This window comes from Ursus americanus, chromosome 4, assembly GCF_024610735.1.
Source record: "Ursus americanus isolate L20-20 chromosome 4, mUrsAme1.1.p, whole genome shotgun sequence".
Lineage (NCBI taxonomy): Eukaryota > Metazoa > Chordata > Mammalia > Carnivora > Ursidae > Ursus > Ursus americanus.
The window spans coordinates 24266111-25419543 of NC_142130.1; the positions used below are offsets into that span (position 1 = coordinate 24266111).

The 1153433-nt window shown below is 42.7% G+C and overlaps 1 protein-coding gene, 3 long non-coding RNA genes and 1 pseudogene across 33 annotated transcripts; 4 read left to right on the forward strand and 1 right to left on the reverse strand.

Annotated features, from left to right (window-relative positions):
• The first annotated feature begins 150194 nt into the window (after positions 1–150194).
• On the forward strand, positions 150195–177349 carry LOC148110220 (uncharacterized). Of its 2 annotated transcripts, none has more exons than XR_015724162.1 (4): positions 150195–150670; positions 159354–159478; positions 159597–159683; positions 174183–177349. It is a non-coding gene; the product is annotated as an uncharacterized LOC148110220 (long non-coding RNA). The 2 variants fall into 2 exon arrangements; XR_015724163.1 differs by lacking the exon at positions 150195–150670 and adding an exon at positions 151449–151579.
• Positions 177350–199097: 21748 nt separating this feature from the next.
• LOC148110221 (uncharacterized) lies at positions 199098–217459 on the forward strand. Its single transcript, XR_015724094.1, has 4 exons — positions 199098–199204; positions 203078–203193; positions 215815–215949; positions 217403–217459. It is a non-coding gene; the product is annotated as an uncharacterized LOC148110221 (long non-coding RNA).
• Positions 217460–239061: 21602 nt separating this feature from the next.
• Positions 239062–246523, reverse strand: LOC148110222 (uncharacterized). 3 transcript variants are annotated; one of them, XR_015724167.1, is made up of 3 exons: positions 246399–246523; positions 239310–239514; positions 239062–239195 (listed from the first exon to the last, which is right to left on the reverse strand). It is a non-coding gene; the product is annotated as an uncharacterized LOC148110222 (long non-coding RNA). The 3 variants fall into 3 exon arrangements; XR_015724165.1 differs by lacking the exon at positions 246399–246523 and adding an exon at positions 246261–246387; XR_015724166.1 differs by lacking the exon at positions 246399–246523 and adding an exon at positions 246261–246375 and having other exon boundaries at positions 239310–239492.
• Positions 246384–885831, forward strand: LPP (LIM domain containing preferred translocation partner in lipoma). 27 transcript variants are annotated; one of them, XM_045811268.2, is made up of 15 exons: positions 246384–246519; positions 293156–293279; positions 309382–309504; positions 400238–400363; positions 408907–408969; positions 419671–419773; positions 459625–459832; positions 526807–526919; positions 559659–559784; positions 642809–643498; positions 732933–733059; positions 780223–780392; positions 876707–876885; positions 882525–882645; positions 885522–885831. In XM_045811268.2, the coding sequence occupies exons 6-15, from the start codon at positions 419771–419773 to the stop codon at positions 885648–885650; spliced, it is 1866 nt and encodes a 621-aa protein (XP_045667224.1). In that variant the 5' UTR covers positions 246384–246519; positions 293156–293279; positions 309382–309504; positions 400238–400363; positions 408907–408969; positions 419671–419770; the 3' UTR covers positions 885651–885831. The 27 variants fall into 27 exon arrangements, with proteins under 27 accessions (XP_045667224.1, XP_087717616.1, XP_087717634.1 ...); XM_087861492.1 differs by lacking the exons at positions 246384–246519; positions 309382–309504 and adding exons at positions 249421–249969; positions 250155–250270; XM_045811266.2 differs by lacking the exon at positions 246384–246519 and adding an exon at positions 249421–249969.
• A 204865-nt stretch (positions 885832–1090696) lies between these two features.
• On the forward strand, positions 1090697–1091933 carry LOC123801305 (malate dehydrogenase, mitochondrial pseudogene; annotated as a pseudogene).
• Positions 1091934–1153433: the final 61500 nt, after the last annotated feature.

The window sequence follows — 1153433 nt, forward strand, 5'->3', positions numbered from 1 at the left end:
GTGTTTTTTATAATATTAAAAACAACATTAATAAAATATACTTTTAAAGGACTACAAACATGAGATAAAACGATTTAAAAAAGAAAGGAATGATGAACAAGATTCGTGATGACGTTACTTTGGGTGGGGGTCTCGGGGGTGGAGCAGGGCAGACCACAGAGGCAGATGTGGTCAAGTGACTGTCAAAGCCCTAGTTTACACATTGAAGGGCCATTTACGGATGCTTGTTACATCAGATTAACTACGCAAATAAATACGGTAGCGTTATACGTGAAACAGGGATTATGATTAATCCCGTTGTAAGTCCCTGAGATCGAAAAGGAATATTTCAAATGGGAGACTTCAGGTGCTGAGGCCCTGGAGGTGATTTCTTTGAGCAGGAGAGCTGTCTGAGTCACGCGTTTTAGTGGCCATTTGTTCCATTAGCCCTGGAGGCCTGCCTAGTTCCTTAAATATAAGTAGCAAGACTGCTTTAAAGATCATGGGCAAAGACCCTACATTTCCACACTCAGACACCCTGACATTAGCCAGAGGCAGGCATTTTCTTCTCCAAAGCCGTGGTACCTTCACCTTCTCCTCACCTAAGCCCCGCCCTCCCTTACTGCTCTGCATATTGTCTCCAGAGAGTCCCTGCTAAATCGCAAAGCTGAGCAGACTTCTTTTCCTACTTCGCTACCTCTGGAATCCAGTCTTTGGTTGGATCTTGTAGGACTTCAGTGATTTTTCCCCAGTAAAATATCGCTGCAATCCTCTCCGGTCCCTGAATATTTCCTGCAGCTTCATACCACCGTGCCTTTGCTCGTGCTGTTTAGTCTACCTACGATACCCTTCCCCTCATCTGCTGATACTCCACTCATTTTCAGATCTCAGTGCCCCTTCTTCCTATTCTGTGCAGACCTAGAGAGAAGGGGGAGTGGGTGAAAAGACTGTCCAGGTGTTCAGGAATACCCGCCGCCTTGCCATGGACAAAGCGTAGACGTTCAGAGTTAAGCCAGTGACAGAGCCTGCAAATCACATTGCGGTTGCAACTGAGGCTTCATTTTGGTGCCCCCCACCTGTTTCCGTAGGGCCTGAAACTCTGATCTCTTTCCCAGTCTCCCAGAGGTGGTTTCCAGACAGCAGTATGGAACGAGCTTGGGCTTTGGAGTCAGACTAACTTGAGTCATTCTGGATCTACCCTTTAAAATGCATCGATCGTGTGTGGTGCTGAGCACTGGGTGTTATACGCAATTAATGAATCGTTGAGCACTACATCAAGACTGAAGATGTACTATATGTTGGCTAACTGAACATAATTTTAAAAATACCATGAAAAAAATAAATAAATAATAAAATGCATCGAACCTACGGGACTTCACACCCTGAAAAACGAGAGAAGAATTTAACTAGTGCAAATGATTCTGCCCATCATTGCATTAGGTTTGCGATGTACCGCAATGAGCATGAGATGACACGAGAATCTGTTGTTTATGTAAAACTACATGCTTTGTACTTCACTGACAAATTAAAGGACTTCCAAGGTAATTTTGACTATGAGCCCTGTTTACCTTCCAGGCTGATTTTGAAATCCTAACCCCTGGGTGAGATGCTACTCGCCTCTAGCAGCTTTGTGACTTTGAACAAGTCTCTCACGCTCCCTGAACGTTGGTCTCCTCATTCTTAAGTTCTTTCAGGTGTGTGGCACTTAAACACCTGGCATCCCACCGGAGCTCTCTTCCCACAAAAAGTGGGATCTCTATCCCTTCCCCGAGAATACAGGTGGACCAGTGACTTGCTTATAACCAACAGAGGAAAGAAATGCAATGTGAACTCAGAGCAAGATCACAAAAGGTGGCCCAGCTTCCATGTTTTGTTTCATTTTGTTTTCTGGAACAGTTGCTCGTGGAGCACTGAACCTCCGTATAAAGCATTCATTGACCCCGAGACCACCATGCTATGAGGAAGCCCAGGCCACAGAGAGAGGCCACATACAGGTGCTTCTATCCCAGGAGGCAGATAGTAGCAGCTGCCAGACAGATGACTTATGATGCCTCCAGATGATTCCAACCCAGAGCTGGTGAGCCCCCAAACCTTTGCATCTTCCAGCAGAGGCCCAGACATCATGGAACAGAATGAGGTGTCCCTTCTGTGACCTTTCTGAATTCCTGACCCATAGAACCCATGCTCATAATAAAATGGTTGTGGTCTGCCACTACGTTTTGGGGGTAGTCTTTAAAGTAGCAATAGAAACTGAATCAAAGATTTTTCTGAGGACTGAATAAGATGATTTACATAAAATACCTGGCACAAAGCATGTGCTCAGAAAGTGGTGGCTGATACCAGTCTTGTGTCTTCTGCCTGGTCTAGCCGCATTAGGTCAGCACTCAGTGTTTCTGAACTAAGGCTTCTCATTAGGACTATCTCCCTGAGTAACTCCAAAGTTTGGTGTGTGCATTGAATAGGATGACGGATGTGAAAGTGTTTTGGAAACTGTAATGTTATGTACAAATCAAAGGAATGCTTACATTTGTATTCTATCTGTCCACTAAGAGCTCAAGATAGGAGAGCACGTTAATAATCTTTCGGTGGCAGTCAGTATCTGAAATTCTGAGATCAAAGGACCTTGGCCTGAAGCCCCACATTTGCTCCCTGTTAGAGATCATGAATTTCAACCAGCCATCTAATAAACTGCGGAAGGAGTTTGTGTCATGTTTATCAGCATCTAACAGTTAAAATGTGACCTGTATAGGACATGTACAAGACGCTGAATTCTGCAACCCTGAAGCAGAAATGAGCCTATCAACCATAGTTCTTTGCAATGGCCTGTGGGGTCCGTTCTAGGGACAATAGAACAAAGGAGATCTTAGAAAACACCCATGAGTTCTAACAAATTGTCACAACTCAAGAGTTGCCATCTCTCTACATTTACAGGCTTCAGGGAGGACATGTCACATACATATAAATCAATAGGATAAGTGTCACGTTCAACTTGACCTCTGAGGTTCAAAGATATAGTTACATCACCCAGTGCATTGATGATTTGGAGCAAAAAGCACCACATAATAGAATTTATTTGTTCATTAAACGAGTTTTGAGAGATGATTATGTGTTACCTTTGAAAAGGGTGCAATGATGAATCGGACAAAGATTTTTGCCCTGAAAGAACTTACACACTAGCCAGGAGATATGGTGCATAAACATAGCCTCTCTCCCACTGCTTCACTTCCCAGCCTTGTGCTCTAGCCAAACAAACCACCCATTCACTAGTCATCAAACTTCCCATGGTTTCCCTGCCTCTGTCTGTGTTCACAGTATTTACTCTGACGGGCTTCCTCTTGTCTCTCATGGCCATTTGATTCCCCAAACCAAGCTCCGATGCAAACCGCTCCATGAAAACTTTGCCAATACCGCCAAACAGTAAGTGATCTCTCTCTTCTCTGAAGGTTCTTTGTATTGGCTTTAAAATGTGATACTTCGTATTTGAGTTATTTATACCCATGTCTGAACTCCCTGGCAGACGTGAGCTCTGAAGGCAGGATCTGCGTCTATGACGTTGACGATCCAATCATGTCTCCCACCAGATAGAATCAAATGTGGTAACATTTTGATAAAGCGTGGTTAGTTTCCATAGCAAGCGTTATTCCTCTCTCCCCCTTCTTTTTCTCTGCATGTGAAAGTTAAAGTGTGGTTATGCTGTGAATATCTGATATGGACCCTAGAAAATACGAGCCCAAAGTACAGGACGACATGAAATTCTTATGTTTCTTTTCTAATGTTTGTTTTATGAACCTAAGACCTGCAAACATTCCCAGACTTCCTGTGGCAAAGATCATCCTCCTAGTTTCTAAGCAAAATCCCCTAAAGAATAGAAAGATTGGGCAATATTCTGCTATGCAGTGTCAGAGCTTGAAGATACCTTAGGGATTATCTAGTTTAATCAACTTGTTTTAAATATGGGGTAATTGAGGTTGGGAAAAGGGGTGAGGCTTGTCCAAGGTCACAAAGTGATTCGGGGACCAAACTGGACCTCAAACATGGTCTCTGGGTGGCTAGAGCAATGTACAAGACCGAGTTGACAAACTGGCCCTGCTCTTGTTCAAACCCTATCTGAAAATTCTGCCCAAAAAAGAGCGACAGGCCTGCCAGAGGCTTTGCTGAACAGATCATTTGTGCAGCCTTATACGAGGCTAAAGAACTTGGAATGAGCTGGACATGGTGCATCACCAAGAGTCTGAAAGGAACCACCTGGTGACCAGCATAAGACTAAGCCTGAGACAGTGGCCAGAGCCGGTAGGGGACTGTATCTTTAGAGTGACAGACTCCTGGAGCTGAGGGAGCCTTGGAGGTCACCCACAAGAGGAAGTAGACTGCCACATGAGGGAAGGGTCTTGTCTTCTAGAAATGGCTGTTACTTACCTGCCATGTAACATTCAAGTCACTGCCCCTCTTCAGTCCTCAGTTTCTAAGGATATAAAATAAACAGGTTGTGTTGGGTGATACCAAACGTACTTTTCAAATCTGATACTTGTCTAGTCTACAGAACATCCCATTTCCTAGTCTGATGGTGAGGAAAAGGAGGCTTACAGAGGATCTGTAACTCACTTAAGGTCACACAGTGGGTTGGTGGCACAGTGGTGATCACAGCCCAGGCCAGCATTTTAGCTACTGCCCCACGTAGCTGGAATCCTCTGTTCCACGCTGCCCTGTGGCCTTGAGGGGAATTGTGCAATTGCTGTCCTAGGGCTGTTGCAATTGCCCTCTTCTCTATCCCCTCGAGACTGCTGGCCACGTGCAGAGGGCTGCGGGAGAGGGGTATGAGCCTTCTTTGCCCTGGAAGTGGAGCAAGGATCAAATCCTTGCAGTTCTTTCTTCTCTTTCAGTAAAATGAAACCAAAACCCAACTCCTTAACTTTGGGGGCAGAGAAGCTCCAGAGGAGGTGCCCCTCAGGCTCTGCTTTCACAGACCCCCAGTGCCATGGGTCTGTGAGTGTGGAGGCCCTTCTGGGGCCAGTGGGGCTCCTGCCTGAGTCTCTGCAGAGTGAAGCCAGATGAGGAGCGAGAACACGAGCAAGGCTCTTGACCCAGGAGAAGCGATACTGGGGCCAGGGCTGTGGAAAGACTCCAGCCAGCATGGCTCAGAGACTTCTTTCTGAGTGACTCTGAGGCACTTCCAATCCCATCTAGAAATGGGGAAGGAGGTAGGCAGAAGGAAAAAGAGTCCTACTTTAAACCTTACATTACCTTTGAGACTTACAACTTCTCTGGGGGCTGGAAACAGAAAGCATTTTCCTCACCTATCATCTCCTTTGCAATACAGCAGAAAAATTGTTTTTAAAAAGGCCAGTTGAAGTGGGCCAGCTCTGAATATCGGATGTGATTATTAGAAAATCCGATAGGGTTCTTATCTTAAAGACACATATGACCTAGGTCTCCCACTTCTTCCTCAAGAGGAAGCCACATGGCTTTGCAAACCCTTAAGCCAGGAGAACTCTAATTGATGATCCTGCTTTTGATGTAACTTGCTCAAGATCGCAAGAAAGGCAGTAGCAGGGGCAAAAATTACATACGGATTGCCTGTCTCCCCAACCCCAGTTCCTGTTGTTGGAGGGACACATGAAAGTAAGAAAGGGAGCAGGTCTCCAGAGAGGTATCATGCCTCTTCCGAAGTCTTTTTCAAAAATAAGTTTCAGATAACCAGAAGTTTGAGGTCAGAGGATAACTTAAGGCCATCAGAAGTTGACCAGATTGGACTCGGGGCCTCTAGAGAATTCTGTCCTTTTGGCAGTCAGATACAGTGATGAACGCCAAGCCAGGCCTGTGATTTGGGCACAGCTCCAGGCTCCGGCCCCTCCGAGCCCGGGCTCCGACAAGCACCCGGAGCTCGGCAGCAAGCAGGGTCCATCCCTGAACATACGCTTTTAATCAGAGACGCTGGGACCTGGGGGGGACCTTAGCATGATTTAATTTCTCTCTCTTCACAGCAGATGTAGAAATTGAAGGCCAGGCCAGGGGACAGGACACGGAATGCTTGTGTGAGGTCACATGGCAATTTAGGAAAACACACAGTAGGGGGGAAAGGGGTAGCTTTGGGCTGTTAACCTGGTTCCAGATCTCAGCTCTGCCACTTAGGGGCTAAGATACCCCAGCTGAGTCACTGGAGCTCCTCGGACAGCAATGTCCTAATCTGTAAAATTGAAGGGGCGCAGCTACATTGGCAAAATTACAGGACTGTTAGGATAATTAAATGAGTTGAAAAATATCAAAGTGATTCATAAACAGGAAATCATTATTCATACTTTAATGTTGGTATTAAATTATAATAAAACATAACCTAATAATAACAATAGCATACTCTTCTCAGTGCCCACCACGTGCCAAGTACTTCACATAACAACGTTTCTTTTAATTCCTAGGAAGACCCAGGAAAGACTCTCACCATAACCATATACTTGGGGCAGGATTTAAACTAGGTCGTTTCAACATCATCTCTCGCACAGAACCTTCAACGCTAGGTCCATTCCCAGGCCACACTTGGCTCCCTTTTCTCTCACTCACCCTCCTTTCTTTCGAATTAGCAGCTATTTGGTGTTGAGGGCAGGGTGTCTCCTCATGTTTTTTGGCCCCCGGAGACATCCCAGTACTTTATGCGAGGTCAATATCGGTTAAAAATAAATAAAAATAAATAAAATAAAGAGCAACCTGATAGCTAAATTAGTATTTCTTTTTTTTAGAAATATCTTGATGAAGGGATCATTGAATTGGAAAGGGTCTTTGGTTTTTATACAGAATCTACCAACGTTCGGCTAAACCAGGTGGAGGATAAAGATGTTCCAAGAGAACTAAGACATATAGAAAACCTGAGCTTGTAAAAGTTTTCAAACAAAAAGATGAGTCTATGAGATATAATCTGGCAATTTGTAAAGAGCTCTTTCTTTTTGCTTCCATAAACATCTTCTCTGTTAGCTTTTCACCAAACTGATCAGTTTGCCCTGATATAATTTCAGGACTTCCCTAATAGGCCCTGAGTGGTAGGACTTGGCTGGTATTTTTCCAGCCTGTCTTCACAAGGAACTTGTGTGTCAACCAGAGACTGTGCTTTCTAACGAACAGCCTGGCTGCAGGAATTAACTGCCCCCACCTTCCCAGGGATTGAGACCTTTCCTCCTCCTTCCAACAGTGTTTCAGTCTTCCCTTCTTTGGCAGACTGCATTCTTGGAAGATGGCTGCAACACTCTTTCCCATACCACGTGCTCTTCCAGAAACCTGTCACTCTTTCCATCACCTTGTGGGGTCTGAGTCTCCTTTTGAATCTGGGTAGGGTCATGACTCGGTTGTAATCATTTCAATACCATGTAAGTGATGCTGTATGATTTCTGAAGCCACATCATAAAAAGTGATGAAGCCAATTCCTCTTTGCTCACATGGAGTCCTGAGCTGCCGCGAGGCTGCCATGCTGTGAGGAAGCCCAAAGAGAACCACACAGAGGGATGAGAGGAAGGAGCCCTGAGAGCTGCCTGGCTTGCTCCCAACTGCTCCAGTACCCCTCCCCAGCTCTTGCAGCTCCAGCCATTGTCTGCAACCACTGCAACTGAGCCACTGAGCCAGAGAGGCTCAGCCCAGCCCTCTTAAACTCCTAAGCCACAGTTTAAATCCCTATGTTCTGGGGTGTTTTGTTTGCAGCCCAAGCAACTGGAACATAACCTTTTCTCCATCCCGCTGCCCAATCTGATTACAGCAGCATAGACACATGCCAGGGCATTATTAGTATCAGGGAAGACACTCAGTCATGCTCTTCTCATCTGCTCTTTGTTAATAGTAATGCATCTTGGCTCCATCACCTACCACATGAATGCTCTTAGGACATCTCATGACATCTCAGACCTGGCTTCCCTCAACAGGAAAAGGGGAATAAGAATCATTGGCCATGAGGACAATCTGAAGGCTTCACAGATAATGATTTTTATTACATTCTACAACACTCTACATTTTCCTGAGAGTGTTCACATACACTGTCTCATTCTCATCCTTACAGCAAGTTTGTGAGGTCGATAGGAGAATGTCATTATCCCTCTAGCCCAGCTAAGGATAATGATATTCAGAGAGGTTGAATGACTTACATAGGTCCCAGGAACAGCTGGTCCAGTTGGAAGTAGAGTTCAGATCTTCCATGTGCCAGAATCTCACCCTGGTCTGCACAATCTCATGAAGTATCAAGGTTCCTAGCAGCTCTAGTCTCTTCTCTGCTTGTATCTTCCCATGTTTCCCTAAGATCCTGTTCCATTTTGCCTGCTGCCCCTAACCAATCCTCTCTTCACCTTTAGCTCTCCCCATTTGGTATAGAGTCAGTCTTTCACAGCTTTACAGTGTCCCCTTGAAACATCACTCTCGAAGAAACATGAGATGCACCCTCTTGGGAAGGAGGGCCAGGTTGTTTTGAAATCTTCACCAGTGAACAAGAGTTTAGATTTCAAACAGTCAAAACCCAATGTGTTCAGGGCTTCCTTCATAATAACTTCACATATTTGGGATTTAAATCAACCCCATTAAACAGATCTCCTGGAAGTGAGAATTACAGCCCTAGAAAGTTATCTGGTCCCACTCCTGGCTTGCCCACAATCATATAATAAGATCAAGTGAAGCTTGTAGTCTTAATCTCTAGTGGGTCTTAACCTCCAGTATTGTGGCTTCAAAGCCAATACTTGTTTTACCCCTCGCACTGGGCACAGGGAAAAACTTTGCAAAAGCTCTGTTCACCACTTCCAGGGGTGCTGGTCATCAGAAAGCAGGATGTGGCAAAGAGTCAAGGAAGAGATTCCAGCCTCCCATGGGAAAGCCATGGGTCTCAATATACTCAGAACCCCAGGTAATACACCTGAGAAGTACCAAATCAAGGGTCCAAGGAAGAAGGTCCTGGAGTGTCATTCGGTTCTCTGGTGACTTAGAGAGCTCTGGAGTAGCTTCAAAGGGAAGAGTTAAGACCAATCATTAAGTGAACCTAAATTGTAGAAGTTGTAGGTACACTGAGCAAATGTATGACTTCGGAACAATCAATTCCTCTCGCTCTCCTTCCTTTGTAGAGGGATGAATGAGAAGTGGTCTGGAAAACCAACTCTACCACGTTCTACTGTGATGTTCACCGTGCTGAGCCCCAGCTTCCACATCTGTAAAATGGGAAAAACAGCTATCTAACAAGGCTGTAGTGAGAATTAAATTAGACACATATGTATGGAAAAGCGTAGTCTTGCATCTTAAACTAAGGGGGTGACAAATGTTATTTCCCTTTCACCAACTCCTTCCTCTTGCATTCTAATATTCTCTGCTCTTTTGACCAAATTTACCAAACGGTTGCTTGATTTTTTTTCTGATCTTAATCAAGTCAGAGAAGGTTAGTGAGGTCATGGTGCATAAACCATGCTGAGGGTCGAGGGCGAGTTTTAGGTAAATTGTGGTTTTAATGTATGAGAAAGAGCCTGTAACTAGTGGAGGTTTCCATTTGTCAGTGGTAAGATGCTGCAAGCATGGGTTTGCAGGAATGCAGAGCTCCTCTGCTCTCGGCAATCTTGTGGCTGAAAGATGTTTTAAAAGCCCCTGTGTTCAGCTGACCCTGTTACTGATTAGTAAAGTGTCATTTCTATTTTTAGTTCCACAAAGAGAAGGGCAAGTGAAATTTGCCCCACTTCACTATCTCCAAATGGACGATATTACTGAACAATTATTTAATGTCCTCACAACATCTGTTTTTAAAAATATTTTTAGGTTCATATTGAAACTGTAAGTTCATAGACAGTCCAAATATCCAAACTCCAATGCCCAACTGGGTATTCTCGATACAAAAGCTTCTTCCTCTTGTCTAGAGTTAGTGTTTGTCACTTGCCACATACACATGTTGAGTGGAGAAGAGATTAAGCTGGAAAATTCTATGTTTCTAAAATAATACTGGTGATGGTCACAGGAGTTCACACTTGTAGAACATTCTATAGGTGGCAAAGAGCCTTCATTGCTATCATTTCTCTTGAGTGTCCCAGCCACTCTGTGAGGTACACATGGAAAGAAATTGTATCCCCAACGACAGATGAGCAAATAGAAAGTCTGGAGGTTTAAGTGATTCATCCAAAATCAAGCTGCATTTCCTGGGCTGGAGTACCACAGGAAGACCTCTGGTCACCCCAAGGCATGGAGCCAATAATTCATCAGTTATAAATCCCAGTAATTCATGAGCTCCATGCTGGCCTGTGAAAGAAGGGGAGCAGGTGGAGGGAGACTAGGGCACAGACCACTAGCCTCCAGAGAAGTTACATACAAGTTAGGGGGAAGAAAAGAGACTGGGGAGCTCAACGTAGAGGTGGTGAATGAGTTTCCTGTTGCTGCCGAAATAAATTATCACAAACTGGTTGACTGAACACAACACAAAGCTATTCTCTGACAGTTCTAGAAACCAGAAGTCCAAAGTTAGTTTTTCTGGGCTTTAAAGTCAAGGTGTCGCAAGTAATGAGTCATGGAACTTCACATCAAAATCTAGGGATGTACTCTATGGTGACTAACATAATATAATAAAAAATTATTATTTAAAAAAATTTTAAAAAATTAAAAAAATAAAATAAAGTCAAGGTGTCAGTGGGGAGGGTTTCTTCCGGGGGCTCTAAAGGAGAATTTGTTATCTGGCCTTTTTCAGCCTCTAGAGGCCACTTGTGTTGACTTGTGGCCCGTTCCCCTTCTCCAATCTCTGCTTCCGTTGTCACGTAGCCATCTCTCTGACTCTGATTCTCCCACATCCCTCTCATAAAGACCTTTGTGATTACAATGGTTGCAACCAGATAATCTCTCCATCCCAAGAGCATTAATCACATCTAGAGTCTCTTTACCATGGAAGGCAATGTATTCACAGGTCCCTGGGTTAGGATATGGGCATCTTTGGAGCCATTCGTCAGCCTACCACAGGTGACAAGGTGACAGGTGGATGGTGGCAGCCATTTCTTTCACTGGTAAATGCATCACTTGCATGGCTGTGTTTGCCTGTCTGAAAGCCACACTCCTAGCTGCCACCTGATGTGTAGGGGCCAAAATAGAACACATATCTTCTGATTCCAATTAAAGTGCTCTTTCAGGCACATCATACCCGCCATCTCAAAACTATATTTACATTCATTTTTGCAAATAGTTCACCCTTGTACAGATGGTAATTAATATTTGCATAATGCTTTAGAGTTTATAATGTCCTTTTTTATTTACATGAAGTCATTTAAATCCCTACAATAACCCTCTGAGACAGTTATTATTAACATATTTTACATATGAAGAAGCTAAGGCTAGGAGGGGTGAAGTGATTTGTCCAAGGTCACCCAGCTGGAAAGGGCAAGACCAGAATGCAAATCTCAAAAGTTTCATCATGTGCAGCTCTAAATAATGAGTCTATACTTAAGTCCACTTTACTAGAGGTGATAGTTTATCTTTTGGGGATACTATAAAGGTGACTGGGATCTCCAGTGTGTTCTTGAGAGAAAATGAGTCAATAAATGTGAAAGTGCTTTGTAACAGTATGACTCACTACTACAGAAAGTTACTGATGGCATTATCATCATCACCATCATCGTCATCACCACCATCATCACCATCATCATCATCACCATCATCACCATCATCATCATCATCGTCTGCCCTGGAGACCAAGAGAATTCAAACAGCTCAACACTGCTAATTGCTGTGTTTAAAACACTGACCCCAACTGTCTCACAGTCCCTGGGGACAGTGCCATAACAACACATCTCAGGGTTCTGTGGTTTCTTGGCCACTGTGCAGGTGTAGCTGGCGGGAGAAGAGCCCCAAATGGATAGGCCAAATTCTTTTGCCCTTGTGGATAAACAAGGTGGCCGCTTGCTCTATGGAGCAGGAGTTCCCAGAAAAATCCACTTTGTGAGAAAGGACAATGACCTTTCCAGGTGCATGGTAATATTTTATAGCTTTTACTGTTTTTTGCTTTTTTCCCCTCTGGTCTTTCTTCTTTTGTTTTGATGAGGCCATTTGCTCTGCATTTCAATGTGTTTAATTTGGTGGGGAGGAGGAGTTAGGAGGTAAGGCAGGGACGGGAGACTGAGAGCAGAGCTGCTGCCTAGACCTGGCCCATCTCTGGTGGGTGGAGCTCCATTTCTCCCCCTCTCTGCCCTCCCTACACCTTTTTTGAAGAGCAGCAAGCTTCTAAAATCTGCAACTTCAAAACCAGATGAGGGGACCACAGAGAAGGAATAACCAAGGCATTCTCCAGTGGTGGCTGAGCAGTCAGCCGGGCCCCCACCTCATTTGAGTGAGACCGCCAAGAGCCTTCACGTGGGGCCTGGGCCGCAGGACCACAATTAGGAAGCGCTCCCCGCTCCTCACAACGGCTACCCTGGCCAGGCACTGGGGGACGGAAGAGAGGCAGGTGCATTCAAATCATCCTGGTTTGACCAAGGGAAATGAAGCACTAAAACAGCTTGGTCCCACAATGAGTCAGGACGGGGGCAGGGAGGGACACCCGGAGCCATCTGACCCTCCTTGGCAACTAGTTCTGCTCTGGTCACCTAGCCCAGGAGGTCTGGTGTTTGAAGGGAATCTCAGCTTTACACTTTGTTGCTACTGGGCAAGAGGCACTAAATTGCCAAGGGTCCCTCTTAACGGTTGGTTCCACCTGTAAACACAGTTGCTTCTCAGACAAGTTCTCCCCATCTGAAATGCACCCCTCTCCCCAGCAACCACCTCGGCCTGCTCAAATGCTACTTATGCTTCCTGCCTAGATTCCACCTCCTCCAAGAAGCCTTCCCTCATCCCTTCAGCTGAATCTAGAAATCTCCTCTTCCTGAGGACCATCATTATCCCTTTTCTCAGATACTTATGTATATCATTTTTTTAAATGAAAATAATTTCTCACCTATTAAATTTCACACCCTGCTAAGCACTTTCGCACTTGCCATTTAATTTGCTGTTTAGATTCCCTTAATATTAGACAGAAACTCCTTGAAGACAGAGATTGTATCCGACTCATCACTCCATCCAGCCCCCCTTCCCTGCACTATGCTTTCAACCAATAGTTATTGGGTAAATAATTTTAGAAAATTATTTGAAAAAGTCGTAAATTAGTATAGACTTTGAAGCAAGCATGGAATGACCTATTTGTCCATGTCCCACTAAAGGAAGCCAGGGTGACCAGTGAGAACCTGCCTGAAGGGAACCCTGGCTGCCTGTGGGACTCGGGGTCTGAGAAGGGCCTACAGAGTGCACTCATGGGCTACCTTGGGTCTTCATCTATCTCCCCACCCTTACAGACCTCCCTGGGGACCCTCACTTGGGTCTAGAATTTTAGGCACCATTGATATCCCGAGGTCTCCTGAATCTCTATCTCCACTTCTTCTCTTTGACCACTATGTTTGTCTTCCCAGACGCACCCCACATCTCCAGTGGGGCATTTTTGCCAAAGCTTAAAGCAGCATGTCCAAAAAAGAATTCACTTCTCCCACCTCTCACCCTAACATTACTAAAGCTGGTCCACGTTCTTTGTGTTCAGCCCCATTAATAGCATTTGTATCCTTTCTACCTCTAAAGCTGGAAGTCACTGAGTCATCCTCACACACTTCCTTCCCTCACCCTCCACACGCCCGTCACCATGCTCTAGGAGCTTGACTTCAGAAATGGATACCCCTCTCTCATCCTGCCTCTCCACGCACAATGTTCCAGCTCTCCTTAGCTTTCAGCAGGACCACAGCAGACATCTGTTCTCTGTCTTCCATGTCTCCTTGGGTTGCCTTCTTCAAAAGCAAATCTAACCGAGATATGCTCTTGCTCAGAAATCCCTCCTGATGATCCACACCCTGAAGAATTGAGACAAAATTCCTCAATGGGGGCACGTGACACCCTTCACTGTCTGATCCCAATCTTCGTCTCCTGCCTCCTCAGCCTACATAGTCACCCTGAACTTCTTACCCCAACACACTGATGTCTTTCACAACTTGGGGCTTTTGCTCATGCTGTTCCCCTTTTCTGGAATGTACTTCTTCCCTTCTCTGATTGGAAAACTCAGTCATATTTCATGACCCAGCACACATTTCACCATCTCTGTGAGGTCACCACTTACATCTTCCAGGCAGAACTACTTGCTCTGTCCTGATCTCCCACCCTATTTGTTTATATCTCTGTAATACCATTGACCACACTCTACTGTAATTTTCCTTTTCAGGTGTCAGTCACTCCATTGTACTTTAAGATACAGGAGGTTAAGAACCTGTACTTATTAATTTTTTATATTGTCAGGGTCTAGCCCAAGATCTGTTCATAGTGGGCCCCCAGAAAATTATGTATCACATAAATCATTGAATACATTCAAAGGTTCTCTACACTAAAGGAAGCATGAACATGGCTTTGGACACCAGTCCCAGATCTGCTGTTATTGGTCAAAACGAAGATGAACTTTGACGTCAAAGGCACTGGCGTTCAAATCCCACCTCTACAACTCATTAGCTGTGTGATCTCAGGCAAGCAACTTTCAACTCTGCCTTAGTACTCTCATCTCCAAATGGGATCATTGCTATCTCAGAGCATTGCCATGGGTTACCTAAGAAGTTAAATGTGAAGCGTGCAGCACAGGGTCTGGTACCTAACAAATTGCCATGATTATTGCCATGATTAGTTGCATTGCCCTGGGCCAGCCCTTTCCTCTTCCCAGGCCTCCTTGGAAACTCCTCGTATGAGATGAAGTTTTAGTCGGGCATGTCTGAGGTTCCCTCAAGTGCCATCACTGTAAGGCTTTCCAGCAGTCCAGATTTGCTATGATCTGCGTTCAGCGCTGAAACTACCTTGCCTGGAAAGAAGGACTCTAATCATTTCTTGCGTATGAGTTTTGCCACTGCACCCAAAGTCAAAGTCATCACCCATACCGGGGATCCTTAAAGTCACAAACTAGTGCCTTTGCTTTCCTGTAGAATCTGGCTCAGATTTAGACTCTGAGAAGCTACTCCGGTCTATTCAGGAGAAGAAGCAGTGACAAGAAGGAGGCCAGTCTCCGTGAAGCCAACTAACAGTGATAATAGGAACAGGGTAGTGCCAATTTCCAATCACACAGTGTGCTTCTCACTTAAATGACTTTGTAAACTTATTTTGCAATCCTGTGTTCATCCCCAGTTTATTCTTATTAATGTCCTGTTAACATCTTCATTTGAATTGTGGCCACTGCATTTCACACAAAGAACACACATGAGTCTATTTAAAGTTTTTTGGATTCTCCCAGACAGGAGTTGTCTTTCTCCCACATTTGCACATTTAAAATTTATTTCTGACATCTTAATATGATTATTTTTGTTCTTGTAATGTCATGGAGTAAAAAAGAAAAATAGCTGGTTGGGTTTCTTTCCCCAACATTAAAAGAAGGGAAAATAGCCAATTCTTTGGAAGCCAGTTGTTTGGAGTAAGATTTGAGGTCTTGCTGAGTGAAATAATTAGGCACTTCTAAAGAATAAAGTAGCAAAGCATTGTGGGAAAACAGCACACTCAGGCCATTCAGCAGACCATGGGCAGCTTTCCCGCTCCAGGGCAATAAATATCTCCAGTGAGCCACCCAATGTAGGGGAAGGAACACGAGCATTGGGGTCAGTCAGACCTGGATTTAACCTCATCCTTCCCACTTACCAGTTGTGAGATTCAGGCAATTTCTTCAATTCTAAGAGACTCAGGTTCCACAGGTCAAATAAAGATAATAATACTGCATTCCTTGAATTGAAAGAACCATATATAAGCATGTAGTGGATATCAGTAAATATTAGTTCTCTTCTATGCTGAGAGCATGGTACAAGTGGGGCAAAGCTACTTACCTTTTAACCCACCTTGATCTGCAAGGGAATTAAGACAATTTGTATGGATGCTTCTAACAGAACAAAGTGAAATTAATGCAAAAAAGGACAAAAAAAAAAACAAGGCAAAAAAGTGATTGAGTAAGTTGTACTCAAGAAATCAGGCTGATTTACAAAATGCACACAGAATCCTGCAGCCATGACATAGGTGTGCGACAAGGTTCAGCAGGTGCAATGTAACCTCTCACTCAAGAGAAGTCCAGTCCTTCCTCATTGAAAACCAAAAAGACTTTTTTCCCCTTAAGGCAAATGAGCACTAGGAGACAAAATACCTAATTTCCCTTCTCTCCTCAGCAGTTACTTTACTGTGTGACCCGACACAAACCACATTACTGATCTGGGTCCCCATCTCCTTGTCTCCACACATAGAAGGATGGGCGAAGTGAGTTCCAAAGCACTTTCTAGACCCTACATCTTATGACTTGATCCTATTCTCAAAATGTCTACAGCTTCCTCATCTGAACATTTGCAATTCATGTGATATTCTCATTGAAATTCATCAGTATACTCTGACAAAACTCATTCTTCATTTGGAAGTTTAGGCTTATTTCCTTTCAGTCTTGTCATGGGCCTCATGACAGAACTTAGGGAAGCAAAATTCTCAGTGTAATAACCACTTGTTACTTCAGTAAACTTTACAATGGAACTATCAAAAACAGTTAATGCTACCTTGGGCAGATCCGGGATAATTCAGAGTAAAGGTATTTTCTTCTCCACCTTCTCCATTCTCAGTTCCTAATTCTGTCAACCTTCATTATGTATTTGGAACGAATTTTTCTGATAATTTCCTTTGTTCTCATTGGAAATGTCTAAGGAGCTGATAACAGAAAGTGTAGGAAGCAGCTCCTGAAAACCAGTTACTCAGAGGACAGCTCTGGTCCTGCTTTTTAGCCATAACCTTTTGATCTTTATTCTAGGTCATAACGGGAACTCGATCTAAGGGTAAGGGGGGGCTAGAAGGAGAGGAGAGATATTTTGGACATTCTGGAAAAGTCTATACTCTATAACATCCACTTTACCCACCACTTCCTTTCTGTCTCCTCTGAGACTGCCTTCTTGTAAATCTCCACCTTCTCTCAGCAGGAAAAACTATGCCCCCTACCCACTGCCCCCCTTTCTTGACACTACTTCTTTCATGTGCTCTACATTCCACCAGATTCTGTGTGCTATTGCTCAGGCTGTCCCTCAGAGAGGGTAAGTGACTTACCCAAAACATACAGCCACTCAAAGATGGCGCTGAGGTTCAAATTCCAGTTCATATAACCCCAAAGCTGGTAACTTAGTCCTCATGGTTAAACTGAATCTGCGATAGAATTTTATTCTAAATTCTTCCATGAAAACGTTCTCAATTTCTCTATTAAAGTGAGTTTGTTTGTTTGTTTGTTTGTTTGTTTGTTTGTTTATGTGTGTGTGTGTGTGTCAATCCTTTAACTGGGACGTTTGTGTGTGGTCTGCCCATTAGAATCACCTGGGAATTTTTTAAGACTCCCAAAGCCCAGGATATACCTCAAAAGAATTAAATCAGAATCTCATCTCTGGGGAGATGGGATACAGTTTATTAAGTTCCCTAAGAGATTCAGTGTACAGACAAGTTTATACTACTGTTATAACTCGGCAGAACTCAGCCCTGTATCATAATTATTATGATAATAAAATATAAGATACTTGAGAGCAGAAATATTATTTTATTCAAACATGTGGCTCCCATAGAACCAAGAATAAAAAATAGTAGCTCAGTGAATACTATTAAATAGTCACATTTTTCCAATTTAGGTTCTATTAATTTGAACACACATAGACAGATTAACAAGAGACCCAAATGACAGGATTAGAAATCTCTGATATTTTGGAGTGTTTCCTGAGTTGAAAAAGGCCAAGGAGTTGTGACTGCTTAGGGTAAAATTAGAGGATATTGATAAGATCCTTAACAATTTTCTCCAATTACTAGAAAAGTAGAACGAGATTGATGTGTCTTCATTTTTAATCTCTGCTAAAGAAATGGGTCTAGGCTGCCACAGAAGTTAAGTGGATTAGACCTTAGGAACCAACTCTCGATGATCCAGAATGGACAATTCTAGAATGGTACCAAAGAAGTTCATAGACTTGTCTTCTCAAGAGAGGTTTAAGTCAGGATGAGACCACATATTGCTTTCAAGTTCTTAACTGAAGAGTCTGGATGAAACTTCCACCATGAACTACAAAGAGAATGTTATTTTTTTCAAGCTAGCAATGTGGTGAATTCCTGATTCTTTCTGGGGATTACAAAACAATCCATTGTATGGGGCCCAGGCTATAAATTCAGGCTTACAGATCGCTCAAAAGACAGTTCGAGAAAGCAAAAGGCAGATTGTCCAATCTGGCTGCTCTATGTGCCAGGAGTTATTAATTATGTCTGTTCTAATAACAAGAGCTGGGAAGCAGCAAACTCAAAACATGCGGGGAAAACACAACAAAATAAGATGGTAGTTTGCCTTAATGAGAGGAAGTGAGAGGCGGCAGCTACGGCAGCAGGCTTGGTAAACTGGGTACAAACCCTGCCAGCAACAGATTTTAGCTGCAACTGGACATAATCACTATAGTGGCTACAGAGGTCATGGAATCCCAATGGACTCTCTGACATCTGCCCAGTCACCGATGAGGTCACCTTCTTGTCTGTGCTTTTCTGGGATGGGTGGGGGATGAAGGGAGAAGTCACTGAGAGAGACAAATCAGAATCTGCTGTTCTGTGGATCGTAAGTTGTCAGAGTTGGAAAGGACATTACAGATCATTAGTCCAACCCGACCCCATTTCTACACATGAAGAAACGGAGTTTCAGAGAAGTTAAGTGACATACTCCAGGTCACTCAACAATGGCAGACCAGGACCAGACTTTTCTCCATTCAATGTCTTGCTGGTTAATGGTAGACTCCCTTTCTTCCCACCTGAGAAATTGGCTTTTCATAGACTCCTACCAGCTACTTGAATAGCCAGCAGCCTCAATAGCACATTTGCCTGTGTGTTTTAGCCTCCATCATGGGTGTGGTCCTGGGTCAGCTCTGCTCAGTCCTTGGAGCTCTTCTCATGCTCTAAACCTCAGAAATTCAGGCTCTGGGAAGCTTTGACATTTCTACCAAGGGTTATATGGTAGTTTCTGCTTGGTAAGATAGTCATCATTTTACCAATGAAGTATTCACAGGGCTGGTTGTACAAAAGGCCATCAGATTTTCCTGAGGGTGTCATCCTTTGACCTACCCCCCAGCATGCTGCCTGAGAGTTCTCTAAGACTCGGACTTGGCAGGGCCTTGCTCCTCTCTGACCCACTGCTTGTCACCTGCAAGATACTCAGTAAATTTTACTAAGTGAATAAATCCAACACTTAAAGGGAGAACTTTACAAACTAGAGCTCAGAGGAAAGCAACGAGGACTGTGAAATTCTGAATAGGATAAAGGATAGCTTAAAAAATGAAATATCCAACTGGGAGAAGAAGATACCCATGGGGGAGTTCATCACCATCTTCAAAGAGCCAACAGGCTATCTTAGGGAAGACAGTAGAGAATCTACCTAGGTGGAGAATGACTTCAGATGATCGTAAGTAGCAGCTTTAGGAAAGGTAGTCAGTGTCCCATCTCTAGTGAGGACCATCTCTTGATAGGAAATTGAAGGGAGGAGAGAATCCATAGGGAAGGGAGTTTAGCCCATGACTTTTAAGTCTAAGGAACTGTGGACAGCTTAAAGTAGAGAAGGTTTGGTGGCACTTTGTTAGAGGGACATTGAAGGCAAGGGATAAGTATCTGCTGTAAACTGAACTGGAGACAGTGGTATAGAAAAAAAAATTGAGTTCAATGGTAAGACAAGTGCGCTTGACCTTCTAAGATTCCTCGTTTTCTAATAATAACAATACTGGTTTTTGAGCGCTTCTATTCGCCAAGTGCTATATTATACTGTTACCCTGGCTAATGATAATTCTGATACAGCAACAATCAGGAAGCCCCATTTCATACAAGTTCAACTTGAAAAACATAAAGGAAATTGATTTTTAAAAAACATGCTGGCAAGGTTCTGTGAAACTGGCACACTCAGTGCGAGAAACACAAATTGAATACAAATTGAAACAATCCTTTCTGAGAGCCATTTGGCAATTCTTCTCAAGAGCCATAAACTCATCTAATAATCCCACTCCGAGGGATTTACCCAAAGGAAAATAACTTTGAAAAAGAAAAAAAAAAAAAACAACCCTGTATGCTCAAAGCTTTTTAAGATATCAAAAGCTGGAAAGAATCCAAAGTCCCAACAATTTGGGAATGGTTAAATAATTTATGATATGTTAACTCCATGAAAAATTATGTAGCCATTAAAATGATAAATGAGAAGACTTTGTGGCAACATGAAAGGCATATAACAAATAATGTTCAAGGATAAGAGTGGAACGCAAAATCATACATGTGCTCTGATTATAACTCTGTAAAAATATTTATGACTAGAAATCGAAAGGAACAACAGAGAAATAGACAAACCATCATGTTTTATGAGATTCTCTATATAATCACCGTATACTTTAAAAAAACGAAAATGGAGAAGCCCTCTTGCTTTAGCTAGAGAAATCTGAGACTCACAGCATGTTAGCTAGAAAGCATCGCCTGGGTCCTTGGCTAACACTCTCATTTTACAATTGGGGAAACTGAAGCCCTGAGAAAGTAGCCTGTCTGTCCCACGACATTGGGGCAGAGCTGGGACGAGAACACGGAAGGTGTGACCTAGAGGATCCCAGGGATGTTACATTTCAGGCTGACCATTTGTGGAAACACATGGAGTGAAGAGAACAAGAGGGAAAAAAATAGGGTCACCTGTCATAAAAATTCTCAGATGTGGGTAGTAAATTCGGTCGGTTGAGAATGTAACATCCTCTGTCTGCTGAAGACCAGCCACCATCCACTCATTAAATACATAATGGATCTGGAAAGGGAGGATGTTTTTCTGCCTTTAAAGGCCATCTCCTCTCCGTCCTCATTACCACTTCCTGAGGTCAAGGTCTCATCAATCATTCTGTAAACACTTTGTAGGCACCTGTTAGGTCCCGGGAGCTGTTCTGAACCTGAGGATACTATGCTGAGAAAGAAACTCGGAGAAAGAGTTCTGACAGAGCTCTCTTCAGAATTGGAGACGGTCAACTCACATGCAAACAAATAAACGACTTAATACTGTAATGAGTACTATTTAAAACCTAACAACAGGAATTTGTGATGAAGCCTAAGCGGGTGGGGGACGAGTACGGAGTGCGGCAGCGACATGATCTGATTTATAGATTTGAACACTGCCTGGCTGCCTTTATTATTCTGAGATAATTGCAACGGCCCCCTCAGCAACAGTCTCTGTCTCTTCTTACTGCGACCAGAGGTCTCAATAAGATGTCAATTTGATCTGACACTGGTCCATCTGAAAACTTTCAAAAGCTCCTCGTCACCCCCGACATGAAGCTCCCGTGCGGCACATAGCTATTGAGGTCTCCGCAACAGGCTTTGGAAGGCACGTTCAGCCAGTCATCACACATGCCCCGCACCCCACCGCACACATGCCCCGCACCCCACCGCACACAGCCTCCTCGGAGGTCCCACTGGAGGTTCCCTGGTCTCCTGGCAGGCTGCCCGGTCTACTGAGGCCGGGCGTTCACACAGACTGCGCTCTCTCTTTGATCCCTCTTCTCCCTCTTTGTTTATAGAACTTGTCCCCTTCCTTTAATGTTCTGTTTGAATGTCTCCTCTTCTTAAAGTCTTCCCTCACTCTTCCAGGCAGAGCAGAGTAGCCACGGCCTTCTAGGAGCTCACAGCACGCTCTGTTCACACCTGTGTTATAACACCTGTGTTATAACACCTCACACTGAATCATAATTATTTGTGTATGTATGTAATGGGGAGCGGGGAGCGGGGACCGTGTCTTAGTCATGTTTTTATATCCAGAGCCAAGCACAGGCTGAGCACCTAAGTGTTAGTGGCTGGAGCAAATGAGTTGGTTCATCGATCGTTGGACAGAAGGATGGGTAGGTGGATGAATGAAGAGGGTCTATCCCCCCGTTTTAAAAGCAAGACCACTCTGATCTGGTTCATCATCTGTGAAACGAAGAATCAGACTAGATGATTTTTCAAGGTTACCTCCAGCTCTGATGTTCCAGGTTCCAAGAGTCCGCAAATCATGACTGGTTATTGCCAATGGAATCAGAGAGCCTTCTTGGCGTGGCCACTTGAGCCAACTCGAAGGGCTCCTATGTTCATGATTAAGGATCAGAAAGCCTGTGGAGCCCTGCTGCACTGGGATAAATAAAACCTGGGCACAGGCTGGGTGTCCTCCTGTCCCAGTTGGCAAGGCTCACCATTACCCCAACATACCTGCTGAGGGAAGAAGCTTCAAGCAAAACAAGTTTCGAGCCGGCTCAGCAACAGCGTAGCTATACATTCCTGTAAATTTCCAGTGCCATGCAAGGGCCTGGACAGGCCAGTCCGTGCCGCTATGTTACATAGCTCCAGTGGCAACCTCTGCTTACTGCATCATCTGTGGGTGTGGGTTTCAGGATAGACTTGCATTGAATTAGGTCAGAGGTGAGGACTGAAATAATCCCTAAGTCAGCTTTCGATGGAGAAGAAAAGAGTGAGTATACACCGTTCTCTCTCTATCAGAATAGAGAAGGTGACCTGAGGTTCCTTTCGAGCCACAGGGCCAATCCCAATGCCAGCCACACGTTCAGCCCTCTGTTAGGTGCCACAAGGAATGCCAAGAGCGATGAAGTGGGTCCTGCCCTCAAGGAAGCATAGACATGCTCTAGCGAAGGAGATCAATGGTATACATGAAATGGCACAGAGAAGTTCTTTGCAGAGCAGAGAGCAAAGGAAGCTTATAGGGACACAGGTTTGGTGAAGGAAGGAGGGACTACCTCCCAAAGGAGGAAGGGTATTCAACAGACAGAAATGGCATTTGCTGCGGCGGTCAGGAAAAGGGCTTGCACACGGCTCTGGTGCAGTCTGAGTGCAGGACAGTGGAGGAAGGTGGACAGTGCGTTCGGCTATAGGGAAGGTGTAGAAGAAAAAGAAGGCGGATTTTTCACCACGTTGGGGAGGTGGGACAGAAGGGGTCACCCAGGTCTTGAAGACCTGCCTCATTATTTATTCAAACATATTTACCCAGTGCCTATTTTTGCCATGCCCTGTTTCTACCTTTGAGTGCCAGTCTCCAAGGTTTCAAATTCATCCTAGAGGCCAAGGGGGGGGGGGGTCACTGAGGATCCTGAGGGGCTAGGAGGTAGCCAGATGAAGAGCTTTGCTCTGACTGCTTCCGTTTCTTACAGACTTGACCTCTGGCAGCGGCAGATCGGTGGTGACATCACTCACCTCTCACGGAGAGTTGACACATGACCTCGTATGATCCCTTCCTAGGAGATATTGTGATCAATTATCTATTTGTAATCAGCACAAGGCTTTTACAGAAAATAGCAGGCCAACGTGCACACACAAGCACACAGAGAGATCACTCTGAGAAGCTCCCGGAGCTAATGAGGTATAAAGAAGGCCACCTACCAAAAGCACCTTTCTGGCAATAGTAATAGCAGGGGTTGGGGCCCTCGAACCCCAGCGCGGGTCTCACGGGAGATTTCCCCCTCAGCCCCCTGTGGTTTCTCCTGCACAAACAGCAGATTTCTAGGCCCGTGATCCAAGGCAGGGGTGAGAGCACGGAGCATGGTGAGAGGAAAAGAGACAAGTCAGAATTTGAAGCTACAGAAAAGAAAACACTTCTAAAGCAACAGAGCAGCTCATTTTAAAGAAATCAAGTCCTGCCTTAAAAATGCAGTCGGCATTAATGTCGTCGTTGATTTCCTTCTTCCTCTTCCCACACAGGGAGGAGTTTCCCATAAATTAATTTGTAAGTTAAGTGAGTACAAACTTACCTTTGCAAGCACCCAAGAGGCAGAGAGGGGAGTGAATCAAGCTTAAAACATAGGCAACACAAAAAAGGATGTTAGAATTTAAACCTGTCTGGTGCCTTTTTATAAATCTACTCTTGCAGCTGTGCGGAGCTGCATGGCTCTTTGCTGTTTTTGAAAAGTTTTTATTTTGACTGGATCCCGGGGACTCCCTTCGTCCTGTGAACTATCTCAGAGCCTGAGCCAGGGCTTTTATACAGAAGGGGACCTTCAAACAGTATTTGACGACCTTCAAGCGGTATTGATAATTGTGAGTTCCCAGAGCCCCTGCGCCAAGGGCACGTTTCTTCTCCATCTCTGTTTCCCGCTGTGTGGAAACTTTGTAACGCGGGAGTCCAACTGTTCAAAAGAGCTCCGGCCTGAGCCCCAGTAGATGAGCGCTCTCCCATCAACTTTAACCCTTAACGTCCATGAGACCATGGCAGAGTCACACGCCCCCTCCGGGCCTTAGTTTTCTTGTGTAAGAATCCGTGGAAGTAAGCGTTCTATTTCTGTGGGCCCTAATGAAGTGAACCGTGAATGGGGCTTGTTCAGATGCTAGACAGGCCAATTAAATGAATCAGATCCTTTATCCCTTGATGTTCTTGGGGGGCAGGGAATGGCAAAACAGGAACTTACCATACTCCAGGTACAAAGCTGATACGATTGTTTATTATTTCACTTGCCAACAAACGGGTATCGAAGATGAAGAGATTCAACCAGACCACAGCAACTCCGGCCTGATTGGGAGTGACTACGAGTGCAGCCCAATTTCCCACACCTTATGCATTTCCACCCAGGATCCCAGAAAAAGAGGTTACAATCTTAATGACGGTATTGGATGCTAATAGATCCTGAAGTATCTTACGACACACACACACACACACACACACACACAAAAAGCTTAAATCATACCAGTGTATGATTTTAGTGTTTAGCAAAGTGTCTTGTAATTTACTTATTTGGGAACTACGAATCAGTAAATGATATAAATGGTAACCAGATGAACCAGAATTTTCCATTGCCCAGAATACCCCAGTCCCTAGCCATCTTAGGTAAACAGGAATTTACTATGGCATTAAAATAATAATAGCCTCCAAGGACTAGATTCTGGTAGTCTCAGGCTTGCCAACTGTCCGGCAATGTGTCAACTGCAGAGAACACTCTCCACTCCAGCTGGGCATTACCGGGACCCAATCAGACTCCATTTCAGAAATCATGGGCGGTGTTTCCATGGAGCTCTGCCCGAAAAGAGGTGATCTAAATCTTGCATGAGAGATGTACATCAACAGGGAGCTTTGCCTAGAACACTGTGACCTAAAAAATCATATTAAGGAACTCAGAATGCAGAGTCAGTCTCAGAGACACCGAGTGACCTTGTGCAAGGCACCTTGCAGATTGCCTTGCCTCCTCGACTCCCCTAATGAGTGGTGACTGCCTCTGTGAGTACCTGGGCCAGTGGCACACCCCAGCCAGGGGCAAATATTCTGATTTTCACTGCCCTGTTTTTTAAAGGCAACCTGCTCCTTCTATTAATCATCTTGCTCTTTGTTTGTTCTGGGAGGCAAGCACTGATTCAGAGGAAAATATCGCCTAGTGGTTAGACTGGAACAGTATCTCTGCTGCATTTTCTTTTGGAGATCCTGCACATTTTATTTTTTGATATCCCTTGTATAAAGATGTCCATGATGCATGTAGAGCTCAGGGCCAGTAAGTTTGGATTCCTCCCCTCCCCCACCGCCCTCCAGCTATAGCTAGTCTCCCTTTATTACTCCCTTTACTAGGACTGTGTAATACAATGTGTTTCCCTTTTTATCTCAGCTGCTGGGAAGCTCAAAGTCATGCTATACGCCTCATTAAGTTTATTCTGCTTCTGAGTTTTCTTCCCCCTCACTGTCCTCTCCTTTCATGGCCATGTCTTTATCTTTTGTCCATGTTTTGATGAAACTATCATCTCTATATCTCATAAGTTACTTAAATACTTTTGGGAAGTGGCATGCAAATAAATCAATCATGTGGACTCGCATGTTCCATTAAGTGCTTTGCAGATGGGAAAATTTGGAAGATTAATGCCGATCCTATGATGAAGGCTGAAATTTCACTTCTAACACAAATTAATCATTAATATTTAAAAGCTTAGATATAGTCACAGCTATGAACCTTTGCCTAGCCTTCGCCATTTATAAGGTGAGTGCTTTCCAACACGTGCTCTCATTTTGTAATTAGTGTTCATGCTTTACAAATGAGAAAAGTGAGGTTTGGAGAGCTTTCAGTGGCCTGTCAGAGGTCACAGAGTTTGTAAACTCAGCTCTTCTGACCCTAAGCCAAGTCTTTCGCCCCTGCGCCCCCGACATCCTCGTTTCTCAATGACTTCTCATTTGAGCCAGTGTTCTTCTCATCGTCCTCAAACAAGTTGTTTGCAGTTTTTGTTTTCTTTTTTCAACATGCCGATCAGATTGGAGCAAAAGGCCATCTTAGTGGTTATTTCTCTTGCTGAGGTGATCTGCAGAAAGTCTGGACACTGCTGATTCAAGGTCTAAAGGGTCAAGCTTGAAATGGTCGCTTCTGGAAGATGTGAGCCCCCTTGCATCATCCCGGGTTTCCTGCCTCAGTTTGCCTGCCACATATCCTGCAGCTGTATTTGAGGTATAAAGGGACAACGGGGAAAGTCTGAATTCTAATATGCATTTCTTCTTAAATAACTTATTTAAAATACCTCTTCTTGGCCTCTCTGGTTCTTGAGTGGCAGGCAGAATACCAAGTCCACAAATTGCTGGGACAGTCAAGGAGAAGATCAGTTCATTGCTTCTTGGGGCTTGCTGGTGTGAAAGCACTTGATATCCTTTACATGCAGCCTCAGGGTCATGCTGTTCCCCCATGTGGGTCAGTCAGCCAACCTGCTTTCGTGTGACTCTGAAAATAAGGTAAGCACTGCATTTCTGTTTTATTTTTCTCCCATTTCAGGCCACAGACCTACCCCCAACTGCAACTGTACCGAAAAGCTTCAGGAATAGTTTGTCCAGAAGGTCCGCTGCCCGTAGAAACTTCTGGAAGGCCAAGCACCCTAAAAGAGCTGTGCATCCAACACCCTTCTCTCTGATTTCCTTCTCCAGGTTTGGCCAGACTCAATGCTCGTTCTCCATTAGGCCTCAGATCCTACCTACAGTCTGGGGGCTGGAGAGGCTAATCTCAAAGGGCTAGAAATGAGTCAGTTTCCACGCTCAGCTTCAGGTGTGCGGCTTCCTGAAGCACAGACGAGGAAGCTGTAAATTTCAGAGTGATTGTTTTTTCTTTGCATACCATATCCGGAACTGAAACCACCAATTCATTTCACCTCAGCCCTCATACACTACCCAGAGCTCATCAATAACATTCCAGATACAAGACACCAAGACTTCAACCGAGTCATTCTGTCTCTTCTGCTCTCTCTTCTTTTCGTGGTGATCTTGTTAGCGTCTGCGTTTTCTTCCTTTTGTTTTAGTCCTGGCAACACAGGATTTGGAGACCTTCGTTTTCTTCACAGGTGTTTATGAGAATTAGGAGCCAAATGCCTAAGCTCTGCTAAGAGTTTGGCCTTACTCATAACTTTCCACTTTCCCTTGCTGGTCAACTTGGCTGTCTGTGAGTGTAAAGTCATTGATTCGATGTCCCATTCTAGGGGGCAACTGATGTTGCCAAGAGCTTCCCCAACGGGTCACCTCATTAACCCATGAGAGCAGATGAAAGATAGGATCTGTGGAGATATCCATGCAAACCGTCTTCACGAAACGGGAGAGCAATGGAAAATCCATGCATCTGCCTGATGCCGACCAGGGCATCGACACATTCGGAGAAGGAAGGGCCTCTACCATTTATATAGTACCTTACAATTTATAAACCACTTTCACATCCTTTCTCTTGATTCTCACCAGAACTTGTGAAACCAGCCAGACAAGCATCTCCTCCCCAGTTTAGAGAGAAGAGGACCCCGTGCTGATAAAGGTGGAACGATGGGTCCAAGCAGTGACAGTGGAAAAGCCAGAAACCCCGATGAGAAGCTAGGTCCAAGTGCAGTATTCCTGTAACTCCCATCTAACCTTATGTATAATGTAATATGACATCAAATTCCATGACCTCATGTTACACAGTCATTTGTTGACATTTTTAAACTTCAGGTCTTTTGTAGGTCAGGGTGAATGGCTGTTGGTCGTTACTTTTGTATAACTCTCTGGGCCTAGGCTTTCTTTCTTTAAAAAATAGAGGAATGACCTTAAATGCTGAGTTTCTTTCAGCTCTAACAGTCTGTCGGTCCCTGTGTCAGTCACTGCCAAATGCATGGGATGACCCAAAAATGTCACCCCAAGTACTCTTTATAGAGTATCAGTCTCCAGGATGGTAGTAGCATTAGGTTAAAATGGTTGCCATGGCCAAATAAGTTAGAGAAAAGTAGGATTACTCAAAATGAAACAGGTTGCTTTGCTCCAGTCCTTCTCAGAGCCTTTGCATGCAAATCTATAGGGGAAGGGAGCTATGGATATGCAACATTCCTCTAAGTTGGCCCTAGAACAGGGATCTCATGGAATTAGTATTCTATGGAACATTTTGATTAACAGTGGGACACTCTCCAAGGATCCCATTGGTCTCTCAAAGCAGCAGGACAAAGATCAAATACATTTTTACAGCCAGCGCAGCACCGCCTCCCTCCACGGCAGCCCACACGAGGACTGCACTTGCTGGGCTGCGGAGGGTAGCCCAGGTACCACCTAGCCCTGGGCAACCCAGCGGCACAATCTGGATCACATCCCTGTAGCTGAAAACAAAACAAAACAACCAAAACCAAAACCCCTAATTCATCTGAAAGCAAGGACTTCTACCTGTTGCCTGAATATAGGACTAGCGGCAGTTCATTTTATTGCCTTGGAAAGTTGTGCCCCTTCTTTTCCCTGAGAGCAGGATCCCATCGTTCTCCTATTATGGGAAAGAAAGGTGAGCTTGCTCAAGGATTTTCCATTCTGCCTCCCGGGGCTCCCCCAGCACCTTCACCCTATGGGAAAAGGAATTCTAGACTCTCGGAGAGAGACTTTTGGGCTGTGGCAGAGCACGGCAAGTTCTATCTGGTCTGCAGCCCCTCTCAGCTTGACTCTTCCCCTTCAGCATCCCCCCTCCACAGCCTCTGGTGAACAGCTGCTGGAGTGCGAGCCTCCTCTCTGAGAGGCAGCCTGGCTCCACGTTTGAACAGTTTAGATTGCTCGAAAGTTCGGAACCACACTCTGTCTCGTGGGAACTTCTTCCTGTGGTTGGCTCCAAACATGTCTGATCCTGCGTCTACAAGCATGAGCTATGTCTCTGCAAATCTTATAGGTGACTCCACTTGTCTGAAATCCAGATCTAAAAAGTTCCAAGAGCCGCGTGTCCTTCCATTCCTGAGCCCAATTTATCTTGTGGATTAACCTTCACCCACCTCTCCCAGTCCCTCTTGCTCTAGAGGGCCAGAGAAATTATTTACCTATCTGACTGGGGGTCCTGCACTCAGAGTTGAGACTTCCTGCCCTGGGTTTAGGTCGGCAAATGCCACGTTCAAGTTTAGTTCCGTGCTTCTGCTTTTGATCTCAGCCACACTGGTGCTCGTTTGAAAATTGTTAGCTGTACGATAGACTGAGACAAATTATCTTTAGTTCTAGAATGACATGAAACTTCCTAGTACGGAGCTATGCAAAAAAACTTCAGGCACAAAGTCACACAGACACTTAAAATGGCCTTGGGACTTCTGTTTTATTTGCAAGAAGAAAATAATTCTTAGTTTTCCTTTGACTGGGCTAGATGTTCTGCCGTCTCTATCAACCATCCAGTGAGTGCCTTACGATTTTACGCACATATTTCGCATTCGTTATCTTATTTATGCCCATCACAAGCATTTCAGCGCAGACGCTATTGCATCACGTCGTTACACTTCGTAAGAGTACTGGCGTTTCTGAGGCTGTGGTTATGCGCTAGCCTTTTAATCTTTTGTTCTATTGCTAGAATCCTGGAACTGCAATTCAGAGGTCCTGGGTCCTAACCCCTGTGTGACCTTACACAAGTCACTCTCTCTCTTTGACCCTCAGCTTCCCAGTTGTAAGATGGAGGTGTGGGCGGGGTGAACTAAAGGAGCTCCAAGAACCCCAATCCCGTTCAGCCTCTCGCATGTGCTTCTCCTTGTTGACAGTGTGAACAAAGAGAGACTAAAACCACAGCTGGATCCGGGAAGGCAAACTTTTGCCCACGGTTTGCCACACTCGTGGTAAGTGAGAAAGAGTGTCCCATTGTTTTTACATCTTAAAGGATAACATGCCCACAATCATTAATTACAACAGGCGCAGTAATGATTTTGTTTGAAGGTAGAAATCCTGCTTGGTTGAAGTTAGAACATTTCTGAGAGAAAGTTCAAGTTTTGAAACTGCTAATGCTGTCCTGTGCTGGTACGTGGGGCGTGGTGGGGGTGGGGAGCAGTAAGCCAGACCGTTTGTCTTAGGGATAACCTCTTTGGTTTATGTAAAATATATGAGTCAAAGCAAATTCATTCTTGTAGGCTGCCGTGCCTGAAAGAGAACGAAGCCTCGCTCAAAAGAGACTGAGCCCTTCATGCAATCAATCAGCTACATCTCTGTGCCGTAGGTTGCGATGTCTACTTTCCAGAGGAAAGATTATTTTCAAACCACATAAATGATGATGCTTTTGGAAAAAAAAAAACAACAACCTCTCTCAAATGATATGAACTCGCCTATTGTTTTTATTTCACACCCACAGTCTTGATGCCTTTAATCTCTAAAATCATTTCAGTTTCCAAAAATCATTTGAAACACTCCTACACCCGGGGCTTTTGATAAACAGTCCAGCTTCTACAGAAAGAAACAGGTGTGTGTGTGTGTGTGTGTGTGTGTGTGTGTGTGTGTGTCTGCGATTGAGAGCCAAAGAAAGACCAGCAGTGGAGGACCAGGAGAGGAAGCAACGGCACGCGTGGGAACCAGGCAGCCCGGACGCTGAGTAGGCTTTATTCCAGCAACAAAGGCCTCCTGTGAGCATGGGTCTTCCCTCCGCTGATCTCTTGTTAAAGACTACAAGAAACCTTTGGATAATTTCAGTCTGATGTTAAGAATACAAATAATGATTAGTGTTTTGGAACACTACCAATATCCCAGGAACCTTTCTGAGACCTCTAACACCTACACGTACAAGAAGTCTATCAGGTTGGTACAATTATTACCCCATTCTACAGATGGAACAAACAACCAAAAAACACCAGAATCACAGAGAAGCAAGCCCTCCAGTCTCCGGCTCATTAACATTGAAAGAAAATCCTGTGTGGCCACCATGAAGACTGAAGATGTCACCTCCTGTGGGAAGTACTTTCGGTAAGATGGAATCTTACTCTTCTCTCAGCAACCAGAACTTTCTCATGGCACTGAAGCCACTAAAACTACAGTAATTTGTGCACATGCCAGAACATCTCCATGAGACTCCAAGTTCCTTATGATCAGAGCGATAGTAAAATCATCCCTGTCTCCCCACAGCCATAGCGAAGTGCCTGGCACTGTGGAGACACTTAGGAAATATCAGTTGAGTAAATAAAGGAAGAGGCCCAAGTTTTAGCCCTGAGTTCTCACAGCCATGTTAGTAAAATCATTACAGTCAGATCTCTAGGATCAAGGCCAGCTGAATCTTGAGACAACTACTACCTGGGACTTTTAAAATAAAACATTCTATTGGATTTTAGCCTCCTGGAGGTTTTTTAAAATTTGTTTTTTATTTGCTCATTCATTTTTTTTGTTTTTTCCTCACCTCTTGGATGGTTGTGGCATGTGGCCTGTCCATCTGGCCTGGCAAATGGGTTTCAAAAAACTGTATCACAGTGAGAGAGAGAGAGAATTGAAGTCACGTCAAGTTCTGAAGTTTGTTGTACTCTCATTGCTGATCCTGAAGTTAACGTCAAAACAGGTTAAATTGATACAGCTTATCTTAGTTTTCAAGAAGTCCCTCATCCTTTTAGAAACAGAGCAGAACCCTCTGAGATCATAGGCCAAACCTCACTTCCAAAGCATAGCAAGACCATATAGAAAAATCAGGATGTAGCAGGATGGCTCTGATGAAGGTATGATCTTATAAAGAGCTCATGAAAACAGATAATCACCCAAAGATCACCCACTTTAACCCTCCCATTTGGCAGATGGGAATAATGTGGCTCAAAGAGAAAAAAAGAGTTACCGAAGTTGCCAGATCAATTTAATAAACACAGTAGGGATAAACTCAGGACAGGCAATTCCTAAATGAGGCAACTATCCCTATTCTATTTTGCCTGCCTTTATGACCAGGTTAGAGTAAGCAATTCTTAAGACAAAGTCTGTCTGGTTACATTTGGGGTAAAAGTTTGATTCGGGTTTGAGAAAGTCCACAGGCTCAAGCAAGACCCATCTTAAGGGATTGGATGACAGGGGGTCTCTATTTTTGATCACATACTAAACATTTGTACCTACCAAGTCATGGCATGATAAATTAGTTGGTTGGCATCAAAAGTGCATGAGTCATTGTTCTCACCAGCAATAAATCCAATTGCTGGCACAGAGTGGATGAAATGCAAAATGACAGCTGAGATTGGAGCACGTTGGCCTCTCTCCATCCAAGGTTCTTTAGTCCATGTCTATGCTGGTAGAAAATGTTACATTGTCCTCACAACGATAGTCAAGGATTTTGAAGTAGTTATGTCCTCTTAGTGTTGCTGGTGGCTAAAAAGCCAATAAAAGACAATGCCAGAACGGGCGGCAAGGACAAGAGGTGAAGTCCCAGCTTTGATCCTGGCTCTGTCCATGAACCCGGACATGCCACGTGCCTCTGTGAGCTGCATTTCCCCCATCTGACTATTGAAGAAGTGGGCCAAGGGATGTGTGGGGTCCCCTCCACTTCTAGGATTCAATGAGTCTATGAATGTATTGATTTCTTCTTTCTCTGGTGTGGTTCTGTGAGGCCCTTTGGTGAACAGCAGCTCAAAAATTTGTCCTTTCAGCTACCAGTAAAGGACATTTGGGGGCTAGAAAGGCAAACTAATCTAAGAGTCAAAAGAATGGGCTCAGTCTCAGCTCTATACCAGGTGATCTTGAGTAATACCAATTCCCTTTCTGAGCCTCCAATTCTTTTGAAAAGTCCAAGTAATAATCCTTACTTCACAGAGCCGTCTTGTGAGTTAAATGAAATTATGTATGCCAGAGTGCTTGTAACCTAAAAACATGTGGCGCTGTGCGGGTGAGGATGAAGATGAAGATGTTGATGAGGAGTTAGGAGCACTTTTTGATTTTTCTACAAAGATACAAAGGTTCAGGGTCAACAGATAAGGGTAAGGAAGGAGACATTCTCTCTGAGTGTCTGTGCTCTGCCCACCCTGAGAACTATACATTTTTTTCCTTCCTTCCTTCCTTCCTCCCTTCCCTCCTTCCCTCCTTGCCCCCTTCCCTCCCTCCTCACTGTCACTCCTCATCTCCCCAGGCCAATAGAAATCATCACTTGTCTTACGTCTTAGGCCTCCCTTCCCCCCACGCTCCTCACTGCAGACCCATCTGGAGTGTCAAATCAAAACCTCTGTACAGATACTTCACCCTCACTTCTTTAGTCTTCTAGACCATCTAAAAGAAAACAGCAGAGGCGCTCCCTGCACCCACGCATTTCCCTTTGTTTTGAGGGCCAACACAGCCTGGCCTCCTCGTGGCAGTTAGAGCTCCTGTTCCGTCTCCAAGTCCTCTGGGCATCAGCGTTCTTGGTGCTCAGCAGGTTACCTGGCATCTTTCTGGTGGTAGAGCATGATGGTATCTGATAGGAATGCCATGCTCGGTAGAAAATGTGACTTTTCACATGGCTCCACCCTCTTCCAGCACTGCAAAGGACATTAGGAACGCCCTGGTTCAACCCCGTTGTTTATAGATGCACAAACTGAACCCTAGAGAAGAGGAGAAACATGCTGTGTCATTTAGAAGTAGAGCCAGAAGGTTCTTTCAAGGACGTCTAGGCCAAACTCTTCATTGGCCAGATGAGGGAACTGAGGCCCAGCGATGTAAACTAACCCGCCCTGAGTTAAAGCACTAGTACTGAAACCCATAACCTCTGATTCAAAGTTCATATTTCAGGGGCGCCTGGGCGGCTCAGTCTGTTAAGTGTCTGCCTTCAGTTCAGGTCACGATCCCAGGGTCCTGGAATCCAACCCTGCGTTGGGCTCCCTGCTTGGTGGGGAGCCTGCTTCTCCCTCTCCCTCTGCTGCTCCCCGTGCTTGTGCTCTGTCAAATAAATGAATAAAATTAAAACCAAACCAAACCAAAGTTCTTCATATTTCAGTTCAGATACGGTACATGTAAGGCACATACTGTCGACACCAGGCACACAAAATCCAGGCTCCACAGATATGTACACACGACAACAGGCTATTGCAGTCATATGAATTGGGGGAATCCATTTATAGCCATATTTTGGAATTCCTATTTTCCTCCGCAAGAGAGGCGTCATATATTCCCATGTAGGGGATGAAGATAATAATTAAATCTGTGGTAAGGTTTAGGATACACGGGTATAGGCATCAAACCACCTCTGGAATTATTTTCACTCCAACCCCAAAAGCCCAAAAGAATTTAATGAAAGTCAATTTCTTGTCATCAGGAAGCAGCTGACCTGCAGTGGCCCAAAGTGGGGCTCTACTGGAAAGCTAAATCTAGAAACAGCAAAGTCCATGTATGTCTTGGGCCCTAAGCCTCGTACTTCCTGCAGCACTGTCCGGCTTGGGGGCCAGGCCAGTGGTGGGCTCGTAAGCGCTCAACAAGCGGCTCTATAGGGGGAGGGCTGTGGTGAGGGGAAGGCCACATGTGCCGCGTTTTCCAGTACTCTCTGTGTGCCTATTCCCACCGTGGCCACATTCACACTACTGGTATGACCGGGCTAAATGTGGAGTTGAAAAGAAATGCACGGCAGCACACAACTATGGAATATCTCTAATATACAGATATGAGAAATACTGCTAACCTCAAGAGCATAGACAAGAATATGTCGTAAAATAAATAGGAAGTGGTGAATTTGGGGTATTTTTTACCATTTTTTAAAATAAGATTCGTTTGTATGTTGACGTGATTTAGGAATGGCTGTGCTTTCCAACCAGTTCACAAAATTCCTGATCACTTGTTTTTTTAAAAAGATTTTATTTATTTATTTGAGAGAAAGAGAGCGCGCACACACGCATTTGTGTGGGGGGGGCAGAGGGAGAGGGAGGGAGAGACTCTCAAGCAGACTCCCCACTGAGTGTGGAGCCCGATGTAGGACTCGATCCCAGGACCCTGAGATCATACCTGAGCCAAAGTCAGACGCATAACTGACTGAGCCATCCAGGCACCCCACAGAGTTCCTGATAATTTCACAGTCAGCGCTTTTAAGCTGGAACGAGTCCGTTTCCAGCCGACCCCTGGGCCCCACAGATCTGAGTTTGAATCCTGGCCTATTGTTCTGCCAGCTATGTGATGTTGACTGAGGTCTTGAAAGTCTTTGAGCTTTTGTTTATTTCAGTTCTGGAAGGTGACACAGTAACAGTAACATCATGGGTTCACTGCTGATGCTTCAGTGAAATAATGCTTAGCAGAGGCTATAACAGCAAACGCTCAACGAATCACTATTAGTGGTTCCCAAAGCCAGATTGGCTCACTCAATAAACATGTTGCAGGAATGTATTTTATAGGTGCTTTCTATTGTATGCGTTCTCCAGTAATAGGTACTACACCTAAGGCTGGTAGAGAGGGCTTCACACATTATTCTTGCCCTGCCCTCCAAGAGTTCCTGGTCCAGTGGAGTGAGATATAAGACATGAACACCAGTAGGCATAGTGCAGAGCAAGCTGTGATCAGCTCATGAGAATGCGAAGCGCTTGGGAAGCGCAGGAAAGGAAGAGAAGGGGAATTTACGGAGGCCACTGCATGTGAGCCACAGAAGTCAGAATAGACTTGGACATGCAGACATGTCCGGGCAAGGGTGTCCAAAACAGAGAGAGTAGAGGGAGCAAAGGCAAAAATAAAGGAACATGGAGGCATAGACTTGTAAGATTTGGTGGAACAAAGAGTATAAAAGGCGTGTTGAGGGGATTGTGGGAAAGGCAGGCAACTCCCAGGTCATGTTAGCCTTGAATGATGAGGAATGTGATTTACGTTCACTTGGGTAATGATGGGCCCGGGGAAACGTTTTCCTCTGATAAGTGACACAAATCAGATCTTCCAATGATCTATCATATTATTTTATATATTTGTTCATCGAATGCATTTCTATGGTAACTGTTCTTTCCTTTAATAAGAATAGTTAAGAGTTAACTAGCTAGTGCAATATATTTTTAAACTAAGTCGATTTCCCCGGTGGAAAAAATTCCTGTGCTCAGGGATAGAAGGTGGCATTATAATTCCCAGTTGAAAACAAAGTCATTATTTAAAGCCTTTGATAAATATTAGGCGGGCTCAAGCCAGTGGCAGTATTTCATGAGTTTTGAACTGTCTACTGCATCCTTCTTGCATTATGCTTCGCACACAAAAAAGTCATATGACCTACATCTTTATCTGCTCCAGTCTTAAGCTTCTATATATAGGCTTTGGTTATGAATGTTTTTTCCTATGAAAAGGTCAGACTTTGCACATGTACCATCAATGCAAAGCCCTGCTTATTAAAAAGCAGGCAGGCGAGTTTGTAAAAGTCATTGAAATATTATTGATGTGGGGGGAAAGCCTGGCAGTTTGCTGAAAAAGAAATGGCCTATGAACATTCTCGGAGAGAAGGTGGGGAAGCCTCTCTCTTGTGATTACAGAAGCATTTTCCTTCTGCGTAGCGCGGCCTGAGGCTGTCTGAGGCACCCCTGTACAGAAAGAGGCCGGGACACTCCCGCCCCCAGCTCTCTCGTGCATGCGGGTGCACACGCTCGCCTCTGTCAGAGAGACACCAAGCTCTGTTAACTCCTCCACCACACCTCAAACCCCCGTGGAACATCTGGAGGTGGAGCTGGGGAAGGTACCTTGGCCAGATAGATGCAAACCCAATTTGGGGTTTCCGGTCGTACGCAGACTGCGGCAGCCACTCTCGGCCAACTTGCAACACCAGAGAGAACCTGGGGAGAGTTGAACTCTTACTTTTAAGCCAAAAGTTCACGGGTTCAAATGCCCCTCGAGCTCTATAGGGCTAACCTTTGAGTCTGAATGCTCTGAAAAGATCAAGCTGGTTTAGGAAAGAGGCCTGCCGATTTCATTCGGATCCTCTCTCCATGAGATCAAGTTCTTTCCCAGCAGGAGATGATTGAACGGCTATGTGAACTAGACGTGATACTCCCTTGCTTTAAGAGATGAGAAACCAAAGTTTTAAGAGGTTAAGTGACTTGCTCAGGTTGACTCAATAAGTCAGGCTCCTGTGGATTCAATGTGTGGTCAAGGAGTCAGGGCTGCGATGGGCGGCGTGGTCACATAAAGCAGTAGATGCCATTGTGCCTTTTCTCAACTGGCTAATATCTACCTGTTAAGACAAGCCTCACAGGAGACCTTACAAAACAGGGATCGGCAGGTTATAGTGAGTGAAGTATTAAGTTGACGGTCAGAAGAATCTTGTTATGGTTTTAGATCAGATGTTATCAGACACTTATTCATTCACTCACTCATTTATTCACTCAATAAACACTTATTGAGAACATGCCAGGCCTCATTCTACACACTGGGGGTACAGTGTTGTGAACAAAACCAGATCCCCTGAAGCTTAGACTGGGGGCCTCCTATGTATACACTGCAGATTCTTTATCTTTTTTTTTTTTTTTTTGGCTTACCCCCATCACCTTTCCTCCAGCGTGTGAGCCCCTCAGAGGCACAAACCATGGCTAACCCACTTGTGACTCTCACTGCCTGGTACCCAGTGGCACTGGTGGTGGCAGGGATGGTCTGTGAGATTCCCCCACTCGTTCCTGGATCCCACCCCTTCAGACCCCCACAAAGTTCCCTTGTTGACAACTCGGACAGGTTTGAGGCTGTGGGGGTTACCAACGTGGTAATAGGAGATAAAGACATGCTTAGATTTGAATAAAACATTGTGAGCATTTGTAGTTAAATAATCAAGAAAGGAAGGGAAGGGAAGGGAAGGGAAGGGAAGGGAAGGGAAGGGAAGGGAAGGGAAGGAAAAAGGAAAGAGAAGAGGAGAGAAGAAGAGAAGGAAGGAAAGGAAAGGAAAGGAAAGAAAGGAAAGGAAAGGAAAAGATAAAAAGAGAAGAAAAGAAGAAAAGAAACTCAATCTTGTGGTAGGAGCTGTCCAAGAATAGCAGCCTGCTTTGTGGAGTAGATTCCACATCACTGGAGGGGTCCCTCAGAGGCAAGGCCACCACTCCAACAAGGAAGCAAAGATAGTCAAGCATGGGATGGGAACACATCGCTCCTGACTGGGACCAGCTCTCCATTATTCACCATTTTGAGTATCAGTGATGGTACTAAATTCCTGAAATTTCATCCCCCTTTCCCAAAGAGGTCCAACTTGAAAAATTAACTTGGATCTAACCTCATCTTTACCAGTCCACAGACTATGGTAATAGTGCCGGTCCAAGAAAAATGGCTTTCTTATGTTTTACTAAAACAATTCTCTTAAAATTCCACTTTTTAAAAAAAAGATTTTATTTATTAATTTTACAGAGAGAAAGACAGCCAGCGAGAAAGGGAACACAAGCAGGGGGAGTGAGAGAGGAAGAAGCAGGCTCCCAGCAGAGAAGCCCAATGCGGGGCTTGATCCCAGGACTCTGGGATCACACCCTGAGCCGAAGGCAGACGCTTAACGACTGAGCCACCCAGGCGCCCCAAAATTCCACTTTTGATGCACTACTCGCTGGCTCTGAAACCCTCCTTAGTTCCCTATAGACTCCAGGCTAAACCCCAATCACTTCGTCCTGGCATCCAAGATCCTTTACCACCAGGCTCCGATACCTCGCCTTCTTAGCCTTCCCTTCAACTTCTTTTCATCCACCACCTAGTTCTTTAGTAGGTTAAATGCAGAGCCTCTGGACCACTCCTCCTCTTTCCTGTCTCCGCATTTTTCTTTACATTATTCCAATACCAGTCATATTTGTGGTCTCTATTTTCTTATTCGTTCGAGTCTTTCCTTATTTGCTTACGGTCCTGTGTCTTCATCACCATGTGCCCAGTGCCCAGTCTGGCTCTCAGGCCAAGTTTATTGGCTGGAATTAACTTGGATTAGAAACCACGTTTCCGTGCAGGGCGGTAGAAGGACACACTGGTTAAGTGTACCGATTCTGCAGCCAGCCTCCTCCGGGGTGAGCCCTAGCTTTGCCACTTACTGGCGGGGTGATCCCAAGTGAGTTACTTAAACTCCCAGGGACCCAGTTTTTTCATCTGTGGAATGGGAAAAATAATAGCCCCACCTCATGTCAAGAGGGTTAAATGACTGATTTTTATGAAGTATATACTTTTGTGTCTGACACCCAGCTATTCACTTAGGTAGTGCCTATTCATTCTTTAAGGTGCCCTTTTATTTCTTCCTCCTTCATGAATATTAATTCTATTTTCCATGTATAAAGCACTTCAGAGTTTACAAAGACCTTTCATATGTGTTTTCACATTTAATCATCACAGTAATAGGCTAGGTAGGTGTTGCCATCCCCGGAGAGTTGGGGTGACACAGGTAAAAGCAGGGGGCGGGGGTGGTGACAGGAACTCGGAGATTCTGGTTCTCTGTCCCGAGGGTGTTCAGACACAACATCTTGCTCCAGTCTGGATCAGTGTGATTTACGGGCTTCACACACTCCCAGGAGGCTTAGCGGCTGCCGCTTACCTCTGCTGCAGAAAGTTCGGTGACCTTTGCTCCATCCTGTATGCAAACCTTCAGGGCAGGACACCAAACAAATGTAACAGCAGAACAAAACACCCAGGTTAGAAAGGGTCTTGGACACCATGAAGTCCAATTCCTCCCCCCACCACCTGCCTCCAAAACCATTTTACAAATGGGAACACTGAGTTCCAGGAAAGAAAATTATTTTTCTAAAGATCCACTAGTTTACATGCTCTTCAAGGTAGGGTCATGTGCCTGCCTGGAGAAGTAAGGACAAGACTCTGGCTCTCAGGAGAAACATAGTCCAGTAAACTATGTCCTGCACTTCTTATTATCTCAGATGACTACCCCAGTGCCTAACACACACAGTAGGTGCGCCGTAAATGCCCCCTGTATACATTAACAAATGAATAAATGAAGTCACTACGCAGTCTCCAGCTGAGCTGCCCCTAAAGCCTGGGCCCCAGATTACCAGCATGGGCTCCCCACTACTCCCACCTTCTGCCTCCCCCATCCAGACTCACTTTATGGTGAGGTTTGAGAAAGAGCTAATGAGCAGGACTGAAATGTGTTGCCCATTGTGTTTATTCAGGATGTAAAAGTGGATTCCTAGTCATGGTGTAAGAAGTGTTGGCTCTCTGTCTCTGCTGCAGGGATGGACGCTGAGCAGGGAGCCGGCAGAAGACCAGAGCCAAGAGACCCAGGACCTGCCCTGTGGGATGCCGGCGCTGTCTAAAGTGGTCCTGTAACTTTGCTGTACAAACAGAAACCAGTATGTGATGTATTTTGGCTTATGATGGACACCTTAACATGCTCCACATTTTTCCTGATTTCGCTCGTTTCATAGAATGTCCAAGCTGGCAGTTGCCTTGCCAATGATTGGGCTTAATAATTCCTTTATGGGAGAGATACAGTGTCAAGTGTCAGAGGGGGACGTTGAGTAGCTCATAGTCACACAGCAGCCCAGACGGAACTTGCGTGCAGGTTTCCAGGCTTCCAGTGAAGACATTCTTCCCCTGCCCTAGATGGCTGGATTTGGCATTAAGCCAGCAGACGACACTCGCGCAAACTTCTCAAGAGCACAGCTGCCGTGTGACTTACCTTTCTATCTTGCACTGTTCTCAGAGTGTTAGGCACTTCACAGAAACTCCTTCCCTGCTCGGCACTGTGGAGTTCTCAAAGAGCTTTCATGCTCATCACGAGTCCCATTTTATAGATCAGGGAGCCTCAGGCGGCCTGAAGGGACTAAGGGCTCATGGCTTCAGAAAAATGGTAGCAGAACTTCAACCTCAGTCTTCTGACAGCCAGTCCGTGCCCCACCTCAACACTGCGTAACAGTTGATGACCCAGTGCATGAATAATGGCAGGATGGGTGAATGAATGAAGGACTGACAAACATGGGAATCAATCACTCACTCTTGAGAAACAGATTTTAGGAAAATAATTAACTCCAGACCCTTACTCTGCCTGGACCCCTGGTGACCTGTTTCAACTCTGTGGCCTGCGGTTTCCTTCTACTGGACATCTCACCTATGTGCTTAAGGGAAGGGGGAAAACTAAGAACTCCAAAACTCTGTGTTCCTGCAGAGGCCCGTATCTCTGATGGTATTATATCCAGTTTGGAAGATTAAAAGAAAGCATGAAGAAAGACCTTTCAACCCCCCAAATATCACCATCCAAAGATAATACCAGTAGTTAATATGTTACTGAACACCATCCTTTTTTTAGTCTTTTTTGTCAAAGCATATATATAATTTGTCTAGTGGATTCATATGGAATAAACTGCGTAGTGATCTGTTTTTGGCATTTCATAGAGATCACAAATATCTCTTTGGGCCATAAGTGGATCAAGAGGGAGAATGAGCATAAGATTTTGACAACATTTGATCTGCTGAGTAACACATAGATGTGGAGATCCCCAAACACTGCTTGCTTGCTTTCTTTCTTTCTTTCTTTCTTTCTTTCTTTCTTTCTTTCTTTCTTTTTTAAGGTTTTATTTTATTTATTTGACAGAGAGAGAGACAGCCAGAGAGAGACGGAATACAAGCAGGGGGAATGGAGAGGAAGAGGCAGGGTCCCAGCAGAGCAGGGAGCCCGATGCGGGGCTCAATCCCAGGGCCCTGGGATCACTCCCTGAGCCGAAGGCAGATGCTTAAGGCGCCCCCAAACACTGCTTTCTATTGACTGTTTCAAGAGCCCAGTGAAACCATTTTTCCAGGCTTTACCTGAGCTTTCCTGTTTCTAAGATGGCCATGGCCGTAACACTGTTGAAATACGAGTAATTTAAATAGCTTAGAATAACAGCTTGCCATTTGCTAATCTCTTTTACACACACACACACTCATGTACACTGACACACCAGTGTTTATAAGTCAGTCAGTGTGTTCAGTAGGCAAAGGAAACATCACAGATCTCATATGTTCCTTACAACAATCCTAGAAGAGAGGCAAGGCTCGTGTCCTTATTTTAAAGATGAAGAAATTTAGGATCGGCGGATCACACATACATGCCTGGCATTTTGTGTTGTTTTTTAAATAGTATCTGAAGACATAAAATAAGCAAACAAAAATGAGCCAAAATGTTCAAAGAGGAGATCCTTGGGCTGAAGATTAGTAGAAGATTTCATTCATTCATAGTGCGATGGGGACTTGAACCCATCTTTGATCTTCCAGTCCAGCCTCCTCTTTCTATCATGCTACCCTGCGTTTCTGACTTAAAACGTGTTTGAAGTTTGGGTGATTTTAGTTCATTTCATGGGGTGATATACATACATGAACCTGCCCCAACTCCAACAGCACGAGTGCTGACGGTGCATTCTGTGGCCTCTCCAGATGGGCTGACTGCCTGTCAGGTCTGTAAATGAGGTTTAATTTGATTAACGTGGGCCACTGGTCAGGACAACCTCCCCCGCTCAGCGAGGCGCGGGCCACGGGGCACGGCTGGCTGGAGAGTCAGAGAGAGGTTGTGATTCATTTCTGCCCCAGGCCCCCACCTGGCCGGCCTGGTGCACGGGCTGTGGGACCAGGGGAAAGTGACAGGCTGCAGGCGCCCTGCCTGTGAGCTGGGCCTCGGGAGTAATAGCGAGAAGAGGGGTGAGAGTAGCAGCTGCTGGGGTCGGTATTTATATAATGACTCTCTGTGTGCAAGGCAGGAAGTGAAACCGAGGTCGTGCTGAGGCACTTTCCTTCCCCCACACTGCTGCCCACGGGCGGCTCCAAAGGGGTGACATGGGGAGAACCTGAGCGGGGTATGCCTGAGTGCGTGCGGAGGCATGCCAGGCCCTAGGCTGGTCACTGAGGTGTCACCGCCAGGCTCTGCCTGGTGACCCCAGGGGCTCCTCTCTCTCAGTGTCCTCAGCCTTCATCCCCTCGCTCCCTCCTCCTAGCTCCCCTTCATGATGGGGAGAGCCCTAGTGTCACCCTGAAGCTTCGCGGGAATGCTGTGAGGGTACATGAGACGGTGTCTGTGAAATACAGGGCCAGCCATCTCTGCAGAATTAGCATTAAGCTCTTTGTTGCTCTTCTGTGACTATTTCCAACACCATCACCTGTGGCTTCTGCAGACGGTCGTTCCCGGACTTGTCTACCTGCCTCCAGTCAACTATCTGCCTTGCGCCTCTCCTTTCCTTTCAAGCATTACTATCTTTTCAGAGGGCCTCAGGCTTTGGAGCCAATATCCCCACCAGGGCCCGCCTTCCCTCCTGCTTAAGCCCGGGTTTAGAAATGCTATTCTTACCTGTCTACAATGAAAAGGTATTTTAATCTAGATGGTGTCCCATCTAAAGAGTTTTCCTATTCTGCTTCCCACCTTAGTTTTGGGGACTATTTGCATCATGGAGGGTTCACAGCCACTCCTCCCCTTCCAAAAAAGAAAGGACCTTAAAAATAATCTAGCCCTCTGCTTCTCAGTGGGTGAAGGACCAGCAGGAGCAGAGCCTACATTTTTGCAAGATCTCTGGGTGATTCGTATGTACATTATACTTTGAGAAATACTGCCTTAGTACAAGACACTCATTAGCAGATGGAGGAAATAAGGGCTCAAAGAAGGAGCTAGAGCTGCCCAAGGTCACGAAGCCAGAGACTACATCAGGACAGAACTCAGTAGCCTCTGTAGTCCGAGCCTCTTCTGCATGAGGCCCTCATGAAGATACGGTCTCAGGCCAGCACCATGAAACAAGCAGGACAAGGTCTTCCCCCTCCTCATTTTTACTCTAAATTTCACTAACAGGTTTTTTTTTTTTTTTTTTGCAATTTACTCGACCAATAGAAAATCAATGGTTTTCTTACACCTCCTTTGAGCTCTTGTCCTGTCTGAGTTGCCATTCTAGTGGCAGAGTTCCACAGAGCCTAGCGTGCTTAATTAGGGATGTTCACCCAGGGTTTATTCGAAGGACAGCCTCTGGGTGCTGGTAAGGAAAGGGAGCTGCGTTATCAGATGTTTCAGTGACCCCAGCCCTGCCTCTCAAGAACTCAAGGAAGAACTATGCATGACAGCGTGTTCTGAGACACAAAATGATGACACTGGAAGGGACATTAGATATCATCTCATCCAACCCCTTCACATCTCTGAGCCGTAGAGAAAAATGACTTTCTCAGGTTTATCCAACAAACTGGTAGCATATGTGGGGCAAGAGTTCAAGGCAAGAGTTCAAATCTCTTGCCTCTCAAGTCAGGGCTCCATGCTGTGTGGCTTGTCTCCACCGCCCATCCACTAATGGAATGGACAACCTAACTAAAAAATCAGATGGTATCTACCCCAGAATTCTGAAGTGAGTCACAGGTAGAAATATGGAGCTATTGTTCCGACTGTCCATCCTCTCATAAATGGCCACGGAACTAGAGGGAATGTCATACTGCCAATGGAATTTTCACACGTGTGAAGGGTTGCCTGGGAATTACAAGATGATGAATCTGACTGCCATGTCTGGAATCCAGGATTCTAGGATCATGTAAATGTAACAAACACAAGCTATTATGGGGAGAAAAGCAGAAGGACTTTAACAAAGCAACATACTCTTAAGAGATTAGGGCTAGGCACTTGATGGAATGAGCACTGGGTGTTATATGCAACTGAAGAATCACTATACTCTACCTCTGAAACTAATAATACACTATATGTTAATTAATTGAATAGAAATAAAATTTTTTAAAAAGAGATTAGGGCTAGAATCTAAGTAGGGGACTATTGAAACACAGCGCTTTCAATTTTCATAGATTCAAGATGTCTGCGGCTGGACTTTCACATCGAAGATCAGCTTGATTCCAGAATCTGTTGGTACGGTACCACCTCATTTTTGACAAGGATCATAGGAAATAATACGGCACAATTGTTGCAAGCTCCCCAGATAGAGAATATTAACAAAGGGATCTCCAGAAATCAGAAAGCACTCTGAATTGGGGTTTCCTTCATCCACATTTTAATCAAAGACATAGAGGAAGGGACACTAAGTAGTGGAAACTCCACTTTTATAAATGTCACCGAACATTTCTAGTCATCACAGCCCCTCCTTTTCAGACCTTACTGGTTTCACCATTAGCATTTTGTCAGATGTTCAGGTGCCCCTGGGAGGTATGCAGAGGGAGGTCTATTGTCCCTATTTGAGACCAGGAACCCACACCTCAGGGAGCAGAGTGTTTACCCAAAGCTTTCATCACTTCAGTCCCAGTTGGACTTTAAATCCAATGCTCTTTCCATTACACAATGTTGCTTCTACGTAAAGAAATACCACAAAAAAACGATAGCTTCTAATATCTGCACACCTGTTTAGAAGTTACAAAACATTTGGACATTTCTGTGATTTGGGGAGGAATGCAACTAATTGTGAAGAGCGTGCTGTGTGACCCCGGGGGCTGTTCTAGACGCTGTGCATGGTTGTCTCATTGAACTATGGCAATGATTCTCTCAAGTGGGTGTTATTTTTTCTATCTGTATATTAGGAAACCAAGCAAGGTTAAGCCCCTTGTCTATGGTCAGAAAGCTAGAAACTGATGGAGCTACTATTAGAATCCTGAGTGGATTTGAGTTCAAAGCCTGTGTTTCCAGGTCAAGTATTTCTATCATCTCAATGTTACAGTAGATGAAATGGACTTACAGATGTGACCCCAAATCATAGAGCTAACAAATCACAGAGAAAGAGTATAAGCTGGAGTCCCCTGACTGTAAATCTCAGGGCATCAAGAATTCAGGAGAATCCAGAAAGTCACAACAAAGCTTCAGTTTGGGCAAATATAAAGCAGTGCTTGTGAGTAAAATGTACTCCAGTCTCTCCAGAATGATGGACTCTGTTGTGTCACAATTCAGGAAATGCCCTTAGGTTTATTACATTTCACTCCCATAACCAGGTATTGAGCACAGACCTTGTACCAGGTACAGTGCAGGTGACTTGCATAGGTCTTCTCTTTCTCGAGTCTCATAGCAATTTTTTGAAGTATTGCTTTCCTCTTTTTACAAAGAAAAATCGGCGACTTGTCCAGGGTCACACAGTAATAAGTAGCAGGGCAGAAACCGAGATCAGCTCTGACTGAACTCTAGCAGCTGCCGCAGCTGAGGGGCTCATGGGAATGCTGGGTCTCACCAGCATGAGCATGGCAGTCAGATGGAAAGGCATTATCTTCTGTTTCAAATGAAAGCAGTGTGCGGGCTCGGGACAAAAGTAGCGGTTCTATTCATGGACCCTCAAGAAAAAATCAGTCAAGTTAGGGGAAGGGGGGAAAGACAGAATTATTCAAATCACCAATATGATCGAGCTTGTTGATATAAAGATGGACAACAAAATTAGATTTTATCAATCAAAAAAAGAGAAGACTGAGGGGATATGACAATGCTTGATAGAATGGAACTACATACTGAACCCTCAAATCTCAGAAAAATAGAACTTTCCCAACCTTCCCTTACCGCAGAGTTTAAAGGAGATAGCAGGAAGTACTCCTTTACACAGTGGACAGCAAACTTATGAAGCCAGGAGATAGTAACTGGTTGGGGGTGCAGACACACAAATGGGTTTAAGAAGGAATTATTCAGATGTCATAAGTACTCGTAAATTCCTCATGGGTTTATTAAATACGTGTGAGATCTTAGAGGTCACCTGGCCCAAACTACTACCTCATGGGCATCCACTTGCTCACCTCCAGTGGCCAACAGCTCACTCTCCCTCAGGGCAAACCATTCCCGCTATTGACAGCTCTGCACGTCAAAAAGGTCTTTCTTAGCTTTAAATAAAGCTTCCTTCTGTTTCTTATATCCGCATTGGCTCTATCTCTGTCTTTGAGATTTCACACAATAAATCTGAAGAGTCTTCCTTTTTATACCCCTTCAGGTATTTAAATCTGGCTCTTCACTCCAGGTGTTCAGAGCCAGATTTAAATACCTCAATGAGTGGTTGAGGTCAAGGTCTTGTTTAGCCAACCACTGTTTAGGGCAATTTTCAAAATTCGGAGAGGAGTATACTGTGGCATGTCTGGCTGCAAGAAGGCTAAAGGACAAAGTACTGGCTGGCAATCAGGAGACCTAGGTTCTAGTCGGGTTCTGTGACTTTTTATATGAAGTCCATGTCACTGTATCTGCTTCTAATCAGCAGATGGAAATTAGAGGGCAGAGACCTCACATTTCTGGACCACAATTTTGTCTCTCTCCCTTCTCTATCTCTCTCTTTTAAAACATCCTTCATATGGCAATCATATGGTTTCTCTCATCTATGGAACATAAGAACTTGGAAGATCGGTAGGAGAAGAAAGGGATAAAGAAAGGGGGGTAATCAGAAGGGGGAATGAAGCATGAGAGACTATGGACTCTGAGAAACAAACTGAGGGCTTCAGAGGGGAGGGGGTGGGGGATGGGATAGACCGGTGATGGGTAGTAAGGAGGGCACGTATTGCATGGTGCACTGGGTGTTATACGCAACTAATGAATCATGGAACTTTACATCAAAAACCAGGGATGTACTGTGTGGTGACTAACATAATATAATAAAAAATATTATTATAAAAAAAAGAAATAAAAAATAAAATAAAATGAAATTTGGAGAGACAAAAAAAAATCCTTCTCTCCTTCAGGATCCTTTTTAATTGCCTTTTGGCTATCTTTATTTTCATGCCCAACAGACAGTTTATACTCAGTATGTCAAACACCAAATTCACCCCCTCCCACCCCAACATGCACCCTTTTCCCCCAGCTTTGCTGAGATGTAATTGACACATAGTATTGTGTAAGTTTAAGGTGTTGATTTGATACACTTATATATCGCAGTGATTACCACTATAGCGTAAGCTAATATCACATAATTATCATTTCTTTCTATGGTGAGGACATTTAAGATCTCCTCTCTTAGCAACTTTCAAGTATATACTACAGTATTAACTATAATCCCTATGCTGTTCAGTGGATCTTCAGAACTTACTTGTCTTATAACTAGAAGTTTATACTCTTTGACCAACGTCTCCCTTTTTCTCCTATCCCCCAGCGCCAGGTAATTACCACTCCAGTCTCTGTTTCTATGAATGTGGCACTTTTAGATTGGACATACAATTGAGATCGTATAGCATTTGTCCTTCCGTGTCTGACTTATTTTCCTTAGCATAATGCCCTCAAGGTCCAACCATGTGGTCACAAACAGCAAGATTTCTTTCTTTCTCCTGGCTGAAAAATATTCCATTGTATATAAATACTACATTGTCTTTATTCATCTGTTGATGGACACTTAGGGTGCTTCCATGTCTCGGCTGTTGTGGATAATGGACCACAGTTCTCTTAACTGTAGGATAAAGAGGTTGAACAAAACCCTGTTTATTCTCCCTTGTGTCTACAATTCTCTGGCTGGAACTTAATTAACCGGTAGTGGTTCTGACACCAAAATCCACTTCTGGAACTCCCTTTAATACACCGTCGCCGGAAAGGAGTTTCACCAGTCCCTTCAGATGAACCAACACAACTGGGTAGAAATTTCATTGACTGTGGTTATTGCTCACTAGCTCCCCCACCCCCATTCCCTGTGAAAAGAGGTTCATCTAAGGAGAGAGCAGATTTCATCAGAATTTTGTTCGTTTTCAGCTAAGCTGCTTGCTAATAGCCAGAGGTGAATTAATGAGTAGAAAGCAAGCAACACACAGAACAGTTTGACATTTATTTTCAGATCTTAAAACTGATCATGGGACAAGGACCATTCAATAGACATTTTTAGGGCCAGTGACCCTGGTCTTGCCCCTATATGAATGGAAATTACACAAGCAAAGAAGTTTCTTGTCCATGAAAAAACCCTAGGAGGACGGTGAAACATAGCAGGGTCCCTGAGCATTTGTGCTCAAGAAGGTTGTGCTAGCCAAGGAGCCATGCTGGGGGGCACTTAGGTTTCCAGAGATTTCCAGGGTCTCCCAGCTGGTTAGTGGCACCACCAAAACCAGCAGAGCATCCCTAGCACCCGATGTTGTGAGAGGTCCAGCTTTATAATTTATTAAGCAGATATGATCTGCCAGGCACTGTGCTAAGCTTATGAACACCCATTAACCCATTTAATCTTTATTATAGTTTATATAATATAAACTCTGAGGGATCAGGGATTTCAGCTGTCTTGGGCATGATTTTATCTCACTCTCAAGAACATCACCTGGCATGGAAGAGCAGCTCAAAAAATAGCTGTTCAATGAATTTAAATAGGCAAATTAATAAAGTAGATATTAATATCCCCATCTTAGAGATGAAGAAGTTGAGGCTCAGAGAGATAAAAGTACCTGATGATAAAAAAAAACCAACCAACCAACCAAACAAACAAACAAAAAAAAATGGTTTGGAAACAGCAGAGCTGGTGCTGCAGCCCAGGCTCTCTGATGTCAAGGTTAGCTCTCTTAGCGGGGCATAGCTGTCTCCCAGCTTAATCACCTTCAAAACCTAAAATAAAATTGAGGTTAATCTCTTCGAAACACAAAGTAGAATTTGTGGAACAAGCATCAATTTCTTAAGGCTCATCTTTTTGCCGTTCAAATCCTTCTCACATATACCAGATGACTATAAATTTTCTGCCCACAAAAGCGACATTAGAGAGATTAAAAAGTTCCCACTAAACTTAAAAAAAACCAAAACCAGCTTTCCCATTTCATGGAAATGGCGAATGTGTCTTTTATGGAAGACAGAGCCCCCCCAGACTTCCTGTGGCCCTGGGGGAATGCTGGCTCGGACCGTGAGCAGAATAAAGACCCAAGCTGACCTAAAAGAACAGCAAGCAGGAGCGAGTGCCAGCGTGTCCCGTGGGGTCCCTGGGGGCTCTTCACCCGATGTCCTCTACCGCACCGGTCCCTCTCTTCCACCCCAGGCTTGCAAGGGGACAGGAGGCAGCACTGGCCCTCAGTTAGGAGCCATGGGTTCCAGCCAACATCCGCATCAATAGTCACTGACTGTGGAACCGTGAACAAGCCATGGCCTCTCTTGACTTCGGTTCTCCCCAACATAAAAGAGAGGAGTTAGCCGATATTCCCCAGGTCCCTTTCCTCTCTGACAGTCTCTCATGACATTATTCCCTCTTTTCTTCCACCCAGCCACACACAGGAGCACTGGTAGCCCAGAGTGTCTTTGGGGTCTCCCCACCACTGCCACTGCCGGAGCCTCTCCGTGCAGGTGCACGGGGACAGCTGCCTCGTCCTGCACCGTTGAATGCTCCCATTTACCTATGCAGATGAGGCTATGAATAAACAGGGTCTGCAAAAAGTGAAACAGCCCTCGTTTATTCACGTTCTTCTCAGCCTTTCACTTTCCCTAGCCCAAGAGGGGCTGAGGTGAGACTCCCTTTCCAACCCGCCCCCCTCCCTGAGGGACTTAATCCTGCCTCTACCTACACGGGTAGGACTAGGTTTGGATAAGAAGGAAGTGCTTTGCAATTCCCAGTAGGGTTTTCCTTTTCAGAGTGTTACTTAGCCTTCCTGCTCACCACACACAAACACACACATACACACTCACACACACACACACACGCACATAGACACACACAAAACTCTGGGCTTTTTTAGTCATTCTAAAACTTAACACTGGTCAGTCACTGCCTGTGGGTCTTGGAAATGACAGGCCAGCCTTGCTGCCTGACTGGGCATTGTCGTCCCCTGTTCCCTGACCCAGTCAGGTCTGCCTGCCTTGCACAACCTCCCGACCTGAACTCACACAATGACGGATGCCTTCTCACACACAGCTTCTGGAGACTGGCAAGATTCTGGCCCATTCTTGAAGCCTCTGCTTCTCAGACATGTTCTCCAAAGCATCTTACCCATCTGTTTTTGCTTCTCGCTTGCCTTACTGAAAGTTACCTGTTGCCTCTTCCGCAGCCCCGTGGCACACGTCGTGCACATTCTTACACACACGTACACACACGCACATGTTCGACGAGGTGCTCTGTCCTGATTGTTTGCTACCATGCTGTCTTTTACCAAGTAGACCGCGAATTTTCAGGGAGCGAGATTTGTGTCTTGCCTGTGTCGATATTCCTCACTGGACTCACTCAAGGTAAATACTAAAATGTGGATGAATTCAATAACTCTCGATGGCCACTAATGTGTTAGGCTCTCTTCTTTCTGTGTTTCTACCATGGGGAAGACATACGAGGCCATTTAAGGGTTAATTGGAAGCCTTATGATTCATCTGGACCCACCCTAAGACGCTTCGTCCAGCTTCTGTTGACTTCTCCTGTTACCAGGCATAAAACAAACACTGTTGTTTCCCTCGTTCCTATTTTCCTGGTCCCCTGGGTTGCACTCCTGTGCCAGGCTCCTTTTCTGATCCACCTTTCTTTGAATGTATTTATTTGCATCCCTCCCCCCCACGCAACATCATCAGTTTAATTTCAGTTTTATGATGGACTCTATTTGAAGCTTAGAAGCTGGAGCTCTTCTGTCTCCCTGTCCCAACAAACAGTCATTCCCTTGCGTCTTGATTAATTCACCTAATAACTAAAAAGCAGCCAAGACACTGAGGAATGCAAACTTGAAAATGATCCCTTTCCCTGACTGCAAGGTGATCCCAGTCTAGGAGGGAAGATAAGACACGCCCAGAGATCATTATAATACCAGGTAGACGGCAGTGACCGAGGAGCCCAGACCATCGGGTGTGATAGACACTCAGGCGTGAGGGTCACTCCCGTGGGAGAGGGGAGAGGGCAGGACCAGGAAAGACGTCGTGGGGGATGTGGCGTGGAGGTGGTCCCGAAAGAATTAAGTTGGATTTGCACTCACAGGGGGAGTTGAGCAGAAGGAAAAAAAAAAAAAAGCACATGAGCCGAGCCCAGAGATGGAAAAGTACGGCAGCAAGCAGAGCGAGTAGCTCGCTCAGCGGCGGCCCGGCGTGCTCAGGCGGAGCACGGAGGACTATGGCTCAACAGGTACGTTGAGATCCATGTGGGGGTGGAATGGAGCAGGAGAGACGGGACCTGGGCGACCAGTTAGTTGACAGGCGTCTGCAGCCTTCTGGGTGAGAAGCGAGAGGGTGGTGGCGGCGAACATGGAGGGAAGGAAGGGGAGTGAGAAATGTTTCAACAGAGATGCTTAAATGCCTCCAAAGCTCCTTGACTAATTCTCCTCAATAACTCATACACCCATTTTCATGGCGGGCGTCATGCTACCTTCCCTGCTGCCCCCTCTTTGGAAGCTTATCTCTTTATCTTCCAGGTGCATGACTTTCTGCCCAGTTACTTGTCTTCAACCCATCAGAGCAGGTCAACCGTGCAGCCCAGTAGTCTCACTGTCACACTTGGCCTGTGTCGCTCCTGTGCACGTCTCCGTCGTCTGCGTACTCCGAGAATAATTGCGCTAAGTCTCCCGTGGCCTCACGTGGACGTTCAGTCAGATGGCGAGACCCGGACAAGGACTGGAGCACAGGATGGGGGAGGATGTGCAGAGGGATAAAATGCAGCCCTTAGCGGACTTAGCTTCTCCACGTCCCTCTCTTATGGGGAGGCCGAGTGAGGACTATGACGCTGTGCCTGGGCAGGGAAGGGAGAGTGGGTGGAACCAAGACGGGCTCATTTTGGCCTAGGGAACCCACCCAGGTATATATCCGTGCCCGGGCCTGGGAGCCGGCAGCAGAGAAAATCAGAACTGGAAATGCAAAGGCACCGCTTTGCTTCTATGAGCCAAGTGACCTTGAGCCTCTGTCTCTCTCCGAGCCTCAGATTTGTTGTCTGTAAAATAGGAATTATGACATCCTCCTTATCTTCCCCCATTGAGCTGTTGGTGAAGTTAGATGAAGGTGAGTATGGAACCACTTTGAATATGGAACACATGATTTTACAGGCTTATCCTCATTCAGCTCAGATCCCATTCATTAGGACAGGTAGAGATAGAAAAAAGAGAAATACAGATGCCTGGAGAGCAAAACTGTGGGATTCCCTGTTTTCCGCAATAGATCTAAGACCACTGGCCATATGAAGCATCTAGATCAGTCTCCTCTTTGGACAGGTGAAAAAACCAGAGCGCAAAGGGAAAGATTGAACGCTCTATGGTCTCAAGGTGAGACAGAGGTCAAACCCAGGTCCTGAGGATCTCAGGCCAGGCCTTCTTCCATACCACATCCCTGATTCTCCAAACTGAAGACAGGATGGAAACCACTGGCCCGGAGACTGGGCTTGCTTAACTTCTGCATTATTGGTGAATAGTTCCATACTTGATACTAAGGAAGATCTCGGTATGGACGGGATTAGACCTCATTTCCACTAAACATTATGTTTAAAATCTTAGGTAACCATTTCCTGAAGTCCAGGGCACTCATGTCCTTAAAAGAAAGACTCAGTTCCAAATGTGGCATTGCCTGTCGCCCTTCCTGCTTTTCCTCGGGCACCCATGGGCTGCAGAGGAGGAGAAAGGATGATTTCCCCTACTAGGGAGCAGCTGACAGCATCAGGGGCTTTGAGATGCCAATTATCCAATAAACATTTGACATGTACTTCACCTTATTTCATCCTCATAACAACCTAGGTGGGAAATAACCTCAGTATCCTCATTTTCCGGACAAAAACAAAAAAAAAAAAAACCAAAAAAACAAAAACCCCGGAGACTCAGATAAGTCGTGTCTTGAGTCACCAGCTAGTGCCAGGTTCGTGCCTAGGGCCTCTCTGAACCACATGGAGACTGTTCATGAGGGAGCTGTGGGTTCTGCTGCACCTTCTTTTTCTCATGGCTTCGGCTACATTTCAGAACTGTGCAATGCTCCTCTCACCCAGGGAAGTCAGTGAAATATGCACTGTCTCTCTGCTTCATCCTTCAGCTCATACGTGCTGTCTTTCGGTTCATCCATCATTGCCCGAGCATTTTTTGATGACGGCACTGCGCTGGAACCGAGGGGCTGAAACACACCCCTGCCTTCGAGGTTTTGAAGGCTGGCCAAGGTGAGGGTGGGGGGAGACACATTGTCAGAGAGCTCTAATCAAAGGAGGATAGTTGTGTCACCAGAAAAAGATACAGTTGTGTATCTGGCAGTATAGAGGTGGGAGGGTAGAGGAGGGCACTTGCCCTCATAACTAGGGGACACATGCATTCAGGGAAGGTCAACAGGGGCAGAAGGTCTTGCCTGAGGGTAGGATACATGATAAGAAGGGGCTAGAGTTCAAGCCAGAAGTCTGGGACTGGTGTTCAAAGGACTCTAAAGGACTCCCTTCTTCTAAAAGTTTGCCAGCTCCAGATCAGCCCGGATGTCGATGGCACCCGTTTGTGGGGAACCTCAGTTTCCCCTTCTGTACCATGGAAGCCATGAATGTTGCCTATGAGGGACCTGTGTGAGAGTAGGGCAGGGGGAAGTAATAGCGGAATGCATTGATATCCTCTAGGGTAGGGTGGAAAGGAAATGCAAATCACAGATATTTATAATTGCAGCAAACTGAAACCCAAAAGATACTGCTGCGGGCCGCCAAGCTTTCCCGCTGGAAATCCTGAAAACCTGCTACCTTGAGGCTGTGCCCAGATCCCAGCTGGAAGTAGACTTATCTCCTCTCAGCTCCTGCCAGGCTGTTCCTCATACAACAAACACTAAGCTCCCCACATAATTCTACCTACAGAGGAGGAAACTCCGCACCCTTCTGTCTTCTCTTTTCAAAGAACCAAGCTGAGCCCTAAACTCCCAGGTCATGACAAGCTACTTTTTTGTTCTCAGTGCCTCACCAGGCAGCCCCATCAGGGCTAGACCCCCCAGAGCTGGGAATGACATGCTTGGGAGACATCGTGAGATCCCACTAGTCTCCTGACCCAGCCTGTGATTCATGGAGCCTTCCCCACGGCAGGCCTGTCCTAGGTGTCTGAGGAGTCAGGAGAATGGCAGGAGGGTGAAGGTCTGGCCTCAGAAGAGGAGGTGGGGAGCAGGGTCCTAACCTCAGCACAATTTCCTCTTTTACCAAAGGGAGGGAAAGACCACATCGATGTCAGCCTTTTTCTTCTTTTAAAAATGTCAACGGGCCCCTTTGTCACATGTTATCCTTTATGGGACCCCATATATATGGCTGGAGAGCACCTACAGGTGGCCTCCTCAGTCAGTCAGAGGAATTCTAAAATAGCGCTTCTCAGACTTTAATGCCCATGAGAATCTGCAGTGGATCTGGTGAAAATGCAGATTCTGACGTAAGGGTCTGGGGTAGGACCCAGTTGACGTTGATGCTGGTGGTCCATGGACCACACTGGAAATAGCAAGGGTCTAGAGCTCTAAGAATTGGTTGGAAAACCACTGATTTTTAGGAGAGACAGACAATGAGCCTCCCTATACCCCTGCCCCAGAAATATTAAACCAAAGCTCCTGGATTAGATTCTCCCTCTCTGGATTGAACTCAGCTTCTGCAATCAACTCCAAACCAAGATCCTAGGATGACCTCCTCCTCACCTCCTTCTGGCTCTGGGTGTCTACCCTCTCTATAAGGCTGTCTGGGAACATTCCTGAGAGGTGTGGCCATGAGGAAGAGCTCTAAGCCATATCCTTCTAAGAGAAAAGTACAAAAGGTTAAGGTAAATCCTTTCCAACCCACCCACCACCTTAACGCACAGAGAGATCAAATCAGTGTTCCCACTGGCTCTTGAAAAAGATGGCCCTGCGACAGTTACTTTCTACCTGCCCTCTTGTAACCCCAGCAGATGAACGACGGAAGTCATTCTCCTCACAGAGCCCCTGTCCCTTAGGCCCAGCCCCCTCGGGACTGAGATGCTCCCACTAAAGTCAAGGGTATTTTTAGCTCCGCTCATGTGGGACCGTGCTTGGCCAATCCTCCCTGGACATCAATCTTGGATTCCACAAATGCCAGCTCTTCTAATCCAGGAGGCACAGAGGCGACAGAGAAATCTGAGTGCGTTGGAAAATGAAGCACATGGCCTTTTGAGGATTTTGTCCATATGCTGCGTATGATAAACACAACAACAGTAACACCTAATGCTCAGAAAATGCTTCAGCATTTATAGAACAGTTCCACTGGCGTTGCCTCATCTGATCTTCCCAAGTGGCTTATGGGAAGGATAAGGCAAAAGTGATTCTTATTGTATTTAAAGGAAGGGCCAAGTGACTTGGCATGATGACAGAGCTAGTAAGTAGCCAACTTGGGTCTTCAGCCTCCAACTCAATGCCCTTTACAGGACCCCCACACAACTCCAATCTTTTGCTTCTCCTTCTAGCTTAGTTTTGTTTTCCGGTTAAATATTGTGAGGAGCAAAATCTGCAGACTTTTATGTGAAAATCCTGGGCTCAGAAGTGCTTTTAAAAAATGGAAGACCAAAGCAAGGAAGAAGGAGGTGCACTGTATCAGTCACGGTCCTGGGACAAAGCAGAGGACACGCTTAAGAGAGGATAACCGAAGAGAGATGAATTAAAGAATAATTTATACAGGTGTGGGCAGGGTTAAGGAAAACCAAGAGATGGTGAGGCATACTGGGGCTAACAACTGGGAGCTGCTTCTAGTCCACCATCTGAAAGGACAAAGGGAAAGGCAGTTCCCAGGGTCTGGCAGCCGTGCCGGGAAGCTGCAGGAGAGGGCTGCCAGTGGGAGCTGTGGCCTTTCATGGCAACATACAGCCACCTCTAACCTACAGCCAGCAGAGATGGGGATGTGGGAAGACAGAGCCTCGCTTCTCCTTCCTCCCACCTAATCAGTGAGTCCAACCAGAAGCCAGAGGGCATGGGAACCTACTGATCTCCACAACGCCAGCCTCCTGAAGAGCGGAAGGGAAGGAGGAGGATGGATTTGGAGGGTCGAGTAGAGAACACCGGGCATATAACTACTATAGCCAAGAAATTGGTTGCAGTGGGGGAAGGGCAGGCATGATGGAGTCTGAGAGGCTGGATGCTGAGGAGGAGGTGGTAGCCAGGTCCTCCCAGAGTGGAGTTACCCCAGAGCCCAGCTGTCACTCCCTGGGGCCACTTTGGCCCTGAGTCTCAGGGGACCACACACACACCCAAAAGCAGACTAATAGCTCCCAAGAGGCCCGACCAACCCCGCAGGCAGGGTTGGCCGTCTTCGAACCTGAGTTTAAATCCCAGTTCTTCCATTTTGCTTTGTGTGGCCCTAGGCAGTACGTTCAATGTCTGAGTCTCTGAGCCTCACCTGTGGGGCTAGAGCTGCCTGTCCCAGGAGAGATGGGCACCTTACATGCTGAGAAGCCATGCAAGGGTGTAAGAACGTGGCAAAAACGCCACACAAGGAAGTCATGTAAGAATGCGGTGGAGTCCGAATAGTCTGGACCGTCTATGCCTCATTTGCTCTCTGTTAAACCCAGCTCCTAATACCTAGGCTTAAGTCAGGGTAAAACCAAAGAAGTCCCAGAATCACTGTGTCAACCCTCTGCTGTCTAAAAAGAAGAAATAAGAGGTGGCACAGTCGGTGGCAGAGATGGGACCAGAAGGTGTCCTCTCATGGCCTCATGGTGCACGCCCCCATCCTTGCCCCTTGCATGTGACAGTCAGTGAAACAAAAGATGAGGAAGCGTCTTGTCAATTGTACCAATGGTGATCATTACAGTTGGTAGCAATCTTTGCCCCATCAACTTTTCCCAGGGCAGAAAAGTCCCATCATTAACCATGTCTTAAGGGTACTGGAAAGTGACCAGGATAAGGCGAATGAATACCCAAGAGGACACCATCAGGGATGTTCATCTGAGTCAAGACAAACATCACTTAGCAGAGGACAGGATCCAGAGGCCACAGGTAAGTTGCGACGGGCAGCAGGCCGCACAAATGACCAGAGCTTGGTATGCTCCCTACAAAGGAAGGAAAGCTCGGGTGGGGACACAAGAGGGGACATAAGAGTCCCAACCCCAACAGGCTAGAGGAGAAGTTAGGTAGAGGAGGAAAGCCCAGCCCTGAGCAACTAATGGGCTCCCCCATGAACTCCCTGAGAGCAGGCAGAATTGGGCCACACTCTCCAGGCCCTCTTTAGCAGGCAGACCCCTATGGGCACGTTTCAGCAGACACCTCCATCTGTGGATTCCTCAGTGGAGAGTTTGTTCGTTATAAGCGGATCATATGCCACATTGCAGCTTTTAATCTAAAAGCCAAGGGGCGCCTGGGTGGCATAGTCGGTTAAGCATCTGACTCTTGGTTTCAGCTCAGGTCCTAATCTCAGGGTCGTGAGATCGAAGCCTGCATTAAGCTCCATGATCAGCACAGAGTCTGCTTAGAGTTTCTCTCCCTCACCCTCTGCCGTTCCCCCCTGCTCTCTCTCTCCTTCAAATAAATAAATAAATAAACAAATCTTTAAATTTTTTTTTAAATAAATAAAAGCCCAAATCTTAACTCCTAGCAAAGACCTCCAGCTTTCAGAATGTCTGGACCAGCTCCCAACTCATAGAGGCGATTCTGTTCTGCTTCCCTCTTATTGCCCATCTCTTCAACTGCCCCTCTGTCCCACCATGTGCAATTGTTCTTCCATACACCCATTTAATAAATATTAATTGAGGGGCACTACTGTGGGTCAGGGACAGTGCTTATCATGAGGAACATCATGAGGAACCCTGCCCACACAGAACTGACCATCCAGACTTCGCTGAAACAAATGGGAGCACAGGCTGGCTCAGTCCAGGGTCCAGTGTTGAACAAAGCCATCTGCTGCTCCTGGAAGGACCAGCTTCAGCACAAATATCTAGATAAAATAGTACATAGCATATCCAGAGAGCCTAACCCTCTCTCTGGAAGGACAAGGGTAGTATAGGTTTGCCTCGGAACATGGGAGGTAGTTGGACTCCCTGGGGATAATTCCTAGCTCCACAGTCCAGTGAACAACCTTGGGCAAGTTCCTTCACCTGTCTGAGACTCCTTTTCCTCCTCCTGGGTGATGGCAGTCATCACAGTACCTCCCTCATGGAATTGTGATGAGAATTAGGGTAATAATGTCTCGAGCTCGGAGAACAGTTCTCAGGGTGGCAGGTACTCAATAGTCACCATTACAGGTGACCTGAGGCCAAGGAGGGGCCCATGACTCACCGAATGCCTCTTACCTAGTTAGGAGCAGATGCAGGGTTGGAACCTAGTTGCCCCAACACCAGGCCAATGTTCTTTCCACTGCATCTCCTACCTTCGCACCTGAGAATCCACGACGAGAATTTAGCTATATCCCATTTGAATGTTTAAACAAACTAGGAAATTTGAGCTTGTATTTCCATAGAGAGCCTTTCTTATTTGGGCCACTAGAAAGATTATATTTCTTCCACTCAAGTAACCCCATTGCCAACAGCCAATCATTTGCCTCGCCCACCTTGCTAAGGAAACCGAAGCCTCTGTCTCCATGGCCAGCACTTAGGGCCACATCTCGCTGAATCACTGTACCCCTGCAGCCCAAATCTTCACAGTTACTTTCCCATCTCACTTCTTTGCTTAGATTGAGCACTGTTTTCACAATCCCACCGGGTAGAGGTTGCAAACAGGTGCAATATCTGCGAGTCCTTGTGTGAAGATCTGGGACTCTGCAGTGGGCAATAGATCCACCCAATTCACAGTCAGGGCGGTGGCAAGCCCATGCCCCAGCTCAGTGAAATTAACAGACGTAGGGGATTTGTGTCACACCAAAGCGTACTTAACAGCCCACTGATAACTCACAGCCTAAGCCCTAACCACTTGCTGATTCCACTGAATCACAAAGTGTTAGAGCTTGGTGCAACTTCAGAAATGATTTGCTCTGATCTCCCTTTCTCTTGTAGGCGTTGCCAGAATCTTAGCTTGGAAATTAGAATAAAAAGTAACCGAATGTTGGGGTGCAGAGCTTGGACCTGGTAGCCAAACTACGTAGGCTCAACTCTGGTTCTAGCAATTATCATGAAGCCTTGGCCAACCCACTTCCCATCACTGTGCCTCAGTTTTCTCATCAGTAAAATGGAGTAAAAGTACTTACCTTATAGGATTGTTATGAGAATTGAATAAGTTAATAACTAACAAAATGCTTAGAACAGTACCTGACACATAACCAAGCACTGTGTGTTTATAATAAACTAAGAAGACAGGACCTTCTGTGAGTCTCAAACAGTTATACGCCCACTCTGGGTGCTGTCAGATTGGATTAGACAGTCTCTAGGGGCCCCTTTATTTTTCTATCATGGTGACGGCATTCCTGGCTGGGATGCGTGGGTCTGGAAATCCCACCCTGTGCCGCTCTCTGAGATGACAAAGCAGCTCTTCGGAAGCATTGAGAAGAACATGGTTGCAGAGGTATAACTCACCCGGCAATGGCAAAGACCTCTGTGACTTCGATTTTTGCCTTGGCCTTGGACAAAATCATTGCAGGAAGCTCCTTGGGAGCTTGGAATGGAGAGTGTGCCCACTGGTGGTCTCAGAGGCTTCTGTCAGCTATCACTGCGGGGCCATTGCTGGGCACTCTTCTCTGCCTGCCCTCTGCCCTGTCTGTCTCCGATCTACCTCCTGGCTGAGAACTCAGAATCCTCTCTTTGCTTCCACCCAGGCATTCTTCCTCGGAGTCTGATTCCATTAAAAGAACTCTATGATTCATTGGTTCTGCTGCTGTGGGGGGTTGGGAGCGGGGACAAGAGAGTGATGGAGAAAGGGTACAAGTTGGATGTGTACAAAGGGCCTGGATTTGGAGGATGTTCTGCTCACTGAGGATGAGGAAAGAGTGCCAGCTCCTGTACTGGGGCTTGTCATGGACCTGCGTGACAGAAAAACTCCCCAGATGCCTGCAGAACCTCAGAGGAACACAGGCTGTCTTCAGACACCTTGCTCTCTGTTTGCTGTGCCGTTGATGGTGACAGCAGGGAGACAATGGACAGGTGTTCAGGCTCAGGTTGCTCCTCTCCTTCCCCCCATCACCCCCAACTCCCATCCTACAGCCCAGTCTCTCAGCCTAACCACTGGCTGGCAGCCCCCCTGCACTCACTGCTAAGTTGGAGCCAGCTTCTCATTGGGCCATTGTCTGGCTCAGATTCCCGGTCTCCCCACAGCCTTCAGGACAAGGTCCAGCTCCTTACTGGCCCTCAAGTCCCAATCATCTTACCCCCACAGCTGCCCTGCCCACACAAAATTGTGCCGTGCTTTGCCACTCCAAGCTGTCATTCTTGATCCTACAGTAGGAATACCTCACCTCCATACTTGCGTAGAAACCATGGGCTCGAACCATCTACTAGCTGGGTGGCCTTGGGAAAGTTGCTGCAGTTCTCTGAGCCTCATGTTCTTTAGCTACAAAATGACGCTACCTAAGAGAGAAGGGCTTTTGTGAGGAGGTAATATACAAGGGACCTTGAGCAGTACCTTGAACATAGTAAGAGCTCAGTAGAAGTTGGTCATAAGAATAGCCATAATAATAAAGATGATGGGCATGAGTGTTCTGTCTCAAGTCAACACAGCCTTCTGTGAGCTCCCAACTGAGCACCACTTCTCCTTCATTTGAGTTCTTTCTGAATCTGTGGCCATGCTCATATTCCGCATGGTATTACAGTGGCTTTCCACTTGCCCTATCTCTCCTTTTGGAAGCAGGAGCTATGACTGACCTCTGGATCCTTTGTCTTGTCTAAAAACGGGTCCTGGTTTTTAGTAGGTGCTCAGTAAAGGTTTCTTTTTTTTTTTTTTTTAAGATTTTTTTTTTTTTGACAGAGATAGAGACAGCCAGTGAGAGAAGGAACACAAGCAGGGGGAATGGGAGAGGAAGAAGCAGGCTCATAGCAGAGGAGCCTGACGTGGGGCTCGATCCCATAATGCCGGGATCACTCCCTGAGCCGAAGGCAGACGCTCAACCACTGTGCCACCCAGGCGCCCCTCAGTAAAGGTTTCTTTCATTTGGATATTCCCCTGGGCCCTGGATGGAGGGCCAGAGAAAGTCGATGGTACTCCTGACCTGCTCAGGAGTAATGGGTCCCTCTTTAGAAATGAGACAGAGTCACTCACTGTGGGACTCTGCCTGCAGGGACACGTGGCTCAGCCTGGGCAGCCACGGGGACCAGCTCATGAACTTCACCCTCGTGCCCCACACCCTACTTCTCAAAGCCTGGACCGGTGCTGTGGTTGGTCACCAGAAAGAACAGGGGAAGTGTGTGTAAGAGAGCAAGTGCTTTAGTCACTGAGACTCTGCTTGGGAAATGGTAGAAGTGGAGGGGAAGAGTTCCTATGTTCTGAGACTTACAGAAGGAAAATAGGAGTAGGAAGGAGATGACTTGCGCTGTCCCTGGCTCAAAGGGAAGACACTGCTCCTGTACATGGAGCTCATCAGGGAAATTCTCCTCTGAGTTACACGGAGCTCCACAGCGTGAGGAGGGTGGACTCGGAGGGCTCCCAGCTCTCCGATTCATCTGAACCACAAGCCTGGGTTGGCAGGCACACAGTTGCCTCAGCCCCAAGCTGACCTTGTTTGAAATTCCCCATGTTGCCATCATGGTCACAGGACTCTGTCACCCTGGGCCGTAGGTCAGTTCACTCACAGTAGCTGTTCTCTGTGAATTTCGATCTGAAGAGACAGGCTGGCCTGTCCCCCACCTCTCAGGAGTCTGGATCTGAAGCTAGTCCCGGGGATCAAGCAGTCTAGTCTGACCCCAGCCCCGAAATAGAGGGTCACACCACTGGGTAGTGATGGAGCCAGGGCTTGAACGCAGGACTCTGAGGCTCAGTCCAGCGTCCAGCGTACTTTCCACTCCCCCAAGATGCCCCCACCGGCTGTTCACTCCAAGGACATAACCCACGAAGAAAGGAGGGGTTGTGAAATACTTCCATTGGAAGCCCAGGGCTGGCTGAAAGCCCAGATGGCTCTCTCTCACCCCTCCTAACCTAGTCTCAATTCCGCAGTTTTCATTTCACTCATTTGTGTTAACCCTTCTTCTCCATGAGGCCATGGACTGCCTTCCAAGGAGCAGCTCCTGAGAACAGCTGAGCTGACTTCTGCTTGCACCTTCCCGGACACCTCCACTGGCAAGACCTTTGCATTGAGCAATCAACTTGTGCAAACTGACTCTTCCTCGCCCTTCATCATTACTCGGCAACTCTGCAAAACAATAACTCAACTGTTTATTTGTACTTCAAGCTCAAGATTGAAAAGCTAGCTTTGTATTTCTTTCTTTCCCTTGAGGAAGTTCCTAGGGACCTAAGGGATTTCTGGTCTTCGACTCCTAGCTAGTAGCTCAACACACCTTAATCTTCTGCTAGTCCCCAGTCTGTGCCAGGTGACACAGGACATCCCTCCAGAGGGAAGATGCACCCAAATGGGGACTTACCATTCACTCAATAGCACCCCAACCACCCATCCCCATGGCCACCAATCAACTCTCATTTCCATTGCATCCAGCCAACCTGGGGCATTATCTCCCATGTTCGTTCTGTAGTTTTAGTTTACAAATCATTTCAGTCTCATTGCAAGTGATGTCCAGGACCTCTCTGAAGGATAGGCAGGGCAGGTGTTCACATTAGAGAAGTAGCTAATCCTATATACTTACACATATATCTGGGACTGATCTGACCAAGTTTACATGGTTAGAAAGCAGTATGCTTATGGGTAGTGAGGAGGGCGCATATTGCATGGAGCACTGGGTGTTATACGTAAAAAATGAATCATGGAACACTACATCAAAAGCTAAGGATGTACTGTATGGTGACTAACATAACATAATAAAAAATTATTATTAAAATAAATAAATTAATTAATTAAATAAAAGGAAAGAAAGAAAGCAGTACGGCCAGCTCCCTGACCCCAAATACACTGCCCATGTTGTCTTTCTTTTCCCAGCTGCTCTCCTCATTATCCATTTCATATACCCAACAAAAGGAACATTCTAGAACACCAGTTTTCTCACACTACCCTTGCCTTCATAGAGCTTCCGAGCCTCCTAAATGTCCGCAGAATAAAATCACGATGATTCAATTGGTGTTTCAAAGTCCTCCATGCCGTGACTCCAACATGTCCCCTCAACATTAATTCCATGGCTTCAGTTTGGTGGATCTTTTTGAATTTCCCACAATACCCTGTGTATTTTAAACCTTTGGGCCTGTATCCTGTTGCCTCTCTAGACCTCCCCATGTTTCAACCCAGATGTACCCTCTCAGATGCTGCTTCACTCGGGCTTTCTCCTGCTAAAAGTCTCTCCTGAATAGCCTCGGCCCACGGTGAACTCTACCTTGTGAAATTCTACAGCCTGTGTCAACCACAGTGCTCTCTGGACCTAGGGAGCAAACCTGCATCAGACAGAAACTGGAACTCGACTCTACCATCTGCCTCCCACCTCAGCCCAAGGCTGACTGGGCTTTGCAAGCTAGAAAAGGGTCACCACATGCATCTATTGGTGGTTATCTACTAAACATCAGGTTCAGGAAGAGTCTAGGGTAAGACCTGCCTTCTCATGACTGAACAAACACGATAGAAAAAATATTGGATCAAACATTAAAGAAAAAACCCTTCTATTCCACCCCTAAAGTATTAAATGTGCCTTTCTTGGTCAAAGTGGGAGTCAGGAGAAAGGGAGGAGGAGGAAGGTAGGGAGAGGGATAGCTCAAGTATAGACCCAAGGAGTCTGATTCCCATCTCTGGCTCCTTGGGGTCTTACAATGAGCATAGAGCACTGGAGTAGAGTCCTTATAACATTTTACATCAGAGCGCCCGTTTCCTCAACTGGAAAATGTGTATGATTGCTCCTGCTCAGTCCATCTCACTGGGTAATAGATGTAAATGTGCTTTGTAAGTGTCAGTATCAGACCTATATGAAGGATGGTTAATTTCCAAAGCCCAGGCCACTCCCTTCTCCCCAGCCCTGCCCAGCGTCTTTCCTCTGCAAAAAGCCATGAGATCATTTGGGTCCATAGAAGAGTGAACACTCCCTTTTGTACCTATGCTGTTGACTGATGGCTGTCTGATGCTGGAAATGTCCCATGACCCTTGAGCTATTATTAGAGCTGGTTAAATTGGCAGAGGGAGAATATAAACAGGGAGCACGGCCATCACCAAACTTCTGGTTTCTCATTTCAAGAACCAGTTTCAAAATAAAACCTTCCCTTTAAAAGAGCGTGCATTTTGGTAGCTCTTCCCAACAGACTGAAAGGAAACGGAATTACGCTTTGCAAGATTAGGGAATTTGTCTTCCCTAGGTTTGCTCAGCCTCAGTCCTTAACCCTGGAACATTTGTTCCAAACTGCTACTGGAGCCTTGAAGTTCAGCCAAGTTGGGTGGACTTCAGGGTGCCTTTGCTGCCGACTTGTCTGAGCCTCAATGCCCTGCCCTGGACAAACGGCCATGACTCCAATTGGGGCAGATTTTCAAGGAACAGCAACGAGGTTAGGGAGGGAGGAATTTGGGGCTGTGGGGCTCCAGGGTTCTTGCTTCTGAATCCATGCCGCCCTCCAAGTTACCCATGGGAAGGTATACGTCCCACACTCTCATTGAATACCCTTGGTTTTCAGGCTCCCATGGCCAGGCAGGCTGCAGTGAACCTTCCACATAACCCTTCCCCTCCCCTAACACACATTTGCAACCTCGCTTCATTTACCACCCCCCCCTCCTCTAAAGCAGCCAAGATATTTTAAAACCCTTGTTTTGATCTTCTTTGCATATCAGTTACACTATTTCTGAGCGTGTTTATTTTTATTTTTTTTTTTCCGGTGGTGAGCCCGTTGCTTTGAGTCCTCCACTCGCACGTTTCCACTTCCTCTCACTTTCCTGCGCACTGCTGTGGCCTCGGGGCGTGTGGCTCAGGCTAGGCTGGATGGTTCTCATGGGTCTGTGGCCTTTGATGGAGCCAGGGGAGGTCAGTTCTCCTACTACTGGTGCTCCATTGAGCCTGACACATGCAGAGGCAGGATAAAATTTCAGTTATGTTGTCCCTGCCTCATTTCCTAAGGACGGAGTTCTGATTACTAGTCTGATAGGGAGGGGACCAGGACCGGGTGTGAGGGAGAGCAGAATTTTAGTTCCAACTGTGAACTGACCTTGAGAAAATCCTCTACTCCCTTCAGGTCTGACTTAACATTTTCTGAAGCTCTTTCTGGCTCTAACTTTGTAGGATTCTAACCAACATAAGGATACTATTCTATCAACTAACAAAATAAGCTCTTTATTGAGGATCAGCTTAGGGCCAGGTTCCAAGATGGACATTTGGAGATACAGGGATGACAGAGATATCCCACTCTCAGGGGGTGATGATTGAGATTTGTGGGATACAGCATGCCCTCACGATAGGGTCTTGTGAAATGTATGTGATGTGACTGGTGAGAAGCCCAAGCTAAACCCTGCCAGTGAGTCATTACATATGCCTAAGCCCACATGCTTCCCAACATTTTTCATATCACAGCATACTTAGAAAATGGTTATTATTCGTACAGCTACTGGGCAAACGAATAAGGTTGCTCTTGCCTCGTGGCAAGCAACCCATCAATCCTGGCTGTAGTGGGCCTATCCCAGCCTTCCAAATTCTGGGGCCAGATTTGGGAAGCTCTGGCTAAAAGGATGAGACCACTCTTTGTTTAACCAGAAAAACAATGGTATTATGGCTTATAGAAAAAACACAAAATTCTAGAGAAGGCAGAACAGGTAGGAAGGTGAATTCTGAAAGCAGGTCATGGGACTCGGGTAGAGAATTTCACATTCGCTAACTCTGTTAGCAAAACTGGATATCCCTTGGAAACACTGAAGCTCAGTTTCTCTGTCTTGGAAATGGAAATAATAATATTCTCAACCGCTATAGGACTAAATAAGGTAACGCACCTCAGCACGTTCTAAAGATTCAATAAATGCAACTTATTATTATTATGGCTAGCACAAGACAGGAAATTAAAGGTCATCTGATCCAGTCCTCTCATTTGAGAGAAGAGGAAACTTTACTTGACCAAAGTCATGCAGCTTGTTAGAAGTCTTCTGATTTTAGTCCTGTGCTTTTATATAATAAAGGGGATGATATATCACTCTGTGTTAAAAGCATCCAACTTCCTAAGTATTTAGGGTGGGTTTTCCTTCCCTGATGACATTTTAAAGATTGGAATATTCATATTTGTTTTAAATTCATTTTCCAGTGACCCTGCCTTAGGAACAGGCATGAAAGTGATGACCTTCCAAAGGTTTGCCTCATATTCCAAGTCAGTAGCCAAGGGCCAGAATCCTTGACTTCAGAAGTAATGGGAATGGGAATGGCTACACATCTGGCATCCAGATACCAAAGGCACCGGGTCATCAATCCAGAAGTCCCATTTTCCATGTGAACATACTGAATCTCTGCTTCACTCAGAGCCACACATGATGGTCAACAGCAAAACAAAGACTAGAACTCGGATCTCAGACTTGCTGCAGGTGCCCTTTCCACAGAGCTCATAAAGGGAAATGGGATTTAAGACTCATCGTCTGCATGCACCGGTCATGTCACCCAAACCTATAAACATGCTGACTTGCCCTGCAAAGTCAATTACTCATTTAGATATGTTGTGTTCCTTTCTTTATCTCCTACCAGCCACACAGGATTGAGGCAACTTATTGGAAATACAATAATGAATAATGAAGTGTGCATAAAAATGAACTCTAGTATCTTAGACCAGGATATCCAGGCCTGTGCTGTCCAACATAGTAGCCAGCAGGCACATGCATCAATTTAAATTGGAATTAAGAAAAAATAAATACAATAAAAATTTAGTTCCCCAGTTTCACTGGCCATATTTCAAGGGCTCAGCAGCCACATGTGTTTAGTGGCTACTTTTTGGACATTGCAGATACAGAATATGGCCATGCTTGTAGAAAGTTCTGTTGGACAAAACTATCTAGACAGGTAACCAGGTCTTATAGTCCTATGTGTTTGCAATGATTAAGGTAAAATTGTGGCCCTGAGCTTTGTGCTATTAAGCCAAAAGAGAGAGAGAGAAACCAAAGCGAAGCCAGTCGTGTCATGACCAGTTTCTCTAGGGAAGCAAAGCTTTTCTAGCTCTTAGACCTAAAAGAATTCCTCATACAGGGCTTTATAGAAAAGATTACTGAGTGATAGAGCAAATAATGTCTTCAGAAACCCCATGGGACAATGTAGCCACAAATTCCAATGTCAATTTTTATACTGATTCACCACTAAAGTTGAGGATATAATTCACTAGGATTTAACTAAAGGAAAACACCCCTCCTGGGGCGGGGGGTAGGGATAGAGGTGGAACGCTCATTTACTTGGTTCTAGAGAAGAATACCTCAGCAACGTTGGTCAGGTGAATTTGTCTACTGGAATGACATTTGTTCTGACCCCAGAATGACAAAATGAAGCAGCCATTAGAGATCTCGAAGAACATCCAAACAGGAGGGAAAGCAAGTGCAAAGGCCCTCAGATTGGAAAGTGCTGGCAGAGTTGAGGGAGGAAAAGGAGCCACAAAATGTGAACGTCGTGGATGAAATGTTCACAAAATGTGAATGTTGTGGATGAAGCCAAGAGTGAAGGGAGATGAGGTTGGTCAAGTAGCCAAGGGCCAGGCCCTGTAGAGTTTTATACTCACGGTAAGAGAGTTTAGCAGAGAGGTAACATTATAACTTACGGTCTTAGAAACATTATTCTGGCTGCTGTGTGAAAGGTGAGTATAGAGAACAAAAATCTGGACATGAACAATGTGATGATAGCTTAGAATAAGATGGCCAGCAGTAGAGATGGTAAATAATGTTCGAAATTGGCGTATATCTCAGATGTAGTAAGGTCAATAGGACTTGCTGATGGCTAAAACATGGGGCATAAGAGAAATAAAAATAGAATGACTTGGGTATTTTCTCTGAACAAATATGTGGGTGGTTCAGGACAACTTACTCTGACAAGGGAAGACTCGGGGAGGAGGAATTGGATATGGGCGAGGGATACCTCAGTTGTTTGGTTTGGATGGTAGTTTGTGTGAAATGCCTATTAGATATACAATTATAGTTGTCAAGACTGGAGCTCAAGGGAGAAGTCAGGTGGAGATAGAGACTTGGAGTTATCTGAATATAGATGGTGTATTGAAGCCATGAAACCAAATGAGTTCATCTGGGAAGAGTGTAGACAGAACAGAGACAAGAACCTCAGAGCCCTCCAAAATTTGATGGAGAGGAGGAAGAGCCAGACAAGGAGACAGGAAGGTAAGGTCTAACCAGGTAAGAGTGGAATCACAGAAGGCCAGAGAAGGAAATGTTCAAAAAAGTACCAGGGATTGACCATGTCCAATTCTACTGAACAGACCGTGTGAGGTTTTGAAACAGGTAGATCATTAGTGACCTTGATCAGGGCTGCTTAAGTGGAGTGATCGGATCTGAAAATAAAGGAAACAGAGCTGAGGAGAGGATGGGAGCTGAAGAAGAGGAGACAGGGAAAATAGATCTTATGTTTGAAGATTTTTATACAGGCATCAAAGAAAGGGGTGGAAGCTGGAGGATCAAGGGAGACAAGCGGGACCAAGGGGGAGTTGTTTTTTAATGGTTACTATAGAGGCATCTTTGTATGTTGATGGGATGGATGTAACAAGACAAGGGAAAATGATGTTGCCGGAAAGACGTAAGTAAAAGGAGGTGGAATCCAGAAGACAAATGGAAGAGTGGCCTTTATTTAGAAACAGCAACACTACCTGTGGGAGGTGGTGCATGCAGGGACAGTTGCAGGTAGGTGAAGACATTAGTGGTGGGAAGATGGAATAACGATCCTCGAATAACAAGGAAACTCATCATCCTGGAAGATGGAAAGGGTAAAGCATGGTGGAGATTTAGGGGGGAAGGGAAAGGTGTGAAAGGGTTGATTCGAAGACTAAAAAAGCAAATTTGCTACAAGTTTTATAGGGCCCTCTGGCAGGACACGTTTGAGGGCTGCAGTGATAAATTTAAAGTAGGCAGCTTCCAGCGTGGTGTACAATGTTCTTAACAACATTTTGCTGCTTAGAGACAAGCGAAGGAGGAGAGGATGGTTACATTTCACCAGCACTGGGGCTTTGCCCAATGAAGTTCGGGAAAGCAGCAAGGGAATTTAGCATATTGGCAAGAGACTAGTTATGGCAGAGCAACGGGAAGTCCAAATAGGGGCTAAGGCTGGTCGGTAACACAACCTCACTGGACTCCACCTAACACCAAATCATCTGCCAGAATGATCAGAATGACAAGAGTCACCTTTCCTCCAAAAAGGGAGCTTGCCACTGACCTGTTTTCACTACATCTAGAATCCCCCCTTTCAGGTGATGTTGAGTGTTGGGTGCCAGGTTGGTTGGCAGAGTCACTCCTGAGCACAAAGGAAGACATAATCCCTGGTAACATGCATCGCGCAGCCAAGTCTCACAGCAATGCTTAGACCTCAGGTGCAGAGTGGTCAGCGGGAAACCAGCTCAGACCTGCAGAGAGAAGACCTGCGTGTTGGTCAGTGTCTGATCCCCCTACCAGATGAAAAAGCTCCCCCACACTCTGAGCCTCTGATCCCACTCATCATAATGCTGGCCCTGCCTAAATTACAGCCTCTTTCACAGATCTGATGAGATGGTAAGTGTAAGATCATCTCGTGTGTAAGGAATTCTGGAGACAAGAGAAATCACGTTGTTATTAAGATTCTGTAAATTGGTCTGCAAATAGAGGTCAACATAACTTGTAAGCAATTTGCCTTAGAACTGGAAACTGACGAAATGCTTACAATGAAAGGCAAGTGCATTTCAAAACAGAAGCAATGGGAAGCAACCCTCTTTCTTCTTTGTGCAACATCCTATGAACTCGTGGCTCTCACAGCCCAGGATGTTGCCGCAGCCCGCAGTGCACTGTGCTCAGAACCGCACAACACTAATTCCTGAGTCAGTCTATGATCCCGAGTTAGTGACTTCACCTTTCGATAACTCAGTCACTTTCTCTGTAAAGTGGGAAGAATTGTACCCCCCCCCCATCAGGAAGATTCGATTTAAAAAGAAAAGAAAAGAAAAGAAAAGAAAAGAAAAGAAAAGAAAAGAAAAGAAAAGAAAAGAAAAGAAAAGAAAAGAAATAACTGGAAAGTACTCTCGGTTACTTTGGGAAGAGGTTGGTATAAATGTGAAGTGTCACTATTATTAAGTGTGAGGCAATCCTTCCCACCCCCAGCATGTCCCAGGGCTACAATGTGAGCTGTGTGACAGGCTATTTTTAAATCCTCATCTCTGGAAGCATATGGTCCCGCACGGTGCCAAAAAGAGAAAACTGACCTGCTTCTTGTTTGTTTGCTTGTGTGTTTTGACATGATGGAGCATTTTCTACGTTCTGGGAAAGATTTTCTTTTCTACTCTGAACTTTTAAAGCGAGTGCTCAAGTTTTGCGGTAACACAGCCTGAAACAGACATGGCCATGTAACTTGCTTAGGCCACAGCAAAACCATCCAAGGACAATGGTGTGTTTATCCACATCTCCTTCACTCCAGATCAGTTAAGAAGTTTCAGGTTTGCCTGGTTGTTTATTACTACTGTTATTTCTTTTGTTTTTGTATCTTATTAATATCACCCTCTACTGACTGAAGCCCTTGTGTGCCTCAAATATACACTGTGTCCATCATAAGCGTCATTTTGTCACCCCCTCTAACCGACCTGACTCCGCCCGCTCTATTTGCAATTTGGCAAGGCTGTTCTGAATCTGGTCAAACTTCTCACTCAACAGATTTGATTTCTGACACCAAACCCCTGGAAGATAGCCAGCTGATCGGCTCAAAAAGGAAAGAGATGAAAGTGACGGGACCTGACTTTTGTGCAAGACCCCCTCCCCCCCCAAAAATCCCCCAATTTACTTTCTTAAAGTAAAAAAAGAAGGATAAGAAGGATCCCACAATTGAGTCTGTCTTATTATTTATTTATTTATTTTAATTTTTAAATTTTCTTCCTGTGAGATCCAGAATCCAACTCTGTTGTCTTTGGGTTAAGTGAGAAATAAAAATGGAAATGATGAAATTTATAGCACTTTACTTATCCAATATAAAAGGTAATTTATAAATAAGGTTGATGAGACGCATTTGGGAAGACAGGGCCTGCATCTTCAATTAGATGGCTGAATCCAGAAGATGTGAAAGGATTTTAAATGTTCTATGTGACCCTGGGGGCCGATAAGAGAGCCAACCAGGGAAAATTCATAATAGTTCCAAATAAAAATATTGTGAAGCTCAAGACATATCCAGTCCTGGGAAGGTTTTCTTCAAGTACTAACGAACTCCCTTGATAAAGAGGTTTGAGAAGAAAAGGAATGAGCATTTGCTGCGGATAGTGGCGCAGAAATTCTGACATTGACCACCATGTGACCAGCTAAACTTTAAGGTCCTCTCTGACTGTGAAAACCTGTCATTCTATGGATTAGCCAGCAACTTCAAATCTTTTTTGATAGGTAGACAAACAGATACTGTGAGACCAATTTGGGTTTTCAAAAATCTTCCAATGTACATATAAAGACACTCCCACTTTTTTGCCCCTTCTTGCCCAGTTTAACTCAAATCCCAACATTTAGACACCACGAGAGGAGGAAGGGTTAATAACCTGACTTGTCTCCCCTCTACGAATGGATTTATCTTTCACTTACATGTTTGTTTGTTTGTTTCTTTTACCATTTCCATCGGTCTGGTGCAGAAGCTCACCATCCCCCTGCTGTAGTCCCCTACCCTCGTCTGTCTCCTCACAAGTCCACCCTTCACAGGTGAGGCCTCCCCAGTCATCATAACCTATGGTTGGTCTGCAAATTGCTCTGACTTTCCCTTTCCCATAACTCTCCTCAAATTCTTAAATCCATAACTCCAGCTTGACTGGGAGGTCCAACTCCAAGTAGATTGATCCACCAAGAAAACCCTCCACTAGCTGACTCACTGGAACTGTACACATAAAAACCTTCTCCATCTTCTCTGTCTACTCCATCACCTAACTCAAGCCTCACTTCCTCCAAGAGGCATTCCCAACTTCTGCAGCCTGTTCAAGATCTCCCTCTTCTCTACTCTCCTAGAAGTCTCAGAGTCATTAGCTACCATTAAAGTAGTAAACACAACCTTTCATCTCTGTTTTGTTTGGGTGTGTCCTGGTTTCCCAACCCAGGGTTGTAAGTTCCTGGAGGATAAGGACCATGTCTTATGTTTCTTCTGTAACCCACCTGAGGCCTAGCCCACTGTTGGGCACAGAGTGGTGGCAACAACCTTTCACCCTCGTGGTAGGCTTTAGAGTTGAAAGAGCACTTCCCTACATCATTCACTGGACGCGCACAGCAACAAGGTGAGGTCCACCAAGCAGATAATGGATAGTCTCATACGGGTGGGAAAACTGAGGTGCATAGAACTCGTTATACCTGCAGAGAATTTCTAGTATCGTGCTCCCTTAAATCATAACTATTAGGTGAGAAAATAAATGAACAGCTCTTGGCAATTCAAAAATTTGTGTGTAGCCAAAGGGAAGTGACCATGTATTTGGCAAATGTCCCATTGTGTTGATGTAGGCTGACTTCCAACATAAGCCAAAGAATCCACTTTGTAGGGATAGGCTCAGTTGGAGAGACAAATGGCCCATGTCTCTTTGACTTTGGCCGTGTTCTCCTAATGAGAAGGGATCACAGTGAGAACCACGAGTGCTTTGGTATGTGTTTGCATGGGAGCCTAAATGGAAACCAGCAACCTCAGACATTGCTCTGGGAAACCTCTGGGCCTGCCCACCTTACCAAGGCAGACAGAAGGGACCTGTCTAGAAGAGGCCTCAGGCACCAAAGGATCCTTAGTGTCCTTTACTTCTTTAACAACTAAATTCACCCAATCACATTTAAATACATTTTAGAAGTCTTTGAAAATGTGTTCTTGTTCCTCCAGAAATTGACTCTGAATTTTCTAGTAAAATTTCTTCCAGCTTCGTCAGCCAAATTCCTTTTCCCCTTCCTTTCTTTGACAATAAAAGCAAATTTGGCTCCAATGCTCAGACCCAGCAGGTGTTGGATGACACATGTTCTATGATAAATGTTTATCATATAAGCTCATTCAGGCTAGCTACCATTGCTCTTAAGTCACCACTGCTGCCTTTATAGCCATAAAACTGTCCTGGAAAACCAGTAACCCAAGATATTCCATAAGGATCTATTTTTTTTCCCTTCTTCTTTTAGATTCCCCGTCTTCTCTCCACACATGGTGTAATGGAGATAGGAGACATGAAAAGTCAGCAGATGGGTGCTTGAATCCTGATTCTGCCCCAAGCTGGCTCTGTGACCCTGGTGAAACCACCTCCAGGCTCTAAGCCTTAGGTTGCTCTTCAGTACAATGAGGAGGTGAGAGCAGGGACTGCCAGGGTCTCGGTAAGTTCTGACCTGTCCTCACAAGAGGACAAAGTGGTGAGAAAAAAAAAAAACAGTTTCAGTCAAGTCTGAAACACATACTTGCCTTTCCTCACCCAGGATATGCTTTACATAACCGAATTTGCTTCCTTTTTATTGGCTCATTCTCTAGTCAGAAACAGGGGAGCAATGCTGTCCACACAGCTTGGAGAGGACAAATGTGTGGGAATATAGGTGGGGAGGGGGCTATGCTGTCAAGTCAGGGAGGTGCAGACATCACTAATACCTCCCCTTCCCCACACTTCTTAGTTCTGGGGTTATACTATATTAGAATTACAGGACCTCCAGCATACTTCAAGTGTAACGACCTACAGGAGAACTATTGAGAAATTTCCAATCCCACCTACGATTGCTCCTAAAAAGGCATTCAGGAACTAATTCTGCAAATTGGATTATTTTCTGGGGGAAACAAAGGTGAGGACAAGTTTACACATCAAGAAGAAAACCAACGTCCTCTAGTCCAGTCTATAAATGTACACTTAAGAATTGCTCTGGATATTGGCAATGTCTCCACCAATCTAAAGATCAGGAACCTAAAGACGTCTTCTTTCTTTTTTAAGATTTTATTTATTCATTTGACAAAGATAGAGACAGCCAGCGAGAGAGGGAACACAAGCAGCGGGAGTGGGAGAGGAAGAAGCAGGCTTCCAGTGAAGGAGCCTGATGTGGGGCTCGATCCCAGAATGCCGGGATCACGCCCTGAGCTGAAGGCAGACTAAGCCACCCAGGTGCCCCAGGAACCTAAAGACTTCTTTCCTTTGAGGTGTAAAAAGCACTCCATTGTGATAATCCCACTTGCTGTGAGCTACTTAAAAGAAGGCAATAAAATGCAACTTAATGGATAAGAAAAAAAAAGAAGAAGAAGAAAAACAATGTGCCCTTGATATTCATTCCCCCAAAACTTTCAATTAGCCCATGTAGAACTATACTGTAGGTCTTTCTACGCATTACAGTTTGTACTAAAAAGTTCACATGCATTGTATCACTTGACCTTGGAAAGAGCCCTCTGAAAGAAAGCATTTGTCACTGTCTCCATTTTACAGGCAAAGAAAGTGAGGCCCTAACAGGTCTAGCAACTTGTTGCTGTATTCAAATCCCAGGTGTCAAAGTTGAGAGTTAACCCAAATCGCCTTCCTCCTGATGCAGAATTCTCTCTGCTACCATGCTCTAAGGTATTCTTTCACACTGTCCCACACGGACCTCTTTCTGGCCTCAAGCACAGAGGTGAGCAATTATCTACGAGCCTGGGGCAGGGATTTGGCTTTGTTCTTCACAGGTATCAGAGCAAAGTTCCCCCTGCATATCACCCAAGGCTTTTTCTTCAGCTGAGTACCTCTTGGTACTCTAGTCGTCTAATACTCTGGGACAAGTTGGTGGCAAAATCAGCCCTGAAATCCTTTCATTCCCATCTTAGAATCTTTGGTATTAAAGACCGAAGTGATTCAGCAAATTAATCACCAAATAGAAGATCAAGAATTATGTTTTCGAGTCACTTAAGTGTCCTACTGGTCAGTATTGGAACCGTTAACTTTGACCTCGGTTTCTTCAGTGACTTCCATGAACCAATCTCACCAATATAATAGAGAGGGGGCTGAGGCAAAAAGAAATGTGACTGCCCATGAGTCATTCATTCTTGACCTTCAACATGTTTTGAAAATGTGTTGTGAAATGCTTACCAATCAATAATTCCATCACCAGGCAGTAGAGAAGCTGGGAGTTGTGCAACAGGGGAAGCAGGGCATTAATGCCAGTCACTTAGGAGGTTCCAAATTCCTGCTGAGGGTAGGACTTACAGCAGGACCAAAGACACAAGTTCCCCATAAAAGTTTTTAAAGGAATCAAAGACAGAACCAAGAACAAAAGAGGAGTGAAAGTAGACTCCTTTCCTTACACAGAGTCATTAAAGTGGGGCTAGCAATTGTTTGCAGACACTCCCAAGCTAACATGCTTGTCCTTTTCTGTTAAGGACTAGGACAAATATTACACCTCAGGCTGCTCCTCCACAGCCCTTCTCTTTACCCCGGATAGCAGCCTGAGCTGTAAGTACTACAAGTGTTACGAGTGAAGGAGGGACCTAGTACAAGGAGAAAGATCGTCAAACAAGGAAGCAGATGACCCAGTCCAAGCCGCTGGCTACCACTTGCTAGGCCTATGATTCTGGGAGCAGTCACATCGTCAGATCTTAAAGCTCTTCCTCTCTAACAAGAGGAGAAGCCATCTGTCCCGAAGACCACACAGAGCGCAGACGTGATTAAGGATGTGAAAACGTTTTGCAAACTATACAAATCTGAGAACCTATTAGTAGAAACCCATCCATATGATTTTGCAAGCCCGGACAGAAAGAGTCTCCTATTTAAGGAATGGCATGATCCCATGAATGGGGTATGACTTGTGGTTAGAAGAAAAATCAACATTGAAGATGGTCCCATGCAGATGACAGGGAAGAACTTTTGAACTTCTAAATTGAGTCAAATCACTGTTAGCTGTAAGCAGTGATGTGCTGGTCAATGTTTAATGACTGGTTCTCTGGGATGGAAAAGCCCTGATTGGTAGTATTTGCTGATTTCCATGGTGTAAATTCTTGCGCCATGGCTGATTTCGAGCTAGCAATGTGACATCACTAAACCATGAAGTAGAGAAGAGATGCCCACATCCGGCTTTCACTAATGAGCACAAGCCAGCTGCAGCACACCACAGAAACGTTGCTGACAGCTTAGATCGGTATGACGAACTTGGGAAGCCTTCTTGACACACGGGACTAAAGTTTTAACAGAGCCACAGTGTCTGCTCCTTCAATAATTCAAAAAAATGGAAACTCTTGTTTTTATTTAAATTTGTACTTGGCATTTTTATAGCAAATCATAATCGTAAATTTCTTTATGGACATTGTTGAGCCCTCAAATACAGTTCTATCATTCTTAGTAATGTTCCTCAACTTTCAAATCTGGTAACGTAAGAGATCAACAAGCAAGGCAGAGTGGAACGTAGCCTAAAACAGAGTGAGAACACCTGACATCAGGTGGTAGCAATTCCATCTGCGTGAACTTGGACAAGTCACCTCACTGCCTGCTTTGAGTCTCAGTTTCTGCATCTGTAAAATGGGAATAGCCCTGCTTCACAGGACTATTGTGAGATCATGGGAGGTAATGCAAATCCAAGAGTTCTGAGAACAGCAAAATCCTATCTGGCCATGAACGATTATTATTTATTTCAAATAGTGATTGCTAGACATTATGATTCATAATAATTACCAACGTACGCTGTGCTGGCCAAATCCTGCATAGGAACTAAAGCCCTTCATCTGGACACCCTCTCGTGTCTTTGTCAAGGAGATCCATGCTCAGGTGGGGCCTGTGTGGTACGAGAATGCTCCCCTGCACCAGGCCCAGGAGTATTGGAAACTGCTTATGCCCATAAATGTCCACACCAAATGGACCACGGAGGTTAAAAACAAGATCGAGTCCAGGTTCTGCCAATGTAGAGCTGTCACAGTATTACCGAGGAGCTAGTCAACGGAGCCTGTTGGAAAAATTTCCTCAGCCAACTTTGAGACCATCTTTGAAGCAAGGATATTTTGGGGGAAGTGCAGGGCAGCGCGGGGGGTGCTGGTGGAACTGAGAAATCTGCATTTTGAACAAAAACTCTCTATGATGTGAAACTTGATGGAGGGAAGCAAAGAAAGGGTTCTCCATTGACGGCATGCCAGGTGCTTGATAGAAAGCAATCTCTCTTAAGAGAAACCCTGGGTATGCTGGGAAACACCCTTATAATCCATTTCTTGGTTGGGCTTCTTCCTTCCCTTAATATAATATGACTCCCCCCCGCCCCAACACACACGCACACACAGGATGACCAGGATATGCTGGTCTTCAGGTCAGGCACACAGTAGGTCATCCACTGAGAACTTCGCAACAGCAAAATCATTCATTGTCTGCCTCCAGATCCTGCCAAAGATTACCGCAGAGAGATAGATGATCTCAGAGAGATTTATCGAAAGCACAGTCTATGGGTCTGCTCCTCCAGATATCTTAAAGGAAGTTCCGTTGATCTCTGTATCACTAATCAACACATCCCAGACTCTACCTCAAGGGTTCCATTTTTCCCTCCACCCATTTGGTCAACAATTACTCATCAGATTCCAGTTATGTCAGGCTCATGTACAGAGCCTAGGAAATATAGGATGAGTGGGATTCCATTTCTGTCTTTAAGGAGTCGGTATTCTTGGAGGACTCAGGAACTAAGCAGTTATAGCAGCACGTGGTAAGTATAAGTGAGATATCCCAGGTACTGAGGGATTCAGAGGGGGCAGAACGTAGCCATGGGGAGTATTAAAAGGGGATCAGAAAAGCTTCCCAGAATGGAGGACATCAGATTTTCAAAGAAGGGGGGATTTCTAGGAAGAAGGAATAGCCTGTGCAAAGCATAGAGACGTTGGGGGGGGGTGTCCTGAGGGAACAAGTGGCCTGTGTTAAAGACTGTGTTTGGGGTGTGGCAACAGCTGGGGCTGGAAAGTAAGCATGTGAAAGACCTCTTCTGCCATGTCAGGAGTTTAGGCTTCACCTTGAAGACAAGGTGCAGCCTTGGCAAGGTTTTAAGAAAGATTAGGTTTGCATTTTTCTTTTTCTTTTCTTTTTTTTTTAAAGATTTTATTTATTTATGTGACAAAGAGACAGCCAGCGAGAGAGGGAATACAGCAGGGGGAGTGGGAGAGGAAGAAGCAGACTCACAGCGGAGGAGCCCGATGTGAGACTCGATCCCAGTACGCCGGGATCACGCCCTGAGCCGAAGGCAGACGCTTTTAACGACTGCGCTACCCAGGCGCCCCTAGGTTTGCATTTTTCATACACCAGTCTCTAGACAGGCTGTGTGGAGAACAGGTTGGAATAATAAGAAGGCAAGTTAAGAAGCCATTGCAACAGACCAGGTGAGAGATGGGGTGCCTTGGCCCGAAGTAGTGGTGTTGGAAGTGGGGGGGAAGGTGGGCTTTAAACAAAATCAAGGGCACAGGATCCCCGGGATTGACTGGGCACGGGCTGGAGATTGGGGGAGGAGTCATCTAAACAAGCTGACATTTGTCTGGCAAGGGCAACTTGTATATGTGATGCTTTAACAGAGGTAATGAACACAAGGGGATGAACAAATTTCTGAAAGGAGTTAACAGGATCAGTATAGAATATGTTCAGGTGACTGGAATATCCAGGTGAAGAAATTTCATCAGAATTTATGATGAGCCTGGAGTTCAAAAGGGGAAATGAGACGGAACTTTAAGGACTTTCCTGCATTTGTTGTAAAATTCTTGCTATAGACATATTCATTACCCCTGAGGGTCATCCAGTATTAAATTCCTTTTCAAAATTGGTACCAGAAGAAAAAATCCCATCAGGACATCCCCTTCAATCAGAAAAAGAAAATTATGTAAGTCATCGTGTTTACTTTTTTTGTCCTGCCTGCCAGGAAGCTCAGAGTTACAGTAAATGCTCAGCTGCAATAACTATACGAAGTCTTACAGCTAACATATTTGCTTTCTTGCCATCTTATGGCTTTCATTTTTGATTTTCAATATAACATTCTCAGTGTATGTCCCATATGATAAGTCGCTTCTACTTCCTTTCAGAAATAAAAACTATGCTTTCACCAAGGTTGGGCCCTATCCACTTCAAACATGTTTTAAGCTCCTGAGAAGGAGTTTTTCTTTACAGTCTAGGAGAGTAACTATTTTTCCCCAGGTACAAGAAAGAAAACAACAAAAAAAGCCCTCTTCAGAAACGGAATTGATCCTTAGGGACCAGTTAGAGCCAAGGGGGCCAGAAACTTACAGATCATTACAGAAAGCTAGAGCCATTGATTGAAAAAGAGCATCCAAAAGGTATGAGGAGCAAAATCTGAGCAGACGAGTTCCAGCCCAGCCCCCCAGCCCCCCTTCAGCTAAGTGGCAGGCACTCTTTACTCCCAACATGAGGCAGGGCCACAACAGAAATAGCATCATAGAGGGTTTGGACAAATTCCTTTCAGGTTATTAAGGGCCACCTTTCGTCTTTGAGGAAAAAGAATTTGTCATAATAATAGCAACTGTTATAGTTTTTAAATGCTCTTACATCATTATCTAACTGAATCCTCTTCTGTGTTCTGACAGGCAGGTAGGGCAGGAACTGTGGTTATCCACACTTTTTTTTTTTTTAAGATTTTATTTATTTATTCGACAGAGATAGAGACAGCCAGCAAGAGAGGGAACACAAGCAGGGGGAGTGGGAGAGGAAGAAGCAGGCTCCTAGCAGAGGAGCCTGATGTGGGGCTTGATCCCGTAACGCCGGGATCACGCCCTGAGCCGAAGGCAGACGCCCAACCGCTGTGCCACCCAGGCGCCCCAAGGTTATCCACACTTTTACAGCTACGTGTCCTCTTGCATCATGTTTCTCGGAGGCACTTTTAGGAAAATAACACAGAGCTGGGCTTATTTCCCTCCACTGAGACCATTCACAGTTAAGGCAGGATAGTAACAAGAGCAAACATGGTGCTCCCTGAATTTCCACCCAGCACTTTCAGCTTCCGGAGCACGGCCATCTCCATCGGGATAGGTGACCCTCACATCCACCCTGAGGTCAGCTGGGCGAGACTTATTGTTCCTGCTTCATAGATACAGAAGCGGAGTCTCAGAGAGGTGCGCTAGTAAGTCGTGCTCACTCTGAGCTGGATCTGTAGCATTCAGGGAGGGCATGAGATGGTCCGCCACCACCAGGCCTCTGAAGCTTTCAGGCTTCAACAACTCATTTATTTGCATAGTAAGACGCTAATGATAGAAACCACCATTAGACAGTTCTCGCTCATTTGAATTCCGTCTTCACTAACGAGTGCAGCCACTTGGTCCCACAAAATTAGTAGTGGGTGAGGATCCCTTCTTTCCTTCGGATAGAATTGCCTGCCTCTGGTGTCACCAGATTAACAGCCCACAGAGTGGTCAGGCGATACAGCGGCGATCTAAACAATTTTCAAGGAGTCAATGAAAATCAGAACCGTGGCAAATAAGTAAGTCTTACTGGGCCAGGCTCAGAAGGTCTTCTTAAGCCACGTGACCTTAGGGCAAGTCACTTCACCTCTTTGAGCCTTAGTTCCATCTGCAAAATGGGTCGATAATAACCTCTGTCCTTCCTCAGTCATAGGCTGGTTATGAAGATCATAGCTATGCATTAATAACATAAAATAGGCACATGAGGGTTACTGAATCCTTTCCACGCAAGAAGCTCCAAACTTGCAACTCAGGAGGCAGAGAGTTAGCGAAGGAAGTGGGTAGCAGGGGCCCCATGGATCAGGCGTTGCTGAGCATGGCATGAGCCTCATGGCTACGTCAGTGAGAAGAGAGACACTGGAGCGACACACACAGAGACAGAGTGACCCCTCTTCACACACACCCAAGCTGACAACAGTCATTAGAAAATACAATCCAGAAATTCTTTTCCAAGAATCAGTTAGTTCAGGGGCACCTGGGTGACTCAGTAGGTTAAGCGTCTGCCTTCGGCTTGGGTCATGATCCGAGGGTCCTGGGATCGAGCCCCGCATCGGGCTCCCTGCTAAGCAGGGAGCCTGCTTCTCCCTCTGCCTAGCACTCCCCCTGCTTGTGTTCTCTCTCCCTCTCAAATAAATAAATAAATAAATAAATAAATAAATAAATAAAATCTTTAAAAAATTAAAAAAGAATCAGTTAGTTCAACCATTTTATTTGATAGGGGAGATAGAAGCTATACACTTCCTACAATCAACCAATCCCAGAAACCTCTTGAAACTTTAGAGAATTTGCAAGATACTAAATAATACACATTTTTAAAACATGACAGACTAGAGGTGGGGAGGAAACACTAGGCCTTGTAACACACATACATGAACACATCACCCTGGTTTTTAAAGAGTTATGAGGAACTCTCAGTTTTCTATAAGGAGATCAGAGTTTAAAAATCACAGACAGTAGAGCCAGAAAACCTTAGAGGCCATTTTTCTCACTTATCCTCCCTCACCCATTTCACAGAGAAGGAAAGTAAGACTCAGAGACGTGACCTGCTTCCAGTCATACTCAAGGACAGGATCAGAGAGGAGCTGAGTTGTGTCCCTTGCTGCATTTAATCCCTCACACATTTATGAGGACCTACTAAATTACTAAACTCTTGCTAGGGAAACAAGGATGAATAAGCCAGAGAATCCACTTCCGAGAAATTGCGTCCATTAGGGGAGATAAACATTGAGCAGCTGATTCTGGCCCCAAATGGTATGTGCAATATTAACAATGATCCAGAGTGCTATGGGGACACAGAATTCAGAGCAGTCAGTGCTGCCTGAGCTTATCAGAGAAGGCCCCCCACAGGAGTTGACATTTGAGTGTCCCAAGTAGAAGTTCATTCCAGGCAAAGGGAACCGAGTGAGCTAAAGCAAGGGGCTGCAGGAAGAATACAGCATGTGCTGAGAGCCACACACAAATAGTTTGAAACAGCTGGAGGGTTTATAGAAAGTGCTTCAGGGCAATCTTGGGGGACATCAACAGCTCTCAGCTGCCATTCTGCACCTCATTTGGCATGCTCCTGGGGCCGTGGCCTGTGTCCACCTAATGGACCAGTACAACACCTGGCCAAGTGCCGATGGCATTGTGGGGCTTAATGAATTCCCTTTGAAGATGAGAGGACTGTGAGGGAGAGAAGAATGTGCCACTCCAGTGAGTCAACTGGAACGGAAGGTGTGTCCAGCCCCTCAGGCCCAGCTCTCTGCCTAGTCGACCAGACAGCCAGGGTTACCTCCCCTGGGGCCATGGGGTTCTACTAGGGAATACCAAGTGTGTTTGTTTGTTTGTTTGTTTGTTTGTTTTTCAGCAAGTAGTTCCTAAGCCACATCACTTCTGGCTCACCCTTTCATTTGTAGTTTTACTAACATAATTGATCCCAGAGCTCGGTTTCTGCCATACCCATTGGTTTCCTAGGGAGTGATGGTATATTTAGGCCCCCTTAGAGCATCAGCACAGCCCGGCCTCCTGGGGATAGCATGGAGGGACATGTAAGAGGCAGACATAAATAGTCCTGAGCTGTGTAGTCATCCTTTTGGGTGCTCTGAGCTTCCTGTCCTGAGCTAAGTTTTTTCTCTTGGGGTTAGCTGAGGCACTGAGAGATAAACAAAGCTTTAAAGGGACTCTCCCCATTGGAAAGCAAAAAGCATTTCCAAGACACTGTTTTGACCCACCTTCAGATGAATGCGTCCAGCCTTCCCACGAGTACGTCCTTGTGCAGACTCTCTGAGGTGCGTGGGGGCAGAGAAAAGACCACTTGAGCAAGAAACATCTCTAAAGTGCCCTTCCTCAGATGTTGGGGCTACAATATGTCAAAAGAGCCAGGCAAATCATGCCAGGATTCATCACGGCAGTGGGCAACCAGTCACCCCTGATATTCAGCCCTGAGCCACCCAAACAACTCGGAGTGACTAAGGTTTTTTTCCACTTACACCAGATTCTTCTGCTTTCACCGCACAATTATATTAGCAAATGAGATCCTTGAGTAAGCAAAATAGGCCTTTCACAGACACATTCCTTAGCCTACTACAGATAATTTAGAGTCAAGGAACATCCATTCACATAAGCTTTTCAAAATACACCCCCAAGCCATTTTCACCATGTAGTTGCTGCGATCTCAAAAATGAAGTGTGTGCAGAAGCAGGCAGCCAGCAACTTGCAAGAGAATGAGAACTGGGCAATGAACAAAATGAACGCTTACAACTTATGTAACTGACAAAGGATTAATACCCAGGATCTGGGGAGAAAGGGGCATCCTCTGCATCCATTACAAAAAGAGAAAACAATGGAAATAGGTTGGCAGACTATGTGAGCATGAGCATCTCAGAAAACGAAATGATCCTTAGCACATGGAAAGATGCTCAGCTTCACGAATATTCAAAGCGACACAAATTTAAAAATTAAGAGATGCCATTTCACACCCATCAGATTGGCCAAAATTTTCAAAGTCTGGCAATATGAACTGCTTATATGAAGATATAAAACAACAGCAAAGCAGAGCACACTGACGATAGAACCGGAGAGAAATTTGGCAATTATTTACGAAGTTTGAGGCTACATACACTTTATCTCACAGCTAGTCCTCTCTCAGGTATACAACTAAGAGCAATTGTTGCCGTATACACAAAGAGCTTTATACAAGGATGTTCACTGCATCATTGTTTATAGGAGAGAAAAGAAATTTAGGACTTTGTTAATAAGAAAATGCTTAATAAATTGTAACACATTCATAAAAAAGGAATACGACATTGATGTTAAAGTGAATGAAATTTATGCAAACGAAGAATCCTGGAACACAACATCAAAAACTAATGATGTACTGTATGGTGACTAACATAACATAAAAAAAATTTTTTTTAAAAAGTGAATGAAATAAAACTGATGCACATCTAAAACAATAATATTGAATGAAAAAAGCAATTTGCAGAATAAATTGGTATTATGTCATTTATGCAAATTTTAGACATGAAACTGCACTCTTTATTGTCTTGGACACATACTTACGCACCAACCACGGACAGGACAGAGACATACCACCTTCGGAGTGGGAGTTGTTCTGGGGGAAAAGGAAATGGGCTGGGAAAACATGAGCTCCGAAAGGATTCAGTTGTCTTTGACAATGTTTGTTTCTTTAAAAAGCATTCGAAGGGGCACATGCACCTCAATGTTTATAGCAGCAATGTCCACAATAGCCAAACTATGGACAGAACTCAAATGTCCATCAACTGATGAATGGTATATATATATACACAATGGAATATTGCTTAGCCATCAAAAGAATGAAATCGTGCCATTTGCAATGACACAGATGGAACTAGAGGGTATTATGTTAAGTGAAATAAGTCAGTAAGAGAAAGACAAATACCATGTGATTTCACTCATATGTGGAATTTAAGAAACAAAACTGATGAACATAGGGGAAGGAAGAAAAAATAAAACAGGATAAAAACAGAGAGGGAGACAAACCATAAGAGACTCTTAACTGTGGAGAACAAACTGAGGGTTGCTGGAGGGGAGGAGGGAAGGGGGCTGGGGTAACTAGGTGATGGGCATTAAGGAGGGCACATGATGTAATGAGCGCTGGGTATTACATGCAATTGATGAGGCACTAAATTCTACCCTGAAATTAATAATACAGTATATGTTCACTAACTTGAATGTAAATAAAACCAAAAAATAAAACTATTTTAATAAAAAGCTGAAGGTGTAAGGACATGTTAGCATTCTTAAATGTCAGGGTTACGGGAATATGAATGTAAAGTTCAGGAGAGGTTCAGTTTTGCTACATAACAAAACCCCCAAATCTCAGTGACTTTAAACAACAAAGATTTCTTTTTTTTTTAATGATTTTTTATTATATTATGTTAGTCACCATACAGTACATCCCCGGTTTCCGATGTAAAGCTCGATGATTCATTAGTTGCGTATAACACCCAGTGCACCATGCAATACGTGCCCTCCTTACTACCCATCACCGGCCTATCCCATTCCCCCACCCCCCTCCCCTCTGAAGTCCTCAGTTTTTTTCTCATAGTCCATAGTCTCTCATGTTTCATTCCCCCCTCTGATTACCCCCCCTTTCTTTATCCCTTTCTTCCCCTACCGATCATCCTAGTTCTTACGTTCCATAGATGAGAGAAATCATATGATAGTTGTCTTTCTCTGCTTGACTTATTTCACTTAGCATTATCTCCTCCAGTGCCGTCCATGTTGCAGCAAATGTTGAGAATTCGTTCTTTCTGATAGCTGAGTAATATTCCATTGTATATATGGACCACAACTTCTTTTTTTTTTTTTTTTTTTTTTTTTTTTAAGATTTTATTTATTTATTCGACAGAGATAGAGACAGCCAGTGAGAGAGGGAACACAAGCAGGGGGAGTGGGAGAGGAAGAAGCAGGCTCCTACAGGAGGAGCCTGATGTGGGGCTCGATCCCAGAACGCCGGGATCACGCCCTGAGCCGAAGGCAGGCGCTTAACCGCTGTGCCACCCAGGCGCCCCTGGACCACAACTTCTTAATCCAGTCATCAGTTGAAGGGCATCTCGGCTCCTTCCACGATTTAGCTATTGTGGACATTGCTGCTATGAACATTGGGGTGCATATGGCCCTTCTCTTCACTATGTCTGTATCTTTGGGGTAAACACCCAGTAGTGCAATGGCTGGATCATAGGGTAGCTCAATTTTTAACTTTTTAAGGGATCTCCACACTGTTTTCCAGAGTGGCTGTACCAACTTGCATTCCCACCAACAATGTAGGAGGGATCCCCTTTCTCCACATCCTCTCCAACAAATGTTGTTTCTTGCCTTGTCTATTTTTGCCATTCTAGCTGGTGTAAGGTGGTATCTCAGTGTGGTTTTGATTTGAATTTCCCTGATGGCTAATGATTTTGAACATTTTTTCATGTGTCTGTTAGCCATTTGTATGTCTTCATTGGAAAAGTGTAAACAACAAAGATTTCTTTTTTGCTCATACATGGTGGGTTGGCAGAGGGGCTCTACTTACTGTGTTCACCCAGGAACCAAGACTGAGAGTGGCCACTTGCTATTGGCTGCACCAGAGGGAAACAAAAACAATTACATGGTCCAGCCTAGACGTGGCCCATGCCACCTCCTCTCACAACTAATTAGTCCTACCCGACCCATGGGAACCAGGAAGTATAATTCTACAATGAACCCAGAATGGGAAGAATTGGAAATTTTTTGGCTAATGACAAGAAAGGGTTTTTTGTAAGGGGCGGTTGTTATAGTTCTCATCATCCCTTTTTACATGTTTGAATTATGTTTCATATTTTACAGAATTGGGGTTGGGGGAAGCTTTCGTTTGGGAATCAGGAGGCTTGGGCTTCAGTGTGAGGAAGAAAGGGTGAAAGAGGCAAGGTGGGGGGACAGAGACAGTATGACCGTCAGCTCCATGTTCCGAGACTGTTTGACGTGATTGGCATACCCACACTGACGCTGCAATTATCCCTTATTCAGAAAAGGACCTCCTTGTAAATGACCCTGAGCAGGTTGACCTTCATTGCTTTTGTTTATTTCCATGGAGGCTGAGTAGGTGACCGGAATCCTGATACAAAGAGATGGAGTGCATGGTGCGTGGATGGTAAAGTCCAAAGTCTTAACTAAGTACCAGGTCTGCCACTCACACACTTCCTGTCACCCTGGGCAAGTTACCATACTTCCAGGGTCTATTTTCCTCATCTGTAAAATGGGCATAACAATAACACCTACATCTTTGAATAGCTGTGATAAGCAAATGAGGTATGTAAAGTGTGTTGTAACTGTAACGTGCTGTGCAGACGTTCACTATTATTAATGACCTAAATTTTGCTGCAAGGGAAGCCTCAGGCCAGATTTACATTTCTGGCCGACAATGACTCATACAACTTCCCTCACTAGAGCCACCTGGTTGACAAAATGGGCCCAGGCATCATCCTGTGGTCCAACCGCTTAAAGAATCTATTGATTTCCTCTTGTGAAAGTAAGTGTGGGAGCAGGGATTAAGCATTATTGCAAATTCCCTGGGGAAAGTCAAGGGGAGGGTATGATTCCAAGGAGCACAGCCTGGAGCAAGAGAGGTTCTAGGCCGACATGGAAGCCTGGGTCCCTGGAACTCATCGAATAATTGAACTAGAAGGGTATAGGAAGGAGAAAACGGTTCTTTCAATCCCCTAATTTTCCAAAAGAGGAAACTGAGGCCAGGAAGGCAAAAAGATGACCCTTTCCTGACAGCAATAGAGAGTCTAGAGAGCTGGCCATCACCTGGGGTCTTCAATTAACTCAGAGTAACCAGGGCAAGCCCCTTATGTGCAAAATGACACACAAACCTAACCCTCACAGTTATTGCTGGTGTCTGTTGTGTTAAGAACACCCAGTTCTATCATATATGAAATGCAGTACAACTCTCCCTAAAAGTGAGCTCTCTGATCCCAGTTATTGACCTTGCAGTTCTGGCTCTTAGGGGTTATCTCCTTATCTCCCCCACACCCTGAATGCCACCTATTGGCCCTTCTCCCTACCTTGCTAAAGGACTCCTTCTTGATGTCTTACCCGTTTTCCGTTAACCCTTAGAGCTCTGATGCTCTTGATTCTAGCCTTACCTAATAAATATCCCTACCTGCTTGTGTTACTGGCTCTGGGGATGGGGCCAGAGAAATCTCCACTGAGCTGCAGAGACCACAGGACACAACTCGGGAAACAGCTCGTGGGCACCTGAGTCTGGCCCCAGAAGTCACTCCCAGAGGATGCTTTGCACACTGATACTACCGCCGATAACCCTTCCGCAGAGATCACAGGAAGCTACACAGCCAGATGCAAGGGCAAGTCTGACCCTGCAGCAGGTGCGTGCTGCTCTGACAGCAAAGCAGACTCCACAGGAGGCTCTCTCCCACCACGTTACCTGGGACCTTGCCTCTGAGGCCACCATGGCCCCCTCCCCGTAGTAGCTAAGGCATTCTGCCAGCAATTCCCAGGACTGGAGAAAAGACTACTGTCTCCATCGGTAGGAATAAGAGGTGACTATTACACCTGCAAGACATTTCACCTGCGAGGCACTTCTCCATCTGCAAAGCACTTTCACACCCATTAGCTCATTTGATTTTTATGAAGAACTGAAAGTCAGTGAGAGAAAGCGTTATTCTCCTGTGTTCTCGATAAGGAAGCTCATGTGAGGTCCAGCGAGGTTGAAGGACTTAAGGTCAGATCTTTTGACTCCAATTCTGATTCTTTCTCTATAGTAGAATTAAAGCATTATCATTTTATTATAACATTCTATTAATGACCAAGCCAGAGGGCCAGTATTTAAATCACTTTCAAATAGAAAGGCACTCATCAGCTCACTCCTGCCCTTCACCAAACAGTTCAGGGGGAGAAACCATTTGTGAAACCAAAACGCATTTACATTGTGGTTTGTGCTGTATCTGGTTTCTAGAAGCCAGGTCTTTAGTCTCTTTCTGCCCCTTGTCCACTTTCACCCGCTACCTGGATTTTTTTTTTTTTTTTAGCTACTGGATTTTTATTTGAGTCAGTACAACTGAGGAAAAGATGATGTGAAGCAATGTTCACATGAGCCCCACTTGCAGTACCAGTGGGGTGTGTGTGTGTGTGTGTGTGTGTGTGAGAGAGAGAGAGAGAGAGAGAGAGAGACCTCAGAGTGTAAAAGAGACATGTAAGGCTGGGTGTAGCAGGAACTCCTTCCCTACTGCTTAAAATCCCCAACGATTCCCTATTGCTCAGAGTGGACCAGGGACCAGCAGCCTCAGCATCACCTGAGAGCTCATTAGAAATGCATAACTTCAGGCCCCCACCCCAGACTTACTGCACAAGAAATTGTATTATAATAAGATCCCTAGAGGTCTGCACGTAGTTGTGGAGAAACACTGATGTAGAGAATATGACCCAGATCACTGACCCCAGGGGTGAAGTCCTCCCTCATCCTGGCTGCCTGAAGGCAACACTCACGGGTGCACACACCCTCACACTTACGCTCTTACCTCGGCTCCCACCATGACCTCTTCCTCTGGTGTTCCCATGAACCAAATCCTTCCCATCCTTTGAAGTTTGGCTCAAAAGCCACCTCCTCCAAGAAGCCAAACCTGGTCTTCCCACCAGGGAGTGATCCTTCCTCTTCCTGGAGCCCAATATCCCAAGCCACACACTTTCTATCTTGGATTATAATTCTTAGGAGCATAATTTACCTCCCTCTCCCTCTCTTAATTGTGTGCCCTTCAAGGTCAAGATCTGGTCTAATTCATTTCTATATTTCCCAAAGCCACACGTTATTTTGCAAAGTTTCTACCACAAACTGATTCTTCAATACATTCATCTTTAATGTTTCTGTCTCTAATTGAGGTGTCCAGAGCAATTAAGAAATTCACATTATTATTCTTGTTATTTAGACAACCATTACCGCATATGATTATGATCTAGACTTGGAAATGTTTACCTAAAATATTCAGTCACTGTCACCAAGCATGAACACAGACATCCCCCTTGCGCCAAATGCACACATATTCTGTTTACTATTTCATTTGTTCTTTACCGTGAGAAGAGCAATTGGCCAGAAGTTATCGAGGTAGCAGGGAAATGACTTTTCCACGCCTGATGTGCCAGTTCCAGACTGATTTAGAGTCTCACCAAAAGAGGAGAAAGAACTTGATTCTATTACAGAATGGAGCATAGTACCCAGATCCCAAAGTCTCTATCAGGACCACATTTGGGACAAGCAAAGGTCCCCTGGCCCTTGTTCAGTCGCTTAATGGAGAAGACTCCAAACAGAACGCCACTGGTGCTCTTCCAATGATAGAGTCATCTGATTAGAATTACAGTAAATGCATAGCTCAGTTTGCATTGTCCTGAGCTGAACCGGGAACCGAGCGTCTACGGTTGGAGCATCTGAGGGTACTGAACTCTCAAAGTCCACTGTCTCTTCACACTGATGCACTTATGCAAGGGCTACCCTGGAAAGGGGACAGACACGTTAGGACACTCCATTTCTGGGGACCCCAGAGCTCTGGAGGCTAGAGCTGGATATATAATTTTATTAATGTTTGAAAGAAAAAACTCAGCACATACTCCACACATTAAACCAACCTAGACCTTTGGAGAAAAGGATAGCCTTTGGGATAATTTTAGAATTAATTGTTCCCATTTATTTCTAGCTTGCTAGCATTGAGACTTGAGAGGTGGTCGACACGGCACAAGTTTTCCGAACCATAAAATACTATTTTGGTCCATGGCTAAGTGAGTTTCCTTGTTTCGTCTAGCTGTAGAGGATGGGGCAGGAATTCTATAGAAGAATCACAAACCCAACCATCCCCGTTCACCCATTCCACTGGCAGCGTGAGAATTAGGAATTGTCAGGGTGTCGGGCCAAGCCTGACTGTCGTGTCATTGTTGCTTTAACTACAAACTGTTAAGCATTACTGCCCCCAAACCAAGCCAGGGGGCGGGCACCACACTTTGAAGCCACAAAGTCAGAGTGCTATTGGATGAAACTCTGCTCTACTGGACCATGAAATGAGTTTTCAAAGGGACAGAGAATGACAAAGGTGCAAGCCGTGACTGAAACTGTCTCACCAGAGTGGTAATGTTCATAATGGAGCAAAGAAGCACCACCATGTGAAGGGACGCTGCCCAAGTTGAGTCACAGACCAGAGAACACTCTGGAGACGAGCTCCGGAGCCTCGGACTCCACATCCACAAAGCTGGTTTCACATGCGCATTGTGAGAGACTTAGGCCATTACGTATTAATCTTTTCTCAAGGTGGCAGTTGAATCCAAGCACTGAAACTTGCTGGCTGGGTGACTTTCTGGGCCTCTCTTTCCTTGTCCAGGCCCACCCACTTCCCAGGGTCATCAAGCTCCTCCAAAGAAAACGAGAGGAGTTGGGGGTTGCCCTGACTCACGTTGGGAGAACGAAATCTACTTTCTTATGTTCTAAATGTCCTTCATAGAGGAGAGTTGAGAAAGTTCTCCGATACTAGGGTTTCTTACAGCATTAAGGCTCTTGCCAGTCTCCTTGCCTCATCTTCATGAACCCCAGGAATCAATGATGCATCAAAATCAAGGAATACACAGGAGCCAAATCACAGAATATACTCATGCATGCACACACACACACACACACTCACACAACTGTAAATATGTATTTTAAAAACCTACCACATTTAACAAGCAAACTCTTAACTGTCAGGGAAATTCATATTCAATTAGGAACAGGGAAGGAGAGCATTGGATTGTGGAGGTGAAGGGGAAAGCTTTAATTACTGGTTGTTCGGAGAAAACCAATATGCCCATCCCTACCCTGGCTATTCCTGACCATGCTAACCATCACTCTCCATTTGGCCTACCCTGATTGATCACTGCACTACCTGGATTATAAATCAAACTTGATTTGGCATTAGTTCAGACTCACTGGGCCCTCATCAACAGAAAATCTTGAAATGATGTAGAAGCCATCGATGAAATGCTCGTACTGGAAGTGTTTTGGAGAAAACTTCTTTGCAACTTGGAATTGGGTAACAAGACAACAATAAGAAAGAGAGAGAGGGCCCTTCCAGACCACAAACGTAGGCAAATGGTGATCCCAAACCAGGTTAAGTACAACCCAGGGCCTTCCCGTGAGGGCTTCACGTCCCAGCATGTCAGGCTGCAAAAACCCCAAAATCTTGGACCAACCACCTTGTCTTGGAGGTGAGGAAACACGGCCTCGGCTTGGGGAAGGGACTGCCCGAGGTCACATAGCCAATATGTGGCACAACAGAGGTTAGAGTTCAACTCAGACATGAGTCCTTGTGTCTGATGTGCTTTGGTTCCAGACCAAAGCCCCTTTCTCGCTCAGGAAAAGAAAAGGTACTAGAAATAAGGAAAAGGAAGGAAGCTGTCTCTTCTTAGGGGCACCCCAAGAAGCACAGTCCTGGTGGCAGTACCCTGCATCCATCCATTCAAAGCCCTCCTCTTCATTTAGAGATGGGTAAATACAGGAATGGGAAGCCACAGCTGTCTCCCAGCGGCTGACTGTGCGAGATCCTGGGCTGTCTGTGTGTGTGTTCAATGAACACTCCAAAGCTCTTTGCTGACCTTTTACCTCAACTTCAAATTGTTAGTCCTTGACAGAATGGCTGCAGAGGACTTGTATTTCGCCATTTCTTGTTAGTATCAGTATTCTGGAAGGTACATAGGTGTGTGCTCTTCCACTTCGTAGATGAAGACGTCAAGACACAGAGGGCCTAGTCACAGAGCAAACCCAGAAGTGCAAGTGGCTGAAAGATCCAAGTCCAAGCTCAGCTGCAGTTTCCCAGGATGGGCACAAGGCCATGGGTTCAATCACCCCAACAAGGTGCCACCAGCTTCTAGACCATCCTGCACTGTTATTTTGCTAGAATGCTTGTCTTCTCTTTGTTAATGCCATCCTTCTGGGACAATATTCCCTGCCCCTTACCCCCACATCCTCCACCATACCCTCAACCCCATTGCATTCACACACACACCATCTAAGCACTTGCATTCGTTTTTTCAGATTCAGCTTAAGTGATATTTCTTCAACGAGACCCTTCCTTACCACCCCCCAAAAACAGGTCCCTATTCTGTGGTCTCTCACACCATCTTCTTTTCCTTTTTAACACTCTTCAAACATCCACAGGATTGTGACCATCTGCTCCAAGTCTCTAACCTTCATGTCAAGCACTCAGGCACTGTCCCTGCCTTTTGCTCTCCATTGTACCCCCACATTCTTGCCCAGCATCTGGTACCGAGGAAGCAATAAAAGGGGTGAATGCAGTAAAGAGCTGATGGGTCAATAGAAGAATATAAGCATAGTCAAATCTTCAGTAATTCATCTCTTGTTAGTAGTGCTTTAAAAGCTTGTCTCTGGAATGCCTGGGTGGCTCAGTCGGTTACATGTCTGCCTTCGGATCAGGTTATGATCCCAGGGTCCTGGGGTCAAGCACCGCATTGGGCTCCCTGCTCAGCGGGGAGCCTGCTTCTCCTTCTGCCTGCCTCTCCCCGCCCCCTGCTTGTGCTCTCTCTCTCTTTCTCTCAGTCTCTCCGACGATTATATAAACAAAATCTTAAAAAGAATAAAAGCTTGTCTTGACAACCCAACAACTACCCAACATCTGCCAAGCCACGCTACTCTTCCTTTATACCTCCTGTTTCCTGCATTTGCTCCCAACATGTGCTTACAGTTCCTACAGTCCTGGCTTCCCTTCCCCAGCTTCAGCCTTCAATATCAGCCTCAAAGTAACTCTGAGAAATCTTCCTTGAACTCTTCATAGACTATGAAATACGCTTTCGCTGTTTGATCCCTGCATACCGTGATCAGTGTTGCAGTGTGCCAGGACTGAGACCCTGAGTCTCCTATCTCCATAGCCCTTGTGCAGTCCCTGCTCATAGGTAGTACTCAGAAAATACTGAATGAATGGATCAAAGGATCAAGGATTTCCAACATGTGATGTTGCGAATGGCTCTGGCGTAGTGTTTTGCATATAGTAGGCACTCACGGACAAGTTTACTTCAATGCCATCCTCCCCCAAAGACAACACAGGGTGAGCAGAGCAATGTATAAGAAATAATACAAGCTTTAAAATAATTCAGATAAACCTGCTCTGTGACCTTGGAGAAATGGCTTCACCTCAAGAGCCTCACGTTCATGTGAGGTTAATGCTGCTCCCCACTGTGATGGAGAATGGATATTAACACATCTGGCATTTGCTTGGCACCCTGGAGTTGCTCCTTTTCATCCCTTCCTTCCTGGGAGTCACTGAGACTGGCCAGCCTCACTCTTCCCTCTGTCTCCTGGAAAGAAACAGTGGTAAAAGGATAGGAACCCAGAATCTGAGACCTTTCCTCTTGTCCCCATCTGGCCCAGAAGCTCCTGCTCAAACCGACTCTGTCCTGGTGGAGGAAAAGGTGACAGGAATAAGCTGAAAGGATGACTCAGTTCCAGTGACTAAGGCGAGGAGGTGGTGGTGGTAGGTAGGGCACGGGGGCTGGAGAGGAAATAAGTGAACACTCCATCTGATGAAGGATGACTCCGAGATAAAGGGGTTTGGCCCTGCTGGGCTCCTGACACAGAGCAGACAAGTAGGGGCTTGAATGCCTTCCCAGGGCATCCTCTCTTTCACCCCTTGGCAAACTCCCTGCCAGCCCAGGGGGACCTTCCAGAGCAAATGCTGGACATCTTTCTGACCTCTGGAGCTTTTCAGCCCACGTGCTAAGACACATTTGAATACCACTTTTGATGAATTTGAAATAGTGTTCCGTCTCATCAAAATCAATGTGCATGGGTTCTAATCCTCACAGCTATCTGTCTTCCAACCTTAGCCTCTCTCCTGAGCTCCAGACTGTTTTCTCTATCCACACCACCACTTTGACACCCCCAAGCATCGAACAAGAAAGAAGTTTAAAACTGTACACACAACGGCCTCCACACCTGCCTCCCTCAGCTCTTCTCCTGGTTGACTGTACCACCATCTACCCGATCACTAACTTCGGCGCTGAGACGTCCTGCGCCCCTCTTCCACCTGTCATTCCAGTACTCACGGCACTGTCACGGCCCGAATCTCTCACATCCACTTCCGCCTTTCCTTCCCCACTGCAGCTGGAACTGGCCAGGCCCTCATCATCATGCACTATGACTATTTCTGGCATCCTCCAACTGGTCTCCCTGCCTCCAGTCTCTCTCCAGTCCACTTTCCAGACTGTCTGCAGAACTATATGTTTGAACCTTATTTCGAATCTTGTTATCCCCCTGCTTACATCCTTCAAAGCTTTCCCAGTTCCTGCAGGAAAGAGTGAAGCCTCTTGAGTCTGGTATATAAAGCCCTTCCTGATCCAGCACCCCCTCCCCACCTTCTGGCTTTGCCTGCTGACCCCACCCTACAAACTCATGTGTACAGTCACACCCTAGATTCCAGCCAGCCCTGAGTCCCGTATCACACTGTACTTTTCTCACCTCTGGGTCTTTGAACATGTTACCTTCTCATAGGTAAGCGCTTCTGTGTCTTTGGAAAAAATTTTTCTTGCCAGATTTGGCTCATATGTCATCTCTGTTGTGTGGCCCTCTTAGACACCCAGAAATTAGTTGGTAGCTCCTTCTGTGAGTTCTGTCAAAACGTAGTCACTCACAGTAAACACCTGTTGGCATTGTGACTTCTTGTTTTTACATGTCTCCCTCCACCAGACTGGGAAATCCTCAGAGGTGAGTCCTTCCACAGAATGCTTACTCAACAATTTTTTTTTTTTTAGTAAATGAAATATCAGAGTCAAGTATGAAGTAATAAATAAACTGCTTTTGTCCCTTGATCCTCAGTGTTTCCATCCATAAAATAGGTATCTGAGCCAGATTTCATACTGCATCATCCTTCACATCCTTGGCCCACTCAGTAGTAGTAGATTTTGCTGAGTTATTTTTCCCAAGGAAGGAGTAGGACTGTGGGTCCACCCACACAGCAAAATGGCTGGTCTCAGTGGCTCCGACTGAAGTCACAGAACTGCTCAAAGACAGGGCTCCACACAGGGACCCAGAAACCCACGACCCACACTGCCACAGGCAGGGACTCTGGCCATGGCCCTAGCACACTCGTGGTTATTGTCACCCATGTGGGTGCTTGCTCGTGGGCACTCACACAGACATTGTCACAGTCCTCGGGCAGGCCCAGAGGGTGACGCATCTGTGCAAAGGAACCACCCACAGAGTCTCACCTCCCCCAGGTCACCGTCCCCATGATCCCCATACCTCCAGCACCACCTACACACTCACATACCCACAGGGTGCTGGGTTAGTCTGTCTGCAAATCTGGAGTTTGACCCATTGGACCACAGTGTCTTTCAGCAGGGGGAGGCAGGTGCGCCTATATGCCGATGACCCTTCTCCTCTGACCTTGCCCCTCAGGAAACAGCTTCTGTCCGTGTGCTGGCCTGAGAAGGTCTGCATTCACCTTCCAGCTTTCTCTGGGAACATGAGTTTATCTCCCTGAGCCTCAGTTTTCTGACCTATAAAATGGGACAAGTGGCCCTGCTTTCCTTCCTTACATCGGTATTACCAAGATGCAATGAACTAACGTCTAGGCAGGTGCCGCATGGACACCGGCACAACATAAACAGTAAGATTCACAGGAGGTGTGACAGTGGTAGACACTAGGCTCTGCCTCTAAGGAAAAGCCCCTTGTCAGACATATGGGCACAATTCAAATCCAGATATTGATTGAGTGCATATACCGTGCGAGACACGGGGCAAGGGATTGTTGCCAACCTTAACCGTGACTATTCCATAGCTGAATTTGATAGCATTTTAGTTTCATACTTGTAGAGCTGAAGTCCCATGTTTGTTTTGAGGTTTTAATATTTATGCATGTTCATGCATTTTACGTATATGGGAACAGAAACAACATTTACATAAGTATAGATGTGTGTGTGTGCGCGCGCACGTGCGCTTGAGGGAAAAGACTACTTTTCCAGGAGTTAGGAATGAAGTATAATGGAAAAATGCATGAGTTCTAGAATAAGGCATCCATACCCAGGTCCAAATCCTATGACTTACCAGCTTTTTGACTCAGGAGAAGTTTTGAATTCACTGAAGCCTCAATTTCCCCTTACATTACAAATGGAAATGAGGAAAACTCTCATAGGTCTGCTCTGCAAATTAAGTTGTGCACACAATATATTGAACTGTGTCTAGCACAGAGCGTCCTCGAGAAATGTCACTACCCCCAGAATGCCTGCATTTCACTCAGGCGCTCTGTGACCCGGGGCAAGTCACCCAGACCCCACACATATTTCTCATCTATAGAAGGAGACGGATAAATGGGACAATTCCATGGATTCCTTCCAGCCTCAGGATGCCAATGTCATATATCAAATATCTATTTTACGCAAGCACGTGGGTTTAAATAAGGAGCGTGGCCCAGAGGAAGCCCCTTCAGCCTGATGTTTGCTCCGTTTCCAAAGCGTTTCCTTTCTCCGAACATGCCATTTGCTGGCTCTCATATTTTCAATACAGAGCCCATTGATGGTTAGGAAAAGGAATGTCCAGCGCAGCTGCGGGTCCACTTGAGCCCTCCCAGCGAGCGCCCTCAAGCCCACTCTCTGTGAGCTCTGTGTTTGCAGAGCCTGTTGTTGCAGCGATGTCTGGAATCCTCGACACCTGCCCGGCAGCTTCCTGGGCATTTCCACTCCCCTCCTCCGCCCCCCACCCTCAGCTTCCATTTGCATCTGAAATGCAGCTGCTGGGGCCCTAAGAGGGGAGCCAAGTGGACAGGACATCTCCTTGTCTGCGCTCCCTCCCTCGAGTCAAACCGAATCTGAAGTGCCTCTGTGCAAGGGCTTTTGTTGCCTCGTCATTATGTTTAAATGAGCCTCATCTGCAGGAGCATTTTTTTAAAAATAAAATAAAATAAAACCACCACAAAAGACCAAAGCAGATGACATCTGTTCTTTCGATGAAAGCTTTTTTTGTCCTGAATTAGACTAAAAAAAGAAGAAAAGAAAAATTGAAAGGGGCTGGGCCTCATTTGTACCATTCCTCCCCCAAAAAACAAAACAAACAAAATGAGTCTATGCGGGGGGGGGGGGGGGCAAAGGGGTGCTGAATGGATAAGAAGAAGAGGAGAGACCAGGGCAAATGAGAGAGACCCTTCCCGCTTCTCCAGCAGGCTTGCCTTCCCTCCACACCAGCAACATGCGGACACCATTACTTCGAGTGCCACTTATATTGGAAGATGTTCAAATTTCTGTTCTCCGTGCGCATTTCATGGGCAAAATATTTAACAACTCTTGAGCCGTTATCCCAGCCTTCTCCACTGGTCTTTGTGTATCAAATAGGGCAGGTGGGCCTGATGCAGGTGGTACCTGGAATATAATTTGAGAAACCGTGATCTCTGTGCTGATAACCCCAAAATCCTTATCTCCATCTTAGCTCTTGTCTACAAACTAAACCCTCCAACCCAGCTCACACATTGAACTTCACCCTTTCTCTGTCAACACCTGCCTCTTGCTCACTGAACCCTACCCGGCCCCGAATTCCTGGATTCCTTGATACCTCCTTCTTCCACAAGCATGCCACATTCAACCCATGGCCAAGCCCTGTCAATATTTCCCCAAAACATCTCTGATTCCTCCTCTTCTCTCTGCTCCATTGTCAATGCCTGAGTCCAGGCCACCTTCGTCTCTTGTTTAACGTGTGTCAAAATGCGCCCTATGCAGCGGCCAACCTTGCTGATTATGGTCACTCTTCAAGCAAAACATTTTATGATTCTTGGAAAGGATTTAAATCCCTCAGCTTGGCTTCCCAGAAAGTTCACGAGCTGGTCCCTGCCTACCTCTCTGATTAATCCCTGCCTACCGTCCTCTATCCCAGCCCAACAAACTTCCTCAAGTCCTCGACCTTGCTTCATGCTCTCTCACCCAGGGCCTTTGCACATGCTGCTTTTTCTACCAGGAACACCCTCGGACTCTGCATGCAGAATTCCTCCACTCACACTTCAGGTCTCAATTTAAATGTCACTGTTCCAGAAGCTCTCCCCGACCACATCAGCCCACCCCCCCACCACCACCAAACGAAGTTGGTGCCCCTACTAAGTGTTCTCGGCACTGGGTGCTACCCCTCTCAGAGCATTTGCTCAATTTATTGTCATTACTTTTTCAATATTCTGTCTTCTCCACTGAAAAGTCAGCAGCAATGGAGTGGGTATCTCTCTTATTTTCTCAAATATTAACTGATAAACTTCAATGTTCCTGCAGCATTGCTAAAAAAAACCACTTTCTACAAAAGCCAACATTATATATATGTATTTGTAATGGAATTCTTCCTCTGGGATTTTAGGTGTATTTCAAAATAGCACCATAAATCCAGAATAGGAAGATTGTCTACAGCTTCAATTTCATTTCCAGGCCCCGGTCCTGCACGACCAACATGTGATGCCACGTTCCAAAGATGAGACTCTTTCAGGGACAAAATGAACCGGATACAGGAGAGCTCCTTACCTCCTCTTGAAGTCCCTGAGACCATTTCCTCCTGAAGCTTCCCTCTTTCATCTTCCTAATAGTCCCTGATGCTTGCCAGCCTCCTTCCATAGCCAGGAACACAGTGGAATATGCGGGGCGAGGCAAGGAAGAAAGCCAACTAGCTTTGACTGTCGACCAAGTGCCAGGCACTCTTCAGTGCTTTCCATGCTCTCTTCTAGCAGTTCTGTGAGGTACACACCATCTTCCTCCACCCGCCAACATGAAAACTGTGGCACGGAAGGTAAAGCGATTGGCTGTGGTCACACTGCTATAAATGGCAGAGCTGGCTCATGAACTGATACCCACCAACTCAAATTAGCCAACTCTTCAATTCTAGGCTGGCACCTTTCAGGGAGTAGAAATTCCAGAAGAGGAGTCTGGCACAGAGCAGTAAGTTCTCTCCCAGCCTGAGAACCATAGCAGAACCCCACTTAGCAAACACGGGAAAGAACAAAGGTAGCAGGGCCAAAAACTAATTCTACTGGAAGGCACACCGAATTGGAGAGAACAGGCTGGAAACCAGGAGGCTCTCTCACCTTTTCAGACATTGCCAGCTTGGTCATGTCTCCCAGGCAGGCATCATACTGTCCAAGGCAGCTCATTGGTCTTCAACAAGTATCTCTCCACATCCCTCATCCTCTTAGCTTCTTGGGGGTTAGGGACCTTACTGCTTTAAGATAACTGACAAAACCAAAACAAACAAACAAGCAAAAACCTCTATGATTGAGAATCTAACCATTTTTTTTTCTTTAGGCCAATATAGCAAACTTAAAATTCTAGTTTGATGGTAGGACTTGCCAGTAGTTAAGTTGCATCTTGTTCCCCTTCTGGTCATCTCACATTCTTTCTAGGATTTTCTCCCTTAGGAAGTGGAAATGAAGCATGTTTGCAAAATCAGACAGTGGGGTGGTTCTACCAAAGACCGCTTTGTTCACTAGACCGCTAGTTATGAATGAGTGGGGGAGATTGAATTTGCTTACCATTAAAACCCCTCCGCATACTGGAATTCTAGAGGCTGAAATCCAGCACACACACAGAGCTGAGATGGAAAATCCTATGTGAGGTCAATGCTCCTTCATGATTCATCGTCTAAACACAACGCACTTTCCCACTTTCTTGACAAACAGGTGGACCAACTGTAATGATACTCTCCTCCCATCCTGGGCTAAAGGAATCTCAAGGATTCTGGAGTAACCAAAGAAGAGTAGGGAGAAGTGAAAGTGGTAGATGAATAATCAGTGGACATTTACTGAGCGTTGAGTATCTGACATTGTAAAAATACTATTGCATATGGGATTTTATTTAGTCTTAAATGTCCCTTCAGATTGTTGGTTTTAGCTACCATTTCATAGATAAATCAAAGTTCAGAGATATTCACTGGCTTTCTGGAAGACATGACTTCTTTTATTGTCACCTTCTCTCAGGTGTCTGTATTCACCCTGGAAGAAATTTTTGGACTGAAATGAAATCCGAGCCATGGGTTTCATAGGTACACACCTGGAAAAACTCTAGGACTGGGAAAGACAAAGAGCAGGGGAGGCTGAGCAGAAAGTAGGACTGGGAGCCTGCTGAGAAGGGATTGGGAGAACAGTGGCATTTGGCACTTAGTATCTTCTTCAACAATCTCTGAGCTTCTTTTTTAAAGCCTCCAAGATTATTTAGACAAAAAGAAATTCTTAAAGAAAGGGGGACTGGTGAGGAGTGAGCCTTAACCTGTCAACGTATGTGTTCCTTATGATTTCCCGGGCTGGTTAAAGGCAGAGACAATGACTGGAGGGGCTAAAAGAAAGGAGATGCAGCAAAAGTGTAGCTAGCTTGGCCTGGCATAGCACGAAGAACAGGGGCTGGGTCTAATGTCTAGTACATGAGCCACTGAACTCTGAATAAAGGGAAAAAACAAAAGACAAAACTCCCAGTCTCACATTCCTTCCATGGCCAACCAATATCCTAAAATTCTGTGTAAAACACATATCAAGTTGAATTCCATAGCTAGCTGTAGAATAAAGATGGCTATCCCATTCTGTGGCTAAGGAATTTTAAGTATTATGAAAGTCAATGTGTTGCCCATTCTTTCATACAATAAATATTAATTAAGCTCCTACTATATGCCCAGCTGTAGAATAAAGATGGCTATCCCATTCTGTGGCTAAGGAATTTTAAGTATTATGAAAGTCAATGGGTTGCCCATTCTTTCGTACAATAAATATTAATTAAGCTCCTACTATATGCCCAGGACTGGATACAGTGGCAAATCAAGCAGACATAAAGCTTATAGAGTAGTGAGTAAACAGTCATTAAATAAAAATTCAGTACAGAAATAAATATAAAGTTCTGAATTATGATACATTCATGAAAGGGAAAGCATCAGAAAGTGTGAAGAGACATAACAGAAAGAATGCCATAGTTTTCATCGGTGGGTCAGGGTAGTAGAGGTGACCATTATGCTGTGAGCCAGGAAAGGAGCAGAGGAGCAGAACAGGTAGCAGAAACAGCCTTTGCAAACGTCCTAAGGATAGAAAGCAATTGGCCAGTGTAGCAAGGGGGGAAAGAGAAGGTCAGAGGGCAAGGAAGGGGCATATTATGTAGGCCTTGTAAGCATAGCAAGCGCTTTGAACTTAGTGCAGTTGGAAGCCATTAAAGTATTTTAAACAGAGAAGACATGTGACCTGATTAGCATTAAAAAATATCCCACTAATCATGGAAAATGAATCAGATGAGGATGGGAAACTATTGCTGAAGTCCCCCTAAGAGTTGATGAATCAGGTCCACGAAAACATAAGTCCTAGTCTTTGACTCAAAGTCGTCTTTAAGAAACCAGTATTTGTGGGGCGCCTGGGTGTCTTAGTTGGTTAGGCGTCTGCCTTCAGCTCAGGTCATGATCCCAGGCTCCTGGGATAGAGCCCCATGGTGGGCTCCCCGCTCAGCGGAGAGCCTGCTTCTCCCTCGGCCTGCTGCTCCCCCTGCTTGTACTCTCTCTCTCTCTCTGACAAATAAATACATAAAATCTTAAAAAAAAAAAACCCCACTATTTGTGATTTACAGTCTCCAAATGTATATATTATTTTATTAAATAGAATCCTACATTTTTTAAATTACTTATCAACTAAAATGATCTAACATCCTAGGGAGACACTTCAGGGCAGTACAACATCTAGCTGGCTTCCTTGGTCACCATTTTCTACTTTCCAGGTTTTCCAAGAACAGGTTGAGGAGGGCAGGCGTAGCTGAGGAATACATCTACAGGTCATTTACGTCTGATTCTCCTACTCAGCCTCAGCTACATTACACAGCAGCAGCAACAAATGTCAGGGGCAGGAAGTACACAACAAGAAGAATTAACCACAATTTTTTTTTCATCTAAACGTACACACACTATCACACACACATACAGTTGGTTTGAAGTGGGGTGAGGGGAGGTAGCCAGCCTTTTCGCATTTTTAACCAATAGGATCTCGCGTCAGCCATCAAAACAACAGCTTTTCAGTCAGTTGACCTTTCGCGATGGAGGGTTTTGTGGGGAGAGGAGAGAGAAGGAGAAAACTTAGGCTTTGCATCATTTGTCATTTGTCATTCTAACAGTTGAACACTGAATTGGTCTTATGTTACAGACACATTAATTTGATTAAGCTATAATCCATGGGTCATTCAGGCATATAAAGTACTCCTGCTTAATTGCAAAATTAACAGAGAAATAGGATAAATCGTTACCAAACTGGAGGCTATTCTACGACTTGTGGGTTACCCCCCTCCTAATTCATAATGTTGTGTTTGACACTTAGAAGGAAAAATTCAGGCTAAGGTATGTGGCACACTAGCAGTCAGCTCTCGAGACATTAGTTAAGGGAGCTAACGCTCACTGGAAACAGGAACTGCTGGTAGACCCATCTCCCAAAGGGTTCCAAGAGTCCCTCCAAAGTGTTCGTAACCATCTGAAATGCACAGGTACTGCAGGAAGTTATCCACAGCCTCAAGAAATTCACTTTGAAATCTGAAGGCTGAGATCCTGGTTTCCATTTTCACTACATTACTCCTTGACTGCTACCTTGTTTCTTTCCAGGAGCAGGCTGACGATGCTCAGGCTCTGAGCAACTTCTGGTCAAATATCTATCAAGTACCCGCTACGTTCCCGGCACTGTGATGAAAATATAAAAATGAAGACTTGATCCTGCATCTGAACAAGATTTCCCCCTAGTTGGCCACTGGGTTCTGTCCCCTCTGTGACTTCATGACACATACCCGGCTATGGCTTACTGCCCACTGATGTGCTACATGTAGTGGAGGCATGCAAAGCACCATGGGGCACAGAAAAGGACATTAATAAGAGAACATGTAGCCTTGAAAGGAATTAGGAAGAGTTGGTCATTTGGAGAAGGCGAAGGATGGGCATTCTCAGCAGAAAGGACAGGATGAATCAAATCAGGGAAGCTTGTATGCCCATGACCTCATGTGGTCATTACTGTGGTATAGCAAAGCAACAGCCAGGTGTTTTTCCCAGCTTGTTTGTGGCCAAACATCTACTCCAAATCTGGGAGAATTCTTATCCCATGCAATACAGAGGAAAGAATTCTGGACTGGAACTCAGGAGACCCATTATTCCTGCATCTAACACACCATGTGACCTTGAGCTGGGGGTTTCACCTGACTGTGCCTGGGTTTGGCATCTGCAAAATGGGAACAGAGATCCCTTTCACAGGGTCTTTTTGAGGGTTAAGTGGGAAAATATACGTGAAAGGTTAACACCCAAGTGTCAAATCCTTTTTGATAAGAGGATAAATCATAGCAAACTGAAGAAGGTATTCCTACTACCTCCCATGGGCACTGTCATGACATATTCAGGCACCAGCAAGCCATCCAGGGGCTGAAGTGCAGGGAGCGTGGCTACGGCTAGCTTGGAGAGACTCTTGAATGTGTGTGGATTTTGTATTTCATTCAATTGAGAAACAGGTTTATCCATGATTATTTTCACTTAACAGATAAGTAAAACTGGCTCTTAAAGGACATTCAAAATGAAAAATAGAACCAATCATCTAAACTACTTATTTTGTGCCCTTGCAAATGACCCTATCACTAAACCAACAGGTTGACTCTCTGAGAATTTCTGAAGGCCACTCACTGGTCTGATGAAAAATAGGTATGATTTGATTCAGAGAATGGGAGTTTGAAATAGCCTCCAAGTTCCCTTTCAGCCCCGATGCTTCTTAACTATTCTGTACATGGTGCTGCAGCCAGACCCCAGGACATGTACCATTTCTGAGTTCCGAGGTGCCGGGTTCCGGGCAATCCCGCATGTGGCTCAGGGAGACTGGTGTTTATGTTATGGTACTGAATGTAGACTATACACTCCCTAGAGACTTTGTGAGATAATGCAGGGACATTTCTAGAAGAGCTTTCTGCTGGAACCCCGCAGCAATTTGGAGCAAACCAAAGAGAGAGAGAAGCAAACCTGTCAGCCTGTGGAAGCAGAGACTTAGCAGTGTGTGACACCGAAGATTACGACATGATGGAAAAAAGAAAATTCTAAAACCATCGATTCCCCTCCTGCACTTTTCTTGCGAGAGGCTGAAAACGGTATATAGACATGGATGTCCATTTTTATCCTCGGCAAGTGACTTTATCCTTCCAGAACTGCAAAGCTTTCCCTTCCCTCATTTTTAGGAGATGTTGACCATATCAAGTGAGAAGACCTTTGAAACCTGCCATGTCTGTGGTGATCATTGCTTAGAACCAGAGCCAGAGCCAGAGCTGGAACAGGCCTTGACATTTGTTCCATTCCTCCCAGATGGCAACCACAGCTCTCTGTTGTCCTGCTAGTACCTGGGAAAGAAGAGAGGGACGTGAAGGTGTCAGCTCTGCTGTGTGTCCTTGAACAGATTAATTTACATTTCTGGCTCTGGATCTCTTTTCATCATTATCCTCAGAAGGTAAACATGACCTCTAATATTCCTTCCATTTTAGGTAGTTCACAAAAGTAGGACTCTTCCAACTGTGTTCTATCAGCAGGGCCAAGAGCCATGAAGAAGATCATAGCTGGCACCTTTGCTTCCTCGCTTCTAAAATGAGGGTAAGAACACCTACTATGTAAGGTGGCTGGAAAGATTAGATATGACACATGCAAAGCTGCTAGCACAGTGCCTGGCACCTGCAGGTGTCCCCTAAGTGGAGCTTTTTAAATCAAAACCTAAAGATTTCCAGCATAAGCCTCTGCCAGCCTGATCTCTGTCCTAGTGGTCCCTAGCATCTTGGTGGTTTGAGCACATGGCCCCTAAATTACTGCTGGCCACTGGGAGTTCCCAAGTTCAAACATGAGAACAACGTTTCAGGCTCTTCTATTCCATCCAGAGGCCGCCTGGAAAGCCTGCAGAGTTTTCTGTTTCCTTTGGCTGGAACCTTGTGGCCGTGACTGTAGGCTAGCTCCAAGTGTCTGCAAGGGAGGGTTTTCCAAAGGCCAGCCATTTGCTCCGTGGTGCTGGAGCCTGCAAACATTTTCTCCATCCTTTGCAATTGAGGGGGGAAGGAGCGCAGCGGACCAGGAGCCTGAAGCAGGGCCCAGGATGTCCTTCTGTGTCTGCTTCGCCCAGCTGCCCTCTCCCAGGATGCTAAGCACTCGAGAAGGGCTAAGGCTTCATCACAACAGCAATGTCGTTGTAGATATCGTGCAAGCTAGAAGTTGTAGAAGGATGTCTCACTTGCTCCATGTCCCCACCCCCTGCAGAACCTGAAAAAAAAAAAAATCAGAAAATTCCACTTGCTTTTTCCTATTTAATGAGGTCGAACATTCTTAAGGAATGAAAAGCACAGCTCCAGCCTAGCTTTTAATTAGCTTCAGGAGCCCTTGTTTCAAACTAGCCTCGTTCCCAAAGCTATTCTCTCTCTGCTCTGAATGAGATGGAAATTCAATTGCATCTGCCTTGTCAAGTCATAATAAGATGCTCCCCCCACCCGAGGTCACATGGGGAAAGACACTCAGTAGCCAGACAGACGCTGCACTTTTTGACCCCAGCAGGACACCAGAACCTGAAAAGGGCACTTAAAAGAACTCTCATTTAGACCAAACTTGGTGTTGTTTTCATAACCCTATGATGTGAATTTGGGCCAGTTTTTCCACATGTCCGGGAGGCGGGGGGGAAACATGGACTTTAGAGCCAAACAGACCCAGGATCAAATCCTACCTTCTCATCCAGGTGCCTGTTTCAGTTAATTCAGTGCTCACAGCTTCTGGCACCCTCATTTGTGACACAGACATTTCTGCTTGCCTTGTGGGCTGACCAGAGGGAGCAAATGAACTATTGTGAGCAAAGCACAATGCCCTGGATGTCATCGGCACTCAAACACCGCTCTTCCTCTTTCTCTCATCTGTACAACAGGGTGCACTGCCCCCACTTTGCCTGTTTCACTGGGTTGGAGCAATGACCCAAAGGGAGTATATGCAGAGAGGGTAGAAGCCTGGGTTTTGTTCTCAGAAGTCAGGGGTCAAACCCCAGTCCTGCTCCTTCCTACCCGCGCAGCCCTGGGCAAGCTCGGGAGCCTCACTGTCCGTTCTTATGGCAAGTGGGGACATCACCGTCCGTTCTTATGGCAAGTGGGGACATCAGCAGCTCCTCCATAGGATCACCGTAAGGACTAAATGAGAGAGTGTCCAAAAACGCCCTTGCCGAGTGCCTGGCGCATGGTGAGCACGCAATAAATATTAGCTACCAACGGCCGCCAGCGCAGCCGAGAGTACGCTATAAAATTTAAAATCCTCTAAGATGCCCATCTCAAATCCTTTCTGGAAGGGATGTGCCAATGTTACCGGTGCTTATGTAAATGTAAGTGGTTATTATTTATGTAGGAGAACATTACTGAGTCTTATTCAGGAAGAAGGAGAGAACAATGCAGAGAAAGGAAAAATTTACGATGGTCTTCAAAGGGGAAAGAGAAGAAAATCACTTCTCACCCAGCGCCGTGGTAGCAGCCCCATATATTAGCTCAGAGCTGCCTGTCTGCAGAAGTTACATCAATAGAGCCTTCGCTGAAGAGAAAAGGGAGAGGAAGGGAATGGAAAAGAAAGGGGAAGAAAATCTCAATCTATTTCCTCTAAAATTCACCTGAAGGCTGTATTTATCCAGCAGAATCTTGCTAAACACCCACCCCAGGGGAGATGCTGCACCCCGAAACCCGACTCGGCCCTCAGGGAATCTGCAGACTAATGAGAACCTTACATAAAGTACATAAGTACTTTATGTACATAAAGTACATAAATAACTAATTAAAGGTAGAAAGTGAAATGTCATGAATCATTATCATCATCATTACTAGAAGTCGTTTTTATGGGATTCCCTGCACTTGGTATACCATCCTTCTTTCCAAAAAGAATTTGGGGCAATTTATGACATAAAAGAAGACGTACACTGAGCGATAAACAAAACTAGAACAAGAAACTCGAATTAAAGCAAAAAGAAATGGCAAGGCTAATATAATTGTTGGATTAGGCGTCAGATTCAGCTTCGGCTCTGAGCTTCCTGGAAGTCAGGGCAAAATGGGAAATTCATTCCTAAAATTTATTATTTCTTCAATGCGGCCACTCTCTTAAGCAATATACAGAAACCTACGCAAGACCCCAATGTTCATAGCAGCATTGTCCACAATAGCTAAATCGTGGAAGGAACCGAGATGCCCTCCAACAGATGACCGGATTAAGAAGTTGTGGTCCATATATACAATGGAATATTACTCAGCTATCAGAAAGAACGAGTTCTCAACATTTGCTGCAACGTGGAGGGCACTGGAGGAGATAATGCTAAGTGAAATAAATCAAGCAGAGAAAGATAATTATCATATGATTTCTCTCATCTATGGAACATAAGAACTAGGAAGATCAGTAGGGGAAGAAAGGGACAAAGAAAGGGGGGGTAATCAGAAGGGGGAATGAAGCATGAGAGACTATGGACTCTGGGAAACAAACTGAGGGCTTCAGAGGGGAGGGGGGTGGGGGAATGGGATAGACCGGTGATGGGTAGTAAGGAGGGCACGTATTGCATGGTGCACTGGGTGTTATACGCAACTAATGAATCATCAAACTTTACATCAAAAACCAGGGATGTACTGTATGGTGACTAACATAATATAATAAAAAAAATTAAAAAAAAGAAAAGAAAAAGAAACCTACGCAAGGCCTAATTCAATAATCCTGTACTTTCTATTCAATTGGCAAATGCCAAAGGCATGCATGTCTGTGGATTGTGGAGACATTCAGGTAAGCCAGTAATCATTACCAACATTTAAGACTATGGTCTGGAGTATGAGTTACTATTTTGCTGTTATTGTTTTTCGCTTCTGTTGGGACCTTTTCGCAGCTAGCAACTACACAGAATGGAAGCTATTTCACTTCGTAGAGTTATACGGAAATATACACGTTAGAACACTGAGCCATTTTTGTATCATGATGTTAGACCCGCTAAATCAATTTTCAATGAGATTTCTCGATGCCGGAGGGCTTTGATGTGTCACGGGGCTCTCTTGGCTTAATTGCTGCTGTTCTCGAGTCATGGCCACTTAGGTAGGTGGGAGTGAGTAGAATTAGCCAATTGTACAGAAAAATCAAAGACACTTGCTTGCAAGGGTACCGACTTCTGAGAATTACCATGAATTTTGCATGCCACTGACTAAGAAAGGAAGGAAGGAAGTGACATCTTGAAGGCCCCTGGTTCGGGCGGGCTGCGGTGAAGCCGACCAGCTCTTTTCTTCTTCTGGCTGGTTTCTGGCCTGTTGTGATGTCTTTGATTCACCAGGAGAACTTGAACTTTAAAACCTGGTTTAAAAGACCCTGTTTTGCCTTCTTTTCTAATGCAGTGTATAAAAGTCTTATGAGTTGATTATTGAGGAAGATTTTTTTTTTTAATAAGAAACAAAAAACGAGACAAGCAAAGAAGAAGGGGAAGAGGTACTGCACTGAAAGAAATAGAAACATTGCCAAGAGGAGGAGGGAGACAAAGGCAGTCAGAAGGCCACGGTGCCCACTTCTCTGCTCAGGCCCTGCAGTGCCCCTGACGGGGGAGGGGGTGCCCAGCCCTCGACCATCAAGAGAGAGCCCTGCTCAGGGACCGGGCTGGACAGAGAGCCTGGTCACACGTGCCGCCCAATACCACACACATCTGTTTGATTTGGCACTGCTCACCGACCAGCTGCTGGCACAGAGTCAGAAAGGGCAGGTGGGGGTGTTGCGGAAGGGGCAGGAAGGGGAGAGGGGATTATGCACAGTTGTTCCAAAAAGGAGAAAGGGGGAAGGAGGTGGGGAGGAATGAGGCTGACAGGGGCCGGGGGCAGGCAGGGGCAGGAAGCCCACAGCTGTGGCGGTGGGCACTGCGGCTAATCGCGCTCTGCAGCAGGTGAACTTCCTGAGTCAGAGGCCGCAGGCACAGGGCGATGTGGCTTCAGCAGAAAGTCGGGCGCTGGGCCAGGTTTGGGCAAAGTGTCAGGAATGCTTTATCGCTCTCCCCTTTGACCCATCTACTATCTCCCTAATGGTGAGCCTTCCCAGACTCCCAAACTAGCCGCCATGTTGTCCCTCTTTTGCCCACAAGGTTAAAGCTTTTGTTGCCTCCCTCAAGCGTTTTGTTTTGCTTTTTCTTTCTAAGCTCACCAAGGCTTACTTTCTCGAAGCTGTTAAGATCCTCCCAACTATCCAGAGAGAAAGCTGGAAAGAATAAGCCTTCCTACTTCACAGAGGCCCTAGGAAGTGTAAGCAATATTCCTGAAGTCACCTGGCTCAGCCAATGGAAGAACAATTTAGGCAAATGCTGCCTCTTCCACCTCAGCACCATCTGCTCTGCCAAAATTTGCTCTGGTCCAGAGCTTCGACCATGTGCCAGGAGGTTGAGCTGGTGAGTGGTGAGCGTACTCACCAGGGGAGGGCTGTATTATTATGTAACCTCAGTGTGAGATCTTTCACAAGCATAAGTTCTTTGTTCTCCATTTACTCAACGCTATGTGCCAGAAACCATGCTGGTTCTCAAGAAGCTCACCATCTGGGCCATCCCTTTCTGGGTCTCTAACCATGGCCAGTACCTGAAGGGAATCCGTTCCGGGAACTGCCGCAGGTTTGAAAATCTCACACATTCATCACCAGTGTTTCTGAAGAAGTTCTTTCCTACTGTTGGCATCCCATGGGGCACAAGAGGCAGGACATCACATTGCAGCTGAGACTGATTACTGGGTCTGCTCACTGGAACAGCAAGATCTGTTGACCCCTAGGACATTCTCAGGGCCCGGAGGTCAAAATAGTTGGAGATAGAATTACCAATATTCAATCTGAATGATATAAAAGAAAGACCATTCCACATGGTATGCCCTCATAAGATAGGTTCCGTCTCTGAAGAGTGTCCAAGGGTCAGATCCTCCCTTCACCACGTATTCGCAGGGTGAAATGAAATCACCCGTGTAATGGCACGGATTTGGGCTGCTAGTACCCAAGAGTGAAGAGGGAGGCTTGTCTCCCATAGATGGGACATCCATAGTGGCAAAAGCCCCCCTCAATCTCCCACAGGGTTTCTTTATCTTAGACCCTCTTTTCCCACCCTGTGCCACTGTAGTTTAAAACACAAATACTCCAAGTAAACTCTCCTATTCAGGAAAGGATCTTCAGAACATAAGCTATCTACAGATAAGAAATACTGGTGAAGGTAAGTCTGATTCCTCAGTGACTTACCACCAGTCAGGCTTCCCTTTTGAGCTAGCCCCACCTGAAGTCTCTGGAGGCCCTTTGGGTTCTTCCAGAACTGGACCTTCTTGATCCTCCAAATGGAAGGTGGTCTTCCTCTGGTTTTCTTTAGTACAACTCTAGTTTTCTTTAATACAATTTCTTCCCTCTCTCCTTCTGGATCTTATCCCTCATCTCACCAACTTCTGGACACTTGGTTGTACCCCTCCCACAACAGCTCACTCACCTGGACCTCCATCCCCACAGTGGTCGCATGGCTCCCCTCACCCAGCCTCCATGCCTTCCACAGCACACAGTTCACCACAGCCTCTACTCTGCCCATGAGTCATGTAGAGTCACAAGTAATATATTAATTAAATGCATATTTGCATTTTCAAATGAGCTTCCATAGTCTGCATTACAGTTTTGAAGTACTATAGACATCATATTGATATGAAACATAGATGTCTGTAGTCATCCCATGAAGGGCCCTTTCTCGGGGACCCAAGGCCACAACCAGGATTGACACCCTGACCAGTTGATGCTCTGAGAGCACCCAACTTACTGGTGTGCAGCTCTGCTCCAGGCTGAGAGCTGTTACTGTGACCCAGTCTCGAGTCTGTCCTTTCTGACCTCACACCCTAGGTCCTGTGACTCATCTTATCCCGTATACTGAATCCCTGATTCCATAATCCACCGGTGTCCTCATTCCCACCGAGCTGTCAGGACTCCCAGGAATTCTCATCAGCCACCAGCAGCCACATATCCTGTCCGATAGATTTGGGAACAGGACTTGCTCCCAGCCTCTCCCTGCCTTATTGGTGTCGTGGAAACAGACTCCAGATCTGAATTCTCACTCCACTACTTCTTACCTGACCAACCATCTGATCTTTCTAGGCCTCAATCTCCCCATCTGCAAAATAGGAATAAAAATACCCTGGCAGAGATGTTTTGAGACAGTTTGTGACCATGCACAGGGCTGATCACATACTCTTGCTCAGTGAACAGTAGCTGTTTCTCTTCAGATGACTATCCATTACAGCTGGCACGATGCTAACTGCCACCTGGCCTGTCACCTCCTGCCTGTCTTCATATGCTGCTGGCACTGTCCACACCCACTGCCCACACCCACACCTACCTCAGAGCCTCGTCTGGTCTCTGAGTTCCAGCTCTTCCTGCTCCTCCGAGTGAGTCCCGCTGTGTCTGCTCTGACTGGTGGCCAGTGGTGTGCTCTTCCACACTCCACACTCAGGGAACCTCCTGTTGGTAGCTTGAACTTGGCCGTAGGGGGACTCTTGACACCACAGAAATCAACAAACCCTCCAATCAGACTCTTTCCCCTGGAGAGTCTCTCGTGAAACATTTGCAAACACACTAGCATGGACCCCTCATTCTTTCAGTACCTTCTCGAGGCCTGATTGTCTGACCTGAACAGTCACGTGTAGTTCTTTTAAGGGCAGACCTCAGAAGTTTTCTTGCATACACAGACTGGCCTCGCCTTTCAGCGAGAACGCCGCTAAATCCATGCCAAAGTCTACAGAGCGACTCTAGGCTTAGGCATGGAAACATGACACCAGGAAACAAAAAAGTCTAACAAATATACATTAACCTCAGGACTGACCCCACCACTAATGAGTTCTGCTCAGCACAGCCAAAGCATTTTCTTCCTGCTGGGCTCCCCCCTGGGGATGTAGGCTCCAAGGGCCGAGACCTTCACCTGAGCTCTCGGATGGAAATCTTCCAGGCCCTAAATGACCATGCCCTTCACACCACTCCTTGAATGCTTCTGGCTTGGAAACACTGTTGTCCTGTCACAAACACAGTGGTGGCAGAAGATGAATCCTGTGCAGCTAATAATCCTGCCTTCCCTTTTTGTTTCGAAGGCTCAAAACCATGCATGTTTGCTAAGGTGTAAGCATTTTGAGGGCTCAAATCCTATTCCAATTGGTGTTCCTCAGAGCCCTGAGCAAGTGCCCTGCCCCGTGGCGGTGTTAAATTCCAATTTGCTGTACCTAGGACCACTTTTGGAGTTTGTAATGTTACTTAGTGCCAGGCCATACCTACCTGTATATGGCCTTGAAGAAAGACTCATTAAGAAAATAAACAGGCGAGTGAGCATGCGTGATGGGGTGGAGGAGGGATTTTTTTTTTTTCTTTTAAGAGGAAATGTTTTCTCGTGGATTTCAGAAAGCAAATCATCATCTGCTATAGTGGAACCCTATCTATCTTGGTGACTGTCATGGGTCTCCTTTTAGCAGTATTTTGTTCCTGCCTGCACTCGGAAGCATTCTCACAGCCCAAATGGGAATACAACCCATCCATCTGTCCATTAAACCTTAAATCCTCTTTTCTCCTTACAGGATCCATAAATTCTACCCATTTCCCTCTATTCACAATTCCAGACTACCTACCGAATGCAAAACAGTTCTCACTACCCCACTTCCTCCGTATACCCGCCCCTTGACATGCTGTCTCTAAAATAGACACAGAAACCTTGCCTTCATGCTGGTGTCTTCAAGGATCATCTTCACAGGGATACCAACAGAGAGTGACAAATGGGAGGGAGGAACAAAAGTTCCAGAATTTTCTCCTATAGTCTCTTTACCCAGGTCTCTGGCCCACGCTAAAATGTGAAATGTGTGCCCATCTTTCTAATAACCCTTCTCTATCTTCTTCTTCTCCCCTCTTGCCTTGAGGGCAATGCCTCCTGTGCCATCAAAGTACTAGTAGTGTGCTTCTAGAAATGGCAGATGTCATGACCTTCCCGAGGCACTTCCCAGCTTACAAATCACTTTCTGTCCATTATTTCGGTGAACCTCGGAACCTCCTTGCAACCTAGGCATTGGTGTGACTGCCACTGTTTTAATGGGTCAGTGAACTGTATAGACAGAGTGCCTGATGGAGGCCTGGTCCTGCCCCCTACGTCTCTCTCTCTCTCTCCACCATCTAGTTACCCCACAAAGAAATACAGTGATTAGGCACTGATTATATGTAACCCTGAAAAAGAATCTGATTCAAGAGATTTTTTTTTCAAGGAAATCATTCTCAAATTATGTTTTAACCCTATGTCATGAGGAAAATCGGCACACATTGTGTTTTCCACCCCATTGGCACAGCTTCCTGGCTGATGACCAGATCCCTCCTTTCTTGTTGACATAGTAAATCAGGGTGTCACGGACTGGACATCCAGACGACTTCTTGCTGTGCTTCTAAAATCAAGGTTTGAGCCAAATCTGGATCAAGATGAAAAATTGCCATTTTGCCCTTGCTGGCTTTTTATTTCTTGCTTTATCTGTCCATACTTCCTTCCATGCCTTCCTCCCAGATGATCTGACACATGTACTCCCAGTCACAGAAAGTAAGGCTCTGTTAATTTCCCTTCCTACTTTCTAGTCCAAATTAACTCAGTGCCATTTAGTTCTTCAGACACAGAATACATACTCACTACCCCATGTTGGAATAACCAGAACGTATTTGAAACTATTTATCATTTTAAACTTTTCATTAACTCTCACTGGCCTTTCTGTCCACAAAAATCAGGTATCCCCAGAGCCTTCGGCATGCTGACATCAGCTTCTAGCATGGAGAGGACCAAGGGGCTGCTTGGGGCTAAGCTTAATGGGTCATCTTATTAATCAACTGGAAAGAAGATTAACTCATTCATTTAACACATACTTATTAATCACTTAACCTGAACACTAATAGTACTTGAGATCCAATAGCACATACTTGTTAGGAGTATATTTTCCAGGCCTCCCAATTAGACTGTGAGGCCCTTCCTAAAAATCTGGTCTCAGCTTGTCATTACCTGTCTTATGACATTGGGCAACTCACTTCACTTCTTGGGTCCTCAGTTTCCCCATTGTGGGAGGTGGGTAAACAGCATTCTAAATCCACTGACTCACTTTCGTCCCACACAATTCAGCAAATATGAGAGAAGCACAGAACATAAGAGTTCCCAGCAGAGCTCAAAGAAGGAGCGACTGAGTGCTAGTGAAGAGAAACCAGTTCATTGTTGAGGCCGGGAAGTAGGTACGTGGACGTTGGCCCTACAGCTCTGTCCTCTTTTGTGCATATTTGAAAATACCCCTACCAAAAAGAGAACAAAAATAATAGAGGGCAACCTAGCAGGCTTCACAGAGCAGGTAGCCCTGAGCAGAGGTGAAGCATGGGTAGGATTTCAATGAGCCGACACTGGGTCAGGGACCATTCCAGGCAGGGCACATCGCGAGCCAAGGCCTAGCGACTGGAAAATACAAGGTGTTCACAGAGAACGGGGAGTAGTCACGTGTGGCTGCAGCGCAGGGTGCAAGGAGGGAGCGGGGGGAGATGGGATGGAAAGGTATCGTGGGGTCAGAGCCGGAAGGGCCTGGAGAGGCACAGTGAAGAGCCTGTGCTGGATTCAGTTCCAAGGGAAAGTGACCTCACTGGTTAAGCCCGAGTTGGCCCTACCCCTTCTCAGTCGCTCTGGGGGCAGGCCCAGGAGAAGGGCATGTGGCAGAAACTGGCAGAGGAGAGCGCTGGCAGCACCGCCCGGCTTGTTTCTTCACCAGGAAACAAGGTTTCCTGTAACTCAGACCATGAATCAGCATTTCCTCTGTCAATAATACACAGCAAGAAATGCAACAGCTCGGGGCTTGGGGGGAATGGAAGAAAGGAAGGAATATTCCATGACACGCTGGGCTCTGCTCTCCTTTCCCCTCATGAAACACTCCGGATAAGTTCCCAAATCACACTCAGGTTTCAGAAGATAAGTCTCTCAGACAACCTCACAGGATCACGGGAAGATTAAGGCCCACAGAAGACCCAGCTCTCTCGTCACAGTTTGTGTTTCTAGAACCACTAGGAAGGGCACTTTCTGAATTCTTCGGTTTCATAACTAAACGCGGCTCTAACAGCGCTTCACCCTCGCAGAGCTTAGAGTGTGTGTGATTTGCCTCTTAGTCTTTACGCATGCCTGTCCGATATTTTATTTGATTCCCATAATAACCCTGTGAGGCACACGGGGAATATTATGCCTATTTCACAAGTACAGATACCAGGGCAAGGAGATGAAATGTTTCTTCCCATGAGATCTGTTTTGAAGAAGCCAGAGCTGACCTCAACCCTTCAAACTCCAATCCAGGGTTATTTTCAAGGTCATAGACTTAAAACAAATAAAGCTTGTAATATTACATAGATAAATAGATATACATACACTCAGCATATTTATTTAAAATATAAATATATCCTCAATTCAATATATCTATTACTGCAGTATATTTTAAATAATTAACTTATGTTATTGAATATAAATAATACAGTATATTTATTTAAAGTATACTTAGTAATTATTAAGTTAATTAATAATATACTAATTTAAAATATTAAAAATATATAGCATATATACATATGTTCTACCTAACACTTGAAAGAATTTTATTCACTCCCTCATTCCATTCATTCATTTATCAAATATTTATTGATACTGCCTCCTCTCTGCCAGGCTTTGTTCTAGACACATTCCATAGTGAGCACAACAGTCAAAAGCTGTGTTTTCATAAAGCTTACATCGAACTGAGGAACTCAGATAGGGAATGAGATAAAAGTAAAATACAGAGTGTTGGAGAGTCATAAATGCTTTGAAGAATAAAGAAAACCGAGAAGAGGGTAAGAAGTGTTGGAAGTAGAGGTGACACAATTTTATGTAAGATGTTCTGCGACAATCTCCCTGAAAATGTGCCATATAAGTTAAGACCCGAAGAGGTGAGCAAGCAGGCCACGTGGACAGATCTGTGGGGTGGGGAAGCCTGCAAAAGAAAGCGTAAATGCCAAGGCCCTGAGGTGCTGCCTTCTTGGCCCGTGCAGGGAACAGTGAGGGGTCAGGCATGGCTAGACCTGAGGGAGAAAGGGGGAAGGGGGAAGAAGCAGGGAGTGGAGGCCGGCGAGAGTCCTGCATGCCATCATTCAGACTTGGAACTGACCAAGAGAATCTATCATTTACTCAAAACCCAAACTAAGCCAACCAACCAACCAACCAACCAAACAGAAAAAAATTAATATAAAACAAGACAAGGATTAAAATGAGAAATAAAACAAAACAACAACAGAAGCCTGTACCGGGGGTTAAGGTTGGTAATGAAGACAGGGAAAGGAAAAGCAAGGGACACGTAGAAAGAAAGAGAAAGGAAAGAAGTGACCGTATAAATATATTTCTGCTTGTTTCCTCTTTCTCTGTCTCTGCCTCATCTGGAATCTGCATCCAGGATCCAAACCCTCAAGCCAACTGCCATGGACGCTTCCTGAGGGAGCCAGACAGTGGCAAAGTCAGACAGAAGAGCAACGCTATCACCACAAGCTTGGGCCTGGCCCCCAGGCCTCGGTTGGATTCCAATTGAGCTGGGCAGCTCGCACTCAAAAGGTCTTCTCTTGCTCAGGCTACAGGCTGAAAGCAGAACCAAACTCTCCTGAGGCTCTCCTCCCCACACTTCCCAGGGTCAGTGGCCTTCCAAGTAGAGCCCCTCCCAAGCAGCAGGGACAGACCATCCAAGCTATCAGCTCAGCCCTGCGAAATCTCCCTTTCTACCCCAGGAGTCCATCAGACACTTGCTTTTGACCCTGGCTCATCCTTGAGGGTGGAGTGTACATGTGACTGTAGACGGGGGCGTGAAGGAGGGGAGAGAACAGCCTCACCCTCACTCTAGAAGCTAATGTGCTTTCACTTTTTATCCTTTCTCTTTATTAGTCCTGTGGACTTAGTGGGCAAGTTCATATGCAGCTCATGCCCGTAATGCTCCATGACCACCTCCTCACTGCTTTAGAGAGTTTTAGAAGATTTCTTGGTGTGACTTCCCCAAACTTTATCACTGGGACCAGTGAGACATAGCTCAGTCCTGCAAAGTCTTTTTTAAATGTCTGCTTGACTTCCTGCCAGAAGCCACTGAAGGAGATCAGAATAGGACAATCCTTCAAGCCACCCATGGATACTAGGTGGAGAAGTCCCTCACCATGCTTATTAAGTTAGTGAACAAACGAGAGTGATGCTATCACTCAGAGACATGCCAACAACCTCAGTCAATCCAGGCATATCATATTCAGGGCAGGGGGAAAAGAGCTAAAAGAGCTCCCTGAATTGTTGCTCTCGTTCATGCCTTTCTGCATTACCTCCCTCCAAAACTCTCAGCATCCTAGTTTGAGTCTCTTCTGAGCTTTTTTTTAATCAAACGTTTTATCTGGAGGTACTTGTAGATTCATATGTAGTTGGAAGAAATAGAGAGAGACTTGTACCCTTTGTCCAATGTTAACATCTTACAAACCCATAGCACAATATCATAACTAATATATTGGTATTCTTACAGTCAAGACAGAGAATTTGATATTTCCATTACCGCAAGGATCTCTGATGTTGCCCTTTATAGTCAAACCCACTTCACTCTCTCTCCCGTCTCCTCCTTAGTTCCTGGCAATCACCATTACGTTAGCCATTTCTAAAATCTTGCCAATTCAAGAATGTAATGCAATGGAATCCCACCACATGTAACCTGCTAAGATTTGTTTTTTCCTATCAGGATAATTCGTAGAAGGAGATTCACCCAGGTTGTGTATTACCAAGTTAGCTCTTTTTTATTGCTGAGTACTATTCCATGTATGACTATATCACAGTTTATTCACCCATCGAAAGACACTTGAGTTGTTTCAAGCTTGGAGCTATCACAAACAAGTTTGCTATAAATACTTGTGTACAGGATTTTGTGTGAACATAAATCTTCCTTTCTTTTCTCTGGAATAAATGAGTATGGTGTTACATGTTAACTTTTTATTTTTTTAAGACACTGCCAAACTATTTTCCAGAGAGACTGTATCACTTTACATTCCCACCAGCAATTTAGGAGCAAACCAGTTTCTCTGCGTACTTGCTAGCCCCTGGTGTTGTCATTATCTTTTGTCATCCTAGCCATTCCAATAGGTGTATAGTGATATGTCATGTGCTCTTAAGTTTCACTTTCCTGAACCCGAATGCTGTTGAATATGTTTCTGTGCGTTTACATCCCATTTGTACATCCTCTTTGGTAGAATGTCTCTTCATGTCTCTTGTTGATTTCATATTAGATTGTTTGTTTTAGCTTTTGATGTAGTGTTTAATGATTCATTAGTTGCATGTAACACTCAGCGTTCATCACAACACATGCCCTCCTTAAGAATGTTTTTTAAACTTTGAGTTTTGAGAGTCCTAAATATATATTCTAGATATTAATTCTTTGACAGATATTTTTCAATAGCTCACAAACATTGTCTTTCCAATGAGTACTTTGTCTTTTCATCTTTTTAACAGGACTTTTTATGGAGCAAGTTTTTTTTTTTAATTGTGATGAAGTCTTATTTATCTATTTTTTTCTTTTATGGATTATGCTTTTGGTGTCAAGTCTAAGAACTCTGCTTAGTTCTAGATATAGTTCTAGATACTAGTTCTAGACCTAGGATATTTTCTATTTTTTGTATCTAAAGGTGTTATAATTTCATGTTTTACATTTAAATCCATGTTCTATTTTGAGTTAATTTTCATATAAGGTGTGAGACATAGGTTGAGGTCTGTTCCTTTGTTTGCTTTTCCCCATTGGATTGCTTTTGTACCTTTGTCAAAAAACAGATGGTCATATTTGTGTGAGTCAATTTTGGGCTCTCTATTCTGTTCTATTGATCTGTGTGTCCATCTCTCTACAAATACCACACAGTCTTGCTTACTATAGCTGTACAGTATATCTTAAAATGGGGTGACAGATTCCTCTGACTTCATACTTCTTTTTCAAAACTGTTTTTAACTATTTAATTTCTTTACCTTCCCATATAAATTTTAGAATGATCTTGTTGATACATACCAAAAATCTTACTGTACGTTTGAGAAGAATTGTGATAAATCTGTACATCAGTTTGGAGGAAATTGAAGGCTTTACTAGTATGGTAGACAGAATAATGGCCCCTCAAAGATTTCTACATCTCAAGCCCTGGAAACTATCAGTATGTTATTTTATATGACAAAAAGGCTTTGACAATGTGATTAAAGACTTGGAGGTGGGAAGGTTTTTGTGAATTACCCAGATGGGCTCAATGTAATCACAAGGTCCCAATACAAAGGAGGTAGAAGGACCACAATCAGAGGAAGGGACATGTGATGATGCAAGCAGGGGACAGAAAGAGCTTGGAAGGTACTATGCTGCTGGCTTTGAAGATAGAGGAAGTGGCCATAAACCAAGGAATGCTGGTGTCTCCTAGAAGCTGAAAAAGCAAGAAAGTGGATTCTCCCCCCAGAGCCTCTGGAAAGAACCAGTCTTGACAATACTTTGATGTTAGCCTCATAAGACCCAATCTCAAACTTCAGAAATCCAAAACTATAAGAAAATAAATTTGTATTGTTTTAAGTCACCAAGTGTGTGGTAATTTTTTATAGCAGAAATAGAAAACTAGTACAACTATGTTGAGTCTTCTAATTAATGAACAGAAATAGTATGTCTCTCCTTCTGTGTAGATCTCCTTTGATTCTTTCTTCAGCACCTTATACTTCTCAGTGTACAAGTCCTGTACATATTTTGTTACATATACATCTAAATATTTTATTTTTTGAGTGATGGTAAGTGATGTTATATTTTGAATTTCAATGTCTGTGTGTTCATTGCTAGTATAGAAAAATATAATTGATTTTTGTATGTTTATTTTGTATCCTGCAACCTTGATGAATTCACTTATTAGTTCTAAGACAGGTTGTTTTGTTTTGTTTTGGAATCCTTGTAATATTCTATGTAGCTATCATGTCATCTACAAATAGGGACAATTTTCTTTTCTTTCTGAACTTTATTCCTTTCATTTCCTTTTCTTGATGCATTGCATTTGCTGGAACTTCCAACAATATGAATAAAAGAGGTGAGAGTGGGCATTCCTGCCTAATTCTTGATCTAAGGGACAAAGGATTCAGCCTTTCATCATTAAGTATAATAGTAATTATAGGGTTTTGTAGATATTCTTTTATCAAGTTGATGATATTTTCCTCTAATGATAGATTTCTGAAAGTTTTTATCATGAATGAGTCTTGAATTTTGTTATGTGCTCTTTCTACATTGACAGAGATGATCATTTGTTCTTTCTTATTTAGACAGTGAATATGGTGGATTAACATTAATCGACTTTTTAATATTGGAGCCAGTCTGGCATGTCTGGAATAAACCTTACTTAGTCATAGCATGTAACTTTTTCATAATTGTTGAATTCTGTTTTATACTTTGTGGGTTTTTTTAAAAAAAAATTTTCCCTCTATATTCGTGAGAGCCATTAGTCTGTAGTTGTCATTATTTGCACTGTTCGTGTGGTTTTAGTATCAGGGTAATGCTACCTTCATAAAATGAGTTGGGGACTATTTCCTTCTCTTCTATTTTCTAGGAGATGTGTAGAATTGGTGTTAACTCTTCTTTAAATGTTTGGAAGAACTCTTCAGTGAAACCATCTGACACTAGATATTTCCTTTTTGAGAGTTTTAAAATTATGAATGCAATTTCTTTAGTAATTATAGGGTTATTCAAGTTATCTTATCATATTATTTAAGTTGTGGTAGTTGTTGAGGAATTGGTCCATTTCAACTAAGTTGTCAAATTTTTGCGTGTAAGTTGTTGCATCTGCCTGGTGTTTAAAGTTTCCTCCAATCCACCTTTTCAATCTCCTACCCCTCCCTTCCACTGAGGCCCAGTGGATCTCCATGAATTGGGATCTCAGTGAATTGGATTCTTCTCTGGGACTCCTCACACACTCTGTGCTTTCCCACTGCCGTACCTTGCTGTTATCATTCTCTACACCTGGAATACCTCAAAGTTTCATTTTTCCCCCTTCTTATTCAAGGGCCACTAAAAAAACTGCAACCTATCTTTTCTATTTCCCTTTGAACTTTCCTGGCCTCTATTATCTGTGGCAGTTTTGTGGAGTGGACCAGAGATTACCTCATATAGATATTATTTGTGAACATGAACTTATGTCCCCTAGTAGGCTGTGAGCTCTTTAAGCGATGGAACCCTGTACAATTCTTCTTGGCTTCATCCATAGGTCTTGGCATGGGGTATGGCACAAAACACATTCACAAAGGACATCTGAAGAATTAACTCACGTGGGTCCTCACGTGATAGTCCACCCAAGAATTCTCTTTTACTTTCAGGTTTTCAGAGAGCTCTTTCCCAGCTATTTTTCTAAGATATTTATTTATTTATTTATTTTAACAATAAATAATTTATTTATTTATTTATTTATTTATTTATTTATTTATTTATTTATAGTAATCTCTACACCCGGCCTGGGGCTTGAACTTAAAATCCCTTGATCAAGAGTCACATGCTCTACCAATTGAGCCAGCCAGGTGCCCCTCCCAGCTATTTTTCTGAAACAGGGACTGACTTAACATCTGAAGAGAGCTAGTTCCTTGAGTACTTGGAGGGTAAGAGTCACCCTCAACACCCATTCAGATCTCAAGGGAAAGACACACTGTGTTTTTCAGCATCATGAAGACTGTCTCACAAAACTACAGGTTCATTATGAAGAGATGGGACATAGCCAGGGATCGAGAAATCTACCAATTTACAAAAAGGACACCTTCTCCTGCCATCCAAATTAGCAGTTCAAATTCTCCTTTGCAGCACCATATTAAATGGAGATATATTAAGGAAGTGAGATGGAAAAGTGATCTCCATCTATTCGCAGCACAGCAGGCATCTGTATCCAATATCATCATTGAGAATGACTTTGCATCAAGAGGCCCAGGCTGGGAATGAATATTCTCCAGGGAATCCTCCCACCATCCCAAAATAGGAGCAGGTGAGGTGGCTGGGAAAGGAGGCAGAGGCGGGATGAGACAAAATGGAGAGAAGGGGAAACATTTTCCACTCTTGTGACTCTCAAGATCCATTCTTTGGTGATCCCATTGCCCCCTCCTAGTCTGAACCCCCTAACACATCTGCTCTTGTATCCTTTCATATGATCTCTTAACCTGTTTCCCTGCATCAATCTGTCCTCAATACGACCTCCCTAAAACTTAGCTCTGATTGTACTATTTATGTTTTCCAAGAAACCTTCATACAATCCCTAATGCACAGGAATAATGTGACGTGCCTTCACCAGGCATTCAAGGCCGTCTGAATGTTACAATCCCATCTCCCAGCATCCTAGCTTGCACTAAGCAGGCAAAAGCAGAACAGAAAGAATACAGAATCTAGAGTCAGATCTGAGTTCAAATCTAGCTCTTCTCCTAGCTTCATGAGCTGGGGTAACTTATTTAACCTTGACGAACCCCAGTTTCTTACCAAAAAAATTGTTTAAAGAACAATAGTAATTCAAAAGTTTGTGGTAAGAAATAAATGAGGCCATGAGTGTGAAATACATAGTACATCATAGGTACTCAATAAACGATAGCTATTCTGACTGCACTGAAGCACATAGAGCAACTTTCCCACCTGTAACACCCCTGAGCCTTTTCTCAGCCATAATGGCCCTGACAAGGTTATCAAATGCCCTTGCACATGGAGTAGGGAGAAGAGACTGACCATAGATGACGGACGGGGATGAGAGAGTATACACCTAAGGTAAGCTGCCTATTGTTAGAAAGAAACGATGAACAGAGCTCGGAGAGGGGCTGTGTATAGTGCAGGTGAGAGAGCAGGTCCAGAAATTCCCAATGGCCAGGCTGAGTCCAGCAGTTTCAGCATCTGGTTTTTTTCCCTGACCCTGAGAGCAAGCCCCTGCCTGCCTTCCTACAGCTGATGAGAACATCTCTCCCATCTCTTCATGCAGCTCAGTTGTCTGTGATTTTTGAAGAGACTTCTTTGAATGCTATGTCCGGCACAGAGGGGAGGCCGGCGGTGGGCAGCTGGGCTGTAAATCTGAAGTCTGTTCGCTATGGCTTGTAGAGCTATCATACCCATTATGTATGTGTGTTATTATAAGGGGCTCAAGGAAAGAGTGTCAAGAGACTCACTTTATAAGTACGTTTATTATTATCTCCGCTGTTCAAGCCACACAAAATAAATGTCTGGCATTTCCAGAAATTGCTATCGATTCAGCAGCAGATTTTACAAGGCCAATCAATAACAGTTTCCTCTGTTCCCCCCTCCCCCAGTGTATATTTATTTGTGATCAGGCTTTCTGTTCCTCCTGTGCTTTCTAGTGCTTGTAATTGGTCCAGAATAAATGGATGATTTCATCTTTTTCCAGGAAAAAAAAAAGAGGGGATAAAAAAACTCTATTATTAAAACTATCAACCTCCCCTATCCAACAACAGAGCTGTGTGCATATACGTATCTGTGTGTGTGAAAGAGAAGAGAGCCTGCCTTCAAGCCTGCCTGCCAAAATAAGACCTTCAGCACGTAAGCCACGATCTGTGGCCTCTCTTCCTTGCACCTAAGCCGTGCCGTAGCAGGAGATTAGGGACCCAGAAAGCCACACAGACCCTTCCAGCCATGGGTTCTTCTAACAGGATGCCTTGACAGCTTACGGTGTCACCAACCGTCTAACAGAGTCTCAGAGCAGGCTAGAACTTCAAAGTTCAACAGCCCAACCCCCTCTTCTAACAGATCAAAGCACAGAGACTCAAAAAAGGAAAGTGGGTCAAAACTCAGGTCTCTTGCCTAAAAATGTGACCTTATTTGGAGACAGGGTCTTGACAGAGGTCGTCACATCGAAGTTAGGTCCATAGGGTGGTCCCTAACCAATATTATGGGTGTCCTTATAATGGGAGAAATTTGGACACGGAGAGAGACACACAGGCAGAATGCCATTTCAAGATGAGGGCAGAGATCAGGAAGATGCTTTTTCAAGCCAAGGAATGCCAAAGACTGCCAGCAAATTGCCAGAGGCTAGGAGAGAGGCCCGAACAGATTCTCCCTCACAGCCGCAGAAGGAACACTCTGATCTCAGACTCCCAGGCTGCAGAGCAGTGAGACAATAAGCTTCTGTTGGTTTAGCCCCCCAGTTTGTGGTGCCTTGTTACGACGACCCTAAGAAACTAACATACTCCTTTGCCTCCACAGCGAGTGTTGAGGAGACCCAGCCCAGAGGGACCCAGAGCTGAAAGTCAGAAAAATGTAAGAATTATACCAGAGCCTCAGAAACCGTCTTTGGTAACTTTACTCCAAGTAAATACAGCATCAGGAGAGAGGGTATGGATGCACACGGAAAATACGCACCCCCAACTTCTCAGACAGGACGAACTTTTTCAACGGTGGAGCAAGTTCACCGCTAAAGCTACTTAAAATCAGCTGTCTGTGTGGTAAGGTAGAGGTCATGCTTCAGTTTGCTCTATGATACGGTGAAGAAAATAGTTTCCTTCAAGGTAAGATAGGAAAGTAAAGAAAATCTATGGCACCTTGGCAAAAAATAATGCAATGGATTCACGAGGACTACGTCACTTACCTCTTCCTACGGAAGCAGGAGGATACTTTTGCAGCCCTGACGGGCTGGTGACTATGTAACTCTGACCAGCAGACAGTAGTAAATGGAAGTGGCCTAAGTGAAGGCATCGAGGAGTTTCTGTGAGCCTTCCAGGCTTTGTCTTCCCTCACCACGGAGGCCCTGGACGTCACCTCTTGAGACAAGGGAGGCACAAATTAAAGTAGACCACTGATGGAAAGGGAGCCGCCTTGGAGAACCATCTGACCTTCAGTGAAGCTTCTATGAGAAAGAAAGGCTCTGATGCCTTTGAGGTTTGGGGGAATCATCTAACATGACACTATGACCTAACTCAGACAAAGATGGCCTTCCCCTTGGCAGTCTGCATTTGACTAGCATACTATTCAAAAGCAAAATAGAGAATAAGCTATTTGAAAAACATTAGCTGTCTACGGCCATACCACTCTGAACGCACTCAATCTCGTCTGAAAAACACGCGCTTGGAATTTCTCATGTTTCTTGTCACTAATAAACAGCCATTGGTAGAACAACCCACCCCAACTATGTCCACGTGACTTGCTCTGACAACACAGACCCTGGACGCCACAATGAAGGAAACGCCTCCTTGGCATTCCTGACCACTCCTCCAGTGGGAGCTTGGACCTTGATGGGTAAAAGGGCATTTCCTAACTCACAAGACAGCCTTTCTTGGCACAACCCTGATTGTTAGAAATGTATTCCTTAAAATTATCTATAATCAGACTCTCTGTTACTTCCGCCCACTGACCTCGGTTCTACCCTCTAGAGATCTGCAATAACGAAGAACAAGTCCATACTTCTCCCAAGCTGCTCTTCCCCCACCGGCCCAGGCTGCTGTTTTAATCAAAGGAGATTTCTTTCCAGAAGCCATGTTAATCAAACTATCACTAATAAGTCAAATCCCAATAGAATGTAGGCCCAAGCATTGTCCCAATTATTTTGTTGTGTTAGGATTTTATGACATCAAAAAAATATTTGAAATAAATGGAATTCCACCTGAGGCCTAACATTCTTTCAGTTATAGAAAGATTTGCATAGTAGCAATATTTGTTTTATTGGGATTTAACCTGTCCATCGTTCCGCTGAGTGCCTGAGTAGGAATGTGGGAAATAGCTTTCTATCACCATAAGCTCAGAAAAAAATGTCAGTGAAATGCAGGCAAATAGATTATGATGGCATCGACAGCTCTTTTCATAAGCTAATGGGCTGTCTAACCTATTCATGCCTGCTGTCCCCCATAGGGTCTTGTAAGCACATTGCCAAGGAGATTGTTGGATTTGGCAAATTGATACACTGGGCTTGTTTGACTTCTCATTTCTATGAATGATCGTTAGGTATTTTAACAATATGTGAATGTACTTGGAACGCCAAATGGGGCATTATTTAGGTAAATAAGCAACTCGGTTGAGAGTTGTAGTGTTAACACAGACAAAAATCTATTCTATGGACTCTGAGAAACAAACTGAGGGCTTCAGAGGGGAGGGGGTGGGGGAATGGGATAGGCTGGTGATGGGTAGTAAGGAGGGCACGTATTGCATGGAGCACTGGGTATTGTATGCAACTAATGTGTCATTGAACTTTACATCAAAAACCAGGGATGTACTGTATGGTGACTAACATAATATAATAAAAAAATATTACTATAAAAATTTTTTTTAAAAATCTATTCTCCTTTTTGTTAATAATGGATTCCCTCCATGGTTTATGTGGAAAATTTTAAATGCATACATACAAAAGAGGTTTCTTCATCCTGTAATTGATGTTTGATCATCAGGACTCTTATAGAAGAGATAATACACAACTTTACTTGAATACTAAAGGAATTAAAGCAACATGAGGGCTAAAAAAAAAAAACACTTGAAAAAACTGGAACCTTACTAGTAAACAAAATCTCTCTCTCTTTTTTTTTTTTTTTTTTTTTTTTTTTTACATTTTAAATGAGAATATCTAGCATTGGCATGGCTGAGGAAACACTCCTTGTGGGAGCATAAATTGAGACAATCTTTCTGAAAGGCAATTTGGCACACATAACAAAAGCCTTTAACGTGTGCATACCCTTTGACCCAGACCCAGTGATTTCACTTCTAGGAATTTATTCTAAGGAAATAACACTGGGCGTGTGCAGAGATTTATTTACAAAGATGCTTATTGCAACATTATTTACAATAGCAGTAATTGAAAAATACTAAACAGCCAACAAAAGGAAATTGGTTTTTTAAGAGACATGATACATTCACTTACACAGCATTCTATTACACGAACCTTAAAAATTGTGTCATAGAAGAACTATTAATATGAAGACAGAATCATAATACACTGGTAAGATTTTTTTAATATGATTTTCAAAACCATCTTTTTAGGATATAAGTTTTGGAAACACTTTTTAAACAAACATACCAAAAAACATACCAAAGTTTAGTAACACTCATGTCCGCACGTTGGGATTATGGGTGGTTATTATTTCCTCTTTATCTTTCCTGAATTTTTCTAAACATCTTACAGTGAACACATAATATATTTGGTGTACAAAAACACTATAATGAGATTGAATCTCATTTGCAAAAAAGTCTAATTTTTTGAGAGGCTGTTGTTACTAGTAAATCAGGAACATCTTTCCTACTGGTATAACTCACAATGCCAAGTGAAACTTTCTCATTTCTAACAAGTACAGAGCCAAACAGTCTCCGTCTTTTAAAGCAAGTTTGAAAACCAGTGGACAATTCCACAATTAGCCAAATACCTAACTCCATTCCATCTGAAGTAAACAGATGTGGGGAATTTTTTAAGCTGTAAGTGGAATATTATCCTCACCCGAGGGTGTTAGATGTGGGGCATCAGAAGTAAAACCTCTGAGATCCAGTTCTAACTCTGACATTACCCGGTGACCTTGAGGAAGCCTCTTAGTCCTTCCATGGGACTCTCAGACTGGAACTATATGTATGTGTGTATATATACCGTGGGGGGGGGAGATTTTTTAAAATAAGAAATATTGTCAATTTATGAGCAATACTCCCCAGGCAGTCCCACCTTATATATAGCTTTAGCCATCTCTAGCCTAGAATCTTAATAACTAACAACCAATTATGGTTCAAATGACACAAAGGAAGGAACTGACTTCTTCTCTTTCTTGACTTTTTGTTTGCTTGATGTGTATAAAATAAAGCATACATAAGTGCACAAAGTGCATAGGTCACAAATGTACAGTTTAACAAATTATTGCAAAGTGAATCCCTGAGCAAGCTCCACTCATGGGAAGAAATGACCTACACCCCGAAGGACTACACGTGCGCCTTCCCTATCACACTTTCCCTATCACACCTGCTTTCTCCCTCTAGAGTCACTGCTCTCCTGATTTTATTGTGATCATTTCCTTGATTCGCTGTATGGTTTTACCACCTAAGTATGCATCTCTAAACACTATAGTTTACTTGAGTTTATTTTTGAACTTTATAAAAATGGAATCATACAGAAAAATATTGCCATGATAATGTCGATAAAAAAAAATTGTAAAGTATAATATATGCAAGAGTGAATGGTATTATGAGTAGTAATCCTATTATGCAGGGACATAGGCACTGGATTTCAATGCTCCACAGCAGGTGGCTGGTTTCGTGATTTTTGCATCAAATCATTTCCAGTCAGGTCTAGACCACCTCATCCTTCCAGATGGTCAGCACAAGCTCACGTTCAAGGACCCATTAGAGCTCTGTGTTTGTGACTTCCTGTGCCAACTGGATGGAAAAGTACTCACCCAAGGCTGAGGGGGTCTGTAAATACCTGCTTTGTTCATAAATTAGCAGACTTCCCTCTGTTGAGTGAGTTCCCCAGCTATTATCAAGGCTCTAAGGTCACATCTGGTTAATCGTTGGCTAGAAATCAATACATAGAGAGCGATGGTTTATGATAAGGGCTTGTAATAAGCAAGTTCAAGTTCGAGAGACTGGATGTCTTTTTGTTCTTAGATGCTAAAAAGAAGCTGCTAATCCCCTTCCCTGCTAGGAAAAAAAAAAAAAAAACATAACCCCCCTCATGCTGCTACCTAAATCAAGAACTATTTAATTTTTTTTTTTATCAGTCCCTTTACCTCTTTGGTCAATTCATTGTGTCCTTAGGCTCAGCTGTTCAAATACCATCTAGAATTTTTTTTTCAATCCCAAGGAAATGCATCAACTTATTCTCTGGTGTCACAAGACCTCAGGGTCACAGCTACCCTTTGTCCCAGTTCTGGAACAATCCCGACAGTCTTTGATGTTAGCGGCTACCTTGTGAACTGATCCATGGGGCTCCCAGTGCCTGAGGCTCAGTACCATGGGTTTCCCAGCTGGCATTTGGCCAATGCTTGCCATTCCTCCTGTGCAACCACCCATGCGTGTATACATGAGCACATGCATGTGTGAATGAGTGGGTGTGTTCGAGCGTGTGTAGGCATACTGTCTACTCATTCCACAAGTAGACAGCATTACCGTGGATTGTAGCAATAACGTAAGAATGCCTTTCATGTAGTCAATGTTGGGTGAATAAGTGAACAAGTGAGCAATGCTCCACCTGGCTTCCTACCCCAGCATTCCTCCTCTTTTCACAACAGAGGCCACTCAAATTCCACCTTTGGAATCAACACCATACCATTCCTAAGACGAATTTAGGACTTCATCAAGTAGAATTTCAGGGACCTTAGTCCAGTTTCTCAAAAGACTCAGAACTTAGTATACCTGGCCAATCCTCCCATAGTGATATGAATCTCTATTTAGATCACTGCCTTTTATCTCTCCCACAGTCACCCAGGTGCACTCCAATTTTAGTATCTGGGGCACTTGTTATCTATCCCATACCCTTGCTAACTATCACTGCTCCCACTAGAGACTGGATGTCACCCTCCTGAATCCCAGTAGCTAGGACCATGCTTCCTGACCTCTTATGATGCTCAGATCCTGCCTGAGTCAACATGAGACATTTTGTCTCATCACTGGCAGATTTTCTGCTAGAACCTCCATCTTTCCTTGGTCCTTCCTGATTCTGAACTATAGCCACCTTTCAACATATTCCCCAGATGCCATGTCTATCTACTGAAATTCCTCACCCACTGATAGCTGGGTCTACCTCCAGCTCACCATGATTGTCATCTCTAATCTCTAGTCCATTCTTCTGCTCTGCCCTATCTATTGCCTATGAAAAGACCTTTCAATTTTATAAAAATAATTTTTATTATGTTATGTTAGTCACCATACAGTACATCCTTAGTTTTTGATGTAGTGTTCCATGATTCATTACTTGAGTGTAACACCCTGTGCACCATGCAATATGTGCCCTCCTTAATACCCATCCCCAGCCTATCCCATTCCCCCACCCCCCTCTCCTCTGAAGCCCTCAGTTTGTTTCCCAGAGTCCATAATCTCTCGTGGTTCATTCCCCCTTCTGTTTAGCCCCCCTCCATTCTTCCCTTCCTTCTCCTACTGATCTCCCTGCTATTTCTTGGTCCCTTAAAAAGTTAAAAATAGAGCTACCCTATGATCCAGCAATTGCACTATTGGTATTTACCCCAAAGATACAGACGTAGTGAAGAGAAGGGCTGTATGCACCCCAATGTTCACAGCAGCATTGTCCACAATAGCTAAATTGTGGAATGAGCCGAGATGCCCTTCAACAGACAAATGGATTAAGAAGATGTGGTCCATATATACAATGGAATATTACTCAGCCATCAGAAAGAATGATTACACAACATTTGCAGCAACATGGATGGGACTGGAGGAGATTATGCTAAGTGAAATAAGTCAAGCAGAGAAAGACAATTATCATATGGTTTCACTCATTTATGGAACATAAGACCTTTCAATTTTTAAATTAAAAATAACAACAAATGATAAGAGTGAGACACTATCCAAATAAGCAAAAAGAAAATAACCATAGTCTAACCCCCAAACTTGGTTAAATCTTAATGCAAATAGGGAGATATACCATAGTCATGGATGAGAAGACTCAATACACTTAAGATGTCAATTCTTTATGAACTGATATACAAAGTTAATAAAATTCCAATCAAAATCCCAGCAAGTCTTTTTTTGTAGATACAAGGAAGCTTATTTCAAATTTTATATGGAAAGGCAAAGGAACTAGAATAACCAAACAAATTTGAAAAAGAAGAATAAAATTAGAGACTTCACCCTACTTGATTTCAAAACCCACTATAAAGTAATCAGATAGTGCGGTATTGGCAAAAGGACAGACACAGAGATCACTGGAATACAATAGGGAGGCCATAAATAGACTCACACACAAATATAGCTAATTGATTTTTTTACAGAGACACAAAGGCAATTTATTTTCAAAAACTCATGCTGGAATCATTGAACTTCTATATGCAAAAAATATGAATCACTCACCCTCAACCTCACATCTTATAGGAAAAAATAATGGAAAATGGATCTCAGATATAAATATAAAATTAATGTTGTAACACCTTTATAAGTGAAATAAGATAGAATCTTCATGATCTAGGGGTAGGCAAAGATTTCTTAGTTATGACACTAGAAACAAAATACATAAAAGGAAAAAAATGATACGTTGATTAGACTTTATAAAAATAAAAACTTTTTTCTATGAAAGATACTATTAAGAGAATGAAAAGACAAGGTAAAGACTGGGAGAATATAGGTGCAAATTACATATGTGACAAAGGATTTGTATGTAGAATATATGTAAATAAAGAGCTCTCAATAGTAAACCATAAGAAAACACACCATCCGATTTTTCAAAATGGAAAAGAGATTTGAATAGACACCTCATCACAGAGGATATACAGATGGCAAATAAACACATAAGGAAATGTCCAACATCATTAGCTATTAGGAAATGAAAATGAAAATCAGGATTAAGATGCCACTATATACCTATTAGAATGGCTAATAGGTCAAAACAAAACAAAACAGAAAACAATCTGATAATAACTCATACCTGCTACCGCTTATACTTTGGTGGTAAATATAAAGGTAAAACTGTTTGGTAGGTTCTTATAAAGAAAAACATTCGCTTACCATATGACCTAGCAAAGCACGTGTTTACAGAAAAATCTATACACAAATGTTTATGGCAGCTCTCGGCATAGTGCACCCAAAGTGAAAACAGCCCAATGTTCTTTAACAGACGCATGAATAAACCACTGTGGTACAGCCATACAGTGGGATACTACTCAGCAATAATAGAAACTATTAGCACCACATCTTAAAGGCATTATGCTGAATGAAAGAAGTACATTTTTAAAAAGTTATGTCCTAGTATGATCCCATTTACATGACATTCTGGGAAAGGCCAAACTATTGCAACAGAGAACACATTAGTGACTGCCAGAGATTTGGGTGGAACCCCAAAGAACAGCACAAGAGCTTCTGTTTGTTTCTTTTGAAGCTATAGAACTGTCTGTCCTGATTGTTGTAATGGTCATACAAATGTATACGTAGTTAAAACTCACAGAATTGGGGCGCCTGGGTGGCACAGCGGTTAAGCGTCTGCCTTCGGCTCAGGGCGTGATCCCGGCGATCTGGGATCGAGCCCCACATCAGGCTCTTCTGCTATGAGCCTGCTTCTTCCTCTCCCACTACCCCTGCTTGTGTTCCCTCTCTCGCTGGCTGTCTCTATCTCTGTCAAATAAATAAATAAAATCTTAAAAAAAAAAAAAACTCACAGAATTGTACTTTACAATATGTGGATTTAAAAAACTAATACTGAAAAAAGTCTTAGCACACTTAGCATGTATTCTCCTATATGCATGTATATTAATAGAAGAATTCTATATTAGATAATACTGTATCACTCATTTTAATTTTAAAACATTGTAAATAAGTTGCAATGTAATTAAATGTGTATCTGCACATTAGTTTTTATTGGTTGGGTTGTATTTCATTGAATGGAAATAATACATATTATGCAAGCAATCCCATATTGTTGAAAATTTGGGCTGCTCCTGATTTTTCAATATTAGAAATCATGCTGTGATAATCATTCTTGCAGTTAAATATTTGCTCAAATCCTTAATTATATTTTGGATAAATTTTTAGAAGTGAACTTGTTGGGTCAAGGTATGAACTTTGAAAGGTTTGATATGTTTTTCAAAATGTCCTTCAGAAAAGTGGTGCCTAAACGTTCCACCCCCCAAGAGGCAATGAGGGTGTTCATTTCTCCATATACTCCCCTATAACCTTGCTCACATGCTGCTATTATATTATGTGGAGTTAAAACTTCTTCAAAGTCCTTCCGCGTACATTACATTCGTCTTTGAACAAAATAACCCACATAGCCTAACATTTTGCCTGGCACATACAAGACACTTGCGTAATATTCATATTTGTTTGTTGGCATGAATAAAGGGATAAATTAATGATCCAGCTGTTTCTTTGGTAATGAATTTTCCTGTTTATCACCAAACTTTAGAGTGCAACAATCATTAATTCAGCACCTAGAGCATGAAATGCAATATATTTTTATCAAGCCTCACAAAAAATAATTTTTAAGCATTCATCCTACTACAATTAGGTATATTTTATGTGTACATACTCCTGTCAGTCTATACATTCAAGAATAATAAAGCTTCATTTCTTATGTTGACTTAAAGGTAAGCGTAGATGAAGTTCTAATACTTTCTTCTCACTCTCCAAAATGTTCTTTACACCACCCCAGGCTGCTCACATTTTGCAGATCACTGCCTGGAGGCACCTAGATGCCCGGGGTTCTGCACTGGGCACCATGAAGAATACAGCAATGGATAACAAAGTCTTGCCCTTGGATTTCACAGGCAGCCAAGGAGCAAAGGCCATGAGAACTTCACAGATAACCAGAATGCTTTATGAAAGCAGAGGAGGGAGAAAATTCTCCCTGTTAGGGAGGCGAAGATGAAGCCATGGGGCAGGTCATGAAGTTTACGTTCTGGACCCTGAGGAAGCCCCACTTTGCCTATGTTCTACTCTGACTTCAGCAACGTTGCGGGATGGCAGGGTGGGGGAAGGCTGTTGAGTGGGGGAGTCTGTACACCTGCCATGTATGGCTGTTGGTGGGTTTTTGTTTGTGCCTCTTTTTTCCTGTTTGTTTAATGTATATTTTTTCCTCCTGCCTGCAGGACACAGTGACACACATTTCAGTTTTGGCAAGGGACAATGCCAGAGGAGCGTGGGAAGAAGAGGCCCTGCACAGAGGTGGCCAGACTTTAGCAGGCTAATGTCGGATGCTACTTCATTGTCTCCTTGTTTTTAAATATAAGAGCCATACCTTCTAAAGCAAAGACAAGGACAAGGTGATCTCTCAAGACCTCTTCTACTTCACTGACTCTGAGGCACCCAGGAGTAATTATTTTTAAATGTGTGTAAACATTAGATGCATAGGACTCTTCAAGTGTTCCTAAGATGTGGCTTGGCCCCTGTTACTACTCTGCTTAACAGCTTCAGAGAGTCTCTTCTGTCTATGGAATAACATCTTGAATTCTCCATAGTAGCATTCAAGACACTTCAAATTCTGGCCTCCACCTGAACACCTGCTACTTTCCTCCAATCTCCCACCAGACACACTGCACCATGTGCTCCTCCCTGTGCATACTGGCTTTATCCCCATGACAGCTCAGTCAATTCTCTACCACCCTGCCCCATCTAAGTCCCACTCACCTTCTTGTCCCAGTTCAAAAGTCATCATCTCTGGGAGGTCTCCCCACTCCCATATGCCATCTTCCCAGGCAGAATCAAGTTCATTCTCCTTTGAGTTCCTATCATCATTCTTTTTTCCCCCATCACACTTTTCTCAACCTGCCCTGGATTACAGTCATCTGTGTCTGTTCCTAACTCTTAGTTAAGACTAAAAGTTCTCCGAGGGTAGGGTAAAAGGTTGAATTCTCTCTTCTTACTACATAGTATCTCACAGCAATGAAAAGGCAGGATTGCCGACCTGCCCTGGTAAACTGAGGCAATTCTCACTTCACTTAGAAAGCAGCTTAAATTTTCCTAAATCCCAGAAATTTGCTTCAAGCTAGAAGAACAGATTGGCAGGATAAGAAGCCTTCAGAACTTTATTTTGACTTCTTGGGTTTAACAAGCATGTGACACTTTCAAATGGTGATGTCTAGGTGTTGAGATGTACCTGGCTGGATCTGAGAAAAGGTAACAATTCATTATTCCTCAGCATGCAGATGATAATAAAATGATGAGCATCTATGAGATTTCCCAGACAAGGTATAAAGTGAGAGGAGAAGTATACCAAAGATAGAACCTTAAGAAATACCAGAATTTTATAGGGGCGCCTGGGTGGCACAGCGGTTAAGCGTCTGCCTTCGGCTCAGGGCGTGATCCTGGCGTTACGGGATCGAGCCCCACATCAGGTTCCTCCGCTATGAGCCTGCTTCTTCCTCTCCCACTCCCCCTGCTTGTGTTCCTCTCTCGCTGGCTGTCTCTATCTCTGTCAAATAAATAAATAAAATCTTAAAAAAAAAAGAAAGAAATACCAGAATTTTATAGGCAGGAAGGGAAATGCCCACAAAGGAAAGCAAGAAACAGTAATAAGAAAGATACAAATCAAACCAGGAATTTCAAAGTTTCAAAAAGGAAGGAAACAGGAAACAAACTATAGAATGATACATACATCTAATAAAGTAAGAACTGAAAAGTGTTCATGGACCTTGGTAGTTGGAAAGTCCTTCATGATCTTAATGAAACAACCTTCCATTATGGTTATATATCAGTATTAAACCAACAAGAGGACAACTCTTTCCAAAACTTGAATAAAAATGGAAGAAAAGAGATGGGGCAATGGCTTGGGGGCATAGGACCCATGAAGCAAGTTTCTTTGGTTCTCTGTTACTATTGAAAAAAAATTGAGCATGCTTATTAGCTGAAGAAAAGAAATCAACAGAGAAAAAAATATAGAAGGTATAAAAGAAAGGACTCCAGAAACATAAAAAGAATCATACACAACGACCAAGTGGGATTTATCCCGGGGATGGAAGATCAGTTCAGCATATGAATAGCAATGCACCTTATTAATAACATAAAGGGGGACACCTGGGTGTCCCAGTAGGTTAAACATCCAACTCTTGATTTTTGGCTCAGGTCATGATCTCAGTGTCTTGGGTTGGAGCCCCTCGTCTGGCTCCATGTTGGGTGTGGAGCCTGCTTGGGATTATCTCTCTTCCTCTGCCTGTGTCCCTCCCTGCCTCTAAAATAAATAACATAACATTGCATAACAGAACAGAACAGAACAGAACAGAGCAGAACAGAAAAAAGGGATAATATACACAGAAAATGCACTTGGCAGAATCTAGCACCACTTCATGATAAAAACATTCAACAAATTAGGGATAGATGAGAACTTCCCCAGCCTGATAAAGAGGCTCTATGAACACCCACAGCTAATAGCATCATACTTTATGGTCAAAGACCAAAGGCTTCCTTCCTAAGTTGAGGAATAAGACAAGGACATCCACTCATCACTTCTACTCAGTGTGGCACTAGAGATTTTAGCTGGGGAAACTAGGCAAATAAATAAATAAAAGACATCCAGATCGAAAAGGAAGAAGTAAAACTATCTCTAGTCACTGATGACATGATCTTGTATAAGGAAAAACCTAAGTAATCCACCAAAATACTGTTAGAATTAATAACAAGTTCAGCAACGTGGCAGGATACTAAGTCAATATACAAAAATAAGTCATATTTTTATAGACTAGCAATGAAGAGCCTAAAAATAAAATTAGGAAAACAATTCCATTTTTAATAATATTTAAAAGAATAAAATACTTAGGAAAGAATTTAACAAAAGAAGTGCAAAACTTATTAAAATTTATTAAAAGAAATTAAAGAAGATCTAATAAATGAAAAGACATCTCATGTTATTGGATTCGAAGACCGAATATTAAGAGGGAAATACCCCCCAAACTGATCTACAGACTCACTGTAACCCCTACTAAAATCCCAGCTAGCGTTTTTGCACAAATTGGCAGCTGATCCTAATATTCCCATCGAAATGCAAGAAACCCAGAATAATCAAAACAATTTTGAAAAAGAACAAAGCAGCTGAATTCATATGTCCTGGTTTCAAAACCCCACTACAAAGCTACAGTAATCAAGATAGCAGATATTGCCATGAATAAGACATATAGATCAATGGAACAAATTTGAGAATCTAGAAATAGTACCTTATATTTATGATCAATTGATTTTTAACAAGAGCATAAGGACAATTCAAATGGGGAAAGAATAACCTTTTCGACAAATAAGGCTGGGACAAGTGGATATCCACATGTGAAAGTGGATATCCTAATTTACACTATATACAAAAATTAAACCAAAATCGATCCTAGACCTAAAGATAAGAGGAAAAACTCTAAAACTCTTAGAAGGAATATAAAAATAAATTTTTGTAATATTGAATTAAGCTGTGGCTTCTCAGGACACCAAAAGCCCAAGCAACAACAACAAAAATAGACAGATTAGACTTCATCAGATTTTAAGACTTTTGTGCTTTTAGAAGCACAAGAAAACAAAAGTGAAAAGACAAGAAAGTAAAAAGGCAATGCACAGAATGGGAGGAACTATTTGCAAATCATGTATCTGATAAAGGACTAGTATCCAGAATATATAATATAATATATCCAGAACTATGTATATAATATATATACCCCCAACTCAATAATAAAAAGATAAAGACCGACTTTAAATTGAGCAAAGTATCTGAATAGACATTTCTCCATAGAGGACTTACAAAGAACCAATAAGCTCATAAAAAGATGTTCGATATCGTTAGTCACTAGGGAAAAGCAAATAACACGTACAGTGAGATACCATTCTCACTTACCAGGATGGGAAAATGAAAAAGGCAAATAATCACAAATGTTGGTGAGCATACGGAGAAATTTAAACCCTCACGTATCGCTGGTAGGGAGGCAAAATGGTGTAGTTGCTTTGGGAAACAGCGTAGCAGTTCCACAAAATATTAAATATAGGGTTACCATATGACCCCACAACTCCACTCGTAGGTATTTCCCCAAAAGAACTGAAAACATATATCCACACAAAAACTTGTGCATGAATGTTCATGGCATTATTATTTATAACAGCCCAAAGTGGAAACAACCCAAATGCCATGAACTGATACATGAATAAACAAATATAGTAGACTATTATCCATCCATAAAAAGGAATGAAATCTGATACGTGCTACATGCGACATTGAGTAAACCTTGAAAATGTCATGCTGACTGAAAGAAGCCACTTAGAACAGATCGCTAATTGTGGGAGTCTGTGAAATGTCTAGAATAGGAAACACTATAGGGACAGAAAGGAGGTAGGTGGTTACCCAGAGGTGGGGGGTATAGGGTAAGGGTAGGGAATGCAAATGACCGTTGACTACTAATGGGTGTGGGGTTTCTTCTTATGGTGATAGTGGTATTATAGGATTAGGGGTGCCTGGGTGGCTAAGTCTGTTCATTCTGGCTCAGGTCATGATCTCAGGACTGCTGGATGGAGACCCCAGCTGGCTCTGCACTCAGCAGGGAGACTACTTGAGATTCTCTCTCTCCCAAAAAGAAAGAAAAAAGATATTATAGGATTAAATAGTGCTGATTAATGCAAAACTTGGTTGACAGACTGAAAAACACTGGATTTTATACCTCAAAAGGGGGAGTTTATAGTCTGTGAGGTATATCTCAATGACACTGTTACTGAAAAGAGAGAGAACTAATTTTGGGAAGAAGACCCTGAGCACATAGGAAAGGCTAAACCTCTGTGTCAATGGAAGACCTGACGTTGAGCGGCTCTAAGAGAAAGAGGGGAGGACTGGTGTGAGGGCGGGTTACGGGGGTGGGGGTGGGGGTGGGAATCCAAGTGCCTCCATTTTCTAGAAACTGGAAATGATGCTGACTCCTGCAAGCAAGGAGATGGGAATTGTTAAGGGAACTTGAAGAAAAACATGACAATTCACAAATGCAGACGAGGCCCTTGAGGACAACGGGAGGAAGAATAAACAAAGGAAGGATGTCGGTATTGGCTACACCTTTCTTCCAAGGGCATCTGGCCCCCCAGTCAGGACCAGCTGTTCTCCTTTTCCTTTCAGCACCTCCGTGAGCTCCAGGGGAGGCCGAGGAAGACGACTGTGCCAGGAGACCACTCCAACAGGCACGTCTGTTGGGCACCTCAGGGCTGCACCTGACCCCGTTTTTGACATCGCTGGCCAAAGTGCAGCAAAGCCAAGTACTGCAAATAATTGTGACTAGGAGGATTCTTTCCTCCAAAACTTGCCATGAGACAGTTCTGCAAAATATAAATATTAGATCAGGGTGATTGACAGATTAACTGAAAGCTCAAGCACAAGCCCTGCAGCCCAGCGTCCTCTGTGATCCCCGCAGCGGGGGAATGGTGGGGTCACCAGCCAGACAACATCAGAGAAACAGACTTCTCCCATACCTACAGCTGGCAGGGCCCGGAGGGTAAATTCGGTTCTGGTGCACCGCCCCCCCCCCTCCGCCCCGGCTCACTGTCCGATGAGCAGAAATTATCTTCAGACTCCTTTGCAACACAGACTCCTCCCAGTGCCAGCCCATAAGGCAAATAGTGTCATGTAAAGGAACACCAGAAACTGTTTTTACGAATGTTGAAGGACACGCCAATGTCTCCGGGCAAAGTGGCCCATTATATGGTGTCCTCGGCGGAATAAAGGCCACCCAAATATATCAAGTTCTAATGCCTGGAATTTATAAATGTTACCTTTCTGGAAAAAGAGTCTTCGCAGATGTAATTTAATTTAGTATTCTGAGATGCGGAGATCTCTCTGGATTATCTGAGAGAGCCCTGAAGGCCTTCACGAGTGGCCTTGTAAGAGACAGGCTATGGAAGATGAGGCAGACACACAGGAGAAAGGCCATGTGAATACTAATCAGAGAGACGTGGCCAACAAATCGGGGATTGCGGACAACTGCCAGAAGCTGGAAGAAGCAAGGAACAGATTCTCCCCTAGAACCTCCAGAGGACACGGCCCTGCTGACATTTTGATTTAAGACTTCTGGCCTCTAGAACTGTGAAAGATTGCATTTTTGTTGTTTTAAGCCACCCCGGTTTGTGACAATTTGTCAAGGCAGTCCTAGGGAATGAATACACCTGGCAGCCATGTTCTCTCAGCAGACCTCACAGTACCTCCCGGTGTGAAAGTGCCCCTGTGGTGAGCGAAAGTTGGTAAGAGTCCATGGGTGTGTCATCTCAACGCCTCGGCCTCCTTTCAGGAGGTTTTTCAATCTCCTTTCCGGGGATTGTTGCCCCCACCCCCATCCCAAGATACCACCTTTACTGGAAAAGAATATGTTAATTGGTTCTTAATTGTAACTCTTGGTGAAAATGCACATTCAAGGTAAGAGAAACACCCAATATGAAGCCCGAACAGGTAGACTAAGTCCTGATCTACCACTTACTGGGTAGCTTTGGTCTTGGGTAGTTCATTTTACCTCTAGTTCACTCACCTGAAAGTGGTGGTCGTCATTCCTACTCCTGTAAAATGACTTATTGTGAAACTCAATCGAATAAGTTAATGTCTGTTTCTTCACCTGGGTCGTCTCAGAAAAACCGCATGAAGCAAAGCTTACATTACGCATACATGCTGATGCGCGCTTGCTTGGGGGTGGGAAGAGGTGGGATCTCAGGGTGACAAGAATGAGGGGAAAAGAGAAAGGGAAACGAGTCCAAGAAGGTGAGCACCATCCTAGCCACAGCATCACCACAAAATGCAGTCAAGGATCTGTTTTGTGAGATGTCTTGGGATAGGCCTGAGGGAACCCTGGCTATGTGTCCACTGTTGGGGCGGAAAGGGGACAAAGAAAGAGCAAGGGTATAATAGTCACTTCTCTTCTGCTTCCAGCCTCTCAACGATCAAACTTCACCTGTGGAGAATGAACTCGCTTGAACATCCGGGTGATATCACCCTGCCCTTCTGGGCAGCCACTGGGGCCCTGGGATCAGACTCATCTCTTAAACCTAGAAACAGTGAGAAGAGACAAGCTTCTGTGGTCCTGGGCACGGGAGTGCTACAGCAGAGCTCCCATGCATTGAGTGTGATGGAGACCAAGCCAGAGCCCAGCCCTGGTGTGAGGGGGCCTGGGGCTATCCGAGAAAGCCAGCAGCGATCGGAGATGTGGAGGTTCTGCCACGAGCCTGTTGAGGGCCCTGGGAGACCAGAGGGGCCAAGCAAATGGAGAAGCACAGCAACAGGGTCAAGTGCTTCATGTGAAACAGATTTGGAAAATGTCAACTGCCACACGAATATTACTTTACTGTAGCTGTTTTCATTGCCTTGCTTTAATTTTAAACTTTATTGCCTTGAGTAGTTTTAAAGGAATGATCCACCATCCTTTCAGGGGCCCCAACGTGTCATTTATTTGGATATGATTTGTCTCCACTTCAAGTACAGGAAGCAAATCTAGTAAAAGTCTTCGGTGGGAAATCGGTTCTCACCTAGGTGACATGGTGACTGATGGTGGAGGACACAGCCAACTAGGGTTTTAGACACGTCATCCTAGGTTTCCCTGGGAAACAGACTCTGAGAGGGGACCTCGTGAGCAGGGAGTTTACTGGGAATGTGAAGGGAGCAGGTTGGATAGCAGAAGAAACCCAGATGGTCGGCAAGTTGGTCTGCAGCTGGCATGGCCCTTAGGAGTTGCCCTCGACTGAGGCAAGGGGCAGGCCTTCGTACCCCATACCATCTAGGCTTTGAATATGAACTGTGCCCAGGGTGGAGGTGTTGCCCCGGGTAAGGCAGGACGATTCCTGGGAAGAGACTCAGCTGTGATCCCAGCAGTACTGAGTGGCTGGAAAGAGTGTCTCTGTTCTGAAGGGGGGGCCGGAAGTACATGATGGCATCCGTGACAGATGTACTTCTGGAGAGAGAAGGAGATGGCTTTTAACCTTGTCTTGGATTTCTTTTGTGGACTGATTCCTTTTGTAAGGAAAACCATGTCCACCTTTTTCATGAGTGAGGGGGCTTTCACCCCCCTTCCTGGTTCCCATTTCAAGGTATGGATTGGACATTTTCAGGTGTTTCAACATCCCTTACTTTTACTCCATCCCACCTCCAGCTCCCACCACCTCGAAGGAGGAAGGGCAGGAGCCAATGTGGTAAAGGCTGTGTTCCCTGTGGGCAGACTGTCTGGGCCAGCATGGCTGCTTGTGGCCTAAGGCTGGGATGACTGGTCCTTGGCCTGTTGTCTCCTCACCTCTTGCCTCCTTGCTGCAAGTGTCTTCTAGAGGCAGGTCTGGCCCACCTGCTCTCCTTTGGCCAGCTTCTGTGGCTGGGTGGGCCACTCAAGTGGCCTACACCCTGTGAATTTCAGGGGTGGAGTTGGCTGCCCCACAGTGACCCCACTTCCACTTTCCCTTCTTCAGTAGTTGACCAGCTGCATATTAGAAATGACCAAGCAATGGATAAAACTGTCTTTTAATCATTTGACTAGTGACCTATGTATCTGTTTTCTACAGTTTTTGCTCATTTAACAAGTATTTATGGAGCATGTATTATGCGCCAGGCCCTGTGCTAAGTGCTGGGAAAGTGGACTGAACAGTGTTAGTCAAGTCTCTGCTTTTACAGAGCTTACGTTCTACTGGGCACAGAGAAACAATAAATCAGCAGGCAAACAAACAGACCGTGTCAGACCTTGGAAATTGCTTTCAAAGGACAGAGAGGAGTGGCTGTACGGGGTGGGGTGGGGTGTAAGACCACCAGATCAGGCAGATAGACATTAATGTCCAGAACGAGCCATCCACGTGGGGGAGGTGTTGCTGGCAGAGAGAGCAGCCGGCACAAAGGCTCTGGGGTAGGAATCGATTTGGCAGGTTTGGGCAACAAAAAGGTCCATGAACCTGGAGGATTGTGAGCCCCAGGGAAGGGGCAGAACATGAGGCAGAGAGAAAGGCAGGGGCCATGGCACAGAGGGCATTATCCAGACTCAGTCATAGTATTTCCCACAAAGTGCAATGCATTCCGTCAGCATGTGCAAGCATTGGGGGCAGTATACGTACACATGTTCTTATTGGAATAATCATAAATTTATTTTGAGTATATAAGTCTATTGGAAAAATATAATTAGCACATCAAAACCATGATTTCCCAGATATTATTATTCAGGTGAAGCTACATTAAAAAGTATTTCGATTTCAAGAGAATATTAAGTCGATCATAATTCAGGTATTACACAGCTACGGCCGAAGACTCAGTTTTAAGAAAACACTGCTTGGGGGCGCCTGGGTGGCACAGCGGTTAGGCGTCTGCCTTCGGCTCAGGGCGTGATCCCGGCGTTCTGGGTTCGAGCCCCACATCAGGCTCCTCCGCTATGAGCCTGCTTCTTCCTCTCCCACTCCCCCTGCTTGTGTTCCCTCTCTCGCTGGCTGTCTCTGTCTCTGTCGAATAAATAAATAAAATCTTTAAAAAAAAAAAAGAAAGAAAAAAAAAAAAGAAAACACTGCTTGCCAGGTAGAAACAAGAGGGGGCCCTGGTCTCAGCCTCTAACATCTGCCCCATGCTGGCAGCTCAGATGTGAGAGGCGGAGAAGTTGTGCTGGTCGGCAGGGAAGGCCCGCTTCCCTCCAGGTGCCCCTCCCTGTGTGCAGTTGTCCGCAAGGGACAGCAGACCCGCCAGGGACTGGGATTCAGGTCATCCAGTCCATGTTAGCATGAGGTGACGCGGCAGGCCCGCTGCTCACCGGTGGAATGAGGACGGGCCTAAGCGTCTCTTCCAGGCTGGGCTCTGCCTTTTCCAGCCTCCCGCGCTGGGCCGGCCGGCAGCAGGGCCGGACTCCACGCGCTGCCTGGGCAAGGGTGCAGGTCCAGGTGAGCTGGGACCTGGGGCCCCGACGCAGCATGTGAAAGAAGACCGCGCGCTGGCCAGGAATGGCTATGTAAGTTAGGCCGCTGGCATTTCTGGTTGGTTTGTTGGTCCCACAAGTTAGTCAACCCGTTACCTGGAATCTCTGCCTTTTGGAGGCTCCGTATCCTGAGGACACGGCCATGACACAAACGTAGGAGATGTGATCATCTGCAGAAAAGAGAGGAGTGGGATGGGCTAGAGGACACGTTTCCTTCGTACCCGGCAGACCATCCTGCAGGGAGGGCCAGTCACGGCGAGTTACGAGAAGGCAGCTTTCATCATCACGCGAAGACCGTCCCGAGCTGGCGCAGGCCAGCGGCCCTCCACAGTCCCACGTGAAGCGTACGAAGCGTTCAAATGAGGGTTAAGACACTGAAGGGCAGGAAAGCCACGGTGTGGGGGTGATATTTGGCATTGGCTGGAAGGGTGGCCCCAGGGCCTCTGGGATCCCCAACTCCTCCCCTGCCATTCTGGGTCTCCCTCCTCTCCTGCCATTGGGAAGGGAGAAGAGGAAGGGAGGGAGAAGGTTTGATGGGGAAGCCTACCCGAACGGCTTCCCTCCTGGAGCTGTGCCCCTGAGGCGCCTGACCCACGGCGCTGTGAGACCCCAAAAGAACAGTCAAGGGGGGCTCGTCCATGCCAAGGACCCTACCTTCCCAGATCACAGGCCTCACAGCTGTTTTCTTCTGATAAAATATGCCCAGAGCCAAGCCCAGACCCAGCAGACACAGTGACAGACGCAGAACACCCACATTTGGTGACTTCCCTCCAGGGGCAGAGAATCCAGGGGGAGCGAGGGATGAGAAGGAGGCAGGCTTTGAGGCCAAGAAGGGGGGTGGCCCAGCCCCGGGAGTACAGCTCTGAGAGACCACAGCTCTCCCCAGACAAGCCCCGACTGCTGGAAACAAGACGGAGGACCTTCAGAGGAGAGCTAAGCCAGGGACTCCTGGGCACAAATGCCCTCAGGTCCAAGCAGGTACGCACGAATGAGGGATGTGGGCCTAACTAACATAAAGCGAGAAGAACTGGCAAAGGAATGCAGCAAAATTAAAAGTCAAGAAGCAGAAAGGAAGAGAAGAAAATGGAGAAGCTCACATCAGCAGGCCTTCCATTTGGGAATGAGAAGGCAGACTCCTTGGTAGTGACTTTGAGGATGGTGTGAGGGCAGGAACTTGGGCCTCCTCTGTCCAGGGCAGTGCTTGGCCAGCAGAGGTGGGGTGCGGGGCAGGGTCAAGGCAGGAGGGGCAGCCACAGTCTCAGAGAGAGCACTGGTGGGCTGGGGCTTTAGGAAACTGGGACCCCACACCGACTCTGCCCCCAACTCAGCAGCTTGGGGTAGTAAGCACCTTGCACTTCTCTGGGCCACAAAGACAGTTGAGTGGGTGGTCTTAAACTTCCCTCCAACTCTGACATCATTACTGGGAATGAGAAGCACAAGTCACCAGTTAGACCTTCTTTCTCCCACCCATACCTCTGATCAGACTCGAAGCCTTTGGAATTTAAACTTCTCCGTATGTCTTGAGCTCATCCTCCACTTCCCACCCTCCTGGCCCAGCTTTGCTAGAATCCTCATCCCCTCTCTCCCAGGTGACAGCAAGGGCCTCCTGACCAGTCTCCTTCCTCCTTGCTCTTGCCCATTCCATCTATCCTCAGCTGTCAAATGCTACCTCAACAACAGGGTTGATTACATCACACTCCTGCTTATAGCCCTCTATGGCTCCCCATTGCCTTCTCGAAGAAAACCCAGACTTCACACAAAATTTTGGGCCCTCAAGGAATGAGGCTTCATTTTCACTTCTTCTTCAACTCTCCTCCAAATATCCTATGCCCCTTCAGACTGCTCGCTTGCTGTTCTATTAATACTTTCTAAAATTTTCACACTTGCAAGATTTTGCATATGCTGTTCCCACTGCTTTGAATGCCCTTCCCCATTTTGTATGCCAAGTAGTAGTTGGGGGAGGCAATCTAGCCCTGTCTGGGCAATAAGGGGGTACATTGTTTGTAGGAATTTAAAACCAGTAATAAACGAACTGAAATTTAGCCTTCTTTTTATTGTCACCTTGCAACTAGCAAACATCTATAGGGTTAGAACGCTTGTCCTCACCCGGGCAGACCACTTTAAACATCACACTTCCTTGGAGCACCGCTGGAACATGGAAGCCTCCATGATCCTTCAAAAGCCAGCCTAGGAGTCAATGCATTCTTAGATTTCCTTGAGCCTCCACCACAGCCCTTCCCTCTCCACCCCCGGAGGTAAGGCTTCTCTCCTCCGGACTGCCTATTGTCCTGTGTCCCGTTCTTATTTCCCTGCTCTTGTAATGTTACATTTCCCTTCTGTTTACCAGTTTGTCTCTCCCAGGAGACACTGAATTCCTTGAAGACAGTGGCTATGATATATATATATGCATTCCTGAAGCTTAGCACAATGCCTCGGATATCCCAGGGGCTCAGAAAAGGGGTAATAAGCGAACAAAAGAGTACAGCTTGAGCTCTCCGGGCACTGATTTGGGGCATGATGGGTTTCCAAGTCACAACCCAATTAAAAGCTCCAATTTATGTTTAGAATGCCTGCTCCAAGTCAAGTCTTAATGTTCTGGCTGGAGCTCCTCTCCTTGCCGGGACACGACTGGAAGGTGTTTGGGTGGTATTGAAATGACTCACTGCCCCAGTGGCTTAACGGGATTACCAAGGGGCTCACATTGCTCAATGAAGCATGGTGGGAGCCCCAGCGGTGCCAGCCAGGTCAGAAGCCGAAGCTGTTATCTGTGTGACTGCTTCTCTGGTGCCTGGGGACAGAGGAAATTAAAAGTCACTGCAGCCCGCTAGCTGAGAAGAGAAAGGTTCAAAAGAAACTCAGAGAGTGCCTCCCCACCCTCACGGAACTTCACCCCCTTTCTGTCCTCAAGATCCCAGAAGGCCTTGCTGGAAGGGACTTTGGCTAAAATCTGGGTCAATCTCCTCATCTTGCAGATTGGGAAGCTAACATCCAGAGCGAGGCGTAAACTACTCAAGGCCACACAGCTAATACGTGACAGAATTGAGAGCTGAGTCCGCACTTTTTCATTCTCTGTCCGGTGAGGGAACAGCACGAGCTGGAACGGGCAAGGAAGTGTATCGTGCAGGGAGGGTAAGCGCACACCTGGTTTTGTTTGTTGATTTGGTTTTCCTTTTTTTTTTAAAATTGAGGTGGAAGTCACATAACATAAAATGAACCCTTTTAAAGTCTGCACTTGCGTGGCATTTGGTAGATTTACAGTGTGGTGTCACCATCACCTCTATCCAGTTCCCAGATGTTTTCATCACCCCAAAAGAAAACCCCATAACCATTAAGCAGTCACTCCCCATTTCTCTCTCCCCTCCAAGACTGACGCACGCCAGTCCGCTTTTTGTCTCCGCAGATTTGCCTTTTCTCACCTTTCATATAAACGGAATCATAGAGTGTGTGACCTGTGGGGTCTGGCTTCTTTCACTTAGTTTCATGTGTTCGAGATCCATAAGTCAGCGCTCCCTTCCTTTTCGTGGCTGAGTAATATTCTGGGGTGCAAACAGACCGCATTGGTCCTATCACACGCTTGTTCTGGTTTTAACTGAAGGCCGGGTTCTGAGGTCATAACGAGTCCTTCAGTTCAGCCACGATCCCCTCCTGCTGCGCTCTGGGAAGTCAGGCACAGAGCGAGGGCTCGGTAGCGTCTACCGATCGGCCATCTATGCACAGATGGTCGGGCCGTGTGCCCTGGAAAAGGACCATACACGGAACCCGGGAGCAACCTAGGTTCTGGTTCGAGCTCAACAGATAATCAACCATGTGTCCTGGGACAGGTTCTTGCTCGCTCCAGCCACAGTTTCCATACCTGTAAGGTAGGATAATAATGCCTGTCCAACTGCTCATTCGTCAGGGTCACCGAGATATCTGCAAGTACTCTGTACACGACTGCTCACTGTGTGAACTTTTATCTCATTGAAAAAACAAAAAAACAAAACCCTCCCCACCAGCCACCTTCACCTTCCTGTAAGGGCATGGTTACTGACAGCGGATGGAGACCTACCCCCCGGAATTCCTTTGGGGGGGATATCTAGTTCCTTGGAGAAGATACCTACCTGCATGGGTACAGAAGGGGCTTGAATACGGGGGCACTTTCCTGAGGAAGACCGGGGGAAATCACTTGCTTATTGCTCAGGGAAATGAGGCTGAGAAAGAGAGTTGGGAGTGGGTGTCAAGAAAGCAATGACTGTCTCGTCCATGCTGAGACTCCTCCTCAGGACCCTCTGTCTCGAGTAAGGTTACCAAGCTCACCAAGTCCTGGGCGCCAGTGGCTTTTTGTGAAGACCAGGGAAGGAGCTGGACTTTGCTCCTTGAATTGTCTGGGGCACAGCTGGACAGCACACTCAGAGGAGAGGCCGTGGCGTGGGGCGCTGTGACACATCCGTGGGCACCCGTGGAAATGGGGCTCTGGATTCAAGGCTCTCACAAGGCTTGGCACTGGGGTTTGGGTCAAGTTTAATCACATCTCCAAGGGCCTTGGCTGACAACAGCATTGCACATAATTGGGCCCCTGCCATGAGGGCTGTGCCCAAGGGCAGTGCCACTGATGAGGGCCACAGTGTCCTTGCACCAAGAATAGAGTGACTTGCACCCTCGCACCTCCTGCAGCCCTCACCCCTGCAGCCACAGGATAAGACCTGGGAGCTCAGCGCTGGTTTGCTTTTGCTCCCAATTGTTGGTTCAGAGGCCCTTAGATGGCAGCCACAAAGGAACAACCTTTGCAGATAAGACAGATCCTTGGAATGGCCCCCGTGTATATTGTGCCCTCAAAAGTAGAGAACGTCTGCAGTAACAGATCTCTCTCTGGGCCTGGTAAACCTCAGCTCTTCTGCTTAGTTGCCAGGTGACATGCTATTTACTGGCTGAGAACGCCAAGCCAGTCAGATCAGTGTGAGGAGAAGAGCCCTGTCTGACACACTTGGCTTTGTACGAGAGGGAATGCTGCTCCTCGTAAGGGGGTCCATACCCTTTGGCCCAGTCATCCCCTTTCTTGAATTTGATTCTAAAGAAATCAACAAAAGCACAAAGCTAAATACCCTAAAACGTTCTTTACAAAATTATCCATAACACTAAGCAGCTGGAGACATAAAATTGCAACTATAGGTAAAAGCAAGATATGTATTGTGAATCACCACAATGGCATTTCTGTAATCATAAAATAAAGATTGGAGCAATATGGCAAGTGCTTATAATATTAAACAAAAACACAGATTGTGAATGGTATTTGCAATGTGATTGCAACCTCATAGAAATGTGCATTGAATGTGGACAAGAAGATTGAGGGGCGATGGAAAATAAAAACGGTTACAAAAGACAAAAGGACTACAGGTAACATTTTCTTTAACACTATCTTTTATATATTATCGTCTTAGTATTCCAGTAGGTTCAAACCTGTATTCTTATCCAGCTGTTTATCTATGTCTGCTTTCTCCACCCAGCAAGATTTCATACATCAAGATATTTATGGTTCTGTTTGTGCTGACTTGTTCCTACCTCACAATGTAGATCCTTCCGCAAGTGAAACCCACATGATATTGGGCAAGAAGTGTCCAAACAATAATGTTCCAGGCTGCCATGGCTTGGGCAATGTTTAATGATATTGTCACTGTGCCTGCAAATGCAGGATCCATTTTCAGTTTGGACTCTGATCAGGAAGAGACTCTTCCCACCAAAGAGGCTTTAAAATCCTTCCCAGCAACCAGCATGCAGAGACCAGAGCTGCCACCACTGATGAATCCTCACTGGAAAAACGCAGCTCCAGCGCCAGCAGTGAAAAACATAGTGCTCCTGCAAGATAAGTGCAGAGTCCCTGTGTGATCAGAGAGCCAGTCACTGCTCCAGCGAGATCGGAGAGCCAGGCAGTGCTCCAGCGCGATGGGTGAGCCAGGCAGCGCTCCGGCGTGATCGGTGAGCCAGGCAGCGCTCCGGCGTGATCGGTGAGCCAGGCAGCGCTCCTGCGCGATGGGTGAGCCAGGCAGCGCTCCTGCGCGATGGGTGAGCCAGGCAGCGCTCCGGCGTGATCGGTGAGCCAGGCAGCGCTCCGGCGTGATCGGAGAGCCAGGCAGCGCTCCGGCGTGATCGGAGAGCCAGGCAGCGCTCCTGCGTGATCGGAGAGCCAGGCAGCGCTCCGGCGCGATGGGTGAGCCAGGCAGCGCTCCGGCGTGATCGGAGAGCCAGGCAGCGCTCCTGCGTGATCGGAGAGCCAGGCAGCGCTCCGGCGTGATCGGTGAGCCAGGCAGCGCTCCGGCGTGATCGGTGAGCCAGGCAGCGCTCCGGCGTGATCGGTGAGCCAGGCAGCGCTCCTGTGTGATCGGAGAGCCAGGCAGCGCTCCTGCGTGATCGGAGAGCCAGGCAGCGCTCCTGCGCGATGGGTGAGCCAGGCAGCGCTCCGGCGCGATCGGTGAGCCAGGCAGCGCTCCGGCGCGATCGGTGAGCCAGGCAGCGCTCCTGCGTGATCGGAGAGCCAGGCAGCGCTCCGGCGCGATCGGTGAGCCAGGCAGCGCTCCGGCGTGATCGGTGAGCCAGGCAGCGCTCCTGCGCGATGGGTGAGCCAGGCAGCGCTCCGGCGTGATCGGTGAGCCAGGCAGCGCTCCTGTGTGATCGGTGAGCCAGGCAGCGCTCCTGCGTGATCGGAGAGCCAGGCAGCGCTCCGGCGTGATCGGTGAGCCAGGCAGCGCTCCGGCGTGATCGGTGAGCCAGGCAGCGCTCCGGCGTGATCGGAGAGCCAGGCAGCGCTCCGGCGTGACCTGCGAGCAGCTGCGGCATTAGTGGAGCTGTCAGTCCCAAGGTGAGCGAGCACAGACTAAGATTGCTCTATGATCAGTAAGTAGAGGTCTAGAACAAGTGATGGGCATTTCTGCTCAGAATCAGACCGTGAGGAATCAGAAAAGCATGGCCCAAAGAAGAGGATGCTAACCCCACAGAGACTCTTTCTTTAGCCCTAGCAACCTGTGTGTCAGATCCCCCTTAGAGCCTTCCTCATCTGGCATCTGAACTCAGAATACAGTCCCTGTAGGATTCGTTTTCTATAAGATCATGCAGGGGATGGTACTTAAATCTCATTCCAGAGTGTGTGCTCAGGCATCCTTCCCACCTCGTCATAAAGGGCTGGGCTCAAGGACATCAGGGTTTGCTCTACAGACACCTGGATCAGGCAAAGTCGATCTGACATCTAGAATCAGGGTCGGCATCCCAAGCCGGCAAGCCTGGGAGAGCAACTACCCCTAGAGAATTCTGTTTGAATAGGCTTGCCTCTTTCCGAATCAGCTATGTGTCCTGGACGAGGAAAGTCCTTGATAATCATTTCCATGAAAACATCACAGAGGAGAAGGATACACGGGAAAATAGTAACTCAGGCTCCTTCGGGGGAGGACAGCAGGGTAACTGAGGAAAGAGTCAGGGGAAAACTTGCATGGCATTCCCTTTACACTTCCCTATATTTTTGAACTACTCATTACCAAATCAAATAAATGGGCGAATAATGAATGGTTAGGTAAAATTAAATAAAAAGAAAATCTGCAGAGGAGATTTGCTCATGGCATTTCTCTGAATTGAAGACTGAGCCTCAGCGATGATCGCAGTGGTGCTGGTAAAAATTAAAAGGTCCAGGGAGAGTCCTGCTTTGTGTAACAGGACCCTCACCATCATCTACGTTTGTTACTTGAAATTCACTTTTTAGAGTCAAGAAAATACCTCACTGTAAAATGGTCATACGTGCCCTTAAAAGGGAAGAAATCAATTCATGTTGATCAAACACAAGTTCAAAATGAGCCCTATCTGTTGGAGGGTCGAGAGAGCAGCCAGTTCCTCCCTGACTGGCACTGTATCTCTGTGGCCTCCAGGGTCTGTGTCTGCCTTGGGAGTCAAAGAAAAACTTGGTGGGAAGCTACAAAGATTCAGAGCGTCGATGCCTCCGGTTCAGCCCTCAGGACCACAAGGCAGGGACCAGGCACAGGAGTGAGCTCAGGCCCTTCACAGTCCTGCCTCGGAGCCCAGGGCCAGGGCGCCTCAGGCCCCCCACCAGCAGGGCGATTCCTGCTGTCCTTCCAACAAAGGCCCTGGGCCCCCTGGGTGCAGTGGTGCCACCGTGGAGGCCGGCCTCAAAAGCAAGGGAAGGAAGCAATAGAAGGGAGAACAGGGAGGTGGCCGCAGGGCTGTTTGCAGCGTCGAGACAAGTACAGGTGTGTGAGCAGCGGGTGCCCAAAGAAGGGCAGGCTCTTGGAGATGAGATGGCATCACCATGTCATTGCCTTTTAACCCAGGGTGTTTTTTGATAACCTTCTGCCAAAAAGGACTGAAGATGAGGTTTCTTAACCCCATCTAAACAGAGTGACTTTGTGAACAGAAAGCGTCAACTCAAAAAGAGCAATGAACCAAAGCGCCAGGTCTGAGCCTCCTGGGGGAATGGTCATTGGTTGTTCCAAAAGCACCTCGAAGCCCCAACAGCACTTGACATCCTGCGATCTAGGTGGCCCCTGGAGAGCTGGGCCTCCAGACCCTGGGAAGGGGAATGTGGCGCACTCAGAGCTCTGCTTGGGGAAAGGAGGACTTTCTGGAAAGTGAAGCTGGAAAACGATGCTTCTCCTTCCGGTTCCCCCTACACCTGCTACCAGGTCCCACTGCCTGAGTCACTGCACCGGTCACAGCTCTCTGATGCTTGGACCTTCGGTGGTTCCTGGCTGTCTCACACTTGAATCTCCTCTTCCCTCTGGCATCCAGGGCCTCCAAAGTCATGTACTAACTCATCTACCAACCTAACTCCCTCATCTCCCAGCCTTACACACCTAGCCATGCCCATCTTTCCACAGGCACCCAGCAAGCCCCTAGCTTTCCCACCATCCTGGGCTGGCTCGTGTCAGGCACTCCCCCGTTTTCTCAGCTCTCCAATGTCACTCTGTGAACTCAGCTTTTCTTCACGCCGAATGCCATCTTTTAGACAAGACCTTTGCTTGTCCACTGTTCTGTACATCTAGACAAAAGGAATTCCTCTCATCTCCTCTCTAAGAGCATCTTCTCTATGTTTTGCTAGGACTTCTTACTTTCTCCTATACATTTGGTTCATTGTGCGATTCTCAGAGCTTTGCCCTGCACGGTACCCTCAGGGTGGCTCCCTATGGCTGACACACAGGGGGTCACCTGTAGATACTGGAGACTGCCTGGAGGGAGCAAGTTCATGGTTGCTAGGAGAGCACAGGTTGGCTGAAGGTCTGCCACATTTGTGCCAGGTGCGGAGCGGGGCTGGCTGACCTGTTCCCTTGTAACTCCTGGGTTTCGTGTATTTGTGAGTCTATGAATAGGCAAAGTCAAAGGCCACACTAAGCATCTTTCCTGCTCCTACCATAATCTCGGGGTCAGAGACATCCCTTAGGGATCAACTCTTTAAATCAGCCTTCATGGCATGCTGTGGAAAGGCGCTCCTTCCAGGAGCTGACTAATGCTGACACTCTCTTCTGTTGTTGCTTGCTGGGCTGGCTGTGTTTTTCCTCTGGCTCTGCTGTGTCTCTCAGGCCGTCTGGCCTGCTGGACCCAGGTAACGAGGGCGAAGAGAGTCCCCCTTCTCTGAGGGGGGCTCCAGAGGCTCTTGCCCTCCCGCGGGGAAATGGAAAAGGCCCCCACACCAGGCTTCTTCCCTTCCGCTGTCTCAGATCCTGCCTTTCTGGATGGGACAGGGCCCAGCACGGGGCGTTCTGTGGTCACAGGAGGAGGAGACAGACAAGGGTGCAGGGAAGGGAAAGAGGGCAAAGAGCGATCCCTTTACTCAAGCATCCTTCAGGGGAAAGGGACAGAATTTGACTGGAGCCTGCTTTCTGGGTAATTTGGCATCAAACAGCAATGAGGCCTGGGATCTTGCCAAGTCTTTGTTTTGTTTTGTTTTTTTCCTTTCCTCCAATCAGCCCAGGGTGCTGGGGAGTGGGAGGGCGTGGAGGGGGTGGGGGCCACACGCACTGGGGGCTGCCGGGGAATGCTGAGCCCGCAGAAGTGGCCCATTGAGAGCTCCCGCTCACAGCTCACAGCTCGCAGCGCAGGGGCGGGTGGCACCCCCAGCCTACCACCACAAGGGCAGCTCTGTCCTGTGGGCAGAGGGCTCCGTCCCAGCCCCACTGGCTCAGAGGGAACAACATTTCCTTATAAGGCCCCGGCCGCCTTGCCAAGGCTGGCTGCTCCGACAGACTGTAGCTTTCCATTCTCCTCGCCCGGCTCCAGTGCAGGCCTTGAATGTAGCCCTTGTTGTCAGGCCCCTCCTCTCCTCCACGGCCCCCACCCCACCCACTTCCATTCCCGGCCAGAGCCAGCCCCACCGAACAGGATAAACAGCCCAGAGGCCTCTCCCACGCAGGGCCTGCCTCAGCTCAGGCCTGCTGGAGGCAGCACAGGGTAGCAGAACACCGGGCTCAGTGGGCCCCGCTGTTCCCCCACCGAGCCGGGTGGCTCAAGCCGAGGTCCTGACTTCTCTGAGCCTGTTTCCTCATCTGAAAAACAGATTCCAACTGCCACAGGCTCTAGATTCTTCGCATTGCTTCCAAAGCCCTTCCCAGTCAGGCTACCTTCACGGCTTTACCTCGGCTGCTACCCCGCGGCCGGGTTCCCCAGACTCCTGCCCTCGCCCCCACGGGCACCATGTTTCCTCAGGCAGCTGGAGCTCGGTGCACAGGGAAGGACCCTCTTCCTCCCTTCCCAGGAAAACTGAGTCCTTCCTTTCTCTGCTCAGTGTTTGCCGGCACCTCTCTTAGAGTTTTGCTGTGTGGCCATTACAATGATTTGTTTACGTGCCTTCTCCTTTAGCTGGTGATAAGCTCCTTGAGCCTCAAGTGGTCTCTTCTTCCTCTTTATATTCCTGAGCTCTGCCTTGCGCCAGGCCCATGATCAGGGCTTCATGCAAGATCGTTGTGTAAACGCCTGAATGTACAGTGTTGGGCAAGCTCAAAAGAGACAACTGACGTGCGACTACTTTGCAAACTGTAAAGTGCGGTGCCCCTGTATCATGCTACCCTCCACCCCAAATTTTCCTCTGTATTACCCCATCACAACCCTTTTCTCCATCTACCCAGTTCCACATCCTCAATTCCGCGCTCACGGCAACTCCTCAGGGCTTAACATGCCTCACTAAGACATTACTGGTCTCTCATGTCAGTGTCAGGACTAGAAGGGCCTTTGGAAATTATCCAATGGTTTCTACACTAGCATCCACACAGATGTCACCTGGCCACACAAATGGATTAAATGAAGGGGATCTGAGCCCTCAGCCCCACCCCTTTCACTGTTTATACATGCTAGGTCCCCACAGCATTCTCAGAAAAAGGAATCCAGTGGCTTTGCAAGTACACTGATTAATCCAATCTCCATACTTGACAGCTGAAGAAACTGAGCTCCCTAAAAGAAAAGTGGCTTCCCTGATATCACATGAGTCAGAGACATAATCAAGCCCACACCTGGGGTCCCTGACTCTGGCCCGCCAAAGCCTTTGCCCCCTGCACAAGTGCCCACTTAGGGCAGACTGATGAGGAAGGAAGCTGCAAATCTTGCCAAGCTGAGTTCTCCTAAGTCTGGGATGTGTCGAGTTCCAAAGAAAGAATTTCAGTCTGAACCAGAACAAATCTTTCTGAAATGGGGATTCTGCAAATTATCAGGTCAGTGATTTGCAAGCACGGGGCTGTTAAGTACTGTAGTGGGACTCTATTCCCCATGATCCTAGCAACAATTTTAAAGAGAAAAATCTTATCCTGGGATGAAATACCCTGTTCTCCATCCACACACTCATTTTCTCGAAAATGGTGTTTGTAGAATGAAGCCCACAGTTGATCACGGACTGTGTTCTAACACCATTTGACACAGAGCCAAATTCCGGTTAGAAGGTGGTCTGCCCCAGGCTCACCCAAGAAAATTTAGTTTCTTGAATACTAAAAAACCTTGCTATAATGAGGTTTCTCCTAGAAGATGCCTAAGGGTAGACCCTGCCAGAAGCAAGGAGTACACGGGGATGCAAGGGCTGGGAGATAGGAAACCGAGCTCTGCTCCCAACTGCACTTTACTGCAAAACCTAGAGCAAGCCAGCTGTCTCCGTAGGTCTTGCTTTTCTCACTACAAAATGGGAATAATGATGCTTCCAAGATCACTTCCAAAGGCAGTGAAAATTAGATCAATTAAGATGATGAATATGAAAGTGCTTTATGAATGATAACAGAAAAACTATGCATCTAAATAAGGGCCAGTTATTAATAGGCAGTGGTTCTCCCCCTGAGGTTGTCCTTATGGGTAGAAAAGAGAAAACAACTTCCTTTTCCAGGATCTCGTAATGTTTGCTCCATCCCCCAGCTCCCTCATGGCCACTGGCAGCAGCACTATCGCTGATCACTTTCCAGGAAATCAAGAGAGGGGTGGGGCTGCGCTTGCTAAGAAATTGTTTCGAGAAGCTGGAAAGCAGACAAAGGGAACCATTCTCTCACCCTGTATTCCCCTCCCCTTTCTTCCCAGGTACAAAGGGAAGGGCTTTGCCAAGTCCAGGCTCTGGACAAACTCTGGGTGAATTGGGGGAGTCATTTCTTTTCTCTGAGCCTCTATTTCGCCGCATGTAAATGAAGGGGTTGGATAGAATGGTATGAAGTTTAGGGGTAAGGATGTCATTTATTGCCAAAAAAGAGAGACTTGAAAGTGAAGAAAGTGTATTATTAATAATTATACCAGGATGACCACAGCAAATAAGACTACCCCGGGCAAACTGGATATACAGATATTTAGTTAAGCCTTGCTTCAACTTGCGCTATCATCAGGAAAACAAAACGCCCTCAAGAAAAAAAAAATTTCAGTTCCCTTGGTGTTCTCTTGGCCACATTGAACTTCTGACTAGTTCTACAAGTTGTTTTTACATTGTTCTCCGTCATCAAGGGCAAACTCAGTATGAAGTCACGTATATAAAAGAGCCTGCATGTCATAAAGCATTTCTATATCCTTTATTCTCCATGCAACAGCCTTATGAGGCAAGCATGCAAAGATGCCCATCCCATTTTTAAAAAGAGCCTTAGACAAAGTCAAGGATTTGCCCAAGGTCATGGAGCAAAGGGAAGCACAGCCATGTCCTAGACTCTTAGCCCTGTGCTTGTTCCACTGGACCAGGTTAGCAAAGAGGGCGCTTCATCTGCAAACACGGACTGGCTTAGGTTGGCCACCTTCCACCCAAAAAGTTCCTTCTCATTCTATAACAATGATACTGAAAGCACAGTAAAATTTAGACCACCCTTTCCCCCGATACCCTAAAGCATGAGATCATCAGTCTATAGGGTTGACATTAAGAATCAGCTAAATTTACAAATAAGAAATCCAAAACCCAGAGAGAAAAGAGTTGTCGCTATTACCCATCAAAACCCATATCCAAATGGAATTTAGATCCCTATCGTCCTCCTCGAGCAATTCTTTCCATACAAACTAAACACAAATAAGCTTAGGAGAGTAAATGTAACTTATGTCCCTTCACCACCTTTCAACGATTCATGAGTTACCTTTAGATTTTCTAATGTGGAGGAGTCTCGGGCTATCCCTTCCTTCCTCTAGCTTAGAGAAGTGAGAGTTAAGAGTGTGGAAGTCTCGGGCATTGCACCAGGCACTTATTTCTCTTCTCTGCATCTCCAGTGAAGATCAAATTAAATGAAGCTTCTTCATGGGCAAAGCTTCCATAACTCAAAATGTTTACCGGAGTCCTAAGGGCAAAACCAAAGGGAACTTGCCAGGAAGGGAAGAGCACTTGGAAAATGAATAAGGACGCTTGGGTTTGAATTCTGGCTCAGCTTTGACTTTGCCGTACTACCTCGACCAGGTTATTTCCCCTCTCTGGACCTCAGCTCTTCAGCCGTGAAATAAAAGAGTTGGATTAGGTAATGTCTAAACAGTCTTCCAGCTCTAACAAGCTGTGAGTATCCAAACTGTAAATGTAGATGTTTTGGAGTGGAGGGTTGATCAAATTCTTTTCTGTCCATAAGCCTCGCAGGAGTCACTGCCCAGGAGAGGTTTTGTCATCACTTCTTGCTGGGGGGCATTCCCTGCCCCTTTGCCCCTTTACCCTATGCCCCTTTGCCTCAGTGCGAGTAACTACTTGTGCCAGTTAAAAGAGGCAAAGGGGCTGGTAACCCTCTCCAGGTCAAACCAGGGGTGTTGAGTTAAATCAGATGCTTTAGCCAAGTTTCCTAATTGGCTGGGTTCTCATAAATTAATACAGCTCTGGCAAACTTTGCTCAAGAATGATCATTTCTTTCCTAATTTATTACCTGTGTTGAGATCATTGCTGCATATATTTCTCTAAGGAACTGTAACTACAAGGCAAAATAATGACTCCATGACATTCATTGATGTCACTGTTTGAGTCCAAGTGTCCCTGAAGACGGAGGAAAACTTTCCAGAAGACAAGGCTTGTTTCTAATACTGACAAACGACAACACAGCTTGTGATTCTGAGCTGAAGGTTCAGAGCCAGGATGCCCATTCTGTCAGTCTTCTTTTTAAGTGGGAGGTGAAGCTGTTTGGAGTCAACTTCTGTGTTTCTACTTGCCTGACACCTGCTCTCTTCTCATACAGAAAGTTCTTATTCAGTGGAAAACCCATCCCATGTGTTATGTACAAGACACTCTTCCCACATAACCAAAGAAGCAAACATATGTCTTGGGACTGGTCCCCACTTAAAGATGAAGACCACAATAAAGGTAAATATGAGACCAAAGCAAGTCAATCCAATTCCTCATGATGACTTTTCTGCTTTCAGGGAAGATGATTATTTTTCCCTGTTGGGTTTACTTAGTTGATAGGATGTACATCTTACAGGTGGCTATTCTGCCCACATATGGAGGGAGCTGGAGAGATGGAAACCTGATGATACCCTCGGAGCCCCTGGATACAGCTAAGTCAAAGGCAAGCCTACTCATAGGCTTTTTGATTACTAAGCTACTGAATCCCCTCTTTGGTTTAGGCCGGTTTGAGTTAAGTTTCTGTAATTTGCAACCAAAAAGAATCTTGAGTCGTGTTGTTAAATTCTGCATAGAACCTTTTACTCTCAGACTTAAGAATGCCAGAGCCCTGAGCCTTCTCAAAATGTTCTGATTCTACATTTGTGTCCTCCTTTTTTTTTCATAGTACTTTGATTGCTATTACATTTCCGGAATGAAATGCCTCACTTCAGGTTGCCTCCACCGGTAACTTACAAATTGTATGAATGTGGACACATTACATATAGCATTGTGCATCCGTTTCTTCATCTCTGAAATGAAGATGATAAAAATAGTGTTCACGTCATAGATCTAGTGTAAGCACTGCAAAATTCGAGTAAAGCCTTTAGCCCAATGGCTGCCATGCAGTGCTCCATAACTCTGCCTGGTACTATTAGCTTATGATTCTTGAAACAAGAGAGCTTATAGCTAAGAAAGTCAAGGACCAGAGATAAAAAGGACATGCCTAAGGTAACACAGTAGTTAGTGGAAGAACTAAAACCAAGTCCCAACTTACATGTTCTTTTTTGGGGGGTAGGGGGGAGCAGAGGGAGAGAGAGAGAATCATAAGCAGCTCCACGCCCAGCCTGGAGCTCGATCTCACGACTCTGAGATCATGACTGGAGCTGAAATCAAGAGTCAGATGCTTAACCCACTGAGCCACCCAGGTACCCCTCCTACTTTGAATTGTATTCCATAAACCAGTCGGTCATTTCAGATTGTGTTCACTTGTTCATACTTTCATTGATTCTTCTACTATGATTTCATGTGCTCATTCATTCAGCAAATATTTCCTGAGAACCATAGGTTCTTTCCAGCCCTAGGGTCTATCAGTTAGAGACCTGGGTTCTAGTCCCAGTTCACTAATTCACTACTGAGGTCAAAAGCAATGGACTTCTTATCTTTAGGCACCAGTTTCCTCAAGACACTGGCCAAGATATTTCTGAAGCTCCTTCCATGGCAAGTTCCTATTTGCAATCCTGAGTACTACATGTGTGGAGGATACAAAGATGGGGCCGCGGTGCTCATCTAGAGGGGCCCACAGCCAAGTGGGAAAAACAAATACAAATGACGTACCCTTGCTCTACCATGCTGGGGTACAACACATGTCACTTGAACAATGTTTCTTAAATAAATCTGATGTGGCTCCCACATGCCAGGGTTGACAAGAAAGTTGATTTCTGGCATATTCTGGGGGGCCAGCTCCCCTCCTCCAGACAGATGACCGTGTATAAGAGACTCAAATAGAGTTGCACACTGGTGGCCCTTGGGCCCGACGAGGCTTTGCAAGTGTTTTGCTTGGCCCACAGTGGTTTGTTGTTTGTTTGTTTTCTTTTAATGAAGTCAACTTTTAACAGCTGGGAAGTTTCTCATTAAAACCCAGGCTTCTCTTGAAAAAGCATAAGATCTAGCAACACTGGATTGGCATCTTTAGAATGGTAACTGACATCTCAGAGCTTTACTTTTTCGGAGGGGATGCATCTCTCCCTAAATAGAGGTGAACCTTTGGCTTTATCTTTCGCCAGACTGCACGAATTCAGGAAAAATGTCCCTCATGGCTGCTTTCTTATCATGTGAATGTGAAGATGTTTATGGGGGAGTCTGAGAGGGGAACTGAATGTTTTGTAATAACCTGAAATAATATATTTTAGATTAATAAATAGAAGTTTCTGACCTTTAATTAGGTATTAATTTTAATCTAGCCATTTAGCCTAGCTAGGGCCCAGCATGCTTTGATATTTCACTGGGAGAAGTGTTTTGATGCCAGACTCAGACAAATAACTTACAAATGTTATCTTCTTTTCCCCTAAGGGCATTTGAGTTGGTGACTCTTAGTCTTACTGTGATGTATTGATGACCTGGCTCTCTGAGGAAAAGTGTTCTGATCTGCGGAGTTTGCCATGGTCTGTGTGGAAACACTCCCACCATGGCCAAATGCAAGGATGGTCTCACAGTTGACTTGCAACATTTCTGAAATTTTAGCAATTAGCTCTTTTGACCCAGTATAAGCAAACTCAGCACACCAGGTCTCTCTAATTCCAGAACATGGGAACATGAAAATGTACATAGTAGGCACCAAATAAATATTTGTTTAGTGAATGAATGAATAAGCAAATGAATGAATGATAAAGGGGAGGGGAGAAGATTTCACATTTCAAAGGTCCCTTTTGGCTCCAACATTTTAGGAGTCAGTGGACTTAAGATTGTAGTTTTGTACCTTCTGATGTGGGTCCAGCTCTTAAAGTAGAGCAGAAGTCAGTGGGGAGGCAGATAAATAAAAGCAATCAGCATCAGTCAGAGGTGACTCCCTGGAGGAAGTGGTAAATACACTGGGCTTTTCCAGCCTTCGTAATTACTGTCACAAAAGACATCTGTCACCTTACAAAAAGTTTCACCCTAATCTTTATTTCAATTGCCAACTACTCTATTTCAAATGTGACCATGTTTATAAAAACCTGATGGACACACTTTTCAGGAACATCTAGCTTCTAAATTTTCATGTCCTTAAACGTCTGTGTGTGTGTGTGTGTGTGTGTGTGTGTGTGTGTGTGTGTGTGTGATTATTGGGTTTAATTTGACACAGATAAGAACATGCAGAATTTGCCCAGAGGCCCACAGATCTGACCCCCCTAGCTGACTTGATATCTGAAGGAATGATCTGTTCCGCACCTCAGAGAAGACCCACTTAGGACAGGAAGTGAGTCATCTGTGTTCCACGGAGGACCTATCACAGTTTGGACTATACTAAATGTGAAACAGATTAAACTGGAACGAAATCATGACATATTTGCTCCCTCCCACACTGTGGGATATTTCATAACCTCCTGGTACTTTACCCTGATACTTTCAGGGCTGGAGAGGTCTTTAAAAATCACCTGTCTGACCCTCTTACTCCATGGGGGACACTGAGGCTCAGAGAGAGTGGCGTCTTGTCCAAGTTCACACAGCATATTTAGAGCAGGGCCAGCATCAAATCCCTGTCCTGAATCCCTGTCAAATGTCTTATAGAAATATGTACCTACAAGCCGAGTTTTGTTTTGTTTTGTTTTGTTTTGTTTTGTTTAGAGATTGAGAGAGCCAATGCACAGGAGCGGAGGGGGGGTGGGGCGTGGGGCGGAAGAGGAGGGAGAGAGAGAATCCCAAGCAGGCTCCATGCCCAGCACACAGCCCTACTCGGGCCTGCACGTCATGACCCTGAGATCACGACCTGAGCCGAAACCAAGAGTCGGACCACTTCACCAACTGAGCCACCCAGGCGCTCCAACACAAGCTGAGCTTTTAAAGAGAAAATCTATTTTATTCTTTTGTTTAACCGTTCTTAGTAACTTGACGATCTATTGACTAATTATAATTGAAAAATAAAATCATAACAACCGACCTCTAGTTATATTGGGGTCCTCAGACATCCGAAGGAACCTGGCCTAGTAGGCTAAAAGACATCTTCCTAGCGTGACACTGAAGACAATACACGCAAATGTATAGCAGGAGATAAATCCGCTTGGTTTAACTATCAGCCAAGAACTATGTCATTTTAGAAACAACAGAAAGAACCAATTCTCTTCATTTTAATTTCTGTCGTCGAAATTTCGAGACCATCTCTTGTGATGTCATCACGTTTGTTGGAGACTGAAAGCCAGGAAGGACCCATGGCAGCCTGTGGAACTGTTACACCTGGAGGCCCGGGGACGGCAGGGGAGCTATTAGCTGAAGAACAGAGACACGAGCGGGTGTGAGTTTTCTCATCTGTCAGGTGAGCAGTTGGAGTTTAAAGAGTCACCGAGTTTCAAGACACAGACGGGTGAGCATCTTGGTGCCTGACAGACAGACAGGAATTGCTGTTCTCTTTCCCTCCATCCAGTCTGAAAAGACGCATTCGGGCCCTCTCACACCGCAGGAAGAATTAGAAACACAACCTCTCTCTTCACAGTCCCCCGACTCACCGTCCTCGAACGGACTTACTCCCCAGCTCCCGTGGGCCCCTGGTGTCGGAGAGAAAGCACTGACCCTGGAATCAGGAGCCCATCCACGAAGTCGAACATGAATCAGCTTCAGAACCTCAGACCGGTGCTTCTTCAACTTGAGGTGTCTAGGAATGGCCTGGGGTGCTTTCTGAATGTGGACTCCTGGGCCCACTTCCGGAGCATCTCATCTCAGCAGCCTGGGATTGCTCCCCAGCATCCGAATTTTAACCAGCACTCCTAGCGGATCCTGACACTAGAGGTACCAACACTCTGCCAGCCGCAGGGAAACCGTCCTCTGTTCTCTGAGCCATCATTCCCCTGGTGTGGAACGAGGACGTTGAACCGGCATCATGCCTAAGAGCCCTTCCTGCTTTAGACAGTGGAGATCTTACGCCTGGGGAAGCAGCCGGGCCCCTGCCTTGTCCTGAGTTACCCCGGTAGCCCAAACAGGCCACAAGCATACACGGCACTGAGCTCGGCGTGAACTGCAGAGGGGTTCAGGGGCTCCCTGCTACTTCCTCCCATGGCATGCCATCCACCGTGCCCTCTGCGATCTGTTCCCTTCTTCACGACTGCAGACCCTCAGAGGGTGTCTCCCCAAACCACCGTGTCCTTGGGCACCTGGCTCTCTGAATCCCTCTTCATGCCTTGGATCTGGAGCCCCTTACACCCACCCCCTCAAGCCCACCACAAAGGACGATGCTCTCCAGATTAACCAAATTGAATGACACAGAAAAAAACAAAACTTGGAAAGGGAGTGAGTTCCTTAAAGATAGGGGATGCTAGGCAGAGGAGATATTTGTTTCCTTAAGATATTCTAATGATCCCATAAAGCAATTACAAATTTATTCTTCAACATTTGTAAATCCTCAAAATTGAAAAAATAACCATCATAGCTTGGCTGCGGAAAGAGGTTGTTCCCAGCCTCTGGCTCTCCTAGGCAACGGATCTTCTGGTTCTTTCTAATACCCTGAAGCTATGACTTGCCTTAGCCATGGCTTCTCCTACTTACAATTATAAGTTCTTCCCCGCTGGGCTCAGGGGTGCTCACCAGAACCTCCCGAAGGTCAAAAGACTTCCACAATCACCTAATTACTTCAACATCTTAACTCAGGACCCTTCTTTTGAAGGTCTCTTGAGTCTTGCATTTTAAGCTCCAGTAAGTTACTCAACATTGTTTGCTCATCTTCCCTCAACACTTTACTCCCGTATACTTTCAGGTGTAGGTGGTAAAGCTCTTGACCAAAGCACAATATATATGCTCCGGAAAGAGAGGGCCCAAGGGCCCTGGGGAGGAAAAACACAAGTTGCCAAAGGCTCTCAATTCTCGAAGTACAGCTGGAGTGCCCATTGGCTGAGAGCCACTTGTAGTGTGGGTCAGAAAGAGCACAGTCAAGTTTATTCAGCTCTTATTTGCTGAGAGGATGCACTAGCCCTCAAATCTCAGGTAGAACTATTTATGATATGATATGTATAATATGGCATTTTTCAAGGAAAAAAATCTCATTAAAATTAGGGTTAAAGTGAATCAGCATTATTAAATGGGATATAGACCAGAAATTCACCTCCCTTTCCATTATTACGAGGCAAGGAGCCTCTGGTCAACAAGAGATCTCCAGTGTTCCTAAACCGAGCTGATACAATTTCAGACAAAGGCAAAAAAAAGAACAACAAAAAAAAAAAAACAAAAAACAAACACCTGGACATGTTCATTAGCTCCTTTGGCTTTAACATTCAGTAAACGGATGCTTTCTGTTTGGCTTTTTGAAACCGAACATGTTTTAAAGACACACTTTGTTGGTTTGGCCACGGACATCAATTCCCCTACTTTGGTCACAGTGCCACTCCCTTTTCCTTTGGCAACGCCTTCCTCCAGCCCAGTTCCTAGACCTCCACCAGCTCCGGGGATGGACTTGGACCAAAGGCAAGCAGAGGCTCCTTCCCTTTCAGCTCCCTAAACTGTTAACTAATAATGACCTTTGCGAGATAAGCCCAGCACTCTTGGAAAATTGAGAGAAGAACTGGGTGTTCATTTACCCTGGGGTTGCTACCAGCCACACGGCCACCACATGAAGTATGCCTGAGCATAGATAGCACCAGAAAAAGAAGGAAGCAAAGACGAGAGATGGGGAGCACAAGTGACAATAGCTCCAATCTCTTGGTTGTCAAACCAGAAGCAAGCTTTGTCCCCAATAATATCCCCCCCTTTTTTTCTTTTGCTTTAGTGTGTTTGAGTTGGGCTTTTGTCACTTGCCACCAAATAATTCTATCGACTTCCCTATCACCTCATTACTACCTAAATAGATCTCCGGGCTCCAGAAATCCCTGGTGGGGAATCATTAACCAAGCACCAAGGAGATCATGGAAATGTGTTTGGTATAGCTGTACAATCCAAACCCAGATCTAATTCAAATCCCAACCTCAAATTCCTCAGGTCACAGATTCCTGTCTCTTAGCACTTACCATATACAAAATTCTCTCAGGATCTATGGCAGCCAGGTGACAGCCACCCCCACCCCCCTCACAAACTGGTAAGAAAACGAAGAGAAAGACTGGGGAGGGACAGAATCTTCTAGATGGGAATCTGGGAGAACTTCATAAAAGAGAGTTACCTGGAGCTGGGCTTTGAAGGGATTGAACAAGTCACAGTTGATCTAGACTAGAACTCAACGTTCTGCCTCCTGGTCCAACATTCAACTTAAACCCAGCAGGGGTGAGTCCTAATGCAGGGCCATGCCTGGAGGAGGAGGGCTGCTGCTATTGGTCCCCCAGGCCCTGCTAATGGATATATAGGGGACTCATGTGGAGACTGGGGCTCAGGCCACCCAGAGGTACACTGGGGGAATCACAAGACAAGGGCCGCATGCCTGTAAATTCATCTCAGAGAATCCAGGAATCATCGAACAGTTGGATATCACAGAATGACACAATGCCGAAGCTAGCAGGGACCTCAGGAATTAATCAGGCCTGCTCATTTGACAGATAAGAGAAGGGAAAACGGAATCGGTCAAGAACTTGTCCAAGATCTCTCCTGCAGAGTCATTCCCAGGCCTGGGGCTCTGGGAATTGGACCAGCTGAAAGGAGATACCATCATTTTTATTCCATCCTAGCAGGAGTGAGAGGGGGAGTCTGGAATTGAATTTTGATAGAAGCTGCCTTTTATCGCCAATAGCTTCCTGGGCCTTGCCTGGATTTTCCCGTGGAACGAGCCTCTCCTGTGGCTGAGTCATGCAGGCCTAGAGGACTTTCACTGGCTCTTGTAGCCAATGACGGTTGTTTAATTGGCTTTTTAGCCAATCACTGTAAAATCCCCATGAACAAGCCCCAGCTGGGGAGGAGCTCCTCCCTGGGCTCCACGGGGGCTCCTGGTGAAATGTGGCTGCCATTCTATGATGGCAGCTTGGGGACCAGGTCCCATTGCTTGCCAAGACACTCCTCCAGAGTCTCTGGAACATAATACATCAAAGGAATAATTATTCTAAATACAAAAAGGGGGGCGCCTGGGTGGCACAGCGGTTAAGCGTCTGCCTTCGGCTCAGGGCGTGATCCCGGCGTTATGGGATCGAGCCCCACATCGGGCTCCTCCGCTATGCTCCTGCTTCTTTCTCTCCCACTCCCCCTGCTTGTGTTCCCTCTCTCGCTGGCTGTCTCTATCTCTGTCAAATAAATAAATAAATAATAAAATAAAATAAAATTTAAATACAAAAAGGAAGGCAGGGTACACACCTATGGGAAGGCTTTTTACCAAAGCACATGAAGGGCCCTGGGGTAGGGAAAAAGGGAGCTGCTTTATTTTCTAATAATCTTTACTTTCCATGGTGCATTTTACCATTCACACCCATTTTCATAGGACTCTTCTAAAAACCTTGTGAAGAAGGCAAGACAGAGTTATATTATCGCCACCTCCCAGATGAAGTGACAGACTCAGAGAGGGGAAGCAACCTGTTCCCTGTCACCTATCTAAGAAGTGGCAGAACGTGGCCCTCAAAACCCGGCCTGACCCATGAGTGGCCGGTGCTCATTTTACAACTTCTGCAGTCTTTCTGGTCCACAGTCAGGTCTGATTCACAAGTAGATCCGACAAAGGTTGAGAAACCCAGAGCCTTTGCAGGAGTGACAAGGGAGGGAGCTGAGATGGCTTGTTCCTTTGTCCTGGGTCATGAGCCGCACCTCACACACAGAGCAAAGCTACTCCCTTTAAAAAAAAAAAAAAAAAAAGAGGATTTTATTTATTTATTTGACAGAGAGAGAGAGCACATGCAAGGGGAGCAGGAGAGGGAGAAGCAGGCTTCCCGATGCGGGGCTCAATGCAGGGCTCAATCCCAGGACCCTGGGATCATGACCTGAGCCAAAGGCAGATGCTTCACTGACTGAGCCATCCAGATGCCCCAAAGCTACTCCTTTTTAAATCTCTGATATCAGTAACAGGCCAGACTAGAAGAGGTAGTGTTTTATAATGGAAATTAGCAACAGACATTGGATGATGAATGAATGAATGAACAGACGAATGAATGAATTTGCTCACATATTAATTTAGTGCATACATATTGATTATGTTTCAGCCAGGCACTGAAGCTGGACCTGAAACTGCATCTAGGATCTGGTCTCTGCCCCAGGGAAACATACATTCTAGTAGGGGGAAGAAACAGACACGCAGACACACCATGACAGGAGCCAGAGTGCAGAGAGGTAGATGCGGTCTAGAAGCCCAGAGGAGGAAGATGTGACTAAGCATCCTTTCCGTGTGATCAAACTTGCAACCCTCTGTTGGCATGAGCTTCCCTAGGGTAGCAGGGACCAGCATGAGTCATCTTTCCGTCCCTATCAGACATTACACTGGGAACATTCGAGATCACCAGTCAGTGCTCGCTGAATAAATTCTCCTGGAGAAGTCGTGAAAGGTTCTGCAGTGCAGGTGACCTGGGCCATGTGACTGAGTGTACAAAGCCTTCAAGCCACCTGTCCTACAACAAGGACCTCAGCCATCACAGCCTTCCCTGGGTTCTGTGCTGAGAACCATCTGGCCCCGGCGTCCTCTCTCACCGGTCACAGTTATCTTTAACGGTGACGAGTAAGATCAAGGCCCAAGGAACATCACAGTCACTGTAGCCCTGCTCATCCATCAGGGCTGGAGCGCTTCACCTTGAACAAGGGAGATAAGAAAATAAAATAACGCCTGACACAGCCTTATCACCTGATAATACAACCTCAGGTTTTTCATTAAAATAACGGAGAGCCATAGTCCTGTACTTTGTCTGATAAAGAGATCACAGGAAACAAAGCTATTAATTTTTATCTCTGCTGTGCAATAGCACATTTGAGTGAATACAGTATAACCAAGGGAGGAAAAATACGTTTTCTGAGGGTGGAAGTTGGATATGAATTTTTTCCCTCCCACCTTCCATTTTCTCTCACATTCTTCATCCACTAACCTCTAGGAATGTTTAAACCCAGTGGTTCTGGCTATGCTGAAATGTTATAAATCTCTGTCCTTACTCTACCCCCATCTGCGGAGGACTCGGTACAAATACTTAGAATACACCTTAAGGGTGTATTCTAACCAGTTAATTGCCTCTCTAGTCCTCAATATTCCCATCTGTAAAATGAGGACTTAGACAGTTGGCCTCCAGGGGTGCTTGGGTGGCTCAGTTGCTCAAGTGTCTGACTCTTGATCTCAGCTCAGGTCTTGATCTCAGGGAGCCAACTTAAAAAAAAAAAAGAGAGAGAGAGAGAGAAAAGAGAAAAGAGAAAAGAAAAGAGAAGAGAAGAGAAGAGAAGAGAAGAAAAAAGAAAGAGAAGAGAAGAGAAGAGAAGAGAAGAGAAGAGAAGAGAAGAGAAGAGAAGAGAAGAGAAGAAAATAAGAGAAGAGAAGAGAAAAGAAAAGAAAAGAAAAGAAAAAAAGACATTGGCCTCCACAATCCCCTCCCAACTTCAATACTTCAGGATCCCATGAAGGAAGGGGACACAGGACAGGTCAGTTTGAAGACAAGGGCAGTCTTTCTAAGCATGAAAGTTGCCAAGTAACAGCAGAACCAGGCAACTGGTCCACCCCATGCCTAAGTGGGCCCAGCTTGGGTCTTCACCATGGGTGGAGAAGTCCATGGGCCCATGAGGATGTGTACCTGGAGCCTACACTTCCCTTCCAGAGCCAACTCTCGGTACCTGGGACCCTGAAATTTCCCACACAAATGGCCCAATGTCTGTTTCCAGGCCCTCCTGATCCCTCTCCTGGTTCTTCATCCCCGTCACACTCCCAGATGCACGCCCGTAGTACTGGGCTGTGTTCCGGGGTGGGAGTGGGAGTGATGTTCAGCCTTCACATCTTACTCTTCCCTGCCCTCAGAAATACTTGAGTGGAAAAGCTCATGAGACACTTGTCATTGGTGTGCCAATGCCTGCTGATGCCTGTGTGTAGCATTGCTGAGGAGGGAAGAGAGTGGGAGGGTGGGGGGAGGACCAGCAGCTTCCATCTGTACTCTTACCTGGCCTGCAGCTGCCGGGGTGGGAGCTGGCCACCACAGCACAACAGGCTGAGGAGGACCCATGTGGCGAGGGGATGGGAAGAAGAGGAGGTGCAGAATGGCCACCCTTCCTAAGCAGGAGCTGTCCAATGGGACCCGTCACAGGCTGACCGGCAAACCAGGCTCCCTCCCAAGCTTGCTTTGGGCCTCGCCTCTGGAGGAATCTGATTTTATATTTTATTTTATTTTATTTTATTTAAGATTTTATTTATTTATTTGACAGAGAGAGAGACAGCCAGTGAGAGAGGGAACACAAGCAGGGGGAGTGGGAGAGGAAGAAGCAGGCTCCCAGTGGAGGAGCCTGATGCAGGGCTCGATCCCAGAACGCCGGGATCACGCCCTGAGCTGAAGGCAGATGCTTAACGACTGAGCCACCCAGGCGCCCCTGATTTTATATTTTAAACGTGAGTCTCGGTATCTCTTTCACTTGCTTCGGAATAAAGCTATCTCAGAATCAGCTTCCTTACCACTGAGACCGTATCTATTTCTAAAAAAACAAAAACAAAAAACTGAAGAAGGCTTAGAGTAAAACACCAGAGGGTGGCATATACAGACCTGCCAGTGTGTGAAGGAGTGGAGTGAATCACGCCAGGAACGATTTTTACTAAATAGAAGAATAAACCAGCTCTGAGCCTCCTGACTGTCAAGGCAAAAATAGAAAGTGATGTGCTACCTGGTTTTTATTATGTGATCAAAAGTACGAATACCTCTTTTTCAGAGGAGATAACCTTTTCCCCAGGCAGGAAATTTGAGGAAGAGGTTTATCACCTGCAGGCTTACGGAGGAGACCAGAGATCGGATCTTCAGCAGTGATCTTGCCGGCAAGACGTGGAATCGTGCTCCACGCCATCAGTTATTATACTGACGCTTGATAAAATCTGAGGCCATGGTATTAGGGAAAAAAATCGGGAAGTCATTGCTACAGGAACCTGAGCTAATACATTTAACTGACCAAAATAGACACAGGAACAGAACTCAGAAAAATCAAAACAATGGACTATTTAGACAAGCACTTCTCAAACTTCTTCACCCTGTGAAGAGACGAATGAAATTCTACCCTGTAGGATTGGCGGATAGAGGGTCAGTCATGACCTCCTCTACCTCTAGGGCAAGGTGAATTTTATCTTTAAAATGTGTTCACTTTAACTGGCTACTTGACAATAAATTTGTGCTTATTTTAATACAAAATCAACTTCCCCCAAATCTTTGCCAAAGTTGATATCACTATGGCTTTGAGTATTCTCTGGCATTATCAAGTATCCCAAATGTCTGGAAAAACAGGGCTGGCTTATATTCTCTCTTATCTGTTCTTTATAATAAACCAATGAGGGAGGCATGACCCATTTTAATGAATGGGGACATTGGAGAACAGAGAGATTAAGTAATTTTTCCAATAGCGCATGGCACCCAAACGCGTAATACTTGAATGAAACACAGATCTCCGGACTGGAAGGCCAGTGCCTTTACCCAGCTTCCATAACGTTAATTTGCTCTTTTAGGAAATAATCAAGGCGTGAACTGGCCAGCCCACTGTTTCTGATGTTGCATTACTGAAGCACTATACCCACTGAACCACTGAACCTGTAAGGCCACTGCTCCAGCTTTCCAATGTCCCCTCATAGTCCACGCTCACATCAATACATGTTTCCTGATTCATTGCTGGATTCCTCCGGGGAATGAGTCACCTCTTGCTCAAATTCCTCCCTATAATCAGTGCATACAGCGTCAGCTTCAGGAGCCGGGAGGAGAGAGGAGTCGTTTCTCCCAGAGCATCTCTGCAGATGTCCCAAAGTGGACAACAGTGATAGGAAATCATTTCTTCTCCATGAGGGCACATCTTCCATCCCAAAAGCCACAGGATGCAATGAGCAGGCTGGAAGGCCAGAAGTCTGGTGACCTGCATCCTGGTCCTAACTCTGCCACCAGATAGTTGTGGGAAAGCCAGTTAACCCATTGGTGCCGGGCGTGCCAGGGAATGATAATGAGAAACAGTGAGATAATGTCTGGGAAGCCCTTTGAGCTCCTCTGTGGCGAGAGGCTGCATAAACACAAGGTGTTATTACTTCCCAGCCCACATCAGCCAAGGACATCACCATGAAGGTTCCTACAGAAACCTCCTCTCTCCCCACATGGGAAAGGACATCCGGGTCCTTGGGCTTCTCGTCCAGCTGATTGCCAAGCTCTGCAGGACGTGGAAGGAGTTGACCATCTGGTTAAAGATGAGGAGCGTCACTGAAGGGAAGGCTTCAATCTTAAAATCACAGACCCTTCCAACTGAAAAGAAAAGTAGCAATTCAGCACACACCCTTTACTTAGAGAAAAAGAAGCTGAGTCCAGAAAGTTTCCTACATAATTCACATTCCCCAAAGGCCAGCCGGACAGGAGAGGAGAGGTGGGCTGAAAAGTGGCCAGGGATCTGGTCTTAGACTCTGCAGAACCCTCTACCTAGCAGGGAACAGGGGCACATTCACGATTTGTGGGCCATGTGAGATGAGCAGTATTGAAAAGCGCTACCAGGACTGTGACAAAGACTGAGCCGGTGTCCCGCAGCCACTGGGACTTGGGCAAACCATTTCAGCTTTGAGCTTCAGAAAAATGGAAACAGGAGGAATGACATCACTCTCCAGCATTTCTGTTATGTCTACAGCTCCCTAATAATTCCGTGACGACTGGCTGATTTCATCCTTCTGAGAAAGCACGGAAAGAAGCATTGTGATTCTCTCTCCTGAGGCTTCGAGAGCTGGAGTCCCAGTCATGTGGTCCCGACCTGACTCCCGGATGGGCCACCTGGAGAAGAACTAGGGCGGTAACTAGACTGTAGTCCCCAGTGGCCTGCTTCTGTGCGGGCAATCACCTGTGATCTCTAACTTCCTTCCAGCATTAAAGGTCTGCGGAGCTACACGTGTGACAAAGGGTTCCTGAAGGCTACCTGGTACCGATAAACTGGTTTTAAGTCAGCACTTTGTCCCTTTAAACTCAGCTACCAATAAGACGTTTCTTAATTCGAATGATTTAACACATTTTAGTAAGAACCTCGCATTATTTTGTATTTTAATATCTTAAATTTTACAAATGGAATGTGAATCTTCCCTGATATTTCGGGATATGACTACGCCACAGTTAAGCCGTCTCTCTATGAATGGACCTTTGGTAGTCTCTTTTTCTCAATTACAAACGGTGGCGCAATGAACACATTTGTATGTGCCACTTAGAAACACCCCCACACGCACATGCTTTATATTGCATTATAATAGATAATTACCAAATTTGTACTGATTTGCAGATGGACCAACAGTGTATGAGAGGACTTATTTTCTTACACTCTTGCTAAAACTTGATATCATCACTCTTTTTAATTTTTTTTTTTTTTTTGCCAATCTGGTAGAATTACATTGTTGATGTTCATTTGCATTTCAAATGTCTTTCCCTTTAAAATGGGAAATAATGAAGTGTTAACACTTAAAATGTGTTCATCTTCTTCAGGGAAAACATGACATATCGAAAGATAAAAGTCTCTGGGGTCAAAGGGCCTGGATTGGCTTCCTAGGTCTGCTGCTAACACACTGGAGGGGCCTTTGTCAGGTTGCTCAACATCTCTGGGCTTCACTTTCCTGTCTGTAGAATGGGGATAGGTAAGACTTTGCCTTCATCCAGGATGGGCGATGATTGTCATGAAAGTGCTTCATAAGTGGTTAGCTCTGGGCCCGTATTAAATATTCCCTGACTTTTATCAGGTGAGTAAAGTGATGCCCAATGAGGTGGGTTGCATATTCCCAAGCAGCAAGAAATCTCCTTTATAGCTACAATAGCCCTGTCTTATATTGGAATATGTTTAGTCCGACTTTTTTAGTAATCAGAAAGAAGGGGCTGCTGAGATTTTGTTGATCTGTTGGTTGGTTGGTTTTGATTTTTGTTTGTTTGTCTCATGTTTTATTTAACAGAAGCACAAGCAGGACAAGACCTCGGGTAGCTGATGAACCGGAGGGCATCATGTTACCTAAACTCCAGACCTTGGCTTCACCTGTGGAAATGCCCCACCCTCTTCCAAGTTCGTTTCTACGGCCACAAGCACACGGCTTGCTAGAGAGTAAAGTACTCCCCAATCCAGGGAGATGGAAGATTTGATAAAGCTAAGACACACTCAAATTCATAATCGCACCTAGGAGCACTGTGAAGACAAAGAGGATGTTTTATTTTTTTGGCCATGGAGCCCCATTTCCCTTTCCTAAGTAGCACCCCACTCTCAGTCCCCAGGGTCTGAGCAGCCCATTCCCAGCCCAGGGATGGAGCACGAGGCTCGGGCTTACATCAATTAGAACTTTGAGATCTCCAGCCCCAGTGATTGGCTAACATCAGAACACATGCTCCCAGAAACCCAATCAGAGTGTTCCTTGGGATCTTTGCCGAGAAAGCTGAGATAGAGACCTTTTGTATTTTTCCCATGACACATGATCATGAAAGGATTTAGCCCTGGAAACTTCTGGCAGCCTTCTCGAGGGAAAAGAGAGTCTTGGAATGGAGGTGATATCAAGGAAGAGGACCTTAGCGATCTAGAGGGTGAAATCAGATCCTACGAATGTTGCCAAAGCCAGATGTCCTCCTGGATTGCTCAGTTACGCAAGCTAATAAATACCTCCTTCAGGCATACACCTTTGTTACTTTTTTTCCTGAACCTGATGTTCTGTCATTTGTAATAACTGGCACTAGTGAAACCATATACACACATTCATGTTCAATGCTTCTTTCCGTACATGGAAGGCAGGGTGATATCATGGCAGAAGCCGAGGCCTGGAAAGTAGGAGATCTAGGTCTGTGACTGGCTTTGTCTCTTTGGGCTTCAATTTCCATAGCTGTAAATTGAGAGAGGTGGACAGATAAACTTGGGACACCTTCCTGCTCTGAAACTCTCTGAATCCATAAACCTACCATTCCTGGTGCTCCTGTGGCCACTAGATGCTGAGACTGTCAAACGCTGACTCTTTGAAGCATCCCATTCGTTGTGTTAAAGGAGGGCTTAGGTGGCCACCAATGGAGGGGACCTGAAGAACATGAAACAATCAGGTTCTCTGTATCTCCCCAAGAACTGACTCCAGAAGAGGCTCAGGCTTTGCAAAACCACAGAATATTCTTCCCTCTTGGTTCCTTGGGAAAAGCTCTCAGCACTATGGAGCGTGTTTCTTGCTATTCATGGCTTGCCAGGGGGAACAGCCAAGAAGAAGAGGTCACATGGCCAGGCCTCCCTGGCACAGGATGTTCTGTGCCACCGATGGCTGGGCAAGGAAGAGGATTGCCCGATCCCCTACTGAGGCTGCCTATGAAAGGTGGGCCCCAGAGTTGCCAACACATAATCTGCAATGATCTCTATAAAGGCTTCTATAAAGCAGGATTCATATTCTACAATAGTTGGTTGTCTGTACTCTATGAAGTATTAGGCTAAGCCTTTGCATAGTCACCCTTTTTTCAAACCTCACAACAACCCTGTTGCACCCTGATATCACCAGCAGTTTATAGCTACCGAAGCTGAAGCTCAAAGAGGTGAAGTCCAGGTGACTTGCCTACGGTCCCACAGCCACAGAGCCACAGTGCATTTCACCGACTGAGGACAAGGTAAGGGCCTGTATGGCTGCTCTTACCTCACCTTCTGCCACCCTTCTCCCATAAACGGGACCCACAAACACACAGACCAGAGCATGTGTTCCGGTCCCGGCCCTTCTCACAGCTGCCTTTGTAAACACTCAGAGACAGAGTGTTCTGGCTGTTTGTGTGCCTGTCACTGCTTTGACTGAACTGTGAGTTCTTCATCAGGGCCTGTGTGATCCTGCTGGTGGCTGCCACAGTTCCTTCTACAAAATAGGAATGAGAAAAGCAGTCCTTCTCTCTGGCCAGCCACTGACCTCAGGGGAAGATTGGACCCAGCCAAGGGCCACAAATTTATTGCACTTAGGGAGCAGGCAGGGAATGGAAACAGAAGAAATCCCAAGCCAGGTATGAGAGAGTAGGGAGTGGTAGGAGACGGAGGGAACAAAACGTGCAGGATCCGCCTAAGGCACTCAGTTCCCAAAGGTTCAAAAAATGTACAGCCAAAATAAACGCAGCCTGGGCCCCAGAGCCAACAGTTAGAGTACCTACTATGACTTCACCTGGACCGTTCGGCTTGGCGTGGAATTGATGCGCATCTCACCTACACTGTAACACCAGTCTTCCAAGATGGAGACCATGGCTGAGAGCTTTCATACATGGTTCTCATTCAATACAGTGTGTGGCAGACAGTGGACATTTAATAAATGCTTGCTAAAGAAACTTAAAAAAAATCAAATTAATGTTTACCCAAGCCGCTATAAGCCTCACCAAGCCAACACTCTATAAAGGAGGTTATTGACTCCATTTCCACTGGTCTAGGAACCAGAATATTGATTATAGTGTTTGGGTGGGGAACCACCCATACCAGGAATCTATTTGTGCCATAATACTTAGAGGAGTCCCTTTAGGACAAGAAAAATGATTCATCGAGTGGTCCCCATACTCTAAAATGAAAAACATGCAGTTCATGGTTCTATAGGATATCCAATCAATCATCCATTCACTCAACAATTATGGCACTAGAACCATAATGGTGAACAAAACAGACACAGTGCCTTCCCTCATGGAATTTACAGTCTTGTAATCAACTAATCACATAAATAAATGTAAACTCACATGTGGCAAATGCTCAGAAGTATACAGCACTTTCAAAGGCCTGGCCTGGGAGAATCAAGGAAGTGATACATGACCCAGCTAAAGAGGGGAAGAAACAGCATATGCAAAGGCCCTGTGGAAGAAGTGTGGCAAAGAAAATAATTTGTAAGTCCAGACAAGTCAAGCAGAAGAGGGAGCATGTGGTTTAAGAGGTTGATAGAGGTCAGACCACTCTAGGCTTGTAACCTATGCAAGAATTTTTATCTTTGGGGCGCCTGGGTGGCGCAGTCATTAAGCGTCTGCCTTCGGCTCAGGGCGTGATCCCAGCGTTCTGAGATAGAGCCCCACATCAGGCTCCTCCGCTATGAGCCTGCTTCTTCCTCTCCCACTCCCCCTGCTTGTGTTCCCTGTCTCGCTGGCTGTCTCTATCTCTGTCAAGTAAATAAATAAAATCTTAAAAAAAAAAAAAGAATTTTTATCTTTATTTACAAACAATATGAGTTAATTACTCTGCTAGCGGGAAAAATGGTTGGGTGATGCCATAGCTCTCCATTCCTGTAACCTGCACCCTCTCTGCAAAGGCTGATTGTTGCCCATTTATTTCTATGGGATCTGAGGCAAGGGAGAAGAGTTTTAAACTCTTTTGGATGGAAAAAGTTATTTCACTCTTAGAGTCTCAGCTGCAAATGAGATTTCTCCTTCCAGTGTACCGTGACATTGCCACAGTAATACCATTAGACACCCTTCTGGCAGCAGGACCTCAGAGCCCTGCTGTTACTTATTTCATGTCCAAAGTCACGTAAGCCACTGGTTTTTCATCTTTGGATTATGCAGACCATATTTTAACCTGAAAAATACCACTCCCACTTGATATTAGTTAATACTTCTAAAATTTAATGACACAATCCCCTTTATATTGGCACCAAAAGAAACAGAAATTTTTAGATAAAATTTTTAAAAAATATGTACAAGGTCTATATAAGAACAACCACAGAACTCAACTGATAGAAATTTAAAAAGATCTAAATAAATGGTGAAATAGTCCATGTACATGGATTGAAAACTCAATATTGTCAAGATATCAGATGTTCCCAACTTGATCTAAAAATTCAAAGCAATCTTAATCAAGGGATTAGTGATCCCAAAAAGTTATTTTGTGTATATCAACTAAGTAATTCTAAAGTTTCTATGGAAAGGCAAAAGAGCAAGGATAACCAACATGATATTAAAGAAGAACCAAGTTGGAGGATCAACATTACCTAACTGTAACACTTACTATAAAGTTACAGTAATGAAGACAGTGTGACACTGGAAAAAAAATAAAATAAAATAAGACAAATATACCAATGGAACAGAAGAGAGAGACCAGAAATAGGCTCACACAACTGTAGCCAGCTGATCTTTGACAAAGGAGCAAAAGCAATTCAATGGAGAAAGGAGAGTCTTTTCAACAAATGGTGCTGGAACAATTGGACTTCCACATGCAAAAACACCAAAAAACAAAAAAACAAAGAAAACAAATTTAGACACAACTTTATACCTTTTACAAAAATACCTAAATATAACCCCAAACTATACAACTCCTAGCAGATAACATAGGAAGAAACGTTGGTGACTTTGAGTCTGACAATGACTATTTAGAAACACCAAAAGCACAATACATGAAAGAAAAAATTGGAAATAAGACTTCATTAAAATTAAAAACTCCTACTCTATGAAAGACACTGTTAAGAGGGTGAAAATATAAGCCACAGACTGGGAGAAAATATTTGCAAAACACATATCTGATAAAAGACTGTTATCCAAAGTATACGAAGAACTCTTAAAACTCAGGAAACAAGCAACCCAACTTAAAAATGAGCAACACATTTGAACAGACATTGCACCAAAGAAGATATATATATGGCAAAAAAAAAAAAAAACAACAACAAAGAAATAAACAAAAAACTAGTTTTTTGTGAAAAGACACTTAGCAACATCTGTAATAGTGAATTTCAAATTAATACAATAATGAGATACCGCTATGAACCCATTAGGATGACCAAAATCCAGAACACTGACAACACAAAATGCTGATGAGGAAGTAGAGCAACAGGAACTCTCATTCATTGTTGGTGGGATTGCAGGTTGGTACAGCCACTATGGAAGACAGTTTGTCAGTTTTTTACAAAAATAAACACGCCTTTGCCACATAATCCAGCAATTGCATTCCTTGGTATTTTCTCAGATGAGTTGAAAACTTTTGTCCACACAAAATTCTCCACATGGATGTTTATAGAAAACTTTTTCATATTTCATGTTAAACTTAGGAAGCAACTGAGACGTCCTTCTATTAGAGAGTGCTATATAAACTATGGTTCATCCATACAATGAAATATTTTTCAGTGATAAAAAGAAATGAACTATCAAGCCATGAAAAAATACAGAGGAAACTTAAATGCATATTGCTACATGGAAGAAGCCAATTTGAAAAGGTTAAATACGACATGATTCCAACTATATGATATTCTGGAAAAGGCAAAACTATAAAGACCATAAAAATACTAGTGATTCATGGAGAGGAAAGGAGGGGTGAATTGGTGGAACCCAAGAGATTTTTAGGGTCGTTAAACTATTCTATATGATACTGTAATGGTGGCTATATGTGTGTGTATATATATATGTACACATTTGTCAAAATCCATGGACGATACAACACAAAGAATCATCCCTAATGTGAACTATACAGACTTTATTTAATACTAATGTATCAATATTGACTCATCAACTATAACAAATATACCATATCAACACAAAAAATAAAAATAGGGGAAAACTTGGGGGGAGAGGACAAGGGGATATATGGAAATTCTGTACTTTCCACTCAACCTTTCTCTAAATGTAAAACCACTTTTAAAAACTGCATATTAATTTTTAAATTCTAATTATTGATAAAATATGTGATGACAAAAGCATGGTTTTAGTAGCATGGTCTCAAAAATTATGTTTGACTAATCACAAGAGCATCATATACACTTAAGAAATAAAAGTACATATGAGTAAAATATACCCATCTTTTCCTCTAGACAATCTCGAGCACACATTGATTCAGAGATTCTTTTGCAGTAATTCCATAGGCTTAATAGAATCCAGAGTCTGGGAACCATTGCTGAAGGATTCACAGACATTTCTCAATTAATGAATGAAGTCTGCTCCCTTGGAAGATGAGGAGAATGCTAACCACAGGTCAGTGCTGTTAATGACAAATCTCTCCACATTCTAGGAGACCATAACATCTTTCTTATTATATAGAAGGAAGGGACTCTCCCCCCTTTTTAATGCTTTGGCACCTCATTTCTGTTCTAGGCCAAAACTTTTGTCACCTTTAGACTGGGTATAGGAAAGAGCTACAGATAGCGATAGGAAAGATCTTGGGATGCCACCCTATCTGAACCACTCTCCAGTTTGGCCTCATGCCGCATTTTTTTTCATGTGCACCTTAAGTATGAGCCCTAAAAGCAGAACTTTAGAATGAGTCAACATAGCTCAGGGTTGAAGAAGAAAAGAGAGGCTGTCTGGTCCATCCATAGTGATATAGCGCCTGAAAAATTATTAAAAGACACCCCAAAATCATGGTGTTCTGGAGGAATGAAGTATATATTATGAACAACAAAGCTTTCACCACATTTATTAATCCACAGTATTTATTCATTCAGCTCCAGCTCTGTGCAAGACACCAACAGTCCTGCACACTGGCTCTCGTCTAGGTGATAAAAACGTTCTTTTCATGCTGTTCCTTGTAAACTCGAGCACACACTCTGTTGAGCACACTGTTTGCACCCTGCTCTACCTCTAGTCCCAAAGCCTCTACTTCCACTTGTTGGTCAAAACACTGATTCTACCTCTGGAATGGTGAAAGGCCTGGAAACAGTGCCATGAGAAAAATTAAAGGAACTGGGAAGTTTTAGCTAGTGTCCAGAGAACCCACTAGAAATGATCCTCGATTTCACAGATCTGAAGGACCATCATAGGGAAGGAGGGTTGGATATTTTGTGTATGCAGAGCCAGGAACCAGAATTAAAAACTAGTTCTGAAAGTGACAGAGAGATTGTCAAGGATGACATCACTGATGACTGTCACTGATGTCATCTTAGCCAGAGAAAGGACTTTTTAACAGTGAGAAGCTTCCAAGTATGAAATAGACTGTATCAATAGGTAGTGTGCTCCCTAAGATGTATTCAGAGGTCAGATGATCAACAGAGAATTTGTAAAGGATATATATATATTTTTTTTAACAAGCTTGGAAATAGTGGGGTTAATCTTAATGACTTTACTTCCCACTCCAAATCTGTTTTTATGAGTGTTGGTTGTGTCCATTGATTCCTGCATTACAGATTAGATAATTCTCTACTTTACTTCTATTTATCTACACATCTTTAGAGTTTAGACAGTGCTTTCAATTGCATGAGCTCATTAACTCCTCAGGACAGATGTTTGAGAAAATTAATAGAATTATTACAGTCATTTAATAGTTGAGGAATCTGAAGAAAGGAAAGGCTGAGAGAAGCAAATCAATGATAAAATCAAGGCAATTATCAGACTCCAATGGGGTCCCACTCTTCAGACTATGGAATCACAGGCCAAGAACATTTGTCTCATTCTCAGAATGAAGAGTTGAAGAGTATCAGATTCCAGACGAGAGAGATATGTTTTCTGAGGGGCTAAGAAGCTGTCACTGATATCCAATATTGGGCATGAAAAAAAGCAGAAAATACTGTCTTTGAAGTTAATGGATCAGCTTCTTCTCACTCACATCATGCTCCAGGGTGAGAGGATGATGACCACCGATCAGGTGTGGAGCAAGGCTTCTGCCCCAGGAGTGGGAAAGAAAGAAGAGAGAAGGTAGTAGTCCTGGGATGATGTGAATTCAGAAAGTCCCAGAGGGTGAGCAGGAAATCAAGAACCACTTGTTTGTTCCTGTAAGAATGTTTTACATCTGGAAGTGCAGTCAAACGTCCCCCAAAAGGGGTACAGACTGAACAAACACAAAGAATTCCCAAAGGCTGATGAAGGGATTAACTCCTGTATAATAATCTTGTTGTATTCTTCTCCACGGTCTTTCATCTGTAGATCTCAGCAGGCTTTGCAAACATCAATTAAATGTTACAGCATTCCTTTGAAGTAAGTATTATTAGGTCCATTTTCCAGACGAGAAAACTGAGAGTCTAAGGGGCTTGCCAGGGGCTACCCAACCAAGATTCTAGGAGACCAAGTGCTTCCAACTTCAGTTGTGCAGAGCTCTGGGTCTCACAGAGAGAGCCTGAGACAATCTGACAGTGTTGTTCCCAGGCTCTGAGAAGGACCCTAAAAGCATTCCCCCCACAATGCTCCACAAGCTCTGTAGAAACCTGGAAGGGCTTTTCCCTGAAGGTGCTGGGTCCAAAAACCGCAAGACTCCATGAATCATTCCTCAGCCTTCCAGTGGGATGTCATTTCTCCTCTTCAAAGCTGTCAACAACCATTGTTGCTACTTCTTTTATGCTCTACCTTGGGTCATAATTATTTATGTTGGCATCTGGTTTTTCTCTTAAGACTTCAGACAAGGATCTTACATTATCGTTTATGCTTGGTACAAACACAAGGTAAGAAGTAAATATGTTTTTTAGTTTATTTGAAGTGCAGTTGGTGGGAAAAAGTCAGAGCTGCAGATAGCTTCTACAAGGTGCAAGGACCAAAGTTGGTAACGTTTGTTTTCCCCAGAGACAACAATAAGGCCTGCCTACAACCCATGTTTTCATGTGAATAAAGGCACTTCTGGGTTTTCATGACTGCCAAAATCTCTCTTTTTACCCTAGGAGCCAACATTCAGTTGGGAGGTTCAAGCCTGGTCAACATTCAGTGAAGGAGCTTCATGTAAAGCCAGATGTGTGATAAGCATTTATGGTAATAACAGGCCCTTCTTATGAGTGTCATGCTTTATAATTTTTACAAAATATTTTATAAGCACTTTCAAATTTGGTTCTATTAAGACAGCATACAGTGGACAATAGGAAGGTCATTACCTTATTCTGTTGACCAATTTCATCAAGGTTAAGTGGCCTGCTCTCAGTCACACAGTTATTAAATAATAGAACCATGTTAGGAACCAAGAAACCTGGAGAAAGAGAAGAATGGCCACTCTCTATATTCCACAACTTCCTTTCCCTTTCTGGCCTTCCAAAACTGGACTTTTCTTTGTGCTTTCTTCTTTGCCCACCTCTGATGCTTGCAACCTATATCTCGGCAAGATCCATACTGGTCCACTTTTGGTCCTTTTAAGCCCTCATCACCCTATGGGCAGTGCTTGTCCAACTGGAAATTCAGAGCTCACCTGAACGTGATTTGACTTTCAAGGAAGGGTTGAACAGAAGGTGCAATTTTGCTTCTTCAGGAACCCACTCCCAAAAAAACTTAAAAGAAGAAAGTCTGCATTAGAAGTGTCATTTAAAAATCCATTTGGATATTTTGGTGCAGTTGACCAAGCCCAAGATAGAGATATGCGAGACTTGGGTTATAGTCTGGGTGCCACCGACCAACGGCGGGTCCTTATCTTCATTTCACAGATATTTAATGAGCACCTACTATATGCTAAATATTGTGCTAGGTGCCAGGGACACAGAAATGAAAAAGATTGGTTTCTTACTCTTGAGGAATGAACACTGTATTATGAGACAAGACAGACAAGCAAGCAGACCAAAACATTACAGTATGATGTGTACTTTTATGGCAATGTAACCCTGCTGAGTCTTCCCAGAGGGGGAAATTCGAGCCAGTGCTGACCCCTTCTGAGCGCAGGGCACCGTGGGGTGGCATAGTGTGCACGAAGCCAGTCTTGCCAACGAGATCCTGACGGTTGCATAGTTTCTCTCTTGAGGGGAGTGTGAACACAAGTGGGGACAATTAGTGCTGCAGAGATGGAATCTCTCAGAGACCCAGGATGAGCTGAAGCCAGCAGACAGGAGGAGCCGTGGGATAGGAGAAAAGTAGAGTGGGGCGGTCACTGGGCACTGCAGGAAGAAGTAACAGCCACAAGGACAAGCTGAGGCAGGCAGTGCCCGTGATGGGAGAAGCAGCGGTGGGCCTCCATGGACAGGGGGATGGCCAGACGTCATAGCGGCCGCTTCCAGAATGGCAACCCACCTTTTCTCATAGTCTAAGTTCCAGCCTCAAAGCCACCAAGAGGCCTTACTCTTGATTTCTCCATTCTATTCAACTCCCATAGCCTGACATAAACAGCATTTCTCTGACTCTTGCAAACTGGACAGAATGAATCCAAATATATAAAAGTGTTTTACATACTTATAAAACACCATGCTTTATGCAAGCGAGACTTGCAGCTGAAAGACTCCACTAGCAGCCAAAACAAAGACAAAATTAGTCTTGCAGGTGGGTGAGGATGTAGGCATGGGCTACTCTTGACTGTGCTGTCAGCACCTTTCAGAGGCTCCTCCAACAGTACAATCATTGGGCCCCCAAACCCCTGCCTACTCTTCAGACACGGCCTCTGTTCAAACAGGAAGCACTGACTACTTGATAATTGCGTGGTGATAACCCAAGGGTTGACCAACCCACTCCATGTTATTCCACAACAAGCTTTCCATCCTAAGCCTTTGGGCCAATCTGCTTTATTTTTCTCAACTCATTAGCATGCCATCAGTAATTACAGATTAAACATCAGCAGTTTTTCGCCCTCTAATAACCCTAATATTCTAGCTATCTACGAAGATAATTAACCTTCGTAAAGGAAAGTGCCCCAGGAAGTTTTCCTCCACACAATAGACCATTATCTTTGTTAATCACCTTTTTCTTTTATTCTAGTATTAGCGTTGGGGTTAGTCCTCCTGTACAGGACAGTGATGGCCACTCCCTGTGATGCTCTCGCCATCCTAAATCTCATATAATAGTCATTATCGTCCCCAGCATGCCTCCAAGAAGTTGCTTTATTCGTGCTACGTGACAATCAATTCCAGAGACCTCCCAGACAGCAAAGTGCTCACAAGCCTCTCAGGCAGATCAGACGTGCCTTCTCCCGTGTCCTGAGGAGGAAAGAAGGAAAGTGACCTGGCCAAGGTCTTGGAGCAAGGTGAATCCCCTCTCTTCAGACCCACCCAACTATACTCCAGACACAATATGACTTTAATTTTCTCCATGATGTTTGCGGAGTGCCCACCACGTGCTGGTCCTCTGCTAAACCCCGGACATTCAGGCATGAAGAGGAGGAGAAAAGACAATGCCAAGTTCCCAACCAGGGCCAGATTCAGCTATCCATGCTACTGAAAGTGATTCTTTTGTTCACGCATCCAGGAAGTATCTAGTAGACACCTGTGTTGGGCCCTTTAAGGACCTTCTATGTAAATCTCATCTTCTCTATGAGCACTACTCCAACCCACCCCCCCCAGGGGAATTAAACTCTTCTTCAACAAACAGTCCCATGCCCTGCCAAGAGTCTGTTTGCACTTCTGCCCTTCATTACAATCCCTTGTTGCTGTAAGAGCACTTCTGACCCGGCTCCGTATGCCCGGCAACAGTGCCTGGCGCATGGGGGGCCCTGTCAGTGCTTGTCGAACTGAATATATGCGAGATGTATGAGGCACCTTATAGGGACAGGTGGGAGTCCTATTACCTATGGTCCTGGCTGTTAAATAATGAAAATGCCTGAAACCAACCACAGCAAAGTAAATGTTCCCAAGATCTTTTGGTGTCTGTGCACCTCCTAAGACCCAGGCTGATGTACCCCTTGTGTTCCCGGGCTCTCTTAAGCAGGGTCACGCTCCTCCTTTCCTGTTGAGATCATCTCACCATGAGCTATCACATTGATCCTCTTATCTCAGCCCCTCAGAAAGCCTGTGAGATAGGCCCAGAAAGGATGTTTATCCCAATCATCCCCAGATGAGACAGGGAAGTGACTGCTTCGGATCCAAGAGTTAAAAAGTGGTCAAAAGCCTGGGCTCAAACTCTTCATTCTTGGTTTGGAGTTCTTGGCATTGATCATACCTACCCGTTGTTTCAAATCATAATAATTATAGAAGGCCAAAAATCAACAGAGCCGCAAGTAAGAATGGGCTTGTTTTTACCTTCAGATATTTTTTGGTAACTCCCCAATTGTAGTTGATTTGTATAAATCTAAACTGGGCTGTCTATTTGTTAATAGTCTGTAATAAACAGATGCAGTTGCACCGCCATGCAAAGAACACAGGTGAGGAAGGGTTTACTGGGGCTTATTTGCATTCCGTTATCAAAATAAGATATGAAAAGTACCTCCCGGGAGAAATCAGAACTTTTGAACACTAATATTTCACAGGTCAGTGAGTCTTAATAATTCTAGAGACGTCGATGCCTGTCTGTATCTGCAACTGCTCTTCGCACACGCTTATATTTAGCTGGAGAGCACGCTGATGGATAAATAAAAGCAAATTGCAACTGACACACAATATCGGTTCAGGTTTATGCTCGAACAGCTTGAGGACACTTTGTAGCCAAGTTTCTTTTATTGATCATATCAAGCGTCCAATCTATTTCAGTTTAGAGGAACTCTGTTGTTCAGTTCTATAGTATGCAAAAAAAAAAAAAAAAAGAACTGGATGTGCAAACAGGTAAGTTACTGCATTTCAAATGAAATTAGTGAATATCATTTATATCTTTTTATAGTAATCTGAGACCAGGTAGATACTGGAGCAATCTTTTGATCAGCATTAAATTCTTTCTTTCCCACTAGAATGTGTTGAGACCGATATGTGTTTTGGTCCCAATTCCCTCTCATTTCCTATCAAGTTTAGAGGACTGTTATCCCAGTGTGAACTGCTAAGAGAGTTGTGGGCTAGAATAAATTTCCCTACCATATGTCTCTGGTGGTGGGGGGAGACCTGTTCCCTACTCTCTATTCTAATGGTTCCTTCAGTGTAGGGAGCTACAAAGGCGGGATACACCAGCCTCTTCACACCCTTAGCTGGGTAGGGAGAACCAGAGTATGTTGTGCTGGGCCATTTGGAAGTGGGGCCATGGCCTATGCACCTTCCCACTTTCCTCCCCTTTACAGCCTGCCCTCAGAGAACACGTGCTCTTGATTGCTCTTGTCCTGATATAAGCGCAGCAATCAAGGCCTTGGACACGTGGGAGGTCTCTACTGCTCCAGCACTGCTGGGGGGGAGGACAGATAAGTCAATATAATCCTGGGTTCGGTATTAGGAAGTCCACTTGCCCATGGACATAAACCATACTCTCCAAGAAGGGGAAGTGACATAAGCATGGAACCCAGCAGGTGGGAGCAGCTGTCTCATCAGACTCAAGTTCCAGCTCCGTGAGATGTGGACATCACTCTTCATCCCCCAGCACCTGCTGCCAGGCCAGGCACGTATAGTGGGCTCTCATACAGTTAGTGAACGAAAGTAAGTCAGGGCAAGAACTTAGATGTTTTGATTTTGAGCCTCTTACACCCCACTGGCTGCTGTGATCAGCAGGAAACACACTCCAGTCTGTCAAATACCACAACATGCCACCTGCGGCACATTCCCACCGGTGAGGCTCCGGGTTCATCTCACCCTCTTATAGAAACCAAAATGGCTGGGCTGGCATGGGCCATCTCTCCCACAAGGTTTCTTCTCCCTTAGGGGAATCTTATATTTACCATACCTTTCCCCTCTTCTCATTCCCCACTTCCTACTAAGATGGTGCCCCTCGTGCCAGGCTCTTCTGCATGTGCAAACACAGTCCACCTGACCATCTCCTGTCTCTTGTTCAGCTCCCTCCCATTTGCCACAGGAACATCTCTCTTTTTCCTTCTTTCTCCTTCATACACTCTGGCATGAGCCCTGAACCACTCTCAGACTGACAGCCTGACCAGTAGGGCTAGTGATACCCCAAGTTAAAGGCAAAGGAAGGCTTTCATTTTGTAGTGAAATTCACATTACAAAGAACCTGTTTCATCAGCCCCTCAAAGTTCTTCGAAATATCCAGAAGTTTCTCTGAGAAATTCTACCAAAATCTCTATCAATACCCTCATCTTCTGTTTTCCTCAGGTACCAGTGTGCTACCTAAAAACTCAAACAAAACTACCGCCCTATATTTTAAATTACTAGAACGTGTTTTACTATTTTTATCACAAACATACTATGCTTCAATTCTATTATGGGGCCCAGAGACTTTAGAGAGATGGGCTGGGGCTCTGGTTGCCATTTAAAGCATTATCTAAGAGGCACGCCCTGAGCCCCAAAGAACCAAGTCACAGGTAAGCTGCTCATGCTTTGTGATCCTCAGAGAATTCCTCAAGGAGTTCCGTGGTGGAGATGCAAAATGAAAATGGGCAGACTAATCATCCTGAACACTGTTGACCCTTTTTCTAAAAACAGTGAATTGTTGAATTTAAACAATTTTGACCAGGGTAGACTAAAGTATGTGTCTTGGAGGAGCATTATATTGTCACGGGAGCCACTGTCTTCCACTCTGATCTGGGATGTTCTCAGCCTTCCTTTTTGACTCAGGAGCTGAGGTCCATCTGTCAGGCCCTCTGCATGCCTGTCTTCCCGCCTCCCTCGTCTGAGTAGTAGCGTGGTAAATGTACGTCTGTGGCGGTTGTGCACCAGGGGTCCCTTTGGTGTCGCATCTGTCACGCAACAGGGCTTGGGACATAGCATGGGTTACAGAACAGAGTTTACCTGGAAAACTTACAAAGTGAAGTTCAGCCGTGGGAAGCACGTGAACCAATCTCTTGCTTTTCCACGGAGAGGCATCCTGGGGCCAGGACACCCTGCTGGATCCGCCAATAGCTGCATGTTCCCTTTGGAAGGTCACGCTCGAGAGCATACTTAAGCAGGTGGGGAACTGCGGATTGCATGGGTGCCAGGCTGTCTGGCTTTTATATTCCAGTGAGTTTCGATGTTTACAGGAATTACCTATGAAAGCTAACTACCTAGCACCTGCAAGCCCTGGGGATCATAGGAACTTGGGTTCAGAAAGAGACCCTCCTACCCAGGAGAGGAAACCTCTTGCCAGGTCCCACTGGAAGGTGAATTTGGGTGCAGCTCCTCCTGCTGGGAGAAAGGGAAGTCTCTGGTCCCAAAGAATTAATTGTCCAAGTAATCCGGGATGTGTTCCCAGGGACACGTGTAGGCAATCTTGCTTGCAACAGCAGAGCGGGACACTGGAAGTCGTAGAAAATCGAATCCTTCACCAGAACCTGTGACTCTAAAAAAAAAAAAAAAAAAAAAAAGAACCTGTGACTCTTTCATTTTCTAAGTTGCCTTTGAAAGTCATGGCATCTGTATCATACTCTACCTCCCCATCTTCCGGGCCACTCTCTCCCTCATGTTTGTTCTCTCTTGTTTGGCCTACTGCACTCCCTCTTAACTCTTCTTCCTGCCTCCAGTCTCTCTGAAAAACATCTATCTTGCACATCACACCAAGCTTAATCCTCCTGATGTACAACCCTGACCTTGTTACTTGCATCAGTCAGGATAGGTGAGGCTATGCAGCAGTAACACACAAATCCTACGGTACAGTGGCTTCAAACAGCAAAGGCTTATTTCTCACTCTCTCTTTACACATCCATGACTTGACAGCTGGGCATTCGGTTCCATGTCATCATTGTCCATGCTCTGAGACCAAGGCTGGGGAACAAGCCACTGTCTGAAGCATTGCTGGGGCCGTAGAAGAGAGAAGAGAGAGTTCTAGAAGGTCTCTCACTGCTAGTTAAACATCCTGGGGGTGATGAAAGCCACTTCTGCTCACAACGCATTGAGCGGAACCGGTCTCATGGCCCCATCCGCAGGTGGCCGGGAAGTACAATCCTATCACGTGTTCAGAAGACGTGGATGCAGAACCATTTAACGAGCAGCACTAAGGACTATTGTGTTATTCTTTTGCTTCAAAAGCGAGCACACTGATCACGTCCTCTGTTTTTCAGGACAAAGTCAAAATGCCTTAGGCGTTAAGATCTTCCACCCTCTCATCTAACCTCAGGTAACTAAACCAGCAGCATCTCCCACTTCCTACGCGTTTCACAAGGAAGCCACGGCTCACATTTCACTGCACAGATGGTCCTCGTACATCGCTGCCCAGCACTCCGCACCTTTCCTCCTGCTGCTCCTCCCATCAAGTTCTAGCCATTTCAACAGGCCAAAGTCAAAAGACATTCTTTCTAGGAAGCCTCCTACAATCCTCCCAACCAGAAGCAACCACTTCTCTGTGCAAGATCTTTAACAGGCAGGGCCCAATCTGTGCCTCTTTATGGTACTTAACACAATTTCTTTTCTTTTATAATGAAGAATATTTATAATTTAGCCATGAGGCTAAAAGGGACTTCAGAGACTGTCTAGTTCTTAAACCTTCTGCACAGCACAGCCAAGTCTTCCATCATCTGTTTAAAACTCCACAGTTTGGGAGAACCCACTGCTTCCCACGCAGCCCATTCTACATTTCTAAACTTGAACAGCTCAGAGTATTTAAAAAGCAACAATAAGAGCACAGTTAAAAGCCCTTCGTTATGTGAAGCTAGTACCTACCTGTCTCCTTTCCAAACAAGGAAACCAAGGCACCCTAAGAGAATAAGAACCTTTCTCTTAAGTAGCAAAGGAAAGTTCTAGTTTAATTTATCTCACTGTGCTGCTCAGAGGCTTCTCAGCTTTTGGACTGTGATGTGGATAATCTCCTAAGAGACTGAGAGGGATGGAAAGACACCAAGGCAACCACCCAGCCTTGTTTACCAGAGCACTCAAGGGTGCTTCTCGCACAGCTGTGCTGAGTGGAAGTGTTTAGATAGAAGACTGTGTGGTCCCGGACAGATGTGGCTGGGCCATGGCTCACTGTCAGACTCTCAACCTGAACCGCTGGGAACACTATGCAACATGCACTGGGCGGCCCCGAGCAGAGCAGTGGAGGAAGCCTGCAAAAGACACCCCCTTCTTAGCAAGCAAACATGAGGACAAAAGCCTACCTAGCATGCTCCGCAGCCTGACTGGCTCCTGGGGGCAAAAAACTCCACCTTTGTCTCGAAAGCATCCTTAGAATATTCTGGTGCATTCTCCAGTTGTTCCATGGAAGAGCACAGCTCTTGAAAAAAAAAAAAAACATAGACTGCAGAATCACTGTCACTCACTGTGTAGTCCTAGACAAATAACTTCACTTTCACTTTCATGAGTCTTTCCTGTAAAATGAGGCAAATAATACTTTCTCAGATGGTGATAAGGATCAAAAGACCAGAAAAAAAAATGCCCTGCTATGGTCTGGCTCAATAAATCATGGTTCCTTCTAGACTTGCTTAGATGAGAGCAAGCGCCTGACCTGGTTGGTATAGCAGGACCCAGCATTTTCAAAACCTTAGGCTGGTTTGTCTCCAGGTGTTCTCTCCCCTGGGTGAGGAGTCCACAGGGCCTAGGGGACACGCCCACCCAGAGTCATGTTCAGCTCCTAAGACTCCAGAATTCCTTGCCCATGTGGCTCTGAACACACACTGAGGATCTTGCTTCCCCAGGACTGAACTGTGGAGGACAAAACCCGATGCTAGTATATGTATCTTTAGGCCAAGTGACAACTGTGTGTGGCGTGTAGGGATAGGCCGGGGAGGGGATGGGGTTCTGGATGGATGTTTGTCAAGAGGCTGGAGCCCACATACATGAGGGTCAGACCCTTACAACGCATTGGCAAATGGGGGTGGGAAAAAGAAGGCAAGCTATGTAACCCAGGGACCTCATTTTGTACACTTGCCTTGGACTTCACCAACTTTAGGGACAGACCTTGTTCTCTCTCTCTTCTGCATTTCTAATCCCTATCTACCCTAGTCCAGTGCACATTCTGAAGCCACAGCACTTCTTCCCTTTTTATGGCTGCATTATATTCCATTGTAGGTATATGCCAGTTTGTCCAGCATCCACTGATGGATATTTGGTTGTTTCCACTTTTTACCTATTGTGAATAATGTGGCTATGTTCGTTGGTATATAAGTATCGGTTTGAGTCCATGCTTTCAACTTTTAGGGGTATATACCTAAGGGTGACATTCCTGGGTCATATGGTATTTCTATGTTTCGTCATTTGAGTCATTGCCAAACTGTTTGGCAAACAAGTGGCTGCACCATATTACTTTCCCACCAGCAATATACAAGGGTTCCATTTCTCCACATCCTTGCCAACACTTGTTATTTTCCTTTTATAAAAAATATTAGCCTGGGGTGCCTGGGTGGCTCAGTCGTTAAGCGTCTACCTTCGGCTCAGGGTGTGATCCCAGAGTCTTGGGATTGGGCCCCGCATTGGGCTCCCTGCTCTGCTGGGAGCCTGCCTCTTCCTCTCCCACTCCCCCTGCTTGTGTTCCCTCTCTCGCTGGCTGTCTCTCTCCCTGTCAAATAAATAAATAAAATCTTTTTAAAAAAATTAGCCATTCTAATGGGTGGGAGGTGGCATCACATTGTGGTTTTGATTAGTATTTCCCTAGTGACGATTATTGAGCATCTTCTCAAGTGCTTATTGGCTATATCTCCTTTGGAGCAATATCAGGGATAACTTAATGAGGTAACCAATATTCTCAGGATAATGAAAAGGAAGAAAGCTAAGACTAGGTTAAACTATGTCTAATGCCCAGAGTACTTTTGGGGTGTCTAATAGAGCCAGTCCCCATCTTGCTTCTAGCCTCTTCCCGAAGGCCAGGGTGACAAACTTCACACCAACAGAAGCCATCAGCCATCCCCATGCCTTAGCGTTTGGACCCACTGTACAGTGCTCGCTATACACAACACACTGAATACTCCATCGACCCAACACGCATAAACACACCCCATTCTCATTTTCGACCCCAGGATTACATTACAGCAGCTGGGAATTGGAGTCCCTTTATAGGATAGCCCCAACCCTCGGTATGCGGTCTGGTCCAAGACCCCAAAACCTATTCCGCAGGATGCATACCCTCTGCAAAGACTGGAATACCCAAGGTTAGGGAAGGGAGGGGCCGCCACCTCCCATCCAAACGGGCTGCCCCCGGCTCAGCCCTGCTCCTTGAATCTCCCCACACAGAGCTTCTGATACAGAGAAGTGAGCCACAGAAAGAAAATGGCCAACATCCCTCCGCTATCTTTCACCATATGGGGACACGGAAGCTCAGGGGGTGAAGCACTTGCCCAAGGTCGCAGTCCAACCGCAACCCAAATCTCGAGCTTGGGTCCCCAACTTCCCAGATTTTGCTCCTGTTGCACACTATGATACGACAAATGTAGAGATAGTCTCTGCCAACATCACCAGTTCGGGTTATGATTTGAGTCAAGATCAGTTTCTTCTGTGCATTGATTTTCTCACTGCAAAAAGAGGCTGCCAATATTGCTCCAACTAATAAAGCGTGTGTGTGCCCCACACGTGCATACGTGTGTGTGCGCGTGCTTCGAGCCCACTGGAAGGCAGTAACTATATAAATATGTGTGTATGTTTGTACTTACACTTTTTTTCTTCATGACCTAGTTGAGGTGGAGAGACATTCTGGGACGAGGTGAAAATGGCACATACTAATTCTACCTGTTTCTTCCTGCATGACCTAGTCTGGTGTTTCCAGGTAAAACGAGTCCCTTTACTCTAAACAAGGAAGCCGAGCTTGTTCTACCAGGTGCACTCAAACCACCCGAAGTGGGAGCCCGCAGCTGCGGTCTGCATTTTACTGGGGTTATGTCCGTGAGAGCGACAGCGGAGGGAAAACGACCTGGTGGCCTGCCAGGAGCCCCAGACTGGCACCCAGGGCCCAAGGTTCAGGGATAAGTGGGCCACTCAAGAGTTGGAGTGGAGTAACTCGAACCAGTTACTCCCCTGCTCAGGGCCTCCGTGTTTCCATCCGCAAAATGAAGGTGTTAAACTGGATTCACAGATATCAATTTTTTAACGGCAAAATCCTTTTTAAAGATAAAATGCGGGGCACCTGAGTGGCTCAGTTGGTTAAGCGTCTGCCTTCAGCTCAGGTCATGATCTCAGGGTCCTGGGATCGAGCCCCACATCACGCTCCCTGCTCAGCGTGGAGCGTGGAGCGTGGAGCGTGGAACCTGCTTCTCCCTCTCCCTCTGCCGCTCCCCCTGCTTATGCTGTCTCTCTCTCTCTCAAATAAATAAATACACTCTTTTAAAAAATAAAATAAAAAAATAAAGATAAAATGTCATGCAGATCCCTAATGTATAAAAGCAGATAAAAGTGGAACCACTCTGAAGGGACCCTTCCCCATTCCCACCCACATCTATGCGTTCAGCCTCCAGCTCACTGGAATCAAACTCTTCGAAGTAAAATCCTGTATAGTTCTATGCCGTGAGAGGAACAGGTTAGATGTAGGAAAAAAAGAAATGGTCGGAATCGGGAAGTAGGATGATAAGGACAGGGGCTGGGGAGGCAGGAGAGGAGGGCAGAGAGAGGAGTGGGACATGTTTAGGCACGATGGAGTTCTTGGAGAGCAGACTGTTTTTCCACCTCCGATTTCCAGAGAGGAAACTGAGGCCAGACAGCTAAGATATAAACTTTGTAACTTTTTGACCCAGGAAGTGTTGAGAATCATAATAAGGAAATGATTATAGAGTGCTTTGAGCTCCTCAGAGACAAGCAGTATTTAAATACAAGGTATTATTACCTCCACAGAGCTCTCTTTTGATTACCACTGTGCTTGAAAATGTGGGCAGACCACTTTTATTTTTCAAAATTCAGGTGTTCAAAAAAATATTCACATGTACAATACCTACCCTCTCCCCCTTATAAGCTAATTCTCAGCTTCCTTGTCACTAGATAATTTAAATGTTCGAAGAGATATTATTCTAGCTTTATCAGCCAAATTGGCAGTCCCCTATTAGAGACGTCTATCCCTTCCAGCTCACTCTCCTCCCATTATTCGAAGGACTCTTAAATTAACAGTGAAAATAATATTATATTTGGAATTTTAAATGTCAGTACCGAACATCAATTAACTGATGTACCAGGTAGGAATTTATCTACAAGAGACCAAATAAATCAGGTTAGCCCTGAGATATTTGGTTGCTTGATACAGGGCCTGCTGTTGAATCTCAGAAGTCAACCCCCTGAAGTTCAGAATGTTCTTTCAGAACTGAAGGGCTTGAGCGTTCAGCTAGCCCTGGAACAGCACAGGACTCCAAGTCAGAAGGTACGTACGTACCTTGTGCATTCATGTCTTCGTTTTACTGTGCATGGGCTGGTTGACCTTGGCAAATCGTTTCACTTCTCCGGTCCTCAGTTTTCTCCTCTGGGGACTGGGGTCCTCTTCCTGTCCTGCCTACTGCCTTCGCAAGACTGCCCCGAGAATCAACACGAAGTGACGTGGAAAACCCCATGCAACCAGCATGAGTGAAGGTTAAGGGCACAGGCTCTCAATCAGACCTTGGTTCAAATCCGGGTCCTGCTACTTACCAGCTACATGACCTTCAATAAGTTGCTTATCTGCCCTCTACCTCAGGTTCCTCATCAGAGAAAGGAGACAATTAATAGTATTTTTCCCATAGGGTTGTTTTGAGAACGTAAAGCCCAAAGCCTGGCCCACGGTCAAGGCTCAGTCAGTGTTGGACTTATTACAAAGCTGCAGGCCTCCACGTGCCCAAGGGTTACTGTTGTTCTCTTTAGTTCCGCTTTCACTGACAACAGACCTGGAGATAACCATGCATCTCTTGTCTCTGAACCGCCTGGGCGCTCCTACTCAAGTGAAAGAAAAAAGGAAATACACTGTGGCCCAGAATGGGGCTCCAGAGAAATCCAAAATGAGCTGTGGTCTAAAAGCGACTTCTCTCCAAGCCTATTTTTAACCAGCTGTGAACTTCTCTAATACGTAAAGGGTGATGCAGCGCTCCCTGAATAGCACTGCTGACGAGCTGCTGCCCCTTCTGCTACTATGTGAATTTATGGAGTTCTGGTCTCACACTTCATTAAAGAAATATACGATGGTGCTGAGACAAGGGGCCAGACACCTATAACTCTTGTCCCACTCTCCCAGTTATAAATCTTTGTTCCTCACTCACACAGAAGAGGAGCTACTGAAGAGATGTTATCACCTGTTCCTTGTTGGTGGGCTCTCTTTTTTAAGCTGTTTGCAACAGACAGCTTTATTAAGAGCTCACCAAACAAAAGGCCTGGCCCAAAGCACCCTCCCAGCTTTGTTACGAATGCTTCCAGTTGCAAGTAACAGAAAAAACTACAATGACTCAAACAAACAGAGGTTTCTTTTTCTCAGGTAAGACAGATAGGAAGAGGATTGCAGATGCCAGTTTAAAGGCAATTCTATTAACTGACCTTCTCTGAGCTTTTTCCTCATGGTTACATTCTGACTGCTGCAGCTACAACCATCACATATATAATTCAGTGAAAAGAAAGAGGAAAGGAAAATGGTGATATCTTTGTCAAGAAATCAAAACATTTCTAGGACCCCTGCAATAATTTACCCTTTTCCCTTATTGGCTACAGATGGGTCAAATGGCCACCCTTATGTGGAAAGCCGTTAGGAAAAATTGTTGGAAGTGAAAGTTGTACCAACCAAGAGTGTCTGCCACAGGAAGGAACAAAAGTGAATGATTGGATAAGCACTAGAGAAACAGGTAAATGAATGTTTGATGCAGAGACCTTCTCTTAGACTGACTCACACCTCACCAGTCATTTTTCCTGGTCCCCTCTGCAGGTGCCACACATTCCCATCCCCTTGCTAGCCCCCCAGGTTAGTCTCACAGTATCATTTTTCCTCCTATATTTCACCTCCTGCTCACATGTCTATTTTACTGATAGTGTTTAATCCCCTTAGTGGCAAAGGGTATGTCCTACTCACCACTAGCACAGTGCCTGGAATATACTAGTTAATCAAGACATAATTGTTCCTGTATTTATTGAATACATTCTCAAGAAAAAATCCAGAAAATATAAGTGACTTATTGCTCAGCACACACATATATGTAAAGCCCTTCAAATCCCTCTTTTGCATTGGTCTATCTAAAAAAAGAAAAAAAGAACCAAAGTTGTGTAAGTGTCATAACCAATGAAACATCAGAGTGTATTAGGGTAATGTCCCTTGTTAATCAAAGAATTCATGGAAATTATTTTTATCCTGTGTCATCTAAAATATTACGTATTGATTTTCATTATTTAATCTGTTTCAGGTTTTGAAGTCATTAACCTAAACAAAGATTGGTGTATCAAAACCAGAGAAGCATGTTAAAAACAAAAATTCCTAAAAGGAATGTTATGGGTAATGTGTTAGAGAGAGGAAGGTACCCAGTGATAGGTCAAGGGGACCCTAAACTGGCTATTGACTGAGATCCCTGTTTACCTTGTAATAGCCCCCAACCCTTCTCTTCAACTTCCCACTAACTGTATCTCTCACCCCCAGCTTAGTAGGTATCTTCATTACATTGGGCCTTGGAAGATAAGTAGGGTTTGGATATGCACACAAGTAATGGCAATAGCAGGAGAAAAGGCATGACAACAGGAAAGAACAGAATCAGAGAGGTTATCTGGGACTGGAGTACATGAGATGGGGGGGAGGCAGGTGAAGAAGGAGATAATGCTGGGGAATTGAGCGGGTGTCAGATCGTAATTCACCAGGGCTTTACATTTGAAGCTGCAGAGTTCAGACGTCATTGCATGAGCAATGGAAAGTTCCTTTTGTTCGTAGAAACATATAAAGTAAGCTATAGTTTTATAAATGTTCATCTGGTAATAGCTGTGTGTATGGAATGGTGGGCCAGAGAGATCAGTTAAAAGGTTTTTGTGATAATCAAGGCAAGAGGTGAAGCAGATCTGAACTAAGGCAGTGGTAGCATGACTGTGGCTGGAGAGTATATTTTGATGTTAAAGTAAGATGTGTAACCGGTCACTCCACCAGGCACGCAAACCAGACCAGCTAAGTGCTGGCCAAGCAGGGGGAAATATAGAATGAATGGTTCAAGAGAGCTAGCTGTAAGGAAGGTCGATCATGGCTTCAAGACCATCTTGAAGAAGACTCTGACTGATTGAACCTTTATCTCCCCTCATAAAAAATAGGTAAGGGCATCTTGTACTCACACAGATTATTCCCTCTTGCCATATGAGAACCCAGTATCCGGAGGCTAATAACCAGATCTGCAGGGGACGCTTAGCAGATATCTAATACAGTCCACCCCTTGTACTAGAGCAGACCCTCTTGGCCCCACGTGTTTCTTGATTCTGGTGAACTCTCTAGGTCCACACTGACCATCTCCTGACCAGTCACACTGCTCATCTCCTACCCTGGGGGTTTTCTTATTAACACTGCAGCAGGACCAGGTCCCTAGCCCTGAATATGCATGCATGACCTTGATGTATGGGGGTAACACCCTGTGGTGTTTGTCCTTTGTCCAATGGAAGACAGGAGCAAGGCGATAAACTCCTTCTCTATTCTCCACCCCCCCTCCATTAATGGATAGTCTTCAGATGCAGTTTCTACAGCTGCTTAGGGGTAGAGTCCCATTTATTGAACAATCAATATATATCACAGTAATGACCAACACAACAACCATTTTTGTAATGACTCTCCCTCCTTCCCTGCTTTGCTCCCTTTTTCACTCATGTTGGCTGAGATGGGAGTCCTTAATAAAGAAAAATGACGTAATTGATCTGACTTTTGGGGAGTGTGGGCTAAGACAAAGATTACAATAGGAAAAGTACTGCTCACAATGTACGCTAGAGGGATAGTCAAGGATATTTACTGCAAGATTGGTTGGAGTGGTGGGAAGAACAAGGAGGAGGAGGAGATCATTTAAATGTCAAACGATTAATTCAATAAATGTACATCCATTCAACTATTAGAAACAACTAAGTGTGTGCAAGGCAGTTTGAGCAAGAATGTAAATTCCATAGCAGAGCGATCCCACTTGTTTAAATAAGATAAGGATATGTACTTTAAACAAATATAATACGAGTGTGTATCTTTTGCAATTAAGGGTGTCCATGTGATAAAATCTGACCAATAGAATAGAAGCAGAAGTATTGTATAGCAGTTCCTGGTAACCTGGCTTAAAAGATAATGAGTGTGCTATTTTATCTTTTCTCTTATCCTTATGCCTGGAATGTTAATGTGATGGTTGGAACTTTAGCCACTATCTGAGACCATGAGTGCAAGGTCCATGCTTCAGAGATGGCAGAGAGGCAAGACTGAAGGTGAAGGGCACAAGAGCTCTGAGAGCAGGGCTCTTGTCCAGCAAAAGCAGCCTGCATTCCAACTTCAATGATTTCATTTGCCTCTCTGCAGGGCCTGGCTCTAGGTTTCACAGCTATGTGTAAGAAGGCTGCAAGTCGGTGTGACTACAGACCTGGGCTCCTCAGTAAGTCTTTCCAAATGTGTGTCTTCTCTCTGCGTCTCGAGTTCAATGTACTCCTTTTACGGGATAGAACTTTTTAAAAGGGCACATGTTGTGCCTCTTTCTCTTTTCCTCACCTCCAGTTTCAGGCTTGGTATGCGGTGGATGGGGTACAGTGTTCCCCCAGGGTCTTTTGATTGTCTCTCACTCAGTTAGAACTCTTCTCTAAGAACCTTTGCTGGAGGGCAGTATGTCTGTGCTGTGTGTATATCCCTCCTGACCCTGCTTTTGAGTTCTTTCTCTAGGGTGGGCACTGTGGTGTGTTGAGAAGGAAACTCCTGCTTCTGCCACCTAGTCATCTCCCCACAAAAAGGAGGAGGTATTTGTTGTTAATCCGGCATAGTCGGCATGTCTTCACTGGCCAGAGCCTAAACCAGAGTTTCTTGGTTTTGTTTTGTTTTTTGTTTTTGTTTTTTTAAGTTTCCATTTAAATTCCAGTTAGTTAACATAGAGTGTAAGTTTCAGGTGTAGAATCCAGTGATTCATCACTTACATACAATACCCGGTGCTTGCCGCAAGTGCCCTCCTTAATCCCCATCACCCATTTAACCCATCCCCCCACCCATCTCGCCTCCAGTAACCATCAGTTTGTTCTCTATAGTTAGGAGTATGTTTCTTGGTTTTCCTCTCTTTTCTCCTCCATCATCATTTGTTTTGCTTCTTAAATTCCACGTATGAGTGAAATCATATGGTATTTATCTTTCTCTGACTGACTTATTTCACTTAGCATTATACTCTCTAGTTTCATCCATGTCATCGCAAATGACAAGATTTCACTCTTTTCTATGGCTCAGTACTATTCCATTCCATGTATATACCACATCTTCTTTATCCATTCATTGACTGATGGACATTTGGGCTCTTTCCATAATCTAGCTATTGTTGATAATGCTGCTATAAACATTGGGGTGCATGTATCCCTTTGAATTAGTATTTTTGTATTCTTTGGGTAAATATCCAGTAATGCAATTGCTGGAGCATAGGATAGTTCTATTTTTAATCTTTTGAGGAAACTTCATACTATTTTCCATGGTGGCTGCACCAGTTTGCATTCCCACCAACAGTGTAAGAGGGTTCCCCTTTCTCCCCCACCTCACCAACACCTATTGTTTCCTGTGGGTTTTTTTTAATTTAAATTCAATTAGCCAGTATATAGTACCATCATTAGTTTTTGATATAGTGTTCAATGATTCATTAGTTGTGTATAACACCCAGTGCTCATCACAGCACATGCCCTCCTTAATGCCCATCCCCCAGTTACCCCATCCCCCCACCCACCTCCCTTTCCACAACCCTCAGTTTGTTTTCCAGAGTCAAGAGTCTCTCATGGTTTTTCTCCCTCTCTGATTTCTTCCCATTCAGTTTTCCTTCTCTTCCCCTATGATCCTTTGTGCTATTTCTTATATTCCACATATGAGTAAAACCATATAATAATTATTTTTTTCTCATTGACTTATTTCACTTAGCATAACACCCTCCAGTTCCATCCATGTCAATGTAAATGGTAGGTATTCATCCATTCTTATGGAAGAGTAATATTCCATTATATATCTATACACACCACATCTTCTTTATCCATTCATCTATTGAAGGACATCTTGGTTCCTTCCACAGTTTGACTATTGTGGACATTGCTGCTATGACATTGGGGTTCAGGTGCCCCTCCTTTTCACTACCTCTGTATCTTTGGGGTAAATATCCAATAGTGCAATTGCTGGGTTGTAGGGTAACTCTATTTTTAACTTCTTGAGGAAACTCCATATTGTTTTCCAGAGTGACTATACCAGCTTACATCCCCACCAACAGTATAAGAGGGTTCCCCTTTCTCCACATCCTCACCAACATTTTTTTTTCTCTGTCTTATTAATTTTAACCATTCTAACTGGTATAGGGTGGTATCTCATCGTGGTTTTGATTTGTACTTCCATGATGGCTAATGATGTTGAACATTTTTTTCATGTGTCCGTTGGCCATTTGGATGTCTGTTCATGTCTTCTACCCATTTCTTGACTGGATTATTCATTTTTTAGGTGTTGAGTTTGATAAGTTCTTTCTAGATCTTGGATACCAGCCTTTTATCTGTTATGTCATTTGCAAATATCTTCTCCCATTCCATAGGTTACTTTTTAGTTTTGTTGACTGTTTCCTTTGCCATGAGGAAGCTTTTTATCTCGACGAAATCCCTATAGTTCATTTTTGCTTTTGCTTCCCTTGCCGTTAGAGATGTGTCTTGAAAAAAGTTGCTGTGGCTGGGGTCGAAGAGGTTACTGCCTGTGTTCTGATCTAGGATTTTGATGGATTCCTGTCTCATATTTAGGTCTTTCATCCATTTTGAGTTTATCTTTCTGTACAGTGTAAGAGAATGGTCCAGTTTCATTCTTTTGTATGTGGTTGTCCAATTTTCCCAGCACCACTTACTGAAGAGAGTCTCTTTTTTCCATTGGATATTCTTTTCTGCTTTGTAGAAGGTTAGTTGACCATAGAGCTGAGGGTCCATTTCTGGGCTCTCTATTCTGTTCTACTGATTTTTGTGTCTGTTTTTGTGCCAGTATCATGCGGTCTTGATGATCCAGCTTTGTAATGTAGCTTGAAGTCAGGCATTGTGATGTTAAAAGATTTGGTTTTCTTTTTCAACATTCCGCTGGCTATTTGGGGTCTTTTCTGGTTCCATACAAATTTTAGGATTGTTTGTTCCAGCTTTTTGAAAAATGCCAATGGTATTTTGATAGGGATTGCATTGAACGTGTGTAGATTGCTCTGGGTAGCATAGACATTTTAACAATGTTTATTCTTCCAATCCATGAGCATGGAATGTTTGTCCATCTCTTTGCATCTTCCTCAATTTCTTTCATAAGTGTTCTGTAATTTCTAGAGTACCAATCCTTTACCTCTTTGGTTTAGTTTATTCCTAAATATCTTATGGTTTTTGGTGCTATTGTAAATGGGATGGATTCCCTAATTTCTCTTTCTTCAGTCACATTGTTAGTGTATAGAAATGCAACTGTTTCTGTGCATTGATTTTGTATCCTGCCATGTTGCTGAATTCCTGTATGAGTTCTAGCAATTTTGGGGTGGAGTCTTTTGGGTTTTCCACATAAAGTATCATGTCATCTTCAAAGAGTGAGAATTTGACTTCTTCTTTGCCTATTTGAATGCCTTTTATTTCTTTTTGTTGTCTGATTGCTGAGGCTAGGACTTCTAGTACTATGTTGAACAATAGTGGTGAGAATGGGCATCCCTGTCATGTTCCTGACCTGAAGGGAAAAGTTCTCAGTTTTTTCCCACTGAGAATGATATTTGCTAAGCCATGGTTTTAAACTGGACGTCTCCTCCACCTGTCAATGACTCAAAAGAGAAAGGTCTGTGGTGCCCAATAATTCATAATGTGGCCAGTGTTCCTAGAGAAGACAATCACAATTCCTCTTGGTGTCCTTTAAACTGCCTTCTAATCCAGTTACTCCCTCCAAAAGTGGGTTTAAGATCAATGTATCAATAGCCAAGCAACCCTCGATTAAGTGTTCTTTCAACAATAAAAAGTATAAAGAAGAATATTACAATTATACAAGTATATTTTGCCCAAACAAATGGGTAAATTCTCACTTGCCCACTTTGTGGAAAATCGGTGACAAATGCTGCTTCCCAAGCCAGCTTCTTTCCGATCCCAAGCCAGCTCTGTGCCATGGCTTCAGTAGCTACTGATGTACGTGGATTGGGGATTATCCACTATTTGTTGTCACTTGTTATATTTTTGCCACCCTCCTTCTGCCCTCTCTCTGTGTGCCGAATGGTAAATTAACTATGATACTATTTCTACCTCTCTTTCCTGCACCCCCACAGCACCCGCTTCAGACTGCCACTGTGAGCCAGACTCTTCTGCCAGAAATGGAAAGGAGAGCCTCAAACTCTCTCTGGGATGCTAATTTGGGCAAGGCACTCCCTACTCCCACTGGAAGGTAGGTCACCTGCCCGTCACCTTCTCTGCTTTCTGCTCCTCCTCAGAGTGGCAGGCAAGAGAGGGGTCGTGGCCCTGCTCAGCTAGTTCTAGCTAAAGAGATCAGAAATGCCTTTGGAAGCTTAGGAGAGGCAAGAGAAAGACAGGCTTCTCTCTTTGGAAGGATGCTAATGGGAAATGATGCTTGGCATGGGAGTACGCAGTAGTAATAAAAAGAGATGAAAGGTGAGACGGACCAGTTTGCTCTTCAACTTCATTCTTCATCTCTAGACTCTGTTCCCTCCACTGGCAATCTAGCAGCTGCCTTTTTCTCTCTCTCCTTCATTTCTCTTCTTTTCCTGGAACACGTCTTAGAAAGAGAAAGACTTTCTAATGAGGTAAGACAAGCAGACATTAGCCCCTAGCACCAATTTTAGCTCGGGCAGTTGAAAGCATCCCAGTTAGGCAGTGAACACTACCTGCAGGGCCCATCTGCTCGCCTTTTGAAATGTTTGGCCTTTGCTTTGAAACTTTTTTTTTTTTTTTTTAAATAACCAAGCATTCTCTTCATCAAAAGGACTCTCTTGGGCAGAGGCAAGAGGTTGGGCTTTCTAAATATTCCTTTGCTCTGGGCAAAAAAAGAGAGTATGACGTTTCCTAAATTTACAACATGAATTCCTCTGAGGCATCTAGTTGCCTTGCCTTTCCCTTCCTAAATGTGGGAGACGTCCAAGGTGCTGGAGGGTAGAGACACAGAGGTGAGTTAGACACAATCCGGTACCGTAAGAGTTTAGTCTGGGTAGGCAGAAAAAGGCGCGCACACAAATAACTTTAATACAAGGTAGAAAGTGATTGTTGTAACCCTCACCAGGGGCAGTAGCAGAAGAGGTGAGAGTAAGAAAGCATTCTTGTTGGAATCATTTAAAGAGATTTTCAGACTATGTTGAACCCCCTTTTCAGTTGACTTTCTTATTCAGAATGATTTTGTTTACTTTTATGTTGGCTGATTGGCTAGTTGGTAGGTAGGTAGGTGTGAGGAGCTTCAGTGCCTCTTGAACAATAGAGAGAGAGGTAATAAATATAGATGGCTCTATATCTATGTAGCTATAGATATTTGTATAAATATTCAAGTAATACAGATAGGACCAGGCAACCATGGGAACTAACCAAGTGATACATTCATTCATTCAAGAAATATTTCTTTTTGTTTGTTTGTTTGTTTGGATGGTTTTATTTATTTTTTTATAATAATGTTTTTATTATATTATGTTAGTCGCCATACGGTACATCCCTGGTTTTTGATGTCAAGTTCGATGATTCATTAGTGCACCATGCAATACATGCCCTCCGTACTACCCATCACCAGCCTATCCCATTCCCCGCCCCCCTCTGAAGCCCTCAGTTTGTTTCTCAGAGTCCATAGTCTCTCATGCTTCATTCCCCCTTCTGATTACCCCCCCTTTTCTTTATCCCTTTCTTCTCCTACTGATCTTCCTATTCTTACGTTCCATAGATGAGAGAAACCATATGATAATTGTCTTTCTCTACTTGACTTATTTCACTTAGCATTATCTCCTCCAGTGCCATCCATGTTGCAGCAAATGTTGAGAAATCTTTCTTTTTGATAGCTGAGTAATATTCCATTGTATATATGGACCACATCTTCTTAATCCAGTCATCTGTTGAAGGGCATCTCAGCTCCTTCCACGATTTAGCTATTGTGGACAATGCTGCTATGAACATTGGGGAGCATATGGCCCTTCTCTTCACTACGTCTGTATCTTTGGGGTATATACCCAGTAGTGCAATGGCTGGATCATAGGGCAGCTCAATTTTTAACTTTTTAAGGGAACTCCGCACTGTTTTCCAGAGTGGCTATACCTTAAGATCAAGAAATATTTCTGGAGTACCTACAATATGCCAGGCACTGTGCTCTGGTCATCAAATGGTGACCCAAAAAGGACATGGACCATGTCTTCATGGAACTTAAATAGGGTTTGGAGAAAGTAGAGCTTAGCCAAATAATTATGCAAGTAAACACAATTACAAAGAGAAAAATGAAATTCCAGAGGTCACACATGTGTAGGGGAATTTCTCCCACCTAGGATGCATGGGGAAGAGTATCAAAGAAGATTTCATAGATCAAATGTCATTTTTGCCAGTTTTGAAGATTGTAGAAAATTTGGATATTGAAGGTGGTAGGAGAAGGGGACTCCATTTAGGGGCATAGTGTGAATGAAGGCAGCAAAGCTGGAAAGGGCAGGGTTGGGTCTACATTCTGGAGGAGTAGGAGAGCCGCGGAAATTTTCTGAGTGGTGGAAGGACTAGCACCAGTTTAGAAAGTTCGTTTGACAGCATTGCAGGAAAGAGAGGGACAGACAGGAGGAAGGTAGACCCTTGGGAAGCTATCAAAATATAAAACAGAAGAGCAGTGGCAGTGGAAATGGCAAGGAGGAATTGAGAAAAGCAGCCTTGCTGGCTTATATTCCTTAGGGTTTGCCAATCACTAGATGATGGGATAGGGTGAGGGAGTTGGAGAGAAAGGAATAAAAAACATTCTCAATGTTTCTACCCTGGAAACATTGACGTAGAGACTTTGGTGACAGAGGTGGGGGTGGGAAAGTAGAGTTATGGAGAAATCCCATTTGGGGCATACCTACATATCAACACGCTCAGAATGATGAAGCCCACTTTATGGCCAACCCTTACCTTGTTTTTTTATCTCTTCTTCTCTCACTCCTACCCTCCGTGCTCAGCACTCTGTATTACAGGTTGTAAGTTGCCACCATTTTTGATAAGTTAGAAAACTTATCCCAGAATATTATCAGTAAATTCATTTCCCATCCAGAGGCCTCTTTAGCAATGGAAAGTGACTCTGGTGCAATTAAGCAGCCAACACCCAGCCCAGCACTCTGGACACTGCTTCCCTGCCATTCACCAGCTGTGACCTTGGACAAGTCCCTCCTTAGGCTCACATTCCTCATCTGAAGGAAAAGGGATAATTGCAACTACTCCATCTACTTCGAAAGTTGCCAAAGCCTTCAGAAAGAATCCAGACAAGAGGCAATGAGCCTCTGCCTGCACAAAGACTGTGGCGATCGGGACGGAGAGCCATAAGCTCCAAAAGGCAGCTAAGTGAAGAGGAATGCTGAGAGCATGTTAGGCCAAGAAGAAAGGGTGGGAAAACATGTAAACATCCCCTGAGAGTCTCTGAGCTCCTCCACTGTGCATCAGGAGCAGGTTTTGAGAGTAGAACTCCGACCCTTAAAAATCTGTCTTAGAGGGAGAAAAAGACCATCATGATAGTGGCAGAGTCTGCTGGTTGCCTCTCCACATCTAGTCTCTCCTTTTCAGTAATTACTCTGGTTTTCGACTGAGCACAAAATTAGTCAGCTGGATTTCCCGGCCTCTCCTGCAGCTTGGTGTGCCCATATGCCTCAGTCCTAGTCAGTGAGAAGTCAGCAGAAGTATGTGTGACTTCCAGAAACTCTTCTTAGAGAACTTCACTCTTAACCATTTTTTCTACTCAGACTGCAGATGCAATGGTTGGAGCTCCAGCAACCATCTTTGCCCTGAGTGTGGCCTTGAGAATGGAAGTCACACAGTAGAGCAGCAAAAGGGAAGGATCTTGAATCCCTGATCCCTGGGACTATAACTCCTTATCTCAGGCTGCCTACCTTAGAGGTCTGTTAGGTGATTTTATTAGGTTCTTATTGTTGCACTGAAAAATTATCATAACCTCAGTGGCGTAAAACAGCATAATCTTAAAAATCTTATACTTCAATAGGTCCGAAGTCTGATAGGGATCTCACTGGGCTAAGATCAAGGTGCCATAGGGTACATTCCTTTCTGGAGACTGTAGGGGAAAATCTGTTTCCTTGACATTTCTAGTTTCTAGAATCTACCTACATTCATTGGATCATGGCCCTCTTATTCTATCTTCAAAGCCAGTACCATGAGACCAATTCTCCTCCTGCTACCCTCATTTGGATTCCTTCTTATGATCCCCTCTTCCGCTTTTAGGGACGCTTGAGAGTACACGGGGCCTACGTAGATAATCCAGGCTTATCTCCGTATGTTAAGGTCTGTTTAGTAGCAACCTTTATTTCACCTGCTTCCTTGACTCCCCTTTGCCATGTACCCTAACATATTCACAGGTTCTGGAGATTAGGACATGGGCATCTTTGTGAGACCATTATTCTGCCTACCACAGGGGTAGAGAAACAAACTTCTATCTTGTCCAAACCACTGTTTTGGGGGGGGGGGGTCTTTTGCCCGTAGCTGAACCTAATGCATTCTTGTGGCAGGCATTTACTGAACACCCACTGTGTATATGGTACTGCTGTGGCATGGTGGTGCCAGCTGTGGTCCGATAACCCTGGATGATTCTGATACCCACAATCTTCCAGAGAATGTGAGACCCACTTCCCAATAGCACCTGGCCCCAGAAGCACCCATATGCCCACAGTGATATCATTCACTACACAGGAGCAGAAAGAGGCTGTTCACTTACCACCTGACCACAGCTCCTGCCTCCCAACATCTGCAGACCTGCCTCAGCACAGGGAAGGAAACTGAGGCCGAAAACCAGGAAGAGATGTGCCCAAGTTCCCACAGCAAGTTCATGGCATTGTCAGGCCTAGAACCCAGCTCTCTGAATACCACTCCTGCATCACATCATTTCCCTTGAGCCACTCTGGGTTATTCAAGGAAGAACGTGGCCCCAAGTACCCAGGCCACAAACTTTGGCACGGGCCAAAGATCATGTTTACCGCTGTCATGGTGATTCTAATAACACCAAATGTTTACAGCATGTGGCTGGATTTTCTATATTCTCCCTCTATCTCAAAATTTACATGACAAAGTTCTCTGCATTTTCTGCCCCTCACAATTTCATGCTTCATTTCTCCTATTTGTTAAATGGGTAACATGACTATAAGAAGTCCAAGTTAAGGGCTCAGGCCTGGGAGGTTATATGTTCCAGTGTCATTTCCAACTTTGCCCTCATCTCTCTGGGTATCAGCATTTCCATCTTAAAAAATGGGAGACAGCCAATGTGCTTCAAAATAATTGCAAAGAGCATCTAATAAAACTCATTGTAAAGCACATTCGCACTATACACAGTATAATCTACCTGCTAATAATAACACATTGAGCAACTAGGAATCTAGCTCACCCATTTGGCTCTGAATCACACTCCCGACTAACACTGAGCGAACGCGAGGGAACTAGAACCAGGCCAGGACACAGAGCTAGGAGATGCCCAACAGCCAACCTAGTACAGAGATATGCCTGAGCGCTCAGAGGCTGGGAAGGCCTTCACGAAGCTACTTGATGAAACCCTTTGCTCTGCTATTCTTAAAGGTCTGATTTCCCAAGCTCTCTTTGGTAACAGTTTCTGGGTTACACACGCCGGATAGTTGGAAAGACTTCCCTTATGCAATTTGAGTGAGTTTGCTTTGGCTCTGTCTTCCATGGAAATGGAAAGAAAGCTATTCACACACACCCCCATACCCCCAGCCTTACAGTAATATCCTTTCCGATGCCTGATGGCTGGTATTGAGATAGTCTTTCCGTAGCATTTCCCAATGATTATTGTACAAAATGCAGTGGTTTTGGTGTGGTTTTTTAATCTAAGACTTTCTGCACTGAGTTAAAAATGCTAGAGTCTGAGAATCTTAGAGCTGGATGACGTCTTAGAGGTCACTTCCTCCAAACATCTAGATTCTGCAGGCAGGAAAGTCGAGGTTCTGATGGACATGATGTTGCTTAAGGTTACGACGATAGTGTTGCAACAGAGAACTATAAACAAGGCCTGAAGAATTTTGATGATAACGTATCACTGAATAATATTTAACTTATGCTAATTTCTAATTTTTGCATTCTTCACATAATACCTCCTGATATTTCCTGGTACTCTGATATGTATTTTGAGCATAAGCAGTCATCCCCCCTTCTTGTAGAATAGTTGTTTACTCTTCTTCTGTCAGAGAACTCATTTTCCCTCAATTAAGCATAATCCTGCACATCCATGTCAACTTCTCTAATTTAAGGGGTCAGACTGAATTGTAATTCTACTTTACTTGGCTTCGCCTAACATTTATGGAGCAGCTCCTATAAGCCAGGAACTGTCACGAAGGACCTCATTTGAGCCTCAAAACAGCCTTACCTTGGGGATATTATTACTCACATGTTCGAGTTGAAATAAAACATGGCGCAGGAAAGTGAAGCTGCAGACGAGACATTGTCCACCTGCTAGCACCGGAGTCTTTCGGTTTGTGCTCCCGACAGTATACAGCATCTCATATAATGGCAGCCATCCCACCTCATTCTCCTGTAGTAGTAAGTTAAGGAACGATGCTCCTTTTCCTTTATCCCCACCATGGATGTAAATATTAAGTAGCATAATTAGCCAGGCTGATACAAAAAGGACGTTACATTCTCTTCAAGTCGAAGATGAATGATAGCTTCCGCATTCCCCAAAATGTAGGTCAATGAGAAGGAAATGTCACCTTTTCTTTTACTATATAGTCACAGACACATAGGTAAGGCAGAAATGCAGATGGTAGACAGTAGAGCGTGATTGGAGTCTGGGCCAAGGAGTGATCATTTCTGAGGGAGGTCAGGGAAAGTGGCTTGGAGAAAGGGCCCAGGCTTCCATGAATGGGAGGACTCAAGTAGGAAGATGTTAGGAGAGAGGCAGCTGAGTCAGAGGTTAAGTGCCGGGACGCAAAGTGAGGAAGGATTTGGGGAAAGTGGTGAAATGAGGAATGCCTAAAGGAACTGAAAATAATTCACTAGGAAGAAAAAAGAAAAAGACAGTTCTAGGTTTCCATGTCTCTGAAGGATGATCCAATCACAGGCAGGTAGGACTTGCTCTGTGAAGTTAAGATTCTGAGTATCAGTTCAGCCACCAAGTCAGTAGTGGTCTCAGGGAACGAGGACCACTGCCAAGAAAGAGGGACATCTTTCCTAACAATTAGGCCAAGCTCCATAGTGGCATGGCTTTGTCTTGGAGAACTGAGAAACTCATCAGAGAAGATATGCTGGTCAAAGCCAGGGAACCCACGGCCCAGGAAGCTGGGTTATAGAAGATTATCTCCGCCCTCTGGGGGGGGGGGGGCTCAGATGAACTTCAAGGGCATGACTTTGTCTGAATTTCCAAGATTTCAAAAGTCAACGGAGCAAACACAAGAAGGAACCTTTCAAACTTGAGAGCTGCCCCAAGGGAGATGTGTCTCCTCGCAGGATGGACCTGCCCTGTGCCAACAGTGCTCAGCCTCCGTGTGCAGAGGGGACGATTTCTGAGGCATCTGCCAACCCAGGTCGTAAACTAGACCTGAACAAGTGCTTTTGCATCTTGCATTTTTTATCCCAAAGAATTCTTCAAGAAAAGTCTGAACATTCCTTCCAATCGTCCATCTTCAATTTTTATGATTGTTGCACTATAGGTGAATTTTATCCTAAATATATGTGATTTGGCTGGCAAATGTGTGATTTGATTGACTATGCTCCAAGTGTATGCTTATTAACTAATTTTTAATAATCACATATATATATATAAATTAGCTAATTTTTAAGTAATTATATCTAATCACATTTTTGTAGTTTTGTTATAGTTTTTATTACATATTCATGATTTCATTTAATTCTCATGCAAGCCTATGCCATGAATGGTGCTGTCACAGCTCTTAGAATCAGGATAGCAGGCTTACACGCGGGGCTATGGGAGCTCAACGTCAGCCCAGGTAACCTGATTTACCTTCCCATCAAAGCCCCATCTCCTGACACCTGTTCTGGGCCTCCTCACAACCCCAGCCCGGGCCTCCCACAGTGACTCAGGGCACTGTAGCATTGCCACAGTTTTCTGAGGAAGAAGCTAAAGGAACAAAAGGTCAGTTGATTGGGCCTAAAGTCACAGAGTTCATCCGTGGCTGGGCTAGGTCAGCTTTGAAAATGTAGGCACAGAATCTTTATTTTTGTAAATGGCTCGTAACCCACTCCAGGTCATTCATCTACAGAGACCTGGAGTTGTAAATTCTCCAATCCCCTAACCACAATCACTGAGTCCCCCATCTGTCACTCTGAGCACCACAGATTTCCTCCTATTAATAAGCCAAAGAATGAAAACCAAGATCCATTTCTTCAGAATGTCGGTCATTTCCATATGCCTCTCTACCACAGCTTCGCAGATCACACCTGGGCTGGATTATTAAATATTGACATCATCTTCCCAAGCAGCTTATGAATGCTTCTTTGCCCCTAAAATGAATATTGGGTAAAATTTTCTGGTAAAAACCATAAAGGAAGTCAATTACAACTAAAGCAACTAAAAAACAAACCAATCTATTTTTCTAGTCACTTCTCTGAGATCTCCCATGCGTCTGTGTTTCTGAAAAGCAGCCTATCTCTGCGCCCTAAAACACCCAGACTTTCCCACTTGCCATCCTTTATTCATGTAAGTGTCTCAGCCTGGAATGCCCCTTTTTCTGCATTCTCAGTCTGTAAGATCTTACTCATTATTTAAGGGTTAGTTCAGCATCATCCTGTAGGAGGCCTTTCCTAACGCCCCATTGGGATGAACCCTTCTTTTCCCCAGCTCTTTCTTCACTCAGTCTGTAGACTGGATTTTCCATTATACGTCTGTCTCCTATACTAGACCGTGACATTTTGAGGACCCAAATCAGGTGGGATTCATGTGGGCCTGGTACACGGGCTCACAGCATGCACTTGACATATGTTTACTGAATGAAGAGAATTACCATCCAATGCCATTTCCTCTTTTCCCTTTTCTTACCAGACATTCAAAGATATTCAACATCTAGGGTGTCTTCCTGCTTACAATCTGTACCGCCTTTTCTACGAATATTCCATAAGGGGTGAGCAAGCTGCTACTGTTATGAAACATTTGCCAGGGATTGCTAGAAATGGTGCGCAGTTCACTGGTTCTATTAAATCGTAAAGGTTTCCTTCCTTCCTTCCTTTCGTTTCTGAATTATAACTCAGCATACTGTTTTCTGTCCTTGTTAAACACTAAGGAGAACTCTCACAAATCAGAAATCACTGACTCTTGGAGCCAGAGGAGCCTCAGAAAGAGGAAGTTACCTGCCCACAGTCAAGGAGCAAGTTCTTGGCGTGCTGAGACGGGGTGGAGATCTCCTACCTTCCAGGCCAATGCTCTTTCCAAGTCTGGTAATTTGTTATATGGTTTAATTTCTAAAGTCATGCATGGCCCACGCCAGCTGTGAATCCCATCTCTTCATTTGAGAAGAGGGAATCCCAGCTTCATGATGCCTCCTCTGTTAGCCTGATGTTCCCAAGGTCCCCAGGGAGCAAATCTGGCCAGCGCAGGCCTCCTGCTGCCCCACTGCTCTTTGCCGAAGCCCTGCCCACATCGCATGCTCTCTCCTCTCACTGCCCTGGCAGCCACACATGCCTCCAGGCCTCCAGGCCTTACTCTGGCTCCTCTGTTACCAGAGAAGCCCTCTCACTGTATTTTAGACTGAGCAACTCATTTATTCCTCACAACAAACTCATGAGGGATGCAACAGTCTTATCTCCAGGTGAGGCAGAGAGAGGTTAAGTCGCTTGCTTGAGGTCACACAGGTTGTAAATGGTAGAGCTGCCAGTCTAGGTTGTAAGGAGTGGAAACAAAAGGTGAGCCCAGGTCTTCCATCCCAAAGACGGCCCTGCTCTTTCACATCCATTCCATTGTCTCACGAGGTGACACCACATTTCCAAGCTCTTCTTTCTTGAGTACATTTGGGGAAACGAGTTCCTACCCTAGAGAGTCATGTCCTAGGGTATTTAGATGTGACAGAGGTAGGTCTTCTGGTTTGGGAACTTTTTTTTCCTGCTAAAAATGGCAAGCACAGTCATGATTAATACAAAACAATCTGTAAATGGTATATTCACATTTCCTCATTAGAAAAATTCACCTTTAGTATAGAGTACTCTATGGAAAATTCCAGTGAAGAAAGGAAAATTTCTTAAAGAGCAGTGAGCAATTGTGAAGAGGAATTTTGAAATAGGCAGGACAGGCATTTGGTAACCTCTTGGTATTTGTTACTGCAAATGCTAGGCCTCGAAGAGATAATAACTTCAGAACAAATGAGTGTGTTGGTCAGACTTAAGAGGGATTTTGCACTGGCTTTGGATATAGACTTTCACAAAGAAAAGTGTCTGATGGCCCCGTTCTCTAGAGTTGTGTTCTTAGATGGGCAAAGAAGCTGAAAGGTGTAATAGAGCACCCTTAAATTAGAGGATATACACCAGCTCTTAGAGTGAGGACACTCATTGGCCAATTGATGAATACCTGCTGTCCTAAGTTGGAAAATTCAAGAGGAAAGAAGGAAGGGAGGGAGGAAGGAAGAAGAAAATCACCGAATGCTGTTTCTCTCCTCACCCCCATTAAAAAATTCTCAACTATTTTAAGAATAAATTGTATCTTCTTACCCATTGTCTTAACTCTGGTCTCCAACACACAAATATACACATAAAACTAACCCAAGGAGGGATCAGAATAGATATGTAGAATCACCCAAAAAAACGTTTAGTCTGTTTGTCTGCAAACCTCAGTGATGTGAGTTGCGGCTCACACAACACCTGCATTTTGCTGTGTGTTTGGGGAACTCTGCGTGGCGCCATGGCAGTGCCGACCCAGCTTGGAGTGGAGGTGGTACTGTGCCTGACAGGTCTGCTCCCCCTCCCCCCGTAAGCTCAGCTCCATCCCACAGCACAGGGTCCTGTCCTAGAGGGACGGACGGACAGAAAGAATGTATCCTCAGTGAGAAACAGGAGGTGAAATGTGCAGCCAAGGAGAGCACCGTGTTGTGAGAGCAGGGACCGGGCCACGATCTCGGCCACCACTGCAGCCACACCATCACTCATTGTGTTACTGTAGGCGATCACTGCCCCTCTCAGGTCTCGGGGAAATAAAGGGACATGGCCAGATGGTGAAATAGTCCCACATTTCACTGTTCGCTCACCTGCGATGTGGCCAGGTTGGACCAATGACCTCTCAGTGCCCTCCAGCTCTAGGAATCTGATTCTATGACTAAATCAGGGCTCACTAAACAAATATGAAAGCAGAGAGGCTGTAACTGCCAAAAGCAAAAGGGCTGTCAGGCTGCTGGCAGTGCTGTAGCTCAGCTTCAGGCAGGAGGTTCTCCAGTACCGGTCACAAGATGAAGGAGTGAGTCTCTTGGGCCATGTGGGCACAGAGTGGAAGCTTTCCACATCTGAACGCACCCTTGTCCCCCACAACCCCTGCCTCTGGATCTGCTGTTCTAGCAACCTGCTCATCAGAAGATTGGTAGGCTTGGGTTTCCAAGTCAGGGGCCCTTCTAGGACCTCTGAGATCACTAACCCCCAACTTTACATTCCTCGTAAATAGTTTTCCAGCCTCGGCCTGAAGGCAGCCTCTTCCATCTTAGGGGGCTTTGACCATAAGAAATATCTCAGGTCAAGGTGTGGGTTAAGATCTATCTCCCTACAACTCCCACATTGGTCAGGTCTGCCCTCTGAGACCTCCCCTGACAAGTCTGTCCTGTCTTTTCTCACGGAAAGTCACCAAATCTTTGGAGACTATAGGCAAGGCCTCATGAAGTCTTCGCCGAGATAAGGGGCTTTATTTTTTCTAACGACATGGTTTTCAGCTATCCTACTCTCCTGGTCCAAAGACTCTCTGAATTTTCAAGCATAACCTAGACTTGAGCAATAAAAGACCTAGCTTGGAGTTGGACATCCACCAATGGGCCTTATTCCATCAATGCAGGGAAGTGAAGTTTTTATTTAGGGCAAATAAAATATTGGACACAACAAGCTTATAAATGATAAAGAGCTACATAAAAAATTATTACTGCTACTAGATATTACTCCTAAAAATAACAATTACTCCTAGTAAATCAAGAACCCAATCCAGTTGTCTTCTGAGAGTACAGAATAGGAAAAAGGGATCTCCTCCCCTGATGTAGATATTGCATTCGTATGCATTCAGCCTGATACCATCATAGCTATTTCGGGAGGCTATGTCTCAGAGGTAGTTCATCCCGAGCTTACAGACAACTAAATACTACAGATTTATTACACACTCCGTTGTCAGGCTAGGTTTTTCCAGCTCTTGTTATTGTAAACTTGAGAAATTTACATTTGTCTCTGACATTTTATCTTGTCGGTTCACTCTTTTCAGACACATTTGGCCTATGATTCAGCCATCAATAACAGTGTTTTCCAATCCTGGCTTCATATTAAAATCATCATGGAAATTTTTTGAGTGTGAATATTTCTCCTGAGCTCTATTCTCAAGATTTTGATTCATCTGTTCTATGGTAGGGCCTTCGAAACTATATCTAAAACACACATCTTAGGTGCTTATTAGTCAGCACATCGACCTGCATTTGGAAATCCAGGGTATACCACAACCTGCCCTGCTCAGTTTCACTTGCACACTTGATAAATATGATTTTTGGTGGGAACTGCCTAGAGGGTAAGACGTTATCTACATGGAAGGGCAGGCAACAACTTTCCCATACCTTTTGCGTTTTGTTAATGTTTATTCTTTTGCAAATCACGTACTTCCTCATTCTCTAAAGCCATGAAACACAGAAGCTTCAAAATGAGCTGTTTCTTTTCCATCGAGCAGCATCCTGCCTGCCCATACCAGAAGTGTGCGACCTGGCCACAAGAAGCATCTGATCCAAGAGCCCAGAGAAGTTGGCCATTTCCTTGGTCCATCTCCATCTTATTTTCTCACTGTCACCCTCAGTTTGAGTAACAGGTAAAGGTCCAGATGCATATATCTTCTGACTGAGGGATGACACACACAGCCACTTGCCACTCTCATGCCCATGACAAATATGGCTAATCGATCAAAGTCCTTTACCTGGCTAAACCCAAGTGCGGCCTCCAAATCCTTCTCGAACTGTATCTCAATTCAGCCACTACCAATGTGAGCAGACATGTAAATTGAAATTTCTTTACATCCTCAATCGGGCCAGCACTTTACCCCTTCATTTCATAGGAAAGCCCCAGAGAGATGAATTTACTTGCCAAGTTCACACTGCCTTGTCTCAAGTGATCTGGGAGAATTCTTCCTGGAATACAAGGAGCCCTATGTCTTCCTTATTCTGTTCAGGAGTCACTCATTCAGCACACACATACTGAGAATTCTCCATGGGCTAGGCAAAACTGGGGAGGGTGTAGAAGAAAGAAAGAGATTAGACACAGCCCTTTTTCTTATGCCTGAAGTCCAGTAAGAGAAGACCTACCCACATATAATGACCTAAGGTAGCTGGGGATGGGTGACGAAAAACTCAAGGGAAGAAAGATTCACATGATCATCGTTCTAAGGAAAAGTATTCTCCTCTTTCAGTTAAAAAAGCACACAAGGGGCGCCTGGGTGACTCAGTCGTTAAACGTCTGCCTTCGGCTGAGGGCGTGATCCGGGCGTTCTGGGATCGAGCCCCACATCAGGCTCCTCCGCTAGGAGCCTGCTTTTTCCTCTCCCACTCCCCCTGCTTGTGTTCCCTCTCTCGCTGGCTGTCTCTCTTTGTCAAATAAATAAATAAAATCTTTAAAAAAAATAAAAAGCACACACGAAATCGCCATAAGAAGGAGACATGCTGCATTAAATTCATGCCTGTGTCCAAGGATCCCATCAAATCTCCTGCCAGGTAGGGGCCCTGTCAATTTTATTATCTCAATAACACTTAGCATAATACCACGCACACTCAGAATGTCACTCTACCCTTAGCCTAAATCTCCTTATACTTAAGTTCTGGGCATATAAGAGCGCAATTGTGTTACTAAAGGCTTTTTAAAATGTCTTAGCTCGATGACTACTGGATTTCTTCATCTGTGTCTATGTTAAAAGGCTTTACCGCACATTACTAAAGCTGTGGTCTACTCCTTATATACCTCTTAGACAAGAGCCTCCTTGTTCCATAAATCCAGAGATCATTCCTCTGGCTGTTCAAGCCGTTGGAGGGCTACTCTAAGCCCCTGATTCATTGTTCTCAGAAATAGGCATTTCTGAAAATAAGTTGCCATTTAGTTTCTGGGGTCAGAGCTCAAATTTTTCTTATTGCCTCCGGTGAAACGATATTCTGTTCTCCTCCCTCTGTTTAAGTACAAAACATGCCCTAAAGTATGTGCTAATTAATACCTCTGTTTGTCTTACAGAGCAGTCGAAGAACATCTATTTAAACTGTGGTTCACATTTTGCCTTTCAGCCTGGCTGCAGATTTTTGTGCATGAATCAAATGAGGAGCCTGATTGCACTGCTATTTTAAAGAGTCAATTAAAAAGTTCATTAAGTGATACTGGTGTGTTTTACTGCAGGTAATAGAAGTGTAAAGTTATACATGGCATTAACAAGCTGGAAGGTACAACTGGATTTGATGGCAGAATTAATTCTGTCACATTTCTAAAAGAATCTTCTGGAATAGAACTGTGTGTCTCTACTGGAGACAGGCAGTGCAACAAGGCACAATTAGGGAACACAAAAGTAAGCCATCTATATGTATTCAGAGAGTCGGTGACAAAGGCTTATGGTCACCCCGTTAGAAGAAGAGCTAAGCTTAAAGCACATGCCTTGAGTATTGTCAATCACGTACTTGCTCCCAGGACTTTGACTCTTTAGAGAAGGAGGTCCAGGCGGAGGAAATATTTGCAGGTCAGGCCATTTAGAGCACCCACACAGGGACCAGACTCTTCCTGACATACGATCTTGGCTGCCGGTCGTGCCTATTGTGCAAGCATGCTCTTTCAATCTCCCGCTTATTTTGTGATCTCTCGTACCACTTTGACACCAATACCTTTTCACACGAGATAACCGGAGTCTGTTTCTGTTGCTTCCAGTCAACAATCCTAATAAGTTTTAAAGGAAATGGTCCTTCATCAGAAAGTTTAACATGAGTGAATGATAGAAAGATGTCTTTTATTCAGTTATGGAGAGACTGTATGATGGTATAACTTTCTAATTAATTGCTATAAAAGAATGGGACCAGCCACTGCATTAAATCAGTACATTTCCAGTTGTAGGAAAAGTTAAAACAAAGAGGGAACAACCATTTGTCGGGGACGCTCTGGAAAGGATTCTTGAATATAGCAGGAGAATGGACTAGAACCCAGCCAACTAGTTTAACAAAAATGCTTTCTACGAGCTACAGACCTCTAGGCCTTGTCCAGCTATGCCCGTCAGCTGGCTGTGGTTCACCAAAGACTCTCAAGCTGGAAGACGAGGGTCTTGGGCTGAGCCTCAGTGGAAAAGGCTGAGTTTAACATCTTTCTCTGGTTTCCTTGAGACGGAGTTAAATCTATTGATTGCTTGATTGTGAGCCCCATTCATTCTTGTTTTGTCTGTGAGCCATTTTTGTCTAATTAGAGGTGCTTTCCAGTTGGTTCTCAGTAATGCCTTTTTTTGCTCTATAAAGAGCAAAATCTTATTCTGTTCCTGCTGTTGGAATTTTTAATCAGGTAACACACAAGGTAGCTAATTCATAAGTATATATTCTACGAGGTGGACTAGACTAGCCAAGGTGATCTGGGAGGCCAGAAGAGGGTCTAAAAGGCACATTTTCAAATCCAGCCCTGCAAGACTGAAGTCTATAACCAACGGATAAAATTATATTATCATGTGCAGGCCATCTTATTAGGTTCCTTAGCCACCCGTCCACCTGAGTGCATCCTCTCAGAGAGGAGTAACTAGAGGCCTGGAAGAACCATGTCTTGCCCGCCATCACATTCTGAGCTAGGGTTCATGCTAAAATGGCCACGCTCTTCCTGGCTGTCTCCCACCACATTCCCTGTCACCTCCAGCCCCACCTGGCGGGCTGCTGTCTTCTCAGCAAAAGCTGAGAGGGGCTCTGCTTGCACCCCCTAGGAGAGGTGTCTGTGACACTCATGTGTGTGGGGGAAGCTCTCAATTGCGGTTCCTGCTTATGCGAAAAACACCCTGGTAATAAATAAAGGTCCCTGATCTAACACCTTCTACTCTTACTGAGAATACACCTGAAAAAAAAAAAGAGTTTAAAAATAAAACTCACAGAGGTAGGGATTCTCTGCCATTGAAAGAAATTCCTTAGCACACATTAGTCAGGTAATATTTGCTTTGACTGATTCCATGGAAATTTTTTAGAGCTAGAAATAGGGCCTAGGAAAGCACGTAGTCCAAATCCCTTTATTTACAAGTGGACAGACGAACTCAGAGCGAAGGGCATTTGGTCAGCCCAGTGGGCTTTCCGTTAAATGAGAACACTGTTTTCCCCTCCTCAGGGACTTCCTGAGGTGATGACGGTGTGCGCGTATGACACAGATTACGTGGCTAGAGAATACGAATCCATCATTCTTTTGAACTCCAGTGAAGAAACTGAGCTACTTTCCCCAAAGCCTTTCCAGTCAAGCTGCTGGAGTGAAAGGCGGGGGCTTGGGGCCAGCTTACCCCTTTTAGCAATGTGACTTCCGACAGTTAAGCTCTCAGAGCATCAGGTTTCTGCAAAATCGGGAAATTAAACTGGCTGTCTCTATGGTTGCCTGGAGGATTAAAGAAGGTAACTTTTGCAAAGCCCCAGGCCCACTGCCTGGCACACCTTCAAGATGAGTATAAGTTCCTTCTTTTCCTGCCCCCTCCTCACCTCACTGCTCCCTGCCTTGGCGTATGTGAGGGAACCGAAATAAGCAAAACCACGAGGAAGTGTTTGCTCCTATTGAAGTCTGTCTCCCCAGTAGAAACGACATTTGGCCAAGGATATCCAAGAGCCCTGAAGACCCCACCAGAAATACTGTCTGTAAAACAGCATGCCCATATCAAGCGCTGACGAATTTCAGGCCCAGGTTCACTAGTCAGAGCAAATGTTCTTTCTGTTCTAAGACTCCTGAATAAAGGCTTCCTCCTTGTTTGGGGAAACAGATGCAACAGGCCTCTTCTCTGGGGACAAGATTTTTCAGAGACTCAATAAAAGCAGTAATCCTCACTTGAGACCAAGGACCTGAGCTTTTATGAACTTCCTGACAGGAATCTCAGATGTCAGATTATCCAGCCTCCTAATGAGTCCTGAAGTCTCATCTGTACCATTCTGGACACCTTCAGGGACAGGAACTGCTGATTTTATGACAGCAGTTAGGGTTTTTTAAAAACCATTATAAGAAATGTACACTTCAATCTCTCTCTTACTACTTCCAACTTTTGATCCTACTTCTGTACCTCAGGGGTCAACAAGGAAAAGTTTATTTCTTTTCTGTGCTTTGCTTAAGGAAGAATGCCATTGCTTTTGTAACATTAGGGTGCAAGGATTTCTACAAGAATGTTGAAACATAGGCCATTTCACTCTCTGAGAATTAATCATTAATCTTGGTTTATGGGGACCATGACAAGTGGACAATCGTGTATATGCAGTGTGTAATTTTCTGATGGCTGAGGTTTGACTCAGCAGAGTTCCCAGTTCCCAGACATCACTGGCCAGGGTGAAATATCTGGGTTTAGAATCAGTAAACTTGTGTTAGAGCCTTGCCCGGGCTAGACGATCTCAAACAGGCATCTGAGCCCAGGTTCCTCAACTGTGGGAAAATAGCGATTACGGTAGGGCTGCAGAGTCTACGGTAGGGCTGCAGAGTCTGCGGTAGAGAAGTCTGGACGTCTGAGTTCACAAGCGTGTGCTGCGGGCGGGGCTCCTTAACTCACTTTAGTTTCTGTCTGTGAATGAACCGTTTGAGTTGTAGAAGTGTCATTGCACACGCTTGTAGACTTCCCTCAGATGAAGTCTTTTTTTTTTTTTTTTAAGATTTTATTTATTTATTTGACAGAGATAGAGACAGCCAGCGAGAGAGGGAACACGAGCAGGGGGAGTGGGAGAGGAAGAAGCAGGCTTATAGCGGAGGAGCCTGATGTGGGACTCGATCCCATAACACCGGGATCACGCCCTGAGCCGAAGGCAGACGCTTAACCGCTGTGCCACCCAGGCGCCCCCCTCAGATGAAGTCTTAATTGGTTCTTCCATATTTAAAAATTGATAAAAATGGAAGGTTGGGATGACAGCACCCGGTCATTTCTAACTCTGATGACAAGTTTGAATTTATGGCCCTTTTCACAGCTTTAACAGTTATTTTTTTTTTATTCCAAACCATAAGAGATATTGTAGTTAAAACTATTTGGAAAATTATAAACTGGACCCTAACTGTAGACATAAGTATGAATCATTTTGAGAGACTCTTTGTAAATCCTGCATTGTTGTTACCTAATCGCCACAAAAAGCCAGTGCCTCGTCAATGAAAACCCTGTCCTATTACATATTTTTTCTCTGAGATATGCTTGTGCCCACACTCTTATAATCTGCCACTTTCACTTCAGATCCCTTTTAAAAGGCCTGGGATGCTTGTTAACCATCTAAATACCTTCACTGAACTAAAGAGCAGATTTTCCTTTTAATGAGATACACTATGTGTATTGGCTAGCCTTTGCTGTGTAACAAACCAGCCCAAAATTTAGTGACCTGAAATAGTCACTGATTAGCCCACAATTCTCTTGGTCAGTAATTTTGTCCGGGATCACCTGCAGCTGTCATTTCACGGAACTCTGCAGGTACACTCATGGATCGCAGTCAACTGTCTGTGTGGCTTGGAGCTGATTGGTGCTCCTTTCGGCAAAGTTGTATGGCTCTAGCAGGCTAACTGCTAGATTCTACTGTTTTCCACACACAGCTGAATTGCAGACCCAGCAAGAGAAGGTAAGAGCAGAAGTTGCAAGGCTTCTTGGGGTCTAGGCTCAGAAGCTGCAAAATATTATTCCTGTCGTATTCTATTGAAGTCACAAGGCCAGCCTAGATTGAAAGGGTGGATAACAAAACTCCACCTCTTTACGGGAGAAATGGCAAAGTCACATCGCAAAGACATATGCCTACGGGACTGGTAAGATTATTGTGGCAATTTTGCAAACATGTTACTGCCGTAAGTAATGCTAATTTTTGCTTAAAGATATCACATTTGATTTTCTTACTCCCTGTTATTTAAAGAAAGTATAGTATATAAAAAATGTAGTCTGGTAACCAAAATATGTACAAGTTGTAGGGAGAGTACAAATAATCGGAGTTCTTAATTTGTCTGTGCTACGACAAAGCCTGATCTCCTGCCCACGGCTTCCTCATATCTGCTGTGTGCACTCATGTCTCACTCATCTCAGGCTTCGGTCAGGATTCCAGTTTGTCACATGTCACTGGGAAATGACCGTGGAATTTCCTCTGCTGGGGGACTCTCAACCCATGCCATGGCATGGCTGGGCCAGTGAAGTCTTCAGAAATGCCCTGTACTTGCTCGCTGACAACAGTGACATGGTCTATGAAGTTTGCCAGAGAAAGAAGAAAGTAGTCAGTCAGTTATTATAAAAACATGAAAAATTAAATAATGCATAGACTAGTATGGATGCTCTGTAAAGATCACAGAGAGCTCTGATTTATTAATCTAAGCCAATTAGTTCCCCTAAATGCCCTGAGAAATATGTAATACAAGTACATGCATATAATAGGCTTCACATCAACAGGATTATGGGTCTCTTGTTTTTATATATTCATTTAGAAAACAACTCCTGAGTACAGACTACCACACAGGACAATGACACGCGAAACACATAGCACATACAGAGAACCCCGCACTCCTAGTGCTTATACACGTTGACTCATTTAAGCTCACAATAAGCCTCGGAAGCAGGTAGTATTATATCCCCATTTACACATCGAGTTCATGGTATTTAAGTGACTTGCCAAAGGCCTAACTTGTAAGTGGCAGAGCTGGGATGTGAACGCAGGCAGTCTGGCACTCCGGTGCCTGGGATCTTAACCACGGTCTTCTACTGTCACAAGAAATACGTGACCTATGTATATGGTTCCTGCGCTGGGTCCACATATGAACCATGAGGTTTTTATAGTTACAGATGCCCCTTAGGTTTTCATTCAGTAGGTATGGTGTAGATAGTCATAGAGCAGCAGAGGCTATAAAATGTAAACAGGAAGAAAACAATGTCGTCAATTTTTAAAAAAATAATAATAAAAATAAAAATGGGTAGATGAAGCATAGGAAAGGTGCTATACGTATTCAGAAGGGGCAAAGTATTTCTGGCTGGAAAGGTGAAGATCTAGAGGACTTTATAGAGGAAGAAAACAGTCTGATTTGAACTTGAGTGGTTGAGTTGACATGTGAATACACTGAGTGATCACCTAGGGCCGCATGAATAAAATAGAATGTCTCCATCTGTATCTTTGCAGCAGTGCTCACTGCTGGATCTGGCAGCTGGTTTGGCCACAACAAAGTGTCAGCAGAGGCCTCTCTTGAGACTTCTTAACTACAACACATTTGAAAGTCAATTCAACAATCATTGAGTAACTAATCATTAATCTAAATTAATAGTATCTCACTGTAGGAGATAATATGGCACTCATATATGTGGAAGCCATCCATTAACTGAGAAATCGGAAATAAACGTTAGGGTCTGGGTTATGGTAGATTTTGTGTTACATATCATCCACAGCTTACAAAGTATAACTATGTATTAAGTAGATTCGCAATAAAATTTCCACTGCATTGTGAAGAAAGTAGTACTTGCCTAAGTTAGGACGAGTGTATGAGAAAATGTAATTGCTGATTTTTTGTCATGATGATGGGCAACTTCGGAGGCTGGGATTGCTGAGTCACGGGGACCCGTGCTCTGGTGGCCAGGAGAAAGGTTAATTGGGGACAGCTGTGGCTGCAAAAGGCACGCCTCCCCTTGAGAAAGCAAACAGATCAGAGAAGAAGCCTTTGGCTTTAGGTTGTTCTAGAAAGAAAAAATAATACTATAGCAGAGACTGGATGATGTGAGGAACCAGAAAGAAACCGATTGAGCGCTCTGTAAATAATTAAGCATTATTGAAAATTACTGTATTTTGACATTATAGTATTTGGACCATAGCAACGGAAGTCCCTACCAGCCAAACTTGGCTTTATCATCATTTTAGGATTATGGAAGGCTAGATTTGGAAGGGGCCTTAGAGAGCTCTTGATCCAAACTCATTTTGTCTAATTTTAGAGCAAACGGTTTCTCTGGAGCGGGGGAAACCAGTTGCCCAAGGTAGGATAGAGAATTGTTCTAAGTAAATAGAGATACAACGTGTTCTTTTGGCGTTTCTTTTTAAAAAGAAACACTTAAGTATTTTCTTGGGATTTCTATTTGTCAAGCCTAAAAAGCTATTGATACTTAAAGCCCTGGGCTGCTATATTTAACTAAATTCAAAGCCATGCTAACAGCTGGTAAAAGATAAAAGAAGAAATGGTATGAGGTTTCCACAATCTTTCGGGCCTGATTCAAATCCTACTACAAATTTTTAATCATTCACTTAATCACCTATTGATGCTTACTATTGTTTTAAAAAAACAAAATTCAACTGAGTAAATTTTCAAGACCTTATTGGCTTTTTCCAATGATTCATGAATCAAGCAGTGTCTTGTGTAGTAGATAGAATGGCGTTCCAAGGAGCTGTGCAAAATGAAAGACTTTTATAGGCAGAAGGGAGCGGGCACAGCGAAGTTTTACCAGCAAGAAGTGGATTGTTTGCAGCAAGGTCACTTTCTTTTAGGAGATGCGAGGGGTCTGTCAGGCAGGTGTCCTCACTAGTGCTGACCCAGTGATTCCTGACTGACTGCTTTAAGATTCCCTTTCCGGGAGACCCAAAACTGTAATTGAGTTAAGTATTAAGTCTTAGTTTGGTGATGTGGGGCTTGGTGTAAGGGACTCCATTTGGGGCCTGCTGTCTTTGTTTTTACAATCCCACCTCCTTTGGACCAGACTCCCAGCCTCACTAAGAGATGTGATCAAAATTTAAGGCATTAGCACCACTCCCAGAGATCTGAAGTTCTCACAGTTCTCGCTCATGCTCCCTGTGGCGTTCGCAGGTCATGACTTTGGGCTCCCATTCTTTAAGTCGGTTATTTTCTTCATTCGTTCTCTGACATTCTAGTCTGAGGGAGATCATTTGCTTGGTGGTTAATAGCTGCAAACATGCATTTATAGCTTCTGAGAGAATACAGCTCACCAGCGAGACTACTGTGCTTGTTATGAGTAGGATAATTCCCAATGTCTGGAGGGCACTTTGGTGCCATAGCCGCAAGACCCAAACCAATCAAAATCAAAAAAGTTGAAGAAAGACCCTGTTGAAGGAATCAGTTCCTTAATCTGAGTTTCGTCTTCCCCAGAAGCGTCGATCCAAGAACAGCAGGTGGTGTTGGCCATAGCGCAAATGCTTCCTTGCTCAGCTCAGAGATAATTAAGGGCTGTCCTATCATCAAGAACAGCTTTGGCCAGGGAGTCTAGGATCCTTGTTGGGCAGCTGTTACTCTAACAGTAGATTCTGTGGTATCTTCGAGTTAAGAAAAAGCTCCTGATCATGGCCTCATTCATACTTCCTCCTAGCCAAGGAAGTAAGGATGTGCCAAAGGAAGCAAACCTGAATCATGAATGCCTCCTGCAGTCTCCTTCTAACTTGACAATGTAAATTCAGGGGATGTGATCACTGAGGTGTCTCAGTTCGACTGCGGACAGTTAGGGGCACAGTTAGATAACCTAGGACGCATTTCCCAGTTATGAACCAGCCATCTAGGCATTCACAGGCCCAAAGAGAAGGATAACCAACATAGACAATGATAAGTCCTATCAGGGCACAAACCACTCTTGCTAAGGTGGCTCTGTTAATGGATTCATTTGCAGAAATTGTTGCATTTGCCGTTCAAACAGGGATGTTTAGGTTTTAACACCTTTGGGAAGTAAATCTCCTAGCTTGAAGTAAAAAGTTGTTTTATGTTGCTTGCAAAGAAAGATGCTGCTGGTGAGATCTTTTCACAATTGGAGGTTGGAGGCAGATCTGATTTAGATAATCACAGAAATGTGGGGGTGCAAGTGTACTGCAATTTGCATAGGTATGTGTGTCTAGTCGGGTAAGTAAAGTTATAATTAGAGAAAGGCAAAAACAAGACACTGGATGTTCTGGCTGTAAAAGTGAGACACTAAGTAATTTCTGAAACGGGCCCATTGTAGTTTATTGTGGCTTCAGGAATAAAAGAAAAATTGGTCACGAAAAGGACGAGGGGGTCTCTAACATCATGGACACTTGAGAGATTTTGGTGACAAATTTGGCAGTCTGGAAGGTCATCCCCCTTAACAATGGCCTGGTAGATACGTCAGATGGCATTATCTTTCCAATCCAATATCAGACTAAAGGAAAGAAAGAAGAGGAAAGAATTTTGTATTTAAAGTATAAAATCTTGATCTGGAATCTTGTGTAGATACAGCCTTCCTTAACACGAGCTACTTATTTTCCTCGCCTATTTGATCTGGACTTCTCCAGTGTTGGCACAGGACTAGATGTCGGGAGAGGCCTTCCTCAGTTGTGAGATGTGTACCCAAGGCCCAATGCCTTCTAGCTTCCCAGTAGTGTCATTTGTCAGGAGCACTTGGTAAGGTCCCCTCTAAAGGAGTTCCAGGGCTGTCATCCTCTGGTGACATTTCCAGAATACCTACTCACCAAGCTCCAGGCCGGAACCAAGAGTATCCTTTGCCTTGGGATCTGGGAAAGAGTCTTTACCTGTCCAGGACAGGCTTCAGCGTGAGATATTACAAACTTAGAGTAGCTGGTGACATTAATGTGAGATAACAAGGGATCAGCAGAAGGTTATAGGCCAGTAGACATCGGCACACCGGTGACTATTTCACGGGCCATGAGTTTATGTTTCCAAATGGGGGTACTGCAGTCAGAAGGACCAGACGGAACCCTTTAGGCCAGGGTAGTCCAGTCATTTCAGTAGGTTCAAAGTTTTGAGTTTGAGGATCTCATTAGTTTTCTTGATCTTGCCTGATGATCAAGGGTGATAACTCCAAGAAGTTTGCAAGGTTTTCGTTAAGGCTTATATGATTTGCCCCGTGAAGTGGGTGCCTCAGTCATTGAAGATTGTGGAAGGTGTAGCCCAAGTGAGAACACATTTTCCAACAGTTTTTTTGCTTGTTTGTTTGTTTGTTTGTTTGTTTTTGCGCCTGTGAGGGCAGCTGCAAGGGAAGCAAGCAAGGGAAGGCTTCAACACCTCCAGAGAACACACGGACAGCAAGGACATGTCCGTAACTCGTACTAGGCGGCAACTGTATGAAGTTCAGTGGCAAAGGCTCAAAGAGCAGAGGTCTGAGGCCTCTGGAAGCAAAGAGAGTTTTCCTGGGATTGTGGACCTAACAGGTGAGACATTGGGAGTAAACTTTTTACAATTTTATAGACGTCTCCTCATCCGTGTTGTTCCTCATCTCAGTCACTGTAACTGCACCGTGCTGGGTGAAAGAAGGAAAAAAAACACCTAAAAGACGGAACACTTCTTGCCAAGAAGCTGGGAAGAACCAAGTGTCTGTGTCAGGTTTTCCCAAGTGTTGGTTGAATATACAACCATCGTTTGCTCACAGCAATTTCTCTGATTCAGGAGCAGACTGTTGCCATGTCGCAAGCCCCTCAGGATGGCAAAGATCTGGCAAAGAAGATTCATTTGTGGTAGAAGCAGAATGGACTTCACGCACGTGGGCCACAACCTTTACATGTGCGGTTGCTGCTGCCTTTGCACGGGAGTCAGCCGGGGCATGTCCCCGACCCTCAGAGTCAGTCTTTCCTGTGGGAGCCTCAGTCTTGATGATAGCAGTTTCAGAAGGTAAGAGAAGAGCGCCAAGAAGGTCATTTACTTGTTGCTCATTTTTTTCAATTTTTTTTGTATCATGTTCAGTTGGCCACTGTACAGTCCATCATTAGTTTTGGATATAGTGTTCCATGATTCACTAGTTACGTATAACACCCAGTGCCCATCACAACTGGCATTACAGTGGATGCAAGAAGACCCCTTTGTTTCTGTAACATCCCCAAATCATGGATGGCCCCGAAGGCCTACTGGCTGTCAGGATAGATACAACAGTTTGTCCTCCTGATACCTGGCATGCTCTGGTCAGGGCACGGAGCTCTGCTTGTGGGGCTGATAGAGCTGGTGGGAGGCTCGCCCTCTCAAGGAGTTCAGACTGGGTTACAACAGCCTGGCCAGCCTGGAAACCCCCTTTTCCCTTTTTACAGTCTGACCCATTGACGAGCGAGGTTAGTTCAGGATTAGTCAAAGGGGTGTCTCGTACATCAGGATGCAGGGTCATGAAACAGGATGTTCCTACTTCTCGGTCACGGTCACGGGGTGGCCCTCCTCGGGCGGGGGCAGTAACCTCTGGCAGGATTCAGAATGAGGCACCGTTTAAGATGCAGATTAGGTGATGAAAGCAGAAGGATCTCACAGGAGGTTAGTCCTGGGGTTAAATCCACTAAGGAGCAATCCCAGGGCTTGGTTATCTCTTTCAAGCACGCAGAAGGTGAAAGGCTTTGAAGAGCTCGGTAGCCTGAGGGCAGGCGGTTCTTACGGTCCTTGTTTTAGTAACGGAGATGGCTGCCCAACAGATTGACTGCAGCTGTATTACACAGCAAAAAGGAACGTTTTTCAGTGAAAGGTCCCAGAGTCATTTAATACTGGTTGAGATAGAAACTCTCCCTGAATTTTATTAGGTACTCCCACTGCAGAACTTTCTTTACTTCAAAGGTATATGAGATGTGGTTTAAAGGACAGGGTGAAGTTCCAGTATCTACCAGAGTTTGGCAAAGGTTTGAGTTAATTCTAACTTTAGTTTCCCCTTGGAGTTGTTTTAGGGAATTAACTGATAGCAGTTTGCTAGAGAATCTCTTAAGAGTTCTGTGAGATCTGGGGGGGGGGGGGGGAGCGCTCATCTGGGGGCCCTCCTTCTAGGATAGATACCCCAGGTCTACCAACATTTGAGGTGATATTGAAAGATTTGCATGAAATCTTTGAGGACAATTTTTTTTTCTAGTGCCCTATTGATTACAAATGAGACACTGACCCCCTGGGCCAGCATTTTGATGTCGGACAATGGGGGTGGCCCAGGTGTTATTTTAGGTTTCTGGCCTTAGAGCTGTTGAAACTGTAAGGTTAAGAGCTCATCAGACTTTTGTGTAAGTGTTGTTCCAAGGTCCGTTCGAAGTGTTCAGCTATGGTTGCAAGCCCAGTCAGACCGGTGGCTTCCCATCCTGTTTTCTGCCTTCCTTCAGTCCACGGATCTCAGGAGAGAACTCATTTACAAACAGGGCAGCTGGAGCAGACTGGGTGATATCATCTATTGTAGGGAGCCTAGAATGCTGTAGGAAGAGAGCTTCCAGATGGGCTTTAGGGTCTCTCTCTCTCTCTCTCACACACACACACACACACACAGGCCTGCGGCAGATTTAGCTTTCTTTTGTTTGCAGGGTTGAATAATAGGCCAATCCGGTGTGGGCAGGGAAGACTCTACTAATGGCTTTAAAGATCAGTTGCTTTTTGTGAGCTTTTTCTGGTCCATAAGGGGAATGTGTTGAAGACTGGGGATCTCGAATATCACCCTCAGGGTTATGCCATTCTGCTTCCTGCATGCATTTTGGGGCTTCCCCAGGTGCTATCAACACGTGCCCAAACTGATAAAGATCTGGCAACCTGAGGTCATAGGCCCTGATAAGGACTCAAAATTCCTTTTTTGTTTTCTGTGTAGAAAGCATCTTTTTTTCCTTTTTGAAAATTTAACTTCAATTAGCCAACTTATTGTACATCATTAGTTTCAGAGGTAGAGGTCAGTGATTCATCAGTTGTGTATAACACCAGGTGCTCATTTCATCACGTGCCCTCCTTAATGCCCATCCCCCAGTTACCCCATCCCCCACCCCTCTCCCCTCCAGCAACCCTCAGTTTGTTCCCCAGAGTCAAGAGTCTCTCATGGTTTGTCTCCCTCTCTGATTTATTCCCCGTTTTCCCTCCCTTCCGCTATGATCCTCTGCGCTATTTCTTATATCCCACATATGAATGAAACCATATGATAATTGTCTTTCTCTGATTGACTTATTTCATTCAGCATAATACTCTCCAGTTCTATCCGCATTGATGTAAATGGTAAGCTTTCACCCTTTTTGATGGCTGAGTAATATTCCATTGTATATATGGACCGCATCTTCTTTATCCATTCATCTGTCAAAGGACATCTCGGCTCCTTCCACAGTTTAACTATTGTGGACAATGCTGCTATGAACATCGGGGTGCATGTGCCCCTTCGGATCACTACATCTGTATCTGTGGGTAAACACCTAGTAGGGCAATTTCTGGGTCACAGGGTAGCTCTATTTATAACTTCTTGAGGAACGTCCCTGGGTTTAGGAAACTCTTTAACTATGGCCCTTAGTTCGGTCTTTGACCAAGGAGTGGAAGATACCTGCAGGTTCGGTGCTGTTATTTTAAAATGTAACTGTTCGGTACATTTTAGTGGAAGGGCAATTTTGATAGAGCACCAGGAGAATATGAATGCTCACATAAAGGAAGTTAGAGGGGAGCAGAAATCATGTCAGTCTCACTGTTTTTTCTTTTAGGTACAACTTATGTCTTTAGTTTTTCATTAGCCTTTTGCAGTGAATCTTTCAACGAAGCTATTCTAGAATCCTGAAGCTTTCAGAAGCTTCTGCATACCAGTTAAAATATGGATCCCATTCTGTTTGCTTTGGGTAGCCCTGCTTTCAAGTACATGTTTTCACTGGACGATCTTGTATGGCCATTGTAATTTGGGGTTACTTTTAGTAAGATGTTTCCGTTTTTGTAGATATCTGTACACACAAGATATTTACATCTTAGACATAAAATAAGCAGGTGTGGTAAAAGGTGGCACACCCCGCTCTTCAGAACTTAAGGTTCCCTTGGGTCTCTGGAAGCCACATTTACACCTAAGAGGGATATGTCCCTGGGTTTGGGATGGTGTGGTGTTTACAGTGCACCTTGTTGCGTGGAAATTTTCTTGAGGTTGGCAAGTGACCTAGTGTCAATCTAACCCATTCTGTGACCAACTTGTCTTAATGTGGGAGTCTTAGCATTAGGTGGTGAGTGCTCTCCAAGCTTTCAAGTGCTTGACCCATGCCCACTAATTTTGTGGCTTTGGCTTCTGAGATTCCCATTAGCAACAGCCTTTACCTCATGTGCACGTTAATGGAAACCAACAGTGACCAGGCCACGAGAAGGCTTGTGTATACCACCAGCAATCCCCGGTGTGGAACTGGGGACTGGGGAAAGGACTGAACTAGCAGACCCAAATGAATGGGGACCGTGGATGGGGATTCGAATCAAATGGGGAACTGTACATTGCACCAAAGGCTGGGGCTGGGGTCCTGGGGGGCTCCATCCTCTGCTAGCTCAAACTGACCCACCCGGGACTAGAAAGCCAATTAGATCAGGAGCCCAGCACAAAGACAATGGAGCTCAGAACTGAGAGGAAGCTACCCATGGGCCTCAGAAATGGCTAGAAAGATGGAGAACTCAAAGTGTTCATGAGTATTAGCCTGTTTCTTATCGTCCCCAAAGCTGTCAGGAGTTTCCTTCAGACCCAGAATCCTTCAGATTCCAGAACTGCTAAAAAAAAAAGAAAAAAGTTCAACCGAGTAAATTTTAAGGATCTTATCGACTTTATTCAACGATTCAGGAATCAAGCAACATCCCATATGGCAGATAGAAAGGAGCTCCGAGGAGCTGTACAAAATGCAAAATTTTATAGGCAGAAGGGAGCGGGCACAGCGAAGTTTTACCAGCAAGAAGTGGATTGTTTGCAGCAAAGCCACTTTCTTTTAGGGGATGCGAGGGGTCTGTCAGGCAGATTTCCTCACTAGTGCTGACCTGGTGATTTTGACTGACTGTTTTAGGATTCCCTTTCTGGGAGACCCAAAACTGTAATTGAGTTAAACATTAAGTCTTAGTTTGATGATGTGGGGCTTGGTGTAAGTGACTCCATTTGGGGCCTGTTGTCTTTGTTTTTAACACTATAATCAAGGTGTTTCCAAAACTCCAAAAGGGCTTGAAGAGTTCACAGTACAGTGAAGGTATTAGAATGTTACTGCTACCATGACCATTACTACTATGATTAGTACTAACAACACTCATAACAAGATAACATGAGATGTAAAGTGTTAAAGACCTGAAGAGACATCCGGGGAGTTAGGATGTCAATGGTTCTAACTATCAGCGAGGTCTTCACCGAAAGGCTGCCCCTCAACTGGCTTTGAAGGACTAAAGGATTCGTGCCCATAGACGTCTTTGGTGGGCTGGGAGGAGTGGATTTCCCGGTAAGCTAAGACGCTGAGATGAAGTATGAGGTAGATTTGTCAGAACACAGAGCGCAGGAAGGGAACAGTGAGAGATTATGCTGGAAAGGAAGGCTTATAGAAAGATACAGTTTGCTCTCTTGCTTTGGTATTCTCATGTTAGAAAATATTTTTGTTTATTTCTATAATCTATAATAATCAGTTCATTCAAGAAAACATGGTAATAACAGGCATTTCAAAAGAAAGAATAATTTCATTACTTAATAATTTGCTCTATTTCCTTCCATTTTTTTTCACAATAGCTGTTTTTTTTTAAAGTTTGTTCTGATCATACTTTATTGGTTTTTCAGTTATGTTAAACCTTATGTGAGAGATCTATCCTTCAAGAGACATACCTTTTTTTAAAAGAATTTTTATTTATTCATTTGAGAGAGAGAGCACAAGCAGGGGGAGGGGCAGAGGGAGAAGGAGAAGCAGACTCCCCACTGAGCAGGGAGCCCGATGTGGTGCAGGGCTGAATCCAGGACTCTGGGATCATGACCTGAGCCAAAGGCAGCCACTTAACGGACTGAACCACCCAGGCGCCCCTCAAGAGACATTTTTTATGTTCAGCTATTTATAGCATTAGTCTCACAAGAGACAAGAAACCACTTGAAATGGATAAAGGGGACACTTGGTTTCCGATGCTGCTTCGAGGGGGCGCCAGTCTTCCTGTTATTGCAGAGACCCGGCTCCTCAGGGACCTCCCGACAAGGTGGGGCTCTGTTGATGGCTTGAAGAGCAGTTCGCCAATCATTTAAACCATCACTTCACCATTCTTGAGTTCTTCTCGTTGCTTTGTTTTTGCTCTGTAGAGTGTGTCTTAAACCAGTGTTTCTCACACGGTCATGTGCCTAGGAATTACTTGGGGGCCTGGTAAAATGTAGTGGACTGGGGATTCTGCCTTTCTAACAAGCTCCCGGGTGATGTTGATGCCACCAGTCCACAGGCCACACTTCGAGAAGGAAGGTCTTAGAGTATTTTCTTTTTCATACCTAAGATGTCTCTTTGTTGCTTTCATACAAGTAAAACAAATTCACTTGGTCAAAACCTTTCTCCCACAAATCCATATAAATATTGTTTTATTTGCTTTCGACATTTTTATTGTGGCCGAGACAGCTGAGTCAATGTGATTTTTTTTTTTTTTCAGAGAGAGAACGCGCACAGGTGGGGGGTGGCAGGGAGCAGAGGGAGAGGGAGAAAGAGCATCTTAAGCAGATTACACACCGAGTGCGGAGCCCGACATGGAAGGTTTGAGCCCACGACCCTGAGATCATGACCTGAGCTGAAATCATGAGTGGGATGCCTAACTGAATGAGCCACCCAGGCGTCCTGAGGTCAATGTGATCTTAATTCCATCCTAGGTAAACAATTTTTGCCACCTGGATGTTTAAAGGATTGTTGTGCTTTACTGGTATGCTTCAAACATTTCACTCTGATGTGTCTCAGTGTGAATTTCTTGTACTTTGCCTTGAATGCAGTGGACTTTTTGGTTGGCATACTCAGGTAAACTCTCTGCGGCACAGGAAAGTTTCCTCTAGGTATGCTCTTAATCATTGTTTCTTTTTTTTTTTTTTAAAGATTTTATTTATTTATTAGACAGAGATAGAAACAGCCAGCGAGAGAGGGAACACAAGCAGGGGGAGTGGGAGAGGAAGAAGAAGGCTCATAGCAGAGGAGCCTGATGTGGGGCTCGATCCCATAACGCCGGGATCAAGCCCTGAGCCAAAGGCAGAGGCTTAACTGCTGTGCCACCCAGGCGCCCCTTAATCATTGTTTCTGATCAATATTGTTTCTGACCTAAGTCCTGCTTTCCCCCCAAGGACCTTCAATGATTCTCAGCTTGGATCTCTGACTCCTATCTTATGTAGATCATTTTCTCTTTTTATTTTGATCTCTTTAGGCTTTTCTCTATAATCTAAAAAAGATTCACGTTTATCCTCCATTTCATAGACGAGGCTTTTCCAGGTCATTTCTGCTCTGGTTCTGCCCCCATTGTGGATGTTAATTCTGCTGTTATACTTTTTAAATTTCCCAAAATATTTTCCCATTTTATCCATTTCCATTTCTGTTGTTCTTTTGTCTTTTCATGTTGGACTCTTCTTTATTACTTCTGTTCTTTCAAAAACAGCATCGCCTTTAAGCTTTTAGAGAATGCCAAAACTTCTTTATCATTTTCTTCTGGTTCTTCCAACAAATCATTTCCAGAACGTTGTTCTCCCTTTGTATTTCCAGGCTAATGTTCTCTTTTCCCTTGTTCTGTACTGTAATGAACATTTGTCATTGTTTTCATATCTCAGCATCTGAATCTCCTCCTTCTCCCTTCCTTTGCTTGGAGAATCTCCCATTTTATGAAGCAAAGCTTGTCTTCCATATAGAAACTGAAAATCCCAGAAACTCAATTTCTCAGTCTCCCTTACAATTAGAGCACACAGAGTCGACTCTGCCAGTTGGATGTATCTGCATTGACTAGTATGAAGGGTTCAAAGAAGCAGGGCAGAACTGGCTAATTTCGGTTTCCAGAGGCAGCCTGGCCGCAGTTCCAAAGACAGCACCAAGTGTTGGGGATGTCAGTGGTACAAGCGACTAAGTTCCCCAACTTCCATTTAATAAGTGTATTTTCTGTTTATATGGTCAGAGTCCAGTTCATTTCTTACAACTAAGATCCCTGCATGATACAATACATATCTTTTAAATAGACCCCGTCCTGGTCTTATTTTTTGCTTACCATTCCTCAAATGAGTGGGCATCTTCTATTCATACATGGTATTGATTCTGCTCTGTCCATCTGGGTCCTGGTCAAACCCATTCCCAGGGAAAAGCTGGATGTCATACTCCTTTTTGGCCCAATTCCTGATGTCTTTAGGCTTTCATTCTGTGCAGATCTGTTGGTTGGGGCTGGGATTTCTAACTCTGAAAAAGCAAAAATAGAGGTCTAATGGGGAAAGGGACCCAATACTCTGTTGGGTACATGCTTTGCCCAGAGGCTTGTTTTCTCATCTATTAAATCAGAGGATGGGATTCAGTGATCTCTAAGGGCTCCATACTTATGTATGCATGCAGGTGAGGAAGGTTTAAGAGGGACCCGAGACAGGAACCAAGCTCACACTCTCCCAGTCCCATTGCTTGGAACAACCATCCTGAGCACTTCTATGGGCAGCCCATCGCTTGCTCAGAAATTCTCCATGAACTTTGGAGAAAGTCAATGACCAGGATAGATTTTCTGCTGCCATGCCACACCCTGATACTTTCCCCTGTTCTTTCCTCTGAATTATGTTCTCTTCGCCCTTTGGTCCAAATTTTGCTAACTCCATTACCTCCTCCCCCATAATCCATCTTTTCTTATACTCCACATTCTACGCTCAAGCCATAATGAACTATTTTCAATTCCTTGATCCTACAGTTCTCAGTCTTTCCTTGTACTTCAAGCTTTGCCTGGAGCATTCCTCCTTGCCCTACATTACTTTGCCTAATACCCTTCCTCTCTCGGGTCCCATATCTATTGTTTCCTTCAACAGATCTTCTCTGCCCTCCTCTCCCTAAGACCTGTGTGCTCCTTCTATGGGCTGACTCATCCTTAACACGAACCACTCTGTATAGAGATTGTGTGTGTGTGTGTGTGTGTGTGTGTGTGTGTGTGTGTATGTGTGTGTGTATAACCTTGACTAGCCTCTAGCAAACCCCTTGGCTATGTCTTATTTTCTGTTGTTTCCCTAAAATTTAGTCAAGTATCTGCCTTGTAAGAGGTATTTGAAAATATTTGTAAAAAAATATAATAATAATTAAAAGTAATTCCTCCCCAATCCTGAACATGCATAGCACTTTAAAATACAATGACTTTCTTCTTTGTGTGAAGTATTTATTTATAGCATATTAGACTCTGTTCTTTTAGAGTAAAATAGATGACTGGTTCATGTTAATGTTATGTTCAGGACCTTATTAACAGGTACTCAAAACATATTTGCTTAGAGAAGTCTTGTGTTATAGGGTAAGCATAAAAACAAAAATCAGTTGTCTAAAGGGGACCACTCTAAGAGTGAAAAACAGTGCTATTAATAATTACTCTGAGACCATAGTCAGAAGTTGGGATTGCCCAGAGCAAGTGGGACATACAATCACACTATTTAGCTAGCAATACCCCTTTGCCAGATCATTAAGAGTAGTTTTGTAGGCTTTGATTTAAAATAGAAGGTGCTGGGTCACGGAGAGCTTCTGGCATTTTACCTACTGTCTAGGACAAACTGATACGAAAGATTACCATCTCCTAGCAAGTAGTGAGTTAGTGACAGGGACAGATAAAGTGCCCAGGATTCTTGATTCCCTTTATTCTTTACTGGAGTGAATGCTACTTGCCTTTTGATTAAGTGGGCCACATGCAATGGGAGACATTGCAATTTAGATAATTTTTTATAATTAGTCATTATAAAAAAGAAGGCAACAAAATCAAATCTGTTTCTTCTTCCTACCTCTTCCACAGTGATGAAGCATAATCCTTTACTTGTAATCAGAGGTGGGACTAAAATGTCAAAGCCATATGCTTTAAAGAATTTAATGGAGATTCATCCATCACCCTAAAGCAGTAACCACTTTTTTTTTTCCTTAAAGAAAAGCACTTAGAGCATTTAGGTATAAGTTCAGTGATCCTATATTTAAGAGCTTGATGCTGGAAAGTCTTCTCATCCATGCTCTACTTGGGGAAATCAAGGCTCAATATGTACCGTGTCTGGGTCAGTTTGTGGTTTAGTAGCTCCACCATGAGAAAACACTGATGGATGACTTTGACGGTAGTGTTGAAAAGGTTGAGTGGAGATGGGAAAAGCAGTGCTGGGGATTATGAACTCCAGTGGCAATAGTTTCATAGTGTTTACAGTTTGCTTTTATAGTCATTATTTTATCAGATCCATGTCATAAAGCTACAGAAGAAGGTGGACAGTAGGTCCCCATCCAGCAGATGAACGAATGGATGAATGAATGAATGACAAAGGCCCTGGGGCAAGAAACAACGTTCTTAGGGTGATACCTTCATTAGCAGAGTTGGAACTAGAACCCCAGTCTCTTGACGGCTAGCCTGACGTCCTCTGCTGTGTTCAGTTATGTGGTTGGGTGTTTCATCTGTGCACCGGCATAGGGGACCTACTGGACATTTGTGAATGCTACCAAAAGCCTTCACGCTGCTTGTATTTCTGTTCAGAATATCCTGCAGGGTCTGGTTCTTTGCCTGGCTGTCTATTAGGCCACGCGCTGTAGGAACACAGAAAGCTAATAATGAAGTAGCCTGATGAAATGCAGCTAGATCTTTAGCCAGCGCCTTCCAGTGGCCTGCAGGTATTTGAGCCTCCAGGCACACCAAGGTTTGTTTGTTTGGTAGAATTGTCCCAATTTTGTGTATTCAAAATGCATTTGAATTTTTCCGATGACCATACAGTGCACCATGCAGTGCCCGTCTAATGTTAGTGATTGAAATAAAAGCATATAGTGGACATTTTTACTTGAAATTATCCTTGAAAATAGTTAGGAAGGCTTCATGTTGGAGCCCAACCCAGCCTATTTTTCCTCCAGCTTTGGGACTAATGCTGTTTCTCTGTTGAGCACCAGAAGAAGCATCTGACTTTTAACTGGGGGCCATGCTGAATAAATAATGGGTGTCCTTAAACAACAGAATTAGCAAGGTGAAAGACCACACTACAGAAAATGGGAGATCCGATGCCGAGCAGGTTTGCCTTTCACATTCCCTGCTCACAAAAGCTCTGGTGGAGGGCAATACTGGTGGCGTTTGACTTCTTATCTCTCTCCTCTCTCTGCTCTCCTGTTGAATATGTGAAGGTTAAATTCATACATGATGGGACAGCAAATAACGGGAACCTAACTTCAAAGAAGGGGACAATGGCAGAGAACTTTTTAGGGAAGAATTAACCAGACTTGACAACTAATTGGGGAGAGGAGTTGGGGAGAGAGAGAAGTCAAGAATGACCCTGGGTTGTGACTGGGGAGGTTGGTGTATCAGGGATGGAAACAGGGAGGTGTGAAGAGAAAACTGGGCCATGTGCAATGAAGACATTTTCTTGAAGTCTTGAAGCCATTCTGAGCTTGAAGGCTCTTGAATAAAGGCTGAATAACTTACACAGCATATGAATTTAATCCACAACTCAAAAGTAAGACATGAAAATTTGAAGATTGTTTATAATCGAGAGCTTCAAAGTAAAATTAAATTTATTGTGCAAAGGAGGAGAAATCTAGTGTCATTCAATTTGAAGCCCACCCCACCCTTCCTCTGGGAAAGCACTCGCAAAGAATGTCTTAAGCTAATTGGGTGAGCAAAGGGCCAAAGGTTAGAAATATGGGTAAAAATCTGATTGAATATTTCAAAATCATATCCCAACACAAACCATCTGGCATGGATTCCCGAGAAGATTCAATTGTTGAAAGAAGGAATGCAACTTTCCAAATACGTATTATTGTTTTTTTGTCTTCAAAAAAGCAACAACAACACTTCAGCGGTGTAGCTGTTGGTAAGCATCTGCCTTTGGCTCAGATCATGATCTCAAGGTCTTGGGATCGAGTCCCACATCAGGCTCCCTGCTCAGTGGGGAGTCTGCTTCTCCCTCTGCCCCTCCCCCCCATTGTGCTCGCGCTCTCTCTCTCTCTCAAATAAACAATTAAAATCCTTTTAAAAAAGCACTTTATTGGGGCACCTGGGTGGCTCAGTCAGTTGAGCATCTGACTCTTGATCTTGGCTCAGGTGTCTATCTCAGGGTTGTGAGTTCAAGTCCTGCACTGGAGCCCACTGTGGAGCCTACTTTAAAAAAAAAGTACTTTATTGTCTTTGTGTTATTATAGACACATAGGACCATTTAAAATAATATATGTTTATTGTAAGAAAATTTAGGTAAGTCAAAAGAAGAAACCATACCATTTAAAGAAAACCACTTTAAGGGGTGCCTGGGTGGCTCAGCCATTAAGTGTCTGCCTTCAGCTCAGGTCATGATCCCAGGGTTCTGGGATCGAACCCTGCATCGAGCTCCCTATTCGGCAGGAAGCTTGCTTCTCCCTCTCACACTCCCCTTGCTTATGTTCCGTCTCTTGCTGTCTCTCTCTGTCAAAGAAATAAATAAAATCTAAAAAAAAAAAAGATAACCACTTTCAAAACCTTGGTTCATAATCTTTCAGACCCTTTTTCATACATCTGTACTGTCTTTTCCACTTTAAAATGTCATGTATTCAAGAGAAATGAAAATATATGTCCACACAAAGAGTCGTACATGAAATGTTCATAGCAACATCATTCATAATGTTCCCAAAGTGGATAAAAACCAAACTTCAGCAACTAGTGAACGGATAAACAGAATATGATCTATCCATACAGTGGAATATTATTTGGCCATAAAAAAGAACAAAGTATTAATACATGCTACAGCATAGATGGATATTGAAAACACTATGTTAGATGAAAGAAGCCATATATAAAAGTTGACACATTGCATGATTCCATTTACATGAAATGTCCAGAATATGCAAAGCTATAGAGACAGAAAGTAGATTAGGGGTTGCCAGGAGCTGCAGATTGGAATGGGAATGATTGTAATGGGTACAAGGTTTCTTTTTGAGATGACAGCACTGTTCTAATGTTAGAATGCAGTAATGGTTATATAATTCCATAAATTTATTAAAAATCATGTGTATGCTTAAAATGGGTGAATTTTATGGTATATAAATTATACCTTAACTAAACTGTCAAAGTACATACTGTGGACCTCTTTTCATTCACTTAAAACTATACTTGAAAATATAAATCTAATCAAATCCCTATTGTTGGTCAGAGATGCTCTCTCCTACCGTGATATCTGCTGGGATTTTCCAGAAGTGCGTGAGGATGTGTACTGCAGCTATGTATGAGGCAAAGCACATCCTAAGGCATATTCTTGGATGCCCAGATCATAAAGAACTAGTAGACCTTCTTCAGTAGTCATATAACCCCACACAGTGTGCTAGGGGCCAGTGAGGCCATTAAGACCAAGACCGCAGAGATTGAACCTTTGGAAAGTGTCCTTTACCTCCTTGCTGCTGTTGTGAAGACAGAAATGTGTGCTCCATATTGGTGTTCTCCCAACAAGCCCTAGGGTCTATCTCCAGGCTCACTGTCACCTGTTCCATTGGGAGGCTGTCAGCTGAAGTGTCAGGTCCAGACTGTCCAGTGGTCCACTGGGAAGTCTCAGCCAAGCAACCTCACTGACCGTTTCCCTTGGAATTGGTATGACCTATTGTCTTTGTGTTAGCATGTAAGATAGCTGTTGTGTCCATTTTTCTCAACACTGAATTCCGAGGCCTAATACGGTTAGTAGGTGTAGAGCAGACACTTGTTAGAATAAAAGGGTGTTGTAAACCACCTCTCTTTGTGTTTTGGAGTCTCTAAAACTTTTCATTGATAATGGACTCAAGAGGCACTAAAGCTCCATCCATCTGCATTTCTGCCACCACAGACTGGCCCCCAGTCAGACCAAACTGCCTGACCCCTGAGCTCACTGGCTTCCAGGCATGGTCCCAACTCTTGTATGTTCTGGGCTTACCTGAAGCCAAAGCCAGCAGATTGGTGTAAGGGGCTGAGTTTTGGAATAGGCCAAATACATTCAGATAATGTGCTCCTGTGATCTGGCAAAATGCAAACACTGATTACTCTACAGCTACTGGCTGAAAGCCAGGTTTGAAAACTGGGTAAAATCGTGCAGAAATCCAGGGGCAGATACAAGTCATACTGTGTCCATATTTGCTTGATTCCTCTAAGCCAGGAGACATTGTGACATCATTTTCCCTCAAGAAAAGGCCTAGTATTCAAAACAGGGAGAAATATCCATTTAGGAAGTCTGATGATGTATTCCTTTTTTTTTTTTTACATTGAGATAATTTTTTCCCATTGTACAATGAGGTGTGAAGAACAGAGTAAACAAGCCTTTTGTAAATGGCTTCATTATCTTTAACGCTTTACAAAAAGCCTACCACTGCTGTTTACCACGTCAAGTTTTCATCTCTTTACAAAAGGCTGATGCTTAGCTGACCTGGCCAGAGGTCCTGTTTGCATATGCACTGGTACAACAGTCTTAGGAAGAGAACGAAGTTCAATTATAAAGCAGGAACATCAAATATTAAAACCATCACTTGTGCTTAGCTTTTCACGGAAAAAGGTAAACTTGGGTGTTCTTTTAAGAATTTATGTGATATGAAGTGGCAAAATAACCAATGCTTTAATTTTGTGTCTATTGCTATAGTGGAACGCTATCCTTACTTAAATTATGAAGTTTATACATGCTAAATATGGGAAGGCCTAAATCCGTGCACACAAGGGCGCATTGTAATACATGAGAAATCACCCTTTCCTTCCTCCTCATCCTTCGCAGCCCCTGCCCAGAGTCATGGTCTAAGATAATGTGACTGATCTTCCAGAGGGAAGCCATCAATTGTGTTGCTTTTCTAGCCAAGATGAAGGATTCATTCATTCGTTCACTGAATAGCATTTGGTCCTAAGTCCTAAATTCTGCCTTGGTTGCTGGGGAGGAAACCTACTGCAAAGCGTTTTATGTTTGAAAGAAGAGATCAAGCACACCTAAAACAATTTACAATGCAATGGACAATCAAGTATGTACATTTTCTAGAGGATAGAGCGGTTATTTTCATATCAATGGAGAAGGTCTGGAGGCAAGGAGCCACCGGGAGAAGATTGCTTGAAAGGGAGCTGGCAGGATAGGTAAAATCTGCATTTGTGGAAATGGGTCCAGGAAAGTATTTTAGGAGGAGGAAACTAAATGAGAAAAAGCTGGAAGCAAAAAGTGCTGGAAGCTCTGTGTGCAAGTGTGTGTGCACGTGTGTGTCCGTGTGTGTCCATGGTGGTGATGGTGGAGGGCTGCAGGTGCAGTCTGTGGAACAGCCCATTAGGGCTTGATCACCCAACCAGGAAGGGACAGGGAAGAGTTCAGACTTAATGCAGTTGATATCATGAAACTTTCTAAGTTTCAGAGGATAATGTGGCATGCTCCCCTTTGAGAAGATGGATTTGGGCAATAGGTTGAGAGTAGCGTTGAATTGAAGAGCTGGGAGAGTATACAAGAATATCACATCCAAGAGCCTGTTGCACGGATAAAGAACTTGAGACCAGAGAGAAAGTGACTTGCCATGAGGTTACACAGCAATTGCAGGGCAGGGAAAGGAGTACTAATCTTCTTCTCCCCTGCGCCCCCTGCCAATCCTGGTTCTACTTCCAAATGCTCAGGCTTCTATTACTCTTCCTCTCCCTTGCTCTGTCTGCTGACCAACAGCCCTCATCTCTTGAAGGAGATGTCTGATTTTATTTAAACACATAGGTCCTTTACCTCCTCCATAATCCTCTGCCTTTGACCAGGAAGAAGAAGGAGGAGGCGGGGAGGGGGAAAACCAGTTGGCTGTGTACAATGATCAAGGCAGGCACTGTATTAAGGACTCGGAGACAAATTAGCCTCAGTCCAGTAGCAGAGAAAGACAAGGTGACCAATGACATCATCCAGAGCCACATGGACTGACGGTAAGCAGAGTGATAGGAACATTTTTTTGGGGGCAATGCATCCATTGGAGGTGGTGGTAGGGGCAGAAAGGGGGTGACATTTTTGGGGAGTCCAAAGAGGTTAGGTAAGCATTGCCAGGTGGATGGAGAAGGAAGGGAACTCCTGTGAGAAAGAAGAACCCATGAAAAGGCAGATGACTGTGGACAGGTAAAAAGTGTTTGCAAAACCACATGACCTCCGTTGGTCGCAGGGTGGTGGCATGGGCAGGATGGGCAGAGATGGGGCTGAAAGGTTGTGCTAACCACACCAAGGCATTTGGCCTGATGCGTTTAAGCTGGGTAGAGGCAACATCAGGTTGGTGTTTAGCTTCCAACTTCCCTGCCCCTCTTGCCTGTAGTATTTCTCCTGTAGCCTCTTCATAGCTATTCCTCTTCGTCAGCTGTGGGAGATGATGAGCTCTGCACACTGGAGCGTTCCGACAGACCAGATGGCCGCTCGGCAGCGGGTGAGCTAGTGCGGGGCTGCCTGGGCTCAGGTGGGAGTCTCAGCTTCCCCACGTACTAGCTCTGTGTTAAGAGCAAGCTACTTAACCTCCCTGGGCTTTACTTTCCTCGTGGGCAAAAGGGCAAAATAGAGAAAAATAATACTGCAGATCCTCGAAAGGTTTTGAGGTTAAATAAAATGCATATGAAAAATCTTAAGAACACTGCCTAACTTCTCCTAAGCATGGAGACTGGACTGCCAGGAGCTACACAGAGGCTTTCGGGTAAGGGGCTATAGCGGATGGAAGGGAATGGTGGGACCACAACCTGCCTTCCTGGAAGTTTTTTGTGCCATCACTGGAACAGTGAGAATGCTTTTGTAGGCCTCCAGATCTCCAGTTTGCAATCCTCAGATCACATGACCTCTGCCCCCACCCTGAAATCCTGTGCTTCCTTTAGTCTCTGAATGGGTAATCCTGTATTTTCTGGCATTGAGTCTGCAAATTTACACAATGTTTCCTTCTTTCTTAAGTCCCTGAACAAGCAGGTTTTAATGGGCACGTTGAGAAAAGTAAGAATACAAAAGAAACCAGATCAGCAAATGAGAATGAGGCTTTTGACCTGGGTTTGCACTGGTGACTACACCCCATGCCCTTGACCAAGCATCCGATTTATGACTTTGCTTCTTATACTCCTGGTGAGTGCCTCATGAGTCGAAATGATCTTTCCTGATTAACTTTAATGCTTGTGCTAACACCATGCCCACCTGAGCAATTCCTCAATATTTTAGGAGAGGAAACATAGTTCCCCAACACACCCATACAACAGTTTCCACATAATTAGTAGCATTTCTGGATCCAACACAGCACTCTTATAATGTGTATGATGGAGGAAATGAATGACTCTAATTATACCTTATTAAATCTTATTAATCCTCATTAGAAACCTATTATTCTTTATAAATGGGTTACTAGGGAAAAGAAAAAAGAAATGCTGGTCAAGTCCCGTTATATTGAATGGGGATTGGGTGAACCCATTCTTACTTTGAGTGATACCTGGGGTTTTTGGTTAAACAACAGCATTCAGAATACGGGTTTGTTGAAATGTTTAAGATAGACTAAGTGAATTGTGTTGTAATAGGATCTGATCTCTTGAAAGCCCCAGGACAAAATCTCTTTTAAGTGCTCATATTTCCTATTTCAAACTATATTAGTTGCAAAGAAAAAAAATATTTCATGATTGCATGGCATGGGTACTCTTTACCTTATCTCTGCTATTTTCAATTTTTGCAGGTGTAGAATGGGAAATTGAGAGGAAGAGAGATTAAGTAATCTAAACCCAGGAATGTCTGAATTAAAAGAATTTGCACAAAGAAGGTGCTCAAGAAATGGTAAGTGTAATAACTTGTGCTTCTACATTCACTTCTTTAATTCTTGGTCGAAAAAAATTCCTCCAAATCCAAGAAAAGCCAAGTTCTGGATGTTTCAAGAATAGGTACTCTCAACATCCATGAATGGGAATTAGGGCCTGCTGGGAGTCAGGGCCTCCTTATTGGGTGGAACACCCCCCCCCCCCCCCCGGGATTAGTCATGTGACCTGGATGGGGGGGAAGGGAGTTCATGTGCTCAGTTGTTTATTTTGTATTGGGCAAATCACTTGACCTGTTTTTTTAAACTCAGGTGTTAAAGAGGGACCACAGTTTGTCCCACCCAACACAAAGACCTAATAAACCTGTGAAAAACACTTTGATGATGTGCTGAGGTGAGGGTTGCTTATTTTAGGTGCCAGGAGGCCAGAAATACACAGCAACAAAGTCTTCAGCCTTGGAGCGTCTTCCAGGCACTAGCTGCCGAACATTACAACCTCTTGACAAAATAAATGGTGATTTTCGTGGTTGCTCATATTTACAAAGGTCAGAGGGAAAAAAATCCGACTCAAACCTTCCAAGAACAGGCTTGCCTCTATTCAAACCAGTTCACCCAGTTCACAGTCTTTTTTTTTTTTTTTTTCTTTTTTTTGAAGCTGTAAGCTCACAGCAAGCTTTCTGGGCTTCCGGGACAGGGCTGGGAAGTAAATGCTAAACTGCAGGGGTTCCTCTGACTACAGCACAGAGGAAACTGCCCTGAAGCAACTGATTGTCGCTGCTTCTCAGGGCTGTCAATCAGAACCTTCCAGGAACTGACTCGGGGACCAAGAGAAGTTGGCAGGCTCTGCACAGGGTGGGCCGCGTTGTCCAGGGACACGTAGCCCGTGTCACTGCTCAGTGGGACAAAGGGAGTCAGGGCCCTGCCTGGCGGCGGAAACATCCCTGGAAGCCTAAGCATCCGGGTCCTGCTCTTGGATCTGTGTTGTGTATGACCCTGGGCAAGTCATTTCTCCTCCCAGGGCTTCGGTGTTCTCCTGTGTCAAGTGGGCGGGTTGGGAAGTTGGTCTTTGCCAGCTCTGCCATCCAGTAGGTTCTGGGTGTTGCTGGGAATCCAAGGCGAGGCTCGGGAGCAAGATCTCAGAAGGGAATTCCATGGTAGGATCTCTTGGGTTGAGGCTCAGAGCCCTAAATTGGCGCTTCCACAGTAGACACGGTCCCCCCATTTCTTCAGCAGCCCCTCCACTCAGCCGCTTCCTCCTTCTACGTCTGCTTCCTCTTCCTCCAGTGCAGGCAAAGCCTCCACACCTCCCTCTTTCCCTTCCTCCTTTGCAAGCTCCCTGCATCCCCGCGTCTCCTCCTCTTCCTCCCAGGAAGTAACATGCCCTCCGCGCGCCCACCTTCTGGACTAGCCGCAGCCCCAGCGGGCGCCCCCTCCCCCGCCAGGCGAGCGCGGCGCGGCGGCCCCGCGGGCACACGCTTTCCCATACCTTACATGGACAAATGCGTGCAGGCAAAGTCAGGAATTCAGGCCCCTGACGTCAGCCTCCAGCTCTCAGGGCACCGCACGGGAGCCCGAGGGGAGGGGGTGGGGACGGTGGGGAGGAAGGAGGGGGAAAGGCACCAACCAGCGGCCGCTCCAGCCCTGCCGAAGTTTCACTTTTTGTCTCTGGGTCCGCTCCCGGGCCCCGCGCGAGCTTTCCCGGGATAAGTAGCGTTAGCGAGCAGGGGAGAGCCGGGCGCTGCAAGGTAAGGGCTGGCTGCACGGCCCGGGGCGCGGGGCGCGGGGCGCGGTGCGGGGCGCGGGGCCGGGCCTGTCCGGGGCCGGGGACAATGGGAGGGGGAGTGCCCGGGCACCTCCTCCTTCGCCTCTGCCTCCGCCTCCAGCCGCCGCCGCCGCCGCCGCCGCCGCTGCCCCGGCTGCCTCCTCCCCGAGGTATTGTTGCAAATCCTCCTTCCTTCCCCCCACCCTCTGCTCGCGGGCGCCTCGGGAACCCCCGGCCCTCCCCGGGCGCGAGCGCCTCCGGGGAGGCAGGAGCGCGGGGCGCAGGGCGCGGAGCGCGCGCCCAGCCCGGGCCCCAGGGCCCGTGGTGCGGAAGTGCCGGCCGCGGCTCAATCACGGGGTGCACGCATGGGGGAGGGGGACCCCGAGTTTTCGGGAAGCGCTGACCTGGGGCTGGGCGGGGTTGGCGCCCTTCCCTGAGCGCCCCCTGCCCGGGCTTTTCAGGGCGTCCAGGGGGCGGGGCCACACCCAGCAGCTTGGAGCTTTCGCGGAATCTCAGTTGTCACAGTGGAAAGGGCCTAGGAACCCGGTAATTGGAGTCCCCCCATTTTACAGTCGGCTCAGTTGAGGCCCAGAGAGAAGGAGGGCCTCCCCGGAGTCACTCTCTAGAGGCCGAGCCATAGCTGACATAGATGGTTCCCAACTCCTGGTTCTTTTTCTGCAAGCATTTCTCCAGCACCCACTGTGTGCCACGCGCTGTGCTGGGTGTGCGGGGTGTCCGAGAGGCTGGTGGGCCTCAGTCCCTGCCCTCAGGGAGCGCGCAGTCAACCGAGGTGCCCAAGCTGACCCGAGATAAAGTGCGGAGTGCGGGGGCGGGGGGAAGGCATGGATAAAGTTTTCAGGCGCTTAAGGAAAGGAGTTTGATTTTACCCCTTTGGAGGGGCCGCGCTTGATCAAGGCTTTGAAGGATAGGGGGTTTCCTGAAGCCAGCCAGCGACAGGAAGGCCATTTGCGCGGGGGTGGGGGTGGGGAATGCAGACCAGAGAAAACTAAAGAAAATGTGGGGAGTGGAGATGTAACTGTAAATGTGACTGTATTAGGGTCATAGTGTTGGATGGAGGGGGTGCATGAGATGAGATAAAGGGTGGAATTGTGCCTAAGTACTGGACAGAGCGACGCCTTTGGGACTTGGGAGTGCTCCGGGAACTGAAAGGGCTCTCTGGCTTCCTTTCCCCTCCCAGGGATCCACTGCCTTCCGGTCCTCAACACAAAATGCAAAAATGTGGGGTCATCCCTGAGCTACTTTCGTAGTACCAGACTCACTTAACTTTGTTTCCAATACCCTTTTCTAAATTGTTTGCCTCCTAATGAAACTCATTCTCACTAAGGTGTTAGTGACTTAATGGCTTACCTTTCCCAGCACGTGTGCATTTTAGGGAAGTCTCTAAGTAAAAGGGGGGAAAGCAGCTAACTGCCCCCACCCCCAATTCCTTACCCTCCCTCACTCGTACAGGTAGGAAAACAAACATAAAGGCCCACAGGAGGTGGGTGCTAGTTCTGAAGCCTACAGTGAGTAATGGTGGATGGTGGGGGGCCCAGAACTCGAAATAGGGTTCTGTCCACTCCACAACCAGCCTGCCAGCCCCATGGGTCAGTTAAGAGGAAGAGTGTGTACCATAACACCCAGGTTTTTATAGTTTAGAATGTAGACTCTAGATGGGAGATGATGAGTAGTTGGGGTTAGCTGTCTGAATGGTTGAGGGTACAGGCCTGGGCCCTTTGGGTCAGGCATATGCCCAGGCTCCTGCTCCTTGTAAGCAGTGGGTGGGCCTAGAGTTGGCTTTGGGGATGGTTGGAAGGAGGAGAAGCTGAGTTTCTGCGCTGGTTACTATGGCTAGGACTGAGTAGGACTTTTTGTGGTGACATGTTCTGGTGGAGAAGTCACTGTTCTGGGAAGGTAGACAGTGCCAAGCAGTGGTTGGTGGAGAGGAGTCTTCATTATGAAGGGAGTTTGGATATGACTTGAAGTCCTCTTTGGAGGGTTTTTATCAGGCTGGGACATGATTGAGAGGGGGAGGAACTGGCATTGGAGGCCTCCTGCTGCCCAGTTCCAGCGAGAGAGGCAATAATTTGGCCTGAGAGTATTCTCAGTGGGTGTTCATTCATTTACTTGGCATATATTACCAAGTACCTATTATGGGCCATTGGCAGATCTGAAAAATTTGTAGCAGGTTTCTGTATTTTACTGAGACAAATAAATTTTATTTCATCAATTCTAAAACACACTTCACATTTTAATATGACTGAAATTGGGTTCTCTTATAATCACAGATGTGTCATAGCTGAGCAGTTTTTCATTCTAAGTTGATAATGGTACATCTTAACAGTTGATGGTTAGATTTGATAAAATTTGTTCATTATACCCTTTATGAATGTGCGAGGCTCTGCACTTGATTAAACAGTTTCCCATCAGATATTCCATTTGGATATCAAACAATCCCCCGAGAATTGGGCCTGGTGACATTGTCATCAGCATGTGAACCTTTGCCCAAGGTCACATGGCTAATTAGAGATGTGCTCAAAATTACAGCCCAGAACTTTGATCTTGGTGTTAATATGTGACTTGACTTCACTGTGAACCTGGCACCGGTTAATTGGGAACAGGGACGCATCTGGTTGGATTTGATTCCAGAACTATGGCTTAAGATGCTGGGATAATGATGGGTTTTTGGTCAAGACAGAGATGCCTGGTGACCTGGTAAAAGCAGGGGATGGAACACACAGCTAATTTTTACACAGAAAGGAGAAGAGCAGTGCGTGAGGTGCACAAGTTCTTTCAACTGGCTGGCCCTGGGAGGACAAAGATAAGGGAACACAGCCTCTGTCCTCCTTGAGGAGCCCAGGTGTGTGTGTGTGTTGTTATAAGGGTATGTTTTGGCTGCTCTGCACTGAGGAGGGTTGACTTCAGGGAAACAACCACAGAGGGAGTGGTGTCTGAAGACAGTCTTTAGGGCTGAGTAGGACCTGCCCATGTGGAAGAAGGACAGGTAAGATACGGATGTGGATGCGTTAGGCATATGCAGTCATAAGGAAGGTTTATGCATGAGGCTGTGTTTGGAATGAGCAGTGTGAAGGGGGCTGTGGGAAACGGAGATTTAAATTTAATTTGCTAAGTAGATTTAAATTTATCTTGTAGGCTAAAGGGTCATTACATGCTTCTCTAGAGACTGACTTGAGAAGGCGCCGGGGCAGGGGTTCTGGAAGCATAGCTGGGATTAGGTATTTGGATGGTAATGCAGGAAGCACAGTAACACATTTATTAACTGTTTGAGTGAACCTGAGACTTTGACCCTGGTCAGTAATTAGGAGTCGTAGTGCAGTGTGTGCATTGGTGGGTGGGTGTGTGTGTGAGTGTTGGTGGGGACTTTCTCAGGAATATGGCGTTGGAAGGCTGCGCCTTGCTGGAAGAAACCCAGGTGAGGAAGGAGGAGGTAAAGCTGTGTTGCAGGTGGGAAGCTGCTTTCTGGGTGGAAATCTGTGGGCGGGGAGGTGTGTATGAGGTAGAGGTGAGGCAAGGGAGAAGGGAACGGAAGTGTATTATGGGAGTCTGGTCCACACTTCCTGGATGCACGGGGCGATTGGCTGGTGTATTCCTTTGCAGGTCACAGAAGTGAGACAGAACACTGACGTGCTGATGAGGACTTCATCTCTCCTCACTGTCTGTGAATAGGGTGGGCGGGTGGCAGGAGGCTTAATGGGATTCATGCCTGGCAGCAGGTAAACCACAGAATTGAAGCTGGAAAACGTTTATCTTTTTATCATTCTTTCTTAATAACAGTAATAATAATATAATAATTTTGACAATTTTCTGAGTGCTTCCCAGGTGCTTATGTAATTCTCATACTGATTGATTAAAGGAGGCTTTATGATTTTCGGTCTTATTTTGCAGATGAGAAAATGAGTTTTGGGTTAAGTAACGTCACATAACTAGTAGTGACATGGCTAAGTTTCCAGCCTTTGCCTGATCTGTAGCTTCATCACCGCTCTCTGTGTCCACGGAAGGGAAAGTGCAAATCAGTGGTGTTTTTCAGTGGTCTCCCTTGGAATTTAACTCAGTTCACATGCACTGGGCCCGGTGGGATCGCAGTTGAAGGTTTAAGTGTGCGAACAGGCTTCTCACTTCCGCATGCGGCTGCCCAGCCCCTTCTCTCTAAGATACTACCATTCTTTCTACCCACTGGGTGTCTTTTCTCCCCAAACCTAGCCACACAGAACAGAGCCTCTCCAGCAAACCATCTGAACCTACCCCCACATCATTCCCTCCTAGGCCCTCTGTAGTGATAAGGCTTTGATGTATCCCTATAGAGAGGCAGTTGGGGCAATCAGATCACTCAAGTAGCAAAGTGAGGGAGGGTCTTGGTCCCTGTCCTTGCCCTTGCCCTGTGACTCCTTCCACAATGCTGGATGTCCTCTGGACTTGAGCTGCACAGCTCCTGTTGGATCCTGCCTGCCCTTCCTCAGGTCACACTGACTCCTTCCTGCCAGGTGGCTTCCTGGCTCAGGACCCTGAGGGATCTGCTCAAGTTCTGCCTGTGGCCTGCCTGCCTCAGGGGGATTGTTTGCATTTCACCAACTCAGAGATAAAGGCATTTTCAGGTGAGGAGACAGACGCTAGGAATGGCACTCCACCAAGTAAACAGGACCTTGCCTATCTCATCTTGGAATCCCTCTAGTCTCTGGTGCTCTGAAGATGTTCAGGACGATTTGTTCAGTGAATGAACAGCATTTACTGACACAGTATAGACACCAGTCACCACTTGACTTCATATGTTTGCTAGTCTCTGTCCCTCTTCCACTTTAACATAAGCTTCCTGAGGATTGCAAAAATGCCTGCTTTGTTACTGGCCATGTCCCCAGGCCCAGAAGAGTGCCTGTCACCTGGTAGGTGCTTTGGTTTGAAGCATTTTGGTAGAAATGCATTGGTTTGATGAAGAATTTGGTAGAAGCATTGGTTTGATGAAGAAAGGGATTGATATGATTCACCGCAACCCCACGATAGCAGTGATATGGGAGAGGGACCTTGGCTCATCGAAGCTTGGGCCCGTGGAGTCCCAGGACTGGGTGGAGGACCAGCTAGACTGTAGCCTGCCCAGGTGGCATTGGCATTGGGCAGTCTCCCTGTCAGGGTGACGACCAGGGCCTGGCAGTGCAGAGGGGCGTCTCTTCTGTTTTCTCAGTCTGTGGCTTTTCCTGTGCTGTTCTCTCTGCCTGGAGTTCCAGGCTGGCCAGAGTCTCTGCCTGTTGTACACCTATGACCCTTTAAATTCAAGGCCGAAACCCACCTTGCGCTGTGAAGCCGTTTGCAGGCTCCTTGCCCCCTTGTCCCCCACATACATGTGTGTTCACATACATGTCAGTCTCTTGTGTTCAGTGCAGCTCGGGGGTACTGCGAGATTAACGGGTGCCGGACAGAAATGCTGGATACTGGCTGACAAAGACAACCGAGGCTCGGTCTCTACAGCTCTTTGTTCCAGTATAGGAGAGAGACTAAAATAGGGCATGGTAAGGCCCTACTAAAGCGATGCACACAGGGCTGATGGGAGCACTAAGCAAGGAGTGCCCCACCACCGGGAAGAACAGGAGAATGCTCATTGAGAAGAAGACATTGGGTTGGGTTTTGAAGAGTGAGTAGGAGTTCATATGGTAGACGGGGATCAGGGATGGAAGAGTTTTCCAGATAGAGGGGCCTTGATATCTATGTATCGTCCTGAGGCCTTAAAGTGTTTGGTGAATAGAAGTGTGTGTGTGGAGCTCATGGTGAAAGATGGGGCTGGCTTGGGAGGGTTAGGGGGGAAAGGGCTGGCAGGAGGAGTAAGGATGATGGTGATTGTGGGGGACAGGAGGGCTTTTGTTACTTTTTGAGCAAAGGAGGGTTGTGGTGGGTCTGGGTTGCAGAGAGCAGAGTGCTGGCAGGGCAAGCGCAGAGGCCGGGAGCCCCGTGGGGAGGCTGCTGCTCAGTCCCAGGGTGGGTGATGGTGGGCCTCTACCAGCCTGGCAGAGAAGAGAGGGAAAAACAGATTCCAGGAGCTGTTTGCTGTTAGAATCATGTCAGGCAGCTTAGTTCCTACTCTTGTCCTTATAAATGTTTGCCGGCTTATCAGCCTTGGCTGGACAAGACTTTTATGTGACCAAAGTGTACAGGGCAGTGGGTGAAGCTTTGAGCTGGCAGCCAGTTCCTGCCTTAGGAAGGTGGGCTGGGCCTTGGCTCGAGCCACCGGATCCCTCTTTGCACAGGTGAGGAAACCGAGGCCCTGGGAAAGGGGCACACTTCTCTGTCACATCCTTGTCCGCTGAGCTGGAGTTGGGCCAAAGCCCGTCCTCCCAGGCCAGATCTCTTTCAAAGGCTTTTTTTTTTTTTTTAATTTTATTTTATTTCAAAGGTGTTTTTGATTCTGTTTCTGCTGAGCCTGGCCTGACACATTTCTTCCCTGCCCTACCTCCAACCCCCCCAGGGCTTTGCTTTGGAGAATTTGGGAGGGAATGTAACTTGCACTGTTACTGGGCTTGAACCTTGTACTTTGCACTTTGAAATAAAGTGATCAAGGTGGTTCAGTTTGAGTGTGTGCGTGGTGGGAGATTGGTTTCTTTTACTGCCATTTATGCCCTTCACGTTTTTTTTTTTTTCGTTTTTTTGCAAGAACCAAGGTTCTGACTGCATAACTTCAAGGTTCCTTGTGTGTGACAGCCCCCAGCCCCACCCCTATCCGTCCCCTTTCCATTTTACTTATTTTTGCTTGTGTAAGGGTTTTGAGGCTGCCACTTTTAGGTCCATTACAGGGTAGATCCTCTTGTTTTTTCCTTCCCTGTTAAACCTACCCATCACAACCCATCTCACAGAACCTATTAGTGTTGCATTGCCTTCATAGCACTTTTTATGTGGTGGATGCATTTTACAATCTTTTTTTTTTTTTTTTTTTTTTTTACCGAGCTCCCAATTGCAATCCAAGAGATGGGTTAACAGGATTAGTCATATCTGCAGAGTGTGGGCAAGAGCTCAGGGGTGAAGAACCCTCCCGTGGGGTGTTCTGCTTTAACTGTCAGAATGAGACTCAGACTCCCATCTCCAAAGCTCTCGTCCTGCTCCTTAACTTTTGCAGGTAAGCATGAGAAATTGACATTGACAGATTCTTAGCAGGCCCCATACACAGGCAAGAAACAGTATTATTTCACTGTGTACTAATTCGTATTTGCTGTGTCTGTGATTTTGGAAGGCAACTGAGAATCAGGCTGGAGACCCCAAACCCTGAGAGTCTGGCCTTCACCATGCTGTCATTTTGGCAGTACCAGCACCAAACGTTTCTGGTGTATGAAAAGCAAAATCTCTGTTTGAGCCACCCACGAGCGCTGTGGTCTTAAGCAACTTCTGGAACATCCCTGAGCTTCAGTTACCTTCAAATAGAGATCTTCTATCATAGTGCGTTTGTGAGAACCAGAGGAATTTCCCTAACAGTGCTTCATAAACTGTATCGCAGCGGGCAGCGTGGCAGTTCCTGGGGCGGAGCAGGGGTCTGGCACACGGTGATGACCCCTTGCCCTGCCGGTGGAGATGGTGGGGTGTAGACCCAGACAGCTGCTCCAAGTTTGAATCGTAGCTGTACCGCTCACTGGAGAGTGCTCCCTGGGTAGTCGCAGGCGTGATTTGCTGTACTGACTTCCTCATTTTCAGACTTCTTATCGATGAGGGCATCACTGTGGAGAACAGCATGCCCTGTGAAGAGGGCAGAGTGCTGCCGACAGCCACAGAGCTTCCAGGCTGTGCAATGGCCCTTCTTGTCTTGCAGCCGCCCCACTCTCTCAGGGGATTTGTTCCTGTGGTGTCTGTGCTCCTCAGCCCTCCAGGGTTGGCTTCTATTGCAGTAATTGCTTGTGTCATGGCCTCCCTTCAAAGCCCCCTGTGGTTAAAATGGAAAGCTGGTGTAGAGGGGTGGTGCTCGTCCTCCCTCCGAAGCTTGTGTGAGAACCTTTCATGGCGCCGGTCAGCGAGAGGACCAGGATGGGGTGGGGTGATTTCGCTGACCTTCAAGAAGTGTGTTTTGGCTTTGGTCCACCCCCAGTATGGGCACTTTCCTGCCATAGCCATTTTAGCATTCCTTCGTCACTCAGGCCATTAAGCAGCAAATCAGCTGCCACGTCCAAGTGCTTGGGGAGGTAGAGGGCCCGACCCCCTTAGCCCCTTAGAAGATGGCTGTGGGCATATGTAGTATGAGTTTTTTTGGCATCTTTAGAAGACCACTTGGTGGATATTAAGGGATTCCTGTCCTTAATGTGAGCCTCAGTATTCTTGTCTGTAAAGGTGGCTGTAGCCACCATATTTGGCTAACAGGTAGAGGGACCCCACTCTCTGGTCTGCCCAGCACAGCCCTGGTTTACGTCCGTGTCCCAGTGTAGGACTGATTTAGTGACCCCTTTCACTCCCAAAGGTGTTCTGATTTGGAGGATAAATGGTATGGTCACCCACTTGTAGGGGATTTTCGAGGGAGGTTGTGCAAGAAGTGAGCATAAGGCTAGGCCTGTCATGAGGACTCCACAAACACCCACTGTTTTTGTTAGAGGAGATGCTATGCGCTCAAGAAACGTTGGTTCAGTGAACTACTTTTGTGAGGTAAAGTTTGAGGATGTCAGAAGAGGTTGTCAAGACTGTAGGCATGTAGGGTTGGTCAGGGTTGATGAAAACATGTTCATGCCTGTGTAGTAGGGGACAGATGGGGTGTGCAAGTGCACTGGAACGGGCATGGGAGTTCGTTGGAAGGGCTGGGTCTTAGGTTAGACGTTGAAGGACAGGAGGGCTCAGTCCAGGATGCAGTGGGGCGGCTAAAATTATTCTGGCTACTAAATCTAAAGAAATAAAATTGGTTCTCTGTCTGTGTGTCTCCTCGAGCTGGGTTTTTGGATCATTTATTTTCCATTCATTGGCCCATCTTGATAATGATCTCAGGGATCACTGTGGAAGCCCAGTGCGGTACTGAATTCTGTGCCAAGAAGTCACCAGAGTAACCTGCCCTTATTCTTCCTAATGATTCCATTGAAGATGGTTCTTGTTCAGTTCCCAGGAAGAAAAACAAAACTTTGTTGGCACCTGGAGCTCTTGTCTTGTTTGGTATGAAAACGAATCCTTTGCATGAAGTGCAGCAGGGAGTTGCCACCAACAGGGCGGGGTGTGGGTGCCCTGACTCGTGGGAAAGGCACACGGAAGGGACCTGGAGGGTCAGCAGCACCTTTTCTTCGAGTGAGGTGAGAGGTAGGTCAGCTTTCCAGATGTCTGGTCATTTCCGTCCTGGAAACCTCTCTTCTTGGGCACAGCCTCGCAGCTTCACTTGGGGAATCCTAGGGTTCCAGTAATGACGGTGGGGCAGGACCCTAAAGATACATTTGTCCGTTGATCTGATGTACCCGTACTCATTCATTCCACACCATGTGGCAGATGTACCTGTGAATGAATGAGTGAAATTCTGGTCTGGGTTTTGGGGATGGAAAATACATGCAAGAAGTATCTGGTGGCTCTGATTGGATGGTGACTAACACTAGGGACCTGGGGGAAACTTCACAGATGAAGAGACTGTCACTTAATTGGGCTTCGAAGGATGAGTGGGAATTTGGTGGGCAACAAGAGCAGAGGGTAGTTAAGTAAGGGCAGTCACGTGGCAGAGACACAGGTGAGAAAGTGCACAGTGCCTTGGAAAATTGGAGTCCCTGGAGATGGACTGCATTGTATGGAACCCAGGGTCATGAGGGTGAAAAAGTGGGGTGGGGCTGAGACTGAGAAAGGTCTTGATCGCTAAGGAGTTGAGGCTGTACTATGAAAGGAGAATCAAGTCAGGGGCTCTGTGTTTTAGGAAGATCTTTGGTTATGGTGTGCTGGGTGGGGCGGTGGGGACTGGGGATGGCAACATGTACTGTAATAGCCCAGGCAAAAGCCAAAGGGAAGCTGAGTTAGGGTCAAGGCCATGGACGTGGTGGATGTTTTACAGGTTAAATAGAGGTCACCCAATCTCGTTTAAATAAGAGGAAACCCGGACCCTGAGTGGGTGAAACGTGCTAAGTCCACAGCCCTGGTTCCAGCATCACCTCCAGGTGATCCCATCCTCGCTCAGTGTCTGTGAAAGGGTGACAGAGTGCATGGCTGTTGAGGTAGCTGTTTGTCAGGGGGAAGATCTCTATCCCTTTTTATCTTTTAAGAATTCCATGAAATCTCTTAATTCTGAATGGAATTGGTTCTTTCTAGAGTTATTGAATCTCTAATCACTGGAGATGTTCAGGCAGTGGCTGATTGGGATGTTAGTGAAAACTCAGGTATTGATTGAGGATTTGATGTAGAATGTTTTTGAGGTCTGCCAACCCTGACCTCTTTTTTCTTATCCCTCCCTCCCTTCCCGTCCTCCTCCCTCTCTCCCTCCCTTCCTTTCTTCCTTCCTGGGAATAGATGCTTGTAACCATCTTACCTGGTGGGGCGGGGTCTGTTCATTTGGCTTCTCAGGATCGTCTTAGCTGAATTGGATCAACGACAGAGAAAGTTGAAAACAGATGATGAGGCCCTAAGAATGGTGGGCCATATAGTTCATGCAGAATATTGAGAGAATGGGGGCGCCTGGGTGGCGCAGTCGTTAAGCGTCTGCCTTCGACTCAGGGCGTGATCCCGGTGTTCTGGGATTGAGCCCCACATCAGGCTCCTGCGCTATGAGCCTGCTTCTTCCTCTCCCACTCCCCCTGCTTGTGTTCCCTCTCTCGCTGGCTGTCTCTCTCTCTCTGTCAAATAAATAAATACAATCTTTAAAAAAAAAATATTGAGAGAATGACCATTTTGGTACCAGGAGGTTGAGAGTCACCAGAGAGATCTTTTGGACCGAGACTGGCCAGCACGGTCCTGATCAAAATGGAATATGGTTACGACTTTCTACCAGTCGCCATTTTTATAGTGCTTTACAGTTAACCATGTGTTTTCCTATGACTTACAGGGAAATCCTCACAACAGTGCTGTGAGGAGTTATTTCCTGTCCAAATTTTACTGATCAGGAACGTGAGGAGAGAAAGATTAAATGACTGTCCAGGGGCCCAGGCTAGTTGGATGTTGAACCAGGACTTCAGCTTGAGTTTTCTGCTAGCACAGTTTCAGATTCCTCCTGTTCCCAGCCTGTGCAGAGATCCCTGAGACCAGCTCTAGCTTCTGTTTATATTCATATCCATGTGGATCCTGATGTGTGGCAGGAATTTAATAAGTGTTTGTTGAGTGAACATATGAACGATTGAATTATATAAACAAAGTAATAAATGAGAACTTGAGTTTTAAGAATATGTTTAGTAATGAAAAAACCAAATTGAACTCATGTAAACATTAATCAGTCTGTTATCAAAAGACAAAAAGAACTCATTTAGAATACATTTACTCAACTCCTTAAAAAAAGAACAAAACCAAAATACCTCCTACCAAAACTCTTTCACCTGAAAACCTCTCTTACCACTTAGGAGACCATAACCCTAACCTCAACCCCCACAAAGTGCGTGTCCACTTTTTTGTATGTGTATGATATTTCTCCTTAATATTATTATTAAAAAGCGTTACTTTTTTTTTTTTTTTGGCCTGGGCTTTATATTTATCTTTTACATAATGAAAGATTTGTTGAAATTAATACATCCTGCTTTAAACATTACCTATGTGAACAGTAGGATAGTTTTCAGTTTTAAAAACATTAAATGAAATTCGATATGCAGTGTAAACAGCGGTGGACAAATAGCTCTCACTTCCTTCTAAATTGTTTCCTAAAGACAGCTATTTCTTTGTCACCTCCACTTATCTCTGAGAGTGGTTGCCATTTTGTCCCTTGCATTATGTGTCTTTGTGAGTATATTTCTTATCTCCTCCAGGATGGAGTAGAAAATGCATGGATGGTTGGAGAGACAGGTTTGGGTTCCCATCCTGGCTCTGCCACTTGTTAGTCGTTATAAGCTTGTATCGGTTCCTTAGCCTCCTCTGTGAAAGGGGTTAATAGTGCCATCCATGTAATGTGGTTGTGGAAGGAATTCCGTGGTCAGGGTAGTAAAGCAGCAACACCTGCCATGCGGTGTCTGCTACAAAGTGTCATCTCTGTCCACTTTCTCTCTGCCAACCCACCTGATGAAAAGACAACCAAGATCTTTTCCCTGTAGCGCGTGACCCCATAGCGGGTACACCTTTAACAAATGTTTATCGGCTGGCAAAACAAGTTTTAGGTTCTTTCGAAGGAGAATTATTGGCACCAAATGCTAAATATCTCTAATACTTTTCATCCCAGTTGCCATGCAGCCTCTGGCGGAGTCTTTAGCAGTGTGGGACTCTCCTTGTTTCTCTGTATCTTCGCCAGGATGTAATTTTGTAACTTGTATTTGTCTTTGCTAAGTTATTATGCAAGAAATGGTATTTCATTATTGTTTTAATTTGCATTCCTTTAATTACTGAAAAACGTTCCGACGTAGTACTTTAGAGTATGTTTTCCCTTGTGTGAATTGTCAACTAGCAGTATTTAAGTGGGCTGGACAAGCTTGGTGTGCAGGGGCTGAAAGTGTGCAGTGTTTTGTCTTGCCTACTCTTTATTCATTCATTCGGTCAGCGTTTATTGAGCACCTACTCCACGCTAGACACTATTCCAGGGACTACACATACTACAAAGAAAAACAGTGAATAACGTCCATGATCTGCACTCCAGCCTCCTCATTTCACATGTGTGGTAGCTGAGACCTCTGGAAGAGTGAGGTTAATTACCTAGCAACATACAGCGTGCTCAGTAGTGAAGCCAACCGTTTATTTTTACTGTGATTTCATATATTTTATATTAGTAACCTTTTAAGCCATGGAAACATTCTGGAAATTTCAGAATTGTGACACCTACACAACATCCCCAAACTGTGTCTACGTTGAGAAAGCAGAGACCTGATTTTTGGTTTAGAAAATAGGGTCACTTCAATCTTATATATGTAAACTCCTTCCTAGACTTCTCTGCCTCTTACATTTACATTCATTCTTAAATGAATAAGCTTATTATTAAAGGCACCTGGGTGGCACAGTCGGTTAAGCATCCAGCTCTTGATTTCGGCTCAGGTCATGCTCTCTGAGTCCTGAGATCGAGCCCTATGTCAGACTCCATGCTCAGCATGGAGTCCCTTTGGGATTCTTCCTCCGTCTGCCACCCCTGGCTCTCTTACTCGTTCTCTCTCTCAAATAAATAAACAAATCTTTAAAGTAGGACTAGAAAACAAAATAACCCCAATCTAGGCAGTTTGGAACAAGCGTGAACATTTTTGGATGTGATTTTGGTAAATGGAAATAACAGATGACATATTTCTCTATCAAATAAAAAAGTCAATTTAGATTTAATAAGGCAGTTATCTTCAGGTAATAAAAATTCAACTAACTTGCCATAACTATCTTGTTTAAAGTCAATTAAGAGCCTCATATTCCTTACTTGCTGGGTAAAATTTAATAGAACTTCAGTTAAGCATTTATTGCTTATTTAATTCAAAATTAAGTTAATCACCACAGTTGGTAACAACCACTGAGTATTTAATTAACATTCAGCAAACTATCTTATTAAGTCTAAATTAGATACAGACAGGTCTTGTTTATCCCCATCAGTCTGCAAACACCATTTCCCCACCTCCCAACCCAAAGGGCCTTGGGTTTTCCCATGGCTTTCCTCTTCTGACTTGCCAGCTTCATTTTCCTCTGGCTGACACCAACTTGGGCAAAGGAGGAGGGAAAGAAGTAGGAGTCCATCGTGTTATGAGGACTTCTGGCTTAGGGCAGAGCTGAGGAACTTCTGTTCCATCCATTCTGTTCTACTCCATTCTTCAGGAATTACTGAGCACCTTCTTCGTGCAAGACATTCTTGGAGACACTTAGAGAGATCTAGAGGAAGTTATGTTGACATATTTGGCTTTATTTTCTCATCTTAAAGATGAGATGATTGGGTTTAGTGCATTCATTTGGCACATATTTATTGACCTGCACTTTTTTTTTTTTTAAAGATTTTATTTATTTATTTGACAGAGATAGAGACAGCCAGCGAGAGAGGGAACACAAGCAGGGCGAGTGGGAGAGGAAGAAGCAGGCTTATAGCGGAGGAGCCTGACGTGGGGCTCGATCCCAGAACGCCGGGATCACGCCCTGAGCCGAAGGCAGACGCTTAACCACCGTGCCACCCAGGTGCCCCTATTGACCTGCACTTTGTAAAGCTCTTTGCTGTGTGTCAGGGATACCATGATGATTTGGTCCTTGCTTTGCAAGAAGACGCACAGTCTGGTAGGAGAGGTGCAGTAGAATAAATATTGGACAAGATGCCGAGGTCCCTTAGAATAATGTGGTTCTGTGAGGTACTGTTTCCCAAAGTCTTAGGACTGTTCTATGAGAAAAAGGTCCTGTAGCCAAGTAAGTTTGGTAAAGTCCAAGTGAAACAAAACTGAATGGGTATCTTTACGATGGGACCCTCTGAGCCTTTAGTAACGTAATGCACACTGTGACGCTTGTTTCTTTTGAAGTGATTTGATCGGACAGTTCCTCTATCACCACCCTCCTCCTCCTCCTTTTTTTTTTTTTTTTTCCCATTCCCCTAGGACATTTCTCAGGCTTAGTGTTCCAGTGTGCTTCGGGAAAAGCTGCTGTGAGCCGCGGAGCCTGTCTATAGCAGGTGAGCCTAGGAGGGGTACTCAGGCATGCACCCTAATCACTGACACAGGGTTGGAAGTTCTACGGCGTAGGAAAGGCATGTGGACACAGTGGTTGGTTTCAGACGTAGAGACGTGTGGCTAGGGCTGAGGGTGTGAAATCAGAGCAGGAGGGCTGGGCTTGTGAAGGAGGGACAGTTGTGTAAGTAGAGGGGGCTGGGGGATTATCAAGAGTTACCGGGAACAGGACAACTGTGAAATTTGGACGTGACTGGTTTGGTTGCGGTGCCCTTAACCCATGGACACAGCTTAGACCAATATTCGTTATGGCCTAAACCTGGAGAGGTAAGAGGCTACAGATGTTTGGGCGCAGAACTCTGCTTCAGGCCTTGTTCCAACTGAGTGCCCATCTGCAGAAGCCATCACTTACCAAGGCGTTCTGACACCTTGTCTGGGGCAGAGCCTCTGTCTGTGAATCCCAGTCTCTCCTAGGAGCGGGTCAGGGATCCTTCATGGAATTTCATTCCAGCAGGTCTCACGTCCATGTCCCCCATCACACGCCCTTTCTCTTCCTTCCCTTCCCCTCCAGCTTCCCTTCCTGTCTTGATTTTTCCTTCTTACCCTTTTGTTTCATTGTTTTCATCTAAGGCGAGCTGCCTTTTTAATTCTCCTGAAAAGTCATCTGTTTCATTTAAAATGATGCTACTGGTTTTCTCATGTGCAGTAGCAACCGGCAGATGGGACATGCTAGATAAAGTGGAGGACAATCAATGAATCTGGTCCACGATGTCATGGAGATCTGACCTCAGGCTGTGTTCTTTAAATATGCACCTGTTACCCATTTCTGTGTGGAAAGGAGCACAGGCAAGGAGTGGGGAGATCTGGGTTGTATTTCTTTTCTTCTTCTTCGTCTTTTAAAAGATTTTCTTTATTTGTTTTAGAGAGAATGGGTTAATGCACTCCTGGGTTTTCAGCATGGATTCCTGGGAATCTGGGAAAGCTAGTTACCTGGAAAGCTGAAGCCTGTTTTGCCCACCTTGAAAAGGCAGCTTGAACGGTGCCTGGGTGGCTCAGTCACTTAAGCATCTGCCTTTGGCTTAGGTCATGATCTCTGGGTCTTGGTATTGAGCCCCTGTTGGACTTCCTGCTCAGTGGGGAGTCGGCTTCTCCCTCTTCCGCTGCCCCTCCCCCCTCTTGTGTGCACTCTCTCTCTTTCTCTCAAATAAGTAAATAAAATATTTAAAAAAGAAGAAGAAAAGGCGGGTTGCATGTTTCATTTCACCATCCACCTGGACAGACACTTCCGCGAAAAAATGTCCTCAGGCAGCCCAGTAAGTGGCAGACCAGTGGGCTGGTGGTACAGATCATCTAGAATGATGTGGCTGAGAGCACAGGACACAGCAGAAGCCCAGAGAAGTCATTCACATGTGGAGCATGTAGAGAGGCCATTGATAATGGCTGTGAGGTTTGGTTCCACTCCTGGAAAGATTTTCAAAAGGTAGGAATTTACCTTGAGAGTTCCTCTTTGGATAAACACGAAACTCACCTTTCAGTCTTTGTGATTCGTCCTTTGGATTTCCCCAGTTATGTACGCCTGCTTGAAAAATCCAGAAGCATTTGGAAAGCTTTGATCTGCATAGTGTTTGAGAGCATGGACGCTGGAGCTAGACTGTATCCTTGGCTCTACCATTAATACCCCGACTTGTCACTTCATCTGTGTAGGCCTCTGTTGCCTCATCCATAAAATGGGAATAACAAAGTTATCTATCTCCTTGTTGTGAGGATTAAATGAGTTAATACACATCAAACCCTTAGAGCCTGACACATGCTAAGTACCCATTAAATATTAGCCAGTGTTTTTATGTGTTATCCTTACAGGCAGAAAATTATGATTTGGAGAAGGTATTAGAGATGAGTGGATTTTTTTGGGGTCATTTTTTTTTTTTTTAAGATTTTATTTTTAAGTAATCTCTACACCTAGCATGGGGCTTGAACTTATGACCTTGAGCTCAAGAGTAGCACACTCTTCTGACTGAGCCAGCCAGGTGGCCCCCTGGGTCATCTTGTGAAATAAACTGTTAATTTTGGAATAGTTTTAAGTTTACAGAAAAGTTGTAAAGACTGTACAGAGAATTTCCATCCACACCTCATCCAGTGTCTCTTATTTTTGGTGTCTTGCATCACTATGGGCCATTTGTTAAAACTAAGAAACTGACATGGTACATTGCTATTAACTCAACTCCAGACTTTGGAATTCACCAGTTTTACCATTAACATCCTCTCTCCAGGATGCAATCCAGAGTAGCTCATTGCCTTTGGCTGTCGCATCTCCCTTGCGTAGAGTGGCTTTAAAGCTGACATCTTTTTGAACAGTGAGGGAAGCATTCTTTATAGACCAGCCTCTTAGAACCTCTAACGTTGAACAAAGACATTGGAGCAGCTGTGGATGATGTGGGACTGAGTGGGACCCACTTTTGTTGCCCTCTTCTGCTTCTTTGATTGGAAGGAGCTCTGACAAAGCAGGGCTTACATATCCCCCTAGTACAGCCTCCTTGTGTTTGGGGGAGGAGACTGAGGCCCAAAAATGGAGAGTGACAATGCTGGGCAAAGCTGGGAACCTGGAGAAGGTCAAGAAAGGATCCTGGCAATGCCCCGATCCTGTCCCTGTCGTTTGAATGGATGAGTGGGCCACAGTCAGGGGCTCCTTATCTGTAAAGTGGGTTCCGTGGTCAGTGATACCTCGCGGTACTTAATGCTTACAAAGTACCCCAGTTTTACCTTGTGAAAGTTAAGTGAGCCGACGTGCTAACTTACGGGGTAGCCTGAAACACAGTGGGTTCTCAGTACATGTTTGAAAAAAGAACCCTTGAAAATTAGGAAACTTTATCCTTAGAACGTATTTCGAGAAGACTGGGACACATCACGGCAAAACAAGGAAGAGTCATTCATAAGGAAATCTGTGATGCTCAGAAATGGAACCAGTGTTTGAGTTTCTGATAAGCAGGATATACTGTCTGTTTTTATTCTTGGAGGCTTTTATCATACAATACTACATTATGTTACAGTCTGACTTTCACACAAATTGGATCCCAAAACTTCTTACAGGAATTAAAAATACAAACTCGTGGGCAGTATGTGTTTTATAAATTACAGAAAACAGTAGTGTAAAGACATGGCATAGTAAGTATAGTTAAGGCTGCAGCAGGCACCGATACCCAGGAGGAAGACATGGCGGAGGCAGCCGAGACGGCACGGGAGCTGGGAAGCCGGATGAGGAGAGCAGGTGCACGGCGCGGTGCTCAGTGCCAGCAGAGATGGAGGGAGGCCATGTTCAGCAGGGAGGCTGGAGGAAGAAGCTGGGGCAGTGGAGGCAGTGCGAGAATCCTGGGCATGTAAGTCCTCTGTAGATCCCTAAGCCATTTTTTTTTTTTTTTAAGGACTTTATTTTTTAAGAATGGTTTTGGGTTCACAGCAAAATTGAGAGGGAGGTACAGAGATTTCTCATATCCCTCCTTCCTCATGCACACGCATAGTCTCCCCCATTATCCACATCCCCCACCAGAGTGGTACATGTGTGTGCAGTCAGGAACCTACGCAGACACCTCATTATCACCCCAAGTCCGTACTTTATGCTAAGGTTCACTCTTGGTGTGGTACATTCTGTGGGTTTGGACGAATGTGTGATGACATGTATCCACCACTGTGTCATACAGAGTATTTTGCTGCCCTAAAAATCCTCTGTCATCGCCTGTTCTTTCCTGCCTCCGACCCCAGCACCTGGCAACCGCAGATCTTTGTCTCCATGACTACACATTTAGGGTCTTGTTGAACAGAACCAACTGACTTGGAACCTAATCTCCATTGCTTTCGTTCACTCTTGCCTTTGTCACAGCATTTCCTCAGTCTAGATTGCTGTTCCCTGCCATCATCGCCTGTTTGAACTTATCTTTAATGTCCAGCACCTCCTCCATGAAGCAGGCCTTGCTTTCCACCTTTTGCCCCTAAGCAGGAAATAATCACTTCCTCCCAACATTCATTCCTGTCTGGAATCTGGCAGACATATGGCAAACACTTGTTGAATGGGTGGATGGGTACACGGATAGATCGACAGGTTTGACATTGCCCACGGGATGCTCAAACTTAGTTCCTTTAGAACAGGATTTTCACTTGCTCATCTCTACACCCCCCTAGGACCAGCCCTGAGAAGGTGCCCTTCCATCCATCCATCCTTCCATCCAACTCCCCCACCCCCCCAACTCCCCATCCATGAACATACCCACCAACCTACCCACCCATACACCCATCCCTCATCCATCCATCCATGCATCCATCCATCCTCCCACCTCCCCCCTCACATCCATCCATCCATCCATCCATCCATCCATCCATCCATCCCACAGCAGACTTTCAGGCACTATTTCAGGGTTGTAGCTATGAATGGTCCATTTGTTGATAGTCTGCATAGAGAAAGTGGTATTCTTTGGGATGTGTTTTTATACCCGTAAGGTTTGTCTGTAATTTTTCTCTTTCTTTTGACATGTAAGGACTAAGGAAGAAATGGTTTGTTTCATCTGCTCATGTCATCGGCGTTCAAAGCAAGTGCTCTCTCACTCCTTTAGCCGGCTTTGTACTAAAGAGAGCTCACTGGGTTTAGAAAGGCCCTGTCTCTCCGAGTATGTGGCAGTTTCTTACTGACTTGCCTTAGGGATAAATGCCCTTTCCAGTGTTTTGAAAGATGGTGCCAGGATGCCACAGTGCTCCTGGTTGGGCTTCCTTGCTAATGTTTTTACTTTTATTTTTTTAATATAGTGACAGAATGCATACCGCTGAGGTGGTAAATGGGAAAAAGAAGTGCAGTGGAGTAAACTGTCTGTTTCTGGGGGCCTTCTGTATTAATCACAGGAGGAAGCATCAGTCATGGCCAGATGAGAGAGCCAGCTGACTTACGTTCGTGCCAGGTGAAAATCGGAGTGGCAGAATCCGGAGGAGTTTGATGGCGCCGAACTGGGGAAGCTAAAGGTTCTCCGAGCAGCAGTGCTGGAAGGATCAGAGAGACCATGTAGTGTAGCGCTTCAAAGCTAAAGGAGACCAGAGTCACCCTGCAGGGTGTGCTCCGTGCCCCCATGTCCACCAATTCAGACAGCCTCCTGGGCTGTGCCGAGGCTGATGGGATCCACTGGCCCAGTACAAACCACTGGTTTGTTTTTTAGAGATGGGGAAGTGAGACCTGGAGATGAGTGGAAAAGACTTGCCCAGAGTCACCCCACTTATAGGAGTAAAGCTAGAGTCAAAACCAGGAATCCTGACTTGCAGAATGTTCCATCCTGTCACCAGAGACAGTCCGGGAACTGTGCTATTTTTAGTTCTCCTGCAGAGTGACAGCTCGGTTTCACTGACGTTGCCTGATCTGGTCACGGAGTTATTTTTTAGCTCTCTCCAGCTCCGTCGTCTTACTCAGTTAAACCACATCTTAACCACTGCTATGCACGAGGAATTGCATGGGAACTAGAAGTGGTGTAGCCCAGTGGGGGTCGGAAGGCAGGGGTGTCAGCTACTCAAACCTTGACTAGATTACGTATTCATTTTCTAATCTGAACACGAGGACAGTACCACCTCCTGGGGCTGCAGGGAAAGTGCCCAGCACGTACCTGGCCCTGTGTCCACTCTGTGAAGGAATAACCGTTGCAGTCGTTATTACTAAAGAGGGTAACCGTGGGCCCAAGCTCTCGTGGTAGGGGCTTCCTGAGTCTTGTAGAGGGGAGCTGGGATTTAGTGGAACAATTCCATGGCTTCAGGTTTGGAGGACTGGCTTTCGAGTCTCGGCCTTGTCACTTACTAGCTGTGTAGTCTCGGGCAAGTCACTGGACCTCTCTGAGCTGTGATTTGAAGCAAGTAGACTTAGTTTATGTCATAGGGCAGCATAAGGAGCAAGAGGAAGGATGGAAATTGGGAAGAGGTGGAAATCTGTTTATAAGGTACAGGTTTTGGGTGGATGGGGAATGAATATGACTGAGGAGGGGGCTGGTAGAAGGCGCTGGGTGGCCTGAGGCTCTGTGTTGAAAGGAGCAGCGGGCCTGGGGGTCGTCCAGTGAAGGTTGACTCGAGGCCAGAGGGGCTTGTCCACAGTCCAGGAGAGATGTCAGTCCCGTGTCAGGGTCAGTGGAGAGCCTCCAGGACTGGGAGGGAGGGGTGATGAGGTGAGGTGGGCACTGGTGTTGGAGCGTGACTGGGGAACCTGGCCAGGGTGATGGCATTTGCTTTGGACTGGGGCCTTGAGGCACATGCAGGGTATGGACCAGCTTAGTGATAAGACTCAGGATTGACCTTGACACCTTGGTTGCTGGGTTTTGTGAGCATAGAAAAGAGATTAGATTAGAAAGGTACTGCATATGATTCTGTATCTTTCATGATTGGTTCAGTCTGGGAGAGGCCTGGCTACAAGCTGGGGTGGTCCTGGGGAAGATAAAGATAAGATCTTCCACAAACCTCGGTATTCTCACCTGTAATATGGGGATGATGCTGATGTTATCTATTCTGGCTGGATTAAGGACCAAAGTACAGCTGACTCTTGATAACACAGGTTTGAATTGCGGGTCCACTTTTTTGAGGATTTTTTTTTGATAAATACAGTACAGGACTGTAAATGTGTTTTCCTTACGATTTTCTTAACATTTTCTTTTCTCTAGCTTATGTTGTTTTAAGAATACAGTATGTGATACATGTAACTTATGAGATATGTGTTAATCGACTCTTTATGTTATCAGCAAGACTTTTGATTAACAGTAGGCTGTTTTGGGGAAGTCAAAAGTTATGCACAGATTTTTGACTGTGTGTGTGTGTGGGGGGGGGGTTGGTGTCCCTAAGCCCCGCATTGTTCAAAGGTCAACGGTCCTTGTCCGTGGGAAGGCCCTTCTTGCTTCAGGGCCACTGGATCAGTGCACAACGTCCCTGTTACAGGGGAGACCAAAGAGCAGGAGAAGAATGAGAAGTGCAGAAGTGCAGCTGTAGGGGGACTCTGGGACATCATCCTGGGGAGGACTGTGACAGCTGCTGCCCACAGAAGGTCAAGGATGCTAGGAGGGGGCAGGGTTTAAGAGCCCATGGAAATATTGCTCAGCTGGGCTCATTCAGTGCACACTCTTCTCCTTTCACGGTGGAGCTTTCGCTATGGCTGGGCCTGGCGGCTTGGATGGGGGGACCCTGCAGCACCCTCGGTTCACACTCGGACAGAAGTGTGAGGGCCGTGGGTGTAGCTCCCCTGTTCTTAGAGAGACTGGGGATTCAGCGCATGTCACCGATGGGGAGAGACTGGGGAGAGCCAGGGAGGCCCAGTGGGTTTGTCCACAGCCTGGTGCACTGGCCCCTCCCCCCACGATGCCTGTGCCCTTCAAGCCCCTCCCTTCCCACCCCTCCCCCTTTTCCTGCCTGTCCTGGCTCCCCACCTCACGCTGTACCCCAGTGAAGCCCACCACCTGTTTCCCTTCTCCACACACCTTTGCTGGTCTCTCTTGCCCAGGGCCTGCTCTAAGCAGCTTGGGGTGGATGGCTGCTGTTTGCTTTCCAAGGCCCCAGCCTCTCCCTTTCCTCAGTCATAGCTCAAGACAATACACTGTCGTTCTTCCAGTATTTTTTTCTGCCCACTGCATCAAACCACTCTTCCTTAGCCAGCGTTGAACTGCTAGTGGTCATTTACCTCTATGGCTCTCTTAACTGTAGGTCACACCGTTGGGCGGTCAGAGGGAGGTTCCTGCAGAGGCTTTGCATGTTGTAGACGCCTTGTGCATTAGCGGGGGGCATAGTTGCCCCCATGGTTACTGTCTGCCATTCCAGGGGCTGGCCAAATAGCGCCCCGGTTCAGCCATCTAGGAGGCTGTGGTCTACACAGGAAACAGACATGCAAACAAAGTTGGGGCAGCGAGTGACGTAGAGGCTGTGTGTGTACCATCTGCAGAGGAAGTGTCCCAGCGACAGGGTGGTGGGAGAGAGCCCACTGGGCCCTCAGGACATGCACATGTGTTTGGCCACCCAGAAGAAAAAGAGAGGCATTTTGAATGCACCGATGTAGGCCCTACATAGCCACGCTCCTCCCCATTCCCTGTAATTGTGGAAACATGCTGAACCCCCCACCCCCCTTGGGCTTTCGAATTTGGGCTGTCTTCAGAGTGAAGCTTCTCTTGGGCTCACACAGGTACCTCGCATGGCACTGAGCCCCTCCCAGGTTCCCGCCTCAGCCCTCTGGCTCATTTCCCGTCTGCACCTGGTGCCACTGGGGCTGGGAGGGTTGTCCAGACTGGTGTGTCTCTCTTGTTTCCGCTGGGATTCCAGGGCCCCCGCCCTTGTGGGGTGCCCATATCTGGGACACGCTTGTCTCCCCGGTGCGTGCTGTGCGCTTGCTCTCTTGTTCTTGTATTTCCATTTAAAGCCCTCTCGAGCAGGTCTGAGTGTCTCCTGCCAGCAGCATTCCTTCTGGTTTACTGGAACCCCACTTCTCATTCTGCCAGGAATGCAGCCGTGCAGGGGGCTTAGCACAGCCTCTCTGCAGCCTCTTCTCTCCTCCGAGATCATGACTTCTGGCTGGAGCAGTGACTGGCCCGCTCCTCTCTTAGCTGAGCCCCCTCACCCCACACGTGTGAGGCTTTCTTTCCCTTCCTCCTCAGTGCCCAGCCTCATCGTGCCTTGGGTCCATCAGACAGGCAGTGGCTCCTTCTGGCCTTGCTCTCCTCTGCCTCCCAGCTGGGCTCAGCCATCAGAAGCAATGCAGAGGGCTGGCTGGGTCTGTTTTAAGGAGGAGTCGGCATGGTCCCCTAGCACTGCTTGGGACAGTAAGAATGTTTCCGCTTGATTTTCCCTATTAATTTTTTTCCTAGGCGCAAAAATATGTGCACCGCTGTGTTTGGAGAATTTTTAGATTTTGCTTTGTGAGTGGAACCAAGGGAAAGGCACTTATTAGCTTCCAGTTTTCTTCCTTCTCTGCTCCACAAGGGCCACTGTGATCCCCGACTCCACTTTAGGGAAAGCATTCTCCCCCCAGTGTCCCAGCTGGCCTCCTGCCTTCTCACGTACCATCTCCTGTGGCCCCTGGGGAAATCCTTTGCCCTGCTGCACACCTCCACCCTGCCATGATCTGACCCTGCCCTGGTTCCGGGATGGTCTCCGGCCAGCCCCTTGCCAGTCATATTCCATGCTTCAACTGTCCTGAGTGTGTTCCAGGGCACAGTGCCTTGCACGCCTGTGTGTCTTAGTGTGTGCTTTCCCGTTGGTCCCGAGGGCCCTTGGTTTCTGTCTGATGAACACCTGCTCGTCCTGCAAAACGCAGCACAGATGCCTCCTCCTCTTGAACCGCCTCTCATTCCCCCAGGAAGAAGTGAAAGCAAAATACAAACCTAAAATTTATTGTGTGTGGTATTGTTCTAAGAGTAGAATATACCCATAGTAAAATATTTCAAATACGCAGAACCAAATAAAGATGGAAATGAGAATCACTCATAAATCCACTATTTAGATGCAAGAACTATTTTTAATGATCTTGAGTAGTTCCTTTCATTACTTTTTTGTACATTTGCATTTTGCTGACTTGATGTCTTACTGTGCATACGGTTTTATATATAGCCGCTTCACCAGACAGCGGAGCATGAGCCCCTTCTCATGGCATTAGGAATTATTCCTACATGTGCCTTTTGATGACTGCATATTATTCCATCTCCAGAATGCACCATAATTTTGAAATCTTTTTTGTTGGATAGCTGACATTTGAATTTCTAAATTTTCATTATCGTAAATAGCACTGTGATGAATGTCCTTTTTACAAAATTCTTTATCTGTACCTCCGACTATAAGGTAGATTAGTAGGACATGAAATTGCTCGCTCAAAGGGCATGAACTTTTTTCACCCTCAATTTCATAATAACTTATAGTCACTGAAGAAAATTAGGAACATACGGGAAAGCACAAAGAAGAAAATCAAAACCACCTGTAGCTACTTGTAGAAACCAATGTGAAATTTGGTGTATAATTGCACGTGTGCCTCTCCCTTTCTAGCCCGGAGATCGGCAAACAATTTCTGTGAAGGTCCGGATTGTAAATATTTTAGGCTCGTTGGCCTCATACGGTCTCTGTCACATATTCTCCTTCTTCTTTTTAAATAAAACTTCTAAAAATATATAAAAACCATTTCTGACGAGTAGGTCACGCACATAGTTTGCCAACCTGGTTTTAGCCTCCACAAAGTGGGACTCTGCTGGACATACTGTTTGGGAATTGCTTTCCTCCATAAGGTAACTAACTGCCTTCTTACAGTTCCTCATGGTTTTCTGTTTTGTGCTTCCCGAATAGTATTCATGGTTTCTTGCTGGAATGCCCATGCCTCTGGTATGGAATTCAAAACATGTTTTATTGTGAATATTTGCTGAAATTCTGTTTTTCACATTTTCTCTATCTCTTTCTTTCCAGCCCTGTACGGTGCCTGAGTGGGACTTAGGTAGTCGCTCAGTATATGTCTGTGCAAGTTTACTCCTTCCAAATGCCTGTGGTCAGGACATTGCTGGTCACATTTGTTTCTTGTGCTGGTACCATCAGCATTATCTGGGAATTGTTAAAAATGAGGAATCTCAGTCACCCCAGACCCTGCATCTTAAGTTCCTCAAGTGATGTGTATGCATGTTGGGTTTTGAGGAGCAGAACTCCAGAGTTCACCTCTGCTCTTTTGGGCATATATGTATTTATAGGCGTCCCCTCCCCGTCGTTTTCCTTGGTAGGAACCTCCTGGGAATGGGCTTTGGGTATTCACTAAGTCAGGAGCTGGCCTGGTGGGCTAGTACAGGTAGTTTCAGATGTGGCACTGGCTGCCATCTTGCCTAGTGGAACCCATGTGGCTGCCATTGCTTTTGGCTGGAGATGGCTGTGATGGTAGAAGGAACAAATATTTAATTAGTACCTGTTGTGTGCCAGGCCCTGTGCCAAGTTCTTTACACGTATTCTCCAAGGGATGAGCTTGATGGTCTCAGCTGAAGATGTGGGGATCTTTAAGGCCGCTGATTTTTTTTTTTTTTTTAAGATTTGTTTATTATTTTAGAGAGAGAGAGAGAAAGAGCATGTGTGAGTGCAGTGGGGGAGGCAGAGGGAGAGGGAGTGAGAGAATCTCAAGAAGACTCCCCGCTGAGTGCGCAGCCCAATGTGGGGCTCGATCTCAGGATCCTGAGATCATGACCCAATCCAAAATCAGGAGTCACGCACTTAACCAACTGAGCCACCCGGGCACCCCTAGGCTGCTGATTCTTAACCTTCAGAATCAGCCGGGGAATTTAAAAAATCGATAGATGGCCTGCTCCCATCCTGGTCCTGAATCAGAATCTCTGAGATGCAGGCCTGGACATGAGTACTCAGACAAAATTCCCTAAGCGTTTCTGTCGGGCGTCCCTGGTGAAGAACCAAGTGTAGGCCGGTATCCTGTTGCATGGACGAGCAAAATGAGGCTCGAAGAGGGTCACCTGGATTGTAGTACAAAACCAGGGCAGGATGCTGTGTGTATTACCTGCGGACACACTTCCCGGGACCCGGTGCTGCTTGCCAGCCTGCAGCACTGGGCAGGAAGTAGAAGCTGGTGAAGCCTGGTCAGCCCTTGCTTCCAGTTATGCCGGCCAGAGGCAAATAGAATGGGCTGTTGGCCGAGGCTTTGCAAAGACATGCTATGGAAGGGTGTACAGACGTCGTAGAGAGGCCAGGGGTGTGATTAGCACTCTGATTAGGTGGCAGCTGGAATGGGAAGCAGGAATAGCCTAGTTACCAAGAGGGCTGCCAGGTATCGAGTGCTCCCTGGGCCAGGTACTCTGCCCGCATTATGTTTCTGCTAGGCCTTTAACAGCCAGCAGAGGCCTGGGAGGTCGGACACCTTCTTGCAAGTAGCCGGCTGGGGTGTGAACCCAGTTCTGCTTGATTTCAAAGTCCACGGTCTTATTTGTCCTGTGACACTGCTTCCTTAGTTGGCTCTGTGTTGATTCCCCCTCACCGGCCACTCCCAGGGATTTCACCAAAAACCCCATGGAGTTAGATTGAACTCAATATTTAAGGACGCACAGAAGGAGGTATCAGAAAGTGAGGTGGACTGCATCAGGTGGTCAGACATTTCTGGCAGGTGGAGGTGTTTAAGGAGAGATTGTGTACCTTTTGGTAGGAGACGGTCAGTTGGGGATTCAACTGGCCAACATGTTGTGAATCTAATTGGAGGATCCAGTCATAAAGCAATACAAAGTATATTAGATGGAAGTGTATAGACTGGGCATTGGGCGGGTGCTGGAGCTTTTGCTTTCGTATGGCCTGCTTCTAGCCACCAGAGCCATGGTGTTTACTGAGGGTCTGCAGTGTGCTGTGACTTCAGCTCCGGGGGGTGTCCTGGGCATGAGGACCTGCCCATAGGGAGCTCCTTGTCCGGTAGGGGTGGGAGGACATACTCCCATGTGGACTGACACCAGACCTTGTGGGGGACAGAGGACAAGACTGTGCCCGAGGAGCTTAGAAGAAGGGGAGGGTTCTATGAGCAGGGAAGGCAGGTGGGGCCCGAGTGTGGAGTGCCTCAGATGATAAAGGGATTGCAGAGTGAGTCACCTGGGCTTCTTCCTGAAGTTCATAGGAGCTGCTAAGCCAATTTTTTGTAGGCTGTTGGAGAGAAAGCAGGGCTGCTTTCTTTAATTGAGTAAGCGTTTGCTGTGTGGCCACTGTGGCTGGAGGGGACAGAGCCAGCCTCCAACTAAGGATGAGCCACAGTGAGCTGGACGAAGAGGTCAGGTAGGGGCCGACCAGGAAGAGGGGGCTGTGGACCGCACTTGCTTATCTCAGTGCACTTGAGGTGTGGAAGGGTCGTGTACCTCTTTGCTCTCCTTGATCTTAACAAAGCTGATGGATCCAGATTCAGTAGCTTGGTGTGTCGAGCCAGGAAGAGCTAGGGAATTCCCAGGACTTTGGTCCCCTTCTAGTGATTGGACACTGACGAAGAGGAGGGACTTCAAAAAAGAGGAAGTCCTTCAAAAAAGTTCCAATTTATCTCTCTCTTCTTTTCTCCTCCTTCAGCATGAAATAGATTCCACTGTGTATTATTAACCTATCCGGTACTTACTTTATGTTCCACCACTTCCAGCTGGGAGAAGTGCTGAGGGAACTGACCAGTATGTTCCAGCATTCTGTTTCAACAGCCCAGGAATGCTGACTTAATGGGAAGTGTGCATTGCTGCTGGTGTGGAGGCTGGAGACCAGGGGTGGATGGCATGGTTTTAGCCCTGGCCAACGCTTGTTTAATAATTTGCTTGTCTGTGCCCGCCTGTTAGTTTCCATGTGTTTTCAGCTCTGTATCCAGGCAGTTCACACAGCATGGTGCCTACGCCAGCTAATTGCTCAGTGCATTTTTGCCAGATGCATGAGTGAAGGACGTCCCTCTGTCTTCACGTGCTCATCCTGTATGTAAGTTACTCCTTCCCTCTTCTGTAGGATAAGACCATTAGGAATGAATGAGAGAATGCCTGGAAAGTCCCTTTAAATTCCTAGGCTGGAAGTTTTGAAGAATTCACGGAAAAATCTCATGGGAGTATCTGGGTAGCCGATAGCCAGGCGCTGCACTTGCTAATATGTAGTACATTTAGAAACATGGGCCAAGCATGCCCTGCACGGCTATATTTAAGCAGCTAATTTCAGTACCAGCCTTGGTGCAGATTTCATGAGGTCTAAAGAAAGGGCCAGGAGTGTGTGCACATGTGTGTACAAGGAATTTATGGGGAAAGGTTTTGATGGATATGCAGGATGGATATGTAGAGCTCCAGAGGGCAGACTGCCCCGTGCCGTGTTCGGAGAGTCGTGTCAGGCAGAGCTGCTGTCTCTCTCGGGCGGCTCACTGAGAAGCCTGGCTGTGCAGGGAGGACCTCCGGTGAATGGAGGCTGACACGGGAGACGCCGGGCTTGAGGCTGGAACTGCTGACTCCAGGCTTGTGGCAGCGGGGCTCAGACCTGTGGGTGTTGGTAGGTTGTGCTGTGTGATCTTTTCCTACTTACCGAAGCAGGGACCCCGTGGTGTGTGAAGCCCTGGGAGCCGGATGCGGCCCCAGTGCCCAGGTTTGGAAAGGCTCTAAATGCTGCAGTGGTGGCCGCGACAGTGTCGGACATTATGGGAACGAGTCACTAAGCATGGGCATGGGTGCGGGATGACATTTCAGAAGTCCGTGACAGTGTTGCTCTGAGCTCTGGGAAGTGTTTGCAGACGCTCACTGGACCATCTCCTCAGCCCTGTTGGCAGAGACCCATTTTTTATCTACTCCTTTGGTGGCACGCGGAGGAATGGTTTGGGTTTTAGAGCCCAGGAGACCTGGTTTTGAGTTTGTGCTCTGTGACTTTACAACTCTGTGACCTTGGGCAAGTTGTTTCTCCTCCCCTGAGCTCCGGATTCTTCATCCGTATCGTAGGGGGAGAAGATTCTTTCCCTGTAGGGTGTTGCAGGGATTGGAGAGAATGTCTGTCAGGTGTCCGCGCTGGCCTGTGGGGGGCACCCAGTGAGTGGGTCATGAACATGAATCTTCTTTACCTGTCCCTGTGCCGTCTGCAGTGGGTAGCTCTCCTGTCCTCCCATAAGCCCCTCAGTTTGCTGACTTCATGCCTTTGCTCATGGAATTTCTGCTTTCTAGAAATTTCTCCTTTCCTTTACATGTCCTTATTTCCATGTGTTCAGATCGAAGCTCTGCGTGCTTTCTAGGACGCCCTCCCTGGGCATCCCAGCGGACAGTGGCCTGCTTCCGTCCTCCTCTTGCGATGTGGCTCATTTCTCATCCAGTGCTGGGCGCTGGGAGTTCTGTTTATGCACACCTCCCCCGTCGGCTCCCCGAGGTCAGGGTTTCCGTGTGATTCGTCTCTGCCCTCCTGCACCATGCCTGGCACACAGTGCTGGGTGCCCAGTAAATGGCCCTCAGGTGACTGAGAAAAAGAAATGATCGGGCCGATGGCTGGCGTGCCCGGGCTTTAGAATCGGAGAGGAGAAGAAGAAATTGGTTTAGGAATGGCGCGTGAGGCCTGCGGGTTCCTCTTTCCTCATTCAGGGTGCAGGTTGGGATTGCCCGGAGCCACAGTTCCTTGAGACTTACCACCTCAGGCCTAAATCTGCCTCCTTTAATTACCTCCTTTCCAGGGAACAGGAGTCCTTGTCTGCCCAGAAGCAGCTAATTATAGCTCCCACCTCCAGGCCCTGGGGCGCTTCTAGGCCACAGGACCGAGCCGCTTGAGCTGTCTGTTGACTTTGGGATTTCCTCAGGGATTCTTTATATTTTCAAGTTTGCATTAGGGGCTGCTTTTTATTTCGAAGCCAGCACAGAGAGGTGAGGGGCATTATCTGTTCAGAATTTTCTAGGAGAATGTTAAGGGAGAATTAAGGATCCTGAGGAAAATGGGAAGAGAGGCAGAGTGGCCTTAAAAGGGGGCCTCGCGGTGCACTCAGCGATGTCCGCAAGAGGGGCATTTTATAACGGTTTTCCCAAGAAAGTTGCCTCGCGTTTGGCTTTGTGACCTCAGGGTCACGCTATTGCAGCTCTTCCATTTTCCTTTGAAGTATTTTTTTTATAAAATATTTTAAATTCAGTTAATTAACATATAGTGTAATATTAGTTTCAGAGATAGAGGTCAGTGATTTATCAGTCTTATATAACACCCAGTGCTCATTACATCCATGCCCATCACCCCGTTACCCCATCCCCCCACATACCTCCCCTCCAGCAACCTTCAGTTTGTTTCCTACGATTAAGAGTCTCTCATGGTTTGTCTCCCTCTCTGATTTCATCTTGTTTTATTTTTTCCTCCCTTCGCCTATGATCATCTGTTTTGTTTCTTAAATTCCACGTAGGAGTAAGATCATATGATAATTGTCTTTCTGTGATTGACTTATTTCAATTAGCATAATGCCCTCTAGTCCCATCCACGTCATTGCAAATAGTAAGATTTTATTTTTTAATGGCTGTAATTTTTTTCCTTTTTCCTTTTTTTTTTTGAGTGAGAGTGCATATGAGATGGAGTGGGGGTGGGCAGAGGGAGAGAGAGAGAATCTTAAACAGGTTCCCTGCCCAGCGTGGAGCGGAGCCCAACGTAGGGCTTAATCCCATGACCCTGAGATCATGACCTGAGCTGAAATCAAAGGTTGGATGCTTAACCGACTGAGCCACTCAGGTGCCCCCTAATTTTTATTTTTAATTTTTTTTATTTTAAAAGATTACAAAGTAGCCAGAGAACAGCATAAGACTAATTTGGTAAGAATCTTTATGTTTTAAGAATTTACCCTGCCCCCAGCAAAAAAACACGTGCATAAACACACACATTCACAGATAGCAAACTGACATTTGTAATACTGCCTCAAACCTGACTTTGCCTGATGATTCCATGTTACTCCTTGATTGTTCAGCATTGAGCTTTATTTCGTTGAGTGCTAAGCTGGAATCATCTTATTGGCTCATGAATGTCATTTGTTAAATTTTCTGGAATTTTGCAAACTGGTTGTTAAATGTAGCCATTATTAAAAATTAAATTATTTCTTGCCAAATGCTTTTTCTGTATCTATTGAGAGGATCATATGGTTCTTATCCTTTGTTTTATTAATGTGGTGTATCAGGTTGATTGATTTGTGGATGTTGAACCACCCCTGAGCCCAGGAATAAATCCCACTTGGTCAAAAAAAAATAAATAAATAAATAAATAAAAGATCTCAAATAAATGTTCATAGTAAAAATAAAGTGAAATAATACAAAAAAGCATTTATACAAGAACAAGAATTTCTTGTCCTATTTCTTCCCACTGTGGTGTCATTCCCCACATATAACCATTTTTTGTTTTTAATTCTTCTCGTGGTTATTGTCATATCTGTAAACAATGTGCTTATATCTTTAGTTTTTGAGTAATTAGTTTTATATATGCCTGCTGACCTTTATGATAGGCAGGGACAAGCTCATTTATGCCCCACAGGTACTTTGCCCCCCCCTTCCCAATTGTTGACAGTTACATCACTGATTTACTCTCTTTGTTCATTTCCTTTGTAAGTTTACATAATGTGTGTAAATCTCCATTTCTTGCTGTATCAACTTTGGACAGTACCTCTTCACCCGCCATTTTGAAAGCTGGAGATGCTGGGTCTTCTCTCCACCTTTCCTGTCTCACTTCTATTCATAATTTGTCACTTATTTTTATGTGACATTTGCCTCTTCAGCCTTTATAATTGATCATGTAAAATGCACTTGTGCATGGTTTTGTAACCATAAGTGAGTCTTCTCTGCTGTGTCTGTGGGTTGATTTCAAAAGCTGAAAGCAATCAACAACATTTACATTATGATTTCTAGGTAACTATTGCTCAATCCGGGGCTAAGTCATGTGCTGTGGTTTCATTTCCTTTTCTAGGGTTCTGAGGTCACCACCTTCAAGCCACTCACAGGGGACTGAACTTTCCCTTAGCATCACAAGCTAGCACATTCTCCAATCCCTCCTCTATTTGTTTAAAATAGTCCCAGGTTTTTGTTTTATTTGTACAGTGAGCTTCTTGCCTTTCCTCCTCCTTTAATATTCTTGGAGTCTGAGGTTGTGTTTTTTTGGTTGAAAGAAGAAAATTAAGTATTTTCTGCCATAGCCCATATATCTTCTGTCTTTCTAATTCTCTTGCCTGCTTGGAGTCTCTTCTGTGTTTCTTTTTGGAGTTCATTAACTTTTTCTTTTATATTGGGCTGGTTTCTCTAAATTTGGTTATGATTTCTCATGCCGTCTTTTGTTTTGTTCTGGAGTTTCTGATTGCCTTCTTCTATTTAAATCTCCTACCTTTATCGTAGCTCTAAGTATTTCCAGGCTCTCATGGAGGACTCCTGAGTCATGCTATTAGCTATTAGTCATCATCATTATTATTCCAAAGCAGATATATTATTAAAGTATTATCCACCAGTATTTTCTTATACATATTCTTACGAGGCAGTTTTGTTTGCTCTTCTTTTTCCCACTGAATATTCATTAACATTTCCAGATTATTTTATAATTCTTGTGTTTTAGTGGCCACTCATAGTCCATTGATTAGTTGTGCTATTTTTAATTTTAGCCATTTACATATTTTTGGATATGGATCATTACCAATTTCTGCTTATAAATAACACTGTTATGAACATTTTAATGTGTTAGGCTTTTTTCATTAATTTCTTTTACAAGTGCTTAGTAGGGAGAGAAAACTGGGAAATCTGGCATCATCTTTATGGACGTAGTCTCGTGATTATACTCTTGTTGGAGTCTAGTGGGGGACCACTTAACATTTTGTATTAAGAAACATTTTTGTGGGGGAAAGGAGCAGTAGGAAGCAGGAGAGAAGTACCACCTCTGAATCAACATGAAGTCTAATTGTTTTGGGTAGTCGGTGATGACATTGTACTGAAGCTGATGATGAGACACATAGATCTGGACTATCACAGCCTGGAGAGGACCTGGTTCAATAGTCCCAATTTAATAGAAGAAAAAGGGGATCCAGAGGGGAGAAGGACTCACTTCAGGTCATGTAAGTAGTTAGTGGCAGAACCAAGTCTTGTCTCCATACTTTCTCACTTCTAGCCTGTTGGTTTTTCTTATACAGTCTCTTATAATTTAAAACATTTGCAGTTTTATTTCTAGGTGTATGAACTGTACTTCATGGGGCTGGAAATCAGAGAAATTCTCCATCGTGTAGAAAGATGCAGAATATTTAATCACAGAGAGAATACATTTGCCTGGAACGGAATCAGGAAGAATTTAAACTCTGAGACGTAAGGAATCGTTCCTGAGATGAGGGAAAGTGGTAGGCCAGCCAGGGCCCTTTGTTGGGGTACAGTTGGAGGTATGCTGTTGTTTTTGATCATGGGGAGAACTTGGGGGTTTGTTCTTGGCTCAGATACTTCCATTCTCTAGAACACAGATTCTTCATCTATAGCATAACAGAGTTGGACTCGGAGGCCTTGGCGTCGTAGACCCTGCAGCTCTGAGCTCCACGCGTCCACGATTCTGGGTTATGTCCCATGTCCAAGATGACTTGAAAAAAAACAAGCAAGTCCTTGCTGAATCATTACCAGTGTCACCTGCTTTGGTCTGGCTGGGAAATAGGTCAGAGCTTGGCAGACGTGAAAATGTGGTTAGCTCCAGCTGTGAATTCTGCCTGGGTCCCCCTTGTGGACACCTGCCTTCAAAGGGTCTGTGGGAGGGGGCTGCCACGTTGAGGTAGGGACCTAGTGCTGCAGTGATTGATAGGAGAAGGAGCTATGTGGGGGTAGGGAGGGGGCAAAGGAAGCACAGCTGGTGACTGGTACAGAAAGACAGAAGCAGGTATGTGTTGACTGCTTATCATGTATGGAGCTCTTTTTTAAACTACTCCCGAATACCTGGGAGTAGGGTCATCATTTCGATGTTAAGGAAGAAGAGACTGAGGCTGGGAGAGATGGAGTTATTTGTCCATGGTTAGATCACTGGTGACTGGTGGTTCAGGGAGTCACTTTTGGGTCTGGCTTCAAATTCCCTTTTCTTTTCATGGTCCAAGTGTGCTCTGCTGAAGGGGACAGGCGACGGGCACAGTCCAAGGCCTCATCCTGCTTGCAGTCGAGGAGGTGAGACAGACAACAGACAAGTAAACAAATCCCTGCTGTCAGAGATTGAAAGGGGCTGTGCGGGAGAACAAAGCAGCATTGGGGGACAGACAGCAGGTGACAGAGCTGCATCCTAGTCCCACACGTCCTTGCACAAGAAGATCGTGTGTCACTGAGCTCGGCTGGCCCAAGGAAACCGAGCAGCTCTGGATGGAGATGCTTGAGGTTATAGACTTTAGCGCTGGCCATGCTCTGAACCCACTGTGTTTTCTTGGAGAAGTCACCTCCCCATCATTAATACCGAGGAGACCCTGTCCTTCCTACCACACCGGGTGATGAGGGAAGAGAAAGTGAATCACTGTGATGTGCAACCATTTTTTAAACCTCAATAGGTTATAAAAATAAAGGAATGTTTTTAACAGTTTTGGGTAACTTTTCAATGGACGACTTCTTACGTGTGCCTTGCGGGAACATGTTTCTTTTGGTCACTTCCTTAGTCCAAGAATGAGGACCCCAGGCCAGTCTCAGGCAAGTTTGGGTTGGGTTTGTCGGCATTGGGGCCACTGGAAATGTGCAGTGGAGAGCTGGCCTCAAGGTTGTGCCAGTGGAGGAGAGGGAGAGGGATGGGAGGATAGCAGCTGGGCCAGGGAGGTGGACTGGGTGTCTGTGGGAGATGGGAGTCAGATGGGGTCCAATCTGACGCATAGTAGGGCAGTCGGGCACATGGACAGCAAGAGCTTGTTGAAGGCCCACTATGTGCTGGGCCATGGCTGAGGAGGGAGAGGCATAGGAGACATTGTGAATACTTCACTGTTTGCTCCAGGCTTGCCCTGTGCCAAGTGTTCCATGTGCTTCTGGCGCTGAAGGAACATCCTACCTCGTAGTTAATATCTGTCCTGTGCCACCGAGTATGCAAATCAGCATTTAGTTTAGGGGGTAAGTTATACATGTAGGTGGGGGTGATATTTAAATGTATAGAATACCATGTACTGAAGGGCCACCAGGGGAACCTTTTTGTTACCGGATTGTGGAGAGGTTCGGGGCTGTTAAGGGAGGGATTGGGAAAACTGGGGCACACCGAGGGGCCTTGAAACAGAAACTTCTTAACAGCAGACAAAGAAAGACTCCAATATTTAAGCAACGTGTGTGACCATATCTCTGTGTACCGGGAAGGACCAGCCTTGCACTGGCGTGCAGTACCTTTCACACCCTTGGTGCAGGCATTCATGTGCACACAAAACGCAGAGGAGGGAATGACTGGAAAGGCTTCCTGGGGTCCGTGGTGTGGGGTTGGGTTTTGTGAGATGAGTATGAGTATGGTAAAGAACATTTGAGGATAGAGGGAGAACATGGGCAAGAGCGCCAGTGTGTGAAACAACCTAGAACTTGACTGGGTGAGGGATGGGGGCCCACGGGACCTGGTGCTCAGCGGGCGGAGAGTGAGCAGTGGTACCCCTGACAGCAGGGAAGGAGGGGGGAAGAGCCACGTGTCTGTGTTATCCTTACAAGGGAAGGGGAACGATCTGGACCAGGAAGGAGAGGCAGATTGTATCTTTGTTTTTATTTTAAGTCCTAGCTGCCCTGTGCCAGGCGTGAGGCAGTTTGCTAGTGCCGTCTCTGATCTCCCAGCAGCCCCATGACGTACGATTTTCATCATTTCTTCATCTCACAGGTTAAAGCAGAACTCCGCGCGTGACCTGCACCGTGTCACACGGCATGCGCAGGCTTTGAACTCGGATTTGTCTGACTGCAAAGCCGGACACCCCACTCCTACACCACGTAGCCTTTGTGTCCTGGGAATTTGTGGTGACATCTAGGAGGAACAGGTGCTTTCCTTGCATGGAAGTGTAATTTGTTGCAAAGACTGGAGCCACTGGGATCTTCTTCTGCAAAAGGAGGACCAGATTCCTGAGCGTTGGCAAGGCTCAGGGAAGGGGGAGCCTCGGCTTAGGGGCCTTCCAGTCCCCTTGGCAGGACCACTGGATTTTACTGGCCGTGGAGAGTGTGTGGCTGAGAAATACCAACTGGAACAATAATTTATCTTTGGCTAGTAGAACTGAGTTTGGATTAAACGGCATTTGCCACAGAGTTGATCTGTTTTTTACCCTTTTCCTTTAACTTTGCAACCTGCGTATCAATAGTTTTGTCTGGCTGGGTGAGTCAGTGGGTAATTTTTAATTTAGCATTAAAAAACGGGGTCACATAAAGAGAAACAGCAGAAGATGTGGATGCTGGCCAACAGGGTTGAAGGCTCTGCTTTGCCACTCACACATTGTGTCCTCATGGTTCTCCACCCCTCGCCCCCTACCCCATCTCAGGGCCTCCATATTCTTCTTCTTCTTGTTTCTTTCCTGATGAATTAGGGTGCTGGATGGTCAGATGAGCGCCCTCATCTCTGGGGTCTGTGAGTGACACTCACCGTTGGTCAGTTAGCCACAGAATTTTCAGGGAAGTTTTTAAATCAGGTTTGTTGACAGGGACCTTGACCAGCAAAAGAAACAAACTGATGGTCTTCTTCTTTTTTTTTTTCTCCACTTAGCAGCTGTGCACCCAAGAAGTCCTTCTTTCAGCTTTATGCCTCTTCTAATCCCCCCAGTATTTCTGTGTTTCATACTCAAAGCAGGATGAAACCAAATAGTCGTTACCATGGACATATAGCTCTTGGAAGTTGGGTGGGGTAGAGAAGGCTTTCACTGTGAAACTCTAAGTGGTGTCTCTACAGGATATGTTCTGTGTGCCATTGGTAGAAAGGTGTTTAAGCCTTCAACCACCCCATCTCCCAGGCTTGGTCACACCCTGAGCAGCATTTCTAAGTCCCCACGTTGGAGCCAAGCTCTATCTACCTTAAGAGTGTGATGACTCTGGGAAAGCCTTGTTGTTTTTCTCTAGGAAAATCTGAGTGACCGCACGTTCTGTGTTTTTTGCAAGGGGAAGGGAAGAAGAGTGATGTTGGAAGTGAAAATACTCGTGTTAATGTAGCCAAGCCATGTTTATGAATGTGTGCACGTGGACCCGATGGTGGTTTATCATGTTATGAGCTTGTACGGCATACATTTATAATACAAAGACACTTCTGGGTGATACCCTACTTCCATACAGTATTTTAGTATCTGCACTAGTTTGAGTTGTACAGTGAGTCTATGTGGTATGCTGAGTCGAGGTTATATTTTTAGGGTGGGGGAAGTGGAGGCTCAGAGAGGTAAGCGGTCTGTTTGAGATAGATGTGAGTGGTAGGTCTTCTCATTCGTGTTTCACAGAGTCGTGTTGCTCTAAGAAAATTAGACTGACAACATTTGTGATTTTTGAAGGAAGAGAAGAAGTTTAGAAGGAATGGAAATTATGCGGTTTATGTTAATATTAAGCAAGGCTCTAGTCATAATATGACTCAAGACTGGGAATTTAAAGTACCATTGATAGAGGGAACGAAGCCATTGAGAGTTTACCAATTTTCTCAACGGATGACGGTCCATCCATCTATCCATCCATCCATCCATGCATGCATTCATCCTTCTGTCCATCACCTATCCATTCCTTTCATCATATGTTTTTACAAAAAATGTACAGTGTGCCAGCTTCCATGCTGAGCCCTGATTCATCAAAGTTAAATCGGAATGACGTGTGGCTGTTGAGGATGTAAAGTGTGGCCAGTTTGGATTGAGATATGCTGTTAGTATGAAGTATTCATCAGATTTCAAAGGCTTTATAGAAAGGAAGATGTCAAATATCTTATTAATAAATTTTGTGTTCCTTACTTACGAAATGGTAATATTTTGGTTATATGGGGTTCAATGAAATGTATTATTAAAATTAATTTCTCCGTTTTTTTTCTTGCTTTCTAAAAACGTGGCTTAGGCTAGCAAATGACAAATCACATTTATGGCTTGCATTATATTTCTGTTGGGCAGCACTGCTCTGGAAGCCTTTTGTCTAGTAGGGGAAGTAAGATACGCACCCATGTGTCCTTCTCTGACAACGTGCCATTGTCCGTCTTTCCTTCTCTGCCTTGCCTCGCCTTATTTGGGCTTCTTAGCCCATTTCCGTATGGCAGAAGCTGTTCTTACGCACGTCTGTGGGGGCCAATTCATTTCTTTGCAGCACTGCTCTGATCGGGCCCTGGTGGTATTGTGACTGTTGACTCCTCTTGCTGCCTTCAGTCTTCCTCTGCCCCTCTGGCCCCTTGTCCCGGGTGCTTCCCTGGCTCTCGTTCTCCTTGCATCTCCTACATGTGGGCATGGCAGAGCTCTGTCTTCGTTGTCTCTGTGCTCACGACTCCTAAGGGCTTAATTCCGTATGTTACTCCTGAGGTTCAGCTCCATCTATGTAAGTGCCTTTTGGATACTCCTGTTGGAAATGTTAAAGTTACCTCAGGCTCAACCCGTCTTAGCATTGTCACCTTAACAAATGATATCCCCCTCTGTCTCTTTAGTCATCCAAGCCTGGACACTGGGACTCATTCTGGACGCTGCTCCCATCCCCTCACCTTTCTGTCTTGTCATCCTCAGATCTTATCGGAGTTAAGCGTGGTAGACTCCAACCCGCCCCTCCTCCACCTTCGCTGTCCGGCCTCAGTCCATACCCTTAGCATCTCTAGCCTATAGAGGCTTAATTATTCTGCCCTTCTTCCATCCCATTCTCTGTTCTTCCAAAAATACAAATCCATTCATGCCATATCTCTCTTTTTAAAATGCTTGGATGATTTTTTCATTCTGGATAAATCCACAATCCTTTGCCTAAAGTAGAAGACTCTTGGTAATTTGGCCCCTGCCTCTTTCCATCATCGTCTCACTAACTCTGAGACAGATCCTGCATTCCATGAGATTGGAATATCTCATGAATATCCATGAGATTCACATGCACTGTTCCCTGGTGAAGACCTTGCTCCTTGCCCCAAGGTTATCACGGTAGCTCCCATATGCCTTTCAAGATTTCGCTCTGACATCTCTGCTTGGAATAGACCTCTGACCCCTGATAACTCCACTTCCACCCCTTTCAGCTATTTGTTAAAGTTGGTTGTGTTTCCTTGAGAACAAAGCTCATTTCTTTTAATTCTGTATCTTCAAGTCCAAAGTAGGTGTGCAAGAGACGTTTGTTGAATGAGTAAATGCCAAAAGTAAAGGGTAGAGATAAGTTATTATAGAAGTTGTGATTCTGGCTAGGTGGGGATGGGAGCAGGGCAGGCCCCAGGAGAGGTGGCATTTGAGCTCTGTCTTCAAGTCTGGTGGCATTGGGCTGGGAGGGTGCAGAGGAAACCCTGGTGGTCATCCTTTATGTGCTGGTTCTACAGGGCACAACAATATAGAATAGGCCCCTCCCCTGGTCAATACTGTCATCACTAGAGTAAAGGAGACCAGTCCTAGGAGTCCATCTGGGCTAGTGTCTTTCGTTGGTCCTCAGCTTGGTTATATAACTCAGCAGAGCGTCCTTCCCCCAGTCCACAGCCGGCTTGGCAGACAGGCACCCCATCCTTGCTCGTGAATCGCCCTGGGGGAAAGGAATACAGAATGATGGCTTGCATTTTCATCTTTACTTCTCCTTTGGAGCTGTCTTTCTGGATAGTAGAGAGGTGACCTCAGCAGCCAGAGACAGGAAAGAGCAAAATGAGTCATCTCAGGCCCTAATGAGGTGCATGAGGGACCCTTGCTGGGAGGGTCAGGTGAGGTCGTGCTGTGCCCATGGTGGGTTTTGCCTCGGGGCTCTAGGCCGCGCTGGAGCAGAGCTGAGCTAATTTTACCCACAGGAGCTGACTGTGCTGAAGGGCAGGGCTTATGACATTGGCCTGCTCATTCTGTGATGCCCGGAGAGCTCCCAGGGTACAGCCCTGTTATGTACTGGATGATTTTCCTCCTCCAGATACATACATTTTTCCATTCAGTGTGCTTGTCAGCAAGCAGGGTGCTCAGGTGCAAGGAGCTCCAGACTTGGTGGAAGGCCGTGGGGCTGGGTTTGGGTCCTGCCCTCCACTCCTTGCTTACTAGCCATCTGACCTGGGACAGTTATATAATCTCTCCGAGTCTCAGTTTCCTCATTTGTAAAGTAGGACTTATACCTGTGTCCTCCTATTGCTCTTCGGTTCACACACCGGGTGACACTTAGCCAGCATCACCATGTGCCAGCCACTGTTCGAGCTGCTTTGCTCATAGTGACTCATCTAATCCGCTAAGCCGACCGATGAGGAAGGCACTCTTGCTATCTCTATTTTACAAATGAGGAAACAAGGACAGGAACAGACATTTCTGGAGGCCTCCTCTGTGGGGCTGCACAGAGCAGATGGGCTAGGTCTGTAGCCGGCATGCCTTTGAGGTACTCAAGTATTCAGTGACAATTCTGGAAAACAAAGAGGTCAAGCCAAGAATTCTTGGGAAAGAGTCAGCAATTCTGCTGTAAACACTCTTTGTTTGATATGAATTAGAGTTTAAGTTGACCAGAAACTAGTTTGTGTAGCTCTGATTAGCTTATGCCCTGCTTTTGCTGGTCCTTAGGTCTGCTAGGCTCATTGTGGTAGAGTGAGCTGTTTTCCTTTCTTCCACAGAGGCCAGGGAGAAGGTCCCAGGTACAGACGGACTAGGGTCGCACTTGAGCAGATCAAGAAATAGAGGAATGAATCATCTATGAACTGATGTACTCTATCCACCCTCCTAACCCGCACCCCCCAGGCCTTCTGCATCTTCAGGCTTAGAGTGAAGGGCAGATGCTTCACATCCTTTAAGTGGAAACGGGTTAATTTCGGGGGAAGAGATGCTCACAAAATTGTTAGAAAGCCTGGGGCAGTGGGAGCGGGAGGCTATGTTAGCAGCTATTGGGTTTCTGAATTTATTCTATAGCCACAGTGCGAGGATGAGGAAGAGAGGGTTAGGAAGCCACTGCTGGGGTCTCTAGACTTTTCTCAGCATCTCCGTAGCTGGTGTTAGGACACTGGATTGCCACGTGGAGCGGCGTTTTGACTCGCCAGGGTGCTTGCCAGTAGAAATAGGCAGGAAGCTTTAGCCTCACTTCCGCCTTGTAGGTCGCATGCAAGTACGCCTTATTGCTGGACGCGAATTCGCTAGCTTCCAGGCAGTGTGGGAAATGTAGTTTCTAGCAGTCTGCTTCTGCAGTACGGGAAGGTGCTTCAGAGGTGGGACGGAATTCTGGTGAGGCTGTGGAGAACGTATACCCGCCACCTAGACGCTCCTTTAGACGTGCCCGTGCGTTATTATCCACAGACGCTGAACCTGTACCATCAGTTATAATTCCGCAATATAATTAGGTCTAATGTTCTACTTAACATTTGTTTATTTACCTAAAATATATAACATGAATACCCTTGATACCCCCAAAATGCAGGCCATTTGCCCCGTTTCAGTTTCTGAATTGTGTTCTCCTTACTTGTGTTTCTTTCTTTCTTTTTTTTAATTCCAGCATAGTTAACATACAGTGTTATACTAGTTTCAGGTGTACAGTATAGTGATTCAACAGTTCTCTACATTATTCAGTGCTCATCATAACGGGTTCTCCTTCGTTTTGATGAAAGTAGTTGATTTGTAATCTTCCTGTTCAATTTAATGTCCTCTTGGGAGTGATGCCCTGGACAGTTGTCTTGTTTACATAACTTGTTCACAGATGTTTATTAGACACTTACTATGAGCCTGACACTATGGTAGATTTGGCACTGTGGGCAGGGAAGTCATCGATTCTTCCATTGGGAGCCCTCACTGGGAAGAGAATGACTAAGCCAGGCACATAATAATACAGGACAGTTATCATTGATGTGCTGGACAGCAGGCTGAGCAAATTGAAAGGGAAATGGTTCCAACTAGACTGAGAAACGAGGCAGATTTCATGTAGGGTGACCGTGGCTGGTTCTCGGGTGGGGGCAGTAACATCGCTCTGAGGGATCTGTGTGGATGTGGTGGAGTGTTTTTGTTGTCTCAGTGCTGGAGGCGAGAGCACGATTGTCATTCAGTAGGGCAGGGCCAGAGATGCTGGATGTCCTGGAAGGTATAAGGCACTGTGCAAATAGCTGCCTTTCTTCAAAGGGCAATCCACTTCCTGTGGGGAATGACCAGCAGGCCTTGAAGGCTATCTGGGATATCTATATTTGATCTTGGGCTGGGAAGGGTAGTAGGTCGAGCCACGGGAACAATGCAAGCTAAGAGTTCAGTCCGAGTAAAGCGAAGGATGTGTGCTGAGTGGCAGTGGGAGGGAGTCAGTTCATGGTGAGAATAGAAGTTTGAGTCCCAGTTCCTGAGAAGTTTGAGGTATTGCATAAAGCACTTTGACTTACTCTCTTGCCATTGGGAAGCCGCTTGAGGTATTAGTGCAAAGTCTGTGAGCAGAAACCTGGCCTCGTCGTACCACGGTGTCTCAAGTAGATATCTGTGATGCCTTCTGAATGAATGAATGCCCCGTGCAAGTCGTTTACAGGAGTTGGACTAGTTGGTACCTGAATTCTGCCAGATACAGGATCCTGTGGTCCTGGGAGAGCCCGGCAGGCAGCATTTGGACTTTTGGAGAGTACCCGGCGGCCTGCTCCACGCATCCTGTCTCCACATCAAACGAGAGGGTGGAGCTCAGGCAGTAGTCGCATTGCCTACACGGCAGAGGGGAGCTGATGTCTTAAGCATCTGGAAGGAGAGAGGGAGTCTTCCACGTGCCCACAGGCCGCGAGGCATGTGACGCGCAGACTGCGAGTCCGCATTCATGCTCTGGCCTCTCGAGCTGATTAGACATCGCCAGTCACACCCGCAGTTTGCTGACAAGTTTCCTGCGCCGTGACCATGACTGCTGCTGCTCTTAGGGAGCCGCTTGCTGGTCCGGGTGGTGACGCTGTCACGTGGTGTGCCCGGGGATGTCCTGTAGGGTGCTGGGGGCCCTCTGACATTCTGGTCAGTCCTTCGTCCTCCTTTCGTGGTGGGCTTCGGGGCTTGGGAGGGAGAGCTCGGGAGCGGACTGTCCAAACACGTGTGTGAGAGGCGGCTTTGTGAGCGCCTCTCCAGTGTTTCATTCTGAACCCCTTCAGGAGGAGAGACACGGGGTGTGGATGTGTGGGATGGTTCCGGGGCCCTCATTTTATGGTCCAGGGAAGGAAAGTGATTTACCCAGCGCCACACAGCAAGCTAGCCACAGGCCAGCCCAGCACCTTTATAGCAGGGCTTTGATGGTACCCTGCTGCTGGGGGAGAGTGTGTAGTGACACAGGCTCTGAACTTGGCTATGGGCTCAGCTCCTTAACTATATTACGGACCCTCAGCTTCCTCATTTGTTAAACAGGTGTCATGGTCATATCTGACATTGAGCTTTTAAAAAGATGGGGCATGAGAAAAGATTTATTGACTACAAAGAAATACAGAAGTATCTCTTCTTCTGATGTGGATGTTTATGGACTGGAAATGCGTGGGACCATCTGTAGAGAAAGGATGGGGTGTGAAGACTTGGGGATCCACTTCCCCATTGCATAGTAAAGAGATTTTGCAATCGGATTTGGAGGCATAGCACTAGTACGGAGATATGGCCAAATCTTAGGGTTGGGAGGAATTGGGGGTACATTCTTTCCTGGAACCAGGGATTCATGTAGCAGTATAATGGGAGATGTGGCTAGAGAGATGGATTGGGGGCCCATCCTGGAGATCCTGAATGTTGGCCTTATTTTTTGTGCAGTTCAGATTACTGGTTGGGTTAGCTGGGAAGGCCAGGATGACATGGAGGTTAAGCTGGCAGCGCCTTCAGGATGGGCAGGGAGCCTGGGGCAAAACTTGGGGATCGCGCAGTTGGAGCAGGGGCCTTAAGATGAGTTGATTTCCAAGTTTTAGGCACATTTATTTTTTGCAGTGGTTCAACTTTCTACTTGAGGTTATAATAAAAATGATAGTATAGGTATAGAGGTGAGAACTTTTCAAGAGTTTCGTACCCATTAACTCCTTGGTTCTATACAAATTAAGGAGAGGTAGAAAGCAAGATTGTTCTCATCGCTATTTTATAGATAAGGAAATTGAGATTCAGAGATAGATGAGATTTTTGAAGCCACTTGGCTGGTTGGTTTCGAAGGCAGAAGCTGGGACGCCCAGTCTGACACTTCCTTCTGTGCCAATGACCTGGGTCAGTGGTTTTCTCAAGCTTGCTTTCTTCACCCTTGACTGTCTTGGTTGACTTTCTTGGAAGCCTAAAATGGCCTTGGGTTTCAAAGGTTCCTGAAACAAGCTGTAAGGTTTTTCACAGATGAGCTGTGGGGAATTTGGAACACAAATGTTTTCCTCCCTCTAGCTCTTTATTGCTGTCATATTGTTTGTTCAGGTTGAAAATGCCCATGAGAGCATTGAGCCCTGGTCACTTCCTGAGTGTCTTCTTTGCTTTGGACACAGCACTACCTCTTTTACATCTGTGAACTTAGATCAATTTATAGATGAGGCGATCATAACACAGTATTTATCGTCACATTTTACTAAACAACTTATGCACATTAGGTAGTTCTAATGAGAGCCCTATTCGGTAGATAACAATGTTATTTCCCATTTTACAGATGGGAAAACTGAGGCTTAGTACGACATCGTATATTCGCTGTCTTGCTGATGTAAACACAGAGCTGCTTAGTTAAGGAGATATAGCTCACCTTGGAGGTTACTACCGTCAGAACTGGGAGGTACTACGAAGAGCTCAGAAGGCTGCTGTTTTCAAGCTGTGCTTTCCTGAGTAACACAGTATTGCGGAACTGTAGGAGTGGAGTTGGGGTTGGGGTGCTGGGTGGGGGAGGTGGCAAGTGGGGGGAAGAGCTGGGGGAAGGGGAGCTCTGGAGCCCAGCCTGAGCAGCTCTGGTGTTACCTACTTTACAAGTAAGCATCTGCAAAGCGTTTTGTTTAAAGGAAAGTCTCTGCTGCTGGGAAACAAAATGTTTGAAAACCACTGTGCTAGCCCAGTGTGTCTGTTCACCAAAGCTGAGAGACAGAGTGGCTTAGCACCGGTCACACTTGTAAGGGGTCCTGGGTTTTTTTTTTCCCTTTTTCAAGGAAATGTGCATTCTGTCTACCTCCTCCTGAGGCCTTCGGGCACCTGGCTGCAGGTTCAGAGTCATGCAGCCTCAGAGTGCTGCAGAAGCCTCAGGCCTCCCCATGCACGTGATCCTTGACCTGTGTCCTTCAACTTGGCTGTGTCTCCTCTTCAGACCTTGTGAACCTCACTGAGATTAGTTCCATTCTGTGAAGGATAGAGTGGAAATGACAGCCAGTATTGTGTTACTCCCCTGGCCCAACCTTCAAAGACACTGTCTGACTGAATGCATGTGACTCTTGAGTGTTCATTGTATGCACAGCGCTGAGAACACAGGCAAGGTTCCTGACTCCAAGGGCTTTCTGGGGAGACAGAAGCAAATAAGGAATACGGTCGACTATTTTTGTAGAGAGTTATGCTTGTGATATATATGATTGTTATCTCTGATAGTTATGTGTGGATGATTTCATCTCGTAGAAATGGTATAGGGCGAGACTGGACAATAGGAAAGAAGTTAGAAATTGGAGAGTGCATTCTAGAATTGCAAGGGATTGAGTTTGCCTTGGGAATTAAGTTAATGCTGGCCTCTTCCACTTACTGTCTCTGGGACTTGCATACTGTACTTTTCCTTTCAGCCTTTATTTCCTCATCTGTATAATGGGTAAGACTGCCTAGGTCACAGGGCGGTTGATGGGATTAAATGGGATGATATATGCAGCCTGCCTCGTACAGTGCTCAGCACAGAGTAAGCACTCATTAAATTATAGTTGTTTTTCTTCTTCTTCTTTGCCAGTGAGGAGTGAAAGAGACCATTAAAAAAAAAAAACCTGATCAGAGTTTTGCTTTTTAAAAAACACACTCTGCTTTCAGAAATAGAATCAATCTAATCACCTTAGGCTACAATAATTATTCAGCTTCAATTTACCTGTCTGAGTACCCCTTTCTGTCTTCACTCATCCGCCCACTTCTCCCACTAGTGGCCTATACACATAGCTGGTCACTGGACATGGCTCTTCATTGCCTGTGCTCAAATCCTTCCTTTTGCCGGAAATGTCCTTTGTCACCGCCCCATCCCACCCTCTTTTAATCCCTAGGCTGGGAGTCTCTGCCTCCCACTGAGGATACCCTACTGAAGTCTGAACTAGTGGCCACCTCTTGTCCCATGTTGCAGTCGTGTCTGCATCTCAGAGCCCTTTGCTGTATCCTCCCTGGGGATTCGGGGACACACTCTTAATAGGTGCTCACATATCGCTGTGATAAATTAATTTAGTGCCTTTCTCCGATGTTAAGCACAAGGAAGCAGATGATAAAATGCAAACCAGAAAACAATCATCACTGAGCTGTGTGCTCATCAGCCTTGGGAATGGATTTCTGGGGGGAAGATCTGGCCCCTCCTTAAATGACACTGATGACTTGGATCTTTGCAGAAATTGAAGTGAATCCTGATGACCAGCGTGTTGGGAGAGGCCTGAAGGAAGCCGGCCCAGTGAACTGCACTCTCAGAGCTTCTTGGGTACCCTCTGCTCCCAGGTGATCTGCAGCTGACCTCTGGTATGCAAATGGACCTCTCTCTGTGGCCTGGGACGTGTGAATTCCAGGTTGAACCTCCCAGAGCTGTGCTGGGAGGTTTAATGGGTTGCTGATTTCTGTCTTTTTGTTATCTGCAACTTGAAATATCCTGTGCCCTTGATTAATTCATGCTTGGGAACTTCCTTAGTGCTCTCTGGTAAATAGCTCGTTACTGTACGCTCATTTCCCCACGGGCTTATTGCAGAGAGACTGGAGCCTGTGTTTCTAACAACTTCTCCAAGGAGAACATCACAGGTCACGTTTCCGGAACTGAGACTCTCAGGGGGTCTTCCGTACACCCCTCTCTGTTACCTCTCCTTGGGCTGGCATTCACTTGTAGCTGAGAAGGGAGCGCTGGGAATCTGACAGTGGATGTCGAGTTTCACCTGCCAGCCAGTGAGAAGCGTAGAGAAGGCAGAACCCTGGAGGACATCAAATCATTTCCCTTTCATTCCCAGAGCCTTCATGTTTCTTTGTCTTGAGAATGACCTCACTGCTTTTTTGTACTTGTAATGGAATGCACAGTCATTTACAAGTAATCACACAATAATCCCTTACACTTTTGGACCGCCTTTCCGTTTTCCAGAGGGTTTTAACTCTCATTATCTCATTTGATCCTCATAACTGCTCTGCGTGGAGGCAGGAGGGCCATTTTAATCTCTAATTTTCAGGTGTAGAAACTGAGGTTTAGGAAAGTTAAACAGTTGGCCAGAGGTCACACAGTTATTAGCATGTGGCGGCGTTGGAACTGGAATCTCAAGTAGTCTAACTTCCAAACCAGTGTTCCTTTTCTTACTTACTGTGGGTGTGACCTTGGGAATATACTTAGGCTCTCTGAGCCTCCTCTTTGCTGCCACGAACTTGGGCATAAGGCTCGCAGTGGAGCTGCCAGTAGGGATTAGATGAGACTGTCTGGGAAGGCCTTTGTAAGCTGCTTACGGGAGGCATCCGGCTGCATCTACCTCTAATCCAAATAGTGCCATCAGAACCACGGCAGAGCAGAACATTTTGGTCCCCTGTTTGGTAAAGACCATGAGGTCCAGAATGGTGCTGGAGTGGTCGGGGATCACAATCTCGCAGCCCTGTGAGCAGCAAGTCGGCCCCACCGTCTGGCCTGCAGGCTGCTCTGTGATCTGAGAGCACTTGAGCTGGAAGGCCCCCTTTTCCTGCAGAGCTCTCTCTTAATGTTCCTCGAAACAGCCTTGTCTCCTGGAGACAGTTTTAGGCCTGGCAGGATAGGGGAGCAGGAACGGGGAGCTGGGAATGGGATCTGGATCCTTGAGCTTCGTCCACAAAGGGTGGGAATGCGCCATGGGGGAGGAGGGTAGAGGTGGGCCGAAGAACGGGTCTCCAAGGTCTCTCTCTCCCCATTTCTCAGCAACTGAGAAATAGGGTGCGTTTGTGAGTCTGCAAGGCCGGCGGTCCACGTGCAGAATTGCAGGTCGGGAAGGGCTGCTTCGCAGTAACACTTCCTGGGGAAACCCAAAAAGGATGGATTTCAAGTTGGCAACAGATGCTTTGGGAGTTAGCAGTGCTGTATGGCCGGAAAACGGCTAGAGTGCCCCGGGGTTGAGCTCTTGGGGCGCTTCATTTCTGTCTCCATATTCACCTACAAAAATTCCAAGGCAGTGGAACAGACACAGGTTGTTTGTATGGTTGGAAAGGGCGGGAGGAGGAACAGGAGGGGGAAAGCCCGGAGCCAGATTTTGTGTCCATATAAGGGAGAACTTTCTGTTGGAAAGATGGAATTTGCAGTTGCAGGAGATAATGATCACCACCTCACTGGAGACCTCAGGGCCACCGTGGGGGATTTATGACCAGGGGGCATGTCAGGCTTAGTGGCATTTATGGTCCTCTCTCCTGTCAAGATCCCAGAGCCAGTGGCTTTCAGTGGTCAAGGGGAAGAGAGGCACACATACATCAGGGAATGCAGGGCCCTGTTTTGGATATGGAAACTGATCTCCAAATGCAATTTTGCAAAATGGAGGGTAGTTGGTTTTTCACACCTGTCCCTGTAGTCTGCTTACCCCTTGGTTTTCAGAGTTTCCAGGCCATCCGTGGGCAGCTGTTCTCCATGGAATGTCTTTGCCCTCTGCTGGTATGTTCCTGTTGGAGTATTGGAAGGGACTCCGAGCTCCTGACAGGATGATAGTCTTTCTACGGAACTACCAAGTCACATGGCTCCACGTGGCGTCTTCTCAGTTACGAAAGAGGACCATCCCTTTACCCTCTTCAGACCTGCCCCTGGGCTCACTTGGGAGTACTGCAATGGCAGGAGCTCTGTCCTGAGTTCTGGTTCTGGCATGTGGTGGAAGTTTCTCTGACCCTGGTGCCCTACCTCATTTAATGGCTCCTCACATTTGTGTGCGTTTCTTAAACATGCCACAAATAAGAAATGCCTGCTGCTTTGTGGGTATTTATGGCATGCTTGCAAAAATATAAAGCAAGTAATCAGGATAAATGTCTCATGACTGTTTGGATGGACCAAGTAGAAGCTGCTTTTCGAGCACGTAGTTGGACAGTTTCGGGTTATCTACCCAGGTTGTAGATGATAGAATATGAGCTGCAAGAGGAGAACTGATTTTTCCAAAATCTTAAGGGGTGGCAGACCTGGGCTTAGGGCTTGGGTGCCGTGGCTCCCTGAGCGGTGCTGTTTACTGGTGGAAGATTCCCTGGGGATGAGAACTAGCAGCCTCATGGTGCAGACCAGGAGGTGGGCAGGGATTCTGAAAAATGGCTCACATGACCTAGAGAAAGCCTTTGCAGCCAACAGTAGAACAAGATCACTATAAAAAATAGAACCGCTGGGAAGCCGAGGTGTGGCTTCCGGGCTGACCCCTCCTGCCCTACACCGCCATTTTCCCCAGCATCCCATCTCTCCCCTTTGTCTTCTGCTAATTCCATCCGGAGTCATTTTAGACGAGGTCCATTCCTGACTGACTTTACTGGTCCAGTTTATCATACCAGTTATCAAACACTTCTCGGGACCTTCTGATCAGAAGTCATCTTACAAATTAAATTGGGCATTCAAACTACTCCCCCTCCCCCCGCCAGCAGCGTTCTCCTGAAAGTCTGGTTTTATTCTGCGTTTTCCTGCCTGGTGTCTGTCCTATGAATAACTCATGTAAAACTAAGTTCCCAGGAGGATTCTTCACCCAAGGGAGTCAGGGAATTGGGGCCGAGGGTGGGGATTGTTTTAGGGCTCATCTGCCATCAGAAGAACTGTGGACTGGCTTCTTGGTGACCCCTTAAGGTGCATCTCCCCCAGATACCACCCCCCTCCTCTGAATTAATAGATTGACTCCATAAATGTCGTTGTATTCTAGATGGCCCCATTCCTCAGGTGAGCTTAAAGCCTTTCAGACCCGTCACTTCCTTGTTTGGGCTGGGGAGCCTTTTTCCTGTAGCAGGACAGCCTGTGGAGCAGTGGAGACTCTGCTTCTTTTGGGGTTAATCATTTACTCCGAGTAAGGAATTGTGTCATAAGTGGGGGCATGTTCTTTAAGTGCCAGAGGAGAGAAGGGTGATTTTTCTGACATCCTCTAGCCTGCTTCTCCATATATGGAAATGTTTACCCACCACACTGATCTATTGGAAGAGAAGGAGGTGACTCAGGGTTTAGAAGAAGCAGGATTTGAATTCTTGTTTCCAGAAACAAAGTCGCCCTCATCCACCCCCCCCCCCCGCCCCCGTCCCCTCCGTTCCTTTGCCCCTTGTTCTGGAAGCTGAGGAGAGAATGTGTCAGTGCTGTTCCCCTCGGGCCTTGGGACCACCTCTTTGCAGTGAGACTCAGGGTGTGTGAGAGGGAGTGAGGGCCAGCGGAGGGCCAGCTGCCTGTGGGGCCTGACTCGCGTGAGTACATCGTTATTGATAGAGCGAATGGCGTTTCTGCTTGCAGACCTGGGGCTTGCAGCCCTGAAGGCTTGCATGGCGATGGGACATGTTGCTGGGAGCGCTGGCCACTTTAATGTGGGGTGTGGACAGCTACTTTCCCAGGGGAGCTCTTCTCACAGTGGGATTTAGAGACGGATTCTGCCTGAGGGAAAATTCTATTTGTATGCAAAAAAAAAAAAAAAAAAATGAGACAGGTATTTTCTCCCACCTGAGGCCTAGCCAGAGTTGGGTAGAAAGGTAATTTGGGAGTGTTGTCGTCTGTCTGATTGCTAGGGCTAGAGCCAGAAGCCAGAAGCCAGAAGGACGTTTGTGGACACTTGGGGAAGGATAGTTTTAGCTTGAAAAGCAGAGTTACGGTTGGCCTTAAGAGCATAAAAAAGATTGCTGTATATGCAGCATTTGCATGGCACCCGCAGTCTGGAATACATAGCCGGCGTGCAGGACCTTGTGAGGGTTGATGGACTGTTAGAGCTGGAAGGAGCCTTCGAGATGATTGGGTTGGTCTGCCTGGGTTTGCAGCAGGATGGTGGGCAGTGGAGGCCCAGGGGGCACAGCTGACTCACTCTGTAGATACAAGGCTGGTTAGTTGGGGTTAGAACCCAGGTCTTTTGGCTCTCGATTGTTCCTCCTTCCACTATGCTTCGGCTGCCCCCAGGCAGAGGTGGAGAAGAACATGCCCATTTTGCAGATGAGGAATTTGGGTCTCTGGGTGTCAGAGCTGCCCGCATTTACTGATCTGAGAGCTAGCACCTAGCGAGACTGAGAGCTAACACCTAGTTCTCCCAGTTCAGACCTCTTTCTATCATGTTCATGGGCTCAGATGCCTGGATTTGTTATTTGTAAAATTTTTCCTTTTTCGGTTTCTACCTACCTTTGTTCTGCTTCCGGTCATGCGGATGTTGTTTGACTGTGAGTTGGTTGCTGTCTTCTGATCTGCTTTGCTGTCTGTATCTTTTTGTTTCCTGAAAGGGGATGAGAGCTTGTCCAAGCTGCAGAACCGAGTAGTGGAGGCCCTTATTTCGGTTTCTCCCAGGCGGTGGAAATTATGCACGGGCCTTGAAAGAGACTGAGCAGGGCTTTCCATCTTAGCTTCTACCACTGTTCTTAAAGCTGCCAGAATTCTGGAGTGTAATTCCCATTGAAAGGTGAACCCGACTCTGAATGGATTTTATACACAGGCACACACACAGACACAGACACACACACAGAAACACATACACACAAACACACCCAGACATACACAGACACACGTACAGACACACACAGCCACACATACACAGACACAGAGACACACGTAGACACACACACAGACACACACACAGATACACACTAATAAACACACGCATACTTCTTTGCCTTCTTGATACCATGGCAACTTTCGAGAGCGACTGAGAGGGCAGCAGCACCCTTTCTTACAGTCTACCAGATATTACATGACCATGAGTAGTTCTTTGTAGTCAGTTTGGTTTCTGATGAACCTGGGGCCCTTTCCTCCAGTTCAGGGAAGGCAGTGGAGATGTGGCTTGGGGAAGCACTTTCATGCCAGTGGCGTTAGGCGACAGATCAGAATAGTGCAGGAAAGTCCTCCGAGACTTCTGTCTGTGCAGGGCTTAGGGAGGGCCACCAGCTCTCTCCACTGCTCTGAAGCATCAGGGAAGCAGGTTCTTGCCCGGGATCACCCGCACCCAGCGTGCCTCCTGCTGCGTGACTCCGGTTGGACTACTCGTAAGCCCTGCTCACCGGATGGGAGGATTTGAAGCAGGAAGGCTTGGGATGTTTCCCAGCTGTGGTGGTGACAGACAGGGACACTCAGAGGTCAGAGTGTGCATGCTGGTACTGTGAAGAAGGAGAACTGACAGGAATTGAGTGCTTTCTGGGTGCCAGGCACTGGGCTAAGCACTTGACCTAAATCACTGAGTCACTACTTCCGCTACCTGTCAGTAGGTGCTATTTTTTTTAACTTTATTTTAAATTTTGGTAAAATACACATAACGTTTACCATCTACACATTTTTAAGCGTACAGCTCAGTAGTGCTGAACGCAGTCACTTATCCTGCAACCCATCTCCAGAGCTCCTTTCATTCTGCAAAACTGAAACTCTGTAGCCGTTAAACACTAACTCCCCATTCCCCTTCCCCGAGCCCTTGACTGTGTCCGTGAGTGAGTCCTCTCAGCGGAATCGTACTGTATCTGGTGACTGCCCCATCCGACTTTGCGTAATGTCTGCAAGCTTCATCCCTGTCGTGGCGTGGGCCCGCATCACATACATACACACCACAGTTTGTCGATCCGCTTAAGTACTATTGTTTACGTCCGTTTTGGAGAGGAAGAACCTGAGACTTTGAGGGGTTAAGTGGCCCAGAGTCACGAAGTCAGTCGTGGAGCTGGGATTTGAACCCAGGTAGTGTGACGTCAGAGTGCATGCGATCTGGGGTGAGCAGATATTTGATTTTAGTTGGCAAGAGTGTGACAAACTAGGGTGATTCTTAACTGAATACCTCCTCACACCTTGCTGTGACATTTCAGTAACCCAGTGTTCCAAAGGCCCGCGCATGGGTTTTTCCCTCCATCTTCGAGCCACATGTGAAGCCTTCCTCTGGCCAATGGGAGGAGATGTTTGGCTCTTCTTGTTTGTAATCCTTGTCCCTTTCCTTCACCTCATTTTTTGGTCTCTCTCCCCAGTTTTCCCACTGGAAAAAAATCACAAATGGTGTGCGTCTTTGTTCGGTACTTCAGATCCCTTCTGGAACAAGACAGAATATATAAATCAATGACATGCTATCAGGTCTTTGTGTTGTTACTGTGTCTGGGGAAGAGCTGGGCTGCAGAGCAGTGCAGAGACTGCACATGTGATTTTCTGACCTGGCTCTGTTGCTAACTCAGTGTTTACCTTGGTGATGATGCTTCTTTCTGAGCCTCAGTTTTTCCCCACTGGAGGATGGGCTGGTTGTCCACAACAGGGAATATTCCGTCTGTGCCGAGCCCACATGAGGCGTTCTGCATGATCGATCTCCTTCTGTCCTTCCAGCGCTCCACAGGTGCTGTTATCCCCATTTTACCTGAGAAAAGTCAGGTCTAGAGAAATGGGAAAACTTGCCTAAACTCCTACAGCCCCTAAGTTGCAAGCATTAGGGATCCACATCTGACTCCAAGGCCCAGAGTTAGCTTAGTGATCTGTACGGTTTCTCTCATTGGTGGCATGTATTCATCTAATTTTATTAAATGTTTATTGGATTCCCACTTATGTGCTTCATACTGTTCTGGGCACTGAGCCAGCACGGGGTTTGGAGTGAAGAAAAAGACACACAGAACAATGATTCTTTGGAGCTTACATTCCAGTAGGGGTGTGTGGAGGAGGCAAATAATAAATGAACATGTAAATAGGAGGGAATGATAAGTAACACTTAGGAGGATTCACACAGGGCGCTCAGGCAGTGAGTGTATGTAGGAAGGGATCTGGGAGGTGATGTCGAAGCTGCGATATGAATGATAAGGAGCCAGCCATGCACAAGTCAGAGGGGAGAAGCATGCAGAGGGCACTGTTAATGCCCAGGCCGTGGAGTGGGAATGAGTCCGTGCTTGAGGAACAGAAGGAGCCCAGAGTGCTAGGACCTAATGGGCCTCAGAGGGAGAATCACCCAAGGAGGGCAGGGTAAGGGCTGTTGGGCGTAAGTAAGCTAGAGAAGGGGCATGACTGAGTTTAGGGGTGATGGGAAGCATCTGAGTAGTTGACAAGCAGCATTCTGCCTGCTGTTGGGGGAATGGATTGCAAGAAGTGGGGGAAGGGTAGAAGCAAGGAAGTTAGGAGGAGATGCTTGCTGGAATCAGATGAGAGGTGGTGGTAACGTTGATTAGGGCGGTAGAAGTCGGGCCAGAGAGGAGCAACTTGGTTCGCGACATGTTTTAGAGGGATGGTCTACAGGATATCAAGTGCAGTGTCCTTCAGAGGAGTGTCAGGGTCAATGGGCAGGAATCTGGGAGACCCTGATGGAGGTGAAAATGCAGTGATGGGTGCACAGACTTGCAGCCGATTCAGACTAAGGAGTCTGTGTGCTCCCCGCTTTGGTTTCTAACCTTGAACTTCTGGCCAGGGAACAGAGGGCAGTGGCTTCCTGCCTCTGACTTCTTGGCTGAGAGTTGTTGGAAGGCCCCAAAATAAGCCCTACAGAACATGCCGCTTCCTTTGCTCTCCCTGGGTATTTGTATTAAGCATTCTTTCCCACCAAGCCTACGGAACATTCAGAGTGATGTTGACTTTGTGGGCCATATTTAACATATTGTTTTTCCTTGATGTGTCTTCTGCTCTTGCAGGGATTCCTGCGTCCTATAGATTCCTTGGTGAAGAGCCTTCAACCACCCTATAAGATGGGTCTGGAAGTCTCAGGGGGAGCTCAGTAGAGCTGGGGTTTCAAGGCCCCACCTTGGCTTGAGGACCCTGGTCCAAGGGCACCTCCTAGACCTCCTCTTTCATTGATACTTGATTTCACACTTGCTGGCCCTGGCCTCTCCCTTTGTAATTCCTTTTAATGGGCTGGACTTACCTGTAAGTCCTCTGTTTTTCAGTGGCATGGAGGAACTGGCCTCGTAGAAGTTAGATGATTTAGGGGCACCTGGGTGGCTCAGTTGGTTGGTGTCCAACGTTTGGTTTTGGCTCAGGTCATGATGTCGTAGTTGTGGGATCGAGCCCCATGTTGGGCTCCACGCTTAGTGTGGAGTCGGCTTCACATTCTCTCTCCCTTTTCCTACTCCTCTTCCTCTCCCCTCTCACCCCTGCATATGTGTTCTCTCTCTCTCAAAACAAATAATAAATACAATCTTAAAAAAAAAAAAAGAAGTTAGACGGTTTTGTCAATGTGAGGTTGTGTTTGAATCAGGCTGGGAATCTAAGATTCCTGGCCGAGCCTTGTGCTCTCTGACCATCAGGCCAAAGTGGCCTCACATGGGACCTCATGCCCCTGGGTGTCTCATGGCATTCTTATACCTCACTGGGCCTGAGCCTGGAGATGCTCAGAGATCATAATCTGAATAACCTCTGAAATTCACTCCTGGCGCTTCTTTACACATTTCTTCAAATGGTTTGCAGTCTGTATTATCATTTTTTTTTTTTTATAAAAACTCTTGAACATGATCTCTTGAAAACAGTGTTTTGTTTTTGCTCATTTGAGTTTCTTTTAAAATTCCTTTCATATTACCCATTCATTTAGTCAACAAACATTTATTGAGTTCTTACTGTATGCCAGGCATTGTGCTAGGTGCTGGGGATTGATTCAAAGATAATTTGGAGGCGTATGGAAGGGGAGTGGATAATTACAGCACAGTGAGATAAGTGCTATAATAGAGGGATATGTAAAGAGCTAGAAATAGCACTATGAATAACATCTCTGAACAAATTGCCTTCTTTTTTCCTTTTGGATTATTCCCTTATGTATATTGCCCAAAGTGGGATTACTGGGTCATTTAAAAGATGAAAACAATTTGGCACAAAAAGATGTAATGACTTGCCTGGGGAATACAGATCAATTTTCAACAGGGGGAAAATCGTTGACAACTCCAGATTTAGATACTTCACCAGGAGGATTGTGCTGTTATTATACCACCCCTGTCATCACGGTGGTTTTAGGGGGAGTACCTGTTCTCAACATGTCAGGCTACATGTAGAAACACATATCCTTATATTTAATCTCACACATTAATTGTTAATTCTCACAAGAACCTAGCTATATAAGTATGATTGTTTTCATTTCACAAATGAAGAAATTTAACTTCATTAAAAGAAAGTGACTTGCTCAGGGTTCCATAGTTAATTTGTGGAGAATCCAAGAATCAAGTGTACGTTTTTTGATTCTAGGACTGTGGTCCTGTTCTCCATGCTCTGTTTACCAGGCTGGGTCCTCGGGCTCCAGCCAGGGCCTGGAATTCACTTAATGAGCTGTAGGGACTCTTCTCAGGAAGGTCGGAATCTACCAAAGAGGTATGGAAGTTCTTACCTTTAAAAGGTCCAGTGTTCCCTCCTCATCAATCAGAAAGGACTAAAGGTCCATTATTCCTGACCCTGGCCCAGATCCTGGAAGGTTAGTGCGTTGTCTTAGCATCCCAAGTGGGGCTGGAACCATGCCACAGTTTTGTTTTGAAACATTTATTATTTTCCTAGTGTATTCCGCTGTATGTCCCTGACTGTAAATGTACTGATTCTGCCATTGAGGAGTAAAAACTCCCGGCCGGGTACCCAGCTCATCGTGGCCAGACAGCAGCGCCTGTCCACTCTGAGCTTCCTTGAGGCTTTGGCTTTCATCCCTAAGACAGCCACGTCCCCTGCCGTTTTCCAGACCTACCCTGCTTTTTCTCAGCTTCGTGCTTTAGCTCATGCTGTTCCCTTAGCCTGAGGTGACCTCTCCCATCTTCATCCAGAGAACTTCTGTTCCTTCTGTGTACTTCTGCACAGGGACCACCTCCCGATTGAGGTGACCTCTGATCACCGTCCACTCTCCAGCACCCACACTGCCCCACACTAGAAAGGATCTCTCTGTTCTCTCTTCTGCTAATTCACGCCACAGTGGGCTGTGGGGCGAGGGAGTATAACTCTGTGGTGCTTGTGAGCATGGGATCTTCCTTCAGATCTTGGCCATGACGTGGCTGGATGTGTCATCTGTCAGGTCACTGAGTCTGCTTGAGCCTGAGGCCCCTCATCTGTCTAATGGGTATACATAATCACAGGAAGTCACAGCATTGTGAGCGTGTATACGGTTATCTGTGCTCTTCTGTGATTATGCACCATCTCCTACTTTACGTCTTGTCTCTCCTTCCAGACTGGGAGCTCCTTTAAGGGCAGGAAGGGAAAAACATCTTGCCTGTGCCTTTAACAAATGGGACCTGCCACAAAGCCTCCTTTAAGGGAAAGATTCCATAGGACCTAACTGGTGACGTCAGCACAGGCTCATGACTAGTTGGAAGGCCCAGTCACATGGGGCCAGGCCTGGACGGGAGCGCTGTGATAGGGAGCTTTGGGCACATGCAGCGTGTGCTGGATAGGCCTCTGGCTCCCGCTTGGTAACAGGAAAGAGGCTGGAGCCTGTGTGCAGCCTGTGTTCTGATTCACCAAGTTGGGTAGTGCTGGCATTTCGCTGAAGGCAGAGTGGAAATCCTGCTTGGAGCATGAGACTTGGTTTCTTCTCTGGGTCTTTCCTGAACGGGAGTTCCAGATTAGAGGAGGAGGTCAGTGGAGGTTGGGGCACCTCTGAGAGCCACCTCCTCCTCTGACTTCTCTGTGGATGGGGCCATGGAGAAGGGGTCCCTTTGGAGGAGGACTCTGTCCGTTAGACACCCCCACGCTCGCTGTGCTTAGAAACCGACCATGGAAGGGGATCCAGTTCTTAAAGGGGTAGCTCTACCATTTAACTATCTCTTGAATCATTTCCCAAAATGTAGTACCCATGAGCCTCAAGATCCAAGTGATTTAGCCTGGCACACAAGGTCCTTCATGTCTTGGCCGCAACATTCCTTTCCAGCCTCGTCGCCCACCGCATCCCTCCATGTGTTCTGCCACTGGCCTCACCAGATTAGTCATTTTCCCTGAGAACACCCTGAACTCCTCCTTACTGCCCTTAGCACATCGTGTTCCTTGGGCCTATTTTCTTCCTCCTCACTCATGGAAATCCTCTTGGGTGTTCAGGCTCGGTTCAGAAGTCATCATCTGCAGAGCTGTTCCAGACCCTCAGAACGACAGTGCGTGTACGTGTGCTTTGCACACTTTTCCTTCTGTCTTAGGTATTTGAGCGTGTCCCCGGTGAGCCTGTGAGCTCTTTGAGAGCTCAAGGCAAGTCTGACTCAGCACCTACACCTGCTAGGCCCGTACACTGTGCCTGATTAAGGACAGGAGGTGCTAGCAAATGTCTGTTTTGAGCACCTGCGAGTGCAGGGCACATGACATCGTGTCAGCTAACAGTTGTGCCAGAGGGGCTGTTGAGAAGCTCATTCTAGGGTTACCCGCGGTTTGTTTGATCATGAGCCCAGCCACTGGAATTCTGTTGAATTGGCCTGATAGCGGCAGCTCACTGCTGCCCTTTCTCAGGACTGCTTCCCGCATACCCAGCAGATGTCTGCTTAGTGCTGGGGCCCAGAGCTTTTGATTTCACTTAAGGACATAGAGCAAGGTGGAAGTCAGGGAGCAGAAATTCTGCTTTGAATGTGAATCTTTTTTAGTTTGAAAGTTCAAGCTTTTTTTTCTTTCTTTCTTTTTTTTTTTTTTTTTTAATCCCAGAGCTCCTTAACATGTAAAAACAGGGGAAGAGTTTTTTGGTCTATTTCTGCCTCTAGCAGAATAGCTGTCCATAGTAGAGTTGTAACTGCGAAGTAATAAAACCTGGGTCATGGAGCTTGATTTCGAGGACTTGGGTTCAAGTCTTGACTTTACCATTTGTCAGCCCCCAAACCTTAGGCAGTTGCCTGACCTCTCTGACCCTTAGTTTCTTTAGTGGACGATTGGGAAATTATTCTTACGGGGTTGATGGAAAGTTTAAATGAGGCTTTGGACATTAAATTGGGATTTTTATTCCTGTTTGATTCATGAATTGGATTTGAAGGCCATTTTTTTCATTAATTTTTTTTTTTTTGAGGACAGTCGACACACAATGTTACATCAGTTTCAGGTGTATAATATAGTGTTTCAACATCTTAAAGTGTAACTACCCTCTGTCACCATACCTCGCAGTTACGCTACCATTAACGATGTTCCCTATGCTGTGCCTTTTATTCTGACTTATTCGTTCCGTTACTGGAAGCCTATACTTCTACTATACTTCTCTTCCCTTTTGCCCATTGTTGCTTATCCCCCCACCCCCTCCCCTCTGACAACTATCAGTTAGTTCTCTGTATTTTAGGTCTTACCGAAGGCCATTTCAAAAGTTTGCTTTTGAAGGAAAATGTTTGGATATGTAAGTTTGCACACATGTTTTATTTTTTCAATGACAAGTGAATTTTCATGTAGCATACTTAGGGAACATACACAGCTTATAAGACTCCGTTGTAGTCCACATAAATTAGAGCCACAGAATCATAAGCTTTGAGAAAATATGGAAGCCTTGGAAGACAAGGGGCTGGCCATTAATGTGTGCTGCGTGCGGGCTCTGTGCTGTGCGTGCTGGAATTGGAACCCAGGGCAGGATTACTTAGACCCCGATGGGTAGGTGGGATTAGTGCTGTTTTGCAGACAGGGAAGCTTGAGCTCAGGGACGTTAAATAATGTACACGAATCCTGTATCCAAGCATTCAGCTTCTTCCGGTACTCATAGTGGCCTCTAGAATTCCTTTCCCCTTCCAGACGTGACGAGGCCTGCCTTTGCTTTGTGGACCGTTTATCCTCTCTCTGCGGGAGCGGCCCTGGTTCCGGACCAGATAGAGCACTGGAAATCGGCAGTGTGGATGTCCCATAACTTGTTTAATTGATCTGCAAGAGTGTCTTTCCTGTTCCTGCCAAGAATCTGCTCATTTTGAGCTCCTTTGACTACTCATTCATCAGCCTGTTCTTGTTCTCCCGTTCGGAGAGAGAGTCGCCCTTGCCTGTCTCTGGTTTTGAGGTCAGGAGTGTATTTGAAGAGGACTTCATGTTTCCTTTTGAAAAACTGCAGGTGGAAACAAACTCAGGGTTGCTGGAGGGGAGGTGGGGGAGGGATGGGGTAGCTGGGTGACGGGCATTAAGGAGGGCACGTGACGTGATGAGCACTTGGGTGTTTTTCACGACGGATAAAGTGTTGAACGCTACATACGAAACTGATGATGTACTGTATGTTGGCTAATTGAATTTAAATTAAAGTGGAAACAATTACAGGGGGAAAATAAAATTCATTGAGTATTTCCCATCATCTCCAAACATGGGGCAGTGAGAAGAGGCAGCACCGGGAGGGGATTAGGAGTCATGGCTGTCATCCTGAGTCTGTCACTGACCAGTCAGGGGACTTTGAGCCAAGCCCTCCTTTTCCTGTCACGACCCCAATGTCTTCACCTGGAAAGAGCTGAGGGCATTTTGAGGTGACTCCTAAGATTTTAAAATTCTGCATGTTTTGTGGTGTCAGAACCATCAATTTCTGCTGAGCTGCATAATCCTGCAGCTGTTTCTCTGATACTTTCCAATCTTTAGATTTAATCTGTTCAACAATGTGTAATTTTTCAAAGGGAAGGTTTTATAGACACTTCTGAAATATCAGGGTGGGGGGGATAAATGGATGTTAAAAAATAGAAAACAACCAATTAAATAGTATATAGCATGTAATTCTCCTTGGAAACTTACCACGAAATTGAGGAGCACTTTAACAACTGGTAATTTAAATTGCATTTGAACTCTGCTAATGGTTTGTTTGCATGGGAACTTCAGTCATTTCACAGTGGTTCTTTAGCAAAGCTCCTTGTTCTCTTTATGGAAAAGAAGAAAAAAAAATAAGAGAGAAGTCCACCCCTGGGAGAGGAGACCACTGTCATTCCTGTGTGGAGGGAGCCGCCAGGTGTGAGAGAGATTGCCCTCGGGCCAAGGTGGAGAGCCTCACCTTCCAGTTCAGAGATCTAGCAAGTCTGATGCCCTTTACTGCTGTTGGAGAAGCCGTTCCGATTTCCATCTCCCTCTGCAAAGAGAAACTTCGGTTTCTTGGGGCTTGCGGGGGAGCTGTGCCTTATGAGATTGTACTGTCCACAGGTCTGGTGTTGGTCTCTGCATGCTCCATTCCTCAGCAAGTGTGGAATGATGCCTTTCTCATGTCAGTGGAATGGCATTGAGAATTCTAATGTTCTTAAAGACCACTAGGTCTCATTGCTTTGCTGGGCTCATCTTGATTATGGGCCATTTTCCTGACTTAATTTCTTTTTGCCGTCAGGCTATTCCTGCAGGCGTTCAGAGACTTGGTTGTGGAAGTCCTGGTTTTGCTCCAAAGCTGATTGTGTGGCCAAGGGCAAGTCCCTCTGCCCAGTGAGTTTTGGTGTTCTCCTCTGTCAAGGTGGCTCTCCTTGGGTCCAGGGAGCAAGCCCTAGACCGGAGCCTGGGACTGTCTGCCACTAAGTGTGGCTCCTGGAGTGGCCACCTCCCTGCTGTGGCCCCAGCTTCTCCCCCTGTCAGCTGGAACAGTTCAGGCGGGTCATTTTTAAGGTTCCTCCCAGCTTTGAGCGGATCTGAGTGTTTGAGGACTGAATGAGATAAGATACACAAATCAATTTCATGGTTGGTTGAATAATGTTTAAAATGACAACAATGAAAATGGGAGTAGTGGTTTTTCAGGTATGTGGGTTCCTTCTGCATAGACAAAGCACGCATGTTGTAACAGCCACTGTCTTGGAATACTCATCTGTTGGAAATGTACTGCATAATCCTTAGCAAAATAGTAACGGGTCTTAATGAAGTAAAACCTGTAATGAGGACTTACCTGGAAGTGTCAAGATTGTCCAGCTCTCTGCTGCTCACTGGCTGTGCTTTTTTCAGACAAGGAAACTAAGGTTCAGAAAGGTCACTCAGTCCCACAGTTAGAAATTTGTCTCCAAACTTTTATATATATATATATATATATATGTATATATATATATATATATATATATATATATACGTATATATATTTATTTATTTATTTATTTATTTTGGGGGGGTCTATTTTTATTTGTTGTTCAGATTTTGCTATGAATTTTTTCTTGGCTAACGTGTGAATATCTAACTATTGATCTCTTTCCCCTCTGTGATGATGATGAAGCTGTTTTCTCAGGAGGGCTGGGGTGCCTGCAATCTCCTTTCAATGATTCTGTGACAAATTGGAGGAATAGCAGGGCCAGGAGCTGACTGGGGGCTTAGCGGGTATAGAGGGAAGCCACCAAATTTGTAGGCTTCAAGCCTGGCATCATTCCTGGTATGGCCTAGTCCGTGAGTTCATAAAGCTGGAAAGTTCTAAAGCTGGCAAGATCCTAGAGTTTGTTGTGCCTTTTTTTTTTTAATGATTTATTTATTTATTTTTAGAGAGAGGGGTTGGGGAGGGGCAGAGGGAGAGGGAGAGAATCCTGAAGCCGACTCCACGCTGAGCACGGAGCCCTACGTGGAGCTCGATCCGAGGACCCTGAGATCATGACCTGAACCAAAATCAAGAGTTGGCCGCTCACCTGACTGAGCCACCCAGGCTCCCAAGATCTTAGAGATTTGTAAGCAACCGCCTTCTCCCATTTTCCACAGGTGGAGACGTCAAGGCACAGAAATACAACTGAAGACAGAACCTAGTCACCTAGTTCTCATTTGAGGCCTTTTCTCATTGTTCTCCTGGGCACTCATTAGAGGGAAGTTATTTTGCCTCAATTGGTGAGTCCTAAGAAGAAGAGAAGACTTTTTTCTTTTATAATTAATGCACGTGTTTTAATGGGCTTAAATATCCATGGTTTCAGTTGAACGCATGGGCACTAATGGCTGGGGTTGAATACGGACTAGAGGAGAGCCACAGCCTTCTCTCTTTTTATCTTGAGTTGATTTCGTTGGCAATGGACAAAGTAGAACAGTGCTAATAAAATGTGTGGCAGAGCAGAGGCAGGACTCAGCTCTTGGAAGGAGGCATGAAGAGAAATTGGAAGAAAATTGGGAGCAGTGATGAGTTGGGATTGCCAATAATTGTATTGCTTCCTTCTTTCTCCCTCGGCGTGGAGGGACGCATTCTTGAAATCGAAAGACCAAAATGAAAATGTCGGTGAACAGTGTTATAGGCGTTTGCAAAGAAAGAAGAGTTGTACTGTTGAGTGATTCTTGTTTACCCCCGTGCGAGGTGCTGCTTCTTCTGTGATCTCATTTCATTTTCACAAAAATCCTTTGAGGTTGTAGGGGAGGCTTGATTTGCTCAGGCAAAGGGTGTGAACCTTTGTCTTAAAGGGTCTGCTAGAGTTCCACTGGGATCCTGTTCCATACTCAGAAAGGGGAATGGTGAACAGGTAGGGGAAGCTTTCCCTCGTGTTTTGAAATGCTTCTGTTCAGCTGGTAGAATAGAACATCACGTTCTAGCAAATAGGAGTGGTGAAAAGAATGGTGGTGTGGGCCGCCCTTGGCTGGGCAGAGATCTGAGGAAAGCAACAGGAGAGTTCCGGGAAAAGCTTCCATTTAGAATTTGAGATCGTGGTCTCCATCCTGAGGGCCAGTCCCCGTGTGCCCCAAGCACTGGCTGTGTCCTGCGTAAATAATAAGCCTCACCGTGTTTAGGGTATAGTTTTCCAAAACAGAGCAGGTGCTGTAGTGATTGATAACATCTAACTTCATTTAGGAGTGTGACAGGGTTTACAGTTACATTTTGTCACCTTTTCTTCATCATTGTATCCCAAAAGAACAACTGACCTTCTGTGTGCCATTCGATCTGCATGAGATAAAGGGCTGGCAACCACCGCTTTGACTTTTCAATACCTTCTCTTGTTCAGAATTCACACATGGTCTTGAATGTTTTGCCCGAAGCATACACTTTAGGAATCAAATGTGAATCTTTGTTACCTGCTCTACGTCCTGAGTTTTTTTCAGTGTTTAAAGTGAAACTTTGATTAATTTGAAGACTTTGGCTTGGATTAAAAACAAACAAACAAGCAAACAAACATGATGTGTGATGAAAGAATGGGAGAGAGTGCCTAAGCGGGAGGAAGCTAGAAGGTACTTAGAAGTTTTCGTTGTCATCGAACTTTACATCAGAAACCAGGGATGGACTGTATGGTGACTAACGTAATATAATAAAAAAAATTAAAAAAAAAGTTTTCGTTGTCTGTAAGCTGATTGTGAGCCAACTGTGGTTTAATGTCTCCTGAAGTGCCAGTGTGGCCTTGGACTGCACGCGAAAGAGTATGTCCTCAAGAACACGGTGGATGAGGGATCCTGCTGGAAACCGGCAAGTCCAGAGATGAGGCGGGCTTCAGGCCCCATTTGAACAGGACTTGGCTCTGGTTCTCTGTTAGTGCTCCTTGCTCTGCTTTCCGTGTGTTGGCTTCAGCCTTGCAAGTTCTACCCCATGGTCAGGGGATGGCTGCCTGCTGCATCCCGGGCTCTGGGCCTCCACTTCCCGCTGAGGGGAAAGACTTTTTGCCATGTCCCCATGGCCCTGGGTTGCTGTGCATTCCTGCACAGTGACTGAGGCCAAGAGGATGGGACTGTGCGTGTGACCTGTGCACTGGGTTCTCCTCTGGAATTGAGTCTGAAGACAGGCCCACCCACATCTCATGGCAGCCGCGTGGTGCAGAAGAGTGGTCCCTCCAAGGGTAGCTGGGTGCTTCTAGGAGGCAGCAAGAAGCCTAGTGCTATTTGGGTGACTGTGGACTTTCTTTCTACCTTCCTAACAGAGCTGCCCTAGAGTATGGGACTTTAGTCCTTGCTTCATCCTCTGCGAAGGACATTAGCCAGCCCTACTGTCTACGTAAGAAGGCTGAGAGGACTGGAAATGATGTCCCACCAGGAACTGTCATGGGAAAGAGACGCCACTGGAGAGGGCAGGCGGCAGGGCACACATGATGATGGCCTTTAAGAATATAAAACCTGGTCAGAAGAGGGGTAGCATCCCTCATTCACAAGTGTATCTCGAGTCTGGTGGGATCTCTAGCACATAATAGGTGCACAGTGCATTTCGTGGATAGAAAGAATGAATCTAAAGGTAGTGAGTGTCCCTTTCTCCGGGGACATTCCATCGGACACCTGCCATTCTCTGTTGGAGAGTTCTAGGAAATCTAGCGCAGATGAGGCTGCTTGCATGGCTCTATGAGACTGAAACAAATGACTGGCGGAATGAGTCTTTTCGGGCCAGTATGGCCTGAGAAGTTTGTGAGTGCCTAACAAGGCATTGAGTACAGTGGGAGGGGGTGTCAGAGGTCTGCCAGTTAGTAGATGTGCACCCCCAGAAAAACAACATCCCCCTGCCTTCATTTCCCTGATCTGGGAATTAGGAATGATAATTCCTGTGCTGCCTGCATCTCATGTTTGCTTAGAGCAGATGGGTTGATAGATGCCAGCCTGTTTTTACAGACTGTAAAGTGTGGTCCATACAGGATAGATTATTACAGTTATTGTCGTCTTTAATTCACTGACTCATCTTGAATATAAAGAAAAACGAGACAGTGTAATGTGCAGTCCCCAGCACCATGTCAGCTACGTGGTATAAGCTCAGTGTATGTTCTTCCTCCCAACCCTGCATCCTCATCATCCCCAGGACTGGAGGGGCAGTAATTTGTCCTCAGTTTGCGGAAGGAGCTAGATCTGGAACCTTGTGTAATGGTAATGGTTGATATTGAAATGAAATTGTGTACTATTACTACTTTTCATATTTGATTTTGCTCTAGGTGGCAGGGGGTGGAAGGAGGTAGAATTGGGAGACTGAAGATGTCTCCATGCTTGAGAAATCCCTTAGAAGTTACAGTCTAGCTGTTCCGCTCTTGCTTTGATTAGATAATCACACCTTTTGCTCTAGGCGTCACCGGCCCAGTGGGAGTCAGGAAGGAAATTATTTTCCTCTGTTGATACTACAGTACAATTGTTGACGGTAGCCAAGGGCTTTCATTTTTAATATTTCCTCTTTGGTCCTTAGAAGGATCAGGTATTAGTCTGTGCCGGAAGCAGAGCGACGGTCACTTCCGCCCGAGGTGAATGTCTTGGCTCCCCGCAATCACTCAGTCAGGTGGTTTCTGGGCATGTGTGACCATCTGCTGAGCCAGCTTTCATTGCTTTTTATGTTATTGCTTCAGAAATACAAAAGGACTTGCTGGGTCTGAGCAGGAACCCATCCAGCCACCTAGGGCTCTGTGGCTGTTCGGTAACCCAGGGATGTCTTGTAGGAGATGTGTGCTATCCATGAAAGTCAAAGGTGGAGCTCTCTCTCTCTCTCTTGTTTCCTTCCCCCTAATTCCATATTCTAATACTTCCTGATGTCAGCACAGTGGAGATACCTCTGTTCTGTATTGGGCAGGGCCCTACAAGGTCAGAGGAATTCTCAGGTTCTTCTACTTGGATTCCTGTGTGGTAGGAAGGGTCTGATGCCTAATGGGTGGGAAGCCCCGTGAGTCCTTGGTAGGTTGCTACCAGATATCTACCCCTGGATCACAGGCTGTGTGCTTGTGCTCTGCCCTGATCTACTGTTTGTCTGGAAGTTAGTAAACCTCAGGGTCTTTAGGGCACCACAGTGAATGAGGCGGAGTTCCTGACCCTGAGAAGCTTTTGGTCTAGTTGGAGAGAAAGACATACATGTAAGGAATACACACTGGAAAGGAAGGAATTGTTTACAGCACCCATTTATTAATCACCATATCTGTTTCAGGCCTCATAGTAGGTGCTTCTGCAAATGGAGATAAGTTATAGCCTTGGATCTCATGGGGCTTACTGGAAAGGTTGGGAGACTGGGAAGACTTGGAAATGTTGAGGAAGGTTTCCAGGAGGAGGGGATCTGATCTCAAAACCAGCGAGTGAGCCATGGAGCCTTATAGGCCAAGCTCAGAGCGCTGACAGGGTACGCCTGCGCACATCACCTGAGCCAGAGCTGGCCAGGTTCTGAGGCTAGATGTAGCTGAGAGCACCATATGGCTGGGCAGGTAAGGATTCTCTCACCTTCCAGGTGTGGTTCCATCTCCAGTTTATTTCCCGTCAACATGTTGCAGCTAAAAGTGTCATGTGGACATCGAGCTGCAGTGACATTATTTCCGTGGTCCTCTCTTTGTGTCCAGAGCATGCCTGGGTATGTGTCACCAAGTGGGAAAGCCTCTCTGCATTTGCGGGGGCAGGGCAAGGGTTCCTCCCAAGAGTTCCTGGTAGCTGATCTCTTATGGTCTACTTCCTAGGCCTGCAAAACGGTGGAGGTGGTAGAGACCAGGACTGGGCCTCTCCTGCATGGCTGCTATCTTTGTTATCTATTGCTGCATCAACAACCCCAAACTTAATGCTTTAAGACAAGGAACGTGTATAATCTCACACTGTCTGTGATTTGGGACTTGGGAGCAGCTTAGATGGGAGGCTCAAGGCCTCTCCCGAGGTTGCAGTCTAGGTGTCTGGCAGCCTGCAGGCTCAGCTGCGGAGGCCCCCCGCCCAGGCTCACTCATGCAATCACTGGCAGGATTTATGCCCTCGCAAGGTGTTGGACTGAGGGCCTCAGTTCCTTGCTGACGGTGGGCTGAAGGCGGCCCTCAGTTTTTTGCCATGAGGGCCTCGCCATAGGGCAGCTGGCAACATAGCAGCCGCCTTCCCTCCAAGCAAGTGAGCAAGAGAGAATCCCCCAGACGCAAGCCACAGGCTTTCTGTAACCTCATCCTGGAAGTGGCACATCTTCTCTCTCTGCCTCATTCTATTGGCTCAAAGCAAGTCACTAGATCCAGCCCACACTCAAGGGGAGGGATTGCACAAGGGCATGAATACTGGGAGATGGAGTTCTAGGGGGCCATCTTAGGGACCGTCTACACAGATGCCCTAGGTTACATGGCAGGTACGAATGGGGGAGCAGGAGTTACATGGAACCACTTCTGTGGACCAGCCTTACTTGAAGGCTTTGGGAGAGAACTCTGTTTAAAATCTGAATAGAAGCATTGATCTCTAACTGCGTAGAATGCAAACTTGGCATGGCTTCTCGGAGGAGGAACCCACGTTTTCAGTGAACGCTGTGCCCCCACGCCTTTACATGTTCACCCTCCTTAGCAGAGCTGCTTTCATAGAAGTGCTTGGGTGTTCTTGCTTGAGCCTTCGCTCTGCAGGCGAGATGCCAAGACCTAGAGAGGGGACAGACTCCTTGCCGGGCCACAGAGCCGCCGGAGTTGGAGGGCCCCCCCGGAGGCTTCTTTGACTCTGCTTCTCCTCCACCTTTCCTCACTGTCTCTGCTTCAGAGTCAGTCCATACCAGTTTTCGGCATGTTTTCTCTGCTTCTTACCACCTCTATCCTGTCCCAGAAACCGGTTAGGGGAAAACAGGTTGAAATTTGGAGTCTGGAGCCTTCATGTTGTCCCTTCAGTTAAATTTCAGGGTCTGCATCTCCTGTTGGGTCATGCTGTGTCCTGAAAAGTTGCATCAGTCAATGTTACTTGGCTCAGCGTGTTCCTGCAGTAGGAATGACATTTGTATTAAGAACAGTGAGCCGATCTACAACATTGCTGTGGGACTGACAGGATCAGACATAAAACCTCAGCCAGCACCTTCCGTCTGGCAGAAAGTTCTTTTCTAGTGCATCCGTCTCCTCCCGCCCCCACCAACCAAACTGTCTTTTGTAAAACCAAGCCCAGCAGTCCATTTTATAGAAGATGGCAGGTTCCCTTAGAGTCTTCCTAACATTCCTAAAAAATTAATGGAAATGGAAGACTTAAAATTGTGGTCAAGCTCTTAGTAGCCCTGCAGGCAAAAGAAGGAAAGGCTGCTTGGGTCAGTAAGACTGTCCCTGGCCAGAATGTTCATACTACTCCCCCGCTCCATGGCCCCTTTTGACTCTCAAAAAAAATATATATATATATATAGCGCTTTCAAAGTGTTCTTGTGTCTTATTTAATGTTTACTGAAAGTCCATAACGGGAAGTAGTTTCAGTTGGCTGAAGGCAACAAGGTGGAGCAGAATTTGGAATAGGAAGACCCTCAAGGATCGGCTGTCTGATCTTACTGAAGTCACGTAATCATTTTTTTAAGTGGTTTCCATATTTGAAAGTGGGTGCGAATAGTCCCTGCCTCTTTTGTGTTCACAAAGCAGCATAATGTATACAGAGGGCCTGCTGTGTCTGGCACTCAGCACATAGTTGGTGCCCATGAAACACTGGCCTGTGCTCTCCGTCATAGTTTGTAAGTGCTGGAAATCACCCTCAGTTCTGCGCTCTGTCAGGCCGTTTTCTCAATGTCCCCCCCTTTGTACTGTCCCCTTGGCTTGGACCAGACCCTCAGCATTTGCATGTGTGGTCCCAGAATAAGTAAAAACCTTCACGTTTATAATTTTGCTCAATGACTCCCAAGACATAAATACAGACATCATAATTTGCTCATATTTTCTGGTATTTGGGAATATAGTAGCTCTGAGCACAAAATACTCACACCCTGTGTTTCACGAGCAAGGCCTTGGGGGCACCAGTACTTGAAAAGGCAGTGTTGCTTTTCATGACCAGCTTGTCTGGTCCAGACGATGAGCTCCACTCAGCTGACTTCAGCCTCCTCTTCCTTTTACGTGGAAGCTTCTCCGGGCCTGCCCAGCACTGACCCTCTTTGGTTCCTCTTCGGACTTCTGTAGGATGATATCATCTTACCCTGCTTCAATGGCGACTGGCTTGAGTTATATCAGTTATTAAAAATGATCTAATATTTCCCTTTTAAATCTAGGGCCCTGGCTCGTTCTATGATGAAGCTAGTGATTTATTTATAATATGGTACGAGACGGCTGCAGCCACTCTATGATGTAATCTAAGAATGACATGAAAACAAAATAGGCTTTTACATAATGAAAGTGTTCCTGTAATACATTTTATAGCAAGGCTTTTTTTTTTTTTTTTTCCCATTGAGAATGAAGAGAGATTCTTTCCTTTCCTCCCACTCCTTCCTTATCTTCTTTTCCCATTTATGAGTCTTAAGGCCTTTAAGTCAATTAAAAAAAAAAAAAAACACCAGCTTTGGGAACACCACACAGACTCTGGTTTGCTCTTCTAATCTTGTCTTGTCATCTTCTTTGCTCTTCTCCCCACGGCCGCCATGGCTTCCGTTATGGCTACTGCTCTGCCCAGCTGCCTGTAGCCTCCTGTCAGAGCACAGCAGGCCTCACCCTTCTGTTGCTTGTGCTGTTGCTACCACTGTTATTGCCTCCACGATCTTGAGTTTTCTTCTGCTAAAGTCAGATACACTGCACTGGTTCCTACAGATGGCAGACTTCTTCAGGCCAGCTCACATGCACCTCTTCCTCCAAGCCTCCTCTGAAGCTTCTGTCCCCTACTTAGAAACCCTTTCTCTGTCTTATAGACCTCCATGCAGTGGCAAGCCTCCCCATCCCCGTGTCAAGGTACATTCGCAGCGTATCAAAGTTAGAAGGGGAGAAGTGACTTAGGGGAGTGGGGAAGGGGCCTCCGTAGCTCTGGTTCGGCCCTCGACACGGTCATGGGGAGGTCATGGCCTGACTCTGAGTGTCAGTTTTCCTCCTCTGAAGAGTGAGTGGTGTGCAGTTCGTTTTATGTGGCCATGTGGGAGTATTGGTAGTGGCTCCTTGAGATGATGTGTGTTGAGAAGGATTCTGAAGCTGTATCCTGACAGAGTAGGAGAGTCCACGATCGTGCAGCAATATCTGCTATGGCTGTGGTTGGGGAAGGGAGGGTGGAGGCGTACAAGAGGTCTCTTGGCAATTTTTGGACTAGGTGATTTAGAGATCTCTTTCTCTTTTACCTTCTGGGATGCTTTGATATGGTGACTTGAAGTGTCTTGCCCAAGGTCACACAGTTAGTAGTGGCTAGAATCCAATGTCAGGTTTAGAGATGGTTAAAAATGTATGTTCTAATCTCACATGTATTCATGCGGGCTGGCTGTGGGAGTTGAGAAGCTGAGATACATATGACTAGAGGGGCCGTGGTTTATTGGAGGCACAAGACTCCCCCAAATCTGTATGTCCTTGAGATAGGGTAGGGCCAGGAGATGCCTTTCACCTCTTTGTCTTCTTTACTTCCAAAGAGTTGTCATGCCTATACAGTTCTTATATATGTCAGATATGGCATTTTAAGGTCAAAGTCAGAAAGTTAGGTAACTTTGCCAGGGTCTTCTTGGGCCAGGGCTGAAAGAGTTAACCCATGGAATCTTTTGGATCCTCTCGCTGATCCCAGACAAAATGCTTAGCTCTCAGCAGAATGCTACAGTGCTTGGACTCTAGGTCAGCTCCAAACAAAAAAAGGTCCTGGAACAGTGATAGAGATAAAGGAGGGAAAGGAAGAGGGAAGTTTAGGACGGCTGATGAGCTTGGAAACAGAGCCTTTTGAGGGATGAAAGAAGGAACTGGAAGTGGTTAGTGGGGAGAAGAGAGGGGATGGAGGAGGAGGGAGTAGAGTGGAACTCTGCCATGGAAGGGGACACGAACTCACTCTTTGTGACCTCAGAAAGAGTTTTGCAAGCAGGGGGTGGAAGCAACAGAAAGACATTTGAAGAAGGACTTAATATTATGGGTAGACCAGCAGTGCGATGTGCCATTTTGAGGCGTTATGACTTCACTATGTAGGTATGTAAGTGAAGGCTGAGACTGATGGGATAAGGTTGGACTGGAACCCATTAAGGTCCTCCCTGTCCTGAAAGTCTGGAATTTTCTGAAGGCACGTTTTATGTGCATTTAAATAATTCCATTTTAAAATGAAGACTTTATGGAGGAAAGTGATTCTTCCCTTCTCCATGGTCTTGGCACACATAAATGCTGACTTATCTTGGGCAATCTTTTGTTTCACTTAGCATTATTGATGAAGGAAAGCAGGCTAACTGAGGATGTCTTAGTATTTTTTTGTACTGAGTGTATTTTTTGAGAATAACTTCTCTGCTTTTCAAGGTAGTTCCAGAGAATTCTGTACTGTTGCCCTCCCTCAACCCTCCCTACCCCACTGTCAGTGGTTTGCTTTTTCTGTTCTATCAGAGTGCTTTGTTTATACATTCAGTGGAATATTCGCATCACTTAGCTCTGCTATATAAGTAGACTTTCAGTCTTCCTTCTTTGCTGGATTATAGAAGCTTCTTAAGAGCATGAATCCTCTTATTCCATAAGAGGACCTATGGTGCTTAGGGCAGTGGTTTGCAAATAATAATGATGGCTCATTAACTTAACAACTATTGAGCACTGCTGTGTCCTAGGCACTATTCCAGGTCCTGTGAACAAAATCAACCTAGAACAAACCTTCTATTTGATGGAGACAGACCATATACAAATTAACGCATAAATATATAATATTTCGGTTGTAATCTATATTCAGAAGAAAAATAAGACAGGTTAAGGGCACAGGGATTGGGGAAGACACAGATTTAAATTCATTGGTCTGAGAAGTTCTTCCTGATAAGGGTCCACATGAGTGGGGACTTGAATGAAGTGAAGCAGTAAGCTGAAGCCAAGAGGAGAAGAATGTTTCAGGCTGAGAGAAAGCAATTGCAAAGGCCCTGAGGCTGAAGCCTGCTTGGTACACTCTAGAAAAGTGAGGAGGCCGGTGGGCTGGAGTGGAGTGCCTGAGCGGAACAATATAGGAGAGGCGCTCACCCATGCTCATGAAAACCATTGCAACAACAAATACTTGCTAATAAGCACCTATGGGAGATTCCCAGAAAAAAAAATGCCTTTGTGACGTAGAGAATCCACAGAAGTCTAACAAAAGGATGACAAAAGGTATTTCTGCTTTTCAGCTTTAGGATGCAGGGGCTGTAGGTGGAGCTGGGAGCTTAGCAGTGCACAGCTCAGGACAAGTCCAGATGCGAAGGGTCCTGGTTTCCCTGGCGGAGGACTCCCCTTTTTGACTCTCTGCTCCAGCGGCAGGCGCACCTGCAGGGAGGCTGGGGCAGATGGGCAATTGCATGCCTAATCACCCATTCAGGCACCCACTTATTTGTTTTCCACATGCAAATGTGGGTTTTTTGCAGATGGATTTAATATATTTGTTGCTTCCTCATTTTATTTAAAACAAAACAAACGACCAACCATGTCAGTTGAGGGCAACAAATAGAAACATGAGTATTACAGTCTTGCTGTGCGTGCTGATTACACGGCTGAAAGGGATCCTAGGCAAATCAGTATTTTCTGTGCTCACATATTATTATTTTATATACTGTCATTATTACTGTCATCATTGTTAAACAAAAAAGGGTTTTAAAGAGGGAGGCGGTATTATTTTTTCTAAATCATTTTCTCAATATTTAAGGCTCCATATTTTTACCGTGTGGTTTCCACTCTCACTTTTTTAGTTTCTGAACTTCTGGACCATTGTTTAAAAAAAGGGCATCGTGGAATCTCCAAAGGCCATGGCAGGTGGTGCCTGCAACTTCTTTAGCCTGGAAATAAACAAATAAACAAGCACAGAGTAGAAGTATTTGCCCCTATCGATGTGCTATTATTATTTGTTGTGCAAGATCATGCAAAAAGTCACTTCCATTTATCGGAGAGCCTGTAGGTCAACAGCAATACCAGATAGAGGAGTTGGTGGGTGTTTGCTTTGATTTACAATGACATTTCCGAGCTCTAGAGTAGGATGTCTGAATCCTTAGATACTTTGGCAAACTCAGGGAAACTGAGGCCTGGAGAGGTAAAATGACTTAGTTAAGGTCTCAGAGAGTGAGAGGTAGAGATTGGATGTGCGCAGCTGGAGCTCTGGCAGATGGCTACCTCTGGGGCCTGGGCTGATGAAGACACTGTTGGAACCCACAGAAGATGACATCTCAAGGTGAGGTCTGTGTGTAAATGGTGTCTACGTGTCTCGCTTCCCTCTCATAACCTAACTCAAAAATCCTTTTGGTATCAAGTCTTGAGCAGAGAAGCAGCGGTGGGGAATGTGGGTGGGAACTGCTTACAGCTTGCCTGACAAAGCTGTGGACTGTGTACGAGTATGTGTATACGTGTGTGCGCCATGCATGAGAGCCTGGGGTGCAGATGGGCGTAGTCGGAGGGAGAGGACAGACCGTTTGGCAGTAGGAACTTCATCATTAGGCACAGAATTTTTGAGCCAGAAGGAAGGCTAAAGCTTACCGAATTTGACTGCTTTATTTTGTAGAAAAGGAAGCTGATGTCCAGAGTGGTTGAGAGCCTTGCCCCAAATCATTCAACTTTAATTGAGTACTTAGAATATCAAAGCAGCGGCATCCTTTGATAGAAACTTTTATTTGGAGAAGTACCAGTCATTACTATCAAATCGTATTTACTATTAGCCAGTGGGGCTGCTCCTGTGAGATGGACCGTCTGCGTGCTTTGGGCTTCTTTCTTGAGATACGGTTTTGGCAGGAGGAGAATGTCACGGGGCTGCAAGGGCTCCAAATGCAGGCCTTCTCTGTTCTTGCAGACCTCACGGATACCTAATCAGACATCGGATGGATGCTTAGTTCACTGACCTCCCCAATGACAGACTTACAATGAGCCTCTGATAAAGTTAAGGTTGGAGATCAAGACCAGTTAAGTAACATTTTATGGATCTTTTATATATTCTTAAATGTAGGACCCTTTCACTTCTATTTATTTATTTATTTATTTATTTATTTATTTATTTTTAATTTTTTTAAAAAAGATTTATTTATTCAAGAGAAAGAGGGAGAGAGCGTGAGCATGAGTGGGAGGGGCAGAGAGAAAGGGAGCGCTGAGTGTGGAGCTGGACGCGGGGCTTGATCTCACGACCCTGAGGTCATGACCTGAGCCGAAATCGAGAGTCAGTTGCTTAACAGACTGCGCCACCCAGGTGCCCCATCCCTTTCTCTTTTCACTGTGAAACATTAGGATGCTGGGTTTCTGGGGTATGGATGCAGAGGCCAAGGTGGTATTTGTGGTGGCGGCCTGAGAGCAGGAAGGTTTGTCTGTATGAAAAAGGAAACCTTTGTCAGGAACGTCCTGAGAGAGGGTTCACGTTGTGTGTAGTGGCTGCGAGAATGATAAATGGCCCTGGGGACAGCCTGGACACCGAAGGCCTCTAGGAGCAGAGGGTGGTGAGCAAGGAAAGGACTGTCGACGTAGCACGCATTGAAGCTGCTGTGCCCGCTGTCCGTGCAGGGGTAGCTGTGCGCCTCTGTTCGCCGGGAAGTCCGTGCCGTCCGTGCCGTCCCCACAGCGAGCTGGACAGTCCCAGACACCAGCGGCAGCCTCCGTGCCCGTGTCAGACACAGCGTGTTAGGGTTTGTGTCTCTCGACTTACTCCCCCGTTTCTCTCTTCTCCTCTACCAACCCTTTCGCACCTCCCCCTTTGGGAAAAGAAATCCTCAGAATTGTCTGAAGGTTTCTTTATGTTGATTTCTTTGTGTTTTGTAACTAATTTGGTTCTTGTTCCTCTCTGAAACTAATTCCTTTTATGTGAGACCACATTGTCATATACTTGAATTTGCTTTAGCTCTGAGTTCTTTTTTCTTTGAGTTCTTTTTTCTTTGACTTAAAAAAATGTTTTATCCTCTTCTCCTCGGACCTCCAGCTTTCTTATCTACATGGACAAACGATTTTTGAGGAATCTTTAGGGAGTTATTGACTGCGTTAGAACTACTACTATAGAAGCAACTCTGATGGCAGAATCCCACATTTAACTCGCTTTTAAAGAAATAATTTATTTTATTTTTTTTTAAAGATTTTATTTTTATTTATTCGACAGAGATAGAGACAGCCAGCGAGAGAGGGAACACAAGCAGGGGGAGTGGGAGAGGAAGAAGCAGGCTCCCAGCGGAGGAGCCTGATGTGGGGCTCGATCCCATAACGCCGGGATCACGCCCTGAGCCGAAGGCAGACGCTTAACCGCTGTGCCACCCAGGCGCCCCAAGAAATAATTTATTTTTACTTTAGCTTCGAGGAGTAGCAGTGGGGAAGAGGGCATTCTGAAAATAAGACAAACATGCCAAATGAGTTGCTGATTTCCAGCTAGGCACATGGAAAAAAGCTTTTATTTCAGTGACCTCTCTGCTCATTGGAAAACTCTGGGCTGCTGGATTTCATGATCCCGAGACTCTGGGTGCTCTCGAATTACAGTGAGTGATGAGGGCAAATCGCAGGGTAGAGGATGCTCTTATTGGGCTCCTGGGTGTATGGAGACATGCTGTACTCTGGCATTAAGACGCCTCATTTCGTCCAGTTGGGTAAGATTGAAGAAATAGCTCCACCAAATCCCTAAATACATGGAGCACATACAGAGTGCCGGGCTGGTAGACAGTCATCCCCAACATGGGTTAAGTTTCAGCGTCGCCGCTGGCCACACTTTGGTGATTCCTACTGGATTTGTCCAACTTGTAGACACAGGCCTGGTTCTTGTTCCGCCCCTCCCCCAACCCCGAGTTGGCAGCGTCTTTACTCGATTCTTGTTGCATTCGGATCTATGTGCTATTATTAAGACTAACACACTTAATGAGAGGATGGGATTGCTGAACTCTGACCCCAGCCCTGCCCCAGCCACCTGTGGAACTATTCACAAACATTCTCATTTACTCAACAAATATTTAAATGAGCACTTTTTACACATCAGGTACCAGAGATACAAAAATGGGTAAGACACGGTTCTTACCTTCACTGCTTTCTGTCGGGGGTAGGGAGCTAAGGACACAAATAGAGGTGCAGTGACTTCTTCTTTTGGGTCTCCCTTTTACATATCAAAGGGCCAGAACTGGATTAGATGATGTCCCCAAGGTCCCTTCTGAGGCTAACATGCCATCGTCTGTTCACGATTCATCAAATATCCGAAAATCACTTGTTTAACGGAGAATTGGTAAACGTTTCCCCTTTCTCCCCAGTTTATAGGGGGTGATGTTGACGATGAATGAGACAGTATCGACAAAGTGCTTTAATAGGCAAGTTGCAGAAAGACATGATATAGGTTTGAGGCATTATTATTAACGGAAAAATGAAAACAAGGACTGATGTTTTTAAAGAGAGAACAGATGGTTCTTTTGTTTAGAATTTGAGTATAAAGGAGAGAAAAAAAGGAGATACTTGCCATATTGTTTAGGCCCTGAATGTGAGTGACTTTAAAATGCCAAAACAATCTGGTGAGGAAAGTCCCATGGATTCAAAATAGCTCCTACACTGATCAAACTATAATTAATTTAACAAAAAAATGACAGTAAGAAAAATTCTAATAAGAAATGCCACGGTGACAATTGACACAACCTAACAAAAACTCCCGTTTTTGCGTCAGCTCTAGAAACTTAATTTTTCCTGTGCTCAGGAGTTCTACCACACAGAGGAACAAATTAGTGGGAACTGATTTAAAACTGTGTTTCTTTCTCAAGTCATCCCCCCCCCCCAAGTTATTTCAGTTTTCCATGACTCATAAAGGAAATCTTCAGGATTCACAAGAAATTGGCAGTCCTCTCCCACCTTTGCTGTGGATACTGATAGAATGGTGGGAGCTGGGGTGGTTGAATGAGAGAGCAAACCTCAAAGGCCTTGGGGGACAAGGCAGAGGATAGGCGCCAGGAAGGACCTTTGAGAAGTTTGAGAGAAGACTTTGAAATGGTTTCTTTTTCTTTATTTCTAAATTTCTTAGAATCTGTCTGTGCAATATATGGTTAATTAATGTCTCCTTTTGGCAGCACGCTTTCCCTCTGATGGCCTATCACTCGTGAGGGGACAGAAAATGTGGACTTTGAGAATGAGCTCGTGGGCCACCAAGCTGGGGGCATTTAGTAAGATGTGCTAGATCTTTCTTCCAGGTGCTCTCTGACCTGTGGTATGAGTGCGCCTCAGTTTCCCCACTATCGAAGAAGGAGGTTCTTAGAATGTTCATTCAGACACTAATCTGAATTCGGGTCCACATCTTCTCATACACGGCCGTAGGAAGGCTGGGGATGGCTTTTCATTTGGGAGTGCTTAAAAGCAAACATGCCTCCCCAAGACAACGAGAATGAAAAGTCCGCTTGGCCGTGGTAGGAACCCTTTGTCCACGATCCAAGCCACCTGGTGAGGTGGTTCCTCAGTCCACTGCCTTGGAGGGCAAGGTGGCATGGCTGCGCGTGGCCAGCGCCTTCAGAGACCCAGAGGACCAGGGTGGGCTTGGGGAAGAAGCACCGTCTTGTCGTGTGGAGCTCTGGGTGTCAGTCCTACTTTTGCTCCTACCCGTCTGTGACCTCCTTGACGTTTCTCCAGGTCCGATTGGCTCGTTGGTCTGTGAGTTATCAATGGGATGAGAAGACATTCTAGGCTGCCCTCAAGCTCAGGCTTTGCTCAGAAGAGTCCCAGGGGCCCTTTCACGGTGTGTCGCACGTGTTTCTATCGGATGCCTATTTCCTCTGACCTTGTATCTGAGTCAGAAGTATACTTATTACTTGTAGAGTGCTCCTTTCCATGCCTTTCTGATAACCCAGCCATCTCCTCCGAGCCACTTCCTCTCACAGCTCCAGGTGCGCACTCCTCACTTTAGACCTGACATCACCGCATGCTGCTTATTCGGTATTACGTGTTGGTCTTCCGCCCCGGTCTGTGAAGTCAGCCGTGTCCTGCGAGTTTCTAAAGCCTCGGCGTGTCCCTTGGCACCCAGATATAGTAAATTTTCAATAAATGTCAGTTAAATGAATGAGCGCTGGATGGTGATCCTGGGTTTCCTCACCAGGTTGTCAATGTTTTTGAGGGTACGGACTGTGCCTGATGAGTTTCTTTTCGTCCACAGGGTGCCCAGTCCAGGGCTTGGAGCACAGCACGTAGTCAACTGCTGTTCGTCGAATTGCATGAGGAGAGGTAGCCAGGGGTCCGGAGCAGGGACAGCGCATGTAGAAATAAATCGTGTTGCTTGGTCACGGGTTGACAGAGGTTGTAGATAGAGCATTTGTGGGTCTCTGATGGAGCACCGTGGGGGGTCGGTAGGTGCCGGCTCTTCCTCGTGTCCTCCCTGTCACACTGGGTCCCCTGGGCTGGCTGTGCTAGTGACGATGGGTCTCATTCTTGGTCTGGTGTCAATTTTTTTCTTATTCTTTACATTCATCCTTCAAGGCTTGAATTAGTGTAAATTGTTTGCATAATTCTGCCTCATGTGATTTTCAACAGTTTGTGGGCAGGGCTGGTGTTTTCTCATAATTTCATCCCACTGACTTTGCTCTCCTACCGCCTTTCACCTCCTCCTGGGAGCCAGCTTGTATAATAATGCCACCCATACAGTGAAGGCTGCAGAATTAACTTAATAATCAAATAAAAAACCGTGTTTCCTTCTCTACATTTTTTGTATGTCAAAATAACGTTGCTTTTGGGTGTGCCCTGCTTTAAAAAAAAACAAATAATGGCAAATATATCGTGTTACCCTTACCCTTTGCCCTTTACTTATGAAATTTTAATATGTCAGGAAAAGAAAAAGATTTCTATTTCCCTTTTTATTTATTTACTTGAGAGAGACTGATAGAGTGAGAAGGTGTGAGGAGAGGGGCAGAGGGAGAGAGAGAATCTCAAGCAGACTCCTTGCGGAGCATGGAGCCTGACATGGGCTTGATCTCATGACCCTGAGGTCATGACCCGAGCTGAAATCAAGAGTTGGTTGCTCAACTGACTTAAGCCACCTAGGTGCTCCAAGATTTCTGTTTCGTGATGGTAATTGTTGAACTGTATAGTTGGTTTTCCGTTTTATGTCTTGACAGATACCATAAAATAGTGTGACGTGATGTGAGGATTTTCAGATGGAGAAATGAGTTAGAATATCCTTGGGTATTCTATCTGCTTCTTAATTGTTTTGTTATCTTGAGTAAGATTCTTTATTCCTCATTATTTCTTTACCTCTAAAAGGAGATTATTGGAAAAGGCAATTTCCACGGCTTTTTTTCCCCTGTTGGCATTAAATCCATGGTGCTTGAGAGCTTTGGGAACAGACAGATATTTCTAGGCATCTATTTATTTTTCTGCCCTTTAAGTGGGATGGATGACCCCTAAGCCCCTATAACCGTCAGCTTCCGTAATGTTCAGAAGCCCCTGGGGAGTAGACACCCTGCAATTCAGTGCTCTCACTTGGGATTAACATCCTCTGCCCCTTCTCATATCCCAGGCTCAGGTTTTGATGTTTAATTATAGGGGATTCTTTCCCTCTTGCATTAAATATCTTGTTGGAAGTCACTAATCCATTTAGCGAGTTAACAATTTATTGACATCGCATGCCTCTTCATTTTACTGTCTCAGATGAGAGGTTATGGGGCCTCAGTGTGCTTTGCTTGAGATTAGTGAACCAAGGCCTAGAGAGGGGACCCTGGTTGTCTCAGGTCACCTGCGTTAACCAGAACAAGCACTATATTCGGCCATAAAGGCCTGACAGGAAGGTCTCTGACCTTCAGAAATCAGAGAGGCGTGTCAGCGTGGAGTGCGGAGTCTTGAGTGTGCCTCGCTTGACCTGCCTGTGAAATGGGGTAATGATCTCTTTTCTGCCTGAAATCAGAGGGTTTTCCAGATGATCTCTGGAGAACTTCTCCTACCCTGGGATCTGGGATTCTGTGAGCACAACCCACAGCCAAGATACTAGTTGCCAAGTACTTTGATGGGGTTAAAAGGGTCAGGGCAGATTTTCAGAGTACAATCCCTTTGTTAGGAGCACAATGCCTTTGAAAACTTAAGGAAGAGTTTTATGTATTATGTAAGGAAGTTAATAAAAACTGATATTCACATACGCCAAGTACTTTAAAATGTATTAACGTTTTGCTGTAGACTAGCGAAATTGGTTTGTCATTTATGCCATTTTATCTTTGTGGACACTGGACCAGGGTGAGAAATAAAATGATGCCGTCAGTGTCAGTCTGAGGACATGGTAAAGCCGCAGAAGGTTGAAGCTTTTCCTGAGCTTAGAAGCTGCAGAAGAGGTTAGAATCTTCTAGGTCAGTGGTTTACAAGCAGGGCCACCTACCAGCATCTCCAGAGGAACTACACACACACACACACACACACACACACACACACACACACACACACACACCCACCACCAACAACAGAAGTCTCCCTCCCTCAGCTTCTCACCTGCTGTCACAGCATCTGTGGGTGGGGCCTTGAGCTTTAGTCTTATTTTAAGTTCGTTCCTGGGAGAACCACCGATCTGGTCTTGATCTTTGACCTAGGTCTTTGCTGGCCTCGTGATTACCATCTTATTCTGTGGGCCACCCTGGCACTGCTGGGCCATCCCTTCCCGGCCACCCCAGTGAAAACTGCTGAAGGACAGAGGCACTGGGAGACTCTACTCAAATGGCTCATATGTTCTGGGAGGCCTTGAAATAAACGTTGCGTAAAGGAAGAGAAGGAGTTAACATTTTTTACGTGGGGACGTGCCTTCTTTTTATGCTTCTAAGAACATTTAAAAAATGATAGCAAGAAATCTATTTCATTGCTTTAATTGTCCAAGGTCTTTTTAAAGTATGTGCAATAAAATACCATTTAAGCTAACTGACCTTTATATTTTAATGCTTTTTGGAAGGGAACAATACCTAGTATTCAGCTGCAGTACACACACACACACACACACACACACACACACACACACTCAGTCAGCAGAGCCTGTTTTGGAATCAGAGGGCTGAGAATTTTGCTGCCTTCCCAGATATTTTACCTCTTTCTGTTTAAACATCAAGTTCCATTTGGTTGATGGTTCTTGACCTCATAATGTCTAACCTTCATATCTTTCTATTTTTCCTCCCTAAACTTATCCAGGAAGGAAACTTCAAGGCCTGAGTCACTAAGTTTTCCTTCTGCTGGGAAGTTCAGGTGTATAGCGCGAGGCAGCACATGTGACGTGATCCATATTTTGACAAAAAGAGGGCTCCCTGCCCCTCCTCGCTCATCCATTTGGTGATACTTAACCTCAAAGGCCACTGCTGACAGATTTTTAAAAATTGATGCTAGCTATTAGCTTGTTAGATACAGCTCATCTTCTAACTCTAAACTTGCTCTTTCTAGAAGGGGTATAGTACTCAGATTGCAAATGTGAACTGGAATTTCAGAGGCTTGCATTGACCTACAAATCTTGTAATCGTAGCCCTGGTTACATATCCATGGTGGCCTTAGATGTGTTAGGTGGTGTCATCCCCAGGAGTTCCAGAAAAAGAAAGTATAGAATCCTTTCCTGTGTTAAGAAATTAAAATACACAAATTTCTTTGTGTTGCTGTGAAATGCATGGGCATGCAACTATTATATGGAATGAACTACTTTGGGATTAATTTATTTATTATTTTCAAATCCTGCTGAAAAATTAAGCCTGTTTTTCATGACTGTATTTTTTCCTTCTCTTTCTCAGTGGTTATTTTTTCTTTAAGTTTTTATTGTAAATAATTTCAAACATGAAAAAGTTGCAAGAATAGGAAGAGTCCAAATAATACTCCAAGCTTTCATTGGATTCATCTGTTGTTAACATTTCATATTATTTACATTCTCCCTCTTCTATTATATATTATATATTACATATTACATAAATATTATATATGATTATTTTCTATAGTGTTTGAGAGTAAGCGGCATGTGTCATGATACATTACAGTCGTCTACCCCTAAGTACAGTGTGTATTTCCTAATAATAAGGATTGTCTCTTCCTGTTCGCACTATGGTTATCCTGTTCAGTATGCCAACCCTGATCTGGTATTTTAATGTCTCTACCTCTGTGGTGTCACTTTGTCCGGTTGACAGCATTTCCCCCTCTAGTACAGAGTCCAGCCCGGGATCAAGTCGTGCACATTTAGTTGTCATGATTCTTTGTCTCTTTCACTCTGGAACATTTCCACGGTCTCTCCTTGTCTTTGGTGGCATGGACAGGTTTGAGGCATACAGGGCTCCTTCTTTTCAGTCCTCTCATGCTCCTCATTGGCATTAGTCAGTTGTTTCTTTGGGTTTAGATTCTCTGTGGCATGTTCCCGCCTTTGTTGTTGCTAGCATTTATTTACCTGCTAGAATAAAAAGAGGTTCTAGTTTCATCTTGTGTCGTCTCTGCCTGAGGTCTGAAATCAACCATTTCTTCAATATGTACTGTTCTTTTTAGTGGAAAATGGGATTAGGGACCATGATTTGAGTGCTAGGTGTGCTCATGGCTACAGTGGTGCCGTTGGTCATATAGGCCCTTTCGATGTCCAGAGCCAGGAAATTATACACATAAAAGTATATACGTGCATCTATATATATTTATATCACCTATATATACACATATACCTGCCCCTATAGGGATGAAAAAAATATATGAAAACACAAATAATAATAATGATAATAATAATAATTTTTTACCTCATAGCACTATACAAAATCAGCCTGCTTAAAAACAGTTCAGGATTCGCTTGTGATGCCCATCCCCCAACTTTAACCCTGCCTAAGACTGGGGGTTTATTGTCAAATACTATGTTTGGGAATTTTTTTTTTTTTTTTTGAGAGAGAGCTGGGGGAAGGGGCAGCAGAGAGAGGGGTTGAATCTTGAGCAGGTTCCACACCCAGCATGGAGTCCCTTTAGGGCTCAGTCTCTGCACTCTGAGATCATGACCTGAGCTAAAATCAAGAGTCAGATGCTAAACCAACTGAACCACCCAGGTGCCCCAGGAAATTTTTTTTTTTTTTTTCTTTATGGACCTTCCCCCTAATCCCCTAGTGTCATTATGTTGTTCATTTAAAATATATTTGGGTTTAATTCTTTTAGTTTGCTTTTGGTTTTAGCTTTCCTCCTTCCCACCCTTGCCTTGTTGATTTAATTTTATTTTTTCGAATAGTAAAACATTAACATGCTTCCAAATGTCAAAACTAAACAAAAATATATACCCAGAGAAGTGCTACTCCCTTCAACATTCTTTCCACCCTGGTACTCCCTCTGCCTCTTGTAGGGAACCAGCCTTTTTTGTTTTCTTCGTTATCTTTTGTGTATTTCTTTTAAACCTGATTTATGTGTATTTTCATACTTCTTTTTTTCTTACACAAAAGGTAACATACTATAAAAATAAGCCTTTTTGCATTTTGCTTTTTAAAAATTCTTTTCTTCTTTCTGTTTCCTTCCTTTCCTCCCTCCCTCCCTTTCTCCCTTTCTCCCTTCCTCTCTCCCTTCCTTCCCTCCTTCCCATCTCTCCCCTTCTCTCTCCTCCTTCCTTCAGTCTTTCTGCTGTTCCTTCCTTCCTTCTTTCTCTCTGTCTCTCTTATACAACTGATCTATGCTTGGACATAGATCGGTTTCCTGCAATGGATAATATTATTTATATTTATTTTCTTATCAGTGGAGATTTATCTTCAGGCTATATTCTGGAAAGTGGGAATGCTGGGTCAAGGAGGAATGTTGTGTTAGGTAGATAGTGCCAAATTTCTCTCTGTGGGAGTGTCTCACCAGAATTCTCAACCGCAGCATATTGTCAGGCTTTTGAATTGTTGCCAGTGTGATGGGTGAGAAATGATATTTTGATGTAGTTTTAATTTGCATATATCCTGTTATGTATAAAGTTGAACATTTTTTCATGTGTTTAAGGACCATATTTGTTAATTTTATAAATTTCATTTTTGTGAATTGTCTGTTCATAGATTTGCCCACTTTTTTCAATTGGATTGTGGTCTTTTTTCCCCCTTAAAAATGTCTTTGTAAATTAGCTCTTAATTTATGAAATATAAGTATTTCCCCCATTTTGTTGTCTTTTGATTTTACTTACAGTGCTTTTTTTCTGTAATGCAAAAGTTTTTATATTTATATAGATGGATTTATCAACTTTCTCTTCCATTGCTTGGTTTTTTTGATCATGGTTAGAAAGCATTTCTCAACAGCCATGTTCCCTTGTGTTATTTTCCATTGCCTGTATAATTTCATTTTTCACATTTAGCTGTCTGATTCATTTGTAGGTTATTCTTGTGTATGATGTGATGAATGGATCTAATTTTGTCCATATCCAAATGGCTATCTATGTGTCCCAACACCATTTAGCGAGAAAATTCTTTGTCTCTGTGATTTGAGCTTGGTGGTTACTCTTTAATGCACACCACGACTCGATGTGAAGGGGACTGAACAGTGGTGACCAGTGGAACAGGGTGATCAGAGGAAAATGGGGTGTTGGCTAACTAATGACTGTGTTGACCTAAATCTGTTGACTTTCAACTCTGTTTTCAACTGTTTTTCTTTTACAAGTCAACCTCTCCCATCCATTTCTCTTATTGATAAATGGATTAGCATATTTAGCAGGAAAAGCATTTAAAACAAAAGAGGGGTTTAGGGGTTGTCTGTGCTTTCCCTCCTGTCAGCAGTATCTATAACCACTCCCCTTCCCTGAAATAGACTATGAGAACTTGGCGACATACGTTTTTGGGAGCACCTGTGACTCTCTGTCTCCTGTCTCTAGCACCTGGTCACATGCTGATTACTCACTGTGCCCTCTTCTGCCACCTGCCCAGTTCAGGGTGCCTCTGCGGGAAGCCCGTAGCCATACTGGGTGGGCAGTGGACTCTGAAGGTTTTGGGGGTTTGGGAGGGCCTGGCTTTACAGATATAATTCTCTAGCAAGTTGGGATATATACCAAAATCTTTGTCTCCTAGATTTTGGGGAATGAAGAATTCCAAATAAATTTTCATACCTTCAAGAGTCAATACTTAAAAGTCTGTTAATTTTTATCAAAAGCATAATGAACCTTCCTGTCTTTTTTTAAATAGAACTCACCTGATGAGTTTTATCATTGTTGGCACAGCCATTATTGTATATTTTGCAAGTTTCGTTTGGGTAAATGTTAGTTTTCTATGATCTGTTGATAGATTTTCCACAAGAAGGGGGATTTTGTGGCTAAACACATTTGGGGAATGTCGGCTTAAGCAAATTTAGACATGTTGCTTTGCTGTAGAACTTCTCAGAGCTCATAGCATGAATTTGCAGATTTATTTGATCAGGAACCCAAATTTGCCTCCACCCCTCCACCCAATAGCAGCTTTGATAGTTTGACCTGCACAGTCAAGTTTATTAGGGCTGCAGTAGCATGTCCTATAGAAGCGTTTCACATCTACTTTTTGTTTTTATGGTTTCCTTCTAAATTCTTCCAGAGTTAAGCTATTTGAAGGCAGGGACTCCTTACTATAGTACAAACACCTACTACAGTGGCTGGCATATAGTAGGTGCTCATTGAGTATTTCTGAGCTTGGAATTGTCGGCTCTCACTTAGCTTGTTGCAGTGTTTCAGGTTTGGTTTCCCCTTCCAAATGGATGTTTTTAATAGTTCCTCAACAAAGCAAATGAACATATTTGCAAAGAATTATGTGTGTAACGTTTCTGGCCTTTCTAGAGGTATAAAGTTTAGCCACGGATCTTTATTAGATAAATGATTTAGCTATTGCTGCTTGTCCCCAGGAATAGGCACATAGAATTGTCCCTTGGACAGGCAGCTCGTTCACAAGCCAATGCCTGTGGCTGAGAGGTCTGCCCTTCTGCTTTTCCAGACCAAACGGCTGCTGATTTTCTCTGCCCCGTGCATCTTCTGTGTTTGAATAGCTTTTCTGATCAGCAGCCACTCTGATGTACTCCAGTTTCAGCGGCTCTGAAAGATGACCCCCTGTCTCCCAGAGCTTGTTCAGTGTTCCTCCACCCAACCAGGATCCCACAAAGGATCCCATAATTTAGGTTAATTAGTATCAAGCATACATATATGTAACACCGACACACATGTACACACACACACACAGAAATACATGCATGGATTTTTGGAGTGAGGGACTAGGGCGTCAAATATCTAGGTTTAATACAGGAAACCTTTGGGAACTCAGAATTCTGAGACTATTAGTGTGCTTTATTTATTTTCAACATTTTATTGATGCTCTTTTTGAATATAATTATTCAAATTTTCATTGTAGAAAATAGGGAAAACAAAGAAAGTATTAGGAACTAAATCTAGATTGCCAGTTATCCTATTGCCCCAACGTACATGATAATGAATAGTGTTCCATTTTGTGTGTGTGTGTGTGTGTGTGTGTGTGTGTGTGTGTGCACGCATACATCGCAGCCTGCTACTCTGGGGCTTCCTTTTTAAACCAGTTCTCCATTGTTAATTATGTCCTGTACTTTTAACATCACAGTTAATATTGGTAATATTTATGTATTGCAACACGGAATGGTTAACCTTTACTTCGTGCCTACAAGGCCAATGATTGTGTGACACGAGTCAGCGATTGCATCTTCATTCACCCTTGTACTTCCAGGGTCTTGTTCAGGGCCATCTGTGCACATGTTTTTGGCTCAGTGGCTGCCTGATGAATTTAGGCGACTAGGCATTAAACTGGAATTGGATCTGCCCACCTGTTCTTAAGAAATTCAACGCTACAAATGATGTATTCCAAAACTACAAAAGAAGGTGACAGCCAAAGCAGATGAAGCTGCCCTTATAAGGGTAGGAAGAATTCAGTAAGACTCTACCAGCTCAGTGGGTGTTGCCCCTGGTGATTTGGAAGTCTTTGCCAATTATGAGACAGGGCCTCCCTTGATTGTATGGTCGGCATGGTTGGTATCTGGTCCTCATCATTTTAGGCCTGGAACTCCCTACCCCACCCCCCTTTTGAAAACAGCAAATCATGGTTTCCATGGTGGGAAGGGGAGGAAATCGGTTTGCATTAGTCAGACGCGAAAGGCAGCCCAGGATCAACCCGGTGCCTTTTTCATACGTGCCCGGGAGCAAGAGCTTTGCGTTAATCGGCTCGCAGTGTCTGTGCTCTGCCTTGGATGCTGTGGAAACGGGATTGGTTGGCAGAGGCAGTGCACGGGGAAGGAAGAGTCAGAGCAAAGGGGCTGAAGGATGTAAAGGAGAATATTCCCTGCGCCACCAGCAGCTTCCTCTCTGGGGCACCAACAAACACATCCCCACCAGACACAGTGGGTGGAATTCCTTCATTGCCCCTCCTCAGGTAAGAGAGGAGGCTCGTGTAGCTGACTGAGCAGAACTCCCCTGGGCAACCGTTACCGAAGGTTCGTCGCTTTCCTGCAGCGTCACCTCCCCACAGGGCTTCTAGCAGAAATGGATACCTAACTGTTAAGCTCCCCCGGAGGCCTTGGCTTTCTCAGCCATACTCACCAGTCATGGCACAGCGTCTCTCCTCCATGTCGTGCTGGGTAAACACAGATCCACCCTCACATCCTGACTCACTCCTACCTCAAGCCCGAGAAGTTATAAAATGTTTGAGCGGCTTACTTTAGTATGATGCTTATCGTGGTTTCTTGGGAAAGTGCCCTTTGCCTTGATGGAGATGTGGAAAGCCTCTTGATTGCTTCCGCAGCAAGGTTAGGAACCATCTCGTAGGGCAGGGTGCTTCTCTAGCAGGCCGAGCTCCTCCACCGAGTGTGTGAGGAGCAAAGGAGGTACGGACTGCCGTATCCACAGCTGGGGTCTGTTCTAGGAGCTTCTACTGGGCACCACGGATAGTCTTTCCAAGATGCACTCACTATAGACGCCACCCCATTTTACAGATGAGAATGCTGAGGCCCAGAGACTTTATGTTACTCTCCCAGGTCACAGAGGTAGTAGTCGCAGGACTGAGACTCAAAACTGGCTCTGAAAGGCCAGGAAATCTGTGGCTTTTCCTGTACACGTGGCCACCTGTCATGCCATTGCGGAGCACCAGTTTCTCCGATGGTGTTCATAGATTCAGGGCCTGCAGCCTGCATTTGGGGTTACGTGTTCTCTTCTCTGGAAGCCTTTCCCAGCTGCCTGCTCCCCACCGCACACACTTCATGTCCAAGTGAACACGTAATGGTTAGTTGCATTTATAACATTTAAAAAGAATGTCCGTGAAGATCTCTTTTTTTAGTTTTAGTTGTTTAAGTCTACTGAAGGCCACAAATCTTTACAAAAAAAGGTGTATTTAAGAATTTTTCACATGTTTTTGGAAGACATATTGAAAGTAGAACGCCGAATTTGTTGTCCTCAACGTCTCCTGATCAGCAAAACCTTCAAAATCCTGCACAGCAGCATCAATTACCAGTTATCTGCAACACCAAGAAATTTCTTATTTATTCTTGTATCAAGGAAATTCAGACAATGATGCTGATAGATTTCAACCTTAGCTTTGGCTGAATATTGACTCTAACACTCAGTTGGCATTTAACGCAAGCAGGTAATGGGTACAAATCTTTCATCAGGGGATTTTTAAGCTTTTGTGCCGGAAGGCAACATGTACGTGTCTCAAGGTCAGACAGGAACTAATGGTTTCCATGGTCACCACCCACTAGTTCTCCAGTAATCCTTAAGGAAGTCAAGGAGCATCTCATGAAAGAAAGGGAACCTGCAGCTTCGAGAAGAGAAGGGCCTTCATGTCCAGGGGTACCCGGTGGTGGTGGAGCCTGAGCATTGGACCCCTTTTCCATCCTGGGGGATGGGATTCCACAGACCTGGCTTTTGGTCCTGGCTCTAGGGCTGACTATGGCACGTCCAGAGTAAGGCTTGTGATTTCCATACTGCCTGTCTCATGAGCAGTGTTGGTAAACTTATTAATTAGTGTTGTGTTTATAGTTTTATTCTGACTACTGACTTCCAAGTTTAATTGAAATTAACCACTTTCCGGTAAGCCTTGGTTTCCTCGTATGGGCACAGTGAGGATGATGGTCCCGTCACCGCCAGAGCTTCATCACTCTGTGGTGTGATAAGGGCTGGGTAGAATAAAGGTGAGACCTAATGACATTTGAAGTCCGAGCCGGTTTGTAATTGCTGAGAGGCAGGACTGAGGGCAATACATTGACATCTACGGTTAAGCAGGCTGGGGTTTAGTTGACATTGGAAGTATAATAAATGCTTCTTCCTGATCTATGAGATACAGATTTGGTTGTCTACCACACGTGTTTCTCATTTTTGTCTAAAGTTCCTGGTTTGGTGATGGGATGCAATTTTGGAGACAATTTCAGGTTGGTTTATTTGCTTAATCATTGCAATAATAATGTACTCCCTGGCATTTATTGATTGAGCACCTCGTGTGTGCCAGACTGTGTACACCATCATCCCTAGTCCTAAAAGGAAAAGAATATGCAAGGCATACATTCTAATTCCTCCTCTGCAAATAAGGAAATCAAGGCTCCGAGAGATTAAAGCACTTGTTTAAGTTCACTTCGAAAGGGGCAGAGCCAGCTTGTGTCTAACTGCAAAGCGTAGTCCTTTCTTACTCCCCTACACTGCCACGGGACTGATGGCTGCACCTTGAGATCTGCACACTCCTCCTTCCCCCCCAGCCCGTGACAGTACCTCCCAGGACTTCGCTTGGGCTGGTGCGGGTTCTTAACTGCCCCGGTGGCCTTGACTCATGTTCTGAGGCGAACACCTACCTTCACTGATGACATGATGCTGGTGACCTTCCCCTGGCTTCTGCTGACAGCCTCAGGGGAACCTGACACCCTCCTATAAAGGCCCAATCAGGGGGAAAGAGGTGTGATTAGGGGTTACTTTGAGCTTGAGCTGAACAGTCCATCAGTTCTTCTCATTTATTTGACTTTTCGCTTTCTTCTGAGCATTCTTACCCAAACTGCCGGCAGTGACTCTAACCCCGGCTGCGTGTGAAAATCACCTGGGGAGCTGTGTAATGGTAACTGTGCCTGGGTCCCCCCTCTACATATTCTGATTGGAATAGGGCTGGAATGAGGCCCTGAGTATCTGCATTTTTAAAAATTAAGTATCCCAAGGGATAATAATGTTCAGCCGGGGAGAAGAACCAATGCTGTAGAGGCAGAAAAGTCCTCTTTGCTCTTTTGTTGATGCAGTATGCTTTTTTTCTGACCCCAGTGAATCCCCAATCTTATGATATTATCATTCCATTGAGAGGGAGAATTTGCTCACCAAAAGCATTTGTGCTTTTTTGAGGTGGCTCAGGCTGTGGAGAGGGTGTTATAGGAATGGATACAGATGCTGAATTCGTGCCTCCAGAGAAGGGGATTGAGCCACTTTGGACTAGATCACTGGGAACAACCAAAAGACAGAGCCACGACTTCTGCCATTTTCTTTTTTCTTTTCTTTTCTTTTCTTTTCTTTTCTTTTCTTTTCTTTTCTCCTTTCCTTTCCTTTCCTTTCCTTTCCTTTCCTTTCCTTTCCTTTCTTTTTTCTTTCCTTTTCTTTTCCATTCCTCTTTTCCTTTCCTTTCCATTCCTCTTTTCCTTTCCTTTCCTTTCCTTTCCTTTTTCTTTCCTTTTCTTTTCCATTCCGCTTCTTTTTTCTTTTCTTTTCTTTTCCATTCCGCTTCTTTTTTTCTTTTTTCTTTTCTTTTCTTTCTTCCTTTTTTTCCCCCTAAGATTTATTTATTTATTTGGGAGAGAGAAAAAGAGAGATCACAGGCAGGGGGAGTGGCAGAACAGGGGTGGGGGTAGGAGAAGCAGGCTCCCTGCTGAGCAAGGAGCCAGATGCAGGACTGATACCAGACTCCTTTCCAGAACAACTGGGGTTATGACCTGAGCCTAAGGCAGATGCTTAACTGACTGAGCCACCCAGGTGCCCCTGACTTCTGCCACTTTCCCTCCTAATGCATTCTCCCCACACTTAACAAGATTTTCATCATTGAGAGGGTGTGTCCTCTAGTGTGCAAGGTATTCACAATCACTCCCATTGATTTTACTCTAGAACATATTGTGGCTTATTTTTACTAGCTTAGGTTATTCGTTGTCTCTACTTTTTGTTTACTTTTTTTGTTTTGTTTACTGTTTAATTCACTACTGCATGTAAAGGGATGGCTTCAGGGGCAACGGTCACTGTGACACCCAGACACATGGGGAGACTGTGCGCCTCGCCCCAGTGGAAGCACGCCCCAGCTCTCCAGCCCGACATCCTGTGTCCTCGTGACTGTCTGGCACAGTCTTTCCCTCCAGAATGAAGGCCACTCTTTCCTGCCCCTGGTCTCCAGCTGGCTGAACTGTACCTGGGACCAGGAGCTGCCCCATCCCTGCCTTTATTGGCGTTTCTCGTCCTGCTGAGACGTTAACTCTGTCCTGAAGCCATCCCTTATCCCAGCAGCTAGAAATAACCTTTCCTTTCCTAGAACCCCCATACTGCTTTGAGCGGGAGCACTTTTAGAACTTATCACATTGTACCTTGAGCTATTCTTATTTATGCGTGTGTATTAATTCCTACCCTTCTATAGGTTTCTGGAGGGTGGGGCAGCCCCTTCATGTTGGTGTCTCCTGCTGTGCCAAGAATATCAGAGGCATTCCCTAAATGCTTTTTGACTGAATGTGTTCCTTTTCATTCAACTCAGCAGTTGTCCAAAATTAACCTCATGAGATATTGGTGGCTTTGGTGAACATTTGGAGAGGTACACCGGGATGGAGTGAAATCCGGTGACCTAGTTACAGAATATCCCTGCGGGCTCACGGGTGAGAAAGGCTCATGTTTAAACTCTGTGAAAGGAGAGCCTGACTTATTTATGGTGGAGGTTGTTTACAGGTCTTTAAAAATGATCCTCTTTTTTTTCCTTTTTTTTTTTTTGAAGTATAAAAGCAATGCATTCTCATGTAGAAGATTGAGAAAATGGGGATGAGAGCGAAAGACGAGAAGAAAAATCACCTGTAATACCTCCAGCTATGATGAATAAAACCTGCCCCATTGTGGTCTAGGATGTGATGACGTAGAGTGTCCTGTGCTTGGGGAAAGGAGTCTGCTTCTTTGTAGTTTTACTGATTGGCGGCAAGGCCAGTGTGGCCAGCGGTGAGCTAGCTGCTTGTTATTATTACTGTTGTTGTTGTTGCCATCATCGTCATCGTCATCACTGAGGCTAAACCACAGAAATACTGGGCACGTCGCTACAGCCCCTCAAGAGGACTTCGCGGGCTGCTCTGTGATTAAGCACCTTATACTGACAAAGGGCTCGCAGTCTTTTTTTTTTTTTTTACCAGCTGTGCCTCAGCAACAGCTGTGTGAGGGAAGCCACTGTCCTCACCGTACTTGTCACCACGGAGTAATGGATTTCAGCTAATTGGGAAAAAAAAAAGGGAAGCACTGAGTTTAAGGAACGAGGCCTCGCCCCCCCTCCCCCCCCCCCCACCAACACCCTCACAGCCAGGGCAGGAAAATTAGTGTTTAGAAAACGTGTTTGGGCAAGTTGGGGGTGGGGGTGGGGTGCTGGGGAATGAGTTTTTATTTTTGTTTTTTCTTCTTTTTTTTAGGTTTTCTCTTGTTGTCTTGTATTTTTAAGTGCTGTAGTTTGATTATTTCTTAAAAAATGTTGGCCAAGCACCGAAGAGAATTCGGTCAGTGCAGAAGAGGAGAACGCATGCAATGAACGTCTCCCCTAATCCATTCTTCAGTGATAATCCTTCTTCAAGTTTTGGAGGGCCCCTCAAGTTAATCAATTTCGAAGGTACAGGAAAAGTCTAAAAAAAAAAAAATAAAGGGAAATTACCTATCTCACCGTTTACAGGGAACCACTATGCCATGTTATTTGTTTTGTTTTATCTGTTTTGCTCTGGGACCCCACATAGCAAACTCACCCTCCACACCCTAGTTCTTGGCTCTACTTTATAGAACATTTTGGATTTAAGATGAAAAACAGGACTGTGTCAACCAAAATGCACTTATATCTGTTTTGACACTCCCCCACCACACACACACACACACACACACACACACACACACACACTCTCAAACACAGGGGAACAACTGCTGTAGTTGAGCATAGCCTTTTATTTTGCAGACAGAAAGACCGAGACCTAGAACTTGTCCGAGATCACATGTAAAAGCAAGTGGCAGTCAACACTCAAACCCAGGCCTCCAGAATTCTGGCCCGGTGCTTCTCCTACAGCGATACCTCCTTACTAGGTCATAGAAACAGTGGTAGAGAGAGAAAAGGAAAAACACGTCAGTTCTAAAGAGTGCAGTTTTTTTTTTTCCCCTGTGTCCTTTAGCCGAGCTATTTTTGTGACTATTCAGTGCACGTACAATGCTGCCTCTCGGAGCATTCGGCCGGACTAAGAGGCCACTCACCGCCGACTGCAGCCATGCCGTCCCTCATGGCAGGCTCCATGGAATTTTTGGCCCGGAAACCGGAAGGGAACAGACTATTCCAATATAAAAAATCAAATTTCAGGGTCTGAGCATACACAGAGAAAAATTACCGTATATCCTGTTGGACTATGTGCATGACGACGAAACAGCAATTTAGAAGTGTGGGTCTGGCTCGGGGGGGCAGGGAGGGGCTGATGGTGAGCTTGATTCATCTGTTATTCCCTCATCCGTCCATGAGCTCTGATAAATCTTATTATGCAAATGATTTTCCCTAAATTGACCCTATTATCCTAGTTCCCCAAACCTTGAGTTGGTTCCTTTTGCATATACAGCAAAGCCTGGACTCCTTGGTCTGGCCCTCCAGGACCGTCCAGAGGGCATTGATATTATATGGGGAGGTAATAATCCCCCGTTTGCAGCCAGGCTGCCCCACCGCCTGCCAGCCCTCTTCTCTGGGGAGGTTTTTGAACCTCCCTGGGCTTCGGTTTTCTCCCCTGTGAAATGGAAGCAGGCTTGTTATGGGGATTAAATGAGTTAGTATTTGTAAAGGCGCACCCGTGACTAGGTCATCCATCACACAGAAGGTGCTACAGGGTCTTAGTCTGTCAGGTGAATACGTCTTCAGTGCCTCCACTGGTAGCATTTCCCTTCTGCACTGGACTTCTGGGCATTCCTGAGATGCGCCTCTCGTTTCCCTGCCTGTGTGCTGCTGTGGCCCTCATCTGTGAGCTGGGGGCTCTCATTTCTGCCCATCCAAATCTTACTCATTCTTTTGAGGCTGAACTCAAATACATCTTCATCCATTTATTTCTCCATTCATTCCTTAAACAGATTGTTGTAGAGGGCCTGCTGTGTTGCAGGTGTCTTCTGTAGGAAGGCTTCCACCGTTCCTTGGACTCGGGGTGGGGTGCGGGGGCGAGATCTATCCCATATGCCTCTCCTACCACATCACTATTGACATCTCGTTACAGTTTCTGACAGGCCCTGGTAGAATATTAGCTCGTTCACAGTAGGTACTTATTAAGCTTTATTTAAAAATGAATAAATGAGTGAATAAATGAATGAATTACCCTTTGTGGGCATTTATTGTGTTCTAATGAAGGTAAAAAATAGAAACAAAACTTAATTTGTGTGTGTGTATGTGAGAGAGAGAAGAAGAGTGAGAGAGAAACAGAGAGAGAGAGGCAGGGAGGGAGGGAGAGAGACAGAGATTTTGAATGGGAGGAAGGCTGAGACTGCTCCGAGGGCAGAGAACTACTTCCAAGTTGAAGAAAGGCATGAAGACGGGAAGAGAGGGGCGTGCAGAAGTAGAGAGAAGCAGGACGAGAGAGCAGGTTATTCTCTGAATCATAAAGCATTCACTCCAAGAAATGGCTTTCCTTAAGTGGTAGAAAATGTGAAGTGAATTGGGTCTCATTTTTCCTTTCCCTCTTAAGGAGGTTGGAACTCAGTTTTTAGATGAGGTGAGGGCGGGGGGGGGGGGAAGGATTTGGAGAAGGAAAGCGAAAACTGTTTTCTGAAGTTCTCTTTGCCAAGTAACCTTGGAGAGAAAGTTCAGGAGGTGGGCCTGCCAAAGCTGACCAGCCGTAGGCAGTCAACTCAGTATTTCTTTCATCGTTGTCCCCGTCGCCGTCCTGTCCCTATTCTCCACTTCAGACGCCTCCTTCCTGCCTCCCCTCCATCCTCCCTCCCTCATTTCCTTCCCTTCTTAACATGTAACTATTACAAGTAAGAAAATGGGGAAAAAAATATCAAAACAAAGTAAGCCGATGATTTCAACCTATTTGATGGGTTTAAATGTATTTACCTCATCACTTCATCTGTTTCCCCTGGAAGCTTCCCCTCCTGTCACCCCCTCCTCGCTTAGTGTCCCACCCTTCCACCCACCTCTGATGCAAAGCGGAAGAGGACACTTTAGCAACATAACGGGTCTGAGGAGGGAGCAGGGCTGATTAAGGGTTTAGCAAGAGCAAATTCCCGGCCTTTTTCTTCTGAAGATTTCCTAGCTGATTTTTTTTTTTTTTTGTCTCTCAACTTTACTGCTAGAGATGCTTTGCTGTGGAAGGCACAGAGGCTCAGCGATGGGCATACGTCCACTTCGTGCTTGGTGTGTGCAGCCCTCAGACTCCTCTGGGGCATCCCGAGACCCCTGATGGCAGAGTGCTCGGTGTCGATGTGTGCATGCACACTGTGAGTGCACCAGAGGGGCTGGTTTCTGGGGAAAGAGGGTGGGCCAGGGAGTAGGCAGACAGGTGTGCCAACAAGCCACAAGTACCTGGAGGCAGGCTGTCAAGTGATCAACGCCGCAGTTACGAGCGTGCGGAGGGTAAGGTGTCTGTTGGCTGCCACTGGGGAAGGCTTCGCTGTGGGTGGCAGTGTTCTAGGTCTTGAAAGATAGCTAGGCTGTGGTAAACAAGGGAGGAGAGATGCGTCTTCGAGACAGAGGGAGCAGCAGAGGCGTGAGGAATTGGGGCTGGCGGGCCGAGTCTGGAAGGTACGTGGAGGTGAGACATCTCCATCCCGTCGTACAAGTTTTCCATGTCCCGCTATTGTGTTTGGGGCTTTTTCCTGTGAGCAGTAGGGAGCTTTTATGGGTTTTGGAAAGAGCTGTGATAGGATTACTCTGGTGAAGTGTGTGTGTGTGTTTTGTTTTGCTTTGACTTTTACATTTCCCGAGTCTTTTGAGGAACTGTTGGGCAACCTTGACTCTGGGAAGCGTGCACTGCCAACCTTTATCTGTCTTCTCTTCTCTCTCCTGGCCTGGCCCAGCTCCTTCTCGGGCTTCTGGGGAAGAAGGCTGGCAGGGCCGGCTCCAGGGGCTGCTGCCCGAGCTCTCCGGGCAGCCCCTCTCTGCCTGTCCCTGTTTCCCATTCCTCCCCTCTTCTCTTCCTCCTCCTCCTCTTTCTCTGTCACCACCCCCGCCGCCAGCAGCCGCGCTCCCCTCCCTAAAATAAATAAACCAGTCGCTCCAAAAGGTTCCAGGCACATTAGTCACATATCCCAGAAGTTTAATACAGAATTATTTTGACAGCGAGAACAAGAAGTGTTTTCTAGTTGAACGCACAGAACTTGCTCATTCCAACTGGGCTTTCTGCCGCACAGACAGATGATATGTTTTTTAGATGGATCGGCCACGCAGGAGGCTGTGTCGCTTCCCTTGGATGCATGACAAACTGCTCACTACCAAAAGTGGTTGGGGAAAAGATGTGAAATGAGACAGGGGGAGAAGAATGAAATCACATCCTTATTGCGAACATAACTTTCTCCCTGGTAACTTCAGTAAGCCGCCGAGAGATTTCTGCGTGTTTATTTATTTATTTGGCTGCTGCTGGAGCTGTGAAGTCCCTTTTTCAAGCCGGGCTCCTGCGTGCTCTAAAGGATGAGGACAGATCGAGTTATTGCAGTGCGGGTGGCTCTCCAAGCATTCCAGTTGAATAGCTCTTCCAGAAATATTTCTTGACTCACTTATTTAGCACTTTCTATTGCTGTTACTAAGCAGATTGGAGGGCCCTCCCTGTGCTCCTGCCAGACAACTCTCGGGTTGATGTGGATCCCTTATCCCTATTTGGCCTGTGCAAAGATGGAGGAATGAAAAACTCAAGTCCGTTGTCGTCTCAGAGGGCTTCCCCCCCCCTCCCCGCCCCGAGGTGCCAGCGCGCCGTGTGCATCGTCAGAGGAAGAATAAAAGCGTGTGCTGCCCTCTGTCCAGCGTTGTCCCTCTCCTTCCAGGTTCCAGCACCAAGCAGGAAGGCCTTTCTCCTGGGGTGGTTCACTTGGGTGTGAAGTCCCAGAGATGAGCGTGGAGGAGGGAAGTGAAGAAGTTCCAGACCCGGGGTGTTCTGTTCTGTCTGGCTCCCATCACCCTTCCCTTCTTGCTTCTCAAATCCTTCTAAAGATTTCCAGCCTTCTGGGGGGCTGCGCTGATCTCTCTAATAGCAGTGCACGCTCTCTGGAGCTTTCTTACCTTCTCTGCTTGTTTCTCATTGGCCTGTCATCCCAGGCCTTCCTGCAGGAAACCTCTGTGTGGTCTAGGCATTTGCTGGCTGCACGACTTTTGACGGTAGGCTCTTTGGGCTTTGGTGTTTTCAGACCTTTCTCCTCTGTGAAATCCTATTTCAAACCCCTCATGACATGTGAGGTGAAGTCCCAGGATGTGTGATAACCAAAGTGCAGTTATATGATGGTGCTGTAGTTACACCTGAGGATCCAGTCGCTTCCACCCCGGGCCAACTTCTCTTTCCAGAACTCTGTGCCTCTGCGGAACCCACTTTGAAAACCACTGTCCTAGAGGTGCCTAGGATCATGGTACTGCCTTCTGTAAGCTTTCTGCCCCCCTGGACATCGCTCCAGGTTGAGAAAGTGGCACCTGTGTACATGTGGGGCCCAGAAGGAGACATGACCCTTGCTGTTTCCTCACACTGGCTATGAAATTCTATGTGATGAAGGCCTTTTAGCTTGGTCACTTTGGGTGACTCTTCCCTAGGCCTCCTCACCGGGGCCGTGCCTGGCTTGTGAGTCAGGGCACCCTCTGGCTAGCATTTCGTTATTATTCATCACCCTGTGCTGAGTGGCAGTTTGCAGGAATCCTTGCTACCATGGTGGGGGTGGTTCTGGGCCTATAGACTCCATCTCAGGAACATTTATGAAAGGAGTAGCATGGCAGTCAAGCTATTTGTAAGGTCACTTTAAAAAAAAAGATTTATTTATTTATTTATTTGAGAGAGAGAAAGAGAACGAGCGGGAGAGGTAGAGGGAGAAAGAGAATCTCGAGCTAATTCCATGCTGAGCACAGAGCCTGATGCAGGGCTTGATCTTATGACCCTGAGATCATGACCTGAGCCAAAACCAAGGGTTGGACGCCTAACTGACTGCACCACCCAGACGTCCCTGTATTTGCTTTTCATGAGGAAAGTAGAACATGGGCTGTCTCTCATTCCTCCACTGATATTTACATGGCGCCTACATTCACATGACACTCTCTTATTCCCCAAAGAAGGTTCTGACCTTTATGATTGTACTTTCCATTTTTACATTGTAAGACCGTTTCTCAAGAACTTTTCCCAGCTAAGACCTCAACCACGCCAGGGCAGAGGAGAATCCACAGTGAGGTTCACAGTTCACAGTTAGGATGAGATGACGTGTGAGGACTTGAACCAGAGGCTGCTTGACTTTTACCATTGCACCAAACCACTCATGGTTCTTGTAGTGGGAATTATGAACAGATATACTATTAACAGCTACCGTGTATTAAGTGCTTACTTAGATGTCAAACACCGCTAGGGCGACACTTTGTAAAAAGCCTATTTAATCTTTTCAAGTACCCCATAAGGTAGACGTGGTTATGTCTGGTTTGCGGATGAATTGCTAGAGATACTGAAGGAATAAATAACTTGCTCAAGTTCTGCTTCAGAGAACTGATGGCTGTTGGATTCTAACCAGGCCTGTCTGCCTACTGTATAGGATGTGGTCCCTCTCCATGCTTAGTCTAAGCTCCCTTAGGAGATGCAAAGGGCACTCTTGAAAGTCACAGAGCCAGTTTGTGGGTGGCCGTGTGCCACAGCGAGGGCTGTGCACTGTTAAGGGTTAACAGGTGGTTTTCTCTCTTTGCTCTTGGAGGTCATAATGCCCTTATACAGTCCCTTCCATTTTTCTTTTTAGATCTTATGTGCTCCACATCGAGATGTGCTTCGTTGTACTGACTACGTGCCGCCAGCCAAGTCATTTCTATTCTCGGGGTCTTGGTTCCACCCCCCCTCTCAAAGTCGCTATCCTGTTCTGCTCTGACGGTGCTGTTCTTTCAAGTTTTACATGTCTGGGGGATGTGTTTATTGAATTCTCTTTGTATAATTCCTTTCAAAAGTATTGTTTGGAATTATAGATACTTAAAACATTTTTGTTTTAAGTCGGAATGACAATTGCAGATTATCCCTATTTTCAAAGAGATTTTCTGCTTCTGAAACGTAGTTTGCAAGTGTTTGAAAGTCAGACACCACATGAAGAGATAACTAAGTCATATCAAGAAAGATGAGTGCCGAGGACATGTTCCGATGGGCAGCTGGCTGTGTCTTGCTTTCCTAGTGGCAGTTTGCCTCTCTAACTCTTATGTTAGAACAGTGCCCCCTTCCTCCCAGCACCCCCCCCCACACACAGGCATACACAGTTCTTGAGATAGAAACCCTCGTACCTCTGTTAACCTTGACACTTTCTCCCCAGAATCTGGTTAGCAAACCTTTGGGTGAGCAAAAGGAGAATCTTTTTCTCTGTGCCAAGTTCAGGGTGTGAATCAATCCTCCCTGCCTTCTGCATTTTAGTAAATGTTTCCTAGATGGATTCTTCAGATTTCCAGTAAAGACAAACAGCTCAGAAATCGGATTGTATTCATACCCGAGGCCTGAGTTCTGTGACCCAGGCATCAGAGCTCAGTGCCATATATGGCCAAAAGAGGCACAGGGAGAGGGAGCTGGGAGAGAATACCAGACATACAATGCATTCCTAAGAAATGTGCATTTGCAGCTGACAAAAGGGGACCCCACTGGTTTCCATCTTCTGCAGAACGTGAACTGTGAAGTTTTGAGAAAGAAGCCAATATTCCAAGCATCTGCCACCGAGAACAGTTTATTTTCCCTTTTCTTTGCAGTCACATGTAGGTTTAATTTGGAGTCAGTGTTCAAGTCAATGCTCGCTTGGAATGAGGACTAAGAAATTATTCTTGGAGTCAGCAGATGTGGGTTCTCAGCCCATTCGACCGCCGTCCAGCTGTGAAGCTCTCTCTCTGGCCTGGTTTTTTTTCAGTCAAAAGTGGCAGGGCTGGATTTGGTGATCGCCAAGATCTCTGCTATTTCTGTTTTCTTTGGTTCTAATTTTGCCCAAGATTTTCCAGTTTCTGTGGAATTCCCTGCAGAAAGTAGTTTCTGATTCTTCCAAATACTTTCTGTGGTTTGAACTTAAAAAGACAAAATAAAACCTTGGTCTTGAATTTTTCTTTGTGATTTCCTTAAATATGCCTTGGACACATTATTAGACTTCACTTGGCAGATAACTTTGTGCTGAGGGCAGAGATGAATGCGTTCACTGCATCTTCATGGTCGTCCTCTTCCGCTTGTCCCTCTTGCTGTTGGAGAAGAATTGGGGTATGTGCAGCACTGAATTGTGGGAACAGGTGTGCACCTAGTAAACATGGCCTCTGAGTGGCCTTGTTGGGAGTCTGCTTTTCTTGTAAGTTCTGCCTTCCCTGCGGGAGAAGCAGGACCAGTAGGAGGCAGCCCCCACAGCTTCCTCACACCTTTGGAAAGGGAACGAGGGATGTGAAACTGAGGTGTTGGCTCTCCAGTCAGTAATTGGATGAGTCACTTGCCTGTCATGGAAGTTAAGAAGGTTAGGAAGAAACAGAAATGCAAAAATCTGGCGCTAGAGCGGACTATAGTCCGTTTTACTTTACGGGACGAGGCGTGATTTCTAATGCTCTTTGTCTTTACGGGTTCTGTAATCTGTTGTCAACACACTACAACAGTTACGTTGCAAAAGTTTGTACTTTTCCATTCCTTTCAGAAGGCGTTCTGGCCCAAGTTGCTCTCTCCCATTTCCTTTCTGAGGCAATGCATTATTTTCTCTGCTGAGATTAAGGGAGGTTTCTTTGTTCCTTGACAAAGTATTGCAGCCCTTGGGCTTAGATGGCTTGGTGCAGCCTGGGCCTCCCTGGCACACTGAGTGGTTGTGGAAGGGTACTGCGCTGAGGGAGCCGTGGTGGAGGAGCCTTCTGCCCTCTGGGGCTGAAGAACCAGGCCCCGCTCTGCCCTGCCTTGCTGCGGTGGCCTCTTGGCTGGAGCTGGCCACTGCACGGCCGCCAAGTCCTGGGAGTAGGAGAAAGGGCTGGATGGGAGCTGATAATGTGGGAACGCCTGCTCCAGAGATGGTAGAAGCTAAGAGGTCTGTGTGCTGATGGCAGCTGTGCTGTGAATTTGCCCTGTGAGCTGGTCAAGATGCTTCAAGTCTCTGGGCCTTCATTTCTCCATCTGAAGGGAGAAGTGCTTATGGGTCTTGAAGGTCTCTTCTGGCTCTTAAAGCAGGAATGTAACATATTTCCAGATAGGCCCATCATGTCTCATATTTCTCCTATGGGGCATCCCCAGCGATACTGAGCTCATCAACTTGACCGTGCCATATCCTCCTTGATGTTCACGTCACCTCTTTCAAGAGGGCACAGACAAGATGCCCCCTCTGTGCCCTGCTCACTATAATATCACAACCTTTTTTTTTTTTTTTTTTTTTTAAAAGCACAGCATTCAACTCCCTTCACTGTCTTCCTCCACCTGGTGGTCTTAGTTTTTGGGACCAGGGGCTTCTGCAGCCTTTCTTTCCGTGGGTGGCATTCGTCTTGACTGAGCCAGCTGTGGGCCCTTTGGTGCCACGGAGGCGGGTGTGCGAATGAAGAGAGTAAACGGCACGCCATGACGAGGCGGCCTCACTGGGTGGAAGGTGGCGTTGAGGAGACCTCATAAGGTTTCAGGGGTTCTGTGATACACTCTACCCATCAGTTGGGGGGGATCTTGGGAAACCAAACACGGTGTGTCTTCTACTTTGGTAAAAAGCATACATTGTAATGGTTATTAGTGCTTAGTGATGTTATGAGAAAACCACAGGGAAGACCAGTCATAAAAACAGTAATAATTTATTGAACGTGATGAACCTGTTGGGGACTATGATATGTGACGTAGGTTCATACAGGGCTTTACAGTGGACTCACCCCTTTCTATACCCCTTAACTTAGCAGAGCCTCACCCGGGTGCATGACGGTGGCAGGCTAAGGAATGTTGCCCTCATTCTACTTAAGAGCACGGTTATGCTCCAATAGAAAGAAGGGGCTGCCCAGTGTCATGTGGTAAAGACATGACATGGGGAGGACTTACCTCGTGCTCTTATGCCCGCACCGTGTTTCTTGTTTTTCTGAAGCTTCCGCCTGTCATGTGACACAGGATAGATGCACACACGTGTGTGTCCTCACCCCCTCCATCAGAGGGTGGCGGAGAATGGAATTTATTAGTAGTGAGTTGTGTAAGCCATAGTCTTTGGTGAATCAGGTGCGGTGATTAGTGGGGTGATATCAGTGTCAGTCAGCTCACTTTCACAGCCTGAGTATCACGTAGGGCACCATAGTGGTTAACAGAATTGAGGACTTCCGGTTTCTGACTGTTCATTCTTGCCCGTGTACTTCATTTATTTTAGACACCAAAGAACTCATGATTATCGAACAGTTAATACGTGCCATGCTTTGTGCGAGATGCTGATCTCTAGAAGTGGATCATAAACCGAGGGTTGGAAAGGACTTGAAAATTTATGTCGAATACCCCATCTTCCTTCTCATCCTGCCGTCCCTCCTCTGATATTCTTGCCAGGTGATAAGTCCAAATGTAACTGACGATTTTATGTGTGATATTTTATAGTGGAGAGTAGAGTTGCTCCAAAGGCTATAATCTTTAATGTTTAGAGATATACACAAACTATTTGTAACTTGCATCGATGGTAATTTATGCATCTATTAAGTGGCTTTATGAAAACTTAAATTTATGTTTTCTTCTTAGAGTAAGTTTCTTGGGTTGGCTCTGTGCTCTCTCTCAAGAGATTATGAACTCATTTGTCCTAAAATTTCCTCTTAGAATTGATTTGGGGCTGCCTGTCTGAATTCTGGAATTTGAAAATTGGGGCAATAAGCCCATGGCGTATTCTTTCTTTTCAATTCCATTTTTGGGACTAGAGTTATACCTATAGAATTGTTCAAATTTTGAGTCATGTAGGAAGATGTTCCTGCACATGATGTTTGAAATCTATTTTTACTTTCCTAGAACCACAGAATGTTCAGGCGGGAAGGCACCGAAAAGGTCCTCTCAAATAGCCCTGGACGGTAAATTCCTTGAGGTCAAGTGCTGTGTTTTATTTGTTTCTGTACTGCCTCCTGCTGAGCTCCGAAAACCCAGCCCAGCGCCAGGTGGCCTCCATAAATGAGTGTTGAATGCGAAGTCTCCTTCCTACTGCTTCCTTTGCCTCTTGTTCAACCGGTCCAGTGTTTGGGAGGAGGTGTGTGGACCCGTTGAGGGTGATGGACGAGTAAATCAGGGGTTTTCTGCTGTCCACTAGGGTTTCAGCTGTGTTTAGACTTAAGAATGCTGAGTAACTAATAAAAAGCGATTCCAAAGCACTCTGCAGATGGAAAGTGCTTCATGTGTAATAAATAATAATGGTCTCTCAAGATCAGGCACAGCCACAGAAAGAAGTGCTGACCTTGCAGGCTATAGAAACGTCCGATAGACCTCACAGTGGAAGAGTGAAACGGTGGATATTGACCCTTCCTCCTTCTGTAATTAACACTTTTATCTCCCAGTCACTGTATTCCTCATTATGGGCAAAGTTGCCTTTCTGAACTATCTATGAATGAATCCTTCTAGTTATCTTTAGGAGATGGACTGAAAGAACACCCTGAAAATTGATAGGCAGGCCTTCCGGTGAAGACTTGAATCCAGTCCTTCTGGATCCTGCCCTCTCCTCAACTGCTACTTCTTCTCAAGAGTCTGTAGTCCCCTCTGTTCTCAGGAGGTTGAAACTGGCACCTTTCTCCAAAGCAGTCAGAGGGATGGCCAGGGCCCTTCCTGGCTTTGGACCGTCAGATTCAGAGTAAACATCATTTGCCTGGGGAGACTGCATTTTCCCAGATACCCTCTCTGTTTTTACCGAGAGACCCTCCTTTTTCTCTTGGGGTTGTATCCAGGGAATGGCCTCCCTGTCCTTTGTCCCAGAGTGTGGGTCGGTCTGATTTATATTTGGTGAATATATGGTGACTGCTCCAGGAGCCATGAACTCTGTTTGCACCTGTGTTATTCTATCCTATTTAAGTGAGTGAGCTGAAATATAAACAGAGTCTTGCTCTTTTTCCTGGTGACTGTAAAAGCCTCTTTCTTCTTAGGAACAGCGACCTACTCTAGCTGGGCATTATTCATTCAATCAGTAAATATTTATTGAGCACCTACTATATTCCAGGAATGCTTTGTGGTGCTGGTCAGTGACCAAAACAAAGTCCTCTTGAACTAACATTCGAAGGACTTCACAGAAGTAGGGTTTTTACAAAATGACTTGACAGAAGTATGCTTCAAGAAATAAATACAACAAGCCTCAAACACAGCCATTGCCTTCCTCGTACTCTTTCTCTTGTCTTCCAGTATTTTCCCTCTTCATAACCTGAGTCAACAGCCTTTACTCTCTCACCCTGCCTTGCCACAACATCCATATTTTCTTCTCAATCCCCTCTTTGTCTCTTCTTTACGTCTGCTTGAGCTTTGCCTGTGGAGAGGAAGCCGATGAAGCTTAACGCTGCCTTAATAACCCAGCTTTATATTCATTCCCTAGCCTCGCCCCCCAGTCATGGTATGGTGTGTAGGTGCCGTGTTGTGAACCAGAACCTGGAGGCGAGAGTGGCCACTGGCCCTGGGGCTTCTGGGTGCTCACCCAGCAGCACTGCGTTGTCAGGTCCTGCTGGAGAAATGGGCGTGGCCCCAGAGCCTGAGTGCCCTGGCGTGTTGTCAGCTCAAAACCGCTGCGCTCAGGAAGTCTTCCCTGATTCTCTTTTCTCTCTTCTTTTTTATAATGCATCTTTGCCAAATAGGAGCTCAGTAAATTTTCGTTTCTTTCCCTTCTCTGAAGTCCCATGCCTCTTTAGCTGGGCTTGACCTAATGGGGCTTGTAGTTTCTGGTTATTGTGCCTTGCTTACCTGTAGGAGCAGATACTGTGTCCGTGTGTGTGAAAGTATGTTCGATGAACTGGGGCTGGAGGGAGCATTTTCCTCCCACGAAAACTAGTTCCTTGTTTTGCGATGAGGAGCTTGCAGCCACGTTGAATAGCGAGAATCCTAGAATTTTAGCATTTAGCTCAAGTGCAGAGAGCTGACCGCTATGCTGACCAAGTGGTTGGATTTCCAATGCCCTTGGGTTTCCACTCAATTCTGAGGTTTGCAGGCGCCTCACTATCCCTGGGCTAATGTCATCCTAAACTAGGTATTTGGGAATGGGGCCAGTGATAACTCCTTAGTAGATACAAAGTAAAACCCATGGGATAGATCTTTCCTTTTCCATCCCAACAATCTTGACTTCTGAATTTATGTCTTATGTCTGACCATTTGTTTCTGTGCTGGGCTCTAGCCCTAGAGCATGCATGCTTAGCACAATAACCCATGGTTGTTCCACACATACTACATGTCAGACTCTGACTATATTGCTTTCCATACCTCATTTCATTTAATCCCCAAAGCTGGACTGTGTGGTCAATCCTAGTGTCCTCCATATTGGATGGAGGAAGAGACTGAGGCTTAGTGAGGTTTGAATAACTTGTCCAAGGTTACGTAACGTGTAATGGCAGGGTCAGGAATAGAAGCCAGTGTCTCTGCTACCAGCTTTTGATTTCGTAATTACTCTGCTCATCCCCGTTTCCTCTCCTGCCCTTCTCTGCTCACCTTGTGTGGATCCCATGGGAGAACCAAGGACCATGCAGGTGGCTGGGAGGAGTGCTTTGCCCTCCCCTCTTTCTCCCATTGACACCTGCAGCCCGAGCCCTTGAGTGTGTGCTGTGCTTTCCTGACCTCTCACCAGATTCTAAATCGGCTCTCAAGGCTGACTTCGCTGACAAGCACTTTCTAGTGGGTTCATTGTTTTTCATGGTTTACTTGGTTTATTACCAGCGAGGGACAGCTTGACATTTGCTTTCCTGCCTGCTGGATCCAGACCTCTCACAGTTCCTCCATACTTAGTGAAGACTCTATGACCGCGTGGGCTGACAGAGAGGACGTCTCTGCGTATCCATCCGAATACATGTGTTACAACAGTGTCTAGAGGCGTACTTGAGAATTTGAGGGAAAGGAGAGTGAGGTTGAGAGAGAGGCGTGGCCTTCATATCTTCTGGTAGATGATGGTGGGCGCAGCCTGGCCATTTGAAATCATCGTGCTCTTGAGGGAACTGCCTTCTCCAGGGCCACCCGTATTATTGATGCTTAGCATTTTTGTATTACTTTACATTTGCAAAGTGCTTTCCAGTGATTTATTAGCTGTTCTTGTTTTTAATAGCCCCTGGAGGTAAGTTGATATTCAGCCTTCTGAGAACATAAATGCAGGGAGAAGGCTCATCTCATCAGATATTATTGGATCTGGGGTCAGGACTCTGAACTCCTGGGATAAGGCCACTTGGGGTCAGTGCCTCATGAGACTTAATAAGAGATCAAGTGGACTTAACTTCAGCTCCTGGAGTCTCTAAGGCAGAAGCAGAATGATGAAAGCTATTTAAGGAAATTGCATAGAAGCCATTATCAAAGGAACTGGATTCCAGTCCTAACTGCTGTTGGCCAGCTGTGTTGACCTTGAGCCGTCACTCCGCCGCTTTTTGTTTTGGATTCACTCTCTGGTACAATAAGCGTTATCCCCACCGCCCATCCCTTTAGGTCCAGTGTTGTGTTAGATCTCTGGAAGGGGTAGTCCATGCACTGTGGGACAGGGAGCGCTGGGGATATGTATTAAAAAGTTGCTCACCTTCCTTGTTCCAGGATGCAAGGACTAACTGACAAGGATATGCCTTTAGATTCATTTTAAGAAGCACGCAATCCTCATTCACTCTAAAACCAAGAGAGCGAGTAGGGCTGCCGGAGGAAAGTCAGTCTGGAGCCAAGACCATCAATCCTGTATCTTATGGGTGTTGTAGAAAGTAATTAGCAGGCTTGATTATCTCACTGGTTCAACACACGTTTTAGGGATGTGATGTAATGCGAGGAAACATTTAGTTGTCAGATTTTAGGGCTGTATCAAATTTATTCTTGCAGGAAAAGTCTAGTTGTCCTGGCAACCTGAAATTGATTTTCTTTTTGCTCTTGTCAGCTGAAACTGGTCCCCTTTGAATCATTCCTCTAATTTAATATAGAGAACTGTATGTCCCCACCTGGTGACCAAATCGTTCTTAATGACAGGTAACCCCAGCAAATGGTTTCTCTTTCATACCTGAGCCAGAAGCTATAGTTTATTGCTGACTTCACCCTATGCTGTTCTCTTTGTGCTTATTTATTTGTCTGTGGAGTCAGGGGTAGAAGTAAAGTGGCATTCGGTTAATTAAGAGTTTAATCAGGGCTGTGGAGCAGTGATGTAATTGGCAGCCAATCAGGACCTTTCCTTTCCAGTTACCTCCTGGGCAGGGATGGGATTAGAATGGGCTTCGGGAGGGGGAGCTTTTTTGGGGGGATGCCCAGCATTCTGTAACCTGGGGAGGGTGATGTCATGGCCCAGATGACAGAGAGAACAGAGCTACGTGCCTGATTGTCCTCTCTGTCAAGGGAAGAGGGGGTGATCTTTAAACTAAGGAGGGTGGAATCAACATCATTCAGAAGGGACTGATGTCCATGACAGTGGAGGAGGTCGTGTGCGCGCAGTGTGCTCAGCTCTCTGGTCGCAAACATCGTGGGCCACATACACGACATCTCAGGATATTCTTCTGATGGTAACCGTGGAACTGCTGCCAGGAATTCTGAGGAAACCTGGAAATCAGCAGAAATGCCAGAAGTGAGAGATGAGGAAATAGATATCAGTTATCAAAAAAACAGGTATCCGGAGTCTATAATCTGCTGACTATATTGTGATTCCTGGTATCATTTTAGACTGGCTTATTAGACAGGTGATTTGTGAGTCTTTGAAAGGAAGCTGTGTTCACGAGGAGCCAGAATGGGGTCGCTTAGCTATTTCCCTTTGTGTGGGGGTTAACCCGCTGGTGGATTAGAGCGACATCCCAGATGCGGCGTGGACAGTGCAGGCTCTGGAGTCAGATCGTCTGGGTTTAAACAGGGTCCTCTGTTTAGTAGTCACTTGGCCTTATGCAAATTGCTGAATTTCTGTGACTCAGCTTCCTCTTCTCTGAAATGGGGCTGACGATAGGACTGAGGAGGGACGCTGTGAAGGCTGACGGAGATAATGCATGGGAAGTGCTTACAACACCTTGCATATATTAAGCATTCAATAAATGTTGTACCATTACTCATAGTAAGAATACATTTGAATTTAGTATGGATAAGAGAGAAAGACAATTATCATATGGTTTCTCTCATCTATGGAACATAAGAACTAGAATGATCAGTAGGGGAAGAAAGGGATAAAGAAAGGGGGGGTAATCAGAAGGGGGAATGAAACATGAGAGACTATGGACTATGAGAAACAAACTGAGGGCTTCAGAGGGGAGGGGGGTGGGGGAATGGGATAGACCGGTGATGGGTAGTAAGGAGGGCACGTATTGCATGGTGCGCTGGGTGTTATACGCAACTAATGAATCATCGAACTTTACATCCAAAAAAATTAAAAAAAAAGATGGAGACCTATAAGCTGGATTATGAAATAGGCAGTGGATGAATTTGTGGACCCATGGATGAGTGCACATATATTAGTAACATGGGTAGGGAAAGAGTCCGTTTTTTTGATAGGACAGCCTTCAAAATTATATTGCAAGGGTGAGGATGCAGAGACGGGGAGAGTTTGAGACCGTTTTTTTGCAACTTACCAACCCCCATCTCACTTCCCCATCCTTTTTTTCTCCCAAGAAATAACCATCACTAAAATTGCTGTGTGTCTAGTTTCCCCCCATGGGTTTCTATTTCTGTAAATACATATTTGTTTTCTGGTTAAAAAAAACTCAAAAATTATTTTTACAAAGTTTACATTCTTTGTTCTTTCTTAAAATACCCGGACTTTCAAAAGAAAAACAGTCACTTGGAGCTGCCATCCCACATTTGATTTACATTTAATCACCCTTCTATCCATAGGCAGAGTGGTACCTGTACCATTTTTCCTTCTCACTGTGGCCCTTGGGAGACTTTTTCTTTCTCCCTTCGTACATTCCGTCCTCGTATCTACCCTTCCCTTCCTTTCCCATTTGTTCCCTTCCCTTCTCATCTGTTCCCCCTCTTTTCCTTCCCTCCCTCCCTTGCTATCTACCTTCCTGTCCTGCCTGCCTTTCTTGTCTTTAGCTTAAATTGGGTCTTAGTGTTTCATTCCCCCTTCTGATTACCCCCCTTTCTTTATCCCTTTCTTCCCCTACCGATCATCCTAGTTCTTATGTTCCATAGATGAGAGAAATCATATGATAGTTGTCTTTCTCTGCTTGACTTATTTCACTTAGCATTATCTCCTCCAGTGCCGTCCACGTTGCAGCAAATGTTGAGAATTCGTTTTTTTTCTGATAGCTGAGTAATATTCCATTGTATATATGGACCACAACTTCTTAATGAAACATGAGAGACTATGGACTATGAGAAACAAACTGAGGGCCTCAGAGGGGAGGGGGGTGGGGGAATGGGATAGACCGGTGATGGGTAGTAAGGAGGGCACGTATTGCATGGTGCACTGGGTGTTATACGCAACTAATGAATCATCGAGCCTTACATTGGAAACCGGGGATGTACTGTATGGTGACTAACATAATATAATAAAAAATCATTAAAAAAAAATTGGGTCTTAATGACTAGGCATTTACATAATGTGACAGGCCTTTTGGAGAGTCAGGCTCCAGCTAGCGAGTGCCGGCTCTGAATTGTCAGGTCTCCACCAATATGCTTTCTTGGGCTTGTTTCCTTGTCTTTTACACCGGCGGTTGTGATTCTGGGGTCCAGCCTTAAGAGGCCGTGTTGGGGCAGGAGCAGTACATGTCTTATGTAGTTTTCTGTCCCGTATGCAGGGTGAGAGGAGGTTGGCTTGCATACATCCGCACGTTCCTTGGGCTTATGGAAGAGCAGGTTTTGTTTTGGTGGGCTGCCCTGAGTGCAGTGAGCTCAGAGGCTCTGTCATGAGGCTTGCCCTGTGTTGTTCTGGCCTCCCCATGCCCTTAACATAAGTGACATCCCTGCCCAGGGCCCCACCCCGTCTGGCTTCCGGCTACCTTTCTGCCTGCTGCCTGACTCCTCCCTATTCACCTCAGGCTCCTGCCCTTCCTCCCACAGGGAGCGCCATCTTGCATGGCTAGCTCTGCTGGGCGCCTCCCTCCATTCCTAGCTCAAATCCCACCTCCTCAGAAACATCAGCTTTCCCACTTGGAATCCGTCTCCCCACTCCTATATTCCCTATCCCCTGGTTCGTACTTTCAGAAACATTTTCATAGACCACCTTGGATGTTATTGAGTGGCATCTGCTTCTAAGCTTTGATTTCCAGAGGGCAAGCATCTCAGCCTTTGGAGCCCAGCTCAGTGGCTGGCAATTTTAGGCACTCCGTAGATATGTGTTCAGTTGAAGTACTAAGGAGGTCTGACGGGTTGGGAAGTTAACTACAGTTAACCCCAGGAACTAGAAGGGCCCCTGGGAACTAGTTTTGCAGCATGTTGCTTTTATGAGCAACTCTTCAGCTCCCCCCCCCCCCCCCCCCCCGCCGGCCTCCTTCTTCATCCTGCGTTTCTAGAGGCAGAGGAAAGGTGGGGCCTGGTGAAGATGCTAGTGACATTCCCAGAGAGATTAAGTCAGAATCTCTTCTCCTTGCCTTCAAGTTCTAGAATATCAACCTTTCTTCTATCAGAAAAGCTCACCTTTTGAAGAGGAGGGAGTGGTTTATGTGAGGACCTCTGAATTCCTGACTTCGATTATGAACTTTCTCGAAGAAGACTTTGCTGGTGTCCCTGTCCCAGGAAGGTGGACATGCCCAAGTGCGGCCTTTATGAAACGGAGGGAAAATCCAGCCTCGTTTTGTGACGCGGACCTTCGGGAACAGTCCAGGGACAGGCTGTGCTCACGTGGTGTGCTGGACAAATCCACTTCCCACCCTCACTGTGGGATCTTAACTCAGTTAAATCCACTTCCCACCCTCACTGTGGGATCTTAACTCAGTTGCTGTTTGTAAAGCATCTTTCCCTGACTCGTAGTTCAGACTCTGCAGGAACTGCTGAATGTTGCTTCCAGTGACTCATCCACAGAAAAACTCTACGTTTACCGCCCTGTGGGTAGGAATTTAGGTGGAAGAAGGTGCACGATGCAGAGGAGAGGGAAAACAAGCACACCGAGGACCGCTGGTTCAGGTCCTGATCTGCCAGAGACACGCCGTGTGTTTCCACATCTGTAAATTGGGACATTAATAGTTTTTGGGAAGGGTTCTTAGAGAAATGAACTGAGATTATTTAGGGGAAGCATCTGGCAGAACACCTGACACATTTCAACAATAGAATATCTCAGTGAAGTTGTATAGACGTGGTTATGAGCCCGGGCTCGCAACGGCCATTGCTATTAGGACGATTGACAGAACTTCAGTGACACTGAGTTACCAAGCCTGTTTGAGTCCCAGTTTAAATGGGCTTTATTTGGGGTTAAATATACCTCGTTTGCTAAGTCACAGAGATCAGAGAATGTTTGTAAAAGGTCTACCGCGGGGTGTGTCCCAGCATCTGGCCCAGGGACTGATGCTCACCACTGCCCCCAGCTTCTCTGGAATGATCATGTGCCCGGGATGGACAAGCCTCAGAGGTGGTGACTGCAGTGCCCCTCTGTGACCCTATTTTCTTCCTTTCTGTCTCGAAACTGACCCGCAGACTAGACCTCGTTATGGAGATGCTGGTTTTAGAAGGATACAGACCGTCGCTTGTGTGCAGAAGTACGGCCTCTGTGGTGGGTGGTGTTTTAAGAGCCTCCCTGTGCAGAGCTGTTGAAGAGTTGGCAGTATTTGACGCAGAGGAAGACAGCTCTGGGATGGGAGGGGACGGGAAGGTTGAGATTGGTGATGGAGAGAAGAGTGGGTCCTTGTCCAGGGTAGAGGAGGCCAGGCCTAATCCAGGCCAGTGGCAGGTGGCAGGTGGCAGGTGAGGATGGAGAAGTGGGGCTGGCGGGAGGGGTGGAGTGGAAGGAGGGGGATGGGCACTCGGAGGCCTGAAGCAGAGGTGGGGGATTCTGCTCGGAGCACTGCGTGCCGAGGCTGGAGGGCACTACCTGAACCCATGACCTGCTGGGGTGTAGCTGCGGTGCTTTGCAGGGTAAGAAAGACAGGGACTTTCTGCAGTCACCATCCTCCAGGTACACAAGGGGATGGTCTCGTGTGTGTGTGTGTGTGTGTGTGTGTGTGTGTGTTCGCACATGTGTGTGCGTGTGTGTGTTCACACATGTGTGTGCCCAAGTGTGAGTGCATGTGTGTGCACAAATGAGTATAAGTGACAGGACCAAAGAGGTGGGGGACTTACCCAAGGCCATACAGCTAGGAAACATCATTCATTTGCTTAAAGTGCTGACTTCAGTAATGACTGAGAGAGACTGAAATGGGCAGGGGGAGCCTGTAGGGAAAGAACCTTGGCCCCATTTCCTGCTTCCCCCCCAGGCAGGTCGTGAGTGGGAGTTTTAAGTTTCACTGTTTGATAGCATCACCTCCTCTGCTTTCCCAGAAGTTATTCCTCGAAGTATGACTCGAATCGTTACTCTGTTGGGAGATGTCCCCGTTCAGAGAGGACCTTCTGCTCTGGTTGTTTACTAAAGAAATGGTGGCCCCAACGAATCAGGGGCATCAGAATGCCAGTGGAAAGAAGAGGGCTTTTGGGGCTAGGGGCCTGGGTCTGAGGGTCGGCCCTGCTTTTAGAGACCTGTGAGAACAGGGCAAGTGGGAATACTTCTTAGCATCTTGGCTTTTTCCTCCTGTAAATCGGGGGTTAATGATTTCTACTTGATAAATTAGTTGCGACGGTGCTTTGCAAATTGCGGTGTCGGTCATGGTACAATAAAGATAAAGGGACATCTGGCCTTGGGTCCCCTTTCTGTGCGTGTGACACAGTAGTGGGAGGTGGGGAACTGGTCAGTATGGTGGTGCGTAGCTCTAATGGTAGGGAATGCCAGCCTTTTCTTTTAGTGGGGGTGGGGGAGGGGGCCTTGGAACATGGTGGTTAATGACTGTAGAATCTGCCAACTGCTTGGTGCCCCCCTGCCTGGGCTAGCCACCCTACCAGCCATCCCCCGAGCCCCAGCTATGGCTGGAGCATCTCCTAGCTCCTGTGTTCTCTTGGGAGAATTTCTGAACACCTGGGCCTTCATTCGTTCATCTGCAAAAGGAGGAAACAGCTTAGCTTCATTTGCATTACGAGGATTCACTGAAGAAAGGTATGTGAAGACCCTTTGTAAGTGTCATTGAACTTTTTGTATCTTAGGAGCCCATTTTCCCTCTGTTCTCTCTTCCTCTGGGGCCGTGGCCAAGGGACCTCCTTTGTCTTGAAAAGATAAACTGGTACAGAGGCTGAAATGGGGCCTTAGATAGTGGGAAGTGACTTTTCAAGGCCTGGGACCTTTGCCCAGTTTTTCACAGCATGCCAGATTCCAGTCTGCAGCGTGAGCCTGGCTTGTCCTTTCCTCAGACCTACTCAGAGAGAGACAGAAGCTTCTGGAAAGGCTTCAACTCTTTGAAGCCGTGATGGGGTGGGCAAAGTCTCAGCGGCTACCGCTGAATGTGTTCAGGTTCCCATTCACCTCCCTGCTTGTCCAGCAGTGACTAGTTACTTGGGTATTTGGGTTTTGGGTGAGTCAACAGGCCCGTGACCCAGAGGACGTGTGGTGTGCTGGAATTAGTCAGAAGGCATAACTGCTTGTCCTGACCCCAGAGCCCGTGTACTCTACATGGATGAGAAAGCTCTTTCTGATCCTCAATTGCCTTGCCCATAGAATAGGATTTTCTCTCTTACTGATTCAGAGTGTTCATAGGGAAATCAAAGGACGGAGGACTTTTTTTTGGTAAATAATATTGCAGTATTTCGATGTCACTACTGTCTGCCACGTAAGACAGGCGTCTGACTTCTCTTCTCTGCTCCCGCCCAGTGTAAAAAAAGAAAACCAGTTAAATTCCTGAGGACAGCTGGTCAACAGTCCAGTCTTTTTATATTTGGCACGTGCGGGCTCTGAATGTAAACCTGGACCATTTCCAATATATGTTGGGGATGCAAAGTAAGAGGGACAATGTAAATCAAAGGATATGATCGAGGGTTTCAGGTTCCTACTGCCTTATCTCTGCCTTGGCTTATGATACTCAGTTCTTCCTAGACACAGGGGCTTTGGCCTCCCCTTCTTTACGTACAAAAAAGTATAGAGACTTGATCGTTCGGCTCCGGAAGGTCCCTGTTTAAGAAACGGGCCCGGCAAGGCCACTCATTGAGGAAATGGCAAAAATGAAGATGAGAAACTGGTTCTCTGGACCCTCCATTCCCTGCTGTTTCTGAGGCATCATTCTTCCCTCCTGTCAGGTGTGGAGAGGAGCCAGATGGTTTGACAAATGGTTCTTGTTGCTGTCAAATCTGCCTTCTCTTCTCTCGCCGACACAGTCCTTACCTTCCCTTTTTGGGGGGATTAGGTGGGGTGAGCAGAGAGGAAAGGAGGTGGATGAAGGAAGAAAAAGATTTTATTGCCTGGTTCTTTTTGTGGCTGAGATGACCAATAAGTTCTCGTTTCTCTGTCAGGAAGCAAAGCGGAGGCAATGAAGAATCGTCACCTTGAATTTAAAGCACATAAAGGCCTAGACATGGCAGGCTGTATTAGGAGACAACATTGATTTCATATATATTCATCTTTAAAAAAAACATGTTTAAGATGCCATATCCATAAATACTAATAAGGCTGTCTGATTCCAATTTTCAGGTGAGATTAGCATTTTATTGAGTATTTTATCTGTCAGATTCAATACTCCATGTACCATCCTCCCAGGCTTATTAGCATAATTGCTGTGCTTAAGCAACAATAAAAAATTCAGCAATAAAATAGCAGTTAGTGCAGGCAATTTGTTATCAAAAGCTTTTACTTAAGGACAGCTCCAGCCTGCATTTATTATCAAGTTAGGGTTATAATTTATTTTTATTTGGAAAAACAAAAGCGGGGGGAGAAAGATTTTGCTGTTTTGTTTTGGAAATAATACAGAATTAAAAAGCATTGCCTCTTTGGAACATTGTCCACATCCCTTCTTCCTTTGCTGAAAGCAGCCTGTGATGGGAATAGACTCCACTTGTGAGGCTCATGGGCTCAAAAGTCACTCTCCTTGGCATTGGAATAAATGGGTAGTAATGCCCATTTGTGTTTGCGTAGGATTCTGAATCGCTCTCGGGGCTCTTCTGCTGCTCACATCTCACACCCGTCCTGGGAGGGCTCCCTTCTGAGAATGGAAGAGCTGAAATGCTGTGTTCCAGACGAGGCGGTTGAATGGCAGAGCCCGGCTGTGAGGCCCAGTCTTTCAGCCCCCAGGCCCGGCTCAGCATTGCAGCCGTCCATGCTGTTGCCCAAACATCGTGGTGTGGGTGCTCTTTCTTCTGCTCTGTGCAGGGTGGTTTCATCCCAGCTCTTTTCCAAGGATATACGTGTGTGTGTGTGCGCACACCTGTACACACACACATCTGTACACGCACACACACATTGTCTGTATGTGCACACACCTGCACATACGTATACATGTACAGACCTGTACACACACACACCTGTACACACACATGTCTGTATGTGCACACACCTGCACATACATATACATGTACACACCTGTTCACACACACACCTGTACACACACACATCTGTACACACACACGTCTGTATGTGCACACACCTGCACATACATATACATGTACACACCTGTTCACACACACACCTGTACACACACATCTGTACACACACACACACGTCTGTGCACACACCTGCACATACATATACATGTACACACCTGTTCACACACACACCTGTACACACACATCTGTACACACACACGCACGTCTGTATGTGCACACACCTGCACATACATATACATGTACACACCCGTTCACACACACACCTGTACACACACACATCTGTACACACACACGCACGTCTGTATGTGCACACAACTGCACGTACATATACATGTACACACCTGTTCACACACACACCTGTACACACACATCTGTACACACACACACGCACGTCTGTATGTGCACACACCTGCACATACATATACATGTACACACCTGTTCACACACACACCTGTACACACGCACAGGCAAATTTCCCCCCAGATTTAATGATGCATGCTTGCAGCTGTTTTTCCTTCGATGTCTTGGTTAGAGCAATTCTTCCATGTGAGTTTCCTCTTGATAACAAATGTCTTCCATTTCTTGCATTTACAATCCTTGTCTCTCCCGTTCTCTCTTTCTCTCACTAGTGACTGACTCAGGAAAGCACTTGTGATTACCATCTGTGAAGGCCCTGGTACAAAACAAATGATTTTATAAGTAACGTGGCAGTCTTTGTAGAGAGGACAGAGATAAGATTGAGAAGTGTGGAGATTGGGAAATCATTTTTCTTTATTTCTTGTGGAAATCAAGAAATAAGTAAATATCAGAAATAAATAAGAACATTACACTGTGGCTTCTCAGTGTGTCTTAGACTTCACCTACGGGTAATAATTTTTAAACTGAAGATACAATTTGGGGTGAAAGTGGATACCTGAAGCTCCCAAACTTTCAGAGAAGCTGTCTTAGCGTCTTGGATTTTCTTTCCTTCCTAGTTCAGAGAAAGAGCCTATAATCAGTGACTCTGAGCATCCTGTGTGTGTAAGGTGCTGTGTGGCTATAGCCCAGTGAGACTGAGGACATATTTAGGCTATTAGGATATTAATAATAAATAAAAATTAGTGTTTTTGTTGTCGAGCAGCTATTATATGACAGAAACTGTAGTAGGAATTTTTCTCAGCTTGTCCCATTTAATCTTCATGTTTCCTTCAATTATTCATTGGATTAATTTTTGTTGAGCACTTATTATGTACTTGTCATTGTTCTGGTGTTTAAAGTGCATCATCTCATTTAATTTTTATAACAATTTTATGAGGAGATGGCAGGCACTATTAGCATTGTTTTCATTGGTTAGATGAGGAAACTGAGGCTCAGAGAGGCTAGGTAATTTATTTAAGTCACACAGCTAGCATGTGGTGGAACCTCTCTGTTCTCCTGTCTCCTCAATCCAGGTTCTTTTGGCTGCACTGCTTGCAAGAAATGAATGTATACAGGTGGGCCATGCTAATGATGAGTAGAAGGCTGTGGAGTTTCTTGATGTCGGGGCTGGTGCAGACCCTAGATATTCATAACGAGCACTAAACTTGAAATCGGATAGGGGTTCGAATCCTTGTGTGCTGCTTAGTGGTTGTAGAAACGTCGATTGAATGACCTCTTGGAGTCTCAGCATCTTCCTTTGAGTTAGGGATGATAAAATCTCTCTCGGATGTCATTGTGAGAATAAATTAGAAAATGTATGGGAGAGCCTCCGAAGGCACCGGGTTCACACTGGGTGCTCAGCCAGCGTCGGGAGTGCCCACAAACAGGCAGTGTGATGGACTGGACAGGCCCAGCCACCCAGACCGGATCGCCTAGGCTTAAGTCTGTCGTTCCACCACATCATATTGTATGACCAGAGCCAACAGCTTCCTCTTTTTGCCCTCCAATTTCCTCATCTGTAATAGGGACTTACCTCACAGGGTCCTCGTCAGGCTTAAATTAGTTAAAAAATAAGTTGAAGAGTGAACATAATGCGTGTAGACCCGTGCATGGCATAACAAGTCCTATGTAAGTGTTAACTCGCATTATTAAATATACATAATTCTATGTAAGTGTTAGCTCTTGCAATCCCATCCCACTGCAATGGTGAAGGAGACAGGGGCAGAGTGAACAGCTTGGGACTGTTTCCGGAACCCGGCCTATTTACTCAAGGACCGGGAACCAGTGTAGCTGGGACATAGAAGCTGCACTTGCGCGGCCACTAATGACTTTGGGAAGCCACTAATGACCTTGGAAACGTTCTTGGATTCTCCGCCCTTGACCTTTGCTTATCTGCAGATGGTAGTTGGGAGGGTAAACTTCCGATGGCAGAGTATGTGTGGGAGTGGAGAGCGTCCCCATCCTTGATTAGCTGCTTCCTGGAGAGTTGCTGTGTGGGTACCGAGGGTCACTTTGCTGGTGAAAGATGGCTGGTAGGGGCTCTTTTCCTCGTGTCATTCAGGCAGCTTCCGGCCTCCCTCAGTCTGCTTGTGCCCGGCTCCTGTCCTCAGAGCTGTCCCCAGTTTTCCTTCTCTGTAGAAAGCATTGACGTATTGGGGCTGCTCTTCCTGACACCATTTCTCCTACACCAGAAGGAGGTGAGTGGGAGTTTTGTATATCATTTTTTGAGTTTTGTATACCAGTTTTGTATACCACTTTTTTTTTTTTTAAGATTTTTTTTTTGAGACAGAGAGAGAGCACAAGCGGTGGGGTGGGCGGGGGGGAAGGGGCAGAGAGAGAGGGAGAAACAGGCTCCCTGCTGAGTGTGGAGCCAGACATGAGGCTGGATCCCAGGACCCTGAGACCATGCATGACGTGAGCCCCAGTCAGAAGCTTCACTGACTAAGCTACCCAGGTGCCCCTGGAAGGTGATACACTCTTAATATATTATTTCCCCCACCTTCAGAATATACTGAAAGACACTTAATGTTAAAGTCATGCTGCTGAGGATATCTCTAAGGCAAAAGATTCTTCAGGATCTTGTGCTTTCTTGGGCTTGTTGGCCTAAGCAGCACTTTTCCTTACAAATTATGTGTATGTGTGTGTGTGTGTGTATGTGTGTGTGTGTGTGTGTGTGTGAAGCTTCCAGGAATCGGTAGGGTTAATTCTGGGGGTGTTTCTTTGGCTTATTCAAAATAGAAACAGAAAGGCAAAAGTGTTTGTTCATGTCATTTAAAAATGTCTTTATAGGAAAGGACGTTATGATAATACTTACATTGCGTGTGGAGATTTGCAGTTCTCAAAGCCATTGAAAACACATTTTCTTATGTGCATCTTAGGGCATCCCCATGAAGTAGGCAAGGCAGAACTTACTGTTTTCCTTTTAGAGATGATGCAGCCGAGGTTTGGAGAGATGAAGGGAGTTATCTTAAAGTAGTGACGGATGTAAACCCCGCATCTCTAACCTGGGGCGCTTTCTGCTTCCCCACCCTGATTTGAGTGTAATGAGGTCATTCTTACCAAGCGCTACCCAGGTGAGATAGAGACGTAATAAACCTAAAAAAATTTGCCTTTTTCTTTTTTCTTTTGGTTAAAAAGTTAACTATGATTTGATATGACTTGTTTCTCCCCAAGCATAAACAGCAATGAATCTCTAGGATTTCTTGTAAACCAGCTTGTGTTTTTCAGAAATCAAATGTCAAAGTATTTCCTGAAACTGGCTTTAATGAACAGGAGAGGTGAAGGTAAAAGTCTTCTTTTGCATGAGTTAATTAGGAAACAGGATGTGAGAACTTGCTGTGGGAATTTAAAGAGGAATACTTATACTGATGTGCAAACGCGATCAGTATATTCTGGAGGGTTTCATGCTGGTAGAAGTTTTAAGTCAAAGAAATTTTCATTAAGTAGATCAGTTGTTTTTGGTTTGCATGAAAACCTAATCTGTTCCATGAGTTGGGTCCAAAAGGGGTAAACATGACTACACCCCAAAGAACAGAAGCATGAGTTGGACTTTTAGTTGTGATTGCAAGGTGCCTTTATCTGGAAGCTCAAGTGTGTTCTCTGAATAGAGAACAGAGTAGTGCGGGACACTCTTGCGTTTTGTAAAGACTCAGAGTCAGTGCGACCCTTACTTGGGAGGTGGGAAGGACTGAGTTTTCTTTGGCAAATGTCTTTGAGTCCCTCAGACACATGGCATCAAAGAAGTCCAGGGCTGTATTATTAGCCTCGTCTATCAGAGTATGGGTTAGATTACATGTGTTTTGGAAACCTATTACTTTCCTGCACACTACATGGTTTCTTAGATGGCAACTTCTGAGTGAGTTGCCAGCTTCCTGACAGTGTCTTGGCCGCTTAGAAGGAGGCAGAAACTTTTGGTTTGGACGGATGGCTCTCTTTACTTCCCACCTCTGATGGTTTCCTAAATCTGCATGATCTGGTAATATAACTGAGGGGGTACTGAAATTGACTCTGATTTATACCTCAGTTTGTACATTTCCAGGAAACACATAGCTATGAATTCTTGACATTCATGAAAATCTACCATCTCTCTTTGTCATATGATAATTAGCTTCCACAAGGTTCGCAATGAAATCACCAGCACAAGTGAGACAGAATGAGCTGAAGGTTCTCTTCTCTGGGTTTCTCTCACACCTTTCATTCTGTTTAATCTGACATGAATCTGTCCTTTGTGTGTTGGTTTGGTCTTTTCTGCTAGATTCTGAACTCCTGGAAAGCAGGTGTCGTATCTTATTAATCACCATGAGTGTGCCTGGCACATAGTAGGTGCTTCTTACTAAGTAGTGGGGTCATATCTGAAGAAGCTGAAAAAGGTGGGTTTTCTTGCGAGAGAGACAGTCATGAGTGTTGCTCCTTGAGTGCATTCCAAGCTCTGCTTGGAGTCTCGGGGAAGCCAGACATACAGATAGCACAGATCCTTCCGTAGGGAGCCACAATCTAGCTGTATCTTGTCGGTGAGAGCACCTCCTAAATTGTGAAACAGTGCACAGGTGGGTCATCCTGCTGCCTTTCCATGCAGAATGGCTCATGCTACAAGGCTCTGTCACCTCCTCCCACGTTTGAGAAGTCCGTCCCACGGGGTCATTTTCTTTACATGTGTGAAGGGATAATCATGAATGGGCATCGAGGGAATAAGGAGATCACCTGTCAAATGGAGTGCTAAGTAATTTGCTCTTCTGACGTAGGTGGGGGTCTGTTTTATTTTTTGAAGGTAGATTGCTGAATGCATAAGCAAAATGTGGTATGTCTGTAAAACAGAATATTATTCAGCAATAAAAAGGAGTAACGTCCTGATATATAAACTATCAGATGACTGAGTCTTGAAAACATTACGGTAATTACAAGAAGCCAGTTACCGAAGACCGCATATTATATGATCCCAGTTATATGAAATGTCCATAATAGGCAAATCCATAGGGTTTATAGAGACAGAAAGTAGATGAGTGTTTTGTCAGCAGGGGTGGGGTGGGGCGTACGGAGAGACTTCCAATGGGTATGAGTTTTTTCTTGGGACAATGCAAATGTTCTTACATTTCATTGTGGTAATCATTGTACAACTCTGGGAATACATATACGAAAAATTGAATTACAGACTTTAAATGGGTGAATTGTATCTCAGTAAAGCTGTTAAAAAGTAAGTAGATTGCTTTTCAATCTACAATCTCTGAGGGTTACTTCAGTGACTCAAATAGTGAGGGCCGCGTTTTTAACTCCTCTTGATTTGTTTGGGGCCCAGAAGTCATGCTTCTTTAATAATGGTGACCACGCCTAATGAAAACTTGGTAACACCCAGAGCTACCAGACTGGAAATCTGTTCCCTGCTCCCCCCAAATCCATGCACCAACTTTTCAGGAGCTTTAAAATTTTATACTTCCAGAAATGTTGATTAGTGAGATATCCGATAAGAAATAACAGGGTACTGACAGCCCTGATTGTATAAATAGGCGTTTGGGATTGTGTTCATGGTTTGCTTGTCAGTACAAGAGAAATGTGTGATTATGTTGAATGATGGTTAATTTCCTCATCCACCCATTTTAAAAATAAAGACGTATGCCTGGAAGACAGGTGCCCAGGGAAAGAAGGAGCCCTGTAGCTTTGATAATGAACCCCGGGCAGGAATAAGATCCTGTTTGGGGGTAGGAATTTGAGTCCTGGTCGAGGTCAGGCTGTAGCTGATGAGTTAGGGCACCGCGGCTGGGCCTCACCGAGCATTTTTCATTTCCTTTAGTTTTGTGTTTGTCTGGACAGCTTTTCCCCCTCCTCCTTCAAGATCCCTGTTCCCCCCTCTCGGACTGTGTTCACGGAGTTAGAAGAACAGACAGTGGATGTGCGCAGACGCTGCAGGGAAGTGGCGCTTTCTAGCTTTGTATGGGAGCAGTTCATACACAAACACTTCTCTTTGATGAAGTATCCGGTGAAACCAATTCACATGAACTCCAATTAAACTTTAATGAACAAGTGGGTGTATTAATATCAGCTGAGTAATGCAGGCGGCACAGATTCCAGTAAGTGACTCACTTCTCCGAGCAGCTCACCCCCCATGCACGGTTGGAGTTACTAGAAAGCTTGCAGCTATGTTTGAGCGGGTCTGGGCTGGGCCTTCCAGTTCTAGCAATCTTCGGGCTTGTCATAGATCTAGTGACACTACCTCGGTCATCCAGGCCTTTGTTTCCAGAGCAAGGGTTGAGGATGGGGGGAGACTTGCTCACTTTGAGCAGTGAGGCCTTGCGTGGACCAGTGACCATACGGACTTTTATTTTCTCCGTCATCTTCTTTTTAAAAGTGAGAATTTTTTTTCGCCTTAAACCCAGGGGCTGTATTGCTGAACATCAAGGTAGTGAGGGCAGAACCCGTGGTTTTGAACTAAACTTGGCCCCCTGGTTCTCACTTCCTGTCCCTGTCTGCTCTTCTGCCTCACCTCTACAAACATCCCCGTAGTTAAACCAGAGACGGCAACATGCGCTTAGAAGGGTGAGCCTTTTTAAGCCTAGATCCTGTTCCTTCTAGAGAATAACTCTATCCACTTCCTGTATCTGTTCGTTAAACGAGATCATGTATAATGCCCTTAGTTTCATGCCTGGTGAATAGTATGTTTTCAATAAACATTAGGTAACCTGTGACAAAGGATGAGGCCGTGGAGAGGAAAGGCGCTCAGCTCTTGACCATGAAGGAACTTAGACCCTCCTAGAGATGTGTCTTGCACTTTTAAATGGCTTTGTAATTACAGAGCACCAAAGACCAAAAGCTCAGAAGAGATAATGCATGGAGAATGAAGGGATCCCTGAGGTTGGCTACATCTGAGAAGGCTGGGGGTCAGGGCAGGGCCAGGTAAGTGTTCGGGAAGGTGCTCTGAGGATGAACGAAAAGCATGAGGCCCCGTGCGCACTTGCCATCAGTGTGGTTAAAGTAGGGGATACGTCGGGGCCTGAGGAGGCTAATGAAGACCAAGCCTCTGCCTTGGCCCCTGAGCCTCAGTCCCAGCTTCCTTTGCTGCTGTGCCTGCTGTTCTTTTGTACCCATCTAAAACCTAGTTGAAAGTAGTGCATCGGTCAGGCACCTGGGGGTAAAGACTAGGTTGTATAATGGGCTTTATGTCTGCAGCATCCCTGAATCAGAGTTTCCCTCTTCCTCCAGCTAACCCCTGCATGGGAGGGGACAATGCCTATAAAGTCCCTGACCTTGAGCAGCAGGGAGTATATGCTTCCAGCAGTCAGGTAAATCCCAAACTCCAGGGGAAGGGGCCGAGTGGCACATGTCCTGTTCCTTCACGTAACTCACTCACACCTCCACTGCAGACCAGGCTGGTGGAGGGGAGGCCTGCTTGACAAGGCTAAAAGGGAGGTAGAAAGGTGCTCTGCTAATACCGGGGTCCTTGCCCTCAACTCTCATGCACATCGCAACATGGTTCCTTCAGGGGAAAAATGGGTAGGACAGGGCAATAGGGTGGGAAGAAGGGACAGTTTTCTGAGCAGAGAATGCTTAAGTCAATCTGCAATTCAGGCTGCTTAATCTGCTTGGGAAACACCAATTGAAGGACACACTTAGATAACTCAGACTGGAGTAGGCAAGTCTTGTGTAATGTCGTCAAGGTCCGTGGTGCAAGAATCAGCCCCTGTTTCAGAAATAACAACCACAAGTGAGCATTGGACTCTTTGCTTCCCTCCCATACTTCTTAGAGAATGTCACAGGATAAAGAAATCTGCGAAGTGAAGCCCTGAATTCCTTCATGGTAATAGAGGTGGGGGAGTCTCATCAAATAGATAAATTCCATGTTTGGAATTTGGGATAAAGCAGAAGGGATTCTTGCCAATCAGGAGTTGAACAGGTTGACGATGTAAATGAGGAACTATATATTGCTTCTAGAAAACAAAGGAAGGTATATTAGGTTTTAAAAATATAGGTCAATAGTTAATTTAGCAATTAGAGCTAGGTGTTCATTATTTGAGAACTCTCTAGGACATTATTCTTTTATATACTACTGAGAAGAGTTTATTTCATTTTACAAATGAAGAAACAGTAAACAGATAAAAAGATCGTTACCTAAGGACACTTGGACCAAGTTTCATGAACTACCTTATTCCTGTGTTTTATATCGGGGATTTCATATTGAAGTGAAACAATAGGAATTACTTTAAGGGATTCGTAAGATGACTGAATTACACTTGGTTTCGACTTCCAAAGAAATCAGGGAGCTGTAACTAGTTAAGCTCTCTACCTTGTTTAGCTGAGGAGATTTGTCGAAGCAAGTTAGTCGCCATGATGGATTATTTACATCTTTGATTGGGGGCCTGTGACAAATTCCTTCCAATTCGCGCTCTATCCAGAGCCTTTTGTTCAACAATATGAACGCAACATGCAGCCGGTATGCTCACTACCTTTACCTCCTGTCGTATTTTCTCAGGATCACAAACTGCACGTGTTTTGTAGATGGATTAACTAGCCTTCCTAAGGTGAATGCCTTTCTTGCAAACCTATCCCCGCCAAACCTAAATCCTGCCCCAGTTTCCCTCTTTACCTCATTCCTGGGGTCCTAAGTGGATCCTCTTTTATGGAGATGTTTGACAGATGACACTGCTCTTCTCTTGGCGGCCGCTGTCTGGCACCTTGGGAAACCTCACTGCCTCCGCAGTCACTCCCCGGTTCTCCTTTCCTTTTTTCCACCATGAGCACAGGTTACCTACTGGCCACTTGACCCTCCTGGGGACTCTTACCCAGGTACCCCAGGTGCTCTCGAGTACCCAAGTTGGCCAATGCTCCACAGAGCAGCAGTTTCCCACTGAGTTCGTGGACCGGCATCAGTTAGGGAAATTCTACCAGAATTCAGATTTCAGTCTGCATCCCTACATCTTTGGCTGTGAGCCTGGGCATTTACATTTTTAAAACCTTTCTGGGTAATTCCAGTGGGCGCCCCTGCTTATTAAAATCTACCGTTATGAGTTTACTTATGGCTTGCGGTGCTTAGAGCTAAAGCTGTTTCAAAGACACTTCATCCATTGGGTCCAGGATGAGAAGGCCACACTGAGGGGCAGAAAGAGAGTGAGAAGGTTTCTAAAAGGCTGTGGCCTCAGCTGGAGAGGAAGCTGGATGAAGCTGCAAGGGAACAAAGGCTCAATGTCCTGACCATCTGCTTCTTTTATTCTCCAGGCTCATTCCCATAATGAGTATTTATTCTGCCCAGCAACACTTGTTCCTACATGTATGTGGCTATGGGTTCCATTCTAGAAGTTTCCACAGGAGGGGGACTGAGGGCAGGCGTTCTTCACTCGGCCCCACTAAAGGTGAGGCCAGTCTTTTTATCCTATAGGTTCCAACCTTTCCACAGAGACTTACCTTCTTCTCTTGCCCCAGGCCCTGTGCAGGCCCAGCCTTTTCCTCTTCATATTCCCTACATAATTAGTCTGTCTTCTGCCTTCAGTAATGCACCAGGTTTTGTCAGACCCCATTCACTCATTAGTCAACAGTCCAGAACAGACAGATTTTGGTGAGTTTGGTCAGGGGTAGGGGTGAAGTGGGGCCCATGGTTCCTCCAGCTGAGGTTACCCTCTCCTCGGGCTTTTCTGAGTGTACTAAGTGGAATCTGTGTTACGGCTTCTCAGTCATATCTTCCCCATTTTAAAACTGCAGAACTGATCTTCGCACCTCACCGGGGAGCACACAGTCAGTAATTCTAATGGAAAAACCTGTCTGAGGAACGGGGCAGGAAGGTGTCACAGCGGTACTGGTGAGTCATCTCAAGACCAGCTAGCTTGGAGCTCCGGTGCCACGCTGACACTGAACCTCCCCAGCGTTCTGTCGCCTGAAGCAGCTTTCGAATCTTTGTCTCGGGTTTCCTTATCTAGGTCAGACTTTGTCTTTCTAAAAATGGTGCCCGGACATCTCCTTAATAGAGTGGACTGGTCCCACTAGGATAATGCGCTTTATACATTTATGAAAAGAGCAACTGGGAAATTTTGTTTTTCTGGAACAGGGTCTTTCCCTCCCATTGTGGGGCAATGTACTAAGGGGCTCAGGTGTGTTGTATGTGGGTTTTCTCTTTTCTTTTCTTTTCTTTTCTTTCTTTTCTTTTTTCTTCTCTTCTCTTTCCTTCCTCCCTTCCTTCTTTTTTTGTGATTGTTGTTTGTTTTTTGGGATAAGATGTGATGTTCGTACTTCGGGGTAGTTTTAGAGCACAACAGTTTTGGAGTCCCTGTTAGAGGAAAAAAAAAACAGCCAACAACCCAGAAGCCAAGTTTTTTCCTTGGGTAAATGAATGGTCATTGTAAAGCCGGCCGTAGCACCAGGGAACTCTGAGTCACGTGTGCTGTCCCATTTTGCGAGATGAGCTGGACCGCCTGGTTGTTGGTGGGGATCCTCAAACCCATCTCTTGGAGCTGTGGAATGGATCAGATGAGTTCATGCATAGGAAACTATTCTGTAAATGGAAAAAAACCCAAATAAGCTATTCTTATTTGTTTTCTTAGCACAGGTGCTGGTCTTTTTCCTAAAACAAAATAACCTTTCTTTTTCAATCATAAGTTAACTATACTCATTTTAGAAAATGAAGATGCCAAAAAGTATGGAGAAGAAACTTAAACACCCATACTCACCATCCAAGATCACTGCTGTTCTATGTTTTACACATATAACCACACTATTCTTTTTTTAAAGGGGGGCCATGTTATATGTGTTTATTTTTACATGTTTTCTTTATCTAATAGTATGTTGTAAACATTTTCCGATGTCATCGCGCACCCTTCAGAAGTATACATTTTAATCGTGACATCGTATTTGTCTTATGTGAGTAATGCATTTGCATGTCTTGTGAAATATTTGACCATTGTTTCCATTTTTCCGTAGCACAGTAAACCGAGCTTCCTATTTACCAGGAAGGGAACCTGCTATAAAACAAGGGCAGAGGCGGCCGACACTGTTTTTGCAGTAGAAGAATTCGGCATCTTTTATTTTATCCTAAGTTAAAATGTATTGGGCTGCAGCTGAGCAGTACTTTGAGTTAAGATCTCAGTCAAGGTAAAGTTAGACCTGTAGAATTGTTAATTTGAGAAAATTCTGACTGCAACCCAATCTATTAGGCCAAGTTCTCTTAATTAACGTAACGTTAATTAGAGAAACGTTGAAAAACAGTATGGTTCGTCTCATGAATGCATTGCATTCGATAAGTTGCTTTATGCCTTCTGGAATACTTTTTATATTCTCTTATTAGGAGGTTGTGGTAAATTTGTTTTGCCCAAAGGATTCATTTTCTGTTGCTGGGCACATATGTAATATTACAGTTACCACATTTTGGGATGTGATGACATAATGATGAAGAGAGGCCTTTGGATGTTTTAAAATGGAGATTTAAGGAGCAGTAGGCTAGGAGAGGGAATTGTGCTGGTATTTTAGTCTGGAGATTGATCTTTTTGTCACGGATTTATGTCTTCGCCTCTTTTTTTGTGTTTCTGTTGTCTGCTTAGCATCTTGCCAGGTACATTTGCCTGAGCTTTTCCCCCCACTTGTCCATGTGCCCGCCCGTCCCTCCTCCCACCAGTCCATCCAGTCATCCGTGTAATCATCCATCCTCTGGCCATTCTCACCTTCCCCTCTCATTTATCTCTCTCCATCTTCATCTGTCGCCCACATTCATCTCCTCACGCGTCCACGTCTATCTGTAAAATGAATGGAGACTGTTTGGATGGGAACATAGGAATTTCTTTGTTGCATTTTACTGAGGGGATCACAGGGCCCAAGGGCACCAGAACCAGAAAGTGAAATGACTAGAACTTGACCATTTTTGTTTCGCTCGGAAATCTGGAGGGATGTTCCTGAGAACCCACTCTGTGATGTTCATCAGCATGCGGGGATGCTGTTAATATAATGCATTTTGGGGAATGTTGTTTCAACTACTGTTCTAGAAATCAGTCACCAGGAGATAGAATAAACAAGAGCTATTATATCACTTCTGGGTAGTAATTTCAGAAGGGAAAGACTTTTCTTGAATTTGGACTAAGAAAGAGTCAAAGATGTAGAGATGCCATCTTTCCAGATTTAGTGAGTAAAAAAAAAAAATATTCTAATGCCTTAGGGACTTTAGGTATATTATACAAAGGTATTTGTGAGGTGTGAGGACCAGTGTTGTACTTGATACTGGATAAAATGGGAAGAAAGGGACCAGCTGTTACTGAAAACCTATTTTCTTTTGATTCTGAGAAAGCTGCTTTGCACTTAACTCTCCTTAGGACTTACCTGTCTTCCTTAGTTCTCACATCAGCCCTGTAATGTCACTTGTGTTATTTCCATAATGTAAGGCGGAGACTGGTAGGGACTAAATGATTTGCCCAAATGTACATGGTTAACAAGTAGCGAAGCTTCAGTGAAATCAAGGCTTGTTTGGCTCTGAAACTGTTACTCTTTGCAGTAAACCACACCACACCGTGCTTGTAAAACCTTAGCTTTAGATCAGCTCTCCACTTCCAGGTTTATAGGGACTCAGCCTCTGAAAGGCAGCCCGCACACAGCACGGCTCTCAGATCCTTTCAGAAGCTTCGTGAAAGGCGAGAGGGTTTGCATAGAGATGTGATAAAGAAGACAATTCTTAGGATCTGGAGCTAAGACTGGATCTCTGAACTTGACTTTGGTATTTGACAGAATGGGGTTTTCCTCAGGTGCAGCTGTGTGTTTGTGTTCCACTTAACTGGAGTTTTTCATTAGCTCGAGCCAAAAGGTGCAAAGGTCTCCTCCCCAAGGTGCATCGTAGGGAGGCAAACAAACTAGTGAAATACAGTAACAACTCTCCCCAAACTGTCGAAAGTTTTAGAAAGACAGCAGCACAGCTATTGTCATGTTTTTTTGCCAGGCCAGCTGTTAGAGCCACGAATGAGCCTAAAATAGTAACGACTTTTGAAGACATAGCAAATTTGTGACCTTCTTAACTTTTCCATAGGTTTGAAAGCTTGCCCCCTTCCCTTTCTAATCATGCTGAACTGTAGCATCGCTCATATCATTCTATCCCGGATGAAAATTCGTGTTGTGTAATGAAGGCGGAAGATGGCGACTGGATGAAAGAGGTTCTGCCTTAGGACCTGCCTTCTATGATCTTATTCTCACTTTCCACCTTTATTTTATTCTCTAAGCAACTATTAATTGCCTACTGTCAACCAGGCACAGTGCTATGTGGGAAGGATATACTAGAACAGGGGTCAGCAAACTTTTCTGTAAAGGGACAGATGGTAAATATTTTAGCCTAAATATTTAGGTCCATATGGTCTCTGTTGTAGCTACTCATTCTGCTATCTGACAATATAAAGTAAATATAAATATTACAGTATAAAGAGTAAAATACTGAACTCTGTCATAGGCAATATGTAAATAATTGAGTGTGGCTATGTTTCAAAAAAATTTGACAAAAACATACAGTGAGCCAGATTTGGTCTGTGGGCCACAGTTTGCCAATGCCTTTGCCAGAATGTCCATGAAAATAGGGAACTTTGTCTTGTTCGGTGCTATGTCACCAGTGCCTAGAGTAGTGCCTGGCTTTTGGTAGATGCTTTATAAATATTTGTTAAATGAAAGAATGAGTGAATGAATGGCTCACACCCCATCTCCGATCTCTAAGAGCTCATTGTGCAATAGAGGAAGTAAGAAATACATTCATGAGAGTGTTCTGGGTAGTGGAATTGGGTAGCATTTTAACTGGGATCTGAAGGATAGAGAAATGTGTCTCACCAGCCGGAGATGGGAGAAGCACGTGGCAAGTGGTAGAAACACAAGAAACACACAAAAGGGACAAGAAGCGGGGCATTTGTGGTGAAGAATGAGTAGCTTGAATGTTCTGTAATAGGATTTCCCTGACTTGCCTGATCATTGTAATCACTTGCTATGAATAATACAGATTTCTAGCACCCTCCTGAGAGATTCTGATTTGGTAAGGCAAGTTTGACCAAGACTTGTTAATAAAGATTTGAAAGGAATTAAGAGTGGAAGATGACATTGGAAAGGTATACTGGGGTCATTTCTTTCTTTCTTTTTTTTTTTTTTAAGATTTTATTTATTTATTCGACAGAGATAGAGACGGCCAGCGAGAGAGGGAACACAAGCAGGGGGAGTGGGAGAGGAAGAAGCAGGCTCATAGCAGAAGAGCCTGATGTGGGGCTCGATCCCAGAACGCCGGGATCACGCCCTGAGCCGAAGGCAGACGCTTAACCGCTGTGCCACCCAGGCGCACCTGGGGTCATTTCTGATGGGCAATAAAATTCTTACTTTTCCTGCCAACTGAATCAGTACTGCCTGATGGCAACTGGACCTAGAATTGCCCTGTACCTTCTATGCCATGGAATGGAGGGGAGCCCTGATGGAAATCCATCCCACTTATCTGCCTGCCTTCATATGTCCCCTACTGATCTTGTACTTCAGGCTTTAGGGTGAAACAACATAGAATTTAGTCACTCACTTAAAATACGAAAAGCTGCTAGACTTACTGCTTTTGAAACTCTTGGTTGACTCATATCTAAGGGGGCAAGTGGATTCAAACAACACAGTAGAAAACTTGCTTTCTCTTGCCATAATTCTAGTTCAGAAGGTTATTTAATTTAATACCCAGATTTGTAGAATGTGACCATTGGGAGGGCCGTATGTCTCCTTTTTAATGATGGGGGGAACTGAAGTCTGAAATGTAGGCAGTGACTTGCTCAAGTTCTGTCACCAAATTATTGGCAAAACCGGGATTATAATGCAAATGCCAAGTTACTCAATTTAGTTTTCTTTTCATAGTGCTATGCCACATTTATCAATAGAATTCCTAATTTACATAATTTCTCTCCCCCTTGAATCTCATAGCCTTTTGCCCACACCTCTTCTATGCTGCTTATCATAAAGTTATATCCTAATGTTTTCTCCTGGACCAGTACCCCACTGTTACCCCAAATAAAGACTGAGCTCTGTTTCCTTGGAGAGCTTAACATATTTCCTGGCACTTAGCATGTGTTCAGCAAATAATTGTAGACTTGAAATATCTTGAGCATCTTTTTCTTTCTTGTGTGTTTTGACTCAAGTTTCTTTGCACTTATATTGTCAGAAAAGTCAAGCTCTTCTAGAATTGCTGAAATACTGAGCTACTTTCCCTTAAGCTTCCTTTAAAAGAAAAAAAGAAGTTGAATTCCCCATTATGGCTGAGACCTTTTTTAACAGCTCTTTTGATACTTAAATGTCAGCAACTTCAAAAATGAAATGTCAGTAAATTATCAGAGAAAGAAATTGCATATTTATTTGGTTAGATATATTTTAATTGACCACTTAAAATATAGATTAGAGCAAAATTCTGAGAATTTTCATATCTTGCACATTTCTCTCAACTGCCAAAACTTTTTTTGTTTGTATCTCTTAGAAGATTTAATTTTAATTTTTTCTGCGTTATGGTTACGGATGTACATTTTTCTCTTCCAGTAGATGGTGCGCATCTTGAATTGAAGTTTAGAAAGATTAATTTCTGCATCCCCACAAAACCTTGCTTTATAGGTGCTAATACTAAATAGGCATTAATTTAAACGTGGTTAGAAAATGGTCAATCTTATCTTCACGTGTTGTCTTATTTTTGCATCTGACTATGTGCCATGTTTTGTGCTTAACATTGGTGGTGGGGCTGGATTGGGGCAGGTACATGAAAGTGAATAAAAGATAGTTGTCTTTTTCAGAGAATTCTAATTTGGTGGGATGTTGACACATAACACATAAAAATGATGTGATGTACTGATCTAAGGTGTATACACGGAACCCGTTTTAGAATCTCGGGCAAGTTAATTCTGACAAGGTGAAACGAGGGAGGCTTCAGCAAAGAGACACTGAGATCAACCTGAATGTGTCTTCATCCTTCCATCCAGTCACTGGTTTTGATCTTCCTTAACAACACACACACACACACACACACACACACACACACACAGTAACACGGTTTTCTTTTTGTGATCTGTTTGACTACAGATTTCAAAGTCGAACAATCTTTACATGGGACAAAAGAAAGAGAGGACCAGGTTTCCTTGTGTAATCTGCAGGTTTCTCAACGCCTGAAAGACATAGTAGCCAGAAATTTCTTGGGAAGGTCTTCACTGTTAGTGGCATGAACTGCGAGTACATTGGCCAGAGAGAGAGAGAGAGAGAGAGAGAGAGAGAGAGAGAGAGATGTACTGTTCTAAAGTGATGGTGTTCTCTCCAGATTTGTCCCATCTGGTTGTTGTTCTCCTCAATAGTTAAATTACATTTAAATAGTTCCCGGGTGGAAGAAGTGTCGGCTTTGACGTCAGACAGTTCTGGTTCCATAGCTAACTTTGCCATTTATTATTTATATGCCCCAGGACCATTGCTTATTCTTTCCTAGGTTCAGTTTCCTCATCTTTGAAAATGGTGATAATGGAAAGTACCTCTCAAAGTTGTGAGATTACGGAGCTGATGTTTGCCGAGCGCCTGTTTCAGTGCCTGGGACACAGTAGGTTCTCTGCCTACAGGGCTAGATAAGTGATGTGAAAGAGTGAACAGGCGACATGCAAGGTTTATGGTTTTGACACAGACACACAGTATTTGCATAGTTAATACACAGAAGTAGCCTTGACTCCCACAGGCAAGTACTTCCCGTGACTTCTTGAAACACGAAGCCCTTTCAGCTAGCTTTCCTTTTCCCACTTAGGAGTCTTGGGTTCAGGTAACATTTTTTCTCCTCCTTACTGTAGAGAAGATAACAGCGCAAATGTGCGACTGAAATGCGACTGGTCCTGGCCGCAGTCAGTGTGCGTTTCGGCAAGAGCTCTAGGGTGTGGTGGGGGACGTGGATAACTCTCTCTGATAAAGGTGGCGGCTGACTGGTGCTCATCAGTTACTGGCTGTGGGAATGTATTGCCAGATATTTTCAAAAAGATTTTATTTATTTGAGAGAGAGAGTGCATGAGCGGGGGTGGGAGGGGCAGAGGAAGAGGGAGAAGCAAGACTCCCCGCTGAGCAGGGAGCCCAATGCAGGGCTCCAGCCCAGGACCCTTGGGATCATGACCCGAGCCGAAGGCAGACGCTTAACCGACTGAGCCACCCAGGTGTCCCACATTGCCAGATTTTTACATGAGAGCTTTATGTTTTTAATTGTTGACAACTCATTGAAATTTTTAAAAAAATACTATGAGAGATACTTCGTCGTGTAGGGAGAGAAATGCAATTTGTGATCTCACTCAGTAACCTCAGCTTTGGCTCTTAAAAGCAACAGTAAAGCTCTTTAAAAGTCCACACTGTACATGGCAAACAACACTCAGCGAAGGACCAGACTGGACCTGCAGCCCCCTACTATGCAGCCCCTGTGCGTATTTTTAATTGATACAGATAACAGTGCTTCACGGCCAACGCCAACTGAGTCCTCTCCAGGTGCTAGGCGCTCTGCCATAGATATTACCATGTATCGTTTCATTCTTACAACCCAAAAAGGTGTGCATTGCTATTATTACCCTATTTTTACAGATAGGGACACCAAGACTCAGATTAAGTATCTTTCCTGAGATCACACAGATGGTACATAACAGGTGGGCTTTAAGCCGGGGCCTGTTTACCTTCACAACTAAGCATACCAGTGGTTCTCCACCCTGATGGTATGTTAGAATCACAGGAATACCCTTAAAAACATTGTTGCTCAAGCCCACCACCAAACTAATTAAATTAGAATGTCTGGGGGTGAGATCAGGCATAGGTATTCTTTTAAAAGCTCCAAATCAATGGTTAGAAGTAGAAGTCATGTCAATAACAACACCTCTCCCCGCATTAAGCACTCCCTGTCTCCTATACCCTATTTTATTTTTCTTTTAAGTATTTATTGCTGTCAGGAAATTATGTGTTCATTTACCTGTTCGTGAATGTTCTGCCTTTGTAGGCTCCAGGAGTGCAGACATTGAGTCTTTTCTCATTCTTTGCTGTACTTCCACCAGCTAGATTAGTGCCTGACCCGTAGTAGGTGCTCATTAAATATTTATTTGACCGAAGACTTAGTCCTTCACTGCAGAGAGTTTACAATCTAGTGAGGGAGGCAAACAATGAGATATGAGTCCTGTGTGGTAAGTTGATAACAGTGATGGTCACGCTAACATCATTAAAACTTGTAAGACTGTGTTTATCTCTTAGACACTGATAGGATAAATTGTCCTGACCTGTACCGAATGAAGTGTGGAATATTTTTAGTCATCTGCAGTACTAGACTGGATCTGTTCTGTGCTCTGAGGTGTGTATGTGTGTGAGGGGGTGGGTGTGGGTGTGGGTGTGTGTACATTGAGTAATAGCAAATGCACCCATGTTACTTTGGGCAAACTTTTTTAGTGAGGCAGCTAGGGACTGCAAGCAGGGCATTCTGAGTTTTATTATCCAAACGTCAGGCCGTAGGACAAATTCAGGACTGGTGTTGGAGGTTTACTCAGTCAGTAGGGAATTCAGATACTATCTTCTCTTTCTAGGCAAGCCAACTGCTGTAAGGCACTCTGCTCTCCTTATCTACAGCAGTAGTCCTCAGCCTTTCCTCATCAAAGACTGTGACCGTGGATTACGTTTGTCCAACAGCACCCCGTGGGCTGGGACCAAGGGAAGGCAGGCACAGGTTAAATGGAATAACTGTAGACCCATCCGTAACGCTGCCTCTTCATCTCCCACTGAAGGAGGTACATGGAAGTGTGAGTGACAATATCATAGGGATAAACCTGAAAGAGTGGTGGTTTCTAACTAAAAACACTTCGTTTGGAACTTTAGGACTTTAGCAATGACTAGTAACAGGTTGCCTGTGACACATCTGACAGTCGATGGTCGCTAGTCATCGTGGAGATACCTAAGCACTGGTATGGCCCAAGCACCGAGCAGTCAAAACCGACCCCTGCATACACAGTGTGCCCCCAAGTATAAGCTGATGGACGGCCTTCTTGGTGGAGTCATAATGTGTCATGAAGAAGCAACTAAAAGTCAGCGATGTACAGAGAGTTGAGGGGAACTCCAGGCGATTCTTCTCAGGCAACGCAGAGAGTGGGAAGAGCCCTTGCTCTAGAATAAGAAAACTTAGATGGAGAACCTGATCTTGCCATTTATTTCAGGAGGCTCCTGGGCCATTCACTTGCCTTTTTTGAACCTAAGTTTCTTCTAGATGTAGTGGAAGAGAGTAACTTTGGCATCCCTATTTACCAGGCTGGATAGAATGGTTAAGCACCTGTGAAGGATCTTCTCAAGAAGTTCCAAAGTAAGTTACCAAAGTAAGGATGATGATGAAGGAAACTGTGACAGTGGTGGCTCTTCTCCTGACTGACCAGCCCTGATTTCTCTGTCCCAGTTTAGCCCAAAATGAAGGTTGAGAGGACTCTGGGGAAAAGGGGAGACAAGCAAAGGCAGGACTGGGCTTTCTTCAGTGTTTCTCCAGAACAGTTCTGTCCTGTGGAGTCCAAAGACAAAGCTTGGGCATTTTGGTTTCATGGTGGAGATTGTTTAATCTGGATCTAAACAGGATCTAAACAGGCTCATGCCTGTGGGATATTCATGAAAAGTACTGTGTTTGAGGTGGCCCGGTTGTTTTAAAGATGGGCTGATTTTGACAACGGGGAAAAAGTTGGGATTCATTTACTGTAAATGGTAAGTAAGAAACAACAGAAAGTTGAATATTAGAAGAACTTTGCTATTGCCAAAACCACACACTTTCACATTAGTAAAACACGGAGTTCTATCGGAGTGAAATGTGAAACTACTTGCAGACCACAGAGAGTAAAAAGTACTTTTGTTTCATTATTAATACCATTGTCCTTATTTCTTTAAATGAGAATTGATAGCCACCATAATAGAATCTTTCTCAAAGACCAAACACAGAAAGAAAGAAAAATAAAACAAAATAAACACCCAAAAACCTCAGCGCCACCATCACCGCGAAGAAAACCCAGTGCTCTCAGGATGCACGTTCTCCATCCATTGTGAAGTCATCAGGTTCTAGAAAGAGGGGCCACATTTTGTTCTGTCAGGATGGAGTACTTCATTCAAGGGATCCCCCCCCTTCTTGGAAGACTAAGAAAGTTGGCCTTTTGTTACACAGCAGGGTGCTTTTTGTCCTCTGATGTGTGTTTGAGAATCTGAAGATGAGGCCTTGTGGTTGCTGGAACTCTCCATGCTCACAAGGGAGTGAGGCTGGGGTGCCCAGTGGAGTGATGTGCTCTTAGAGTGAACATGGAGCTCTTGGAGGGGAAACAAGGTAACCTTGAAAAACGAGGGGCCATTGGCCTTGAGGAAAGAGGCCCATTCCTTGCCAGCACGTGAAATTTTGTGGTGGAAAGTCTATAATGGAGGTCAATAGACTTGAGTTTTCATCTCTTTCACCAGTTCCCCAACTACAGCTATCCTCTGCTCGTTCCTTAGCACAATGTGGGAGTTTAGATACATGTTTTCTTGTTCTTCTCCTGACTGATGTTTAGGATTGGTCATTATTTCTCTTGCTTTATGGGGACTTGGAGTATTCTGGCAATGAGACGGGAAGCAGAGGCCAGAGGGCAGGGTGGGTATTGGGTTTAATGTATGTGGTTGAGCAGAATGGCACTAGAGTTACTATTATTTTGAACGTATATTCCTTGCCAGGCCTTGGATTAGGTCCTTGATATACGTTACCAGACTTAATTTTGACAGCAACTTGTTGAGATGTAAATTTTAGCTTTCTGTTTTACAGCTGTGGAAACTGAGACACTGTGAGAATAAAGAACTTCCCCAAAGTCAAGGCTTTTAAGTAGCTGCATTAGACTTCAAGCCCCAATGCCTTTGTCATCCTCGTTCTGATAGGCCATCGTAAATTGCAGAGCTGGAAGGTTGCAGACAGTCTATCTAACTGGCTCCCTTTCCCTGCATTCGATGTTCTCATTGGTGCATTGTTGACCAATCTTTCTTTAAAGAAAAGTAAAAAATAACTGAATAAGCAACACAAAAATAGAGTGCAAAATTAAAAAGTCACAAAACAGAGGTATAACGAAAAATAAATATTTCTCCTATCAGGGTCTCATTCTGTCTATTTTTCTTACCCAGAGGCCAACACTGTTATCGGTTCCTTGTATCTCCTTCTGGAAATAAGCTGGGTATAAACAAATATATATATGTATTTACATTCCTTTATATTTCTGTGCTTATAGAATATTTAGACAAAGGGGAGCACACTGCACGTATTATTTTGCATCTTGCTTTTTTCATATCATCCTAAAGCTAGATGATCATTTCTGTATCAGTATCTTATGTCTGGTATCTTGTAGTTTTAATTAGCATTTCTATTGCTGTTAGTGACTTTTAACATCATTTTAAATAGGCTATAACCATTTTTTCTTTGTTTTTGTGAATTCTCCTTTGCCTCCTTTTCTATTGGAGTGTTGGACTTTTGCTTATTTTTTTACAGTTAAAAAAATTAGTCCTTGGTGTGTGATAGGAGTTTCAACACCCCACGATTTTGCACTTGTCTTTTTAACTGCATATAAAATTTTTTAAAAATTATATACTCACTTCAATCTTTTGGTTTTATAGTGTTGGGGTTTTGTATAACACTTAGAAATGCCTTCTCCACTTTGGTTATTTAAAAAAATATCTTTAATTTACTTGTTTTTCATTTGATGGTTTTTTTCTTCTACCCTCTGTCTCTCTCTTTATCTCTGTCATCATAGATTCACTGAAATTGTATTTTGGTAAAAGATGTAAGGTAGGGATCTACTTTGATATTTTCTTTTTTAAAAAATATTTTATTTATTTGTTTGAGAGAGAGAGAGAGTACGAGCAGGGAGGGGTGGAGGGAGAGGAGAGAATCCCAAGCAGGCTCCGTGCTCAGTGCAGAGCCCGATGCAGGGGCTCGATCTTAGGACCCTGAGATCATGGCCTGAGCTGAAATCAAGAGTTGGATGCTTAACCAACTGAGCCATCCAGGTGCCTCCCACTTTGATATTTTCTCGATCCACCCATCCAAATACTATTTATTGAGTAGTCCATCTTTTCCACACTGATTGGAAAAGCCACCTTTATTATATATTAAATTTCTTGATCCTTAATTACTTAAATATTTAATACTTAGGAATTCGTATCATTTTGGGGACCTTCTGTTCCACTCATGTGTCACTTCATGCACCATTTTCACCTGGTGCTTTCAATTACTGCACCTGTGTAATGTGCTTTGTTATCTGGTGAGCCTATTCCAATCTCATTAGTTCCTCTTTTTCTAAATTTTTCTGTCTTTTAGTGCTTTGTTTCCCCATGAACTTTGGAATGCACTTGTTCAGTTCTGAAAATAATATCCTGTTGATATTTTCATGGGGCTTGCTCTAAACTATTCATTTACGTTATGCATTGTAAACATGTTACTTCTCTTTCTTAGAACACTGCCTTTCCGTTTGTTGAAGTCTTGTTTTATGTTACCAGGAGCACTTAAAGTTTTCCTCTTGTAGACTGTGCATATTTTTTATAAGTTTATTTTCCTCGGTATTTTTTGCTTTCTCTAGCTAATGGAATTGTTATGTCATCTGATTGTATATGTGTGTGTACGTAGCCTCTTGATATCAGTATGTCAATTTTCTGCCAGTCCCTTTACTGAATTCTCCATTATTTGAATAAGTTTTAGGTGACTTTCTTTGAGTTCCTAGTTCAGTAATCATATAATCTGACAATGACCGTATTTTACCTTTTTCTTTCTAGTTTTTATTACTCTTACAGATTTTGCTGATTGTATTATCTGCTCCCTCTAGAAAAGTAAGTATTAATTAGCAGTGTTATGTTGAATGTCTTTCTCTTTTTCCTGACTTTAATGGGAATGCTTATATTTACAGTGTTCCCCATTAATTGTAATTTTGGCTTTGTTTGGGAAATATATTGTGTTAAAAAAGTATCCATCCCTCTTCTGAGAGTGTTCTTTTATTTTTAAAATGAGACTGGTTGTTAAATGTTTAATACCTTTTAGGAGCTATGGAAATCATCATGTGTTGTCTCCCTTTCTGTTTGCTGAGAAAATGTCTTAGATTTTTATCTTTTGTTCCATAATTTGGTGAAATATATAAATACATTTTTCAAACATGAAATCATGCTAGTGTTCCTGGAATAATATCCACTTAGTCATAGTTTGTGTGTTATATTTTTAGTGTTGTTGGAATCTAGAGATTAATAATTTATTAACGCTTTTTGCATCAATTTTCCTAAGTGAGATTATTTGAAAATTGTGTGGGTGGGTACATGTCTTTATTTGCATTGCCAGATTCCAGTATAAAAGTTATGCTTAAATCACCATAAAATAATTTGGAGGCCTTTCTTTTCCTTTGTTTCTTTTTGAAATAGTTTGAATACCACTTATATGATCTGTTCCTTAAATATGTGATAGAATTCCCCTGTGAAACTGCCTTGACTTGGTGCCTTTTTGGGAGGGGTGGAGGTGTTTCCTCTTTGACAACTTTTTATATTTCTCCTGTACTAATTAGACTAATTTGCTTTTATATCTCTTCTGTGGTTACTTTTGTTAATTGTATTTTAGGAAAGTCACCTATTTCGTGATTTGCATGGAGTTCAATAATTTCATACAATTATTTTCATTTCCTTTGTGTTTAGGGTTATTTCCATGTTATTACTGAAAGTTTTGTGGTTTTGTGCTTTATTTCTCTATGCCTCTTTTGATTAGTTTAACTCAGGTTTGTTATTTATTTAGAAGACAGCTCTTTCACTTATTTATGGGCTCTACCATTCTTCATTTTCTCTTTAAAATTGTCAATAATGTGGTTCTTCTGCTTTGCCCAGGTTTATTTTGTTGTGTTTCTAATTGTTTGAAGCTTGACTCTTAATTCACCTGTTTTCATTTCTGCTTTTTTATTAATGTCAATAAAAAAAGGCCAGATCCAATCAGAATAAGCCTCTTGGCAACAGGGACTGCGTCTGTTCACTTCGACGTTACCATAATGCCTATCACGTAGCAGGTGCTCAAGGACTGGTTTTGTAGGAATAGATAAATCCCCGTGGAATAATTACGAGATTTGTGGTGTGTTGCCTCCTAATGCTCTAGTTCTGCTCTGCTGTCTTTGGCCATTCTCTCTAGGTATCTGCCCATGTGGAGGCATAAGAAAATACTGACACGCTTCACACTACATTTTCGGAGTACGTGATCAGTGTCTTTATTTTTAAAGTCTACCAATACAATTTCCCCCAATCAAGTAAAACTAGGTAAAAAGATCTCTGTAAAGATTAGCCTGGGAGAAAACGTATCTGAGTAGAATCAGAATGTTAAGAGCTTATGGGTTAGCAGACATCATGCCCATGATTTTTGTGGGTTTGGCTTTTGTTGAAGCTGCAAAGCCCAACTGTAGAAGTAAAATGATTAAAACAGATGTGCTGCTGTTGGCGGGGAGGGTGTAGAGCCAGGGGAAGCCCAAAACCGTGCTGCTGGCTGCCTTCCTTCCTGATCTTATCCCATGTCTCATTTGAAAACCAATAGTTCAAAAACTCTCAATTTTCAGATGAGAACAAAAACAAAAAATGCAAAGAAGGCAAATGATTCATTCAAAGTTACTCAGTGAATTGGAGCCATCATGTGGGACTACAACTCCGGCCTTCTGTTTCTGAATCTTGTGGTATTTCCAGGCGCCCAGGAAGCTTCCCGTACCTTGCTTCACAGTGTGTTTTTGGATGGACCTGGTGTTTGATTACCTCCCGCGGCAGGCCCAACAGTCCTTGCTAAGGCACAGACTGCATATTTGCTGATCCCCGAGGGGAAAGCTGTGATTCAGACTTTGAGGTCTAAGAATTGCAGACTTAGTTTCTAGTCTCCCGATGAAACTGCTAATCTGGGTGCCAATGGTGTTTCTGCTACACGGACACCTGCCCACGCAGCATGATTAGAAATTATAATGATGACGGCGATGAGTCTTCCAGGACACCCACGTTCTTTGCAAGATATTTCTGCTAATCGTCTCTACCAGAATCAGTTGGAGAACTTTTTTTAGTTTTTTTTTTTTTTTTTTTAATTTCCCCCTTTCGAAGTCAAGTAAAAATACTAGTTTAATTCTGGTGCAGGGTAAAGATTGGTCCTCACCATTAGTGGTGTGTCATTTTTTGGGCATGGGATCCTAGAGCCTCGGGTGCATGGGGTGATGGAAGGCATCCTGGGCTAGATGTGAGGAGATTTGGATTCAGGTTGTGGCAGTACCCCAAATTTCCTGTGAACCCTTGGTAGAGATTACTTCCCTTCTTTGCACCTTTCCTTCCTCTTCTGTTCAATGGGCATCCAGTTCTGTCGTGTCTAATTTACTAGAGTTCTGGGAGTCGAAAGAGGTCATGAATAAGGAAATGCTTAATTAACTTCACCCTTTAAATTGAGAGGGTTGTTATTCAAGATCTTTTGCACTGTTGGCATCTTAGCTTCTTAGGGTTTTATGGAGTATACTGCAGTCAAACAGTGTAGGTGTGAGAGCTGGGAAGGTAGTTCCGATAAAGGACCAGAATCGTGCCTGAAATGTTATTGTATATGGGCTCTACCTCGAACCAGGAAAAATGCTGCCATGAGGGGATGGGACACAGGGGAAAAGGGAGGATCCCAGGAACTGGGAATCTCAATGGAGAAGTAAGAGCCAAAATTAGAGGTGGGAGAGTTGGAGGCTAGAGTCTGGTAGTGTGACAGTGCGGTCATGGCGTAGCAGTGACAAGAGCATCAGAAAAATGCTGGCACTGGCTTTGGACCCTGTGTATCTGGAGTGTAGGGGGTCAGAAGTGTGCAGATAGAGAGGCTGCAGGGGCACCCGGGTCCTCACAGAAGGGCCGTGTCCAAGAAAGCCTACCAGATGCCCTCCGAGAAAGAGGGAAGCAGTTCAAAGCTCTCTAGGGCCAGGAAGAACCTTGCATTTTTTGTCTCTGCATTCTGTTATTTAGCAGGGTACTTGGTTCACAGTACTTGCCTTTTTTTTTTTTTTTTTAGTTGTTTTTGGCCCTGCTTTTTAATGTAAAGTCTGAATGTCTGAAGGAATATTTAAGGAATTTAAGAGGGGTTCTGATAAGAAAGAGCCAAGTTGGGTAATTCTGTTTCTCTTTCTGGTTCGCTGTTTCCTCATCCAAAAAATGTTGATGCCCATGTCTTGGCTTCTGTAACCTGCACTACCTTTGTTGAAGGGCAAACATTTTTCTAAAAGTAGGATGAGAAAAAATACTCGGCGAATATGTTCGTATTTTTGTTATAGCGTTGAGGGCTCAGGAAGGAGTAAAATGTTTTTAAAGGACCTTTTCCTTTAGCAGACAGAGGACTTCAGCTTGTAAACTGGGCTCAGATAACTTTAGCTTTTATTCTTGCTTGTCCGTCTGTCTGTCCATCCATCCATCCATCCATCCATCCATCCATCCATCCATCCACCTACCCACCCACATATCTATCTATGCAAGATAATAGAATTTAATTTTTCTTATTTTTTGATCTTTGATTGGTTTGCTGAATCAAGTAAACTGAGTTGAAGAAAAACTTGACTTAGGAATTTGGGGAGGAAAAAAAGTATCTTGATTTTTTTGAAAATAATTTTTCCCAGGCTAGGTTATATAGTTTCACTGACATGTGGGACGGGAACTAAAAGGTCTGGACACACTGAATCTCTGAAAACCCTCTGAATGTGTCGGCTGAACTTTTTTTCTTCTCAGCACAGATGGAGAAGAAGCCCCCCTTTTTTTCCCTTTCAGTAACGTAGAGCCAATATAATATCTGAGACTTCCAACCGTGATTTGGGGAGATGATTCTCTAGCTATTGCTGGTCCGAATATAAAATAAAAATTTTTTAAATTAGCAAAAACGTGAATTTTTCAATTATAATTTCTTTTTTGGCAACGTTGGCCTTTCTCATTCTATTCCTTTATTTATAATTTAAAAAATATCTTTAATTCGCTAATTCCTAGCTTCCAGTGAACCTTTTAACTAATCAAATGCATTTGAACTACTTTTTAATTTATTATAAGAACAATACAAAGCGAGAAGTCATTTTATGTAATGTCTTTTCTTGTTGTTCAGTGTTGTCAGCTCTTTTTTCCTGACAGAGTTTTGGTTTGGCTGGAAGCAGCCTTAGGGTATTCATCCCAGGTAATGTTTACCATGTTGCTGTTGGTGAGTTACAAAAATAGTCACTAGCGATAGTAACTGGTAACAGAGTCCCTGTGTGCCTTCCCCTAGCTTCCCGAATAGTAGTATCCTACATAAGCAAATACACCTGTCAAAGCCAAGAGATTATGGTTGGTACGACGAAGTGAATTAAACTGCAGGTGCATTAGAATTTCTCCAGTTTCTCCATTAATGCCCTTTGTCTCTTCCATGGTCCAGTTCAGGATACTTCTCTGCATGTATTCATTGTGTCCTTTTGGTTTCCTATCTGTAACTGTTGCTCAACCTTTTCTCGTTTTTCATGACCTTGATACTTTCTAAGTGTACTGGGCTGGTATTTTGTAGAATGTCCCCCAGTTTGAGTTTATCTGATGTTTTCTCATGATTAGAGTGGGGTTGTGGATTCTGGGGAAGATCACCATACAGGCGAAGTGCCCTTCTTCTGGATTCCTATCAGGAAGTACATGATATTAACCTGAGATGACCTGTTACAGAGATGTTCACCTTCCTGGTGATCAGTTTTGTTTTGTTAGGTTTTAACTAACGACCATTTGTCTGAGACTATTAACACTCTGACACTCTTGCAAATTAGTGCTGACAATCGCTGACTGGTCTTCAAACTACTAGCTTCATTGCAACGGAGGGCCAACACTCTCAAAGCAGGCAGCACCCACAGCTCAATTAGGAAATGTGGTGTGGACCCGAGGCCTGTGTTTGGGTTTGCCAGTCTGTCCTTCTGTGTTAACCCTGGGGCCTCCCTGAGGGGAGACCTGAGCTACAATGCTGGCTTAGTGTATTCTTACCCAGTGAACAGCACAGGCATCAGGGCCTGCTTTAGAAATCAAATCTCCAACAGAAAGGGGAACACTAAGGGAAGCAGGAGGAAGTGAGAGGTGGACCTCGCCTATATCCCTCCTAATGACTTCTGGAGATGATCCTTCCCTTGATTAATATGGTGTCATGGATGCCAGCCATTTACTAGTCAGATAGAAGCACCCCTTCTCCTGTCATGAAGGAAGAAATATGAAGAGTGATGGAGGGAGAGCTCTTTATCATTTGATGAGGGAACAGAATCTTCCATATCCACAGACCAAAAGTAGCTTCCCAGTGGGTGGAGTGGCTAAGTTGCCATTTTGTTGGTGGTGATCGTTGGTCTTGTTTGGTTCTCTTCATCTTCACGTACACACACATTTGCTAACAGTGGTGTCCCGCAATCTCTTGATCGTGAGATTTAAGATTGAGGAAAATCATTGGCAATATTGGGTGGGTGGGGTCTGCCTGTGGGAATCTGTGTATCTTGATGTCTATTGTAAAACTTGTCTCTCTGTCTCCACCAAATGTTTTGCTTTGTTCACTTACTGGGAGGTGAAGTTTAGGAGACGTTGGGGACGTGTTATCCCGTGTGATGGCTGGTAGCCACATGTGACCACTGAGCCCTTGAAATGTGTCCACTGCAACAAGTTAAAAGGATAATATTTTATATATGTTTGTGAAATAAATCTTTTTCTTTTCTTTTCTTTATTTTTCTTTTCTATTCCTACTGGAACATTTAAAATTGTGTATGTGGCTCACATTTTATTTCTATTGGATGGTGGTTTGAGCCTGGGAAGAATATGGAACACAGTAAATTGACCTTGTGTTCTTCCCTGAGTTCTAATAATGTTGGCATTAAAAGGAAAAGCTTCAACAGTCATAATTTTCATTAAAAAAATCTGATTCAGAAGAATTGGCTCATTTTACATTATTGCTTGGACTGGAGAAGAATCTGACATTTGGTATTTTCATAATTGAGAACATAACTTGCTGACTTAAAAAAAAAATCACAACATTTTGTGCTTGGCCTTAGGTACCAGACTTGGAGCTCTTTGAAAATAGGGATTGTGTCCTTTTCTCTTTCTACCATCCTTTCCCCCAAAAACCACATATTAACTAGCACATAGAAGGTGGTTAGCTGGCATTCGTTGAGAAACAAAATAACTTTTAAAAAAGAGAAAACCTTACAAAGCTACCCTGTATTTATGGTTGGAGGAGAGAAATATCTACCTTTATAAGGCAACCCTTTTTCTGAAGTCAGCCACCAGAATTAAAGAACATTGATCCGAGTGTTTATTTACTTCTTGATTTGATTACCATTCTCATCAGGTGTCCCCGTCAGCTCTGCTTATGATAAAGAATCTTTTCAAAATGCTTAACCTCATCACCCCTCTGGGGAAGGGGAGACGGAGAAGGATGCTGCTTACACATATTAATCCTCACCTTGTTCAGATGGTGTATCCACGGCCCTGAAGCTTGGGTTCTTCTTCTTTTCCCTCCTGTTTGATCCTTTCTAGCATCTACCAATACAATGGAGGGTATGGGAATAATAATGAGAGATGAGTTTAAGCTTGGACTATATTAACTTTTCTTTTCCTTTCTTCTTTGTTTGTTTGTTTGTTTGTTTTATTCTACTTCATAATGAGTCAGAGCCTGTGTGAACCTGGGACTTACAGTCTTCCATTATAGGCACTCCCCTGATTCTTTCTTCTTTGGTGCAAGCCCTGGGGCTGGGTGAGGGGACAGTCTTTGTTAGATGTTATTTGGTCAGAACCCTGTGCTGAGAAATTCAAGAGCTTCCATGATTCCATGTTAGGCATGGTGCAGAATCTGATTCCTGAATCCAGCTGTAGCAATACCATGTCGCCTTGGTCAGGGGCAAGCCTTATAGAGTCTACGCTGGCTTTGTTGCTCATGACTCCTACAAAAGACCTCTTGAAAGAGCACTTTTGGTTATAGACAGCCCTATTTCTAAGAAATATTTGAAGCTTTCATTCTTCTGCAGAACAACATGGAGGATCACAGGTTCTCTTGGAGGCGTGCACAGGACAGCTGTAATGAGTGGAGAAAGGATTGGCCTTGAAGTCAGAAGGCCCGTTTTTACTTTCTGGCTCTCTTATTTTCTGCTTGTTGGATTCTAGACAGATAACATGTCATCTCTGAGCATTAATTTCTTCATCTCTCCAAATCGGATAATACCTGCTTCCCGGGGTTGTCATACGTTAGTGTAAAGGGAGTGCCTATTTTAGGGACCAATACTTAGGCTTTATAAACACTAAATGAGTTGGTTTTTTCACACATGTCTTGTGATTTTGCTGGTGATAGACCAATAGCCATCTTCTGTCTTCATTTTGGAGGTGGAGAGGAGGGCACTGGGTAACTGTGTGGTAAATTCCACTTTAATTCTAGCTTTGAGAAAAAGAGCAGGGAGAATGTGGTAAGCAATTGCTTCTAAAAAGCTCGGACTAAAAGCCCTTGATGGATTTGTGCTGGCTTCCCGGCAGACTCATCTCTGCACTGCCCGCATAGCACAATTAATAGTTATTACTCAAGAAGGAACAAATAAAAAAAAGCGAGAGCAGGCATAAAAACATCCTTTCATCTTCCTGACGATGGTCCCCTTTGTCAGGTCTGTGGAGCCATACCTGTGAATCATCCTGGGAAAGCACAGTGTGGGTGATTAGAAGGAAGATCTTGTGGCTCATTTCTTACCCACTTCCTGGGCTGGGGAAATGTCTCAGCTCATCTTTCTTATCTACTGATGTCTTGTCAATATCCACTACCGTTCCCCATGCATCTTCACAAACAAGGGCCTCTTTCTCACTCCAAACCATCACTGGGTAGAGAGCCGGTTACTCTCTGTGCAGACAAAGTTGTAAAGCAAAAGCAGAATAAAGCTGGGAAGAGACGGATGGGGCCATGGAAGAGCACTGGAGTAAGGGTACAGAACAGAGTCTGAGCAGGAGTGTAAAAACACTCAAGCTACGTTTGTGTTATGAAGCTATGACATGAGTCACGGTTCTGCCACAGATCGGCCACTTGACCTTGCGTACTTCGCTCTTAAGCTCCTAGAGTCCATGAATCAACTTTTGCCACTTGTAGTCTTGAAGGTTAGTCAGAGCCCAAGGAAACCCTGACTTTGAGGATGGATGCCCTACGTGGGCATCTGAATCTCCCATAGACTCAACCTCTTAGGCAAAATGGAGGTGAAGGGAACAGATTTTATGGTTGGTTCCTGTGTTTGAATCCAGCTGAAGCAGGAGTGACTCTGGGTGAGCTACACAGTGTCTCTGAGTTTCACTCTTGTCATCTGTGAGATAGGAATAGGGTTGTTGTCGTACTGGAGATCATGCACGCTGTAATGCACCTGGCACCAAGTAAGCCAGGTCAATAAAAGATCGGTATCGTTGTTGTTATTGTTCTTATTATTATCTGTCACCGCAATCATTTTCTTGGCCCTGTCTCATAGGGATAGACTGTGGCCACAGGCAGTACTCATTGTGAAAGCTGTTTGCACTAGATAGATGGAAACTATCTGCACAGTGAATAATGCAATTAAAGAAAGCTCAAGATCAATTCCATCATCATCGTTTTTATTTTCACTCAGGGGTTATTTGTTGTCAAGTCTTGGATTGTATCTTTTTTTGCTACCTCTCTGGGATTTTCCCCTTCTTCTCTATTTCCACCTATTATTCCTCTAAGCCGAGCTCTCACTGGCTCCTGTTGCATTGGTGTTCCTGCCTCCAGGCTCTCCTAGTTCTAAAGTGTGGTTCCTGGGCCTGTGGCACCCCCAACAAGCCTCCCCGCTTGCTGGAAATACAGCATCTCGAGTGCCCCCCAGACCTGCTGAATCATGGGGCATGTTCACCACCATGCCGTAGGGCCTCCGTCCACCTCATTCGCTCAGAGTACATGCTTAGCCAGCGTGTGTGCATTCTGCCTTTGGACTGTTTGCTGTTTCTGGTTGCTTTAAGACCTTTTTTTGCAAGAGGGGGTCGAGAGGGTAAGCATGGGGCTGTGGAAAGGCACTAGAATAGGGGAATAGTGACTCAGTCCAAGTCACCATCCCTTACGCTATGACAATAGAGTCTCTGAAATGGTCTCTATACTTTTATGATTTCCCTTTGTTTCTCTTCTCCATGTGGTGACATGGGGAGATCTTCTAAAGTTAATTGGATCACATCTCACCCTGCCATGCAGTGGCTTCCATGGCATCTAGAAGCATTCAGAAGACCTTCTTATGGCCTGCAAAGGCATGGTGAGGTGGACTTCCTTATCTCCCACTCCACAGTCACTTTACTCAGTAAGGTAAGGACCTTACTGACTTCCCTCTTGTCCTGTGTATAAGCCAGTTTTGGTCCCCCCTGACCTTCTTCTGATTCTGTATATGGTTGGTTTGGACTCTTCATTCTAGGCTCAATACAGATGTCATGTCCTCGGAGAGGTATTCCTTAGCCTGTAGCTAAAGGAGCACACCTCTCCACTACCCATTTCTTTCTCCCTTTATCTTGTTTTATGTTCTGTATAACACTTAAGGGTCTCTGGAAGCATGGCTACCATGCCTTTGCTTTCTTTTTGTACGTTGCAAACTCTTTGGGCAAGAGCTATCGTAGTTATAACAATGATGGGGATGATTTGCTGAGTGCTCACTACGTGTTAGGCACTGTACAGAGTGCACGCTAATGGACCAGTTCATTTGGATTATTTCATTCTCTTTAATGGATTCTTTGTTTCTATCTTGGTCTTCCCTTCGTCTTAGGATGTCAGCTCCCAAAATATGGGGACGGTATCTATTTGTTCACACTCTGTTACCAGCCTGTAGAAGGTTACCCCAGCATAGGCATAGGGTGGTGCTCAGGAAATGGTTGTTTCGGAGATGTATGGACCCCTGAAGGTTATCACTGGGGAATGAGCCTACATGGAAGAAAAGAGAAAGAATCCCTCATTCCCCATTCTAGGAGAAAATAGCCTTAAGTTCATCTTTATCTTTAGTCTCAAGACAGGGAACAGGCGTTGGAATCTGAGTTGGGATTTGCTGTCGCAACCTTGGGTACAGAAGTAGATTCTGACAGTCTGGGAGAGGGGTTTTCGAACGGCACCTTAATGGGAACAAGTCCTTGCCAAAGCTTTAAGTTTGGTGCGTAGCGTGGTTGGAAATACAGGGCCTATGACTTTTACGTTCTTTGCGCGCACGCTGTCGGTGTGCGTATGTGAGCCTTTTATTATTATGGGCTCAGCCGGCAGTAACCATGGTGAGTAGACCTATCACACAGCATTTTTTCTGAGTCAGTTTAAAATGCTGACAATTAAATATACCGTACTCTTTTAAGCGATCCATCAGTCTCCCTTGTTGTCATGGTGACCAGAGTATATTTAGAAATGTGACAAGTACACTGAGTTCAATTGCACTTTTGCCAAAACATAGTTTTGCAGCTAAAATTGAATTTCCTGATTGAAGATCCAAGTGCTGTTAAGGGGGCATAATCGTTTCTATACATTATTCTGGAAGCATAACTTACATCATTCTATTAAATCAGCAGTTAAAGTCTTATCAGGCTAGTAAGATACTGACACTTGAGTGGTTGTATGTAGAGTTGATGAAGTAAAATAAAGGCGCTATCATGTTTTTTCCTTTAAAAATGAAATTGGGCCTCACCAATATAACTAGTGTAATGATTAATTCCCTTATATCTTTATAAAGAAATTGTAGGTAAGCGTGCATGTATCTGTTCCTCCAGATTATATTTTTAATTGAAAGAAATTTATTAAGCACCTCCTCTCTCCTACATGCAATCTATTCTTAGCAGTATGAGGGCATCTCTTTTTCTTTTGGTTTGACCTCGGATTGACAAGCATCCTTATTTTTCCCCAGCCTTGTTCCTGCTGGGTTTTACATGGGGTAAAGAGATGAAATGAACATGACTTTTTGCCGGGGGCGGGGGGAAGGGAAAGTGAAAGTCCCCTCTCTTGTCTGATCAGGAGCTAGGTTCCGCTTCTCACTCCCTGTCCTTTGACCTGTCGCCCCAATGCTAGGAGAATGATGTTGGGGATGCACTCCTTGCTCCTTCCCCCACAAGAGCTTGAGGAACTTATGCAGTGCCTGGTCGTTCTTACAACCCTGTTTCCATTGCTGGCCAAAGACAGATTGTTTTCACTTTGGGGGTGAGAAGTAAGGACTCCTAGGTACTTTTACCTCTGAATTTTCATGGAGCTGAAGGTGTCAGCAAGTGAGATAGATTTTGAGTCCCTTATACTGTATGGTTAAATTGTTTCTCTTTCTTTCATGTACATTGCAAACAATAAGAGACATCCTAGCTGTGATAACAATGGGTGAGATTTCGGAGTTTTTACTATATGCTAGGCATTGTGTGTAGTAGGGTTGGATACATTTATTTATTTATTTGAGGGTGAGAGAGAGAGAGTGAGAGAGCGTGAGCATAGCAGAGGGAGAGGGAGAAGCAGACTCTCTGTTGATCGGGACGCTGACATGGGGCTCGATCCCAGGACCCTGGGATCATGACCTGAGCCGAAGGCAAATGCCTAACGGCTGAGCCACCCAGGTGCCCCTGTAGTAAGGATTTAATGGATCATTTCGGTGCAACTACACAGTAAACCTTGTGATGTAGCTCTATTGCCATTCTTACTTCGTTTTAAAGAAACAGATGTAGAGAGATTTTGTCTTTTGACCAAGAGTGTACCCCAAAGAGTAGTGAAGTGTGGATTCTGATCTAAGTGCCCTATTAACCAGTGCTGCCCCATGGAAGGCACATAGTAAACATTTGTTCTGAACAAATGGCCTACTCCATGGTGAGGTTGTACAGAACTTCAGTGTTTCCAAATGTTCCGGGCGTGGCCACTACATAACGGTAAACAGGTAGCAGGGTCTGAAGGCGTTGCTGAGCTGCTCTGTCTTCGCTGATGGTTTCGAAGCAAAGGAGATTGGGACTGGGCAGGCAGGGAGCATACATGAGTCCCATCCAAGTGCTGTGGTTTGGTCTCAGGACCTGTTTACGTTCTTCAACATGAGCTTTTGTTTATGTGGGTGTAGCTGACGATACTCATCTTAGAAATTAAAACAGAAATAAAAAAGATTTTAAAGAAAAATGTTTGTATGAAAGTAAATGCATTGTCCCAAAAAAAATAGTTAGAAAAATGTCAATTTGTCACTACATACGCTTTGATTAAAATTTATGAAGAAAATCCAGAAAGAATTTATAAAGGATTGGGAAAAGAAGTAGAAAAGATGTAATTATGGATTTCCTTTTTTAATACTACACCAAAACTTGACAAGTCGTGGTTCCCTAATGTGAGATCTGAAATTGTATCAATCAACTTCTTTATACTCTGTTATATTAAAATTCGTTGGTCTAATATTCACTTTGGATGGATCTCCACCCCGTGTAACACCACAGATTGGTCATTTGGAAATACTGGCTCACTGAGTTATGTGTATCTTCCAAATGTTGACAAGTTTCATTCTGTAACAACAACAAAAAAATCACATTCATTAATATCACCACTGATTTCATCAAAAAGGTATTTTATTATTATTATATTATATTATATTATATTTATAATTATCATATATTATATTATTATAAAATTATTAGGAATATGTCAAGTATACAATAATAGTAGATGCAAGGTTTTTGACATTCAAACTTTCACTTTATTTTTTTATTTTTTATTTATTTTTATTTTTTTAAAAGATTTTATTTATTTATTTGACAGAGAGAGAGACAGCCAGTGGGAGAGGGAACACAAGCAGGGGGAGTGGGAGAGGAAGAAGCAGGCTCTCAGCGGAGGAGCCTGATGTGGGGCTTGATCCCAGAACGCCGGGATCATGCCCTGAGCCGAAGGCAGATGCTTAATGACTGAGCCACCCAGGCACCCCATCAAATTTTCACTTTAAAACTGATTTTTATCATTGGCAACAAATTCTGTTAATTGTTTTCCTTGAAATGATGGATTCTCTTGGTTTATTTTTGAGACAGTATCTGGTAACACCAAGTCTGAATGACCACAGTTTGTCAGTCATTCTTTCCAATAAAAATGGTGTTCCGTGCAAAGTGCTGTTAGTTTAGCTCTCGATTCAGACAATCACACAAGTGCGTTTCTTGGCGATGACCATGGTAGTTTGGGATTCGGCAGAAGCTCTTTGTTTTTGTTTTTGTGTGTGGCCAAGAACAATTTATTTATAATTTAGTAATGACTGTGACATTTACAGCGATAATGTGGGAGACATTTTAGTTAGAGTGTAAGCATGTCATTTGTTGGGTTCTCAAGTGCTCCAAAGGTGGTTTGATACATTCTTGTTTGGAGGTAACAGTCTACTTTGTGATCAGACACCACACAAGGATCACACATTTAGCAGAAGGTCTTTGTTTCTACTTTCTGTTTTGTCTCGTGTAATATTAAAAAGATGTGTGCTCAAGGATTGAATTTAATAAAATTAATCACTGTCAGTGCATGGAGGGGAGTTGTAAATGAAACTAGCCCCTTCTACCCCTTCCTGTGGGGACCTGGTGGTGAAAAGCACAACGACTCTCAGTGTATTTGGTGCCACTGCTTGATTCGTGTTAAGACTGGCCATTTCTACCCACTTTTGATTGCTTTTGCACCATTGGTGCTGGTATCAGTACTGTGAAAAACACTCCCCATGGACACTGAGAACCACTGATCTAATGTGTCCTTTGTTTTTTAGGTGAGCAGAGCTGAAAGGGGCCTCACCAGGACCACAGCACTGGGTAGTGGCAGAGCTTGGACAAGAACCAGCCATTAGTGAATTCCTCTTCTTTTGATTTCCTGTGCCAGTTTCAGGAATCTCCAGGTAGATGTTTCTGAACTTCTTTTGTGAATATGGGATGCCAAATATATATATAAGTATTGAATTCATTTGGAAGATTTCCTTTTTTTTTTTTTTTTTTTTTTTTTTGCTTATGAAGCCCTTGTTGTATTTTCCCCACTCTGTGCTCACCCCCGCACCACAGACCTCTGTCCCGCTTTCCCATAGTGACCACTGCTGCTCTTTAAACAGAACAGGTTTTGTCTTTGCCAAGACCCGAGAGAAGTTGAAGGAGCGGTTCGGTGCTTGTTCATTTTCTGGTTTAGAATTCCAGCTTGGTGGGGGAAAAAAGACTCAGGGAGTTTGAGCTGAAGTAGCCACTTCCTTCTTCACCTGGATTAGCTCAGAGTCCCAGGAAAAGTAACTGCACACGCACCCATTCTCTTTTCTGTCACAGTGGATTCATCTCGCTGGACGACCCCCACCTCCCTCTTCTCTTTTAAAATCCTCTCCTTCCCTTTTTTCTTTCCTATGGGAGGGAGGTCGTCCAATAAAAATTACCCTTTGCCTCTGCTTTTGCTGATGATAATATTTTATGTGATCTGTTTTATTCAGTAAAAACTGGTCAGACTGACCTAGTGATGGTGGATGCTGGGAAAGGCCATAAGCACTGGACCCAGATATCACGTTTCCTCTTCAGCACCCCTCTCCTATTTACAGTAGATTTTGGGGGGTCGGGTTGAGACAGGTTGCAGTGTATGAAAATGAGTGAATCTGGCTGACCATAAAAGGTGGGCTAGTACACTCTCAAATGGATTCTTCTCTCATTTTCCAATACATTGAGTGTTCTTTTGTGAGATCTCCTTTGTTCTGATTTCTCATTCAACATTTTATTGCTCTTTCCCATCTGTGAGCTGCTTTTTTGCCTTTTTTTTTTTTTTTAACTTTGTTTTCTAACATTCTTCTGTTTCTTCCTCCATGTTTGTCTTGGTTACCCGGAAGTGAGCTCTGATTTGACCTTTGGTCACCCCTGTGAATCAGCTTTTCCCTAAACTTAGGCCTTCGATGACTTCCTTTTCTTTGCATAAAACGGATGCTTTGTACCCTTGGTTCCCTGTGAACCATTTAAGTTTTTCTCTTTCTTTCTGAGACTTCTGGTTATGGCTCTGTTTAGCCATTTATTAGGCTCACATACTGCGTACCAGCAGTTCTGTTTTAACTCTTTAAAATGTGTTTTCTGCCTGTCTGAACTTCTTGAGCATGGGGACTGTCTCATGGGTAGCGTATCGTAACCACTCCGTGGATGTCCTGAACGGATGCTATTTTTACCCAGGGGTCTCTTCTTCAAAGGCCGTTCTTCAGACTTGTATCTGGAGATCTGAGCTGTTGTTTACCTCTCAGTATTGGGCAGCGAAATCTCTGAAACACAGAGCTGCAGTGGCCCATCTTTTAATGCTGACTCCCTCCCACTGCCAGGATGCTACGCATGCCTTCCCTGACAAATGGCCATTGAGTCTCTACTCGGGCATTTCCAATTCTTTGTGAGGCAATTTGTTCTGCTGCTAGACAGCTTCATGTTTAATGTTCTCCTTTGCATTGTTCTGAAACTGGAGTTTTCACTGTTGCAACCCTAGAAGTTCTAGCATTGCATATTTTGCAAACGTGTGACATGTCTTATACATGACCAGTCCTCACATTCTCAAGGGTAGCTTTAATTCCTCCATACCCTTCACTTCCTGCTACCTCTCTCTCAGGACTTAAACAGGTTTGCATACTTATATTTTTTATCCACACCCCGCGCCCCAAGGTCCACATCACTTTCTCGATTTCTGCCATGCCTTCCATGTCTAAAGTTCTCCTTCAAGCCCACTTCGTTGTTAGATACTGGAAACAGTATGAGTCTGTGGGTGTGAAAGCTGGGATATGCATAGGGAGTACAGTCAGCGATGTTGTAATAGCATTGTACAGTGACAGGTGGTAGCTACACTTGTGGTGAGCGTAGCAAGAGTTGTTAGGTCACCACGTATATCTGTGGAACACTCGTGTACTTGGAACTAATGTAACACTGTGTATCAACTATACTTCAGTAATTAAAGAAGAATAGCTAGGATCTAAATTCTAGTACCATAACTTACTAGGTGGGGGAACTCAGATTACTTAATTGTTCTGAGCTTTGGTTTATTCAGATGCAAAATATATATAATAATGACTTCTAAGAATATTTTTAAGGATTGAAGTATGTAAAATGCTTAGCTCAGTTACAGAAACATAGTGTATTTAACAAATGTTACTTTTTGCTTGATTAACTCTTTTTGTCTTTAATCTTTCCAATAATTTCGTTTTTAAAAATTTTAATTCTAGTATAGTTAATATACAGGTAACATACAGCGTTACATTAGTTTCAGGGGCACAATATACTGATTCAACAATTCCACACATCACTCGGTGCTCTTCGTGGTTAAGTGTACTCTTAATCCCCACCACCTGTTTCACCCATCCCCTCACCCACCTCCCCTCTGGTAACCATTAGTTTGTGCTCTATAGTTAAGAGTCTGTTTCTTGGTTTGTCTCTTTTTTCTTTGTTCATTTGATTTATTTCTTAAATTTCACATATAAGTGAAATCATATATTTGTCTTTCTCTGACTTATTTCACTTTAATGTAATACTCTCTAGCTACTTCCATTCCGTTGCAAATGGCAAGATTTCATTTTTTGTATGGATGACTAATATTCCATTGTATGTGTACATACGTACGTACATGTGTATGTACATGACACATATATATGTATATATGTCAGGGAAGGCGTGTGTAACATCCTGGCGTTTGGAGGGAGTCGGCATGAAAAGATGGGCCACTGCAGCTCTGTGTTTCAGAGATTAAGTTGCCCAATATTGAGAGAGAAACAACAACTCAGATCTCCAGATACATATGTATATATGTGCACCACCTCTTCTTTATCTGTTCGTCTGTCGATGGACATTTGGGCTGCTCCCATAATTTGTCTGTTATAAATAATATTGAAGTAAACATGGGGGGCATATATCTTTTTGAATTAGTGTTCTGTATTTTTTGGGTAAATACCCAGTGGACTTAATGGATCATATGGTAGTTGTATTTTTAATTTTTTGAGGAATCTCCTTTCTGTTTTCCACGGTGGCTGTATCAGTTTGCATTCCCACCAACAGTACAAGATGGTTCCTATTTCTCCACATCCTTCCTATCACTTCCTGTTTCTTGTGTTTTTGATTTTAGTCATTCTGACAGGTGATGTGATACCTCATTGTAGTTTTGATTTGCATTTCCCTAATGATGAGTGATGTTGAACATCTTTTCATGTGTCTGTTGGCTCTCTGGATGTCTTCTTTGGTGAAATGTCTGTATTTTAATTGGATTGTTTGAGTTTATTTGGTATTGAGTTGTATCAGTTCTTTATATAGTTTGGATACTAACCCTTTATCGGATATGTCATTTGCAAATATTTTCTCCCATTCAGTATTCTGTCTTTTAGTTTTTTTGATTGTTTCCAATGATTTCTTTTTCTTTTTTATAGACATGACTTGATTTTTAGAATTCATTATTTTAAGAATGTCTCCCTCTCTTTCTCCCCCTTTCTTTCTCTAGCCTTTCTTTTTAGATTTTATTCATACCTACAATCCTAAAAAAGTTCTTGTTACTTCTAGATTCATTCCTCTTTTACTTTGTAAGTTTGTCTAGAACTTAACATGGTTTTGTGGCAAATACTATTTTTATCTACATGAATTTCCCCAACTCCTGCCTATGTCTCTACTTGTGTATTCAGCTTTTATTATTTTTCCTGTGGAAAACATTTGTCCACACCTTTAATGGGTTAATGATGACTGGGCCATTGCAAGTTACTTAAGTCTTCATTGAACTCCTCCCTCAGTAGCTTTTAGAGTTATTTAGTTGAATAATATATTTTAAATTAAATATTCAGTTAATGTCAATTCAACCAGCATTTACTAAGAACTTCTAATGTGACACGTGTTGAGCCATGTGCCCCAGGAATTAGATAAAATACTGTTTTAATTTGTTCGTGCATTCATTCATTGAACATTTTCTGGAGTATTGAAGATCAGATTCTGGGTTTGGGGTTCAACAAACTGCGTTAGACAGGGTTTCTCTTCTCAAGGCACATCATCAAATAAAAGTGTTAAGACAAGGTAATTTTAGTGATCTAGAAGTGGATCCTACCAGGGATTTTGAGAAGAGCTGCGTCACCAAACCTTTCCAGGTTGGGAAAAACGTCACAGCAGGTGGGATGCTTAAAGGCTGACTAAGGGGCTTAAAGTCCACTGGAAAGATAGGACCTCCACTAGGATTTAGATTGTGTTTGGTTATTCAGCTGATTCTGTGAAAACCCACCACTAAGTTCCATGTGTTACCCTTCACTCTCCTCCTCCCTCCAATTGTATTCTGTTTATTTTAGGGGCTTTAGAACCAGCAGAATAACTGAGAGAGAGATGTGATGCTATTATATATAGCTTTGCTTTTGGGACCTAATTACTGCTTGAATGCATATTTCTGCATTCCAAAGTAGCAATAATAACATAAATACATAAAAATAATCTCACGATAGTATGACACATTACAAAGTATTTCTCAATCCATCATTTCGTTTACTTCTTATAGATCAGCTTAGTGCTCGTGGGTTTCTTGAGTGTCTTAAGCACTGTTACTGATAGATAAGAGCATTAGAGTTAGCACTGAATAATTATGTGTGGAGGGTTTGCAAAGAATTTTTCCTCTTTTTTATTCCAAGGTGATCATGCTGTATATTATGATTTTCTTTAGATCTCAAGACTCGGTCTACCCATAATGAGGCATCTAGGAAAGTGTCCCTTCCCCACTCTGTGCCTCAGCTTTGCTACTTGTCGAATGGGACTATTGCTACTATTACTAACAATCACACCAACGTCTCCCCACTGGATTGAGATGAAGAGTAGAATCATTAATCTGTGTGAGAGCATAATATATATAACTGGTCACAATTGTAGATGCAAAATGCACCTTTTGAGTGATCAGATTGTCAGCTACTTTGGTCAAAATGAGTTCAAGTTCATTTTCACCTGTTTCTCCACGCTTTCTAAGGTAGCTTCATGTCTTCCTCTCTTCCGTTTAGCCCACAGGGACTGCAGGCAAGTGCTATATGTTCAATAAGCACTTGTTGATTGAATTTTTTTTTTTTTTTTAAGTACTGACCTTTTGAAGTCCAGTGCTGGGAATTTGTAAGCTACTTATATTTTTGCTTAGGATTCCTAAAGCCTCTCATTTCATTTTGAGATTATAAGTTCCATTGATAGAACCCTTATAAATATCACATTAAGAAGCTGAGCATTACCTTTAGGCCAAAGCAATTTACTTTTTAAAAATCTGATTAATTTCAACACAATCAGCCAGGGTGTCAGAAGATCTCAGTGCGTCTGATAGATGCTGACAGGTGAGGAAATTAAAATCAGGGAGGGAAGCAATTAAATACTGGCAAACATTACTTTAATGAGACAACCAAATCATTCATAAGCCATGGAATATGTTGTATTCTTGATAAGTATCTTAGGGTGGTGGGTGAGAGAGTGCATTTAAAAATGCTCTTTGTACAGATCTGATGATGGGAGTAGAGGCCTTTCTATGTTTGTTACCTAATGCCTTTGGCCTGGTCTAACATTTCACTTGTTCTCAGAGACAGACTTCCTAATAATCATGTGAAAGATGACCGTGTTTAATTTAAGCAAATCTAGTATATGATTTAATTTAAACAAGTAAATAATTTAAACCAATCTTACGAATCCTTTCACTCCACCTCTACCCCTACCTAAAACTCAGACAAATGCACAAAAACTAGACAAAGTGATTTTTGGTCTTTTCACAAGTGGGTTAGGGATGACCATGGTCAAGACCTATGAAAAAAGAAACCAAAAAAAAAAAAAAAAAAAACCAAAAAAAAAAAAAAACATATTTCGTACAACTTCCAAATCAAAAGATTTGGGAATTCAAGTGCTAAGAGCAGAACCCAGGCACTCAATCCCCATTTAGCTCCTCTTTTCAAGATAACACCCCCGTATTCAGGGAGGACATCTGGGACCACAGTGCTAAGGAGCTACCCATTTGGTGGCTTAGTGCAAGTTTGGACGAGGCTCTGTCATGTTGCCCATTGGTGCTATAGTACTTGTAAAATATCAGGTAGTAAGAGGGATCTTTACATTGCTCACTGTGATTCTGGTGTCAGTAGTTGGGAATCTGTGTTCATGTCAGTAGGCTCATCACCGTAGAATTGTGTTGCTTAAAAACTGTCCTGCAGAGCAGGGGCCGGTTCAGAAGACACCGTGGTTTGTGAAAAACCTGTGCGAGCCATTCTCCCTGCTCTCTTCATTTCTCGCATCCTTCCGTTCCTCTCTGCCTTTTCCCTTATTCCCTGTCATGTTTCTTTCCTCTCTCTCTTTTTCATTGGCTTCATTTGTCCACTCTTGTTTTTCCCAAAATACAGTGTAAATTATCAATTATTCTAGACCAGCTCCAAGTTGACTTGGTGAGTCTGGCTTTTGCGTATACTTTAATTAATAGGTTGAAGGTTTGCAAATTAAATGCTGAGCACACAGGTTTCTTTATTTAGGGTTGAAATTGCTTTTGAAGATGAGAGCATTTTTCGTGAGAGAGGACGGGTGGTTTGACCAAGGAAGCACACTGCCAGGGTCTTGGTCAGCAGTGATAAATACCGAGGCGGCTAAGGATGACTGCCTTTATTAACAAGATGCTCCCGTGGGGTTTCCCAGTTGTCTAAGATGCCTTTATGGGTCTGTTGGAGAACTCTGTTGCATTAGGTAATATGCTTGAGTTATTGAGGACATTTGACACTCGAATCATGTGAAGAGGGCTGGTGATCTTCGTAGCTAGGAGGCTTCCTATGTTCAATGCTGAACATTGAGACTTCTTGATGAGAGAGAATTCAGGGGTGCTGGCTTCTGTTGTTTTTGTGGCTTGTGTTTTGAGAGTTTGCCAAAGATGTTGCATCTCTGAAACTGCACTGGGGAGAGCTGAGAAAGTCTGCATGGTAACCCTGCATCGAACACTCGTTTTCCCCCAGCTTCGTAATGTGTCACCTTCTGGTTAGACCACAGATATGAACACTTCTCTCTCCCTCTCTCTCTCTCTGTCTCTCTCTCTCCTTTCACTTGCCAGGAAAGCAGGGCTCGATACCAAATGTGCTTTGGTGCCTTGACAATTGACTTTTATATGGTATCTGCTCCCAAATGGGAGGCTGCATCATGTAATAGAAGGGTCCTTCCTGGTTTGGTGTCAAGATTCAGGGTTACATTTTGATCTCCATTTATTAACCATATGATCTTTGAAGTTTGGTTTCCTTATTGGTAAAATTGGTAATAAAGATAATTAATGCTTTGATTTTGGTGGCCTATGACAAGACTTTCTTGCAGGGTATCTTATCAGCCACGTTCTTTTCTTACTCTTATTTGAGTCCTGTATGTTCTTCTGTGGGAAGCTCCATCTCTCTGAGCCTAAGGGACAAACGCTGGGCATAAAGGCACAGACTTTCGAATGATTTGTGATATGGCTGCAGTCCTACACCTAAAGCAGCATCTCTTGATTTCTGGGGTGAAGAGGACACTTAATTTTTAAATTTTGAGGTGTTGTTTTTTGAAACGAACATTCTGTGTGTCGTTGTTAGGTGAGGTCATGGGAGAAACACAGGGATACGTATTGTGGTGTTTTAGAACCAGGCCTATGAATCGAAGAAATTCCCAACCCAGAGATATTCTCTAGCATTGTGTGCTTCTAACACCATTCTTTGATCAGATAAACATGGGTTCATAGGAAGAAATAGTCATGTTTTGTCTACCACCACTGTCCGTAACTACAGATGTGAAATAATGGGGGAAAATCTTACAAAAAACAGTTTGGCTCCGAAGTAGATGTTATAATCCCCGTTTATATATAGGGAAATTGACACTCAGAGAGTTTAAGTAACTTGCTTAAGGACATTGTTAGGAGGAAGACAAGTCTGACTGGCTCTAAATCCCATGTGTTTTTCCACTTTCTCATGTCAATCAAATAGCTGGTTTTATTGTATTATTGTCGTCCACCCAGCCTTGTGGATAAAGCCAGTGAGTTGTTTGTGTTTTCCTAACCTAATAGCCCAGGACAGACTAAGCTATAAGGGAAAGATCACTGGACCAACAGGCGGAGAGTCCGAGCTTGTACCGAGCTGTGTACTGCACTGTGTAGCCTTGGGCAAGTTCCCCACCTTTCCTGAACTCCAGTTTCCATATCTGTAAAATGAAGACAGTAATAGTCATTCACAATATATTTGTGAAGTTAGTCGTGAGAAATATGTTAGTTCCCTTCTCCTTCTGTCTGTTCCTCCATGAGTTTTTGTTTCCTCACCAAGAAGGGAGTAGACTAATCTCTTCCTGCTTCTTCACTGGGTGGTTATGGGGTGAAATGAGATAATGATTGTGAAAATGTTTTTCAAAATGAGAAACTGCTGTGTATATAAGAGTTTATGATAAATAGAGCTTAGTGCCTAAGAGTAGCGTTTACCTTTATCATTTACAGACACCAGCGTTGCAGTTTGCTGAACCTTGTACTACTGACCAGTCCAACAGCTAGCTATCTGAGGTAAGAGGACTGGCATCTTCATATTTATGAAGTGCTAACAGGCATCCTAGCAATAATGTTGAAGGTTGATTTTACTCCCAACAGAACCTGAAAAACACCAAAACCTGAAAAAATGGCCAAAGCGATGAACTGCCATCCTTTTATCTCTTCTTGATTTAATTTCCCCTTTCAATTTCTAGCCTTCCTGGTTTAATACCAAAAGCACAAAGATCTGGGCAACACAGAAAATTCAGATTTAACAAGTCCTATAAAGTGCTATGTTCTTTTTTTTTTTTTTTAAATTAAGATTTATTGATTTACTTTAAAGGGAGAGAGAGAGCATGAGCGGTGGGGGTGGGGGCAGGGGCAGAGGCCCCTGAGCACGTTGCCCAATGTGGGGCTTGATCCCACAACTGGGAGATCATGACTTGAGCTGAAACCTAGAGTCGGACGCTTACCCGACTGAGCCACCCAGGTGCCCCCATACTGTGCTATGTTCCTTTCTACTTCTCTTCGTGTCCCCAGTGAGCATGTGGCAGGAGGGTTTCTCTCCAGTTTCCTGGCCCTTGATGGAGTGAATTTTTCACTTCACTCCGCTGCCTGTGCTTCCTGGCTCTGAAGGGACCAAACTCCACTCGTCGGGTCTGTCACTGTCTTCTAGCTGCCCCAAAGAGATCTCAAAAAGACGTAATTCAAGGCTACAGGGACAACACCAAAATCCTAAGAATACAGAAAATGCGTTAGAGGTTTTTGAAACTCAGGCCCCGTAGTATCTGCATGCCCCTGTTCTGGGGGACCGGGGGCTAAGGAGCTAGGCCTGTGGCAAAGGGACATATCTTTCTGGAGTTTGTCAAGAAAGCAGAGGCCAGAAAGAAACTTAAAGGAAGCATCATGGTTGCAAAATTTGTAGGATGGGAGTTTTCTTTTGCAGCCAACCAGCCCGTATTTGCAGTTTCCCGTTAGGTCTGCTGGGTTCTGTGCTGTCTTTGAGAAGTCTTGGATGAAAAAGAGGTGAAGTCGTCAATATGGTGCTCCTAACGGCAGGCCCTGTAGGATAGCAACTTTGTGGATGATTTGATCTCAGCATTTAAGATACTAGAAACATTTGTTTTGCTGAATATTTCAGTCATTCCGTTGGTATGTTATTTCCATGATCTTGAACTGTCAATATCACTTTAGTTACACAGCCCTTTGAAAACATTGAAGTTTGGTGTCATGCCCCATATTTGTTGGAATTGACAGTTTAGAATTGAGTGGAAATTATGGCGTTATACTAATCTGTTTTTTTTATTAATATACACCATATACGTCACATAAGAATATCATGGGCAAACAAGGTGGGTGATACATGGACTGTGAAACTCCTCTGTAATTAGATCAGACAGAGTAGCCGCTTGTTGTTTAGATTTTAGTCTCATTCCTGCGAAAGAGAGGGTTATAAAAAAATGGTCGTAGCCAAAAATACAGCAATGACTCCTGCCCATCTTTTGGTCCCTCTCTAGTCCTAAATTACTCCTGCAAAAACTCCTTTTTCATATATTTCATGTATTTTCTTGGATAAACCTATCAGAAAAGAATGTCCCGTAGACACGTAATATTATAGTTTTTGATAGCCCTGTTAGGCAGAGATCTAAGTGGTTCATTTAGAAGCTGCAGTTATATTAACTTTTCTCCAAATGCCAGTTGTTAAATATTAATAGAGTAAGCTTTGAAACTATGTAAGTATGCCCCTCTTCTGCACTGAAACCCGTCCTGAAACTACAAATAGGAATTTAAGCCAGCCTGGAAAGGTTAAGAAATCATTGCTCTTGAGAAAGAGGGATTTCATCTATATCTTTTCATCCATCCATCCAGCTATCCATCCATACTTTGGAGGTGGGGATTGGTGGGCAGGGAAGGATAAAAACTTCTCAAATAACCTTTGGGAGGTAGAGAAGTAAATATTCTGGAGGCATGCTGTAGAAATTTAAAATAATCTTGTGGTAATAATTGGTATCCATGGCAGTAATGAAAGAATAACAGTTTAAATAAATAATTAGACTTGACAGTAGCTGTGTCAACAGGTACCCACTTAATGAGTGTAATCATGTTTTTCTCTGCTTTCAGCGTTGATCCACTGACTGTGGTGTGTTCCCTGTTCCATTTCCAAACCAAATCTATTTAAAGCTGCACTTCATGGAATGTGAAACAGTATACCCTGTTTACTATTTAGAGCTGATACCCAATGTTCTTTAATAGGCAAGATCTGTACTTGAACAAGAATAGGCTTCTGGCCTCCTGTAGACCGTTGATTATCCTTGTTTTCCACAGGGTGATTCATTAGCAAGGATGAATAATACTGAATTAATTATCATGGACTTGTCTATATTGCTAGAGTGAATTGTTCATTATAATTTGATGGAAACAGCCCTAGTCTACCTTAAATCAAATTAACCCGTTACAGCTTTTTGAGGTGGAGGTAGAGGCAGGAGTTACACATGAAATTATTTCTGAGTCACTTGGATAGAATAGCATTGTTTTGGGGAGTGAAGCCATGTGTTTTATGTTGTGCTGTGTGAACCAGAAGTCATGAGAATCTAATTCTGATCCCAGCTCTGGCTGTGTCACCTTGGCAAGTCACTTTCCCTCTCAGGGCCCATCTCAGCATCTAACAGCAGATGGAGTTGGGCCAGTTGATCATGGCATTACTTCTAGTCAAATGTCCTATTGTCTGTGATTTTTATTTCTTAGCCAGGCTTTTCTTTCTCCAGCTGTCACTTTTCCAAAGTCATAGGAAAGTCTTATGACTCTATGACAGAGCCCATGCTTGGAAGTAGGTATTTTTCTATTAGCTTTGGTTCTTTTACATACCAGAAGAGAAGTTCATGATTTGAGTTCTATCTATGCTATGATAGGCTGTTTATGCACTGGTCATCCCTTACCTTCAGCAACATTCAGGTTCTGGTTAGAAAGGAAGGAAAAAAGTCCATCTTCCTTCATGTTTCTTTCCTCCATAATCTGGGTCTCTGGTTAACCTTGATGGGCTCTTCTGTTGTACTTTTCTAGGTTGAGTCATAGACCTGTAAGGAGAGGTCAGAATGTCAAAGCTGGAGGGGACTTTAAGAACCAATGTAGCCAAATTCCCTTATTAGAGACTGAGACTTGGGGTCAGGGAGGGAATCTAATTTGTCTGAGGTATTAGCTGTAGATCCTTGTCTAGACTTTTCTTCTGACTCCATAGTTGTATCTCTGTTTTAGGAGACATCTCTCTTTCTATAAACTATCCTTTCTCTTCCCGGTATTTAAAGGGCCTTTGTCTTTCAGGCAAAACCCTTCTCAGTGTCAATGCAGGGATATGAGATGTTTTTAAAGCAACAATTGATTCCGGCCATCTTTGTTAATTCTGTGGGGCAGTGGAGTGAGAGATTCTGTCTGGCTTCTGCTGTCTGTTTTTTATTAGGAGACTATGGATTCCCCTGCAGTCCTTCCTGTAAGAGATTACTTGACCCTGACATCACCTCTGTTTCCTCCACCCGCCTCTTGCCCTTTTTTGATCCAATGAATTATAGGAGGCTGAGGAGGAGCTCCTAGCTGGCTGTTTACTGTGCGTAGTTGGGAACATTAATAAAGAGAAGACGGATGAAGGATTAATAAGCAAGAGGACAGGAGAGTAATAGCCAACACAGTGAAATCCGGTTCAAGGCCTGTAACTCCCAGGTGCAGTGCCACACAAGATTAATAGCAGCATCTCTCGTTCTTTCGGACTGTCTCTCCGCCTTGTTCTTATGGGACTGGGCTGGGACTGAGAAGCAGCTGGAATGATCTTCGCCAAAACCAAACTCCTGTGTTCATGAGATTTCCAGGTCCAGAGGAGGGAGTCGTAATGACCCATCATTTAGGAGTTAATTTAGAGGCCACTGGATCTAGGCACGTGTCTTGGACCTTCTGATACTGAAATACAGAGTGTGAAAATCATTTTACCAAGTCTGAGGTTCCAATTCTGGCCCTAATGAATTTGCTTTGACTCTGGTGAAGCCATGACCTTGCCCTGAACCTCAGTTTCTCCATCTATGCGATGGGAAGAGAAGGAGGGTGGAATAGATGATGTCAGGGTTCTGTCAGTCCTGATTTTCATGAGAGTCTGGTTAGCTCAAGGCCCCATGACAAGAGTGCAGCTGAGCTGGGCCTCGAATCCAGAACCGCCTCTCTCTGGTTTGGAGCGCTCATGATCATAACTTTCACTGCCCATGGAGGCTCTAAACAGTGCCTTTGCATCGCTCAGCCTTTTAACAATTAAAATCACCTTTTGCCCCCTCAGTTGACAGGTCTCTTTTTGTCAAGGGACTTGCCTAAGGCAGTAGTTTTTAAGTTGTCTGTGGTGCCTTGTATGTGGGAGGGGCCAGTATAGGGAAGAGGATTATTAAAAACTATAGGTGAATCTATGAAATAGTTAGAAAATGCATATCTGCATAGAATGTTAGCTATAACTTTAGGGGGTCTGTGGACCTTTTGAAGGCCCGTGTAGATTCTAGGTTAAGCAGAAGATATTCTTTGATATGGAAGGCCTGAGATGATGTTTGGCTCACATACATTTCCTGTTGCTGTTGGATTTTTCATAGTTCACCTGTGGTTCTAATCTGAGTGTCAGCCTCATTTAGGAGTGTGACCCTGGACAGTTCAATGTCTCGAACTGTTGAGACTGCTACTCTGCTCGCTTCATTCACTCACTCACTCACTCAAGTGACTTTTAACCCAGAATCAGCAAGTGATAGGCATTTTAATATATTATTTCATTTAATCTGGCAAAACAGAAAATTATTTTTTTTCCATTTTTCACGTACAGAAGCTGAGGTCAGAGTGGTTGAGTAATCTGCGCAGCGTACAGCTAATAAATAGCAAAGTCTGGATTCAAATCCAGATCTGGTCCCAAATAGTGATTACCTCTGGGGATCATACTGAATATGAATAGGGATAATGAAAATTCTAGAAACCATAGAAATCCCCCATAGAAAATGGCCAGCGGGCCCCAGAGGAGAATAGTGAAATGTGTGCTGTGGGAGTTCAGAGAGGGACAAGATCACATATCCTGAATCATTCAAATGATAATTTATTAATTAAATGCTTATCTGGCACCTTAAGGCAGACCAAGAAATGTTGGACAATTGTATAAAATGCTTCATAAATAACTCATTTTTTTTTCTTCTTCTTCAAACTTCTGTCAGGTTAGTGGTCTCAATTTCTCTATTTTTGTAAGTGAAATGAGGAGGAGACAAAAACAGATTAGAGTCATAGTACCCTGATAGCCGTGAGTTATCAACCGGATTGGAATGTCAATGCTTTGGGGAATCCGTGTGTTGTTTTCTCTCTGTTATACTGAGCGTGGGATTTTTTAACAGAGATCGACTTCTGACCATGCATGGATCAGCACAAATGCAGATGTGAGCAGCCAGAGTTTGGCTCGTGCCAAGATGTAATGTCTGCCACATGTGTGAAGCTAACGCTTAACGCTCGGTGACCCACTGTGAGTGTACGTGGGAGCCATGAGAGCCAAAGCTGGTGCCGGAGGCTCAAAGAGGCCTCAGAGATCGTTAGGTGCAATGTCTTCACGTCACCCATGGGGACACGGAGGCAGAGTAAAAACCAGACTTCCTACCAGCTTCTATGGTAGTGTCGCCCTAAGATTTTCTGTCTTGCGCTGGCTAACACACAGCAGATAGGCTCGATAGGCCGATACACCTGGATTGGGAATCCGGCATAATTAGTTGTGTGACCTTCAATATATGACCTGCTTTCTTTGGGTCTCGGTTTTGTTGTCTGTCAAATGGAAACCATGCCCTACTGCCAGGACTGTCGTGAGGACAAGTTCAGTGCACGGAGGCGTGATTGTTGATGTGATTGGCAGTCCTCATCGAAGCCTGAAGAGACAGGCACGGTTGTCCTGCTTCTACAGATTCTGTCTCCCGATTTCATCTTGGTGCGTTTTAGGCTCTTGCTTCTCCAAGTTTGGTCTGAAGACCAGGAGCATCAGCATCACCTGGAAGCTTGTTAGAGATGCAGACTTCAGGCCACCCTCCAGCCCTCCGAATCAGAATCTGCATTTTAACAAGATCCCTAGGTAGTTCATATGCTCATTAGAGTTTGAGAAGCATTGTTTTATGCCTGAGATCAATGTCAAGGCCATTGGCCATGGCCTGGTGCCAGTGGCTGGCACGTTGCCAGCCTTTTCGGGGCATGCCTTCCCCATGCCTTGCGATGGCGGGAGGGAAGCCTGTGAAGTCCCTCCCTGGGAATCATGGAAGGCTGGCTTGAAGGAATCCAGCAGCCTTTATCTTTTCAACGCCTTTCATTTCCTCAGAAGTACAACTCACAGGGGTCAAACTGGGATTGCATCCCAACTCATTCTGCTCACAAAGTCCATGTTCTTTTCATTAAACCATGATGTCTCAGTCGAGAGGCACGCTGGGCTGTGCGTATGGGAACTCCCCATTCCCCCATCATGCGGATGTTTCCACACTGGCTGTTTTACTCCGTTACTCAATTCCTAGAGGGGAAGAATTAAAAAAAAAAAAAAAGGAAAAAAGCTTGAGTTGAAAGCCAGGATCCTGCAGCTTAATCAGTTATTTTCGTGTTTTAATGAGGGTGACTATTGTGAAATAAGTAATTATTAATTACTCGAAACTAATGAAATATTTTAGTTTCCTTGCTAAAAAAGCATATGGAAGCTAAAAGAAAGCATATGGGTGTTTTTCGGGAAGCATATTGGTGAATGGACAAATTACAGTGGTGCCAATATGCCTTTGCTGTCTGGCTGGGGCCATCACTGTGTGTGCTGGCATCTGAGTCCTCGTGTGTTTAAAGAGATTTTTTTAAAATTCCCATCTGATATGTGCCTTGGGTTGCCTCTGGAGTTACACAGCTCCGTCTCATACTTCTTCTGTCGTGATTGCACTCTGACCGTGCTGGTTGAGTGTCACTCAGGACATAGCCTCTGGCATAGGTGGCTGCCATGCTTCTCTTTCCCAGGTGGCTCCCGTCCTCCGCTGGAGACCCACGGGATCTGCCCCGCCGACAGCTGCTTCTCGAGACTGGCCATCCGATGGTTTTCCACAGTGGTAGAAACAGTACCCTTTTAGACTGCAGAACGAGATGTCCTTGCTCCCCTGGGGAGCCTGTGTGAGACCCTGGGCCAGCCATTGAGTCTCTGCACGGCCGGTCTCCTCCTCGTGAGGCTGGACTGCTAGTGCCCGTGCCCCTCAGCTCACAGGCACGGCTGCACACCCAGTGTGTGGTCCGTGCCCTTTGCTCCTCCTCTCCTTTCCCCTCTTTCTCTGCCCTCTTGCTCCATATTTAGTCAGTCTGGGAAATAGCTTCATGGATTTGGAGGTGGTGGAAGCTGTCTCGCTGCTCTGGGGATTGCACACTTCTAGGCTTGGAACGATCAGAGGCAGCATGATATGCTTGAGAAGGTTCTTGGCCGAACGTCAGAAAACTGAGGTTGCGGACCAGCCTGGGCTTAATAAGCATTTACTTGGCACCTACCAAGCAGGGTGGGTTGCTAAGAAATCGAAGAAGGGAGGTGGCAGGGATGTAGAGGTGAGTGAGTTTGAGTCCGGGCCAACTGAGACTCAGTGTGATGTGTGAGCTCAATAGTTATACTCTGTGATTGAGAGAATTCGAGGAACTCTTTCTTCCTGGGGGTTTGTTATAGAAATTGGATTGGAGTTGGCTTTGGAAGATGGTTATGTGGACTTTGATGGGATGTTACAGGAAGTGGAGGGGAAAGCTCTGGCAGGCTAGAATCAGCCTCAGGCAAGACCGAGAAGCAGGTGTCTACCAGCCATGTCCAGAGAACTGGAAATGGCTAACAGAAATATCCAGTTGTGAGAAATCACTTCTTTTCTGGTGGGGCTCCGTCTACTCATCTGTAACACGTGAGCTTTGGACAAGACGGTTGTCAAGAAGCTTCAACTCCAACTGGAATTCTCTTACCTCCCAGCCAGATGAGCCATTTCGCTCAACCCTGCCAGCTGACTATGGCCATGGGACAGAGCCCAGGGTCCATATGTCCTGTTCTTTTCCTACTACCCTGTGTAGCATCATGATGAGGGGTGGGTAGGGTGCCTGTTATTAATGCTGGCCTTTAATGCATAAAACACAAAATGTTAAATGATCTGAGACATAAAACAAATGAGACATTTAGCCATCTAACATACTGATGACCCTTCTCCTGCAGCGGGACAGCTCCTCTACAGAGCCACCTCCCTTCCTGTTGCCTGTGTGGGCCTTGCTGTCCTGCCTGAAGGACCAGCTCAAAGCCCTCCTTCTAGGGAAGCCTTCTTTCTGTACCCCTTGGCTCTGAAATACAGTCTTAGCCTTGGACTTTGTTTTATAATGAAACTGTATTTTAATTGCCGTCTTTTGATGTTTCCTCACACCTGTCCCTTGCGCCTCCTGCACACACAGTATAAGGGTTCTGAATCTAGAGGCTATTTTCTGCTTCTCTGAATCCCCTTTAACTCTCAGCCGTGCCCTAGACATAATGTTCAATAAAGAAGCACATAACTATATTCTTCAACCGTTTTTCCTGCCCCCTGTTGCTTGTGTTTAAGATGGATATGAGGCTTATACATATAGGCTTAGAGAATTGCACACCTGAAAAGGGGCTTAACAACTGTCTAGGGCCCTCTCCCAGGAGAGAAATGACTGACCATACTCTACCTGCCCAGTTAGCAGCAGCTCTGAGAATGGCGACCCCGTCTGACCAAGCAGGAGAGGGACGGTTGTGGCCAGAGTTCCTGCTCACCACTCAGGCCTTGGCTGGGTTCCTCCTTTCCCTGAAGACTGTAGGCATAAAGGTGGTACCCGTGGCACTGCTGCCGTATGAAACAGAGGGAAACAAGCAGACGTTTGTTGGGCGTCTGTTATGTGACAGGCCCTGTGACAGGTGCATTTGCAGAGTTTAGCTTGGTCAATTGTCATAAGCTAGAATTTGCCCTCTGCATGAGGGAGATGGATTGTAAGCGGGATATTTAGCAAAAGCCCTTCCTTAGAAGCTCTGATGAGCATACTATAGTAGATGGGCGCTTACCTTCCGGAACATGGGCGCAGAGCTCTGCAAAGTTGCGCACCCCACTGTTTTAAGGGTCGCTGACTGTGAAGACAAGTGTAAGCAAGCTGACATTGTGATCAAGCCTGAGGTGGGCGGACCTGTATTCTCCCAAGTTTACAGCTGAGTCTTGGGAGAACCGGACTCGAGTGCCTCCCACGTGAGTGTTTGTAGTATTGGCTTGGACCCACTCTTATTACATCTGTCTCCCTCCTTTCCCCGAGCCTCCACCCCACCGACTGTGTATGTCTCTCCCCTGTTCATTTTTCTTTTCCCCATCTCTCCCTCTCCTGAGCTAACCCTGGGCGGCCTAAAGTTCTCAGGGCTACCCGGGGGCAGAGTCCCCTGCGCTGGACTGTGAAAACGCTGGCAGGGAAGACGAGACACAAATCTGTTAAATACACAGTAAAAATAGCTTATGATCTATGGGACTTGGTATTAAGCAAGATGATATTAACGAAGTTTGAGCGCTGCTCTGAAATGTGGCAGCTGCGCGGGCATATTGGCTGCCTCTCCTCGCTACCTCTCGCAGCCTGTGAGCAGTGTTGCCATGACAGTCCTTGGGCTCTGTTTAGATCAGCTATTTTCTGAAGGAGCCCCTGACCTTCCCTGCAATAGAAACCGTCGATGTGGTCATGTCAGTCCCTCTTCAGAAGCAGTGTGACGGGTGAGCCCCAGTTGTCATTTAGAAACCACTGGAAGCTGTAGGTCAGGACACAGACATGGAACGTTGGGGAGTAGGACAGGCTTTTAAATATCTTGTACTCATTCACTGGATGAGAACACTAAGGCCCCATCAAGTGGTAGTGACTTGCTCAAGGTCACAGAGTGAAAGCAGAGACGAGGCTGGGATGGGAACTCGGGTCTCCTGATCTCCATCCAGTTCCAGCTGTGCCACAGTTACCCTGCCTGAGGGCCCTCTGCAGCCCAGGAGGCTGTGGATGGACATGAGCCAGGGCTGGGGACATCGTGGTCTCTAGGAATGGGTACGGGAGGTGAACAGGGAGAGGAATTTAGTGCAGAGGAGGGAATGAGGAAGTGACAGGGAGTTACTGATAGCATGGGGCTGATTGATGACCACAGTAGATGTCTGAGGTGCCACGCAGCTGTGCCCATCGGCAGAGACTCTTCCTATCCGATGCCACAGAGGAGGTCATTGAGAAGTAGATGCTTAAAGGGGCAGGGGAATAATGTCATGTTCTCTATTGCTCTGAACCCTTTCCTGACCTCCTGTAGGACCTCACAAAAGATTACCATAAGAGCCATCGTCAGCACCATCCTTTCTGGGCAGGTGCCTTATTATATAGTGTTAAGTATTCTTCAGATAGTTCTATGGGAGATGCTGACTTCTCCACAGGATTGCAGGGCCCTAGGGGATAGAAGGGATTTTTCTCCCTTTCTTTTTTCCTCCCTCCTCCTCTCCTTCCTTACCTCCCTCCCGACTGCCTTTCAAACATGGCATCTGGCATAGACCTAAATCACATATGATGAGCATACAATAAATTTTTGTTGAGTTGAACTTGGTTGAATTCAGATGACCTTTTAAAATATTTTTAGTTGACAATGAAAGTTGGCAAATGATGATTATGGGGAACAGTGTTCTCACCAATTTGGATTCTATATGATTTCTCGTACAGTCTTAATTTCCATAAAACCCAGTATGCTGTCCAGTATTATCATCATTCTACAGTGAAGAAGTGAGTCAAGGGACCTGTTCAAGTTCACTTCAAGTAATAAATGGTGCGTCCAGGTCTTCTGGTTTTAAATAACGTAATGTTACTTCTACTCTTCACCACTACTTATGGGAAGGGTGTTGTGCCATAGACAGTTGTTCAGCCTTTTCTTGAGTTTCCAACCTTTTAAAGTTGTAACCTACCTCCTTAAGAGTTTGGGAAAATAGTTATGAGGCCTCAGGTTCAAATAATGATTTGTTATAATGCTTTGGACAATACTTTAGTTTTTTTTTTCAATAAGCCAAGGAAAAAGTGTGCATTTCTATATTCCCTAATTTGTTTAAATTGAGATAAACTTCAGAATAGAGTGTAAGAATTTGTAAACTTGTAACAAATCTGGATGCATCCAGGATAGGGGGAATAAAAGGCCCTCTGCCCTAAATAAATTGACTAATTTATCTAAGAACAAAATTAGACTACTGTTGGTTGCAAAGGAAGGATGTAAGAATTTTTGAATGCTGCAGCGAAAGCCAGGACTTTGGTTGATGTTGTTTTTAGGTTCCTCTCAGCATTTGCCATATTCAGTAGGTGATATCCATTCTGCTTTCCTAACTTCTGTAGGATTTGGAAAAGTTTGATTGGTAATATTCTACATCCTTTCTGAAAAACCATGAATGTAGAACAGTCTTCTTTTTAATTTATGTCTTCCGGAAGGACACCGTTGCCTAATTGAAACTTCAGAACAGAGACACAACTTATTTGTAGTAAGTATAGTATCTTAGAGATATGTGTGTGTGTGTGTGTGTGTGTGTGTGTATAATACTATATATATATCTCGTGTTATAATATATACTATATATCTATAATATCTATCTATCTATATACATACTATATATAGATATATATATAATATATATATCTCATGTTTCCTTTCTGTATCTAACTTTCCAGGTGTTTAAGGAGGATGAATTGAATAATAATGGCATAATGTCCAGAGAGAAAGTTGAATATATAAGACAAATATGTTTGTAAGCCTATCTCTGTAGAGTGTGGGTGTGTGATTAGCTTCTGGTCTTTTTATAAAGTTGTCTATACTTTGAAAGTATGTAATAACTTTCGAATTACCAAGGGAAAAATTGAAATTTAAACTTGGATGTTCAGGGAGATGAATATTTTACCTTTTGTTTTAGAATTGTAGGTAAAATCGAAAAGTTAGAAAATTGTATTGTTTGGTGTTAGGTGGAAATCAAACACTGTATTTTCTTTGAGAAGAAAGTTTGTCTAGGATATCTTGAGTATTCTTGCAATCGTTCTAAATTTCTTGGCCCCCATGGGTGCCTGTAGTTTAATTCACTTGAATTAGTTTACTCCAGCAATGTACTATAAATAATATGCTCTAGATTAAAAAAGAAAAGAAAAAAGCAGCACTTCGTGCCTTTCTTATATGTATGAAGCAGTTTACCTTGCTTTAGAATTGCATATACGTGTTTGTTTCTCTAAGTAGATTAGAAGCACCCTGGAGACAGGAGAAGTGTTTTCTTTCTGTTTGTGACAAAGATTTTGTAAAATCAGGTGCGGTAAATTAAAAACAACTCTTACCACATCCTTTGCCTGGAGTTGACAGGCTTCTTGGGAATCTCTTTAGAAGTCATCCTATTACTCTTGAAATCCCTCTGCTTCACTCACTTTCTGTGGAATGAAGAAACGCTGTCCATCTGCCTACTTACCAAGAGACATGGGTGGTTTAGGAGTGTAGTAGCCTGTTTACATACTGGCCCAAACTGTTACTGTAAGAAAAGGTTTCATATACTTCAAAATGTTGCAGAGCTAGGAAAAATATACACATGTAATATATAGAGTGCATATATATGTACAAATATATATGATCTGTTCCTTGTCACAATATTGAACCCAACATGCTATTTACAGTAATGAATCAAAATGTCAGTTTTTAAAAATATGAAGTGTCAAAGTGTTCCCACATTGCAGGAAAGTTTGATGTGACAGTTTGTTAATCATGTGACTATTATATCAAATGTGTCTCACAATGTTTTTGCTCAGTGTTCTCTCTTGTAGGCTCCTCACACTTTTTTAGTGAATTCCCGGTTCAAGTTACTAACCCAAGGAGTACATTCATTTTACGTGTCTCCCACACCTCACAAATGCTCTGTTTTTCTGTACTTTGAATAGATTTCACATGATTTTTGAGTGGTTTGATTTTGTGCCTGACACATTTATGTATAGTGGCTAGAAAAATATATATATAAAATTCCCCTACTGTAATTTTGTTGTTTTCACTGCAGAATCATTACTTGAAACTTTAACATGGAGAATGGATGTTTTGTGTTTCTACAACTTGGGAGCCCCAAGGTATAATTTAGGTGTCCTTATTTGCTATTGACCACTCTTTAACCTTGGGTGCATTTTTAAATTTTGTTTGGCACAGTGATTATACCAACTTCTTCATCCTATTAAAAGGGTAGAAATCATAGCTCATAAATGTTTTATATTCTAGAAAAGGCCGTATGATTTCTCTCAGGAGAATTTATGGCTGTGCTACTTGGTAGCTCAGTCAATGGATTGCTCTTAATCTTTGGGCCTCAGTTTTCCTCTGAAGAATTGTTAAGGTTCAAATTAGATCAGATCAGCAAATTTTTAACCTATGCTTCATGGAGCCCTGGGGTCCTGAGTGGATATGTGGCCTCAGATCCTGGAGTACAGGGAGAGCTGTGTGGACCCTGGGTCTTTCTGCCTGAGTAGCTGCACTCTTGGATTTGTTTTAATTTAGTTTTATATGCTATTTCATTTAAGTAGAAAGTTCCATTGCTTAAATAACCGTTTGCCTACCTGTTGGCACCCACCCTACTAGATGGATCTAGAGTCGGCATTCATTGACTCTGTGGCTCATTCCTTGAGAGTTTTTGGTGGGCAAGCATGCCAGCAGATCTCGGCTAATCTGACCTCGGGTTCCACCTGTGCATCCAGGAGGCCTGCATGGAAGTCCTTTCAATGGCCAAGGGTTCTCCATACTGAGATTCGAGACAAGGGCCACTAACTGAGATCACATCTGTGTCTGAATTTAATCCTTATGTCTTTGTAGTCTTTTTTTTTTTAAGATTTTATTTATTCATTTGAGAGAGAGAGAGAGAGAGAGAGAGAGAGAGAGAGAAGCAGACTCCCAGCTGAGCAGAGAGCCTGACGTGAGACTCGATCCCAGGACCCTGAGATCATGACCCGAGCTGTAGCCAGATGCTCAACTGACTGAGCCACCAGGTGCCCCACGTCTTTATAGTCTTAATAAACTTACCTTCCAATTCAGCAGATTTTTGGGTATCTAAGTCTTGACAGAGGAAGGGATAGAAGTTTTGCAGGTATTTTGTCTGCTTCTGGTCAAAGATATGAATGTTATTTAAGCTAGAGAGTTCCAGCTAGCTTGGGGAGGAGGGTTTGCATCCACAACTAGAATTTTTAATTTATCCATGACTGTCCCCTCCCTTCCACCCCATTTATATGCAGTCACCACCACCTGGATCCACTGTTCAGGGCACATTCCTGTGTCTATCCCCCAGAATGGTGTGGCAGGAGAATACGAAGTTGTGAATTCGCAAATCAAGGCAGAAACTGTAAGAATGACAAATGATTGAGGCACATGACTTAGTAACACTATAGAAAAGCCTTTAAGTATGAGCATAATAAAATCAAATTGGAGAAAATATTTCTCACAGATAAAAAAAAAGTCCTAAAGATGGCAGGGAAGATGAATGTCTATTTTGCAAGATGCAGAAGCATCATTTTCAAAGTTCCTCAGGAATCAAATTACGGGATTTGTTTGATTTAACTCTTTTAATAGCTGGTATCCTGAAGGGAGAGAATGGTCAAGTCTCCAGTCCTGTGCATGACACTTTCTTATAGTGAAATGCCCCTCTGGTAATAAATCGCATAAAAGCGGTGTGAGTCCAGAAGCAGGAGCTGAGTGCCAAGACAGAGTGTTCTTTTATTGAGTCACATATCAGCCACCGGGGATGCACCTGGGTTTATTTGGATGAGGGGAGGGGTGACCCAAAATGCATGTGTGGGATAATTAGGAAAAACCCCAGAGTGATTCCTGGCTCATTCTCTGAAGAAAAGGGTGAGATCAGGCAAAATGTTCTGAACAAATGTTGAGTTCTAGAAATACTGTTTCAAATCAAGCAGGAAACATTCTGTGCATACGTTTCGTCAACATGGAATGCTGTGAGGGATTGTTGGGGTGGAGGGAGATGACAGGAGCGTGAATCAAAACAAAAAGCACTCCTCTGTCTTGTTTGTTTCGTTATCTTACTTTTGCATGGACTCCTTTCTGCCTCCTTTTTCTCTTGCTAGAGTGTAAGGACCTTGAGTTCAGAGCCTTGTCTGTCTTTGTTTCCCAGTTGCCTAGAGCCATGCCTGGCTCATTTATGAGCTCAATAAATATTTACTGAATGGATGAGCAATACTGAAAGATAGCATTATGGAGGGAAGAAACATGACAGAAAGCTGGAAAATTCTGACCTGGCCCCTTCTAAACTCTCTGGGACTTTTACTTAATGCTTATTGAGTTAGGCATTATTCTGAGCACTTCGCACCATAAACTCACTCCATCCTCATAACCAGTCTCTGAGGAAGGTATAGGTATTCCTACCATTTCACAGAGGAAAAACTGAGAGCTGGAGTCTTCACCCAACTAGCTCTGGGTCATATGTTCATAAAAGGCAAAGCCAGGAGTTGAACTCGGATAGTCTGGCTCTAGAAGCTGCTCTCTTAACCACTAAGCTATATTGTCTCTGTGCAGTGAGTGTAATGTTCTGTCTCCTCGCACACTGGGATGCTGGAACAAGATGATAGGCGTGTGAAGTATTGGGGGCGGGGTGAACCACTGGGTGAGGGTGAGACAGCACATAGACAGCTATGATTTAAAGTAGAAAGTAGAACCTTGGCGAGAAAGTTCAGAGAAGAAAAAAGAACCAGTACTTCCAACGGGGATGCAGGGCAGGGAATTAAGGAAGTCTTCCTGGGGGAAGTGACATTTGGGTAAACCTGGAATGAATGGGATTTTGGTAAAGGGAGATGCTTTCTAAGCAAATGGAACAAATGATAGAATCGAGGTACCAATGTGCACGTTGGTGGAACAGAAGGTGTCAGTGCATCACATGTTGATTAGGTTAGCAGACCCTGAGTGTGGAGGCCTGGGGAAGGGAGGGGGCTTGTGAGGGGAGGGGAGGAAACTGTGAGCCTGGTCGTGAATGGGAAGACGATCAAGCATCACAGAAAAACTTGAGCAGCTTCACATTCTTTCTGGGAGTTGACAATAGGCAGATAGCTAATGCCTGCCTTCCCTAGATCATGCTTTGACTCGTTGTTTTCTTATGCCTGGTCCATAAATACTAGTCCAAGTTGATTCCACTCTAAAAAGAGTGGTCGCATAAGGCTGAGAAATGCCGCATACTCTGGCGCCCTCTTAGGTATTGACGATGTACGGTAGCTTCTTTTAGGAAGCCCCGTGGGACAGCCCTCAGCTTGCTTTCATTTGACTCTGGCACTTTGTTTTTTTGCCTTCGAGCAACCCCAGTTAATGTCCCCGAGGAGACACCCTTTGGGAGACCCCTAGCCAACCAGCTGGACTCACTCGTGTCCATTTTCTGACAGATCATTTAAGACTCGAGCTAGGTCTGTTCTCAGGGCAGCCCAGAGTCCCATCTGAAAGAAGAAGTTAGAGCACGTGTGCCTGTAGAAATTACGTGTCGTGTAGAAAGCAAGCTGCGTTCAAGATAAACTTGAGGGCCTGCAGCCCCTCCAAAAAAGTGAGAGTGAGAAGCAGGAAGTGAAGGAGCCTGAGGTCTTGCAATGGGATGTGCCTGAGTGTGTTGGTTACACCAACCACGGGAACTCCCCTAGCAGGCTGCCTTGTGAACAGTTTTGAGACAACAGCGTCAATGTCAGTAGCTCACCGCCTGGCCCCAGAGAGGGCTCAGTGCCTAGTTCACAGCCTCCAAGGGCCTGGCAGCGAAAAGAAGGCTGCGTTGTGTCTCCTCCGTGCCGGACCCTCCATCAGGACCTGCCATGTAAAATGTCCTCACTTACTCCCCTCCACGATCCGACTGGGTCAGGATTATGAATGTCTTCTTTTACAGAAGAGGATGCCGGACCCCAGGGCGCCTCGCTTGTGCTGAGTAGATCATGTTTTTGATCTCAGACCTTTGCCACGGTCCTTTCCCTCCTTGTCTGCCTGGTGGACTTGTGTTCCTCCAGGTTGTATATAAGAGAGGCTCTCCTCTGAAGAGTCTCTGAACCGTGTGCGGCCTCTTGTCTTGAATTGCGTGATGGTCTTGTTCATGATGTGTGCGTGCTTTCTCTCCAGATTCAGAACTTGGGTCTGAGTGACCCGGGGGTCCACGTGCTTCGATGGCCCTGCTGGCCTGCATTTGGCATTCTCTACAGTCCAGCTTTGACGCAAACTTTTCAGACCTAGTCTTTCAGAGGATATGCTGCCTCTCCAGTCCATTGTTCTAGATCTGCTTGGCTGACTTAATTTGGAGTTTTCTAGATTCTAGGGCTCCTTGTTTTTAATGTCATTTCCCCACTCCTGCAACCTAGCTGTTACCTTCTTATTGATCCAGGCCCTGTCTTAGCTGTCAAGCAGTCCTTTTCAAATTTGGCATGCGCTGGAATCACCTGGGATGGTGCAGTTGCTATAAAGCTCTATTTCATTAGGGATGTAGATTACACCCCCTCTCAGAGATTATGGTCCAGTAGATCTGAGAGCACAGTGTGGGAGAATTTGTGTTTCTGATGAGCTTCTGGATGATTCTGAAACTGTCAGTTTGTGGGCTTACTTTCATTAGCATGCGTTTTAAGTACAGTTCAAGACCCCTGTTTTCCAGGAAATTTAACTGACTATCTTAACCCAAAGTAGTTTCTTTTTTTCTCTGTCTCTTTCTTCTTCTTTTATATGTTCGTGGAACCCATTTCATACTTTATCTGAATTAGGTAACTTTTCATTCATCTAGTCTCAGGGGCTCCACGACTGACTTCTGGTGCCTTGTTAAACACTTCACATAAGAGAGACAACTTTTTATAAATGAACACAACTCTGGGTGGGGTATCATGAATCCTGAGTTCACATCTTGTCATCGCTTCCGTGAACTTTGTGTTTTCGGGACAAATCTGGTGGAGTTGAGTTTCGTCATCTCTAAAATAATTATTCCATTTCCTCATGCTGCAGAAACTCATAGAGAAGATCAAATGGGATAGTGATATTTAAGGGCTATACAAATACAGTGATATTCATAGTAAATTATTGTTGGTGTTTTGTGTTGTAGAGTTGACTCATTCACTTTATCATCAATGATGAAGCATGAAGGAAATGTTATTGTTTTCAATGAAATGTGGACTGGAGGGTGAGGCTGAAGCGATCCTGGGATTTCAAGAAAGCACTGTGGGTTCCTGGAAATGATTCTCGCACCAGCAATTGTGAGCTTGTGTTCAGGACAGAAAAGCAATGTACACGTATACTGCCCTTCTGTCTTTAGGGAGACTAGGACAACGATTATGAAAATTGTGTTCATGTTCCGAACTTCTCATGTAAACTTGAGAAGAGCAATGAAATATTGATAGTGGTTGTCACTTATAAAGCGTTTGTAGGGTGATTGCTAGTGGGTAAGTTGATAAATCCTTAAATGTATGTTTTCTATAATAAGAATACCTAAAAAAGGAAGTATTCTCGTCTCGGTTTTGTTCAGAAAGCCTATCCATCCCTTAAATGCTTGCTATGTATGCAGAGCCTAGACCTGGCCCTGAGGAATCGAAATATGGGTAAATGTAATTTCTTCTTTCATGGAGTTTATAATCCAGTGGGAGACCCAGACACATAAATAACTAGCTGTTTTACCAAGCAAATCGACGTAGGTGACAAAGGAGAGGTATAGGCAGCATGCTGGGGGAGCCTGGGGGAGGGTTTCAGTGCGTGTAGAATGGGGGAGAAGCTTCCCCGAGGAGATGGCAGTTGAGCACACCTTTAAGAACTGAAAGGATTTCAGCAAATGGACTTTTCGGTTGGAACAAGCCAGACGAAGAGAAGGTACATTAGTACTAGCTCTAGGCATTTCCTACCGTGTTTTATGGTCAAGGGTATGGGAAAAGTGTCAGTGTACACACGTGAGAACATTTTGTAAAGATCTCCTGCTGATTTTTCTGGTCCAACTGACTCTACTTATTTTATTTCTTTTCGTATGTGCATCCCCTCCTTCTTTATACAGTTTTCCGTGCTTGGGTTTTCTTTCCTGGTTGTTCTCCTTTATTTGTTGCAAAATTGGCTTACCCTCGCTACCATACCCCTTGGACCACCTCTTTCTCTTGTTCCCAGATACTTCAAAGCCCTCTTCCATTTTTTACTCCCTAGCTCTTGTTTTCACTTGCGGCATTAATGGCAGCTTTTTTATTTCCTCGTAGTGATTAGATTGATGTGTTTGCAATATGAAGACACTACTCTTTCTTCTCTGGGCTCTGGATCATCACGTCTGTAATGCCAAAGTCAAGTCAGTACTTCCATGTGTATAGTTTCTGTGTGGCCCAGAGAAGATAGGGTCACAGCGAGAGGAAACAGGTTGTTAAAATCCGTTGGCACGAAATGTCAGGTGCCTGGCTTGTCTGAGAATGCAAGGTACACTATATTCTGTGGCGTGGCACGTTAGCAGCTTCTGATGTTCGGAGCCTTACATTTTGATACTTTTAATAATGCAATATAACTTTACGTCAACTGAATCCAGGCAATTTCACCATCTACTACATTATTAATTCCAGATGGGAAAATTCATTAGGGTTCAAATTTTGTTTGAGGCCCAACTGTTTCTTAAATTATTATTACAATTATTATCTATTTATTTTTTTACAACTGATGGGAAGGGAAATTTAACAGCTGTGTGATTAGCAGGGCATGAAATTAAAAATGTTTTGCACAGAATCAAGAGGTTGTTTACTACAGAATTCCTCAGCTGAGAATTAAGTATCATTAAGATTGGCCACAAGATGCTCTCTTTTACCATTTAAGTTCGATTCTTCACATCTAGTTCTTTGCTAAAAGGACTCTAACCATTTCTGGAAGGAAAACGCTGGTCACATCATCACAAAGCATTTCTAATGTTTACGGTCACGGTAACAGCCATGTTTCTGTCACTCACAAGTGAACAGCGCGACTAGGAGTTCGGCCTCACTGCTCATAGCAAAATCGAGTAAGTCCCAGTTTGAGGAAGTCCGGTCAGTGAGAAAGGGCCGTAGCCATCAGCGGCTTGGTTCTTCTGCTCTCAGCTTCCAAGAGTGTCCCCTTTCTGGGAGCGCAGGTGCAGACTCTAGAATGATGATGTTTATCCTCACCTTTTCCTTTACTCAGTTCATGCCATTTCTTGGGCCCTTTTCCAAAAATCCCTCCTTTGGGTTCTAGAAAGTACCACACGGCACTGGCTTCGTGTGGGATGTCGGCAGCCCTCTGCAGAAGCTGCAAAGCAGGAGGGTCAGACACATCGGCTGGAGTCTCTCTGCCGAGTCCGAAGCCGGTTTCCTCTGTTTGCTCCCTTGAGTGGCATGTGCTGTCGGCAATTCGTTTGCCCCATCCCCTTATTTAATGGAGGTGAAAACACTACCTACCTCCAAGGTTACTCTGAGGATTAGAAGAGTTAGTACCTGGAAAACGTTGAGGGCTCTGCCTGACTTACAGTTTACGCTTGGTCACTCTTAAGGGGACGCATTGTTCAATGTGTGGAGGTCTTTCACACACATTCCGACCCAGCCTTGCTGAGCTCTCGGCCTGGTATTTTTCATCTCTTCCTGACTTCTTTGTCTTTAAATAGAGTCTTTTCTGTATGATAATTATTTACATACCTGTCTTAACTCTTTAGACAGGCTTTATGTTTATATTCAATGAATTCAACTAGACCCAGTCTCTGCCCTTAAGAAATTATTTCTTTGTGGAGGGGAGGGGGTTGGTGAAAGTTAATGGAAGTAACTCTTACTGGAGAGAGAGTTGGCTAGACTAGCAATCTCCCCAGTAAGAGTTATGATATTTATATAGTATCTCTCATATAGGGATTTGTGGTCATTAAAGGAGAGAGACGTTAGTTTTGGTGGGATTGGAGACAAACGTGGAGAGAATGAAGGAAGTCTGCCTGGAGGAGGAAGCATTTGATGTGGGACCTGAACACTGGGTGGAATGTGACCTGGTAGAAAAGGGGAAAAGCCTCCCCAGGCTAAGTGAAGTGTGTGAACTGCACCTGATTTTTTGTTTCCCATGTGCTGGCCACCGTCCAGGCCCTTTAGAGAGCTGCTGTTGCAGATGGAACCTCCCATGGAAACCCAGTGAGTGTGTGAGTGAGGCTTTGTAGTCTCTGGGTCCTGTCTAAAAAGTGGACAGAGGAGCCACGCCCTGTCCCAGCTTATATCCTAGGTGTCTTTGAAAAGGGGTTGCTTTTAGGTGGGGGTGGGAGAGAGGAAGACTAGGAGAGATAAAGGCAGGAAATGAGGGGCTTTTGTAGAGGGATTATGAGAATGAAAGCTGTTGAGTGCTTTATCTTTTTCTCTCAGATCACTTTCAGGGGTGGTATAAGTACTTTACTCCACCCCCCTCTTTAAATATCCAAGTATCCCTCTTTTCTCCTTATCTGTACTTTTTCTTAGGAGCCAGTATTAAAATTACTCTTGTCCTCTGCCCTTAAAATAAATCTGGGTGGGGTTATGCAAGAGAGAATTTCCTGGAATACATTACTTGCTGGGCAATAGATCTGGGTGTTTAAATACCTTTCCTGTAGAAGAAGGTCATTATAAGTGGGGATGCTCCCAGCAAGCCTGTGGTGGTTGATGAGTATGTTTCCACACTGTGGCTGCCCTGCCTCAGCTCTCTGCCATGTCAGGGTGGTTTTAAATTTACTGTCACTTTTAGCAAGTGACCTGATGAGGCAGGCACCATAATGTGCCTGTGGCTGCCCAGACATTACCTGGCGTGGCTGCAAAATACTGAGGCTGGAGTTTTAGCACCGCCCTGGAACATGTCCTTGCAAGTACTAGAGTCAGCCAAGCAGTGCTTTTTGTGGGGGTGCCGTTCTGACATGGGGAGCGCTTGTCCCTGAGTTGCTGCCATTGCTCGAAACATTTGTGGCATTGCCTGTGGGTGAGGCACCCCCAACGTCAGCGACTCATGAGATGTGAGACCATGAAATCCACTTACCGCATTCTGAGTGTGGGGAAACTGAGGCCTTGATACAAATATTGTTGAGCACAGTGGTCTTTCGTGTGGACAGGGAGCGTCCAATCTCAATTACCTTGTGAGCTTTCTCCATCCTTAAAGAACATGGAGTCTGAGTAAAGCCTATGCATAATTAGAAAGAAAAAGAGAGAGAAAGAGAAAAAGGAAAAAAAAAAGTTCCCTTAGCATTGCCCGATATCACAGAGTGTATCTGTAGCATAGGGAGGACCGAGCGAGGCCTCTTAGGGTACAGACCCTGTATTACAAGAAAGTCTCAAGAAGTGGAAATCACTTTGAATGTCAAAGGCTTTGGTTGGTTATTGTGACATCTGTTATAAAATCTGGGGTAGGTGAAGATAGAGTCAAACCTAGAAGTTTCTAGTTGAATTGTAGCCCTTACCTTTCAGGGGTAGAAATGCTGTCAGCAGTAGAGCTGTGTTCTTGTCATAATCCCTTGTCATTTGCATGGCAGCATTTCCTCAGATGTGCTCAGTGGAATTCTAGCTCCACAAATGGCCACATGAATTCGGGAATCAGCTGTTTTTATACGCCCCTCGTGTTGGAGAATTCTCCATGCATCTTTTAGCAAGATTAACTTGGAGAAGTCCTGTAGGTAAAAACGTTAGCCACAACATTCCTTAAATTCAGGTTTTGTCAGATTTATTTTATAATGGAACCATTTTGTGGACAGTTTCCCAGACTCGAGTTTTGTGGAACATTCTTTGGATAGCTTGACTTTATTGTTAAAATTCTTAAGGTTCACATCTGTCATCTTGTAATAATCTCCTGGGAAATATAAAGTCATTTGGGCTACACTACGGATCTTCGTCTGCCCTCCCTTCACCATAGGAAGAATTACAGGTTTATTTCAGGATCAAACACTTTGCAAATGAAATGTTGTTAGGAGGGGAGGAAAAAAAAAACCTTCTAGAGCCTAATAATTGCAGAAAGAAGACAGTGTTATAGCAGTCAAACCCAATTTTGTGAATTAGGGCTTTAACTTGGGGAGTTGTTCCTGAAAATAGCTTGTTTTTAAGCAAAACTTTGTTGGCTTTTGGTGGTAGGCTTTTTTCACCATCAAAGGCACAAATATGGGTGATTTTAAACTGTGGCATGTTTCTTGCATTCAAAACCAAGGCTTATGGAGGAAACAACACTTTTATTTTTTTTTAACTTTTCTGAAAAGTTGGTTTGACCATTATGGCATTTTCTTCTGTTTATTTAGGATATTAACTTTCTTTCTTTCGTTTGTTCTTTCGTTTTTGTTCTTGTGTTTTTTGTTCTTGTTCTTGTTCTTGTTCTTTTTTTTTTTTTTTCCTTTAAGTTGGAAGGGTCCTTGTTGATCTGCCCAAGCCTGCACTTGACAGATGAGGAAATAAAAGGCCCCGAAGGCTTTGGTAACCTTCCTTAATTCACTCTCCTGGTTAGTGACGAAACCAGAACTCAAATCAAGATCTCTCATTTATCTGTTCAGTACTTTTTTTTTTTTTTTTTTTCTTAGTAGTGTACTCTTAAAAAGAAAGGAGTTATTGGGGCACCTGGGTGGCACAGTCGGTTAAGCATCTGACTCTTGGTTTTGGCTCAGGTCATGATCTCAGGGTTGTGCGATCGAGCCCCACGTCGAGCTCTGCGCTCAGCGCTCAGCGGAGAGTCGGCTTGAGACACTCTCTCTCCCTCTCCCTCTGCCCCTCTTGCTCATGCTCTCTCTCTCTCTCAAATAAATAAATCTTTTTTTTTTTTTAAGAAAGGAATTATTTGTTTCTCTTGATTAGATAGTAGGTAGGTAGATAGCTGCATCCATACATTGAAACATACATACATGGATGAAAGATAAAAGCCCGTAATTAGAAACTCTTTTACTTTTAAGGTACAAAGACCGTTCCTGGTCCTTTGGCTGTCACCCACGCCAGGCCAGTCTTTCGTTAGTATTTGCTTGAGAAATGTATTCACTTCAGTGGAGGAGATATGCATGAAAAGAGAGGCTCATGCCCCACATTTCATCTCTCGGTCTCATTTCTGGCTGAGGGATTCACGCCGAGGTGGTGGTTGAAGTCTCCGTGGTGAGGAGGACTGGCTCATCACCAGCTGCTCCAGGGCCATGGCTTAGTTATCAGCCACTGAGTGGTTATTTCTCTCCCTTGCTCCCTGTCCCTCCCAGTTCCAGCTTCTTCTTTGCCCATCACCTCTGTCTAAGCAGGAAGGTCATCTCGTTGCATAGGTGGGACAGAAAGTTCGGCTCCAAGGAAGATATTCCTTCTTCCAGGTGTAAGCCAGCTGCAGCAAAAGCAAAATGAAATGCTCATGCCTTTAAGTTTCTTCCTTTAGGTGAGAGGATTTGTTAGAGTAGAGGTCATGGGCAGGTCCCCATTAGAAATCTCTAGTCCCGGGGTGCCTGGGTGGCACCACGGTTAAGCGTCTGCCTTCAGCTCAGGGCGTGATCGCGGAGTTGTGGGATCGAGCCCCGCATCGGGCTCCTCTGCTGTGAGCCTGCTTCTTCCTCTCCCACTCCCCCCGCTTGTGTTCCCTCTCTCGCTGGCTGTCTCTATCTCTGTCAAATAAATAAATAAAATCTTAAAAAAAAAAAAAATCTCTAGTCCCATGTTCGCTGTTATTTGTGCTGTGGTAGCACGGGAAAGGAAGCACACTGGTCTGGCTGATGGAGAACATGGGTTTCGGGCTGCACTTCTCTGCCCATGGGCTACGGGATTCCTGGGGAAACCAAGAAACCTTGCTGAGCCTCGTTTGACCCCCATCTCCGCAGGGCTGGGGGCATCATGATTCCTGGAGTTGTCGTGGGGATTAAATGAGATATGGATACGAACAGTCTTTGTGAAGTACGAAGCACCTATACATAGGTTATTTATACGGGCATTACTATTATCCGTGGTAATGACAAACGCAGAAGCACCGCTGCCTTTGAGCCAGGCAGCGTTTTCTGCATCATGCGTCTATTAGCGAACAATGCAGACAGCAGCTCTGTGTGCCAGTGCACAGCCCCGGGCATCATAAATCACCGGGCCTGGCAGCTCACTGGGATCCGGTAAGGTGACTTATTAAGTGGGTGTGGGCACGTCCCTTCCCTTCCCCCCGCTTGAGTTGTATTTTTTGGTAAAAGAAGCACTTGGGCTCTGGTTGAATGTCAGGCCCTGCCTGTTCTGGCATTTGGGATCTCGTTCCCTGGCGTTTTGTCCCTCACCGGCTCCGTCACTGATGACTAATCAGGACTCACCTGGAACTGAGGGCTACCGTAATCTTCTCACACACGCACCGAGTGTTCGTGTCACTTTCCCATGGCTGCCCAGCCCGTAAGTGTTGGAGCCGGTGCGCAGATCTGGCTCTCCTGCCCCCGAGTGATGGCAGCGGCTAGATCTGACCTAGGTCCAGGGATCCCGGTGTACCCTGCTGTCAGACTCCTCGTCTAATCAGCTTCATGAGGATCATTGCACGCTTAGGTTTGCGGTACTCGTTGTCATTTAACTGCCCAGTTAGCTCCCCGCGTCTTGACTGCAAGGTTTTCAGTACTGGAATGTGGATTACCAGCATCTGACGCAGGGTTTGGCACATGGTCATGTCCCCCTTTACCCACACGGTTTTTCTGTCCACCCTCCAGACTCCTCTCATCCCTCAGGGAGGTCTGCCACTGACGTGTGCCTAAACTGTGTTTGGCAGCATGACCTTTTCACGTCGAAAACTGCTTGAGGAGGCTGCTGGGGCATGACGCTGGACAAGTATCCACAGGGGAGACGTGTTTCAAGCTGCAGCCCGTTTGTTTCCTGCAGGGCATGTGCACTCTGACCTTCTCATGGTTGCTTAACTCTGCCAGTCTTTTGGCTGCTCCCGCTTTGGTTTTGCTTTGAGTGATTTTATGTTTCTAAAGGCCTGGTTTTCTTGGTCCAACACAAGATTTGGAGCCTCCTTGCATCTGGGAAAAGAGTCACACCCATTGGAGTTGGGAGAAAATGGACTCTTAGAACCCCAAGGAAATGGACATCAATCTTGGACTGTGGACATCTTCCATCTCTGTCTTTGCCTTCCTTCTTTGTCTGCTGCTGTTCCAACATCGCTTATTGGGTCCAGCTTGCTTGGACCATTGCCTTTGCTCCTAACCCACTCACATGTGCTATTGTACCATCAATACACCACGAATAGTGTGACCCGCTGTACAGTTCGTTTATTCATCCACCTGCACGTGAATTATGTGATATTATCTACCTGTTAGACACCGAAGCAGGTACAGTCGTTGATACCAAAACGAATTAGACACAATCCCTGTTTTCTTTTCTTTTTTCTTTTCTTTTCTTTTCTTTTCTTTTCTTTTCTTTTCTTTTCTTTTCTTTTCTTTTCTTTTCTTTTCTTTTAAGATTTTATTTGACACAGAGAGAGCACAAGCAAGGGGAGCAACAGGCAGAGGGAAGGGGAGAAGCAGGCCTCCCACTGAGCAGGAAGCCCGATGCAGGGCTCGATCCCAGAACCCTGGGATCATGTTCTGAGCTGAAGGCAGATGCTTAACCGACTGAGCCACCCAGGTGACCCCCCAGTCCTTGTTTTCAAGAACCTAATACTTTGAGCAGGGAGAGGTCATTAATTCAATCAACAAGTAGTTCTTGAGTGCCTACCATGACCAAGTATCAGGACTTTAACCAGAACTGTGGATACCGGGCAGATACAAGCCCTCTCATCACAGGGCTTCTGGTCCAGGAATGACCATGACCACATATTCATAATTTCACAGATACTTATGTAATTATGGTTGTGATACATACCACAAACAAAGGTGCATGCTGTTGTGGGAATATTAAATACTTTTTGTTCTCTGGCCTAGTTTGTGGGCAAGGTATGTTTCCCCAAAGAAATGGATTTAGCCAGGTAAAGATGGTACTGGACAGTGGGCTTGGGCATAAACACCTCTCATCTGAGGTACAAAACGGTCAGAACTCAGCTTAAGTGTGGAAGTTGAGAGCATCAACAAAACTCTTTTCAGTGTATGTATATTTTTGCTGCCCCCTCTATAAATGGCAGGCTTTTGTAATATCGTGACCTGTCTTAGTAATTGTAAATTGACTTAAGAAAAAAATTTTCTGTTTTTCCTTCTACTTAAATGTGTTAAAATAATTCACTGTATTTCATATGTATGCCCAAGGTCTTTGAATCCAATTAGAAAGAAAAACATTTTCTTTTATGTCATTGTTGAGAAACACAAAAATAAATGACTGGTAAAGAGAAACCCACATACAAGTGCCTTGAGCTTTCTGCTGGAATCTGGGAGTGTCTTGTTGTTAGACATGGTTTCAGACGTATCATTTTCCTTCTGCAGGTATTAATTTATTTATCGAGAGGGCCTCGCTTAGGTTAAGTATTTTACTGGACTGTTGGAGGTGAGAAGAAGGGTATAGGCAGAGCTGCTATTTACTGCCCTTCAGATAATGTCGTGTTCGATGGCGGGAGGGCAAGTGGAACTCAAGCCCTACCCTCTGTTTGCCAACCCAAGACCGGGTGCGTTTTTCTAATGTGCACAAAAGAAACTAATGGTTAGCAGAGGCCTAGCTATGGAAATGTCTTGCACAGGTTTGTTTTTCTCTGAAAGCACTCATAGTTTAGTGGGGGAGGCAGACACGGGAAGAACTAAACATAATTATATTGCCAGCTAGAATGAGAGATGTTAACTGGAGGTACAAATAACATTCTGAGGGAGCTCAATTGAAGGATTTTAACTCTGACAGAGTGGGGAGAATAAATTTATACACATCAAAGAGCTTAGGGGGATGGGTACATCTTTTTTCTTTCTTTCCTTCTTTCTTTTCCTCCTGCCCCCATCTCTTCCTTCCTTCCTTCCTTCCTTCCTTCCTTCCTTCCTTCCTTCCTTCCTTCCTTCCTTCCTTTCTTCCTCTCTTTCTTTCTTTCTTTCTTTCTTTCTTTCTTTCTTTCTTTCTTCTCAATAAGAGCTTTATTGAGATCTAATTCATATATCATACAATTAACTCTTTTAAAGCATACAATTCAGTGGTTTTTATTATGTTCACAGAGTTGTACAACTGTCATGAAAAATCAATTTTGGAACATTTTCTCCACCTCAAAAAGAAATCCACACCTGTTGGCAGTCACTCCTTACTTCCCCAAACCTCCTTCATCTAGTCCTGAGCAGCCACTAATCTGCTTTCTGCTCTGTAGAGTTGCCTATTCTGGATGTTTCCTATAAATGAAATCATATAATGGGTAGCCTTCTTTCACTGGATTCACCTAGTGCGTTATTTCCCAGTCCCATCCTTGCTGTGGCATGACGAGTAGGTGTTCGAGTGCTGTAGAGTGGAAGGAAGTGTGCCCCAAATGATGCACGAGAGTGAGCCAAGAGAAGGTTGCTGTAGAGTGGAAGGAAGTGTGCCCCAAATGATGCACGAGAGTGAGCCAAGAGAAAGACCTTCTTAAGAAGGTATGGACTATGTTCGAGAGGCTGAAAGGAGAATTTTGGATGGACTCTGCAGAGTGGGGCCTATGCGGGGCCATGATGGGAAATGTTGTTTGAAATATAATTTGAAAGCGGAATTTGAAGAGTAAGAATAAATTCAAGCTTTTTTCAGGATGCAAATGTTTTTGAAAGGGAGTAATATGACCTGGTGGATAGAATAGGAAGAAAAATGGATAATTCATACCGTAAGGTCACCCAGGTTAGCAGTGGTGAGCCAGGTGTGAAATAATTATACCTAATTCCCAGTACTGTGTCCTCATATTCTGCTGCCTTTTACTCCATGTTTGTTAGCTGCAGTAAGTAGAAAATGTGCACATGACTCTTTCTGTTGTAATTATTTTTTAGACTATTCGAAGTGTGTGGAAAAATAAACCTGCCTAGGTTATAGTTGAAAATGCTATTCCCTCAGCACTTGGGATGAGGCAGCATTTTCGTGGTCAGGTCCACGATGTATATTTTTCTCACATCATGAGGAGACAGGCCCTCTCTCACCCACTCCGTTGCCTCTGTAGGCATGCTGTTTTGGATGGAGTCTTGTATCAGTCAGTGCGGGCTGCCGTAACAAAATGTTATAGCCCGAGTGGCCTAAGCAACAGAATTTTATCCATTTTTTCCATTTCTTTTTTGTGGTTCTGGAGGCTAGAAGTCTGCGATCAGGGTGTCAGTATGTTCAGGATCTGGTGAGAACGCTTTTCCAGGCCTGTGGAAGACCGCCTTCTCTTGGTGTCCTCATAGGGCAGGGGGTGGGGGGGGGATGGAGCAAGGTCTCTGGGATCTTTTCTTATAAGGGCACCAGTTTCATCATTCGGGCCCCTCCCTCATCCAAACCTAATTATCTCCTAGAGGCCCCACCTCCAAATATCGCTTTGGGGGTTAAGGCCTCAACATGCAAATTTGCGGGGGGCACAGTTCAGTCCATTGCAGTGTCTCACTTGTTATGATCTCCTTTTGACTTGTGGCCTTGGGTATGTTCCTTCTATTTGACAGACTTCTGCTAATCACACGGAAGTCAGAGGTGTCCTAGTGGAGCTTGCCCCTACGTGTGCTTCTCTGGAAGCCTACAGAAATCCCTCAGTGTTTGTTTCTGTGCTGCTCACGTCACAAGAGGAAGGATTGCAAGAGGAGGGATTTTAGAGGTGATCTGGTTTAAGGACTATGAAATGAAGGGTTAGTTGTCCATGAGCCTCCTGAAATTGTTGGCATAATTCTCAGTATTTGTGTGGGGGGTGTATTCTCCGCTCTCCCTTCTCTGTCAGAATCTCAGCAGGTTTTGTGTCCCTCCAAAGACACGAATAATTTTGAGCTCCTTACTTACTTCATTAACTCTTTGCAACTCATCTTCATGGGTTAGGAAGCTAAGTGGAGGGTTCAGTCAATTTGCCCAAGGTCACGGAGCTAGGAGGTGACCAAACCCTGGTTCAGACTGTGCAGTCTGACGCCAGAGCCTGTGGTCCTCATGCTCGTGCATTCTTAACCTGCACATCCTTTGCATTACTCTGTTCTACCTGTTTTAGACTCTGGAGTTGACTGGCCCTCATTTAATAACTGGTAGTAGAGACCCAGAAACACATCCACGATGGTGCTATGATTAAAGACACATCGCCGTCAGCATGTGATACAAACCCAAAGTCAAATCTTGAGACTTCAACACATAGCTTTAAAATAACTTAAAAATGCTCCATTTTGACCTTTGGTTCTGCCACTGAGTCTGTTCTTGTCCTTTCCTCCCTCATGTCTCCTTTGCCTCTTCCCCGTCCCTCTCTCCTCTCCTCTCTCTCTCTCCTGTCTTCTGTCAACAAGCTCTATCGAATAGTCCCCTCATTCAGAGCTGAGATGGGATTACTAGCCATCGAGTGTTTTACTGTTCCTAACATGGTTTTATGGCTGGGGACCTGGGGACTGTCCAACTCCCCTGTAACCTCTAGAGGATTCTCCAGGGAGCTCTCATATGTGAAACCATGTTGAGGGAAGGCAAAGTACCTGACACCAGTGCCTTACCCTAGTACGGAGTGACCCTCTGATTTCTGATTTTGGGCATCGGATGGTGCCATTCATTAAAACAGGCAGTGCTGAATGAAGCCCCACGTTTATGTGGGTGTAAGGTAGAATGGGAGGTCCTAAAACCTTTTCAGATTTGCGACTTCTGCAAATGAATTGCTGAAAGTTTTCCCCAGATGTTAGTGGGATGTTCTCCATAAAAAGTTTCTTCTTTGACTTTATTCGCCCCCCTCTCCTGTGTCCTACCCTCTGCACGGGTGCCCTCCTCTCACCCTGCATGGTCATGTCTCCTGGTAATCTTACTCTGCCCCAGCACTGGTGCCTTCAGTGTCTCTGCTGACACTTAAAACCCTGAACGAACAGAGGGCCAACTGCCTGATAGAAAGCTTCAGGCCCAGACAGGGTTCATTCATGTTTGGTCCCAGTCAGTGCGGTGCCGGTTTATCACCCGTGTGCATTCTCTGCTTTCCGCTGAGGCCGAGTGATGTTTGGCTTCTTGCTTCTATTTATTTCTATTTTTTAAGTTTTTTTGCTGTGAAATTACTGACTTCTTTCAGATGTTCAGGTTTATGAGGGTTCTGTTTTTGAATCCAGTTCCACCCTCCTGTATCCTAAATTGTACTCTCTTTTTCACCCTGCTGTGGTGCATTTGTTCCTAGACATCGTCAGGGATGACACCAGACCCAGAAAATATTTTGTCATGTATTCCTGGAAAATTGAGTATGTGTGTTTGTTCGTGTTGACTGTGGATGGTATGGACACATATCCATGCTAACTGATATTTTTGGTAAATATCATTCTCAGCTTTCTGCCCTTTCTCCTCACCTTCTTAGCATGGCTTGCCACCAATAGATATACATTTTACATAATAAAATGTATTTTCTTTATCAGGTACTGTGGAAGATGCGTTAGGACTTGAAAACATGATTAAAATATAGATTCTGCCTAAGTTTCAAGGACCTTTATGGCTGGCGAAGAGACAGACGTTTTAACGGGAAGGTTGTAATGCCAGCTGGGCTAGGACACGTCTAACATTAAAAGCACAAAAGTGTCTGTATTAGGAGTATGCGAGAGGAAAAGAATAAACTCGAGCGAGGACTCTGATGAAGTTGCCAGCATATTCATCTTTCCTTGTGAATTTAACACCCAAATTCTTTCTCTCTGCTGAGGTTCTTTGTATGTAACATATATTTTATTTGTAATTATAATATACTTACATGACTATATTTAATTTTAATATCTTTATATAGATATATCTGTTTCTAAATTATATAGAATGTTACCTAGCTTCTGCCTCACCCCCGCCCATGGCCCTTCAATTTTTATTTTATCATGATTTGAATAGTATCTGGCAGAATGAAAGATTTATGCATTTTTTCAGAAGGTGACCAAAAAAAGCAGTTGGAGGGATGATTGATATGTATCTCAATGTTTAGAAAACTATCAGAATTAGGGAGAAATGTCTGTGGTGTATCAGGAAATAGGAAATTATCTCGCCATTTGCTGGAGGTGATTGCTCAGATGTGTCTTCAATAGATAATGCTTAAATCATAGTGTGTGCACACACACCCACACACCCACACCCACACCCACACACACACACACACACACACACACACACACGCACACCAGTCTCTCTGCCTTCTTAACCATTTATCCTTACTGTCTTTTATTTGATGGTTTCTTTTACCCTGTTCCTTTCTAAATATTACCTCCACTGGGACCTAATTAGACCCCCTCAGAATTCACAGAATGTTCGACTACAGTGGGCTTCAAATGTTATCTTAGACATTACGGGATATTGGACACTAATGACGGTTATCCATTGTGTATAGAGGTGTATAAGCACCTCTCTGTCCAGTGTTGTCAGGCTGCAGTGAGAACAGTCGAGGAAATAGTTCTCATGACTTCCGAATGGTGAAGGGATTTTTCTCTCCTGGAGTGACATATTGCACGTGGAGACCTCTTATGTTCTAAAGTGAATGTCCACAGCTGAAGTTTATCTTTTTTGTTAAGTTCCTGCTTACTTTAGCCCTGAGATGGCTTTGTGACTTTATGAGGAAGGTCCTGCTTCCACAAAAGCAAGCTTTGTAGTGAGCAAGCTTTTGTAGAAAAGGCATACCATTCACCCTTGACCAATGCTGGTTTGAACTGCGTGGGTCCGCTTATAGTGGATTTTTAAAAAATAAGTGTAGTGCACTATGGTAAATGTGTTATCTCTTCCTTAACGATTTTCTTAGTGACATTTCCTTTTCTCCAGCTTCCTTTATTTATTGTAAGAATACCATGTATGATACGTGTAACCTACAAAATATGTGTGATTGACCGTTTCTGTGATTGTGAAGGCTCCCAGTCCACAGCAGGCTGTTAGTAGGGAAATGTTGGGGGGCGTTGGAAGGGATACGTGGATTTTCCACTGCTTGGGGGACCAGTGGCCCTGACCCCTTAGTTGGTTAAGAGATAACTGGACTTCTCCTCTGTGGAATAGTCATATTTAGAAAAGAAGTTTAATTCAAACTCCAGCCAATCAAAATGTTTTGTAAGATTTTTGAAATCATTGCTCTCTTAGAGGGGTAATTGAACATTGCTCTTTCCATTTACTTATTTATAATATGCAAAAATATTCAAGTGACCCAGAGTTGGTTTTACCCCTAGAAAAATTACACCACAGATTGCTTTGTAGGAAAGTATACCACCTCTGAAGTCTTGAGAGCTGGGTTCTAGGGCTGGTTCTGCCTGTGACTGGGTCTCTGCGCCTTCGGAAAGCTGGCACACTGGCCTGAGCCTCATTTCCCCCCCTTTAATAATAAAAGAGTTGCAAACTCTTGATCTGGAAGACACCTGAAACTTGGTCCCCTCTTTTTTATCTTTTAATTGTATAAATAATGTCGTAACGTTGTGTAAGGCTCCGAACACTTAGTAGAAAAAAATGTCACCCATAATTCCACCACCTAGATACAGGTATAATCTATCATTTTTGTGTATTCCCTTAGTTATTAGCATAAATTACCATAGTGCTATGTATCACTTGGCATCATACATTAAGTATTTTCTGTATCGCTGCGTATTCTTGAATGATTACAATTTTAAAATCTGTTTAATATTTCATTGGGTGGTTATACCATATCTTACTTAATTATTCCATTATTTTTATCTATTGCTGTGATTACCGTTTTTATGCATAAATGTAGCTTAGTCCATCAAAAATTTTGAACATGATGTTAGAGGGTTGAGATATCAGGGTCAGAGGTTAATTTTTTATGGTCATTCAAATCCACTGATGACTTGTGTTCTAAAAGGGGTGTTTCCATAACTGCAGCAGGAATGCATGAGTGAGTCAGTATCTTGCTGGTTGTGCCAGCATTAGATACGTCGTTTCTTTGGTATTAGCATTTCTTTGGTTATTGTAAGGTTAAACATGTCTCCTCATGTCTCATTTGCAGTTATATTTTGTATATGGCATTTGAAAATGAATACTTGGCGATCTTTGAGAGCCTATTCACTGCAAAACAAAGAGAACATATTTTAATGAGAATGGTGCATGGCTTGTATGAAGAAGAAGTTCTAGAACTTTTTGAGTCACACGAAGGGCCCCTTGAATAAATGGAAAGACACACCTTATTCCTAAATGGAAATACAGAGGTTGTTAAGTAGTTATTTTCCCTCTACATTTCCTGTCATCTCAGCACAACTTTCAAGTTTATTGTTCTCAGATCTTCACAAAAATAAATTCTAAAACTGTCTTGATAAAAACCCAGGCCAAGTAGCTAAGAGAAATTCGATGAACAGGAGTAATGAGGACTGGAGACCAGCCTGGCCAGCCTGGCCAGATGCCAAAGCACGTTAGAAGGCAGCCCTCATGGAAGTGGTGGTGTTGGTGCTGGGATAGGAGACTGTTGCGGTCACAGGACCACAAGGCCCAGGGCACCTGCACGTGAAACTGAAGGTGCTGAAAAGCGATGTCTCGGAACATTCTGAGAAGGGTGGGTTATTCTGACAGCCTTGGGGTAATTGGTAAGTGTTAATGAAAACGAGTTATAGTATAAATATGTATCCAAGTAGACCCTGATATGAATTATAGATCCTGTTAAACAACAACCAGAAAAGAATTTTCTGGTTTCTTCTTTCTTAAGAAGAAAGAATTTAGATTTATTGTATCTGTAGTAATGGGAAACAATACTGTTTTTAGTTTAGAACTGGGGTTTGCAAAACTTTTCTGCAAAGGGTCAGAGAGGAGCTATTTTAGGCTTTGAGGGCCAGATGGTCTCTGTCACAACCACTCAACTCTGCCATTGGAGCACCAGAGCAGCCGTGGATATCAAATATACGTCAAATACTTGCACGACATGCTTGCATTCGTTCACTTATTTATTTATTTTTAAAGATTTATTCATTCATTTTGAGAGAGAGTGGGAGCGAAGGAGCTAAAGGAAGGGGTAGAGGGGGAGGGAGAGAGAATCCCCAGCAGACTGCCCGCTGACTGGGGAGCCAGACACGGGGCTTGATCCCAGGACCCTGAAATCATGACCCAAGCGGAAATCAAGAGTCGGACACTTAACTGACTGAGCTACCCAGGCGCCCTGACAATATGCATTTATAAAAAGAAACATAACATTTTTGAATGCCAGCTTCCCCATACAGCTGTTCCCAAAGTAAATTTTCTGAATCTTTTAATTTTTTTACCAAACGCTGTGTGAAAAGTACTATCTCATTGTTGTCTTAATTTGTATTTCCCTTCTATTGAAGTTGTGTATGTGTGTGTCTTTTATTTTTATTTATTTATTTTTGCTATATTTGTTTGCTACTGAGATCTCCTCTTCAGGGAATTGCAGGTAGGGTTCATTTGTCTTATTTTAGCTCCTTGTCACTTGATGTCCTAAGGCCCTGGAGATCGATTTGGTAACTCCAGTCCATTGCTAGACCAGTAGGGCGCCATTTTGCTTTGTGAAATGTAACTGTTCTTGTGACTCTGTGTCTACGGGTATGGGACTTGATTTTCAGCTCACACCTTCCCTGTGTCCTAAGCTGGCTGCTTGCCAATAGACTGAAGATGGAGGATTACTTTGCCACTACTTTGCCTCTCGGTCCTGAGCTCAGATTTTGGTTGTGTTGACCGACTGCTTAGGCTCTCCACCTCCTTGAGAGTTAGTTGTTGGCCAAATATTACCCGAGCCTGCCCGTGCCCTGGGATCCTGAAATCCAGCCACGGGCAAGGTCTGACTTTGCATTTCTGTCCATCCCCGTGGGCAAACCTAGAGCTTGGGCCTCGCTCTCTCTACTTGTGTGGTTTCATAGAACTATCAGTATTATGTTTCACCCCTGAGTTATGAGAGAGATTTCTATTTTCCAAGAGATACAACTGAGAAAATGATGAAATCACTTGCACAGAACCACACAAAGATTCTTAGAGGACGTATACTGCGAGATTATTATAATTACCGAGGTAGAAATGTCACTTTCTTGGTCCAGTGTGTCCATGGCCTTGGTGTGCTGCCAGCACAAAGGCTGTCCCTGCCCCTCCCTGCAATCTTTCCATTGTTGTATGTGCCACAGGAACTGAGACAATTATGACAGAGCTGAGCTGGTTTCTCTTCTCTTTTGGACATGAATGTTTGTCACAATTCTGATCACCATTTCTTCCTCCAGATTATAAGATTGTAAAATATGGCTATATTTATATTTCCTTTTGCTGCTTTGGGCTTGAAGAGTACCATTCATAGCTTTTGTTTGAAATTCCTCTATTAATGACCTGTCTTCGTAGACATCATCTGCTGCTTAGGGAATGCTGTCGTGTTCAGTATTTCACCTGATCTCCTTAAGCACCTGTGAAGTAACCAGAGCAGGGAGGGTTGTCTCCATTTTGCAGGTGAGGAAATGAAGGCCCAGTGTGGCCTGGAGGCATTGGCCTGAGGCCACCATGGGAGCTGGTACCACAGCTGCCCTTTGATATATGACCATGTTACTCCTAACATTTTTCTTTCTGTCCACAAAACTGCCTGTCTTTTTATGAGTTTCAGAGATTTTCTTGTCTGGAACATGAAGAAATTAATGACTTTTCTTGAGAGCTAAGCATTAGTGCTTTTGCCTATTATTTCTTTCTCTCTGTTATTGGCCTGAGTACTTCCAGAGAAGAAAGGACATGTAACTATTCCCCTTTTCTTCAGACAGTGAGGCAGACATCTTCTAAGAAAACAGAGACGCTGAAGAAGCTGTGCTTGTTCTCTGGTATTCTTAACAACATTGCAACCATAATTTTGGATTTTTCTCCCTGCGGCTTTGAGCTGTAGGCTGCCACCGTGCATAACATTTGGGGCTCACTGATTCCTGTTCCTATTTTAACTATATGAGTTTTGTGTATTATGTGACCTTTGTCTTGAAGATGTGACCTTCAGATTTAGGGAACTGGAAATTTAGGAAGTTTCATTAGGACTTGAATCCAAGTAGATTCCCTCATGAGTACAAAGACTCGTAGAGATGTGGAATGTTAGAGTTTAAGGGGACTTTCATCCATGTAGCCCCCTTAATGAGAAAATGTGGCCAATTAGTGACAAAGCTGAGGCAAGAATGCTGAGATTAGGTGAGGCTTCCTATGGGTTTGCTCCATATCACTGAGTGCTGCCCCCGCCGTGGCACGCCTCTTCCCACCAGACTCGGGACTCTGAGGGCTGGCGCTGTGTGGGTTCCGTACCTGGCTCTGCTCCGTGCATGGCTCTGCTCCCTAGTGGTGATCAGAGCACTTGCATAGGCACTCGGGATTTGTTTGCACCATGAATGATTTGAACCTGTCTCTTTTTGATATTATGTCATTACTCTTATCGGCAAACTTCATTTTAAGGATTATGTGGGGGGTTTAGTTGTGGCTTACAATGGGAAACAAACCATTCCAGGTATATTAGGGAGGAAGGATTTAGTATATGGTGTTAGGTGCTTCTAAATAATTGGAAGGGTTGTATACAGCGGGCTCAAGCCTGAGCTTCTAGTAGTGACGCTCAGAGCCACACAAGATTATTATATGTTCCACAGTCAGGACAGCAGAGAATCATGAGGCTACCACAGAATTGTTGGGTTGAGGAGTGTTGCACTGTATTTGTGATTAAGAAGCCTCTGTCAGGAAAGTGGCACCGGGACCCTGAGACATGGAGTCCAGCCACCCATCCTGCCATAACTGCTTCCTGGCATCTACAAGGCTACAGATGGGATATGGGACTATGGATGCAGAAAAGTCCCATCTCCATGGCCATGCTTGCAGCAGAAAGTAAGCCAGAGCTGCAGCAACATGGCCTTCGTCTTACTTTTGTCTTCCAAATCTCGAGCCAGTACATATATTTTGACAGCATCTCTTTTGTGATCAAGCCCTACCCGCAAGACAGCCTCTGCGATATGGCAAGTTTCCGTGCTAATCCACCGTATGCAACATAGTAAGGGTTACGGTTCTCACGGCTCGGGCATGTCTTCCATAAGCCTCTGTGCGTTGTAGATACTGCACCGAGGATGGATTAATAATTATGTTCTTTGAGACCTCTGTTTGTCAGTACAATTAATTACATAACAGAAGGTAATGCAACCACTTTACTTTAGAGAATCCCTAAGGGAAATTCCTATTTATCAGAGAAAATGCCATAAGGAGGGAAGATCCTGAGCTGGGAGAGTATTCTCAACTGTTTTGGTTTTAAACATCTTGGAAAGTACTACAAGGAGACATGCAATATTATGATATAACAGTGCTTACCATGTCTGGGGGGAGTTCCATCTTTGGCAAGGCTTGTCAACTTTCCATCTTGTATGCCTCCTCCCTACCCCCGCCCCTGTAGAATATACATTTAGAATTTGCAATGGAAATCAATATAAAATGGTTTCTTTAAAATAAATTAAACTGACTTATAGCCTGTGGGCCTGCATTGTATTCTTTTGACTTCATCTTCCTTAACTCTTGTGTAACCCCTATTTAGAAACGTAAAACAATTACAAGTAATCCCCCCTTCACCTTTACTCTTGTACCCTAGTGAATACATTTGGACACATTTTATTTCAGTTTCTTGTCCACTCCCTTGTTTTTTCTGTTCCAAATGGAGAATCAGGCCAACCTGTTGTCCTTCTACTTGAAGCCTAGTGGACATGATAAAATCACTGGTAGTATTGGTAGGGGTAGGGGACAGGAGTAGGCAGATGGTAAAGATGTAATGGAAGTAAATAATCTGGTTTTCTCTGAAAAGGCAATATTCTTTGCTTCAGAAGAAAGGCTGAGCAAGTAGGGTCATTCATACTAGCTTCTGCAAGATTTTTGCTGTACCTTGCATTCTTCTACTCCTGCATAATCATTCTAGTACATTCTCTCCTTACTGCAAAGCACATGTCTCTGGAGCAGGGAAGTCTGAAAGCCTCCTTTACTTAGCGTCGCTAATTGCTCTGCCCTCTTAGCAATGGCAGTATTAAACTCAAAGTATGGGAGGTCTTTGGCTATATGAAGCCTTTGGGAGAAGACCCGATCACACTGAGAATTCTCTTGAATTCAGCAACCAAAACCTCATTATCACAGTGTTACAAGTAAATGACTATATATAAGTTATCAGCTAAACTGGGACACCTTTGAGAGTGGAAAGGGACATTGTTGGTAATTACATCAAAACAACAAGCATACCTTAGATGTATGGTCACCTTCTTACAGCGAACTGTGGATGACGGTGTTTGAAATGTGAACTAACATGATTCAGAAACAGATTTTAACTGTCTATATTCCCAAACCTTTACGTTTACCTTCTTTTTTATGTAATAATCACTTTCTGAGCATTGATGATGGAACAGATTCTGTGTTAGGCACTAGGAAGATAAAGCAAGATGCCATCTTTGTTCTTTATTTACTTGCAGTCACTCTTGTAATGTTAAGATCGGCAGATTTTCAGCCTGGCGCATAGCATGGCCCTCATAGGAAGGCTGGGGAGTAATGCATTTTGGACTTCCCCCCTCAAAGTGAAATGTGTTCTGCCAAAGGGTGTACATTTAAATAAGGTACAAGGAACTGTTCTATCAATTTGCTTATTTTGTTCTTGGGATTTTCTTAAAAAGTTGACATGGGGAAACATTTATTTATTTATTTTGCCCAAGAAATTTTGAAAACTACTGGTTTGAGATTTAAAATTTTATGTTATTATTCTAAAGTCATAAGGCTAATTGTAAAAAAAAAAGTGGGGAGTTGGACTTTTAAAGTTGGAACACAGAAACAAACTGAGAAAAACAAATTAGTAGAAAATTTAAAAAAGTAAAGAAATAAAAAAAATAATTAATTAACAAATTATGTTAGATATCTGGAGGGCTGCCATGTGTCAGAGGGCTTGGGGTTCCAGAGGGCAGAGGTAGGACCGATAGGTGGTTTTTATGGGAACACATAATTCTTTTGGCAGTTACAATTTTTCTGCTGTGGAAGGGGCTGCCATGTGAGGTAATGAATTCCTGGTCATTAGATATGTTCAAGCAAATTCACAGATGGTGGTTAAGTTGCAACTTCAGCTCCACATAAGAAGAAATATGTTTATGAACAGTTTCATGTTTCTTGGATATTAAACTTACGTATTGGTGAGTGTTGTTGCTTCTTACTTTACAAATGTATAAAGTGTGTGTGTGTGTGTGTGTGTGTGTGTGTGTGTGTGTGTGTGTGTGATTTCCCAGAGTCTTAGCCAACCTAGTATTTTCTTCGTGCATTGCATTGTCTATTTTGCATGGTGGTCCGGCAATTGATAAAAATGCAGAAGGCACAACATCAGTACTCTCACCGAGGGAGATTTAAAAGGGAATAACATTCACCGATGTCATTCTGAAACTGATCCGAAACAGCCTTGCTCGTTTTCAGTCAGCTGCCATTGGTCAATGCCTCCACAGATTTTGTCTCTGTTTCAAAATCTTGAAATAAAAGTGGAACAACTTCCAACGTGACTTAAGAAAAAGGTCACCAGTTGAAAATGGTTTCAATTGTTTTGCTATTAAACGTGAAATTGCAAAACTAGCCTCTCTTACATAATTTGAATTTAGAACACATTCTAATGAGAAGCCTGCCTGTCTGTTTTTCATACCATTTCAAATACTGAGAAATTTCTCCAGGCTCTTGGACTGGTGCTAAACAAAAATTATTATTTCAGAGCATATGATGATGCTTGGAGTTGAAGTTGAATCTCTTTGTTTTCTAAAATGGTATCTCATGGTGCTTGCACATTAAAAATCTGTGTCTCTCCACTCTCCCCCTTTATTTGTCCAATGTCTGAGCATTTTTATTTAATTTTACAATATCCTTAATGTTTTGACCTGAGAGTGGAGTAGATTTGGGGTTTGGCAGTAATTTAAGATGAAAATTAAGTAATAGGGAAACAAAGATTACATTGGAAACTTTATAGTAACATACCAAAACTCAAACAGTAATTCAAATTATAGTGTCTATACTGTGTATCTTGTAGCTATGATTCTTCTTAGTGGGTTATAGGGCCTGAATAAACATTGCTTCACAGAGTCACATGTTGTATTGTCAGATGGAAATACAGCTGAGATTTGTCAATGGTGGACTGATCTTCAGTGAAGACAAAAGTAAATATTTCAACTTTTCCAAGTTATGTCTAAAACAGATTTTTTTCTGTTATTCTATTTGTTTTTATTGGGATATTAAAGTGATTTTTTTTTAAAGATTCTATATATTTGAGAGAGCGAGCATGAACGAGGGAAGAGTAGAGCGAGAGGGAGTTTTGGCAGTAGAGACGTAGGCTCCCTGCTGAGCAGGGAGCCCAATGTCGGACTCGATCCGAGGACCCTGAGATTATGACTGAGCCAAAGGCAGACGTTACACTGACTGAGCCACCCAGGTGCCCTTTAAAGTGAATTTTTAATAAAGAGAAGTGCAGGGGCGCCTGGGTGGCACAGCGGTTAAGCGTCTGCCTTCGGCTCAGGGCGTGATCCCGGCGTTATGGGATCGAGCCCCACATCAGGCTCCTCTGCTATGAGCCTGCTTCTTCCTCTCCCACTCCCCCTGCTTGTGTTTCCTCTCTCGCCGGCTGTCTCTATCTCTGTCAAATAAATAAATAAAATCTTTAAAAAAAGTGCAAAAAATTATTTAAAAAATTGAAATCAATTAAAACATCACTCAAAGTGCTAATAAAATTCTATGATCTGTGTAATGGGCACGACAGACTTGTAAACACGTAACTAAAACATAGTGCTTACATATTTTATTACAAGTCGGCACAAGCTGTCAGGGGAGTGCAGACAAGTGAACAGCAGTTAACTGTGGACCTACTCACTTAGTGGCGGGTTTGGAATGAGATTTCACGTACCACCGGAGAGATCGTGAGGCCTCATTAGAAATGGTATCTGTGACTTTTCCATACTCACTCTTTCATCCTAGTGGAGGAGCAAAACATAAACTAGGATTTTAAAACCTTTATGAACCAGGCACTCAGAATCTCATCTTGTAAATTTGTAAATCTACTTTTAGTCGATTTCTGAGCTCAAAGTCTCAGGGTATTGTTTGCCCCTTTCTCTTAACCTTGGACAGAAAGACAGTCTGTTAGCCTCAGAGACTTAGAAGAAGCCTCCTTAGGAACACATTTTTTTGTGAGCCTGGTACACTTCACAGACGTGCTGTACCATTTTAGAACATAAAATGATGTCATGAGAGGGAATTTTGGAGATCATCTTCTTAAGGCTTATTATTGTAGAGCTGGAGAAACTGAGGTCCTGAGAGGGTCAATATTTTCTTGGTCATTTAGTCTAGTAGAACCACTACTATGGAAGGGGGCCTGGAGTACAAAGTTGGGGTCACATGACTTTGGCACTGAATTTCCATGGCATGATTTTCCACTGACTCTTGGAAGAGAGATTCTTTACTTCTCTGTCCATTTCCATACCTTTTACCCACTCTTTCTGGTTATCATCTAATTATCGATAGACTTACAGGCTTGCTTGGTGAAACTTTTCTCCTGCAAATGCTTTTTGAAAGTAGAACTGGGTTCGAGTGCACCCTCTGATACGTATTAGAGGCTGGGTCACCTTGGAAGAGTTGCTCCAGCTTCTCTAAATCTTGGGTTTTGAATTTTCAAAATTAGAAGAAACAAATCAGTCCCTACAATTTCTCACAGCTAGACTCTATGACCTCTTGGCCATTGTTGTAGCTGTTGTCACCCATGTCTACTTTCCCGTGAGTGATGGGAGTTGTGGCAAATAAAGACCAGTTAGTTAGTAATTGGTTTGGGTCTGTTCTCCCTTTCACCTTCTCCCGAGCGCCCTGGTCTTCCAGGGCTGTTGTTTCCCTGTCATGGTTGATTGTTCCCTTTCTGTGTGACATTCTCAATCTGAGAGGAAAGCTCAGTGAGGACATGTATCTCTATTCTGCCTCACTTTTTTGTCAGAAGCAAATGTTTCCTTGTCTGGACTGATGCTACCCTCCCTGCTGCTGCTTAGTTTACCTGGATCCACAATGCGGTGGAATGGTTCTTGTCACCCACGGTGTTGCCCGCGATGCGGATTGTACCTTTCGCATTAACTGGAATTCATACTAACTCTCTGCAAAGCGGGTTGGTATTTTATGTGTGGATTTCCGTCCTGCCTCCTTTCACTTTACACTCCCTGGTCAGTGGGACTCAGGGAAGTCGAGACAGGTTTGTAAGAAACCTCAGCTCACTCAACTTGCAGACTTGTCGGAGGAATCATGGGATGTGAGAGGTGGAAGGAATGGCAGCAGGCATCTAATCTTTTTGTTTACGGATAGGGAGAGACACTGAGGTTCATGGAGGTCAACGTACTAAAGTCATCATCGAGTCAATTAGTGGCTGAGCTAGAAATTACACCCAAGTCCTCTGCATTTAAGTCCAGAGCTTTTTCCAGTATTTCCAATTGTGTCTCCGATAGCCTATATAAAGGTTTGGCATTTCTGCAGAGTTGTTCGTAGTCACCCCTTCCAAGTAATGCCAGCTGTCCACGCAGAGAGTGGGGCGCTTAGCCAGTGCTGGGCCAAAGTTGCCTGTAGAGAGAAGTTGAGTGAATACATTGACATTTTCAGCCCATGGCACATCCTGCTTTGCCCTTCCGGCTCTCATCTGACCTGATGCTTCAGAGGAAGAGTGATTACATTTGCTGTTCAGCTAACAATTTGTGTAATTTCCAGCCTGCCTTCTTCTTTAACGTTGTCTTCCCACGCTTCCATCACATGCCACAGTCTATCTGCTTCATAATTACACTGGTAGGGACCTACCTACATCACTTGGAAAAGGTTTGCCCAAAGTACTTATTTACTTGTGCATAATAAATCTTGATTGATACCTTGGTAATCTCGGAGATCAATCTAAGATTTCCTTCCGCAATAATGAGGACTGAGGAGTCAGGGAAACGGGGGACAAAAAAAGAAGAAAAATTAAAAAAGAGGGCTGTGCTTTCTTACTGGTGAGCTCAGAGGAGAATCATAGATGCTCTGGAATTTCCATGATTTTGTTCGTTTGGGGTCTGTTCTAAGGTCAGGATCTTCCATGGCATCAGAAGAGTTAGTCCTCATCTAATCCAGTCACCTTGTTTTCAGAGGAGGCCACTGCCATCCCAGGGAGCTCATGGCAGAGCTCTGTCTGAAAGCTGGTCTAATGCAGAAGATCCAGTATCCTCCAGCTGAATACCGAGCTGTGGAAGGGATGATGAGCTGAAGCCCAGAGAGAGAGCACATTGTCGTATTTTAATAGATCATTAAGAAAGCAGTTTTGAAATTGTAGGAAGGTTCTGACTTTTAGGTAAAGGCGAAAGATCGTGAAACACCTCCAAAGTTATAGAAAAAGTATTATTTAAATTTTTACTGCTTGTTTATTTTACTTTATTATTTTTTTATTTGAGAGAGAGTGCACAAGTGGAGGGATGGGGTCAGTGCAGAGGGAGCGGGAGAAGCAGGCTTCTCGCTGAGCAGGCAGCCTGACGCAGGGCTTGATCCCAGGCTTCTGGGTACATCACCTGAGCTGAAGGCAGATGCTTAACTGACTGAGCCACCCAGGCATCCCTGTTTCTTGTTTAAAAAAGAAAATGTTGCTAAGGGACATGAATCCTGAACTTGAGTCTGCCATCAGATACTTCTGATCTCTAAGTCACTTAGCACCTCAGTCTCTCACATTTGCTACCACTAAAATAGTATGTTAAAACTTGTCTCTTCTCGTGGTATCATTCATTTATTAGCAAACATTGACCAAGAACCAGGCGTTGGGTTAATTGCCAAAGGAGATTTAGGGACTAATGCAACATGATTTAAAGATTAATATAAATGCTCTAAGTCAAATATTTTCAGGCCTTCAATCAGAATATACACATAAAGATCCCCAGATGAGTCTAGTATACAGATAGTTTTGAAAACTACTCCGTTAAGCTTATAGTACTTGGTGTTAGATGATGCCATGGAATGATTGGTTGGTTGTTTTTAAATTTTGATGATCTATGTAAATGTTTAAAGAAGTGTACAATATTGATTTTAGGAAAGAAGAACTTGAGCAAACACTAGTTAGTTCTATTTTTGTGGCTGACAATGACTTGTCATTCACATGATACCTTTAGAGAGGCTGAGTGGCTTTTTTTTTTTTAGTATTAAATTTATAGGTAAAGTGAGTCCTGTTTTTTCATCTGCAGAGGAAGGGTCTTGGTCATCATCTGGCCTTTTATGGCTGTTTGTGATCCATTGTGCTTTGATTAGTTTGGTCGAACTATTGGCTACATCAGTATGCGACCCTGTGGCTGATGATGAGTATTGTTTGGTGGAATAGAGTAGAGAAGACATTATGGCAAGTCATATCCAGGAGCTAGGAGTGGAGATAAGAGCAAAATCTACTGTTTCTAAGTGTGACTTCCTTTGGGTTGTGATTGTTTTGTTTTGTTTTTTGTTTTTGTTCTTTGGTTTGTTTTTTTTGTTTATTTGTCGTTGTTGTTTTGTTTGTTGTTGTTTGTTTGTTTTTTCCCTCCAAACAGGAAGGTAGTACCAGGATGAAGACTATGGATTTGGGGCTGAAGACTTCAACTTTGCTATTTGTCAGGATATATCTTTGAGCAAGTTATTTAGTTCTTATAGTCTTACTTTCTTGACTGCTGAATGTGGAGAATGAGAACCCTACCTCATATAATAGTGAAGACTGTTAGAAAATTGCTTGGCCTATAGCAAGTCCTCAGTAAACACTCGCTATTTGTTGTCAGTGGCTTTTTCGTACCCACTGAACAGCTAGGAAGAGAAGATAGAGAGCGATGGAGAGAGGGTAACAAGTAAAGCTTTTTAGGTGCGTGTTCATTGCTTTGCATGTGACAAAAGTTCCTGAAAGTCCAGTGCCTAAGGAGCCCAGCTCTCGGCCTCCCTTCGCTTAGACAAGGGCCATTTCTCTTGTTTGCCCCTCTTGGGATGGTGTTTGCGTATTCTCACAGCCTCTGTGGAGATCTTCCCTTTCACTTCTTGCTTTCGCAATGATTGTAAGCTTACAGTGAAACTGACCTAGAACCAGAGGAAGTAAGAGCAGGGTGAGTTTTGGTCCAGCAAAACCAGCTCTCACCACTGCTTATCTTTGTGTTTACGTTGGTCGTTCTTGGAGAAGCTGAGAAACCCCAACTGACATGTGCTAGTTCGTCTGTTCACTAAACTTGTGAGGTTTCCTCAGACCCGTTGATCAAAAGAGAGGGCTGTAATTCAGGTTTCAGAGAAGGAAAGCCCTATGGAATATTAGAGCTGATTGGGACTTTATGGACATTCATTGTGCAAATGAGTGTCCTCTCTTGTTAAAGGTCACCCTGGCGAAGTTGAGACTAGAACCGGGGACATGGAGACTCTGTGTCTGTGCTCTTGGTTTATCACCTGCCTTGGGTCCATTCTGAACTGGTTCAAGTTTCGTCGATAGAGTTTTTATTCTTGTTAGATGACTGTCCAGAGATTAAAGTCCTAGCCTCTTATTTCTCTGGATAAAACCTTTAAAAAGTAAGCTCAATTTATCTTTCAAACCTAATATTCTCCTTGCGTCCTTCATTTTAATACAACTGGTCTACTCCCTATTCCACGGAAAGACCTTGCTTCTTCCTTGAGCTTACAGTATTTCCAGGCATTATCTTTATTGTTCCATTTATCCTCAGAACCAGCCAGCTTTCAAAATCCTTGTCAAGGGCCACCCCTTCCTATGCCAGCTCCCATCACACACACCCCAGTTCTTTTTGTATGCTGTGTATTGCTCTTTCTTTTTTCACATATATAAATATCTCTTCTGCAGGTAGGCTTTAAGCTTCTTGAGTACAGGGTGAGAATCTGATTCATCTCAGTACAGGATGAGAGTCTGATTCATCTGGAGCTCTAGTGTCAGGCAAATATAGTTATTCATTCATTAAATTAACAGACATTGTTATTGAGTGTCTATCATGGATTAGGCCCTGGGATTTGAGAGTGATAATTGCTTCTGTTTTTAAGGATTCAAGAGTTGAGTTTGGGATACAGGCAAGCAAAGAGACAGAAACGTGTGATGAGTACAGTACTCCAGGTGCTGTGGAAATGTAGTGGGAGGGTATATAACTTGAACTGGATGATAGCATGGATTGTGTCTTTAAGGACTGGTGGGAAGTGATGCTGAGGATCTAAATGGCACATAGTAGATGAGACATCATTTTTAATTGTGAGGTAGCTAGATCGAAACGCAGGGAGAGCAAACCTAGAAGAAATGGATGAATTTCCAGCAGAATATGAAAATAACCTCAAAAGAAGTGTAAAATGACTGTAACTATTGTAGAAGTTACTGGAGATATGATTAAGATCGATTGTTAAAGAAGGTATCACATCCAAATGACTTTGCAGCAAGTTCTGATAAAATTTTAAAGATCAGAAAATCCCAACCTCATTGTTATTAAACAATTCCAAACAGTAGAAGAGGAGGTAGAACCCTCATGTGAAACCTAATGATGATAAGTAACCCAAGGAGAGAAACAACACTATAGAATGATCTTATTCATGATTCTGTGTACAAAAATTCTCTGTAAAATAGCATATTTAATTCATCAGTATATCAAAACACTGCAACTGTGACTGAGTAGGCCTTTTTCTAGGAATGCAGAGATGGTTCAATCTCTGGAACTCTTATCAGCAGGATTCATTACATTGCTAAATTAAGGGAGAGAAAAAGAGATGACCGTATCAGTGGAGGCTAAGAAGGGAGATACAGAGATTCTGAAGAGGGACAAGTAACCAAAGAGATCAACATTTATCCATTTACTCATTTATTGGTAACATAGCTTTCTAGAGGCATCCTAGCCAGGCATCGTGCTCATTTAGTGAGACTACTCAGAAGCAGCAGCTTACTGGGTCAGTCTGTGTGGATTGTTATGATATAATTCTTAATTCCACCTGGAATTAAGTTACTCTTCTTTTGGGTGGGGGGGCGGTGTGAATTAGGGAAATGTTCACAGTATCAGAGACATTTAAGCTGGGTCAAGATAAAAAAACAAAAAAAAAAAAACAAAACAATAGGGCTTGGGAGAAAGTGAAGTGACCTAAGTGGCAGTGTAGATGGTGGGCAGAGCATGAGCAAGAGTGTGGGGTCAGGAACATTCATTACAAATCCTGTGAATGGTGTCACTGGACCACTGTGGGCATATGGAAGAATGGTATGAGGGGTTGCCTTTCAGGTCATCTGCAAACAGATAGATGGCCAGACCTTGGCACTCTCAGGAGGTGAGCTGGAGGTGTCTCCATGGGGAAGGCAGTATCAGGGTAATATGAGGTATTGGGGATAACTGTAAAGATGATGGAGTCAATTAGTTGCATATTGATGCTTAAGTTTTCATTTTTTATGCTTTCCCAGAAGTTGCCTGTTCTTTTATATCTATGGCATATCTGAAAAAGCCAGGATTCTACAGTCAATTGGCAATGTGGGATTGATCTGGAAATGTGCCTCTTTGCTTTAGAAATCACTGCATCCTATATTAACCCGTTTTTTTAAGTTTCTATTTTGGAATAACTTTAGGTTTATAAAAAAGTTGCAAGGATGATATTAACCCGTTTTTAAAATGTACAAATAAAATTTATACTAACATGCGCAGAGTGCATTAAAGTTTTCGAATCTTCATTCTATCCTACTTGGTCCTGACCTATGTTCACTTTAGTCATGTTGAAAGCAGAACAGACACTTTCATCCCCTTTCAGTAGAAGACCGAGACTCAATTAAAAAAAAAAAAATACATATACAAAACCAAGTTTAGTGTTTCTCAATCCTAAGAGATGGGCTTTTTTTTTTTTTTTTTTTAAATCTTCTCAAATGATTGTGAATGATCAGCCAGGGTGAAGAGCCACCGTAAACCAGACTCATGGTGGTTTTTCTCTGTTGGTTTTGTGCTGGGCCTTCATGGTGGTTTTCGGAATATGTAAAATCTGGTCCTTGCCCTTTCAAGGAACTCACAGTGTAGCAAGTGTCTGTGCATTGCCTGTGTGATGGGACAAGGGAGGAAGAGGAAGAGCAGGGCCTGTGACTCAGTGAAAGCCTGTCACTTCAGTAGCAGAAGCCTCCCGATTCCTAGTTGAGCGCCTTCCTCTCTGATACACGTCATCCTCTTTTACTGCGAAAACTGCACCTCCAACACTTTGCTTTCTCTTACTTGGCCTAACGCTTTAGAGTATATAAACCACTTCAGTGGTGTCATCTCACCCATTGTCCTAAAACTCTCGAGTTAGGGAGAAAAGGGCTTTACCTTAATTTTGAGGGAGTCGAGGTCCCCAAGGTCCTGATGCGGGGAGGGGGCTGTTCAAGGTCACACCACTCCCTCTGAGGCTCCTGCCTTTACCATCACGAGTGCCCCATCCCTCTCTGTCACCCCATCTCTCCGTGGCCCTGCCACGTGCTGAGGACTTTATTTTTCCCTGCATTTCCAGTGTTCTTTGTCTTTACAGACATCTGGAGGTAATCATGTACCCTCTCAATTAATTCAGTTCAATTAATAAATTACGGGGTGGATTTGGGGCTGGGAGCCGGCGCAGGGTGCCTTCCGGGCCTCCCTGTGCTGGAGAGCTGTTGCAATCAGGCTTGGAGAGCCCTCTTCCTCAGAAGCTGTCTGGGAGGCTCCTCCCCAGCCTGCAGGCTGCCTGGAGGGGTGACTGGCTCACCCTGACAGGCAAGACATCATTTTTCTTTCCTCACACAGTGTATTGTAATCTGATCAGAACAGCTCTTGGGCTGGGCTGCTTTGCCTGCTCCTAGTTATGTTTTTCACAAATGTTCCCTGTGAGACTCTAAGCATGGCTCCTGATGCTTGTCAGCAGGGCTGACCTGTTCATTACGGGTTTGAATATTCCTCGCCCTTAGCTCCTAAGTGCCAGTAGGGTCCCGGGCTTTGTGGCACACAGGGTTCCCCTCCCCTCAGTCTGCAAGGTCCCCCTGGTGGGGAACATAACTGCTCCTACCAGAGGGACATTTTAAAGTATCCTGACATGCGCTGGTTATGTTCTTGTTTCAAGAACAAACTTTTGGTGCTTCCTTGATGTTGACCCAATAAATTCAGGTTTCCTTCTCTGCGCTTTGTGGCTCCATCCCACGTTTTAGTCACTTACGAACTGCTTTTCCCTGGTGCTCCTCCAGTCACACCAAACTTGAGTGCTGTGCCCTTTTTTTGCCTGTGCTGACATGGGTCAGGCCAGCCTCTGCTCAGCACTCAGGGTCCAGTCTGAATGCCACCTCATTAATGAGGTATTCGTTCTGCTCCCAGTGGGAAGTCACCTTGCCCTTTTCTGCTCCCCAGAAACACTTCTATTTATTTTTATCTCACTTAGGCAATATCACCTCATTTAGGTAGCTTAATCACGCTTTAATTGGTGTGGTATTCATTTTAATAGGTTATTAATAAAATTGAAACTTTTTTCCAACCTGGCTGATATCAGGCTCTCCTACCATAGAAACTTCTTCAGGTTAGGGACTGTTTCTTATCATATCTATTTCCTGGAGAGTGTTAGCCACTAAATAGGTAACTGTCGGAAGAGATGTTCAAGATTGGTTGAGGGGAGTGTGCCATTTTCTCTTCCTTCAGTGAAGGTCAGGTTTTCATCCGCCTCCTCCTCCCCTCATTTACCTTTTCTCTTTCTTTTCCCTTCTCCTCAGAGGGCTCTGTCAAGATTTCATTAAGTATGGGTTAAGGGGAAATAATGTTGAGGTGAGGTAGGTTGCCTCCATTTTCATGCTTCTGTAAGCCAACTGTGTTTCTTTCTTTTTAGTTCCAGATTCCAACAATGTCTCACCCATCTTGGCTGCCACCCAAAAGCACTGGTGAGCCCCTTGGCCATGTGCCTGCACGGATGGAGACTACCCATTCCTTTGGGACCCCCAGCATTTCGGTGTCCACACAACAGCCACCCAAGAAGTTTGCACCAGTAGTTGCCCCAAAGCCCAAGTACAACCCATACAAGCAAGCTGGAGGTGAAGGTACGTGGGGGGGATTTCAGAGTCGGGTGCCCAGAGTGGGAGAGTTCAGTATAATAAAAGTGATCTATCTGCACAATGCTGTGTCGGAAAAAGATAGCTCAAGAATTCCGTGTGCTTATCCTAGTTAATAGCCTGTCAGAGGTTAAAAAAAACCATCTAGAAGCTATCAAAGCAAACCTTTCTTTTAGGGGTAAAGAGAGTGAGACCTCTAACAGGTTATAGGGCCAGAACTAGAACCTTGGTCTCTTCATTCATAGCTCAGGCCATTCTGCTGTGTTATCTTCCACCCCGTCCCATTGTCTTGTAGAGAAGTGTCTGCCACCCAGTTGCCCCTCCCTCTTGCCATTGGACACATGTCCCCACTTGCTGCCAAGAAGTGGTCTCATGGGAAACCCATATGAAGTGACCCTCATGAGGCACCTGGAATTGTGAAAACTGAAATTGTTGACTCCCCTAGGCTGCCGTAGGATAAAGTTGTCGGGAGAGCTTTGTGAGATCTGCGTTTGCTGAAGGTCACAGGCAAACGTGAGCGAAGCCTCGTTCTAGGGGTTGTACCAGCAGTACATTCAATTTTCATCAGTCAGGAGTTGGATGAGCCACTGAGCTCAGCATCCCAGGTGTGTATGTATCTGCATATTCCCACACCGAACCTCACAGGCAGCATGAAGGTGCCATACTGTTGGGGTGAAGAGCTTCCATATTTTTACCAATCAGTGTCAGCAGCTCAGCCAAATCCATGAAACTATGACTTACCACTGACAACAGAGGAATGGTAAACTTCTGGAAGCAGAGAGCGAAGAGACAGTGAAAGGAGATTCGGCGCCCCCTTTCTCTGTTTTCTCCCTCACCACACCCCCACTTTTAAAAAAATGACCTTACATCACCTTTGCTGTGATGTTTCTTATTGCTTCTTGGGTGACATGAGTGTGTTTCTTCCAGCAAGTTTTTGTGAGACTGTTTCACACTCTGTGGTATAGTTCAGTCTTTCTCTTTTCCTCCTAGTCTTCTCCCTGCCCCCAGCAATCACTTTACTCCTCTGTTGGTATTGTTGTTAGAACTGAACGAGTTCTGGAGCCAGAAGCCTCGTCCAGATATCCAGCTTGTGTGAGGGGGCTGGACGCTTCGGCAGGTGGTAGGGAAGTCAGGCATCCGCCCTGGATCTTCGGGTATCCTTTTTCCAGAGAGGGCAGCAACAAGACCATCAGAGAGCTACTCTGGAAAAACAGGAAGTGGCAGTCTTGGTGCTCGACTACTCTCCATGGCAGCGTCTGAGTTTATAGGCCTTGAAGGAGACTACATCTCCACGGTCAATCCAAGACTTAGCGGAACTGGTTTTCTTTGTTCTTTAGTGGTGATGCTTTAGTAGTTGCAGGACTGGGACTGGGATTTGGAAGAGAATCCCTCCTCACTAGGACAGGAGGGGGCCGTATGTTGGCTTCCTTAATTGTTTTCCCAACGTTTTCCCTTATTTACTTCCTGGGGGATTTTTATTTTGTCCCCAGTTTTGGGGGAGAGCTGAAATGGACTTCCCTCTAATATGAAAGGAATAAGATAGGCTCCCTCCTGGAATAGGAGGCAAACGTGTGAGGAAGCCTTCGTTCGTGTGACAACCGCTACCCACCTGAGGGGTGGGCAGTGGGGGCAGGTCCCATATTAAGTAGGCTAATAGGTGGCATGTGTAGGGAGGAGGAATGTGTAGCGGTCTGCCTTCAGACCCCTTCATTCTGAATGCTGTGAGTCACAGTGGCTTGGCTCCTTGGGTGACTCTTGCTCTTGACATGCCCTGCTCTCTTCACTGTACTCCCTGTGGTTCGCTCACTGCCTGTCTAGTTCTCTGGGGACACCGGCATCCTCTCCAGAACTCTGCAGCTCACAATCATTTGTTCTTTCTCAACATCCCACCCCCGTCCCTTTTGTCACCTGTCAAAATCCTGCTGGTGTCGCTCTCTCCAAAATGGCCAGACATGGCCTCGATCAGAAGTCATCATTCCCTTCCCTGGGTTTCCACATGCATTGTGTTCTGTGACTCTCACATTTCAGTTTTTTGTCATTCCTCCTGCTCTTGCTCTGTTACTGTTCAACATGTGGTCTTTGCGAAACACTCTGCTTCTTCATTATCATTGTATGGCCTTCTCATACAACCCTATGAGGTAAGTGTTTTTTTCACATGGAAAATGGGAAATGGGAGTTTAGAGAGGAGAGGTGACCTTCTCTATGGTTTTGTGGCTCCTATGTTTCTGAAGCAAGGCTGTTGTCCTCGCCCAGGTGCTATCCTGCTTGCCCTTCTCTTCCTGGCATTTCTGGCACCCAGGCCTCATGTGATGGTGATACTTCCTTGTAAGAATGTAAGCTTTGTTTCCCCATTTAAGCAACAAGACATGGTTTCTCACTCGTCCTTATGTTTCTCTTGGCTCCTATTATGCTACTGTGTTTTTAGTGGGAATGATTGTGTATGGTCAGATGTATGTCTGTATGTTCCTCTGTATGTATATATTTGGATGGATGGCGGATGGCTGGATGGGTGAGTGCTCTGCTCAGTGATTCTTCTCTTGCAATAAACAGTTTGGAATATGGCATCCTCATTTGAAGCAACTCAGTCTCATTTAATTTCTGAAGTCTTGATTCTTTCTTGCAATTCTGCCAATCTCTCTCTCTCTTTTTTTAATATAACCTTTTTTGAATACGTGAAAGAAGAAATTTCCCTTGCATATATACATTTTAAAGATAAATATGGGGAAAGGTTCATGGATATTCAGACTTTGTTTTTAAATGAAGCTACATCTCTTCATCTGCTCTGTATTATGACATGATATTTGTTGCAAGTGTGAGATTTGCTTTACTTTCTATTTAATTTAAATGTTAGTGCATTCCCTGTTACTCTAAACATTTTTCTAATTTATGTTATTTTTTGTTTACATTTTCATACATGTTGAAAGTTCATATTCATTTTCCTTTTCTTTTTCTTTCTTTTTTTCCCCTTCTTCTTTCTTTTGTTTTTGGGTCCCTGTAGAATGCTCTGCGCCGTTAGTGAAATCTCCAGACAGTAGGAATCACAGTTTTTATGTGCGGGGCGAACTGAAGATGCCGGGATCTTGTGCCTCTGCCCACCTCTTCTTTGCCTCTAGTACATACTCTCCCTCAGTTTCTCATCCCTACAGTCTTTTCATCCATAGCTTAGTTCAGAGCCTGACGTCTAAGAAGCTTAACTGCAAAGACAGAAAGTTAGAATCAATAGAAAGCATACGGTCTATCTTTTTCTGGTGTAAATGTGAGAAGTGCAAGGCAGAGGGGATAAGTTGTTTGCTCAGAGGTGCATGGCCTGCTCAGGGCTGACCTCGGGTCCCCTCTGTCCGATTCCAGAGTTATACAGAACTTTGGGCTGTATTCTAGTGACGACTCTTTCTCACTACACCGTCATAGAGTTCTTATCACAATGTGCCTTACTTGTAAATGAACCTGTCTCCTTCAGTGAACTTGGAGCTTTGGGAAGCAGGGACTGCCTGACTCATGCCTTTACTCCCAATAACACCCAGCAGGATACCTGCCGTATAGTAGGTCCTCCGTAACATCTGGGGTAATGCTTAGGCTGTAGCATTATAAACCTGCTTATTCGGGCACAGATCCTGGCTTCGCAGCTACCTGTTAGGTGTTAGGGTTCTGTAGCTCCACCTGCGTGTTTGAAGTACTCTTACCCTCCTATCCCTGTTCCTTGAGATTTTTAGTCCAGGAGTTATGGAACCACTGCCGCCTGGAAGTTTTCAATTCCATTTCTTACCTTGGTATTATGTCTGCAATGTCTGGAGTTTGCTTTCCCATTTTATTTATTTATTTATTTATTTATTTATTTATTTACTTACTTATTTACTTATTTACTTTTTTTTTTTTTTAATTTTATTTATTTATTTGACAGAGAGAGACAGCCAGCGAGAGAGGGAACACAGGCAGGGGGAGTGGGAGAGGAAGAAGCAGGCTCCCAGCGGAGCAGGGAGCCTGATGTGGGACTCGATCCCAGGACTCCGGGATCACGCCCTGAGCTGAAGGCAGATGCTTAACGACTGAGCCACCCAGGCGTCCCGCTTTCCCATTTTAAAATTCTGACTGAGAGTGGCTAAGTACCCACATGTTCTGCACATCAACTTATATTTATGGGATCCCATATGTCATGAGTTTTCTCTCTTTTTTAGAAATTATTTATTTATTTAAGTAATCTCTACACCTAGCGTGGGGCTCAAACTCATAACCCCGAGATCAAGAGTCACAGGCTCCGCTGACTGAGTCAGCTGGGAGCCCACCTGTCGTGATTTCCTTTAAAAGGTACTTTGCTAATAACCTTTCTCTAAAGGGCTTTGTTGTTTTTCCCAGGTAGTGGCTCTTTAGGCCTTCAGATCCCTGTATCTTGCTACCATTGTTCTCAGACTTTCCACGGATCTTCTTTAACGAATTGTATCTCCTCAGTCCTCTTTGAGTGACCCTGCATTTCTGAATGCCTTCTCGTGTTTAGAACATTAAGCTTGTGAGCCCATATATATTTCTTACTGTTTTACCTTCTTAAAAAGTTTACACTGTTAAATGCCCGTATCTTTTTTTTTTTTTTTTTTTTTTTGTGGGATGGTTGCTGTATATGTATGGTTTTCTCATCATCTTCTATTTTTGGCTGATGAGGACAACAAGATAATGATTCTTTTTTTTCTGGTCTTTAAAGTACTAGCCAGTAATGTTCTGTATCCTATAATGTGGGTCTTCCATCTTTTCTCGATTTGCAAAAACCAAACCAAACCAAAAACACAAAACCTTAGACTTTGTTGGCAGAACAGGGTATAGATCTTTCTTTTTCTGTTCTGGGTAGATACCAAAGTAAGTGAGCTTTCCTACTTTACTAATACATTATTTTCTTGAGATGGTTCTGAAATGTTCCTGTCATTACAACTCTGGGCATTGGAAATAAACATACACATAGACACACACGCACACACATACATGCAACCTCTTTTTCTCTTTTGATACTCTGGCTGAATGAAACGTGATAATTACGATAGATTATCATCCAGAATCCTTTGTAATGTTTCCAAGTTTGTAAATTTGGAGTTGCCTTGTGGCCTGAAATTTACTTTCTCAAATTTCTGAAGTTCCTTTGAAAAACGTTTTTTATGTAAGATTTTTGGAAAGATTGACTGCCCAGGGTACAAATTCAAGGGAAGTCTTTCGGTAGAATCCCTTTGTGTTTGTACAGCCCTTAATAGTTTACCCTACACTTCCATATTCGCCATCATTTCATTCTCCAAAGGTGCTTCTTGCCGTAGTTAGGTAGTTATTGCCATTTACCCGAGTGGTAAACTACCAGAAGTGAAGTAACATGTTCAGTAACCATGTAGCTAGTAAAATAATAGGGCCAACCTCTGCTTTTTCATGTCTAGGGCTCTTACTGATGTTAAAGGGTTCTATTTATTGGAGATTGGGATAGACAGCTTCCTCTGCTCTAACTCCATTACTTTATTATTTCTTGGTTCTTCTTGGATTAATTTCAAAATGATTGCTCTTCTCACAAACTATTTCTACATATATTACCTTATACACTTGTAGGTAATATACACAAGACCTCGGCTTTCAAACTGCCTACATTGGTTCGCCTAGACTTGGAAAGTCTAATGAGAATGGGTGAAATGAATTCTGTTCAAGGAGGATCCTAAACCTGGAAATTTGTGACTAGATCTCATCACGCTTTCTGCTCCCCCGAGGTTATTCATCCGTTTCATGGAGAAGGAACAGTTCTAGGCAATTTGCTAATCTGGAGTAGACATAGTAGCTAGAACAAAATGCCATCACAAACAACGGAATCCCCCATGGTGGAGATGGCAGCCAGTCTTCCTTCATTTCTGCTTTTGTGACAGAACCTTTCTTCATGCATTAATCACAAAGCCTCTGAGCAGCAGAACTAGAAAAGAGTTTGAAGGTCATGTGTTCTAGTTCTTTCTTTTGTCAGATGTGAAAACTCAGTCTAAGAGGGAAGGGAATGGCTTCCCAAGTGTATCCCAGGGTTTGGGGCTGACCTGGGGTCCAAGCCTGGATTTCCCAAACGTGTGCATTCCACCACATCTCCATTGTCTCAGATTGGAAGAGGCAAGACAGGCTTGTCTCCTAGGAAACGATGAGTCCTGGATTATTGATACTTGGTAGAGACGTAGCCATTAGTGATACGAAACTGGTTTGGCTGGACATATTTATTCTCTCAACAGAGGCTAACATGTGAGGGAAACAGATGGCCACCAATGGCAATATAGTTAAATAATGTAGCATGGATTTTCTCTATCATTTCTGTGTTTAACCTACAGGCCGATTTGGTACTGCTTCTCTTCTTATGGTTAGTAAATTTTTTTTTTTTTTTTTTTTGGTGAAACTTAGAAGAGTAGGTGGCAGAAAATGTGGGAGGACGGATTGTGAACTCTGAACAGTCATATCTAAATATTTAGAGTCACAGTGTGCTAGCTTGTCTCCGGAGTCCTGTAGTTTCTGTCCCTTGCCCTGAAAGGTGAATCTGGCCTGCAACTTTGCAGGGACAAATGGGGAGCATCTTCTTTCTGTAGTCCTGAAATCATGTTAAGTGGCCAGCAACCACACGAGAGCGATTGCGGCTTCTTAGATGCTTGTTATAATGATACATGGTCTGTCACGAGGATAGTCACAAAGTCACGGAAACATCAGGAGCTCTAATGATGCTCGGGTTTGACTGGCATGCCCCTTTCCTGGGCTGGGGTAAGCGTGCTGAGTTTCATCTATCACTGTGGAGCGCCGTACATGAGTTTTAATTTTCAGAGCCTCAGGGGGGAAGAAAAGGACAAGCTGTTCATTCATTAAAGGGTCAGATAATAATTGTATTAATTTGATCTTCACATCACATCTTCCTGAAGAGAAAAGAATTTGTAGTTCTTTGGGTGACGTTTGATTTTACCAAATATTCACAGGCCTTATTGACATCCCAGAGAGCCAAGGTTCATGCTGATTCGGGGGGCGAGTTATATACATTCAAGCCTCAGGTTCGCCACCTGACCTTAATGATGACATTTTTCTATTCCACAGTTCCTTAATTTATAAAATTAGCTGGAGATGTTGATTACCTTACAAGATTGCTTGAGCATTGAATATAATAATGAGTATGAAAATGTTTTATAAACCGGAAAATACCTTACAACTCCAAGGGATTACAACGATCGTTTCCTCAAAACAAATTTTGTATCAGGCTCTCTTCTAGGGGCTGAACAAATGGCAGTGAACAAAACAGAGATTTATTCCTGCCCTCATGGAATATGCTTCTCGCTATAATAAAAATAATTAAGTGTTTTTATTCATTATAAGTAATATTGAAAGAAAGTATTTATTTAATAAATGCATTTCATAATCTCATACATACTATACTAATTATTCTAAATTATAATACTAGTACTATAAGACCCATAAATGTGTGGTACTATAACTCTAATTATTACTAATAAAGGTATTAATAGATACTGGTGAAGATTATTAACTTCAAATAGCAATGATAGGAATCACAGTGCCTCAGTATTACATAAACTATGAAATTCTAGAACCAGGATAAATCTTAAAAATTATCTAACGCAACCCTTTCATTTCCTAGACGAGGATAGTCATTTCGCTAATACATTTCTGGGAGGTGTCAGGCCTTTGCCCTAGGAGTGCTGTAAATAACAAACAGAATTGCTGAATTGAAGGCAGGGGTTATTACCCCAGTTTTAGAGGCTCAGAGGTCAGGTGGCTTGTTCAATATTACAGAACAGTGAGTGGTCAAGCTGAACTTTGATCCTCTGGATTCCTTCCACAGTTACCACGGTTCTGTGTCGCTGATGTGTTTTGGGTGACTTGTTTAGGAGCTCCAGTGATAGAATAAATTTATGTGGACAGAGTGGATTAGATGTTTTAGAACAAAGGGAAGTTCATGTGCTGTTAACAAAATCTCTTACTTTGTAACCTGTCAGCATAATTAACTGTGGAAGTAAATTCCTTAACAAGGTAGTGGACTTCAAAAATGTTGACTGATGCTATGTTCTGGTGGTGAGGTGCTCTTTAATTTTCTTTATTTTTAAGTTATATAAATGTATATCCCATTGGTGATGGGTAGTGAGGAGGGCACGTGTTGCATGGTGCACTGGGTGTTTTACGCAACTAATGAAGCATTGAGCTGCACATCGGAAACCAGGGACGTACTGTATGGTGACTAACATAATAAAAAAACATTAAAATAAAAAAATATATAAATGTATAATATTGTCACTCCGTATTTTAAATCGAAACCAAGCTTAATTTCTTTTTCGGAAGTAAAAGTAAATATAGAAATGCAATAAAATATCACTACACACCTATTAGAGTAGCTAAAATACAATAAAAATGCAGGGAGGTGGAGAACCTGAATCACTTATACATTCGTGGTAAGAATGTGTAAAATGGTATAACCACTCTGTAAAACTTTTTGGCAGCTTTTTTCCCAACATGTATCAACCATATGATTCAGCAGTTGCACTCCTGGAAATTCAATTCAGAGACGTGAAAAATTATGTTGACACAGAAACCTGTACATGAATGTTCATGGCAACTTTTTTTTCCTAATGACAAGATACTAAAAACAATCCAAATGTCCTTCAGTGGGTAAATGTTTCGACAAACTCTGGTACATCCAAACAATGCAGTAATACTGTCCATCAATAAAAGGGAAGAAACTGTTGCTTATATGCAGCAACCTGGATTGACCTCAAGGGCGTGATGCTTAATGAAAAAAGAAGTAGTCTCAAAAGGTTGCATATACTCTGATTCCATTTATAAGACATTCTTGAGATGACAAAACTCTAGAGATGGAGAACAGATTCATGGTTGCTAGGGAACAGGAATGAGGGATGGAGTAGGGCAGGGAGTGGGTGTTCATACCAAGAAAAAGCTACAGAGAGTCTTTTCGTGTTGGTGGAGCAGTTCTGTATCTTGGTTGTAGTGGTAGTTGTGTGAATCTATACATGAGATGAAATTCATGGAACTGTATAGACCCACAGATGAATGCAGGTCACAAAGATGGTGAAAACGGAGTAAGTAAGGGCTAGCTAACAGTAATATAACAATGTCTGTTTCCTGGTTTCGATATCGTGTTCTACCTGTATCAGATGTTACCATTGGAAGAAGCCGGATGAGTGGTACATGGGAGTCTATGCAGTTTTTACAACTTTCTATGAGTCTATATTTCAAAATAAAAAACTTTAATAATAAATACATCATACATATAGATTTCTAAATGTTTTTTTCTCCTTCTCTAGTGCCGTCTTATATGGACACCGAATTGTCCGGACCATACTTTGATGATCACTGTTATAACGTATGGTTTAAACCAGTGGTTTTCAAAGCTGACCAGTCATCAGAAAGACTTGGGGAACATTTTTTTTTTTAGATCTATTTATTTGAGAGAGAGAGAGAGAGAGAGAGAGAGAGAGAGAAGGTGGGGGGAGGGGCAATAGAGGAGGGAGAGAGAGAATCTTCAAGCAGACTCCCTGCTGGGTGAGGAGCCCAACACAGGGTCTCAATCCCATGACCCTGAGATCATGACCAACCAAGAGTCGGACATTTAACCAACTGAGCCCCCCATGTACCCCCAGGAACATTTTTTTTTTTTAAAAGATTTTATTTATTTATTTAACAGAGAGACAGCCAGCGAGAGAGGGAACACAAGCAGGGGGAGTGGGAGAGGATCTTCCTAGCGGAGGAGCCTGATGTGGGGCTCGATCCCATAACGCCGGGATCACGCCCTGAGCCGAAGGCAGACGCTTAACCGCTGTGCCACCCAGGTGCCCCACATTTTTTTTTTTTTTAAAGAAAAAAAACACACAAACCGTGGGGCTCTTACCACTACTACAGATTTAGAATTTCAAGGGATCTGCACCAAAACAAAACTCCCCAGATAGTTCTGATTGAGGCTCAACCAAAGTTTGGGAAACATTCATTTACTTCAATAACTCCGGGGAATGGTATTTTAATGCCTTTTGAACCTTCTGCAGGTCCTGTGGGTACACACTCTCTCCTTAGTTAATGATAGTGGCTTTTGAAGTCTTAAGTATCTTTTATCATATGAACAATGGAGAGGTTCAGGAACTCAAATCATTCTTCACCTTGCTGTGCTATTCCCTCTGTGCTTTCATCATAACAGAGTTTTCTGCATATGTTGTCTCAAGGAATTTTAATTGGGACCCAAAGACAGAAGAATGAAGATTAAAAAAAAAATAATAAAAATTCTAGAATGCTTCAGCAATGCCCAGACTTCTGCACTATGGAGCACTTGCTATTGTGTTCCTTCAGGTAGTGATGCCTGAAACCTCAGCCTATTTTGGGTCATGACAGGTCTATGTAAATCATCTATAAATGGATTCATTATGGATATCATAAAAATAAATCTGACACCTGAGCCTTTGGGCAAATATACCATCTAAAGAAATCATACCCTGGAACAACGGTTGACCCTAGGAGCTGCAAAAGAGAAAAAATATCACAGTATTATATTTTTATCATCCTTTCTTAAATTTACTGTAGCTAGAGACTGGAAGGCTGAGCACAGCTCCAGGGACAGAAGAGTATAGGTCCCTGAGGTGTGACACCTCAAGCTTTCTAGCACTTTGACCACCAGTATTCTCCATTGCTGTCTGTTCTTTACTTTGCATGTTGCTAATCTCAAACAGAATAGATGGCTTGCTACATGGGATAGACCTAGAATAGTCACCATATCTCCAGGATATTCTGTAAACTAACTGCTGTAGAAGAATAGGAAGGATGTGTTGTAGGAGAAAGCTTCACAGAGTAGGGGACATCTAAGCAGAGTTTTGGGGAATGGTTTAGTTGTGTGCCACTCAGTAAAGGGTGGTGAACAGCATGACACCCCAAGCAAAGGGAATAACATATGCAAAAGTCGAGAAAGATCCTCTTCTCATCCTTGTAATTTTGGCAGCCTTTTGCTGATGTCTTTAGGCAGTGAATCTGGGCTTCTGGGAGTCTCTTTACAATAGGAGCAAAGGAAATTCATTCTGAGTAGATGGAAAATCTAGTATGCTGCAAAACATAGCTGTAGGAATAGCTCCAGGAAATTGGGTAGCTAGGAAGAAAGAAGAGCAGACTGACCTTACCGCACCATGGGCCAGAAGCCTCTTCCTGGTCCTGGCCAGAAAGATCATGCCATTTCTCCCCAAGCGTCTATCATGCTTGGGAATGAAATATTTCTGTATAGACAGATGCTAAGACAGCAAAGAAGGGTAAAGAAAGCACTCCCCAAATTAGATCAAACCAGCCTTATTTACCTAGTCAAACAAATGTGTGAAGTGAGGAAGCTTGAAATCTTTTTGTTGTTATGTGTTGCTTTCTGACTTATCTCCATTTTGGGTGATCCTGAGAAAACAGGAAGCAATGAAAGAAGGACTTTATTATGAAACATTCATTACAACTTGCCACTTTAAAGATGGGTGTGTGTGTGTGTGCGCACGTGCACATGCACACTTGTGTGTGAATGGATTTAAAATCCTTTCCCACATAATATCTAGTTCAGTCACCACAAAATATGTTGTAACATTATTATGGTTCCTACATTATTAGAGTTCCTAAAGCCAAATGAAAAATCTAAGATTCAAAGAACCCACAGTGAGGCTCATAAATGTGGAAGCCACATGCTACCAAATTTTAATACTTGCCTTAAGTAAAATATTACTAATATAAATAACCACTGTGTAATAGGCATTGATGATTACTATCAGTAAAATAATTTCTCTGGCAGAACATTGTCGTAAGGATGGGAAAAACCTTTTTAGTGGATTTATTAGCCTATTTCATCTGAAAGCTACTCTGCTTTACTGTTAACCTAATTTTTTAGCTACACTGTAAAAGATACGTATCATCACCCTCAATCTGCAGATAAGTAGAATTCAAAGTGAAACAACCAGCATAGGGCAAAGCTGGGATTTGAATCCCTGTCTCCTAATTCCACGTATGGAACTTTTCCTTAGCACTACACTGCGTCTGATGTTCATGTGATTAGTATTTTGTATTAAAAGGAGAAAAACTTATTACAGTTATTTTCCCCATTCATTACCATTCAGAGCTGTTTGAAAATTGAATTCATCCAAATAATGTGCGAAAATTGCCTGTGCATGGGCGTGTATAGGGTAAGGTGCAGACGTACAGAACAGCCAAAGTGATCTCAAGAAGTCACTACCAAGAAGACGTTATTTCAGAAAGCTCTTGAATAACCATTTGAAATCTCCATTAATTCAGTGAATTATGTCATCTTCCTTTATCTTGTTAGGTATCATTGGTAGTTTTATTGGCATTAAAATGACATTTGAATTTGCTGTTTTTGTTACTGATATATGCTCATATAGTAATAGCTATTTGGATGTTATTAAGTGCTTCCTTTGTAAAAATTATTTACTAGGAAAGATGGCCAGGACATGATGTATATCTGGAAATAGCTCCATTTGACCTTGGAGTGTCCTACATGCCCATTTCATATGGTCCCCGTAGATGGATTTTACTTTGTCACACCTCACCCTCTGCTTTTATTCCGGTTCCTCCAGCAGGGACAATTCTGATACACTTCATCCCATTTTATTGAGTGAGGCTCTGTAAGTGATAGGAAAAGAGTACAAACACATCCTAGTCCTTAAGTAGGTTATATTTTTATTAGAAACTTGGCATAGGAAAAGGATGAGTTAACTAACAATAAAGAGCTGTAAATTCTGGGAAAAGGCTCTATGATTATTTTCTTGGAGGATTTGGAAAGAAGATTTTACTTGGGGCCAGGACAAGATTGGAAGTCTACAAGAGGAAAGCCTCAGGGCAGGCAGTGCTTAAGCATGAAGACTCAGGCATCAGGTACATCTGGGTTTAAGTTTGAGTGTACCTCTGATTGTCTAGGAACTTGGGCTAATTAGGTTAAGTAGCTGCTTAAGATCTCTCAACTTGTTCTTACTTTTAAAAAAATGTATATATGTTTAAAATGTATATATCTCAAAGAGTTGTTTTCAAAATCCAGTGAATGTTTCAAGGGAGTATTGTAAAAACTAATAGCTAACTCAGCAGAAGCTGCCATCGTTATTACTGCTGTTATTAAAAGTAAAGCATGAACATTAGATCTGGGAGTCATTATTCATCTTTTTGCATCCATAGATTTTTTTAAACTCAGTATTATCCAAATGTATCTCTTGCTGGCTGTTTTTGAAAATAACCTTGGTTTTCGGGGCACCTTGGTGGCACAGTCGGTTAAGCGTTGGACTCTGGATTTTGGCTCAGGTCAGGATCTCAGGGTCATGAGATCGAGCCCTGCTTTGGGCTTCACGCTCAGCGTGGAGTCTGTTTGGGATTCTCTCCCTCTGCCCTTCTCCCTGCGCACATTCTCTCTCCCTCTCTCTCTCTCTCTCTCACACATATATTAATTAAAAAAAGAGAAAATAACCTTAGTTTTATCCTTTTTTGTTCTATGGAGATGTTTTAAGATTGACTTGTCTTAATTTGTCCCCACTAGAATGATGTTTTGAAACGTCCTATTTTGAATTTGTAGAACACGTTTCTCAGAGACTTTACTCGAAGTATGTTGTGAAAAAAAAAAGATTCATATTTGTAGTCTCTTCAAGAAGGGGCATGTTTATTATTGAACTGTCATTACAGATAATAACATCAATGAACATGATATAAAGCAAACTAAACTGGTGATTTTTATTAAATTTTAAAGTCTTTTGTTTTCCAAAATATCAAATGAGGCAGAGGGAGTTTAGAGATGTTATTAATTATATTATCAGAGAAAAAAAATAATTAACTTAATTAGGAATTTCATCTTGGCTTCCGTTCATCCCTGAGGTTCACACTTGGGATTTTGCCAGTCTCCTGAAGTTGTGTTTACACTTGGTTCATGGGTATGTCTTTTTCAGGAGAAGAGTCCATATGTCATCAGACCCTCAATTAGATGCTTAACTCACTCATTAGGAAAGATAACATCCCTTGCCTAAGGGGTCATCAGTGTCTCAAGCCAGTCATATTGGTGCTGCTTAAATAGGAGCCAGATTTCCATTTTTCTCTCGCCAGAGTTAGGAGGCACTGTTTGAAGAGAGGGCTGAGTATTTTATGGTGGTGATGGTGTTGTTTCTAATAATTGCTTCAGAAAATATAATGCTTATACAATACAATTTATGTCATGTATGCAATTATATCATGTTATGTGGCTTTAATATGCCTTCATACCGTATCTATTTTTGCATCTCCTCTGGGTAGTGCATATGCAAGGTGTGGCATGGGGATGGATAAGGCATGAGTTCTTTCCCCTGAGAGGGACGCAGGGCAGGGATGGTGGCCCCATTTGGAAGTTGAGGAGATCAAGTCTCTGTGATGAGATTGCTTGTACCTGGTCGTACGGATAGAGAGTAGTCAAGAGGATATTCAAGAATAACTCTTCTGAACCCAAATCAGGTTCTTTATACAGCAGCATGTTTTCTGTTACTTAGCATAGAACTATTACCCATACATTTTTACTTATTTCTCTTATATGTGAATTTAAAATGTCATATTTGTTCTGCTTCCATTATTGCAGTGTTGAATGATGATTCATCAGTGCAGTGGCCTATTTTAGTGAACCACAATAGCTTGGGTAGAAAGAAAAAAAAAAAGATTCAACATACTCAGGAATGGAAAGCAGCCATCTTTTTATAGCTAAAATTGCAAACATCTGGCAATTACTCTATTCTACCTCCCTTCAAAAAAGAAGAATCGTCCCTTCAGCTGGAGCCTGCCGCTGTGTCTAATCAAGACAACTCTGCGAGCCTCAAGGAGCAATAGGTTTTGATTCAAGGAGGCCTTTGCCTAACCCAGTTGGCCAGAGTCTCTTTGGAAAGTACACTATTTAATGCTCCCCATATGGTACTGTATTATATAATGATAATAATGGTAATATGGCAATTAATGGCTGCAGAAAATCCCCTTTTGCTTCTCTGCCCTGGCTAATTTGTGGTGGCTCTGATGGCAGCTTTTATATTTTGCAAGTTAACCGTTCAGGTCAACTTTGCCTCTCTCTATTCTCTGAAGCTTTTTGTACTCCTGAACAAAGAAGGTTCAGCTACATCAGTCCAACCCACAATTACCCACTTCATTTTATTCTTATAAACTGGTCTAGTAAAATGTTGAAGGAACAAATCAATTTCTTTTTCAAGCCTGACAGTGATCTTCGAGTCAAAAAGCAATTCACCATGGTTATGGTCCCTTAGTACCCCACCCTTATTTCTTATTGAGATAATTGTTTGTGAAACTAGTTCTTCCCTCACTGGCAAAAGTCAGCTCTGTTGGCAGGGGAAGTGAGAATGGCTGGTGGTTTGCAATAAGGGCTGAGAATCAGAACTTCTGCATTTTTCTCTTGGGGCTAATGCCAGCTTTCACTCGGGCCTTGACCAACGCGTTTACCTTTCTATTCCCCATTTACCTTTCTCTTCCTCTAGGCCACTGAAGGGTAGAGGTGGACCTTCCTTTCCCAGGTTCTGCCAACCTTACTACCACTGTTCTCTTGCGCTGTGGGGAATCTTGGTCAAAAAACCTTAGTAATTTTGAAGGAACGGAAAAGCTATAGTAGGGGGAAAACAAAACAAAAAAAAACACAAGGTTCAAAATCATTGTGATGTTCAAAAACAACCTCAAGTACTAAAAATAGGCTGTTTTCTAGGGTTAGCATATTATGATACTTGGAAGTCATAGACGTTCAGTGGGGGCCCTGAGCTTATCTTATACGCCTGTCTTTTACTTTTATGCCTTTGGTAGATCTTTGTTCAATACCAAAAGCCACAGCTTTTCCCTTGATATAAAAAGTTCGCTAAGCGGTCTTTCCTGCCAGTCTTCCCAAAATCCTGTGAATTTTGTAAACATCTCATTAACCTGAATGTAGCTTGGGAAGAGGTAAGAATGTAACTAGGAATTTTCTGGTTCAAGAAAGAAAGAATGCATGAATGAATGAGTGAAAAAGAACAAGTATTCCTAACAACCTAAAATGCGTCTCTTACTCAATACAGTTATTCCACATAGAGCCATAGTGATCTCTGGAACTTCAAAATGGTGCATGTCCCCTTTTCTCTGTCTCCGTCCAGTGTGCTCTTGATAGTTCTAACCTTTCTCCCTCATGAGCATGTCTTAGCCCTTGGGCTTGTGTATTACAAGCTAGGGTTCTAGCTCATTTGCTCTTCTCCTTGAGGACCTTGCTCATGTGGAAAAGGGTATGCCAGTGTGCCTTCCCTTTTACTTCAGGGCTTCAGGTCTGCACACTTCCTAGAATACAGCCAGTGCCCTGTTGCGGCGGGCTTTCAATGTTTCAATGTTTCTTGATGGTTCTCCATCCTCACTACACTTAACAGTCGCCTGGCACTTCCAAAAAGACCAAGACTTCGGCCTCATTCTCAGATATTCTAATGTAATTGGTCTGGGACTGGCACCATTTTTAGGAAACACTTACCAAGTTTCAGGGCACTACTGAGGTAGGCCGGTCTCTTACCTGATACTGACTATCTGATACACCATCTTTCCCCATGTGTCTCTCCAGGCTTTTCTTGGATATTTCTAGTGCAGGAAACTGAAATTCCCTGTTCTGTCTTTGGATAGCTCTGATGTGTTTTGAAAGTTTACCTTTACTTTGATTTGAAATCTGTCTTCAGAAAATGTGAGCATATCTGTTAGTCGTACACGTTTATAATCTCTAGTCATAGAGTTTAGTTAGTACTTAAAGCTGTAAGCACCTGCCCTCCAAGAGAAACAATAATAACAGAAAAACAACTATAGCAACGTGGTCCCATCTCCCTGATTGTGACCCAGTCCTCATGAAATGGGACCTCTCCCTTTACCACTTTTGCATTATAAATCTCTGGGAAAGGAACAGGGAAGAGCAAACAAACAAAACATGTGCTTACCCTGGTGAGGTAATGTCAGAGTTACCTTGTCAACTAGACAGTTTGGCTTTGTGAATTCGTACGCAACTAATGAATCGTTGAACACTACATCAGAAACTAATGTACTATATGCTGGCTAATTGAACATAATAATAAAAAAATTAAAAAAATTAAAATAAAAGGCAATGAAGATAAACAAAAAAAAATTTCACAATGCCTCACATGGTCCAGGCACAGAGGAAGCATTCAGTGAATATTTATTGAATAAATAATAGTTACAAAGTTTATTAAGGTGGTTCAATTCAGATTAAATATACAGAAACTGATAGTTTTAAACATTTATTTATTTATGGTATGGGGCGGAGAGAGAGAGAGAGAGAAAGAGAGGGAAAACATGTGTGGGGAAATGGGCAAAGGGAGACAGAGAATCCTTAAGCCGACTCCCCGCTGAACACAGAACCCAATGCAAGGCTTGATCCCAGGATTCTGAGATCATGACCTGAACTGAAATCAAGAGTCCAACACTAAACTAACTGAGCCACCCAGGTGCCCCCCAAAACTGATCGTTTTAAATGTAATAATAGTCTAGAAAATACAGTGGGAGAAGTTCCCTTTTGCAGAGGGAGTAAAGCTTAAAATACCCACTCACAAATTTAATAAGAGATATGAAGGTTCTATATCCACATAACAACAGCAAAAGTAACATAACACCTCTCAAGCTCCCTGGAGGGACAGAGCCTTAGTAGTAGTCCCCCTGGTGCAGACCCGTCCGCTTAGGCAGTCTTAAGTTCGCTTTGGGTTGAATATCCAGTGGAGGTGGGGATAGATTTTATTTACAGTATCACCTGCTTACCTCTAGATTAGGTGGAACCTGATGCCCCTCAAATCTACTTTGGGTCCTAGTTCTGCCCTTAAAGCTCGTAGTTCCTTCCCTATGAGCCCTTCGTGCCTTTAAGTTAGTGATTTCTCCCTCATCTCCTTCTCCTCCCCTCCTTCCAGCTGGACAGTTCCACTGAAGTGTTCCTAAAACTTTAAAAACATTAAAAAAAACCCAAACATTGAGATCTAATTGGCATCTAGCGTTGTAGTAGTTTTAGGTGTACAAGAGAACGGTTGGTGTACATTTCTACTGCGAAATGATCAGCAGGCTAAGTTCAGTTAACATCCAGCCACCTCTCACTGCATTTAGGTACACTGTGTTTTTTTTTTTCTTGTGAGAACTTTTAAGATCTAATCTCTTAGTAAATGTCAAATATTCAATTAATAACCGTGGTCACCACGCTGTACATTACATCCCCAGAACTTAAACGTATCTTGTAACTGGAAATTTGTACCTTCCCCATCTTTAATGATATGGGCCCAGCCTATCCTGGAAAGCCTCATCTGTCAGGACCCAAAACTGAACGCGAAGCCGTTGAATGCAGATGGAGAATGGCAAAATTCTCCAAGAGGACCCCTTTTCCTCAACAAAGATGTGAATAGTCCCAAGAATTGCCATTACAATTGTTAGCACAGTCAAGCTCACTTACTCTAATGAAATAAAATACTGATACATATATGTATATTGACTAATTTATATATGTATATATGATATATATATGAACTAATACTAATATTTTCATGGTGACCTTTAAAAAAATCGTGTATATTTAAAAAAAAAAAGATTTTTCCTTTACTATACATGGAAAAGAATACAGGGTCTTGGGAGGTAGTAGGGCCAAAAATGAATTGAGATCAATCCTATGATTAGATTCAATAATCTGATGAGGACAAATAGCATTTACAGTTGAATAAATAAGTTGGAGTTCTTGGAATCCAAGCAAGTCTAAATTCTGAGGAAACAAATGGGAAAAACGAGAGTGCAAAATCATTAATAGTAAAAGCAAAGCTATGGCTATTAAGAAAATTGTCACAATTACCTGTATGATTGTTCTTTGCAACAGCTCTCCCCAGTGTATCTTGCTCATGGGTTTAAGTTGTTTCACAGCTCCTTAATCTTTATGATTACTTCCTTTTTTTAAGAAAGAAGGATAATCTGCTACTTTTCTTCTGCCCGTGCCAATGATTTATTTGGGTGTCGCAGGTACGTGCTACCCCTGCTTGACTGCAGTGTGTCTCCAGCACAGATTGATAGGAAAAGTGAACGGAGCTCTTCAGACTTCCCCCACACAGTTAAGGTGATGAAGTGGCAGCAAGTCATCGCACAGTTCTACTCCCCTTTGTGATTTGTGACTCCGTGTGTTTGTTTAGAATGTAAAGAACACATAGAGTAATGGAGGCAGGTGATTCAACACTCACAGACATCTGGAGAGGAAGCACTGGCAAGATCAACTTCTAAAATCTTCTAAATATCTCTCTGGGCCAACCTGAGAAGGCATAGGTGTGATTCAAAGCCCAATAGAGGAGGCCAGGTTCAGTAAAATTGAAAGCACTTCTACACTGGCCCTGGTGACTTTGAGTCCTCCCCCCATCCCAGTTTAGATATTTTTTGGGTATAGATTTTATTTATTGTGGTATTTTTCTTTCAATTAATTGAACCCTGTCAACCATAATTAAGTTTTTTTTCCCTCTCATTTTTTTTTTTTTCCTTTTTTGGATTCCAAATGATTTTATTGTTTCAGAGAGCTTCGGTCATATTTCCCTTTAAAGATTGTGTTCCTTGGGGCATTGTATTTTTGCTAGTGGTGAATCTATACTATTCGTAAGCAGTTAATCTCATGTAGTTTGCTCTCTACTGGATATAGCCCAGATAAAAATTAACCTGTATGAAAATATTGTCTGTTCTAGACTGAAATTGTCATTGGGAATTACCTCTTATCCTGGAAAACAGTGTCGGTCCAAGGCTGAGAAAGGAGACGTCTTAGGACCTGTGCCCATTTCAGGGGCTGCCAAGGAATTTTTCTTCTCTGGAACAACAGCCAGGACACCTGTTGCTAATAGACCAGTGCATTAACTGGGCATTTTGCTGGACATAGAGGAAGGACAAAGCTAGAGCCCTAGAGGGAATTTCAGGGCAAAAACCTCATAGTTAGAAGCTGGGCACTATGCTTGAAGTGCCCTTCAAACATCCTGTTTTCAGAAATAAACCCAACTGTCATAGCAACTGTTATTTTTTCCCCAGACTGAGCATAAAGAACCGTGATTCCTAGTTAGTAGCTGGGATCTATTGCAGAGTTTGACTTTGTTCTGAATACAATCTCAGAACTGTGCATGGAGACTCCATTGAAATGGGAGAACAAAAGGACCTACTAGAATAAAGGTAATTTTACCTTGACCACACTGAAAGGAGGTGGCAGGCAGTCAAGAAGGCAGTCAGCACACGCGACACGAGCTAACCGGATGGAAGTGTGTCCACGGGAAAGGACACTTTCTGTGGCACGTTATGGCTCACGTGTATCATCGATCCACCCTGGGTTGGGTTCCTCAATTGTAAAACAATGAGATTGAACAATATTATCTCTTCACTTCCTTCCTGCCCTAAAATTATATGAAAGTATGATTCAGCTACAGAAATTGCGTAAAATTGGTTACTCCTGAAGGGCATGGACTCAAATTGTTCCCATGGAATATTATAAATTTCGTTAGGCTGTGAAATGGGCCATCGGCTCTCCATTCTGTATGCCTTCAGTGTGTTCCTCGGCCACCTCCGTGCCCTCTCGGCTCTCTCATTGTAGGCTAATATCCTCGAATGTTCTTTTCCATACACCAGAGCGAAGTAAAAATTGACGTTCTTAAGTACATACAGTCCATGTGGGAGCTAACATTTTATTTGTTCCTACTCTATGCTGGTATCTGATATATCATTTTTATAGCTTCATTTGAAATTTGGTACTAATATTTCCAGTGTTCAAATAATGAAATTGAGGCTCAGGGAAATTTTAAATAAGTGGCCTGATGTCCTGTGGCTAATCATTAACAAATCTTTGATTTGAATCCAGCTATCTCCAAATCCAAATTTCTAATCTTTCTATGTTTCTGTTGTATTTTGTATGTTGACTCATAAACTCTATACAGGAAATATTTGTTAAATGTGCACCCACTGAGATACATACATATATAGCTCTGCCTACCTCTATATTCATTATCTATCTATCTTTATCGTCTGTCCATCCATCCATCCATCCATCCATCCATCCATCCATCCATCCATCCATCCATGCATCCATCCATTCGAAAGAGAAATCTGTATTCTTGATAGTATGCCAAAGTGGAACCTTGCTAGAAGGACTTCCATTTTTAATATAAATCAGAACCTTAAACTGAAGACATGAAGTTTTAATGGTAAAAGTTTAGGTATCACTTATAGGGGGTCCGGGGAACATGATGTCTTTGGATATATGCTATAGATGACATGTGAACTTGGCCTTATGATAAGAAAAGTGTTAAAACTTTTCCAGGTTAACCTTGTGGTGGGGGAGGAGAGTAAAATAAATACATGAATGAATGTCTGGCTGACTTCCTGAATCTTCCAGGTAGTGTAAGGAAAATATAAACTAGGGAATATACACTGGATAAAGATCCAGAATCTTTTGTTACTTTCTTACATTCACTAAGAAAAAAAAAAATTCCTGGTCTGCTGGGGTGTATGGGTGGCTCAGTTGATTAAGCATCTGCCTTCAGTTCAGGTCGTAATCCTGGGGTCCTGGGATCGAATCCCACATTGGGCTCCCTGCTCAGCGGGGAGTTTCCTTCTCCCTCTCCCTCTGCTGCTCCCCCTGCTTGTACTCTCTCTCTCTTTCTCTGCCAAATAAATAAATAAAGTCGTAAAAAAATATTCCTGGTGTAATTTGAGGGCATCAAAACCTTTGTAAAAGAACATGTAACCATTCGTTTTCCTTTTGCTGAAATGTGTGTGTGGGGGGAGTAGATGGGCGCCTCAGGGGATGGGAAGAAGACCTTAATCTGGACACTAATCATTTATTCATTCAGCAAATATCTATGCCAAGAACCGTGTTGAATTAGAGATAAACAAGGTGTGAACTTTACTTTGGCTGTGTATGCCCAAGAAAGAAGGGGAGACGGGAAGACCCTGGCTAAGAATCTGATCAGGGTTTGTAGCAGCCTTGTCCTTATCCAAGCTGAGATTAACTCAGAACTTTTTTTTTTTTTGTCCTTTTATTTACCCGTGAAATATGTATATATTACAGAGATGGCATGGAAGCTTTGTTGAAACACATTTCAGTGTGAATATTGGCTTCTGTGATGGTGGATGCAGTTTACCTGTTATGACCACCATTGTAAAGGAAGATGGGAGAATCCTTAGACCCTTCTTAAAAAAGAACTTGGGGAATCGTGGTCTGATGGCTGTGAGAGGGTTAAGAGAGCCCGTCGTTTTGTAAGCAGGCCCAGCGATCTTGTATGAGCCGTGTCAGGGTGTTGTCTGCACGCTGTCTTTGCTGATCACAGTAATCGGGTCATAAGAGAAAGAGAAGTAATAGAGTGTCTCTTAGCAACCAACCCCAGGAGAAAGAGAAAATTACTCAAACCCGGCCATCCAGCCAGGGAAGTAGAAAGAAAAAATATTCTGAAGGTCTGTTGAAAGGGCCCAGGAACATGACTCCTATGTGGCATCGCCTATAAGCTGGCTTGGGTCTCTCTTATAACGAAAGAAAGAAAGAAGAAAAAGAAATGAGTGAACAAACAAACAAAACCCCTCTAAAACGGAAACTTCTCTTTGCCTTCCTTCGTTTCTCTTTTGGTAATTTTTTTTTTTTTAAACTTAGAAAGAGGGGGAAAGAGCCAAAGGATGGGCAGGGACTGAAGAAGCCTTGTCCCCTAACACAGGACTTGATAGTCCCAGGCATGAGTAGATGTCGGGAGGGAGGTGGTGGCTCTTTGTTGGGCCTAGTATTTTCGCTTGAGATCTGGATTGCCCTCCCACGAGACAGGAATGCAAAACCTAGAGGTGGTGTTACTCGTTGTCGAAGACCTGCTTTTGCTCACCCTTCTTGTTACCTGTGTGGCAGTCAGCTCTCTAGCTACTAATATTTATCACTACAGACCTTGGTCTAGGGTAGTAGCTTTCAAACATTTTTTGAGACAAGTGACAGTAAGAAAGAAATTGTACGTTGATAAATACACACACGTATGTGCACGTACACATCCATATGTATAAAAATATGAAAAAATGTCATGTAACCCTGTAGGCTCTGACTTTGCATGATGCACATTGATGTTTTCTATTCTACTTCAGTCTTTAAAAATACTTGTGGAGGTCTGGTAAATTGATTTTATGACCTCTTAATGAGTTGCTTTATACAGTTTGAAAAGCATTAGGCTAGGGTCAGCGTTTGCCTTCCATTTTAATTTTATCAAAATGATAGCAAACAGCAAGTTCAGTCCCGGTGAAGAGCCCTTGGCCATCATTGTGATGTTCAGAGTAATGGCTATTTAAGCTAATATTTCCTTGTCGTCTGTCAAGCCGATGTTTCCTGAGATCCTGGCTTGAAGTTTAGGGAAATAAACTGAGGCAATTCTTGGACCCATCGGCAGGTTAGAAAGGTACTGTATTGTGGCCAAGAAGCCCAGGGCTGGACTCAGGCCACTTGGTTCCATTTGGACACATCCGTTTCCTACCTGGAGCCCCTTGTTTGATGGGATTGAATTAGATAATGTCATAAATTCCTTCTTATTGTAATGTCTGAAATTTATAGCTGGAAAGTGTCCCACAAGTCATCCAGTTAAATCTCTCTAAGATTCAGTCCTAGAGAAAGAACAGGGATAGATTTCCCTATGTCCTTTAAGGCTCCGTGTGAGGAAGAAATGTCCACAAAAGATTGAATCCTAGTTCCTCACTTCAAGTATCTCAGTTTAGTGTGGGAGCGAAGACATATACACAACGAAGTTCCAGAAGAGGTACAGTTGGTTAAACACTACAGTTAGGGTAGAATTAAAATATAAAAACTCAGAGGAATGGATAATTTAGTGTGACTGGAAAGATGAAGGCTGAAGGCTACAGTAGTATGGGGGGAGGAAGCTTTCGGGCTGGACTTTGAGGGAAGGAAAGGATTCGCACATGGAGAGGTCGATCATGGTAGACTATTTCAGGCAGACTATACTTTGCAGATTGTGGGAGAGCAGAGTCTTCATTGCCTCCTCTGAGTTATTTTTTTGACTTCCCTGAACTCACCAGAGTTGATTTTTTTTAACCCCAAAATTTTCTGTATTTTATGGGATTTTTTTTTTTCTTTCCAACTAGCATGACTCCTTGATAATGACCCATTGCTCACTACTCAGTGATAAGGTGGTGTTTGATTAAATAATCTCTACAGTATTCCCTGCTGCTGGGAGACATACGCTCATACAAATACGAGGTGTTGTTAACGACGGTTTTTTCCTTCAGGGGGTATAAAGTAAATAAGGAGATACAAATTAATACCTATGATCTTTTTGGAGCAAATAATGCTTGAAAAAAAATCTCTCTATATATTTTTCCTCCCTTTGATAGATCTGTGACAGATGTCTGACGTTTTAGTAGTTTATAAACCATAGAAATACTCTACATTATTAGGGGTACTGGAAGTAATGTTCTCACTGATGGCACTTTCTGGACTAGACTGGTTTGGTTATTAAGTCAGTTAAGGGACATAAGTGCAACAACCAGAATGGAGTTGAGCTTTGTAATTTTGCTTCCATTTTGTGTCTTTCTTTGAGAAGGTCCGGGCACTCACGTACCTTGCTCAGCCACCTGGTTCTCTAAAGCTTTCCTACTGGCAGAGGGGACAGAAAGATGTGCTGCTGTCTTAAAGTTCATTTATTGACCTGCTTCCTGTCCACGGGCTTCTTCTAGAGCAGTGTTCTGCCAGCCTGTACTCCCAGTACTTCCTCTGTCCCCAACTGGATTTAACAATGGCGGGAGTAAATACAGTTCCTTAATATTCTGTCACACTTTACATCCACAGTACACATTCACAGCTGCTCTTTTATTTGATCTCTAGAACTCTTTTTTGATAGGTAAATGGCATTTTTTTTTTAAAGATTTTATTTATTTATTTGACAGAGATAGAGACAGCCAGCGAGAGAGGGAACACAAGCAGGGGGAGTGGGAGAGGAAGAAGCAGGCTCATAGCAGAGGAGCCTGATGTGGGGCTCGATCCCATAACGCCGGGATCACGCCCTGAGCCGAAGGCAGGCGTTTAACCGCTGTGCCACCCAGGTGCCCCGGTAAATGGCATTTTGATAGGTAAATGGCAGGGGTTACTACTTCCATTCTGTAGAAGACTGAGCTGAAGTATCCAGAATTGAGGTCACCTGGTATCCCTTCACTTAACCAAATCACAGTGCCAAAAGCAGAGCGAAGGGATCCGGACTCCGGACCCAAGGGAGAATAGTCGGATCATGGAAGGTCCCTGCTGATGATGTGCAGTTCAGATGGTCTGTTGGGATGCTTTTCATTTTAGCTAAGGAAAACTCAAGGCTGAGAGAAATGGAGGTACTAGTGTTTCAGAGGTCAGTACACAGAAGCAGATTTTCGATTCCCTGTCTGGGAGGTGGTTAGCATCGTGTCTCACAGATTGAATGCTGCCAGATCCCCTGTTGTGATCATAGCAAGGGACAGAGCCGTGGTTACTTAAGAAGTGTGTGTGCATTTCATAAGTAACTCCTGTTTATTGTTGATACATAGATAATTATATATGTTCCTGTGTATGTGTGTGTGTGTGTGTGTATACACAATTAATGTTCCTTTAAGCCTATATGTACTTGGGGCCTGATATTTGTCCAGTACTATTAATTGCCTTGGAAAAAAAAAAACAATAACAAAACCTTAAGATCTGGGATTTATATGTGAAAGCCTCAGAAGTGCTTTGGTGAGATTTCAAAAATAATGAACTGATTGGAAAATAATCGAGACTTTAAGTTCAGTAGGGGTTTTGAAAAGGTCCTGTATGTTGAGGCCTAGGTAGACAGAGGGAGGTCGGTCCTGAAGGCTGGAACGGTACGGTTGGCTAAGGGGTGAGAGCTGGAGAGAGCGATGGGGGGTGGGGAGTGTAGGGGTGGCCAGCTGCAGTGGAGACCTGTGACCGTGATGGGAGTAGGAGAGGGGGTACGTGGGCCAGCGGGGAGTTCTAGGTCTCTGAGGTGAGAAAGGGGTTATCAGAGGAGGGAAAGGCAGACTCTGCCTTTCAGCCTGGAGCCTGGAACCACAGTGTGAGGTCAGGATGTAAACTCCTTGGAGTTCAGCCGTTTATATAGCTGCTCACATGGTCATGATTAGAAATTAAGATGATGCTCTTTGAAGTGAGCAACATTCCTAAATAGCACTTGATGCTGCTGATGAATGAGACTGAGGCACATGACTTCTTCTGTGGGCTTCGGGCGAAATGGATCTGGGAGGATATGAGAGCTTCCGTTCCAAAGTGCCTGCATTTGACTGACACGCTAAGTAATGCCTGGATATAATTTGGGGAGTACTTGTGTATCCTTCAGAGGGAAAAGTTCCTGCTATTAGGATAATTTGTTACACACTTGAAGTTTTCAAATATATTTCAATCAGAAAAATCCTCCTTGGATATGTTTTTCTTTGTGAACATAGGTGAATTTGAAGATTTTCCATACATTTAAAAATGTGCACAAGCTATTTCATAAGAACAAGAAAACAAATTCATTTTCAAAAATATACTCATAATCCTGTCTCCCATGATACAATTCCATTGTCTATGAAGATTTATTCTTCGGCAATATGCGTTTCTAGTTTTTGTAATGTGTAACCAAGGAGAGATGCAATTTTTAATTTTTCTGTTTAATGTTACACAATAAGAATTTTCCTCGTTCTATTAAATGGTGACATTATAGTTCTTAGAGAAGCTATACCAGAATTTATGTAACTGTTGCCATATTGCCAGTCATATGTGTTGCTTCTCGTGTTTTTCTCCTAGAGGACATAGTGAGGGCTTTCACGGGTATACTTTTTTGAGGAGGTAGCGTGTCGAAGAAACTGGGAGCATGTTTATTACAGGGTGATAATTGACACTTGCCAAAATATCTTCTTGCTTTAAATTCCATTCTGCAGTAAGTATTTGGGGCCCAAGGAGGCTATTGGGAACTGGTTAGAAGATTCTTATATGCTTGAGGTGGGTGAGGATAAGATGGGTGGGCTGTTTGCTGAGCCACCCCTATTTAATTTAAATAGGCCCTGGAGGCAAATCAGCTGGGATGAGGGAGGGGTGGTCCACTGCGTTGCCTGGATATGATCTCCTTTGGGACTGGTTCATGTAGTTTTGTTGGATTCAGGACCGTAGAGCACGGTGATGGTGATAAGTGAGTAAACAGACAGAGATCAGTTGGCATGTACGACCAGAGTCATAGCTGTGCAATGGCTGGGGAGGACTGATTGTATTCCTCGCAGACTAACGAAAAACCCCAATCTTGGACTGACTGGGGTAATAATGAGAAGAAAGTTTTCTGTAGTATTAACTATGTTCCAGATATTATTCCAAGCATTTTATAGTATATATGCAAATATTCTATTTTAATACATGTTATCGTAAATACATTTATTGTAGTTCCTTCTTTTGTTTACTTCTTTGTTTCTTAGGGAGTAAGAATCCGGAACATTGTAGTAGGGGCCCATTAAATACCTATTAATTCACAGTTGAAAGGAAGGTAGGAATGGATGAATGGATCACTTCATACATATGCCTATTTCTTGGAGGTCTAATCTTGACCTTAGAACCTTGGTTCAGCCAGAGTAGGTATGATCATTTCACTATAGCAAAATCTTAGTTAAAAGCTAACTCTGCCGAGTGCGAAAGGATGCTGTTAACTAGTTTCCAAATGTATTAGTTTGATTTATTGTTGCCTTTTTCTGATAAAGAAAGAGAGTAGTCTCCCCTAAAGTTTAGTGATTAAGTCACCAGCCGCCTTTTCTATTTTGGTAATTGTGGTAATTGATGTTTCCTGGAAATTTTCCCCCTGTTCTATTAATACTGTCAAAGGGGGTTACAGCCGTGAGTCACTCCAGGAAGTCAACCATCGTTCGCTTCCTCAATTTTGCCAAACAGTCCCCATGTAGAAAATCAACGACTTCTGCAAATGAGTTGCTTTATAGCTCTCAAGAAAGTTCTAGATAATTCAGCTTTTGTGGTTCATTCTGTGCTTCCTGCCATGATGGGGAATAAAACAAAAGTTGATGTTTTGCTTCTTGGTATTCTTGAAATCATTGACCATTTAGGTCACCCGTGTGGTCTCTCAGTTAAGAGAACTCCCACCTGCTGTCTAGCAAAAGTCCCTTGGCACTCATCTTTGCAAAGTTACACCTGGGGATAGGACTTCGGCGGTCGGAACTGAGTTCATGAACTCCAGTGTAGTCTGTACTTCTTAATGGTGCACACCTGGCTTTACGTTTCTGTATTCATTCATTTGCTCACTTTTTAATTAATTAATTAACACATTGATTCATTCAGTACCTAATGACCTATCTCTTGAGCACTGTACCAGACACCGTCCTATGCAGCGGGGTACAGTGTTTCCGGTCTAGTTACTGTGAACTGTATTACTGAATTACCCACTGGAAGAACTAACTCAGACACTCTGTACCCATAGGCTTGTCCTAAAGGAGTCAAGTCCAACTGACATGTATAAAGTTGTGAAGAAGAAAGTAATTCATGTTACTTATGTAACTTTTTTATGCCTGGACTTCTCATCTGTGCCCCCCACCCCCAAACACTGAGATGGGATCTTACTGTGCATTTCTTCTGGTACTTAAATTTTTCTGCCTTGGAAAATTAGTAATTTATGTTCATGTTTTAGTTTCTCTGCAGAGTCTTTGAGTGGGACTCATTTCTGGGTCAGGGATGTCTCTCCTTTGACCTTTCCCCTCCTCATCACCTCTCCTTGCCTTCTAGCTTAGTGCCAGGTGGGTGGTAGCTGTTCAGCACGGGCAGTGAATGCCTGCTGTGTGATCTTAGACAAGTTGATGAACTTCTCTGAGTCACAGTATTCTCTTCTCTAAACAAATTCTCTGAACTAATTCTGACTTCCTAGGTTGTTGTGAAGGTTAGGAATTAAATCGAAAGTTCTTTTAATAGTGCCTGGCACTTGGTAAGGACTTACTAAATGTTATCATTAATAAATGACTTTACTGCTGCTCGTGAAGCGGCAGCATTTCCTTCTAGGATTTTCTTGTCATTCTTTATGATTGATAGAGAAGAGACATGCAGTCTAGGATTTCACATCAGCCTTCTTTATATAGGAAACTAGATGTAAATATGCTGTTTCAGTTGTATACATCTTGCATTCTTGTATGATTGCTGACAAACCAGCAAGTAAAAATTATGCTACTGTTTCCCCTCAGTGTCAATTCATGGTGTCATTAAAATCTCCGAATTTTTCCAGATACTGACTGCTGACACTGATTTGACCAGAGGTTATGTGAATCAGTGTCCTCACTGAGTGGTGTGGCTTGATCTTTGAGGTTTGACTCAAGTCCTCGGTCCTTTGTCCTTTGTTTATTCTGTTGTGGGCAGAGGAATCAGGCAGCAAGACTTTGACATCCTCTTACCTACCTCTCTTCTGCTGGCAGAGAAAATGTTGTGTAAAGAAGGGCAACAGAATGGCTGAAAATTGCCGTGATGAAAAGATACTGTAGCATAATGAGAAATCCTAGTATACGTGCATATTTTTATATATTTTCGGATATATGTGAATGTGTATGTTTGTCTATATTAGACTTTGGGATTGACATATTGTTATGTACAAACAATATGTACTTTCCAAATGTGTTTAGAACCCGTTGTCATTGAGTCCTTATACATCGACCCTGTCTAGTTGTCACAGTGGAGATTATGATCTCCGTTTTATTGGGGATGTTCAGAATTATTGACTAGCATGTTCTACAGCAAGGACAGGACCCAGATTTTCAAAGTGGTAAGGCAGCCACCTTTTATCACAATCTGTACCCATATCTGTGATCTATATCTGTAGCTCGGAAGGTAATTTAGAAGCATGGATGCAGATTCAAGTTGAACATTCACTTCTTTTGTAATGTCGTTTAAGTTTTTAATAGAAATAAAACTACAGCAAAGTTGTGTTTGTCATCACGTGGGGTCCTTCCTATATCTTCTTGGTATTGTGGTGGCGTTGGTGCTCTGATAACTGGCCCGTGGCAGGTGCGGTGTCAGAGTTGACCGAATGCTCCCCAGTCCTCCTAATCCCATCATTGCGGCACGTAGCACACTTTGTTAACTGCTATATGTGCAATTATTTGATCACTGCCTTCCTCCCAGACTCGACTATAAACTTCACAGGGGCACCATGGTGTCTTAGGGGTCTGAGCCCAATGGATGGTGGGCAATAGATGCTTCGCAAGTCACTGTTTGATGAATGAATGAATGAATGAATGAATGAATGAATGAATGAATAACTAAACGAGACTTAAAGTCCAGAATGTCAGGGCTAGAAGGAGCTTTCTAAGTTCTTTGAGTTCAACTTAATGAAATACTACTAAAAACCTCCTCTGTTCAACCGCTGACAGAGATGTCTTGGAGTTCACAGAGACAAACAAGATATGCTTTCTGTGTTCTGAAACTAATCATTTAATGGGGGGCATTAAAAATATGTGAAATGAATCGTAACAGAGCTCTAGGCAAAGCCTGTTGGGAACGGTAGAGAAAGATAAGCTATTGCTTCTGATCCGGGACATTAGGCAAGGCTTCCTGGAGATGCATTTCATCTGGAACTTGGAAAGGAGACTCTTGGTGAATGGGAACAGTGTTAGGAAAGAACAGTGTATTTAGTGAATGGGTCAGGGGCATGAGTCACTGGGTCTAATGGAGGGACTGTGGGAGCCGTGAGCCTGATGTCAGGCCTCAGCGTGACTATGCAAAGTGAAATGTTCTCATTACCCTTTCTCCTTTTCCACCCATTGTGTTTCTTTAACCCCCTTTAAACCATCCGTGCCTCTGTTCTCTCTTATTCTTCTCCCCAACACCCCCCGCCTTTCTTGCCAAAATCTGATACTCAGATAGTGAATAGTTTGTTGCACACACTGTCTCTGTTCGTGAATTAACGGGACAGATGGGTGGTCTGGGGAACAAGGCACTTTCTGTAATCTGTAGCATGAGGCCGAGTGAGGTGCTTCCCGAAGTAGGTTTCTTTTGCTATTTTTGCTCAGATTGTGATGTGGCCATGGCTTCAGTTCATACTTTCACTGTGGGGAATTTCTAACCTTGAGAATCAAGCTCTGGGTACACATTTTTTTTATATAAGCCCTTTTTTGTGGAAACTGCTCTGCCAAGACGCCTAGTGATTTCTGCTGTCGTCTGCCAGGCTGGGGCGTTCAGTCCTGAGCACGCCAGCCGGCTGCGCGGAGCTCTCATTGGCTCCCGGGGCCTCCTAGCTTTAGGAACATACCGCGCGGGCTTAGGTGTCTCTTGTTACAATTGTTTTGGAAATGACAAAGAACACTCTAAGGAATACAAGTTTTGCTTCTGTTTCAAAGGCAGGGTAGAGGCAGATGGGCCAGTCACTGAAGGCGTGCTTGTGAGAGCTCCTCTCGAAACTTGATTTTCACTGCTTGAACCTCATTTTCCATGCTTTTATGACCGATAACACCTACACACCAAGGAAAGTGTAATTCTTGCTCGGAGTGCAAGAAGCCATTTCCATCCTTGAGCTCCATGTAATGGTTCATTTATTTGCCGTTAGTCTAACAACATAAGTGGCACTCCCTGTTTGTTACTGAAAATAATGAAAGCCACACAAAAGAGCAGAAGGCAAGTTCTTGCAGTCGAATGCAACACTGGAGAGTGTCAAGATACTGGCCTTTTCCTGGGGCCTGGCTTCGTCACTTATAGGCTCTGTGACATAGGTGACATAGGTCACCTATCCTACTCACCAAATGGGGGATAAACAGAATTGGCCTGCACTGACTTCTCCTTCAAATGGCAATTGTGTGCAAAAGGGAGTTGTAAATTGTACACGCTGAACAACTGTGAAGGGCTGTTATTATTTCACCCCCTGGCTCCAGAGAAATTGGTAGCAGGAATCTTAACGTACCTTTCTTTGCTGTTCTGATTCAGCGCCACCGAGGGCTTCGAGAGCTTCGGCACTTCTTTTGCTGACATTCCTAATTAGCAGTGCCGAATCTCAGCATTGTATCAATCCTCCACCAAGCCTTACGATGGAAACAGGTGTTCCCGTTATAGCTCTACCATGTGCACGACAGGAAAGAATCATGTTGCCATCAGAACCTTAATTTATCAATCTTACTGACTTAACTTTAAATTTGCAAGCTTAAGATGATTCATTATCAACGTATTTTTCATGCCTTAGCTTTTCTCCAGGGAACAAAAGGAAATGGCTCACACCAGCACTTCTGATAAGCTCTCATTCCGCAAAGGATGGTGTGCCCTTAATTTTGTCAGCATGTGTATGAAGAATGTGCTTTAAGTAGGGATTCTTTACTCTGCAAATACAGTGCATAATTTTCAAATACGCCTTTAAATCTGCCTCAAGCCTCTTCTGAATCTGTGTATTTTTTCTCCCTTCATTAAAATGTTCCAACCTGGAAATTTCATCTTTGGAAACTCAGACACTTTTTACCTCTTGTGACGAGAACGACCAAATGATTTCAATACTTGAGAAACGACAAGGATGACATATTTTTGGCCTGCACCGCACTGATATGGTTGAGCTGTATTTTTCTTCTCATGATACAGATCATCTATGTGTGTCTATGTGTATTTGGTTTTGTGTCTATGCATGCATATTTTGAAAAGATAAGAGGTATGGAGGTAAGTTTTGAGAAAATAAAACAGTAGTGGACAAAATTGTCTCATCACGTCAGCAACGCATCTCAATTCTAACCTCGAAACCAAAAGGTTGTGTCTGGTTCTTTGATTATATACTAACCAGGAAAACAGATCTGTTACACCTGAGCTGGATTGTTCTCAGGATTTTGTGGAGGGAAAGATACAACATAAATTCATCATAGAAAAGAAGAAAGACTAATCTGTTCATTTGTTCTTTCGTTCATGTAGCCAAGCAACATTGGAGAACCCATCGTGTGCCAGATACTGTTTTAGGTCCGAGAGTAAGTTGTGAATAAAGTCCTTACCTTCCTGGGTTTTACTTTGTAAAAAGGAGGAGGACAAGCCGTAAAGAAATGTCTAAGGGCTCAAAGTGGAGAAAATCACACATGCACATAAAGACACACAGGCATTGGGGTTAGAGGATGAAAAATTCCCTGGTCGGTTGTGATATAGAATAGCTGTCATGATTTGCCATCAGTTCCATCACCCTTAAAGGCCTCTCTTCTTATCATGTATTATTTCATTTGCTCCTTCCGTGTCCCATCTGGTGGGGAGTAGGAGTTATCTTCCATTTTGCACCTAATTCTTTTATTTTTTGGTAAAAACAACTTTCTCATTCTCTGCTCCAAGGTGGTCACCTTGCATGTGTGTTTTGTGCTTAATAATCTCAAGAGAGTCCTATCCACAATACTTACCTTAAAAAGGCTTGTGGGGTACCACTGAAATGACTAGAAACAGCTCTCTTTAGTAAGCACACTGGGATTGTCTCATTATTTGCAGGGAGCCTGCAGGTTTGGCTTCCTTTTGCCACTCAAATCTCACATGGCCTTTATGAACCAGTGAAAGTAGCAGGTGGCGTTTAGCTTTTAGTTTTTTTGAAATTTGTCTCTTTCTGCCACTCTCTAGTGGGCTATGAGGGTCAACCCTTCATGAAATGGACCACAGATCATTTCAGCTCTTTCTTTGTAACTTGTTGATTACTGGTGGGTGCCATTTAACTTCTTTGTCTTCAACTCCTGAGGGGACCGCTTTGACAGTGTCATCTGCAAGCTTCTGTGGGTTGTTTTCTTTTGTTTTTATTGTTACTTGTTATTTTCACTTATTCTTTAATAATCAAAACCCATGCCACTTGTCAAACTCAATTTCCCCAAGTTTCCTTAGTTTTGCACTCACTGGCTGATTACCATACTGTGCTGACACCAAACTGTGTCCGCCTCTCTTCGGCGCGTCACGCTCCTTGCCAGCCTCCAAGGCCTGGCTCACCTTCTTCCTTTTTTAAAGACCCTTTGCTTGTTAACACTTATATTCCCAAAATGGCAGCCAGGAAGAGCTGACCAGAGTAGGGCTGTGCAGTTTTTATTGCTCTTTTTACCTTCCCTCCGGGTCTTGGTTAGCCCTAATTCTTACTTTGTAGCTTTCCAGAACTGGCATGCTTCCTATGGAACTGCTGTTTTCATAGTTGTTTTCCAGACTGCAGATGCTGGTGACCACATGCATACGGCAAGAGGAGAAGGCGGCTCTCCTTCAGCTTTGGCATTACAGAGGATTCTGGGAACGTGGAAATGTGGGAGCTTCCGGAAGCCTGAAGTGGCGGTTATAGCCTGAACAGTCTAACTCTTTGATTCTCTGGGGTAGAGAATCTTAGAAAGTCTTGACACAACCTTAAGGATCACTTGGGCCATCGACCCTGCTTGTACCTTAAGCTCAGGAGGAGAGCTTTTATAAAATACAAATGCAGCGTTCCCCACTTCAGACTCTGACTTAATTGTCCCACAGTGGGTCTGCACATCGATGCTTTCTAGAAGTTTTCCATATGATTCTGTGAAACCAGGTTTGAGGACTGCAGAGTTCATCTCACCACCTGATTTGATTGGGAGAAGATAAAGGTCCAAAGCAAAAGTGACTTGTCCAGACTTTCATAGTAGCATGGCTGTCGAGTAGGGAACATGTGTCTCCTGATTTTAAATCAACATTACATCCGCTACACTTAGTGTCATGTATTCTCATTTCCCATGTCAGATTGTCTGCTGTGGTCTCTGGTGGAAGGGGGAAGAGAATTCCAGAGCCTGGCCAACGCAGGAGAGTAACTGGAGATTGTTTGGTGCTCACACGATTGAACCTAGAATAGGTTGAGCTTGTAGGCTGTTGACTCAGGAAAGAAGGGGGATCTGGATAACTGGGTGGATTTGGATTCCCAAGGAGAGGGTCATATGGTTTAGCTTTAGGGCTTGATCCTTCAAAATGTGATTGTATTTATAACAGGTATTTGTGGTGTGTTATAAAAATATCATATTTTTGGCAAATGTCTTGGGTTCAGGTTATGATTCTGTCCTTAGGAGATCTGGGGACTTGGACAAACTCTGGCCCATTTTGAGCTTTGTTTTCCCCTGTTTTTGTAATGGACATAATGCTCCCATCTCCCTGAGTTGTAGGAAGTTTACTGGAGATGACACATTGTCAACGCTGCCGCATGATAGATCCTCAGTGAGTGCTGATTTTGAAATCAGGCAAGTCTGTCTAACATTTGCTGCAACGAATGAGATAGTACTAAGTATGTGGACAAATCAGAGGGTGATTTCTGTCAACTTTGCCTAGGACAGTCAGTAGGACCAAAGTGGCAGACTGTAGCTAAGTCCCAGCTCGTGAACCTTGCATGGCATGTGGTACCGGAGGGAGAAACAGTCAAAACTGTAAGGCAAATGCTAGTCCTCTCCTCCACATTTGTATCACAAGTGTATCCTGCCCTGTTTCTTAGTGTGCTGGAGGCTTTTTAAGTTCAGAAAGATCTTAGTGAATGCCAGAATCATGCATTCCTGAAAAACCTTGGACGTTAACTAGTTCAGCCTCCCATCCAGAACTTGCATCCAGGATAAATGGTTGCATAGACTCTGCTTGTACCCCCAAAGTCATGCGACTCTTATTAATCTTTGGAGCCTATTTTTTGGATAAACCACATTGTTGAAACATATTTCTTATATTGGATTCTGCCTTCTTAAATCTTTGTTTGTTTGTTTCAAGTAGGCTCCATACCCAGCATGGAGACCAACCCAGGGCTTGAACTCAGGACCCTGAGATCAAGACCCGGGCTGAGATCAAGAGTTGGATGCTTAACCGACTGAGCCACCCAGGTGCCCCACCTTCCTAAATCTTTTTTCTCAGTTAACACAGAGAAAGTCTGATCTTCTTTCCCTTCTGAGGACCTGCCTTAGTTAAAGAGGAAAAGCTTACAGGAAACAGAGACTAACTCACACTAGCCAAGTAGAGGTGGTTTGCTGTATGTTAGTAAATCCAAGAGAGGTTGGAAGCCAAGAAGGTGGGAACCACAGTAGCTCCAGGCCTCTTAAGAACCAAGAGTTTCAACACTTTCACACTGTTGAATTTCCTTTGTACATCTCTGCCCTTTCCTCCTTACGGACATCACAGGCATTAGACTAAATTATGGGTATGACTGCAGGGATGGTCAAGTTTTATTATTGGTCCTTGCAGAGCATCTCTTGTTTTCATTTTTATGTTTCTTCCATTTTTTCCTTCATCCTTCATCATCATGCCAATTTCCCTTCTACCTCATAGATTTCTGCTCTCATGTGTTTGGAATAGTCCTTATATATGTATGAATCTTCAGAAATATACAGTATTTTAATTTACATAAATTTACATAACAATAATGCCCAACACTTGCCACCTGCTTCCCACATGCTAAGCTCTCTTCCAAGTCCTTTCAATGTATCAACGCCAGTGATTGTCCCAGCAAACGGTGAGGCAGAGACTATTACCTTACCTGGTTTACAGATTAGAAAAGTAAGCACAGAGAAAGTAACTTTCCCAACGTTACATAGCTGGTGAGTTGGTAGCTGAGCCAGGATTCAAACCCAAGCAATCTGACTTTGCACATCTCACTCTTCGTTACTTCGCTCTTGTGTCTGTAGATTATGGTACAGTGTTCCGGATCTGGTCCTATTTCTGATCTTTTTTTGCTGTTATTATGGCCCAGCATAGTCTTTCTTTGGTCCCCAAATTTAGCGCTAATTATATTATGAACCAAAAGACATAGATAACATCTGTTGAGCGTTCAGGTTGTATCAGACATTCTTTGTATGGGTTAGATTATTTACTTTGAATGGCTCTAAGATATTGGTATTATTATTATTTTTTACAGGTAAGAAAAACTTGTATGCATTTCAAAACTGGTGAGGCATGTGTGAGATATATTGAGTCATATACATATAGAATGCTCAATGAGCATATAATGATTAGGGCTCCTACATTATCTCTGATACACACTCTGCCCACAGAGTGTGCTTTACTATTGCTAATGGGTTTTAGCAATTATATTAATTTACGTTTGTCAATAAGATCAGCATAGTCTTTTAAAGATCTAGAAGTTTACTGTTTCTGACACTGCAGAGTATTCCAAAGTGTGTATGCATTGCATTTCATGGATTTATTTCCCTGCTCATACACATTAAAGCTACCTGCAGTCCCCCCTCCCACAAACCTGGTTATGATGAACATCTTTGTACAAGTGTTCTTAAGGATTGACAAATGTTCGCTCAGACTTTGTAGCTAGGAGTAGGGTGCTTGGTCATAGTACACTTTCAGACTCAATTTCATTAGGTTTTGCCAATTTTTTTTTTCTTCCCATAATGGCTGCACCAGGATCCATTTCCCCAGGAAAGCATTAGGATTCTCGTTTTCTCTGTGCAGTTCCCAACACATGGTATGTCACATAGCTTTGTATTTTTTTGTTCATGTGATGGGTATAACTGGTAGCTCCCAGTTTCTGCTTCTGTTCCATACGCGGTAAGCTGACTCAGTCTCCCAAAATTACTGGGGAGCAAAGGGATTTGTTTTATAATGGTGAAGTGTCCATTTCTGGTCAAATAGATCTCTAAGATTGTGGTCACAGTAGGCAAACCCTCATTAGAGTTTGTGGGTAGAGCAGATTCTCTGAAAACGTGGTGTTGTCAGTGGAAGCTGTTCCACTGATGTTACTGACGAGTCCTTCTTTCATTCCTTCCTTTTTTCAATGTTGATTGAGTGACAGCCGTATCTTAGAAGTTTTCCTAAGCTCCTCAGCTGAGGGACTGTGAGCAAAATAGACATGGCCTCTGGTTTCTTGGAACCTCTAATCTGGTTTGGTGGGGGATAGCTGTTAATCAAGTACTCATGGAAACATGTAACCATGGCAAGTGCTATTCATGAGAAGTAGAGGCAGCGGTGGAATATAATGGACATGGCTGATCTATTTATGCTTATTAGATATAATTATATAGGCATGCTGCAGGTCAGGGAAGTTAGAGGATAGGGGGATGGGGTGGGGAAGAATATTCAGACAGAATAATCTGCAGGGACCCAGAGGAAAGAGGGAATCTGATGTCCTCAAGGAATAGAAAGGCTAGGATTGTTTTGAGGGCTTTTATTCATTTATTTAACACATTTTTATTGAGTGGTTGCTATGATCCAGAATAGCGTAGGGGGTGAGTGAGATGAAGCTAGAAAGGTGGGCACAGGGCTCTGTCATGCACTCATCTGCCTTGGATTTTCTCAAATTCAAGCAGCCTGTGTTCTAATGTGTTGTTTGTTTGTTTTCTTTATTTTTATTTTTAATAATCTGGTTTCAGACCTCTCTTAACCTTTATTTACTTTTACCAGAGGGTCGTACGGTTTGTCTCAGACCCTCTTCAAGGGAGGCCTGCAGAGCTAGGAGTAAGATCTTAAGTCTTACTCTCCAGAAGAGATGGATTCTTGACATTGGTTAAGTTTTGTTGCTGTTAGCAGCAAACTTCACTCCTTATTTTTCTTCTTTTGCCATTAACCCAGCAGTATATTATGTGGTCTTCAAGGGCACATGGTCTGTTTATGCGGAATGGCTGTAAATATAGTTAGCCTTTGTGTAGTGGCCTGATCTCCACACGTCTTCTTTCTTCCTTCTTCCAGAAGAACCACACTTGCTACATGACAAAGTCAGGCTATTGTCTGCTCACTCAGTATTGTCAGGCAAAATGCTTAAAAGCTGTTCGAGTGTATTTTTCTTTTGTCCACTGATGATGAAATCTCTCTCTCTCTCTCTCTCTTTTGTTCTTGACATATGATGAGAAAGAAAACCAACAAATAAGAAAAGGACCTTGGACAATTTCTACCCACTCCTGATTTCCCTGTCTTCTAACTCAACCTTTTGTATCTTCTACTTTTGCCCCCTACCTCAAAGTCTGTGAGGGGAAAATGGTTGCTGTTGAAGGGAGATTTTTTATTGGCCCTTGCTTTGTTTTCTAAGGGGTGAAGTGGACATAACACTGACCCATGATGCAGGTGGTGAATATTATGGGCTAGAGACCACAGCCTGGTTTTGCCTTGTCTTATCTATTTGATGGAGTTAGCTTGTGTTCTGTGAAGAACCCTCTATTTTATCACATCTTACTCATATTTTATTATCTCCTGCTTCTCTTTTCTTCAAGTACTCCCCCATGCCCGAGTCCTTGCTTGAGTATAGGTCTTTAGCTAGACCCAGAAACTCACCCCTTCACTCACCCCGACGTTAAGTCAGCTCACGTAGCTGTACATGACCGTGGCTCTCATTTGTATGTAGTAGCCAGCAGGAAGGAGACTGCGGTTGGCTATTTAAGATTCCTCCTTAGGTGGACCAACGCTTTCGGATTCTCTGGTTTCACCTCTTTTAAATCTGCTCCTCTCCAGGCATCTGTTCCTGATCTGCATAAGCACATTATTTCTCTTTGACTCTTCCTCCTTTCCCAGGTATTGGGATCCACCTGTTCTATGTGCCCATCATTTCTGTCCTTCCATGGCATCATTCCATTCCGTTCTTTGGCAGGTGCTTTGTTTAGACCCTTCATGGACTCTGAAACTCCTTATCTCCAGGTCCTGGGAGTCCATTCACGCTGCACCTTGTACTTCGTTTCTTCTACAATATCGACCTGATCCCATTAATGGCCTATTGCAACCTTTCCTGTACCCACAGTCACTGTGGGGATAAGTTCCATTCCGGCCAGGAATCTGTGATCCCTTGCTGATTGAATTTGCTTGTTTAACCTCAGCATCAGTGGCTTCCTGTTGTGCCCTCTGCCCTGGCCAGATTGGACCCTGCGCTGTTCCCTGAAAACATGCCATACTTTCTTTCCTGTGTCTTCACCCAAACGGTTCTCTCTGTCTAGAATACACTTTCCAGTGTTTCTCCTTCCACATATCTGTTCTACAGTCTTTATCAAAATAGTACCTTCTCTGTGAAGCCTCGTCTGCTTCCTTAGCTGAAAGTTATTGTGATTTCCTCTGAGTTTGTTACATATGGGGACTTCTGTTTCTTAGCATTCTACAGATGAGGAGACTGGACTCAGGCTCAGTAACTCCAGCTCAAAAATGTAGCAGGTGTAACTGTGGAGGGTCTAACTTATATTCTAACTAAAAATGCCATATTCGTCCCACCGTACCGCAGTCTTCCCATTTCATATCATTAGTATAATTCTACCTTATACAGTACGGTCGAGGGAAGGGTACTGGATTAATGTCTACCTTTTATTGAGTGCTGAGTATATTCCAGATACTGTTTTACATATTTTATGTTTATTTAATAATCATAAAATTCTTTAAAGCAAGAAATTTTACGATCCGCACTGGCCATCTGAGGAAGTGAGGCTTGGAAAGGCTGAGTAACTTGTCTAGGGTTATGCAGCTAGCACGTGGCAGCCAGAGTACCGACCCTGTCTGGCTCCACAGCCCGTGCTCTTTAACTGCCCTGCGATGCTGTGGATAAGCAGGAGCTCAAAATAGAAGCCTAAAGCCACTGACATTTTCAGTGAATAATATTTGACAATTGTGGGCTATAATATTTCTCAGTAACTTTTCTCCATGGAAAACCAATGGGTCTCTTTGATGTGTTTTTAGACCTTATGATTTTCAAAGATTCCTCTGTTGTGGACACTTGAAATTTGTAATTGGAGATAAACTAATTGCTAACACTTTCCTACCCGGAAATAATTCAGCTCTCATGTATTTGTGTTCTTTGAAAACAACTCCAGTTTTAGGCATTCTACACAAGCATGAGCTAACTACTTATGTTCTAGAAGGTTTTCACGACCTATTGATGGAGACACAACTTCTCTTATACTGAGCATTTGGAGAAGTATCCTTTATGCAAGTGAGATGACACAAATTGTTAATGCCCTGTTTTACATTCATCTTTACAAGAGCTGAGCAAGAAGAGAATATTGGTTCTTGGGACAGACAAAGTGGACAAGAGTTGAATGGGTAACATAGGTGCTACTTATCAAGCTGCATGGTTTCAGGGCAGTTTATATAGACTACATTCTTAGTTGAGAGCCTGATGAAATCTCAAGGCCATTATTAATAATAACATTTGGGGACTAGTGAAGTGCTACCATGATAAGCACTGCCGTGGAAAGAAAAAAAGAGGTATTGACATGATACTCTTGGCCTTTTATTTTGAGAAAGATTCTTCAGGGCTTCAAGTGAAATGGAATCTACACACACTCAGGAAAATGTGATTTTTCTCGAAGCTGACGACTAGGTTTTCCACATTTCTGATAATAAGCCTCAGTTAATGTTTGGAATGAATGAAGCACAGTCAGAGGAAAAAGGCTCAAATCCTTGGTCTTCTTGATTGGTGACATAATTGATCTCACTTGATCACTCACCTGCTTTCTGTAAGACATAGGCCATGGTCGCAAACAGTAGATAATGTATACTTGATTTAAAATGAGGCTGGAAGTAAACTCTGTCATTTATACTGACTGGAGAAGAAGAAGGCCCATGTTGGTGAATCTGTTAGAACAAAAAAATGAACGTGACCTGCTCTGGATATGGTAAAACCAGCTCTCAGTATGCAACTTGTAAAGAGGATATTACTTTTGTCCAGAATTTTACAGGGATCTTTTTATTAAGGGAGCAAAGAGAACTACAGGTGCCAAATATGGTTGTGAAAAAGTAAATCTGTTTTTGTTGGATGGCTCATTCATTCATTCATTCGGCATTTATTGGCCCTATAAGTAACCCTGTACCATGTGCTACAGAAAACATTACCAAGTAGGTCACAACCAACAGTAGGTCCCGCATCCGATTAGGAGTTTGTGATATGACCAGCAACAATAAACACATGTAGTAAGTATTATTTGGAAAACTTGTTTAAGCTTTGCGTGTGTGCGTGTGTGCGTGTGTGTGTGTGTGCATGCACACACATGTATTTGTTGGATCTCAGTGTAAAATGCATTGCTTATTCTGGATCATAGTAGAAAATATCTGAAAACTTGCTATGGGAGTAGATGAATTAATCAGTTTCCATCAACAGAGAGTTCACAGGTAAGTAGGTATAGGTACAATTATAAGGTAGAAAGTGGTAATGTTTTAAGGGAGATATCTACTATGAGAATACAGTGAAGCCAAAATAATTCGAATGAAGAAATCAGCAAAGGTTTAATGGAGGAGCTGCCCTTGGTGCTGGGCTTAACCGTTGGTTAACGCTTAGCAGGATATAGTACATGGGAGTCAGGATGGGGATCGGTGTGTGTTGGTCTATTTGAAGGCACAGAATCGTTCCACGATATTTCTAAGAAGTATTGCATTTCTTTTGGCCGCTAATGGCAGAGCCAACCTTGGCTTTGGGTTTAAGAAGAATGTGAGCACACTGAGCAAAGAAGTCAGGTAAGCAAATGGGGCTGGGGTGTTAGGAAATGCCTGTTGATTTATGAGAGAAGGAGCTAAATTCAAGGAAGAAAAGTGCATGGAGTGGCGTGATAATAGTCTAGAATTCCTTTTATGGAGAGCACGTGGCAGTCATTTAGTTCCTGAATCCTTGCAGGAAAGGACAGGAAGTAACTCTCCAGAGCTGGAGTTACTCCTTGTAGAAAATTAAGGGGGTTTTGTATTTGCATTAACTCTTTCGAAACGGGCACTCCCTTTTGGTACCCAAAGCAGAAATGGACTGAAGAATCACAGAATTTTACATCTGGAAGAGAATTATTTGAGAGCCACTAGAAAGAAGTATTCAGGTTTCTCTGTGAACATTAAGAAAGCGTATGGGTGGTTGACTGGTAGTACTGGACTCCTCCCAGGAATTTGGTCCATTTTAAAAAATGGAGCAGGGTTCTTCAGCGGGTGCTGAAGTCTTTGAGTTGAGTCTGGACAATACTGTTCCTGGGAGCCTAGGGGAGGAGATGCTTCAGGGGGGTGAGAGCTCAGTGCCATGAAGATCTTTTCCTACTCTATCTACCGCCTCCCCTTCTACACTCACCGTCTTGATGTACAGTTAAACCATGTAATTTTCAAAAGTTCCTAGTATGCAGAAAAATGGACTGGGGTACCGAGACATTTGGGAGCCCATCTAATTCCAATTACATCTGATTTTTTTAAGAGAGTAAACGCCATTGACGTGCTAGAATTTGCCTAGATGGACTTCCAGCGCTGTGAGTGCAATGTCAGCTCTTTGCGACGATGGGTCTAAGCGCGTGAACTGCGCCCATGTCTGGAATCCCGTTGTCGAGGGGCTGGTGCTCTCAACGCTCGCATTTGTCAGGGGGAGTGATTTGAGAATTAAAATCTGGGAGTGTTCCCTTTATCTTTTGAGATCACCGGCTTGGTGCTCTACAGATAATAACGGTGTTATTGATAGTAAGGTGCAGCACATTGGTATCAAACTACGAGCCGCTCTGCGGAGCAGTAGATACTGTATTTTTAGTTCATTTCCTTAGGCAAATGCAAATATTGTGCTCGCACAGTTACCTCGGGCGTTCACAAGTTGGATTTCCAGTGCAAACAGTTTCCAGTAAATATGAACCAGCGAAACTATTAGTTTTGCATCCACTAGGCGCCTTTTTAAGCTTCTGAAGAGATAATTGAAGGAGAACTCGGATATGGGGTAAGTTGTGTGTGTGTATAAAAGATTCAGCAGGGATTTGAGGCGCTTCCAACCCACATGAAACATTAAACATACTGGCTGAGATGAGCCTGAAGATGGGCTTTTTCTTGATCCTGAGGAACTGTCTGCTTTTTTATTTTATAAAACAAGACGAGGGCAGTGCATTTCCCTAAGAAACGAGGTGAACACAGTTAAGCCGTATTGCCATCCTTTGCCTTAGGATGGTGGGGGTTGCTATCATAACTTTTAAAAATATATACTTCTCATTTGTCAAGTGTTTTAGTCTGGAGAAGTTCAAACGTGTGCAAAAGTAACGAGAATGCTATTACGAACCTCCATAAATATAGTATCCGGCTTTGGCAATGATTTGCCTTAAGTCAGTCTTGTTCCATCTATATACCTATTTCTTTTCTTCACCCAAGAGTGTTTTGAAGCTAAGCCCAGATATCATATCGTTTAATTGCTATTGTAAATTTTAATCTTTAGTAGGTGTGTCTACAAGATTTCTAAAGATGGAGAACATGTTAGGAGGCCTCTTTTGAAAGGTATTTATTGATCTTGTGGCTTTTGTGTAGGTATAGGAGTGGCAACTCTTTTATGGAGGAGGAGATTAGAAAATGCAATCTTTTATTTTGCCTGTTTCTCTATGTTCTGGATGTAGTCTTAGCTTTGGGGATACCGTGTGGGAGTGTTATTTGAGAAGGGTTTAAATGTTCAGTGGCATATTTGGTTGAGAGAGACACCAGGTTGGTCTCATTTTGTCGTCATTATTTATTGAGATACATTAGATAAACATTAGCCATACCTTTTTTTCCTTTCTCCTTTTTTTTTTTTTTAAGTCATCTCTACACTCAGCAGGGGGATGGAACTCATGACCCCAAGGTCAAGCATCGGATGCTCTACTGACTGGGCCAGCCAGGCGCCCCACACAGTAGCCAGCCTTTTGCACGGAAGCCTAAACAATTAGTATTCTTCAGTTATATAGAATATCTATTTAGAGCCAGGTTGTGGTCTTAATTTTAAAAGTACTGTAAGTAAAGATACTGAAAGTAGCCAGTTGAGCACAGCCTAACCCTTTACTGTAGTGATCCCTCCCATTCTCTCAGCCCAGGCAGTGGGTCTTGGAGTACTAAGCAGAGTCCAGAGTACATGCTTGTCATTGACTAGATTACCTAGAAAACAGAGCCCGTGGCAAGAGCATATATTGCAAGCATGTCCACATATGCTTGGAAGGAGCAGGCCCAGGAAGCAGGGGAAAAGGAGCGAGGCCTGGAAGGAGGGAGAATGGATACAAAAGGGAACATGACCAAGCTGAGCCAGGACTTGCTCGCTAACAAGTGCACCTGATTGCTTGGTTTCACAGCATGTGTTCACAAAAGCCTCCACCCTAGTGAGTCTCACAATGATTCATGAACAGGAGGAAGGGGGAAGAAGGTCTGCACGGGTTCCTCGGTCCCATTGCTCCAAGCATGTTACTTGTTCAATATTGACTTCCCTAGGAAACCTCCTTTATTAGCTTTATTTTCTGGAATGGCGCTTTTGAGTATGGTTGACTATTTTAAAATAAAAACCACGGGAAAGAAAATTCTGGGACTTCATTTCCATGGTGCCTTTCTAATCTCATGTGGCCTCGGGGGAAAGACAGGGTTTCCTAATATTCCACACCAAACCTGCTTCTGAACTTTAATATCTGATTATTATCATTGGAATCAGATTAAAAGCATACTTATTTTCCTCTTAGTAACATATATTGATTATTCATTTGGGATCCTTTGTTTTGAGATGAAGAGGATGCCCCAGTCATGTCCATGCAACCAGTATTTTCACATGGGAAATTTAGGTTTTCAGTTTTTCACTGTCTTTTTTTACTGTTTTCAGTTTTATTAGCTTTGGACGTGTAGCTTCCCCTTCCCCTCTGCCCCATTTCTTTACCTTTATTGCCCCACTCAGTATTTCAGATTGATGTTCGTGCGTGGGATTATTAGAGCAAGTGCATTTTTAATGCTCTGGATTCATTTTAGCAAAATTTTATCCTAAAGTTACCAAATTACACTTCCATTAGTAATGCGTGATAGTGCCAATTTAACCATATGCTGGTAATTCTTTTAAAATATGCTGTTTTTATGAGAACGTGATTTTTTTTCCTGTTTTTTGAATTATTAATATGGTAACTTTTTTTCACATATTTGTAAACCAATTATACATTTGGTACATAGGGTCAGTCACTCTGTTAAATTCTCTCTACGTGTTATCTCTTTAGTTTTTCATTTTTTTTTTTTTTAATTTATCTGAGACAGAGAGAGAGCGCGCGCACAAGTGGGGAGGAAGGTCAGGGAGAGAGGGAGAAGCAGATTCTCTGCTGATCAAGAAGCCCAATGAGGGGCTTGATCCCAAGACCCTGAGATCATGACCTGAGGTGACGCTTAACCAACTGAGCCACCCAGGAGCCCCCATGTTATCTCTTTTTTTTTTTTTTTTTTGTTTAAAGATTTTATTTATTTATTTGACAGAGATAGAGACAGCCAGCGAGAGAGGGAACACAAGCAGGGGGAGTGGGAGAGGAAGAAGCAGGCTCATAGCAGAGGAGCCTGATGTGGGGCTCGATCCCAGAACGCCAGGATCACGCCCTGAGTCGAAGGCAGACGCTTAACCGCTGTGCCACCCAGGCGCCCCTCTTTTTTAAACTAACTTTTAAAATAGATGTATTACGGTTAGGATTATAATTGTTATTATTGTCAGTGTTAATATTCTCATTTCTCAGCTAGGGAAGCTAAGAAACAGGCTGAGTGATGGGTACAATGCAATGAAGCTAATTTGGGGCGTGTTTGTGGTTTACTCTAAATTCTATACTCTTCAGCCGGACACTCTGCTGCCTCTCACATGTACGTTCTCTTGATCAAATTGGTTTAAAGAAATCATTTGTATATTGTTGTGTTTGCATGGTTAGCCAATTACTATGAGCTTTATATGTAAGTGTTTTATTTTCAATTTTGTTGTAATTTGGAACCAGGCACAGACTGGTTTCAATTCTTTAAAAAAAAAAAAAAAATCCGCTTTTAATCAAACTGGCCAACTTTTGGTTTAAGGCAAGGATCTAAATTCATTTTTAAACGGCTTGTGTGTTTTTCCAGTTGTGGTTATTGATTAATCTTCCCCACCTGGGTAGTATCTTTAAAAAGACAGAGGACCTGCATGAGTCGCGTTCTGCCCAACTTAATTTTGCTAAATGCTCTCCTCTGTTTCCAAGGACCTGGGCAGCATGCTAACTAGTCATGGCGAGGATAGGACCTGAGTGGAAACTTCTCTGGCTGCATGGTCATCTTGGTCTTCTACCTTTCGGTGAGCTGGAGAATAGGCTTTCACCAGCTGTCGTTCATTGCCTGACCCATGCTAGGCTTTCCTGAGAAACTTTTGCATCCATTAAACATGAGAACTGACTCGTGTGCGATTTGTCCCAGGACTACAGCAAGCCCGTGGCAGATCCAGCACTGGCCTCTGGGACTTTTCTCCGGGTTGCTTTCTCCTTTGGATTATACCAGCGCATGCTGAGAAAACTGGCCTCATGTGCAGTCTCTCACTTATGAGTGTGCTTGACACAGTATTGAGTTTGCAGTTTTGAGAGAAAGGTGTAATGCTTCTTCCCAAAGAATTTTAATGAGTTTAAATAAATGGATGTTCCTGTTTCTAGCTCTTAATGGAAAATCTTTAATAAGGTTTAATTAATTAATTAATTTTATGTCACCTTGAATCAGACAGAAAAGTTAGATTTCTTGCTTTTGTAGCAGAATTTGGGGGAGGGGTGGTGAGTGGCCTGAACCATTTTAAGTATACTATGACTAAATCTGCCAGATCCGATTAAGTAGCTACGAATTTGAACTTGAGTCTAACTTAATTAAACTTAAATGAAACGGAAAGAGTCCCTCAGTCAGTGACCACATTTCAAGTGCTCAGTCGCCACACATGGCACAACGTAGAACATTCTCGAAACTGCAGAAAGTTCTATACAATGTTGGTCTACGTGGTTTAACCAATGGAAGATTCGGGGAAAAGGAGCAAGCATAGAAGTGTGTGTTTCTATGTGTTTTAGTGCAAAGTACCCTTGCCTTAAAATGTTATTGGTGATTGAGAGAACATTGAGATACCACGATTTCAAATGATCTCATCCTAGACGTGAATCAGTAGGGCAGCAAGACAAAGAATTGACTCTAAGAATGGATCAATACTTGTTATACCTATTTTATAACCGAAGGAGTTAGTAGGCACTCCAGAGCCCAGCCCCTTAAATATCAGAGAAGCAAAGGCTGAGGGTGTTTGAATGAATTATCAGAAGTCCTTCTGTTTTTGGAAGTGAGTTTTCTTATGTGTATACCTCTATTGGTTTGGGATGAACTGCCTGCCATTGGGAGTCCTTCCTTTAAGGAAGCTTAAAATGGAACTCTTTGAACTCCACACACTGTTTTTAATTGCAGAACCAAATTCAATGCAGAAAAAGCCTTACTGTGGAAACAAACAAAGGAAAACAAACTAGACCCTAAGTGGCTGCCATGATCTTTTATCCGGTTAAGGAAGTATATAGAATCAGAACGTGTAGCGTGACCTGTTCTTGGAACTTATTGTCTTAAGAATGCCCCTGACTGAAATTTAAATAAAAATAAAAACAAGAGCATATTTCCCCATTTAATGATAGGTAGAAATGAAACCTTGTTGAATTCCATTTCTGGAGGACTCTGCTTTCATTTTCATCCGTCGGTACTTAAGATCCTGTGTGTGGTTTGTGACTAAGATGAGTGGGTGGGGGTTAACATGAGAAATTCCACAATGAGTGAGTTGGAACCATTTGGTGTTATGTCCAAATAGCTCACATGTCCTAGTTAAGGCTGTGCAAAGTGAACTGGACCCTTCTAAAGTGGTGGCCCCAAAGATTGGGTTTAATCCTCTGGTGTGACAGCATTCACAAGTCTTTTCAAGAGCCTAAGTACCATAAAATACTCTCACAAAAGCCTTCATTCCAAAGAATGTGTGTGTCGGCTCTTGTCAAAAGCTCTTAGCAAAGAACAATGTGCCTAAAGCCATAATCTAATAAACAAACAGATAATCTGGTTCAGTTTTGTCTAAGTAATATAATGTCTCTATCAAACCATTTCCTGCACCTTGAGCTCTATTCACAAGGAAAGGGTTCTGCGTGGGAATGTGTATATATTTTCTCTTAACAGGAGGGCATTTAGCTCCTGTGACTGGATGTCTTGTTTTTCTCTTCTGAGTAGCTCTAGTTGTTTGCGGTGGGAATTTTCCGTCTTGGTAATTTGGTATTTTACTTGTTTTTTATTGTAAAAGGTAGAAATGTGTACACCTGAATTTAAGAAATATGGTTGCCTCACCTTCATCTCAGTTAACAAGGGTCGGGTCAGAAAGTTCTCACATGTTTTGAAGCCTTTCTACCAGATCTTTATGTACCTATTAAGTCAAAGGGAATAGGCTGTTTTCACGAAGAAAGTTTATGGATTCCTTTGGGGGATGCCTAGGATTTGCAAGGGTTGACAGCTTAGGTGTCCCCGTTCACACCACCAGGTCAGCACCCATCTGTCCTTTGGAGAATTATGGTCTGATAGTGAGCAGAATATAGCTTGTTAGGAAACTTGGAATATAAATAGCTTCATTTTCAATGGCGCGTGACGCATTGGAGTTAGGGTCAGACGTAGGTATTATCCACATTACAAGTTGCTTTTTGTCTAATCTTGCCTAGAGAATTATTTTTATGTCCTGTTCTTGGTAAGCACCTACTTGCAGTTAAGATAACTGTCCAGTCATGGCATCAGGAGGTCATTTTCTGACTCTGACCATTAAAGAGAAGCCTGAGTTTCTCATTGCCATTAATTGGCCCTTGTATTTTGAGTCATGGAATCATAAACTGTCAGTGCTGTAAGGGCCTTTAAAGGCCATTTACCAAGTCCCTTAGATTTATAAAGCCCACATCTCCTTTATAATATTCATGCCAAGTAGTCTTCTTGCCTCTACTTGAATATTTCGAGTTATTTGGCACTCAACACATTCTCAAACTAGGTGATTCCTTTCTCCTCAAATGAGGTAGTTTCTCTGTTGTGTCTCAGGATCCATAAAAGCAGTTACATTCTGTTGATATACTTTTGCTAATATTTCTGTGAGACTCTTCATGTCGTTTTCTTAAGAAACATGATTTCTCTTGCTATATCATAAGAACAGTAGAGGCTCTATTTTTATGTCTTTTAGCCTTTGTTATATTTTTTGTCTGAGGAGGTAAACATATTTGAAATGAAACCTTTCTATCGTCTCAGGTATATGCTGTATCTACCTCCACTTCTTTGCTAAATCATAACACACATTTTTCTTAAAGTAATTGATTTTATCCGTTCCCCACCCCTTTAAGGGCATTGCCATATAGATCATCACAGAAACATGGCACAAAATGTCCCTCATTCCATTTATGAGGTTCAGAGAGATGAAGGAACCTTTCTCTGGTCTGAAGGAACTTTAGCTGTGGTCTGTGTGGGCAGGTTTCTGGTCTCTCTGAGTTTCTTTATCCACAAAGTGGGACCGAGGAGAGTGATCCCACAGAGAGAGTATGTGGCTGGTTTTGTTACATTCTCATTCAAACGTGCTTCTCAAAATTTCTAACCTAGTATCTAATAGGGTTTTGTTTTGTTTCTCTTTTCTTAAATGTGGCATCAAGATGCTAGTTGCAAAAATAACAGAACAATGTGTATGGAATACAGAGGAAGTATTTTTAGTAATATATATATAAATCTAAGAATACACTAAAACATGATGAAATTTTCAGAAAATTATGGGAAATTCCAGAAAATTTGTGCCATGAAAGAGCTCTTGCTCATGTCTACATGGTGGCTCTGTGCTGATGAATTGTCTGTTGAGGTTTCTAGCACTGTGTGCACACTGCCCTTCTTCATGGCACCTTGGGGTTAGCATGGTAATGGCCCCCCATTGTCCACCTCCTAATCTCTGGAACCTGTGAATGTGTTGGGTTATATGGCAAAGAGGGAAATTTTCCGAGGATCTGGATGGGCCTTACAAGCGGACCATGGAGGGAAAAGGTTTTGGAGTGATGTAATATGAGAAAGAACTCAATAGCCTTTGCTGGCTTTGACAATGGAGGGAGAAGTTCACAAGCCAAGGAATGAGGGCACTTTCTAGAAGCTGGAAAGATAAGGGCATGGATTCTAACTAGAGACTCCAACGAGGAATGCAACCCCGGCATCACCTTGATTTTAACCCAGCGTTACCCATGGCAGCCTTCTGATTTTTAGAACTGCAAAGTAATAAATTTATCTTATTTAAACAATTGTCTGTGGTAATCTGTTGCAGAAACAATAGAAAACCGATATATACAATATTATGTTGAAATTCTCTGTTTACATGTCTGTTTTCCCCTCTAGACAAATAAATTTCTCAAGGGCAACAGTGTTCTTAAAAAAAAAAAAAATCATCTTAACACAGTCCCACATTCAAGAAACATAAAATTTCCTGTCAAACACTAGAGAGAACTAATATTTACTGAGTGTGTATAAACCATCTGCCCAGCACTGCCTTAGTTACTGTGCTTCGCAAATTTTTCTGACTCCCTAGGAACATTGTTCAGCCTTACTGAATCTCAGTCTTCTCATCTGTAAAATGAGTTTAAGGACTAGATCGGAGTTGGCAAACTTTTCTGTAAGTCTGGATAGAAAATAATTTAGGTTCTGCTGGCTAAAATGTCTTTGTCTCAACTACTCGGGTCTGCTAGCAGAATAAAAAACAGCCATAGATGATAAATCAATTAATGACTGTAGCTGTGTTTCAATAAAGCTTTATTTAGAAAACTAGGAAATGGGCTGGGTTTGACCATTTGACCAGTGTTTACTAACTGGTAGACTAGCAGACCCTCCTCATTCCATTCTAATTCCCATCTAATCTGATGATTTTGTGAGTTTATAAAGTTGTACCATTAGTGCCAGCTAAGCCATGAAAGTGCCAGTGGGACTTGGAGAGGTAACTCAAGTGACGAGATGGGTCTGTTTATAAGAAGCGGCATAATATTGCAGACTCAAGTGCCAGGAAGGGAACTGCCACCATGTCCTTGGCAAACAGACCTGGGACAAATGCTCTTAAGGATGAGACATAAGGAGATCCTTGAATGCCAAGGCTGAGCTCACTGAACTTGAAACTCAGAGAGCTGGAAGTACGATTGGAGAATGAAGGGGAGCGATACATGCATTGCCCTCTGGAATGATAGCCCTTCTGAGGCAGCTGGCCAGATGGAGTGGGAGGAGGGGACGAGTTTCTCACTCAGCTAAATTATGTCTTTGGGCAGCCAGGCCGGGTCTGCTAAAATAACAAGGTGCCTGAACTTCTGCCCAGAACACGTCACCAAGCTTTGCACTTGGGACTGTCTTCCATCACATGGCTTCCTAATATGAGGCAGTGAAGAAAGCAGAGTGAATGAAGTACAAGGAATGGGGTTTTCCTTGGAGTCCCTCCCTAGAGACAAAACTTAAACTTGACTTTTTTAAGAGATTACTTTTTGAATTTTCCCTTCTCATTCAAAAAACATATGTTCCTGCAAGATAAGCATCCAGTCGACTTCGCAGGCTTTTTGACGTTTGCCACTCATGTGGGACTTGCCCACGGTAGATGTAGGGGTGTGGGTTTATAGATCCCAGTGGGCAAGGAGAAGAGCCCCTCCAGAACCGAGCAGAGAGCGCTGGCACTTGGGGATGTTCTTGTGTGTCTGACTCCTGGCTCTGCTTGTTGTGCTTGTTTTGACTTGGCTGTTTCACTGGGTTTTGAGGACAAAACTGACCTCTTTGATTGATTCGTCACAATAGCTGTTTGTGCCTTAAAAATTGTTCAGGAACAGTTTGTCCATTTAAAAAAGAATGACCCAGTAATACTTCCAGACCCAGGGAAATGTCGGGTTAATCAGTCGCAGAGGCGCTTGATGTGCCAAGATAGTTCCACCGCAGGGCTCCTTACGTGGTTCCTTTCCAAGATTTCTAAACATTCCGGGGAGAGCAGAATATTTGTTTATTTGACTGCTAGGACTTCATTTTTCTATTGTTTTAGTTTCTCATGTTCTTCTCTCTCTCTCTCTCTCTCTCTCTGCCTTTACGCCTAACTCTTTGGAAACCCTGTATGTGAAGAACCATATTAAGATTATTGCGTCTACTCGGTTAATAATTATGGTTTTTGTTTTTGTTTTGTTTTTGAGTTTCTAAATGTGAAGAAAGGGTTTATGGGCAAGGTGCATAGAGAATCATCTCAAAATAAAAGTAATTTATATTCTTGTAGGACATTATGATTTTTAAATTATTTTTATCTATCTGGTCTATACAACTCTGGGCAAGTATAAAAGACAAATGCTGTTATTCTGACAAAAAAATATCTGAGACTCAGAAGTTTCATGAATTGACCATGTTCACACAGCTAGTAAATAGTTCAGGTGTGACTGTAAGTGATGTATTTTAATACCACGATACTATTTCTTTTATATTTCTAAGTCAGCTAACCGAGGCACCGTTCAAGTCAAGAGTGTGTTCCATTTATAGAAAACATCCCCGTGGGGATGTTCAGTTGAGTTTCTCTCTCAATCTTTCAATCTCTCTCTCTCGTGCCTCTCTTTCAGTCCCCCCCCCCATAACACATAACACACTGCATCATACCACACCCATATTTTGAGAGTGATAGCCACTCCCTTTTTCAGGTTCTTCCTTTAAAGAATAATTTATTTGGCTAGGATTCAACTTGTTGTTGTCAAGAATTCATGCATATACCCACGTGGCAAATATTTTCTTAACTCTTTTCAGTCTCAAGTCTGAGGCATGGAAAGAGGTGCTATTGGGCTCGAGTGCCAAAGCCTGCATGACGTGGCCTCTCGAGGAGCACACGGAAAGGTCGGGTGAATAGCTCCTGTATTCTCAACCAGACACACTGTGGAAGTGCTCTCCAGGTGCTGCAGAGGGTGAGAGGTGGGAAGGTGCCCTTGTCAGGGGGCAGCCAAAGAAGGCCACGTGGCGTTGGCAGGTGACCTGGGCCTCCAAGAATAACTTGGGCTCTGCTATGCAGACATGTTAGAGAGGGATGTCCTGATGGAGACAAGGCATGAGCAAATTCTTAGAGTCAAGGAAGCAAGGAGAAGCAGTCAGGCAGATTACTGGGTATGTGGCATAGGAACTTCAGCATTCTAAAGTACAAAACTTCCAGAGCTGCTGTGAGCGACAGTAATCTCAAGACATGCATACTCTTACCAGAGCGTCCTAGGAGAGTGTAAAAGGAACCAAGCTTGTCAAGTTTCTCTCCATTTCCTCCCAGGGGGCCCATCCTGTTTTAGGATTCTGCCTGTCCAGGATGAGGTCCTGTCAAGTCCTGGGAAACCCATAATCCTCCCAAGCCATCATTCTCTAAGACAAAAGCGCAACTGCCGTAGAATCAATTGGCCATCTACTTGAGGGCTTATTTCTAGGCTCTCCATGCTATTTCTGTTGGTCTGTTGTGTCTGCTTTTGGACCAGCACCAACTGTTGATGCTTTGTGGTGAGTTTTGAAATCAGAGAGGGAGAATCCTCCAACTTTGTCCTTTTTCAAATTGTTTTGTTTTTGGGGAGATCAATGGATGTTTTCAATCTGGTGACACTATCTAAGATTAGTTGGGAAGAACTGAATATGGGATGATGGAAACCATTTAGGCCGTTTATTAAGCCTCCATAGGAGGTAAGGAGGCGTTGATTATTTTGGTAGCAGGAGAGGTGGAGAGTAGTAAATGGACTTGAACAGTTTGGTATAATTCAACCTAGCTCGCTATATTCAGTGAGGATGGTGGGACAAAAAATAGAGAAAAGGGGCTTTCTCCCAACCTGTACGATTGGGAGAATCATAGGATGTAATGAAGCAAATAGAAAAGTAGAGGACACAAGGGAAGGTAAGCGGGTCTGTGAGTTAGGGTATCTGCTTTCAGTTTTGAGCTCTGGACTAGAGATTCCAGTGGAGGTCAGAGATGCAGACACGGAATAAGTGGGTGCCATGATTATTCTGGGTCTTATGTTGCTTATAACTGGTATATTCATTTAGAATTGCTTTTTCAATGTAATGCATTTATGGTTACCATGGTGGCAAGAGCCAAATAGAAGGAAGTGGTTGGGGACAGCGGCGAAGATGGAGATGTGGTTAAAGGTAATTTGCGAAGCTTCTGTGCCTTGCTTTAGCTAAGAACAAACAGAATGCTAGATGCTGTTGACATGTGTTTTATTTTGAAGTGACTATTATTACTAGGGTCTGAACTCCTTAGCCTTGATGTCTTGGAGCCTAATGTTCCTGTTCTCCAGCTGAGAGAGTAATTCACCATCTTGTGTTGTAAACACTCACTCATTTTAACTGATTACACCTCCAATGATTCTCAAATCACTAAAATTACTAATTGCTATTCCTTACACATCAAAGAGTGAATCCTGAATAATTAACCCCAAATAAAATTAGATGAATTGGCCCTTTTAATTAGAGTCCCTGCTGCTGTTTGTTCTGAGCTTCCTTTTCTTACCGTTAAGAGACTTTTAGAATGATTAAAACTGTTTAAGTCTTAAACAGCCAGTGACCTTTTAATACAATATAAATCCGTGAAAGCAATATTTCAGTTAGCAGATGGTGAAGTAAATTTTTAGAGCAAGTACCTGTCAGCGCTAGTACTCCTTCGGAAAAAAAAAAAAAAAAATCATGCCAAAAAACAACCACCTTGAAATGAAATGAGTGTCTCTATTTGATTATTTTTAAAGCATTTATGCATTTGCTAAGCCTCAGTCTAGATGAAATGGCAGGGTTGAAGGAGAGTGAGTAATGGTTGGCATCATTTTATATAAATAGTAACAAGAATTTCTCAGTGAGAAGATTTGAAGTCGTTTGTGCAGAAAAGATGAAGACTGGAGAAATCATAGAAAGCCCCTGGTGCCATGGAGCCATGGAGCCATTCTCAACCTCAAGGAGTCTCCGGAAGCAGGGGAATGGGCCCCTCGGTGGGAACAAGGGAGCTTTCTGGGATTTCACTGCTACTGATCATTGAGCTGGGATCACTGGCCTACCCAGGCTGCAGTCAGCCTGGATTTAGTTGAAGATATTTTACATGTTCCTGATCTATCTATTCCAGGTCTCCTAAATAGAAAGAGCCCCTTCTCTTCACCGTAGTCTTCCAAAGTTGTAGGGACAGAACAAGTTTCCTTCTTATTTCCAACAGGTCTCAGAGTCTCACACTAAATCTGTCAGGTGCTGTGGGAAATGTGTCCTTAGCTGGAAGTTAGGAGATTGGGGTCACAGTGGAGTTTTTGGTATGGTTCTACACCACCTGGCTGTTTCTCTTCACTGCACGGGTCCAAAGTTCCTCCATCTATAAGATAAGGTTACTGGACTAGGGAAGTTACTTTTTTTCCCCCTAAAATTTAAAAATAAATTTTGACTTTTTGTTCTGAAATAATTTCAGACTGTACACAAACACTGAAAAACAGTGTGAAGGCTATTCGCTTAGTCTTTCCAGTTTCCCCAGTTGTTGGCGTCTTATACAATCACGGTACAGGTACCCAAACCAGGTAATTAATACACTGACACAATACTAACTGATATGTAGACTTTATTCAGATTTCATTAATTGTCCTACTAATCTCCTTTTTCTGGTCTAGGATCCTATCCAGAATGACAAGCTACATTTGGTTGTCTTGTCTCCTTAGTCTTCTTTAACTTAGGCCAGTTCCTCAGTCTGTTTTTCATGGAGGTCAATGACTGTTGAACAGGGCTACACATCAGAATCAGCCAGAGAGCTTATCAAGATGCTTGTATCTCAATCCCAACCCCAAAGATGCTGATCGAAGAATTCTAGAGTAGGGCCTGGCTGCACATAGTAGAAGAAGGAAGTGCCCCATGAGATTCTGATGGACACCCTCAGTTAAAAGTCAGAGCTTCAGAGGGGAGGGGGTGGGGGAATTGGATAGGCCGGTGATGGGTATTAAGGAGGGCACGTATTGCATGGAGCACACTGGGTATTATACACAAATAATGAATCATGGGACACTACATCAAAAACTAAGGATATACTGTATAGTGACTAATGTAATGTAAAAAATTATTTAAAAAAATAAAAATAAAAAAATAAAGCCTAAAAATACAAAAAAAAAAAAAAGTCAGATCTGTTTCAGCACCTCAAGAACTAACCTTCTGAGATTTTGTCCATGTGACATCTCTCCTTCATCTTCCTTCATTTCCCTGTTCTTCCTCCATTCCCATTTCTTGTTTGTGGGAAGAGTTCTGACTCTTCAAAATTCCTGGAGGATTTTTCAAGAAGGTTCTAGATACTTTGTGGAATATAGGTACTGTTAAGACCTATCTACAGATCTTTTCTTGTAGAAGAAAGTTCAAGTACAATACATATCATGCATGTTTCTAGAGGCTGGGATGCCCCCATAATCAGGAGATGACTTAGGAATGTGGACTCATTGCCTGGATCTTGAGGACATGCTCTGAGTAAAGTAATGTGTAGAAACACCACCATTACCAACAACAGCAAAACTCAGTGGCTATTTTAAGTCCAACTGTTAGCACCTTGCAGGACCTATGACCCACCAGTACTGTACAGTATTGACCTTATGTCAGTAATTGGAAAGGTGAAAAGTTGTCCGGGGTAAAAATACATGTATTCATTCTTTCCGAGTTCAATTCAGTTTAATATAATATCGATTTATAATAATGATTATTTATAAAAACAGTATTACTACCATTTATTATGTATCTCCTGGGTGTTATATATGCTCTATATAGAGAGTAGTAAAACAGAGAGTCTGTCTTCAAGGAGCTTATAGTCTAGTAGGAGGAACCAACAGATATGTAATTAAACTAACAAAGAGCAGAATACGTGCTTTAATAGAACTGAATCACGAAAGAGAGCTATGTTGTCTTCACGTGGGAATGGTTTACTCTATCCATATACAGCAGTGATTGAATAAGTTAGCTGAGATAGTTCAAGTGTTTTTATTCTGAAAACTCATCCTCTTAAGCTTCACACCATCTTTGGGGGGAAGGTAGGCTTCTGGCCTCAATGTCTACCACAGGGTGGTGTCCTATCTCCAAAGCAATGGGGTATTTTTGGGGATTGTCTTTTGGCACACTATTTGTTTTCCACCTTCCTTTTCCAGTGGTAAATGGAGATTTTTTTTGTTGTTGTTGTTGTCATTTCCCTGGACTGTTGCCTCATTCTCTGTCCACAACATGAATTTTTAATTTTTATTTTAATTTTGAACTGAGAAAATTTCACTTTTTGGTATCGGGGTCGAAGATATCTCAATAGCTGGTGGAAGATTGATGCTTAGGCTTACTTAAGTCATTGCCCTATTCATTTTGAGTGCTCGTCTTTGGAAGTCAAAATATATGGGGTGGTTTGTTGTTTGGGTAGCAATTAGCTTGTTTTATAAGACAGATGACAATTGGTGGATTGAAAATGTTAGTTCTGGTTCTAGTCCATTTGCAGAACCAGACCGTCCTCCTAATTTCATAGTACTTGAAAATCTTTCAGTGCTTTTGGCTAAGAAATTGAATTTGTTTTCAACAAATGGAAACCACAGAATAACAGAGGAATGCAGTATGTTTAGATGTGATGCACTCAGGTGTCTCACCTTTATACAAACTATTTATTTGTGGTGAAGCATGAGGACTGTTGAATTCAGTGAAGACCCAGGGATTCTGTATTAGCGAATTGTAGCGTGAAACTGTCCATTTGAACATCAGGGAGACTTCATCCACTTTAGGATAAATAACTCTTCTTGCTTTTAATTTGAGAATCACAATGAACATTTCAAGCTAAAGTTATTTAGAAAGATGACGGAGACGTTACATTTGGGCTTGGGTAAATATAGTGGCACATTAAAATTAAACACTGGGTTTGAGTAGATTCTGCGATTCATTTCACAGTGTCTTCCTTTGATTTTTAAAAAATGCATGTCTGTAATTCACATTTATTGTATAACAGTTGAACCAAAAGGAGAAGGATTAAAAAGGAAAAAAAAAAAAAACCCACAACTCATCCCATAAGCTCTAGACAACCATTGTTAACATACAGGTTTCTACAAAAATAGGACCATGTGATAAACACTATTCAGTAGCCCATTATTTTCCTCACATGATATGTCAGAAAGTTCTTCATGTTCTTCTCCCAGATACTCCATGACTCACTCCCTCACTAGATTTAAGTCTTTGTTCAAATACCACATCGGTGAGGCATTTCCCAACCTTTCTCTTAAAAATTGTGGCATTCCGCCCCCACCCTAGCACTACCTTGATTTCTTGGCTCTGTATTTCCATAGTGCTAATCACTGTTTGATACTATGTTTTATTTAATTTATTTTTAAGTACTCTTCTCCTTATGATAGACTATAAATTCCATGAGTGCAGCACTTTTTATTTTTATTTTTTTGTTCTTATTGTTGATTTCCCCCCTCGTGTCTAGAATAACGTCTGATGCATAAAAAGCACTCAGTCAGTGAGTAAGTGGATGTCAGGTCTAAATCAAAATGATTATTTTGATGGCTACACAATTTTCCAGTGTGTGATTGACTACAGTTAATTTTTATTACCAATACTTTATTGATGAACATTCTGATTATTTCCATTATATTTCATTGTGATGAAGATTCTTTAACATGCTTCTCTATACACTCTTCAGTTCCTTCTTTTGTAGGACAATTTATTAAGAGTGGTATTGCCGCATCAGTGTATAACTGTTTTACGGCTCTTGATACCTATTGTCAGATTTTCTTGAGAAAAGTTTTATCCTTAACACTCCTCTATTTATATATGAATAGCATAGAAAAATGCAGATTTTCCTATTTTGTCATCAATATTGTGTTTCGTCATTATTTTTATTATCAGTCCTACCATGTAAATGACATTGCTTTGAAAATTAAGTACTATCACAATCCACAGTCTGTTTTTCAGTTAAGCAGAAAAAAAAAGGAAGGAAAATAGAAAGGTTAATTTTCTAAAATACATAATTATGTATAATAAAAGCCTGGATTCCGAAAATGGCTAGTGTGAGAGCTAAGGAATTGGAATCACTTGGTTAAGGCCACATATCTCCTCACTTACAGATAAAGATGCATCAGTTGAGGGGTGCTGGTGGTGTTGCTATTTGGATGATGAGGACAGGGAACCGGCAATGCCGAGCCTTGCCCTGATAATTATCACTTCTCCCAGAAAGTTCTCAAAGGGGCTGCACACTCAAGGAACAGGAGCAAAATGGGAGTACAGGAGCTGCTTTTATTAATAGTTCCATAAGGGCAAGGACTTAATCTCTCTCTAGGACAGAGGTCTGAGGTCACACTGAGATGGTGTATAAGCTTTGGGTCTAGGAATAAGCAGGCTTTTTATCCTCTCTACTACAGATAACTGGTTGACTAAGTCAGGGTAATTCCTTTCATATTTTTAGCTATGACCAATGGGTAGTAAATAGGTTGAGAAGCCTGAGAGGTGATGCATTCACTGGGACTTATCCTCAACGGTTTCTTGACCTCCGCCATATCCCAGTGTTTCCTGGTGGTTTCTAAAACCTTATTCAGCTCAATATTTGCAGATGACACATTTCTAGGTACCGAAAATTTCTCTTTGGTTTTGTGTATACATTACATGTTATTTTAAAAATAGCATATATTTTTCTTTCCCTTCCCCTATGTTCATCTGTTTTGTTTCTTAAATTCCCCATATGATAAAATAAGGCGAAATCAGAGATGGAGACAAACCATAAGAGACTCTTAACAATGGGAAAGGAACTGAGGCTTGCTGGAGGGGAGGTGGCTGGGGTGATGGGGTAACTGGGGGATGGACATTAATGAGGGCACTTGATGGAATGAGCCCTAGGGGTTCTATGCAACTGATGAATCTCTAAATTCTACCTCTGAAAATCATAATGCACTATATGGTAATTAAATTGGGTTTACATAACAATAAAAATAGCATATAATTTCACTCATATGAGAAATTTAAGAAATAAAATAAGTGAGCAAAAGGAAACAAGAGACAGACCAAGAAGCGGACTCTTAATGATAGCAAACTGATGGCTACCAGAGGGCAGGTGGTGGGGGTTAAGAGTACTGATTAATGTATAGAATTGCTGAATCACCCTATTGTACACCTAAAACTAATATAACACTGTATATTAACTCTACTAGAATTAAAATATATATATATATTTTACATATAATTGGCCAACCAACAGCGGCCAAAGCCATGCTGCTTCCCGTCCTGTGCGTGGCCCTACAGCCTCATCACCTGGCAAGCGTGTTTGACATCAGAGTCTCAGGCCTTATCCCACACCTGCTGGATCCAAGTCTGCATTTTATCTACATACCCTTGGTCATGTGAACATTGACGTTTGAACAACATGTAAGGCATCAGGCCATTTTTTTTTTTTTTTTAAAGCATCAATTGAGTGAAAAATGGCTTTCTGTGTATGTCAGTTATTCGGCTAATCTATTTCCTGAGAGCGTACCATGGCCCAAATCTTATGCCAGGATGTGGAGCTAGAAAGATAAATTCTACGTGGGCTCTCCTTGTGAGAAGCTTCAGTTCTAGGTAGGACAGAATGACCATAAACGTCCCAGTGCAACCAGGTATTAGAGATGCTGCGATCGACCCGTATATGAGGCGCACGGGGGGCTGCTGTGTATCCCCGTGTATGCGTGCAGGTGTACATGGATGCTTGAGGAAGAAAAAGAATGATGCTTTTTGTGTGTGTGTTTTTTTAACTATAGCAAATTAATTCAGACTTCACTGATGATCTGAGTTTAATTATTCCCTTGTGTTTTTTCACTACCATCACGTATAACTAGTAATTTATCACCTTCTTTGCTAGTAAATTCTTTTTTTTTTTTTTTTTAAAGATTTTATTTATTTATTTGACAGTGATAGAGACAGCCAGTGAGAGAGGGAACACAAGGAGGGAGAGTGGGAGAGGAAGAAGCAGGCTCATAGTGGAGGAGCCTGATGTGGGGCTTGATCCCATAACTCCGGGATCACGCCCTGAGCCGAAGGCAGATGCTTAACCGCTGTGCCACCCAGGCGCCCCTGCTAGTAAATTCTTGTTATTTGTTCCCTCTGATGGGGGCCTTGATTTGATGAAGGGAGAACTGAGCTCTATATTCAGGTAGATAGATGCCTTTCGTAGATGCCCAGATTATGTTACCAGGGTACATACAGTAGCTGGTAACTCGGCTCCCACCAGGTGGCCGTATCTGCTTCTCCCTGCTACTGCCCTTTAACCCCTCACTAGGAGGGGTAGCTGGAGAAAGGATGCGTACCTGGGGTCTTGGCAGATTTGCCTCGCTTCTTTCTCAGGTTAATGCTATGCATTACAGGCTATTTTGTGGCAGTAAGTTGGCATAAGGTAGTCTTTGCGAGTCAGGGATATATACTTTTGCACGACTCACCCTTTAGCTGCCTCATGGTGCTATCTCTGGCACAAAGCAAAAATCTTTTGAATGTTAGGTGAATTCTTTGGGATGATTTGGAACAAATTAAGTGAGATACTTCCTAGCTTCTCTCTAATGCAGAGTGAGGATCCATTTCTTTTTTTTTTTAAATTAATTAATTAGTTAATTAGTTTTTATTATTATATGTTAGTTACCATACGGTATATCATTAGCTTTTGATGTAGTGTTCCATGATTCATTGTTTGCATATAACACCCAGTGCTCCATGCAATACATGCCCTCCTTAATAACCTTCACCCGGCTAGCCCATCCCCCCACCAACCCTGTTTGTTTCCTGGAGTCCAGAGCCTCTCATGGGTCATCTCCCCCTCTGAATTCCCCCCTTCATTTTTTCCTTTCTTCTCCTAATGTCCTCCATGCTATTCTTTATGTTCCACGTATAAGTAAAACCATACGATAATTGTCTTTCCCTGCTTGACTTTTTTCACTTAGCATAATCTCCTCCAGTTCCATCCATTTCTAGCTCCATATTTCACTAGCTGTGTAACTTGAGTCAACTCTTAACCTGGCAAGTGAGGGATAATGTATTTGGTATGTGGGTAGGCTTTGGATGGTAAGGAAAAGCGTAAGGAGGAAACCAGGTTTGTAGGCATGTGGCTGTGACTACCCTCCTTTTTTTTTTTTAGACTTTATTTATCCATTTGACAGAGAGAGAGAGAGCAAGCTGGGGGAGCAGCAGGCTCCCCACTGAGAAGGGAGCCCATTGTGGGCCTCCATCTTGGGACCCTGGGATCATGACCTGAGCCGAAGGAGCCGTTTAATTGACTGAGCCACCCCAGGGCCCTACCCTTCTTCTTCTAAAACTAAATGTTTCCATTTTAGATTTTATGTATCCCTGCATTGTTTCAGTTGCCTGATGGTGTGTTCTTTTTTGGCTTGCTTGCTTGATTTATTACATGCCCCTGTAATTCACAGGTTCTGACAATTCCATTTGTATTTCCCTGGCAAGCAGGGAGGAGGACCAGCCATGCACTAATGTCTACAGCTTAGCATTGCTAGTTGCGAGGTCTGCAGCAGATTCTGTGCGGATGTTTTTCTCTAGGAGGGTCACCACGTGAGCTTCTAAGCCAGATGCTCTCTCATTGTTTGAAAAACAATCTTCTAGAATGGAAAGGATCCCCTCCTCCCCCCCAACACAGACACAGAGACATAGACACACAAAGACACACACACGCTTTGTTGTTTTGTTCTTTCCATTTTGCCATCTTCCTTAAACATGGAAATTTGCCTTCTCTCATAAGCAGACTTATTTTTCCTACAACTTAGAAGCATTTTCCTTTGTTTAATGGCCTATTAAAGTGGTGAACCATAAATCAGAGTTCTCGAAATAGTTCTTAGTCTGATTTAAGATAATTATTAAGAGCTTTTCATTCCAACTATCTCAACTAGTTATGTTTCCCTCCGAAGGACCCATTTTCCATCCTTTATCATGTGCGAGTCTGTCGCTTAGTCATTGGCCTGTTTCTCCAAACTGTTTGAAAACGTGAGCTCCACTCCAGAGAACGAAGGAAGAAGCCTGTGATGGTTGAGCTTGAAAAACTGAAAATTATGTGATAATGATTATGAGCTTATTGCTAAGGCTTTTTTAAAAATCTTAATCTAATCTTCGCCTAGAATAAGCAGTCTAGATTTTTGTTGTTTTCAAGTTATTTCTTTGAAAAATACATCCGTCTTCCTTTTCTGTTCCTTTGCACCCTGCCAGGATTGTCACCAATCTGTGTCTCACTATATATTCAATTTTTATGTTAGAGATAGAGTCAGGAAGGATATACAGTTGACCCTGGACTGATGCGGGGGTGAGGGGCACTGACCCACGCGGTTGACAACCTGCACGTCTTCTGACTCTACAAAATGTTAATTTCTAATAGCTACTGTTGATCCTCTGGAAGCCTCGCCGGTAACAGAAACACTCGGTTGTGCATATTTTGTGTGTTATGTGTATATCATATACTTTATTCTTCTGATAAAGTAAGCTAGGGAAGAGAAAACGTTCAGAAAATCATAGGGAAGAGAAAATACATTTACACTACTGTGCTTTACAAAATCTGTGTGTCGGTCAACCTGTGGAGTTCAAACCCAGGTTTTTCAAGGACTCACTATAGTTGGAAGGAACTGCAGAGACAAGCAGTTGTACTTTTCTTTTTTTTTTTTTTTTAAAGATTTTATTTATTTATTTGACAGAGAGACATAGCCAGCGAGAGAGGGAACACGAGCAGGGGGAGTGGGAGAGGAAGAAGCAGACTCCTAGTGGAGGAGCCCGATGTGGGGCTCAATCCCATAACGCCGGGATCATGCCCTGAGCCGAAGGCAGACGCTTAAGGACTGCGCTACCCAGGCGTCCCTAGCTGTACTTTTTATTCTAAGACTAATTTGCTGAGAATTTGGACTGTTTATGGGGCGTTCATGGGCCTCTGTTTCTACCTTTATAGTATGATCTCCAAGATTCTGTTCAGTTCTGATCCTGTTTAATGTTCCAACTGTTCTCTGTGACGTAATAAAATGTTGTGAACTATAAGAAGGCACTCAGAAGTCCTCTTTTAAATTAGGTATGAAGAAGACATAGGTCTGGATAGAACATTTGAACCAGAAAATTAGGCTGTGCACTAGAATTTGGTAGGACCAGTCTCCATCAGCCTAGACCTCCTTTTGCTGATCAATGAAGATCTCATTGCAAGCATTCTTCTCATATGTTCTATCTTTTCAAGGCAGAAAAGAACTTGGAGACAATTTTTTTTTTTTATTTAACAGGTATTAAATATTTTTTAGTGCAGTGTTTGACCAAAGGAGGGCCAAGTTAATTTCTTGATTCTGACTGCACATTAGACTCTTTTGGGTTTTAAAGGAGTAGTAGCACCTGATCCCCCCTCCCCATTCCCTTTCCCCCATCCCCAAGATACTGACTGGATTGACGTGAGACGGAATTTGGGCAATTTTAGATAAGCTTTCTTGGTGATTCTAGTATGTAGCCAGTATTTAGAACTTCTGGGTAGTTACTGGAAGTTTATGAGACTTATAATCCCTATAAGGATATGGGCAAAGCATGTCTCCAGATGTGCACACCCAGAAATGTGCACATACAGAAATGTTTCTGCATGACATAAGTCATTTAACCTTTCTAATCCCATGGAGCCTAAAATAGGAATAATGTAATACTTTCCTTAAATGCAGTGGTTCTCAAAGTGTGGTCCCAGGACCAATAGCATCCACCTCCCCTGGGCATTTATTAGAAATGTGCATTCTCGGACCCCGCTCTAGACCTACTGAATCAGGAGCTCTGGGGGTGGGACACAGCCATCTGTGTTTAACAGACCTTTCTGAGATCCTGATGACCTCTAAAGTTTGAGAACCATCAGCACAGAGTGTGGAAGATGAAGAGGTAGCCTTTGAAAATCTTAGCAGTGATTGGTGCCTAGTGAGAGTCCAAAAAGCACAGTACTCTGATATAGTGTGTTTGACTGCTTGGTAGTCTGAAGATAGTGGGGACCTGGATTGGACAGCTACTCTTCCAGCTCTAAGACTGTTATTTATAGGGCAAATAGGGCCCAAGTGAACCATCTCCAAGGTGTATCAGAATAATGAATCCAAGCCACCATCCTCCCACCATGCCATTGAGAGTCTTTTTTATTGAAGGCTTAAGTCATGATATTTTGGTACTATCCAAAAGCAACCCATTGAATGACAGAACCCACTGCCTTACTACTAAGTGTTGAGCATCTGAAATGCAAAGAAAAGTTACTTATCTATGAATATTATTTATTATTCAAGTATTATTTTTCAAAGGAAAAAGACAAATAGAGAATTTTTTTTTTTAATGGAAGTTTCCTTTTCCTAATAGGATTTCTTGCAAAGTAAAAACATTCCATGCCATGAAGCCATAGAGCTCTTGGATTTGTATCTGCACCTCAGATCTTAGAGATTAGGTGATCTCTTAGACAACATGACATCGGTATGCTGTTCTGGTTGGTCAATGATATTGAGGTTTGATACGGTGGCCCCTCATAACGTCCTGCCTGGATTGTATGTAGATTTCAATGATGTTCCTCATACCAGTTTCTCCTGATCAGTCCTGCATATCCTTTTAGATTAGTCTTTAGGAGATCATATTGCAACCAGGCTTTTTCTTCTCAGAAATGCTTGTTAGATCCCCCACCATGTGCATGATAAAATTCAAACTACTTACTAGACATGCAACACACTTGAAGGTTTTTTTTTTTTTTTTTGTCACTGCACTTATTCTTATTACCTACTAGTGTTATTTTACATTCCCATATTTATGCTATCTTAATAACTTGCTCCTTATTCTCTAGGCCCTGAACGTTTTCACTGATGCCTTTGTTCCCCTGTCTTTCTGCCAAGTGGACTAGTTGTCTGTATCATAATGTTCAGGGGCAGTTGTGATGTTCTGGTAAAGCCTTCCCTTGCTCCCTCTACCTGGACATAAGCTTTTCTTTATCTTAGCTTCCGGAAGAGTTTGTTTCTCTGTCTTAATAGATTTTATCTTGCATTATCTTTATTTGTGTACCCGTTTTTTCCTCCTCTACTTGAGTGAGACTTTACTGAGGGTAGGTACCAAGTCCTTGCCTCAGCCATCTCCCACCCCAACTACCTGCTCTGTTCTGGCTAAACATACCTGACCCCCTCTAGACTAGCTTCTATGTCATTTCTCAGTATCAGATCTGGTCCTCAATTTTCTTAAAATTAAGGCTACTAATGAAACGCAAAAGAGCTATAATAGGGAATACTTGATATAAGAGACAAAATGTTATATGTCAAAGCCAATTACAAAGCAGTAAAATGGCAGCAAATGGGTGCTTTTCAAGAGTTCCCTATGGTTGCATTTATATTCACTTCCTGTGTGCATTTCCTTTCCGTAGGTGATTTTCTTCCACCCCCACCTCCACCTCTAGATGACCCTGGTGCTCTTCCAGCCAGCCCTGGAAACTTCCCTCCTCCACCACCCCTGGATGAAGGTGCTTTCAGGACACAGGTAAGATGTGCGGTTGAAGTTGTATTAATAAGCTGTGATTGTTTCTGTGGGGGATGAACATTTATCCGGAGCCTAAAGAGAGCTTTACAAGTCACAAAGATCTCAGGTGCTTTAATGCAAACATCCCCAACTGAAGCTTCTCGGAGTTCTGCTGGCTTGCATTCTAAAGCCCCAGAAATCCTTTTACCTACTAATTTTGTTTTGAAACTGAAAACTATTTTTTGGAATGTCATTTGAGAATTCCACATTTTCTTGTTATCCTGGGGGACCCAACTGTGCTTTTTTATTGCCTTGTTTCTCTATCCACAAACATGGCATTCTGCGTGGGTAAGAGCGGTATTTTCGGGTTCTGGTTGGTCACTGTGGGTCTTAATTAGTCAGCAACATCTTTCTAGCAAAAGCACCAGCAAACATTCTTAGGGTATTCTTTTCTGAGTGAGGGCAAGGAAGCACATTATAGTATGTATTGATTATATACAATGTTTGTGCTTTAGACAGTGTTGATTGCAAGTCAGTCGGGGCTGAAATCAGAAGCAACAGTAGGAATAGTCAGTCTGTGATCAGGTTGGGAACCATTGGTAACCAGATGCCACCATTTAGGCATCTAAATGCTATTCATATCAGGAAGGAAAACTAAATAACAAAGTTATAGAATTATTGTTGTGTTTTACAGGTGATGATGTTACTATAGATATATAGAAAAAAAACTCAGCCCTTATGTTTTAGAGAAACATCAAAAATATTTGTGGAGGAAATTAATGGTGTCTGGTATTGGCTTCAAAGTAGTCAGAGTAGGGAGCTGATGAGTGAGAAAATAGGTGAAAGGAAAATTAGTTATGAGTTGCTAATTGTTGAGTGCATGCAGGTTGAGTCTATTATTTGGTCTTCCTTTATATATATTTATAATTTCCCAAAATAAGTTTTAGAGAGGAGAAGCCATGGGAACTAGTTAAATGGTTTAGTCCATTGTCTGCTTTTCTTTCTCCTACATTTCAGGTTGGGAGAGACAAAGGAGCAAATGATTCATTCATTCAGCAAATACTCCAGCTGCCTGTGTGTGTACCTTTATAGCACTGGGAATTCTATAGCAAAAACATACGGGGTTCTGCCTCATGAAACCCACACTTTTAGTGAAACTGGTGGATGTAGACAAAATCTGTACATAAGTGCATTAGAATGAGATCAGGGCTGTGGGTTGGAGGACAGGGTGGTCCAGAGGCCTTGCTGAGAAGGGGACACCTAAGCAAAGATTTGGAGGGGGGAAAGGGGAGTAACCATGTGAGTTTCTTGGGAGTATATTTTCATATAGAAGCTTTTTGTACTATTGATAAGTTGAAATTATTAAGTTCTGGTATAACCAGTGACCTCCAATTCACTTTGGAGCCTAGCTCTTTTAAAATCTATTAAAAACTTTATGTCTTTCGAAAAATCTAGGCTCCAAAGTGAATTGGAGGCTATATATATATATATATATATATATATATATATATATATATAAATATATATATATATATATAATGGATTTCCTACAAAAATCTCAATTTTCCTATAAAATCTTGCTGATAAAGTGTACTAAGCTAATAAAATCAAAGCTCAGATTCCACAAATGGATAGGAGTCATACAAAGTTTATTTTATGCAACAGATAGTTCCTTTGGCAAATAGAAATAACACAATAATTTTTCCTTATTTTTAGTCATTTTTTATTAACAATGAAAAAAAATCCTCTTAAATTTGTCTTTTATATACCTTTGCTCTTATTTGGTCCTGGGCTGTTCTTTGCATATTATTGAATTTACATAATTAAAAACTTCACTTAGTCTATTTGTTCTCTTGGAAAATTATGGAAACTGTTTTCTTGCATTTTAAATCTTTAGCTCTAAAAAGCTTGTTTGACCTTGTGACAGAAGACTTGTGTTTGACTGCTAGTTGAACAACTTATTCTAGTTGTGTGTGTGTGTGTGTGTGTGTGTGTGTTTTAAGATTTATTTACTTATTTTAGAGAGAGAGCATGCAGGGAGCAGGGGCAAAGGGAGAGGGAGAATCTCAAGCTGACTTTGTGCTGAGCTTGGAGCCCCACGTGGGGCTTGATCTCATGACCCTGAGATCAGGACCTGAGCAGAAACCAAACATCTGTACACTTAAATGACAGCACCACCCAGGCGCCCCTCTAGTTACATGGGTTTGAATAGGTCACACTAAGTCCGATTTTTCTTATAATTAAAAGTAAGGTAACTGCCTACCTCCAGTAATGAAATGAAATACAGGTGGTTTTGAAATTGCCAAGCTATAACGGCTATACGATTATTTTGATGTTATAACTATTACTATATAAATATAGCAATAGCAGTAATAATAAGGCTTTCTCAAAACGTTTAATTAAGAAAAATTCAAACATGGGCTTTCATAAAAATTACAAATACTCTTTTCCTCTGTGGACCTTGTCCTGATAACTACACTAAAACCATTACTTTGTTTTTTATTTTTTTAAAAAAATTTTAAAAGATTTTTATTCATTTATTTTATAGAGAGAGTGAGAGACACAGAGCCTGAGCAGGGGGTGGGGGGAGGTGGAGGGAGAGGGAGAAGCAGACTCCCTGCTGAGTGTGGAGCCTGATGCAGGGCTCAATCCCAGGACCCTTTGATCATGACCTGAGCCAAAGGGAGATGCTTAACCAACTGAGCCACCCAGGCACCCCCATGACTTTGTTTTTTAAAAGGAAGGAAATACAAAACTGGTTGCCATGTTAGCTTATGTTTTTTGCAAAATAGAAGGAAGGAAGAAAATAAAACCGAGTTTGCCAAATGGGAAAGGACAGATCTGGTAGGAGAGGCACGTTATTCTTGGATATATGGAAGATCGTGCAAGTTCAAAAGAAAACGGGCACGCCCTTCCCTTGTGTGGGACTGATAGTGACTTGGCCCCGCTCTGGCCATATTTGAACCACCTTGGAATATGAACTATAATAAAGCCCCAAGTAATATAATCACCAGAGAAAATTTTGCACTTTTTCCTCTCGGCCATGGTGAAACCTCGTGTTGCCAAGTCCAAATTATAGCTGGTAAATGTGTGTTTTTATGTAGAAGTCTGTTTATGTTTCCAGCCAAATTTTCAGGTCAGCGTCAAAAGAATGTCTGCTAAGCCTGACTATAAGAATTACAAGATTTTCAGCGCTGAGAGGGACCTTAGAGATCACGTAGCCCCACTGTGGTGCCAGCCATTAGTTACTGCCCCTTCAAGGATTCGCTAAATGAATTAATTCCCTGTGTTCGCAAATGGGGAAACTGAGATTGAGGAAGGCATGGATCCTCTAATCCATACCTGATTTTGGGGAATCTTGACTTCTGTGTTTGTCCTTCCTTTTGCATCAGACGGCCTTACACATTACACATGGCTTTGGTTTAGTCCTCCACCAGCCCGTAAGGCCCTGAGGTTCAGACGAGGGGGTTACGTACTTTTATGTGGAAGGACCTGGTACTGGTGGGGTTTCGCTTGGTGCCCTGAATTTTTGATACCTGCTAGGCACTTTTATTTATTTACTTATTTTTGCAAAAGTCAAATATTTAGTGCCAAAAATTCATATTTTGAGAATTACTATTTTTTTTTGAGGAAAAAAATGAATCTTGGAACTCAAATATTTGAGGGCTTTATGATGTCAGGTCAGCTGTCTGTCAGGATCCGTTTGATCTCGGTGTCTGTGAGGTTGGAGTGCCCAGTTTACTGGCCGCCTCCTTCGTTGCTTTGTCCTGCATTCGTTCATTGTGAATTGAATACCTTCCGTAGGTGTGGCACGTACACGAGGGATTGGAGCCTTAGAAGCTGGCATCATGGTTCTAGTGCCCTGAGTCTCGACCTTGGGGCTGTACAGCAGCCTTCTGATCTGATGCCACAGTTGGTAATTTCTTCCTATTTCAGCCAGCTAACGGGCAGGGCTGTAGTATTGCTTAGAGTAGTTTCACAGGTGGAGAATGTCTCCTAGAATTTCAGGTCTGCAAGGGAATTAGAGATCACAATTCAAGTCTCTTTCTTTTGTTTGGACCTCCTTATTTTTCTTCTTTTTTCCAGTTGGACAAAATATTTATAGGTGATGACTGCAGGTGAGGTGATGTTGACAGATAAGGAGATAATGGGCCCATGCGGTCCTTCTGAATCAAGTTTGGGAGAAGCACACATACACAGCTTTTAAATTAAGGTGCTCGGTCGTAAATCATTCCTTAGTCACCACGCTGTGGTCAGAAGCACAGTCTGAGTCCTCAGTTGTGGTAGAGGGTGGGGGAGATAAATTAACTGGCTGGAGATCGACAAGAAGGATTTTTGGAAGCAGTTTCTATTGAACTGAACTTAGATGGCGGGGTAGGACCTTAATTTTCAGATTGGGGTGGGGGAATAGATCTTTCTGCAATAAAGTAATAAAAATAAAAGTATTGAAGGAAAGCACAGAGTAGTAGGTTAGGCCTGCATTCCAGACTGTGCATTTTGCCCTTTATTCTGAAATCGTTGACAGTTGACTGCAGATGTTTGTTGACGTTTTATTGATGAGGGCGACGTCCCCAGATCTGTTGTTGGATGCCATGTGGTGCTTTTAGCACCCCATCAGGCATAACCTGTTGCACTCGTGGGAAACCCCATGAAGACAGCTCTGAATTGTCTGGCACACTTCCTTGAGCTCTCAGGGACTTGTCTCCTGATACCTGATGGCTTCGAGTTCAGATGCCCTATATTTAACGGCCACTTTCCATAACATCTATGCTTGACTTTTCTTCCTGACCTCCAGTTGATGGCTCCTCACTGCCTCGCTCTGTGTGACCCAGTCCCCTGGCTTGCTTTGACTTGCCCACTCTCCAGGGATCTGTATACTTTGGGTTTTCATCTCCCCTTTTCCGCTTATCCTGGCAGGATGGCCAAGGCTGCATTTGCTGCTGTCACTCCAGTCCCTCCACCTTAGAAAACAGACGGTGATGCCTGTCACCGGTTACTCCCTATGTTAAAAACGTCTTTCTCTTATGGAAGTGAAATTTGTCTTTTTATGACTTCTTCCCAGTGGTTTTCTTCCTACCCTCTTAAAGCATGGCACACTTGCAAAAGGACTGTCAGGCCAGGGGAGGGATAGGTGAAGTCGGCCTCGAGAAGTTGATCCTTAAAGCTGCTGAAGGAGGTGACTTTTCTGAGGACCGAGTGAGAACAGTGTAACGTGAGCTATGCACTGAACTTGGGCCAATGCCCAGAGTTAATTGAAAAGAGAAGGAAGAAGGAAAATCTCTGAAATCATTTATGGTCTTGTCTTAGTCGGTCTTTAAAAGTTTGTAGGCCAACTCATTTTTGTTCTTACGAAAACATTTTTGGAGCTCATGTACATGGTGGATGGTGGGTGACCATCAGTTATCCGCTTCTATCGATAATAGTTTTAAAGTCTACCCTAGCGGTAGCGTCGCTGGCACTGGATTCTGTGTCTCGTGACTCTTGGTCTAGTACTCTCATGGTCACGGGTGTGGAATGACAGATTTCTTACTTGTAGACACAGAGGACTCAGGCCCACAGCCATGGCCACGTTCTTCCATGCACCCACAGAAACAGGCAGCAGGACTTGCTTTGTATGGCTTTGATGTACCCTATCGTAGAAGTCCTTCCTTCCGCTGCCTCAGAGTGCGCTGAGGAAGGAGGAGGCTGGGCAAAAAAGGAGATCCAGGCTGTAAAGGCTAAGAGCAGCTGTCATGTGCAGTCCTGCCGGAACAAACCCCAAACGGTCAGAAGCTCGAATCCACCTGGAAGTGCTTGTCCTGTCTGCTCGTGAGAATACAGGGGTATCTTGATCCATGAGAACAGACCGAAGGAGTGATTGAGATGCTTCTTTCTCCCTGCCCCTTTCCCTTGTTCCTGGGGGCTTGGGTTAGCAAGCCCTCCTTGGTTTGTAGAGTTGTTGGTGACCCTGGCAACAGCAATAGCTTCACGACTGTCCCCTCTTGTGGGCTGCGCTGGGAAGTCAGTATGTGTTCAGCAGGGCTGGGAGGTTCTTGGGCTTTGGTCAGTGCGATTTTCTACAAATAAATTTCAAAGGTTTCCTGTCTGCTTGTCTCTCCAAATCATCATCTCATTGGGTATTCGGATCATCCAAGAGAGATATTTTTGGTGTCTAGACTTATAAACACTTATTTGAAAGTAGCGGTCCTAGAGCCCATAGGGGGCATTCCAGTAGTTTGAACCTTTTTCATGGAATGTCACAGTTTTCTCTGCCTTATTTCTTAAGGACCTATTAAAAGAGGTAAACCTGTTCCTGGGGATCAGGAGTGGAGTGTGTGTACGCACACACGCTCATTCACACTTAACCAGCCTGATTGCCACTGCCACCACCACCTTCAGGTGACCTCGGGCATCTGTATGCGTGCTGCAGGGAAGGACTAAAGAATCACCGGACAGGAAGAGTCCTCTGGGGGTATTGCTTGTGGTCCGTAATGCTGTAGGTCAGCGTAACCAATGAGGGCAGGTTTGCGCTAGCACTTGAGCTTCTTAATAGGGAGTAATTGACCATATTTGCATATTTCAGAAAATACTCTTTGCCCGAAGACAAGTGAAGAAACTGCAGTTGGTCCTTCCTGAGTCAGTGAAAGCGTTTATCCCATTTTGTCTCTCCCATCAAGAATCTTAGTGATTCCTTCAAAGCTTTAATATGCTTAGTTATCTTTTAATGTGTTTTGTCTCCTAATGTAAATAAACAGTATGGATCAACTATTTTCAATCGTGTTTCTCTATCAAGGAAAAATTACGATGTCTACACCCACATCTACACCAGGTGAGGTTTGAGCGTTGTTCTCCTTCTTGATGCATTCAAAGGATTGTTAAGACAATTTGGAGAATGTGCTGTAATATTTTTTTTTTTAAAGATTTTATTTATTTATTTGACAGAGATAGAGACAGCCAGCGAGAGAGGGAACACAGCAGGGGGAGTGGGAGAGGAAGAAGCAGGCTCCTATCAGAGGAGCCTGATGTGGGGCTCGATCCCATAACGCCAGGATCTTGCCCTGAGATGAAGGCAGACGCTTAACCGCTGTGCCACCCAGGCGCCCCAAGAAATATGTAACTGGCTGTGATCAATTAATTGTAAACACCACTGCACTCGGACCAGCCTGTGCTGTAATATTTTAAACTTTATAACTTAACCTCTTTTGAAAGAATCATTTCTCATGTTAGATTATATCACCACATTATTAATAACTTATAACTTTGTTTATTGCAGTGTCTTGTTTGCTGTTTCTTTTTCTTGAATTCACATCTTGATTCTTTTCTTTTTTTTCTCTGCTGTTAGTACTTTATCAAGTAATTGGCCTACACAGATGACCTAGCTCCTGAGTTTTTATATATCTGAAAATGATTTATTTTTGCCTTTATATTGACGTAAAAGTTTGGCTGCAGGTAGAATTCGAGGGTCAAATTTCCTTTATCAGTATTCAATGAAGATTTCTATACTATCACTTTAGTATCCTTTAGCGTTGTAGGTGAGACATCTGATTCCAGTTCCCTCCCCCACTCCCCAGTTTATGAACTTTTCTTTGTTGAATCTGCTAGCCTTATGTGTCAGTGGTTTCACCGCCCTGCACCTGGGTGCAGGTCCCTACCCTTACCCTGTGTTTCCACTCAGCATTCAGTGGATTTGTTTGATGGGAGGACTCAAGTTTTTATTTAGCTAAGAGGGGTTTTCTTGTGTTATTGGGAAGAAAGCATTTTAACTCTTCGTTTGCCTTTTTCTTCCTTACAGAACCCCTGTTCTATGATTTTGGATTTCTTCTCCATTCTTCATGTTGGTATTCTTTTTCAGTAGTTCTGCCTTCTGGAAGAATCCCCATTGCTTGGTTCCTTTCTTCATTTTAAAATTTTTTTGTAGTGATAGTCTGCTCCTGACTTACAAATGCTACATCTTCCCGAACTGAGGGAAGGGAGTGTGGTGGTAGTGGCTCTGGACCTGCTGTTCTGGTAGACCTAGCTAACTTGTACTCCAGACTTTATCTTTTACCTTGATCGGGAATATACAGTCCTTAATACCCTCCATCATCGGCCTATCCCAATCCCCCACCCCCTCCCCTCTGAAGCCCTCAGTTTGTTATTAAGGAGGGCACATATTGCATGGTGCACTGGGTGTTATACGCAAATAATGAATCATGGAACTCTGCATCAAAAACTAAGGATATGTATGGTGACTAACATAATAAAAAATTATTAAAAAAATAAAGTTATTTATTAATTAAAAAAAAAAAAGAATATACAGTCCTTTAAATAGCATGGTGACCACAGAATGGGTGGCTGCATCTGGTCTTCACCTTCTGTGTGTAATTAGGGGAAGCAGGCCAACGAAAGGATTTCCCTTGGATCCACAGACCAAGAGTAGGCCAGCGAGTTTGCTAGAACCCTCAAAGCTGTGTATTCCCTGTCAGGATCCACAGGCAGGTAGCAAAGCCCCAGTTGCCCTTGCCCCATAGATGCTAAGTGAGGGCAGCAGCAGGCTGTGAGTGGCGGGGGAGGGGGATCCTCTGATGAACTCTCCAGGCTTATCTGTTCCCTCCCTCACTATTTCCCCATCCATGCAATGACTGTGTCACCCAGAGTGTCAGGGAATGTGGCAAAGAACTTTTTATTAGAAAGGATGAACTCACTAAGTGATTTTACTGCTGTTATGACATTCTATACTGCAAACATCCTTTCCCAAGAGGCTCCCCCACCCCCTCACCCTTCTTGTTGTGACAGCTCAGAGTCAGCTATTAAAGTCAGGTGTTGCTACCTTTTGTTTTTTATCTCAAGCTCACTCTCCTGCCCTCAGGGCTTCACCACAGAAGAGCCCTCCTTGGTTGCATCATCTAAACCAAGTCATGCTCTAGGGATAGCATAGTATGGTGGCGAACACTGTCACTGCAGGGCCCCGACATCTGGCCCCTCACTCACTAGCTGTGTGCTGATGGCCACGCTATGTAACCTTTCCACACCTCAGTTTGCTCATCTGTAAACTGGGCATAGTTACCGAACCTATCTCTTTGGATTGCTGTGAGGTTTCAAAAAGATAATGTACATAGAGAATATTGTATGTGCCTGACAAATCTCAGTGATTAGTAAATGTTTACTATGGACGTCATCACTTCTGGGCGATTCTGGGCTAGCTGGCCTCTGTGCTGAGTACTAGAACAGTTCTCACGGTCTTTGGTTTGCTTCCCCAAGGTTCACCAGTCACCCCATTCCTTGCTCCTGTATGCTTGGGGATTTGGGGTCCTTTGCTAAAGATACACTTCCACAAACTCCCTCTGTAAAATGAATGATTGGATTAACTAATTCTTTTAGGTTTCTTATAGATCTAAAATTCACTGCTTTGGTAATAAAATATCACCTCTTTATAATTTCACAGTGATTTACAAATTGTAAAATACTTTATATTATCTTATCTGATCTTCACATATAAAAAAAGAAACAAATATATTTTAGCCAATTAAAGAAAAAATAAGGTCCAAGTTGTTGAGGCAACTTTTTTAGATCTCACAAGTGTCATGGAAGCAGTGATTTATTTTTAAATGGACAAAAACAAAAACAAAATGTGTTTTGGAGACTTTTAAGCCTCTTGGCTTAGTATCAATTCCCTTACAAATGAGAGAAGGCAGATCATTTTGAATTCTCAAAAAGCAGCCAAAGTCATCAACAATACGTGTTTGTGGCTGGTGGCCAGGGGCCACTGAGATAGCTTTCTGTGCAGTTCTTTAGTGGAAATAAGCACATCTTCCCTCCTAGCCTTGGGCATATTCTCTGACAATCCCCTCACAGATTGTATCATGTTCTTCTTATCCATGGATTTGGTAGGAGGCTCTGTTGGGCTCACAAATCCTTTAGTTCCTTTGTAATTTACATAATCCACTCAACATGGGCACAAAACAACTTGATCTGAAAGAAGGGGTAAAAGAGGGAGTAGAAGATGCCAAGACCAAAAACCTAGGGCATTAACTCAGATTTTATTTTTGAAACTCCCAATGTTTTGGGGAGATTTTCTGTGCATTACTTATTTTGCTTGATCTATTCAAAAGTCAAGTATTTATGCACCCCAACTAGATAATTTACAATATATTATTACATGCAATATTTATGCCAGTTCGAGGGGTTACACTGTTCTTATCATTTTACCCTTAGCTTCTGTGAGTTTGACCTGTCCAAGGCCTGAAGATTCCGTGAATTCCAAACTTGACTTGGAGTGTTTTTTGTTTTGTTTTGTTTTGTTTTTAAATAAAAGATTTTCATACACTTGATCTCACTTGAGCCTTTAAATAACTTATGAAAAGGGAAGGGTAGGGATAATCTCCATCTTGTGCAAGTGAAGGAGCTGAGGCTCAGGGAGGCTAAGTAATATTCTAGGTTTCCATGGTATTAAGTGTCCCAGGCAGGGATCAGACCCTGAGTCCTGTCAGTCCACTTCTCTCTCCCTCTCTGTCTCTCTTTCCATCACTGCTTTATTGTTACTTTTCCTTTATATTCTTTTTCAAAGAAGGGCACAAAACACCAATTTTCACTTTCCTCTCCACACACTCAGTATTTGGAAGCTTTTCCTCTTATGAGTTCTGTTGTAGAATTCTCTGTGGCAATATTGTTTCAGCCTCCCCCCCATTGTCTGTATCTTTATGGATTGTAAGAATGTACTTTGGTATTAAAATATTGGAAAGAGAGGTTCCTTGGCAGCTCAGTCTAAGTTAAGCGCCAGACTCTTGATTTCAGCTCAGGTCATGATCTCAGGGTGGTGAGATCCAGCCCTGCCTTGGACTCTGAGCTCAGTGGTGAGTCTGCTGGAGATGCTTTCTCCCTCTGCCCCTCCCCCCTCAAATCAATAAATCTTTATCGTATGGGAAAGATGTTTATAAACATTAAAATGGAATTCTTTCCGGGGCGCCTGGGTGGCACAGCGGTTAGGCGCCTGCCTTCGGCTCAGGGCGTGATCCCGGCGTTCCGGGATCGAGCCCCACATCAGGCTCCTCCGCTGTGAGCCTGCTTCTTCCTCTCCCACTCCCCCTGCTTGTGTTCCCTCTCTCGCTGGCTGTCTCTATCTCTGTCAAATAAATAAATAAAACCTTTAAAAAAAAATTAATAAATAAAAAATAAAATGGAATTCTTTCCATAATTTTTTGTTTGCTTTTATATTGATTTTACCAATAAACTTTAGTAAAGATAACAATTTTTATTATGGTGGAAAATGAGTAAAATTGATGGTGGGTGGTAGAAAAACTATTTCTATGGCAGTTTTTTAAAAGGGGAAACGGGAGTAACACAAGACAGGCAGATTCACATGATAAGAAAGTGAGTTAGCTGTTATTATTAGAAGTAAAGGATTTGGCTAATGAGCTACTCCCCTCGGTAAAACAAAAGAGAAAGAGAGTGAGAGAGAGAGAGGGAGACATAAGAGGTGGTCAGAGTCCTTTCTTTCCCCATAATTTATATTATTCCTTCCAGTGCTTAAAACAGTCTTGTGTCTGCCCTAAACCATCTTCTGTTTTGAACGGTATGTGATACATCAAGATGATACATGATTTGGGGCAGACCATCCCTAAAAACCAAATCTCAGTTTCTTTAGCCATAAACTAGTACGATGCTTCCTGTCTTCTGTTTTTGTTTTGTTTTGTTTTTAAATGATTACATAAAAATAACCCATTTGATAGCACTTTCTAAAACAGCAAGTAAAGGGTTTACCTTAAAACTACTTTTCTTCTTTTTTTTGGTAATACTGTTTCAACATCCTTGAGCTTTAATTCTTCCCATTAGCAATGATATCACCCCCACATTTAGAGCAATAAATTGCCGCAGGGCCTTTCCGTGTTGTAGTTGATGTTATGGCGAGTACCGAGAGGAGAATGGCCAGCTAGCCCCTGGGCAGCCCTCACTGACTACATGAGCACTAGACAGTCAGGGTTCTGACTTCGGAAGTCCTGTCTCAGAGCTTCATAGAGTGCCTGGCTTGCTGAGGCTTAGGTAGTCCACGAAGAGATGATCAAACAGGTAAAGAACATGGCCACCAGAAGAGTCTTTCAGGGTGCACATTCAGGAGACTTAATCATTTTTACGGTCATTTTATGTCAAGCCATTTTGTAATCGAAATGTGCCTGGAGGATCGTTTTCATTTCCTTTTCGCTCATCGTACAGTGTCACTTTAGTGATTCTTTCCTGACCCTATGGGGATAGAGACCAGTTTTAGGCCATGGCAACTATGGAGAGGTATTTCGATAGAGTTACAGATGCATTCAGTGAGAGTCTCTCCTAGCCTTCCCTCCCTGACTGCCATGTTTCTCTCTGTAAACTGGGACTTAAGCCATAGTCTTAGCATCAACTGAAGTCATTTCAGCTCTACTGAAATGGCCCTTGCCCATGTTTGCCATGTCCTCTGAATCCCCAGTGGCTGTTCTTTTTCTGACTTCTTCTACCTGTTTCAGGCAGGTAACACTTGACTCAAACGTCCTCACTTCCTTATTGAATTTTCACGAACCAGAACTCCCTGAGTTCCACTGCTGATCTTCGATGATTCCTGTTCTCTCTCCTGTACCAGATCCTCCTGCTTTTTTCATCTCCCCCTAAATTTAGGTACCCACTCAGCGTTCTCCCTTTTGACATTCTGTCTTCTCTCAGTAGAAGTTATAACTCTAATAGAGTCAGCTTTGATCTCTGTTTATTTAATGACTTGAACTGGTTATGACTTTTTTCCTTAGACAAGTGTTGTGCCATTTATCATAGTCTTTCCACAGGGAAAACCTTCTGTCTCCTCACATTCAGTATGTCCCAGAGCTACTCATCATCTTACCTCGAGGCTTCCACTCTGTTAGAAGTACCATCATATTTTCTATTCTACCAAATCAAAACTCTGGTCATTACTGGCATGTCTTACTTTTTTGATATATCTATTACCAACATCTCATATTTTTTGGTTCAAGAAGGACTCTCAGGTTTGCTCTCATCTCTTCATTTTCCTATCCCTTGTCCTAGCTTCTTCCTTCTTAAGATGCAATAGAGTCATTGCTTTGGTCCTTTTCTTGTTTTTATTTTTTGGGGTTTTGTCATTGTTTTTCTATTCCAGCTGCATATCTCTAACCAATTAGTCTTCAAAAAATGTTATTTTCTTCTTTTGGCTTTTTGTTGTTTGCCACATTAAATTTCCTTTCTTAGTTGATTTTCAGAGTATTCCATGACCTCCCTCATCCTTTAACGCACACCTCATCTCCCACTGTGCTCTTTCCAGTCTTTGCTTTTGTGAGACTGATGTCCTCATTGTCAGCTTCCCATGCTGAGTTAATTTTCCTTGTGGCTTTCTTGCTGCCTGAAACATCCTCATGTCTCACCTGATGAGAAATCCTTCCCATTTTGAACCACCCAGTTCAAACCTGACTTTCTTCCCCTTTTGATACCACCCGCTCACCCCAGTCCCTCCCTTCTGTTTTCTCGGACTCTGTTGACTGGGTAATGTGGTATCATGACATGACCCCAGGGCTTAGTGCCTGGAAGCTGTGCTCTGTTGCTTACCAGTTGCATGACCCATCTTCACATGCAAAATGGGACTCATGACACATTCTTAGAAAGTTATTTTGAGGATTAATTTAGATAAGGAGTATAGAGTATCCAGTAGCATCTGGTTCATAATCATGGCTACAATGAAGCAGTTAATGATGTTTCATTTTCCTGCCATTTAATGTCTGTCTTTGTGGACTGATGTAATTATATCATGTACATTAATATTGCCTCCAAACTATATATTACAAAGCCAAAATCAAAATATGACATGGAAGAGACCTGTAGAAATTATTGACCATCACAAATCATAGAGACTCAGATTTGAAAGGGTCCTAATCCAGCCCATCTTTCTTGTGAAGACGAAATGAGGGGAGGGGTGGATTTTTTAAGTGAACCCCCCAAAGTGACACAGTTAGTATGAGATCTGGCCTAACCCCAGCTGGAGGGTTCTGGACTCAAAGGCTTAAACTCATTCAATTATCCTCTTGTTCATTCCCCTTTTAAAAATGGTCTGAAGGCTGGGTCACAGTTCCTATTCCTGTGTCACCCATGGTCTTTATCTTATTGAGGGATATCTGGCTGATATTTGTGGATTGATTGATTGATTCATTCATTCTTTGTCTTGGCAATAGGAGTTTTCTGGGAACATCTATGGAATATGCAGTATACATGGGTTTATCACTCTTCTGATACTTTTGGTGCTGTTGTAAACAAACAAAACTGTTCGACACGTACCACTTCTGTGTACTGGCTCAGGGTGGTGGGGAAAGGAAGTGGGAGAGGAAGTTATACACATCTTGAGCAAATCAAGCTTTTCTATTTTTAGTCCTTGCTACTGTTTGGAAAGTACAGCCCCTGTTCATGGCAGTCTGGCATGCGTTTCCTCAGTGCCATTTCGAAAAGGGGAAAAATAAATATGGGAATTTTTTGTAGTGAAAATAGTTACTCAGTGAAATCACAGAAGTTCCTTCTTTTTCTCTTGATGAAACCTCAAACCCACTAGGCACAGATTCCTCAACCTCAACTATGCATGTCAGAGCTCATGCAGAGTGGGAGACTGGAGTCAGCAAAACCTCCTAGAGCAAGATGGGCGAGAGCCGGGGCAGGGACGGCGGGGGACGGAATAGTGACGCTCCTTCTTGATCAGTGGCTGGCTTGGCTGGCTTCCAAATGTTGTCCCCTGGAGAAAGTTGAACCCTGAGCGGTGTAGAGACACGGCTTTATAGCCCTTGCTTGAGCTCTTCCTTCTGCCCGAGTATCTCTCTCTGTCTCTCTCTGCTCCGTCTTTAGTAAAAATTCCCTGCCGGTCTTACAGCCACTCCCTTAATTCAACTATATGGATTACTTCTCTTTCATAGATGACGGTTTGGGTGATTTTTCCCCATCCGAGGCTATATTAGTTATCGTCAGGGAAAGGAGAGTGAAGTGACCCGATCTCCATTCAGATGGGTTTCTGCAGTATAGCAGGACTGGACTTGTGAGAAGTGGCAATGCTAGAATGGCTTGGAGTTGACTGCGAGAGTCTGATGAGGCTGACGGGCCTGAAGTGGGATGGGGGCCACCACCCTGGTGAAGGGGAGCTGGAGTCCAGAGCCTTAGGGAGAGGGGGGGCTATGGGAAACGGAGCAGTCCCAGAGGCTTGCAGCATCTTGCCTTTCTTCAGGGGACAGAAATTTGTCTCCTCTCCTAGTGTTTGCCAAATAGGAGGAGCCTTTGAAAAATCGGCCTTCTGAGGCAAGTGTGATACGAACTTTACTGCAGGAAATGGGGATGCCACCAAGCGAAGATTGCCCTCATTAATGAGAGGGTCCTTGCCATCTCTAGACATAAACAGCTCTGTCTAGATCAAATTGTGGCAGCAGGGTGAGGAGAATACAGCGCTGTAATTAATGCTAATTGTGGATATTGCTGTATTGTTGTCATTGTTTTTTAATTGAATATGTATTAAGCTCCAACAGGGTGCTATGAATAATGCCAACTTATAGTTGATTTATCAGAACACTCCAAAGACTTTATAAACACCAATAAATGGGAACTCATAGCACCCCTTCGAGGTGGTAAGTGCTGTTGCCATTTCTACAAATGAAGAGAAGTGAAGGAGATTGTGTTTGCTCGGTTGGCACTGTGGGTGAGAACAGAGTGCTGTCGGATGAGAGACAAGCATTTTCCCTGTCCCCGGGAACTGGGTTAGAATACATTAGTAAAGAATTCTCCTTCAATGCGTTCAGAGTTGTGGGATTTTAATTAAATTGTTCCAGTTATTGTTAGCACTGCATTAGCACCAGGCAACCAAATTCTAGGCCAGCAGATTTCAAATTTAATGTGAAAAACAATTGGGGGAGGGACGAAAGGCGCTTATCAAATGCAGACTGCTAGGCCCCGCTCCCCAAGGTTCTGATTTGGTAAATGTGGGAAGGGGACTAAGGATTTTTCCTTTGAATGGGTGTCTGAAATGCTCTTGCCCTCAGAGGAGGCTCAACTTCCCTTCAAAACCCCAGCCTTTTTCTTCTTATGAGATCCATCTTTAGCCCCCTGAATCTAGCCTCACTCTGAGAGTATCTGTAGGGTCTCCTAGAACTCACCTAGTGTCATCCTATAATATTCTCACTTACAGAACACACGATCAGCTGGTGTTTATGGAAGCCCTACTGTCCATTTGCCATTCTGCTGGGCATACCATTCCTGGGACCTTATCCCACAGGGTTTTCAGAATGTCCCTGTGGGGTTTGCATTATCACTCCCCTGTTTTGTAGGAGGGCATAAAACTGAGAGGGGATGTGACTTGTTCAAAAACATCTCACAACTTCCAGTCCAGTCCTTTCGATTTAAATCCAGGTGAGGGCTCGGGTTCCACTTTGAACCACAGATGGGAACAGAATCCCAACATTGGTGTAAGTGGAATATATCATAAACAAGGTCTCACTGGAATAGGGGAGACCAGGGAGGGAAAGATAGGGACGGCCAATCCTGATATTCCTTATTCCTTGGTTATTTGTCCTGGTTCTGTAATGTAGTCTGGGTACTGCACTATTGCTGAGTAAATGGTATCCATTTGATCATTGCTTAATTCTTCTGTGAACAAGGAAACATTTCCCGGGGAAGGCTGAGGTGAGGCATGAGCAGAATTCTGGAGTCCGGAAGGGCTTCTAAAGTGGAGATGAGAACGGTGAGGCTCAGGACAGCATCACTCCTTACTTCCTGTCCTTCCGGCTTTCTGTATAGGGAAGTCGCCTTTGCATAGAGCTCTGTTAACTTGTATTTCTGAGCGCAGAGACACAAATGCGTGCTGCCTTGTGGATTCACATTCATTCCCGATTAAGGTGAAATCAACAGCTTCCTGTTATAGTCCCCGTACTTACTTTTTTATCAATGGCAAACTTTTTTTATAAAAATAGGAATTCCTGCTAGGAGCGTCGTTAATGTAAATTGTGCACCGCCTAAAATATATGTGATTCATACCATGTGTTTGTTCCCACATCAACACTGCGTCCCTAGATACAACCACTCCTGCCCACCTTCTCCTTCGTCATGGGGACGTGCTTACCCTTTGGAGGTCTCTACCCTGCATGCAGGCCAAGCTCCCTCCTTGCAGACCTGGCAAACTTGCATTTTCTGACCACAGCTGATCCTTTGAGTCTGATCTTCCTTTATTTTTACCTAAAAGAACATTTGTATTTGCCAGGTGCTGGTACATGCCCCGTACTCCTCTGATGTTTTTATGCTCTTGTGGTAAATATCTTACGGATCTTTTCTCCGCTCAAGATCTTCTCAGTCTTCCCTGAGTCCAGGCAGCCTTTTCTAAGTGCTCTATTTTTGTGCTCTAGCATCCTGTGTTTCATTTACTTTTAATACTTACCTGCCTGTATTCAGCTCCGTGATGTAATTATTTGTGGATAAGCAAACCTTTCTAATGGAACTGTAAGCACTCGGAGGGCAGAGAGCCATTGATTTCCTTTTTTTGTTTAAATTCCTGTCCTTCATATCAATGGGGCCTGAATATTTGTAAATATTTCTGGAAAAGTGAATGAAAACTGCATTATATGGAGAAAGGGAAGGTGAGAGAGATGATTGGAACTTGGCATTTTAACTATAGTTACAGCCATGACCTAATTCATGGTAACCTGGTAAGATAATCACAGTTTGATACTTGAAGGGAAGACCTGTCTGGTTTGCATTTCCAGCCTGGTATCATGGAAGGTGCCAGAGCTTGAGCTTTGGAGTGAAATGTTTAAGTCCCCAATTCTAATTCTTCCATTTTCTACCTGAGTGACTTAGAAAACTCTTCCTACCTACGGTACCCTTTTTGTAGAAGAGGAATCATATCTACCAATCTCTAGGATTTTTTTTTTCCCCACAAACAGGAAACTGCCTGAGTAGTGCAATGAGAAATATTTATTCAAGTGCTTTTCTAAACTCAGGCACTTCTCCGTTGATGATGACAGTGCAGAGGGAGCTATGATTTCCTCTCCTCATGTTCCCAGCGGTAATGGCGTCGCAGGCTGTGCACAGTGGATGGAGTGGCCGCTAGGACAAGTGGTGCTACTAGCTCATAGGCCATTTCCCAGAACCATCTTTGAACAGCACATTTGACCAAGATAAAATGATGAACAGATTTGGGACAATGATAAGGGACAGGATGAATCTTTTATTATTAGAAAATAAGATTCCTGACATTTTAGGTAAACCTCCCTCTCCATATCTTATTCATTTTTAGCCTCTGAGGTAAGAGGTAATGTGTTTTTCTGTCTTGTCCTCTCCTGCCTGCTTGCTCGGACATTGTCATCCTCTCTCATCTTCTTCCATTCCCATGGATCAACTGCTGACTCTCTCAACAATGTAACGGAAGGCAGCTTCCTTTATAAAGTTGCTATCCATGACCCTACTTTTGAAATGGGTGTTTCAAATTGTGTCTTTTTAGTAGCTCCTCTATATCTTCTGTATTTTCAGCTATCAAAGTACACTTAAACTAAATGGAAACAGAGTAATTTGGTGCCAGTAAGTGGTTGTAAGTGGGAAAAAATATATCAACAACAATGAATAACTTAAAATTCCTTATAATGTTCGGTAGGTTGCACTTACGTGACTGTGTTGGAATAACAACTTTTGAATCAGAAGAAACCATAAAGATCAAGTTTAAACCCATCATGTTGCTGGTGAGCAAACATAAGGCTAGAAGGAAAAAGTGATTGGCTCTGGGTCACCAGACTGAACTATGGCAGAACCAGGACAGAGTGCCTAGTTTCCTGCTTCTCTACTCTCCTTGCCCACACATCTGCCTCTCTGTTCATAGAAAGGAATTCTGTGGTTGGTCTGGGTAGGTAATCAGGATCACTTTTCTGGGCCTAAATATTCAGTCATCTTCTGACATTAGAAGAAGTTGTAAGTTTCATAGGAGAAAATTGTAATACTGTCTTCTTTTCCTTGATAGGTTTGAGTTTTAGGTGGGAGGATTGGGACCAGGGAGCATTGATTATTCAGGTCACCCTGTCCCATCATTATCACCTGGCTGTTTGACCAACAGCAAATCACTTAAGCTCTCTGGTCCTTTGTTTCCTTTTTGGTACAAAATGGCATTATAGTAGATGCTAGCTAGGATTCTTCCTGTCTCCAATGTCTGTGAATGTCAGTGTCTCCACCCATTCTAGCATCTTTCTTCTAGGAATTTCTGTAGCTCTTATTTGCACCCATGTGTCAGTATTTTATTCTGAACTGTCTTGAGGATGACTTGTCTTCCTTCATTTTCTTGATCTTGTCCCAACAGTGAACTGGAAATCCTTGGGGAGTGCCTCTGGTCCTGTCTTCTGTAAAGTTTCCTCATCTGGAAGGTGGGACAAGAGTAACTTTCTCCTTACATCATAGGCTCTTAAGAACAACAGTTGAAATAAGTGTGAGCGATTGCTTTGGAGGAGATGTTTCCCAGTATAGGATGTTCCGATTCTAGTCCTGTTTCAACCCCTTCACTAAATGATTAGCTCAGACATCTAAGTCACTTCTTTGGGGCACTTTTATTGTATTTAAATCGAAATATTGAAATAGCTCCTCAAATCTCCCTTCCAGTTCTAGTATTTCATAAGCCTGGGTTACCTTTTTCACGTTAATCATCTCTAATCTAGTCACACTTCGCCCATACATCCTTTATCCACAAGTCACGATTGATGGTGCTTAGCACATAGAATCAGAACCACAAATGTATACGTGAATGTCTCACTCCTTCTCCACTTGGATGGCATGCCCCTTTGTGTTATAGCTCTGGCTGTCTGACATGGAATGCTTCACGTGGGAACCGAATACTTCCCTTGGTTTTGAGGGATCACGAAAGGATTCAGAAAAAAAGGTTGGAAGATGATGAGCTGATATATAACGTTAACATCAGATTTCTAACTATTCACACAGGTGCTTTTGGTTCCTTCTGTTATGTGATGGAGGAATGTGAGAAAGGGGCTTCTGATATTTATCGTGCCTTAACTCATTGACCCCATAGTATCAAAATGCAAAAGAAGAAAACCATCTTCCATAAGGTTGTAAAGCAAAATCAATAACAAAAAAATATCTGGCATGGCCTGTTTTCTACTGCATATTTTCTACGGGGAGGACCGACAATATTTTAGTCTGTCTATTTAATTCACAAGTTCAAACGATTTTTTGTTCTCCCCCTGCCACGCCTCAAATTAATGTTTCCTTAATGGAAAATCAAACTGTTTCTTTTTTCCCTGCCTTTTAAAACTTGTATTATTTTATATTAATTGTATTATGCAAAGCATTTCTGGGAAAGTTTCCATGATCTCAGATGACTTTATGGATACCTTTATAAATATTTCAATTGAGTGTATGGCCTACCTGGTCCTTTACAGATATTGGTTGGGTTTTTTTTTTGTTTGTTTGTTTTTGTTTACAAATTAAAGGTTTATGGTAAACCTGCACTGAGCACATTAATTGGAGCTATTTTCCTGCCAGCACTGGGTCCCTCCACGTCTCTGTCAATTTTGGTACTTCTGCAGTATTTCCATTTTTTTGTTATTATTATATTTGTTATGGTGATCTATGACCAGTGATCTTTGACGTTCCTGTTGTTTTGGGGTACCATGCACCACACTCATAGAAGATGACAGACTAATCCATGCATGTGTGTTCTGACTGCTCCAGAGACTGGTCATCCTCCCATCTCTCTCCCTCTACTTGGGCCTCCCTATGCCCTGAGACTCAATAATATTGAAATTAGTCCAGTTAAGAAACCTACAATGATCTCTAACTGTTCAGGTGAAAGAAAATGTTGCACGTCTTTCATCTTAAATCAAAAGCTAGGAATGATTAAGCTTAATGAGGAAGGCATGTTGAAAGCCAGGCTAGGCTGAAAGCTAGGCCTCTTGTACCAGTTAGCCAAGTTGTGAATGCAATAAGGTGAAGCACAATAAAATTCTCGAAGAAAATTTAGAATGCTCCTCCAGTGAATACGTGAATGATAAGAAAGCAAAACAGGCTTATGGCTGATGTGGAGAAAAATTCAATGGTCTGGATAGAAGATCAAACCAGCCCCAACGTTCCCTTAAGCCAGAGCCTCATCCAGAGCAAGGCCCTAACTTCATTGGGTTCTGCGCAGGCTGGGAGAGGTAAGGGAGCTGCAGGAGAAAAGTGTGAAGGTAGCAGAGGTTGGTTCATGAGATTTAAGGAAAGGAGCCATTTCCATAACATAAAAGTACAAGGTAAAGCAGCAAATGCTGATGTAGAAGCCATAGCACGTTATCCAGAAGATCTAGCTCAGATAATTCATGAAGGTGGCTACACTTAATAATAGACTTTCAGTGTAGACAAAACAGCCTTCTTCAGGGAGAAGATGCCATCTAGAACTTTCATATCTAGAGAGAAGTCAATGTCTGGCTTCAAAGCTTCAAAAGCTGACTCTCCTGTTAGGAACTAACGCAGCTGGTGACTTTAAATTGAAGCCAGTGCTCACTTACCATCTGGAAAATGGTAGGGCCCTTAAGAATTATGCAAAATCTACTCTGCTTATGCTCTATAAATGGAACAACAAAGCCTGGATGATAGCACATCTGTTTACAACATGGTTTACTGAATGTTTTAAGCCCACCACTGAGACCTACTGCCCAGGTGGTGGGGGGGAAGATTCCTCTCAAATTGTGACTGCTCACTGACAATGCACCTGGTTGCCCAAGAGCTCTGATGGAGGTGGGCAATGAGTTAACACCTGTTAACACAACACCTGCACTGTAGCCCATGGATCAAGGAGTAATTTCCCGCCTTATTCTTTAAGAGAATACATGTCCTGGGGCTACAGCTACCATAGGCGGTAATTCCTCTGGGTAAAGTTAACTGAAAACCTTTTGGGCATAATAATAATAATAATAATAATAATAATAATAATAACAACAACAACGATAAAAATAAAGCTGAAAAAAAAAGAAAATCTTCTGGAAAGGACTCACCATTCTAGATGCCTTTAAATACATTCACGATTCACAGGAAGAACTTGAAATATCAGCGTTAACAGGAATTTGAAAAAGTTGATTCTGGCCCTCATGGATGACTTGGAGAGGTTCAAGACTTCATTGGAGAAACTGCAGGTGTGGGGGAAACAGCAAGAGAACTAGAATGACAAGCGGACTCTGAAGATGGGACTGAATTGCTGCGATCTCATGATAAACTTGAACGGATGAGGAGTTCTTCTCATGGAGGAGTGAAGAAGGAGGTTGCTTGCGATGGAGTCCACTCCTGGTGAAGATGCTGTGAAGATTGTTGAGATGACAAGGGACTTAGAATATTACATATACTTAGTTGATAAAGCAGCCGCAGGGCTTGAGAGGACTGACTCCCAATTCTGAAAGGAGTTCTGTGGGTAAAATGCTGTCAAACAGCATCACTTGCTACAGAGAAATTGTTCATGAAGAGAAGATTCTATCAACGCAGTCAACTTCATAGTTATCTGATTTTAGGACATCACCACAGGCCCCCAACCTTCAGTGCACCACCAGCCTGAGCAGTCAGCAGCCGGCAGCAGGGAGCGGGACTCTCGCCAGCAAAAAGATCCTGACTTGCTTGAAAGTTCAGTTGATGGTTAGCATTTTCTAGCAACAAAGTATTTTTTAGTTAAGGTATATATATTATATTTTTGGACAATGCTATTGTACACTGAACAGGCTACCGTACAGTGTAAACATAACTACTATATGCACTGGGAAACCAGAAAATTCTTTTGACTTGCTTTATTGTGATAGTTCGTTTATCATGGTGGTCTGGAACCAAACCCCAATATCTGAGGTGTGCCTGCGCCTCCTTTTTACACACACACACACACACACACACACTGCAGAAAAGGCAGCTAGGTATAGTGTTTGCTAACTAGGCTTGGAGGCTGACTGGCAAGGTGGCTTTTATGGATCCTGCGTCTTCAGCTATAGCTTTCCTAGAAGACCTGAGCAGTGATTTTTCAGCTGTCTTTTGCAGCGGGGCTTCAGGGGACATTACTGGAGGCAATGGGGAGGACCCCCTGGGTGGAACCCCAGGCCTCCCCCTGCTGTACTTGAGCCAGTGCTGCTGTGTTTTTCTGCGTGTAAGTCATGGGGTTTTGTGTATAATTTCATTTTCAGCAGAGGGTTCTTCTGCTTTAAAAAGGTTTATGTTACTGTCAAATAATCTGCTTGTGGTTATTATGATTTGCATTTTATTGATGATAGATAACATATTTTCCCATGTGATTATATAGCCATTGTCATGCAAATTGATCTTTATTTTAATTGTAAGGAGCTCCTTTAAGGGTATTATTTTTATTTTATAAGATTAGAATTCAGCAGCAATAATTCAGTGAGTAGGTGACTAGAGCGAAAAGTACATTTTGGGGGTATTTTGTTGCTTTTGCGCTCTTAGCTGCACCGAGCCGTGAGAAACGAGGCTGCTTGTGTGTACGCAGGCATCAACCACTTGACCATGCCCCTGCTCTTACTTACAACTGAGTCAGCTTACACTCTGAAGTGGCCAATCTCAGGTGGGATTAGATCTGGTGGCAAGTGGGCCACAAAGATCAGAAGGGGCAAGTTGTGAAATGTCATTTAGACCCAATGAGAGAACTGAAAAAAATAAGAGGACCTGGAAGGCTCATGCCCCTCATTTTATAGAGGAATAAATTGAGTTTCAGGAAGGGAAACTCAGTCCTGATGGTGTCACAGTTAGATAATGGCTTCCCATAGTCGTCCTTTGAGTGAGTGGGTCTTGTGCGGCTGCCTCAGTCAGGCTGACTGGGGAATGGAGATCCCACAGAGTATCTCCATGTAAAGGAGTTTATCTCAAGAATCCATGTGGGTGGGATCTGGTAGCAGAAGGCTCAGGGCTAGAGCCATCTCTCTTTGCTTTGCCTTCCTCTTCCCTCCCTCCCTCCCACTCCTCCCTCTTCCATCCTCTGCCTCTCCACTATTGGCATGTCCCTTATTCCCCACCTGCCCACTATAATTGGCTTCTTAACTCCTTGTGTGTTTTGACTATTAGTAATTTGCCATAATCTTCTTGGCTTTTCATGACCACAGTTTATCCTCATGGTGGTTTTGTGACATGTGTCTTCCCTCAAATTTATAAGGAAAGAAAGTTTATTAGCCTTGCTCATCTTTTTGTCACTGGCCAAAAGTTAGGTTCACCATCCTGTTCCTGGATCTTTGGTCAGGTGACCAGCCTTGCTTCTGTGGGCCACAGTGTTTTGAAGCGGAGTTACATGGTCCAGAATATGGATCTTTTGGCAACAAGGGATAGTGGCAGAGCTGTTTCCTTTAAAAAGATGTGGGTTGGCCAAACGTTATCAACTTTGGGTATGTTAGTACTGCAAAGTATGAGTTGATACAGAATGTGAAGGAAAAAAATTGAGGTGTGGATCGGGTCTAGTGTTCAGGTTTTACCTTGATGTTTTTGCTTCAAGTATATGAGAACCATGGAAAACTCTCATTGTCTTCTCTCATTACCCTGCTCTCTGGTTCTTCAGTGCTGTGCTCCCTGTGGCCAACCTGTTCTTTTCTTTTGAATCATAAAAATGTTGTCTCTGTTTTGAGAACAGCAGAGTTTGCTCCAAAGATGGCTTTTTGTGGCACTTTTCACCACCGTCCTTAACCTCTGGGGTAGATGAATCTTTTTAGATGCTAAAGAGACTGGAGTTTTAGCCTGGTTTTCCACATTGGAAAAGTTGAATAGTATTTTTGCTAGCCATTGGATAATAAGCTTCTTAGGGAAGGGGATTGCTTTTGTTTTTAAATCCCTTGTCTCTTCTGTATAGTTTTACAAAGAGTCTCAAAAAACCTAGTGTATTCGATACTACTAGGCAGATATGACAATAACATTATTTAGTAGACTATAAACTCTTTGAGGTGAGGGATGAAGCCTGCTTGCAACTTAGCACAAACCTGTCATAGAGCAGCATGGGACCTACTCAGCACAAATCAACAGTGAGAGTTACCCTGTGACTATTGCTGTCATACCGAATGAGACAAGGGAGAGCCAGTTATCAAGTTATTTGGTTGTCAGTAATGCCTTCTTGGAGGAGAGTACATTTGATAAGGCGGATGGGTTTCAGAAAGGTAAGCCCTTTAGCTAAATGAGTGGGAAGGAGAGTACACAGGCATGAATTAAAGCATGTTCTCCCTCTTCCAGCATTTTGGGTCTCTTCAATAAAGTGACATTTCTATTAGATAAAATAGGTCATATTTTCTGTAATTTTCACTACCGTATGCTGCCTGTCGACTCAACATTATCAGAATCAGTGCGATAAGGGGACTTCGATTATTCCATAGCACGGGGGATGATGGTAAGTAGCAGTGTTACTGTTTCCAACTTATTTTTATCCAGATCTTTCTTACCCATTTTTTGGATTGTCTCTTCATATTTTCAAGGCACACACAGACGCAGACAGACAGACTGACACACACACACACACACACACACACACACACACACACACACTTACCCTTTAAATGTTCCTTGTGTTAGAAATTTGCTTAGAGCAGTGGTTCTCAAAGTGTGCTCCTCAGAGCCACACTGTCGACATCCCTTCAGGACTTGTTGGAAATGTAAATTCTTGGGCCTCACCGAAGATACACAGAATCCAGAACCCTGGGGGTTGGATCCCAGGAATCTGTGTTTTAACAAGCTCTCCAAGTGGTTCTACAACAGACTGCAGTTTGAGAACCCCTGATCTAGAATTGGGTTCTTCACAGTTCATTCCTAGCCCCGCCGTGGGCTAAGAAGTACTGGAGCCTCATGTAACTGAGGCTCCAACAGCTGAATTTACTTTGAATCAAAATGCTTTTAAAACTTACATACTCACTAGGACTGTGGCAGCCAAAGCATTTATTTTGAGACTGTGGTCAAGGTAATAGTTAAGTAGCTAATGTTTACTGAATACTTAAGATGTGAGCAGTACTTGGCACATAGGAACTCATTTAATCCTTGTAGCAGCAGCATGAGGAACTGAGGCCCAGAGAGCTTGGGTAGATTGCTTAATGTCACCAAGCTGGCAGGTGGCAGCTACAGGTGTCTAACCCCTACAGGGATGACTCCAGAGGCTTTGCCATTACTTTTTGTGTGGAAGGGGGAGTTTAATAAAAATGATTACGAAGAAATTCATTGATTATATTCTCAGCTTCATTAAACATAGAGCTGATCAATGATAAATACTTAGTGTTGTTGTTCATAGACAGTACAGCTTTTTGGTACCCTTTTGTTATCGCCGGCCGTGTTCGTTTTTTTCATTAACCTTAGAAATAAGGGAATAATGAACTTCACTGACCATAAAAGAAAATAAAAATGAAGTGAAATCCATGCTGTATTATTAATACTTAATTCCACTGAGAAGAAAATCAAAATTGCATGTGAAAGAATCTACTGTTTTGTGTTCCTAGCCTTCTAGGGTTTCCTGAGATGAGATAGTTTTATATTTCTAAGCTATCTGGGATTTTTTTTTTTTTTCCCTAATGAATCACTAAAGGAAGCCCAAGCTTGGGTCCCTTTGGGATTCCCTTGGTGTTACACATGGGGTCTGCTGAAGTTCCCTGAGCTTTGGGAAACATGGTTTAAATGTCATAGATTTAGTACATGTCACATCAAGTTTTCTCTCCCATGATTTGTTTTCTTTCCCAGGTGTGCTTTTGAGCTGTCCCTTAAAAATCTCAGCTCTTCAAATCCCCCTTCTGTGATACGTCCTTGTGATTGCTTGGCCACCTCAAAGATTCTGGACATTGTTGAGGATGAGGTCAGGCCCATGCATAGCTTGAGTGTGATACTGACATGAGCTCTAATTCTAGGCAGTAAGCTTCCTAGGACAGACAATGGTTCTTAATTAACTAGACCGTTCCCCTTGATCCTTTGGTTCTCTTACCAGCCTGAATAGGAACTCTCTTTTTAAGAATGTTGATTTGATCAGGTGGTTCCTGATGTTTTTTCATAGCAGTGGACATTGCAATTTGTCCTGCTCCCCTACCTCAAAACGAAGTGAATACTTAACAAATGACTTGTTGTTATCCAAAGCAGAATGCCCTTATTTCCATTCATTAATGATGAACCCTGTCCCCATTTTGCAGCCACCAGTGAAGTAAGTAGTTCAGACAAGGACCTTCTATGGATGCTAAAACCTTTGGGGGAAAGATTCTTGATGAGCAAAAGAATAGCAGGGTTTTAAAGTGTCACCTCTCAGATAATTTATTGATTTAAAAGGGAAGAGAGCAACTTTTACAATGAAGAAATCTGGTGGACACCACCTTAATCAAGGCATCAAATTTGATACCACTAAACCGAGCCAGACTGTCATCCTGAGCTTCCTGATGTGATGCAGTGGGAAGGACACAGCATCATGCACATAATATTCTTGTCCAACTTGTTTTAATCCAAGTCTATTCATCAGACAAAGCAAGATGGTTGAACTTTTTCTAAGACACCTGGCCTGAATTCTTAGTCCGTTTCATGGAAGACAAAAATAGGGGCGCAGAGGGGAGAGACTAAAAGACACGTCATCTCGGCGTGTGATCATCGATTGGATTCTGGATGGAAAGTAATCACAGTAAATAAAAGGGCATTACTGAGATCACTGGTGAATGTGAGCATGCGTGCGCATTAGAAAATTCCACACCCAGGGGCACCTGGGTGGCTCAGTCGGTTGAGCGTCCAACTCTTGATCTCAGCTCAGGTTTTGATCTCAGGGTCGTGAGTTCAAGCCCCATGTGGGGCTCAGTGTGGAGTCTACATTAAAAAAAAAAAAAAATCCACACCTGCATTACACTTCCCAGGTGTGATCATGGTACAAGGAATTCTTTGGAGATGTAAGCCGAAGTATATGGAGGGGAAGTTTCTACAACTTCTTTCAGATGGTTTAGCTGCAATAACAAATGGAACCAATAAATGTATTTGTTACGAGAGAGAGAGAGATAGAGAGAGAGAGAGCAAGTAAGTATGGCCTAGTGCTGCCTATTGATGCATCTGGCGGAAAGGTATATGGGTGGAGTTCAACTTTTCTGTGAGTTTAATTATTTTTTTAATAAAGACCTTTGGGTATAAAGAATGAATAAATACAATTGAATAATACTCTTTCCTAGCTCTGTACCGTCACTCCTTGTCTATTACCCGTAGTGATAAGCAGTACGGTGGATAAGCCGCGTGTGGGCAAAAAGGTCACCCATTTCAAGTTAGAGTCTTAGAAGTCACCTCCCATGCTATACACTCTGGTTCTGGGCTCTGCTTTAAAGTCTGTTCTTACATGTTCGCCATGGGGAACTCATTACCCTATAATTCTAGTGGCTCAAAGAATTATGATTGTCCAAGTTATAATAAGCCCCGATTGTGGTTTGGTGAGTTGTCACATACATTTTTATTGAATGAATGAAAATAAGTATCTTATAGAAAATAATATCATGGGTGGCTACCTCATGGGGTTTTTATAGCGGTTAGTGAGTGAAAAGACAGTCACTGGACTGCATTGGTATCGAGCTTCTCGTCCTCTCTTCCCGCCTGCACACCCCAGCCACTGCTCCGGTGCCCACTTCTGCACGGGTATGACCTGGCAGCACCTCACCTCCAGTATCTGTCTCTCACTCTCTGCCCTGACAATCTTCTGCCACCATTCTACTTCTTGGCATGAGTACAGGGGAGTTTATAACCCATAGGCAACCCTAAACCTGTGGAAAACTGGAGCCTGAGGATTACGTAGCCTCCTTTCATCCCTTAGGTGGGGAGATCTGAGGCATGCTTCCCAGGGCTCCTTAGAGCACCCCCGCCCCAGCAGAGTGGAGTCCTAGTTGTCCACAGTGTTGGCCAGCTCACTCTAGCACCTTTGAATTGGCCTTTCCCCCTCCCCTGCTTAAATCTTCCAGCCCTTCAGTCTTGTTTCCTGAGAGTCATTTCCCAAACAAGTGACCTACACACCAGCTTTTGTCTCAGGCCTTGTTTTTTGGCAGAACCTGGGCTAAGACACTGGAAATCTCTCTAGTTTGGTCGAAGAGCATGAGAATTGTTATTATTACAGTGACCCCTTAATAGGACGTCATGTAGAATCTAGAAAAGTCGCTTTAAGCAACGTGCCAGGGGAGTCTTCCTTATTGTTGTGGGGCCTTGAGCAGGTGATTGTAAGGCTGCAGGGATAGGAAGTTGGGAAAACACATTGCTAAGGGTGTACGACTCTGTGAGTTGGTTGTTAAGACGGTTGCCTCTGGGATCTAGTATAGAGTGTTGAGAGTAGAGGATAGTTCCTGCATCTACAGGTTCCGCAGAGGAGAGGACCGAGAGGAGCACTGCTGTAGGAAGTGGCAGGAGTTCCATGAGTTAAACCGAGGCATAAAATAGAGACACTCAAGTGAGAAAGAGACCTGTTCTGATCTATAATGGGGATTGAAATATGGCAGCAGAGCTCTTATCAGAAGGTCAGGCAGGGCAGTGAGGGGCTGGGGGTCTTAGTGCAAAATCCCGCAGCACTAGGCTGAGACCTGTTGAATTACGTCAACCTAATAGGAGAAACTAAAAATGAGGAGTAGTCCCAACTTGGAGGGAAGAGAGGATAAGGAGGCTGGATGCCAACTGAAGCCTTACATGTACAGGCTCGTTAAGCACTATAATTACTTGCTTCATTGTATAGCTCAGGATGACTCCATGACTTTTGAGTCTGTGGTTAGATATCCCAGTACTCAGAGCATGGGCAGTTGATGTACTTTCTACTACAGTTAAAGTACAGATGTTGAAGACCTGATTAAATTCTGTCTCTTTACTGATACCCCAAGGGGACACTTAATGAATGATGCTCCCTTTAAGAAGAAGAATAATTAACAATAGCTATATTATTCATATTAATTTATAGTTACTGGTTACTATAATTAATGCTATTTAAGAAAATGATCATAATTATAGCACTTTACAGTTTACAAAGTATTTTCCCATCCATTTTCTTATCTGAATTTTGTAACATTCTTCTGGCTTAGGTAGGGCAGGTGAGGGGGAGGAAACTACGGCCCAGAGAAGAATTGAACCAATCCCCCACCCTTACCGATATAGTATGCTGTCTGTGACGCTATGGAAATACACATAGGAGAATCAGATTCACATAGTTCTCAGTTGCCTTCCCAAACACCAATGTCCTGTCTTTCCATGTTGTACCAGGACCCATTCCCCAGAATGTTTACATGAATGTTAAGTTTTAAAGGGATTTTATTTCTTATACTACTGCCATATTTCATAGTTAGTACTTCTGAGTGGGATAAGGATGAAATCACCTCTGATAGTGGGATTAGCACTCTGAAACATATCTTCCTAGGGCAGAGACCCATGGGCCTTGTAGGGCTTGGTCAAACTGGAAATTCAGAGTCTGAGAAGATATAACCCACCTGCTATTATTACTATTTTCCATTTTTGGCTATGGCAAGAGAGCAGAGGAAAATCTCTCAATTTTCTCAAGGGCAATCTACAAATCTGAATCAGCATGGGAATCAGCATGAATCTACAAATCCCATACAGCATGGGATATACAGACAGACACAGGTGTGCGCACACCACGCTGGGATTCTGATCCCCTTTCTCGAACCTATTCTGTATTCCATATACTAGAGCGTCCAATGCCCCTGCCATACGTCTAGCTGCATTCACCCGAAAGATGCGGATATGAAGAAGGTTGCCGACTGGACCTGTGGCAGAGTCTGTCATTACTCGTTCATTTATTTACTCAAAGAATTTCTTGAACACTTCCATGGATGAAGACCTGAATAAGATTGTGGGGAAACAGTGAGGAGCAATATGGACAAAATCCTGTCCTTATGTAGTGTGTGTTCTCTTGGGCAGACTGACAATAGACGGCCAAATACATAGAAAAGGCACTGTTAGATGATGACAGATATTATGAGAAAAATACACAAAACGGGGTGAGGGGTCAGAGTGCAAGGATCATAGAAATACACTCAGACCCAGAAAATGACAAGGAGGCTGCTTTAGGTGATGGGATAAACATTACCCCTATTCACAGAGGGCTCACAAGGAAGGACGTCACTGCCTCTGGGACCGACAACCGTCTGTGCTTGGCTCTGTGGGGCTGGGCCATGACTTCATAGATGTTGATGCTATCAGGGTTCCTGGGACAGATCAGGTCCAGGGGGATAAACTCACGTAAGCTAAATTCACAAGAGACTGACAGACACACCAGATCCTATTTGGTCTGTTTTCTGCAGAGACTTAAATTTTAAGTTCCAGGAGTCAGGAAAGGTGGGTTGGTGAGCAGGCTACTAGAGGAAAAGGAATGAGTGGTATTAATACTATTATGCTACTGTTATCCGATGTAGCATACACACTAACAAGATACATTACTTGGAGGAGTGTAAGATTTAGTGTTAGCTTAGCAGGGTACCCTATTTTCTGTTGTAGCTGAGGATATTCTGGTTTCTTGGCCAATGCTTTTTCTAAACTCTTTCACACACTATCCTGATATTTAATGGCCTTAGATAAGTTTAACAGAGTTGATTAGATTACACCAATTTCCCATTATTTCATTTTGATTGGGTCTTGCTATAGACACTTTGGAGATATAGATAGATAGATAGATAGATAGATAGATAGATAGATAGATAGATAGATAGATAGATATAGATAGATATAGATAGATATATAATTTTACTTATTTGTCAGAGAGAGAATGAGAGAGAGCATAAGCAGGGGGAAGGGCACACAGACAGATAGGCAGGCTCCCTGCTGAGCAAGGAGCCTGATGCAAGGCTTGATCCCAGGACCCCAGGATCATGACCTGAGCCGAAGGCAGAAGCTTAACCAACTCAGCCTCCCAGGAGCCCCAACACTTTGGTTTCTTGATGGAGTCATAAGAGACACTCTCAATACTGTCCACATCAGTATTACTTTGTCACCTTAAAAGATGATTTTAACTCACCCTGCTTCCAAATCTGAAGACCATCTCAGTTTTTGTTTCCTTGCCTTAAGCTCTAGGCAGACTGTTTGCTGGTTTTCCCCAAGCCTGCTCATGATTCCTGGGAATGCCCTTGTGACAGTGTCTCGCCCTCTACTCACCCCCTGTGCTTCGGAGTACAGGTGGGGGTCAGCGCATGTGATAACATGTGGTATTGACATGTGAAGTCCAGAGAATCTCCGGCTTCATAACCAGTGACCACTGCCACATGCTTCCTCTGCAGCCCCTTGGCTAGAACTCTGAGCAGACCCATTCTAGTGCACTTTGAAGGGGCATTGCTTGGAACGCACTGTCTCTCTCACAGACACATCTGACGCCCACACTTAACCCGCTGATTCCTCTTCCTAGACCATCAGACTCCCGCCTGTGCCCCTTCCTGCTCCAGCTCAAATGCTGCCATTCTATGTGATGGTTTCTGAACACAAAGAACTTGTAATGTCTCCCCAGCTGGATCTGTTCCTTCAGCCCAGGAGTGGAGACATTTCTTTCCTTTTACTTGTAGACTCATCAAAAAAAAAAAAAAGCCTCTAATGGATGTGATTTTAGGCAAATCACTTAATATCTTTCAGTTTTCTTATTTGTCAAAACAGGATAATTCTACTTCAGGTTTTGTAAAAGATGAAAGAAATGAGGTGCAGAAAAGCTTGGACAAAGCCACACTGTAACTTGAGAGATTTGCACACAGACTGATATCACTAGATATTGGAAATGTTTTTTGTTTTGGTTTTGCTTTTTTGGTTTTTTGGTTTTTTGTGTTTGTGTGTGTGTGTGTGTATGTGTTTTGTGTAACATGTCTCTGTTGCTTCTAGCAGGGAAATCCTGGAGGCAAGACCCTTGAGGAGAGACGTTCCAGCCTGGATGCCGAGATAGACTCGCTGACTAGCATCTTGGCCGACCTTGAGTGCAGCTCCCCCTACAAGCCTCGGCCCCCACAGGTAAGAGCCCTCTGTGAACGTGTCCACGCTGCCAACCCCAGGGAGGCCACAGCGACCTGAGCGAACAGGCCGTATCTTGTTGCCCTTCCATTCTTTTTTGATCTTCTCAGAGTCAGTGTTCTACATTGTCATTTTTGTTTTTTTAATATCAACGTATGCTAGTTGACAGAAACTTCAATTGAATTTGTGAGTATTTTTTTAAAGGAACACAAGAATGTCATACAAAAGTGTGAAAACCAAACCTGCTCTTACTTTATTGCCCTGTACTTCTTCTGGCTTTCCCTCTGAGGGCTATTTTGTTATGTGTTGGCAGAGTCTTCACAAATATGCTTTAGCGTGGCGAGGGTCAAGTTAAAGTGAGGGCTGCGTCTTCTGTACAGAGACCCTTTATGTTGGAGATGGAGGTGGCTTCTATTTTGGGTGGTTGTTGCAAGTAATGCTCTGAGGGACATGTCCCTGTCCATTTTCCTTGGAGTTCCTTAACCGTCTCCGATGCCTCAGGGTGGGATTTCTACATTGAGGAGCACGACTTGTTTTACTTTTCTTTCCAAAGCTGGTGAACAGCTTATAGTGGCATCGGCGCTTTGGAAATGTGTATTTCTCCTCCATCTCACCAGAGTTAGTGATAGCAATTAGGATCTGTATTGTAAGTGCAAGTGGAGCCCTCTCATTAGCTCTTCTGTGCATTTCTGTGCTTACTTTGGAGCTTGGCCACTTCTCTGCTCCTCAGTTTATTACCTGCATCGCAGAAGCTCATCTCCCCCTGCTGTCGGTCATCGTGTCTCTCTCGGGTCTCGCGGAGGCCACAGCAGATCTATTCGAGGGCTTCCGGGTCCTCAGAAGACAGCCAGCAGAACTCTAGGTGCAGACATGGGCCTGGCACTGTCATCACTGTTGTTCGACTCGTGTGATGTTTGCTTGACTACGTGCTAGTGCGTTCGGCACCCTGGGCCTCGTGCTGGTTCTTGAACAGCAGCTCCTGTGTTCACAGTGGTTTCTTTCATGAGCTGAAAGCCAGTCCTGCCTCTCTGCTGTCAGTCATTTCCACACATAAGATGGCAGTGCTTTCCTCGTTAGACATATTCCCATGACCCCTTCTACACACGTAATGGGGCCGTCAGCCGCATGGAGGCACAAGGTGAAACACCAGAGCTCCACCGGGCCTGCCCCTGGTGAAAGTGCATTTCACTGCTGTCAGCGTGCCCTGGGCGGCTGGTATGGAGCAGGCGCTCTGGTCTGTTGGGGGAACTGCTGGGAGAAGGAAAGTGAGCCGTTGAAAGGGAGGAAAAAGAACCACGCTGCCATCTTCCAAGAGCCCATGGTTTCAGAAGTCATACTCTGGCAGATACGGTAGAAGTACGTGAACGTGGCAGGCTCTGAGAAGGTGTGTCAGAGAACCTGCCTGTTCAGCTGGAGGGAGGGGGCACTGCATGTTGGGGGCCAGAAGGGAGAAGAGCCTGAGCTGGAAAGCAGGAAGGTCCAGGGTGCGGTCAGGGCACTGCGAGCCGCTGGGTGGCTGCAGAGGACGCCCCTGAAGGCTTGGAGTGGCTCGAGGACCACAAGGTTCCCTACCGACAGCCTGTGCACACGGTGGAAGGCCAGATTAACATTCTGTCCTGTCATTTATAAAGATAATGGGGAATAGTTGAAGGTTTTCAAGCAGGGGAAAATTACAGTTCATTCTAGAAAAAAACACAAACAAAAACACAGAAACAAGACCAACGCTGGAAAGATGCCAGAGGATGAGCCCAAGTCGAAGAATTATTCTTCAACGAGCCTTGCTTACTTCATCGCTCCTGGCCATTGTTTGATGTTAAACATTTTCTCTTATTCCCCCCAACACATACCTCAAGCCCAGTGTCTCAGGACGGCGAGACCACTGACTTTACAGCTGGACTCACCTGTCTTATGCTCAAATACTTCTACAACCCCCCACACCGGCCCGCCCTTTTTAAATAGGGCTTTTCTTTAGGTGGTTTTGTTTTTTTTTTTTAAATCTCCTAAATTTTTGTACCCTAGTATATACTAGGGAGGTTCTGCTTAGAGGTTTTTGCTTAATGTAGCTTTCATTCTTTTTTTTTTTTAAGATTTTATTTATTTATTCAACAGAGATAGAGACAGCCAGAGAGAGAGGGAACACAAGCAGGGGGAGTGGGAGAGGAAGAAGCAGGCTCATAGCAGAGGAGCCTGATGTGGGGCTCGATCCCATAACGCTGGGATCACGCCCTGAGCCGAAGGCAGATGCTTAACCGCTGTGCCACCCAGGCGCCCCTATAGCTTTCATTCTGGAAGGCTCTGTCTGTGCATGCCTCCCATAAATCTCTGCATTTCAGTGGGTCAATCAGCATCTACATTTCTGTTTGAGCCATCGTACTGTGCACACAAACTCGTAATCACAGATATTTGGACAGTACTTTACTGATTGTAAAGCACTTTCATGTATGTTCTCACTTTAGTAAGAGACAGATGCCTCAACTCTGAGATACAGAGGGTGTGCTTAGTTTGCAGTGGGAAACAAAGATGAGGCAGGTAAGTGACGTATCTCAGGGCATAACAGCTGGACCTTGACTTTTTTTTGTGTTTGGTTTTAAGTTCCAGAACAAGATTGAGGATGCCAGGATTTTTTTTGTGTGTTTATTTTAATTTTTAATTTTTTTTTTAACCAATGACAAGACTATGAAATCAGTCATATGAGTAACAGTATCCCTTAAGTATGGCTTTCTCATAAAAAAACATTTAGAAGGTTAAAAAAACTAATAATGGGAACCCTGAAATAGAAGAAGTTGAGGATTAGGAGAAAATCTACTTTCAATATGCCTGTTCCATTCAGAAATTAAAGAGGGCTCCTTTCTAACTTTTTTTTTATTATTCTGATTTAGGAAAGCAAGGGTTAATTGAGAGATACATCTCATTCCTCTGAATTATCTTCACTCTGGTAGAACTGAATTAGACGTGTTAGTATTTATTGGTTAACATAATTATATGCTGTGAGAACAATAATCACACGTTTAAAATATTAAAAAAAAATATGTGCCAAGAGAAGATGATATCTGCAGGAGACTGTGTTGTGTTGTAATTAAAAGGTACTTGGAAAGTCCTAGAAATGTAGACTATTAATGCCCAACTTTGATGTTTCCATTTTTGATACAAAGCAAATGACAAAATCTGTTGAGTCACCTGAATACTTAAAGTAAGCTAGTAGGTCTCTGATTTCTCATTATTTAAACATGTGTTGTATGCTTACCCAAGCCCACCTCTGAATCACCTTTGTTAGCCTGCTTTGACTCGTGGATCTAAGGGACAATGATGATATGTGTGAAGTATTTGCAGAGTGAGAGGTCCAAAGGAGCTCTATAACTTCAAAAAGTGTCTGAGCTATTAAAAATATATCTTATGGGACATCTTCTTTCTTTTTCCAAGGGAATCATTCGTGCTCTCAGGTTTCCCAGCTTTAGTTCGGTGTGCTTATTTATCCATTTTTTAATTTGGGAAATTTGGCTTCATTCTACATATTCGCTCACTCACCTAACATTTATTGAGATCCCACTGTGGATTAGGCATTGGAAACATAAAGATCAGCATCAACATTTCCTTGCTCTAGAGTAATTTCTGGTCTTAGAGAAGAGATAAACCCATAAACAATTAGAAAGGACACCAAAGAAGCACTTTCCTCTGCTGCTTGAAATTATCATGTGACTCACCAGATGTTGAAATTGTTGAAAAATCAAAAATAGGAATATCAGCATTATACTTATATACCTTTCTAGGGAAGTGTCGGGGGACATCATGGAGCATTTGAGTTTTCTTGGCTGCCTATGTCATGGGAAGGACATGGGATTCAAGGTACCAGAAAAACAGGAATGAGGAAGTCAAGGAATGTTGAATGTGAATGCCTTGTTTGAGGAATGAGTTAGGTCCTTTGTGACATACAGGATATGTGGAATTCAAAGGGGAATGGTAGATGAAGAAATCACCTGTACTTAATACCTAGGTATCCCTCTTGATGCCCAAGTACTTATAGTAAGAGGAGGATGGGCAGTACGGGCGTGGGGGATGGAGGGAGATAGCAATAGTGCTTCTGGCTACAGTGGGATTGGGGGTAATTTTTTAAATGAATTTTATGATGTAAAAATACACATTTGTGACATTGCACAGAATTATGCAACGAAACTACCTTAGTGTTTGAAACTAAAATTTCTCATCATTTTAAAATGCGTGTATTAGGAAAGAGTTTTAGAGGAGCAGCTGTGAGAAGGTCAGAGGTGGTTATGGAGTGAATCACAGACCCAGTATGATCATAGAGTATCCGAGCTTAAGTGAGCTCTTGAGGTCATGTAGCCCAACACTTACTTTATAGAAGGAAAGTTTTTCCCCAGAGAGGGAAAGAATATTGTTCAATGAGGCTCAGTTAGAGGCGAGATGAATGGTTCTCTTTTGCCTGAACCATGCTATAATGGTTCTCTGTGGATGATAACAACCACCGAGGGACAGTGTGGTTCTTTTTAGCATCTCAATTAGTTTATTCCACAGTGTCTCTCTTTTGTGGTACTTTCCTTAAAAATATGTCTTGGAAACATAACAAAGGAGGAGATAAAGAACATACCTCAAAGGTAAACAGAAAATTTATGCCCATATAGCATCTGTGAGTTAGTAGATAACCTGACCTTACCCACTGAGTATCATTTCTGGGTAGAAGTGCAGCTATGCTAGGGTTCAATTGTAATTCTGTCAGTTTCTTAGAAGACAAAGGATAAATCATGAATTTTCCCCCCTTCTCTTAGCAGAGGCAGAGCTAGAGCGCTGGTCTTCTAATCCCTAGTACAAAACTGCCTCTTCTTCCCACGAGAAGTTGGGTAGCATTGGAGCTGGTCCCTAGGTGACCTGGAAAAACTTTCAGATATTTTATATTACTAGTTCATGGTACCTGGGGATTTAGTAACTTTTGAATCAAGTCACTTTTCAATTGATCGAATGCGGTTTCCCTATCCTCATTTATGCTAGTATGAAAATGTTGGAGAGATTTTGGGCAATAAGGATGGGTCTGGGCATAGTTTGAGAGTTTAGAGTCCAAATTTGCCAGGAAGAAGATTACTGTTTTCTCCATTCCATGTGCTCACCTCTCTGGGAAGAGCTTCATTTGTGAGAACTATGCCATCACCAGGCTGAGCTGCCTTTTCTTTGTTTCTAAGATGGGCATGGTAACTACAGTGACTTCCCTTTGGCAGAGAGGCAGTATTGTTCTACAGCTACAAGAAATAAGATGTTCGCACAAAGCGACCAACCTTTCACACGATTCTTCCCATTTTGCCTTGGGATTGTTAGCTTGTGTTGCTTTAAAGCTTTGGGTCTTTGAAGATTTGGAGCTCATCATTTCTGCATGCTGTTTACCCTGTAAATGACATATTTATCTTCCTAATTTAAGGCATTTAAAAATGACTGTAACTTCTTAGTCTATTTGGAAACAGAACATACATGCTGTTTGGTCACATGGACACACTTTAATTGCAATCCCTGGGCTCCCACACTAAGTTCTTTGCACAGAGCAATAATCTGTGAGGCCAACTGAGAAAGTATTTCAGGTGTGTGCGTGTTGTATGGAAGGCTGTTTATTAGGAATTCACGTGGCCCGAGGGCTTGGAGACAGTGTAATCAGGGTGGAGTCTGGTGGTGCCACGGATCTGCAATTCTCTTGCGTTCCCTGTTCTAGCTTGCAAAAGCCATGAGCAGCTGCAGGGGAGATTAATTAGTAATTAAATTTTTAATATTTCATATTATTCAGTGCAACCCAAACATGCAGGCCACTGGGGGTTGAAAGCTGAGGCGCACTGACACTCTGCTGGGATGTGGGCTCTCCTTGCACGCTGGGACCTGGTGGGTTCTTTGTTGGGTCTCTGGAGAATTGAGATACGAGCTGGGTCTTATGCTGTTTGAGAAAGGGAATAGGTGTGGACAGTGTTGGCTTCCTTTTCCTATATTCTCCTGGGAAAACCTTGGGAGCATGCTGTGATTTGCTAGAGAAAAGAAACACTGGAGTTGTCGCTATGTCTGCACTGTCTGTTTACTAATAGCTTTCTTTGAGAGCTATGGGAAAAGTTGAAAACACTGTAGAAACCTTATATATATATATATATATGAGACGAACTGGAGTACAAGAAAATAAAATGTGTGGAAATACCACTTGAGAAGAAACACAGATCTTATTATTTGCACTGTCCGCGTTGAGAAGATCGGGTTTATTTTGAATTAGTCTGTACCTGCTAGAAAACTTCAGCAGTGAAATAACAACGCGATGGGGGTGGAGGAGTGGTTAGCTGACTCAGACCTGCATGCCAAGAGTTTGATGACGGGCAATTAATTTTTAGATTGTATATAATTGCATCTCAATAACATTTATACCTCCTCCATTTTTTTTTTTAGAAGGTGATGCTTCTGTTTGTGTCATACGTGACAAATAATAATAAAGTTAGCTTTTAATCTTTGTTTTGGGTGCCATGAAAATAGAACATTTTCAGAGTGGAAATTTAGGCCAAAAATATACCTTGGATTGCGCCTCTACAGAACTTTGGCAGACAAATGTCCATTTCACCTGCCCCAGTGTAAGAATGTGCTCCCGGTGTAGGGTGTAGGTTAGCTCCTAGCAGCGATGGGAGAGGGAGCCAAGCAGGTTGCTGCTGCTGAGTACCATGGAGAAGCCAGGCCTGCTAGAGCCGGGGGGGGGGGGGGGGGGGGCGTCGTCTCTGGCACCTTGGCCTTGGTCCCGGGGGGTAGCCTTTAACCGATTTCTTTGCCATACCTGGGTGAGTCCTTGGCTCAGAGGTGATTGTCTTATATGACACCGAATCTCTCAGTCCAGGCCTTGGTTTAAAAAGAGACACACAGAGCTGGCTGTTGATTTTCTCCCATTTTCTAACAGCATCTTAGTGAGAATGATTAACTCGGTGTCCGTGCAGAAGCACACACTGCATTTGTAAAATTAAGGAGCTTTCTTGTCAGGACTGGTTTCCCTGTTTCTTTCCTCCTCTCCCACTGTTTAAGTACTTATTTTGCAAGTAGCTTTGGTCTGAAACCCCATGTTCCCCCCCCACCACCTTTTTTTTTTCCAATTTAAAAAGAAAATAAACAACAAATTACAAATCCAGCTATATTTTTTACTTAAGATGATTAGACCTTACCATGGCAAGTACATAAGAATATTGAGTTTTAAGAGAAAAAGGCAAACCTCAGATAAGATATGGTCATTGTTTTTGTCCATCTTGATACCCGTTTCCTTTATATGCTTCCTACTCAAACTAAAGTATAATGATGATAATGATGGTCTCTCTAGACAGAAGGTTGGAGGTGGTTAATAACCATTCCTACATATCACCATTTGTCATGGCGAGTAACTGGTCTGTCCTCCATGCAAAATATCACCTTGGACTATAACTGCTAAGGTTCTTTTCACACTGTGGAAAAACTACAAGGGAAGTCATGCATTGCCTTTCAGGGAATCTATTAATTACAAACATAGAACCAGAGTGCGTTGTGTTTCATGGTTTGAGCATCCATCTTTCCTTATAAAATTCTAACCTGGAGTTTTATTTGAAATAAAAGATACCAACTGGGCAAATACTTCTATTGAATCAGCCGGTATAGATTTCATTAGTAAGTACAGACAGGGACACTTGCGAATTTTGGAATTTGTCTCTCTGTTTTGGTCGCTGGGCCATCACCTCCATGTGCCCCTCAGTTATGCTGTCATATCAGAGTTCAAGGCCACAGAAGGGAATTGGATTGTGTTTTGCTCTACTGAATCACACACTGCTTAAATGTAAAGTAAGACATCTTACGACGGCACTCACAGAGTATACCTTACTGAGACCAGATAAAAGTGTGTGATGCCTTAAGCTTGAACAGCAAAGAAACGGTTGTGATAAGTACCAGACTGGGAAGTCCTTGAGACAAGATTATCTTTTGTTTCCTGGCACACAAGAGGCAGACAAATTCATATTTACTGCCTTCATGAGTAAATGTTGTCACCGAGTCCAGTAATGATGTAAGTATCCACACCCTCGAGGTCTGCCAGAGAATCCAGTCTAGATTTGACATCCGGCTAGTGCATAGCAAAGGTACTGTTGCTTTCTGATTTTTACATAGTGGGCATGTATTTGCATCAATTCAAAATAAGTACAACTGAGGCAAATGAGATTTGTTAAGGACAGCTTACTGATGGGTACTGATTCCGCTAGAATTTCTAGCTTTATCCCCTGGATTGCCTTTTGACACTTGAAGGCAGTGCACTTGGTTGAGAAGATGATATTATCTTAGGTTATAATTCAATACAATACCATTTTCTTATTATTGGGCTGGTATAAAAAATAAACATCAAGTTATTTTCTGTGTCCTCTTTAGAATTGCTGAAGCGAGAAAACCGTTCTCTTACTCAGTGTTTCCTAATACAAAGATCAATGTGATAAATTCGTTGAATTCAGTGATAGGGGACAAAAGTTACCTGAATGATGAACTGATAGATATTTCCTTTCTTCAGGAAAAAAAAAATGCAGAATTATCATATGACTCTTTTGCTTGGGTTTCTGTGATTCATCTTTTCCTTCCTTTACCACATTGTTTCTGATACCTCCTGACCAATATTTGAAATGTCATAAATATATGCCAGTTACAAGCCATTTCAAAACTAATGACTTTCCTAAATCTAACTTATGCTTTTTAAATGAAAATAAGCTCTGTATGTATGTACGTATGTGCGCCCATAAACATCCTTAAAAATATGTAAACTTCAGACTTTTTAAAAAGAGATCATTTAATTCTAAATGGATTCTTTGTTTATATTGACGGTAAACAATGGCTCCATTAAAGTAACATATTTGCTAGCATAAATAAAATATAAGATTTAAAGTGGGCTAAAGAGATAGAATATTTATTTGTCTCTTTTAAGACATGTGGTGTTTCAGAAAGCTTAAAGGACTAGTAGTCATATGCATGAGACCATTACCTGAATCATTTGTGAGGTGTTTTAAACTCTTCCTAATTTCATCTTGATATTTTACTACTTATATGAAAATATTGGAAAGTGCTGCTTCCTAGATGTTTCGAGATGTGCTAAGCTCCTTAGCAATAAGGAATCTTCTTGGCTGTCTCCACCACCCAACCTACACAGCGTGATGTTTTATTTCCCAAATGGCCAACTTATGTTAAATTGATCCTTACCCAAGCAGTCAAAGTCAGGAAACGGTTTTTATAAACAGCATCCTGGATGACATAATATTCTATGTAATATTAATTTTAGGGCTCCTTTTCTCATCAGCCAACCTAGCATAGCTAAAAGTTATGATGTTTAACTTTGTTTATGGGCAAGTCTATTTTTACAGTCACTTGCGATCAGACCTCACAAACAGCAAGGGGAGTAAAAAGAGAGAGAATTGGGTGGTCTGCTTGCAGCTGTGTTAGAACAAGTTTTCTGAAGTACCTTCTGAAGGATGGGTGTGAACGGAGATGGGTCATTCAGACCAGCACTCCTCTAACACTATCCATCATATCAGACAGGCAAAAGAGAAAGAAACAATAGGACTTGCTGCTGAAGATGTGAGAAGAAGACTAAGATGTACCTTGAAAACTGGGACTCATGGAGGGTGGCTTTATGAGCAGGGAAAGATATTCAAGAACGTGGTGGCCATTGCATATGATTCTCCAAGAGCTGCTTGGATTTTCTCTCTATTATTTATTGATTGGTTTGTTCACTCATTTATTCATTTTTTTTTCTTTTATTCATTGACTACTAAATTGAACATAAAATTTCTGTTGAGGTGTTGAGAAATCTTAAAGAGGGCCTGAGTGAATGGAGAGACATCCTGTGTTCATTGCTTAGGAGACTTAATATCATTAAGATGGTATGCTCCCCAAATTGTTGTACAGACTCAAAGCAATCCCTATCAGAATTCCAGCTTTCTTCTTTGTAGAAGTTGACAAGCAAATTTTAAAATTCATATGAAAATTGAAGGGATCAAGAATAGCCACAACAATCTTGGGGGGGGGGGCAGTAGAAGACTCACACTTCCCAATTTCAAAACCTATTACAAAACTATAGGAATCAAGCAGTGTGGTACTAGCCTAAGGATACATGTAGTTCAATGGGATGGATTCGAGAGTCTAGAAATAAACCTTTACATTTATGACCAACTGATTTTCAGCGTTGGTGTCAAGACATTCAATGGGGGAAAGAATAGTTTTTCAACATATGATGCTAGAACAAGTGGATATCCACATGCAAAAGATTGAAGTTGGACTTCTAACTCAGATCATATATAAAAATTAACTTACGCTGGATCAAAGACATAAATATAAGAGCTAAAATTATAAAATTCTTAGAGAATAAATGGGAGTAATTTTCATGACCTTGAATTAGTCAGTAACACCAAAAGCACAAAGCAATTGAAGAAAAAACAGATACATTTTACTTCTTCAAAAGTAAACACTTTGCGGCACATGGGTGGTGCAGTCGGTTAAGTGCCCAACTCTTGCTTTCAGCTCAGGTCATGATCTCAGGGTCCTGGGATCAAGCCCTGTGTCCTCTCCATGCTCAGTGTGGAGTCTGCTTGAGATTCTCTCTCCCTCTCCCTCTGCCCCTCCCACTTATGCTGTCTCTCTCTCTCTTTTCTCTAAAATAAATAAATAAATCTTTTTAAAAAAAAAGTAAACACTTGTGTGCCTCAAGTAATACCATCAAGGTGAAAAAACAACCCATGGACTGGGATAATACATTCACAAATCATACTTCTGATGGGGCCTATATTAAGATTCTTACAACTCAAGAAAAAGACAGATAATCCAATTAAAAAATGGACAGAGGATCTGCATTGATATTTCTCTAAAGATACAGAAGAGGCCAGCACACATAGGAAAAGGCACTTGTTGTCATTATTCATCTGGGAAATGACCAAGTGAAGGCACAATGAGGTACCACTCCATGCACACTAAGATGGTTGTAATAAAAAAGACAGTAACACATTTTGGCAAGGATATAGCGAAATTGGAGCTACCCTATATTGCTGGTTGATTGTAAGACAGTGCAGCCACTTTGGAAAAAGTCTAGCAGTTCCTCAAAAGATTAGACGTAGAGTTATCAGAAGACCAAGACGTTCTATTTCTTTTATATCCAAGATAATTTAAACATATATTCACACAAAAACCTGTGTATGAATGTATGGTAGTATTATTCATAATAGCCCAAAGTGGAAATAACTTAAATATCCACCAGTTGATGAATGGATAAATAAAAGGTAGCATATCATTGAAATTGAGTATTATTTAGCCATAAAATGGAATGGGGTACTGATACATGCTATAACATGGATGGACCTTGAAAGCATTATGCTGTGTGAAAGAAGCCAGACACGAAAGACTTCATATTCTATGATTCCTTTTATATGAATAGGCAAATCTATAGACACAGAAAGACGGGTTACCAGTGGCTGGGTGGAGGGGAGAATAGGGAGCAACTACTGATATGTACAGGAGTTATTTTTTTGAGAATGATTAAAATATTCTGGAATTAGGCAATGATATTGATTACCTGGTATTTTTATGGTATGTGAATTATATCTCAATTGAAAATAATTTTTTTAAAAAGCTCTGTGTTGAACAGTGTGCCTGGAATACACATATTATAAAATTGTGCATGGCTCCTGCCTTAAGTAAACTCCCCATCTATTGGGAGAACACAGACTGACCATTATAGCGGAGTTATTCGTCCTAAGGAAGAAGCACTTATAGGGTATTGTTTCCAGAAGATGAGGTAGTAGAACGTTGCCTGGATATCATGGAAGCTGTTTGTGCCTCCTATTTTTGCTCAGATAGGAGTCTCTGCAAGTAGGATGAGACTTCTGTGCGGCTCCAGAGAGCAGAGCAAGGATGGGTATTTAGAAGCTGAGAAAAGCAATCAGCAATGCAACATAAGGACAATGCCTTTCTAATAGTAAGGGCAGGTGAAGTTCAAAGTAGGCCACCTTAGAAGATGGCAAGTTTGCCTTCATTGGGGGGCATTTGAAATGATCCTTTGGCATTTACCAAGTGCATTGTTTTAAACTCTCTAAGCCTCAGTTATGAATCTGTGTTAATAACATATCTCAGAGTTGACATGAGGACCACATGAAGTAATGGGTGTGTGTCTAACATGTGAATACACTATTTTTCACGTAACACTATGATTACTCTCGTGCTCACCACCATCATCATTATCAAATGAATTTTGGCAAGAATTCTGGGAAAGGAATTCAGGCAACAGATGGGAAAAATTGATTTGAATGATACTAGTATTTCATGGTACTCTCATTCTTGGTTACCGGGCTTGGAGTTTTCTGTTCCCTGATATAAAATTTGGAAAGAAATACAAAAGACCTTGATTCTACTCCAGGTCCTTAAATTGACTATTTTTGTTCCTACGACAAACTACGCAGCCTCAATAATGGCTTTGTGCTGTTTGCCATGATAGCTAGTACAGATGTGTGATTTATTAGAATTGTTACTGACAAGAATCTCCAGTGACCTTGGAAGATGGTGTTTGTGAATATCAATAGAACTCTGGTTGACACCAAGAAGGGTTAGAGGTGAGACACTCTGAGGGTCAAGCAGAATAGGGATATTTCCTCAACTTTACAAAGAATATGTCATCTCTTAAGAACAAAGTGAAACAACTTAGTTAGACCTCTGGAAACAATTATTTAAGATGTCATCAGAAGTCCGAATTTCCGTGATTGGCCAGGATGTCTAGTGGATAGTTACTACCTCTCTCTGGGTCTGTTTCAATATTTGTAAATTGGACTCTAGATGATTTCTTATGGTGATTCTTGCTTTGAGTTGGCATGGCTTTTGCCCTGTATAAAGGAAAAGCTGTATTGATTTTCCTCTCTGTCTTTTTATTATTTCAATTATTTCACTATAGATTTTTTTTTTAAAAGATTGGGTTAAAGTTGATGGAAGTCATTATGTACAACCTGAGGGAAGTTTCTGCAAACTGATAGACCAAGTTCATGTTTTTTGTAAGATAATTTGAACCCAAATTCATGGTGTTCAAGATGATTTGGAACCTACCTCGTAGAGTTTAAGTGTATTTGAAAGGCAGTATATTGCTGTCCCTGAGCCTTTGTCCAGTTCTTTCAGTTATTTCCATGGCTTCTAATGCATAGACTCGAAAACCAAAGCTAGAGTAATAACCAGTCTTGTCCTTTCATCTGACATATGCATGAATCATCAACATCTGTTTCTGTGCATTACACCATAATCCCTCTTCTAATTGAGCAAGGTTCACTTTAAAAACAAAAATCATGACTTATGAACTTGTCACAGTTTAATAAGCCTATCATTGGACTCTTGGTATAATTTATTCTCATTATATCTCTCCACTGCACAGAGACTAAAGCATGTAAAACTATGGTCAAGTTACTGTTCTTCAGAATGCCCTGGAGGGCTTGTGAAGTGCAGATTGCCGGACTCCACCCCCTCAGTTTTTCCAGTGAGGCTAAAGAACTTGTATTTCCAACAAGGGCCCGAATGGTGCTGATGTTGGGACCACCCTTTGAGAACCTTCAAAGCTGCTTGTCAACCAGATGTTTTGTAAGCAGCACCTTCTTCCTCCTTTCTTTCATCTCTTCAGCTGTCTACCCTTCGGTCTCTGCTCTTACCAACAGCGGACACTGGTCTAATGTCTTCATTTTCTGGAGGAGGAAACCCTAACTTAGAGAAGTGTCTTTCTCTGGTTACATAGTAAATTGACAGACCCTGGCAGATTTTTGTTGTCGTTTCATTGAGAATGATTTGCAACTGCAATTCTTGGACTCCGCATTTAGATTTAGAAAACTAGAATTTCGGCTCCAGCTTTGCCGTGGTGGGAAGCATGGATTCAGTTGTTTTATCTCTTAACTTCGTGTTTCTCATCCATGACGGTAGTACATTCTGTGCTTACCATACAGGGCGTTGTGATAGTGAACGGCACACTGTGCATTAAAGTGCTTTGTAAATTATGAAGTGCTATGCAAATATTTTTCAACCTCATCCTAGTTATCAGATGCAATATCATGTGTAACATAATGTATCTTATGATAGGCACATCCTTCCCCCGCTCATCTAGGGTAAATACCGACTTTTCTAACTTTTCAGGAGGAAGTAGTACAGTATAAGCTTGTCAACTTTTGCATCCTTTCATTTCCTTTCTATGTTGATTTCTCTCCTAATCTGCTTTTAAAATAAGCAGTTAGAACTTGTCATTTAACTATTAATTCATCCGAATACATACATGCATGTGAGATGCTTTCGCATGCATATTCACATTATGAATTTTTCTCCAAGTATCCTGGTATCCTGATAAGATACCCTATAAGTCACATTCATTTAGAATAAAATAAGTGGATTGCTATTTTGCTTGAAATTAATCTCTTTTGGCATTTGCACTGGAAAGAAAACTGAGTTGTGCCAAGAGAAATGGATTCTCCTCCCAGTTCTGCAATTAATAGGTTGTGTAAAATAAGTCAGTTCCTCTCTCTAAGCCTCAGGTCCCCATTTGTAAATGAGGCTAGTTCTTACTCATTCTTTCCACTCTCAGTGTCTACAGTGTTGGAGTTATAAGGCAGTTTTTAAATGATGTCCTTCATTTTCCTGAGAAACTCTGATAGAGTATGCATGTTGACCTGGGTCTATTCTAGTAAGATATTTCCCCTTTCATTTCCCTAACTGACATTTGGTTTGTCTTGATGCACTAAAGCTCCCCCATACCTTTCCTTCAGGGTATGTCTGGTTTCTAGGGAGACCTCTCTGGGTTTCTTAGGGCTGTGTTTCTGTTGGTATGGTTGGAAATAGAAGAGGCCTATGTTGTTTTTTGGTTCCCTGGGATGGGTTTTTTTTAGGGCCAGGGTGGTGGTGGCAAAAGCTTTCATGTTTTTCATGTTTTTCCCTTCAGTAATATTCAGAGGATTTCCCTTATTAACACATAGTAAAAAGTATTGGTTCTCTGTTGCTGTGCAACAGATTGTTTAAAAACCCGGCAGCTTAAAAAACCCATTTTCGCATATTTTTCTCTAGGCCAGGAATCTGGGCACAGCTTAGCTGGACCATCAGTTCTCTTTCAAGTCTGCAATCAGGCTATTGTCCCAGAGTCTGCAGTCTCATCTGAGGGCTCGACTGGGGAATGATATGCTTCTAAGCTCAGGGAGTTGTTGCCAGAGTTGTTTCACCTGGGTTGTTGGACTGAGGGCCTTAGGTTTTAGCTGGCTGTTGGCTAGACACTACCCTCAGCTCCTTGCCTTATGGACCTCTTCAGTATGACAGCTCATTACATCAAAGCATGGAAGCTGGGAAGGCAATAGATAGAGTCTGCTCATGAGATGTAAGTCAGAATCATTGGTAACCTAATTGTGGAAGTGGCATCCCATCCCATTTACCGTATTCTTTTTGTAAGAAGTAGTGATTAGGATCAGATAACACTTAAGATGAGGGGATTATGCAAAGCTGTGGATATCAGGAAGTGAGGATCATCGGTGGCCATTTTGGAAACCTGCCTACCACAGAACAGGGTATCACTTGTGGAATCTGGTGGATGTGTGAAGTTAAGGAGTAGAAGGAGTAGGTGAGGTAGCAAGAGAAGAATACAACCTGGGAGAAGTAAGGGGTTATGAAAGGCTCTAGCAGATGTAGGAAGAATTCCACACTATAAGAGCATTAGAGCTGGATTGGTTTTTAGCGGTCTTTTGCTCTAACTCACCTCCTTTTCTCAAGGAGTCCAAAGCTTATAGAGGGCCTTGCTGAAGCCACAATGATTACATCTGAGCCAAGAATTAGACTTAAGTCCTCAAACTGGTTTCTTCAGATTGTCAACTTATTATAATGGAAATAACTCTGGACTGGGAGTAAAAAGATTTGTCTTTGTACTTTTGAGTTGCTTCTGAGTAGCTCTGTTACATTGATCAAGTTAATTCCTTGAGCTATGGTTTCTCAGTCTAACATGAAGCTGTCATTTGTCATGTGTATTTATTTATGTCTCATGAACACATTAGCTCTTGTTGGTGAAAATTCTTTATAAACTTTATCAGCCTTTAGAAGGAAGCCTGTTTTTGTTAAAATTAATGATGCATAGTTTGAGGCAAAGCAAGCACCTCCTTTTGCCACAAAAGTTGAGTATCTCTTCATAAAGATACAGATACTTTATCTATTTCCAAATCTGTGTAAGTCTGCTATTGGTACATGGCGAACTACCCAAAACCACAGTACTGTTTATTTTACTCATGAATCTCCAACTTTGGTAGTGTTCCGTGAGGATGGCTTATCTCTTCTCTGGGAAACCAGCTCAGGTGGCTTGACTCAGGGTTGGATAATTCACTTTCGTGTTGAATGAGTAATGGCCAGTAGGCTGCTACTGGGAGCTTGGCTGGAGCTGTGCATGTGGAACTGTGGTTTCTCTCCACATGCACCTCTCCACAGGTCAGTGGGGCTTCCTTATAGCATGATAGCTGAGTTACAAGAGCAGATGTCCTCCCCCCAAAAGATGGTAGAAATCATGCATTTTTATGACCTAGCTTTGGAAATTACATAGAGTGCTATTTCCACTGTACAGCATTGGTTGAGGTAGTCACAGAGGCTTGCCTAAGTTCAAGGATGGGGAACATAGACCCCATCTTGTGATGGGGTTGTGACAAGTTTCTAGAAGAAGATGTGAGCAAGAGATACTGTTGTGGCCATCTTTGGAAAATACAGTCTGCCGTTGTATTGCATTGTATTCTATCATACCATAGTTGATCATATCATATGAGAGTGGTTAATGTTATATGGATTTCTGTTATTAAGTACTTACTAAGTGCCAGACATTTGAAAATTCCATAATTCTCTTAAATGTCACTTAACTCACACAGCAGTTCTATGAGTTAGTCATTATTCCCATCTTCACAGATGAGAAGACCAAAGCATATAGATGTTAAGTCAGTTGCCTAAGATCAAAGGAGCTCTTAGTGGCAGAGTTGGGATTTAAATGCAGTTGATCTAATTCTGAAGTCCCTACATTTAACCCCTCTGCCATATTGCTTCTGTGCTTTTATCTCTATCCGTATGTCAAATCATGTTCATGCCATTCTCTTACCCATCCCTTCTGCGTCTCCATCTCTGTCTATTGGAGCAAGAGTGAGTGGAGAGAGAAGCAGACTGATGACGGAGGAATCACACAGGAATAGGAATACCTGTGGAAGGGATGGAGCTGAGCCTGTCCTTAGGCACTCGGGGGGCTAGTGCCAGGAGGCCCCAAGAAAGGAAACAACTTAACATGCCACTACATGTTTCATACAGAGTTTGCAGGGCCATGATTATGCCTTTAATTTAAAAAGAGTTAACAGAGTCAAGGGAAATCCAGGGAGAATAGCTGAGTATGAAGAGGTAGATAAAAAAATAAAATAAAAATAAATAAAATTAAATTAAATTAAAATTAAAAAGAGAGAGAGAGAGAGAAAAAATAATGGGAACAGGGGTCAATATTTGAAAAGTAAAGGAGTTGAGAAGCATCTCTCCTTGTCCCCCAGAAGTTCAGCTCTGCTATCTTACTAGATGATGACGATCTATCTAATACTTAAATCCTACTGGTTTCTATATTGGGATTTTTTTTTTTTATATAATCAGAGTCCAGCCCATAAATTGACAAAGTCACAATTAGGTTTTGGGCTAGTGCGTATCCGTTTTAACACTTTTTTTATTCACTGAATCACGTACTTTCATTCACTCGTCAATTACTAAGCCCCTCTTGAATGCAGGATGCTGCAGATTGAAATCAAGAGAGAATAGTTTGTGCCCTTGCTCACTCCACAGGGGACTTCTAACGTAGGAAACAGACGAGCAAACAGATGACAGGATATATAATAAATACAGTGATGAATGAATGAACAAACCTCTGTGAATTCATGGAGGAAGGTGCTCCAATCCCCTTCTGGAGAGGTCAGAGGAGGCTTTTTAGAAGTGGCATTTAAGTCAATATATTAAGGAGTTAGAAATAGTTCAGCCTGTTTGGAGATCAGGGTATGTAGGGCAAGTGTCATGAGCTAAACCTGGGAAAGAAGGCAGGTAGATATGTGTCTGCAAATACATTTCCCACTTCTGTCTTCCTGTTTGCCTTATATATGCAATGATGACTCAGAACCGGGATCTCAGGCAACAAACAACAAACAACGATATTGCATTTCTCTGCGATCCCTCAGAGATCCCTGTGATCTCTGTCCTCAGTGCAAATACCTCAGTGCCAGGAACTCATCTGAAAACTGTCAGGAGGGGGCCTAGAATGTCTTGTGTCCCATCAGGGTAAAACCAAACCGATCGTAAGTCAGTATAAGGCCTTTAGGGTCAGCTTCTTTCCTCTAGCCTCCCTTCTTTAGCAGCTGCCGGGCCTGTAGAGTGCTATCGCGTGGTAACACTCGTGATTCGAGAGTGCTTTGCTACACACACAGCATATTCCCATTGTCTCTTGTTTTGCTTAGCACATGTGAGTTAGTTGTTAACTCCTTTGATATATGACAAAATTGAGGCCCTGAAATGTGATGACTTACTTTTACCAAAAACACAAACAAAAACATCCTAGAGAATCGAGTGGTTAAATTGTTTCTTCTGTCTCCAATTCCCAACATATTTCTAGCATGTCAGTGGTTCTCCATCGCTGGGAAATCTGTTCAAATGAAATCTGAACTGGAAACTTGATCTGTGAGATGGCTAACGTGGAATGGCTCTTTCCTGAAGTAGGCACTCGGGCCTCTGGAGCGTCGCGGAGTCCCACTCTGCTCACTCTGGAGGCCACGCGGAGGCAACTCTCTCTCTACTGTGAGAACCCGTTCCATTCTACGATGCAGATTATTCATGTTGTACCTCGGAGCTTTCAGGAGAGACCTAATGACTGTTTTTATTGCCTGGGCTGGGAATGCTGGAAGGGTGCCACTGTCCATGTGGGGTCAGCCTCCCCATTCTCCCACTGATCCAGCCAAGAGTTTCCATGGACCAGAACCAAGCCCATAAGAGAATAAAGCAGAGAATGAAAGAACCAGGAGAGGATGAGGGCAACTTGGTACAGTGGACAGAGCACGTGAATTCTTATCTTATTTCTGCTCGTAACTTGTTGCGTGATTTTTAGCAGGCAGCCTGCTTCCCTTCTATTGTGCCAGCATTTCAATTCACAATATGGAGGATGTGGACCCTGGTCCCCTCAGGTTCTAATAGAAAATATCCCATGAGGTCTTCATTCCCTGAAGAAGACACATAGCTTGTCCCCACCTCAGACCCCAAAAGGAGGATCGACCCTACTATTTCACACTCCGTTCATGACCTGCTGTGGTAGGTGTTTTGAAAGTGTCTTATTACATGGATACAGGGGAGCTTGACCTGGTGAGTTGGAAGAATTATCAGCATGCAGGGATTCAAGTACTTACTCACTTTTTATCCATGATGTGGTTCATTGTGTTTAAACATTTCAGTAGACTTCCTGCCTTATTTTACTGCCTTTAATACGAGGATAATAAATGAGGAAATCCTTGGGGTGAAGAAGAGGGAGGGGAAAGACAGAATAGGGGGAGGGCTGTGTGTGTAAAAATTGTCACCTACTGTGTCTCTTGTCCTGGAAGAATCAGGAGAGTTTTAATTCAGATCTAAAAGGTAGAAAGAAGAGGAAGGTAGAAACCAGGAGGGCACAGATGATATTGATGGCAGAGATTTTTGTAAAATGCTGCCTGTTTCAGCTAGCCCTTGTCCCACTCTCCAACATGGGATGGGCCCTTGGAGGTCTTCTGTATCGAGACCCTTGGTCTCACAAAGGGGGGCCTTGAGGCCTGGCCAGGGGAGCGACTTGCCCACTCATGTTGCTCGTTACACGTCCCTCTCATAAAATGCACTCCTTTGGGAGGCAGTGGGTGCGGGGGCCAGGGGGTCCTAAGATGCCCCGGGACTAGTTTGGTCTCCATCCTGGGTTCACCTAAGGCATTACTAATTTGCTTGACACTAGGGATTAGACCTAGTTGAGAAGAAACCAAGCCTCCCAAAGGAATGGCTAGAGAAGAACCCATGGGCATGATATTTTGATCATGGTAGGGGCCACCATTATTCCTGGAATATCCATGGTTGATGTGTTTAGAGGCCTTAAATTTATGAAAACAATAATGAGATGTTCCGACACAAAGCAATGTCCCATGTCGGCTGGATATCGATGAACAGTTTAAGAGAAGTCTATATTTCATTGTTTTATTTTGTTGTGCTCATTACTGATTACCTTGGAGGGGTGGAGCATATTAAGATATGATTACAGCACCACAATATATTATCTCCCCCTGTACATTAAAGCTCCATATCATTAATTTAAATCCAAGAAAGGTATACATTGATGGAGCCTCATTGTTTGCTTCTACCTTTCCAAAACCTTTTTTTTTTTTTTTTTTTTTTTGGTGCCATTGATGCCATCTAAAAGGATTAGAGGACATTGGCTTCCCTGATAGCTCAGAAACCTGCAAACAGTGACTTAAAAATAATAATAATTTTATATAGTTTGTGTATTTTTGGTAGCTGCAAGCCTGAGTGCCAGAACATTTCTGCTTTATAGTAATGCTCTGGCTTTACTGCTGAAAGCTGTAGCATTGTGCTTTATCTCATTATCTCCAGAGTGCAGCATGTGAGACGAGGAAAAGACCGATAAACCCAATAAGCATAGACTCAGCTTACCTGAGGCTCAGGTAAGGGCCTCCACTGTCACCCATTTCTTCGGGGGGGGGGATAAGCTTTTTCTTCATAAAAATTAAGCCTATGCTCTTATGACCACCTCACGCCCTTTCTCGGTGTGGGTAAGAAACAAGCATGCATGGGCTCACGCATCTATTCTTGTTCCCTGTTTTGCAATTTCTGGGAAGAAAAGGCTTTAGAATGGGAGAATAGATTCAGAAATTTCATCTGAAGATGTGTCATTGTTGTGGTATGAGCTATCTAATTGCCCTTCTGCTGGTCAGGATACATGTTTTTAGAGATATCTTCTGTCAGGGCCTTTATTTTTATTTGTAATTTAGCTTCTCGCCATCTCCCTGACCCTGTTTTCTCTGTTTCTGCCTTCTCCTTTCCTCATTTTCTCCAATCCCTTGTAGGCACACAAGCATACGCACGCTGGCTTATACAGCAGATATGGGTGATACAGACTTACGCACTTAACGTACATGTGCACACAGTTAGTATACAGAGTTACCCATAGACACACACATGCCATGTGTTTACTTACACATATACACACATGTGCACACCTACACACACAACGTTTGCACACACAGCTGCCCGTGCATTCTGAGTAGGACTTAGAGGTGTGGTCTTTGGTGTCTCAGGATATAATAGTCCTACTTAATATTACCTAGGTTCTAATGATCAGGATTTGTGCTAAATGTTCTGCATGTGTTGTCTTACTTAATGTTTACACTTAGGAGGTGGTACTAGCTGTGTCCCTGTTGAACAGATGAGGAAATTGAGGCTTGGAGGGGTTCAGTAAGTTTCCCAAAGTCATACATTTCATAACTAAGTGGTGAATGCAGCTGTGGCTGTCTGGTTCCAATGCCTGCACTCCTCTCTGCTCTTCAGTGCTACTCTGAAATAGTACCCAGGAAAGATTTGTCCCTCTAAAAGAAAGAATCTTCAAAATTAAATCAATTCTTTGCACATGGCAATGTATATCATGTGACCTCTCTGGACAAGGAGGGGACTATTATGATGGAAATCATCCAGACTAGAAATCAGAGCACGTAGGTCCTTAATCACTTCCTCTGTCACTTCCTGGTGACTTGGGGCAGGTCCATAAATGGGGGAAACAATGTAATTACAGCTGCATAGAAGTGTAACTAAGTTCCATTGAGAGGATGCCAAAAGAAGTCTGTTAGAAAACATGCAAAATGATCTGCATTTGAGATACGGTGACTCTTGTCCTTTACCCATGACACCATCTTTTCTTCTTGCCACATTCACCTAGTTGTTGGCCAGGGAGGGAAGCCATGTCAGAGCGCATCTCTGGCTTCTTGTTTTTTCTAGCAAACACTTGGACCAGCTTCGCTATTACCTCATTGCAGGGACATTCAGAGCCAAGACGTGGCTCTTAGTTGATGTGCACTCCCAGTCGCTGCAAGAACCAGTATCTTAGGCCTTCCCGCGGCGTCTTTCTCTCAGCACTGCCACGCTGTATTGTCCATCCTGGAAAGGAGAACACTGAGACCTGTGACTGACTTACAGTTGCAGAGCTCATATTTATAAGACCCGGACTTTAGAAAACAGGACTTAAAATTACCGGTCAAGTTCTTTTTTCCTTCATCTGTCGTTCCTGCCTTGGAAGTTGATGTGCATGTGGAGGTTCAAGACTGCTGTGCATTCAAATATTTGTGCTACGTGGTAATGTCTGCTTTTGTGAAAAGTAGTGTCTGTGACCTCTGTCACCGTACTTACACCTTCAGTTTGTACACTGGTCAGGAGGCTTTCCTGAGCTGTGTGTAGGTCTCAGATTACGTACTATTCTGACAAGGTACTTTGATGGTAAGAGAAGTGAATGTGTATGTGACTGTGACCAAGATACTTCAAAGGCCATCTTTATTTTATCAGGATCTTAAAAGAAACCTGCCTCTCCCATTCACCAGTCTCCATAACTTCTCAAATGGAACAAGACTCCTGTGTTATAGTGATTTGTCCAACGTTTTCAAAGTGCAGTTCAACATAGAGCAGAATAAGAAATCAAATAAAGCAGCAGCCAGAAAAGTGACGGTTTTTGAAAAATCAGGTCAACAAAACAAACCTTGGGGTATTCACCCTGGTGGCCATATCCTAAGCACTCATTTATTTTTGGCAATTGAAATCTTTGAAGAGCACAAATTAGCTGGTCTCTTGCACTTACAGGCTTCAGGTAACTGGCAAGTGGGCTGGCCAGGCTGTTGGTTAGGAGTGGTCGGACACACAGATCATGGTGAGAAAAGTTGTCTGAACGAACATCCCTTATTTCTAGAATAGAGGCGATGGTAGCTGTGCTGCATAATTCATGAGGTTGTGTATTAAATGAGATACCAGTGAAAAATGCTTTGTTACATTTCCAACCATTAGTTGGTATCTGTGTATCTTTTGGCACAGCGTCTCCTTATGAGCCTCAGGGAGCTTGTTGGATCTGGAGAAAGAAACTGGGTCATAGGATGTTTTCAGTAAGAACTGCATAAATTTCTACATAGAGAAGTAGTGTCCAAACTATGAACTCTTGTAGAGAGTTCATATTCTATTATTAAATTTAGTAATAAGTGGAGTTGCTTACAAACGATCTTTTTGGCTACATACAAACTATATTTTGGCTCCTCATCAAACTAATAGGTGTATATGGAACAGACACTATGTTGGTTACCAGGCTATAAAAAGTACACCTTCCCTTTAGGGACTTACCTTTAGTAAAATAATTATAACGTATGCACTAATAGAGACTATAGAGGAGTCTCCGCAAAGCGAGAGTGGAAAGTTGGCACCCTGCGTGTGTTGGTGATAGGAGGGATGGTGGTGGTGTTGAACTTGCTTTCTGCCAAAGAGATTATTTGCCACTGAAAATGTCCTACCTGCACCTGGCCTTTATTTACTGGTCAAATATGGGCATTCAGTAATGTCCGTGGGAATGATGCTGCAGGAGCAGAGAAAGCTTTGTCTTTGGAGTAGGGTAGGAACAGGGAGGGATGGTAAAAGTTCAGATTAGAAAGATGTGATACCATCTTGGAGGTCCCTGAACATCAGGTGGAGAAGCTTGTGTAAATAGTTTGAATATTAACTGGTTAACTGAAAGAAAAGTGGTGGGGTCCATGAGGCCTTCCCCACTCACAGTTTCAGTGTCTCCATCTGTTAACTGAGGGTTGTGACTCTGATCTCTGATGTTTCATAAATTCTTGAATCATTGTATCTTAACCTCCCGTTGAGGATTACTTATTCAGTACCTATAAGAGCAGTGGTTTCTCTAGTAGATGGACAGTACTGTATGCTAGTTGCTAGGCACCCATCGGTGAGTAAGCACATGTTCCGAGAAACCTAGTGGGACCTAGGGCTGGGGAAATAGTCCTGTGTTGCTCATTTCAATATGATCTGGAAAACTCTATGAGAAGTAAGTACAAGATGCCATAAGGCCCATCATCAGCTCATGAAACTCATGAGTAAAGGCCAGAAAGTGGGAGTGAGCTTGGACAATGTATTAGTTTTTCATTATTCCTGTAACGATACCACAGACTTGGTGATTAAAACAACACATTTCTTTATTATCTTAAAGTTCTATAGTTTAGAAGTCCAGTGCGTGTCTCTTCACCTGAGATGAAGGTGTCAGCGGAACTGCATTCGTACCTGGAGGTGTTTTGCTTGGCTTTTCCAGCTTCCAGAGGCCGCCCACATTCCCTGGCTTGTGGCCTATTCCTCTCCAAAGGAAATTCCCAGCCCTTCCAGAGCCAGCAGCTCTGCATCTCTCTGACCACAGCTGGGAAAGGTTCTGTTTTCAAGAAGTCATGTGATCAGACTAGGCCCGCCTACCTCTGCATTTCCAGATCTTTAACCTTAGTCACACCTGCAAGGTCCCCTTTGCCAAAGTTAAGGGACTTCTTCACAGGTTCTGGGAGTTAAACTGTAGACACCTATGGGTGAACCATTATCCTGCCTCCCACAGTCTGTTTATGGGAATGTAAGTAATTACACATTGTTCATGCATAGCCAGTGAGGCTGTCGGTGCAAAGCGATGGAGTAGCCAGATCACGAAGTGTGTCCTGTGCTTTATGTAAAGAGTTCTGAAGTTATTCTGGTGGCAATAGGAAGTATTTGGTTCTTTTTAGCACAGGGATATTTCATTTGTAATGAACGAATGAAGTGAGCAGCTCTGTGGTATCCAACAACCCTTTGCGTTTATTTCTATGGGAAAATTAAATCTATTTTTTGACTCAGCATACTGGGATACAATGCAGATATGCCATCTGCATATCATTAATATTCTCATCCCTTTTTACCATGTTCTTTTCTACATTACGTCCTTACTTGGTTTTTCTGGAGCCCGAGGGAGTACCATTCATGGTCTGTGACTTGTTGGGTAAAAAGTTCAGGAAGGTTTTCATTGGGCAGAGGTGTTTCAGATTTCGGAATCTGGAACTGGGTCGTGGCACGAGGTATTTAGGCAGACAAAGAGATGCCTGTTCTTTGGAAGAGCAGTGCATTGAATTTGTGCTTTCTGGAGGACAGAGCCTGAGTGCAGAGGGGGATAGCTTCTTCATATATTCAACCCAGGTGTAACACTGTTTTCTCTGGGGTCCCCAAGGAGCAGATCTAGGATGTCTAATGAAAAAAAATTGGCACTGATTCCCTGTACCTTCAAGGTACGAGTGGGCAGTTGACTTGTGTGCTTGTTCAGGAATGATTGGTAACGCACAGGAGGAGCTGGTGAGTAGAGGAAGCCTCGTAAATTGAAAGATTCTCCTGCTGGAACAGGGAAATTGAGATTTATTGTTCCGTCAGTTCCAATTACACTGTCGTGTTGCAGAGGGAAGCAGCTAAACAGGACGTTGGCTTGTAACACCACCAACATGGGGTCAGCCTCAAAGGAGAGGGCTGTCAGAGCAGTGCTCAATGGCGAGCGTCTACCAGATGAGTCACTTACGTAAAGATAGAATCGAGGTGCTCTCATTATATCTGATCACAGAAATGTGAATGCAGAATAGCAAACTGGTTTTGATCTTCATGGGATTGCAGACTGGGGAATAAAGAGGGGTGTATTTTAAAGGTCGTCTCTGCTACTTAGGAGAAGACACATTTCATGCACATGTGAGACGGCATATCAAGATGGGAAATGAATCCCGCGAATTATTTTCTCGGTGTGAATTTCATGTGTGCGCGCGCGTATTATCTGTGTGAGTTTAATGTGTGTACGTGTGCATGAGTTTTGTGTGTGTGCATGTGTGCACGTGTGTTTCTGGAAGAGTTTAGCATCCTGGATTGTAGTTACTTCTGTGTTGTAGTTGATAATATCTAACACCCACTGGGGTGCATGGTGAGGAAGAACCTTCTGTCTCCCACTTTAGATGTCAATGATATGGCATAATGTTACAGAAAAGGCACACAATTTCAAATGTGACTTCTTTCCTAACTTGTGAGTAGAGTTGACAGCAGTGAATTGATATCCTCTATGTAAACTCAGAAAGAGTATCTCATGAATCAGTGGTAGTTGAGTTCATACCAATGCATGTTCGAGATAGAGGTAAATCACTCTCTCTTTGGATGACAAGGAACTTCTGTAGGGATGAGGCTGCTCGCCCGAGGTCGTGCAGTAGGTCAGCAGCCCTGCCAGGACTGGAGGCCGCATCACCTGACTCCCAGTGACATCCTAGGCCAGCACAGCTGCCTCCCACGTTTGACAGTCTGTGACTCACAGTCCAAATCAATGGTGATGTATAATATTTGACTTTGATTCTAAATCAACAAGCCACTTTTAGAAGTGCTTACGCTGCTGCATTACATTTTACGCTATTCTTATGGATTCTTCAAGTTGAATCTTACTTCTAGAACTCCAGTAAGAGTGACCAGAGAAAGCATGTATTCGAAACAGCAGCCCCTCCCCCTTATCCACGGTTGTGCTTTCTGTAATTTCACTTACCTGTGGTCAGCCTGGGTCCAGAAGCTGATGATCTTCCTTCTGGCCCATTGTTAGGTCAGTAGTGTCCCAACATTCCATCACAATGCCTGTGTCACTCTCCTCACTTCAGTCATCACGTAGGCGTTTTATCCTCACACATCATCACAAGAAGAAGGGTGAGTACAGTCCAATAAGGTATTTTGGGAGAGAAGGAGAGAGACCACCTTCCCATAACTTTTGTTACAGTATATTGTTATCATTGTTCTACTTTATTATTTGTTATTATTGCCAATCTCTTACTGTGCCTCATATATAAATTAAACTTTGCCGTAGGTATGTGTAAATAGAAAAGAAAAAAAACCATGTCCTATAGACTGTTTGGTATTATCTGTGGTTTCAGGCACTGAGGGGTCTTGGAATGTATCCCCCATGAATAACGGGGGATTATTGTATTATGACAAATATTTTGTGAACACCTGTTGAATGGAAAGCTCTCTTGTAAAGGTGAAGGTGCTGCTTTGAATAAAAGAAAATGTATTTCCTTAAACAGTTCATATTCCTCTGGGGAGAGGAATGAGAAGCAGATAAACAAGTAATGTTAAGTCTGATGGAGTGAAATGCTGTTGAGAAAAAGTAAGATAAACAGGGAGAGGAAGCAGTACTTTGGTAAGAGTGCAGTAACACTTGCTATTTGACATTGGGCAGGTAGAGAAGGCCTGACGAGTGGGTGATATGTGAGCCGAAATCTCAAGTAGGCAAGGGAGTGAGCCCTGCAGATACTTGGGACAGAGGGAAGTGTGTTCTGGACAGAGGAGAGCACATGTGTGGAAGGCTTGGGAGAAGAGCATGGCTGGCAACTGGCCTGTTTCAGAAAAACTAAAGTGACCAAGGGTAGCTAGAGCTGAGCGATCTTCAGGGAGTGAGAAGAGGTGGGGTCAGGGACACACTGGGCCCCTGCTCAACACATAGGAGCTTGTAGGCTTGTAGGCCCGTTGACTCCCGAGTGAGATGGGGGCATTTGGCGTCATGTGACGAGACTTCTAGGATCACTCTGGCAGCTTTGTGAGAGTAGACTGTAGGCTCCGGTGATTATCTGGACTAGAAATGACATTTGGTTGGTAGGTATGGGCAGTTGCTAATGTGGAATATAGCAAAAACCGTGTTGGCTGGATTCTGGGAGCAGGTTTTTACATCTAAATCAACACTGGGCCAGGAGGAGTGTGGTAAGCAGCAAGTCCAGCAATGGGTGGTGGGTGTTAGGACTGTGTCTCTCAACAGAGTAAGGTACCACGAGCAAATATCTGCTCCCATTCCTGTGCCTTCTTTTCCCAGGTCAGAAAATGGCAAGAGGTGTTTCTTGACGTTCTCACGTAGCTGTAGTCTAGGTGGTAAAGGCAGTATCTTCAACTCCTCAGTTTGCTGTGTGAAGAGTAGTAGGTTTCTCCTGAGAAGGCTATAACCATACTTCCTGCTCATCTGTCCTTCCTCAGAACACTGTGTAGCCTGGGCCCCCGTGACAGACCATGGCTGAAGTGACTACTTGAATAAGGGTAAGAGTCAAGAAGAACCTTGGGGGAAGCCAGAGATTTTAGAAGTCTTACCTTCTTGTTTCTCATGCCCTAATTGATTCAGGTGTGTAGGACCGTGCTCACGGTGTTCTGGTGTTCTCTTGTCTGCTTATAATTACGCAATAAGCAGAACAACGAGGCCGTGAGAAGAGCCCAATTTCCGTACTTCATGTCAGAAGTCATCAAACAGGCGCAGAAAAGTGAACTCACTTGTGGCAGATCCCAGAGTCTAATAAAGAACGGATATTATCAATATTCTTTTTTTAAAGGATTTTTTAAATTTATTTGACAGAGAGAGAGGGAGAGAGTGGGGGTGGGGCGAGACAGAGCTCCGGAGAGGGAGAGAGAAACTCGAAACACAATGCAGGGCTCAGTCTCACAACCCTGAGGTCACGACCTGAGCCAAAACCAAGGGTCAGATGCTTCACGCACTGTGCCACCCAGGCGCCCATCGATACTCTTTTTTAAAGTTTTTAGTTAAATTCCAGTTAGTTAACATACAGTGTAATATTAGTTTCAGGTGCGTAATTAGGGATTCAACACTTCTGTACAATACCCGGTGCTCATCATAACAAGTGCACTGCTTCATCCCCATCAATATTCTTTTTTTTAAAAAAAAGATTATTTTATTTAAGAGAGAGTATGTGGGGGAGGGACAGAGGGAGAAGGAGAGAGAATCTCAAGCAGACTCCCCGCTGAATATGGAGCACTTCACGGGGCTAGATCTCAAGACCCTGAGATCATGACCTGAGCCAAAATCAAGGGTCAGACACTTAACCACTGAGCCACCCAGGCACACCCCCCTCATCAATATTCTGGAGCAGAAAGCAAGCCAAGTGTGTGTGTGTACGTGTGCTTGTTTATTCACATACAGACACTCAGGCAAAATATTTTCTCCAGTCCTGGCCAGTAAGTTCCTTTCCTGCTTCTTAGTTCTTTTGTTCTTCTGTAGAAACACAAGCCTTTCTCTTAAGTGGACTCCTTATTTGTGATAAACTATTATGTACTAAGCACACGAGGATGAAAACCTGTATCTTCATACCGTACCTTTGCACCTGATGGTGCTACAGTTTACTGAGTTCATAATCTGTCCTACTGCACACATCTCCAGTCATTTCCAGCTCTTGGTCTGCAGCTTCCTATAATGCCTCATCACTGTGTCCCTGCCACTTTCATCCTTGGAACTTGCCTCCCTCCCCATTGGACTTGATGTACACATTTCTTCTGGCACTTGGCACGTTCTCTATGCTATGGCAGAGAAGGTCAGCTGTGTACATTCCCCTTTTCTGATCAGACAGGAAACTTGTCAGTTGTGGAGAGTATGTGTGTGTGTGCCTCCCTTTCTGGATTTTTCATTGTCTTTAACACATTTGGACTTGATATGGGTTAGGCACTCAGTGAATGTTTGCTGAACAAGTGAAGACAATTGGGGGGGGGGGATCAAACCCTCAACAATCTTTAAAACAATTCAGTGAATAGAGTTACCAGAACGGCTAAGCCATAGTTATTTTGACATTTTTACCTCCCACTTGCTGTTCTAAATAAAAGCAAAATAAAACCATAGGTTCTCCAAATGTCAAAAATGAATCTAATGATCTCAGGTACACTGGGTCTCACTGATTACTGTTTGATTAACTTTCTGTCCACTGAGAGACATGTATATATGACTCTGCTTTTTCTCAGAGTAGCAGTGCCTTTGTTCTATTCTGAATTCATGGGGAAAAAGAGGAGTTATTGATGAAACAAAGATCTTGACTTTGTCTCAGATGGGAGACAAAGAAGGTATTATAGAGATTAGGAGACAAAATATCTGGATTCTAGTTCGTGCTCTGCCTGTCTAGCTATGTGTCCTTCAACATGTCCCTGTCCCTGTCTGGGCCTTAGTCTCCCCAGATGTCACATGCGGAAGCTAAAGGAGTATCATTTCTGGTGCTTCTTCCAGCCCAGAATTCTAGGGTGGGACTGAGAAGTAATTCCTTCCGATGACATATGGCCCGACCTTCAGCTCTTAATTGGCCCACCATCATGATCACAAGTACCTGATTATTCACACACGTTTGAATATATGAATTGCATAAAGCTGTTCAATGATGGTGAAAATTGAGTCCTAAATATTCTATCAGATGTATATGTAATGTAACCTATTCAGGACCTCATTAGAGTGTAAAATGATATGTGAAATATGCACCAAGTGAGAAAGACTTAGAACATTATGATAACAGAGTAGTACAATTTGATTTTTATGAGTTAGGGATGATGGTATAATAAGAGCTTCAGTTATATGAAGACTGGAGCTGAAGTACGTAGAGCTGTGTCTAGTAGGGAAAACCAATGAGAATGTGTTGTTTTCTTTCTTGTATTTCTATGTTCAGAGAATCAACTATTTTACTCGGAACTAGGAAACAAAGCTGCTTATTAGCCTCTTTGTTCGAGCCATTCTGACTCCTCACCCACTCCAGTTATATTTATACTTATGCATATTTTATTATTCGTTTGCCATCCCAGTGCCACAAAGAGAAATATTTGTACTTTGAAAAAGGTACCCAGAATCCCCCAATTTCTCATCAGAAAAGATAATAACACTTACCTCACGTAAACTCACTTCAGAAAATGTGAATGTAGCACTGTCCCCCAAACCACTTTCTCCTTTGAATGCCAGCTGCGCACATAGCAGCTCGACTGACCTCCTGCGTCCAGTCCAGCATCTGAGCCCCTTACGTCCTACTGGGCGGGAGCTGGTGCGGGCGTTCATCTGGCCCAGCAGAATGAGCTCGCACTCTGCTGTCTGGGGCCTGGAGTCTCCATCCACCACTCAGCAGCTCTTTGAATGCTGGAAGGATGCTTGACTTCTCTCGATCCTGATTTTCTCATTGGTAAGAGAGGAGTAATTATGTTAACATTATGACATGGCTAGAATTACGAGAGAGAATGCATAGATGGCCTTCAGCTCGGGGACTGGCCCCAAGTACGGACAGCTTACTTCCCCTCCTGTAGGTGGCCTGGGGTGTCTTTCTTCACCTGGGTTTTGTCTGTGCTGTGCTACCCCCAGAGGGTCTTCCACTGCTCTGATAAGGAGAGGAAGATGGCCTGCAGTCATCCCGGAGGATCCCTTCCAGTTTAATGAGGCCTCAAATATCTACCCAGCAATCTCTGCAGTGCTGGGTTGACCATTTCCCGGTGTGTTCCTTAGGCTTCTCTTGTTTCATAGTCTCCTACGAATGGCATGTGGGATCCCAAGGGCCTGGATTCCAGTCCTAAATCTCAGAATTACCAGCTCGTTGACCAACGCCGAGTCATTTTCTTCTCTCTGTTGGAACGGCAGTCCTATCCTCAGGTCTCTTTAGCGCTGCACGGATTGTTCGCGTTCATTCACGTCCCTCTTAGTTTGTGGCATTCTCAAGTATCGAGGGCATCCATGTCTGTGTTCTTCCTTTTCTGTGATTCAGAGTTTATACATTCCCACTGTTATCCCTGAAGTAGTAAACAGGTCACGTTTCTGAGCCTGACGGATCTGGAGGCCCTTGGAAGGCTGTTCTTTCTTGATAATGACAATTCAGTCCTTTCACTTAATATCTTAATATTTACAGAATTTCTTCATTTATTCATTAGTATTGAAATCTCATAGTAAGTCCTGAAGATGCGGATTCTTATATACATATTAGAGATGAGGAAACAGGCTGATAGATGAAATGATGTGCGCTGGGGGCCGCTGGGTGGCTCAGTCGGTTAAACGTCTTGATTTTGGTTCAGGTCATGATCTCAGGGTGGTGAGATTGAGCCCCACTTTTGGCTCCTCACTCAGCGGGGAGTCTGCTTGAGATTTTCTCTTTCTCCCTCTCTCTGTGCCCCTCCCCCCACTTGCATGTGTGTGTGTGTGTGTGTGTGTGTGTGTGTATCTCTTTATGTCTCAAATAAATAAGTAAATATTTTTAAAAATGAAAAAAAGAAATTATGTGCTCTGGAGTCCTATAGTAATAGTGCAACATAACCTAGCTTTCCTGCAGCAGCCTTTTCTCAGTCTAATGCACTGGCCTTTGTTCTGAATGTAAATGGGGCATCCAGCCTGAGTTAGGATGTCTGTGTTCTCCTTAGTCCCTAAGCAAATCTGTCTTTTCTTGCAGGAGAATGAAATGAAACTTGGAAGCATTTTCTTAAGCCTATAGGATCTGCATTTGCCTCCCTTCCTAATATATTCCCACCCTTAAATTCCTTCTTAAGCTCCAAGGGAATTTTACCCAGTAGAAATTCACTGTTGCCGTTGGCTTCTTCAGAGCTTAGTAGTGCACATTTTTTAACCGTGAAGGGCAAGAGGGGTGCCCTTGGTACCTGAATGTACAATATCTTGGACATTGCCTCAGGAAGCAGTCACTGTATAAAAAAAAAAAAAATAGTACACTTGTTTTAATAAGCACCCTTGATTTTTTCCCCCTTCCTGTTAATGGAATGCCGTCTATACTTACTAATCCACTGGGCTTCTCAGTGCATGTCCCTGTCGCTCCTCAAAAGTGTAAGGGAACAGCGTGTTGTAGACAGAGCACTGGACAAGTCAGAAGCATGGATTCCAAATCCACCTCTTCCACTAGTTGACTTTGGAAGACCCCCTCACTTTTCCGAACATCTAGCTCGTCTTTTATGAAGGACCACACTAGATCATTTCTCATGTTCTTTTCAACTCCAGTGTTCGGTAACTTCTCCAGCATGATCTCCTTCCTAGTTATTGAGTACTGACTATGTGCAATATAATGAAAGTATAATTATAGTTTGGGTTGGGGGAGACATCCAGAAAAGGAAACTGTATGAGTAACAGCAGTTGGAAAGTACGCCTTCTGGTGAGAATGGGACATCGCTGAGAACCTACAGCGCATGGAGCTGAGCCGGTGGACACGAGACTGTGTGGGAGGGCAGTCGGGGCTGAAGTTGGAGGATCCCCGCAGTACGTACTGCGCATGTGTGTACCACACACGTCCATACCCCTTCCCAGGGTCTCCTGACTGTTGCTCTTTTTACTTCCGCAAGCAGGTGAACTGCCAGAATTAAGTAGACTTGTACGTCTGAGAAGGAATTCTTGAAAAAGGATGGGGCACATCGAGTGTACCAGGAACTTTGCTCACATTATGAGTGTCATTTTGGGTTGTAAGTTTATCGCCCCTGTTGCCTGAGACTTCCGGCAAGATGGAGATTTTTATGTATTTCTTCTTGAATTGCGAACAGCAAGCCCACTTCCGCTATAGCTGGTGCTCAGTAGTAAATGCTTGTTGCGTTGAATTGCTGCCTGCTTACCTTCCTGGGGAGGAAGAAGGTAGTTTTTCTCCTAGAGAATAACTAGAGGAGTTTTTTTTTTTTTTAAAGTGCAACCAATAACAAAAAAAAAAAAAAAAAAAAAAAAAAACCTGCAATGGAAAAATTGACAGCCTGGATCTGTAATCTAAGTGACCTGACAATTAAAAGAACTTATTACGGTGTCAGCCTGCCAGACGGATCTCCTTGAAATGTAACATGCAGCGCTTCTGAACACGATTCAAGTGCAGGCTTCCTTTTCTCCCGGCTTCCTGTTTGTTGAGTTTGGGAAAGAAGCAGTTTTATTTGAACTAAACCCACTCATCTCAAGTGTGTTTAATGACAGCAGTATGTGACAGATAAAATAAAATCCTACGGCCTCATTTGATGTTTGTTTTAATTCCAGACCTTAGTGAAAGGAGACAGGATGAAGTGATGTGGTTCAAATGGAGGAGTTTAAAACAAATTATCTATGATCACAAACTTAGCTATTTCTCTCCAGGGAAATTTAAGAGGTCAGATAATACAGACAATAATGGTAGTTGTAGTTGAGATTTATAGAGTGCTTCGTGGCTTGTAGGGTAGATCTGTGTTCATCTCCTTCCACCTTCACAGCGAGTCTGTGCTGTGAGTTTGCTGGGCCGGAAACTGTGGTTCTAGTATGACGCGCAATGTTGAGTGAGTTACCCCAAATCCTGCTTCTAAAGTGGCAGAACTGGGTCTCATTCTTGGTCCTTTTGATTTTGAAGACAGTGATCCCTCCACGGATCAGTGCTGGCCCACCAGTCACTTCTGTGTGCAGTACACTGGAGGTGTCCTGTGCCTTAACTTTACCGAAACACATAGATGTGTGGAGTGTGTGAATAAATCCTCATCACAACATATTTCAGCAATCAGAAGTATGTAGAATAGATCTTGAAAGCATTCTCTCACTACCCACTCTATTGATTACTGCTGTACACTCTCTCAATACCATACTTTTTTTCATAATCAGTATCGTCTGTTTGTCATGCATCTTTGCAATCTTTTAACGACACATAAATGCACATGGCTATGGGTATGACTCCATAGGTAACATTTATTTTAAACAGAAGTGTTGTGATACTATCTCCAGTTTGCTTTTTGCCTCTAGATCTTTCCATGCCTGTAAGCAGGGATTTGCCATATTATTTTTAACACCTGTCCCCTTCCCCCATAGTATGAGTGTACCATCATTTGTTTCTTCTACTGATGAGCATTGAGGGTTGGCATTTCTGTATTATAAATATTAAGATGAGATTCCTTGCATGGGTGTCTTTGTGATTTTTGTGAATCCAGAATTAGATATCCAAAACTGGAATTGCTTTTTTTTTTTTTTTTAAAGATTTCATTTATTTATTTGAGACAGAGAGAGAGCAAAGCAGGGGGGCAAAGGGATAAGCAGACTCCCTGCTGAGTGGGGAGCCTCATATGGGGCTTGATCCCAGGACCTTGAGATCATGACCTGAGCAAAAGGCAGACTCTTAACCAGCTGAGCCACCCAGATGCCGCATAACTGATTGTTTTTCTTAAGGTTTATCAAAAGTAAGTTTCAACCACCATCCCCAAATGTTAGAGTCCTCATATTAGCTCATGTTATCGACCTGAGCTTTCACTTTGTTGTTTGGGGATGTGGTGTTCAGACCAATCCAGACACTGCTCTAAACAGATACTTGTGGCCAGGAGAGTAAATGTTGGGGAGGTTATTTTCCACGGCTCTGCGGTTTGGATCCGGGCGCTCGCCATGGAGGAAGAGTAAGGTATTCCTGTGACTGTTTTGTTTACTCAAAATAGCCACCCTCTTCACTGAGCTAGAATAAGGTATTTAATACAATAAAAATGTCTACCGTAATTAAAAATGTAAATGGTGCAATGCACTACAAAATACTTTTATCTTATTCTTTGTTAAGAAACAAGTGTTTTGCATAATCAGGCTTGAAAAATATATGAGTCAACCTTCTGTACTGCTTTTATGATCTAAAGGTCCAGAGAGTTAATTCTACTCCCAGGCCTCCTGCCTCTTGCCGCCTTTCCTAGCTGCTTTGGACTAGAGGTAATTAAAAGGGACTAAAACCTGAAAATGTGCCATGGGAGAGAAGAGAGTTAATCTGAATGGTTTGTTTGGTGTTACAAGACTGCGAGCAGACATGCAAAGTAAACTCTCTCTTTCCCCTTCCTTCCATTTGCCTTTTCATTGTGTTAAAAGGCTTCATTATTTTTCAAACCATGATATGCCAATATGGTCAGAATCATGTTTGTCTAACTTCTTTTAAAATAAAGAAACAGTTCCTCGGGTCTGTTGTAGTTAGACTCTTTCAGGTTGCAGGAAGCCGAGACGTGCTCAACATTACCTCAGTTGACTTGACCATGTCAGCAGCCAGGCAACCAAGCCACATGGAAACCTGGAGTATCACTGAGGACACAACAGTAGCTGATCTTGTCATGCCCTCAAAGTAAACCCCCAGTGTTTCCTTATCCAGTGGGTCTCCATTCCTATGGCTTCGCTTCTCTCAGTTTTTCTTTCTGTTTCCTGTTGCCGCTCCTGTCAGTGGTGCTGTGTAGCCTTCCTCTGGACAGGACGCCATGATGTTCACTCCCCAATGTCCTCTCCGGCCTCAGAGCTGCTTCATGCTCTGTGTATCTCTTGTTTCCACTTTCTACTTCGGCTGCCAGCTAGCAGTGCCTTGCCCTCAAATGTTTGAAACAATAAGGCCCATTATTACAGCTGGTTCTTCTCCAGCACAAATTGGGAAGGACTCCTTCCTCCAGCACATCTTATGTTGCTGGTTTGGGTTCAGTCTCTTCATCTACTTAGTTGTGGCCAGAATTCCGAATTACCTGTTAGAAAGCTGTGGGAAGTGTATTTGTTAAAAACAAACAACTTTTTGAAGCCCTTAACCTTAAACAGAGCTGTGGATGTGGTAGGGACTCAACCTTCTATGTCCTCCTCCATCGCAGTGGGGTTTTGTTAACCACATGGCAGGTTTTCAGGACGTAGCATTCCAGTCCACGTGCTCCAAAAGCCCCGAAGATGTAGATTCTGGTTCTGACGTGGCTCTAACCAGCAGTGGAACTTTCTTTGAGTTTTGCTTCCATCTCTAGGCTTGACTCTTTCTATCTTTTCAAGAAGTTTGCTGTAAAAAAGGGAAAAGGTAGCTTCAGAGAAGAGCAGAAGGGAAGGCTCTTGGGGAGTGGGAGCCGTGGAAGATACTAGGGAGTGTAGAGAAGGGAGTGAACAAGGGAACGGGGTTCTGAAGGAGCTGGGAAGGATGAGAGCAAGGACACGAATGGGAAGATTTGCATAATACGAAGGTGGGACATCTCTTCCTCTGTTCCTGCACAGAGAAGTGTCCATTAACAGAAACAGGTTGAACAGAGAGTCAATAGAGGAGTAAATGTATGCTACATAACCTTGCTCTTCTCAAAAGAAGGGAGGGAAGTCAGGTGTGCAGAAGAGGGCCTGAGAGTGTGTGAAGCCAAGGAAATGGAGATGGACCCTTTGGGATATGCACTAAACGGCTTCATGCAAAGGTGTGGTACCATACTGAACCCCCCTGGAAATTTGATGATCAGGTCTGCACCATTTCTTGGCTTTTTCAAGAATACGTACAACCCCAGAGCCACCAAAAACAAACAAACAAATAAATAAACATAGCGAGTGACTTCATGATAAAGGTCAGCTGAAAGGCTGGGTGAGCATTCAAGGGACACACCAGACAGTGCCCCTCCTTTCTGTCCTTGCTCAGGAGCCATTGAGAAAGAGAGGAGGCAGACAGATGGAAAGGAAACTGTCAGACTTGGGACTGATAAAACCGCTTGACTGACTTCATCAGCTTTAGGTCAAGAGAAATTACTATTTTACCTCTGAACAGCCAGATTTGCCCTCTTGATAGTGGTCAGCACAGGTCCCCTGCAAGCTTCTCCTGAGGTGGGACTGCCCCACCCCCAAACAGTGTGGAGTCTGAAAGAGCAGAGAAAAGCATGCTCTTGCAGGCAGCAGTTCTGAGTGGAACCTGGAAGGGGCTGAACCATACCTGCCCTGTTGCTATCCTCAAAGTAGCAGTCAGTTAAGTCACTGGACTGAGTCCTCAGTAAGCTTTGCATCAGGAGAAGAATATGTGAGGCATAGACATGTTACGAATGTTTCTCCACGGAAGGTCCCTCCCCATGGAAAACTCTAGAGCAGGGAGTGAACGTGCCCCCTGAAGTAGTGATTTGTGGGCCTAGCCTCCAGCCTGGTATAGGGCTGGAGGGGGACCAAATAGGGCTTGAGGGACTAGGTAAAGGTGGAATGAGTCGATGTGTTTTAAAGGCAGAGAGCCTCCAGGTGGCTCAAGGCAAATGACTAAAAGAACATATTCTGATCTAGCGTGATGATGTGTGGAGGGGAAGTCTGGAGCGTCGCTGGATGGTGGGGATTGCTGAGTGGACATGCAGGGTCAGGGGGGTTGGGAGGAAGGATGGGTTAGGAAGTAGAGTGATCTGGATATCTGAGATGGGATTTCTCTCCCGATGTTTCCAAGTTAAAAATTTCTGTAGAGACTTGTTCCTCTCATTTTCTTACTGCCTTTTCCTCGGCTCGAGATCCATGTTCCCCCAGTACTTAGTTTTCACTGTAGTTTCAGAAGAATAACACATCCGCTCCACTGCTGGGTAGCACTCTCACCTGGTTTGTGTTAACTGAAAGACAGCGTGGACCCTCTGATTACACCTCGTGTTCAGATTTATAAAACGCTCACGTGGGCTTGCCTCCAATGTCAGTTTCATATCACAACCATGTTCCCTTATCTGCAGTAAGATGTGCCTACTGTGACAGATTTTAAAGTGATTTTGTAAAATCATCATTTTGGCTGCTCCAGACATTAAGAGGAATGCTTTCTGATGTGTAGTCTGAGTGAAATTTAGTTAGCATGTACCATGGAAAATTTCCCATAAGAGACAATTAATGAAGGAAATTACTGTCATTAGTAAAGATTTATATTTCAAGTAATGTTCACATCTTAATGACTCTTCAAGGTATATAAGAACAACTTTTTGTACTTGCCTTTTTTACAGATGATAAAACAGCCAAAGAGATTTGTCAAAGCTCATATAGTAAAATCCTTGCAGGAGAAATGGGCTCCCTTGACACTTCTACGTTGCTTATACCATCACATGAAATGTCAAGTTCCCCACGGATGCCCCTTCATACACAAACACACCTATGTGTCTAGGGCAAGTAAGCTCCTGTCCAAGTAAGCATTGCCCCAGCATCCCTTAAAAGGCATGAATTAACAATATACACACATGCATTGTACATTACAAACTTCTAATAAACAGAATTAATATAGCAATGAGCCCATTAGAAAGCAATTGTGGGATATTATTAGGACTTTTAAAAGGTTTTATTCTATTTCTGTCTATTCAAACCTAGTATTTTTAATAGTTTTCTTAAAACCGTGAACTGTGTTTTTATTTGTTCATAAATATGGTGTCAAGTACATGTTGTGTCTCATGCATTGTGGAGAAAGAATTTGAAGAACCAAATAGGATAAAACACATTTAATATTAAAATAATTTATTATATAAGTTAATTTTATATAATACAATATAAAATATTATTAATTATTAATAAAATGCTTATCATTCAATATTTGATGACTCAGAAGGGACTTTTCCTATGCCTCAAGGTTATTTTTTTTAACGTGTATTATTGGAAAATGTATGGATATTCCTTTATTCAAAAATTTCCAAACCTTTGCAGATAGGGGCAAAGCTGTTGGCCAGAATATACAAGTCATTTCTACCTGCTACTAAGAGGCGGTGTGGGTGGGGGATTATCTACTGACACGCAGGATTTAGAGACAAAGCAACTTTGGAACAATTCTTAACCTGTATGTGAAGCAAGGAAGCTTTTCTAGTGTAGTTAATAGAACTTTTCATATGATTGCAAATGCATTAATAAGGTTTTTTTGTATTCTCGGTAACTTCTCAACGAGCCAAGATCTCTGATGAACAATTAAAAAATGATAGAATTGTGTTTCTTTTCAGTCTTCCCTTACGTGATTATAAGGGATTTATGTCTTGATTGCTTTTCCTAATAATAAGTATGTTAGAATTTCATGGGAGGTTTGGAATATCACATGTCTTGACTTTCATATGGAGGCTCAGGACATCACAAGCAACTTATGTTTGAGGTGTTTTATATGTAAAAGAATATTGTTTTAGAAATGAGCATTGATGGTGACTCTACTCTTTTAAATCTGTGTCATATTTCGTATGTTAGCTTTATTAGCTATTCGATAATCGGGTTTGGGTCATATCACGGTCACATCTCTGAAAGTGGTGTATGTGTTTCAGCTTTCCCCCCATCACCATACATAGCACATCCCTGAATTCTTCTGCTTGGCTCAAAAAGCCTTGCTCTCTCATGATGTAAGTTAAACCAAGATTGCCACTAATCATATTTGGGAAGCTAATGATAATGTCTGCTTAAGTTGTGGATTTTGTTGTTTTTTCTTTACTATCATGCCATGGGATATGATGCCAAATCAGATCTCTTTTGTTGCTTTTAATTAGTCAGCAACATTTATTTAATGCCTAGTAAGCTCAGACCAAGGAGAGTGGGGAGTGGAGAAGGGCAGAAAGTAGATCTAAACACAAATAGACCATCATTTCCAAAATAGTTTTCAGTGTCTTTATGAATACAGAAAACAGATAAACGAAAGGATTGAGAAAAGTTAAAAGCAAAATCTAAAGGAGTGCAAGTTGGTCTGGTAAAAACTGAGTTATGTAATTGCAAAGAGGATGCAGATTGAGAAAATTGGAAGTTCAGTGTCTAAAACTGTTCTCTTTCTACTTTTGTTTTCATAATACTTTGCCATGAGCATTATTAGACGTCGGAGCACCATTCACTTCAGGGAGGAAAATGGCCTGGTTCAGTTGTGTCATTTAGAGAAGTGAACCTCACTCTTGATGCTTATGGAGAGTTGAAGCCGCAGAGCTTTCTGAGTCCCTGTTCATCTTTCCTTGTTACCATTAAAACTCCTGTAACCTTGAATAAGTAACTTAACCTCTCTGTGCCTTAGTTTCCACATCTGTACGATAATGATGGTAATTGGACCCACCTCACAGGATTGTTAGAGGAGTAGTAAATGTATAAGACTGTATTCTATTCTATGAAACACCTTTTTTTTCCCATTAATTTCTCTGAGATTGTAGCACATCCTGTAATCGGTGTGATGAGACATCATCATGTTACAGATTCACGGCCACCAATTATTTCTATATTAGTGGTAAAAACATAATAGTATATCTTATAGTCAAAGGCATCATAGTGCCTGTGTAAAGTGCCTTTTAGAACAGGGGCTGGCATGCAGTAGGTCTTACAGAGTGGTACTGTTGTCATTGGCCGAATACCATATTTGTGATTTATAAGATATTTGCGCCCAATATTAGTGATTTCTGCAGTTTGAGACAGATAATATTTATGATCCCTGGTCTTTATTCAAGTAAATAAGGCCTGGAAGACTTACCAGTGACTTCACAACTGGTAAGTAACAGATCTAGGGTATAAACTCAGGTTGTTTTATGCAGTCTTCATTCATCACACCTGGGTCCTACTATGTTGTAGGAACTTTGGGTACTAGGGTTAAAGGATAACTAAGGCAGACGAGCTGCTTTCTCTGGCTGACCATGAATGCTTGAGGAGAAGCTCAGGGAATGTAAAGACATACACAATAAGCCAGTAAACAAATTCAGATAGTCAAACAGGATAAAAGGTGTAGATGGGGGTTATCTGGAGTGATGTTTACTGGGAGGGTCAGGTAATGCTTCTCAGAGGAGCTGACTTCTGAAAGGACACCTCAGCATCAAACTGAGAATGAACATTTGCAGAACAATGCATGCATAGGAAGGAGCTTGGATCTTCTAAGGAACCAGAGTGAGCCCAGATGGGCCAGGGGAATAGATGCCTTCAGTCCTATGATAGGAAATAGATGGTTGGGATTTCAGGCTTCAGATTGTAAATGCTGAGTTTTATCTCTGAGGAGCGATGAATTTGGATATTCTTTACTAGACCTCATCAGCTTGTGTTTGGGGGTACTTTAGCAAAGTTCTTGCATTCGAAAGAGACATGTGAGCACATGCACTGTTTTATTTTCTTTTCTAGATGAAGATGCTGAAAAACAGAGATATGAAATGATTTTCTCTAGTAAATTCTCCAATATCCTACAGTGCTAGTGATATCTAGTTGAGTCACATACTTACTCCTAGGTGTCAGTTTTGGAGGGTTTTTAAAAGCTTAAAATCATCTGAGTGGAAATTTCTGATCCTATGAATCCTTAAGTGGTAACTCTTCATAGTCTATGGAATTGTTCCATAAAAGAAATCATTAGTGATTATTTTCCACTTCTGTGGTTCTTTGGTATAGCCTCTCGTGGTATCAGCCATTTAGAAATATCAATTCTGTCTTGAAATAGCCCATCAAATAATGACTCATGGCAAGCCAAGAGTTTATTTATTCCCCTTTTCATGATTAGCAACACCTGTTTAATCATACACACACACACACACACACACACACACACACACACACACACACATATATATGATTTATTTATTCCCGAATTTATTTCCTACTTTTAGTATTTGGTGCTTGCACAGTCCATACTCATAACTCTAAATCTGGCTTCAGCTATGACATGAATCTTTCTAAGCTGGACACCCTTGATGATACTGATTTGGGAGGAGGTACTCTTTTGGGATCCTATCTGCATGATCTTATGTAGTTTGCTTCTTTTACTAAGCCCAATTTTTCTATTTGTAAAATGTGGATGTTGAAATACATGAATTTTCCAGCTCTGTGATTTATGATATCACTATCAATTTACCTGCTGAGGAACATCACATGAATAGGTCATTTGTAGACGGTGTTCAACAGCTTCGAAGGTGGCATAACATTTCACTTTTAGGAAATCTCAGCAAATATAGTTGAGCATCTTATGTGTACCAGGCTCCATAATAATGATGCAAGCATGCAAGACCTTTATCCAGCAACTGGGAAGTGAAGCTACAGTGACAAACATAGACTGGTAACTCAGATTTTTTTAACAAAATTTTTTTGAGATATAATTCACTTACTGTGTAATTCCCAGACTGAAATTCTTCTTTTCTTTTCTTTTCTTTTCTTTTCTTTTCTTTTCTTTTCTTTTCTTTTCTCTTTTCTTTTCTTTTCTTTTCTTCTCTTTTCTCTTTTCTTTTCTTTTCTTTCTTTCTTTCTTTCTTTCTTTCTTTCTTTCTTTCTTTCTTTCTTTCTTTCTTTCTTAGATAATTTATTTGTCAGAGAGAGAGCGCACACAAGCAGGGGGAGCAGCAGGCAGAGGGAGAAGCAGGCTCCCTGCTGAATAAGGAGCCCGATGTGGGACTCGATCTCAGGACCCTGGGATCATGACCTGAGCTTTAGGCAGACACTTGACTACCTGAGCCACCCAGGTGTCCCTGAAATTATTTCTAAAGGAGATAATCAGTACATTTACTCAACAAATATGCATTGAGCATCTGCCATGCACCAGGGACTTTCTAGGTGCTGGAGTTAACAGACACTGACAACAGTTCTATAAAATCTAGCTTCTCATAAATGTCCCTCAACAGACTGTTTTCCATATGGTGTTAGAGGCCAATATTTAGGATCACCGAAGGGTGCTCTGGGAACACATGGGGCAGATAATGAAAACCTAGTCTTGGTAGACCTATAGATGTTTCTGAGAGGTGATCGGTTCTAAACAGAGGTCTGGGAAACCTGTGGGAGTTTGCTAGGTTGCTAACACAGGGAAAACAAGCACAGGGCATGGTGGGGAGGGCTTCTGGAACAGGAAAGAAAATGTGGCAAGGTACAGAGGTGAAACATAAGTAAACCACAATAGCTCAGTAAGGTTAGAGCATCGGCGGGGGCAGTGCGGAAGGACAGTTTCTGCTGACCCGGAAGGGCAGAGAGTCTGTCAGTGCTGAGATGTGTATATCTTACTGTGAGGTCATAGAGAAGGATGAGGCCAACTAAAGAATGTGACATTTGAGTTAGGTCACAAAGGATACCTAAGAGTGTTTTGAGACACCCTACAGGTAGTCCAGGCAAAAGGAACTGCAATTACAAAAATAAGTGTGTGTAAAAGAATGGTGTTTTCAGCTTGGCAAGAAATTTGGAGTGATTGGACAATAAGGTATGTGGAGCAGAGAGAGAATATAGTCAAAGTCATACATTGGTGAGGACTGGCAGGGCAGCTTATACATGGATTCTGTGCAAAGCGATGAATTTGTACGTTGGGCTCTTCATCCTGTGGCAGCTGGGGTTCTTAGGGGCAGCATTTTGGGAGAAGCCTGGAGCATCGAAGGTTATAAAAAAGAAATCAGAAGTTTATTTTAGGGGCGCCTGAGTGGCTCAGTTGATTAAGTGTCCGACTGTTGATTTTGGCTCAGGTCGTGATCTCAGGGTCCTGGGATTGAGCCCCAGGTTGGGCTCTGCACTCAGTGGGGAGTCTATGTGAGGATTCTCTCCCTCTGCCCCTCCCCCTGCTCTCTCTCCCTCTCAAATAAGTAAATAAATCTTTTTTCTTTAAATTTTTTGTTATGTTATGTTAGTCACCATACAGTACATCATTAGTTTTTGATGTAGTTTTCCATGATCCATTGTTTGCGTATAACACCCAGTGCTCCATGCAAAAGTGCCCTCCTTAATACCCATCACCGGCCTATCCCAATCCCTCACCCCCCTCCGCTCTGGAGCCCTCAGTTTGTTTCCCAGAGTCCGTAGTCTCTCGTGTTTCAATCTTTTAAAAAAAAAAAAAAAGGAAGTGTGCTTTAGAAAGATAACTCTGGATATACTTCAATTGGAGGAGCCCTGGATTGTGAATGAAACTTAAAAGTCACTGTATTGTTCACTATAGTGCTTATCTAGCGAGGGTTTTACAAGAATTTTACCTGTCGGTTACCCTTGGCAGCAATGGCTGATCATTTTCAATATTAAGAAATTATAATTAAATAAAACACATGGGATGTAACCAATAGGCATTGAAAACTTACTGTCACTACTTGATGCTCATCGCAACCCAGTGGGGTAACCCGCCCTTTCCCTCCATTTTACAGATGTAAGTGTTGCCCAGAGGGGTATGACTTGCTGAATGAGCAAGGTGCAGAGCTGGCATTTTAGCCAACACCATCTACCTCCAAAGCTAAATATTTGAATTGATGACTGAATGCACAATCAAAAATACTGGAACATTACATCAAAAACTAAGGATATACTGTATGGTGACTAACATAACATAATAAAAAATTATTATAAAAAAATACTAACGGTAATTGTGTTTGTGAAGAGAGATTTGGGGCAAAGGGTTTTGTTTTGTTTCTTTGCAACTCACTGATTCAATGATTTTATAACCATTACCCTGATCTAATTTTAGAACATTTCTTTCGCTCCAAAAAGAACTCTCCTGCCTATTTGTAGTCAGTCTCTGTTCTCACCTCCAACCCTAGGGTAACCTCAAATCGACTTCAGTGGTAATGTCTTTAAATGAGTGTGACTTCAGTTTAGTGACAGTTTCTTTTGAATAGTCGCAATCTGAGAGCCTAATTTACTAATTGAGGAGTATAAAACAGTTTGAACTTCTACTTTCTAACACCTGCATGCAGTTAGTGTTCTCTATTCATAATTTGGAGCAGAGAAGGGTTCAAGTGTCAGGTCCTGTGTCAGTCACTGGTCATGTGCACATAAGTTAAGACTGTCCCAGAACCCCACCCTTGAATTCTCCATCTGTCCTTTGGAGAGACAGACATATAAATAGACATATTTCTGAACGACACTGGAAAATGGAATTCTTTTAGAAATCCTGATGCATTTATTGAAGGACTTGTGTTAAACTTTTTTCTGCTGGAAGCCATTGGATTGTTTGTAAAAATCTTGTATGTATGAAGCATTTGGAATGCTTAGCTGTTTGAGAATAAAATTCCCATCAATTTGAAATATAATAAAACTCCTCATCCAGAATAGAGTAGTAATTGCCAGGCATAAAAGAGCCCAGCTGTGGAGTGGCTTAGAGGATAATTGGTCTCAGGCAGAGCTTCCCAGATAGGACACTGGTACACAAGGAGCTGTCGTGCCTGAATTACTGTACCTATTTGGTAGCACGTATATCTACAACGGCTTAAAAAAAAAATTGCAAGTGCACCAGGTTTGATCAATCTTAGTGTTTCTTTCTCTTATTCTCCCAGTCCCAAGTTAAAAATAAAATCCGCCTGCCTCGTTTTCCTGTGTGTGAGTTAGTAGCGTTCACTGGAGTTCTCAACAGGAAAGCAATCGATGTAGTGTAGACGACATTGTATAGTGGGTGCGAGCCCGGTAGAGATAATTATACAGTCACTCCCACTGTATTACCCTTCAAAGAAACTGAGCCTAATATTCTCCTAGGCAATTTAACCAACTTCTAAAAAAAATGTATAAGATATTATTTAGAGAATGAAATAGCTACTGTATATAATCAGGAAGGAGAATTATAGCAAATTATAATACTCATTTGATAAGTGTATAAAGAGCTAAGCTCAGAGCTCTGTATTGTACCTCCTAAGTAATTGTGCAGTGGTGCTAACTGTCCTTAAAATAGGAGAAGAGATAAAGAACTGCTAGAAAAGAAAAAAATCAACTGTTATACTTGTTCAGTGAGGTTTTCCCCTCTGGGCGTAGATTGAGTCTAATTTCATGCTCCATGAGGATCAAGCGTGCATTTGGTCTTCCTATGCAATAGGGCTGATTTCTTTACCTTTCCAAAGATAATGTCCATGTAGAAACATAGACACAAATAAAACTAAATGTGTTAAAAATGTGTATGTTCGTATGCATATCGATGTTTTATATCTGTGTTCACTGCACGTATATCCCAATATTTTCAGAAGATAAGCAAAGCTGCAGATCTTTCCAATAATTATTTCAAGATAACCAAAAGGAGGCCCGGACATCTGCTAAATTGTCTATTTATATCAAAAGGAGTTGGCAGTAATGCAAGGGTCAATTTCCCTTTGGTTTGCTTTAAACAAATAAGAAGCCCAATACGTAAACTTTAAGAGACTTAAATCTTTGAACACTTTTTTTAGAGTTTGTAATTCTTGTGCCCCCACTGTCAGGAAAAAAACAAAACAAAACAAACTAATTTAATTGCTATTATGAGAAGCCTGACCTCAGATTTGCTGAGAGCAGTTGCTCTAAAGATGTCAACTACCTTAGATGGAAAACCTTAGGTCCTCCTCTCACTAGCTGTGTGTTCTTCAGCAAGCAGACTGATCTCTCCAGACAGACCTCAGCTCTGACTTCAAGATGGTTATAATAATACAGAGCCTACCTCATGCAGTTGTTATGAGGAATAAATCAGCCATACATATAGATAGTAAAGAACTGTGTCTCTAGCATACTTCCAGCTCATCAGCTTAAGTCCTGTATCCATGCACATCCCAAACATTTCGGAGGAATTTCTATTATTGAGGTGGCAGTCATGGCATGGTTGTTATTGTCCCATCTGCACATCGAAACTTACTTGGAAGACAATCCTGGAGACCGATGGCTTTGGTCATTGCTCTTGTTGGCCCAGAGAGGATATTATGGGGAAAAAAACCAAAAACAAGAACATGGAAGTCCCATGATTTTCAGTTGAAAAGTGGTTTAAAGGGTTGAATTTGAATAGCTTTAGGAATGCTTCAATTTGTTTCACTGACATTTTTCTTTTTATATAAGTAGCAGTGACATATGATAAAAGAAGTACTGCCTAAATAATTTTAAGACGTTTCTTTAAATAAGCATATAATAAAAATTTTGCATCATAATACACGTGTTGTCATTTCTGTAGTAGTGTTTCTTTGTTTCTGGTGATGCAGTAACTGATGGTACATTTCATAACCAGTGGCTTCTTTTTGGTGGGATATTACAGTAAGTACTCAGTAAATGTTAGCAGTTCTAATTAGTGTGTGTGTTAAGATTGATGTGGTAGGTACACTATCGAAGAGTCCTAAGGCCTTTGACCCGGAGTAGAGTGTGTTGAAAGAATACCTTGGATTGACCAGAAGTCCAGAGCACATGACTCGTAGCTGTATCAGCATGACTGTCTGTACACATTCAATGAATATCACACTAAGATGGGCTGAAATTCACATCTGCCAAGTGTATGTATACTGCACTCTTTTCTTCTTCTTTTTTTAAAATTTTTTTAAAACACAAATCTTATTTATTTATTTATTTATTTATTTATTTATTTATTTATTTGATAGAGAGAGAGACAGCCAGCGAGAGAGGGAACACAAGCAGGGGGAGTGGGAGAGGAAGAAGCAGGCTCCCAGAGGAGGAGCCTAATGCAGGGCTCGATCCCAGGACCCTGGGATCACGCCCTGAGCTGAAGGCAGATGCTTAATGACTGAGCCACCCAGGCGCCCCTGCACTTTTCTTTTTGATTATGAGAATTAAATTTGAAAAATAGGAGTGAAAACATTTTGTACACCAGAGTAAGAGGTATCAGTTCGGATAGTCTAAGTAATGCCGTGGCAGCAAATACTCTCCAAATTGCAATGCCTGAAATAAAGGTTTATTTCTTGTTTATGCTACTGGTTCACTGTTGGTCAGAAGCGCTTCTTTGCAGGCTAAGGAATAGGCACCATCTCAGACACTGCTGGCCCCCACTCTGAAGCACTAAAGAGCTCTGGGGATCTTGACCCGGCAAAGGCATGCTCTGGCCTGTAAGTAACACAAGTTGTTAGCCACAGCTATTCATATGGTTCCCCCTAGCTAGAAGGGTGCCAGACAGCAGAGAGTGAGAAGTATGCACAGAGCAGCACTGATGGCTGTCACATTTGTAATAATGATAACGGTAGCAGTCAGTGAGTGTGTCCTGTATGCCAGGCACGGTTGCAAGCACTTTCCATGTGCAGAGTCCTTTAAGCCCTCCGGAAGGTGGGCATGCTCATGATCTCCATTGTACAGGTGAAAAGCCAAGGCACACAGAGGTAGACTAACCTGGCAACGGAGGCAGAACAGGGATTTCACATCTACTGATTCATATCAAACTATAATGGACTTGCATTTTTTTAACTGGGAAGTTAAAAAGGAAGATACGAATAGACTTGGGCATTCTTCTGTTCTGAAAAAACGAGGGAGTGGACTAGGTGATCCCTAAGCCTTCCTAAAATTTCACTTGGGTCAGCCTAAAATGACCTGCCAAAAAAAAGTGACTTTCGTGTTTCATTTACAGCCTCATCTTCAGAAGCAGAGGCCCTCTCCCTGCCAGCACACTTCCCTAGTAGCTCAAGAGAGGACTGTTGTCTCCACTGATGGGCTGCCCGGGTTTCTGTGAATGCTCCCCCTTTGACTTACTTGAACTTTCTGTTAGGGAAAGTCAAACACATGTAAACGTCCAAGATTAGAGTGAACCCAGTCTACCGAATCACTAGCTATCCATACGCAGCTATCCGTGCACACTCGGTCTGGCTTTGTCAGTTAATCTGACCCCCTGTCTGGCAGAGCTGTGACGGCAGACTGAGCTCTGTGGGCTCGTGGAACACAGAACAGGATTCAGGAAACAGAAAGCCCGCCACGGTCTAGGAGCGCGGTGCTCGGAGGCTCAGGCCGGACATGTGGAGGACGGGGTTGAAGGGATCAGTGTGAAGAGAGGACATCACTCAAGACTTTAGCCAAGTTTTCAAGCAGAGGATACATGAGGTGACAGTATTTAATCATTCATGGGCCACTCCTGCAAGGTAGGGGGGAAAGGAGGGATTTGTTAATGAATGGTTGTAAAGTTACTGCCTGCCTCCCTCGCTTAGACTGCAGTCTTGCAGGCCACTGGGCTGGCTACTGGAGGAGGCTGGACAGGAGACGTCTGTCAGGGGACAGGACAGGTCTGTGTTCGGGGCCCTGCCCCCAGGCAGAGAGGCTGCTGGGTGGAAAGCTTGCTGCCTTCCGCACCCGGGGCTTCAGCAACATCCCGACGGCCCCAGGTCACTGCACCACTCCCCCCCCCCCCCCCCCGCCGTCTTCTTTTGAAAGACGTGTATACTCACTGTCTGAGCGCCTCGCAAACCTATTATAGCATTTAATTAACAAGTGTTCCTCAAATGCTTTGAGCTCCCCGTTCGGATACATGTGACTGAAATGTAAAGTACCTTTCACTGCCTTATTTATTGCTGCAGCAAACACGCTGTATGTTGGCACCATTTATCTTCATTTTAATTTTATCTCCAACAAATATAGGCATTAATTTAAATCACATACAGAACATAACAGTTTTTATAGAGGCAAACTTATTCCAGTGTGCTGCATTTTAATATCGCGCTTTACCATCTTTTCTCACTTGATTCAAGAATAGTATCTCTTCCTGCCTCAGCATTTAATCTTAGGACAACAGAAACTTTTTTTGTGTGCGTGTGTTCTTGCTCTCAAACTTCGTCTTTCTCGCTGCTTTGCTGTTTGCTGCCCGGAAGTCATTTTGCGAGTGTGAGCACAGGTGCATATTAGTGATGGTTCTTTGCCAGCTGAATGTGTCCATGTGGGGGGCAGGGGGTGGGGGACAGAGGACCCAGCAAGATGGGATTTACAGCTGAAGGTCATTCTTGCTATTCAGCTTCATTCAGATCCCTGTTCTAATAGTCGCAGAGCCAACGGAAGGTATCCACCCCCCCCACTCCCCCAACCCCGAAATTCATAGTGTCAAGAATCTTTTAAAGTGCTCGTTTTTGGTTTTGTTTTTTTTTTTTTCCTGGTCTTGTTTTTCACTCAAAAGGAAAATTCCCCTTTTTCTTCATAACTGTTACTTTTGCAGCGGCTGCGCCTTTCCCCTGAGGGGAAACATGCTAAATGGGCCTGTTGTATTTATGGCTATGAAATGTTCCAGTTAGCTGTACGTTACACCCTAAGCAAGGATGATTTCCTGATCCTTAATTTGTGGCCTGCAAAGTTGTGTCCCTCCTCAATTAAGACTTGCCGAATTGCCTCTGACAAGGCAGCACATTCCCAGAAGTCAGGGCCAGGGGGGCAGTAATAACATGACCACAAGCATAAGACAGTGTGATTTTTATAAACCATTTCAGGCCCTCCTGAGAAGCGTTCAGGGTGCTTTCCCTCCAAATTTGTGAAAACAACAAACCCCTTCATTTTCTAGTTGTCCAGGCCTCTGGAATATCTAGGTTTAGGGACATCTGTCCTATTTCCTCCCCTGTTTTTGACATTCAGTCAGGGTTTAAAATGTACCAATTACTGTTTCAATACCTGTTTTATCCTTGTAACAAATCTTTGAGCCAGATACCATTATTATGCTTGTTTTACAGAAGAGGAAACAAGGCCTGGAGAAGTTAATTTTTTTTTTTCTGAAATCATACAGCCAAGACGTGGCAGGGCTGGGGTTTTGAATTTTGTCCACTTTAACTAATTTGCTTTTGGTATAGTTCTCTTCAGCTGGAATTCTTGACCTCTTGTTTGATGCTGACTTTTTCCCAAACCCTTAATCTTTGTGCTGCTAGGTGGATTTTATCTGTGGCAAGAACACAGTTACCCTGGAAACCCACTAGCTATAATGGCAATCCAATTATAGCACAACCGCTCCGGTTTTATTAAATTAGCGTTGCTGATGACGCGGACTTCTTGATTGAAGGATGCTGAGAAATGGGTTCTCATCTGTTGTTCTTGCCTCTGAGGACCACTGGGGGTCATTCTCTTCTACTCCACCAAACAAAACAAAGCAGAATGATTCTTTGGGTTATCGATTGGATTTGGAGCCTAACTTGGGATTATCTTTCTGGACCACGGACTTTCAGCAGTGCCTGCAGATGCAGGGAAGTGCCTAGAAAGAAGCATGACTGAATTCTGCCCGCCCTCTGAATAGCCACCCCCATCCCCCGACAGCAGCCCATTGATCTAGGGCCCTGGTCCAAACAGCTGAGGCTCCTGGTTGGTTGCTGTTAGCATGATTCTTATCCCACGTCAGGCCATTAGTTTATACCCAGACTTGGTTCAGGAAAAATTACAGCTCTTTGATATTTTTTGGCCCTTTAACGGACTTCTGATGGACCAAGATTTTGCTTTGGTTCAAAATGCTTCGTAAGTTTCCTGTACATATGTGGAATTTAAATAGAACTGAATGCTTATGGGCAGTGCTCAGTGCAGTGGCCCAAGCCTGGAGGAAGTGACGTTCTTGATCCTAGTTGGTTGTTGGCTCACTCCCTGGGATGGTAAGTGCTGGGCTGCTACAATGTTGCCTTCGTTCCTGCCACATATCAGCACCGCGCCAGGTGCCTCACCCATTACTTCTGTTAGTTTCATCAGTTCTATTATTAGCTCCATTCTGCAGAGGAGGTAAGAGCATAGCTGGAAGAGATGGCCTGCTCGTTCGCAGGGCTGTTCAGTGAGGGTGTTTGGAGCATGGCTTCCTAGCTTGCCGTCCAGTGTCTTTTGTTTTGTACCATAGCGCCTCAAGGTCGGTCTTCTTCATCTCAGATAACAAAACAGGTCAAAAACACTGAATCGGAACTCTTGAACTTCTAACGTCAGAACTATTTTTGTCTCGAACAAATTTTTAGTAGGCATATCCTGTCTAGAATGATCGGAGTCAGGGAGGAGAGGGGGCTGCGTCTTACGATGCGGCCCTGAGAGGTGATATTTCCATCACTTTCTCTGTCACCAGCGAGCAGATTTCCAGAAGCAGGAATTCAAAATGATGAAGGGAATTACACGTCTTCACAGAACATTATGTATTCTGTGTTAGCTTTGCCACCTGTAAAATAATCTGTTTTGAGACATTCATTGAAGTTCTTTCTAGCTCCACCACTTACGGGCTTGGCGACCTTAACCAATGTAGTTAACATCTTTGAGCCTCATTTCCCATGAGAAAAATGGAACAACAATGTTGCATGAAAATGTTGAGTTGTGAAGAAATAAGCCAGAAGTTTATTCATCAATTGCAAAGTGGTAATCTCAACATAAGGTATGAATGTTATTCTTGCGCTCATCCAGCTATCTCTTACATTCTCCTCTGTCTCTACCCCAATACTTTCCAGTTGTGTAAATTAACCTGAAAATATCTGTGATATGCCTTATGTATAATTGTAGGGTCTTAGATGTAAAAATCTTACTTCTGGTTTTATTTCTTTGAAGGCTGCAGAATTTTTTGTATGTCATTTTCTGTATGTGAAATAGGAAAGCACACCATCCACATCTATTATACATATATTTTTAACTAGATACAAATCTATATGTTTTCTGAATTGTGACTCATATTTTCATACACATATAAGTACATATGCATATTTTAAAACATTTAAAAGGATTTATATACACTAACTTATTTCTGGGGTAATGGGAGATAATACTTCTTTCTTATACTTCTCTGTATATATATTTTTTTAATTTTTAAAATTTTATTTATTTGAGAGAGAGAGTGAGAGCAGGAACATGTGGGAGGGTCAGAAGGAGAGGGAGAAGCAGAATCCCTGCTGATCAGGGAGCCTGACGTGGGGCTCAACCCCAGGACCCCCGGGATCGTGACCTGAGCCAAAGGCAGACGCTTAACCAACTGAGCTACCCAGGTGCCCTAGTTCTCTGTATGTTAAACTTTCTATGATGAGCCTACTTTGATTTTGTTTTACATGTATATGTAATTTATATAAGTATGTTTATAACTTTGTATGATGTAATGTGTATATTTTTATAAATTTGTGTAAATATATGTATGTTTATATACACATACACGATATTTTGGCAGTGTGAAGCACCTTTTAGCAATACATGTCTATAAAGACAAATTTAAAAAACTATTATTAACTTTTCTCTACCTCTTTCTTCCCTTACTCCCTCCCTCCTTCTTTCTTTCTCCTTTTTTTCTTTCTTTTTTTTCTCTTTCCTTTCCTTCCCTCCATCTTTCTTTCCTTTCCTTTCCTTTCCTTTCCTTTCCTTTCCTTTCCTTTCCTTTCCTTTCCTTTCCTTTCCTTTCCTTTCCTTTCCTTTCCTTTCCTTTCCTTTCCTTTCCTTTCCTTCATCTATCTACTTACCTGTCTCTCTCTCCCTCCTTCTCTCCTTCCACCCTTTTTCTTTTTCATTGCCCAGCATCTTTCAGAATAGAAACTGAAACAATCTTCATCTTAAATATAGTGTGTTAGAAATACAGAATGAGTCTTTCAAGAGGAGATGACTCGTTCTTGCATCCATATATCATTGTGGTACTCGAACCTATCTCAAAACAAAAGTATAACTATGATTTTTTAGCACTATTTTAACTGTTTAGTGAATAGAGCTGCTCCTCCTTGCCAACCACCCTGATGAGAGAGAGAAAAGAAGACTGGACCATAAGTCCAGTGGTTATAGTAACCCACTTGCAAGTTGAGTGACCTTTATGGTTCCCAATGACCATTATGATTTCTTTTCCTTTCTTTTCAAGGTGTTTGTAAGATCTTGGTTGATGAGCTTTGTTGTAACAGCCAACAGTTGGGTGTCTTAATATCTGAAGTTTATATACTTTATTTTCTCTCTCCAGATGTCTGCTATGGATATAAATTTTATTCTGTCCTCTTGGGACCACTGCTGCTCTACCTAGACTTTTTTCTTTGTGGGATGTTTTCCTCCTCAGTCTATGCTGTGCTGCTAATTTTAGCTATTATGATATTAATTTAACCCAGAGTGAAGAGATCAGTGTTTGTGTGTGTCTGTGAATTTTTTAAGGGGAGATGGTTCTCACTTTAAGGAGCCTGACTGTAGCATCCGTCCCTCCCTTTTTCAATTTGATCTGTCCAAGTGAGGAGACCACATTTAGGACTTGCTAGTTGAGACATGTGGTCTACAGTTCTGAGTTAGTTCCTCCTCTGGCCCTGTCTCCCTGTGGTGCACTGAGTCACAATGCGATCGCCAGCTGCTTGTGCTGCTCCCGCACAAGGCACGTTAGATAGCAGGGTAGCCAGGAAGCAGCCTGGGAAGTACTTTCAGGAAAAGGTGGAGACCCCTTCTCCATCCGGATCATCTCTGAGTGGCTTAGTGTAGCCGGTATTAATGTTATAAATGAACATCCCTAAATCTGTCTTCGTTCCAGCCCAGATGGAGTTTTGATTTTAGAAAAATCATTCAGTGAAATGTATTTCCTGTGCCTGGTAGTCAATGATCACTTACCAAAAAAAGGGGGTGGTAGGAGAACAAAAATAAACTTGTGATAATTCACATACACTTAACCTTTACTGAGTGAGTAATACCAAAAAGGGAATGAGCGGGCTCTGCTGACCAGCATTTACAAATGGATTCCAGGAATGTTGTTAGAGTTGCCAAAGCAATCTGTGAGTCCTGCCAAAAACATCCCGTGGGATTCTGCTAAGGGTAGGGAAAGCAAGGGATATGGAGGTGTGTATGTGAATGTGTTTTAAAGCTTTCTTACCCAGCCCTGTGGAGTAGAAAGAACACTGGCAAAAGTCTGGGAAACCTGCTTTCTAGACCTGGTTCCACCTAATCTCCTGATACGGGGAAAGCTTATCTACCTTCCTTGGAACCTCAGGTATCATGTGTAAGGTTAGGGTTAGGATGCCAGATTAAGATCTTTCATCACTGACATTCTGAGCTTCAGTTACTCCAACACAGAAAGGTCATGCATGTTCATTACATCTCTGTGTTAACAAAACTAAGCTTAACTAAAAAACAACAAAAGCAATCACATTTTAAAAAGAGAGAAAAATGTTTATATATATATAAATATATATACATGTAAAATATTTCTGGTTAGTCAATGTCTAATTTATTTAACAGTTCTAACTATACTTTGAAAGACCCTTTTGAGTTAAGAGGTCAGGTTCAAACTATGGCTTATACAAACTGTAATACTACAGGCTATGCGATTGACAAGGTACCAAGAGCTATTTTACCAAAAGGTAACACCATTCTGTCATAGTTCCCATGAGAGTAATTCTACCGAAATTGTTTTTTCTCAGTGGATCTTTCCTTTCTCAGTTTTTAAAAATATGGCCCAATGCATTTAGCATTTAGTTATAACTGCAGGCAGAAATAACCTATAAAGGATTGATGTGGCAGTAATGTCTAGGATCTCTGCCTCTTCAGTCGTATGTTTTTTTCCTCCATGGTGGTTACACCTTTTGTTCCCCTCTTCCTGATTTTAATTCTCTCCTATGTAGAGTATTAAGGCATCTTGGGTAGCTTTCTGTACTATGTAATTGCTTCCCCCCTCCTTATGGGACAGCTGGAACCTTCCAAAGGGTCCAGGAAGTCCCCGTCTTATCCAAAGGCCCTTAGGAAGATGTATTAGTAGTGTTACTGGCTTATTGTAGGAAGGTGTGTTTCTTCAGAAGCAACCTTACAGTTTTGTTTAGGTTGGAAATCATAACGCAGCAAGAACCGTCTACATGCAATCATGCAGATACATTGGTAGCCCTTACGAATGGCTTGTTTTCTGCCATAAGTCAAAGATCAGCCACTGTGACTGAGGATGCCTATAGAAGGCATATTAGTCAATGTTTTAGCAGAACCAGTAGGAGATAAAGAGATTTATTGCAAGGAATTAGTTTATGTGGTTGTGTGGGCTGGCTAGGTAACCCAACATCCACAGGGTAGACCCTTACGAAGGGCGGGTTGGAGCTTTGCTACAGATCTGACACTACTGTCCACAGGTCAAATTTATTTTTCTGTAAAGGAGCCTCAGCTCTGCTCTCAAGGCCTTCCATCCCAGCTTCAATCAGGCCGGCCCAGATTCTCTGGGATCATCTCCCTTCCTTGAAGTCAATGGATTGTGGGCTTTCATCACATCCACAGCGTACCTTCAGAGCCATAACATAGATTAGTGTTTGATTGAATCACTGGGGGCTGGAGCCTAGCAAAACTGACCATCACAGAAGGCTAGCCATTTCCTACAGAAGAACAGTGTATGGTAGAGAAGCCATGGGCACTGGGAGCTAAGAAGCAGGAAGAGCAGAAAAGGTGCAGGAGTCGTCGTGAGAATGCCAGTGTCATCTTTGGGAATGGTGGCTGGAAGTGATGATAGACACAGGGGATGGTAAATGTGGACAAACTCGTGTCCTGCCTTCAGCATGTGGAGAGCTGAAAAGCCTTTGCCCACCTGCTCTGGGAGTAGCTCCTTTGTGTTCATTCTAAGTAAAGGAATAGCTGAACCGATGGTAGTTTCTCGTGCATTCTTAACTTGAGTTGCAATTTACTAATATGTTTATGTGCTTCTTCAAGGTAGAAAGCATCTGACTAAAACACATTTTCCTCCACATTGCTGTCATGCCCTGCCCTCCTGGCCCTGGCTGTCACTCGAGTGACACCCCGGGGTCTTGTCATTGCTTGGTTCATTAATTATAAAATTTAAACAACAACGAAAACCCAAAACTCCCCCTGGACGTAAGCCCGTATTCTTCCAGCTCTCGTTTGGACAGCTCCTACTCTGCTCTTCCTCAGTTGCCTTGCCTTCCATGACTTTTACTTGCTTTGGTCCATTAGTCTCTCTTCCTGTATCCACCGTAGATTCCATGGTTCAACCCGTGGGCCCCCTCTTCCCACTGCTGACTTTCTTTCAGTAGGCTTTTTCCAGAGTTTCACTTCGTCTGCCGGCCCTGTTGAAACCTGTGGTACATTCAAGCCATCTTGCCAACTTCTCTGGGTTTTTCTACTTGTCTGAAGAATTCCGTGTTTCAGGATCTTCTTACTCCTGTTCTGCCACGTCCCTTTAGATGTTGGTTTTCTTTGGTGGTGAGGGGCTGGAGGCATTGTCCCTCGAGTCTGTCCTTACTATACTTCCCATACTTGGTCTGTTGACTCTCCCTTCTGTGGATTGTAGTGTTGTCCTATAAATCTGTTTCCGCAAGCCTCTTGCATTTCAGATCCGGGCCTAACTGCCTATTGGCCAGGTGCATTTGAATATATCACAGGAAGCTTAACCTCAGTGTGCCAGAATATTATTTATCATCTTCTCTCTGGAGTTCCTTCTACTCCTGTGTTGTTGAATGGAATGGTGTCACCATCTAACTAGCTTTCCAAGCCAGAAGTCTGGGTATTATGTCTATACTCCCCTTTTTCTCTTATTGTCCATTTTACCTCCAAAATACCTCACAGACCTTTACTTCTTTCCATCCCCACTGCCTGTAAAGGATTCCAGATCACCATCATCTCACATGTACCACCATTGCTATCACATTGATAATACCCTGCTAACTGGTTTCCTTGTTGCCGCCCCCCTTGCCCCCAGGCTTATCCACTCAGCTGCTTCTCAAATGCAAATCTCATTGTGCTGCTCCCCTGTCTAGCACCTTATCTCCTTAGCCCCAGGGTGTAACAGAGTGAGGATGGAAACAGACTCTGAAATCAAACAGAAATGGGTTTGAATTTCACCTTGGTGCTATGTGAACTTGGACAAGTAACCATTTTTGATTCATTCCCATATGTAAAGTAGAAATATTAATAGCACTTTCTGTTTAGACGTTTTGAGCCTCTTCATTTTCTTCTCCTACAAGTTCCCCTCTTGTGCTCCATGCTCTGGCCACACTGGACTGCTCTCAGATCCCCAAGGGCATCGAGCTGCCACTGGATGGTCTCAGGCTGTTCTCTCTGCTGGGAACACTCTGTTGCCCCCAGCCCTCTCCTGCCCTGTCTCAACATGGATGTCGTTTGCTTTGAGAAATGTTCACCCACCTCCGTTGCTCTTACTCAGTTTAGGTACCCTTGCTATGTGCTCCTATATTTTTTTCTCCTTGAACTTTTTGAATCCCCACACTTTTCACCCTGTCCTGGATATGTTCATTTCCTCACTGCCTCCTCCCACATCATCACCCACTTCTCCACCCATCGTGGGTTCCGCAAGGACACAGACCATGACCCTAACGTGATGTATTGTCTAGCAGAGATCAGGTACCCAGTAAATATTTGATGAATGCTTATAAATGAGACCCTCTCACTAGCTCACAAACATTTCCAACAAAGTGACCACATCTTTTTTTTTTCTCTTTTTTCTGTAAAACACGTATCATAAACTATAATTCTCCTACCTCTGTAGTGGTTCCCTAGGAACCTGAGCACTTCTAGAGAGCTGTTTACACAATCAAATCAAGTGGTATTTTACTAGGAGGGAAAGCCCCAGGACAAGTCCCTTGTCTTGACCACAAAGTTCTATGTTTTCTGTCTTTTCCTGTTGAAATCTTGGTTTCAGCAAAGCAACTTTTTGATTCCCTCCTCCCAGTGAGCTATAAATGTAATACAGAAATGTGTACACCCTAAATCCTCCATCCATTATCATGTTAAGCCTTAGGTGGGGGCAGATAACACGCTTATTTTTAGCATTACTTGGAAGGAAGTTTCTAGGTATCTAACTGACGAGCCGTTCATGGAGAGCTGCTTTACTTTTCTATCAAGCTTTTGGGGGATTTTTTTTTTTTAACAGTTCTGTATGCTGAAAGAAAGTTCATAAATTTTAAAAGGAAATGTGGTCCTTTTCATTAGCTCCCTTTACCTCATGCTGAGTCATGGATGAGAGAGAATTTGTAGGCGGCTGAGCTGCAGGAAAAGTAATACTGTCATTTACACTCGCAGGCTGTTATGCTTTCCAGAAAACTTTTTCCGTAGGTTGCGAAAGTGATTAATCTGCTGTTAAAACTGACAAAGAAGGTTCTCTGATAAGAGCAAAAATTAAATGAGGGATTTTTTTTTTTTTCTTTAAAAAGTAAGCTCCTTTTTCCAGTTTTAGACTAGGAAAAAAAAATAGGTTTAGTTCTCTTTTTTTTTGTTTTTTTAAGTTTGGGTCTTTTTGTGTGTACATGTGAATTTGGTCATGACCTGAAATAATCACAGGATATTTCCTATTTCGATTGTATCTGTTGGGGTGGTTCATGTCTCATGTTTTATATCTGAATTAGTCTATATCCTGTCCCATTGCTTGTTTTATTTTTTCTTTCATATTTTTGTATGTGGGCCTTATTTTTAATACTTCCCATATCATCTTACTTCTCAACCCCAGATCTCTTCAACCCACTTCTTTTTTAATATTAAAACTAGTGAAGACAGTCAAACTTACTTTTGTGATACAAACTCCCTCCTCCCTGAGAAATTCCATCCGTGCAATATTTCTACAACAGTTTGAAAACTGGAACAAAAGTTATTTGGCATTATTGAAATGAAACATCATTGCCTGAAGTACTTAGAAGATGTATTTTTTTCTTATTTGTTATTTAAGAAACGACTTTGAAATGTAAAGCGTTTCCACTGAGTTCTAGCAAATACACCCATCATTCGATCTTTTCTCTAGGGACCCCACCTCTCCGGGAACCTAAAGGAACAGATAAATAAATCACTTGAGATAACGTTTTTTATAATTCCGCAGAGAACCGGTGACTCATTTAGAGAATCAGAGTCCTCAGAAAGGTAGAATAACATGTTAGAAGTTAATTGAACTTGTTGCCTTCGGCGTTTTAATACCTGGAGTTGTCATAGGAGTTGTCAAAATGCACTGGCCTGACCCTTTTCCTTTTACATTTTTCTTTTTTTTAAATATTTATTTATTTACCTATTTATTATTTATTATGTTCAGTTAGACAACATATAATACATCATTAGTTTTTGATGTGTTTAGTGATTCATTTTTCTATTTCTATGCCTCACCCTTTTGGCTAGGGTATGTCAGGTTATTTTGCTTTTTCTTTTTTTTCTTTGTCTTCTCATTTTTGAAGACTGACTCCTGAGTTTGAGCCATTTTCTTGGCAACTGAATGGGTTCATGAGAGACAGCTCTCACAACTCTGGCAGCACTGTCCCAGGTGAAGAAGGGAAGGGACAAGAGAAAGGCCCCCTTCTCTAACTGGTGGGCCAGCAAGAGTGACTTGGCATTCCTCTCTTAGTCCTGAGGCTGACGGATATACACGTTGCTTTGGCATGGGGCTATCGGGCTAGGTTTTAAAATGCCGAAGTTGAAAATGTCAAAACCGTTTATAATTGAAAACCTGTTAACTATCACTATGTATTTAAATGGTATTTCGTAGGAGAAGAAATAAAAGAAAGCATAAGTGTACTTGTTTTATATCTGAATTGCCAAGATTATTTCTGTTCCTTTGTTAAATGTGTATGAAATATATAAACACACACACACGCACGTCTGTGTGTGTCGAAGAGGCCGTGTGTGTGTGTGTGTGTGTGTGTGTTTAGGTATGGAGAGAGCAACATTATTAATACTGTTGTAGTGTTTCTTTGTCCATCTTCAAGATGCTGTCGCGTGTAGTTCCTGGCTGCATCTTGTAATAAAAGATGACAGTTTTTGGCGGGGGTCTCCTTGGGCGCAGTGAGGTGTGGAGATCCTTTACACTCTTATTTTCAGTAGAGCAGGGTAATTGATACCTACAGAAGTGGCTGTTTGCAGATTTGTCTCAGTTTTCATAGCAGCATGGAATAACTTTTAAAGCAGAAAGGGGAAAAAAAATCCCCCTTTTGTTGCTGTTTTTCTTCTATTGTTGTTGAGATTAGCTGTCGTAATTCGTTGGCAGTATTTTTAACTTAAGAACGCTTTGATTTGACATTTTTAAAAGGAAAAGGTTCTATAGATATTATGGAAAAATCTTTTTCTTAACTAAATGCCAGCGACAAAATTTAGACCAGAAAGTAGTCATGAAGCCACGGTAATGAGATATGATTGTGGTTTAGTGGAGGAAGAAAAGGCCCGCGGGGAACAGTACAAGTGCAGTAAATTATGAATCACTACTAAATAGGTCTCATTAGTCCACCATTGACTATGTTTAATTGACATTAGAAAGGAACCTAGAAAACTTTGGGAGTATATAGAAGAAAACTTGGTGTTAAACTAATAAAAGTGATTAGTGTCTGTTTTAAAAATTAGTAACGGTTGTGCATTAGGGACCACAAAGCAGCAGGCCTCTCACTAACAGGTGCTTCGAGAAAAGCCGTGTGTCTCCTGAGAGAGAGGGACCACGGAATGCGGGGGGAGATAATATGTGACCGCTGCCGATGAGTTTCTCCCCTCGTCCTAGGTATGCCTGCAAAATAAAATGGCCCTAAATGGTGTTCTGAAGTTGCCTCTGATGAGGGCTGGAACACAAGAGAGCATTTAGCGTGATGATTTTCATGCTGTTACCCTCCATGGTCTGCAAAGCCTGAGTGCCAGATGCTAAATTCTATCAACATAATGTATCTTTAATTAAATATTATATTTGCAATACAATTAATAATGTGGCCTGTTTCCATAACTTTATTAGGAAATTACCATAATTTTTGTATAATAAGCTAATAAAAAGGCAGTGTGTTTTGAAACAGCCTTTCCTAAAGTGGTTATGTGATTTGTGTCTGTTGAATTTTGAATTTAGATTAAAGGATTAATGGCCAGAATTATCTGATGCAATGCACTCAAGAGTCTGAATTATAGTGAGGAATCTTGTAGGATCTAGTACTATTTTGTTTTCTTTAAAATAAAATAGATGTCTTGCTTTTCAGTGGGCTCCCTCTTTAAGAGTTTTAGGGGATAAATCATTTATTTTCTTTGCACTCCCTCCCTCCTCTCACTCCTTTTAAAAACCAGGCATTACCAAAAAAAAAAAAAAAAAAAAACCCAAAATGTTAATTTCAAGTATTTAGTACATTGAACCATGATGGTCCTAATGAATGGGAGGTCATGCTTCTGGTTCTGTGGCCATCGTTGATGTGGTTTTAATTTTCGCAATGTGCTAACATGATAATTAAATTCCCATGGCTGTCCTGTGAGGAAAGAATTTTAAATGGCACCACGCATGGGGAAAAACTTTGATATTTGAAAATAATATTATCTTTTAAACTGAGATCATATGTGGATACAGAATATTGTGTATATTGCTATGACAATGGGGCTTTAATAACATTTCGTAAGCTGTCTTTTTCAAGACTGTTTGAAAATGTCACCCTCAGCTAAACAGATGTGATTTGCATCAGAGCTGTGTATGTCCTTACCCTTAATGAAACAAGAGCCCCTCTCTTCAGAGAGTAATTGTTCTCCTTGCAATGTGTTCTTTTTTTTTTTTTCTCCTCAGCACTCAGTGTTCCTCCCCTGCCCTTCTTTTGTCTTAATATTTGTCCCTTAATTCTATCAGATTAGTTGTCAACTAAAATTAAAGGCAGATGTTACCCTTCACAGTCTATCCTGATCTAATTTTACAGCCTCGATTTCGGCGCTTGCTTTCAGTGTCCTGGCCAACAGGACAACGTTGGAACCACGAAGTTTAGTTTCAGATGCCAACGTGAGACTGTCCTCGGACCTTGCACACGTTACTTGGTCTCGCCCTACACCTCAGTTTCCTAACCTATAAAATGGGAACCATGGTCGGCCCTTCCTCAGTTCTATGGAAAACACTTGGATTAAGGACTAGCCTGTGGTATGGATCAGCTGTTGCTAAATTCCCGCCCAACTTGATTGTTCTCCCAGTGAGCCCTCTCCTTTTGTCCTTGCCTCTCTGCTCACTTCACTCCCTTGAAACGATCCACCCTCCCCTCCAACAGAGGCACAGGCAAGCCCACAACAGGAAACCATCTTTGTTTTCTCATTCTGTCCCCCTGGAAGGCATCACTGGGAGAGCCACTCTCTGCCTGCCAGTTTGGGAAGAATCCAGCTGAAAGCTTAATCGCTTCTCTTGTGTTGCTGAGCTTTCTCAAGGGTTACGTTATAGACATCTACTAGTGTTCTTTTGTCTCTTGCATTGTGAACTCCTTGAATCCAGGGAGCCCGTGTCATAAATTTCTCCCTACTCCAGAGAGCCCAGTGCCTTGTCATCTGCTGTGCTCATTTCATTAGTGAGGAGTGCTTTTCTTTACATGTGTCTTATTTCAGACACTTTTGAATATACATGATGTGCTTACTTTTGCATCCATCCCATCACTTCTGGGCATTGGCAAAGGTCAGAAAATCAGGAGGAACAAAAATGCATTTAGTCTGTTTAAGCAATATGTAAGTTCCTCTGGTGTTTCCTTCCCTCAGTAAGCTCCCGATACTTTTGCAAAAGAGTAATTCCTTATTTAAAAAAAAGTGAAAGTAGATCTGTTACTTCTATCATATGAAAGGTATTCTTTATCCATAAATAGATAAGTAGAATATTTACATATGGTTTAAGCACATTATAATGTGTTTATGAAAACTGTGTGTGAAACTCTCAGCGCCTGTATGTTGGGGTTTTGGTTTTTGTTTTTGGTCACATTCATGTGCGTTATAAAACAACAATTATATTTTGAAAACTCTAATGTTGTTACATCTTTAAAATAATTATACTCTGAAATACAGTTTTAATACTCTACACTCCACGATAAAAGTCATGTGGCATTATTATTTTACTGCTGAAAACTTAGGCTCAAAGTAGTTTAATTTTTATATATTGAAGCTACTTGACCATATTTTAAAAACAAAGCTGATGATCATAAAACGGGATAGTTTCACTAATCCTATTGGCTATTTTATTTTTAGACTTTTTGAAGACTGTAGACTTTATTAAAAAACAAATTTGGAATGGAAGACATGAGACATAGAGCTTGCATAGCTCCATTGGAAAATGCGAAGGTTTGCTCTGGTCATTTGGGGCATTTGTGCTGGAGTTGGTTTTTGCTTTATTACCTCTGTTGTGTTTGCTGTTGTGGTGCTGGGGGCATGTCTGCTTCTCCTTTCTGTGGCCCCACAGGCACTCTTTTACATAGACTTAAATACTCTCTTTGGTTCTTCAATGTGGAATCATAGTTCATTTATTCTAGGGTGGCAATTACAATATGACAGATCCAGGTAAGTGACTGAAGCTGACCAAATTTACGTTTTTTTTCATAACAGTATTTGAGGTTATGTTTCATCTTTACAGATCCTTCTTATTTACCTAGATGACAGCTAAGGGTAATCTATACTGTGTTCCATATTTCTTATAGCAAATCATTCCTTTCTTTTTTTATGTAGACAAGTTATTACAGAAGAAGTATTTCTCCTTCCCTTGATCAAAGGAAAACCACAGTGCAAGCAAGGAGATAAATTGTTAATTGATACTTGGCTCTGACTGGGGGATACTAGGGAGTGGTGAGGAGTGCAGCAGCTTTGACCCAGGTTAGCTATGTGAATTCAGACCCAGTGTTCCTAGAGCCTTTGACTGAGTTCTGTTGGCTGGCCCATGACCTCTAAGGCCTTCAATATCTGAGATTCGGCACCACCAAAAACAGGTTAGTGCTTTGTCTGACAAAGCTAAATTGGTAGTCCTTCTCTAATTCTGAATCCCATTTTAGTTAAAATATTGAGACAAAACCTAGCAAGTATATGAAATATGGTACAATTTGGTGGGTGATGTTAATGCTCGTTTCTCCCTTCCCCCTGAGGACTCATTTAGGAAGCTCCACAGCCAGAATCGGAGGCAAGATTTATCTTTGAATTTTGGCCAGAGGTAAAACCATGCAGGTCACTTGGACACGTACACGGCGCTTCCCCACAAAGTTGTCTATCCCCTCTGCAAGACATATGCACGACTGCTGTGCTGCTCACATTTCCCGAAAGCAACAAATCACCCTCTTCCTTAAAGGAACCATAGACTACTCAGTGTTAATAATGTCACTTAATTCTGAGTGCTGGAATCGGGGCCTTCAGTTGTGACAACCCTATTCCATGATTTTGTTTCTCTTTGTTCTAGTGCCCCAGGTTAGTATTTGCTTTAACACTTATTGTTTCAAGCATATTTGCTTGGTTTCTGCTAACTTAGCTGCACCAGGGGATCTCATTTGCCCCATATCTATTCATATTTGGAAAATATCATTGTGCAAAGTAAAAGTTGCTAGGAAAAGTTATTCTGGGACAGTCTGTACAGGTATAAGCTCTCTAGTTAATGCTCTAGGAGCCTTTTCCTTCAGACTCCGGCCCTTGTTAGATCTAGCCCCATTTTTTCTTTTCTGGATTATAGCAGTAGCTTCTGGTCTGGCTGCTGTTGTGCCCTTCATAACCATATGGCTTCCAGACTAATATTTCTTCAACACAGCCCTGGTCCTGTCATTCTATATTTGGCTTCCTAACAATCTACATGTTACAGAGTTAGAAGGAATGTGGTTATTATAATGGTAATAATGCCAGTAACAATAATAATAAACAAATGCTCTTAGGTGCCCCATCTCAAATATCAAATGTCTTGAGACAACAGGCTTTTGAAATTCAATATCAGGGGGTTTATCATTGAGGTATTTGGCATGTGTCTGGTCTGAATTGTATGTGTATAGTTTGGCTGATGGAAGGATCATCTGACAGACATGAGAACTGACTAGGTGGGGAGCTGACATTTTGTTAGAAGCGCATGCCTGGTGTTCCGCTATACCGTTGCACCTCCTCGTGTCATGGTTATCAGAAACTACTTTGTGGGGCGCCTGGGTGGCAAAGCGGTTAAGCGTCTGCCTTCGGCTCAGGGCGTGATCCCGGCGTTATGGGATCGAGCCCCACATCAGGCTCCTCTGCTGTGAGCCTGCTTCTTCCTCTCCCACTCCCCCTGCTTGTGTTCCCTCTCTCACTGGCTGTCTCTATCTCTGTCGAATAAATAAATAAAATCTTTAAAAAAAAAAAAAGAAACTACTTTGTGAAGAGACGACAGCACAGTCCAGGACAGTGGGAGAAGCCTTAATGCCTCCCATCCTCGTCTTGGCTTTGTAATGACACATGCATGATGAGGAGGAGGGTACTAGCTTCGAGGGTCCCCATCTGTGAAGGCGAATTGACTACTTGGTTACCACACTGTAAACAGCTGTTTTGAAGAATTTTTCAATCTGTGATCTATATGTGTTATGTTAAATGAAAACAGTGAGATATTAAATTGCATATAAACAAGGTGCACGTGTATGCACAGGTAACGCGCACATACACCTGTATGGGGAAATGCGTAGAAAAATATGCCCAATTTAAGTCATTAACACTAAGGTTTTCAATTATGGATGTGTCCATTTTATTAATCTTCTTAGTATCTCCCATATTTCCTGCAATGAGTATTACTATTTTATTGAAGAAACTGTCTCTTAATGTGAGGGTTCACCCAGCCCTGTCCCTCACAGCTCTGAGAAACAGTGAAAATACTATTGAACCATCATTAAAAAACCATGGAGCAACAACAGAACACATAGAAAGTTGAACTATCTTTTTATAACAGTAAAATATCTTCTTAAGTAGTTCTGTTGTGTACTGTCTATGAATGGTGTCCTGGGAAAATTCTGTGTTTTGCTGCCTTTTTTTTTTTTTTTTAACTGCTGGGGTATTGAGTGAAGAAATCTAGAAATAAAGTGAGTAGCTCCATAGATTGCACCTCTGATGTCTAGAATCATCTGTCTGTGTTTTGTTTTTTTTTTGCTTTTTTTCATTTTTTTATAATGTGATTTCCTTTTTTCTCACCAAATAATGATGTCATTGGAGCTACCTATCATGTTCTTTGTATTTCTATAATGCCAGTCATCCCAGAATCCACAAGGGCTCACACATACAAAGACTAAATGAAGAAAATTAAGAAAATGGGGGATAACTTCAGACTTGGATATATTCATTCATTAATGCATTCATTCCTCAATGATGTTTTGATAGCCTACTGTAGCGTAATCTTTGTGCTACCATATCTAAATGAAAGTATGAGTAATGAGTATTAGAACATTGTTACTGTTCTTGAGTTATATAGTTTTGAACAACAGTTCTCTAAATTGCCTAGGTGATACCATTTATCTGAGGTGCATGGGATATCAGGAACAGCAGGCCAGCGGGGAGACATTCGAATTCAGCTGCCCACGGGAAGTGTGAAAAAAACATTTTTAACCAGTACCTTAAAGGGGAAGGAACTGAGCAACAGAGAAGACAGAAACTTACCTAGTGTCATCCAGTAGTTAGAGTAGAAAAAAGGACCCTGCTCCTCGGCCTCTTAAGCCAGTGTTCTTTGGCCGGCTGGAACTCAGTTCTGTGTTTAAAAAATGAATGGGTTGCCATAGAACACAGTATTCCAAGTAGAGTTTGTCAGACTTCTGGGAATCTGAGAAGTTTCCACTGGTTTTCTGCCTGTTTCACCCAACTAGAGTTGGATTCATGGAGGCTAGGAACCGTAACTTCTTACCCAGAAGTTGGCAAAATTTCTGGTATTTGGAAGGTGGTCAGTTAATGGTCAATGACTGTATGAATGACACCATTTTTCAAAGAGAAATTCTAAAGTCATGTATTTAAGGCAAGTAATATCATATTTCTTTGCTTTAAGGTGGTTTGGGAAGATGCAGTGTGTTCTTTGAAAGGAAAAGATGTTTGGAGATATGATTGTTTTTCTCTGTAAATAAAACTATTTTATTTTAAATACAAATATAATGCTTGTTTTAGAAAAGAGATTGAAGGAAGAAAAAAAGAGCAAAATACCTGTTCTGATACCCATAGTAATCATTCCCTTTTTTTCCTCATTCAAATATTGGACTCTAATCATGCTATATATACAAGTTTATATCCTGTTATTTTCACGTAACAGTGTAAAATAACGGAGTTAAGCATTCTGCAGCATATATAAACCCTGAGATTTACCAAAATGAATCTTGAAAATAGTATTGGAATTGGAAGGATCTCGGTTTTTATGTCATTCCAAAGGACCTCAGGTATCAATTTATCTGAGGTCAAAAGTGTTCCTTGGCTGTTTTAAGCCACCAGAGATATTTAAATTTTCCCAGTCATATCCCCTTGCTTACAAAGAAGAAACTGAGAACAACATTAAGTGAATTTGTTTTGACCCAGGACTTTCAGACCTTTTCCCAACTTAAAATTGGGTCCCGAAGAATATTTGTTTATCTTTGAATTTGTTATTGTTTGGTATTTTGTAATAAAATAAAAATAAACATTTTTTGGTATTTTTTTTTAATTAAAAAACAACAACAATGACAGGACTGAACTGCTCTTCATTTTACCATCAGAAGGAGGTTCCTCTGGAAGAATGATTCCAGAATGATTGAGCTGTCAGCCATTTGCACCCCTTAGCTGGTAAAGGATTTCCGCAGTGGTGCTGATACCTTGCTCTTGGCTTAGCTGCCATCCCCTTGCTTGTCCCTAGGGCTCGGTCACCATGCCCTAAGTCCTGGTGACCTCTCCCACAAGCCATCCTCAGATTTCTAGCTGGCAGTGGCTGTCTAGAAAAGAGAAAACATAAATTCTTTATTACTCCAAATTCTAGCATGTTTACTGTACTACAGGATCTAAAATATCGAACAGACTCTATCAGCAAAGCTTTCCAAAATATAAATGGACAAAAGAGCAAGGAGTGGTTTGGGGGACCATTCCCACTAGCACTGTCATTGCTCTTGACATTATTATTTTTAAGCTGACTATCCATACATTGCAAACACTCTGCCCATTTCCCTTCACCTTTGAGGTCATAAACTGTTCTCGAAATAGTCGCCTGGAGAGAATGGGAAAGGGGCTACGTCCGCTGTGCACTGCGGGAGTGAGGGACGAAGACTGGCGGGAGAACAATCTTTGCTTCCAGATTGCTCCGTTGCCTCACCCTTTTCAGGCCACACCAGCTACCAGAAATGCATCTACCCCATGCGGTCATTGCAGGATTTATCTGGGCATTTGCGGAACCTGCTCGCAATTTATTTTTATTTCTTCCGATAGACGTGGATTTGGCACAGGAGAGTAAATTCTTTCTGGAACAGCAGATGTGCCTGGTACACTCGTTTGCTATAACCATTTGTGCTGTGGTTGAAAAAAAAATTTTTTTTAAGAGTGCAGAATTGTTGAAGGGGGAGGGTTAAAAAACCAGAACCATTTTAGCGATTATGCAAAGTTAGAATGTGAGTAATTTTGCTGCAGTTAGTCATTATGTGCTTTCATAGCTTGTTTTACAAGGATAAAGGGATATGTACAGGTTTGGTGAATAGAGCTCTTATTTGTCCCTAATAGTCGCTTTTTATGAAAACATTTTCTATCCTTCCTCCTACTCTGTGGCGAAGTGCTCTCTCCTTAGAAATTATACCCTTCTGTAATTCAGCCCCTTTGTCCGTCTACAATAAGTGGACAAACAGTCTCCATTTCTGAGAACAAATATGTTCGAAGAGAAACTTTATTTTCCCATACAATATATGATGTGAATGACGTACATTCAAATCACGATGATACAGTGATCGTTAAAAAATGAGCATGTTTTCTGCAGAAAAGAAAAAACACAAAACAACCATCTAGTGACTTTGCTATGAGCTTAATGTGCTGGGAATATGGTGTTCTTTCCATCTCTTCTTTGAAATATCCGATAGGTCTGAGCAAATTTTGCTCACGGAATTCTCTAAGAGCCGTGACACAGCACCTATGCCTTTTTCGCTTTGCTTTCGGACACCCAGATGCCTTTGGAAATACGTGAACGAAGGTCTGTTTGTTTCCACTGTAGCAAATATAGCCACTTGCTCACACTGGTGGCTTCCCTTACTGAATTCCACTACTATTTTGGAAACTCCTGTATGAAAACACAGCAACCCAACTTGTCCCCATTGAGCCTCGTCGGTGATTTCCACGCAAAGCTGCCTGAAGTCTATACACTGAGGTTCACTTTTGTTGAAAAACAGAACTGGGTCTGTTGCCTTTTGTAGGCTTGTTGCTAAGTCTGGTCATTCTGGTGTGATGGCAAGAACATTGGTCTTAGAGTCTGGAAAACTGGGTTCTAATTCTGACCCTGTCAGGCCCTTGTCATTTGGGGTGAATCCTTCCTAAGCCACGTTTCCTTGAGGAGAAGGTTGGAATTTGTGATCTTTGAATTCCTGCAAGGTCTAATGCTCCCTGATTCTGTAGAGAGTATTGTATAATAATCCATAAATAAGTCAACTTTATTTCTTCTTTCTCAAAAATTTCCTTTTGCTTACATCTGCCCCAGATAACTCTTTTCAGACTGTGTCTCTTAAATTCTACCACCGACATGCAAATTTTAGCAACGAGAAACCCCTACAGGACTTGGGGGTTTCCTGAGAGAAGGGATCCCACCCTTTTATTCATCTTTTTGTCCTTAATGGCTTCTGAGTAGCGCTCTAATATACTGGAATGGTTGATTCTATTATGTAGTTAATTATAACCAAAAACTACTGAACCACACTCACCACATTTCCTGTTACCTACAGCTAAGAAACCTAAAATACATAGACTAACTCAGAATATCTTTTTAATTAGATTGAATTAAAGAACCCGCTATCATACTAAAATACTTGTTACTTAGTTGTTCCTCTAAGTAAGGCTTTGGCTTTACAAAACTGAGAGGGGACCAAAAAGAGTATGGGACAGTTATGATTTAACCAACCACTGCCATTATTTTTTTTTTAATTTTTTTAAACATCTCCCTCTCTCACAACATTTGTCAATAGTGCATTATGGAAATAACTTTCATTCACTGAAGAAATGCTTATGTAGTATGGGTTTGTTAGATACTAAAGGCATCATGTTGAATGAGAAAGAGAGGTCCTCGCCCATAGAAAGCTTGGGGGTCCAGGGAAGAGAAGGTTAAAGAAGGAATTGCAAAACAATGGACAAGGGTTATCATATGGGAAGTTCAATCAATTAAAGGGACACCAGTGATGGACACTTCACCTAGACTTAGAGACTGAGGACTGGCTTTCCAGAAGAGGCATCATTCATCTGAAACCTGAAGGATGAATACTTGTGAGAAGTTGAGATGTGGGAGCGGGTTGGAATGTGTTCGAGTCAAGTAACCACAGTATGGCTGGAACATCCAGTCCTGGGGGAGGGAAGGGAGGAGACTAGGAAGCTGAGCCCGGGCTTAATCAGGAAGGAATTTGGACTTCCTAATAAGAGCAGTGACAGCCTTCAGGAGATTGTAATAAAAGAAGGTGATGATCTGATTTGGGTTTTAGAAATATTCTGTTTGCAGCATAGAGGATACATTAGAGGACAATAACAGTTCAGGTTTTTTTTAATATATATATACATATATAAGCATGTTTACATGTGTTCGCTGTATATAGTGCAGTGAATTAGGGCACCAGTGATGGTGGACTGTACTGGGTATCAGTAAGTTGGCAGCGAGAACTGGAAAGGTTGCAGGTAACTAGGAGATAGAACCAACAACCTTTGCAATACCAAGGGGAGAATACATCATATGGCTGTATTAAACATCTAATCACATGACGATGCATCTTTAAGATACCCGCTAACCTTAACACATTACTAATGTACAAAATTTCTGTCAGTGTACATATGCAGTCTTATTTTGCTTTTCTTTATAGACTTATTTTGAATACATGTTCCCTTGCCTACCAGCTGTGAACATTCCATCAGATGAGTGTCCAATGATTCCTTAATCCACCCTCTCATAGTTTGTAAATATACAATTAACATAAGTTATAGGCGTTTTAATGGCTCTTTACTGCCAGTTTACCCACCAAAAGAATTATTCCAACTTCCAGTGCTACCAGCCATGTAAAAATATACCTGTACTGTCATAGTCTCACCAAGACTGTGTTTTATTGTTTCTTGGCTAATTAGTTCTGCGTCCGGTACTTTTCACCAAACCCCTGGCCTGACTGGGCAAGAGCTCATAGGCCCCAGGAGGGATGATTCCGTGTATGAGGTCGTTTGCTATGGAAATAGGCTCTTCTCCCACTACGTTCCTACATTATTGAACACACTCAGATTGAATTAATGCTCCTCACAGTGGCATTTTATCCAGGGCCAACCACATGCGTGCTAGGGACTCAGTGTACTGTACCGGGTGGGGATTTGTCTAAACAGCAGCCTTGAAGGCCTCTCAAGTTCAAATGTGATGGCATGCCTTCTTATTTCACAGCTATTTTGGGGGGAAAACTCTCCTTGAGATACTGGCTTTCTTGGATTTAACATGATGACAGGGTAGTTTTATGAACATGTAAGTGCGAGGCCTCACCCGGATCATTGCTTCCCTGTCAGATAGTTAGGGATTAAGAAATGAGGGCTTCCAAGGTAGCATCTTGATTTTATTTCCGGGGAAACAAGCTGGACGTAGTGGCGTTGGTGTCATCAGTAGTCCGGGGAGCCACTTGTCTTCAAAGTCTCTGATACCCATTCAGGAGTGTGGTGAGAAGTCATTAAATGGAAAAGCTTCTAAGCCAAAAATTGCTCCTGAGTGCCACACCAGACCGTCCTGATTCTGCGGTTTCTACCTCTGAAGCTGTTCGGAGTAGCCCCTCTCTAGCTGTAGTTCATGTGTGCGGGACGCCGCGCTGTGAAGTGAACAGGTGTTGATACAGTGAACAGAAGTAAGCGATGGATGTCTGCATGGCTCTGACAAGAACTCCTGGGGGAGTGTGTGTGTGGGGGGGGGCTTAGGTGTGCAACAGCTGAAAATGAGTGTAGTAGTAGTGTCAGTAACGTTTTGAACTCACACCAATTAAAATCCTGTGATTTTAATTTCAAAAGTAGTCTTTGAGATCATTTTAACCATTTATTGGTTTTCAGTTACCATTTATGAGTTAACTTTTTTCTTTAGTGTGGAAAATACAGAAAAAATAGGAAGATGAAAACCCAAATTTCTGTTAATTGCATCTGTGGATGCAGTTTTTCACCTTTTAAAAATATTTTTAAACCATTTTCAGTGTCTTAATATGATTGTTTTTTTCTCTATGTACACATATACACATATAAGTTGGGAGGCTACACTATTATTTTTGGTGTGTGTCAATTTTTAAAATATATTTTTCATATATATTATTTGAAATACCATTTACACACACACACGCACACACACACACACTCTGATTTTAAAAAGTAAATTGTGGTTCTGTTAGAAACTTTGGTATATAGGAAAAGTATAGACAGAATACTGAAAATCACCCCCTTAAAATACCCACTGTTATCATTTTGAGATTAGCTCTTTCTAGCCATGTATGTATGTATGCATGTATGAGAGCTGTAGATAGATGCAAGTATTAACAAGTATAAAATGTTTCATAACCTGATTTTAATATGTATAAAGTTATTGATTTTTCAATTGTTCTTTATTTTTTTTGTTCTCCCCCCCTTTTACTGTGGGAAAATGACCAAAATCCATGATCTTATCCATTTTTAAGAATATATTAAGTGCATTGGGGCGCCTGGGTGGCACAGCGGTTGAGCGTCTGCCTTCGGCTCAGGGCGTGATCCCGGCGTTATGGGATCGAGCCCCACATCAGGCTTCTCCGCTGGGAGCCTGCTTCTTCCTCTCCCACTCCCCCTGCTTGTGTTCCCTCTCTCGCTGGCTGTCTCTATCTCTGTCAAATAAATAAATAAAATCTTTAAAAAAAAAAAAGAATATATTAAGTGCATTAATATTGTTGTGCAAACATCACCACCATCCATCTCTAGAACTTTTTTTTTATCTTCCCAAACTGAAGCTCCACACCTATTAAATAGTTACTCCCTGTGTCCCCACCCCCCCCCCCACCCTTGTGACCACATTATACTTTCTGTCTTGGTGAATTTGCCTACTCTAGGCACCGTATGTAATTTGAATCATACAGTAGGTGTCCTTTGTAATTGGCTTGGTACCTCTTAGCGCAATGTTTTAAGGTTCATTCATGTGTCAGAATTTCTTTCCTGTTTCAGGCTAAGCAATACAATATTGTGTGTCTATATACACATTTTGTTTATGTATTCACCTGTCAGTGAGTACTTGGGTTGCTGCCATGTGTTAGCCATTGCCAATAATGCTGCTGTGAACGTGAGTGTGCAGGGTTCCTGCCTTCAATTCATTTGGGGTATATAACCAGAAGTGGGATTGATGGATTGTTGATACGTTTTGAAACATTTAACAGTATAGTTTTTAATTGCTGAATACTATTCCATTATATGAATGCAACATCATTTATTTTAACAACTCCCATGTATCCATTATCTAAATTGCTTATAAATTATAATCTTTCATTTTTATATATTCTCTTGCCATGAACGTTTCTAGAAACCAAACAGCTATGGTGTCTTGTGGTTATTTCCTTAGGTTAAATTCCTAGAAACAAGAGGTATGGACTTTATCAGGACTTCTGATATGCATTTCACCAAATTAACCCAGAGCCAGATTGCCCATAAAGAGTTTATAGAACCAAACAAGCACTGCATTGGTCCCTAAGTCTAACTCATATAAACATTGTCCTTTGAAGATAATTAGAATAACCCCCTTCTGTTACTCCTGCCTCCTAACTCCAGCTATGCCTCTTTATTCTGCCCTAACAAAACTACCTAAGGAGGTAGTTGTGAATTCTGGGTTCAACGAAGAATCATTTGCCCCTTTCCTTTTTAATTTCCAGCGTTCACTCTCTAAGTGGGTGGGTCTAAGATAATTTGTATCTAGAAAGAGCTAATGAAAGATAATTTGTATCAAAAAGCCCCCAGTGATCCCATTGTGCAGCCAGATTTGAGAAATACTTGTCTCAATGTATAGTAATATGTTCATACATTGTCCTCTTGGTCTTTTAGGTTGTTTCTAGCTCATGGGGTCATCTATCAAGTGAGTAATGTGAGTGGCCTGAATGAATGAGAAATCGATTTGCTGTGCGTCCTAACCCTGAATTCTGGGACTCTGAATCCTGGCTGGCTTAGTGGGTAGATGACTCTTGATCTCAGGGTTGTGAGTTCCAGCCCCACATTGGCGTGGAGCTTACTTAAAAATCAATCAATAAATCCTGAATTTTGGAAGATAATTAGTAAGTGGACTCAAGAAATCAAAATTAGGTTAGTCCTCATTTAAGGACTTGAAGAAAACAAAGAAGTGATTTTTTTTTTTTTAAAGATTTTATTTATTTATGTGACAGAGAGACAGCCAGCGAGAGAGGGAACACAGCAGGGGGAGTGGGAGAGGAAGAAGCAGGCTCATAGCAGAGGAGCCCGATGTGGGACTCGATCCCGGTACGCCGGGATCACGCCCTGAGCCGAAGGCAGACGCTTTAACGACTGCGCTACCCAGGCGCCCCAAAGAAGTGATTTTTTATTGAGCAAACACAAGTAACAAATACGAGGAATGCACGGTAGTATAACTGACATAGGTAAGCTGTGTTTGCATTTTTTTCCAATTGTACAAACTCAGAAACCAAGTCTAGCTATTTCTTTATCCAGCCATTATTTATTAAGTACCTACCTGGTGTGGATCCTTAGTGATGAGATCAGGCTCTTATTGGGCATTAAAACTCATTGTAAATATTCAGAATTTACTCTTAGAATCACTGGCTTGTTCACATAACTGGAAATAAGTGTCCCCCCTTTCCAGAGTTTGTCTGTTCCTTGTCCGTATGGAAATAACATCTCATGTAGCTTTAGCTGTATTGCATATATGATTGGTTTCACATTCTGTGTTTGTCATTTAGCATTTATATTTTCATGGACCGTCTTAGGCATTTTTCCACCTCACTGTAATAGCCGGAATGAAAATACATGAAGGGGCTCCGAGTTTTATATAGTTGCTTGCACGTAAGACGTTAGCTTTTGTATACATTCCCGTTCTGTTACCTTAGAAAGTTTTCTTTCTTAGTAGAAACCCTTTTACTTATCACACCACATTTTGTCCAAAAAATGTAATTAAGAATTCTCTGAGTGCAGTGACTCTGCGTTTGTCTTTTTTGTGGCTTTAGCAACTAAGCTCAGCGACTGACACATAGCAGAATTACATTTTTTTTAAATTGAATAGATAACTTTGATTAATTAAATTTCTAGAGATGAAGGTATTGTGATTCCTTGGTAGTTCAAATGCATTTTGTCTCAGTACATGTTGTTGATGATTATTTTAAAATTCATTAGTCTCTTCTCTTTCATGAGAAGTTTATTTAAAATTTGGCCCCTGACTATTTCTGTAAGAGATTTGAGCCAGGATCAAGTAGAATTTGCATACACAATATAACCATCAAAATGAAAATAATCATCTTAATGCTTCTTTGAAAGATAGTAGTAGTAATAAATTCAAAAAGTAAAGTCATTGAACTATTTAGAGGAAGGGAGAGACTAATGAGATTACTGTAATTAAGCATGCATTAAATGCATGATGGAGTTTCTTGATTGTCAAGTAATAAGAGAAATGAGCTAGCTCATATTTTGCATGTTTGTTTGTAATCTGACAAGAAAAATGAATTTTTTTTGGAGTCTATTAGTCATTCATTTATTCAAATTCATGTATTCAAATATTTGTCAAATGCCTACTAGTGGCTATGATGTGAAAAAGCCACTGGGGAAGTAGCCGTGAATGAGAGGGACAGTCTCTAACCCTGTGAAAACAGGCAGGTACAAGTGTGACATGTGTAGAAGGAGAGGACTCAACAGTGCTCCCTCTGCCAGAGGACTCAGCAAAGGTCACTGAGCAGCTAAGCACTCAGGTTGAGATTTAAGGGGTTCTTAGGGATTAGCTCATTAGAATTCAGAGAGAGGTGGGGAACCAAATCGGTATAATCCCTGAGATGGGAGAGAGCCTGGCACATGGGCCATGAAAGAAAGTCCGTGTCAGAGAGAGAGACAATGTGTAGCTCTCAAGGAGAGGGAGATGAGCGAGAGTCCAAGCCATTCCCCAAGCCACTGCAAACTCTTAAGCAGGAAAATAGTGTAATTAAATCTACATTTGAGAGAATGCAGTCTGTCTACAGAATGAAGGATTCATTGAAGAGGGAGCAAGAGTACCCTCCATTAGACCAGTCTGGATGCTGTTGAAGAGTTCCCGGTGATGGGTGGTGGTATCTTGGAATAGAGTCACAGCAGAGGAAATGAGGAAATGTGGAAATATTTGAGACTTGCAGAACTCCCTATTTAGGAACTCGAATCCACAGAATTTAGTACTTGAATGGGATGTGAGGGAGAGGCTCAAGAATGACTCCTAGTGTTCTCATTTGAGCAACACCTGTGTGGATGAGAAAACCAGACAGAAAGCAGGAAGGACAGATTCAAGGAAGATGATGAAATGGTTTTTAACGTGTTGAGCCTGCCTGAAGAGTGTATGAGACATCCAAGCAGACACATGAAATAAACAGCTGAGTATCTGGGTCTGGTATTCGGAGTACTGCTAAATTCTGGAGACAGGAACTCAGGAGAATCTTCATAAAGTAGAAGGTATTTTAAATTGTATATATGGTCGTGGAAAGAGTTAATAGAGAGAGAGAAGAGAGGAGGTCCTGAGTCAGACAAAGAGGATCGTGATTCCGGGGCCGTTGGGCAGCATGTTGCCTCCTGTCACCGGTAGCAATTTGAAAGCAAGATTAGTAAAGTCCTTCTAGCAGAAACCTAGAAAGAGCCTGAATCCCTGCTGTCACTGTTGAGCAGACATGTTAGTTCTTGGCTGCCTGTTCCTGGATTATCTGTGATAAAAGACAAATCTCGGTCTGTTTGAGATCATGCTAATTTGGCTTTCTAGAGCTTACGGCTTGACTTCTTTCCAACTTATAAAACATGCAAGTCAATTATTAAAACACCATAAGGTAACCATTTTAATGAAGGTATGTACAAAGTTCATGGGGAATATAACTGAAGGGCCATAGGAAAAAACCCTCAAAATCCTTAGAGCGGAGTCAAGAATGGCATTACAGAAGATGCACCATTTGATCTGAGACTTGCAGAATCAGTAAGCAACTGCCCAGATGGCTGTGTTTGAGCAGCAGGGGAGCAACGCGGTAGAGAGTTGGATGGAACAGATCAGAGACTGTAGAAGGAGGTCCTGGCTGACAGATATGAGTACAGACATAACTGTGTGGTCTATTCCAGTCTCTGCATACGCCTAAAATTGCTGGAGTGTGTGATGTGAGTGCTGGTGGAAAAAAGGAGGTGGCTGGACAGGGAGGCAGGGGCTAGACTGGAAAGTCTTTGTAAAGTGTATTTAAAAAAACAAAGAGCACAATGTCATAGAAAGCGTTCAGCACAAGGCAGAGTCGTTTGCCAATTGAGATTGGGTTCAGATGGTCACGTTAGATGACTGTGGCATTATTGAGGAGGGGAAGTGAGAAAGAAGTGGAGTTAATTGATGGCAATAAATACAGCTCAGGGAAGTGGGGATGAGGACGAACAGTAGGGGAAAGAAAACGAGACTGGAGTCAAGTGCAAGGTTGTAAGAAATACGCGGGGCTTCCATAGAAGACATAGTAGTAGAGTAGAGTAGTGGAGGGTGTGTGTGTGTGTGTGTGTGTGTGTGTGTGTGTGTGTGTACAGGTGTGTCCAGGGAGTGGGTGGGCAGGGGCAAGAGGAACTGTAAGACATTATCCTGATTTGGCCATGAAGGAAGCCAAGGACCTAACCCACGCATTGAGCGTGAGAGATGCTCTCAGTGCCCCTTGTTTGTTGTTGTCTTATGGCCACAGACAGTTCTTCCTGGTAATGGGAACATCCATTCAACAGCTACTGATTATGTATTAGCCCTTCTACCCAACTAGAAACTCTTGGGGGACAGGGAGACATGCACCGCTCATCCGAGGATTTTGCCTTTCTCCTGTCAACCTCACAGAGCTTTACATGTCCAAGATCCTTAGAGAATAATTAATGGAAAAATAACCACATAAAAAGACTGTGACAGAGATTCAAGTCTCAGGGGATATATATACACATATATTCATAATTTTAAAATGTGCTTGATTTTCAAAATAAAAATGTTAAATCATGATAAAACTTTAAGAATTTCTGCAAAAACAAAAAAGAAATGATATGCCAAAAATAAATACTCGGAAGTGCCAACTAATTCAGTGAGTAGAAAAGATTCACTATGTATTTAATTGAATATGTGGGCCAGGAAAATGTTGCCATAGCTTTCTTTAACTATGAAGAACATAAATAAATATGCTTTAAAATGATTCCTGTTCTTTACCCCTTCCACCTCCAATGAGGTAAAGAATGTAAAATCGCAAAGGGAAAAAATATAGCTAAATGTGCTATTTTCACTAACGTGGTTATGATATAGGAAATACTCAGAAACATGCCGGCATATACACAGCAGAATTCATAATAAAGTTGTGAGAAACCTTCTCATCCCCCAAAGAGAGTCTACTGGCGAGATATTCCTAGAAGAAAGTGGTAGCTACTGAATCTATACCCTGATGCCGTCCTTCAAGGGCTCTAGGGATGTTTAAATTGTGTGTGTGTGTGTGTGTGTGTGTGTGTGTGTGTGTGTGTGTGTGTGTCTGGGTCTGTGTTCACCAAGAAAGAAAAAGAGAAAGAGACTTGTGTTGGAAGAAGTTGCTTCTAAGGAGTGAGGTTGACATTAAGTCTTTTTTGCTTTACTTTATCAATGTAATTGGCTTTCATTTCCAAATCTGTGACTGTGGAAGGATCTGCTCTGGGGGCAGACTTCGTTACAGCTGCAGCAGAGAGCACGCCTGTCATTAGCCCAGTTGCTCAGTCACTGTCTCCATTTATAGTTGGGTTTGTAAAGTGTTCAAAATAGGAACTCTGGGTTTCGGCTGATCTTGAGTCATCAAAGAAAAGAAAAGCTTTATTCCTTCTTATATTCATTTCCATCTATGCTGACATTTTTTAAGACTGACTGGTTGACTAGGAAAAAAAAAACTGACCTTTTTTTAGGCTCAAACTGACTCTGCCATGCTTTCTACTACAGAATGTTGGGATCTTACCTGCATATTTATTTAGGAATTTCTTCAGGCTGTATATTTTAATACCTTGCTTAAAGGGAAACTGAATCTCTTTCTCTTGGGTACTATTGGAGCCATCTTTGTGCAGAAGTGAAAAGCTACTCTGCCAAGACAATATTACTCAGGTTGCTTAAATTACAAAAGTAAATGGCGAGGTTGTCCCCTGAAAGGCTAGTATCAAAAGGGGGCGGGGGGATAAAAGATAACTGTGTTCTACAGCCTCCTGTAACTTAGAAAATTAAATCTAGGATTACAAAATCCCCAGGAAAGTAGACAAATAGAATTTGAGACAAAGGAAATGTGGAAAAGAGAGCCGTAACAGTCAGGATCCCAACACATATGGTAGCACGCTGATTTATAAATGCAGTGTGTACACAGGCCCATTTGGGTAGAGAGAAGCCTGAAGGCACAGAGCGATAATCTCGAACTAGCAGAGTCAGAGCTGTCATGTCCTTTAGGTTCAAGGGGACAAAGAGGCAGAGCAGTTATTTGAACCAAGAGGTGGCGAGTGTTGTAGAGGAGAGATGCTAGAGAGGACCAGTGACCTCCTTGGCTCACATCTTGGAACTTCACAGGTAGTTGACAGAAGAATTGTGGCCCAAGAATCGATCAGTGTTTTTCACCTGGAGCACTGTTGCTATCTTGGGTTTGACAGTGATGTGTTTTGCTGTCTGCTCATGCAATGATCATTGCGTCCCCTAGTCACCGTGACAAGTCATCCCCACTCATTCACAAACTTCCCTGGTCAGTAGGTGATTTCTTCTCCAGTTGAGAATCACTGTATCTCTAGGTCAACATAGATAACCAGAAAGCTGTCTTCAGAAAGCTATACGTCTGAGTCAAGAGACTTGTATATTTTGGAGGGGCAAGACAGCTGCCCCGTCTCAACCCCTCATCCATGTATCAGGAAAGAGGAAATGGGCAAAGTAGGGGTGATGCTTAATTAGGAGAGTGTTAGTTTTCCCAGAGATGTTTAGCATCTATCTCATTGGTCAGAACTGTGTCCCAAGGCAACTCCTACCTACAACATAGTCAAGGGAAGTATTTTAAGTTGGGCACATTGTTGCCTTGAATAGAATTGAAATTCTTTGAGTGATGAAGAAGGGAAGTGGGCATGAAGAAGCTGTTAGCATCTTTCCCACAGGCTACGTACCTTCAGTATCTCGGTGTGGATGAATGACACTAGAGTAATATAAGGCTTTGCATTCTCTCTTTCTATGCATACAATAATTTGCTTGGAAATTAATAAACAACAAAATCAGGGTGTGGTCATTCATGTGTTATAGCAACAGATCTAATTATAGCAACTCAGAGTAACATGAAAACATTCTGTCACTGGCACATTTTTGGATCCCTAATAGACTAATGCCTGAGGATAGAAGTCTAAATCTCCAAGCCTTGCCCGAGCCTTTCTTTATCCCCAGCCTAATCAAGACCTCTCCTAGTTTGGCAGTGAGATCTTTTCATCTTTATGTCCTTAAACATTCTTAGCATATTCAGTAAGTGTTTGTGAACTGAATGAATGAATGCAATAGAAACCAGGCAGATAGAAAAGGAAGAGGAGTCTGCATTTGAGTTATCTTTGGCAAATCCCTCTTTGACAGGAATCTTTGGTCTAAAATTTAGCGTCTTTTTGGTTGTGCTTCTTGTGGTGTTTGTTTCTTTCAACACAGCTCTTTGCTTTACTTTTTCTGTTCCTTTGGCCCAGTCCTCTGTTCTCTTTCTCCGGTACTTCCTTCTAGCTGAATGGTGACTAAGGCTTTGGATAATTTGGTTGAGATCACATTGTTCAGTTAATTTTTGTTGTTACTGCTAGTGCTTTCAGTGTTAAATAAAAAAAAAAAAATTGCCAAAGGCAATGTCATGAAGTTTTGTTTTGTGTTTCCCCCCCCCCCTGTGTTTTCTTCACTCGGGGGGAAAACACAAAACAAAACTTCATGAATATTATATATATATTATATATATAATATATATAATATATTATATATTGTAATATATATAATATATATTACACAAATATATATAAACACAAAACAAAACTTCATGAATATTATATATATAATATTATATATATAACGTTTTATATACATAATAATATATATAATATATATATATATATATAAAGTTTTAACTCTTACATTTAGAGCTAAAAATTTGGGTTACTTTTTGTATATAGTATAAAGTAAGGATCCAACTTCACTATTTTCCATGTATATATTCAGCTTTCTGCACTATTTGTTGAAAAGATTATCCTTTCCCAAACAAATGATCTGGCACCCTCATCAGAAACTAATTGTGCATGCAAGAGTTTATTTCTGCACTCCCTGTCCTCTTCTTTTGGTCTGTGCATCTGTCTTGATGCCACTATCATACTGTTTGGATTATGGTGGCTTTGTAATAAGTTTTGAAATTACACAGTGTGAGATCTACATTTTGTTCTTCTTTTTCGAGATTGTTTTGGCTATTCAGAATCTCTTGAGATTCCATATGAATTTTAGGCTGATTTTTTTCTATTTTTATAAAATTGCCATTGGACTTTTGATGGGGATTGCATTAAATCTGTAGAATACTCTGGGTAGGATTAATGTCTCTACAATATTAAGTCTTCCAATCCATGAACACAGGATGTCTTTATATTTATTTATGTCTTTATTTCTGCAGGATTTTTACTTTTAGGTGTAAGTCTTTTGCCCTTTTTGGTCAGCTGTATTCTGAAGTATTTTCTTTTTCATTTTGATGTAATTGTAAACAGAATCATTTCCTTAAGTTTTTTTTTCAGATTGTTCATTGCTAGTACACAAAAATGCACGTGAATTTCGTGTTCGTTTTTGAATTCTAAGAAGGCAGGAATCATGCCTTATTTGTATCTTACAGAGTTAATACGAGATAATAATAGCAGTTACTAGTATGTGTTCATTTCTGTGTTATTATTTTTCATTAATGGTAATCTTTGTCCTTTTATTTTTATTTTTTTCTCTTTCCCACTTTAGGGCTCTACTAGTTCGACAGCCTCTCCTCCGGTCTCCACCCCTGTCACAGGACACAAAAGAATGGTTATACCAAACCAACCTCCTCTAACAGCAACCAAAAAGTCTACATTGAAACCACAGCCTGCACCCCAGGCTGGACCCATCCCAGTGGCACCAATTGGAACACTAAAACCCCAGCCTCCACCAGTCCCTGCCTCCTATACGACGGCATCCACCCCTTCCAGGCCTACCTTCAATGTGCAAGTGAAGTCAGCCCAGCCCAGCTCTCTTTACATGGCTGCTCCTTCATCGGGACAATTTTATAGCCCGGGCCCAGGCCCCCAGAGCTATAACACTCCACCAGTTTCTATTTCTGGGCAGTGCCCACCTCCTTCAACACGGGGGGGCATGGATTATGCCTATATTCCACCGCCAGGACTTCAGCCTGAGCCTGGGTATGGGTACGCCCCCAACCAAGGACGTTATTATGAAGCCTATTGCCCAGCGGGGCCTGGCTATGGGGGCAAAAATGACTCTGATCCGGCTTATGGTCAGCAAGGTCACCCAAATACCTGGAAGCGGGATCAAGGGTACACTCCTTCTGGAACAGGAAACCAGAACCCGGCCGGGATGTATCCAGTTGCTGGTCCCAAGAAGACCTATATCACAGATCCTGTTTCAGCACCGTGTGCACCACCACTGCAACAAAAGGTAGGGAGCTCTCCCACCTAATGACGGGGCTGAACGAGTGTGCATCTTGGCCTGCTTTCCCCAGAAAGCAGAGCCTAAGGCAAAAGGGTATGTGTTCCTTCTGTGTCACTAGGAAGTAGAGTCCCAGGGAAGTATGAGTGAAGCAGGAAAGGGGGGGACCCTATGTGGGGTATGTTACTTGTCTGGCTACTGTTTAGGATCAGGTACAACCAGTTTTCAGTGTTGGGGGTCATCTTCCAGAAGACTCTATATGAACAGATCAGGACAGTCTGGTCAGGGAGAGGAAAGGAAAGTAGTTTGTCTTCCAGCTCACGTCTCCTGTTCGTCGAAGCTTCCCTTCTGTGGGTCAGAAGCTTCCTCCCACTTGCATGTTACATTTACTTGGGTTCTGAGTAGATCTGCAGTATCTCATAGCTTAGTGGGGACGGGAGTTCCCAGGATTGTAGGGAACAGGTGTATAGGGCACATGAGGTGTGGTGCTGCCAGGTTGGGCTCAGGTGAAGTCAGTCAGAACCCCAGCCAGGGGGGTGCTTCGGGTTCTGCCTCGGGCAGAGTGAACTCAGGGCTGCTGGGACAGAACAAGTGAGCCAGAGCCCAGGAGGTGAGTGAGGTCAGGGGGATTCAAGATAACGCAGACACCTCGTCTAGTTTCCTTTGGGAAGGGGCTGCAGTATAATCTTCCTTTACTACCTCTTGTTTATCCCCGTCACTGACTGTCCAGGAAGAATCTTCCTCTCCAGGCTTTAACTATATGAGGAAATTTTTAAAAATTCTTCATAACAGTGGTTTGATTTAATTGCAAGCGTGTGTCTCTTAAGTCAGTGCGTTCAGTTACTTCCTGTGAATAGTTACGATATAATACTACGTATACCTTCTCACCTACGTCTTGGGTTTTCCATGAGTACTAGAACCAACATGATGATGTTTCCTCCCACCCTGACAAGAGGAACCAAGGAGAGTTACTTGGAGGGGATGTGATGGAGAAACCAAGCTACTGTCCAGTTACTGGGTTGGAGCTGAGCCCTCCCTTTTAGTTAGAGCTGTGAGAAATCAGAAACTAGAGAGCCCTTGACTAGCGGAAAATTAAATGGTAATTGTTGAGATGGATTATGGAAGAGAGAGAGAGAGAGAGTGTGTGTGTGTGTGTGTGTGTGTGTGTGTGTGTGTGTGTAATCCTTTACCCATTTGAGATTGTCAGTTTCCAGACATACCTATTCACATTTTCAACATTATAACAAAAATTTGTCAGGTCCTTGCTCTCCAGGTTAGGTGTTTACTAAAGCACGATTCTCACATGAAAGTATCTGCTTTATTAATTATGTTCCAGAAGAATTTTACGTTCTTTAGAGGAAAAGAACCCTTTCCAGTGGGGCCTGTGTGTAGCTGGAGGCAATTGTTAGCTTTATGAATGCTCATTACATGAAAGTGGACCAGCCATGGTCATTCTCCGACATAAAGATTCCAAGTTAAGATGTTACATGTTTTTGAAACATTACTCTTGGAAGCCTGTCTTTTCAAAATCTCTCCACGCAAAGAAATTTTATTGATGGTTTTTTGTTTTGTTTTGTTTTTAAATAAAGTTGATCCAGAATAGCCAAGCTGGATAGGCTTCTCCTTCATTAACATTACAGTTTTCGAGGAAGAGTTTTTCCAGGAGGGCCCAAAAACAACCAGGTTAGAAAAAAGGGGGGTTGTTTAACTTCACCTCACTTTGGTATAAGTGAGAGAAATTCTCCTGTGAAAGATTAACAGTTCAGGTTGGGAAAATTGCCATCCACATTTAAGCTCAGATAGGCATGCAGTTTTGCCCTGTTAGATCAGCTGGAGGGATGTTCCTGCGGGAAGGAGACGGGCCCTGTGTTGTTTAAGGATGCCGTCACCACACCTGGGGAAACAGACATAAGCCAGAGGAAAAGTATGTCTAGGTGGAGGGAATCATCTGGTGAGAAGGTCTGAGCCAGTTTACCCATCCTGTCATGGGGCACCACAGATAGTCCCTCTTCAACATTTTGAACCAATCCAATGTTGTAGGGGGAAAAAAATCAGCACCCATTGCAAGAGCTGGACCTACGATGTCAGGTCCAGCCACATGACTAACATTTGGTCTGCCCTCACCCATCCAGTCAGGGTGCCAGAATCAGCTTTGATGAACCACTCACCAGAAAGCACAAAACTTCATTTTCCTTCTGAGTGGCGTAAGGTAATGATGCAAGATGATCTATGTTATTGTGGATTCTGGGTATCAGTGGATTTCATATCATTTAGATTTTTTTTGAAATATTTATTTATAACCATATCATGCATTTTATCATCATATTGTGCATTTTGAACATAAAAATTAAATTGTGTGTTTTTGCTGCCATTATAAAGGAGAGTGGTTAGAGGTTGCCCCGTAGCCATCTGTCTGTGTTTTGGGAAAGGGGAAGGAGGTCAATGAAGCTACAGACATGTCCTGTGTGTGCTGTGGGGGCACTGGTGGCTGAAGGGGTGGGCTTTCTACAGTTGGTCTTTGAACACAACACTGCTGTATTCAACTGCACCTGTGCACAGAGGACCTTATTGTCCCAGTATTGACTCTTCTTGGCTTAGTGATGTGACTGCTGGCTTGAGAAACGAGCTCCTAATTCTAGTCCCAGTTCCTCCCTTGACATTCCTCTTTCAGCTTGGGGAAAGCCTCTAGACCTCTTTATGTCACGCTTCCAGCTTCAGTAAAGTGGAACATCATCTTCGCTAATTAATTAATGATTGCAGAGGGCTTGGAAATTTCCAAGGGCTGAATCATTGCCAAGTGAGGACTACTCAGGTTTTTCACTGGCTTTCATTTATTTCCAGTTGTTGTAGCCACCGGTGGAAAACGTACCTTCATACCTTAAGACAATTATCTTTTGTTACATTGAGAAGTTCGGAGGAATTTGACATTGGACCCATTAAGGAAAAAGTGGTGGTGGTTGTGTTTAATGAAGGAAATAAATTTCCCCTATATTTGAGATGAGCTGCTTTAATTTTCCTACAATATAAAAGAAGAGGGGAAAGGATAGAAGGGGGAAAAAAAGGAGAAGAAAGACAAGAAGAAAAGAGTGAAGAAAGGAAGGAGGCAGCCCGCGAACCTGCAAAGTGCGGGGGATCCTGATTATATTTATGTTCCCATAATGTGCTGAGCACTGAATTTGCATGCTACAGGAGACCATAATGTGTTTCCTGGACCATCTGAGCCTAGTTCCTTGAAAAATATTGTTATAAGCAAGTCTTTATAAGAAAGAAGTATTCCTTTCCCACTGGAAATCCTCTTAAAGACACAGTGGAGTCTTCTCTTTTGGCTCTTTTCTGGAAGCTCCTGTCTGCTAGCGGCTGTGCAGTTAAAGAACTCTTGTCCTGTGCATTATCTGCACATGCCCGTGAGGCGGGCTGTGCCTTTTCTCCAGTGTCCAGATAAGGCGAGTCAGCCTGAACGCGCCAGAGCCAGGACCTGGAGGCCAGTCATCGCCCTTGGGTGCACAGTGACCCAAGGGCAAGTCAGCTTTAATACCCACTTCCTTATCCTAAACCTAATCTGTGTCAGCCTCTGCTTTATTAAAGACAGATGGTCTTTGCCCTGTAGTGTGTGAAAGACACTGTTTCTGTGCATCCCAGGGAAACTGGGGGCCCACCTAGTGTGGTTAAATTCTAAAATCAGCTACTGTTAACATCTTCTTGAAAACCCCTTCATGGTGGTGAGAGTGTGGAGATCAGCAAGCTACTTTTCGATAAATCCAACACAAAGTTGTTTTGTTTTGTTTTGTTTTGTTTTGTTTTGTTTTGTTTTGTTTTGTTTTGTTCTAATCCAGAGTTAGAACAGCTCTCTGCTCTTCATTTCGCTGGTGAATCTGGGGGATATGGAATGGTATAGAGACGAGAGTGAAGGCAGTGGACTTTTGGGGTCAGTGTTAAAGGGTCCTGAGACCTGTAATTTGTAATGATTCAGAAAATATTTGAGAATGTTGTAATCGTCGTATTTCACACATTCAAATAGTATCAAAATGTAGAATTTTTTTCATTGTGGAAAGGAGGTGGGTGCACATATTGGGTAAACTGCAAGGAAATGGTAGTATTTTGGAGACAGCTTTCTTTATGGTAATCCTTGTACTGAATAGCTCTCAATTCTAGGATCAGAGAAGCACAAAAGAAGAGATGGTTAGGGTGGGGAGAGGGATGGATGCAGAGAGTTGCCTCAGGTCAGGTGCTGATACCTAGGCACATGGGAAGGTGAGGATGGAAGAGAGTGCTGGATGAGGCCAGTGACAAGAACTTTAGTTATGCCCCTTTGTACAAGGTTTTTCAGTTTCCAGAGTACTTTCTGGACCCCACAGAATCCACAAGGGTGCAAAAGCTCAAGACTGAGAGCCCCTCCCTACAGATCATATGTCAGATTCATGGGACAACCACAATTCCGACGTGGGTCTTCTGAATACTGTCCTCATGCTTTCCCCCCCCCAGTAAGCCAGGCATGTTGGCATGCTTTGGTGTGTGGATGGTGGGAAGCACCACGGCAGCATCGACAGCCACTGGACGTGGCTCCACCGTGGCGCTCCTTGCTGGCAGACATGTAAGCAGGCTTAGGCACTTGTGGTTCAGTGCCATGAGATCAAGTCATAGAGGGGAAGAACCCTTTTCATCCCTGCTGTGCCTCCAGACTCGGGGCCCTGGGGCTAGACTTCCTCTTCCCCATCACCCATGTACAACTTACCCTGTCGTTTCTACCTCACAATGTTGCAAATCTGGTTTCTTATCTAAATCCCCTTGGTGCTATCCCAGTTCAGGTGTCCTATATTCTCACGTGAGTTATGGAAATGGCCTCTTAATGGGTGTCTCCACCTGTAGTCTCTGCCCCCACCTGTAGTCTCTGCCCACACCCGTCCTTCCTACATATGTGAACAGATCAGTCTTCCTACCTGACAGCTCTGCCCTTGTCACTAATTGCCTTAAAAACAACAGCAACAACAACAACAAAACCAAAAAGCAACCTTCAAAAATTCCCAACCAGTTATGGAATGAATTGAATCCCCAGCCTGGATTTCCAGGTTCATCTCCCCCCTTGAAACCTCCATCCTTCCAGCTGAGAACTTATATTCGTAGTTATTTCTCATCTTTGTAACTTTCCTCATGGAACTCCTTCCTGCAAGGCCTTCTCAGACTTTCCCTCAAATAAATAAAGTATTTGTACATCTAATGTGACCTATGAAGATCAAGCTAACGTGTTATCTGTCTTGTGATGTCTTCTCTTTATAATATCAAGTTGTGTGTTATTTCACCCTTTCCTTTGGAAGATTCCACACTCTTCCTATACTAGGGTCGTGTGTACCGATCTTCCACCAGCCTATGCCCCAGCATATATTGGACTGTACAATTTAGGGGATAGAGATGGTATCTGAACAACCCTGTCTCCTCCAGAGTAACTAACACAGCACATAATACATTCTTGTATAATAAAGATGCTTGAAGAAACATCCCATATCCTGCTAAAAATCAGGAGAAACCCTGCTTTAGAACTTAGTAGGTTATTCAGCAAAATGCCAAAACCCAAACCTACAGCACCAAGTCCTATTAGGTGACTTCAGGAACACAAGCATTGTCACATTAGCAACTCAGTATCCAAAGGAGCTAGCTAATTTCTCACGTTCACCATTGTGCTAACATTTTACATTCCTTCTGGAAAATGCGTGTGTGTATGTATGCTGTTATGTACACATTCTTTTTTTATTTCCCCACTTGCCAAATGTTCATGGAATTTGTTGATTCATATTCTTTAGTCAACCTTTTGAGGTTTAATTTACATACAATAAAATGTGTCTATTTTAAATGCATATAACCGTGAGCCTCTGACATAGGTATGCACCTGTGTAACCACCCCCGCAATCTCAAGAACATGTCAGCTACCCCACAGAGCTCCGTCAGGTCCTGCTGCTTTCAGTCCCCCTTACCCTCAGCCCCAGGCACCCGTTCTGCTTTCCAACATAGGTTATTGTTCTCCTCTCCAGAATTCCGTGTAAATGGAATCATATCATAGTATGCACTCCTGTGTCAGAGCTGCGTTTACTCGCTCTGACTTTTTTTGAGATCCATTTATGTTGTACCTATCAGTAGTCATTCATTTTGGTTGCTAAGCAGTGTTCCGTGGTATGGGTAGACTCCATTTTCCTTATCCATTAACTTCTTCGGGCACATTTTTAATTTCATTTTGAATTATGAATAAGTCTACTATGAACATCCACGTGCCAGTTTTCATATGGGCATAGTTTTTATTCCACTTGTAAAATACCTCTCAGAGGTGTTTCTGAGTCATATGGTTAACCATTTAACTGCTTAAGAAACTGCCAAATTTTTTGTAAATGCACCATTCGACATTCTCACCAGCAACATATGAGAGGTCCAGTTGGTCCTCAGTCTTGGCAACACTCGCTATTGTCAGTCTTCTTAATTTTAGCTATTTCCATACTATATAGATGCATTGAATTATGGTTTATATTTACATTTCCCTTTTGACTAATGATGGGGAATGTTTATTATTTGTGCACTTATTGGCCATCATTTGTCTTCTTTTGTGAAGTGTCATCAAATTCTTGGCCCATTTTTTAATTGAATTCTTGATTCTTATTGAGAGTTTAAGGGTACCTTGTATATTCTGAGTACGAGTCCCTAGGTATATGCATTGCCAATATTTCTTCCTGGTCTTTGACTTGACTTTTCATTTCCTTAATGTCCTTTTCTGAACAGCAGGAATTTTTAATTTTGATCAAGTTCAGTTTATCACGTTTATCCTTCTATAGTTTGTTTTTTTCCATAGATATTTTTGCCTCTTCATGGTTACAAAGACTGTATTCTTGCTTTTTTTGGATATTTACAGGTAAATTTAGGGCTATAATTACCTAGACACATTTGACAAAAAAGAAGTTGGCCATCTGTGTGCAGATCTATGTGGACTCTCTCTTCCATTCCACTAATTTATATATCTTTTAGCCAACGCCACACTACCTTCATCACTGACTTTTATAGTAGATTTTGAAATCAGGCTGTGCAAATTTTCTTTCTTTGTTCTTTCGAAAGTGTTTTGATTATTCTAAGTCTTTTCCGTTTCCATATAAATTTATTTATTTATTTTTGAAGATCAAATTTCTTTTATTTATTTTTTTATAATAATATTTTTTTATTGTATTATGTTAGTCACCATACAGTACATCCCTGGTTTTTGATGTAAAGTTCGATGATTCATTAGTTGCGTATAACACCCAGTGCACTATGCAATACGTGCCCTCCTTACTACCCATCACCAGCCTATATAAATTTAGCATCAGCTTGTCAGTTTCCGCAAATAGCCTGCCGTGATTTTGATTCAGATTTTGTTGAATCTGTGGATCAATTTGAAAAGAGCTTATGTTGTAACAATGTTGTCTTCCAACCCATGAACATGGTATACCTCTCATTTGATTTTTATTTTTATTAATTTCTTTCAACATTGTATTGTAGTTTTACACATATTTTGTTAAGTTATCCCTAAGCATCTCACATTTTGAATGCTATTGTAAATGGTATTTTTTAAAAAATTTCAGTTTGTAATTGTTGGCTGTTAGTATATAGATATTTTTTCTATTGACCTTGAATCATATGACATTGTTAAATTTAGTAGTTTAATGAGCTTGTTTAAGACTCCTTTGGCTTTTCTACCTGATCATTTCACCAGCAATAAATTGTTGATTCAGTTGTTTATTTCCTTCATGGATAAGAGTCTATCAATCAAATTCCTATATTTGGAAGATGTGCCCTTTGGATTGAAGAAAAAAGTTTTTCACAAAATTGAATAATGGAAATTGGAAAAAATAATAAACCATTCGCTTTTCTAGACTAACCTACTGAAACTGTCAGACATAGAAGTCGCCTTCAGAATTATTAGATCATAATTCCTTAAATTTACAGATAAGAAAACAGAGGCCTGAAATGTTACAGTGATTTGAAGAGTTAGTTATACAACTAGTAAGTGGCACATTTCAGTGAAAACTAATGTTTTTGTTTTTGTTTTTTTTGTACCACAGTTCTTCTGCATTGGCTCAAGACAGGTGAGATCAGAAGTATAAAGGAGATTTAAAAGGTGTGATAATTATTGCCAAAAGGAGCTTACACCTAGCCTTAGACCTCCCCATCAGTTTTTTTATAATAATATTTTTTACTATATTATATTAGTCACCATACAGTACATCCCTAGTTTTTGATGTAAAGTTCCATGATTCATTACTTGCATATAACACCCAGTGCACCATGCAATACGTGCCCTCCTTAATACCCATCACCAGCCTATCCCATTCGCCACCCCCCCCCCGCCCCGAAGCCCTCAGTTTGTTTCCCAGAGTCCATAGTCTCTCATGGTTCACTCCCCCTTCTGTCATCAGTTTTATATGTTCTCTAATCACAGAAAATTGCTACCATTTCAGTGTTTTTTGTTTTGTCTCATACATAGCTGTTCCTCCTGTGGAAAGACTTGTTCTTAGGATCTATATGATTTTGACTCAGTCCATAATTTCTTCTTCCCCTGACTCTAAAATTTATCATCAGAATGGATGTCCTCGTACACTAAGAAATGTCTCTGAATATTATTCATTTTGCTAATGCTATTTCTTCACAGTTTTAGATGTTTAGAAATATCCCAGGTCCCTAATCTTTGTAGAAAATTAAATAAATCACTTTAAACAAATGATTCTAACAATATGATTTTTTTTGCATTTAAAGAGCTAAGAGAACTCACTTCAGTTTGCCAGTGTTTCATCTTTGTTCTGTTTCAGCTCTGTAATAAAAGAACTACCCAAATAAATTTTGATGTCCCTCTAGAAATCTCTTTTTTTTTTTTTCATGGTTAGCTGCAAATACTCATACTGTCCGGTCTCAGAGGAGAGACTATAGTTATTCTCTTCCCCAGCAAACAAAATAGGTTGTCCATTATGGATGTATAATGATTAGTGGTGAAAATACATACTTTTAAAGATTTTACACACAGAGTATTACATTAGAGTATTAGGAAATATTCCCATAGTGAAATTCAAATAGTTGACTTTCCAAAAGTGCCAATGCCCAATAATAAAGATTTACTTACTATTTTAGTTCTTTGATTTTCTGGAATACGGAAAACTCAGCTTTTAGATACAGTCTTGGCAAATAATATGGTGTTTGCTCCATTTTATCCTTGGAATTCAGTGAATGTTCTTCAGAAAATAAATTTGGTTTACTTCAGAAGGTTACTTACTTAAAATATCATTTTGAAATATGTAATAATAACATGTGACATTTTTATAACCCCTTATAAAATTTTACCAAAAACTTTCATACATGCAGAAAACTCTTTATCATGGCCAGGGACAACTTGCCTGCTATCCCACTAATACCTAATGTCAGCGATAGGGTGAGAATTTGGGTCTTCTGACTGCTAGCCCAGAATTCTTCATTCCATAGCACTTGCCTCCATTTAGCTCATAGCAGTTATTCCAATATCAAATATCCCTTGGACCCAGAAGTCTGGAGAATAGAACTTTAGAGTTGTATTTCTGAGACATAACATATTTAACATTATTTGAACCTCAAGATTCAGTCAATACTATATCAAGATTTAAGCAGTTGAAACTACACCCTAATCTAAGTTCAAGGGAAAAGATACCCTTTTATTCAGTCTTCATAAATATTTAGTGTATTTATATCTCCTCAACCGTAGACACCGTGTTTATTTTTGACGTACCTATAGGGATTATTGTGAAAAATATAGACCAAGAGGGTGTAGGAATGCTGGTTGTATTCTTTTTGGATATGTTAGATATTACTTGTTTTTCATGGTTCATACTTGCCATCTTTAACAAAAAATTGGATAGTTATTGTAAAAATATTCCTAATTTTTTACCAGAGGAAATCCAGTTTAATCCTGCTATCCATCCCACTCAAAAGATAGAAAGTATTAATTAAGCAGGCTCTGTAGGAGAGAACTGGTGCTAGTGATCCCTGCAGAAGCAGGAAAATTTCTGGTGACTAGCAGAGACCTGGAAAAGAGTTCAGAAAAGCAGGCTGGGGAATATGGACCAGGATGCAGCAAACTGCAGCCCATGGGCCGAATCTCACACGCCACCTGATTTTGTAGATCGTGTTTTATTGAAATACAGCCATGCCCACTTATTTATGTGTTACCTATGACTGCTTTCCAACTACAGTGGTAGAGTTGAGAGTTGCAACAGAGGGTGTATGGTCTTCAAAGCCCAAAAGATTCACTGTATGTTACTTTACAGAAGAAGTTTACTGACATCTTATCAAAATATGGAAGCACTTTGCAAAATTTAAATTCCCATTAAAACTTCTTGAATATTTCTCAACTATTCTTTCTTACCCAGTAGATCGAGGATCTTGCGCTGGAGGTTGTTGCAATGGTCGGTGGTAATTTTGGGGAAGGAAAGAATTAAATATCAAAACCAAAAGTCCTACTACTTCGCAGAATGGATTCTGTATCCCTCCTGGTAAACTTCTATTGGGACTTCGGGATCTGTCTCCGATATTAAATCTTGGAGAAGTTTGACCATTCATTCACCCAGTCCCCACATATTTTTGTTATTTCTCTGAATTTTCTCATAACATTTTTCTTGTTGTTTCACCATAACATGCATCTTAGTAGATATCTTAAGTACATAATACCTTTGGGGCTCCTGTGTGGCTTAGCCCATTAAGCAGCTGACTCAATTTCAGCTCAGATCCTGATCTTGGGATGCTGGGATTCAGCCCTGCGTTTGGCTCCACACTTAGGGGGGGAGTCTGCTTGAGGATTGTCTCCCTCTCCCTCAGCTCCTCCTCTGCTCCTGCATTCTCTCTCTTTCTCTGAAATAAATAAATACTTTATTGAAATAGAATTCACATAGTAGAATTAACCCACTTAAAACGTACAGTTCAATCCATTGTTTTTAGTGTATTCACGAAGTTGTGTGACCAGCATCACAATCTCTCACCCCAGAAAGAAAACTCATACTTATTAACACTCACTCCCCATTTTCTTCAGATCCTCCAGACCTAAGTAGCTGCTAATACTTGCTGTGTCTATAGATTTGCCTATTTCTGGACGTTTGGATTCAAACAATATATAGTCTTTGGTGACTGTTGTTAGCGTAGTATTTTCAAGTTCCATTCATGTTGTAGGACATCTGAGTACTTGATTCCTTATTATTGCTAAATACTGTGCCATTGTACAGACATACATTCTGTTTATCCTTTCATCAGTTGATGGACACTTGGATTTTGTTTTCCTTGGCTATTATGCGTAACGAGTAAACACTATCAGTATTTGAGTACAAGTTTTTCTCTGAGCATATGTGTTCAGCTCTGTTAGTATATACGTGGTGTTGGAATTGCTGCGTTATATGGTGACTTCATGTTTCACCTTCTGTGAAGCTACTGGGCTGCTTGCTGAAGGGGTTATGCTGTTCTACACTCCCACCAGCCGCGCATGAGCGCTCTCATGTCTCCACATCTCCGTATCCCATTGGATTTTAATCGCATTATACGTCTGTCTCTTCAGGTAGACATTTCTGTTCTTCAGGCTTGTGACACGTGCATATTTCGGTTTTGTTTCTTGTATACCTAACGTAGTACAAGGCGTGTAACAGGAACTCATGAATTCATGAATCGATCAGTCTATCAGTAAGGGAAAGAACATGAGTTACTAAATTGACCTGGATTTGCATACAGTTCCTATTACTGAGAATTGTTAATGTGGTTTGTTTTTAATAGGAGTGTTCTTATTGGTGTTCTATTTTTTGTTTTTGTTTTTTTTAAGTCTAGCTGTGTTCCCAGTCTCATCTAGGCTTTAGATCCTGGCTTGTATCGCCAGTGGAGTAATCTTCATTTACATGTACTCTGATTTAGTCAGTGAGGTTAATTTCCCAGCCTGAATCGTAATAGTGTTTTTCTCTTGCTGTGGTCAACTTGAGCTGCTCTCGTCTCTGTCCCTTACAGCGCAGTGTATGCATAGTGAAGCTTTTGTCATCGCTGACGGGATAGCACCTCACTCAAGCCTGCTTCTCCCACACACGGCTATTGACCTCTTCAGTCATGATGGTTCTGTTCTTCCAGGTGCTCAGGCCTAACACCTGAAGTTGTTTTGACCCTTCTTCTCTCGCACAGCACATGCTTTCATCTCCCCCTTGAAAGTATATCTAAAATGTAACCCTTCTCACCACCTCTTCCTCCTGTTCCCTGGTGGAAGCCCGGTCCCGCCTTGTCTGAGTTATTGCGATGGCCACCTACTGCTCTGTCTTCTCCACCTGGTCCCACTTCAGCCTGTTCTCCACATAGAGTGATCCCTGAAAGTCAAATTATTTCACTTTCCTGCTCAAAACTCACAGCGGCTTGCCATCTCCACACCTTCCCCTTGAGAAAAGTAGGCACAGGGCTTGCAAGGCCCAACTCTGTTTGCCCCCCGTTAACTCTCTGACTTTATCTACCCCACCCGCCTTCCCCCTGCTCCAGCCACACTCCATGCAGGCACACTCCTGTTTCAGGGCCCTTGTTTTGCTGACCTTCTGCCTGGAATGCTTTTCTGCAGATCTCCACATGGCTCGTTCTCTTACATCCTGCAGGACTTTATTGAAATATGCTGCTGTGCTGGCGAAGTCTTCCCTGACTACCCTACCAAAAATAGCTCCCCTGCCCTAAGATGCTCTTATCTACCTTCACTTCCCCCTGTAACATTTATCACCATCTAACCTGAATATTTTCATCATTTGTTCTTTGTTTCTCTCCCTCTAGAATATGTCATAATAGCAAAGATGTTTGTCCTTTTTTGTTCACTGCTCTATAGTGACCATCGACTGACAAGCAGTAAATCCTTGGAAGAGATGCCTTACAAGTGAATGAGTGAATTCTGGGCACAGAATCATTCTCTCTGATAACTTTTTATCCAGATAGCTATTATGTGGAAAAGGCACAAAGCTCTGAGGTCCTCCGATGTGTGACACCCAAAATTTTATACTCCCCACTCCCCACTCTCCCCAAGTCTCCTGGCCCTCCTTTCCACACCATGCGCTATTTTGATGATGTTTACATAGTAGAAAGACTTTGGAACTTGCAATCAAATCTGAGTTTGAGTTTCAGACCACAAGGAGAGTTGTATGTGCTGATGGATGTGGGAGGTGCTTTTTGACTGTAAAATTCCATTCCTATATAAAAGATGATTATAATATTTGGAAGGGCTTAGGCTGCAGGCGGGGGACTAAAACTCTTAAGTGACAGCTGGTACTGTTAAGTATTTTAAAGCTGTATATGGGTTAATAGTTGCTCATGTTGACCGAGCATTTATGTTGGGTACTGTGCTAAGCACTTCCCATGAATTAACACACCCAGTCGTCTCAGTAACACTTACTCACAGTTTTAAAAAAGTGTTATTCTGTTTTGCTGATAAAAACTGAATCTTGAAGAGATTAAGTAGTTCTCCTAATCCAGAAGCTTTCATGAATATATACAGTTAGGTGTTAAAGCAGGAGAAATCAGTTTTACTGGAGGGTGACACATGGCTTCATTTGATCATTTGTTCTTTTTATTAAACACTATTTATTGCCCATTTTGTGGTGCCGGGGTTAGAGTCAGAAACAGAATGAGATTGCTTCCCTCTTCAAGCTTATATTCTAATTGTTTTTGTTTGTTTTTTGTTTTTCCAGTGTGGAGAGAATAAGACATAATTTAGGCTGTGATACTTGCTCAGTATAAAATAAAAAGAAGGACTTTAATATTGGGGTAGAGAGTGATTTAAGTAGGCAACTGAGGAAAGTCATTAAAGGGGTGACATTTGAGCTGAACCCTGAATGGTGTAGAGGGGCAAGGTCTTCTAAGATCTGGATGAAGAACATTCCAGACAGAGGACAGCAAGGATGAGTCCTCTGACTTGGAACTGACAAAAATAGAAAGCCAGGGTGGCTGGAACAGTCGGTGGAAGAGAATGGGACACATTGAGGTGGGAGAGGTAAGTAGGGTCCAGATCTTATGGACCACAGTAAGGAATTTGTCTTTATTCTAAGTGAAATGAAAATCCACTGGAATATTTTTATAGGGGAGTGATAGGGTTTGCTTTTGTTTTAAGGTAATCCCAGCCACTGTGTAAGACCAGAGTGGATGTAGGAGGCTTTGTTAGGCTCTGGTGCGTGTGTAGTTTCCTTTAAAACTATTGAAAAGGCGGGCTTATGAACGTTCTCATTTGTAAATAGAAGAGCTTTTATATTAAGAAACATGAAAGTATGGGCCACTTTATTGGTATGGAGTTTGTATCTCCCAGTTCTGTAGTTGTGTCCTGAAGCCGACTGCCAGCCTCCAGCTCCAGGGGCAGTGGAGGGGTACGGTTATTGAATGAGAAGCGAATACAAAAGACACACCACTCACTCTCTCAAGTGTCAGGGGAAGTTTTATGCAAGCAATGAAATGTCACGCAGGCAGTAATGGAAGCGGTAATAGTTCGAGATGTATGAGTTTGGGGGCTGAACTGAAGTTGTATGAGTTTGGGAGATAAACTTCAAATTTTAATGACTTAGCCAAAAAAGACATAGTCTGACACCACTACGTTTTTTAATGGCACTGGAGCAGTTAAAAACTGAATCTTCTAAAGTCAGGGACAGGGTAGGCATAGGGGAGGAACGAAGGTCTTACCTACTTCTATTTCAGAGCCAGGGTCAGCACGCTCACAGGAGCGTTCCTCGAAGCAGCCAGGGATCCGTCTGGTCTCCTTATCTGGTCTCCCTTCCCCAGCCCTTCCTCCACCACTGTGGCAATGTAACCATCAACACCAAATAATGACATCAGTTCTTTGAGACTTCCTGTTCACACCAAGTGTTGTTCACCTCGACATGTGCTTCTTATCAACTGGCTCTACCCTTTTCAGGTTATCCCTTTGTCTTGAAATAACTTCTGTAATACTTTGCATGCTCCATAATGGTCTTTGTGTAAATGGCCCAAAGTGTGTATCAGTCGAAGTCTGCTTTCCTAGCCCTAGTACTGGGACATCTTAAGGGTTTTCTGAACAGCTCATGAGCTGTTTACAAGGTAATTCTGTCTAGACAGGCATATATATAGTTTAGCCACATCGTTTATTCCATGAGTACCACCAAGCATATATGAGTTATGTAGTAATGTTTTTCAGAAAAAGTGTTGATGAGCTATGTGGGTCTTAGTTATAATTACTAATGCTAATACATAGCTGCATAGACCATGAGAGACTATGGACTCTGGGAAACAAACTGAGGGCTTCGGGGGCGGGGGGAGGAATGGGATAGGTTGGTGATGGATATTAAGGAGGGCACGTATTACATGGTGCACTGGGTGTTATATGCAAGTAATAAATCATGGAACTTTAAAAAAGAACTATTTTCTTAAAATTTTACTTTCAGTAAATAACACATACCATCTAGATGCCATTTTTCTCAATGCTAAAGGACATACAGAAATCAACTGAAACTTAGCTCATCCTCAAAGAGCTTAAAATCTAATAGGAAAGATCAGATATTTATTACTGGTGACACAGGCCTCTGACCACTGTTAACTTCTTATTCATCAGTGTGAAGTATTATTTAAAAAAATAGAGCTGATATCCCTACTTTAAATTTTAGAGAATAGAGCATTCCCCCCCATGATCAGGTATATATGGACCAAGAGCCCTTGTGAAACAAAAATTGTTAAAGTGCTAAAAGAAAGGCTCTGAAGAAGTTCTAGTGGAGGTAGAAAGAGTGGATCAGTTTTGCAAGACTTCACGTAGGCTGTGACCTCTATTAGTCTTGAATCAATGAAGATGGGGAGTGGGGAAAGGAGACAAGATTAGATTGTGTAATTGCCAAGAACCTCTAAAAGCTGGGGAATCAAAAGATCTTCCTTAACTTAGATTAAGTTCAATATTAATTGAGCGCCTTTCTGATTCTCCACATTTATAGCCATCTGCCTCTAAAAATAAGATCAATTTCAAAGCTGGCTCACCACTTATATCTTTGCATGTGTTAGCATAAAGACAAGCATGCATAATGAAGACCCTAACATAACTTTATGTTATTGACCAAAGTTAGTAGGTAAATAACATCTAACCCAATGTTATACTTTCTTAGTAGTGAATTTTAATGACTTGGAGCCCATGTCTCCTTAGGAAGCAATTTTAAGCCACTTGGGGACCTTCTTGTTTAGAACAGCATTGAGGGGCACCTGGGTGGCTCAGTCAGTTAAACGTCTGCCTTCGGCTCAGGTCATGATCCCAGAGTCCTGGGATTGAGTCCCACATCAGGCCCCCTGCTCAGCGGGCAACCTGCTTCTCCCTCTGCCTGCTCCTTCCCCTGCTTGTGCTCTCATTTGCTCTCTCTCTCTCTCTGACAAATAAATAAATAAAATATTTTTTAAAAAATAAAACACTAGTAGTAAAATGTTCATGCATTTTGAAGTTTTAAACCCTGCTCTTAAGTGTGAATGCTAGAAATCACCCAAGTTAAATCATCATTTCTTTATGCAATGCCTTTGTGTGCATTGGTTCATTTCGTCCTCTCAAAATATATCTGAAGAAAATACTATTAATATCCTGATTTTTTTTACTGAGTGGGAAAGTGAGATAGAGACGGATTAGGTTACTTGCCCAAGACTGAGTGGCCCAAGTTCTTAGCCATTATACCACACTGCCTCTGTAAAAAGATATTTACAGAAATTCACACTGATGTTTAGCCATACAGCTTTAAATCTTAAATCTAGTTCTCTTCTGAGCTTGAGCAGGTCCCATCTGCCAAGCTGCTGAGGATCCCTCTTCTAAAATGAGAGTATTGGAGGGTTACCTGCCAGGGAAGCCTTCTAATTATTTTTTTTCTAATAGAGGACTTAAGCTCATCTCTTCATTTTTCACCTGCCAGCCTGCCCTGCCAGGCATTTTTGAGGCAAGTGGCAGAATGAGAGGTATGGTGGGTGGGCCATGGAATGGAGTTGAGCAGAATGACTTTAACCTCAGAGAGGAAAAGTACTGCTGAGCTCTGAGAGATGCCAGACCAGCTCAAGACGTCGTCAGAGCCAGTGCACTTCCACAGCACAATGTTTCCAAGCGAGAAGCCTTGTGGCTAAACCAACAAGGGCCAGTTTCTGCAGAGTGATATAATGTGACCCAAACATGTCCACTCTTTCCCAAACTCCAGAAGTAACATTGTTTTATATTTGCATGAATAAGTTACGGCATCACTGAATGGCTGATCTGAAAAAGGTAAGGGGAAAGAAAGAAAATCTTAAGCTGTAAAATCCAGCCCATTTATGTCTGAAGTTTATAGTCAATCAGACAAAACAAATGTTCCATACACTAACAGCATTTGCCATTGATTCAGAATAAGCCTGTTCTGAGAAAGGATTGATTAAATAAATAAATATCTAAAAATTGCCTTTCTTGAAACCTTTGGATAGAACACCGAGTTGTGTTCCTGTAGGAGAAATGCCAAATGAGCAGGCCTAGGCCAGGTTTGTTTGGAAAGCCTTATTTGGAGAACCATGGAAGTGTGAACTTGATCGCGTGAGAAGCCAGGGACTGCTCAGCCTTCTGTGGTTGTTCTATGAGTTCTAGTACCAGGCTATTAATAGTGAGTCAAGCACAAGTGTGCTGCTGCCTTTCTTTTTTTTTTTTAAACTTCGTAGATCATATTTACAAAGACCCATTTTTTTTAAATGATTTTTTATTATATTGTGTTAGTCACCATACAGTACATCCCCGGATTCCGATGTAAAGTTCGATGCTTCATTAGTTGCGTATATAACACCCAGTGCACCATGTAATACGTGCCCTACTTACTACCCATCACCAGTCTGTCCCATTCCCCCACCCTCCTCCCCTCTGAGGCCCTCAGTTTGTTTCTCATAGTCCATAGTCTCTCATGTTTCATTCCCCCTTCTGATTACGCCCCCCTTCTTTATACAAAGACCCATTTCTTTAGCAAGAGATTTTGAAGTGAGGGAGCCATTGGTTTCCATTTTGTATCCTTTTTTCCGTGCTTATATCCATACTTAATGTTAACTTTCCCTATTAAAAAACAGAAGCCTAGTTTTCCATTTTGAGTATTAACGAATTGCAAAGCCAAGAAAAAGTTCTCGAAATTCAATCAAATTTAACGAATAGACTTCTGGGACATAGTAATTACCCCAGCATATTTGCTCAATGGCTGGGGAGTCCGTAGATGTTTAGATGGTCAGACATCCAGTAAACATGTTACGTTCGCTCTTCTAAGAAGCCGTCTTGCCCGTTCACAAGATACTAAGAGCCAGAGAACGTCCAGTGCCTCAACAGAAGAGGTAGGACTTGAAATCTGGGTGATTGAGGATGAGTCTATGTCTACATTTGTAGGTGCTTTATGATTACCTTTGATAAAATAACAGGGGACATTTTAATCCAGCACATTCCATATCCATTGTCTCATTTTCTTCTCAAAAAAAGAACTTGAGATGGACAGAGAATGAATAATTACCCTCTTTTACAGATGATGACAAAATTGCAGAGAAGTAAGTCACTTCCCCAATTTTGCACACTATGTAAATCATAGAATCCTCGTTCCTTGTCTCTAAAACCCATAGCATGAAACAGGTGGAACTAACAGAAATTGCACTTCCCAGCTTTTCTGTTTGCAGAAGGCCCCTCTCTGTTGCTTAACATTTAGATTGAAAAATAGGAAATTTGTTAAACAAGACACCGCATTAAACGCTTGGGCTGATATCTCGTGATATCTAGGCATTCTTTAGTATTCTGAGAAGAGTCTGCTGATAGTGACTCAATACATGATAAGGTTACACAACCCTCAGAAGCCAAATAAACATTCTGATTAAATGATTCAATTCTATTAAGCGTGCGATAGGTACTACAATATAATTGACTGTCCAAGATGGAAAGTGTTTATAAAGAAGTGTGTATAAAAAATAAGGATCTTTGACAAAATGGCATCGGCCTTAGCTACTTTGGTTAATACACCCGACAGTGAATTGTGAGATTATTGTGTGTATGTGTGTGTTGAGATACATTCAAATTTTGTAGGACTTAAAGCTTTGGAACTTATAACTTTGGGGAGACCTCTTTAAAACATACAAAATTACGACCAGAAATCACTGTACTAGTTTGTCAGGGCTGCCATAATGAATTCCCAGAGGCTGAATGGCTTAAACAACAGGAATTTATTTTCTCACATTTCTGGAGGCTAGAATTTTGAGATCAAGGTGTTAACAGGGTTGGCTTCTTCTGAGGCCTCTCTGCTCGGCTGGTAGCTGGTCTTCTCATGTTTTCACATGGTCTTTGCTCTGTTCTCTGTTCTCTGTCCTGTTGTCCTGTTCTCCTGTTCTCAGAAGGACATCAGTCATACTGGATCACGCCCAGCCTACCAATCAATTTAATTTAACTGCCTCTTCGAAGGCCCTATCCCCAAATACAGTCACATTCTGAGGTACTAGGGGTTAGCACTTCAACGTAGGAATTTGGGGGGGACATAACTCATCCCATTACAATTATGTAAGAAATGAATATTTATTATAAATGAAAAAAGCAAATGCAAATACTTTAAGATGATAAACAAGCTATGAAATAATGACAAAAAACCACAATATTCAGGGAGAAAAACATATTTTAATTAACAATTAATTAAAGGTTGGAGGACTTTGTCTTACATTTTGTGGCTGCAAGCTCGCTGGTCACTTCCCCATGCAACCTAATTTTGTAGTGTTTTCTTCAGGAAAACTAGAAAGATAATTTTCAGTCTTCCTTCTAGCATGGTTGATAGAAAGTTATTATTACTTTTACATCTTTATTATTAAAAGTTTGGAAAACTTCCTTTATTTGCACAACTTTTTATCAGTGATGTTAAACGTAAGGTGATTGTCAAATTTGGGGAAACTGCTATCTAGTTTCTTTTATTTGTCAGCTGTTGGAAAAATACCTGCACTGTTGCTACTGTAAGCTCGTACTCTGGCAAACTCTGTGTTGTGAAATTCATATCCAAGAGGAAAAATCAAGGCAGTGATGCATTTCTAATTGCTTCCAGTACATTGCCGAGCACATTCCTGGTAAGAGAAAGTAACACCTTTTGCATCATTGAGTACCGAGTAGCCCTCCCTGAGTGTATACTTTTACACATCCGATGATTGGTAGAATGTTCGGCCGACAGCTTCTAGCTCCACACATTTCACACCCTGCTTCACTCCTCTACCAGCATAATCCACCCACACACTGGGTGTTGTAGGAAACATTGATATCACGGGATTTCTGGCTCCATATCTCTGATTCCCACAAGTAAGAGAGCTAGCGGGCCAGGGGCATTTAGAGTTTCCCAGGAAGCATTGCTCCGGGATGATAACTGGCAACAGCCTATGCGCATACCATAGTGACCGCAGATCACGTAGCTGTATGGCAGCAGACTCAACGATATGTCTCCTCCACAGAACTTCCCCAACCAAACCCCACATTTCTGAGGTCATTCCAACACTGCCCATGGGAGTGTGTGACAGAGAGTAGTCAGAGTGGAAAGACACAGCAGTGAACCCATTGCTTAGCTCCCTCTCACCCCCGCCAGGCCACCAGAAGGGGCCAAAGCAAGTGAGGGGCCCTAAAGCTTCCTTCTGTGCCATTCCACACACATTTGAAAGTATTTCTTCTTCTCTAGGTACTTGCTTGGAAAGAGTTATTCTTTCCTTCCCGATTTTCCTCAAACATTTATTTAGTGCATACCATATCCCAGACATTGTGTCAGGAGGGAGAAGACATACAATAATGTGTACAGGCACAGGTATAAAATGATGGGCAACCAAAGCTCTTAACAATACAACCTACTGGATAGGGAGGTGACTTAGTGGCACATTCAGCTGAGCTATCAGGGAAGGTTTTATGAGGAAGTGGCATTTGATCTAGCCTAAAGGATGTCTAGGATTGGAATTGGTGATTCTGAGAAGAGAGAAGGGGATTCCAGAGAGCTGTTACTGTTTGTGGCTGTGTCTCTACAAGACATTTTCTGTATCTTCACATTTAAAGTTTTATTTAGTTACAAGGCCAAAGCAAACTGAAGAAAATCCCTGATTTGGTGACTACCTCAGTGCCTTTGAGAACCATCCTCCAGAATTTGATGGCTTTCAAGACTCAAGGTTCAGAACATCTGATCACACCTGTGTTCTGGAATACCATAGGTAATTGCTGTGACATTTGAAGTAATTAAATGAGAAGTTTTACCCACTTTGCCAGAAATAGACTTCATACAACCTCTTCATAAGACCTCATGTTTTAAAACTAGCACCCATGGACAAATGGAATTTATTCTTCAATGATATTTGATAGCAATGTTCATGCCCCACTTTTCACCCAATGTTGACTTCTTCGTTTTCTCTCCCACTAGTCCTCTCCTTTGCCAAACTTAAGTATTTGCTTTTAGCTGTCTTTTTCTCCCCATTCCCTATTTGCTCTATTTTTTTTTTTTTTTTTTAATGCCAGATTGACTTCTCTCTCCCATCGAATACATTTGAGTGTGACCTTTCTGAACCGTACTTGGCCCAGGAGAGAGGAATCTAGCAGAGTGCCTTGTTCATATGCCATCTGAGGCAAGTGGTTGACCTAGCATCACCCAGTGTGACCTGGTGACAGAACCAGTAGGAATGGCTGAATGTTCAGTCTTTGCATGATTCTGCCAAGTCCTATAGATCTGTTGGTTGTTTCAGTCTTTGTGCCACGGGTACTTTGTCGCTGACATACGAAGTTAGGAGCTGCTTGAGGGTAAGGAACTGTGTAGTAAAACACACTATCTTGGTGACTGGTGGTACACAGGCACCAATTAACGTACACAGAACCCACCCAGGGGGCCTCCCACTTCATTGCTGAAAGACCGTTCTTTGCGCGGAGCCGGTGTTCAGTAAATGTTGCATTGTTGTGGCCTCCATGACTGTTCTTAATATAATTTGAGGAAGAAAGCTAATGAATGCGTTGCTGACATAACAGGTATTTTCGGGTTTAATGGTGGTAGATAGCAGCCCTGTGGGCACTATTAATACCACTCTCTGGTGGGAATGGCTGTCTGTATACTGAGTTATTAGGAATAATAAAAGGAAAAACTATATAAAGACTACTCTTCCACTAATCGTGAATGAACACACTTGTCTCAAACACATTTAGATCTCACATAATGTTGCTCCCTGTGGTAATTTTGTTCCAGATAAGTTATTTTAATGACATGAAATATTAAAATAAAATTGGGTGGGTGAGGGGAATATGCCAATAAAAAGAATCAATCATTCTTCTGACAAATGGCAGGCAATACAGTCACAATATTTACAAGTAACATGGCAGGGATATAATTGAAAAATATATCTCTGTATCGTTCATACAGTGATTCTCCAAACTGTCACGGGTCCATCTTTAACTGATGCCTCATCCCTGTGTTATATAATGTAATATAGAACTCTTCTTTTTACTCTTCTGCTTTTGGTCATGAGAATTAATTTAAAGGCTTTTAACTTTCCGATCTTGTTTTTTCCCTTTGTTCCCGACATGGCTAATTCTGTCTGCCGTAGAACTGTCAGATAAACCGCATAGCTTGTTTCCACCACAACTGCACGACCCGTTCCAGTCAGCCTACTAGTTCAGCACAAGCTACATTTTAAGGGGATCTGTACAAAAGGCTGAATGAAAATGTTCCACATAAAACGTACTTACGTAAACCTTAATAAAAAGAAAGTACCGGGAAGCACTTAGTGCCTCTGATTCTGGAATCAAAGCTTTCTTCTTTTTTATTCCTTTTCTCAGACATTCAAGGGACCACCCTGATGTGTTCTTGTCTGCACTAAACTTTAACATGGAGGGTGTTTATATAACATCTCGTTCAAGCTGGCATTCTTCTCATTGGTTCTACAGACATTTATTGGGCGCTTACTGTGTGCCAGGCTCTGTGCTCAGTGTTGCATATGCTGAGATGGAGAAGAAGCCATCCCTGCTCTCAGAGATTCCAGTGGGGTAAGAAAAATAGGTGAGGAGACTCAGACTGAGGGCCATTTGCGCAAGGCACTGTAGGCGGAGAAGATGGAACTGGGACGGGAAGAAGATCTCCCAGCCCGCCATTCATTCAGTTCTGATTCTCCTCCACCTCAACATCTCCCGAACCCAGGACACAGAGAATTAGAGTTGCATCGAAGTAATTCTTGTTCTTGGTTATAACACGGGACTTGTGTTAAAACCTTATGTTTAAAATATGTGTTCTGTGTTTAATACTAATTCCATAGAATCCGGAAAGAGAAAGGGCAGATTTCTGACGTGTCTAACCTTTCAGAAGCCTCTGATCTCACATTTGGGCTTGCCAGAAAGGTTCCCTTCGGTGAGAAGGCTTCTGGAGCAGCAGTCTGGGCAGTTTAGAAAGCTTGCAGGTGCATTTAGACGCAGAGTTTGGATGTGTTTCTAAAGCTCTTTTGTTTGAATTGTGGAGCATAGATCTCATGAGGCAGTTTGTCTTCAACAGGTTACCAGTATGTTGGGTTCTAGCCACACCCTGACCCCCCAAATATTGTGAGAACAGGCTTTGTCAGAGTATTTTGACATGCTCAGACAGGACATTCTGAACCCTGTGAGATCGGGACATTTGCATAAGAGGGAGGTATGGACAGCGCTGCCTGACTCCCTCGGAGGTCCCACTCCACTTGTGCAGGGAGTAGGAATTGCCGGAATTCGTCAGCTTCCCATATACTGTTCTTGATATATCAGAATAAAGCATTCCGGGCTCTAATTCCAGTTAGTAATCCGTAAGTTGACAGGACAAGTTGATCCTCTCCCTTTTCCTCAGTTATGTAAAACAAGGAGATTGGACTACTTCCTTTTTGTAGAGGCCTAAAGAGCTTATGGAATGTGCATTGCTTGATATTAACTCACAAATTCACCGAGGACTGCTTGGCAGCAGAAAGCCCGGGAAGCACGGATAGTGCTGATTTAAATGACAAGGTAGTCGATAGTCCTTTACTTCTTTTAGCCAAATTCCAGGTTTCTATCTCATCCCCTTTCTCTTTCCAGCACCTAACATATTTCTGAGAACCTGGCCGGCACATGGTAAAGATCCATTAAATGACTACAATGAAATGAGCTAATTGTCATTGTGATCTGCCCCCATTTCCTAAACAGAGCCTATACTAGACTATGTTGAGAAGCAGCTTGAAAGGGACCGGTGATTTTTTTTTTTTTTTTTTTTTTGAGACAATATGCCACTAGTCACCTGCTCCACCCAGTGTCTGGCCTAGATCTTTCAAATGAAAGTTGATAAATTGAGAACTAGATCCCTAATGACATCTCACGAAAGTCACCTTAAAGGGTAGAAATCTAACGTATTCAATATGGTTGCCTCTTTTACAGCATCAATGATTTCCACAGGCCCCCTTCTGGTGGCAGGATTCTCATTGCCTTCCCATGTATCTCTTTTGGACAACTGCATGCTTTACCTGAGTCGGTCAGAATGATGGTAACTGATAGCAGACAGGAGTAAAAGCTCTAACCTCAGATCAAAGACCCGTCTTCATGTCTATATCATGCCAGAGGTTGTTGATAGCCAGAGATTTCTTTTTTCAACTACCCCTTCCCACCCAGGAGTCATTGTCCATTTGTGTTATTCTTGAAAAAAACAATCTAATGCCATCATGTGCTCTTTTAGAAAGAGTGGAACATACTGTTAAAATGATATGAGTACATACTCTGTCTCATCCCAGTTTGTTCTAAATGAGTAATCTGAAGTTAGTTTTCTAAATGTCACCCATCTCAAGGGAGGAGAGTACATTTGCAGTGGAGTTTTCTCAGTAGGTTAAGTCTAAAGAAGTAATTAAGACTCCACATTTCTGATTTGCTGGGAACAGTATTATGCATTTCCCTTGGATAAGAATAAGTAAGGAGGATAAAGGAAGACTCTCAAATTGCAGTCTGTGTGACCTGTTTTTGAATAAACATCATCATATTCCACAGTCAATTATCTCCAAAGTACAGTGTGTTCTCTAGCCAGAGAGAGAGAGAGGGAGCGAGAGAGAGAGAGGCTGTCAGTTAGAAGTGGTTAGAGAAAAGGACACATGCATTGGAGTGTACATTAATCTATTGTCCTCTGAATAATTTTATACAATTTGGAAAGGGGTAATAGGGAGGATTATACATTATTTTTATGTGATTTCATAAATATCAAATTGCAGTCATCAGTGAAAGAGACAAGCATGACTAGGAAAACAAAATGAGGTATGTTATGTTCAGCACAGTAATAGGGCTCCTAATACCAAAGGAAAAACAAGTCATTAGTTACAACTATTGAATGGAAGTGGTCTAATCGAGCAGCAGGATAAGTATCCCATTTTATTATGGCTTCGTTACGTGTTTTGCAAAACTCTCCAGCTCTCCATTAAAATTATTTTCTGCAGCAACTCTGTGAGGGTTCAGAACCCAGGAGCATAACTATTATTTTTGTTTATACCATGCTGCTCTGCTGGGAGAGTAAATAATATTTTGAGTTTTGTTTGTTCCTTTTATCCTTTCCCTTTCTCTTCCCCTATGAAAAGATCAAAATTATAGAGAAATATTTGTTGGAGAGCGATCTTAAAAGAACCTCAGGTTTGATCAAAATAATATTGGCCACAGTGAAGACGGATACATTACCATTACCTCTATAATCAGTTGGAGTTGTTTTGTTTTTCTTGTTCTCTTTTTTGTTGTTGCTGTTTTGTTTTCATTTAAGTAAAGCTGGCAGCAAAGGAAGGTTTCGGATGGACGAAGTACAGACATGACACTTGTGTTAATTCACAGGGAGACTGGACAGCCTCCCACAGTACCTGTGACATTCGGGCTCATCTGACAGAAACCTCTTTCTTTCCTACTGTGTGGCCTGGGCTTTGAATCTGGAGGCCTTTGATCCTTGGCCTCTCCTCCGGCTGGCTGCAGGGTGGGGTGGCCCTCATGCATTCTCCCGAGAAGGCCTGTTACCATCAGAAGCAAACCGCATCCTTGCTTTTATAGCGGTTACACTTGATAATTATTGGTGATACTGGCTCCTGCTCACTCTTACTTTCTTATTCATAAGCCTCAAGTATTAAAAAAAAAAAAAAAAAGCTAACATCCCACTTTTGTGGGGAAGAGAACCCCCCCCCCCCGCCCCCGGACGTTAAACACGGAGGCTTACTACAGATCACCAGCAGTGGCATACCTGCCTTCTCATTGTGCCAACAAATCCTCACAAATTATTTATTTCCCAATTTAGACGTTGGACAATGACTCAGTGTGCCCTGGAAATATTATCACTGTAGTAATTGTCTGGTGTGGCTCAGCTTAATGTTAGAGAAATGGGTAGTTACAAGTCCAGACGCTATAAAGATGGAGCTAACTATTCTTCTAAAAATAGGATGTTTGGTTAACGTTCAGTCGTCAACAACTTTGCTGTAACCACACGTGGTGCCGGACTAAGGGGTAGAATAAACGTCCTCATATTTGGTAAGGTCTCTCTTTAGGAGATTAACATGGAATGTTGGGGATTCAGGATTCGTTGGCTTCGTCTTTGAGTCTTGCTCTGTGGCCTGATGGTGTCTTTAACTCAGGGGATCAGCAGCTGGGAGGAAATACCGTGATTACGGGTGATGGATGGCATAAAACGGACGATAACAGATTCGTTAACTCAGCAAAAGGACCATGAGGTCTTCTGAACCTGTGCTTGTTGAAAAGATCCATTCCTAGGTGGCTGTGCCCTGGTGTGGGATGCAGAGGAGGAAAAGGACAGGAAGAAAGGGAGTAAGTCATGTCGATTTTGAAATCAGACAGAACTGGGCTCAAAATGTGTCTCTGCCTTAACATCTATGTGATGTGTTAAGTGAGTTATTCAGTCTCTTTAAGCCTCAACTTTCTTGTTTGCAAAATGGTATCCATAGCATCTGCCTATCGGATTGTGTTAAAGAGTAAATAAGAAAATACCTGTAAACAGCCCACTTGGATACATACTATGTACTCACGTAATGGTCACTTTAATTATTATAAGCTTAATTATTCCCAGTGATTGAGATTCTTATTACCTTCTAAAGCAATTCATCCCATCTCTGAATAGATCTTTTCTGCTTTTATTAAGCTGAAAATGATTTCCCATTATTTTCAAACCCTGGTCATACTTTTAAGGTCTGGGTCTTTTTCTGATATTGGAGGAATGAAAGGAGGGAGGGAGGGAGGAGAGAAGGAAGGGCTTACCTGTCTACATGGCTTTCTTTTGATATGTTGAAGGCAGTACTCACAAACAGCCATTGTCAGTCCTTAAAGAATTTTTTATTAATCTGGATTTTAGGACCCTCTGTATTCAGGTTATTGCCCTCATCCCTGTAAGAAATATATGGCTCACATTCAGATGTCATCCTTGAGGTGTGGACTCACCAAAGGAGCGAACTGTTACTTTCTTTCTCAGTGATAGGTGCTCAGTAAGAGCTGCTGTATAGGAATCTGGGTCCTTCTTTCTACCATCAGTTTTGCCATGTGCTCCTTTGCCACCAAGGGTAGCTTCAGAGAAACCTGCCGAGCCCTTCTTTCCTTGCTCATAGAAAAATATTTGTAAAGGGATAGTGCATTTAGAAGAAATTAGTTGTATGCTTACTTTACCCTGAAAGGATTATATAGTTCACTCACACTGAATGCCAAATGTCATTCCTTGAACAACAACAAGAAAAGGGTGGGGGGGGAATTCTCCCCCAAATTAAAAAAAAAAGAAAAGATTATATTTAAAAAAATGAATGTGGTTCTGAACAAAATTTGCAGGGGCAAAAGTGTTTCTAATTATTAGGTCAAGGAGTACTGAATTTATCTTTATATCTTATATATTTGCCCATATCTCCCAAAACTTGGGTTTCAGTTTTACTAAATTTAAACAAAGAAGTAGAACTAAGTCATTTCTAATATTTCTTCTGATTTTGACATCGTATAGGTTTCCCCATCTGTAAAGTGGAGATTTTTTTTTTTTTTTAATCAAAGGGTGGTTTGTCAAGAAGGAATGGCATTGTTGATATGATGAGGTGTTTTACTTGGGAAATACACTATTAGAGCTTCAGTCACTCACCCTAGTAGCCTAGTATCACTCTGTCCTTCATATTCCTTTGGGATTCACCCAGGGGACTGGCCAAGGATGGCCGTGAGAACCAGAATACCTTAGACAGAGCTATGCCCAACATTCTGCATATGGAGGCAGTTTTGGCTGCCAGTGAATGAATGAACAGGAGCCCTACATGCTGTCCCTTAGAGGAGCAGGAGTGCTGATAGTATCTACAAAATCATTCTTTGTATACAACTACTATAAACTTATTAGATCCTCCCTGCAAATGTGTGAGTTCATTAAGCAGGCTTATTATTATTGCCTCAGTTTTACTTATGTGGCAACTGAAGCCCAGAGAAATAAGGTGCTTCATCAAGGTGAGCCTATCCCAGGAAGGTTGCCCATGGTAACCTGGTATGTTGTGGTGCATGGCCTCAAAACCACTAGTATCTTGTTGCATTTAGGTGTAGAAAGCCCCTTGGGTTCCACAGAACTGGAGCATTACAAGATCTGAAATGTTGCTTAGAATTCATCTCATCTGATCACCCATTTGGGAGGAGAAGGCCAAAACGTTTCTGAGCTAGGAACAAAACACAAGTTCCATTTACAGCCTGTTCTGCTGAGGGCTAGATGCATAAACCCAGGGAATCATCGGGGGACTATAAAAGCCAGCACAATCTTTGGAATCATTGTGACCTTGGTACAGATCTCATTGCCACTTCCTGGGCATTTCGGTCTAGCTAGGTCACTTCCTGTCCCTGAGGCTCCCTGTGAATAACGCAGACCCAGCACGGTATTGGCATTTATTAAGCAAGATAGTATGTCAGTGCCTCATATTTGGCCCATAATGGATTCTCAACTAATACATACTTCCTTTCAGTCATTTATTCCTCCCTTACGCTATTGAGGCTGCCGTGCTGGACTATTCATTTCTGCTCCAGATTTTCCTGTGTTGCCTCACTCAGTGAGGAGTACATTGCACCGCCAGCCCCCGACCATGACAGCTCTGGGCTTGTCCTGTGCAGGACACGGTCTACCTGGGGGTGCTAGCAGTGGTTCTCATACACGGCGTCCTACATCTGGGGACCTGGGCTGATCTGGCCTGGGGCTTCTGCTGCAGAGCCTGGCGGAGAGCGCCTGCCTACGTGGGAGATAGGGCCTCATGAATGGATCTTTCATTAGTAACAAAATATTTGCCAGCAGGGACTGAAAGCAAATAGAAGTCTTGATTCACTTGTTCCCTTTCTCTTTGCCCTCCCTTACTTTTTGTTTAATTTGCTGTTTATACCTCAGGACACAGCTGGTACTGAAGCTCTTCCAAGGTTAAGAGAAACCTCTCTCTGCTATCCCCCTGGTCCCCCCAGACATCTTTAAAAGACAATGAAGGGGTGTAGATAGGAGACAGAGCATGTGCTCACCTGAGCCCTGGTCATTATGGGGGCCCCCAGACAAGCATCACCTCCCCTCTTTCCACAAGGATTTAACAGAGGCCACCCGAGAACCTGAGCTTACCTCAAGCACATTCTTTCAAGTAGAGAGTCACTGCCGGTCATTTGCCTCATGTCTCACTCCCTGCTGTCCTGGTCTGGTCTTCTCTACTCTCCCTTGGCTACAGTAGCATATTTTCTCTCTTCTCAAGAAGTGTTACTCTTTCATAACTAAAGATGAGGCAGCTCCAGGTGAAGCAAACTGCATGGTTTGGTGGCCAGCGCACAGGGCCTGTGGTTAGAAGATAGGACTTCAGTTCAAAGTCAGTTGGCCTTACTTTGCCTCAGTGGTTTGATTTGGAAATCTGGGAGAATGATATTTGACCAGTCTATTTCATTCTGCTTTTGTGAGGTTTAAATGTTAGACTCAATGTGGAAGTGCTTTGCAAACAACAGAGCACCATATAAATAGGACGTTTTTCATTGGACTTCCCGCGTGCTTCATTAATAAATTGGTCCTTTGCATTGTAACGGTAGCTGACCTGAGCATGTGATGCGGTTGACTTCGAATTAAACTTTATCTAAGAACTACTTGGAGAAAATTAGATATTGGTGTGATTCTGTAGGCTTTGCTGGATGCACAAAAGATGAGTTACTTCCACCAACAACATAGGCTCCCAAAGGACTGTGCCTTATTTCCACTCTGTGAGTGATAAACCCAGGCCACTGGAAATCTGTTGAGCTCACAGGGGTTTACATAATGCCAAGTCAGGATGGGAAGCTTCCTCCTGGTTAGTGTTCATTGCTGGCTTATGGAGCCTTTCTTTGCAGATAATGAATATTCACCGGGAAGTTTGGTGAGGAACTGTGAATGTTTGTGTGTAGATCTGATTCACCTCTTACCAAGACATGCCTTACCCATGGCAATTAAAGCTCTGTCCTTGTCCTACTGCCTCTTCTACTTTCTCCTTCTGTTGCCCTCTCCAGCCCCCCGGAGGTTTTGAGCCATCTGCATGGTACCATTATTTTAGGTAAATGGTACCCTCATTTGGGTATTTGTTTCCAGTGTTCCTGAGGCTGGGAGATTTCTCCAAAGTTCACTGATGACCAAGCACCAAGAAAATTTCCACTAGAGGTGGAACTGGCCCTAGAGGTTTCTCCCCCCCCCGCCCCCGCCATTTTACTGTTGGCCGGTTGGGGCCAGCATGTTGCTAAGTTGTATTGATTTCTTAGCTCGTGTAACCAAGCTAAGATGTACATGTCAAAAAGCATTTTTTTTTCTTTCTCTGAAAAGGTCTTCCCTCTTTTCTATAATGCTTCAGGATAGGAAAAGTGTCTGCTTGATTCCGATTCTGGCATATGAAGTGTTTGCTACAAAATGTTTTTATCACTGTGTTATCTTGTCAAAGTACTATCGTCATTGTCATTTTCAGCTTAATAGCAGGCATGTTCTATTTGTACCAAGAATATTTCATATTTCAAGTAAATTCAACAAAGGAAATTTCAAATGCAAAAAAAAAAAAAGTGATACTGAAGACGCTAATTAGTTTTATATTTCTCAAAACCCTAAAGTTAAAATAGCTTTTAGCTTCCCATGCATCATGCTCTGACAGTACCGTTTACAGGTACAAGATGATGCTTAACTGAGCAGAGACTCTTGTCTCTGTTTTAACCGCTCAGGCAGGAGGGGAGTAGTGCTGTTTGCCAGAGTGGCCTCTAGGTTTTGGATGACATTCGAGAAACTTTGATTTACTGCTTCTCTAGTTTCAGCAGCTGCAACCAAACCAGCCACCTCTCCGCCACCCCAAAAGAGACTGGCCTTGGCCATATGGGAACCCAGAAAATTCCTGCACTGAAACCCAGTGCCCTGTGGGAAGTGATAACCACGGATAAAACTGTGAGGTAGAGTAAGAGCGTCTTTCTAGTGCCGAGGTGATAGCAAAATCCCGACGTGCCTCTACCCAAAATCTTTTAGTCCTCAAATAGTTATGGAGGTTTTCACTGAATGGGGCCTTGCAGTGAGCCACAGAAGAAATGGAGTGGGGTCTCAGACAGAGATAGAGAGATGAGTCAACTGTGATTCCTGGTCTCATGGAGCTTATAATTGAGAAACAGAGACAGATAAGAACACAGCTATTCCCAAATTTGGAAACTAAGGATAATCATACAGGTAACCAAGGAAGCACATAAGAAGCTCCTGAGGGAATTTGCCTTAGCCACAGGTAATCATTGTTAATTTGGCTTCCACCTTGTCCTTTGTCTGTGTCTCTATTTGATATTTATAGCTCTGTCAGTTTATGAGTTCCCACCTAATGGTATGTTTCAGATTATGAATTATTTTTCACTTGATAAGGCAGTCTGACTGATACTTTGCACCTGTCCATCCGTGCATTCTACAAAAGTCCATACTCTTTGTATGACAGACATTTTGCTATATCCTAAAAGAGATACACAACTCAGTTAGGCGGTAACGTGTAATTTAATAACGGCGACAAAAACAGCTGAGAAAATGTTATAGATCCTTAAGAGTTAAAAAAAAAAAAAAAAGACCTGGAGAGCTTCTTGAAAATGATGTCATTATAATCATACAATGATTATAGGCAGTTGCTGCTGATGATGGTGACGGTGAACTGGAATCATGTCTTCTCATCATCTATTCCATGAGTTCACCATGTTCACTGTGCATTCATTCCACGCCAGACACTGTAGTAGCATAAAGTGGGGGTGTATGATCTTCTGATATCTGGAGACATTGCTTCTAACCCTGAATGCTTCTCATTGTGATTGGCCCTCTGCTTCTGCCCATGATAGCCAAGGGATATACATACTGGCTCCACTACTGGTCTTTTCTTTTACCTTCTGTCCTTGTGGTTGGGTTTCAGTGGACATATGCCAAGTACCAGCAGAAGGTGAGAAACTAAGAACTGAGATGCATACACATTTTCACAAGTGGTAAGCACTTGGTTGCAGTTAGGATTGGCCATTGAAACAATAGGGCATTTGATGCTTTGAGTTTAACATTCTCTGAGTGACTTGGAACTGTTGGAAATAGAGCAAAGGAGGATTTGAGTTACGTATTTAGGACAGAGGTCAGGAAGCTAGGGCCCATGGGCCAAATGCAGTCCACTACCTGTGTTTATAAATAAAGTTTACTGGAATTCAGTCATGGTCAAGTTTATGTGTTGTCAGTAGCTGATTTCTTTCTACAAAGCAGAGTTGAGTGGTTCGCACAGAGACCAGACGTCCCACAAGCCCTTCACTATTTACTATCTGTCTCTGTAGAAGTTTGCCAATCTAGGAAAACTTGTGAATCTCTGAAAGAGAGCAGACAAAGGAGAAATACTCTAGTGTCCCCAATCATATTTTTCAATTTATAAAACATGTGGTTCAATCAATAAAACTCAGGACAATTGAGAAAAACAAAACCAAAAACCTGAGCTAAGAGATGATGGGCAAGAAATCTATAGACTCTATCCCCTACCCCTTCTGCAACCAACTTGTCTAAGGATATTGTATGTTTCAGGAATTTCTCCCAGATGCTGGATATTCAGACAAATACAACACAATCTGAGCTCCCAGTCTGTTAGCAGAGACGGACATGCAAATCAGCAAATGCTTCTTGCAGTGATAGACGCTATACAGGAATTAGCATGAAGAGGCAGAGAGCAGGAGCGGCCTGCCTTCTTAGAATTCTGGGAAAGATATCACGGGGTTGTTGAAATTTGACTTGCGTCTGAAAGGATGAGCCTTGATAGATGATCAAGGGTAGAAACAGATGATATATTTTTAGAGGCTTCATCTCTACCTTGAAATAATTTGGTATGCTAGTAACTGCACTCAAGTGTATCAAATACTGTCTCATTCATACTCTCTTTGGTCTTTGCAGTGGAGGGCAGTGATAATAGTTTTCTACATTTTATTAGGAGCTAAGGCTCGATCCCGACAGTTAAGTCACTTGCTGAAGGTTCCATTGCTTGTAAACAGTAAAACTGACCTGAGCCTACTTCTGACTCCAAAGCCACAGGACTGTCTCCCTGAGTCAAACTTTCCCGGCCTAAGTCTACAAATACTCCCTGGAACTTGTAATCAGTCTGAAATACAGGAGAAAAGGGCCTTTGATTTTGCCTGCACTAGAGTAACCTGCTGTTTCAGACTTGCCAAGAAGTGTTTCTGCACCTGATATTATTGTGCATACGCTGCTGGTTGAAGTAATAGCAGTCCAGACTCCATACGCCTTATCTCTTCTACATGCACGGGTGCCCTCATTCGATTGTCAAAGAACTCTCTCTGACTCTCAGCTTTCCTTGGACATTTCTCTATTCTATGTTTTCCTTTCCCTTCCTGTCATGGGTACCAGATCAGAGCTACACCTTTGTGCTCCCTCCTCACACAGTTCCCTCCTTCCATAATGGAGTTATGGACAGAGGGAGAGGAATCTAGTCCCAAGCCAATACGCCATGGTGTGTGAGAGAAGAGGGAGGGGCCTCAAGTTCACCATTCGGCAAATCCCATTCTTCCCAGTGATTCGCAGCGCCGATGCCCTGGGCCTCTATCCTTAGGTTCACTCCTTTACCAGGTACTGTTCCAGGTGCATCTTCTACATTGATGCGTTCAGTTGGCTTTCCAGATTCCCAGCCCCAAGTGTTCAAGCTCTTCACCCCCAGAAACCTCTGTTTCCTCCTTTGTTCTCTGTCTTGGGCCATGGGAATCTCTAACATTGTGCTAGAAAAGTCTCTTTTCCCACTGCCTCTCTGCAGCAAGAGGAGGAACAGAGTCTACTGCCAATTTTTACCCCAAAAGAGTGGTCTCAAAAAGAGAGAAGTTGGAGCTTTCAGTGCATGTTTTCTTAGCCAGAAGTAAGAAAGCATAGGGAGTGGGGCACCTGGGTGGCACAGCGATTAGGCATCTGCCTTCGGCTCAGGGCGTGATCCCGGCGTTATGGTATCGAGCCCCGCATCAGGCTCCTCTGCTATGAGCCTGCTTCTTCCTCTCCCACTCCCCCTGCTTGTGTTCCCTCTCTCGCTGGCTGTCTCTATCTGTGTTAAATAAATAAATAAAATCTTTAAAAAAAAAAAAAAAAGAAGAAAGCATAGGGAGTAAGAGATAGGCTCTGGAATCACTTGACAGGATTCCAGTCTTGCTGGTTCATTTACTAGCCCCGGGCCTTGAACACCTCTAACCTCTCCAGCCTAGGACTGTTGTTAGGATTAAATGATAATACGTTGAGTTCCTTGAACTGGCTGTGCAAAATTTTAGCTATTATTGTTATTACATTTTTTCTCATACTTGAGCTTTGCATACCATGTCTCTATTTTGGGTTCAATAAATATGGTTAACGTATGGGTTTAATAGATTCTGGGTTAGTCTTGGAACCTTGCATCTGATTATAGCACTGTTTTTATGAGCAAATGAATTCTTGAGTTCCAAACAGATGAGTTGCACAGAAACCCTTGGACTGAAGTCCCTCATGTGTAGAAGGTCCAGCTTGAAGAAGGAGCTTGATGGTTAAAGATCACTAAACGTCTGCAAACATATTGCTATGAACTGTACAGTACTTTTGAATTAACATTAATAGGCTTTTCTAATGTACCAGCCACAGGGCAACAAATCAGGGTCATGTATATAGTCCTCAATCATTTGGTTTATGAAATAAATTTATTTACTTTGTTGGTTTTGCTTCTCTGCATTTTGACCTTATCAGTTTTATCATTTATTAATTAAAGAATGATAGTAGGTGGGCGCCTCGGCGGCTCATTGGTTATGTGTCTACCTTCGGTGCAGGTCATGCGTGATCCCAGGGTCCTGGGATCTCCTGCTTCTTCCTCTCCCCCTGCTCATGCTCTTTCTCTTGCTATCTCTTTCTCTCTCTCAAATAAATAAATAAATAAATAAATAAATAAAGATCTTTAAAAAAGAAAAGAAAAAGAAATGGCAGTAGTCAGCTGGCATCCGTTTGCAAGTCTTCGATGTCGAACTGACAAGTCTAGTTCGTTGTCCTATCATAGCTGTCCTCAGGCTTGTAAACTGGTCTGTCTTAGGGATTTTGCCACCATCGCCATTGTTTGGCAGTAGAATGGAGTGAGTGATTACCAAGGCAGTATCCCCTGTTCTCTGGGAGCTCAGTCGCATTGAAGGTTTTTGCTTGCTTTATAGGACGTCCATGGCCCCTATTTCAGGTTTTACAAATAAAAGTCATGAAAGATTTTCTGAGAGTCCCACCATATGCCTGGAACTAGAAGTACTGTGGTCTATGCAAAGATAGATCCAGGTTGATTTGCACCAAAATGTAAATGGGTATAGAAAGCAGAATATATTAAGTTCCATGAAGAGGAGCCATGTCCGTGGGGCATTGAGAGGGGCTCAGGAGGAAAGTGGTGTTGAGTGGACCTTGCCTACTAGCTTGGGCAGTCTGTGACCTTGGGGTAGGCAGTATTAGGAGAGTGACATTTCTGATAGAGGAAATAATATGAGTAAATCTAGAGAGAGAGGGGACTCTGGGAATTAAATCTGTCTGTGCCTTTACAGTAGCAAATCTTATTTTACTTCAAGATCTCCATATAATTTAGGGCAGAAGTCAACAAAACCCTTACAATGCAGACAATCAAACTCTTTCTGTCAGAATTGTGTGTACATGCACACACGCACACACCCACACACGCCAACTCCTCGTGTTTCCGCAAATCAATGATGATGCGAAATGAAACAATTTTCCACAATTTTCTGCAAATAGCTTCATGCTTAAGCACAGCACTCAGCAAAATGATGGAATCCATCAATACTTCTCAGTCCTGCTGAGCGTCTGCGTGGTCTCCCAATAGCTTAGCCAGTCCTTGCCTGGATGCGCCATTGAAGATAGGAGATCGTGCATCTGCGAGTACAAGGATCTCTTCACAAGTGAATTCCAGACCACTCTAACTGCTGTACCTTTAGTCAGGAATTAGGAAGAGAGCTTCAACATGGTTACACCAGCAGGGAGGAAATTTTCCTAATTATACCCAGAGGACAGACCAATAGAGTAGTCTCGGCCCAGGAGTTTCATGCAGTCGGGCTAGCACCCTGTCAGAGGGGCAGATTGCCCCGGACTGCGGTGGGCAGATAGATAATTTACATGGAAAGAAAGTATATTTATAAACTACAATGGTACAAGTTATTAATCAGGTAAAGCATGTACATCACTGGGAAGCCAGCTGTGAACAGTTCTTAGGCTTCTGTTTTGTTTTGCAGTGAAGGGTGTGGTGCACTACCATTCCTTTAGCCCAAATGGATACATCCACATGATCCAGTCGCCCAGTATCGGTGTGGGTCTAAAATAGGTTACTGTTCCTCTTTTAACTACAAGGTAAGAAGGTGCCCAGAAGAGGGGGTCCGGTTCCTAGCAGCACCTAGAAAAGAGCCCAGAGCCTGGTCGGCCGTAAGTACGATAAGGTCACGATGAGGGAAGAGACATCAGAAAGACTGAATCATGAAACTGTACCCCTGAAACGAGTATTACACTGTATGTCAAGTAACTGGAACTTAAATAAAAACTTTAAAAAGAGAGAAAAGGGTAGAGTAGTTCTGCCGGGCTTCACGGGTGAAATAACATTGACGGTGGGTTTTAGAAAATGAGTAAGACAAGACTGGCAGACAAAATTAGGAAGTTTGCTTAATAAACATCCCAGTACAGTAGCGATGGGTAGGAGGTGCATGGGCGAAGCACTGATTAGGTCACTAACAAGAGAGGCACAATAGCGCTGAGAGAAGACCCCATCGCTTTTAGAGGTGGTAAGGTTGCTGTCCTGGAGAGGCTGGAACATGGCCGTGGGATTCAGTCCTCAAATGCAGCAGAGTTGGGGCGCTGAATAGATCACCACGCTGGTTGTTTCCAACGTGAAGCTTCCAAACTTTGGCAGTTGAAATGAGGTGTTCTCCAAGGATAGAGAAAGATCAACCAGAGATTAGACAGAATTGGCCCAAGTTTATTTAAATTAGATGATCCTGACGTTGCTCTGAACTTTTCAGGCAAAACCTACTATATGCAGTTTTTCACTGCGACTTTGGAAAACATCAGCCTGTGATGTTGGTGTTTCCTTGCGCAAATAGCAAGCGGTGAAAATCTCACATTTAGACGACACTCTGATTTGAAGAAGACGGCCCATGCCAAGGAGCGCCCAGGCGCTGCCAGGCCTCCGAGTGAGGGTCCTGAAGACAAACCTGAGTTCTTCCACTTGCAAGGCCTGCAAATATTGGCTGCTGTAGTGCTTACAGCCTGTGACAGCTCCTTGGTTTCGTTTCTTGAAGCTGATCTTCAAAGCCGTGAAGCAATAGCAAACTGTTTGAGATCCCAAATCAAAGAACAGATTGTGTAGACTCAAAAAAACAGCAAACAAACAATTACATTTAAAAACAAAGTGTTGGGGAAAAAAACAGAGACAACCTTTTTGCTCACCTGCCAAGGCCTTGCTGCTAAGCTTCTGTTTTTGTCAAATTATAGCAAATGGCATCAGCCCGTGTCCTACTGACCGGTGAACTATTTCTAGTCATTGAAGCTGGAGGGGTTTTGGAGTCCTCACTTGTAACGTGAATTTCCCACTGGCTTGAGTTATGAGATGGATCAAATCAAGCTCATTTCTCCACTTGGGATGAGGGTGCCATGAAAGCTCCCTACTTGAGGCAGTGAGTGAGAATAACATTGGCGTCAGGCATTCACTGGAGGAATGCCCCTGGGGGTTCACAACAGCCCTGTGAAATATGTGAAGGACCTGGGGATTAGAGAAGAGACTTTGTCAAGATCACGGGACCAGTAAAATGCGAAGTGAGAATTCAAGCTCGGGCTTTCCAGTTCACATCGCTTATTCTTTCTCCTACACCATCCTGCTTCTCACTAACCACCTATTCAGTAGCTTTTGAAAAAGAGATTCTGTTACCTCCTTTGAAGGTAATACCACATCCCTACTTTCCCACAGGGCTTTCCAAACACAGTCCATGGTGGCCCGCGTCCATGGGATATTTTGCAGGTTTTCAGGTATTTTACTTACTGCCTGACTGTTGGAGGTGTTTAGGTTGTCCCAGGATATCATACCTGAATTCAGTTATGTTCTCCTCTTTCCCCTCCAATGTACCCATTCTCCCGAATGCTGGAGTGACGTATTAGCTTCCCAGACCTGTCAAGGAATGTATACCCCAAAACAGAGAGAAAGAGACATTTACAATAGTTGTTTTACTTTGATCCTAGTAAGAAACAGTAAAAAGGGGGCGCCTGGGTAGCGCAGTCGTTAAGCGTCTGCCTTCGGCTCAGGGCGTGATCCTGGTGTACCGGGATCGAGTCCCACATCGGGCTCCTCGGCTGGGAGCCTGCTTCTTCCTCTCCCTCTCCCCCTGCTTGTGTTCCCTCTCTCGCTGGCTGTCTCTCTGTCACATAAATAAATAAAATCTTAAAAAAAAAAAAGAAAGAAAAAGAAACAGTAAAAAGACAAAGAATTTGATGTGGCTATCATTACAGCCTTAACTTCAAAAATGTTTGCCCTTACATTATGTGCTACACTTGGCCTTCTTCAGTATTTTAAATCATTGATCACAGGCCGGTATAAATTTAGCTTTACTACTAGTTTTCTTATATTTTAGATGCTTTTTCATTTTGCTTTAGTCACTTTGCTACTTGTTAATTTAGCTTTGAACAGCTTCCCATGACTATGAAATCAATTATGTACTCCAGATCCTGATATCCGTTGATTTTCTTTTTTAACCTCTCCAGCGTTTTTTCCCAATATTCCTTCATATTCCCCACAGTTTACACAATCCAAATAAAAAGCTGGTCCCTATGCATACTAACACATTTTGTCCATCCCTCTGCTTTTAGTTAAATTCTCCCTCTGTGAAGATTTTTTTTTTTTTAATCTAGGTTGGGTATGCTCAAAGACACCACCTCTGTGATAGCTTTACAGAGTCCTCCAGATAGAAATAATAACATCTTCTGCTGCTTAACACTTAGATTTTTGAACTGAACCTCTCCTAGAGCGCTATGAGAGTGGGTTCTGTAAACTGAACAGTGCCATATAAAAATATATAATGGTGCAGCTTCCATGAGTCCAATCGTAATATCCTTACTAAGCTTGATCCCCTTGACCTCTTCAGATATATTTATCAGTCAACACAGTGGCAATGATGATGAGGGAGCAAATGTTCTGGTCATTTAAACATATGGATAAACATTCCATATTTCTCAAGCTTGTATTTTTTTTATTAAATAATACATACTCATGGCTTAAGTAATCTAATAGGACTAACAGGTGTAAACAAACACCATCATCCCTTTTCTGCCTGTGGCTCTCTATTATCCCCCCCCCCCCCCCGCCAAGTCCTGCTTGGCAGAAGACACTCTTAGCTGCTTATCCCTGGCATGTTTCAAAAAAAAAAAAAAAAAAGGCCATGTTTTCGGTCTGTGGATTCATGAATGATAGACAGGATCTGTGGATTAATAATACAAAATATATATGGATAGGCCATCTGTCTGTGTGTTTGATTTTTTAGAACCTCCTCCTTTTGGAGGAGGGGGCATTTGCCCTTCTCCCTCCATAATCAGGAAACTTTGACCATCAGATCCTCTCTTGCCAGGCTTCATTATTGGCCCGCTGACCTGGTGTTTCAGGTTGATTGTGTTTGCCTGAGCCAAAAGAGTTTCTTGATGATCCTGTAGGGCCCCATTTCCATACGACACTTAGGCCTGAAAATTGCAAGAGTGGATTTAGTGAAATAATGATAGAACACCTTGGAAATTTTTCCTTTCAAGAAATGCAGGGTGCTCTTAGTGCCCACAGAGCTGGCAGTTTCCCTTACATCGCAACTTTGCTAACAAATAAGGTGCACATGTTTAATAAGTATTAACAAATAATTGTGTGTTTTGATGGATTCTTTATGGTATAAAATAATTTGTTAGGTATCAGGGAGAATTTTTTCTTCAGCATTCGATTGGTTATGTAAGATGTATTTGTCTGCCTCCCAGAGACGTAATGATTGTCGTATAGTGGTGGCTGGAGCATGACACAGCGGGTAGAGCATTGCTCAAGTCTGGAGACCTGGACTCAGCTGCTTTGGACCAAGGCAGTCGTCACACGCTGTCATGTTCTTTCAGTGCCTCAGTGCTTGCATCTTTAAAGTAGGATTACCAGTCCTCGCCCTGGATTTGTTTCAGCGTCAGGCTAGAGTATCTGGTTGTCCATGTAGCTGATGAGCTGCTAACAAAGGGATCTAGGATGGCCCTTCATATATTCTTTTGCCGTTCACTTATGCATTTGTCCAGCACATGTCTCCTCGGTTGTTTTCCAGAGTTCGATTTATGCTAAACAAGTCCGGCAGGCAAGCAAGTGAGTTGGTAGCTTGGGGCAAGCCCCGTTGGAACCCAGAAGTGCGGCCATGGTCTTCTTCCTCACTCCTCCAAGATTGCTCCAGAGCCTCACTCCACTTCACACTCCACAAGGGTTCTCGCCATCAGGCTTCTTGCAGGGAGCCCGTTATTTGGGCTTGCATGGAGGCCATTATTTAGTTTTAATTTTATATTATTGGGTCCACTTGCAGATTGGATCCTTCACACACGTATTTCACCATAGACACAATATGTACAATTTGAAAGATGAAAAATGTCTTACAATCCATTTGACGTTTGTCTTTAATCCTTATTGTTCTTTTCTTTAAGATTTTATTTATTTATTTTAGAGAGAGGGAGAGAGTGGGAGGAGGGGCAGAAGGAGAGGGAGAGAATCTCAAGCAGACTTCCTGCTGAGCACAGGGCCCCACGCGGGACTCCATCTCAGGACCCTGAGATCACGACCCAAGTTAAACCAAGTCAGACACTGGGGCGCCTGGTGGCTCAGTCGTTAAGCGTCTGCCTTCAGCTCAGGTCATGATCCCAGGGTCCTGGGATCGAGCCCCACACCTGGCTCCCTGCTCAGCGGGAAGCCTGCTTCTCCCTCTCCCACTCCCCCTGCTAGTGTTCCCTCTCTCTCTGTGTCTCTCTCTGTCCAATAAATAAATAAAACCTTTAAAAAACAAAAACAAAACCAAGTCAGACGCTTAACCCCTTATTGTTGATCCCTTTCCCCTCGTTCTTCATTTCCCACTCACGTGGTTTTCACTTTACATAGAACAGAAGTGAGTTTATTTTAGACTACAATGGTTGGGTGTTTTAAGGAATAAGGATGTGCAAATAAATAGAAGTGGAAGGGCATGTGGCACAGCTCACATATTTGTGCATTGTGTTTTACACTGTCAACCTTCTTTCCTTTGCTTCTGCCTGCGGAATGTGTGAAAATCCCCGGACGACCACCAGTGACACTGTTATCACTCCCCATCCAATTTTATGCAAATAACAAATGCAACAGCGTGATTATTTGTCCTCTTTTTGCACATGAAAACAGAAAACCTAAGGTCTTCGGAGCCAGTTCTTTTCGAGAGCTGCCTCAGCGCACCCCAGGTCAGAGCCGTTCGATGACACGCACGTGCTTTAAAGTGTGTGGCTCATCTGCATATCTGTTAGCTCATTCGCGAGCTCCCGACACTCCTCGTAGGTAGGTATTCGGTCCCATTTTACAGATGTGGACATTGTTTGTCAGAGGGTCATTAAACAGCTTCTACCTATAAGAACCAGGAGTCAGGTCCATCCTTTCAGTCTCAAAACCCTCTTTCCTTCACCTGTTATAAGCTCTAATATTAAGCGTCATAAGACTTTCCGTCCTACCCAGTATGAAGTGGATTTCCAAAGATGGGTGGTGTGTGTGTGTGTGTGTGTGTGTGTGTGTGTGTGTGTATGTTTGTGCATTTTGAATAGACTTTAATTTTCAGAGTAGTTTTAAGCTCATAGCAATATTGAGCAGAAACTTTTTCAGAGAGTCCCCTGCCTCCACACACACACACGCACACACACACGCACACACACGCACACACACCCTCCCCTACTGTCAACATCTCAGCACCAGACGGATGCATTTGTTACAACTGAAGAACGTACACTGACTCATCAGAGTCCATGTTTACCGTAGGACTCACTCCTGGGGTTGTGCATTCTTGCACTTGGACCAGATATAGATGTATCCACAGATGACCTGTATCCACCATTCTGGTATCATACAGAATTGTTCTACTGCTAAAAATCCTCTGTGCTTCACCTATTCATCCCTTCTTCCCCCAACCTCTGACAACCCTCAGGGTTTTTTTGTTTTGTTTTGTTTTGTTGGTTTTTTTTTTTAGGTTTTATTTTTTAAAAAATTTTTTAATAATACTTTTTTATTATGTTGGGTTAGTCACCATACAGTACATCCTTAGTTTTTGATGTAGTGTTCCATGACTCATTATTTGCATATAACACCCAGTGTTCCATGCAATATGTGGAAGAATGAAGGGGGGTAAACAGAAGGGGGAATGAACCATGAGAGACTATGGACTCTGGGAAACCCTCATGTTTTTACTCTCTGTATAGTTTTGCCTTTCCCAGAATGTCCTATAATTGGAAGCGTACACTATGTAGTCATTTCAGATGGGTTTCTTTCACTTCGTAATATGTGTTTAAGTTTCCCACGTGTCTTTTCATGGTTACATAGCTCATTTCTTTGGACTGCTAAAAAATATTCCATTGTCTGAACACACCACAGTTTATTTATCTGTTCACCTGCTCAAGGACATCTTGTTTGTGCCCAGGGTTTGGCAACTCTGAATAAAGCTGCTGTAAAGACCGACGTGTAGGTTTTTGTGTGGACATGAGTTTTCAGCCCCTGGGGATAGATATCAAGGAGGGTGATTGCTCGATCCTATGGTAAGAATATGCTTTGTGGGAAACTGTCAGACTCTTTCAGTGTTTTGCATTTTCACAGCAATAAACGAGAGTTCCTGTTGCTCTATATTCTGGACAGTATTTGGTGTTGTCAGTGTTTTGGATTTTGACCAATTGAATAGATGTGGAGTATATCTTAGTGTAATTTGCAATTCCCTAATAACATTAGGTGTTTAGCATCTTCCCCTATGCTTATTTGCTGTCTGTATACCCCTTTGGTGAGCTATCTGTTCGGGTCTTTTCCAGTTTTTTTTAACCAGGTTGTCCATTTTCTTATTGTTGAGTTTTATGAGTTCTTTGTATATTTTGGATAACAGTCCTTTATCAGATCTGTCTTTTGCAAATATGTTCTCTCCATCTGTGGCTTGTCTTCTCATCCTCTTGACAAAGATATATTCTCGACCAGCCATATTTGCTACAATGAACACTCTCTGTCTATGGCATATCTTGCAATAGGTTTAAAAGATTAACTTGGGAGCAGCTGGTTTTTCATAGAGAACTATATTCCTTTGTCTTTCTTTTTGTAGTAGAAAGCAACCTTGTGGGGGGAGGATACAAGAATATTCTGATGCTCAGTGAGTACTTGGTCTTTTTTTAACTCTTCAGTAAAAATTTTGGCTATTGTTGCAATGCACTTGTACACGCAAGCTGACATTTCAACACCTGCTATTAGTGTAGCTAGAAAGAGAGGGGAGAGAAGGGAAAAAGGAAGAATTATTGGCTCAATCCTCTTCTTATGTGAAACAATAACAGTATTTAAATACTTTCTCACAGTTATGCAGGCTTGGTGCTTGTTTATTTCTTCCTAAACTGTGAGCTCCCTGAGAGGAAGGGATTTATCTCATAGAATCTAAGAGTGCCCAGCAGGGAATAGGCATTTGGGCAATGTGTCTTGAGTTAAACTGGCTAGCCTTATTTATTCTGAGATGATATGGCGTCACTGGGCTTTTTCTCACCATCTCTATCTCAATGGGCTCAATTGGCACAAAAGCTTAGAAGGATTTGAGGGAGCCAGATGGGTGGTGGGTACTATGCATTCTCCGAGTTTTAGTTCTTTCATTGCATGTACTTGGAAATCCTTCCTGCTGGCAAGGTTATGTAAGTGATTGAGGACTGATGGATCGATTAATATTTGTTTCATTCATGTTTGTTTTTATTGTTCTGAAAGCATAATAGGAAAACCCAGCTTAATGAGATAACACGTAGAGAAGAAAAACTTTGAAAATTGCACTCACTATTTAAAGGTTAATATTATTGTAGCTGTTAATAATCTCAAACATCTTATTAAAAACCCAATGCTTAATTACATAAAGAGCTTCTCATTGCCTGTCCCCTACCCCCTTTTCTTTTCCCTACCCCACAAGGCAGGCACAAAAATCAAAGCTATTTAGGGATGTGTGAATCAGCGTATCGCCTATATCTGATTTACCTCTGCACAATGCATACATTCCCGAATTTCTCAAAGGCATGTGACTTTCAAGAATTCTTTAAATATGTAAATAATATTATAAAGCCCCTGATGAATTCCAGACACACTATTATTCTAGATGGCTGAGTGATGCAAAGAAAGGCTCGCATTCCCTGTTGAATTACCCATTTCACACGTTACATTAATAAACATCAGGCTGCTTGCAAGAATCATGTGTTATCTGAATTTAATGAACTTCTGAACCAAACGGAATACATCTAATTGACAAGGTATCATCAAACAGAGCAGAAGACAGTACAAGTCCCTTGAAGAAGCAAAGAGAAAGGAGAAACAAGAGGGGAGAGAAAAGCCAGGACAGACCGTGGGAGGTGGGGGGGGGTGAAGATCACATGAGGCTGTGCAGTCATCTGCACGTATGGGGACGTCCTCTTCTTATGTAGTGTGCAGGCAGCTCAGATCTGGATGATTAAAGGGCCCTGGTGTCTGTGGCTTTTAAGCTTTACATTTCCTTTAATTGCAGTACACAAACTCAGAAAGGGGTGGGGGAGCCTCACATGAAAGATAATCCGCAGTAAATATTTCAAGCTGTTAGGTAAATGAAATGTTTCCATGGGAGGCGCTCTCTCCCTCTCTCTCTCTCTCTCTCTCTCTCTCTTTAACCTTCTAAATCTCTTTGCACCCAATAAATTAAAGACAAACTCTTGCACAAGTTTTTGCTATTGTTCCTACCCTCTTTTGTCTTATTAAGTATCAAGCATTGTCACTGCTTAAAACTGAACAGTGGCTGTTACACTTGGAGTCTGTGCATGTGGCAAATATTAGACATATATTCTGAACACAATGCTATGACATTGTCTTCTGATGCAATAAGAAAAGCTATCGTGACAGGGAGTCTGCTTCTCCCTCACTCTCCCTCTGTGCTCTCTCTCTCTCAAATTAATAGATAAAATCTTTTAAAAAAAAGAAAAAGAAGAGTATCGTGAGTGGAAAAAAAGCAAAATATTTTGGAGCTTCTGGATGATTTTTCCAAAGCTGTAATTGGGACAAATGATTTTGTAAGGTATTATAATGGAATTGGCTGTAAAATTTGTACCGTTAAATGTTACCTGCTATGCACGCTAAATCCATTACAAGCCACGTATTGCCACATGCCATGCCCAGACAGAGTGGCAGGGAGGCTAGAGCGGAAACATTCTGTTTTCGGGTGCCAGCTTTTCAGACCCTAGAGCTGAAAGTGAATATACCCTCTCTGAATTCCTGTTGCCCTTAATCATACACCTTTAATGGAAGTTTTAATCTTCTGCTTCATATTAAAAGTATTTGTATGTCTTAGCACCTTTCTTAGATGTAAAGCTCTGTAAAAATGAATTTTTTACTGACTCATTTTGGTATACTGCTAAGCGCATAGAAACTGGATGGTGTCCCATAGCCTTGTTAGAATGAATGAACAAACAACATCATACAAGGTGTTTTAAGTTGACCTATTTCTTTGACTATCAAAAGACTTCTGCATTTATTAAAACAACTGAAGTTCAGGTTCTGTGTATTCTAACACTTTCATATATATTCAGTGGCCTGATACAGACAATTTTTAAATTTTTACTTAGATTTGCCATTTGAGAAAGAGAGAGAAGGAGAGGAGAGAGAATGTGTATGTGTGTGTGTGGGAGAGAGAGAGAGAGAGAGCCTATTGACCCATCGATTCAGTCCTCTAGTTGTGTGAAACAACCAAATCATTTAAATAATTTTGAGACTGTCAGCATCTTCTGTTTTGTGTTAGCGATCTTTTTGATCAAAGATTGAATTTTCATGTGAAGGGTATATTAGGGTTTTCCAGAAGCAGAACCAATGGAATGTGTGTGTGTGTGTGTGTGTGTGTGTGTGTGTGTGTGTGTATACGTGTGTGTGTGTGTGTGTATCCAGATTTATCATAGAAATTGGCTCAAGCAATTATGGAGGCTGAGAAGCCCCGCAGTCTGCCGTCTGCAAGCTGGAGGCCCAGGAAAGTGAGCTGGTAGGTGTAATTCAGTCACAATCCAAAGGCCTAAGATTCAAGGTGGGGGGGGGGTTGTAGGGAGGACACACTGGTGGTGCCTGTCCAGATCTGAAGGCCTGACAACCCGAAGCAGTCATCCCAGACGGCAGAAGATAGAGGTTCTAGCTCCCTTGGAGAGCAAAGTCACCCTTCCTCTGCATTTTTGTTCCATTCAAGACCTCAGAGGATTGGATGATACCCTCCCACCTGGTGAAGGCAGATCTTCCTTACTCAGTCTGCTGATGCAAACATTTGCTAATCTCTTCTGGAGACACCTGCACAGACACACCCAGAAATAATGTTTTACCGGTATCTGGGCATCCCTTCGTCCAGTCAAGCTGACACATAAACATCACCATAGCTGTAGAAATATGACCAGGGATCAAGATTATGGAAAGCTGGAGAGTGCAATAAGGTATTGTCTGCTGTGCTGTTTTTCAGCTGTGCTACTCACAATTAGGGCAAGATAGTCCCTCATTTCTTGGCAGTGTCCAGTGCATGGCAGGACATTAGCCTGCCCGGTCTCTACTCACTAAATGCCAGGAGCATCTCGCCACCCACACCCATTGTTAGAACCAAAAACACCCCTAGCGCATTCTGCCCCCTGGAGAAATGCATTCTCTCGCTCCCGCATCTTTTGAGAACCGCTGTCTAGATTTGTGGTCCACTAAGACTGTGGCCAAGCGTTGCCTGAGGACTGTGTGCTGTTTTTCTCTCTCCTGTAGCCCCTCTCAAGTTCAGATTTTGCTTCCCTGTGCCCTGTTTGACCTACATAACTATCATTTTAGTGAAACTGAATATGCTAAAGACTGTTGTGAAGGGTATGTGCTTCTTTTCTGTGCTGAAAGTTGTTAATTTCTAGAAAATGTGAAATTTACAGACAATCCAAAGGATAGGATTTTAGGGCAAAGGAAAGAAGGGTTCTGGTTTAATCACTTTATTTCATCATAGTTTCTACAATTCATGTTTGAGTAGTTACTGTTTTATTAGAAAATTGTAATTTCCTCTCTAAACATAGCTAACATATTATTTTGTTTCTAAATACAATTTTAAAAATACATGTCTTGAGGCCAACTTGTCTTTTCCTTTGTAACATAGATCAGTTTTGTTGAAGAAGTAAGTGGCGAACTATAAATTTTGCATTGAGTGCATAATTTTATCTTAGCCTCTGCCTTATTTGGCAGGCTCTGACCCATCCTATAATTCTACAATTAATGTTTTAGCAGAAATGCAGTCATTTACATTTAACCCTCTAAGATTTCATCATTCTTATTTATTTATCCAGTCGTTCAATCCCAGAATGTCAACATTGTCAGACATGATCACGTGCTGGCCAATTCATTCATAAGTGGGTGAATAAGATAAGTGCCCTGAGTCAAGAAGCTTATAAATTAAGCATCATACTGTTAGTAACATTTCTGTAGTGTTAGTAAATATTTCTGTAGTGTTTTGTAACTTATAAGGCAAAATCACCTATTTCTATTTGTATCCAGGAGACCTGAGAACACATTTTTATTTCACCATGTACTCACTTGGGACTTGACCTCTTTTTGATCCAGTGACTCTCTGAAGTGTTCTGTTATCAACCCATCCTTACAGGTGTGGAACTTGAAAGGTCAGAAGGATTCACAGCCTTGTCTGTGGTCAAATGAGTTGACCTATCTACCTTTCAACTAGTAAGATTCATCACAGCCGTGTGGCTGTAGTAGAAAGAAGAGGGAACGCTAAGTCAGGAAGGGATCTGCTTCAGGCACTCTCTGGACATGCAGCCTTAGGTAAAGTGCTTAATTCTGAGTACAGTATTGTCTTATTTGGGAAAGAGCATACCTTACAGATCTCTTTAGAACAGTGTTTTTTCAGCAGGGAAAAGGAATGTGTTTGAACGAGTCTGTCATTTATTCAGTAGTCGTTGAATAACTATCCATGAGTGCCTACTAGGGGCCAGTCACGCTGTTAAGCATTGGAGTTACAGTATTGAACATAATAATCAAATATGCCTGCCACCTGGGCACTTCTATCCTGACGGTATTATGTTCGGGCCCCAGCTCTTCGAAGGAAATAGTACCTAGTACCTTGCCAAAATTCTAAAACCTCCATTCTGCTGTCTTCCGGCCCACTCACCCTACTTGAGAAGTCTTTAACGGAAGCCACTGTTTACGGTGGTTGCATGATATATCCCTCAGGAAAGCCTTTACGGTAAAAGTATCGATAAACGTGATCATCGCACACTTTTCTTAAGATTTTCTTAAGATTCATGTACATTATTTGTGAACGAACAAAATCAACATTTTGTTCTGATTACAGAAGATTGTTTTAAATGCATAAAATCTCCTGAAATTCACATCGAAGGTCAGCAACACTGTTCCCTTCTTTTCATCATATAGTGAACTAGGCTGAGGTATGAACCTTAAGTGTTGTGGTAGGTCCTTTCTTTGCTTTTGACACTTCCCACCCCAACAACTCTGTGTAGTCGTTATGGGTAAGCACATTTTCCAGATTTGGCAACTGAGGCTCAGAGATGCTACGGAGCCGATTAGTAGGGGAGCTGAGAATAAGTCTTAGGGCTCCCAACCACCAGCCACCACCTAGGGCTTCATGTGTGTGCTCTTGGGATACAGGTCCTTTGTGACCTGTTGACAGAGATTGAGTTAGTGCACTGTGTTAGCTAGGAAAGTTTTCATAGCTGTTTCCTTCTCTGTGTTTTTAACGTCAATTTAATACACATACAGGAATCTGAAAAAGAGAGTTTCTGAAGAATTTGTGCAGCTCCCATTTCAAAGAAAAGATAGACTTCTCTCGATAAAGCCTTGATGGTGGCAAATTTAGACAAGAATGGAAAGCAAAACAGCCTACTCAAGGTTAGACAGTGACTCGAGTCATTCCATGCACTTAAAACAATATTTAGGATGACCCTATGTAAACTCACATTATCACTTAAAAGCCAGTATAAAAATACTACCCATCTGCTGTGCTAGTCCTGCTGTTGCTTGCCACATTCCTCTGACAAGCTGTTACCTCAGTATAGAGAGAGAGTATACATTTTGGAATCCGGAGTTTGAGTTTGAAAAAAAAAATGGTATCTGGTACATATGGACTAGATTCTGTTCTTCCAAATGTAGATTTGTAACCTCATTTATTCTTAAAGATGATGTGTTAAATTAGGGTTTTTTTTTTTTTTTTGCTATTTCCTCTTTTTTTGACTCTGAAGATGGAAACTCTTATAATTTTATGCCTGTGACATGAACAATGTACAATGGGAAGTCATTTAGTTCACACCCGCCGTGTGATGTGCGGAGTGGGTGTGGGGAGGTGTTTATAGCAAACACCATGTCTAAGTTCTACGCCGCCCTCCATGGCGTGCTTGCTCTGTGAACTGGGTAACTTCTCAGGTATTGAAGAGTTGCTGGATGACTGAGGGAGTGCAGTATGTGTGATCACTTCCCAACAAGTAATTGTCAGTGTGGAGCGACTCTGCATTCCAGAATTACCAGCGGCCCGAGAACAGCCAAGAAGAAATCGGCCTCCTTAACTGGGTATATGAGCATGAGAGGCAAGACTGGAAGTTAGATTCTTAGAGCGCCTCCTTCTCCCTCAGAGACATGAGTCTGTGGATCTGCCTTTAGCTGGGATCCGAGTCCGGCCCAGAGGTGCAAGATCGCCGAGTGCTTTGCTCTTTTTCCAGGGGACAACTACTTCCACTTTTCTTGCCAATTCCCAAGGAATATCCAAAAGTAAAAAATAATAGGAGCAGTGATGTGTGAACTTCCCTGATACTTATTGTTAACACTTCCTCCACGGTTTTTCTGGAAATTCTTTGTGATGAATATAACCTGCTGCATTGCTCAAATACTCTGACATTTCATTCATTCCTTCACTTTACAACTATTTATTGATCCTTCTTTCTAAGACCCTGGAGTAGGAGTACCAAATAGGAACGAGTCCGGCAGAATACGAAAGTGGCATAGAGGCTACCAGAGGGGCAGTACATTAAGGTGTCATTTTAGGGAAACCGAGAAGGGAAGTAGGCAGCCTTTTGCTCATGGACAGTAGCGACGAGATTGTGATAGGAAGAGGCCATTTCAAATTCCATGTCTGCCCTGAGGTGGTAGTAGAGTCTTCCTTGCTCACAGCATGCAGCGTATGAAGTCAGATTATTGAAGTTAAAAGACATACCCTAGATCCTCTAGTCAAAGCTCCTTGTGTGCAGATGAGAGAAGCAAGAGTCTGTGCGAGGAAGAGATCTGCCAAAGTCATGTAGAAGTTTAACATTATTTAATACAAAACCCAGGATGGGAACCTAGGTTTGTCATCATTCAAGACAAAGTCTTTCCGCTCTTTTCGTTTTGTATTTGTGTCCACGGTTACCCAAGGCTACTTCAGGCCAGCCGTTGGGGTTTGATCCAATTCCAGATGAGGGCATTTTTGAGACAGGGATCGCCAGTTGAACTAAACTCACCTCCATGTTGGCACACACTTTACTTCTCTCCCCCTTTATAATTTTGCTATTGGATTTAACCCATGTGGTTGGTGCTAAGGTTTTGACCACAAACATATTTGAAGATTATACTTATTTTTGGAAGCAGCCTCCTTTGCCTCCAGAGCGGGTAGGTTGGGTACAGGAGGCAGGAGGGAAATCAAGGGATTCGGAACTGTCACATTTCATGGCTACAGGCTTTTTATTTTCCCAGGTACCATTATTAATGTTGTCCCCATTGCCATCCTAAGCCTCCCATAATTGTCTTTCATTGCCTCTCTGGCCTCGGCTCCCACTGTTGCGTGTTGTCGGTTACGTGTTTCTAACCTAACAGACGAGTTTCACGCCCCATATTCCACATAAGTTGCCTTTTCTCCACCTATTTGTTCATGCACTTTAGCTCCTCCTGGATTGCTCTCTCCACCTTTTAAAATCCTTCCAATTTTTAAGTTTTGGATCAAGTACGTCCTCGCTTAAAATGGCTCTGCCTCTTTTATGGCATTTATGAAATTCTGCGTTGGATTATAGTTATTATACTGACACTAGATATTGAAAGCTTAAAAAGAGAAATAGTGTGTATTCACAGTGACTGTCCCTCTAGGACACAGCATTGCCTCTTTCACTTAATAAGTAGATGAGGAATAAGTTATCTTCACGTAATATCCCATACCCCTAAAAACTTCACATGATTCCCTTTGGAATCAAGTTAAAAACTATGAAAGTTGACATCTAGATGTGATGGCAGAGCTGTCAGCATTTCCTTCAGTTCATCACATTTCAATATTTACTTTATTGAAATTGAAAAAAAAAAAACAGCCATTTTCTCTAAAAAAGCACAAATCCAACTGATAAATGCCTCCTCCTCCTTCCCTTCACAACAGCAATATGAAGCAATCTTCATGTGATAAAAGGAGGCAATTTTTTGTTAATATTAATAGTTTGTCCCATTGCCCCCTTCACCCACAAATTCATGAATTCTAAGAATCTGGCCTAGATCCACTCTTCAAACTTCAGTAACAATGGAGTAAAATAGGTCAGGGAGCTCTGATCAGTGTTAAATCTTGCAACATCTTCATTAGAACTGCCTGATTAGGTGATGGAAGTGAAGCGATGTGTTCCAAAAATATAAATTTCATGCCACCTGAAATGAAAATTGGTCAAGAGGGTCATTGAGGCTCCATGCATCATAAGCACGTAGACTAGTAAGGATTTTGGATTGATGTCATTGCTAATAAAAAATCAGATGTTCTTAGCCTTCTCCTTCTGGGTGATAACTAGCATGATAGACCTCAGTGGCTAATCTGATTCCAAACTCTTTTGAGAGATGTCTTTGATCTCCTGGCTTCTTAGAGTTTGTGTAATCTTTGGTCTACTCATAGGCAACCCTTAATTTCCATTTTGGACTTTTTATGCAGAGTGCCACATTGCCTCACACATAGTTGGCATTCAATATAGTGTGAATGAATGAGTGTCCTCAAAGCACTGGAATTTGATTTAGTTCATTGGTTGAATGACTCGGATGCTGCTGCCGTCCTCACCTTTCATGTCAACCTTCTTCTATCCCTTAAGGACCTCAGAATTTATGGCGCTCCTGCCTTGTGGTAGACATTATCCTAGTTGCCATGGTGTTCACCCTAGCAGTGAACAAAATAAACCCTGTTCTAATGGAGCTTAAATTCCAGAGGGTAGAGAAGGACAACTAATAATAATAATAGTAATAATAATAACAGTAAGCAGTGGATTCAATGCTAATCAATATAGGAAGAAAAATAAAGAGCAAGAAGATGGCATACAGATGCAGTGGGGTGGATTGTGGAAGTGCTGTTCTGATTAGATGTCATCTGAACTGCAACTGGAATGAAGTATGGATTGTTTGAAGGATCTGGGAAGAGCCTGCCAGGCAGAGGGAACAGAAACACAAGGATCTGAGGCATAAGCATGTTCGAAATATGCAGGGACAAGAAAAGCCAGGCAGAGGGGAGTGGCAGGACAAGAGATTAGAGGGGGAGCCAAGAACCAGTTGCTGTAGGGTTTTAGAAGGCAGGCTAAGAATGTGGGTTTTATGCTGAGTGAATTGAGAAGACATGAGAAGGTTCTGAATGAAGGCATGATGCCAGCTGACTGACTTTTTTAAAGGGATGACTGGCAGCTCTATGGGCCATAGACTGGGGGGGTAAGGCCAAAAGCAGGAGAGCCATTAAGGGTCTATTATAGATTAGGGGAGAGCTGATGGTGTCTTGGACCAAGAAGGTAGCAGAGGAGCTCAGATAGTGGATGTATTTCAAAGGTTGACGGGATTTGCCAGTGGACGAGGTGTGGAGTGGGAGAGGCAGAGAGATAGCAAAGATGTCACCAATTTCCCTGTGCAACCAGCTGTCATCTTATTCTGAGCTTCCGTTGTATTTTTTTAAAAAAATGTTTGAGATGACTAACCATTCTACATCTACTATTATCAATACCGAGTTTTAGAAAACCCCTGGAATAAAATACAGCTGTGGAGCACAGACGCCCTGTGGTAAAGCCGGCATGGTAGTCTCCTTCCTGTGCCATGTACTTCCGCATGGACTGGTCTCACTTGTGCATTTTGATTCTGCACATGATACATAGCATGTCTGTTGCATATAGAGATGCAAAAAAAATCTCATGAAAGAGGGAAAATTAATTTCAATACCCATACGTCATCTAGTTTCCCAAAGAGTCGCCTGGTAATCTGCCCATACCAGACATGATTTTCCTTCTGAAGTGGAGATAGCCTGCTTAACACTTTTATTAAGCACATATGTGCACATGTGTGTGTGCCTGTGTGTGTGTGTGTGTGTGTGTGTGTGTGTGTGGACGTGGATTTGAATGAAGACAATGACATAGTGAAAAGTGATCAAGAGGCAGTTACATATGTTATTATTATTAATATTTTTTTGAAAAACTTCTAAGTCTCTCCTGTTCCTTATTTGCATTTGAATGTAACTGGTATAGTGGGGCTGGCCCATTCTCTCCTGAAAGCAAATTTAGACAAATTACTGCCAGGGGTCCTCCCATTCCATGGAAGTACAGTGCCCTTCAGGCCCAGAATGGCGGTAATACTGGAGGTAGCATTTGAATGTAACATTGACTAATTATTTAACCATAAGTGACATCTCTGAACACTGTGCTCTTTTTGCATCATTTACTGCATTTGTGGGATATCTAATTACGAAAAAAATAAGTATTCTTCAGTGGCCCTAGCAACACTGCCACAGAAGAGTGCGAACACATTCTTTGCAAAGCAGTGTTTAAATAGAAGTGCTTGAAAATCCTCCATTAATCTTCATTTTTGCATTTTGAATGCTTCCCTGCTCGCACTTTAGGTATCAAGGGACTGAATGAGTCTGAACTGACTGTACAAGAATTTAAGTAAGAACTGGGAGGAGCAGAAATGAGGAAGCTATTTGCATTCCTGGAAGGCAGAAGTCAGGTTTATTATAATCTTTCATGGTTCTAATAAAAGAGAGTCTGTTTTCCAAATGCCATTTATAGTGAGCTTTTTGTCTTTAACTTTTAGATTAAACCATTTATTTTGTTTAAACGATGTTATTTCTTTTTACTCACCCATTGCGAAAATACATGAAAGAAAAACTAGAAAGGCACCCTTCTCCCCTTCACTCCTGAGGGCTCCCCTGTTGAGTTCGGTACCTTGTCTTCTAGGCTCTTACTTTGTTTCACTCTATGCCACTTTTTTGATCGATCTTTGTTCTGTTGCTATGTTTGTTGCTGCTGTTTGGGGATCGTCAACAGATCCCAGGAAAAACGCTCTCTGCCTTTTGCCGTCTCCTCGCGTTTGGAGTGTGTGCCCACACGGGCGAAGAGTGATTTTTACCTGCACCATTTTGTTTGTTTGCTGTAGCCAACTTGCTCCCTCACCCCTGAGCTGCAGGCAGGTGCAGACCAGTGGTCTGTACCCCCCCACCCCCATTCGAATCTTTGATGGCTTTGTAGCTTTACTGCCCTCACATCCCCTGTTCTTTCCACAAAAAAGTTTTTCATTATCTTCTCTGCTTTGACGACATCTTTCAGGTTGGCTCCCTGCGCTGCTGTTAAATGAGTAGTGTGTTTTCTGGTCCAAATGTCTGGGCCCTAGAAGGAGAGGAACCTGAGGAATAGAGTGGATACAGTATATGAATCACCATATATACCTCATTAGCCAAAACGTCTTCCCTTTAAGTTCTAAGTTCCATATCCAAGGGCAAAGCTAAGTTCATTTTTCATTTATTTTTTTGTTTTGCTTCCATTCAGCACTCCTTTCCTGAAAATCCCCAAGCTGTCCTAAGTCCCATCCGGGCACCAGCATTGGATGCAACATGGTCTGTCTGTTCACGTAGAGAAAATGAAATAACATATAAATAACATCCCTGCGAGTGATGAGGGTGCTTAGGGAGGTACAGATAAAGCAACCCGTGGAGATTCAGTGAGAGAAAGCTTACCTCTAGCTCGGAGACGTTCATTTTGAGCTTGCCAAATTTACGATAATGCCCTCTTTTATTATTTTTACTCTGAGGGCCTCTGGGAGCTTGATCGGTGTCTATCACTTCTGGAATGATGGAGGGCCCTCCATGTGAAAATGAACAAACAAACAAAAAACCACGATGGAACAGTGACAAAGGAAGATGAAGATGCGTTCACTCGTGTCAACATTTGTATAAATTATTAAACATTTGTAAAATGATTTGGTAATATGCAGCCTCTATAATTAATGGACATAGCACTTTCTCTGTGATACTTTCTCATTTTAAATTAGCTTCAACCATATCAGTGATGATTAGACTCATGTTTTCCATCTCCCTGAGGCTTTTAAAACATCATCGGGGGAGCCATTTAGCAGAATGTACTCCCAGCTAAGGGTTAATTTACCTCACGGATCCCGAGGATTCTAACTCTCCCTGAAGCTCTGGTTCTCATTCTGTACACCTTCCTGCCCCTGCTGGACTGAGTTGCCGCTTCTCCATATTGAGGGCAAGAAAAGAAAACTTAGTAGGCTCTGCTGAAACTGGAGGGGTGGGGGTGGCAGTGTTTATTGGTGGAGTGAATGAAAAGAGGCAGATTGGAATATGGCCAAGACCAACACCCAATCTCTTGAGGAAAATTAAAGCCCCCCCCCTTTTTTTTGTCTTGCTTTCAGAGAAGATTGAGTAAGATTCAGTCTCCTCAGGAGATAACTCATGAAATGTACCCTTGGGTCATTTGCATCTCATTCCCGCATAGTGTGGGGAAGAACATTCCCTACCCATTATAGTCATGGGCATGTCCTAACAAATACAACATCAGCCCTCTGGAATATATTATTGAACTCTGGGTTTACTAAATTCTCCTGAAAGCACTTTTTATTGAATTGGCTCATTCTGAACCACTCATGTGTGGTTCAACGTTCCTATAGTACATCTGGGGACACTAAGATACAACAGTTTCCAAAAATGTAGTTGGGAACTTTGTAACTCCTAATATTGGCTCAGAGGAGTTCCCAACTTTGAAGTTTCCCAGCTTCTTTTCTGTGAAAAATTAGGGTAATTTTTTACTATTCTATGCTTGATTTCTTTCCCTTCTCTTCTCACTTTTCATTCACAGCAGAAATGGCTTGGCTTCCCTCCCTCTTCTCCATCCTGCCTTCAAAACACAGGAACGCATCATCTTTTAGCCTACCGCAATGTAATTTAAATTAGGAAACTTTTTATTTGTAGACCTCAGTTGGTTTTGTTGACACAGTTGTGTCCAAGTCCTGAGTGCACTTAATCCCGTACTCTTAGTGAAGGTAAAGAAGAAAAGCTAATATACAGTGAGAACCTGGCTGGCCGCAGACATCGGGCTAGGCTTCTTCTTAGACAGTTTCTCACTTAATCTTTATGAGAACCCTGCTAAGTGTGGATTACCATTCCACTTTGCAATGTGGAATCTCAAGCCCAGAGATATTAAACACCTTGCCTGAGTTTAGGTGGCAGAGCTGAGCTTCGAACTCCGGTATCTCTGACTTCCAAGCCCATGCCCTTTCCACCTCCTGGAAAACCTTCAGAGGTTATGACGTATTTATGATTTCAAAATGTATAATCCCGGAGCATGCATGCTTCCTTGCATTTAGAGGTGCGTGAATGAAATATTAGTGTTGTGCTGTGTAAAGTCATTGGCAGAATGACCTCTTGGTGCCGTTCTGATCCTGGGCTGTTAAGCATGATGCTGAGTGTGAAGCCCTTGGAGGAATCCAGAAGTCTTTTTAAGCGATTTCTCCGTGTCTAGCATTAAGCTTCGTTATTTGTATAACATAAAAGCAGAGGAATAGTCCTTCCAGATGATAAATAAAATGATGGAAGAATTGAAGCAGTGAAATAACTTAGACTCATTTATAGAGACGAGGCAGCGTGTCAAGTCAGTGTTGGATGGAGTATACTGAGAAGGTGCCGCACAGGGTGGCGGCGGGGGGGGTTGTGCATTGTAACCAGTCCTAGGGATGTTAAGATCTGAACAGGTAGCCTGGTCTCCACTTGTATCATCCGGCTTCCTTCCCTGCTCAAAAAATTAACCAAAAAAATAAGGAGGGAGGGAGGGAAGGGGGGAAGAAAGAAGTGAATGGAGTCAGAAAAAGAGATACTATGAATAACTCAGATTGGAGAAATACTAGGAAGTCTGTATTTCCCGGATCACATATGCATGTTTGTATACGAGGGACAACCCATCAAAAGTAGTGGTAAGATACGTAATCTTAGACGGTAAGTAACTCTGGTCCTGGTTCCACGTGGGGTTATCATACAGCCTTAGGCAAATCACAGAACTCTCAGGCCCCTTGTGTCCTCCTGGAATTGTAAGAATTAGGCCGTATGATCATAAAGTTTTATTTCAACTCCAGCATTTAATGATTTTAAAGTTTTTAGTGTGCTTTGATTATCGTTCATTGCATTACATGGACTTATATTAACTACTTTAATATGCATCAAAGAAGGTGTGCTCTTTCTCTTCAAAAATGCGAAAGGCTGACCTTGTTATAGAAAACACTCTGGAACCATGTATTCAGAATTCTGAATTTTGAGTTTTCCTTCTTGTATTTTAATGTCTGTGCTGTTATGGTCCTCCTTCTTCATTGCAAGCCAGTTTTAAGTTTTGATGATTAATCCCTCCCTTTCTAAATCCCCCCCCTTTTTTTAATTACAGAGAAAGAGTACCGGGACCAAAAGATTACTCATCTTTAATTCAGAATTTATCTTGATGGAGACTAGACAAAAAGATCATATTTTTAAGAGAAATTAGAAAAGGGAACATGTTGGGGAAAAATAGGTAGCAGTCACTACCATATTCTGGTGGAGTGTAATCCTTGAATATTTATTCATGGAATGCTCTAGATAAAATCCCATCTTACATTTTTTGAGAGGATACACTAAATTGTTGAAACAGGCTAGACTTTATCCCAAGGACATGTCGCACCAACTCTCAAGTAAGTGTTTTCATTTGTCTACCCTGTGTATCCCCACTTCTCAGGTTGTTTAAGGTAGATATAGGATAGGGCATTGGCACCGAAGTTGAGTACTGGGCTGGATGTCAAGACAGAAATAACACATCTCAGACCCTGCCCCCTCCCCAGCTTTTCTAACTCTGTCTAGGGGTTATACTATAAAGGATTTAAAACAACAACAGAAGTGTTTTCTCCATGCTTTATCATATGCCTTTGTGCTTGACAAAGAAAGAAAATATGCCTTCTGTTTCAAACAAATCATGACAGCATATATCAACACCTAAAGTTCCTTTTCAGTCAGTAGCGAAAACTCCTTTCTTAACTGCAAGACCAGTGTGACCTCACGGAGGCTTACACAGAAGGCAGAACATGTGATGAGGGGAGACAGACTTGAAGGTAGGTCCCAGTTACCCCACCTCCTGGTATCCACGCCTTTGTATACGGTACTCCCCTTGAATGTGGGCCAAACCAATGATTTGCTTCTAACCAGTAGACTAAAGCAAAGGTGATGGGATGGACGTGGTTACTTGTATAAGATAATGTTGGGTAAGATTATAGGCTTGTAACATCCATCTTACACGAATACCTCTCCCTTGGTGGCTTTAAAGAAGCAAGCTGCCATGTTGTAAGCTGCCACATGGAGAGGGCCACATGGGAGGGAGCTCAGGGTAGCCCGAGGCTAGAGAGAAACCGAAGCCTTCAGTCCCGCAGCCTGCAGAAACTAAATGTTGCCAACAACCATGTAAACTTAAAAACAGACCTTTCCCCAGTGGACCCCAATGGGGAGACCACAACCCTGGCTGACATCTTGCTTATAGCCTGTGTGACTCTGAAGCAGGGGACCCAGCTAAGCCACGACTGACTGCACTCATGGCCCATAGAGAATGAGGTCATAGATGTATGTTGTTTTATTCCACTGAGTTTTTATTGTCATGCAGCAATAGAGAGCTAATACCATCATTATTTTAGAATCTACCAGTTTCTTCATCTTTCATTCTCTACAAAATAGTTACTAAGTGGAAGTGGCTTGTTACCCCTTCTCAAAATTATGAGGGCATTTTTTTTTAAGAGGTGATGTACCCATGACTTTGTGTAAGTCCTAAATGTACAGCTCAGTTCCTGCTCTCTCTTCAAGGGAGATGCCCCTTGGCTCTAGTTTATAAGGGGGTTGGATCAGGTCAAAAATCATTGATAAATACTTGCTGAATCCAGTTGAATTATATCAAGATGAGTTTCTCTGAAAGCTATTTTTAAATCTTCCTGTGGCTGTGTCATAGGTGGCATATCAGAACTTCTCCTCCTAGGAAATAGGGTGAGGAGATCATTCTTTGAGCTTCTCTGTATTTGCATACTAGTGTAATTAAGTTAAAAATTACTAAAAGGAGCCCTAAAATGAAGCCGCTCTTTTACAAGATTACTCTTCAGCCTGAAGAATGTCACAGAGGCGGAGGAGGCCCCCAAACTGGCCAAATGATGGATGTGCCTGTATGACTACTGCCTCTTTCACTGTCCCCCAGGCCTGGGTGACAGCCGGTATAGCTTGCTGGAGGTCAGCGGCTTGACAGTTTGGAAAGGACAATACCCTGAAACAAGTCGTAGGCCTAGAGCAGCCCAAACACGGCCCCACTGTGGTCATGCCACTTCTGACTTATCAGGAAACCCTCCACTGAGCTCTCTGGTATTTCTTTAACCACCCTACCAGCTCGAAGCGAAGGAGGGATTTGTGAAGTTCTTAACTTTTTATCGCATCGTGCTAGCTCTTGTTGGAATATCATTAAAGCAAGCCCGTCTTCTTTGGAGCCTCAGTTTCCATTATGGTGCTGTCTTACAGCAGATCCCCTCACTTCCAAATGAACAAGGAAATGAATGGGCAGGTGAGGACGCTTTAAATGCTATTATAATGAACCAGTCTCTTCTTGACGGGCATGGCATTCGATGTAGCTATATATAGCTCAGACTTATTTTTATAGGTTCAGCATTTTGTTAAACTATTGCTAAAACATTTCTGAGTGGGTCACCCAAAAGAATGGGGAAATCAATTGGACTATAACCTAACTAGGAGAATATTGATTATTTTCTGAGCTTAGAGTATGTCCTATCGTGCAGCCTTACCAGAGAGCAGAGAACCCCTGAAGGTTATAAAGATTTGTCTAAGGACACATAGCTCAAGTACAGCAGGAAAGAGATAAAAATCCGAGTCTTTCTGATTCCAGACTTTATCCTCGTTCCATGATACACATACATGTATTCAGCAGACATTTTCCATACACCCCCTCTGTCCCCTGTACAAGCTTAGCTGTGATGAGGACTGTACAGATGAATAAAGTCTAGAACTTGTCCTTATAAGGAAAAAGATAATTAAATAGGTTAACTTCTGAGTTTTGTGGGAAGAAAGAAAAAAAAAAAAAGAACAAAAAGAAGGCCAGGCTCAAGTGAACGCAATTAGATTATAAATCTGCTGATGCCGTTAAGTAACTTGACCTTTCTAAGAGCTGTTTCTTCATGTGAAGAATGGGGGTTAATAATCCCTGCTTCACAGGTTGGTTGGGAAGACTGAATGAGGAAACACGGAAAGTGGATGGTATTTAACCGCCATCCATAATAGGGGTAGCAACACAGACTTTGGGGCATCTTAGGTAGAGAAGCCCCCAGCTAAGGGGAGGTGGAGGCAGGCAGAGGAAGAAGCAGGTGGGGTTCGAGGTCAGTGAACCTGGACCCCAGTCACCCAGCAACACACGGCTGCAGGCCAGCTATTCCAAGTGCACAGACACCATAGACTCTGCAAGGGGATGGAGGTCACTGGAAGGTCCACCTCACAGGGTGGTTAGAAGAAATGCAGATAATGGCACAGATGCGATTATAAATCGAAAAATCTGTGGGAAAACTTCACTCAATTTTTTTTTTTTTTTTTTTACTATCAAGAAGAAAAAGAAGAGCCACTTTCTCTAAGATTGTGTCCTTTCACCTATTTTTAAAATCACGGTGTTCCTTTTGCCATTACTGTGTCCACAATAGCCAAGTAAATGAGCGTGTTCGTCTTTGTCATTATCTTACTTTTGTTGGTCAAGACTTTGAATATTCTCTGCGTGTGTGTGGTGTGTTTAATTAGTGTTAAGAACGTTTGGCCTCCACAGGGAACTGGTGAATTTGCGTGGGCTCGTGAAGGTGTGAAATGGAAGCTCTGTGTGGGCATTGTACCTTCTACCTGGCTTTTCTCCAGAGCTTAAGCATTCTCTGCCATCGGGCGAAATCAGTAATAATAATAATAATAATAATAATAATAATAATAATAATAATAAAACAATTGCAGTGGCTTTGGTAAAAGCCTTGTTAAAACGCATTTCATATTTCTTCCGTTCCAGAGAGGCCATGCTAAGCAATTGAATCCTCTTGATGACTCAAGGTCATCCTCATGACCATCTATTCTTGTGCTCTGCTGAAATTCAGTCATTTTCCTCTCCTGTCCCCTCCAGCTGTTAGCTGCCATCTCTGCTGTCACCGTGCTGCCTCTCGCAGGCTTCCCTACCACCTTCTGACGTTTATTGGTTCTAATCTCCGGTGTGGGGAAGCAGCAGCAAAACGGTCATTAGAATCGTTGGTGAATATGAGTCAATAAGCACTGAATGCTCATTGTTCCCAAAGGGGCAAACATCAGAGGCAAGAGTGGTTTTATTCTGGCGCTTTTTAAAATCACTGTTCTACCCACACAGAGCAGAGGCTGTTCCTCCTTCTTGTTCTCCTTCATCATCGTCTTTCCCTTTTCCAACTCTCCGGGAAATCAGAAACGTGCGCTAGGACTCTGTACTTTCTTACCCTCTCCTTGGATTTTGTTCTTAACTCGTAACAATTAGAGGAGTTTCTAAATTGGAGTATTTCAGATTGTCTTCGTTCTCTGTGGCTTTAAGAACAAGCTGATTTGAAGCCACATACTGTTGGCAGCTTTCATCCATTTATTTGGACTATCAAGCAAGAATGCTCACAATCTTTCAAATGAAAGAAGACATCTTTATTTCCAGTTCACACCCTTCATAATAAGAAGGGTATTTGAAATAAAGCCAAAAAACATAACTTACTTCTCGAACCTCATATTACAGATGCCTGCAGTGATGGAAGAACGTTTTTTTTTTTTACTATGCGACCTTACCCCAGATCAGCAGCAGAAGATGACAGCGAAGCATTCAGACTCAAACAGCAAAAAAAGAAAGAAAAGAATCGTTTGCTTACATTTGTAGGAAAGGCCTCAGCTTTCCCGAAAGTCTGTCTTGAGGAAGAGAGTAGAGCCGCAGACCCAATACAGGAAGATGACTTCATTATCATTTAACTTAGAAAATGTCTTTGAAAGGATCATTGTGCCATTGTTACCAAAAAGGAGCCTAATAGTTACCAAAAAATTCAAAAGTACAGGGGAAAAAATCACATTATGAAACACAGATCCCCTTTCACTTGGGTTAGTCCCAGAACTTGGAGGCAGGAGAACTTAGTTTTCTGGCAGAAGTGAGAACTTTGTGTTAGGGAGTAAATGGAGCTGAGGACCTCAGTAGACCAGTTGTCCCCTTGGGGGGGGGGAGGAGCAGGTGGACCCCCTGCTCTATCTTCCCAGGTGCATTTTCCTCTTGGACACTGGGAGCCCCCCAAGTGCCACAAGTCCATGTTAAGATACCCTCCTGTTGCTTACTCCTTTCTTCCTGCCTGGGACAGCCCTCCTGGCCCCAGGCACTGCACCATGCTCTCCTCCGGGAGACACTCCCTGAGCTTTTCCTCTCCCACACGGAAAATGATCTCCCCATGGAGGGATTTCCATGGCACTAGACCTCCACTTCTCTGAGAAGGCTTTTATCACTATGTACCTAGGACAATAGCAGTTTCTATAGTGCCACATCTGTACGCCATCTGTAAGCTTCCTGCGGGCAGGATCTTCTTCTAACTGGTATGCTTCCCTTTCGGATCTGCATCCTGATGAATACTCTAAGCGTGCCCTTGTTGTTTAATGGGAAATAGGAAGGGAGGAAGAGAGGGAAGGAATGAAATATTACAACTGCAGGAAGCTTCTATCTGGGACCCTATTGTAACAATGGTAAATAACACTTTTTACTTGTAGGCCATTTTACTACTTAGTTTTTTGCATGTATCTCCTTAGCGTCCTTCTGCTATTGTGTGCATGGGTGCGTAGCATGTATGTCACGTGTATCTTTTGAGTGCACATGTGTATTGCTTTTCTCTTTCCTTCCCTGTTCCCTCTCTTCCCTCTTCACACACACACACACACACACACACACACACACACACACACACACGTTGCACATGCACACAAGTGTAAGCTCTGTGAAGGGAATGACATTGTTGGGTCCGTGTCTGTATCTTCGGCTCCTTGAACAGTGCCTGATGAGGGAAACCTCAATACATGTTTGTCAGATGAAGGGATGAAGGGATGATCTCATTTGATCTTGACCATAATCTCGTGAAGTGAATACAATATCCATATTCTATCCTCCTGTTTTGCAGATAGCAAAACTGAGGCCGGAACACCTGATCGAGGTCGCATAGCCAGGTATTGGCCAAACCAAGACTTGAACTCAGATTTTTCTATTTCTCTATTCCTTTTCATTCTGTCTTCTGGGAATTTGCTATATTAATAGCAAAGCAAGAAATGTCACACAAGGAAAATTTGTCTCCAAATTTAAATTCATGATGCATACACAAGAAATTACTGACTTCTCGATCCAATGGTAACACAGATTGTGTGATTTTTAGGAGGAGAAGCCTTTCGTTCCCATCCTCTTGCCTTTATTAGCGTATGTGTCAGTGCACACACACGCACGCTCTGCAGCTCCCGGCTTGTACTTTTCCAGTCTCTTGTTCATTCCCCTCGGAGGCGCTTCCTGCCCTGACCAGCCCCGGTTCCTGTCAGGGCTGCTTGGGCAGGCCAAGGCCAAGCGACGGGCAGCAGGATTTGTTATGGTTACTTTGGCAAAGGCGGACGGCTTGAGGGAAGCGGCACAGCAGGCATTTCAGGAGTAGGACCAGGCCGGGTTGTTGTTGTAAATGTTTATATTCGCCCTAATTGTAGCTCACATGGGCAAGCAGAGTAAACACCCATGCAAATTACTAAGTTGTGCTGAATGTCCAAGGATGTCAATAATCTCTGTGAAATTCAAACGAAAGAGGCGTCTTTACTAACAGTGAAGCCAGACAGCACACGCGGGGTCTCCCTAGCACTGCAGGTCTGGCGGGGACCCTTCAGCCAGGAAAGGCCCTCCTCAAGGCCCTGGGGCACGGAAGGAACTGGAGACACTGAGGGGTGTCCTTGGCAGCCACGTGGACGTGGAGCAGCAGTCCCTGCCCCTTCTCAGGCCCCTCTCTGTGGTCTTCTACCTTAAAGCAGGATGACTACAAAGGGGCATAAGGAATACAGTGGTGGGGACACCTGAGTGGCTCAGTCGGTTAAGCGTCTGTCTACCTTCAGCTCAGGTCATGATCATTGGGTCCTGGAATCAAGTCCCACATTGGGCTCCCTGCTCAGTGGGGAGCCTGCTTCTCCCTCTTCCTGCTGCTCCCCCCGCTTGTGCTCTCTCTCCCTCTCTTTCAGTAGATAAATAAATAAAATGTTAAAAAAAAAAAGGAATACAGTGATGGGGATCTTACTTGAAAGTACAAGAGAAAACAGGCCTTCATTTTTATCTAAAGCCTGTGGGGGGAGAGATGAGTCCGTGAAAACAGTACAAAGGGGATCTGAAGTCACTCGTTGTCACAAACTCTGTGACAGTGGCAGTGAGCAGCCCAGGAACTCCACAAAGTCTCTTCTCGTAGTCACTCAGACAGATGGTGGTGAGGTGAAAGGGACGTCAAGTCTGCTTCTCCATTTGACCATGACTCAGGCTGCCGTCCACGGACTTGGGCTTCTCCGTGACAGTAGGACTCATTTCTTTCCCTTTTCCTTTTTCATAAATGACTCAGGAGACTCCGCGGAGAACCACGTGTGCTCTCTTCCCAGAATTATCATTGTGGAAGTGCATGCCCTCCGAGCTTACTGGCTTCGCCCAATGAGACATGCCTCTACTTTGATTTCACCTCCTGGATGTGGTCTGCAGCGATGGGCTGTTGGGATTTCCCACCAGTCCACGACTCGAAGTTTCTATTTCCACATTTTGACTGCCAGTTCTATATTTGCGCAAAATCCTGCTTTTTGCCTGGTTTCCTAGGGAAACAGTTTGTAAGAGCTGCTGCTTTCTGTCCATCTGCTTCACCCGCCTGGGTGTTTGACGGTGCACCCTGATTATTTCCTAATCTGACGGAAAGGCACAAGGCCCCAGATAAGAGGAACGCCCTCTACATTTGTTAAAAATAAGTTTATGAAAATGGTCAGTTAGGAAATCCCTCCTGTGTGTGGGGAGGTGAGGGCAGCTTGTGTTTGTGTGTGCCTAGCTGTGTAAATGTTTACAGCCTATGATAATAAGAAAGGCCGTGGAAGTGAACAGTGGGAGGGACAAGAAATCGCATTCTCTGGGGCGCCTGGGTGGCATAGCGGTTAAGCGTCTGCCTTCGGCTCAGGGCGTGATCCTGGCGTTATGGGATCGAGCCCCACATCAGGCTCCTCTGCTATGAGCCTGCTTCTTCCTCTCCCACTCCCCCTGCTTGTGTTCCCTCTCTCGCTGGCTGTCTCTATCTCTGTCAAATAAATAAATAAAACCTTTAAAAAAAAAAAAAAAAAAAGAAATCGCATTCTGTAGATGCAAAGATATCACACATAAGATAGACGCTGAGGCACGAGAGCATCCCTGAGAGCACCTTCCAGCTGTAGAGCTGTCCGCCATGGCAGAGGCAAAGGAGCACCACGCTTGATGTCAGAACACCTGAGTGGCTGCATCATTTGAATCTCAGGCTGGATATCAAACAGAGGAGCTCATTTTATTTTTGGAGTTTGGACCCCTTGTCCTGAAGACCCTGCACAGCAAACTGCATTTTCATAATATGCATCCCTGTCCCAGTTTTTATGCTCCAAGGCACATACGTGTTGACCAACCAGAACCACGTAGAGTGACAAGACCAGTGTCACGGGGCTGAGTCCGTAATCTAGCAATAAACGCTCTAATCACCAATCCATGCTTGTGTGCTTTGAGGCTTCTTCTGCGGCATTCTGCAGGAATCATGGGCACACCACGCGTCAGGGGCAGCAGGTTGAGAACCATTAACCTAGATGATTTCGGAAATCTTTTCCGGGCTCTCAGTTGCTCGATTCCATCTTGGTGTTTTCTGGGGAGAGAAAGCTGGCAGCAAAGGGGGGAGAGAAGCGTACTTTCTTACACTGTGAAGCACCTATGCTTTCCTGGCGCATGGAGTTATGCCAGTGAATCTACCGCCTATTCCGTTCTTGCATGTTCCTCAGATATGTCCGTAGTCCAGACCGCCCACGTGAGTCAGGTCCTTCGAGGCCGCTCCTGGGCGAAGCCTGTCTGTGGGCAGAGGTGGGGGAGTGGCCAGGCAGGTCTCTCTTCAGGACATTGTCACACACCTAGTGCTGGAAATGGGAGCCCTCAGCAGATAGAATCTGTTGTTTCATTTAATTACTTTTCAAGATGCCATTACCAGAAATTTTTATGTAAATACATATTTTATTCCCTGAGGCATGTTAATATGAGACCGAAATTATAAACACTGAAAGGAAAACAGAATGTCCCTTTTTACTAGTTCTCTCTACGTGTTCTTGGGAACATGCTATAGGCGAGGATAGCAGAGGTGCTCGCTTTGCCAAAACCACCTTCTCTGGTGTTCAGTTTGCAGAATCACAGGAATGCGGTGTTGATACTCAATAGCTTAACACAGTTCAATTCAATGACCATTTCCCATTGGCCTTCTGGGGGTCAGGTGCTGAGCCCATGCTACGGAAAGCACAGACATCATTAATGAAACAGACACTTAGGAGTCCCCATCCTGTGCTAAAAGCATATAACCACCCTCCTGGCTAGACAGTAATTGGTGCCTCTGAGGAGGTACTTATTTATTTATCAAGTACTTATATTGCACTTCTTATATGTCAAGCACTGTTCCATGTGCTTCATTAACCCATGTCATCTTCAGAACAGCCCTTTGGAATGTGAGCTCTGGTGTGTGTGCTCTGAACCACTCTGCTGTGCTCAGAGGGGCAAGAGGAGAAAGGAGTTACTTCGGGCTTAGTGGATCAAGGCATGAGGCATCTGAACTGGGATATGAAGACTGGTAGCACGGACCCTACAGGAGATGTTTGGGAATGTGTGGCTCTTGGCATTCGTAACAGTGGACATTATACAAGCAGTGGTGACCTTGCAGTGGAAAATGGCTTCTGTGGCTGTGCTGAGAGTAAGTAGACTGTTCTGGAATAGAGAGTATAGCTAAGGGGAAGGTAAGATTGAAAACTAAACTCAATGCCAGAATATGAGGGGCTTTGGGAGTCAAATGAAGGGAGCCCATCTGTTTCATCTCATTTGTCTAAGTGGGGCCACCAGGCAATTAAAGGTCTGAGACCAACATGGCAAGAAGACTACGCCTCGTGTCCACAGCAGCACTCTGCCTGAGGTCAAGAAGCCAGCTGCGAAAACCTGCTGGCCCGAGAGAACACCCTCGATGCATTAACCCAATTAAACAACCTGGGCCATTTCCCTAAGAAGTATCCATTTCTCTGTTGGTGAAGGAAGCTTCCCAAATTCCACCCGTCCACTTCGTACAAGCTTGTGTCCCTTCGGAGCTGAGGAATTCTGAGGTGTATACATTTTTCTTACTCCCTTGGTCTATCTACTCTACTCTTGTTAAAGAGAATAATTTCTGGCGTATTCCTGGCCAGGCAGGGACAAGTCTTCTCTGAGAGAGAGACAGCCAGGAATGAAGAGCCCACTGTAGGAGCACTGTTGGCAGGGTGAGTGCTGAGGGAAGCACCTTTGCCCTCCCTGGCATCAGATCCAGCCACCCACACAGCTGCAGCCCCGCTGCCTCTCGCGTGCTTGCAGCTTGTCTGATCAACCAGCAAGACGAGCCCGCTGCCTGGAGGCTGCACGGCTCGCTTTGTCAGATGCCACCTGAATCTTTTGGAGAGACATTTGATTCCAGAGCCTGTGTTGAGTTTAGCTGCCAGGCCTGTCACCTGTGCTTAAAATTTTTCTTAATTTACCAACTGATTTTCTTCCAAAGATTTTGGGAGTTTCTTGCCTCCACCAACCACCACTCCTCTTTTCCCCACCCAATTTGGTCTTTATTTAGGCCAGTGTGAGGGTATTTTTTAGGAACATATGTAGGTACAAAGGAGGCCTTTTCTTGGTAGAGTCAAATGTTCACATACTGAGAGCTTCATTCTCCCTCCACCTTTGTGAAGACAGCAATTCAGTCGGCGTATCACTGCGGCCTGTTGTATAGAATTCCAGGCTCTGGAGTCAGGCAGCCCTGGGCCAGACTGTGCCCATGCATTATTCGTCCCACCGAGTCTCAGTTTCTTCATCTGTAAAATGGAGGTATTAACTGTACCTGCCTCACAGGGATTTGGGGACTATTTATTCAATATTGTATGTAAAATACCTGCACACAAATGTCCAATAAATGTGGCCATTACTACTACCGATAACAGGAAGCTCTGAGGATGCATCATGACAGACAAAGGACTCTTCCTCTGGATTTTATTTGATGTAGCCACAGGCCTATACCAAAAAACAATGATAATAAAGGGAAGGTATAGAACGTTCTAAGCTCCTTTATACTAAGCTGAGTGCCTCCAACTTGTCCCCACTGCCTCTCTTGCAATTCGTACCTCGACAGCTATGTCTGGGGAGAAATCTTATGGGTGCCATGGATGCAAGGTGGATGGACGATTCCCCAGAGAAACGCCAGACAGTAGTAGAGAGTTAACTTGGTGTATAACTTGTTCTTGCTCCCTTTGCTCATCAGAATTACCTGGGGAGCCTTGTAACCCTGAGCCTTGTTCCTGAGCTTCGGCCCCAGAGATACTGAGTTCATTGGTTCCGATGGGCAGCCAGGATGAAGAAGCCATGACTGAGAGGATGGGCAGGCCCAGGGAGGAGCCGGCAGTGCTGTACAGCAACCATGAGAAGAATCAATGTCACAGACCCAGCGAGTGTTCGTCTAGCTGAAGCTTTGCTTCTGCTCTGTCTGGTCTCAGTGTGGCATTTGCAGGCAGTACAAAACAAGAGAAGGGGCGGAGGGGGCTCAACATCAAGGATGTGAAAGCTGCTTCTAATCTTCAAATAGATAGTAGGCAGGGGCCCTACGAGGGTAGCCTGAGGAGCAACAAAGGCAGCTGGTCTATGTGGGCTGTGGTGAAGTGTATGTACTGATGTGAGAGCCTCAATGTCAGGCTTTCTGAAAGGATGGAGATTTTCTTAGCTTTGCTTCCTGTCAGAATAATAAAGGAATTTGGTGGTTTTCTTATGAGTCTTTAGATTAATGTGCTTGCTTACATCTTATCTCTTCTCTGTGCGCTTTCTCATTTCTGGTTTCCATATTATGGGAGATCATCTAGTTCGGTTCCAGCTGTCTCATTTTACAGATGAGCAAACGGAGCGATGCCTGACATCCCACGGCATGGTAGTGGTAGAGCTGTGCTCCCCTCACATAGCACACCATGGTCTAGTCAGCCCTGAGTTCAAGGATGGGAGGCCTAACTTTGGGGGATCTCCAACTTTCTTGCTGGCTCTGATTTCTCGACCAAAGCCCCAGCTCTTCCCATGACACCCTGACTAACCAGTATCTTATTTTGAAAGATGGCGAAAGTTTCTTTATTTTGAAAACACAGTTCTTACCTCAACTGCCCCAGGCACCACTGCAGAAGCACCCTGACCTTGCAGAGAGCCACTGCATGCCAAATGAGACTTAATTTTCCCTAAGTACTTAGGAGAAGAAAAACAATAATGTATATGATGGGCTTTTGGCCTGCACCCATATCCTTTAGAAGATAGAATTTGGCACGCACATATTCTGATTTAAAGAAAAATGTTTTGTTCTGATGTAATTTGTCTAATTAATAGTAAAAAAAAAAAAAGGATTGACTTTTTCTGTTGCAATGTCATCTAGCCTTTGAGATTTTAGAGTTAGATGGCCCAGATCAATTGTCTTGTCTTCTGTAAAGCTTCCTAATGGATAGACCTAACCTTGATGCTCACAGCCATTATTCTATTCATGGCTCACATAGAGTGCGGATCTAACCCCTCTCATATTTGTATGTTCACTCCATGAACATTTTGCTGAATCCCACCCGTAGGCTAAGGTAGTTGGAGGATCCGGAGGCGGTGCCCAGGGGATGTGGAGGGGAGTGAATCATGGGCATTAAGGCCATGAAGGCAGGACTGCAGATAATTTTCTAAAATAATTCTCAGGGGATTGGCAAAGAGCAATTAGCAGAGGTTTGTGAGCCCTGAAGAGTAATAGAATTAGATTTATATGTTACGAGGGAAAACATCTGATTATGGTTTAGCTGCTCGGCACACACTATTTGAGCACCTTCTGCATGGCAGCCCCCACGCTTGGCTCTGAAGATACAAGAGTTAAAAACGGTCCCTGCCCTCAAGGAGCTCACAGTCTATTGAGTTGCCTTTCTGACTTTCCCACTAGATTGTGAGCTCCTGGAGGGCAGGCACTTTTGTTCAACTGAAAAAAGTATAAGTTTCAGAGTTCAACCTGGATTATCTTTCCAGCTCTCTTCTTTTTATTCTATTCACCTCAGTTCACTGATCTGGAAATGGGGCCTACTAGTGCCGGCCTCACTGAGGTGTGGAAAGATTGGGTGAGACGAGGATAGGATGGACCTGATCCTGCAGGAGCTCTGTCAGTCTGGTTCTCTCTGTATCACGGTGCCTGGCGCACGGTGGTCATTCCGTACCCCTCTGCTGCCCAGCGGGTTGAAAGCCTCTGGTCGGGGAAGATTTCAGCCTGCGGCCTGTTCTCAGCGCAGTCTCAGTGACCAAGTTGCTCACTCCAGGCTATGAACTACAGTCAGGGCCAGCGTAGGGTTCTGCAAGCTCAGTTCCTGACGCCCAGGCATGCTTCTTGCAAAAGTCAGAACCAAAGTCAAAAGAAAATGACGAAATTCCCTCTCTGGCCAAAATGCTATTATTTCACCAAGGGCAACAAATGTTCTTGGCAGGGGAAGTTGATTTGCTTGTACTCGTGCAATCAATTGTATTTGCAGGTGACAAAGTCCTTCTCACAGTGGCTTAAAGAGGAGGTGTTGGCTGTCCCTGGCCTTTGTTGGACATTTTGTTATTTCCAGAGCATTTTCACAATTCATGGTCTCACTCATTCCTAATAAAGTCTCTCTGAGTTCCCAGTATAGGAATCAGTACCCTTCACTGTACTCATTCAATCGCTGGGGAGACTGAGACGCACGGAAGGAAAGTGACTTGCCTACATCATATAGCTCCTTGTGCTGCAAGAGGTTTGCTTTTCCGTCAAAGAAACTTTAAAAAGATATTCGTGCTTTTTGTCTGGTTAGCACATGACAGTATATCAGGAGATCTGAGCTCATTTTTTGGCTCAGTGAGTGAGCTTAGGAAATTCAGAATGGGATTCCTAAGATGAATTTGCTTCTCTGACCTGTGAGATCACTGTGTCTCTTGCACTGACTGATCGTAAGGTAAAGTTATTCCATCATAGGCCACGTCTGCTACTCAAGGTATTGTAAATACTTACCGTGGACAAACTCTTAAAGATTTATATGATGCTTCCAAGGGTAGTCGTCTTCAAACCTGCACTGAGAAGTGTAGGTGGAACTTACGTGGTCCACAACAGGCAAGCGAGGTCTAGAGAGATTATGTGACATATGCTAGGTCATGTGACCAGTATGCGGCAGATGTAGGGCTTAAATCCTGTTCTCTGATTTCTCGGTCCAGTGTTTGTTATAGCACATGGCACCTCAGTCTCGATCTGACCTTGCTGTTTGCTGTGGGTTAGGCTTTCACTTTGGAAGTTAGATCTTGGTAAACCTAAACCTACAAGCTTCTACATTTGCCATAGTAATAGACGTACCCTTTGAAGTGAAAAATACGTTGCTTCAAAGGGACTGCTCCACTCACTTAAAGAGAAGTTTTCATTTATTTCCCAACTGTGCTTCTCATTTTTCTAATGTCCCCAAAAAATGGTTCCAAGTCCCTTTAATCTACAAGTTGGAAGTGAGAGGTTGGCCTAATTTCTATGTTCCCTTCGAGACTGAGCAATAACACATTTTAAAGGATGATAAATAGCACTGTGAAATATAGATGGGTTCTATAAATACTCACCGAAAGCCCTGTAGTCAGAACCAGGTAGAATAAGAGGTCCTCTTATACTAAAGCCGGACAGACCTGGAGTCGAGTCTTGCCCCCTTCCTGTACTTCCTGCAAGTCTGTAGGCAACCTGCTTAACTTTCCTGGGCCTCTGTTTCCTCGTTTATAAAAGAGGGTTTAATTATATTACATGTAACGTGTAGAACATCCATTTCGTACAATGCCTGAACATTTTTAGTTGCTAATTATTGGTACCTCTTGTCACTGTGTTTATCTTCATCAAAGATCCTCTCTTTTACCCCGTGGGATACTTCTGTCCATGTCTTCCATAGAGAGGAGACAGCATCAGCTACATGTAATGTCCCTTTAAGCTCCTGTGTTTGCGGGGTCCTCTGCATTTCTCATTTTAGCCTTACCTGTGTAATCAAAGTGTGATGGCTGCAGTACTGGCCACCTTGTACCTACCCAATAAATACAGTTTGGATTAACCAGTTTTACATTCTCGTTACGAGAGCAACATAACAACATAGCCAAAAATTTAGAAGGTAGAGAAGAGAAAACAAATACAGTGCAACACCAAATGCCACACGTGGTATGCTGTGGCCTGGAGTCGTGTTTGAGTCCTGGCTGTGGTCCTCTGAGCACTCTGCTTACGGCTCCGGCTTCCATCTCCTCACCGGTGACTGAGGGCACTAAGATAACTACCTAGACAGGAGGTTGGGAGAATGAAGTGCATTTAAAATGGGATCTGGCTCAATAAATTTTAGCTGTCATGATGATGATGGTGGTGGTGGTGGTTTTTGTGTCCCCTTTATGCATGTTGCCGTTCACAAATTACTTGGGTAATTTTACTTCCCCTCCTCCCTTTGCTTTTCACAAGGAATATGTGCATTAGGAGACTGAAGACCCATTGGAGGAAACCAGGCTCAGAGAGGGGAGACGACTAGAGAGCACCTAGTAACTCTCGGCAAAGAGGGACCTAGAACTCTTAACGGCCAGGCTGTTCTGTCCTTATCTTCTACGTATGTTCTTCATCAGAAAAAGAAATTCTTGACTGCTAGTTACCAAGATTGTGGATTAAGTTACGGAGGCCGGCGAGCACACTGAGCTGTTTCAGTCTGGCTTTTATGATAATGCTGGCTTCGTGTGACACGTGCCTCCTATCTCCTGGAACGTAGACGCTTATGGAGCAAATGGAGAGGACCCCTGGAAACGTGCAGCTGCGCTTTTATGCAAAAACAGCACATAACACTACGGAACCTGCAAAAACAAACAAACCAACAAAGCCAGCTTCCATGGTGCCCCTGATCCTTTACATGGCAGATAGCCCTTGCAGCACAATCCCGGGGAAGCCATGGTTCTCCACCCTGGCCCTCGTCCAAGCGTGGAGTTGTTAGCATCATAAATCATCACATTACCATCACTTTCTTCAGCCTCTCAGTAAAACAACTTTTTTTTTCGTGTTTTTAAAGCAAGCTCTATGCCCATTGTGGGGCTCGAACTGATAACACCGAGATCGAGAGTTGCATGCTCTCCCTCGGCTGAGCTAGCCAGGTGCCCCGAAGCAAACATTTATTTGTTTATTTTTTTTATTTTTTTTTTTTAAGATTTTATTTTTATTTATTCGACAGAGATAGAGACAGCCAGCGAGAGAGGGAACACAAGCAGGGGGAGTGGGAGAGGAAGAAGCAGCCTCACAGCAGAGGAGCCTGATGTGGGGCTCGATCCCAGATCGCAGGGATCACGCCCTGAGCTGAAGGCAGACGCTTAACCGCTGTGCCACCCAGGCGCCCCTGTTTATTTATTTTAAGATCAGCAAAAAAGGATGCATTTCAGGGTGTAGTGTTCACTCAAGTCTAGAACAGCTGACCTGCAGTGCCAGGGTCCCGGGCACATCTGCAGACATGTTTCCCCAGGTGGCCTTGTATATGGGATGACTATACCAGCAGCCAGCTCCCTCACTTACACTAAAACAGTCCTGACATCTTTATGCACAGCACAGACAATGAAATCATCAAAAAGGAACACAGAGAGACATGAGAGCCGGAGGTCAGTTACATGTGTTTTTACCCGGAATGAAAGATGGTAACCTTTCAACTTGACTCTCTTGTGGGCACTTCTTAGGGTCTTCACCTGGGATGTCACTCTTGTTACATCCCTGGGATGTGAGCACTCCGTCTCTGTCTCAGACCTGATTAAAATGCCACCCTCTCCTAGGAGTGTCCTTTCGTCTCCCCAGCTTCAGCCATCTCCTCCGTGTCCTGGCAGCAGTGATTAAACCATTGTACTTTGGATATTTTATTTCTGGAGAGTTCCAGGTGTCTCATATTTCCACTTATATTTCCTAGAGGGCGGGACCCATATTTCAGTTATTTCTGTAACACTAACACTTACTGGGCACATAGCAAATGTACTTGGAATGAATGTATTATTTACAGCCATCTCCTCAGTTATGTTTAGTTTTTGTTACTGGAAGCTTTCTAACTTGCATCTCATAAGTGAAACAATGTGACTCTTAGCATTTCCATGTTATTGTAACATCTAGTTACTTGTTTGCCAAAAAACTCTCTTTATATTCAAGGAGCACTAAAGGCTGACTTTGTGATATTAAGCCTTGTCATGAGGGTTGAGGCATGGCGGAATGACCTGGGTCAGTCACTGCATTATATATGAGTAGAAAAGGAATGGAGTCAGTAATAACTTGCCTCCTACCTATTACCTCGGAGAGTTATAAGGATAGCGATGGATACAGAGTTTTTGAGGATATTCATGGTGGTGTTAGAATAATAACCCTTTGTATGTTCATGGCACTTAATTATATCAAACCATTTCATTCTGATTGGAGTAACACTTTGGACCCCATTCTTCTCCATCTTAATCTCTAGTGACTGGAACTTGGGAGACGGTTTCTAGAATCAGTGCAGTTGGGCACAGACCCTAACTCTTTCTTGTACCCACTCTGTGACTTGGAGCACATGATTTAGCTTCTTTGTGCGTTTCCTCACCTGTAAAGGGAGGCAGCAAAAGAGCTTACGTCATTGGATTACTTCAGAGTTAACGTTAAAGGAGAGAGCGTATGGACAGAGTAGTGACTCCATAGATATTGTTATTGTAATCCTCAGACATTGTGTAAGACCCCAGATGAAGAAAATTCTCACCATGTGACAAGTGTCTCTGAAAGGCATGTCATTAGGAAATAGTATCTATGACAGGAGAGAGGAGGGATTAAAGCCTGAGTAGGACTCTGAGCTCACCTATAGGAAAAAGAAGGTCGGGGGGGTCTGTGTAAACTGAGGAGAAACACCCGTTGCTAAGTCGAGGAAAGGGAGCCTTGCATGGGGACAGCACCAGCAGAGCCCGACAGAATCCTCTGTGGGCCACATCTGTTTGTGCCAGCTGTTGTCAGCCTGTGTAGGCTTGCTGAGAATAACAGCAATGATTTTCACTTTATAGCAGCTTCCATCTTGGGATCTCAGAATGCTGCATAAATGTAGATGAGGGCTCCCAAAATTTTTGCCAAGAAGGAGCATACTTTATAGGGCATCAAGAACGCATCGCTGTTCTCAGTGAATCTTTCATGATGGAAAGTGAACTAACTAGCTTTGGGTTAGACTTGCTTCCCCGATTTGAGCTTTCTTCCTGATTCTACCACTCCTCTTCTTGGTGACCTTGGACAACTCCATTTCCTCCCGACCCTCAGTTTTCACATTATAAATGAAGTGACACCTCTACCATTTGGTGACTTCTAGTGTGTCTTCTGTTTCTAAAATTCACAGAGAGTGTGCGAGGGATCTGAAGTTCCCTCCCAGATAGACTACTGCCTGACACATTTTGGAAAGGCTTTAGTTCTTGTAAAATGTGATACTTTCATAGTATTTTATTCATGGGTAGGTCATAACACAGCAGAAAAAAATACTACTTTGGTCACTAGAAAATGGCATTATCTTTTAATTTTTCAAATGAAAGCTTATTTGTGTCTTCTCTATGCGTTTCCCTTTACCCACCTTTAAGTACAGTTTTACTTATCATCTCCTTTTACTATTTTAAGATTTGCCATTAACACGCCAGCTTGTATCAGAGACTGATGAAGTATGTAGTCTTTTTTTTTTTTTCTTTTTTTTTAAGTAAGTCTTTTGAAGAGCAGGTCTACTTCTCCTGCTGAATCGTGAGTGAAGAGCTCAAAAATGACCATGCCTCTCAGAGTCCCGTACTCGGTCCATCGCTGCAGGATTACCCAGGGTGCTTGCTACTTTTTTTCTCAGTTGCCATCTTCTATAAGGAGGAAATATTACATCATAAAATGTAGTATTTGTGCTTAAGAAAGTTTCCTTGGTAGTTCAGGACTTTGTAATATATGATTAAATTCCCCTAAAAAATCTGGGTGCCTGCGTGGCTCAAGTGGTTAAGCATCCGACTCTTGGTTTTGCCTCAGGTCCTGATCTCTGGGTCTTGAGATCAAGCCCCACATCGGGCTCTGTGCTCACGCTCAGCACAGAGTCTTCTTGAGATTCTCTTTCTCTCTCTCCCTCTGCCCCTCCCCCCTGCTTCCCCCCCCCACCCCGAACAAATAAATACATCTTAAAAAAATTCCCCTAAAAAGTCATAAAATCCCTCTCATAAAATGCAGATGGGTCAAGTAGCCAAGAGAGTTTGTGTGGTGGTTAAGCGTGCGCTTTGTGGGTTTGATAGCTAGATTCACATCCCAAATTCCCAGTTCCCGTCAGGGTGATCCCTGTGCCTTAGTTTTCTCATTTGTAAAAGCATCTAATGGGTTGGCTGTGATGAGTAAATGAGTTGATCTAAAATATCTTGAACATTGCTTGGCCCCTGCTGAACACTCCATGTTCCTTACTTATTTTCAGTCTCGTTAGTTATAAGTTGGTAAATATTATAAATTAAGCACTTAGGTATTTCTGCCTTTCAGAGTTTATGAGAATTACTCTTATGTGAATCATGGTTGCTGATCAGTTAGTAATATTAAAGCTGCTGCTGGTCTTTACCTTCACATCAGAGTGTGCTCGTTTTCCCCTCTGCCACAGTACTGATGAATGACACGGACTCATTCATATTCCTTGATCCACCTTCCTGCCGCATTTGAAAGACATCCATAGCTCAGATGTGACAGATTGTTTGTGAGCATTTAATACAAGTCATGAGCCAACTGTTAAATATTAGAACACACCATGTACCATTTTAGGTATTAGTTACAATGGCCCTGACATGGGGCATTCCCTCTCTCCTGCTTGCCCCCTAACCCATTTACAGATGCAGAAGCTAATGCTAAGAGATGTTTAAACAAAATGTTATACAAAAGAAGTGATCTAACTTGGTATTTGCACCAGCTTTGTCTGCTTCTGAAGCCCACACTTTCTCCATTACACCACAATCAATGTTTCTGAAAGTAGAAGGGGCCACATTGGTCTCCAACCTCTGATATAATTAGCATCATGCTTTAATCAGTGAGGTTGACTGTCTTGATTAACCTTTATGATAGATCATGTAAGTTTCATATTTCTAAATGAATATATAGAGGCAGCTGTAGATTAGTGGAAAAACACTGAGCTTGGATCAGAAGACTCATGTTTAACTCCTGGCTCTGCCGCTTATTATGGGTGTGATTTTGGCTAAGTCACTTAACATAGTCACTTAAACCACTAACTCGGTTTGTTTCTTTGTACAGAAAACATGCTCTCATGCTTTGGAAAGTATTAACCGAAATCCAGTGCGTGTGAGTGTTCTACTGGGGGTTCTTTGTTGGCTGTCAAGGACCACAGAGTACAAAGCAGAAGTTTTCTCTCTTTCCCTCAAGTCCTAAAATCAGGCCCCTGGATTGTCTTGGTATGTTTTCGGTATGCTCTAGTCCACTGTCCCCTCTCTTTCCTCTGAATCCATATTACCCATTGATCTGTTCACATGATGTTTATATAGCATAGCCTATCTTTAAGGGCAATAATAATTTCTTAATTAGTACAGACAGCTAAATGATTTACATGGACCTTGTCATTGAACTCATGAGGCAAACCCAATTGACCCCGTTTTATGATTTAGGCAACACATATTCAGTCAAATGAAACATGTTGCCCTGGGTCACACTGTTGGTAAGTAGAGGATGTGAGATTTGAACCCAAGTAGGTAGGTCGCCCCTAGGGTCTATATTCTCAAGTGTTTAAGCCATACTGACTACCATCAACATCAATGATTTGCCTCATTCTTGTATTTCTCCTTCATGAGCCTTGATGGCCTGACTGGATTATGAATTCCTTGAACTGGATGTCTCTCAATTATGTTGATGATTGCCTTAATACCTAATTACTAGTATTTGTGGATAATTTAATGTAGATTTCACCAGAGGCTCCAGTTTTCCACACCGCTTGAATACCCTAAAATAAGGACCTTTGACTCCTTCTTCTTTGTCTCCAGCCAGAAGCTAATCCTCCCACAATGTTGAACTACTTTGATTTGATTTTCACGGGTCGAGAAGAAAACCTTGTTCTCTGTTATTCTCACGGAGACACTTTGCCTGCCTCACCGCCAAGGCCCAGAAATCCAACGTGATCAGTGCGTCTGTCGGAGGGAGTGCTTGTTTGCTGCCGGGGGCATTGTTACTGAACAAAACATATGCCCTTTCTTTGCATCCGAAGTGCTGTGGATCGCTGAGCAAGAACCTTTCTGACTCAAATGAAAACCACCTAGTGTTAGGTGAAATATGGGGAGTTAACCATTTGTTGGCTGGCGTGCATTTCCCACGAAAAACTCAAAAACAGCAATTTACCTCAGCCATGGAAAGTGATGTGCCAAGCGTCATATTTGCATATTAAAACCGAAAAACTGATTTGCATGTTATTTCAGTGTCTTGTGTCACGTTCAGGCATCTGTCAAGCCCACTAGATAGAAACAGCTTGTACAGTAGGAAAGTGTTTCTGTGCCTATCAGGACTGAAAATCTAGGTGCTTTTATTTTTTTCAACAAATCGTCCCCACCTTAGATTCTCCATTCCCTTCTGGCTTTGTATGTGAAAATACGAAAGAAAAGACAGAAATCCCATGTTTTATAAAGTCTACTTACTATTTTCGAAGGGTCATCCATTTTTACTATATTCAGTGTTGATAGTTTAAAAATTATTAGGAAAAAGTTTAAAGTACTCATAATCCCACCATCCTAGAATGAGCTATTAACATTTTGGTGTATTTCCCTCTAGTACCTGCTTTTTTTATACCTTTTTTTATACCTACCTACATAGACACACTGACGTTCTTGCATATATGTTTTTATACATTTGTAATTATTAGGTATACTATTTTAATTTCTTGAGAATGGCAAGAATTATGACACAGTCCAAATAACGGTAAGGAATTGTTAAAAACCCATTTTGAACACAGTGGATTAGAACTGCAGTCAGGGCTGGAGCCCTGATAGGAGGCACACTGTGATGTCTGATACAGATTTATGAAAATGTAGCTTCTGGTTGAGGGTGGCTTTTCTGTGGGGCAATGCACAGCAATGAGTGTGTTGGCGTAAGACCTTTCTTCCCAATGTTGGAGCAGCTGGCTCTTTCCGTTGTTCCAGATAACCAGATGAAGATGAAAGGCCTTCTCAGAAGTCACGGCCAGGCACTAGTGGGGCATAACGAAGTCCAAGACCTGGTTTGGTTTGAAAACAGCCTTGAAGGACCGTGCCTTCCCTTCATCAAACTTCATGTCTTGTGTCTCATTGAGGTGAAACCTCCCAATGGAAATAATGCCTTGTAATTGTCTTGCCTTTGTTATATAGCTAATACCTGAGACATAACATACAGAAGGCCTGATTAATGGGGAGGAAAAACACATGTGGGTTTTAGCTATAGTATTGTGGAAATTGCTTCTTTTAGCCTTGGGTAGAAACAATGTATATAGGAGGGGAGTGAAATGAGAGAGATCCTATCACCCCACAGAGGCAACTCGAGTACTTTCTCCCTTAAGGAGGACCGCCTGGGAGCACTGACACAGAAACTGTGGGTTAGGTTAGGTTGGCAAGAGATCTTTGGACTCACTTCTCCCTGACGCTGAGGCTCTGGGCTTCCTGCTTCTCCCCTCTCCTACTTCTTACCTACCAGGTGGGACAACATCTATAAGTGGTGCCTTTTCTGGCTGAAATTCATCGCGGCAGGAAAGTATGAGGGAGGCTACCTTGTTCCAAAGAGCCAAACGTGAGAGCCCTGCTGTACAATTTATCTTTTGGTGTCAAAGGCTAGGATGTGGGGCGGCTGACCATTGAGAGAGCCAGCAAAGCATGTGTTCACCAAATGTCGTATATTTCAAGGTTTGTAGTTAAAAGAATTCAGAGTGATTCCATCTCTTGCTAAAACAATTAGGGTGAAATTCAGATATACTAGCCCAAAAATACTACTCTGTAGACATTCCACTTCCAAGAAGAAAATCATCTTTGTTAGTGGTTTGTAAGCTGTCCCTCCTGGTAATTAGAACTGCCATTTATGTGACGTTTAATACTTTACAAAGATTCTTCATATAAATTAGCTACTATTAACTTCCAGTTGATGGATGAGAAAATCAATGATAGAGAAACAAACACCGAGGACCTGCAGCAGTGCGCTAGACATCAGGCCTGGGAACAAGCATGCTCTAAGCCTGGGGCACTCTTGAAGCTACCTGACTGAGAGTGGTGAGCACAGAGAGGGGCCACCTTGTTCGCAGCTCAGCCTACATCACCACTGCACCCTGTGCGCAAACAGCACAAGGCCCCTTAGTGGACACCGGGTAATTCCCCCCACTTGCAACTGTGGTGATATCTACCACACTGTAATTCAGAATCATCCATCCTTGGCTGTGACTCCTAATTTGGCTGAAGAAAGGTGATTTAGAGGCATCAAAGCATGGCACAAGAAAGAGAATATGAAAAAGAGGTTGTAAGGAAATCAAGCTTTTGAAAGGTGAGAATTAACTGGAATGGGTTTCAAAGCTAGAATCAACTTTTTCAAGTCAGCATTTCTGGGTCGTCTTCTTTGTGGCCTTACTATTCATTCTCCAAGAAAATGGAACTTAAGAATAGAGGAACCAAGAGCCCACTTTTCTGCTCCTCTGCAGCTGTAAGGAGTGTTCGTTTATGGGTTTCTACTTGTTAAGAGGCCCCTTCCTTCCCTGTGGCCCACTGCTTTTAACCCGAAGCAGAGTGGGTATGCAGCAATCTTCTGTCCTTGGCCTGAAAGGGTGCTCTTTCCATCAAAAGGGAGACGTTGAGAGTAGAGCAGGATAATTCAGTGAGAGTCAGAAAGTAGAAGCAGCCTCAGGAAATTGCAAACTGCAAACTTGACATAGTTAAATAGAAGGGGGGAAAAAGAAGGAAAATATCAGAAATATATTTTTTTCTGGCAGGCTTTCAGCTCCAAAATGGGGCTAATTCTACCTTTTGAAAGAAGATAATTTCAATGTTTCTTTTTTCAAGAACACATAATTGAAGTTATTTTCCCTCTGAGAGAAGGAACCTCTTGTACATCATTACAAATGGACAAGAAAAGTGAGCAGCTCTGGTCCCCGAGTGATAGAGTATTCATTATCATGTAATCTCTCTGAATATCTTGGCTGTCTTTTCCCGGTGTTTATCTGCCTGGGCGGTGCTTTTCTGGTAAGGTTTAGATTTGTACTAAGTTCAACTTATCTAGCACTTTGTAACTAGGAAATGAATGGCGGGTAAGGACTCATAGGAGAGAAATGACCCACCGCGAGGTCAGTATCCAGAGTAACTCAGGAGGCTGACATGATGACAAAGGGTGGGTAGCCATTTTGTAAAATGGATCCTTAACACATATACTTAAATAGTTAAATTGGTGGTAACAGAGACTCAAGGTGGTGGGTGTTCTCCTTGGGGTCTTCACTGTTTGCACCCCTATGCAGGCTGTTCGCTGTGCTTCCTTTTGTATTTAGGAGGGCTGAGGAAATTCTTTCTCCACCCAAGGAGGGGTGGTGGTGGGATAGGGCGTTGAACCTTTGTTTGTTCTTGATTTTCATGCCCCACATGTAGTGAAAGTTCAGTAGGCTGCAGAAACCCTGTGACCTGCCAGCTGCTTACTCAGATTCAGAATGCTGAATGAAGTTCTAGATTGTTTCAGGGGGTGCTGACAAGTAGTTTAAATCCTCCTGTAAATGGAAATCTCTTTAATGATCATGTTTCCACTTACTCAGTGTGTGTCTGTTTTTATAGACTACAAAGTCCCCGAAAATATGAATTATCTGTGATTTCCCTATAAATATCTGTAATGATATGTGCCCTGCATATTACGGGCACAAAAATAAGATAGGGTAGAATCAAAGGAATCTTTGAAAACATCATTTTGCACAGAACGCTACTAAGGCTCAGGGAATAGAAATGATTTGATCAAGATTACTGGACCAGTTAAAGGCAGAACACAGATTAGAGAGATAAATAGGCCCCTCTGTGCTTATGGGTTCCTTTGTAAGAATATATAAAACCCTTCCAATACTGTCGAGTGTTATATAAATATGACGGTATCCTTATTTGTGCTCTTCCTAATCTGGCAGTTCCCTTGCTCACCGAGGACTCTGTCCATACTCACTTTGTTTGCAGAAACAGTCCTGATTTTTGCAGTCTCACCCATAACTTTTACCAGGGACCTAGATCCAAATTTGGCTACAGTATTCATAATAAGCCTTCCCCGGAATATTATCAGCTGCGCTGCTGCTAGCAAGAAAAGAACCATGACAGAGAGGAACCAGTTGCAGATGCTTGGACATTTTCCATTTTCTGACACTTTTCTGTCAAGAAAAAAAAAAGTGTTTTTTATTCCCCCAAGGCAAAAAACTTTACTATAAAAAAAGGGACTTATAGGAAAATATACAGCAAAAGAATATAAACCACTCTCCCATCATTTTCGACCATTAACCTTTGAGCATGTTTCTTCCCAGTCTCCCTTGCATCGCAGTTTGAGATAGGCCAGCCTGGTCAGTGGCTAGCTCTCCACAGGGTATCCTCCTCCTTTCTTGCGCTTCCTATGGCCTCATCTAACTGCAAGGGAGAGTGGAAGATGGAACCCAGCTGTGTGCTCAGAAAGAGGAGGAAGTCGATTTTGGAGAACAGTTAGTGGTCTCTGCCTCACTTAGTAAATATCAGAGTCCGTAAGCATATTAGCCATTAAATTGGCTGTCTGTGTTGCCTACAACAGTCTTGACATTGACCACAGGTCATTTCTCTAGCCTCGTCTAGCTCTGTTCCTTCCCTATTTCTTAACATTTTTTTTTCTAATATGCATGTTCTTTGATACATACTATTCTTGGAGTGTCTTCTTTCTCTTTCTTTTTTTCATTTGTTGAGATCCAACTTATCCTTCCAGATCTAACTAAGAGGTAATATCCTTACCGGTAGCCTTCTCCCATCTCAGATCACTGAATTCATCCCTGTGTTTTAGTATTTATACTTTATTGTGCTTTTCTATTTTCAAGACCCTTTCTTCCTAAACTGTGAGTTGTTGGGGAGCAGGGGAGTCAGGAATAATCTGAGTTTATAATGATGGTGCTCGGTACTTGGCAATTTCTTAGGAAAGCCATGTTTAAGAGAATTCTGAAGCGGTCTTCTGAAATTCATTTCTCAGTAACTCATCTGTAGGTCATACAATGTGTTTTGCCCCTTCTAGGAGTTTCAGGCATTTCAAAGAACATACATATTAGTGATTAATATTGATACTTAGAAGAATGTCTTTTTCTTAGAAAAGGCTAGAGGCTTTGTTTATATTTGCTTTACAGGACTTTCGTTTCACTATTTAGCAGTAAACCTCTACTCTGAAAAAAATCCAAGTCACTACAGAAGAACGGAGTAGAAGGGCATGCAGATGCCCCGGGCACTGAGAGCCACCGCCGGGTCGCTGGGACTTGCCCGACTCAGCACAGCTGGTGGCCGTCGGGACTCCACCGATTTCCAGGGCTGGTACTAGATGCCAGGTTGCTCCCTTTCCCGCTCTTGGCCTCACCTTGCTCACCGTAAAGGAGGCTTACTTATTACACAGGCCTGTTGCATCAACATTTGAGATTACAGGGATGTGAAAACAGGCACCCTGCAGAGCATCACAGAAATGCAAGGAATTATGATGATGCCACAGGAGCTGTACTGCTGAGCGTGTGCACATCTCTGCGTTTGAAGAAATAACACAAAATAACGCAACACATCCCTTCCCGGCCCCCACCCCACAAATTTTCAATCATGTTCTATTACCCAGACCCAGCGCTGGAAGCTGCTTGTTTAAAAGATACATTGGACAGTTGCTGCCTTTTCTTAGGATGTGTAGAGGCCCGAGCACTACTGAGAAAGAGAAATGAAAAGGGGTCTCTTCACCGCAGTGAGAAAAGCCCTAAAGTACTTAAAGGACTTGAACCCCAGACAAAGTCCTGAGCTGCGTCTTCCTTCACGTGAGAGACATATGGACACGGAGGACCCTGTGTTTTTACCGATAGGTTTTCCATGAATGGTCAGCTTTGTGCATTGTTTGGGGGCAGAGGCGGGGGGTGGGGCAGAGGTGGGGTTCTGTGGCCAAATAATGTTCACAAACTCTGGAAGAGGTGTTCTCTTGGGATCCTTCCTCATAAGAAAAGCCAGGAATCCAAGGTTAGCATTTATATGGGGTTAGAATGTAAAAGAAAAGGAAAGCACCTTTCCAAATGTATTATTTCAGAAAGTGTATGGCAAACAAATAGGAAGTATCTGGAGAATAAAAGGAATGATATGTTGTCCTTAACATCTGTGAAGTCCTGACAATGTAAGTACTTTGAAAGAAGGACCTGTACTCGTAACGTAAGTGCTAAGGGTAGAATGTGAATTGCTGGTAGAGGACAGACCTGGCCTTCTTCCTGCCTTTGTTGATGTTAAAAGGGAAGCAGATATATGAGGCCCAGACGATGATAAGTGTGTCCATTCCCTCAAGGTCTACCCTAACACTGGGAGCAGGAATGATCAGAGTTTCCTTAATAGTTGTTGATTTATATTAAAACAGCCAATGCCATTAAAACTACGGGTAATATCTCCTACATTTCTCCACTTCCTCCATGGGAAGGAGGGTTTGGTTGGAAAAAAATGTGTGGCATTTGGAGTCAGATGACAGCCTATTTGGGGCTCAAGTTCTCTCCTTATTGCCAGTCTAGAAAACAAGATGTAGGTCATTGTTTCATCCTTGTCTTCCGTTCTGTCACCTGAACTGGGATTATCCCCTCCCTCAGAGGTGGGTTGGGGATCCAAAGAGAGTCCCTTTGTTGCCATGGTTTGAAAGCAGTTAAGCTCTCTACAGCGTGAGATGCAAGCTCTCTGATTTTTTTTTTAAAGATTTATTTATTTTAGAGAGAGCGAGAACGAGAGCATGGGGCGGGGGAGGGGTGGAGGGAGAGAGAGAATCTCAAGCAGACTTCCCCCTGAGCACAGAGCCCAACATGGGGCTTGATCTCAGGACCCTGAGATCATGATCTGAGCTAAAATTGAGAATCAGACCTGTAACCACTGAACCACCCAGGCCCCCCACAAGCTCTCTAATTTTAATCCTCACAGCGACTATGAGGTGGCATTGACAAGCCCTTTTTACAGAAGGAAATGTGAAGTTATAAGGAGTTCACAAGCTCCCCTAAGGACACCAACCATTGCCAGAGTTAAACCTCTGTCTCCAACTCTCATGCCACTGTCACACAGGATGCCCCTTCCCTCTCCGGCCACAAATATTTTAGGATAAGCTTCCCACCTCATTCCGGTCTCATGGCTCTCCCATCCTCCCTCCACTCCACAGAGAACTTTCTATTCTGATGAGCTCACCTCCTTGCTGAAAATCCCCACTTAGGTTTCTGTTCCCTGGATGTTCCTACCTAAGGGTCTTTTGATATGTTCCCCGTAGCCAGTGAGCTTCCTGAAATTGTAAGTAAATTTGACATGCATTTTTATGGATGCCAGTCTCTGCCAAAAGGGAGTTGAGCGCATCAGATTTTCAGGGCCTAGAGCCCCTGGCCCATAGAGAAGCCCTAAGTGCCCAGGATGGCATGGCAGTCCTTAGCCGGGCCTTCCTTTCTCTCATCTCTTCAGCCTCAAACACAGAACCACTTGCATTTCCCCCCACTCCCACCCAGCCGTGTCTCAGCTTCGGCCTTTTGCTCCTCTCAGAGCTCCCCCTAGACCTGGGTTAGCCCGTTCCAGGGCTTTGCTAGTATCCAGCATATCTTTATCGCTTGAATTCATTCATATGTGAAAAGTTGTATTTCATGGATTGCAAAAGTCACGTTCCATACTATTAAAGAAACACAACCTTAGAAATTAAAAGGCCCCCAGGATTCCAAACCCAGAGCTGATCCCCTTTAACACAGGACTATATGTCTTTTCAGACTTTTTCCCTACCTAGATATTGAGCTGTAGATAATTAAACCGTACTTTTCAAAAATGGGGCCATCATTTAGATTTCCTATCCTACCACTGGATCTGTTCCTTTGATAGCATGGCTACGCCATCTTTTTCATACTTGCACAGGTAGAATTATAATGTTCTCTTAAAACCGGTTCACATTCCATTGTATGTACCAACATTGTCCATTTAGGTGACCTCTTACCCATGGATGGAGAGTTACATGGTTACTTTTGATTCCTCCTTTATCCAAATATAGTTCCCGTGACTGGCTTTGGTCATATAATTTAATGATTATTTCTGCAAAATTTTCCTAGAAGTGGATAACATCTGTGCCATTGAAAGTTTAATGTTACTAGCAAATCACTCATCCAATGTTCAGATGCTATTTGTACTTTCGAGGAGGCCTTACATTTAACATTTAACGTTTATTGAGTAAATGAGTCTGGGCGGGGCCCCCTGTGCTGGGTTTATCATAACTAGCCCTGCCCTGATCTTTTTGGGTGTCAGATTTCCTTATCTCACAATGAATAAGAGATTCCGGCATGCAGCTCTATTTTTTCTTTGTCACCGGTCACATGTCGTAGTTTGCTCACTGCTGTCCCTTCTCCAGTGCAAATTGTCCAATAATGAAATAAAATCCCAGCATAAAGAATTGTTGGCCTTTTTGGCCTTCTGTATGTCTGTACTTTACAACTTTCTATCCATTTTTTAAAAGCCTAAAAAAATGGAAAATAAATACAGAGAAAAGTCCAAGTACCTGCCAATTAATAATTTCACATACATTTAGAAGGCATTTTATGCCTCCGACATCACACAGATAATTAATATGCATCTTGGAGTGGTTGAAATAAATGTTGGTAGTAAGGATGAAACGTTTGTACAGGGATTTATACTTTACAGGATTTTCACATCCAAGAACTCATTTGCTCTAGTGAGGATAACAGGTGAATGAATATGCAGCTTTGGGTTTTGTTGAACTGATTCTTATAAACTGTTCATGAAAGGAGAAGCTCTTGATCAACAACTTAAGAATGCACGAATATCAAGGGAAGAACATTCTCAAAATCTCAGCTCTCCGCATCCGCTATTGTGGATGTCATTATTTCTTAACTTTTTGTAAGTTTTTCTGTTGCAAATGCTTTGATTAAAGATGCTAGAGTGTGATATTGGAAATGGCCAAAGTTATAATATAGGCAAAGGAAAATAGAATAATAAATTCCCATTCATTTACATAGCGCAAAGCTATTTTACATCTGGCATCTGGCCTTCTTTCTTTCTCTACATACTTTGGATTCTTGGTTGAACGTCTCAAATAATCTTTCCCCTGACACTGGATTCCCTGACATTGCTATAATTCTGGCTCACCCACCTGTTTAAACACCAACCCAGTACCAGTGCTATTGATGTACCTTCCCCATTTGGCACATGGCTGTTTGTAGTACTATGGGGAGAAGCTACTCAATCTCCTTGACTGGAACACAGGGCCATTCACTTTCTGCACCCCTGTGCCCCAGAAGACCCATCTCATCTCCTACCTCAAGCTTTATACGTGGTGCAGAAATATTCAACTGCCAGGAGCTCCTTATGCCACTTGGCCTTTTTCTCACCTGAATATAAAAAACTTCTACCTGTAAGTTTCCTGCCCTTTAGCTGAGTAAGTCCTGGTCTGTACCTGGACTGTACTTTGTCTGGAATTCTTCCTTTCAGGCTACAGGAGAGGTCCCTTATGTACCCTGGTTGTGCACTTTCTGTAGTTGCTTTATCTTTAATTATTGATGGACCTGAATCTCTCACTTGACCGTAAACTCCTTAAGGGGAGGGGGCTCTATTTATCTTGTTTATATATATATATATATACACACACAACTGGTATGTAGTGACTGCTTAGCAATTGTTGAATGAAATGAATCCCTGCTGTTGTAAGCATGGATTTCCAGAGCCCTGTAATGACTCATCTCGATAAGACAAGTGGATCCTGTAAAATGGTGTGTCCCAGGTCAGACACTGGAGAACTGATACAACTGATTGCAGAACCCAGATCTCTTCATAGTCATGTCCAGTACTTTTTTGTCTACAATGCAAATACTATTTGATTGTCTTGATTTTCTAAATTGTATTTAAAGAACTATGTGTCTTCTGCCTTTCAGGGTGGACAAACAGGTTCCATGGGGCCTCCAGCTGTCACCCCCTCATTCCGCCCTGAAGATGAGCTCGAGCACCTGACCAAGAAGATGCTGTATGATATGGAAAATCCACCTGCTGAGGAATACTTTGGTGAGTGGGGGCTAGCGCTGACTTCGAAGGAAATGCCTGCTGTTTTTCCTCGTTACTAACTAGGAATATGGTCAGATCCACTGGTAAAGGATTTGAGTCTGGATACTTTGGAGTCGGTATGCATCTGCACACAACTGAGTGTTCTGGAAATTACTTTGTGAGACTGCCATAAATGTGGTATCTCTTCGGCTCATACTAAAAGTGCAAGGGTGCTGTGCAGTTTCTTGAGATACAAATTTGATTTTAAAATGAACTTTTGACAACTTATAAGCTTCTCCTTAGGCAGAAATAGGGTTTCTGTATGTGTTCAGATTCCTCACTGGCCTAAATATTTATATACAAAATGTGGAAGTGGATAGTGTCTAAATTCTGCACTCTCGATTCTTTCCCTATGCGAGTTTAGGAAAAGATGTTCCTGTTGTATTTTTTTCAACACTCTCCCCTCTCCAAATCTGTGAATAATTATGAATGGTTATTCCATCCAGTCCATTAGGGTAATGTGAATTTATGAACTATATGCCAATTATGAGGTGTTACAGATACATAACCTGTCCTCAGGGAGGTGGTAATTATTCAGAAGAGATAAGAAAAACACATAAATAATTACTAATCTTGGTAGAAAGCTGTAAGAGGCATAAGAGAGGCTTATATGAGATATTATAAAATTTGAAAGCTCTATTCATCAGGAGCATTGGGAATGCCTTATAAAGCAACAGGTGGCAGCTGAACCCGGGCCTTTTAAAGGAGTGCCTCCCAAATTTTCTGTGATGAAAGCTATTTCCTCCTTAATCTGTTGGAGAACAGTATTTGTATAGAGCACAATTAAAATTAATTACTAAGTAAACGAAATAAAGAGAATACAAAATGGAAGGCCAAGTTTTACCATTATGAGATTTAACAGGAATAATTTACCCTATTAAAGTGTTACATTCTTTCCTAAATACTCCCTCTCTGTGTTTGTACTCTGTCCCATTGCAGATAAACATTTCTTAGATCCCCATCCAGGGACCACAGTTTGAGTAGCATCATTTTAAGGACACGTAGAGAAAGGAGATTACATTTGGCAAGGAGCAGGAGCAAAGGCATAGAGATGGAAACATTACACAGAGCTTTCACTTCTTCAAACATTGACTATTTTCATGTCTTCCCCCCTTGCTCCGTATTTGGGAATGTGTAATAACAGGTGAACTGAGGGCACTCCACAGGTGAACTGAAAGCCACGCCATAGATGGAATGGGATAGGATGTGAAAAACATGGCATTGATTTGTATATAGGTATAGGTCAGCAGTGGGAATGAAGAATTTTGGTTCTGGTCCTTTCTGTGCTTTTGACTGGCTAAGCAATAGTGAAATGTTCCCCATCTGCTTGAGCCCCATTTCCCACCTCGGTAAATCAAAAGTGTGGAGCAAATGTTTTCTAGAATTTCTTTCTACACTAGTAAGTGCCGATAGAAGCAGCATTACTCCAACGAAATAACAACAAAGCTAAAAGCTAAACATAAATCGATAGGACAAATGCATGGAGAATATTTTTTTAAAGTCTCTAGTTAGATTAAAATATACTAAAAATGTATCATGCTCTTGTTATTGATGCGGGGGAAAGTTTTATATTGGAATCTTAGGCAAACTTTTTAAAAGAGCATGTTAAAAGCAAAAAATAAGGCTGCTGTACTAAAGTATATTAAAAATAAAAAGCAAACTAGTGTAACAAGTATATATGCCTCAAATATCATAGCAACTAAATACATAGCAATGAAGAAAACTGAACATAGATAGTCATTGTGTTATGAAGATGTATTAAGCCTTCTGGGAAACAGATATAAATTAAATTTTATCTTCGCCTTCAAGAACTATCTTACTTCTAATACTTACTAGCTTAGACAACTTGAACAACTTGCACGTGCTCTCTCAATCTTTGTTTTTGTTTTGCTTTATCTGTAGTATGGAAATAATCTTTAGCTCATACTGTTATTTTGAGTATTGGGTGAAAAATTTATAGAAAGCACTTAGCTGTTGTTGGCATATAGAATATCCTCAAAAATCAGAATTATCCCGTGCTTTGTTTAAGAAACTAAGATATACCTATTAAAAATCCATTAATAATACCTGATTTAAATTTAAGTTCCTCACAAAAATAGAACATATGTCACCAATTCGTAAATAATCATTACCAAGTAAGGATTATGAACCATGAAAGAGAATGTGGAATAATGATTAACGTTTATTGAGTGCTTACAATATGATGTCACAGTTTTATGTACTTTATAGGAATTAACTCACTTCATCCTTATGGAAAATATATAAACCTGTAAATTCTATTATTATTTCCATATTAGGAAATTGAAGCACTGAAATGTTAAATAATGTGCCCAACATCAACAGCTAATAAATTACAGGATTTGATTAGATTCCAGACTGCACTCTGTACTTTTTTTCCTTCTAAAAACTTTTTCCCCAGCTTATTGAGATATACAGAAATCAAATGCACATAATCAGTGTCCATAACTTGGTGGGCTTGGACATGTGTATACATTTGTATTGCTGTCACCACAATCCAGGTAATAAACATATCCATCACCTCCAGAGGTTTTGGCTGGATAATTAAGAAGGGTTTTGTGGAGGAGATCAGCTTCGGATACACAGAAAATAGAAGGGTATTCTCTTCTGAGTATTTAGAAGGAACAAAATGAATTAAGGCCAGGATTATTTAAGGAAAATTTACTTTAGGTGGAAAATATCTACCATGTGCCTATAATGTCCAAACTAGTCTACTAAGTGTTCGAGCCATATGACTATAGGCAAACATGGATCTTACCTTTAAAGGTTCCTGTCGTCTAATAGAGAATACATACAGAGTGATGGTGTTTCATCCTAACACAAGACTGAAACTGACAAGTGACTTAATCAAAGTTCAGCCAAAGGTCTTTGAGAATTCAGAAAAAGGAGAATAGACATCCCCAGGCAGGAATGGAAACATGTTTATGGAATGGTTAGCCTTTGAGTTAAGTCCTTAAAAGTATGCTAATACAGATCTGGAAGAGGGATGTTAGTAGAGAAGTGATATCGTTTCTGAGGAGGGAAGTTTTAACATGATGCAGAATAAAATCGTTAAAGTGAATCATCAATGTGGAAAGGAACAAATATTGGGAAATAAGGTTGGAGAAGAAGGCAGGAGTCCTGATTGTATTCTGGATTAAAAGAAAACTATTAAATATTTGGGACAAGTTTATAGAAATTTGAATACGAGCTATATATTCGATAATACATCAGTGTTAATTTCTTGAGTGTGGTAGTGGCATTGTGGTTATGCAAAATGCTATCCTTGTTTTTAGGCGTAACATACTGAAGTATTTGGGGTGACCTGTCATGATGTCTCAACGTACTTTGAAAGTCTAGACAGATGATAGATCGATCGGTAGATCTACACATAGAGATAGAGATGCAGATAGAGATATTGTGGGGAGGGCAGAAGCACTTTAGCTTAGAACAGCTAGAGATGGCCATTACTGAACAGTTACCCAGGACACCCTTCTTCCCCAAAAATGTATTGAAGCCTCACAAATGAATTATTTTAAGACTCCTTTCTTGGGTGGAAGGAATAGAGTTACATTCCTGTACCTTCTAAACTTGAATATTGTAATGATTACAATGGATCTTTGATATTTCCCTCTCTTGTGTATGTTTCCTTGTTTTCTACTGAACACATACCTTTTCTACTACTGATGAGATGATAGTTATTAGGGTGGTGATGACGGGAGCTGATTTTTATCTAAAGCTCTATTCACAAAGTCTGACTGACAGGTCTGGAGATGATGTCTTCATCTTTTAGGTGAGGAAACAGAGATTCAGAGAGGCTGAGTGAGTTGTTCAAGGTTACATAGCTAATAAGTTTCAGCATTTGGACTCATTCTTCTCATCTCAAGTCCATGCTGATCTGTTACCACTATAGCAAGACATGTGTTGTTCCTGCAGCTTATCAAGAGCTGGCTATCCTGCCTCATGTCATCCTTCCCCTCCTGATGTCATGATCTTCAGGTGAGAGACCATCTGTGCCCAGGGCCATAAGTTGTGCAGCTGGAACGTCCGTGCCACTGACAATATAATTTAACTGTGTATAACAGCTGAACTAACTGATGTGGCACGAATCCTGAGCTTTTTGCCATGGCTCAGATACAGACTTGAATGCAGCACACCCAAGACCTTCCTATCAACCATGTGAGCTGACTAGCCCTCCTCTTGACCTTGAGGGAAGGCAGATTGCTGATAACTACAGCGCATCTTGTTTTCTTAAGTCAGTCCTTGATAAATATTACAAGCAGGAACCTTCAACCAAGTCTCAGCTGGTTGTTGGTTTTTTTTTTTTTTAATGGTTTCTTCTAAAAAGGTGTTAGTTTTAGTGTTTCCATGCTCTCCCTCTTCCATCTTCAAAATCAGGGATTGCTGTATTACAGTATTAGGTAAACGCCACAACGAATGAACCCATAATGCAGCAGATGGGTAAGTCCGTATCTTTAAAGGAAAGACAAAATTCTCTCATGCTCTGAACATTTTCCATCTACTTAGTCTTATGTAATTGGGCTGTAGAAGATTCCCAAGTTTTTTTTTTCCCCCCATGGGCAATGGGGTCCTTGAGTGGGCCTTGAAACACTACCCTGTAGGGAGATGAAAGAAAACATACAAGAAAATTGGAGGTAGAAAATTCTCACCTGATTCAATAACCAGGCAGTGGGCCTTGGACCCAAATCATTTGCAGCAAGTCTTGCGTCTTTGAGCAACCCGTTTCCCTGGGCAACTAGAAAAGTATGTTTATAGTAAAGGAGATTCTCAGTTCCAGGGATAGATGTATGGAAAGAACAAGAGGTGATGAACTATGAATTATTTTAAGTTAGGATAAACTGCAGAACTTAAAATGAGAGGGAGAATTTTAAAATTAGCTATTAAGGTGAATGGGGAGAAAGGTACCATTGGCAGAATATTAGGGAGCTTACAGGGCTAGTTGCCATGATTGGAGCTTATGTTTTTCAGACAGTGATGAGGGGGGAAATGTAATGGAAAGTTGAGTTTGTCTCTAGATATTTTTGCCACGTCTTTTGAATTTATCCAAGAGTTTTCCATGTTGGTTGACACACCCAGAGCCTCTAAGTTTTGTGCTCTCATTCATTTTGAAAGAGAAAATCTGTTTGTGTAAGAGAGGTTCCATGTCTATCCCTGTGTCCATGGCACAATTCTCCCCAAAATAATGGTGTTCTGGCTGTGCAGACCCTAAGACCCAAGACAATACTATTGGAATATAGTATCTCTGGAAATGAGAACTGTAATATATCTGAGGATGGAATGAAAATATCTACCAGCTTATTTTTAAGCACAAAGCTGTAATTATCTTGGCATTGCTTACATAGTGTTGTCTTATTCCTTCTTTAAAAAAAAAAAAAGCTGAAGTGTGTGAGTCTCAAAATTGTTTAGGGAGCTATTTGAAGAATCCCTATGCCTTCAGAGCAGCACTAGGTAAATTCTCTTCACAGAACTTGGCATTTGTCTAAGAATTTTTTTGTTGTTGTTTCTCTCTGAGTATTGTTATTGAGGTATATTGGGAAATTTTGCATAAAGCCAGAAGTTTGTTCTAGGGGAACTAGGACAGTGGGACAGAAGTGGAACATAAGAGGCAGTGGGGACGTGGCATGTGGTAAGCCTCAAGAGAAGAAAGGCATGGGTGGGCATGTGCTGTAATTACTTTATTAATAAAACTAACTCATCATGCTTGGCGCTATGTATCTCCTGAGTTGAGAGCAACATGGAGGTCCAGTGAATGCCCATGGGTAGAAACAGAGTGCCCAACCAGTGAGGATTGGTATTCCATTTGTCTTCAATACTCGTAAGACCAGTTGATAAGTGAGCCCGTGTGGGGGACTTGGCCGATGGTGCTTAGGATGCTGCAAACCACTTTTTGAGGTGTGGTTGAAGGTGTGGAGGAAAGAAACCTGGAGCCCAGGTGCTGCTGGAAGACTGCCCTGTGGAAAAGAATTAAACTTGATATCCGTGCCTCCAGAGTTAGCAACAAAGCAAGGCAAGTGTGGGGAAGCCGGCAAATCCGCATTCAGTACAACGAATTAATGCTTTGAGCAGACAGGGACAAGTTCTTGGAAGAGTCTAAGCCCAAGCCCCATAGCCCCCCGCTGGGGATGTGGTGATATAGGTACTCAAGCATCCCGTGGATAATGAGATTGGATTTGGAAAGTACTGTCCTGCTCTGACGTTCAGTGACGTGGGCATCTAAACTGGCCCGGGAATCGACCTCTTGCATCCCATTTCTTGTTCTACCCCCAGATTGTCATTACTATTACGTGATTACAACTGACATCTATGTAACGTTTTGTAAAGCACTTGCATACTTGTTATATCATTTGAGCTAGACAGCAGCCCTGCAAAACAGACAGTATTTTTCCCCCATTTGGCACATGAAGACACACAGGATCTGAGTAATGAAGGGACTCCCCACTCTCCAGGGCCACCACCCATCCCTAAAGTCAGAGATCCCAGAAGCATAGCTCCCCTAAGCAGCAGCATTGCAGTGAGGCCCAGGCCTGCTACTCCAGATCCTGTTCTCTTTCTCGCCCATCACACTCTTCCCACCGTGTTCCTGGATAGTCATAAACTGGGAGGTAGGTCGGTGAACGTGCTCTGTGCTTCAGCTTTTTCATCAGTACAAGGAACAGTGTGTCTGGTTTGAAGAGTGCTTAGGGGTCTCAACTGAGAGGTGCTAGGTAATTTGTTTTTCTTTGTTGTTATTATTTTGTGTCAAGAAAATAATTTCCAAAATACTCCTGTCAATTACAAACTGGGAAATGACTCCAGGTGGGCAGTTGGCCTTTAGTACGGATGGAACCTGAGGCCTTAAGCATCTTATTTTCGCAGAAAAAAAATGACCTAATTAATTAAAAACCCCAAAAACCACAATGGAAGAAAAATTAGAAAACGAGTGGCTTAGAGAAAAGGTTATATTGATTTGCGAAAAAATGGATTTCTCGGTTTTGCTTCTCTCCAGCTCTTTGTTTAAGGTATCTTTGGGTCATGGGAATAGAATGTTTTCTAGTTAATGAGACATATTAGATATATTTCCTTTTGTGGTAGTGATTTCTGGTAAGATGTTTGCTTGGGGCAATATATGTTTACAGCACTAAATAAATAATCCTAGAGCTCTTATGTGTTCCATCTTAGTACATGTTAATTTTTAATTAATTTGTCTATATAGTGTGTTTTTAAGCATTGTTTTGGGAACTTAGACTTATAGTGTCATAAAGAAGAATTTACTCTTAGAAACTATCTAGAACGATGTTTCGTTTTCTAGGGTCAAAAGTTCATTTCTGAATAAAGAAAAGAAATTAGTCTCTGCTGGTGGGAAGAGGGATGGCAGGGCTGTTCACAAAGGTAAGGAAGTGGGTTTGCCTGACATTTTTGTGAACCCACTCCTGGATACACCTTATTCAAACTTGAGTGAAATATGCATTGCCCTTGAAAATGATAAAATAAAATCAATAACTTGTTAGGACCTATGTGCATATACTGTCCTAAGCTCCTTAATTTTTAAATACAAAATTACTGAAGAGATTCCCAATATCCTTTTTTTTTTCATTTTCATCAAATTACTTATTTGTAATATTTTATGTCTCTTTTCCCCACTAGAATGAAAGTCTGATTGAAGGCAATATTTTGTTTCATTCACTGCTGTCTCCCCATCTTCACTTCAGAACAAGGCGTGACTGATAAGAGATGTTTAATATTTGTTTCATTAATTAATGAACATATGAATGAAAATTGTGAGTAGACATTGCATATTCCCTGTGGCAGGACATGGTGTGAAGTAAACTAGAGAGGGAAAACACTTCATTTAACAGAGATTTATTTAGCATCTTATGGGATCATAAAAGGTTAGCGTTGGAGAGAATCAGAGACTATCTAAGGAAAGTCCCTTGATTTTAGAGATAATGAAATGAATGAGTTTTCTAAGTTGCAAAGTAGTTAGTGATAGAGCCATGGATTCTAATTCAGACTTCCTTGTTCCTTTTTTTTGTTTTTTTTTAATCACTTAAACGCACTGGAGAATGTGTAGAGTAAGATACAGTTGCTACATTCGTTGAACTTTAGCAAAAATTAAATTGACACCCTTGAATTTGATCTCTTTTGCATGAGTTTTCTCTGAAAATTAAGGAATGAAATTGGTCGGTTGATGGGTTACGTGGTTGAGATGTTCTAAGTTCTAGATGACATTTTCCCTCATGTCCCACTGTGGAGTTTATAGTCCTTGGTTCCCAGGGCAATCTCTTAACTCCTCAATTTTCTGCTATTCTAATCTAATTGGGTCAGATGAGCAGGGCTTCACATTGAAAGAAATATCCTTACCCCATGTTTATGTGTGTTTTCCATAGCAACCAGCTGTGAAAGGTCATTCACTTAAACTAGACCCCTTCCAGGCTGCGTCCGACCCCCCAGATGCCTGCTTCATACGGTCTTCATACCAACAGCAGACACCCACTCATTCAGTTACATTGCAATCATCATTCCCTTCATCAGAGAATGAAAGGTAGAAAAGAGATTCCTACTTCATAATGAAACTTTTTTTTTTTTTTTTTTTTTACCTAATAACTGACCGCAGACTTGGCATTCTGGGAGAGAATGAGCTGGCGGGAGCACAAGTTGTATGACCAAAAAAAAAAGTTCCAATTCATAGGTCGTTTATGGTTGTGTGCTGGACTATGTGGCTAGAGTTGGGACCTGAACCTGCAAGTGCTAATTATGCATTTTCTGATCGTAAACACACAAATACAGATCACTGTTAACTCTACTCCCCTTACCCCCCAAACCATCCTCCTTCCCCCTCACCTGCTCTTTCCCCACAACTTTCTCTAAAACACACAGATAATCATCTCCTTTCAGACTTTGAAGTGACATTAGATTTGTCAGAAGGGCTAATTAATTGACTGTCAGCAAAGCCATTGTTCGAACATCTGTGGAGTTCTGTTTGGTAGGCATCTATTGTACTTTTAATTGAATGTATTCACTCATCTACAAATATTTATTGAGTGCCTACTATATACCAATCATTGTGTTGTACGCTACGGGAAATAATAGCACGTAACGTAATGGCCAGAAGATAAAGAATTGTTAAATCCTGTAGCGCCAAGGGCTTTGATGGTGAACCAATTTTATGACTGGCGACGGAAAATACATTGTTTTTCATCCAGGTTCAGGGGGCATTTCCCACTTTTACCAGCTGACCTGGGCCAGATTAAATGTCACAGAAGTTCACGTGAAGAGAGACCTATTGCTGGGGAGTAGACTGGTTGGCAACATACTATCTGTGGCTAGAATTCTCAGCAAAGACAGTTGAATCCTTTTAAAGAAAAAAAAAAAAAAAAAAACAGAAAATATCCAAGGCCAATAAACTGGGAAGACCCAGAAGCAGGTCCAAATTAATGACCTTATTCCAATCCTCTTCCTGACTTCAATGTCAGTCACGTTGTATTAAATTCTCCCAGATTTGTTACAGCACTACACAGCTCTGAGCTCAGACGTCAGCTGGTTCTCTAACCATCAAACCTTCAGTCAGTCCGAATCCTGGACTCAACTCCATTCCTGCCTGTAAGTGAGCATCGTGTGTTAAATTTCAATGAGAAAACAGAAACACTGCAGGAGTGACTTGCTGAAGGAGGCTAGAAGATGCAGTAGGCTGGATGTACTAGAAAATAGCTATTAACCTCCACTGCCTCTCTTTCTCTCCTATTTAGCCTTGGGATCATGGCAAAGTTAGACACATAGAAATCATATAGCTTCAGAGCCTCTCATTCTGTGATAAGAAGGCACCTTCATAATTTTTACCATATACATGAACTATCTACTATTATTTGCCTAATATTTTTATTTAAATTAACTTTTTACCTACTTAATCTTCATCCTTATCAATAATATCCATAATTTGATTTTATGCATTGAAATATGTGCTGCTTTTTCTCCTTAAAAGACATTAAGTTGAATACCATATTTAAATTTTAAAATGTTCATACATGAATCCTATAATGTTCAAAGTATTGAGAAATGTGGATGTAATTCAACAAGAAGACAAATTGATGGAACGCCATGATGACAGAATTGCCTCAAGGTCACTCATTGAGTTCACTTCTACAAAATAAACATTTTTTTGTATGTTATTATGAGAGGCAGGGTAGTGGTGTAAAGAGCCAGAAATCAAGCATTCAGAGGCCAGAATCTGGGCCTGACACTATCCTGCTCACTTGCTGTGATATCTTAGTCCAGCCCCTTTTCCAGTGGCCTCATCTTTTGTATTAGGAGATTGAACTACATGGTTAATAGGGATCCTTCAGCCCCTTAATTTTTTTTTTGCCTCAGATACTTTTCACATATTGTCCTCTATACATCATTAAAACATAGGTGGATAGGAAAACAGTTGTCCTTTATAAAATTACAACATTGCTTGCTTCAGCGTTTTACAGAAGAAATGGAAAATAAGCTCAAGAATTGTATTTCCCAGACCGTTTTATACTTTGCTCAGTACTGTTCCTCATTTCTTAAGGTTGATGAGAAGGATCATTGCATTTACAGTAGCTTTAAGTGTCAGTTAATAAAAATAAAGGATTGTAGAACCAGTATAAGAATACTCTTTTACTGAGGTGGATACTCTAGTATTACTATTTAAGGATTTTCCTGGGTCTGTAATGTTGTTCACTAATGGTACTTGGCATACATAAGTTAAATTATTATTGGTAACCATTAATGTAACAGTGGTCTTCAGTGTAGATAATACAGCACTGTCATAAAAATGAAGAGTTCATTTTTTGTTACATGGCACCAGGAGGCAAACAGTGGACTTTGAGTCAGGAAATCCACGTATAAGTTCTGTATCTTCTCCGTATGACATTGTGGACATTTGACATTTCCAGTGTGCTTTAGAACATATTGGTATACATTATTTAAAAACCTTATTTTGGCAGTTTTAAGATTAGAGTTATCATCTTGCCAAAGAAACCAGCTTATCCCAGGACAGGTTAAAAGACAGAACCAAATTCTTTGTTTAGATTTTCTCTATTAAATTAAATAAGATTTAGCAATTTTATTTGACCTGCTAACCTTTCTGAGTTTCACTTATTTCACCGATTAAAGAAAATCATTATTCCTATTTTATGTACATATTGTGAAGATCAAGTAAAATCAATAGATGTGAAAATGCATTCTAAACCATAAGAGATCAAAAATTTAAGAGCTGTTAGTATTGTTTCCCAGTGCAGTATCTGGCTTGATTTATGCCATTTATGATTAGTGTGTAATAATCAGGCTCTCTGAATTTTTAATGTTAGTATTTGTCTTTCTTTGAATTAGCACATTGTATTTTCTTATGGTGTTCTCTTGTTAATGGAATATCATTAGTGGATACAGAAAATGTTTTTCAGTTGTGTGTGAGAAAGCAACACACAGACATACCACAGTGTCGTCATTTGCTGAGCAAACTACTCTTGCTTTTTAATGTGGACTGCAGAAGAACTAATTAAAAAGAGACAAAAATGAGTTTTGACTCAGATTGTGCAGGATGAATCATAACCCACTTTCTCATCTGAGATGTGAAGAAAAAAAATTAAAGAAAACTAACCACCATACAGCTTTACTGTCAGTGTCAGCATAATCAATACAGAGTATTTTTTAGCAGAACAAAGAGTGCATTACTACCAGGCTGAGAATTGCAGGTAGTAGAAAACCAAGTTAATTTTTCTTTGTCTATAGTCTGCTTGAAATTGCCTTTCTTTTTCTGCCTTGGTTAAAATATCATAATCAAGAGAGTTTGGGACCTATCAGCAATTTTTTCCCAAACCATTCAGAAATGTAGTGATCTCTATTGAAAGTTAGGGGCCAATCAGAGACCATACATCAGAGACATACCAGAGAGCACATTCTATCCCACTATCCTTTTGTCAGGCAGTAGGGACCAGGGAGACAGCAAAGCAACACAAACTTGGCCACGGTGGAATTGCTGCTTCCTTGAATTTAACTTACTTGAATTGTTGATGTGAATAGTTCAATAAAAATGAAGAGTTTGTCCTGCTGGAGTCTAGGATCCAAATATATAATTTACTTTGCTTGCAAATGTAGCTTTATAAATTTTTTTAAAGGGTTTTGTACAGAGAGGCACTATAGACTATCCTAGGATGTGGTCTTCAATTCCTAAGTCAGAATTAATTTCTTTCTAATTCTTGTTAATATTGTATTTTATTCATAACTTTTGTGGCCTTTATTTCTCATGTATATGTATATGTATACACATATATGTTATATATGCTATGTAATATTCATATAATATATGTAACTCGTATGTTTATATGTCTGTATCTCCTACTTTACTATAAGATCACTGAGAGGAGAGGCCATATCTTCCTTATCTTGCTCTTCCCAAGGAGCAAAATGAAGAGGTAAAGCTAAATGAATCCTTAAATCTGTCTTTGCCACTCCATCAAAACTTTGACTTGCAATGAAGATTCTCTAGCCTGACTTGATCCCAAATATTCCTACCAATTCCCCTGTTGAAAACAAGACGAGCACGTAGTGATCACTATATACACTACTGTGTACTATCTGCTATAGGTTTTGTGTGCATTACTTGTATCTGTTGATTATAACCCTATGATGTGGGTACCGTTCTTTAACAGATGAGGAAATTGAGGCAAAGGGAAGTTAAATAATTGTCCCAGAGTCTGGTAATTATTGGAGTTGCAGTTTGAACCTAGAGCCTAGTTCTGAACCCCCAGATAAACTGTGCCTGTGACTACAGTTTACAGAAGGTCTGGTAGAAGATTGGGCCCACAGAGTCCATGCTCATCATGTGGATTTTCTGGCAAATTCCATTTTAGTTCTCCTTCTGCTTCTCTCGGGGGATTTTTTAGTATGATACGATTTCCTCTGATTGAAAGGTCTCACCACTGATGAAGCAGGGGGTGGAAATCCAGGTGCACGACCACTCTGTTTGCACCACACCAGATGTCTGCAGCGACACTGCCTTGGCTCCCCATGAGAGTAACAGTGCCCACTTAGTCCAGATGATGTAAGACAAGTGCCGAATGTAATGCTGTTTATGATAGCAGCACTTAGGTCTACAGCTCTATTCCCCTGTTCTCTCTCGAACTTGAAACCTGGTTCTTGTGATTTTAGCAATATCTACATCCACAAACCCCCTCTTCCATCACTTCATCCCAGTCTGGTGCTGCCTTCATTCACACGTGGGAATAGTTACTTATCATTTTTATCAATCCACCCGCACTGGCATCTTCTAGTCCGGTGAGCCTTAGGAACAGGCCAAGTCTGGTCTCACTGCCAAAGTGGAAATGAGAGAGAGCAGGGAGAAGGGAACTCATCTTCAAAATAAGGTTACCCTATTGATATATCATCAGTCAGAAGAGTTCAATGCAATAGCTAGCAATTGGCTCGCTCAGTCGGAAGTTGATGCTATTTTAGGCCATCAGCAGGAGTGTCAATGTATCTGTGAATTTTGGCATTTTATTTCATTAAGGTGGTTCAGGAAGCCAGACACTGATTAACTGATTCTTCGACTTAGTTCCCACTCCTAATTTTGGATGTGTGGTGTCTTCAGGCAGCTGTTGTGACACCCTGATTCTAAAGAAAACTTTCTGTGCTGCTAAAGCAACCTTGGGAACAATCTACCCCACGTCCTGCTCTCCTGGAATCTCCCATGCTCTACATCTCTGGTCACAGGTGGTGCGGAGATACTGTTGCTTCCAGTTCTTCTCTGGCAGATCAAGGAGATATAGCTCAGGTGTGTGCATCCAGCCGCCATCCAAAATTTGTCTGTACTAGCAGCATTCTCACGGACACAGTAAGCTCATGGTGGGTTTTCATTTGGAGATCACGGAAGAAGATAACCTGTGGAAGCGGAGCCTTCAGCATTGCAGTTACTTTTGAAGTCAAGAGATTCCCTAGACAGGCCACAAGATTTGTTTAGGTAAGACTAGGAAAATTCTAAACTTTGTGTTGTTGCTAAGGGTTTGGGATCTGAGTTCATTTATAAACCTCCTTTAAATGAGAAGGATGATTTCTAGACAGGAAATTTATATTTGTTTATTCCTTCATTCCTTCATAATTGTTGAAGTCCAGCTATGTGCCAGGCACTGTGCTAGGCGTTTCCATTCAACATTAGTCTACAAAATGGAGATGGATGTGTTTACAAATAACTCAGTGACAGGATGATAAGTGTGTTACTGGAGTTAGGTGAAAAGTGCTATGAAAGGAAAGAAGATAAAATGCTTTACTGTGATTGGAAAAGTGAGAGCAGTTTTCCAACAGGTGATGTTATGTTCTCACAGGGGCTGAATGAGAGTGGAATTTTCCAAGCAAACCGTGAATTTAAGGACATTTCGGACAAACAATCCAACGGGTACAGAGAGATCAGAAAATTGCAAAAAATACAATATGACAAGAGAATAGGAAATTGGAGGGGAAATGAGACCAAAGAATGACCAATGGTCACATCAGAATGGCTTTTTATTTCTTACTAGAAAGTGTACAGTCTGTCCTGAAGGCCCTGAGAATCTCTGAAGGATTTGAACACGGGGATAACACAACCTGGTAGACACTGATTTGAGATCACCCTCGGTACTACCAGGGGGACAGGTGTTGAACAGGAGATGATCTAGTGACTGGAGGTCGGTCTGGGTGTCATTTGCATTAGTCTATGGGGAATGATAGGAGCCTGAACCAAGACCTTTATGTTGTGACAATTCATTGGAGAGAGGGGGGAATGAATTGAGGCTCATTCTTGGAGTTCTGTCCTGGTTTGAGGATGCTATCATTATTAAGTGAGGTGAGGGAACAGAAGTTCAGTAGTGATGTGCCCTTGATTCCTAGAGGTGGTACTTATTAGGAAGTAATTGAATTCCATTCATCAGTGCTTATTGAGCACTTCTTGTGTGTGGGCACTGCTGGAGACGTTGGCACAACATGAGTGATTCAATTAAACAACAAAACCTGTATATGGGACTTTCATTCTAGTGAGGAAAGCGAACACGTAAATAAGTCAAATCTATGGCATGTCAGCTGGTGGTATATCCTATAGAGAAAATTAAACAGAAGAAGGGGGATCGTAAGTGCTACAATGGTGGTGCAGATAGAAATAACATAGTAAATAATGTGACAAATATAATCATGAAGTTCCTATTGTTGGTGAAATCTGGTCTGCCTAATTTTGTTTTCTTGCCATTTGTGTTTGTTTTATAAGTTATTATTTCTCCTAAACAGCAAATAGCAACATAAACATTTACAAACACATAGATGTGTACACAATGCTTTGTGTTGCCAACATATTACATGCCAGGAAAAACAAAAGAAAACAGCAGCTAAAAAAATAAATAAATAAGTATCCAAAAATTTGTTTTTTAAAAAAAGGGGGGAAAAAGTGGAGATTCCCTTAGACAGTAATCCTTGTCATTCAGATCGCTGGATAGTATGAACTAGAAAGTCACAGACAGGAGAGAAAGAGAATCAATATTTGAACCACTATAATAATTTTGATATTCTTGATGCTGGAGGACCTCAGATTTAACCCAAATCCCTTACTTTAGGCACAGAAACCTTGGCTTCAGCTCGGAAGTGGCTTACTGAAGGACACACAGGTAGGTCTGGAAGTCAGTTTCCCTGCCGGCCCATCTAGGAATCCTACCATTATCCACCATAGCAGAGAGACCCCAACTTGGGGTCTGGGATCTGACTTCCTGGGTTTGAATTTCTACTTTGCCACAGTGACCTTGAGCAAGTTTCAGCTTTCTTTGCACCAGTTTCTTCATTTGTGAAATAGGGATGATTATAATAGTATTTATGATAGTGTTTTTGAAGTTTAAATAAGTTAATAATAATACATGTAAATTACTTTCAGCCATGCCTGACCTATAGTTAGCGTTCAGAAACCATCCACTACTGCAATACTGACGGTATTAGAACAGCAGGTAGATTGCCTGGGCTTTGTGTGTTTGAGCACAAACTTGAAACCAATCTCTGATGAAGGCTACACATAAGATCTTCTGGAATTTCTAATTAAGATGTTAAAATATTAACCAGTTTTGGGGGGTCATTGAGTAAATACAAAACACATTAAAATATCTGATCTTTGTTTCATTCACAGAAGTTCTAGACATTTTATTTTTAGAGCTGAGTTATGTGAGGTTCTAAACCAGAAGTGGAACCCTAGCCTTTAAAGACAGGGACGTGTCTAATTCACTTTATGTATATCTAACACACATGTATATCTAACACTGAGTACTGACTATGCGCCAGGCACCACGCTGAATGCTTTACACAGCTGGTCATACCTCACAGCAGGGAAGCATTTGTATCTGGATTTTATAGATGAGAACATTTAGACTGAAAGCAGTTCAGTACCTTGTCCAAGGTCACCCAGATAACATGGTAAGAGACACAACCTAGATTTTCATCAGCCAGTCTCTGTTTCTGTTTGCTCAGCGTGTCTACCTTTAACGGTAATACTTTTCTCACCTAGCTACTGTATTCTGCAATTAATCTGAGCTTTACACTGCCATCCTTTCTATGCCTTTTCTAGTGCTCATTCATAGAATTATCAAATCATAGATTATTTTTTGCTGAAAAGACCTGGAGGGAGTTTCCTGATTCTCAACTCAAAGACTTAAAATCACCTGAGGGAACTTTATCACTATACTTACACACACCTACCTTGTATATACACTGTGGTTCTGATAGAACTCTAGGCCCACCTCTACTGAGGAAATACTATCAGTCTAAGAAAATTAAACTGACGGAGTGTGCCGTAGTCCCGAGGTGTGATGGAAAAGGGGGAAAAAGTTTGGGAATTAGTGATCAGTTTTCATATAATGAAAATTGAAACCAGAGAGTGACAGTAACATCACCAAGATTACAGCTAATTCAGGGGCACCTGGGTGGTTCATTCGTTAAGTGTCTGCCTTTGGCTCAGGGCAGGATCCCAGGGTCCTGGGATTGAGCCCCACATCAGGCTCCTCTTCTGGGAGCCTGCTTCTTCCTCTCGCACTCTCCCTGCCTGTGTTCCTTCTCTCACTGTCTCTCTAATAAATAAATAAAATCTTAAAAAAAAAAAAGATTACAGCTAATTCATTACATATCTACATGTAGGACCCAGGTCCTTCTGACATTCAGCTTTGGGCAGTTTTCTTGGTTAGTCCTCAAAACTGCCCTTGTGGAATGTGCTGTGTTCTCCTTAATGGTTCTAGAGGAATACAAGGCTAAAAGAAGGGTGTGATTAATTTGCCTGGATCCCATAACAAATCAGTTGATCAAGAAAGGATAAATAAGTTGATTATGCTGTTCTACACCTAGTCACTTGGTTCTAGTTAAGTAACAGCTCATCAATATGGAATGCACACTTTCGTAATAGTAGGTTTGTGGGTTGCATAGCTTTTTTGTGTCGGTTTTCAATTTCTGTTCCTTTGATAACTAAACAAATAGCAAAGATGGTGAAACTCAGCAGGAGAATTATCTCCTAGATTTTCTGTGATCTCTCTTCTCTAGTGAGTCAGTGTGTCTAGTAATGACTTGGTAGATTATAAAGTTATTTCCTTTGTTTGTTAAGTAAATATTTGTTGAAAGCCTAATACATCCTTCAGTGACCTAGGTGGGGTGAATCAAGAGTTGCTATAAATCCTTTCTAGGGGGAGAAAAAGGTGCTATAAATGATTAAATGTCTCTGTTCCTAAGAAATATATAGACCAGAGGGTAAAGGATCAAAAATACATACTAATCATTTTACTGTGTGATAAATGTTGTAAAGGAGCTCTGTACAGAATAGCTATGAGGTAGAATGTCTGGTGGCCCTGGAGAGAGTGGGGCTTTTAAGAGGTAATATCTGAGCCAAGTCCTCAAGGGGGAACAGAATTGTTCCAAGTAGAGAAAGAAGGAAAAGATGTTACATAAAGAAGAAACAGCATATGCAAAAGAATAGAGGTAGGAAAGCATGATGTCCTGGGAAACAGTAAGACGTTGCAGACTTCATAGCAGAAGTTCTCTGGAACTAAAGCAAAGTTGAAGGAAAAGTGACAGGACATGGAAGATAGAGAATTCCGGGTCCAATGATGAAAAGATCTGATGTGATTTGTCATAAAAAGGATCTTTTGTGGAGCACCTGGGTGGCTCAGTCGTTAAGCTTCTACCTTCAGCTCAGGTCATGATCCCAGGGTCCTGGGATCGAGCCCCCCATCAGGCTCCCCATTCATTGGGAGACCTGCTTCTCCCTCTCCCACTCCCCCTACTTGTGTTCCCTCTCTCACTGTCTCTCTCTGTGTCAAATAAATAAATAAAATCTTTTTTAAAAAAAGGATCTTTTGGATCTTTTTCTGTGCATAATGGGAAATTGTAGACTACTATTAAATAGAAGGTAACATCAGATTAGTGATTTTTTTTTTCAAATTGGAAATAGCCACTTTTATTGCCATGTAACAATATTAATGGTCTAGATAACTTTAGTAAGCCAGTTCACAGAAGTAACAGAGATGGAAATTTCATGAGAACAGATTTAAGGCATTTGTGGGGTGAGAAAAAAAGGTACTGCTTTTTTCTCATAGTTCAAAACAGGAAGTGCCTAGGTATGCAGAAATGCAAGTCAAGTCAACTACGTTTTTAGTGAGTCTTGCACGTATGTTGATTTTCCCACATCAGCAATAATACTGCTGAATATTACTATGTGAATAATTCACCAGATTCAGCTTTGGGGGGATGGGGAATCATCAGTTTTTAAAAGTGCGTACTATGAACAGATTTAAAGGTTATTTTCAATGTTCAAAAAAAGTTTAGCAGATCCTCAGAAATCATCCCGTGTGTGTATGTACATGTGTGCATGTATGTTCCTTGTGCTGGTCCCACCTTCAAGCAGAAAATATTTCAAGCTCTCCATGCCTACTTAATAATTTACCCATGCTTAGGGTGGTAAGTACCTTGAAGTCATCTAATTCTATCATTCTTTTGATGAAGAAAATGATGTCCAGAGAGAAACACCAGTCTTAGTCACAGCCACCAAGTGGCAGTACCTAAGCTAAATCTTATGTCTCTATTATCTCTGGAAACCTCATTTCCTTTCTGCATCACTTATTTGCAAAATGTTTGGTAGTCATGAATTGAGTGAATAATCCCAAGATACCAGATATCTTGGTGTACTCACATAAATGTAGGAACATTAAGAAAGGACTATTTGGGGGCATTTCATAAGGAAATATGATTGGATCTATTATGGGTAACCTTAGCTCAAGTCATCTCTCAAAGTGGGTAGCAGGTAGCGCATGGATGTGCTAAGCATGAGAATACGCTAAGCTTTCTCCCCCTTTATTTCACCCTAACATTAGTTTACTGTGATAGGAGAAGGTATTTTATTGACTCTAAAGGATTCGGTCAGTATTAGTTAATAATGCCGTATTAGTTTTCTATCGCTGCTGTAACAAATCACCCAAAACTTCCAACACAGATTTATTATCTCACAGTTCTGTAGGTCAGAATTCCAACATGGGTCTCAGTGGGCTAAAATCAAAGTGTTAGCAGGGGCGCATTCCTCTCTGGAGGTTCCAGGAGAGAATCCATTTCTTTCCTTTACCAGCTTCTAGAGACTGTCCACATTCCTTAGCTTATGGTCCCCCCTTCCATCTCCAAATCCTGTAACATAGCATCACAGACCATTTGTCCACAGTCAAGTCTCCCTCTGACCGCAGCCAGGAAAAGTTCCCAGATTTTAATGACCTATGCGATTCGATTGAGGTCGCTGGGTAATCTCAGATACTGTTTCTATCTCAAGATCTGTGACTTCCATTTTGTCATACATGGTAACATATTCATGGGTTCTAGGGATTAGTGTGTGGCTGTCTTTGAGAAATCATTATACTGCCTACCACAATGCCTTTCTGAAGAATTTTCAATAGTTTTCTAAAGATAACAATGTCAGGCTTGTTTTGGGGGCCATGAATGAAAGTGCCCCCAAAAGCCTGTTTCCTAAGAGGCCCAAATCTTCCTGTATATTCTAATCTTGGAACAAAGGAAAATTTGAGATTTGCTTATAAATTTTATAGTGCTAATAGCCCCACTCTGGGAAAGGTCATTCTGACTTAAACGCCCACATGAAGATTTTAGAGTATGTAGAATATATTTGCTGATTCTCTTGTCCTTTTGATGGAACATTTAAGCATAAAAGCATTTAAAATCCCAACTATGGTTTCTCCCAACAAATTCCATTTTGGTCCATTCCTTCTCTTAATGCATCTAGGCTCTTACCCTCCTTCATTCATCCCCCCCCCCACCTCCTTATCTCCCTTTCTTTCGTTCATTTCATTTACAGAGAAGTACTGGAAGAAAGGAAGCAGAGGAGCAAGGGAAGAAAGATGTGGGTAAATAAATGTGTTAAAGAGTATGTAGGTAAAGAGAAGAGGCCAGAAGGAGAGGTTTTCTATCCAAGGTTTCCATACCAATCTTAAGTAGTTTTATGAGACAGTTTTATTTTCTGAAAATAGTTAAGACAGGAATTCAAGAATTGAGGAGAAGTAGTAGGTCCATTGAAGACTAAAGGGAATTAAGGAATTTGGGACTGATACCATGGAAAAGGACATCTTCATCAAAGCATCTAATCTTCCAGAATTAGAAAACAAACATGGCTGCCAAGTGGAAACATTTATTTCTAATGATGAGAATCAGGTGAGATAAAATTCAGATACAAATGAAGTTATTCCAGGATCTAGATAGGAGGAGAAATAAGGGGATGTGTTTTAATAGCCCTAAGGTACACTTGCCTTTACATTTCAAAATTCCCTCTTCCAGGAACCACTCCACACCCTGAATTGCCATACTAATGCTAATTAATTATAATTGGATTAACCAGTATTGATCATAAAAGAACATCCTACTGAAGAGAAAAGACAAAAATTTTTACAGTATCTGGTTCATATTTCTTCTTCATAAAATGAAGATGAAGAATGTATCTCCTACAGTGCTATGATACAGATCAAGCTGAATAATACTAGAGAAAATGTTCTCTAAACTACTGAAATTGCAAAAGTTCTTCCTGCTCCTCCTCTATTATCTCACCTTAGAGATTATTTTCTTACTTGAGCCAGAGAGAAAAATTAGAAGAGCCACTACTTGGGCATGGGTATCAAAGTGGGAGAATCCCAAGTAGAACTCAAACTTGGTGAGAAAGTGCTAGAACTTGTTGCCCTTGAGCTCCTGAGGCCATAGCCATGCCCACAGAGGGTTTGAACTTTGTTGCTTTAGGGAGGGTTACCTTGATAGAAGTTCTAAATTCTAATCCAGTCTCAATGTGACTATGTATAAGTGAAGGGAGGCTTCCTATTTTCTGTGATATGGCTTCCCTGTGATATTCTCTACCTTTATTTAAGTTGTATTTTGTGCCCTTCAATACATTTTTATAGATTTTCATCTAAGTCATTTCCTTTTTCTCAATACTATTTCAAGATAAACCAATTTTTGTTGCTATTGGGCATTCTGTTTGTTTCCATTTCTCAGTGGCTATTGATTGTATAAAAGGAAGCGCTTGGGGTGCCTGGGTGGCTCAGTCAGTTAAGCATCTGCCTTTGGCTCAGGTCATGATCCCAGGACCCTTGGATTGAGCCCCATGTCAGGCTCCGTGCTCAGCAGGGAGCCTGCTTCTCCCTCTCTCTCTGTCTGCCGCTCCCCCTGCTTTCTCTCTCTGTCAAATAAATTAATTTTTAAAAAAGGAAGCGCTTGACTTACGATTACGTCTCTAAACACCTTACTTACTTATTAGTTCTGTAACTTTTTTGCAGTCACTTGTAGTCTTTCAAGCACACAGTATTATTTGCGAATTTTATCTTTTCATTCTCAATGTTTATGTTGCTCATCTCATTTTCTTGTCTTGTGGCTTAATTATAATTTTTTGAAATAATTTTGTATAATGATAATATTGGGCCTTGCTTCTTGTTACTTATTTTAATAGCAATGCCTTTAGCATTTCATATTTTTATATCATATTTAGTACTAGTTTTAGTCAAATGCTTTTTTCTTGTAGGAAATTTCATCTATTTCTCTTACTTGGATTTTATAATTTAGAAATAGCCATTGAATTTTATTAAATTCTTAGATTTATTCAACCTTACACACTTTTCTCTCTCTCTGTCTCTTTTTTTTTTCCTGCTCATTTAAATGAGTTAGAATTCCTAATGTGGGTCCACCCTTGCATTGTAATCCTTATTTTATAATATATATTACTTAGTAATCTGGTAACTTCAAGTTGTTAATGTTATTCATTTACGATTCTTATAACTATATACATAGATTAGGATTGGTCTGTTCTTTTCATATGATATTTTGGTGTTAAGCACAAGATAACATCCTAAAATCAGCTTGAAAGCTTTCCATTTGTTTATATGGTCTAGAATAGTTGGAATCATTTAGAAATTAGGTCTTCCTTAAACATGAGGATAGACTGGGTTTAAAGCCATCTATCTTTTTTATTTGTAAATCTTTAACAAACTTTTAAGTTTCTTCAGTGGCTATTTATTGGGCTTCTGAAGTTCAGTTTTGTTTTCGTTTTACTTCTATTGGAATCCATTTGGTAGTTTGTATTTCTCTAGAAAAATATTCATTTTATAAAGATCTTTAACAGTGTTAGCATGGTGTAGGTATATTACTCACTTATAATTTTTAAAATATCTGTCTATATATCTTTTTATTTTGTCTAATTTTCTGGCTTTCACTTTAAATCTTTTTAAGAGATTTCTGGTGTGTGTTTGTGTTTGTGCATATAAAGTTTGCTTGTTTTTTAACTCATTTCTAGTGTTTAGCTTTATTAATTTTTACTTCCTACTTTGTTTTAGCTTATTTATTTATTCATTTGTGTAGCATCTTAATCCAAGTGTTGGTTCATTTATTCTCTATCTTTTTTGTTTAATAATGAAAGCAGTTACATTTATAAATATCCTTCTGACTTCATCTGCATCCCATGGGTTTTGATGTATTTTTTAATTTACTATAAGCATTTTATAATTCAGCTGTTCTTCCACCTATGACTTTTTTTGCTATTTTTCCAATTTTGTAATTGAAAGAAATTAAGCCTTGAAATGTATTACTGACATATAAATTCCTGACTGAGCATTATACAACTTGCCCTGCTCATTGCTGAATTTGGTATTTTGTCAGCTGGGAACACTAAATACCCCCACTTAACTTGATATTTGCAAAGCTCAGAGTAGCATTGGGGTTCCTGTACACTTTGGCAATTGCCCCATGGCTAATTTGGCCAATTTCCAATTCCTCGGGGAGAGACAAAGAGTTGTCTCATTGCCACCTGCTATTAACTAAATGCTTAGGATTCATTGTCCTAGGGGTAGCTGGGAGACATGGGAATGGATTATTGTGGCAGCGTGTGGAACCTCCTTCCCTGGGGAATTTTGAGAGCAGCAAAGAACCATCTGTCTGGGGTGGTTTTAAGAGCAGCCCTGCCTAAAGGCAGGTGCACAGATTAGATGACCTGTGAAGATTGTCATCCATCCCAGTGACTTCAATGGAAAGGATGCATTTGCTGAGTTTGAAAAGAGTCCAGGAGGAACACTGATAGGTTTGGGGAGCATATGGTCAAGAGCCTGAGGGTTTTCAGCCCTTCTTGAAATTGGAGCCTACTCAGTGTCACCCTGTGCCCTGAATTAAAAAATGCCATCTTCTACATGTGAACCTAGCAATAAGTTATTCCAGGCTTATAAGTTGTATGCACATGTAGTTCAAATTGGAGTTGTTCAAATGTTTGATCATAGTAAATTTTTAACAGATAGCTCAACTGATCTATGCCTAGAAATTTAGATACACTACGGAATCTGATTCCTTTGGTTAAACCAAATCATCATCCCTTGGCCTACTGACCTTAACCTTTCTATCCTTGTTCCTCAAAGGCTATTCTGTGTTTGTTTCAGGCAATTAAAAGTCCTGATTAACCTTCATTAGAATTGTCCTAAGCATCTCAACAATAAATTTATTACAGATACAGTGACAAAATGCTTAAATAAATTAACCAAGCTAAATTACCTTTATTGTGATCATTTCTATCATGTGTAATGTACTAATCTATTTTAAAATCATGGAGAAAGAAATGCCCCCAAAATATCTTCAGAACGATATGTCAGACGTAAGGATTAAAGTTACAAACCAACAGTCGGGCAGTTGTCTGCACAGGTGACAAATTGGCCAGATAGCAAAGGTAGACATGGGATAGGCCAACTGATTTCATTTAATTATCCCAGAAGAGTTAGAGGGATTATCTTTTAGGGTACCCCTGCATGGGAGAGGTTGCTTGAAAAAACAGAATGGGGAAAGTGGACTAATTAGGAGAAGTAGACAGGACCAGCCACAAACCCTTTCTGAAAGTTTAAACTATTTTACGTATTTATTTCTTTTAAGGTTTTTTTGTTTCAGTAATCTCTACACCCATCAGGGACTCAAATTCACAACCCCAAGATCAAGAGCCACAGGCTCCACTGATCAAACCAGCCAGGCACTCCGAAAAATAAGGTTAATGACTTATCAAAGGAGTTGTGCTTTCAGGGGAAGGGAGGGGAAAAAAAAGCCCCTTAATTTGCACTGTCTGCCCAATCCATGTGGATTAAAACTTTCATGTTTAGTAACTAACACCAACATAAAAAAAGATTAAAAAAAAAAAAAACTAAGCTGAGGAGCGGCTGGCTGGCCCAGTTGGTAGAGCATGCGACTCTTGTTCTTGGGGTGGTGGGTTTAAGCCCCACATTGGGCATATAGCTTACTTCAAAAAAATTTTTGTAATACCAAGGTGAAATGTAAATATTGGTTTGATTCAGTATTGAGAAAGGATTTTCTTTATGCTTTATACTTAAAAAGCAATAAGGAACAATCACTAAATAAATTATCAATAGCTTTGACAACAAAATTTAAAAGTGTATGTAAAGGTCAGAGATAAAATTAAGAAGCAAGTAAATGGGAATTATATTTGCAATAAATATGATATGAAAATATTCATGTGGTTGCAGAAATCTCAGTAGGAAAAGAAAAAGGATGGAAACAATTCTTAAAGGAGTAAACACAAGTAGATAATTAACTTAAAGAAATGTCATTCTCACTGGTATAAAATGGAAATTAAGATAACCAAAGTAGTTTTTCATCTATGAAATTAACAAAGATTTAGGAAAAGAAACTATTCTCATTTACAGCTGGTGGGAGTATAAATTTGGCCAACTGTTCTGGAAATTTATTTTGCAATATTCCTCAAGAACTTTAAATGTTTTGTATCTCTCAATCCAGATAGAGAGATGGACAGATAGACATACATATAAAGAGATACACCTATCTATATCCTAAAAGAATAGAGATTTGAAACAAACATCTATTTGCAAAAATTTTTGTTCACTGAGAAACAATTTATTGTGACAAATAGAAAGTCTAAATGACCAAAAGTGAGGCCTCGTTTTTGACCCCAAATGATAGGATATTATTGAAATACTATATTGGAAGAATTTAATGTATTTAAGAAAATGTTCTTCGTTGGGGGGAAAATAGATAAAACTTGTGTATTTGGTATGATAAAACCTATGTTAAAATATGTATAGAAAGTCTTTAAGAGAACACATTGTTTTTAAATATTTTATTTAAATTCAATTTAGTTAGCATGTAGTGTATTACTAAATTCAGGAGTAGAATATAGTGATTCATCAGTTGCATGTAACACCCAGTGCTCATTCCATCAAATGCCCTCCTTGATGTCCATCATCCAGTTACCCCATCCCCCACCAGCCTCCCTTCCAGCAACCCTGGGTTTGTTTCCTAGAGTTAAGAATCTCTTATGGTTTGCCTCCCTCTGTTTTTATCTTATTTTATTTTTCCTTCCCTTCCCCTATGTTCATCTGTTTTGTTTCTTAAATTCCACATATGAATGAAATCATGTGGTATTTGTCTTAAGAGAATGCATATTTTAAAATGTAAAGACTATTTCTCAGTAGAGTATATGATTCTAATTTTCTACATCATTTTCCTTAATTTTCAAGTTATCTATAATGAGCATGTGTTATTTTTATAATCATAAAATATTTTTCAAAAAAAAAGAAATAAACTGGCAAAATAAGAATGTATGGAAGAACAAGTAAAGGATGTTTTGAGCGAGGTAGTGATGAGATCGTTAGATTGGCCATTAGGGGCCCTGGATTCTAGAATCCAGAGAGATTGGTTGAAATCATCTCTTCTGGCCCAAAGATTCTACAACCCAATATTTTACCAAAGAGCCATTCCTAGTATACCCATGGGTCTGCCAATCTTGATAAACAGGTAACCATGCCAGATTAATTTCCCATGGATGCATTTCAGAACTCCTCCCCATTGATCACCCCTTTTCACTCTTTTGGAAGAGAACTAAGAAATTCCTGATGCTATATGCCTCCTTCCCACTTGCCCTCAGCTATGAGATGGGGGAAGCAATGTTTTGAGTCCTAGGCGGTTCTAGACCCAGATACCACTGCAGCACCAGAGAGATTCTTGACTGACTTTAGCTTTGTTTTTTTGTTGAATATACCCATCACGAGCCTTCAAAATGTTTATTAGCCTCAGGAAATGTGGCAGTGCCTCCCAGGTATGGGACTTTTCCAACCCTGTGATTCAGACTGAAGTTGTAGTCAGAGTGTCTTGGAAACCCTTGGCTGAGAAAATCTGTACTGCTTGAGTTGTCTATGGTTCAGCCTTCATCTTACCTCTTTACCAGGTCCAACCCACCTTATTCTAAGATGTGGCCTGTTCCACTTAATCAACTTGTTCTCATTTGTTTTTCTTTTCTTTTTTTTTTTAATTCCAGACATAAATTAGAATATCTTGTCCTCAGCAGTGTTGTTTCCAAATTTTAAGGATCAGTCGCATAGGGAATCTGTAGACTCTTTGGCAATAACAGCAACAATAAAGGTGGTATTTATTTTATGTGCCCAGGTGCGATCCAACACTCTTTTTATGCATTGACTTAGGTAATTGCCACAGCAACTCTAATTAAATAGGTACCATTATATCCGTGTTTTACAGATGAGGAAACTTATGCCCAGATAGGTTAGGTGACTTGCCCAATGACACACAACAGGTAAGTTGACAGAGCCAGGTTTTAAAAGACAGAGAATGACTTCAGAAACCTTGCTCCTAATTGTTCTTTTTTTCAGTGTAGTAATGTGACTTAAACTATCTGGACAATTTTAGTCCACCTAGTAGTGAATTCAAAGCTTTCTTTGTGATGGCACTTATATAGGTACAAGAGATCCCCATTTCTAAACATAGTCACTTCATAGAATGGGGGCTGCTTTTTAATAACAACTATAAATAGCTTCTTAGTTTTACGTCAAGCTTCTGTTGTCCCCTAACTATTAATTATGAACATTTAATTGGATTCTTGGTGCTATGTGTATTTGACTTCCATTGTAAAGATTACATTCATTTCATTCCTTCATTTGACATGGGCAAGACATAAACCAATTAGTGATACACCTTTCAACTCTTACTGTAAGAACGTTAGCTGGCATAAGTATCAAACACCTTTCTTGCAAGACTTGCTGCCCTAAGTTTTTTAAAAATTTCTCAGAAATGGTGGCTTGCCGTTGCATATACTTATTTGAAGTCTTCCTTTTTTTTTTACATGGAAGCATTATTTTTTTATTATGTTATGTTAGTCACCATACGGTGCTTCATTAGTTTTTGATGTAGTGTTCCATGATTCATTATTTGCAGAGTCTTTCTGATATCAGGCTTTGATTGAGATCCATATGGAATATATAAACAAATGTGGGTAGTTTTTACTGAAATGATTCTTCCAGATCTCGTGGAGGAGATGAGGCAAGTGTACAAATGCCTGGCACAAAATGAATTAATATGATTGCCTGAAAAGAGTTAAAATCTCTATAGTAATTTGAAGAAGGGAGATGTTATATATACTTTGGAGATGCAGAGAAAGACTTCTGAATAACCAAACAGAAAAATGGGCCAAAGTTTTAAACATACAATTGACAGAAGGGGAAACATTGCAATATTCAATAGGAAGAGGGAAGGAAGGGAGGGGAGGAGGGAAGCAAAAAGGAAAGGACTGATTTCTCACCTGGCTTCTAGGAGAAAACCGTATTTGACACAGGTGTTGGATAATAATGTATGGTTGTGACTGGTGACAATGGGATGCAGACCATCAGGAAGGTAGGAATAACTTAAAGACATAGAGGTTGGAAAACATGGAGCACTTGAGAAACAGAAGTCATGAAGGAAACTCACTCATTCCCTAGAAGGTTGAAGGATTTGTGCTGGTTCTTAGGAGATGTATAGGGATCCCACTTATGGTCCAATAATGAAGGGCTTTAAATTGAAAATGGTGTGTCGATGCATAATTCTTTAAGAGAGAGAATTCTGGGGAAACTGGGGAAAGGGTGATTATGATAAATCTAGAAGTTCTTCAAAGTTGGTTCCCATCTGGAAGCATGGGCTTGTAACTACAGTTGGGAGTTAGTTACTTTAGGGTCCCAAATATCTTGGATAAACCAGCTCTAAATGGATGTACATCTAAATGGATGTAACAGTATCATCTATGGACCTAGTAAAGACCAGAATTTGCTTTAGGCCTTTGAGTTGTGGTCATCCTACCTTTATCTCCTGCTAAACACCTGTATTCAGAGTAATCCCTTAAATGTTTTCTGACACAGTTTGACTGACAACAGTGCCATTTTATAGAAATCTCTGGAAGTAGTTTCTCGGTTCTTCTGTATCTCACATTTCTAGAAAGGAAATGATCAATGGCTGTCATTCAATGGCCATCATTTGGCTTGAGTTTGTTGATACATAGAGATATACAAATTTGTCTTTTGTTTCTCAGGCTGAATGTCCACAGAAATCAGCAGTGGTTGTAGCCATGTCAACCCAAAGACCAAATATTCCCCATATGTACTAACAGACTACAAGGCAATTTCCTCCAGGTTGTCATTATGAGCGCTAATGTAGACATTAACACAGGCACCATCAAGCCAATTACTCTGTTGCTGTAGTTTACTAAATGTTGCTTTTGCAGTAGGGACTGTGTTGCCTAATGGGCTCTGAACTTTAATTTGCTCATGATAATAAGAGTGAGTAAATGGGTCTATCTCTGGACTTCAGAATATGCTCATGCATTTTAGATCTGCAAGAAAAAAGGACTATGTTTTATACTTGCTACATTCATGGTTTCTATTAGAGCATACCAAGCCCAATATCTGACACCAGGCTTCATAAAGAGAAATTACATTAATTGTGTCTCTATCCTTTTACATTAATCCATTATGAATATTTTATTCCACAGAGTTAGAAAAATTACACTCACTTATTACTGAAGAACATTTCTTTATAAGGAGTGCTTTATACTTTAAGACCTCATAACTTACTTTAAATATTTCAAGCACGATAAATGGTAAGAAATGAAAAATAAGCCTGAATTCATAGGGTAAGGACCATTTACAAGTCTTTTGTCTTCAGACTGTGATGGTACAGTTAAACTTATTTGATGTGCTTAGCAGGCTGTAAAATTCTATCTTTCTGTGGTGATCCATGGGAGATGACTTCATCATAATGAAACACTTTTAAATTTGATTTTTGTAAGTTGCAAAATGATTATAATCTTTCCCCCACCAGGAAAAAAAAAAGTGTTTTTCTTTGTTTAACATCAAAAATCAGATACTGATTCTGATCTCTTGACAAAATGAAAAATCTTTCTGCAGATCCTCTGCCACTTCTTAGTTTCCATGACCAAGCACAATTACTGGTTTTAGCAAATAAACACATTTGAGGCAAAACATTAATTTACTTCATTAGATAAATATGAACACCCTTCTGAAAGAGAAAATAAATAAGCCATTAGTATGTTTTACAAGGTGCTCCATCGGAAAAAAAATCAAAATATTTGTTTTTAATATTTTCATTGAGGAAATGCATGAAATAAGCATAGTATTTTTCAGAATATGTTACTTAAACTAAAACTTTGAAATTTTAGTGCAAAATTTTATGGAAAAAATAAAAGAGAACCTTCTTCAATGCATGTGGGTCCATTGAGCTAATCAAAATGCTCTTTGATTTGGGGAAACCCAATTGAGAGAGAGAGGGAGGAAGGAAGGGAGGGAGAGAGAGAGACAGAGAATCTGAGAGAGAGAGAGAGAGAGAGAGAGGGAGGAAAATTACATAATTTAATTTTAATATGTTTATATTTATGCCTATCTTTGTGCCAGTACCCTACTGTTTTAATTACCGTAGCTTTAGAGAAAACCTTGATACCAGGTAATATAAGTCATCCAACTTTGTTCTCCTTTTTCAAAAGTGTTTGAACTATTCTGCATTCTTTGCATTTCCATACAAATTTTATAATCAGCTTGTCAATGTATGTCAGTAAAATTTGGTAGGATTTACATTTCGTAAATCAAATCAGGAAGAAATGATACCCTAACAATGTTGCCTTCCAGTATATCTGTCCTGTTACTTAGATCCTCTGTAATTTCTCTCAGCAGTATTTTCATATTGTCACTGTAAAGGTCTTGCACATATTTTCATTCATAGACCTAAATGTAAAAGCTAAAATATAAAACTTTTATAAGAATCCTTATGATGTTGGTTTAGGCAAACATTTTCTAGAGAAGATACAAAAAAGTTAAGCCAGGAAAGAAAAGAAAATGAACTTCTTCTCAAAAGACGTCATTTAAAAAATGAGATTACAAGATCTATACTTGGAGAAAATAAGCACAGAATATATGTATCTGATAAAGGACTTGTGTCCAGAATATAGAAAGAACTCCTAGAAAAAGAAGACAAACAATTCAATTAAAAACTAGGCAAAACATTTGAACACTTTTCTAAATAAATATAGTGATAACCAATGAGCAAATGAAAAATGCTCTAAATCTGTAGTCATCAGAGAAACGTACATGTAAACCCTGTGAGATACACATTGATTACAATGGCTAAGATTCAGAAGAATGACATTACCAAGTGTTAACTAGAAAATGGAGCAACTGGAATTCTCCGACATTGCTGGTGAGCATATAAAATGGTACAACCACAGTCTGGTAGTATCTCAAAAACTTAAACACATATTTGCCATATGCTTAGCCTTTGTCAGCCCATATATTGACTCAAGGAAAATGGAAACTTTTCTTTTCTATAGAAAGAGTTGCATACAAAAATTTATAGCAGCTAAAACAACTCAAATATTTATCAGTAGGTGAAAGAACAAATTGTGTTACAGTTTTACAACCAAATGTTACCCGTCAGTAATAAGGAGCTGACCTATTAATAAGTACAGCAACATGGGAAAATCTCACAAACACTATGCTGATTGAAAGGAGCCAAACCCTTCTCCCTCCCCTGCAAAAAAGAATATGTACTATATAATTCCATTTTTATGAAATCCTAGAAATGGCAAATTTAGTCTATAGTGACAGGAAATAATCAGTGGTTTTCTGAGGCTAGGGGAAAGGATTTACTCTAATGGGGCACAAGGGAGCTTTTTGCAGTACTGGGAATGTTCTAGAATTTGATCATGGTGGTAGTTACAAGAGCCTATGAACTTATTAAAATGTATTAAATTCACAATTCAAATGGACTCATTTACCTCATGAGAAGTCTACTTCAATAAAGTTTATTTTATTATTTTATTTTTTATAATTTTTTTTTATTATATTATGTTAGTCACTATACAGTACATCCCAGGTTTTTGATGTAAAGTTCCACAATTCATTAGTTGCGTATAACACCCAGTGCACCATGCAATACGTGCCCTCCTTACTACCCATCACCAGCCTATCCCATTCCCCCACCCCCCTCCCCTCTGAAGCTCTCAGTTTGTTTCTCAGAGTCCATAGTCTCTCATGCTTCATTCCCCCTTCTGATTACCCCCCCCTTTCTTTATCCCTTTCTTCTCCTACTGATCTTCCTAGTTCTTATGTTCCATAGATGAGAGAAACCATATGATAATTGTCTTTCTCTGCTTGACTTATTTCATTTAGCATTATCTCCTCCAGTGCCGTCCATGTTGCAGCAAATGTTGAGAAATCGTTCTTTTTGATAGCTGAGTAATATTCCATTGTATATATGGACCACATCTTCTTAATCCAGTCATCTGTTGAAGGGCATCTCGGCTCCTTCCATGATTTAGCTATTGTGGACAATGCTGCTATGAACATTGGGGTGCATATGGCCCTTCTCTTCACTACGTCTGTATCTTTGGGGTAAATACCCAGTAGTGCAATTGCTGGATCATAGGGTAGCTCAATTTTTAACTTTTTAAGGGACCTCCACACTGTTTTCCAGAGTGGCTGTACCAACTTGCATTCCCACCAACAATATAGGAGGGATCCCCTTTCTCCACATCCTCTCCAACAATTATTGTTTCTTGCCTTGTCAATTTTTGCCATTCTAACTGGCGTAAGGTGGTATCTCAGTATGGTTTTGATTTGCATTTCCCTGATGGCTAATGATTTTGAACATTTTTTCATGTGTCTGTTAGCCATTTGTATGTCTTCATTGGAAAAGTGTCTATTCATATCTTCTGCCCATTTTATGATTTGTTTATTTGTTTCTTGTGTTCAATAAAGTTTATTTTTATTAAAATAATAAACAACAAAAGGCATATTTTACCATTTAAAAAAATATGGCCAAGGCATATTTGAGTGATGGCTGTTGGCCTTTCATCTTGCATGAGTCCTAGTGCATAATGTCATAATGAGTCCTCTAACAGTTTCCAGTTTGGGTTCCTTTAAAGGAGAGCAAGAACTTAGACTTGTGCAATAATGTGAGTGCCGACTTCTTTACGATGTTTAAGCTTTTTTTTTTTTAATTTAATATTTTAAGGTTGCTTATCTATACCTAATTGAACAATTTATCTTTTTTTTTTCTAAGTAGCTTGTCTTTATGGGACTTTCCTGAAGCATTCTACTTCGATGTTATTTTTTAAAAATTAAAACATTTTCACTCTTTTTTGTTAATCTATATGATAGTTAATTGGATAGTATAATTACAGTAGCAAATTCAAATGGTATGACTAGACTTGGGATCAAATACTGCTGCCTCTGGTAGCAGGTTGGAGCAGGAGTCAGGCTGTGCTCACAGTGGTTTTGGTTGGTCGTTCACAAAGACATACAACTGAGGGCCACTGAGGTGGAAATTGAGGATCCTGAGTTTGACACAGAGTTCCTGACACATGGTAAGTCTTCAATACCAGTTTAATTTGAGTGTTACCCTCTACATGAGGTATCAGGAGCCTTTAGGATTGGCAGTTAGGTGCTTAATAAGTATTAAATTGAACTGATTGTATGCAGTTTTACAGGGAATCACATGAATTATTCCTTTGTTCACTTATTAATTTTTGGCTACCCTACTTTAAAAGTGCATTTGGAATGTGAGTTCCACAAGAGCGTAGCTGTCTTCCTGCTGTGTCTGCCATGTCATCCCACAGTTTTTACTCAATGAAACATTTTCTGGAGGCATAACCTCAGAGCTTCTGCTGCCTTGTCAGGAGTCTTACGAACAGGAATGGGTCTAACACCAATTTCTAATAATACCTCTTTAAAACTTCATTAAGGGGGCTTCCTGGGTGGCTCAGTCCGTTAGGCATCTGACTCTTGATTTCAGCTGAGGTCATGACCTCAGGGTGGTGAGATCAAGCCCTATTGGGCTCTGAGCTCAGCGGGGAGTCTGCTTGAGACTCTCCCTCTCCCTCTGCACCCCCCCCCCACTCATGGGCAGACACGCTCTGTCTCAAAAAAATCTTTTAAAAAAAATAATAAAACTTCATTAAGGAGATAAGTTTCTTAAGCAAATGTTCTTGTCAGAAAATTTATTCTGAGGAAGTGGATGGTATACAGATGAAATGTGATAAGGGGCTCTAGTCAGTCACCAGCCCCCTCCACCCTTCTTTCTATTCTCAAGATTCAATGTAGTTGGATCCTCAGGACCCTTAGGGTTCTTTGGAGCACATTTTTAAAAGCTGATTCTGGTTCTCACTCTAATTGACAAAGGATCCTCTAATCTGAGGCCCAGGGTGACTCAGTGACCTCTCTAAGGTTACCTAGTTACCCATGGTCAAGCCCACCCCTACACACGTGTCTCCACCAATACCGTGGTTTTTTCAGCCACCCTTCTGTTCCAAGTTTGCTGTGCCCCATGGGTAACATCTTCAGTGGTTCAATTTTTTATTTCATAGCAATCTTTCCTTTTCTTTAAGATACACCATCGCTCCCATTTGTACCACCTGCAGCAAGCTAAATTACTCCTCAGTGTTTACACCTTTCAAGTATTTATAGACCGTCATCATGGCTCTCCTTAGTCATCCTCCAGCCTCGCTATGTGTACATATATGGCTCCTTTAATCCCCCTGTACCAGTCAGTCTCTCTTGTCCTTCATTGTGTCCACCATTCTCCTCCCTAGTGTGTATAAGAGAACAGTCTGAGTATATTCCAGATGGGAAAAAATAACCCCAACATGTTGTAACAGGGGGGAGAAAAACACACTGAATAGATGAAAGGAACAGTCTACAGGTTAATTAGTAGTATGGCCACAAATATGTGCACAGTTTTGTTTCAGAAATAAAGCAAGCTGTATTTGTTGTAACTATCTCTTCTTTGAACTTAACAGAATGCTGATAATGCCAAGCTGTGTTTATAGTCCAGATTTTTGCTAAAGACCTTCAACTTTGCACTCCCCCTGTGTGGTATCTCTTGCCCAAGACAGAACTACAAATAAAAGCACTTAGCAGGAGCTGATGCAAGAACCCATTACTGAGCTTATCTGTTTTTAGGCAGTTTCTGTGGATTTATATAGTTTCTGGGAGCTCTCCCTATAAGCCTTAGTAAGGAAGAAATCTTGTGTTATCTCACTAGTTATTAGGCACTTGGGCATTAGTCATCCTATAAAAATTAAATGTGTTTACTGAATATGATAATCTAAAAATGGAAACTACGTTAGTGCAAGAGGATTCGCCCAGAAATACTCTGCTGACATAAATAGAACATGCCTATTGCCCTGTTTCTTGTTTCTTTTATTTAATAACTTTAATAATGTTTCAACGATTTTGGAGTCTTGAGTCTTGATCGCCACGAAGCAGGTTCTCCTTACTCTAATTTATCTGAGAATGAAAACTGGAAGCCTGGGAAGGTCCTTCGAGAAACACTTGATTGCATGTATACATCTTATCAGGAGACAGGGAGGATCTGCCCTTCCCAGGTACACGGCTTCTTAAGGAAATGATCCATTTTTTCAAAACCTGCTGTGATCCTGAAAGTGTTCCTTCATTCCCAACCAAATCCTTCCTGTAGAACTTTCTGAGCCTTTCTTCTGCTGTTCTCTCCTGATCTCACAGGGCTGTAAGCTCCCACAAGGGAGAAATGTGGTTTCTGGCCGTGTTCTTATTATAAAGTGTTGTGCCACACCTCAGAAATGATGATAGCCAGTGGAGTTTATTAGAACGAAATTTAAACTTTTCTACTTTTAAACCCAGTGATTCTGCTAATCTGGAGGTGGCAAAGAAGGGTGGCTATTTATTTCCTCTCTCACACAAAGCAAGATTGTGAAGGAACTTATTCTCTGAATGAAAGGGGAGAGGGGAAAAGTGGGAACCTTCTCATGTTTTATTCAGATGTTAACAAAGAAAATTGAGAAGTGTGTTTCCTTAAAATTGACACCATTTTTATCCCAAACATTCTGGTGATAGCAGACAACTGTTCAAGCTTCTTGAGAGTGAGGGGAATTTTTTTCAGAAGCATAGTCCCGGTGGGAAGTATTACCTAAAAGTAATACACTAATTGCTTTCAATCTTGCATATTTCCGCGTACTGTGTGCATACATACATGTATTAATAACTGTTCCCAAGACGTCACGCTAGCACTCAGAGAGCTCAGTGTTGCTATGCAAGTACCAGAGACGGAATCGATGCAGACCGCAGTTTAGCAACGAGAATTTTCCAGACACGCGAGGGCGGACATGGAGATGGCTGCAGGTCTAGGACTCCGTGCCTGGGTCTCCCTCTGAGCTCTGATGCAGCATCATGTGTCAAGTATTCGCGGCATCCATCTGCCCACTCCGCTGAGAAGATGAACGGCACTGCCGGCATTTCCAAGGAGCTTAGATCCTCAAAATCTATCCACTTACATTAGGACTGCATTCCATCTTGTGGATTTGCACAGGAATTCCTTAGAATATGAACTCTGGATGAAAGCCCAGACATAGAAGTACGTTGTGCTCTATTGTGCATGTGATTTACATCAACATTCATAACAAAAATTTATTTTATGGTGATCTATCTTAGAGGAATTCCTTGCATTTTGTTGTTGTTCAGAATTTAATACGTAAATGCCTCCCCTGAACACTTCAAGCCACCCCGGGCTGGGATCACCGTTGAGGTACGTAGCACTGGCTCAGGGGGATGAGGTAACTTGACCAAAGTCACAGGTTATATACATGGTGAAGTCAGGATTAGAGAACCCAGTTCTAATCACAGATCTCCTACCTATCCCCCCTCGAGTGTTTTTATCCTTTAAAAATTAATAACAAAGCAGAAGCCTTTTGTCAAGTGAACGTTGTATGTAACTCCAATGTACAAAGACCAACCAGTTCAGACCAGGTATGGTCAAACAGGGAGCAGAGCCTGGCCTTTTTTGGCCCCAAGGTATGGCTGCAGACCCCACTAACACACATCTTGCTGCCATTTCTTTAATTTTCAGAACACCTAGGTGGAAAGCTCCAGAACATGTCAGGGTTCTGCTGCTTCAGATAGTCATGTAGTTGACCTTGTTCTGGAATCATGCAAGAATCATCCTTGTGGACTACCGTGTCCCACACAGTACTCCCTTTTACAATGAAGTTTTGCCAGATTGGTGGGGGGGGGGGGGGGGGGGGGGACAAGTTCCTCATGCTCAGGCAACAGCGCCTGCTAGTGGGCAGAAACTAATACTTGCGGTGACGCACCTGGTTGCTAGAAGCCACTCTGCTGAGAGCCTGCAGGCCTGCATCCAGCTCTCATCTATTCTGTCAAGGCATGGCCTCTCCCTGAGCCTTAGTGTTTGCATCTGTAAATGAGGATGGGCCAGATGTTTTCTAAATCTTCCACATGTTCTTTCGTTCTTAGATTTTTAAATCCTCTTAACAGTATATTAGGGGCATTTCAGCCCTGAGTGGAAAAACCAAAGCTGGGATGTAGTGTCAGATGAGAATGTCCCCCACCTCGGGGTTCAGCACCATGTGTGCAGGTAATGTGGTCCAGGTCAAAGACCGCTACACTTGGGGCCAGATGAACCAAGCCTAATTCCAGCTCTGCTCTCTACCTCTCAAGGCACACACAAGATGATTCCTAGGTTAACTCATTTGCTCGATGATTGCCTTATCTAACATTTAGTTATTGTGAGGTAATGTTCAAACAGCATGAAAGAGGTGAAGTTTTATGTGACCTGCAGGATTACTCTCGATCTTGATATATCAAAAATTTAAAAGTAATGTTAGTCATAACTTTCATTTTGCTCTTTGTGGTAACATCAATAGAGAAAGCACATTTAATATTATAAAGTACTATATAAATATAAAGAGTGCTTGATAACATCATAAGAAGTTGCTCATGGCTGTTGTTGGGCATTGAAATACTATAGCGTTAGAAACACCCTCTCAAGTTACCTCAGGGTTAAGTTTGCTCTTAAATAACCACAATACATTTGGAGATTTCCCACCACAGAAACTAAGAGTAAGTGGGCAAATTTAAGTATTTTCAGCTTGGGATGGAGCTTGAGGGAAATATAAATTCCCATGAGAGATACCATAGAGCAGATTCCAGTCATAATCAAAAATAATCATTGCAGTAGCAGTTGTAAGTGTACTAGTAAATATTGATTTTTTTTCTGTTAACTGATCAATCATGAAGTGAATTTCAAATATAGGAAATAGAATAAGAATTCAGAGGGGGAGTATAAAAATGTCCATTTGTAAAAATTAAGTGGAAGAGAAATCTAGGCTTTAGTCAGAATAAATGCTGATATTTCTGTGAGGGATGTTGTGAGGTTTATGCAAGCTTCCTGCCAGGCCAGATGTTTTTAGGAATTTTGGAGTTCTAAAGCAATAAGCCAGGTTAGAGGACAGGTGGAGGGGGCTCCAAAGCCAGACTGCCAGGTCTCTATTCCAGCTTCAGTATTTAAGTCCGCGGCCACGGGCCAGTGAATCACCGTCTCCAGACTGCCATTTCTGCAGCTATGATGGAGATGATGATTGGACCTACACCAGCAGGTTGGTGGAAGAATTACCTGAGATAATATATGTAAATACTTAAAACAGTGCTTGGCAAATACTAAGTGCTGAATAAATATTGGCTAGTAGCTTCACTCTGGGGTCCACAAGTTCCTGCAGGATTGGGGTTGAATTTTTAGCACTAGATTCTCTAAGTAACATTTTGGTGACTATAAATCTTGCATAACTGCCTCACAGATGCAACTGTCTCTATTCTCCCCATAGTGACTGTCCTCTTTACAGGTGGGTCCAGAATGCATATGTCCCTGCTTTTGGTTGCAGTGATCTCTCCCTTTGAAGTTGAGCTATACCTCCTATAAGTTGGAGGGAGAAAGAATCAGGGCCTGCACGAGCCCCTTCGTGGCTGCTGTAGAACTTCATGGCCAGGTAGTGAAGGCAGTCATCACTGTCCCCTTTTTACGGAAGTGGAGAAAAGGTTACCTCTGTGCATAGTACTTAGCACAGAATAGAAACTTCCTAAGTGTGTTTGTTGAGGGGCAGACAGAATGGCTGGACAGATGACTCAGCTGAGACCACCTGATCCTTGGGGGGGGGGGGGTGTCTGCTTATTGCTTATTTTGAAAACACCTGCCTCAGGCTCTGGAAATTTAGGAAATTTGTCCAGGTTCCCATAGCGAGCGAGTAACAAAGGCAAGACTCGCGGTTCTTTTTTTTTTTTTTAAAGATTTTATTTATTTATTTGACAGAGATAGAGACAGCCAGCGAGAGAGGGAACACAAGCAGGGGGAGTGGGAGAGGAAGAAGCAGGCTCATAGCGGAAGAGCCTGATGTGGGGCTCGATCCCACAACGCCGGGATCACACCCTGAGCCGAAGGCAGATGCTTAACCGTTGTGCCACCCAGGCGCCCCAAGACTCACAGTTCTGCCTGATTTCCTCTACACCTTTATATATAACTTGTTAACAGGTGCCATGTATTACATTCAAAACTGCAAAGCAATGTTGCTTTTTGTTTTGCTTTTGTTGCTATCTGATTTTTGCTTTTATTGGAGCTGCTTTACCTGAGAATGGAAGTTGCCAGAAAGGGACTATCCTGACATCCACTGTGCATGTGTATGTTACTTAGTTTAGCGGAGGTTGGGACCAGGGTGCGTGGTGTCCAATTCGCTGCCTTTGTTAGCACAACTAAGTACAGCTTACGAGGAGGGAGCTCTGTAGGGCCAGGGCTTTGGGTCCTAACCATCATTGCTTTGTAAGAATTCTCTAGGACAAACTATAGTGTGGAGCACATAAACATGCCGTTCCTTTTAGAGCAATGGTTCTCAAAGCCACTGCACGCTAGCACTGTTATGTCAGGGCCCCATCCCAGACCACATAAATCAGAATCTCTGAAAGTGAAGCATGGGTAGCAGTATTTTTTAAAAAGCTTTCCTAGTAGGAAGCCAGAGTTTGAGTTTCAACACTTTAAAATCTTCTCTGAAGGACACCCCCCCCCAACCTATACTGATCTCCCTACCTGTCACGGATTCTGATGTTTACTGAGAGCTCCTGAGATTTGGGGGTCAGAGAAGTGATGCTGTATTGGCTCTTCTTTCTCCGGGTGTGAAGGTCTCAGAGGCAGAAGGAGGTGGGGCTGAGATGGGAACCAGGTCAGACTTCTAAAGCCCATCATCTTAATCAGCATGTGTTTTTCTGTGAGTACAGTTTATTATTCAATCATAACTCTGACGTCCTCGGCCTTGGTTAGGAGTGTGGGTTAGTCTGCCTCTGAAACCTTGGCCAAGTGACTTAACCTCAGACACCTTACCTATCAAATAAAAATAGATAAGCATTATAGCACTATGAAAGAATGTATGTGGAATGCTTAGGGCAGTGCTTGGCATAGAGAAAAAACACAGTAATTTTCTTTTATATTTTTGTTATACTTCTTCACAGTGTAGTGTAATTAAGTCAGTGGAACATGATTGCTTTTGCAACCCCATGTGGGACTCCCCCTCCCAATCCACCCCCTTCCTTGAAGGTCCAGCCTCAGCAAATATATATCTATAAATGAATCACCTCATGGCTAGACTTCATAATGACTTCCTTTCATCGGTAGGATTCAGCCTTCACTCCATCTTATCAGGTTTGTGGCCCGGGCCTTTATCCACCCACTTCTGTACTGTTCTCTCTGACAATTTGGGGTGTTTTGTTGTTGTTGTTTGTTTTGTTTTGTTTTGTTACTCTAACTCAATTTCTTATTTTAATTTCTGACTTTAAATTTCTGTGAAGGCTTCCTGTGTCTCCCACTGGTCATCCTACTGTAGCAGCCATCTCTCCTTTGCCTGCCGCGTCTGCACAACATGCGTGTGCGAGAGAGTGCAAGCACGTGTGTATAGGGAAGAGAGAGAGGAACTGCCATCTGCCACCTCCTCCCTCCCACCCAAGTCCCCACTGAATCTGCAAGCATCCCAGCAAGGACCACCTCAGCAATAACATAATGAACTAGTGTAATGCCATTGTGTAGACACAAGCAGGGTGACGAAACTAGGTGTGTCCTACAGTCCAGCTTGTAAGATATGATAAGGATCCCATTGTTCACATAGCTAAATAGCACTAACCATAGGAGACTCAATATTGCCATGTTACTTAAAGGCAGAGTTCAAGAAAGTAGGAAAAAACAGACTTTGATGTACAATGTGATACATACTATCACCTTAAATGGCCATCAGTTGACATTCTTGGAAGATTCTGCATTGTCTCAGGCCATACAGCAGTGCTATGTGATACATTCATTTACAAGACAAAAGAAGACTTCTATAGGAGGGCTTCTAGTTAATATAAGTGAACTTTTATGCAATGCTGGCAAAATTTGAGAAAATTTAGCTGCTTCTGTTCTTGTATGTTATCAATGAGTAGAAAGCCATTGAAAACTCTTCAAACTAAGACTTAAAGACACAGCATTAGGGTGATAACTCATTGGTAAAAAGTAGAATTTTTTTTTTTCCAGCCGGCTTATGATTAACAGTCTGTCCCTGAACTGTTTTGAATGCAGATGAAACAAACCTATTTGGACAATGCTCGTCAGCTATTATCCTGATGAGCAGTACAGAAATACTTGGACCCCTTGGAACAGTGGCTCAACTTGGCTGAACATGAGAATCGCCTGGAGAGCTTTTAAAATTCCAGTCCTAGAACATCCTACCTCAGACCAATGAAATCAAAATCTCTGGAGCTGGACCCCAGAAATCAGTGTTGTTTTGGGTTTTTGTTTTATTTTGTTTTGTTTTTTTGTTGTTTTTTTTTAAGTTCCCCAGATTATCCAATATATTAGCAAGGTTGAAAATCACTGTCCTAGGACTTAAGTAGTTTAAAAGACAGGGTGTCTATTATTACATGCATTAATACTACAGAATTCCATAAAGTAAAAGCTTTGTTGATTAGAAAATGCCATCATTCTAGAACCTTCAGTGAATGTCATATGTACCTGTCATAAAAAGAATGCAAACTTGTTCTATTATCTTTTTATACCTTCAGTGGAAGATAATTTCTGAATCAGCTTAATGGAGGCTCTGCTTTAGGAAGATAATTCCAGTGGCCATATGTAGGATAAATTGGAGCAATCTTTGTTTCTAGGAATACTTTACCCTGACTTCATTACCCTGATATAACCTTATTGATTCAACTTTTCAAACAGGACTCTGTTCAGAACATTTTGCAGAAGGTGCATAATGAGAAAGCTGATATATCATACAATCGGCATATAGGGTTTCAATTCATTGTGGTATTTAAAAATAGAATATTACTTTTGCTTGTGCCTAAAATTTCTGTTATAAGTCAGATAGCAAGGAAGACATGAAGACAAATGTGACCTGGCCTGATGTCTGCAATACGCATACATTTTCTATTTTACTTTTGATGTTGAATAATGTGCAAGTTTGGGAGTATCACCAACTTTCAAAATGGCTCTGGACGTTTTTGATCCTACCTACAAACAAGCAGTGTTTGCTAAGAGGGCCTGCGGCCTATTATACTAATGGTGCAAGGATCAAACCCATAAAAAAATTTTTAATTAAAAATTTTATTTTCACATTATAAAGGAAATATATTCACATTACTGAAAGAGAAAATGGGAAGCAATAAATATGAAAACCCGTATCCTACTAATTTACCTCCTTTGCTCACCCTATTATTTGCCTGTAATGTCACCCGCCACCCATGCCCATCTTAAAAATGACTTGTTCCAATTCTACATAACCTTCCAGACCTTAGCTCAGGACTAAGACTTCCAGAGAGTTTTTCCCTTTGTAAGAGGAAGTAAAGCAGATACTGGAACAAACAGGAAGCCATCGCAATGGCCCATGAAAGACTATGGATCCTGATTTGGGTAGTAGGCATGTGGTGGAAAGACACCTTTGAGAGAGGCTTCACTCCAGAGGTTGCTATAGTTGGGACAGGGTCCATGGGGGAAGCGGTGAGAAGAACCCATAACTGGGTTTTTCCAGAGAAAATACAAAGCAGTGTACATGGCAAGCAATAATATATAAGCAAGCTTTAGAAATAAGTTCCTTTTTTATTATTATTATTCAGGCATCTTAATTCAGTATCAAAATTCTCCTCAGACTGTCTGATCCTCTGTCATTGGATTTTTTAAATTACTGTGCTAAGCTTTGCCAGCAAGCTCCTCATTCAAGCCCTGGGTCTGAACTTGGGCTTCCTACCGGCCCCTAATCAACTCTGTTTCCTTCATGCTCTGATGCCTTCAAGTCTGCTACCATTCCCCTGGTTTTTCTCATTTAAAAAAGTGCTGAGATACTTGTCCAAAAGATGGGCATGGAGATTGTGGTCTGCTTTTAATGATGTGTAGTGTAAGCCCCTCTAGGGGCAAGGATGTACTATGCTTGAGTAGCTTTCTTTCCATTGTGAATGCTTCCCTAAAAGGCATAGTTTGTAAATTTTGTTAATGTGAAAAGGGAACATTCGGGCACCTTTTCTGTCCTGCTGATGTGTAGGGCTATTTTTATTTTTTGTTCTTCGCTCTTTTTCTGTGCTTGTGATTTTAAAGGTGCCAGACTGACTGCCCTCGAGCCTGTGTCCCCGATTTCTCCCAAGAATAGGAAAAATACGGGAGGCAGCAGAGCTGGTCATGTCTGGGTCCAGCATATTAGCCTGACCCACTCTGGAAGAATGTTCTCTAAATTATAAAGGAGAAGATTGTTCCTTGTGAATACAGCCCATCTGCTTTCATAGCTGAGAAGACAAATCCTTGTTGTGCCAACACCAAGTTACTGCAGACGTTTGGGATCAAGTCAAGCCCAGCCACTCATTCCCTTTGGAAAAACCAGAATGTTTTTCTCTTTCCCATCTCCACCTGTCACAGTTCCATCCTTGAGTTGGGTTCCAGTGCCACTTTCTCCACAAAACCTTTCCTGAGCCCCTCTCACACGTGATTTCCCTCCCATACCTCCAGAGCACTTCTCCTATGGCATTTGGCACCTTTTTCCATGTGATGGTAGAAGGTATAGAGTCTTATAATGATTGTAAAAGGCACTGACATCGTCTAATCCATGTCTGTATATCGCACAGAAGCAGAATATGGTACTGGCAGAGTAGAGACCTGGGGAACTTTTGTTGAACAGAATGAAAATTTCAAAACTTGTCTTTTCAGCCTGACCTGCAGGGGTCTGCCCTCATCTTCTCTCTAACCAGTGTTTGAGATTTTCTCCCATATCCTCAGGGTTAGCTAGCAAACTCTCCATAAACTATGTAGACTCATAGCTCTTGGGTTCCAGAGACTATACTTCTGGCCAGCCATGGTCTGGATCAGAATCTCTACCCCCAACTGTGTTACAGACCACTGTACCAGTAGACTGTAACATTTAGCCAGAATTTTTTTCCCCCAAGGTGTGGTCCACATATCACTAGTAGTCCCTGGTGGACTGTCATGGAACCCAGTTTAATAGAAAGGGAAATTTCTATTTAATAGAAATTATTTAATAAATAAATAATTCTGTTGACCTGAATTTAACAGATTTGAAATGTAAAAAAATTTGAAATGTAAAATTAGGAATGCAGTATGCTCTTTTTTTTTTTTTTAAGATTTATTTATTTATCTTAGAGAGAGAGCAGGGGGAGGGTCAGAGGAGAGAATCTTTGAGCAGACTCCCCGTTCAGCGCAGAGACCAATACACAGGGCTTGATCTCATGACTCATGAGATTGTGACCTGACCTGAAACCAAGAGTCAGATGCTTAACCGACTGAGCCACCCAGGCGCCCCAGGAAGCCAATATGCTCTTAATAATCATCACATTCTTTTTTTTTTTATTTAAATTCAATTAGCCAAGGTATAGTACATCATTGATTTTTGATATAATGTTCAGTAACACCCAGTGCTCATCACATCACGTGCCTCCTTAATGCCCATCACATTCTTAAAGATTGCACATGTATCACAGACCTCTGTTGTTTGGTGTTGTTTGACCAATGTTCGCCAACAGCGCCATTCAGCTCAGAGTATCTTCATGTCATTAGTATGTTTTTTTCCACTGCTGCTAAACCTATATTTTTCATTATCACTATTGTATTGCATTATTTCTTAGTTCACCAAAATAGATCAGTGATTTCAATATGATTCAGTGAAGGCAGGAAAAATAGTAATAAAGATAATACCATAAATACCACTTCGGATTAATATTAAAAATGTAAATTTTGGTGAAAGAGGATTCCAATATAAATATTGGGAGTGAATCTGTAAATTCTAAGACAAATATGATAAGTCTGCACAAGCAGTTGTAAAAGAAAAGTTTGAATACTGAGTATGATGATGACTTTTTAAAAAATAAGACTTGATGAATTGGTGATCCATTTACCTATAATCGCAGTGTGTTTCCTGTGATGAAATGACAGATAGAGGCGTGAAGCTTTGAGAAGTATAGCATCAAGTTCAAACAGAGCCCAGTGAACTTTTTAGTAAACAGTTAAGCTGTTGGGGTTTTTTTTTCCTGAATAATCACAAAACAAGTGTCATATGCAATGACCTAATTTTGTTACTGAAGGCAATTAAAGTCCAAAATTTTAAAGGCAACTTTCTAAGATTATACATCTTACGATAAAAACAGGTACAAGTTAAGTCTTGGGTAGAGGTTTGTAAAACAAGCCACAAAGGTAATTACAAAAGTTTTTGTCATATGTCAAGAATATGATATCAGGACTTTATAATATAACTACAGTGGAGACAGCTCAGTTTCCCAGAGTTTAACTCTTTTTCCAGTATTTGATATTTCTTAGTCCTTAGAGGGAAAAATGATCTGTACTTTGGGTTATATTTTAAAAATACATTCAAGTCCTGCAACAGAGCATATAGAAATATTTTCCAGTGCCAGTGCAACCAGAGAAGATTAGAAATATATTTGCCTCTTTTCTCCCAAGTTGAAACATTTAGCCCTCCCGTTTGTAGGTGTGAAATGATTGTCAATCCAATGTGATGGAGTGCTGAAAGCAGTCTTCAGTGAGAAATCTCCCCGTAATGTCAGCTCTGTGTTCAATCCTGATGCACAGAACTGAGCAGAGGCCAGACACCATAGTGGTTAAAACCGTGGACAGTGAAGCTAGACTACTTAGATTTGAATTTCATTAACCGTTTTTGTGACTCAGTTTCCTCATCTGTAAAAGAGGGACAATAACAGACCTAAGACATAGGTGGCTATAAATATGAAATGAGTTAACATGTCTAAAAGCACCTTGAGACATGTTGCTGGCACAGGGAAGCACTAGGTTTGCTACAGCTTATGTATTAAAGCCCCCAGATTCTTGTTGACATTCCCAGTGACCTGTAATTATTTGTTACGACTTTCTACTTATAGAAATAAAGAATAAGAAGGAAAACTGGATGTGGATCTGACCTCTGGCTCAAGATTCCCATGACGGAACCAGATAGGGATACAGATTGCAGCCAGCACGATGCCTCACACTGCCATAAATATTTGTCTTCAGTTATGTTTTATTGTTCCTATTTAAAACAATGAATTTTTGGAAACCTAAATCTGATGTCCACATGTGATCCAGATGCCCCATAAATCAGTTTTAGAATGCTGAAAGTTTACAGAACACTAGGCTGGATAGTGACAACCAGGGCCATCGGGACTCAAAACCCTAGAGTCTGTGGAACTGCTGCAGGTTTTAGGAATGTTCAAACTATGATCAGACTTGGAGGCAATACTAACTGAATTGTACTAACTTCAAGGGTGTCAGGTGTAAGAGATGAGACGTGTTTCATGAGGCCCTAGAAGACAGAACTGAAAGTACAGGGTAGCAGTTAGCTTGAGGAAGCAGTCTGGCTCCATACGAGAAAGAACTTTCTAGCCGTCAGAACTGTGGGGAAATAAAAGGGACTCCCTTTTGATCTGGCTGTCGCTGAGGGCTGGATGCAGAGATTTTACAACCTGGGCTTTTCTGAAAGGAGTTGAGGTTTGATTTTTTACCCAGTTCCTTCACAGTCTAACTGGACACTAGACTCTCCAAGCAGAAAGACTTTCCTGAACGTGCTCAGTGCTACCATGCTGAGTCATATTCCTCTTACACTTGGTGTGAGATTACAGGCACAGCACGGCCTCGACATCAGGAGACCTGAGTTCTACCCTGTCACCTTCTGTAGGTCCTTGAGCTGTGAAGGTCAGCTCCTCAAATGCCTCATGGAAGATCCCCATCATGGCGGCCGTACTCGGGCTAGGGGTGGCTATAGCCGTGATCTTGCTCCTGGTGGCGGTGGCGGTGGTGCTGTCAGTCCTTTTGCTGCTGCCGCCATTATGAATCGGCGTTCTCTTCCATGTTGGCTTCAGTCCTAGAAGGACTGAAAGTGTCCCTTGGTGTGTTCTTAGGAGTCACTCCCTTTTTTTCTTTCAGGCCGCTGTGCTCGCTGTGGGGAGAATGTCGTTGGGGAAGGGACAGGATGCACTGCCATGGATCAGGTCTTCCACGTGGACTGTTTTACCTGCATCATCTGCAACAACAAACTCAGGGGACAGCCCTTCTATGCGGTGGAGAAGAAAGCTTACTGTGAGCCCTGCTACATTGTAAGTTCACATTCTGCTCTGCTGCTCCTCCAGCTCCTGGGTGCTTTGCAAAGATGTCTTCTTTGGCAGAATGCCAGTCACTCCAGATAGAGTGTAGCCAGCAGATCATTATTTCTCCCCAGGTTTCAAAGTGCGTGTGTGTGTGTGTGTGTGTGTGTGTGTGTGTGTGTGTGTGTGTGTAGATTGGCATATCTTAATTTTTTCCAATTGTCCCCTGTTCGTATGAGGTCAGAAAGGCATGTCAGGAGGATTTGCTGGTTATCAAGTAGTGGGCTGCTGGGAAGATCATCCCCTTGTGCCTTTCAAGCATGTACGTACAAGCTCACACACACCCCCTTGAACAGCAGAAGGTTTCCCAAGTGGCATAGTCACACCTCTTGTTATTACGTCTCACCCTGCATTTGATTTTGCCAGTATTTGTAAAGAAACCCTGCTAGGGCCTCTGGGCTCCTTAATGCTATTTCAAATACCTGGGATCTTTGAATCACCCCTATCTACCCAAAAGGTTTCCTACCTACTGTACCCAGCAGGTTTTCAATGATGCAAACAGATAGTCCCTTTATGATACACGGAAATGAATTTCCCTTAAAGGAAAATGAGTAGTAATGCTGACTGAGCTAATAATTGAGGTTTGTTTTTGTTTTTGTTTTTGTTTTAAAGAACACAACAATTATATTTAAATAACATAGCTGGGTGGCTAAAAAATACACTCTCTTCATTTCTTACCAGGCTATTTACATCTACACATTAAGCTATCTTCTGATAGAGCACTTTGATGAATGAACATAAACTTTTATTAAACTTGAAATACATTTCTTTGCTGTCTTTCTGCATGATTTTAATCTGTTTAACACTTGTTAGTGGAAAAATTGGTGCAGTGGAAAAATCGGTGCATTTTTGCAAACCTGCAAAGGAGGCATGGTTTGGCCTCAGTGCCCAGGCATTTTAACATAAAGGAAGCTTTGGGTGCAAGGTCTCAGGAGTTATACATAGCTTTGCAGAACCCCAAGGTTCAAGTTCACTGCAGAAGTTTTGGCCTTGTCGGTGTCTTCCCATGGCCTGATGGCTCTAAGTCACTGCAGGCCTGGAGTCTGTTGCACCGATCTGAAAGTTCTTCAAGATCAAGATCCTGCAGGATTTGATATTGTTTGGCATCTCTTAGGTTCAATTTTATTTCATTTTCCTTCCCAAAGCAACTTAACTTAAATATGTGTCGCATCGTAATGGTGCCACACAATGCCGGAGCTGGAGACAAACTCCTCTTTTTAGAAGCGAGAACACAGAAACACAGAGAGGCGGAAAACGACCTCTTCCGTTCCATCATTGGTGTCATAGCCAGGGCTATATTCAGTCCTTCACACCCCTGGCCCCATAGCCTCTGCTGACAGCGCACGTTTTTAGTTTGTCTAGAACATAAACACCAACGCCATAATGTCCTATTGATCTGGAAGGGAGCAGTTACATATGAGGGAAGGTCTACTGAACAAAAGCTTATCTCTTCAGGAAATAAGAATATTTCAAACATCATCCTTTGGAATCTTTACTGAAAATAGAAAAATTACAAAATCCCCTGCCTTTGTAAACAGACGGCATGGACAGTGGAGTAGGGCCAGCACGTGAAATCACTTACTGCAGTGAGCTCTATGACAGTGATGTCCGCAGGGCCTCTGGAAGCACCTGTGGCCCTTTGTCCTTACACGAAGTGACCACACACTGCTGTGTTTTGTGTAGCTCTGTGTCTATTTTTCATCCTTTTTCGGACTGCATTGTTGATTCTTGCGGCTTTAATGGTGCTCTGGTGGCAGTCTCCTTCATTTTTTCTTGTATCCCTCAGGGCTAGGAATCATATGAGCAATATTGGGAAACAGTGTAACATGGAGTAAGGAACATGGTTTGAATTTGATTTCATCACTTAAGGCTTTGTCTCCTTGAGAAAGCTCTTTCCAAGCCTCAGTCCCCCCATATATGTAATGGGGGTGATTGCAGGATTTTCCCCAAAGGCTTGTGAAGATGAAATGAGGCAATCCTGTAAAGCACACAGGAATGGTAATGGAATGCCTGTTATTCTGAGATGAATTTTGGTAAGATTTCTGGCATATTTCATATTTCTGAATATGAGGACCTTACATGTGCCGTGAGATTCCTTGGGCTTTAGGGAATTGTTTTAACCTCTCAGGCATACCCCTGTCCCATTTTTAAATGCTTTTCTTGCCCTTCTGAGTGTGTAATAAGATTGAAAGAAGTGTCGTCTCGCTAAATTATGAGTTTCCACAGTGTGTGGGCTCAGGTTTCGCTCTCCAGGCCAAGCATAGGAGCTCAGGGATTCTTGAGTTGGTCTCTCCTTCTGCTTTGGCTGCTCTATTGCAAGACTGTGCTTATGACAAGGAAGAGTATCTGGGAAATATTTAATCACATCCTTGGAAGAGCTGGGTGAATTCAAACAATGGAAATTCTTACCATCCTTTTTGACGTCTTTCCCACAGAAGAACCTTTAATCAAGATTTTTCTTTATGAGATCTATCCATGGTGACTCTAAAATGTAATTTAATTCTTATCAGAATTCAGTTAAGCTGTATTCAGAGACCCTTGTTCAATATTGATTTCAGAGTTCAGCACAGCCCTCAAGCTCTCAGCTGGATGTTTTAGCATTTTAATTTCTTTGGGACTTTTCATATGTCCAATAAGCTGCCACACCAGAAATGTAAAGAGTTTTCTTTTGGGGGGGATTGGGGAAGCTGGGAGGCTAAAATGAAACAAGTTGGTTTGAAGACAGAGTGTGTGGTAAGGAGGACCCTAGGGTGGGCTGTCTGTCTCTTGGAACCAGAGCCCTTTGATCAGAAGCACCTGTGATGCCATTCGGTCAAACTGCCTCTTGTTCCATGGGTGGAAACTGATGTCCGAGAGACATCCTGTATACACAAAGTGGAGAAAACCCAGGCCCCGGGCCTCAGTCAGTGGGCTTTTTTTTTTTTTAATAGAATCAGAATATTCACGATCGTGGTTTAGTTCATTATTTCTGTGTAAAGACCATCCGTGTTCGATGCTCTGAATTCAGAAGGAGTCTCATCTAATATAAATTTAATTTCTTCTTGCCTAAATTAATTATTGATCAACTTAGATCATATTTAGATTGACCATTTACATAATTTGAAGGGAAAATATACCAGTTATGTCTTCATCTTTGCTTCAGTGATTATTCAGATTTTCCTATTGTTTCTCGAATCCTTAATCCTTGCACATACATGACTGTAATTAAACCAGTTTGTTCTGTAAGGCACTATAATTTTCTTTAATCATTTTATATATGCTTTCTTTTGTGTTTTCTGTTGGTTGACTTAATATAAATATGTGTATAGCTTTCCACTGTTAATAATCTCTATTTTTTAGGTTTCTTCTGTTTAGGTTTGCTTTGTGTTTGCATACTGCATTTTATAGCTGTTTGCCACTAGAAAGGTATTGGGTATTTTCCATTCTTTTAGTATCGTAAATAACATGCCTATAAATAGCTGAGTAAAAGGTTTTTCTTTTTTTAATATATGAAAGTTTTGTATTATTTTACTTTGATTTTTTTTCTTAGTATAAATTCTTTTATTTATATTACCAAGTTTACTTTGCAGCAATTTGGAGAACTTTTGCTAGATTTCTTTAGAAAGATTCTTCAAATTCACAGAACCATCAGCAATGTGAAACCATATGTTAAACTATAACCTATCCACTCTTGAAGTGGTTTATTTGTATTTACTTTGAAACAATTTAATAAGTGCCTTATGTAACAGTTATTTTATTTTTTAAAAGAATTTACTTATTTGAGAGAGAGCAAGAGCACACTTGAGTGGGGGAAGGAACGGAGGGAGAGGGACAAGCAGACTCCATGCTGAGCATGGAGCCTGATGGAGGGCTCTCTCCCACAGTCCTGAGACCATGACCCAAGCTGAAATTAAGTTGGACACCCAACTGACTGAGCCACCCAGCACCCCTGTAATAATTATTTTGATTTAAGTGTGTATAATTATTAGCAAAATCAATAAGATGCTTTTCAACTTTGGTGATCTCTTTAAAGCTTAGTTTTGATTATTTTTATGGATTTGTGTAAACGTACAGATTAAAATTATGAACACTAAGCTTCCTTGAGAAGTAAGGTGATATAAATAGAATACATTGCTTCTAGACCTTGCTCTCCTAGTGTGACCTTGGGTAAGTCATTTAATTTCTGAGTACTGTTATCTTCATTTATAAAAGGGAGATATTAACTTCTTCCCTGTCTTCAAAGAAAAGGAATGAATAATTTGTGATGTTTTCAACATTATGAAATTGTTTACTAATAGAAGGCCTTAATCCATTAATAACATTATTATCATTGCTTTTTCCCTTAGCATAATCTGATACAATTTAGAAATCCCTCTATGTTTGGGGTAATTTCATAGCTACAGTTGCTATGGAAATACTGAAATAAATGGACGTCATAGAAGGAATATGAGGACATACATGAGAAGAAGAGGTTCATGCTTTGCCTGAGAAGATTTTTATGTTGGTACGAATAGGAGGGGCAGCAGCCGTGCCTCGCACTTATGTCTTCTTCTGTCCTGAATGAGACAAGTTTGGCCACAAGTGTAGGTTAACAAAAGAACTGCTGTGTCCTTAGCATTGCCAAGGAGTCTGGGCCTGAGACATAGCGCATCCGAGATTCTCAGCAAAAGTCTGTTTACGAAATGGCAGCCAAGGATCTTCCCCTAAACCGGGGCTCTTACTCAGAGTGGATCAAATCCAACTTCTAACTCTCCAGCAGTGGAAGTTGGTACAGACATTTTTATTAGAGTTAAAATCCAAGTGATTAAAAGGCCTCAGGAAATCGGAGGCCAAGTCCACAGGAGACTAAACACTGCGAGGTTCCTGAGCTTGACACATTAGTGGCCAACACGCTCTTGGCCTTTTGCTTTCTTATGTCACTAAATGGCCACAGTCTCCTACCTCTGCAGCAAAGTTGTCCTTTTATGTGCTTAGTTCCTCCTAGTAGTGTTTTAAAAACAGTTATGACCAGTGTTGTATGTGGGTGTTGGGAAAGGAGCTCAGAGTCTGGACAAAAGCTGAAAAATCCACGTGAACTCTCCTTTTCTTTTCTCATTGCCCACCCGTGCTCCCTCACCTCCAAGGAGCAATTGTCTGTCTTTCCCCCTCATGCCAAGCGCACCTGCACACACACTTGCTTCTTGATGTTACATCATTATCCCTCAAGCACTCTCCCAGAAAGGAGAAAATGCTTCAAGAAAGAGGGACATCTGTCAAGTGTCCTCTAGAGCGATTTCACCATGCTCAGTACTGCTGATCGCGCTCTCTCTCTCTCTCTCTCTCTCTGGACCCCCTCCCCTTATATTTGACAGTGATCCTGAGCACCTCTCATTGCGCGTTACCATTCCTATTAGAACCTTGTGAAATAGACCAGTGCAGGGGTGGGGTGGGGGGATTACTGGTCCAACTTGATGGCGGCTTTGATATTTTCAAAGCAAAAAACAAACTAAGACTAGGGACAGATCTTCTAACTTGTACTTGATTGCTAGGTCCATATTACCACCCTGAAACTAATATTCAACTTCCTAAGATACGAAGATACTGACAGCCCTCTCTGATTAGAGCCTTCCATTTCCATTTGAATTGATGACCACATAAATCATGCCTTCCAGCATTCCAGAATCTGAAATGCTCAACTTCTATTGGCAATAAAACACAAGACCTCTGTCTTTTCTGGAGCATTTACATGTGGCTCTCCCTGAAGTGCCTCAGGTTTTAAGGGGAAACCCTTCTTTTTAGGTTAAAAATAATCATAATAATAACATTTGTTTAGTGCTTTCAATTTTATAGAGCACTTTTCTTTTATCTTATGTCACCCTCTAATGATTCTACAAAATAGTACGATTATTATTGCCTTCCTTTCCAGTAATAAGAAGCTGAGTTTTAGAAAAAGTCAGCTTGCTCAGTTCCATAAAGCATGAGTGTCAGATCTAAGACTTGACCTGGCCTTTGATTCTCAAGTGCAGCTCTTTTCATGCACCCAGCCAGTCACTGGAAATTTCATTTGTTATTACTAGGTTTCCTTTCTCATAATTAATTTTTTCTCTATTACCATTTTTTCATAATGTCAGGTTTAAAAAAATACAGTTAACCTACATTCTGAATTTTATAAAGTGACTTTTGCCTTATTTTTGGACATATTAGAGAAATATAGAGCTCAAAATATCCTTTCTTATGGTAGTCGTTCTTAAAAAAATACAACTATGTTTTTAAGTATTATATGCTCACTAGAGAAAAATTAGAAAATGTATTAAAATATGCACAGCTCCCCCATCTAAATAATATAACAGCTTATATTTTACCACACACTTCTTTTCTATCTCAATAACTCTGTGTATAGATATAACCATACATCTATACACATGTGGTTTACACATGCGTGCACACACACACACACACACACACACAAATGGGATCATACCATCCTTACTAATTAGTGACTTGCTTTTGTTACTTGACAGTACATCAAACTTTGCCTTCTCCAAAGGGCATTCAAAACATCTACCATGGGCATTCGAAAAGAATATGTATCACGTACATACCTTTTCTGAAAAGAAAATGACTCAAAGAAATATTCCAGCGGACAAATAAATTAATCAAAATAGAGTGTGTGGGAAATCCAGGGCTAATAAAATGGTGATGAGCAATGAACCAATACAACTAATAGTTAAAGAGAGAGGAAAAGATTGGGGGCCTGGGTGGCACAGCGGTTAAAGCGTCTGCCTTCGGCTCAGGGCGTGATCCCGGCGTTCCGGGATCGAGCCCCACATCCGGTTCCTCCGCTATGAGCCTGTTTCTTCCTCTCCCACTCCCCCTGCTTGTGTTCCCTCTCTCGCTGGCTGTCTCTATCTCTGTCAAATAAATAAATAAAATCTTTAAAAAAAAAAAAAGAGAGGAAAAGATGAATAGCAAATTCAGGCTAAAAGAAAATAATATTAATCACCTACTAACTACAATATTAATAGCAGACAAAGTACAATTCAGAACAAAACTATTACATAGGCCAAAGTATATTACTTTATTGATAAATGTCACAGTTCCGAAGGAACAGCCCTGGGCCTTTCTTCGTTAAATATCATTACATTGAAATATATGATACAAAAATATTGATGAAATATGAGATGAAAATGGTTAAACCATATGCTTTATAAAACTTTAACACATTCTGTGAAATCTTTGACAAACCAATTATGGAAGTTGAGTAATATGATTAATATGACTGATCGGATCCATATAAGCAAAGAGATTCTATCTTCCTCTCAGATCTCCATGGAAGATTTAAAAAAACATCCTCACATAGGCTAAGAGGAAAATATAGACATTTCCTACTTGGGCTCACAGAGTTGCACAAGGCAGTATAGCAAGACAAGAACCTAGCAAAGGATAAACCAATAAGCATACCTGTGGGTTAAAGACTTCTTAGAAAGTGGTGCTGATGGTAAGGCTGCATGACAACCAGAATGAGACCCAGCCGGAGTTGAGTTCCAGTCCAGCTAGGATCATTAAGTGCAACAAGAAAGGGTGCATATATATTAATCTAAAGACCTAGAAAAGGACAACAAAGTCAACCTACAGGAAGAAGGAAATTATTAAAAGCAGTTATTGATAAACTGAAAAGTACTAGAATTTTTAGGTCCAGGAGATGATTCTTTGAGAAGAGAAATAAAATAAGCATCCAGGGAAGATGAGAAAGAAAGAGAGAAACAAAAATTTTCCTACAGAAAATTAGGAATGAAAAAGAACTTCTTAGCATATGTATAGAAGACATTTAAAAATCGTTGCACTTAAAATTTTATAGAAGAGGCTATGATCTGTGCATTCTTAAAATGCAAGGGAAGAACCCTTGAATAACCCCATAAACACAGGTGGAGTGCAGACCTACCACCTGAGAAAGCACCAGGAAATTTCATTGAGAGGACTTCTCAGATCGTCAAAAGCAAATGATTGCTATGCAAGTTCAACTTTCAGAGCTCAGCAAGAGAAGATAAGCTGCTCAGATCATTTTGGAAAGCTAGCCTGATCCTGGTTAATAATATTAGTAACAAACAAGGTCGCCCCCAAAAGAAAAGTCCGCTCATCTGACTTTCACCCGTGCAGAAACCCTAAACGAAGTATTAGCAAATTGAGTGCCGCATAATGAAACATCCCAGGTAATTCAATGTTAAGACAATATTAGAAACATTTTAACATAATCCATTATATAGATATCAAATGTTAATAAACCAGTCATCTCCATAAATACCTAAAGGGCATTTAATGGAATCTATCATACATCCTTGTTTAAAACAAAAATAGTTGCAAGAACACAAAACAAGCCCTCAGTAAAATAGAAGAAAAAGGAAGATATGTGTTTAATAGGATAAAACAAACTAATGGCCAGCCATCTTCTTAGTTCTTGCTAGGTATGCATAGTGTCACTGCTATTATATTAATATTGTTTTTAACATTCTAGCCTTCATAATGGGAATTGGGAAACAAGTCTTATATAAACTTTCATATATATATATATATAAATTTTTCTTTGTTTTACATATATATTTCAATTTATTATGTAATATTTCTAACACACAAAGATACAAAGCATAATATGATGAAATTTCATGTACCCTTTATCCACTTTAACAAATAAAACATTAGAAATTCCATTGAAACCCTGAGGTCCTTGTCCCTAATCACATTCCCAACGCTCTTGTACAGAGGTAGTCATTATGCTAAATCTGTTTTTTACCATATCCATGCATTTCTTCATATTTTGACTCCATATCTCTTGAATATAATGTCACTTGCGTATAATGTTTCTTAATTTTAAATGAATAGCATTTATCATACCTATTTTTCTGAGACTTTTTCACTCAAAATCATAAGACTAAGGTGTAGCCATATTTACAGATGATTGATTATTCTAGAGAATCTGAGAAAATCTCAAGTCTTAGAATAATAAAAGTTTAGTAACTTGACAAAATTAAAATTATAAATTTTAGTTTAAGAAAATATAACAGGAAAAAAAGCCCTATACAGAAGCAACAAAAGCTATAAAATACCGAGGTAAACCTTTAAAAGCATAAACGATTTAAGTGAAGAATGCTATAAAATTTTACAGGGATAATTAACCCATGAGCAAAATGATTTGGGGATTGAATATGCTTTGGAAAGCACCTCTCACTTCAACAGGCATTCATATTACCCTGTAATTATACAAGAGCAAGGCTTGGCGGGAGGGGGGATAGTTACAGCGTGGCCCTTTGTAAAGGTTTTTATTTAGCCCTTTTTCCCAGCTAGCCCCCGGTCCTCTGCGGATCAAGGCTACGGCTCATCACATCCCTGCAGCCTCCAAGTCGGCCCTTGGTGAGGGTAGGGGCCAAAGACCGGCAGGCAGACTGCCCAGAACAAGGAAGAGGCTAGCTGAGTGTAACCTTTTTCTCCAGTTCCTATCCCTGAGTGTATTTATTTCTGTTGTTACAGAATTAGAGTGCATTTTAAAGGCCAGAAGGAAGGAAACTTAGAAATTCAATAATGTCAGTTTAAGGCTGAGAATACCTGAAGCCCAAGAAAGCTGACTGATTTGCCTGAGGTTATACGGTTTATTAGTGGCAGAGGCAGGAATAGAAACCATGAACCTCGATGATGCCTTCAAAGAGCTGCTTTCTTTGGGACTGACATGAAGAGGTTTAATCATATGTGGCTACAGACGCCAGAGAAACATCCCTAGAAAATGTTGGGTTCCATAAATTTTGGTTGGAGAGTGTAGAAATAGGACAGTGTCTGCTTCAGCTCCAACCAAGATGGAGAGTCTCAGATTTCCAGGTTAAATGCCTCTGAAACTTTATGCTAGAACCTTCCCACTGCCCTAGTTTGTTTATTTTTAAATCAAGCATGAACTCACCACTCCGTGTTTGCCAGGGTTTGGAGGAATGTCAGCATCAGGCCACTGTAATAATGGTTTAAGATTATTTAATCCTATTACTTGTACACTTCATTAGGCTGAGTGAATTGTTGGCAGTGGTTCAGTAAACTTCCTACTTTAGAGATAAAAGGATGGAAAGAAAACAGGGAAGGAGTCTGTTCCTCGTTTTCTTTCATATTTATCGTTTGTCTCTTAAAGGATAAAGGAATGATAATTACCCAGATACAGCACATATCTGTGTTAGCAGGGCCTTCTGAGCTGCTCTGTACCCTCAACAGAGAAAAATGTCTTTACCCTCATGTTTCCAATTAGAAGAAAAGGATTGGGACAGAGGAGAGAAAGAGAGAGAGTGTGTGTTTATGCTTTAAAATCAATGTTAAAAATAAACCTGAAAATAAGTTCAAGAGTCCTAAGTATGACATTCAGTCTTTCACTTAGCGGGCCTGCTGTGAGGCAACACATGATTTTCAAGAAAAAATCATGGAATGTAAAGTCAGACCTGGTTCATACCCAGCTTGACCAGCTACTATTCTGCATTCACGTCATTTATTTTACCTTAAATTTCCCCACAGATAGAATGAGAGTAATATTTCTTACCTCGGTGGCTAAAGGAGGGTTCAGAGAGGCTGACAGGGCTAAACAAAAATCGAAGTGTGGGGGCTTTGGACAGTCAGTAACTGCACCGGGCCAAGCCCCAGGTACGTGCGAACAGAACCCGCAAAGGAGAACTTCACCTCACTTGAATCCCCAAAGGACTGTTTATTATGAGTCAGCCTCACAGGCTCTGGAATGTTACCTGTGTGCTGCTGGTTCAAGAGCTCGCAGCGTCTGAGGGGTGGCAGCAAGTCATGAGACTCTCGAAGCTTGGTTTTCCCAAAATGTGTCAGAGGTCATCTACTTTGGACCCACCCTCAAGTCCTCATTAAAAAAGTAAAGTTCTGGACCACTCCCCAGAATTTCTGCACAAGGAGCCAAGAAATGTGCATCTTTTACAAGGCTCTTGGGGGAGGTTCTTGTTCGTGCTCGGTTTTGAGATCCACGTGTCTGTATTTCTAGCCCAGCTCATCTAAGAAGTAGTCCCAAAATACTTCACTATCTCCCATCTCTCTCCTACACATTCTTTTTACCACACTTGGCCAACTGGGACTGTCTTCTCCTGGACATTGATATTTTACACTTCTCTGTCTGTGCTCCAGGCTGCTGTCTGCCTTGTGCCTTTTCTCCTCTCCAAGGTTTGAAAATCTGTATCAACCAACCTTAAAAAGCTTTCCTGGAACTTCCCCAAATATATGTGGCCTTTTCCGACACAATGCTTTTGTTTCCTCTCCTATGATTTCACTTCCTACAACTGGCATTGAAGCCATATGAGTTTTTGACACGTTCTCTTACGGTTTGAATCCCTTAGAGAGTGCTGTGTTGGGACACGGGTGTCTCATTTTGTTCATCTTTGTCTTTTCCGTGATTCTTGTCACACTAGGTGAGCCATCCCTGCTTTGATATTTATGGGGCTTGGGGCCAGAGGGGACCTGGTTTCACTCTAGATCCCAGCGTCTCCTAAAAAGGTCTTCGACTCTTTGCCCTTTGGTGCACCTTGGATTTGAGGCTCCCTGTGTGTATATGAAGCGGAGAGGAGAACTTGGTTCTGGGAGCTTGTGAGCAGTCACTGCTGAAATGTAAATGTAAAAGATTGAAGGGAAAGATGTGAGAGTGAAGCCAGCTGTCTAGCTTCCAGTCGTAGAATTATCATAAGAGCTAGCTCACTCAAGGTCAAACACACAGACCTGACTCCCAGATGAAAACTGCCAGGGAGTTTGAATGGAGGCTCTCTGATGTTCTGATGACTTTGAATGGGACATGGTAATTCCCTCCAGCCAGGGACGCCAGCCTCCAGCCAGGCTTACTGAAGAGAAAAAAAAAAAAGGAAAAAAAAAGATCTGCTTCCTGGACCTCTCTTTTGCTCACCTCTCCGCAATCAAGGGATGAGGCAAGTTTGGCTCATCATTGCAACATGGCGAGTCCTCTTTTTGAACACTTCACGGTGACAAGAGCCTGGTATATTGTAGGTCTTCAAAAAATGTTTACTTTTTTAACTTAAAGATTATTTAATAAAACAGTCTTTTACGTTTACAATATGGGAAAACAGGATGCCAAGATAAGGGGGAAAGACAAGCTGGGGGGCGGGGGTCTCACGGGTGGATGGAGGCAGTTAGAACCCGTTAAGCCCTGAAAGCCAGAAACACACATATGTAATGAGTTTTTAAATTATATCAAAAAAAATTTTTGAAAGGAGAGTAAATGTCTTCCACAAAAGATATTTTTTACTTTATGGGCTGGCTCTTTATTAATGCTAAAAGGTATTTGAGGCAGTTTACATTAATAAAGTCATTGGGACACATTAGTTAAAATAAAACTGAACCTTCTAAAATGTATCCCTTTAAAAAGTAAAAATGTATATTTTTAGTCTAGTTTAGGCGGACTCTAACTTCTATAATAAAGCATAACAAATACACAAATAGGTTTTCCACAAAATAGATTGTACGAATGTGTCAGGGCCCCACAGGAAAGGACTGGGGGAGGAGACTGGGGACATTTTGGAGGAAAGGAGGCATTTGATAAGAAGGACTTCACAGAGGAAGAGGCACGTACCAGGGTGTCATGTGGTAAATCTGATTTTCTCCTAATGCCACAATAGTCATTCTTTTTCCACCCCTGACAGATGAGTGGGAACTGTTACTATTCCTTCCTTTCCACAAATTAACAAAATCAAGACTTAATAAACCGAGGGCTTTGGAAAATGAGGAATTAGCATAGGATTAGAGCAGAGCTTTGAGCTAGTTCCTGCACTCTAAATCTTAGCCTCTACCTTTCTCTTGAAGTAAATTCAAGCTAACAGATGGCCTGTCATCAGATAGGATTTTTTTTTAAATCAGCAAGTCTTTTTTTAATAAACCTCAGGCCCCAGTTTGGTTACCACTGTTTTGAGAATCTTTCCCTATGTTCTTCTAAGCTGAAGACAAGCGCTCCATCCTCTGTGTCCCTGGAGCTTTTCTCTCTACCTTGGTTTTACTCCTTCGCCTTTGTTTTAACCCTTTACTGTCCCCGCCTTATATGGGCTGACAGTCTCACCCTCACCCTTGTGGATTCTCACTGTAAGCTCCTTGGGAACAGGTGCATTTTTTTCTGTTGTTCTTTGTGTCTCTTTCTCCTACTCAACCCTAGACCTTACTCTACATCAGCCAAAATAGTGCCCAGAGCAGTACCTGTCTCCCTGAGGGGAATTTAGTTGTCAGTTTGTGTGTGGGTTTTTGGTTTTGATCGTTTTCTTTTCTTTTTTTTCTTTTCTCTTTTCTTTTTTCTTTTTTTTTCTTTTTTTTTTTTTCTTTTTTTCTTTTTTAAATGAATGTACCAATCAGCTTGGGATGCTGTAGCAAAATACCTTAGACTGGGTGGCTTAATTGCTTACACAACAGAAATTCATTCCTCGCAGTTTTAAAGGCTGCAAGTCCAAGATCAGGGTGTCTGCATGGTTGGATTCTGGTGAGGGCCCCCTTTCTGGCTTCTTACTATGTCCCCACATAGCAGGAAGAGGGAAAGAGAACAGCTCTTGGGTGTCTCCTCTTATAAAAGCACTAATCCCGTCATGAAGGCCCACCCTCATAACCTCATGTAATCCTAATTACCTCCCAAACACCTCATCTCCAAATACCATCACATTGGGGTTAGAGTTTCAACAAACAAATCTGGGGGGAGAAACAGTTCAGTCCGTAGCAATGGATTACATCTTTTGGCCATATGTCTGTGAATGCATTATCAGCACTGGTTAATGGAGTAACAATTGCAGTGTCCTAGGTTTCTAGGTATAAAAGCTGTGTACTTAGGTATTTAGCAGTTGTTTATCAAGCATCCTGTTGCCTTTAAATTTTTTTGCTAGACTTTCAGAAGGGCCCTATTAATGTTCAGAACACTGCAGAGCCATGGTGCATTTTCCCTTAAGGATACACTTTAACCCACTAGTTCTTACCTCATTTTTAAGACCAGAAAGAGAGAAAGACTCGGTTCTTTACTGGGTTGTTGTGCATTCCTATTAGATCATTAGGAAATTGGCATGAGTGGCAGGAAGCCAGACTGGCCTGAGTCTGGCCAGGCAGTGTCCGCAGGTCATTCCAGCAAAGCTGCTGGAATAACGATGTGTTCTCCCATAAAGTGCTCTTTGTCAGAGTCCCTTTTGGAACTAACTCCTCATGCATGGATCAATAAACTTCACCAACTTGCCAATGTAATTAAGAGGTGGAAGGTTAAGCATCACTATTAATTAAGTTCAAAGTAAAATAAAACGAAGAAGGTTGTTTTTATGAAATTGTGCTGTCCGATTCTGCTCAGGGGTGTTTCCGAGCTCCTATAGAGGGGAATACGAGGCAGAATCTATCTAGGAGAGAGATTCGGGCAGTGGTGGGAGCTCAGAGAAGAGGGTGGGGGAGGAGGAGGAGGAGGAGGAGGAGGAGGAGGAGGAGGAGGAGGAGGAGGAGACCAGCAACAAAAAAGACCCACCCCCCTTGAAAGTGAAGTAGGATTTGATAGGGGGAAAAGAAGGAACAAGCACGATTCGAATTTCTGAATATTAATTTTCCTTGTTGAACTTTACAACTTTTGGAACCAAAGGAAAAGAAATCAGCCTGCTGGTAAGGAAGGATGTATGGAGCATTCATTGTATGTGTGCTATTCTGCGGAAAATTTGGGAGCGAAGGAGGTAAAAGTATGTCCGGGTGCTTAGGTTTTTCTGTACACAGGGCAGATCATCTTGGACTCATTACCTTCCTCTGATGGCATCTTAAAGGGATTCATCACAAAGGCCAAATTCCTTTGTGTTGAGACCACAAGAAACAAGAGCCAAGGGAATGGCTATGGTAAAGCTACCCTTTTGTAGGAAGGCGGATACTTAAAAGCTAGCAAAGAGGCACGTATATACCGTATATACTTCTAGAGAGTTTAAGTCCCTTTTGCTGGTAGAATTGAGTGACAAAGGATTTATCCGTGGAAGCTGGAAAGGACCTTGAAGATTCTCTAACCCAAGCCCCTCTTTTTGCAGATTAGTAAACCAAAGCCCAGCAGGAGCGTGATTTTGCCAGGTAAAAGAGAGCCATGCGAATTTCCTAAATCACATAGCAACCAATTTGTCATTTGATATTTATGTTACCTTTACATGGCAGAGGATGATTATTAGGCGTTTTCAAGGAAGAATAACTTGATTCTCAATTCCCTGAGTCACCGTGGCATGGTATTAGGCAACTTCACTTAATAATCTACCTGTTTTTCAGCTATGTTAATTATATATCTTATAGCATTTACCACCTGTACCAATTGCTTAGCATAATAATACCTTACACTTAAATGCATGTGCTTTGCATTTGATGTCCACAACAATCCCACAAGGCAGGTGTTAGTCCTAGATTAAACATGAGAAAAACGAGGCCCAGAGAAAGTAGCCCATATAGCGAAGAAAGTGAAACAAGCCTCTGACATCCCTTTTCTGACTTGAGTTGAGTTTTCTTTCCTCTGCATCTCAGTTGCCTGCCTAAATGGTTTTCAGTCACTTATTCATCCAGTGAATATTTACCGAGCACCCTCCATATTTCAGATAGTGTAGGGAATTGAGGATACCAAGTTGAAAAAGATGGGATCCCAATCCTTGGGGAGCTCACTGTTCGAAAGAGAGAGCCGTCCAAAGACACAAAGACGTAGAATGCTATGTGCTTAATGAGCATAGGAACTGTCTTTGGGAGTCGGAGGTGACACAAAAGATTGAGGGACTAATTTTGTCCCTATTTATTTAAGCATGTCACATCCCTGTCTCCCCTCAGCCTCCACGAAGGCTCCTTGCCCAGGCCTCACGCTCTGCTGGCATTCAGTTCATATTTGTGGATGATGGTGGTACTGATGATTTTTTCCTCTGACTTCCGCAACCCTGGAGAGGTTTTCTGCTGCCCTTTGGGTATAATAGGTTTTAATTTACAATTTGAGTTTGTCTTTTAAGAATCATTTTTAAGGTAAATATACAACTTTATGAGATAGCTTCTAAGTACCATTCAATATAGTCATGATACTCTGTTTTAACCAGTTCATGCCCAACATTTGCAGTCTAAAGGGTTGTCCTTGTATCAACTTTTCTTGTAAATCAGTGAATTGTAACTTTCGTTAGGGACTAACACATCAAAACAGACTTTAATCGGTCTTTAAAAATGTAATTATTCCCAAGTATCTAATCATTACTGTTGCATTGATGTTTTAAGTGGTATCAAGCATCCCAACTGTTTTTCACAGGAAGCAGATGGATTTCAGTAGCAAAGAACACCCGTATTTTCAAAGTTACAGGGAAATTTTTCCTCATAACGGAGTTGTGATTACATCTGTGAATTGCACAACCTTGGAATTGTGTACAGTGCCTGCATTCTGGATTGATGTACATTGGCCATGTATTAAAACAATATTTCCCAGCATGTTTATATACATTTTTTGGTGTCTGAACTCTTACTGGCAAACTTTGTGAGCAAATATTAATTTTCAGAGGTACTAGAAATAAAGTGAAAATTAGGTCTTTTCTCTCAACTATCTTAAAGAACTTCCTTTAATCATTAAATTCCGAAGATGTAATGAGTCCAATTCTGCTCTAGATAGGAGCTCATTATAAAGATCCTAGGTGAGCAGTCTCTCTAGCAGAAGTGACCTTTTTGGTTCAGTCTCCCAGCGTTTCCTAAAGGTCTGGTATACAGGGTGAATTGCCAGGTAAATAAGTAAATTGGTCTTGAGTTGCCGAACACCAAGACACACACCCGTGTGTGCATACAAACACAAGTACACGCTCACACCAAATCCAGGAACCTATAACAAAACAAAGCTGCTTTTACCCTCAGGGGAAATAAAAATGTATGCCTGCCACAAAATAATTCTCTTAAAAAATAATATTGAAATTTATAAGCAGACACTACAGCTCTAATTTATCAACCAAATCACAATTTAAATGGGACAAGAAAAGAGAAACTGTAATTTAAAGATTTTTGAGTGTGGTACGTGCGTGCGCGCATGCATGTGTGTGTGTGGACGTATTGAATTTGAGAGTAATTTATGGAAAGTGCTGCCAGCATGGTATTTCAAATGCTCCACAATTTGAATTTAAACTGCTCAATGGGATCATTAAGATTATTATGCATGTTTTCCAAAGAGTTTGAATTCAAATGACAACTTAAAAAAAAAAAAAAAGATGCCCTTTAAAAACTGAGGAATGTTATTGCACTTACAGAAATTCATGCAGTTTGAAGTAATTTGCCACCTCCCCTTCTGTAAAAGTACCTGATGATAGTGTGCTCAAGAGATAGGGATGTTGGAGAAAGTACATGTTGCAGACACATTCCCTTGATGAGTAAAACTGGATTGTAAAGCAGGCTTTATGACAATGAGTTATTTCATTTAGTACAATTGACAGAAAATCCAGAAGGGACATGGATCAGGGTGGCTGGAGCCCAGAGATCTGATGATGGCAGAAGCTCACTGAGTAGTACGTAAAAGGCCCCTTTAAACTCATTAAATGTGCCGCTTGGTTCTCTTTCTACGGGTGGGTCTTGAAATATGGAGTTCTACTTTCATTTTGTGCCGGTTAGCCAAGTGAACGATTTATAAAAGAAGTAAACAGAGGGGTGCTTGCTCACTTTTCAAAAGCAGGCTTTTTGCTATGGATTTTGCAAAGTTATTTTGCAATGGATTTACCATGATGCTCTTTTAAATGAGGACGGTTCCAAGGATGGGAAATTTACTAGCTCTCAAGGCAGCTTTTTCCTTTGTTGAACTCTCTAAAGGTTATGGAGTTACTTCCTGTCTCCTTACAACATCATCTGTCCGCAGAAAAGACAGCTAATACGTTTTCCACTTAAAAGCCTTTTAGGTATTTGAAGAAAGTTTTCAAGTCCATTTGAATCTTGTCTTGTCCTGGCGAAATTCTAGTTCCTCCACACATTCGTTGTCTATCCTGATATCAAAGCCTTTGAGTACTCTGATCACTTCACTTTTGCACTGTCCAGCGTGTCATTATCATTCTTTCGTGTTTAGAATTTCCTTTGCCTTGGGGCGCCTGGGTGGCACAGCACTTGAGCGTCTGCCTTCGGCTCAGGGCGTGATCCCGGCATTATGGGATCGAGCCCCACATCAGGCTCCTCTGCTGTGAGCCTGCTTCTTCCTCTCCCACTCCCCCTGCTTGTGTTCCCTCTCTCGCTGGCTGTCTCTATCTCTGTCAAATAAATAAATAATAAAATCTTTAAAAAAAAAAAAAAAGAATTTCCTTTGCCTTAACTACAGAAAGTGACCAAGTGGGACATGTGGAACCTCATTTAACAGGCAAATAACAATAACAAAATAACAAGATGATTCAGAGTTAAGTTACATGTTTTAAAGTTGAAGGGAAATTTTATAACCAATTTCCAGATTCTAATGGATAAAGTAAGGTTGCATATTAGATCTTGTTTTGTTCAATCTATTTTAAGCAGAAGTGGAATGAGATTTATGACATTTATCATTTCCTAACTTACATTAAAGTATAAGTTTCAGGGCGCCTGGGTGGCACAGTCAGTTGAGCGTCTGACTCTTGGTTTCGGCTCAGGTCTTGCTCTTAGGGTGGTGAGATCAAGCACCGTGTCAGGCTCTGCACTCAGCGTGGAGTCAGCTTAGGACTCTCTCTCCCTCTCCCTCTGCCCCTCCCCACCCCACTACTCTCTCTCTCTCTCTTATCTAAAAGAAATAATTCTTTTTTTTTTTTAAGTATATGTTTCATCTCCATCCAGGTTCTTTGCACATTTAGCACTGGGCACTGTCTTGGTATAGCTGATGTCCCTTAATTGTTGAATTAAGGAACAATAATAATAACTATATACTGCTTGCCAGTTTGTAAAACATTTCCAATCTCAATTTAAGCTCAGCATACAGGTTTATTTTGTGCATTTGTTTTGGTTTTGTTTGTAATGTGAGGATGTCAAGGCTCAGAAGGCCTTCGGGAGTTGCCCAAGAACATAGAGCTGGTCAGAGGATTTGAATGCAAGCATTGTGGCTTCAAACTTTGTCATTTAGGCGAGAGCATCTCTAAGTCCGCTCCTGTCACCTCCTTGATTTCCACGTAGAAAGGAGGTATTTATGAATGGTTTGGGGGAAGGGAAAGCTTTCATTTTTATACCCTTGTCAGAAGTGTTCAAATTCAAGGACTTGGTCAATTTGAAAGCAATCCTTTGGGTTTCTAACAGCTGTGAGAGCAGCATTTCTTGGGAGCATCGCAGTCTCCCTATCCAAAAGGAATCTGCAGTAGCGTGTAAGAATGGGTAGTCTGTGAGGGCCAGAACTGAGGCAGCAAACGGACGGTCTTTCTTTTTTTTTTTTAATGTTTTTTTTATTATATTATGTTACTCACCATACAGTACATCCCTGGTTTTTGATGTAAAGTTCGATGATTCATTAGTTGCGTATAACACCCAGTGCACCATGCAATACGTGCCCTCCTTACTACCCATCACCAGTCTATCCCATTCCCCCACCGCCTCCCCTCTGAAGCCCTCAGTTTGTTTCTCAGAGTCCATAGTCTCTCATGCTTCATTCCCCCTTCTGATTACCCCCCCGTTTCTTTATCCCTTTCTTCCCCTACCGATCTTCCTAGTTCTTATGTTCCATAGATGAGAGAAATCATATGATAATTGTCTTTCTCTGCTTGACTTATTTCACCTAGCATTATCTCCTCCAGTGAGCAAACGGACGGTCTTAAGGGTTCCCAGCAGAAGGCCCATTTTGTATCCAGATCCCTAAGCACAAGTGGGAGAAATGAGGCTTTCGTGAAGAAGGTGGTATTCCTGAATGAGTCAGCTATAGAGTTAGGGAAAGCCTTCAGTATCAGGGCTCTTTGTCTCCCACCAGTTTCTCCAGCCAGCTGGACGCAGTCCCACAGAAGCTCAAACTTATGTTTAGTCTGAAATTTGGGTAAAAATCTAATGCTTCTACCTGTTCCTCCCTTGTTGGAAAAAACGTCCTCCTCACCGTCTCCCGGACCTCACCACCATCACTCTGTACCCATCCCACCTCAGTGTTGCCCCTGCTCCTTCTCATTACATCATTCTGCCTCTGGATCCATTGCCTTGTCAAATAGGGCCCAGTGTCCTTTGTAGAGTGCTCCTGAAAATGTGCACATTTGATTAAATGTCCCAATCGTAACATCCCTTTCCAGTAATCCCAATACTGGGCAGCCAATTCCAGTAATGGAAGAGACACTTTCAGCTGTTAGGCAATGGGCTACACTTTCAAAAGTGATTGAGCAATTCTGTCTGCAAGTTGTATTTAAACCATGAGTCTGGATGCTGAAAGGCCCTTCTGGACCCAGACTGACAGCACCAGAGAGCTTTTGGGTGAAAGGGCGGTTTGGAATGGTCCTGTGTGTTTTCATTGGGCAAAACTCATGGGAGAGGGTCACAGGATTTTCAGGTTCTTCATTAAGTAGAATGGCTATACCAGTATTTATAAGGGTTTTGTGATTATCAAACAGAAACTTGGGGGCAGTGGCTAGTGCCACTGAGTCAGGGGATTCAGCACTCAGCAGTACATACTACGCTAAAAGCAAGGTGGACACTTGAAGGTATCCATAGAGATTGGACACACTGTGACACAGGAGCATTTTGCCACTAGAAGGAAAGGGGCAGAGACAAGACGACCACTCATCAGAGATGTAGTGGACAGGACTCTGTCAAGGATGGGGAAGTGGAGGAGATGACCTGTACAGGGCTTTCCACCATTATCATGGAACACAGGAAAAGAAGGACCTGTTTGTACATGAACCCCCTGACACGCTTCTGCCAGTGACCCACATGGTATATGTTATCTTCTTGAGGGTAGAGTAGTTATTCATGTGCCCTGGTTGAAATAATCTGGTTATACCAGTCAATGCCTTTTACAATTAAAGGGTAGTAGGCTTCATCTGCCATTGTAAGTTCACATCAGGAAATATCATGATGCAAAAATCCAAACTTGGTATCTCATGACATTCAGAACTATTCTTGCTTCTTGGCTTAGTTTCCACATACCTGTGGGCTATAACGCAGTGCACCGCACTGGGCCTTGGAATCAAAGAGACATGGATTTAAAGAAACGTAGAACTACTTTCTACTTGCTGACATGGTCAAGTTTCTTCAGTTCTCTGCTTCTCATCTATAAAAGGAGGCTGATAGGACTTAACACGGAGGGACCACCGGGAAGATTAAATGAGTTCACATGGGTTAAGTGCCAAACACATTGCCTGCCTCCTAACAGATGTCTAATAAATGCTAGCTATTATTCCTGCTATTCACCCTGAAAACCCTGGTCATACCGTATCTTCTCTGGCAAATATTAAGATAACACCCTAAAATATATATTATAATATCTTCCCTCAATCCTTTATTGTTCTCTCCTGTCACACTCACCTGGCAATACAGCAATCTGGATGCACCCAACACCTTGTCTTTGCTCACCAAAGTACCTAAACGTTGCTGGGGAAAGCACACAGCTAGGCCCATTAATAGCAGTATAAATTGTGACCAACCGTAACCCTACTCATGGCCAGAATTCCTACAGTCTGCTTTCAAGACAATTATGCCGAGTGGAAAAAGTCAATCCCAATAAGTTACATGCTTTGTGGTCCCATTTATATAACATTCTTGAAATGACGTTATAGAAATGCGGAACAGGCGAGTGGTTATCAGGCAATAGGGCTGAGGGAGGAATCCGCTTAGGGAGGGGTGGGCATAGATGTGGTTCTAAAAGGGAACTCTTCTCTATCTTAGCCAAGGTGGTGGACACATGAATGCACACATGTGATAGCATTGGCTGGAGCCACATCCAAGTGTAGGTGCACACGTGTGAGCGCATGGGCACACGCACATGCACAGCGAAGCTTTGTTCTCTCTGCCCATCTCCCTTCCTACTCATAACCCGGATCCCTGCCATCTGACTTCGGTGCCCACGTCTCCGTTTACACAGCACTCCTCAGCATCACCAGCGGCCTGTAATACACTGAGAGCTTGTCAGTCTGTCTCGAGCCCTTTGCAGCCTGGAAAGCTGTTGACGCTGGCTCTTTGAAACATGGCCTCCGCTTGGTGTCACAGACACCACACACTCCTGGGTTTTCCTCCTACCTCTCAGACTCACAACATCCCACTCCTTTGTAGCAGATGTTCTTTCTTCTCTCGACTCTTTAAATTCTTAAATTCAGTGGGTTTTTGTTTTTGGTTTTTTTTTTTTAAAGTTCTGCCCTAATCCCTCTTCTGGTCTCACTTCACACTCTCCTAAGCAGTTTCATCCACTCCCATGACTACAGAGATCATCTCGGTGCTGAAAACTCTCTGTCCATTATTTGCGGCTGAGATCTGTCTGAGCTCCAGACTACAGAGCTGTCAGCTGACCAGACAGTCTTCCTAAATAGGATTGTAGGCCCACAAATTTCAATACTTTCAAAACAGAACCCACCATTTTCTCTTCTGTCCCGCCCCTGCCTGTGTTCCTCACCAGTGGAACCACCTGCTTGCCCTGATGGAAGGCACGGGAGGCTGCCCGTCCCGCGTGCCAGCCCCTTCACTTTCTTGTCTTACTTAACACTTACTCACGAAATTCTGATGGAAGACCTCGGCTTTCTTTATGTCTATCTTCACTTATATAACAAGTGCCTTCGAAATTCATCAGTGACTTTTTATTGCCTTCACGGTAAAGTCCGCCCTCTTCAGACTGGCATACAGAAAGCCTATAATCGCACGTATGCACAGGCACGTGTGCACACACACACAGACATACACACACGTTTCCAAAACAGGGAGGTTGCTTGTTACCCCTGGGGCTGGGCAATTCCATTCCCTTCTTGGAATGTGCTGCTTTCTCCCTCCATCTCCGTCCCCTAGCCAAGCATCGTCCTCCTTCGGGCCTCACTGGTGTGCTGCGAGCCTCGTCTGCTTTACCCCTTTCCCCCCACTTAGAAGATGGCACCCAAGGTACCTCTCGATGGCTCATGTACCCCATGCGTTCTGTGGGGTGGTGTAGTTTCCTCACTGCCTCCTCTGGTAAGCACTCCGTCTGCTTCTTGACCGACAGCTTGTACTGCACGGAGCAAGGATGAGATCACGGCCTAGCAAGCAGGGTGTGGGACTGCAGGGCCTGCTGTGGGGTAAAGATCCCGCACGGGGTAAGGGCTTCCAGTTCTGCGACCCCGCTGCACAGCCCCGATTGCCAGACCTTTTAGTCACTTCCTCTGAACCTTGCCAGCACTCTCCTCGATTGTTTTTCAAGTTCTCTCTCCGTTGAATGGCCCAGAGTGACTCAGGGTCTGACCAGAGCTGACTGGGAGTGTTGCATCACCGGCCCTTGGAGCCCCTCCTCAGGTTCGGCGGCTGAGGCTCAGCGGGCCTTCTCCTCGCGGGAGGAGCCCGGGGAGCCTCCCGCTCTGTGGTCCCTCGAAACTCGGTTGTTTATGTCACAGTTAATGCCCCATGCCCGGCTTGGTGCAGGGTACATGGCGCTGGCAGCCAGAAAAGGTAGGCCCCCCTGGCTCTGCCTCTGCCAAGGGGCCGCCCTGGAGCCCCTGCCCCAGCCACAAAGAGCTACCCAGGATCCCTATTTCGAGGGTGTTTGTGTTTGATGACAGTAAGCGTCTATCTCATTCTGACCTGCTGTATGGACAGGTTATGTATGTACAATGATTTGAAACACTCTAGTGGAGACATCTTTATAAAATACAGGGCATTACAATACAGCCCCTGCAGGACTTCATAATTCTCAGTGTGGTTCCATAGCCATCGCCCATTTAACCCTTACACACTTGGAAACTGAGTCCCACTGACTTGTTCACATGAACAAAAATAATAGATGTTGGAGCCAGTCATTTTGAGTATGCATCAAGATTTCATAAATACGAATCTAAAAACACCATCCTTTAGAGAAAAAGAGTGAAGACATCAACAGGCGATTCATAGAACAGGCAGTAACAACAGCTGATAAAACTGTTTCATTCTTAATTGAAAGAAATGCGGTTTAAAATACCATTTTCCCCTTATCAGAATGGCCGCGATTTATAAGTTTCACTCTTGGTGTTGGCCAAGATGCAGGGAAACGTGTACTTTCCTGTGCTTAGATCAGCGGACGAGTTCTTACAACCTTTTGGGAACAAAATTTAGTGTTACCTCTCAAAATTTTGACTGTACACTTATTTTGACACTCTACCTTCAAACAGGAATAGGCCGTTTGATATATTTGTACAAGGGCACAGCAATACCTTTTGAAGAGACACACAGTGTCATTGTGAAAGTGTAAAGGGACTATGTAAATAAAATCACATATCAAATGTGGCAAATTCATTTGGTAACTTGGAAGCTATTAAAAAAACAAGGTAAATCTGTAGGTATTACACAGACACCCAAGATAAACTGTTTGAGGAAAAAATAAGGCACAGAGCAGTATGTAAAACCTCACTGGTGTCTAAAGAAAAACTTTGAAAGTGGGTGTTTATATGTGAATGCTTGTGGACCCACATACACGTGCACACACATATACAGGCACAGAAAAATCATAGGTATAGTCAAATTTACCTCTGCGATTGAGTTTTACTTTTCACTTATATCCTGCTGTGACAATTAAGATTTTCTTTCTTTTTTTTTTTTTTTTTGACAATTAAAATGTGGAAGGAATATACATCTAAAAATTTGAACATGCAGCTGAGATAGTTTTCTTAGTCCCTGGGCTACAGTGTAGCTTATTGGTTTGCCCAACATCACTGACCCAAATAGAAAACCTTTAAAGAAAAAAAAAAGAAAAACAACACTTCAGAAGCCTTTGGTTTATATGACTTTTAAAGTAAAAAATAATAATCCCACTCTGCAAATCAGAATTCCCACCACCGGCCTCAAAGTATAATAGCAAGCAGATGACTAATCTTTGGCATTTCTTGCACCCTGTGATGAGTCAGCAGTCATGGAATGTAGGCCTCAGCGTGGAAGGGCCCCGAGAGGCCACCAGTCACCTCTTAATGATAGCCTCATTCTGCAGGACGAGAGAGAAATGAGTGCCTGTCCACTCGTTGTTCCCTCCAGGTCCTTTGGCATCTAGATTCATGCACTTGACTCCTACTCCAGAATACCTTCCTCAAGGAAGGATGAATGTTCTTTCTGAAATTCAGACCCCATCGTGTTACTTTCCTATTTAAAATGCTTCAAGAGGTTCCTCTTCCCAGTGTTCCCTGTCCCTAGTGATTCTCATATAAAAGCTAAGCTTCTTAACCTATTTTAATGTGCCCTTGTTTACGTGACCTTTTGTCGCTGGCCCAGAGCCTGTGATGCCTGTGCAGCATGAATGAGCTTCTGCGACCCCGTGGCTGAGATAAGACAGACCTTTTGTATCCCTCCAGCCTCGCCTCCACTCTGTGCTCTGATCCCATTGAGCTACTCTCCGTTTTCCAGTTGCGCCACGATTGGCCTACCTACTGCTCTTTGTGTATACTCTTTCTCTACCTAGAGTACTCTTTCCTGGGCTTTTGCCTGGCCAACACATTCCCACTCTTCAGGTGTCAGCTGACCTTTCACTTCCTCATGGAGAGTGCCTGGTGTCTCGAGACTGCCCTGCTGATATGACCAGCTCATACTGCTCTGTGAGTCTCCCTTCATAGCCCTTGTTACTTTTTAGCATGGATTTGAGTTTTGCTTGTCTGCATCCCACTCTTTGGAAACAGGGAATGTTGCTGTCCTCAGGTTTAAATGAGGATGCTGTTCTCTCCCCTGCCATAACATAGTGGATGCTGCGTTACTAGATACGAAAAGAATGAGCTCTAGACAAGACAGACCCTACAGCTTCCCAGCCCAAGTGCCCTGCTTTTCTCCTGGACCAGGCTCTCTTCCCTTGGCCTTGCCCTGTTCTGTTCCGTGATCATGTATGACCCAGTCAGGGTTGTTAGGACAGAGAGAAATTGAGAATTTAATGCCTTTCCAGATTTTGTTTAACAGGGAAAGGAGAAAATACCTGGAATTGTTCTTGCTTTGGAATGGTTTTCTGTCTGTCCTGGTTTCAGCTTCAATCGGTTAGTTCAGCTTGTGCCCGTCAATGTAACGGCTTTCAGAAGCAATACCGGAAGGACCTCCGTCCTCCTGCCTAATGCAAGCTCACTGCCTCAGATTGTGCAGAGCATTTCTGGTTTGCCACTGCTGCCAGGTGGGGCCCTGAATCCCACCTTTCTGTAGGCTTCAGTCAACCACTCATTAAGAGTCTTGATATGAGAATCTAAATTTGCACCAGCAGAGTTTAAGAATGGCTCCTTCCCTCTTCTTCCAAAGTGCTACTGTTCCTCTCTTAGGACCAACTTCCCTGACACAGTGCAGTGCAGTGGAAACCAACTGAAAGTCCTCAGATTTCATCTAGAGTAAGCACACCCACCGGCCGACTCCGAGGCAGAAGAGAGATAGCAAAGCAAGAATGGAAGAGATTAATGTGTCCCTCCTTTTCTCCACTCACTCATAATGTGTGCTGAAATCAGAAATAATGTAAAATCAGAGCTAGTTCCTCTGCTCAGTCACCCCACCCTGCTAATAAGACCTTTGGGATCCAGAAGCCCTGCACTCAGGTATCAGCTGTATGGATAATGTAACGTAAAGATGATGCTACATTGAGTTTAAAAGTTCTTCGCTTTTTGGCCTGAGGGAAGATTTTTACGAAAAGTAGAAGCGACAGCATCCTGAAGCTTCCGTGAGGGGGAAGAAGTCAGGCCTGTGAGGGAGCGTACCTCTAGTCCCTCTGGTGGGCACTGGTCCACATCACAGGGAGCCCAGCTGTGGTGGCTGGTAGCTTCAGAGGGACTGGCAGACAGCAGTCAGAGGCATAGAGAAGTTTCTTTTTATTTAGAATTCTAGAAGGCAGCAATGATAAAGATAATGGAGTCGAGTTGTACTTTTCCGTTGTACTGATAGTGAAATTGAGACCCAGATGAGAGAGCCGACCCATCATTGCACTGATGTTCTGAAGCTGGAATAACCAGCAGCTACCCTTTGAGTGACACTCACTCTTCCAGGAGCATATAAGCTTTATTCCTTAGCAGAGGGGTATCCAGGGCCTGTTGGGAGCCAACCCGTTTCCCATATGGGTGAGTGGGCTTTTCTAGTCTCCCATCCAACTGGGTTCAGTATCATTTAAAGAACCTTTAAGGAGGGGCGCCTGGGTAGCGCAGCGGTTAAGCGTCTGCCTTCGGCTCAGGGCGTGATCCCAGCGTTCTGGGTTCGAGCCCCACATCAGGCTCCTCCGCTATGAGTCTGCTTCTTCCTCTCCCACTCCCCCTGCTTGTGTTCCCTCTCTCGCTGGCTGTCTCTATCTCTGTCAAACAAATAAATAAAAAATCTTTAAAAAATAAATAAATAAATAAATAAATAAATAAATAAATAAATAAAGAACCTTTAAGGAGAACCTGCACTCTTAGATGCTGCGCCAGTATTATAGGTGTTAGGACAGAGCCAGGAACAAGGTACCCTGGTCCTTGTCCTCATAAAGCTCACATTCCCAGGTCAGTAAGGGGCTTTGGGCTTCTCCTGCATCATAAATACAGTGACTTGATGGTGTAATTTCTTTTGGAGGTGGTTTTCAGGACATACATCCTTGTCTCAGGTGACCTTCGGCTAGACCTATCTTACCAAAAGACTCTTCATGAGCTTCCAGCTTAGGGCACTCAAATAATGAGTGAGTATCATGACAGGAAAAGATGCTCTTCTTTTCCTCAGGCAGTGAATTCGGCCTGATTTCAGAGGCTGTTTGGAAGGTTTCTTTGTTAGCAATATTATATTTTATTCCCTACGGTATTCCTTTATGGATAGTCTATACAATAGTTAATAGGTAGACGTACAGCTCACTGTTTTTCAACTTTGGCTGCACGTCACCAGGAGAATTTTTTTTTTTTTAATTCTGATGCCCAAGTCCCCAGTCCAGAATAATAAGAATTAGAGTCTTTAAAAGTAAGGCCCAGACATTGGCAATATATTACTTCAAATCACTTAATAATCAAATATCACATAAAAGTCTGACTAAAGGCTCATTTGTGGGGAAGTTAACACCCCAGTCCCCAAGGTCCCACCCCCATTAAAAAAAAGAATTTAATTTTGGGATTTTGTTTTAATTTGCTGGCATATTCTGCAACTATAGCTTAAGTGACTCTGGTTGTCCTCACCACTCAATCTCAATCCCAATGTATATTTAGCTGGATTCATATTAGAAAGTATTGCATGGTGCACTGGGTGTTATACGCAACTAACGAATCATCGAACTTTACATCAGAAACCAGGGATGTACTGTATGGTGACTAACATAATATAATAAAAAAACATTAAAATGGAAAAAAAAAAGAAAGTAAGGAGGGGCAGATAGAAGAAAATAATCTTTTTTAAACCTTTTTTTTTTTAAGTGTTAGGAGAATCATTCATTGGAAAAAGCCATGGAGGAGTGTTGGACACAAGAAAGAGTTTTATAATAATTAGTACAGGCTGAGAATAGCTAGCACAAGCAGTCCGCATGCGCTCTCTCGTATGAAAGTCTTGGGCTGAGGTTGTTTACGACCTGCATTGATGAGGCTTACTTTCTACACTGGCTAGGAGCTAGACAAAATGCCTCCAAGATCCTGCCCAGTCTTGGGAATCTATAACTTCTGGAGAAATGGAGCAGCAGAACTGGATAGAAAAGCCATGTTAGAAGTAGATTTGATGCATCAAATCTACCCTTATGCATTCACCTCAAGCATTACCAAGAAAGGTAACTTAGAAGACAAATATAATTTTCTTAATGTCTGACCTCATGTATAATTTGGACAAATAATGCTAAGGGTGAGAGCAAACCAACCCCCAAATCTCAGTGATTTGATACAGTAATTTATTTCTCTCTGATAAAATCCCCTTGGATATTTGACACTTGCTTTCTACTTGGGGAATCAGGCTCTAGCTTTTTCCATCCACGGGCTCCACCATTCCCTGGAGCTTGGAGGTCCTGTGCTAGATTCTCTGCATCTGACAGATAAGGGCAGAAAGAGCTTGGATGGTATCAGGAGGTGGTGGTGGGGATGGTTAAGGGCCAGACTATGAAATGTGGCGTAGTGATCCTCCTACTCGCTTTCCATTGGCCAGAACTCAAGTCACTTGGCTATAGTTACAAAGAATGTCTGGAAACGTAGCTACACTGTGTGCCTCCAAAGAAGAGGAAGTGGTTTGGTGTACATCTAACTAGTCTCTGCCAGACTTTCTTCTTCGTCATCATCATCACCACCACCACCACAGCTGAATTTGAATCAGTTTACTTTCCTGGAATTTTCCATGTCAAATGTTTTAGGTTATTTAGCTTAACAAATGATGTACAAGACACTTTTCCTATATATTTTTCTTCCAGTATGTGTTTTCTATCTTGGTCTGATTTAAAATAATGACTACCAAATTCAGTTTGCCCAACTAGATGATTTAATCTCTAATTCCTCCATGTCCACAATTGGGAGATGTACCAAATTTTTGAGGAAGAGAATGTGTGTTCAGTTATTCAGCAAAGACTGTTGAGAGCCTACCACATGCTGGTCACTGGATGCTCAGAGGTAACCAAAAACAGACAAGCAGCCTGCTCTTGGGAAGTATATGTTCTGTTAAGGAAGATGGACAGAGTATTTTGAAAGAGGAGAGCATTGTGTTAAGAGAATTAAAACAAAGGAACGAGCCGTAGGTAGAAGGGCCAAGAAAGCATTCCTGAGGAAGTGCAACTTCACTGAGCTATGAGGAATGAGTAGTTTAGACATCTGAGACAGTGGAGCATGCGTATTTGAGGAACTGAAAGAAGGCCAGTGTGGTTAGAGCTCAGAGGTTGAGGGAGAAACATGATTCAAGACGAGTTTTCAGAGATAGACTGTGAAGGACTTAGGCCACGCTAAGGATTTTGGCCTTTCTCCCAAAAGTAAAGGAAAGCCCAGCCATTTCATTACTTTGTACACCACTCATCCATCACAGGTTTTTCCTGAAAGGCCTTTGGCAATAGGGGAGATAGGGAGGCAACATCATGAGGAAGTAAACAGCCGAACCTCTTCCCTAAGTGTTGTGGTTTTTAGCCACACACCATGTATTCTCCATCTCTCCAACCCTCCGCATTGCTTCCTAGAGCTAAAAGTGAGAACAAGCTCGAAGGGAACATGGCCTGGTTAAGAAGACAACCTGAAGAGGGAAAAGTTTTTCCTGTTCCAAATGTGAATGAACCATTGCCTGTATTTTCTAGTGTGTGAGTTAGTAGAAAGACATATTTCCAGGCCTTTCCACTGCTAGTCAATTCCATCTTATCCGCAGCTTTCCAGCAGTTCTTTTTCAGAAACGGGTCTAGATTATAGCCTTCTGACTCCTAGTTAGCGTACTTTACGCTTTTCCACAGAGATCCAAGCGTCATTCTCCCTTCTCCATAATCTTCGAAATATCACTTCTGATCGAACCAGGTCACTTATTCGTCATTCCATTTTCTCCCCACTGAGATGACCTTTGTTTTCTTTCTAACATTCGAACTAACTTTAATATTGGAGCTCAAGACTCCCGTCTCTACAAAATCTGCCCTGAAACAAATTTGTTGACTGTTATCGTCCTCTCACTGAATAGAAGGGCTGCTTGAGGGAATTCTCTTCAGCTATTTTTCTTGGAACCACAACACTGGGCTCTGGACTGGTGAGTGTGGGCTTTGGTAACTTAACAAAGCAAGAGAAGACAGAATCTGTCGGGACGTGCCTTCGTTCTGGATTGGCTAGACAAGGACACTCAAGCTATCCAGTACTTTCCCTTAGTTTGTTAATACATGGGCTGTTGCATCCCATATAGTACGATGCATATGCAGTAATACTTCCCATACAACAGAGTTGAGGTTCATGATGAATAAAATGGCGGTCAGGCATTCTGCAGTTATTCCGGTCCATCCTGTCCATGCTGCCTAATGAATGTTCATCCCTACAGATTAAATGTTGCCTACAGATTAAAATCAGGGAACCTTCAAGACTTCTAGATATGGAAGAGCCCGAGAGATCAAAGCCTTGCACATGATTGGAATTATCCAGTCTCATCTCATTTCACACATCCTAGAGTCCAGCCTCCCTGACCTGCTTTGTATTCCTCAAAAATCCCCACCCTTTTAGGACCCTCTGCTTTTTCTCATTCTGTGCCCTGCACTGAAAAGCCTTTCCCTACATCTTTGTGTCAAGATCCTATGTGGCCAACTCCAGTGCCCCCTCATCCCTGAAGCTTTTCTTTGCCTCACCCTTTGGAAGTAATCGGTCCCTCTTCTGCTCACTTTGTGATGTAGGTTATCTCTATATCCTTATGCATTTACATGTGTATGTCTTCTATTCTATAAGAGCAGCTTTTGAGGGAAGGGCCTGTAACTTATCTTTGTATTTGTGTTTCCTAGAGCTCCTTCTAGTGGGAAAAAGTGTTTGAGGTCAGTAAAAATTAAGTCAAATTGAGCTCTGTGATTAAAACATTTATTTATGGGGCGCCTGGGTGGCACAGCAGTTAAGCATCTGCCTTCGGCTCAGGGCGTGATCCCGGCATTCTGGGATCGAGCCCCACATCAGGCTCCTCCGCTATGAGCCTGCTTCTTCCTCTCCCACTCCCCCTGCTTGTGTTCCCTCTCTCGCTGGCTGTCTCTATCTCTGTTGAATAAATAAATAAAAAATCTTTAAAAAAAAAACACATTTATTTATGACCGTGGACAAGTGTTTTAACCTATCTAAAACACCTAAAGTCTACACCAGGAGAGTGGGAATATCTCATTGGTAAGGAATAAATGAGAAGACTTAAAAAAGAATGCCCAGTGTGGGGCCTTATGATTGATATTCAGAAAGAGTACTTTATATCCTGCATATATTTATCTGTCTGGTTGGTATTTAATGTGCATGTGGAATATGGTATATCTTATGAACAATAATGATAATTTTAGTATTTAGTGCACTGTGATGTGGTGCATTTCGTGCCTTGAGGGGGGGACTCTGATCCATTCTATTTTATAGGAGAGAAAAATGAGACTAAGGTTAATAATCTGTCCAAAATTAGCACAGATGTTGGAGGGGCTGGACCTTGAACTCAGGCAGTCAGACTCCAGGACCTGTGCTCTTGGCACTGCTTTCTTGATACTTTCTCCATCTTGAATTATCACCTAAATAGACAATGCAGCTCGTAAATCTACCCCATCCAGGAACATCATAAAGTCTGTTCACTCTCCCAGACATTCGAAGATAAATCTCTGTTCTCCCCAAAGCGGCCTTCTGTGCAAGGTAAACAATCCAAGCCCATTCCTTATTTCCTCACGGGTCAGCTTCTCAGCTCTCTTCCGGTGTCCATCTTGGTCTGTCTGCCCTGGATGGGCTCCAGTTCTTTTTTGTGTCCTTAACGGATAAGATACAATTGTTTTGAAATACTTCGCAGCGAGGTGACAGAATTAGAAGGTGTAGTTCTGATGTCAGGGGACACGTTCGAGGGACCCTAATATAGCCGCTTGCTGACTTGGGTCAAGCATTCATAATAACGTGGGAGGCCCCAGGTGGGAAGATGCTGACTAGAAACAGGGAAGGGCGATCCCACTCTCTGCAAAGCCTCTGCATGCTGAGATTTTATGAACTCTGTCACTTGCTGGTGAGTCTTCTTGCTCAGGATCTTCAAATCCAGCTGCAATTTGGGTGCCACCCTCTTCACTTAAAAGGGTGATTAACTATTTGTGAGGGATAATTATTTAATTGCCATTTCGGCTTCATGTGTGTAGTTGTTTTGCTTTTCTTCCCCTTCGGTGTAAGCCAAGTCTTCTCAATAATAAAAAATAATCCGGAATTAGTCAACTGCCTTTTAGCAGGTTTTCATTCAGTCTGGCACAGCGAGAAGTTTCCAATTTTACAACATCACCTTTACCTTAAAGAAGGAAAGAAAAGAAAAGATCCCGTTCTGCTGGATGGATTGCCAGCTCCGCGGCGTCTCTCGTAACTGGTAATACAGCCATTACTTCGTTTTGAACATTTTACTCTATCTCTGGATGAAAATTTAATCAGAGAGAATTACTGCTCTCTTAATACCTGTTTAACCTTTATCTTCATAACAGATACAAAAACCACTTAATGGGGCGCCTGGGTGGCACAGCGGTTAAGCGCCTGCCTTCGGCTCAGGGCGTGATCCCGGCGTTATGGGATCGAGCCCCACATCAGGCTCCTCCGCTATGAGCCTGCTTCTTCCTCTCCCGCTCCCCCTGCTTGTGTTCCCTCTCTCGCTGGCTGTCTCTATCTCTGTCAAATAAATAAATAAAATCTTTAAAAAAAAAAACAAAAAACAAAAAACAAAAAAAAAACACTTAAAGTGTAAACCTCTCTGTGAGGGCGTGTATGCGGATCCACTTTTTCTCAGAGGTGCCCCCCACCCCAGAGCTGTGGAAGGAAGCATGGTGCCGGGGGGGGGGGGGGTGTTACTGCAAAGTTCCAGGCACCAGTTTCCCTTTCTGTGTCCCCTTTGCCCTAGGAATTATTTTAGAAGCGACTTGCTGTGTTCAGGACGTTCTTTATTAATGCTGCTAAATCCTCTTTTATTGTTGTCAAGATCCCTTTTCTTCCCGTCATTAGAAGTAGCTGGTGTTTTCTGTTTGAGGAATGTGTAGGTGATGAGCTCCCCATAAAGCATGCTGGCCACCTTCACTTTATAGGCTTTCCCAGGAAAAGGGTGTGTGCTTGGGGTCCAGAATAGCCTCTGCACTTCACGTGTCTGTTCAAGCTCACGTTTCCTCATTCAGGCAGTGTATGTGTAGAGAGACAGCATGCTTAGAGTACCGAGTTCTGACTCTTTTGATTAGAAAAGTAGCCCATTTTCTAGTAAAAAGTTAAATTGCACAGAAATATCTAAAATAAAAAGTGAAATTCTTCCCAACTGCTCTCTCTAGCAGAAGCCACTATTAACAGTTCTGTGTATCTACCCCCAGAGCTCAGAATTCTTTATGCATTATAAACACATATACGTGTGTGTATACACCTTACTTTTGTTTTCCCCTCACAGTGTGTGCGTGATATCTTTCTGAAAATCATAGTACAGAAGGGTCTACCTCTTTGTCTTTTTAATGGTGCCATAGCATTCTAGAGGATGCGTGGATCATAGTCATTTCGCTCCAGGTAGGTATTTACACTGTTTCCATCTTTTGCCATTAAAAGCAAGTATCTTTGAGGCGCCTGGGTGGCTCAGTCAATTAAGTGTCCAACTCTTGGTTTCAGCTCGGGTCATGATCTCAGGGTTGTGAGGTCAAGCCCCGCATCAGGCTCTGCCCCGGGTGTGGAACCTACTTAAGATTTTCTCTCTCTCTTCTCCCTCTGCCCTTTCGCCCTGTCTCTTTCTCTCTCTCTCTCTTTCTCAAATGAGGAAATAAATCTTTTTTTAAAAAGCAAATATCTTTGTGCGATGATCTTTATATAATTTTGAAATTTTCTGTAGGATCAGATTTCTAGAATAAGCTTGCTGGGTCAAAAGTATATGTGCATTTCTATTTTGACACCTGTTGAAATCACCCTCCAAACAGGGGGTCGTAGTTAATTCATCTCAGGTATAAGAATACCTGAGTCCACATATTCCCACTAACCTTGTACACGGTTAGCTTTGAAATTTCTGCCATCTTTGTGGGATGGCATTGGGGTGGATTTTGGTTTTTGTTTGTCTGCATTTTGTAATTTTGGGTGGGTGTAGGGTCATCTCATATCTTTTTGGGATGGCATTGGGGTGGATTTTGTTTTTTGTTTGTCTGCATTTTGTAATTTTGGGTGGGTGTAGGGTCATCTCATATGCTTGCCTATTCCCATCCCCTGTTCGGTTTTTTCGTTGGAGTATTCATGTTTTCCTTATTGACGTATTGAAAGTTACATGAGTTTTACCCTTTTGTTAGCAGTTATTTTGAAACTCCTGCACAGAGCCCTGTAGGTTCCTTGAAGAAGACCCTGAGTGAGAAGCGGCCTGGCTGGTAGGGTCTCCAGGCTCCTACCCACCCCCACACCCCTTACATGGAAACACTGACCAAACAGAGTAACCTACCTTTTACCTGCATTTCATGTTGGGCTTTGAAATTAAACAAAGGCCTTTGAGGCTAAAAAGATGTTGAAAAAGCACCGCTGTGGGAGGAAGAGCACCAGATTTGTCATAAAGTGGTCTCTCTCAGGCTCTACTCCTTGGGAATTTCAAATCAGAAGAGCCCTTAGAGATTAAATGTCGTTAAATCCCTATTTTATTACAAGCACCTAAATCGCGTAAACTGTACTGTGAATATATGTTGATATACATAAAATGCTCACAGATAGCTTTCATGACTTCCATAATGCCTTAATACTGATGTGTATTTTCTTCCTCCTGATAGCTTCAACATGTTTTTGAAACTAGGAGTACACATATGACTATAGGCCATGCTGCGGGCTTGTTTATTATTATTTCGATTCTTTATTTATTACTATTATTGTGTTCCTCTGAGGACTCTGATAACTCAAGGCCCAGTGGGAATCTGCTGCCCACCGTTGTGAGTCAATTCGGCACGTGGAGGCACTCAGATGCCAGAGTGGTATTCCTACCCTTGGTATCTTGACTCCTTTTGCAGTGTACTTTCCCCCACTTTGCCATTCTTTGCCGATTAATCTTGGGCAGATTTTCCTGGCATGTCTGAATCTCAGTTCTTCCCTCCTCTTTCAGTGAGAGTACTAATGCATGCATTGACATTCTGACCAAGGTAGGGCTGGAGGGATAATGAATGTTCTTACCTCTTGTGAATAGCATAGTAACTTACAAAAATGTGAAGACTAATTCAAGTACCTCTGGCCCTTTATGATGGTGTTAAAATAGAATTGCCAGTTTGAACAGCAACTACAGTAATTCACTGTGTTTTGTTTTTAGCATATTCCCAAATCAGGTAGCCCAGTGTTGATATTTTAGCTCTCGTAGCTTCTGAAACGGGCTTGATTTTTCCTAGTTTAATTTTTTAGATTTGAAAGGAAAAAAAGAAAGAAGGAAAGAAAATGTAACTGAGCACGGCTCTCATTCTTTCATACCCTGTGAAATAAGAGCAGAGCAATAACTCTAAGTGGCCAAGGGAGTAGCCTGAGGGCATTCTTTGGAATACTTCTTTCTGTGTTTGTTCACTTAAAAAGGGTCTAATTTCTACCATCATCTACAGGACTCCTTTATACCAATTTAATTGTTAAATAAGACTTGTTATAACAGATTTATTCTAAGACTTATTCAAAACAGATTTTTTTAAAATGAGAAAGTGGTGGGTATTTATATTACAGGATAATTTACTCTTGCATACTCAAAAATCTTCTTTATCTCTTTTAAAAAGTGTAGTTATCTAGAGTTATTTCATAATTATTCATTCAGTTCTTTCCGCAGATATTCTAGGGTCTTTGGATGCATCAGAGAACTAAACAGCAGAAAGTTCTGTCTTCCTAGTGTTTATACTCCAGCAGGGGACACCTACAATAAACAATAAACCTACACAAAATTAAATTATGTAGCATATTTGAAGATGACATACGCAATGAAAAGAAAAATAAGCAGGGGAAGGGGAATCAAGAGTATAGTACATGGAGCACGTTGGTGGCTTAGTCGGGTAAGCATCCAGCTCCTGATTTCAGCTTAGGTCATGATCTTGGGGTTGTGAGATCAAGCTCTGTGTTGGGCTCCACACTCAGTGGGGAGTCTGCTTAGGATTCTCTGTCTCCCTCTGTCCCTCCTCCCTCCCGCTCTCTCTCTCTCTCAAATAAGTAAATAAATACATCTTATTTAAAAAGGAGTATCGTACAACTGGAGGTTACAGTTTTCAATTAAGTGGTCAGAGTAGGTGTCTTTGAGATAATCTTTGATTGTTGAGATGAAAGTGGTGAGTGTGCTATATGCTAAAGACCCAAATCAGGAGTGTGCCTTCAGTGTTGGAAGAACATCAGAGGATCCACGTAACCATGCAGAAGTGAGCAAGTTGGAGAGTGGTATAAGATGACAGAGAGGTAACTTGGAGAAGAGAGCACACATCGTTTAGAACATGATAGGTCCTTTCAAGGATCCATTTGAGAAGCATATTGTTACGTGAAGTTCAACTCTTCATCCCAAGTTACAGAATCAATGATAGACATGCAAGTTATTTATTCTATCAGTCTAAAGTATATAAACTATACAACCAACTTAATTCAAGCTAAGAAACATCCATCAAGTTACCACTTTGTTCCAAGCAAGGAACCAAGCTGGTCTGATGGAAACTTCTTAATTTACATCTAAAGAATTGAGTCACAAAGGAGGGGAATGACTATCAAATGGCATTCATAGAGCAACCCAATGAGTGTCTTTTTAAAAAAATAATAATACTGTTACTGTTGTATAACATATAGAGAGGTGAGTTTATAAATCACAAATGTATAGTTGGCTGAATTACCAAAAAGTGAACACGCTTTCATGATCAGAACATTAGCAGTTCACGGAACCTCAGAAGCTCCCCACATGCCAAACAACACTGTCCCTTTCCTCCTTCCCAAAGATGGCTGCTATCCTCACTAATAATGCTACGTAGTAGTATTAGCCACTTTTGTTATATTTGCTTTTATGCAGGTTTCCGTTGCTCTATGTTATGATGGTGTAGTTCTAAGATTTTTAGGCATAGCCATTGTTCATTTACTTTTAGAAGTTTTATCGTTTAAGGTTTAACCTTTACATCTTCCATCATTTTGAGTTAACTTTCACATAAGGTGTGAGTTATGGATCAAGGTTCTCTGATATTCCAGCACCATTTATTTAAAGTTAATTAATCATATGTGGATTGTGGACCATGTAAACTATATGGACCATATGAACCATGCATGGGTCTGTGTATGGATTTTCTGTTGTGTGCATCAGTCTACAAGAACCATTCTCCAGTTCTCACACCGTCTGGACAATTATAGCTGTGCAGTAAATCTGGAAATCAAGCAGCGTGATTTGTTCAGTTCTTCCAAACTTGTTTTTTCTTTAATAAAAAATCCTGCTGGGATTTTGATTGGAATTGTGTTTAATCTGTGGATTAGTGTGAGGAGAAATGACATCTTAACAGTATTGAGTCTTGAAATACATTATATCTTTCCATTTATTTGAGAAAAAGATAGCAAGAGAGAGCATGAGTAGGGAGGAGAAGGAAAAGCAGGCTCCCCATGAGCGGGGAGCCTGATGCAGAGCTCGGTTTCAGGACCCTGGGATCACGACCTGAGCCAAAGGTAAATGCTTAACCAACTGAGCCACCCAAGTGCCCCAAGATTTGCAATTTCTTTAATCAGTGTTTTGCCATTTCAGCTTGAAAATCTTGTGCATATTTTGTAAGATTTATAATGAGGTATTTATGGATTTTGGTGCTTTTATAAATATATATAAATATTTTAGAAATTTCAATTTCTAGCTGTTCATTATTGCTATGTAGTGATAAGACTGATTTTTTTGTATTGCCTCTGCGTCCTGTGACCTTATCAAACTAGTTTATTAATTCTAGTTGCTTTTTTTAATGTGGGGGATTTTTAATGAGAAAAAAGTCATATTTTCTGTGAATGAAGATTATTTCATTTCTTTCTTTTGAATTTATGCCTTTTCTCTTTCTTGTGCTATTTCCCTGGCTAGGACCTCCAGTGAGATGTTCAATAGAAGTCACAAGAGTGGACATTCTTACCATTCTTGTTCCCAGTCTTAAGGAAAAGCGTTGAATCTTTTGCCATTAAGTATAATATGAGATGTAAGGTTATTATAGATGTTCTTTATCAAGTTGAGGAAGTCCTCTTCTATTCCTAGTTACCTGAGAGTTTTAATCATAAAAGGGTATTAAATTTTGTCAAATGATTTTCTGCATCCATTGATATCACAATGATATTTTTCTTCGAGAACGTATTAGTATGATGGATAGCACTGATTAATTTTTAATGTTCTATCAGTCTACATTATGAAGACAAACACCAGTTGGTCGTGTTGTACTGATCATTTTATGTATTGTTGGATTTAATTTGCTAGTAGTTCATGGATATTTTTTGCATCTATGATCATAAGGGATATTGGTATATCATTGTCTTTTTTGTTATATCTTTGTCCAGATTTGGTAGCAGGGTAATACTTGCTTCATAAAAGGTGTTGGGAAGTGTTCTCTCCTCTCTGATATTCTGGAAGAATTTGTGGGAATTGGCTTTATTCCCTAAGTGATTGGTAGACTTTGCTAGTGAAACCAACTGAACCTGGAATTTTCTTTGTTAGAAGGCTTTTATCTACAAATTTAATTTATTTTTAAGGGAACTTAACAGTTTGTATTTGTCAGGAAATTAGTCATTTAATCTAACTGGCTGCATTGATAGACACAGTGGTGTTTTACAGTATCCTTTTATTATCACTTTTATGTCTATTGTACTATGGTGTTTTTCCCTCTTTTGTTCATGATATTTATAATCTATGTCTTACCTAATTTTTTCCCTTGATCAATCTGGATAGAGTTTATCGGTTTTTTTTTTTTTTCTAAAAAGAATCAGCTTTTGGTTCCATCGATATTGTCTCTATTGTTTTTCTGTTCTCAATTTCATTGATTTCTGCTCTGTTATTTCATTCTTCTTTCTTGCCTTGGGTTTAACTTGCTCTTCTCTATTTTCTTAAAGTTAAAGCTTCAGTCATCGATTTGAGGTCTTTTGTCTTTTCTAATATAAACACTTAATTAATAAACACTACTGGAGCTGCAGCCTAACAAATTTTGGTATGTTGTGCTTTCACTTTCCTTCAAGATATTTTCTAATTTCCCTTATGATTTCTTTTTGACTCATGGGTTATATAGAAGTATTTTCCAAATACTTGGATTCTTTTTTCTACCCTTCTGTTAATGGCTTCTGGTTTATTTCCTTATAGTCTGTGAACATACTTTGTATTACTTCAGTTCTTTTACATTCATGAAGGTTTGATTTATGTCCCAGAATATAGCCTGTCTTGGTGAATGTTCCATGCATTTCAAAAGTATTTGCATCCTCCTGTTGTTGGGTGGAGTGTATAATTGTCAATTAGGTTAAGTTGACTGATAGCGTTGATTATTTTTTTCTATTCTTACTGATTTTCTATCTGCTTACTCAGTTACTGAGACAGGGGTACTGAAACCCTGACTATAATTGTAGATTTGTCTATGTCTCTTTTGAGTTGCATGAATTGTGTGTATTTTAATGTATGTTGAAGCTCTACTAAGTGCATACACAGGAGGATTATTAGATTTTCTTGACCCAGAATTTATCCTTGTATCATTATATGATGTGCTGCTTTAATTCTAAAAATATTCTTATTCTGAGCTCTACTGATATGAATATATCTTTCTTTGATTAATTAATCACCTTTCTTTTAATTTGTATTGTTTGTTTTTCCTTTCAATGTCTTTATATTTGAAGTGGGTTTACTTTTAAACAGCAAATAGAGTTGAATTTTGCTTTTTTATCTAAACTGGCTGTCTCTGTATGTTAATTTGCATGTTTAGACTATTTACATTTGATATGATTATTAATATAGCTGAATTAAAATTCACCAATCTTGCTAGCTTTTTAAAATTTTTCTTTCTGTTCTATTCTTTTTTTTGCCTTTCTTTGGATTGCATAGTTTTCACAATGATTTTCTTTCTACTATTTGTTTATTATACTCTTGAGTTTAGTGTTAGTGTTGCCTTTTGATTTGTAATATATATCATTAATTAATCAGGGTCTACCTTCAAATAATATTATATCACTAGATGTACAGTGTTAGGACCATACAGTAGTATATTCCCAATCTCCTTGCTGTCTTTTGTGCTCCTGTCATTCTTTTTATTTGTATATATGCTATAAACACAGGGCACATTGTTGCTAATTTTGCTTTAGACAGTTTTAAGAGTAGCTAAAAATAGGAAAAAAAATTATTTAGGCTTTTCTAGCACTCTTCATTCTTTCGTATATGAATCCAGGTATCCTGTCTGGTGTCCTTTTCTTTCTGCTTGGAGAACTTCCTCTAACATTTCTTGCTGTATAGATCTGCTAGAAATAAATTCCCTCTTAATTTTTGTTTTCCTGAAACAGTTTTTAATTTGCGTTCATTTCGAACGATAGTTTTGCTGGGGAGAGAATTGTGTTGACAGCTTTTTCCATTTGTTTGTTTGTTTGTTTGTTTGTTTGTTTAGAGAGAGAGTACATGCAAGTGGCGGGGAGGGAAGGAGAGAGAGAGAATCTTTAAGCAGGCTCCATGCCCCAGTGAGGACTCGGAACCCTGAGATCATGACCTGAGCTGAAATAAAAAATCAAGAGTAGGATGCCTAACTGACCGAGCCGCCCAGGCGCTCCGCTGTTTCTTTTGACTTGATGTTCATAAAGCCAGGAAGGTGCCCTCTGTTCTGTTTCAGCCTCAGTGTTAGGGAGCCACTGTGTCTCTGGGTCTCAGGAGCAAGCTGACTCAGTGATTCTGCCTCTCCCCCAGTTTGTGTGTTTTCTACCCCGAGTCATGGTGGGTCTTCTCTGGTGAAATAAGGGCGACAGGATTCACTACCCTTTCCCCAGAGGCTTAAGGCTTTTGTTCTGAAGGGAATCCATAGGAGAAGATCTGGGTGGAGCTTTATATCTCTTAAACAGCCACTGTAGCTCCCCTTGCCATCCTCCACCAGGACAGACACTTTATCAGAACTCTCATCCTACCTTAAGTCTCTTTTGAGAGCATCTGGTAAGATTTGTAAAGAAAATCATACGAAGGGGCATGTATTGAATTCCCCTTCTATCTGCACTACCCAGGAACGTTATGCTCTACCAGCCTTACCAGCCTTTAACAATCTGTGAATAATTTAGATGATTTCTTCTTACCAGACAGTATGGCATTCAAAGGCATTTGTCTCAGGTAAGCAAGTGCTCAAATCCTGTCTCTCCTTGGAGGCATCCAACTTTCCCTAGATTTCAGGTTAGCTAGTTTCTCTACAGCCTCAGTTGACTAATGGGTGCAGAGAAAGTTGTGGATTTGCAGACTGTCTGGCCTGTGTTTTTTTGTTTGTTTGTTTGTTTGTTTGTTTGTTTGATTGGTTGGTTGGTTGGTTGGTTGGTTGGTTTTTTTTTGTCATAAGGATGGGAACAGTGGTCTTTCCAGCTTTCTCCTTCTTATGCAGAAACCATATAGCTCATTTTATTCATTTTCATTTATGTGTAGTTTTCCATTGAATGAAAAATACCCCATAATTCATAATTGAGAGAAATTTGTATTATTTAGAGTTGGGTCCGTTCTTACAAATAGTGTTTCTGTGGTCATATATCTTTTTGTGCATGTATAGAAATATTTCTGTAATGTATAGACATAGAAGGAGAATTGAAGAGTTACAGAGTACATATGTGTATATGAGTGATAAGGTATATGTGTATAATTTTGATAAATTATTTTCATAAATATTTTCAATGAAGTGTAACTGATAGAAAAGTACATGCATCTTAAGTGACCACAGGACATCTTTTAAGCTCCCAACATGCTAGATCTGTGGATATTCTATATATTCAAACATTAACTGAGAACCTATTCCATACTAGGCACGTGAGAACCTATTCCATACTAGGCACGTAGGAAATGAAAGGTGAGGGAGAAGTCACTGCCATTAAGGAGTTTCAGAGATAAGATGTGATCACGTGCTGTACGAAAAACAAAAGTGAGTGAAGGAAGAGAAATCATAACTGGGAAAATCAAGAAAAGCATATTGGAGATGCCATTTGATTTGGACCTTAAAGTTTGGTAGTGTAGATGTCAGCTAAGAACTGGAATCTGGACATTTGGGCTTGACTTTTAGTTCTGCATATCCTAGCTGGATTAAACTCAGTCTTCCTTTCTCTAAAGTGTCAATAATCATACTATCAACATAAATTAAATAATGCACCATCAGGCACATCTGAAGTGGTCAAGAAACATTAGCTGCCGTCGTCATCATCATGATCATTGTCCTGTGTCAATTTCACCTTAGAGGCATCTTCTTCAGAAGTTTCATAGAGCTTAGAGTCATTATGTCAGGAAAGAAACCTATGGTCTTGTTTTATAGGAATTATTGAGGATATCTGGGTCTTTTGCCCTGGAAGAAATCATCTTTTAGATCCTTTGTTAAGGAATAGCAGACCTTTCAGGATCACTGAGTCCAAAACTCCCACAGATGAAAAAGCAAGTCCCAGAGAAGAGAAGGAACTTGTCCAGGGGTGCAGTCTACAGAGAGAGGTACTGTCAAAGTCCGCCAGCTATACTCAAAGCTCTGAGTAGTGAAACATTGTCTTACTTATCTTTTATTCTCCACAAAACCTTGTGTAGTGCACTTTGTGGATCTTTGTGGAAAATAGGAGAGAGTTCTTACTCCCTTACATTCCCCCTGGCCCATTCAGGGGCATGAGGGAGCAAGTTTATAAACATTTTGTAAATATGTTTTGTTGCTTTTCCTAAATCAAGTTTAGTTTATACAGATAATGATCTAGGCAACAGGGAATAAAGTAGAATCTGGAGAATCCTGCTTATTACTCTCTTTTTTTCCTATGTGTTTAGCTACAAAATTCTTCATTATAATACTTCCCAATTCCTTTTATCAGTGCCTGCAGTGCCAGTGGGCAAACAGCATTCTTTATGCAACCAGAGAATTCTGAAAGCTTATTTCTTGCAGCTAGCATAAACCTCCGTTTCCACAATGGTAGCAATGGTGGATTTTACCCAATGTTTTAATGGTGAATATAATCAGAACATGAAAAGATCTAAATGCATACTTTGAAGGAATTTGCAAAGATGACTAGGACGACCCAAAAAAGCACAATTCAGTTTGTTTCTTTCGCATCTGTGTTTATTTTTTCCTTTCTCTTGTGCATATTGAGGACTTTTTAAGATTATATTTTAAAAACCAAGTAAATAGTTTCCAAAACGTTCACTGATGGGCTAGATTAGTGTGTTCTTTGTAGATGTGATTATTAAATAATTCAGAGAGCTAGCCCCAGACTGACACTTTTTCCTTTATTCATGGGTAATTTTTAAGATTCCCTCCACCCCCCAGGAGCTAATTGTTATTTATTTTTGTATATTATATCTAATAAATTTTACTCCGGACATCCAGTGTTCCAGGTACAGATTTGACTCGAGAAAAATTTGTGCTTCTCTTAGTGTCCTTTACATTCTTAAAGTCTCAATTGGTGAGGGCAGGGGAAGGGGAGGAGGTTGAACCCAAACAAATAGGGGAATTGATGGGTGATTTTGAGCAAAGGAGAGCCTCTGAATCGGTGTGAAGTTTTCTACTGTTTCCCTCAATCTCTAGAGCCAGTCCTGGCAACAGATGTAACATTTTGCACACTTGTGCCACACAGATATATATGGAATCCGTGAATCAGATTAAAAACTGGCCTTTGAATAATAGAAATTCTGTGCTATGTATAGTTCCATATGCATGAATCTATTAGTCTCCAGTGAGATAGCAAATACCTTAGCTATTTAATTGCAATAACACCAACGCCCATTTATTCAATCATGCATGTCCCTCTGGGCTCTTCACCGACATCACTTAATGCATGCTTCATTTTGTGCTAGTTTTTGTGCTGATCATTTTATGTGCTTGATCTGATTTAATCATATCAGTGATCTATTAAATCTTTACCATTATTACGGTAGTTTACCTGATTACCAAGAGAGAAAAGTAAGTTTACTGTTAAGTTAAAAGGTTAGTAGATAGTAGCAAAATTTAATTCTAAGTAGTGCCTCCACGGCATGAATTCTTAATCAGTATTTATTGTTCATTCTTTCTATAGATCTCTGCATGCTTGCTACGTGTCAGGCAGAGTTCTAGGCCCTCTTCTAGTTGCATTGTTAAGGTCCCAGCCAGATGACACAAGACACCACACAAAGGCTACACTCTGCCCCTTGGAACTGCCAGGCTCCACAAGTGTTAATGCTGTTGGAGAATTCAGGGCGCCCCTTGAGCAAAGTCTAGCTTATTTTAGAGGAACTCATTCCCCCAAGGGAATTTGGTTACTGCGGCTTCATTAAGTATCTGTCATGGGCAGGCCGTACATTTCAATATCACCTTAGAAGATGCTAACAGGGTGTTTGAGAAGTCATCTGGCCTAGTTCTCTCATTGAGTAGATGAGAAGGCTGCCCCAAAATGTACACTGAGATCATAACTGAGAAGGCAAGCCGCAATAAGGACTTAGCTTGGGAGCAGTTTCACGCCCTCACCTCACCAATATCACTGATAGGGCACTCAGTTCAGAAGCGGAGGTGAGGATCATTAGTACCCCAGGAGTACATTTAAAATCTCCCCTCCTCCTTCTTGTTTATACCCTTGCAGTATTACAGTCCGCTCTCATGGATATGGCTCTGGGTTAGAGGACTAAGCTTTTCTATTCACTTCTGGTAATTGAAATTCCACTCAACCGCCCCCTCACCTGGATCCCCTAAATTCCCTTTCAAATAAATTAACTGGATTCCTCCAGGTCAAGTGGAATTAGAAGTCCTCTTTGTTGTTCCCCAGATTCTTCTTTCCTCTCTTATAGTATCACATTCATTCTGGCTTAGCTGAGGGTTGTTTGTACACGTGTGTTTTCAAACTCAGACTGCACGCTGAATGAAGCAAAGCTGAAAGATGAGTTTATTGCAAGGCTCTCCATCTGCAAGCCAGGGATATTCAAGGCTATGAGAGCGGTGAGTTCTGAATTTCTCACAGGCTAAGGGACTTTTGTGGGATCAATGTGGAAGTCATTTGGCTTTTTCAGCTGATTGGTTGCCTAGTGGTCTTCTTTCCTATTTGGATCAGTGCAGCTGAGTCCAGGGAACAAAGAAGTCCAGAGGTAGTGTGAGCAGATTTGGCATTTGGAATTGGCTGATGTCTTCTGCTGAGCTCTGAGAAGAGTTGTAAATTTCTGTAAAGCCCGGTTAAATTTCCTTTATGCTCCTTCATTGACCGAATCCATTTTTTCCCTGACACAAGTGGCTCCATTTTAGTTTAGTTCTAGTGTATTCTCCCTGCCTTTCTCATTTTCTTACACACACATACACACACACACACACACACACACACACACACACACACACGTATGCACTGAAATGCAGACTAATTTGTAAGCTCTTGGAAGATAGAAATAATGTGTAATTCATCTGTCACCTACTGTCCCCTCTGTGGAAAGGCATGCCTGCCCATGAGCTGTGCAGGGTTGGGCAGATTACTGTACCCCTCTCCAAGACTTAGTGTTCATATCTGTGTAATGGGGGCAATGATAATACACCCTCCTCCCTTTGGGTAAGTGTGATAATTAAATGAGAAAACACATGCCAAGCAGCCAACCCAGTGCCTCACACACAATAAGAGCTTAATCAACCCTAGTTATTATTATCCTCAGCCAACATGTATTAAACATGTACAAAGATCCAGGCACTAAATAAGTACTTGTTCAATGGACTAGAATTTAATGCCATGAACACTTCGCTCTGATATCTACCATATGGATAACAAAGCTTTATTATGCCATTTGGATTTAGTTCCAAACCCAACTGTATCCCTTGTATTCAAGCCAGCTCCTAGGCCACCTGGATAACTTTTCTGGCATTTCGATAAACACGCTGATGTGATACAGGCATAATTAGACTTTGCATCTATTCCCAAGGGTACTTTGTGAGGGGAGCCAAGATGTTCAAGGACTATAGAGGCAGGTATAGGTTTGCTATTAAAGTACTTCAGCATAGACTCATTTCCTTTTTGGCTGATGTTGGTTACAATAATCTAAGTCTGCATTTAAGATTTTATCTCTGAAGAGACAAAATAACAGGGCATTCTAACTGCTTTAAAAAAAAGAAGAAGAAGCAGTAATTGACTTTTATGTGTAGGCCAGGACTCCACAAGAGATTTGTTGAAAAAAGCAATTGTTTTCATGGTCATGTGTGTTGGTTTGGATTTTCTGTTGTTGTGTATTTTGAAAGAAGACTTTGGCTAATCATTGTGATTTCCCAAGCAGCTGGTCTTCTCCTGGCATTGTTACAGGGTCAGTCTATTTCCCCTAATCCGACCATAATGTCATCAAACGCTGGCTGTTCCCTTGGCAACTGTTCAGGGTAGGCTAGCCACTCTCTCTGCCTCAAGCCAGTGGTGGGCTGCAGGCAGGCCCCTACAGGCCACAGGGAAGTGTGGTGCAGTAGTAAGTGCCTCTGCATCAGCAGCTCACTTACGTTATTTGCGTTCTGTTCAGAGAGTATCCAAAAGTAGATTTCACCAGAGAAAAGGAACATATATCCTACCCAAATGATTTTTTTTCTTTTTTGTTTTTTCATTGTTTTTTTTTTTTTTCTGAGTAGTTTCTTACCACTTTTGGCCTTGTTTTCAAATGAGATAATTGATATAAAATCAGAAACTATAATTGATAAACTATAAAATGGTCCATAGGGATTTCTGTATCTCACAGTCATTTCTTGTTCTCTCTTTAAGCCACACCTCAAACGTCTCCTCCTCATCCACTGGGGAGTTGTTTTGACTTGCTCTCCCAATTCCACTTTCTAAATCAGAATGTATACCTCCCTCCATATCTATTAAGATTATATTAGTGAGACCTTTTTGAGATCTTCTCTCTGATTTATTCTCTCCCTTTTCTGAAATCCTATGCCATTTGTGTTTAGTGTCAAACAAATTAATGTTTGTTTTTTTGCTTTTTACTGGCTGGAAAGTAAACAGAACTTGAATGTACTTGGGAAGCCAAGACCAAGTTATATAAAATAATTAACCTTGTGTTCCTAAATACTGCAAAAATCTTATGTATCCTCAACACTTAGCACAATACTAAGCACCAGGTATTAGTACAAAAAATATTACAATAATCTCAGTTACTTACAAATCATTGATAACAACTCCCTTACTGGTAGAGAAAAAGCTACTTTTGATCTTTCTTCTTCCTCAAAACCAAGCAGTGAGAGAAGCAAGCAGTACCCCGGTGTGCCTGTGGGGTTTACGTTTGTTTGTTTTTGATGATCACATGAAAACAGGCGTTTGTAAATAATAGGAAGGGGGAAATTTGGTTCCTTGAAAAGACAGCAATGTTTTCAAGTAAGTTTGAAAATGAACTAATACAGAAGCCAGCACAAAGTGTTTAGGGCAAATGGGTCTATTCCCTGTCATCTCTTCATCATTTGCAGTTTGCGGGAATGCCCCCGTGTCCTGGCCACTGGCTCCCAAAATGGTAGGGTTGGCATAGAGGCTGGTGCAGCTCTACAGATCCACCCCACGGCCCTTCCCTTGTCTACACCAAAGCTTTTTCAGGGGTCAGTGCAGCCTGTTGCACAGTGGGCAATGACCTGCCAGGGGACCATTTTGAACAGGAGCTAGTTTGCACCGATGGATAGATCTGAATGAATGGAAAACCCATCTTCAGATGTCAAAAGGACTGCTAAAGCACTTGGCTCTGGAGTATAGAAATACACAAATGAATATAACAAACTGGACGCCACGTCTGCAGCTGTTGCTGCTGGGATGCCAGGTTTTCCCATCCTTGCTGCTCGTGGCCGTCCATCGCCTTTTGCAACACGTCACACCTTCTTCCATTTTACAAGTACTTTCCCTGCTACTGCCACTCCCCACACCAACACAAAACCCAGCCCTGTTAGCATTCTTGTGGGCTGTGGGGCCGAGAGGAGTTTTGCCTGAGTTTGAAATGGTTGTAACTTCACTTTGTATAGACAACGAAAATGAAAAACCAGATCTTGTGTTTGTCTCAAAACTGAAATTCCAAATCCTAGCCCGAATTGAAGAACCAGATACTAGAGTGCACTGGGATGTCTGGGCTCACTTCAAACAAAAGCAGCAAGGGCACCGCTTTCAAACACCTATTTACGTTTTTGTTCTTCCCTCTGATTCTTAGTAACTTCGGTGTGCTAGAAATAATGCTTTTAGGAAAGAATGTGGATCCTAATTTGATGCACATGGAATGATGGTCAGTACAAGTATGAGCAGAGTCACTCTTCCTTGTTAGCGAGATCTGGCAGGTGTATCGGTTAGTAGCCATGGGCTTCAAGAACATTGGAACTAAAGGATGCGTGGGAAATCCTGTATTCAACCCCTCCACTGAACAAATGCACAAAACAACAACCCAGCAAAGGAAAGGACTTGCTCAAGGTACTCCAGCAACTTCGTGGCTTTGTGTACTAAAATCCAGATCTCATGACATCTTCCGATAATAATAGTGGACAGTGTGTGTAATTTAACAGAACTGTTCAATACTTGACAGAAGTATGCTTCCTCATGTTAATCATTGTCAAGCTCTTCTGAGCGCTATAATATCTTCTATGCCATTCTCTCTCTTGAACGATTTCTTCCCTTAAGTCTCTAAGCAATTGCCAGGGTTTTGTGGTTCCGTGTCAGTTGAACAGGTGTTACTCTAAAACTACTAAGAGACATACACACACCACATTATAAAATACAAGGTAGCACGAGAATCACTCTCTCTTCCGTCTTCAGCTACATTTTCAGTTGTGTATCTGTGAGCGACAGCTTGGTAGCCTGGAAAGAATACAGATTTTGTAGTTCTACATCCCATGGTTTAAGCAGTTTTCTAGCAATATGGCCCTGGGCATATTTTTAACCTTTCTGAGACTCACGTTCTTCAAATAAAAAAAAATATTGGGTAAGTCCCCCTTGCAGTGTTACTATTGGATTCTGTGTGTGACGCGCCCGACTCCTCGTAAACCTGTAATGCGTGCCAGCTTCCTTCCCGGCCTTGCATGGGCGGCCATCTGTTTTCGACCCAGCTTGGGTTGTATGGAGAGGAGAAGATGATTTGTCATGAAGATCATTGCCTGATAATTGTCGTGAGAATTCAGTTGATGATAATTTAAAGATATGTTTTCCGTCATCTCTAAAGAGTTGCAACACATATGTTATCTGTGTATGTACATAATTTATGAAATTTGTGCTATCTCTTGTTATTCTTTATGACACTTGGCTTGGTCTGATCTTAAAAATCCAAATACATTTTTAAAAATATGCATACCCATTGTGTGAGTCTCTGCAGGGGCTACAAAGACCCACACAGCAAGGCTCTGTCCTCTGAGAATTTGTAAGGGGAAGGAAAAGCCTTTAGTTTGCAATGAAGTAAAAGTTGAATGTGTAGGGTGTCATAAGAGAAATAGACAATCGGGTGAGAAGGGAATGTATTCTAATGAAGTGGTCAGGGAATACTTGTAGAGTAGGTGGGAGCTGGATCTTAAGGACTGAGTCGGATCTTCAGCAGTGCATGTTGAGTAGAAAGGTAGAAAGGGATTGAAGAAGCTGAGCCCGGGGTTGGAGGTGGAAATGTTCAGCCCATGCGTGGGGCTCATTTGGCCATTGGGGCAGGAAATCAAAAGAGCAGAAGGAGAAAATAGACATAGAAAGATCACTTGGGGCTGCTGCTTCACAGAGGGTCCCGAATGGCACACTCACCAGTGGTGGCGAATGGGAAGGTCTGTGAGCACTGAAACGGCCCTATCTGAAAAGGAAATTTTGTGCCCTAACTTGAAGCTGACCTAAGTTTTGGAAAGGTTACATAGTGTCTGTGACTTCAACTACTCAAGCATAGTCCACAGGACTCTGGGGTTATTTTCACTGTTGTGTAATAGGGTCAGTTTTGTTTTTAGCGGGTTCTCCCAAGGAAGTGTGGTAAGCCTATTTCTAAGGCCATCGCATTAAGTGCTGTTACCAATAAATCATTGCTTCTGTGTTAAAGGGCAGAAGTTTTCCCTCTTAGAATTTCTTTACTCCCTGGTGTGTTTTGCTGTCCTGTAAACTTGTGTGCACGTGTGTATGTGTGTGCATACGCACAGGCGCATGACTGAGCAAAGGCCAGAGGACACTCGCTTTGAAAAGTTTAAGTTTTTTACAAGTCAGTGTTTCTAAGTACACTTTGGAAATTAGCACCAAAAAACCCAAAAAGTCTGTGTGTGTCTTTTTGTTTACGTTTGTGTGCATCTGTGTGTGTTAATTGGTACAAAAGGCAGAAAGCGGTTCTCAAAAGTTCACATCAAATGCTTTTCCAAAAAACCTACTTTCATATTTGCTGATGAGAATTATTACATTCTTTGTGTTTGCTTCTCCCAACTGCATCCCACTGCCCAACATACCCCAACTTATATTTTCTAAATCTGCTTAATTTACATATCGGAAAATGCTGAACTGGGAAATTAACCTCTTTTGCAGGCACATGGAAATTCAGTAGAAAGGATACAGATTTGAGTTTTCAATGCTCTTGAATAATCCTTTTTATTATGAAGACATACATCGTCACCTATAGTAAGCCCAGACCATTCAGCTTAGTTCACCACTGAAATGTTTTCATAATAGTAAAATCTAACACCGTGTTTGGCTTGTATTTCTACCATTGGCTTTTACAAGAAATCAGTGTAAGAAACTTCTATAAGAAAAGGCGTCTGTTTCTTGTGAAACTTGTTAAAGAGGGTTTCCACTATGTCAATGGATGTATGAAATAATTTCCTCATAGAATTTAGTTCTAGGCCTCTTTAACAGAAATTACCATTTTGATTTCATATTAAGTTTCCTCTTTTTCTCGGCTGCCAGGAAGCTCAAGTCTAAATGTAATGCTGTGCTACTGTAACCTTCTTTTTTAGGTTTCTGGTATGGTTCTCTCTTGCATTCCTCTCTGTAGTGTCTGGTGTTTTTTGTTTTGTCTTGTTTTGTTCCCCCCCACACACACCCAGATTTTAGTTGTAACAGTCCTGATGAATGTAACTTTAAATTGCAATATTTGTCGGAGTCTTTTTTGGACATGCGTATTTCCAATAAATAAAACATATGGTTGAAAAGAAACATATTTTAAGAGCAGCGGTTCCCATTTATAGCTAAACATTAAAATTACCTGGGTGCTTTTAAAACTGATACCCAGGCAGCACCCCAGACCACTTAACAGAGTATCTGGGGGGTGGGTCCCAGACATCAGTATTTTTTAAAGTGTTTTACGTGATTCCAATGTTGAAAATTAATTGGTTTAAATCTTTTTTTGTGTGCTCGCTATAGCAACACATATATTAAATCTTTTTTTGTGACGTTTTTGTTCACCATTTTCATACAAACACCTCTATAAAAGGATAAGAACATTTCTGAGTCACCTATAATCACATAATTCACTATTTAATCACTGGAAACATTTTGAAATAACTAACCTGCCTATCGTTTTTCTTCTTTTTTTAAACAAAATTGCAGTCGTATGTATATATGTGTGTGTGTATGTATAATAACGTATGTGTATGTATATATACATATATGTGTACTATATATGTATACTATATATAGTAAATTTTTTATATTCGTGCTTATATATTTGATATCTATTCACATATTTACATGTAATTGATTAAAATGTACATGTATGTTTATTCCTAATCTGTTTTATTTCCAGGGATATTTTCCCATATATCCGCAGAAATATTTTCTAATACCTTGGTTCTTAATACTTGTATAACATTTATACTGCATGAACACCATGGTTTATTTATTCCTCTATTCTTACAAATTAAGGTTTCAGGAAACACTCTTCAACAATTTAAGGGGCATTAATCCAGTTTTTACCTGGGGAATAAATCAAGTGATCTGCTGACCCCTTTTTCTGTGGTCTGGGTTTTGTCCATGAAAGGAGAGTCGTAGCCCCCTAAGAGCTACCTAGGGCCTCCTTTCTTCCCAGCATTTGGAGGAATGGCTATTTTGTGCTCTTCCTCAGGATACAGAACTTAACACAGATTTGCTCTGGGTTTTAGAAACCTTGAACCCTAGCACTAGTCCCTACTAACTGACAAAATTATCTGGGGAATGATTGAGTATGCTTCCTCTTCTGGTAGGAAGGGACAGGTCATGAAATGATGAGGAGGACTCTTTGAATGTTGAAATATTGGGCAATGTAGCCTGTGAACACTGTCTTCTCAGGCATTTAAAGTTAAGGTCACTACTTTGGCTGGGAGAAGTGAGCCTGAATATGAAGACTTGAGGCTTCAGGAAGGTCTGAGCCAAGCTCTGGAACAAATGGGTCAAGTGTGATAGAGGAAGCAGCAGATGGAGAGGAACACTGAAATCCCAGTGGGATTTGGGTCATCTAAGATGACATGGTGTATGTTCACCAGATGCTGATAGTCTGCTTGCAAGTAGGCAGAAAGAAAACATCTGTCCCACGATCCGAGGTAATACATAACGATGTTTCAAACTTGGTTGTCCAAAGAATGTCCCAGAGTCCCCACTCCTCGCCACTCCACCGCTCTGCTCGTTTCCCATAGCCTTGTAAACACTTATTTCTGTTCTTATACTGCCTTACCCCTTCTGATTCAAAGACTAGTTTTAGGCAATGTGAACATGGCAGAGCTTACCGTTGTGCCTGGGACATAGTGGATGTTCAGTAGATGCTTATTGAATGAAAGAAGCAGGTACAATCAGCACTTTCCCTTCTGGTGATCAGCTTGATGATAACATTTCCAGGAATGCATTGTGTTTAAAATTGGGGATCCTATGTATGAGAAATTCTTTCTTTTGCCAATGTGAAATCCCTCCAATGTTAATCCCCCTTCACAGTTTTGTGTGTTTGGGGGTGGGAGGGTGTCTTTTGTGTTGTGTTGTATCTGTTTGTTTTGTACAGAAAGCTGTAAACCAAACCGCACCCTCGGGCAGCTCTTTTGAGAGCGACACAGTCCTGCGCAAAGGCTTGGGCACAGGTTAGATGGCATGTCTTCTTCTGTAAAGGTCTTACTTGGACATTTCATGATTCCGTTACTTCCTTCTGAGCTCCCTATTTAAAATTCCAGCCAATCTCTGAGCCCTCGAGGAGTAAGCCAGGATAATAATCAAGATAATGTGGCCAAGAGGTGTGAAATTTCTCAGCCTTTCTAAAAGACGTGAGTGAGAAGAAACGTCTTCAGGATTAGAAGCAGCTTTCCTTAGTAGCCAGAGAGATACATGCCCCAGGTCCTGCTCAAGCTGGTCCTTTTCCTCTGAAGGATGCCTTCCCGGTGTGGTGGAGGTATGGTGGGCTCAGATGGCCGCAGGGTGGTATATCTCAGTGTTCAACAGTAAGTCCATCCAAGCGTCAGTGTAAATCTTGGTTTTAAGGAGGGTTCACCCAGGGATATAAAATAAAATGGGATTTGAATGGAAACTTGGCATCCCAGTTTGGAAACATTTTTTATTGGGTACAGATTTGGGAGGGGGGAGGAAAAAAACAAACACAATTTCTATGTTGTAAATGTTAATAAAAAAAGAACAAGTAAAACAAATTAAAATGTTTTGTTTTGCTGAGGCTTATTTGCATTCCCATGACTCCAAAATACTTCTGGATTTTATGAAAATCTGTATAACTGCTTTAGTATAGAATCACAGGGGAAAAAATGAAGTTAAATAAAGTCAGAGGATAACAGAGGTAAGATGTAAAATTATAGTAATCAGTTGGTAAAGATTCTAATGAGTTTTTTTAATCATCTTTTTCGTTGTCCAAGAAGATCATGCTATTAATTATTTTGAATATAGGATTCTCACATTATGTCTTCAACTTGCCAATTCTGTTATTTGTTAGTGATAACTTTCATCTTCCACCCTCTGTGAATCAACCCAACCCCTGTGGCTGACTTTTTGTTGTTGTCGCTGTTGCTAATTTTTATAGCCATTAGATCTTAAGTATACTCCACTACCAAAGTCATTAAAATTAAGGAGAAAATAACAGTTAATGGTCATGACTCAACTCACAATAATCTGTTTATTTGTATCATACTTTAATCTCAGAAATATGTATTTAGAGGGAAGAAGATCGAGAATAATCAGGAGGTTTGTGTTATAACCCTGGCTCTACTGTGGAACCACTGTGTGATTTTGAGTAAGTAGCTGTCCTGTGTGGCCCCACTGTTGTCCTCTGAACGGTTTAGTCACTCATCTGGGCGTGAGGTTTCAAGGAGATGGCAGTGGGGCAAGATAATCCATGGTCTAGATGATCCAGAACGTCTCTACCCAGTATGGCAGCCACCAGCTGCGTGTGGGTTATTTAAATTTAAGTTAATTGAAATTTTAGTTTTAACCACATTTTAAATGCACACTGCTCACATATAGCCAGTGGCTACCATATTGGACAACACAGAAGAACTAGTCCATCATCACAGAGAGTCCTGTGTAGCACTGACCTAGAGTGACACTCCCTTTCCTCGCGCTGGGCATTGCTGTTTGAGTTTAGGTGATATCTCTTTGAGTCGCTCTGTGAACTGCTGGGGATTGTGCAATCCTTAGAGAGCTCTTTCTCCCCTTGAGCCACGTGCAAGACTGCGGACATGGCATGCACGAGAGAGGGGTTACTTTGTGCTCAATGGCATGTCAACTGCATCATCACAGATGTGGAATCGGTGGGCCTGCTTATTCTGAATTCTGTCAGAATCATTTTTAAGTACCATATGTCCAGTGTCGTCTTTGGCACATTTCTCTGACTTCATCCGAGTTCCAAAATGAAGCCTCACGGTCCCCTTCATAAATTTAGCCATCAAAGGCGATGATGGCTTGCTGAGCTCTGAAGCCTGAAGTGAAGTGGGATAATCGTGCTGGGAACGGAGAGTGAGGGGACATCTGAGAATCATGTTGCTGTTATGGATTTGGCAAAAATTCATCTTCAGCGAATTCCGAAGCAGCTGCCTAATCAGGAGAAGACATTTGCCCCTTTCTGCTTATGATTCGCTACCCACCACATTCTATGTAAACGTCTGAGTTTGAAAGTCCTTTACAAACTATAATAATAAAATAAAAAAATAAAACGATGTGGGTGTAACTAGAGGGTATTATGCTAAGCGAATTAAGTCAACCAGAGAAAGACAATGATCACATATGATCTCACTCATATGTGGAATTTAAGGAAACAAAGTGAGGGTTGCTGGAAAGGGAGGGAGGGGAAGGGGGTGGCTAGGTGACAGGCATTGGGGAGAATATGTGTCGTATTGAACCCTGGGTATTATATAAGACAGATGAATCACAGACCTGCACCCCTGAAACAAATAATATATGTTAATTAATTGAACTTAAATTTAAAAAATAAAAAATAAGGGGTGCCTGGGTGGCACAGCGGTTAAGCGTCTGCCTTCGGCTCAGGGCGTGATCCCGGCGTTATGGGATCGAGCCCCACATCAGGCTCCTCCGCTGTGAGCCTGCTTCTTCCTCTCCCACTCCCCCTGCTTGTGTTCCCTCTCTCGCTGGCTGTCTCTATCTCTGTCAAATAAATAAATAATATCTTTAAAAAAATAAATAAAAATAAAAAATAAATGAGATATAAGAATTAAAAAGCCATATACCAAAGTTAATACTGATGATTAATATCATCAATGATTTTTTTTGGCAACATTATGATAAAGGCATAGCGTGGTGACCAGTTCTGCTGCCTTAATGGTCTGAGGTTCACTTCTGTATGTAAACAGTGATGCCTGACTTCCTCTGAGTATTGTGCGTGTCTGTGTGTGTGCACACACATGCATATGCACACTGGTGCTCTCGTGTGTATGAGAGTACATTTTTTTCTTTGGCCATGGTAGTTTCACCTATTTTTTTCCCAGCAAGGGCTCTGAAGCTGACTGTTCAAATCCCAGTTCCACCACAAACTAGTTAGGTGATCTTGACAAAGTTACTTACCTTCTTTGTGTTTTAGTTTTCTTACCTAAAATGAGGGTAATAAGAGTTCCAATAACAGGATTGGTATGTGGAATAAAAAGAATATGTGTGAGTGTGTGTATATACATATATAAGCACATATACATACATATATACTCATTTACATATATACATACAACACATATATAAATACATATATGTATGTGTGTATACATTTGTCTCAGTATAGTTCCTGGTGCATTATAAGTGCTATTTAAGTATTAGCTCTCCATTATTATTAGGGTATTAATTTGCTCATTAGTGGCCACACCAAATCCATTCCTCTTTCTCTCCCAGAACCCTGTGATCTACCGAATGGAGGGTGTCTTTGGAGAGTGTGAGCCACTTGCGTTGAGCCTTTCCCTTGCAGGATATCCACCCAACCCTTGAGTTGACTGGATGCTGCCTTCAGAACTAGTTAACCCCAGTGCCCTGGGACCTTCACAGTACCCCCCCGAACATCTGCGCCGTGAGAGCTTTCTTCACCACCACACTCCAGTACCACCACTGCCACCTCCCGACACACACACACACACACACACACTCCAGCTTTCTGCGTTTCTTTCTTTTTAATTTTTTTTCCAGATACTTAAGATTTAAGGTCCCTAGACCTCTGATCCCATCTTGACTGAGGCACAAAGATGTCCTGTTCCCATGCTGTTGATGTTGACAGAAGTAGGGCACGTTTTTCCTCCATGTGCTGCTGAACTCTCAAGCAGAATGTACGAGATGTTTTCTGGTTACCAAGGATACCTGGTGACATAACCATACCTAGCCTTTCTTTCCTCTCTCCGCCCCCTCAGACTCTCCCCTCCCCCCCCCCGGGTCTTTATGTGCCACTCTCTGCAGAGTACAGCTTGTACTCTATAGCCTGTACTTATTTTGGTGCAGAAGCAGCTGCCCAGGACTGACTGGAGAGATCAGTACACTTAGAAACACTTCCAGACTCTCCAGTGGACAGGTTACCTCTTGAGAGAGAGCAGCTCATGCTTTCTCATATACTAAGGTTTTTCGCCATTTTAGAACACATCCAATTTATGTTTGCTTCGGGAAAGAGGACTAACAAAATACTCTGGTTTCTGTAGATTGATTTATTGGAGACATCCTGCCTCCCTCTGTGTAGATCCTTGCCCCATTAACTTTCAGCGGTAAGTAGTTCAAGGTCTTATCTGGAAAGTTCTGCCCTATTAGCCCTACATGGGCAATGTGTCTTGGGACAGACATTTTACATTTTATCTGCCTACATTCTCTGTAGGCAGAAGACTACATACAAACAGAAATGTAGCTTAATGTGAAATGTCAAATAACTTCAATCACCTAATGTGTAGGTATCTTAGACTGGCATTCTAGTCGCTCTGTGATCTGACTTCTAATTTGGTATCCTCAACTCCCTTCTTACTCCACTCGTATTAGCAATAGGTTTTTCCATCACCATGTCTTTGCTTGTATTGTCTCTGCCTAGAATTCGCTCATCACCACCACCCCTACCATCACCTCCATCACCACCACTGCCACTGACTCTATCACCACCCCCACCTCCACCATCACCTCCATCACCACCACCACCTCCATCACCTCCAACATCACCTCCATCACCACTGCTGCCTCTGTCCCTACCACCATCACCACCACCACCTCCGTCACCACCACCATCACCATGATCACTACCATCACCACCACCACTAGCAGCAGCAGTAGCAGGTATCCTCTCCTTTAAGACCCAACCCAAACACCTCGTCCTCTGCAAAGGTGTTTATACTTGCCGAAAGTGACAATTCCCTCCTCTGAACTCCCACTCTTGTCTCTGTCTACCTCTCTCTTTTGACACCCTCAATTATGTTCTGTCTTGTGATACTTGTTATTTAGTTGAATAGGCCATATCTCTACTACTAGATATGAAATTTTATGATGATGGCATGGTCCTGTCGTGTCTTCTCCTGCCTCCTCCCTAGTTAGGCTTAGGGCAGGTTTAGTTCCTCATATACTATAGCTTTCCAAAAACTACTTGTTGAGTAGGTGCATGAATAAATGGCAGAAACCATGTGTACAATGCTGATGGAAGTAATTCCATTGACTGGAACTATTGAAAAGAGATTGATTATATAGGAGACTTGAAATATTTTAATATTAATGGGATGGAATATTAGAGTTGGCAAGAACTTCCAAATAATCTGGCCACTATGTCCCTTCCCATACCACCTTCATTTTCAAATGAGGAAAGTAAGAGTTATACGTGACTGATCCAGATCACATAGTAAGGAAGTAATAGAGCTAGGATTGTAACTCAGATCTGGCATCCAACCCAGCATGTTCTTTTGAAACAAGGCTCGAATAATAGTGACATAAACATTCTATTGCCCAGACACAGGAATGTGAGAAGATAATTTCCCACACCACAGCACATCAGCCCATACATTTATTTCCTTGCTGATATAAATAGCACCAACAAAATAGCAGCAACTTACGATGAAAACATGACTGCTTCCATCATATGGTGTTCTGCACAGCTGAATCAGAAACCCGGCTAAGGAGATAAGACAAGTCTTACTCAATTTCGTACTTCTAAATGACTTAATTACTGAATTTTGGGCTGCCGGGTCATAGACAGCACGAAAGGAAGTGGGATTTGGAGCTGGCTGACATTCCCTCAACAGGGAGGGGACTAGAGAGGAAAATACTGGGAGTCCTGCACTTCACCACTAGAAGAGGGTGGGGGTAGGAGCCAAATGGTAGGGCGGGGGTAAGATTCCTTTCCCCAGCTATGTAACAGAGCATTACGTGAGTGAATTCAGAACTTTGAGTGTGTTCTGAGCTGAGTGCCTGCTGGAATGTGTACTGTAAAATCTCTCTCATCATCCTTCTCACTGACCTGCAAACAAGCCCTGTTCCTCCCATCTGCTTCTCCACCACCTGCTTTTCACTCTTTATCTACACAACATTTTCCATTCTCCTACCTTCTTCTCTGTCTGCCTTTCCATGGTGCATCTCATTCCCCCTCCAAATGTTTGCTCTGGCCATATTTTTCCCTAGCTGTGAGACCCACAGTAGGATCATGGGATCTCTTAACACATCTGCTCAACAAATATTATCGAGCCCCAACCATCTAGTTGTTGAAGATACAACAGTAAATAAAACAGTGAGCACAACAGACAAAAAGTTCTGCTTTTGTGGACTTTACGTTTGCGTAGAGAGACAATAAACAAAATAATTGGTAAGTTATGTAGAATATTGGAAGGTAATAAGTGCTAGGTTGGAAAGGGAGTGTAGGAGAAGAAGGGGCTCAAGGTCTCAGTACAGAATTGGACAGCCTGGGCTGGAATTCGAGCCCTAGCTCCATCCTTCTGGGTCATGTGACCTGGGCAGCCTAATAGATCTCACTGTGCTTCAATGTTCTCATCTGTATGTCAGGAATCACAATGGAAACTGATACCTTCTTGGGTGATTTGGGGAATTAAATGAGATGATGCATATAAAATGTTCAACCCAAGACCTGGTTCCCTATAAACACTAAATGATTGTTAGTTTGTATTATTTGTAACATGACGCTATGTGTTATAATATATACACTATGTATGTAGCATATATAATGTATATACGTGTATGTTATGTGCATAGCATTATTATTATCTTAACTTTGTGTCCATAATATTCCATTTTTCTCAAAAACCTGTATTTTCATCTATGTCTCTTTTTCTGCTAATCTGTGCACTTTCGAAGGAAAGGACCACATCTTGAGGATCTCTGTAGCTTCCATAGTTTCTCAGCACATAGAGAATTGTATGTTTGCTTGCTAAATTAGAAACAAATGTAATACCCCTTTCCAAGGCACAATAATCATATGCCAAAGCCAGTTGTTAGAACCTCCTCTGGTTCTCATCCTTCTCGGGTCATACCTAAATGAGAGCTGCATTCTGTCCATCTCCTTTCCCTGCCTCTAACCACAGTTCCTTCCCACCTCCTGCAGTGTCCACCTCCTTGCCCCAGCTCACTGACCCTCCCACCCCTCTGGTCCTCCACAGAGCTTTCCAGAGATTATTTCCTGTGGATCCAGCCAGTTCCTGTGGCTTTGCTCTCCCTCCACACAATCTTAAACTATTTCTGTCCATTGGGCTCCTTTGTGGGGCTCCCCTCTCAAAACCTACGTACATGCCCTTAAACCTCTAGTAATAATGTCCTTCTACAACTGCTTTCCACTCTCTAGTAGAAGATATTTCATTCTTTTTCTCATGTGATCCTTACAACTGTGTGAGGCACAAACATCAGGGATTATCAGCAGCATGTTTCTAATAAGGAAACAGAGCTCATAGAGGTGGAGTGAAAACTCCAAGTTCATGTGGCTAAAAATGGCAGAGCTGACACCTGAATTCCCATTATCTACAGCAATACTGGATCATAAAAGTTTATGCTTGACCCTTGGATGACCTGAATTCCCATCCCGTCATTGCTGTCTACTCACCATACGACCCTGGGAAATATCTCAGTTTTCACTTCTATAAAATAAAAGTAACTCTTGCCCATCCTGACTCACAGGCATATTTTGAAGATTAAAAGACATGTTAAGAAATTTCAGAAAGTATAAATTGTCATGTATAAATGTCAGGAGTATGAATAAGCTCTGTAAAAATATAATGACTGATGTATATGAAGGGAAGAAGTGGACACTTTGTGATTTCCACACACACCAGAAAAAGAAAAGCTCTTTAGAATTTTCAGGCATAACTAAGCATTGGCACTGCTGATAAAGAATATAGGATTCATGAAAGCTTTTTTTAAACATATGGGCTAAAAAAGAGAGTATGCACAACCGCCAGAGTCCAAATATTATTTAAAAATAGCCCCCTCCCAAGGAACACACACACACTTGATAAACAGTGAAGAAGATAGTCTTTTTCCATTGCACTGAGCAAACCTGAGAGGTGTTTATATTGACCTGTAAAATCCAGTGATGCAAAATGATGTGTCGATCTGTCTTGTTATAGTAAGAGGCTCAGCATTATGGTCCAGGAACCTATTCACATTCTGCGGTTATCCTGGATTGTGGTTGAATCCATACCTGATTGTTCTGACTGCCATGTCACAAATCAGCTACCCTTTGGGACTTGGAAATTCTGAAGTTATATAGAGATTTTTTGTGAAGTTTCAAACCTTTAATGTTTTATAGTTTATAATTGGTGTTCAGTAGAGGGACATGTAATTAGACTGAATAATATTTGCAGCAAGGACCTATGGTCTGGATGACAAAAGTAATCTGTGCACAACTGCTGAGATTTCTCTGTCATCGTTCTGCTTTGCTCCCCCAGTATGTACCAGGGACTGCTAGGAGATGGAGCCAGGCAAGAGCTCCATCTTTAGTGAATTCTGGTCCAGATCATCAGAGTCGGCAGGGAAGGAGAGGAGAGAGATGAGCAGTAAATCCTCACAGACGTGGCAGAGTCCCTATAGCTTTGAAATCAGCCGTAGTGCAGAGACTAAAAGGGTCATGGAGTGCTGTGGATAGGGCCATGTGGACATCTGTCTGGAGAGCAAAATTAGGGATTAGATCTCAATTAGGGATTAGACCCAGCCGTGGGGAGAGGTAGTAGCTGTCCCAACAGCTGCTAGAGATTCCTGATTCTTTTAGGATTGAGCACCCAGATCTCAGCCCAGCCCCACCTGCCTAGATTTAAATTGCCATTTTGGGCCTCCAGCTGGGCACATTCCCTCTCAGTACCACCTGACAATGATAGACTTTCTGAACAGGGAGCCTGGAAGCGACCCCATGGGCCTACCCCCCATCCCAGCCTCTTTCTTCCTGGTATTAGGCATACACTACATAGATGGGGTGGAAACTCAGGTCAGAGAGCTCTCTCAGCACTTACGGGGTTCTCCTCAGGCTAATTTTAGAATCCTAACGTTCAGATGTGGCTTGCCCAGGGTCACACAATGAGTCCGTGAAAGATCTGGATGAGAACCCAAGTCTTTTGAGTCTCCATCTAGCTCTGTAATGAAGCAGCACCTCCTTCTATTATGATAATGTATCAAGCTACATATACCTTATATGCTTCATGAAGATGACTCTTGCAGACCATCTGGGCTAAGCATTCCACCCTCTGGATATGCATTACTACCTCCTCCTCTCAGGACAATAAAGGTGGGTCTCATAGAGATGATGTTAAATATGTGTCTCTTAGATTTCGGTGAGGCTTCAGTGGATAGAAAGGCACTGTATTTATCCTGAGACATGGGAAGACAAGTTGCACAGGATTTTAGTTTTTCTACAGAGATACTTCTGGGGGACAGGCTGTAATGTGACACCTCCTGGTGTTTACCTATTTGTGTAATTCCCTCTTCCTGAGTACAGGAAGCAAAGATATTGGGATGTCACTCCCATGATTGCAGTACATTATATTAGGTCCATATCAGCAAACCGGCACAAGAGACTCTTCTTGTAGGCTCGAGGAAGTAAGTGACCATGTTGGAGAAGCCCATTAACTAAGGCCTCTAAGGACCTGTGGGCTACCTCTAGGAACTGAGGGGCTGGCCTTCAGCTAACAGCCAACAAAGAGCCAGAGCCTTACAGCCAAAGGAAATGAATTCTGCCAAAAACCTGAATGCTGTTTGGGAACAGATTCTTCCCCACTCAAGCCTCCAGATGAGCATGCATCTCAGCAACACCCTGATTGAGGCCTGTGAGGCTCTAAGCAGAGGACCCAGCAAAGCCATGCCTGGACCCCCAAAAACTCTAAGATAGAAAGACATGTTGTTTTAAGCCACTTACCTTGTTGAGCAGCAAGTTAATACAATACTCTTGACTATTTTCTAAATGGGTGCTATTTAGAAAATGCTCACCTAGTAAAGGAATCTCCTACAGTTTTCTAAATCAGCAGTTCTGAAGGCTCTGCTTAAACATCTTCAGTGGTGGGAAGCTACCATTTCACAGGGCAGCCCATTTCAGTGTTAAACAGTTTAGCATGCTGTCAAGTTCCACCCTCCTAAGGGATATACACCGTGCAGAGGCAGCCTGTGCTATGCCATGGATGCCAGGTAGGCTGGTGGGGGGTTCCCTGTTCTCTCAGTCCTGGACTATCCCAAGTGGCAAACAGTCCTTGTCTGCCTGCTTCATCAAAGAAGGGCTGGAGGGGAAAGATGTGACAGTTCTACAACACAGGATCTCTTGCTCCCAATTTTATCGCTCGGCAGTGATGTAAACTTTCACCCCGGTAAATAAGTTAATGAGCCCTGCTCTGCATACTTTTCCTCACAGAGTTGGGGCCATCAAGTGAGATAACGTCGATGAAAGTGTTATTGGCTGTAAATCAACAAATGATTGCAAATGATGATGATTATTAAAATAATAGGCATTTGTCAGTAAGTATTTGTTGAAGCTGGTCCACACTTATGGAGACAGGCTCTCCAGGGAAGTTGCCAATGTGAAGATAAGGAGACCAGCCCCAGTTTGGAATTGCATCGCTGATTCTGGATTCCCAGTGGTACACTTCAGGTCTTGCTTCAGGAATTTGTTTTTGTTTTGCTTGGAAGGAACAAGAAGCCCCTGGAGCCAGTTAGGCTGTCATCAAACTTAGTTGGTAATTAGGCTCCAAAGAAAACCTGTGGCAGCGAGACAGCGTTGAAACTTGAATTCCTTTCCACAGGTGGAGGGTTGGATCCTAGAGGCAGTGTGTACAGCTTGGCTATTTTTATGCTTCTGCATGCAAGAAGGTTCAAGAGAATCTGGGTAAAGCAATTAGTGTCCCACTGTCTGCAGGCAAAACTGGTTTGAACATGTTTCCCTGCTCTTGAACGGCTGTTGGAGCCTTGGCAGTTTATCCGATGAAAGATTTCACTAAGCAAAATGTCTTCACTTACAAATCCAGGCCCTTTACACTCTGTCAGCCCAAAATTTGTTTCTACCATGGACCATGAAGAAGTAAGTTAATCCCCAAGAACCTGAGAAATTATGGAGGTGTTTAATCGGTCTGTTTGTGGATGTCCCAGCGATGTGGATGTCCCATGTGAACTCTTTTTGTATGGACAATTTACATATTATGATTCTCCTCATTTGGAACAGAAAAATATGTTTATATTTGTATTTTTCAGGGCAAGGTTCATAGATAACGTTTCTATTACACTGTGTACATTACCTTTGAAGGTATCACCACTTCACTGTAGATTTGTTTTGCCCACTTTAGGAAAAACAAGATAAAGATCTCATTATTAAAACCGAAATCCTTCACAGAAACTCCTCCTTTTAAACACATATGTTAAAAAATGTCTACCATTATGTTTGTTTCCACAAAAATGGTCTGAATTTTTACCTGTCTCTGTATACTTCCTATTCTCATGTTGGCATGATGACACGTGCAGGGGCATCAAGTGTCAGGAACCCACAGAAATGTGTTATCAGTCCTGCATTTTGTGTCTTCATCCTTCATCAAACTTAGTTTTTATGCATGACTTCGGTTTTTGGGTTTTGGTTGCTTCGTTTGTTTGGGGATTTTGTTTGCTTGTTCTGTTTTGGGTTTTGTGTCTGTTTTCTAAGCTGAGCCTGAGATCCAGTGCTAATTGAATATTAGCATGAGATACTGGAGCCTGGTTCTTTGATCTCCTCTGGCTGGTATCTCAGTGGTTCAGATGTCATGCTACCAGACTTCTTTCTGCTTTCTCATCTTTGATCCTAGAGAACTTTTCACCAACTAGCCATAAAGCCTACCATCGGAATGTTAATAGATCTGTTTAATTCCTCAGTTTCCCCCACTAGGTGGTGAGATCTTGCAATGCAGAGAATCTGTCTGTCTTATTCATGATGACCCCACTGCCTTGCACAAGGTCTTGCAGAATACCAATGTTCCGTAACTGTCTATTTCATAAAGGGAAGAATGTTCACAGGTTACATTTTTCCCAGGGACCAGATAATGCAATCCTAGATCTTGCTATAGCATCTGAGACACCAAGTGAGAGGATTTGAATGATCTGTGAAAATCCATGTGGGCAGCTCCCAAATTATAGATGGATTGTGTCCCAGTAGTTCAGAGATGAATGAGCATTACAATTCACAGAGCTTGACAGATACACTCATTTCAGCCTTCCTGTTTCACAGATGCAACAACTCAACCCTGAGAGGGGGCATTGCCTTGCTGAAAGTCCTGGAAAGAGTTTATGGCAGAACTAACTCCTACCTGGTTCAGCGTATTTTCCTCACTGCTTCTGCTCGTTGTATCATAGGCACATACACCTATTAGTTGCATCCTTTGGCCCACAAGGAAGCACACTTAATCCAGTGTTAGATATTGTGATTATTCACAGAATCATGACACTACTGGCGAATAAGCTCTGAGACAAGTGGGGAATAGCTCTAGCCAGCCATCAGTAGTGGCTTCCAGAAAGGACATCCACAGCTGTGAGGCAGGGGCTCCATTCACTGTGATATCATCAGAGGTATGTGTGGGCAGGTGGCTATGTCCACTCCTACCTAATGGTACAGGGGTCCATAAAATGGTAGCAGTTCTTGAATCAAGGGCGAGCCTTCTGCCCAGTTTTCAGAGGCAAGGACAGTAGTGTATGTTCCAGAGAAACCATTGTAATTGTCTCACATGGGCATCTTTTCCCTGTGCACATCTCTGCTTTTTTTTTTTTTTTTGAGAGAGAGAGAGCACACATGCAAGTGGGCAGAGGGGGAGGGGCACAGGGAGAGGGAGAGAGAGAATCCTAAGCAGGCTCTACACCCAGCACGGAGCCCGACATGGGCTCCATCTCACAACCCTGAGATCATGACCTGAGCCAAAATCAAGAGTCAGATGCTTAACCAACTGAGCCACCCAGGTGCTCCCATCTCTGCACTGCCCTGGAAACAAGGACTTTGTTACATATTGTGTGTCTGCCAGGATTTAGAACAAATGCTTTCAGGCAATTTTGTCTCTTAGTTCAGATAAATTTCATATATTACTTTCTGTCCAGAACTGTAGGGTCATGTTATGATTTTTAAAACTCCAGGAAGTGTTTATTTTAATTTTTTTAAAAGATGTGGGGAGGATAAAGAAAATGTATCAAAAGCTTCTACTGCCAAACTACTGTTTTGATTTCTCTTTGTGTGAGCTTTGGCTTTCCCACATCTTGAGCCCTAACCTCTTTGATGTTGTCCCTTTAAGCATAAAATAAAAGATTATTTTCTTTAGAGTACAGGCTTGGAGGAGGGCAAACACAAAACATTCCTGCGTGTTCATATTCTATAGCAATAATTGAGGCTGATCTTAGGGCTGTCGTATTTGCCCTCGCCTTATACAATAAGCGTTTGGTGCTCTATGACTTTTCGGTTTTGTCAGCTTTCCAATCCTGTATGAAGTTCCTTCGTATTGTTTCTGTGTGAGCATTGTGACAAGGTGGTATCCATGATCTGATTCTTCCGTCTGTCCCTGCAGGGCTCATCATTATGCTTTGCACACAATAGGGGCTCAGTGCATGAGTGAATGCATGGATGAATCTTCCGGTTTGATTCCATGAGCTGCTTAACTCTGTTAGATGCACTATCTAGGTCTTCATAAGACATTTTATTGGTACGTATTTCATACTGCTTTTTAATTCTCAATAAATGGTTTGTGTTACTTTCAATAAAAGCCTCAATGAATAGAAACTAGAATATTTTCAGTTACAGAGTTAATCTTTTCATACCCTCCCACAAAATGGCATTGGGTCCACAAGACTCATTTCCTGAGTGTCCTGGCCAGTGTAGTTGCCCAACTTTGTGTTCGTGTGCATAAAATCCTCAACTCCCAGAGTTGCCCTGGCTTTTAGAGATCCTATGGAAATGTTTATCATTCACAGATGAGGAAGCTGACGTAGTTGCTTTCTTCACAGTTAGTGAACAAATTAGGAGTTTGCACAATCCTTAATCAAGCTAGTATGTGTCTATTCACAATATCTTGATCAGTATTTTGTTCACGGTGTTTGTGACTGTTCCTAGACTGATTCTAGAGACAGGCAAGAGCTCACAAGTAACCCAGATGACTTGCTTAATTTCCAGGGTTGCTGTTCTTACTGACAGACAAGACCTCTTACCTCAGGTTTTTTGTGCTCATAGCTAAACCGGGTTGGTTTTGGTCAGGAAAAGAGTAAACAATAGTTACCCTCATGACCAACTGAGAAATTCAGTCTATTCTGCTGACCCTGTTCATACTTTGTGATAAATCTTGAAATCGCCCCTATTTCAAGTTTGATGACCAGTGACCATGTATTCAAGCCATCATTTGCTTTTTCTATCCTTGCGTCCCTCCTTTTCAGAAGCTTTTCCATCTTTAAGGCCTTTCTAAATATTGTCATTACCTTGAGAGAAAAATAAGAAAACTTAACAAGAATGAGTTAGGAAATATAAAGGGGTCCTAGTAATGACATGAGGAGAGCCTTGCCTTGGTTTTAGAAGATCTGAGTCTGAATCCTGGTGTGGCATTTTGTTAGCTTTATGATTTTAGGGAGTCGAGGACCCTGAAAACCTTGTCTCCCTGTCTATCTAGTGTGGGAAAACATGGAACCGCTTTGAAACAGAGACTAATCTATGCGAAGTCATATTATTAACACACACACACACACACACACACACACACACACACACACACATACACACACAATCTCCACTATAACCGGTTCTGGTTCCGGTGTCTTGTTTGGCCAGTTAGCATCAATGAATAACAATTTCAATGATGGCAAATATTTATTTAGCATTTTATGGCTTACAAAGCACTTTATTATTTTGTCATTCTATTATTATTGCTAATATTATTTAATGTTGTTTTAGCATGAAAAACAATGTTCTCTTTAGTATCGTTACTGTTGGATGTATTGTAATCTACATTTTACAGATGGAAAAAATCCTAGGAGGGTAAAGGACTGTGTAACATAAGTTTGCTTCTAAATAATGGGGGAGATTCAAACCCACATTTTGAAACTCATAAACTTGTGTTCTTTCCTGAGGCTTTTCCTAAACACTGGACATAGTCATATAGGAAGGCTTGACTTATCCTGCCCCTCACCCCTCACAGTCTCCTCTTTCTCTTAGAATTCTCCAGAAAGAACTTTGCTACTTGGAAAGTACAGCTTAGATTGGAAGCAGTTCTGTTTTACATTCCCCATTTGAAAATCTGAAATGCAGAGTCTTTGTAAGACGTTGGAAGTTACAAACTGAAGGACAGGAGCCGCAATTTGCAAGGGTATCTCCCACCCTTCTATCTTCTCATGACTTGTTAAGAATCACCAGAGGATTTCCATCTTTACCTGAACTTCTCTAGGAAACAGAGAATCCTGACAGTACCTACATACAGGAAAAGGCACTTGGGCTACACAACGCTGCTTTAAACTCTGAAACTGGCAGACAGTCTGGTGTACAAATAGGGAAATGGCTCTATTGGTGCTATAATAGAGTCTTATCTAAATATCTGAAGGCTCTCTGCAAGCATCAGTTGTTACTCTAGGTTAGATTTCAAAGCCCACAGCTCCCTTAAGAGGTCAACAAGGATAACTGATGTTTGTTCTATCCTTAGGGCCCTCAAGGCTCCAGCAAACATTGTGCACATCACTACTAGGACTAGCAGTCAGTGTGGGAATCATGGCCAAGACTGGGCCAGCACATCTGCTCAAAGGGTTATTTGAGTGAACAGCAAAAGAGAGGCAGGGAGAAGCCGTAGGAGTGAATCAGACCGGCCTGAATAACACCCAGCTTCACCACTAAAATGTCATACACCCGTTGAGGATAAGAACTTTACTTTTCCGAACTTCAGTTTTACTTTCCACAAATAGTAATTTATAAATTGCTGTTTTACAGGTAAGATATGAAAAAAAAATGCATCAGTCTAGTTAGTTTAAGAGTAATTGGCATTATTCTAGTCCTCATTCCTCAAATGCCCAGAGACATAAAGACTTACCACTTGATAGAGGTGGTAATTCCCATGCCCCATGTTTTTCTGTTACCTTGTATTCTAGAAAATTCAAGATTTCCTTCTTCCTTTCTGTAGCACAGGACATGGGCACAGGACGTGATATGTTCAGATCTTTGTGGCACCCCCTGGGCTGTTTGGGAACCAGTGTCTGTGAATTCAAGGGATAGCTGGGGTCACTGGAGGCTGTGATTTACCTCTATACAACCACATCTTCCTCTCAGACTGAGAGGGCCAGATACTGGATCTGGAAATGGAAGCCATATTGCTATTCCCATGGGTGGAGAAAGACGTTATGTCACCTCTTGTAACAGTGAATTCCTGTGTTTGAAGAGGCTTGGACTTTGACTTCCACCATCTCATCTCATTTTGTTCTCTCAACCCCACAAAGGGGCATTATTCTCCTCGTTGTACAGATGAGGAGACTAGGGTGTTATGATTTGCCCATGATAGGAAATTGCCTGAGCCAGGACTAGCACACCAGCACGTTCTGAAATCCAGTGACATTCTTTTCCACCTCCAGCCTTGTTTCTGGCTCCCTTGGGCCTTCAGAGCAAGCTCGGGCTCGGTTTGCACTAACAGTGAAGCAATCTGATGTGGCAGGCATCCAGACCACTTGGGAAATGGTGCTCTTTGGGGACTGGCTTGTCTTCTTCTCAGGCCCCAACAAAGGGGTTGCTGTGGGCTGTGGGGTCAACAGATTGTCCCTGGCCCATCAGAAGAATTAGGAGGGTCTGGGGCTGTTGTGCTCTAGGCCCTTCATTAAGACCAGCCTAGTGATAAAATATGTTCATAAGTCACAGTCTTCATGGATTCTCTTTGTCTTCCACATGGAAAGCACATTAGAAAAACAATATCTATAATTTGTTCCTTTCTGCTTTTAATATTTATTCTTGGTATAATGCTTTATAAAAGTTGGATGTGGAAGGCGGGCTAGCTTTAAGGCATCTCTTCGGGCCCTAGGACAGCCTGGTACAGAGAAAAGACCAGAGCTCATCCTGAGAGCTTAGAAAACTAATTTCTAGTCCTGCCTTTCCTGGGACAGTCACCCTGCCCTTTCTGAATCAGTGTTCTCAACTACCATTGTGTTTGAACCAGATGATTTCAGATATCTCTTCCTCCTCTGAAATTGTTCTTTAACTTTTCTATGTAAAGAGTTGATTGAAAGAGCCACAGATTTCATTATGAAAAAAGGTTAAGTTATAAATAGGAGCTATTTAAGGCAGCAAAGAAATAGAGCATCCCTTTCTAATGATGTTCATTCTTAAGAAGAGGCACAATTTCCATTTGTTTGCATTGAGAGAGTTAGGCCCTTGCCGAGCTAGGGCGTTCATCTCTGTTAAGTGGGCCATAAAATTAAGGTTTTCCCTCTTTTTATTTATTTATTTACTTTATTTTTATTTATATTTTATTATCATATATTGGTGTATATATAACATGATGTATTTATTTATAATATCACTTATTACAGTTCTTCCTTGTTTTCTTCTTGCCTTTTTCTCATTTTTAATTGAGGCACGATTTACATGCAATAAGATACTCAGATCATGAGTGTCTCTGGGCATGGCCTGTCAACTATTGATAAGATTGGACAATTGTGTACATCACCCCAGTTCCCTCATGGGGCTTTCCAACCAATTCCCACCTGCCACCCTCAGAAGCAACTACTTTCTAACCTCTCTCAGCGTCAGTTCTTTCTGTCTGTTCTTTCAATTCCAGTAAGTGGAATCGCACCGTGTTTATGTTTTATCTGACTTCTTTCATTCCACATGCAGGGTTTTGAGATCCATCCGCTTATCTGTTCCTTTTTGTTACGAAGCAGAATCCCACTGCTCCAATGAAGATAGCTCCAATTAGTTTATCCATTCTCCTCTTTTGGGATTTGGCCCTGAATTTATAAAGGTGCAAAACGTGGGGATATAAGTAGTGAATCCTTGGGTCAGACCCATCTTCTGTTCAGTACCCCGGGCCTCAGGTGTTTGCCACGAGGGGCCCTGACAGCCACCTGAACACTATGAAGGAGAAACCTTTGCTTCGTATTCCTCCATTGTTTCCACTGGTGTCTCGTGAAGTGGAAACACCAGCCTGAGAGCCACGAGACCCGGGTTCAAAAGGTCACTCTGCCCCCCTCAGCTGTATGAATGGCCACTTCATCGCCAGACCTCAATTTCTCCATCCGTAAAGCAATTTGTTTGGATTGGATAAACCTTCAGCTTTCCTATCCTGGAGACCCTGTGGTCCTTTGCAAATCGCTCCTCTAGGCTTTGGACACCTTGTCCTTTTCAGCCACCCCTGGATTTCACTCTTCTGCCTCTCTGTGGTGAAGTATCCAAAGCATCAGATCATGTGAGAAAATGTCTGTGGTCCCCCCTCTCCCATGCCCCGCACTTCCCTTTTCCAGAAGTGGAGCGTAGAGAAGATACATGGTCTAAAAAGTTTGCTGCAAGACAGATTTCCCTGAAAGTGTTGAGTCTTCAAGTTTTACCCATTTGTCAGGTTCTTACCATGCTGTTACTTTGCAAAGCTAATCAGGGTTATTATACGTTATAGTCCTTTTTAGCGTATTACACTGTGGGTTTGCTCTTCGTCTCCCTAACCTCTCTGGTGGTAGCTTCTACCGACTCAAGCTCTGTTCTCCTGACTTGTAATACTGCTTTTGTGATCTGGATATGGGCCGCCAGATAGTCCAGGTGCTGGCCTGCCTATATTTCAGCTGCTCCTGGGCCAATATTATTCATTGGACAATGTCTGTTTTGCTGTAGAACTCAACTTATAAATACCTCCTCTCCTTGTCTTCACAATTTATAGAAAAAGGCCTTTGAAACACAATCCCTCTCCCTCTGGGAAATGCTGTCTATGAATTTTTTATTTTAAAGGCAAACTTTGCTTCAGTTGAAGAAATAGTATCTGTCCCTAGCACGAAATAAACTGAAAGGAGTTGGACAGTGAAAGATGATTTTTTCCAGCTTCTCTTAGGTCAATAATATAATTATTTTGGATACCAAGGGAGTTTAGAGGTTAGTATATTTATCCACGTAGAGTAGAAAATGCAAAATTCCATCTCTAAGCAAAACCGGATTTGGGAAATAGCTATCATTTTTATTATCCATCTCCTTGGATATATTCTTTGCAGCCCGGTGGGCGGGAAAGAGCATGTGGACTTACAGAATCAGAAAGGCTAATTGTTTTCATCTCGGCCCACCTACGTTCCAATTGAACAGCTTTGGAAAATCACTTAACCTCTTTCAGCCTTTGCGTTCTTATTTGTGAATTGGGAATAATGATGTCTATTTTTCAAGGTTGTTTTGAGGATCTTAGCTAATACATGTAAAATTCATGGCGCACAAGGTAGGCACCCAGTGAGGCTGGTAATGCGATTACTTTGGAGTTGACACTTCTGCTACTTCTCACTGTAACATCGATATTAGAGCCTGAAGTTTTAAACCCTAACTTTGAAACTTCCAAAATGAAACATAAACTTTATTTCACACTCACAGGGTCTGAGTCCTCTCATTATTGCTTTTATCTTACCAAATTGTGATTCGTTCCAGAAAACATATTTTAATGGCCTGGTGAAGTGAAGGACCAGGAGGGGCATAATCAGAGCGTTCATTACGGGAGCATTATGTGCTGCATTGCAGACATAAGACCTCTGTACAAGGAGATGTGTCTCCTGAGTCTGCTGCTGAGACTCTGACAGCCCCGGGATCTGGAAAACACCCCTCTGTCCCTGGAAAGCGTGGGGGAGGATGGTAAAAAAAACCGTGAGCGAAATTAAAAATTTGCTGAACATGAGGGAGAACTGGTAATCCACTAAAAGCAAATCCACACTGTAAAGTGTATTTTCACTTGCAGGAGACGTGTTATTTGCTCCGGTTTTGCACTGGTCCCGTCTTCCAGTAACTGTTTGGAGTGGCTGTGATCTATTCTCCTTGATCGAACATGAGTGAGTGAGAAGCATACCTAAGCAGGTCTTGCAGCCACATTCTTTCATGCACTTCCTCTGGTGTATATGCCGTGTACCAGTGGCAAGGACAACACTGTTAATGGAGACCTTCTGCTCTGGAACTTGGAGCAGCTTCCCACTTGATGTGGGAATTGGGAGCCCTTACGTCTGTTGTTTCTGACAAAGACTGACTGTGACCTTGGAGCAAGTTAACTCACAAGGTGAAGGAGATCATATCTGCACTGGGCTGAGAGCTCATCCAAGAAAGATGCTCCATGACTACAAAGTGTTTATTATCGTTACTTACCTTAGATCAGGAGAATGGCTGTAATTGTTGCCCAGACTTCCAGGCCATTCCCTTTTGCTTTTGCGTTCTAAACCCGGCTTTATTCTTTGAAGCCTAGTCTCACCCAAACCAGATGAAGATTCACACTTGTTTACCTTAACAAAATCCACTTAAAAGCTTTTTAGAATTTGTGCTTCTGTTCAGTCATCCATTAGCCAAGGAAGATTTATTGCACGCCTACTATTTTGTACCAGACACTGTGCTAGGAGATGCAAAAGATGGGTAACACTTGGTCCTTTCTCAGGGAGCTCAAAATAGCATGGGGGAAACAAACATGTACACAAAACTAGAACACAGTGTAACAAATGCCACAGGAATCTACCTGCAAAAGTTCTATGGATGAAGAAAGAGATAGCAACCCATCTGCCCGAGAGGGATGGACTCGGGAAAGGCGTCAGAGAAGAGGGCACCTAGGGCTGGAGTCTGGAGTTTCCAGTCAGAGGTGGAGTGGGAAGAGCTGTAAGAAGAGATGTTCTAAGGGGGTAAGTGTAGGACATGTTGAGGGAAATGGTAGCGCTCTGATTTGGCTGGAATGTTGGGTACGTAACAGGAATGTTGAGTGTCCAGCTGAGTCAAGGTTGTGTCAGTCCTTGCGATGCTGCCAGGGAGTTGGATTTCTCTTATAGGTATGGTGGATCTTTTCACGGTGTCTAGATACGGCAGAGATCTGATACTCTCTTCATTTTAGAAATATGCTCTGACAGGGTAGCAGAGGTATCCACTAGAATAGGGCAGAAGTCACACCCTGGCAGCTTCCAGACCAGGTACCCTCAGATGTAGTTTGTCTGATACTCAAAAGATTTTTAAAAATTTTAAACTAATGGCAAATTTTGACAGTTTGGGAGAATGCACATAAAAATCTCAATTTGCAGCTTTGGATAAAAAGTAGAATTCACAATTTCTGCCTGGCAACAACCAACTGGAAAGTAGAAGGACCATCCTTCCACCTTCACTTGGGGCTTGCATTCTGTAATTGGTCACAGTGCCTCCCCCCCACCTACTGTTTATTAGGTACTATTCATTACATAAAGCATATCACTCACTGATGTTGTCCTTCTGGATCTTGTATTTGAGTATGAGATTTTGGGAACAAAGCAAATCTGGTGTCAGAAAGATCGTTGGTGAACGATGTTGCCATTGTCTTTCTAGGCATGCCAAGAACCTGAAGGGTGGTGCAAGTATTGCTTTGGTGTATAAGGAATGAGAGACAGAGAAGTCAAAGAAGACTGGGGTTTTTATTTTGGAGGATAAATGGGTAGGATCCCATAAAATCTCACACGCAGGACTTCGGAAAGATGGCCTTGTATTTAGTGTGGCCTTTTGTAGTTCAAGGCTTTGGAAAATATCGATAAGACTCATACATATTATCATGAACTCTAACGAGTTGTCAGGCAAATGTCCATTCTTGAAACCAGGAAAACAAATAAGGAAAGCGGACATATGAAATCCCCAGACTGGTCCTATAACTGTGAGTGATATTTCACCCTGGGGACAGCAGAAACAGTCCTTAGTTCAGTTGATGTGAAACAAATGGGTACTGTTCAAATGCAGATAATAGATGAGTTATACCCATGGGGTAGAATTTCTTAGGGAAGGAAAAGCTAATACAAAACATGAAGCAGAGCCAGGACTAAGATGAGGGAAGTAAAACTCCTGAGAACCAGACTGAAGGGGATCTTCAGGCATTTGCAAGACCCTGAGAGAGGGCTCCTCCTTAAATTTTGCTCCCTACGTGCCTCACCTGCTTCCCCCTAGTTGGGTTCTCTTAGGGAGTTTTTGCAATTAAATAATTCATAAATGTTTATGATTATAAGTCATAATATGTTATTCTTCATCCCATGAGATTCTGTGGTCATGATTACAATTAATCATTTGGGATTTATAATCTTGTCTAACTACCATGGATGTCCCCACCATGGAGTCATTCAGGCAGAACAAGCTCTGGGTTGAGGCTTCTGGATCCCATGAAAGCCCCGAGCCTTGTCTCACGAGTTTCCAGGTGGGGCTGAGCTGACTGGAATATGATCGGAATAGCCCATGAGAGGCAGGGGCTTGAGAGCTGTTTAAACCGGCATTCTGCACAGGATGGACCCCTCTCTTTCCACAGCATTTACGGATACTGATGTGGCAATCATGGATTTTGAAGGACCAACGCAGATCAGCATGCCCAGCTGTTAGAGGAAGGAAATTGTAGTTTATTTATTTTAATATTAGGACTAGATTATTCATTTGTTTACTTTAACAGCTCTACTGAGCTATAATTGATATACAAAGAATGGCACGTATTTAATGTGTACAATTGGATGAGCTTGGACGTTTGCAAACACCTGCCATAGCACCGTCACGGTCATAGTAGACACATCCCACACTTCCCAGAGTCTCCTTGCGCCGCTTTGTTTTGTTTCGTTTTTTTGTAGGAAGAACACTTAACATGAGATCTGCCCTCTTAACGAATTTCAAAGTATACAAATTGTTAACTATAGGCATTATATTATATAGCAGAGCTCTAGAACTTACTCATGGAGCATAACTGAACCCTGACGCCCATTGAACAATAATTCCTCATTCCCCACTCCCCCCACCTCCGGGTAACCATGATTGTATTATCTCCTTCTACAAATCTGACTATTTTAGATATATCATGGAAGTGGAATCATGCAGTATTTGTCCTTCGGTGACTGACTGATTTACTTAACGTTGTGTCTTCTGGGTTCATCCATGTTATTGTGAATAGCAGAATTTTCTTCTTTTTTTAAGACTGCTTAGTATTCCATTGTAGGTATATACTACATTTTCTTTGTCCATTCATTTGTCAGTGGACACGGGTTGTTTCCAGATGTTGTGCACTGTGAATGGTACTGCAGTGAACACGGGAGTGCAGAACTCTCTTCAAGACCCTGATTGCACTTCCAGATCTTTTCCTTATTCCATGCCATTTAGTCATAGAGAATATGAGACCTGAAATAGACCTTTAGTATTACTTAGCCCAACCTCTTTGTTACATAAATAAGAAAATGGAGACACAAAAAAGGGAATAACTGCACTTGAATCACAAAGCAAGTGTGTTAGTGAGGGCTAGGTTCAGCTGGAGTGACACGAAACAGTAACAGAACAAGGTCATGTTCATTCCTCTCTCCCTGGGGAAGTAGGGGATCCAGGACAGTGGTAGGTAAGTGTCCAGTCCTCTGCTGTGTTCTGCTGCCATGTTCAGCATGGCTTCCAAAGAGGGGTCAGGATGGCTGCTTCTGCATTTGAGGGGACTGAGGGCAGACCCCTTCCCTCTGAGGACACTTCCCTTCCACCTTCAACGCTTTGGCCAGAACTCAGTCTCATGGCCACACTTAGATGCATTGAAGGCTGAGAAATGTAATATATATTCTGGACAGCTGTGTACCTAGCTAAAATTTGGAGGTTATAAGGTAAGAAGGGGAGAGCAGCTGTAGGGAAACAACTATCAAGGGGCATCACAGCAAATTAATGACATTTCCAGGACTAGTGTTCTGTTTCCAGACTCCTAGTCAAATGCTTTTTGTACTATACCATAGATTTTTCTCATAGAGATGTGATCTTTACTCAAAGCCTGTAAGACAACTTTGAACATTTACAAATTCATCACTTGTATATCCATACAAGATATAATGTCTCTCCTTTGCTTAAGAAATGTTTGTATTGGGGCGCCTGGGTGGCTCAGTCAGTTAAGCGTCTGCCCTTGGCTCAGGTCATGATCCCAGGGTCCTGGGATGGAGCCCTGCGTCAGGCTCCCTACTCAGCGGGGAGCTTGCTTCTCCCTTTCCTCCCCACTCAGGCTCTCTCTTTCTCACTATCTCTGTTGCTATCTCTGTCTCTCTCTCTCAAATAAATAAGTAAATATTTTATTTTATTTTTTACTTAAAAAAATAAAAGATTTTTTGAAAAGTTTGTATTTATTAATCCTGAGGCCTCGTAGATAGAAGTTAGGCAGACCCACATTTAATTCCTGTGTGCCAATTTGTGACTTTGGGTGCCTGTGAAGAAAAACTCTAAACCTCAGTTTTTTCTTCTCTCAAATAGTGATATTATCATCACCCTGACATCGTTTTAAGAATTAAATGGGACAGTGTCCATGAAAGGGCTTTGCCCGATGCCTAGTACAGAACAGGTGTCTGGTGTTGCAGGTGTCAGTCCTGTCTCCTTTCTCCTTCTTCCCTTGGGGTTCCTCCAACCCGAAGACGACCTCACCTACCAGAAAATAACTGCAGGGAATCTAAATGCTTGACTCTTCTCCAGATACCCATAATCAATTTGTTCAGATGCATTGTTTTTTCTTGCTTGCTTTATAAAAACTCGAATTCCAGCAGATCCTGAAAGATCGGGTAGCTCTGGCACAATCATCGCACTTTTTAGAAGTTACGGATGCCTGAGCCCCAGCCCCAGAGATAATGATTAAATAGGTCTGGAGGTGACCCTGGAATCTTCCGTTTGTAGAGCTGAGCAGTGAGTCTGATGTGCCGGTGTGGTGCAGGCAGGTGGATCTGGGGACAGACTGCGGTTGGGAAATGGGAGGCTGGGAGGCCAGTTAGGAGGCTCTTGTCATCCCCTAAGTGGGAGAGGATGGAACAATATGGCAGAGATAGCAAATAATGGATGGGATTAAAATATTTACTGGGCAAAATAATAGGACTTGGTGCCTGGTGATGTGGGAAGGTGACGCTTACTCTGATGTCCAACATCTTTCAACAGTAGCAAACCTGTAGCTCTTGAAGTTTATCTGACCTGAATTTACTGGCTTGAAGTAAAGGATAGGAGGAATTGTAATATGTAAAATATGATATTATGAAAACCCTCAATTATCTGGAACCATGAGCCAAATCTGATAAGATAGAGTAGAAGCGGGACAAAAGTCAAACCTTATTCTTAGCTTAAAATAGTGACTATACAAGTATACACGAGGGTCACTTAATTTAACAGATCTTCATGTGCAAACCTAAAGACTTGGAGAGGAAACCATATGACCCCAAGATCCATAATAACGTATAGGGCCACAGAAAAGTAAATGCAATCTCCCGCTGCACCTGTATAGAGACGAGCGTGCGGAACAGGGGCTGCAGTAGTTCCTGGTGGGGTGTGTTCGTTTCCAGGCCCCACACGTCAGAGGGAACCTGACATACTAGAACTCGTGCAGAGAATGGTCGTCAGGAGGACAAGATGACGGAAAGCGTGTCCCATAAAAAACTGCTGAAGGAATCCAAGTATTTATCCCAATAAAAATTACACATGTCCTCCCAGACCCCGCCTGTCTGTAGGGGACTGTGAGCGTCACACTGGGAAAAGAGCGTGTGGGATGGGATATGTGTTGGTGTCGTGGTCTTTGGAAAGCGCACTTTGTGATAGCCTTTCCCATGGCATAGAGAACACTAGCGGGGTCTCTGCTATAATGAAGGTATGAACAGTGCTGTGAAGGAATAAGCGTGGAAGGAAATGATTAATAAAGAAGGCAACATTCACATGCCCATGGCCCTACCCGTTGAGCCATCTAACTTGTAAAGAAAAATGTTCAAGGCAGAGGCACCCGTGGGTACATAGGCATGCAAGAACAAGGAGCATGAAGTGTTCAAAAGCTTGGGTTGACGGGAATGAAGAGTGCCTTGTGGGAATGGTGGGATAGGTGCCTGGAAAAGGAGAGGTGAGACAATATCCTGAAGGGCCTTGAGTGTCAAGTCAAAGAGCCTGGCACTGGGGAGTGGTCACTGGCTTTAGAGCCCCACGTGTAGAATGCTCCTCTCGTGTAATCTCTTCCATCTACATTATTTCCTGCCTTTGATAGTAAACATATCATCTCTGTTAAAGTTTGCTTCCTAGCTTAAACTGAACACAGACTCTAAACCATCAAATCACTTTAGATTTTTTTTTTTTTTTACCCACCACAAACAACCCTAGGATGGCATGCATTTGAACAAACCAAAAGTGATTTCGCTCTTCTAATTTTCAGAGCTTTTGGCTGGATGCAGAGTGAGAAATTCATACCTTTTTCAAGTAGCGTGGGTTCTTTTTTCCCCAATTCCTCCCCTCCATCTGGTTCTCTGGAGGTCTTGGAATCCAGGAAAGTGTTAGTTCACTGTGCTGAAATCCAAAAAAGACTGCTAAACTGTGAAAGAAAATTTGCATTCCAGAGACACTGGAAGAGTTAGTCCCCCGCCCTTTTGCAGCAGCAAAGAGAAAACATCTGTATTTTCTGTCCCCTTTGTCTTTCAGCAGTTACAGAATGGAAAACCCTGCACTCTTGTCTGTTCCTCTCATACCTCCTTAATGTAAACCACTTTGGGCTCCTTGGGGATGGAGAGAGGAACCAAAACATGGAATTATTTTATTTCTGGTGTCAGAAAATATTACAGCCAAGATACAGTTTAAGGGAAGTAAATCACTTCACCGACTTCCCTTTGTGCTCTTCAGGCGGCTACGTTCTCGTGAATGGGTTCCAGAGCTGGGTGTTTGAAGTTCACGTCAACAGCACTCTGCTCAGAAGGAAACTACACAGTCGCGGCCATGATGTTGGCATGTCATTAATGGCCTTTCTGAGCTAAGGGGCTGTCTTTTGTCTTCCATCGGCAGAAGTGTAATTAGAAGGGCTTGTTTTCAACAGAAGCCAAATCATTGCCAAATTTGTTCAACTGATCTCTAGAGAATCGAAGTTCGCTCATGGCCCTCTGGCTGTTCTCTTTGCCACTCCCAAGAGTTAGAGGCTTGAAGTTTTCCCTTTCTTTTGAAAGAGGATCAAGGTTGGTTCAAACAAGCTTTTCTGTCATCCCCAGGAGTACAGGGTAGACCTTCCGTGACCCTAGTTGTTTGGCTCAGACCACTTGTGGCTTGTTATAATTTAGGAAGTAATTGCAATTCATAAAGCCAGGTAGAAAATAAACATCTTGGCAGAGCCGAGTTTCAGGCAACTCTGAAGGGAGCCGACACGTGAGCAGAATGGTATTGGGAACATTTCTAGTCTCTGCTTGCAGATCCTGACTCTAATGGATGATTCACAACGGATTTAATTCTGATCTGAAATGTGCAGGCAGGCAGCCATTACTATGTATACATGCAGCTGAAAACATCCTTACTTAAACCCCCAGTTTTAGGTTTTGCCCCTGGACGGGTCAGTTACCCACGGTCGACAAATGCTGTATGTAAAAGAGCACCGTCCAACCAACGTTGTGTGATTAACGTCCGATTGCGTGTTTTTTTAGTGAAATTTGTAGCACTAATTTTTTTGAGAAAGATACTTTTGCTGAGATGGAATCAAAGAACCAAGAGTTGGAAGAGACCTTAGATGTTAGATTAATGTCATTTACTTTTCTCATTCAACAAACTCTTATTAAGTGCTTGGTATGTGTTAAACACTGCTCGAGACTGTGAATGTTGTAGTATTTAAACAGACTGGTGGGGAAATAAACAATAAGCATGTCAGCAACTAGATGCATGAGGTGGTATCAGGCAGTGATAAGGATATAAAGAAAGTAACAAGGCAATGAGGTAGAGTCTGGCTAGGGAGAAGGGGCTGCAGATAGGGTGGTGACGGAAGGCCATCTGAGGACAGTTATGGAATTTCGGGTATGTCTATGGGAGTTGGCGCTATTGGATGACTCTTTGGAGTATTCATTCCCAATCATTCATTCGTTTCCTTAATCAAACGCTTATTGAGCTGCTTCTGGGTGCCAGCCGTTTTTCAGTGAACTGGGGTTGAAGCAGTGAACAAGACGAAGAGCACTGCCCTGTTGAAACTTCTCTTCGGTCCTCAAACCAATCACGGAGCTTTAAGAGACCAAGAGGTCTCTTTAATAAAGTCTCTTATTTTATAGGTATAGGAATTTAGGCCAACAGAAGCAAATGTTTTCCACAGGCCTCACTGCCAGTGGCTGGCCTTCCAATTCTAGACACAACCCTTGCCTTAGGGTCATTTCTGTGTCACCATACCATGCAAGGTTTCCATAAACATCTACTTCAGCATTCCTAGTTTCAAATAGTGCTGGGGTTAGCACTGTGATCCAGAGATAAATCTCTTTCCCCATAGAGGCCTCCTGTCCACTGTGAATTGAGGGTAGTCAAGATGGCGCCTCACAGGCATCGGGGACTTAGTTGAAGAGCCTGTGACAAACTATGCCATCCATGAGACTTATGCGTGCATATTCTACGTGCATAATATGTACCTGTTCCAGCACTTATTAGGTGTCCCATGTATGTAAATGAAAGAAAAATAGAACGACACAAAATGTCTGTTGAAAACAAAATAAAAAGGAAAGAAAGAAAAAGCACACTATATTTTCCAAGACAAAATATGCATGGAATTATGGATGTCTATATGTACACCTCATATTGTCTTCTCTCCATAATAAGAGCAGTGGAAAGTAGGCTGAGTAGATTAGTCAGAGATTGAAAAGCTAATAATTTGAGTCAGTCATCACATGGGACAGTAATTTTGCCCAGAGAACTTTATAACAATATCTTTACATCTCTTTACATTGTTTTTAAATTTTTTTAAATTTTAATTCAAGTATACTTAACATAGAGTGTTATATTAGTTTCAGGTACAGTATAGTGATTCAACAATTCTGCACATTACTCAGTGCTCGTCATAATAAGTGTACTCTTCAATCCCTATCGCCTATGTCACCCATCCCCCCACCCACTTCCCTATTGCTAACCATCAATTTGTTCTCTATAGTTAATCTTTACATTCTTAAGAGTGCATTTTACATTTTTTCTCTCATTTTATCTCAGTTCCACAAGGTAGACAGGAGAATAATTAGTATCCCATTCTATAGATGAAAACATTGAACACTCAGATGATGGGATTTTTTTCAAGAAGCTGTAAAATTCCGGTCACTCCAGAAAGTGACTACCTCAGTGGAACCTGTCTGAGCTCTGTGAATAACCTCTATTTACAAGTTGCAAGTAGCAGGAATTATGAAAAGTGAACCTAAGACATCATGCATGGCTGAGGATAGGATTAGCTCTCCAAGTCATTGGCCAGACGGGCCCCATACTTATCAGTGTGCGATGACCTTGTTTTGACAGTGGCAAAAACTCAAGTTATGTCATATACTCAACTAACAATTTTTCATTTGTAATATAAGTAATCATGTCAACAACTATCCAATATTAGTTCTCATATTTTTATTGCTAACAAGGGCCAGAACACCAAAAAGAAGTTTTGGTACTCCAAAACGATCCAGCATGGCGTCTGGGGAAGAGAACTATGTAGAAACTGGGGCAATTGGGCCCTGAACTCAGCTCTTTCCCTAGTTTACAACATTAGGTAATTGATTTCTTTGAATGCAGTGTCCTATTATTTAAGGGGAGAGAGTGGAACGAGATGATTTTCAGAATGTTTTTCAAGCTCAAACAATGTACTTGCGAAAGGCTATGGCACGGCAGTTTGCTAGACTCATAACTGCATTCAGTGTCATTGGCATTACGGGAACTAGATAGAGAAACCTAGGAGAAACTTAATTGGGGGACAGTGTGAAGTAGAAGAATGAGCAACTTTGTCTTTGAACTCAGAAGGCATTGGTTCAAAAAACACATTTATAGTCATGCGGCATATAACCAGGACAAGAATTCTACCATTCTACCTGCTAGAATACATACTTCGTAAACTTTAAAAACTCAACCAAGGCAAGCTGTCAGTTTTTGTTTGGGGAGTATAAAATAATGTAAATTACTTTTAAGAAGGACTGAGAAATTTATGGGCTTGAGGTACAGTAATGTTTACATAGAAGTAAGAACAGCTTTTCTACAAAATTCTTAGGAAGCAGGGGGACAAATCTCTCAGGAATCCAGAAGTTTGTTTGCTATTATATTATCCAGTTGTCCCAGAGTATCATACACAGGATTCCTTAAATAATCCATTAAAAAAAAAGAGTAGAGCTATGAAATTCTTCTATGAAGTATAGAAGAATTGATGGTGAAAGGACAAATTAGAAAAAAAATTGAAATGCAGTGCTTAGATATGGTAATTCAGCTAAGTGATCAAGGAATGCCAAGTTAATTAAATGTATGTCCTAGACCCTTAGAGTCTGTAAGGAGACTGAACACAAAACTAGTCAGTGTACAACAAGCACTGGGCACTTCCTTTCATACACGGATCTCACTTCGTGCTCCCAGTACTGCACTGTAGACATTTTCAATCTTATTTAGTAGATGGGGAAACTGAAGACCAACAAGGTCACGACCACTGCCTGGACTTCCCAGCCCAGGTCTCTTGAATCTGCCGCCACTTCTCTCACTGTGTATGACAGACTCTCTGCTCTGGTTCCTGAGTTGACAAGTCCCAACAGACTGTACCTTGAAGGTGTTGTAAAGGCAAATCTGTGATCTGACTTGGCTGGGAAGGAAAGGAATTCTGTTCTTTTTTCCCCTCTCACAATAGTCTCCATGGAGTGCCATGTGATCTTTTAATTTTGCTCCTGGCATGAAGGTCTGGCACACTCATCAGGGCTCAGCCCCTCCGCCTTCAGCCTACGCCTCCAGGGTTATGAGACATTCAAGAGAAGTGTTGAGGGAAAGCTCCCGTACTACAAGGGCTGCACATTTTAAGGCAAAATACCACCTCTCTGGGCCTTAAGGTATAGATAAACTAAATGTCCTTTAATGGGATTTTTTTTTTTTTAAATTTCCTAAAGCTCAGATCGTAATCCCAAACTGAGTGCTTCAGAATAAGCAACAGGGCTTTATTTACTTTGTGGAGAATGTGACTTGTGGCTCATGGCAAAATTGAATAAAGTAACTTAATTGTTCTGATCTTTTTGTCCTTTCTGTCAGCCTTTTTTCTTGTGGTTTGAGGACATACTTCTTAATTTTAAATCCAGTTTATGTAGTCCAGATATACACAGAAAATTTTGTAAGAATTTTTTTCTAAATTCAACATGAATAGTCCTGCATGTCCTTTGTTTATGTTAGTTTGACACACAGATCTTGGTCTCTGCCAACGTTGAGTTCCCCTTCACCAGTGCTGCTCAATACACTGATTTTGTTACAACTCTTCCTATGAAATGAATTTCATTTCAATGTAGGCAGATCTGGGACTTAGATAATGAAAACTCTCCTTATACCACAACATTAATTGCAAAGAGTGTTATAATGGCCTTTTTTTTTTTTTCAAGAGCCAACTCAAATCCCACCCAGAGAGGTTCCCAGCATCACACACCACCACCATGCTGCCTGTTCCCTCACCATTCAGAAGTAATTACTCTCTCCTCTGTGTTTCCATCACACATTACTCATTCCTCCATAATAGCAATGTGTTCTGCCCTTTGCCTCTAGTCAGTTATTTATAGAAGTGTCTGCTCCTCCCACTACATTGGGAACCTCTGAGGGCAGGGATGGTATCTTTGTTCTCTCTGCCTCTGTACCTGCCAGGATGTTGAACATTTTGTTCCCCTCTTTAGGCTCTTCTTCAGTGCTAAATTAAGTGGGAAGGCTGGCTGCTCTGCTCATCAGAAAATCATGCAAAAATTTTCTTTAAAGGGGATTGATATGAAAGCTGAGGTAATACAGGCATTGGGTGCAAAGAGTTGTGCTCAAAAAAATTAGCAGAAGTGAACAAAAAATAAGAATGTTGATTTCTTTTACTAAATTTCCAGTTCCATGTTTCGTAGTTGTCATTTTTGTTTGTGGGTAATGACATCAGAAGAAAACACATTCTAAGGGTTGGATGCCATATAATAAATTGACTCGAGAGTTTTCCTATTCTTAAAAATTAGAACTCCCATCTATAGAATAGGAATTTTGATTCTGCTTCAAAAATCACAGTCATAGGCATTGAATGACACTGGCCTTAGCCTTATTATTTTCAATCTGTTTTGAAGCACATATTTGATGCAGATTCAAAAGAGATAGAGATACAGAGGTAGATTCAAGTATAGATACAGGTGGGGGCACCTGGGTGGGTCACTCCGTTAAGGGTCCAACTCTTGATCTCGGCCCGGGTTGTGATCTCAGGGTTGTGAGATCGAACCCCACATCAGGTTCCACGCTGCACACGGAGTCTCCTTGAGATTCTCTCTCCCTTTCCCTCTGCACCCCCCGCTAAATCAATAAATCAATAAATAAATCTTAAAAAAAAAAAAGATGTACGTATAAGTGAAGGACACTTGTAAAGTCAAAAACCTTTTAATAAGAAAAGTGTGCCTCCCTGGGAGGCAGAACTGTAGGGAGGCGTTGTACCATAGTATGTTGGGAGAACTACCAAGGTAAATGATGTCTTCATCTACTGGAAGACCCAAAAGTACTGCCGTCATTTGGGAAGACCTCTTGATTATCAACATCAAGAAAAAAAATTAAAGTACAAAATTAAGGTAGGGAATATAATTCTTTGAGTTTCGGTAATGTCACTCTGGCATTTCCGTGGAGGTGCGCTGAGTCACAGCCCTCTTCTCCTCTTACCATACCACACCGCTCTTCCGTTGGGAACGCCAACACTTCAGCTGTGCTTCACAACCTTCTTTACATCGTGACCCATGTGGGAAAGTGTGGCATTCATTCAGCATACCGGAATCAGTGAATGGGGCTTCTCCTGACCCAAGGTGACCACTCAGAAACTATGGAAACCTCTGGCCCCCTCTGCCCCTCTTGAATGTGGTACCCTGGAAGCCTGTGAGACACGCTGTGTCTTAGCCTGCCTATTGAGAAGCTGTAGACTAGAGAATTGTTTTGCATGGTTAAATAGAATAATTTTATTTTATGTAAAGTACATATACAGAGTTTATTAATTCATCATCTAACCAGTATTTGGGCAACAGCAATTTTATGCAAGGATACTGTTGTAGATACTGGGGATGCAACAATGAGTTTTCTCTCTTACCCTGTGGGAACCAATGAAATTGACAGTAGACAAACTGTGTTAAGATCTCGACATAGTACCTGTCTTTATTTATATGCTTGTAACTTCTAAGTAGCATGTCTGAATGCCTTATATTTGTGATACGGAGTGTGTCTTCTGAAATATGATGTAGGTGTAGTGTGTTGGGCCAGGGGATTAGCCTCTGGAGGGAGAATTAGGAGACCAATATTCTAACTCCAAATCTGCTACTAGGTGTTTCCCCTCTCTGCGCCTTAGTGTCTGGAATCTGGTAGTTGGACTAGAATCGTGGTTTTTAAACTGTACAATATGGAACCCCCCACAGGCACCATCCTTTCGTGCTCTTCATCCAGAAGGGATTTGGGACTGTTTTGGATGTGCTTCTCTGGTAACTGTTGCCGTGAGCAAAGGATTATGGGAGAGGCAGGCAAGAGAGGGGAGTTGAAACCCTTGGACAAGAGTCAGCCCTAAAGATCTTAAAGGCCTAGTATCTGTGAACTCTTCTTTTTCCTTGTTATTCTTATCCCAACAAGACCAAAAGTGTATCTAGAAATGAGATGTCACCCTCGTTTTTTCCAAGAGTCTTTTCTGTTTCAAAATTGCTTTTGTACCTAAAAAAACAATAAACATTGAATATAAGATCACATTTTAATTTTATGAAATGAAAATTTTAACATTTCTAAATGGCAACACTTTATAGTCTTCTGAATCTTCAAATACTTATGTGCCTTCTTTTAAAATTCTCACCATTGAACATGCATACACACCTATGCAATATGTAAATTTTAGAACTATTTTCCCTATCATCTAACTTGTAGTTAATGCTTATGTTACCTATATGCTTCATTTATATTCAGATGATTCTTCTAGCTCTTCTGCCTGTGAATTAGACAAGTTATTTATACAGTACCCAAGGATAGAAAAGATACAACCAGATTGTATCTCTAATTTAAAAACAGTTACATTTGGGAGTTTCGTGTACAAGATTTGTTTGTGACTTTATTTTTATTTTCACTTAACTTTTTGCTTTTAATCACAATTGTATTGCCATCACTTTAGCCAAGTTTATAAGCTGTGCCTTTTGGTAGCTTTCTTGTTTTTTCTGCTACTCTCACATCTTCTCCCTTTTACCATACCTTCATTGGAGTAACTGCCTAAGACATTTTCTAAAGATTCTAAAAAAAAAAATCCTCAAACAGTGCCTAGAATTTGTGAAAAAGACAAGAAATCTAGACTCTTCGTTTGGCTTCAGCTGTGAGGTGGTTCACAGCTGGTCAGCAGTTGCCGACTGTGCTTCAGGAAGTATGGTTATGGTGTGGATGTGGTGGTGCACTGCCCAGATCCTTCTTCAGGACCGAGGCTTTCCTTCCCTCCCCCCACCCCACTCCACTAAGCATTCATAGCGGGGTTCCTTCGCTGGTAATTACTCTCAGTTGAAGGGAACCTCTTCACCCAAGATCACTCCTCCTCCTTGAGAGCCTCCTGTATCCATTGACTAGATGCAGGGGTGTAAAGGCCCCACCCCCTAGCATCAAGGAAGGACAACTGTGCAGAAGCATCCCAGCTCCGGAATTCTCCAGGGAACTTTCAGATGCCATTGCTTTGACTGCATCACAGTCCAGCTTCTCCCTCTGCCCAGGGGCTTTCTATACTCTCCCACAGGTGCTGATCTCAAAGACATTCTTTGATAACTTCCCATGTGCAAATTTCTGTCTCAGAATCTGTTTCCTAGGAAGCTCTACCTAAGACTATGGCTCCTTGCAGCGAGAGTGGGGTGCTCACAGTTTGGGAGCAGAGGTTGACACAAATCATGAAATCAAGTAGGTTATATCAGTGTTATCAGAGAAGCATCATATAATCCTATGGGAGTAGAGGAAGTGACTTCTTTTGCTTGGGGTACAGCAGAGGGAGAATTAGAAGTGTTCTGCAGAAGAGGTGACATTTGAGCTTAACTTTGAGGAATGAATAGGTATTCTCTAGGCAAAGAAGGACGTGAGCTATTCTGGGCTTGTGAAAGAACATAGCTTATTAAAAAGGTGGCAAAGAACTCAGAGTGGCAACGGGAAGGTGGGGTCCATAGCAAAGAGCAGCTGAGATGGATCCAGAGCCAGGTCTTGAAAACTCTACTAATCTGGATGGTTCTTATGCTGGAGTACGCCCTTCCTTCCTAAACTGCCACACAATCAGCCATGACACCGTACTCCACACGCAAGATCCATTAGAGTAGACGTACTCGGAGATGCCCTTCTTTCACACATTTGCTCGGAGATTTATTTCTTTTTCTATTTCCTTAAAAGCTATTTTATTTATTAGCTGTTTCATCTTAACTGACTTTAGAAAAGCCTTGTGTTTATGCAAAGAGGGCATTTTTTGGTCTGGTTTCAAAATAACCTTGTGTAAGAAGACACACAGGTCTTCCTCTGCCGTGCTTGAAATTCTACCACTAGTAATTTCTGGAATTTCAAGTGGTTAAGACCTGGTAAAGATGATACAGTCCAGGTTTCTAACACATGAACCCTCCTATCAAACTTCAGATGAGAGATTATCTAGTTGTTTCTAGTATACCTCTAGCAATGGAAACATTGCCGTTTCCCCGCTATTGTTAATTCTGATACAATAAAATTGTAGAGTTAGACTTAATCACTGTTTCACAGTTGAGAAAACTGAGGTCTAGAGAGAAGAAAGGATTTACCCAAGTACCCATATTTGGGATGTTAACAAAGCCAGAGGAACAGTCCATATTCTTCATCTAGCAACTTTCCCTCCCTGTGGCAACACAATTAATTCATCAGATCCATATCTGAATTAGGGAGTTACAGGAACCTGGGGTATTAGTCCCTCCTTTGTTGCTAATGAATTCCATGACTCACGTCCAACTGTATTAGTGCTCTGAATCTGCTTTTCACCTGTGAAATCAGAGGCCTTGAGTAGAGGAGCTCCTTATTCCCTCATCTCTAACATTGTATGAGTCCTTTACTATTATTTATTTATTTATTTACTTACTTACTTATTTATTTATTTGTAGAGTACATCTTTTCTTTTCTTTTTTTTTAATTTAAATCCAATTTAGGGGCATCTGGTGGCGCAGTCGGTTAAGTGTCCAACCCTTGGTTTTGGCTCAGGTCATGATCCTATGGGTCCTGTGATCAAGCCCCACATCCCACATCCAGCTCCACACTCAGCATGGAGTTTGCTTGAGATTCTCTCTCTGGCCCTACTCCCACTTGTTCTCTCTCTCTTTCTCCTGTAAAAAATAAATAAATCTTTAAATTCAATTTAGTTAACATATAATGTATTATTTGTTTCAGGGGTAGAATGTAGTGATTCACCAGTTGCATAGAACACTCAGTGCTCATTCCATCACACACCCTCCTTAATGCCCATCACCCAGTAACCCCATCCCCTCACCCCCCTCCCCTCCAGCAGCCCTCAGTTTGTTTCCTAGAGTTAGAGTCTCTTATGGTTTGTCTCCCTTTCTGATTTCATCTTACTTTATTTTTCCTTCCCTTCCCCTATATTCATCTGTTTTGTTTCTTAAGTTCCACATATGAGTGACATCATGTGGTATTTGTCTTTCTCTGACTGACTTATTTCACTTAGCATAATACCTCCTAGTTCCAGCTACGTCATTGCAAATGGCAAGACTTCAGTCTTTTTCAGGGCTGAGTAATATTCCAGTGTGTGTGTGTGTGTGTGTGTGTGTGTGTGTGTGTGTGTGTACTGCATCTTCTTTATCCATTCATCTGTCAGTGGACATCTGGGTTCTTTCCACAGTTTGGCTATTGTAGACATTGCTGCTATAAACATTGGGGTGCATGTGTCCTTTGAATTAATATGTTTGTAACCTTTGGATAATAATAATAATAAGTATTATTATTGTTATTAAGTATAGCTGATATACAATGGTATATTAGTTTCATGTGCACAACATAATGATTCCAACTTCCGGTTATAAAATGAATAAGTTATAGAGATGAAAAGTACAACAAGGGAATCGAGTCAGTAATAATGTAATAACTTTGATGGTGACAGATGGTAACTACACTTAACATGGTAAGCTTCAGAAGACTCTTTATCCCTCCTCAAAGAGAAGATGTGTCTGCCACTCCTAGTGGACCAGCTAGAGATTGAAAGGAGAAGGACTCAGTGAAGGGAGATGGCTAAGGTAGTTTCATACGTCCTCCTCCACCATTTGCTGGAAGCCCAAGCTTCCAGGCAGCCATATTCTTAGAACCTTCATTTTCTGATTTGTGGGCATATTATAGTAGTCTCCCTTTAGGCATATTTTACACCGTTTTTCCTTTGTAGCATAAATGTTCAGATTACCTGTCCTTTAAACCATGCTTCCGCAGACTATAAAGTCTTTCCTTAGAAACTGACTCAAGCTTCTATGCTGCTGCTGGGTTTAAGTAAATGGACGAAGTCTTGCAGCCAAGCCTCAATGCAAACAAAAACATTCTCTGGTCAAGCATGTCTGGTTTGTTCAACTCCATTACAGGGCTGCCTTTAAAAAAAAGAAAAAAAAAGTTAAAACCCACAAAGAGCAAAACACAAGCCCTGGGAAGACAGTTTGCAGCCACATCAGCTCGGATCACCAGGATAGAAAAAAAGCAGGGCCCTCATTGTCCAGAGCATCATTTTTCCCCAGACTTTCATCTTATGTTCTTCTGCTATTTTAATTTCACCACTTCAAAATGGGGGGAAAATAGGTTAATAGTTTCCATGAGTTTAGACTGTGACCAGAGGCATACTAAGCAATTTCAGAACCTCCAGCAACCACAGCTTTGAGGAGAGGATGGTGATGAGTTTACCAATTCATTTTGGAATGGATTCCAGAGCCAGGACAGTCAGACCCGTCCAGCAATGCCCGGGTAGGATGTAAACAATATTCCTTCATTCATTCTTTTTGCACACATTCATCCTGGGTTTAGTTTTATTCCAGGTAGTATACTGGGTGTAGTATGAGACCTCAGGATACGTTTTTAAGACATGGTCTCCGAGGTCTGCATTACCCTGCTACCAAAACCAGATTAAGAGAGCACAAAAAAAAAAAAAAAAAAAAAAAAGGAAACTACAGACCAACATCGCTGATGCGCACAGATGCAAAAATCCTCAACAAAACATTAGCAAACCGAATCCAACAATACAGGAAAAAAGTCATTAACCACGATCACGTGGAATTTATTCCTGTGTTTCAAGGGTGGTTCGGTATTCACAAATCAACCAGTGTGATACATCACACTAACAAGAGAAAGGTTAAAAAAATCATATGGTCATTTTGATAGATGCAGAAAAAGGGATTTGATAAGGTACAGCATTCATGATGAAACCCTCAACAAAGTAGGCTTAGAGGGAACACACCTCAGCATAATAAAGGCCGTACATGAAAAACCCACAGCTAGCATCATACTGACAGTTTTTCCCCTAAGATCAGGAACAAGACTACAATGTCCATTCTCACCACTTTTCTTCAACATGGTACTAGAAGTCCGAGCCACAGCACTCAGACAAAAGAAAAGGCGTCCAAATTGATAAGGAAGAAGTAAAACTTTGACTACTTACGGATAACATGGTATTATATATAGAAAACCCTAAAGACTCCACCAAAAAACTACTAGAACTAAAAAATAAATTCCATAAGGTCACAGAATACAAAATCAATACGCAGGAATCCATTGCATTCTTTTTTTTTATTATGTTATGTTAGTCACCATACTGTACATCATTAGTTTTTGATATCGTGTTCCATGATTTCATTGTTTGCATATAACACCCAGCACTCCATGCAATACATGCCCTCCTTAATACCCATCACCAGGCTAACCCATCCCCCAACCCGCCCCCCAAAACCCTCAGTTTGTTTCCCAGAGTCCATAGTCTCTCATGGTTCATCTCCCCCTCTGATTTCCCCCCTTCACTCTTCCCTTCCTTCTCCTAATGTCCTCCATTGCATTTCTATATACTAATAATGAAGCAACAGAAAGAGAAATTAAGAAAGCAATCCCATTTAAAATTGCACCAAAAATAATAAAATACCTAGTAATAAACTTAACCAAGGAGATAAAAAACCTGTACTCTGAAAACTGTACATCCATCATTGATGAAAGAAACGTAAGATAACACAAATGGAAAGATATCCCATGCTCATGGATTGAAAGAACAAATATTGTTAAAATGGTCATACTATGCAAAGCAATCTACAGATTTAATGCAATCCCTATCAAAATACTAATAGCATTTTTCACAGAACTAAAACAAACAATCCTAAAATTTCTATGGAACCACAAGACCCCAAACAGCCACAACAATCTTGAAAAAGAAAAAACAAAGTTGAAGGTAGCACAGTTCCAGATTTCAAGTTATACTACAAAGCTATAGTAATCAAAACAGTATGGTACTGGCACAAAAATAGACACACTGATCAATGAAACAGGATAGAAAGTCCCGAAACAAAGCCACAATTACGTGGTCAACTAATCTTCAATAAAAAGGCAAGAATACGCAATGGGAAAAAGTCTCTTCAAACAAATGGTATTGGGAAAACTGCTACATGCAAAAGAATGAAACTAGACCACTTTCTTAACACTATACACAAAAATAAACTCAAAATGGATTAAAGACCTAAATGTGATATTCAAAACCATAAAAATCCTAGAAGAGAGCACAGGCAGTAATTTCTCTGACATCAGCAATAGCAACATTTTTCTAGATATGTCTCCTGAGGCAAGGAAAATAAAAGCAAAAATAAACTATTGGGACTATATCAAAATAAAAAGCCTCTGCACAGTGAAGGAAACAATCAACAAAACTAAAAGACAGCCTGCTAAACATGAGAAGGTATTTGCAAATGACATATCCAATAAAGGGTTAGAAGGTTAGTTTCCAAAATATATAAAGAATGTATACAACTCAATACACACACACACACACACACACACAATAATCCAATTAATAAATGGACAGAAGGCATGAACAGACATCGCTCCGAAGAAGTCACCCAGATGGCCAACAGAAAAGATGCTCAGCATCACTTACCATCAGGGAAATGCAAATCTAAACTGTCAGAATGGCTAAAGATCAGAAACACAAGAAACAACAAGCATTGGCAAAGATGTGAAGAAAAAGGAACCCTTGTGCATTATTGGTGGGAATGCAAACTGGTGCAGCCACTATGCAAAATAGTAGGGAGGTTCCTCAAAAAGTTAAAAATAGAACAATCCTAAGATCCAGTATTGCACTATTGAGTTTTTACCCAAAAAATACAAAAACACCAGTTTGAAAGGATACATACTTCCATATGTTTATTGCAGCATCATTTACAATGGCCAAACTATGGGAGCAGCCCAAGTGTCCATCAATAGATGAATGGATAAAGAAGATAGGGTGTATATATACATAATGGAATATTACTCTGCCACAAAAAAGAATGAAATCTTGCCATTTGTAACAACATGGATGAAGCTAGAGTATATAATGCTAAGCAAAATAAGACAAAGAATGACAAATACCAAATGATGTCACTCATATGTGGAATTTAAGAAACAAAACAAATGAATAAAGGGAAAAAAAGAGAGAGCAAGAAACCAAGAAACAGACTCTTAACTATAGAGAACAGGCTGATGGTTGTCAGAGGAGAGGTGGGTGGGGAGATGGGTGAGATAGGTGAAGGGAATTAAGAGTACACTTGTTATGATGAGCACTGTGTGATATATAGAATCATTGTGGTATATAGAATCATTAGAATATATAGGATTATTGAATCACTGTATTGTACACCTGAAACTAATATAACACTGTATGTTAACTGCACTGGAATTAAAATTAAAAACTTTAAAAAGAAAGACATGGCCCCTTCCCTTAAAGAAATTAGTTTGCACAAATGTGCAAATAATTTTATAAAGATTTTATTTATTTATTTGTCAGAGAGAGAGAGAGAGCAAGCACAAGCAGGGGGAGTGGCAGGCAGAGGGAGAAGCAAGGAGCCCAATGTGAAACTCGATCCCAGGATCCTGGGATCATGACCTGAGCTAAGCAGACACTTAACTGACTGAGCTACCCAGGCATTCCACAAATAATTTTAATACAGAGGACACTGTAAGTGTTATTAAGTGCTTGGGAAGGGTAGAGAAAGAAGGAGTTGATTCCAACTGAAAGCATCATCGAGGAAGGCTTCACTGGGTTGCCTTCTGACCTGTACCTTGAAAGGTCAAAATGACGAGCTGTGGTTCATACTAGGCATTAGCCAGTGCACAGAAGTATGGAAGTTTCTTATAGGTTTGGGTAAGAGTGAGCAGTCTGAGACATTAGGGAAATCTGACCCTAGAAACGAAGGTTGAATGGCAGGTGAGGAATTAGGTCTTTTCACATTGTAGAGCTATAGAAGTTTTTGCTAGCAGCAAAGTTACTTCGTCACATGTGTGTTTTGGAAAGGGAACCAGAAGTCACTTTGGGGATAGGGAAGTGTTACAGGAGAGAGATGCAAACAAGGAAGCCAATCAGAGATTATTGCTATGGTTGAGACATCCGCACACTAGTTACGCACCTATGGGTATTTCTTACGTCATGGCCATTTAAAGGTTCTCGTGGTAAGAGGACAATTCCAGTTCCACATCTTTCTAATCAGATCCCCATCCCAGATCTATTCTAGATTGTCAACTCTGCATCAGTCCAGACATCTCACTTGGAATATAGCATATTACATGTGAAACATACTTGTTTGGTACGACAGCATGGGGTTCTAGGGAAGGATGGAAAGTTAATAGCTAATTTTATCAGTCTTTCTGAGTCCTGACTCAATATATGGTATCTTTTTTCAGGAGGGTTTTTGTTTTTCATTTTTAAAGTTCAGGATATTTTTAAAGCCAGAAAAATTAACTTTCTTAATTCACTTCTCCAAACTGGAACCCCACTAGGTTCAACATTTCTATCAAGAGCTCACAACACTGAACTTGGAGGTGGTGTTCGAATCAAGGCTTAAAATAATCAAAAGCCTCACTGATTATGCTGGGCTCTGATTGGGCTCTACACCCGGCATGCTCTGCGTGTCTCCATTGTCAGGCAGACCACTCTAAAATCTTAAGGTCCTTGGTGACCCTACCAGGTTTTTGATGACTAATCAAGTTTTAGAGTAGTGAAGTGTTCTTCCAGTAGAGAACCTGAGTTATGTAGTTCAGGGGTCAAAAAACTACAGCTGTGAGCTAAAGCCAGCCTGCTTTTGTAAATAAAGTTTTATTGGAACACAGTCATGTCCATTTACTTAGTACTGTTTACAACTGCCTTCACCCTATGAGAGCAGAACTGAATTGCTGCAACAAGACCAGAAATATTTTCTCTATGTGTCTTAACAGAAATGTTTGCCATCGACCCTGCAATAGTGGTAGAAGAGGGAGAGAAGTCAGAAGATATGTGTTCTAAATCTTAGATTTGCCACCACCTACCTGGGTGAATTTAGAAAAGACACTTGATCTATTTCACGTGTTTCCTTGATACGCACTCTCTTGTCTTCCAAGTACTGTGACAGGCACATGAGCCAATGTGTCTGTATGGAGCTGGTCATGCCATAAGGGACTAAATACATGGAGCTCTGCAAGTCCCAGCCTAACACTGGCATGTTTCTTTCCCTCCCCAGAATACCCTGGAGCAGTGCAGCGTGTGCTCCAAGCCCATCATGGAGCGGATTCTGCGAGCCACCGGGAAGGCCTATCACCCTCACTGCTTCACCTGTGTGATGTGCCACCGCAGCCTTGATGGGATCCCATTCACCGTGGACGCTGGTGGCCTCATTCACTGCATTGAGGACTTCCACAAGTAAGCAGTCTGCTCTGTTCCCTCGAGCCTGCCAGTCCCCTTGGAGTCTGTTCTCACTGCCTCGTATCTGGGCCATGCATTCTTCTCTCTCAGAGCTGTAGAATCTCAGGATTTGGTGGGACCTTAAGAAGAGCTTGTTTATCCCCCTCCTCTAATGCAGGAATGGGTATCAGTTAATCCAGCTGGCCCTCCAGCCTGGCTTCTGCTTGAAGCCTGCCCTGGGGCTGATCCGTCACATCTTTGTGTGGCTCTGATACTGGGAAGGTTGACTCAGCTGCAGAAGATGTGTATTGGAAAGAGGAAGGGTCCTGGGGTAGCCTTCCCTGGCCTCTACGTGAACAAGACGTGTTACAGTGGACAAACTGCTCAATGTCTCTAAGCTTTTCAGTCTGGTCATTAGAACAGAGTCTGTCTTAAAGCTCCCTGGGTATGACAGCCCAGGGTTCTCTCTCGAGCTGACCTCTACATTTTTGCCAATCTGTAGAGAGGAGGTCACGGGGAGATGGACATGGCCACAGAACAATTCACTCCCTCTTCTTAGTACAAGCCTCTCACATTTTTGGGTCAGTTTCATGTCATTAACAACATACTCACATCCTCCCATAACCTGTTTCCCTACCCAGGCCTTCTCTTCCTCAGGACTCTTTCTAATAGCATTAATGAATGCAGTCTTGTGCAGTCTTTTGAGGAAGATTAGAAAGTAGAGTCTCAAGGTCAAGACCACTTACTCATGAGCCTGAAAAAAAATGTGTCCTTATTCAGCTTTCTCATTCATCGGGCCCCCTTTATTATAGCTGGGGTTTTCATGAAAGCTTGTACAGTTTTGTGTTTTGCTTCTTTTTATTTGGCCCCTTTGTTAGTTGGTGAATTGGTTGATGACATTTGTTGCGTATATTTCGGAACTTTACGAAAGCCATAGAGATGATCTGTAAGTGGTAGGCACGGAGGCTTTCTGGCTTGCTTGCTGGGCAGTCTGAGTCTTTGAGGACAGCCCGCAGCTCTCACAGAGATAAAGCTCACGTTGTTCCCCAGTTTGGGTCTCCATTTTACGGCCTCCAGATGTGCAGTCTTATGGGTTAATTTTCCCTGCTCTGTTGACTGTCAACGATCAGGAAGAACTTGCCACAGGCAGTTTGGGGACCTGAGACTGCTCTATTTTAAAAGTGAATTTCCTGACCACTTTCCAAGTAGCAAAGAAAGTGAAAAGCTCACCAAAAGACATGAGGCTGAATGAATTAAAAAAAAAAAAAAAAATCCAGAGGCAGGAATTTTCAACCTGAATTAGATAAGTAAGGGCTCACTTTGAAAGGGCAGTCACAGCATAAATTGTACCTCACGTTATTGATATTTTTAGCTTGTAATTACACATGGAAAAAAAAAAAAAAAAACCCTGTATCTATTTAAGGGAAGTGAAAAGATACCGATGGGGAGTGTGTTTCTGTCACAGTTTCTCTCCTTTCTTAGACGTACCCTAATCCAAGGAAGACTGGTAGATGTAATCAGAGCACACATGTTTCTGTTGCTTGGAAAAGACTGATCTATTACACCCCCCAATTAAAACAGGAAATCAATTGTGACAAATGGAAGTTTATATCTCTGCCATTTATCTTTCATTTCTAAGAGTGAGGAGCATAATTAGAGACTTGGGACTGGTGACATAAGCGTGTGGGTCTGAACACTCCAGACAAGCAGTCTTAGCAGCTAAAAGGGAAGAACCATCTCCAAGCCCCAGCTCCGCCTCCCACCCCACCACCACCACCAATTCAATGGCATGTTAAAACACAAATTATTTTTTTTAAATAATGTCTGCATGATTGGCAGGTATGTAGAGAGTAAAGCTTTTTGATCTTTTCGCCATTTCCCAAAGGAAAATAAGAGCTACATTTTACAGAACTCTGTTTCTGAGCCTTGAAAGTACTAGAACACAAAGCAGCTAAAACCCCCACCCAGGGTGGGCATTGCCGGGATAACAAGAGGGCACATAGGGGGATACAGCCTCCTTTTGCAGACTGTTTTGGGGGGCCTCGTTCTTGGTCTCCCTCTATGAGCTTTTAGGAAGCACCTTTCAATTCAGTTCAACCACATCTACAAAGAGTCCTCTGTGTGCTCAGTGCTAAAGGAGAGAGGTACCAGGAGAGAAACTGTAGGGGTAGAAAATGCACACAGAGAGAAAAGCCCCTGTCAGCAAGGAGCTTGCCAGGAGGAGGGGGAGAATAAGCACAGGGTGTGTGTGATATCAGGCAGAAGGGGCCAGACACGATGAGACAGGCAGAGGCAAAGGCTTGAGCTGTCAGAGTCAGAGGAGATTACTTGGCCCTGAGATCTGGGGAGGCTTTCTGGAAGCAGAATTTGAAGAGTATTTTAAGTGAGAAATGGAGATTCCTGACAGCAGGAACAACTCAGGAAATAAAGAAGGGCACGAAGTGAGGAAGGGCTTCTCTACATTCATGGAAGATTTGCTTGGCTGTAACTAGAGCAGCCTGGGAGTGGAAGTTACTGTGAGATACAGAAGGCCCATGAGAAGCGATTCATCGCGCCTGCTTAGCATCCTGTCTTCTAAACCAGTGCTTCCCAAATGTTAATGTGCTTACAAGTCACCTAGGGATCTTGTTAAACTGCAAATTCGAATTCAGTAGGTCCGGGGTGGGACCTACAATTCTGCATTTCTGACAAGCTCCCCGGTGGTCTTGGACTGCATTTTGAGTAATAAGCTTCCCAAATACTATTTTTAAGGCCTTGTAAATGGGCCATCCCCTGCATAACCACCTTCGGTCAAGTTTGGCCCAAGTCCTCCATCCTATTAGGTACCAACTCTTTTCTCATATGTTATTTCAGATGACTGCTCAAACTGGTTCCCTGGCAAACTGACTGTATCCACCCTTGTCAACACACACACACATACACACTTTCACATTTCACCTAAATAGCCATCTTTCAAGCCCCAACTCATTTACCTCCTCCTCTGAGAACACTTCCCTAACCTCAGCCCCTCCCTACCCCCCTGTTTGAATTTATATCTCTTTCTCTATGTTCTATAGGGTTTTGTAAATCAGGTAGAGCTAGTACTTAACCATAGCCTGATAGTAATAAAGAATATACATACATGCAAACAGCTTTACCCTTACCGCCTTCGATCATTTTCGCAAAATGACAAGATCTGTATATCTCAACTAATAGAACAAATGCAGAAATATATAGAACTCCCTCACCAGTCTGACTGCTGGAGTCCTAGCTTATTTCTGTATTTCTGGTGCCAGGACAGTGAGCTCAGAAAAGCTGGCTTATTTAAGTGACCCTTTCATTGCATTGAGCCTTTATTTCATTATCTGTGCTTTCTTATCAGAGACATTACACTCGTCCACTTATTTGTGTAATCAGCACCCATTTGTTGATTGCCAGAAATGTGCCAGGACAAAGATGATGAAGACCGGCCCCCTCTGAGCCTTGGCTCCTGTGGCTGTGAAGCAGAGATGATAAAAACTATTTCTTCATAATGTTGCTGTCAGCAAATAATGAGGTCAAGTGCACAGAGTGCTTAACAAGGCTTGGCACATCATAAGCCCACAATATATGGTAGCTGTTTGAACCATCAAATGTGTTTTTTCCTCAAATTTATTATTATTATTATTATTGTTGTCTGTTTAGTGAGCTGAGCCTTGAAACAGACCACCTGGGATTTAGAACAGTCTTCAAAATGCCGGCCAAGGAACACTGTGGGGACTATGGAAACCACTTCCTGTCTCTTCACTTTGTTTTTTCTCATCATGGAAATGAGGCCAATTGGTAGGAAGGAACCATTACTCAGCAAGAATACAATTCACGCCTTTCCAAAGAGGAAGGACCTTGAGATTAAACATAACGGTCCAGATAACATCTTTTTATAGAGCAATATGGCAGACACCTCATTTCATGAGCTATAGCCTGAAATTCTGCTGTCTGTCCTGGTCACAGGAGTTGTTTCTGGAGATTCAGAGATTGAGCAAAACCTGCCAGCTGGAAGCTCACAGTTTAGTGATCCCCAAGGATGTGCACATAATTACTACTAAAACAGGCAAATTCAGTGAAAGAGATCCTATTCTAAAGAAGTAGGTAATTGTAGTTGTGGAAAGAGGGGCAGGCTCACGATTCAATGACAGGCGAGACATACTTCTGACCTCACAGAGCTTACAGTCTCGACGGGCTTGGGGAAAGGAAATTCTGCCCTGGATTCCGGAAACCTGCTCATTTCACTACTGATGACCCAGATTCAAAAATAATCAGGTAGTCCGAAGCAGTTTTTTTTTTTTTTTTAACCACTGAGTGTAAACTTCTCGCATAAAATGCCAATTATAACAACTCTGATTACTGCTGCAGTTGTACCATGATCCTTTTTAATTTTTCTTTCATAGCAATCAATTGATCTGCTGCTTAATTCATATTTATTTAGATTGCAGCCACACAGATGCCTTTTGGGTTCTGCCAAGAAAATTAATATGTACATATAGAGTATAATGTATGTAAAACTGCTTTGACAACCATAAAGTACTCTGCAAAGTATTAGATTACTATCATTATTTCTTTTTAAGTCTCACTACAAATAGATAAATTTTAACGTCATTAATCTCAAAACCATTACCATGAAAAAAACCTGCTCGCACAGTCTGTCTTTTTTTTTCCCCCCATGTCTTCGGTTTTTATCCGTGGCCATTTCAAATCATGTCTCATTTCACACCTTCCCAAATGCCACCCCTCTTTTCCAGGAGGTGCAGATGAATACACAGCCTGTATTTGCAGCCTCTTAATCTGTTACGAGAAACAAATTTTAGGGCCGTCGGTCATATTAAGGAATATTAAGAGATTAGGAAATATTAAAATTCCTCACCACCAGTTAACCTCAAAAGCACACATACGTGTGTGCATAGCTACACGCGTCAGTGTCCACACCTTTTGAAAGTGCTGAGACCCTCTAAAGAATAAAGAACTTGACAGCTTTTGAACTTTTTTTCTTTTCAAACCAGAGCTGAACACAGATGAAATGCAGGAAGTGCAAGACTTGGTCGTAGTGAGTTTGTAGTAAAGTTTGGTGTATTTAAACTCACTAACCTCTGCCGTTTTGAAAAGATATGTGGTTGAGGTTTCTTGTGTTAATTCCTAGCTCAGTTTCATAGGAAGAGGCTCTAATAAGTGGGAATGACACAGTTACCAACCTCAGAGTATTTGTGTAGGGCCCGGGGAGCACGTATAAAAGTCTAGAAGCAAAAGTCAAGCAAAGGAAACAAGGAAGGGCCCCCAGGACCCTGCCCTAGCCCAGGGTCTGTGTTTGCAATCTGTCCACCAGCGAACTTCATGCAACGTATCAAGTAGCTAATAGCTCCTAGGTGCTCTTTATGCATAAGTGATACACACACTAACTCCCCCACCTCACCAAATATCACAATGTTCATGGTCTAGAAGGACCTCAACAGTCACCAAATCTAAATCCCTTATTTTACAGCTGAGGAAGCAGACCCGGAGAAGGAAAGTAACTTGCTCAAGGTCACACAGGATGACAGAGCAGATGTCCTGACCCTTAATGACTCCTTTTCTTTTCACTTCTGGGTCTCACCCATTTGTCAGTGTCTATCCTCAATGCCTAACCAGACCTGTGTCTCCATTTTCAGGAAATTTGCCCCCCGATGTTCTGTGTGCAAGGAGCCTATCATGCCAGCCCCAGGCCAGGAGGAGACTGTCCGGATTGTGGCTCTGGATCGCGATTTCCATGTGCATTGCTACCGGTGTGAGGTCTGTGGTCAGCGTCCCCACCCTGTCAGGCCATGGCAGGCATGGAAAGGCCCAACAGAACTTGGTTTTCGCAAATATAGCAGTTATTTAATCTGGGAAAGCCCCCTGGTGCCTGTGTTCACAGGACCCGGGTTTTAGATTTTAGGCCTTCATTTAATGCTAGTGACACTGGATAAGTCACTTTACTGCTCAGTCTCAATTTCTCCACCTGTGAAAAGAACTCAGATTCTTATAAACCTCCCCAAATTTGGCCGAGCGACTAAAATGCAAAACTATATATTAAAGGATATTGTAAATCACAAAGTCCTAAATTAGTAACAAATGGTATTCTTGTTACTGTTACTATTATCAGTACACTGAATCTTTAACCGTGGCTCTGATACTTTTATGGCACAGAGATGCCATTCTCACCCATCGAGAAGGATAAAAATTCACTCCTCTCAAAGAGGTGGGAACTTGATGTTCCAGGTCATGGAGATTGGTTGACTTACAAGCACTGACTGAGCACTCAAGACAGGCTGTCAGGCGACTGCTAAGGGGTCCAGGGAGGTACGTACAGGTGCTATGGGAATGCACACAGGAGGCCTGTAACCCAGGCTGGAAGTGAAAAGGAAGGCTTTCTGTCCAAGGGACATGCAGTCATTTCTACAGCAAAGGGCAGGAGTCCTTCCCCTATAATCTGTGTGTCAAAAGGGCACTATATTCAGAAAGTGATTTTAAAAAGTTTTCGTATCCTGGTTCTAGTTACCCAGAGCCCCTGCTTTGAAGCTGTTTTCTTGTTTTCCACTAGCTCTCCCGAGGACAGTAGTTCTCAGTCCTCTCTTCTCTCTGCGAAGGATAGTATGAACTGCCTTACCACCACGCCCTCACACATTGGTTCATCTAGTCCCACTGGGTGATCTTCCCAAGACACGGGCTGGCGGGGCTGCCCCTGGTGCTCTGGGACTGCGTTCATTGCACTCACTGCCCTAGCTGAAACCCACCACCCGATTGATGTGGGGTTCTTTGTTTTGCCCTAGAGCCCAAGTTGCATCTCTCTCTGTGTCCTTAGCATGAGAAAAGATGATAAATTTGCAGCTTTTACATCAGATGTTATGACTACAGAGGAATAACCAGCTCCAGCCTTAAAACTAACCCCAATCGTAAGTGTGAAAGAGCTGCTAGATGCCTTTGAGGTCGTTTTACAGATGGAGAAATTGAGGCTTAAAGAAGAAAAGCTTGCCAGCATTGCTCCCACACTCCCTACGCATACGAATAGGCTTTGACTTTTAATGGTTTTGGGTTTTGTGCCCAGATGTGTGAAAGTTACATCTCCTTCCAGAGGAAATGAGAGCAGTACAAATGAAGTTTGCTTTAAAGTCCTGTGAAGTTTTTTACAAAACAAAGCTATAGCATGGGAGGAGCACTGAATCAGAAGAGGGCAGACCGTCCTTCTAGTCCTACCTCAGACACTGCATGGCAATGGAGAACTCACTTCCCTCTCTGCTCCTCACTTCCCCATCTCTATAAACGAGGAGGGTGTACCGGACGCCCCGGGTGGCCCCTTTGGGTTCTCAGAGTCAAGGCGTTGATGATGCCAACACTGTCGTTGACTCCAAGGCTCTTCACGGTGCCCAGGTGACCGTAGAGGTCAGCTCATTAAATGCTTACAGCCCTGTCATTTATGAAATTTCCTTCTTTCTTTATTGCGATGAAAAGAGTTCACTTAATTCCATTATGCAGTGTCCCGAATGCCTCTAGAGCGGCAGAATATCTGCTTGCTCATTTTGGCAAAGCCGGGGGGAGCCTGACTCCTGCTGCCATGGCTGCTGCTTTCTGAGCTTTCATTTAATTGTTAGTCAAATGCAGATGTGAGGCCCAGTGACCTCCTTACTGTCTTAATGGACAGCAAAAGCAGGGCATGCAGGGGTGGTCGCCTTTTGGAAGAGTTTCTGCTGAAGTTAGCAAGGGCACGCACCGCCAGAGGAAGTCCTGTATTTTTCTTTTCAAAGAAACTTCCATTTCCTCCAAAGGTAAGGGCAGGATTTGGCTGTTACATGACACTTTTCAAAATGGAGCTGCAAAGGTGCTGTTGACAGTCTTACGTTCCTTTGATCCTTTATAGCTCTGTAGCTCCCATATTTGTTTCAAAGTACATCCACATCCATTTCCCTCTTTGATCCTCCCAACAGTTTGGTGAGGTGGGACGCAGGAATTCTTTTCAGTGGCACAAGGGCAGAGCTAAGGGGTGGCCCGGGAGGGGCCGTCTCCCCGTCCAACACATTCCTCTGCACCACACTGTCTCCTTCAGAACATGCAGCAAGCCAGTGCTCCCAGCACCCTTCAGGGTTTTATTTTCCCACTACAGTTGGGGCCAGTATGCAGAGCCTAGTCTGGCCCTTCTGCTTGGAAGGAGGCACTCCACAGCCCTGCTTCTGCCCGAAAACAGCCAAGGAATTCTGTCCCTGCACCTGTGTATTCCTTTTGAGAGATCCTCAGACTCATGACAAAGGGTAAAGCTGACTTAGCGGTTAGGGATCTCCTCTTGTTTTCTCTTCTCTTGTTCTTGCTACTTTTGTTGCTTGGGTGAGAGAACAAAACTACTACTTGGGGCCCCAGACCCTTGGGTTCTTCTCTTCTTGGACTTGCCTTTCCTATGAAGTCACCTGAAGGGGGGTCATTTGACTTTGTTTGTGTTTATGTCCCCAGTCTCTTGTGCGGCGCAATTCCAGGTAGTGTGTTGTTTCCTGGGGAAGAACTGGAGGGGGGCGGCGGTACAGGAAGAAGAAAGGTAGTAAGTGGCCACGGTATGGAGGCCTCTCGCAGAAAGCTAAGGAAGGCATCCTCATGTCCGTCGTTTCCAGTTTCACTCACATCCCTGCCGTCTGTTTGTCCAGGATTGTGGTGGTCTCCTGTCCGAAGGAGATAACCAAGGCTGCTACCCCCTGGACGGACACATCCTCTGCAAGGGCTGCAACTCCGCCCGCATCAGGGTGCTCACCGCCAAGGCCAGCACCGACCTGTGAATTCAGTCGCCTGCTCCGCTGGTTAGTTGGTGACGCCGAGAAGAAGGAAACACAAGAAAAAGATAAGAAAAGAAATGGGAAAATACAGGAAAGGCAATCACGCCGTGGGATGGTCTCTGTTCTTCATCTAATATTAACCTTTCTTTAGAAGCACATAGATGATGTGATTTCTTTTTTTTTTAAGTTCTCACCAAATACACATTTCACATTTAATCATGCAGGACCTTGATGGGCCTTTGTTCCCAAGGACTTCCACATTTTTGCACGGATTATACTCCATCCCGTTCACTTCTGCATTCCTGTAACTTTTAATCCCTATGTTTGCCTCACTTTTCATCTGCTTGAATGGCTTTTTTTAGTGTGGTATTTGCTGTCACACAGTTTTTCCTGGGTGAGTCGGCCAACTTACAGGTGCTTTTAGGCTTGAAGGGTCCATCTTATCAGTTTCTTGCGGCCTGTGATCAGAAAAGATCGCCATTCTTTTTCTGTGTATTGAAAAGTACAGCTTTCTGTTGCTCTAAACTGGTCACACCCCTTGGGGGACGGGGGGAAGCGTGCCATGTGTATGTTAGGCTACAAAGAATTTAAGCTGTAAATTACATAGGTTAAAACAAGCCCAAATTTAATTTGCCACCCAATTTGGTTGGAAATTCAAAATCTCTAGTGACCAGTGGTCAGGGCTCATTTGAAAACAGATATTGGTGAGAGAAATCCAAAGTTTGCTTTTTTTGTAAAGGAATTACAGGTGGGATATGCTGGGGAAAAAGCATTTTGGGGGTATTTTGAAAAGCCTATTATTATCCCACAGTACCATCTTAAGATTTCCTTTTTCCATGCTACCTAGACATCGTAATTCAGACAAACTTTGTTTTCTCTGAAACATAACATTTCTGATACTGTCCCACTTCTCATCTCAGACATACTGCCATGTTTTGTTTTGGGTTTTTTTTGTTTTTGTTTTTGTTTTTGTTTTTATAATATCCAAATACAACTACCAAAGTTGAGTTTTCTCCAGAGGAAGACAGTTGTAAAGAACTGTTCCTATTCTTCTCCCCCCCCTGCCCCCCAGGCCCGGGTCCTTTTTGCCTGACAACTGCAAATCAGATACACAAAATAAAATTGTGAAGTTTTGTTTAGTTTACTTTAAAAAGACAGGAAAGCTTGAAAAAATTGTGAAACCGCAGTTTCATCACTCCCATAATCCTGCTGCAACTCAGATTGCATATCACGGGAGACGTTTTCATATCATCGATGTGACATTTACACCACACTTTCAAAGACAATCACTGAAAAAAAAATTGCCTTTCTGAGCTAAAAATATGCAGACTCTCTGCTTGGAATCTTTATTCAAACTCTTACTGGGCATTGAAACGCTTGCTTGCCAACTACAGAACCATTCTATTGGGTTCTAACTTGTTTCTTTTAAAGAGAGACTCCCGTCTTTGTAACGGCAGGTTGCCATTTTGTAAACTAATCGGGTATTTTGGATTGAGATTTCTTAAACGTTTCTTCAAATCTTCCACAAGTATATACTTTTAAATTATGAAGTATTTTAAGTATACACAAAATATAAATAATAATATAATGAATCCCTGTATACATAACACCCAGTTTAAGAAATCCAGTAAAACATATAGTTACATTCCCTTACTCACCCTTCCCTGAGTCCACAAATACCTTTTTCGTGATTATAACGTGATGAAGTCGATTTTCTAGTCTGACTTTTATTTTAATTTTTAATTTTAACACTAGAACCGAAATGAAAAATTATTTGTGCATGTTTTGAATTATACCCCATGCCTCAGGAATTCCAATTACATTTATTTTACTTTAGTAGGAATGATTGTAAAAATGGTTCCGTTTTCTTTTCTTTTTTTTTTTTTTTTCAATAAGAAATTCTTAAGCCTACGGTCATTAGCTCATCTAAGTTAATTTGTGGCTCTTTTGCCTTGGTTACCCAGAGTAACTGCCAGAGTTGCGACTTTTCAAAGTTTTCTTGGGAAACTTTGCCTTTCCTTACTTTGCTCCTCTTATCATTGGCCTTGTAGTTTTCTTAATGTGAAATAGAATGGAATTCATTTTGGGCAACATGTGAATTTTAGGATACAACAGCGACTGTATCTCTGAATTTCTGTCCTCCAAATTCAAGATCAGACATCCTGATGACCTCAGAGAGCACTGACTATTAAACAATTGGAGAGATGATGTAATTTGCTTGAATTGCTTCAGCAATTTGTTTCCTGTGAAATACTTGGGGGAAATTCTGTTTAGGCCAAAAGCCCAATTTATTGAGAGATGGATTTTATCTCTTGAAGTGCAGTCATATTATTATGAATTTTGCCAAAAGAGAAAAATGTATGAAATATTTATACTATAAAAATGCAATAACATTCTACTTGTTTGTTACATTTAAGTCCATGTGTAACTAAATGTTTACAAGCCAAAACATTTTAAAAAGAGAGATAAAGTTATAAGAAAATGTTGTCACAGACCCATCACTGTGGCATTGCCAGAATACTGCTTTCTTTCAATCTTTATAGTACATTTTATCACATAACCTCAGAGTATCTTTACCAAAGAGCTTTAAAGTAAATCTCTTTTTAATATAGACTTATTATACTTTTATAATAACGAATGTGCACAAACACATATGCAGAAATATTTAGATTTAGATTTCTTTTCTTTCACAAGGTATAATAAGGAAAGGATCCTACATATTTTATTCCAGGATTTCTTAAGTATATGATTTATATTGCTTTCTTGTCTTTCCTATTAATCATTTGGTTTAAACAATGCCAAATCACTTTTTACTGTTTTAGTTACATGAAATTTTGCCTATAACAGAGACAGAAAGATCACATTACCTTAACAATTATAATTCCTTTGTCTTTTGGTATGTTTTCCTGATTGTTATTTAAATTCATAAATAATAGGAAAATCAGAGTTTATAAGAGAAAATTTGTTAAACTATACCGGCTTTAAAAAATTGTCAAGAGCACGAATATTTGGTAATTCTGTGGGATGAGAGACATGGAAAAGGAAAAAAAAACCCACTATGTCATGGGCTCTGCACACCATTTCAAAATCAGATTTCTTCACTGTCTGGATCCCTAGCTCACACTGACTCAACGTAGAGTCTCGTTTGCAAGCAAAATTGCATTTAAAACTCAAAACTAAGTCATGCGTCCCAACATAAGGCATCAAAGCTTTGAGATGCTGGACATCTCTGCAGCTCAAGGATGTGGGTTCTTTTTCCTGTCATTGACAAATTGTTTTCATAGGGGCAACGTCTCCGATCAAAATTACTTCATTGGCTGTATGCTGACTAATGCAGCCGAGATATCAACACTATCATTGTTTCCGCACTACGCATGATTCTGCAAAGATGTTTATTGTGATGTTTAAAGTATATAAAACTCTAACTACATTTAAGCACGTGTTTTTATTTGGGTTCAGAGGAAGAAAGAGAGCACTTTTACAACGGGGCTGTAGTAGAGGGTTTGTAGAATATAGACCGGACTCTAAAAACACAACTTCCAACAATTTTCCTAATTAGTAAAAAATCCTAATAATGTGAACCAGCCAGGAATAACAGTGTTATTTCTATTTGATATGGTTTGGGCTTCTCTTGTCAAATCTGCGTCGGCTGCCCCCTGATCCCTCCGTCATCAAGTTTTGAAGGGTGTCGGGGAAATTATGGCAGCTGCTAGGGAGATCAGGGAAACACTGATGTGACCTCCCAGCCTCTCACCACTCCTCTTGGCTTGGAAAGGCTTCTTTTTCTCATAGACAGTTCTAGAAATATTGCCATGCTACCTTAGTATTTCACATTTGTAGTTTAAACAAGTGATTGTCCATCTGTTGCCTCGAGCTACAGTACATGTGTGTTATGAATGAAATATGACAGCATGTTCCATACCCTGCTTTAGCCATCTGTAGGAAACCAGTAGGCTGAAAAAGATATGCCTCTGCAAAATGTGCCTGAAGTCCCGTTCTTGAGATCGCTCTCTCGGGGCACTTTCGTGGGAGACGATCAGAGAGCAACATGTATGTGTGCCTTATTTTTAGAGTCTCTACACTTCTACTCCACTAGAGAGCCCGTAACGTTAGTCATCATCTCCCAGATTTCCAAGATACACTCATCGAAAGGAAAACAAAATCCAGAGAAGCGTAAACTCTTTATCTTAATGTGTTCTAATAGTCTTTCTTTTCTCCTTGTCTCTTGGAAGGACCTTGTGGATTCCTGAATTAAGAAAACAATTTTTTGGGGCGCCTGGGTAGCGCAGTCGTTAAGCGTCTGCCTTCGGCTCAGGGCGTGATCCCAGTGATCTGGGATCGAGTCCCACATCGGGCTCCTCCGCTGGGAGCCTGCTTCTTCCTTTCCCACTCTCCCTGCTTGTGTTCCCTCTCTCGCTGGCTGTCTCTCTGTCACATAAATAAATAAAAAATCTTTAAAAAAAAAAAAGAAAACACTTTTTTGCCAGAAGGTGATGTTTCAGATGTTGTTAGTGATGATGTCTGGTCCTCCTCTGGTTGTAGTCGGATAATGAAGGTAGACTTCCATTGGAGCCTTTCCCACCCATTCAGCATATCCACTTTCAGTATTTGTCATAGCTTTTTGGTTTGTCTGTTGTCTTAATTTAATAGTGGACAGAACAGGTTGAGTTCTGAGTCATTCTTATGGGTACAACCTTGGACGTGTCAGGTTGTTATTTACGTGACAGATACATAGAATGAAACTCTTCTCAAGAGACTGTTGTCTGGGTCCCATATTACATATTATTTCAAACCTTTAAAAATTATCTGATTAAAAATTATTAAAGTTATTAAATTCTAATTATTAAAAATCATTAAATTATTAATTGTTATTAAAAATTATTAAAATTATCTGATTATCTGATTTGGTGAGAATTCTTCTTCTTTCCCTCTTCACCTCTTTTTCTCCCTCCTTTTTTTCCTCCTGCTTTCCTTTCTTACATTCTGTCCTGCTTTTCATCCTACCTATTAATATTATTGTGCTTGGACTTTTCATAAGTAAATTGTATCAGTGCCTTCTGATCTTTACGGAATTATGACCATATTAAGGGAAGAAGGCTACCATCAAATTTACACAGCATCCATAAATGCTTCCTTTAAAAGGGCACATTTTCCAGATTGTGTTTATTCATAAAGTGAGATGAGATAATAGAGTCTTTCAGTTTTATTTTAATGAGTTTTCATCAGGGACTCAGATCATAGAGTTCTTGGCAAATTCATTTATGACTGTCCTACTTTTCTCAGCTATATGCAAAGTGATCTTTCTAAGACTAGGTTAAGAATTTAAAAAAAAAAAAATCCAAAGCATTTTGGCCAACAAAACAATCATATTTTTAAGTGGTGTGGCATGTTATTTTATTCCTAATGAAACTTGGTAATTTTCCTCATGGCAAGGAAAAACTATTATCCTTCCAGAATTTTTAGACATATCAGCGTTTTGCCTGTGAGCATAATATTAAATCCTAATAGTTGAATCACAGTATTTTACAGGGGGTAGGTCAGCACCAGAGTTCTTCCTAGAGCCCAGTTCACAGGCCTGTAGTATGTTTATAAAAAGCAAAAAAGCAACCTGAGAAGAAAAAGTCTCTCAGTAAAGCATTTTGGTAAAATTGGGCTTTGAGATTCTTTTGAACTCTGGCTAATGTTGGCAAAAATATGCCCTCCATGTCCATTTTTGTTTAAATCTATTTGGGAAAGCTTATAATTCTAGGGATATATTTCCACTTTTGGTTTCTGCTCTCACTTCCACTTTCTGTAAGTTTTCACAGGATTGACATTAATTTTCCCTTTTCAGAGGGTCACCTGAGGAAAGTAAAATATACTTAATACATATTCAATTCAATACATCAATGAATTTGCCAAGTCTCAGTGGGTATGTCGTTTTGATACCAAAACAGAGGTTTTTTTTGGGGGGGGGGTTGTTTTTGTTGTTTTTTTTTTAACCTGTTTCCAAGAAGAGTGGGATTCGAGAGACAAAGGAGGGATTTAAGAAAAGGAACGTCTACAATTAAAATGATGGCAGGAGAGTTCTGGGGAAGTGTCACTCTGAGAACTGTCAGAGGGGTTTTAGGCATCAGCAATTGTAGTTGTTTAAACAAGTGAAATGTTTATATTTCCAAGTTTATGAGGTATTTAAAAATCACTACGGATAACCATATGTTTTTCCCTTGTGGGAAGAAAGTGAAATGAGAGCAGCTGCTAGGCCCCATGACATGATCGTAGCTACTCCAGGAATTTATAACGCATGTCCTTTCACGCCCTCCAAGAGAGGGGCATAGGTCATTCTTAGCCTATAAGATGGTGATACATATTCTGACATATTCTTGGGCACACCGCACCATACCCTAAGCATCTCCGAAGGTTAGAAGTTCCTGCTTTCACACATGCAGTGTTTTCTCCCTTTCCAGTACTTACCTGACGATGACAGTAAGTAGGAGTTTAGGTCTTTTGTTCTCTTGTTGCAATCCAGTCATCTGCTATCTGTAACATTGTGTCTAAACAGCCAAACTGATTTGTACTAGTTTTCTCTTCTTTAGTTGCAAACACAGAAAACTAACTATCTTCCTAACTTTTAAAAAAGGAAATATAAAATGGCTTATTTTCCTTTAAAGGACACTTAGTCCTTTCTCTATTTTACTTTCCTGCCCCTTGTGCAAGAAGGGGTAGACAATGCTTTCGTTATCGAGCATGCATGTGGCTTGTGGAAAGTGCTATGGAAAGTGCATTTTTATTCATGAACACTTCTCCCCTTGAAATCACACACACACACACAAATTACTAAAATCTTGCTCTTTATTTCTGATTGTTACTTAATTTATCCACATTCTCTAACCACACTAATATTTATCTCTATTTCCAGCCCTTGTTATAAACAAAAATTAATGTTCTAAAATCAAAAAGTTATATATACTAGAGAGAGGAGAAAACCTATAGCTAACTCCTTTGTAATAATTTAAGATACTTGCATTAATCTTTCCTTACAATATGCCTGTTTATATTTTTCCAAGCTACTCATCCACTTAGGGGCAAGAGAAAACCTTATGCATCTAACTCTGATAGGCATTTAACTCAGTAACCCAAACAGCAGCCTTATTGAACAACCCACATAATGGATTCAATCAACTTGGCAGTGAATGTAGCTTCTAGTTCACTTCTCAACCCCAGAGGTAGAATGGTTTACCAAGAATGAGCAGGTCTCGTTATGTCATCTTGTGTTCTATACTAGTGTAGAGGGTTCTAGCAGACCCCGGACATCCATCGGTGGTGTTCCCAGACAAACACCGAATCACGGGCTCTTTAAAGACCTGAATCTCCTCTGTTATTTTGCTGGCAAGTCACCATCTCCTATCTTAGACCTGGTCAGTATGTAGTACTGTCCACAGCATCCATTCTGCTATTAGGGCAGCTCTTTTCTACAGAATTTCTTCCTCGTGCTGCATATAAATTTGTCTCCAGGGCTTCGCAGAACAGGTCTAAATCTTTTCTTCAAGGTCAGATATCAGATATCACTAACTTTTTTGACTGTTTCCTGTTTATTGACATGGTGTCAAGTCCAACCACCCTTCTGCTTCTGCTTTAAACACTTGGACAAATAGCTTCTAATTTTATTTCACCCTACTTGATGAAACTTCGTAATCACCTTGGGTCAGGCTAGGTGGAAACACTTTCTTTGGGGGTTGAAAGTAAATGGAATTGAAGTCACCCAAAGGAAACTGATAGTCAATGTGGAAATTTCCACCAAGAACTCAGACCCAGGAGAGTGGAAGGCAGATGAGGCTAGATCTTCCAGGTGGACAAAACAGACCTTTTATGTTGTATCCTGTACTATTTTTGATGTAGCCAAAATCAAAGTCATTCTGAAAACAAGAAACAAGCTAACCCCTGTACCGTCTGTAAGATTCCCACTTCTTGGTTAATGTTCATAAAGTCTCTGTAACCCTGTCCCTTTGTCTCTTTCTTCTCGATAATAACACATTTTTTGGTCCATGTTCCCATACTGATGATGCAAAAAGAGTTCCGGATACTTTATAGGGGTTTGACATAAATATGTACTTGCTGATTGGTTTTGAGATTCACTTCCATTTTCCTGCGCTCAAATGTTTGTACCTAGAGAGGTTGCACTGTAGACCAAGTGAGGAGCTTCCCTCCGTGATCAATTAGGAACTATCCTTAGGAGTCCGTATTTCTCTTTCCTTTTGTCTTTCTAACCTCGTCATCCCTTACTCATCTTAATAATTACTGTAAGAGAATCAGCCCCAAAGTAACTTTGATTCGGTCCAGCTGCAGTAAGATCAAACAGGTTCAGTCGGTACTCGGGAATATGGCATTGAGAAGGGTTCTTCCTCCCAGTGGCATCTGTAGGGCTTCACGGAGGAGTGAAATTTGGTAAGAAATGTTGAACTGATTCATTGACTTGATGTGGAAGTTGAAGGAAGAATATTTAAGGCATCAGAAACAATAGAAAAGCACAAGCTATCTTCAGAAAAGACCCTCTACTTTAAGTATTACGGATTCTGGAATTTCCTTAAGAGGAGAAAAAAATGTCCAGATATTCAGGGTCAATGGGAAGGTAAAGGGCATAGAAGAAGGCTAATTCCACTGCTATTTTCTGTCTTGTCTCTTTATAGTTGGAAGATAGGATGAGGTGCCAAAATATAAGCCAGCGCATACAGTATGAACAAGAAGCTTTATAACATAGGTACCCTACTCTTAGAGCGAACACGCGTGTCTTTTGAACCCCTGCAAGAGAAGAAGCAAGACATTCTTATTTTCTTGTGACGTTAGGTCAGCAATTAGAAAGGACCCTGCTATCACCTATTCCACTTGGTGTTAAAATTCCCTTACTGGTTCACTGCTAAGTGGTAATCCAGACTCCGTGTACGCGTCACCTGCATCAACAAGCTCATGACTTCTTGGGTCTTCATTTCCTCCATCAGACTTTGTTCCAAGCCCCCTCCGACTCTGAAGCAGAACCGGGTTTGGGGATTGTGTCCTCCTGAGTGCCACACAAAACTCATCTTTAGTACACAATAAAATGTTCTTCCTCCCTTCATTTTCCTCCCAGATATATTTGTTTTCATTTTGGCAACACATTACTTTAAAAAAAAAAAAACTCTGAGTTTTAGCTAAAGGTTAAAAACCCTTTAAACGTCCTTAAAAATAGTCTGAACGATTTTCTGAGGGTCAGGTTTTAGAGTTGACAACTTTGTTGTTGTTGTCTTTATTTTCTTACTCCAAAGACAAATTGTTCTGACAGTTGGTACATACATAGCTTTATGCCCTCCCCCGGTGCCAACCCATGGACAGTACCCTCCAGTTACCTTCCCTGCTCATAAGGACCTTAAAAGGTTGAAAAATGTCTGTGCATGATCTCCACCTCTAAAACGGAAGAAGTCAAATGCAAAAGATAACAGTTCTGTTGAAACTCCTTACTTCTGTCTAGTTGTTCTTTGCCAGAGGAAATCATTCTTGGGGGTCAGTGTGATAGGATGTTATGGTCTTTGGTAGAAATGTATACATTCTTCCAGTGGTGCTCTGAGTTACCAAGGACTGTCGTACTATTCCTCCCCAGGTTTGAATTAGAGGGCCCTAATGGCAGAACCTGTCACCAGTCTCCTGGGCAGGACTTGGGGATGGCTTTCTGAGCTCTAAAATAATAATTCCTAAGAGAGCTTACAAACTGCTTTCACACATGAAACAGGCCTGGGAGGAAGGTTATTAATAGCCCTATCCTAGAAGAGAGAGCCGAGGCTCGGAATCGTTAAGTGACTTGCCAAAAGCGATGCAGCTGGTAAGTGGCAGATCTGGGGACACAGCCAGGTCGTGCAAGTCCAGGGCTCTCTCCAGCAGCCACTCTCGGGGCACAGAATACCTCCGAGCGCACTGTATGCTTTGCCTGGACTAACGTGCCCCCTGTGCAAAGGCAGCCAGGGCAAGTCTCCTAGCCCATTACAGACCTCAGGTGGCAAAGCCACGCGTGGGCTGCGGTGCCTGCGATCGCTGGGAGCCTGCGCGCATCGTCCGTGTCATCTTGTGGGAAACGACCAGGTATTCTGTCCGATCAGCACTGCGATGATGTCGGTCGGGGAAGGCCACCGCCAAGAGCAAACCGCTGTGGCGCTGAAGCCCGCCGCAGCAAATCTCCCCAGAGACGGTTTACTTCCCATGAAGGGGAAAACTCTGGAACCATGAGGTGCAGCCTCTCAGCCAAGATCCTATCATTTTGAATGCAGGAGAAGGCAGAGGTGACTGGGTCCTTAAGACAGGTCTCTGTCCCGCGGGCTACGATTTATGGCCCCAGAGACAGGAACTGCTGTAGGTAAACAATGCCTATTATTCTTCCTCTCGATCACAGTTATTGACACCCAAGGGGTCTGTCCCTGCAGCAGGCATTTCCCACCCAACCCACCCACCCATGACCTTGAAATGTCTGGGAACAGAGGCTGCAGGACTGAAAGCAGCCCCACAGTTGGTGTTTGCCATTTGAGAGACAGGGCTGCCCCGGCCGGTATGGTTTTGTGATTCGTGGGTGCTTGTTCCAGGGAGTTTGGTACTCCGTTGTTCCCAGGATGCTTACTGGGAAGCCTCTGTGTATATTCTAGAAGTTGCCTAGCATGGCAGTTCCACAACTCACCATTCCTTCTCTTGAGTCGCATCCCTCCGGAAGATGTGCCTTTGGATGCGTGCTCTTGGGCCTTTATTTTCTCCCATTTCTCATTATAGTTGTTTGGCTTCCAGTTAAAATCTGTGAACTGATTGCAAGATATTCCCTCTTCATCTGAGTTAAATCTCCTGTAGCAAACCTGTAAAATGATCTCATCTAATAAGCTTTCTAGGCTTTTCCCTCCCTAGACTCTACCATCCATCAAGCCGCTCTCACCATCCCTCTGCTTATTCCCTGGGATTAATGAGGGCCAAGTGAAGTCACTTCCCAAGTGAAGGCCTCTCACCCCTTCCCACGCTTCACACTTGGAACACACAAGGACGTGCCAGTGGGGCCAGTGGGGTGGTACTCTTGGCCGAAATGGCAACATTCAGAGCCTGGCAAGGTGCCTCGTCTTCCTGTGAGGCTTGAGAAATGCTCTGGCCGAAGCCATAGAGAGCGATTCTTGTAGGATAGTTGGAGTACCCCCACCCAGGAGTGAACAGAAGAAGAATTCTGAGAACTCTCCAGAATTACGTGGGTGAATAGGCCCGGGTACCGACTCCCCTGGGTGCAGCCTGTGACATCTCGTTAGCGGGAAGAAAAGGACAGTGAGGCAGTCAAGATGAAGAAGCAGCCCTTTAAAAAAAGAAGGGGAGTCACAAACCCTGATCTCCCTTTACACGATGTAAAGAAAATTATGAATAAAACTTTTCCTTCCTCCATTCTACACGATACAGTCCTCCATATGTAGGGAAAACACAATTGCGTTGTCTTTAAAACACACACCCGTGCACGTGCGTGCACACACTCGCACGCATATGCACATACAAACGTCTTCCAAGAAAGCCGATCCTTCAAAAAAGAAATCTTATTTTAAAACACTTGGGTTTTTCAGGCCAGGAAATTAATAATTCCTAGACCTGACCCATTTTTGTGGCTGCCAAAAAGGAAAAGAAAAAGCTCTTTAAATTTTGTATGGATCCATTTATCTCTTAAAATATGCCAAAGCAATTTGAGGTGGGGGTGGAAACGAAAGTGTTTCTCTCTCCTGCCTGATTCTCTTTACATTTCTATCTGTGGGGGAAAGAGTAAAGCCTCTTCCCGGGCCATTCTTATTGATGCATCGTGTACCACATTGGAAGGTTCCTGCTCGCTCCGTGCGTGCCAGGAGGAGAGAATCACACTTCCTCTCCTGACTGCATTTACTCCACCATGAGAGAGTAAATATTAAGTCTGGATGTCTTTCCTCACTAAATTATTTAACACTATTTCTGAACTGCGTTAGAAAATGTAAAAAGGGGAGAAGCTAGTTTTTCTTGGATACATGTCTCCTTTCTTTTCTTTCTTGGGAGACTTAATTGTGAAGAGGGGAAAAACTCTAATACCTTCTCATCTCTTTTTCTCTGTGGGTGACAGCTGATGATCACTTAGGAATCATAAGCCAGAAGTAGGAGAAGAGCGTAGCCAGGTTATGATGTATCTGCCGTGTTTCATTCCTTCAAACTCAGACTTCAAAGGAAACGGGATTTTTCTCAGTTAAATGCCAACAATAGAAATGGCCTGATTTTAATTTCAAGTAGTAAAAGGCAAGTGGATATTTAGGCAGTGCTTGCATTTTACTAACCCTTCTGCCTCGTTTTTAGATGAATTCCAAGCACATCGACGTATCGGGGACAAATGGCCACAAAGAGCCAAAGTGCCTTAGACCTCTCTTGGTAGCAAGTTGAAACTGGTACACACAGTCCCGGCCGTCCCACTCCACTGAAATGTCAGAACGGAGACGCATCCTTGATGAAGGAGATTTAGGACCCTGGAAACTGAATCTTGTCACCAGCGTGTATAGTGAAGTTGATGCGAAGTCACATTTAAATGACTTTCTTCCTTTTACTCCCCGTTTATCCTCTTGGGAAAGCTGATAAGCGAATGATCCAAGAATTCTTTTCCTTAGTAAACAAAGTCAGAATCTATTCCCCCCCCCAAAAAAAATCTGAATTCTGTCCTCGTTCTTCTTCAGGAAACCCATCAAAGAGCAAACAGAATTAAAGATGACACTTGATTGTCTGATCCTTTAGCATGAATAAAATTATCCTGTGATTGAATGTGCCTTAAGTGAAAATTTAAACTTAGATGCAGCGTTTTCACAGCTGGACGTAACATTAACTTCTTCCAGGCTAGCTGCTCAGTGAACTACTTTGTTTTTGTTTTGTTTTGTCTTTTAAACTCCACGTTTATCATTAGTTTAGCAGATTTGGGGCTCTTTCTCTCCTGGGAATATGTGCAATGATGAGACACACCAAAAAAAGGAAGGGAAGGAACTTTCTGAGTTGCAAATCTGTGCCATGAAGGAGATGTGACATGGAGATGTGGAGCCCGAGGATAGTAATTTCTCCGAGCTGCACACACGAGCTTTTATTTCGTGGCTTTGTCACAGGCTTTTCTCCTTCTGTGCCGTCACCTTTGAGAAAAATGATTGCACCTTCTCCAAGTCTGCCTTTTTAACAGCTACAGTGGAGTTGGCAAGACTTCCCCAGCTCTGAATATAGCCATTTGCCGACTCCGGCCTCTTTGCGAGACTGACTCAAATCTGTGATCTTCTGTTCAGCATACACATCAGCAAAGTGAGAAGATGAGCACTAAATATAGGCTCTATTAACTTTACTTTTAGATTTACTGCCTTCAAAAAGTGCCTATTCTGAGAAACATAAACGTTATTCCTACATATGTATGTACACACGGTACCCAGAGTCATACTGTGCAGCCTTCAAAAACATACCATCTAAAGAAGTAGGTGCTAAGATAAGGAACACTTGCCAAATGGAAGAAAGTCACTCATTTCCAATATCCCCTCTCGAGTGGCACCGTGGAACAGGCTGCAAACACATTCCCTGAGCATTCCTTGATGATACAGCCACTTTATATTTATATCCGACTGCATGGGGCACACTGCGGAGGCTTCCTGTACTGTGTTTCAGGGGACAAAAGGCTGAATGGAATTGGGTTATTTAGTCAGAAAGAAACATTGTTGAAGAGAATTAATAGAGCCAGGATCTGTATTAGGATATGTGTCATATGTGTGTTCTATAAACTAAGCATTGGTGGGTTTCGGATGTCAGCACTTTTTTTTTTCTCCCTTTATCTCTCAGGCTAGCATCAGTGAAAATGGAAGAAAAGTCTTGGCTGTGAGGATTGGAGGCTCAGGGGGCCAAATGTCCTTGCCAGATCCTTAGCACATCTTTACTTTGACTCCTAAAAATAGTAGCATATGTTATCGGGTGGCTTTTGTTTCCATAGTTCTGTCACGGGCATGGCAAGCGTCGATGCTCTGATGGAATGAGGGACGCTCATCCAGGTGTGGCATAGGAGAGGATCCAGGGAACTAGGACGAGGTAGACCGTGCATGATTTTAGGAAAAGGGTTGAAGGGAGGACGTGCTTCCAAAAAAGATCTTTCTCAATGTGTCGTCTGACTCAACCAGCTGGCAAATTACACTTGCCAAGTCGCTCTCTTTCCTTCTAAGTCATTTGGCTTCATGTTCATTTGAATACGCCTCTCCTTTAGGAAAGAGAGATGCCTTCAGTTAGCCTCTCTCCAAGGAAGCTCTTGACGTCGTCTTGGTCACAAAGTTATCTCCTGCCCCACCCACTTTCACCAAAAGGAAGTAAAGAGGGACGAGCTATAGAAGATGGTTTCCATGGCACTGCAGTCAGCCACCATTCTGCCTTCCATATAAGGAGCCCCCCTACATACACCAGGGATGAGGCTGGAACAGATTACTGTTGCATAATCTCGAGTGTGGACCACCCTGCTTTAGCTGTCATCGTTTTGTGAGACCAGTTGGCTCCGTGGAGAAAGAGTGATACTCTTCACTAAAAATGTCTACTCTTCCTGTTGACGTTCATTTTCTGTTTTTACCTTATCCAATTTCCACACTAGTCATTTTCTATTTTTTAGAGAATCAGATGTCAGTGCTAGATAAGAGTTGAAGGATCTCTGTGTGGTGTCAGAAGAAGTATTGGGTTCTGGGGGTTTTCTCCTTGGGAACAAGATGGACGGGGAAAGAGACAACAGGGCTCTGCTCCAGGTTTCAACCTGATGCCATGACTATGAGAGAGAGTTTTGTGTAAATGTTAAATGGTACTCACAAGCGCACAGAGAAAGGAGAAGGGGGAGACAGGGAGAGGCCAGGTTTTCTCTCCACTGAGAGCAAGAATGCCCCACTGAGTACAAGCATAGCCCCTCCACGATCAGCTGCTAGTCAGAATAGCATTCCCTGATTTAGGGAAAACCACACAAAGACATATAGGGAATATGCCTTTTTTCACATGTGTGGTACTGACAGAGCCATGATATTCCTAAAATACAGGTTTCTCTTTCTTATTTTATTCTTAGCAAATCACATTTCTCCACTACGTGAACCATCACTGACTTATCCAAAATAACCCACATGATTCCCTATGAAAATAAGAGAATAAAACCTGTTATAAGCAAGTGATTTGGGTATTTTCTTTGTATTTCTGTATTATCCAATTATATTAAAGCATTTCTACTTACCTTCAATCTGTTTTTTCTCTCAATTATGTTCTTCCAATGCTCTATAAGAATAAATATGAAAATGATATTCCTTTTTTTCTGTAAAAGAACTGCAACTCCTTTATTATATTTAGAAATCCAATAAACTTCTTATTACATATACTTGTCTTTGTGTGGAATTCTTTTTGAGTCGGGTAATCCTGGTCTCCTTTCTTCTGACCCCTTTTACCATGATTCATTTTTTATATCATTTGCTTTCCAGATGGTCTTCTGAGAAGGGAATGCCTCTCAGAGCAAAGATGATGCCAGCAAGGGTATGAAGGCACCCACTGTCCTCCACTAAAGCACAGATCTTCAGGTTGGATGTATTCTAAAATTACTTGACCACTCTGTGTCTTAACCTTACAAGTGAAGGATTTTTTGCCTTTAAAGCTGGATCCAACTCCCAAATGGGTCTCTAGATGTGGGGGTGGGAGGTCTCCACTTACCACCAACACTGGCTGACTCTTCCACACTTCTTTGTCCATACCGCGTATGCTTCTCAAACATTGAGAATCTGCTCCGTACTAGGCACCTTGAAGGATATGGGTCTACATCAGGCAGTTCCTGCTTTCAAGACTTCCATAGTCTACTAGAGCTGATAGATACAGATACATATGGGGAAAGGAAAGAAAGACTCAGACACTTGGGAGAATAACTGAGCATTTTGAAAACTTTGTTCATTGTATCATTTTTAACAGCTCTGATCTGGAATTATTTTTGCCTTCATTTTACAGATAAGAATGCAAGACGTAAAGTTAATAACCCATCATGGCTGGTCACTAAAAAACTTTTTTTTCATTTTTTTAAGGAACAGATCTACAGGAGAACCCAGTATCCCTGACACCCAGTCCACTGGTTTGTCCACTAAACCTTAAGAGTGACTAGAACTGGAGGATACACAAAAGTCCTCCATAAAATTCAGAAAAGTATCCCTCTCTTTCCCACTTCGGCCTTGGATTTCATCTCTCCAGCATCACCTCTCAGCCTACCAATGCTGGGGGATCTGAGAACACAGGCGCAAGAAGCCTGTACACAGAGGCCACCATTTTTCAAAAAGATTTATTTATTTGTTTCTTTGAGAGAGAAAGAGCACGAGGGGTGGTGGAGGGGTTTGCAGGAGGGGAGGGGCAGAGGGAGAGAGACTCCCTCTCGAGCAGACTGCCCACTGAGTGCAGAGCCTGACTCAGGGCTGATCTCAAGACCCTGAGAGATCATACCTGAGCCGAAACCAAGAGTCAGACACCCTACCAACTGAGCCACCCAGGCGCCCCAACAGGCCACCATTTTTAAAGTTGCCAGACAGAAGATGTTTTTGGATAAGCAAATAATAGACAAATCACTGGGATTCAGGGCATTCATAATTTCTTCCCAGAAAGTTGTAAACAAAGAAGGGCATATAACATGTAACCTTGTCTTCCCTTTCCCTGTTTGTCTTCTATTACTCACTTTCTGTTCTTTGACCTTCTGCTGCTCTCTGTATTCTAACACTAGCAGCATGTACATTCGTTGGTCCTATTCACAGACTGTGAGAGCATGAAGGCCCCTTAGAGTGCTTTTACTCTGATCTAGTGAGGGAATACCAAGTCCCAGAAACATAAAGGGATTTATCCAAGGTCACAAAATAATTTAATATCAAGGCTGGATCTTGAGTCCAGTGCTATCATACTGATGACTTTAATAATGTGGAAAAAACTGGGACAAGTGTCCTATCTATAATTTCTATTTCTATGAAAAAATAAAAACATTAGAAATACACAAAAATGGAGAGGGCTCAATGTTCGTAGACCCTAATAAGAGAAATTCTAAAGGAAAATAAACCAAGAAGGAGTATCAGGGCTGCAACTAGGACTGATGAGCAAAGAAAATGGCAGCCATATAGTTTAACCTCCAGTAAGTTAGGCATATCCTAGGAATACGAGTTGAACATTAGAATATGATTTATAATTACAATATTATTTGCCACTTGCACAAAACAAAATAGAAAAATCCTATGATCATATCTCAATAGATGCAGAAAAAAGATATAATAAAATAAAAACACAATTAAAAAAAAAAAACCCTTAGCAAACTAGGAATAGAAATTTCCCTGAGTAAAGACTATCTATGCAAAAATTACCCCAAATGGTGTGACATTAGAAGTGATTATTCTAAGTTATAAACAAGAGAAAGATATCTACTATCACCACTTCCATTTAATTTTGAACTGAGAACTCTAGTCAGTACAGTTATATTAGAAACATAAATGAAATTTATAAAAAATGGGATGTAAGAAACCAAACTATCATCAATCATAGATGATGTAACTATAGGAAATTGGAAATCCAAAATAGGCAGATAATTGGCATTCAGAAGTTTAACAAGTTTGCCAGCTATAATGTTAATATACAAAAAATGCATTTTATTTCTATGCAACAGTCACGAAAAAGTTTGATAACGTATTTTGAATAAACCATGTAAAATAGTAACAAAAAAAACAAAGAATATCTTTTTTTAAATGCAGAAGACCTTAATGAAGGAAATCATAAAATTTTACTGAAAGACATTAAAGTAGATCTAAAGAAGTGGAAAGATAGACCGTAGTCAAAAATAGGGAACTATCATAAAAATAAAAATTCTCCTTAAAGTGATCCATAGATTTAATGGAATTCTAATCTAAATCCCACCATTTTTTTCTATTAACTTTGACAAGCTGATTATAAAATTTACCCAGAAAAGCAAATGGTAAAATTCCCAAGACTTTTGAAGAACAAGAATAATTTTGTTTACCAGATAAAACCTTACATAAAGCTGTGGTCATTAAGGCAGTGTATTATTTGTATAACAAAACAAATATACAACTGGACCACAGTTGAGAATCCCAAACCAAAACCATCCATTTATGGTTACTTAATATATGACATGGATGATATTGCAAATCACTGTGGAAAGGGTAGATGCTGAGATAATTGGTTTTTCATGTGGAAAAAAAATAACATCCCATGCCTACCTCTTGTAGACAAAACTTTAAGACCTATTAAAAAATCTTTATGACTTTTAGTTTACGAAGGATTTCTTGAACAAAATTTAAAAAAACATTAAATGTATAAAGAAAAGAAAGGATAATTTAGACCCCACTAAAATTAAGAAATGTAGTTAATCAAAAGATTCATAATAGATTCAAGCTGAGAAAAACTATTTGCCAGACATGAAACAAAAGGTTACTATTCAGAATCCACAAAGAATTCCAAAGAAAGAAAAAAAGAATTCAGTAGAAAAACGGGCACAAGAACAGGTATTTCATGGAAGGGGAAACACACATGGCTAATTGACATATGAAAGAACGTTTAGATTAGTCATTAGAGAAATGCAAATTAACACCAATATGAGTTACCATTTAAAGTATATCAGCCAGCTCAGCAAAAATCTAGAAGTCTGATAATGTCAAGTATTAGAGATAATGTGGAGTAATGGTTATTTATATGCAATACTGTTGGGAGTAGAAATTGTGAAAATCACTTTGGAAAGCAATTTAGTGGGCCCCTGGGTGGCTCCGTCGGTTAAGCATCTGCCTTCGGCTCAGGTCATGATCTCAGGGTCCTGGGATCAAGCCCCATGCTGGGCTCCCTGATCAGTGGGGAAGCCTGCCTCTCTGTCTCCCTCTGCTCCTGCTCCTGCTCCCTGCTCATACTCTCTGTTTCAAATAAATAAATAAAATCTTTAAAAAGCAAGCAATTTAGCACTATCTAATAAAGATGAAGGTGTGCAAATCCTACAACCAGCAACTTCACTCTTGCCCATGTACCCCAGAGACAAGTACAAAGATATAAAGAGCTGTACAGTTTGTTAATGGCAAAAGCTAGAGATAACACAAATGTCCATCTGAGGATAATTAATCAGTTAATGATAGTATATTCCTGCAATGGAATAATGTATAACTGAACATAATGAATGTACTCTAGGCTGAGTAACTTGATATGGTCAGTTCTTAGAAACATAATATTAGAGGGAAAAAACAGTTTTAAAGGATAAATATATTCATATGATTTATAAAAAAAATTAAAAATAAGCAAAACTAATTATGCTAAGTAACTATATATGCATATTCTTATGTACATACTGGGGAACAAGATAAAAGGAGGAAGATGTGATTGGTAAAGACATAGGGGAAATTCGGTGGTGTTATTAATACTAGATTTTTTTAGTTGGGTTATGGGTTCATAGGCACTTGTTATGATACATTATAATATGTGCTCTATGTGCATCTTATAGTTCATAATATAATTGTTAAAAGAGAAAGGAAGGGAAGAAGTGCTCCCTGGTAACTCCACTTTCTACTCCAGGACAGAGTCAAGTGCTTAAAACATCCTTAGTGACCAGTGCATCTGAGATTAAGGCTACCTTTGGGAAGGGTCTAAGGGAAGTCTCCTCTCAGTACTTTATTATTTTTTTAAGATTTTATTTATTTATTTATTTGACAGAGAGAGATGAAGCGAGAGAGGGGACACAAGCAGGGGGAGTGGGAGAGGGAGAATCAGGCTTCTTTCTGAGCAGGGAGCCCGACATGGGGCTCGATCCCAGGACCCTCGGATCATGACCTGAGCCAAAGGCAGACACTTAAGGACTGAGCCACCCAGGTGCCCCTCCTCTCAGCACTTTTTATACAAAATCCTAGAATCCACTTGTTTAGTTAAATGTAAAAGAGGATGAAAGGAAAATGGAAACTAGAGCAAAGCTCTCAGTGTGGGCCATGCAATTATAGGATATTTCTCTTCCCATACTTCCCTGCCCCTGACATCTTCCACAAAGTCTTCTTCCACCAAATCTTTGCTACTTTCTTTATTGAAACCGACTAGCCCCTCTTCCAAGTTCCCTTTACAGTGCAAACTAGCATACCATCCTCCCCCAATTGTGTCCATGTCTGCATACCCAAACGTTTATGTTTTTATTTATTTATTTATTTATTTTGAGAAGGGAGAAGTCTTACAAATTTAGGGGCTCCCAAAATATCTAGCACAGCCTGGCACATCCCGATCCCAACTGAATTATTGTCCAGTGGAATTAAACTGGTCATCTTTCAACTTCGCCTTAGATTCATGTCCAAAACAAAGCATTTCACCTCTTTCTGCTTTGGCTGTTATGTTCAGGATATTGGTAAAATACTCATTATTTTCCTACGGTGATGTAAAAGTAACAATGGTAGAGAATTCTGCATGAAGTACCCCAAACAAGTTTCCCGAATTCAGGTGAGAGGGCCCCCCTCTCAACTCTTTTATTAAGGGCATGAGTCGGGTAAATAGGAAGAAGGAAGGAACAAACACACTACAGTCATGTCAACAAAGTCTGCCATGTCCTTTGAGTCATGCAGAACCCAAACCTCAATTTGGTCCCCAAAACCTTCCTCTCATTTACTCATCTAATGGCTCCCCATTCCTGTCTCGTCCCCTTAAAGCCCTCTCCCTCACTTTGTCCGCCCTGCCACAGTCCAGGCTTTCATTCCTTTAGGAAATCATTTCAGAGTCTACACTTTTCTCCCTCTCTCAGTCTTTCCGAACCTACCCCTCACCTCACCTCTAAACCAGCCTCCACTGTGGCCAGCCTATTTCTAAGCCCCAAATGGGACCACACTGCTCCCCTGATCCCAATCTTGTCGATCTCTTCATTGCCCCAGGATACAACACAAACTCCTTGACATGACCCTGAAGACTCTAAGTTACCTTTCCAGACTTATCTGCTCCCACTCCTCCCCGCCCCAACATACCCTCCATTAAACCAGGAAACATTTCTAAACTACGCCTTCTCACTTCTCCATGCCTTTGTAGTCCCTTCTTTGTGATTAGACTGCCCCTTCCTCTTCCTGTCTGGCGCCCACCGAGAAATTACAAAAGGACTCCATCCAAAGGCCTGCTTTGAGCCCTGACCAACCCTGACAATAAGCCTCTGACCCCTCTTTCTTAGAACATTAACTTTAAAAAGCTTACAACTGCAAGTCCCTCCTCTGTCCCTTTGAGACATAAGTATACACACACACACACACACACACACACACACACACACACGCACACACACATCTCCTACAGCCCAGGAATATCTTTCTCAAGGAACTGAAAGCCACTGCTTTGAAATGTAATCATCAGAAAGGATAGGGCTTTTGTCTGCCAGTCTCTGTGGGAGGATAGAATCCTGACTTCATGATTGCCAGCTAGCAGACACAGCTGGGCTAATCACAGTCCTACTGACCAACTCTCTTACTGGCTTTTTATAATTTTTCACTCCCTTGATTCTAGTTGAGCCCCTGTCTACTCCCCTCCTTGCTACCTTCTGCTCCCTTTAAAATGCCCAGCACCCCCTGAACAAATGGAAGTGAAGTTTAGCCCTTTCTCCTCCTGTCAGTAGTTACAGAATAAAGTGTTTTCTCCACTTGAACTCATGTCTAGCTTTGTTTCCCTTTGACACTACTACCAAGGCCCAGCCCCCATGTTACCCACTCCTGGAAATACTCTCTCCTTGACTTCCAGGGTGGTGGTTCTCACTCTTCTACATGTAAGCCCATACAAATTAGAGCAGACATGTACTAGGGGTACCTCTCATATTAAACTAAAATTTGTTTTTTTCTAGTCAAACTTCCATCCAGACTGAAACCCTGAAGGTTGGAAGTTGTGTTTTGCTCCTCTCTGTATACACTGAGCCAGGTATGTAACAGGCCTTGAATAAATGCATATTAAGTAGACATTGAATGAATGAATGAATGAATGAATGAATGAATGAATGGGCTGGTGTGAGGAATGGTAAGGGTTAAGATGTACTCTCTTTCTAGAGTTGTCCCTAAGGGAAATGGAGAGTGAGAGATCTGGCTGCTGAGTAAGAGAAAGGCAATTACACTCTTCCAGGAGGAGAGGAAGATCAACCCGTATAGACTTGTTCTCTCATGCCACTGAGATTTTCCACTCCATTTTTTCCCTTCTCAAATCCTTCTAAATTTTTATGTGAAACTTTTTCTCCTCAAGGGCTGTGAGGAACCATTTTGTAGTCTTTAATACAGGGGCAAGGGAAGACGCAAATCCCTTCAAACACTGGACAAAATCTGCCAACTGAAAGGGCTTCTTCTTGGGCCATAACCAGACGCAAATGTGTGATGTCAAGCCAACCTAAACTATCCCATTGTTTTCAAGTGTGACTAAGTACTGACTAATATTACTTCCTCTGGCACTTTTTTTTTTTTTTTTGACTCAGTAGAATGGAAAAGTTCCAGGCCGTTGTTATACATTGCTGTCTGGACAGAATGACTTCCTGCGCATCATAACCACTTGAGAGAGGGGAAAAAAAATGGAAGGAAAAAAAGAAAGAAAGAAAACCTCTCAAGAATTCCCTTAAGTTTAGCAATGGTTTTTTTTGTTCTTGAATTTTCTTGTTTTTGTTTTTGTTGTTCTGTGCTAGTCACAAAGGCAAGAAAGAATCCAAGTTAGAAAAGACCTTGTCCAGGTCTCTAGTGAGGAGCCAACACTTTCCCTGCCCTTCCTGAGATCTGCAGTGTCGCCATGACATCCTCGCCAAGCCGTTCAAGCATGATGTAAACACTCTCTTTCTTCGGGAGCGCTGTCCCTTCCAAAACAAGTCCTCACACCTTTGGGCTGCCAGCAGTTGCTTCTACCTCCCGGTAGACTATTCCTCATCGTTCTGCCTTCTGGGAAACAAGTTGTGTTTGCAGACAGTAAAGAAACTTCAGAGCCTTGTTCCATGTGGACTAGATCACTAGAGACAGAATTGGTAATGACTTCTCTCAGGGAGAAAATGGAGAAATGAGCAGAACTGAAGCTCTGGGAATATCTTCAAAGGCAGGAAAAAGAGAAGCAGGACACCCATTAAATGTACCTTTGAAAGGTCAGAGAGCTCCCTCCTCCCTCATCAGTAGCAGATGACAGCACATATTGTTTAATATAAGCCTTTCAGACCAACGGAGTCCCACTATTTCCTCTCCTCCTTCTTCCCTTCCAAAATCTTGAAAGATGTCAGCCCCTGCCTCACCCAGCTCCTCTGGATGCAAACCCCATTAGTTTCAGCCTTTGTTCTGAACAGTTAGCAGCCTCAGCTTCTCCTCTCTCCCAGCCTGTCTGGCGGCAGGAAGGATTGACCGACCTATGCTACATTCCAGAGAAAGCCTGCTAGCCATGGGCAATGAAGAAAATCTCCCCTTTCTGAAATCCACTGCCAATGGTTTTGGTCACTTTTCCCAGGTTGTGAGTCATTTCTATAACTTCTGAGTTTCTACCAATTTTAGGGTCAGATGAAAAGCCAGTCCCCACAGGGCCTTTTAGTTCCCTGGGAATTAGGAAGAAGGATTCATTACATGGCAGAGATGATTGCTTTTTTCTTTTCAACTGCGATTGGTGGCCCCGAAACCACAGCCATCAAATGCAGAAGCTCTGCTAAATCATCACTATTTCAACTGCTAATTAGTTCTAATGTTCACAGCAGAGGAGTCTGTGGGGGCAATAAACCGCTTCTTCAAGTGATTAAACTTCCAAGTGAACACACTTTGATTACCACAAGAACCATGCCTTTGCAAAGGTTCTCCAAGGCAACTAACTGCATCCCCAAGACATAGCTCTGTGAATGGACGATTAGAAGCCTGGAACTTGGGTGTGCACAGGCCTTCACCCTTTCTGCTCTGGCCAAATCCCTGCTCCACCTCTGGTTCTGGTGAGATGCCTCAGGGGACCACATGTGACAAAGTTAAACACATTTCAGGGAATAGCAAGTTCACTGGGTTGGCTGAGATGACACTGCCCAAAGGCCTGGGCCATCAGATGGAGAATGACTAGAAGTGCAGTGGGGGAGACAGTCATCTGCTATGGCTGGGGTATCAGGGCCCCTGACCCTTGGTCCCAGTTTAAAGGTGTGGATTTGAAGAAAGACGCTGTGATGGTCAGGAAAACTGAGGCACTGTGCCAAGTACTTGCACATGACATCTCTCCTAACAAAAACAAAGGCATTTATTTGATCCAGCTCTTTTTCAGAGGTATTCATTCAATGTGCTTAAAAAAAAAAAAAAAAACCAACAACTACCCATGAACTATAGGCTCACTGTAGAAAAAGTAGAAAATACAAACAAGCAAAAAAGAAAGTTCTAGTATTCCATAAGCTCCTCATCTGGAGAAGCGTTTTTCAACCTCAGCACTCCTGACATTTTTAGTTGAATAATCCTTTCATTGTGACGACTGTCCTGTGTATTGTAGGGTGTTTAATAGCCTTCCTGGCTTCTACCCCCTAGATGCCATTAGACCACTGTTCCCCCCTCCCCAACACTGGAACAACCAAAAATGTCTGGAGACATTGCCATATGCCCCCTAGTGGTGAAATCACTCCCATTGCGAATCACTGCTTTAAAGATAACCAGTAACACCATTTTCCAGTCTTTTTTCTTACATACCTACTAGTATTTTCATATTTTAATGGAATTATAGCATATGTATTGTTTTGTATTTCCATTTTCACTTAACCATAGCTCCTGAACATTTTCCCGTGTTGATATCTGCTCTACGTCATCTTAACCTCTTCATGTGCTCCATCGCATGGTTGTGCATTGGTTTATTTCATCCCCAATTTTGGGACAATTAGATTATTTCCAAGGGTAGTGAGAGTATTAAAACAAAAACAAAGCAAAATTATTGTGCCTCTTTTTCCTTCTAAAATGGGAAGAGGTTGGCATAATGCATATGAATAGGGAAATAAATTCTTATGCTCTATCCTTCCACTTACAGAAACCATTGGGGGAACATGAAAAGGACAGAAATCTTAAGACTCTTCCATGGTGAGGTGCCTGGGTGGCTCAGTTGGTTGACCATGTGATTCTTGGTTTTGGTTCAGGTCATGATATCAGGGTCATGGGATCGAGTCCCATGTCAGGCTCTGCTGGGTGTGGAGCCTGCTTAAGTTTCTCTCTCTCCCTCCGCCCCTCCCCCCAAAAAACAAAACCCCATGCTGTTAATGAGTTAAGACCCTGCATGGAGTCCACTCCTAAGTCTCTAGTTAAGATGGCATACAAGTTGAGAAGTAGAGAGCCAGATTAATTTGAGAACTCTAAGGGAAAGGAAATAGCTTAGGGGTGGGTAGACAAGAAGGCCAAGAATAAGGGATCCTGGATAACAAAGAGCAGAATAGGTGGAAAGAGGCTTAGAATGGGGGAAGGAGGTGCTGAGAAAAGTAATTGTCTCCTGGGCATCAACCTCCTCACTTTCAAGCTCTTAGTAATATTTGACCACACTTTGTCTATGGCCAAGGTACCCAGGGGAGTAAAGGGCATTTGGGGTAGATTATATTACACAAAGTGGTACATTGCAATAAAAAGACAGCACAGGCCCATGCAAAATATAGAGTGAGGATGGACAATTAAACAGATCTTGGAGGCAGAGGCAACTAGGAGACTAAGAATCGCCAGAGATATTGGGATTAGGGCTTTCTCTGCACATGTGATCAGTGTCTGAGCCAATCTTGTTTAAATATTAAAGGCCAAAATTAGCTCAACAGGATAGAGAATTTAAGGAATAACCAGTCAGCACAGATTTAAATTACACTTTTTTGGGGGGGGGGGCTCTTATAAACACCACTACATTGAATGCTACTATAGTTAAATATTTGCCGAAAAATACTTAATTTTTTCTTTAAGGTAAATATTAGAAATGGAATTGCTCAACCTGAGAGAATGCACATTTTTTAAGGCTTCTGATACCTATTGTCAAACAGCCCTGATAAGGTTTTAATGATTACTATTTTATCATAGCACCAACAGGTTATGACAGTTCTCTTTTCCCCATTATTTCACCAACATTGGTATATGTTCTTCCCATTTCACAGATGAGCTGAATAAGGCTTGCCCATGGTCACCGAGTAGTGGAGCTGGAACCAGAGCCCACAGCTTTCTGACTCCAAGTCCTGAGCTGGTCTTTATCTACTGCGGGGGGTGTTCAATCTGTGGAAGACTCAGCCTGCATCAGCCCTGACCCTGTTACGCTCCTGCTTAATGCACCGATCTTAAGTTAAAGTCCAAACTCTTTCAGTGGCTTGGAAGCCCTTGGAATCCCAATCTCTACTTTCTTCTCTATCCTTTCCCTACCTTGAACTCTAAATTCCCACCATAGAATATCTAGTTCTCAAATGTCCTTTGCTGTCTATCTTGACCTGTTCTTCCCTTTCTCCCCACCCATCTTTCCCTGGGTAACTTCTGCTCATCCTTCAGATGGAACTTGAACATCAAGCCTTTTATGACCTTTGAACTCTGGATTATGTACCCCTACCACTCTCAGTGCTTCTACAGCACTTTTTACTCCCCCTGAAAATACCTATCAACTGTGTTGGAATTCTTGTCCAATTATTTGACTCCCCCATCAGTCATTAAGCTAGATAGGACAAGATCCATGTTTATAAAACCAAGATCAGTTTTTGTCAAGTAGTGTAATCCCCTTTAGACTAGACAGGTACACTCCAGTTTATCAGAACCCCAAACATTTTTGAGGCTTTCATGAACAGCCTGCCTCACTCCTCTGTGCTCCCTGTTGGCGTCTGTAGGCATTTTGAGTGCACTATTTTTGCAACAGACATATTTCCTGTTCATGCCAGGAAGAACCTTCCAATATTAAGAGTTGTCCAACCATTGGGTGGGCCCTCTCTTCCTTCATATTGTAAGAAGAGCTTCTGCATGTGCTTCTTAGTAACACCCAACCGTCCCAACGTGACTGGACAGGCCAGAGGTCAGGAATGAGCATGCTGCCTGGCGGACCAGCCCACCTTACATGTGCCAGTGGTCTCTGAATGTATGTAGAGCCAAATTGAACAAAACGACAGTCTTGGCAACAGATAACTTTCTAAGACTCGACAACCTGCTTCCAGCCCAGCCAAAGGCTTGCCACTCTGAGGCAAATGTCACTGTGGTGGAGTTGTCTTAATGAGAAGGCATGCTTGCTTCTCTTCTGGGGGAGTTTCCTAGAGCGATGCTCTTAGAAACTCCTTGGCAGGAATCCTGAGCCAGGCTTGGCATTGACAGCGTCCTCCTGCTGGCATTAACAAGCCTCTTATTTAAATGTAAATGAGCTCTCAGTGCCAGTTTGTGAGCGAAACACATCGCTTGTGTTAAACCAGAGCTGGGAATGCTACAACACACCAAATGTCGGCTTGGTTTCCACTTCCCCACCACATCCGCAGTTCTGAGTGGAGCTCTCTGTGCCTTGTCTTCTGCAGACTTGGGAGTCCTCAGACAACAGAGAGAATTTGTCCAGCGAGTCCAGGGCCCTATTTATAGCCCGAAATATTCTTCGATATGACCTTGATCAAGTTACTTAGAGTTACCCCCAAAACCAGGGCATTGTAAAATCGGGATCCCACATCAAATTCCACTCAGCAAAGGGCCCCACAAGGTCCAACAGGCCCCGCAGAGGGTCTTAGCTGCCCCTTCGGCTTTGCTGGCTGTGTCAGTCCCACTGTCCCTGCGGCTTACCTATGTTTTTAGCTGCTCTGATACTTATGTACACTCTCCTTCCTCCTGGCTTCTTCTGTTTCCACCCAAATACATACCGTGTGGTGATCTTGCCTGATGTCTGGTCCTATTTAGCCATCTGCTTCCCCACTCTGTTTCCTGGCCCTTATTTGTCCAATATTATATTCAATTTCCTGTTTTGGCATTTCCCTCTTTCAGATCTTTCTGGAGTTGACTTGTGTTCCTCTGATATCTGGATCTTGAGAGTTTCTTCCCCAGAAGCCCCAGTAACTAGCATTTTTAGAGCATGTGTAATGCTAGATGTGAGATTGTTTCTGTTTGTGTGGGTCCACTGCAGTTGGACTAAGCATGTACCTTGAGACCAAGGCTTGGGTCTTATCTGTGTTGGTAGCCCCAGATCCTGGCCCAAATCCTAATGAGGGAATAAATGAAGAGGTAGAGGAGAGAGTAGGGAAGGAAACCCGTTTCCTCACTAGGATCCTGTTGTGAAGGCCATGTAAGATTTTGTTCCATTTCACCATCCTTTGGACTGGCGTACGATTTTTAGCCAAGTGATCACTTTGACAAAATCCATGGCATCAAAACAATTGAGTTAGCCTCCAGGGTGTGCTATAAACATAAAACATATGTATTATGGGGGCCTTCCATGAGAAGCACAGTGAGCTGGATTCAGTAAGAAATGCAAAACGACATAAAGGCAGCCCCAGATAGAAAATAGGCAGTGTTACCTGGGATGCTTTGAATTTAGCAAAAGTGCCTGTGTTACAGAGCAGAAGCATGGTCCTCAGCTTCGCTGTCTGAACGTCTACGTTTCTGTGCCACTTCAGCCCAGGTACTCATGAAAAGTTACATTTCTAACTACAGAGCCCAGACTAAGGTGGCCTGACCCTGCATCCCACTCTCTCAGTGCCGGTCCCCACTGGTGTCCCTGCACAGACTTGGCTGGGGTCTTGTGCTTCGGAAGATGATTCAAAGACTACCAATGGTACCTGCTGGTCCCAACTAGTCCTCGGGCGGATTTGTGGCTCCAGTGGAGAGAAGGGCTGAGGGCTGCCTGCTCTGGAGGATTTGCACCCACTTTCATGAGACTGAGCGCAGACAACGGTACACAGGCATGGGGGAGGGACGAGATGCTTTCCTTTCTTTTTCAAGAAACCAGTGATAGTCTTGCATTCTGCAGACTGTAAACTGTCGAGACAGAAGCCCTCACACTAAGATTGATATTCTCCTGATGGTGGATGGAAGCAGTGGGTCTCCACAATTGATTCTGCAGGAATCTGGTTATGGACAAGTGGGAGTAGCAGAAGTGGCAAAAGATGAGAGCTAATGCCTTGTGGCTTCTGATGATACTGTGCTTTGTGGGTCCATGTGGATATCTTCCTCAGGAACTCCCAACTAGAGATGGGAGATATCTTAAGGGAAGCTAATTTCTGGCAATGCTTTTCTTGAGTCCTCACAGACTGGTAATGCCTAAGGCATTTCTCCTACTCACCATTAGGAAAAGAACAGTATGGAAAGAGCCTAGGTTCTTTCCCTGGAGTCAGGAAACCTGGTGTTTTGTTCTGCCTCAGCCTTTCACGCAGAGTGTGATGCTGAGCAAATTTTTTCCCTCTGGAATTCAGTTTTTCTCATCTGTAAAATGAGGCAATTGGGCTAAATAAGGCCCAAGAAGAATATACCGAAGAGCAGAGTAGAAAAAGGTTCATTAATTCATTCGTGTAACAAATATTAAGTGCCAGCTCCACATCAGGTAATGTGGGGGGCTCCACAGATAGCAGATATGAGGCTTGATATATGGAAGTTTCCGTCAAGTGGAGAAGACAACCATTAATTAAAGGATTAAAAACAAAGATAACATTATGACTGTGATAATGCTTGGAAGGGGAGAGAAATGGCTCTCCAGAAGCATAAAGAGAAAAATGCAGGGGGCTCTAAACAGCACGTGTACATCGTACTTCAGGACGGCAAGAGTCTAGAGAATGGCACGGGTTTGTGTGCCGTGGAAGGTGCGTGGCCAGCGCTGGGCAAGCCCTGATCCTAGACACAGAAGATGGCGTCCCACAAGCCAAGAGAGGAGAGTTTTAGGAATTTAGTTGTCCAGTAAGAACTTGGTAGAAAGGACTATGTTTTGCGTATCTCCGTGCCCCTCCTTCCCCCACACACGTGGCTGCTAGCACGGAGCCCGGTACTGAGTGGGCACTCCACGGATGCCTGTGGAATAAATACATTTTTCTCAACTGTGCAAAAAAGCAAGATGCAAGGAGTTACCTGGATTGCACAAGGTCCCCTAGTCAGCTGGTGGCTAGCGATAAGATGGAAATCCAACTTTAAAATCATACGATGTTGTAAAACAACTATTCCCATAGCTGCAACCTCAGAACGGACTCCTTAGGAACAAGGTCAAGTGCAACTGAGTCACCAAGAGGAAGGGATCATCGGAAAAACCGTTCCAAGAGGCGCACACATCCAGACGTGTGCACGTGCACGCCCACTCCCTCTCTTCCTCAGCCCCCATCATCATCGCATGGATGTCAGGCTACACCTTTGCTTTGTTCGCAGAGACGGAGGAAGAAAAGGACCTTGCCTGCGACGGTCTCTCTCCCCCGCCATGCATTTTTTCTTCTCCTAAAGGGACACAGGAGAGAAACGCTGTCTGGAAGGCTGACAGCTGGACGGTCATCAGATTTACTGAGGCAGTAGAAGAGGTCAGAGGCTAAGTGGAAAACTGTGTAGATGTAAAACATCCGCTTCCTTGAAGTATCGTCGTTCTCTGTGAAGTGGACGTCGGAAGTGATCTATTGTCCTCTGGTTCTCCTCACTGCAGGACTTGCTGCATTCTCTTCTAAGGGCGAAGCCTGCATGCAGGGTGCCGCAGACACTTGCCAGGCGTGTCGGGCTGACGGCAGTTGGCAGTCGGTCTGGCGAGGGGCCTCGGCACGCTCCTGTAAACAAGGGCAAGAGGAGACTAGAGAACTCACCTCTGGGGGGGTCTGAGTGCAGCTGCGGCTCGGGCTGCCCTCTGAGCCTTTGGCCGGAGCCCTTGGAAATCGACTTCACATCGGTGACGTTCGTGTTTGCAAGAACACAGGGCAGCCTGGTGGCCGTCCCATGTCCTGGAGCAGCCTATCCTGCTTGCACTTTTCAAGATCAGAGAAGAAGCAACTTAGACCTGACAGCCTAAAAATCTATCCCATACTTAGTTATGTTTTCCAGTTGCGTGCACGGCACATTTTAGCCTTGTATGACCTATGGAGCACATATACGTATGTGTTGGGGCCGTCTGTGACATGGGAGTCTTGATGGACAGCGAGGCTGAGTTCCTCCTGGGGTGGGGAGCTGTCTGCAGAGGACTGGATGCTCTAGGGGGTAGGTCAGCAGGTGAACTGATTACAGTAGTGACCAAGAAACCTGCTAGAAAGGAAGGTTCCTAAGGGACAAGAGAGAGTGGAGGCCTCTAACAAAGGTCCACAGAAAATGGGCCTTGGGGAAAGGAGAAGGGCCATTCTCAAGATATCATGCCCATTTTTCTCTTGATCAGCCTGCTGTTTCTGTAGTTTTGTTGAAGTCTGTAAGGATTAGGAGCCCCAGGCAGCCTCGCTCTGGGGCCTATGGAACAGCATTCTAGAAAACATAGAGAAAGGCAGCACAAGGTGGTTTTACTGCTTTGCGGGTGCAACTATGAGTAGTGTCGGCACCTTTGTCAGCCTCATGCACTTCGATTTGGGGCAGCAGCATGAAGGGTGTTTTCATAGTCTGTTGCCAGAGTCAACAGAAATAACTGGAAGGAACAAAAGGAAATATGCCAAATGCTGCTGTGTACGGGAACACACGTGAGTCACTCCCTCAGGCTGCGCAGAAATAGTTCGAGAGAACTTCATAGAGGGTTGTAGATGTACACGTGTGGATAAGGACCAGGACAGGACTGCTTGGCGACTCGGATCGTGTCCCCACACTTTCTGCCAGATGAGTGTGGTAAACGGAAAACATGAGATTTATTGTTGTTATTATTATTATCATTATTAATACGTAAAAACCTTCAGTATAGCACCTGGCATAGAATAGTCAATAAATGTTATATAATACCATAAAAATTCCTAATATGGACCCCAAAACGCTATGGATTGATTACTTTGTCTCAAACTATGAGACATTGTCTTCATTTAGGAACTGTTTATCTTCTCTTCATATAAAATGTTCATATATACATTTTCACATGTATCTCTCTGTATTCACACACACACACATATATATATAGAAATTCATACATATACGCTCTTATTGTTTCTGGAATGTGTGTGTATATCCTGCAACTAGAACAAGAATCATGGCTCCTTCGGATGATCTACGAGGAAGATCAGACATGCTGTCTTGTGTTTCCTTTTGGAAGAATGCGCCTGAGCCTCATAAACTTTAAAAATTGATGAGCCTCACAGAATTGCAGCTCTCCTGCGCCTCCGCCTGACATTCCCTTCCACCATTTTCCCTTCGGTAATATTTAGGGTAAAGGGCAAGAAAGGATGGTTTTCATGACAGCCATATGGTTGTCAACATTTGGGGGTATTGATCTCTTTTTACCCAACATCTGCCTCTGGTTTGGAGGAATGAAGGGGAGTATAAACCTTTCGGGTATGTCAGAGATATCCTCCACACGTGTTTAGAAAAATTTCTAACCTCTTCCCTTCTGTTTCCCACATATCACCCCAAACAGTGGGAGGGCGTGGTGTAGAACGATACAAGGAGTATCACTCCAGAACCACCCTTTACTAACTCCCTCCACAGCCCCATCACTTCGCCTCTCCAAGCTTCAGCTTCTTCCCCGTAAGAGGAGGTCATGACCCCAACCCCCACTACTTTACAGGACTGCTGTAAAGCCCGAACTAAACAGTGAATGTGAGCGCCCTTTGAAAGCTATCGATAAATGCAAATTGCTTCTGTTGGAGAAGATGCTTCAAGAACATTTGTTCATTGTCTGATATTACAGGGGTGTGCTGCTTCCTTTCTGATGGAGGCTCCTCCCTGACCATGCAGTTCCTCTTGTCAGGCTGAGCAGGTCAACATGTGAAACCTGAGGACGGGGGATCCACTCCTTGCACTCTCTCCAACAGCACGTGTCCTAAAGCTGGGCCCCGGTTTTGAAGCGTATGATGCATTCTCAGAGGTGGAGAGCCTGGCCCTTCCAGGGAGTCTGAGGACTAGACTCTCCCTCTTCGTTTCCATGTTTACCAGTCCTTCATGCTTCCCCAGCTAAGTAGGAAAAGGTCTCAGTTTGGATCCTGCCATTGTGTGAGCCCAAATGAGTCACTTCCTAACTGGGTTGTCTCGGCTTCCTCAACACATTTCTGACCTTCTTACATCCACCAGAATATCTCCACATCTGTGTCTTTCCACCAAAAAAAAAAAAAAAAAAGTCGTATTGCTAATTTCTCTAAGCCTTTTAGACTAGATATTTTTTGTAAACCACAGCTAATCTCTGAGACTCTTGGTTCTTACATGTGGATTTTATCATCTCTTCTGGAAAGTCGTGTAACCAACTATAAAATGGGGGTGTTGATACATTTTTAATTAATAGAATTTTCAAGTAATGGCTGTGTAAGTACCCATGTGAAGGATTTTTCTTGTCAGTGGTTTTCCCATCATGTGCTTAGAATGAATTTCAGTCCGACTGAATCTTGCTAAGAAAGCTCTTAGGACGAGCTCTGCTTTCCCAGCAAATATTGAGATGTGTTGACCTCAGATGGTTGGTTAAGCTTTGTCTTTCACTCAAAGTCTAGCATCAAATCCATTTAGCTTTTTGAGGCTTACCCATTATAAACACTTGGAAGATTTTACTGGCCACTGTGGCAAAGGTATAGTCCATCCCAGAACATACAGAATTCGGTATAATGAGTTAATGGCCTCCTTACCGGTGTCCACATTCAAGAAACGACTTATCTTCCAAGGAACAACCAAGTAAATAAAGTACCAGCAAAGCCCACCGTGAACAGCTTTGGGGTCCTTAAGATTTTATTTTGTATGAAAAGACCCAGGAGGCCAGGAGGCCCACTCTCTTGCCTTTAGTCTAAACTCAACCTATGTTTCTTTTTAACAATCTCCTGGGAATGATGACAGGGGCACAGTGTCTCATTGTGCCTAGCAGTAATGCTGAAGGAGAAAGGCCAGGATCTTCAAAGTTAATACCTCTGGGCTTATTTTCCTTGAAGCAGAGACAAGCCCTTACACATGAACTAAGTGTCTTCGGTCTTTTCCTCATGCTACAAAAAGAAAGTGACCATGGTCAGAATTATGGAATTTCGCTTCTGGAAAAGACCAAAGAGGTCAAACAGTTCAACTTTTACTGGCAGCTGGGATCCACTGTAAATCATCTCTTCGAAATAATTGTTGAGCCATTGCTTGATTATCTCCAGTTATGGGGAACTCACCTCTGATGAGCTCTACTATTGAACAACTTTACAAAAAGTCACTGTTTTTACGCTAAGCTATAAGTGACTTGAATTTCTACCCACTGATTCTAGGTACATCCTCTGATGCCACAGAGAAATCATTTCAACAAATCTGTCCCCTTTTCCAATGGCAACACTTCCTCAATCTGAACATAGTGAACTTTCCCTCTTAAGAAAGGAAATGAAGCTTCCACTTAATCCTACCTCATGCTAGATTCTACCATTACCTCCCACGATCCTCATTATCATTGTATGGGACTGGAGTTACCAACGTTCATTAGCCCACTAAAGCTCAGAGAGGTGGAGTTCAGCAGGGCCACCCCGCTGGAAGGTGACAGGCCAGGAATTCAAGACCAGCCCTGGGAAACCCAAATGGCGGTACCTTCCATCATTGTCTGCTGCTTCCCAGCACAAAGGATCCTGGCAAGACCTCGTGTTGCTCCTTTTCACATGACCCACCTTAAAACAAGGAAAACTAGAGAAGACACATAGCATTAAGTGGCAGTCTTGACTGCCTATCTTGGTGCCGGATACCCTAGAGTGTGAGGTTACTTCCCCAACCTGAAGGTCTGGAACCAGGCAGGAAATTCAGACACGAAACACTGCTCCGAGGCCAGCTCCCAGGGTTCCATTTCAGAGCCGCACTGCTGCTCTACGAGGCAGCAATCATTCCATGGCAATATATTCAAGAGACAGTCAAAAAATATCTCTTCCCCATTTACTGCTTTAGAAACAGAATCCACTGCCTAATTGAGAATCCTTTCTGCCTAATTACTCCATTCCCGATTTTTTTTTAAGCAGCAGAGTTGCTGTGGAATTATGTACTGTATAATTTCATCATTTAGCAATATGTAAATCAGGAGAAGAAAGGAAGAGGAAGGGAACGACAGGGGACGCTGATCATCGTCTGAATTTCTGTGTGCAGAAATGGGCAGCGGGGTGCGGTGCAGACAAGGAAAGACCCACCCACTGAGCAGAGCTGGGTGTGAGTTCCAGTTGCCCCCACAGAAGAGCTCTGCACTGCTTGGCAAAACCACACGGGCTGCCTGAGCCTCAGTTTCCCCTTCTGTCACATTCGGTACCTGCATTGCCAGCAGCACCCGTCACAGCTCTTGGAAGAGTGATGCCCTGACAATAACCCGCTGACTGAATGCATGAAAACCTGGTTTGCCCCCCTCACGGAACTGTTAGCAGGGTGAAGTGAGGTGGTGAACGTGCACCTTTGAGTGAACTACGAAATGCTGATTGTGTATAGAGAGCTTTCAGCACTAATGGAGAAAACACAGTTTGATGCCTTGAATCAGAAAACACCTTTCCTTGCCTTGTTTGTTGATCAAGCGCTCTGCTCCTTTAGAAGTAAAAGGATAATGTTCCAATGTGCTAGTGTCTGTCACAGCTAAGTCACTCTTAATCCCCTTGCCTGTCCTGCCACACTCTGCAGAGGAGAAAATGGTGAATTCGAACTGATCTTTTTCAGTGAGTTTAGAGAAAATCTATCTACACCCTTTGTCCCTGGAAGCTGTCCAGATCTGGGACTCATGGGGTAGGTTTTCCTCTGGGGACATCACTCTCCCCGGCACTGCTCTCCTACGGGCCTAACCTGTTTCCAGCCCATTTGTTCTACCCACAGGTAGAGGCGTCCTGTGGCTAGGGGCAGAAACTATCAGAGACGGTCACACTGACTCAAGGGACTGTGGCTTCAATTTCACCCCCACCACCACCTCCTGATAGCATCTTTGCTGTGGGATGTGCTCTGAGAGACCTAGGATTGCATTCTTCTCCACTTCCTGAGAGAAGGGGCTCTTATTCTGTGCTGTTCTTCAGTTCCAATTTTCCCCACCAGGTCAGGGGAAATGCAGACCGGCGTCACCCCTTTCTACAGCTGAAAATCCAGTTTTGGCTGCCCCTATGTCTTCATGACACATGGACTGGTTGAAACACAATGATGTAAAGGTTTAGATTCAGGAGAACTGGATAGCTCCCTCCTCTTCTGGGCTTCAATGTCTCCATTTCTTTGCAAAAATCTAGAAGTGGCTAATATCTCAGTCCTCCTTCTCTATCTTCCACCATAACATTCTCTGCCTCTGTGACCAGAGACACTGGGCCTCACAGCCCAATGTTTTGGCACAGTTGGACTGACCTTGTTTTGGCAGAGGGAAGAATTGAATGCCAACATGGAAGACTCAGACACTGCAGACTGGAGAATTTGTCTTACAAACACTGTTTTTCAGGGTTAGGTCAGCAACTACAACAAAAAGCAAGCCACTATAATAATGTTGGAAACTTAAATTTATATTTCATTTCAGAATCTCCAAGGTCATCAGAGGTATACAGAGGGGATATGTAGTTGTACAGTTAGGAGAGGCAGAAATTTCCTAGAAATCATAATAAAAATCAATATTTTGGGGGGCGCCTGGGTGGCACAGCAGTTAAGCATCTGCCTTTGGCTCAGGGTGAGACCTGCGTTCCGGGATAGAGCCCCACATCAGGCTCCTCTGCTATGAGCCTGCTTCTTCCTCTCCCACTCCCCCTGCTTGTGTTCCCTCTCTTGCTGGCTATCTCTATCTCTGTTGAATAAATAAATGAAATCTTTTTAAAAAATCAATATTTTTATTAGAAATCATCTAATCAACTTTCTTAGAAATCTTACTCTGTAACCGTCCTCTAGCTTATAGATAGTCAAACCACCCAACAAATATTGAGTACCTAGAATATGCCAAAGGCAAAACACTGAAGAACAGGACAGGCAGAGTTGTGGCCCTCAGTCTGTTTGTACTCTAGCAAGGGAAATAGAAAGTAAGTGCTAAGCAAATGCCTACAGGATTTTATGTATTCTACTGTTGCTGTAACAAATCTTAAAGAAGGTGATGGGGATGTTTTACAGCTTGACTCATCAGGGAAGACCTTCCTCTAAGAGAAGGTGATACTTAAGTAGAAACTTGAATGATGAGAGAAAGTAGTCATGGAAAAATTTGCTCAAGGTCACACAGCTAATCAGAAATTGACCCAGGCCTCGCATCCAGAACTCCAGATTTCCTCTCCTGTCCTCACTGACCCATGCTGGTTTTCCTCCTGAACCCTTAGTCACACATCTGCCCAGCTTGCCAAGATCCACCTGCTTCTGACTCACATTCTCTTCTCTTCAGGGTCTGAGATGCTTTACCTCTCCCAGCCCTGGGCCGAGGCTAAGCTGTCCTTGAGCTCTTGTGGTTTATTAGTTCAACACAATCAGACCACAGGCCTCATTATTTTAGATCTCTCTGCTGTGAGTCCCAAGTCATCAACACAGCTGAATTCAACAATGATTGTGCTCCAATCACTTGAAAGTTATCCATGGGAGGTACTCTTACTCTTTAGTAAGACGAAATCCCGGCCCACAGGAAGGTCACAAGAAGTCTACTTATTATAAAGTAGGAGAGAGAGGAGGGTACCACGTAAGTGCACAAACAACCATTTTTATCCATTTATCCTGCATTTATAGAGCACCGACTGTATGAAAGGCATTATGTCAGGCTTTAGCATGCTCACAGAAATAGATCAGGCAGTACCTGCACTCTCAAAAAATTCTGGGTTTGGAGGGGAAGAGAACCTTAAATACACAGGTGATTATAATACAAAGTAACAGATACTTCAGACGGAGAATCCTAAAAGAAATACAACCAAATGGAAGGGGTTGAGTATTATTCCTTGAAGATGAACCATGGACGGCTTCCTTCTTTGTGATGCCCAGCTGGGCCTCTTGTTGGAATTCACCATCTTTCTTTGTACTCCCAAAGCTTCTAAATAACTGTTTCTTCATGTGGAGGCCCCCAACGATGCCCATGCCCTAATCCCTAGAACCTGTAACTATGTTACCTAACATGGCAAAAGGAACTTTGCAGATGTAATTAAGAATCTTGAAATGGTGGGCGGTGGGGGGGGGTGTGGCTCAGTCAGGTGAGCGTCTGACTCTTGATTTCAGCTCAAGGTCATGATGTCGGCGTCCTGGGATCAAGCCCTGCGTTGGGCTTCCCACTCAGTGGAGAGTCTGCTGGAGGATTCTCTCTCTCTCCCTGCCCCACCCCCTGCTTGCATGCACACTCACTCCCTCTCTCTCTCTCAAATAAATACATAAGTCTTAAAAAAAATAAAAGACTCTTGAAATGGGAACATTACACTGGATTATCCAGGTGGGCCCAATGTAATCACAGGGGTCCTTATAAAAGGGAGGCAGGAGGTGGGAGAGGAGAAAAGACGCTATGCTGCTGGCTTGGAAGACGGAGAAGAGGAGCCAGGAGCCAAGGAATGCAGCCAGCCTCTAGAATCTGGAAAAGGTAAGGAAAGAGATGTTCCCCTAGAGCCTCCAGAAGGAACGCAGCCCTGTGCGCCTGTCAGACCTCCCGAACTATATGATAGTAACTTTGTGTACTTTTAAGCCACTAAATTTGAGGTGATTTGTTACAGCTGCAGTAGGAAATTCATATGCTCTACTTAGCATTTATTTAGTTTTGCCTGGTACTATCTTGTCCTTCATAATATTGTAAATCCTTGAGAGCAAGACCCAATCAGATTAACTGTCTTCTCCCCCGGGGTGCTTAACATGGGGCTTTGCACATGTAGACCCCTGCCAGGCCTTTGAATTACATGCCCTCTTTGGAGTATTTAAATTTAAGTCAACGGTCTTTGGGTGAAGTCTCAGAGGTAGACTGAAACTGGTGTACGTGCGAATCCAGGTGGGCCGGAACTGATCCGCAGGCATCACTCAGGGGGCTGGTCTTCGTTGTCAGGTTACTAACGCTGCCGAGGCCTAACGGGAGAAGGAAGGCGGCTGTGTGGCTTGTGTTAAGCAGCCCTTCCCAGGGATGCCTTGGGGCTTAGGCTGCTGTTTAACCTTTCATCATTCAGACTCCACATTTTTCTTCTCCCTGAACTTTCCAACAAAGTAAACATTCGTGGTAAATATTAACAGGAGAAGACACATAAAGACCAAGTTCTTGGCACAAAGGAGCAGGTTATTTCAGTCAGGAGTGGTACTCCGTGCACCCGCAGTCTCAAATCCGTTGTCTCTTGAGGTATTCATCTATTCATTCCTTTACGGATGCATGATTCAACATGGATTGAACAACAGCTATGTGCCCGGCAATGTAATAGGCACCAAGGACACAGAGATCGGTGGGGGGGGGGGCATGTAAGTGTGACCATGAGGAGCAATGCTGGATGTGTGTCTATGCAGTGGCTTATTTTTTCTTCCCCTCTATTGGTTCTGTGGCTTCTGTCATGCAATTGAGGACAAGGCAACTGTGAATGTTGTCCACTCTGTGCTCAAGGCCCAGAGACAGGCACCCCCCTTTTTAAAGTGTTCCTTATAAGTTGCATTTCCCATGCACAGCTGGATCTCTGAGATTCTAGGTGCCCCATTCAACAGTATGGCCTTTCAATGTTACTTTGCCCAGAAGGAACGACAACCTACATACCTTCCAAAGGGAAATCAGTATCTCTCCTTGTTGGGACTCAGCAGGCCCAAGTTATTCAGCTTTCCTCCTCTTCTCTCCCACCTTTGAATCCTGGCTGCTCTGCCACCAAATTATTGTATGACTTGGACAACCCACTCCTAGTCTCTGGACCTTAGTTTCTTCTTCTGTAAAATGGGTGTGATTGCCATTCCTGCCCTGCCTGTCTCCTGTGGGTTTTGTGAAAAGCAAATGCAATAATGATCAGTAAAGAATTCTAGAAGACTCAAAACTGTTTATGTCTGTGAGCTATCCTTAATAGTAGTTATTATAATATTTATACTTATAATTATTGCTGCTATTCATATTATTTTTATCACCATTATTATCGTGGGAGAGTTGTTAGCTGCTTCGAAGAATCCGGCAGCTGTCATGGCCAAGTGACTCAATCACCATATGATCAAAAACTGGCTAAATGAGAAAGTGTTTGAAGCCCCTCATACAGAGCCATAGCCTTGCTTAGAGCTGCATTTCCCACTGCCTTCTCCCTCTCAGGATTGCTCTAAGCCAGATTTCTCCCTATCATGAAAGTGTTCACTGGGGAGGAGATGACCCAGGCCTGAACCTCTCCTGGCCATGTTCCTCTCTCCCCCACCCAGATGGAGCATGTGCTTTGGGCCCACAGATGACCAGGTTCTTCCAAGAGCACATCCTTGGTCCCCTGGCATTCAGTCTTACCTGCACTTCAGGCCTTGCTGACTTCAGCACCTGCCGCATAGCTTTGCCTTTGTCCTTTGTTGCGGGGCTTGATCAGACTTATTTACCTTTTCAGCACCTCAGACAGCAGAGGAGGCCAAGATGGGGCTTCATGGAGTCCTGTCCCTCTGCTCTTCACGGACATCTCCAGTTGCTGCTGGTTTCTCAAGATACCTTTGCTCCTAGTTAATTACAAGTCCCAGACTGGCCTCCTTAATGACTTCCATTCTCCCTTGTTGATGAACTACAATCAAGGAAGTTGCAATGCTATTTGTAATCCTGCAGCTTAGCAACAGCTAAGTTCTCTGTTATTCACCACTGGAACTGAGTCCACAAAAGGCGAGATGATGAGAGTGTGGGTACTCTCAGGATGAGTGATAACTCCTGGTTACGGGGGTCCCTGGATGGGGGTCCAAACACTGAGACAGCTGGTTCTTGGCCCTCCCGCTAACAGACTGTGTAGCAATTCCTTTTTCTCTGCATCTTCTGTAAAAAGGCATACATGAACATTTTTCCCAATTCTCATGGGATTACGTGTGTAAATGTGAGTAAATAATTAGAAAATTCCATGTAACAATCAGGTAATGCTAAAAGAGTCTGTTCTGTAAGATTTTAGGGCTGAAAATAAGATGGACACACTTATTCCTTATGGAGCCCTCCTCTTCTACGGCCCTACCTGGTGCAGAGCAGGGAGTGGGTGGCAGTGTGCCTTGTTGTAAAGACCAAATAAGACCATAGATGTGGAATATGTGCTTGGGGTTCCAGGAGCTTGGTGCTAATCACACCTTGTCTCTTACTCTGGCCTCTTGTCCACATGTTCCCCTTTCTGAGCCTCTGCTTCATCGTGTGAAAAAGGATCTGCTTCCAAAACAAAACAAATACCAGTCAGAAAACCATTAGACTAGGAGGCTATGTCTAAAGTCCCTTCCAGCTAGATAACAGAATAACTGAAACATTTTTAAGAAATTGATTTTCAGTGAAAATTCCACCCTGAAGTCCTGTCCCTTACCAGGTAGTCCATAATCTGAGCAAATCTGCTCAGGGGACTCTACTGGCCAGCTTATGATTTCAGAAGGTCAGTCCTCAGCTTCACACCTTATCCATCCACAAAGGGCAGAGGACAGGTCAGGAGACCCCCGCCAGGAGCTCCTAGTGAAACCCTGGGCCAGACGAGGCCTTATTTTCCTTATGAAAATAAAGGGCATGCACTCGATGTTCTCTGAGGCAGTTTTCAGTTAAAAAGCCTATGAATCTAACTTCTCTGAGTCTCACTTCTAACAAGTCCTGGGCACAGGGAAACGGGCTGGCCTCATGTGTGTACTGAGAGGCGCCTTGTTAGAGCAGATGGAGTGTGTCTATCATGGCGGCGGCGTAACCAGTCTGGTCACTTCAGATGTCTCTCCAATTAACACTCATGGCGGCGGCCAACTGCTCAGGCAACAGAACATGCTGGTGGAGAAGATGGCGGGAACTTCTGGGCCCGCTGCCACACCTATTATCCAAGCCGCGGAGTGGGAGGGGCCAGCCAGACTTCACAGTGTGGGGGTGGTGGGGGGAGGGGAGGTAAAAATGGGAGGTGAAATGTGTGCAGGGAGATTTCTTTAGCTGTAGAGTCCTAGAAAGTTAGAAATGGAAAATGTTCATCTAGTCATGGCCCTTCCTATATACTTCGGTTTCACTTCCCTATCTTCATTCCCATTATGCCTGATACAGTTTACACCACGATGACCTCTTGCTCTTGCTTCTGGAGCAATATTCCTGCGTTCCATTTCTTTCCCACTCCAAGCCATTCCCTATAAGACAGCCATAGTGAGATTTCTAAAATATAAATGTGATTGTGATCACCCTGCATTTTGGTGTTTCCCTATTGCCTTCAAGGCAAAGAGCCCAAACAAAACCTGAACCCCATAGCCTGAAGCACACCGGCTTCTCGAAATCGGATTTATCTAATCTCTTACTTCCTCTTCCCTTCTCACCCCACAATGTTTCATCATAGAGGAATTACTTGAAATTCTTGAACCTACCAAACTCCTGTCCGTATTCTTCCCTCTGCTTCCCTTCCCTTTCCTGTCTTTAGAATTCAACTTAGCTGTCCTCTTTTCCGGGACACACTGTAGAGCTACCCTCTCCGAAACCCCACGATAGCCAGAAAACTACTAGTAAACCATTTCCACACTGATCGGTGATTATTTTTCCATGTCCCTCTTCTTCATTATTCTGTGAGCTTTCAGAGGGATGCGGATGTGCGTAATCCATTTTTTTAGAGAGGCAAAATGGACTTTGACATCAGGTGTTCCAACAATCTCCAGAGTGCATTTGTCTGATGTGGCTTCTGTGCCATTCCTTGAGCTGTGACCTTGGTCAAGGAGAACCACTTCATCAGAGAGTAGGCTTGTGGTAAATGTCAGTTGACTGAATGAAAGACCCCTTCCCCCATCATTTCGCAGTGAGGAAACAGGCCTGGAAAGAGGAAGTGACCTACCAGCACTCACATGGAGGGAAGGCCAGTTGGTGCTGGCTCTAGGGAATTCCTCTCTCGACTTCCAATCCAGTGCTCATTCCACTATCCTACTCTTTCAGACAGTTTTTTTTTAAAAGATTTATTTATTTGAGAGCTAGAGAGAATGAGAAAGCATAAGCAGGGGGAGTGGCAGAGAGAGAGGGAGAAGCAGACTCGCCACTGAGCAAGGAGCCCAATGCGGGGCTTGATCCCAAGACCCTGGGATCATGACCTGAGCCGAAGGTGGATGCTTAACTGACTGAGCCACCTGGGTGCCCCACATTCAGATAGTTTGATGACTCCTCTTGTGTGAGAGAGCAGCAGAGTGCTCTCATCAGGTGGTATGCGTGCCCAAAAAGAAAATCTTCAGTGTAGTCTGGATTTGCCCTGTCTTTTCAAGCTCTCGTGGAATGCCTAACCTTGTGGGCTGAATATCGTGAGACCACTGTGCCATAGCACGGTCAGGTTGAGAAACGGTGGAGCAAAACCATTTAAAGTATGTCAGGAAACCCTGACACTTGGCAACACTTGGAAGTATTTAGAGTAAAACAAAATCACAATTATGATCCGTACATACTGATTCGGGCATGGATATTATCTGTGTGTCTCACTGGCCTGGCATTGGCCTAGAGCTGCCCAAAGCCTTCATCTCCCAAGCACTTCAAAAATCCCTGCCTGTGTTGTTCTTGGGAGGGAAGGTTTGGCTTTGAGCAGTTTTTCCTGAAAATTCAAAATAACTCCTCCGAGTGGGCCCAGCTTCCAGGGGCAGCCTGGGAGCTTGGCATGCTTCCCTCAGTCTGTGTGTTAGTGTGCGGGTTTCTGGAGCCCAGAGGGCATCTGAAGGTCACGCAGCAGGGTATCCAAACCTCTGAGCCTGATTTACAGCTCAGGGCCTCAGACCTCCTCCCTCCCAGCCCACATCACCCCCCAGTTTCCTCTTCTTCGAGCCAGCCACTCTTCAGAGCTGGGAAATGAAATCTAACCACTGGCTTTTTCTGGGCTTATGTATGGATTCCTCCCTGAGAGGATAGCAGAAAGGAACAGAAGTGGTTCCTGAAAATGTGGGCAGGAGAGCATTGCAGTGAGTCAGAGCCCAGCAGCACTGAAATGGTTGGAGACCATCTAGCTCAGCATTCTCGTCTTGTCTTCCTTCATTCCGTTTCTTTTCTGTTCTTTACTCCCCCTTTTTTCTCTTTATATTCCTTTTTTTTTTTTTTTTTTGTGGCTGCTCCCTAAAATCCTATATGGAAACACAACACATTCAACTTAAAAATGGAAGTGCTCTAGCGATTGTGAGTCAGGGCTTCTGGTCTCCCTTTCTAAGCCTTGTTCTTTTCTGACCCCTGGGCCCCTCCTCGGATCCCTGGGCTTCACAAACCTCTGCTGTGGTCCTCCAGCCTCATTTCACACAGGGGGCCACCAAGGCCCAAGGAGGTGAGGGGATTTATTACAAGTCAAATGGGGATTTAGCGATGGGATTGGGCTCTGTAGGCCCCTGCTGCCTCACTAGCTTTCTTCCAGGAACTTGTACCAGAGTCCGTGTAGGCCCTGTAGAGACTCAGCCTGGTTCTGAAGTGAGTGAATCTTGTTTTTATGAAGAAACAAGCTGGTTAGAATTTAAGAAGCCCTGGATCAGTAGTTTGGGGAAGGAAGTACCATGTCAGTCTTGGCCCTGGTGCTGTGATCCTTTGCCTGCGCTTAGTATCTGGGTCCAATCCTGCTCCTCCTCTCCCTGAGGCCCTGCCTTTATAAACTCTTGGAATGGGATCCTATATTCTTACTAATACCCTTGACTTTCTTCTGTTCCCCACCCTAACAGGACCCAGCCTGCCCCTGAGCTTGGCCCCGGTGTGGGAATCTGTATCTGTTCCTAGCCCCCCAACTCCCGTCGTGACCTGAGTCTCTGTTCACTGCTAGTCCCCGTCCATGCTGCCATGTTCCACTTGCCACCCAGGACCCTCCTAGCTTCCTGAGTTAGCACCTGGCCTGGCAGTCTTCTCTCTTTGCCTAGACTTAAGCTCCCCTGACAAGTTGCTTGTGGCCATGAGCCCGGACTTTCTGTAGCCCCTGGGGGAGGGTATATGGAAGTAGAAGGGGTTGACTGTACTTGAACCTTCCAGGCTCCACCAGTCTGACCAGGAAAGCTTTAAACCACACTCTTACAACCTAGTCCTTCTGTGAACTCCTGGGTTTGTGCCAGAGGAATCTGACAGGACGCTGCCCATCAACAGCCTCTTCTGATTGATCTTGGAAAGCTCAGAAGGTGAGACTGTGAGCTTATTTCCAGAGACTGCAGGGAAGGAAGTGACTCCTGCAGTTCTCCAACCAAGCCTGACCATGCTCCAGGCACTACTGAATTGTTTTCTCCTCTCAGTACTAGAATATACACAAAGTCCCTCTGAATCCTCGCTAGTTCAGTTTAGCATCCAGTACCCTCCAAGACACCTTGGATTCTGAGGCCTGAAATTCTGTGACTGCCCTCTTTTCTGCCTGCAGCCTCCGCCCTGCTGAGGGAAAGGGCCTGCCCATCTCCAGCCTCAGGTATCCCTTTCTTTTCTTTTCCTTTTTTTTTTTTTTTTTTTTTTTGGTAACAATCTCCACACCCAACATGGGGCTCAAACTCATGACTCTGAGATCAAGAGTTATATGCTCTACCAAATGAACCAGTCAGGTATCCCCTCAGATATCCCTTTTGAGGCCTGCATAGAGAGACCCAGCCAGGAGCTCTGCAGGGGTCAGAATCGGATCCCTAGCAGCCCACTGCCAGGGTCCAGAGCAGCCAAACTGCTTCCTCTCTGTAGGCTCTGAGACTGAGGACAGCAGGGGCCCACATGGTAACTTCTGCTGTCCTGCATAGCAGCACTAAACTGACCTTCTCGTACTCTCAGCCCTCTTGGAGCCCTTCCCCAACAATGTCCAGCTCCAGGTGATGGGCCCAGGCCTGGGTGCCTTACCACAGCTCTGCACCAGAACCAGCATTGTCTATGGGCCTAAGGTTCCTACAGCTACAGAGCCTAACTCCCCCAGATCAGACCCAGACCAGGAAGCCTCAGGCTGTGGTCAGAGAGGCAGGAGAAGTCTGTGAACTGTGAGGTGCCCTGAGGCCCACATACAGCCCTGTGGCCCAGAGCTGGAGCTGTGGGTCCCCAGGACTGCCCGAAACCATAGTTATAAAAAAATGGAAGTTCCTGGGGAGGGCAGGGGCAGGGCTGCCTCTTAGGCCTGTGGAAATACCCATACCCTCCATCAGCAAAGGAACGTTTTCCATCTGGGATCCCAGCCTTGACTCTGGAACTTCCTCCAGATCCAAGGATTCAGTGAAATTCTTGGCTTAAGGCTAACCTTGAGCCAGTATCCCCTAATCTTGAACTAGAATCTATATCATCAAGGTAGATAGAACACACTCTGAGACAAGATTGCAGGGCCTCCCAAGATCCTTAGAGAACAGAATAGTTGCCCAACCTCCAGGATAACAGCCGACTCAACTAAGTCTCGTCCAGACCAAAGGCCAGGAGACTCCTTCTGGAACCTATTGTAGGTGTCCCCAGGTGCCTACAGGGCACTCAGATTCTCTCAGATGAGGCCGTGGCTAGCTGGGAACCTGTGCAGGCCATGTCCACTCTGCCTGGGTGAGATCGAGCTGGGCATGCCATCTGGAGAGGGTCCCCTGCATAGAGAGACCCCTGGAGATTTGTCATGAGTGTAATAGTCCCCTAAGAGGGCCCCTCCTGCCCCCGGAGTGGGAAGCCAGGAACAGTCATGAGAAGGCAAAACCTCTCAACATCTTCCTCTAGGCTGGCAGTACTGTTGTTGCTGGGTCAGCCCTCCTGGAAGCCTCTAGAACCTCCCTGGAGAGTGAGTACTTATCGGGGAGTGGGGATGGATTGTGGTGTGACCCGCCCCCCCCCCCCCACCTCTGGCCCACTCTAGCCTGGAGATCATGTTCTGACAACGTTCAAGCTTGTTTCCTGCCCCACATCCAGTCGCCATGAAGCTAGGGAGCTCAGGCAGAGACCTGGGCCTTGAATCGCATGCAGGCTTGCATAGCTCCCTTCAACCTTCTCAGCCTCCATCCTCACCTTGAAAATAGAGAGATAACAGTGCCTGCCTCACAAGGCTAGTGGCATTCAGGTAAATGCTGTAAGATTTTCCAGAAATAGTAGGCCCTCGGTGCCTATTTTCTGCCTCTGTCTCTGAAAGGTTAAACCTGGAAAGAAAGTACAGGTTTCAGAGAGTCAGCATGACGGTCCTCCAGGGACTCTGCAGGGAGGGGCTGGAGGGCAGCACATGGGCCCCTCCGGGTTTGCTTTTAAAGATTACATCTATGTGATGCATTCTATTCTACAACCATTGTGCTGGATTTTAACAACAGGGACAGGAGGCAGGAGGCCAGAATTCCTCCCCTGGGTCTGCCCCAAAGCTGCTGAGTTAGCTGCTTTGCGACTCAAAGTTCCAGGCCAGGGGGGAAAAAAGAAAGTCTCCTCCTCTTTCCAGTCCAATGTATGATAACAAAAATCTTGCAAAATATACAGAGCCTTAGAGCCCCCCAACCTTTTTAACACCCAGTATCTCCTCCGACTGTCACAGCCATCCTGCGAGGCTGGCAGGCAGGATTTTTGTCCTCCTCTCATTGGGGAGCAGCCTCGGGTGCAGACAAGTGACTCATTCAGCCACTGGACAGCATAGGCAGGCCCGGCACACACATCTCCTGACTTCCACCCACTGATCCTTGTCTCTCTGCTTTAATTTCAGCCTTGAACATTTATTTTGAGCTTTTGCTTAAGTTGTGTCATTTCCAGTACGGTAGCCGTCACACTCACCCTCTGTGCCAGGCTAATTGGAAGCCCCATGGGCAGGTCCTGGGTTCTTTCTGTTCGATAACCTGGAAAGACTGTCCCCTCCACCCTCTGCATGAGACAGGGCTGGTTTGGGACTTTGGTGTCCTCTGGATACAGGTTCATGACAGAATTGGTGGGGAGAGGTTTAACAAATCATTCTGAAAGACACAGTGTCGGATGTTTGAAAGGGCGATGGGCTCCCCTGTTGCAATTTGCTTATTTCTTCCACTTGGCCTTGTTATTTTAAGCTACAGGAAGGAGAATGGAAGAAAGGACTCTTGATAGAGGCTTTGGGTCCTTTGTGCATCTCAGAAACCACAAGTTGCAAAGAATATAAACTGACTTGTAGAATATATTTAATGTTCGGATTTTTATTAAAGTAATAGAGCCACATGGTTAAAACAGGTGCAGACACAGGGCTTTTGTGTTGTGAGTGGTTTTCCGTTTTCAGGTGGGGAGGGTGCAGTGCTTGCAGGTAGGAACACCGAGAAAAGGCTTCACTTGGCTTAGGCAGACTCCTCCCTGAAATCAAATACTCCAGAAGGCTCATAATGAAGGCAGCAGTCTCCTGATTCACGCTCTTCCCACCGTGAGTCATTTCACTTGGGGGCAGTGACTTCTAACCATCCTTGCTCTAGTTTATATTGTGATTAGTTCTACGAGTCTAAGTAATACGCTTATTAATATTATTTCTTGTTTTGTTTACTTTATCCAACAGTCAATATGTATTGAACAACTTCTGTTTGCCAAGCTCTGTTCTGGACAACCAGGGAGCTTATATTGTGAATTAATATTTTACTAAAATAGATGAAGACTTAGCTCACTTAGAACAACCCCTCCACAGAGTATAGTTACGTCACCAATTTCATTTTGAAAGAAGCTCTTTGAAAGAATCAGGCAATTTATTGTGTAGGGTGAAGGTGAGGAGGTGACGGAGTGGTTTAGAGTTAGAGCCTAGTTATTTCTTGAAGACAGGGTAATTGGATTTAAAAAAAAATTGAAGGTAAGTCTCTGAAATGTCACCAGAGAACACTGAAACACTCCGGAGTGTTCTGGATACTGAAATACTCTGGAGTGAGCAATTCCACCACTGAGGCACCTAACTTGCACTTTACCAACTGTGGCTGGGGTGATACAAACACAGATAAGCCTTCCAGAAGGACCCCAGGCCCTGGAGAGGAAGCTGCCCATCTGAAAACCTTATCCTCAGGCGGTTCCTGAGACCCTGGGCAGTGCGTCTTAGTTGGTTCAGGCTGCTGTAACAAATAGACTATCAACTGAGTGGTTTAAACGACATACATTTCTCACAGCTCTGGAGACTGGCAAGTCCAAGATCAAGACATCAGCAGTTCCTTTGTCTGATGAGGACTCACTTCCTGGTTTGCAGAGAGCTATGTCCTCACATGGCAGAAGACACGAGGGATCTTTCTGTGGCCTTTTTTTTTTTTTTCCGCATAAAGGCACTAATCGTATTCATGAAGGCTTCACGCTCATGACCTAATCACCCCCCAAAGACCCACTTCTAATACCATCACGGTGTGGATTAGGTTGCAACACATGACCCAGACACTCAGTCTACAGCACAGTGCCTAGGAGAAGAGAACCCAGGAAATAGGCAGGGGTCCTGAGTCTGAGACCCAACTCTAGCACTAAATAATTTTTTGTCTCTTTGCCTGCCTGGTCCTCAGTTTTCTGTTCTGTACATTGGTGCCAAGTCCAGCTTTTCTGTGTTGGTATGAGAATGAAGTCATGTTGACGTACCAACTGTAAAATGCTATCGAGTGAATTTTTATTATCAGGGAGTATGCAAAGGATGCCTGAGAGTCTGTAAGTACAATTGCATGATGCATTATTAATTCTCCTTTCTAAAAATCAATGGCTCCTGCCACTAATTTATCACTATAATGATTCTTATTCATACTCTGGATAGTAAGAGAAGTCACAATCACACTTTCTGGTGGAAGGATGCCTTTAGTTAAGTAAATCTCTAGATGCTTAAAGCTGAGTTTTCCCTCTGGCTCTTAGAGATTGATGGCCTGTGCTGTCTTATAGTCACTGCAGGAAAAGTTCATTGGCTGGTTTAGCTTTTGGGGTGGGCTCTCCACTCAAAGCACAGTCATGAAATGATTCCACTCTATGTTCGAAGCTCAATTCAAGTAAGCCAAAATTTATTGAAAGCTTCTTCTCACCAGGAATTATTGATGGACTGTGGGGAGGAGTTCCCAGATGAACGTCATCTTCGCCCCGCCAAATAGGGGCTCCCTCTTGGTGAAAGGAGCGGACACACACACACTCACACACACAAGATGATCAGTCCTCAGTCCTAAAATGGTAGTGTAATTCTACACAGTGGGGAACTCATGCAGAAAAAGATTAATTCTGAATTGAGGGCTATCTGAGACATACATTTGGGGAAGGCATGGTTTGGACAGCCTTGAAAACTTGCTAGCACACTGGTAGAGTGAAAGGGGAAGGGACTGGCCTGTGCAAAGGCCCCAGGGAGGGAGTGATTGGGGAAGAGCAGGGTCTGAAGGGTGGTGGCAGAAGTGGTCTGGAACCAGACCAGTGTGGAGGACCCTTGATGCCTCTCTGAGGTTTGGTTTCATTCTGCAGACAACAGTGCCTTGGGAGGAATCAGGATAGATCAGACCAGAGTGCGGCTTTCGTGAGAAGAATGAACCAGCCATAAGCAAGTGTGCACACGGTGCTTTCCTTCCCTGCCCCACAGTGGGCTGGTTTTGGGGGAGGCAAGGCTGAGCAAAGGCTTCTGGAATGGCTCTGACTGACTTGCCCCTCCCAGGAACTGCTCCTGACCTTCTTCTGTAAATACCCAATTACCTGTTCATTTCCCCAATTACCCAATCAGTGAAATCAAATCAATCACTGTTAGTTCTAACCTTAATAAACATACTTCAGTTTACATATATGATGCTCTTAAACCATAAATAACTGCATGTGAACTTTGCAAAGGTAGTTTATGTGGAGAAAAAAATAACATTCAATTAACAAGTTTGTCAGAAGCTGACTCATTACAAATGACAGGAAGGCACGTTTGCAATATTAAAAAAACTCATTAGAATATTTTCTAGAAAGCGATTCCATATTAATAAAAGGATAAAAGCCTATGTATCAACTCTCAGAACAAAGTTGAAGGGACCCTTGTGGATTAATATCCACAGTCACGGGAAGCACTAAAGCGTGGTGGATAAGTGCAATGCATTGAGTGGCAGGCTGCCTGCATCATATCCTGAATCTGCTCCCGTGAGCCACGTGACATCAGGTAGGAACTTAAGTGTACTAAGCTTTGGCTCACCCACCTATGACTTGAGGATGAAAACAGTTGTGAAGGCTAAATGAGCCCATATAGTTAAAGCTCCAAGAATAGCACCTTCTATACCATAAATGCTGTATAAATAGTTGCTGCTATTATTATTATTATTATTATTATTATTATTATTATTATTACCTCTCCTCTCTGTCCCTATGAGGAAGGAAGGAAACCCATGTCAAGGGACTTACTATGTGACAGACATTTTCACAGTTATTACTTCATTGGATTTAATATTGAGAGCTCTTTTCAGAGGTTGGAGCTAATAGCCACATAATATTGATGAGAAGTTAGGTGACCTTGTTGGGGTCACCCAGCCAGGGAGTGGCCCATTGAGACTGGAACTCGGGATGGTCTGGCCCCAAGTTCCCATCCATTAGAATGAACTCTCTTATTTTGAGAACATTCCAGGCAAGGTTGGTTGATCCAGGTTCTCAGATGAGCTTGGCTGTGCTTTGTTAAGGAGTCCCGAAGGCGGAAAGGAGTCTGCTTTCCTTCCCAATCTTATGCGCTCTAACATAAGAGGTGCAAGTTGCTCTCAGAGACTAGAGGTGCTCACCAGCCCTGTGCTCCATTGTGCCACTGCTGACAAAGGCAGAGGGCAGGGAGACCCAGATGGCCAGTGACAGTCTCTTAACACACTTCATGACCCTCAGGGAAAACAGAGCAGAAACTGAGGTCGAAGAAAATCTACCTGGTGGGTTCAGTCAGTGCATGATTCTACCTCTGACGTGTGCAGAGCATGAGTACAAAGTCTTTTCCTATATGCACATATGACCTACTCCTCATTACAATCTGAGAATGCACCTGATGAAACTGAGGCCCAGGGAAACCAAGAGGTCAGAAGAATAGGTTTTGAACTCCAACCTTTGAACTCCTCATCCAAGTTTGCTGTCTCTGGTGGTAAGGAGAAAAGTATCCATACCAAAGACAAGCTATGTGATTTTGAAATTGAGACAAGATGACAGGCATTGTTTAGAGAGGTGGAGGAGGGTGCTGTTGTCTTATCCCAGGGCTATTCAGCTTGCATTAATATCCTTGTTCCTGCAGAAAGGCTCAAGCTAAACACTTTGAGGTGTTAAAAAGAACAAATGCCTTGTGTCAATCCTCAGCCACTAGGCAGGATCCCTCTTTACCTCCAAAGGTATCTCCAGGGGGTCAGAGTGTGGGCTAGGGTTCAAAATCACTCACATGTGATAGTGGAACTTCCTTTTCCCTTGTGCTTCTTTGACTCAAGTGGAAAGTAATTCTAGAAACTTCTGACCCTGTGTCCTTGTCAGTAGAAATTTTAAAATCTTCATTCTTGCCGGATCTGTGTGGGGCTTCTTCTGCCACAGCAGGCCTCCTGAAGGAAGCAGCTGGTAGAGTTCTCATCCTGCCTTTGTCTTTCTCCTTCAAGGAAAAACTCCTTGAGAGCTGAGCATGTCTGCATCAGTCTGGCCTCACCCCTCTCCATGCCTGACTCTGGATGACTGGTGAGAAACAATGTTCTCTCTGTCAACTGTCATGACCAACTACCCATGTGGTACTCTTCACCTTGAGAAATTCCTTCACAAGACGCAGGCACTTGGCTGATTTTTCTCATTATTTAAGTTTGGAAACACTTAGGGGTATAATCTTGCTGCCAGTCAAAGCTAAGCTTTCTACCATCAAGAGAATTTTTTTTCTAGGTATGTTTTTTTTCTGAGGTATGTTTTTGTTTCTTCCCCAAGTCCATCATATCCTTGATGAGGACACAGGGTGAAATGTGGCCAGGAGGAATTCAGCTTTGGCTACTTGGAATGTTAAGATGGGAAAGAGTTAAGGCAGGGTAAGCTCAGGCTATAGGCACTAGTTGGTGGGGCACAGCAGAAGGAGAGAGTGTCAAGAACATCTTCAAAGTAGAAAGGCTATTTTCCAGGATCCAAGAGCAATGGTTACATGTGTGCCAACAATTGAATGATCAGCAGGGTGTGCCTCGGCTGTCCAGTACCAAGCAAAGAAGGCAGAAACAGGGTGTTAGCATCCTGGAGGATTCTGGAACCCCTCTGCTGGGGTCACTGTCTGAGGCTTAAGCTGAGACTTTATGCAGGAAAAATGGATGTGTCCCAGGGAGTTCTTATCTAAGGCTCACCAACTCCAGTCCACACTCTGGGTAGGTGTTGTCATAATCCCACATCTTAGTCCTGATTTCCTTCCTTCTGTCTGGTAGTTGCCATTAATGGCTCGTCAACACCTCAGATACCAGAGGTCCACATGAAGCTCTCTTCGTTCATTCCCACACTCCTCCCTGCCTTGCTGTGTGTGCAATCTCTGATCACAGCTCTCCTCCCTTCCCCCACTCTCCCAGGTGGGAACTTGTGGGTTATTGATAAATTCTCCTTCTCTTTCTCCACACATATTCCATTCGCTCACCTGCCACCATGTCTTTGATATTTTTATTCCTACCAGGGCTGCCCCAGTCAGAAAGCCTTCATTTTTTTCATGGATCGCTAGCAGCCTCCTAATTATCTCTTTCTCTCCAGGTTCCCTTTCCACCGGTTAGTCTTTCATAGAGATTCTTGAGCCACTTTTGTAAGTTCCAGCTCTGGTCATTTTATTTCTTTTCCTCAAAAAGCACCGATGGTTACCACTGCTATTCCTTAGCCTGTCCTTTCTGGCAAACACCGGTCTGCTCCTCGTGACCATGTCAGTGTCTCCTGTCTATACCTTTCCTCTTCCTTGCTTCTGGTTATGCTGTTCCATCCTCCCAGAATTCTCTTCTCCTACATTCCTCTTTGTCAGCACCCTTTTCAAGGTCCTGGTCAGATTCTACATCCTTTGTAGAGAGTTCTGTGTGTATCCCATGAACAACTTAAAAAAATGTCCTCTGCACCCCTGGGCATTAGGCACCGTACTAGGTGTTGGTGAGATGCCCATGAGCAACACACACACTGTTGATTTTAGTCTTGCACAAGTAGACCTTACACAAATGAACACACATATAAACATAAATAATGAGTTGTTCTATGTGTTCTGAAGAAAAAGAACTTGGTGCCCCGAGGCAGAATGATGCAAAAGAGAGGGTGTATTACTTCGCATCTGTTCAGTCAGGGAAGGCTTCTCTGGAAGCGGTGTTATGAAGATAAATAGGATTTAGGCAGAAAGTAGCAATGGAAAATGGGTGTGTGAGGGCCCTGCAGCAGGAAGGAAAGAGCTTTGCCAATCCCTAAGGTCAGAATTGACTGCTGTACCTCTTCTGTGTTCACAGAGCCCTTGGCACCTCGGTGACCACATGTAGTAACACCTGCTTTGTGTTAGAGAGAACCACACAGTTTTATGTCCTTCACCAGACTGAGGATTCTGTCTGGGTAAGGACTGTGTGTTACTCACTTCATTCAACAATTCACTGATCTGACAAGCATCTCTGCAGACCTTCTATGGAGACATACCCAGTAGGTAGAGACCAGGGGCAGAGGTCAGTACGAGATAAATAGTGGTGAGCAACGTATCCCATGCCTCTTACAGAGATCCAGTCTCTGCATCTCCAAGATTTGGCATTGTACCAATCACACAGTAGGGACTCGGGGAAAAAGTGGAATCGAGTGCCCAGGAATATGTGCTTGTGTGATAACAAGATGAGCTTGACTTCACGTCGAAACACTTTCTCCAAATGCCCCCAAACAGTATCTACTTCTCTAGGTCATTGTGGAGACCAAGACACCTCTAACCGGTCATCCTGTGGAGACTAGAGGACACACCCGGTCCTCCATTCCAGTCCCCTGGATGCTTGGGCACAAACCATCCTCCTCTGAGAGCAGACTCTGCCAATTTTGAGTCGTTTGACCGTGTTCTAGTCTGAGCTAATTTTGTAAGTCAAATTGCTTAAGAGTGAATATGAAATCTTTGACTGAAGCCCAAATATATAAATACCCATCACATTTCCTTCCTCCCCAATTTTGCAATCATCCAAAAAAGCTGTTCATGTTGTCCAGCGTAATTAGTTATTTATACACCCTCATGTGGTCCATTGTTCAGAATTAAATTGTCTGGTATACAGAATTTCTCTTGCAAGGCTTGTTTTGCCATTTTACCTCTTTTTGGAAGCTGTTGGTAAATATGTCCTTGTGGAACCCTTCGGGATACTTCTGAGCAGATCCAGGATTGGTAGGGGGAGAAAGGGTGGAATAAGCTAGTCTGTGAAAGCAAATATGCCCTCTGAGGTCTCACACTATCCCCTGACTTCAAACACACAAACTACCAAGAAGTATTCATCCTTTCCTTGAAGACCCAGGGGAATTAGAATGAACACAAAAATAGCCACAGAGAGGTAGAAGTGGAAATCATCTTGGAGGTCTAGTCGTAGGTTCCAGTGACTCCATTTTGCCCAAGAGGAAGCTAGTTCCCAGAAAGAAGAAGTGAAAGAGACAGGCCCACAGCCTCTTGTGGGTTAGTGGCAGAGCCATGCCCAAACCCTCATCAGCTGACTCCCATGCTCTTTCTACTAAACCATTAAGTATACTAGTGCAGAGTGCTTTGTTTCTGGGCATTTCTGGGCTTGTTACACATTGCACCTGAACTAGATGGCTCCAGACAGTTTGCTTTGGGCCCTTGAGTCTCTATTTCATGGCTATTTTGTCTCCTCCCAAATGGTTTGGCAGCCAGCTATTATTGATGAGGATTGCCCATCGTGAAGCAATTCTGCTTTCTCTTCTGCCATGCTATGGTCAGAGATTCCAGATGGTCTATCAATTTCATGTAAAATGAAACTTTTTCTGAGGGTCTGAAGGTCTTTGCTTCATGGGAGACATCTATAAGGTTTATGACGCAGGATATGGTCTATCTTGGTGAATGTTCCATGTGCCCTTGAAAAGAATGTGAATTCTGCTCTTGTTGGGCAGAATATTCTATAAATGTCTACTAGATCCAGTGGTTGATGGTGGCGTTCTGCTCTTTATCCTTGCTGGGTTTCCATCCATGAATTTTAGTTTGTGAAATTTCTAACATTAGCTTTGATTATTCAGAAGTCTCTTAGATTTTCTTTCTGTAGGACAGTATAAGATCCTAATTCTTATCTTAAAATGGGACTTTCTGTCCAGCCAGGTTAGGAATTAAAAGTTGGGCATTTCTGGAATGGTTGGCCAGATAGTATGATGTGAAGAATCCTGAAATCTTCATCCTAAATGGACCGTTAGTTCGTAAATCTACCACAGTGGTCTTCTATGAATTCTCATTGGAGTGAGACCTGTTATAACTGAGAAATATCACATCATGACTTTTAAATAGCTAACATCATAACATTAAAAACTCATTATCTTCCTATGTTATCACTCATAAAATCCCCAGATTTTCTGTAATGGTCACATGAAATATTATACAATTAATTTTAAAATATATTTATTTATGTTTTAAATTACATATGTAATCATACAGTAAAAATGTAACAGATGTCATATACTCACCATCAGAAAATAGATGCTAACATTTTGCCATATTTATTTTTTTGTTCAAAGAAATTAAATGTAACACACATAGTTAAATCTCCCAGCTTTTATTTCCTCTTCCTCCTGCCTTCTTTCCCTCCTATTCTCTCTGGAGGAAAACACTGTTCTGAATTTAGTGGGTATCCTTCCCATGAATGTTTTGGTGACTTCACTCTAAGCAAATGTATGTACAATTTATGCCCAGGAGAATTGCAGGGTTATTTATTTTTATAATCAGGGGAGGAAAAAAGTCTCATCTGTCATGTTCAGAAGGGTAGGTCAATTTTAATCTCTATTTCTTTCAACTGGATTTTGCTTTAATCCTGGTTTTTATGTTTTTTTCTGGTGATCTTCCTACCGAGCTTTATTCCCTCCTAGCTAAAGTCTTGTTTGACTTTTGCCAGAAATGGTAGCTTGGACTCCTGTCATTTAGACTTTCCGAAGCCATGGTTTCCCTGCCTTAGGCATTGCCCACTCTCAATCCCTATACTCCAGACCCTAGGTAGGAAAATCTGTCAGGCTTCTGCACCTGGATATCCTGTTGCCTTATGTTCCCCTAGCCTATGAATGGATGTAGCTACTTTTGCCAGACTTGAGCTGTCTGCTCAGCATTCCAGCAATGACAGGCAGATTTAAGTTCTATCCTGCCTTACCTGTTCTGCTTAAATCTTCCATGTTTGGAACACAACACCTTGAAAGGACACATCAGGGGAAAACGAAGGCTGGGAAGGTAGAGGCTGTTGAGTATGGTGATGATGACTGATAACTGCTACCATTTTTGAGTAATATAATCAAAATCGTAAGACCTGGGGTATAACAGTATTCAGAATGCAATGTTCAAAATAATAGTAGAGCACCTACTGCATGTCAAGTACTGGGCCAGGTTCTCACTTATCTCATTTATCCTTAAAAATAATCCCATGTTTTGTAGATGAGGAAGCTGCGGTATAGAGAAATAGTATGCTACGGTGGAAAATTATGGGATTGAGAATACGACAGACTGGGTTCAAACTCTGGGTTCACCACTTATACCGTCGTGGACCAGTTTCTTAACTTTTCTGAGCTCAGCACAAAATAGGTGCTTGCAGCGATGGCTATTGTTACTGTACAAGATCTGGCTTCTTGCCTCAGGTTACCCAGCTAGTGAAGGTGTACAAGTGGGATTCAAATCCAGGCCTGCTTCTCTCAAAGCTACCCTCTTCCCAGGAAGATGGGAATGCTAGATATTATAATATGACTGTTACTCCATTAAAGGGGGTGTCATGGAGTGTGGAAAGAACACTAAACTTGAAATCAGAAGTCTTGGGGCCTGTTCTCCATGACAGATGAGCTGGGAGACTTTAGACAATTCATTTCCTGTCTCTTTTTCTCTTGGTTTTCTAATTTATAACACAAAGGAGTTGAATTTAAATTCCCTCTAGTTTCTGTTTGTTCCATCTCCAGCATTCTGTGCCTCTGATCAAGAAACACAGGAGCACATGGTCTACCCAAGGGAAATGAAGAAAGGCAATGGTATTGATATTCTAAAGAAGGTGAGGATAGGAGAGTAGGGAAAGCCTCGATCAGCTAGAGCTTGTCCCAAATTCTTAAAACTGAAACCAGTCGGATTTCTTTTCTGCTCCCCAACTTGAGTTGGGGAGGGACCCAGGTCATGGAGGGTTTGAGAAGGCAACAAGACCAGTTGCCCACACTCATCGCTTTCTTGGGTAACTTCTTTTCTTCTCTCTCTGTCTTCCTTTCCTTCCTTCTTTTCTTTTTCCTTTTTTTTTAGAAGGAGAGAATGGAAAATAGAAGATGGCTAACTAAGGTAACTAAATAAGAGATGGAGAGTTACAGGTGGAATTTTATTTCTACCCCAGGTTTCTCCTCTTACCTTCCTTCCCAGTCCTTTCTGGTTTGATTTTCTAAAAATAGATACATTTGAAGGATCATGAAACAAGTTCTGCACTCATGTTTAGTGTATTTTAAACTCTGTCACCCTGGGGCCACCTGTTTGCTGAAGTTAAAGGTATGACAAACCTCCTTGGAGACACCTTTGACCACTTCTAGGCCACTCTATTGGTCCTTTTGACTTTAGGATCAAGGAGGCAGTCACTTGCTCTCTGAGTCTTTATTGAGCTCCTACTATATGCAGTCAGCTTGACAGGCCCTAGGGACAAGGAAGGAAGAAAAGACTCCTGTTCCCATCTCTTCTGGAGCTTACATATCAATGTAAAGAGCAGAACACAAAGGTAAATATGCAATGATGGAAGCTGAAAGGTGCTGGTGAAGGAGCTGTGGAAATCCCCGGTGTCTGCCTGTCCAGTTCTGGCCCAGGGGAAACATCCCTCCCTTCTGTCTCCACTTCCACTCTATGCGATTTTGCAGTTTGACCATGAATCACCACCCCAAGACTATCCTCAGCTCATCTGCCCTTCATGTCATCAGTGAAGATCACAGGGCCCCTGGGGTTCCCAGGGACTCCACTGCCTGGTCTCCTTGCTGACCTCCTAGGCCATGTTCTCGGAGTGCTGGCATGGGAGTGGTTCTCCCACATGCCCTTTCCTGCTTTGGAGTCTTTGATCTTGCTGATTCCCTTTACCAGGAAGGTCTCACCTCTGTCTCCACTTGTCCAAATCCTGCTCATTCTCCCAGACTCTGTTCATGATCCTTTCTCCTTGCTGCAGTCACTCTAGAGCTCCTCTCCCCACCTCGGGGTCTCTGCCGCCTCTTCTCTGATGCCTCCTGGCATTTGGTTTATAAGCTAATCAGGGCACCCATCACCCTCTGCCTGGTGTTCTACAGTTATTGTATATCCAGCCTAGGCCTTACCTTCCTAGCCACACCTTGATGGCACAGATATCATTTATCTCTGTATCTCAAACAGGACCAGGCACAGTTAATACACCCTAATTGATTCAACACCCCAACATTAAAGTTAACAATAAAAGATGTCCTATACAGTTTTACAAAGAGTGTCCATCTACGTTATTTAAAATAATCCTCAGAACAACCCTGTGTAAGAGAAACTATCATAACCCCATCCTACAGATGAGGAAAGAAGTTATTTACTGAGTGCTGACCCTCTGCTAGGCATTATGCTAGGAACTTTGCACACATCACACCACTCAATTCTCATTTAATTCCAATAAAAACAATAGTCATCTCTACTGAGCACTTGCTCTGTGCCAGGCACTATTTTCAGCCCTCTACACCTATTAACTCATTTAACTCACACAACACTATAAAATAGGTATGCTTAGCATCCTCACCTTATACACGAGAAAGCTGAGGCACGTGGAGGTTAAAAAACTTACCCAAGTCCATAGTCAAATTTGGATTCCAAACTAGGTAGTGACCATAGAGACCACTATTCATATATGAATATTCCCCTCCTTTCCTGGCCCAGCACTGCCAATACCACTTACTATTGCCTCTGTGAGGTATAATTATGCCCATTTTGCAGATGAGAAAATGGAGACCCAGAGGGATTAAGCAACTTGCCAATATCGCACAACTGCTCAGGGCAGAGCCTCATCTCATACATGCAAAGTGCTGATTCTGACCACTCATCCATGTCGTCAGATAGACGTGACAATGGCCAGCCTCGGTGTATGCAAATTTCCTCAGCCATGTGAAAGTTTAATGATTCTTCAACATTTCTGCGCCTCTGCTCTGTCAGTGCAGGGGGCTGCACCCTGTGTATGTTGGGTCGGTTGGGGACTTACAAAGTCTCAGATACACTCCTTGCTTCAAAGAGACAAATAAAAAACAAAATATCCTTCACATCTATTCCTTCATTTTTCAGCATAGGACTTGATGCTCCCTGGGAGACATCTTGACGGGACTGGGGAGACACAGGGAAAAAGTTAAGCCCAGCGTGGTCAGCAAAGGTGAGGAGACAGTAGATAGGTCCAGCAGGTGAGTGGGATTGGCCTTGTTATTTGGAGTCTAGAGCAGTGAGGGGTTTGAAGACTCCTGGTCCCAAAGACAGCAGCTGTTCATGCCTGGTTGTGTACTCTGGCTTAGGATGGAGGAAGGGGCATGGTTGCTGATGGGGAGAGAAGGCCAGTAGCCAGGCTGGAGATAACCAGGCAGCCTCTCTTTAGGACAAGGTGGAATCCTGGCCCCCCCTTGCAGACCACAGTGTGAGAACTGGGCACCGCACAGGGCGGGGGTGGGAGTCCTGGGTTTGGGTCTCAAGCTGGCTACTCAGAAGCAGATGACTGTGAGCAAGTCGCCTCCGCCCTCCAACCCCTCAGCAAAATGGGTATACGACTTTTGCTGTGCTCATGTGGCCTGGGTTACGTGGTGATGTTCATGAGAGCACGTGGCTGACTGAGTGCTAGGTGCGTGTGAGAGGCTGAGGAGGAAGAAGAGGCCGGGTTTTGCCGCCTCTGGAGTTCCTCATGACAGGATTATGCTGATGGAGGGTGCATCAGATTGACTCACACGTAACTGACAGGAAAATGGGCCTAGTTTTCACCTTACCCAGTTCCCAGGCCTGAAACTTAAACCTCCCAATGAGAATCAGCTAGCATTAGCCAGTTTTCCCTGTGGCAGTGCGTGGGGTGGGAGGCAGAAGAAGGTGGGGGGGCTGAAGCAGGGTAGGGAGGGGGATACTTCTATGCCAGAGACCCATGCCTGGAAATGAATGTCACTGAAGCGAAACCTGCTTTAGGTTCCCACCTGGTAAGGCAAACAGCTCTTCTCTGACTCACCATGCACCCGGGGGCACATCCCTGCTTCTGTCCCAGCCTCAACTTCCCCATCTGTAAAAACAAGATACTACTTCCCAACAGCTTGAAAAGGCGTGGGGGTTCCTCTCACCCATGGGGAGATTTCTAAAGATGGGGTGAAAGAGATGGGAAAGTCATCTCTGTCCTGATGCCCAGATCCAGGGCTCAGAAACCAATAGTGGAAGCCACTTCTGGGCGGTGGAAGCAGAGAGCTAGAGGATTCCTGTCCGTCGGTGAGTGTGCTTGCGGGACAGAGGGCTTTTAAATGAATCACTTTGTATCTAGCAGGGCAGCACCTGCTCCTCAGCCTCCAAAGGCAGCACGAGCAGCGCGATCATTCACAAGCTGCCGCTTTCCATTCACGTCTATAATTAGCGCGCGGGCTGCAGCAGCTCTGGAGCTGCGGGAAGGGCTTTGGGGCGGGGCCTATTCCCTAGCTCCGCCCCTTCTCGTCTCCCTCCCCCGCTCTCCCCACCCACCCGGAGGCTCTGGCAGCCCCACCCCCACCCCACCCCAGGGTGCGCTCGCCGCAGGATTCCTTCAGTTCCTGCCGGGACGCCAGGGCCTCCGTCCCCTCCCTTGGGGATCACTCCAGTGCAGTAATAAGCACCTTGGCCCTGCATCTCTAGAAGGGCAGCTATATTTAGAGTGGCATCCCCTTACCCCTCCCTCGCCCCTCTGGCCGCTCAGCCCGCCCGCTCCCGCTGCCCCTCCCAGCCACCTCTCCCTCTTTGTCGCATTACATAGTAATCTGAGATGCATTGGATGAGCTCCAGGGAACAGAATGTACTTGGCAGAGACGCGGGGCTTGATGTCTGCAAAATGTCGGAAACGCAGCCAAGAGCTGCTAACTGGGTCATTAACCTCCAAAAGCTAAGCGAGGACTGTAGGCCCGCTCTGCCTCCCTTCATCTCGCCAATAAAAGTGCCTCAGTGTGAGGGGAAGAAAAAGCCCAAGGTTGGCTGCTTTGATTTCTAGGCACCAAAGGCAGGCCCGGCCCCTCCTCCTGGCCCTGGGCCCTTGGGCCGCCCCTGCTGCTTCGTCCCTGTGTACATGTGGCCTTTGAAAGGCCCAGGAACCCCGCTGCAACCCTGCCCTACCGCACAGCCTCCGGCGACTTTCTTGGGTCCCGGAGGAAAAAGGAGAGTGGGAAGGTTCTAGGCCCATCTCGGGTCCCCACAACTAGATGGAAGGGCTTTGCCAATCTTCTACTCTGATTCTCTCCCTTCTAGCTTCTTCCCTCCCTCCCTCTGGCTCTGCCTTCTCTGCCTCCTTCGCCTCCTCTTCTGCTCTCTTGTCTCCCTTCTGAGAGCAGGCTGTGGGCTTGGTGCATGCGTACATGGCCGGGCTCCAGGAGAGGAGCTCCTTCACTTGCTCTGTGACCTTGGATGAGTCACCTATTTGCTCCTTAACCCCTTATATGTCACTTGTCTGCAGTAACAACACCTTCCTGCCCTGTCTCACAAAATGTGGGGCCCACAATGGAAAGTCTTACCAAGTGCAAAGCTCTGCTCCGTGTCAGCGATAGTCTCCCTGACTACCCGGACTTGCATCCTTCTGAAAGCCCCAGGGCCCAAACTTCCTCTGGACTTGTGTGCCCTCCTGGAAATTAGGATGTGAAGGGGTCTCACCAGGAGTTTCAAAGGTTTGAATATTTACCAGGGGATAACCCCTAAAATCCACCCCCCTCAAGCTGTCTAGCCCTCAGGATTGCCAAACAGACACTTCCCCCGAATGTCCAAACCCACTTCTCCAGCAGCTGGATGGAGAGAGAAAGTGCTTGGTACTGAAACCAGAAGAGATCCTGCAGTTCCTCAAATGATAAGACTGCCTTACTTGTTGGAGGGAGAACCGTCGGCCTGGGGAGACCAGCAGCCTATGCGATGTGTCTGGACCTCTGAGTAGTCTGAACTGATGTCCAAGATCATGGACCCTGATCTGTGCGACCCTGCTTATGCTCTCTGGTGCTATTCACAAAACTAGAACCAAGTCCAACCAGGCCTCCGTGCCCTTCCTGCCTCATCCCTCCCTGGTCTCACTACACCTCCCTCTGCCGCCACATCAGATCTACTCTGCTCCTCACCAATGGAGGCCCGTGCTCCCCTGCCACTGGGCCTTGGCTCAGGCTGCTTTTTAAAAATTACCTGGAAGGCTCTTTGGCCTCTCATTGCCACACATGCAAATCTTTTGCACCCCTCAAAACCAATTCTCAAATGCTGATTCTCATCTCTAGAGGTGTTCTCTTCCTCCTTCAACTCTTCTTGGGGCTTTTCCATAATGTCTCAGTATAAGCGGCTAGCTCTGGGTCATGTCATCTGTTGTATCCTTCTTATGGAGGGGAGATTTCTCCATGGATAAGGACTCTTTCTTGTTGACCTCAACTCTAGGTGTCCATATACCCTGCTCTGCCTTCCCAGTTTGTGCCTATTCTGCTGGTAAAATTATTAATCCTCCCTTTCCCCTAAGGGCTCTGGTTTGGATGATACATTATATGGTCACCTTACTGAGGGTCTCTATCCTAGTACCTGGCACATTAGTAGGACTCAGTAAATGTGGTGAGCTGCCATGAAGAGCATGCCAGAGTTATTTCTTACCCAGGTCCTGGGGGTCTCTTGGCCCTACCTTTCTTCTCCAGCCTGGAGGCATGCTCCCAGTGTTCTTCGATCTCTTTCCTGGGGAAGAACTGCAGAAGCAGTTCGTGAAGTTGCTCACCTAACACTTCCCATTCCTCTGAGCCCCAAAACAGTAGGACCACCACTGGATGTTAGAAGCAGCTATCAAACTCCAGAGATGGTCACCTGGTCTGTGAGATGAAGCCCTCAACCCTCACCTGAACTGGATTTTTGGTCTTGTCCAATTTCTTTGACAGTTCAACTCTGCAGAATTACCTTCAGATAGTAACGTAATTGTCTTAGGAGGAGGTCACAACCTGGAAAGCTCAGAGCTGCTTTGGTATAAACTAAATAGTTAAGCATCACAATTTTTCTCAAAAGTAAGTCTGTTAGGGGGTTTGTTGACTTGTTTTTTTAAAATATCAAGCATTTGGAAATAAGAACAGGCACGATGCCTGGCCTTGCGAATGGAGCCCCAGCGTCAGGAAGCCTGGGTCTTCTTTCTACTTCTCCTCTGACTCACTGCTTTCTGGAGGATGAATCATATGCCCTTTCTTGGCATTGGGTCTCACTTCCTTCATCTCCCCTATAAAATGGGTGTATTTGCTGTTCCTACCACATAGGAGGGGGCTGAGGCTTGAAGAGGCCTTGGTCATTATGCAAAAATATTATTAAAAGTAAAAATGTGCGGTAAGCATGTGTTTTGACTCTCTGGAGAGGCACACCTGAAGGGTATGTGAGGCCATTTTGTGACTCTGCTTTAGTTTCTGCAACACCTCAATTCACTGAGAACAGCCTTTCAGAAACTGGAAAGAATCAGTCTTAAGACAGGGGTTGGAATGAGTCTGGTCTGAGCGAGAACAAGAGTCATGTGAGGAGTACACCAGCTAGCAATCAAGAAAGGGAACAGGGAGCCAGGATGAAAAAGCAAACAGGACTATTATCTGCAGGGCTCTGAGGCTGGGACACTTGCATTCTCTTCTGAGGGCCATGGGAGATCAGTGGACGTGACTGAGCAGGACCATGGCATCACCTACATTGTGCTTCCGAGAGACATATCTATTAGATCGAGGGACAGACTCTGGAGCTAGCATAGGTTACGTCCCAGTTTGTCCCTAAGTGAGTGGGGGCTCGCCTCCCTCTGAGCTTCAGTTTCCATCTTTGTAAAATAAATGGGTAAAATGGCCCCGAATAGTGCTAACACGATGTGATTCTACAGGAAAGACCATGAAGAACCAGCTTGCCTCTGTGTGTGTGTGCATGTGTGTGGGGATGTGTGGAAGAAGTGGGCATGAAGTAACCGCTCGGTAGACGCACAGCCAGGTCTGGCAGCCTCATTCTTCAGGGAGGAAGCCTGACCAGTCTCAACCTCTCAGGTCTAAAGGACTCCCTGTGTATCCAGAGCCCAGAGACCTTTCTTCGGGCCCCAACACGGCACATCTGAACTTTAGGGCCTGGTCAGCAGCCTCTGTCTAGACTTGTCTACTATCTACTTCCTGGTCCGGCCGAGACAGCTGATATCTGAGGAGACTGCATTGAGGTTCCTGCTAACCAGCTGTTCTTCAAGATGGTTCAGATCTCCCCCTATCCTGTATTAGGCTCCTAGGAAGCCTTATACCATCCAGGACTACATGGCTTGGGCTCTCAGAACTCTGCCTTGGCAGTACAACTCGACAGTATATGGTTGACATTTGCCAAGGTCCACTGTAAGATTGGCATGTAGAATTTCTTTATTTTGAAGGTGCTATTGGCATATTGTCTGTTAAATTATTTAATAGCTCTTATTTGAAGACCCTCATAGAAAATCTCTCCATGAAGTCATATAGTAAAGAAAAATATCATTAAAAATTGCTTTTGGTCACTTTGGGTTTACAGTAATTCCTTTAGGTCTCAGGGATAATTGCGTTTATGTTCCCGTTTTGTGGGTGGGTTTAAAAGTACTTATGCTTTTTACTGTAATTTCCCTTAAATATTTTTTCAAGGAGGGTTACATAAATGAATGAATCAGATGGGTTCAGTTGGACCTCAGTCAGTGTTTGAAGTAGAGAAATAAGCCCACTTATGATTAGTGAACCCACTGAAGCCCTCCTAATTATAGAAGCAAAATGTCCAAATTTCATAGCATCACTCAAACGATCGACTTAGTGCTTCTATGTTTGAGTTGCAGTTTTGTGTGAGAAGGTTTGACAGGATTGTGATTATCTGTAAGCAGTGCAAGGATCCGATGATAATTGGAAGAAGAAAATTTAAATAGTCCTAGTGGAGTTATGGGATTAGCAAGTGTGGAGTTTATATGGTGGAAGTTACAATTAGCCTATAAGGATACTATAATCCAGATTTATTCTACCAATTACTGTATTGCCTTGAGATGTGTGTCTCAGCATTTATTAAATGATAGAGAGTGTGGCTGAACTCTGAGGTTGCTTCTGGTGCTCTTGTTCTGTTTGCTGAAAAGTCAGAGTCTGCACGGGTTGGCTGATCAAATGCCACAATGCACCTTAGAGCCCACAAACCAGCAAAGAAACCTATGCCCTCACACCACACCCCCACCGCTGGTGGTTGAAGGGCATAAATGAATGGGGGAGGGGTTGTGGCTGGAACTTTCAGATTTAAGCTCCTCTTCCTGATGAAGGACATATGTGTTCACTGAATAATGACTGAACAGTTACCCTTAACCTTCCTTACATGAATTCCCTAAAGAACAGTTAAATTATAATTCTAAGATACTAGCAACCCACAGACTCAGGATTTAGAATGAGAAACGAATCTAGCAGATTGTGTGGTTCGACTTGATAGATGAGGAAACTGAGGCAAAGAGACTTGCCCAAGGGGCTTGGCCCAAGATCCAGAGTCAGGAAGTCTCAGAGCCAAGGCTGGAGCCCAGATATGCACTGTTCCTTGGTGCTCATGTTTTTGGTAAGAGCTGGAGCTTGGTCTCTGGTGGATACATCTTTTGCTAGACAGCCCAGTTGCTAATCTTTGATTACATCATTCTTGAGCTTAAATATCTTTGTGGATTTCTGCTCCTTATTCTTAGTTCAAAGTTCACTTTGTGTCATTACTGAGCTCTCTCCATGTTATCTGCCACCACTTTTTAAAAATGTGTGCATTCCCTTGTAGATGTTGAGGTAGGGAGAGGTAGATTGGTAATCTTGCTTAAGCTGATTTGACTGTCTCTGACACGCACCTAACCTGGCTAACCTTTTCCTGATTTCTCAGTTCTCAACAGCTTTTCTGTGCAATTGCCTGGGTATCACATTTCTTTACTCATTTCTTGTCTCTTGATCAGTTAGCCACTTTTTTTCTTGGAGTGGGAAGAGAGGTAGACCTGGAAAACAGGGTCTTCAGTAGAGTTTATCTGGTCTATGAGCAGAATTCTATAAAGCAAGGCAAGAAGGGCCAATGATCTGTCTTTCAGGTCAGCACAGTAGGCTCAGAGAACACCAAGCCAGCCCTCTGGTGAAGGAGGTTGAGATTGTCCTCCCAGAGATTCCCACCACCATCACCAATTGTACTCCAAGAGCGCCCTCTGCTGGATTGGAGCAGGACCCAACAGTCTCAACCATCTTGGAAGTGAGGCCAACAGGAACTCTAAAAGGATGAAAAGAAAGACTGGGGTTTCCTTGAGAGAGGGGTTCCCAATCAGGGAAGCTCTGAGCTGCCCCTATTTAAACACAAACTCGAAATAAGATGGCTCCATTCCATGAGGTTCTCTCCCCTCCCACTCAAGGAAGCTCTGAACTGCCCCTATTTAAACACAAACTCAAAACAAGATGGTTCCATTCCACAAGATTCTCTTAGCCTCTACATTTCTCATTTCCTTTATTTCAGTTTCTGTCTTTTGCCTCATCTCCCTGATCAGTATTTATGGAAAGAGTTCACGGTGGCAATTAAACCCAAAATATCATCTTTGGAGTGGTGAAAAGAGGGGATTTACAGAGGGGAAAGTGGGCATAAAATATGAATTCGACCTTCTTGAGGCCTAATGGCTGGGTTACAAAGAGCAATTTCTTGGAATAACGATTTCTAATCTCAGCTTGTATTATTCCTTAGGCTAAAAACTCATCAGCCACTCATTGCCCACTAAACTAAGTCAACATTCTTTACCTCACCATTCAAAGTGTATTTGTAAATTTGTAATGCGTTATTTTGTTTACATTCATGTATCAAGGCTAATAGCATGCTTATTTTAAACAAGAACCTTACTTTGATCTAGTTTTTAGAAAATGAAAATGTATTGAAATTTTTTAAAGTATATTTGAATATCAAAGTCATACATTTCACATTAAAATCAGGCTCAGCAAATACTTAATTTGCTTATAATTTTGAACAAGGCAGAAGACCCTGCTTAAATAATTAGGTTTTTAAACAGGAGCAATAATTGATAGATTGAATGCTATCTTTAGCATTGAAGTTAGTCCTAACATATTTTTTAGGAGAAAACCAAGGTGACACTTATTTGACATAAAAAAGGGCTGGGGTTGATAACATTTCAAGTGCCCTGTAGGCAACGGGAGATGCAGCAGTTAGGAATGTACTTACTGAAAAAACAGAGACAGTAATATGGTAACCGCTGAAATTGTGCCCTAAAATTGACGATTACAGCTGGAGGAAACCTTACAGAGGACTCCATCCTATGTAACCCAGACGGTAAAATGAGACCTAGAAAGAAAATTTTCCCCACAGGTGCACAGGCAGTTGGTGGAGGAGCCCAGATTGAAATCTGGGTCATCTAATTCTCAGTCTGAAGCTCTCACTGCTCCCCAACACAACCTTCCTACAATGGTATGAAAAAGGACTCAGAAGTGAGGGACCCTGAAGTGCCTTTGGAAACTGCAGCCCAAATCTCAGTGAAATTAAAGAGTCTTCTAACTCAGGCTCTGTCGCATTTCACTGTATCCTCGAGGCTGAGAAATGGGGCATCCAGATCCTTTCCTCCCTCTGAGCCTTCATTCTGTTTACACATGGGTGGACCAGATGTTAGAGAAATAAGATAAACATTTGCAGCTGTTATGGGGGGAGGGGGGCTGGGTGGAGCCCATGAGGTTCCCAGGTTTTGATCTAACACATCAGAACACATTTGATTTTTACTGCTGGCTTAGAGTTTACTACCTTCAGCTTCCTCCTCAAAGCCTGGAGTTTGCCACTTCATGTCGAAGCCTATACCAGGAGATGCCAAGGGTTTCTGGAACTAACTTCAGCCCATTACCGCAGCAATCCAGGTGACTAAGGCAGCTACCGCCCCATTACAACTTTGAGGGCCCCTTTCTCCTCAACCCCTGAATTCCTTGATGCAAGGTCGGCATTTCTCCCTAGCAGAGGCCAGGAGGGGCCGTAGATGAGAGACCGTGCATTCTAGTGGGCAGAATGTGGGCTTTGCGATTATGTAAGACCTAGTTGTGATCCTGACCCAGCCATTCACTGGCCATGTGATTTTGAGTGAGTTGCTTAACTCCAAGCCTTATTATCCTTGTGTTTTCTTAAAATATGGATACTAATACTTATTTTTCAAGGTGAAAGTATTTAGCGACACAATGTATTTGGACTTTACAGTATGCAGGAGTATTCAATAAACTGTAGCTCTTACTGTTGTTTCCTGAGGGTTTTTCATCTTCCTGGAGCCTATATGAACGATGTAGCTACTAATTGGTGATGATCTAGGGGGGAGCATTAGGCCTCTTGCCTTTATGCTGTTTCCTGAGGACTCAAAAATGTGATGACATTGTTATTCTCATTAGTAATATATTGTATTTACATGTGTTTAAAGCTTTTCAAAGTATTTTTTTCCATTTTATTGTGAAAAAAATTTAAATCTATGTCAAAGATAAAATGATTTTATAACACTCGTACACTCACTTCTTAGATTCTACCATTAGCATTTACTGAACTTGTTTTTATCATTTATCTACCCCTTTATCCATTCCTTTATCCACCCACTAATCCACATTTTAATGTATTTCAAAATAATTTGCAGACGGCAGTACTCCTCCCCTTCAATTCTTCAGCATGAATATCATTACCTAGAGTTCAATATTTGTTCGTTATTTTTCTTTTCAAATATATTTATATACAACAAAGTGCAGGCTTAACTATGCATTCACCGAGTTTTGACAAATGCATGCATCTGTGAATCCCAAGCCCCTTTTAGGATATAAAACACATTAGCATCACCCTGTAAAGTTCTGTCATGTCTCCTCCCCGGCAACCCCTGTCTTACCCAAATAGAGGGAAACTCTATTCTGATTTTTTTTCTCATCATGGATTCGATTTGGCCTGTTCTAGAACTTCACATAAAAGGAATAATATAGTATGTACTTGTCTGTTTAAGGCTTTTTTCACTCAACATACTATTTTTGATACTCATTCTTATTACCGTATGTATTGGCAGTTTGTTCATTTCCACTAGACTGCTATCTTTAGTGAGTAGTTTTATATACGTCCTTGAGAATGCTGAGTTGGTAAAAACAAAAAGCTTATGTGTGTATACAAAAGGAAAAAGATCTGGAAAGATAATCCCAAAATGTGTATAGCCTTTACCTCCGAGATATGCAACTGGGGCAAAGGAGGAAATGTGGGAATTTTGTTCTTGAATGGATATACTTTTATATTGATTGAATTTCTTCACATATATAGAGATTTTAAAATATAAAAAACACATAAAAGTAGTTTAAAAACAACTAAACTAAGCTCCTTGTGGGATGGGAAGAGGGCTGAGGGTTCCATGCTGCTGGAGCCAAGGAACCTCAGGCTTCCCCTTGGCCAGAGCTTTCCCCATGCTACTGAGTAGACAGAGCCTGGCCAGTTGAATAGAGATGACAAGCTCTGGGTGAGAAGAATACTCAGCGAAAAGATACACCCAAGGCATAAAATATGGGTTTTGAGAAGGGAAAAAGGTATAAAGAAAGGCATTCTGAAAGAAGACTAACAGAATAGCCCAGCCAGGAGTCCTAGAATCCTATAGCCATAAATCCATAAGAGGTGTCAAAGGACATTATCGTGACTCCTTCATTTTGAAAAGTGCAGCATGAAGTTCTACTGAAGACAGGTGATCTCTAATAGGTCTTAGAGATCATCTAAGCTCCTTGAAGGCTGGTCAATTTCTGTGTTTCCTATTAAGGGTGCTACGTACTTAAGTGATATTTATTGGAAAAGTGAATCTAATCCTAGGCTCCATTTTACAGATATGGAAACTGAGACATGGACTGACACTTGCTCAGAAGAATGCATATCTTCCCCACAGGAAAATAGCCAATGATTACCAGTCTCCACTGAGACACCACAGTAAGAGATAGACCGGAATTATATTTGAGGGCTCAGTGTTAAATATAAGGAAGATTTTCTTGGAAGAGAGGGTTGTGAAACCTCTGTTTCTTAGAAATATTTAAAAATGCAACACAGTCTTGCATGTTGAAAGACTTTAAATGTGGCACTACTTGCCAGGCTAGACGATCTCTCGTTTCCTCCCAGTTAGGGGGGAAAAAAAATCCAAGATTTTGGTTCCTTCTTGCAAGTCTGACTCCTAATGGTCACCATCTCTGGGTTGGACCCAAGAGAAAAAAAGCCAAGAAAATGAGGACTACCAGATTTTGTTTTTAAACTTGGGAATGAACCTTAAAATTTCCTACTTGAATGATCTAATTTCACAAACAAGAAATCTTAGACCAAATGAATAGAAATGATTTCCCAACATCAGTGACTTTGTAGTAAACCTTTAAGTGGAACCCAGCTTTTTCTTGTGTTGTAGGTTCAAGTTCCAATTCCTACATCTCCCAGTCTTTGACCTTCGGTGAATCTAGAAGCTGGAGCCAGGCTAGATATGTAGGCTTCAAGTATGCTCATGGTCCTGTTCACTGGCCATTAAAAAGAAGTTATTTTCTTAAGCCAATAGATCATAAAAAATAAACTATTTGAGTACTGTGTTATGGATGCAGATGACCTTAGACAACTGGCTGCCATCTCTGAGCCTCAATTTATTAAAATGGGGAAACCACATAATCTATGAGGGCTTATCCAGCTCAAATGTTTAAGGCTTCAAGCATACCTTGTATCTGGGTTCAGAATTCCTAGCAAAGTGATGGAATTGTTACCATTAATAAAGTACTCCTCCCTTTTAGAATAGGGATCCCTAATCCAGGATGGACAGAAACCTGTAGGATCAGGCTTCTTGAGCAAATTCATGAACTTTCTGAAGTTGCATGAGGTTGTTAATGCATCTGTGCATTTTCTTGGAGCAAAACCTCCTTAGATTTCATCAGAAGGGTCTAGGACCACCTCAAAAGGTATAAAAATCACTAAATTAAAAGAGTGGAATGAGGTGTCCAAGAAAGCGAAGGACACAATCTCGACACTCAGCTCTAATTCCGCGGAGCTAGACTAGCTTTTCTTCTTCCCCTCCATGAAGTCGAGACAGCAGAGTAACACAGCTACTGCATTCAGGGTACAGGAACTCAGTTCACATTCTCTCCCTCTCTTCTAGGTTGAGGACCAACCTGTTATTCAGTACATGTAACTCCCACCTAACTGACAGAAGCCCTCCATTCACTTTGTAAAGATTCTGAGTGATGCCCCTAGCACACGAAATACTCAGAGAGACCACACTGCTCTCCAGTGTCCTTGTACCCACATCCTCCCATCAGTTGAACTGCATGCTTACCAAAGATCGGTTGACTTTCCCCACCCCAAACCTGTTTATGCCAGTACTTAATATAATTATGTAATTTAAATAGTATGCAAGCAGATCAAGTATGAGTGTGAAAATAAAGAGATTTATTTCCATGAAAACTAAATTAATTGCTCTGGAAAGGCTCAAAGGGAATGAGTTATTAAAAAGTACTCTAAAATTCATTTGTGGACCAGGCCACTGTAAAAGAAGGACAAAAATTTAAAATCTGGAAGAATTCTGCAAGTTTTAAAGTCTTCCTTTATTAAAGCAGCAACATGAAAAAAAAAAACACACACGCAATGGAAATAATGGAGGAAATTGGAACTGGGACATGCATGCTTGAAGATGGGACTTTGCCAGTTGAGTGGCAAATGAGTGTCTTAAGTTAGAATACATGCATTCATATGAATCCCAGGTTTAGCCAACTTTTCTGATTACTTGACACTGGTGACTGTGTTGTTTTGGTATTAAGATTAAAATATCAAAGTGAGGTCTAAGAGAACGGGTTTACCGTGTCTCCCGAGGGTTACTCTCTTGAGGATTTGATCTTTTTAAAATTCCCTCAAGATCTCTTTTTAGTCCTATAAGTCAGTTTCTTATAGAAACTTCTCACAAACCTTTTTCCCCTTGACAGTAAGTAAGCTTTGCCTCAGAATCAGGTGCCAAAAATTCAGCATTCAAAACCTCTATTAAATTAATGTTTGTTCACCTTAACCAACCAGTCACATTCACTCAAAATCTGGAACCAGATGCACTGTTCAATGTCTTCAGATTTCAACAGTGCAGGGCCATTTGTGGTCAACCATCAATATTACACTCTCCCTTTTTAGAGTGTATGAGCCACAAACGTGGACCTGCCCTTTGCCTTAGCTTTGCCTTCTGGAGAACGCGTGCTTTAGAAACAGTGTGACTGATAAACAAAGTGGATGGTGATAAGATATTTATTGCAGCATTATATATAATAGTAAATACACCTAAAACTACTTAAAGTTTAGCAACAGGGTCATCAGTTAACCTGGTAGTTGTTGCTGGTTGTTTATGTAGTCATGAAAAGGATAATTATGAAGAATTTTAGCAATAATTATTGGCAAAATATTTATGAGAGTAAATTAAGTGAAGAAAGAGAAGGGCAAAATGAAATGAAGCCCATGATTACAACTGTAATAAATGTATATATGAAATCGGTGAGCTGGGGGAGACTTGGGGTTTTTATCTTTTGCCAATTTTTCACTTACAGTTCTTTCAATGATTAGAAAAATCCCACATTATGCAACAATTCACCAGTTTTTCAAGCTTGGTATCTTGAGAGGCCTTGTGATGTCTGAGGTTTGACATAGAGTTGCCCAGAACCACAGAATTACCCCCCAGAGGAGAGAGGATTAGGCAAGAGCGCACTCAATTACAGATGGACTGGGTTGGAATGTGCCTTTGAGGTCATAGTGGTCCCATCCCCTCAATCTACAAATCAGACTTATCATCGTACTTACCAGCAGTTTGACCTGAACAAGTCACTTATACACCATACCTTAGTTTTCTTCTCTGCAAAATGCAATGATAAACATATCTACGCCCACGGGTTGTCCTGAGGTTTAAATGGTAAAAGTCCAGGGCACAGCACAGAGGAAGCTCTCAATAAATGTTAGTTATTAGTATCACCAGAGGTAGTGGTTGAGCGGGGCCCAAATTCAGTTTTCCCGACTTCCTTCTCGCTGGGGCTAGTTCTATCATTCCACATCATAGACTTTTCATCTTAATCCAGGCTGGAATCCCTTGCTGTGCTGAGTACTGGGCAAGAAAAAACCTTTTCTGATAATGTGGAGGATACTATGACTTTACATAACTCTTGCCTATCAGGCGACCAACAGCATACACTGTAGTCAAGACTGTGAAAACTGTCAGGGATACCATCAGATGACCATACCTTCCAATAGGGAAAATATGAATTCAAATCTATAACCACTTATGTCCCCCTTGATTTCTTGATCTGAATATGCTTTTAGGCAAGATGGGGATTAACAGAAACAATCCTTCCTGTGAATATGTGATAGCAGTTGCCATATGTGAAAAAGGTTTGTAAAATATAAAGTGGACTACAGTGCAAAGTGGTGATTTTGTTTTCTAAAATTATTTTTATTTTGAAGACTTAAGAACACTTACATATGTTCCATGTGCCAGGCATTATTCCAAGGACTTTATAAAAATTAATTAATTGAATGGACTCTCCGCAGCAGTCCTATAAAGTAGGTACTACCAGTATCCTAGCTTTATTCAGAGGCACACAGAAATTTAAGGAACTTACCCTGTATCAGAGAGCCGGTAAGCAGTGGCGCTGAGGTTTGAACCTAGGACTTTGTAGTTTGGTTGTAGAATCCAGGCACAGCTCTGGTGTTGCTTTGTTATCACCAAGTGCCTTGGCCTAAAAGTGAAGAAACTTCTAGGATCTGTTCTTTCATTTCATTTAACATAGTCCAGTCCAGTCCAATGCAATGCAATCCAATGCAACCTCTTTCCAGCCAATCCAATCCTGTTCAGTTTAATTCAATTCAACTCAGACATACTCTTCTGGGGGCACCTGGGTGGCTCAGTCGGTTGAGCATCTGACTCTTGATTTTAGCTCAGGTCATGATCTCAGGGTGATGAGATCAAGCCCACGTGAGGCTCCACGCTGGGTGTGGAGCCTGCTTAAGATTCTCTCTCTCCCTCTGCCCCTCCACCAGCAGCCGCTCTAGCACACACGCTATCTCTCTAACCTCCCCCCCCCAAAAAAACCAAAAACAAATGCTCTTCTGAATGTTTGATTTGTGCTGGCAATTGCCGCACTAAGCATTGTGAGAGCTAACCCAGAGGAGTAGGACCCAAGAAACCTGGGTTTTGTTGGCAAGGGGCAAGTCATATATTTAAAAAAATGATGAGAAAATATAGAGTGAATGAGACAGTCTCAGGAAAGAATGTCAAATCTGGAACCGTAAGGGTCAGAATAAAGGTACTTTGTGTCTCCTGTCCACTGCTCATTGAATAAAACGTGGCCCAGCCAGCAGGACAGATAGGGGTCTTCTGGAACCACAGAGTCTGGGTGAAGGAAGAGTTGAAAAAGAGATACTCTAGAGCCCTGAAAAGTAAGTGGTCGTCAGCTGGGTTTGTATCTTCAACACTGGGACCATTGCCTTCTGTCTGGTTCCAGACATGTGGCCAGCAGCTTTTGGCGGCCATTTGAAGCTGAGTCGTCTCAGTGTCCTGGTGTGTGTGATTTCTCATTCTGCCTCTCCCGCTAAGCGGTCCAAGGGAAACCTGAATTGTGGTGGATTTGCTATCTTTTAACCATTAAAAGAGATAATCTTTATAAAGCAGCTGGTATGCTGTCTGGCCCACAGTTCGTACTCATAAGGTGGCAAATACTACCATCATTATCCTAGATCTTTGTCACCTGACCACTTTTCCGTAGTTCCCTCTGAGAAAGAGTTGGAATGGCCTCCCCGGCCTGACTCTGGATGACAATCACTTGTTTCTTTTAGACAGACCTATTTTCTTGTTCCAAGATGAAAAGTGAGACAAACCAGGCTAAGCATCACAGATCAGGCTCCTACTTGTCCCGTGGTCACACTGCACAGAATATGAGCATCCCCCATGGGTAAACTGGTCCCTTACACAACACTTTTGACGTTACACAATTAAAACGGCTTACATACTAAGATTTGAGGCAATGTGAAAGGACCTCATAATTAACTGCTGTCTATTTAAACAGACAGCTCTAGCAAGTTAATTTGATGTCTGTTACGAGACTTAATAATTGTCAGTGATTTTTAAAAACAATTTACTGGTATAATCATTAACTACCCCTAGATTATCTTGTCAAATTGATAATTAAATGCCTCAAAAATTCATTACAGAGTCAGTGTATTAATAGGAATGTAATTAAGTAATGTTTGCTTACGTAATCTAGAGTTTATTACCTGTACACTTATTTATCTTTTCTATACTTATTAAATCTTTCTAGGGCCCTTTTCAGAATCAATAGAAAAACCAAGAGTCAATAAATGTCTTATTAGATCCAAATGGGCCACTTAATTGAGAGACGTGAAATAAATATGGATTCTCCATGTCTGTGAAGAGGGAGGAGAGATTATTTCTATTTCACAGTAGGATTATCAGTTGGGGAAAGAGGGCACCATGTTTTCTTTCTTCCTTTTCTTCCTGTGTCCTTTCTTTCCCTCCCTCCCACCTTCCCTTTCTTCTCTTTTTCTTTCTTTCTTTCTTTCTTTCTTTCTTTCTTTCTTTCTTTCTTTCTTTCTTCTCTCTCTTCTCTTTTTCTTTCCTTTCTTCCATCCAACATTTAAGTGCCTGCTATGTGCCAGTCATTGTGTAAGACACTGAGACTATAGAAGGTCTCATTGAGTCTAATGTAGCAAGAAAAAAATACATAAATAATTGCAATGTAGCGTGTTTAATGCTACCCTGGAGGGGTGTACAAAGTGCTAAGGGAGGAAGGAACAACTAACTCTACTGGTAGTCGGGGGAGATTTCTCAGAGGAGGTGGCATTTGAGCTTGCCAGAGACCAGGATGTAGGAATTCTCCAGGGAGAAACAGTCCAAGAGAGGCGTTCCAGGCAGATATGTACAAAGATGTGGGGCCAGGGAGGAACACGGGCCACTCAGGAGCTAGATGGAAAGGGATGAATTTTAAACTAGAGTATCATGATTAGAGCTATGCTTTTCAAAGGATGACTTTGGAGGATCATGTTGGGGTTACAGTAGCTCTCATGTATACGGTTATGATGTCCACGTCTTGCCTTGATATCCTTGAGTCTTCAGGATGTGCTTTCAAATCGCAGTCTGGTTGGTCTACCCCTTCCACAGCCTTTCATCCTGGTGATGGTCATCATATGCCCAGGATTTTACAGGTTGCATGGGGTTCTGCTTTACTGTCACTGTACAGATTTTCACACGTTTCAGATTACATATTCAAAGTTTGAGTTTGTTAAGTAAGATCGCAACATATTTCAGTCTGGGCCTTCCTAAAACAGGAGTCCATAGTTCAGTTTGCTCATTCCCAGAAACCCTCTGACATACCCAGAATCAAGGATAGTTGGTTGTATGAACAACCCTGGCTATAATTTAGAAGGGAAGGGGCCTTAAATTCAAATTAATAGCTTTCAAATTTCTACATAGACTTCAACCTTCTTATCCTTCATAACCATTGAGACAGACAAGAGTCAGTTGTAATGATTTTCGTCCTTGACCAAGTGTCAAGGACTATAAAAGTAACTGCCTGCGTGTTTCCTCTGGCTATATGGCTGGGTGCCTTTTGGTGAAGAGGGGAAAATGGGAGAGAGAGAGAAAGTGAAAATAGAAAACCATATTCTGGTATTTAAAATGATATTGGTTTATTCAGCAAGTAAAAGATGTGTTCAAAGTCTCTGAAGGCTCTTTTTCTTGATGCTTGGAAATCAATTTCGTATCTTAAGCTCAGGCCCATGGAAGAATCTGGTTGGAGGGCTCTCCTTGCCCCAGGAAATCAGTACAGTGCTTTTCTGATACCCATACGCTCTGCGTGTGCCAGGCCTCCCTAAGTGATATGTACTGTGACCAGCAGTGTTCTAAAATGATCACATTAGATCATGACATTAGACAAGGTCAGATGGGATCAAAGTTAATGGCTAATTAATCCTGAGAGTACAAAATTCTCTAAACTCTGAGCTGAGAAGTGTTTAGAATTAAGTGACAAAAGGCAGTCTATAAATACAAAGTAGCTTTATTTTTAAATATAAATAAATAAATGTATATGTGTGTGTGTGTGTGTGTGTGTCTGTGTGTGTGTATGGATGGATGGATGTATAGATGTGGTGGAAAGCAGAACTTCAACATCTGCAGGTTTGACCAAAGAGGTAATTCAGTTTTCAAAGCTTCCAGGCCAAGATATTGGACGATGTTTTCTCAAGCCCAGATATTAGTGAAGCCTGGACCCCAGTCCGCTGACCTGGTTTCAAATCCCTGGTCTGCCGCTGCTAAGTGGATGACTTGGAACCAGGACCCTTCTCTTGCAGGGCTTCAGTCTCCTCGTGTGTAAAATGGGAATAATCGTCCCAGGCCCACCCACCTCACATCATTGTTGGGAGGATCAAATGAGATCATGAGTGTAAAATACCTTGTAAACAGGTCATAAAACCCTGCAGAAACACGGAGGGGGGGGGAGTATTATGATTAGACCTAAAAGGCTATACATATTTCAGAGGAAAATATTCAGTATTCAAAGCACCTGGTCAGAGTCAGGTGCTGCCTATGCACCCGACCCTGGCTCCGGGCACTGATCAGCCAACTGACAGATTTCTGTTCTCGGAGAGGGGTTGTTGTTCCCAGGTTCTTCCCCGGGGAGGCAGATATTGTCTCTGCCTCTTGACCTGTCTGCATCCTCAGTTAGCCTGTGAGCTCTGGGAGGGGAAAGGTCCTGCTCACCGGGACAGTCTGGCACCATGACACACGTATAGGATTTAGGGACTAGTACCGAGAGCAGCCCTTCTTCTGGCCCTGGCTTTGCCACTGACCTGCTGTGTGACTTTGGGCAAATTACGGAACCTCTTCAAGTCTTAGTTTTCTCATCTGTGAATCGAAGATAATAAATATTATCTTAGGGACATTAAAAAGGTTAAAGGAGTTAGTCCATGTCAAGTGCTCGACTTAAAACCTGGAATGTAGACAACTGTGGATATTCATTACTATTACAGCTCTTGTTTCCCCCTTCATATCTCCAGTGCCCGGAATAATGTTTAGCATGTAACAGATATTCAGTAAATAGGTAGTGAGAGAATAAAAAAGAAAGTCCCTATCTCAGCAGATAGGTATGCTGAGAATAATGAATCCTAAAAGTCAGAAAAAGATGCAAAAGGATTGAGTGATGTGGGCTGAAGGTTTCAAACCTTGGGGCTATTTCTACATTTGATTTCCACTGGTAACAAGAGCATTTCTATTCATGCTGGAAATTTGTAGTATTGGCGTAGTACTTTAGAGCTGACAATTTTTAAGACCAGTGTCTTATTGGATTCCCACACCAACACTGTGGGGAAGGTATTATTATACTACCCACTTCACAGATAAGAACACTGAGGTTCAGGGAGGGGAAATGTCTTGCCCAACTGTCACACATCTGATAAGTAGAACTGCTGAAATTAGTTCTTCAGCGTTCTTTTCTCCCTCTGGGAAGAGACCCAAGGCTAATCCACCCAGGACTGGGTTTCTGATGGTAGCCATGGACAGGATGATGCAGAAGGGCCTGTTCTGTCTCCCTGAGTGCAATAATCAAAATCAGCGGAGTAGTGTAGATTTCTTATACTAATCCATTAAGAATCTCTCACCTGTCAGTGTAACTAAACCCTTGTAAAGCTTAGTAGTCCAGCTTGTACTTTGGTTTAGAACCCCTGTTTCCTTGGTGTATGAAATGTGCTTCACCATCATCGTGCTGGGTTTCCCCTATGAGAGCTAAAGCTGCCACAACCAGTCCCTGCTCTGAAAAGGGAAACCAGAAGCCCTGGAGGTCTTTCAACTGAGGTCACTTAGGCAAAAGCAGACATGGAAGTGTAATTACACCATTACTCAACTTCATAGATCCTCCAGATTGCCTGAAGAGAAGAGCATTTCTCTTGATAAATCTGAAACCCCTGATAATTTCCTCTGAGGAATTACAGCAGGTTGCAAAACCAGCATGGCTCCCTGCCGCCTGACTTTTTCTCTAGTCCCATTCTCTGCTATCTCTCGGCAACATTGCATGCTGTTGACAATCTTTCCTCCAATGTTTCCGGAGACCCAATATGACTCTGGTTCTTCTCCAACACCTGCAATCTGGCCTTCTCTGGTTTTTTCACAGCCTTGCTACGGTGGGCACTTCCCTAAGGCTAAACCTGTGTCCTCCGTTTCCTCTTCTTTCCTTCATTCTCTCCTCCCATCAGCTCTGGTGCCAGCTTTTAGGGGTGGCCCTGGGTATATAAAGACAACAAAACACAGTATCCAACCTTAAGGAACGGGTAGTCTGGTAGAGGAGGAAGAAATGTGAATGAAGGCCTCTAATTCTAGCTAAGTGTGGTGCTTTGATATGGCTGGCTGGGTTTGAATGTGGGGTGGGGGGGGGCGGGAAGGGGGGGATGGGACAACAGTGAACAGTGCAGGGCAGAAAAGTCGCTGTGGGAGGAGTCTTCAGAGATGTCTTAGAAGATAAGCTGGTGCTCCTCCTTCAGGTAAGAAAAGGAAGGCCATCTGAGATAAGAGCACAGCGTGTACAAAGGAACCAAGGGAAGAAACTTTGAGTTTTATTTTCCAAATCAGGAAAACGGGGATAACAACACTTAACTTGCAATGTTAATGTGAGCATGGGTGATAATGGACATAAATGGAGCCTGGAACTGAGTAGATAATCAATGAATGGCCAATAATAAATAACAAGCCCCCTTTCCTCTTTCTTTTACTAGTCCGGTTTCCATTTGTTTTTTGTTTTTGTTCTTTGTTTTCTAAAGATGGGGCTGGACGAAAAGTTTTTTAAAAGGCTTTCTGAAGGATCTAACATCCCAAGGTGCCTTAAAATCCTCTAGGGAAGTTTAACAACAGTGCCATCCTTTCTCCCCCATACATTGTGCTAATACTGCCAAGCCTCGGCACTCTCTCACCTCTGGACACACAAATCATTCACTCTAAGGACTGTCAATTTTACAGACAAACAAATCCTGGCTCATTAGGTATATTTCACCATTGCATGGACTGTCTGGCTTTGCATTGTTCAACTTTACCCACGGGCTCAGTTTGTCTTCTGTTCTCGATTGTAAACTCCCGGAAACAAGGATGGGTGCCCCTGGACTTAGAACAGGAGCATAGGATACCAGTTCCAGCTCTGGAACCTACCAGCAACCAGAGCTTGGCTAACTTTGTTTACCTCCATTTTCTCAAGGATTAAATAGGGAGCATGATAATGGCCAGCTTTTGGATCTTTGCTGATATTTAAATGAGATAATACATTTGATGGTACTTTGCAAAGTATCCGCACCTGTATTAACAAGGACTCTCTTGATTACAACGAACAGAAACCCAACACGAAGTAGACTAAGTGACAGATCACATACTGGGCACATCACTGAATACTTGCAACAGGTATCAGGTAAGAAAATCAGAACCACGCTTCTCTTCTTTTTTCTTTTTTTAATTTTATTTATTTACTTGAGAGAAACAGAAAGATAGGAGCAGGGGAAGGTGCAGAGGAAGAAGGAGAAGCAAAATCCCCACTGAACAGGGAGCCCGACGTGGAGCTCTATCCCAGGACCCCGGGATCATGGTCTGAACCAAACGCAGATGCTTAACCAACTGAGCCACCCAGGGACCCCAATGCTTCTCTTATCAGCTGTGCTTTTTTCTGTGTTGGCTTCTTTATCAGACATCTGTTGGTGTTTCTCAGCAGCTGCATGTTTATATCCTATCAGTTGAAAAACCTTAACCCAAAACTGGGTTTGCCCCCCAACGAGTAATTTTGACAAAACATCCACAATCAACTCTCAGTGGACTGACAGGGGCATGTGCCCGCTCTAATTCAGGGACTGTGGCCAGCGAGGTTAGATGCGCTCATTGACCAAGCTTGGTCTGTTCCACAAACGGAGCTGAGAGGAACAAGGTCAGTTCCTCGTATACCACATGGCTTGAGAGGGACGGGCGGTTCTCTAAAGGAGAAGTGGAGCACGGTCGCCAGAATAGGAGAAAATGGGTGCCCGAAAGGCCAAAACGACAGAGATAGTCTGCAGCGCCCACCACAGCCTTATCAATCAAAGCCAAGAGAGCTTAAAGAGGGCTGATGCCCTGTGTGGTAACACCACACACACACACAGGAAGGTACTGCGATGAATCAAAATCCACGTCATCGGAGGCATCACAATTCATTCAACAACTGATCCAAAGGAGACCGTTTGTGGAAAGTTCCAAAGTATTCATAGGGCATATATTGGGCATCCAACCAATGTTAAATTGCTTTGATTTTGTTGATTTCAAACTGGCCAAGTTTTCTTACACTGGCATTGGTGAGTATGAGGGCAAGAGGCACAGAGAAAGTTCTGAGACCGTATTTTTAAACAAAGTCTTTTAAAATAAAACATTCACTCATTTGAATACCTGTCTGAAAGCAGGAGGGCCTCTGATGAGTTCACCTCAGGACATGCTCGCTTGGTGCTATGGAGCCAGGCTGCTGGGAGGCAGGAAAGGGCAGAGCCCACAGTGTCTCCTGCCAGCTGGGCTGCTCCCTCCTCCCAGAGCCTCCAGGCAGCAGGGCCTCCTGGCCCTTGGTGTCCTTTCTAGCGGGTATGGTTTGGGGGCTCATCTGGGTGCTTGTGTTTGGTCCCTTGGTCCTAACTCTGGCGGCATCTGTCCACATTTGTGGGCAGTCACTGGACAGAACCTAGTGAGAGACCAGAAAATGCCAGAAATGGCTCCTAACTTTGTGCAACTGATCCTTTGTTTCACAAAATGGACTAAGCTGAGGGATTAGAGGGTCTTCTACTTCTTTTTTCTCTTCCTCCCCTTCCCCACATCCATCGCCATCTTCCTTCTCTTTCAACTTTTTCTGCTTTGTCCTCCTCTCATTTGCCCTTTCTACTATGACAAATTCCCTTAAGGATGATATTTATGTCTCAATTATGGACAAAGCCCTGGTTGGGGGGAGATATTAAGACAAATAAAATGCAAATCCTGTCTTTCAATATTTAATACAAGAAGAAGCCCCACTGACAACAAACCAAAGGTAGGCAGTGGTGACCAGCCCAACCCCCAAAGGCACAGGTACTGGTTTCACAGTACAGAGGCAGAAGTAATTTTAGCTGGAGATTCACGGGATTCTGAAGGCGGTTTTACTTAAGTTAGGTCTTAAAGGCCACTCACTGAACAAATACAAATAAACCTGGCAAATAAGCAGGGGACATGGATCCAGTCACAAGAAGGATTCAAGCTCAATGTACCAATGTTTACACCGTTTGCCGATGGGCTACAGTCCTTCACCCAGAGCATGATTAATTTTAATTTATAAAAACTGCCAATAAACTTGGTTACCTACAAATACATATGAAACCAAACCCAGCAAATTAAAAGTGGGAGAAATGGCTGGCATGGGCAAGCTACGGAAGACGGAGAGAATTCAAGGCTGATGGCTTGATAAGACGAGAGGAGACAGAAAAACAAAACAAAACACGACCGCAAATCCACAAGCATGAAAAAAAAAATCACTGCAATCTGAATTGCGTGTGGAAGTCAAGCAGTCCTTTAAATTTAGAACCCTCTACTAGAATGCCGTTGTGCATTAGGGTTCAGCGAAGAAAGTGACAGCCTATAGTCCTCCCCCCACCAAAAAGGCTAAATTACATTTTTTATGCTTTGTTTTAGAATATAGACAAACGCATAATCGATTTTAGAAAGAGTTCCATCCAACTAGTTATAGTAAAATATGTATTAAAACCAGAAACCTTCGGCATTTGGAATGCTACATCCCAGAAAAGGAATTATTTTATTTGAATTTTAATAAATCCAAAAGAGCTGTGGGTCATTTTTTGTCAAACACCTTACTTCCAGTCTCCTTATCGTCTCTGTGCCTCCTGTGCTGCTAAGGTTTCTTTTCCTTCTTTCCTGACTGTGGCTTTCAGTAGCTCCCCGCCCCCCGGCCACGCCCCCCCCCCCCCCCCCCCCACTGAGCTGCTTTGGGTCCCTCTTCTGTGGCATTTCCAACACGGTAGTGAGGGCAGGGAGGAGCTCTGGGGCAGGGCCTAGGGACTTGGGTGCTGGGCTTAGATTCCTACTGAAGAGACAGAGATTTTAGAAAAATCACGTTTCTTCTTTGAACCTCTGTTTTCCCATTTGCAAAAAGGCGATCATAACCCTTATTCATGGAGTTGTAAAAATCAAAGACATGACTTGATGGGAGATGGGTCAACCGAACGGCGGCTCCATTCTCAACCTGTAACTGCACTTATAACTACTCCTCCCCCTAATTATTGTTGGCATACACATCTGTCTCCCTCATTTGATTGTTACTTATTTGGGGCTGTGTTTTTCTTGGATTTTGTGTTTGTTTTTTGTTTGTTTTGGTGTCTCCTTGAAGAAAGGGTATCCTGAAATGCTCAGCAGGTCATGTGTTCTGCCCAGCATTGGGGGAGGGGCACCATTCATGGGATCGTCGTGTGAATAGGGTCCTTTAAGGTTGGCTGATGTGGGGGCTCTGAGTAAAGCACCTGGCATGCTGTAAGCATTAAACAGCAGTGGCTCTCTTTTCCCTCCCTAACATTTAAGCCCTGACCTGGGGCATAAAATATTGTTGAATACTGGATTCTGGGCCTGAATTGAATATTTTCCTTCTATTATCTGGTTTTGGGCCCAACTTTCAGCCTCCATTATATCTTTGATTGGGCTGGACTCGTCATGCCCTTGGCAGAATCCTTCAGCCACACGGGTCTCCACCACAGGTGAAGAGGAGTTTTGGACTATCGAGACTTCCAAGTAAAAGTAAGTAAACAAAAACAAAAACAAAACCCAAACCAAAACAAAAACACAACAACAAAAAAACCTGACAAGCCTTGTGTTCAGATTTTGGTGTGTTAGTACCAAGACGTTTGTAAATAAGGACATGTCAACAGTCAGGACTGAAAGGAGGGAGAAAGAAATCACACACATTTCTCCTCTGCTCCCTCATTCACTCCAGTCATTTTGGAGATTTCGCAGCAGCTATGAAATGTTCTAGTCTGACCTCTACTTACCGCTCGATGGGCTTCAGTTTTCCTTATCTGTGTATTGGGACTACTCATATCTACTTCCTAGGGCTGAAGAGCTGTCACATGAACACATCCAGACACGGAGCCTTCCCTCTATCATGTCCTCAGAAATGGTAGGTGAATCGAAAACGATGATGGCAAGAAGCCCCCCCTTCCATGTTCTGGTAATGTTTTTGATTGTTGCGTAGCCTTGACATCAAACTGTCCACCTCACAAAGAAACAAACCCATCTCTGTGTCACTTCCACCTATGCGACCTGTGGGCAAGGATGAAGTGTTTTCCCGTTTTCCCGGCCTCCCGACTAGCGAGGATAGACAGCAGAGGGCCGCTGTGGTCAGAGGACTGAGGAGCCAGACAAGCCTCTGTGGTTCCACACTTATTTATTTCCTTATTTATTACTTTTGCAGCTAACATTTTTACAATCATGTTATTTTGTGGTTTATTTGCAAAATGCATTGTGAGTCAAGTTTGCTTCAAATGTTCTCTGAGTTGGGGAGCCCAGTGAGAGGTGGGGGAGCGCAGGAAAACAGTTACAAAGACATTATAGAATTGATTGATCTTTTAATGATCTTTTCTTCGTCATGGGTCTCTACAAGGCAGATGGAGAAAGGGAAACTGGGAAAGCATCATGAGCTCATGGGGAGCAGCACGAACAGACTCTTCAGCCTCAGAAATGAAATGCAAAGGGACTAGACCTGGGGGAGGCAACCCAGGAGGAAGACAACTAACTCCTGCTCACCGGCCCCCAAGCACCAAAACGGCATCTTCTGGAAGACTCTGCGAGAGAGAAGAGGTTGGTTATAGGAGCATGATGGCTAATGAGTTAATCCATAAATATTAGCATTAGAGAGTTTATTCTAATTAGTTTTTGAAGATCTTAATAAAAACAAAAACCCAGTTTTCAGAGATTAGCTAAAATGGAGCTCAAGAGACACTCTGCCGGAGCAGCTATTCTTTCTCATTCTATATTCTTCCTCCCTCACCCCCCAGGCAATAGTAGATTCCTGAGAGGGTGCCCAGTTGTTGCTGCAGCCCATTTTGACTGTATTCAAGTTTGTTCTTGTATTATTCCATCTGGTGGCTCCCCAAACCACTTTCCTTTTTTACTCTCCTTGTAAATATTTACATAAGAAGGTTCTTGCAGGATCCTATATTGGTGGATTGGTGCAAAGCAAAGAGTCTTGACGTGTTTTATTCCTTTTACGAACAATTTGGTTAAGTGGATTCCCTTCCAGCTCATTAAAAAAAAATCCTTTCATTTTAATAACATCATCAGAAACTAAACAGCATCAGAGGGAAAAATAAGTTTGCGACGTACAGCCCAGCCTCGAGTGGCAATCTCAGAACGGCTTCTAGCTGTTAATGGTTGATGCAAGAACTGGCGATTGTAGTTAATGGCTGGAATGCAGCATGCATTTAAAGGCCTTCTCTCCCTGGGCAGGACAAGGATATGTGGTGTTTTCTGGGTTGGCTGGGTGAACAAGAGATCAGATAACTGAATCAGGAGATCAAGACGTGGTTCATAAACTTCAGACACTGGCTCATCTGGCCACCCTCCCTAAGGCTCTGTCTTTGTTCGCTTTCTCTTCTCTGCCCGCCCTCTTGGACAAGTTCATCCTTGCCCACAACTTTAACTGACGCTTTTCCACAGGTAAAATCAAGCCTCACTCTTTAGCTTCGACCTCTTTTGTGAGCCCCAGTTCTGTATTTTTCAGCTCCTCCGGACATTTCAGCACGATAACCACCACTACCCTAAGTTAGCAGGACCAAAGCCAACCGCATCGCCATCTGGAACTGGTCCCACTCTGGCTCCTGGGAATGCTACTTCCCTACCCTCCCCACCCCAAAGCAGCATCGTTCTCTCAGACACATAGTTCCTAAATCTGCAACCTTTGACTATTCCTTCTCTCTTTCCCAAATCTCATCAGTCCCCAAATGTTGTTGGTTTTAACACCTCGTGAGACTTGCATAGATTTCTCTCTGCTTCCATCTCACTTGTCATGACCCTAGGTTTCTTTAAGCTTTGTATTCATTTAGCCACGTGCTCATTTCATCAACACACACATTGTTTAGATGATTCCTATGTGCTAGACAACTAACGGGTGTTGGGGACCCTAGAGTGGACAAGATAAAAAAGATCTGTACCTACTCTCTCTTAGGGGAAGAGACATTAAAAAGAACATTAAAATTTTTAAATTGTAAAACAGAATGTTCAGAAAGCGAACAGGGGAAGTCACAGGTCTCTCTGTCTTCCTTCTCTCCCAATATCCTGCAATATACTGTTGCCGTATTTACCTGATTGTGTCTCTTTCCCTCTCAAATGCCGTCAGTGCCCTTTGCTATTCCCTACTCATTTCATGCCATTTATTCGTTCGTCATTTATATAGTCTTGTGCTTCTCCCTCACACTGTGCTGAGTGTTGTCTTGCCATCATGGTTCTTTCTTCCTGTGTTATCCTGTTTTCTCCTCACTGCAGCCAGCTGCTCTTTACTGGGCTAGTTGAAGACACCTTCATCAGTGCTGACACCAACATTTCTAGCAAGACCTTTTCACTCCTCACTGAAGTGTAACATGCTCAGCAGCTTTTCTTCCATCCCCTCCTTCCACCCTTAGGTACCTGTACCCTTATACCTTTAGCAGTTGCTACTGATTAATCTGGCTGTGAACTCTTGGTTCTGTGACCCTAGCCTTGATCTAAATTTGGTGTCTGTAGCACATCTTCCTTGAGTTGAACCCCCTGCTTTCCCTGACATACCATCTTCAATTTGGCTGATCCCTCCTGGCCTTGGTCACTCTTGCCTGGGGTAGAGACTGCCTCCTGTAAGCCTCTGTCCACAGAAACTGCTAGTAACCCTGGCTCCTTGGTCAGAATTGGACTGTGCCAGATTTAGAACAGGAAGAGCAGGGAGTTTCCATATGACTATTTATTATGTGACCTGGGATAAAATGGTATTATAGAGCTGGGCAGTAACATCCTCATGAGAAATCATTGCTCTGTATTCCTCCTTTCTCTCTCTGGTTTACAGAGGCGGAAGGACAAAGTTGAAAGAATAGCATCTTGTACTTGCTATAATGAATTCGAAGACATGATAGAGATGTTAGGAATCAGATTTTATGAATACAGGTTTTGAGACTCGGTCTCCTGGATTTGCAGGGCTGCAATGAACATTGGTTAGATGCTGTGATGTTTTGGTCCAGTTAGTTTACGACGTTTTGATTGCCTTACATTGAGTGTCCCCCTTACCTCACCTCTTTTCAAAAAAGACCAGCCTTCCTGAGAGCACAGCATATCTGCTGTGGAGACATTGAGGGCATCAGAGCAGCCCAAGGCTGGTGAGCAACACCTGCCTGCAACTGGGCCAGAGATGAGACTGGTTTCTGAGAAAGACTTTGCACTCTCCCTGTTGGAAAGGCAGACATCATTTCAGGAAATATTCAATACAAAGTTTTTGAGACACAGCGTCCCATTCATGGTGAGAGAGATCGCAAGGAGCTGGTTTGCCTCTTAAGTCTTAGGTCAGTCTGGAAGGATGCTATTTAATGTAACCCAGAACTGATTATTTTGTTGAGCATATTTCAAAACTCCTGACCTTTAAATGAATTCCCAGAGTAAATTAAATGCAATTGTGGGAAGTTTGACTAGAAAAAAAAAACTCATTATTTTTTCGAGATTTGAGGGAGAGGGTGGCAGGAGAGGGTAAAAGGAAACCTGCCCAAGGACCAAAAAATAAAAGTGGCTTGGGGGGTGGGGATGGATAGAGTGAAGAAAGAGGAGAATTCTGGGTCAGAAACTCTTGCTGAATGAGTCATCGTACAGGACAAATAAAACCTCACTCATCACCCTGTCTTCCTTCTCTGTAGCGAGAGAAGCAAACAGTGGGGCCCTGGAAAAACATCAGCAACTTCTTGTAGCATCTGTAGGTGGGGAAGTTTTCCAAGCCACAGAGAGAGCGTGGACGCGTTTACCGGGGACCTAGTTTTTCTCAGCCAAATAGGAAGAACCTCCAAATTGACCTTGGAAAAACATACTCACTGAAGGAAAAATATTCTAAGCTCCCCCTGTGTATTTGTATTAAGAGATTTTTTTTTCCAAAGAAACAAATAGATTGCTTTCCAGTTTTCCATGAAAAGAGTTTGAATGCTCTCAGACCCGCAGTGGTGGAATCCTTAAAGTGGGTTTTGAAAGGCCTTAGAGAGGACTTAAGCCTTGTCCCTAGTTAATGAACACAAGGTCACCCACATAGCAAGACTGTGTTCCTATTGAAAAGCCTAAGGGGAAAAGCATTCTTGTCACTGCTTTCTGCGAAGATTGCAATTAGCATTTTTATGAAGAACATAAACTCTCTGTGTATCAAAGATGCACTTTTATTACTCCGAAACTGGCTCAAGCAAGCATCCCGCAAATGTTTGGCTCTTTCCCTTCCAGGAGGAGGCCAATTAAAGCACAGTCTGTCTGACTGCCAGCCCCGACCCACCCCTTGGTGGGACAACAACAATACGGAGATGGTAGCGTTGGCACCCTCAAAAGTGGCTTTTCAGTTATTGGGCACCTCGAAGGAAAAGAATGATTCCTTGGCTGCCATCACACACGTACACACAAAAGCAAAAACCCGAGGCTTATTTTGCTTTTCCCTCCTGACGCCAGCTATGAATTGCTTGGTTCAGAAGGATGATTGAACTTACCACTGATTGTGTCAGCTGTTGCCCCACCTCTGACGCAGCAAGGCTCATGGGAGAGTGGCAGTTGACCATGTCTTCGTGGCGCCAGCATGCTTTCACAAACCGTACTGCCCTCTGGAAAGCAGCCTGTGCAGGCTGCTTTCTGGGACAGAGACTCGCATTGCAGAGTTTCCCCCTGGCTCCCGACTCACGGGGCCATGCGATACTGTTTCTTCAGGTATATTCTGATATGACCGGTGGTTTTCCTGTTAACGGGGGACCCCCTATCCTGGCGTGGGGCAGGAAGTGAAAAAGGACAGTGTCTGGCTGCTTTTAGAGCCAAAGGCAACAGGCCAGGTTTGACCTCACTCGTTTGGTTCTATTTGTCAGCCAAATGGGTCTGGCTAAAATATTTAGTCTCCATATACACAATAAACAATCTTGAACCAGAGCCAGGAAAAAGTGTAAATAAGCCTAATAACCCTTTCTGGGGAAATGGCACCGAGCAGCAAAGCACAGTTGTAAGTGGTTGATGCCCAGTAAATGTTTCTTGAATAAGGAATTGATATGACAAGGCTAGGAAGGGAGCACTTTCTACCAAATGACTTTAGATACAGTTTAATGGTATTTTCCTCATGTACCTCTATTCCATTTCCCTGTATTTTCTGATGTGAGGAAATTCATTCTTCGGATTGCTACACTAATATTACCTCTGCGATTGAGTTTTCCAGAGCTCAGACAAAGGATTGGACTGACTTCATAGGAAAACAGTTCATGCAATGCTTGGAAACGTGACCGTTTTGATGCTTTGGGCTGCAAATAAGAGAGTACCTGTCAAAACTAATTCAAACAATTCAGATTTATTAATAAAAGTGAAAAAACAACATGTCCAGAGATTAGCAGTTCTGGGGTTGGATCAGCAGCTCGTCAGTGTCAAAGGTTAAGATCAGTGCCTGTGGAATTTCCTTTCTCTTTCTTCCATGCTTTCAAGATGGCTGCTACCATTCCAAGCATCATGTCTTCCTAGAATGATATCTAAAGCACAACACAAGAGGCTTTGTTGAAAGACCTAAAAGGCGTCCTGTTATATCTAATTTTCTATAGCTGGGCCATATGCAAAATAAAAGCAAACTTCCATGACTGACTTTGACCCCTTGTGTTGGTTTCCTAGGGCTACCATAACAAAGCACCACGGACTGGCTGTTTACCCAACAGAAATTTATTTTCTCATGGTTCTGGAGGCTAAATGTTCAAGATCAGTGTCAGCAGGGTTGTTTTTGTCTGAAGTTTCTTCTTGGCTTATAGATGACTTTCTTCTACCTGTGTCTTCACATGGTCGTTTCTTTTTGTGTGTCCATGTGTTCATCTCCTCTTCTCATAAGGACATTAGTCATAATGGATTAGGGGCCATCCTAATGACTTAAATTTAACTTGATTACCGCTTTAAAGATTCTCTCTCTAAATGGTAGACACAATCTGGGGTGATGGGGATTAGGACTTCAATATGGTCTGAGTTCTGGGGGAATATAATTCAGTCCAGAAAACCATCATGATTAATCCTCTAGAATTTGGCATATTACTGCTCAGGCAATATTGGGGTTTGGTTACTAAGAAAGAAGGGAAAATGTCACAGATATCCTTACTTATTAGCATTATTATTTTTTATGTAATTATTGTTGCAATGCCTTCATTTTCACCCAAAAGAAAAAATTTTGAAGAGGCCAGTGTTAGAGATGATTCAGAGGAACCAAAGATCAGGATAACTGCTCACCTTTGTCTCTAGCTCTGTCCCTTGACACAGGGCTAGCCAGTATCCACTGAGTACATAAACTTTAGTAGCAAGTGCATGGTAAGGGAAATAAATGGGTTTTCTTAACAAACGGCACAAGGATTTTTCTTAAGGAAGAAAATATCTTGGGCTAGAAAAATTCTTCACAAGCTGCTTAGTAAGAAAGTGATAGAGGTTCTGAGCTACCAAGAACCAGGATGATAAAAGAGAAGGCTAAACTCCTTTGACTAAATGATGAACAGGTATTGGGAATTGGGGGAGAAAGTTGTGGGGGTAAGAGGAAAAAGACAGGGTGTTCAAAGGTAGCACAAAGCCTGAAGGCCTCAGGAGAAAAGTGGGTAATGATAATACCCATTTGTGGGTGAAGCAAGGCTTCCCACAACAAAGAAGTCTGGTGTTCAGTTTGAACGTATTTTTGTTGGTTGATGTAGTCCTTTCCTTGGCCAACTTCCTCTGATCATCAGTAAAACCTGTATTACTCAGCTATCAGAAAGAATGAGTTCTCAACATTTGCTGCAACATGGACGGTGCTGGAAGAGATAATGCTAAGTGAAATAAGTCAAGCAGAGAAAGACAATTATCATAATGATTTCTCTCATCTATGGAACATAAGAACTAGGAAGACCGGGGGCGCCTGGGTGGCATAGCGGTTAAGCGTCTGCCTTCAGCTCAGGGCGTGATCCCAGCGTCATGGGATCGAGCCCCACATCAGGCTCCTCCGCTATGAGTCTGCTTCTCCCTCTCTCACTCCCCCTGCTTGTGTTCCCTCTCTCGCTGGCTGTCTCTATCTCTGTCAAATAAATAAATAAAATCTTAAAAAAAAAAAAAGAACTAGGAAGATCGGTAGGGGAAGAAAGGGATAAAGAAAGGGGGTAATCAGAAGGGAGAATGAAGCATGAGAGACTATGGACTATGTGGGGGGATGGGGTGGACTGGTGATAGGTAGTGAGGAGGGCACGTGTTGCATGGTGCACTGGGTGTTATACACAACTAATGAATCATTGAACTTTGCATCAGAAACCAGGGATGTACTGTATGGTGACTAACATAATATAAAAATATATAAAAATATAAAAAAAACCCCAAAAAACAAAAAACAAAACCTATTAAGCACAAATCTATCTTATGAAAGTAGAGCTTCAGGGAAGGGGCTGGGCTGCAACACTGGAAATGTCATGTACACATGGAACTGATTCAGCCAAAGCAAGACTTCAGAAGCAGGTATCTGTGAGCTTGACTCACTTTCTACTCCTACCTCCAGGCACGGACAGAAATCTGGGGAAACAGTTTTGATTCTTATAGGACACTGAAAGGGACATGACAGTAAGGACATGTTTAACTCAATCTTATCTACACGTTAAGGGGCAGGCTGATCCCAGATTTCATGGGGGTTATATATGTATCGTAACTCATTACTTTTTAGAAACAACAGTCCAATCTTATGTTGGATTATGAGTGATTTTAAAATATTTCTCCACATATTATTCTTTATTTTCTAAGACTTCTGTTTTTAATCACATATGATTATAACTGGGAAAACCAGCATGAACTTTTAGAAAACATTTTATTTATTTAGGTTAAAAGTTTATTTTGAGATCATATTAAATTGTCATGGAGTTGTAAGAAATAACACAGAGAGATCTTGTGTACTCTTTGCCCAATACAATATCACAACTGGAATACTGACTTTCATACATCAGGATACAGAACATTCCATCACCACAGGGGTCCCTCTTGGTCCTCCTTTAGCCATACCCACTTCCCTCCTGCCCCATCCCCTCCTTAATCCTTGGCAGCCGCTATTTCTAGAAATAGTTCTCTATTTCTAAAATTTGGCATTTGAAGAATGTTATATGAATGGAACCACACAGTATATAAGTAGCCTTTCGGGATTTTTTTTTTTTTCACTTAGCATAATTTCCTGGGGAGTCATCCAGGTCATTGCATGTATCAATAGTATTTTTTTCTTTTCATTACTGAGTAATATTCCATGGTATAGATTTACCAAAGTTTGTTTAAATACTTACCTATTGAAAGACATCTAGGTTGTTTCCAAGAATGGGATATTACAAGTAAAGGTACTTATTGTGAACTGAATTGTGACTCCCCAGAATTCCTATGTGGAAGTCCTAGCTCCCAGGACCTCAGAATATGATATATTTAGAGATAGGGTGTTTACAGAGGTAATCAAGTTTAAAATGAGGTCAGTAAGATGGGCCCTGATTCAGGGTGACTGGTGTTCTTGTGAAAGCAGAAATTTGGAGGCAGTCATGCATAGAGGGCGAACGCCATGTGAAAATGAAGTCAGAGATTGGGGCGAGGTTTCAGCAAGTCAAGAAGTACCAAGAATTGCAGACAACTACCAGAAGCCAGGCAAGAGGCATGGAACAAAGTTTCTCTCACAGCCCTCGGAAGGAAACAATCTTCTAACACTTCGATCTTGGACTTCTGGCCTCCCAAACTGTAAGACAAAAACTTTCTATTGTTAAAGCCGCCCAGTTTGCGGGGCTCTGTTAGGGCAGCCCTAGCAAACTAATACAGTGTCATGAACATTTGATGTAAGGTTTTGACTGATTACAAGTCTTCATTTCTTTGGGATAAATGCCCAGGAGTACAATTGCTGGTTCATATGGTAATTACATGTTACTTTTTTTTTTTTTAAGATTTTATTTATTTTATTTGAGAGAGAGAGAAAGAGAGAGAGAGCACACACAAACCGGGGGAGGGGAGGTGCCAAAGGAAGAGGAAGAAACAGACTCCCCACTGAGCAGGAAGCCTGACTCCATCCCAGGACCCTGAGATCATGATCTGAGCCAAAGGCAGACGCTTAACCAACCTAGCCACCTAGGCACCCCAAAATGTTTCATTTTTAAAGAAATAGCCAAACTATCTTCCAAAGTGGCTGTGTCATTTTACATTCCCCCCAGCAATGTGTGAGTGATCCAGTTTCTCTGCATCCTCTCCAGCATATGGTGTTGTCACTATTTTGTTTTTAAAATTTTAGCCATTCTGATAGGTGTGTAGTGATATCTCATTATGGTACTAATTTGCATTTCTCTAATGGCAAATGAGGATGGACATCTTTAATGTGTTTGGTTGGTTGTTTTTACTGTTGAGTTTTGAGAATTTTTATATATTCTAGATAATAGTCATTTGTTGTATATGTGGTTTGCAAAGATTTTCTTCTGGGCTATAGCTTGTTCTATCATCCCCTAGTACAGTCTCTCTAGATCAAAAGTTTAATTTTGATGAAGTCCATTTTATCATTTGTTTCCTGTTATGGATCATGCTTCAGTGTCAATAAGAATTCTTGCCTACCCCGGGATACTGAAGACTTTTTCCTATTTTTAAAATAAAAGTTTTATAGTTTTCTATTTTCCATTTCAGTCCATGATCAATTTGAGTTGATTTTTTGTATAAGATGTGGGGATTATATTGAAGCTTATTTTTATTTTAAAAAATTTTGGGGGCTTATAGATGTCTAATTAGTCCAGCACCATTTGTTTAAAAAGATGGCTTTTCCCCATTGAATTGTTTCCGCACTTAAGTCAAAATTATCAGTTGGGCATATTTTTGTGAATCTATTTCTTAGTTATTTATCCTGTTCTACTGATCTATGTGTCTATTCTTCCACCATTATCAAATTGTATTGATTAGTGTAGGTATATATTAAGCTATAATATCAAATAGAGTGATTTCTACCATTTATTATTCTTTTCTCCTTTATTGATGTTTTTAATTAATGCATTTGGACTATTTACATTTTTTATAATTATTGATATCTTAGGTTTACATTAACAATTTTATTTTTTGTTTTGATTTTATTGTTTTTTGTTTCTATTTTCTTTTTTCCTGCCATTCCCTTAATTGAACATTTTGTAGAATTCCATTTTCATTTTTCAATAGCTTTTTTAAAAAAAATCTTATTTCTATAGTTGTTTTAGGGGTTGCTCTAGATTTTACATGATATATACATAACATGACTATTTACTGGCATCATCTTACCAATTTGAGTGAAGTTTACAAACTTTATCTCCCTTCGTATTTCTTAACCTTCCCCCATTTAAAATGTAACTTTCTTAAATATTTTCTCTACATGCACTTATATCCATTTCAAACAGTGTTATAACTTTTGCTCCAATTGTATAAAATAATTTAGAAAACTCAAGAAAAGGAAAGTCTATTTTTATTGGTACATATTTTTGCTTCCCACATACTTTCTCCCTTCCTGATATTCCAAGATTTTTTCCTTTATCATTTTTTCTCTGTTTAGAGAACTTCCTTAGCCATTTTGTTATAGTAGGTTTTCTGTTGACAAATCCTCCTATTTTCCTGTTTCTGAGAATGTCTTGATTTCCCTTTACCTCCTGAAGGATATTTTCACTGGACATTGGATTCTGGGTTGACACTTCTTTCATTTAAGTAGTTGAAAAATGTTGTGCCATTTTCTTCTAGCCTTTATGATTTCTGCTGGGAAATCCAGCTGTAGTTTGGTGTTTTTCATATAGGTGTGGTTTTATTTCTCTTTTGCTGCTTTCAATATTTTTTTTCTTTTTCTTTGGTTTTCAGGACTTTGGCTCTGATATGTCTGGGTATGAATTTCTTTGGGGTTTTCCTCTTTTGGATTTTCTCAGCTTCTTGAATCTGGAGTTTTATGTGTTGTTTTCGGGCTTGTTAATTTTAGGGGGACAAATTTGGGAAATTTTCAGACACTATTTTTTCAAATAATTTTTTAGTCCCGTCCTCTCTCTCCTTTTCTTCTAGAACCCCAAAGACCCAAACATTATATATATTTTTAATATTCCCACAGTCTTTGAGGCTTTGCTCATTTTTTCTTAGCCTGTTTTTCTCTATTGTTTGGATTAGGTAATTTCTGTTCTTAAAGTTCACTAATTAATCTGTCCCCTCCATCTTACTTTTGAATCCCTCCATTGTGTTTTTTAAGCTAAGTCATTGTATTTTTTAGTTCTAAAATTTCAGTTTGGTTCTTTTTTGCATTTTTTTTATTCCTCACTGAGAGCTTCTATGAAAAAATCATTGGCACTTTCTTAGTTTCACGTGTTTCATCTGCGTGCATAATTGGTGATTAAAGCTTTTTTATGATGGCTGCTTTACAATATCTGTCATATCATTCTAGCATCACTCTCATCTCAGTGTTGGCATCTGTTGATTGTCTTCTTTCATTCCATTTGAGGACTTCCTGGTATTTGGTATGGTTTTTTTAAATTAAAACCTGGACATTTTGGATACTATGTTATGACAAATCAGGTCTTATTCAAACCCTCCATTAAGCTTCCTTTCTCTGAATCCACTTTGGCAGGGGTGGGGGCAAGAAGGCAGTGTGTTGTTACTGTTATGTAGTAGTAGAAGCTAGCTTCCCCACTTGACCTCCACCGACACACAACAGGTGGCTCTTCATTAGGTAGAGTTGGAAATTCCAGTTTTCTTTTCTTTCCTTTTTTTTTTAATTTCCATCCAATTTCTTTGAACCACTTGAGAGTATGTTGCAAAACATAAGAACTTCAGTGTGTTAAAAACAATATTCTTTAAGCATAACCATGGTGCAATTATCCAAATCAGGAAATTAACATTGATACAATATTATTTAATCTTACAATCACCAGTTGTCCCACTTGTTCTTTGTTGCATAAGAAAAAAATCAATCTTGGATATTTTATGGGGAATTATGTCCTCTCATGTTGGACCCTGAGATTTGCTGTTATTATTTTATTGGGCAATAAATCCCCTGATTCTCTTTCTTTTTTGTTCTTTTTCTTCACCAAATTCACCCTGATTTTTGATCTGTGGAGGTACTTTATAGTCAACCAGCCTAGAATCTCTTAACTTGTATCTAACTAGATCTCTACTTGTACCAGTATTTGTTAGGGAAAGAAAACAGTCATTCTAAGTAATACAGGAATAATATTTTATATAGAAAATAAATATCTATAGAATATTGAATTTTATGTAGGATATAGAATGTATATATACGACAGAGAATTCTATATACAAAGAGAATACTATTTTAATATAGGAACTAAGGATTAACTGAGAAAAGAAAGATTAGGAAGGGTGGAGTCAAAATAGCAGAGAAACAGCTTGAAACTCTATAGTAAGTAGTTATAAAAATTTCACCAGGAAATTGCTGCAACTCTTGAGTCTCAGGAAATTCTTAATCAACTATCTTGGTTAATAATCTACCCTTGGCCACCAGTGTGGCTACCTTGATCTCCCAAATCACTTCTGCCTACCAAAATGTCATGTGAGTTTTTCTTATTGGCAAACACTAATGTATATTCACATTAACAAAGGGGATTCCAGAAAATATAGTCAGGTGACTTCTGGTTTATCTAGGTCTCCTGATGAGTGAATGGTGCCTTATAATTGGAGAGGTAATGGATGAGAAAATATCCAACTGCCCCAGGCAATATGTCTTTCTGGAAAATTACTCAAATAGAAATACATTGCTAAATTCTGCCACTGGACCCATGATACAGATAATTGGTTCTATTTTTCCCATCATAATATTGAACTTGTTTTTGTTATCCTCACTTTCCCCAACTGATTCACCTTGAAATATTATTTAAAAAAAAAATCTATATTCTTACCTAATCTACACCTTTTTTTTTTTTATGAAATTTTTTTTCCCTCATTCCAATGAACTGGGTTTAATTGGGACTACCATGACTTTCCATGACCTTGATTCCATCCTTGGTCATCATTTATTGGTCCAAAAATGGCATATTACTTAAGTTGGAATAATCAGAGTGTTTTGTTTCCTGGAAACAGTTTATTGGTCTAAGTGTAGGTCCCTGATCAGACGAGGCAATCAGAATTATTTCTAAAATTTTTTGAAATGTAATTGAGAGAAAGTGGGAACTTCAATAACTTTCGGCAGCTCAGTTTCCTCGTCTTTGGAACACCCCATTTGCGGTGAGAGGAAAGAACTGTGACACATAGAGAAAAAGAGCAAAAAAGAAAGACACAGAAAAAAAGAAAGGGGTGTGGTCATGTTCAAGTGTCTGTTTTAGTTGTTACAAAGTCCGGTTTCTCTCTCCTCTTCTCATCACTTGCTTACTCAAATCTTGTTTAGTTTATGGGAACCCATTACCTTCCACTCTCTTTTTTACTAAACTGGCTCAAACCAGGTTTCCTTCATTTGGGCACACATATTGTCAGAACACTGGACCAAGTGCAATATAACTCACACTTTTAAAGCTTCCCAAAACACTTGTTTTGAAGAGTAGTCATTTGTCCTACTCACAAACATTGCCTCTGGTTTTTCTGATGGAGTCTTTCAATAATCATTGTTGGTTCTTCAGGTTTGAGTGTTAGTGTTCTATGTTGTGGACACGATATGTATGCCTTTACGTATCTTGTTCAATTTAAATTTCCTAACAGCCAAACTAGTAAAGATTTTTGTTCATATTTTAAAGATGAAAAATCAATGGAAGCTTTAGATAAGTTGAGTCATGTCTCATAGGTCATCCAAAAAGTAAATGAGATCTTAGTTCAGGGATTCGGCTTTCATATAAAGTACTTTTGAGCGATTTGGAATGAGGTACCCTGCTGTTGGGCACAGCGCTGAACCACGATGCACAGCTTGGTGAACAAAGTGTGAATTAGATTTCAGACTTCCCTTGTCCTTGCCTCATGTTTGTCCTTGTGCAGTGAAAAACCTTGATAACCATTACATGGTACCTGGCAGAGTTCATGTCTTAGAAAGAATTGGACTTTTGGCATTAAGTTCAATTACTATTTTTTTTTCATTCAGCCATGCACCATTTGTTTTTCATTTCCAGAAATGGCTTAATTTTATAATACGGCTAGAGCAAATGAAGACTACATCAGTCAGTATAGACTAGGATGTGCTATGGTAACAACTCCAAAATCTTAGCAATTTATCATAATAAAATTTTACCCAGTGCTCAAATTCTACTGAAAGTCTGGGTGTTTCTCCATGACAACTGACCACAATGTGCTAATCCAGAATCTTAGGCAGCTTAGATCTTATGGTACTTCCACATGGATACATACTTCTGTAATTCCTATGGCAAAGGAAAAGCCAAGCTATAGTTTCAAGCATCTGCAATTAAATACTTCTACATGGAAACTGCACTTGTCACTTCCACTCATATTTCATTGTGAAATCAAGTCACATGGCTATGCCCAAGTTCAATGGGTGGATTAGTACAGTCTTCTATGTACTCAGAAGTGAAGGATACCTAGGTATCAGTGAGCGATAGTGATGGTTACAACGTGGACTTACAGTTGGAGTTAATGATGATTAAGGCAGCTAAGTATGATACCCCCATAGTCTTGGATCAGAACACAGTGAGTTAGTACTAAGGAGAATATTCTCTCTCTCTCTCTCTGCTTTGCCATTACTTTGATCGCTAGGCTTAGGAAAGTCAAGCATAAATAATGCTGTTTCTTTCTATTTTGCCTGGCATTGTAGATGACTTACTTTTATATAATACCTCTTCTGAGTTAGAAAATCTAGTGTCGAAGTTAATGATCGAGTACAACTTATGCAGCCTGTCACAATGGGTTATTGTAAACCTCACACAAAATAATGCTTACAAAAGGGCTGGGTATACTGTAATATCTTAAGTTGTTATCAGTTTTTCTTTGGATTTCTACCAGAAGCATCTGTGATGACTTTTCAGGGGAAAGGTGAGTGCATGATTCATTACAGGGCATAAACCCCCATTTCCACAATCTAAAGGCCCTCTTGCCAACAGACTCCCATGAGCATTTATTTATTCAGTGAAAGACCCAGTTAAGTGTGGCAGGGTAGAGTGGTCCCCTGGGGTAGAAGGTAAGGGTGATCAGAGCCAGTCAGTGATAAGGATGTGGCTCAGATGGAAAAAGAAAGCATCCTATAGTATAAATGTGAGCCTGCTGAGATCTGCTCTGTGATTCTCTCTAATAACGGAGTCGAGAGGTGTTAATGAGCATGACACAGGGCACACAGCCATCAAGTGAATTAGTCATAGCTTGATTCTTTTATGTGCCTTGTCTAATGGCAAACATTACCCAGCAATCACAGCAGCAGCACTCTCAGATGGAGCAGAAGGTGTGGAAGGGAGTAATGAGGCTGCCTAAAAACTGTTTTACAGAGCCCTGCACCAATTCACAACAGATAATAGAACTCAAAGCCAGACAGATAATAGAAGAGACAGCCATTTATTGCTAAGAGACTGTCTGAATATTTGTGTGTAAAACAGCCCACTCTAAGTTCTTTAATCACATTTCCTGAGAAAAAGTGGCAAAGAGGAAAGCCACGTGGCAGGCTACTTCCATTAGTGTATTCTAAATGAGTATAAAGAAGAGGAATTAGTAGATACGAAGAAAAGAATACTGACAGAGACTGCAGATCAGAAACAGAGCCTGGCTGTTTGACTCCAGTAAATTGGGACATGTTCTCCTTGTGGGTAGGGCAGAGTATTGGAAAAAGATCTCATCCTGGAGTTATCTGATATTCAGGATTGTTAAAAGAATCTTAGTTTACAATTCTTCTTTGATTCCTGAAAGAGAGGATGGCTCACCCAGACCCCATTTTCTCTTACCTCATGCCTAGACTTTAGAACTTTTTCTGTATTGTGGATAGTGAATAGGGACAGAGGTATTTGGTAAAGACCCAGTTAAGTGTGGCAGAGAGTGGGATTCCATACCTGGGAAATGGAATGCATAATTTTCCATACGTTTTTATAAGCACAAGCATCTCTTATTTCTTATCTTTTGCCAAAAGGACCCCAAATGGAAACTTACATGATGCGTCCTCATATGAAGTAAAATTCAGAAACTTTGGGTTTTTTCCCCACTTAATCTGGCAATCGTGTTTTCTCTTCCAGTGCAACATTTTAAGAGGGACATTAACCAGATGAAGTACATCCAAAAAAAGATATCTACCTTGTCACTGGAATGTGAAACCGTATCATTTAAAAATGGTTGGAGGACCTGGAGAAGAATTTAGCATGGGGAAGATTGTGAGTGGGTAACTTGACACCAGTATTCAAATAGCTGATTAGTTTCTTGTGAAAGAAGAATTCTGCAGGACTTTAGGGAGTAGAAAAGGATGACTACAGCAACGTTAGCGTATGCTGACCTTAACCTGATTATAGGGAATGATTTGGCCGTGATTAGAGCTGTCTAGGAATTGAATGGACGACTGGAAGGAATAGTGAGCTCCCTGTCAGTGAAGATGTATGAGCAGAAGCCAAGTAGCCCCTTGTCAGGGATATTATAAAGAAAAATTAAGCTGGAGGGTTGTCCTAATTGATGCGAAGTCCACTTCAACCCAGAGGGTCTGTGATATTCCTCTTGTTATTAGTCTCCTCAGGGAAGTCCTTGATGCATGTAACCTCGAGCCCAGGAGGTGAGCAAGGATGGAAAAATAGAAACTTCAAAGCCTAGGTCTAAAATGGTTTTTCTTCTCTTCTGAAGTCAGAAAGACTTCTGTGTTTACATTGTTATGATTATAAAAGCAAGGTTTATTGGAAATAAATAGTAATCATGATTGTTTGACTTTTAGTACAATTCTTTGTTTTTCCTGAAGTTAATAATTACCTTATTCATTAATTGTCTTCATTTTCAAGTACACATAGCTAATTAACCTCCATATGCTCTAACAGTTTTATAAAATATTCTGCATGATTATTTTATACACAGTCAAATGCACTAGGTGATTTATCAAGTCCACATGTAACAATTTAGGACCCAACACTGTTAGTTGTGCATCTGAAATCCATTCTCCTTTTCTCTCACTTTTTTAAAAGATTTTATTTATTTATTTATTTATTTATTTATTTATTTATTTATTTAAGAGAAAGAGAGAGAGAGAGGCAGAGAGAGGGGAGAAGCAGGCTGATGTGGGGGGAGGGAGCCTGATGTGGGGCTTGATCCCAGGACCCTGGGATCATGACCTGAGTCAAAGGCAGACACTTAACCAGCTGAGCCATCCAGGCGCCCCTCTCCTTTTCTCTTTTAATGGAAACCTAATAATTGTTTAGTGCAGCAATATGTATAGCTTTAAAAATTTATTTACTAGTCTCTCTTACAGGAAATATCATCCATAAGGTACTCATAAAATCCATAATATACTTCTCTTTCTCTTTACTTTCCTTCTCCCCTCTATTTTTCTTTCTTCCTGAATATGCTGATTTTATGCAAAAAATGGAGCAGGCTTTATATTACATGAGGCAAACTTGAGAATAAAAGATATAAGGAGAATTGGATGTTAATGGCATTACAAAACTCAGTCCAGGACTTTTTATCTTCAGATCTCTGGTTAAATGTGGGAGAAAAGAATTATGTGAGTCAATCACTTTGATCAGGTCTCTAAGATATTTAGCTAAAAGGAACCCTAACTGATACCAACAGCATTTTGAATCAGTGAATTTCTCAGTAAATAATGTTGGGACAAGTACCTAGTTATTTGGGAAAAAATGAAGTACAATCTTTACTTCACTTTTTTAAAAAATAATTTCTTTCTTTCTTTCTTTCTTTCTTTCTTTCTTTCTTTCTTTCTTTCTTTCTTTCTTTCTTTCTTGATAGAGAGAATGAGTGTGTGGGGGAGGGGCCGAGGGAGAGAATCTTCAAACAGACTCCCTATTGAGCACGGAGCCTGTTGGGGGGCTAGATCCCAGGACCCTGAGATCACGACCAGAGCCAAAAATCAAGAGTCGGACGCTTAACTGACTCAGCCACCCAGGGACCCCTTTACTTCACTGTCATACCAAAATTAGTCATGGCTGGAATAGTAGTATAAACTGAAATAAATAATGACTAAGCTAATCATATAAAACTTAAATTTTCTGTATAGGTGCTCAAGTAAGACAAATGATTAATTGGCAGGAAAATGGTTGCCACACTGAACTATAAAGCTAACCTCCTTTATATGTAAAGAGTGCTATAATAAAAACAAAATTTTCTCACAGTAGTAGAAAATTTGGCAAAGGAAACAGAAAATTCTCAGAAAAAAGAAAGAGATTTGAGAAAAGTCTCTCAGAAAACAGACTAAATAAATAAAATAACAAATAAAAAGGAACTTGAAAAAAGGGACATATGGAAGAAGCCAATTAAAATATAATAAATAATTTCCTCAGATAAGAGAAAATAAAACACCCTGGAAATAATAAAAAGATGTCTCATACATTTAAAGACAAAACAAATGGAAACACCAGAGACCAAGACAAAGCTTTTGAGAAATTTAAAAAATATGGTAATAGAAAAATAAAAAATAAAAACCATGGTAATAAAAATGTCTGAAAAACAGTTGGGATATAAAATTAAAGAATGAATGCACAAAGAGATGGTTAATAGAAAAAAAATTGAAAAACTAAACCATAAGCTCCAACATTCACCTACTAGAAGCTAGTGGAAAGACCAGAGTAAACCGTGGAGAAGAAATCGTCCAAGTAACAACTTTGTTAAACCTTCTCAATCCAAAGGATGTGACACTTAAGATTGAAAGAATACATGGGGTGCCTGTCATAATGAACAAAAAAAGTCTAGAATACTGTGGACCAACAGACATTTCTAAGCTACTAGAAGAGAGAAACTGTCCCATACAAAGGATCAGAAATCAAAATGACATATCCATCTATTCCTACTTCCTATTTTATTATATCTTTTACCCTGGAAAAATTGTTGAAATTCATCAAATACATTTCCCAGTGAAATTGAATTTTAAACTCTGAGAAGGTGGTCTTGTTGATATCTCTTAGCTATGGCCAAGGGGATCACAAGAGGTATTTAGTGTGAGAGGACTGGCGAATTGGCATAAACTCTACTTCATTGCTGGAAAAACAAAGGAACTGAATTCATCAGTGCCAGTATGGTGTACTTTTTCATTCAGATCATTTTTATTTTCTTCCCTCTCTCCATTCATTTTTTTTTCTATGGCAAATATTGTCAAGAGTTGGCACAGGTACAAGAACCTCTAGGCCAAGAAGCACCAATTCTATTCCCATATATGTCACCTTCCCCTGGGGCTTTCTCACTGTTGTCAAATGGCCCCCATCATATGGTTTCCTTTAACATTCTTAATTTCTGGATAGTGCAGAAAATTGAACTTGGGATTTTAAATATATCAAACTCTGAGGAAAGCTGTAGGGGGGGGGGGAATAAAGTCAAAGATAAGAAAAATATATGAAGTTTTGCTTACGAAGTACAGTGCAAAGCTTTGATCTTTTAGAGACTGATTATCCTAGTTTGCCGGGGCCTGAGGAGGTTTCTAGGACATTGGAATTTCAGTTTTAAAAGTGAGACAGCACCAGGTAAATTAGAATGAGATGGTCACCCTAGATCTTACCCAACTAGCTCACTAAGATACCCACCCTTCAGCCTCAATGAACTAACACAACAGCCCAGGTTCCTAAAAAGAGTTCTTATCTCTCTAGCTCCTGGGACTATCTCCAGGAAAGGCACATTTGAACATTACAATCCAGTAGCTCTCTCTGATGCATCTCGATGCCTATATCACCAACTATAAAGTGGGAGACTTCCACCTTTGCAATTCATCTAAGATCTTCCTTGTGCTACAACACTCTCCCCCATCTTCTTACCTCCCAATCTCAACCCTTGATTTCTGGATTTCTGGTTTGAGGTATATGATTCTTCTTCTTCCCGAACTTGTCTTTACCCTAGAGATAGACCCTTCTTCTACATACCAGGATTTAAGTTTACTCTTAGGGGCTGTGATATAATATAAAAAATATATTTGGTCTTTGTCTTGGTTCCTGGCACAGAGCTCATAAAAGTCTTGGAATTTCCTAAGTGATAGGAGTGTATTTTGTTATTCACAACAAGCTCTTTGGATCACAGCTGAGTTTATGCTAATGAAGTGACTTAGGGTGGGACCTCTAGATACACTAAAGATGGAGCTGGTCAGGAGAGAGACCTGGTGAATAGAGGATCAGAACTCTCAACCCCATCCAGGAACTTCCAGAAAGGGGTGCGGCAGGGCTGGAGCCAGAGGTCTATAAAAATGTTCCAACAATAAGCTTCAGAAGGCTTCCAGGTTGGCATGACTACATGAAGGTGTTGGGAGAGTAGTGTGCCTAGAAAGGGCATGGAGCTTTGCCTATTTGTTCCCCCCACCCCCAGTACTTTGTCCTGTATATCTCTTCTATCTGGCTGTTCCTAGGTCATGGCTTTTATAATGAACTGGTAATAATAAATAAAGCATTTTCCTGAGTTCTGTAAGTTGTTCTAGCAAATTATCAAATGTTGTGGGGGATGGAGAGAGTGGGCTATGAGAATCCTCAACTTGTAGCCAAGTCAGATAGAAGTGTGGGTAATCTAAAGATCTAATATTTATGGCTGGCACCTGAAGTGGGGACAGTCTTGTAGGACTGAACCTTTAAACCTGTGGAGTCTGACACTAAATCTGGGTAGTTAGTATAAGAATTGAATTGAATTGTAGATCGTCCAATTGGTATCATAACTCATTAGCATGTGAAAAAACAAACCAAACCAAATCAAACCATATGTTTGGTGCCAAAAGTGTTATGAGTAAGAACAGTTCAGGGGCAAATTTAAAAATTCATATTCATCCAGCCATTCACTCACTTGTTCGATTAAAAATGTGTCGAGTTTTTACTATGTGCCAGGCACTATCTTAGGTGCTGGGGGTTTAGTGGTAAAAAAACAACAGCAATCCTATTTTTGCTGCTATGGTTATGAAAGTAAACAATTAACAAACATACATGTAAGTATAAGAGTAACATAGTTTGGATGTGAATAAAATCAAATAGCGTGCTAGGATAAAGAGTAATGGAGTGTCTTTTAAACTGGATTTGTGAGGAGGTAGAATGTGAGCTGTAGCTGGAAACACGAGAAGGACCCAGTAGTGAGGAGACTGAGAGAAGCGAAGAGTGACTGTGCAGACTCCCAAATGGCTTGTTTGGAAAACATCTAGAAGAGCAGCATGGCTGGAACATAGGAAACAGAAACGTTGATATGTGCTATTAGCAAGGTAAGAAGGAACCAGAGCATGCTAGGACTTCGAAGGCCATAGGAAAAGGTGAAGACACTACAGTTGACCCTCGAAAAACAGGGGTGTGAACCACGTGGTCCACTTATCTGCAGATTTTTTACAGTACAACACTGTAAATGCACTTTCTCTTCTTTATGATTTTCTTAATAACACTTTTCTTTTCTCTAGCTACTTTATTATAATAATACAGTATACCATACTTATACACAATGCATTGTAATTGACTTTATGTTCCTGGTAAGGTTGATGGTCAACAGTAGGCTATTAATAGTTAGGTTTTTGGGGAGTCAAAAATTATACAGGACTTTCTGACTATGTGGGAAGTCAGTGCCCCTAACTCCATTGTTGTTCAAGGGTCAACTCTAGATAATCTTGAGTAAGAGAGTGATGTGGTCTGAATTACATTAAAGGTATATATCTCTTTGACTGCTGTGTGGGAAAGATCATAGGAGTTGAGAGTAAGGGTAGTGAGACCAAATTAGGGAGGTATTGAGATTGTTCAAGTAAATGTAAAAGCTGGCTGGTTCTAGGGTAGGAGGGAGAAAGTGGCGATATTTAAGACATATTGTGGATGTAGAGATTATAGGATTTGCTCTTGGATGGGGTTGGTGGGGGTATGGAAAAAACAGTTAAAGGTGTTCCTGGACTTTTGGTGTGAGCAACAAATGGCTGCTGGTGTCTGAGTATAATTCATTGATCCTACCACTCATGGCATTCATGTAGCCTATAAGAGCTACAGAAAGAGATATATTGCTGGAGTGAGCAAAGCATTTCCAAATGGTATTAAGTATTCCTCCACCACAAGATGGGCATGTGCATAGTGGTCAGGAGCAGTAGTTCTGGGGCCACACAGCTTGCCTCTGTATTACTCCATCCTGCCACTTACCGTGGACACAGGTTAAGTTAACTTCTTTGCCTCAGTTTTCTTATGGAGGATAATAAGTAAATACATAGCACACATGATTTTGTGAGGATTAAATAAGCCAACACATGTAAAGCACTTATAAAAATATCTGGCAAGAAATGATAGTTATTCTATTTATTAAATACTTGTAACAGCTGCATGATATTCCATTACGTGATGTGTTATAGTTTATATAATTGATCTTCCCAGTTGTCAGATATTTAGATTATTTCTAATAGTCTCTATTAGCTATAGTTCCATACTGAGCAATTTTCACATACAGAAATATTTTCCATTACCGTAATTATTTATTTAGGAGAAATTCCTACTGTTGGATTTGCTGGCTCAAATCATCTGGGAGATTTAAGATGCAGGACTCAAGGCTTTTGCTACTTATTTCCAAAAGTTATGCCAATTTAGACTCCCACTAGCCATGGGTCTTCTCATAGCCTAGCCAAACTTCAGCAGCAGCATAAAAAAAGGAGAACACATTTACCAAATTGATGGAAGAAAATAGCATGTCCTTATTAATGAAGTAATTATTTTTTTAATAATATTTTCTTATTATATTATGTTAGTCACCATACAGTACATCCCTAGTTTTTGATGTAAAGCTCCATGATTCATTACTTGCATATAACACCCAGTGCACCATGCAATACGTGCCCTCCTTACTACCCATCACCAGCCTATCCCATTCCACCACCCCCCTCCCCCTGAAACCCTCAGTTTGTTTCCCAGAGTCCATAGTCTCTCGTGTTTCATTCCCCCTTCTGCTTACCCCCCCTTTCTTTATCCTTTTCTTCTCCTACCAATCTTCCTACTTCTTATGTTCCATAAATGAGTGAAACCATATGATAATTGTCTTTCTCTGCTTGACTTATTTCACTTAGCATAATCTCCTCCAGTCCCATCCATGTTGCTGCAAATGTTGAGAAATCGTTCTTTTTGATAGCTGAGTAATATTCCATTGTATATATGGACCACATTTTCTTAATCCAGTCATCTGTTGAAGGGCATCTCGGCTCCTTCCACGATTTAGCTATTGTGGACAGTGCTGCTATGAATATTGGGGTGCATATGGCCCTTCTCTTCACTAACATCTGTATCTTTGGGGTAAATACCCAGTAGTGCAATTGCTGGATCATAGGGTAGCTCAATTTTTAACTTTTTAAGGGACCTCCACACTGTTTTCCAGAGTGGCTGTACCAGCTTGCATTCCCACCAACAATGTAGAAGGGATCCCCTTTCTCCACATCCTCTCCAACAATTGTTGTTTCTTGCCTTGTCAATTTTTGCCATTCTAACTGGCATAAGGTGGTATTTCAGTGTGGTTTTGATTTGAATTTCCCTGATGGCTAATGATTTTGAACATTTTTTCATGTGTCTGTTAGCCATTTGTATGTCTTGATTGGAAAAGTGTCTGTTCATATCTTCTGCCCATTTTATGATTTGTTTATTTGTTTCTTGTGTATTGAGTTTGAGAAGTTCTTTGTAGATCTTGGATACCAGTCTTTTATCTGTAGTGTCATTTGCAAATATATTCTCCCATTCCGGGGGCTGCCTCTTAGTTTTTTTGACTGTTTCCTTGGCTGTGCAGAAGCTTTTTATCTTGATGAAGTCCCACAAGTTAATGAAGTAATTATTGAATAGACTTAAAGTGTTATAGTAAAGTTAACCATTGGTTATTTTTATATTGGAGTATTCAGCATTTTTGTTTCAATCTGTAATAGCTGTTTACCTGCTTCAATCTAGGTTAGTCAGTTGGTTGTTGAATTCAATGTGTACATCTTTTACTATATTACATCTTCCATTCCCATGCTGATATCCTATAAATATCAACCATGTCTTAAAGGTTAATTAAACTGAAATTTATTTTAGCATGTAATAGAAGTTTAATATCTGGGTTCTTGTTTTTCAAAATAGTTAATTTGCTTGATATACTTGACTATTGAATCTCTTATTCTCCAATTCAAAATACTTTCTCTAAAAATTATGGAGCCATCCTTACAAAAATTTATATCTAAATGTACAAATGAATAAATTTTTTATAAATGGAATGCACACACCTCATTTTAATGTACAAAATTATTATCATACATGTTCAGCTCTATTTTTGAGGTTTTCCCTCTATTCCATTTACCCATCTCTGTGGTTCTATATTACTATTTAAAGAATTGTAGCTCTTTAATCCATTTAATATCTGGGTTTGTAAGTCCCCCAATGTATTTTCATTTCAAGAAGACATTCAAGTTTGGATTGGAATGTTGTTAAATTTCAAGATAAATTTTGGAGAATGTTAACAACATAATACACCAAATCTCCCCAATCAGGGACATTTATTCGTTTATTCAGGTGTTCCTCAGGTTCAGCAACTTTTGAGTTGCAATATATAAACTAGAAAGACAAACAACAAAACCAAAACAAAAATAGAACAAAGAAACCAAAAGAAGCAGTAGGGGAATGAGAAGGATAAGAAGAACTTTTTCCCCTGAGGAAAATTTTTTACCCATTTTTAATTTTTATGTATGTATGTGTTTATTTTTAATGTTAATGTTTATTATTTTTATCCCAGTATAGTTAACATACAGTATATTAATTTCAGGTGTACCATATAGTGATTCAACAATTCTACACATTACTCAGTGCTCATCATGATAAGTGTACTCTTTAGTCCTCTTCCCCTATTTCACCCATCCCCCACCCAACTTCTCTCTGGTAACCAGTTTTTTTATAGTTAAGAGTTTATTTGTTGGTTTGTCTCTTTTTAATTTATGTGTTTTGTTTCTTAAATTGCTCTTTATTTTTTGCATATCTATTCCTGGTTTCTGATTTGTGGTTACCATTAAGTTTGTATATAACGTCTTCTACATATACCAGTCTATATTAAGTTAATGGTTGCTTAAGTTTGAGCCCATTCTTTACTCCCCAGCCTCTGCACAGACATTTTAGATATGTGGCATCATACTTTACATCTTTTTACCTTGTGAATTCCTTGACTGATTTTTATAGATATACTTAATTTTACTGCTTTTGTGCTTCCTCCTTTTCTTACTCTTGCTTATGGTCTTTCCTTTCCACTCGAAGAGTCTCCTCTAACATTTCTTGTAGGGCTGGGTTAGTGAAGATGAATTCCTTTAACTTTTGTTTGCCTGGGAAACTCTTTCTCTCTCCTTCTATTCTTTTTTTTTTTCTTAAAGATTTTATTTATTTATTTGACAGACAGAGACAGCCAGAGAGAGAGGGAACACAAGCAGGGGGAGTGGGAGAGGAAGAAGCAGGCTCCCAGCGGAGGAGCCTGATGTAGGACTTGATCCCAGAACGCCGGGATCGCGCCCTGAGCCAAAGGCAGACACTTAAAGTCTGCACCACCCAGGTGCCCCTATTCTTTTTTTTCATTTATTTTTAATTTTTTTATTATATTATATTAGTCACCATACAGTACATCCCTAGCTTTTGATGTAAAGTTCCATGATTCATCACTTGCGTATAACACCCAGTGCACCATGCCTTGCTGGATAGAATATTCTTGGTTGCAGGTTCTTTTCTTTCAGCACTTTGTATAAATCATTCTATTCTCTTCTGGTCTGCAAAGTTTCTGCTGAAAAATCAGCTGATAGCCTTAGGGGGGGTTCCCCTTGTACATGATGGCCTTCTTTTCTCTTGCTGCTTTTAATATCATTTCTTTATCACTACTTTCTGCCTTTTTAATTACTATGTGTCTTGGTGTGGATCTCCTTGGGTTGATTTTATTGGGGACTCTCTGTGCATCCTGGATCTGAATTTCTGTTTCCTTCCGTGATTTAGGAAGTTTTCAGCTATTATTTTTTCAAATAAATTTTCTGCCCCTTTTTTGCTCTCTTTTCCTTCTAGAAGCCCTATAACATGAATGTTATTATGCTTGATCGTGTCACTGAGTTCCTTAAGTATATTTCCTTTTTATTATTCTTATTCTTATTCTCTCTCCTACTTAGCTTGATTATTTTCCATTACTCTACCTTCCAGGTCACTGATCCATTCTTCTTCTCCCTATAGTGTACTATTTATTCAATCTAGTGTGTTTTTAATTTCAGTTATTGAGTTCTTCATCTCTGGTTGGTTCTTTTTTATGTTTCCTATCTCTTTGTTAAGGGTCTCAGTGAGGTCCTCTATTATTTTCTCAAGTCCAGTGAGTATATTTATGACCATTATTTTAAATTCTCTATTAGGCGTAGTACTTATCTCTGTTTCATTTAGTTCTCTTGATGTGGTTTTTTTTCTGCTCTTTCATTTAGCCCACATATTCCTCTGTCTCTTCATTTTGTCTAACTCTCTGTGTCTGTTTCTATGTATTAGAGGAAGAGGTCCTGTAGTGTCCTGCAGTGCAGTGTCCCCTGGTGCTTCAGGGATTTCCTATGTTGCACATACCCTGATGTTGTGGCTGAGCCACTATTGTCTTCAGTCCAGTCATCAGCAGTGGCTCTCTTTGCCTGTTGTGGGTAGGATTTTGTCCCTGTGTTGTGATTGTAAGTCTGGGGCTATCTTAGGCTTGAGTTGAGTCAGACCAGGTATTTGCCAGAGATGTGGTAGCACAGAACTGCAGGGTGCTTTCCCTGTGTTGTCCCCTGAGAGAAGATTTCATTGGTGGGTGAGGCCTATAGTCAGACCAGATGGCTGCCCCTAGCCCAGCGCTGGGGCTGGAGTCAAACTGCTGTGTGTGGTTATCCTTCCCTTTCCCCTGGGGCAGGAGTCACTTTGTGGTGGTGCTCGTCCCTGTTGGAACACACTACCAGGCTTATGGCACCACTTGGGATAAGCTCTGGCCAAGGGCATATTTTAGAGTGCAGGTCCAAAGTGAAACACAGAGGTGGGCCTACAGCATCAGCAAGGGTAGCATGGGTCGGCTGTGGAAGGACATCTGGAGCCAAGGCATGGCTAGAGGGGGCAAACCCACAGGAAAATGCAGGGTAGGGTTCACTCTTAGCAAGTTAGGTAGCAAGTGTTGGTGCTTTGCTTGTTCTCATAGGTGTCCCCGTGTCTAGGCTTTGGGGAAGGAGAGGGAAATGGTTCCAGCCAGTTCTTTTTTCCTTGGAGAAGTCTCCCAATGATCCCTTTCCCTCCAGTATATACTTTGAGATTAGTAAATAAATCTCCCTCCTGTATACCCCAGGCATTTTTTGAACTGCTGCTTCTATGTTGTATCTCTATAGGGCTGTTTGTTGCTGTCTCTTTAAGGGCAGGGACTTTACCCTCCTGGCTCTCCCAGAGCTGAGTCCACTGATTTTTAAAATTCTAGGTGCTAAGCCCCGTTGATTGTTAAGAACTCATGATATTTGGTCTGCCTGGTTTTCAAAGCCATATGTTATGGGACTTTGTCTTCCCATGCGGGCTCCCTGGTGTGAGGGTCAGGTCAGTTTCTTTCCCTTTTCTGCACCAGAGGTGTCCCTCCCTCCTTTGGAGAGCCCTGTGGTCTGTTTAGCTCCCGGCTGTGTCTCCACCCTTCCTACCCTCTTTGATGTGGCCTCTTCTCTACATTTAGCTGTGGAGAGTTTGTTCTGCCGTCTTTGGGTCATTTTTCTGGGTTATTTGCACTGATGTGAGTGTTACCTAGTTGTATCCATGGGATGAGGGGAGCTCAGGGTCCTACTCTGTCATCTTCCCTGGTAGTCTACTCATTTTTTAGATTGTTGTAAAACATATATTACATAAAATTTATCATTTTAATCATTTTCAAGTATACACTTCAGTGGTATTAAATGCATTTGTGATGTACAACCTTCACCACCATCCATTTCTATAACCCTTTTGTCTTATAAAGCTGAGACTCTGTACTCCTTAAGCAACAACTCTCCATTCTCCCCTCCACCCAGACCTTGGCAAACACCATTCTACTATCTGTTTCTATAGTTTTAACTACTCAAGTACCTCAGAAAATTGGAATCATACAGTACTTTTCTGTGACTGATTTATTTTTCCTAGCATAATATTCAAGGTTCATCTATGTTACAGCATATTGCAGAATTTCCTTTCTTTTAAAAACTGAGTAATATTTCATTGTATGTATACCACATTTTGCTTATATATTCATCTGTTGAAGGGCACTTGGGCTGCTTCCAAATTTTAGCTTTTGCGAATAATGCTGCAATGAATATATATCTCTATGAGACCCTGTTTTCATTTCTTTTAGGTATATATCCAGAAGTGGAATTGCTGGATCATATGTTAACTCAATTTTTAACTTTTAAAGAAACTGCCATTCTATTTTCCACAGTGGCTGTATCATTATACTTTCCCAAAAAATGGTGCACAAAGATTCCAATTTCTCCACAACTCCCCAATACTTGTCATTTTTGTTCTTTTCATGGTAGCCATTGTAATGGGTGTAACGTGGTATCTCGTTATAGTTTTGACTTGCATTTCCTTAATGATTTGTGATATGGACCATTTTTTCATGTGCTTATTGGTCCATCTATCTGCTTTGCAGAAATGTTTATTTAAGTCCTTTGCCCATTTTTGAGTTGGGTTCTTTGTTATTTTATTGTTGTTTTAAGAGTTCTCTCTCTATGTATTCTGAATATTAGTCCCTTATCAGATATGTGGTTTGCAAATATTTTCTCCCATTCTGTGGGTTGCTTTTTAACTCCGTCGCTATCATCCTTTGATGCATAATTTTAAAAATTTTCATGAAGTCCAATTTATCTATTTTTTTCTTTTGTTGCCTGTGACTTTGGTGTTAGAGTTAAGAAATTACCAAATCCAATGTCATGAAGTTTTTGCCCTATTCTTTTCTAAGAGTTTTATAGTTTTAGGTCTTACATTTAAGTATATGATCCATTCTGAGTTAATTTTTGTCTATGGTATTAGGTAAAATGTCCAACTTTATTCTTTTGCGTGTGGATATCCAGAACCAGTTGTTGAAAAGACTGTGCTTTCCCATTAAATGATCTCAGCACCTTTGTCAAAAATCATTTGACCATATACATAAGGGTTTATTTCTGGGCTCTCCTATTCCATTCATCTATATGTCTATCTTTATGCCACTATCACACTGTATTGATTACTGTAGCTTTGTATTGTTTTAAAATCAGAAGTGTGAATTCTCCAGTTTTGTTCTTCTTTCTCAAGATTGCTTCAGCTATTTGGGGGTCTCTTGAGATTCCATATGAATTTTAGGATGGGTTTTTTAAATTTTCTGTATAAAAAAGTTATTGGAATTTTGATAGATATTGCATTGAATTTGTAGATTGCTTTGGATACTATAGACATCTTAACAATATTAAGTATTACAGTTCATTAACAAGGTATCTTTCCATTTATTTATGTCTAAATTTCTTCCAGCGACATTTTGTAGTTTTTATTGTATGACACTTTTACCTTTTTAATTAATTGCTGAGTATTTTGTTCTTCTTGATACTATTTTAAAAGGACTTGTCTTTGTAATTTCTTTTTCAGATTTTTTCATTGCTAGCATATAGAAATGCAACTGACTTTTGTGTGTTGACTTTGTTTCCTGCTACTTTGCTGGATTCATTTATTCCAACAGTTTTTTTTTGTTTGTTTTTCTTTTTCTTCTTGTTTGTGTTTGTTTGGTTTTGGTAGAATTGTTAGGGATTTCTGCATTTGAGATCATATCTTCGGCAAACAGAAATAATTTTACTTCTTCATTTCCTTTTATTTTCCTTTCTTCCCTAATTTGCTCTGGCTGGAACTTCTAGTTTTATGTTAAATAGAAATGGTGAAAATGAACATCCTTGCCTTATTGCCGGTCTTAGAGGAAAAGCTTTCAGTGTTTCACAACTGGGTATGATCATTGTGGGTTTTTCACATATGGGTTTTATTATGCTGAGATAGAGTCTTTCTCTATTCGTCAGTGAAGCCCTCAGGTCTAGGGCTTTTCCTTCTTGAGAGATTTTTGAATACTGACTCAATCCCCATACTAGTTGTAGGTCCATTCAGATTTTCTAATTTTTCGTAATTTAGTCTTGATAAATTTTGTGTTTCTAGAATTTGTCCATTTCATCTAGGTTATCAGAATTTTTTAAAAACGATTATTTATTTATTTATTTATTTGACAGAGAGAGAGACAGCCAGCTAGAGAGGGAACACAAGCAGGGGGAGTGAGAGAGGAAGAAGCAGGCTCCCGGCAGAGGGGCCTGTCATGGGGCTTGATCCCAGAACACCGGGATCACGCCCTGAGCCGAAGGCAGACACTTAACGACTGCACCATCCAGGTGCCCCTAGGTTATCAGAATTTTTAAGCATACAATTGTTCATAGTATTCTTTTATGGCTCTTTTTCTTTTTTTCTTAATTTAAGTTCAACTAGCCAACAATTAGTACACCATTAGTTTCAGATGTAGTGTTCAACACTTCATCAGTTGCATATAACACACAGTGCTCATCACATCAGGTGTCCTCCTTAATGTCCATCACCCAGTTACCCCACCTGCCCACCCACCTCCACTTCAGCAATCCTCAGTTTGTTTCTCATAGTTAAGAGTCTCTCTGATTTCTTCCCATTCAGTTTTCCCTCCCTTGCTTATGGTCCTCTGCACTGTTTTCTTATATTCCACTTATATTATATGAGTGAAACCATATGATAATTGTCTTTCTCCAACTGACTTATTTCATGTAACATAATACCCTCAAGTCCCATTCATACCGATTTACAAAATACTCACCAAGATACTAGCCAATAGGATCCAACAATACATTAAAAGGTTTGTTCACCACAACCAAGTGGGATTTATTTCTGGACTGCAAGGGTGGTTCAACATTTGCAAATCAATCAACATTATACATCACATTAATAAAAGAAAGCACAAGAACCATATGAACCTCTCAATTGATGCAGAAAAAGCATTTGACAAAATACAACATCCTTTCTTGATTAAAACTCTCCACAGTGTAGGGGTAGAGGGAACATACCTCAATATCATAAAAGCCATCTACAAAAAGCCCAAAGCGAATATCATTCTCAATGGGGAAAAACTGAGAGTCTTTCTGCTAAGGTTAAAAATATGACAGGGATGCCCAGTCTCACCACTGTTGTTCAGTGTAGTACTAGAACTCCTAGTCTCAGCAGACGACAAAAAGAAGATTTTTCAAACTGGCAAGGAAGAAGTCAAGCTCTCACTCTTTGCAGATGACATGATACATGATGTGGAAAACCCAAAAGACTCCACTCTAAAATTGCTAGAACTCATATAGCAATTCAGCAATATGTCAGGATACAAAACCAATACACGGAAATCTGTTGCATTTCTATACACTAATGAGACTGAAGGAAAAGAAATTAAGGATCCATCCCATTTACAATTGCACCCAGAACTAAAAGATACCTAGGAATAATTCTTTTTATTTCTATAAATTTGGTAGTGATGTCCATATTTTCATTTCTGATTTTAGCAAGTTGAGTTTTTACTCTTTTTTCTTAGTTTAGCTAACTAACTTTGTCAATTTGGCTAATGTTTTCAAAGAATCAAACTTTGGTTTCATTAATTTTCTGCAATTTTAAAAAATTTTCATGATCCCTGTTCTAATCTTTATTATTTCCTTCCTTCTTCTAACTTTGGGTTTAGTTTGTTCTTATTCATTTATTTATTTATTTATTTTGGTTCCCTATGTTGCAAGGTTAGGTTGTTGATTTGAGATTTTTCTTATTTATTTATTTTTTAGTTTATAAAGGTATTTATAGTTCACAGCTATAAATTTCCCCCTTACCTTTAATTTGTTCTATAAGCTATGGTATGTTATGTTTTCATTTTCACTCATCTCTAACTCTTTTCTTTCTTTTTTTTTTAAGATTTATTTATTTATTTGACACAGAGAGGGGTGGGGAGAGCACAAGCAGAGGGAGTGGCAGGCAGAGGGAGAGGGAGAAGAAGCAGGCTTTCTGCTGAGCAGGGAGCCCTATGCGGGGCTCAGTCCCAGGACCCTGGGATCATGACCTGAGCTGAAGGCAGATGCTCAACTGACTGAGCCACCCAGGTGTCCTTCATCTCTAGGTATTTTCTAACTTCCCTTATGATTTCTTCTTTGATCCTTTGGTTGTTTAAGAGTTTGTTGTTTAATTTCCACAAATTTGTGAATTTTACTGTTTTACTTCTGTTGTTGATTTCTAACTTCATCTTCATCTTGTTGTGGTTCATGTAAAAGCTTTGTATGATATCTGCATCATTATGGATACATCCATTAAGATTTTATTTGTGGCCTAACATATGGTTTCTTCTGGAAAATGTCCCTTCTGCACTTGATAAGAATGTGTATGCTGTTGACGTTGGGTAGAGTGTTCTGTAAATATGTTAGAAATAGTTCATTGTGTTAAGTCTTGTATTTTCTTACTTATCTTATATTTGATTGTTCTACCCATTACTGAGAGTGGGGGATTGAAGTCTTCAGCTATTACTGTAGATCTGCCCATTTTTCCCTTCAATTCTGTCAGGTTTTGACTCATATATTTCAGTGATCTGTCACAAAATGCATAAATGTTTACAATTGTTATATCTTTTTGTTCTATTGAATCTTTCATTATCAATTCCTTCTTTGTCTCATAATTTTTTTGGTGTGTTTTAAGGTCTATTTCACCTCATATAATATTAGTCTTATATAGTATTATTCTGTTTTCTTTTGGTTACTGTTTGCAAGGAATATATTTTTTTCATCCTTTTACTTTCAACTTATTTGTGTCATTGGATCTAAACTGAATGTCTTATAGATGGAATATAGTTGCAACATGTGTCTTTATCCATTCTGAAAATCTCTGTCTTTTGATTGGAAGATTGAATCCATTTGCATTTAAAGTAATTACTATCAGGAATGGCTTATTTTGTCATTTGCTAGTTGTTTCCTGTCTGCCTTATACATCTTTTGTCCCCCATTTCCTGCATTACTCTTTTCTTTCGTGTTTGTTTTTTGTAATAAGATGTTTAAATTTATTTATTTTCTTTTGTATATATTCAATAGCTATTTGCTTTGTGGTTACCATGGACATTACAGGTAACATGTTAAAGTTATAACTTTCTTATTTGAATTTATAGCAACTTACTTCGGTAGTATACAAAAACTCTGCTCCTTTATAGTTCTGTCTCCACCACTTTTGGTTAGTTATTGATATCATGAACTTACATCCTTATATATTATATGCCCCCAAATTAACTAGTGATTCTTTTAAATTCTTTAGTCTCTTTAACTTTGTAGAAAAGATAATGTGGAATTTTGCACCAAATTTATCATAGCACTAAGTTTTAGACTAATACTTATTAAAAATATATGAGTCTCTTTAGTCATGTAGAATACAAAAAATAGTTGCAAACCATTATTACAATAATATTAGCTTTTATAATTGCCCATGCATTTACCTTTATTGAGATCTTTCTTCATATGGCTTATAGTTATTATCTAGTGTCCTTTCATTTCACCTTACAGGCCTCCCTTGAGAATTTCTTGCAGAGCAGGTCTAGTGGTAATAAACTCCCTAAGCTCTTGGTTACTTGGGACTGTCTTAATTTCTCCCTCACTTTTGAAGGGCAGTTTTGACAGTTTTAGACTCTTGATTGACAGTTATTTCTTTTAGGAGTTTGAATATGTGGGTCCACTGGCTTCTGGCTTCCAAGGTTTCTGATGAAAAGTTTGTTGATTATTTTACTCAGACTCCCTTATACGTGACATGTGTCTTCTTTCTTGCAGCTTTCAAGATTCTCTTTGTCTTTGTCTTTCAAATAGTTGATTAAAATGTGTCTCAGTGTGGATGTCTTTGAGTTCATCTTCCTTTCAGTTTGTTGAGATTCTTGGATGTTTATATTCAAGACTTTCATCAACTTTGAGAACTTTTTAAGCATTATTTCTTCAAATATTTCTATTGTCATTTCTTATTCTGAGACTCCCAAATGTGTATGTTAGTCACTTGGTGTCCCATATGTCCTTTTGACTCTGTTCACTTTTCCTTAATCTTTTTTTCTTTTTGTTCATTAGACTCAATACTGTCAATGATCCTATCTTTAATTTTGCTGATTCTTTCTTTGGCCTTCTCAAATCTGTCTTTGAATCCCTCTCATTTCAGTTATTATATTTTTTAGCTTCAGAATTTCTTTTTGGTTTCTTTTTAGGTTTTTACAAAATCTCTTTAATGACATTTCCATTTTGTTCACACAACATTTTTCTTGTCTTCTCCACATTATCCTTTAGTTCTTTGAGCATCTCTAAGAGAGTTGTTTTAAAGTCTTTGTCTAATAACTTTGCCATCAAGTCTTTTTTCTGGAGATAGTTTTTGTTAATTACTTTTTCATTTGAATGTGCCATATTTTTCTGTTTCTTTATATATCTTGAGATTTCATATTGAAGATTGGGCATTCAAATCTAATGATGTGGTAGTTCTGGATATCAGATTCTACCCCTCTCCATGGGTTTGCTGTTTCTCTTATTTTGTTTTGTTTTTAAGGTAGACTGTCTCTGTGCCAAGGATTAGATGAAATGTAAACCTAGGTCTTCTCAGGGCTTTTCTGAGTCTGTGCTTTTCCTTGGGCAGGTACTTTTTAATTTTCCCCATATTTGCAGTTGTTTTTCAATGCCCTAATCTTTAATGTCTAGCCTCCAAAAGAGAAAAAAAGAGAAAAATGAAGGAGGAAGCAAAAGGACCCTGGCTCCTTAAGTCCCCTGAAATTCATTTCAGCCAGAGAGGAGAGGCCTCCAACAATGGGAGGAAGTGTAAGAACAAGGTCACTCACCTCTTTGCATGACTGTGATTAGAAGCACAGATCTCAGATATTTGGAGGACAGAGCCCTTTTTTTCCACTCTGGCTTTTGGTGGAAGCTGCTCTTGGAATGTATTCACAGCTCCCTGCCATGGGGCTGAGGGTAGGGGGATGGTAGCTGCTACTATCTAAGAGTTGAAATTGACTGGAATGAACTGTACTTTGCTTTCCAAGACTTACTCTGGAAGCTGAAAGCCCTCAGTAGACTCCAGAGTTCCAAAATAGTTAAATCAGATAAATTCTGCCCATGCAATTGTTGTCTAGGTAGACAGAAAGTTTCCTAATGTTTCCCATTCCACTATCTTCCCAGAATCCTCTTTCCCTTGAGGAAATTTGACCTTTGTTTTATTGAAAGATGCTGAAGATAAGATGAGCTCAATGTCCAGGGACTTTTCTGACTGTGAGAATTGGAAATAAAGAAATGACTATAGATATCGATATAGATATATAGATAGATACATATCTCCAGAAGAGGAATTTATCTCAGAAAGCCTAGGTTGCCATGAGTGGGACGCTAATTGTTGCAGCCCTTGACTCAGGAGTAAGTCCTTTGGATTTTAGTGCTTGCTCTATATTACTCCTCAGCATAGTGGGTAGTGGTTATGAAGAAAAGGATGAGTTTAGATTGAAGACCATTAAACATTAGTACACTAACTAATGTACCCAACCCCGGCCCCAGTGCAAATATATTTGATTCAGGACAGTTTGTTTTCTACAATTTAAACCTTTTCTCCCCTGCAGAGGCCAGACTTCTTCTTTTTCTTTCTTTCTTCCTTTCCTTTCCTTTCCTTTCCTTTCCTTTCCTTTCCTTTCCTTTCCTTTCCTTTCCTTTCCTTCCTTCCTCTTTCTTTCTTTCTTTCTTTCTTTTCTTTCTTTCTTTCTTTCTTTCTTTCTTTCTTTCTTTCTCTTTCTTTCTTTTCTTTCTTTCTTTTCTTTCTTTCTTTCTTTCTTTCTTTCTTTCTTTCTTTCTTTCTTTCCTTCCTTCCTTCCTTCCTTCCTTCCTTCCTTCTTTCCTTTTTCTCTTTCTTTCTTTCTTTCTTTCCTTCCTTCCTTCCTTCCTTCCTTCCTTCCTTCCTTCTTTCCTTTTTCTCTTTCTTTCTTTCTTTCTTTCTTTCTTCTCTTTCTTTCTTTCTTTCTTTCTTTCTTTCTTCTTTCTTTCTTTCCTTGTTACTTTCCTTCCTCCAAGCCTGTTCTTGTGAAAAGGACTGATATATCTAAACTTCACAAGTACTTCCTTATATTTCAGCTGTTGACAGATTTGAAGTCTAAATCATGAGGCAGAAATGTGACACAGAGAGCTGGGTTGGAAAATAATATTTTAATAAGGTTGAATTTTTCACTTTCTGGATTCACATTGTATAGATAGAGCTTTCCTGTTCTGCCTGGCCACTGTGCAGATTCCATAAAATATGGGCTTACAGATATAGAAGAGCCTTATATGCAGTGCTCCCATTTTGTAGATGGGAAACTGATGCCCAAAGAGGTAAACTAATTTTTTTTAAGGTCACTCTATGAAAATTTAACCTTTGTTCTGTTGACAGATGATTCAGTTAAGCCCTAGCTCAGTGATTAGTGATCTGTGGAAGGTTGGCTTCTGACCCTGCTATAGAGATATAGCACAAGATATTTGCTAGGGAGTATCCTTAGGATCAATGCCTGTGGAAGGAAAGGGGCAAATGCAGGAGAGCGTAGAGGGAGAAGTGGAGCTATCATAGGGAAACTCAGCTCCTGGTCACTTCAACCAACAGCTCAAGAAGCTCTGGAGCTAAAATGTCCTTCAGGGTTGCCCCAATTTGATTGCAATGACCAAGACTTTCTAGCCCAGTTTCCCTCAGTTTTTGGATATGTGCTACAACAGAAAGGAGTCACCTTGGGCAAGGAAGCTCTGCACCTAAAGTAATCCCTGGAGGGCTGACAGCAGAAGGCAGTCTATGACAGCAGTTCCAGCAGTTGGGTCAACCAGACCTTCCTTGAAGGGGGAATCAAAGCAGTGCCTCTTCACATCCATCATAAGATGAATGGAGGATTAGAGATTGCGGAGGATTAGATATTGTATCCAAGTGTTATCAACACTTACTGCAAAACTTGGACTTGGAATGAGGATTCCCTGGCTACTATCCCCTGTCTTTACCATTCTCGTTTGCTGTTAGAATCTAAAATCTTTCTTAGGGGTTTGTGATTTGGAATTATTTGTGATTCTTAGATATGAACTGTTGAACTATGAGGAGACTTGCCAATCTGGTTGGCTCAATCTATTTATCTTCATGCTCAACAACCACAACAAAAACATCTAAGTCTATCCCTGAAGGTTTAACAGTTCCTGCTATAGAGCAGAATACTTAATAACAACCTCTCCAAATCTCTTCAAACTCCATAACTTAAAAAAAAAAAATCTGTTTGCTCCATTCTCCCTGGAGCTGCATGTTGATAAATGATTACCCTAAGGAATTTTCTGAATCTATGTCTTTTGTGTCTGCAGACACCATCCTTCATCTGATGAATACTGAACCAGAATCCTCCAGTACCATAGAGGATTTAAAGATATTATCGAGACCTTGCTATGAACCAACACAGGCTTCACCTATGACCTGAACTCAGTCATTGTATTCTACCTGCCCACTATATTGACATGTCAGTGTCTTGCTTGTTTTTTAAGCATTTGTTCAAAGGCCACCTCCTCCAAAATGATTAAATGACTTATTACTTAAAAAATACTCAACCATACCTAGCATATATATGTAAAGATTCAATAAACATTAGCTATTATTATTATTATCTTTTTAATGGCTTTGAATCTTTTGCATGGAGTTCTGTAATGCACACTCTACAGCTTATTCCTTGGTATGTTTAAGGCACAAAAAATATATATATTTTTTTCACATGCCATTGCCACTTGCATCTATGGTTCCAGATATGATATCTGTGTTTGACTACAACTATTTGGTCCATACCCCATTCATAGTGTTCAAACAGTGGCACAGAGAGGAGAGAATGAGAGAGTGCCAGAGTCACCCACAAGGCACCGAGTCACAGAGCTTCAGGAATCATCTGTCCCCAAATGCTCCAACAGTATCTCCAACCAGTTGACCCCCATGTTTCTGTGGCACACCTTCCTCAAAGTGACAAAGTGGTACGTCCCATCTCTAGAAAACTTTCTTAATTTGGGACAAAATTTAACTTTGAAACTTTCATCCAGACTTTTCATTCTGTTCTCTGGGACCACATGGACCATGTTCCTTCCCTCTTTTTTTTTTTTTAATAATTTTTTATTATGTTATGTTATGTAACCATAGAGTATATCCTTAGTTTTTAATGTAGTGTTCCATGATTCATTATTTGCGTATAACACCCAGTGCACCATGCAATATGTGCCCTCCTTAATACACATCATAGGCCTATCACAATCCCCCACCCCCTTCCTTCCCTCTTCTTTAAGACTGCCCTTTAATATATGGAGAGACCTATTGTAGCTGATCACTCTAGAACACATTTGTAGATAAGCCTTGTATATTGACTGACTTCAAAGACCCTTTGTATTACCTAGTCTCCTGCTTCATTTTTGGTGGCTGAGTATGGACTAGAGATTTAGCTTGATTCTTGGGTGGGTCAGTATCACAGTTCTCTCTTGCAGGCTGGTCTGGAAATTCCTTTGTCCTTCTTTCTATTTACCTAAATGTGACCTTTTCAAAAAAGACTATGTATGCCAAAGAATGCCATGGCTCAATATTGATATTTCATTTCTTCTGAGTTATCCTTGCTGTAATCTTCTTTTAGGGACACTTATAGCTATATGCCCAGTTCTTGCCATGCCCCCTCTGAGGGGATAGGTAGAGTTATGCTTTTGGACTGAAGATTTAGGGGTGAATCTTACCATGTGGTTCTTATCCCTGATTCTATCTGCTCACATTTTCGTATGTGTAAAATTTGTGTAAGTAAACATGACAGTGAAGCCCACAGAGAGAATTGATGCTACTGAAAAGCTGAAGGAAGACAGACTGTTTGAATATATGTGAGCACCAGGTTTTCTTTACGTTCATTTTAAAAGTTGCTATTTTTTTGGAAATGGTAATACATTTATGTGGTTCAAAAATCCAAACAATGTTAGCGGATATAAACAGAAAATCTGGCTCCCACCCCTGTCTCTATTCACTCTGTTTTCCCTTGCTCACTGTGTTTATCCTTTTACTGTTTATTTTTGAAATGACAAGCAAATATAAATGCATATACTTATTTCTCCCCCTTTTTGCACAATGGGTAATTATAGCAGAAACCAGTAATGCTCACCAATATTCATGCTCTCCTCTACCTAGGAGAGACTTTGTGTGTATTTGTATGAGAAACTGACAAGAAGGAAATAGATCATAAATCTATCAAATTTTCTAATGCATTATCACATCGAAGAAACCATGACCCAGGGCTGAAAATGCTTTTATGTTTTCTTCAGTTCCTCATATTTGCATCAGCAAGATGTTGGTTGTCAAATTTGAACTGCTCCAAAAAAGCACAAACATTCACTTTAGATGTGGCCACAGAGGAGAGCGGACAAGGAAGTACTTCCCAAGGAGGGAGTCAGTGGCAATAGCAACAAACGGATAGGAGATTTCCTCCCAATGGCAGCATCAATGCCCATTCAACTAATCTTCCCTACTCCCATTTTAAGAGCTCTTCAAAATGCCTTCCCAGAGGGATTTAGGAATTGCTATGGACAATCACTTCTGTGTATCTCCCATTCCTCCCTTTTCTGAATGAGTATTTCTATTTTGGTAATCCTTCATTATTACAGAATTACATATTCCGTGTAGTTCCTAGGTCACTGGACCATAAGGAGCTATATCAAGCTCAGACAGAAAGGATGGATTCAGACATGCTGGACTTGGAGTTTGGTGCAGTTACTAGATGGGACTTTGTATTGTGTTCTTTGGGGAGGATGTAAGTGTGTTCAATATGTTGGAGAAGAGTGAACCAGCAGTTTGATGGCCAGAATGGCACACTGTGGAAGACACGACTAGTGCTCTTTAATATCAATGTGTTCTCTTCCTCCTGAGCATACAGGTAGACTACATTTTTCTTGTCTTTCTTGTGGTTCAGGGTGACTGAGTTTTGACTAATGAAAGAAGAACAGAAGTGATGTGCCCATTTTCAGGTTTGCCCATAAAAACTGTCCTCATGTGATTCTTACTCTCTTGGCACTCATCCTCTGGCTGAACAGTGCAGACCCCAAAGACTTAGAGGAGGGAAGAGTCACAGGATCGTGTGGACCCCTGAGTGACAGCGTAGAGCAGAACTCTTCAGGAACTTGCTCTTCAGACATCCTTTTGAGCCAGTTGGTAAAGCCTCTTCCTCTTCTTCCAGCCATTACCTCCTTGAATTCCTGACCAGATGCCAGTACTCAGCACAAGTCTGTGTACCACTAGAAGTCTGGAGCTGGGAATTTGCCGTCGGAAGTTTTCCATGCCTATGCTGGCCCATATTGCTTTCTCTCTGGAATTTTAAGCCAACACCCCAGAGCATACTTTACAGTCTGTTTCAGAATTGTACATCTGTTCTTACTCATCAGATCATAAACTGCTTGAACTCATAGATCATGTCTTTTGTTTCTTTCACCACCTCAGTGCCCAGTAAAGTGCCTGATACATAGTGGGGGTTCAGTATGTCTTAACTAATCAATAAACTAATCAATTCACTGATTTCCCTGTAGAGCAGATGAGAGGTGATTGGGGTGCTTGAATGAGATATCTCTGAACTTTTGACCCTTTCCAGAGCTCTCCAGGAGTGTTTTGGCATGTCTTCCAAGAAAAATTGTAAGTTAAGAGAAAATTATCATTTTTACTGATGATTCAGCCAAAGTTGAGCACCTACTAATCCAGAAAATTCTGCTGACAGCTTTGCTTTTGTTAATTTTTAAGTATTAATGATTCTATAAGAAAATCAGCTGGGGCTTATGTTCCCTTATTTTAGGTGGTTAAGTAAAGTGTTTCTGGGCATGTACACTTGGCTGAGGAGATTTTTTGAGTTGAGAAAGAAATTCCTTTTATATATTGTCTTTTTAAAAGGGAATCATCTGCTTTTGGGGAGATTTAAAAGGTTTATAGTGGAAGGAGCTTATAAATATAGGTCTATATAACCAAATCATTAGTAAACTAAATGATAAAATTAATTCATTATTAATTAAACATCTGTCAAAATAAAGACACTTTACTAAATACAATGAAGCATGCAACAGTGAATGGAAGCAGTCGCAAAATGGAAAGAATCCTGGATAATCAGCGGTATTAATAGTAGTAGTGTTATTATTATTAGTAGTAGTAGTAGTAATAGTAGCTGCCAATATTGACCACTTTGTAATACCAGAAATATTAATCAGTTTGTCTCTAATTCTCAAAATGACCCCTACAGGTCAGTATATACTGGTGTCCATATTTTTGTAGTTTAAGAAACAAAAATTCTGAGACATTGAATGAGTCGTTCGAGATTACAAAACTACCAACTGAATTTCTTTTTTTATTTTAAAAATACTTATATTTATAAATGAGTGAAACCATATGATAATTGTCTTTCTCTGCTTGACTTATTTCACTTAGCATAATCTCCTCCAGTGCCGTCCATGTTGCAGCAAATGTTGAGAAATCGTTCTTTCTGATAGCTGAGTAATATTCCATTGTATATATGGACCACATCTTCTTAATCCAGTCATCTGTTGAAGAGCACCTCAGTTCCTTCCACAATTTAGCTACTTTGGACAATGCTGCTATGAACATTGGGGTGCATATGGCCCTTCTCTTCACTACATCTGTATCTTTGGGATAAATACCCAGTAATGCAATTGCTGGATCATAAGGCAGCTCTATTTTTAACTTTTTAAGGGACCTCCACACTGTTTTCCAGAGTGGCTGTACCAACTTGCATTCCCACCAACAGTGTAAGAGCGATTCCCTTTCTCCACATCCTCTCCAACATTTGTTGTTTCCTGCCTTGTCAATTTTTGCCATTCTAACTGGTGTAAGGTGGTATCTCAAGGTGGTTTTGATTTGAATTTCCCTGATGGCTAATGATTTTGAACACTTTTTCATGTGTCTGTTAGCCATTTGTATGTCTTCATCAGAAAAGTGTCTGTTCATATCATATGGTTTCACTCATTTATGGAACATAAGAAATAGGAAGATCGGTAGGAGAAGGAAGGGAAGAATGAAGGGGGGGGGTAAACAGAAGGGGTAATGAACCATGAGAGACTATGGACTCTGGGAAACAAACTGAGGGCTTCAGAGGGGAGGGGGGGTGGAGGATTGGGATAGGCTGGTGATGGGTATTAAGGAGGGCACATATTGCATGGTGCACTGGGTGTTATACACAAATAATGAATCATGGAACATTGCATCAAAAACTGGGGATGTACTGTATGGCTACTAATATAACAAAATAAAAATTATTAAAAAATATATATTTGTATTTAGAATTATCCAACTGGATTCAGTTTAGATGATCTCAATTTTATTGGCAGTATCCAATGCATCATGGAAGCAAGCTGAACATACGCCTTTTTCTATCTATCAGACCTCATCAGAGAGGGTGTTGCCATTGGCCACAGGAATGTCATAGAGCTTCTTCACAGGCTGTTTAATCTGGTGCTCTTTGGCCTTGATGTTTACAATGAATGCTAGTGTGTTGATTTTCACTTTCATAGCCACTTCCAAATGAATTTGAATATAGCTCTCTGACTCCATATGCAGTTTCCTGCATTAAACACAGCGTGCAATCACAAGATCTGGATTCAAGTGTAGACTTTGCTTCTTAAGGCTCAGTAATCTTGTTGAGTCTCAGTTTTCTCATCTTAACACCCAGGTGATGATCATCTTGACACCGTTCGTCCCCTAGGGGGGTGTTTTAATCAAAGAGCCTAGTGAATGTGGAAGTGACTATGAGCTGTGAACCCCACTGTGTATGCAAATGATAGTATTAATAATTAGTAGCAGTGTTGGTTACAGTAACTATCCTTCAGTTGCTTGTGATCTGGAATGGGAAATAGAACATACAAAATAATAGTGTGAAAAGTGACAAGTGATGCAATCAATATATGTACAGAGAAGGAGCTGGAGGCATCCAGAGGGAGACACTTTCCTGTTGGGATATCAGGGATGTAGTGAACATATGTGGACATGGACTCTTGGGGAGCACTCTGGCCTCCACCCTGAAAAAATGGCTCTATTCAACACCAGGAATAGGCAAAGGAGAACTATTCTGCAGGAAGTCTTTCCTTCAGGCAGGCAAATATACTCCAACAGTTACAGTGAACTTCTGAAGACCACTGACATCAGATTCACTGTAGCCCCAGTTTGAAAAAAATGTAGTAATTGCTTTATATGCCTTAGAGACTCTAAATAAAGGGTCAGCAAACTATAGCCTGAGGTCTAGGTGCTTGTTCTCACAAATACAGTTTTATTGGAATGCAACCATGTCCATTACTTACATATTTTCTATGGTTTTCTTGCTACAATGGCACAGCTGAGTAGTTGCTACAGAGACTATGACTTGAAAAGTCTAAAATATTTACTATCTGGCTCTTTAAGAAAATGTTTAAAGAATCCTGCTCTAGACAGAGACAGTAGCCATCAGTTAAATAAGCAACTCATTATGCTAAGTACAGCCTGCACATACGTGCATAGGGAGAGGGGGCAGAGAGGGGAAGCTGGGGTGAACAATGTGGTGCCATCTACTTCTTTATTCACTGTTCATGTGTCCTAGCTGGTTGGCCATTAGTCACTAGCAGAGGCAGCACACTGTGATCAATGGTTTGCAAGCTTGGTTGCATATTAGAACCACCTGGGGATCTGCTAAAGCTCTGGATACGTAGGCCATCAGAACAATTAAGTCAGAATCTCTTGGGGTGTGACTGGACATCAGTAATTATTAAAGCTTTATAGGTGATTTCAGTGTGCATCCAAGGTTGAGAATCATTAATGTAGTGGAAATAATGCTGGCCCGAGTTACTGAAATATAGTTCTAACCCACGCTCTGGCACTATTTTATTTAACTAATTAGTGGAATGTCTCAATGAGAAATTAATTAGTATACTATGCTTTCTTCCTTCCAAAGCAAGACTTTTTACTGTCTTTCTTGGGGTGGGAGGATGCCTGGGAGGCTCTAAAGTAATGGCATTCTTCTTTTCAGTCAGATTGTTCTTGCTCCATGTACAATTTGCAGAGTTTATGGACTCTGGGAGACATCAAATGGGCACGGAAAAGGGAACAGTCATGGGGCAAGTCCATTTGGAATTTAAGATGTGCTAAGAAAAACAAAACAAAATAAAATCTCTCTTTATTTGAAGAGCTCTTCGTCTTCAAATAAATTATGTTATATTGTGTTCCAACAGAGTAAGTTTTCGGTATCCAAATACTTTCTTCTCTCTCTCAAGGCCTCTTGATTTTTCCAGATTGAGAGTCAATGGATCAGTCAAGGTGGTTAAAAGAGAGGTATGAGAATAAACTAGGGCTTGGCAATTTGGCACGGTGCTGTGGCTGTCCATTTGCTACCACAGGACTAATTATTTACTCCAGTATAAAGTAGGGCTACTGAATCAGTGACCACATTTTGGTTAGTGACTAGAAAGCTGGTCTAGCCCCACCCACACTTTCACGGACCAGTGGCTAGCTCCAGGGTTAGAGAGTCCACATTTTGGGAGTGTTTTCTGAAGGTATGACTGAAATTCAAATATGATAATTAGAGTTGTAGGGCACTTAACCCTATTAGCTCATTAGCTCACATTAGTATGGTTAATTTATTTGACTGACCTGAGGGAAAGGACATTGGTCTAGTGAATATAAATGATGACCAAGGAGCAGGGCAAGAGTGGTGGTAATCAGGGAAGGTAGATCTCTTGAGACCCTATAAGGAGGGACCTGGGAGACTGGATAGGAATTCTATTCAGTGAGAATTTCTTTCTTTTTTCCCCCTTCATTTTCTGAAAGTAACACTTAAAGACCAGAGAAAATTTGGAAATGCAGAAAAGCATTAAAAAAAAAAACTAAACTAAAATCACTTTGTAATCTTTTCTGCCAATTCTCAACATTTTCTGGTCCATTGTTTCTGTTCATTTATTAATGCAAAGTCCTTTGACGACAGAAATGAATTTAATATTTATTTCTAATATTTACCTATAGTGTTATCTTATGACTCTCAGGTGGTCATTGCCCAAGTGCAATAATTCTCAACTGGTTTGCTGATGGGTCTTCTCAGGGATGCTGATGAAATGTGGACAGTGTGTTAAACTAAACTACGGTGTGACTGACGGTACACACTCAGATGGTTGACATCTTTCCTGAAACTAGAGTAAGAGCAGGGAGTAACTTACTGACTGCAACAGAAAAGAGACCTAGCATAATCGAGCCTATGCTTGCTTTCTGGAGTGTTCTCTAGAATGTGAAAGAATGTTGTCTTTCAAATATTTAAGAAAGCACTATAGGATACATTAAAAAAAACAACAAGAACATGTACTGTATAATGACCCAGAAAAAGTGCAATAACAGTGAGTGGTATTTAAACATCGAGAGACACTGTTTTTCCTCAGAAGTGATTGTATTCTCATAAGTCGTGATTTTTTCAGAGTTTTTTCTCCCCGATTTTTTAAATCCCACATTAATGCATTACTAAATATTTTTTAAAGATTTTATTTATCCATTTGACAGAGAGAAAGACAGCCAGTGAGAGAGGGAACACAAGCAGGGGGAGTGGGAGAGGAAGAAGCAGGCCTCCCAGCAGAGGAGCCTGATGTGGGGCTCACGCCCTGAGCCAAAGGCAGACACTTAACGACTGAGCCATCCAGGCGCCGCTAGTGCATTACTAAATTTAAAGGGCTCAAAACTAGTCATTGAACTCAAGATTGAGAATCCCTACCCTAAGGAATGAAGGGGAGTATTAGTCTGCTCAGTCTGCCATACACAGTTCTTCAGGCTGGATGGCTTAAACAGCAGAAATTTATTTTTGTATAGTTGAGGAAGCTGGAAATCTAAGATCAAGGTACCAACAGGATTGGTTTCTGGTAAGACCTCTGTTTCTGGTTTGCAAACAGCTGCCTTCTTGCTGTGTCCTCACGTGACCTTTCCTCTGTATGTGTATCTCTGGTGTCTCTTCCTCTTCTGTAAGGACACCAGTCACACTGAGTTTAGAAACGCCCTTATGACTTCATTTAACTTTAATTACCTCCATAAAGGTTCTAGCTTCACATATAGTCACACTGGGGGGGTTAGGGCTTTGACATATCGATTTTGGAGGGACATAATTCATTCCATAACAGAGTATGTGATTTTTGCATATTGAAGGACAAGGTGAGGTTTATATTAGCCTTGGTATTAGGAGGGTTTTCGATGCACTGTGGACAGGACCATAGATACAGGATAATCAAAATCATGTTTTTGGAATGGCAGGCAGGGTTTATGTTTAACCAGAACATAAGATTTGTGGAAGGAGAGATTTTGGACGTAGGTTGAAAGGGAGGTTGGGACAAAGTTGTGGAGACTTGGAGTACCAGGGTAAGGATGTATCTGTTGATTTGGAATGGTAGCTGAGAACCATTGATGAATTTTGAGCTGGGGAATGACATGGGTCAAAGCTGCACTATAAGCAGATGACACTGGTGAAGAACAGGTTGGAAGGTGGGACATATAGGATGGGAAGAAAGGAGGCTGGTTAGAAGGCTACTGAAGCAATTAAGGGCACTTCAGAGGCAGCTTGATATGGTGTAGTTGTTAAGAGCATTGTCCCCAAAGCCAGGCTGTCTTGTTTCAAACCTGATTTATGCCTCTTACATAACTGGATTACTTTAGGCACATGACTTTACTTCTCTAAGCAGTTGTTTCTTTGTAAGTGATAGGTGGCTGATGGAAGTGTTAAGAATTTTACACAAGTCAATATATGTAAGGTGCTTAGGAAAATATCTGGCGTCCGATGCTATTAAAACATGTATGTGTATAGTGAAGGTGGGAAAGCACTTGAAAAAAAATCCCAAATCACTTTCTTTTTTCCTTGACCAACTTTAAAGTAAGTGTTTTACTTAATGACTCCTGTAATTTTTCCCTACATTTGTATCTCAGGCCTACTTTTGTAAACAATTAGATTTTTGCTCAACCTACCCACTCTGCCTCCACTGATTCTGCCAAAAGAAATCCAAAATATACCCCACCAGGATTCAGAATGCACTTAAGCAACCAACAGATTTTTTGCATCTAAGGGATACAGCTGTTCTAAAAGTTTACATCTGGACTAAGTAAGGTATGTAAATAGAAAGTCAACTATGCTAAAAACCTCATATTTCTGCATTCATTTGAACCACCAGACTGTAATGAACCAAAACACTATAAACTCTGCCTAGGAATATAAACACATGCCATGGTGCACTCAGGACAAGCCCACAAGCGCAACATTACTGTGATTAAAAATGTTGTCAGGTTGAAGTTCTTCACTAGATTCTCGAAGGCATACAGAATGGTGTTTTTTACATTTAAGGCAATATTCCATGCTGTTAGTGGATGGTACTTGGACTCAGTTTGAGTTAGTCTGTGTTTAGGATGAATTATGTAAAATCCCCAAATCATCTGTTTTGTAAACATAAGAAAGGAAGTGATTCCAATGAATGGGAAAAGTTGTTCCAAATTGGGAAAATGGAAAATCAGGGCCAGATGGAAGTGTGTTAGAAGGCTCGAAAGCTCTAGCATTGCAAACAGTGAGCTTGCATCCTCTCTCATGCCTTCAAGTGATGGGAAACCTTATTTATGATTCCTGGGAACTGAAGTAATGGCCATATAATTGTTGTTCACTCTTTTTGTTGTTGTTGTTATGTTGTCAGAGTATTTATTATTGAGAACTTACTATGTGCCAGATGCTGGGTTTCTCAAGAAACTCACACCCCAGTGGTTTATAGGAAGATAACAGCTGGAAGGAAACGTTGATTATGTAGTTTTACTCCATGACTTGACAAATGAAGAAACTCTGATAAATCAGTGTCAGGACTAGGCTTGCAGGTCCCTGGCCCTCATTCAGTGCCCTACTTGCCACAGAACACTGGCACTTGACGTAGACACTTAGGCATTCTTCACATTGTTCCCTGTGCAAAGGTGGGGAAAACAGTAAGAAACCAGATAATCAAGCCTTGCAAGATGACCTATGGTGTCACTTAATGATCTCCTCTCTAAGGCCTTAGGGTCACTTTCTGCTGCCCTTAGAATAGTATTCATTGCTTATGAATCCCTTGGTATTGAGTGAAGAGTGGGGAAGGATTAGGATAGTGATCTGCCACATCTGAGGTCTTCACCCATTATAGCTAATGGCTGAGAAAACAGGGCCTTCCAGGGCCGATCTAGATTTAAATCCCCACTCTAGCATCTTCTAGCTGTTTTTAATCACCCCTCTCCTCAAACCTCAGGAGAGGTACCTGTAAATGAGGTGTGCTAATATTTCTTACTACTTAATACTCTCATCAGTGTTGGGGAAGGTCACTGAAAAGGTGTGACTGCCAGTTGATTGCTGGGCTGGCCCTTGGCGACTGGATGCTCCTTATCCCTCTCTTGTCCTTGAAATGTGGGTTCTTTTTCCCATTCCAGAAGCTGCCCCAAAGACATAGCCTTGAGATAGTGATGTGGTGTCAGAAACATCGGTACGATATACGTGATGGGACCCTGTTGACCCATCTATATAAACTTTCAAGATTTGGTGGGTGAATGTGGGGATCCACTCATCTTGCTTCTTCCCCAAACTAGCTTCCTATGTAAGATCCCTTTGCTTGTTAAAACTGTCACCCAGCAACCTGGAATGTCCTCCTTCTTTCTTTGGTCTCTCCAGGCCCTCTGTATATGGGGGCTGGTTTCACCCGGGAATTTCTGAGAGGCTTGCAACCAACAGCGATGTACGGAAGGTCAGGGGCCAGGCACATTGGCTGAAGGGTGGTAAGTTCAAGAATGGTAGCTAACATTACCATTTGTCTCTGCAAACAGATGTGCTAAATATATGTAGTAATACATTATTACTGTACTTGTTAGGGTTCAACATGGCCGCTGCCCACAGGGAGCTCCCATTCCAGCGGACAAGGCAAACACACGCATCAATAACTTGCTGGCAGTGCTGATTATGATGAGCATTTTAAGGAAAACATCCAGTGTCTCGGAATGGAGGGGGAAGGGAGACTAATTTAAGTTTCTCCCTGTTCCTAATCATGGTGTATTTCCTATTGAAGATGGAACTGAGTAAGTGCTTTCAATGAAAAAAAATAAAGTGATTTAGTGGGTTGGATGTGAGAATTTAGGTAAATTGAACAGTTTGGGAAGAGGTTCAATGAAAATGGAGCCTGTTTTTCTATCCTGAAATTGTTAATATGATAATGTCCGCTCTCTTGCTCGCAGGGAGCCAGAGGAAATAATACCTTTTCATTGAAATTTCGATTTGTTCAAAGAGAAAAAAAGAGAATCAGTTTATGTGTGAGATGTGACTTCCACAGCCGAAAACAGGCACGTGGAAATGTGGTTCATTCAGAGGTGCAATGTTTTATGATGCTGCTGCTTCTGATAAAAAGAGCAGGGAATAAACAGTATAAAATGTTGATGTTATAAAACATTCCATGTGAACTAACATCAATAGAGATGAATAGGGCTTTCACGTAATTAATGCCAACCTGCCTCTGTGCCGTCGTTTATTGTAGAACAGACAAAAGCAATTCAATCAGCTTTTCCAGAGCAAACCCACGCGATCTTAATTAATGGGTTAATGATTTTAGGAACAACAACAAAAAGATAATGTGGTATAGGGCTTCAAAAGTGGCTTGGAAGCTGGATTACAAATTTAAGAGAGATATTTTTATGTAACTGGGTCAGGAGGTAGAAACCAGAGATGTTTCCTTCCCTTTCACTTGCTTTTTTACCTGAATACTCCTGACATTCTCTGTGCTTTGTTTAAGAAAAGAAGTGAGAAGGGGGGTGCCTGGGTGGCTCAGTAGTTAAGAGTCTGCCTTCGACTCAGGGCGTGATCCCCGCATTCTGGGATCGAGCCCCACATCAGGCTCCTCCGCTGGGAGCCTGCTTCTTCCTCTCCCACTCCCCCTGCTTGTGTTCCCTCTCTCACTGGCTGTCTCTCTCTCTCTCTCTGTCAAACAAACAAACAAACAAATAAATAAATAAATAAATAAATAAATAAATAAATAAATAAAATCTTAAAAAAAAAAAAGTCAGAAGGCCTGGGTTTGTCTTGGATCTCAGTCACTAGATGTAGGGGATTTTATTTCATCATCTATTTCACAGTTTACGCATCATGAAATGAGGGAATTTGGTGAGATGATGATGAGGGTTTCCGAATAGCATTGTCAGATTAGCACAACACAAAAGCAAAAACAAAACAAAACAAAAAGTAAAGGGAACACTGAGTTAAATTTAAATTCAAATTAAAACCCAGTTATATTTAAATTCTCATGTAACTGGGCATCCTCTATCTGACAACACTATCTGTGAAGTGTCAATCATATCCCTTCCTTATGTAAGTTTTGAATAGTCACTGGACTCAGGAATCAAAATATCAGTTGTCGTTGGTTTTTTTTTTTATATATATATATTCCTAATATATCTGGGTTGGATAATCTGGCTTTGAGTTAGAGCCAAATTCAGTCTCTCCTTCTTCCAACTATTATTCCCAATTAAATTTACTAAAAATTATTTACCAGCAATCCCTTTGCAAAGAAGAAGTCAAGAGAGGAGCTGGAAATGTTACTGCAATCCTGCCTTTACCCCACCCCACTCTGCTCCACCCCTGGGAGTGGGCTGGACCACTTCTAGAAGCATGTAGAAGGCTTAATGGCAGATCACCACCTATGACCATCTCTCTGAGGATGAGGTGGACTTCGTTTTGCTGCTGCTCATACAAACTTTACAATAAAGTATAAGAAGATTTAATTCATTCATTTACTCTTGACTGAAGGCTTCATAAAAGCCATTTAAAAAAATAACTAGCATGTACAGAGCTTACTATTTGCTGGAAACTATATAAATACTTTATGTTTAATTATTTATTTTTAAATTTTTTAATTTAAATTCAATTAGCCAACATACCGTACATCATTAGTTTCAGATATAGAGATCAATAATTCTTCAGTTGCATATAACATCCAGTGCTCATCACATCACGTGCCCTCCTTAATGCCCGACACCTAATTACACCACCCCCCTACTCCACATGCCCTCCAGCAACCCTTAGTTTGTTTCTTATAGATAAGAGTCTCTCATGGTTTGTCTCCCTAATTTCTTCCCATTCACTTTTCCCTCCCTTCCCCTATGATCCTCTGTGCTGTTTCTTATATTCCACACATGAGTCTCATTTAATCCACTACTCATTAGTTTCTATCCACTCCTCCTGAATTAGTTTCTATTATCATCATCCACTTTACAGGTGAGGAAACTGAGGCACAGAAATGTTGAGTAATTTGTTTAAGATCACACGACTTGTAAAAAACAAAGTCAGCACCTGAAACCCAGATTATGTGGTTCCAGTGTCTGTGTCTTTAACCCTAATATTAGAGGGATCTTGTCATCAATGCCAGCACGGCACCACCAACTGCTGAAGAAAATAATCCATAAAAAGTAAAAAGGGACACTGAAAATCCTGTCAAGTTGAAAAGAGAATTCCTACCTACCGTACAGAATATATGACACACATATACTTAATATATGCGTGGTTGATAGTATATATGTTTATACATTTATATCGAGCCCATTTTATATATAGACATGGATATATCTGGAAGTCAAGACATGCAAGACTGAGTGGCAGATGAACATTTTCTCTAGTGTCTTTCTTGCCATATTCCTTATGCTGTTGGCTTTCCCCTTTTTGCTATACTGTCACATAAAGATCAATTCAGTGCTTCTTTCAGCAAACTTTTACTGGGTGACTACTGTGTTCTAGATACTGTTTTAGGCCCTTGAAATATAAATATGTACAAGACAGGTTTCTTTAATAATACCAGTGATGATTGACTCTGTGGAGGGGTGATTGAGGCCAAGAGAGGAAGTTTCAGGCAGCTCTTGTTTAAGAAGTGGGGAGGCTGAGAGTGTATATGACATTTTAAAAACAGTCTCCCAAACAAAGAACTTCTTTGGAAGTACTCTTGAAAGCAGTGCCTCAACAAGAAAAGAAGCAATAAAAATAATAAAAGTAAGCACTAACAAGAAGAAACTAATAGAGTTTGTGAAATAAGGTAATATTAGAATTTAGGTCTAGCTATGTGTAAAATTGACCAAAGTAACAGTCATTTAAATAAGATGTTATAGGAAGAATAATGACCCTTCCAAAGATGTCCCCAGACTAATCTTAGAACTCATGAATATGTGACCTTACATAGTAAACGAGACTTTGCAGATGTGATTAAGTTACAGATGTTAAGATAAGGAGATTACCATGGGATATCTGGGTGCAATGTAATTACAAGGATCCTTATAAGAAGGAGACATGATGAGTGAAGGAGTGGTTGGAGTGATTCAAGGAAGGGGCCATGGACCAAGGAAGGCAGGTGACTTCTAGATGCTGGAAAAGGCAGGGAAACAGATCTATCTTTAGGCCTTCCAAAAGAAATACAGCACTGTCTGAACCTTGAACGTAGGACTTCTGACCTCTAAAACTGAACCATAATCGATATATTGAAGTCACTAATGTTGTGATCATTAGTTACAGGAGCCATAGAAAACAATATACAAGGGATGAGTTATCTCTCTCAGGTAAGAATTAAGTGGTAGGTGATCCAGGGTTGGTGGGAGAGTTTTGCTGCCCCAAGTTGCCAAAAAATCCTGGCTATTTATATCCTGTTAATCTTTCTTCTTAAGGGTGTTTCTTTCATTGATGGTCAAAGTGTCTCACAATTACATATGTATTTCAAATAGGTGGTTGAAGGAAGAGGAAAAGAATGGTCACGTCCTTACTTTTTAAAGAAAATGTGGTCTTGATTTTGGGTGACTGTGTGCTGAACTAAAAGCCGGGGGCTCTACCACTATAGAAAAAAGGAATAATGAATATTGGAAACAACCAAGCAAGTAACTTAGTAAAGTCATTACTTCTCTTAATAAAATAAAAAAGGTATAGAATAGTCTATGCTCTATATCACCAATGATACCAACAAATTGTGGGGAGGTGCAGAGGGAGATAAAAGGTACATGAGAACATGTTAAAGCACCTGTCCAGTTAAGAAAAATACATAGATACTCACTTTTTAAATGCTTGTGTTTTAAATATAGGTATATATCTTGATACTTAAAGAATAAACCCAGGATATTAAAAATAGAATGCATATTTTTAAGCAAACAGAAAAAGTGATCTAACCAATGAAAGGAAAATAACTGGACAAATTTTATAAACAGAAAACAAAAAACTATTTGGATGTAGTAAGTTCTAACAAAGTAGTAATTACAATAAATATAAATGGATTATAGTCACCAACCCCAAACAGACTCTTTCAGATGGGCTTAAAAACAAGATCCACCTTTATGTGATCAATATAAGCTACCATTTTTTTTTTAAGTACACAGAAGGATTAAAAATAAAGGCGTAAAAAGGATACTAGACATGATCCAATAGTAAGTCAGTATAGCAGTTTCAAAGTTCAACGAATTAGAAGTGGAGAACAATTATGATCAGGAGAAAAGATAGGTGTAATAAACTGATAACATGAACAACAGATCAAGAATATATAGCAATCATAAACATATCTACTTCCAACATACCAATGTATGTTCAAAATGTGTAAAGTGACAACTGACAAAACTATGGTGGAATAAAGGTAAATTAATATCTGGAACTGGAGTCCTTGAAAACTGTTCATTCAAACAGATAAAAGGAAGCAGAGACATAAAAAAAAAATGTGAACAACAGCATTTAGATGAAAATTTCGTGCTTTAAATACATCTATAGGAACAAAAATTGAAGAAGATTTCCACTAAAGAAGAAAAACAGCAGTAGCATAACATTATCGCAAACAAATGAGGAAGAAGGAATTGATAAAGAGGAGATAAAATTAATGAAATTAAGAACAATAACAATATATAGTTGAGTATAAACAAATAAATTTGGGTTCTTCAGAAAGATAGGGGCGCCTGGGTGGCACAGCGGTTAAGTGTCTGCCTTCGGCTCAGGGCGTGATCCTGGCGATCTGGGATCGAGCCCCACATCAGGCTCCTCCACTAGGAGCCTGCTCCTTCCTCTCCCACTCCCCCTGCTTGTGTTCCCTCTCTCACTGGCTGTCTCTATCTCTGTCGAATAAATAAATAAAAAAAATCTTTAAAAAAAAAAAAAGATGAATAAGGTATATAGGTAACTAGTAATACTTGTAACACTGATAAAGAAAAGAAAAAGATGAATATTCACAAAATACAGAATGAAAAATAAAAGCTATTACTATAGATGAAATGAATGATGTATAATTATAATCATAGGTGTGATTTATAATTATATAATTATAGGTATAATGGAGATTACAAAAACAACAAACACTATTAAAGACCTATTAACTGATAAACCTAAGTGGAATAGATAAAAATAATTTTTTAAACCAGAATCAGCATAAGAAATAGGAAATTTAATATTTAAAAAATCAATTTAAAAAAAATCATAGAAACTGAAATGATTATCAAAAAGTCCTCATTCCAACCTCTACTCTTTACCAAAATCTCAGGCCCAAATAATTTGTAAGTGATTTCATAAAAAAAATTAAGAAACAAGTTATCTTCTCTTACAGATTGTCCTAGAGTGAAAGAATAAAAGAAGCTGAGTTGCGTAAATCATTAAATCATTTACTGAGTCTAGTTTACATTGATTTTTTAAAATAATTTTTATTATATTATGTTAGTCACCATACAGTACATCCCTAGTTTTTGATGTAAAGTTCCATGATTCATTACTTGTGTATAACACCCAGTGCACCATGCAATATTTTTTGCATATATAAAAATGTTATCTGTAAAGAAATTTTAGGCCAATTTTAGTTATAAACATAGATGTGAAAAGCCTAGAGTAATTATTAGATCAGAAATTACAACATTACTTTTTTATTTTTTTAAGATTTATTCATCTGAGAGAGAGAGAGAGAGAAAGAGTGCATGTGCAAGCGGGGGGGGAGGGGCAGAGGAAGAGGAAGAGAATCCTCAATCCTCAGAGAATCCTCTCCTGAGTGCAGAGCCCACCCCAGGGCCCAATCCCAGGACCCTGAGATCATGACCTAAGCTGAAATCAAGAGTCAGATGCTTAACTGACTGAGCCACCCAGGTGCCCCATTACTTTTCAAAAAACAATATGTTGATTTATAAGGAAATCAGTCACATGCTTAATTCAATAGAGATAGAAAATATTGAATAAAATTCAGATCTTACATATAGTACAATTTTTCAAAAGATTTTCTTTATTTATTTGAGAGAGGGTCTGTGAGAAAGAGAGAGAGAGAGCACAAGTGGTGGAGGGAGAGGGAGAAACAGACTCCCCTGCTGAGCAGGGAGCCCAATGCTGAGCTGGATGCCAGGACCCTGAGATCATGATCTGAGCCAAAGGCAGATGCTTAACCGACTGAGCCACCCAGGCACCTCATATGATACAATTTTTTACAAAGCTAGACATAGAAGAGAATCTGATTAGTTAAAGGCTATATGTGAAAAATTTCCAGCAAACATCTTATTTAAGAAAGAAACTTTAGGTATGTTTCATATAAGACAAGAAAGCTTTGTGTCACCACTACTGTTTGACTTTAATGTTAGAGAATATAACAAATTTTATAAAACAAGAAACATATTGAAGAATAAATATGGGAAGGGAAAAAAGTTTCAGAAGACATATCCTTTTATGGAAACTAACATAACCTTTTACACTGGTGTAGAGCCCTCGTTTTGGATAAAAGATGATCTTATCACAACCAACAGTACTCTCACCAGGAATAAATAAAATATATTTGTCATCTCACAGTATACCAATAAAACTTTAAAATATAAATTCATTAACCTAATAAAAAGCATACAAGATGATTTTGGAGAAATTACTATCTGTACTAAAAGGCATACAAGAAGATCTGAATAAATGTAGAGATAAACCATGTTCATGGATGGGATAAGTTAACATTTTAAAGATGTCAAATTTTCTCCAATTAAATAAGTAGTGCATGGAATTCTAATTAGAACTTCTGCAGAGAAACTTCAAATAGTGGGTCTAAAATATATTTTGAAAAACAAAAGTCTGGAAGTAAATGACAATTTTGGAATAGAAGAGCAAAAGGGAATATTTGCTGTACCCTATATTACCACATACTAATAAAAGAAACCAATGTGGCCTCTAACAAACAGATAGAATAATGTAACAGATTAAAGGGCCATAGATAGCCCCATATAAAATATGGTATAAAATTAAGGTAACTATTCAAATTTGGGAAAGCCCTAACTTTATGCCCGTTCGCCTAGCAAAAATATAATAATAACACCTTTTACTCTCAAATTTCTCCCAGTTTTGATTATAAATTGTATGATGTCTTTATATGAATAGATTGTCATAATAAATCCGTGGAGGAAAGACAGCTATTTTTTTTTTAAACACATAGTATGGCTTAAGTGGCTTAACAAATGGAGAAAAATGGAAATTGATAAAATTTTGAATGTATTAAACAGCTAAGTGTACAGATAGATTATAAACTAGTAAGTAATTGTTGAAAAACACCTTGGTGATTTTGGGGTGGGAAATGATTTCTTGAACAGTACCCAAAAAAGTCCAAACTAAATTGGGAAAATGGATTTAGCTACATAAAAATTAAGAATTTCTGCTCAATGAAGGACACTGTAGATAAAGATAACAGATGGGAGACAGACTGGGAGAAGATAATTACAACACTTAAAACTGACAAGGGATTAATATCTAGAATAATTAGGCAATTCCTTCAAGTCAACAAGAAAAAAAGAGGAATTAACAAAGAATATGAATAGGCGACTCACAGAAGGGGAAACCCAAATTACCTACATGCTCATGAAGAGATCCCCAACATCATAAGCAGTCAGAGCAATATAAATTATAACCACAATGAGACTCATCTTACACCCATCAGATTGATAAAAATTAGAAAGTCAGATGGCAACATTGTTGGCACAGATGTGGTGAAGGGAGAATCCTCATGCGCTGCTGGGGGGAGTGTAAACTGGTGAGCCATTCTGGACTGCAATCTGTCAGGAAATTGAATAAATGTGTATCCCACAACCCAGAAATTACTCTCGTGGATCTGTAGTCTAGAGAAACAGGGTCATAAGTGACATATACAAGGACAGTCAGAGCATGAAAGTTTGGGTAAGGAGATGTTGGTCTATGAAAACATTGAGAGAGAAACAGACTAGCATAAAGCTAGAGCTGGCTCTCTGGGTCTGCAGGCTTATATTCCCCGCTGAATGTTTGTTAAGTAGAAAGCAGTGATTGCCCCATTCCCCCTCAGGGGGGGCATTGTCAGGGCTCAGATATTGACCTTTCCCTGGCACTCTCTAAACTTTTCAGTGCCCTAATGGAAACATGTCTAGGAAGTTAAATACATCGAAAGTGTTAGGAATTCAGTGGAACATTTAAAAAAGTGGATGTTATCACAAGGTGAGGGCAGTTCTTAACCCAGTGGGGGAATGATAGAATATAAGTTTCAGTGACAGCAAAGTAAAAGAGAAATCCATGACATCATTGAGTGCAGACATTTGGAGGCTCCATACAAGTTGGAGACCCCTTCTGCTCTTTCCCTTCACACAGCGAAAGGAAAACAACTTCATATATGATTATGGCTGTGAAAACATGTACCAAGAGCCAAGTCTTTCCAGTTTTAGTGGAACTCTAGTTTTAAACACCAGGTTATTATGAGAGAATGTTCACTTGCTTTCTTGTCATTTCTGGAAAGCCAGGAAAATAGGTGAATTTTGTCTTCATCCAGATGGCACCTCAGAAAGGAGATCCTTCTCAGGTAGCTTCCTTCCTGGCTTTTAAATTTTTTTTCCAAGAACCACAGAACATTAGAGCTGGAAGTTTCCAAGAAGTCAACTGACACAACTCTAGCCCACTTTGGAATTCTCTTTACAAACATCCATTCCCTAGTAAGTTTAACCTCAAGAATCTGCTGGAACCAGGCCATCGATCCATTACTTTGGGACATATCTTCCTATCCTCAGGAAAGCTGTGTAAGCCCCTCCTGATAGAGGTTATGGCAGAAAAGCTACCTCCCTGTTACTCAGAGGTCAGGTTATAACTCTAGGATCTCACCTCCTTCATGAAGTAAGAGATCATATTCCTTATCAATCTTGTCTTCTTTAGGAGGTCCTCACTGTGGTGGATGAATGGAATGAATTTTGATGAAGATGAATTAATTTTAATGAAAATTAAATAGGCTTTAATCTTCCTCTAGACATTTAAGGAAACAGTGAAATGTTAGGTCTCTACCCCTCTCTAACCATCCCCCCCCCAATTATTTTCAGGTGTCCCCAGAGGTATACCTCTGGATGTGCAAATATACCTCCTCAGCCTTGGTTGTCAAAATGCCTGTTTCCCTGGTAGTTTCATCACCGCTCTGCTGCTGGTGTGCCCCATGAATGGTGCCAAGGGAGTTAAACCAAGGGTTTTCTTGAGGTTCTCTCTTGGTCTCTTAATCCCACCTCAGGACATTGCTTTGTTTCCTGCTGTGGCTAAGGCCTTTGACATCTACCAATGGATCCAAAATGCCATTCTGTCTACCATTAAGAGCACCATGTGCCTGCCTGCTACAGCTTCGGCCACCACTGATACTGGTGTTCCTTTTGCTGATGTCTGCAAGATGGGGACATCATCTTAGATATGCAGTGTCTCCCACGTTTATGCCATTGTCTCTTCCACTGGTCTCACAGAGGTGTGACCCCTTACTCCAAAGCTTCATGGACACAATGGGTGAAAATACACCATTCAGGTCTTATTCACAGGTCTTCTTTCCCCAGTTTTGAGCATAGGTCCCTAGGGATTGAGCTGGGTGATGAGTCTAAGGGGAGGCATTGATGGTCCTCAATACCACTCCTCCTCTCCAGCTCAGACGCAGTTTCAGGCATCTCCATCCGGGTTTTGGCTACTATTCCTTAGACTGACTTATTTCCCAGGACACCCCTCTATAGTGTTCCCCAGACTTGTCACAATTTTAGGCTGGCAGGAGCTATAGCTAGAACTGGGACCCCTTTGCTCAGGGAATGCTGGAAGTACAGACCAAAGAACACTTTTAGAATAGAATTAGGCCCCACTACTTCCTCTTTCTTCCTTTCTCCCTTCTCTACTCCCCTCTCTCTTTGTTAAGGAGAAGGCCACCTACCCCTAGAAATCTGTTCATTTTACAAGCTGGATTCTCACTTAGCATGGTCCTTATGTTTCCTAACCTTACTGCAGGGTCCAAGATGATGAACTAAAAACTGCTCCTCTTATCCAGGAAAAATACAGCACTGTGACAATGGATTTGAAATTTGAAATCAGAGTCTCAGCTTCAATTCCTAATTCAATCCCTTTCTGGCTGTGTGGTTTGGGCATACTGCTTAACCATCATCAGTCTTAGTTTGACTTTATCTGTAAAAGGAGAAAGCAATTATTACCCACTTCACAGGACTGTTGTGAGGATTAGGTAAGATATATGTCATGCAGCATCCAATATCTGGGGGCTACTACTGTTATTAATTAGGGAGAAAAACCCAAACCACACACAGGGCATGGGGGAGGTGCTCAAGGCTTCAACTGCCACATTCAAGTGGGGAGATGGATACTTCCTAGTCTGAGTCAGATGCTGGCAATTTTCTGCCCTATTACCTGGTGATGGGGCCCTCTGGTGGCAGAGGATGGTGTAATCTCCTTTGGACACTGAATTTAATCTCTGATAGCCTTTCAAATGGGGAAACAACCCAGCAGATTCTGCAACTGCTCTGTACAAAGCCCTTGGATTCACACACTGAACCCTTTGTCCCTGTTGCTGCAGGTCTGTTTATTTTCTCAGGATGCTGAATGTTAGATATAAAACTGGATGCAAATCTCAAGCCTAATGATTTGGATCCTGATATAAAAATCAACTTCCCTCCCCCAAGCCTGGGGGATCCCCTGGGTCATTAACACCAACCTTAAAGATCTGTTTCTGAACCAGTGGGTGCACCATAAGTGAATTGCATTACCTGCTGGACATCAGGGCTGCTAAAGTCCTTAAGAAGCCCTAAGCATTACAAAGCTAAAGTTTCTCATCTTTTGGAACTGGGGGGAAAAAAACAAAACAAAACAAAAACAAAAACAAACAAAAAACAACCCTCAAGTCATAAAACAAGTATCAGAAAGTCAAAGGAAGATGAGCTTTCCCCCATAATGACAGCTTTAATGTATTTTTTGAACTACCAAGAATAAATTTCTTCGCCAATTCCTCGCTTTTTGGTAGCATTTATTTTTCTACTATCTTAGCATGTATTTTATCCCCCTTTGAGTCATCCATGTCTGCGAGACATGCAGGAAGTTCTAAGTCAGAGGTGAATAAAAATCTTGGTAATATTTTCCATCTATAAGGTGTTTCATAATTTATAGATTGCTTAAATAGCCGGTGTCTCAGAAATCTCACACCTACTCTGGTTTATTGTCGTTTTTCAATAAAGGAAAATGGAGTTTGAATGAGGAGAAGGAGAATGGTGTTATCTTATGTCTGTGCAGAAGGAAGTAGAGTCCCTGGGAGGTTATGTAAATCACCAGACCAGCAGGTAGTAGAGTTGGCCCTTGTGTCCAGGACTTCTGACAGTTTCTTTATATTACATCTCAACTACCAGGGGCACACTGAAGATCCCTGATAAAAAGGGATCAGTCTTGCTTGAAGGGAAGTATGCAACAAAACGGAAAATAAAATAATTTATTTAGGCATTTAAATAAAGCATCATGTCACAATGCATAATCTGCTACGGCTGGGAGGAACCTCATTTTATAGAGGAAGGAAATTGATGTCCAGGGAGAGGGAGAGTTATTTGCATGAGAGGTGTGGGAGCTCACCAGTAGGACTGGTACTGGAACTCTGGTCTCGGCCCAAAGACCTACACAATGAGGGCAGCTGAGACAAGCCACAGTGGACCTGCTTCCCACCACCACTTGTGGCTGGAGACACTGAGCATACTGTTCACCAATTGTTTATTCTGCAAATATTTTGTAAAGCAAAAGAGAATGCTGCTGGGGTACATAATAACTCTAAGGTCTTTCTACTTTCACCTGGCTTCTAAGGTCAAAATTAAATGGGTCCTGCTCAGAAAACAGAGGAAAGAACATATAGAGACTAAATCCAAACAAAGAGAAATGGTAATTCTGAAGCACAAAATACCCAATGATGTCTGAGTTTTTATGAAAATAAGATTCTGTTTCTGAGGGGAAAACATGGAGAGGGTATGGATTAAAAAGGGCACAAAAGGGGTGCTGCAAAGACCCAAGACTGGGAATTAGGGCTGTCAGGTTGTAAGAGGCTCTCAACAATTCCGCTGGCTTTCTTTGGGACCTGGTGCAAGCAATTTCTTTCTGAGCCTCAGTTTTTCCATCTGCTAAAATGACAAGGTTGGACGATGTTTCACACACAGGCCCTTTATGGGATTTGACCTTCTGTGACATTAAGTGCTCTCTTTATTTTTCATATTTTCACCCCAGATGAAAGAACAATTTGTTGATTTACTAAGAAGCAGACCGTCACCAAAGTCAATCCTCTGCTTCGCCTATTGAAATTTTTTGGGCGACAACTGATTCCGGGGACTGGCTTGTGTATGTTGAAAGCATGCCATTCACCACCTCAATTTCGGCGTTGGAATGGCACTGGAATTCTATGACGCCCACTCTTTTGAATTGGAGAAGGGCACGGTGACATTGGCATTTCTGCTTGGGGCTAGTGGTTGAATCACCCTTTAAAACTAGTAGTTGGGTTGCGATCCAAAGATGGCTACTGACTGGAGCCAAAAGTTTCCACAAGGATGTCATTAAGAGAAGTGACTTTCATTACCAGAGGAGAAAGTCGGCTCTCTAGAAGTAAGAAGGTCTGTGAATGACGAGTGCCATCTACAGCATTTGAGCTCTACCCGCTAATCAGGACATACACAAGGAACTTAAGGTTTTTCATGTCTCATTTTTCTATCTGATGATCCAGTGTCAAGGTTTTACTGGTGCCTATGTCTCCTATAAATAATAGGCATAAGGCAGATGTCTAGGAAATGGTTGATAAATAAACCAATCTTGATATCCAAAATCAAAGAGTTAACAGGAAAGAAAGAGAGGATGTGTGTACATCAAATAGTAAAGATAAGGTAGCCTGTGGCCTGTGATATAAGAAAGAGATAAGTCAAGCATCACAGGGGCTTCAGAGCTAGAGAGATTATGTGGCTGGAACATCATGAAAAAGAAGGAATTTGAGCTGAGCCTTGAAGGACAGGTCTGTTTTTCATATGTAAAGAGGGCGGAGTAGCAAGAGGATAGCCTGGTTAAGAAAGTATAAGCAGAGGTAGAAAGGATCTATTGCGTGTAGAAAAGAGCTGTGGTCTAGGGTACTTAAAGCGGAGAAGAAGTTTAGAAAGGTCAAGTTGATGGTCTTCTTGGGAAGAAACAAGGATGACAGAATCTTTGGATTTCTGCAGAAACTGGACAGCCACTGGATATTTTTTGAGAAGGGGCATGATATGATCAGAACAGAAGATTAGAGTTAATTCATTTAGACCTATAATAATAGTATTCCATGAAAGGACCATAGTTCTAGATTTTATGTCAAGGTGTGATTTGCTCTTTGAAAGAGTAATGCTCATCCTGGGTGAAGAAAATGAACTCTTTCCGGTGATCAGAGTGTTCATTAATATTCCTGGAAAATGACCAATTAAAACTCTGTTACCGTGGACGATCTAATTTATCTAGCATAAGCAGAAATGTACCCTTAGGGAGTTTATTTAACCATGCCCTTCAATGGCTAAGGTCTATTTTTGATCAATGTTCATATATATATTTTTTAAAGCACTACACTAAAGATAAACATTCTGTATGGCAAACATGGCATTTTAGCTCTAAGAGCACTAAAGGACTTCCCAAACAAATATGATTTTATTTTCAGTATTAATACTACCTAACTGCCAACTGCATAGCCTTCAAGTGCAAGGATTACAGCAAGTTCGTCTATGACCAGGTCTACTTTTCTATTTCATCTGCAGGAGTGAATGACTCATGTAATCGCTATTCATCACTAGAGGAAAATAAGGACTGTAAAGTTCAAAACTGTTCTTCTAAATAATCAGGATTTATACATTTTATGGTATAAGTGGAAAAGAGGACAGATATTGAAATTAGATGTCTGGATTCAGTTTTGACTCTGTCAGTTATTTGTAGTGATACTGGAACAGGTTATTTGATGTCTAAACCTGAGTTCTTAATCTATTAAATGGGAAAATATCTATATAGTACCTGGAGTAGCTGACACAGAGTACCTATTTGCTAAACTGTAGCTATTTTAGTCCCTATCATTGTCACTAATACATAGTCACCCTAGATTGCCTATCCACACAGTAAAAAGTTATTTGTAGGATAACTGAAACGATGTTGCATTCCTGAGTAGACTTGGATAACAGCCACAAGGACTGCATTGGAGGGGAGGCGCCTAGGACTGAATGGGTTGGAGGCTGAGGAGACTTGCCTGCTGCAGGAGCTTGGCATTTGGGCAGGCTGTGGTCTACATTCAAGGGTCCAATATCCACACTAAGCTCAGGCAGGGGCTGGAGCCAGAAAAGGAAGGCTAAGTAGGAAGGTAGAAGAGTAAAGGAAAATCCTACGGCAGGGGGGTGCTGCCCAAGGTCAGGGAGAGAGGCAGGATCCAGAAAGTGTAGGGCCTTGGCAAGGGGGACCACTCCTGTAAATGGAATTGGCAAGAGCTCCACAGACTTCTGGGACCTCTCAAAGATGCAGGGCGTGGGGACCAGTGCTTTGAGGAAAGCAAGGCAAAAGCTCAGTTGAGTTGTAGTTGGGGATCAATGGTTCATCTTGGGCATACTGAATTTCTAAATCAATGACAGCAAGATTTAATCTCAGGTTCTACTGGTCAGTAGACAGGGATTGTTGGTAAGCTCTCTGCTCCTCCTGGGCCATGAAATATACACAACCTGTGAAGATTCAGAGAGCACAGTGCAGTCCAGTAAGGCTCATGATCAGGTCTGCATCTCAGGAGTGTTGCAAAGATCCAGCGAGTGGATATATGAGGCAGAGCTAGCGATTTCTCTAGGAAGCATCTAGGAAAATTTTCCTGGCCTGAGTTGTAGGGAATAGTTATGCAGGGAATTCTTTAAATCAAAAGCCCAGCAGAGAAAAACAGGGAAAGGGGAATGATTCATCTGACAAGCCAGGGAAATTGAAAGATTGTGTAACAAGAACATCACAACAGGGTTTTTAATTCTTCTCTAAAAGATTTACCAGTTTCTTTCTTAAAAGTTCTAAGTTTAAAGATATTTTCCATTATGCTTTTCCTGTAGTGGAAGCCGCCCAGGGAAGGCAATTTTTGTTTTATGGCTATTAGTCAACTCTTTCACCTTACCACCCAGAAAAACTGATATAAAAACCCATGTTTCTTCATTGAGCCCAGAGGGGAAGCAAAGAAGTATCGGAATGAGTAAGACCCCTATTTAAGGCAGAGAAAGGTCTTGAAATCCAGGTAGCTTAATTTTTTTTTTCTGAAAATACTGATATGGCTCTTTCTGTCAAGGCCAGGTAGGTGGAGAAGGATGCTATAAGAACTGATATCAGGGTAAGAGACTTAACATGTGGATTACTGAGACCTGTGCTTGTGTGTGTATAATACGGTCTTCAAAATATCATTTGCCCTAACCAAACCTTTTTTTCTTTTTCAAATGAGCTTTTACCTGGCATTTAGTTATATAGTCCCTCGGACCAAATTCAAAGTTTTGTGTGTGGACATTAAGACCAGAAATAGGAGGTCCTGTTCCCATGCTACCAATGAGCTATGACATGGCGTCTAGTCATCCCCAGTCCGAAGACCTCCCCACCACAGTGTGCTGCCTTCCTTCCAGTGTCTTCTCACATTCCAGCTTCTTCATTCTGGAAATTTTGTTGTGTTCCCCACTTAGGTTGGGGTTCCCAAAGCAGACCCTGAGGCAAGAATTCATGTGAAAGCTAGGTTTTAAAAGTCATTCCCAGGAGCAACTCACAAAGCAGTAGGGGCGTAGGACCCAGAAGGAAGGAAAGGAGGCCAAGCCAGGGTGCTTCATGCCTGCTTCCATCATTGTAAAACCAGAGGTATTCCTGCTGTTCTCTCTCTCCCTCATTTGGGTGTGACTCCTTCTCAGCAGAGAGCTGGGCCCAATAAACAGGCCTCAGTAGATGTTAAGTAGATGAATGAATAGAGTTTCAAGGCTCCTTTAAATTGAAGTAATCTCTCTCCCCTGTGAACTCTCCGTGATTACATCATTTTCCTTTGAATCATAATTATTTATATGCATGTGTTAAATCCCCTGCTCATTTATAAGCTCCTTGAGGTCAAGAATCATGTTGGACTCTCCATGACAGAGCCTAGCCTGGGTGTTTGAACATGGGAGGGACCCCGGCAATGCCAGCTGGAATGGTTGAAACGTTCTCTGATAGATGAACAGCTTGAATGCATAGTCCCAGAGCAGGGTGGGATTTTTAGTTTTTGTTCGTGTTCACACCTACTCCTTTGGGGCTACATGGTCTTGGGCTGCTAATCGAAAGGACTGCAGAACCTTTGGAAAACTTCAATGCCGTGTAAATTTCAAAGATGCACAATCCTAAGTGCCTGAGATTTTTTACCCTTACTCATGCTTTACTCTTCCAATGGCATCTCGAGGTTTGTTCCCACCCCCAAGGGGAATAATTTCTGAAGTGTAAGAGTTAATCACTCTTGCTTCCTTCTTGAAGCATTGCTAAATTAATGGCTTGACATCTCATCTATCTTCCTTCCTCTAAGCTCTCTAGGCCCATTAGGATTGGGGAGTATCTGAGAACATGGTACAGGCTAAGTAAAAAAATATTCCATGGGAATCGGTAAGTGAATCGAAAAATGTTCAATACGCAGCAGCATTTGAGGCCCTGGGCTTGTTACTGTTTGTGTTGCCGGCACGTGATACATGCACACTTCAGCATACTTACAAGTGCTTGCCTGTGTTTGCACTGGTACCATATCTCTCTGCATCTAAATTGTTAGAGTGGAAAGTATCTCCTCTGGGCTGTAACACACACACGCACAAAGCTTTTGGGATTGGAAATCATTTCATAAAACTCCAGCAGTTTTGTTTTGTCTAGACACAAGGCAATAAAAATGAAAATCATCAGAGATGATAATAAGATAGCATGTGCAAGAGGAAGCACTTCCTATGGATCCGTGATCTTTTTTTCTTTTTAAACACATTCTGTGCGCTCATTTCTAGAATCCGATCACCTTTTGCAAATTCTTTAATGATTCTCCTGTGTGGCCCAGGGGAGAAAGTGTTAACAGCTATGGACAAAACTTTCACCTCAACAAACAAACTAAATAAAACAAAACAAAACAAAATTATAAATAAAAAAACAAACATTAAATAAAATAAAAATTTAATGACCCACTGGTAGAAGACAAGAAAGGAGTTATTCTTCTCATTTCTGAACCCAGTTCCTATTTTTGTATGTATCTTAACATATGAATATATGTATGGCAGGGACATCTGGATCTTTGAAGTCTTCCTTTGCATTGTGTGTTGATTGAAACCAAGTTGTGAGCTCTGTAGATGGTTGGCTGGGAAGGTGCCTTAGGGATTATGTAACACACTCCCACCTATGCGGCCCCTACAAGAGGAATGGGGCGTCAGAAATGACAAGCAATTTAAATATTTGCTAGAGCCAAAGTTTTAACCTAGCATCCTGGGATCTTTCTACCACCCTGAGATTTGCTCTCCTTGTAGCCATCTCTGACCAGTTTACCAATGGTTCCCTTCTGTGTGATCAAGGAGTATAATCTTGGGCAAGCAAGTCTCCACAACATAGCTTGGCCTCAAGTGACAGTGTAATAGAAAGTAGAAAGTGAAAAATTCAGCTACTTATTATACCATGGCAGGAAGTATGAAAGTGAAAAATGTGACCGCTTATTATACTGTGGCACCAAACACCCAACGTAACTGAATTATCGTTTATTCCGTATATTTATAACTGTGTGTGTACCCTTTTGTGGGCCCATAAAGCATCCCATTGGATCAAGGGATTTAGAAGGGTCATGGGGACTGTTAAAATTCATACAGTCTCCACAAATAAGGATTTCCAACAAAGAGGCCTGCATTATGAAACTGTTTTAAGAAAAATACTCCTTAATGCTGGTTTCTTAAAGCTGTTGCTTTCTTGGGAAAGTAGTAGGTTGTCTGTAAAGGTGATTTACCCAGGATGTGGCTAACTTACAAGAGCTGTATTTAACACACACACTCAGCCTTTATCCCTGAGGCTGGAGAAGAGACGGATGATTTATGCTTTTGCTGCTCAGGCTGAATTGGTGAAATGGACCTCAAAGTATATTAACTAGAAGGCCTGCTCGGAGACACTGAGAAAGGCCCACATGTGCAGAGACCAGTTCACAAGCAAGATGTAGCAAACTCAGACTGAGGAAGTTCCATTTAGACAATTCTCTTTCTCTGAGCAGATCTAGTTTTCCCCCTCTGGGTACTAGCATTGAGACGTCAATGGTCATGAGGGTGTCCCGAGGCAGATACGCACCAGTTTTGACTCTATCACTTATTAGCTCTGTGACCTTGGGCTAGTTATTCAATCCCCTCAAACCTCCATTTCCTAATATCTAAAATGTGGATAATGATATTTCCAATTCACAGGATTGTAATGAGGATTACATGAGATAGTCTCAAGTGTTCACATAGGTGGTCTCAAAAATATCAATGAGACTAATTAATATTTACTGAATACTTCCTAGGTACTAGTCACAGTTCTAAACACTTCACATGAATCAATTGAATTAAATACCTAAAACAACTCTATGAGATAAATAATATTAGTGTTTTGATTGTAGAGGTGAGGAACTTGAGGCACAGAGAGGTTATATAATTTGCCTAAGATCATATAGCCAGTAGTTGTGTACCTGGAATTCAAACCTTGACAGTCCGGCACCAAAGGGACTTACAGGTGAACTATTATTGTTATTGTATTCTTAGAATAATACATAAGAACAGATAAGATGTTGTGTAAATTGCATGCAGAGTAACTAATAATTTAACAAACATGCATTGAGGAAGGGGAATTTTTCCAGCTTCAAGCCAAGGATTCGAGGCTCAGAATCCTAGGGTGAATGTAGGGAGTTTGAGTTGCTAGTATCTAAAGTCAAAGGCACATAAGCAGGAGATGAGGCTGGAGAAGTACCAAGTCATGAAGATCTTGTAATAAGAAATTGTGATCTGGAATTTCATTCTATTCTGTTGTATTTTTTTTGTAAAGGCAATTAACTAGTCCCAGGAAGGATCCTTCAGTTATATAAAAGTTTGTTTTATGAAATGTCATGGCTCCATTCATAATTTTGTCTTGTTCTTCCAATTGGTATGTACAACTTTCAGAGCTCTCGTATTTGGAAGGCTGGAAGGGCCCAGACTTTGAAATACTGTCTTATTTTCACTGTTTTGTTTTGTTTTGTTTTGTTTTGTTTTGTTTTAAACTAAAGCTATATAAAGCTTGTGGTTTAAACAGAATAAATTTCTAAATTAAAAAAAGAAATTGTGATAAGGAGCCAAATCTTACCCTATACTTGAAGAAGAGTCAAGAAAGGGTGCGAGTTGGAGAGAAGGAGAGTCTGGTCCTAGTCACTTCTTTTGCAGCCCTAGACCCAGCTGTGGCTGAGGTTTTCCTTTGAACTCTCTCCCTAGTTATGTACGTTACTGCTTTTTCTTTGCTTGTGCTAGTTTGAGTTGGATTTCTATCACTTGGAATGTAAAGAATCTTGACAAGAATGAGTAGTTCAAAAACTGCTATTTTAGGTAAGAAAATATGAAGGCAAGATTTAGAGCAGGGGTGGTATAGACCAAGTCAAGACTATAAATTAGCTAGTTAGTGAGTAAAAGAGGCTGTTAGAGTCCAATGAAATTCTTTTAGAGAATTGTCTCTCTTCTGTTATGTGTTGTCTTGGAAACCCTGTTATCAAAGAGCTCCCCCTTCTTTTGGCCAAGGGATGCATCTGTGACAAATGTAGGCAAAAAGACCCTTTCTACTGGTAATTTGAGTCCTAATAGTATAAACCAAGGATAGGAAAAAGAAAAGTTTCCTGTCCATTCATTTCGGTGGCAAGCTGATGAAGCTCTCAGGATGTTTCTCCTAGTAAGACTTCTGGGGTTGTCTGTTTCTGACCTATCAAAGCGGATTCTTCCACCTGCTAACCCCTTTCCCCCAATTCTGTGAGTAATCCCTCTTCTTATATTCTTTTTAAGTATCTTCTTAAGTTTCAGTTAGTTTATCTTGCTTATAGTCATAGTCTCAAAGAATACAGAAATTGATCCAGGAAGTGAGATGTTGTAAGCAACTGACTAAAAATTGTAGAACCAGCTGTGTTGGATGAAAGGCAGAGAAGGCTCCTTTGTGTTCTGGGAAATATGCAACACTTTTCATGATGTTAGAGTCTACTAGCTGTTTCTTGTGACCTTCAGCAAAGCTCTATAAGAAAGAAACCAACAAAGATTAAAGTTGGCCTACTGGTGGAAAGAGAATGATACGTGGACAAGATGGCCTCAATTCTGTTCCTCCTTGCTAAACACACCCAGAAGCCATGTAAACAATATAAGAGGCAACCAAAAGGAGATCTCTTAAAGATGGCAAGAAAAGGCAAACAGGTTTAGGGGCCCAGCACTGGAGGGGAAAAAACAACAACAACAAATAGTGCCAAGATTCCTTCTATCTCCCACAAGACAGAAAAAGGAAGCCCAGAATTTCCTGACCTCCAGTCTAGCAGCAAAGGCATCCCACATAGGTTCCTTCCTTCCAAGACTGACAACATAAAGTAAACTGGACACCACCAGCCAAAGGGATTGATTTGAAGTTCTTCCCTAACTGAGCTTGAGAATTTCTTCTCCTGCCCTGGGACAAGAGAATGAATGGGTAGAACTAGGAAGAAAGACCTATCCAAAAGAAGAGTGATGGCCTGGGAAGCCTGAGATTCCCCTTTCCTTACCCAGACCCTAAGAGCCTGAGATTCCCCTTTTCTGCCCAGAGATAGTGGGAGAGCTAGGATAGCATGGGTAGGGGGACCCTACCACAACAAGTGCCTGGTCGGGAAGCCTCTTCATGCCAACACACTTGAGACTCTCCTTTTTCACCAAGAGATCCTTAGTGGTCCAGCCTGGTGAAATTTTTCTACCACTTCAGGCAGCACCAACAGGGACCAGTGGGAACCCCAATAACCTCACATAAACCAACCAGACAAAAATGACACTGAAAATATTATGAGAATTACACTATCATTGGAACCACAGACCAAGAAAGTAGGCCAGGACCTACCTGCATGCTTAATCTAAGCAGAGTAATAAAATTAAAAGATTTAAATAGGATACAGATTCACCTAACATAATTGACACAGTGTCTAGAATACAATAGAAAATCACTCATCATACCTAGAATTAAGAATAATCACAACTTGAATGAGAAAGACAACCAACTGACACCACCTCTGAGATGAATCAGACGTTGGAATTTTATGACAAAGATTTTAAAGCAGCTAAATAAAAATGACTTGACAATCAATTACAAATTCTCTTGAAACAAATGAAAAAATAGAAAACTTCAGCAAAGAAATGGAATTTATAGAAAGGAGCCAAATGAAAATTACAGAACTGAAAAATACAATATCGGACATTAAAAAACAAACCAACCAACCACAAAACCTTATTGGCTGGACTCCATAGTAGCAGGGAGGTGATGAAGAATAGAATCCATGAACTTGAGGACAGATAGAATTCTCCTGGGGTGCCTGGGTGGCTCAGTCATTAAGCGTCTGCCTTCGGCTCAGGTCATGATCCCAGGGTCCTGGGATGGAGCCCCGTGTGAGAGAGAGCTTCTCTCTCTCCCTCTTCTGTTCCCCCTGCTTGTGCTCTCTCTCTCTCTGTCAAATAAATAAATAAAATCTTAAAAAAAAAAGATAGACTTCTCCTAATCTGAATAATGTAAAGGAAATTGACTGAAAAACACAATATGACACAACAACACAGAGCCTCAGGACCTGTATGACAATAGCAAAAGCAGCACCATTCACATTATTGGGGTTCTAGAGGAGAGGAAAAGAGAATGAGGATGAAGGAAAGTCAAAGAAGTGATAGCTGAAAACTCCCCAAATTTGGCAAAAATAGAAACCTATAGATTCAAGAAGCTGAACAAATCACAAACAGGATAAATCCCCCTCCCCCACATCAATGCCAAGATACAGTATAATTAAACTTCTGAAAACTAAAGACAAAATTTTTAGTTTTCAAAATGCATCCAAAATCTTATGCAGCCAGAGAAAAATGAGGCATTACTTACCCAAGAACCCTAATCGGAATGGCAAAAATTTCTCACATGAAGCCATGGAGGTCAGCAGGAAGAGCCTTAATATTTTTCAAGTGCTAGAAGGAACAACGGTCACCTGAAATGACATGTGAGTCGTTTGAGAAATATGAGTACACACAATCGACTATAAATCATCACTGATGATTGAACAAAAATTCTAATATCATCTAATACTCAGGACAGTAATATTTATTTATTTTAAATTTATTTTTATTATTTTTTAAAATTTCTTTTTGAGAGAGGGGTGGAAGAGGGTCAGAGAGAGAGAATCTCAAGCAGACTCCATGCTGAGCACAGAGCCAGACTCGGGGCTCCATCTCACACCCCTGATATCATGACCTGAGCTGAAATCAAGAGTCACACGCTTAACTGACTGAGTCACCCAGGTGCTCCAGGACAATGATACTTAAAAGTGGGGAAGGCAAAGGGACCTACATGGAAGAAAAGTTACCACATCTCACTTGCAGCGGCAAAATGTTGGTGCCAATAGAATGTGATACGCTATCTATATTTTTCAGTAAGAGTTCCCATTGCTTCATGTCCTTACCAGCATTTCATGTTGTCAGTGCTATGAATTTTGGTCATGCAATAGGTGTGTAGTGGTATTTCATTTTAATTTGCATTTCCTCCGTAGCGTACGATGTTGAGCATCTTCTCTCTCTCTCTCCCTCTCTCTCTCTCTCCCTCAGTCTCTCTCTCTCTCTCTCTCTCTCTCACACACACACACCACAAATAACCACAAGTAAAATGGGGCAATCTGAATAAGATTGGTAGACTGTGTCAATGTCAATATCCTGGTTGTGATATTATACTATAATTTTGCAAAATGTTACCACTGGAAGAAATGGGAAAAGTGTCTGAGGGATATCTGTATTATTTCTTACAACTGCATATGAATCAACAATAATCACAATATTAAACAATAAAAAAGAGAGACAAAGAGAGAATGACAATATAATGTTGCTAAGAAAATCCTACTTACAGCCTGAAATCTAAGATGAACGAACACCCAGGTATTCCAGAATCTTATGGTATTGGAAAAACAGATTTTCCCCCCAATCTATACTTAGTGTGAGCAAAGACAGTGACCCAAGAAACAGCAGGAGATTGAATTAGGGCTTGAAGTTTGATGCCCTGGGTGGCCATTGTTTTAAATTGGTCTTTGACTGATGAGACTAAAACTCAAAAAAGGAGAGTGCCTTGGGGAGAGCCCCTGGAAGCCCCGGACGGATGAGCTGGCCAAAGCAAGGACTCCAGGTCAGGGACTCCAGGGCATTCCTGCTCAACAGCTTCGCTGTGTGCCGTCAAGCAGCCACTCTGAATGTGGTTCCCCACTTCCACCTTTCCCAAGTGGGAATTTAAAGCTAGCCATGGACAATTCAGTTCAATGAGCCAATACATTTCCTTTTGGCTTAAACCAAACCTTACTTTGGTTTGCTATCATTTGCAATTGAGAGATTGTTAACAGTGACTTTATCTACTTTATGCTCAGCAATGTGCAGGTTATATTCACGTACACACAGAAGCATTGCAATGCAGAGGCACGTATCCACACGGTGGTGTTCGCACACGTGCACAGAGGCATGAACCTACACCTAGCACCAGTGTGCATCTGTACACACACACACACACACACACACACACACACACACACACACACTACTGAAGGAGGCAGTCACACAGGTACAGAAAAGTTCATTCATGGTGACGTGTGTGTGCATACAGAGTAATGTCCCTAGAAGAAAAGCTATTATGAGTCACCCTCTGCATCACACCTTTGGGCATATTATTAGCCTCAGAGTATTCAAAGGCAGAGATGATGCACTTAGTGCAATAAATTAATGAACAGAGCTCCTTTTTTTTTTTTTTTCAAAAGATGATGTGGGATTATAACATAACGAAGGTTTGTAAGGTTCAAATCTGCTAATTAGGTTGTGTGCTCAATTCAATAGAGCTTCGGTTCCCACAAATACAATCAGGACCTGGATCTCTATGAAGGAATCTCCATGGAGCCGGGTTCAGGCAGGCTGCAGACTGCGAAGAGCCTGGCATCATCTCTCTCCCCGCTGGCAGACGCATGAAGAATGAAGCGAAGCCTCAATTCATTGAGGGGCAGTGATAAGGGAATGTGAAATGTTGGCCATACTGGGCTTCATGACCCAGATGGGGATGGAGAGGGAAAAATGAATATTTAATATTCTCACCGAACTTGGATTCTCCAATATATAGAGGAAGAGGCATAATAAATGGGCCTATCATCAAGGATTTCCCTTCTTTCATCAATGTCTTGAGGAAATTTAACACTGATACAAAACTTTTACCTACAGATCATATCCCAGGGTTATCAATTGTCCTATGATGTCCTGTGTCACTGGTGTTTTCCCCCAGCTCAGGATCCAGTGTGGGCCCACGCATTGCCTTTAGGGGGTCGTGTCTTAATTTTCCTTTAATCAGGAGTGATCTGCTCTGCTTCTTGTTTTTCATGTCATTAAGAATTTTGAAAAATACCAGCCTGCTGTTGTAAAGATTGTCCCTCAGTGTGGATTTTTCAGATGTAGCCTCCTGATAAAATGCAGATATTCCTTTCTGACTCATTTACTTTACAAATGATACTGTGTCTTTCCTGGGGCATCACACCCAGAAGCACGTGATGCCTGTTGGCCCTTCATTGGTAATGTTCATTTTGATCACTTGTTGAGAATGTTTGGTTTCTCCAGTTTTTCCCCCCCCTTTTTTTTAAAGAGGTGTGGGGAAGGAGCAGAGGGAAAGGGAGAGTAAGAATCTCAACCAGACTCACACCCAGCATGAAGCCCGACACGGGGCTCAATCTCACGACCCATGAGATCATGACCTGAGCCAAAATCAAGAGTCGGACACCTAACTGACTGAGCCACCCAGGCGCCCCTTCTTATTAATTTTGACATTCATATTTTCCTAGATTTTAAAATGAGAGCTCTTTCAAGCAGACTTCTGTGTATTGGCATGTAACTCTGTGTTTTTTAGACACTTTTTTACTTTCTGACACAAGGTGTTCCACATTTATTTTGTACCTTCTCTGCCCGGTTCTTGAGTTAGCCATTTTTCCAAGGAGAACTGGTCTCTTTAGTAACTAATTTCTTTAGAAACCAGGATCTGGATAGTAAGTGTGTTCATTGCTATGGGAGCTTTTTTTTTTTTTTTTTTTTTTAAGATTTTATTTATTTATTTGAGAGAGAGAGAGAGCACAAGCAGGTGGAGGGGCAGAGGGAAAAGCAGACTCCTTGCTGAGCACAGAGTCCTACGTGGGTCTTGATCCCAGGACCCTAGGATCATGACCTAAGCTGAAGGCAGATGCTTAACCGACTGAGCCACTCAGATGCCCCTGCTTTGGGAGCTTTAAGGTCTTTCAGTGGATAGGCCTAGGAAATATGAAATCATGAATTTAAACTGGTTCCTCCAATTCCATTCCACCCCCCACAAAGTCCTTCCTTGTCTTTCCCATTCCATATTTGTATTTCCTTCCCCCCAGTAAGAGCTCTATTTCCCAACAATGTCAATGTTATTTACTCTTTTGTTCAATCCTGCAAAACACAGAAATTACATCAATATTGCTATACTCGCAATGCTATGAAAAAAAAAACAATTAAAAACAATTTAAGATTTTCTTGCAGTTCTTTTGTTCTTTTCTTTTCTCTTTAGAACAAAGTCCCGTATCAAAAGTTACTTGAATAGCTAACTCTTTCCTCACCCTTTAGTGTATGTTATTCATACATACTTATGTTCTGTTTCTATGTGGTTATTCTGTTTTCTTTCCATCTTTGTTGATTTCATTATTTTCTGTTTTATCCTTCCCATGTCTCTTTTAGGAAAAGTAAGCACAGATATATGTTATTTCTCCTTCTTTCTCATCAAAATGTAAACGAAAGTAATATATGTATGTTGCTGTAGATTTTTAAAAAATAGTGTATATGCTAACATTACTTCACACTCCCTTTTTTATACTTATCAGTACATACTGATTATACTCCATATTACTTTATATAGTTTACTCTTACTTTTGAAATAAAATTGTGAATTACCAGTTATTTTTCATCAGTACTTTTAATATAGTATCCTATTATTTTTTGGAATCTCTTCATGCTAATGTGAAATCTGCCATCAGTATAATTGTTATTTTTTGTGGTACTTGGCCTTTCTTTTAGTTCTTGAAGTTCTGCCAATTCATTAAGATGTGCTATGGTGTAGATTGGTCTTTATTAATTTATATTGATATTTAGAGTTTTTTTATTCTAAGGATTTATTATATATATATATATATATATATATATATTTTGAAGTCAGGAAACCTCTGTGATATTTTGATTTTTTTTCCCGTCGCTTTCTTCTGTAACTCCTATTAGATCTATGTTGGAACATCTCAATTTATTCTCCATGGTTCTTAACTGTTCTTCCATATTTCTATTTTTTAAAAGTCTCTGTGCTGTTCTCTTTTCAACTCTGTTCATTTATTGCTCCTATTGTCGTAGCCGCCTATTCTTGTATTATTCATGCTTTTTCATATCTTTGGATCATTTTAATTATGTTATTCTTTCATTTATCTCTGACTATGCTAACATTCTTATTTGAAAGTTTTTGTCGTACTTTCTCTTAAAATTAATTTCACACGGAGTGAATTCATGGTCTAGTTGTTGATTTCATTTGCTGTCTTTCTTATCTCTAGATGTTTTCATCAGTTTTAAAATGTGGACGGATGTCCCCATTTTGAGTCAAAGGGATTACTTTTGTCTCTCTCCCTCTCTGGTCAGTAGTTTGTAGTCTTACAAACATTTGAAGCTACCTCCCCTATAAACCAAGTCCTGAACCTAATTTTAAAATGGCATGTTGGGGCTTCAGTTCTATGGTGATTTTAGAGATACTGAAATTCAATCTTTGAGTCAATGAGTTGTCTAGCTCAGTTCCACATCAGGTGGTACTTTTATAGTCCTAGTTCCTTGGGTCCACAGCTTCCTATAAATCATAGTTTCAGGGATAAAATTGGCAACCTTTTCTTTTTTCTCTGTGTCCTTTATGCTTGAGGATACCCCCACACATAGCAAATCCCCAGCCTCAAGCAGTGAGCCTAGTTTTTTTCACCCATTTGCAGGAGCAATATTATCCCATTATTCTTTGACTTCTAGCTCTAGGGGCCAGCAGGTCTTCTGTTTCAACCCCCTTCACAATATAGACTTCTGTTCTGTTTCTGAATATAACTACATATTTATTATCTTCAGTCCCAGCTTTCATTTGAGGATATTAAAATGTTAAGTTGAAATGACTAGTCTACAGCCACATGGTTAATGAGTGAAAGCGCTGGACTCAAATCCAGATTTCCTGGCTTTAGATTCCATAATTTTTTAGTGACTCCAAGCAGCCTTTCTGTTGGCTTTTATTTTCCCATCTAGTATTTTTCCAAACTTCTATTGAGTTTAGATTTTTTTCTTCTAATTTAGACTGTAAATGAAATGAGAGCACCTTTTCTCTCTAAAGGCATCAGGTTACATAGAAGGGAGCTTAGGCTCTTGTAGAATTACCTGGGTTCTGCTATTGGCCCGAGAAATTAGTTAAGTCTCTGGGCCTCAGTCTTCTCTTCTACAACACTAGGTGGTTTGGCTGAGGAGAGCTCTAAATTCCCTTTCAGCTATAAAGGTCTTGGAGCGCACTTTTTGTCTGTCCCATTGGTCTCAGCAAGCTTAGGTTGCTCATTGACTACCACTTAAATTTTTACTATATGTGCGTTATCTGTCACTGTTCTTTATAAGAAGTACTCCTTGGGAAAGCAATGACAAATCAGAATGGGCTCATCAGCATGAATGGCTGGTTAGTGAGTGGTTGATTGGTTCTATATGGAACTTTGCTGTTAATCTCTGGGCTTAATGGTCTCACCTTCCCCTTTACGAAAACATAGATTATTACTGGGGGGGGGGGGGAGGGTGACAAGGTAATGTAACTAAGCAACACCTGCCCAATAATTTCCAAGAAAATGCTAATGGGCCATTTAGGTAAATCTATCACTGTTTATTCTGGAAATAATAGATAAATACCTGAACTATCAAATTAATATCTAAATATTGTGGCATTGAATCAGATTACAAAAGAAGTTAAAATATTCTATGAAGACAAATGGACAAACACTTCACAATAGACTGTATATAAATAGCCAATAAACACATGAGAAAGTGCTTATTGCAAAGTAAAACCACAATAAGATAAACTACAAATGGCAGAAATCGAGAAGACCAATACTAAATGTCAGGGATGATGTGGAGCAACTGGAACTCTCATACCTTGCTAATGGGAGAGTAAAATGATACATGGCTATGGAGACGTGTTCTTCAATTTCTTATAAAATCAAACATGGATGTACACTGTGACTGAGCAGGTCTACTCCTAGGTATTTATTCAAGATATAGGAAAAATAAGTCCACAAAAGACTTAAACAACAGTGTTTCTAGCAGACTTCTTAATAAAAGCTAAAATCAGGGATGATAATATTATTATTAAAGACTGGAAAAGGATATAAGAAACTTTCCTCGGTGATGAAGATATTCAGTATTTTGTTAGGGGGAGTGATTATACAGGTGTATAAAATTTTCAAAACTCATGGAACTGAACACTTCAGATCTGTGCATTTTATTGTATGTTAATTAGACCTCAATTAAAATGTGACTATAGAGAAATTGATAAATTCCAGGCTCTGAATCTAATTGAGCCTATCTGCTGCTAGAAAATATTCACACCTCACACTTTTCAAGCACTCAGTATGGGTTAGTTATCGATCTGCATTGAAATGCAAAATATCTCTTATTTACTAGATATTTTCTTAGACTTTGTTTTAGTTGTGGAACTGAGAGATTGCACTGTCAACCTTAAACCTGAACTGATACAAACATATAGTGCTTCAAATTTAATGAAGGGTGCATCAAGCAAAGCCAACACCCCTTCTCAACAAAGATGATCACGGTCGTTTGCCCATTAATCTGCTTTGAAGAGCGCTATTGGTCTCACTATGTTTCTCCTGTGTTTCTGTAATTAGACTGTCTTACAGATACATTCTTAATTTTCCATATACCTCTTACTGAATGAGGGGAGGAAAGAAAAAATAAGATTAGCAATGAAAGCTCTTATCTCTAGCTAGATTGTGGTCTAAAGTCCTTTGTCTCACAAAATCTGGGAGCTCTTCTGTTCTTCAGGGCTGTATGGAGAACAATGGTCTGGAGGTGATGGATGTATCTTGCTGCATTATGGACTTAGTAACTCATGGCTCTGAATTAAGGCATACTTGGATTTAAATATCATGGTCTCACCACAAACCAGCTGTGTCACTTTATTTATTTTTATTTTTTATTTTTTTAAGATTTTATTTATTTATTTGACAGAGATAGAGACAGCCAGCGAGAGAGGGAACACAAGCAGGGGGAGTGGGAGAGGAAGAAGCAGGCTCATAGCGGAGGAGCCTGATGTGGGGCTCGATCCCAGAACGCTGGGATCACGCCCTGAGCCGAAGGCAGACGCTTAACCGCTGTGCCACCCAGGCGCCCCAAGCTGTGTCACTTTAAACAAATTTTCAATGTCTCTGAGTCTATGGTTTTATTTATTTAATTTTGTACAATAATAATATGTAATATATATGACGATATCTACCGAAAAGATTTTGTTTTTACGACTTTCGTAAAGCAGTAGTGTGGTGTTTGGTATGTGGTAGGCAGCCATATTATCATCATCAATGCTGTACTGTTATGGTTTGCTTATTTGTTTGTGCCCCAAGGACCTGGGTCCTTGCTTGCCTCTGCCATCTTTGGCCACATGATTTTGGACGGATCATTAATTGACATCTCTGGGCCTTATGTGGCTTTGGGGAAGATTAACCAAGAAAAGATGAACGTGTGGAGCATGACGCTTGGCTTGATGTCAACATTCTTGAGTTTTTTTTTTTTTTTTTTAATATACTGTGTCCAGGAAGGCAAAAACCTAGAAGCATGTGAAGCTTCTTGTTAAAAGGCCAGGCAACAGTTGGTGAATTCTGTTGACTAACTTCTCAAGGCTACAGGCAGTCTTCTGGCCTTGTCTGTACACATCCATGTTAATGGAATCTCTACAATTGACCCCAAGTCCATCATGTACTTGAGCTACAGAGACAAGTACTTTCAGGTGTCCTGCCACTCACTGCGATTTGGTCGGACTGGTTCTGTTTCAAGCTTTACAATTTACCTTGAATTTCTTTGAGCTGGAAGAGATAAATTCCAGGGGTTAGAAATGCGGCTGTAGTAGCCATCAACTATGTGACTGACACTTAAAAAGTCCAGCAAATTAATTCCAAGCATCACAGAATATTTGCTTGCAACATCCCCGCTGCATTTACACGTGCACATACACACGCACACGCACAGCAGCTATCTACCTGCATTTGTGTCCAGCCAAATGCATAGCTGGGGGAAGAGAGATGAAATCTGGGTGGGAACCGAGTCTGGGGAAAAGAAGGACAAGGAAAAGGGGGAAGATGGCAGGCCTATTTCTTATATTTTTCCACTGACTGGGTTTGAATGCCTATAATTAGCGTGGGCTGTAGAGGGAGAGGGCAGGCGGAAGCTGGCGGGTCTGTTTAAAAAATATTTTGTGAGATTCTTGGCACAGGCAGAACCGCTGGGGCCCAGGTGACCAAGGGTGGCACTGAGCTGGGGAGGAGGCTCTTCTCACTGACACCGCCTGGAAGCCAGCACAGCCGTGGAGCCAGAGACCTGGAAACTTTGACAACTTTGGCTTGGACGTTGGGTTCTAACAGGGGCTGGAGCAGCAGCGGTGAGGCTTCTCCTGGGGGGTTCGTGGGCAATCCAGGAGACCTAGCAGAACCCAGAGAAGGAGAGGGAAGGCCAGGGCAGGTGCCTCACGGTCACTGCAGCTGGCTGACTAGTTCATGGGCCAGTTGCATGGTCTGTCCAAGAACCCTCAGAAACAGCTGGAACAGGGGGCAGGAGACTTAAATTTTGATATCAGCTTTGCCTTGGACTTACTCTTGTGCCTGCGACAAGTCATCTTCCCTTTCTAGATCTGTGTTTTGCCATCTGGGAAGTGAGGGTTTGGGGTTTCATCTGAAAGATCTCTCTCAGGTCTTATTTTCTACCTCCTAACTATATTATTCCATCGTCACTATATTAAACAGATATTTTCCAAGTGCCTATGTCAAGTTTCTGTTGACAAATTCTAGACAGAGAATTATAAGCTTGGGATGTGTGGCAGGTCCAGCTGCTTTATGTTGTTGTTATTATTTGTGTCTCTCTTCCTACCAAATAGTAGGCTCTTTAGACAAGGAACGATATCTGATTAAGCCCATTTCAGCCATTGCTGTAGTCAGAGCACATTCTGCTGCAGGAGAGCCTGCTGCTATATGGGAAACATTGGTATACTGCGTCCTGTGTTTTACCCAGGAAAAAGCAGATTTTTAAAGGATGTAACCAACTCTAATTGTTACATTGTATGACTTTTATCATAGAGCCTAGCATATAGTACATACTTTAAATATTTGTTAAATGAATAAATGAATGAAAACAGTTGAACCACACACTTTAAATCTTTATGGTGAGGAAGCATTATTCTCTGAATTATAGAACATTTATCTTCTTTATTTTCAACTTCCCTCTGCTTTTCTGATACTGGAAGTTTATTTACAGCTTTAATACCATGAATCTTAGCGTTTTTAAATATATCACATCCTCTGAAGTTCTCTTGACATAAAAAAATGTGTTGCTTCTCCATTGGCTACCAGAATTGGAAAAGAAATAAAGACAGGTAATATACGCCAAGAAAATTTGAGAGACTTCTCCAGATACCCAGAGGAACATTTTAATGCTCACAGTAAGTCAGAGCCATTGTTTGAGGATTCCAGTATTTTGACTCTAACAAAGAGAAGTCAGGTTCATTCTACTTGACCTTGACTCTAGTATTAGTGTTGTTTCCCCAAATCCCAAGTTTATTTCGGTTATTTATAAATGTCTTTAAACTGTTAATAAAACATCTCTGTCTCCATACGGTCAAGCCATTTCCTACACCTAATCTACATACAGAAGCTATTTGGGACTTAAGTGTGAGGTGAGGGAAAGGAAGAAACATAAGACTTCTAAGAACCTCTCAGGTAGTGAATTATGGGGGGCAAGTTAGTGTCACTTACTTGCTGTGACACTTGAGTAAAGAAGTTCTCTTTTTAGGACATAAAATTCTTCTTTAAAGTGAGGTGATTGGACTAAATTGCCACTAAGGTCTCTCCAAGCCTTAACATATTCTTTCTCTCTTCTCTCTCTCTCGAAAATATTCTGACTTCTTACAAAAGCTACAATTAAGATGTTTTAATTTGGATTTATTTCATCTGTGTTCATAAGTCCAATTGACTGCTTTGGGGTTTATTTTCCATGGTTTAATACTAGGGTTTGTTAGTTTTATGGAAGCAAATGGGAATGCATCCATTAAAAAAAAAATAAGAATATTTCCTTAAATTTTAGGAGAGATCATCTATGAAATCAGCTGACATTGTTTTAATGGGAAGATGGAAAGATCTCTGATTTTTTTTCTTAGTTTTCTCTTTTGATCACTTGCTGTTCAAAATTTTCAAGATTCTTTTGTAATCTGTTTGGTAACTTATAGTTTCCCAGGATATTATATTTTCCATTTTGTCTAGATTGCCAAATTTACTGGAAAAAAGCTTATAAATAGTATCCTCTTAATTTAAGGAAGATGAGTGATATTACCAATATGGAGGAGATTTTAAAAATATTAAGATATTTCATAACTCTAGATAATAGTAGCAAAATATGTTTCAACGTGTATGTCACAAAAGACTGCATGCTGTCTGAATCCATGCATACGTAATTCTAGAAGGGACAAAGCTAACCCATAGTGACAGAAAGCACACGCACGGTTACCTGGAGCTGTAAGGGGCGGTGGTGGGAAGTGGGAGATGCATTGGATAGGAAGTGGTACAAGGTATTTTTGCGGTGATGAAAATGTCCAATATCTCAGTTTTGGTGATAACTAAATGCTATTAAAAATATTAAATATAAACTTTTACCTTGTTACACTGGCTACATCTCACAAGTTTTGATACGTAGAATTTTCATTGTCATTCATTTCTAAGTAGATTTGATCAAAAGCATTATTTAAAATAATACTTAAAAATTTCCAAATATATAGACTTCCCTTTGTTTCTTTTTGAAGAGGATAGCTACATTTTGCTTTTAATTTCTAATTTTCATTGAGGTCAGAAAAGCTGATCTAAATATATATTGCTTTATAGAATGCACTGCAATTTATTTGTGTCTGATAAAATGTTGATAATTTATATTTTTCAGTTGAATTGTTCAGGTATTTACTTGGCTTTGGTCTACTTACAATGTCAGTTACTAAAAGAGATGTATTGAAAACCTCCACTAAGTTTTGGCTCTGTCGTAGTTCATACTTTATATGCTTTGAATCTGTGTTATTAGGTACATCAGAGCTTAATAACAGCTTCATTTTCCTGATCGATTGTGTCTTTTGTCAGTTGGAAGTACTCCTCACTGATATTTTAAAATATTTTCATCTTGACTTTTTTCATATTATCATTAACACCCCTGCTTACAGTTTCAGCATTTTACTTAGTGTATCTTTCAATTGGATTAAATATCGTTTTCAACCCTTTCTTAATCTTTTTGTTTTAGGTATGTCTTTTGTAAATGACATGCAGCTAAGCTTCATTTATTTATTTAATCTGATTTCTAATGGGAAAATATATTACACATTCTTTTACTTTGATTAATGACACTTTTGCAATTGTTTCTCCATTTTACTTTACATTTTATATTTACTTTACATTTTCTATTTCTATTCACTAGTCCTATTTACTAGAATGTCCTATGAGCTGGCTTGGCACCCCAGCTCTGTCACACTAGATGTTTGACAGTGTTAAGTTACGTAAATCGGATGTTCTTCAGTTCTTCAACAGTAAAATGAGAATGACTATTATCACACCTAATTCATGGACTTGTACAGATTAAGGAAATTGTGATATATAAAGTATTCAAAATTAGGTCTCAGAAACAGTGAGTACTGAATAAATGTTAGCTACTTTATTATCATTATGCCATTCATCTCTCCACTTTTATTTGTTGAGTTAATCAAGCTTCCCTTCCACCCTCTTTCTTCTAGTGCTTTGGAAGTGGAATATCTAATTTTTATTCTTCTAACTGTTACCTTTGTATATGTGACACAGTATTTTTAAAATCAACTTTAAGAGGCATCACTTACCTATGACGTCATGGACACATTTTTTTTTTAAGATTTTTATTTTTATTTATTAGAGACAGCCAGTGAGAGAGGGAACACAAGCAGGGGGAGTGGGAGAGGAAGAAGCAGGCTCATAGCAGAGGAGCCTGATGTGGGGCTCGATCCCATAACGCTGGGATCACGCCCTGAGCCGAAGGCAGACGCTTAACCGCTGTGCCACCCAGGCGCCCCCATGGACACATTTTAAGTGTGTATTTTGATTAGCAATAGCGTCCACAATAGCCAAACTATGAAAAGAGCCCAGATGTCCATCGACACACGAATGGATAAAGAAGATGGTGTATATTTCTCATCCTTCAAAAAGAATGAAATCTTGCCATTTGCAATGACGTGGAACTAGATTATATTACGCTAAGTGAGATAAGTCAGTCAGAGAAAGACAAATACCATATGATTTCCCTCGTATGTGGAATTTAAGGAAAAAACCCTGATGAACATAGGGGAAGGAAAGGAAAAATAAAATAGGATAAAAACAGAGAGGGAGACAAACCATACAAGACTCTTAACTATAGAGAACAAACAGGGTTGCTGGAGGGGAGGTGGGTGCGATGATGGGGTAACTGGGTGATGTGTATTAAGGAAGGCAAGTGATGTAATGAGCACTGGGTGTTACAGGCAACTCATGAATCATTAAATTCTACTCTGAAATTAATAATACACTATGTTATGTAACTTGAATTTAAATAAAACAAAAAAGGACAAGTTTATATTTAATAAATTTTAATAGCATTTAGTTATCACCAAAACTGAGATAGTGGACATTTTCATCACCCCAAAAATACCTTGTACCACTTCCTATCCAATGCATCTCCCACTTCCCACCACCGCCCCTTACAGCTCCAGGTAACCGTGCGTGTGCTTTTTGTCACTATGGGTTAGCTTTGTTCCTTCTAGAATTACGTATACATGGAATCAGACAGCATGCAGTCTTTTGTGACATACACGTTGAAACATATTTTGCTACTATTATCTAGAGTTATGCAATATCTCTAATCTTCCTTAAATGAGAGAAGAACCTAAGTAGTTTTTCCCTTCCTCTGCCTCCTGCCACTTTGAGATTATCTGGGACTTGAGTTATATTTAGCTATAAATATTTTAAAATTATTCATCAAGAGTTATTTAAACCTAATCTAGGTTTTCTACTTACTTTCCACTCTTTCTCATATCTTATATATTATTTATTCTTTGGGCTTTATACATTCTTTCAAATGCCTACACACACCATCCCACCTCACCCCAATGAGGATATGACGGTAATAAATTTTCTGAAACTTTGTGACCCTAAATATGTTTTTATTTTGCTCTTTTATTTTACTGGTAGTTTATATACTAGGTACAGGTTCTAAGCAAATCATATTTTCCTATTTTCTCCTAACACCCGGTTTTGCCAATGAGAGCTCCGATGCAGTGCGGAAGGAGACCACCTCAGATGGAGTTTTTTTGTTGCTGTTATTACGCAGAATACAGTTTTTTTATTATGATATTTTAGTCACTTTTCACTTAGTTAAATCTCTTTCTGCTTTTCCATCCATTCATCTTCCTCCCCCTCTCCAACCAAGCCCGTTAACACAGTGCCTCACCAATGGCAATGAACGTACACATCCCTTGTGGGGCTTGTAAAACTACAGGTACAGTTTTAGTCATTCTGGGGTGAGGCCTGACATTCTGCTTTTCTAACAAGTTTCCAGGCTGTGGGGATGTAGACCACATTCTGAGGAGCAAGCCTCTAGCTGCCAAGTCCTTGAGGAAGTGATATTCTCCTTAATCTTCCTGAAGATGGTAACTGGTGATCTTAAATGTCTTCCTCTTTGCTCTCTATATTAACGCTATTTCTTGAGTGTTAATACTTGTATTTGTTACATTGTGGCTCCCCTTTTGCTGTTGGTTTTTCTTAAAAATTTTTCTTTTCTTTGTTTTTTTCCTTTCCTTTTCTCCCCCTCCATTTTTTTTGGGGGGGGGGTGCTGAGGAGGGGCAGAGAAGAGGAAGAGAGATAACCTGAAGCAGGCCCCAAGGCCAGCACGGAGCCCAACGCAGGGCTCCATCTCAAAACCCTGAGATCACAACCAGAGCCAAAATCAAGAGTCAGAAGCTTAACCAGTTGAGCCAGCTAGCACCCCTCCCCCTCCTTCTTTTTAAATTCCTGGTTGTCATAGTTACCTATGTTTACCTGTTTCTGTGTCTGTGGGCAAGGAGCAGGCAGGCTGTTCAGAGGAGGGCATAGTAGCTGGGAGAGCGGGTTCCTCTACCCCTTTCACTTCAGAGCTGAAGTTCATTGCTTTAGCCTATGGGCAAAACCAACTACCAACTGTTTAGTACAACCTGGGGGCAGGACTGCCCAGAATAACTAATAATTGGGATGGAGGTAGAAATAAGGAAATCGGCATTGTTGAGTGCCCACAGCATACAAGGCACTGGTCTATATGTTACAGGTATGAAATCATTTAATGGGTGGAACTCGACAAGCTTTGAAAATCTAAACCACCTCAACTCTTCCTCTCTGTGTTGTTAGTTAACTCTCTAACTTACTTAGATTGAGGAATACAATTTCTCTTTACTTTAATCATATCGTCTTTTCCTTCTTTAATTCTGAGAGTAAATGAAAGGATGCTGAAGAACCAGATTTGTCTGTATGAAATTGTTCAAATATTCCAAGATAATTGGATAATACCTCAAAGTTAAAGCCCATATAATGGCAAGTGCACAGAGTAAAGAGAATAAGAGAGATAAAGGAAGAGAAAAAGAAATAAAAAGAGAAGTCGGAGAGAAATGATGAATAAAGAAGAGATAGGGAAAATGGGAAATAGAACATGAGTTAGGGTAAACCTTGCACAATAGGGGAGAATTTAGCTGCATTTTGCTTGGTGTTAGTTTTTGACCTTCCTTAAATGGTTTCTAATCTTTGCAAACAAGATTAGTTGAGTAGCCTTCAACATTCAGAAGGAGTTCTCACTATAGTGACCTTACAGACATAATCCAGAAGAACAGGAAGAATATTAATTTTGGTTTACCAAAAGGCAGATTTTCATAAGTTTATTGGAGAGATGTCTTGTTCTGTGTTGTATGGATTGTTTCTGAGCTGAATAAAATGGTCTCTTATTTTGTGGGCTTACAGTGATTTTATGGGCTATTTACATAGATGCCAAAGAGGAAACCATTTAAATCTTGGAACCTGACTGATTTGAATTTGTAGCTTAATGTGATCTTTCTTCTCAAGGATTTTTCCTATAATTTTCAGGATGTGGATGGACAATGGAAAGACAGGTGAAGCCACCTGTGTTTTGGGTTCGGGCCACTAATTTACAATATGTGCATTCTGGGAAATTTTAAGCTCACACTCTTAAAAAAAATGTTTCCTCTGTTTTTAAAGGTATTTGTTTGGTAAAGGAAACACAATACCAATTTTCCATATTTATCAAAATCTGTTTCTTTAAAGTGAGATATTTTCTGTGCCCCTAGGAGGCATTCTAATTGTCTTTAGTTACGATCAGACAGTGTTCCTCTTGGTAAAGAGAGCAGCCTAATCTACGGGGCATGGTCAGAGCAGCCCTTGGGTTATTGGCTGTGTTTAGGTCTACCTCCTTTTAATCAATTGTTCATTTTTCATTTTTTCACTTGAGTCTCCCTCGAAATATGGCCTCTGAACACAATGAGGGCTCCTACCCTGGCCTAGCCCTACGCTCAAGCCTGCAGACATAGAAATCTTTCTTCTAAGTCCCTGAGTTCAAGGGTCACCAGAGGCCTGTAGTGAGACAGATCTGGAGGTAGCATCCCCCAATGCATTATGTGTGCTGTGACGGGGTTATGAGAAGAATATCCTATGAGATCGGTGGAGTGGGGGCCTCACCACCTGAGTAAGTAGAAGTCCAGGCCAGGCAACCTTGCACCTGGATCTCACAAGAAGAAAGAGATTCTCCAGTACAGTTAGTCCTTTCTTACCCTTCCTCAACCACTCCATAGCTGCCCCGTCCTGCCCCCCCAACTCTACCACCATGCTGAACCCTCCACCTTTAAAATTTCTTTATGAACAAAAAAATACCTAGTCCAAGTGCTCTGAGGTTCCCCTTATGTGGTGCTTAGGAAGTCTTGGGTTGACCAACTGCTTCAGGTCCTTGGGTTTGGAGTTCAACTTGCTATTTATGCGGCTGAAATCCCTCCACCTCCTCACTGGCTTCTCCTTGCATCTTAAGTTCATGTCATTTGTTCTGGTGATGGCACTAACGTTCACCCAGGTATAATTGATTTTCTCATGATGTCGCTTGTATTGACAGCCAATCCCAAAAAGAGGAAGTGTTTTCAATGTGGGCATTTTTAGATGTGATGGGTAGGACTGCATCTCTGTGCATGTCGGTGCTGATAGGGTGGAAAGAGAAGTACAGAATACCCCTTCTTTAGGGCTGGTAATCCCTTGCTGTCATCAATCACCTTTCTCCTTGCTCTAGTCGAGGTGGGAAGCAGGCCCATCCATCCTGGAGGAGCATAACACGTGATCTTAGGAAGTGATTGACATCAGTTTTGCAGATGGTCCCTTAGTTCCAGGGCATCATATCAGTCTTGTGTCACACGTATTGATTGTAGCCTTTCTTACAGAGATTCTGACTCACGACTAGGGTACCAATGCAATGCTTTTGTCCCCTGCCTGCTGAGAGGGAGTGAGAGAGCGTGTATAAAGGGAGGCAGAGAGTTGGTCTGTAGTAGCTCCTGTCTTATTTGTCCTGGGTACCTACAAGGCTTTGTCCGCAGTGAAACAGGACACTTTTACCTTTTGATTGCTTGTCCAGGAGAGGCTGCCTGCCAGTGACAGATTTGTGTACCAATGACTGACAAGATTTCTGATGTGGAGAAGGGGAGATTGGAGAGTCATAGACCAGAGTGTAGAAAATGTGTGGCCTATTCAAAATTGGGTCTTGGAAATGGCCGACAGACTCATTAAAAAATGCTCAACATCACTAATCATCAGGGAAATTCAAATCAAAAGCACAATGAGATATCACCTCACATTTGTTAGGAGGCTGTTAACAAAAAGATAAGAGACAACAAGTTTTGGTCAGCCTGTGGAGAAAAGGGAACACTTGTGCACTGTTGTTGGTGGGAAGTAAATTGGTACAATCACTATGAGAAACAAAATGGAGGCACTGGGCGTTATACTCAACCAACGAATCATTAAACATTATATTAAAAACTGATGATGTACTATAACTTGGCTAATTGAATTTAAATTAAAAAAATGTAGGTTCATCAAAATATTAAAAATAGAACTACCATATTATCCAGCATTTCCTCTTCTATATATATCCAAAGGAAATTAATCAGTCTGGAAGAGATATCTGCACCCCCATTTTCACCACAGCATTATTCACGATAGCCACAACATGGAGACAACCTAAGTGTCCATAAATGTGTAAATGGATAAAGAAAATATGATATATATTTATAATGGAAAATTATTCATCCATAAAAAAGAAGGAAATCTTGCCATTTGTGACAATGTGGATGGATGTTGAAGTCATTATGCTAAGCAAAATAGAAAAACACAAATGCTCTCTGTTCTCCTTTGTATATAGAATCTAAAAAAGTAGAACACAAAGAAATAGAGAATAGAATTGTGATTGCCAGGGGCAAAGGGGCGGGGGATGTAGAGATGTTGGTCAAAGGGTATAACTTTCAGCTATAAGAGGAATAAGTTCTGGGGATCTAATGTACGGCATGGTGACTGTAATTAGCAATACTGTATTATATATTTGAAAGTTGTTAGGAGAGCAAATCTTAAAGTTATCATCACACACACAAAATGGTAATTATGTGAGGGGATGGAAGTGTTAACTAACCTTTTTGGGATAATTATTTTGCAATGTATATGTGTATCAGATCATCATGTCATACACCTTAAACTTCTACATGTGATCTATCAATAGTATCTTAATGGAAAGGTGGAAAAAGGTGGAAAGAAGTTGAGTCTTGGCATCCTATCTCTTCTTCACCCTTGCATTCAGAGTAGTGCATCAGACACTTATGGAACGTCTCTGTTATGACAGACACTGTGTTTGGTGTTGGGGATCCAAAGACAGGACAGATTCACAGACCTCAGGAGCCTTTGAACTCATGAATGAGTGCTATTTATCAAATCAGTCTTTATCCTTTAAAAGTCCCTTGAATCCCTCCCATCTTCTATCCCCTCTTGAAAGCTTCACCATCCTTCAGCTGGAGGTCTTGTCTGTGCTGTGTACTTAGGGTAGTTCTGTACCCTCTCAGTCGTGGTCAGATGGGTCTCTCTCCCCTGAAGATCTTGTTCAAGAGACTGTGAGGACAAGAACAGCATCTTTTTCCTCTCCGAATCCCTCTCACTCTGATCAGGGAGTGGTGTTCAGAAGAAGTTCTTCCAATGATGAATCTCAAGGCTTGTGTCAGTCTCACCCTTATTCATTCAATGTCACGCTCGAGTTAGGGCAGAGGAATATCAGCCAGGGCCTGACTTCAGAAGGAATTGTCTGGCAAAGGAGACCTTGAAGCCAGGTCAGGGTCTGACTCTGTCTCTAATTTGCACTTTATATGAATCTTCTCACTTCTTTGGCCTCTATCAACTTTCTCCACACAATTTTCTCACATATACTGTGGGAAGTAGGGGCAATAAGACACAGCTAAACCCATCCATGGCCTAGCCAATCACTGTTTTCATACACAGGTTCATCTGGCAAGCATTCATTGAGCATCAACTGTATAGGAGGCTTTGCGTCCTGCATCTCAGTTGTGCCTAATGGAATGCTTGCTCTACTCAACATACCCTCTGCTCTCCCACCCTCGTGCTCTAACCTCTGCTTGGCCTGCATCAACATTCCCCAGTCCCTCTGCTTTTTTGTTTTGTTTTCTAAATGCTTAGTTTTTATTCAGGCTTCTCAACTGTTATCTCCTCTGTAGAGACTTTTCTAGTTTCTCTTACCTCCAAACCAAGTGGAGCTTTGGTGGCATTAGATACCTTCTCTCTGGTGGGACTCCTGGACTCGGAGCACAGCTATTGACCTCCATGCCTTATCTTCCTGCTACACTGTGAGGGCTGTAAGAGCCGGATGTCCTGTAGTACTTAGCATGAGCCTTACCCATACTAGACGCCCAGTTAATAAGTGTCACACGGATTTATCTCTGCTTCCTTCTAGAATAGTCTACAGGAGTGGTACTCAAATATTTTGGCTTCAGGACTCCATTCCACTCCAAAGAGCTTGTGCTTGCATGGATTATATTTATTCATAGATATGTGTTAGAAATTGAAACTCAGAAATTTGTTAAAATTCACAAATTCCCTTATTTTCCAAAAGAAAAAAAATTGGTGTCATTGTACATTTTTTCAAAACTAAAGTATGGTTTAATTGAAGACTGGTAGATTTTCTTATCTTCAATTAAATTTGCAATAATACATTGTTTAGTTGAAGTAGATGCTTTGTACAGATACAGAGTTGGAAAAGAGTGGGATATCTTACTAATGTTTTTAAATAATTGCAGACATTTTTCTTTGCTACTACATCAAAACTCAAGATACGGTAGTTTCTTAGAGTTTAGCTGCTTTGTGGAACTTGGAACCTATTAGTGAACACTTTGTATTCAGTTATGTTAAAATCCACTAGCCTATCTTGCATTTTCAGTGGCTGTTTTCCCAGGCATGGTTTTGTAACACCGTGCATTGGTCATTTGGAAAATACCAGTTCACTGGCTTATACCAGTCTTCCAAATGTTGACATATTTCATTCTAAAATTCAAATAATCACATTTGTCAATATCACCACTGATCTAACCAGAAAAGTTTTAAGTATGGGGAAACAGTTCAGTTTATGGTGGTAGATACACATTCCCAGCATTTTAATTTTTGACTGACAGCTCAGATTTCCCGTTGGCAAAAGGTGCTGTCTATTTTGCCCTGGAAGTGACAGGCTCACTTTGTTCATTATTAGGAAAACGTCTGCCAAATACACAGGTTTAGACAACCACAGTTTGTCAGTCGTTCTTCCAGGTAGAACTGGAAAAAAGTGATTGGTACAAGCTTACATCTCAATTGTGTAACTACTTTTCTTTGAGGCAACGGTTATAGTTTAGTATGTGACAGAAGTACTTTATGCACGTTTCTCATCTTGCCGGGGAATAGAAAAAAATGTGTACTTGAGGCTTATTTTCAGTTTAATAAAATTAAATTTAATAAGATAAATATTTTTAACTGCTCCTTTATGAGTATTCTTAAGTAAAATTTACTTTTTAAAACAACTGTTGTTCATGGCTGTGAGGATTACAATGACTGGGAGTCCAATTTGGTATCAGTGCCTGGATACATGCTAGCTACTGCCCCTGCCCCCCACCCCCAGTTTTACCCCCTGTGGTGTTTACACCATCAGTTCAAATGTGAACACAGTAAAAATGACAAATAATGTCTAACATTATGGTGAAAACAATTTTGACCTTGTAGACCCTCTGAAAAGGTCTCAGGGATCCCCTGAATCTCCCCAACCGTATCATGAGTACTGCTAATCTACTGGTTTCTGTATTCCTCTCCCTTGATGTTATTTGTCTTCACTAAGGGTGAAAATAAGACCCATTTCCACTAGATCAATACTGAAGATTTGGGGAGAGAGATGAAATTTTTCTCCTTGATGTCACTGCTTTCAACAATTTCGTTCTTTCCTTGGTGTACACATGATATCCTTCCATAGGAGCCGGTGACCTATCCAGGGGACCACAGACCTGACACTGATAAATCGATTGGGTCCCGAGACACAGGGCAGAGACAGAGAAGACAAGAGAGTAGGAGAAAGGAAAGCACAAAAGGAAATAAAACTTGAAGAAAAAGAATAGGAGAAAGAAAGGGAGAAGACCTGAGGAGAGAAAGCAGGAAGGGAATAAAGGAAGAGAAAGAGAGACACTAAGAGCAAAGCCAAGAAGACAATGGTCCAGAGGTGAGGGCCCTGATGATTCCCTTGGAATCAAGGGATCCGGGTTCAGCAGGACCACAACTAGCCTTGATATTGCAAGAGTCACTGTCCTCTCTGGGTCTGACAGTTCCCATTCTGCAAAACAAGAGTGCTGGAAGGGGAGGGAGTGGTCCAGAAGGCAGCGGTGCAGGGTCTTTAGGAGTTCCTGCACTCCCCAAATTGTGAGCAAAATCCCGTGTCTGCTGGTTTTTGCCTAGGCAGGGAGTGGCTTGTTTTCATCAGTTACTCAAAGGTCTCTTTACCAAATTGTATGAAGAACCACTTACGTGGATGGTTTATGATCTTTTCTAACCCTAAAACTTTATGATTCTTGCACGGAAGGGGACCCTGTAGACTGATACTAAAATTGTTTTCTGGCTCTAGAGGTTCACCTTCATTGTATTTTTTTGAGTCTGAGCAAAATTCAGGATGAAGTCTCTGGCCTCTATAATGATCTGTTCTCTCCTACGTAGGGGGGGGAAAAAGCAGCAGTCACTGGGAGTCCTGAATTCTTGTCACACTGCAGTGCCCAGCAGGTAGGACAGGTGGGAAATCAGAGTCTGGGGGGCCACTGAGCAGAGCGACTGCCCGTGGTGTGCATGCAAACAGAAATGGCTTCACTCTGCATGCCAGAGCCGCAGCTCCTCTGGTCTCAGCTTGTTGACTTGGTCCCAGGGAAGGAACAAAGCTGGCCAAGTCCAATGAATGGCCGGCAGTGGAAAACCAGTGCTGCTGTCTGCTGGCAGGCAGGGCGGCCGACACCACACTCGGTCAGCTCCCCCCAAGCGGCGCTCTCCTTCCCCCCACCATGGCTGGCTTTGGCAAGGCTGCCAGGCCTGGGAATGCAGGAAGTTTTGGGTCACGGTGACCTCTAGTTGCTGATGCCAGATGAAATATGCCCTGGAGTTTCTCCAGGGTCACATGGTGTGTGGAGCAAGAGAAGGCAGGGCTGCTCTTGTGCTGACAAAGTGGATTTTGGCTCCAAAATGGCACCCCTTGGGGAGTAGGAGGGGTTGTGGGTGGGAAAGGGGGGGCAGGCGAGGCAGTGGTATGAGAGTGGGCAATAGGGAGAATCGGTCTTGCTTTTTTCATCCCCTTCAGCCTTCCAGGAAGCCACTTGCTCCTGGAGGTAGAGGCACACCCCCAAATCTGGGGCGCAGAAATTTAGGGAAAGGTTTCTGTGCATTGTTGTTGTTTATTTGGCAAGATGGGTGAGTTTCGAGCTCTCCACGCCCTGGGCCTCATCGCGCGATAAAGCTGGAGAGTACATGGGGTTTGACTTAATGCTCCTCAGTAGTTCAACTGCTCAAAATGGAAAGGAAGTGGGCTTTCAGCCCCTATCTGGGAAAATAAGTCCTCTGCCTTTTCCTTCCTGCTGAAATCTCACTTCACCTCATGCTGACATGCTGTTCTCCTGAACCCCAGACTCCTAGAGGAGGCTCAGCTGTTCCAAATAGGGCCTCGACCAGAAAGCCAAAGATGGACACCAGTCTTTGGTCCCACTTAGGTCTGAGGTGCCCAAATACAGTCCCTGAACCTTGGCCTGGGCAGAGGGAAGGGGCTTGGCTACTTTTGCTTTCAAGAGTCAGGAGCAGAGGCCTAAAATGGAAACAGCTGAGAAGAAAGGAGCCAAGTCAAAAACAAGATCCAGCTGAAGGAGGTCAGGCCCGATAAGCAGGCTGATCACAGGCTTGAAAAAGAGGTCAGGCCCCAAGAGCTGAGCGGGAGCAGCAAGGAGTGTTTCTGCCAAGGGAAGACAATGGCCTGTGAGGTAGGTGGGCTGTGCTCTTCCACTCCGCATTCGGCTTCAGTTAGCGGAGTGAGGCCTTGCTGGCTTCTCTCTTGTTCTCTGCTGACCGCCGAATTTTCTAGGCTTAGTTGAAATGGGGAGAGGAAGGGTATGCTTGAGCAACTAGAGGCGAGGAATCTTTGGGGAAAATGAAACACATCCAATCTCCAGCTCCAATCTCACCTCCTCCAAGAACCCTTGCCAAGTCACTCCCCATGGGTCTTGGCTCTACCTCTCTACCCCACTCTATTGCACTTCATATTTTGTTTCTGGTATGTATCTCAAACTGTCACATAATAAATTACTTAGTAATAGCAATGCCTGATATTTGTACCGTGTATCTCTGTTTGCAAAGTTTATTGCTTTTGTGAATATATACTCAGTTCTCTATTATGATCTTGAGAAATAGCTGAATGGTTATTGATAGTCTGCTTTATATAGAGGCAAACTGGTACAAAATGCATAGACCTTGATTCCTTCAGGTAAGAGTTTGAATATAGGCTTTAATTACTGGCTGACCACGGGAGCTAGGACAGCTTGCTTGACCAGCTCAGGCAGCTGGTGGTGCCACCACGAGAGATCCGGACCCTCTTATATGTTACTGGAGTCACTGTAGCTTCCACCAAGAGCTACATTTTTGGTAAAAGAAAATCCTGCCCTGGCATACACAGAAAAAAAAACAACAACATTATTTTGGAGGCATCATTTTTTTTTTTTTTTTTTTTTACCAACATTCTGTTTGGAACCCTGAGCAAATGCCATGGTTTTCTAGCATCAAAACAAGTTTATTCCAAAGTTTCTTTTGGAAATTTGAAGGCAGTGAACTCTGCCAGAGTTCACATCATAGCTTTCCTTGGCAGCTGTGCCCTTGGGTTATTACCGCTCCTCCAGGCACATCCCTGCACCCCTGTCCTGCTTTGATTCCTTTCCCCTTTTCCCTTCTGCACACGCTACCCCTTCCAACCCTTTGCGTTGCAACTTTGAAGCTTGCCTGTCCATGCTGACAAATTCTCTCCTATTGTTAGTCTTTTTATAGGGTTCATTCCCTACCCTCTGTCGTAACTGGAACCTGGTCTCCCCAGGGGGACCACTTACCTGGAAGTTCTCTTATGGGGAAGGCCAATACATTTTCTTAAATTTTACCCAGAAGCAGAGCAATGTGACCTCTCTCTATACCCCATGTTGTTCCTTCCAAATCATCCTTCTTCCTCCAGTTCCCTGTTTCTCTTGAAAAAACATGGCGTTTGGATCTACCATCCAAATCCTCCACACTCCCCTCCCCCCCCCCGGCCCCCCCTCTCAACCATGGACCTCTTATTCTCCCTTCACATTCATTGATTCGTTAAAGACTGAGGGCCACAACTTGTTGTTCTCTTTCCTTCCCTAAGTCCGGCCATTATTCTGAGTGATCAGTATCCAGAGGACTGTCTGATTCCTTGTCTTTCAAACACTTTAAAATTTCATCCTCTGACCACAAACCTCTCATTGCATCTCTTACCCCTTCATGGGTTCTCTGGTGTCTTTGAGCTTCCTTGTGCTATCCATGCCTACCTTCCCCCACTAACAGTCCTTCTTTGATTTCCTGTTCTTCTAATCATCCTGTCCAGCCTGGATGGCCATTCTCTTGTTGGTATCGTAAATCCCTCTCCTTGGACATTGCACATTCTGAATCAGCTCTACTCTCTGTTTCCTTGCTCCTGCACTTAGACCACCGAGCCAGCTGGGGGAAATCATGCCGCCACATGAATTGATGCCACTATAAGTTCGTGTCTGGTCCTGAGTGACACCCGTATTGTCTTTTATGTATCAAGAGTTTGGTCCTTTTACTATTTTCGATGACAGACATTTTAGATTTTTCTGGAAACTCAGTTGCTCTATCCTATGGCTCTATCACTCTCAGCAAGGGACCATATTTGCTATGTCACAATGATGTTGAGTTTATCAGATGAGATCTACAGCTGGAACCATTCCTTATCTTGGCTACACCTGCTTCTGTGGAAGAGGCATTCTCTTCCCCTTTCATGTCAATTTCCCCCCTGAGCTCTGATCTCATATACCTCTTCCTCCTCCAGAACTTTGTTCTAGTAGTTCTCTCCTGTTCCTTGTATTTTCAACCTCTTCTTCACTACTTGCTTTTCCCCTTCAGCATGGAAAACTACCCATTTGTCCTACCTTAGCAACCCACACTTATTAGAAATTACATTCCATTGACATCTCCTTTAGCCAATGTTCTCTGCTTCCTACACCTACAAACCATCTAGTGTATACTTAGCTATTACTGACTCTGCTTCTCCAGCACCCACTCTTTCCTCAACCAGCCACAACCTGGCAGCTGCCTCCGCTACTCTGCATATGACCTTAAAGTGGGTAAACCCACAGATCTATTTGAGGCCCCTTTTTCTTGACCTCTCTACAATGTTTGATGCTCTGTGTGTTTCCTGTCTTTTGAAGTTTCTCTTTCCTTAGCCTCAAGGATGGCACTTTCTCCTACTTTTCCTGTTTTACCATTCATTTATTTTCTGTTTCCTTTGCAAGGTAATAATAACAAAAATAGCAAATATTTCTTGAGTATTCACTATTTGCTGTGCTGCATGGTCAGATATTTACATACATCTTTTTACTTGATTGATAGGAGCCTGGGAGATAGGTGCTATTATTATTTACCCTTTGCAGATGAGGAAGCAGGAATAGAAGTGTCTAACTGACATGTTCAAATCATGCTACTGTTAATATCAACTGAGCTGGGATTTGAACTCAGGCATTCTGGTTCCAGGGCAGGGACATAACCACCATGGACACTGTTGTCCCTGTTTCCTAAAGACTTTGTTTCTGGGGTTTCAGCTCCATTCTTTCTCTTTTCTCATCCTACGTACTCTTTGTAAATGAACTTGTCATTTGCTCCTATGCTCAGTTAATTCCTAATTCTGTAATTTAGGTTAAGAAATAAGAAATCTAGCTAGAGTTATTGTTAAAAAAAAAAACATTTTACCTGACCTTTCCTTTATCTGCATTTCTTTACCTGTGAAATGGGAATAGTAATCACACCTAGCTGACAGATGTACGTAAAAAGCTGATCTACCTTCATGGCCAGCTGATCACTCTCTTACATCTCGACTTGAATGTCCCACAGGTATCTCATACTCAACAGTCTGATACTGAACTGAGTGATGCCCCAAATATTTCAATATTGATGACTTCCTCCACTTTTATCTGCCCAATTGTCCTATGGGTAGTCTGTTTTTCTTCTCTTGGTCCTGCATATAACCTGTCTCCACGTTGGATCCTACTGATTCTAATGCTTAAATTGACTTCATTGCCTAAATCTAGACCTTTAAACCACTATGATTCCAAATAATTGCAGTGTCTTCCTACCTGAAATCCTTGCCCCTACTTCTTGTAGTCCTGAAATAGTATTAAAAAAAAAAAAAGAAAGAAAGAAATGAGAGGATGTCTATTCTGCTCTGCCTAAAATTCTTCCATGGCTCCCTAACGCCTTGTTTTCGTTTATTTGTTTGTTTAAAATTCTCCTTGCTTTCCTGCTTTGTCTTATTTTTGACACTCTCCTAACTTTTTACTTCTTGCCCCAGTAATGGGAACTATTGGCAATCCTTCAAATGCCAAGGTCTCTTACACCTCATCATATTTATAATTGCAGCTTTCCCTACCCATCTCCTCTTTCTCTAACAGTCCTTTATTTTTAAAGACTCTATGCAGGTATCATCTCTTGCATAAATGTTTTATCCTCATGCCCGCGGAGTACTTTCGTGCTTTCTCCGAGTTTCTATAGCACCTGATGCCCACTTCTGTCAATCAGTTAACATTCCACATCCTGTTTCTTAACTTCACTTTGCTCCCAGATGCCCCAGAGCTAGGGTTGGCAAACTATGGCCTGTGGATAAAATTTGGCCTCTTAACCCAATTTTGTAAATAAAGTTTTCTTGGAACACAGGCATGATCATTCATATAAGTGTTCTTTGTGGCTGCTTTTTGTTACAAGAGCAGAATTGAATAGTTGTGACAGGGTCTATATAATCCACAAGGCCGAAGTATTTACTGCATGGTCCCTTGAAGAAAATATTTGCAGACCTCTGATCTTACGTCAATTATGGTGTATCACTATAGCCAGATTCTTAGAGATGCCAATGCCTGGAGGGAGGAAGTAGATCAAGATCTTGCAGAGGATGAATGGCAAAGGAAGGGATATTTGGATGAATCAGATACACACTGTAAGCGGTCATGTTCCTACCTAACCCCACTGAGAATGTTGTAATGATCTATGTCCACACACATGTCCTTATGAAACACCTCTTAAGACTGTTAAGTCAGAGACTGTATGCTTTTCATCTTTGTGTCTTTCATGCGTAGCATGGTAATAAGCTATAAGAGGTTTAAAAAAGAAGGCATGGTTAAGCAGAAATAATTTTTGCAGGACCCTGTGATAGACTCACGGAATCCAAGGCAGAGGTGAACACCCAGTCCTTGGGAAAGGCAAACAATGGAGCAGATATGACTGCCATCAGCATCCAGGCTGTCTCACGTCTCTGCTGTTTTTCACTGTGCCAGCTTCATTTTTCCCTTTTACTGCGGACTTCCTCCAGCTGACAATAAGCATGGTCCTTCACAATTCTGAATACTTCATCCTACAGTTTTTTAGCCATTGACCAGACTTCATCCTGATTTTCTCTTAGTCCCAAATCCCAGAATACTAAGTCAATTGACCATCACTTATGATCAGGAAGGAGGGATTAGGTGAGAAAAATGAAAGTTTTTGTGATACGTATTGATAGACCAGAGAAACAGGAAGGCCCAAAAAAGAAAAGTGGTACTGTTCTGTTTTTGTTTTTTTGTTTTGTTTTTTAAGATTTATTTCTATTTGAGAGAGAACAAGAGAGTGAGCGGGAGAGGAGCAGAGGAAGAGGAAGGGAGAATCCTAGAGCCAACTCCCCACTGAGCACAGAGCCTGATGAAGGGCTGGATCCCAGGACACAGAGATCATGACCTGAGCTGAAATCAAGAGTTGGTCACTTAACCAACACAAGTATCCCCAAAGTGGTACTGTTCTAGGATGAAAGGATGCTGGGTACATAAAGCAATGGGTGCAATCTATAATAGCTCTTGGTGGGTTCCCCTACAGTAGTAGCACTTGGTAGACGCTCCCTATAGCAGCAAGTAAGAGGAACTTAACCAAGATATATTGGCTCAATAAATGAATGGGTGAATGAAATGAATAAAGGATTTAACCTTTTTGAATCTCTTTTCCTCCTGTGAGGTGAGAATAGCATTTATTTTACAGGCTTGTATTGCGAATAAAGTACTCATGCACTGCTTGGCAGATAATAGACACTCAGTAGATGCTATCTAAATGTCTAATCCCTCATCTGGGTTGGGATTGGGAGGAGGATTTAGGAAGAATGTAACATATCCAGTCACCTTTTAAAATTTCATCAGCATCATGATCTGATAAAATCTCTATCAGTCTCTGTGTCCCATCTTGTCTAATCATACTTAGGTCAACATAAAGCCCAGGACTCTTCCTTGGCTCAGGCTGAGCTGCCACATTCCCTAAGGGAAACTCTAGGGCATCACAGAACAAGCTCTCATGTGCACCTATAAAGAGACTATATTCATATGTTCAGAAGATTAACAGAAACTCAAGGTTAAGAACCCCTGACCTCCTGGATCAATGTTTATTCTTTCACAAGCAAAGCTTCAGCTTACCTATTCACCAAACTAGCTCACATAGCCCACACTCAAACTATTGATTCTTGCACTTTCTTGAATGTTCTGTCTCTGTTAGGTTGCTCTTTCTCTTTATCTACTATTAAAAGGATTCTTCTGCCTGGTTACTTTACTTGTCTAGCTCTTCCTCCTTCAGTGTCTGCTCCAGCTCTGTAACTTTCCTGGCTCGTGCCCATCCACCTCCAGAAGTCCTTTAACAACTTTCCCCTAGATCTGGTACAGAACGCTTATGCTCAAGCCAGGTATCCTGGGGCTCTCACCTCCCACCCCAATTTCTCTTACCAAACTGTACCAAAATTCTAAACCCATAATGGGAAATACTAACAAAGATTTCTGATGAATGAAAATTTCCATCCAACGAAAAACGCTGTGTGATAACCATTGATAGCTACTAAACTCCCAACAACTCTTCCGTGGTGGTGTTAGTAAAGCCATCCCACTCCTTATAGCTTCTGTCTCCTAGATGATTAACCATTTTGAGAGATGAAATTTCTCTTTTACTGAGAAGCGTTTCTTAAATCTTTCTGTTAAGAGGCACTTTCTAATGGTATCTCCTGATGCTGGAATAGACCATTGTCTATTACAATGGTCCTTAAGGTTTTGTCTGAATTTTCTCTAGATGTCCCCAAGGGGTGATTGAATCTATATGTACATTTATGATTTATTTGTGACTTCTAAAGGAATACCTATTTCTTCCATCTGCCAAATTAGACATCTCCCACTCTTATCTGATTCTTTCTTACATACCAAGGAACATTTTGCCCTCCTGTGAACTTTAACCATGAAATCCTCTGGTATCCATTAGAGACCTTTGACGTCCCCTCTTCTTCATGTGACAGCTTTGTGTAAATATGTGGGATCCAGACTGTGTCTCCTTTGTTTTCCCTTTCCCAGCACCAGCAGCCTTAAATTCATTAACTATTGCTCCTATGTTAAGGTTTTGAGTCCATTTACCTTTTTCTCAGGATAGATTATAATCTATCAATTTTCTTATTAAAATTCTTAATTTGGGGGTGACTGGGTGATGCAGTCAGTTAAGCATCTGACTTTTGGTTTCGTCTGGTCATGATCTCATGGTGATGAGATCAAGTCCCATCATGCTCCATGTTCAGTGTGGAGTCTGCTTGAGACTTTCTCCCTTTCCCTCTGCCCCTCCAGCTTGTTCTCTCTCTCAAATAAATAAATAAATAAATAAATCTTTAAAAAATCATTAATTTTAACCAACTGACTCTTTTTGAAGCCTGTAGAAGAGAGGATGTCTAAAATGTCCTTCAGGCGTAATACATACTAGGTATATAGGGATTAAGTATTTTCTTTGGGTATAGAGACATTCTAATTAAGAAACATTTGTTGAGAATAGAAAGTTTAGCCTGAGTAAAAATTAGGTTGTCTGTTTTCATGATTGTTCTAGTCTTGTCTCAAAAGTAATAGGAGATTATCATCATGGTAGCATGAATAAAAACCATCAATGGTTACCCTGGCCTCCTGCTAGTGCTTTGGATATGTCAAGCTTTTTTCACCTCAAAACCTTTGCAAGTGTTTTTCCTTTACCAGGAATATTCTCTGCAATCTCTTTCCCTCAATTTTTTACCTGCCAGTTCCTTATGCCTCAAGTGTCTGAGAAACTTTCCCTTGATTCCTTTACCCTGCACCCTAATCCTCCACCTAATTTGGGTCACCCATCATTATTTCCCAACCCACCTTTAACTTTTCCTTATGGCAAACAGCACAATTTTAAATATATTTGTTGGTATTATTATTTAGCCCCTGGCTCCTGCATTAGACTGTAAATTCCAGAAAGACTGTAATCCTATCTGCTTTTGTTTACTGTGAAATTTTTAGTGCCTGGCAGAGAGCCTGGTTTATGTTGGGAATTCACATAGTATTTGCTGGATGAAGGCAGGCAGGCAGGCAGGAAGGAAAGAAGGAAGGAAGGAAGGAAAGGTAGGAAAAAAGGAAATGAAGGGAAGGGAAGGGAAGGAAGGAAAGATTCTTACAGCATACTGTTTTCTTTCTTCCTTGCTTATATTTGTACATGACTTTATTCTTTTCAAAGTGTTTTCATGTTCCTGTCATCTTAGGTAGGGAAGGGTGATGTTGTTCCAATTTCCATCTGATGACACTGAGGTCCAGAAAGAGGAACTAACACAAACTCACTTAGCTGGTGGCATGTGGAGCTGTGATTAGTGCTGGGACTACATGTTGACTCTTAGTCCAGGACTCTTTCTAGTAATATGTTTTAAGAATAAAGCTAAAGAGTTTCTTTTAGAAATAATTTAAATATGCATAATGTGATTTTTAAATAAGATTTATTTATTTATTTTAGAGAGAGAGAAAGAGAGATACACAGACAGTGCTTGAGCAAGGGGATGGGCAGATAAAATGGGAAAGGGGAAGCAGGGAGTCTGATGCTGGGCTCTGTTCCAGGACCCTGAGATCATGATCTGAACTGAGATCATGACCTGAGCCTGAATCAAGAAATCGAATCAGATGTTCAATGACTGAGCCGCCCAGACGCCCCAATTTTTTTTTAAATCTTGGAAAAAAATACTATCTAATTCTTGGAAACATCTAGGTAAAATGAAATCCTCTTTTTTTTTTGTTTAGGAGACTTAATTTTTTTAGAGCAGTTTTAGGGTTATAGCAAAATTGAGCAAAACGTACAAAGATTTTCCCTATGTCCCTTGTAATTGCATGACTCTGATGGCTTGATTTCTTTATGTGACCTACTGTGGAGAAGAATGTAAAGGGAAGATCTCACTGACTTGGTCCCATTTCTTTGGGGTTCATAGAACTTCAGACAGACAGTATGGAATACATATTGATTAAAAGCAGGAAATAACTTCTCTATCCGAACACACGTATTTTCTTATGAGAGCATTTGGTCAAAATGAAAATTTAGTTTTTGTCAAATCAGTGGCTTAAAAATTAAAAACTCTCTGAAACATGCCTTTTGCTTCATGGTATGTCTATCACAAATTCCCCCTTTTTTTCCCTATGGATTTACTTCGCTCTATTAGTCATCACCTTTGCAATAACACGTAGATTTGAAAACATTGCAAAATCATTCCTTTATAGAAATTCCCATATGTGGGCCCATTTTTCCCACTGAATCATGCTACTTTTCTTTCCTTATTTCAAATGAGGAAGGTCTGTTCTTCTGCATTCAAAAAATCCTACAGTCCCAGGGAAGTCCTATAGCACAAACTTACTTTAAGTGAAAAATTACATAAACTGTTACAAATATTACACGAATTAATATATAATTTTAAAAATACTGCCTAATTTGTAGACTATCTCTGATTTATATCTCGGGTTATATAATTCCTGCATGTGGTATCATTTGTTTTCATTTCTCAATGGAATCAGCCAGGCTTTAATTCATTAGGGAAGACAAGTTTCTTAGAAGGTAGTATTCTTTTCTCACTTTGGAAAAAATAGCATTTCATAAAATTTTAAGGTCTTATGGTGGCAGAAGATTTTTTTAAAGCCATTTAGACCCCCTGCCTTTGAATTCTCTCTGCAATAAGCCCTCCAAACCCATCTGTTCCCTCCTTGAATACTTTGTGTGATGGGCAAATTACCACCTCACTTCCATACACACCCAGGGATAACCCAGGTTGATTGCTTGCCCAGCCGAAGGTGGTCCATCTAACCCCCAGCAGGTGCTGGCTTGTGAAACACAGGGCTTCATTTATGTCTGAACAGTAGCTTCCCTGAACTTCTGGACACCTGGAAAGTGTGCTCTGCAGTTGGCTCTAACACGGGATTGTTTAGACTGCCTGGTAGCAAGGCAGGCAGACTTCTTTGGGGTTGCAGGCAGAAGGTGTTGACAGTCGCTCTCAGGACAAGCAGGTCCCTGACTAGCTGCTTGCTGGAAAGAATGTTTTAAGTGAGCTTAGGGTTCTAAATGTCTCCTTCAAAAGTACCTGATTGCCATTGGGAGGATTAAAACAGGAGAATATGGAATATGTGAATTAATTACTCTTCTTCACTGATTTTTTTTTTCTTAACGTTTGGCAGCACGCTTTTCAAAAATCTTATTTTTTAGAATCTGTTTTTCTTTTCTTTTCTTTTCTTCTTCTTCTTCTTCTTCTTTTTTTTTTTTTTTTTTTTTTTTTTTTTGCTTCTGAACAGCTGTCCAGAATGCTGATAGACTGGCAACGTTTCTTAGCATGATTTTATGCACATTCTTTAACACTTGTTGGCTCACACATTAGTCCTTGCATTCAAAAATCTTCGCTCCTACATTCTGTAGAACAACATAATCTCATAACACAATAGCATCATTTTAATAATGTTAAATCGGGTATTTCCATCTTCCTGTAAAGGAAACTGCAATTAAGGTAGCACCTTTAGCATTTCTTATCCAAGAGAGGTGGAGCAATATCTTAAGATATCAATCTGTTTTGTTCTAGCACTGTTTCCATCTCCCCTCCCTCTCTCTTCACCCCTGTAGGCAACTCTACTTGATTGCCTCAGGGGAGGCGCTGAAAGGGCTGAACTCAGAAATAGCCTGCTTGTCTTTCTGACATTTGTCATGGAAAAGCCTAAGCCCTCAGGCGAACTTTGAGAGTTTTTGTGAAGAAGGTAAAAGGTTGGTATTTAAGGGTATAGACAAAATATTTTGGCCAGAAGCAAGCAGAGGAGAGAGCAGAGTATTCCTCTGGGCACTGTGTACAGAAGGGAGGGGTTGGGGAGAGAAGGGGGAGAGAGAGAGAGAGAGAGAAAAGCAGAAATAAGCGATGATTCAGAGAGTTCTGTGGTCCAGAGAGAAGGATCCCGCCCCCTACTTCCCAGCAGCACTAATGGAATGGTAACTAGACCCTAAAGAGGAAATGGCTGCCTCGTTCATTGACTACAATGTGAAAATTGATACACAACAGCCTTGAAAGAAAAATTCCCTTTCCCTAAGAGTGACAGGGAAACACTGGGGAGTTACCAGATATAACGGGCTATGCAGCATGAGACAATGGATGCAGCTACCATATGGACCTATGACTATGAATCCATTGCCATGGCGCTCCCACCTTGCTACCACCTCTGGACTCCTAACTATAGCATAAACTTGGGAGAAACTGGGATGGGGGTAAATCTCAGGAAGAATTGATGGTAAGTTTGTCCACCAACCCAGTGGAGTAGAAACTCAGGATAGAAATACTACATTGAATGATGGGTTTATAGTACACCTTAATGTGTGAAATGAGAGGAAAAGTTGCTATAAAATCAAGAGTTATTTTTCTCACTTAAAGAAAAAATTAAGGTAAATTAGCATACAGTAAAGCTCATCCTTTTAGTACACAGTTCTGTGAGTTTTGGCAAACATTCCGTCTTGTAACCACCACCACCATCATAACAGAGAAAGGTCCTCTCACTCCCATAGGCTCTCTAGGACTCCTTTGTCCCTCTCCTCTGGCAACCACTTATCTGTTCTTCATCCTATAGTTTTGGCTTTGCAGGATTGTCCTTTAAATGAAGTCATGCACTATTGAATTAATTACTCTTTTTCACTGATTTCACTAGAGTTTCGAGTCTAGCTTCTTTCACTCAGAATAATGCATTGAGATCCATCCATGTTGTTGTATGTGTTGGTTTGGTTCCTTTTTATTACTGAATAGTATTAGATACATGTACGTAGCATAGTTGTTTCCAGATTTGGGTGTTTGCAAATAAAGTTGCTATAAACATTTACACGGTTTCATGTGAACATAGGTTTTCATTTTACTTGGGTAAATACGTAGGAGTAGATTGCTTCATTGTGTGGTTTATGTTTAACTTTATAAGATACTTCCAAATTGATTTCCAAAGGGGCTGTAACACTTTCCTTCTCATCAGCAGTGTAGGAGGAATTTTACTTTGCTCGACTTTGTATTGTCGGTTTTTCTTAAATGTTTTGTTCTAATGAGCGTGTAATGGTATTACATTGTGACTTTAATTTGCCTGGCTTGTTCGCCATTTTTATATTTTTGGTAAATTATCCGTTCAAATATTTTGGCCACTTAAATTTTTTTTTTATTTAATTGTTGAATTTTGAGAGTTCTTTATATATTCTGGCTACAAGTCCAGATATATTATTTGGAAATGCTGTCTCCCAGTCTGTGACTATTATGCTTTTATCATGAGTTTCAAAGTCCAAAAGTTCTTATATTTGATAAAGTCCAATATATCCAATTGTCTTTTATGGCTTATGCTTTATCTAAGAAGTCTTTGCATATTTTGAAGGTTACACAGGTTTTTTTCCTCCCTTTTTCTTCTAGAAGTTTTATAGTTTTTAAATTTAGGTCTGCGATTCGTTTTTGAGTTAAATGTTACATAAGGTGCAAAGTGTGGATCTGGGTAATTTTTTTGATTTTTGTTCCTTTGGGTTTTTTGCAAATGGACACAGAATTGTTCCAGCTATCTGTTGAAAAGATTACCCTTTGTTGAATTGCCTTTACGCCTTTATTGAACTCCATTGACCACATGGGGGGTCTGTTCTTGGATTCTATTTTGGTGCACTGATCTATACCTCTAACAACCTTTCTCTAACACCAAACCGTTTTAACTATTACAACTTTATAGTAAGTCTGGAAATTAGGTAGTATAACCCTTCCAGCTTAGCCTTTCCTTTCAAAATTGTTTCATCTTTTCTTGTTTCATCACCCTTCTTTATAAATTTTAGAATCAGCTTGTCAATTTCTAAAAAAAAAAATCTTACTGCAATTTCAACTGGAATTGTATTGAATCTACAGATCAGTTTAGAGAAAAATTAACATTTTAACTTGCCGATAATTTGAAAGATTTACACTTAAGTATTTCATGCTTTTTGCTGCTATTGTAAATACTACTGTTTTGCATTTCAATTTCTAATTATTCATTGTTGGTATAGAGAAATATGATTGACTATATATATCCTGCACTCTTGTTAAACTCATGTATGAGTTCTAACAGCTTTTTTGAGTATTTTTTGAGATTCTTTCTTTACCTGTTACCTATGAATAGAGACTCATTTCTTCCTTTCCATTCAGTATGTCTTTTTTCCCCCCCTCCCTTGACTTGTTGCACTGGATTGTACTTCTGGTACACCTGGTACTTCTGGTACTTCTACAAAGTAGAAGTGGTGAGAAAAGAAATTCTGGTGTTGATCCTGGTCTTAGAGGGAAAGCATTTAGTTTCTTACCATTATAGTATGATGTTAGCTTAATTCTTTTATGGGTGCCCTTTATCATGTGTGTAAGTTCCCTTTTATTCCTAGTTTACTGAGAGGTCTGTTTGTTTTTTTTTAAATCAGGAATGAATGTCAAAATTTGTCAAAAAGTTCCTCTAAGCCCCTAAGATACTCTATTGCTTTTTCCTCTTTATTCTGTTGATATGATATGAATTACATTGATTGATGTTTGAATGTTAAACCAGCCTTGCCTTCTTGTGATCAACTCTACTTAGTCATGATGTACCATCCTTTTCATATGCAATTAGATTCCATTTGAAAGTACTTTATGGTAATTTTTACATCTATGTTCATAAGAGATATTGGTGTATAATTTTATTCTTTCCTCCTTTTTTTTTTTTTTTGTTTGGTTTTGGTATCAGAGCACTGTTAGTCTCATAAAATTAGTTGGAAGATTTTTCCCTTCTACTCTATATTCTGGAAGAATTTGTGTATAATTTGTATTATTTCTTGCTTAAGAACTTTTTTTTATGATGAAAAATATCCAGATGTTTGTCTGGATTTATTAAATTTTTTTTTCCTTGCCTGACAGGCAGCTAAAATACCTAAACCCTTTATTACATGAGGAAGTTTCAATCATGATAATTTTACTCTGGGGTATTTTGGGAGACAACTAGTGAGTGAACCTCCACTGGCACCAGCCCCAGGGCAAGTTTTGTTGATTTCTTAGAGTAGGAAATTAATTTGTTGGGCACAGAATTTGTACCAGACATCTAGGTGCTGTGTGTTCAGAATGTCTATTTTGCCTCCCTAAATTAAGCAGTAAATACTAGTATTTCTCCAACTTTATAGGTGAGAAAATAGTACCTTATGAAATCTGGTAATTTTCTTTTTATGTGAATGTGTCCAAATGATAGCACTACACTCTGTTTTTAAAAAAGGCTCTGGTGTTCTTTTCTGATTTTAAAAATAATTCATGGTTGTTATAGAAAACTTAAATAAAATTTATGGACTATTTTTATTTTTTATAGAGACTCCCAGTCTTACTTCCATATGCAGCAAAATAGTATTTGGAGAATAAAGTGAGAAATGTTTTTATATCCCTATGCTTTCAAGAGCCTTTTCCCAACCATCCAGGCAATAAAGATAACTTTTCTTGAAAGAAAAAGACAATACTTTGAGAAAGTAAAATGTATGCATTTTAATTCCAAATCTCTTCTTTAAATAACTAGAGCTGAAGTCTGGAGAATTTGGATCACTGAATTTACTCCATGAATGACACACAGAATAAGAGCTCTCCCACGACACGCAGCTTCCTCCAAATAAGAGTTTGATGAGAAGGAAGAGGACTAGTGATGCCAGTGGTAGATTTGGGCTTGGCCTCTGTCACTGGGAAGGTGTCCAGCATTCCATTTTTCACTTTGTAGAAACCCTAATTCCTAGTATTTGGCCCAGAAGGGTGGGTGATAGAAACTCTAGATAGATTAAGGGTACATGAAAGCCCAATAAATTGTTGACTGGATTCCTCAGATGTAACCTTGAGGGGCTGCAAGACTCATAGAAAAATCTCAACTACAATAGAACTGTTGAGCTAAACCACAGCTGTGGCTAAGTGGAGACATAAGGGGTACTTTATTCCTACCTAAGTTCTCTTTGTACATGAATTAGGAATTTCTGTTTTTGTGGAAGTAAAGAAAGCGACCACTCATCTTTGCTTCATGTCACCCACACTTAGACTTAATTGTAGGACACACATGTACTCTGTTTGGTGGGAACTTGGGGTTGTCTTGTCCAGCTCTGCTTGAAGCAAGATGCGTGCATTCAGTTTGGAACAGGGCTTGAAACTGAGGAGGAAGAAAAGCAATTTCTGTAGTAAAACCACTATTCTGATCTTTGATAATTCTTGAGTCATTTCTCAAGTAGATCGGATCTTGAGAGGAGAGAGGAGTGTTATTTATTGCCTTCCACTGAAAACTTCAACATGCTGATTGGTACATGGGCTGGGAATCTTGAGAAATAGTCCCAGGGACTAATATTTGGAGGCTGAGCTCCAGGGGAAAATGAGCCTTATACAGTAGCTAGGGCAATAGGTGTAGGCTTTAATACTTTGGTAAGCCAAATTCTCTTGGATCTTTGACTTAGGTGTTTGGCAGTGGCTCATATTTTAATCATAGAGCTGGATTTCCACTGGTATGGATCGCTATAGCTCACCTTGGCTTAGATTTGTCCAATGCAGTTGTGCTTCATTACACAAGCCTTTAAAATATTAATGGTTGACCATTGGTTCCCTGCACTATTGGTGGGAATGTACAGTGAGGCAGCCATATGAAAAATGGTATGACAGCCCCTCAAAAAAGTAAAAAATAGAATTAATATATGATCTAGCAATTCTACTTCTGGGCATATACCCCAAAGAATTGAAAGCAGAGTCTCAAAGAGATAATAGTACGCCCATGTTCATAGCAGCATTATTTACCATAACCAAAGGATAGAAGCAACCCAAGGGTCTATTGACTGGCAAATGAATAAGCAATATACGTACAATGGAATATTATCGAACCCTAAAAAGAAGGAAATTCTGATACATGCTGCAACATGCATGAACCTTGAGGACTTTATGCCAAGTGAAATAAGCCTGCCATAAAAAGTTAAATACTACACAAATTCATTTAAATGAGCTATCGAGAGTAGTCAAATTCATAGAGACAGTAAGAAGAATGTGGTTGCCAGGGGCTGAGGGGAGGGGGAAGGGAGAGCTCTGGTTTAATGAGGATAGCGTTTCAGTTTTGCAAGGTGAAGAGAGTTCTGGAGATGAGATGCACCACAGTGTGAACGTACTTAACACTACTGAACTGTACACTTAAAATTGGTTAGGATGGTAAATTTTCTGTTATACATATTTTAACACAATTTAAAATAAAAATAATAAAAAAAACACTAAAAATAATCTTCTCAAAGAGAAGTTAGACTTGGCTGTATCTCCTTTTCCTGTCATATCAGTTTGCCTGTCCTCTGAGATCTCAAACTTTCCCTTAAAGAACACTCTTATCTCCAGTTCAAACCGTCTTGCTTCCTTTACCGGAGGCAAAGTTTAATACAAATCCTTCATTGGAAGGTACAATCTCAGGCAGGAAAGGTGAGAGAAAAGATGGTGAGGAGGAATGTGGTAAACAAATATAAGGCAGTAGTTACTGAGCTGGCCACCTCTTCATAAAAAATCACCAGTGGTTGTTCAGTCACTTGGGTCATCTCTGGTAAGAGGTGGGGAGAGGAAGTTATTTGCCAGCTCCTTGCCACCACCTGTCACACAGTAGTCAAGTTTCTTATTATAGAGAGACACCCTTGTACTTTTAGGTTACACAACCTGGCCCCTTTAAAGGGATAGTACTTAGGGAAGCCAGGTTCCATGTCCTGTGGGTTAAAACTGTATCCAAGTTCCAAAGTGGGAGAAGGAACAAGCATCTTTATGGGTCAGGTCAGGTCCCAGTCCCATGGCCTGGCTGCTGGAGATACTCTGGTTGTGGCCACAGCAAGCACAATGGAGGCCACACTAGCAGATGAGGGGGTACTGGGGGTGGCAGCAGCATTAGAGCTCTCCATATGTAAGTGGCCAAGTATCTGGTCGGGGAAGCCACTGAGAACCTATGAGACGTAAGAGGGTGTATTAACTGTGCCTAACACAGAGACCTACTAGCAGAAAATACAGTGAGTCAATAAGAGATGGTGTCTAGCCTCGGTGTAAGTATGGATCTGGTGGAGGGACATGTTCAAAATGGGACTATCCAATGCTGGGAGTTATGCACAGACCAGATCTTGTCGAAAATAAAGGCAATCGGAAAACTCAGAACTCATGACCTCATGACTTTGACAAGGGAAGAGTCCCTAGATTAGTAATGGCGAGTAGCACTAGCTGCCATTACAAACCCTCCAATATTGGTGTTTGCCAGAGGCAGGGACAATAACCACTATGTGAAGCATGCCTGCTTCCAACGGGGTGTGGAAGGTGATGTTGCTCTTACCCAGCACTGAAGTACCAGGAACGCGTGTTCTAAGTAAAGCTGGATATGGTTAGGTGTCAGAGGCTGGGTGGAAGAAAACAAACAGTGACCTGATGACTAGGCCTGCTACCACTGAAAATTTCTAAACTTTGTTGGGGGGGGGGGGGACAAAAAACAAGGAAGTCACTCTCTGAAGAAAAGAAAGAGTTGAATATGCACAAGTGAATTCTCCCACCTACGATTAGGGCAAATATCCTTATTCTTAATTAATCTAATCCTAAAAAATTTTGTTCTCACTAAGTTTAAGTATCAAGATGTAGACTGTGGACAAAGAGATTGGTAAGGCTAAACAGAAGTAGATACTAATTTTTCTCTTTATTCTCTTTAAGTCAGGTTATCTGCTTGGGTCTTGGCAACAGCTATGTGTATCTTAATGTTGCAGACCTTGAGAGAGATCTAGGTATGTCGATTTGACTGGGATCTTGGTTCAAAGTGCTGGGGATTTGCTTGTGTTTTTTTTAATATTTTGAGTGTGTGGAATGGGCATTGTGATAACGTTTGTATATATTAACTCCCTGGTGTTTTTAACTAGTGGGACATGAGAAAGACTTGATTGGATTAACTGAATTTAGAAGGCCCTTTAAGTAATTACCCCTGTTCTATTAGTAGAGAGCTCAGCCTGGGGGTGATATGGGAACCCATGCTCTGCTCAAGGTTCTTAGCCAACCAATCCTCTGGCTGAAATGAAAAAGAAATAGGAAAGATTTTGTTTCTCAGCACAAAATTTGCAATAGCTAAGGATGTTAATTTGGGAACCTCAGTTTCGCTTTGAGAATTTGATAATGGGATGAAGTTCTTATTGCTCAAATCTGGGACATTTTAATATTGTTTGAATTTTTCGGGTTTTTTTTTTTTGGAATCTTTAACAGTCAATGTCATTGTCTATATATTGGTTGAAGGGAATGGGAATAATTTGGAATAACAAGAGGACATTTGGTCTAGAGTATAGTATGAATTACTTTTCTCACCCATTTGAGTGTTTTATAGGCAAAAACTAAATTGCTTGGTCCCAGGAGGATATACAAAGAAACAGGTTGGTTGACTTGGGGGGAACTATCATATGAAGGTGGGAGGCTGGTCTCTTCCCCTAAGGACAGCAGCCAATCTACCTTCAGAGGTGGCATGTAATAAAGATTATAAAATGGTTTAAAGTCTTTCCCACATTACAAGTTTGATAATAAACGATATCCAATTTGAATTATACACCACCTTGTGATTTAGCCAGGACAATGGTAGCTACCCTTTACTTCCAAAAAAAGAAAACTAAGACAGAGGTAGGAAAACCCAGAGTAAGGGTTTTCCAGAAGACATGTATCTGCTTTATGGTCTGTAAATTATTTGTCATTGATATTCCTGAACTACACTGCCATATGGGAGATGGTCTAGGAACAGAGACCTGAAGATGGGATTGGAATCAACATGGATGCACAGGGCAAATGTTCGTATCTAAAATTCTGTATGGTGTATCTATTTTTAATTCAATATGCGTTTATAGGATACAGTATCTACAATGTATATTCAGGAGTCCTACTACACACAGGACATTGAACTAAGTATTGAGAAATATACTGAGACAGAGACCAATCCTTGTCTTCTAGAGTTCACCATCTAGTTAAAGCTGTAAGACAAAGACGTTATGACAAAAAGTCACGTATGTTCTCTGCCGTAAGAAAGGCCTAAAGAATTGTAGGTATTCTAGTTATGGAATATGAACACTTCCATCCTGAGGTGACCAGAGCAAGTTTTATGGAAGTTAATCCTTCCGAATCTTTCTTATTCCCATCTACGTGGGCTTCAACTATGGTCACCAACTGCCGACATTGTTTGGCCTCCTTAAAATTATTCCAAAATTTATTTAGCTGCTACTTTGCCTTATTCATGCATATGCTCACTCAGTCATTCAACAAACAAAATTTTGAGGATCTAAATGGCTTTAGATGACAGAGACACAGCCAGCATCACCATTACCACAACAACCTAGTCCGTGTGTGTCAAAGAGCTCATGGAGGAATAAAAACACGCCTCCCTCCAAAAAAAATCTAATGCTGTTAACCCAGAGTGTGGCAAGAGCTGTGAGAAAGATAAGAGCAGTCTATTCTGCATTCACATAACATGGACACCCAGCCAGAGCTGGAGCCCAAGAAAGTCTTCCAAAGAAAAGTAATATCTAGGTTTAGACTTGAAAGATAAATGAGGGTTCATTGCTAAATGGGTCCAGAGAGACAAGAGTGCTAAGAGGGTTCAAGAAATTTTGTCTAAATTATAGCAGAAAAAGCAAACCTAGGGCTTCAGAGGGGAAAGGGATGGGGGAATGGGATAGGCTGGTGATGGGTAGTAAGGAGGGCACGTATTGCCTGGTGCACTGGGTGTTATACGCAACTAATGAATCATCGAACTTTACATCAGAAACCAGGGATGTACTGTATGGTGACTAACATAATATAATAAAAAAAAAAATTAAAAAAAAAAAAAGCACACCTGGTCAATCTTGCTGGTGTGGTTTGAATGATTTCAGGGTTTTGAAATTTTTCTAAATTTTTCCCCTCTTCACATATCCCCAGCAGAGCCCAGGTCTTGTTGGGATCTTTGCAGTGTCAAATGATTGTGGGGAGAATGGGAAAACGTGAGTAGTGACACATTTATTCTGTAATAGAAAAGGAGGACACTTGTAGAAATGCTAAAGGTAAATTATTAGACTGTGTGGTACAGTATGAGCAGAAGTATTTTATCCCAGAGTGAGATAGGTGACAGTAAAGACGCAGATCTATACATTTTTATCTTCCTAGAGGATGAAACCACAGGATTGTAGGAAGATTTTAATTAATTATGAGTAGATTCTGTCAGTTAGGTAGAGAACCCTGAGACGTGTGGATCTTAGTGCCTGAAAAATCTTTTTAAATAGGAGAGATCATTTAACTTAGGTATCAGCCCTCGTGGCAAAGATAACACTGAGTTTACCACACAATTTTCGCTTCCTGGATTTGCTGAGACTACACTTCTTAGCCTAAGGTTTGATTAGGACTGGGTTTTATTGGACTGAGTCTTGGCCAATGGGATGTGAGCAGAAGAGATGCAAACCACTTCTAAGCTTGACCTTTAAAAATAGCTCATATATTCTATTTCCCTTTCTCTTCTTATGGTGAATCTGGAAGACAATATACCTATTGTAGCTAAAAGGTAGAAGCAACTTGAATCATTGAATGATGGCTTAGAAGAACCACCAAGTACAGCCAACCTCCATCAGGCTATAACATGAGCAAGAAGTGAATGTTTGTTGTGTTAAACCATTGATATGTCGATAATTTATTATTGAAGCAGAGCCTTGTCTGTTCTGATGAATGTACCCCTCCTCCTAGAGGTCTTCCCATGCCTGCTTTTGTATTTCATGGGGGCCATTTATGACACTAAGGCTTGGTAACTCATTTGGCATAGGAAACGAGAGAGCAGGAATCAAGAAAACTATCTTTGGGTTTGTGTAGGTAAAAGTTGTGAACTGAGATGGAATTTTTCAAGACAGGCCAAATGAAGAAGAGTAGGTTTGAGGATTAAAAGTATGAAATTAATTTTGGACGTGTTATATTAGAAGGATTTTTAGCTTTGTATCATGGTCGATCTCATAAATATCCTTGAGGGCAAGTATTGTGATCTTACATGTTTAATTCCCTGTAGTATCTAGTAACTATATACTGTTTGTATTTGTTGATGGGTTGGTTTCTTCACTGGATCAGCTGAATTCTGGAGGAAATTTTCTGACTCCTTGAATCAATGAATTCCTCTGAGAGCTGTGAATATGGTTATTTTTTTTTTTTTTTTTTTTTGTGGCTGGAATTATCTTGAGTTGTCCACACACTCAAAGGAAGTAACGTGTTTACATCACAATAGCATTTATGCTGCTTTACTTCTTGACTTCCTCTTCCCCCCAAATCTACATTTTCTTGAACAGTTTTATGCAGCACGCTATCGCTCTTTGTAAAGATATTTCTCATTAGATAGATTGTAAAAGCCAACACCAAATGTCAAGTCCAAGTTTGTTGCACAAGCAATTTGGAAGGTCAGAACGATCTTCACAAGATGCGTACCAGCAGCTAACTCAATTTTTGTCTTCCCCAAATGACTTTCCTTGTGAAATCTGGTTTTCACATCTTCCCATGCTTTTCCCTAAGGGCCTGCTTTTATATTGGAAAAATAACCAGGAGGAAGTATTTTAGAAAAGTCATTGTTTTTATTTTTCTTTGCAGTCTCTCAGATTGTACCTTGGTGTTTTTTCCTAGAAGAGTATTTTGCACAGAGTAAGTACTAAATAAGTATTTGTTGACGGGTTAAAGATCTTGGTTTGAGCTGGAGGGAAATGTAGGGATCATCTCGTCCGATCCTGTCTGTTTACAGATGAGAAATCGATAGCCTAGAGAACTGAAATGTTTTGGCCAAGGTCACACAGCTGATCAAGTGCAGACCTGCCGCTATTACTAATGACGCTACTCCTTTAATTATGTGCATAACTTAGCAGTTTCACAAAGCCATCATTTATCTCATCTGTGAGGTAGGAAACACAGACATAATCAACACTTTTGGTTTTTTAACAAAGAAGGAAATCGAGGCCCAGGAAACCCAAGTCAAACAGTTGAATGATCTTATTCATTTATTCTACGAATTGTGATTGAGCCCCTATCATGGGCCAGGCTCTGTTCCTGCTTTGTTCTAAATATGAACAAAACAGACAGAGTCTCTGCCCTCCTTTTACTGGGGAGAAAAAAAAAAGAAGAAAACACTATAATAAGTAATGGGTGAAACGAGCGAGCTTGCCTCCTGACTCCAATCCAGTGGTGTTTTTCTCTACCTCCTTGTTAATTGATTAAAAGCAATGAAATTTCTGATTGATTCCTTAATTCTCTTGTACTAAGGCAAAGTAACCCCGTTAAAGGATTTCTCCTGTGAAGAATGCGAAGCATTTTAGGTGCAGCAATAACAAGAGGGCTTCAGAGAGTTATATCATTTTATGTGCTCAAGAGAATATGGGGAAATATCAGTCCATGTTCTCTTTCTCTCCAGTTTTGAGATGTATGATTGGTCTGTTACAATAATAATAACAACTGAATATTGGCACAAGAAATAGATTTGATTCAGTGGGTAACATTTGACAGCCTTAACTTGTGAAATGCAGCGAAGCTCTTGCAGGAAGCTCCAGCAGAATATGTAATACACAAGAAGGTATTCAGGGGACAGGGGAATAAAATCAAAGGAACCTGCTCCCCAATCTGTCTCATTAAATATGAAAATTAAAATGCCCTAACAAAATGCTTTCTCTCCCTCTCTCCTCCCAACAAACAAAAGCTTTGGTAGGCAGCCTGAAATTGCTCATCAAGGAGAAAGACCAGACTGATTCTAAATGGCTTCTTTTGAATGAAGCAATTAATGCTAAAAGGAACATGTTGTCTCCTCAGCATTTGTAAGGTAAAACATTCATTGTACTTCCTGGCACTCTATCAAGCCTCTCCTTGGCCTAAGCCAGTAGAGAAATGGTTTGCTGCTTGTGCTCTTGACCTCTGGTCATCAGGAGGATTTGGCTGATTGACTTGAGAGCAGTGATTCTCCTTAGGACTAGGGATGTGTCTGGGAACTATATTCCTGGATCCCTCTTTCTCGGACCCTGACTTGCTGGCTTTGGCAGGTCCCTCAAGGCTGGCATCCCCTCCATTTACAAAACCGAGATGTTGCCTTCTGATTGTTAGGTTCTGAAATTCAGTAGAGTAACGCAACAGGGTGTTATCGTGATTGTGTTTGTTCTGGCGACTCAGCTTTTTCAAGAACATTACCTTCTTAAAGGTAACTTTTCATTGGCTCACTCACTAATTCATGCATTTATTCAGAACACATGAATTAATGAGGTCTGTGTATCCAACACAGTTGGGAATGTTCTGGAGGAGGGGCACAGACTAAGACATGGTGCCATCCTCAAGGAGCGCTCAGTTTAGTGTGGAGGGCAGGCAGAGACTCCTTACGACAGTAAAACGTGGTGGCTTAGTAGAAGGGCAGCTGCAAGGTGCACTGGGATTATGAAGGGGTGGTGGGAGCTCTCCCTGCACAGGGAGGGCTCTGGATGGGGCTGGAGACGTCGATGGCCAGGAGGGCTTGGATTTACTTTCGTGCAACCCCTGCCACCTGCTCCCCTCAAGTGGAGACTTCCTCTTTTACTTGTTTCATGTGTACATATTTCTTATAAGAGGTTTTTAGAACAAAGTGTTTTATTTAAAAAATACAGATGAACCGTATGAATGGTCTCTATTAATTTACTTAACGCTCCCTTAAATAATCCTAGTAGCAGGAGGCAATGTCCTCCCCATTTTAGATAGGAGGAATGTATTTATCTTAAACATTTGTTATTTCATGGTCAGTGCGAAAAATAATGGTCCTTATTTCTTCCTCTATGAAACCAACCTACTGAAGTATTCTCACATTCAGTTTGGGAAGGTCAGTAATTGGCATGAAGCAAGACAAATATCTGTGGAATGGCTGCATGATGACCGAGATTAGACCTATCTTTGTATAGAATACTCATTTTAAAGCAATTGTAACATTTAATTTGTTAGTCTGAAAGTGAAATACACTTTCTGCCAAAGCGATGCTAGATCGCCGAATGAGATCCTAGGTGATTCACTTTAATTCAGTTTAGTAGGTGGTGATCTTTCAGGTACCTGCCCATGCTTAATTTTGCTTATACTTTTTGTTTTCCAATCTTGGATGGTAAAGGTAGATTTTATTCATTTCATTAATTTCGATGCAACTACGTCTGGAAGTTTGCTCAGACTCAACAAGAGGCGTTATTTTTTTTCAACATTTGCTTTATGACCATGTGGCATAGAAGGGGGAGAACCTGGATTCCTGAGTCAGTGACAGAGGTTCAACTTTTTGTTCTGCTACAAGCTAGCCCGGTGACTGTGGGCACTTTTCTTTCCTCTCCTGGTTTCAGCTTTCTCAGGTGTGAAATGGGGTACTAATCCCAGCTGACCTCCCCTTATTGTTGAGGATCAAAAGAAATGATGGAATTGAAAGTGTACTCTGAACTACGAAGTGCTGTATGCCTGAAGGTGCTTATTACTCACTGAGCCCGGGGCCTGTCAGACCATAGGATCTTTTTCCAGGCTTGTTTATGCTTGATGAACACTCCCTGCAACCTGCCTGCTTTTTGAGGTCTGCAGAGGGGGGATTGGCAAAGAAATAAAAAGCTACAGCTTTCACGTAAACAATTCCTCTCCCACTTAATCCTTCTTTGGACTCCCTATTTGTATGTCTTCTTAATCACAAGACTCAAACGAAGCAGTCCCTTCCAGTCCTACTTGAGGATTCCGGGGGCTTGAGGGCCTCACGTTTCAGGGATCCAACCCCTCCTTTGCAGAATTCCTCATGTCAGACTCTTTTTTCTTTTCCAGTTAGAGATTTCATTGCCTGCTCAGAAAATGGAGCTTCTGGCTTTTTAGTTTTGTTTTGTTAGATTTTTTTGGATTCGAAAAAAATGTCTTTAACAATCAGCAAAGTGCTTCTGCAAGAACATCACGCTGACGGCAGTCCATCTTTCTTGTCTCCTATCAAATTCACTTTCCTGACCAAGTGCAAGGTGGATTGCTCCCTGCCAGCACTATAGGCTCTGCTGATGCCTGGAACAGAGCTCGGCTACTTTCCCTAGCTCGCAGCATCCTTATAGATAATAAAAATTCTGGAAGCAGGACTTTGCTAGCAGTTTTGGTTTGGGGATGATGCATGAGACGGAGAGAAGTCCATTTCGGGTTATGAGGTGCTGACACCAGGAAAACGCCTTGTTCCAGATAAAATAAGTCAATTTGACTCAGAAGACATGGGGAGGGTAGAGCTACACTCTTGTAAGGTGGCATGACCTCTTTCTAGTATCATATATATATTAATTATACCATTCTGCTTTCAGACAGAACTTGAAGGTTATGCTTCTGTCTTTAGGTGAGGGAAGCTGGTCATGGAAGCAGACAATAGCTGGACTCCCAGCTTCACCACTTACCAGCTGTATGATAATGGAACCAATCTGCATTTATTTATAAAGTGGGAATTAAAATGCCTGCCTCATCACTCCTTGGTATGTTGTGAGGATTAAATGACGATGCTTGTGCTTGATGCTTTCTGATTTTTAAAGCACGTTCACATGAGACGTGGCCAGTATGTCTTTAAAAACACATGTTTTAGGGGCTTTGATCTGTGTCTGGATCCCATTCCAATTATTTGCTAGCTCTGTGACCTTGGACAATTTGCTTAAACTTACTGAGCACAGGTGTCCTCATCTTTCAAATGGGGACGACCATACCAGAGGCCGGGCAGAGCGGGCAAGGAGGTCCTGTGCCGTGTGGAAGTCACTGGTGTCACCTGCCCTCAGCCAGCTTCTCCACCTGCGGTTCTGTGCCCTGCCTGCTCCAGCCCTGCTCTCCGCCCTCCCCTGCCCTGCCGGGGCCACTCTCCTCCGCAGTGTCAGCCCCTCAGCCCCGAACAATGCAAAAGTAGCCGTGCTAGGGGCTTCCGGAGGGGGAATCGGGCAGCCCCTTAGTGAGCCGTCTGACCCTGTACGATATTGCTCAGATACTCCGAGTGGCCTCAAATCTGAGCCACATGGAGACCAGAGCAACCGTGAAAGGCTGCCTCGCACCCGCGCAGGTGCCAGACTGCGTGAGAGGTTGTGCTGTGGTGGTTTTTCCAGCAGGAGTCCCGAGGAAACCAGGCAGGACAGGGATGACCTGTTCAACACCAGTGCCCCGATTGTGGCCACCCTGGCTGCTGCTTGCACCCAGCATTGCCCTGAGGCCATGATCTGCATCATTTCAAATCTGGTTAACTCCATCACCCCAATGGTAACGGAAGTTTTCAAGAAACATGGAGCATACCACCCCAATAAAATCTTTGGCGTGACCACTCTGGACATTGTCAGAGCCAACACTTTTATTGTAGAACTGAGGGGTTTGGATCCTGCTTGAGTCCATGTTTCTGTCCCCGGCGGCCATGTAGGGAAGACCATCACCCCCTGATCTCCCAGGGCACTCCCAAGGTGGACATTCCCTGGGACCAGCTGACAGCCGTCACTGGGAAGATCCAGGAGGCCCGCATGGAGGTGGTGAAGGTCAAAGCTAGAGCAGGCTCTGCCACCCTGTCCTTGGCTATGTGGGAGCCTGGTTTGTCTTCTCCTTTGTGGAGGCAGTGAACGGAAAGGAAGGAGATGTCCAATGTTCCTTCGTTAAGTCCCAAGAAAAAGATGGTGCCTGTTTCTCCACACTGTTATTGCTGGGGGCTGAGGGCATCTAGAAGAATCCAGGCATCTCCCCTTTCAAAGAGAAGATGATAGCAGAAGCCATCCCTGAGCTGAAGGCCTCTGTCAAGAAGGGAGAGGAGTCCGTGAAGAAGATGAAATGAGGGAGCAGCTAGCGAGTGGTCCGTCTCCCTAACTCATGGAGACATTATATCCCTGTAAAGCCATCTCCCTCTGCTTTGTGTTTCAGTTGCGTTAACCCCGAGTGTCGTGTTAAGGTCGCCGTCCCTTCCAAATCGTGGGTCCATCTGTTAGTGTGTCAGTAAAAGCAGGCTTTGATTTTCTTTTTCAAAAAAAACCAAAAAACAAAAACAAAACGGGAATGACAACACCAATGTTGAAGGGACATCTGGAAGGAGTAAATGATACATGTGAGGTGCTTAGCAGGGTACCTGGCATGTGGTATCGCTCTCTACATCGTTGCTAGTTCTATCCTATTTGCTTTCTACCGAGCACTGTGAGGAAAGAACAGCTCTTATTCACATGGTGTCCATCGATAAATGGTTGGTAACTGGTGGCCCAGAAAGATGAAGTGCGTCACTCTCCTTAAATCCAGCAGGACTATCTTATAAAGCGACACATACACTTAGAGATTGCGACTACTGTTGGTTAGAATGAAATTGCATCTTCCCTTTGAAGCAGCTCACATCCTTCCAGAAGGAAGGGGAAAGATGCCCTAAGATTCCATGCTGTTGATTCATGGAAAGCCTATTAGTCTCTCTCAGGTGTCCCTAGAGCCCGGGACATGTCCTACAGAAGATCTTTGCTTTTAATATTTCTGATCTACCTCGGAGGTGGGGAGAAGGGAATGTGGGAGTCTCAACCAAAACGGAAAATGAAGATACCCACGGGAAGTCACTCTCAGCAGCCAGGAAGGCACTGGCAATAGGAGACCATGACTCAGATGCCCGCTCCATCAGAAACCAGAGTCCCAGAGGGCAGAAGGCTGGAACCGGAAGGATCTCAGGAATCATCTGGGTGATTATAGATGGGGATAAGCGGAAGCCATTTGCCAAGGGGAAATCATAGCCGCCACAGTGTGTGCTGTTACCAAGAAGCCAAGTCAAATCTGATCCAGGACTTGGGCCTCTTCACTCCCGATTTAGAAAGTGTCACCTTTGCTTTGGAGGTACTGTAGGAAATCTTGACATGAACATGACACAATCCTTACCCTCTAAGCCAAAAAGGAGATAAAATACAGACACATGTGGCTGTGACCCCAGGTAAAGGCCCTAGGCTTTTCTCAAAGTAATGTGGAGAGTCAGAAAAACAAGCCTTACACACGGTTTGGAGAATCAGGGGTACGAGCTCACAGAAGAGGTGGGCTTCAAGCAGAACGCCGATGACCAGATGGTGGGCAAAGAAAGACGTGGATGCAATGAACGGCCCTAAAGCAAAAAGATGATCATTTCCGGGTGAGGTAGAGAGAGTCTAAGTTATTTTTCTTCCCTCAGCCTCAGTTTCTCATCAGGAAATGGGCACAGGTGTATTTCTCCTATGTGGTCCACTAATGTACATGAAAGCATTGTGCCCAAATGCTCCCCCTTTTTCTCTCTTTCGCTCCCCACAGATCCCAAGAGGTAGTCCATCTTTTGTGCTGTCAGTAGTCCTGACATTTCTCCTTGTGGCTTAACAATTTACATAACACTTTGATCACTGGGCTGCTCTAAGGGGTGGGTAAGAAAAAATACCCTAAAAATTTAAAAATAAATAAATTTTGCACAATTGCAAGGCAGAGAGAGAGAGAGAGAGAGAAAATTCCTCTGAGTCATGCATTCCCTGTGAACTCCCTTTGCCAGAGTCAAACTCCTGTCATTGACTAACCGTCGTGTTTCCCTCCCAGAGCACAGGCTGCTGTGGTGCTCAGGTGACATTGTTATGCCAAAGGGTCCTCAGAGCTGAGAGCATCAACACTGTATAAAGAGAGGCGGAAGGAAGGAAGGAAGGAAGGGGTGCCTTAAAGAAAGTTGGGTAGAAGTAGGATTGCTAGAATTAGTAAATAAAAATACAGGATACCCAGTTGGTTTGAATGTTAGTCAAAAATACGATTTTTAAGTTAACTGTGTCTCAGTTATTACATAGGATATATTTAGACTAGAACGATTATTTATCTGAGATTCAAATTTAATGAGGCATCCTGTGTTTTATCTGGTAACCCTAAATAGATGGGGCAGGAAATAGCAATGGGGCTAAATAATAATAAAAATAATACATTTTTGAAGAAAGAGTTTATAGGGTTTTTTTTTTTTAAGATTTTATTTATTTGAGAGGGAGAGAGCACAAGGAAGGGAAAGGGAGAGGCAGAGGGAGAAGCAGTGTCCCCACTAAGTAGGGAGCCTGATGTGGGGCTTGATCCCAGGACCCTGGTATCATGACCTGAGCCGAAGGCAGCTGCTTAACCTACTGAGCCACCCAGGCGCCCCAGAATTTAGTTTTAAAAGTACCCTTGGAGGGCGCCTAGGTGGCACAGTCAGTTAAGAGTCCAACTTTTGATTTTGGCTCAGGTTGTGATCTCAGGGCCATGAGATGGAGCCCCGCATAGGGCTCAGCACTCAGCGTGGAGTCTGCTTGGGATTCTCTGCCCCTCTCTCCTTGCCCCTCCCATTTGTGCACTCTCTCTCTCAAATGAATAAATAAAAAAGCCGGGGTGGGGGCAGGGGCTCAGGTTTCTTTTTTAGTTTTTGTCCTCACATTAACAAAAGGTAGGTGCTCTTCCTCTAGTTTTGGACGTGATGAACGATGAGGTTCAGAGACCTGTGACTTACCTAAGGACATGCCACAGATGGTGGCAGTGTGAGCATTCAAGCTCAGTTACTTCTCAAGCTTCTTATGTTGAGATAATTTGAGACTTAAAAAAAGTTGCAAAACTAGCAGAGTGCTCTTGTATCCTCTTTAGGCAACTCCTCTTTACATTAACACCTTAAATAGTCCTAGAGCAGTAATCAAAATCAAGGAATTAACATTGGTACAGTACTATTATTCACTAAAGTATGGACTTCATTCAGATTTCACCAATTTTTCCACTAGCGGCCTTTTTCTTTCCCAGGATCCATTTCTGAATCACTGTCAGTTGTCGTGTTTCCTTAGCCTGCTACCATCTGGAATGGTCCTTGGTTTTGCCTTGTCTTTCATTATCTTAGTGCTTTTGTCGAGTACTGATGAGTTATGTTGTAGGATGTCCTGCAGTTTTGGTTTGTCTGATGTTTTCTCAGGATTCCATGGAAGGCATTGGGAAGGCAACCTCAGAGGTGCCATGTCCTTCCCAGGGCATACGATGTGTTTTACGCTGGCATGTTCTATTGGTGATATTAACTTTGACCACTCGCTAAGGATGGCGTCTGCCAGGTTTCTCCACTGTAAACTTACTGTTTTTCCCTTTGTGCTTACTAAATAGTTTTAGAGGAGATACTTTGAGACCATACTCAAATTCTGTTTCCACTTAAATTTTCACCCACCAATTTTAGCATCTATTGGTAGATCTCGCTTGCTGCCCTGCTTAGTGTGTTCCAGAGGTCATTTTCTAGTTTCCTCAGCCCTTCTACGTTAATTAATTAGAATTCTTCTGTAGGAAAGAATTGCAGCTTCACCCCGTTACCTCGTTGAAGCTCAGTTATTGTAATTCCAAGTCTATTGTTCTTTTCACTGAAGCACCGGTGAAGGAGAAAGTGAAAGAATTTGGGTTACTGTAAAGGAATGATTGCTTCAGATGTGCAGTGGAAAGGAGGTGGGAATAATTTTGTTCATTTCACAAGTATTGATCAAACACTTCGATACAAGGCATTGTATGAGGTACAGTGAAGGAAGGAGAAATGTACAAAAAAAAAAATCCAAAGGAGGCTGATAAATCAGAGATTCATACTTAAGGTCCTTTTTATAAAAGGGATAATGAAACTTCTCAACTGAATATTGAACTGTAAAATGGTCACATCGATAATTATGACAAGAGCAAGTGTATCATAATGCAGTCAGTTATCAGGTCCTCATTGCACGGTCAGCTCTGTGTACTACAGAACATCTCCAACAAGATGATCGTGATGTATGTGGAGATCCCAGGGCCTTAGTTTGTAAGGTTATGTGCATTTTAGGCTTTTTCTCCTGATTCAGAGAGAAACACCCAACTAGAAGACAACCATTTGACTACCTTTGGGACCCATCACTCCCTTCCTGCCTGGAAGACAGTATGAGGCTTCAGAGAATTCAAGCATGTTCCTCATTAGGAAATTGGGAATTAGTTTATATATAGTGCCAGGAAGAGTTAAACTTCTATTTTTGGCGACTAGAACTGACCATACAGGCATAATCCCAGTGCCCCAAATATTATCAGACGATAGAAGACTGGCATGGTCAAAAGATTTCCAAACTATAGCATATTATTTTAACCAGTAGTCAATAAAGCTAAAGGGCAGCTTTACAGAGCACACTAATTATCCTTTTGTGTGAAGTGTAATGAGATCCAACTAGGGGCAAATATGGATTCTCCTTGTGTGGGTCAGTGGTTTATTCCTCTGTCTCCTATCAGAGTAATCATTTGCATATTCAGGCAGAATGTGGATTGTTTCGGACGCCCTTGTGAAGAATGCTGATGTGAAGAGAACCTAGCTCCATTATACTAATGTCATTAAAAAAAAAAATCTGTCCAACAGAACTTATATTCTAGCACAACAGACTTTCACTGATATTCTTCTTCAACTGCAGATAAGTCTGAGATTCAGGTAATAGCCTGCATTTTAGAGATGAGGAAACCGAGATTCTGTGCCATTATGTCACTTTGCTAACAATGGTGAATCTAGATCTTGGACCCAAATTGCCTGATTCTAGAAAGTGTGTTTTTAGCCTTACGCCATATTGCCTCTGGTCAGTGATATTCTTAAAATTCCTTATAACTGTAAGTAGAGTGGTCATATGACCCACTTTGCTCAGAATGGTTCAGATTTATACTTTCTGCCATGGCATAATTATTGATAGTATGACCTTCTACTCTAAACAAAAATAAAATAAAATGTCCTGTCTTGGTCAAGAGAACAACATAGGGTCACCCTATCCATAGTAAGCCTCAGAGAAATTCTAGCTGGGAATTCATGCAATCTTTTAATGTATGTTAAGGAAGTCACTAATAAACTCTCTAAGTGTTAAAAACTAATTATGCCAGGGGCACCTGGCTGACTCAGTCAGAAGAGCATGCTACCTTTCATCTCGGGGTTGTGAGTTCGAGTCCCACATTGGGTGTAGAGCTTACTCAAATAAAACATTTTAAAAGGTGTATTTATACCATTTAAATATATTATGGTGCGTTCTGATGTTGGAACAGTATGCACATATAACACACACATATACGTAATATTTAATGATCTGGGAAAAAAGCTCAAAAAAAGGCAAAATTACAGTAACTCAATTCAAATTGTATGTGCACGTGGTTATATCCAGGTAACAAGATTATAGATGATTTTCTTTTTAAAAAATGTGTTTCTGGATTTTTCCAAATAGCCTACAACGAACACGTGAAAAATTTACAGCTAAAAATTATCTTTAAAATCTCTCATTTAGAATGAAGGGATTTCTTTTGACAGGAGAATATAAAATTGTCACCTCGGAGAAAGTAAGACCGCATAGATAGGAGCCTAATAACATAGTAATAATCCTTCTCACAAGCAGAGCAGAGCTTTACAGTCCCAAGAACTTTCTGATCATATTTTCTCACTTAAACTTCCGAAGAAGGCTTGTAGTCCGTAAGCTAATGCCCCATTTCACAGGTGAAGCCAACAATGCAGAGAAGATACTGAGTGAAGCAGATGTGGGAGCTCCAAGGTCGTCCCAGGTAAGGCCCTCTAGCACTGGCTCTTACACTTTTCCTATATTGGTTTTTAAAGCTAACAGTGAGACCCTGAGCTAACAGTTAGAAGCTAGTTCCTTTGCTCATGCTGCCAGTCTCTCGTGTTGAGCACAGGGAGAGCAGAGCATATTCCTGCCACGATGTAACACGGGAAACGAAGAGAAGCTTTTCCTTTATTTAAGCGACATTTTAGCCAGCCATTAATTTCAAATCTCCAGCCATTCAAAAGAACACTGACTACAACTCTGAGACGGGTTCCAAGCCTGAATTTGTTGTGACTGCGTCTGCCGTATGATTTACAGTGACTTGCTTTTTCCCTCTGGTCCTGGATTTCTCCATCTGCAGAATGAGAACTTGTAACCAGATCACCCCTATGGTTCTCTCTGGCTCTGATAGTATGTGATTCCAGGCTTCTGAGCTTCGGAGGGAAAAAGTGAATTCCAAAGCTGTATTCCAGAAGCACCCTGTCTAACTTGGGCTCTACTTTTCTTTGCATTTGGAATCGGCCCAAAGAAAAGGTCATTTTTGCAGACATCTTGAGGTTGCGCTCCAATGTCCTCATTAAATAACAGGAACCCAGACTGGCAGGCCCAGGGGAATATTCAATCAAGGAGAAAAAGGCCAAGTCATTACCGGAACCCTATCATCAGAGCTGTAAACACAAGCATTCATTCGTGGGCTTTAGCTGAAAGCATGTTCAATCATGCTCTCTCCCTCCTTATACAGGTTCCGTTTGTCAAATGCGTGTGACCGTTCCGATAAGTCACCAGGGGTGGGAAGGGAGAAAGAGAAAGAAAGAAAATTGCAACCGTAAATAGACTCTGAACATAGAGAGATCAAAATAGACAGCCTCTGGCTTTAGTGGATGAGTCATCGTCGCAGCCCAGACCGCAAAAACAAGCGTGGCTTCTCTCCTTCGCGGCAGTCTTCCTGTCTGGAAAGGAAACACTGCTCTGATTGGAGATATTGGCCATTTCACAGACTTCAAAGCAACTTAGGCAACTGCACATACAAGAAGGGGGGCAGGTAAAATGATTTTCCAAGTACTTCTCTGGAGAACCTGCTACCAGCTCTGATTTGAAGATGCATGGAAACTTTCATCTTCAGCCAACACTGGTTCTTGTTTTGTGTTGTTTTAGTATGGTGGTCTTCATTTCTGATGTAGGGTACATATTTGTTTTTCTTCAAATAATAGAAGCTATTTTCCTGAGACCTGGTTTCTGGACACTGAGCCGAGCTCTGTGGGGAATGGAGAGATGATTTGACATGAGGACCATCTAATGAGGAAGTGGACAAGTACACCCATCACGATATTATGAAAGGAGATATATGCTGAAACAGGAAAAACACAAGGCCTCGGGGGTGGGAAGGAACCAGCAGTGGGCCCTGGTGAAGGGTCTACTAGAGTGAGAGACTGGTGTGAAGAAGGCCAACATGTGTTCAGGATTTAGCAGCGAGTCCAGGTTGAGCTTGATGCACCATGAGGGAGTAGAAGAAAGAAGAAGAAGGAATAAGGCTTGAAGGACAGATTGAGACCAAATCCGGAAGGAGTTTGAATGCCAAGATGCAGGTTGGGGCCTTGTCCTCTATGCTGTGGAGATGGGGAGGGGAAGAAGCAGAGACACTGTGGGAAAGTAACAAGGCCAACTGTAGGGAGGAAAAGATGGGGAAGCAAGGTCAAGGAAGATCAGTAGGTACTCTTGCCATAGTTCAGGAAAGAAACTACGGCCCTGTTGGCATAATAAGAAATATATATATTGTTTTTGTCCCTGGTTCTTGGCAAAAGAGTTCTTAAAACCCTTATAATTTCTTGAATGATAGGGGTGATAAGAGCATTTAAAAAAAAATTAACACAGAACTCCTATAAATCCCTTGGAATTTCTTGAGTGATGAGGTATCTTTTTTTCCTAATGAGACAATTGGTAGTTGGGGGTCCCTAGATAACTTCAGTATGGGGGCTTGTCACCAGAAATATCAAGGTATGATTAGAGGGTTGGAACTTTCAGTCTCATCTCCCAACTTGGGGAGAGGGGCAGGGGTGGGATGGCTGGAGCTTGAATCGACCACCAGTGGCCAATGAGTTCATCAACCATGGCACTGTCATCAACCCTCCATAGAAGTCCCTCAACACGGGATTCAGTGAGCTTCTGGGTTGATGAGCACTCAGAGGTCCAAGGAAGGTAGCGTGCTCCAATGGCATGGAGGCTCCATGCTCCTTCCCCTATACACTGCTCTATGCATCTCTTCCATTTGGCTGTTCCTGATTTATATCCTTCATAATAATTCCGTGATAGTAAAATGCTCCCCTGAGTCCTGTGAGATGTTCTAGCGAAGTATTAAATCTGAGGAGAAGATTGTGGGAACCCCCTGAATTTATAGCCGGTTGGTCAGAAGTACAGGTGGTACTGGCCTCCGTAGTGGGGGCAGTTGGTCAGAAGTACAGACTGGCCTCTGAAGTGCGGGCAGTCTTGTGGGAAAGAGTTCTTAGCCTGTGGGACCTGCCCCAACTCTCTGTTGTTAGTACTAGAGAGCCGGGTTGTCGGTTCGTGTGGGGAAATCCTCCTACACACATTTGGTGTCAGAAGTGTTGTGAGTGAAACCAGCTCATTGCTCCCCACCTAAAATATTTCCTTAGATTAGAAAGGAGAGGATCTCCTTTGGGTGGAATAAATATGTCTGAACTTCTAATCTGGTTAGAGAGGATATCAACATAAAACTGTTCACCATTATAGTGTGTGTTAAATCGTTGAACTGAGGGGTCAGGGACACAGCTGTGGCCAGCTCAGTCTGACACAAACAAAGGAAGACTGCCTACTTTATGGGAATATGGGGCAAATAGGTTTAGCTGACCTACTCACACTGTAGGCTTTATTTGCTGCTTGGAGTTCTGAATACTGTATATTCAACCACGTTTTCTTTCCAGCCTATGATTTCTTTCCTGCCTTGGTACCAGCTCTTGGTCTTTAGAAGGCAGGGGTGCTTAGAAGAAAGAAAAGCCACCTTACTGCTGGCTCAGCTTTGTTGCCTGTCTCACCTTGAGTAAATGCCCTGATCCCTCTGGGCCTTGGTTTCCCATCTGCAAAATAGGCATGATGTATTGAATTATTCAGCGCCCAGGACCCCTTGCAGCTCCAACAGCTTAGGAGGCATATTTAGTAATAAACTCCTCTTCATTACTAAAGTTATCTTTCACAAAACAAACCCATATCTTTGAACCCTCCCGATAACTTGGGATAAGCTGTGCAGGTATTATTATTTAAGTGTATTTCATAGATATGTGGATAAAGGTATAGAGACGTGTAGAAGGTAGGTAATTTTTACAAGGACATACAGTGACTCAATGATGTGGTCAGAACTAGAACCTTGGCCACCTGACCCCCAGCCCAGTGTTCTCTTGGTTCTCCCAGGCTGCACTGGTCCCTAGGAAGGGTCAGTGGAGTACATTGCCAGGAACATGCTTGGTTTCCATGATTGTTCTTGAATATCCTGTATTTCCAGTGGTTCTCCTCAGTGAGACCAGGCCAAAAGAAAGGCAACCATTTTACCAGGGTCACTGCAAAATTTTACTTGTGAAAGACATTTTTTTAAAAACCACTTCCAGAATGCAACTCTTGATCTCAGGGTTGCGAGTTCGAGCCCCATGTTGGGTGTAGAGATTACTTAAATATAAAATCTTTGACAAAACAAAATAAAACACTTCCTTTCGCTGGGATTTGTGCCAATGTCAAACTTTTTTTGCAGTCATTACTTCCATGGCCAGCTGTAGGAGGTTACCCACTTGGATGTGGTCAGCAGGCAGAGGCTGGACCGTCTATATTCCTCAACCTAGGAATCTGGCCATAAAATCATGCTACCTCTGGGCCAAAAGGACTTTGGAGTTCATTCAATCCAATGCCTTGTCCAGTGCTAGATATTTTCTATAAAAGTTCTACTGGTTGTCCAGCATCTTCTTGAACGACTACATTACTTCCAGAAACTAGACCTGTATTGTCAGCTATCTAAGGACATCTTCATGTGATTGTTCGTGGTCAGCTCACATTCTACATGACCGAAGCCAAACCTATGTTATCTTCCCCAAATACTTCTCTTTTTTCCTCCAGTCACATTGCCTTCCATTCAGTCCAACAAGCTGAAACCTGGACCTTTTAAGTCTGTTTCTCTTCTGCATTTGATGAAGTCCTGAGGGTGTTCCATCTGCAATCTCACTTTCCTGCATCCCTCTTTGAACTCGTTTCTGCTCTCCCCTTTCAGGACCTCCACCATAATTCCCTGGGCTATCCATGTAGCCTCCTCACTGATTTCTTGGAGCATTTGATAGACAAATATGCGTTTTAATATTCTAAATGGGAATTAAGGATGCGTTTCCTAAACTTATTAACCATGGACATTTTTTTCCAGTGTATGTTCTGGCCAATGCTAGTCTAGTCATTCCAGATGAATTATAGTCCCTTATCATTGTCACATCTGTCCACCCCTACTTGTCACTGCACTTGTTATTTCCATTGCTTAGAATGCCCTTCTTCCTGACTCTTGCCATCTGGGGAAATCCTACGCATGTTTCATGGTCCAATTCAAATGTCTCCTACTCTCTGAAGTCTTCTTTGATCCCATGTCCCAGGATAACCCCCGAGTTCTCAGAGGACTCTGTACTTGAGTCTATTATAATATTTATTTATTTAGTGTCTATTATAATATTTAAATCATATTCTAGTTGTGTCTGTCTCCCAACACATTGTAAGCTCCTTAAGGGCTGGGAGCTATGTTTTATTCATCTTTCTGTCGTAAGACTAGAATGATGATTTTGTTCTCTTTTACTTCCTTCACTGTTGATCGAATAACTTATGGTCGATGCTTCATGAACTTGATGCAATAAATAAGCTTATGATTCTAGTACAGTGGTCTCTAACCTCTTTGCCTCCCCCATTACTACCTGGGTCTAGATGGGAACCAATGGGGGTTATGGTGGGCCATGGGGACATTGGTTTAGAAAGCAAGATGGGGCAAGTATGTTGGCAGTTACAGTACAAGATCCTTATGGGAGAAGTTATCTGAGAGAGGAGAGCAGATATTAGGGATGATTCCTGAAGCTTCAGTATCAATATCCTTCCTTTTACTGAGCACCTTCTCTGTGCAAGACATTATGCTACGAGCCTGGGGACACCTGATCCCTCCAGGAACTAATAGTAGTTAGATTGCTAAAGACTCCTGGTTCTCATGAACAAAACCCAACTCTGCTAGCTGCGCTACAAAAAGAAACTTATTTTAAGGATGTGAGGGTGTCAGAATCCATGGGCAAGGAAATACCTACGTCCGGAACTGATCTGGAACCTGGGGATGAAGAACCATAAGGGGTCCAGGAAGTAGTTGTATTTTGTTCTTTTTGTGTGTCTGTTTTCTTCTTCTTTCTTGCTATAGGCCAGTATTCTTAGTGTCTCTAGCAATTTATGATTCAGAAAGCTGTGTTAAGAATGTGACCAGTGCTGAATATGACATCCAGCTGAATTACCTGAGACATATGATTTTCCTAAGTCTCCCATCTATGAGATGAGAGATTTGACTGGCTCAAATGTCAGCTGTGATGACCTCTTTTGACAAGTTCTGCCTTAAGTCATTTTTCAGATTTGGTCTGATTATAAATAAATATGAAAATATTAGAAAATAGTGACTCTGGGAAAATTCTTATCCAACTCTAGATTCCAGTGTTCTTGGCCAGCCAATAAAACCTGTTTTGTTAGAACAAGTGAGCATAAGATTCCTCTCTGACTTGTAACTCTTTTCTACCCAGGAACATTCTGGTTCTAACATACACTGCCTTTTCCTTTCTTCATCTCCGTTAAGACAGCAGTTGTCTCTCTGCCCTGCCTTCTATTTGAATTGCAACCCTGGGCCACATCAATGATATTATGCATATATGAACTATATTTGCCAAAGTATCTTCCAATATCTTAAAATAGCCTAATAACTCTTCAGATTGGGGACAGTCCGTGCATTTCCCATCTGTACAACAGTAATGCTTCTCTGTGTACACTGCCACAGGATTTGCCAAGTGTTTTTATGTCTATTAGCTTATGTGGTCTTCACGACAATCAGTCAGTCACTCAACAACCTTTATTGAGTATCTACCACATGCCATGTGCTGGGACAGGCGTAGGACTACAACTGAACAAAAGTCACATAATTCCTGCTCTGATGGAGCTGATAGTCTAGAGAGACAGAGTTCATATTTCCCCCCCTATTTTTAGAGACAAAGAGACTAAGGTGAAATGATGTGCCCCGGAAAGGTAGTAGAGCTAGGACGCACCTGGGCTTCCCATCCCCTATCTGGGCCTCTAATCTTGCCACCATTCTGCCTTGCTGAATATCCCTGAGCACTCTCCAGGAGTTAACTAAAAAAAAATAGCTGATGCCGATGAGGATGTCAGAGTGGCAGATAGAGAAGCCCGAAGTATCAAATTATAAGAAAGTAAGAAAATCAACCAACTTCTGAAAACCCCAAAGTAGGGGGAAGGAACAGATCCCAAACCAAAACAATGAACAGAATGACAGTAATAGCCACTGGAAAACAAAAATTAAAGTGGTTTGTTCCCTCGGAGACGAAACCCTGTAGGGCGTCCTTAAGTTACAGGGAAAGTGTTCGATGTGAGTACCCAGGTCCTGCTGTGAACAGAATTCCCCATTTGTATCCTCCACGCAGCCCTGATTGACAGGCAGGGCCGGACTAGAAGGGAACGGGCCACAGCTTGGCTTCTTGCCTTTTGAAGGATGATCACGAGCAGTCCCAGTGGGGTGGCAAAGAGGAGTGGGGTGAGCAGGGAGGAGGAGGCCTCCGCGAATGGGCCTTCCCTATGCCCACAACACGTTACGCCTGCTTTCCTCAGGCCATCGCCCTCGCGCTCTTCACATGTCTGTAAGTACCAAGTGCAGGCCTTGGTTGGTAGACGCCTAGGAAGGAGGACGTGACCTTGCTTTTCCTGAGCTATAATAAGACATGTAAAGTTAAAGAGGCATTTATGTTTGCCCCTGTGCTCCTCCATCTTTAAGCTGGAACATACGGTCTCAGGACACCTAATCCCAAGGATACAGAATGAAAACAGAGACAAAAGACAAAAGGACGTTTTCTCAGACATTAATTAAGGGTGTGAAGAAGAAAGGGTCCCTGCTTCAAGAGGAGGGAGACCTATGTAAACCATAATTCCACTATAATCAAATAAGGGGTATGCATGTATTTGTGAAAGGCCCAAAGGAGAGAGTGATTAACTACATCTGGGTGATACTTCAGAGCTGGACGCTGGAGTGGGAGTTTGCTTGGTAGCCAAGTATAGTCGGGGCTGAGGATCGGGGGAGGTGGGGGGGGAGAAAGTTGCCAGGTAAGCAAAGGCTTGGAGGTGTGAAAATGTTCCGGGAGTGTTTGATGCGACGCTGACTGTGTTTCTGGTAACAACGTTCTTTAGGTAGTGAGATAAGATAGACGATCGTCTGAGTTTTAAGTCAGACTGGTTACTTTAACAACCAGCCAATTAACCACAGAAGTTTAAGAAGGTAGACTTCATTTCTTATTCACTTCCTAGCCCAGTGCAGGTTGGCAGGGGTTCTGTTCCAGACAGTCATTCGGGGGCACAGATTCCTTCTCTGTGTGGCTCTGTCCTCTCATAGGCCCTTTGCCCTGAACTGGTGGATGGAGAAAGAATGAGAATGGGTCATGTATGCATAGATAACTTAAAGATAAGGCTGGGAAGTTGTCGACCTCACTGTTGTTCATATTTCTTTGGCCAGAACCTAGCTAGATGGCCACTCTTAACTGCAAGGGGTTCTGGGAATTAGAGTCTAAGGGGAGAATATGTATTGTCAAGCACAACAGACTCTACCACAGTGTGGAGTCTGGAGAAGAGGAGAATGGAAAGAATGAGGGCATTGTGCCTACCAGATTGGACTTGCTGAGAGCCTCCAGCTTCCCTAGGGGGAAAGCATGCGATAAAGGAGTCAGGGTGGGCTGTTGGTGAGAAGTGCCCTGTGGCCAGACCCTTCAGCAGAAAGAAGAAGAATGATTCTAACTCAAGGGTGCTTGTATCTAGATGAAAGAATTCTGCTCCAACCATGAGAAAATGGACAAGAAATCATTTCAGCTCAGCTCTTAAAATGGGAACAAAAAGAAACCCAGCCAAAAAGGCGACTTACAGCCTCAACATTTATAGAGAACTACGTGTTCACTGTCTTCAGCTGATCTTCACGATAGTCTTGGGAGAAGGACCTGGTTGAGAATTCTCATTCTCATTTTAGAAGTGGAAAAACCTATGCTCAGAGAGGTTTAATGACTTACCTAGGGTTGCACAGTAAGGAGGAGACAGACCGGCAACTCAAACCCATGTCGTGTTCTTTCCACAATTCCACAGATTCTCCTCTCCGTGGGGCAGATGCTGACCACACGTTGGAAGGCTGACCCATATCGAGTCCTAGACGTGGGGCCAGAATCCTGGGGAAATTCTCCTCTCAGCCGCCCTTCTGTCTGCCTGACTTTTGGAATCAGCGAACCAACTCCTCGTTCAGAGAGCGTGTGCGTGTTAGCTGTCAAGCAGCGCATGCAGCATCTGACAGCCCTAATATCACTGTTTGTATTATCAGACAATTACCAGCCGAGCTCGTATTCATAATTTGACTAACAACTCGCGACAATGATTATTTTTCCTTTCCTGGCAAAACAAATATAGCAGCATTTTCTTTTCAGCATCAGCGCTGATGCTCCTTGGCATTCTATCAGCTGAAGGATTTTTTTTTTCAAAAAAAAAAAAAATGTTAGTTGTACTCCCCCACATCTCGCTAACTTTACAGTCCCCCATGGCATCTGTGTGCAGTGAACTGAGCTGTTGAGACTAAATGTAATTTGCAATCAAGCTTCTGTTAACATGGAAATGTACCGGCTGGTCTGCTGCAATATGGGTTCTCATTCTGTCTAGCATATGGTTGCATTAAATCCAGTCTCCAGAATGTCTCTTGTTACCACATTGTCAATCCGTGCAGAGCAGAGAACCCTAAAAAACCACTAAAGGAACATATTTTTGGAATTGGCTCTTCTATTGGATCTTGACAAGAGCTGTCCAAAGACATACTTGGTTACTTGAAATGAACTAGCCCTGTCAGATCTATGCACACATATACACAGAGACACACAGTAATCCTGAAACCCAGTTAGATGCTCTGTGTCCGCAAGCATAGGAGTTACACTGGAGGACAAAGGGAAAGGAGAAGGCGAAGGACTCAGCTCCATTAGTTACATTTGAGATGGTTTATTGATTGTTTTCTTGATACCTCAATATTCAGAGAGTCCCAGGATATTAGATGGGCATGGGACTTCAGCGGTCTTTGCAGCTAAAAGCACAGGCTCTGGAGTTGGACGGACCATGGCTTGAATCCCGATGCCAGCCTTCGCTGGCTGACCTTGGGCACCTTCTTCGGCTTTGTGTGCCTCAGTCTGGGCCTCAGTGAAACACAGGGTAATAAGAGGACCCTCACAATTTAGGATGTCGTGGGGGATTAAATGCGTCGGCACAGTACCTGCCTCGGTCAATGGTGGTCATCAGTATTCATTACTTCTTCCGCACTCTCTCCAATCCCAAATGAGATGCTTACGCGTCCCCCACAGCTCAAGCCACCATTGTTCTCTTGTTCAGGTCTTGCACCAGGCTGCTGTCTGGGATGCCCATCCCTTCCATGGCAGCCCCTTCTCTTTTGTGCAACTCTGTTAAGTCATTTCTCCTTACATTAAAAATAAATCTCACCCCCACCCTGAGTCTTTCTTCTGAGGCATACACATGAAGTCTAATTGGGTGGTAGCCCTCAGGTATTTGGAGAGGCTGTCATGTACCCTGCCGGCATGCCATATTCTCATTCAGCTCCTCTTATTCCTCCAGCTTCCTTGTCCGATGCAGCTTGGACTCCCCTTGCTAACCTGGCCCCACGCTCGGGCTTGCTTGGGTACGCCCATGCCACAGCAAGCGCAGTGTTTACGGAGGGCATGTTACCAGCCGGGTCCTACCTGGCAATGAGAGACAATTTACCAGATTACATCGAACTTTATAGAATATGCCTCTCCTTGGAAAATTCACCAATAGCAGTTTTCAGTAAATCATGTAATCCTTTAAACTCAATGGGGGGGGGGGAACCTTCATGCCTACAGGTCTCTGCATCATTTTATGGAGAAAAAATAATAATTTTTTTTAAGCAAGTGAATGCCCTTGTTGTGCATCTATTCTGCAAATCTGAAGTGTTATGGGTTTTACTGGATGTACTCCAAGTAGGAAACTCATGCACAGAAGGTGTATGAGACACCAGAGTGCTGGGACATAAAATTCTTCCAACATTTGAAGAGTACTTTGGAGGGTCAGGAGAAAATGGGAAAAGAAGTTCTATTCATTCATTCATTCATTCATTCATTCATTCATTCATTGTCTTAGAAACCATTTGTGTGCTAGACAGTGTTAGGCACCTGGGATATACTGGTAAACATTCCTCTCCTGCCATAAGCAGCTGGCAGACAGATAGAAGCCAATTAAGATACAAGGTGGTAAGATCTAGAATACTGCCAAATACAGGATGATCTGGGGGCTGCCTCACGAAGACTTGAGTAGCTCAAAAATCCAGAGATGGGGATAAAAATGCAGATAAATAATTACATTACTATGGATTAAGTGTTCTGTTTAAAGATTATACAAAGTGCTCTGAGCACTTTGAGGAATTTGTTCAACAAATATTGATTGAGCACCAATGTGTGCTGGAATCAACAATAATGAACAAAACAGCCCTTGAAATGTATCAAAGTTATAGTCTTGAGCATTTGTGTGCATGTGTACTCAGACAAATATTATTTATTTATTACTCACTTAAAAGCCATGATAAGTGTTACAACATAAGAGAAGAGGATTCTAGTAGAAAATAAGATGAAGCCCTGATTTAGATGTTGGTGAGGTATCAAAGAATGCTTCTCCAAGTTGTATTTAAGTGGAGACCTGAGAAGTGAATAGGGATAAAATGACAGAGACAGAAGTGCCAAGTTCCATAAGAGGAATGAGCTTAGAGTTTGAGAATTGGGAGAAATGGAGCTATGAAAGGCTTCACAGCCCACATGGCTCTGGGCAATTGGCTATGTCCAGAGGGAAGAACAGGGCATCTCGGGCAGAAAGGGCAACCCACACAGAGGAATGGGTGCCCAAAAAGCCACACCAAGGCTGAAAGAAGCTCCCTTCCTGCTCCTCGTGTATATGGGTGAGAAGTTTAGGATGGGGCCAGAAATGGAGAGAGAGGCTGGCCACGTCATAAATGGCTTCATCCACTATGTTGAAGGATTGATTACATCTGGAGACACCATGGAGACACTGAGAATGTTTTAAATTGTCTTTTATTTTTATTCTGTACATTTATCTCCTCAATTTGTTTCAAAGCTTTACATGGGGGCATGCCTTTTGTATCTCTGTACCCCACCCACCTCCATGCTCAGTTATCGTTGGCCAAATTAAATTTCATCTCCTCTTTGCCATTTTGTTCCTAGCTCTGATTTGTGATCTGTGGTGGCTTGAGATTCTCTGTACCTCCTAGTGACATGGGGCTAAGGTGCCTTGAGTAGATCCCGGTAGGATCTAACTTCAACTCCCCTTGGTGCTTCTGACCTGCTTCTGCATTCTGATGGGAAGGGTTCGCTCAAAGATGTGAGGGATGAATCACACCAGGACACAGGTATTTCCAGCTGCCAGTTGGCCATCCCTTACTGAGATCACAGAATCTGAGGCTCGTTAGACCGTTTAGCCCAGAGCTCAGGCTCAGCAGAGAAACTCATTAGCTCCATTTAATTAGGAAAACCAAACACTTCCAAACCTACTTTGCTGTCAGTCCACTTCCCACCATTTCATTAATGTATTTCTTTAAAAAAAATTGCACCTTTAATGTGGTGTTGATTTTCTTAATTTCTTCAGCATCAGAACTCCATAGATTCAAGCTATTTACCTAGAGAACAAGTAGAACAATTATACAAGTAGTTGTCACATTTCTTTGAACCACTATCTTTTGGTATTACTGAATATGAGATTTTTAGACGCAATTTTCTATGTACAGGATACACAAAGGATATACAGTTGTTCAGCTGTATTCCTATAATATTGCAATTATTAAGACCATCTATTTTTAGTAGCATTTTAGAGTTTTTAAAAACTTTCATATCAATCTGTTGATTCTCATAAAATGCTGAAACAACATGGGGCAGGAAGTATCATCTCCATTTGACAGATGAGAATACTGGAGTTCAGAGCAGTTCAAAGGTTTCTCAGGATGACAGCTCTGGGATGTCCCTCTCCTTAGGCTGGTGCAGGGGTTGGCAATGAAGACCCAGATTTCAGGCCCAACTGGCTAGAGATACTGTTCTATCAGCACCAGAAATGGGGATGATTGGTTCTCCGCAAAAGATGATACTTTCAGTTTAGGATGAGCTGAGGGTTCGCTGACTAGAGGGAACCCAGCACCGGATGAAAACTTGCACGGCTCCATCTCTCAGCTGCTCTGAAACTGCGTAAGCACTGTCTTCTCTACCTGGGGGAGGTCAGTGTTTTTCCAAAGTCAGAAACATTTCAAGTTCGCCCAAGAGTTCACATGTAGGAAGCAAACTCTTAGTCCATCCTAAGTCTGTTCGGTCATGCACTGCTTTGTCTCCAGGCCTTCCACTGAAGGTGACTCCACTGAAGGTGACTCCACTGAAGGTGACTCCAGTGCAGATTTAGGTGTAGGTGGTATGTGTTTGATAATGTGCTTTTATATTCTTTACCTCGTCTGAGGCTAACGGCACTCCTGTGAGATGCGGCTTCTTGTGTCTGTCACATCAGTTAGGAAATGGGGTTCTGTAAGGCATGAGATTTATTCCATGGCAAACAGCTCATAGTGGGCCATCAGGGTCTCAACCTTGGACCTCTGTGTCCATGATCATGGCTCATTCCACTGCTTCTGTGCAGCTCATGGCCCTTCCCTTGTCTTCTCTTTTGTCTTTTCTTGCCTCTCTCTGTGGCCTTCCCATACTCCTCTAAGAATCTTCAGGAACCCTTCCCATAGTCCTCTGACCAGATCTGCTTTCTCTAAAGGTCATCCTGTCAATCATTGTTTGAGGATGAATTTCAAGCTTTGAGTTTCTGAAAGGGGTACATATTTTCATTACCATCTCCTCCCCATTTGCTATAACAAATACTTCTCGAGCACTTACCATGTTCCCGGCACTGGGATTACAATGATGGTAGCTGTGCACCATCCGCATCCTCTGGATTTCATGTGCTCGTGGAAGAAAGCACTTTCTTGGAAGCTGACTTCAGAGATCCACATGCCTCACAGGCAAACATTTGTTCCTACAGTTTTGAAAAGTTTTTAATCTTTAATTTGGGGGTTATGAATATTTAGTCCACCACTCTGCCAGGTGACATAGAGGCACTGAAGAGGAAAAGGGATCTGGAATACTGATGGGACATCACCCTCCAAAACAAAGAAGTGGCAGGTTCTGCTGCCAACCTTAACATTGAAATGTTAACTGGGGGTGTGAGTGGGGTTACTTTTCAATAGAACAGATAATATTGCTAAATTCATGACATCTTCTCCTTTTAATTAAGAGGTTTATTTGTATCTTATCACGGGAATAAACACTGAAGCCAGGAAATTGTATGAGTTTTATCTAGGTTCCTGCTGAAATATTTGGAACAGATCATTACCCAATTGATTTGTGGGCATTTTTGATGAAAAGGCTCCCATCACTAGAAGTTAATGCAAGTTTACCGCAAACAGGTGCTGTTAGACATACCACATTTCCTTTTCTTATTGTGCCACTAAACTGATAAATCAGCAGGATGAGGACATTTTAGCAATGGACTTACCATGACCTCCTGTGGTCTGATTGTCCATGAGATTGTGAACTCTGAGCAGGATCATGTCCTAGTCACTGGTTTCACAGTTGGTTAACACAAATGTCTCTTAGGGATTGCTGAACAGCTCTGTGTAAGCTAGACAGAGGTCTTTAGCAAGAACCAAAGCCTTTTTCCTTGTCAATACTTTTTATTAACAACCCGGAAGGTAAACTAGAAGAGGGGATGTCCGGATTTGCAGAGGACACCAGACTAAGATGAAGAGTAGATGCTAGGGACTGGCACAAAGAGATAGCATGGGCTAGAGGAAAGGATGGTAGCTTCGAGGAAGGCTGAGCATCCTCGACCTTGTCTTGTCTCTGACACCTGTCAGCAAAGAGACAGGGGACAGGGCTTAATCTCTCTGACTGTTCAGCCTCAAACATGTAAAGAAGCAGTATGGTTGTTGATCTTTTCAGTTCAATATGAGAATTTAAAAAGGGGCCTGGTATGATGCTTAGCACATGTTTTCAATTAATGAATGCCATATTCATAATGATGTCACGGGATTAAAATCTAAAATGGTCTAGAGCTTCTAGAACACAGGACTGAAATCGACATGATGAAACGAGTCAAAACTTATGGTATGTGTGTGGGGGTGGTGGTGGAGGTGTCAGCATTAAATCTTGACGCACAAAGCATCTAAGGAGTACTCAGCATATGTTAGGCGCTTTAAAAATGTATGTTAATGATGGCTTAATTAGCTGTGTGTGTTCGAAGGGGAAAAACACAAAGGAGGATCTTAAATTGTCTGATGTCTTCATATATACGAAGGGCTGCTCTGTTGAATAGAATATGGACGCATTTACTCTGCATTGTTCTGAAGAATAGAACTAGGCCAAAGTGGTGTAAGTGGACAACATTAGAAGACTTTCTGTGGCAGTGGAGCTTTCCTATAATAGGTCTGTGTGACTTGGGGACAGGCGACCTTCTATCAGATTAGCTAGTTTTCCTTGCACTGACTGAATCGCAGGCAACCCTGATTGCGTGGGGTGGGCATCGAGGCAGGTCTCACCTGTGCGTCACTTTTACTCGGTGTCATTTTGGGTTGGGCACTGAGCCAAGTGTGAGGGGGCAAAGTAAAAGTATGTGGCTCCCACCTTCAACGAGATCACAGCCAATGGGAGAAGGAGCCCCTAAGTCTCCTTGACTGAGATGAGAAGACTTCTCGTGCGACACTACCTTTAGGCAGAGACTTGGAGGATTGGTAGGGATTTTCGAGGCAGGAAGGTAGTCCATCCAGAGAGAACAGTCGGTGCCAAGAAAGGCAAGGGTTACATCACAAAGGGTCTACAATGCCTTACAAGGAGTGCCGGAGCTCAGGCTCCCTCTCCCTGCTGTATCTTGTACCTATTGTGTTAGAGCACCAATCCCGTTGACACTGTAATCGTTTGTAAGTGGACCTACTCAGTGCGCCACGAGCTCCTTGAGAAGAGAGCCCATGTCTAGGTATCCTTGTATCAGCCTCCTCTGAGCTTGCCTGTGAACTTGCCATAGCTTATAGGCTTAGTAAGTCCTAGTGAATGAAAAAATAAATCCGTGAAAGCAACACAGAGCTCATTGAAAGGATAGGTCCTGGCATGATTTATGAAGAGTTTTGTGCTCTTAGAAGTTTCTGAAGCTGTGTTGAGTATAGTACCAAGAATTGCTTCTGGGGAGCCATGCTTTCTGCAAGGTGTTGCTGCTAATGTTAATAGTGGTTGCTAACATGTATTTAGTGCCCCATGCACCAGCATGTGCTGGACACTTTACATGCCTTGTCATTTAATTGGCAATAGGATTTGGGGAAGGTAAGCAATTCATCCAGGTTCGCAGTTAGGATGTGACAGAACCAGAATTTGACCCAGGTCTGCTGCTGACTCCAGAGCCTGTGGTGTGGCTTACCCACTCTACTATTCATTGAACATGGCGTTTTGCCTGGTAAGGAAGGGGCTGGGGGGGGGGCACAGAGTTAGATGCCCTTAGAACGTAGACAGCCTTGTTCGGTTAAAAGAAGTAGAGCTCTCTAGAATCTTCTTGTCTCTGATTCCACTCCTCTCACAGTGGAGAAAGAAGTCTATGGGAATAGGACAAGTTTGAAAGAATTAGAGCATCATGAATGGTTGTAGAAATAATACAGGAGATTACAAAGTAGCAAGAGGGGAAGTGAGTGAATGGAGCAGAGATGAAGAAACAGAAAGATGTAGAAAGATAAGCCCCTTTTTCCTTTGGACTTTTTGGTGTAGGAAGTCATTTGGGCATGTTTCTCTCAGCTTTTCATTTGGATAGGAGATGTCTTCCATTTGGAAACCCTTTATTTATGAGGAGCTCCACAGCTGAACATAGGGTTCACAGGTAAAGAGGCCAGAGGCTCTATGCTTAGAGTACCTGTAGGTCTTCTGAACCTGACCCGCCAAGCTCTTGAGTGGGAAGCAGGCAGGAACCAGGAAGACCCAATCTTTAAAAGGAAGCCCATGTGTTTGGCTGACTTTGGCTTGCTGTCTGGTCCTTGTAGATGGAGGTGGGCAGGAGGTTAAGGAACCTCAATGGATGGCAGCAATCAGTGGGTAATGAGGGACATTTTCTCTAAGTGCTGAAAAGATGGTCGCTTTGTGCCTCACGATTAAACTCAAATCCAAGTTCCTCTGTCCTAGAACACAAAACAGTATAATCCTTTCTCAGCCTAAAGGAGGAATATTTTCAGAAAGCAGCGATTTGTAGGGAATACAATGGCTGCCTGAGGGTCCAATTCAGCAGTGTGAATTCTACTGCCTAGTCAAAAGTCCCGATGTCTGCAGAAATTTGTTTGTCTGTCTGCAAGGACAGAGATGAAAGTCAAGTTGCTATAAACCCATCCCCTCCCTTCTGATTGGTAAGGGAAAAATGTCCACACACTGCCATCTGGTGGACACTTCTGGTCACTGCCACTTGAATGCGACCGTTCACCCAACAAACTCTTCAAAGGGGCCAGGCACTCCCCTAGGTGCTTAGCAAAGCAGCCACGCACAAAACACGTTACTGCCCTTGAAGAGCTAGCTCCCTATCTATTGGAAGAAATTGACACATCACCAAGTAATTATAACTTAAAAAGCACTATTTTAGGGAAAAGTTCCCAAATATCACCAAAGCAGAGGACCTCTCTCTAGGGGCTTAAAAGACTCCTTTGGGCTGGGTCTTGAAGCACGCCTTAGAGTTAACACTAACAGCAGGAGCAGGAACACAGGAATAGCACAGGCAAGCATGCGCTGTAAATTGTTAGTCTGGTTGGTAAGAAAGGAACATGGGGAAGAAGCTGTAGACGAAAACTGGAAGAGGGTTGAGGCCAGCACATGAAGGGCGCTGAACACCTGGCCCAAGCAACGAGTCTGCTCAAGATTAGTGAGCAGAAAAAATGATGGGACCCGATTTTGAGGGTAAAGTAATATAGAAAGTGTCTGTCATTCATGCTTTCATTCATTCCGAACACTGTCATTATTTAAAATCTCCAGAAGCTCATTATGTGACGTCAGTGAAGTCATAGCTATTCTGATTGAAGCAGAAGTCTCCCTCCCAGGCCCCCACCCCCATGCACAGGGGTGCTTGCAGACAATGTCTAAGCCTCAGTGCTGCTGTGACACCCCCCACTACGGAGGATTCCTTCCTCATAGGACCATCCTGCTCTGGTTTTAGGGGTAACTATGTCCTGTTCCTCCAATGTATGTGGGCGTTCATAAATTACGTTCTAGATCTTTCCCTTTTCTTTCAATTAATTAATTACAACTCATGCTATTTGTGTTTCTATGTTTTAAAACGACTGTTTTTTTAGAGTAGTTTTGTTCACAGCAAAATTAAGAGGAAGGGGCAGAGATCCTGCGCACATCCCCTCCCTCGTTATCCGCTTCCCCCACCAGAGCAGTACATTTGTTACGATGGAGGAACCTACATCGATACATCATTATCACCCACGGTTCCTGGTTGACATTATGGTTGACTCTTGGTGTCGCACATTCTGTGGGTTTGGACGCATGTATAAAAGCATGTCTCCATCACGATGGTCTCATACGGGCTCGTTTCACTGCCCTAGAACTCCTCTGTGACAGCCTCTTCATCCCTTCCCTCCACTCCCTGGCCACAACTGATCTTTTTACTCTCTCCATAGTTTTGCTTTTTCTAAAATGTCACATGTTGGAATCCTATTGGATGTAGTCTTTTTAAATTAACACCTTTTTACTCCTTTGGGTAGAACTGCTTTCAGCCCTGGAGACTCCATTTTATGGATAAATGAACTTTTCTAAACACACAGTGTATATCTCCCTGTCACCCAGTCCCTAGATTGCCAGAGGCCAAACAGAGGGGGGTGGATCGAGACCAGCCCTCTCTGCAGTGTCCAGTGAGCATGCCTTCCTGCTGCCCACGGTATTAATTCACACTCGGCGTCTATGGTGTACACGCCGTCCTCAGCCCACGGGTCATCTATGATGGAGTTTTTAGAAGCAACCCTTCGACACTTAACTAACGGCATACAATTTGTGGCTTTCACAAGAAGAGCACGCTGCAAAAGCATTCAGTAGCCTTCTTACGAGTGTCCGAATGACCAAGATGTGCAGGTCTTTCTGCTCCGTGAAGACGCGCAGCCTCCAGATGGAATGTGCCACAGGGAGAGAGATTTCAGTCCAAGAACAGGTCAAGAGTGGCTGGTCCCTGATGGCCAAAGCTGTTTTGCTCCACCAACGTGGTTATCTTCCTGCCCTTTCAGATCCACTCTTTGTGATGCAAAACAGAAATTCCACCCACCCAACAGCCTTTCTTCTAACTCCTCATGCCCCCTGTCTTCCCTCACGCCTTGCCCACTCTCTCTGCATGATGGGGTCAATTAGCTCTCACTTGCCCACACTAACTTCTCTGTTGCAAGCCTGTGTCCGGAACTGCCTCCTTCTTGCCATCTGGCAGCTGACATCTGCCACATCCTTCCAACACGGGCCCCCACCTTTTCTTCGAGGCCTTCGCAAAAAAGATGTTAATTTCCCTCGGAGACTTGCCCGGTACCTGATGATGTACGCAGCATTTCCACACGGTTGAACAACCACTCTAGCGTTGATTCTTGCCTGCATTACTTAGGTTAATTGTTATTTTCCTGAGGGCGCGATGACCAGTGTCCTTTTATGTTCCCAGTGCCAAGTTCAATAAACATTAACTGAATGAGTACCACCCTTTAGAATGAATGGGGTGGGGCTGTTCTGTGTTTTATGAAACAAAATGGAAATGTAACTTAACCCACTGCCTTTCAATAGAGAGCAGCGAGGCAGGAGCGTCTTTGCGCGGTTTTAGACACTGTGTGGCCATCTCCTGTTCACCTCCCTCATTCAGTTGTAACCGTTGGTTTCTATGCTTGTCTCCCTTCATTAAAGCACGAGCTCCTTAAAAGAAACCTTCTGTGTTTGGCTTGGGACCTGGCTTAGAGGACAGAATCAATAATTATTTTTTTCAATCGATTTTCAATGTATTTACAAGGACCCATCTGGATACTGAAGCTATTTGGGACCTCAGTAAAGTTTCCCTCATACCAGGTGGTCACATTTTTTCTTGGAGTCACTTTGAATAAAAATCGACAGAGTGATGGACAGAATGCAGTGTGCCCATGTATGTCTGGGCTCGTTCAGCCAGCTCCTTAGCTCCCTGAGGGCAGGCATGAGTGGATATTAATGGAAAGAGTCGGAATGGGATGTTATAGCATCTGCAATGTAGCCCTGACATTTTTACGTCCTGTATATGTGACCCTGGGCAAGTCACTCTTCTCCGCGCCTCAGTTTCCCCACCTGTGAAGTAAGGGAATTGACTCCCCAGGACCTCCCATCTGTGACAATGCCTTGGATTTCTTTGGTTTTGTCTCTGGTGCCAAAATAGCCCCAATCTTTTGATTAAAATTGCTGAGTAATTTTCAATTAGTAAAAGTCCAGTGTTGGCTCCCATTCTCTTCTAAAGATGTCTGTGCAAAGATCTGCACAATTACAATGGCAAGCACATCTCCAAAGTGAGTCTCTTCCCACTACTACTTCTTGGCATTCCATAAGCACAAGCATTCAGAAAAGCAAGTGGGGTTTGCCGTTCCAGGCACACTGTTATTAGGAACTCACAGTATAGAAAGAGTGGATCCGAGTTGGCAAGTAGGGCTGATGTCCCAGCAATAGTCTTCTGATTTCAAATCTAAGCACTTTGGAGTTGGATCCTGCAGAGACACATTTGACCCCGAATGGACCAAAAACCCTGGCATTGCAGAGGGCTTGGGAATGGGAGATTACTTAGTACTTCGTTTGCAGGGTGTTAAGCAATCTTGGATGTGAGAAAGGGAAACTCAAGTTAAATCGAGTAATGGAAGGCTTATTTCAAGAATACACATATGTGGAAACAGGCCTCTCTGACTGAACCATCAAACCTCATGGTGCCTAGAATGGGAATGTGGTCTGGACCCAACAGGGGTCCCTGGATCTGCTCTAGGAACTGTGGAAATCAGAGGATATGAGCCTCAGTGTGCGCTTTGCCTTCAGTGTAACTCAAGGACCCAATCAATTTCTGCTTCTCTTAGAATCTTCCTCTTCCTGCTGCTGGGCTGCACCATTTACTCCATATTGTAACATCTGGAGAGATGTATTCTGATTGCTGTGGTTAAACACCACAGCCCCTCCTTCCAGTCATGCCATAGCCGATGAACATAGCTACTCCTAGGCTGGAGGAAAGCCCTGCACCCGGCGAAGTCTGTGCTTGCACAGTTTCCTCTACAAAGTGATGTGTGACAGTAGAACAATCGTGTCTGCTCCTTCGACTGTTGTTTGGTGAATGGAAAACCTAAGAAGGAGGAGGATTGCTGCTCTCATTCACAGTTGACCCTTGAACAATGTGGGGGTTAAGGATGCTGACCCCTGTGCAGTTGAAAATCCATGTATAACTTTTGACAGCCCAAATTCTAAACTGCTAATAGCCTACTGTTGACCAGAAGCCTTACCGATAACATGAGCAGTCACTTGCCACATATTTTGTATGTGTATTATATATATTATATATGTATTCTTACAGTAAAGTAATCTAGAGAGAAGAAAATGTGAAGACAATCCTAAGGAAGAGAAAATACATTTACAAAATTGTACTGCATTTATCGAAAAAAGTCCACTTATAAGTGGACCCGTGCAGTTCAAGCCCGTGTTTTTGAAGGCTCAACAGTAGTTGCACAGTTATCTTACGAAAGTGGTAGCAGGTGTATCTTAGATTACTCTAGAGGAGAGAAATAAAACAAAGGATCCTAAATCGAGATCCCATGTCCATTATCTGCATGCCGGGAAGTGCAGGGAAGTTGAGAAAACCTTTCCTTGGATGGGAGGAATGTGCGGCATCTTATCAACAACTCACAACTCAAGATATTCTTCAGAAGTAGGAGGAAAGTTTGGACGCTGCACAGGAAAACCTGAGGGATGTCCAGAACACCTTTTGAGAAGCTTGCAAATTAGATATTGCTACCCCCATTTCATCACTACGGAAACAGTCTCAGAGAAGGAACTTAATTCACCGATTCATTGATTCATCAAACAGTTGTTGAGAGCCTACTATGTGCTCTGTGCCAGGTGCTGAGGCTGTGAGCAAAATAGCTGAAAACACGTGCCTTCACACAGTGTACATTTCTGCAGCGAGGAGGGGATGAGACAGAAAGTAACCGATCAATAAAACATGTGGTATACCAGATGGGGGTAGATACTAGAAAGAAAAATGAATCAGGGAAGGAGAGTGGGAGGGCAGTTGTATTATGGAGATGTTGACATTTTGAAGTGGGTAGACAAGGTAGGTCTTATTAAGACAGTGATATTTGATCAAAGACCTGAAGGAGATGAGGCAATGAGCCATGTGAGCCTCTGAAGAAGGGGGAACAGCATGGGCTAAGTGATCTGAGGTGCCGGGGTACCTGGCATGTCCAAGGACCCATCTGGAGGTTGGTGTGTTAGGGCCAGAGCCAGAGAAAGAGCAGCCAGAGCAGCCCAGGGCTGGAGGTGCTGGGGCTGGATCACTGGGGGTTTTGGAGGCCATAAGACATCTGAGCAGAGGATGGGCAGGATCTAACTTATATTTCTAGTAAACTGCTCTGACTGCTGTATCTTGAAGACCAGGTGTTGGGGGAGGCGGTGTTGGTAGAGGGATGGCAGAAGCAGGAGAACTGGTCAGGAAGTTGCTTCAGTAACCCAAGTGAGGGATAATGGAGGCTGGGATAATGGAGGCTGGGAAAGGTCCTGGGAAAATAGTCAGAATTTGGCTGTGTGGTAGGCTGAAAAAGAGTCCCAACCATGTCACCATCCTAATACCTGGAACCTTCTAGCCAATGGTACTTTGCAGATGTGGTTAAATTAAGGATCTTGAGATGGGGAGATTATTCTGGGTTATTCATGTGAGCCCAGTGTGCTCACAGGGGTTCTTCTAAGAGGGATGCAGTGGTGTTAAAAGATACGTCATGATGGAAGAAGCAGAGAGAGAAGAGAAGAGGCGATGCTGCTGGCTTTGACGTCCCATAGGGTAAGGGGCCATGAGCCAAGGAACGTAGCTGGCCTCTAGAAGCTGGATAAGTCTAGGAAGAAGTTCTCCCCTAGAGCCTCCAGAAGAAATGCAGCCTGGCAGACTTCTGACCTCCAGAACTATAAGATGAAAAAAAAAATGTGGCATTTAATCCACTTCATTTGTGGCAATAAGAAGCAAATACAGGCGAGTTTATGGGTTAGAGTCAACAATGTTTACTGATGGACTGGATGTCAAGTGCATGGGAAAGAGAAGCAGGGATAACTCTAGGAATTTATGTCGGAAGCACTGGAAGGATGCTGTGTCCTGTGGTGTGATGGGGAAGACCTGCTAAGGTGACGCTGAGGGTCCACATGGCCATGCCCTCTCCTCTCTTATGTGGCCAAAAGGGTGAGCCAGGAGGACGCACACAGGAGTTGCAGACAGCTCAGCTGGCCGGGGGTGTCTGTGCCACCACCGCCCTTCCCCCGGTTTACCCCGCAGAGTCCCCCACTCTGCGCAGCCTCTCCGTCAGCCCTCCCTCCCGCCTCTCTGATGGCAGAGGCAGCGCAGAGCCGGATGAGATTAGACACATACATTTTATTTTAAGGCACAGCTGAGAAAACACTCAGGAAATAAAAGTTGTTTTGACGTAAACTGTATTATCTGGAGGACTGTTGATGGTCTGCTGATGGGGTTCTCAGGCTGTGGGACAGATTCCTTACACTGAGCGTCGCTGAGACAGTCACTTACAACTACCGCGCTTCTGTCCTCACCATACTTGGCTATCCTCAGCCAGCGACACATGTCATGTTAGGGTAGGAGAGGAGCTCTCGCTCAAGGAGATGGGATACCCGATCATGACTCTGGCTCTGCTACTCAGCTGCTGTGAGCCTCAGTTTCTTCATCTGTAAACTACAGGTGTGGGAGCCAATGTTCCCATGAGCCTCCTGGAACCTGGTTCTCTGGTTCTCACTGATCTCAGTTGTGTGACTTGGAGGGATGCTTGCACAAGTGTTTGGCCAGCCAGGATCTCGGCACCCACCATTCTGTCTCGGGTCCTGAAGAGCAGGCACTGACCTACTTCTCTCATCTTCTCTTCCCTGCTGTCCTGCTGGGAATTATTCTGACCCTGGAGCTGTCACTGGCCAGGCTGCATTGGAGAGCTTGCTTCTATTCCAACTGGTCCACGATTCACGTGTCCACGGGACTTAGCAGTGAGAACACACTCCGTTTGATAGAGTCCAAGGCAGATGGCCATGCTTCCTTTCCAGACTGAACATCAAATGCCAGGAACTCAGTGAGGGGCACCTCCTTCTGGCTTGGAGCTTTGCGAGGCGGATACACAGGCCAGGTTCCGGCTACCTTCTGTTCCGGTTTGCCTAATGCTTTTGGCAAAAGACAAGGAAGAACAGAAAAAGCAAAGAAGGAAGTGAGTAGTCTGTTAAGGGAGTGTGGCAGTCATCCTTTGCCCTTTGGGAGGAAGTTTCCATGCAAACAAAACACAAAACAAAACACCGGCATACTGCCGCATCCCAGGAGGATGGGCAGATCAGCCATGTGAACGAGCTCCCCATCCTCCTCCCCGGGCCGGTTTGCTGAGTTGGAACACCTCAGGTTCTGTGATAGGAATTCTCGTAAGTTCTGCCATTTCTCTCCATTCTGGCTGTAGGGAACGCGACCTGTCTAATAGCAATAAAGACTGAATGACAGTTGCCATGTATTGTGCAACGCATGTTGTATAGACTAATAAAGGCTTGGATAAATAAGTGGATTAAAGGGATATTATCGATTTACTGTGGAACTCTATAAATGTTACATCACACTTTTGGTTCTCAAGGGCCACATTTATAAAACAAAAATTCTAGCCAAACCATTTAGAATCAAAAAAGATATTGAATATTAACATCATAGTCATTCACTGTCAACGTTGGAGGGTCCTTCAAACCAGCTTCTATAAGAAGTAGTCACCATCACTATGGTTTTCAAAATGTTCTCCCACCCATTTTTATTACTCATTTTCTAAAACAGCCCCATGAACTAGGTTTCATTATTATTCTCCTTGTTCAGCTGGGAGAAGAGAGACTCTGAGGGTCTGAGTGGACCTAGAGCCTTTTACTAACTTCAAATGGGAAGAGCAGGCATCCACTTTTCTGGAGACATGGGGTTTTGTGGGCCTCACCCCCTTTTGTTTGGTTTGTCTCCATCTTGGTGGTTCTGTCTCTTTCCTGCACTTCACAGCTCTGTTGTCTTCCTTTTACACTCCCTCTTCTGAGGAATGAAACCAAATTACTCTCATTTTCACCAGAGATGTTTGCCCACTTCTCTGAAGCCACCTTCAAAAGCACATTTTCTATCCCAAGAACTTATCAAGGTATTTTTTCTTTTTTGTCCTAGACAAAGGCAATTTTCCCCTTAAAAAGAATGATTGTGAAAGCTGTTAAGATAATGAAGTTTATTGTCTCCAGGATTTTCTTCTGAGGAGCTGGCAGTTATTCCTATAATGATAAAAATGCACTCCTCTCACACCACATTTACACCCTGCTGCCCTGGGTCTGTGCCATTCTGTGCTCACAACTTTTCATTTCAATGCGAAATCGTGGTATACTCTTTAAAAAACATTCAAAATGGTAATTAATCTGAGCAATGTACTTTTTAAAAAAGGTAACAAAGTTTCTTTCCAGTCTTTTAAATAAAGAGATGAGGGTAGACCCAACTCTGAGAATGACCAAAGGTTTCCCAAGGAAATGAGTATCAGGAGGATGGCATATTCCCTCAGGTGCAGGAAGAGGTGGAGGCGGTGTTTCAGGCGGAGGAAATGGGACAGATGAAAGTAGAGAAGCATCAACAAGCATGGTGTGTCAAGGTGACACAGAGGGAAAAGTGAGAGGCGATTCTGGAGGAGTAAGCTGGGAAGAGGGAAGGGCGGAGCTATCCACCCTGTCCTGGTGATTTCTTAGAACTGATGGGAGGCCTGGTAGAGATGAGAGATGGGAAACTCTCATAAAGTTGAGAGCACCGCAGGAATATAAGGCAAGCGGTGTTTGTTCGTGTTGATGTTGCTATTTATGTGTTCGTATTGTTATTACCAACAATCTGAAGTCAGCTGTGTGTCTCTGACAAGAATGACCTGATTCAGTGGCCGGTGTGGTTTAATTATCTTGTGGGTTGTTCTTGGTCCTACGAGTGCAATATGGGATGACAAATGAGAGATAGGGCACCTGTTTTTCTCAGGTACTGCAGATTCCTACCCACAGCCCTGGGGTAAACTCTGTGGTGGTAGGTGATGCTTTGATGGAGTGTTTTTCCATGGGGTTCATGAGCTGCAACGATCCACTGTCACCAGTCTTGGCGAGCCTTGGAAGAGAGTGTGGGGGTGGATTTCTTAGAGATTGCCTCTCTCTGTTTAATGTCATAATGAATCCTGAAATTCAAATTCCAAAGGAATGCCTCTAGGGTGGATGGGTGGGTGGATGGGTGCAGGGGTCAACTGAATGCCGAGGAGGAGGTGGGCAGAATTGTTAGTCTGAGCTGAGGCGGGCTGCCGTGCTCGTTAAGATTCGTGGATGTCAGTATCCTTTGGCAATTGATCTATGAGCTGAATTTTATGAAAAGAAACAGAATTAGTGGAAGAACCCAACGAAGTTTGTGAGTTGACTCTGGGGATTTGACTGGGTGATTTCTTCTTCGTGGTGGAAGGATGAGCCCACGCAAGGTAATCTTTGGCTAGGGGAATATGATAGAAGTTGGTCCTCAGGAACCCCCTCTCTAGTTAGAAGTCTTGGAATCAGTCATCTATTCTGTGCTCTTCTTATTTTCTTTATTTCCGTTTGAGTTTTTCTCAGTGTTTGGTAAATTTCATGTTGAATATGTCAGCCTGTCTCCGTTGTGCTAAGGAAAACAAGAAGAAAGATTATGTTTACCTTAAGCTGCGAAGAAAAAAGGGAAAGTACCTCTCTCATCTTCTCCCCCTCCCCAGCCCTGGGAGATGGGGACTTCCCTTGGTGGTGGCAACAGGAATCAAAATAAAACAACTCTTGGGAAAGAGAAAAGCTCAGAGGAAGTGGTGAGACGCTGGTGCTGCCCGCCCTCTTCACCTGCTAGACCTGTTTCCATGTGTATGCCTCTCTGCGGGATAAAGATCTCAACCACTGAATGGAAAATTCTTATTGTGTTCTTCATATTCGCCATAGCAATTCCTTCCATGGTGGTGTTTTGTTTTGGTTTGGTTTTGGTTGAGACTCCTTTTAATAGACTACTTATGGATAGAGTCTGTGGAGAAGAGGCAATGAAGCATAACTGAAAGGGCGCCTTATAAAGATCTCAGCTGGATTTTTGGCTTTGTGCTGTGGCTTGACTTTGGATACATCACCAAACTTTACTTCCTTCCCTGTCATGAGATTTGTAACATCCCCTTCGTGGGATGGTTGGAGAATTTGGGACAATGTGTTAAAAGTACCTATTAATATGTACATGATAGACATTTAAGAGGTATTGGCTTTTATTGTTATTGCTTTTTATTACATATAAACTGAAGTAATCTGGTGTAAGACCCTCCTGGGGGCTAGGGTTAGAGAGGATAGGCATGGCCTCTCTCACTTTTCTTTTGTTAAGAGAAGTAGTTTGCTGTGGGGCAATAGCACGGGCTGTAGACCAGACCACTCATGGAAACCTCAGCAAGTTATTCACTCTTTTTTTTTTTTTAAGATTTATTTATTTATTTGAGAGAGAAAGAGAGAGCAGGCGGAGGGGCAGAGAGAGAGCAGCAGACTCTCCGCTGAGTGCAGGGCCCATGAGGGGCTCCATCCCATGACCCTGAACTCATGATCTGAGCCAAAATCAAGAGTCAGATGCTTAACCAACTGAGCCACCCAGGCGCCCCAAGTTATTCACTCTTGTTTCTCCTCAGTTTCTCTAGCCATCAAATGAAGGGATAGCATGAGAACCAAATGATACAAATATATTAAGTACCTAACAGAGTATTGCCACCCCCCAGCTTAAAAATAGTAAATCGTGGGGCGCCTGGGTGACACAGCGGTTGAGCGTCTGCCTTCGGCTCAGGGCGTGATCCCGGCGTTCTGGGATCGAGCCCCACATCAGGCTCCTCCGCTATGAGCCTGCTTCTTCCTCTCCCACTCCCCCTGCTTGTGTTCCCTCTCTCGCTGGCTGTCTCTGTCTCTGTCAAATAAATAAATAAAATCTTAAAAAAAAAAATAGTAAATCCTGCCTTTCGTTCTTCTTATCCACACCTGCCTGCCTCCCCTCACCAACTACTTTTTGTCAGGGGCCAAGACTGTGCAAACTATCCCATTGTCTAGACTCAGAAGAAGCCTGGCAGTCGGTCTAAATACAATGATTATGTCTGGGTCTTTATTCATTTTTTTGCCTTTATTCATTCCATTTTATACCATTCCATTCTGTGAGATAAATTTTAACTGAGTCCCTGTTGTAACACAGGGATGATGGACTTACAGCGATGAATAGGATGGTTCTTGCTCTTAAGGAGCTCACAGATCAGTTGGGGAATGGCACAGTCTAGAAATCATGACGAGACAGATAAGGAACACACTGTGAAAGGGGGTCAAAGTCAAGGTGGGTGGCATCTGAAAGGTGGAAGGAAAGGCACAGTCTGGTGCAAGTTCCATGGAAGAGGTGAGTTTGGAATGGTGTTGGGAGCTGTGAAGACTCCCTGTAGGTGGAGGGGATGGGAGGGCCTCTGGGCAGAGGGAGCATCCCGAGGAAAGGCATGGGTGTAGAAGTGTGTGAGACATATTTGGGAGAATGGTGACAGTTTAGTTTGGCTGGGGTATATGATCTATGAAGGGAAATAATGGGGAATAAGGATGAGACGTTATTGTTAAGAGTTTTTAATGGCAGGACAATAATTTTGTACTATGTTTGATTTGGAATGAGGAAACATTGAGAGCTTTTTTGAGCAAAAGGGTTAGTAATATGACAAGGAAGATACAATAAGTAGTATCAGAGGTGGTGTTTGCATCTGGCTCTAACAACAGCCAGACAATGCCATTTATCTTGGTCTTTGATGGCTGATATGGGAGAGAAAAGGTGGCGGTGTTCCAAGTTCTGAGTCAAAAGGAAAGTAAGGACACGGAGGTGGGAAAGCCTCAGAAATCATTTGAAAACAGATGAATCTAGGCTGTTATGAACATAACATACAAGTCGGGAAATTTGGAGAGATGACTTCAAATATCATGATAGGATCTCGAAGCTCCTACCAATGATGCTGGTTTCTCTTTTAGAGGAGATCAGAGTACACATAAGGCTATCAAACAAAGACTCCAAATGAGTTTACTGTTTCTTGTAGTCAGGCTTCTTGGAAGGTCTGTGAACTATTAAAGCATTTTTTTCTTTATCGTGGTAAAATACCCATAACATAAAATTACCGTTCTAACTATTAAGTACACCCATATGTTGTGCAATCATCACCACTACGTAGTTCCAGAACTTTTCATCACCCCAAAAGGAAACCCTAACTATTAAGCTGTCACCCTCCACTGCCTGCTCCTCCTGGCTCCTGGCAAACACAAAAGCCTGAACAGATAAACAAAATGGGGGGTAGCCAGGCAATGGAATATTATTTAGCCATAAAAAGAAATTAAATATGAAACAAGCTACAATGTGGATGAATCTTGAAAGCATTATGCTATATATATTTACATTTTTTAATGTTTTTTTTATTATATTATGTTAGTCACCATACAGTACATCCCTGGTTTCTGATGTAAAGTTCGATGATTCATTAGTTGCGTAAAACACCCAGCGCACCATGCAATACGTGCCCTCCTTACTACCCATCACCGGTCTATCCCATTCCCCCACTCCCCTCCCCTCTGAGGCCCTCAGTTTGTTTCCCAGAGTCCATAGTCTCTCATGCTTCATTCCCCCTTCTGATTACCCCCCTTTCTTTATCCCTTTCTTTTTGTTTTTAATTCAATGTTAAGAAACAGTTACCAGTTGTAATCTCAGTTTTTATGCAATGCAGTGATAATTTGCAGTAGAAAATATTTTCATAGGTCGCAGCAATTACACTGTAGCTTAGTGATTCTTGACTAGGGCTCTGCAAACACTTGAAAGTTTCTGATAAGTTTCGGGGGTTCATGACGCGATCAGTTCTATATTTTTTCACTAAATTCTCTCAATTATTAGATTTTAGCATCTTGTTACAAAAATTATAAAAAATGCTGTGGATAAAACAAACAAATCTGCAGGAGTCCGTTGAAGACCTCTGTTAGAACATGTATAATATAGTTAAATAAATCGGGTGCTGAACTCTAGCTTCATCCTTTAAGGGTATGATTTTCAGCATATTCCTTCACTTCTCTGAGTCTCTTCCCTCATCTGCCAAACAGGTCTAATGACCATCTCTCCCTGATAGAATTGTCACGTACATAAAGCATTCATACAGCATTGGCAGAGTACAAGGCACTAATATGAGATACTATTATCAGCTGGTTGTTAAAAATGAAACTATTGGTGCAGGGGTGCATGGGTGGCTCAGTCGGTTGAGCATTGGGATCTTGGTTTCGGCTCAGGTCATGATCTCATGGGTCATGAGATGGAGCCCTTTATCCGTCTTGCACTCAGTGGGGAGTCTGCTTGAAGATTCTCTGCCTTGCGGCGCCTGGGTTGCGCAGTCCTTAAGCATCTGCCTTTGGCTCAGGGAGTGATCCTGGCGTTATGGGATCGAGCCCCACATCAGGCTCCTCTGCTGGAAGCCTGCTTCTTCCTCTCCCACTCCCCCTGCTTGTATTCCCTCTCTGGCTGTCTGCTCTCTCTCTGTCAAATAAATAAATAAAATCTTTAAAAAAAAAATTCTCTGCCTCTGCCCCTCCCCCCACTCACTTATTCTCTCTCTCTCTCTCTCAAATAAATAAATAAATCTTTTTTTTTTTTTAAACAAAAGAACCTAATGGTGCAGATTCCACCTGATTCTGCTCTTTGGAGGTCTTGGAGTAACTTCCGAGGTTGGTGAAATAATCCTGATGGTGATGCAGTATCCTTTAGTTGACTGTGACCTGGGAGAGCATCTTTGGCACTTGTCACACTGAGTAGCGATGATCGTTGTCAACTTAGTCTTTCGTGCCCAGTCTCCCTAACTGTGAGATGGCGGTGACGTGTAGGACCTTCCCCACACGGCTGCTGTGGGGGACACATGATTAATATTCATAAGGTCCTTACAGCACTTTCTGGCACATAGTTACGTACTCCATAGGTATTTGTGAAATCACTAGAAATAAATAAATGTAGGATACAAGCTGATCCAACACAGGGTTCCTAGTTTTTTTTCCTCTGAATGACTAATCTCACTGAGGCATTGATTCGACTTGATGACACCTAGCTTTAGTTGGTATTTTAAGTAAATTTGGGCATGTGCTAGCCCAAGCTATCTGTGTTATGATTCAGGACAGAGCTGTGATGCACACTGACGTGATTCAGCTAATCTGGAGACCTTGAAGAATGTCAGACTTGCTCGGGAAGCAAAAAGTTTGCATCTTTCCTTCAGTTTATGATGACTTCATAACCCATTGTTCTGGTTATTTTAATGAACTACTAGGATGCGGCTTAAACCATAGTATTTCTAGGAGCGAAATAAGCTACTTTAATAAATTCCAAAGATTTCTGTGGGGTAACAAAGTAAAGCGAAAGGGAAAATAAGTGCTTTGACACTAAAACCTAATGTAAGACTTTAGGATGGTCGTTCCTCACTGTGTCCTGGCTCAGTGTCGACTTAAGGAATTAGGTTTCTGTGGGTATCACTAGGGCCTCCCCCACAACTTCTTAAAACTTACAAGTCACAGGGACCTCTAATGAATACCCAGGGAACAGGGGAGTTGCTCTGGTTGAATTGGGATGGCACCCGCCAGCTCTCCCCTGGGGATCAGCCTGTCCCTCCTGGTAGCCCCCAAGGCAACTTAGTGGGACTTCTAGGGCTCCCTGAAACTCATTCTGGAAACTACTGGGTAGAGGAGACTGTAAACTTTTAGCCAATAGTCTGTGGTTCTAAAAATACACATATTTTTTCAAATAAGGTGAACTTCTTTTTGCATAATAAATAATACATACGTACATTTGCTTGTATTTTCCACAGAACCAGGGACTTTGCTATTTAAATGGATGCTGTGCTAAGATGAAAAATTCTTTTGTAATATGAACAATTGCCCTTCGACAACTCTGTTTTCGAAATTCTGTGCTCTACCCTTCTTAGAGTGGGATACTTATGGCCGGAAACACCATTGTGAAAACTTAGGATATTACTAGCTTTCTGTTCAGTTTCTACTTTTTGAGTCACTGGCATTTGTCATTCCTTTTACCTCTCTTCAAAAGTGGGATAATCTGAAAAAAAAAAAAAAAAGCTTCCGTTTAAAAAAAGGTATCTGAAATTTCACAAAGTATGCTGGCATCACAGCAATCCATGAATATTTAATCATTATCAAGACAGGAGGTTGGAGAAAAAAATCAGGTTGTGATATTTGGGAACAGCAGGTGTGGGAAAGAGGGTGCTGACACCCTCTGAAAACGGATATGGCATGTTGTTCCCTCTGCAGTTCCCACGTCACCTGGGGTCCCAAACGTGCTTGCAGAAAACTCAAGGGAGTAGGAGCTTGTCCTCACTGGCCCCACACCCTTCACGTGGCAGAGTCTTCCAGTTCCCTTCGTGGAACTCCTTCCCTTCACAAAACTCTTCCCGCTCTCTCTTCTGTGGGCCTTGGCGTGATGCAACTGGTTGTGACCTCCCCCATCCCTTGGCACCTTTTTTCCCTTTTCGCTTGGCATATTGTCATTATGTCTTATATGTCTAATAACTCAGTGAGAGTCCAGGGATCCATCCCAGAATTTGGGATGGAGACTGTTGAAACTCGGTGTTCACCCAGGAACTCTCAAATCCACCCACCAGGAACAAGACAGGGATGAAAGCCTTGTGGGTCAGATAGGGATCATCACCTGTCTTCTGACTCGATCACACACTCCGCCTGTGCTACCATCCAGTGCTCCAGCCACACAGGTTTTGCCACTGCTTCTGCGAGGTGGAGACTGATGTGTCCCATGAGCTCCCGCCCTGGGTTTTTGTGCAACTTGCTACGTGTTGGAGCTCGCTGTCAGGAGACCGAGAGGGTGCAGTGCTCTAGTTCTCAAACTCTCAGACGCACATCAGCCACCTGGCAGGACATCTTAACATGGGGATTCCTGGGGCCACCCCCAGGGGTTCTAACCCAGTAAATCAAGAATGAGACCTGAGAATATGCACTTTTTACAAGAGATTCTCAGGCAGGTGGTCCTGGAACTACCTGCACATCAAATTCTGTCTTTGGGGTTCTCTTTCCTGGGCCTGGTGGTGAAGGACGCCTTGGCCTAATGGTCCTCACTGAGACTGGAGTCATGAAGCCCAAACTGCGGGGCTGGCTTTGGTTCTGATGGTCACAGACCATTCCCTGTGTGCAAAATTCCTTGTGTTGCAGGAATGTGACCAGGGCAAGGACTAACAGAGGCAAAAGGAACACTCCCCCCCCTCTTTCCCCACGGGATCTGGGGAACATCTGAGGCTGTCCACTTGCATTCTGGTCACAGCCCACAGGAACTCATCAAATGTCAAGACAGAATCACTCAACAGAGTCCTCCACACATAATAATGATGAAAATAAAGTATAATCTTCCCAGTCTGGAATTCAAGACCCTCAGTAATATGGTCTTAGTCTCCAGCCCACCATCCCCCTCATTCTCCACACATCCCTTCAGAGCAGGGTGACTCTTCCAGTAACTGTGCTTGGGGGCAGGGTTCAGTCTAAATCACATCACTGGGGAGTGAGGACCCCATGCCTCCAGGGCCTCTCCTTGGATACTAGGGGCACCCCCACCCTGATGTGTCTCCATCACCTGAGTGGTAACCCTGGCATCAGAAGAATTCTCTAGCAGCTTCCTCTCTGGGTCCCCTCCCGTGGTCAGCACTCAACTTTTTAAACTGCATTATTTTGTTGCTTTTGTTATTTTGTCATGCCAACATAGGTTCTGGAATATAATCTTACTCTGAAAATCAGTTCCTAAGTCATGACATTGAAATGAAGGTGATAGTGGTTTGCTTCTTAGAAGCACAGAAGGCCAGCCCTGGAACGGCCCTCACTCTGCATATGTCCAACCCTCCCTGTGTTGTTGACCAGGAAGCCCAAGTCCAGAGAGAAAAGCTTTCCCAAGTGCGTGCTTGCCCAAGTCCACCCAGGACGTTGATGAACCAGAGGTGACTCTCCATACGTACACAGGTGTGTCGTTCCTTTCATCCTAACTAGTGTCTTTCACCTTCCCTTGGAGTCTCTGTGTTTCTTCTCCTTTTTTTTTTAATGCTTTATTTATTTATTTGAGAGAGAGAGAGAGCACAAGTGGTGTGCAGAGGAACAGAGAGAGAGAGAGACTCCCCGCTGAGCAGGGAGCCCGATGCAGGGCTCAATCCCAGGACCCTGGGATCATGACCTGAGCCGAAGGCAGATGTTTAACCTACTGAGCCACCCAGGCGCCCCTGGGTGCTGGAGTCTCCATGTTTCAAAAGCTTGTCTTTCTTGAATGTCGTTTGTGATAGGCTCTTTATTTACATGTTTAAGTTTTGTCAAGTTTTGGCTGCCTCCTTTGAGGAAGACATGTGACATGTGAACGCACTCGGGCGATCAGAACTTTGAAGAGGAGGGAAGAAGCCGCAGTAATAGTTCCAATGCACTGCAGTTTTAAAAGATGCTCGCCCTCAGTTTAATTTGACCTCTCTATGTTGAGCAACAGAATCTGCTGGTCGCTGCCCTGGGTGTGGGGTTAGGTTACCTGCAGGAAGAGGAGTAGGCTCTGCCCCTGTGGGGCCCAAACACATAGAAAAGAGAAGTAATTCAAAAGGGAATTGCTGCTGAGAGCAGAATGGGAAACTGACTCACAGCGTGAATGTGGGTCTGTTTGTTCTCAAACCTGGAGCGGATTGTCTCACTGATAAAGGGTGGCCTGTGATGGCTGTCTGAGGTCTGCTCTGAAACCCTGTCTAGCTCTGTGATGTCAGGTGGGGAGCAGATGGTTTCCACATTCACTCCAGGCCAGCCCACACGTCCTCCTGAGCTCCCTGAGCAGGGAGGAGCCCCTTGTGCTTACAGGAATGGCAAGCCACACCTTGGGCATGAGTCAGGCCCCCCATCCACCCAAGATGGGGAAGGTTGATAGGGGTGGGGCCTGTGGCAAGTTTCGTGTTCTCCCACCTTGTCTTTTCTTTGGTTAAATATTTATAGTGAAGGGAGTTCCGTGGCCAGGTTCTGCCATGTGGCGGGGGGGGGAGCCCTTTGCTCCACTATCAGGGGCTGGCAAAGCTGCTCCGTTGTTCTCTTCTTCCTGATGCTTTTCCTTTTATATTGCTTTGGGGGATTGGGTTTGTAAGACTGGCCGCACTGTTTGCAAGCCTCGCTGGAAAATGAAAATGCAGACCCCTTGTTCAAACAGTAAGAATTTCAACATGGTGATAGCTGAACACAACCAAGCATGGGGCCTTTTAGCCACAGGGCCCTGGGCTCCTGCATGGGCTGTTTGCCCAGGAAGCCACCCTGGGTGGGGGAGGACCAGGGAGTGGGACAGGGATGGGGGGAGAGTAAGGGGGTATATAAGGCCAATAGACACCAGGCCGGGGGCGCCTGGGCAGCACAGCGGTTAAGCGTCTGCCTTCGGCTCAGGGCGTGATCCCGGCGTTATGGGATCGAGCCCCACATCGGGCTCCTCCGCTATGAGCCTGCTTCTTCCTCTCCCACTCCCCCTGCTTGTGTTCCCTCTCTCGTTGGCTGTCTCTATCTCTGTCGAATAAATAAATAAAATCTTTAAAAAAAAAAAATAGACACCAGGCCGTTGCCTAGAACCAAAGCTAAAAATGATGAGAAATCTTGCCCAGCTGCACTGAATGTGAAAAATGACACAAGGGTTAGTGCATCTTGGTGGCCGGAGAGTTTCAAGCTATTCCACGTAGATTCTGTGGCAGTCAAGAGCTGACTTTATTTTGTGAAGGAGAAGCAGGCGTAGCTAGGAAAGATGACCCACGGAAGGTCATGCTGCTTGTTGGTGGCGCCTGGGGACCAGGTCTCGGGCCTTGTCACTTTGGTACCCTTTCTAGCCCTTTGGAGAGCTGGGTATCAGTGAAGTTGTTCTCTCTCACTGTGGGTAAAGTTGGAATTTGGGAACAAGAGTGAGATGCGGGAAGGGAAATGAGATCAATGATAACTGAATGGAGAAAACAAAACAGCTTCGCAAGCCAGAGCAGTTTGTCTGAGTCCTATCTGATACACAACATACAGCAAAACAGACAAATGTCTGTGCGGCAAAACAAAACTTGAAGAAGAAGATATTGTCAAATAAAATACGCATATTTCCAACCAGCCTTGAGCTCATCTGATAAGGGACAGATTGTCCAGAGTAAATAGAGAGAGGAAGAAAGATGCTTTGGGCTGAATTTAGTCCCCTGTCAAAATCACAGGGAAGCATCATGCTTCCCCTCCTGTTTGTTGTTTCCCTGGTGGCCAGGCCTCGTAGGACCACGCAGGGGAGCAGAGTAGTTCACACACCTGTGCATTTGTCCGTCTGTCTGTCCATCCCTCCATCCCTCCATCCAATGTCTTTTGAGCACCTCTATTGCCATCGTCCTGTGCTGGATCCTAAAAAGAATGTTTAAGACACGGCCCCTCCCTTTAAAGAGAGCAGACAGATAAGGATCAGGGGAGAAGACTAACCACGGTGGAGCGTAATGCTCGTGAGGCCTGCTGTGTGCTGTGGGACTCAAGAGAAGGGGAAATTCACACTGCCTACATGTCTCAGCGGATAACCTACCAGCAGGTTCCTGTTGGCTTCAACAACAACGTCTGCTAGTGTCTGTTCATCATCCCCGTGCTCCTTTTCATCAAAAGACTCCTGGGGAGGAGGCAGGGCTGGGGAGTAGGGATGTGGGATTCTTACAGATGCAACCCATTTACCCTCTAGGGCGTATGTCTGTGAATCAGTCCTTCTCTGTACGAGGGGGAAACCCTGGGCTGGAGCTTGTTCTGGTTCAGACCTGGTGAGGATCTGTGCAGACCTGTGCTTTTTCCCCATCTGCTGCCCCGGGCGTGACTGTAAAGGGAGCAGCCCTGCCAAGGTCAGGGAGAGGGCAGGTAGGGGATCATCAGGATCACCCTGCCCCCACCTGCAAAATGGCAGGAGGGGAGGTCTAATTAACCCGGTTTTCCTAACCTAAATAAGCAACAGCTTACATTTTCCATCAGTGACAGCAGGACTAAAGTAGAGGGGGTATTGTAAAGGCCGTCACGGAAGAGAGAGAAGGGACCAGATGCCAAGAGAAATGATGTCTAAGTGGTGGTAGAACACGTCTGTGTTAGAACTCCCATTGCATGGAAGAGCCAAATGAGGCCTGGGAAGGACAGAGCTACTTGCCAGTTGATTCCAGGGAGTGGCGATGAGGGCCCAGAGCCCAGGTTTTCTGTGTGACGTTCTTCCAACGGCTGTTTCCCTCCTGGCTGTAGAGTGGCCGCCCCCATTACTGCAGGGTGCAGGGTGGCAGGAGCGCAGCGTGGGCTGGGAGAAGCATCCCATGGCCACTGGAAGCCTGGTGATACTTAGCTGCCCATGGACACAGATGTCTTCAGAATCTCTTGCCCTTTAAAATAACATGCTTCAAACACCAATGCATGGCTTGGTTCCAGGCTAGGATCCTGCACCTCTCAGCCACCTTCCCCTCTACCCCTGTCCGAGTATCAGAAAGATACCCATGGATGAGTGGAAACAGTTGTCTTTCAATCACTTCTCATGGCCCTGTAGTTTTGTGGTGTGGAAGTGGGGTGACCTAGATACTACTTATGTGAAACCCTCTTTTCATCCTGGGGTCTACAGTGAGGAGGGCATAAATCAGTTGGACGAGGGGACAGTGGTTCAGTCCATCTCCCAGTTAACTTCACTGTCTGCGCTTGTTGAATGCCAGCTCTCCCGACCAGCCCAGAGCTAAGGCTGTCTCCTCCCCCACGAAGCCTCCCTGGATTGCTCCCTGCTCAGGATTCCTGCAGCTGTGGTTCTGATTCTATCCATGGTGCTTGGGTGTTCATCACCTTCTACATATTTTATTTTCCTGAGTCTTCATGCCGGAGACTGTGTCTAGTTCATTCTTCTATCCTTGTCTACGCTGAGAACTGAGAATGGCCAAGGCGGTTTCTCAGTTAACTACTCACTCATTGAATGAAGGCATAGATTGATTATGTCCTAGACATTATGGAGGCATGTAAAAAGACAGGTGGATATGTAATGTCTTTTCACTGCTCATACTTTATACTGACTCTATGTAAAGAGTCTTATTTGGGTTTCAAGATCAATTCATTATGATTCAATTATATTTTCTAGCAGTTGTTACTGTGTCAACTCTTATCTTAGGTTCATTTCCTATGCTTCTCCTTTCAAATGCAACACCTTTGAAGGTGGAATGATACCCCCAATTTACAGATGATCAAAAATATCAGCTCAAGTGTGGGTAGTTCTCTCCCATAGGTTGTAAAACCATTCGATGGCCGATTAGGATTCATTAAGCAGATATTCCTTGATCATCATTCATTCAATACGTATTTATTTACATACTGGACATTGTGGGGAATGTATGGGAGAGTAAGATGAGGTCATTAGCCTCCAGGGGCTCACAGTCTAATGAGAGGGACATATACTTGAATGGAAAACCTTGCCATGTGGCAAACACTCTAGAAGAAATACTGACCAGAGATTCTTCATGCTTATGTGTCTGGTTCTCATGAAGATATACTGCTCTGCATGTCCTCTATATCTTTGACCAAAAGTGGTGATGATGCTTAAAATCCCAAATAGCCAACAAATCAAGTCATCACAAAAGAATACTAATAATAGGAACGAAGGCTTCAGGCTTAAGCTTCCTTACAGCTAATGGGGAGAATGCAGATGACACGGGGGAAGGGACAGGAGGCTGCTCCTGCTCACCCCATCAGAAGATTTCAATCAGAGAGGAAGTTGGCAGGAAAATCCGGGCCTTCTTGCAGAGAGGACGAGAGAGAGGTGTGTCACTAGAACGAGAAAGGCCCCACCCACAAACCTGTCCCTGACAGGTTGAGTTCCACCCTGTAAACGTCTTCAACCCTTTCATTTGACCCTTTGTTTGAGACCAAGCACATAACTCTCAACCCACTCGGTGAGGCAGGGTTCAGGTGGAGGGGGTGACAACACAAGGGCACCCTCGTGTTGGGCTTCATCTGAGCCAACCACACTTTCACTGGCCACTCCTTGTGCTCTGGCCCCCCTCATCTGAGAAGAGAAAGAAGAGCCTTGAGAATCAACCACAGCCTCGTCAGGTAAGAGCTGGTGGTTTGTCCCTGGTTCTGCAACGAGATGGGGTTTCTCTGTATGTGTTGATTGCTCCTTGCCCCTAGCCTGTCTTTCTGGTCACTTCCACCACTGACTGGTAGTTCTGTCCAGGCCTGTAGGTCGCCTCGATCACAGGAAAGTCCTCCCTTCGTCCTTACTGCCCGGGGATGATGAGGTTTGTAGACCAGCATTTTTCAGCCTATAAAATCACTTGACATAACTATCTATATATTGATTTTGATCTCAACTGCCTTATAAAAGCGGTAGGATAGGTATAATTTTCTCTATTCAACGGCTTAGTGAACAGAGGCTTGGCGAATTGAAGTGATTTGTTCCAGAACGATCAGCAGGCTAAGGCCCGGATTAGATTTGATTCCTCCTTCTCTCTCCCTCTTCTGTACCACCCAGCAGGTCATACCTTATCTCAAAAACCCAGGAAGAGTGAAAGGGCTTCCTGAACTGTCAAATGAGAAACAAAAGGTGTTATTTCCTTACAAGCAGGTTGGGAGGGATATTTTTGAACTCATCTGAGACAGATTTTAAGATGATATATAGGCTCCATCAAATGGGGCTATTTCTAGAGAACAAATGAGAATATGTATAGAGCGAGGCCTTGCAAACTGGAAAGTGATATGCAAATGTGGGAAAATGGCTCCGTGGAGCCCGAAACATGCTCTCACTCTCTGTATGAGAAGGCTTGCTATTGGGCTGGACGACACTCTCCTGATGTCAGCAGGAGCGTTATGAGGCACAGCTCACAAAAGCCCTGGGGAAATATTTAGCTTTTCCATCTTCCTGTGGTATGTGGAAAAGCAAATCTCAATGAGGGGGGAGGGAACACCCCCCAAATCCTTTTCAAATTGACTCCTGCAATTTCCTCTCTTATGACAGCTATCATTATATCTCATTGTTCTATAGTTTTAAGAAAATCTCATCTTCAGTGATTATGTAGTTTATTTTTTAAGATGCTAATTTTAGCTATCATTTTCCCTGCATGCTCAAAAGGTTGTATCATTCTTAGCTGTGGAAGGAAATATTTTGTGCACGCATTTGTGTGTGTGTGTGTGTGTGTGTGTGTGTGTGTGTGTATGTGTGTCTGTTTGAGTTTGTTGTGACAGTGCTAATATTCATCCCCATGAGCCCCCCACAGCGGAGTGGGTTGCCATGCTACACCATCTTTGGCAGGCACTTAGTGTCTGGCTGTAAGCATCTTGAAGAAGTCACTTAATCAATTACCTCATTCAAAATGGAGAAACTGAAGCCCAGAAAGATGACATGATGTGTCCAAGGCCACAAGGCCAGCGATCATTAAAGCCGTCAGTCAAACACACATTCTCACTCTTCCACTGCCCACGGCGCATAATGAATGGTGCCGGGCACCCCTCAGCAGAAGCAGGAGCTGTGTCATTTGGGGGAGTGGACCCAGATGTCCTTTAAGATTCCTTTCAATGAAGCATTTTAGAGCATTTTGGCCTTTTCTTAGCATTCGATGGAAATGTCATACCCTGTAAAGTAGGGGACTTTTGTAGAGAAGACTCTTCCTTATTACCTTAGTTCTTGTGCAGTATTTGTTTCAGCCAAACTCTGGAACTTCTTCTTACATGTAGGGTTAGCTATGCAAGCACTGGCAGCATCTTCGTTTTGTTCAGCCAATCTAGATCTTTGTATCTTTTAGGACCCTTATAGAGATGTCACCCAGTTTAACTGGTGGTGATGCTGCTTGATCTTGAATTCAGAACTGTAGAACCCAATGGCAGGGTTGAACTCTAGAGTCCCTTTAATCCAGGGGCTGCGGACCAGCAGCCCCAGGTGAGTCCAGCATTCAGATGTGTTTTGTTTGTGGTGCAGTGGTAAACAAAATTGAACTAGTTGCAAACATTTCACATCCAGGAAATTTCTTGTAAAAGTTCAGATATATCATTTTTCAGGAAGATCAGAAGATCTGGTTGTAGTGGGTCCAAATACCCACATGGAAAACACAGCGGCTGGGTCTGGGCAGCATGTGCCTCTTATAGATGGAGCACGTACTTCCCGATCATTCCCATCTCTGGAGGACCGGACTGCAGCTACCAGGTATTTGCATTTTTCAGTGCTGGTCTCTTTCAATCTCTCATGGGCTCAAATCATTCTGTTTCAGGGGAAACCTAGTTCCGCATAATAATAGGCCAGGCCACAGATCAATGTCACCAGGGAGGAGGTGAAATTAATTCTTTGGCCCTAACCTCTTATTATTTCCGAGGTAGGAAGAGAAATGATGACTTCAGCAGAACATGCCATTGGCCCTGAGACCAACCCAGGATATTAAGCCAAATGTTGAAGCTCAGTGACTTGAAAGCTTAAGTATTCAGCTACCTGACACAGTTCCAGCATAATCCCTGGGTGCCTACAAGAGAAAAATTGACAAGTGCAGGCTAATACTCTACTCAATAGATCAATGTCACAAAAATAAGAAAAGAAATTATGATGTGTGATAGCACATAGAATACAACACAATGCTTCACATTCCCAAAGAATATAGAACAAATTGCTGAAATTCTGGAAACTAGCCCAATAATATGTTTTCTGTAATCCATTCACAAATAAAATAATCACTTCTTGATCACTTATAGTGTACATCACCCTAAGCTGGGGGATTTAGGGATGAAGAGCCATGATGCTTCCCCAAATGTGCACGCAAATAACCACAACACAGGATAAAATATGATAAATGTTACAAGAAGAAGAAAGCCAATGTTGTTCATTTTGCTGAGTAAAGAGATATTCGTGAAAACTATGTGGGTTGCCCCCAGGATGATTGTAAAGAAGAAATGGCATTTGACCTGGGCTTTGGACAGATAGAGGTGGAAGAGTTTTGAGCAAAAGAAGAATTTAAGCAAACTGGTTAAGTCAGTACTATTTGAAGTGTGCTTGAGAGAGAGAGAGAGAGAGAGAGAGCATTCACTGTGGCTCTATATAGGGCCAGTGGGATGGAGGGGAACTGAGGCTAGAAATGTGGGTATGTACCAGATCTTGGGTGCTGAATGACAGGCTAAGGGCTTCCGAGGAGGCACAACATGGTGGATTCAAGGAACGCTGCAACTCTTGACCAGACATTTAATCTGGTTTCACGGCTCTCCAAGTCCATAATTTGGCAGTGACGGAATATCTGTGGAGGTACCACTAAGTTTAGCTTTGAGTTTAAGAAAAAAAAAAGTAAGAAGAAAAAAACAGAACTGAGCACTTCTAAACACAGTGGACAGTATCAGATGCTTAGGGAGGAGGCAAAGTGGTAATACACAGAAGAATTACAAAGATGGATGAAAATATTTTTTAAAACATATTGAGCAACTTGTAAGGAATACTTGGGGGAAAAACATGGTTAAGATTTTTCCTTTTTTTTTTTTTTAGAGCAAGTTTATTCCTCTGGGTTATCTGAAAGTTAGAAAAGTGATGTGCATAAGTTCTTGTGGGATGTGGAGCGTTATTTTTAGTTGATAAGCTTTTTCCTTTGGTCTGGAAAGCAGTCACCCCCCAAGGAATAGTTATAGAAGGTTCTTGGATATCCTAGGCCTCAGCTCTTCCATTAAAACACTGCTGGAGAATTCCACAAATATTTGAAGGCTTCACTGTGGTCTACAGCATTCCTGATGGGCTGAAGGGAAGGTTCTGGTCTTGTAAAGGACTCCACCAGTCACCAGAACAATGTTTCCACACACACCACAAGGTATTTGTATAATTAACCAGACTGTTCTAATTTTCATGTGCATGCTTGTGTGTGAGATTGGTTCGGCATTGTACCCACCCCTCTAAGGCCTGTGCTTCAAGGGAGTATGCAGGTGATGTGGCACAGGGTAAAATGAAGTATGGGAACAAGATTCATTCACTTAAAGCTATTTATTAAATAGCTGTTCAATGCAAACATTCCTTCAAGTTTCATTCATTAAAAACTATTGATTGAATATGGGTTCTAGGGTTTAGGAAAACCTCTGCAATGCACAAAAAGAAATAATCTCTGCCCTGAAGTAGCTTACATGTCTAATGAGACAGATGGAAAATAAACAAATCAATCAGTAAAGTATATAATAATGGAAATATAGAGAAAAAATAGGGAAAGGGGTAGGGAGTCTTAGAGAGTTGAGATTTTGGAGAGAGTGCTTAGGGAGAAATAAGTTGTTATTTTAGTAAAGATCCTAATGATACAAGGGAGTGAGCCATGTAAATAACTGGAAAAATAGTGTTCCAGAAACCTAGAGCAGCAAGTGCAAAGGTCCTGAAACAGCAGCATATCTGCCTGGCCCCTTTAAAGAATGTAACATAGAGTAGACTGAGTGGAAACATCTTTAGAAATAAAGTTAGAAAGATGATGATATGGTGAGGAAGGGGACAATGATAATGCAGGCCCTGTAAGACACAGTAAGGACTTTGACTTTCACTCTGAGTAAAATGGGAGCCGTTTGCAGCTTTTGGACAGAGGAATGACATGGTCTAACTTATATTTCAAAGGGAATCCTTCGTCTGTGTGTTGAGAATAGATGAGTGTGGGGTGGGGAGAAGGCAGGCCGAAGCAGGGAGATTCATAAAGAAGTTATTTATAATCTGGATGAGTGATGTGGAAGCTTGGACAAGTTGGTAGTGGTGGAGATGAGGACATCTGTTTGAATCCTGTGGTTGAGATGGATTGAATGGGGAATAATGAGACAGGAAGGAGCCAAGGATGACTCCAAGGCTTTTGCTAAGCAACTGGTAGAAAGCAGCAGCCTCCTGTCTAAGATGAAGAAGACCATGGCAGGGACAAGTTTTGAGGGAACACGAGATTGCTTTTGGACTGGTTAAGTTGGAGATGTTGAGTAGTGAGTTCATATACAAATCTGAGATTCAGTGAGGATGTCTGAGCTGAAGATAAAAAGTGGGAGTCATAAATATATACATGATATTTACAGCAATGAGATTAAATGAGATGATCAAAGGAGTTAGTATAGACAAAAAAAAAAGAGAGAGAGAGAGAGAGAGAGATTGAAGGACTGACTTGGAAACTGCAAGGTTTTATGTTAGGGAGGTGAGGAGAATTCAGTCAACAGTGAACCAAAGGGGAAAGGACCTGGTGGGGGCAGTTCTACACCAGGAGAGAGGAGATTCCCATCACTGAAATTGTTTAGAATCCTCAGCACGTGGTCATAATGAAAAGCATTTTTCATTTACATTTTCTATAGACAATGTGTCCCTTTACCCTCTGCACCCTGGAGCAGACTACTCCTTCTACTCCCACCACCCATTATTTCTCTCTGGTTCCATGGGAACCAAGAAAAAAAAATGGAGAAGGAGGAGCTGGAGTGGTGGCCCACAATAGATGAGTGCCATGCGCTCTGGGATCCAAGTACAGAAGCTTTCTGCGGAGAAGAGGACGCTCAGATGGCACAGATGCTACTGGGAGGCGGAGGGAGATGGGGACTGAGATCTGTACACACACAAGCAGTGTGGCCGGGTGGGATCAGGAGAGAATGGGGTAAGAGGAATTGGAGCTGATGAACACAGATGGTCGTTTCAAGGGTCTCATTTGTAGAGGGACCCAGAGAAAATGGACACAAAGTGGAGAGGAAAGAGAGGCTCCCCCCCACCTTAAGACGGGAGGAAATGGTAGAAATGTACTTTTATAGAGCTTGTAACTTGATTGATACACATACAGTATTTTCTTTATTCTACCTCTGTGAAGTCATCTTGGTAAGGTTAATCATCTTACATTTTTTCGGGGAAGGAAAATAAGGCTCAGGGAGTTGAAATCATCTGCCCCAAATCTCACAGCAATCTAATAAGAGATGGGACTCAAATCTGGGCTCTGAAAATCAACTTCATTGTTCTCTTCTCTGCCACTGCCTCATCCTACACATATAATCTCGGAGATCATGAAGAGCCTTAGAACTTTCTATAAAGCTTTACAAAGCTTTCACTTTGTCATTGTTTAAGCACCTTTCATACACCCCAGGGAATCTGGACTTCACAGCAGTGCTTCCTGACCTGCAGGTGCGGTTACACCAGATGCGGGATGTCTGGGGCCCGAGGAGGGAACAAGAACTCAGCATCTGCGTCAATGAAAACTTGTAATATTTGGAAAGAATCTTCCAAGTATGGTCAACACGGGACTTCCTGTTGAAACATCTCCATGCTGGAACATGAGAATGCAATTTCTTTTTCTTTTCTTTTCTTTTCCTTTTTTTTTTCTTTTCTTCTTTCTTTTAGAATGCAATTTATAATACATCCTTAATGCTGTCTGCTGCTTTCTTTCCACTTGAAGCCCATACATAGTTAAAGCTTTTCCTGTTTACATGGAGCTCCAACCATACATTTCTGGATCTTCAACCCTAGGTGGGTCCCAACTGCGATATTACTAGTCTGTAAGCAGGGATAGACTGAAACCTATATTTTTTGACCCGGCCCTGGAAAACACATGTTTAGAATAAAAAGCTTTGCACACCATTTGTCTTCCCCAGTGGCAGCTGTTCTCTCCCATCATTCACAACACCAAAAGGCAATTCCTAGAGTAAAATGTAACCCTTGTCTCTTAGCAGGGGGGGTCATACTGGGTCCTTGGCGTCTGTTTGGTGTTTTGCTTTGTGTAAGAGCTCTTAGACCCATATATATCCAGACAGCTCAGCATCACTCTGCGCTGCCCTAGAATGCTTCTTTGCACTTTGTGCAGATTACCCTCTAGGTCTTTATCCAGCCATCTTGTAATTATCTTTTGGCAGATCTGATTCTTTTATAGACAATTTACACCTTAAGGGCAGAAATTGTATTTGCAGGTTTTCTTCTACTCTCCATTTCTCTGTCTTCCCCAGCACTATGCTTGGCACAGAGATGGTTCTCCCAAATGTGTTTGAATTAATTAATTAAACGAAGCATTTTGTACCATATAGAGTTGCACTATGGAGATTAATCTATGTCACCCAGGAAAAAGTAGCGTACCCAAGTTCAAGTTATTCTTATGTGCAGAGTTAATAAATTAGGCAAATCAAACCTACAACTTTGGAAGCCAACTGGTTTGGTTTGTTGTGCTCTTTAGTCAGAGCTACCTAAACCTCTATAACCGATAAGTCTATTTAAAAAAATTTTATACCATCATTACGCACACCTATAACTTTCAGTAGTGCTAATATAATCATTAAGAGCTGTTGACATGATGAACATTTGTTTAATTGTTCATGCAATTAATAAAATGAAGAATTCTTGTGGATCAGTAAGGCCAAAAAAATGAAACTAATAAAACTGTCCAAACACACACACACACACACACACCCCCAACCTTTCAATCTCACAATTTAAGAAAGCATTGCAAGTTAAAGCAAATACTGGACTCATTTACAGCATTAATTGCAAAACACGTATTTTTTAAAATTTCAAAATTCCCTCCTAATATACAGAAAAATTGGTTATATACTTTTTGTCATTTTTTACTGAGGTATAATTGACATGGAGCATTATATTATTTTTAGGTGCATGGTGTAATGATTCAGTACTTGCATATGTTGTGAAATGATCATAATGCATCTAGTTAACATCTGTCACCACACATCATTACAAGAAGGTTTTGTTTTGTTTTGTTTTTCTTGTGATGAGAACTTTTAAGATCTGCTGTTTTAGGGATGTCTGGGTGGCTCAGTTCGTTAAGTGACTGCCTTCGGCTCGGGTCATGATCCTGAGGTCCTGGGATTGAGTCCTGTATCGGGTGGGTTTCCTGTTCATGGGGAGCCTGCTTCTCCCTCTCCCTCTAACTGCCACTCTCCCTGCTTGTGCTCTCTGTCAAATAAATAAATAAAATCTTTAAAAAAAAAAAAAAGATCTCTTTTAGCACCTTTCAAATATGCAACATGGTATTATTAACTGTACTCACCATGCTGTATATTATAGCCCCACGACTTATATTTTATAACTGGAAATCTGTACCTTTAGATCCCTTCCACCATTTTGCCCACCCCTCAGTCTCTACCTCTGGCAGCTACCAATCTCTATGGGCTTATTTTTTTGTTTGTTTGTTTTAGTTTTAGTTTTAGATTGATTAATTGATTTCTTTCTCTTTATTTTTTTCCTTTCCTTTCCTTTTTTTTTAAGTTCATATATAAATGGGGTTCATATTCTACAGAGCCTTAAATTCTGTCACATTTCTGGGAAGGGTAACTTGGCTATATCTATCAAACACCTGAAATCTACAAACTCTTTGACCCAGCATTTCCGTTTCTGCAATTTATACTTAGGAAAAAAGTAAGGATCCTGAAGTTTTACCTACGAGGATCTTCAGTACATAGTCATTTAAAAAGCAAAGTAAAAAAGCACAACGTGCACAAGAAACAGTAGGGAATGAGTTAAATAAATAGAGATGATTGCAAAACAGAACCTTTACAGCCACTAATATGCTGCTGTAGGAAATTATTTATTGGCTGAGTAGTTTAGTGCGCTGGTGGAGAACAGGGCCTTGAGGTCTGAGCGAACTCTGATCAACTTAGAGCTCTTATCACGAACGTGTGATCCTGAGCAAATTCCTCAACTTTTCTGAATTTCAGTGTCCTAATCTGTAAAATGAGGGTAACTTTAACACCTAGACCACAGAGCTATGGTGAGTTTGAAATCAGCCAATGCAGTTAAAGCCAAGTGTTTGGCCCACAGTATAATATTCAATATACTAAATGTACGTACAATATATTACTAATATCTGAAATGCAAAAGGCAGCTTTCGAAACAATATTTACAGCATAACTTCATTTCTGAAGTAAAAAAAGATCCTATCTACAGACATAAGTAGAAGTCTTAAAAGATACACACCAAAATTATTTACTTTCATTTTCTCTGCATGGTGATTTAGGGGAAGATTTCTTTTCCTTTTGCTTTAATTTATGGCCTACAATGTAATAAGAAAAGTTAAATGGGTCCAAATAATCATCAATATCAATTCCTATAAATGAACATCTATCAACACAAGAGTTCTTTGTGTTATCACTGTTTCCCTCACTGTCAAGTCATCAAAGTCTCTTCAAATCATTGTCATGGAGGCCATACATGCTGTGGTTGGTAGTGCTAGTGATTACCTACAGGGTTCCTCGCTACTCTACCCTTGTCCTCTGCCATACCCCATGCGGTATATATATTAAACATTTAGTAAGCATCCTTCTGTTGAGAGCACTGGGTGTTGATATTGGGGGGAATACAAAGCAGCACAAAGGATGGTTTCCGACCTGGAGGAGCCTAGAGTGCCTCCGAAGGGAAGGGCACTTACCTTATGCAGGTAATGCTTCATCTTGTTGAGGAGATCCATCTGTCTCCAGTGAGTTTGGATAGCTAGGGAAAGGTGCCTTCAGGAGGTAGGGCAGAGCTATTAGAGGGACATTAAAAACTAGTGTATTTCCATAGCCCACAGGTAGAATGATCTCTGACTGGGATGGAGCCCTTCCAAGTTCCTTGTGTCACCATTACCTTTGATAAGATTTCTTGTATGATTGTTTCTGTCCCCACTGGTTTTCTGAGGTCTTAGATGTTTATTCTTATATTTCAATCAATTCCTTTTGTGCCCATACCCCCATGACTCTGACTTATATTCACTTGGTACACATCCTTGAAACATTATTTTTCACATTTTTTAGCCTCAATCATAAGTATAATGTATGTTCAATGCAAAAAAAAATTAAAAATTTTAGAAAAATGTAAAAAAGAAAGTAAAAATCATCCATAAGCCAGTCATGCAGAGATAACCATTCATAACATTTTGGTGCATGTGTTTCTAATACATGTGTGGGTGATTTTTTAATATAATATTTATAATCAGCATTTCTGTTTCATAATAATATATCTTTTCATGTCAATTAATATTTGACTACAGGCTTATGCTGTGACATCTTTTACAACCCCCCCCCCCCAGAAAGAAGTTCACTTTAACACTTCCGTATGTTAATTTCTAGGACTTTTCTTTGCTTATTTATATATACTTCAGGCTTTAAAAATAAAACCATAGGTTATGTGTAGCTTTGGACTCTGCTTTTTTACTTAACATTATCGTAGGAATTTTTATCTGTCACGTAACTGTCTTAAAAATATGATTTCTAATGGTTCCGTTATAGTCCACTAGGAGTATGTACACATAGTTGATACAATAAATATCTTTAATTTTAAACCTATCTAATTTAAGATTGATGCTTAAATCATTACCCCTTCCATGAGACTCTCAACTTCATACAAGAAGATCTAGTTTTGATTCACCTTTGAATAGTAGTTATATAGTCAGTTGAAAAGGATGAAGTCCTTCATTCTAAGATCAAAACCTCTCAGTGAAAGCTTCCACCATGTGAAGGGATCTGGGAAGTTATGGCTAGGTCATTTCAGAGGGTGGAAAGGAGGTCATGACCCACAACAATGTGGTTCGTTGGGGTGGGAAAAGAACTTGACCTTGAATGGGGCAGGTGGGCAGGATGAAGGGCAGGATGAATGCCTAGGAAGGGCATCCTCTCCAAAGTGCCACCCTCACTGGTTGGAGGGAACAGCCAATGAAACTAGAAAGAAGTTCCCACCATTTGGTGTTTTTTGCTTGTTGAATTAAAAACCAAAACTGAAAGAAACTAGTAACTTGTTCTTCTTGTTGATTTCTTATCCCTGGTGCTCTTAAAGATGTGATTCTCTATAAATATATAACCAAGGACTAGAAAGTTTTGATTTGTACTGGGATGAAGGTGATAAAAATAAATATATTCCACCTTATTATTTTTGGTATTTGACCTGCTTTGAAAATGGCCTCTTAGCTCGCCACTTTGACTTAGAATGGGGGCTCCAAACCAGGCCTGTGTGGGGTCCTAGACTAGCAGAACTGGAAGGAAATGTGGGGGCCAGGTAGTTCAGTCCCCTCCTCTACATGTGAAAAAGACAGTGCCCAGAGAGAAGAGATGACTCATATCTGAGTCAATGGACTCAATGACTTACAAATGTGAGGCTTGTATGAAAGCCTACAAGACTTTCCCCACCATCACTAGTTACTACATGCTCTGATCCCAATTGCTGAAGTGTCTCTAACATAGAGTCCATTGATCATTAGACTTCTAGCTTCTTTTTCCTGGAAACCTTTAAACTCGGGTTTAAGACTCTATTATAGTTTAGGTACTTCGCTAGGCCTTTAGACCATTAGTTCTTCCCATTCCTATCCTGTTCTGCAAGGTAAATATTGGATCCACTTCACATTTGAGAAAACAGAAGCAAAGGATTTTTAAATTGCTACCCAACCTCAGGCAGCTGGTAAGTTGTGGGGTCTGGATTAAAGCCCAAGCCTGTCTGACTCCAAAGATTTCTCTACTGTGCCAGTCTATTTCCTGATACAGAAATTGATTGCATGAAATGAATCAATTTATGTCTTTACTGTTCCTTGTCTATTGTCTTGTGGAAGAGTTGGTTTAATTAATTCTCCAAACGTTTGTGCCCTTGAGTTGTGGGTCAGTGATTTTGACACATCCCCCACAAAGTTGCACTTAAATCAAAAGCAAAGACATCTTTCAGGCTTCAGGAGACGAAGCTAAGTTGTGTAACTTAGCCACTCCTACTGATTGGCCAAGCTCCCACACAGGATTGAAGCTTAACAACTGAAAACAAACAAGAACGAAAGTTTTACAAAAGTTGGGTGGGTGGGGGGATAAAAAGCATAAAAGGGAAAGAAAATAAGAACCTGTTCGATACCACATAAGTGAAGTCATCTCTGCTAAGAGAGAGGATGAATTTCAGAGAGAAGCACAAAGAATCATTGAAGACTTAGCAGGTGTGAAGGAGATCTAGGGCTGTGTTTTGGGATGTGGATTCCCTTGGCCAGGCATTTTCTCTTGACCTCTTCTCAAGGAAGATTCGTTATATTATGACTTCGAAGTCTGTTGGCATAATGCAGGGGGTATGAAGGAAAGTATTTTAAGCTGGTTTATTTCAAACTGATGTTTTTGAATCTGACCTTTCAGGCCAGGTTGGTGTAGAATGGCGCCCCTCAACAGCCCCCTTCTCTGCCTCTTCCCCAGGCCACTCTTCAAAACAAGGGGACTGCCGCCGCTTCTCCAACTCCATATCCCATGCTGTGACCTTTTGCTGGAAACCTGTAACTTCTGCCAAATTACTCTCTCCAGTCCATTTGTAAATAAGGGCTTTGTTCTCAGAGGATCTGTTCATTGGAAGTGCATTGGACTTATCTCTCTAAGACAAATATTTCCCCCACCTTTTTCCCATATAGAATTTACATAACAGGTTCGTAACTTGTGGCCCACATAGCGATTTCATAACTCCTAGTGATAAAACTTGCCTAACAGACACTATCTTTCTCCATCTCTCAGTTTCTTTTGGTTTTATTTCCTGAATACAGACTTTGCATATCAGTGGGCAGACAAAAGTCATTGCCCAATAGCCTAACTGTGTACAGAAAATAGTCTTTATCTCTATGATTTTTCGCCTTCTTCTGACTTTAATTTTTGGGGAATTTCTGAGGGCCAAATTTTTGACGCATTTTCTGTACGAAACAGAATTTATTTTATCTCTTACAGTGGGTGCTGGAGAATAAGGGATCTGTGATAAAAATGGGTGTGCTTAAAAAGCCATTAAGTTTTCAAATGTTTTGGCTAGAACTAGTACTTTCTTTTTCATTTTATCCTCTTCAAAATATTTTTATTGTAAAAAATTAGAAAATATAACTAAGGGAAAATATCCATAAAGAAAACCAATGTTAACGTTTTTGTGGCTATCCTTGTAGACTTTCTTTTATACATATCTGTATTTTATTTTTATAAAAATTAAGATCATGCTCTGTCCTATTTTGTAGTCTTTAAAAATATATATACCTGGATGTCTTTCTATTGTATTTGTACTACGTTCATTATAACAGTTACATAATATTCTATCTAAACTACATTAGATGTTATAAATAAATTATAAATTAAGCAGTATTGCTATTTGAAAAAGGGGATGGCATTGCCACTGGAAGATGATGAGCTTAAAATATAGATAGAGATATTAGTTATTTTGAATGTTATCTCTCTTTATTTCTTTGTTGAGATATACCAGCATAGCTCCTAACAATGTACTGGTTAATCCCACTTTCTTTACCATGCAATTTAAATCTATAGCTACATACCATTATTAGTGAAACAAAGTGACAGTCTTAGAGACGCCTATACTGGGTGTGATATTGAACTAGCATAAGTAAGCTCCCTCCTACATTGAAGAGTCTACATTCAGTCACTCCCAAAGGGAGAGTTGATTTCAACTACTCCCTAGAGTTTTCTAATAATTTTATCCACTGGCTAGGCTTTGGTGGAAAAATTATTTCTTAACAGGATTTCACGGTCCAACATTAATGGCATTTGGAGCCTGACATTGCCTATTTTTGGTGGGATGCAAGAGAAGAAGTGATGAAGAATATTAACCAGGGACAGTACTAGGTATTAGAGATTGGCCCCAGCTCTTTAAGAAGGGAAGACAGCTGCTGCAGAAACCAATATTGCATTGTATGTTAACTAAGTAAAATTTAAATCAAAATTAAAAAAAAAAAAAGAAGGGAAGATAGAACTTCCCCCATGGTTAACAGGAAATATATTTTGGAAAATGTCAAACAGTTCAGTGGTATTTTTAAACACCATGCAGGGTTATAGTTGAAGTTCTTAGATGCAGAGATAGTGCCAAACAGTAACACTGTGCTCCAATGCACATTGGGTGATACTTACCTCAAAAGAGAAGCTCTAAAGAGTGGCCAAACTTATTCATTCACTTGAATTTCTCCATTCACAAATAGGACAATATTATGTAAGCCACAGATGTTCTTTCACTGATTTGATATCTTGAAGGGAGACTCTAGAGGCAAGAATTGACACAGGAAGTGTGTTTTTGGGTGACTCTGGCAGCATCCCTATCAAATTCTGGCCCTGTGGGCTTCATTTTCTATCTGGTCCCCTGGCCTACTTGGAACAGTTGCCTCCTGGGAAGATCTGGCACATCCTTCATCTAAACACACGGTGTCTCCTCACTATCATCCCCCGCATCTTGCCAGTAGCTTTGCCTTTGTCAAGATAGGAATCAGCTTTCCCTAAAGGCTTTGGACAGTGCCACTTTCCCTTTGGCATCTTTCAGGGATGGCCACAAGTTCCTGCTCAGTTATTATTTTATTGCCTCCTCCTTCTTCTAGGATGATATACTAATGGCTCTTCAAAAGATGCAAGATCAAGGCACTCTCCATCATTTGCAAAGTACTTTCACAACATTTTCATTTGATCTTCAAAAACAATCTCATAGAGTAAGCGGGGCAGGCATCAACATGCAGATTTTCACAGATACAGAAATTGAGAGGTATTATTACAACATACATGTGCACTTAACATATGAAGATGGCATTGCTGATGACATTTATTAATGACTGGATCGATCTTTCCCTGGTCCATGTTCCTACAGCCCCTCAACTGCTTTGTGAGTAAAATCGTACACTTGCAGAAGGCTGAGCAAAACCAAACAGTGTTCCTCTCCAGTAAGCCAGCCTTGAGATATACCTTCCCAGAACCAAGGAAATGTGAATATCACCAGCAGCATTTTCATTTTCTTAGTGCATTTACTATCTATTCTGTGTCATGCTGTGGACTGGTTCAACAGGAGATGTAGCAGGTCACACACACATAAACACACATTTATCCTTCCTTTCTAGTATTCTGGACTTATTTACGTGCATATAATTTACTTACATGTACTTGTAATTATATTTTCTTAGGAACTTATATATTTTATTTTGTGTTCTTACTGAAATACAGAAAAAGAAAAGGCTTTTTGTGACAGATGTTATTATTCCTCATCTCTCCTTCTTATCTAACTACAAGCTAATATAATTTTTTTTTTACTTTTTATTCATTAACATTCTGAACTGTCCACTTTTCTTAAACCATCTTATAATGAATCTGAAGGGCCTTCCTGAAACAGAACTGCTCTCATTTCTCCGTACCTGTATGCTGGCCTTCATTATTTGCACAGGAGAATAATGCTCTGCTTTAGTTCTCTTGCATTTTCCCTCTCTGGGAGGTGATCTCTGGACCTACTTGGATCCTCTTGGCATCTTGTAGAACAAGCTGAATCCCAGGTGTTAACATTCTCATCTAGGAGGAGTGGAATTGGGTCAAAGTTGCCTTAGGATGATATTACTCTAACACTTTCTTATAGCTAAACCATTTTGTCCCATTTGGTGTCTTGTTTAGCATTCAACATTGGACTTCAATGTATATTTCACTATTAAAACATGGATTGTCTTTGAGTTATGGTGCCCAACAAGATGAGAAGTTAGCAGTATCTGTTTTTAGGACCTCAGGCTCCCCTATCTGGTCTTGTTCTACCCCTTTCAAGTGCCTGTTTCCAAATATTGCCCTTTGGTTTCAGGATAAGTTCTCCTCTACTCCTTCCATTCCTAGACCTGCTCTCAGGAAAGGTTCTCATATTTGTCATCTACCCATCAGGGTAGTTTGAGGCAGAAATGACTTTTTCCTTGTTCTGCCTCTGGTGGTGCGGATGTCTTCTGTGACCTCCGCTGTAACTGAGCTCACTGTAATGCATAGAAGGTTAAGAATCCTGTGGGCATCCAAGAGGACAAATGAGGACATGGTTCATTCCCTCACAGAACTCACAAACTACTCACAGAGACCAATGACAGGCTATGACTAAAGAACTGGTTGATAAAAGATCATAGTGACTGGAGATGGAGAGCATAGGAAAAATTGCATTTCTAAATTGCCATTCCTGTGAAGCTCATGGGAACTGGTAACTTTGGAGCCTGGTTCAGAATAAAGGGTTTCAAATCTTCCCTTTTCGGGTCTGATTCCATCACGTCTGAGAAGAGAGGCTCTCTAAGCTGAACTTCTTTGCTTTTCTGCCATGGGTGCTCCATGGAAAAAAGATATTTATTACTGATACATTGTTTAGCTAACACATAATGAATGTGCCTATGTCTTCTACTTTGTGCTAAGCATATCGCAGTAAGAAAACCCTGTCCCTATCATCAACTGTTTTACATACTAGTGAGGACAATGTGAATGTTAAGGTGAGTTAAGAGATAGCTGTGATACAGTGTGATAAGTACTGTCATTATGGTAAACACAGTCTACAAGGAGAAACAGTGGAGAAGCGTGTAAGTTACGAGGCAAGATTGGTCAAGGAAGGCTTAGCTGCTTTCTACGTTGAGACAAGAAGGGCAACGGGAGTTATCAAGTAAGGAACTGAGAAGGAGCCTGGTGGATTTATGAGTCTAAAGGTCGAGGAGTGTGGCTGAAGCACAGGTTGTGAGTGCTGTGGTGTGACAGGGAAGATGGGACAAGAAGATGGAAAAGAAAAGGGAGGGAAGAGACTTGGTGAGACATGAGCTCCTACTTTATTTGGAGTGCAACGAGGATTCATTGATGGTTAAGTGACACAATCTGATTTGTATTTTAGAAAGATTAGTCTTCCTGCTGTGTGCTGCATGAATTTGAGAGGGAAATATTGGAGAGAGATCAGTTAGAAGACCGTTACAGTGATCCACAAGAGGTGAACTTAGGCCATGGCAATAGCAGTAGAGCAAAGTGGACAATTCAGTAGATATTGAGGAATCAAGAGCTATAGGACTAGGTGCCTGATTGCTAAGTATTGGGCAGGAAGAGAGAATCAGGCAGACTTTTGGCCTGAGCAACTGTATAGCTGTGATGTCACTCACTGAGATTAGAATAAAAAGGAGGAACAAGTTTATGGGGGAGGTACGAAGACGATGACTTCCTCTTTGGATAAAATGAGTTTCAAGTACCTGTGGGTCAACAAAGGTGATGTGTCTAGTGGGCAGTTGTTTAGATAGATTTGAGCTTGGGAGAGAGATCTGATTGGAGATACAGATTTGGGAGTCAGAGATCTATAGACTATGGCTAAGCAGTAAGAATGAAGGAGATTGCTTAGAGAGAACATCCGGAGTGTGCTCTGACAAACACTGGCATCTGAGATATGGGTGTGTGTTGTGCATTTGT

Coding starts and splice junctions, on each gene's coding strand:
- LPP (XM_045811268.2), top strand. Junction 526,920..559,658: donor AAGGTGCTTTCAGGACACAG/GTAAGATGTGCG, acceptor TGTTGCTTCTAG/CAGGGAAATCCTGGAGGCAA. Junction 643,499..732,932: donor CACCACCACTGCAACAAAAG/GTAGGGAGCTCT, acceptor TCTGCCTTTCAG/GGTGGACAAACAGGTTCCAT.